The sequence below is a fragment of the Manacus candei genome, unplaced genomic scaffold (assembly GCF_025592945.1).
Source record: "Manacus candei isolate 608988 ecotype Guabito, Panama unplaced genomic scaffold, ASM2559294v1 h1tg000005l, whole genome shotgun sequence".
Classification (NCBI taxonomy): domain Eukaryota; kingdom Metazoa; phylum Chordata; class Aves; order Passeriformes; family Pipridae; genus Manacus; species Manacus candei.
Window position 1 is genome coordinate 23,114,441 of NW_026138053.1, and position 959,878 is coordinate 24,074,318.

The 959,878-nt window shown below is 49.7% G+C and overlaps 23 protein-coding genes and 4 long non-coding RNA genes across 62 annotated transcripts; 12 read left to right on the forward strand and 15 right to left on the reverse strand.

Moving 5' to 3' along the window:
• Positions 1-4,230: 4,230 nt before the first annotated feature.
• On the reverse strand, positions 4,231-19,081 carry LOC127479881 (uncharacterized). 2 transcript variants are annotated; one of them, XR_007907690.1, is made up of 7 exons: positions 18,973-19,081; positions 16,115-16,238; positions 15,685-15,781; positions 14,565-14,789; positions 8,854-14,481; positions 7,543-7,852; positions 4,231-4,784 (listed from the first exon to the last, which is right to left on the reverse strand). It is a non-coding gene; the product is annotated as an uncharacterized LOC127479881 (long non-coding RNA). The 2 variants fall into 2 exon arrangements; XR_007907691.1 differs by having other exon boundaries at positions 7,543-9,000.
• Positions 19,082-81,090: 62,009 nt separating this feature from the next.
• Positions 81,091-112,732, reverse strand: LOC127479956 (uncharacterized). The gene is made up of 3 exons (XR_007907734.1): positions 112,568-112,732; positions 111,150-111,280; positions 81,091-81,144 (listed from the first exon to the last, which is right to left on the reverse strand). It is a non-coding gene; the product is annotated as an uncharacterized LOC127479956 (long non-coding RNA).
• A 62,993-nt stretch (positions 112,733-175,725) lies between these two features.
• NUF2 (NUF2 component of NDC80 kinetochore complex) lies at positions 175,726-190,987 on the reverse strand. 3 transcript variants are annotated; one of them, XM_051806632.1, is made up of 13 exons: positions 190,793-190,987; positions 189,784-189,858; positions 188,320-188,396; positions 187,614-187,675; positions 186,620-186,717; positions 186,115-186,188; positions 184,812-184,908; positions 183,830-183,892; positions 182,836-182,973; positions 181,958-182,098; positions 180,977-181,152; positions 178,847-178,982; positions 175,726-178,196 (listed from the first exon to the last, which is right to left on the reverse strand). In XM_051806632.1, the coding sequence occupies exons 1-13, from the start codon at positions 190,913-190,915 to the stop codon at positions 178,047-178,049; spliced, it is 1,410 nt and encodes a 469-aa protein (XP_051662592.1). In that variant the 5' UTR covers positions 190,916-190,987; the 3' UTR covers positions 175,726-178,046. The 3 variants fall into 3 exon arrangements, with proteins under 3 accessions (XP_051662592.1, XP_051662601.1, XP_051662611.1); XM_051806641.1 differs by having other exon boundaries at positions 189,765-189,858; positions 190,793-190,917; XM_051806651.1 differs by lacking the exon at positions 187,614-187,675 and having other exon boundaries at positions 186,620-186,662; positions 188,374-188,396.
• Positions 190,988-191,076: 89 nt separating this feature from the next.
• On the forward strand, positions 191,077-195,957 carry LRRC52 (leucine rich repeat containing 52). Its single transcript, XM_051806933.1, has 2 exons — positions 191,077-192,872; positions 194,595-195,957. Exons 1-2 carry the CDS (start codon positions 192,236-192,238, stop codon positions 194,852-194,854), a joined length of 897 nt encoding a protein of 298 aa, XP_051662893.1. The 5' UTR covers positions 191,077-192,235; the 3' UTR covers positions 194,855-195,957.
• A 107-nt stretch (positions 195,958-196,064) lies between these two features.
• On the forward strand, positions 196,065-201,794 carry MGST3 (microsomal glutathione S-transferase 3). The gene is made up of 6 exons (XM_051807311.1): positions 196,065-196,170; positions 198,700-198,823; positions 199,722-199,795; positions 200,426-200,483; positions 201,145-201,217; positions 201,575-201,794. Exons 2-6 carry the CDS (start codon positions 198,707-198,709, stop codon positions 201,700-201,702), a joined length of 450 nt encoding a protein of 149 aa, XP_051663271.1. The 5' UTR covers positions 196,065-196,170; positions 198,700-198,706; the 3' UTR covers positions 201,703-201,794.
• A 211-nt stretch (positions 201,795-202,005) lies between these two features.
• On the reverse strand, positions 202,006-209,939 carry ALDH9A1 (aldehyde dehydrogenase 9 family member A1). Its single transcript, XM_051806399.1, has 11 exons — positions 209,711-209,939; positions 208,893-209,038; positions 207,667-207,796; positions 207,239-207,373; positions 206,571-206,767; positions 205,627-205,767; positions 204,729-204,917; positions 204,127-204,214; positions 203,628-203,769; positions 202,992-203,104; positions 202,006-202,887 (listed from the first exon to the last, which is right to left on the reverse strand). Exons 1-11 carry the CDS (start codon positions 209,889-209,891, stop codon positions 202,793-202,795), a joined length of 1,557 nt encoding a protein of 518 aa, XP_051662359.1. The 5' UTR covers positions 209,892-209,939; the 3' UTR covers positions 202,006-202,792.
• A 103-nt stretch (positions 209,940-210,042) lies between these two features.
• On the reverse strand, positions 210,043-228,514 carry TMCO1 (transmembrane and coiled-coil domains 1). 2 transcript variants are annotated; one of them, XM_051807220.1, is made up of 7 exons: positions 228,347-228,502; positions 226,948-227,025; positions 223,623-223,682; positions 220,370-220,416; positions 219,694-219,761; positions 215,990-216,134; positions 210,043-210,375 (listed from the first exon to the last, which is right to left on the reverse strand). In XM_051807220.1, exons 1-7 carry the CDS (start codon positions 228,414-228,416, stop codon positions 210,277-210,279), a joined length of 567 nt encoding a protein of 188 aa, XP_051663180.1. In that variant the 5' UTR covers positions 228,417-228,502; the 3' UTR covers positions 210,043-210,276. The 2 variants fall into 2 exon arrangements, with proteins under 2 accessions (XP_051663180.1, XP_051663191.1); XM_051807231.1 differs by lacking the exon at positions 215,990-216,134 and having other exon boundaries at positions 228,347-228,514.
• A 5,165-nt stretch (positions 228,515-233,679) lies between these two features.
• On the forward strand, positions 233,680-253,533 carry UCK2 (uridine-cytidine kinase 2). Its single transcript, XM_051806926.1, has 7 exons — positions 233,680-233,964; positions 244,048-244,207; positions 245,226-245,322; positions 246,180-246,322; positions 250,593-250,690; positions 252,576-252,624; positions 253,135-253,533. Exons 1-7 carry the CDS (start codon positions 233,710-233,712, stop codon positions 253,272-253,274), a joined length of 942 nt encoding a protein of 313 aa, XP_051662886.1. The 5' UTR covers positions 233,680-233,709; the 3' UTR covers positions 253,275-253,533.
• A 1,600-nt stretch (positions 253,534-255,133) lies between these two features.
• On the reverse strand, positions 255,134-259,499 carry LOC127479893 (uncharacterized). The gene is made up of 3 exons (XR_007907694.1): positions 257,830-259,499; positions 257,249-257,530; positions 255,134-256,344 (listed from the first exon to the last, which is right to left on the reverse strand). It is a non-coding gene; the product is annotated as an uncharacterized LOC127479893 (long non-coding RNA).
• A 241-nt stretch (positions 259,500-259,740) lies between these two features.
• Positions 259,741-285,169, forward strand: KLHL20 (kelch like family member 20). 8 transcript variants are annotated; one of them, XM_051806188.1, is made up of 13 exons: positions 259,741-259,843; positions 261,866-261,926; positions 269,175-269,748; positions 273,937-274,095; positions 275,652-275,746; positions 276,920-277,035; positions 277,871-278,054; positions 279,229-279,372; positions 279,636-279,769; positions 280,354-280,562; positions 281,860-281,966; positions 283,285-283,365; positions 283,450-285,169. In XM_051806188.1, exons 2-13 carry the CDS (start codon positions 261,904-261,906, stop codon positions 283,478-283,480), a joined length of 1,857 nt encoding a protein of 618 aa, XP_051662148.1. In that variant the 5' UTR covers positions 259,741-259,843; positions 261,866-261,903; the 3' UTR covers positions 283,481-285,169. The 8 variants fall into 8 exon arrangements, with proteins under 8 accessions (XP_051662148.1, XP_051662207.1, XP_051662165.1 ...); XM_051806205.1 differs by having other exon boundaries at positions 259,781-259,851; XM_051806196.1 differs by having other exon boundaries at positions 259,783-259,863.
• A 129-nt stretch (positions 285,170-285,298) lies between these two features.
• CENPL (centromere protein L) lies at positions 285,299-290,101 on the reverse strand. The gene is made up of 4 exons (XM_051806869.1): positions 289,835-290,101; positions 289,437-289,688; positions 287,959-288,501; positions 285,299-287,056 (listed from the first exon to the last, which is right to left on the reverse strand). The coding sequence occupies exons 1-4, from the start codon at positions 290,057-290,059 to the stop codon at positions 286,985-286,987; spliced, it is 1,092 nt and encodes a 363-aa protein (XP_051662829.1). The 5' UTR covers positions 290,060-290,101; the 3' UTR covers positions 285,299-286,984.
• A 38-nt stretch (positions 290,102-290,139) lies between these two features.
• Positions 290,140-306,104, forward strand: DARS2 (aspartyl-tRNA synthetase 2, mitochondrial). Of its 2 annotated transcripts, XM_051806169.1 has the most exons (17): positions 290,140-290,281; positions 291,547-291,646; positions 293,168-293,234; positions 293,482-293,583; positions 294,782-294,877; positions 295,608-295,731; positions 296,360-296,406; positions 297,124-297,230; positions 298,042-298,111; positions 298,591-298,770; positions 299,144-299,251; positions 300,424-300,486; positions 300,659-300,811; positions 301,645-301,863; positions 302,820-302,930; positions 303,147-303,222; positions 304,172-306,104. In XM_051806169.1, exons 1-17 carry the CDS (start codon positions 290,212-290,214, stop codon positions 304,357-304,359), a joined length of 1,881 nt encoding a protein of 626 aa, XP_051662129.1. In that variant the 5' UTR covers positions 290,140-290,211; the 3' UTR covers positions 304,360-306,104. The 2 variants fall into 2 exon arrangements, with proteins under 2 accessions (XP_051662129.1, XP_051662138.1); XM_051806178.1 differs by lacking the exons at positions 302,820-302,930; positions 303,147-303,222; positions 304,172-306,104 and having other exon boundaries at positions 300,659-300,837; positions 301,645-301,785.
• Positions 306,105-308,435: 2,331 nt separating this feature from the next.
• Positions 308,436-668,997, reverse strand: CACNA1E (calcium voltage-gated channel subunit alpha1 E). The gene is made up of 51 exons (XM_051805647.1): positions 668,669-668,997; positions 619,092-619,524; positions 602,195-602,461; positions 593,439-593,544; positions 592,869-593,008; positions 582,296-582,399; positions 581,392-581,544; positions 581,092-581,273; positions 566,824-566,927; positions 555,846-555,961; positions 554,839-554,892; positions 554,459-554,587; positions 553,966-554,175; positions 552,583-552,695; positions 552,227-552,339; positions 551,962-552,093; positions 551,558-551,630; positions 551,064-551,181; positions 550,670-550,737; positions 549,375-549,472; positions 546,230-546,286; positions 544,750-545,355; positions 544,379-544,653; positions 543,599-543,758; positions 542,921-543,050; positions 542,308-542,367; positions 541,862-541,968; positions 537,966-537,977; positions 536,505-536,601; positions 535,221-535,381; positions 534,687-534,824; positions 533,933-534,134; positions 533,571-533,735; positions 532,980-533,090; positions 531,947-532,030; positions 531,739-531,864; positions 531,477-531,542; positions 529,439-529,530; positions 529,142-529,307; positions 528,848-528,975; positions 526,273-526,369; positions 520,320-520,425; positions 518,969-519,076; positions 518,329-518,429; positions 517,955-518,061; positions 517,216-517,324; positions 515,695-515,823; positions 514,079-514,259; positions 513,775-513,965; positions 510,649-512,864; positions 308,436-308,445 (listed from the first exon to the last, which is right to left on the reverse strand). The coding sequence occupies exons 2-50, from the start codon at positions 619,496-619,498 to the stop codon at positions 512,325-512,327; spliced, it is 7,299 nt and encodes a 2,432-aa protein (XP_051661607.1). The 5' UTR covers positions 619,499-619,524; positions 668,669-668,997; the 3' UTR covers positions 308,436-308,445; positions 510,649-512,324.
• Positions 320,422-350,098, forward strand: RGS8 (regulator of G protein signaling 8). 8 transcript variants are annotated; one of them, XM_051807160.1, is made up of 7 exons: positions 326,903-326,945; positions 327,200-327,258; positions 328,755-329,292; positions 331,192-331,293; positions 332,218-332,282; positions 341,406-341,572; positions 343,317-350,098. In XM_051807160.1, the coding sequence occupies exons 3-7, from the start codon at positions 329,267-329,269 to the stop codon at positions 343,497-343,499; spliced, it is 543 nt and encodes a 180-aa protein (XP_051663120.1). In that variant the 5' UTR covers positions 326,903-326,945; positions 327,200-327,258; positions 328,755-329,266; the 3' UTR covers positions 343,500-350,098. The 8 variants fall into 8 exon arrangements, with proteins under 8 accessions (XP_051663078.1, XP_051663100.1, XP_051663129.1 ...); XM_051807118.1 differs by lacking the exons at positions 326,903-326,945; positions 328,755-329,292 and adding an exon at positions 320,422-320,523; XM_051807169.1 differs by lacking the exons at positions 326,903-326,945; positions 328,755-329,292 and adding an exon at positions 324,041-324,353.
• On the forward strand, positions 356,620-363,079 carry RGS16 (regulator of G protein signaling 16). Of its 3 annotated transcripts, none has more exons than XM_051807191.1 (5): positions 356,620-356,808; positions 358,028-358,129; positions 358,785-358,846; positions 360,142-360,308; positions 360,641-363,079. In XM_051807191.1, exons 1-5 carry the CDS (start codon positions 356,729-356,731, stop codon positions 360,839-360,841), a joined length of 612 nt encoding a protein of 203 aa, XP_051663151.1. In that variant the 5' UTR covers positions 356,620-356,728; the 3' UTR covers positions 360,842-363,079. The 3 variants fall into 3 exon arrangements, with proteins under 3 accessions (XP_051663151.1, XP_051663160.1, XP_051663168.1); XM_051807200.1 differs by lacking the exon at positions 356,620-356,808 and adding an exon at positions 357,362-357,459; XM_051807208.1 differs by lacking the exons at positions 356,620-356,808; positions 358,028-358,129 and adding an exon at positions 358,289-358,643.
• Positions 367,939-374,880, forward strand: RNASEL (ribonuclease L). Of its 7 annotated transcripts, none has more exons than XM_051806067.1 (8): positions 367,940-368,072; positions 368,635-368,777; positions 369,141-370,608; positions 370,975-371,063; positions 371,452-371,642; positions 371,749-371,866; positions 372,611-372,771; positions 373,559-374,880. In XM_051806067.1, the coding sequence occupies exons 3-8, from the start codon at positions 369,174-369,176 to the stop codon at positions 373,692-373,694; spliced, it is 2,130 nt and encodes a 709-aa protein (XP_051662027.1). In that variant the 5' UTR covers positions 367,940-368,072; positions 368,635-368,777; positions 369,141-369,173; the 3' UTR covers positions 373,695-374,880. The 7 variants fall into 7 exon arrangements, with proteins under 7 accessions (XP_051662079.1, XP_051662027.1, XP_051662060.1 ...); XM_051806100.1 differs by having other exon boundaries at positions 369,144-370,608; XM_051806119.1 differs by having other exon boundaries at positions 367,939-368,072; positions 368,635-370,608; positions 371,752-371,866.
• On the reverse strand, positions 374,945-393,321 carry RGSL1 (regulator of G protein signaling like 1). 2 transcript variants are annotated; one of them, XM_051805827.1, is made up of 20 exons: positions 393,291-393,321; positions 392,407-392,489; positions 392,058-392,132; positions 391,167-391,296; positions 390,197-390,301; positions 389,730-389,891; positions 388,615-389,570; positions 388,007-388,069; positions 386,142-386,373; positions 385,625-385,711; positions 385,135-385,210; positions 384,020-384,257; positions 383,488-383,617; positions 382,379-382,544; positions 381,544-381,682; positions 380,804-380,928; positions 380,263-380,636; positions 377,736-377,831; positions 377,562-377,609; positions 374,945-377,299 (listed from the first exon to the last, which is right to left on the reverse strand). In XM_051805827.1, the coding sequence occupies exons 1-19, from the start codon at positions 393,301-393,303 to the stop codon at positions 377,566-377,568; spliced, it is 3,294 nt and encodes a 1,097-aa protein (XP_051661787.1). In that variant the 5' UTR covers positions 393,304-393,321; the 3' UTR covers positions 374,945-377,299; positions 377,562-377,565. The 2 variants fall into 2 exon arrangements, with proteins under 2 accessions (XP_051661787.1, XP_051661794.1); XM_051805834.1 differs by having other exon boundaries at positions 390,197-390,298; positions 393,291-393,317.
• On the forward strand, positions 391,264-408,973 carry GLUL (glutamate-ammonia ligase). 4 transcript variants are annotated; one of them, XM_051806689.1, is made up of 11 exons: positions 391,264-391,362; positions 393,440-393,558; positions 394,053-394,176; positions 397,663-397,750; positions 398,118-398,336; positions 403,360-403,550; positions 404,756-404,917; positions 405,174-405,320; positions 405,723-405,850; positions 406,025-406,224; positions 407,246-408,973. In XM_051806689.1, the coding sequence occupies exons 5-11, from the start codon at positions 398,203-398,205 to the stop codon at positions 407,562-407,564; spliced, it is 1,281 nt and encodes a 426-aa protein (XP_051662649.1). In that variant the 5' UTR covers positions 391,264-391,362; positions 393,440-393,558; positions 394,053-394,176; positions 397,663-397,750; positions 398,118-398,202; the 3' UTR covers positions 407,565-408,973. The 4 variants fall into 4 exon arrangements, with proteins under 4 accessions (XP_051662649.1, XP_051662659.1, XP_051662667.1 ...); XM_051806699.1 differs by lacking the exons at positions 391,264-391,362; positions 393,440-393,558; positions 394,053-394,176; positions 397,663-397,750 and adding an exon at positions 397,789-397,877; XM_051806707.1 differs by lacking the exons at positions 391,264-391,362; positions 393,440-393,558; positions 394,053-394,176; positions 397,663-397,750; positions 398,118-398,336 and adding an exon at positions 400,670-400,777.
• LOC127479942 (uncharacterized) lies at positions 429,986-431,939 on the forward strand. The gene is made up of 2 exons (XR_007907730.1): positions 429,986-430,223; positions 430,321-431,939. It is a non-coding gene; the product is annotated as an uncharacterized LOC127479942 (long non-coding RNA).
• Positions 473,523-476,643, reverse strand: LOC127479610 (zinc finger protein 675-like). Of its 3 annotated transcripts, XM_051806824.1 has the most exons (4): positions 476,568-476,643; positions 476,329-476,457; positions 476,074-476,179; positions 473,523-475,340 (listed from the first exon to the last, which is right to left on the reverse strand). In XM_051806824.1, exon 4 carries the CDS (start codon positions 475,226-475,228, stop codon positions 474,062-474,064), a length of 1,167 nt encoding a protein of 388 aa, XP_051662784.1. In that variant the 5' UTR covers positions 475,229-475,340; positions 476,074-476,179; positions 476,329-476,457; positions 476,568-476,643; the 3' UTR covers positions 473,523-474,061. The 3 variants fall into 3 exon arrangements, with proteins under 3 accessions (XP_051662784.1, XP_051662793.1, XP_051662774.1); XM_051806833.1 differs by having other exon boundaries at positions 476,074-476,176; positions 476,329-476,621; XM_051806814.1 differs by having other exon boundaries at positions 476,329-476,621.
• A 1,566-nt stretch (positions 668,998-670,563) lies between the features above and the next one.
• On the reverse strand, positions 670,564-672,081 carry IER5 (immediate early response 5). Its single transcript, XM_051807077.1, has one exon. It carries the CDS (start codon positions 671,887-671,889, stop codon positions 671,179-671,181), a length of 711 nt encoding a protein of 236 aa, XP_051663037.1. The 5' UTR covers positions 671,890-672,081; the 3' UTR covers positions 670,564-671,178.
• A 16,805-nt stretch (positions 672,082-688,886) lies between these two features.
• STX6 (syntaxin 6) lies at positions 688,887-701,797 on the forward strand. 2 transcript variants are annotated; one of them, XM_051807055.1, is made up of 8 exons: positions 688,887-688,977; positions 691,562-691,742; positions 692,309-692,392; positions 694,097-694,159; positions 695,977-696,099; positions 697,401-697,507; positions 699,041-699,135; positions 700,639-701,797. In XM_051807055.1, exons 1-8 carry the CDS (start codon positions 688,943-688,945, stop codon positions 700,713-700,715), a joined length of 765 nt encoding a protein of 254 aa, XP_051663015.1. In that variant the 5' UTR covers positions 688,887-688,942; the 3' UTR covers positions 700,716-701,797. The 2 variants fall into 2 exon arrangements, with proteins under 2 accessions (XP_051663015.1, XP_051663006.1); XM_051807046.1 differs by having other exon boundaries at positions 691,562-691,731; positions 692,298-692,392.
• A 1,169-nt stretch (positions 701,798-702,966) lies between these two features.
• KIAA1614 (KIAA1614 ortholog) lies at positions 702,967-711,534 on the reverse strand. 2 transcript variants are annotated; one of them, XM_051805889.1, is made up of 10 exons: positions 711,503-711,534; positions 710,118-710,747; positions 709,506-709,569; positions 708,212-708,361; positions 706,308-707,551; positions 706,098-706,233; positions 705,186-705,390; positions 704,603-704,715; positions 704,264-704,448; positions 702,967-703,952 (listed from the first exon to the last, which is right to left on the reverse strand). In XM_051805889.1, exons 2-10 carry the CDS (start codon positions 710,740-710,742, stop codon positions 703,759-703,761), a joined length of 2,916 nt encoding a protein of 971 aa, XP_051661849.1. In that variant the 5' UTR covers positions 710,743-710,747; positions 711,503-711,534; the 3' UTR covers positions 702,967-703,758. The 2 variants fall into 2 exon arrangements, with proteins under 2 accessions (XP_051661849.1, XP_051661858.1); XM_051805898.1 differs by lacking the exon at positions 711,503-711,534 and adding an exon at positions 710,824-710,843.
• A 7,294-nt stretch (positions 711,535-718,828) lies between these two features.
• On the reverse strand, positions 718,829-824,760 carry XPR1 (xenotropic and polytropic retrovirus receptor 1). The gene is made up of 15 exons (XM_051806132.1): positions 824,564-824,760; positions 816,595-816,646; positions 756,216-756,317; positions 749,950-750,173; positions 746,153-746,302; positions 745,547-745,630; positions 744,976-745,057; positions 741,297-741,484; positions 740,883-741,062; positions 736,575-736,740; positions 734,681-734,872; positions 722,168-722,334; positions 721,773-721,912; positions 720,804-721,025; positions 718,829-719,173 (listed from the first exon to the last, which is right to left on the reverse strand). The coding sequence occupies exons 1-15, from the start codon at positions 824,630-824,632 to the stop codon at positions 719,113-719,115; spliced, it is 2,079 nt and encodes a 692-aa protein (XP_051662092.1). The 5' UTR covers positions 824,633-824,760; the 3' UTR covers positions 718,829-719,112.
• A 13,977-nt stretch (positions 824,761-838,737) lies between these two features.
• On the forward strand, positions 838,738-921,729 carry ACBD6 (acyl-CoA binding domain containing 6). The gene is made up of 8 exons (XM_051807006.1): positions 838,738-838,935; positions 846,108-846,172; positions 846,672-846,768; positions 864,764-864,846; positions 874,407-874,512; positions 880,969-881,058; positions 917,041-917,071; positions 921,122-921,729. The coding sequence occupies exons 1-8, from the start codon at positions 838,753-838,755 to the stop codon at positions 921,274-921,276; spliced, it is 810 nt and encodes a 269-aa protein (XP_051662966.1). The 5' UTR covers positions 838,738-838,752; the 3' UTR covers positions 921,277-921,729.
• Positions 921,730-924,207: 2,478 nt separating this feature from the next.
• LHX4 (LIM homeobox 4) lies at positions 924,208-937,047 on the reverse strand. The gene is made up of 6 exons (XM_051806798.1): positions 936,887-937,047; positions 930,340-930,511; positions 927,109-927,311; positions 926,785-926,939; positions 926,051-926,222; positions 924,208-925,960 (listed from the first exon to the last, which is right to left on the reverse strand). Exons 1-6 carry the CDS (start codon positions 936,960-936,962, stop codon positions 925,563-925,565), a joined length of 1,176 nt encoding a protein of 391 aa, XP_051662758.1. The 5' UTR covers positions 936,963-937,047; the 3' UTR covers positions 924,208-925,562.
• Positions 937,048-942,429: 5,382 nt separating this feature from the next.
• QSOX1 (quiescin sulfhydryl oxidase 1) lies at positions 942,430-953,058 on the reverse strand. The gene is made up of 12 exons (XM_051806012.1): positions 952,753-953,058; positions 950,493-950,593; positions 949,147-949,195; positions 948,856-948,958; positions 947,972-948,062; positions 947,595-947,740; positions 947,002-947,136; positions 946,685-946,814; positions 944,747-944,869; positions 944,513-944,657; positions 944,080-944,259; positions 942,430-943,707 (listed from the first exon to the last, which is right to left on the reverse strand). The coding sequence occupies exons 1-12, from the start codon at positions 953,027-953,029 to the stop codon at positions 942,989-942,991; spliced, it is 2,199 nt and encodes a 732-aa protein (XP_051661972.1). The 5' UTR covers positions 953,030-953,058; the 3' UTR covers positions 942,430-942,988.
• Positions 953,059-959,878: the final 6,820 nt, after the last annotated feature.

A 959,878-nucleotide genomic window follows, 5' to 3' on the forward strand; every position in this document is an offset into this window, starting at 1 on the left:
GATAAGGGCACATGCACATTCCAGCAGCACCTGACTACTATGGGACATGAGGAGCTGGGAGGTGGGCTAAGGGAGCAAGTTCCTAGGCACAGTTCTCCAAAGGGGAAGCCAGAAAGGACAGGTTGCCACTGTCTCTGAACCAGAGCGAAGCCTGCAGAGCAAACACTGTTTGCATCTCACAGTGAGCTCCAAGCCACCTACACTCACATTCCATGTGTGGTCCACTGGCCCCATCAGCTCAGCACTGGCTGCAGAGGGAAAGCCACAGCCCTGAGAAGGGAAAACCATGTTCACTGGGATTGGGGCTTTGGAAGAAGATCCTGTTGAGGCAGAGGTGAAGCTGTTGAATATTGCTCTGGACTGAGCCTTCAGCCTCCCACACTGGCCTATTTACCAGCAGCTTCAACCTTTGCCACCTCTATTTAATGAACCAAAAAGTCAAGATGTCCAAGGGATGGGGACAGAAGACATTTGCCAGAGGGCTGGAAAAAAGATGGGGGTGCTGTGGTCCTGCAGTGGGGAAGACAAAAGGACATATAACACTCAAAAAGCTACCAGCAACTCTAACATGCTGCTTTTCCCCCAGTCTCATGCTGGGGAAGGCCCTCAAACGATGTAAATTAATAAATCTCATTTGAAGAAGTACTGATTTAACTCACAGTAAAGACCTGGCTTTCTAATTTTTACAAGTCCTGAGTGGGACTCCAGATTTCAAGGTCCAGGCTTGAAAGACCTTACTTGGCTCACATTGCCCTGGCCTCAAATAAAAGAGCTGAAACTCCTCCTGTGTTCCAGGCTTTCAGCCCCTTCTCCCAAATAAGTGGTTTTTCCCCAGTTGGATAGTCTAGTTCTGGAGCAATACAAGAATTAGACCAGAGAGAAAGACAGTGGCAGAGCCCAAGGAGGAGTGGGGAAGAGAAAAGTCATCCCAGGTCCCTACTGTCCCCATGGAACAGGCAGTGTTTGGCCTCCAGTAGCCAGATGGGGATGTAGTGGGAGGAGAGAAGCAGGAGCAGTGTGCTGGGAGATGCATGCTGCCATAAGCAGAGGGGAAAGAGAGGAGAGGCAAAAGAAGCCACAGGCAAGAGGAGGTTTTTATAGTCATCAGCCCCCCTCCCAGCTGACATGTCTGACCTGTGACCATCCCAGGGGTGGGCAGCAGATGCAAAAGCAGCAAAGGGCCATATGCTCACCCAGAGATATTCTGTACCTTCTTCTCAGAGCTCTGTCCCAAACATGCAGGGCAGCGTTTGGCACGTCAAACCACCCCTAGGCCAGGCTTCTTACTGCCTCAGCTCTGCCCACATCAGCCAGTAGGTCTGCTGACTCTCAGTTAACCCTATCTCCCAGCCCTGCTCCATCTCCCTTCCCAGCCTGCTCAGTGCTGGGGGCTGGGTATGCAAACCATCCCACCAAGACATGCTCTCTACATCCAACCCTTTCTATTTCCACTTCTTCCTCCCATTCAGCTGAGACAGAGCCAGGCTAAGAGGGGTCAGACTCACCGCCTGAACACCAAGGCTCGGTGTAAACCAACAGAGCAGTTCCCAGGGCTTGGGCTGGAGAGTTTGGAAATACCAGGCATGTCTCCTGACACCTCAGCAGCCTGCCAGTCTTGTGACCTGAAATCAAGGCTGTCAGGGACTGCTCAGAGCTAATAGCAGTGGTTATTTGCATTCGAGCTAAGGGGCTGGCTCAGGAGCTTTAGGCAGTCACTGTTCCAGATAACAAAAAAGGGCAGTCCTTGCACATACACTCTGGACACATCTGGGCAGCCTCTGCTCCTGGGCACTACCATGTGGCTGAAGTCTAAGGCACAAGTCTGGAAGAAGAACAAAGGCAGAGCTTTATGAGAAAGAGCAACATCCATTCTTTCAATAACAGCACCTCCAACTTGCTGGTAAAAGAGAGGCAGGAGCTTCGCCTGGTCTGGAGCACAGGTCAGACCACAGCAGGGTGCTCCCTGCTTTACTCCTTGACCAGACAAATGTCACTTCCCAAAGCATGTTCATCCTTCTCCAAGCCAGTGCTTGGCAGGTGGACTGCATGTGGACTGGAGGCCACAGTGCTGCCATCAGCCCTGGAGAAACAGCCAAGAAGAAAACAGCCCCTGGGAGACTTCACCAGCACAGCCTGCTCTGGAAGAAGACAGCATCTACCAGGTCTTCACTGCAGGTAGGACAGGGACCTTCACTGCACAGAAACCCAAGTGACCACCAGCATCATGAGAATGGCATTGCACTAGATTTACTCTGTGGAGCTGGGGTCAGACTCCAACCCTGGTTTTTACACAGCTTTTTTATCATCTCCCCTCACCACCACTTAACTCCAAACCCAAGCACTGGAATAACCAAATACCATCAATTAAATTGCCTTGGAGGAAACAAAATGTGCATTTTTACAGTCCTAAGCCAGAGCCCTGTTCTCATACATGATCAAAAGGGTTTTTAAGATGCACGAAACACTTGCATCAAAGGCAAATATTATTGCTTCCTGACTTTTTTTCTTTGGAACCCAAAGCAGATGAGAGAGAATTCATAATATGGAATAAAGGGTGCCCCTTAAAACAAGAAATCAATGTATCTAGTCCTCAGCTGATGTAGGACTGGATGGATTCTTCATATGGGTAGAAGAATGGTCCTGGCTTGGTGCTGGAATTGCAGTAGGAAAAAACTGTAGTGGGAGACAAGAATCATTTCATGATGGACTAAAGAAAAAAAAAATTCAAATTTCTGAATCTTCCTATTAGATGAATGATTCTGCAGAAGCATCTCTTCCCACGTGCTCAAACACCCTTCCCCTGGCTAAAGGAGAGTGACGGTGTTTGTTGCATACGCAAATCCCTCACATGCTCTTCCCATCCCGTTTCAGGCAGTGCTTCCCAGGCTGTATCAAGTGCAAACTGGAATCACCTGAAGAGTGTCGCTTTAAAAGCCACGGAAGTGCAGAGAGCAGCACCAGCAGCAGTCAATAGCAATTTCCACCACCGGGTCGATACCATCTGATGGCTGTGTAGCTGTAAAGATTGTTTCACACACATATCAGGAGGTGGGCAGGGGCAGGAAAAGTGGAATTGGTTTTAATGATTGCAGGATTCAAAGTACTCCTGGCTCCCTCTCCCTCTTCTTCTTTCATAAGAAATACACGCACAAAGAGTCAGAAATCAAATTTCCAGCCCTGTCAGTTCCTATCACACCAGCTCCCCAGCTTGGACTCCTTCCCAGTTTGCCAGGGAAGCTTCTTCTAATCCACTGAGGAGAGCATTACCGGGAGACAGAGCTGCAGCCTGTGTCCAAACTTCCCTGCAGTCTCAGGTCATTAGCTCCACCGGTTTGGACACGGAGCTACAGCACAAGTGCAGCGCTCAGGTTCAAACCCAAAGGGTTTCCAGATGAGGGTAATTTGCAATATTTTACCTCCCCAGACAAGATCAGCATCTCATTTTGCTAGATGCTGGGTAGGCAGGGAATAGTAGGCAGCACAAACAACTAAACACAACAAAGAGAGAGGGTACCCGCTTTGCAGAGAAAAATGTGTGAATGGCTCTAGTCTAAAAATAATAGCCCATTGTGTTTCTGCTGCCTCATAAAGTGCTTTTCAGCCACTGACTCCAGGGGCAACACATGAACGATCCTGTCTTGGTCAATGTTAAGAGCATTGCTGTGGGAGGAAGGAGGTTGGTTCTATGGCCTGGGGTTTCCAGGGCTGGCCCCGCGGTCCCAGCTCTGCTTTTTGGCTCCCGTAAACGTGCTCAAATACCAGCCACTGCTTCTGTTTCCCTTGCACTGTCTGTCTGTCTCCTGCCTGAGGCACGAACTCTTTCTTACAGGGTTTCACTAGCTGGAGCTCTGATCTCTGCTAGGAAAATCTCTTAAATGCTTCTGCAGTAAATGAAAGCCAAGACTGCATTTGCTTTTCAGAAAATAATGAACACTGGTTTGAGTCTTTGTTTTCTAATTCGTTATATCACTGACCTCTAAACACAAACTTCTCCCTCACCATCACATAAATAAGCAAGATAATTTTCCAAGGGACTGAGTCACCACCAGTGTTTCCTCTGACCCTTAGTGCCTGGGTAGCAAGGCAGGAGCAGAGTTGGGCATCTTCGAGCATCTCCCTCTGAAAACTGGGGCAAAGCATCCTCACCAGGGTTCATCAGAGTGTGCCAGATGGAACAACCCACTTCCTCTGCTCCTCGAATCATTTCATAAAACACAAGGCACGGCTGTCTTAACATGCCCATCATGGAATATTTTATTGACATCTTAATCTAGGCCTCATATGATAACTGAGAAGCAAACACAATAACCCAGGCATATGCTACTGACTTTCCTTCACCTTGTAGGACGCCACAAGAACCTGTAGATGTGTAACACATGGACACACCCATTCTTCCTTCTTTTTCTCCCAGCCCTTAAGACATCAGCCCCTATTTGCTGCAGCTTTTTATTTTACTTTTAAATAAATACTCAAGCATTTTGGGGCCTGACCACCAGATTGATTCTTTTATGGAAAGGATAACACACATGCACAAAATCCCCAGGGGTTAGAAGAACGCTCCCAAACTCCCAGTCTCCAGAGTCCTTTTAGAAGCAGAAATGACAGGTAACAGTACCCAAATCTTGAAGCCTGGAAATGGTGAGTGAGGCAAAGCTTCACTGCAAGGGCAGGACTTGCAATTAGTAGGACTTGCTGAAGTTCTGAATCAACAGAAAACCACCTGGGGTTCAGTCACCAAAGCTACTACTGGCTCTGAATATCCAGCTTCACAAATAGGTTTTTTCCTGGGAAGAAATATAAAGAGAGGAATGAAGGAAGGGGAAACACATGATTTCAATATTTTTAAACAAGGCATCTTGCTGTTTCATTTTGAAATGCTTCTAATTTATACCAGCAGTGCCAGGAGATATGGGGAGGGTGACAGACACAGGGCAAGATGAAAAAATCTGAAGTCTTGGGATTACTGAAGCACGTTAGCTCAGCTGAGAGAGGTTGACACAACGCAGTGGACCTCTGACCCTTGAAGGAAGCTGGAAAATAAACTCCATCTCCCTCCACGTGCATGACACTGATGGTGAGGCCACTTGTGCCCTTCAGCCTGCCCAGCAAATGCAGAAAAACCTGCAGACGATGAACACTTGAAATTCAGAGATGTCGAGGTCATATGGGCCACCCACATTAACTAAACCTACCCTGGTGCTGGGCAGGGAGAAGATCTGTAGGAATTTCAGGTCAGTGTCTGCCTTGCCTGTAGAACCACACACAGTGGAAGAAGACACCCCCTGAGGCCCACAGTGTCTCCTTGGCAAGTTCTCAGCTTTGCTAATTATTCACCAAGCCAGCACCCACCACCCCTTCTGCTCACAATAAACCAAAACATCACAGAAGTCCTGATGCATTAAAAAAAAAAAATAAACCAGCAAATTATTTTTGTTTCTCTTTTGAGTAATTGTTTTCAGGTTTCTGCAAAATAAAAGAGTGGAAGGTCCCTGTAATGGCTCAAGTCCAGAGGCTGGGACTTTAAATAAAATCCCACGCACTGGGAGATGCTCAAGGCAGTGGCGAGCACAGCTTCTGCTCTGCCTGTGCTCAACCCTGCAAAAGACTGAAAGGGCTCTGTCTGCTCAGCAGTCAAAGAAAATCTTCGTCGTGACTTGATCCCAGATACCCACAGAGTGAAAATAGCTGAGATTGGCATGTTCATTAGGCTTACAGGTAAAAGGCACAGTAAGCAGCAAAACCCAAAATAAATAGTGGGAGTTGACAACACTGAGAGAACCTTGCATGAGAAATAAAAGACAATTTTGAGCAGGGAGGGTAGTTAATCACCAGGCCTGGTTACCAAGGGAAATGGCAAATTCAACATCAGTCAGAGGTTGTGCATGCAGACTGGACATCTTCCAAAAAGCGACACTCTGATTCAGGATCAAGTTTTTGTGTTCAAGAGCATCTCTCAGAAGATAATAACACCCTCACAGCCTCCATGGGTGTTGCTGGCCTGAGCTGCCAGGCAAGTGGGCAGGGGTCATAATGCTGCAGAACTCCCAGCCCAGCCTCTCCCCCCAGCCTGGCTCCCCCAGTTTCAAGGAAGCTGGCTCAGGGGGCCCAGCCAAGAGCTGAAACCCTGCTCTGACTGTGGCCCTTCTCGAAACACCCTGCCTGAGCTGGGCTGAGTCCCAGCCTCTGTCACGCTCAGCTCCAGTGTGGTGCTCCTGGACACCGTGGAAAGCTGTGCTGGAGACCCTGCACCAGAGCACTGGCTGCCCAACACAGCAAGGAAGCAGAATAATCATCTCTTTTTCTTTACTCCTTTTTTGTCACTGCGTCTGCTCCTTCCTTCCTTTAGCTGCCATGCAAAATTCAGCCCAAAATACACGCTCTGGCTTCCATTTACCCCTTCAGGCAGTTTCCTTGATGCCCAAGGTGCTGATTTGAACTGGCCTCTCTCTTAATGCCACCTTACCACCAGCTTGGCTCCCCATCCCTCCTTGGAAGCAAACACAAAAATCCAAGGGCAAGGCAAAGTGGCCTTGGCATCCCTGATGTGCTCCTGCACACCTAGATCTCCCAACCATCACATGGGCAAAAAGCAAAATGGATCAGTCTCTGACTTCCAGTTTTGACAGAAGACATGGAGAGCAAAATGCCAGCTAGTACATCATAGCACTGCAGTCCCTGCACGGAGGTGACTCTCCACATTCCAAAGGGCAGAGCTGTGCTCTCTCCCCTCCTTCTGCACCAATCAATATGGCCAATTTAAACAGGTTTCCAAAGAAAGCAAGTGCCTGCAGCTCATGCTGCTTCCCTGACCCTTGTAAATCCAGTCTCTTGAGTGAATGGCTTGTTTGGAGAGAGCCCTCCGTTTGTTTGTCTGGGCTCTAGTGATAATAGCTCTAATTTATCTCTGAGCTGGGCAGGCATGTCTAATGTGTTTGAGTATTTAGAAGCATTACGGAGGTTTCATTTGGTCAATTGTTTCTTGAAATCCTTTCCCACACACAGAACAGCCATGCAAAGGTAGAACTGCTCCACAGTGGGCAACCACAGGAGCTGCAGCCTGAGCTGCCAGTCTGGGAAGGGCACCCACTCTGGGGCAGCTGGATTCATGGAAGAGAAGGCACAGTGACCCCAAAGCCCTTAGCACCCAATCTCAGAAATTAAAGACCAAGCAGATGACCTTTGAAAGGAACAATGACAAGACAGTCTGGAACGTGGCACCACATCTCCTCCTGCTTAGACCTTCCCGCCCTATTGGTTTTATCCTCCATGTAAGCACACTCCATCTCAGCCCAGACTGGACAGGGTCATCTTGGCATCTGCACTGGAAAATAAGCGCAGTTGGCCAACACATTGTTCCTAATCTTAAATTAACCCTTCCTGCACTCTGAAGTCCATTCCAGCTGTAACCCGACACCTGCTGAAGACCCTTTAAGCTGGGTCCCAGCAGAAGGGAGTTAACCTGAGTCAGTGCTGGGGAACAGAGAGATGTGAGATGAGGTCACAGGTAGAGCATTCGGTCCAGCTACTGGAGTTAAGACTTACAGATCGAGACTCCTCGGCTTAACACGCTCCTGCACATCACCTGCGCCGTGCCAGCAGGCCTGCGCGTGCTCCGGCCCGTGACAAATGCGAGGTCACGTGCTTCGGCTTAAATCACTTTCGTGGAGGTTTCAGCAATTCTCTTCATGCCATTTCAGCTAATTTTAGCTGCGAGCCGAGAGGCCGTTACTGAGGTTCAGCTGACTGGTGGCAATTTATCAGGTCACCCTGTTGGGGTAGAGGGAGCCCGATCCAACTCGGCTCCGCGCTCTCCACTCTCCCTTTCCGGACACAGGAGCGCAGAGAACCAAACCTGTAACCCCGGAGCAATTTAACAAAGCATTAGCATGAGCAATCCCCCATCACTCCCCATGCCTCTCCTTCCCACCAGTCCATGCACCAGGATGCAACCAGTGCCCGGGTGGAGCGTGTTGGGCATCGCGCAGCCAGGAGGAAATGACGCTGCAGCTCCCCGGCTGCGACCGTGGGGCTAATTTATAGAGGCTGAATGTAATTACTTACCCTGGCACATGGCCAGGACACCAAGGTTAACACCCTTGCTCTCCAAAGAGTGCCAGGGGAATGTTACAGGGATGCTGCCAAGTCATTTTATACGCCTTGACTTCAGGTGTTGCAAACAGCAAGATTTAGCAAGGGCCAGTCGGGAGGAGAAGGGTTGTCATGGAATTTTTTTTAAAAGCAACATAGAAGAAGGGGGTTTCTTTCTGCTTGACTGTCTGGGTTCATTAACTTAAGCTTTACTGTGCTGCACCAGGGACCCAAGTACAACAGCCCTGCAAAAAAGCAAGGACTTGCAGATGCCCTCTTTGGTTGCTTTGGAAAGTTTTGAGCCTCTCTTGGCTTTGCTAGAGAAATCTTGCAAGGCCTTGAAATATATCGCTTCATCTCTGTCCCTGAGCTCCCTGTCCCTGCGATGGCCTTGGCAGCGTCTGAGCTGTCAAATCCTGGAGCAGGGGCTGGCAAAGACACCACGTCTGTGCCGTGCTGGCCAGAGCAAGTGCTTGGCTCCACAGACTCCTATGGTTCTGGCAAAAGTTTCCCATGGCTCTAATTTTTATTTTTTTTTACATGGGTTTAAAGCCAACTGAAATAGCCCTTGTTAAAAATAAAAGCCACCAAATTTAGCCTTCCTTCCCTCTTCCCCCACCACCTCCCATTTCCTGGAGTATTTGCAACAGGCAGCTGGTTGGGAGGTTTTTTTCCCCCAGGGATTTTGTCTGTTATTTATAAAGCTTTGATGAAAACATGCAAAAGAAAGAGAAAGAAAAAAAAATAAATCAGCTTCCAGGTGACCTCTTTCCTTCTGCAGCAGCTCTGCTCCCCGCAGCAACGAGGCATCGCGGCAGCCACGGCTTCAGGGACCACATCCAGCATCCTTTGGGGTCAGTGCAATCCTGCCCTCTGCCTTCCCTGAAGGTTATCTCCAACCCCCTCTCTGTCCTTGAGGGATATAGCAACGAGAGATATAATTCCCTTCATTTAAGTTTTACTAGTTTAGCAAAAAAGTTTCACAACCCCCCACCTCTTAACAAGTGCCACGTTACTGGCAAGTGTCCCTGGAACTTACTGGTTTGGAGTACTTATCATAGAAACATAGAATGGTTTGGGCTGGAAGGCACTTTAAAGAACACCTTATTCCAGTCTCTCTTGCCATGGGGAGGGACACCTTCCACCAGACCAATTTGCTCCAAGCCCCATCCAACCCCTTGAACACTTCCAGGGATGGGGCAGCCACAGCTTCTCTGGGCAACCTGTGCCAGGGTCTCACCACCCTCACAGGGAAGAATTTCTTCCTAAAATCTAATCTAACCCTGGCCTCTGTCAGTCTGAAGCCATTCTCCTTTGTCCTATCACTCCATGCCCTTATCCAAAATCCTTCTCCAGCTCTCTTGTAGCCCATTTAGGTACTGGAAGGTACTCTAATGTCTCCCTGAAGCCTTCTCTACTCCAAGATGAACAACCCCAACTCTCTCAGCCTGTGAAAATGTCTCTGGCCATTTTCTCAGACAGAAACTCAGACAGAAAAGGGCAGGGCAGGACACCAGTCCCTTTACCCTCTGCAGGTCACTTTTCCAGGAGGAGGGCAAGGACAAGCACGGCAAGAAGAGCAGCCACAAGGCAGCAACCCCCACTGAAGGGCTGTGACCTCTGCGTGCTCTGCTCAGCCTGATGTGGGCCCGGGGACACTGTCTATCCCAGGAGCATCAAGCCATGCTCCCAACTCCTGTGGCTGCAGTGATGCCTATCCATGTATTTATCTATACGTCCATGTCTGTATGTACTACAGCATGCACACGATGCTTATTGAGATAAATAATATTTTGAGAACAAACATTTCATTTTAAAAGTCGCTGTCTCTGACAACAAGTTAATTGTCTATCATATCATCTCTCAAACCCAAACATTTTGAAAGCTAGGAAATAACTAATTAAGATCATCATAAATCTTGCTCTGTCTCACAAGCCCATTTTCCGAGGAAATAGGAAGAAATACATATTTCATCACAATGCAACATCTGTAACTCTGACCTATAAGATATTAATGACTAGTTCACGTGGCTTCTCTGTCTAAACACTTTCTTGCAAAGGTTGCTATAAGGAGGCACAGGATAATTATTTGGTAACACTGTCCTGGCAATCTGTTTTCCAACAAATCCATAGACAGAGATAGTTCGGAGGGAAAAACAAAAGACCACATTAGGATCTTCTTGTCTAACACAAACCACGTGACTTCCTTGGATCCATTTTGCTTCAAACCAGGACAAATCTTAGAGAGGAACATAATTCACTGCTTCCAGTTAAAGCTTTGCTCCCTCTTCCTCCTTCAGACAACTGCTCCCAATAGGCTCCTTACACCCAGGTCTCTACCCATATCTGAGGCTTTCCTCAAATGCCTGTTTGGCCACAGCTTTGAAGAACAGCTGGCCATTTCTAGAAGACAACTTCAGATTAATCCTGGATAGATAAATCAAGCTCACTAGAGATGATGCACAAAGCTAGGCCAGAACTACAACACTGTTAATGCACTCAGTGTGACTGAAGAGCTTGAGGATTTGAACATGGAGGAAATTTTAATTATTTGGTTTTTTTTTTAGTTAGAGTTTGAAATGCAGGTGGGACAACCATTCAGGCAAGGCTTTGAGCCAGGAACCACGTTTTATAGGAAAAGTGTGTTCACAATTAGCGTCAGGACTACAAAGGGAAAAAGATGACATGGGGGAGAGATCAGCAAAGGAAGACACATCTGGAAACTAAGAAATACAGGAACAAAATGAAATTTGGCAGGACTCAGGTGGAGCTAGACCTCAAAGGGGAGACAGAAACACAGGAAAAAGTGTTTTCCTCATAAAAAGAGAGCAAGAGACAAAGTACAACTGCTCCACACTCATAGTGGAGGTCTCTGTTAGGGTAGTTTGGAGACGGCCCCAAGAATAAATCAATACTCAGTGCCTGGTGAGGGCAACAGCAAGAGCAAAATGAGAGCAAAATGTAGAAATGGCAATGATCCTCACCCATGTGATGGCCCGGGGCCGAGGGAGGCAGGTATTCCTCATAGTCCATCACTTGGAGAGCCAGCATCAAAGTCACCCTCTGTGACTGCAGGGTGGGAAATGTAGCACCTCTGCAAAGCCAGTGGGTCAAGGGTCTGCAAAGCCTCAAGACAGGTTTGAAGCTGGGATCATTTGGGACTTGGAGCTCACTACATGGAAAATGAGCCAAAAGCACAACACTGGCTCCTGCAAATTTGTGTCTCAAAGGGCAAATCCCCAAACCTGCTTCCTGGATAAAACAAAAGGATCAGCTGGGGAAGACTTCAGCAAATGGTGCCCCATGGGACACATCCTGTTGGAGTGCAAGGATGGGGAGCATGGGACGAGGGAGGATGGGGAGCATGGGAAGCAGAGAGGCTTAAGCTGAAAGACTGCAGAAGTGCTCTGCAAGACCATGTGTTTGCTTTGGGCACAAAGAGCTGACTCCAGCCAAACAACTGCCCAAAACCAATCCACTTCCCCATCCATGAGCCAGGGCCATGGCAGGAGCAGAAACTCCTGCCCTCGGGGCAGAGTAGGCTTTGATGCAGTGCAGAGTGGGAATTCAAACATAATGCTACATATAGAGTGGCTCCTCCACTGATGAAGCCCTGATTTTGTGAAGGGCATGTGAATTTAAGCTAAAGGAAAAAAAGGCCCTCTTTGTACTGGAATGAAAATGTCTAGACAGAGCCTTCCTGCTGTAACTGGACCTACATATACTGATCATGATACACCTGATAAAACTTCCCAGGTAGACAAGGACTAAGAAAGACTTTGGCAGAAGTTTCATCAGGAGCCATTTCAAAAGTCTTTAATCTCGAGAATTACTTATGCTATGTAATGAAGTCTGCATTATGGCTGTTCATTACATGAACCCTGAGCACTAGAAAGCAAGAGGATTTTCTCTGGCATTCCAACAGGAATCCACGGCATAGACAAGGCTGGCCCTCAGCGTGAGGTCATATCTCCCTCTAGCTGCTGGTCCCGGGGACTCCACAGCCTTTGACCACCCAACTCCTGCACAAGCTCCCCTGTGACCTGTCCCCCGAGCTGGTGCTCCCAGTGCTGCAGGTTTTGGGGTCACTTCTTGCTGGCTGAAGTGCTCCTCCAAGGAGTGCATAACAGCTCATCTTTTGGAGAGGAGGTACTCCAAAAGGGAGCGAGAGAGGCCAAGAGTAAAAGCATGAGGTTGATGGCTTCTTCAAAATAAGCCAGTGCAGGTTAGTCAACGTGGCGTGAAAAGAGCCCAGGACCCTCTGCAGAGAAGACATCCTACACTGAGATACTCATGGCTTATCACAGAACCACAGAATCATTTGGCTCAGAAGAGATCTTACAGATCATCTTGTTCCAGTCCCCCTGCAGTGGGCAGGGACATCTTCCACTAGACCGAGGGACTCAGAGCCCCATCCACCCTGGCCTTGAACACTTGCAGGGATAGGACACCCACAGCTTCTCTGGGCAGCCTGTGCCAGTGTCTCACCACCCTCACAGTCAAGAATTTTCTCCTAATATCTAACTTAACCCTGCCCTCTGTCAGTTTAAAGTTATTCCCCCTTGTCCTATCACTACAGGCCCTTGTCAAAGTCCCTCTCCAGCTCTCTTGTAGGCCTCTTTCAGGTATTGAAAGCCGGTGGTAGTGACTCCTTCTGGCAGGTGCCAACCAGGAATCCAGATGATCAACAACAACAACAACAACACACCAAAAAAAAAAACTCCAAGAAAAAACTTTCCTTAACTGCAACTTATTTTGTTCAGATACATCTGGACATGTAAGTTTTCTAGAAGCACCAACAGGCTTTGAGGAGCAAGAGACAGAGAGCAGCAGGAAAAAATCAACACTTCAACGACTAGAAAGGGTCCAGCTGAAACACTCTCAACTCATGAAGCTCTAAAATAATGCTCCTCAGGCACAGCAGGAACTTTATCAGCTCTTCACAGTCCAAACACAATTTCCAGCTCCAATCACTTTTCTAAGCCAAACCCACAGGAGAAGTAAAATGGGACTTTTATCAGGCAGCTGAGCACACCCTGAGGCTCCTTATCCTCTAGTCAGGCGAGCTATTGGCACAGGAGCTGGCTGTCATGCTATTTCCAGCACTGGTTGTAGCAGAGAAGTGTTATGGGGCAAACAGCACTTCAAGCCAGGCTAGGGCTGGGGAACACCTCAGACCTCTGCTAAATTCACCTTGCTTCTCCCAGGATCTCAAAGCAAAGCATGTCTGTATAGCAAGGCAATGGCTACAGCTCTGCTCTTCCCCTTAACCAAATCCTGGCTCTCCAGATCCCCTCTGCAACACCTGTAGAGATTCAAAAGAGCCTTCTCACATCACCTGAAGGTCCCTTTACATTGCCCATGGACTACAGAGGGGCTCCAGGCTGGAGCCAACAGTGGAGCATTTCTGTGACAGACCCTGGCAAGACTGGTGTGTTGGAACAGCCACACACACACACACACAGAAACACACAGTGTCCACCTTGCAAAGTTTCCCCTGGATTTTTGTTACCATGTCATCTATTAATTACCTAATTACATCTCCTAATTATGGGATTCCTCCAGTATTTATACTCATTACATAAATGGCGGCAATTACACTAATTAGGTTAATGATACAGGATAACAGTCTACAAATTGCTTTAAAGGGACACTCTCAAGGCACACAGGCCAAGGATGCTCCCTGGCAGGTCAGCTGGTGGGTGGCATGCAGACATGCTCCTTCACCCTGCGGGGATGCTGCTGCGCCTGCTGCTGCCTCCTCAGCTGGCCTCTACCTGAGCACTGGGGCTGCCACTGTGGGGCCTCACTCTGCCTCCACAGAGAGTGGCTGCAAATAGAGCTACCAGGGAGCTAAGGAATCCTAGAATCATAGAGCAGTTTGAGTTGGAAGGGGTCTTAAAGCTCATCTCTTTCCAACCCCACGCCACGGGCAGGGACACCTTCCACTAGCCCAGGTTGCTCTGAACCCTGTCCAACCTGGCCTTGGACACTTCCAGGAATGGGGCAGCCACAGCTTCTCTGGGCAACCTGTGTCAGTGCCTCACCACCCTCACAGTTTAGAATTACTTCCTAATTACCAATGCTCTATTGCTTCCACTGAAAACTGTGGTCCACTGCTTAAGCATTACTTTCCCTAAGCTGGAAAGCTGAAGTAAGGGTTGCAAATATTTCTTCTCTGGTTGTATGGAGACCCGGGAGGAGGAAGGCAGAGCACCCGTGCCCTTCCAGGCTCCCCTGCACCACTTCTGAGTGCACCGCAAGTCCTTGAGCCCTGCTTAGCTGGATGCGACCCAGTTTCTTGCTTATAGGCATTTCCAAAATGGGAGGTTTGAAGAGAGGGAATCCAGCTCCTGTGCTCCAGAGAGAGATCCCCTGGAGCTCCAGTGGCACTCTGCAAAGACAAGCATGTCCTCGGGGTGAAAGGCGAGCCATGGGAGGCTGGAAGGAATCTATTTTGCTGAGCGCCCTACTTACCCAGATTTGCTGGAGCCTGAGCGGCGCATGACAAGGTGCTTGCCCCCATATCTCACCCAAAGGAATCCTAAAGCAGCAGCCAAGCTCCATTACTCTCCGGAGCGGCCTGGAGCACCGGGAGAAAACTTTCTCGCTTGGATTCAAATGCAGGCACTTCTCCGGTGGAACACGGGAGCCTTTTGCAGCACTTTGGAGCGTGATGAATGGCCCTTTGTCCTGCAGCCACTACAGAAAGAGAGCGTAATTACCCAAACTGGAATGCGGCCAGGACGCAATTTTACGCGGAATGAATTCCTCCCCCCCCCCCTTAAAGTGTTTGCAAATCCCCCTTTAAAGATAAAATCCCAGAATAAAATCCAGCGCTTGCTTCAGAATTGGCCCAATTCCATTATAAGTCAAGTGAACAACTCCATTTTGCACCTTTAAGGCCATGGAGCTCTCTATGTTGTGCAAGAGATTTCATTATTGGCAAGGTTGAGGAATGCTGATTTCTGCTACTGAAGTGCTGTCTTAGCCCTAAACTATATCCCTGTGTCAGCTGCCCAAAGACATGTGTAACCAGGTCCATTTTCTGAAAGATATACAGCTGCATGCAGGTTTATAGCCTGTTCCAGCAGGACATGGCTGGCACTTCCAGTGGAGCAGGCTGACCAGTCTCCACTCTAACAGGCGGGGTCTATGGCTCCAGCGGGAGTCTTGCAGGAGCGTATATCGATTGTAAATAACGTCTCAATATCCTATAGTAGGTCATAAATCAAAAAGGGGTTGAAATATCTTTTCTCCAAGGGACTTTTTTTTTTTTAAAGGAGTCTATTTCTTGTTTAGTAGTTTTCTTTGTAGAGTTACTGCGTCGACCTTTTACCCCAAGTGCCAGGTTTGAATTGAGGCTGGTGATCCCTGCTTGACCTTCCCCAGGGATGTGCTGCAGCTCTGCAATGAGTCCAGGCCCCAGGTATCCCATGGGAGAATAGTCACATCTCCCACCTGGGCCAAACCCCTCTCCCAGGTGGTGCCCTTTGCCTTGCTGAGCAAGTCAAACCCCACAGCGGCCACATCTCTCCTGGTCACAGTCGATGGCTTCGGGAAGAGTCTCCCATCAAACAGCATTAGAGACACTTACCATGGAGATGGACATCTTGTAGTGGCTGCAGGACACTGAGATTCTCCCTGCTGGGTATGGACCAACACCATCTTCAAGTTCTGTGCAGCATATTTGACTGATATCAACCCAGAAAAGAAAAACAAGTTTAGAGCAATGAAGACAGCAGCTTTTCCCCTCTACCACATGCCATAAGGGATCCCACTGAAAGCCTAACCATCATCCCAAAACTCTCCTCTCTTTGGGAATAAAACCCAACCCCACATGTGCCTCCAAACCACATGTGCTGGCACAGCAATGCAGCAAAAGGAACAACCTGAGAGTTTTGTCCTGCTGGATGTGCCACTGGCACAGCCCTCGGCCCAGGGCTCGAACCCACGTGTTGTTATCAACACAGGACATGGGACAGATGCAGCTTCCAACCCACTGTGCACAGCCCTGTGTCTCTCACCTCCTCAGTGGCCCTGACTTGCAGAGCCATTTGAAATGGCTCAGGGCAGAGATACCTTTTTTTTGTCACATCTCTGTAGGGCTCTGTCACAGGGGCTACCAGTTCCTCAAATTGCTGCAATATGCTGGAAAAAAAAATAAAGAAAAATCCTTCTTTGGGCAGCTTTTAGGGGTATGGAGCAGAGGGAACTGAATATCTGACAGAAGGACAGAAAAAACCCAAATAGTTTGGTGTCCAGAAAGTCCTCTAAAGTGATTCAAGTGGAGCTTCCCTGTTGCATGACCCTACATGGTACTTGGAGACACCTACAGTCCCTCTCCCAGCATCCCTTGTGTGCCACCAGCATCCTGCAGGAGAGGGGACAGGCCACCCTGATGGCCACAAGCAGCAGGACACAGTCCTACTGCTCCCTCTCCAGCACTGCCTTGGTAGGACCAGGGCAATACTGATTTCTCCAAGTCCAAGAAGTATTTGAGCTTGCCTGGCAATAAAATCAAGCCCAGAGAAAGGTGCAACGGGATCTCCTGGGACTGAAACAAGAGCTACGATCTTTAAAGAAGCCAAGAGGGAATAAAAGGGAAGGAAGGGTGGGAGGGGAAGAGCATTTACCTGCACAAAAGCAAGAACATTGACAATAACCCAGCTCAGCTCCAGTTTGCATGGGAGACTTTGGAGAAGGGGGTGGGAGGTAAGATGGGAAATTACCAGGAGCTTAAGAAAATATATATGTAAAAATTAAAAAAATAAAATAAAACTGTATAAGCATTGACTAATAATTTCCGGGCTCTGCGCAGATGTCATTAATGACCCTTTTTATTCATGCAGGAGTTCCCAAAGAGGAGCATAATGTTCCATTAGTAATAATTGAGAAAGTCTCCTGTCGGGATTATGTCAAAACCTAGAGATGCTGCTGCTGCCAAAACATTTTGGTGACAAACGTGTGAAGCGTTTGACAGAAGGTGCCACAGCAGGTTGAGGCGGCTTCAGGAGGGGAATCCTAGGAGAAAAGAGGTGGGAGACAGCAGCAGGGTGGGAGCTGAGCACCAGCTCACTGGGAACATGACTCAAAGCCCACCTACTGCAACAGCTTTGGGGTCATGATGATGACCATCTCTGAGACCAGCTTTGGGCTCAGAGATGCTGCTGAGGACTGCTCAAAATTTGGGCTGACCCATCTCCTCTCCCCTCCCCGCTCCCCCTGCCCCTCCCCCAGGCTTTTGCAACACATCTGCCATGGCTCAGTGCCACTGGACCCTTTCATCCAGGGATGGCTGTGTCCTCTCCCACTGGGGACAGGCAAGAATGTTGCAACACCCTGAATGTTTCTTGCTGCTTCTCACAGCCCATGGGCCAGCAAGTGGGGACCACTGCAGCCACAGGCACAAAAGGCAAACCCAGCTGTGAGCAGCTAACCCAGTGTTTCCCAGTTGAAGAGGATGGAGAAAATTTTGTGTGACGCAAGCAGATTCCTCCCTTACTTTTCAACCCACAGCAAATCTGAGCAATGCCTTTTGAACTATGAAACACCAGCAAAATTTAGACAAATAGGAAAATAAATTTCATTTACCAAACCTTTCCAATTTATAACTGGCATATCTCTTTTTTCACCCAGCAGATGCAGAGCCCTGCGTGACCACAGCTGGTGTCTGAGCACCAGCATTGCACTTCTTCTGCACAGGCACCACTAGAAAACACAGGGAGAGTGAGAGGTTTTCCAGATTCAGTACTTTTCTGAGAAAGGTTAATTAATGCCTTGCAAGAGCCAAAACAACACATTCCTTCCTCTGTCCTCATCCCCCCTCACCAAGCCCCTCCTGGGACTGGAGCCCTCAGCATTACCTACCCTACATGCTGCTCTTCCAAGCCAGAAACCATCTCCACACAGCTCAGCACCACAACATCCTCAGGCCTGACAGACACAAGTTACAGGGCTTGGGCAGGGGGCCAAGCTCGGGAGAAGAGCATCAGGGAGATATAGGAAGGGGTCCACAGGCATCAGCAGGGACTGGGGATAAGCCAGGCAGATGGGCAACACAGGGAGAGCTGGAAAAGCCATCCTGGCTCCCCATTCCCACACAGGAAAGCTTTAGCCCCCTTGAGCACAGCTCCTCCTGCCATGGGGAAGCACCCATAGCTCAAGCACCATGAGCCACACGTTCCCCCCTTGCTGTACAAAACCAGGCAGATCACATTGCCCAATCTTCCCCCACTGCCAGGGGAGTGGAAAAAGGGAATTAAATGCAAGCACTGTCCTGGCTGCAGCCAGGGAAGCCCAAGCCAGAGCACCTCAAAGTCACCATTATACAGAGCCATGGGCAGAAAAAAAGTTTGTCACCACTGTATTATTTGCCCTTATAGAGCAGAGAGATATTTGGAGCCAAGACATCAGTTCAGGCAGCATGTAAAGCAATGAAATTCAGATTTGGATCCAGAGCTGGAGTCTAGAAGCCATCTCAGTTTGCAGGAGCTGGTTCAGGCGTGTTTCTAGTCCCCAGACCACAGCAGAAGGGCCTCTCCTCCCTGGGGCAGGAGCAGAGCAGCTGGTACTCTTCAGCCCAGTTAACAGCCGAGGTCTGGCCACCACAGCCAAGGGCTGCTCCAGATTTGTTTTCTAGTGGTTTGTTCATTGAGAGGCTGCCAAAGTGTTAGCAAAGAGAAATGCACACTGGCCAGATCCACCCCAGCCCAGCCCTGCCTTGCACCAGAGCAAATCTGCTGCAAGCTGGAGCGAAGGCCCTGCCGAAGGAGAGCGCGTGCTCGGCGCTCCGCTCTAACCACCTCCCCGAAGTACAGGGTACATCCCAAACGGCTCCAATTAGGGCAACCCCCTCAGAGACGAGCCCGTGGGACCCACGTACCCACCACACAGAGTCCTACCCAGAGGTCTGGTGCAGCTGGATGAGCCGTGTCCTCTCCCCCGACACCTGTGGGAACGCTGCAGCTCCCGGCCCCACCGTGGTGGCCGGACGGAGTCGGAGGCAGCAGTGCCACTGAAAAGAGCATGAAGGCTGATTGCTGTAATTGAGCCTACCAGGGGAATTTCGGTCTGTGGGAACGCACAGTACATCCCAGCCTGCAGGAGCGGGGGTGGAGAATACCCGAGCTGTTCCTTTCGAGGACTAATGATGATGGGTTTTTGCTAGGACTCAAGCTGGCATGGATGAGAGCTCCCGCAGAGCGCAGAGTCAGCCAAATTAAGCGCTGGTCGTCCCTTGGAGAAATCCAGTCTAGAAGAGTTAGTCACAGGATGCTGCCAGCCTGGGTGCAGGCTATGCAGAGGAGGAGGCAGCAGGCGAGGAACTGTGTATCCTTGCTGGATTCCTACTCAGGGTTCAGCTCACCCTGGTCTTACAGCCAGGGTTATTTAGGTGGCAAGAGGCCAAGCACAAACGGTAAGGTGATTCAGATGTGGGCAAGATGATGCTCAGGTCTCTCTCCTGTCACTTGGAGCCACAGGGCAGGTCAGTGGAAGGGGGAAAATACATAGCCCTACATATGCACCTTTATGTGTTCTTAGGTAGAGAACCTGCACCACAATAGATGCCCTTTTTACCATTTGGCCCCTTTTTTGGGTTCTGCCAGGCTTATAAATTTACTTCCCTGTGCACATGTATAAACTTACTCCAACATATGGTCAGATATGTGCTAGACATTTCCGAACTATCCTGTAAAGGATTTAAATCCTGACAAAATGTGAAGTGCAGGTCTCATCTCAGAAGTCTGTGGTCTGGAAGGTGAGTATGGCAGCTGCACTGCTTTCCTGCCTAGCCTGGAAAATAATTGCTAAAGGATTTAACATGACTGTAAATAAGTTTGCACTGAACTGATTCTTTGTAGCCAAATCCAGAGAGAAGAAACACAAGGAACACATTGCTGGTACTTGTGGTTAATTGCTGCCTTTTCTTTTGGGTCTACTTGGTTTGAAATATTAAATGCAGAAAAAACCATCTATTTTTCCTCCATAGCCTGTCAGTAGTGGAAGTGAAATATGGGGTTTTTCTCTCTTTTTTTTTTTTTTTATAAACAAGGAATATAAACTGTTTTATAGTAACTAGATAAAATTACACAGTATTTTACTCAGTGGGGAAAAATATGGATCTCTGTGTGGCGGTATTTCTCCTATCTTTCTCACTGGCTGTACGTTAACATGACGACTCCACATAACTCAGCCTTGCAGAGTTGTCAGGGACATCTCTGAGCTCAGACACCCTCAGGTTTGTCCCATCATTGCCTCCAGCGGGGCTGTCCCCAGAGCAGGTGACATGGATTTTTAAAAGAGTTCTGGGGTTCCATGTCCCTCCCTCAACACCCCAAGAACCTGGGGAATAGTCCAGGAGTGATAGTCACAGGCTGAAGCCTGTATTTCACATCCTGCAGTGGCCCACAACCAGCCTTTATCCTGCAGAAGAGCTCTGGTCCAGCCCAAGCTGTCACATCATCACTTGGAGAGGGATAGCAACAATAGATCAGGAAAATACACCAGCTTTTTCCTTCAGAACCAGCAAACCTATGAACAGAAACTTTCTTTTCTCTACAAGATCAAACCTTCTGCCCCCAACACCAACTGTTTTGCTCCAGCACGCCGAGCCTCAGCTCCACACTGCGAAATGCTCTGGCAGACCTCCTGCCCTTGGCAAACTCCAAATCTTCCACAGAAGCAGGGAATTTTTGATTTCACAGTGTTTCTCCCTTTGACCCTGAACTTACTCTAATGACTAGCCAATATTACAGAATCAAAATATCTCCATAGCATTTTATGTGCATTCTCATGGTGACTCTGAAATTTTGGCTTTTCATCACAGTGCTCTGCAGAAGCATTTTCCAGATCTTTACAGAGGGTTAAAATTCACTATTTTCCAAATAGAAAAATCCTGTGCATTCCATATGAGTCTGTTAAATTTTGACTGAACAGTCAACAGCTGGTTTAGGTCAACCAAACTGAACATCTGGAGCCACCACAAATTTTTTCCAGAGCCATTTGCAAACAACGGAGACCCACTAGTGTCCTTACCTTTGGGCTCTGTCCTGCCACCTCCACAGCTTGGTGAGAGCTGTGGTGAAGGCAGAGGTGCCAGTTCCTCTCCATGACTGCGGTGGGAAGGAAGAATGAGCTCACTGTCAGCGCCTTCAGCCCTTCAGCTGTAAATCCTAAGTGCAGAGCAGAAAATCACAGAATGGTTTGGGTTGGAAGGGACCTTAAAGATCATGAAGTTCCAACCCCCCTGCCATGGACAGGGACACAGGGACACAGGGACATGATGTACAAATGGCTTTGGCTTTCCCCACCCATCACTGAACCCCCACCACCTTTAAGAGCAGAAATACAGAAGCACATTCCTAATCAAATAAGCTGGGTTTTCATCACGAGATGCAAATTTTCATTCAGAGATGAGCACATACATCTCTTTGCACAGCCCCTTGCACCCACACTGATACCATCTCTAGTGCTACCAGAGCATCCTACTGCTTCAGATGAAAATGAGAGATTTTTGTGATTATTTTTTAAATCGTATTCTACAGAAGAAAGAAAAAAAAAATACAAGAGAGGATTTAATCTAAAAGTTTCACAGTCTGGAAGTCACGGCTGCTCCTGCAGCGTTAGTGCCCACTGTGCGGGGCTGACCCACGGGATTCTGCCGTAGGACGTGGTGTGGAGCGGGAGCAACGCTGCCTCAGCATCGCCCGTAGAGGGAGCATCCTCGGGGAGCCGGGCAGGGCTGACATCTTTTCATCAAAAGTGTTAAGCTTTACAAAAAAAAAAAAAAAAAAATCCCAGACAATATAAAGTATTGATTTTAAAGTTCGTGTGGTTTTTGTTTTTTGGTTTTTCTTGGTTTTTTTTTTTTTCCCCTTTGTCACTCAAAGCAAAACAGGCGGCTCTGGGTTAAAACATTGAAAATGGATGTTTTGTGAGGGGGAGGGGGAAAAGAAATGGGGAAAGCAATGCTTTGCCCACCACTGCGTGTTTGCGGTTGGTTTTTAGTTGGATTGAATCAAGCAAATGGTCACTTTTCCATTTCATTTTGTTATAACGAAGGGGGGAAGAGCACTAATATTTCAGCGAAAATAAGATTCTGCAGTCTGCCAGGGCTCAAGTGTTAAACAGCTTTTCAGACCTACTGGATACCACTCTTGAGTTTGAAATGTGAAGCCCCACGGCTGTTTTTCTACACATTCTTAGTTTAATTTCCTCGCAAACAGGCTCCCAGCCTCCAGTTACTTCTCCGCGATTCCTGCCCCCCCCCTCCCCCCCCCACACACACAGACCCTTTGGGCGCAGCCACAGGATTCCCGCAGCTCCCGATCTGGTGGAGGAACGTCCTTTTAATTCACTCTGTGGACGGCCCAGTTAGCATCCCAGTAAATGATTACCTCGGGGAACACTCGGGCTCGGGACTCGGCAGCCAGCTGGGAAGGCAGCCGGCACACGCCCCGCGTCCCCGAGCGGCTCTGGAGAGCCGGGAAGATGGAGGGCATTTTTCCCGGCGAGGTGATGACGCTCAGGTGGCCGGGCAGCACAATTAGGCTGGGAGAATTACAGATTATCCCCGGTTTACAGCTCCCTGAGAGAAGAGAGGGGGAGAAGCACAATAAAAACGTGATCAAATCGTTTGCTCCGCTGTTCAAACTTCTGGACAAGGCGAGAGATAAGCACAGCTCCACCCCCCATCTGCATTTGATCTGTAGGGCTTTGAAATTAAATATTCTCACTGCAACCAGCGTAGCTGTGCCCTGGTGAAAATCGCTTCCCCAGGCTCTCCCACAGCGTGGGGTTTGGGGATCCCTCCACTCAGCACTTTAAGAAGCAAAAACCCAAGAAGTTGCTGAGACCCCTCTGGTCTGGGTGCACCACGAGCAAGGGATGGTCTCACATCAGGTCCTTTCCTACCTACAAGGAGAGGCAAGAGGTTTGTTTGCTTGGGCACGGGGACTGGAAAACATCAGGGGACCAGGCAAGGGCTGTGCAGGAGATCGATCTCCCAGCAGGGACACAGCCAAGATACCAACGTGGCCCATTACGAAACTGTTCTTCCACCTCAGTAACCTGTTGCCACCTTCTTCTTCTTCTGATCTCTCTCTCTGTTTGCTCCCTCCAAAATGTCTTTGCAATTCATGGGAATGTGGCACAGGCAAATAAAGCCACACTGAGCCCACACTGCAAGCAGAAACTGTGACCCTGTTGCATTCACTGCCAAACACAGGAGGGGAGGGGGCAGGTAAACTGGCCATTTGCCTGCTGAACCTGAAAAAACTCCTCCATTTGCATGAATAAATTTGGCCCAGGTATCCTTGCTCACCTCACTGTACTTTGGCTTAAGAAGGGCTGGGCAAATTTTCTCTCCCTAATATCAGCAGCCCGAAGTTACACCTCCAAAGGTTTGTCAGCCTCAATATCACAACAGCGATTTTCATGAAGTTATTTTCCAACCTGTTTTCATCTGAGACAGTACCAGCTCACAGACACCATCACCAGCCACTGGTCAGAGACATTTTGGCTTCATGAAACCTGTACAAGCTTCAGAGGATGGCGCAGGATTTATGAAGTGCTGTTTTTTAATAACTTGGCAACTTGGGACAGATCTCCTGGGCTCTCAGTATTTCTCGATGCTGGCTGTCAATGTTTCTGCAATGGGACATTCACTCCTTTTCCCAGGCCTGGATTTATACTACAGTATCTCCATCAATTCTGATGAACCTATGCTTGACAAGGCCACGGTGGGAAAGGGGAGAATTCCATCCCTTAACTATGCACCATATTTGTTTGAGTAACCATCAGAGCCACCCCTGCATAACCTTTTGCAGTCTCAAGATAAGGCACAGCCTGCTGAACACTTCTTAATGTTCTGCAAATTTTTCACCTTTTTTCCCCAGTCCTTCCCCAAGTGGGATACCTGAGCCACCTTCCTTGTCCTGTTTGCTAACTGACCATGTCCATTCTCACTTTCTCCTCTCTTCACAGAGCATCCTCTTTCTCTCTCAGCCAGCCTCCTCCTCTATGCATTTTAATCTATCATCTCCTTCTGCTCACCTAGGTGGGAGCAGCATCTATTCATCTGCACTTGCCAGACCAAACTACCCACTAAGTTTATGTCTAAAGGCCCCAAACAACACTGCTCCAGTCACGCCTTTTTTTGTCCAGACCCCGTGTCCCATTTATTTATTTTTGCATGCTAGTCTTGTTCTTCAACTCAGCTAGGCTCGTGTCATCTGGAAACAACTGCAGCCCCTTTCTACCATCCAGAGTCACTAATGAAAACAGGGAGCATCACCAGATACCAGAGCCACCCTGTGCACACTTGTTCAATGAATCCTTTCAGTGCAAGCCCAGGTTCCAATTTCTGGCCACTTTTTCAGCCTCTAGCATTTAATATAAATGATTCTCCCACACTTACGACACCACCCTGCCAACCACATCTGGCAAACCCAGGATGCTCAGCTTCTACTGTTTGCCTTCTCTCCCAAGACCTGCTACTCAGAATCACAGAATGGTTTGGGTTGGAAGAGACCTTAAAGACCACCTCATTCCAACCCCCCGCCATGGGCAGGGACACCTTCCACTACACCAGGTTGCTCAGAGCTCCATCCAACCTGGCCTTGAGCACTTCCACGTGTGAGGAACCCATGGCAAGGAGACCCTACTGAGCTGACACAATTTCCTTTGAAGCCACCTGTGTTACCTGTTCTCACACCCTTGTTTTCTCCTAAGTTTTCACAAGTTTGACTACAGGTCCCAGTACTTTTCTGGGAGCTGCAGTCAGACTGAACTCTTCATAATTATCCCTTTTCTGCTTTTCTCCCTTTTTAAAATAGGCGTATTTTTCCCTGGTACTTCATTAGGGTCACAGCCAACCTTCTTAGGGGAAAACAAATGTGATGCCGCTTCTTTGGCATCATCTGCCGAGTGCTTTCCTGTCCCCAGGTACCAAACCAACACCTCTGTGGTCCTCCAGCAACTGCTGATGTACTGCTAGAGCAATCTCTCGTTACACTTGATGTCCCCTGCTAATTGCATCTCACCATGTGCCTTGGCTTTACTGATCTTGTCTCTGCATGTGCACACTGCACTTCTGTACTTGATCTTCATGGCCTGACCTACTTTTCATTTCCCCCAGGTTTCTTTCTCAGATCTGAGCTCTTTTCCTATTTCTCCTGCGACACTGTGGTCTGAACTGTGCCCACAAGAAGTTGTGATTGGCTCTCATTAACAGCTTTCCCCCCCCCCAAGATCATCTTCCCTGGGCAAGATCAGACAGTACTGGAGTCCATGAACCTGAACATAGATCCAGCACTCTCTTTCTTCCTTCCTGCCCCTCAGCACCAGTTCAGTCATTTCCCAGCAACTCTAACCTTCCACATCCCTAACCAGCTTCTACTGCAGGAGTAACCATCAGAAACAGGCTCTTCCCTGTTCTCCCACCCTTGATGATGGAGATGATCACCCACACATCCCCAAGACTCTTCTTTCCCTGGGGAGAGATATATCACATTAACCAAATTATTATGCCAACTGCTCACTAAGGCTTCCTTTACATGGTGTGCTGAAGACCCACCAGTGCTTTCCCTTTTAACCACTAGCTGGAGACCTCCAGCAATTCTAATCCCCCTATTTCCTGTACCTCCCTGCAAACACATGCACCCTTGACATGGAAAACATACCTTCTCCCTGACGCCTCTGCCTGCCTGCCTTCCCTGCCCCAGCCACATCCCTTTAGTGCTGCAATTCCAGAACACAACTTCTCCCGCTAATTGAATCCCGTCGCTTTGTTGCAAGCCCAAGCCCCCGGCTCCCCCCACTCCTCTCCCATTCATCTTCCATTCAGCTACTGGGCACAACGGCCTCCTCTGCTCTTTCTTGGCCCTCCTTTGATCTCGCTTTGAATAGAGGAGGTCAAGCTACACGACCACAATTTCTTTCTTCCATCCTCAAAGCCCGTGACTCCGGCGGTGACGGCTGGCACGCCGAGCGCCCGCAGACGGTGCTTCCAGCGGCGGGTCAGGGCTCGTGCACCCCAGCGGGGCTGCCGGGCTGCCTCCACGGGGGAGCATCCATCCCTGGCCATCTCCATCCCTAATAGGGCCCTGACACTCGGTGCTTTCGCTCCGCCTCGGCAGCGCAATTCAAAGCCCATTGAAGGCCAGAGAAAGGCTCCCATTAGCTTCAGCAGGCTTCCAGTCGGGGTCGTGAACCCCAAGGGATGGGATTTTTTACACTGAAGCTGCCAGATCAAGTCAGTAAATTGTCCTTAGCAGTCAGGTGCCTGCCAGGTCCTCCAGTAATGTAGCTCCAGGCTGTATGTCCTGGTGCAGAAAGCAATGGACCTGGGAGTTTTACTCTGCTCTGGCTTTGCTCCACAAAAGAAATCCTTGCTAAGCCCACCAGCAGCCACAAGGGCGATGTCTCAGCCAAAAGGCAGGAAAGAGAGAAAGGAGAATTACCTTGGTTTAAATCCTCTCAGCTGCTCATACCAAAAAGATTTACCTTCCAAGACAGGATCCTGATAACACTCAGAGCTGAATCCCCAGCCTGAAGTGTATGAGGTTTAATTACTGCAGCTTTGTTAAATCAGCTCGGCTAAGCCCCTGTGTAATTGCTTTCTTCTGGGCCCAGCAGTGGTTTATTTGAGGACAGCTAAGGCTGATTTTCAGACAACTTGAAGCTGCTCCTGTGCTGTTTATATGCCCTCCTTTCAATTGGTCTAAAGACTCACCTCCTGAGAAAGCACCTTCAGAGAGTTCAGGCCTCAGCCTTTGCTCTGGTTTGTGCTGGGAGAAAACAAGATGCTCATTTTTTGCTTTAAGTACTTGAAGCTCAATGGCACCCAGTGCTATTGGTGTGCATGCAGTATCACTGGGCTCAGGGAGGATGTGCAATGCACCCCAAAAAAGGGAAATGCCACCTGCCGATGTGGCCAGGGCTCCTGGCTGGGCAAAACCACGCACTGCAGAGCCTACAGGAACCACATCCCAAATCCTGTTGTGCTTCCCACTGCCCTCGCCTGGCTGGAGAGAAACCCAGGCCACAAGGCACTCCAGTGATCCTCCAGTCCATCCCTGCATCCTGCATTTGTGCTGGTTGCTACGGTTACGGGCAAATCGGTGCATTTTGCAGGGTGGGAGGGGGTGGCGGACAGGACCTGGAAGGGGGGGGGAGGCTGCCAGTGGAATGGCCTTTTCGGGAGGGAGGACCATCACCGAGCCTCGGCAGCCCCGCGCTGGCTGCGGGCGCCTTGCGAATTTGCATGGAGCTGACAAGATGACAAGGTGCAAATACGCCAGGCTGCTCGGGAGTAATTTTTACGGCAGCTCTGCCTTGTGCACGTTTTTATTGCAAAGAGGGTAATCGGGCCTCTTCATTATTGAAAACATATTTACTACCCCTCGGCCTCTCTCTCCCATTTTTGCCAGCCCCTTCCTTCCCCCCTTAAGTACCCTGTCCTCCACGAGATATGATCTCATAAATTTACAGTGTACTTGCTGTCTGCAAAGTGGATGTTCAGTTTCATTTTTATTGGACTTTATGATACAGGCGGATTGCATTTTATTTGTTGCACCGCTACCAGAAGGCCTGAAACCGCTGGAAAGTGCTGGCTGCCACAGGGATTTGGCCTGAGAAAGGGCTGTGGGATGGGATTCTGCAGAGCCCAGAGGAGCTACCAGTGTGGGATATGCTGGATGCAAGCAGGAAGGCTGCAGGAGAAGATAAAATCATAGAATCGTAGAATGGTTGGGGTTGGAAGGGACCTTTAAATGTCATCTAGTCCAACCCCCCTGCCATGGGCAGGGTCACCAACTAGATCAAGTAGTATTTCGAAGGAAGGTTGCCTTCCTCCTCTGCTGGAAGAGATGCTGCTCCATCCACCCTGGTCCTTCCAGCTCCTCCCCAGAGGAACTGGAATTGATGCACGAGCATGTCTGTCCCTGGCAGCCAACGTGACTGACAAGGGATGCACAACAGGAGCGTGGCAGCAGCTTCTCATCACTCACCTTTTTTGTGGTTGGTACCCTTCCCAAAAATGCCTTTCCCGAGGCTTGCTCAGGTTAGACAGGCTTATCTAAACCCACCTGTCCAGTGCTGCCCTTAGCATGACACTAATGTACCTTAACAAAATTGCCCGAAACCATAGGGAACAGTAGCGATGTGTGTGACACCAGGGAAGCTGGAATCTATGGAAACCTCTCCTGCAGCCAGTGCAGTGCTCCAGACTTACCTCACTGTGACTGCGAGCCCCTTAGCCCCTGAACTCCAAACCCCTTGGACAGCTTCTACTTGCTGACAGGCACTCAGGCAAACCCCCCCTGCCACAGAGGGAAGGCCCTGCTCCCACAGACATCGGCTCCGGACCAGTCGCTGAGCCAGCCACCGCTGTCACGGCTGCTGTAATCAATTGCTGGTTCATTATTAAAACGCTGTCTCGCTGGTGCACAAGGAATTTGTTAGCACACAGCAAGCCACAGGCCCTCTCGGCATCGGGTTGGGTGGGCTGGCACCGCATCTCACCACAGAGCCACCGCCTTCTCCAGAGAAACGGGGCTTTGCAGCCCTTTCGGCAGCTGCCCAACAGCCTTAGGAGCCCAACACGCTTTGTATCCACCTCAGCACAGTGGAAATAATCAACTTGTGTCATTTCAATCCAAAAAAAAAGGAAAGAATTTTTTTTTTTTTTACTTTTCCAAGGTAACAGGGAGAGGCCAAGCAAAGCGCCGCAAAGCAACATAAATGATTTAGCACCCAACGATTTTGCCAGGGAAACGCTAAAGACGGAGTCTAATCCTTTCATCTAACCCTGGTCCTTCTAAAAGCTTTAAGCTAGGAGTTGACTCAGCATGTCAGTGCCAAAAAGATCCATTGACCTCGAGTTCAGTGCTGAGAAATTGAGAAATGTTCTTTTTAATGTCTATTCAATAAATACAGCATCACCCTCTCCGTGGGCTAAGCAATCCACTTCAAATCCATTACGGCACGTTCTCACAGACTGACAAGTTGTCCTGAGACAATAGTGGCTGCCAGATGAGGTTAACCCTTGCTGAGGGGGTGTAAATCTTTGTAGCCACAAGCCTTTTGCTCTCAGAAGTCCTTGAGAAGAGGGGAGGGGGGTATCTGAATTGATGATGAGAGGCTGCTGCATGAGCTCCTTGCTGGACCAAGGTGATCTGCATCGGTAAAAAAATGTGCCCAGTCAACAGAGCAGCCAGGCTTTGGAACATCTTGATGGGAAGAAGGGGAGTGCAGCTGCCCTTTGTTCCCTGGTGGATTGGTGATGCTCCCAGGCACTCATGCTCCCAGTTCTGGCTGGATTGGCAGCAAAACCAACGCAGCTGAACCATGGTTTTCTTGGGAGGCACCACATTGTGGTGCTACCATCACTTGTGCTGCTCTACCACTGCCACAAGTGACCCCTGGGGCTCACAGTGCCTGGGGAAATTTGGAGCTGGCTTTGAGACCTTAGGCACAGGCAGGTTGAGTGCAAGCTGCATGCTCAGCTTTCCCAGGGACACCTCCTGGGCTCTGTGGCCGTGCTCTGGGCAGCACCAAGCTGACTGGATTAAATAGAAAGCAGCCTCAAGTTGTTCCAGGGGAGATTTTGACTGGATATTAGAAAAGATTTCTTCACTAAAAGGGTAGTCAAGCACTGGAACAGGCTGCCCAGGGAGAGGGTAGAAAGTCCATCAGAGCTCAAAGACCAGGAGAGAGGAGTCCCTGCAGCCAGCTAGACCTTCTTTCTGATGGAAAGTCCTGGACTCTGCAGCTTCCAGCAGTAAGTCGTTAATGAAAATTATCACCTTAGTAATGGTAATAATGCAATAATTCCAAAAGGTAAAGGTACAGGAGCACAGTCAATCTGCAACAAATTGGAGCAGAGGCGGCAGGGGAGCCCTATGTCTTAGGGTTTATATTCAGTTAGAGGTATTTTACGGTGCCCCCTTCATCCTGCCCCTGGTTTCAAGCTGCTGAGCTTTGGTTCAGCAACTCACAACCACGCTGGAGTCTGTGGCAGTTTTGGGGGGACAATGGGGTGCTGCAGCAGCCACCCAGCCTTTGCAGGGTGGAGGAGGTCACAGGAGCAGGTGTTCGAGGCTCTCTGCTGACTCAAGGAAGCTGCCCTTCGCTGTGTTTATCTGGGTCACATTCACAAATTCTCTTTTTGGTTTTGGAGGCTGGGAGTTTCTATTTTTTTCCCTCTGTCCCTGTGTTTGGATGTGACGACTGAAGGCAGCTTTGCTAAAATCTGTGGCATACAGAGGGCTCAGCCGTTGGGTTGTACTGGTAATTGCTGTTTGCCAATTAACTAGATCATGGACATCAGCAAATGTTTATCTTCTATTAGAGTGCAAAACCTTCAATACAGAGTTCCTCGCTCACAGAGTCTTTGAAGATACAGAATTGTCAGAAATCAGCAAAAGGATTTTGTTTGTAGAAATAAAGCTTATGTATAAACTGCACCCAAAGATTAAAGTCTGCAAAGGCACAAAATAACCCCTGGATTTTTCTCCAGTGTCCCTGAATTGAATTAAATTAAAAATCTCATGATTTCTTGCAGAAGAGTAGGCACACTGGAGGCTTTTGCACAGGTGGGGCTGGTAACACTGGGAGCATCGTCCTACTGAGGGACTTTTGGGCAGCTGGATGCTTTGACAATGCCATTAAGAATTTCCATACTGTTAAATTCTGCTCAGCACTCTTCTCCAGCACTACTTTGGAAGTATTTAAGGATATGCCTGAGGAAGCATGCCTACTTTTTCCACAGGCACAGCCTTAAATAATTCCAAAGAGCTGGAGCGAAATCCCTTGTGCAGGAGGGCAGAGCACACAGTGCTTGAATGGTGCCCCAGCAGCATCACTCCTGTCCACATCACCACCAAGACCTGCTCCAGAAATTACGCCCATGTCACATCCTCATTGCTCTGGTCTGGTTGGATGCTCTGGCCCTGACTTTTTTTGGTCCTCCAAGCACTCTATGGGGAGTCCTGCCAAAAAAAAGCATAGTCGCCATGTAGGGAAGATACAGCTACTTCGAGATAGGCATTGAGATTGATCCCAAATCTCTCCAAAAGGTGTCTGAAGGTCTTCAGGGCAAGGACCACAATTGTTAGAGACACTGCTGGCTGAAATACCAACACTGAGCAATGATATTTCAATCCTCTTTCTGTCTCCTGCCACACCAGCCAAATAGGCCATATGGTAGAGATGCTAACACAACAATTTCCCTCCTAATGTTTTAAACTCCCCATGTGCATAACAATACACCATATGTATAACCAACAATGAGAGTCCCCTAGACTTCAAGAGAGCCTGGGCCTTGTCATGCCAGCACAGCCCTGCAGCAACTGGTGCTGTATGTGAGAAGCCACGTGCAAGGGCAGCAACAGCCTGGAGCCAAGTCCCCTGCTTAGAAATTCAGTGCTGGGTATGGACTCCAGTGCTGGGTATGGACTGACCTATAACATCTACATAGTCTGGGAGACTTGCTCTGACCATATTCACAACCTTGCACGGGGATGGAGGGTGTGCTAATTAAGGTCTTACACCTGTAGATGTGTTCAAGCAGCCTCACCAGGGAAGGGGATCTCCAGGAGAGACTCCTTGAAAGGCAGGAAGCCTTCAGCTTACTCCAGGCTGAGGTTCACTGGGAGAGGCAGAATAGAAAAATCAGGTCCTAGACACAGCCAATACATTTGAAGGCGGGTTGCAATGCCAGGCTGTCACCCTGTCACCAATACTCCCTGCTCAGCTCACCAGCACCAGCCACGATTCTGGTGCTCCATGGCCCATTGGGCCACCTTCTGCTAAGGAGAGACAGAATGTCTCTCTTCCACACAGGGACAGGAGACAACACCAAGACAGTGGAAGAGCAGGCGATGGACCATGTCCATGATGATTCTGAGATATAAAAAAGGACTAGGATGGCAGTGCCCAACACCCCCATCTCTGCTACCACCCTGACCCACACACACCATAGTAGCTGCCTGGCCACAGGGCTCCTTTTTTAGGACGCAGACTTTAGGAGTCTCCTCTAAGACATCTGCTGACACCGCTAATTGTGGGCCGGGCTGGCAGTGCTTGGTGCACCGCAAGGATTTCTTGATTGCTTTTTTGGGGAGGGACAGGAGCTTTCCTTTTCCCTTTGTCTCCCTGGTGAAGGATGTGCTCTCGGGCTGAAGTCCTGACAATCCAAGCTGCTGAAATGAATCCTCTTCAGTCTATTTACTTGATATTTACCAAAGTCTGCGATCAACAAGAAAACACATCTCAGCAGCTCACTTGGCAAGAGAACGAATTGAGGCAGCACTGCAGCTGTCATATTTATTTCAGTGGCAAAGCAGGTCAGGAAAATTGATAAAATTAATCATACAAACTAGCAAACACCAGGAGTGAAGGAGAGAGAGAACGCAGGGGAGAGAATGAGAGTAAAGGAGTGTTTGCAGCACCAGGCTGCACCTGCTTTTATTTCTTTTAATGGATTTTTTTTTTTTTTTATGCAATGTCACAGATAAAATTGGTGCAAGGTGCAGTATTTTATAAGTAGGTTTGGGGAGGGGTGTTGAGATTACTACAAGCAGATGCCTATTACACCAGGGCTGAGCCCTAGCCACGGGGTTTGCAAGGAAATAGGAATTCAAGGACAGAAGTGATTTTTCAGACAGTCCCCATAGACCAGGTGGAAAGGTCCTTGAAAACAGTATCTAGAGGTGCTCCGACTGGGCTGGGGTTTGGGCCAGGGCTCCAGGTGGCTCCTCAAGGTGCTGCCAAGGTTGTCCTTGGGCCCTGTCCCTATCACCTCTGCCAGCAGGGTGCAGTTGTGCCCAGGACGTGTGGCAGCTGCAGCAACATTTCCCTAGACACAGTTTCCTTCTCCCCTGAAAGTGAGAAGCTCTGGGGACATCTCTCTAAATGCATCCCCCCTGGTTTCTGGACCTCAGTCTCAGGAAGCACTGATGAGGAGCCCCCATGCTGCTCTCTATGCAATAAGGTCTCTTTGTCTGTGGCCACTGTGCTGGGTTAATGCACCTTTACAGTGAGGATGAACCCTGAGTTTGCTCTCAGAGGAACTTATGGGTTCCTCTGGAGAAAGAAACTTGCAGAAACAAAGACGTTTTGGTTGTGGGCTCCTCTTTGAGTAGGCACCTGCCTCATTTCACAGAAGGGGTAGGCAAGCCAAAGAGAGCCAACTGACTCTGGGAAAACCATCAGAGAAGGAATCAAGAATTGAGGTTCAAGTATAAAGCCACCCCCTGCCCCCATTTTTTTTAAAAAGAAAAAGTTTTTAGACTAAGATTTATATTTAAAAACTTCCCATTTCAGAATGAAAAGTGGAAAAGTACATTTCTAGGAGGTTACCAAATGGCATTTTGTAATTTCTACTCTTTAGTTTTCTGTCATAAAAATAGCATTTACAAAACTCAAATCAAATTCAAAAATAACATTGGTCCCTCTGAAATGTTTTCTTCTCTTCCCTTTTCGTTTCTTTTTTTTCTCCTCCCTATTCTCATTGTCCCTCTTATAGACTAAAGGTTCATTGAAAAATGTCTCTGTTCTAATTTTGAGTCCTTTTTCTCTGGCTTTCCATCCTCCTCTCCCACACCTCTCCAGGCCCTCGCTGCACGTCCCTGTTCCTACCGTGAATTACTGTTCTCATTGCTCCAAGCAGATTAAAAGTGAAGCTAATTAACCAGCAGAACAATTTGCCTAACGACGTGGTAGATTCTCCATCACTTGCAGCCTTCAAGTCAAGCCTGAATGTCTCTCTGACAGAGCTTTAGCAGGACGGGGAAATTTGAAGGCAAAGGTCTCAGACCCACGGGGGGTTGCAGGACACACAGAGTCACCTTAGAGACTTTGGGACACTAAATAGGGTGTCCTACCTGGCCCCTAGGGAGGGTGCATCCATCAGCTCCAATTTGCTCATCTGCTGCCTCACACCTCTGTCCTCACCTGGAATGGGACTGCTGAGGGTGACAGTGGTGATGGTGGCCCTTGCTGAGCCGTGGCTAAGGAGGGATGGTGGAAAAGACCCCAAGGAGGTCACAAACCAGGAAGAGGAAACCATAAACACCGAGGCTGCCGTGGAAACTGTGAGAGGTAACGAACATTTTAGGGCAGAAATCCCTCTATAAGATCTTGCTGACAAGCGCTATTAAATATTCATTCTGTAGACTGCGGAGACATCATTAGACACTTACGTCCAGGCTCTCCATACTCCAGGCACTGGCATTTGTGTTGCATTGCACTGATGAGCTGAGGGGACTCGGGGAGGGGTGGGAACTGGTGCCAGCCCCCATTAGCAGAGCTGGGATCCTTAGGGGCAAGTATGGTTTGCGAGGGAAAACCCATCCTGGAAGCCTCCATGCTGCCCACAGGAGAGAGGCAAGAGTAGGTGGGTTTGGGAGATGCTGATGTTTAATGCATGTTACCTTCCCTGTTAAAGAGCAGCAGCAGAGATTGGAGGGACAGCCATGCCCTGGGAAGTCATAATGACCCCCAGGATCCGCAGTCCCACCACTGACATCCCCTCAGACATCCCCCATGGATGTGAGAGTGCAGGAAGGACCGCCTTGCTTCCAGCCCCTGTGCTACACGCATACCCCGGCACAGGCAGCACTCCCTACCCTGCAAACCCTGAGCAAGCTCTCTCCAGACAGTCAGTCCCACCAGGGACCGAGGAAGGGTCCTACACACACCCCGGGAGATGCCACAGCCCTGCCATCAGCCACCTCAGCAACCTCACCAGACCAATGCCACTGCCACACGTCTCCTTCCCTCCTCAGAGCCACCTCTCCTGCACCGTGGGAAAACCCACGTGCTCGCCCTGTCCGAAGCCAGCTCTGCCCATGGGAGATGGAGCTTGCACACATGCATTTGTGTGTGTGTGTGTGTATATATGTATTTTTGCACACATTTCTGGTGACGGTACCATTTTTTTTTTCTTCAAACAATCCGTCCATAAATGTCACTGAAAATCCCGGTCTCCTTTTATTAAACCTGAAAAATGCGTATAAATGTAAATAACAAATGACTGATACAGGGAGAGGAACCAGAGCGTCTGCTGGCGTCACCCTCCCTCCCTTTCTCCCTCCCTCGCGCTCTTTCCTCCTCGTGTAATTTGCATTAATAAAGAGGCTGTTCCTTGTCGGAATGTGTTTCATCCGGTTTAAAATCCCAGGGCGATCCACCAGGAACAGCTCTGGGAGAATCCGACTGTCAGAGCCGACAAGACAAATGAATCCCGGTGTCAGGAGCGTGTGGTTCAACGATGACAGATTGAGAAGAACTGTCCCCCTCTCGACAGGCGGGCTTCATTTTCAAATTAATAAATCTGAATAAAATATTTTCCCTTTCATTACGAGCCGAGCCCGGATGACAGTTCCCGTGACAGGAGGGAGTCGCAGTGTTGATGAGGAGACTTTGCATGAATTCCACCTGGGCTTCTTCGGCTTTATTTTTACCTGCAATTTCATCCCTGTTTACTTCTCTCCCCATCCCTCCCTCCCCTTGCCCTCTCTCTCACGCTCCCCCTCCCTCACTCCTTCCTCCTCTTCCTTCACCTGCTCTCAGCCTCTTCTCTCCCTTTCCTCCTCTGCTCCTCCCTTCCCTACTGTTCCGTGGTGATTTGGAAGGCGAGCCCTGGACGTCACTCCTACAACACACGCGCCAGCTGTCTCGCACCTCGATCCTGTACACGCATGAGATGCACCAAGGTCTCACGTTCTCGCTGTGTGAGCGCTGCTTTATCTCCACACAAGCACAGGTGCCCCGATCCCACTCGAAACCTACAGCCCACGCACCTAAGGGGAACTTCCCTGGGGTTTTGATTCTATTTACACAGAGATGAGGGTTGGCTGGGGGACCAGCCACCGATGGCTGCCCCAGTGGGGCCGGTCCCAGGGCACAGGCAGCTGGGCCACCAAGGGCTGCGTGTGTCCGTCAGCGTGGTAGCCCCAGCTAAAGCACACAGCTCCTGCCCCATGATGTGGACAGTCCCATCACCCTGCTCCCCTGGAAGATGCTGGCAGACGTGGCTTCATTATGAACATTAAGGGGTTGGAATGGACCCTAAAACTCATCTAGTCCCAACCCCTCCTGCCATGGGCAGGGTCACCTCCCACTAGATCAAGTCACTCAAGGCCTTATCCAACCTGGTTTTGAACACTGCCAGGGTTGGGGCATCCTCCCTGGGCAACCTGCTCCAGTGCCTAACCACCCTCACAGTAAAAAATTTACTCCTAATATCTGAACTAAATATCCCCTCTTCCAATCTGTTCCCATTACTCCTTGTCCTATCACTACAGTTCCTGACAAAGAGTCCCTCTCTGTCTCCCTGCAGGCCCCCTTCAGATACTGTAAGGTTGCTATGAGGTCTTCACACCACCTTTACCTGGCCTGCTGCCTCAGGTACATAAGTCCCCAAATTATCTTTCTCTGAGATAGCATCATGCCAGCCTTGGTTGCACACTCCATTTACACAACAGTGCAACCCAAACTGAGATCAAGCTTTGCCTCAGTGCAGGAACACATCTCCCCCCTAAAATCATCCCAGGGATGTGCAGTCTGCAGCAGCACACTGAGGTGCCTCTGATCTGCCCCTCATTATCAATCCCCCTTTTTATTGTGACTGCCACAATACCCAAACCAGTCCTTGCTCCATAACATGCCTTTGGATGCTGAGGGCAGGTGAAGAGCAAAGTCAGGCTGCAGCCAAGTGCTCCTGACACTCAAGTCTCCATTTCACCTCTAGATCCCACTGTGACCCATAAACATGGTTGGAGAGCCCATTACATCTTTACTGCCACATAACCTCCAAGGTGATGATGTGGCCGCTTCCCAAGGATGCCTGGAGGTTATTTAATGATGCTTCTCATACAACATCAGAACAGCAAGTGCTAGACTAGGATGGGGGCTGGAAAGCCTTTTTACATCCATGAAGTTTGTTCTGGTTTTGGTAAACCTCCCAGCCCTCCCACACAAAAGTTGGTGTTTAGTTCGGATGGTCTTCTGAATCACCCCAAATGAGATGTAGCACCCATGGAAAAATCACTCAAAATTTAGACTGAGCTGGCAGTGACACAGAGAGAGCAGAAATAGGAGAGATTACAGTAGGAAACCGAGTGTTTGAGCTGGCTTGGGAATTGCAGCAACTCCAGGGCGCGTTATGGAGAAAGCTGGCAGAAATGGAGGCGCCGTCTGATTCTTTGCAAGCCCAATATCCCCCTCTGAAGAAATTAGAAACATTCCAGCAGCTATAGCTGTGCCTGACAGTAAATTTGATTAACTTGCCCGTGGAGTTAATGATATAGAGGGCCGTGTGGATTTTGTTGTAAAGAACACAGAAAAGACAGATGAGAAAATGAGAAAACAAGAAAGTAAATTTAAGCAGCTGGAAGCTTTAACAACTGGCATGATAAATCCAATAAAGAACTGCTCGATAAAACCCAACCACTGGAAAACCAAACATGGGTTGGGGAGGGAGTGGCGGTGCTTTGGAGTCACAACCAAATCAGGAGCCTGGTTCACTCATGGTGGGAAAATGCTCCCAGGTCATCATCTACTTTGTCCCAGAGCATATGGCAGGGATGCTCCTGCTGCAGCCATCCTACATCAAGCAAGGCAAAGCCAGGGACCTGCTGCCCATGCTCGCTCCCCATCCCTTTTCCACTCTTGTTCCAGTTTCCTGTGCAGTTCCTCTCAGGACCAGGATGAATCTGCTGAGGCTGACGGGAGCCTGAGGGGATTCACACCTACCAAGCCAAACAACACTAACTCTGGAAGGCAGCACAGCATCACAGACAGGCTTGCCAACCAAAAGCAGGCCAGGTAGTGCCAAAAAGCCTGAAGTAAAACCCAACATTTGGACATCCATATTCTTAAATTCCATCTTCTTTAAAATTTAATTCTGCTGAACCCTGCTGGAAGTCACAGCCAAGAGGAAAACCTCTAAGAAAATGACTGATGAGGACTCACCTCTTCCTATACCAGTAGCAAGAGCTGTGGAGCAGCATCCCATAGCACCCTATTATCTTATACAGAGGCAGACTTGGAGCATCACTATATCAAAGAAGACCCTGCTGATCTTGGCTGTCTGCACACAGAAGCAATTCTGGCATCCCCACAGTGAGCACACTGGTGTTCCTCATCCAGTTAGCTGTGCCACATAATTCCAGAGGTGAGCCACTGCTACCAGACTGGTCCTGCTGCAACACTGTACTCGTGCAGGGGGAAGGCAGAAACCCTCTGGGTGGATCCAAGGACCAGGAAAGCAGGGAATCGGGGACCAGGGTCATCTATTCAGTATCAGGTGCAGCTGGCAGCAGTCCAGTTGCTGTTTGCTCTGGTGCAGCTTCCCCAGGGCTCAGCATTTCGGGGGGGGTGGGTGTTAACTGGGCACAGTCTGACTGCACAGAGCTGGCCTTCAGCCCAAAACAACCAGTTCTGCTGGGACTAGCCCAGCAGCATTTAGGCTAGGTCCATGCAGGACCACCCAAGTATCTCAGCCTGGTACTTCTCAGCATCCATATCCTCCACACCTTCATTTTTCCAGCCATCCATGGACTTGGACAGCAGAGAACCTCCCTGTTCCCTAGCAGGATATTCAAGCTGGCTTGTTGACACAGGTCTGAATTTGGTACTTGGACTTTGCTGACACATGTCTATGTTGCTGCTCCACCTACATCCAGTTTTGACAGGTCACAAGCAATCAGAAAATATTTGCTACAAGCACCAATGGAAAACAACAGTTCCAGATGTTCTCCATGAGTTCTGTAAAGCAAAGAGTAAAGATAGAGATGAAACCCAGCTCCTCAGAGTCTTAGTTTGCTGCTATAGCCCAAATTCCCAAGAATATCCCCTAGGTCTCACTTCAAATTTGGAATTAGACACCCAAAGGGGGAAAGGCATCCTCATGAACTGCAGACCTGCTGTAGCCACAGGCTTTCAGGGCTCTCTCAAGCCACGTTTGGTGACCAAGGAGAGCAAAGCATCCCTTTGGAGCCATCTGCATCTCCTGCCACTTTCCTGTAGCTCAGCTGCCTGCAAGACCAAGTGGCTGGAAATGTGCAGAGTGCTCTGAATTGAGCTGTAAAGAATGAAGGTGAAGTTTTAAGCTGCTAGATTCATGGCTGGGGTTTTTATACACACATAAAATATGAATCTCAGTTGTATACAAAGCTGAGCCCATTGTGCCAAAAGGATCCCAGTCAAGCAGGCCTGTAAAATGAAATCCTCTCGGACTAATTTAAGGAGACCCGAGCAGTATAAATTCTGGCCTGCTCAAATGCAGGAAATAAAAAAAAAAAATCTGACTTGAATACAGGCTTCACCGTCAGTGTGCTTGGCAGCACCAACGTGTGAACAACGGGAACGAAAACACAGAGAGAGAAATTAGCTCTGGGGTTGCAAAAAGCTCTATTCCAACGCCCCATTTATACCAGTCCCGTGGGCCCAAGGAAATCCTCTTTGGCAAAAATTTAATGTAGAGATAAATAAACTTTCCAATAAATTAGGGGTGCTCGTATGTGCTGACTCCTGGTGACTTTCCTGACCTGCACAGTCACTTCCACTGAGCTGTTACGTATGGAGAAAACAATCATAAAGATGTTTCGTGTTAAAGAAAATATTAACTTATCCGCCAATGAGTGAATCTTGACTTGCACACCTTTACCTCTTGGAGGTCCTCTGGTTTTAGTGAAGTAAGTCTCCTTTGACAAGTCACCTCCCTGGAGGCTGAGAAGGACTTTCTTGCCCTGCTCCTGCAGATGAGTGTGGCTGGAGGCAAGGCACAGGGCTGGAGGAGCTCGCTCTGAGCCATGGCCTGGGGAGACCCTAGGTCAGTCAGGTAGGACAAGGAGTGGGTGAAATAAAGTGTCCACGTTCCCTTTTCTTTTCTCAGGCAGGGCACTGGGGCGAGAGGAGCTGAAGTGACTCTGCTCAAGGTCAGAGAAGCAGCCTGAGGTCTGGGAAACACACCCAGATCTCCCTGCAAGGGACAGAGATAACATCATCCTTCCCAGCAAAATAAGGAGACAGATAAAACCCATCTAATTACAGGATTAGAAATGCCTTAGCTGGAAACACTGCCTCTTTTCTGTAGAGAATGTGTGTGGCTGATTTGCAAAGGGCAGGAAGGAAGAGCACCACTCAGACTTGCCTAGGATTATCTTCCAGCTCTCAGGGACCAGAGCACACTTGTTTGGGCATGTGCCACAAGGCAGGGCAGCTCCCTCCCAAGGAAAATAGCCTGGGGACAGCTGGAGTGACGTGGTATGGCTGTGCTGCAATTGCTGATGGCCCCTCAGCTCTCTGGAGTTCACAAGGTCTCCTCACCTCAGCATTGTCACCACCTCCCTGATACAGGAGCCCTTATTTCCCTCCTGTGCTCAGTGCCCACCTCCTTGTGTCAACCCCACCTCTCAGTTCCATGAAGGCCTGAAGCAACTGGGAACACTGGAGAGCCTTTCAGGAGCTGATCAAAGGCACAAGACATCCAGCAAGGCTATACAATAATGGAGGGAATATCCTCCGGCAGCAGGATACGGTAGCAAGTTTTCTGGGGCTTTTTTTCCAAGCTTTCTCCATTAAAAATAAAAGTGAATTAAAAAAAAAAAAGAAACAAACACCAAAAAACCAAAACAAAATACCAAAGCCACGCACTAGCCAGGAAAAACCTCCCTAATGAATGCATCAGCTCCAGCTCCAAAGCTGAAGGCGACTTCCAGCCCGGCCCATCTTTCCTCCTCAGGGTCTTGGAGAAAGATCTCCTCTTGGGCAGCCAAGTAGCAATTGGGTCACAGTGCAGGATTATCTGCTAGTAACAAGCTGCAAATGTGCTCTGGGACCAGTGATTCATTAATGCAGTTCATGGTGACATATGAACCAGAACCCGAGGGAGCCTTTATTTCTGCCCTCTCTATCCATTCAGTTGAAAGACAGGGAAAAAGGTTCCAGCCCCGCACTGATTTCTAACACTGATCAAATTAGCACTACCCTCCAACCAAGGTAACTAATCAAGGACATCGGGGAGAAGGTGTGGTTTGAAGTGCAGCAAAACCCTGGGTCTCTGAGTAATGGTGCAAGACAAATCCTCACTGTTAACAGTGACTAGGAGGAGAGAGGGCTGGAGAGGCAGGGAGGGAGGCTTTGCAAGGAGTCGGTGCCGCAGGGAACCTGTGGTGGACCCTCACGGCCATTCCTCTGTCCTTGCGCAGGTCTCTTCCATCCTCCCCCAAACCCCTCCCCACGAGCCCCAAAGCTGCCAGCAGTCCTTGCATCAGTGAGGTTCACCCCAGGCACTGCCCATTACACACACGAGAGGAGCAGCACCAACATCCAGGGAAAACAAGGCCTATGGACGTAAGTACAGTAGTCACCGATTCAATATTCCTCGAGGAGGCTTTAAATATTTTATTTCCTACTTTCATGCAATTTGATACTTAACCATTATGCTTCATTGACACTTTTATCTTATTTTTTTCCCCTCCACACTGCCCATATCTCCGGATTATCAGAGTGCTGCCTGCACCAGGGTGGGCTCGCAGCTGGTGAGACCCAGTGCCACCTCACCAAAATCTGTGGGGACTGTCAAGCTGGACAGTGGTCCAGAACCATCCCAGAGTTTTGGCACCAGAGGGGCTCCTCCCACCCCAGTGCCTAGATTGTGTGGCCACTGTGCTGTCCCTTCCAACATGGGACCTTCAGAGGCTGAAATCTGCCGGTGTCTTTCCATCCTCTCCTGGTCTGGCAGAGGCTGCTCTCCCGTTACACGGTGTCACCCTGAATTAGGCTGCAGAGGGAGATGGGGAACCCACCCTGTGGACACCATCCTGAGCCTCACAAGTGGCCACAAGCCTGAGGAGGAGGATGGCAGCAGGTCCACAGGGCTGAACCACACTGCTCCTCTACCCCTACTGACCACAGTGGGATGCACACCCTATCAATACAATGGAAAGGTTAATGGGATCATCTCCTTCCAACTCGATCACAGTAAATGTGGGATTTATAGCAACGCTAAAATACTGACCTCTATCTGTTTTATGCTGATCATTAACTAAGATTATCTCACACCAGAGATTTGCTATACCAAAGAGCACTGACATCACTAACTGCTATTAAGTGTATTACACTTAAACTCCATAAAGGGGAGCAAAAAAACCCACATTGTCAGCAGCGTAGGGAAAAGGCACATGACCAGGCACGCTCAGATTATATATTTAAAATAAATAAAAAAAGGAGTTGCCTGCAGCTGTCTATGTGTGCCTGGCATTTTGTGACTGCAACATTGAGAAAAATCCTTGGAAACGTTTTCGGACTCAGAAAACCTCCATGCAGACACCCAGATGAACGCCCTGTAGCTAAGAGACCACCGTGGGGATGGTTCACACTGCATGAGGCCCCCAGAGCCTCATTGCAGTCGGTGCTGTTGTGTGGGGCACGTGGAGCAGGGGGTGAAGGCACCTCATGTCCCCAGATGGCTCAGGCTGTCCCTCCACGGCTCATCACCCACCCTGGCTCTGCTCGCCGCCCTCCTCGGCTCTCCCAGTCGCATGGCTGTTTCTGGGCAGTGGCATATTTGTTGACTTGCTCTTTTGGTGACATCTTCTTTTAATAAGGAAATCTGTCTCTTAGCAGCTCCTTGCCTAAGGCTGTGCTTAGTTAAAGTGTAAAATGTCAAACTTTAGCAAGGATGACAATAACCCTGCTGGGCGAAGGAGAGCCAACCACTATATTATTAGCTACTTGAGGGAGAGGGGAGGAATACTGACCTGCTCCATGGAGGAAAAACACTAAAATCCCCCAGTCTGCCCACCCACCCTCTCCCACATGGAGACCAGCCTCAAATCCTCTTCCACATGCTCTTTCCAGCAGCCTAAGCTCATAACTAAGCTGAACAGCAAACAGCACACCCTCCCTATTTGATCAAATACATGTACATATGCAACTCTAATAGGTCAAAGTGTCCTGGATATGCCCTTTCATCTCCCAAAATTCCCCAAAGGCAGATCAGGATGCAGGTACGAGACTGGGATAACGCACAATGGAGTGAAGCCATTGAAAAGCCTAAGGCAGGGAGCTGAGCAAAGTCCATTCAGTCCCCCAAAAGCCAGTGGCTTGGGCAGAGGAAGGAAAAGCCAATGGGCACCATCACCAGCAATAACCAAGGGCAGCTGCATGGAGAGGGAGGGCTGCCAAGGGCTTGCAGAAGCTTTATCAGGCTTATGGGCCTTTGGGCAACACTTCTGTGCTGCTGAAGGACTCCTCCACACTGCATTTACCTTCAGACACACTCTCTGTAATATGTGTGGGTGCAACCCTTTCCTCTAGAGCACGTGATTGGTACTAATGTAATTTTCTGACTAGTTCTCCCCTGAGCTGCAGCTGAGCAGAGCCCTAAAATTCACATCCCCAAACTTAGGAAGGGAGAAGATTTCTATTGTAAGGATCTGAGACTGGAAAATGTTCACCATTAGACCCTGCTCTTCCTCCAGTGGGCTGTACTGACACAGTAATGACTGGCTTTGAGAAACTTCCCCACTTCTGGATGAAAAACCTGGATCCCAGCTACATAAGAGCACATCTGCTACTGGCTCTGTGGAGGAAGGCAACCTCCAGATACGCAGAGGTATCAGAAAGAAAGAGGTGAAGTTTTCACTACTCCAGCATGTCCCAACTCCTGCACCCTGTCCTGCAAGAACAGTACCTCTTCTGGTGGATGTTCTGCCCATTGGGTGCCACTAAAACCAAGCCAGGTCAGAAACACCACCCTGACCAGCCACAGGATCTTCCTTGTTCCTTCAAGTCTCCAATCCCTGATCCAAAACAGGGTCACTGCTGGGGTGCCCCTCCACCCCTCAAATCCATCAGAAGGTCCCATCAGTGCCAGAGCTGGCAGGGAGCCCCAGCACAGCCCTGTCCTGTCACTTGTATTCATAGAATGGTTTGGAAGGGACCTGGAAGATTATCTAGTTGCAATCCCCTGCCATGGGCAGGGACACCTTCCATTAGACCAGGTTGCTCCAAGCCCCATCCAAGCTTCCCTTGAACACTTCCAGGGATGGGACACTCACAGCCTCTCTGGGCAACCTGTAAACAATTTCTGCCATACATCTAACCTAAATTTCTGCTCTTTACATCTGAATCCGTTACTCCTTGTCCTATCCTGCATTGTATTCTTTTGTGAAACGTTATTTTCAAGAAACAAAAAAATCCCTACAGTGCACCACAGCATCATCACCTCCTCAGGCAAATGTGGCACCACAAACATGGTTGTGTTCCTGGCTTGGGTTGGAGAGTGACCAAGCCAGCGGGATCGTGAGACTCTTATCCAAGGTATTGACACAAATTGAGGTCTCCCTGTTCCAACTTGCAGCAGCTACAGGGTCCTCCATAGCCCATGGTGCAGGCTGGATGAGACAAGGCTTTTCCAGCAAGCCTTGTTCTTTGGAGACATCTCATCAGTCTCCGGGAGAGGAAGCAATCTATTCACTCCTCCTCTCCAACTCAGGACAGAGGCGACCCAGGGGACTGCCTACGTGGTTCTTCAGCAGAGACAGAGCTTGTGACTCACCTCCACTTCCCAAAATTGACCCTCCCAACCCATCTCCCTCTATATTGCATAACAGTCCTAAAGAGTAAAGAAATATATATATATATATGTGTGTGTGTGTGTGCGGTGCACACGCGGGTGTGTTGTGTTTTCCCAGCTAACACATGTCAGGATCTGTTTAAGCCTTGCTTTATGCTCAAATGTCACCCTGCCAGAATTCATTACATCCCATTTATTAATTAATTAAAATATATTTATACAGAACAGGCTTTATGAGACAGAGATAAAAATAACGTTTTGAGAGCTGTCCCCTGGACGGAGCGGGTGCTCTCTGATGGCAGCAGCAAGGACAGTAGCCACAGCCTTCCCTGTCAAGTGCTGACTCGCAGGGAATTGATGATATGGAAATTCAGTAATTAAGGCTGGGGAAAAAAAAAAATAAAATATCGGAGGCAGGCTCCAGAGCTGGTGCTGGCCATGTGGCAGCTCCACAGCCCCATCCTCTCCTTGCTGTTGGGTGGTGGGATTATGGTATCCCCACCTCACACAGAGGACCCTGATGCATGGATCTAAGGGGCAGGTAGAGGGTTGCTCCAGCACCTGTGCCACCAACCTCCCTGATCCATGGCCCTGCAAAGGTGAGGGGATGCACAAGCTTCAGCAGCCCCCTCCTCCCTGCCCTCCAGGTACCCACACTGGAACCTGCAGCTCCACTCTCCCTCCCTGCTGATGGCAGCAGGGTCACAGGGCTGGAGGTGACAGGCTGGTCAGTGACCCAGGGACACCAGTACAGGCACAGCGTGGCAGCGAGGGGCAATGGTTCACTTGACCATGCTTTGTATGGGGGAAAAGTCAGTCTTCCCTAGCTGGGCACAGTCTGACTGGGATTGGCAAATACAAGATTAGCCCTTTGCCCTCCCATCTGCCCAGGAGATGCCACACTGTCCTTGGGATTTAGATCCAATGACGCCAGAATGGACGGGGCTTGGAAAAGAGCACAGAGGAGCACTAGGAAAAGAGAGGAGAGGGAGGAAAAGGGAGTGCAAGACTGGGGAGGTGAGAGCTGGAGGGGACCAATCCGACCAATCCCCCCTTCCCCAGGGCCAGTAAGCCATGGCTGGGTGAGCCTGTCCTCACTGCCACAGCAGCAGCCACTTGGCCGCATGCGCGCGGGCTCCGCTATCCTTTTGACAGAACAACAGTGACATTTCTACTTAAAACTCTCCATGACCTTTCCCTGTGAGCCTCTCGTGCTTCACTTGTTCTGGCATCTCCTGCCTGCCGCCCCCTGAGAGCACCTTGCTCTCCCCCTGAGGAGAAGGGGAGGCCAGGGCTCCATCCACCGAGGCTAGTCCCGGCTTTTTGGGGTCCAGCTTTACCTGTTGATTGCCAGGAGCATAGGCAAGATGAGCTTCCCTCCCCAATGCAATGCTGCATTGTGGTACCTTCCTACCCCCAGCACTGTGACTGTGGTGTGGATGCAGGCACAGGGCCAAGCAGCAGACCACCTCACTGCCCTGCTTCCCTGACTCACCTGACATCACCTGGCCAACAGTCAGCCCACCCCAGCACCCTGGTTTGCTTGCAGAGGGGCAGTGGGTGGCCAAGGCCAGCAGCAGGTCCACCTGCCTCTTCCCAGGCACCAGCACTGTGAGCTAACAATGCCCTGCAGCCCCCCTGGCCAAGGGATCCCTCGACCTGTCAGTGCACATTAACTGATGTGCTCACTGGGGTATTGGCAAATGCAGGATTTCTCCCTTGCTCTCCCACCTGCCCAGGAGATGCCACAATCCCCTTGGGACCCAGACCTGATGATGACAGAATGGACCGTGCTGGGAAAAGAGGGAAGGTGAGGGAGGACACAGCCACACGCAGTTTTGATGGGCATCCCAGGAGAACAACCCTTCAGGAGATTCCCATGCCAGCCCTCTTGGTGGGAAATGTGGGTCCAGGCAAGGAAATGGTTTGGAACTCGGAGGTAAATCAGCTCCTCTGTCATTGTAACAGCTGCAATACAGACCTCCCAAGCCCTCTGTGAACAGGGCCACATTCCTTTCCAGCCTCTCCCTACACAATTACTGCACATCCTCCTCAGAAGGACCAGGTCCTCTCCTCTGGATGTCAGCCAGCACAGCTCTGCTGACCCTGGAGGAACTCTGCCAGCTTAGCCTGGCTGAGGACATAACCATCTATTATTTAGGTAAGGAAATACACCTGCAGGTATAAATGGAAGTAGATCCACCCCACTTTTTATGTAGGCAAATATATCTCAGCAGATACTTACTGGACACTGACCAGAAATAGTAGCAGCAATGAGACTCCTGAGCCTCCAGTTCTCACCTTCCCTTAAAGAAAGAGGGAGGCAGAGGGAGGAAAAGCCATGATGGGACAAGCAACTCTCACCCACAGCAGCAGTGCAGTCTTGTGACTGCCTGGACATCAGCAGGGACTGTGCCTCTGGCCTCAAATGCCACCTCTCTCCCATCCTGTGGGCTCAGGGGTTCTGCCAGGGAATTTTGGCATCCCTGAGCCCAGATTTGCAGAAACCAACCTGTGAGGCTCCTTCCTGTCTCTGATCATGCTCCATTGCCTGATGGAGTATCACAACCCAGGCAAGCACACGCCATCCCCTCCACACAGCCCAACAACCCCAGCTCAACCACAGCCCTTCCTTGGACCCAGCACAGCCTGTCCCATCTCAACCAAAGGGCCCTTTTCCGCCGCACAGGGATGTCTGTGAACCATTCGTCATCCCCGGGGCTGGCAAGGAAACCACACGCACGAGGGAAGAGCTTCCCTGACTCAAACGATTCTCATTTTTTGAAGGGCAAATTTCCTTAGTCTGCCCACTCAGTCTTGACAAGGACAGCAGGAGACCCACCACATGAATACTAATGGCACCAGCAGCAGGGACACGTGGGGATGGGAGTGCCGGGGCTGGGCACTGCTGGCGGAGCAGCAGGAAGACAAGGAGTGAGAGGCATCAGAGATGCTGCAGTGGGGGCGGGTGGGACACCAGGACCCCCAGAGCAACACACGAGGGATGCCCAGACCCAGAGGTCAAGGGATGCAGGCAGACCCCCACCAGCATTAGGTGTGCTGGATCAGATCACCACTGGAGCAGAGGGTGCAAAAGGGTTACACTCTCCCCGACACCATCTTTGGCCTTGACCCCTCCAGCCCCCCCCCAAACCACTGCGATATCCCTTGTGCTGAATTCTTATTCAACTTCAAACTGACAAACTGTTTTTAATCTTTTCCTTCCATCCAGCTTGGAGATTGGGAAGCAAAAATCAATACAGGCTGGCAGGTGATCAAGTTGCTTGACAGTGGCGCTGAGGAGAGAAACAGAGAGAGAGGGAGTGGAGGGGGGGGTGAGGCCAGACATGAGGATGAGGGGACCAAGCACCTGTATTGCAATCCCCAGGTGGGAAGCTCCCACATCCCACTTGTCCCCATCACCAGTGGAGCTGCCTGATAAAATAGCTGGCGTGAGGGTGCTGGGTGCCCACACATGGGGTGGAAGGAGAGGGCACGGCAATCACACCTTGCTCCCAAACCTCCATGATCCCCAGCACTGCGTGCCCAGTGCCTCACTTATCAACAGGGTTTGACCACCCCAGCTGGCTCTTGGCCTGAGTCCTCATCAAGGATCCCCCCAAACTGCATCAGCATCAGCTCAGAGAGCCTCTTGGCACCTTTAAATGAGGAGTTTGAAGTCCTGCTCCAAGATACCTTGGGCATCAGAGAGCAGCACTTATTTCCCAAGACTACCTGGGGGTTGTTGTGTTCCCAACTCAAGGGGGTTCAGGTTGTTCAGGCTGGAAGGGGAGCAATTGGAACAATGAACAAATTTCTCCAAAAATTCAGTCTCTGCTCCTGCCATGTCTCAACCTGGTCCCCCCTCCACCCTCCTCCCTCAGAGCTCAGGGGACACCCCTGAGTCAAGAAGGATGAGGAAGACCAGAGCTCCCAAGGAAGGAGGATGCAGAAGGACCCACCACCCAAAAGAAGAGAGAGACAGCACCCCTAGAAGTACCCAGCAACCCCCCAAGGACATGGGTGGCAGCGCCAGCACAGGGCAAGGATAAAACCCCACGGAGCAACCCAGAAGGAGCAATGGCTCTCCAGCCCCAGGGGATGAGCAGGACCGAGCTGGCCTCTTCTATCCACATACCTCTGCTTCAATTGCCTCCTGGCATTTCCCTAAGCTATCATGGGCTGGCTCCCAGAGCCGCCAGAGCCCCCGAGAGCAGAGTTGACATTTGAAAACGATCAGTTTAGGAACTTCCCCCCGCCGCTTTCCTTCGCGTCCCCCTTCCTATTGTTACTGTTCCTCTGAGCTTTCATCGTCTAACTCGGTAAATCTCCGGGAAATACGGCTGTGTTTCTGTTGTCACTTCTGATCAGAGGGATGCCAGCGGGGTGGGGGAAGTGGGGGGGAAGGGGAGGGGGAAGGGAGAGGGAAAAAAAAAGATTGCCTGGGGCCCCACACAGAGCCGGCATGCAAATGAGTGCCAGCTCCGTAAAAATAGCCCCAGCAGTCACATTTTATTACAACCGAATTATTGGACCTGGGTTACTGGGAACTGGCACTGAGGAAGGCGAGAGAGGGAAGGGAAGAGAGGGAGAAAGGGTCAGGCATCATTTATTCTAAATATTTGAACTTTGAGAGTGCCAAAGGGTATTTTCCCCCTCCAATACATGTGTGTGCCTGAAACTGCCAGGGTGCTGGCTGTGCCACAGCCCCCCTCAGCTCTGCCACACTCTCCCACCCTGCACAGCACCAGCAAAACCTATCCAGGGGCTTTCAGCCCTGTTGGCTTTTCCATCCTCCCCTCCAGACTGGTACCAGTTTGCAGCGGGGACACCCATTGCAGGTGTTGGCACCATCCCTAGAGGTGCCCAGATCATGGGGAAACTGAAGGCACTGTGCAAGACAGAGGGGGCTCAAGGTCATGGCCATATGAGATTGGATGTGACTCCTGTCCTAGGTGATGAGGGGATGGCCAGGGGACACTGCAACCCCCTGGCACAGGGAGGTGCTGGAGCAGGTGCTGCTCCCACCAACACCCCAAGGGGAGCAAGAGTGGGAGCCCACTGTAACTGCCCTCCCTGGGGATCTGGTCACGTCCTGTGAGCCCCCTGCCCCACAAGCACCTGTTCAGTCAGCATTTCCCAAACAGGGACACAGGGACTGGCTTTGACACCATCACAGCCACTCTCCCCAGCACTTGAATGGAGATGCAATGAGTCAGGGCCAGTTTTAACTCAGAGGGAGATTGCACGAGGGCTGAGTGGGGAAAGCAAGACACTGGAGACAAGCTACAGACTTTGGAAAGAGCCCCTGCACCTGCGTGCACATGATTTACAGGTGCTTCCAAACCAGATCAACCCGAAACACTCACCACTGCTTTTCCACGCCTCCCCCTCTTCCCTCCACCCTCCAACCTGCCTAACTGTGGTATTTTTGGTTGCATTTCTTGCAGGAACAGCCCAGCCCTCCCAGAGCCGAGGCCAGGCTGGGAGAGGCGATGCCCTCCTCAGGACAGACAAATCCTTGCAGGGATTTCTGGAGCCGGGCGCTGCTCAGGCTGGCACAGCAAAGCTTGGCAGGGACACAGCGCTCCTTAAACGCGCTGACTCGCAGTGCTCCTGAGAAAACTGGGTCAAGATTGTCTAAAGACAGGAGCTCGATGCTTGCCTCCCTGCTGCAGCAAGCAGCCTCCCAGCAGAGCAGGAGGTGAGCAGGGACAGCAGGACCCTGTCCTCGGAAAAGCCAGACACGGTGGAGCAGTCAGAGAAGGGATGTGATAACCTCCCCTCTGCAGCCAGAGGTGCTCCAAGGATGATGCTTCCGGGAGAGCCACTACCTGTCCAGCAATTCTAACCAACGTGTACACCACTGGAAAAGCAGTCTGAGTCACTGAGCATCACCTGGAGGATTTGCTCTGTTCCTTCCTCCATTCCAGGCACCTTATGGGACCCAGCACAGTCACAGAGAGACTCTCAGAGGTCTAATTTAGATGTGCTCAATTACAAATCCCCGAAAAAGGCATCTCACACAGTCCCTAAATCACCCTCTGCCCCAGGGCTGTGGGGCAATTTGGGCAGCTCTTGCCTTCACAGCTCCCCTGAGCACCCCTTGGAGCTGTGCAAGTGGGAAGAGTGTGGGTCTGACACAGCCTGTCAGCATCCCCCAGCATGGACCACAAGCTGTTCCCTGCATCTCTGCCCTGCCTCTCTCACAGCAGGACCCAGCCTCCTCACCCCACAAGTGCAAGTGTGGGAGGGATACACACCCTCCTGCCCAGCTCTGTACTCCAGCACAACTCATAACCCCTTTGCCATTTATTAATTTTTAAGTTAAAATAAATAAATTTGGAAACTGAGGGGGTGTGCTCAGGGCTCATCCCTGCGCTCCCACCCCATTCCTCTGGGATCATGGCAGTCAGCAGCTGCATGTGACAGCACAGGGCAAGAATATGGGATATAGAGACAGGATCTGCCATCCTGGAAAAGCTTTTGCAGTTTCTTTGTAATTTTTCTTCTTTTCCTCCCCTCCCAGCCCCTTGCCCTCTAATTCTGCAGATGTCCTGAGACATCTTTAGATTTTCACAAGAAATAAATTGCTACCAGCAAATCTCTGTCCAGGATGCCAAAACCTTCATTCCTGAGTCCATGTGTTCGGGGGAAAGCTTGATTTTAGAAAAGTCCCTTTCCTGCAAAGCTCAAAGACCTTCAGAGGGATTAAAGAGAGGAGAACAGAGCTCCACCCTAGGCCTTTCAGTCAGAAAAGCTGGGTTTTGGAGCTAATTTGGGGAAGGCCTACCTGAAATGCCCAGGGCTCATCATCTTGCTGATGCTGCAGGAGCCGGAGAGATGCCAGCCAGCTCCTGTTATCACCTCTGTGGGACTGGCTTGCGATTAAAGGCATCTGAGTTGCAAAGCACGGAGGGAACAACATATGGACAGGAGCAAGGGACTGCTTTCCCAGCCTTGCTTTTTCCAGACTGTAACTGCATTTGCAAGAGGATCCCAGAGCCGCAGTGCAGTTCTTATTCAGTGCTATTAAACTTCATTAACTGATATATTGTTTCATGTCGACTCAACAACTCTTAAACCCTGTTCCGGGGGACTTCCTTGAACATGCTGTAAATCGCCAGTAACTGCCTTCCGTCGGGAGCAAACTGCTCCAGCCCCAGCACGGTCCCACTCCCTCACCCTGGGATGGAGCAGCACTGCTGACAGTGATGCTCCAGCACTCGGGAGCCTGAGAACTCCTGTGTTTATCCTCCTGTAAACCAGGGAAGGCAACTAGAGAATCGAAGACTGCAAAAAATCCACTCTCCTGACTTTGCTCCAAACACAGAGAAAACCTCCCCAGCAAGTTCTAGATCCACAGTAGGAAAAAAACTCAAAACAATTCCTCTCCCAGTGATCAAAGCACTTCTTTGCCACAGAATTGACAGCTCTGCTTCCAGCTGAACGCTTTCAAGCTTTGCATTGTCTTATGTAAACTATAATCCAAAATGATCTCAAATCAAAAAAAAGCCCTCAACATTCAAGCTTTTGGGCCTAAACCCAAACGGGTCATTTTGGCAGCATATAATTCTGATTTTTAGTGTTTCTTCCACCATTCCCCACCCCAAATTAAAATGTTAGTGAGGCTGACCTCCTTTCAGAGAGCTCTTCGACTTTGATGCTGTGGCATACACAGATGGAATGTATTTCTGCATATTCCAAGACACTCTGGGATAGCTTCGCTCATGTAATTATTCAGATAAGCTAACCTGAAAGCGAGAGCATGCACTGCTCGTTTGCCAAATTTGAGTGACTTTGCTTTCAAAGCATTGGTAGGCACTTCCCCTGTGGCAGGTGACAGCTGCCAGGCTGTGGTCCCCAAGCTGTCCCTGGTGGGTGGTGGGAGCCCTGGGGGAGGAAAGGAAGGGGGAACAGCTCATAACCCAGGGCTTGGCTTTACCCCCTTTCAATCTGGGGAGGAACAGCACACACACAGAGGGGTGCTGGGGCTGAGACCTGGCACTGGCGAGAGGGCTGGATGCCTTCATAGAGAAGCTCACACTGAACGTGGCAGTGAGTCAGAGCTGTGTGTTTGACACGGGTGGGTGAGGCAGATGGGAGGATAATCTCTGCCATGGGGTCTCCACCATGATTGCAGACCCAGCCATCGACACAGCCTGAACGGAGCAACCACCCAAGGGCACCTCGTGTCTCTGCTGCAAACCAGAGCACTCATTCCCCTCCCCAGCCTCTAAAACCAAGTGCACTTCAGGAGCAATTTCTAAGCGACTCTGAGGTCACAAGAGGATGGCTTTACTTTTAACAGCGAGGCAGGACTAGAGCAACATCAGGCAGGATAATAGCAGTGCTGGGTGAGTGGCAGGTGGGCCACCGCGCTGTCCATTTACCACTCGCCTCAGCCAAGCACCGGGTGTAATTATCTCAGGCCACCGTATCATCATAAAGCGCCTTTCTGGGAAATTATAACGTGTCGCCTTTAATTACGCTAATTGTTAATAGAGATTCTAATTTTGGGTTCATTTTTCACTGTTAAAAAAAAAAAAAAAATAATAATGGGCGAGGCAGCCCAGGCTTTTCTGCCTTCCCTGGGATTTCTCCCGCCGGTGCTAATTGAAACGTCCCCCCGCACCGCGCCGCTCCGCGCTGACAGTGGTTTTGCCCCTTGTCACAAAATCAATGGTCTTCCCTTGCCCTCCCCGTGCCGGCTTCTCTCCGGCTGCCAGGGCTCCTTTTCCCACTCGCCGGCTCCCTCGGATCATCAGGGTTAAATGATCTTTTCATACCGCCCAGCCGGACTGTCAGGAGGCATTGAGTGACTTTTGAAAATGAACCATGTTAAGTGGACTTGATGGGGGTTACAACCGCCATTATTGCTATCACCACCGTGATAAAATGGAGCCGTAATGACGGGGGAAGGTACTTATCACTGTCTTTTGTAGATCACTTAAGATGGTTTGGGTCTGAAGCTTCTCACCGGAGATAAATGGAACGGTAGGGAAGACAAATGGCACCGGGACGGAGCCTCCTGCCACACGTGGGGTGCGAGACGGGAGCGACCCTGCTGTGGTGGCCACATAAAATGATTAAACCGCCAAAAGACATGTGGCTTTTCCCTCCAGAAACAATCAGAGAAGGTGCCTGAAGCCACCTGGGTGACAAGGTTCTCCCAGGCGACTTCTGGGGAAGGAGAATAAGGATGGGAATGAAATAGGAAATCAGCCTTTCTCCTTGTAGCCTGCCTGTGGGGAGCAGCAGCAATGATATCCAAGAGCTGACCTGGCAAACCAGGTGGTGCTTCCTGGCTCTGTGTTTCCCCAGTCCCTGACCAAGATGTGGTGGGACACCAAGGAGCCCCTTCCCTTCTCTGTCCTGGGTTCCTCCCCACCCACCCTGCCCTGGGCTGGATGAGGAGCAACACTACACCAAGGGTCAGCATCCAGCCCTATGGCACTCTCCATTCTTTCTCCTACCACCATCCCCAAAATGGGGGACTTCAGCCTCATCAAATAAAGCACACAAAGCCCATGCCCACCTGCTCCAGCACATGGCTGGATCTGCAGTGCAGGAGTCCCAAAAAAGACATTTGCACAACACAAAGTGAGATTTGAGCTCACATTAAAGGATTTCTCATGTGACATTGCTTAGAGAGATGCAACAGGATAAGATCCCTTGTGTGTTTATTGCTGCTCGTCCTATTGCACAACAGACAGAGCCAAACCTGAGCTGCTCCTAACCTCTGGGGGTCTCAAAGCCCCAGCAAAAGCAGTACAAAGCAGCCCCTACAGCCCAGCCTGGCTCAGTGCCAACAAAGAGGGCTCAAACCCTGCTCACAACCAGAGAAACACAAATGACACCAAATGCTCTCCCACATCTAAGCAGGGAAGTTTAAAACAGGCAAGGAAAACATACCATGCTTGGAAAACACTAGACAAGCAACATGCCCCAGATCAACAGGAACCTGGGCAGCACTCCCAAAAGACCCACCCCCCTCTCCAACCAAGCAGCACCCCATGACAACCTCTCCAACCCTGTCACACCCCACTCACAGTTTGTGACACACAAGCAGAAGAGTCATCCTCATGGGGCCAATGGCTGTGGTCCCCCACATCTCCATCATCACGCAGAGAAGGGTCCCAGGACACTGAGCACCTTCAGGGCACCACTCAGTGCTACAAGGAAGGGGAGGCAGAAAACAAAAAGGAGCCACTGAGAGCTCTTTATATCACCTTCCTTCCAGCCACACCAGTTGAAATGTATTATATCACTTCATCATCACTTAATTGAGACGCAGGTGGTTCCCTTCTCTACCTGGCTACCTAGCAGCCCAGGCTGCTTTCTCCCTGAGAAGACACCACCAAGTCCAGGCCATCCCCAAAGCACCACGTCTGCTTAAAGTCCTGGCTGGTATTGCAAGGGAAAGAAACATGTTGGGAGAGGCAGGGATGTGGAGCAAGGCAGCAGCTCCTACATGACTGCACAGAGCAGATTCCCCCCACAGGCCACCCTGCTCCCCACTACCATCACTGCTTTGGGAGTGTGGAGGCCTGAAGAGGACCCCCTCTACAAAGGGGCTGAACCCCCAGGAGGAGCCTTCAGGCAGGGAGAAGGGCTGAGGGAGGATAAATAAAAGGAATAATCTGTCTGGGAAAGTTGGGAAGGGGACAGAGCCGGAGAAAAAGACATTTTCTGGGAGCTTCAAGAGTGCCGTCGACTTGAGTCTTGTCACGCCGGACGTGTCAGCTCCGGTTGGGCACGAGGCTGAGACACTGGTCCCGGGGTGCCTGGTTCCTCCAGCCCCCGCCAGCCCCCCTCTCCTTGTCATGGCAGTGGTAGCACTGCCGGCAATATTGACAGCCAGAAGGATTGCTCATTTCCCACAGCCCCACAAGGTAAATTAAAAAAAGGAAAAGTCAAAGCTATCTCTGCCTGGCTCGCACTCGGGGAGTCCCAACTCAATACATCTTGGTTACTCACAAAAGATGCTTATTAATAAGCTAGAAAGGCAAAGTTAGTCCTGCAGGCTGTGGGGTCACTGGTTAAGGGATCGCTTACTTTCCAAAGACTTTGTGGAGTCGGGTGCCTGGATGAAAACAAGGGCTTTGGCTGCTCCTGCAAACTCTTTCCCACATGGGTATTTTGCCTTGCCACATGTAAAGCTGTAGAGATAAACCAGTATTTGCCTCACCCAGCTCCAAGATCCCAATTGCATGAACACCACCACCCAGGCTTGTGCAAATATGGCAAAAATCCCGCTTTAGCTGCAAGCCAGGCACAAGAAAAGCTGAAGTCTGAAACCATGGAAAAGTCTGTGAAATTTTATCCACCACAAAACTCTGTTTCCAGACTGACTTCAAGGCAGCAGAGCCTGCACAAGTCATACTGGTGGCCATGTGCCTATTCTTCAAGCAAGGGCTTCCTGCTGTTTTCTAACCTCAAGGCAAAAGAGAAAACATCCGTCCTTTCACCAGCTCTATTCCCATTCCAGATGAAGAGCTGATCCTCCTCCTTTTTTTTGTTTTTTTTGGGTGTCTCAGTGTCACAAGCACTGCCTTCCACCAGTACTGGTGGGAAGCAGCTCACCCAGGGACAGCCAGATGCCACCTTGCCAGGGCTCTGCAGGAAAAACCTGGCTGAAAACTGGATGTCCATACTGGATTATTCAGTGTGAGGTTTGTGGAGCAGGGTCTTCCCAGAGTACCAGCCCTGGAGAGTTTTGCTCTGAGGCATGGACCAAATATGTGGTTTGGCAAACCAAAAAAGCTTTGAGGACAGAAGAGGGCATTTGCCTTTGAGCATTCAGGTGTCTCATGCTGGATGTCAGATTATCTGGGTGTGATGAGCCTGGAGAAATTTTTTGCTACAAGGATCGTTGCTTGCATTAAAACTCACAACAAAACAGTGTTTCCCAAGTACTGGCATGAGTTCCCCATTCCATAAAACTCCAACTAGGAAACATCCCCAAGCCCCCAGCCCCAGTTGTCCGAACATGGGTTGTTTAGCTGTAGAAATATTCTGCTTTCCCCCTTTTTTTTTTTCACCCTTTGCAAAAACAGAGGAGCGAAAAAGCTCTTAGAAAACCTGAATTTAGAGGTTTGCCTCCCAGTAGGGAACTAGAGGAGGGTAGAAAACAGGGTGAAGGAAACTATAGGGCTGTATAGAAGAAAGGAGGAGCCACCACAGCCACCCCGAGGTGCCTGGAGAGCTGCACAGCTCCTCTGCAGACCAGCCTGGGCAGGTGTCAGCAGGCAGAAGTTGAACCATAAAATTGCAGCCCAATGCACAGACCCTTATGTGCCTCCAAAGACCCCTTTTATGATAGAAATGGTTGTCCCAAAAGGTTTCAACCTCACTTGAGTGAAAGTAGCCCCTGAAGACCTGTAAGAGCTGGTGGGTGTCATTCCATAGGGGCTGGACAACCACATTATGGTCTCACTGGACCCATGATCTTTGTGTGGCACAGAGTATATCCAGCTGCAACAGCATCTCCTCCTCTCTGGGACCACCAGGAGCCACCTTCTGCAAAGATATCCTTCTGCAAGGGACTTGTACAGCTCTGACAGAAACATCCCCCTGGCCCACCACACATGTTCCTCCTGGCATTTTGCTTATTTTCCTTCCACCACCCAAACTCTGCTGCAGAGTAAAACACATCCAAACCACTGAGGCTGTGATTTTCACGACACCCCTGCCTGGCTCATTTCTCTGCTGTCCTCTCAGTTTTGTGAAGGTTAAAGGCATCCTTCCTCAGCAACTGTCAGACTGTTATCTGGGCTGGAACCAGCTACCCGAGCTCCATGAGGAATATTTTATGCAGATTCTTTGCTGCACCTCGGATGGCTCATCAGTAACCAACCTGCTGCTGGTGCAGTGTGGCTTAATTTCTTCTGAGCCCACTTTTGACACCCAGGCTGCTTCTCTCCACCCCAGCCTCACTTTTACAGCTGTAGAACAGTGGGTTTCCACATGCAAGGAATGTAAAGACTTTCCCTTGGGTTGATGCATGGGGGAGAGCAAAGGGTGCTCTGTGCAAGGGGGTTTTTGGGAGGGATAGGAGAGAGCTGGAAAGGAGATAGACGTGTTTTCTCCTCTGGAAAACAGGAAGAACAGGAGACTGCTGTTACTCCACATCTGACTTTTCATCCCAGCACTCTCCTCCCAAAAACCATATCAGGACAGAGAACTCCTTGGCTCCCTCTGTCTTCCCCTTGGGAGCTTCTAGGTAGGCACAGAGAGCCACAGGCAGCACTGGGTAACCAAGCTGGTCTCTGTGCCTCTGTCCCTTGGCAGAGGGGTGCACCAAGAAAACAAGGAGAGTCCTTCTTGCTAGGGCAGCTGGAAGTCTGAGGATTATTTTCATGCCCGGGCCCCTGGCAAGCTGAATGACAGCCTGTTGCCATCCCAGCTGGCTGCATGTTTTTTGGGTGTGAGCTCATCCCCAGCACGGCAGCCTGAATACCAGCCCAGGTGGGTGAGCCCACCAGCATCCCCACAAGCCCACCCCACCTTGCTGAGTACCAGAGCAGAGTGTACCACTTGGGAGGCTTTCCACTAAATGCTGATTATAAATGTCATGATTTCAGAGGGGGAAAGAAAACAGCTGGATTTGTCAGACAGCAGCACTGGCAGCTAAAAAAATACCATCTTTTAATGTGTGAGCTGAGTACAGAGAGTGGCAGAATAAACAGGAGACCCTGTGGTAACATTTTTACAAGTCCCCTGGCTGACTGTTAGAGCCCTTTAACTAGAACATGACTGAGCATCCCCGTTTCGGGATCTCAGCAGCACGCCCAGCTCCTCCGGGGATCACCAGGCTTCAATAACAGACAGATACAGGCAACAAAGCTCATGTCTGGATGGAGAGTTAGGAGGACTTGCTTTTGGACCCATCCCCACCTCTGGTTTTGAACTGCACTGGCATGAGAAGCAGTGCTCCTTTGGCCATGCTTCCTCACAGCCATAAATCCAATTTTATGGCACCCAGTCCAAGGCTGAAAACAATGCAAAGCGCTGAACAGATATAAACTCTTTCTGCTGCTTCACAAGATCTCCAAAGGGGCCAGAAGACTTTCTGCTGATTCAGGTATTGTTTTGTGCTCCCATGGCTGGCGGGGAGCCAGGTGCACACCATATTGTAGGAGCCGGATAATTTGGCAAAAACGCAATCATGTGCTCACCCCTGATTCAGACCCAATTCCTCCCAGGGGGTGACGGGGTAATGTGCAGATCTGGTATTAATTAACAGGAAACCACAGCCCTAGGCTGCGATCTGTCATCCTCTTCTGGATGCAGCTTGTGCCTGCTAACGGCTTCCCCACCCTGGGCTCCCCCCAGCCCGGCCCCTCTCTCCTGACAGGTACCACCCCAGGTCTGGGGAACACCCCGACTGTCCCAGGTCAGACCAAAGACCTGGGTAACCCAGTGCCTTGCCTCCGAGAGCCACTAAATCTGCGCTCCTGCTCCCAGGAACGCCTGCACCTTGCAGCAGTGGCTAAGAGGGATTTGCTCTTCTGGTTGGGAGCAGGTTTGGGAGCAGCAGTGGCTCTAAGCTCTTGCCTAGGTCCCCTCCATGGCACGGCATCTCCAGATGAGCCAAAGCTCACAATACCCTGCTGATGAGGGCAGAGCCCAGGCAGCGCTGAATGCTTTGGAAAAAAAAAAAATCTCCCAGGCTCCAGTAGAAAAGACAGCACTGGTACCCAGCGTGCCAGAGATTAAGCAATTTACTGAGTCAATTGTCTTTTTTCCAAGGACAAACATGTGTGATAGAAGATCTCCAGATCTGCTGGCACGCTGCGAGCTCTGGGCCATCAGCCCTTTCACTGTCTCAATTCATCTGTCAGTAAACCACCATGCCCATTAAGGCTGGAAAAATGGAAAGGGATGAGGGATGTCCGTGGCCCACTCAGCAAGGATTAAATGCCGTGTTGCACAAAAGATGGTTACCCAAGGTTTTCCTGTAGAAATGCTGAAATTCCTGTCCACAACCCACTGTGCCCTCCTAAGTGAAGCAGGAGAGACAATAAGAAGCAGGGATATTATTTAGTACCAGAAAGCCCTTGCAAGAAGTGATATGAGCAGGACAGGACCTCACTGCTTCATGAAATATCTGTGTGGGAAAAACACATGGTGCCAAAACAAAAAGGGAATTCCCTTCAATGCACAGGGAAGACACGAGGTGCCTGCTTTGTGGAGGTCAACCCTTAGTGTTCAGCTTTGTTCCATCGAGAAGTCAAAAAGAAAAGTATTTTCTTTCTAGTTCACCTAGTAGCTTTTCAGGAGTTGATGGAAAGGCTACAGGGGAAAGTGGAAGGGCAAGAGAAGCCTCAGTTTTGCACAGGACATCTCTCTGGGCATCTCCTCCTCCCAGGCTGTCCCCTTAACACATTGCTGCTACTGGGTGATGCCATGGAGAAACCTTGCGGAAATTCAAAAAAGTCTGGGCATTTTAAAGGAGGAAAACATCTAGGGTTGTCATATATAAAGAAATACTTTTGTAAGGACACAAACTATCTTGGGATTACATTGCAGGGCTGGAGCACCTTTGCTATAGAGACAGGCTTGAAGAGTTGGAGTCATTCAGCCTGGAGAAGAGAAGGCTCCAGGGAGACCTTCCAGTACCTAAAGGGGCTACAAGAGAGCTGGAGAGGGACTCTGGACAAGGGCATGGAGTGAGGGGATGAAAGGGAATGGCTTCACAGAGGGTAGGGTTAGAATGGAGATTGGGAAGAAATTCTTTACTGTGAGGGTGATGAGGCACTGACACAGGTTGGCGAGAGAAGCTGTAGCTGCCTCATCCCTGGAGGTGTTCAAGGCCAGGTTGGATGGGGTTTGGAGCAACCAGTCTAGTGCAAGGAGTTGCCCATGGCTGGGGTTTGGAACAAGATGGTCTTTCAGGTCCCTTATGACACAAATCATTCTGTGATTCTAACATTATTCCCTCACAGCAGCCCAGGATAGATTTGGCAAAAGAAGGGACAGAGAGATAAATTATCTAAGAGGGATAAATTATCCAAACTAGGACAGTTTGGTTTTGTTATTCTTTCTGTCTGTTTTTAACAGCTTCCTCCCAGCCATGTTCCTGGGACCTGCTGGAGAGGAGACACAACAGCAGGAATAACTCAGACCTGAGCCTCACCATCAATGCCAGCATTTCCCATGGATGCCTTTGCAGCCCCCTGCCCCATGCCTGCAATAAAAACAAAGTGTAAATTGGAAATCAGATCTCAGTCAGGCCTTGAGAATGGGGTCTCACTTCCTTGGTGGCTCGAAGCAAACACTCACAGGACTTTGTTGCAGCAGGAGAGCAAGGCAAGAGATACTCAGGACAGTGTTGGATTCGTCTGTAACCTAAATCCCAGGCTCTGCCCTTTCCGCTGCCAAGTGCTCAGGAGGAAAAAAAAACAGGAGTGGATTTTTTTTTCTTTTTTTTTTTGGTGAGTGCAAAGCAAAATGGCTAATTTAAAACAATTATGCAACAGCTAATTAAAATCATCTCTGCATCCTAGAAAGGCGACTGGCCAGGTACTCAGCGTGAAGCGTTTGGCTTTACGGAGCAGCATCTTGTTAAAGCCCTTCATCCCGCGGCAGCGGCGGCTGGACCCGTCCCGCATGTGCCTGCGGAGAGTGGCTGATGGCCTTTCCGGCATCAGCCGAGCGAGCCCTCCCTCTCCTCCCGCCCAGCGCAGCACCGCGACGTACCTGAGGCACCGGCTGTGCTTTATGAAGTCTAAAATTTTCAACTGGTTGTGTCTTTCCATGCAAACTCATTAGACACTATTTACACCCGCTGCAGCTGTGCAGAGAGAGGTTTTGAACTCTGGCATTCTACAGTAGGCTTTGTTTCTCATTTACATTTGCATATTAAAGTGTTTGCCTGAAATAGGCTATTGAAATTAATTCAGGATTAATTGGTGTCTTTATCTCATTAGGACAATCTAATTTAAGGATGATGAAATTGTTTAGCCTCCCGTTTGCATAATTAGATTGCTTTGAATTGCTGTCATTATTGTGCTCTTTAGCATCATCTGTAGGCCTCAAACAGACAAGAGTTTCAACCTCATAAAGACCAATCATGTGTTACAGCAGAGAGCTGTTAACCCCTTTTAACCCAAACTCCCTCCAATGTGCTGCCTCACAATGGGGTGGGTGTTCTGCAGCACGGCAGGGACAGAGAGGCCTCCACACCCAGTGTCACAGGGCATCCCCTTCTTCCCTGGACATGCTTGGGGCAGTGAGGTGCAACCCCAGGAGCTGCTGGCAGGAAGCCCTGTTTCACCTGGCCTTCCTGTGGGAAGGGCCGTAGCTCTTCCAGAGGGTGTGAAACCCTTCACAGTCGTCCGAGTCCATGGGTTGCTCCTCCAGAGGGGCTGAGCAGAGCCACAGCACTCACTCTCCCTCATGTCACTGAGAAGGGATGGTGGGAACATGCCCAAGGACTACTTGATCCCATCCCTCCGGCACAGCCTTAGGAAATTCCCTTGGGCTGGTGGCAAAGACAATTGGGGATGGCTGGACTACCCCTTCATTGGAGCTGGGGCTGCAAGTTTCCCTTACAGCCACAGGCACCACACTGTTTTGTCCCCTCCAAGGACTTACCAAGCTCCATTTCCTTCTTCTCCCATTTGGAGGCTGTTGCTGAACCTCCAACTGAGGGACAGCCCCTGAAGATCTCCTGGTCAAATGTAGTTCTTGGGTCTGGTACAAACATGCTCCTTCTGCTTCCAGTAGCTCTTCTCTCCCCTCTGTGCTTACCTGGATGCTAAAAGGAAAGAGCAGACCTGCCTAACCCTATACCATGGGAGCATGACTGTGAGGAAATACCATCAGTGCCCATGTGGGCTGGGGAAGGTGAAGGAAAAGATAAGTAGCTGTAAGGCCAGATCCCCACGCTGGATCATTGTTAAGCCTAGACTCACCCCACCATGCAGGCGATGACCCTGTGCTGTGAATGAGCATACAGAGCCGTGCCAGCCCCATGCAGGGCTCAGGCTTACACCCAGGGCAGCAGGGATCACCACAGTGAAAAAGGAGCCCATGTTGAAAAAGCCACAGGGTGGTTGTACCAGGGGCTGTAATAAAGGTGTGGATCCCCCGATGTTTAGTGCGTGCCCCAAAGTATCACCCAGTGAATGTGCACCACGGGACAGCAGGACAGGGGTTACAAGGGTTGTGTGTTTAATACAGACATCATCCAAAAGCTGCAGCCATCCTGAGCATCCCCACAGCCCACGACCAACACATTCCCTGCAAGGAGCCCTTCACCTGCTTTTCAGTGCCACCTGCCCCAGCCCCAGCTCCCTCCCCACCCAGGGGACTTGGGAACCTCAGTACCATGGGGACACATGGGCTGAAGCCACCTGGAAACAGGTATCACAAGCTAACAGTGGCTTGTGGCAGAGGGTACCAGCCTAGCATCCTGACCTCACTTCCCCACGAGTCTCTCCATTACCAAACAGCCTGTTCAGCCACACAAATGATCCAAAAACATGCATCTCAGAAGTATTTTTACATGATAAAGGATCACATAGCATAGTAACCAGCTTCCTTGCTAGCAAGGAGGACCATGGCCTTGGGCGTTCCCCCCCTGTACCGGCCCAAACTATCATTCCAGATGGCTGCCAGAAGCCAATAGCCACCAAAGTGCCTGAATCCGGCCCTGGAGATGCTCCCCGGGCACTGAGAGCAGGAAGGGCGTCGAGATGGCAGCTCAGTGGTTGCTCCTGGGGATGCTCTCCGTCTGTCCTGGCCCAGCTCAAGGCGAGAGACCTGCTTCTCATTAGCGGGCGGCTGACTCCGGAGGTGGGGGCTGCGCCAGGCAGGCTGCTTCGCCAGTCGCTTCACGTATCCTAACATCTGGTTGTGTCTCATCACAGTGCAAATTTATGACCCTGGAAACAACATGTTGATGATGCACTGGGAAGAGGAGCCGGAGCTGTAATCCCCATGTCCAGAGCGGGGACGCAGGGAATCGCCACATGAGGACTTCAGCGGCGGGGAAGAGGTGAGGAAGGGCAAGCCTGTAATTCCACTTGCAATGAGGGTGACACATGGGGGGAATGGAGCTCCTGATGATGCAGCGCTGCAATATTTTTCACTCTAAATCTCTCTCCTCTGGGGAAAAAAAAAATGCAAATTCAGCAACAGCCAACTTTGCACAACTTCGTCTCGATGAATTGCCAACTTCAAACCAGCCAACAGGCAGGAAACCTTAAAGAAAATAGATGAAAGATTTCGTTTGAATGCTTTGAAAGGGAATGTTTCCATTCGCAGTGACTGGCCAGTTACACTTTCCATTTTATGGTTAAAATTACACAGACATTTAAAATTATTTGAAATGGAAATGACAGATTGCATTTCAGGTCCTCTAAGGGAAGCTTTGTTTGCTGAGGATAAGTAAATGTTTCATTATTTTTTCCAGAGATCAAATATATCAGCTGAACCAGAACAGAGCGGGACTTGAGAAGTCTTGTTTGCAGGTTCACACCAAAGATGTTTTAAGTTTTCAGCTGAGCCCAAACAAGTGCTTTTAGTTATGTTGTTTTGTTGCTGCAGCGTAAAAGAAAAATATCCAGCTCTTGCCATCACAGTTAGTCAACCAAAGAAGAAAAAAACCAACCCTAAGAGTCAGTGCAAGAGAAAAGTCTTAGTGTGGGAGAACTACATAAAGCTTGCCTGAACCTTTCAGATCTGCAAACTGTTTTTCAGACCCTTGGTGCTGTTTATCAGGCCCTTTAATGTATAGAAGAGGACAATCCCTGTATGATGCCACAGACACATATATAAGTGTACATAGCACAGGGCAGAACAGGGAGGAAGAGAAGATATGGTTACTTAAAGTTAGGATGCTGTTCAAGAGAGGTGGGGTGCAGTTTCTTCCCTCGGCTGTCCAACAGCTCCACAGCACAAAGGCCATCTGGGAAGCAATGAGCTGGACAGAACAAACCAAGGGTCACACTGAACCACAGGCAAGGATTCAAACTGGTGCAAAAAAAGGCCACTGCTCCTCAAACAAGATGGACCACAACTGTAGCAAGCCTGGAAAGGAGAGGTGAGGATGCCTGGAGGTCTGGGAAACACAACAAACACGGAGGGGAGACATGATACAAACTCACCTCTGAATATACAGAATATGCAGGATGCTGTCAGGAAACCCAAGCTGGTTAAGGGATGGTGTAAATGTGCTAGTATGGAGTGGCCAGCTTTGAGCTGTAAATCAGGTTGTGACCAGTAGTAAACTGTAGTAAATACAGGTTGCCCAGAGAGGTGGTGGAGGCTCCGTCCCTGGAAACATTCAAGGCCAGGTTGGACGGAGCTCTGAGTATCCTGACCTAGCTGAAGATGTCCCTGCTCATTGCAGGGGGACTGGAATGAGATTGTTAAGGTCACCCCAGCCAAACTATTCTATGATGTGCAACCAGTATCCATGAATGAAAACATGGGTCTGTGAGGAAGAGCCTGGGAGAGGCTCACAATCCATCAATGGTCCGACACAAACCTCCACTGTGGATGAGGACCTCCCCACATCCTGGCTCCAGGCACGCTGCTGGATGAGGAGCACAATGCCATGTATTTGGAGGGACCATGCTGTCCCTTGGCTCAGCCAGAGCCTGTCTCAGGGGGGTTAGCAGAGTCCAGACAGATTTATAGCTCCCATTTCTGTCAAGCCCATGTGCTTCAGCCTGTGTGGTTCAGCTCTTCTTCCCAAGAGGACTCTGTTAGCAGAGTTCAACAACAGATATTTATGTTTGCTTGTAGGATGCTTTTTAGAAAAAAAAAAAAAAAAGGGGGAGAAAGAAAAAAGCCAACCCCCCAGAATTTCAACATTTGAGGCTAAGTCAAACATTTTCGTTAGTCCTGAGTTTTGCAAGAAAAGTGCAAAACAACCAATTTCAAAACAAAAAGTTTCTTCAATTCAGAAAAATCAGGCAGTCCTCTTGAACAATGTCAAAACGAAATCTTAGAACTTCTTTTTAAATCCACACACACATGTACATATTCATACTTACATACACACACGTTCACCAACACATACACGACTGCTCGCTGCTTTTACCCTACAAGAAGGTATCCAGCAAAAAACATCCAAAAGAGGAGAGCTCCCGGGTTCTCCCAGTCCAGGTTGGGGGAAATGTGCTCCCACATTCCACTTGGGTCTCACCAGTGCAAGAGAAGGGTCTGGAAATGGCAGCCCTGACTGTGGCAGAGTGATTTGCACCATCAGCCAGAGCAGAGTGTGACTGAATCCCAGTCTGGAACCCTCAGGCTCTCTCCTGACAGAATATGGAAGGTGCACAGGCAGGAACGGCAGCTCAGAAATGTGTCCAAGGACCACAAACTCACTGCTCTTTTCCCAGCCATGCCAGCACCAGGGCACATGCCCCCAGGAGTGTCCCCAGCCCCTCACAGTGCCCAGAGCTGGGGGTGAACACACTGAGCTGTGGCCTCGGCATTTGGTCAGTGACTCCTGACCCTCAGAGGTTATTGGACTCATAATGTTTCCAAGTGCCAATCAGGCCTCTCCTTTGATCAGTGTTATAATCAGATACAGCACTCCAGCATGGATTATTAAGTTTTAACAGTTGACACATCATTTCTGATACCATAATCTGGCAGCACTTTACAATAAGTGACAGGTCCTCACTAATTCCTTTTGTATTCACTGTAGCAACGTTAATCATGAGTGATGAACTTTGCGTATTCATATGGATGTAATAGGCAGTTCCCAAGGACTGAGACTGTAATTTAGCTTTAACCTAATGGGCACTGATTGTAACAATAAGTAATTATGTCAGCTAAATGCAGTGTTGATGGCAATTGATGACAGCAGCGAAAGCCACGACACCATTTTGGAACTAAGCTTAGAATAGTCATTTGTAAAGCCATAACGGGCCAAGACGAGGAACAATGTGTCCTCTCCTGTGTATCCTATCATCCAGCTACCTTCAGCCTGGCGAGGACAGTCCCAGCTGTGACAAACACTCTGTCACCTCCCTGTTTTACTGCCTGGCAGCTAATTTCAGGGTAGCCAAAAATACAGCCCGCTAGATGGATGGGATCAGCGGCGCTCTGAAGCTCAGGTGAAAGAAGAGAGGCATCTCATCTCAAGCAGGATGTTGGGATCAATCCCCCTGGATCACCTTTAGGTCCTTTGGGCAAGTCACATCAGGTGACACCTGGCCAACACCTGGTAATGTCACCTCTCCACTGAGCAGTGCCTGCTGCTCCCCACAGCTGCAGAGCCTGGCTCTGTCCCCAGCCAGCAAAGTGGGCACAGGCTGCAGAAGACCTGAGACCACTGCTGAGCCCAGAGGCAGCTGAATTCAGCAGATGTACAGTTAGGAAAACACAGGCCTGAGAAATGTGCTCGATAACCTAAACCACAGCATAAGTACATCCATAGAAATAGATGCTCTTCTATTACCCAGAAGGGCTGGTGTGACCTCTTTTTGGGATAGGGAGGAAAATGAGGATGGGATATTTTTAGGCCAGAATCTTTGGATTTGAATTGCTTTCTTTAGAAAGGGATAGCATGGCAAAGTCATAATAATAATTCTGTTAACGACAGTAATAATACTGTAAGTGCTGGTGTCATCTTGAAAGAGTGATTTGTGCTGCCAGTAAGAATCCTGTTTTGCTGTAATCATTAATGCGGTCAGAAAATGCTTGGAAAACACAAACAAAAAGTGGCAATATTGAGATAGAAAGGACATCTTCAAGGAAACAGTTTTGGGGTGCTGCCTCAAGATAATGTCCCTGCTCCTACCAGACTGTGAGGAGGAAGCTGCCTCCCTCAGCAGGACCTTTGGGAAACACCTTTTTAAAAATACACAGTGGAATGCCTCAGGTTCTCTACTCACTTACTATTTTAATTAATTTTCTAAATTCCAAGCAATTTTTTTTTCTAGAGCATGGTTTGGGTTGGAAGGGACGTTAAAGATCACCCAGTTCAAACTACCTGCAGGGACACCTTCCACTATCCCAGGTTGCTTCAAGCCCTGTCCAGCCTGACCTTGAACACTTCCAGGGATGGGGCAGCCACAGCTCCTCTGGGCAACCTGTTCCAGTGCCTCACCACCATCACAGTAAAGAATTTCCTCCTCACATCTAAACTACTCTCTGTGTGTTTAAACCTGTTTCTCTTCCCTGTGTGACCATCCACACACAACACCAGAGCCCAGCTCAGTGCACACATCAGAGAGACTCCTGGGGAAGGTTGAAAGCACAGATGAGATAGTCTTGTGGCTGTGCTTTAAAAGCTTCAAATCTACCTGGCAGAAGGCAGCAGAGCAATGCTGTGCTTGCAGAGGCAGGCACGAGGCAGGGAGCTGAGCCCTGGCAGCCCCAGCCCTGAGGAGAGGCAGCCCAGCAGCACTTCCACTTGCTCAGGGAGTGAGAGCAGAGCCATGAAGGCAGGAGCCAAGTTTTTCCAGCAGAGCAGATGCATCAGCAGGGTTTTGGCAGCCTCCTGGGGACCCTGAGACCTCCAAGGTCTGCACTTTTAAACAGGCCATTTGTTGGATTTTGGTCTCGGAGGTTACCTTGAGGAAGCTGAGAACCACGCTCCAGATGCTGGGAGACCTTGTGGAAGGGAAGGCCCCAGTGGTGGGGAAACCTTTGTGAAAGTCATCATGGCTGAGGAGAAACCACCTAAAACCTCACAAAGATCCTAAACTACTGACATCCATCACTCACCCTGGGACTAACTGAGCACCAGCCCACAGCCCCTGCCATAGAGAATGATATCAGCACTGCAAAAAACACGGGCAAATTATGATGACCAGGTTCAAAGCCAAAAATAGCTGCCAAAGCCCCTGATTTCAAGAGATTGGGTAAAATACCCAAGACAAAGAAGCTGTTATTGCTGAAAATGCAGTCGGGATGTGCAGCTACAGGCAAAAATGCCTCCCAGTAACTGCAGATGTGCTGTCAGGGGGACGCGCTGCTCCTGATGCCACACAACCAGCTGATGTGGAGCAGGCAGCAGCAGCCCTCGTCAGCATCACATGCTGCCTCCCTGGAGGTGGGAAGATGAGAAGGGGGTGCTGCTGATCAGCATGGTGATGATGGAGAAGACAACATTCCCCGCCTCGCCGGCCAGCCCCGACACAAAAAAGGGCTTTCATCGCTACTGTAATCACTACTGAAATACACTGTCACACACAGCCTGTGAGATGGGTGCAGGGAGAGGAGCTGGGGAAAATACACTAAGGGCCCTCAAAAATCACAAAGTTAGAGAAAATCACAGAGGCGAGGCCTACAGGGGCAATGGTGAGGAGAGGTGGACTCAGCAGTGACATGAGGGCTGGCACACTGGGTGGGAATTACAGTGTTCTTGTTGCCATCATCTACCTCAAACACGCACTCTCTGCAGCAACCCCTTTTTTACTGCAGACACACTGGGCAGGGATGCAAGTCCTCACCCCAAAATCAAGCAGGGTTAGACTAGACCCTGGAAGAATCACAGGCTGCTGGCAACAGTCTGGTCATGCTGTTCCCATGGGGATCAAGGGGACCCCTTGGCACATACAGAACATCAGCATTGTGCCCAGCCCTGCTGCTGGGGCACGTCTGGCAGCAGCTTTCACACCCACCTTGGCGAGGTGTCAGCCACACCTGCACCAGGCAGCTTTACAAGTGCATTTTGGCATCTCTAAATGAGACTGGGCGGATAAGGGGGCATGCCAGCCCTCTTAAAGACAATACCTGTAGCCTGATGTTCCTGAAGGCACCCCCAGGGTCATCCCACAGCTCCTGTGGATGGTGCAAGCTAGCAAGGTGCTATCAATTTACTCCCTTACCCCAGCTGAGAACGGGTATCTGCGATTGCAGAGCATCCTCACTGCCAGCAGAAGTCAACACCTGGCAGGTCTGTCTCCACCTGAGAGGTGTCAGCGTCCGAGCTCTTCCTTGGACGGCTGCAAAGTCACTCGCTGCCTCCGCCCCACGGCCTTGACAGGTGATGCCGATGGAGGGGGGACCCAATTACTGCTCGTCACTGCCCCGGCACGGTCCAGGCGTCAGGCCGATGTCAGAGCACACCGAGACACAGCTGACGTGATGCCCGGCGCTGCGGCGGGAGCAGGGGAGCGAGGGGTGATTGGCAGCCTGAGGCAAGCAGCGCCGAAAGCACCAGCCCTCCACAATTAGCGGTGCCGAAGCGTTTCCCCCTCCCCGTGTGAGGAAGGATATGAGACAGTAGCTCCTCGTCCAGGGATGCTGAGCACGGGGCAGGATTCATGCCCCAGCCGTGCTCAGGATGAGGGGCTGCCATGCAGGGAGTGGACAGCTCAGCTGGTCCCAGGGAGATGGACAGTAAATCCCGACTGGCAGCAGCCTCAGAGGCCAGCGCTAATGACACCGGGCTGTCACAAGCTGCACTGTCCCCCCTGCAGCAGATGTGACAGCCCCAAAGTAACCAGGTACCCACCATGTCCCTGCTTCCTCACACAAAAGTGACAAGAGGGACAGGTAATAAAAGTCCAGGCCAAATCCTTGACAGAGATCTGATGGCTTGAGCCGACTCAGGATGTTCATCCCTCCCTGCCAGCTTCATTCCTGATAAATAGCTAGCCCAGCAGGAAGGGTGGCCAGCCAGAGCATACCCCCAAAAGCTAGCAAGACAGCCCAACAGCACCTCCTCCCTTCCTTTCAGCTGGCCCACAGCCTCCCTTCTCCTGTTACACCAAGAGGAGAAACTGAGGCAGGGCTCAGCATCCTCTCCCAGCTGCCTCATCTCTGCAGCCATGCTCTCAGCCAGGCACAAGGAGCTAGTCTGGGAGCACTTACACAGCCCAGTGCACCAGGGGGGCAGGAAAAGCCTGGCTCAGACATGTCCAACAGCATCCTCTGACCACCCACAAGTCTTCCTCCCAGGCGGTTTTCAACCAGCCAAAGCCAAACCTTCCTCCCATCACAAGCCCTCCTTGGTGCTCCTTTGCTGACTGCAACCCCTCATTTATTCTGTAGCCCAAATTATGCTGTAGAAAACAGAACTGTGGTAGTAACACCAAAATAAGAAAGCAGGAATGGCATCCAGTTTTGCCAGTGGCTGGGATGGAGCCACTAGAGCTGCCCTGCCAGCTCAGCAGCTGTGCACAGGGATGGATGAAGGATGGGTGGCAGCCTCCAGGTCAGCAGCAGTGGAGATTCCTTGCTGCTCCCTGTACTGAATCCTGCCCGCCTGTGCCAGCTGTGATGCTGTGCCCCAGCTGCATGCCCTCTGCTCAGGGGGCTCAGTCTCCATGTGTGCCACGAGACCTGGGGAGTGATATTTCACCTGGATTTGGGGGGACCTGGACAGTCACCGACCCACTACTGGTGCTGATCCTCCCCCTTCCCACAGGACAAACCTCCCCTTCCTCTGTTCAAGCACCTGTAAACTCTGCTCAGTTTTCAGCAGCAAACCCTTCTGCACCAAGCATTCACATCTGCTCTCTCATTACTGACCTGAATTCCTCTTTCACATCAAATTGGAGCAGCAGATAAAATTTTAGGCTAGCTCTAGGCTCTCTCATCCCTCTTTTATTCTGTGCCTGCGCCAGCTTAACTTCCTGGGAAAGCTCTGAGGGTATCTCTTCTCCCACGGGTCTGTAGCAAACCATCATTTGGCACCAGGAGGAGAGAGCTGGATTTCCATCATGGTATCACATTGTTTCCAATTCTGTCACAAGCTGAACTTCTGCTCTTCTTCTTTAAACCTCAGGAGATACAGCTTAGAGCCAAGGAGAGACTGCCTACCAAAAAATCAGCTTCTAAAAGGCACATGAAAGGAAACAGAGAGTCAGAAGCATTTGGGGGCTGAGAAAAGTCCCCTTACAGGCAGGAGCTGCACCCCCGGGGGTCACATCCCTGGGGGTCACAGGAGGTGTTAGCTGGTGCTGCTGCCTAAGCCCCCACTGTGCTGGGGATAAATAAGGAACTTTAATCTCCAGGAATTCACACAAAAAGCTGGAACTTAGAGTGAGCTCAAAGGCAAAGCTTGTCAGTCTCACATAAAATCTCCTTCTCCCCACTTTTTCTTCCCTGCAGGACATCTCCCAGCTGACAAACCTCTGGGCCAGTGCAGACCCTGCTGAGATGACACGAGGTTTCCAGCAAGGGGGATGCTCCTCTAGTGCAGGGCAAGCAGCTGAAGCGCCGTCAAGAGAAACAAAGGCGCTGGCAAACTTTGAGAAATGCCTCTCATTATTTACAGAATGACACAAGAAAACTTCAGACTGAAACAAGAAAGGCAATTAGTTTCCTGTACGGAAACAAAGAGACATCTGTGCCAAGTATGCTAACATATACACAAGGGGCAGGTATACAGTACATGAGGAATTTCTTCCAGCTGCAAATCCACCCCCAAATTCTCAAGTCAATCTTGAGTACTACGATGCTCAGCAATCCTCTTAGAAGTGTCCAGATGCTTTAATAACTTAATTCTAATCTTCTCAGACACCATTTTCCATTTAACTGCTGAAGCACCGGAATAAGACAAAGGGGTCAGGACTGAATAAGTCACAGTCGGGAACAGCAGGTCTGTTTTGGAAGCCTGAGAAGCCTAGTCTAGCTAAGCTGGTCCCAAAGTCACCATCTGAGGGTGGTGAGGCACTGAAATAGGTGCCCCAGAGAAGCTGGGGATGCCCCCAACCCTGAGTGTTCAAGGCCAGGCTGGATGGGGCTTTGAACAACCTGGTCTAATGGGAGGCATCCCTGCCCATGGCAGGGGGTTGGAATGAGAAGGTGTTTAATGGCCCTTCCAACCCAAACCATTCTGTGATTCTGAAAGCAGTTCACCTCCATGCTGCACTGAGCAGACCTGATCCAGCCTTGCTGCACATCCCCTCCCACCCCAGATCCCTCCAGCCTCCGCTTCTGACAGGTTCCTCCAGACTTCCCATCTCAGCCAGCTGCCTTTTAGACAACACTTTCTCAAGATTGTTTTAAACAAGCGAGGAAATTTTGGTGACACTTTAATACATAAAGTGCTCCTTATTTTCTCTGTGCCAAAGAGCAGAGCTTTCTAACACGCTTTTCTGAGTTAACATCAGGTGTTAAACAGACGCACACGTTGTTTTAGCAGGAGCCCACATTTTATAATAGGCTTTCTATCTAACAGCTTGATATAGCCTCTTCCATTAAGCATTTATTGCTAATGCATTGTAAAGTGTAACATGCTATATACGCTATTAAAGAATGGAGCTGCCACGTACTCACCCCTTAATAATGAAACACTTATGAACGGGAACCTTAGGTTAAAGAGTTGTGAATTAAGTTTAATCTCAGGGAGATCATCAAGCACTCTGCCAGTACATCGTGCCGTGCTGTCAGAGGGAGGGCTTGGACCCAAGTCCCCTGGGGAAGCGCTCCTTGACTTTGCTTTGGAGAAGACCTTGGTGAAAATGGTCCTCCCCAGGCAAGAGCTTTGGCTAAATGCCACCAGACTGCTGCAGATCTTGTGCTCCTCCTCAGAGGGACTCCCCAAGAGCCACATACCGTGGTTATTGACTCTCTAATAATTCAATATAAATCCTAATCATTAGCAACCTTTTTAGATAAGATACATCCTCAGCTGAGCATTATTGTATTTTTTCCTTACTATTCAATAAAAAACCCATTAACCTTTTTTTTAAAAAATGGTGCAAATCCCCTTCCCTTGGCAAGTAGCTGGGGTTTTTACACAATCTTTTTCTAGATAAGGGCACAAGGAGCAATGACTTGATACTACAGGGTTCAGCCATAAAGGCAAGCAGTGTCAAGACCATTCCCTTGGAAAGAGAAATCATCTCGATCTCTTCCCTCCCACTGGTCTCACCCTCCCAGGGATCTATTTATACACACGCTACTGCACAGCAAGTCCTGCTTTTGTTCCTTTTCCCTGCTTATGAGTTGCTGCAAAAGCAAGCTCCCCAGCTCCAAAGCCATTGCCCTGCAAATCCTACAGCAGGATCTTGGATCAGCGTAAGGCAGGAGTTGGACTTTTGACTGGTGCAAGAGATTCACCTTTTTCATACCCACCTGTCCCCTGGCATCCATGGGTGATGGGATGCCCAACTTCTTTGTGTGTTCTTGAGGATTTATATACTTATTGGGGTGGGACTGACCTTAGGCTGGGCTGGGAGATGGTGTGTTCAGAGAGCTTGTTCTGCAAGGGTCAGTTATCCCCAACCCAGTTTCCACAGTGAAAGGGTGAAGACGGCTTTAGCCTGCAGTGGCACTTCAGTGACACAAGCTCACACCTACTGGGCTTTTGCCCCACATCATGAAATTCAAAACCACTGGCTTTTTCCAGTGTCAGAGCTAAGTGACAAATCTGGGGTGAGTGACATCTCTGGGGTGAGTCAAAAGGCAAGGCATTTTGGATTGTCTGAGCTTTGGTACCCAATTCGAGATGTTTCTGAACAAAAGCACTCTGAGTGCCTGGAACTCCCCCAAAAAAGCTCTCAGGTTCTTGAAGAGGCTTCTATGTGGTAAGGAAGACCAGTCCTGTGCCTGTTTGCTCTTATTGCACATTACTGGTGGTCCTGGTGAGAGTTCAAAATGAAAACACCCACAATGGTACTTACAGAAGCTTCAGCACATGGTGATGGTTGTGTTGGGCTTCTCCCTGCCCAGCCATCCCTTGTGCTCCCAAGATGTGCCACCTTAGTCACTCTTGGGAGGGAAGAGCAACAAGGGGTAGCCATGTGACTTCCATAGAGCCCAACAGCAGTGCAGGCTTCAAAGATAAAACACATACCTCGAGGGGTTGGTGCAGTTTCTAGTTGTGTCCCCTGATGCTGCTGGGACAGCCAAGGGCTCACATGCATAGGGACAGCCACAGTTCATGAGGGATATCCCAGCTGGGGTCTTCCACCTCTCTGGGAGCTGCTCATACCCACACTGACCAAGGCTCTCCTGGGCCCAGCAGCATCAGGATACTCCAGCTACACATACCTGTTCAGCTTCTGAGGTGAAACAGGACACCTAAATTATTACACAAACAGAGCACACTTGGAAGAGGTGGAGAGGTTGAACCCTCCAATTGCATGCAAAATCTCTTCACAGTGAGCAAACATTTAAAAGAAGAGACCTCCTCAGCCGACTGCTCCCTGTCCTGGAAGTCAGATTAAAAAGAAAATACAGAGTCCTGTGTGTTCCCCCTCTTTAGATGATGCATTTTCTAAACTTCTTCCGAGTTTTTTTCAGATGAAGAAGGGGGGAAAAGTTCATCCCAGGCCGACATGCCGGTGTCCTCAACACTCACAGCAGGACCTCAGAGGGGTTCAGTCCTCTTGGCCTGCTGGGCGCTGCATGGGCACGGGGGACCCCATAAAACCTCCCTTGGTGAGTGCACCACGGAGTCGCCTTGTTTCCCCCACGACAATCGCCTTTCTTCCCGGTGCCCGTGGTTCCCTTTGTGTTTACGATAACAGAGGGATGCTTTATTGCATTTCGCCCGCCCGCTGCCATGGCAACCGGCGCTTGCTGCGTGCTGTAAAAATAACCCTCCTCCTTTGATAGATTTCACTTGAGTGAAAATAACCCTTAAAAATAGGTTGAAATTTCCATACTAACTCTTCCAGGAGGTTCCAGGGAGGCGAGGATGAATTGCAGGATGGGCTCATCGGGGACACAAGGTGCCACCCCGGCACCCTCCAGCTTTGGCGCTGAGCTCTCACAGAAGAGCCCGTGAGGATGCTCTTGGGGAGCTGCCACCAATAATAGAATCCTAGAATGGTTTGTGTTGAAAAGGATTTTAAAAATCATCTTGTTCCCTTTGCTACAGGCAGGGACACCTTCCACTAGAGTGAGGGCCCCGTCCAACCTGTTCCTGAACACTCCTAGGGATGGGGTATCCTCAGCTTCTCTGGGCAACCTGTACCTGTGTGACACCCACCTCACAGAGAAGACCTTTTTCCTAGTATCTAATCTAAACCCACTCTCTTTCAGTTGGAAACCATTCCCCCTTGTCATGTCACTAAATGACCTTGTCAAAAATCCCTCTCCATCTTTCTCCTAGGCTCTCTTCAGTAGACGTGGTGGATCTCCGTCGCTTCTTGGCATTTGTTGCAAAGAGCAGAGGTGCTGTCCCCTCAGTGCCTGCTATGGGGCCTGGTTGGGATAAAGTTCAGGTTTATCTTCTCAGCTCCTCTGCACCACGGCCTCAGAAAAAGGCTTTTCCCATCTTGAAGGTGCAGGGACCTTTTGCTGGAAGCTGGTACTCTCCATCAGCACTTCAGTGTTTTATAGCTGGCCATCAGGAAAGCTTCAGCATGGGTTTTGGATGAATAGATCAGAGCACATGAACAGCCAAGCACTGGATCTCTCCCCAAAACAAAGCCCCTCTCATGCCTGGGAGAGCTGAAATGGCCAGCTCTTCAAAGGCCACAGGCCCAGACTCTCAGGGACAGAAACACAGAGATTCATGGGCATGACATGTGCTGAGAGAGGTTCAAGACTCTCTTCTTTGCTTCAGAGCACCTGCACTGGTCCCAGCCAGCAGAAAGTTATCCAGAGCCTTGCTCTGGAGCAACGAGGGCGTTTCTGTCGCACCCACTCTTGACTCATCCTCAGCCAGAAGATCTTTTTTTCTCCTTTGGCTCATTTCTTTCCTTTTTGTTCTCCCAACCACTCAACTCTTCTACCTCCAAATAAAAGCCGATTCACATTTTAGAGGTGGCCCCAGGTTCCTCCCATGAGTTTAGGTGAGTCGAGCCATAAGAAGTGGAGTAATGAGATTATGATTAAAAGCACACCTTGATAGTGGGGCATCCATCAAGCTGTCATAGAAATCGTATCTCGGAGGCTGCTCTCATCAATCTGACCTTTCAATTATTACCCAGAGTTCATGACTCTAAGTGTATATAATTCCTACCTCAAATCTGAGAATACACGCCTTTGTTTTTTTGGCTTCCTTGTGCATGGCTGTGCGAGGTCTCCTTCACTGGCACATCAGTGATGCTTTGCAATTCAAATTGACTTAAAGTAGCTCTTCTCTCGCCCAGAAGTTTGGGAACAAGATCAAAACACTACCAGGGCACCTGAAGGCGGTTGTTTGACATTTTTATCAATGTATTTTTTACTTTTTCTCAGCTGTTTTAAAGCCAGTGACCACTAAGGCTAATTCCAACAATAGTGCTCACAGCCTATGCTCTACTTTGGCTCATGTCTCCACAGAAAGGTGAGGATGCTCAGGCCATGCCACAGCACACCCTCTACAACAGGGAAATCCAACCAGGACAAGGTTACCCAGGCATCTGCACAGATGAGCTTTTCTGTCCAAACATCACTGAAAAAGCTTGGTTTTGTGAGCTGCACCCCAGCCAACATGGTAATTCAGGAGCAGGATGGAGCCTACTTCAGCTTTCCATTGGCATCATTAGGAGGATTCCTCTGCCTATCTCTAGGACCAGAGCACTGCTCACCCCCAACAGCTCCATGTATCCCACCCCTCCATCTGTCCAGTGTGGGGGCTGAGATAAGACACAATTTGCTTGGCACCAGCCTGGTAACTTGCAGGATCCAAGTGAGATTCCACAGGGCACAGCGTTACCAAGCAATGAAATCCTGCCTGAACCTTTTCTACACTAACACATGCAGGACATCAGCCTGTCCACAGGGAATACCCAGCACCTGGGAACGGGGCATCCTCTTGCTCCCTGCTGGCTCCTGCTAGCAGAAGAGCAAGCACTGGCTCTTCCTACACAGCAAGTTAGGAAGTTGTTCCCAGACAGGATAAAACAAATGAAGCCATTGGCTTTATAATTTTTCTCCAAAGGAACTATGTGTTTTTTATAAGAGTGACCTTCTCTGCTATCTAGTGACTTTTCACAAACAAAAAAAACCCCACAACATGCAGGTTGTGGAAGAAAAGAAATGCCTGGTTGGTAAAGAAATTACAGGAAATAAAAATGCCTTGATTTGGGGTGTTTGACAAATCCAGCCCTGAAGACATTTTCTGGTGGTTGTATTATTGGAGGGTCTGTGCAGCTTTCAATCACCAACTTTCTTGTACAAATAAGTACTGAATGGAAGATCTTTTGCAAAAATCTCTGCACTGCTCGAATGACTGAAATTGTGGGAATTTCCATAAGAAGAGCCTTGAAAATAACCCCAGAGACTCAGCGTGACCCTCGATGCTGCAGCAAAGGTGTTCAGGTGAGGTCAGGCAAGGCCAGAAGAGAGTGAGTCAAAGACACTCTCAAAAGCAGAAGCAGCTTTCAGAAGTGACCCTGAGGCCAACACAGCATTAGAACATTTCCCTGCTAACACCTGCTAATCCATGCAGCCCTTTGCAGTGGAGCTGAGAGTGGATCTGCTGCCATGCCACAGGACCAACCTCTCTCCATCGCAGCCTGGCCCAGCTGGCATCACTACAGACTCATTGCTAAAGCCACTGCCATTACTGGCAAACAAGACTCCTTTTCCAGGGAGAAAACACTTGGCAATATTTCAGGCACAACTTCTTTTAAAGGCCTTACAAAAGCCTTACTTACTGAAAGATTAAAGGTAAACAGAAATGTATCCCCAGTGTCCAACTCAGTGGTGGAGACAGCTGCCCTCAGCTTCAAGATAAGAACAAGACAAGACACCCAAGATATTCCATCCAGCTGAGGGACCAAATGCCTCTGCATCATGGTGCTCAAAAAAAGACTCAAGAAACTGAGCCCCACACTCATGGTCCAGCTCCTTGTATCTTGCAAACCTCAGTGCTGCTGGTTCCATCTTGCTCCTGGGAGCCAAATGCAGGTTCCCCTCTGTCCAAGGAAGAGGTCATATAGCCACACACCATCACAGTCATTTCTCTCCTATATGGTAGCCACATAAACAAGCAGTCTGGAGGTTGCTACCTCTGCCTTGCAGCCACAGGTTGCTCCCCCACAGCCTGGCCTCCACACATTTCTCGTGCCAGCAGAATCTGATGACAGCACCAGCTGGAGCTTCTCTGCCACGAAAAGGAGACGAAACCTGCAAAAGTCCCACTTCCATTTTTGAGACCAAGCCTTCACTCTCAGGAATCAAATCTCTGCTGCCTTAGAGGAAACCATTTCATTTACATCTCCATAATACCCCAAAAGGGGTTAATTACAGTTATCACCCTGGCTGCTGTATGAAACAAGCTGATGGGTTTGTGCATTCACCTGAGCAGGCAGCGACCACATCACCTGACACAAGACTTGTCACTGGAGAAAGGTGGCCCCTCTGGCAGCAGCCAGGTGGTGAGGAGAGGCATCAGTTTTGCTGCTACTGAGAGGAAAGTTCTCTCTCCCAGAGGAGCAAGCGGGCCGGCGCGCTCCCATTCCACCTCCGTGCAACCAAAACGATGCATAATGCCTCCCTCAAGGTGGTAACTGCAGCTGAGCTGTGCTGTCAGGAAGGCTCTAATCCTGTGCTAATTTATTTTATCAAATTAAAAAGACGAGCATCCATGGAACACCAGAGACCTCCTGTTCTCAGGGACCCAGCAGAAAGCTGCATGATCCCTTTGTAAAGAGGGTTGGGGGGTTGTTGTTTTGCTTCTCCTTTTGCCAAGAATATAAAATTAATAAAACAGGATTAAGGGAGATATGGTTTTAACCGATTCCTTAATCCCAGAGAACAATTAATGAGAGCAATGCACCACTTGGCTCGACTCTCCCCACATTTGAATAATAAATAGCATCCACCAAAAAAAAAAAAAGTAGGTAAAGGGAGCAAGAGGAAGTTCCTAATACAAAGAGCTTTTGCCATATACATGTGTGCAGTGCATTGGACTGCCTTCTGGTCTTGGATCCAGAAAATACAGAACAGAAGAAAGCAGAGACCAGTTCTGGCCACGCACAGACCTGTTTAAGCCAAGATTTAGGGAAATCTCCGCATATTTAAGAAACAAAGTACCACTAAAAGTCCAGTAAATTGCCCATATTAGGCCCTGCATGCAAGCATCAGCCAAGACTGGCTGACTTGGGTACTGTGATCCCAAAGCAAGGTGCCACTCTCAGTCAGAGCCACTCATTCTTAGTATTCTAATCCGCATAAAATACAGAACTTGAGCTCCTGCAACATTCACCCTCATGTTCCCAAGCACACTGTGTGCCAAAGGCAGGGCTGGGGTCCTCCAACTCAGGTACCTATTTTATGGAGGAACTGTCTTTTGGAAGTGTCTCACAGAGGACTAGGAGCCCTATGAGATTGGATACCTCTTAAGTTCAAATGTATCCCTACTGCCTTGCCTTAGAGATGGAACATGCCTTTCTAGGGCTTACTCCAAGAGTTCCCAAACATCACCATGTCTCACAAGTATCTCCCAGCTCCTTGCCACTGCTCACCTACAGATCAAGCAGAAGTCCCTGCCCAACATGCAGAACAAAGTCTGCCACCTGAGAGAAAAAAGAAACACAGTTTCTCAAAGGATGTTCTCATCCCTGTTTCTTCTTAACTCAAAAGAGTCAAAAGAACCAAGGATGCTCCTCAAGGAATTATTTTTTACCTGATACATACATACCAATTTTGGACCTCTGTCACACTTTCACACGACATCACCTTGACCTAGACAAGACCAAGGCAGCCCATGCTTGGGGGTAGGATTCCCTGGATCCTAGAAGAGCATATCAGCTTTGGAGGCCCACACCAGCTGACCGGGCAGGAGGTCAGAGAAATAAGGAGGAACATCTGAATAAACACAGCCTCATCCCTGCCTGCAGCCCTTGCTGAGGCAGGCCTCTGCTTTGAACTCCTTCCTGATGAAATGATTAATGAATGCCATGCAGACCTCTTCCCTTCCTGCCTCTGCTTTCACCTGCCACACAGAGCAATACCAAACGAGCTGATCATGACAAACACAGCTCTAATTCTTTATTAATATTAATCAGAGGCAACCTTTCCATTGACACCAGAACCCGTGCGTGTGTTGGCAGGGAGGGGATAACACCGCAGCAGTGACATTTCTTGGGTAGGCAATTTTATTTTATTTTTTATTTTTTTTTGTCTCGCACCTTCCCTTCCCCCCCTTTAATATGGCCTAGAGATACCTTGTACAAACAGAGGAAGGAAGAGGCTGATTAAATAGCAGAGTTGGAGCATAATGAAAGAAAAAGCCCACTGCAAACATGTGCTGATTGTTTTAGACGGGAGGTACCGGGAGGTGGATTTCAGGTGATACCGTGGTGGGCCCTCTCATAATCCTGGCTAAAGGCAGCATTATGGCTTTCAAGCTCAGAGTGAATTTCATCCAGTCCCTGCTGGCAGGGAAAGAGGCTTAGGCAGGGTAGCAAACCTCAGTCCCATCTAGGACCAGAGCAGGACTGGGAGAACCACAAAGCCACACAGCTGCCCTTAGCTAAAAGGGGTCCTTTCCTCATGCCACCACACAAAAGGGGAAACAATTCTGAGCAGCAGCATGGACACAGCTATCTCACCTTCAGGTACTCACCAACACACATACTTGCAGCTCAGGTGGGGCCTGGCTTGAGAGATGAAGCAGAAGATGAAGGTCTCCCATGGTCCTCAGGCCACCTGCAAGACATGCACCTTTACACAGCAGCTGGAAGTGGGCTCACAGGAGCACCCACTGCTTGGGATCTGTACTTAGTGAATCATAGAATAGTTTGGGTTGGAAGGGACCTTTAAAGGTCATCCAAGCATAAGCTTTGCAGGGTGAGGAGAGCTGTCTGTGGGAGAAGCCATCCAATCCGTAGGGAATGGAGGCAACCACGTTCCCCTCCTTACCCTGGGGGAGCAGGAGCACTTCTCTACAGCTGGGAGGATGATCACTGAACACAGGCAAGACCCAGGGCAAGTAGGACCTGCAGGCTTCCTTTGCTGCCCAGTTGTTGATTTTCTAGCTTTCCTCGTCCTAATGGCCAAGAGACTGCAGGGAGATTTGTATGAGAGAAGCCCCTGTTTCTCAGCTGAGTGCAACTTCTCTCTCTCTGTCTCTTAAAACAAATAGATTTTCATTGAAATCAACATATCTTTCTGAATTGAATAGGTTTTCATGGGGACAATAAATTTCTTCAAAACAATGCATTTTTATTACAACATATTTTTGTTCAAACCAATACTTTTTGACAACCAGATATTAATGACCAGGCCAAAGCCATAAATTTGCCTCAAACTATGTGTTTACTCATGGAAGGAAATAATTTTTCTCATACAAATACCTTTTTATTTGAATCAATCCTCTTTTTTTTTTTTCCACCCCCAAAAATCAGATATACTTCTGGGAGGGAAGCAGGAAAGCTGTGTACCCAGGAAAGCCCCTTCACTTCAAGAGGGATCAAGTGCTTATGAGGACTCTCTCACTCCCACACTCCCAAGCCCAGAAGCTCCACAGGTCACTTCTAGCTTAAAAATAAACTGTTTTTCCCCTTGCCAACATACCCAAACCATCACCTGGCTTCTGGCAGGTCTTACAGGAACAGAGATTATGTCTTGCTCCCCCTGCTTTGCTGCTTGCTGTTTAAAATTGTGTTTGCAGAACCTAGTTCAGAAATCCTTCCCTGCACTTTTCTCTGCACTGTGGCTTATCCCAGAAATTGCCAAATCCAACATGGGACTAATGTGTCCTGTTGCAGAGCCTTGGGGTCAGTGGTGCTACAGGACCCCTGGTTCTCCCCAGCACCCCTAGCATGGTCTTCCCCAGGGAGCTGGGCAGGGAAGAGCAGGTCTCAGCCTCTCTGCTGGATAAACCACACAGGGAATGCCCTGTCATGCATCCCAGGGGGTCTCAGACTTCACCCCAAATGCAGTTTGCTTGGCCCTGGGAGTGATCCTGGGATGGGGGACAGCACAGGTGGAGGTTGTCCAGAGAAACTGCACACAGTGTAATGCAGAAAATGGGATTGCTAAAGGATGAGGGTGGCTTGAAGCTGAGAAGGAGGGCAGCCAGGGCAGAGGTCCCAGCACAGGTCAGAGATGCTCAGGCAGGGCAGCTCAAGCTGGATGCACCATCTCCATCACCTTTGCGGAAGAACTGAGTTGCTCTTGGTTTGGGGAGTCACTTTCATCTGAGGTAGCTGCTTCAAGCCCCTGAGGATACACACAGAGGGGACACCCACGTGCCTGTTAAGTCCTGCATCTTTCCTTGCAAGCCATCTCTCAAACCTCCCTGGAGCCTACATGATGGACCTGAGCCTCCCAGCACACCGGAGATGCCGGTCCTGCACATCTCCAGCCCTGTCCTTAGGTGGCCTGAGCCCCACAGAGCACAGCCCTCACCCAAAGACATCAAAACAATTTCAACCAGAGAGATGCAGCTACAGCAGCATGGGCTGAGAGGTGCAGGAGGAACAGGGACAAGGGGTTGGCATAAGGGCCGAGTTTGCTGGAATTGCAAAGGTTTTGGCTGCTATTTCTGCTGCTGATTCAAAGCCAAAGCAGAAGTAAACCCCTTATCTCCTCTAGACCCCGTTTCCCCAGCTGAGCATCCATACCAGACACAGCCTCCCACTTCAGCAGCTGCCCACGCTCTCACACACCTGAGCCCTAATCAAGAAAAATAATTTTTTGGTAGCAAATAGCTGCATTCAACTGCTTCAAGCCACATTTCCAAGCTTAGGCCTGAGTCAGAGCCTGGGGATCCCAGGCACTACGAACATCAGGGGCTGACAAGGGTTCATTTCCCGTGGCCCCCGTTGGCCACTCTTTGTTGAGCTTCCCCAGTCCATGTAAACATGCTAATTGCTTGGGCTCAGCACAGGGCTGGATGCCGCGCTGTTTGTTTTCCATTGAATAGGATTAGGGATTCTGACACCAATGATTAATCGCCGTGCTGCAGACGGCTGACGAGCCCAGGGAAGGCGTCCTCTCCGAGCGGAGAGCGCGCACAATCTCTGCCAAGCAGCTGCCACTGACTTCTATCTAACCCTCTGCATCTTGCCCTTTATCTTCCCACTTCTCCAAAAATGTCTTGCATGCACCAAGGCAACCCCAGGCTCCCAGGGAGCAGGGGGAGAGGGGGCCTGGGCATCCCCAGGAGTGGTGAGCTGCCCTCCTCTCAGCCGCCACGATGCCCCATTCTCTGTGCCACTTCTACACGGGTTCATCCCTGCGTCCCACGTTGCCAAGACCCTCCTAACATGCTGCAACACCTCGGCCAGCCCTTGTCAGACTTCATATCAACAGCCAGGGAGATTCACACAATTTTTCCACCTCCCATCACCCAGGTGTCAGGGCACGGTAACATCGCACAACGGCCAGGTCCCTTCACCAAGCTCTGTAAGGCCAGCGAATGCCTCACCACTGTTAGAGCCCATGGACTGATGCCTGTGTGGAGGACCCAAGCCCCCAGGATGGGACAGGCAAGGCAGCCCCATTCACAGTGTGAAACAACAACCCCTCAATGTTCTGTACTCACAGGTACGTAGGGTCACGATGGGGGGACCCACACTGTGCAGGCAGCCAGAGGCTCCCACTTCCCAGATGTAGGAGCTGGATGTGCTATGTTCCTGCAGCACCAAGCTGTCCTGTGCACACCAGCAGCCTGTCTCTACAAACACAAAGAGGGCATCAGTGAGGCCACCCATTCCAAGAGGGATCACGTTCAGGCACCGAGGTCTGAAGGAGCTGTGTTCCACGCTGCAGCTCCCAGTCAGTTCTCTGGGCTGCTGCTACCCTCCCAAATACAACCCTCTGCTCACCACCCCAGCTGCTCCTATTGCTGCAGCCCTTTCTCTCCCACACAGCACCCAGGTAGCCCTTTGCCAGCACTAATGCACCCATCTTTAACACTCTCCCTGCACATGGCGCTGCTAACTTTCCCACAGACAGGGATAGAAGCGCCCTGCAATGGGCACAGGCCACCCAGCACTAGCTGCCAGGCACCTTCAAAGTCCAAAGGATCTCCAGGAACCTGAGCAAAGCACAGAAAAGCAGTGGGAGTGCCAAATGCCTTTGCCACCTCTAGCCTCTGCTCGTGGCTGCAGAAACACTTCTGTGCTCCTGCTTCGCCCAGCAGCAGTCGAAGGGCTGGTACGAAAGGGGTGGGAGCGGAGGAAGACTGGAGAAAGCAGCCTTGCAGGAGGCATAGCATGCCCTCAAAAAGTTGCAACCTTTGAGATTACCTCTTCTCCTGACCTTGCAGAAGGAGCGCTGGAGGCAAATCCACCCATCTCTGCTGGTGCCTTGTGCGACATACTGTCACTCAGACAAGCGACGTTCTTAATGGGTTTGTGGGAAAGGCCTGGCCTGCCTTTCCATCTGTACCTTCTGCCGGCTCCCCTCTCCAGCACTGCCTCCCCATACGACATTCCCTTGAATTATTTAGACTGGTAAATCTTCCTGCATCTCACATCTTTAGTCCATCTGTTAGCCAGGGCTTTGCCTTTATAGGAACTGTCCTTTATGCATGCCGGCATCTGTCAACAGTACACTTGCCTCTTTTATTCATGATCTTCCGTGGGAGATGGTACAAGCTGCAGAAATGCCTCATTTCTGGTATGCATTTCATTTTAATGGAAGATTACATGACTGGGGCCCATTTTATTACTTCTTGCCCTGCACATTCATCCATCACGAGCCCCATTTGCTGAGCCTGCATTGGGACGGCAGCCATCAGCCTGCTCATGTTGGATTCCTCCCGTGCCACTGTCTCCCCCCCTTCGGGATGGGGAGGAAACGCATTGCGTTTGGGGAGGGGAAGGTTAGCAAGGGGGAAGCAATCCGCCGCGGGGCTCAGAGTTAAGCCAGAGCGGTGGCTAAAGCCAAGCTTTTCTGGGAAACAGGCCTGGGAATCCAACCAGTCTCATCCCGGCGCGTGTCCCCTGCACCCCCGCGTTCACCCTCACGCGGTCGCTTTCCAACCCAACCCACCGAAGGGTGTTGGGGTGCAGCTGTCCAGTACACCAGGGGATCTTTGAGAGACTCCACAGCCCCAAATAATCACACACACACACACACACACACACGCTCCTTGGCTCCCTCCCTCCAGCGATCCATGATTCCCTACGCATCCCGCTCCTACCTTGCGCGTGCACACACACACACAAACGCTGCACACACAGCACCAGGAGCGGTATAAATAAAAATCAATGAGAACCAGCAGTGGTAATTAAACTGCCGGTGGTATTTGCAGCCTCTCTCTCTCTCTCTCCTGTAAGGAAGGTTGCATGCAATTAGTAAAAACATTTCGGACTGGGAACAGTGCCAGTTTGCTCTGTCCTTTCTTTCAACTCCCACAGAAACCCGAGGACCCCTGATTATCCTCCGGACTGCAAAAATAAAACCCCAGTAAAAACATTCCACTTCTATGTTGTGGCTCTCTGAATTCAGGGTTTACTGTGACTGGAGGCAGCAAGAGGGGTCAGAAGGGCCAGAGATGGAGGTGGCCTCCTCAGAGACGTGAGGACCTTCCCCAGCCCACAGTCCTCAGGCAGCACGAGACACAGGTGGCCATTTTAACCCAGAAAACAGTATCTGTCCTGAAAAGTCCCAGTCACAAGACATTTTCTCAAGGACAACTGCTTCACCATCTTGTTCGAGTGAGAAGATTGCACAGTTGCTACTAAAGACAGGCTCTGAAAACAGGTTAGGGCAACCCTGGTGTCTTGATTGAGGACTGAATAACATTTCTAGTTTAACTTGCTTAGGAAATTGGTCTAAGATGAAGTAACGTGAGCCAGTCCTCAGCTGAGAATCCAAGTCAGCCCTTGGTGGGCTTCAAAGCATGGAAAACCTGAACAACAATCATCCAAAGCATGGAAAACCTGAACCATAGTCATCAGTGTTGGCTAGGATGCTAATTCTAGCTGGGGAAGAAAAAAGAGCAGCTTTTGGATGACAAGGAGCCCTATGGAAAAGCCAGTATTCTTGTGCAACCTACAATATTAGTACATAGTAAAAAAAATAGGAAAAAAATTGCCATAAATAACGTGCTAACTACCAGAGTGGAAATTCAGGGGGAGAGAGCCCAGACATTCCTGGAGAAGAAATACGTAAGGCAACTGTCTCCAAACCAAATGGGAGCTGGAAGAGGCCGAGCAGTTCCCGCAGACAGGGAATGGGCCCTCGCCAGTAGCCTCTCCTACGCACACGCGCGGTGCTTCGGAGTCGGTGGGGAAACCTGCGAGGGAGAGCTACTCACCCAGCAGCCAGGAGGAAGAAGTACCACGTGTGTCCCATATGGCAAGAAAAACCAGCAAGAGTTTGGGCAAGCAGCTACAGCAGAGACTAAGGGAAGCAGAAAAAAAATGTGCCAATACGTTTCATCAGGTTGCTTAGCTAAGTGGTCACTGTAACTTTAATCTAATATTCAAAATAACCCAAACTCCACCCCTGTTTCACATCCAGTACCCTCCTCTGGTAGAGACTCTCCATATCGTAACTAGTCCACCCTGATGGCATAACTCAGCAATTTCCTTTCAGGAATCAATGAGAACAAATGAAAATTTAATACATTCTCCAGACAACCCAACTCCCTTCTCTCCCCCATGGTAAATAAATAATGTGCTAGTCAAATGATGGATGGAGTGCTCGGAGATCAGTGGCCGAGTGCTATTAGGGGCTGGGGAGGTCGGGGAAGTAGAGATGTGGTCTAGCACAGGATGAGGTGGTGGCTGTGGGTGATTTGAGCACATAAAGAAGCCGGGAGCGAGACAGGAGGCACAGGGAGGTTCATAGTTGGTGCAAGAAGGGGGCACGGAGGAGGCTGGGCTGTCTTGTTACGGCTTGCTGCATGGGGGTTATTTGGTTTCTCCATCACAGACACAAATAGATCCAAAGCCTGGTGCTGTCGATGAGAAAAAAAACAGGCAAAATTCCTTTTGCATTCAACCAGGTTTGAATCAGGAGATTTCGCTGGATGAGGATGTGAGATTTTGGCCTGTTCTAGCAGCAAGCTGATGGAGGAGGCAGAGAATGGTCTGAGGGACCTTCAGCCAGCACAGGAGAGGGACAACCAACTGCAGATGTGCCACAAGTCTGTCGGAGCAAATGGAAAAGGTGTGGAAAAGTGGAGCTGAAGAACTAGGGAAGGAAGACCTGACTGCACCATCAGCTGGACAGGAAAGAGCCAAAGTTCCTCGCTTGCTCCCCAGCCTGGGTGACCTGTATCCTGGGACACATGCTTGTCTAGGAATTATATTTCACCTCCAATGAAATAAGGAGGTTTGCCTTTTTCCTTTTGTCTGTGAGATGTGTCCCTTGGGCTCCCCAGGACACAGCCAGGCGGAGTCAAGGCAGGGCTCTTGGAGATGAGGCTGGAATGTGCTAGCAGGACCTGCTGGAGAAACAACTATCAACCTGAAGCTCACAAAGCATATGGTGGACAGGACAGATGGTGACCACCAGGAGCATTAATCTGGGTCAGATCTCCACATCTTCACCAGGACAGGCAATTGCATCCATTGACTTGTGTTAATCCATACCTTCAAACCCGAGTTTGGGGCTCAGGTCTAGGAGCTTGAGGGAGTACTGCTGGCCCCAATTCTTGCTGCAAGACACCGAACACACACAGCATCTGTGCCTCCCAGAGACTGGGTCCCGGCTGGTACGTGTGGTCCTGATCACATCCTCCTCTCCCGCACCAGGCAGCTCTGGTTTTTGATCCCGTTGAACTTCAGGATGCACAAACAGCAGTGCCTGTTCCGCCGGGTCCCACAGCTGTGCTTATCAGCTGAGCCGACTGTGTACCTCCTTATCTCCGGGGAGAGCCTCTGTGTAAATATTGCTGTAAATTCTTTGGCTTCCCTTCCAAATAGCACTGCTCTTTAATGCCTTCCTTGTAAGACCTGCTTGCCCTACCCCAAGCCATTAGCTGTAACAGGACGTTAATAAGGAGGGGCTTTGGTATCTCTCAGGGATGTTGACCTCTTTCACTAGAAGCAAGGCACCCATTACAGAGCAATGATAAATCACAAGCCTTCCACTCCTTCCCCAGCAGGCACTTCTTTGCATGCATAAACACACACGAGAGGCGCACACGCTCCCTGCATTAACTCTGGCAACACCCAAAAGCTCTGCCAAGCCAACACATGTGGGACCTGGGGCCTCTCCAGTTCATCCCCACCAGGTGTCCCTCACCTCCATGCATCCTTATAGCATAGGGCACCCTCCAGCCTATGGGTCCCAGTGTGGCCTTCATGCCTTTTGTGAGGGTCTTGGCTGCATCCACATGTAGCTCCAAGATCAGTGAGCCAGAGTGTCAACTCTTGAAAACATGATGCTGTCAGAGACACCATGGATGTTGGCACAGGGCCAGGTGGACACCCCATGGACCAGGGAAGGACAAAGATCACCAGTGTGCTTCCTCAGGGTGGGACAGCACCTTCCCATCTCCTCCCCAGCCGGGCTGTCTGCTCCAAGCTCTGTGGGACAGAGCACAGACTCTACTCAAAGCTTTCCTAAGCAGGCAGCATTTCTCCAGACAGCTCCTTTTACACTATAATAAGGAGCTATTGTGTTTAATGTTGAATGCAAGCATTGCCAATTGAGATGAACCATTGGAGAAGACATAGCAGACCCCATAACACAGGTATAAACCCGCACAGGGAGTGGGACACACTAACCTCTGGATGTCAGCAGGGTTGGGCTGCCACCATACCTGTCCCCAAGCTCATAGAATCATAGGATATTCTTGGTTGGAAGAGACCCTCATGGATCAGCGAAGTCCAGCTCCTGACCCTGCACAGAAACACCTCCAGAATCACAAGCTCTGCTCTCTTTGAGCCACCTTCAAACTCACAACTACAGACCAGCAAAGAGACTTACAGATATCAGGCCTCCAGAAATTTTCCTGACATTCTTTAACACATGTTTTTTCCACCGTGACAATCAGTTCTTAAAAACCTTCTTCAGTTCCCCTATTTATTTTTTTCTTTTGACATAAAATCAAAAATACACTTGGAGACCTTGCCAGCTTGAGCCTTCAGATTCAAACTTCAATAGCTGACAACTGTGTTGTTTTCACCATTGCTATTTAAGCAAGGGGGTGGGGGAAGCACCAAAAGCAAGAAATTTGGCTGAATATTGACATGTTCTGAGAAAAATTCTGCTCTGGCAGAGAAGGAAAAGAAACCAGTGTCTGTTTAACAGAGAATTGCATTTGACAGAAAACTACTGACGGGGTCTAACAAGCGGGCTTGGACCTGTTAGAGAAGGAGTGTGGGTTTCCTCACCCATCCCACAGCCCACTTGGAGCGCAGGAGTGTTGCGTCCAGCTGGTCACTGCCTGCATTAACAGCCGGTTTGCTCTCAGCCCTCCGTGGTGGAGCTGGAGAGCCTCTGAGCCACGCACATCCTCGCCCAGGGTCGTGCTCCCGCGCAGCAGTTCGAGCCGGGGAATGGAGCATCTTCCCGGCATGCCCTCCTCCGTGCTCGTAAACAGCCGCCTCCTCTCAGCCGTCTCTGCTCATCCTTTAATTACATCAAGGGAAGATTTCTGCTGAGTCCAGCACAAAGCTGGATGCTTGGCAGCGCAGGGAGAAGTGGGTGCTCCTCCTGGTCCTGGCCCTGCTCGCCCCGTCCTGATGCTCTGCCTCAGTTTCCCTTGTTTGACAACAGTGCTCCTTGCCTTCACACACTGTTACTATCACCTGCTTGGAGTTAATACTAAATACTAACCCACCCTCACAGCTTTTTTTTTTTTTTTTTTACTTAATTTGGACAAACAAATTAAAAACCTCCAAACCACCATCGGCCGATTCAGAGCGACAAGTCTGGTCAGTGAGGATTTTGAAGATTGAAGGGTTGGATCCAAACTGCCGGGGATGGGATGGAGAAATCCCCTTCATTCCTGCCCTGTGTCCAAGCACAGCTGTTTCCTCTGCTGTTGCTCTACGTCGGACTCCGGCTGCTGCATTTAAAACTTCCTCGCTTTTCAGTGCTCACCTCCTTCCTGGCAGCTCAAGGGCTTTCGCTCCCTGGGGCTGTCATTAATCGGTAGTGATCAGAGGTCGGCTATAACCCTTTCACAGCAGCCTCTTGACTTCACTCTCACCCTGGGGGATGCACTCAGGGACAGAGCAAGAAGCATGTTGAAATATGGCTTTTTTTTTTTTTCCCCTCCCTTACTGTAAAGCCCTCGCTGTCATCAGAGCAAGGAGCCGTTCACTTATGACACAAAGCCAGGAAATCAGGGTGCTCTTACTCCAGACTCTGCAGCTGGTTAATGACCTTGGGCAAAGGGCTCCATTTCTCTGCCTTAGTTTTCAGTGATACTTTAAAAAAAAAAAAAAAATGGGTGAAGAGAGGGATTGTATTTCTAATAAGGGTACTGGCTACAAAGATGAGACCTTAAGGGCAAACCCTGGCTGTGACACCAGTAGCAAGCCATGTCACCAGCTCTTGGCAGCAGGGATGGTTTCCAAGCAAGGTCTTTTCCAACCTAAATGATTCTATGATGGGAAGGCACAGGCTGATGATGAGAGCCAGGCTAAATAAGGCTCACCAGCCCTGCACCGAGCACGGTGGTCACTGAACTGCTCCACAAACAGGGTGGGGGGTGACAATGGGAATTCACCGTGGGATCGAGCTCCATCTAACTCACTTTTTAAAGGAGCACACACATGCAGTGTGTGCAGATCATAACAGCCTTTGTGTAGTCCAAGCAGCCCTATGAGGGCAAAGGCAAATCCAGCTGTATGCTGCTGTGAATGAGCAGCCTGGTATGGAGGGATCAGCTGCTGCCCAGAGGCAAGGACCCCCCTGCTCTCAGCCTGCAGCTGCCTCACCATGAAACCTGTTTGCTCCCAGGACATTTCCATTCACTGTCCCACCTGGAGCAATTTTGCAGAGGAACAAAGCAACAAGACCCGGGCTTCAGCTGGGCACTAATGCCATATAAACAACCACAGAGCCATCAGAAGTGCAAATCCACTGTGCTCTTCTACATGATAACACCCTTATAAAGGGATAGCTCGTTTGGCAGGTTATTCCCAGCCAGGATGAGGGGAAATGATAAGGACATCGGCTTTTCTAACCCTCATAGGTAAATTGATGGGGGGTGGATTCCACACGAGCCCATAAAATTAAGACCTACAGATCAATCTTTCCTAACCTATTTTCCTGCAATTGCCTGGCAGGCAAAAATATGCAGAAGTGATGATGAGGTGTATCCAATCTTCTGCTAGAGGGAGACGGGTTTCCATTCAAGGCCAAGACTTTGAGATGTCCATAAAGGCAAGCCTCCAGCCTAGTGTGAAAGAGAGCCTTTAACATCTCGTTACACAGAGTGGTAAATCATCCCACGGTAAGTCATCAATTCTTCTCGCCTGTCTGCTGAACTGGACAAGATGGCTGAGAGGACCTGGAAGGGAGGACCACACTGGGAAGGATGGGAAAAAGAAGCTGGCAGTGAGACATCGTGGCCCCACAAAGCTGGCTGCTGCCAGGTCACAGCATGAGGGTGCTGCAAGAGCATCCTCCATCCAAGAAAGTGGTGACACACAGCTGAAGGATCTGACTGTCATACAACAGATGTGTTGTCACCTATCTACATGTTCAGCTGCCCAGCCAGAACCTTAGTGGATAAAAATTAGAAGGTTTTAGCCCAAACCTATGGAAAACCGGACGTTTGCCAGGAGCTTTGTTCCTCCTGGATGCTTAAAATGGCACTATTGAGAGGGAGGCAACACCATTTCTACTGCATGGCGACTGAAACTGCAGATAAATCTGGGCCCTGGTAACAGAGCTGGGAAATTACGTCCTGAGATACATGGAAGTTTTAAATCCATTTTATCTGGACACCTCTGAGTGCTGCTGCAGGCAGCAGGGGAGCTCACAAACAGGGTTAGTAGTGGGTGGGAATGCCACTTGAGCCAAGCACAAGGGCCTCAAATATGAATTTGTACCAGGGACAAGTTCACATTGGCTTCAAGAAAATATCAGGCATGGTACCTGCCAGAGCCAGGGATCCTCTCCAAGAGATAGGGAAGGCCTCAGCATGCAGTTAAGCAGAAAACTTCTTCTAGAGGTGTTAATGCTGTAAATAAATTAAATCACATGCCACTGACGGCCGGGAAGTTTAGGGAGAGAGGCAGGGATCAAGTGGCATAGGCACGACACGGGGCAGAGCCAGGATGGCTCTGGATCCTGGAAGGCTTGCCTTCTCCATCCATCACCTTCTCTTTTCCCCATTCCTGCAATCACAGCAGGAAAAGGAGGGACTGTGACAGGTAGCAGAAGGGGTGAGGGCCAGACAGAAGGGCCCTGGGAGGGGGATAAGAAAAAGGCCAGAGGGTGCAAAAGTGGACAAGTAGTAAGCAAAGGGTGCTAGGACTTGCTGGGAAAGGGAGGCTGGTTGCAAACCACACCTGGAAAGCCAGATCAGCCCACATTGTCTTACCACTCACAAAACTTTTCCATGAATATGTACTCCCAGTTGCTGAAGTCAGAGGCTATAGGTTGTGGGAAGGATCCACACAGATTTCAAAGGTTTCTTGGCTATAGCTCTGCTCCACAATCCCTACTTTGTTGGTAGGAAGAATTACAAAAGCCAAAGGCTGCTGCATATTCTTTCCTAGCAGTAAGCAAGTATCCATCCATCTGTAAATATCTGGGAGCTCAGAACTAGCTGTACTTCGCCAAAAGAGGACAAAAAATTACATGATTTTATGAAAAACAAGTTCATTTATACTGAGATCCTTCTGGGAATCACTTGAACTGGTTTCCCCAGGAAGCTCTTGCTTGGGTTAACTCCTATTGAGATGAGACCTTCAGTGAGCAAGGGCCACTGGGACCCAAACAAACAGAACTGCAAAAATGCCACTCCCCACCAGCCAAAATTTGGGCTCTTTAATAAACAGTTGCTATTCTGGCCACATCAAGTCCACTTACCTTTCTGGCCTGAAGACATGACTTGAGTAGGTCACCTCATGGAGAACACTTTATGGACTGGCCACCAAATTCCGGAGGATGAGACAGCGCCCGGATCAATTTTGAACTTGGAGGGGGATTTCAACCTCAAAGCCACATGTTTGGGCCACCTCTCCTGCTCACACTAGTACCAGTTGCTTGGTCCTGGAAAGTTAGACCCACTCTGTGTCAGAGCCCAGCTTTCCAGAGCCAGGTTTGAACAGTTCGGTCCCTGGAGCCTCGCCTGAGCTGTCAACGGAGTGAGGGGGAAGGAGAAATGTACTGTCAGGAAATGTAATCTCTGAAAAGTGCAGAAATCCAACTGTGGGAGGATTTACAGGAGTTCAAAACTAAGGGACGCCAGGAAAGACAGCTAAATAAACACATAGATCATGCATCTTGAAAGCTGATGTCAAGATCGTAAAAAATCAACTCGGTTATAGGAGCAGACAGGTGGCGATTGGTGCAACCCCTACGCATCGTGTCCTGGAGCCTTTGGCTGGCCCTGTCCACTGGAAAGAGCACCCAGCAGATGTTTTCCTGATTATAAATGCTGTATAATTTATAATCCACAGCTTTGCACTTAAAACGATCCCGGAGCTGTGGGGAGGCTGAGGGGTAGAGAGGCCAAATCCCTCCCATCCATTAATGCAACCAGTCCCCATCACTTCCCAGTGACACAGAGAACAGATTGTGCCCATGGCATGTTAGAGACTGGGTGCTCCTAGCAACAGGTATGGGGGACCTCAGAGCATTAGTTTCATGCCATGGAGTTACCTGCTTTCAAATCCTGCTCCAGAGGCACGAGGAATATCCACCATGCAATGGCAGCAGAGGTGTGTTGCTCTTAGGAAGAAAAATCCCTCGCGGTGCCAGGCCCTGCTAAGGGCAATCACAAGCTCTTTTCATCCTTTCCTCTCTCTTCAGAAGTTGACTGAGCCTTGCCAAAGTGTCCATGAGAGGTTTGCAAGTGTAATGGCTCATGTCACTCGGAATTCAGAGAGCAGCACCTTGAAATGGAAAATCCAGCACCTCTTCCCCCTTTAGAAAAATCATATATAGGGGCCCATGAGGGAAAACAATGAACTATAAGAGTGTTCTGAAAATCTCTCCTTATCTTGGCACAAAACACTTCTCTGGGCTTTGCTAGCAAAGGAAATTCAGTACCTTGAATGCCTGGTTTCAGAGACAATAAACAGACCTGCTCCTGGCCAGCTGAAATTGCTCCAGCAATCCCAATGGCCTGATGTTCCTTGGCAAATCCTGATGCCTCCCCTTCACCAGTGGCTGATGCCATGTGCCCTGGGCTGGTCACACAGAGTCTTTTCCCCCACTGTCACTTTGCAGAACCACAGGACATGCTCCCTGCTGGGACGTGGAGGAGCACGGCTCGATGGAGGGATGTCCATCCAAGAGCCAGAAGACCTGATGGGGTCTTGCCCAGAGCTGCCTCAGGTGGTTTCAGGCTCGTGTGTGAGCAAGACGGCTGTCTTTGGGCAAAACCAGGTAGCTCTCAAGTTACAAAGTGCTACTGGAGCTGAGCTGATAAACCCACCGTGGGCCAGGACTCCCCAGCTTAACTCCCTGCTAGCCCCACGCTCCCTGCTCACGTGCCCACATGAGGGAAAAAGTGAAGTAGATGCAGACAGCACGTCCTGGCTTGCAACACTGACCTTCCCAAAGGAATTCCCACTGAGGCTGGGAATGATACTGAAAACATGCTGAGGGCAAGGAAAGGGCTGTCTGCTCAGGCGGGGCTCAGCCCGAGCCCCCCAGCCGGGCAGCCCTGCTGCAGGCAGCCCAAGCCAGCAGTCTCTGACCCCCCTCTAGTGGCTATAAAACATAGCCAAGTTCACGAACCCGCTGCCAAAGCCGCCAGGCAGCCAGCCTCCAAGCGCCAGGCAGAGTCTGGGCACTGGGACTCAGCTGGCCCCACGCAAGGCAAAGGCAGGACTCTGGACCAAGAGAGCAAAGTGATGCTCCCAGTGCAAACCCACCCTCCAGCCCTGCCGCGGGGAGGATGCTGAGACATGGGGAGAAGGTGATGCCAGGGCCATTTTCCATCCTACATCCTCCACTTATTAATAAATAAATAAAATAAAAAGTAAAGGCACAGATCCTCCTCCAAGTCCCCGTTGAGTGGTGGGAGGGAGCCACCAGTGACAATCTCCCTGCATGGCTCTGCCCCTGCTCTGGAGAGCAGGACACACTTGGGGGGAGCAAACCTACCTGAGGGCTACCTGCACAGCAAAGCTGGGATGTCCCTGCCATGCCCCGCTCCATCCCAGAGGTACAGCATTCTCCTGGGACAGCTTTTGCCACTGTCAGCTGAGACAAGGCAAAGGAACCAGGCAGCACTTTCCAAGGCCCAGAGGAGACCCCACTCCCTGATCCCTTTCAGATGCGAGCTGGAGATGTAACCCTTCCATGGGGAAGCAGTGGCCCTGGGGCAACACAGCAGAGAGGCAACTGCATCCCCTCAGAGCTTCTTCCTTCACCCACAAGGACAAAGCAGAGGGACCAAGGCCAGCTTCAGAGGGGGCTTTAGATGGCAGCAGGCACAGCCTCACTAGCAGGATTGACAAGAGCATTTCTGCAGAGCTGGGATCCCAAATCCCAAAGGCTTTTCTGCTGCAGCCCGCACACATCCACATAACAACCTCCCAAAGAGGCCCACTGGCTGTGTACCCCTCCAGCATTCCCAAAGTTCACGTTCAGGCAGTACCGTGAACACTGAACCAGACACAAAACGATTCTCATGATAAGTGCTGTAAAACACACTGGTGCTTTTTAGCCTGGCTCCCAAGGAAAGTGGCTTATGCAATTACACCGTAGGCTTGTGTGTTCCAATCGCTTTGGAACCTGTCAGCTAATTTTAACCCAATTTAGCAGAGACACAGAAAACTCAGAGAGTTTTAGTTTCACTAGGTTGTCAGTTAAAGGACAGACATCTTCTTAGTGTCCTCCCTCGAGCAAAGGCTGCAGAGTATGAGCTCAGCCTTGTAGCAGACACTAGAGACTCCTCATAACTTTAACAAACAACCTACTGCAGGGAAAGGGAGCTCCCATCCCTCACCCAACTTCACAACAAACCTGTGGGAAAGCTGCCTCTCCTGCCTCGCCACCTGCCCCACTGCCAACCACTAAAAACCCCATCACATTTCATTTTTGTCTGGGAAGTTTAGTTCTTTTCATCCTAAGTTCCCTGTAAACTAAAACGTTCAGTTTCCTTTGGCTAGTGACTACCATCACACACCATTTAAAGAAAACCTTGAGAATGCTTTTCACCAGAAATTAAGTTGCTGGCATTTTTTCCTCCTTTTTTTTTTTTTTTTTGCTTTTTAATTCCCCACTAGGGAAGGGCAAGAAAATTAACTGAGCACTTTTAGACAAAAGTGGAAAAAAAAAAAACCCTGATGAAATGCAAGACAATCCAGTCCCATTTGGATGGAAGAAATGTTCTACCAGCTACAGACCGTTGGCACCTGCCAAACATCTGACCTTGAAAGATCAGGCCAGGCTTAGTATTCACAGCACAGACAGAGGTTTAATATAAGAGTTTCAGCTATATATAGGAACACATCCATTTTCATTCTTTAAAACAAAACCCAGAAGAAAAGCCTTGGTGGGGCCAGGGTGTTTGGTAGCCAGTGTACCCTGGCAGCAGTGAAAGGTTGACGATGCAGGAGAGCCCAAAGGAGGGAGTCCAGGAAACCGCTCCGGGGTACGTGGTGTGAGACCATGCTTAGTGGTCAGCTCTCAAAGCACTCTGCTTGTGTTTGGCTGGGGCTGTCAAGATGAAATTAATCTTGCCTGGGCAGTCAAAGTTTGGATCTGCCTTCGCTAGCCTCTAATGAAAAATGCATAGTGGCAAGCATTGGAAAATCCCTGACACTCAGCACCAGAGGGTACATTTAAATAATTCTATGAATATAGATCAATAAAACTAATGCACTTATAGCTGCTGTGCGAAGTATTCAAACTAGAATAAAAGTCATCTTGTATTACAAAGCCCTGTATTAATTCCTAGCACCTATTGTTTTACATATTCAATTAATCTTAGTCGGCAGAGAGCAACTCATACATGATATTAAAAGCACAGGGCACGTGAATCTGTATCAGAGAGCCAAGACATCTTCATAATCGAGAGTGAGCTTAGAAGAAGGTATCCCTACAAGAGCCCACTTCCTGCAGGCTGGGGGATAGAACACCATGTGGGCTGAAAACATGAGAGGACAGCTATGGCCATGCTGAGACCTCCAAATCCCTGTGTTTGGTCTCCAGGACAACACATGTCTCCAGGGACTTCTGCAGAGAGAGATCTCAAAGCATCAGGAACAGGAAGAAGCACCTTTCCAACAGAGGTGGGGAAGAAATGACCCCCTAGAGCAGGCACTCCTGGCCACCAGAAGACCCACCCATTTGCCTGTGATTCCCTTCCAGTACCAGCCAGACAAGTGCAGGAGGGACGAGATAATCTGTAGGGTTGGTCTAAGAGTCTTTCCATGTCTTTGTGGGGCTTGTTTGCCAAAATCTCTCTATTGCCAGCACCTCTCACTTAGCTGCAGGGAAAAGCTATTCATTGAACAGATATTTTGGAAAGCTCCTCAGGGAATTTGGAGCAGAAATCTGTTGGACATAATAAAACATCACATTAGAGGACTAGGCCATCAAACCAATCAGTCTGAAAGCTGTTAGCCTGGACTTACCAGCCTCTGCATTTTCAAATTCATCTCCTACCTTGGGCCACTTTGTGTGGACCTGAGAGCCTTTCATACCACGTGACTGTTGGTATTCGAGTGCCCCACACTTCTGTGAAACCAGAACAGCCTCAGAGATCAGCAAATGAATTCAGCAATGCCCTTGGAAAGGTTGGCCAAGTTGACTGAGGGAAGAAGAGGCAAAGAGCTCTCCAGTATCTCCCATGGAGCTACAGAGAGCTGGAGGTCTTGATTCCAGCCGCATTGTAGGTCCCCTCTCAACAGAACTAGTCCAGCAAATCATCTGGTCCCAACTTGCACACCTCTGTGACTTTCCAGAGCATTGTCTCAATGCATTGACCAGCTCTCCAGAGAAGGGTGCAGATGCTGAGCAGTCAGACACATCATTGCTGCTCCCACCACCACACAGTTACCAAAATGGTGTTTGGGTCTCTTTCTCCAGCAAAAGCCATAACCTTTATTGGCACTGTGGCCCCTGTGACATTCATTAAGCTGACAGTGGCCCTCAACACACAGCTTGCTGTGATGTATCTGGTGTAGGAGGGCTGCTCTGCTCAGTCACTGGGCAAGAGAGTGCCCTTTGATGGTGCCACTGCTGGCCCATCCTCACAGCTGCTCACCACTTGCTCAGCACTTTACAGACCAGCCCAGAGTGACAGCACACTGTACATTGGGAGCAAAATCTATTCAGTGCCTGCAGAGAAGACCTGTATCTCAACCTCAAAAGACAAAGGAATGCCTAAAAAAGAAACCCACCAAAAACCCCCACCAAAAGCACAGCATCCAGCCTGATCTAGCAAACAGAGAGCACCATTGATAAAGATCTATGTTAGCCTATTAATAACACAGTGCTAGGCTTGCATCTGGACTCATTTCGCTTGTATATTAATCATGTAGGTTCTATATAATAAGCCCTGTGTGTTGCCACAAGGTAGGACACCCTTATTCCCACATGGCAGGTTTAACGACTTTGCAAGGCTAACAAAGCTTTGCTTTCTGAAAGGAGGCTGTAGTTGGGTCCCTACCAAAGTGAGGTTCTCAGGAGGTAATAAAACACCAAGGAGATGCTATCTAGTGGATTTGGAGCATTTCACTCCCTTGAAAGTCAAGTCGACAGCTGATTTAAAGTTTCCAGCTAGGTCATACAAAAGTCAACAGCGGCTGCATCCAGCCAGGTTCAGAGTTTGAATATTTATGGTGTCAATCTGAAATCCAGATAACCACAAATAATCCAAACCCATTAACTCCCCCCTCATCCAGAGGAGAAGGCTCTCTGGACATTAATGCCCATATTTCTAGGGTTACTACGGGATCATGGGCAGAAGGTTGTTTTTTCTGTTTCTCTCTTTTTTTTTTTCCCCCATTTTTTTTTCCTAGCTGAAGGTTATTACGCATTGATGGCGATGTGTCAGGCAGTTCCCGCCAGATCAGCCTGCCTTCCAGGAAAGCCGGAGCGGGCACCACGTGAGTGGAGCTGTTTGGAAGCACTGAGACTCTAGCATCCAGGTCAAATCCAGTCCACCAGGGAATAGCCTGATAAATTGCCATCATCACTACACTGCAATGCAGGAGTGCAAGGTAATCATCCTGGCTGGCCAGCAGAGCTGCCCTCGGCACAGCCTGGGAGGAGGCACGCACATCCCAGAGGGAACTCCGCCCAGGAAGCACCCTCACCCAGGAGATCAGGCAATCTGGCTCCCTTGTCCTGGAGAAATTGGTCTGACTGGCAGGGCACACTCCCCTCCAGGCCTCCAGGGACACAGATCCCTCTGTCTCAGGGCTGGGCTGCAGCGCAGTGAGGGGGGCAGAGGCTGATTTGAGCAAACAACCACCATTCTGCATCCCATCACAGGTAGAGCAGCTTCCCAAGGGAGGCCTGGAGATGTGGGGCAGCAGAAGGTGCTAAGGAAAAAATTGGAAAAAAAAAAATAAAGAACAGACAAAATGACAAAAATAGAGGTCCTGGATTATCTGAGCCTGAGCAGGGCTGGCACCCCAGCAGAAAGACTTGCTGAACGGAGCTGCAAAGGGAGCAGAGCACTCCTTCCCTACCCACCCACCAGCTGGATCAAGCTGAGACATTACATTACAGTGACATGCTGGCCCTTGGGGGAAGCCATGCCTGAAGCATGGTACGAATCCTTCTGCAGACATCCCACAGAACACAAAATACTCCAGCAGGTTGGAACAAGGGTTTCATGAACAGGAATCTGCTGCAATATCCCAGACAGGAGCCATCCTGGGAGATCTTGGCACACTGCCTCTGGCCTCTCTGCAAAAGCTCCAAAAGAAATCAATCTCAGAGCTTTCAGTGGTGCTTTTGCATCTCCATTGGCAACTTGGATGGCCCATCCACATTGTCAGCTGTTAACCCAATCTTTATGGCTTCTCTGTCCCATAAAGGCCTGGAAGAAAGCCTTTCCTTACAGAGAAAAGAGGTGCTGCTGGTTAGCTGATATGCTCAGGAGACCTTTGTGCAAGCCCAGGAGCTGGGAATAAACACCTGGAGCAACATGCAGGAGCAGCAGCAACCCAGATTTTGACACGGCCGCCACAGGGACAGCCCCACACAGATGTGTTTTGGAACAGATCTGCAACACAACTACTGGTGCTTGCCAGAGCCATGAGCAGCCCAAGGCACTTGCCAAGTCCTGGGACTTGCTGCAAGCAAGGTTGTGGGTATGGCAAGCCAAAGGAATCAGCAGGATGCTGGCAAGGGGGGCAGAGCAACTTGAGATAAAAGCAGAACCAGAGTGAACTGAACGGGTTGTTTTGGCAAATATCTTCCTATCCAGAAATACGCCCCTAAAGACTAGACCGAGTTTTCCTCTGCTGCTGCAGAAGAGTTAGTGCCCCTTGGTGGGTTTTAGGAGGATTAGTACAAGTATTAGAGTTAAAAATAGTTTTGTAACTGTCTTCATGGACACAGAGGAACATGCCTAAATATAACATTAATTTCCATATGTCATCCAAATGGCTGCTTAATAAAACCAGGGACTGAAACAACATGAAGTGCAGTTCTCCCATCGACTCGTGTGGACTACAGTGTGCACCATATTGCACAAACAAAGCAGCCCCTGGTGAAGCCAGCAAAGTTGCTGTGGGCTGGAAACATTTTGCTTTTCCACCTTAATCGAGGTGTCTGGAGTGAGGCTGCTACCCTTTTACTGCCCCAGCTCCTAAGCAGCTTTGGGAACAGTCTTTGCTGATAGGATGTTGATGTCATGAATCGCAACAGCTCTTTAGGGCTGTTTTAGGTACCCAAGGCCGATGATAAACACAAAGGTTCATGCAGGTAAGGTTTTGAAGAGAAAGGCAGGCAGGGACTGTACAGCAAATAAATCTGTGCAGCAGTAAATCATTCTACCTGCTGCATGATTGTGAAATTACGTTGAAAATCGATTCATCTGAACGAGAAAGGAAGTTTGTTCCCTCTGTCGTAATAGCAATTTGCAATGCGGATACACGTCTCTGTTTTGACAAGTTTGAGGGGCAAAGTTAAGCTTGAGCGGGCGGTGGAAGCCATTTGGGGTGATAATCAACTGACAATAATTACAAGGCAAAAGGGGGAATCGGCTGGATACCTTAATTAGGCATTTCCAGACTTTCGAAAAACATTCAGGGATCTTACTAAGTCAGTATGCTATTTGCAGAAAGGGAAATATTATTGTGCCGTTGGAATGCCACCAGAGGAGCACACGGAAATATCGGCGTGTGGAGCGTAAATACGCTTCGTTCCGCTGGGGCTCAGCAAGATTTTAGGAGAAGAATTGCCCCTGTTCTCTCCCCCCCAGCAAGCAGCACCACACGAGAGGCTTCTGGGCTTCACGAGGGTTACCTGCTCAGCGTATCAAGCTGGGGGCAAAGCAGAGCAGTGACAGATCACCTGGACCTCAAGCTTCAGACCCCAGGTAGGGTGTTTTTCCTGGTGCTCGCAGAAGGGTCAGGCAATCCTTCAACAGCCTGGAAAGTTCATACTGGGAAGAAGAGGTTGCCAAAAACACCATTCCAGCCCTATTAAAACAGGTCACCCGCTTATTCCTTTCTATCAAATTAGGGGTAAGAAAGACTCTCCTTAAAAAATAATAAAAAAACTCCCTCCACTTGAACTTGAAAACAACGTTCCATCTTGTAACTCTTCATTTCTACTTAAAGCTAATCCTTCACTTTAAAACAAAATGCTGCTTCTAGAGTGAAACTAAAACGTTTCAACTTGCCAAAAACTTCTCCCCCAAAAGAGACTGTTTCAGGTCAAGCCAAAACATTTTTTGGACCTGCCAGCAAATTTAGCAACACAATTCTTTGTGCTGCTGTAATTAGTATGAATGGGCTTCCTTAGCACCATTGTTTCAGGAGCAGCTGTGCCGCTTTGATGAATATCCATATTTTTGTGTGTCACATGCATTTGCTACGGCCTGTTTATAAAGTTTCAAATCATACAGTCAGGGAGCAGAACAGAAATAATATCAGCAGACTCGGGTGATTAATCACAAACTGCAAACAAAGAGAAAAGACGGGGATCTTGTCGTGGGACATGGGACAAGGACTCGAAGACCCAGCTTCAGTTCTTGGCTTGGCCAAAGACTGAGCTGGGCAAGTGAAAAACTACTCTTTTGCTGGCAGGCAAAAGTATCCAGAGATTAAATAACCTGCCAGCTTGTCTATTTAAATTCTAAGGTTTTTCACCAAGGGACTGTGCTACCTACTCATTTACTGTGAAAGCAGGTAAAAAATTACCATTACCACACACACATACTGTGTATGTAACCAGAGAAAAATGCAGATTGAGTAACATCAAAACACTTCTCAAATCACTCTGGACTCCTTCACTTTGAAGGCCCTTCACACTGAAATGTTTTAATTCTGCAAAATCAAGATGTCTAGCTGCAATATTTCTGAGCCCAGCAGTTCAGTTTTCCTCATCTTGAAATGCCTTTTGCTGAAAATTCAATTCAAATTATATTTCAAAAGAAGCATTTCAGCAACAGCATTTAATACTAAATATCAACAAAAGTATCAATGCTATTCTATTTAAAAAAATCTATTAATTACCCAAAATTAAATTCTGTGTTTCCTTTTTGCTTTCAATTCAATTCTAAATGCTCAAACAGTTGTTTTTCTTCTGAACCTGGACATATTTGTAAGATTCAGACTTGCCAAGAAGCCAAGTTCAACAAGACATGATTTGGCTTTAGCAGAGGGGCTGATGTAGAGAGAACAATACATAATGCAAGTCAAAACCTGAAGCCAGCAGTGCTGGTTTGAGAGGTAGGAAAGAGCCTCAGGATATTGGGGAGAAGAGGGGCTGCAACATTATCCAACACATCTTTGCCCAGAAACCCAGGATCTACAGGTAACTCACGTGAGTCAGGAAATATCAACAAAACTGACCAAGCCAAAATATTTAAGAAAGGCTTAAAAGAAAATAATATCAGACATCTGTTACATTGTTATGCATCTCTTTAGGAGGCAAAAGCACTTAGCAGGATAAACAGAGAGTTACCAGCAGAGTATTTTGCTTTCTAGAAGAACAGAGGCAAACAAAACCTGTGGTCACATGTGCTTGTGTCCATGGAGCAGCCTTCCTTCTGCTGGGGAAAGAGAGACATGCTTGGATTTGAGCATCCAAAGAGAGCTGCCAGCACAGGACTCCCTTCAAAGCATCCCTCAGAAGCACTAAATCTGTTAACAAAACCTTTAAACAAAATACATGGCCCCATTCAGCCAAACACAGCCTTGCAGCAGGATCCATCCTGGCTCCTCACTTGGCTATCAGAAGTCCAGGTCCATCAAGTTGCAGGGAAAAGCAGACTTGGCTTCTCTCACCCAAGACAATAAACCCTGCAGAGACGTGGCCAAGACCAAATCAGTCAGTCCCACCCTAATTCCATGGAAAACACCAGCCATAGCAAGAGGCCCTGCAAACTGAGGGCTGTTTGCCACTGTTGTCAGCTACCCACCATTTCAGTCACCCATCCACACCTGCCTGCCCACAGAGCCTCTGGTCTGCTCCTGAGCAAGCTGTATTCCACCTTACAGCATGCCAGATCTCCCATCCAAGGAAAATCACACCTCACATAATCAGTTTTAATTAAATTTTCAGCAACTATCTCCAGTTAAGCTGATAATTGGTTAATGACCCCCATTAAAATGAGACACAGACAGCACAACTGGTGAACACCCCCGTGCTTCGTGGAAAGGGTTCAACCACCAAACCTTCTCCCAGCACAGGAAGTTGGGATGATGGCAGGGGGTGGCAACTTTAACAGACAAGAGGCCAATAAAAATAAAGGCAGCCACACAAAGCACACAGTGGTGCAGCTATAACATTTCATTTCTAAGCAGGATGTTTTTCTCAGAGGGCCCCATTAATTTATCCAAAGTCCATGGGCCTCACTGTCTCCCATCTGTCTAGCATGGAAAGAATATAGTGCCCTGCCTTAAACACTTGGAGACCTCAAGTCCCCTCTTTGCTCTCTGCTCAACCCACTGGCTAAGTCACTAACCCTCTGCAATATGGACACATTAATACTCAGCACTATGAAGGGAGTTCAAGGCTGATTCATAATTCACCTGGCCCAAAAAGACACTGGGTTTCTTAAGCCTGGGGCCATAACTTTAAAATGTAGATGCTGTCAGGGGAAAAAAAAAAAAATCAGAGCAGTAAAAGGCTGCAAAATTTGCACATAGCAAAATTATTCCCCTTTTGCAAGGTTCATTTGAGAAGTTACCGTAAATAGCTCCTGCAATTCACACACAAAACAACATTTCCAGAACATTAATGAACCATTTTTTAAAGCCCCCCCATTAAAGTTATTCCTGGCAGAAAAGGGGAAAAGATGCAAGCTGTGGAGTCTGTGACTGCATAAGGGAAGAAGCTGTCGGATCCCATCTGTCGATGAGGAGGATAAACGACCGCACACATCTCTCCTCTGCGTTAGCTCACAGCCCGAGCTCGAGGAGAAGGAACCCTCTCGGTCATAGCTTTCAGCAGAGGAGGCAGGGATGGCAGCAAGTGGGTGTTTAATCCACATAGGTCTTCTCCCACAGTCCTTCCACCCACACTCCGGGAGCTAACAGTCTCCGGATTGGCTGCAAAATGAACTGGTGGGAAGGAAAAACTGGTACTCTGCATGACAACAGGGACAGCAGGAAAGTTCTACACCATGGGAAACCACAAGCTGATGAGAGACTCCATCCTGGAGGACCTCAGTGGGCTGCACTGGAGCCAGAGCCTCCTCGTGAGACCCCTCCCATGCCACCACCGAGCACAGCCAGCAGGAGCCATCTGGGTGCTGGGTCCAGAGGAGAGGGTCAGACACCACATCCTCCCAGGCAGAGTCAGCTTACTGGGTGTCCTTCAAGGCTGTCAGAGAAAGAGGCCTGGAGCCACAGGGCAGTGCAGACAAGCAGTGGCTAAGACAACACAGGTCAGGGCTGCAGCGGATGCAAGGCTGGCATTTGATGTACTGGGATTAAGAGCCTGCAAATTGCAGCATTCCTCCAGGGCTGCCTGGCTGGGAAAGAGCAAGGTCAAGACCAGGAGATACCTAGAGGTCAAAGTGCTGCCAAGAAAAATAGTTAAACAAAGCTCCAGTCAATTGTCCAGGCATATAAAAACAGCATTAAACTTGGAGTAAGGAATTTAAAATTCACTTTAGACATCTTCCTTCCTTATTTTGAGCAGGCTTTTCTCAGCACCAATACCATTTTATTTTAGTATCAGCTAAAACCAGCCAAAACTAACCTGAACTCCCGGGGTGATAGGAACTACGTGGTCCACCATTCGGCTTTTTTATTTTCCTTTAGAAGTTTGTTTCATTTTCTGGGTGTGTGGGTTTTTTGGTGGGATTTTTTTCTTACATATAAATGGATAATTGACATATCTGTGAGGAGTTCTGGTGGAGCTTTTTGTGTAACTGGCCAAGAGCCACCCTGCAGCTCTCAGTGCAGTGACTCTATGTTCAAGAAAGAAGTGGCCAAATCCTTTATCTCCACTTCCACATACCTGTAGGCAGCCAGAGGCGAAACCCTGGCAAGAAAAGGAGCCACAATTCACTACTTCTGTTAACACCATCTCAGCCTAATCTAAGGTGCCATCCCGGAAACACAGGGATTGGGTTAGTGACTCCTGTAGTCTCCAGGACCTCCCAACACCCAGGAGACATTTTCTGAAGAGATTTTCCCACAACTACAGCCACAATCCTCTTCCTCATGGGCCAACTGTGTTCATACAAGAGCTGCTGTCATTCCTTGCACTGCTTTATCTACACACAAATAGCAAGACAGATTTTGACAAGACAGCTCCCAGTCAAAATCCTGCTTTGAGAATCAGGCAGTTTCTCTCACAAAACTCTCTTGTATCAAATCTTTGACTTCCCAAATATTCAAGTCAAAGTGTAAGCATACAGGATCACAGGCAGCCAAACTTTTTCCTTCTCCCTGTGGTTTTGTGGCAAGGTGCAGTTTCCAGGTAGGAGAGGGAGAGCATTTGCTCCCTGATCTTCCCAGCCATCCAACAGCAGGTTTCTGAAAATCCTTTTGCACACTACAGACAATATATCTCATGAGGAACACAAACAGAAATATGCTCTGTTTTGAAGGTTACCTTGGAGTTTGGGCTCTACTGGATTTAGAAGGAATTTAGAAGGAATACCCTGTATTGCCTTACCAAATAGACCCATTAATGGCTTCCCAATGGCCAGTCTACAGCCAGTTCAGCCCACTCCCAGTTGAGATGACAGCCCAGAAGATCGTCTGCAACTTTGTGAACTCAGCAATTAGCCCCTGAGCCCAGGGAAGAGTTTGTCAAGATCCCATCACAGGCGAACAATAACACAGAAACACAGCTTTGAGGAGGAGACGATTTATCAAGCTGACCACAGATGTCTGCCTCGTTTTTTCTTTAATAAATCCAGCCCAGCTCTTGGCTGTGCTCAGTATCTTGTCATTGCTCTCATCTCCTTTCAGGAATGCCTCCCACCTGCAGTCTTCAAGGCCCTTTGCAACCTTGGAGCCATTTATTTTCCCCAACATTTCTCCATAGAGAAACACAGCCCTTACTCCCATGGAGAGGAGGGAAACTGAGCCACAGTAAAGCCTAGCCCCAGGTTGGGGAGGGGGACAGGAATACCTGCTCCTTTGGGATGGGCTGATTTGTACTGGCCATTTCTTCATCTGCATGATGAGCATCAGGAGGCTTTCACTCCCTCTCGTGAATAAGCTGTTTAGGAATTACTCAGATGTTCTTTGCCATCAGATTTTAATCACCAGGAGTGCCTTCCTTGTGGGACTTCATGGGGCTGTTCAGGCAGCCAGCCAAGCTTCTGAGAGCCAGGCCTCATCTAAATACATGAGCTGGTTATTCTTAATAACAGCAGGCAGACACCAGCTCAGCTCCAACCTCCTCCCCATCTCCTATCGCCAGCACAGCATTTCTATTGCCATTTCCACATCCCAGTGGAGTGCAATGGTGAGCTCCAGGCTCAAATCCCTTCTCCAGTCCTTGAAGAAACTCCTGAGAAGAACCACACTGGAGACATGTAGGTGGTCTGTGGAGGTCCAAGGGGAAAGCTCTGCTTTTGGGAGCACCAGGGATCAGCACCACAAGGCTGCCGGCAGACGCAGTCGCCTGGGCTAATTTCACGCCCATCCTCTTCGCTCCCTGCGAAATTCCAGGCAGGCCTTCCGCTTTGGCTGACATTCAAAACTGTCACCTCTCCGCAGACATTAACTTGGAGGCCTCTGTCATCCCTCACATTAAAATGCTATCACGGGGAGTCAGCACAGCTCGGCTCAGCCAGCTAAGGGGCTGGCTCCGGCCACGCTGCGGGGACAGGCGATTCACGCTTGACATCCGTGGTCAATTTGACAGTGATGGACATGCTACTTAGGAGTCATTTGCTGATCTCATTTCCCCAGGTGGGAGGTCGTGCCACGGAGCTGCCTTCCCTGGGGAGAAGGAGTGGTGATGCTCTCCAGCTCTCCGGGAGTGGAGACATACACAGATGGGCTTCCCTGTCTGCTCACTAAGCAGGAGACAATCTACAGAGCCTCCCAGGAACTCAAAGTGCAGCCACCCACTCCCCCACATGTGGAGGTAGCTTTGCTCACAGGCAAGGGTCTTGTTCCCTCCAAAAAAGACGTCCATTTCCTGGACCTTTCCCATGTCCTTGACAGAATGCCTGCTCCTGGGTTACCCCTTCCTGGTCAGGACAAGGTAGTTCTCAGTCTTCTCTACATTTTCTGAGCCCACTTGCTCTTTCTGCATGTGCCAAAGACCACAAGAGATGCTTTCAAGCCAAGACACACCTTTGCTCCCAGACAGGGTCTGATCACTACACCCTGACCTTCCTCATAGCAAGGAGAGGCAGAAGTGTGATGTCTATTAAGCTCTAAATCAGTATTTAATGGACATATCATTTTCCTTGTACCAGGTCATGTCTCAGTCTGGAGGTTCCCACCCTGTCACTGCACATCCTTCTGACTAGCCAACGACAGAACAGCCCTGAGAGCCTCAGGGGAGCAATGCTCCAGGAAGGAGAGGGCTTTGTAAGCCTTTCCCTTCCACATGAGCCCTGGGCATCACTGCAGGTGCACCCAGCCCTGGGATGGGTTAGCATGGTGTATGTTGACTTCAGAGCATTAGGTCCTTTAACACCCAAGGCTGTTCATACAGACTGGGTGACAGACTCAGTAGATGTTTAACCCAAGCTCAATCACACTCCCCATTTGACTGAAGGCCCCCAGCACCTGCAGCTACTGATGCCCAAGCACATTACTGCCACAGCTCTGTTCCCAGCGAGGGACAGCGATGGTCTCCCATACCTCTGCATGTGTCCCTACAAACAGAGCCCACCTGCAGCTCAGCGTGTGCCAGCTCTGCTCCAGCTTGGTTATTCTGGTGCATAAATCCCAGTTAAACCAGGCTGGGTTAAACTAAACTAAAACACACAGGGAACTAGGTAAAGGTGAACTGAAAATACAAGTTTCCATAGAGACATGAAGCCACCAGAGCTGTGGTTTCCTGCATCTTTATAGCATGGGAGAGGACAAAACACTTTTTTTTTTTTAAATGTACAGAGCAGTTTACAGTCTAATCACCTAAAAACTCCCTTCCACTTCTTACTTCCACAGCACAGTGTCATTGGTAACACACTCAAATCCCAGGGCTGCAAAAGTTAATTAGGGCAGGGGAACTCAGCCAGCTACCACTGGGAACCACTTCTCAGCCTTTCCCAGTTTTGGGAAGCCTGAGCTGAGCCCCATCCTAAACACCCTGTAAAACAGATGTCTTGTGCAGCATGGCCAGAAGGCCTTCCCCAAAACTAGGTACTTTTGGATCAGACAAACGGAGCAAATTCCAGCATGCTCCAGCCCTTGCAGTGAACATGGTTCCTTTGAGAGCGAGGAACGATCAAGCTTGGAGAGCACCTCTCCCCACAGCTGTGCCTGCCTGGCTCTGGGACAGTGGCACACTATTTCTGTCACTGATGCCACCTGTCTCAGATGAAGGAGGAGACTGAGGAGTTTCATTCCCTCCAGAGACGCCCACAGAGCTGATCAAAGTCCTCAAAGACTTTCTTTCCTGAAGGTGACCAAGCAGCAACATCCTTACACGGAATAGTTTGGTCTCTTCCCTCGCCTCCTGTCAGCAGAGCTCACACAGCTGCTGGTGTGGGTGGAAAGGGACAGACTGACAGACGAGTCACAGACGCTACAGCTTCACAGGCAAAGCCCCAGGCCCTGACATTGCTACTGCTCTCCCTGCTGAGCAGTGCAGGTCTCCAGGGTAGCCTGGCTCTGCTCCATCACCCCCGTCCCCAGCCAAGGCAAGATGAGGACCACACTCGCCTCCCAGTTACTTGTTCGGTCCTTTTATGGGGAAGATGGTTTTATAGCAGGGTCTGGTAGAGTACTCAGCCTTCCCTTCCAGACTCCAGCAGAAAGAACTTGACCTGTGTCCTCAGACCCTCTTAGTCATCGGGCTGAGTCGACTCTCCCCTCCTCCCACCACCCTCCTCTTTTATGGAGTAGCAGCAGCAGCAGAGCATGGGGTGAGAAGTCAAGGGAAGGACAACTTGACTGATGGAGCTCAGGTTGTGGGGTCAGCACAAGGCGTCGTGATCCGGGCTCAGACAGAGCCATTTCCTCTGTGATTTTATCCGCTGTGATTTTTATCTTTCGTCTGTTCACACGTCATGCCACCTGGACATAATACAGAGCAAGTTGAGCACTCAGCTCCAGACTTAACCCCTTCCCTGCTTCCCAGGAAAGCAGGAGGCCCCAGGCATAGCTCAGTTCTGTGCTTGTGGCTTTGCCTGGCAACAAGGGGCTTTTCTTTACGGGCCCGTTTTATTGCCTGGAACATCTGTAACTGGCAGGTTTATCCTTCTCTGCTGACCCCACGGACCACGTTATGATTTACCCACAAATTTCACATTCTCGACAGCATTCATTAGATGAGATTTTCGGTATTTGTTTTAGGAGAGATAGGTTGGTTTCAGTTCCATGTGAGCACAGCCCTGGTAGCTTGCAGCATGGACTCCTCAGGTGATAGTACAGACATAAAAGGCAGGTAGAAACAATTTCCTCTCACTGCACAAAAGGTATTCAGCCTTAGCAGCTGCCAATACAGAGCTGGAATAATGAAGGCCAGTCCTCTGCTCCCATAAGCCCAAACTAACACCATGGGTGGAATTAGGTGGTATTTGACATGAGCACAGGTCTTCAGGCCAAGCTACACCAAGTTATACCAAGAGCAAAGAACATCTTGAAGGTCTACAGGGAAATTGGCAATAATTCCCCTACCAAAGTCTCAGCCATTGAGCATGTCAGATCTCAAACCATTTAAAAGGCAGATGAAAACCATCACTCCCATTCTGTAGGTGAGGACCAGCATAACGAAGCAGAAGAAAGGGATATTAAAGCCAGGACCTATCCCAAATGCCATGTCCCAAGCTGTAGCACATGATACCTCGCTAACCATTTCATCACCAGACATCAGCTCACCTCCTCAGGCTGGGCAGGAGTCCAGGTGTCCTCACACAGCAGCCATTGACCTTCCTTTCAGGTCCCTGGAGCATCAAATCCCATGGTCCAAACAGGATGCAGCTCAGCGGGAGTCGCATGGGAGACTCAGCCTGTAAAGACAAGGTGGAGAAACCTGCAGGAAGCTTGACCAACCCCATAACATACAAACCACCATTTTCCTCCAGACAGGACCCCTCTCCCCAGCCCTCCGCCTTTCCTGGCTCCTCCAAAGAGCAGAGGGCTGGCTCCCACATCCGTCTAATTCCACTGTAATAAATCACCAGCGGATGGTACAAAAGCAGAAACTGTTTTGAGCACAGGGTATTTTAAGGTGCTTGTGTTTTTTGTTGTGGTTTTGGTGTTTTTTTCCAAGTTTTCTTGTTTGTTTCCTTTCTTGATCCTGTTATGATAACAGGAGAGATAGATAAACAACAGCGAGTTTCCGCCTAGAAATTCTAGGGAAAAATACAAAGTGCAGCCAGCCACAAAACCTGCACAGGTACTGAGGTTATTTTTATTTTAATTAGTGGCTTCTTAAAACCAGTGGCCCCATTTTTTGAATTATGCAAAAAAAAAATCTACATAAAACGACACTTTCTCTAATAAAACCCTTTCAGCCTTTATGCATGACCGACAACTAAGCAATCTATGGGTGGGCAAGGTGCAAAATATTTTTAAATGGCCCTTTTACACCAAATCAAAGCATCTTAGAAGGAGCTCTAAAAAGTCACCTTTCTGGTTCTCTTTCAGAAGGACTATGGTAGAGGTCAGGAATTACTTGTTTTTTCAATAAACCGTAGGCATGGTGAGCACATTAATTTCAAAAGGTTAAACAATTCTCATGCAGAAAGTCAAGTCTCTTTTGACATTAAGAGACTCCTTTATTTAGGGCAGTCCCTACATCAAGGGCTGCCAAAAGCTAGGTAGACATAGTGGGAAGGATCTGCCCATAAGTGCCCAGCTCTCATACACTCCCAGAGCATCTGCTCTTGGCCACTGTCAAGAGGAGTTTATGATATCAGAAATGATCCATCCAATCTGGCAGTTCTTATTTTTCTTACAGGCATGGAGAGTCAGGCATACAACGACTTCTTAGAGGAAGGGGCCCACTTGGCTACAGACCACTGTTCACCCAGTGGTGCATCAGCTCCTTGAGACAGGGACCTTCTGTCCCATGTCTCTACTTCACAGAGAACAGAGGGATTCTTGGCCACAAGAGCTCCCACCACCTCCACATATGTCCAGGTGTATGGAACTCAGGTTGTGGGATAAAGGCTGTAGTAGAAGCTTTACCCTGCACCAACTTCACACAAACCCCTATTTGTCACAAAATGAAAACACCTCTTTGTCCCTTGTGCAGGGGACTGAATGCATTAAGAAATTCAAAGATTTCATACCTACTTCAACACTGTCTTCATCCTTCTGCTGTCTTCAGGCAATTCCCTTCAGCACCTCCCATCTCCTTTAACTGTTTGTATCAGTCACCCACTCGCTGGATTTGCCCCTGTAGCACATCCCCAGAGACAGAAAGGCTCCTGCCACTCTGTCCTAGCAAAGACACAGACAACTGATGTCACCTGTAGGTGTTCAAACACCTGCATTCAAGATGTACATGCCCAGACTCGCTTCTCTCCTCACAGAGAAAATAACTCTGGAAAAAAACCAGACCACAGGGACAATTACACCTTCTCACTCTGGACTGGGGACACAGTCACTCCTGTTCCCACCACTTCATCCCAAAATGACCCTTCTGAGTTTCCAAGACATCCACAGAAACCACCTCCAAATCTAGGTCTTTTGTGGGAATAATCACGCCATGCCACCAAGCCAGAGGCAGCAAATGCTGCTGTGCCTGAGTGTGGACAACACCCCTCCAGAGAACAGGCAGTGAAGCCAACCCCAAACCATCAGACCATCGCTCTTCCCAGCGAGCTGCCAAGGGAGCCCTCCAGCCACATAAATTTTGGGGTGCCCTTGCTCTGTGGTCAGCCCCAGTCAAAGACATCTTATCGCCGGCCGTTTCCCCATGCGGCACAAATTCATGTCCCTATCATTAAAGAGACACATGGTTTATTTACTCATTACCATATCCAGCTGTTGGCTTTCCTTCTCCACATATTTCAGGGTAAGTAGTGATTTGACATAAATAATACCCCATTCAGCTATGGCCTGAAAGATATTGTAAATATAAAAAAAAAAAAAAAAAAAAGTCTTGGGCTCCAATAGCTCTTTCCAAGTGCTCAGTCCAAACCCTACTTAGTATGGGAGTGGGGGGAAGTTGGGAAAGAGAAAACTCAACGCCGTTACTTAAATAGCCCCATTAAAAATGAGTACAGAGTGAATTACGGCTTTATTAAACAGATGACATTACATCAGGAATGATGAATCATAATGTTTCTTTTCAGGATTACAGTGGTGTACGACCTCTTCAGCTGCAATCATTTGCCTCCTATTCCAAGCCACCATCAGGTGTGGTGGCCCCCTCCCCATCAAATCAGCACCAATGCTGGGGACCCCTGGGCATCTCATTCTCAGTGGCTGCCACAGAGAAAGAGAGGGAGGGGGACAATCTCACCAGGAAGCCCAAAGGGGATTCTGGTTTTTTTTTTTCCCAGCCCTAGATGGGCAGGGAAAGCCTGGATGCCTTCCCAGGGAAGCACAGGGGGTTTTCCTCCATGTTCCAGGTAGGAGGGAGTTTGGGCTCTCAGACTCACTCTTTTGCCTTGGTTTCTCCTGTGTCAGAGGAGCTGAGCAGGGTGAAGCAACAAGCCAGTTGCCAAGCTCATGGAGGTCACCAATCCCCACATCCATCTGTACCTCTCAGTTCACCTCTCAGCAGGCCCATGGACAGATCCACAAGCAGAGCCTGCACACCCTGGTCTGTCTGTCCCCACACTCCAAACCATCCAACAGCCCAGCCTGGCCATCCTGCCCCTGCAGCATCAGCCAGCTTCCTAGTTTGTGCTGGGGCTGAGGGGCAAAAGCATGGACACACGCAGAGCTCCAAAGCCTCAGGAGAGGAACCTGTGGTGAGAACCAGTTTCCAGGGTTGTGTATCTCGGGGTTTTCAACACTTAATCCCCTTTCATCCCAAGAGCTGCATCAGGGCATATAATTGTGATTTCAAGAGTAACAGAAGCATGGAAGTTACAAACTGTTAGACTACTGGGCTCTCAGATAGAAGACTCCAGGCTGCAGCAAGACATAACCCTCTGGCATGCACTGCTCAGCTGGTTCACCCACCAGAACAGCAGATCCCCACTCCCAAAACACAACACGTCGATCAAGCTGCTCATTGCCTCTGTCCTTTGCACAGCTCTTCATCAACTCCTTCAATACTCGCCTGTTTCTTCCCCCATGGGTTTAAATCCACATCGTCTCCAAGGCAGGTCATGCACATGGATCAGAGCAAAGAGACCCTCTGAGGATGGAGCCTCCTTCCTGTGTTGGTCCTTGCAGGATTGATAGAGAAACCATCAGAAGGATCCAGGATTCCCAGCAGGCAACACCACAGCCCAAAACCACCCTGTGAAATGTTTTCCACACTTTTTTCCTCTTGTCCTCCTCCCAGGGTTTGCCTGCCACCTATAAATAACCGGGAGAGCATGACATCCCAACTCCCAGATAAAGCAGTGCCGTGCCACAGCCCCGCGCAAGCCAACGGCTTCTATTTTTACATCTTTGGTGAGAACCACGTGTCAGCTTTCGACAACATACATTAAAAAAAAAAAAAAGAAAAAAAAAAAAAAAAAAGCCCCAGCACTCAGATCCCCACTCCCCCTCCACCTTCTGCTCAGGCAGACCTCAGACAAGCGCCCGGCAGCCCCATCTGCTCGTCACCTGCTGGCATTTGGGTAGCAAATACGTCAAACGCCCGGCTCGCGTTTTTGCGTGTAGGAGTTTGCTGTCTGAGTGATGAGGCTGTCTGTGCTCCCATTGTGCTTTGCCATCCAGGAGGCTTTTTGGGAGCCTTTACAAAATACTCTGTGCCAGTAGCTCTTATGTAAGTTATCAAGCTCTTTTGCCCCCGTTTTACAGACTGGGAAACGGAGAAAGCAGAGATACCTTTGACCTCCTGCATCCCCAATTCTCTTGCCCTCTGCCCCCCAAAAACTCCCTCCTCTTCCTCTGGCTTGTTCCTCTGATTGATTATCTTTACAGCTGTAGCTGTTTCTGAAATAAAAAAAATAAAAAATAAAAACCCCCAACATCCAGCAATAAAAACTTGCTGAGAGAATTTGAGCTCTGGCTGTGGCCCATGGTGGAAATGTCCAGGTCTCTTAGCAAGCCTGGCCACACTGCAGGTGGCCAGAGCTGGTCTCACCTGCCTTGGCACCAGCAGGACCCTTTCACTCCTCCCTGAACACTCACCCCCACCACAAAATTCCAAGTCCTACAAAATGCAGGGGTACCTCCCTAGAAAAGAGTCTCTAACAACCTAAGGGATTGAGCAATCAAGGTTTCAGCTGTGATTCCTACTCCAGGTGGGCAGCAGCATCTACAGAGACCTCTGATTAAGCATGAAAAAAAAAAAAAAAAGGCAACAACTAGGAAATTGGTAAGTGGACAACTTAAGTTCAGCTTTTACACATCAAAATCAACAATGACAATCATTTCTTTTTCCACTGTAATTGTTGTAACAGCATTGACTCTAATCTTAGAGAGAAAAAAAATACCCACCCCAGATTTCACTCCAGTCTAGAAGTGAGTCAGCTCTCAAACCTCAGTGAGAAAGAAAGGCACTTGCTAGGAAGGATGTGAGAAAATAGAGGGTTAGATTCACCAGTCTCCTCTTGGGTCATGCTAAAATTACTACGATTTAAGTTAATGAATAGATTTCCTTTTGTTCCAGCTCAGCTTCATTCTGCAGCATTACAGCCCTTATCCCAAGCTGGAAGCAAGCGCTATTCAGATAAAACAAAGCCCAGCTTCCCTTTGGCATTACCACCAAGACTTCTTCATAATAATATTTATAAAATAGCTATTAGGATGGGAGGGGATAGTAAAACCACACCAGTAAAAGGCACTCAGGTTATAAAATACCAGGAATTAAATCTGCCCTGCAACACAAATTCCCTTCCCGCCCACGTGCTTGCTTGTTTCAAAGCACCTTTAAAGGCAGAGTTGCATCTTTCTTATTCCTCAGGACCTCGGGCTTGTCCAGGCTGGGGACCAAGCAAAGAAGTCCCCAGAGGCGCTACTGCTGCATCTCCTCTTACCACATTGGGCTCTATTCTCTGTTGAGACCTCTCTGCCAGCGATTGCAGGGGCAGTTTTGGTCAGGGCACATCCATTTCGACCATCTCCACCTCCCTACGGAGCAGGGAGGCTCAACCACACGTTGCTCTGAGCTCCCCAGGCAGCAACAGAGGTCACAGCACAACCACAGGTGACTGGGGCAATGGGACTTGCTCCTTGGCAGGCTTGGTTTGGCACCGCCTGCGCTTCTTCCAGGAAGAAAGAAAATGTTTTTGTACAGCTTCTGGCAAAATGAGCTTTCCAAGGACAACCTTGCGTGCGGCACATCCCAACAGATTGCAGCAGCAAGGGATAGGTCAGCCCATAAAGTAGACTCTAATGTCTTCCCATCCTTGCCCTACATACCCACCAACAAAAGGCAGGCTACCTGGCTGCTCCAGATCACTGGGAAGCATTGACCTCTCAGGAGTTATTAGTAGCCAGGACAAGAAGCTAACAAGGTGGAAACTTCCCCCAAAAGGTTAATTTGCTGGAACCAAGCATCACTGCAACCATCAGGACAGAGAATAAAAAGCACACAGCTCACTGCCAGTCTCTCAGCATCACCACACAGAGATGAGGCTAAAGCACAAGACCAGGAGGTCAGGCTGCAGATCTGCACATCCAGCGAGACAGGACCATGGCAGCACCTCTGCTAGGAATGTTTTCGGAGTGTTTTCCAAGTCTACAGGATCCTGATAACCCCAAACCAAGGAGTGACATCTCACTGCAGCCAGCCTTGTTGCTCATCATATCTGATTTCCAGCCTAAGCTCAGCTCTGGAGTTCACCCAGCAACAATCCATTAAGCCCCAAAGAGTCACACTGGGAACACACAGAGCGGGGCTGCAAAGGCCAGCAAGCCAAGGGGGACCTGGGAGGGAAGGCTACCCACAGGCTGCACTAACGTTTTCCTGGCTTTTTTCAGCATCTTGAAGGTGAGGAGGGAGCGGGAAAGGAGATTTGTGAGAACAGAAAGAACCACTGTATTTATCCAGGCTGACACCTCGCATAACACCAGCCAGAGCATCTCAGCTGTAACCCCTGCGCTCGCCAAGCGTTGACACTAATAGGACAACAGCTGAGCAATTAAAAGGAGGAGAGACAACAAGATATCAAGTCAAAAAGGCTCATGGACAAGAGACAGAAAGCCCTAATTTCTGCTTGTTTGCTTTGGTGAGAGGAATATTGTCAGGCACATACCATGCTCAGGAAAAACTACATTTCTGTGTCACCACCAATTAGTGCCTCTTTCTTAGGAAACTGAATCCTCCTGCCTTTTTGCTGGACCAGGCTTTCATATGGATGCTTGACAAAGGGTGTCAGAACTTGGAGTGCACAGCATCCCTCTGCACAGAGAAGTGGCTGACATAAGCGGCTGGCCCTGTGCTAACTCATTTAAAGACTGTCCACAAACTGTGGGAAACAAGAATTTACAGTGCCTTTGCTAGGGATAGAGGCAGAGGGAAACACAGAGGAGAGCCTCTGAATCAGGAGGCAAACAGCAACTCCCTGAGGTTTTGTTTACACGCTTGCCCAGCAGAGTTAACAACCAGGACAGTGTGGAAGTGGTTGTACTGGTTTTGGGGGCCCAGGTAAAACTACTCCAAAATCCCTGAACATGGGATTATACACCCCTAGCTCCCTGTGTCCTGGGCAGTCTTGGGGCCCTGGCTGGTGAGAGGGCCCTGGGGGGAGCAGGGCTGCAGGTTTGGGCAGGCATCTCTTCTAACACATCATTTAGACAGAGATGCTTCAATGGGGAAAAAGCAAGCAGCAGGAAAGAGCCCACCCCAAACAGGCAGGACTAATGTCCCCAGTGTCGCCCCCAGAGCCTGTGAACCCCTGTCCTAACAAAGCCGTCTGAGGTCTCACAGGAAAATCACAGCAAAAAGCCACTGGCAGGGCTGAGGACAAGGTCAGGAAGGAAAATGAAGGGCAGGGAGGAGGGGCAGCCAGTAGGCGCAGACAGACTGAAAAGCTGGACATCAGACCTGGATTATGGTAGCAGCTGAAAGGAAGAAAACCAGGACTGGAGGCTGCGTTGCCAATCCTTGCTTTCACTAGATTAAAAATGTAAATTCCCCCGTGTACTAGTCTGCCTTGGAGATATCAAGAGTAACAGGCAATTAGGAGTAACAGAGTAGCAATGACGGCAGCAACAGGCGAATGCCTCTGGGAAAGGAGGGGGTTCTGGTGTGAGGCACAAATCTCCCTCACACTTTGAAGGATGCATGGGGAGGGGTGTCTGGTCCAGCTCTCGGTTTACTTCTCCAACAGTTTAATGTTTCCTACCAAGCAGTGGTTGTATCACACTTAATCTGGGTTAATAGAATTGCCGGCACACTCAAGGTAGACAATGCTGGGAAGTGGGAAGCAGCAGGGGTAATGTGACCCGCGGGCCTCAGAAGGCCACGGGCACACGTGGCTCTAGAGCCAGACACGTGTGCCCTGCAGCTGGATCCTCAGGGTGCTAATAAAGGTCCATCATACACCACATGCCCTTCCCCAGCAGGGTGTTAATCTCCCTTTGCTACCCAGACATGCCTTTTCATGTGACTAGCAGGAGCTTAACCCCTCCAAGATCACCCATCGCTGCCAGGGAAACCACACAGCTCCAAAAAAAAGGAAAAAAAAAAAACTACTCAAAAATAAATAAATGGGAAGGGAAAGCAGTTGATGAGCACAGTGGTAGAAATCTCACCCTCTTGGAAAACCGGGCTAGAAAGACAATTTGGCATCCTCTGGTCTCCTGTCAAATGCAGCAGCACCATGAGCAGCACCAGAGCTGAATAACCTGGGAAGTATCTGCCAGTCACCCACGACCTCGAGCTCTGCAAACACAGCCCATGATGGAGTAACACCACAGAAATGGCCCACCTGGACACCCCCACTTCCACCCCAGCCAGGAAACCTAACTAGAGAGGAAACCCAAGATTTAGACAACACCAAGAGAAGGGAAGTACTAGGAAACATCAGAAACCTGGGAAAAAATATGAGGATGAAAAGCCACACCAACACAGAAAATAGGGGTGAAGGGAATCTGAGAAATAAGAGATACAGAAGGGCTGGTGAGAAGGAGACAGAGCTACGTGGAGGCAACTGGGTTATAGGCAATCTTACATCAGTTTATGAAAATATCCCATTAATCTTCATAGCGCAATCTTAATTGCAAAATCTTTCATCAGCCTTGTTATTTGTGCACCTGTCACTGGAGACACTCGGAGTTGTTTTGTCGTCATTTCTCACACTAATTAGAGGGGCTTGGGGTGGTTTGTGGGGGGGGGTGGGGAGGGGGGGTGCTGTTGTTTTTTTAATTGTCCTCGAGCACAGCTCAGCTTTATGGTAACGCTGCCAATTAGGGTCCTGCCCTGTGCAGGGCTTGTAAGCCTTCTAGGCACATTACACAGGACTAGAGGGGTTGTTTTAATTAAATACCCCCAGACTAGTAGGGAAATATTTAGAGCAATTTAACAATCTGCTGCAGAGTTGTTAAGCCTCCAATATATCTGCTTAATGTTCATTTGGGTATTTAATAATCTCCCTACCTTATCTAATCCTGTTTAAATTTAAAGAGATGCATCTAAGCTGGTGAAGTAGCTGGTGCTTATTAACAGCCGCTGGTTATTAAAACATATTTGAAATGTCATCACCAGTGAGCAGTCCCAGTAGCAGGCAGGTGACTTGGAGCCTGAGGATGTATTTCCTTCTTAACTGGAGCTGCCCAGGGACAAGACCCAGTGGTATCATCACAAGCTTTGCTCTCACCACACCGGTGCCTTTAATTTCCAGCCTGCTTCACCTGCCTGTGGAAGGGAGTGTGGTGGCCTTACTGTGTAATTAGTCAAAGCTACAGGTTGCTTATTTTTAAGGCTATTTTCCAAGGCTGCAGCTACTCAGATTGGGGCATTTTTAAAGAACTGGATATTTTGTTTTCTCAAGTGAATGGAAGCTGTGTTTTGTTTTGCTCAGCCAGTTCTGCACAACTCAGTGAGGTCCACAGAAAATCATTTGCCTGAGGATAGCCTACGAGGCCAGAAAGACTTTATTTTGCAAGGTTTTAGTCTAGCTACACTTGCATAATTTGTATGTTTCTAGGCTGGCTGTCCTGATCTTGGTAGTCTCCTTACCTCAGTTTGATGCACTGTCTTTTCCAACATCTCCTTTGTTCTCTCCAAATCAGGCAGCCCCAGCACCACACTTCAGAGTGGTGCCACTCAAAACTATGATCAGGGCAGGTCCCAAAATACTGCTATCACAGACAAGAAGAGGTTGGTATAGAACACACAACTCTCAGCTTGGACAACTTATACAAAAGGAGAGTCAAGCAAACAATTGAAGTTTAAACGTGAAATGCCCTCCAGGCAAAGCAAACAATTTGCAGGACACAAACAATAAGTCACTCTTAAATCCCATGGAACTGAACAGCCCAGACTGTTTCACAAGCACTAACCTGCCCAATTTTAAAGCACCTTCGCTGCTGAAGATGGCAAATAGCAGTTGTCTATGTAAAGAGAGGAAAAAACTCTGCCAGCCAATTTAAAGCAGAAAAGCACATCTGGGAGAAATCTCCCTGCCCAGTTGAATGAGACATGCTGTTCTGAAGAGCTAAGGCCACAATGCCTTGAAGGTTTAATGTCAGCGTCCTCAGATGGGCAAGGTTCCCCATACATCTTGTTCAAGCAAGAGTATCTCAGCTTCTTACCTTAAAGGGCAGATTTTCATCATAAGTCTGGTGCTCTGTTTTTGGCCACCGTGTTTTGAGACAGAAATGGACCATTTGAAGAGAGTGAGCCCAGAGGTGACACATCTGTCACACACACTGCATAGGAGCACAGCCATCCCAGTTGGTCCTCACTGATTAGAGAGCAGCTTTCAAACAGCCTGTTAGAAACATGAAGGAAAAGGTTTTCCCAGCCACATCCACCACAGAACATAAACAACAGGCTAAAAATGGAGGCAAGGAAGAGAAAAAAAGAAAAAGAAAACAAAAACCCCACCACTCTTTCTATGCTTGTTACATTACTCTTGTTGAAAATCCTGGAAGATGTTGAGCAACCTGTATCCCCAGGGGTCTTTAAAAACAGATTAGTCTAGCAATGACATAGGTAGAGTTGATCTTACCTTGAGGCAGGGAGACAGACTCATACAACCTTGGCAAGGTCCTTCCAACGCCTCTTCTGCAGCACAAGCCACACCAAGTCCTACCCCATCCCCCATTTTCCCCACTGCAAGGGACTGGTATGATACCAGTCAGAGGAGCCTGTACACCAGAAACAAGCTAAAACCAGGGATAGAGAGACCACAACCACAGGCCAGCAGAAGCAGCACTCTGGCCTGCAAGGCTTGGTGAAAAAAGATAACCCATCTCATATCCGCAGCAGAACCCCCAAATCCCAGCCCTTCTCCACACTCCCCACTGCAGATTTGGATGACAGATGACCAGAGGGCAGCAAACGGAGCAGATATTTTTATTTGTTTGTTCTTTGTTCCTCATCTCTCAGACACTGGTGTCATCGAGGATTTTTTGTGGAAGAGACACATCAGCACAGTGACGGATCCTGTCTGGTCCCATCAGCACCAAGGCGGTGTGTCCCCAGAGTAACGCGAGAGGACTGCCATTCCTGCAGGGAAGGATGCTCAGTGGGAGGTGTCAGCCTGGGAAACACAACAATTGTTTCTCTCCCATCGGGTTCGGTGGCACTTGGAAACTTTCAGGATGGGGGAGAGGGCTGAGTCTAAACCCAGAGGTGTGCCAAGGACTTGCACCACTGAAGGGCAGGGAGCAGACTTCACACCCAGGCATCAACACAATGCCAGCCACCAGCCCTGTCAAGGGAAAAGGAACAAGTATTCTTCAAGTGGCTGTTTCCTACTGGATGTGCCCTGCAGGATAAGGAAAGGGACTTCCTTAACCTCCACCCACTAGCTGACACTTCCCACTGCACTCCCTCGTCACCTCTGTGTGCAGAGCTGCAGTCACAAATCATGGGCTTATTTAGACTCTTTAAAAAAAAATAATAATGAAAGGATGCAAGTGCTTACAATGCCATTTCCTTAATTCTCAATAAAGGATCCTATTTGCTTCCTCCTCCATAAGTCACCTCTGGTTGAGCAGTGTGGGAGCAGGATGAAGGGATGGCGTGAGTTAACACTCCAGTGCCCTCTAGCAAACACAGCTTTGACTGTAGCAGAAGGAATGCACGTCCCCTTTCACGAGAGCATCAGAGGACTTCGGATTCTTGGTGGCCATGTGGAGAAAAGCCTGGTGGAGTCTGGTTGTGCTGTTCTGCCTGCCAGGCAAACAGGGATCTGAGATGCAGAAAGACTGAGTTATGTGCCAGACACACATACAAGCTGAAGAGCACCAGCTCCTCGGAGACCTGGCCACCAGATCACCCATGCTCAGCACCCTGAAGATCTCAGCTGGGGCTGTAGGTATAATTTTATACAGCAGATGGGGAAAACTGCCACCAAAAAATCATTTTTGCATTTGTCTTATTGGGAGAAGAACTGGGTTTTGGGCTTTTTCTCTGTGCAACAAAGTGGGATGTCCCAATATCAAGTAGACATGTATTACAATTCCACATTTAGTCTCACCTCTGCAGTTTAGGTCTACCCAGGCCTTACCTTAGGCCAGCAGGAGATGCCACAACACAGCCCTTCGCCGGGTGGAAAGCGCTTGGAGGAGCTGCTTGTGAACAGCAGGCTCAGAGGGATGAACCAGCAGAGGCATGCACAGAGCAAGTGATAATTTCTGTTCCGTGCAATTACAGCTGGGAAGGAGTAAACCTCTGGTGCACAAACCTGCCAACAGTTTACTGCCGACAAGGAAACAAAACCGACAGTTGACACTGGAACAGCTACTGATACCCTGTAATCATCTTAAAAATAGACTCTTCACAAACCTGCTTGTTAGTAGTGAGAACATATGCTCTTTTTAAGAGGGTGGGGGGAGGAAAACCTCTCAGCATCTCCAAAGCAACATTTGCATTAGCCAGAGCACATGTTTGGTGAAGCTGAAAGTGTCTTCCCGGAATTTGGTCCAGTGTTGCTGGATGACCAAGGCACAGAGATCATGCATTGCTGCAGCACAAGAACACAGTCCTCTGAGCCCAGGAGCCAGTGCTTGCACTGCTATTGCAGACACCCCGCTTATTCCACCTTACTACACATATCTGCTCTGCAGGCTCCTGGTGCACAGTTTTTATTCATGGTGAGTAGTTCCCAGGGCTCCTTTTAACTACAGCCCACAGGAACCCGGCTGCTTTACCCCTGACCAGAGTGGACAGAGAAACACCATCTCTGAGCCAAGTGCTCTGGAGCCTTGTTCCAGCCTGGAGCACTGTCCATGACACAGAGTGGGATGACAGCACAACCCTGGACTGTGGCATCCTAGGGAAAGTGCCAAGAATAAGGTATTCCCATGAAAGATAGCACAGCTCAGGACTATTCCAAAATCTATCAGAACAGATAGTTCAACCAGGATCTGGTCTGGGTTGCTGTTTTTTTCTTGATTCCAGCTTGCTTTTGCTGAATCTCTTAGAAGACAGAAGGGCATTCATGCAGAGAGGCCTGGTTTTGTTCCTACCATATTCACCACCAAATTCACTCACCCACTAATTTCTGTCCCCTCTGTGCTCAACACATCAGCACTGCAGGAGAGAGAGGGACACACATTCCCTTGTAAGTGGATTTCATTTTGGTATGAGCCATTTAGAGATTATATCCATTTCAATTTGGGCAGGGATCCAAGGTTAACATCCCTGCTCTCGTTAACAGAGCTTTGCTTGCAAAAGCCCATCAGCTCAGTTTTACATCTTATTTGGGAAAGTCAGTGCAATGTTACACTGTGCACCGGGACAAGGGGAGAGGAAAGGCAGATTTTAGTGGGGCTCCCCAAGTGCTGGAGCTGAGAGCAGCTTCCCTAAGATTCCTGGGCACATACCACTGGGATCCTGTCTGCCACTTGAGATCAAAGACATTGCAGACTGTTATTGTACAGCCCTAGGGTCACCTCAAAGATTTTCCAGTGTCTCCATATGGTCAGGAAGGAAGACCTCTGCCAATCAGACACAACACAGCATGAGGGTGGCACCCTCCATCCAGGATCACAGCAGCATTCAAAGCCACCCCTTCCTTTAGAATTCACATTTATGCAAACCATGGTTCCCCAGTTTCTGGAAGTCACATCCACCTCTTGGTGAAGGTCACTCCCCCGAGGTCAGGTTGCTAGCCAAGTTCCCAAGGCCCCTCTGAGCCTTTCAGTAGGTTGGCCAGCCAAGGTAAGCCTGGATACTCTTTCCTGCCTTGCAACCCCCCCCCCCGGTGAAGATCACAGACTGCGCCTACACACAATGATGTGTCAGAGCAGCAGCTGAAAATTCAGCCCTGAGACCATCCCATCACAGAAGGATTTCAACCCCAGCACCTCTGGGACAGCAGTCACAAGAGTCCATCTGCAAATTACAAACTATGGTAAAAGCTGGTCTTGAACAGTTTGGGTTCTCCAGCCACTTTGTGACACCCAAGAAGCAGGAGAAGAAGGAGCATGCTTTGGATAACAAGGAGCAGTCTTGGCTGCCATAATTGCCAGCCTGGAAAGGATCTGGCAGTGCAGCAGCAGCCACCTTGCCATCAGGAGACTGCCTTTCCTGCATAACCCCAGCACCTGAGCGGGAAGACAGCTCCTTCACCCAGGGCAAGGGTACGAGCGGCTTTCACGGCGGCGCTCTCAGATTAGCTCCCAACAGTCAATACTGCCAGCATGAATTATTAATCAGTGTGTCATCCAGCCTCAGAAGCTGATATATCCACACCACACAGGAAAAAAGCTTTTAGCAACACACCCGTGTCAGCAAGCCCAAGGCGAGCTCGCCAGGCACCTCCTCACACCTCCCCGCTGAGCTGCCGGGAGCCGGCGGGAGGGGGCCCGCGGTGGTATCCGTGTGCTCCCGTCTCCAGCACGGAGCTGTGCCGGCCCCAGAACCGGCTGCATGAGCTCAGCACATCCACCTGTCACGCAAGCCACTCGCTTGGAAAATTATTCTGCTGGAGCATCGCTGAGGACACCTTGCCAGTGAAATATCAGACAACATCAGGCGGTGTTTACTTGCTCCAGTGCAGATACTACACGTTTATTATTTACACTTTGCAGCATATTTTTTGGAGTTATGTCAATAAGACTGAGAGTTATCAAGTGATCTGTTTGCAGTCAGTCAAAACCTGCCATGATTCCCACTTTGCCAAAGGAATTTTAGGATGGGGATTTACCATTTCACACGGGCCTAATCCACAGCACAAGAGACTGAGGATCTGGGAGATGTTTGCATTTGCAGGACCTCAGACTAAGTTTGTATTGCTTACCTCCTCTACTTCCTGCATGAGGGTTCTCCAGTAGAAACCAGTCCCAAGGGGAAAGGAAATGTTTTATCCTGAAATGGTGTAACAACGAAGCACAGATCTCCTCTCTCAATCTCGAGCATTTGAAGAGAGGGTTGGGTGGACTTTTATAGACTGTGCCAACTGTTCTAAAAACAATACAGAAGTGGGAAAGAGAATTAGGCCAAGCTGAACACATTGTCCCACTCCTTGGTCATGTTTGGAGACTGATCAATCAAAATTGATGTACTGGATACCAGGTTTGACTGAGAAGATCCCGTTCATTGCCCATTTGTGGTGAACAAAAAGATGCAAAGTATTTCCCAGGTGGCATCTCTTGCACTGCAGGGCTTTGCACTCCTCCTGAGCACAGGAATTCCTTCATGTGATGCTACCAGCTGCATCCTGCTGATCCAGAACCATGCCAACACCATGGCTGCCCCCATCTCTCCCTGAGCTGGAGGTCAGCTCTCCCACACAGCATCCCAGCATGAGGATGCAGCTTATCCAGCCTGGAAGAACTTGGGAAAGACCAGGCCAGCACAGCTGGGGACTCCCCATATATGGGGAACACAGATGGGTCTGGAGAGAGTGTGTCACAGCTGTCCCACCTGTAGATGTCATCTCCTGTCCTAGCCAGCATTTTCTCCCATCTTGTCTACTGGCTTTTGTCAGAGACAAAGAAAACAATGAGCATTCCCAACCCAGCCATGGCATAAGCTCATTATTCCCCTTGCTAAGAGCTGGTTAACAGTAAATCTAGCAAATGTCCTCCCTGAAACCTGAACACATTTTTAATTTTGAACTGCCTTTTGAAATGAAATTTTACATCCAGAGCTAGAGGAAACAACTTCAGAGAAGCCCATTGGACAGCACACACTTGAGCACTTTCACTGGTAACATAGACCAACCACTATTTCCCTCTTCCGAATCTGGATGTGAGGGACAATTGAATGCCAAAAGCTGTGGTTAACCCAAAGAGTTTAAGATAGTTTTCAAGGGTTCAGAGTAATAGCCAGCCTCCAGGAGACAAAGCAGGCACCAAATTCTAGCAGCCACTCTCTAATATAGAAAGATTAGAATCATAGAATACACTGAGTTAGAAGGAACCCATGAGGATCATCAAGTCCAACTCCTGGCCCTGCACAGGACACCCCAACAATCCCACCATGTGCCTGAGAGTGTTGCCCAATCGCTTCTTGAGCTCTGTCAGGCTTGGGGCTGTGACCACTTCCCTGGGGAGCCTGTTCAGTGACCAACCACCCCTGGGTGAAAAACTTTTTCCTAGTATCCAACCTAAATCAAGATCCTCTCCCCATTCTCACATTTTTGATTAGCAAAGTGCCTTTATAGTTCTGGTTGAAAGACAAAAGCATTCAGCCATACATCCATGCAAAGCCACCACGTATTCTAGCAGTCATGCTCTCCTGCAAGTACTGTTTCCACAATGGGAAATGTTCAAGATTTGGTTTCTGAAAAGTCCCCTTTCATCACTTCTTGAGCTGAGCTGGTTCTAGTATTCAACCCAGCTCTGCAGTTCGGCAGCAGAGATCTGAATTCTTGGCCCAGTAATGAGTGCCAAGGCAGTTGTTTTTATCTTATTCAGTCAACAAGAACATGGAAATCAATTTTTCCCAATCTCAGTTATGGCTAGAAATCCATTCCTTTTAGGCCAGCTACAGGATTAATCTATTGAATGGTTTGCAGGCATTTTGCTGACGTACAAACATTTGAAGAATACATTATGCTTCCCTCCTCCTACTATAGCATTAGTGCACTTTTTTTTTTTCCTGTAAACATCTTTGTTCGGGAATCCATAAGACAGGATGTGGAAATGCATGTCTGTCTTGCAAACAAGCATCGTGTCTGCAAAGTTCTGCACTGCACTTAAATCCCTGGTGCTTGGTGACTTCAGAAAAAGAGCAGAGACACCTTGTGATGCACAAGAGCTGCAAACAACACAGAGCACGAGCTGAGGTGCCTCCACGCAGCCAATACTGAGCAAAGCATCAGCGAGGATATATGAAATAAGTGAGATAAATTCCAGCTTGAGTGGAAGCCTCGACCCAAAGACCTGCGAGTCTAACAATTAGTCTCCTCTGCTGGTTTCACACCATCAGGGCGTGCGTGCAAAAAGCCACCTCACAGCTATCACTGCAGCAGTGCAGTACAATTCTGTCACCCATGAAGAGGGAGTAGTTGGTCATGGTTTGTTCTCTTCTCATAGGAAAAGAGGAATTTCATGTCTTTTGGTCCTTATTTTGGGCTCCAGAAAGTTTCTTGCCCCGTTCTCAGCAGGACTGCAAGACACTCTGCAAACTTCCTGGAAGAGTGTGTTACATTCAGTGAAACAGCTGAATTTTAATTTTTCTCCCATTTTACAGGCACAGACATAGAAGCATGTTTTCCCATTTCATCAGCATAAGCAGTCCTTCCTAAAACCACTGCATACTTTCAGCACCAGAACCATTCCAATTACCAGAGATTTTTCCCACCCAAACCTGGGGATACTTCACCCTCAGTTCCAGTATCAGCACTTACTCATAAGAAACAGGATCTAAATTTCCACTTTTCCAATATCACAGCTTTTCCACACCCAGCCTCCAAATGTCAGGATTGTTTGTAAAACTTTCCACAGGTGATGTATTTCAGGCCAAAGGCTAAGATTTGTTTTAAAATGTTCTTCACAAAATTTGATCTGGGCAGCAGTATCGAAATGGTTTTGGAAGAACAGAGAAGGATAAAGCAATTATATCCCACGCAGCAGGACAGCAGAAAGTGAGTGCATCCATCTCACCACAGCTGTCCTTTCTTCCTCCAGCAACCTGAGTCCAACAGACTGTGCAGATCTATTTCCCACCGCTGTGCAGGGCACTACAGGTATATCCAATTCAGAAAATACTCTCTGTGCTATAATGTGTCAGCCTGGCCAGAAGGGACATATCTAGTTATGAAGATGTGGTAGCCCTGCTTGCTTACCTACAAAAAGGCTCAGTGCTCCAGGGTCACAGGGAGATGACAGAGCTGCTCCAGAGCTGTCCCCATGCCTGGACACTCCACCTGACACAGACAGCAGTGGAGACCTCAGTATGCACACAGGAAATCTATCCTTTTCTTTGCCTTAAAATCCTGTGTACTGATGGAACCTAGAAATGGGTGCAGAACAGCACAAATCACTCACTTCTATCAGCAGCTGATCCACGCTCCAAAATATTCAGGCTGTGGACACTGACCTTAATGTCTAAATAGTGCTACATTCACCTGGAGTATCACATTGTCCAATTAGACCTACCCCAAGAGCTCTCAAGGTGCCTATGAAGTACATCTTTGTGTCTGTCTCCATCATGGTGCCCTCCTTCCCCCAGCTGACCTTTCCAAATGATTGCCCCTCTGTTTCTGTACGTTCACCTGCTGGGCTGGGGCTAAGACAACACATTGCACTTGCTTTTCAGCTGGGAGTAAACCTCCAAAAGTGGATTTATCTCACATAGCTCCCAGCACTCGCAGCAATACATTTCCTCATGAGCCCTCTGGAGGGTCTCCAGCTGCCACCTGCAATACCCAGTCAGCAGATGAGTCCCTTCAAGCAGCATGTGCAGGCTGAAATAGGTTGGTTCTGACTGTGCCTTGCAAGCCTTTGTTGCCTGTACCAGGACACACACCAGTCATAGGCATGAAGGCACCTGCACCATTTTGGGAAGCCATTCCCTTGTAGGGAGAGCAACATGCCCATGCTGTGCAGTGCCTGGAGGGGAGCAGGGGATGCTCAAGGACTCCTTCGTGCTACCATATAACATCACTGGAGAGCTTCCATCAGGTTCTCTCATCTTGCCAGGACATCCAAGACAGATCCATAGTAACTGAATAATCAATTAATCCTCCTGTAGAGCTCCATTTACATAATGAAAACGCAGCCTCCCAATATACCACTATTTTTCAGTTGTCTAGACCAATATATCTGTCCTGTAGTTGGAGGGGGGAGACCTAACACAGCTTCTATTACAGGTGGCAGAGTTCCAGATGAAATCACGTGGTGGCAATAAAACTTCTATTGATTTCATGTAAGCATTTAACCCTAGCAGAGCACATATTCCTCCAACAGCCCACAGTGGACTCCAGGTCCAGCAACCCAGACTGAATTACAGTTGCACCTCACATGGAGCCTGGGGAATCTCTTCTCTTTCTCTCTAGCTCCCAGAGAAGCCATAGACAAGCGGAGAGCAGACAGGCTTCACTGCACATCTTGAAATATGGCAAGAAGTTTGGATTTTTCAGTTCAATACCTGCAGCTTATCTCAGACCACAGAGGCAGGTCTCGCCCTACAGACCTCAATGAGAAACAAATCAGCCATAATCCTAGATCCAACTTGTTTAGCACACAAGGGCCTAAGTTGGGGTCTGTCCTCAGAAGTCTTCTCCCAGACTGAAGACTAGGGCCAATAGTGCTGAATAATCCCCCTTCTCCACTCTACACAGCACTGGCTCAAGTCAGTAGCCAGCAGAGACTCCAAAGCCGAGTTAGAGCCCTCACTCTTCCTTCGGCTTTTGCCTCAGTAAATAGGATATGAAGAGCACACAACCAGTGTCTCACAGCAGGGCCCGTTTGCTGGCCCTGTCTCCCAGTCAAATGGGACTGGCTGCAGATGGGCCATCAGCAGAAGAGGCTAAAATTCAGCTGCAGCCCTTGGTCCCACCACAGATTTCTGCAAGTCAACAGGCAAATCATTTTGCACTTATCTCCAAGCCCACAAAGTTAGTGCAAGGATCCCCAATAATCCCAGACATTGGAAAGGGCACCAAATGTCTGGCCAGCACTGCCAACAACACTGCTGGGCCAGTGGAGGTAAAGAGACAAAGTTGTGTCAGACCCTGTCCTGGGCAGGATGGGCTCTGTGTGCAGCATGACAAGCTCTGAAACAGCATGCAGGGCTCCCCTCACCTCAGTAACAGCTCTTTATTCCTGCATTTCCCTTAGGAGCATGGTTTAAGTGAGCATGCTCTGCCCTCCTCTGCTTGCTCCAGGTTGTCTCTTCAGCCTGCTGAAGTCCAGGTAAACTCGTGCATCTGGCCCAGGGGATCACACTGTGCTTCCTGGATGACACAGCCACCTAACACAGCCCTAGTGACTTCTGGCCATTCCTGTGACCAGGGCACACGCACAAATCAGCCACTAACTGTGGCAGCCTAACATTGCAGCTGGGAACAAGGACACTGGTGCCACACCACAGGGCTCCCCACGACCAGCTGACAGGAATGCTGAGCACAACTTGTTCCCATCTGCACAAGCAACTGTTCCTCCTGCCAAGGCAGCTCCCCCAGGGCACTGTCCTGACCCTGCACCACTGTCAGAGGACACAAGGTCTTCAGAGCACACAAAAAGCATCAAGAGTATCTCACACCACAGCATTCCAACAGCCAGGAACTGCCACGCCTGGGGACACGTGGGCTGGTCAGACCCTGTGGGGATGGGACAGCCACCATGCCAAGTGAGTGTCAGGGACACGTCCTTAAAGTCTCCCATCTCTTCCCACTCAACCAAGCACAAGGTCAGGAGATTTTGCTTCCTGTGTAAGCAAGTACCAAGATTTGCCTTGACATTTGCAGGTCACTGGAATCCAAAGGTTTCAGAAGGCGAGACTTCAAAACCCTTCAAACTCAGCTTTTGCCAGCACACCTCAATCTCAAGCTGCCATGCTTCCCCCACTGGCCTTTCCATGCTCCCCACAACATCTATCTGGCTCTCCCGACCTTCCAAACAGAGCCCAGCTTCCACAAAACTGAAGTGAACACATTTCTGCTGTGGTCCAGGTGACCTCTGTTTCTTCTCTAGAACCATCTCAAACGTCCTTTGAGGAGCCCTGACCTGCCTGACATTCACCATACCTCTTGCTCCTCCAAAATGTGAATTCCAATTTTTGCTGTCAAAAGTTCTTCCAACCCCTCTGAGTTCCCAGCGAGGATCAAAGTGCAGAATAAATTAGATTTCCAGGGCAAATTCCTCTATATATCCTCAGCAAAGAGGAGACCACTAGGAGCCATATCACAGCACTGACAGAAGAGCAGGAAATCCCTGCTTCCAGGGCGACTCAAAGCTTCAATCATGAGGAGAGCCCTGGGCTACTGTGATCTTGTTCTCCTCACAGAGGAGCACTCAGGCCCAGAGTTTTCCATTTGCCAGGTGCCTAGAGTTGCCCAAGGATGACAGAGAGCAACTCATTTAGTCTTGGCAGCCCTATATGTCCCAGGCATAAATTTTGGCACAGACTCCAAAGCCTGGAAAGCCAATATCTTCCTAGATAGCAGCGATGCTCCTCAGTACTTCTGTTGAGGCTTTCCCTGCTTTGCTTCTCGTATCCTACATCCTCCCTGGGGACCATGGCAAGCACAAAGGCAGCTCCTTTTCTGCACGTCTCAGAACGGCTGCCTTGCAAAACCACTTTCTCCACAGGTCTGGAGCTCTTGAGAACAGCCTGCATCTGGTATGACGCTGCGTTTGGAGTTGTCCCCGCTCCCAAAGGACAATCTGAGCCAAGCTTATGTTACCAGCACCAGAAGCATGTTCCCCACTTCCTAAACATTGCATCAGAGCACACGGTGTCAGGAGCATTTGGAAATGCACTGAAGCTTCCTCTGCATATGTGTGTCAGAGGACACGCACGCATCCCGTCTGGAAGCTCGAAGGAAGGCCATCTGCCTTTCATCGCCAACTGGTGACGGTCGCAGATTCTCCCTGTCGCTTTGGCTACTGCACGCTGAGCTGTGCCCAGCTCCACAGCGTGCTCCAGAGCCACCTCCTGGCTGAACGGATAACAGTCCCGGAGCAGAGCAAAAAGGGAGAATAAATGAAAAACTCCCTAACGAATCCAAACGCCACCTTCCCGGTCCCAGTCCTTTGATTTGTAGCTGCCATGCCCCTCCATATCAGGTTTCAGCATCACTCCAAACAGAGACACCACCCTGCTCCCGTGCCTGACTACGGCCCCAAAGCCAGTACAGAGCAGGGATTGCATTGTTGGGATTGTACAGTTTTGCCTGCAGCCCTGCCTGCCTTGCCACCCTTGGCTCCAGTGCCAGCATGTCTGGTGTACCTGTGCTCACACCAGCTTCCACCAGGATGCCCCCAGTGACTGACAGGCAGCTGGACACAGATGCTGCCATGTGGAGGCAGGGGAGGTGGCTGGCACCAGGCAGGGTAAAACTCCAAGGCAGAGGCTGAACCCTTGCACTCAGGCAGGGAAAGGCTGTCACTCTCCTTAGCCCTCTTCCTCTCTCTGTCTCCCACTTGCACTTGGCTCATGGGCACCAGAAACCCACCCTACCCCTCCCAGCTTCAAATATTCATCTATTTCAGCTGTTTCTGGATCTGTCTACACCAGGGCTCCTCCTTCTCTTCCGAAGGTCTGTGCCACTCCTTCACCAAGCTCAAGTCACTCTGGGACAGCCAGGAACTGCTCCCTTCCAGACCAAAAGAAAGGACAGGAGACACAGTCACCCCACAAAAAGGTCCTTGGTCTGGCAGCACAGAGCAAGAAACATTTCTCTCAAACCATAACAAGGCCAGGTCCTGCTATTTGAATAGGCTTGTTTTCCAGCAAAGCTGTGCAAGACATCCAGGCAATTGAGGTGCCTCAAGGAGTGCAAGACACACTTCACATGGCCAAAGGTCCTTCCCCAGCCCTGCCAAAGGCAGGTGAAGACATTACCACCAGGATCCTTCTCTCTGATGACAGGTAACACCCTTCACACTTGATGGTACTTCGAACAACAGGTACATTACCCAGCACTGGGAGCACAGGCTGTAGACAGAGGCAAACTAAAGCACAGACTTAAATCTAAGTCGGGGTTGTGCACACAAAAACAACTGATAAAACATCAGATTGAGCCTTATAAGAAGGTTTCGCCACTGTAAACCTATTAACATCAAGTAAAGGAAGGGTTGCAGGAATTTATAGTGATCTCTAGCCTGAGCTATTTCCCTCTCCACCTTCTTTCTTCCTGCCTCTTCCAGCCCAGTACTGAACATTCCCAACGTCAGACCAGACTGAGGCGACAACTACAGACCTCAAGAGGTCTGGTGAGAGGACTCCATGCACAGCTACAACCCCACTGCAGGAAAACCCAAAAGCAGCCAGCAACCCACCCACCACGCACGCTTCAAACAGGTAAAAAAAGCGCCAGACGAGCAGCGTAACCAAGAATGACACTGGAGTCCTTAGGATGTAAAATCTCTTCCCATGTTGCAGCATGTTGACCTGACAACATGCCATCAGAATTTTAAATTATGTATCTGAAAACTCTCCTCCCTGTCAGCGAGCGTTTGAACCTGAAGCGAAGCCGGCAGCAGAGAAGAACAGACAGGAGAGGTAATTACCCGCGGTCTCCTCCAAGAGCTGACAGAAAGCAGGCCCCGTGCTGGAGATCCTGGCCTCATTACGGGCTCTCCTGGAGGCTGCAGCTGCTCCTCTCCGCGGTCAGATGTGAGTCACAGCGTTTGGGAGGAGAGAGGAATGCTCCCACAAGCTCTTTAATGGCTGAGGGGCCCGTCGGCCATGGCACAGCCACAGCCATGGCGGTGTTTTAAGCCCCAGCGCTGTGCTCAAACTTCAGCAACAGAGCAAAAAAACCAGCCAAGACGTTGGCTTTCTCATTCCTGGGGCATTTCTAACCAGAAAGGGTGCCAATGGGTGTTTTAGAGCTAACGGAAGTAACGGAGCAAACTCTCACTCCTTTCTCATTGATGGCAGCAAGACAAAAACTGTAGGATTCCACAGGACCGATTTCTGCAGCAGTGGGACTTCCCAGAAAAAAAAGGCACTTTGCCCCAAGAGATCTACCACTCCACAAAATCCAGGGTCTCCTGGAAGTCACAAACGCTCCTCAGACATTGCTTATGTGAGGCAGAGTCTCCTTGTGGTCCACAGAGCCCCATTCCACGGCTCAGGACAGCCTCCTGCCATGCAGCTGCCAAGGAAAGCAAACTGCAGCAGCATAGAACACAGCAAGGTCTACAGGCTAAGACAACTTGGCTGAGGTCTTCTCCACATGCATCTCTAATAGCCTCTCCTGGAAGTGACCCTCGTTGACCTGTCGATCCCAGGGAACAGGAAAGTAATTCCAGCTCCATTCTCCCAACCTGCTGCTGCCCATCTTCCCAGCCATGCATGCACAAGGAGGTTGGAAAACTCCTCCATGACGGATTGCTGCCCAAGGGGGGCTGAGCCACCGAGCCTGTTTGACAGAGAAACTGCCAGCATGGACCCAAGCAGCAAAAGGTGACCTGTTCCAGCCACCTCAGTCCCTTCCTAGCAAAAGCCTGGCCCAGGGAATTAAATGTCCCGAATAGCAAAGAAGCAGGGAGAGACATGTCAATAGCCCAGTCCTGCATGGGCTTAAGAAATGCTCTGAGCCCATTTCCTCCAGGGGAAGAGACATGAAGCATGTGAAGCCACTTTAACACCAAAACAGAGTTGCAGTGGTGATGGAGAACCTGCGATACCTATTTTCCCCTCAGTGCTACCTGCCCTCCTGGCTGGTGGCCCAGGATGAGCCACAACAGAGGGACCAGCGAGGGACACAGCACACTTCTCTCAGTGAAGTGATGCTGCAAGGCTGCAGCAGGTCCAGCTCTTCCCACAAAGCCAGGAACGAGTATTTTTGCCTCCAAGGGGTCTACTATTAACTAGCAGTTTCCTTTGGGAAAATACAGACCTCATAAAACCAAAACCCGCAGCATCAGTTGTTGTCTCCCCAGCACAGCCAGCACACCTGGGCTGGCAGTGCTGGCACGGCTTGTCCTTGGATCCTGGGAGTGCAGGCAGGGCAAGGTAGAGGAAAGATCACAGAATATGCTGAGTTGGAAGAGACCTACATGGATCACTGAGTCCAACTCTTAGCCCTGCACAGGACCATCCCCAAGACTCACACCATGTGCCTGAGAGCACTGTCCAAGTTGTGCCAGGCTGTTCCCTCCCTGCTCCCAAGGAAGAGGACAAGAGGGGAATGTGTATGCATTCAAAGGGGAATATTGGCACATTACAGAAAGCAAGTTTAATGACACCTAATCATAATGCTACAGAATTTTGGAAGGGACATAAACCCTTGGGCATTAAATGACCTTTGAAAGACAGAGAAGAATGGGAGCTAAGTCACCCCACACAGCTGCCTGCTCTACAAGTTCCTCCATCTTCCACAAAAACACACAGTGCTGGAGCCACCACAAACACCAGACTGAGTCAAATGGATCTTGGTGCAACTCCTGCCATCCCTTCATGCCTAAATAATTAACATGGTAAATCATTTCCTTTCTAACAGTCTTTTTCTCAGTTGAGAGACATTTTCTGCCACCTCCTTCTCTCCTCAACTCTTTACCTCAGCCTTTATTTTTTTTTTTTTTCAATACAAGCCAAATTAGTTTGGCAGCTTGGGGCCAATGGCACAGGTACATACCCCAAGCTGCAGAGTCCCCCTGCACCCTCCAGTCCCCATCACACCCGAGCTGGCACTTTGCGCGTTAACAAATTTCCCACCGGGCTCAAGGGAGCGAGATCAGGCTCCAAATGCCTCCAAGAAAGCCTCGTATTTCTCTCCACTGCATGTCCCATGAGGATCTGTTAACACAAGGCAGCTTCTGTGCCATCCTGGTCGGGGCTGTGCTCGAGGAGTCTTAAAACGGAGCATAAACTCCTGCCACCTCCCCTGGAAGTGCGCGTACTCCTGAAGGGATCGGTGGGAAATTTCACACCGGGTTAGTTTTAATGCTTTAAATATTCTGTGAGGTTTGTGTTCAATTTCTCGTCATAAAGTTTTAATGGGAACTCCTTGAAATTGCCAGCTCTTCTGATGCATCTTCAGTCAGAAACTGTCTGTCTAGGCAAAACTTGGTGAGGTGCATCCTGGTTATATATATATCTGGGGTACCGTCTGCAGTTTTTAGTTTAAAAAAGAAAGCACATCAGATATGCAAGGTTTAGCAACATTTTTAACGATGATGTGTCAACATTTGTCCCACACTTGCAAGCCTGATAGCCTAAATCCTTGGTGGGGGATCATATATATATATTTGATAAAGGTGATTCTGTAGCTGTCTACTGCAAAGGGAGACAGGGAGCTGAGGACACAGAGGCTCAGTTCAGAGCTGCCACAGGCTAAAACCCACTCCCCCATAGATCACTTGGCCCCCTCTCTCTGTCATAAACACCGCTACAAAACTCTTGGAAACACCAGGGAACAAAAAACTTTGTGGAATAAGCTCACTGCTATGCTACATAACAAGATCCCAGAAGTAAATCCATGTCTTCTCCCCTGAGATCTAGGCATTGCCAGCATGAGCAGAGCTGTGGAAGAAGACTGTAAAGAGGCACTGGGCAGCTTTTCTTAACATATCATTGCTGTTCAGGACTGGATCTGGACATAAAATCTAATCCTAGACAGTCAGGGGCTTCAGATAAAAGCAGAAGAGATTAAAGGAATTTTAAAAATTAGGAAAAAAAAAAAAGAGGAAGTGGAAAATGGAGGCAGGAGGAATAACTAGAAACTAATTTTGTTCAGGGAGAAAAGGTAACCTTGGTTTTCCAATTTATCAGCTCACCATAAGTGTCAAAAGTGTGGACATCGTGCAAAAAAAAAAAAAAAGTTACTTATAAGGGAGGATGAATTTTGTAAAATAGAAACTAAAGTTCCTGCTCTGAGATGGGATTTGACTCCTTGCATATTATTCCCTGGATTTGATCTTTCTTCTTGCATGCTAAAGGACAGCACATGTGCTCTACCCACTTGCCCTGCATGGGATACCTCTCCCAGCAGCCCCTGCTCACAGGTAACAGCCACAGCTCTCAACAGATACCACTGAGCTGTAAAGATTAAAGAGCCACAGAATGGCCTGTGTTGGAAGGGACCTCAAGGATAATTTGGTTCCAACCCCCGTGCCATGGGCAGGGACACCTTCCACTAGACCAGGTTGCTCAGAGCCCCATCCAACCCAGCCTTGAACACTGTCAGGGATGGGGCAGCCACAGCTTCTCTGGGCAACAGGTCCTGTGTGGCCCTTCCTTGAGCAGCAGTGACAGACACTCATGAGGACACAGCCTGACCACAGAGTTGCTCCTCACCTTGCCCCACTGGCACAGCACTAGTCTCAGTTAGGGAGAGGATTTTCTACCCCCTGCCTACCCACTGACCCTGCTCAGTGCTGATCCCCCCCAGAATGAAGCAGCCTTCAGCTGTGTGCTGCCTGGGCAGCAGGTCATGCTGCACTTTACCCTGCATGCCTGGACCACCCCCAATCCAGGAATGGGGGCTGCTTTCTCAGAGCAGCACTGTGTTTCTCTCTGCTTCTTCCCCTCTCTTTACCAGCAATACTTTATGCAAATCAAATCTCTCTTTTGCTGGCTCCTGCTGTGCTGCAGAGGGTTGGTGAAGGGGAGGAGAGGGGAAGGGGTGGGAAGGAGGGGGGAAGAGGATGGAGCCTTGTTCGCTATCAGCTGCTCAGAAGAGCAGAGCAGAGACAAGATTGATGATGCTCTCTGGATATAAGATCTCCTCCTTGTGAAAGGCTGCTTATGAGGCCTGATAGACTTGTCATCTCTTAATAAACATCACTGATATGTCGGTGAGGAGAAAGCGGGAGCGAGGGGAGGACACACAGAAAGGCGGCTGACAATTTACTTAGAACGATGCCCTTCTCTTGCCTTGGCCTTCACACGCCATTCGGTGGCCTCTTCCCAGGGGAAACATTCCCAGTCCAGCCTCACCAGTACCTCCCATCTCAGCAGAACCCAGGGACGAGGTGAACCCAGCCTCTGGGCATTTCCACTGAAAAAAACACTTTCCCTATGAGCCTGGGACCACCAGGCCTTAGCATGTACCTTGCCCCAAGCCTCAACAAAGCCAGCAGGATTTTCAAACAACTTACACAGTAGCTGTGAGAGCAGATCCCAGTGGGACAGAGTGCAAGGGAGGCATTTCATCAGCACCTTGCAGAGTCCAAAGCTGTTTCATTGCTCTTGTGCTCCTCCTATAAACTGCTCTCTAAATGTAAGGGGCTCTGCTCTTGCCCTCATGGCTGTAAGTCAGAGGGACTTGCCCATGATCAGGAAACACATCCTTTGCTTTTATTTAACCCCTGTAAAGCAACAACAAAAATTTTAATGCCTGGAGTAGGCACATGTCCTACCCTGTTTCAACAATGACAATCATAGGTAGAAAATGTGATGTTATCCCCAGGAGCTTGTTTGGATACAAAAAATCCACGTAAGACACACAGGTTTTGTGTGGCTACAGCCACATTTTCCTTGCATATCTGGCTCAATTTGTATTTAATCAAATACACGGTTAAAAATCCTCCAGAGCATTAGCAGGTGCTTAGTGGTGCTGTGTAAGTGCAGAGCTAAGGAATAACGTGCTGTAAGCACAGCTAACATAAGTGTTCATAGCTCCCCGTGGGGCTAAGAATGACTGCAAACCAGCTTCTCCACCCCAGGCTTGCATATGCAAAGAGAAGTTCCTACAGAGACCACACTGGAAGCAGTCTGCCTGGAAGGCAGGTCCTCTGCATGTCATCGCTGCTCCCTTACGAGGCTCAGACCTGCCCTCAGCTCCAGGGACCCTTCTCCAGCAGTGCAGGAGGACACGGGGCTCCTCTGCACATTTGTGCCAGCCCAGCACACGAGGATGAGCAGCAATTCCACTCCTGCAGGCAACTCAGTCAGCCAGGTTCCTTCTGCGAATGCTTTTGGACCCCTCCAGGGTTTCTGCTACCCCCCTCACACACTGCCTTGTGCAAAACCTGCCCCAGCACACTGATGCTTCACAACACACCTCATCTCACACTATTTCTCTGTAAAACAACGCTGTGCAGCAATTTTCCCCCGTCTCGCACTGATTCCATTATCGCTTTATTATCATGGAATAATTTGGGTTGGAAGGTACCCGCAAAGGCCACGTAGTCCAACCCCCCTGCAACAAACAGAAACAACATTTGCAATTATGCCAGGTAGCTCAAAGCCCTGTGCAGCCTGATCCTGAACGTTTCTAGGGGTGGGGCATCCACCACCCCTCTGGGCAGCCTGTGCCAGTGTTTTACCACCCTCATTGTAAAAAGCTTCTTCTAAACCAACTTTATGAACAAGTTCTAAGACAAACTCATTGAACTACAAGGACTCCCTCCATCTGCTGCACCAATACTAATATTTTTAGCAAATTAAGTCCTTCCAGGCTTTGGATTAATTTTATTTTTTTTTTCCTCAACTCACTATATTTTCTCCATGGCATTTGTGTTTGCAGGAACACAAAACCAGCTGCGGCTCTTTCCAAAAATTTAATATAGGACTAGACTTCCAAGGGCTAGATTGACCACCAAAACACACTTGTGCTAAATGAGCACAGGAGGGATCACCCCAAATGACTACCTGACAGAGGAAACAAACACTTTTCTCTCTGTTTTGCACATGACCTTTCTACCATAACTCCCAGGGGAGAGATGTCATGCCTCTCTCCTCCCCAAAATTAGTGACCCACAAGGAATAAGTTTCTCAAGGCTGGAACCCACAGCTCAAAGGAGACCTGAACGGCCTCAATTTGATTAATAAGGAAAACAACCTCCACTCCAGAAGGTGAGAGTGCAGCCCTGGCATTTCCTGCCCTCAGCAGCCCATAACGAACCAACGTCCCCAGCATCACCTTCTCACTCAAAAGGGCACTTCAACACTTGAAACCCTCCTCCTCCACCCACAGAAAATCAGTTTGTCTAGTTCCAAGGTCAACACTGAGGCATTAAAGTGGGATCACACTCACTAACTGGCGTGTCCCTGCCTCCCTTCAGCTCCCCAGCTTTCAAGGAACACCAGGTCATGTTCAGCTCGTCTGACTGCAGGTTCCCTTCCTTACAAGATTGTCCTTGGACAGCCAACACACCATACCCACATCTAAGTGCACAGTGTGACTCTCTAGCTCATATTTTAGTAAGAAACAGCTTGTTTTGCAGCTATTCCATGTATACAAACATCTCTTATTCCCCTGGCACCTCAGGCCAGATCCATGAAACAACAGTTCCCCAGCACTCTCAAGCAGATAAAAGTTCAGGTCCCTCATGCAATATTTCCAAATCCTCATTATTTCCTTTTCTTAAATTATTTCAGGGAGTTTTTCCCAGCTTCAGCTGCTGGTGGCAAGTGAACACATGAGAACCACAATAAAGGTGCTAAAGAACAATTATGAGCTTCTAACCTCTGTGGTTGTGAAGTCCTTGAAACCAGCAACAAATGGAAAGTCTCCAGTTGAATTTTCCTTAAATTTCACTCCACCATGTAACACCCAGTGGCCCCTCTTCTCAAATTAGGACTCAGAGCTCAGCTGGATTTTCAGATTCATTCACACATGTTTGTTTCATTGCACTGGGAAAGTGATTTTTAATTCTAAAACCCTGCAAAATCACATGCATTTTGTAGACTTTACTATTTTCTCTCTCTCAAAAAAAAAAAAAAAAAAGATAACACTAAAAATAGAGGATAAGTGGTTTTCACAAACACCAGAGGAAAAAAGCTTTGCTGAGGCTGTAGACAATAAAGAACCAATTAACTACCTCATCCAAGAAACTGAATTGCTGGTCATTAAAAAAAGATAGCACCAATCTAAACTCTGCCTCTGTGATTAGAAACTTAAGGTACAGTATATACATTTTCTCCTCAGCACTTAACCTAATGGTTATAATGAGGATATCTAAGTGACTGAGGATATTAGTTGGTCAGAGGGTCACCACAGAGTCAGAAGGACAAAACACAGCTAGAAAATATGATGGTATTTTCACATCACATTTTACAAGTTGTCTTCCAATACAAATAGAGCCATGGAAGGAAAAAAAAAAACAACCTCGCTACACCATTTAGAAATTTTTCGCATTAATATAATTTAAATAAACAACAAAAATAAGAAAAAACAGGATTCGTGAGCGATGATCAAGTGGGAGGATGAAATCCTGTATTTGGGAAGATGCACTTTCTTTTTGAGAAATCTGAATGTAATTAATCTAGAAAAAGAACCCACAAAGGGGAGGAGAGTTATTCACACTCGGGAACTGTTTGCAATCTTCCAGTGCTATCCCAGCTATGCACCCCCACAGTTTTGTGCCTGGAGCACACAGACATTTCCTTCCAGGAGTATCACTGTGGATTCCAATGGGCTGCTTCAGGGAGTGGGAGGGGGTGCAACTGAAGGATCACGGGGCATGAGAGAGAGAAAGAAAGAAAGAAAGAAGAAAAAAGAATATTTGGGAAAAAAACGAGACTTAAAAGTCTAAGGACAGCTGAAGGGGGGGTGTATTTCTCCAGCACAACCCTACTTGAACAGCAAAACTCTCAGAAATACAGGATTGGAGCCCTTTGAAAACTGCCTACAGCACACAGCACCAAAGATTAAAACCCCAGCAGCTCCCATCCATAACTCACCCTGTTTGGCAGGGAGCATCACACAACTGAAAACGCAGAGACAAACGGAAGGTGTCAGGTTAGTAATTTCCTAGCTCTGCAGTGAGCAGCATGGAAAATATGTGAACCTCTATTTCATCCTCCACATCATATTAATACTCAGAGCTCAAGCAAGAGATAACTCAAGGGGGTTTCCTCCCTGTGAGGGTGGTGAGGCCCTGGCACAGGTTGCCCAGAGAAGCTGTGGCTGCCCCATCCCTGGAAGTGTCCAAGGCCAGGTTGGATGGGGTTTGGAGCAACCTGGGATTAGCAGAAGGTGTCCTGGGCCATGGCAGGGGGTTGGAGCAACATCATATTTAAGATCTCTTCCACCCCAAACGATTCTGTAAGCCTATGAACTGAGCTGTTCTAGCTTTTGAAACATGGGGATAGAAATGAAATGCAAGTAGTATTTTAGGATATATATTAAAATACCAAGTGGAGGGTGGAACTAAGTTAATGAACTTAAAAGAAGACATCTGAGCAAGTAGCCCATTACCCAGATTCCAGCATGCACAAAAATCATAGATCATTTGCTTTCACATAAGTGTCCATTATCTCTGGTTTGTTTGGTTTTCTTTGTTACATAGAAAGACATTATCCCTCCTAATATTCCCTGACAAAGATTTAATGCTGACATTTGTTGTGGTTTAACCCCAGCCAGCAACTGAACCCCATGAGGCTCTCACTCATTCTCCCCTGGTGGGATGGGGGAGAGAGAACTGAAAGGGTAAAAGTGAGAAAACTTGTGGGTTGGGATAAAGACAGTTTAATAACCAAAAAAGCCACACTTGCAAAACAAGGAATTCATTCACCACTCCCCATGGACAGACAGATGTTCAGCCATCCCCAGGAAAGCAGAGCTCCACATCACACAGTTTTTTGGGAAGACAAACACCATGACTCCAAATGGGTCCTCTTTTTCTTTCCCTAACTTTATTCATCATATATATGGTATAGAACATCCCTTGGGTCAGTTGGGACCAGCTGTCCCAGCTGTGTCCCCTCCCAATTCCTTGTGCATCCCTAGACTCCTCACCGGTCGGGCAGTGCAAGGAGCAGCAAAGGCCTTCACTCTGTGCAAGCTCTGCTCAGCAGTAACAAAAACATCCCATTGTCATCAACATTGTTCTCAGCACACATCCAAAACACAGCTACTGTAAAGAAAATTATCCCAGCCAAAACCAACACACCATTTTGTATCCTTTTGCAGATAAGGAGATATCTCCTTCATCCTCTCAGCAAAAATCCCTCCCCCCTCCCCTTGCTGACACAGTGTAATTCTCCAAATCTGCAGTTTTAAGTGAAAGTGAATCTGATTTTGACTCAGACTCCAGATGGGTATAGCTGTAAAGATATTGTCATGTGAAAGATTAGGCGCTAGCTTAGACAAAGAGGTGTTCAGCTGCAAGCTTAATAGCCTCTGAAACAGCAACTGCCACGAAAGAGCTTCCAGGTACCCATATTGCTATCCATAATAGCCACGGTATTGCAACAGATGATGGAAAGGCTGGAAACTCCCCGTGGTATTCAGTGCTCTGCACAGAAAGCTACTGACCCCAGCTACAGCTCTGAACCCTTGCTGGTTGTCTTTGCCCACACACTGCAGTGGTGACAGTCAGCGTGGAGAGGGGTGAGATGCTGTGGAGGGACCACGGTGCAGGTGCTCTGCCAGCTCTTCAGGGCTGGGGACCTGTGGCACAGTTACCTACTGTGCTTTTACCTGGCAAACACAATGGATGGAAACTGCAGGAGCTGGGTTAATCCTGCCTGTCCAGCCCACTGACCACCCACCATTCACCCCGGGCTCTCCTCACAACTCTCTCACCCTTGTACAAGGCTTGACACCTACAGTCCACATAGCCCAAGCAAAATTAGGAGTATAAGTGAAGGAGAGATGTAAAATCAGCAATTGCAGCACCAGGCCTGGAATGAGATTGCCACCTCCTGCCCCCTAGAAATCCTAGAACAGCTCCCAGCCTGGGGGCTGGGAAGAATCACATCCCATCCTAGATCCATTCCCATGAGCACATTGAATTGTTCTCCTGGCCCCTGTAGCTCTGAGTCATCAAACAGGACATTTTTCCACAAACCCTTCTGCATCCCCAGGCATCACCTCATTACCCAGCTTAGTGGAGGCCACTTATATCCAAGTCACTGCCCTGAGATCCTAAAACTCTGCATCCACCTCAGCCAGCAGCAGTTTCATCATCATCTTCAAGAAAAGCAGGGATTACTGTCACTCTGATAAGACTGTCAGTGCCACACAGTAGAGACCAAGACCACATGGCAGACCATGCTATCAAAATAAATACAACTGGAGAAACACCACAGAAAGCTCAAATGCCCTCTGATCATCCCAAAAAGTCAGAGTCCATCTGTGTGAAAGGTATGATTCTTCTGTGCAGAGTTAAGTGGTTTGGGACTTCCAGATAGTCTTGGATTATATTTGTGAAAAAAAAAACAACCCGTGGGACTCAGTATGCCAAGGGGCTGGAATGGATAAGCAGAAACAGTCAGAACACTGCACAAGACATGGTGTTTGTCAGATAGGGGCCATAAGTGCTGAACAAAGCTTGTCAGGGTCCTCCTGTACCCACAACCCCAGCAATTGCTGTGGAAAGCCACAATAAGCCTCCCTTCCAGAAATCCCAACCTACCACCCCAGCACTAATAGTTCTGTGCTAAAAAAAAACTTCCTCCTGTTGAAGAAATAATGCAAAGGGAGAAACTTCTCTGCTACTTGCCATGGCTCCTCCAAGGAGAATGAGCATCCTCAGAGTTGAAATGGGGCCTGTGCATGAAAGGCAAAACTGTGTTCACCTATAAAATGCCAAGAATCCATTCTAAGCACCTCACACAGGTAAGCTGCACCTTATGGAGAGAGCTCAAACCAGGAGATGCCTCAGCACCCCTTCCACTTTGTCCTAGAAAATCCTGTTGTCTGGTGCTCCTCCTGCCTCCACAGTGTTCAAAAAATGCCACTGGGAGCTAAGAGACAGGTTTCCAGGGTGCACGAGGCACTCTGTCCATCACTGGAAAGGCACATTCCTTTGGTGCACAGTGGAGGCACAGATGTGACCTGTGATTCCCACGTCACCATAACTCACCCAGCTTTAACAACATCCCCTTACCCAGCACACGGCCCCATTTGTTTCACATGAAGTGACACTGGCCAGCCCCACAGCAAACAAATGTTCAGAGGGAGAGGGATGTTAAGGGACCTCCTTTCTTCATCTCAGATTAATTAATCTATACTGCTTGTCAAGGAGCCGCTTTGGAGCTGCGAGGAGCAAGTCACACACTACACGTGGCTTTCTGGAGTTCAGCAACATTCCCTGGCACAGCCATGCCAGGTAGAGCTGGGGAAACACTAAATTAACATTGGCATCCATTTGCACTAGGCAAACACCGTGGCTCCAGGAAATAGACAAACAAGAAAAAGGTAATATTTTTAGGAAATGCTACAGTAGAGCCAAAACATGCAGAGCTGGCATCAGGCTTATAATGAAGATTTTTTTTTTTTCCCCTGTTATCCCTCTTGCCTTGTGTCCAAGAAGCCAAAAGGGATCAGGCTAAAGGCACACTATTATTTTTTTTCTTGATAGGGCATGCAAATACAACATTATTAATGACTTACACAGTGCCAACACATACACAAGTGTAGTTGAGTGATTTTTACACAGACAGCAGGAGGAAAGTTTAGCTTCCCCAAGTTCACTCTAGGAAACCAGACCATAGATCTGGTGAAATGTAGGAGAAGCTTTGTGCAACAGTGAAGCATTGCAATAGATGATGAATAGATAATGGGGTTTAAGGGCTCTGAAGAGGTCACCTGCACCATCTCCTTGCCCTAAAACAGGAGCCATAAACCATCTCCATGCTTCCCCATGCGCACACTTTTATATCTGTTGAGCATCCAGCACAAAAGAACCCTTTACTGATGGACACTTTGATGATTTAAGTGTTAAATAACAGATAGGTGCTATTTATGTGGAAATTATTTCTGTTGGGACAGAGACAAGAAAGCAGCATTTTCTCTTGTGCCTCTGCCTGCCTCACCTGCGCTCTCACTGCTCATCCATCTCCCAGGATTGCCTGGAACATTGCACATGTAGGAGCATTTTCAAACAGCTCACATTTTCTTTAGAAAGTCAACCTGTTCAGTAATGGCTCATCCTGCTCCTCCCACCCTCTGCTACACACTCCCTCGGGATGAAGAGGGGAGAAGATTCAGCCTGCACTGGAAAACAGCTTTATGTACATTAAAATATCACCACTTGCAAGTCTGATGCCACTGCAACCTACAAAGCCAGAAATAGCAGCTTTGTCCCAGTGGAATAGAGAAGGACAAATTTCCAGCCTCCCAGAAGGGCTCAAGGAATGCAGGTGCACTTAGTCCTGCAGCAACACAATCTGTAACAGCAAAAATATTACAGGAAGGGTGGGAAAATAGTGTCTCAGGTCATTATATTTTATGTAACGGCCTTGTACATCTGTACAATGAACCTCCTGCTCAAAGATTAAAAGAAAAGCATTTCACAGAGACGAAAGTAATAATCCCAGTTCTATAATTTTCCAAAACACTGAAAGAACTTTATGAAGTATTTGGTGATGTCAAGGACCTCTATGGGGTACACAGGTAGGAAATAAAGAAATCATAGGATGGTTTGGGTTGGAAGGAATATTAAAGATCATCTCATTCTAACACCCCTGCCATGGGCAGGGACACCTTCCACTAGACCAGGTTGCTCAGAGCTTCATCCACCCTTGTCTTGAACACTTCCAGGGATGGGGCATCTACAGCTTCTCTGGGCAAAACCTCCCTGCAACCAGCCATCTTCTCAAAATTACAAATACAGACCCCAAAAAATTTTGCATTACCTCCTTTCCCATGTTAATCAAAAATCAATATTTCCATCTTTCGAACAAAAACATTTTTTCTGTCCACAAAGGTGCAGGATTCCCGGTTCTGCCACAAGCATTCCCTACAACTCAGTCAAACTGCTCCAACCTGGATGTGCAGAGGCTCAGACATTTCCAAAGGTATGCAAAGAACAGGAGCAACCAGGCAATTGCACGTCTTCAAAAACACTCTGGTGCCTTGTAGTATCAGAAGATGAAGGCAGGAGCATAACCCATGGATCCCACAGCCGTGGGAGAGCAAGGACAGGGAGTTGTCACAGACTATCAATAGGACTGTTGGCAGTGGGAACAGGAGTAAGAAAAACAAGGAGAAGACTTGTACCAGCTTTTCCTCCCCACGCTGAAGGAACTGTGTGTTGATTGGGAATAAATATGGCAATGGGTGTAGACCCTCCTGTGTTTACAGAATCACAGCCCAAAAGGTTGGTGTGCAGGAGAGGGAGAGAGCAGAGCTGAAGGCAGCAGGGTGAGCCACAGCACCCAGGGGACAAGCAGCAGTTCACTCTCTTCCCTCGGGGGCCACAATGAGGCAAAAGCCATCGTAATTGTCTGCTCCCAACAAGGAGGGATGATTCAGAAGATCACTGGTAATCTCCAGTTGCTCTGAGACACAAATATTTTGGAGGGAAAAATCAAAGCAAGTCCTCAGTTCACTCACCCCTTTCCCTGCTGCTTTTCAGACTACATGGTCCTCCAGGAAAGCACCTGGGAGACCAGCAGTTGTCTCCAGCCCTGTGACAGGAGAGAGATCAGGACTGCCAAGGACTGTCACCCATCACAGTTCTTTAGGCACCAAGCTCTGGAGATTTTTTTTGAGATTTGCACAGCTACAGGAGCAGCAGCCAGGCCCACAGAGGGATGTGTCATCTGACTGTATCACCTTTTGGGAAGGTTTTAGTGTTACTTGCCCCAGGAAACCTGGAGGGGAGAGAGCTCCCTCAACACCACAGCAGCTGAGCTAAAGCAAGCAGCCAGATTTTTAGGCAGAAAGCAGCCAAAAGAGCCCCAGGAGTTAAAACCAAGAGTTACTAACTCCAGATATCATCTGCCTCTTGGTGCCATCACCGCAGCAAACCATTTTGCATTTTGCTGGCAAGATAAGAGTCTTAGAGAAGCCAAGCAGAAAGAAAAGTATTTCACCCTGTAGGAACCACTCTTGGATGGCTCTCAGTGACCTTCCCAGAGATACACAGTTGTGCACACACAGATCCACACACACCACCACGCTGACACAGCTGGGGCCGCTCTTTTGGCAGCCCCTGGAATCCGAGCGATGGAAAATGCAGCGGATGCAAGAGGAGTGGGCACAGTGGCACTCCTGCAAAACAAGAGCTCAATGCAGTGGTGGCAGCAGCAGCAGCAACCACCGAATTCCCATTTAAATAAAATGCCAAAAGGCAGTCAGCGAAAGTGACATTTATGGTGTTACTACAAATGCATTCAGTGGGAAGCCGAGTAGCAGAAGCAGGTTGGGGGGAAAAAAACAAGCTGTAGTGAAAACTGCCATCTGTATATTGTGCCCCATTTTTAATATTCTGTATTCTCATAAAAAGTGTTGTTTCTGTCACTATTCAATCTCCCAAACTCACATGGAACACTGTTAAAAGTCAGCAGTGTGTGAAATGGTATTTTAAAATAAATGAAACCCGCTCGCAAAGCTGCGGAGGAATATTGCAATGCCAGGGTGCTGACAGACAGGCATTGAAAAGTAACAACCGTTATCATCTTAAAGCAAAGCGGATTAAATAAAAACCCACAGCTAGTGGTGCATTACCAAGTCTGATATTGACACAGCTGCCGTGGTGGTTATTTTTCATTGTCTCATCAAGACAAAGCATCACGGGATATCAATCTTCCCTCTGTCAGGCCATGCCTGCTGTAAAGTTTTTCGTTTACATTTTCATTATATCCCTTTTATCTCAGCTGCCAGCAAAAAAATATATATATGTATTTTTTATATATATATACACACATGCATATACATATATATGTATATGCATATTTGTATGTATGTCTGTATGTATATACTTTTAGGAATGCTGAGACTGGCTGACCTTCAGTGCATGTGCCAAGCCACAGCCTCAACCCATAAGGATCCTTGTTCTCCCAAGACAAAGCCAGTCCCTACTTGGTGGGCTGCAAGGACTGGTTTAGATCCCCTCCAACTGGGGACAGGCTGGTAAAGGTATGATCCCTCGAGTGCTCTCTAGCCAAGAAATCCAACCCACACAGCTGCCAGTGTTTTCTAGGAAGGCCCCTTCCTGTAACCTGATTTCACTGGTTGGACCAGCCACATCTGTTTCGCTATCAAGCTCAGTTTGGTGCATGGAAGAGAGAAGAAAATGAAGCAGAAATCATAATTCTCCATGGAGGGCACTGGCTGTCTCATCAATACTGGTAGCTGTTACGTTTCTCCCTTTTTAGCTCTACAGGCTGATCTCTGCTTCCAATCATTCCACACGTTTCTGTCCACCTTTAACTTTTCCAGCCTGGCAGCACCACCAAAGTGCTGCTCCTCTTTTCAGGAGGCTCACAGGCAAGTGTTGCTAGGGCAGAGAGCCCTTCCCGAGTGTGCTGAAAGCCTCACAGAGCTCACCTGCAAACACAGCACTGTAAATCCAGCCTATCCTTTCACTCCCACTAACAACTCTGCTGTTTCAAGGCAGGAGACAGAACCAGCAGCTGTTTGCAGCTGCCCACAGCATTCCCCAGAGCAACAGGGACTGCAGGAGGAGGAAATGGAACCTTCCCTTATTCTTAAGCGAGCCTCATCTTCCAAACCTATCACAAGTGGCACCTATGGCTGCTCTTCTGTGCTTGCTATTTAATTAAGTGCAGCCTCGGCTCCAACACTTCTTGTTCTTGCGTTTCCTGACAGGCAGCTCAGCACTGCCCGGTACAGCACATCAGCCCTTTAAGAGCTGGAACTCTGGGAAACGTAGTTCCCAGTGGAAAAACAAGGCTAAAGCGGCCACAGAGAGCTGCTGGTGCCCTGAGAATGCTACAATAGAGGCAGAAAAAACAGTGAAGCAAGACCCCTTGGAAAGGGGCCGCAAATGGAAATGTATCTAAGTGACCCACCACAAAAAATTCCCTGCCTCATTCCCGTGATCCCTCTGTGGGCTGACAGTGCAGAGCCAAACCCCCTCTCCTCAGCTCCCAAGCCAAGTAACCACCCAAATCCTCTGCAACGTTGGACACACACGTTTGCACCAGTCCACACGTGCTCTCCTTATAGACCCTGTGCAGAGTAGCAGGAGGAAAAACATTGATCACACCTTTCCTAAGCCAGGAAAGGGCTCTCTTCTGTGGCCCACAGTGTATTTTCCCATCCAAGTGGGGATTACCTCCAGTAAGCTCATCAGCTTCACTGGCACTTACCCTGAGGTCAAGCCTTAGCTGCTGAAAACCACACTGCAGTGTAAAGCAATTCACCCTCCCACCGTGTCTTCCCTGCCTCAGTTTCCCAGCACTGCACATGGTGTCCCTGAGCACTCCATGATCCCTCTTCCTCCTGCATCTCCCAGGTTGTTTGCACCATTCTCCCACTACAAATCCAAATTCCCCTGTCAGAAACATCCATCCCACTGAAGGGTCTCTACAACCCTGGGATGTGTGTCCTTTATCCTGCGGCTAGAAACATTCCCTCTCCATCCCCTAAAATGTTTCCTTCTTCCAAACAACAGTCTCCCAAGGTGTTTTCATTTAAAGAGAGAATCATTAACCCCTGAAAAACGCAAACTTCTGGGAAGCCATGGCAGTTCAGTGATGCTCCAGCCCTCACTGCATCCCTCCAAGGTCACCTGTGTCTGTGTTCACTTCCACTCAGCCCAAACTCAACCCCCAGGTCCTGCCCCACGAGCCTGTGGCCCCAGACCAGCTGCAGTTACACCTTCTCCACAGCCCTCAGCATAGCAAAGGGTTACACCAGCTCCTCCAGCAGTGTTTCCTCTCTCTCCCTCTCTGCAAGCAGCAGCAATTGCCATTCTGCATCCTTAATAGCAGCGTAATCAAAAGTTATGATGCATTTTTCAGTAATCACAAGAAATGATCCCCACTTAGCGTTAAGTAAAGCAAATTTGCCACTGGAAGGATAAAAAAAAAAAAAAAAAGGAAGAAAAAGAAGAAGTCAAAAGCATTTCAATTTTCATTTGAAACGAATGAGTCAGAGTCAATTTGGTAAAGCAGTTAACAGCAGCTGTGCTCCCCTTCCCAGCCCCTTAACAGGTACAATTTGCTTTTAACAAACAACCTCACAGAGGTCTCTGGCACCATGTTAACACAGTGGCATTCAACCCCTCTTGCTGTTGTGTATTTAAATTGGGTAATAGAGTCAGGCAGAGGAGATCCACCATGAATCTTAAGAAGTGTAATTTGACAGCATCTTTAAAAAACAAACAAAAAAAAAGTGGGGGGAGCCTTTATTAAAAAAAAATAATAAATTATTTTAAGAGCAGGTTTTGTTAGGTTATTTCAAAGCAGCATACGAGAAACAACAAGAGTCCTTGAAAGCCCCAGCAGGGTGGCAAGACCCCAAGCTTGGGGCTGTGAGCAAGCAGAGACCATCTGCAAAGATCTCTGCAACACATGGCATTTGACATTTGACAGCCAAAGCACCCTCAGCCTGGGTGCATTTGGGGTACCTCAACCCACACCAAGAGCAAAAGTGGAAGACTGTATGTCAGAAAAGAAGAGGGGAAAAAACAACAACAACAAAGCCAGAACACAACAGCCCCAACACTAAGGTTGCCCCAACCCCTCAGGGGATCCCACACCATCCCATAATCTCAGCAGTTGCTACCTCTCTGCAGAGAGGGCTACCCCTGGGCTGGAAGGAAAAGCAGCATCCCTTTCTTAGCCCTCCTGACCCCAGAGCATCCCTGTCCTTCCCTCACCCCAAAGCCAGGCCCTTGACAATGCCCTCATCTCACTTTTGGTTCAGACAGTCATCTCCTCTCATTCATTTGTTCTTTGAAGAAATCTCATTTCATTACCTTCCAGGCTCCTCAGCTTTGTGGGGAATTACAGGAGGTCAATGAAAAATTCATGTTCTCAGTCAGTAATTGGCATTTTTGTTTCCTTTTTTTAGAGGAAGGAAAGCAAAGAAAAGGATGTGAATGGGGCAGACAGCAGGGCGAGTGGGTATCTTCTGCCGGTTATTAAGATAAAGTCTCTCATATTGCTCCCAGTCAGTGCACTCTGGTGCTTTGCTCCAAGCAAACCCTGTAATCCTGCATATTGAAATCTGAAAGCATTCCTGGTACTTTCATTAGAGGGACAAGTAATGAAAGCAGACTGGACATACACAATTATTACAGTGTAATCCGCTGGAAATGAAGTCAATCCAATCACCGAGCATTCTGCTTTCTTCTCATTTTTTCGACTTCAAGTAAGTGCTTCCCAAATTCCAGCTGAAGTTACTGTTACAATCAATAGCACAAGGGCTCTTAGCATAAGACTCAATTAATATGATGCTTTGCAAGTGCTCCCCTATTGATCTCAGGCTGGTCTGAAACACCAGCCAGCACTGGCACCAACTACAGCACTAGCAAGGAAGACAAATGCAAAACTGGGGGATGCCAGAGAGCTAAAAGGAGCAGCAGAGCTCTTTAAAGATCACCAAGAAAAGGAGAAACCCCAGTCCTGGAAGCACGGGAAGTTCTCCAAAAACTAAAACGAGCCCGGTTGCGATCTGCTCCATCGGATTTGCCACCAACAAACACGAGACCAGGATTTCACCCTCCCATTTCCCGAAAAGAAACTCCCTCCAGCCACCTCCAAGGTCCTGCCCTGCCGAGCCGGGGGGCGGGCTTCTTCCTCCTTCTCTCCCTCCTGCTCGCGGCGAGCCCGCTGTCAGCCAGGAAACAGATTGCTACATCCAGCACGACCAAGGCTTGCCATGATTAGATCTATTAATACAGTGCATCTGATTCACCTCCAAGGCCCCAGCGCTCAGTGACAAATAGGGACGGGCTTCCCCGTTTTGCTGAGCGGTCCCCGCAGGAGTGACCTCCTGCTCGGAGGCCAGGCAGGCAGGACCAGCAAGCCCCAGGGAGGGCAGCATCGCCCGTGTGCTGGTGGGTGCCCTGGGAAGAGCCCCAGCAAGGATAGAAGACTGACAGCGCAGGGAGCTGTCAACCACAGGTGGTGGTCCCAGAGATCGTGTCCCAGCAGGTCTTTCTCAATTTGAGGATGTGAATGAGTCCTTGTTTGCCCTTCCTGCAATCTTTTCCAGGCAGAATTATCTCCAGTCCCACCAAAGAGATCACTCTAATGGCCCAGTCCCTCCTGCCTCATGCCATCAAAGGCCCTTGCAATTCCATGTGTCCCCACTGACTGCCACTTGGGATCCACATTTCCCTGAGGTCAAGGAAGGATCTGTTCCTCTGGACTTGTCACCTCCTCCACAATCACACGTCCTCACCCAACTCCCACATCAAGGACAGCCACTCACTGAGGCACAGCAGGGGCTGTGGGATGGGCAATTCCCTGGGACACAGGCTTCCCTAGAGCTTCTCTGACTTCAATTCTAGGCCCAAATCCTCCTGGTATCACCCGTTCCAGAGGGTGGTAAGGCACTGGAACAGGCTGCCAAAGAAGTTATGGATGCCCCATCCCTGGAAGTAAGTGTTCCAGACCAGGTTGGATGGGAGTTTGAGCAACCTGGTCTAGTGGAAGCTGTACCTGCCCATAGCAGAGAATTAGATGATCATTAAGGTCCCTTTCAACCCAAACCATTCCAGGATTCTGTGGTACCACAGCCTGCTCCCATTTTCTCAGAGCAGGGGGGGAGCATCATCCTGTTTTCTTGACTCAGCATTCTCTTGTACTTCCTAAACACCTCCATCAAGCTGACCTTTCTCCATCACCTCATGCACTGAAAACCAGAAAGATCACAATTTTAGTACCTCAACCAAAGATGCAAAGTTTTTCCACAACAAAGCGAAACCCTACCCACTCTCTACCACAGCCTGCTGCCTGACTTGCAGAAATAAGACAGGCCCCACTGCCTCCAGGGCTGATTTACATGGGATGAAGCTTTCATACCTTAACCTGCTTCCCCTTAACCTTGCCCTGCAGAGCTTGTGTTCTCCCCTGCCATGCCTGTGGCTGGGAGAGAAAAGCCAGACAGGCATCGCTCCAGCAGGCCTGGCATCATCTGCTCATCAGCCTGGGTGACGTCTCCTCGTCAGCAGCTGCAGCCCAGGGTCTGCCACGGTGGGGAGGCACACAGGCAAGTTGAAGGTGGACACTTAGCACATTTATTACCTGCTTATTAGATACCAGGCTCCCATTATGATGAATTGGCTGAGTGATGGCTCCCGCCAGCTCCCAATGCTCAGCAAGGCTTTCTAATTCCATTTTGCAAAAGCTGGGCCAAGGCAAAATCGTTTCCGAGAGGAAGGAATAAGCAGTTGTTTTTATCCTGCCTGCAAAATAATCTGACCCTTTGCAGAGCTTCAGCAGGACCTTTCCTCGATGCTCTGTCTTTTCTCCTGACCACGTGAATGCAAAAGTTAAATTGGATATTAGGAAGAAATTCTTCCCTGTGAGGGTGGTGAGGCCCTGGCACAGGTTGCCTAGAGAAGCTGTGGCTGCCCCATCCCTGGAGGTGTCCAAGGCCAGGTTGGACAGGGCTTGAAACAACCTGGGATAGTGGAATGTGTCCCTGCCCATGGAATTAACTGGTCTTTAAGGTACCTTCCAACCCAAACCATTCCATGATTCTATAAAAGGGGACAGCTGGGAACCAGCAGCTCCAGTGACCACACAAGTTGGGGCATCCCTGGTGCTCCCACAAAGTCCCTGCCAAGGGAAGCACTGCCTTAGAGGGCAAACCCACTGATCACACCTCCCACACACCCCATCATTGCTGCACCACGGCGGTGACAGGGCTCCCTGCCAGCCCTCGCTCAGCACAGAGAGCACACAGCTGGTCGATACCCAGATGGAGAACACCACGGCATTTTGGTCTGAACCACAACTCTGCTGTCTCCTGAAGGTGCCACAGAGCCCACAGCAGCTTCACCCTGTACAAAAGGACTCATGCCAACCTCCACAGTAAAATACCACATCCACGAGCCTCCTGGTGGAAAGACAGGTATCATGAGGTTAAAAAGTCAGTAGAAGGTGCAAAGACTTGTCAGGAAATGGAGACAGGCTTGAAAGACGTTCCAGAAGACTGGAACCCGGGAAGGAGATGTTTTTGCAAAGCAAAATGATAAAGAGATAAGGAAATTCATAATTGTTTCACGAGACCACTGTTCAACTCTTCTAAAGGCAGTAGAGAAAGTCATGGCCAACAGACTGATGGCTTTGGGTGCCTCTCCCACATGCTGTCATTCCTTTTGTGATTATTTCTTCATTGTTCCTCAGTTCTGTAGAAACCTGTTCTGATATCCCTTATCCCTCCCGCAGGCCAGATTAAAAACTACATGCAGGGGCGAAAAGTTCAAAGGATAAGGAAGCTGCATTCCCACCAAGTCACTCCCAGACTTTGGTGCTTTTCACATTCTTGGGCTTTTTCTGCTCATTTTGATCAGTGAAAGCGACCCTTGGATGCCCAGTCCAGCAGAAATGACCATGTTTTCTTTGCTTAAGAGGTGAACAGGCAATGAAGCACCTCCGCTGTTGGCAGGAAAGACATTCCCACACTGTGATTTCACAAGGGGCAGGCAACAACACCACACTGCATTTGTTCTGAACAATACAGAGCAACTCCTTGCTTAAGGGAGACTTTCTGTGAGGGAGTTTGAGAGCCTTGGAGGCTGGAAAGTGTCAGCTGTTGGTGGCCAACCTGCCTGCAAACCAAGTACCCAGATCTACAGAGGAGACAAACAGAATCACAGAATATGCTGAGTGGGAAGGGACTCGCAAGGATCATCTAGTCCAACTCCTGGCCCTGAACAGGACCATCCCCAAGACTCACACCATGTGCCTGAGAGCATTGTCCAAATGCTTCTTAAGCATTTGTGCTGCAAACAATTCCCTGGGGAACCTGTTCATGCACCCCAACCACCCTCTGGGGGAAGAACCTTTTCCTTACATCCAACCTAAACCTCCCCTGACACAGTTTCAGGCCATTCCTTTGGGTCCTGTCACTGGTCATCTCTGGTGATGATGAAGAGATCAATGCCTGCCCCTCCTCTTCCCCTCCTGAGGAAGTTGTAGCCTGGGACGAGGACACTTCTCCTACAAACAGTCCTGCAGTGGCAGAGAGACCAGCTCACGAGTTTTCACCTCCCTCCAGCTTCCCCTGCCAGGGTTCTGTGGGCTTTTGTCCCTTTGCTCCCCGCTGCACCCTTGCAAGGGAACATTCACAGGCAGAGACAGACGGGGCGAGGAACCTCATTCACACAGAGCTGAGCGCAGAGAGGTTGCTGTGAGCGAGCTGATCTCTCTGCTCGGCAGGAGATGAACACCTGCCCCCCTTAGGGATGGGCTCCGTGCTCAGAGTTTCCCTCCCTTTCCATTGCTGGAGGGCCCTCGGCCCCAGCCCGGGGGAGGACCACTCGTCCTACATATCCCCACTGAACTGTTACACATTTCTGCCGTGTTCCTTAGACAGAGGACTCTGCTACCAGCGAGCGGGAGAGAAGCTGCCATCTGGGACCGCATGTGCTTTCCAGACAGATGGCTGACTATTCTAGTCGTGTTTTATTTCTAGCAATGGTTCATACAGCAACAGCGCTAGTGTGAAAATGGGATGTGACAAGATGTGTATTGCTTACACCTTCTGTAAAGTTCAGATAAAACCAAGATGTACAGAATGTAAAAAAAAAAAAAAAAAAATCAATATAATTAGGTAATTAAGAGAAGCAAAACCCCCTGATTTAATGCTGCATTGCGTTCATGTGTATTACAGACTGTGTATATGTGTGCGATATGGAACATACATATGTATGTTTCCACATTTGTGCATGTACACAATGCAAAACCACTGAAAAATAATGAATGTATACATCCAGCCATTGAAACAAACACAGCTACCTGCTCCAGCAGGCGTTTCAGACAGAACTGCTGACAACCACCCACTGTTTCACCCTTTACACTGAAGCTCCACAGGGCAGGAAACACCCTCTGCTGTGCTGGAGCAGGACACAGTGCAAGGTCCTGGTTCTTTACCATGTTCCTTGAACATTTTTTCCTGCATTCTGCATTGCAGAACACCAACACCTAGGAAGGTTATCAGTAAGAGCAGCATCACATGCACAAGTTCTTACTGGTTAAATTAGGATAATTGCCTTGCTGTCTGCAGAGCCAAGGCTTCACCTCTGATCGAGGTAGGGAGGCACATCCACAGAGGGCTTGACACATTCCAGTGTAAAACTGGTGAAACAGCTATAAAACCCATTTCCAAGTTCTTTTGCAGCTCAGGTTTCAATGAAGGCCTGAACTGAACGTGTTAAAAGGCACTGGTCACACATTTGGAGCTAGCTAGAAGCGGGCTTCCCTCCCACATGGAGACCCTTGGCAGCTCAGCTCAAGAATTCACATATCCCAAACAAGCTCAGAAAGAAGGGAAAAGATGGCAAGAAAAGTATCAGAGACACAAGTACCTGTCCTCTGGCTACCCAAAGGAGCCAGTTCAGATGGAATGAGCTTCTGGAAGAGGCTGCTGCTGGCCTCAGGTATGTCCAAGGTTGCTCCTTCAGCCTCAAGAGCAGCGAGGGTCCATCTCGTTTTGCACCACACGATACCCTGGGGCACTACACAGAAGAGCAAGTGGAAAAAAGGTACTAACTGACCTACATCTCAATCTATAAATCCCATCCAGCAAAGTCCTGTGCTCGTGGCCTCACAGCCCAGCTCCTAATGGGCTCAGGAAAAGCAGAGATGTCCTCTGAAATAGCAATGAGGAGCTGTTAAACATTTGTTACAGTGAGTTAATGCAGAGCAGCTAGTGGTAAGAGACCCAAATGCAGGGTAGCAGGCTGAGGTTGTCAGCATACAAAGTCCCTGTCTCTGCAAAGTTATTACCAGACAAGCAGAGAAAAGTACGCAGCTCTCCTAATATTAAAATGCAGGATTGTGGCTCAGTAAGGGGTGAGTGCCAGCTAACACAGGAACCCCGGGCCTTGTGTGCCTGAGTGTGCTATGCAGAGACACAAAATCATACTCAAAGATAAGCCTGGAGATGCAGAACAGGGAAAATTCACCCGAGAAGCAAGAGATGAGCCAGACAGGTCAAACCACATGCTGCAGGCAGGGATCCAAGCCTGGTCAGACAGGCAAGTGAAAAACTGCCACCTCTACACCCCTCGTGACCGACTGACTCAGCAAATGGTTTTTTGCACTTTCAGGCCCCAAAGTAGAGTAGAAAGGACATTGCATAGAAACCAGACCGTATTTGGGGAGTTTTGGCAACTCTGCCTTTTTGTCACTTTGCAGCTCCCCGGGTGTCACTCAAACTGAAAATCTTCGGTCCGGTTCCCGTTAGGTGTAGATGCGTTTTCACACTTCTGCCTAGCCAGGTACTTTCTGTACTGCTGATGGTTAATTACTTGAGGATGAATCACACTGCTCAGCAGGGAGGTGGGGCAGGCAGAGTTCGCTGAGCAAAGTCGTGGAGTGGGGTGGCGGGGAAGAAAACATCTCTGCATCAGGCGGGTGGGCACACGTGTACAGGATTCGCGAGGAATAAATTCAGAGAGGAATCTCAATAAATCTCCCAGCCTGGCCACTGGGGTGGGAGTTTCTTTTCCCCCTCCCCGCAACAGGGAAATTCTGCTCTTTCCATGGGGGGTGGGAAGCGGCGCAGGGCTGCATTGAAATGTAAATTCACTCAAATTATTAAGCACAAGAGAGCAGCTCCTGCCAGCCCTTTGTTCCGCAGTCAGAATGTGTAATCTAGAAGAATAAATATAGTCAGATATCAGCTAAACAAAGAGACCCGGGGCCATGCATATTCAGCGACCCTCTCCCCCAGGACATCCCTTCCCCCTTTATCAGGGAGGCTCTTTCTGCAGTCAACAATTGTAGATCAAAATGCCCTCATTAACCAGGGCTGAGCTGGAAACCTCTTGCTGCTTCACACTGAGGGTGGGTTCCTTTATTTCTCTCCAGGAGCGGAGATCTCCCTACCCCTTTGTTTTCTCCTCAGCCCACTTTCCCTCCCGGGAGGACAGGGCAGGGGTGCCCCTGAAGCCCACCAGTGCTGCACTCCCATCAGCAAGGTGGGGTAGCCACAGGACAAAGTCCTGGGCTCCAGCAGCTGTGGTGGCTCCAAAACTGCCCTGCACTTTGCTGCGATCTCCATCCCTGTTCCAGCAAAGGGAACTCCCCCCACAGAAGGCAGCCAGGCTACAGGTCTACACAAGTGCCCTAAAGAGGGCAGAAGACACCAAATATATCCCCTCTGCCACTTCAGAACATGTTACCAAGACTGAGTGATTACCTGGAGACTCTCAGAGATGCTTAAAAAAAAAGACCACCCAAAGAAATAGTTTCAATTTTTTTTCCCCCCACAAGCTACTCACTCCCCACAGCCCAGAGGGGGCTGAAGCCACCATAGGATCTCCAGGTCCAACAGGCTTTGCAGAGGTGCAGGTTTCACACTGTGCTGTGACTACCTCCACTGTCCTGCCCTGTGGGAGCAGGTGACCACGCTGGCATGAAGCCAAGCTGGGAACTGGGTGGAAGGGACAGGGCCTTCCACAGCCATTCCCTTACCACAACCATTCCAGCAGCAGGGAACAGAATATAAAACAGCCAGCCGAGGATTGCATCTGCCCCAAGCCACAAGGAGAGGTGGCTGGAGGGGAAGAAGGCACCAGGTGAGGAGGAGAGGGTGCTGTCCCCCCACCCACGGCCGGGGTTGTTACCTAAGCACATCTTCTCATCTCCACTGCTGTCAGTCTCACACCTGTCACTACCACTAAGCTTGCTGCAGGATTTAAAAATGAGGTGGAGGAGGAGGGGGGAGAAAAAAAAAATCAATTTGACTGTTTTTGAGTTATATGAATATAATAAACCCTGAGTGTCCTGCTTTTGGATGCAGTTTGCGCTTCCAATAACTCAGCAATATATTCATTAAACAAAGAGAGGTAAAAGCAGCAAGCCATTAAAAATAAAGCACCAGGAGAGGGAAGGCCATGCAGGCTGTAAATATCTTTGACTCTTTTTCAACCTCCATTTTCTTATCCCTGCTCATTCACTAATTGACCTCTGGATCTTGCTTCTCAGAACTGTTTCCATCACTGCACTTTGTCCTTCAACCACAGAGGCGACAAAGGATGTCAGGCACTCTCTAAATGCAGAATAACTCATATTATAGACCTCCAAAGGAGGAGACAGAGTCCATTTCCCTCATCACCGTAGTGCTGTGATGCAACACCCCCTGCACAGGGCTACAAAAACCACAGCAACAAAGAGCAGGTGTTTCAGGTGAAAAAATACATCCAGTTTTAATCTGTTTATGCACTGTGCACAGACCCTCTACGCAAATATAAGAAATTCCTACCTTCTGGTATTTCAGCTTCACTGCTTGAAGTCCACCCATAGCTATAGAGACAGACTCTTCTTTCTCATCCACATGGAGGCATTCTGGCCACAGGGCAGTGCTCCCATTACTGACCCAGGCAGGACTTATTTCCAACTGGCAGCCACCAGATCCTCACATGCTGATCCAGACTGAGGACCAGCACGCATTAGCACTGAGCCATCCAACAAGGAGGATGCCCCACTCCATGGGTGGAGGGTGCACAACCCTACAAACCCTGTAAAGGTTGAGCCTATCACATGTAGACCCTCCAAACCTAACCATGGGATCACCACCTCGCCAGCACGGCTGCCAGGAAGCTGCCTCTGACCCATCATATGAAGTCTGTCTTACCTTGCCCTGCCTGAAGGACCACCCCCAGTACCAGGTGTTTTGACTCCCAAATTAAATACCAACTCCAATCACATGGCACAGCAGTGATTCAGAAAACAGCACCTGGCTGTCTCAGCACCCTCCAAAAGTCTCCCTAACAGCTGGGATAGATCTCCTGCTGGTATGGAGGGAAGTGGTTACTCAGCGGGAGGCTCAACTCCATCTCTGCAGCATCTGGTTCTCCTTTGGAGCTCATAATCCTCTGCGTGATCTTGTTTCTTCACAAGTTTTAGGAGCATCTCAGAGCATCACCCAACATGACAAAAAAAAACCAGCAAGTGAGACTTCCCTAACATTTCCTCTGATTAGCAAAAAGGCTTGCTGAGGGAGGCAGGCTCAGTTTGGTAAGGGCACGGGGGTTTTTTCTGCCCCAAAACCAAAGTGATGAGATTCCTCTATTCCTTGCCTGCAGGCATTCAAAATGCCATGTTTCCTCCTTTCCGTGGGATTTAAAAGAGCAGCCTTCTCATGTTCTTAATCCCTCCCAAAGCTCACAGCATATGGCAGTTTTGAAGAAAATTGGGTTAAGAGCATAAAGGCTATTAGAGGAGTTTTGCTAAATACTGGCTCTGCAAGGGAAGCTGCAAGCAAGGGACAGCCTGAGGATGTCACAGACCTTACTGGGCCTCAGAGAGCAGAAAGCAGGGCCAGGAGCTCAGTATTCCTGACCCTTTGACAAGTTATCTACATCCAGTCCCTGCCAATGGTGAGCAGCAGAACAAAGAGATCAGACAAGCTCATCTCCTTGTTTTCTCTGAGAAAAAGATGTGCTCAGCACAAGGAGGGGGGAAGAGTGCATCCTTCAGGTTCAACAAGGACCAGGTGCTGGGTCCTGCACTTGAGTCACAACAAGACCCTACAGTGCTCCATGCTGGGGGCAGAGTGGCTGGAAAGGACCAGAGGTGCTGGTCAACAGCAGCTGAATATGAGCCCAGGTGTGTCCAGGTGGCCAAGGGCATCCTGGCCTGTATCAGCAATGGTGTAGCCAGCAGGACCAGAGCACTGATTGCCCCCCCCTCTTCCAGGCACTGGTGAGGCCACATCTTGAATCCTTGGGTGAGTTTTGGGCTGCTTATGAACAGAAGGACATTGAGGTGCTGGAACGAGTCCAGAGAAGGGCAATGGAGCTGTGGAAGGGTCTGGAGCACAAGTCTGATGAGGAGTGGCTGGGGGAGAGGGGAAGGCTCAGCCTGGGGAAAAGGAGGCTCAGGGAGGACTTTCTCACTCTCTTACAGCCACCTGACAGGAGGGTGCAGCCAGGTGGGGGTTGCTCTCTTCTCCCAGGTAACAAGCAACAGGACGAGAGGAAACAGCCTCAGGTCACACCAGGGGAGGTTGAGGTTGGATATCAGGAAAAATTTCTTCACCTAAAGGGTGATCAAGTATTGGAACAGGCTGTCCAGGGAAGTGATGGAATCACCATCCCTGAAATTACTAAAAAAACATGTGGACAGGGGAAATGGTTCAGTGGTGACCACGGCAGTGCTGGGTTAACAGCTGGACTTGATCTTAGGGGCCTTTTCCAACCTTAATGATTCTATGATCCCTAGAGGTTCTCATCCCCCACATGGCCCAAGGCTGATGGGGAACTGTTCCTGGAACCTCTCCCCTCAGGCACAGCACAGGACATTAGTTCAGCCCACCCTGAGGAAGGAGAAAAACCTTAAAAGCAGAGATGTCCGAAGTCATCCAGGCATCGAGGAACTGCTCTCAGCCAGCCAACACCCACCTGTGTATCAAGTAAGTGATTAACAAGTGATTAACACTAGGGTTTTTGGGTTAAACACATAGTCTGACTGGCCACCAGTGTGCTAGACAGAAGCCTCCTTGCTGCAGGGAGGGGACTTGCCACAGCCAGCAGCTTTCACTGAGCAAGCCTGTTTTTAACTGTTTTTAACTACAAATCAGTTAATTTAGAGAAAAGTGCCACCTTCTCCCCTTAATAATGAACAGCTTTTCTCTCACTGTGATTTTACAACGGTGCAAGCTCAGCTGAATATAAGTCAGAAGCAAAAGAGAGCAGAATCTGGCCTCAGCTACTTGTATTTTGTCCCCTAAACAAAGGCACATTTGATCAGGAATCTCCTTTTCCATCTGCTCATCACCGGTAGTAGGAGACACTTTCAGAGCAGCCCAGTACTTGGACAGTTTCACACAAGATTTCTTACACTGCATTTTGCAGGAGAGTCTGGAAGTCTATCAAATGCTCCTTTATCCCCAGATATCCCCTGACCCATGCACGGGTACACGAAGTCACCACAGATTTGACACAAAACCATTAGAGAGGAGGAAAAAATAATTCAAGGCCTCTCAGTCTGGCTCATCAGTGAATATTAATTTCTATTGTCATGCAGTTGACTTGTAGATCAACCGGATCATTAACTCAGACCTTTTGTGCAGTAACATTACACGATGCTGCAAGTTGCTCAGACACCACGGTGTTTCCTGCACTCCCACTCTGTGAATGCAGAGTTCTGCTTCCAGGAGAAGGGAGGCACAGCTCGAGTCCACCCAAATATCAGGTGACTGTCCTGGCTATCTACGTGGAATTTGCCAAAATAACCACACCATGCTAACCTTCCTAGGCAAATAGTGCCTTATGCTGGATAGCTTATTCCCAGATGTACTGGAATGGCCAGACTAATGAAAGCCCTGGTTCTCCCAAGATGAAGGTATTCAGTTTAAAGAAGTTTACAGGTCTAGGCAAAAGGCTGAAGTTTTAACTAAGGATTTGTGGCCCTGCAGACTGTAGTTTCAGGGAGTGAACTATATCGATTTACAACATCAAAAGGCTCAGATCTTGTCTCTTTCATATCTATAAATAATAAGTATTGACCATAATAAACCAATTGAGAACACACTGCTGGATCTCAGGCTGCTGTGAATACTGAATTAGTGATGTGAAGCACAGCTTGTTTACTTCCCAGGCTGTTGCTGCCGTGGATGTCCCACCTTGCCAAGCATTCCTGATCATCCTCCTGAAGAAAGGCACAGGCATCCATAGTCTCTGCTGGAAGCTCTCATTTGCTTTTTCTCCAGAGAGAAGCAATGAAGTTAAAAGCCAAGGTGCTTTCAGGCACTAAGGAATGCTGGCATAAGATGTGAATTCACCTGGGCAACTTGCAGCAAGTCGAGACCTATGGGATTTTATGGAGATTCATAAAAGGAGCTGAGCATTTTCATCCAGCTCTCCTTGTCTGGGAATGGACTCAGTGCAGACACACTCACAGCCAGGTCAGGATCAGCTGGGCCCAGTGTTCAGCTCTGTGCCTCCTGCCAGAGCCCTGCCCAGGAGAGGATGATACCCCACTGCAGGAATGCACCTGTGTGTAGCAGCAGTAGTTTAACCTCCAGAACAGCCAAAAGGGGCTCAATTAGCCCATTTAAATAAATAAATAAATAAATAAAAATGGGTTTCCCTGCAGTGCTGCTACTCAGATCAAGTTTTTCTCCTTTCATAGACAGTCACCAGGGCTAAACGAAGGGAATTCTGCTATGGATAAGACTGTGCTGGGAACCAGGAATGAATGAAACAGAGGAGCTGCAGATTAAGGTTATTTGTGGGATGTGTTTGCAGGAATGCAGGACAAGAGTGAACTGCAGAGAAATAGAGCTCAACTATCCTGTCCTGCACTCTCCTTTGGCTGCACCTCTTCAGCCCCTAGTGCTGTGCTTCTGAGAGCACAGTCTTTTTGTAGGGGAAAAGCAGCCTGAGGTATTACAGAGCGGGTTCGGAGACCGGCACAATAGAAAGAAGGTGGCCCTGGAGAGGTGCAGGGGCTCCATTTCCAGTTCAACAGCGACCTCTGCTCTCAGCAGCCCGAAGCGCGGATGTCTCAGCTCATAGCTCAGTTTAGGGACACCTTCAGATAGATCATTTTGGTCTGTTTTACCTATGGGGAATAAGGACACATCTTTCACACGTGGGCAACCACCGTGACCTTCAAATCCCATCAGATGGAGCCCAGGGCTTCACAGCCCCAGCAGTTGTTAAAGCAGCCTAGGATTTACCTTCTCCTACTTGGCTGATATTTAACCAGATGCCAAGAGAGACAAGGACACCTGGTTTCTAAATGGATTGTTTTCAGCATACCCCAAGAGGGAATACAGATATATGTGCACTCACACACAGACACACACACACACAGACACAAGACTTGCATGGAATCTCTTGCACAGAGCTATGTAACCAAGACAAACCAGAAGGAGGGTACAGCTCCTAGACTTACCAATTACCCCTTGAAGGCTGGGGGCAGCACTCAGATACCACATACAGCAAATCAGTTTGAACATTCCAGCCTGCAGAACCATTCCCAGTATACCAAGGCTAAAAGATCTGCCACAGCTCCTGCAAGCAGGGCATCCTTAGCTCTCCCTCCTGTGCTGGTCTCAACTCACAATTCCCATATCACAAGCTGTGGGAAGTCCAGGACTCTTCTGACAATCCACAAAACATCAAGCCAGATCACAACTCTCAGCGCTGCTGGAGTTCCCCACTCTCACAGCAGCTGAGAGGGGAGAATCCCATGGGAAATCCCTCCTAGGCTGTGCCAGGAATCCAGCATTAAGATCCTCTGTCAGGCTGCAGAAATCAGTGATAGTTCTCACTTTGCCAACTCACTCAGTTTTGGGCTAAGCTAGGGCAGAAAAGGGAGAATCCACACCTTGCAAGCTCCAGACATATTTTAAAAGCTCACCAAACTATTAATAATAAGCTAAATATCCTAATGCTATTAGATAAAACAGCTCTGCATGGGAAAGCTCTACGCTGGTCCTCCTTTCTCCAAGCCCACTCATACAATTGTACTGTAAGCCATTGTGATAATTCTTTGAAAAAGCAGCTAAGAAAATAAATCTCAGTTTAAAATACCCTCTCAGCTGTAGATTAAAAAAAAAAAATCAAGCTAAAATAACTATTTTGAGTAAGGCAGAGGATCTGTAAGGCAACTTCAAAATTGCTGCAGCCAAGACTGTCCAAAGCTTGCACAGAAGTTGGCAGAAAACAGTGAAAAAGGTCTCTGCAGTTCCTGAGGATTGTATGTGCTCACCCAAGATATAGTTAGATATATATATATTTTTAAAAAATTTACAAACATCACCTGAACTATAAATAATTGTTTTGTATTGGTGTTTCTAGGAAGTATTTACATAACTTTAACAGATACTTCACAGAAAGTTTGTCTCTTTTTTTTTTTTTTACAACTTCGTGTGGCTTAATTGCTGCTCTGTTGATACTCTCAGTGTGATCTCAGTTGTGTCCACAGGACTGCACCTGCATCAACACCCCACTCACACAGAACTCCAAACAAATATCAAGGCCAGAGTCCAAACAAGGGCAGAGACGTGCAACAGATGAAGCTGTAGTTCACCCAAAAATATCTATGTACAGACTCCTGTGTAAGTCTGTATACATCTCTATCTAAGACCTTACATAAACAAAGCCCTTACAGATGGGTGCATTATTAAAAATGAAGACATTAACCCCTCTCTCCTGTTTTGTCTAAGAGATGGTTTGTCAGGTTTGCCCTCAGAGCTCCAAGGTAAGATGTTCTGCTTCACCAAAACCAAGAGCATCCCGAGGTGGTTGTGCCCTTGTCTCAACAGTCCTCACAATCCCTAATGGGAACAGATAGAGGTGCATTAGCATCCATTCAATTTTCAGCACTTAGACTTCATAACTCTTCCCATTTTGTCACTCTTAATATTTATAAGACACCTAGAAAATGATTGATCTTCCTTCGGACCCCTTGTCATTCACAGTTGCTTATCTCCTCTGTGTAGGGGGCAATCAACAGATTTATAACAGCCCATAAAAGTTGTTACCAAAAGTACAGTTTCTTTGTGTGTGATAATTTCTAATAACTCTCAGGCATGATAGCAATTACTGACAAAAGTCAGCCTCTGTTAATAGAGTTTATCTCAGTTCATCATATATCCTTTGTCAGTGGAAGCATTTTGACAAGCCTGGGGTTAATTAAAACTGAGAAGACAATAAAATACACCTAATCAAACATTACAGGTACAGAAATCAATTAGCAGATTTATGGCACTTTGGAGCCCTCTATAACGTGCAAAATTCAAAGAAACTGTCAGTTCCATCCCCCCCAAGACAGTGTAATTGAATTTCTAATTGAAACTATTTTTCAATAGGTAACACAATCTGCAAAGTTTGATTTGCATTAAAGTGGCATCTGAAGAGGACAGAGAAATCAAAAAAAGAAAGAAATAAAGAAATCCCATGCCGCTTCTGTTATTACCAGCAATAATTATTATTATTATTTGCATATTTAAAATTTTGCTAAAGCCCTTTAGAATCAATGGAGCGGCCAAGTCTTTGCCAAGATAGCTCTAGAGACCAAGATTTCTGCAGGAAGAGTTCATTTGGATCAGAAAGGGGAAGAACAAAATTCAGGGCGGGCACAAATAAGATGGGCGTAAAATCATTTGGGCCTGGTGATCAGCAGAACAAAGTCCAGGTGATTTTTTTGGTGGCCTGTTACCAGTGGCATCCCTAAGGGATGGACACTGGGACCAGGATGATCTCAGCAGGTAGGGAAAACTGAAACAGCAGGGCAAGCTGTGTGCTGGAGGAACCTCATGACATTCAGAGACAAAAACCTTCACTGAGCTGTTTGGCTTTTGTCTTTTACCCAGGCAATGCAGGTGTTGCCAATTTGGGCACAATGGCCACACAAATCATCATAGAAGCAGTTCAGGTGGGAGAGGACCTTTAAGATCATTCAGCTCCAAACTGGTTCTCGACAAGAATAACAAAACAGATTATAAAAGGCCAGAGTGTAAAACCCCTGAGCTTGTTGTTCCACAGTGTTTCTCTCTGAAATGCAATGAGACAGAGCACAGACGTGCACAGCTATACAGTCTAATATATACTGAGCAGTCCTGTATGTAATTATCTATATTTTACACTGCTTCATTTCTTCTGCTGCTCGCAAGATGCAGCTAGGAGCTATCTCTCAGTAATTTACTGGGAAATAGGAAAGACTAGAAATGAAAAGTCAGGAGAAATGAAGACACAAGGTCAACATAAAGCTTTCCAAGTACTTGCATCTCTTTCAGTGCAGTGAACCAGAATAACTTCCAAGTTCAGCATTCATTCCAAGTCCAGAATCGGTTATCAACAAAAGTATATTACTTGAAATATTAACTGTTTGCTTAATTCTTATTAAAATTTTCATTAATTTTTTTAATGTTATACAATGAAACAGACAAAAAAACCCATGAAAATTGGTTTTATTCAAATATTACTCTGATTATAGCAAGTCCAAGCTCCACCTCTCACTGGATCCTGCTTCCTGAGAACCTCAGCAGAAATAAAAGTAGAAGATACTAGATTTCAAAAACAAAATTCTGGGCAAAACATAACAGGAAAGAGAAAAGTATGAAGCAGTAGCAAAGTGGGCCTTTCTAGTGATTTTCTCTCCTATTTTAAGGAAACTGTGGGCAAATGGACAAGGCTGTCACATTCCAACCAGTTTTGCTTTACTACTCTCTGAACAGCACCTCATCTGGAAGAAAAGTACCTGCTGGGAACACATCTACAGTATCTTCATAAGGCATTGAATCTTATCCCAGAGTGGAAAGGCATTCCCAGGCAGCCAGCTCTGTGGGATAAATCAACAAGCAAGGCACAGGGAACAACAGCCACCTGTAGTAGAGATCTTTACAAAAGGAGCGATTCCCCCACGTTACCAAACACAGCTTTTCATCTGGATAGCACTCGCTGTGAAATTAAATCCTGGCACATTTGGGAAATGGTCCATGGAGAGGTGATTAATTCTATTAGAGGATGTGGAGGGAACTCACTCTTATTTCCTTTGTTAAGGAACCAGAGAGTCCAGAATTCAGATTGTAACAGCGTTCCTTCTGGAGTGGCTCCTTGAAACTGTCACTGTCATGGACAGGGTTACTATTATGTGTCTGTGCCTGTAAGAAGTGACCTTAACTTCTGCATTTCCCAACATTTTGGAATTTTGAAGGCTTTCTCCAGCTCTTCCCTCCCACGGTGGCTCCGTGGAGATGTACCTGCAACTGCACATTTCCTGGTACTGCAGCCCTCACCTCCCTGGTTTCAACAGGATAAAAGCAAAGGACTGATCTAGTTTTGTAACTTACACTGACCACCATTTAAAGCGTTCTAGTGGTCCCAGTATACCCTTTTCTAAGATAGTTGATCCAACATGCCATCAACTGGATGAAAGGAGACAATTTCTGTTTTGGTTGTTTTCTGTTTCATTTTTTGTTTCATTTTTTGTTTGTTTGTTTGATTTTACAGTTGTGGTTGTTTGTTTTGTTAGTTGTTGGGTTTGGGTTTTTTTAATTTTATTTTCCTTCTTCATCTTTCACTGCCTTCCACTACAAGCACACCTTTTTGCTTGCTCTGTTCCTTGTATGTTTACACACACATTGCTTGTTCCGAAAGGATTTCTGGCACTGGGAAGTCAAACCTTTCCTTTCGTCATCACTAGAAGCAGCTTTCAGTACCAGCCCCTGAAATTTGCTACCAAAGTAGAACGAAACAGGTAGCAGGGAACAGGAGCTTAACAGGAGTTAAGAGTAAAAGCAGGTGGAGTTGGGGGACCAAGGGGCACATCCAGTGGGTTCAAGGTCTTTTTCTGGCAGGTTGATAGGTGAACATTGAAAATTATGGTTAAGGTTTTCCTGGTACCAGCTTAATTTTCCCCTGCTGTAAGTGAAGTTTAATTTTCTCCCTCTGTAAGACTTGTCATTATTTATCCCACAGATCGTGATTTCCCAGTTCTTTCCCATTTTTGGCTTTTGAAATGCAGCCTGCAAAGCTGGATACATTCTGCCAGCCTTCAGCAAGAAACAGAGAAGTAGTCATATCTCTCCTCCGACCCCACAACTTGCTCATGACACTCCTATTAATGCTTCCAGGAAGAAGATTTCTTTTTAAAGGCACATCCCTGACTCACTTATCTGTGATTCACTATGAACCCAAACCCTTCCCTGTAGTACTGCTTGCCTAGGCAGCTGTTTCTCATTTTTTTAATCAGATGTTTCCTCCCTAAAGGTAGCATTTGTCATGAATTTCATCTTATTGATTTCTAGCCATTCCTACAGCCTAGATAGTATTGAACTCAAAGCCTTCTCTACAGGCTGCTGGTAAATTCACACCCCACAGCATCTTCCTCAGGCATTGTAAGGGATTCTTTCCTGTATGAGCCAAGGTATTCACAGAGGAGAACTGAACCCAGTGCAGAGAGTTTGCAGGTCTAGGGGAAAAAAAAAAACAAAAATAATAATAATAAATTTAAAACAAAAAAAAAATCATTCTTTGACAGTAAGCCAAGGGCAACTGTTCTTTGAGAAAGGTTCTTCCAATAAGTGTGATCCCACTTTCTAAGCAAATTCAGTTTGTGCTGATTTTACAGTGGTGTCCTCGAGGATAACAACAACTGCAAATCAATAGGCATTGCATCAACCACCCTTCACTCACCCACCCAGCAGCCACACAGCCCAGAAGAAAGATTCCCTTTCTCATAGTGCTTCCCTGTCCTGTCCAAATCATCATAGCTTGATCCTTCCTACAGCATTTTAAAAGCCTTCAGAATCCCAATGGCACAGACCTTTCCACACCCAAATCACCGGATTCCAACCCAGAAAAAAAACCTGATTTTGTTTCACAGAATCCTAGAATGGTTTGGGTTGGAAGGGACATTAAAGTTCATCTCGTTCCAACCCCCCTGCCATGGGCAGGGACACCTTCCACTAGACCAGGTTGCTCCAAGCCCTGTCCAACCTGGCCTTGAACACTTCCACGGATGGGGCAGCTTGATCTGTGCCTCTCCACCCTCACAGTGAAGAATTTCTTCCTAACATCCAATCTAAACCTACTTTCTTTCAGTTTAAAGCCATCTGATAGCAGCTCAAGAGTGCCAGCACAGCAAACCCTGACCAGCTGACACATCTCCACTGATACAGGGCAGGACAGCTCAGACAGAGCCAACACGTGCTCTGCAATATGTTCACTGCTGGTTTAAAGCAGCAGATTACACCAATGCCCCATTCAGAGGATGTCAGGCTGTGTTGGCACATGGTCACAATGTGTTGTTACACGGTAATTTTCCCCTCAGCCCAAATATCACTCGCTAACGTTCTGGCCAGCCGCTGCAAGGTAATCCCAGGCAAAAATAAAACCTCAAATTCTTTCCCTATTATGTCTGTGTACAGCATAAATCTGCCTTATTTATTTTTCCCCTTGCATTCAGCTTTTTGCCTGGATGCAAGAAGGCAGAGGTTTAAGAGGAATACATTAAAAATGCTTACTTAACACTAACTGTAAATTCACCTGTCTCCTCAGTGCTGATACATTTTCCTTCAAAAGTTTGCATCCTTTGACGTCTTTGCAGTCCCTCCATGTTCCTGCTGCTGTTTCTCAGCCATAGATAAGAAAACTTCAAAACCTTGCTCTGCAATAATGAGATTCAAAAGAAAAGATTTTTTCCCAATCTTTCTACATAAAAAGGCCTGAATCAGAGCCCAGCAGTGCACAAATATTACTCATGTCATTGACACTAAGAAAAGGGGAGCTGTGAATAAAAAATGTTAAAAATGAACACAAGGAGCATTGTTTGCATATCAGAAAAATTAATCTACATAGAGAAGTGTAAGAGCCTGCAATTCAGAAAGCAAAGAATTAGGACAGCCCAGCTGAGAATAATTTTCTAGCCAGTTAATTTAATTGCATAAATCATTCCTTTGTTAGCAATAAAGAGATATAATTAAAATGAGATTGCTTCTCATTTCTATTCTCTGGAAACTAAAGGAATTGATTTTGGGGAAAGCATTCTTCCAAATACCAGATCGGCAAATTACATTTACCTTTTTAGAAAGGCTAAATTATTTTGCGCTAATATCATGGAGGGTTTAATTAATTATAGATCTGCCATATGATCTTAAAGAAATAATTTACTTAATGCCCACAGAACAGAAGTTTGTAAGTGCGTGTGTCCCTCTGGTAGAAGGTGTGCAGATTTTTACAAACAGGTCACAAGTTGAACAGGTGGCTGTCAGGAGAAATAGGAGGAAATATAATAAATGTTTAAAGATGGGGGATGGTTTGTTAAGAGATATTAAAGCACTGCTTCCTATTTATTGGCACATACCTGGATTACTGTTCTTTGAACACCTGCAAATTGGTTTTTCTTTTAAATATCGTAATGATGGTTGTTTTCTATCCACAAATCTTCAGGGCTCGATAAGCAGTAACAGGTTAATAACAGAACCAGTCAGAGAGAAAAAAAACCCATGAAGCCCACCAATTAAAACAGAATATTGTTTCTGCTGAATACTGCAGGGGTTGGCCACTGACAGGGCCTTTACAAGGCTGTAACACACCCATCTACACACAGAAATCCAGTGTATACCACTCTGTAGGCTCTGCTTTCCCCCCAAAGCCGTCAGGCAGCACAGAACCAGGGAGATCACACAGGTTTGGACTCTCTCTGCTTCACTTAGGGCCACCCAAGCAGTGGGTCTAACAAAAGGGACTGAAAATATCCCACTCTGCACATCTGCCACACACCCCAGCACTGCACCCCCAGTCATAAGACCTGCAGCAGAAACAAAGGCCATAGGACGTGACCAGCACTCCAGCTTCAACCAACAGAAATGCAGAGGGGGTTCCCAGAAATAAGTAGAAGTCTCCCCAAATCTTCATGTGCCCTCAGGTTTTGTACTGTGTTAGCAAGGGGTAAAAGAGCAGCTTCCAAGTTGGTATCCAAGTTTCACTCCTTTGGAGCTCTTCCACCCCAGATACAGTTAAATATACATACATAATTTCACGGAATTGCAGTGAGAGGACAAGGAGTAATGGATTCAAACTGACAGAGGGGAAATTTAGGTTGGATGTATGGAAAAAATTCTTCCCTATGAGGGTGGTGAGGCCCTGGCACAGGTTGCCTAGAGAAACCTGTGGATGCTCCATCCCTGGAAGTGTTCAAGGCCAGGTTGGACAGGGCTCTGAGCAACCTCATCTAGTGGAAGGTGTCCCTGCCCATGGCAGGGGGTGGGAACAAAATGATCTTTAAGGTCCCTTCCAGCCCAAACCATTTCATGATTCTGTGATAAGATACTCAGCACCATTTGAGATACCTGCCTTCCCTTACCACCCTCTCTTTGTAATAATTTACCATGCAGGGGACCTCAGGTACAAAGGGAGGCAATTCTCCCTCTTCCATTATCCCTACAAGAACAAGCCCCTTTTGCCTGCCAGGGCCTACAGCAGAGGCAAGGATGGAGCAAAGGGTGGTGCTGCTAGGGGCAGAAGGCAAAGAATAGAATCCACTCCCTCTCTGTTGTACCAGGAGAATTCTCTTACATCCACTCTCTCTGCTTCTCTCAACAAAGAACATACACTGCTTTCTATGTATTTGAGATCAATAGTAATCTCATGGATTTTTGCCATGCTACCAATTCTCTCAGGTGTCCTTTTTGTCAGGTAGAAGCTGCCACCCTTCCACCTTTCTCCACAAGAAACCTCCCCTGCCATCGAGGATTCTCATTCCCCAAATCTGAGGCTTTTCAGCTGGCAGAATACTGAGTATAAATTTAAAGTCAGGCACAAATTTAAAACAGGCTACTTTGTTGAACTCTCCAAATGGTTGCAGAAAGTTTTCCACAGATCTCAGACAGGCACTAAGCTGCATCATTTCCATGGAGAACACATCCTTATGCAGCAAACCCTGCAGGCTGTGGAACACCTCAGCAATGTACCTGCCCGACAGGTACCACTTCCCAGTACCAGCTTAGCCCATTCTCTCTGGGATCTACAGGGAACTGAAGCTCCCCAGGATCAGCACACGTGGCAAGTCATTCCTACACACAGTTCATCACACACAAGCTGCCTCGTAAGGTTTTCCTTTTGTATGTGCTTTGGAACAGGGGAACAGAACAGGAACAGCTGTGTCCCAGGGACATCATTCCCCAAGGAGACCACTATGGCACAGTGACAGCACACTCATCACTAGAGAGGGTGCTGTGAAGGAGAACAGGTAAGTCGAGAATGGAGAGGGCTCTGCATGCAAGAGTTAAACAGCAGATAGATTAGATCTCATCATTTGAGTTTTCCAGGAAAAGTATTGTGTTGCTATGGAAACCTCAATATAACCTGGGTTTTCCCTCCTTTTGTTTGCTCATTTTCTACAAACACTGGCCTCGCCCAGTCCTCTCCTGTTGGACTTGCAGCTTGCAAAAACAACATTTTTTTCCTCTAATGCCAATTTTTCTTTGCAAGTACATTTTTCAGTGCATTGCCTTTCACAATATCACTGTCCCAACCTCCGAAATCTTTTTTGCAGTAAGTACTGCATGATGTGTTACCCATTAGGAAACTGTGCTCCTTAAACACCTTGCTCTCTTTTCTGCTGGGGGAAAAAGGGACAAAAGCCTCATGGTAATAAAACTGAGGCTTTATTCGATGAAAAAAAACCCCACATCTACAACCTCCCTTCTCCAAGAGTCAACAACATCCACCTCTAGTGACTGTGTTTTGGTACATGTAAGGACCTGTCTCACCCAAGGCATTGCCTGGAGTGTTTACCTCCAAATTTCAACAGCTCCACTCATGTACCTTCAATGTAGCAAGTGAGACCAAACCCAAAAAAACAGCACGGTAGGGCAAAGTCCATCAGGGACAGGCAGCAAAAAGGGTCACATCCTCAGGTGGAAACATGCCAGTAAGTTTTAACTTCTAGTTTACCTGGTCCTGGCCAGTCCTAGAACAGATGAGTGTGGAGCTGCAAAGCTGTGATCCTGAAGCCGCAGATTCAGCAAGTTTCCTTTGGCTTCACGTGGCAGAAATGGAACATGAATCCACAGCCACTCTCCGAGCCAACATCCCCACCAAGTGGCCAGCACATCAGCTCCTCTTCCAGCTCATCCCATACCCCAGCAAGAGGGTCTCAGAGGTGAAAATACAAACCTTGCTCACCTAACCCAGCCCCGCTCTCCTCACCCAAAGCCTAACAGAAATCAGGCTTCAGAGACAGAGCTCTAAAGATCTTTGCAGCCACGCTCTGGAGTAAAGGCAAAACAGAGGAGTGATAAAGAGGATTCCTTCCTTCCCAAGGAAAGCAGCAGCATTGTGGGGAAAAGGTATCACACAGCCTCTTCAAGTTTTGTGCTCACTTGCTGTGCCAAGCCATAACCTAAGCTTCACACACACTTCCCATCTTACTACTACTTTTTCTATTTGCAGAGATACCGATGTTGGTTTAAATTCTTTTAAAAGCTGCTTACAGAATACTGCTCGTAACTCAACATATTCCAAAACAAGTGTGGCCAGTCCAAGCAGTACAAGGCAAACGTGCTGCAATTGATGTCGTATATTATGTATTACACTTGAGCATGTGCAAAAAAAATTAAGCTGCACATTTAAGCAGTAGTATAGACAGAAAAACTAAAAAAAAAAAAAAAAAGAAAAAAAAGAAAAAAAAACAACAAGAAAATTTTGACTAACACTGCCCTCTTGAGGGAAAGAGAGCTGTATTGCCTTAGCAAAGCCATCCTTCCTTCCTTCACTGCTCTTCAGGCCACACTACATTCCCCTCACTGCCATTTGGTTTGTGGTGGATAGAAGTTTTTTGAAAAGCAGCAGTAGACTCACACCTAGGAATCAATTATCTCTAGATAAAATACATTTTGCTTATGTTTTATTTATAAGTACTTTAGGTAAAAATAGACAGGTGGCTGTGAAGGCACAAGAGCCTATTGGAAATACAAAAATCTGTCCCTGGGAATCAAGTTTTCTTTCTTCATGAATTGCAGCCTTTTATTTTACCCAACAGCCAGAGTTGCAAAACTCCTGAGAGCAGGAACCAGAATCCAGCTTTTTCTTTGGGCTGCAAACTCCTGGTCACTGGGATACACAAGCATCATCTCTCCAGCCTAGGAATCTTCATCTGCTGGCTGGAGTAATCCCTTGCAGTATCTACTGGAAGCTTTTGGGAATCTCCCAAGAGCTGCTGCAATATCCAGGCTGTGGAGTGCAGCCTCCAAACAGCATTTATGAGCAAGGAGATATTACTGCAATATTTTTAGAATACCAAGTCTATAGAATACCATTTTGAATCTCTACAGCATCACCAAATAAAAAAAAGTTAAGTCACACCCCAAAATTCTCAGAGAAGTTAAAAGAAGAAATGCTTGGCTTCCAGCATCTTGTCAAGCTGGGATATAGGCTAGACTGACATGAGAAGCAGGGATATCACAAGAAAGCTCAGGGAAAACTTTATGAAGTCATCTGTCTTTAAATGGCATAGTACTGTAAGGCTGGAGATACCTAGAAGTTACCACAGCATCTTGCACAGGCATCAAGTTCATTGGTAAGTACTGCAATGAGAAGCCACACCTTCCCATAGATAGTATCCATGTTACACTAGAATCCATGCTATGGCAAAGGAGTGGAGCATGTGAAGAACAATGTTTTAATACACAGCACAAGAGGAGATATTAATTTAAAACTCACTTCTGAAGTACAATACCCAGAACATGATTATTCCACATGTGGCCTAGAGCATGAAGCCCAAAGAGAATTTTTCTGTGCCTGTTACATACTCAGCATCTTCAGCTCTTGGAAGAAATCAACCACCTTAGCAGTTACTCTTTCCCCAAACTCTGCACAACACAACAGAACTGTTGGGATGAAGAGTATGCTCCCTTAAAAACATAAAGTGCTGCCACACACACACACACCTATCACACAGACTATATTTGACAGAAATGGGAAAACTATAAGAAGCTTTTTACTAGGTTGAAATTTGCAGATTAACACTGACTTCCTCTGAAATGTCTCACACCCAGGAAAAGTGGTGGGGTCCCCATCCCTGGAGGTATTTAAAAGTGGAGTTGTGGCACCTGGGGACACAGTTTAGTGGTGGGGTTGGCAGTGCTGGGTTAATGGTTGGACTCAATCTTTGAGGGCTTTTCCAATCTAAACAATTCTATGCTACAGTGCAAGGAAAAAAACCTCAGAGCAAAACCATAGGAGGGTTTGATGCCTCAGTGAGAGCTTTAGAAGCAAGGATCACCTGCTGTCCCTGACTGACTTGCAAACACCTCTAGTTAATAAGAGATGGAGCAGAATCAAAGCTAGAAAGATGGTTTGAATCCTCCTTCCATCATAAAGAGCTGTGTAGCATACATTCCTAAAAATGTACAAAGCAAAGTATTTCAATTGAAATGTTATGCCCAGTCAGTTAGAGGAGTAGAGAAGGAAGAGACAAGAGAAAAAGGATTAATCCTTTTATCAAATATTGTAAAAAGGAACATTTTTCAAAATAATTAAAACCACTGTGGCACACTGGGTGCCATCACAACTTAAGGTACAAAATATCAATCTAAAATTTTTAAGAGAATTAAGAACCCTAACATAGACATTTTAATAAACACAGATGGGGGTTCAATACCCCACAGAGCAGAAATAAGTTCAAGGATTGAGTGGGACTGTGCTGTTAACTAAAATGATACTCCTGTGTGTTTACAGTTACCAATATTTGTCATGAGAGCAACTTGGCATTTACATGGATGCTACTGCTCTGTCAGGATTTCATCTTAATTGAGTAATGGTAGTGGAATATCACCTGTTACTGACTTATCCTGAACAGCCCATACATTCAGGCCACACCAAGGCACCAGGTCTTCCCAGAGCAAAGCTTACAGAACAGTTTCTACAAAAATCAGGATTCTGTCTAAAGTCTTGAGCAATTTGGGGTTAGCAAGAATTGCAATATTACCACTAAAACCAGGTACTGACTGAAACAATAGAAACTGAGTGTTTTCTTATCCATGCTAGTGAGCTCATGACATCAGGATCTGCCTACAAAGCTAAACGTGTTCTGACATGGTTTTTGAGAAAGCTGGCTTTTGCCTGGAATCATTATCCACCCCATGCAAAGCACAAGCTCTTGAGTTCAGGTACAAGGACAAACATAATGAAAGTGGAACACAAGTGCAGACAGGTTTAGTGACTACTTCCAGGAGACTGAATGCTAAGCAGCCCTTTCTTTAGTTCAGCAATTCTCTCTTTTCTTGAGGCTTCGAAACTCTTCGCTGTCTTAATGAGAGATTCATGACACTTCTCCAGTGCAGCCTTCAAACTTAGGTGTATTTCCTGGAAAGAGAAGATAAAGAAGAAAAAAAAAAATCCATCAGCAAAGTTAAATCCTTATTAAGTGTAAATGTTAAGTGAGTGATGTTGTGGACTCAAGTGATTTCAAAGGTATCTAGTCCCTGGCTTAAGAAGCAGCACTCACAAAACACAGGGGAGTTACACCAGAAAAATAAGAGCAGCCACAAACAAAATCCCATTATTGCAACTCTGTTGGAACTCTAGTGGTTACAACACTAAGATGATCAAGCAAACATCACTAGCCCAGTATTCACACCACTCCTTGCCCCATTCTGTGTTAACCTGCGTCTCCAAGGTCTCTGCCACTGTGACTTCCCAGCATGGACAGTACTTCAGTAATGAAGAGATAGGATGAGATGCTACAGGCAAACTGTGATCCCTCACTCTCAACCCATCAGGATTTCTGCCTCTTTCCAAAGCTGAGTTTGACAGACATCTTAATAAAATTCTAGGAAGAAAGTATTTGTGATATGGCAAGTGGTCCTGTGTTTGAGAGAGGCTGTTGAGAGGATTATTGTACTGCCCATACTACAGTAACTGTTCCTTTATGTACACAGCTCAAGTTAAAAATCAGGTTTGATTTTTTACCAAAAAGAGGATTCCTTTGTGGGGAGGGAGTAAAGAAACCTCACCTTGGTTTTCATTGCTTCTTTCCCAGCATTATCCTTCAGCTCCTCAATTTTGTACCTCGTCTGTTGGATTTCCTTGTGAATGGCCATCACTTTATCAAATACAGCACCTCTCTTCTCCTGGACTTTGTTACAATATCTAAAGGTGAGAGAAAAAAGTTAGTACTGAGCCATTTGACTCCTTCTAGATTGAGCTTAACCCCACCAGGACCAAAGCTTTCATTTTAGGAGCATGAAACTAGTAGCTTCCAGAAACAATGTATAGAATTTACTTGCTTGGAACTTAATCCAATTTTTAAACTAGAACAACTTAGGTACAAGAAGGGAAATTCAAAGTGGAGTTAAAGGAGGATGTTGAAGATCCTCAGTTGCTGCCAATCAAGGCAACTCAAGTGACCTCAGAGGAGCAAACCCAACAGGCAGCTGGACATTGCCTTCCTGTCTTGGAGTGATGCAGGTTAAAAGCAACACAGCTGCACTTGATGTTTCAGCATAACTGGATGTCACACATTTTCCTTAGCCCTGGATCCCACCCCACCAAACTCTAATCCTATACATCTACATCTGTTACCTGCAACTTCCAGTCCATCATTCCACTGTGTCCCAAGGACCAAATAATATTTCCCCAGCATGCAGGTAGATCCAAGTAGCTCCAGCTGAGCTGCCACATCATCAGCAAAGGGTGAGTGTGGGAACAGGGGATCTACTCTGACTTCAAGTGCAAAACCCACCTACCAGTTTGCCCTAAGCATTTGTACAATAAATACAGCTGGAATTGTAGCAACAGCTTTCTGTAAAGAATAGCTGAAATAACTTGTACTTAGCAAGAGCCCACTTACACCTTCCTACCTCAAGGGAACAGTCAGGACACATTCTCTTATTCACCAAAAAAACTCTTATCTTCAAACTAAGGTCACCTCCCTTCCCCTCTTGCTTATCAAAGTATCTAATTTTTTCGCTCAATGGAAATACCTAACACATTAAAACCAGAAATCAGCAGCAACTTTTGACATAAAGAAGCATTAGATTATATTATTTTCGTTCTTTATCGCAGAACCACAGAATCAGTTGGGTTGGAAAAGATTTCTGAGATCATCAAGTCCAACCTCTGACCCAACACCACCGTGACAACTAGACCAGGGCACCAAGTCTTTCCTTAAGTACCTCCAGGGCCACTGACTCCACCACCTCTCTGGGCAGACCATTCCAATTTGTAACCATCCTTTCTGTGAAGAAATTCCTCCTAATGTCCAACCTATTTTCCTTCCAAATAATCTCCTTTAGCTGGTACAACACACTAAATAGGGAGCAAAGGCAGCCTGGGAATATTTCTGCCATTCTACAGACCACACAAACCTTAAGCATGACTAAATCTTCCTTGACTCTCTCAGCTCTGTGAAAGAAGCTCTCTTCTGTCACGGTTAATCTACTCAGCCAATAATTTTTCACATTCCCTTTTCTATCCATGTACAAAAAAAAAAAAAAAAAAGAAAAATTGTTATGTAATAAATTCTCTATAACAGTTCAGCTCTTCTAATCTCAGAGTGAAGCCACGACCTTACAAGGCTGCAGTTTGCTGCTGCAGGAGTGACTGACGTGCCGCAAACACGGCCGTGCAACCTGCCTTTAGCAGACGGGAGGAAGGAAGAGGGGCTGAGAGGCTTTGATCAAATGACACTTTTCCTTTTGTCTCAGAAGCATCATGTCAGGATAATGCTCCTCCAAGATGAGAGCCCCATTTCCCCATGGGTCTCGAACATCTTTGATAATGAGCAAAAGTGGCAAGGGAAATTATGAAAAATTCATGAAAGGCAAATGGGGCTTTGTTGAAGTCTGATAAGTTGGAAAATTATCCCAATGTGACATTCTCTTTAAGAAGATAAAAGAATCAAGAATAAGCATTATAAATTAAATTAGTGCTCCAATAAAAGAATTGCTGTCAAGTCACATTGCAATTATTGATTTGAGACCCCAAGTCCCTGCCTGAAGCATCACTGGTCTTCATACAAAGCTGTCCCACACTGCTCATTTTCTTCTTACTGCTAAGCTGTGTGTTTGTACCAGACATGAACTTTGGCAGCACATAAAGAAGACATAAAGCAGCATCAGGCAGAAACATCAACTCATCCTTACTCAAGCACAGTGCACTTGTGCTGCTCAACATCTTCACGCTTCTTTTGTATCTTTAGCTCGATTGTAGCCAGCGCCTCACGTTTTGCAGTGACCAGTCTCTTTAGGGACATTTCATCTGTCTTCACCCTTTTCAGCTCTATCTGAGCACTGTCACTCTGGTCCTCAATATTTCTGACCTGGAGTACATAAGGACAAAAATAAATTCGATAAGGGAAGAATAATCAAGATAACATTCCCTGTTAGTGTACTAAGATTAGAACTAGGTTGCTGCTTTTTGGAAATATGACTGCTAACTCATTCTCCCAGTGAAATACCAGTTCTTTATCTGATTATAAATACATCCAAATGGACAAGATCCCATTACTTAAAATGACTTTCAGAAGTTACTGTGACTTCTGCTAACTCTTTGCCCAGGGTAATTGGAACACATGCTATACAAATACCCAAGAAGACTGCACAGCATTTTTCAAATGCTCCTAACAATTGCATTCTCCCAAAACCAAGTAGCAAATAGCAAGGTACTGTATTGTGACAAACACTTCATCACAGAATGTCTGCCTTAGTAATATTAGTAAGGGCACTTAAGACATGACTCTTCCTGAAGCAGCAATTTTTTTGCTCTTAGTTTCCACTCTCGAGGCAGAAGAAACTCGATTTCACTCTTCTTCTTCCATCATTTCTTACCAACAACCCCAAGACAGTTCAAACTATTTTAGGTCAGGTTTCTATGGCAACCAAGGCTTTGACTATTCAAAGTGGTCAATAGCTAGTGCATAGTACATTAGCTAGTGCCACACAGCAAAGCAGCAGCAATGTTTTACTGACATTATAGAGAATGACATTTTCAAGTTTTCCAAATTCCTTCTTTACAGGGAAGAGGAGAGATGGAAACTTTCACAGTACAGACATCTACTGATGATCACCTGTCTTGCTTAGACATTAAATTCACCCTAATCAGATGTAATTTTGGATAATACAAACCTCCGACAATACACTGGCCAGTCTCTCTACATTTGCTCCTTGTCTTTCCATCTTCTTTTTGTATAACTGCACCTCCAGTTGGCATGATGGCAGAATCTCAACTAAGTCTCTGTAACTCTCATATTTTTGAGTAATTTCTTCCTTTAAAGAGAAAAGACTATTAATAAACAGCTTTGGAGTTATTTTATATAGAATTAAAGCATATTGACTTTTATACCCATACCCTCATTGTTTACCAGACACTAGAAGTAACATTTAACAGTTATTGAAATGAGATATTAAGTTTACACCTTTGGAACAAAAATACCTACAGAGGTATGAACAATCATGAACCACAAAAATTAAAAGACTGGACATTAAAATAAAATAAAAAAAGCTAGGAAGGGAACACAGTGATTAGCATACTAGTGGAGACAGCCATCAATTCCAGAAACAGTGAATAATAACAGAACCATTACCAAGCACATATTCTAAATCCAAAGGCATTTGGGAGCTATCAAATATTGTCATCTCTTGAGAGCGAACAGCCAGACAGGTACATTACAGATTCAAGAGTTCTACATCTAGCCTCACAAATAAACAATTACTCATTGAGGAAAAAGTAGCACTGACTGCAATCCTGCTTAAAAGAAGAAGCCACCAGCACAAGCAAAAAAAAAAAAAACCAAAAATAGACAAACAAAAAATCAAAAATAAAAAACCAACTCCATTATGAACCTTCAGTTCTCTGAAGTTATGATTTCATTTTGGACTAACAACTGTTCTGTTGATGTTTTACTACATGTCATTCAAGAAGCAGTTCTAGATGATGACAGCTCAGTAAAACATGTGCTTTTTCTAATAGAATACCTCCTTGTGTGGACAGAGGGAGACCTCACCTTGGATTTCTTCAGTTTCTTAACAGTCTCTTTCATCTGTTCTTTGTAATTTTTCAGCTCCTCTGGACTCTCCACAATTTTTGATTTCAGCTGCTCTTGTTCTTCTTTCAAAGTAGCCATAGCCACTTTAAGGTCATTCTGGTTAATAAGACAAACACACTTTCAATATTAGCAATTAGGTGAACAAAGAGGAATTGTATAGCATTGTTTGCCAGGATCTTACAACTAGACAGGTTCTTTGCTCTGTAGTCATTCCTCGTTAAGAGGTTTTAAGAATAAATTCCTCTATACAGCATTAACATTTCAAAGCAGATAACAGTCCGTTTTGCTTCCCTAACTTGCTTACAGGGGTGCAAATACTAAGTCACAAGAACTGCAGTTAACTAGTACTCCACAAGGAGTCTGCCAGCTAATCCTAGAATGGTTTGGGTTAGAAGGGACCTTAAATATCATCTCATTCCAACCCCCTGCCATAGGCAGGGACACCTTCCACAGACCAGGCTGCTCAGAGCCCCATCCAGCCTGGTGTATTACTAGCAACTCTCCCTCAGAATACCTAGGCAGTCACTGGAGGGTTTCAGAGTCAGCTCTATTAGCCTAGTAGAAGAGCAAAAAGTTTCCTGTGCAACCTCTCAAAACCTCCTGTTTTGTCTCCACAAATGAGGTCAGTCCTGCCTCATCAGCCCACATTGTGCACTTAAGGTAAGCCCATGGCATCTCAGAAGTCCAGATTTCTTGCCCTTTATCAGTTTCCTGAACACAGAGAGCTTGACATTGTAGAGATGTGTATTTAAAGTTAACAACAAAACCAGCTTCTGCAGTAAAGCTCCCATGGAAGGGAAAAATTAAGCTGAGTCATTTTCTTTAGAAAATTAATGATCACCACCTGAAAGTTACCTACCTCCAAGAAAAATTTTATCCTAGAAAGAGAGGTGATCTATTAGTTGATCTGAGATGGAAGCTACATCCTGCACCTACACAGAGGTGTACTCACCAGTTTTCGGGTACTCTCAGCAATATCCATCTTCTTTTGTGAAATCACTTCTTGCAGAGCTGTCTAAAAAAGTAACAAGCTTTAAATAAGCATCTCTGCAACTGCTACCTGCTTTACCTTTCTATCAGACCTGTCTACAGGAGAAATCCCATTTATGGGTCCTTTGGAGTGTCATAACCAGCAGGCAAAACTGCAGTCTATAAGACTTCAAAGGCAGGAAAGAAGGATGTTGTTGCAAATGCCACTGGGAGCATGAGGGGTGTAGCCAGCAGTAGGTAGCTAGGAACAGGGATAAGACTGACTACCTCTATTCCTACTGACCCTAGCATTATTATACCCCTACAACCTTCTTTGACAGAGGCCCTGTTCTTCAGGGAAAAAAAAAATCTAATTTAAAGTTCCAAATAATATAGAAGTCAAGCATATGGTTAATAATATTAATAGTAGAGACATGACTTGACATAAAAAACCCTAACCACAGATTATTGCTTTTTTTTTTTTCCCAAAAGAAGTTGAAAAGGTTACACATGAGACCTTAGAGGCAAGTTTCCATTGCTGAAAAGTTACCCCTGCAATTAACCCCACTCTTTTTGCCAGGCATTCCCTTGGGTAACCCTTCTTAGGCCTCATTTCTTGCCATGGCTCACCTCCTGCTCCAATTCCCTAAATTCAGATGAAAAACAAAAGGAAAAATACACATCACAGTTCCAAATAGTAACACAGGTATCTCCCAAGTCATTTCCAAAAGAAAGAGTTGAATATACTTTTGTATTCCCCAAGTCTGACTTCAAGAATGTTTCACATTCCTTAAAGCAAAATGAAGAGGGGCCAGACACAGCACTGTGTTGCAATGACCTTTAAGTCAGAAAAGTCTCCTTTACCCTCTATGTTACAGGTAAGGGGACAAAGTCAACAGAAGTGAGGAACAGCCACAATTCAAAGTCACAGCAGCATTTCAGAGAAATATATAACAAGATGATACCTGTTTCCGGCGATAGTCTTGCCTTAGCAGGTGCTCCAGGTCCCGAATGCTCTCTGTCAGCTGCTTGACCTCTTCTTGATGTTCAGCTGGAACGGTGCTAAGTGAGAAATGAAGATATTGCACAGCTTCAGCATCGTTACGGTCAAGCCAGAGTACAGTAGATACAACAATCACTCTCTCCAGAGAGTTTACAGTCAGTAACTTTAGTAAACAGAGCAAGACGGTCTCAAATTAATACATCTTATTTTCCTTTGCTTGCAAGACTTCGAAGCATAATCTAAAGGGCTATTTTGGCAAGAAGTGGTACAAGCACAAAAGAGGACTAAGTTCAAAGATCATGTTAAGCAAAGCACAAAAGAACAACACTCCTATCAATTTTTGTGGTGATTTTCATTTATGAAATTTGAATAATATTACCTGCCACAGAAACAGCTTGTATCAAGGTAGACCTATACTAGCTAGAAAACCTCCTGTGTAGCACACACCAAAAGCAGCTGTCAGAAAAAACACTTTGTTTTGAAAGCTATCTTGGAAACTAGCCATCTCTTCATCCTATTACCCACAAACAAAAACAAAACTTAATGGTGCAAAGACACAGGCAGCAGGACTAAATGGCTTGAAACAGAGATTGTGGCAAACATGTCAAATAACTAAGGCAGATGACTTTACCCATCTATTAAGTTAAAAATGGGCTTCCTACAGCTATTGAAGAGATAAAGACATCATTACAAACTAACTGTAACAGCAAAAAGTTTCACCCTAGTCCCCAATATACAAATAACAGGATTCTCTCAAAGCAGACATATATTCCCAAACTCATTTTCATTCTCTGCCTGCAGAGAATAAACACCCACAGCTTCCTCAGCTGTGCTCCAGATCCTTCAGCAGCTCCACTGCCCTTCTCTGGACACACTCCAGCCCCTTAATGTCTTTGTTGTGAGGGGCCCAAAACTAAACCCAGGATTTGTGGTGTCACCAGGGCCCAGCACAGGGGAGCAATCACTGCCCTGGTCCTGCTGGCCACACTTTTGCTGACACAAGCCAGGTACCACTGGTCTTCTTGCCCACCTGGGCTCATGTTCATCTGCTGTTGATCAGCACCCTCAGGTCCTTTTCTGTCCAGCAGCTTTCCAGCCCCTCTTCCCCAAGATTGTAGTATTGCACAGAGTTATTATGTCCCAAGAGCAGGACTCCACACTTGGCTGGCCTTGTTGAACCTCACACAACTGGCATTGTCCCACTGATCCAGCCTGAACAGGCAAGTCAAGTAGTGCCTCTCCTGGTGCTCACTCCTCATACTCACTTCAGTTTCTCCAGCTTCATTGCTGCCTCACGATTCGCAGCCTCCAGTTGCTGGTGTTTCTCCAGAGCTGTTTTCTGCAAATTAAATATTCAGATATTTTTTATTTTAGAGGAATATAGCTTCTCTCTGAGCTTCTGTTAGCTTTGCTCATCATTATTTTGCATGAAATGCATCTCTGAACTCCTGAGACATCCAGAAGAGAAGCCACCTACAATTCAAGCTTCAGCCCACTGACCATTGCACCCATCTTTTCTCAAAACAATGCAAAGTGTCAATCCTTCACTTACCAGGCTAAACTATCAAATAATTATTGAAAAAAAAACCCACCCTTTCAGTAATATCCTAAGTAGTAACTGGTACCTTCCTGTGTACTACTTGGCTACATTTAAAATTCCAACATGTTACATAAACATGAAGTTAAACCACAGCCTTTATGCTCCCATTTTTAGGTTAACATTAATCATACTGAAATAGGTATCTGGAGTAACACAGCACCCAGCCTTACATAGTTCAGTTGTAACTCCAAGTAGACCTGACGCCGGAATTCTCTGAAGTTTACAAAGTTAAGGATGCCACTCAAGAAGCGAACAGTCCTCTTTGTTTCTGAAATAGGAATTGCAAGATATCACTGTGCTGGTTTCCACATGCATTGCAATTGCTTATGAAAACTTGGGCAAAATATAATTCAGAGAAGAGGCAGAAATTACAAAACAGAATTCAAATTAGCTCTTCCCCTGCTCACCTTGGAAAGATTTCAGACTACACAAAAACTAGCACCAAGCTAGTTGGAAACTCTTAGCAGTTCTGTCCAATTCAGCAAATGAATAATGGCACCTGGGTAAAAGACTGTTAACACACAGCCTCCCATTAAAACAGAAGGCAGGGAGAAGGAGTGTCAATCTTGAACTACAACTCCGAGGAGATAACCTCTCTGTAACTCTCAGACTAACTGAAGGCAGCAATTTGAACTGCAGGGACTTCTTGGGTTTATTCCAAGCAATGTGAAAGATTATTACAAATATGTTTTATTCAAGACAGATCCAGAAGTGAAAGAGTTCTTCACAACAATCTTTTCCAAGCTGTTTGTGTTGTAGCAGAGTCACCACAGCTGGGTACTTAAAAGGGTGAAGTAAAAATCCAATCACTTCCTACACAGGCATCAGCATAAGAAATCCTACAGGGTTCCAAAGTTGTCAGGGTAATTTTCATTACCATCTATTCTTACACTATTTTAAGTGTGTCACAGTCCACTCTCCAGACCAGCAGTTCAACAGACTCACAGCATTTAAAACTGCCCTCAGTTATTGACCTGGATCAGCCTACAAAAGAACTGCTCAGTAGAACCAACTTGTTAAAGGGCAACAACAAGGGTGAGAAGAGGAGCTGGAACCCAGGTACCATACTAGATGTCCATCTAGTAATGCCAAATAAAAAGCACCTGGATATCAAGCAACACCCACCACCCCAGGAAACCCAAGAATTATAATGCACTTGCTTACTTGGGTTTAAAATATCAGCAATTTGGAAATCATTAATCCGGCACACCGGCAGCAAGCGCTCCCTGCAAGGAAAACGAGAGACACCTCATCTGTGGTGACCATTACTCAGCTTTTGTGTCATAACCATTAGCTACAAAACATGTCTTGTCCTCTCATCCCAGAGCATTTGCACTGCAAGCACAAGTCTCAGGAGAGTAACACAGCAGGACTCCACACACTGATCAGCATTGATAGTTTGCATTCTTACAGCATCTCAGATATTTCAATTGACCAAATACTCGCCTGTAGAACAACTTTTCAGCTTAATTAGGGAACTCCTACACCTAACTACTAGTCAATTCTCCCCTTACAACTGAAATAAAGCTTAAAGTCTGTAACACTCACAAGATTCCAACAGACTTCAGACAGCAAATTCACAGGAACATAAGATCTCTGCTCTAGGTAATGATGACCCTCCAGCCACTCCAAGTATGGATTTGTGCTCCAGCTTGGTGAGGCTGGATTATCTAACCCATTCATCTTTACAAGATGGGAATTTTGCTCTATCAAATATTGCTGCCCCCTGTTCATCTGCAAATTTCACTTTGCTCAAAGCCAGCAAGCAGTGGAATCACCATCAGCACAAAGGCATAAAACCCCAAAGCTTTTAAAAACTTGGACTTTTACAAAAAATAGCAACTGAACAGATGCAGCATCCTTTACTTACATGTGAATATACAAATTGCAGACAGGTAGAAAGCCATCATATATCTGTGGATACATTATGTCAACGTTGACTGGCATCTAAAGAGTAAAGAGAGTCAGTGCATAAGTAGAGAATAATTATAACAAAAGTTACACAGGTTTCCACAGCATAAGATAATTCCAATAGGTTACACTCTCTGAGGATTGTCTTCCCATCCACAGGGAACATATATTAAAGGCTGAAAAGTGTCATCAAGTTTATCACTGTCATTTTTGGCCGAAAAACATACAAGACAACAATAACTAAAGCAGCAACATTACAAACTCTGGAATTCAACCTAAACTCTGCTGTCATTTGTTCATAACTGGTGCAGGACAACAGTCTCTGCCTTACACACCTACCAGCAAGAAGTTTATTCTTTAAACACGCCAAAATTGACACACTCAATTGTTTTATGAGGAAGTCAAAATGAGAAAGTAGTGGTACACTGTCACATTTTTCTTATATTTTAAATCTCACGATACAGTACCCCAGGTAATGTCATGCCCTGTGAAGAACAGTTACCTTGTGCACATAAACTGAAAGGGAAGAGCATATCCAAAAATGCCATGAAACAACACTATTTATTCGCATTTTCAGGCATCAGTTCTTGCCTAACATAGACAGAAGACCAAGTACCTTGTTCACTGAGAGTTATCAGCCTCTCCTTACTTTTCTCACAGTTAATGGAGAATGAAGATGATCAAATATTAAAAGCAATACTTACTTTCCTTCTAGATCAGTCCAACCTCCTCCAGCTGTGGGCAAAGGCAATTGCCCAAGGACACAGTATGTATTTTCAAGGCTGGACATGGTGTCCCTTCTTAAGCTTGTCCAATTCTTCCTGGACTTTACAGACCTTTCTGGCACCCTCAGCATCTCAAATAACAAAATTCACAGCTTAACCACAAAAGGAGAGGGCTCTCCAAAGCCTGTCCTCACAGCCTACAGAGGTAAGTGAGCTCCTCTTCATGCCCACTAGTTCCTACAGTGAAGCAGGGAGTCCACTTTCCATGGAAAAAGAAAAGAAGCAAACCTAGAGGCAGCACAGCCACAAAACCACTATTCCTGCAGGTATCTTGAGCTGAAATTAATATCCAGATGAAGAGCAATGACCAAAGCAACTTCTCAAGGCCTCAGCAACAGCCCACAGATGATGCTCCCAGGTTCATTTACCTCTGGTTAACGAGCCATGCCGATGGCTGTGCTGCAGTACTGCAATCCCACTCCTGTCTAAGAAACTGCCCTGAACACAAACTCAGGTGCCCATGGCACTTCACACACAAGTTTTCTGCAACAGAGGCAGAATTCCTAAGCTCCCATTGCTGCAATTACAACACACAAAACACCAGGCTGCTTGCCATTTGCTAGTGAGAAACTTCAACACTCGTTAAAGGCAATATTCTTTTCCTTTCACATTCCATTACCCTGCCACCACAGCCATACCACGTAGAAGTGCTCCAGGTTGATTGCATACACCTTCTGCAGGATTCTCATGTAAATCAGGTGTAAAACGTCAAGCTGCAGGAAGAAAGGACATGAATCAGTATTCCATATGTTTGATTATTCAGGGCTCCCAGGCTAGGCCACAAAACTAGTTCAGCCTTTACCACAGGGAGGCCGATTTCACTGAGCCACCAAGACAAATAAGTTTCACTTTTCAATATTTTGCAGTTCAAGCAATACTTGTTCATGATTCAGTTTTAAGGGACAGCAGGCAGCTCAGACAAGTACAGCCCTGACTATGTATGCCAGGCCCAGTTTTCATTACATTGTTGCTCATTGAGCAGTTTTCAAATCAAGTGACACCAAAAACCTTAAAAAAAAAAAGTCACAGAAACTATAATCTTGTAGCAAAGAGTGCCCTTCATCACAATACTAAAACAAACGGGAAAGGAAAATACCTATAAGCCAAATAGTTTTTCATTTATAGCTCTAATCCATTATCAATTTTGTTTCTTAAAAACCATCGTCCTGTCATTTCTTAAGCAATTAGGGCCAGACCCCTCCCTCCACAGGCACAAGCACAGGGAGCCACCTTGAGGCATCAATTCCACTTTAAAGCCACTTTTCTTCCGCTGAGGACACTCATTAACAGCAACGTTAATGGTCGGAGCTACACGAGAAGAAAGAGGGTGAAGCAGGGATGGGTTTAGAAGCCGGGGCCGGTTTAAAGCACTTATTTATCACCCAAACTGTTGGAACTATGAGACTTTACCAACCACTGCCGCTATGTTAACCCAGTTCCCACAGAACTAGAAAAGACAGGCCAGGTACTGTGATGACACCACCCCCACTTCCTGGCGAGGCCCGAGAGGCGAGGAGAGCCCCAGGACTCCAAACCAACCCCGGAGCACCCACCCCGCGGTGACACGGGCCGGGGCAGCGCCCTGTGACACACGGGGATGGGGGGGAAGCGGGGACACGCGGAGTCGCCCCGCGCCGCCTCACCCACCTTGGGGGTGCCGAACAGGTCGCTCTTGACCAGGTTTCGGCCCTCGGCGCCCGTCAGGACGTACGTGCGGAGGGAGTTGATGATTTCGTCGGGGCTGTAGCGGGGGAAAGTCATGGTCTCCATGGCGGCGGCGGCGGAGGAGGCACGGCCCGAGCCCCGGACACAACGGCCGCGCCGCCGCCCGCCCGCCGCTTGAATACCCCGCGCGCCACCCCCGCACCGCCCGCCGGCCTATCAGCGGCCGCGCCACCGCTGGAGGGGCGGGGCTTGGGGAGCCCCCGCCCTATCCGTCGCCGCGCCGTCGCGGGGAGGGCGGGGCGTGGTTTGTGGAGGCCCCGCCCCCGCGGCGGCCGTTGGCCGTGAGGGGCGGGGCGGGGCGGGGCGGGGCCAGCGCGGTGCGTTGGGGCGCGGCTGACAGCGGAGGGTTGTGGGGACATCACAGCGGGGTTGGGGCTGGGAGGGACATTGGAGATCATCTCCTTCCAACCCCCCTGACATGGACAGGGACACCGCCCACTAGACCGCGTTGCTCCAAGCCCCGTCCACTCTGGCCTTGGACACTTCCAGGCATGAGGCAGCCACAGTTTCTCTGGGCAACCTGTACCTCACCCCCCTCACAGAGAATAATTTCTTCCTAATATTTAATCTTAACCTCTCCTCTTTTAGTTTAAAACCATTCCCCCTTGTCCTATCACCATCTGCCTGTGTAAAAACTCCCTCTTTTCCATAAGCCCTGGATAAGGCTTAAGTAATAAGTACTGGAGGGCTGCAAAGAGGTCTCCGCAGAACCTTCCCCAGGCTGAACAGCCCCAGCTCTCTCGTCTTGTCCCCTTCCTTTGCCAGAGTTGCTCCAGCTTTCTGGGCATCTTCATGGCCCCTCTGGACCCACTTCAACAGGTCCACATCTTCCTTTTACCAAGGATCCTGGACCTGGACATAGTACTGCAGGTGGGACAAGAACCTCCTGGCTCCTGCAATAAGATGATGCCAACCCAGTGCAGCATTGCACGGGGTTCTTTCCTAATCAGTAACCAGTGAGCACCTACTGCAGTGTGACACCATTTCTGACAACATTTGCACTGTTCACTGCTCTCCCTACATAGTTTCAGTACTTTTATCCCACACACAGCTTCCCACACCTCCACTCAGCTGGAAGCAGGTCAGCAAGGTCACAGCACTGTCCCCGAAACCAGGCAGCTTCTGCAAGCCACTGACATCACGGAGGTGTCACCTGGCAGAGACGCTCCAGCCACTGTTCCACACTTGCCGATGTAAAAACCAGGCTCAGTTTCCAGCTGGGCACTCTGCCAAGGGGTCACATGAGACACGGACACAAAGTGCTTCCCAACAGCCTTGCAGCCGGACACCTCCTCGGCATGGCTGTGAGGGTAGCGCAGCTTTCATAGGGCGGCTCGCAGCCCCCAAAGGGCTGAGCGGCCTGGAATGTCTCAAACCATGTCTCCTTTGGGTAGACCACAGCCCCTGAGCCTCATGTTTCTTTTGGGGATGGGGATAGCATCAGAGAGGATCAACTGTCCAAGCAGGTGTAGCTGTCAGTACCTGGAAGTGAACTGCACCGGGCAGCAGTTCCAGGAGTTCCCTGCAGATATCCCTCTGGACACCAGGCAGCTGATTCTGGCGGCAAACAATGTCTCATACCTGCCGGCAGTGGAATTGAGCTTCCTGGCTGATTTGGTGTACCTGGACTGCAGCAAGAACCTCTTGGGGGATGACCTGGATTTCACTTTCATTGGTGTGGCCAAGCTTGTTTATCTGGACCTCAGCTTCAACAACCTCACCCAGGTCACCTTCAGCACCTTCTCACACCTCCTCAGTCTGGTGGTGCTGAAAATCTCGGACAATCCCAACCTTGTGGCCATCGAGAAGGATGCTTTTGCCAACAACACCTGGCTGAGGCACCTGGATGTGAGCCGGACAGGCTTAACATTCCTGGACACCAGCACCGTCCGGGACCTGCCCAACCTGAGGTTTCTGGGGCTCAGTGACAACCTGTGGCACTGCAACTGTTCCTTTTTGGACTTCATCACCTGGATGACAGAGAGCAACATTCATTTTCCAGGTGAGGGCTGTGTGAGCAGAACCTCTCTCCTCCCTGCTCCCACAGATCTGTGTGGAATGGAGAGGGCCCTCTGTTATCTTGGCCCAAAGTTCAGTTTATGGGGCTGTGCCACTGCATGTCATCTGAGGGCTCCATCTTGTGCTGTTGCACAAACCAGGGGTGCTGGTGTTAGGAAAGAACCAAATTAAAGATATCTCTGTCTTTATTAGATGTAGTAAGCTCCCTATAGGCAGTAAAGTCGGTTTTTTTCCACATACAGATTACAAGCAATTATGGAACACTGTAATAAAGTACAGTTCTTTGCAGTGAGATTAGAGATAACCCACTGAACCCTGCAACAGGAGATTAAAGCTCATTGAAGCCAACTGGGGAGGGTAGGAGCAGGAAAGGCAGTGACAGCAAAGACTGGAAGGTATGAGTATAGATCCCTACCCTGTGCTCTGGAAAACGGGAAATCCAAAGAAACCAAGGAAGCCAATGAGGCTGTTTCACTTCCCTGCTCTGTTGAGCTTTGCTCTGTCCTGGTGAGATGCTGTGGGAGAGTCCACAGGAGGCTGTGTGCCTCCAGGAGGGCTGCTGGAAAGCATGCACAGGATGGACACCCTGTATCACAAACACATGGGCAGGGAAAGGCAGCCCTAAACCGAGGGTTGTTCCAGGAGCTGATGGATCCAGTGCAAAGGGACATGGGGACAGAGCCCTGGAATCTGCTGCAAGAAGATCCCCACCTTGGCCTTCAAAAAGCTACTGATGCTTCACGAACCCCTGTGCACCCATGTTTTAGGCTCAGCTGGATCTGTGCAGCCTGGGGGCTGACACAAAGCTGCCCAAGTTTGGATGGATTTGAGTAAAAGAGAGATAAGAGCTCTCAAGTTTTACCCAGGACCATTAGTGAGATCATTGTGAACAGCAGTGATGTCACTCAGCCATATACAATATAACAACATGGGATATAAGTCTCCCGTGGCTCATTCCCCTCCACTGCTCCCTTTCCCTGAGGCTCTTCCATCCCGTGCACCACGCAGTGCCCAGCCTGTGTCCAGCACAGTGTCTGGGGGGTTCCAAACCTGCAGAGGAAGGAGAGGGCCATGGCTAAGGGCACACCCAGCTTCTATAAGGCACCACACTCACCCTTCACTAGCCTGAGAGGGAACAGCCAGCACCTGTTTTATCACTGCAGGTATTCAATATGACAGGGCATAGTTGTTATTTCAGTGGAACTGAATCATTGATGAGTTGCCTCTGCCTCTCTCACAAAGTAGGCAAGGCTGTACCTAACTGCAAACTATCCTAGTTGTCAAATGAGCAGCAGCCTCATTATTCCAGCATAATTTAGGCTTCTTCACTTCAGAATGTGTTTGAGAATGAGAAAACCAACACACACAAGTGCTCTCACATGAAGATGAAAGTGCTCAATCAGCAGAGATGAGCAGTGCAGGGACAGCAGTTTGCTGCAGTGCCATAGTCCAGCGGGCAATATCTTCCTATGGAGGCAACACCACAGAAATCATTCTGGCAACCCGGGAATTGTGGTTTGGCATGGGTCTAGCATGGGTTTGGCTGTTCAGATTTCACCCAAGCCACTGAGACAGAGGGGTGTGAAGTGTGTATACATTTTTCAGGCATTGAGCAAACTTCTCCACCATTTCTCTAGCAGGACTCCTGTTCACTAAAGCTTTAGACACAGGCTGGAGAGTCTTGCTTCTGCTTCTCCCTCTGCAGATGCTGACAACATCACCTGCTACACCCCAGAAGGCCTGCGAGCCCTGAGGATGCAGGCAGTGGAGGCACAGCTTCACTTCACCTGCCTGACCCAGCTACACAAGACAGACTATGTCTTTCTGTGCCTCATTGGCTTCTGCATATTCCTTGCTGGCACCATTACAGCCTGGCTGGCTGGCATCTGCACTGTTATCTACAAAATCCATGCTTCAAAGGGAGAGGAAGAGGAGGAGGAGGAGGAAGAAGAAACAGCCACTTAGGACCAGCCCTTCTGAACTCTCATTGTGGGAACCAAAGGCAGGCCCTTCCTGCCTGATTTCCAACATGATGTCCCGCTCTAAATGCCTTTTTTTTTTCTTTTTTGGAAGTGAAATAACACTACAAGAGGAGGAAGTCTCTGAGCTCCACTTTCACTTGCTTTGCTACTACCTCCACTTTTCTTCTGCCACTGGGACTCAGGACACGGGCAAAATGTTCATTTTGGAGGGGATAGTGAGAGGTGTGCACAGTGCCAGGCATTTCTACTCCTGCTTTACCTTGAGACCACAGAAAAGTAGGGACATAGGCACTGGCTTGACTGAAATACGGGAAAGGCCCCGGCACTGTGCTGTAGTTAGGGATGTCACCAGTTTCTTCCTGGACAGAAAGACCAGCAGAGCTTACTGGAACCAGCCTAGAAAGCTTACTGGAGTCCCAGGGAATCCAAGAACTTTCTGCTGTGGAAAGGCAAAGAAGTTAAAACCAGGACTTTTAGGGGCCCGGGATCCCAGTGGTTCCTACTTTCTTCCCCATTACACCAGTGACAGCAGAAGAACCCTCTGTCCCTCTGCAGCCAGACCCCCTGTACCTCCTCCACTGAATTATGTGCATTTACAGAACTGGAAAGTCCAGCTCTGGTTTGGTGTCACATAACCCTAAAATAGGATTTATTTTTTTTTTAAGTAAAAAATATTGCTTACACATTCTCCAAGTATTCTTGGAAATGGCTTGTGTGTCCATGTCAAAATGCCAGGATTGCATCTACAGACCAGAATAAAGTGAGATGCAAGCAAGCTCCCTCTTATCACTAGCACTGGGAACTGCCAGGGCAAGTACCTGCTTACACAACCAAGCATGGCATCTCCACTCGTGAAACACTGGCTGCTCCGTCCGGCACTAGCAGCGTCTGGTGAAATGAAAGGGGAAAGCAGGAGATTTCAGCAAGCACCGTACGAATTACCAAACTTAGAGCCATTAAACTGTAGACTCAGAACGAGAGCTGAGATCTGTCTGAGCTATAATGGGTACGGCAAAAAGGGCGAGGAGCGGGCAGGGCAGCGCTGCGGGATAACGATGTCTGCGTGTGCTAGGGACACGCGTAGAGCTGCCGGGGGACACCGGCACGGCAAGTCCCTCTGCAGAGCCACAGGGATCCCTGTCCCGCTCTTCTCTCGCAGTGAGACTGATCGAGCCTGGCCGAGCCCCGGGCCCCGCCTGCGGGCGGTGCTGCGGGCGGCCCGGCCCCGCTCCCGCTGCCGCTACAGCTCCCTCTCCGTTCCCGGCTCAGTCCCCGGCTCCGTCCCGCAGCGCGCCCAGGGTGAGTGCGGGGCCGGGCACCCCGGCAGCGGGGTCGGGGGGACGGGGGGGATGCTCCCAGGGCTCGGTTATGCAGGTTGTCCCGATGGACGGTGGGGAAAATGGAAGAAGCGCCGGGGACATCCTCCCACGCGAGGGAGGTGCCGGGGGAAGGTGGCTGCGGGACGAGCAGGGCGCGGGGGTCTGCCTGCCCCCCTGCACGGGCGGGTTAGGCTGAGCCTGGCCCCGCCTGGCTTGGGAGGGCTCAGCCTTGGAGCGAACGGGGGGACGGGGCGACAAAGGGTTCTCCTGGCTCGAGAGAAAGCCTGGAAAGCCTGAGATTAAAACGGGAAATCCTGTCAGAATCTGCGCGTGGGTCTGCTCGAGGAGCCTTAATGCGCTTTGCTGACTCACAGTAGCTGCAGTGTTATGGTAAACTTGTAAGAACCCTTATTCTGCAGTAAAAGCACCTCTGAGAGCACTGCTGCTCCTGCTCTGTGCCCTGTCGTGCTCCAGAATCCCTTGTTCGTGTGGCTCCAGCCTGAAACATCGCTGCATGGAAAGTAGAAATCGAGTCTTGTGCCCGTGACGGTGCATGTCAGCAAAGCCCTTGCAGCTGGGGACAAAGGTTTCAGAAACACTCCGGGCGCCAGAATCCGGAAACGATCATGGGAGAGGCAGAAGGTCCTGGGTGACTTTGGAGTGCTCTATATGGCTCCAAATCAATAGAGTAAAGGCTTGAGGTACACTTTTGTATGACTCAACTGGCTTAATGCTCTGCTGAGCTCTTTGCTCCCAAGATAAACCCCCAGGTATAATCTAATGCTGGAAGATAAAATGCCTGGTTCTCCAACAACCTTGTAATTTAAAGGGGGAAATGTGACCATCAACTTGCTCTACTAGGTGGGAACATGTTCTATTTTCAGTGTGTCTCTATCAAGCGCTAACCTCAATTACAGGTGCATGCCGCTGACTTTTCTTTATTACTCTAGGCTTTTAATGTTCTTACTGATAATTTTTTACCAAACTTCATGCAGACAAAGCCAGCTGTTGTCTTCACCTTGCTCCATCCAAACGAGAAATAAAGCTCTCTAGTCCCCGAAGATCCCTTGTGAGAGGTGCTGGCATTGCTGCGACAGGAAGGCTGTTTGCACTGGTTCTGTGAGGTGGCCTGTTTTCCCCCCCACTGACAGATTGTGCTGAGGGGAGAGAGCAGGAGACACCAGAACCTCACTATATCATGCAGTCGTGCAGACGCCATCTGGAGACAGGCACCAACTGGTGTTTGGTTTGGAGAGGGAATTATCTTGGTGCTAAAAGGAAGTCTCTTCTGTCTTCTGCTGAGCTGTGTCATGCAGCACCCTCTTGGGTCACCCAGAAAACCTCTGAGGTCTGGAACTGTGCAAGATGGTTGTGGGGAAGGGCCCTTGTGCTCTCTTGTGCTGGGAGGGAGCCAGAGAGCTCCGTGTTGAGCAGGGCAGGCTGATGGCAGGATGGGGAGTGGGAAATACGGAGAACATGCGATGCTGGGCAGCATGGCAGAGGCTGCAAGATGCTCCTCTTGCTCTGGGGCTCTGTCTCAGGCTGCCTGAGGAAGCACAGAACTGTTTAACAAAAGCCACAAAGGCCCTGGTATCTCCTGCCACAGAGGTGCTTGTGCAGATGTTGGTAACTGCCAGCAGCAGTGTGTTGTTGGGGCTGGTCACTGATTTGTGACTGAGAGGGCTCCTGGGAGCTGTGGGGCCGAGCACTGCTCGTCTGGCCAGTGCCTCTTTACCCAAAAGGTTCGGTTGCTATTGCCATTGCAGTTCGGTTTATTAGTATTCACCTTAGTGGTACAAAATAACCATTCATGTAGCCCAGCTCCCTTCGGCTCAGGGGGTTTCCAAGCTAGTTTGTATTTCTCTGTATCATAATGTCCAAATTACCTCTTGTTCCCAGAGCTTGCCCAGTTTGCTGTTGAGTTTATGAGGACTGCCTGCATTCACATTGTGCCTTAGCGAGGAGTTCCACAGGTCTGGTTCCCACTGCATGAGAAAACACCTGTCTTGGTTTGTTTCCAGTGTGTTCCCTGACTTCATTTGGTGGCCCCCAGCTCTGGGGTTGGAAGGTGGTCCCCTAGCTCATGAGCAATCAGTTTTTTCTCCCTCTCTCCAGAGTATCCCTGCAGCATAGCACTGTGTGAGCTGATGGGACACAACCAGCACAGTCAGAGCTGATGGGACACATTGATGGCTGTTGTCCTGCTCAGAGCCACAGGCTGGACTAGTGTCCTCTAGACATCGCCTCCCACTAATGCTTAGGTGATTTTAAGGCTTGCTTGACAAGAACTGTGCAGAAAGCTCTTGCTTTGTGCTGCTTAATGCCCAGCTGGCTCCAAGAGCTGAAAATCCCCCCACTCACCATTTCTCTCTTCCTTCAGCCAGTTCCCGTGCTGGGAGGTCTTGGATCCATGCTCAGCCACTCTTCCACGCACGCATATCCGTGCGCTGTACGCTGCCAATTCTCCAGTCACACCCCAAAATATTAATCTGCTCCCTCTCTCTGACAGCACCAGGATGGCTGTTCTCTCCAAGGAGTATGGGTACGTCATGCTGACCGGGGCTGCCAGCTTCGTCCTGGTCATGCATCTCGCCGTGAAGGTGGGCAAGGCCCGCAAGAAGTACAACGTGGATGTGAGTGCTCAGGATGGGGATGGGGATGGGGAGGTTGGAGCCTGTCTGCTGGGGGTGCTGCAGACAAGGTGACACCTTGCTTCTTTTGGGGTGACTTGCTGACGTTTCCTGCCCCACCACACAGATGCCGAAGGGATGGAGCTGTCATGGCTTTCCAGACAGCACAACAGAGCTCAGGATGTGGGACATCAGGCACTTGGCACCAAGCTGAGACAGCTTGGCAACATCAGTGGGCAAGAAACCACATGGCTGCAAATGTGGCTGATGCAGCATTGGCGGGGGGGGGTAAAGGAGTCAGTGGAACAAAAGTGATGGGAGGGTTTCTCAAACTCAGGGGGAGGACGTGAGTCCTGTCACAGGAAGTGTTTCAAGGTGACTTTCCCTCAGCATCCACTGAGGAACCTCTAAGCCAGGCAGGGCCATGGATTGGGTGGGGTCAGCCAGTCCTATTGTGAGTCAGGGCGATTGCAGGCAGAGCTGCTGTGTCACTTGGCTCAAGCACAAACCCTCAAGCTCCTTTGCTCTTTCACCACGGAAGTGGCAAGCAGGGATGGGCAAAAGGACAGCCCCAGGTGCCTGTTGGGGTGATCCCACTCCTACTACATCAAGTCAGGATTGTAGCAAATGTACCCAGTGCACGTGGTGCACAGAGGGCTGGATTTGAGGCTTGGGGAAGCCTCTGCAGCCAGGCAGCAGCTCCAGCAGTGAGGAAAGGCAGTGACCTTCAACACAGCTTTTGTGGGCCATGGGGCAGGAGACAGGCTCTAACCTGCCACAGCAAGCACCCAGGCAGCCCTGGGGAGAGAGGTGTGCAGGGCACACTCCCTGTGCTGGAGAACAGGCTCCAAGCCCAGACTGTGCCTGCTCATGTTTTGCTGCTGGTTTATTTTTTTGGCAGTATCCAACCATGTACAGCACAGACCCTGAAAACGGGCGTATCTTCAACTGCATCCAGCGTGCACACCAGAACACGTGAGTAACATGTATGAACACAGGCCTAGAGACACACAGGGCTGTGGGCAGGGTCCACAGCTACAGAGGTGCAGCTGCCACGTACTCCAGTTCAGGCTCAGCACTTGAGGACAGCACACAGCCCTGTAATGCTTAGCAGAAAGGCTGTACTGGCTCCTTCCCGTGCCTTAAACTGTGAGATGGGCTGTGAAGTAGCCTCCTCTTCCCCAGTTCCAAGCAACTTGCCTCCATGGGTGGATCTTAAGACACAAGGAATCTTGTTTCCAGAAGAGCCTGCCCGGGTCTCCCTGGGATGAGGCCAAAGTCAACCCTGCTCCTGTGGAGAGGCTGCAACAGCACATCAGAGGGGTGCTGGAGACACAACTCCTGGGTAGTGTTTAGCTGTGGCTTAGGGCACAAAATTGAAAGAGTGGGTGGGTGGCCTTTGGAGACGTGCACAGGCTGGGGAAAGCCCCTAAAAGCCTGTGCATGCTCAGATTCCTTCTTTCCTCAGGCACAGCATTGAGCTCAGAGACTCACAACAGGCCCAAAGAGCCCTTGGGAGGGGATGTTCGCAGCTTCTGCCCTTTGGGAGTTTCCCCTTTGTAAGCAACTTGAGCACAAACACCACCTCCTCACTTTTATTTTCAGGTTGGAAGTTTATCCTGCCTTCCTGTTCTTTTTAGCCACCGGTGGAATCTACCACCCGGTAAGTGACACTGTGGTCAGGTCTGCGTGACAAAACTCTGCTCTTGCTGCCTGACTTGGGCAGGAGGCCCAGTTAGCCCCTTTACTGGCCACAGCACAGCAGTGCCCCCTCTAAAAATGTACTTGTGCAGGGGAATCACAGGTATTTAATAAACTCATTACTGCTGTTGCAGCTACTAGACCCCTTTCCTTCCCCTAAGGGCGCCTTGCTGGACAAAAGGGAAGCATTAACAGCCTCCAGTCCACAAGAGGGAAAGGTCCTTCCATCCCTCCCTGCCTGGTTCTTCCAAGCCCTGCCAAAGGAGGTCAAAAAAGCCTGGACTATTTTTAACTGAAAGATATAGACAACTCAGGAGGAAGCAGTTGTTTGGGAGAGGCCAACACCTTTATCTTTGCCCCCAAAAGACAAACCAGGTCCTTCCTGAATACTCCTTTTTGGAGAGGGAAGGAAGCAGCACAGGGACATCTGGAAAATGAGAGCCAGCTATAGATTAAGAGGCAAGGTGGAAGTTTGCAACACCTCCTGACCTGGGGCAGCAGCTGCCTCCAAGATCCTGGCCCTTGGTCTGGCTCAGGGCAGTAGTGAAATGAGATTTGGCACCTGCTGCCTGCACGACTTTGCTCAAGTCTCCAAATCTTTAATGCTTTTCCTTTCTCTCCAGCGGGCTGCCACAGGGCTTGGCATCGCCTGGATCATTGGGAGAATCCTTTATGCCCATGGCTACTACACGGGAGGTAGGTCTTTACCCTGCAGCACACAGCGGGTGTGTGGAATCTTAAGTCTCCTACAGTGACCTTGAGGCTCTTTGCTCCAGCTTACACCAGGGAGGCAGCATAAAGCTTCCAGTGGGGTGTGGAGGAAAGGGTGCAGGTCCACAGGCTGCTAACACTGCAGCACACTCTTCCTGCTGATGGGAAGAACACTCATCCAACAGGGATAGCTATGCTATGAGGGCAGGTACATGGCCTGGGCTGGTGCTTGCTGTTTTGCCTTGGGATTTATCTTTAGTTCCTGCTCCCCCTTCAGTTTCCAGGATGGGCTAGTCTCTCAGTGATGCGCTGCTGAACTGACAAAACCTGCCTTTTTTCCAGATCCCAAAAACCGAAGGAGAGGGGCCATTGGCTCAGTGGCACTCCTTGGGCTACTGGGCACAGGAGTGTGTTCAGCCTGCCAGCACCTGGGCTGGGTCTGCCAAGGGCAGGGCTGCCCAAAAAGCTAAAGGGAGTTTTGTTCTGTTTTCTTCTAGAACACTTCATTTCCTGTAGATTTTTTTCTTGTCTCATTCAATAAAATGAAATTTTCAATTCTGTATTTTCATTCTAAAGTTTTAGAGTGTTTCCTTTAAGCTCTGCAGAATTCTAAAGTGACTCTGGTTTTGCAGGACTACAGAAATCTGCCTGTCAGGCACAGATGTTCTTTCTAGATTTTATGATTTTAGTGACTGAAAAGCCACCTTGGAACTTGTTTAACCCACACAGCAGCAGTCCCATTTCTGGACCACTCAATTTATGTCACTCTGTGCTAAGATGTTCCAGACTAGTATTTATTTGATTGTTAAAAAAAAGACATAGGCAAACATTTAAAGTTGTTGCTTCATCATGTGTATAAAGAACAGTAAGTTTACAGGGAGAAAGTAAAATAGCTTTCATTATCCTATGCTGGAGCTTGCTACCATTCTTGTGTGGAGGTGATTCTCAGGGACATGCCTGTCCCAGGCAGCATCAGCCAACCCTTCCCACAGTATTTTGTCCCACTTGTAAGTAAGGTACAGATAGAAAAAAACAAAACTTGTGGTTACAAGGGAGCTAGAGGGAATAAACAGTCCTACCCTAAGGCTTTCATGTAGTCAGACAACAGACAGAGCCTATAGCTCCAGGATATCAATTTGTCCAAGAGCTTATATGTGCATAGAGTATTATCAACCTGTTAAGAAGCCAAAACTGAAGTTGACTGAGGGTGGAAGGCAATGAAAACCAAGGCACACAGCACAGGAAGCAGCCTGGGCCAGGTCTTGGTCACTGATAAGCTTCTGATAACATCACATAGCTGCAAGAGCAGCTGTCAAAAGCCATATTGGTGCCTCCTGCCCCAAGGTTCCCATTGTCCACCAGGCAGGACACAGCAAGCCCCCAGACTGAACACTGTGTGTACCTTCCCCCTTGCAGGAGCAGGGTGGCTAAATGCTGCTCCAGCACTGTTCCCCCCAGGCACTGACAATTTTAGAGTACTTCATTGCTGGGTACACGAGCTACATCCCTGGCTGACAGGCAGGAGCTGGCTGATGCTCCCCTGAGCAGGACCCAGAGCCCCTAAAACACCGATTCCACATCACCCATCTCCACACAGACAGTCTTCAGCTGTGAGTAGTACTCGATGGCTGCCCGTCCATTCTCCCTCCCAAATCCTGCAGGGAAGGGCCAGAAGTGAGAACGCAGCTCCAGGCAGTGCCAGGTGCCACTCACAGCCCCTGTAACAGGTATGTACCAGGGAAGGTCGGACAGAGCTCACCTGATGACTTGTATCCTCCAAAAGGCAGCTCCACAGGGCTGGCATTGTAGTTGTTGATGAAGCACATCCCAGCCTTGAGAGCCGCCACTACCCTGTGAGCCTTCTGGATATCCCTTCAGGAAAAGAGCAATTCAGCTGGATCTGCTCCCATTCATCCCCTCCTTTCCCTGACAGATGATATCCCACTAGAGAAAAGGCCTGCTCGTCACGGTGGGGTTTGGAGCCTGACCTGCCCTACTCTGTCTTTCCCTGCTCCAAGGATGTAGCACCTATTCCCAAGGACACTAAAATTTGGGTTGATTTGCGAGGGCAGGACGAGGACACCAGCACTGCAGATTAGGGCAAGTGGCCAAGAGCAGCATAGCAGGCTCCTGGTGCATCCTGGAGATGCAGGAAGGCTGGCAGCACACCAGCACAGGCTGGGAGGAGTCCAAAGGACAGCTAGGCCCACCCAGTACTTCAGGAAAAACTAAGAGATACATCATTTACAGATTTCCCTTTTGGCAATCTGTTGCTCCAGCTTTTCTGGAAGAAGATGCCCATACCAAGGCACTGCAAGAGCAGCATCGAGGTGCTGCAGTATTTCCCTTCTCCTCCCCTCCCTAGAACACTTCCTGCAACACTACCCAGTCATACCTGGTGAAGACACCACCTGCCAGGCCATATTTGGTGGCATTGGCTCTCTCCAAAACCTCCTCCTCTGTGTCAAATGGCAGGATGGACATGACGGGCCCGAAGATCTCTTCCTTCACACATGTCATGTCATCTTTGCAGTTCCCTGGAAGCATGACAGAGGACAGGTGCCTCAGGAGGAAGAGCTACCAGCACAGCCTGTGCATTCAGCAACCCACACACCCTTTGAGACAGTGCTCAGCACTGCACAGCCTCCCTGCAGAGGAGCGAGTCCCATCCTGCGTTTCAAAAGCCACTAACTGCACAATTCCAGTCAGACCCTCTGACAGCAGAAGGATGCAGCTCTTGGGAGCCTCTCTTGGTGTTTAGTACACCCATGCAAGTGCCTGTCCACATTGGGGACACACACAGAGCCAGGTTATGCTGAACACAGCTTTCTCCAGAAGAAACTCAGCCACACCCACACACAAGACCACAGTACCGCGAGCAGGAGGGATCATACCTAACACACAGGGTCGCATGTAGTAGCCATTCTTCAGCTTTGGATCATCTGGCACGTACAGGTCCCCACCACACAGCACTTCAGCCCCCTGAGAAAGAGGTAAGAGGAAGGTAGGCAGGCATACCCAGGAGCACCCTGCCCAGTTGCTGCAGCTCTGCCTGGCCCTTGTCTTATCACAACAGGCCCCGCTAAAAAGTTTGTCCCCATCTTTCTCATGAGCCCTTTTTATGAACTGAAACACTGCAATCTGGTGTCCCCAGAGCCTTCTCTTCTCCAGGCCAAACAACCCCAAATTTCAGCCTTTCCTCACAGGTGAGGTCCTCCAGCCTTCTGATAATTTTTGTGGCCCTCCTCTGGACCTGACCACCCTGACTTCTCAAGTATCATGGAGAGTGGCTTGGCAACTACTTCAGCCAATTCCCTCAGGACTCTAGGATGCATCCTCAGGTCCCCATAGACTTGTGTATCTAGTGGCCCAAAACACCCATCAACAAAAAAACTAGCTTAACTAGGAAAGCACGGGGCTGGAAAGCAGCTGCCAATCAGTTTGTCTAACCAGAGAGAGAGCTTTCAGTGCAGTCAAGGCAGCATCACGACCTCACCTGCTCCTTGGCCTGCTTGATAAAGCCCTGGACACGATTCAGATGGGGCCGGTTGATGAGGGCTCCCATCCGTGTGTCTTCCAGAAGTGGGTCTCCGATTTTGATTTTCTGGGTGCGTTTCACCACCTCCTTTGTGAAGGTATCCAGGATCTTCCTCTCCACAAACACCCGCGTGCCGTTGCAGCACACCTGGGATACAGGACAGGCTGCTCAGAATAGGAAACACAGCACTCCACGGTCCTTCCCTGCTTGGGTCCTGCTACAGAGATGCTCAGAAAAGCCCCTGCACAGCTGCTACAAGAGTTAACTTGTCCCTGGGAACAAGGAACACAGGATTACCCTGCAGCCCTGGGCTGCACTGAGCAGTCCTTGTTGGACATAGTGGTTCTGATGCCACCAGGTGGCAAAAATGCATCAGGTCACCAGCAGAAGAGACCTTGAGCTGACTTCTCAGCTCCCAGAAATGACCTCGTTGAGCAAATTTGCAAAGGATTACACAAAACCTGCAGCACATGTGGATATCCCATATTGAGGAAGGACAGACCCCCATAGTGCAGCAGCTCAGTACACCAGACTGGAACCTTCTGCCCCTCCAGAGGACACCAGCAGCGTTAGACCAGAGCCCAGGACACAGGAGCAGCTGTGCTGAGCTGGGTACTGGGTGTCAGGGAGGCTCCAGGTCTGGGAAGGACAGGGCACTGGCTAAGGCACGCTCTGCTGGTACACCCTGCCCTGGCTTCTGCAAGGGCATCCCTTCTAATCCCTTCTGGGAAGTACATGTCAAGATAGGAGCTCTAGGGCATCCCTCACCAGGAAAACCACGAGCTGGCTCCGCTGCCCAATTGTGAAACCACCCTGCCTCTCTGGCAAGGGCCATTCCTGCAGCACGGATACACACCTCGCCCTGTGTAAGGAAGTTGGCCATGAGGGCTCCATTCACAGCATTCTCCAGGGAACAGTCTGAAAAAATGATAAGGGGGGATTTGCCCCCCAGCTCCAGGGTGACTGGCTTGATCCCTTTAGCTGCCATCTCCATGATCTGAGGAAAACAAGGACAGAAGAAACAAGTGATCCACTGGCCAGGGGGAGGCTGGTGGAGAGAGGCAAGAGAGACCCAAAGGGGGAGGTCATGCAGGGCCCTTCACCAAGAAGAGAAGCAGCATGAAGGGTAAGCTGGGTTTCTAGATGTGCTTAGTTCAGACTCGGGACAGCCTGAGAGAGTCTGGGTTTTGTTCTTTTAAAGATAAAACCAACAGAACCTGGGGAGGCATCTGCAGGAATCCTCATGTTCAGCAAAAGCTGCCAGCAGCTGCAGCTGCACCTGTGTCACTGCAACCCACACGTGCACACACGTAGGGAGCATTCAAAGGACATTTCCCCTCTTTCAAAATCAGAATTTATTTCTAGATGTCCTTCCAGGGGCTTTTAATTTTTGAATAATAAATTGAGGGTGACAAATTCACAGATATTAACCTCTTGCTTGAAAACAGTGGGTTGCATGCAGCTGAACTGAATTATTACTGCCAGAAACACTCAGGCAGTTTCCCAGTGCTGCTGTTTTACATACCCTCCTCCCCACCTCGACATCCACTTAGGCAGCTCAGAGACTTCACTGCAACCACGAGTAAACAAGCGAAGATGACCAAGGGGTTCCTCTGAAAGGATCAAATGCCCAAGACCAGCAGGCTGACTGGATCCCCAGCATGACTCTGTACGTGCCACCTCCTTGCTCAGTCCCAAAAATGCCAACCTGCACCCCTTTTTTACAAGCCTCATTTGGAAAACCTCAAGGAAGTACTGACAACAGGCCCCCTGTGTCCTCAAGTGCAAAGGTGCCTTTACCTTCATGCCAGTTGGCACGCTGCCAGTGAAGGAGATTTTGGCCACATCTGGGTGATGACAGAGGAACTGGCCTGTGGCTGCCCCACCCTGCACCACATTGAAGAGCCCCTTGGGCACCCCGGCCTCTGTGAAGATCTCTGCCAACCTCACCACAGAAACTGGGGTGAAGGGAGAGGGCTTGAAGACCATTGCATTGCCTAAGGGAACCCAGAAAGAGGCAAAATGGAATTAACATCCCAAATGCTTTAGGTAAAAAACAAAACAAATCCCCACCACACACAATGACTTTGTCTCAACAGATGCCATAAGTTTCCCCCAAAAGAGGAGGAAACAGTTTCAGCTAGTGACAACTAGCAAAAGGGTGCACTTCCTGCTGGGAAGGGCTGAGGGAGATGGGACTGCTGGTCCTGCCCTGCAGACATTTCCAGAGACCTTCCTCTTCTGGTACAGAGCCTAGCTATGAGGATTTTTCGTGATGCACTCCCACCCTCTTGACATCTGAGATGTTCCTGCTTTCATTTCCTTTCCCTTCCTGCCAGAGCAACAGCCTGAAGGTTCTGCTAATCCTTCAACACTTCAAGGTAATCCTAGACTTCATCCCCCAAATCACTCTTCCCCACAGGATGAGCTGGTTTGAAGAGATGCTTGTGTGGGCAGGTCCCCATTACCGCAAGCCAAGGCCGGGCCAGCCTTCCAGCAGGCAATCTGGAAAGGGTAATTCCAGGCTCCAATCCCAACACACACCCCGAGTGGCTCTCTCCGAGTGTACCCAAAGCATCCCCCAGGAAGCTGGATGTGTTCACCTGCAAAGAAACAGCCAGAAGGTAGAAAAGAGCAAAGGCCCTTCCTCTCTTACCAGAGCTTTAGGGGTCAGACCCGGATTTGCCTGAGAACAGACACACGGTTTTACCCCAGCAAGCTCACAGAAGGTGTGTGAGTGCCCACAGCAGCAGCAGGCAGAGATCTCTCAAAGATATTCAGAAAATGGAATGGTCCACCTCTTAGAGAAATCAGCAGCAAAGGTGGCCTTGTGCCATCAGAGATATCAGGGAATGTGGGACAGAGAACAAAGAGCAAACTCCAGCAACATCCTCACCAGCCAGAGATCCTGCCAGCCCTGCGTAATACTCCAGGCACTGCCAGGATATGTCGATGTCCACTCTGGCTTCAAAGATGGACTTGCCATTGTTGATGGTTTCCATGGTGGCAATTTCTTCTCTCTGCTCCTGTGAGAGGCATAGGACAGAGACAGCACATTAGGGAAGCCCATAGTAGAACTCCACAAGGAGACAGCTGCTTCCCAAGCACGAGAGTCCCAAACAAGATTCTGACATGGGAAACTTTCATCCCCAAAAGGGTCATTCCCAATTGCTATACATCAATTTCCCAGTGGTGACTGAGCACAGGGGAATGTCAAAGAGAAAGGTGCTGGGGTTCGCTGCTAGTCCAGTCTTGCTTAACATCCCTGTTTATCTAAGACATGAACAAACACGAACTTAGAAGCTGGCTAGCAAACAACGATTAGAGTCCGCAGAACTAAATTGGGAAGAAGAGCAAACAGCAAGACCAGGATGGAACCAGAGGACTTAGTGAAGGACAGGCAAAGCAACACAGCTAGGGACAGACCAGCTCCCAGGCAGAAATATTATCCTGCTGTCTGGCAGGAGCAGGAATTTGGCAGAAAGAAAACAGTTTTCTCATGACATATACACACTGGGGAAAGAAGGTCTGGGTTCTCACAGATCAGTGCCTTGATGAAGATTAACTCTGATGCTCAAGAACCTTATGTCACAAAGAAGTTTGTGATAAAGCTCACTTAAGTGTATCCTCTCCTACGTGTATTATCTGAAAAAAGCCAGTATTCCTATTTTCTCTTACTGCCAAGACACACTCCAGTCATGTGACAACAGCCTCCAACAAGCCAGAAGTTCAACAATGCGAGTTATGCAATTTTAGCTTTGAAATCTTGTGCAGTTAATCTTTGGAGTTGTTTAAAGAAGCACAAGCCCTGCAAGATGTGGACCCGATGGCTTCAGTTTTATATGTCTTCCAACAGAATTAAGCTGAGATGGCACACACTGGCCTTGAATCCAGTGATAAGACCAAAGCTGCACAAACAGGCGCTGAATTCAGTGATAAGAGCAAACCCCTGCCCAAGGCAGCCTCCTGTCTCTTCTGGCCAAAGGTGGGTTTTAACTCCCGAGCTTCTCCTGGAGCTCTGGAAGCCTGCTGGAAGGCCCCCAACAGCCACAATAACCCACAAGGAAGCTCACAGACAGAACCACTCCTCCCCAAAAGATGCAGCTGTCTCCCACGACATACCCGGATAATTCTGGCAGCCTCCAGCATCACCCTGCATCGCTCCATGCCAGACATCTGACTCCATATTTTAAAGGCAGCCTTTGCGCTCTGCACAGCCAGATCAACTTCCTTCTCACCAGAGCAGGGCAGCTTGCACAGCACACGACCTGGGCACGTTTTAAACAGGGGATAAATAAGATGGAAGTCTCAGAAAAGGGGCTCAGAACATGGTTTACCTTGCACCAAAACCCAAATAGTTCAGTCCAGCCACCCATACCAGGGACAGAACTTCCCCCATGATTCCCACTGATTTCTGGGAATTTGCTATAGAAAAAGTGCTGTAATTCAGCTGGTCTGAATTAAAAGAGCTGCCACCCTCCACAGCCACGTTCCAGTTACTAATTAGCTCCAGTTGTTACAAAATTCCTCTTTTTCCCCGTGGAGTTTGTTACACTTCTACCACCATCTTCAGGACTCTGTTACACATTCCTCAGAGTCGTTAGACACTCTCGAAGTGATTCTGCTGAACCCTAGGCACCGATAACTAAAAATAAATAACTTTAGAGATATTTAAATCGTGGAGTTTTGCCAAGATCAAGCCCCACTGGATTTTTTGCCTGACTGACAACGAGAGCTGGCTTCTGCTTTTAAAGACTGACGAGGGGGAAAGGCTGGAGGCAGAAGGGCCACCAAAGCACGGTGGCAGTGGAGCAGCAGGGCGTGCAGGACACCCGCACAGGCGGCACCCAGGCCTCGCAGAGAGATACCGCGGAGGCTCTCCCGTGCACCGACCCCTCGGGCTCAGGGTTACCCCCACCCCAGCGGGCTGCGGGCGGTACCTGTGGCCGGCTCATACACCTCCTCCACCTGGCCGCCGTCGGCGGGCTGGACGCGGGCGCCCGCCCGGTAGTTGAGGGGCTGCTGGATGGTGACGGTGCCGGTGGCGCTGCTCATGGCGAGGCTGGGAGCGAGTGCGCAGAGCCGGGGGAGGAGGGTGAGCAGCCGGGGCTGTGCAAACATCGGTGGGATCCCGAGAGGCGCCGCGGCGAGAGGCACCGCCTCCTCCACCGACGCTTTTCCCCCGCCCCATCCAGGGGCGTGCCCGCCGGGATGGAGCCGAACCCGCGGCCCCGGGCGGCGCTCCATCACCCAATTAAGACACATTCATTAATTAACATGCCCATGCCGTTTATTTCTCAGAAACAAAAGGTCGAGTTATCTTCTCAGAGATGTTTCCTGGTTTGATGAGCGATCAACTGCTGGTGGAACACTCCAAATGGATGATGATTTCAATACTGCATAGCCTGGTTTTGTTTGGACAGGTGATGCCTGGTGCGGAATCCCATCTTGTTACCTCCCAAAGGCAGTCTAGTGCACTGGCCAGGCCTTCCATGAAGGCTGTGCTTTAGGAGAACTTCCCTGCCTGAGGTGGGGGGCCAAGGAAGCCTCCTGCCTGCTTGGTGGCAGCCCGGGAAGGAGCAAGACCGAGCATCTTCTGGATATTCTGCGGAAACAAGAACAAAGAGCAGGATAGTGTCAGACCATGATGAGGGAGACAAAGAGGAAGAAATCCCAACTCTGCTTACAGAGTTACAGAATTGTTAGTTTGGAAGGACCTCTGGAGGTCATCCAGTCCAACCCCCCCCAAAGCCAAGGCAGGGTCACCTGGAGCAGGCGACATAGGGATGCATCCAGATGGGTTTGGAATGTCTCTAGAGAGGGAGACTGGGCAGCCTGCTCCAGTGCTCTGCTGCCCTCAATGTAAAGAAGTTCTTCCTCCACCTGTTGAGGTGAAGTTCCTTGTGCTTTAGTTTACATCCACTGCTCCTCATCCTGTCACTGGGCACCAGTGAACCGAGTCTGGCACCATCCTCTTGGCACCCACCTTTGAGATATTTATGTGAGTTGATGAGATCCCCTCTCAGTCTTCTCTTCACCAGACTAAACAGGCCCATCTCCTGCAGTCTCTCCTCATTAGAGAGATGCTCTGACCCCAGAATCATCTTTGTGGCCTCTGCTGGACCCTCTCCAGTAGCACAAGTAAAACCTCCCCACTAGTTTCAACAGATTCAGGTTTTCACCCACACAGCCTTATCCATCTGGCTACTGTTTGTTGGACCTCTATCCCTGTATGTTCAACCCAGCTTAGCACAGAGCCAGACAATCCTCCCCTACAGCTACATTTAGAGCTGGGCCACTCTTCCCCACCTCAAAAAAAGCCTCTGGTTACCAAATCCACATTTTGGCTGAGGGTTCTTTTCCACCTGCAGCTACACACCCCACAGTCAGCTGGCAGGTGCCTTGCCAGTGTCTTTATGCACGTCTTGGTTTAAAATCAACCTACGATACCTTTGCAATTTAACTGCAGTGCACACTCAGGAGCAGGTTCCCAACAGCTGCTCACAGGCAGCACCACACAGCCCTTGGTCTTCCCAAATTCCAGAAAGCACTGTTGATGGCGGCCCTCAGAGCCAGAGGGTCTGCAAGCTGGCGAGGAAGGCCCTCTCCTAATGCAGCCGGAATTTGGGTCAGCAGCATGGCAACCACAGTGTGTGCCAAGTCCAAGTCAGGAGCTTAGGCACAGAATTAGCATGAATGCTAGTGCTGCAGACAGAACAATGGGGCGGTGGAGACATGCACGATAACAGGACGTATGCAGCAAACCCCAAAACCTGACTATTGAGATGACCTCATCTGCATCCCAGCAGGGTGTTTCAGTGGAAAACAACAAACAGGGAAAGAATTAATTAGCAGAGCCAGGCATAAGCTTTAAAAAAAAAAAAATCACAGCAGAATATTTAAATTTTATGTTTTTCCTGATTTTTGAGAAATTTCTTTTAAATTTCACAACAGTACGACTACAAAGAGCCATCTTTGGGTTTCATGCTTCACTGTAAGGAACTCCAGCTCAAGATGCTGCTCCTGCAGTGCTGGCACAACAGGGACATCTTATGTAAGGGAAAGAAGAAAACTGTGTCTTCCTTATGTCACCAGCTGAGTCCTGGCTATTAAGACAACAAAAGGAGGAAGGAGGATTCTCTTCAAACCTGAGTGTCCTCTGCAAAATAACTGTCAGGATATGTCAGACAGGAAGGAGAATAAACAAAAAAAAAGAAAAAAAAAAAAGAAAAAGAAAAGGCAGATAGTTTTCTAATTCCACAGTAGCTACATTAAAATAAAACAACCAGGAATCATTCCAGGTGGAGACTATGAAAAGGAAGGTTTCAGCCCACACAGAAGCATGACAGTAAAGGAGGGGAACACTTGAAGAGGAACTATGTGAGGTCCAAAAGTCCATAACCCAGCCACTGGCTGATGTTCAGCAACTGAATATATACGAGAGCATTTAACTCCTTTGCGAGGCTGCTCCCCTCGGCACTTCCTTAGTCAAGCAATGGACAGAAAGGAGGAAACGGGAGCAGCCGAGGGACAGATCCAGTAACACCAGAGGGTGCTGCAGAGCCAGCAGCAGGCAGGACCAGTATCGTGTGATCTTCCTATCGGCTCACCCGTGGAGCAGAGAATCCATGGAACCGAAGAAGTGTGCACTGCCTCCGACCTGTTCCTTTCAGCATGGAGGGAGAGGAGAACTGTGGTGCTAAAGTTTACTCCAACTGCTTGAACAGTTCTAAGAGGAAGGGAGATGATAGTCTGTATGTGAATTCCAGACCACAGTCAGTCTCCAGCATTATCCTTCCATGTAGTCCCCTCCATGCTGTGGAAGGCAGATAGCATCATGCACTAGCTCCAAAGCAAGTTTTTCTGGACAGCAATCCTGCAGTCTACAAAGCTGGAAACACCAGGGATGGGGCAAGGTTCAGCAGAAACCTTGTCCTGTCTGCTGTGGGACACCTTACACAAGGAAGTCTGCAGAGTCTACTTCCAACACAAACATGACCATTACCTCCAAGAGCATGGAGGAAGGACTAAAAATCCAAATTCCCCATCCAAGCTTTTCTGATCTTCCCTCAAATGACTGCAGGAAGGACAGGATCTGCTTCTGCTTTTGTCTTCAAACCCAGAAGGGGCCTCAAGGCAGCAAGTGGCTCCCTGCCCTAAAGACCAGGCTCTGTGGGAAAGTGCACTCCTGGCAGGAGGGATAATTGCTGGCTCCCCTTCCCACTGGGAACACGTTTCAGTGACAAGCAGCCTAATCTACAGTTCAGATGCGTGTGAAAAGGAAGTGAAGACCAGCAAACGCCCAAGGAACAGCAGCATATCCCTCTTCCCAAACAGCACAGGTGAAGGCTGGGAGCTCAGAACCAGGAGCGGGGACAGAGGATGTAACCCTGACATTACACCTCCCACCCAGCCCAGCAGACTTTCCCAGCTGAAACCCAACAGCTCAAGGACCCTTGGAAGGCCTCTCCCAGCAACCCTCCTCTCTCCAAACAGGAAGGCAGGAGGAACTAGGAGACAGGATTTACGTGCCAGGGAGAGCTGGGAACAGCGCAAAGGAAGTTACTCACTGTGAGGTGACTATTTTGGGAGATGCTGGCCAGGTCACAGGCAGCAAGCTTCCCAGTCAGTGTTTGAAGAGTTTATCACCCCCACATGCCTGAGGGCCCCATGAAGAGAGTGCCTGATGCTGCTCCTGCCTGTCCCACTAATGTAACCACCGTCCAGTTAAGCCTCCCACCCTCACGTACTCCCCTGCATTTCACATCAGGTCACTGCTTTTTCACACACACAAGAATTCCTCCACCTCTGAGCTCCACAGGAGCATCTCTCTTCCCTGCCATTGATCCCTTCACAGGCAGCTCCAGGGAAGGCTGAAGGATGTATGATCTCCTTAGTTCGTTTGTAACCTGTTCCCTGACTTTTGGTACATCTCCACTCCTCCTCTTGTGTGAGCAGCATCAAGCCAGACACAAACTCCCATATCAGTTCTCCTCCCTTGGGCTAGCAGCTGTTTTGAAGCTAACATGGCAAGATTTCCCCTTCTGAACACAGTGAAATACAAAGGATCACAAAACTTTCACCTCCAAGGTCATTGAAAAACACTTAGTGCAAGTCTTTGGCACCATTTTAAGCCCTTAATTACTTTCATGCCCCCTCCCCTGGCCTCTCACAGCACTTCAAAGTCCTCCTCCCAATGCTGTTATCACCTAGGTTCTTTCAAATAGCAATAAAGCCAGGAGTAGGATGCCAGCAGCAATCACAGCTTTAGTTCCTCCTTTTGAGCAAACTGGAGTGTCCCTGCCCTTCCCTCCAGATACCAAGGAGGAAGAAAGTGCCTGACAGCTGGAGAACTGCAGGAATCCATGTTAATTCATGCTAACCATGATCAGGTAGATAAGGCAGCATTATGCAGACTGCAGTCTAACACTTTGGAGCACAAACACCCTTCTCCAAAGCAATAAACTAACTTCCCTCCTCCACAGGGCCTCCAGCATGACCTCTCAAGCACAGGGGCAATTTTTTTCCCAGAACTTCTCTTGAAAGGCCAAACCACTGCAAAGAGCTCAGCCTTTCTGAGTTCATGCCATCCACCAATTTCACCATATGAAACAGCAGGAAATTCCCAGGACTAGGACTAACCACAGGAATTATATTTTTGGACAAAAATGGGGGATTTTCCAGCAAAGGAGTTCCCCAATCAACCAGATGGGTGCAGAAAAATCTTGCTGGCAGTGCTATTTAGTTTCATGTAACTTGCAACATTGCAAAGAGAGGACTTCCCATGTAACAGGTGAGTAGCACGGAGCAGCACCAGACAAGATTGCTTGAAGGAACAGCATCAGACTACAGCATACCAGGAATTCTGGAAGGGGATCTTAAGAGCTAAAAATGTCTCATTTCTTTCAAAGCAGCAAACACTGCTCCAGTTCCCAAGTCACTGGGAAGTGAAAGTTTGTCTTGCAGCAAACAGTCAGGAATCCCCTGGCCTTTGGTACTCTGAAGCTGCGCCTGCCTGGAGTGAGGGGTGGGCCAGGTGAACTCCAAGTGATCATTTCAACATAAGTTATTCTACAGTTATGTAGAATTTTGCACAGGACCAGACACAGATCCATTTCGACACAAGCATCCAATACAAAAGGCTATGGAGAATTCCATTTATTAGCATGCACTTCGTGACTAAAGGAAGTCTCTGTTATGGAGCTGCTCCATGAAGCTCATCCTAACTTCTGACAGCATCTGGCATAACACATCACTTCCCTATGCTGATGTGCTATAAGTCTTTCTAAGTCCCCTGCCACCCCCCAAGTAAAAGCAGCTAGAATTCAGGAAGAAAATAAAAGAAAAGGCAAACAAAATACAGAAGCACAGGTAATTCGCAGCCAGTTGCACCAGCATTCATCCAGCCCCCAGAGTCTTTTAATCTGGGAAAATCTGGAAAACAAAGTAAACTTCTGGCTGCACTGAGAAGGCCCTCTTGTCCTCATTGGCCATTCTGCCACTTAAGCTGCCAGTGAACCTTCCTGAACAGGCACTTCTCTTATCCTCACTGATATCCTCACCCTCTTCCAAAAGATGGGACTACTGAGCTAATCTGGAGAGCTGTGTGGATCCTACTCTTGGCTTATCATACCAGACCCTCTCTGTCTCTGTCAAGTCCCTGACACCGGGAGAGACTTGACACCCAAGGTAAAGTTCTTAAGACTCTGAAAAAAATCAGGCAGCCAGCAAAAACAAGAAGGACAAACCCAAAAGAGCAGGTTTAACTTTTTCCTCACTTTTTTAGCAACTTCATGGACTGATGAAACCTTTATAGAACTACTAGTCACCAAGGAAATTTCCCCTAAAGCTGCTACTGTTTGTAAAGATGCACACATTACTGTAAAAGTCATAATTACTAAAAAGTAGGATTCAGATTGGCTTCTGATGGAGACAATCTCTTGGTATGGCAATCCACAAAGTTATCATACAAATCAGGAATCCATTTCTGCCAACTCTGTCCTAGAGTCCTGGTGCAAGTCTCTAGTCAAGTCTTCCAGGCCAGTCCAGGATATTGACTGTTTTTATGATCTCAACCTAGAATTGCTTTGAATATGAGGCCTAGGAATGAAGGCAAACAACGGATCAAAGATCATATGTGCAATACTGGACTGCAGCAGTAAATTCCTCTTCATGAATGGAGATGTGCTTTCCCTGCTCCAGGACAGCAATGTGCTCACCTGTCTGATGGACATTGTGCAGAGAATGTAGAGGAAGATGAAGGAGCAGTCGGTGTAATCCTCACCCAGCAGGTTGCGGTGGGAGAGACCTTGGATGTATGAGAGGGGGATAAAGGGAAGCTTTGCCACCACTCGGCCATCAAATCTGGAAAAGAGAGCACTGGATCACAACTGGGGACAGTAAAAGAGCATTTGGATATGGAAAGAACAAGTGAGCATCTTCAACGGGCCCCCAGAGCAGATGAGACCACATGGAAGGCTAAGAAGCCTTGCTGCCTTCTCCAGCCCACCTCTCCATACCCTCCACCAAGGAGACTGAGCACGCCTCTCTCACCAAACCCTCCACACCCAAGCACCCACAGGGTAAGGAGGCTTCCCTCAATAACAGTTTTGGCACAGTCAAGGAAGTTCATAGTGATTTAAGTGATGGACTGGACAAGCTGTTGTTTCATAAAATCTTGGTCGGTATTTTGTAGTTTTCTGGTGCGTTTTATTTAACAGTCAAATTTAGCAGATCAGTTCCCAGTCAGCACTTCAACAGATGATGGATAACTGTCACCCTGCTGTATTGCAGTTACTGCAACAAGACAGACTCTTTGCTTTAAGCAAAAGAGCATTTTTTAAGCAGAGAATAAATCAAAAGACACCTTTTTCTTTCCTGGAGCAACCACACTCCTCAGCACAAGAGGGTCATCAACAGAACACATTTAATACCCCCAGTCTTCTCTGCATTAGCTCTGAAGACAAGGCAGTGCAGAGGCAGGATGATAGTGCATATTCCAAGCGGCATGTCCTGCTCCTGGAATTCCTCCAGGTCCACATTCCAGGGCATCAAGCAGAGTGTGAATTCTGGCCAGTTTGCAAAGATTTCTCCCAAGCCAGACAGTCAACCCAATCTTTTGAAGTGAGTGTGTATGATGCCTCATCAGCATGTGCATATTTGGATGTTATTTTCTCTGCATGTGCTGATTTTCGAACAGGTGTTTCTTGTTTCAAGAGATTCTAAATGAGCCTTCTTTCCTGTGGAGATGCATTCACACAGCTACAGCTCAAACACACGCCAACTTTGTTTACATCTCACAGGCAGTTTGGCAAAGGAGCTCGGAACGGATGTTTATCTCCCTGTAACATCCCCCAGTGGCTTCAAATTCTACGTTATTCCTGCTGTGAGAATGACAAGTACTTCAGCAGTAGCACCCCGAGGTACCTGCTTTTAATTCCAGCAGGTTTTCACAGTTATGAAGAGGTACTGAAATGCTCAACTCCTAGAGTAAGGCAGAGAATTGATTGCATTAAAAAGTTTCTGGCAAGAGAGAATTGAGACACACGGAAGCTAATTTCTCTCCCAGGAAAAATCCCTGGTGGCTTGGAGGCCACCACTGCTACACATCTCGCTGCCTTTTAAGCCACAACAGTCATTCAGCTGCTTGTCTTGAGCACAGCATTCTGCTCTTTGGGTTTAAATCAGCCTTCTTGATGCTTCCTTCCAGCATGGTCCAACCTGCTGCCCCATTACTACTGACACGCTAAGAAGGAGAACAGCTCATCCCAGTAATTCCCATTTTGGCTGAGCTGGCACTTGGCAAACGTGAGGTGCCCAGCCACAGAGTAGCAGCATTTGCATAATACTTGTCCAAAGGGTGGCACAAAATGCTGCTTCCACACAATTCCTTGCTCCTTTTGTCCCCTGAAGCCATGACCTCACTCAAGACCAGGAAAAGCAGCGAATGTGGCTGCAGCCATTGCAAGCCTCAGCCACCCTTTTTTCTCCTTTTCGTACCACACCCACAGTGCCTCCATGGATGAACCAGCAGTAGGGAGAAGAGGAAGTCTAAGAGCCTCCTAAATCCGCAACTAAGCTGCTTTTCCTGCAACAAGCAGCTGCTCTTTATACTGTGTCAAGAGACTGGCAGTACAGGAGAACCAGCTCCACCAAACCACTGTCAGCTTCAGACAGTGCAGGTACCACCCACCAAAGCTGCCATTTGATTCAGGTCCACTGGCTACTTTGTACTGAGACCAGGAGCAAGGATTTAATTATGCAGCCCCAAAGGGCAGGCAGTCAAATCTTTAGATTCTAATTCAATAACCTCAGCTAATAGCAAGAAAGTTATTCTAGCTCTAACAATCAGTGAGGTCTCTGGATACTTCTGCTGTTCATGCTCCCTCTAAAGAAAGAGGCAGTTAAAGGAAAGATATGCCCAAAGGTTCACATAAAGCCTCTGTCTAGTAGCATGATCTCTGTGGGCAGGAATCCTCAAAAGAGGAACAAGGCAAGTAAACTTGGTGGGTTTTAAGTTTGCTGGTTTCTTCTTTTTTTTTAAGGTTAATATCTATGGAAGGAGGAGACACAAAGGATTTAACCCAAATCAGTTCCTTCCTAAAGCTCTTAATAAATTTACAGTTCTGTAATACTAGATGGGCACAGCATACTCAGAACAACTGCCTCTTCCCCCTATAGGAAAGAGGGCAGAGTAGGGTAAAGCCTTTTGTTTTTCCACTTGTTTCAGTGCAGGGGTGGTCTTGATGTTTGTATTGCACCCAAATAAGCACATCAAGCACTTGAAGGCCTCGAGTGCAGCACTATAAATCCCCCTCAGACACCTTGTTGCTGGGGATGTGACTCACCATGCACCTCCAGCCCTGCTCAGGGCTGCAGTGAAATGAGACATCAGTGACTCAAGACTGTACCCAAATTTTAGAGTCCTTTAGTGCCGTGTTGCTCTGCTCAGCTTCCCAGCACCCAGAGAATGCTAGATGCTGAAGTCTGACTAAGCTGAATAAATAAAGAATCCACACAGTGGCACTTCTGTTATTATGTTACCCCAAGTTTGCAATTTATCCACCCACAGATCTCCAGTAAAATAACAATTGACTGTATCCTAGGGACTGCCAGCACAGAGGTCAAAGACTCTGGTGCCCAACGATGTAAATTCCTGTCTGGAGGACAAGCATATTGCCCAGATATCAAGCAACCTCCTACAGGTTATCCTAATCATATCCATGTCATCTTCAGATTTAACAGCCAACAGTTCACATTTTAAGTGAAGCAAGTTTTAAAAGTCGAGCACAAGTCTTTCAGATTTGCATACCTGAAACAAAGCTTTCTATAACCGTGTAAACCAGTTTGGGGGTTTTTATCTTTGGGTTTTTGGTTGGTGTTTTTTTTTTTTTAACTGGATCTATCCCAGGTCACTTTTACAGTAAAGGGAGATTGAAGCCCATGCCTGGACCTGCCAATATCTGGACTCTGATCACCTTAAGTAGGGCAACAACAAACTCTGCAATTACAGCTCATTTCTAAGGACAAGGGAGCTGACCCAGTTTTGCTTGCAAGAGCATTCTGTGGTCACACTATTATAGTCAAGCCAAAGTAGCTGAAGACTGAAGCTGCTTGCCTGACATCTCCCAGACTTGCCCTAATCAGGATGTTCCCACACAGAAAGGATATTAGAGCTGTGTCTAGACTGAATGCAATTTACTGAGCTTGATTGTCTTCAGTATTCAATGTTCCCTCTTGAGCAGAACGTGCATGTGGTGGCTAAACCACCCCATCTTCATATGAAATATTGATCCATTTTATACAGATTAGTTATGGTTCTTGGCTGGACTCTGTCACTGCAACATTTGAGGTGATAAAGGGAAGGTGGAGAATATATTCACCACAAAAATTTAAGAAAAAAATCCAGGAAGTTGATACTTACATGGAGTTGAACATTCCCATCAAGGCAGTAAAGCAGAAGCCAATGGCAAACATGGATTTCATTCGGACCTGCAAGCAGAAAGGTCAGAGATAATCAAAACAACAGGCCTACACTGAAGAATTATGAGCTCACGCCCTCATGAACAGGCTTTGTACAGATCACTGAAATCTACAGGGAAAAATGATGACCCAGAAGGCAGAAGGATTATAAAAGTGATTGAAGAACTCCCAAAGATAAGTTCGGTCAACAGCTGGGTACAAAGGCAGGCACAGTGTAGGTCACTGATGTGAGGAATTGCATCAGGGAGACAAAACCAAAAAGTGCTCTAGAATTTTCCTGTTACCTTCTACAGGCTCTTTTTTTCCTTAAGCCTACACAACCAGTCAGCAGGGGATCATTACAATGACTGAAGTTACAAGAAGTCAGACAAATTCTACTTTGAAAACATCACGGAGACTTATAAAGCTGAAAATGGCTAAGGTTTGGCATGAGAGATGAGGCAGTAACTGCTGGAGAACTCTGTGGCTCACACTAAAATCTGTAGAGAATTATTAGAGAAAAACCAGAAGGACTTTTCAGGAAGAAAAGCAGCTATGTCTGCCAGTTGAACAAAACCTTTCTGCTGGAAAACTGACTGAAATCCCCAGCAGTTGGGAACTGGGTTTAATTTTCATACCATTGACAAGTCCCTGTTGTTATTCTTCAGCTTCTCTTCTTGTCTCTCTGCAAAGACAAAAACAACAGTTATAATCAGTTCTGTCAACCTAGAAACCAGAGTGTTTTCATTTCCAGGAAGACTTAACCTTTTTGGCTGTGCAAACAAATAACACTTCCAAAATCAACTCCAGCTCCCTCTGCCAGACAGTAGAAAGTGAAAAAAACTGTACATAGCCAACCATTTCTCCACCACAGCAACGTGCAGCAAGGCTGGCACAAAGAGAGGAGGTGGCTGGAATCACACATTCAGCACTTCTGAAAGAAATGCACCGAATGTCAGATTTGCTAACTCAACCGACACAGTAGCATGAACACTATAGCCAGAGATCAGAGACAGTGCCCCTATATCACAGTTCCCAAAGAAAGTGGTCTCAGTTTGCCACACACCACTGTAAATACGTTGTGTAAGTAAAGATTTCATTTTGGAGGTGTCAGAAGGGACTTTGAAACAACACAGAGAGCTGGGAGCTGCACCTCAGCAATGCCAACATCCTGCTTGTTTCGGTAACGAATTTTGGACTCTTGTCACACCTAGGAGGTTCTCCAAAGATAGATTTCCTACATGAGATTCAGTAATGTGTGTATTACTGTGCTTTGCAGAAAATACTTTAAAATACTCCTTTGGAAATTTAGTCTGTCCTTAAGTCACCACAAACTTCAAAGATACTCAGAGATCAGAGAGGACATTTTCCATGCCCCTCATTGGAGGACTGCTCTGGCCTCGAGCATTATCCACTACCTGTCACCTTTCTTGTCCCATGTCCCCATCATCCCCTGTGCTCCTCTCAGACTGAGGATCCAGAGGGGCAGCCAGGGCTTGGGAGCAACACCCAGCTGAAGTAAGGATGTGGATGATGAAGAAATATCAAAAGAACAGTGTGAATGAAGAGGGAGTGACGCAGAAGGACTGTCAAGTGTGATTTTCCAGGGATCCCACTGAAGTTTCAGTACAAGAGGCCCATGAAACAGAAGCTCCACAATTCTCTCTCTAAGCACAGAGACTCACAGTGTTACAAAAAGCTACAGCAACACCCCTACCCAATTTCTTAGAATCCTCTTGGCTATTTTCAGTTGCTCCTAACTACAAACCATCCACTCTGGCAGGAACTTTCCAGACACCTGCTTCCTGACCCAGGTGGAGAATTTTGTTCTGGGACATTTCAGCAACCTCAAGCCAGTTCTTCAGGAATCACATTTGGCACAAATACTTGTTTTTTCCCCTCTGCTACATAACTAGCCATCTTTTTAGGTGGGCTAAAGGTTACACAGGGAAAAGAACACAGCTGTGATCCCCCAATACACCTGAACTGTCTCTCACCTATTTCTACAAATTCCAAACAAACAGGCTCTGGGTGTTACTGTTCATCCAGCACTCACGTGGATTCCTGATAATGTCACTGTCTTTCCTTCCAGGGGCACATGGAAACAGAAAGCAGTAGCAAAGTTTAAGCTAACAAATTAATTTCTTAAGATGAAATGACAAAAAGCCACACCACAATGTTGAAGGTGTCCTGTTCCCAGCAGTGTCAAAAGGTGATTTAGACACGATGTGACTGAAATTTTTAAGTGTAAAGTGAACTGAAGTTTCACAAGTAGGAAGCACCAAATTAAGCCTTCTCCTGCAACTTTCACCCTACCTCCTTGTGCACATGCATGATTCACCCCTTATGAAACCAAGAAATATCATCCACACACCTCCTGTCTTACTCTGTGCACAGAACAGATGGCAACTGAGGCAGGTCTGTACCACAGCTGCTACTTATCCAGAAAGCCTCAGTCAATATTTATTTCTCGTTAACTAAAATGGTAGAATTCAGAGGCACTCCAGCACAAGTAAATTTGCTGTTACAACAATGCCACATCTTGCAGAGTGATTTGACATCCAATACAGTTACTGAAATCAGAGATTTCAAAAGCAGTTAACAGCTGTGAGTCATTTTCTGGAAGTCCAGCTTGACATTTAGGGCCTAATTTTTCAGAAACATCAGGAATTCAGCTTTGCCTGAAAACAAATGAGATACTGAAGTTATGCAGCACTTGGAAAAATAAAAAAAATCAGCCTCAGTATCTTAGGTCTGGCCAGCAAGCATCACAGCAAACAAAATCAGTGGTCACTTCCTAAGTTCTGATCTTAGTCCCTTTGTGCTTTGTTTTTCCATCAGCAAAACAAGATTATTTCAGTGTATAAAAAAATTGGTGGAGCATCTGAATTCCTCAGATTCTACTGTTTATTAGTTTAGTCCAAGCACAAGTACAATATTGTCTGCTAGGAACATAGCTTGGATGGTGCCCTGCAAAAAAAAAGCCACTGTCACACTTTTTAATGTTATGTGTAGTTGTTACACAGGGTCACTTTCAAAGTTGCCTTATCCACCAGGCAGTGTTCATCCCACACAGGGATTATTCAAGATGAAGAACTGAAAACACACAAGAGGAAGCGTTTGGCTCCTGTCCCTTCAGGAATCTAAGGACAACAGGTTTTCTACCTAGGAAGAACTGTTTGAAGATGTGTTTATAATTCCCAAGCTTTGTACAGATCAAATGACTAATCCAGCTACCTGGAGTTACAGAGGAATGAGGAAACCAACTCCCAGGAGCTCTCAGAAGTGTTCCTGCCACAATTTCTGTAATAACTTAACTGAGCTTTGCTGCACGTTGCAAGTCCTGCAGATAACAGAACTTCCTAAAAGCTCACGTCCCTTAAGCATCTCTTTACCTTGTTCTTGCTTAGTTCAGTACTTAAAGAGTTACCTTTACTTAGGAAGACTTCAGCTTATTGACAGTGAAAAAGAATGGAAAAATAAATCACTGCCTAAAATTGAGCAAAACTAGTTTATCAAATTTGAGATAAATCTAAGGACAGTTACAGTCAACATAAACACCTTCAGCTCTGAAGTGTTCAAACGAGGGGGAAAAAAAAAAAAGATCCAAAAATTACAATCACAGAGTCCTACAGCTATTGCAAGTTGCCAGTGCATTGCAAAGAGCTTTGACAAGAGAAATTAATAACAATCATGGCTAAAATGGGAGAGAAAGTCAATGAGTTCAGGAAGCAGTGCTGCTCCTCTCAGTGATCTGCCCATGTGACCAAAGCCATCAGAAGGCTGGATGTCTCCTGCCTTGGAAGAGTAAGGCAAAATAAGTAAATATTTTTGAAAGGATCATGACTCAAGTTTCTCAGCTTTCCCTCATTTCTGAGGCACCAGTCTTACCTATCTTCTTTTTCTGCTGTCGGCCTGCTGATTCAGTTATCGTTTCCTTCTTCTTTTCCACTGCCAAATGAAAAGATATTCCATCATTTCTGCACAGGGATACCACCACTTCTTTTCCACACACCAAACAAAACATTTTACTCCTGTAGAGAAGTGGGGCACAAAGCAGCTAGCTATGACTAAGAACATACTCAGAATCAGTAAGTTATCAACTATCAGGGATGATTACACCAATCAATTAAAAACTACAATTAAAAAACTCAAAACCCTGGATAAGATATCAACATATTTAAAGGGTTAATTTAGAACCCTGTCAAGAGCCCATTACATTGTAGACTGAGCAGTCTGGGGACAATTTTGGCTCAAGTGACCCTTGCTGATTTGTCATTAGTACTAGACAGTACTTTTGATTCAGCAAGTGCAATGAAAAGAGCTTTGTGGTCAGCTCTGCTCACAATTATCTGCAGTGGGAAGCAGAATACAGGACAGCCTGTGTTCTCGCACATCCCTTCTCCCCAGGCCGGCATTCTCAGGGGAAACGCTGCCCAAGCAGTCAGCCACAGCCCCTCCATTCTTCAATCAATTAGTACTGAAGTATTTGCAATATTTTAAAGTAGGAGCCTAAGCTCTAAGGTATAAAACCCCAAATCAGACACTCACCAGGCATCTGCAACCCACTACCACTGCAGCAAGCAAGGCTCACGTAGAGCCAGCACAGTGCACTTGTAACATGGTAAATGTGCTGCTCGTCTGCAAATGTTCTGCTGACAGCAAGGTTTCTCCAGGAAGTAAGAGACATTTTTAATTCAAGAACTATAACAAAAGTACTACAAGAAGTGAGGATGATAAAGCATGACCATGATCTAGCAACAGATAGCAGCCCTTTTTTTCCTTTATCTATGTAAACTGCATCTACCATATCTACCTTATCAACAGAGATTTGGCTCATTGTTAGCTCACAGATACCTGAGCACTAGGACTGTCCTCCCATATGAAGGACCAGCTCAGCACAGACCTTCTAGCCCTGATTTCAAAGCACAGAGGAAATAAAGACCAGCCAGACTTCCAAACCACACAAGGATTTGTAGAACTGCCCTACTCAATGCCTGTGAGTCAGTCACAACTGCTCAGAAAAATCACTCTGGCCCAGACAAGTTACCTGAACATCATCTCTTCCATGGCAATGTATTGAGACAACTGCTTTTTCCTAAGAACAACTGCATCTCCGAAAGGCAGGCTGAAACAAGGAGAAAAACAGGGAGCTTGTGCCCTAGGGAATACTGGAGAGAGGTGCCAGATGACTCAACGAACCCATCAGTCACAGAAGGCTCTCTCCATAACTTTCCTTTTGCCAGCTGAGGAAACCTGATCAGTCCCCCCCTACCCTGGTCCACATAACCCCATGGCCCCTGACTCTAAACTCGAGACAGCCTTATGCCAACCCAAAGGAACAGCCCCAATTCTCCTATGGTTCCAGCAGAACAGAGTGTCAAGCAGTCTCCAAAGACACGGGAACATACGTGACAACACAGCAGAAATTCCAGGGATGGCCTCCAGCCTTGCAAATCTACCCCCAGAACACGGACTACAATCTCTGCAGCAGCCTCAGACAACTGTGCCTCCTCCCCAGGAGGACAGGAAGAGATGAAACTAAGGAGTAACAATGTCTCCTTAAGCACATTACTCGGGCCCCTTTGTTTTTGCAAATGCTAAGGATCACTAGGACTCTCATGGGAGAGCTCAAAGATCTCAAATGTGTTTTTTCCTGTTTCAGATGTGTTAGATAACAGCTGAAAGGTGTGGCTCGAGTGGTCCACTTAGCAAGTTGTAAGCCACCAGGTCAGCCAGCTGTCCTCAGAACAGGAGGGGAAGGAAAAAGAAAAGCAAAGCTGAATTTTTAGTGACTCCTTATTTAGCTTTACCTTTTTTTTTTTTTCTTGGGGGTGGGGAAACGAACAAGGAGATCAGAAACTAATTGAGATGCATGAACCTCAGGTCTTTCCCTTCACAGATGATAGCCTAGATACCAGGAGAGCTATAAAAACAAACAGCATTAAACTCTTACAGCAGTCATTAAGCCCCAGAGATTAAGCCCTGCTAACTGCCCTCGGAATTGAACAGCACAAACACACAAGGACATTAAGTTTTCAGCTGGGTTTCAACTACTTCCCTAACTGGCTCTTTTGGGGCTAATTCCATCGTGCACATAGGACAAGTGGGATTAAAGTGAGGCAGGCGGAGATGCAATCCTTGTCTGCTGCTGCCGTGGTGACAAAAGCCCCAATGTAGGAGCTGTGATACAAGTACGACTACACTTGAACTCCTCAGTTTATTTTGCCTCAGGGAAGGCTGGAATGAGCTGGACAGGCAAGAGCAATAAGTGATGATATTGTTCTCTCGTGCATTAGGAGCACTGACACCCCAGTGAAATATTTTTAAGGTAAAACCAGCTCTGTTTTGGCTCCAGTTGTCATGTGCAGTCTCCTACTGCTCTAACCTGTGTAGGGTTCACATAGTTGAGTTTGAAAGGTCAGATGAATTTCTCCTCTACTCCTTGGCTTCCAGTACAGACAGGTCCATTGAAACACTTCATGATCAGCCCCTCTCCTTCACCATTTCTCTTAATATCCAAAGCTCATCTTCTGACTGCTCACCCTCAGCTCCCTTTTCCCCTTCTTCCCTCATCCTTTGCTCAACCGCTCCCAGGTCTCTCTCATGTCCTCCCCATGGAATGAAAATGGAGCTTATTTCCTTAATTAATTCTGTTAGTTTTCAGTTTACATTAGTATAATTTATTTTACATCAGCTGATAGCTCAGACCTTCTATGATGACTTGGTCTTTACTCATCCCCCCCCCCCGTCACTAATTATCACTTCTAATCCTCACACATAATGCTTTCCTCTCATGTTATTCATTACTCAACCCCAGAACTTTCTCACAACAGACCTCAAATTCACCTTTTCACCCCTGAAAGGCAGAAATTGCATCTTCGAACACACTTCAGGCATTTATTTCAGACATTAGCCACTCCTGTTCAGAAAAACAGATGCCAGTACCCATCTCTTACTCCATTAACAGGAGGGGCAATTCAGACAAGGCAACAGGTCTTTGTGCTGAGCTTCCTCCAGCAAAAGACAAGAATTAAGGACAAAGTCCCCTCACTACAGATTTATGTAACTTCTAGAATTTGGCTCCTATGAAATCCAAGCTGCAGAAAGTTCTCACTCCCTGCAGGAATTTCTCAGGGCACAGCTATTACTCAATCTGACACCTGCTAAAGCAGGAGCAGCAGGACACGTTCTCTGATGTCTGTAGGGTACTTACATTTCTTGCTCTGCTTTTCCACTTCAGCCTTTAATCTCTTGTATTTGTCTGTCCGGTAAACCAGCACCCAAGTGATACCTGAAACAAACAGCAAGTAACCAGGTAAGCAAAGGCCTCCTGCAATAACAAGTGATGCAAGTGAGCAAATGCACATGCAAAAATTAAACACTATGTCTACAAAAACATGTCACAGCACAGCCAAGGCAGCACAAAGCACCAGCAAGAGGTATCATCCCTTTCCTTCATATCCCCTTCGCATGTTTCAGGTAAAACAGAACTGTAAAATAAACTATGAAATAAGCTATATATAACACTAAAAAAAACTTGTTTACTTCTTAATTTTATATATGAACTACATATAAAATAAATGTCTTCAGAAATTGACCAGCTTCAGTTCCCTCATGCTCATATTTACCAGCTGTTGCTCACCTTAAAAATCAAGGGTTGATTAAGGCAATAAACATCTTTGTGTTCTGCTTTTTCACACCACCTAATTAAGGCCTGATGAATAATTCCTGCTCCTACCAGGACCTGTCCATTAGCAGCATCACATTTTGAAAAGGTAAATTAAGATATGAGACTAGACTGGAAGAGACTTCAAAAGTTTCTCCAGTCTAAATTTCTCGCACTTAAACATCATAAAAACAAGTTGAGCCACAAGAGGCTTGTGAGCAGCTCAGTATCAGCCCCTACACAAAACTCTTGGCCCCTTTTTTTTTTGTCTTTGTCTTGACAGCAGGGCTGTGCTGCTGAGTCCCTGGAATCACGAGCTGCAGGCAAGGGAACCCTGTAAACACTTCCCAGGTCAACACAGCTCCGTGCTGTGAAAGGCAGAGGATGTGTACACAGTACAACCCCTAATGCCAGGAGGGCTCCCAGAGGGCCAGTGCCATATTCCTCTGGGGACCCTCCGTTGGGATGCACAAAGGTGGTGTCTTGCAGCTCCGGGATGAAGGTTTGGGGGTAGAGAGGATAAAGGGGATTTAGGGATACAGCTCAGTGCCAGGAAAGGGGCCTCTGGCTTGTGACTACCCCAAAAAGGCACCTATCCGACTCATCCTTAAAAAGCTGCACCTATTTCAACCACTTAAAAACAAAAAGTCCTTTCAAGCAGCCTAAGCCACCACCGTCGCACGTTCAGGCGGTTTCTTCACATCCTTCCCACAAGAGCTACGGTGGAAAACCACCGTGTCCTCCTTCATCCTCCCCCCCTCCTGCGAGAGGGAACAACCCAACTCCTCTGCACCACAACCCAGTGCTGTTCGGGGTTTATTCACCGCTGTCCTCCAGGGTGCCCGTGAGGTTCAGGCGGCCCTGAGCCCCAGCGCCTCCAACCGCCCCCCTCCAGCCGCCCCCTCGCGGCGCTCGGGGAGCCGCCCCCGCGGACTCCGCGGCTCACCCTCGGCCAGCAGCGCGGTGCACACGGAGATGAAGACGATGAGGAGAGTGTCAGCGAACATGGTGCTCATGGTGGTGCCCCCGCCCCGGCAGCGCCGCCGCGCACCCGGAAGTGCACCCGACACCCGGAAGCTGCCTCTCCGCGTTGCCTAGCAACCACCGGAAGACACCATCCGCTTTTCCGGATTGGGTGAGGGGCGGGGAAGCTCGGGGTGGCGCTGCCCGATTGGCTGAGGCGGTTGTCAATCACGTCGCGGGCCCCGCCGCCCGCCGGTGAGGGAGCTCCTCTGTGATGGCGGCGGGCGCGGTCTGGGTGTGATTCTGCCTCAGCGCCCCCCGAGCCCCGCACACCGGGGCGTGGTGGTGCCCGCGGTGGGGTGGGGGTCACAGAAACACAGAATCAGTTTGGTTGGAACAGACCTCCGAGATCATCGAGCCCAGCCTGTCACCATCCAACACCACCTTGTCAACTAGACCCGTGTCCAGTCTTTCCTTAAGCCCCTTCCGGGACGGTGATTCCGCCGCCTCCCTGGGCAGCCTGTCCTGACGTCTTATCGCCTTTTCTGTGAAGAAATCCCTCCTAATGTCCAACCTGAACCTCCCCTGGCGCAGTTTGAGAGTATAAAGTCCGGGTGTGTGCAGCCAGCGCCGCCCTCCCTGCGCCTTGGTGGGATGTGGTGCCTGGAGCCGCTCGGAGGGGAAGGTGTACAAGGCGTTTGCTTTTGTTCAGCGTACCCCTCGGAAAGAGTTTGGCTTGGAACAGCCTTCCTGGTTTCTAAAACCCTGCCCTGAGAGAATTTGCCAGTGGCATGAATGGAAGCGTTCACGGCCAGGTTGGATGGGGCTTGGAGCAACCTGGTCTAGTGGAATGTGGCCCTCCCCATGGAACGAGATGATCTTTAATGACTCTTCCAACCCAAACCATTCTGTGATTCTAGGAATATCCTGTTAAGGCAGCCCACCAGGAGGCATTTTTTGTGATCAAATATTTAGGACTATTCTAATCTGCCCTATACCAGGGGCTGTTGCTGTCCCCTGTACAGCCAGCAGTGCAGTACAGCATTTCCTGATTCACAGGGCTGGAAGCAGGGAATTAAATCTCCTATTGCTCTGTGTGTGTAAAATATTCACAGATGGGATGAGGCTAAGAAGAACGTTAATGAGGACAGTGCAATAATGGCAAGGATTTGGCAGAGAGACTTAATTGACTTTTATTGAGGCTCCAGCGGTTACACCTGAAGCAGCAGAACTAGACCAAATCCACGGGTTCTAATGGGGTGAGGAGACCTAGAAAGCAGAAATACAGAAAAGGAAACAGGGCAGGCAGGGAAGGGCAGGTTTGTGCCTGTCCTTACATAACGGAGAAGTTTGCTATCAGTGACAGTGATGCGCTGTGGGATTACACGGGCAGAGCTGAGTGAAAAACAGGGAAGGTAAAAAGCCTATCACCCTTAAATTAAACACTCTGATCAGAAGGAGAGTGAGAAACTGTAGTTCAGAGGAGACAGTGCAAGCAATGAGTGAGAGCATGAGGTTAGACAGCAAACAACCCCTCCAGAGCCTGGTAACATGCCCATGAGGAAATATGAAAGCCACACGTGTGCAGGTGCTTGCCAGTGAGTCAGTCACTGAAAGCTGCAGATAAGCACCCAAGGAAAGTCCCAGTGCTGTCTCTGGGCACGGGGAGCTTTCTGCAACATCAGGGAGAATTGAACATCAGCCACACGAGTCCAATGGGATTCAGAGCCATCAGGGAGACAGGGATGAAATTAAGGACGGATATTTCAGTTTAGGGTGAGCAGTGGGAAGATATTGACAGCTGATGATATAGCAGGACTTGTGATATATAGAAGAAATTCTTTACTGTGAGGATGGTGAGGCACTGGAACATGCTGCCCAAAGAAGCTATGGCTGCCCCATCCCTGGAAGTGTTCAAGGCCAGGATGGGGCTTGGAGCAACCTGTTCTAGTGGAAAGTCTCCCTGCCCATGTCAGGGGCTGGAACAAGATGAGTTTCAAGGTCCCTTCCAACACAGGCCATTTTGTGATTCTCTGTTATTTTGTGCCCTCCTGTGTGCCACCTCATGCACCTCCCTGTGCTGTGTGCCATCCTCCACCCTTTCTCTCTCTCTCTTCAGAGCTTCCTGGCTTTCCTGGCTGTGAGATGTATCAACATCAATCAAAGCAGCATTTTGAAATACTTTCTCTTATACTGCTGTGGGAAATGATTCACAGAATATCAGTTATTGATACTGAATGTGGTGTTTTGGCAGAGCCAGGCCAGGAGGAGACAGTCAGTGGCATGAACCTCTTTCCTCTCTAGTGTCACTGCTTTGAACTGGAGGTAGAGGTGACAAGGTCTCTTTGTAATTTCATCCTGTCATTTTGAATCACACCAGGATCCTTATCAGCAGGGTTTTTTCAGACAACAGATAGCATATTACTCTCAATGGTATTTCCTTTTTAAAACAGCACTATGTGCTTTGATCAACTTGTAAAGGACAGATGAGAGTTGGATGCAGTTAGATTCGATGTAACAGCCTGGGATATGAGAAAACTATTGGCATAATACACAGTTCTGGACACATGAGTTAAGGGCCAGTGCAGTCTATAAACATTCTAGAAACAGCAGAGGTAATATTTATGGAAGTAACCTTGAAACTAGATTAGAGAGGCACATGTCCCAGTAGATTTCATATACTGAAGTCTCCAGACTTAAACCGAACAAAAGATTCAATTGCTTTGCACGGTGTGTTAATGACCAGCAGCTAGGAAAAGTGTGTAAAATTCTCAGTTTTGAGGAAAGGTGCTGTCTGAAACTAACTGGGACTTGGACTAGATTCACTTCCAGCCGTTGCAAGTTCGTCTTGTGTTCTAAATAAGCCTTGGTTATCTTTAGCTCATACCCCTTCAAGGCCCATCAAGGGGTATTTACTTATTCTTCCCCCTGCAGGTGCGTCTGCTCCTGCCACATATCAAGCAATAAGGGGACCTGGAGGTGAAATGCCACAACGGGCATCCTACAGAGACTCTCAGGACAGACAGCACAGCTTGAAACAGCTGCAGCACAGCAGAGGGTTTGGTCTGTCCCCAAGCAGGGCAGCAGCGAGTGTAGGCACGAGGAGGACCAAAGAACCTGAAGGTTTCACTGTACTGATGGGGTTTTGTCGTTCAGATACGGCTGTGTCAGTGCAGGGGTAAGAAGAAGAGCTGTGAATAGCTCCCAGGGCCCAGGGGTGTGCACAGGAGCTGTGCCCATGTTCAGGGCTTGGAAACTGGCAGGGGGCCATGGGAATCCACTGGAATTCATCCCCGCAGGAAGTTCTCATCCACATATAGCACTTCCTCCCCTGGCAGCAGCCACATGCAGTGCCATGCTCCCATGGCACAAGCCACAGTCTGCAGGGCACTGTTGCAGAGGAATTAGGAATGGTGGGCAGAGAGGGGCCACAACATCCTAGGAGCTCCTCTCTCACATCCTGCGTGATGAGGGCTGGGGTGTGGGACCTCTCTGGCAAACATTTCCACAGCTGTTTCACTCTGTTGAAGTAGAAAGTTAAAAACATAAATGAAAGTTCAAATCCTATGTACAGCGCTGCCAGGAACCTTGGAGCATTGCTTGGGCCATCTCCTGCCTTGATGCAGGATCAGCTCCATTAAACATCTTCTACACAGGAGCTTGCCTAGTGCTTTTTTTTTCTAAATCCTCTGTGGATTAGAGTCCTTACTCTCCCTAAACAACATGTTCTAGGACTTAACCATTCTCACACCTAGAAAATGTCCCTGAATGACTATCCTGAATTGCCCTTCTTACAGTGTTGAGCTGGCAACATTTTGTTCTAATCCCCACGGGGAAGATAAAGGTATTCCCTTCCTGTTTGTGGAAGCCTTTTATGTATTTGGAAATGGTTATCGTGTCCCCGCAGCCTTACAGCCCTGCAGGGACCTTCCCCAAACTAAACACGGATGGTTCCTGCAGTCCTGCAAAACCAGGCCCCGGGCTTTTCCTGAGACCCTGCTGCAGTCTCTCCATCAGGCCTCACCTTTCTCAAAACACAGTACCTGCCAACGTTTATATGCCCCAGTGAGACAGTCTGCCTTTTTCACTGCAGCACCAAATCGGCTCTTTGATCCACTGTACTCGGGATCTTTATCTGCAAAAGGCCTGGCTAGCCAGCAGGGTTCCCATCTTGCATTTTCACAGATCATTATCCCTACCTAAGTACAGTACTTTGCACTTGTCTGCATGGAATTGCACCCCACATTTTGCAGAGTCTTTTTCCATTTTGTCGAGAGCATTTTGACTGAATTGTGGCCTCCAGAGCAGTCATGACTCTTCCCAGACGGGTCCATTTGCCAAAGACATAAGCATAATTTTTATTCCTGCTTTTGGGTTGTTATTAAGCACTTCTAAGTGCTCCCAGGACCAGGGCCCAGATGGGGTGGGAAAATCACAGAATCATTAAGTTTGGGAAAGACCTCTAAGATCAAGTCCAACCGTTTACCCAGCACTACTGTGTTTGCCACTAAATAGTGTCCCTAAGTGACATATCTGCACGGTTCTTGAAGGCTTCCAGGGATGGTGATTCCACCATTTCCCTGGGCAATCTGTTCCAATGCCCAGCTACACCTTTGGGTGAAGAAATTTTTCCAAATATCTGAAACCCCGCTGGAATAATTTGAGGCTATTTCCTCTTGTCCTATCACTTGTTACCTGGGGGAAAAGGCCACCTCCCACCTGTCCACAACCTCCTTTCAGGGAGTTGTCAAGAGCAATAAGGTCCCTCTGAGCCTCCTTTTCTCCAGGCTGAGCCCCCCCAGCTGCTCACCAGACTTGTGCTCCAGACCCTTCTCCAGCTCCGCTGCCCTTCTCTGGACTCATTCCAGCACCTCAATGTCTTTCTTGTCGTGAGGGGCCCCAAACTGACCCCAGGATTTGAGGTGCCTCAGCAGCACCCAGAACAGGGAGATGGTCAGTGCCCTGGTCCCGCTGGCCACACCGTTGCTGATATAAACCAGGATGCCCTTGGCCTTTTCGGCCAGCGTGGGGGACACACGATGGAGGTTCGTGGGGGACACGCAATGGAGGTTCGTGGGGGACACGCAATGGAGGTTCGTGGGGGACACACAGTGGACGTTCGTGGGGGACACACAGTGGACGTTCGTGGGGGACACACAGTGGGGGTTCCCAGCACTCGCTGGGATGATGGCGAGCGGTCAGACAGGCAAAGGGAGCCGGTGGGGAGGCCGAGCGGGGTCCGGGGCACGGCGCGGCCGCACCGCCTTTGTCCGCGGGCGGGGAGGGCGCGGCGCGGTGCGGGCCCGTGCGGCCGCAGTGCCGCCCGCCGGCGGGCTGGGCCCGAGCATGTGCAGCTGCGGCAGGCACCTGGCAGGGAGCCGCAGCGCCGGGGATGTGAACCAGGCGGGGAGGAAGGCCCTTGACTCATCAGATAAATCCAGCCCCGCACGGCGAGCGAAGGCGGAGGAGGCGCGGCGGCGCGGCTGCGAGCAGGGGAGGAGGATGGCGGGGGACAGCGAGCAGCGGCTGGAGGAGCAGGGGCAGCCCAGCGGCGGCGAGCCCTTCCTCATCGGGGTCAGCGGCGGCACGGCCAGCGGCAAGGTGCGGGGGCTCGGCGGGGCAGCCCCTGGGGGCCCGGGGGAGCCCCGCGGTGCGGTGCAGCCCCCCCGCGCCGGGCGCGGCGGCCACATGGCAGCGCGGCGGGTCCGAGCGGCCGCCCCGCCACGTGCGCCCGCCGCGCCGGCCGGGCATGCGGGGCCGGCGGCGGGGATGGGGATGCGGGTGTGAATGGAGCCGCGTGGGCTCGCTGGCTGCCCGGGGAAGGGCGAGCCTGCGGAGGGAGCACGGCCGCCGAGGCCTCTCTGCCCGGGCGGCGGCCGGAGCCCCGCGGACACGTGGATGGAGGGTGCGGGGTGGGTACGGGATTTACCCCTTCTTCCCGGCCGGGATCCTGCGCCCCTCCGCCTCGCCGGGGAAGGGGGGCGTCCAGGCGGGGAGGGCGCTGGGGCCATGCGGGGCGAGGGTGGCCCCAGCTCAGCCGGGGGGGGAGATGGCATCCCCCTGCAGAATCCTCCCGTCTGTGGCTGTGGTCGGCGTTTGCCCCCGTTCCCCTTCACCTGCACCGCCCCCGGGGGCTGCCCGCCCCACAGGGACGATGCAATTCTTTAATTTTTTTTTATTTATTTTTTTTTTCCGTAACGGTGTCGGTCTTGCGTGGGGGTGGGTGCCCTTCTCTGCCCAACTTTGGGGGTAGCAGGAGCGGGGATTCTGCAGCAAATGCTGACTCACAGCGGCAGAACGACCTCCTGGCTGCTGTGCCGGGAGGGGCTGGCCCTTGGCAGCGGCAGGTGGGAGCCGAGCGGGGCGAGGGCTGCGGGGCCGGGGCAGCCGCCCCGCCGGGGCAATGCGGGTCTTCCCGGGAGGCTGCTACACCCAAACTGCAGCGCAGGGCAGCCTTAGCATTTTTATTTGAGTTATTTCACGCTGTGGGGTTTACTTTATTTGTTTAACCCGAGCTAGGTCGCTTTCTCTCCTAATATGAAAAGAAAATTACTTTTTTCCCCCCCTTATTTAAGAGCAGTAAAACCAGCTCCACGGCTCATCAGCCTTTCTGTGCAGGGCAGCACGTCCCACCTGCGTTTTTAAGAGGCATTTTGGAGAGCGTGAATAGATTTGGAAGTAGCTATACCTTTGAAATATTGCTTGCTAAGGAAACTGAATGTGGGCCAGCATGGGAGGAGGATGAGCCTTACATCTCTGGTTTGTTTTGTGTTTAGAGGTGGGGACCCCTTTTTTTTCCCTTGAGGGGTGGCATAATCCAACTGCCGTGTTTCAGCCCAGTGTTTTAAGCATGTGCCTCTGAGTACCCTATTGATTCTTGGACTGCTGTTGCTGCTGCAAGGGGGAAAAATCCAGCTGTAACAGGGGAGGGATGGTGAGAGAGGATGCAATCTCCTCCAGTGGGAACCAAAGCTGGATTGTTCCTGCAGCACCGCTCCTGGTGACTCAAACACGCTGGGTTTGTCTGTTCTCTGATGCGTGGGTCTGCCTCTCTGTAGTTGTCCCAATAACATCGTGTCTGGCGCTGCTGAACTGTTATGTCTCTGAACACGGTGTCTCAGGCCCACAAGGTAAAAGCAGTGATTACAGTACAATACGCTACAGTGGTTCTCAACTTCAAAGGGAAAATGCTTAATAGCAGCAGGCTGCCTTAGTAAAAAATAATAGGGAAATGGCTCTTCCTAGCAAGGGAGATGTTACTAACTGGCTTTTCCTGTCTCTCAGCTTTGATTTTCCCCCCTCTCCGGTGATTGCTGCCTGCTAAAAACCTCTGTGCAGTGCTGCCCATTGAAGGGAATCCAGTAGATCATACAAAGTTGGTGGGGAAAGACTGCAAGAAATATGCTGGTGTTAAAAAAAAAAAAAAAAGCTTGCACGTGGAGAAGCAACAGGAGAAAAAGGACCTGGGGCTTGTGCCCACAGGCCCTCAAGTTCACGTGTGGTGCAGATGCAAGGCAGGGCTGCAGAGGGGCTGTCCCCCACCTGCCTGGTGACAGTGCCCTGTGCCAGGTGATGCCAGGTGCCGCAGCACGCTCCTGGAGAGCAGTGGTGGGGCTGATGTGCTTAGGTAAGGGCTTGCCTGCAGCTAAATCCAGCCCAGGGGCCTACTGTGCCGGCTCTGGGTGAAAACAAAGCGCTAGCGGGAAGGTGAAGCAGGCACCTTTCCCTCTGGGAAAGTGACAAATCCATCTGACTCGCCTTGACACCAACTGAGGGTTGTTGTCACAACACGCCCCTTTGGCAGCACACCAGCCCAAAGATAACGGAGGGAATTTGCCTTCCGAGGGCTTCCCACTGCTGCTTTTGAGCCTGAGATGGGCGAAAAAGGCTCCACAGTCCCCCCTACCACTTTCAATGAACCAACCAGTGTCGTCAGACTCTGGAAGGAAGAGATCCTGTTTGTAGCTTGCCACTACTTGTGTCCTGTGGTGCCCTGGGGAAGCTGGTGTTGGAAGCAGCTGGCCTTTCCAGAGAGCTGGGGGGTGTTTGGCTGGTATTCCTTAAAGGCAGATCTGTGAGATCTCAAGCTCAAAGGCTGAGTGCTGTTCCCTAGCGAGCAAAAGAGGCTTGAGCAACTTTGACCACTCAAACAGGATAGGTAGAACCCTGAGTGCTCTCCTGGTTTTGGCTCTGAAAAGAAATCTGGACTGTGTTAGGAGCAAAACTGGGGAGCCACAGAGCACCCTGGGCAGGCTGGGATGCTGCAGCTTCTGCGAGGGCAGTGCCAGCTGCATGGTGGCTGTTTTGAGTCAGCTCAGTGGGACAGGCTCTTCACAAAAGCTTGCTGGGAGGAAGCATTTCTTCCACTGTCCCCCAAAATCCAAGCATTGTGCAGCCCGGGCAGAGCTTGCTGCAGTTTCCTGGGGTAAAGGAGAGGACATGGCATTAAGACCGTCCCCTCCTGTGTCGAAGTTGGAGATGACTGCAACCGCCTCATTTTCTCAGAGGGATTCCTAAGGCTGTTTTAAGAATTTTCTTTAATCCTATGCATTTTCAAGTGCCCTGCTAAAGTTCTAGTTTCCCTCTTATACCCGTGGTCTTTGTGCTGAGCTTCTTCCCTCCCTCCTGCAAGAGATTCCTGACTACCAAGGACTGCAGCATGCAAGGCAGGCAGCCAGGCTGCGGGCTGGAGGAAAGTTCAGGGAACTGACTACTGAGATGAGCTGGGAAGTGTTGGGATACCCCCTAAAGCCCTTCCTATATCCTCACTTCAGTTTAGCTGCTGGGACCTTCCAGCTCTGCCAGCTGTGCTGGAGCAGCTCGCTCCCAGCAGCAGTGGGAGCATCTGGTACTGAGGTGGCTGCAGGGGTGGGAAGAGCTCTTTCAGCTCAGGCTGAAGCATTAATTGTTGTCCCCACGTGAAGCGAGGTGCTGATTGCTGCCTTCCAACAGGAGCTTGTAAGAAAAGACAGATTTGCGAAGGGCTGAATGCTTTTGTTGGCTGTTCATTACTCAAACTAGTGAGGGCTGAATGTAGGTGCCACTGTAGCCCCGTGGTTGCATCATTTGGGTCTTGAGTTAGTACATGAAGTTAACAGTCTGTTTGAACATGCAGCCTCAGAGTTTCCAGGCTGCAGAGCACCAAGACTGCAGCCAGGTGTGTTCTTCACTGTTACTCCACCAGGCACTTTGCTTTAAACACCAGAAAGGCTGGCTGAGTCTGAGCTGCCTGCCTAGAAAAGTGAGCCAGCTGAAGGAGGCTGGTGTTGCCCAGCCCAGGGTGGGACAGCCAGCGTGTTGTTCCCCAGGGAAGCAGTGGTCTGAGTTGCATGAGGCAGTACCATCTCTGCACGGGGCTTCTTTGGTGACAGAGCTCAGTCCCCTTCCCCAGCAAGGGCTGAGGTGCCCCACAGCAGCCCGGGGATCACTGCCATCATGTCACCACCTGGATGGCTGACAGAGAAGCCTGGGGGAAACCTGGGAGTGACCCAGGGGCACCAGCAGGAATTTCAGCAGCCCTGTGCCAGTTCAGCACCATTTCCTGGTGACGTTTGTTCTGTGGCTGGCAGGAACCCTGTATCACAAGGTCTGACTTGTTAAACACTGGTGTCAACGTGTGCTAGAGACTCATCAAACTTTCTAGTAGAACGTTGTTCTGTGCCAGCCCCGATCAGACTGATACACAGGACGTTTTGATGGGTCAGCCCTTTCCTGTTACTGATGGAATATGTGTGAGTTCGTTATGGAGCCTGGTTACCATAGTCCCGTGGGCTCAGCCAGCTCCAGGCTATGGAGTTTGCAGCAGGGGCTCAGGAAAAATATCCTGTGCCTAAAACCGGAGGATTGGGAGGGATTGTGCTAGAGGGCTTGTTTTCCTCCCTGTGTGTAATCTGTGTTTAGAGCCTCTGTGTTTGTGCCCGTTTGTGCTCCAGCCTGGGATTGCTGATCACATGCACAGTGTCCCAGGGTGAGCGAACAGAAACCTGGCTATCCCACTCCTGGACTGGTTGGCCTGTGGCTCACAAAGGGAAAGGCAGGAATGGTGAACCTGCCTGGGAAAGCTCTGGGTGGAGGCCCAGGCTTTTGGTACGAGAATAGCAAGTTTCCAGTCCCAGTGTTGCCGTACGGATGTGCTCCTTTACGACTGGAAAGGATTGCGTGGGTCATGAACTAGGGCAGACATTTGATAGATGCTCTGGGACCCTTCCCAATTTGGTATCTGTTCTGTGTGTCACCCCAGTCCACCAGGCACTTCCTAGTACTCTATAATTACCGTAACCTTCAAGAAGAGACCAAAATCTGTAACTCATGTGCTGCTGGAGGGAAGGGAAGCGCTGCCACGGCTCCTGACTTCAGGGACATGACTGAGTAATAGCCCCCTGTGATGCCTGGAAAGAGAACTGTGCTACAGGGGAGACTGGAGAAATGAAACAAGTAATGACAGTGGTCCCTGATGTTTGATCTTAGGGAAAATCCTGTTAGATCCCAAAACTGGTGGCTGTTTTATCCACAGGCATGTGATGAGGGCACCCCAACCAGGCTGCTGCGGATGCAGAGCCATCAACAGCCCCTGCCAAGCCTGCTCACATCCCGATCCTGAAGGAAGGGCATTATGGCAGTGGTGTCCCTGGAGATAACCTCTGGGCTCCTCTCCCTGGTGAGATGTGACTGCTGCAGTCTGTCCTTGCTCCTGGCTGTAGCATTTGTCTTGGGCCAAGGGCATTGCTCCACTGAGGAGGACTGTCCTCGTGAGCAGCAGCTTGGCTCAGGGCAAGCAGCCTGCAGTGGTGGCAGGAGGCTGGGCCTCTCCTCCTTGTACACTGGAGCCCAGCACACACCTCTTCTGGTAGGTCTTGCTTCTGGCACAGCCCTTCTTCACCTGCTCCTGAGAGGTCTGGCAGCTTCAGCATTCTTTAGGGCTGAAATGACTTGATCTGGGTAAGTCACTTTTGCTGGGTATCTTATCTAGAATCTCTGGGAGGATGGGAGGTCCTTCCTGCAGCTGTAGAGGGAGCTTGGACACCCCTCTGTAGTGCCAGGCTCTCTGGGAATGGACGGTCTGCTGTTAGTGAGTAGGTTTTAGCATGTCCACCTGCACAAAGGTTAGGAGTTCCTGCTAGCCCAGGACAGGCCTTACCCCCCAGAAGCAGAAGTACCTGTATTACCGTGGCTGCTGCACCAAACCTGGAGCAGAAGGCATCAGCTGTGTCCTGCCTGGCACCTTCACGTGATGGTTCATGGTGGTTGACTGTGGCACTGTCCATCAGCTTTCTCCCTAATACCTGTCTGAAGTCATAATTCACTGCCTGATCAGAGCTACCCAAGAGGGATTGTGGGATAATCTGCATAATAATGTTGGGGAATTAGTCAACTCCTGAAGAATATTTGAGCAGCTGGCTGTAGGCCATGAATTAAATAGGTAATTAATATATTCCAAATAAATGTCAGGGGTAGGCCTCTGAACACCAGTCTTGATTTCTTCCCCTGTGCACCACCTCTCTCCTTTTGGGAAAATATGCTGGATTTCTCCCCCAGGTGCCCTCTGCCTCTTCCTTTCCAGCAGAATAAAGCTGTGCTTCTTCTTTGAACACTGGCTATTTGTGTGCTTGGTTCAGAGGAGGAGTCCTGCAAGGGGAGCTGCAGCTGCCTCTGTTCAGGAATAACCTCTCCGAGCTTGCCGCTTGTGCTGTGTGGATACCTCCCTCCCCACCGTCTGTGTGTGGTGTGCGTTGGTTGGCACAGCTTTCCCAGGGAGAAACTCAAGCACAAAGCCTGGGGGAGTGCAGCTCTGGGGGTTGCAGCCAGTTTACTTAAAGCAGGAGCCGAGTTCCCCTCGGTGCAGCGCGTGGGAAGTCGTGACCGATGGCAGCGGCTGGGGCTCGCTCCTTGCCTGTGTGCTTGGAAAGTCCTGCATTGGTTTCATGTGGCTAACATGGGAAAGGTCTGCTTGGCAACCATGGAGGCTGCTGGGTCCTGGCTATATTTAGTTTTAACCAGGTTCTGGAGGAGGGGAAGGCTTTTGCTTGAGAAAGCATCCTGTTGCCGGGAATGCACTGCGGCTGAATCACTGTCAGTGTTCGCCTTGGGTCGTGCTGAGGTGTGCATGGATGGTGTGGATATGGAGAAGGGGCTGTGTGGAAGCCTTGGCATGGCTCTCATCTACTGCAGATGAGATGTGTCATGTAAGGCAGAGCTAGGGGTGGGGCTCAAATCTTAAGAGTTTTTCTCTGTTGGGATTCATTTGTAGCATCATGTCATCTTCCTCAAGTCATCTCCTGCAGTCCTGGGCTTCTCAGAGAAAAAACAATAGTTGTCTTCTCCCCTGGGAGAAACCACAAGGAATCTGCAAAGGAAGGAATCTAAGCCCAGGCCGTCCGTTCAAGTGGGTGCTGAGTGCATGTGCCAGCACCACGTGTCCCCTGGGTTACCCTGCATCCTGGCTGGTTGCATCCTGCCACTGTACTTTGGAGTCATGCTCCAGTCTTGGTCTTTCTGGTCATCTGCCAGCCTCCCCAGAGCCTGGCTGTGGCCATTTCTAATTATTAGTGAATATTTCACAGTCATGTATGTATGCTGTGCTGGTTTGGGAGAAGAGGGTTTAAGCAGGGGACGTGCCAGTCAGTTGGGGGGACACTTCCCAAGGCCAGGAGTTTCTGTTCCTGTTGTGTAGGGGAATTTCCAAGCTCCGTGTTTCTGGTGTTTCTTCCTCCTTCACAGAGGGTGTTTATCAACCAAGGGGAAAAACTGCCTGTCCAGCTGTAGGAGATATTCAACTGGCATCAGGGAATGCCCCTCATGAACCATTGTTTCCATCACAAATGATAGTGAGAAAAGGAAAAACCTTCACTTGGACCTTGCTGAGGTTTGCTGCCCCACTGAGGCAAGATGAACGCAGCCCTGGGGTTGGAGGAACATGCCCTGTCCCCTCATGTCCCTCTGTCTTGCTGAACTTAATGCAGGTTTAATGTGTGAGCAGTGCCGTGGCCCACACCTGCAGGACCAAGGTGACATGTGTGCCTCTTCCCAGACCCCAGAGGTGACATCCTTGCTCACCCAGGCAGTGTGGTATGCTGAACCTGAGCTTGGTCCTAAGAACAGGGTGTCCTCATGGTCATCTTTCTCTACCACTTCTGCCAGCTCTCCAAAGCCCACCATGGAAAAGGGAAGAGTCTGGAGCATCTGCCTGGATGCTTTTGCAAGAGGCACCGTCCACCCCAGAGCCCTGATGGCAAATGCAGCTGGCATATGCTCTGATCCTCATCCTGGAACCCCAAGGGAGGACATGTTCCAGTCTCCAGCTGCCAGGGGATGTTTTCTCCTTGGATTTTTCTCACCATTGGGTGTCTTGAGTTGTGGGGCGTGGAAGAGAAGGGTGATTTTCAGAGCTGGTGGAGATTCTTCTCCCCCTTCCAGGATCAGTAGACGAGAGATTTTTGTGTTCATAAGGCAGAAAAAAGACTGACAGGAACTGTCTGGTGCTCTCAAATGATTTTATTGCCCATCCATGTGCTGAGGTCCAGGGGGGGAGGGTGAGCGCATTTGGTGTGTTACTTTGACTGATCCAAAGTAAAGGAGCCCTGTTCCCTCCACTGGGCTGGGGAAAGCAATTCCTGGTGCAGATCCATGTGGAGCCTGCGGATCTGTAGGCTGGGAAAACCTGTATGGCTGTGCTGAAAGGTGGTTTACTCCTAATGGCAAAGGACCTGGGAAGTTTGGTGTCCTCGGCAGCTGTGGCCAAGGCTGAACCCTGCTGCGCTATGTCTCCTCGCTGCATGGGAAGGCAGCGGTGTCCAGGGGAGAGAGTGGGCAGGGAAAGTGGAGGAGAGGCACTGTGCACGCCCTGGTTTTGTGAAACCTACGGGATACAGCTGGATAAGCACTAGGGCTGACCCCAGCTGCAGAAGGATGTGGGGAGCGAGCAAACAGAGGAAACAGAGATTGGGCTCCGGCTTTGTGCCTGCGTGTGCCAAAGGGCAAGTGACTGGCACTGGCATGCAGGGCTTTGTTCTGGGTGGTAGCCGCCTGCTGCAGGGCAGGGCTGCCAACGTGGCTCAGGAAGCACAGCTAGCCAGCTGTGAGAAGCAGGAGGAGAAGGTGGGATGCTCAGGGAGACCCCATCCCTGACCTGAAACACGGAGTTGTGCCCCAGGCTGCCCGGGCTGTTGTCGGGCAGCCTGAGCCAGTTCACTCAGCAGCAGAGCTGTGTGGAGGCTCTCCAGCCAGGCTGGGGCTGACTCACAGCCCAGCGGTCACAGCCAAGTCAGGTCAGCCTGGCCTGGAGGGGAAGAGACGGTCTCTGGAGGCGGGAATGCCGTCAAATCTTCCAACTTCTCAGGCAAACAGCCTTGCCCTCTGCCTGCTGGGGTGACCTCCTCTGCCAAGCATGCATTCCCCTCCCTGTTCCTTCTCACCAACACCGTCTTCAGCTCTGCAGCCAGGTACGGAGCAGATGGTTGAACCAGCCAGGAGGTGGGAGCATGGAAAAAGCCACTGGCAGGCTGGGCTAGGCAGGTTGGGGCAAGCAAACTGCTCTTTGTAAGGCAGAGGGCTCTGCAGAGTGTTTGTGGTGACTAGGGCCAGGAGTGGCTCAGCAGGGCATCTGCAGCCAACGTGATTCCCATGAGGTGAAGGAGCTCAGTTTGGCACCAGGAGCACCTACTTTGCCCTGAACAGTGGATGCCGTGGGGCAGGAGCAGGCGGGACATGCAGGGCTCCTGCAGGCAGCAGAGCATTTCCCAGCCAGCCTGACCTTGGCTCCTGCTGGCCAGGGCAGTGCTGGCTGCCAGGTGGTGATGCAGTTAACACCACAGCGGCCAAGGACTCCTGTGACTAAGGAGAAGGGACTGAAGCAGGCTGTGGGATTTGTCCCCCAAGCTCTGAGGCCCAGTGTGACCCTGCCTCCTGCAGTGCCAGCAGTCCATGCTGGCCACCCGCACCCAGCCTGCTCCGTGTGGTGTGAGAGGTGCCAGTCCCTGTGCCAGCAGTGCTCTGGGGATCTTGCACCGGCAGCCAGAGCCACGTGGCTCTCCAGCCGCTGACTCCGCAGTGCCCTTAGGCTTGCTGTGCCAAGAGGCACCAGGATATGCTCGGGCTGCTCCTCCCAGCCCTGGCAGCAGAGCTCCCTGATAAAGTCCCAGGGCTCTCTTCCTGGTGCCTTTTCATCCTGGGTTTTGTTTGCTCTCCCTCTGAGGACTCTCTGTCTGTGCCCGTACTGTGGTGGGGTTTCTGGGCTGGATCAGGGCTGGGGGAGCCAAGGCACGGGGCTCCTCCCAGGGAGGAGGCTCAGCCCTGGTGTCCCACAGCTCTGTTCCCTGGGGAGCTGCCTGGCAGGCTGGAGCAGCTGGGGCCCCTGGGCATGTGGCTGAACCCAGGGAGGAGCCAACTGTTCTGTTGCCACTTATACCCAGAACAGGAGCTGTGGGCAGGCCATAGGGGCAGAGAAGAGGGAGGCAGGCAGCAAAGCTCAGTGCTGCTGTCACACTAAGGGGCACCACAGTGATGCCTCTGGAGGACTTTTCCCTCAGTGGCTTTGGGCTGGGCGTTCAAGATGACCACAAACTCTCGGCTGGAGGTCCAGCAAGCAGTGCCCTGTGCATCCAGGAGTGAATGTTACCTAGGTGTTAGCCCTGTGCCACTTAGATACCACCTGCCACTGACTTGCTTCCTTTGCCATTCCTTTCCCAGTCTTCAGTATGTTCCAAGATCGTCCAGCTGCTGGGCCAGAATGAGGTGGACTACCGCCAGAAGCAGGTGGTGATTGTGAGCCAGGACAGCTTCTACCGGGTCCTCACCTCAGAGCAGAAATCCAAAGCACTCAAAGGCCAGTTCAATTTTGACCACCCAGGTGAATGGAGAACAGCACTGGGGCTCTGCTGCGTGGTGTGGGGTGAGGGCTGGAGTGGGACCCCCAGTTCACCAGCAAAGAGCCTGCATGGACACTGGGGCTCTGTCTCTACATGGGGCAGGACTGGGTGGCCTAGTTGGCCACCTGTGTCCCCTGCAGTACAGCTTCTGCATCTTGGGAAAGAAACTGCCTCTGGGGTGGAGTGTCTGCGATGAGAAAGGGCAGGTTGTGAACCCTCAAACTCTTCTTAAGATGCTTCTCTTCCTGCAAAAACATCCCCCAGTTTGAACACCTTTTTCACAGAATCATCAAATAGTTTGGGTTGGAAGAGATATTAAAGGTCATCTTCCACCTCACCTGCCATGGGCAGGGACACCCTTCACTAGACCAGGTTGCAAAGGAACAAATTGGTTTTTGGTGCAGCTGGGTTGGACACAGGGAGATCAGGCCTGGCACAGCCCCCTGCAGCCAGCAGCTCCATGTCCCTCCTTCAAGGAGGGAACCATCTGTGCAGCTGCTCTGCAAACCCCTCCAGTGAGGGGGTTGTGCCCTGGTACTACGACAGAGGCTCTTTGAACCATCTCCAGGCCTGGTGGGGAAATTCCAGAGCCACTGTCCCTTCGTCCCCACGAGCACAATGGCCAGAGGCAGCGAGCACTGAGCAAACAGAGCCTTGTCTGTCCAGTGGCTCCAGGCTGGAACACTGCTCCAGTCTCTCCAAGGGCTGGAGCCCTGGAGGAGATGCCTTCCTGCACCCGGGCTGTCAGTGCTGCTGTACAAGGGCGATATTGATCCCTGTGGGCCACATCCCAGGCTGCTGCAGAGCCATGAAGGCCCATGGCTTCGGGAGAGTTGGGTCTTGCTACGCCCATGGGGAGGTACAGGGCTTTCCTCCCAAGTCTGTACATCTGTCTGTCTCCAGTGCAGGGTGCCAGTGACTCTGGCTGGGCTGAGCTCAGCATCTGGTGGGTGGGAGAGGTTGCAAAGCTGCCTCGGGTAACGTTTCCTCTCTCCTCAGATGCCTTTGACAACGAGCTGATCGTGAAAACACTCAAAGAGATCACAGAAGGGAAGACGGTCCAGATTCCTGTCTATGACTTTGTCTCCCACTCCAGGTCTAACAGCTGCTCCTGCCTTGCCTTGCTGTGCCTCCGCTAACGCCCTGTGGTGCAGCACCCAGCCCAAACCACGTGCCCCTCTCATGCCTGCTCTTAGGCACCTAACCTGCCAGCCAAAAGTTTCCATCCTAACTACTCCAGCCCCTTGGCTAGAGGATCCAGGGCAGATACAGGAACAGTCTGAGGGTCTGGAATAGCCATGCAGTGACATCCAGCAACATACAGGCGTCAGTGGAGGGAGATTAAGACCCTCCCCCTTTTTTTCCCCATCTACACTTCCTCTCCCCATAAACTGTTTGCAGCTTTAACAAGTATTCCAGGCTCAAACAGCTCAGCAGTGCCAGGAAAGGAGGAGGATGACAGTTCTTGCTCCTGCAACACTTCCCTTGCATGTGTTCAGCTTCTTTCTGCATGCCTTTGTTGGTCATGGATGGTGTGACCCTGCTCCGTTTCCCACAAAAGCGCTGTGCTGTCAGGGGAGTGCTGCCTGGTTCCCGAGGGAAGCGGAGCTGGCCGTGCAGGTTCCTGTGGGTCAAGCCCCATGCATAGGCTTTCCTGGGCTTTTTTATGGCTTGGCACATAACACTTGCAAGCAGCAGCTGGCTGAGGTGGGGGGAGAAGGCCTAGTGTGCTTCCCGCTCTGCCATTTATCCTTCCAGGAAGCGTACGTATGCCTTGGATTCCCTTCACGGCGGTGGGGTAGGTCTGCCCTCTCCTTGGTCGACCCCCTGGTGCAGCAGTGATGTCCCAGGGTTGGAGCAGTGCCTAGGAGCACCGCTGTTTTCCCCTCCCCTTCCCCCTCTCTTTGGTTTCCCTCCCCACCAGCATATTTTGACTCTCCTTCCCCCTGCTAGGAAAGAGGAGACGGTGACCGTGTACCCTGCCGACGTGGTGCTCTTCGAAGGCATCCTGGCCTTCTACAGCCAGGAGGTGCGGGACCTCTTCCGCATGAAGCTCTTCGTGGACACGGACGCGGACACCCGGCTGTCCCGCAGAGGTGAGGCCCTAACGTGCCTTGTGCACCGGGGACAGAAATATCCCTTAACTGATCCGGGCAGCTGGTCATGGAGGCAGGTGACAGTGGCCAGAGCTGGCACAAAGCTGTGCTGCTGCTGGTGGAGGGCACGGCGGAGTGTCACGGAGGGCAGCTCGTGGCAGTGGAGAGCACCTTGCTCCGCGTCTCTTGGGACTTCTGCTGCCTTGCCTGGGATTCCTGCTCTGATGCATGCAGCACTGTGACTGCTGAGCGTGCCGTGTCCTCATATGGCCCCACGGCACCAGCTCTGTGCCAGCAGCTGAGTGGCAGCTGCTGCCAGTCAGCAGTTACCAGCACGGAAGGGTGCAGCGGGCAAGGCAAAGCATCTGGACAGTTCAGTCAGAAGGCAGTGCCTGATAGATCCCCTCAGGACCCGGGGTATGAGTCTCCTGGGGGAAGAGAACTGGAAGGGTAAAAGTGAGAAAACTTGTGGATTGAGATAAAGACAGTTTAACAGGTAAAGTGCTCTGAGGATGGTTTTGGGGTGTGAGAGTGTCCGTTGTGGATGGTGCAAATGGAGCGTCTGGTTGTACATCTTGGTCTGTGCAATGCAGCGTGGAGCCTCTTTGGGATTCTTGGCACTGGGGTTATGGTTTGGGGGCAAAGAGCCCTAGAAACCAGAACATCCCTCTCTAGGACTCCCCTTGTCCAGCTGGCTTGGCTGTGGATTGCCAGCTGACATGGGAGGAACTCCAGCTCTGCAGGGTCTGCATGACTTGAGATGCTGTTCATTTTGAAGCAGCCTTTAGGAGCGGTTCACTGATATAGCACCTCCTGGCTGACTGGAAAAGCATCTGAGGACTCCTGGGGTCAGAATTCACTTCTGTCTGAACTGTCCCTTCCCCTACCTGGCTCCAAGAGACTCCACAGGGTGTCTGGGGATGCAGAAGGAGTGGTTTCTTCCAGAGCTCTGTGCTGTGACGAGAGGAGCGTGTCTCAGTGCGTCAGTCTGGGAGTGTTGAGTGCATGGGACTGTTCCACATTGCAATAGAGCTGGTCTTGCTTGCCCTCCTGCTGTCAGGCAGATACACAGCCTCCTCAGCTGCTGGGATGTCATCAGCACTGATTAAAATCTCCTTTTTACGCATCCCTCTTGACCCTGCCCACTGTTCCTGCATGACTCATCCAGGGAGGTGACAGCACAGTCATCGCAGGGAGATGTATTAGCAGGTCACAGATACTCACTTGCAAGATCCCAAAATGTGAGCCTTAATCCCTTTAAACAGAAGCCTGGATCCACACCCAGCTACAGGGCAGCACACTGTCCTGGTGTAACCCCAGCCAGCAGCTCAGCTCCACGCAGCTGCTCACCCAACCTCCCCTGGTGGGATGGGGGAGAGAGTCAGAAGGGTAAAAGTGAGAAAACTTGTGGGTTGGCATAAAGGCAGTTCAGGAGGCAAAGCAAAAGCCACAAGCAAAGCAAGATGAGGAATTTATCACCACTTTCCGTGGGCAGGCAGGTGTTCAGCCGTCCCAGGGAAAGCAGGGCTCCATCACGTGTAACCGTTATGTGGGAGGACAAACGCCAGCACTTTGAATGTCTCCCCTTCCTCCTTCTTCCTTCAGCTTTATGTCATCCTATATGGACGTATGGAACGTCCCTTGGGTCAGTTGTGGTCAGCTGTCCCAGCTGTGTCCCCTCCCCTTGCTGGTGGGGTGGGGTGAGGAGCAGAAAAGGCCTTGGATCTGTGTAAGCACTGCTCAGCAACAACGAAAACATCTCTGTGTTACTAACACTGTTTTTAGCACAAATATGAAACACAGCCCCATACCAGCCACCGTGAAGAGAATTAACTCTATCCCAGCCAAAACCAGCACATTCTTCCATCTCTTATTCCAAACCACTTCCATCATGCTGAGGTCCTACGCTATCCAATACATTCTCTTTACCCACCACCCTTCTTCCCATCTTTTGATGTAACATACAGATATCATTCCCTGTGTTATGGATCATCCCTGTTAATGTGCCCCAAGTGTCCACTGCATTTATTTAGTCCATGGCTTTGGGCTCCATCTGTTATGGTGGTCACTCAGGACAGGAGAGGCGTGTTGTGTGGAGTTAGTGGGCACCAAAGCCAGTTCAGGTCAGGTCACTGCTGTGCTCACGCTGCTTCTGGTAAGGCTTGTACTTCTTCCATTCACCATCAGTTGCTTGCACAGGGGCAGCTCAGCTGATTGAGGTGCTGGTGTCTCCTAGTTAGGGCAACTTTGTGTTCCCCTGGTAGGAATCTGGCTGTTTGTCTGCTGTCAGCAGCTGGTAGGACCACTGCAGCATTAAATCTGTTTACTGTATGTCTCCCTGGCATTTCTGGGAAAGGGTAGCCTGTGTGTGAGGTGCCAAAGGTGTAATCATGTCCCTGGAACGTAGCTGGAGGCAGCTTGTAGTAGAAGTTGGGATCTTGCATTGTGATGTGGCCCTGAGTCATCTTTCTGTCCCAGAAGTCCTAAAGGGTTACATCAATGTGCTTTTCAGCTGGGCAGCAGCAGGAAGTGAGGTTCCTGGAAACCCTGCTGATGGCTCAGTTGATCAATAGTGCTGGGGTTCAGTATGTGCAACTCGCACTGTCCCCATCCCCGCCCCTCTCCCAAGAAAAATGCCGCTAGCAGAGTGCAAGGGGCAAGGTCTGTGAGGTACCTCAAACAGCCTGATCCACGGGGATCAGGGACCTGACTCTGGCTGAGATCCCTCGCTGCCCTGTCCTTGGCCAGTTTCCGTAAAACAAAGGTCCGGTGTCACATGCCTGTTTTGGGCCTGATTTGAGTGATGCCTGCTGGCTTCAAATGGGTGCCGGTCTGTCCTTGGGATATTTGCCTGCCCTGTGAGTGATCCCTCCAGACTGGGTGCATGGTCTAGCCTGGGTTGTTGGGACCTGTTGTTTTGAGGCCAGGTACCAGACAGTGGGTGCTTGACTTCTGTTTGTGTGGGGGGTAATTCCTGCTGTGGTCTGCCCTGGGAACAGGCAGGAGAGCTTTGCCCTGTTAGGACCAGCCCCTGCACCCTGGGGCAGCTCTTGGGCCTCCTGCACGTGCTGTAAGTACACCCTTCCCTGCCCTGGCACAGACAACAAATAGGGTGTGGGACCTGGGAAACAAAAGCCTGTTTTATTTTCCGTACCTCTTTTTCTGTGTTGTTTGAGCAGGGGCTTGCTCCTGTTCTTGGGAGCAGGCAGGGAGCTGGCACACATCGTTTTTCCCCCCCCCATCACTTCCCCTGTGCAGGGCTGTGAAAGGGCATGCTGTGAAGCTGCTGGCCAAGGGCAAAGAGCCGTGGGGACAGTGCCAGACCAGCACTGTCCTGGCCCTGCGAGCACAGGGGCAGCGGCTGCCCAGCAGGTCACGCAGGCTGGCAGTGCCGTGCCTTGGCTCTGCTTGGGACATGAGGGAAGGCTCACTCCCAGCCCAGTGCCAGGCACTAGCATGCTGGGGAAAAGCCAGACAGCCCCTTGGGGAGAGCCAAGAGCTGTCTGCTCGGCCACAGGGCTGTTTTGGCTCTTCCCTGTGGATTGAATTCCTGCTGAACTGGGCCACTTGTCCACACTGAAGTGTCTTCAGAGCAGAGATGGCAGTGGCCCAAATAAATAGCTCATGCAAACAGGGTGTAAGGCCCCAGTGGCAGAACAAGCAGGAGGCCAGCTTGCTCTCCTGCCTTCTGGCTTCCTCCTGAGCTCACCTCCTCCAAGCACACCCTTAGACTGCTTTGCCTTCCTGTCCCACTCGGCCTAGGAGAGCATGAGGAGCCTGGCAGAGCTGGGCAGGGAGTTGAGTTTTGCTCTCCTCACCTCTGTAGACCTGAGTTAAACTGGGCCTTAGTATGTGTATGAGTAACCTCACTGCATTTCTATTCTTTGGACACATCTGCATGGGGATGACTGAGAGAATGCCCTGTCCAGCAAGGCAGAGCCACAGGAGGGAGGTGAGGGCTAAGCCTGGGAATAGTCAGGACCAGGGTGCCACTGGTTACAACTGGAATGTGCTTGCAGAGCTGAGAAGGGCAGGAGGCCAAGAAAAGCCCTTGGTCAGGTCAGCCAGCCCCTGGCTCCCAGGAGAGCTTGGAAGCAGGTTAAAAGCATGTAGCTGGGCTGGGATGTGCTCAGACACATGGGCAACAGCTTCCAGGAACAGAGACCTTGGGCAAAATAGCTGAGTGGCTGGCCAAAGGCTGTACTGAAGGAAAAGAAGGTGGAGAGATTTGTGTCTGAGCTCCTGACTGTGCCTTGTATCTTCCCCACAGTGCTACGAGACATCAGTGAGCGAGGCAGGGACCTTGAGCAGATCTTATCTCAGTACATCACCTTCGTCAAGCCTGCCTTCGAGGAGTTCTGTTTGCCGGTAAGTCAGGGGGGTGACACCCACGGGAGTCTGCCAAAAATACCTCATACCCTGCCCAGCTCCTCAGACAGGGGCATTTTGTGCCCAGAGCTCAGCTCAGCCTTCTGTGCATTGCTCCTTCCCTGCAAGCTCTGGCCAAAATGGGTCTGCCAGTGCTGGCCGGGGCAGGGCAAGATGGGGACTGTTTATACAGCCACTGCCTTCCTGGTGAGATCACCCTTCCCTAGGGGAAGGTGACATGACAAGAGAAACCCCTCCCTGCACAGGGCCTGACAAACCACTGGACATCTCAGCAGGTGCCAGCCTGGGAGGGAAGATCCTTGGCTACCTTTAGCCAGGGAAGGGGAGATCACCGCCCCCAGGCAGTGTCTGCTGTGGCTGCCTACTCTTTTGGGCTGTCCTGCCTGCCCTTTCCACTCTCCAGTGCTGCTGCTTCATGCTTGGGAGAGCAGGGAAACTGCTGCTTCTCTCCACACCATGGGATGTGGCCTTGCAGGTTGCATTTCCTGACTGGTGAGTGGCCAGGGTGGGCCAGGGTTGCAAGGTCTGCCTGGAGAAAGGAAGCTCTTTTGGGAGCTGTTACTGGAGGCAAGACTCCCTAGCAGACAGGCACTGTGCATGTGGGAGACCAGTCCTGCAGAACTTGCAGGGGAAATAGTATGTTTGCAGGATTAGCCATTGTACACCTTTCCTGGCTCTCATGGAGAGGACCCTGTGCTTTGGTTCTCAAGGCTTTTTAGGCAGATGTGGTAGTTATATGAGGAATTTTTGTCCTAGTCTGGAGGAACTGAGCCACCAGAGTCCTGCAACCTGGGAACTGCTGGCTAGCATCACAGGCAGGAATTAAACCTGTGCCTCCAGCCTCAGGAGCATCTCTGTGCCAGCCTAGCCAGCTCTACCCTTTCCCATAAGAGGGGCTGATTTTTTTCTGTGCTACAGGATCTTTTCCTGGCTCCTATGCAGCTCCCTTTTCTCCGTTGTGGCTCTGGGGACCATTTCCAGTGTAATCCCAGAAAGGCTTTTCCCAAAAGGCTCCTCTCCTTGCAATCCCCAGCAAGGTAAAGCAGCAGATGCTGCTTCATCAGTGTCTTCTGATGAAGAGTCTGTAGGAGGATGAAATGTGAAACAGGGAGGGCAGAAAACTGCTTTGTCCCTACCCACAGCTTTGCAGTGGTCTGCTCCCACTTCCAGCCCTGTGCTCAGTGGCAGAGCAATTGCATGCAGATATCAAGCACACTCAGCACCCACTGTTGCTGTTATTCAACTCCTAAACCAGCTCTGGGCCGAGCAGTCCAGCACTGAAATGGTCCAGCATATCCTGGTGATTTTTGATATGTCTGGAAGCACTCAGAGGTGTCAGGTGACACCCATCACCCAGCTGGCTTGGTGGAGTTTGGCTGTCAGCTGTAAAACTGACACAAATGGGGGAGGAAACTGAGACTGGCACCTGCAGGTGAAACTAGGTCAGAACTGGTGTCCTGAATCACACCTTCTTTGCAAGCAATGTGGTAGGGAATTCTCCCCCCATTCTGAACAGATCATGTGGCTGTGCTCAGGCAAGTCTGGATGGATTCAGTGAGAAGGATGTTCCCAAAAGCATCAGATGCTGGAGTCTTGTGATCATGAGGCTTCTTAATTCCAGGTTTTGTTAGGGTGCCTCTTACTGGCATCTCTATGAGCTCAGGAAAATGGAATCAGGGCACAAAGCATAACCCTCAAAACACAGAGCAGAACACCAAAGAGAGCGTCCAAAATGGATTATCAGCAATCGGTGGGTTTGGGTTTGGCAAGGGGAGGGCAAGGACCTGCCCCAGGAAGCAGGGATGATGCCCCAGCCTGGTGTCTCTCCAATTTCCCTGTAACATAGTGCTCTCTCTCCTCCCAGACCAAGAAGTATGCTGACGTGATCATTCCCAGAGGAGCAGATAATGAAGGTAAGTGGGACCCAGACCCCTGGCAGGTGGCTTTGGGCTGTTGCTCTTGCAGTGGAATTAGGTAGGAGGTAGCAGGCCCTGCCACGGAGGTGACCCAGGCCGCTGCCACCCGAGAGAGTGCTGTTACCACACTGTGCTGAGATGAGCCTGTTCCCTTTGCTCCTGCCTGGAGCGTTAGTGACTGGGAGTTTGTGTTTCTCTGCTCAAGCCTAAGAGCCCATCTATATGCAGTACTTCCAAGCTTCCAAGCAAACTCCTGGTTCATCTCACATAAAGGGAAAATGCACTTCTTCAAGGCCTGGGTCAGCCAGGCCTGGAATCAGCCTGACCATACTGGCTTGAGTGCCGGCTTAGCTGGGGCAGAGGGATGAAATCCCAGTGGGGCAACGGGGCAGCTCCTCCCCGCAAGGTTGGGATGGGAGGGGACCAGGAGCAGGAGAGAGACATCAGGGGCACCTGCTGGTTGATTTGCAGCGATCCTAATGCAACCTCTCCCCCTTTTGCTCACAGTGGCCATAAACCTGATAGTGCAGCACATCCAGGACATTCTTAACGGAGGACTCAGCAAACGCCAGAGCAACGGCTACCTGAACGGCTACACTCCTCCGCGCCAGCGGCAGCCCTCAGAGTCCAGCAGCCGGCCTCACTGACCCCGGGCGGAGGCGTGAGGCTGCGGGCCGGGCACCAGGCCCTGCCACTGCCCCTCTGTACATACTGTCCGTTCGATCCCCCCTTATCTATTTAAGAAACCAGACGGAGACGAATGCCTTTAATTTTGTATGTTCGAAATGCCGAATGAGAAGCAGCCGGTTGCTCGGGAGCCCGGACCGCCCACAGCTCCTGGCCTTGCTCAATAACTCCTCCAGCACGGAGCCGGCTATAAATCTCTATAAATATAGAATTGCTCTATTTTTGTGTAAATGCAGAATAACGTAAAATTACTTGCCATAAGGTATTTGCCAGGCTCGGTGTTGCTGGGAGGGGCCGGGAAGAAGGTCCTGGGAGATGTTGGTGTCAGGATCTTCACCTCAAAGGCGGTAAGGAAGGAAGAGCATTCAACAACTGCTTTAGTATCGCAGGTCTCCATCCCAGGGAAGGGCTGGGCTGTGGTGGAGGTTGGCAGCTTGAGTGTGGCATGAGTGTTACAACTGGGCTGGGGTTGCCTCCTCCTGCCATTGCTGTTCAGGTCCGAGCAGCCTGGTGTTGGCTGGCAGGTGCTGGACAATGCCACTGGGAGCTAGGAGAATGATGTGGAAATACCCTGACTGTCTCTGCACCTCCAAGTCTCAGTCCCTCAACAGCATCCCATTCTGTGTCTGAAACCCCTTCCCACCACAGGTGTGAGGCTGCTGTCACACCCTCCAGCAAGGGCCTGGTAGGTGGTGCTGGGAGTGTGGTTACACAGACATGGCATCTCGCATCTTTAGCAGTCTCACTGCCTGGCTTGTGTGGGGACAGCATGTGGATACCTTCAGTCCCTCTGGAGTTTGGGGGCCATGTCTGTGGTGGCACTGCTACTTGAGCCCTGGGCTCAACCCTGAGCCTGGAGGTTTGGCTTGCAGGTCAGAGCTGTGCCTGTCATTCCTCACTTGGAAAAGTTCTGCTCTTGTATGGGGGATTTGGGGTCTGTGACATACAGTTAAGGGGGAACCAGCCTCTTCTAAAAGAAAGGGGCAATAGATGATAAAAGGCAGCTGAGGGGGTAAGCATTGTGTAATAGTCCTGGGCTGCTTGGCATCCCCGTGTGGGATATCCACAGGTCCCAGCAGGGTAGTGTGAAACTGGGTGCCCAGAAGTCCCCTGCTCCCCTTTTCCAGAGCATGCTCTTGCCTGGCCTGTGTCCCTTTCATTGTGTCCTGGTGGACAACACTGTCCCTGCAGTATGTTGTCCCAAGGGCTGCCCAGGCATGCCCTCCCTTGCCCAGGGTGAGAATTAGTCTCCCCTAATCTAGTAGTGCTACAACAGCTGTATCTGGTGGGGTTGTACTGCAGATCTGGGAATGCCTAGGGAGCAAGGTGGGGCAGTTGGGCTGGGGCAGGGGCTTGGTGGGAGCTAGTGAAGGGGATGTAGTGGGACAGTAGCCAGGAAAGATCCTTTGCCCCATGCTGCTGAGACCAATTTCCTCTACTGGAAACAAAATTTCATAGGCATCCATCCCACAAAGCCTGGAGCAGGAACCCTTAGACTTGCTCTCTCTGATAATTTTCAGTCTTTCCAGAGCATGAGTTTTGCTCTATATGGTTAAAAATTTAAGACCTTAGACCATGTGCTGTCACTCTCCAGCCCGATGTGAGCCGAGACAAGCTTTGGTCTTTACAGAGAACAAGAAAGGAAACACCTCCCCCCAGTGACTGCTGCCGGGGCAAACTCATTCCCTCTTGGTCTGTGATGGGGCCACATGGCAGCCCTTTATCCCCCTCCCTGTCTTCCAGCACTCCCCAAGGCATGCCAGTTTTGCCATAAGCAAGGGCTGGCACTGGCTAATTCTACCTATTGCTGTAGGTAAGAGTGACCACAGCCCTGCAGAACTGGTGAGGCTTCTCAGGGCTTAAGCAGCTAAGACAGCTGTCAAGATAAAATACTGGCCTCCTCTCCCCAGTGAATAAAGACAGAATAAATGGATGCTGGTGTTTATTGTCTCCTGTTTGGTACTGCATGTTGCTGACTGTGGTCCCAGTATGCAAGCAGACTTGGCCAACGTTGTCTTAGTTGTGCAAGTCAAAGCCAAACCTGGAGCAAAGCTGCTGGCACAGACTGCTGCTTTGGTGAAGAAGGAGGTGCTGGAGGCAGTGGCTCTGGCTTTTGGCTGGCCAGCCATCTCTCAGCAAGTCCTGGTGCACATGTGCCTGGGGGTTTTGTGGAACCCCTCTGTGCTCTCAGGATAGCAGGGAGGGGGACAAGTTCAGCCCTTCCCAGTAAGTATGTTGAAGAGATGACAGTCAAGTGGATTTCATCAAAAGACCTCACAGGCAGGGTGGCATTAGCACTAGTGGGGTGTCAGGCAAGGGTGAGGCTGCTTTTAGCAAAGGAGTAAATAATTTTGTGGTGAACCACTTGATGTCAGCATGGGTTCACAGAGGGGAAGTCCTGCCTAAACGATGTGATAACTCCCTCAGAAGAAATGACTGGCTTGGTAGATGAGGGAAGAGTAGGGCATGTTGTCTACCCTGACTTGTGTCAGGCTTTTGATATGGTCCCCTGTAACATCCTCATAGTGAAGCTGTTGATGTATGGGCTGGATGAGCCCAGAGATAGATGGAAAATGGGCTGAAAGGCTGGTCCCAACAGCGTGGTGATCAGTGGTGTAGGCAGGGGTCCACAGTAGGTCCAGGCAATTAAACATCTTCACTGAAGATCTGCATGACGGAGAAATCTGTTGACAGAAACTTTTTGATGTTCAACAAAGGGAATTGCAAAGTCCTGCACTTGGGAAAGAACAATCACATGCACCAGTACGTGCTGGGGCCGCCCATCTGGAACACACCTCTTCAGAGAAGGCTGTGAGGGTCCAGGTTAGCCTGCAATGTGCCCTTGCAGCAGAGAGCTAAGGGTATCCTGGGCTTCTTTAGGGAAGTGTTGCTGGCATGTTGAGGGAAGTGATCCTTCCCCTCTGCTTGGGTGAGGCCACACCTGCGCGCTGTGTCCAGTTCTGGGCTCTCCAGTACAGGAGCTACTGGTGAGAGTCCATCGAAGGGCCATGAAGGGATGGAATGTCTCTCCTATGAGGAAAGATTAAGAGATGTGGAATTGTTCAGGCTGGAGGAGGCTGAGGGGGAATCTTATTAATGTATATAAGTAGCAGGAGGGAGGGTGAAAAGACAGGACCAGTGATAGGACATGGATACAAACTGAAAAAGAAGGGGTTCCCTATGAACATCAGGAAACACTTAAGTGCTGTGAGAGTAACTGAGCATTGGCACAGCTTGTCCAGAGGTGGTGTGTAGTCTCTATTCTTGGAGTTATTAAAAGCCACCTGGAGAAGTTCATGGGTAACTGCTCGAGACAACCCCGCCTGAGCATGGGCTTGGACAAACAGCTGCCAGGAGCCTTCTGACCTCAGGCAGTCTGTGAATTTTAAAGATATTTAAATCTCCCCATTTGGCTGGGAGAGGAGCTGGTGCCAGCTTTATCCCTTCTCTGGGGTCCCTGAGCTCAGCTATGAGCCGTGTCCCTGTCCCTCCTCAGGGGGACTTCCAGCACAGCTGCCCCTGCAAGTTCCCCTGTGCAGTTTCCCCTTAGGTGAGAATATGGTGATATGCTGATGCCAAGGTGGAGACAGGATTGCTGTGGGGAAGAACTTGCTGCTGGCCTCTGGCAGTGACCATGGGCAGAAGCAGCACCCCCCTCTCCCCAGCACCCATTCTAAGGATTAAAGAACCCATTGGCCCCTGCCACCTTACAGGGACAAAGGGAGCAACCACCACACACCTTACAGGGACACGGGCACACCTGGGGCACCTTGGTGGGACACAGACAGCGGCCAGGAACCTCTTGGGGATGTAGATGGACACCCTGACAGAACGGGAGCCCCTCTCCTTGGGAATGTGGTACCCGTGGGGCACCTCATGGCCGTGGGTGGCTGTTCTGCCTCAGATCCCGCCCTGCATGGACAGCAGTGCTCACCTGTTCCGCTGCCGTTCCATTGCCAATGGCCAAGCGCTGGCTCTAGCTGGAGCTGGGACCAGGGGATCTGGGGAAGGTCCTGCTCTTCCGAAATCTTTCTGCTACCTTCCTTTGGTAGTACTCGTGCCGGAGCTGTTGCAGGTAAAGGCGATGCACAGACCTGGTGGTCCTGAGCAGCAGCATGGTTTCAGCCCTCATCATCTTGTAAAATTGGGCATGGCTAAAGGTGCGTTTTGCCCGGCGGCCTGTCCTCACGGACTGTGAAGCTGCCTGTTCCCTTCCCTGGAAGTGACAGAGCCAGGGGCACAATGAAGTGCACAGGAGCTTGAGGGGCCAAGAAGGGTCCTGTTGGCCTTGTCTTCCTCTGGGAGCATTTCAGCCTTAACAGGACTGCTCCAGGCAGCACGCTGGGCTGAGGAAACCTCTGGCAGGTTCCATGTCATGCTGGGGGCTTCCAGAGAGTGTCAGACCTGTGGCTTGGTGTGTCCCTGGGGAAGAGGCAGAGGACCCCTCGGGGCCTGCTGAGGCTCTCTTGCCCATGCTGGGTTTTGGTTTTTCATAGCCAAGGCTGTTGTGCTTACCTGCACCTGTCTCTTCCTGTATGAGTGCTCTTGAGTGCTCGCCTGACTCTGGGGTTCCTGCACATTTCTGCAGATGCGAAGTATAATAAAAGCCACACCAATCACCCCCATGATTTGCCAGTTCCTGCAGAGCAGATGGGGCATGTTCCCCTGGGCAAGGTAGACCCAAAGCTGGCCCAGAGGGTAGGGCAGGTCAGAGGCTGCGCTCCCTGTGACAAGGGATGGTTTTTTTGGGCCCTTAGGAATGATGGCTGTCTTGACCCTGACCCTCTTGGCGGCAGTGGGTGACAGAGACAGGCTCCAGAGCACCATGGCCAGGGACAGCACCAGGAGGAGCCTCATTGTGGTCTCATTGAGGAAACCACCTCAACATGCTGTCACCCAGAGCAGAGCTCAGGCAGCAACCACCTGGATTGAGGGGTCGCCCCGCTGGAACGTGTTTGCAGGTATAGCCAGTGTGTTGTCACAGGCTGCTGTGGCACAAGGCTCTGGGATGTCACAAAGGCTCTTTCCACCTGGCCAGCAGGTGATGAAGGCTGAGGTGGAGCTGGAGAGGACCTGGGTAGGCGCTTTTTGAAGCCTGCTGCTCCCACTGCTGTGCCTTGGAGGGGAATATTGAAATCTTCCTCCCCTGGGCACCCCCTGGGACCCCCACCAGGACATGGGCACCCTGCTGGGATGTGAGGCCCTCCTCCTGGAATGTGGCACCAGGAGAGCCCCTCACAGCCATGGATGCCTGCTCTCTCCCACCCCAGTTCTCCCATGGCTCCCAGAGCACACGTTCTGGAAACCTGCAAACAGCAGCCTGGCTCACACCCCTGCCTTCCATGTTGCTCCTTCTGTGGATGCCCTCGGTACCGAAAGGACTTGCAGAGGAACAATAAACTTCATTGATACGAACAGTGCAAGAAGATTCTGAAAGTAGGCTGCTCCCAGCAGGAATTTTGCTGAGTTTTAGAGATGTCTCTGTGCATGGGCATGCTCTGTCTGTCATGTTTGGGGAAACAGAGCATGGCGTTTGGGATGCCAGTGGGCCCTGGCAACACCTTTGGGAGGGTGGCAAAGGGGACCCCCCCCGAGAGTTGCTAAATGCCCGCTGGCTGTTGTGCTGCGTGGACATCCTGCAGAGAATTCACTGCTCTCTGGAAGAAAATACTCCGGCTGGCATTGTTATCCACCTACTTCCAAGCCACTACCCCTCTTCCAGGTGCAATGCTTGCAATCACACCAACTTTGGAGATTCTAAGGACTAAGGAACCCAGTGGGTCATGGGCAGGCACTGGGCACATGTTACAGGGACATGAGGAGCAACCACCACTGGCAAAACAGTTCACGGAATCATAGAATATCCTGAGCTGGAAGGGGCCCACAAGGATCCCTTCAAGGATCCCATCAAAGTCCAACTCCTGTCCCTGCACAGAATCACAGAATGGTTAAGGTTGGAAGGGGCCACAGTAGGTCATCATTTTTCATCGTCAGGGTGGTCAGACATTGGAGTCATCATCCCTGTAGGTGTTTAAGAGGCATCTGTAGCTGGGCAATGTGGCTCAGTGGTTTAGGGGTCACAGTGGGCAGCGCTGGGTTGATGGTTGGGCTCATTAGATCTTAAAGCTCTCTTCCAGCCTTGACGATTCCCTGATCCTATAATTCTACGACACGACCCACGGGGCCCTGCGCACGCAGTGGCCTCTGCCGCTCGCGGGGACACGGGCTCCAGGACACGGTCGCTGGTCACCACGTGGGCCGGCGGGGCAGGGGCTGGCCGGACACACGGCCCCGCGCTCTCGCCCAGCCCCGCTGCGGGGCCGTGCCCGCCCCGGGGGCCGGGCCGTGCGGGCCGTGCGGGCGCTGCTCTCTGCTGCGGCGGGCGGGCGGCTCCGGGGGCGGAAGGGGCGGGCGCGGCCCGGCGCGCACCGGCGGCGGTTGGCGGGGGCCGGGCCGCTTCCTGCGGCTGAGGACGCGCTCGGGCGGCTCTGCGGGACCGCGGATCGGCGGCGGCGACCCCGCGCCCGGCGTGAGTGAGCGAGCGAGTGAGTGAGTGAGCGAGCGGGGCTGTGCGGGGCCGGCCGGGCAGCAGCGGCGGCTCCGCGGGGCTGCCCCCTCCGGGGCGCGGCGGGGCGAGCTCGGCAGCGCTGCCCTGCCCGGGCACCGCCGGGGCCTGCGCCCGCCTCTCCCGGCGCTGGGGCGGCGTGCGCGGCTCCGCGGCTCGGCTGGGCTCGGTCCCGGGGCCGGGGTCCGGTCCCTGCGCGCTGCGGGTCGGCTCCCTGCCCGCCCCTGCCTCCGGCACCGGTGCCCGTCGCGCAGGAGCTGCCACCGAGAGCCGAGGGATGCCCGCGGGAGCCCGAGAGCCCGGGCCAGGCTGTGCTGGGAAAACCGCCCCTCCAGCCTGTTGCTGCCCCGCGGGCAGCGCCAAGGACCTCGGCTTGAATGCTTGAATAGCTTTTTTTTGTTGTCGTTGTTGTTTCTTCCCCCCCCCCCCCCCAAGCCCCCCCTCTCGGGTTTTTAATGTGGGTTTAAGGGGATTAAATCTGATGCAATCGGTTGGCTAAGAATAGCCTGGTCCGCGATCCTTCCCATGTGCAAAGTGCTCGGATCCCTGCGTGCTCGCACACGGGAGGTGCGGAGGTGCCGCTTCCAGCGGTGTTCCCCGCGCTGGGATGCGGGCAGGCTCGGTTTTCCGGGAGCCCCTCCGTCTGGCTGGGCAGCCGGAGCTCGGGTTTAAATTGGTGTGCGGTGCCCTGACCGGGAGGAATTGCCTTTCTTTATTTGCGGGGAAGTACGAACCTGAGTAATTTGCAAGTGTGGCAGGCAGCAAGTCTGAGCTTATCCTTCATTAGCTGGCGAACTGCACGGGTTGTGTGTCTGGGATAAAGTACCTAGGGAATGTTGCATGTAAAATAAGGTGCTTCTTCACGTAGATAAATAAAGCTATAACCGTTTCGTAGTTTAATTTAAATTGTGCCAAAAATATTTCGTTTATTGCTGGATGCAGGGCTCTAATCTGACAATCTCTGTCTTCCAAATATGCTCTTATTCTTCCTAAATTTAAGCTTTTCTCTTTTAGCTGCTACATCTGTTTGTTTTAAGAGTTAATTCATTCCCTTGCTGTCATTGCTTTTCCCACAGTTTGAGTGGTTTCCCATCTCCCACTCCCTTTTTGGATGGGAAGAGGTTTGTGATTATCAGTGTGGAAGGAGAACACCTTTCTGTTCTGTTAATAGATTTTTTCTTGACAAAAATTTAGGCTTATTGCTTTAAATAATAACTGAATTAAATTTATTCCTAAGTGAATAGTCATAGAAAATGAAATTGGGACAAGCGATGCCCTTGTAAAAAGGGTTAATTTACATTAGAATTAGAAGTTAGTGGTTGAATATGAAAGGCCTGTGCAGTTTGCAACTGTTATTGGTCTCAGAAAATGAATATTTGGAGTGGAAGTGTAGCAAGCGTCAGGCAGCGTCATTAATCTTTGCAGATGTAGTACCATTATTAGCATCCCTCTTACCTCTGGGGCACAGTTATCTTCAGTTTCCAGACACAAGTTTTATCTTCTATCAAATTCTGGCTCTGCAGCGTAGCTGGTGAGCAGGGCTGTGCTGTTTATTAGGTGCCAGCCTGCCTTAAATCTCTGCTAAATGTGCGAGGGAGAGATACCTCCTGGCTCTGAGCAAGGAGCGAGGGTGAGCATCCTGCTACTTCAGATATTTTTTTTCCTTTGGTGGAACAGTTTTAAGGATTCAGGGAGGCAGGCAGTTTGCTGACTTTATGATGTGTGTGTTCCATTTGCCTAAGGAATCTTTATGCAGCTGTGGTGAAAATATTTTTGATGCTGTTGATGTTTTCTTCTGCTTTATTCTCTGCAATCCAGGCATCATTAATCTGGGCTGTGAATTTATAGCTGGATAAGAGCTTGAAGGCACACTAGTACGTGGTTGTGGTCAGTTCTGTTGTCTTAGAGGCAGACTGAAAAGGGGGGAAAAGGGTTCTCTTGCTTCAGGAATCACCTTTTTTTTTTTCTCTTTTTCTTTTGCATCAGGTCTTGAAGTGTAGGGTGAAGGTTTCTCTTCACGGTGCATGGACGGAAAGCCAATGCGCAGGTAAGATACAAAAAACAATTGTTCTCTTATCCAGACAGGATAAACAATTTGAGTTGGTTTTGTATGTGCTTAGACTGTAAAATGTTGTTTGGTTTTAGTTTTGTTTTTTTTTTTTTTTTTTTTAAAGCTTGGCTAGGAGAACTAGAATATAAATCATTCCTCCTTAGTCCTTACTTCAACGGATTTAGTTTTCAATATTTACAAGACCAGATGTCTTTAAGGAAGAATATGGAACACAAGTTATAGTAATTCTCTACCCCCCTTTACTTCCCCCATTTACTGTCATATTTAAAATTCAGTGTTTAACTACTTAGGTATTCAAATTGTATAAAATAATCTGCCTGGGAATAAATTTAAACTTGATTTCCAAGGGGCATTATTTTTCCCTTAACTGAGGGAGTTTGATGGGTGAGGTCTTGGGTGAAAAGGAGATTTCCTTTTCTAATTATGGATGCCAGCTGCCTCAGCTCTAATGAGCTGTAGATGCAGCTGAAGTTTAATTCAGGGGAGTTCTTGCTGTGGTTATGTCAGAAACATTATCTATCATATAGAGAAAAAGTTGTCACAGTAATTCAGCACCATGACAGGTTTGCAAACAGGGTTTCCTGCTAGTTCTAGTTGCTTTTCACTATTTGATGGCAATCCCACGACAGAACTTAACAGCAAATATATTTCTGTACATGATGCAGGCTGTGTGGAAGATGAGGTTCTTCTCCTCTAAATGAACTCAACTTATGCATTTTGCTTATTCTGTGCTCTTTGGGATGTCAAAAGAAGGAAAACTTTATAATGAGTAATTCTGTAAACAGTCGTGTAAGAGAGGGCAAGAATTTTAACCATAGACGAATATACAGAGCATTTTTAGCTACAGAAACCATTAGTCTCCATTCTGTGTAAAGAGGAAATAAATAAATAGTCATTTAAGCCCTTGAAGAATGGCATGGTGTTGTTTAATTAAGTGAACTTCTCAAGCACAACAAAAAAGGACTGTGCTGCTGCTGCAATTAAGCTAATGAGTAAACCCTGGGACATGATATGGGCATCGCTGGGGCTATGTATTGTTCAATACTTTTGCCAAGATGAGAGATGTGGTTTAGGCAATGAGGAGCTGTATGTGACTTTTACAGTGAATTCCTTTTTCTCCAGGATAGATTAAATAGCAGATGAGTTCTCATCCCTCTTAGTCTTCTACAATGGAGATTGTTTAAATCTTAACCAACATAAACCCACAGCTTTTTAGGTTCTTACGTTGTGCTCCATTTATCAAAATGTTTTTGCAAAGTGACATAAAACTGGTGACTAGCTTGGCTTGTGTTCTTGTTTTCTTGTACTCTATTTTTCATGTTCCTTGTGGAGAAATTGTGGTTTCTGGATTTATTTTCATGCCCGCTGTTTTCTGCATGTCGCACTGAGGCAGAGATTTAAAGTGCTGAAGTTCGTGTATCTTTTCTTTGGGTTTGTGGTCTCGGACTTGCTGTAGTGGAAGTTCTCTTTGTCACTCAGGCTGGGTGGTTTTAGTGGTGGACAACAGCACAGGGCTGAAGAAGTAGAGGGTTGTTTTTTTATTACTGCTGCAGTCTGGCCTGACAGGCACGTCTGTGTATCGTGCTCTATATTCATTTCTTGAATACGTTTGCATGTTTTAAGGGCCTCTGTGTGGATTGTTAAAATTTCTGTTTGTTCTTTTGCTGCGTGTCTTAGCAGAAAATGATGAAAGGTTTCCAATTGGATTTCGGGCTCAGATCTTCCTATGAAGTCCAGCTAAACAGATGGCAGAGCACTTCCTTTTATGCTTTTTACTCCGGGCTCTGCAGCCTTTTGACATGCCATGGGAGGGTCCTGGGAAGTACTGCAAAGAGAGGGGAGGGAGGCTTGGTCAGTACTGGGTTAGTAAACACAGTGAGATGGTATCAAATGCATTCAGAAGGTGGGAAGTACAGTTTGAACAGACAAGGAATTCCAGCTATTCCTGTCAAGATTATAGTAGAGAAAATGCTTTGATGCTCAAACAGGATGTGTCTTGCATTAGGAATGAAGGGAAAGTTGGGACAGGCTATTCTTGCTCACTGTCAGGGAAGCAGGAGAATGTGGTTTTGCTGAAGGTAAAAGCAAGGCAGTGGGGATCTCTCCAGTGAAGGGCATGGTCCTGCAGCACCCAAACAGGGGCAGAGCAGATCTGATGGTCAGGGTCAGCCAAGAGTCCCATACTCCTCAGGCAAGTCTGTAGGGATGAGGAAGGACAGAGATCAAGCCAGGAGGCCAGTTCAGCAGGTCATTATCAGTGGGGTGCACAGTCAGGTGCAGACATGTCTTTAACATAGGCATGAGGGCTTGAGGAGCCCCCAAGCAAAGTGGGGAGGCTCTCCCAGCTCTTTCTCACCAGCTTTTTCCTGGCAGCCTTTTCCCGGGTTTCAGCAGTGCTATATCAGAGCTGGCTTGAGCACAGACAGCCAGAATCTGCTATAGGAAGGAGGCTTCTGATCCTGATCTTGCACTTGGGGCTCTCGTGTGCACTCAGGAAGTTATCCAGCTGCTTGGACATAGGTCTTGCTCAAAACAAAGTAGAAAAGGCTCAGGAAGGTTTTGGAAGACTCCAGCAGTGATCTCATCTTTCAGAGTATGGGCATCCTCATTAGTGGAACAGTTTTCTGGGCTTGGTCAGTGAATATCAAACTAAACAATGTAAATAGGAACAAGTACACCAGATGTTCTCCTTTTCTGTAAAATAAAATAATATTGCAGGCAGGTTTATCTACTTGTTTGCTTAGCTTTGTTGAGAAAGTATACTGAAATTTTGCTGGTTAGGCAAGAAAATGAATCAGTGGTGTTTTTACTAATAATCAAACTTTTAGCTAACTAATTCCTAGAATGATGATTGCCACAATAAAGCATTTCCATTTACTTAGTTGGTGGTGTTGTGGTGGTGACTTTTGTTGCCAAAGGCTGGGCCAAGTCAAAGGACTTTGTTCTAGAAGTTCTGTAATGAGTATAGGAAATATTTCCTTTGTGTATGTGTTAACTTCAAAGCAAGGCACTGACAGAAATCGCTACTGGTCTGGTTTGTTATTTTTATTTGCTACTAAAATCTCTTGCTACTGAAACCCACTACAGCAATGTATGATTTTTGGATTTCAGTTGATGTTTTTAGCCTGAGACTTGTTCTGTTTCATAGGCCTTAAGTCACCCTGTTGTTTTCTGTTGAACTGTGTTAAAGCCAGCTCGTAGTCTCATGCTAAAACATACATTACCATAAGCAAAAAAAAAAAAACAGATTTGAAAGTGCTCTATGACAGTAGGTGTGTTATTAGGTATTTTTTTGAATTTTGGAAGAAGCTGCTGCAAGGATGGATGTCTCATAGATGCCTGTGCAAACGAATGAAGTTTTGAGAACTGGCATAGCGGAATAAAATGGAGGCAGAGCAGGCTGTTTATTTAGCTGACTTAGTGTTGCAGACTGCCTGTGCTCCCATTTGTACTTCTCAGCAGTGTGCTACAAAAACTGATCCTTTGTCAGCCCTTTCTTAATCCCATTGTATTTGCTGATTTCCCCGGCCCTGCATTTTGATGGAAGCTAATCCCAGAATATCTGCATAGCTGGGTGTGAATCTTTTATCCTTGCATACACATTTCCTCTCCAATCCTGATCCTCAGCCCTCCTTAATCACCTCGAGTATTCAGGAGCAGCTCTGAGCTCTGCATGTGGGGGGAGGCAGCTCCCCTGCCATGTGAGAATCAAGTGCTGCCTTCTGTCTTTCACACCTCTAAGCTACTGACTCATCATTTCATTCTCTATGCATATATATGCATAATGCACACATAATGCAGTGGAATTATTATCCTCGTGGAGGCACATGCCATCAGACATTGTCCTTTCCATTCACACTTCTGTGGCTGTGTATAACAGCAACCCACTGTGCTTAACATCAAACATCTGGGTTGATCCAGCGTGGAAATTCCTAAGTCCATTGATCATTAGCTTCTGCATTACCCAGAGATAAGTTATGGATGAGTCAGGAGTTCTGATTCGATTATTACTCTTTTTTCTGTCCATTCAATTTTCTTTAATCATTAACCAGCAGTTTCTCTCCTGGAGGAAGGAGGCTGGATACAGTGCAGGCTCTTAGATAAATGCTGATGGGAACAATGCAGGAATGGCTCCAGTTCTTATTAACCAGACTCCTTTTCAGTTACTTAGAGTGTTCAGCAGGGCCTCATTTAGGCAGAAAAATCCTGTTCTGTCCTGGCTAGGCAGGACTAGGACTACTTCCCAAATCTGGCCAAGTAATCATGTGGCATAAGATGGTGCATCCCATCTCTCTGCAAGAAGTCTTGGGTGGTGGGATTGGCAGGCTTCTCTGTATTCCTTGTGGCAGCATAGCCTTAATCTCATTTTTCTCTACTTGGATCCTGTGCCAGTCTAAAAAGCTCTTTGAGATCTGCTTTAGGGCTCTTTTTGTTATTGAGGAAAACCTACAGGGTTTAGGTTAGATGGCAGGAAAAGGTTTTTCACTCAGAGGGTGGTTGGGCACTGGAACAGGCTCTACACAGGGCAGTGGTCACTGCCCCAGTGCTGCCAGAGCTCAAGAAGCATTTGGATAACACTCTCAGGCACATGGTGGGATTGTTGTGGTGTCCTATGCAGGGCCAGGAGTTGGACTTTGATGATCCTGATGGGTCCCTTCCAGCTCAGCATATTCTATGATTCTATGAAAGAATGTCCTGTCCTGGATGTGTGCCATGTCCTGTGATCTGTAATTATGTGAAATGGGTTTTTATTTGAAGAATGCCTGTTCTGTGTTTAGATGCTTTGACTGACAGCCTGGTCAAGACAAACTGTCCAAAATTCTAGTAACATGTGTCTTAATAGAGCTCTTATTTTTTTCCTTTTTTTCTCCTGGAGGTTGGTTTGACATAGTTTCAAACCCCTACTGCACAATGAAATCCACTTGGCTTGCTTAGCAAGAGCTAAACTCTACAGGGGAGTGATTGTCACCACCTTTCTCCCTTTCTTGGTAGAGGGATTAAATTATTTACCCTCTGGCCTTGGCTGCTGAGGACTATGAAATTAAGCCAATTAGGTAAATTGATGTTCAGCCAAGATTTTTGTAGAGGTACCATTAAATTTGGTTTGCGTGTGCTGCTGCTAAGGGGTCTTAGCTGCATTGTTTGTGAGGAACTTGGCAGAGCTTTGAAAAGGGTTGTCAAACCCCACAAGGTGAATTTAGGTTGTGAGGGACAAGAGTGGGTGGAGGAGAGTGAGAGCAGTATAACAGCAGAAGGATTTGTCAGAGGTGTCAGGAAAGGAGAACGGTGATGGATGTAAAAAAGATGGAGTAGGGATAAAAAAACCAAGGCATTTAAGGTGCAGAGGCTGAGCAGGAGCAAGCAGCAAAACCCAGAGGGGAGGCCCAGCTGGATCTGTGTAACTAAGATATGAGGGAGAGGTAATGGTCTGAAACATCTGAGTATGATGATCAAGGAGAGGGTGTGGAGGGAATGGGAAAACAGGCTAAGATTCAAGTGAATAATTTGGGCTGCTGCAAAGAGACTGGTTTCCCTGTGGTTAGGGAGTGCATTTGACATAATAATGAGAGGAAAAGATGCAAGTTATTTTTTTTTAATTCTTTCCTTCAAGCCTGCTGCAAAATACATTGAGCAATGGCAAAGCCAAGCTAGATTTCCTTTTAACTCTTAATATGAACAAAGTGAGGCAGTGACAGCTCACATATGCCAGTGCACCAGACAAGCTGGTAGTAGAGACAGCACGTATTGGGTCTTTCAGTAGATCTCCAGCAGCCATAAACCATCAGTATTCTGATATATTGCTCAATATACTTTTATTGCTCTAAGTCATGGTTTTCCTTTGGCATGGGAAGAGGCAACAGTTTCCTGATTTTCTTTTATTTTCCTAGTAGCTGATATTTCACTGGTGCTGGCGCATCTTTTTAAATAATTGTGTGTGCTGTGTGGCAGAAATTCACACATGCTTGGGACATGCAAAACGGCATCTCAGTTATGTGAGCACTGATCTGCTTGTTTAGTCTGATCGCTAAAAGTGGAGTTCAGTTTAATTCTTCTTGTTCAGCACAGTCATGACTTGACAGTGAAGCTCGGGGTGCAGGCAGATGTTTGTGCAAAGTGAGGTCAGAGATGTACCATCTTGGTTCACCCCTGCAGAACTGCAGAAGGGCTCCCGTTTTCTGGAGTTAAGGCATACATGTTGTGAAGCATGATCCGTCAGCATTGTTGTGCTGCTGGGCAGGAGGATACTGCACTTAAGCTGTGGCAGAGCTGACATCTCTTCAGAGATGTGAGCAATAAAGGAAAGGTACCTATAATGCCATAAAGAATGACATCAGTTACCTAGAACATTTTTCCTACTCTGTGCCAGTGACTTAGTTTATATATTCTTAAGTCATTCTTCATCTCTAAAGTTACCATCCTGACTTTATTATCTTCTTTTTTTGGTAGGCTGATAGTTGTGGACACTTGGATTGTTTCAACTACTTGGTCTGATAATCCCGTTTTCCTTCTGTAGTCCTTACTCTGCCATTCTTGAGAAAGATTAACCTTCTTTTGAAACGTGTCAGGGAAGGTGGATTGAGGCAGGAGCCTCCATAGCTCAAAAATAACTGAAAAGGTGACGATTAAATGGGTATTCTGTGAACCCGAAAGATACTCATGGTAGGCTGCAGGCCATCTTAAGTTACTGAAGTCTGTGAGGCAGTTTAGTGTGTTCAGATGTTACAGTGATGAGCGACCCTATTAAAAACGTAGGTAGAAGAACAGAGAAATTTGGTTAAATCATGGAGCTGGAATTCTTTGCAGTGGAAATCCATCTCCAGCTCTGTCAAAAGAAAACTCAAGTGATGGCGGGCAAGTCAGCTGATCTCTGCTTTGAGTCACTCTCTGAAATGGGGATAATGCCTCTCCACCACACAAGGCCACTGCGAGGTTCAGTTCGTAAATATGTGAGTGTAGCTGGATGTTACAGCGGTGTGTCATAGAAAGCGTATAAAAATAGCTATAAACAGAAGCCTGTTGCAAGTTGGCATTTGTTTACTTCCAAGCAGGCTTGGGTTTGAGACGGATTCCTCTTTCATGTGATCACGTGCCTGTTTTCCAGCATGGGCTCGCGGGCACTGCTGGTTTCTGCGCTCGTAACCAGTGCGAGCTGCAGGGCTTTGGTGCTCGGCCGGCGGTGGGCTCGCTGACGATGGTGCTGTATTATTATTTCCTGCGCTGCAGGTGTACCAGCACTCGGCCAGGAGAGACCGGAATGGACGTGACCAGCCGCTGCACACTCGGAGATCCCAACAAGCTGCCCGAGGGGGTGCCGCAGCCCGCTCGCATGCCCTACATCTCCGACAAGCACCCCCGGCAGACGTTGGAAGTCATCAACCTCCTCCGGAAGCACCGGGAGCTGTGCGATGTGGTGCTGGTAGTGGGCGCCAAGAAGATCTACGCCCACAGGGTGATCCTGTCAGCCTGCAGCCCCTACTTCCGAGCCATGTTCACCGGGGAGCTGGCAGAGTCCCGGCAGACGGAGGTCGTGATCAGGGACATCGACGAGAGGGCCATGGAACTGCTGATCGACTTTGCCTACACCTCTCAGATCACTGTAGAAGAGGGGAATGTCCAGACCTTGTTGCCTGCTGCTTGCCTTCTCCAGCTGGCCGAGATCCAGGAGGCCTGCTGCGAGTTCCTTAAGAGACAGTTGGACCCTTCCAATTGCCTGGGCATCCGAGCTTTTGCTGACACTCACTCGTGCCGTGAACTGCTGAGGATTGCTGACAAGTTCACACAGCACAACTTCCAGGAGGTAAGAAGCTGGTGTGCTGCAGTCATGGGGTAAAATGTCTCAGTGTGTTCTGTGAGAGCTTTGAGCAACTCGTTTTGTCCTTCTTTCCAAATCCTGCCTTTGCATCTGCTCTGTGCCCTAACAGCGATGGGTGCCAGATGTTAGGTGGGGAAGAAAGAGGGTAGGACTGTGTTGTACTTATGGTTTGTATATGATCCACGGCATTTCTTCTCTGAGAGTTGTGTGGTGAGTGCTACATGAGAGGCAGGGCCATGGGTGCAGTTGGATTTGGCATTGGATCTGACATGGCAGCACAGTGGTATGACATTCCATTCCTCTTTCAGAGGTGTTCTGGATTCTACGTGATTGGAGGGCAGACAGGTGTTAAAGTAAGGACAACACATCAGTAGAACCAAAAAAATTGATGTTGAGCTCTGGGATTGGAAAAGTGGGTGTATGGGGGAGCACACAGCTGCCTCAGTGGAGACCTCGGCTCCCTTGCTGGAGCAGAACTAGGGTTTGGCATCTATTATTCAGCAGAAGTTGTCTGAAAGTAATTCAGACGTGTAATATTGTAGCTGACCTTTATATACTCAAATCTCATCCTTTGTTAATTCTGCTTTGATGATATTTTGGGGAAAAAAGATACCAGCAGCTGGTTCAGGGAAGGATCAGCATAACAATTAGGATTCTGTGAGCAACAGTCAAGAGATGGATCTTTACTGAACTGTTACACCCAAATACATAAAGGAGCCTAACCCTTAAGTAGTGTCTTTCCTGAGCCCTGGTAGGAAGGGCAGGAATTTGTGTATGTTTTGGAAGCAGCTACTTTGTAGGAGTGTGCTCAGCATGAAGGTGGGGTACTCTGCTAGAGAGATTCATCTCTTACCTCTTCCAGAAACTGCCCTCTGCTATCCCTTGGAACAGGTAACCTGATGTGGAGAAATCTCTTCCCACCAGCTTTGCAGGTAGATCCTTTCCAAAGGGAGTAACTCCAGCGTTGACTCCTGATGCTGATTTAGTTTCCCTAGAGAAGCAGCAGTGTGTAAGTGCTGTGAGTGATTGCAGCTTGCTGTCTTTTTTTTCCTTGGACATGCAGGAAGCCAATTGGCGTTGTATTAATTTCAGTCAGGTTGAACTTAAGAAAAATCTGAGCAGAATCAAACACAAAACATGACTGTTGGACACAGTGAACACAATACTTGTTATCTGACTATGGACACAACATCAGTTTACTCTAAAAGTTGCAATTAAATGCATCTTTTCTGACCAAATAGTTTGAGATGAGTTCATTTTTTGTGGAACTTGATGATTTCACTAAACCCTACATTTTAGATGGCCATTTCCTGTGCTCTGTGCTTGCTCTGCACTTCTATTCTTCTGCATTTTTTTGGGGAACAAGATGGTAACCAGATGGTTGTTTATTTTCAGTGTTTGGTCATTTTAATAGTTAGAATTTGTTATTACATGAGTAGGGCATGCTTACAAGCCTCTAAATAACTTTTTAACAGCTTAACAGTTTTGTTTTAAAATGTTTTAGCATTAATACACACAGCTGGCTTTTAAGAGCTGCTTGCTATGAGCTTCTTTTCTTTTGCAGTCACTTGAAAACAACTTACTGTCTTCCTTATCCCTTCTAAAGCACACAAAGACAAAAGTTTTGGATTGAAGAAAACGCTTTTCCTCATAGATGATGCAAATTATAATTGGCTTAACTGAATCACAGCCTCTGTAAAACAATGGCTTGGAATCGAGCACTATTTCTTTGGCCTGGGCAGGTTTTGGTGTCCCTTTCAGCTCTTCATCCCTAATGACCACTTCTTCTGCTTCCACTGTTTCTCTGCAGAAAATGTTAGTGGTGCTGCTTGTTGGGATTGTGTTCCTTCTGCCAGTGCTTTCCATCGGAACAGTGGATTGGTAATCCCTGATGGAAGCCAAGGATTTGGCTTCTTAACCATCCTCCACTGTGGAGGCTGAGAACTGATAAAAAAAATGTGCCTTCTTCTGCAGAGGCTGTATGGTCCTGGTTCCTCCAAGCTGGCAAATAGAAACAAGAGATGGGAAATTCCTGGATGGCAATGTGAAATACTAAGCACTAGGCATCAGGCCAACCCATGCAGTTACTTTGAATGCAGTTTGAATTGCTTCATGTCCTCTGCTGTGCTAACCTCTGGTTCTATTAATTTTTATGTGTATTGCTGCATTACATCGTTAACTTCTGGGTAAAATGTTTTTCCAATTTTTCCATTCCCCCCAATTTAATTTCTTGCCTAAAACCCCTAGTGAATCTTGTGCATGTAATGTGAAATGGTTCTATTAGCAACTCCTCTGTACAAAACCAGCCTTTGTGGTTTTCTTTTTTTCTTGCTTGGTCTCTTGACATCTGTGTGAAGGAAAGAAATACACTTAAGGATGAACAACTTGTGCTTTTATCAAGAGACAAAAATTGCACTCCATATTGTATAGTCTGACATTTATTCTGTCTGTAAAAACAGTGATGCACATGAATATTGCAGAGGAAATGAAACCCATCCAATTCTTCTTGTTCAGTAAGTCAGTCAAATAGATCATTAATATTAGTCAGGTAATTATGAGTGTCCTTATAATTAAGCCAAAATAAGCCTTAGCATTTTAAATAATGATTTGTTTTACTATGTAAACTAACGAGTTGCATGGTAGTAATAACTTGGTTTAAAGTGCTTCCAGTGCTTTGAGTTTTGTGAGGCCATCGATGCACCTGGGTTTTGTGAGGGTGGAAGAGCCTGGATGACCATCCTTAGCTCATAAACTTCCAGAGCTGATGTTTTCAGAGTCAGAGGCTGCATTACAGACTGTCAGAGTGAAGTTTACACATAAACTTGTCTTTGTAGAAGGGAAAAAGACTCTGGAAAAATGCTGATAAAGATCTTTAATGACCAACCCAGTTCTTAGTCTAAGGCCTAAACAGTGTGTGGGCCAGCCTTCTTACAGCCCTTACTGCCCCTGGAAGCCTGTGGGACCCAAGAACCAAGTCTGGATCTCGTTGTCTGCTGTGTTCTTTTTTAACAGTATTTTCTGTTGTCAGTTACTTGGCAATTCCTGCATGTTTGTTCAGTGCCCTTAAATAACTTCTTTAGGTAATTAAAAGGACTGCACAGCTGACTGCTGTTGAGATGATCGTGTCAAAGAATGTTTTTCTTTAATTTATGCAGCAAATCATGAAATAAGTCACAGAATTCTAATGTGGTAGCAAACGATAAGGACAAGCCACTGAACCTCTCAGAGATTACACGCTACAGACTGGGGATGCTTGTGGGGAAGCCAAACTGGTGGTTATCAGTCAAGCCATTTCTGCAGTTTTTATTTTGATCCTTGCATCTTTCCCATCTACCTGGTGTCTGTGCAGGAGCTGTGGTTGTGTGCGAGCTCTCAAGGCAGCGTTGGTGACTCACGTGTGCTCTGTGCCGTGCTGTGTGAGCAGTCCTCCAGCAGCAGCCAAAGCCTCCTGAGAAACTTGGTTGCTATCTTGGATGCTGAAGGAATTAATGTGTTTGCAGATTGTCAGTGGCTTGAATTTCACAAGAGATCAGTCCTTAGGGGCTCAGGAGGCTCTGATTCCCTCTTTAGTGCATCTCGACTTGTGCATACTCCATGTATATATTTAGAGCAAATCAAAGAGGCAGGATCAAATGAGTTCCTCTCCTGAAGTATTTTCTGGTCTGCCACAAATCAGCATTCAGGCTTTCCATGTTCTCTGCAGTGCCTCTGGTAACTTATTTGAGACTCTTATTTTTGTGTGCTGTTTTGGTTTTCTTGTGAATCAGTTCAGCTTTTGAGTCACATATTTATCACAGTATTATTCTTATATTCACCTTATATATTAGACACTGCAGACAGGGAGACTGGTTTTAAAGAAGGGCTTTGTTTTTCATAAATTTTGAAACTTGATCGGTGTGTTTTGTGGTTTAACCCTTTAGGAGCATCCTATAAAAAAACTTAGTGTAAAATTCCCTGTCACTTGCATCCCATCTGAAAGTGCCCTTGTTGTGTTGGTAGGGACTGACTGCAGTCTGCTCTGTGCAGCAAACCCTTCATATGTTGGTGTTGAAACTCGTGGGTATTTGACATATTACTGGGTTAGTCCGTGAAGTGCTGGAGTGGTGGCTCTGGCTCTGGCCTCTGGTGGCTTTGGCCTCTGTCCTTACTTTCTTACTTCTTTTGCTTTCCCAGGTAATGGAGAGTGAGGAGTTCATGCTGCTTCCTGCCAATCAGCTCATAGACATTATATCCAGCGACGAGTTAAATGTGCGCAGCGAAGAGCAAGTGTTCAATGCCGTGATGGCCTGGGTGAAGTACAGCATTCAGGAGAGAAGACCTCAGCTGCCACAGGTAATCCTGAGCACAGTAACATTCCCGGCTGCTTTATCCGGGGGGAGACTGAGGAGGGGTCACAGGGTGGTGCCACAGCAGTTCTGAGTGCACACAGAACCACTGAACATCTCTCTGACTCCCACCTGTGTTAGGTGGCTTGCACTAGGCTGGAAGCTGCACTGGTTAGAACCTTAAATAGGGAATTTGGTGGATTGCTTCCAGGTAGGACTTGCCAAACTAGCTGACTCCAGCAGTCTGTCCAGACAAACCTGCCTGCACTGTTTTGAGTGTTGTATCAAAAACACAGTGGAGAAGAAAATGCTTGTCTCAGTTTGCGGTGCATCTTTAAGCTCTGCTGCTTGATTTGTGCCTCAGCCCTCATGGAGCTTGTCACAATGGTTTTGTTGGAATGCAGTGCTTCATCTAAGCCAAGGCATTTCACGGAGCAGAACCCATTCTGACAAAGCTGTCAGCCCAAAGCCTCTGAAGTCTCGGGCTGGCTGATCAAAAGAGGTGAGCGTCTGCCTGCCTCAGTGTTTCTGCTTTGGAAGCAGACATTAAACGCAACTTTATTTACTGGAAAGCTTTTGAAAATGGCTTTAAATAAACAAACCAAACTGGAAAAACCTGCTGTTCTCAAGGCAGGTCTTCATGCTTTTATAACTGTCTATACCTGCTTACACCTCCAAATTCTAAACCATTGTGAAAGGAGTGTTATTACTTATTGTTCATTTACTCTGCAATACCACTCAGGTTTGAGAGAGCTAAGTGGTTGATAAAACTACTAACTAGATTAGTGTTCAGGCAGATGTATTGACATTGTGTCATTATTTTAAAGGTTTCCAACTGTGACCTTGTTTTCAGCTGTTAATAGATCCAGTGGATTGTCCCCTTTCAAAGACTGATTTTCTGCTGGGTATCTAAATTGGTATATTGAAAAGGCAAAGGTGCTGTAAGATGAGCTGTGTTTAACTGAAGTACCAGGTTTTGGGTAGGTAAATGCCCATGCATGTGTGCCACAGGAATTATTAACTGTCTGTCAAAATTTGTTAGCCACTATGGAGCAAGTCCAGAGGAGGACACCAAGATGATTAGAAAGATAGAACACCTCTCCTGTCAGGAAAGGTTGAGAGAATTGGAATTGTTCAACCTGGAAAAGAGAAGGCTTTGGGGTGACCTAATTGTGGCCCTCCAGTACCTGAAGTGATCCTACAAGCTGATGGGGCCAGGAGAGACAGGGCAAGGAGGAATGGCTTCAAACTGACAGAAGGCAGGGTTAGATTGGACAGTAGGAAGAAATTCTTACCTGTGAGCATGGTGAGGCACTGGAAGAGGTTGCCCAGAGAAGCTGTGGCTACCCCATCCCTGGAAGTGTTCAAAGCCAGGCTGGATGAAGCTCTGAGCAACCTGGTCTGGTGGAAGGAGTCCCTGCCCACGGCTGGGGAATTGGAACCAGATGATGTTTGGGTTGGAAGGGATTTAAAGCATTCTCTGATTCTGCTGTTTTCCATTTCGCTTCTTGCATCTCTGTGGGTATATGTGGTTCACCACTGACGTTCTGTTTTGTGTTCCAGGTCCTGCAGCATGTCCGCCTGCCACTGCTGAGTCCCAAGTTCCTTGTGGGTACAGTGGGTTCTGATCCGCTAATTAAGAGTGATGAGGAATGCCGGTAAATCTCCTCAATGATTCACAGAATTGCACTGTGTTGTTCTCTGAAACTGTGCTGATTTGTCAGTGCTAAGTGGGTGATGCCTCACAATTTCATCTTTTCAACTGGAAGGAGAAGAGAAGCAAGAAAAAGTGTTTTCTATTTCCATAATAGTCAGTGTGCGCCCTAGAAGTGTTTTTCTTCTTTCTAGTTTTCAGTGAAATAGCAAACTTTGAGTGTGCAGTTTGGCTGTTGGTTTGACCTTTCCGTGTATTGATTTTCATTTTGCCTTTTTTTCCCCGCTCTAGTCACGGCCTTTTATTAAAGCTTAGCTTTTACATGATGATCTCAGTAAGAGTTCAAGTATCTTTTCTATGTAGAATGTCTGCACTTTGATAATTGAATTGGACTCTGGGATTAGAGTCTGCTCTTTCCCACAGTGCTAATGCGGGGAAGTTGTCATTTCCCCCTCTTATGGTACGAGTCTCACCTTTCTGGCTCTGCAGAGTTCTGTGTCATCCATAAAGCACATGATTTATCTTGTACTTGTTGTAAAAACGTTCAGGGGATAGGCTGAACTCTTCCTGAATAAGCATTCATACTGGGGGAGTTCCACCTTTGTAGGGGGAAGGAGGACTTTTTTGTTCTTTTTTTGTTTTATTCAAGGGTTTGGAATATTAGGATTAGTCCAGGTGGCAAGTCATGAATGGATGGACAGTGTGAGCTGGCCAGAGCTGATGGAGAAAATATTCATCAAAGGGTACTATCTCCATCTATTGGTTGTGTGTGTATTATGTATTTGTGTGCTTTCCAACTCCTCTTCTGTCCTGAGGCAAAACAACTGATTGTTAAATTTTAGCTTGAGGCATACTGGATTTTTGTTTTTTGGACAGCAAGCCTGACAAATATCTTGTCATAGTTTTTTATCAGTCTTTTTATAACAAGTGATATCTGCTATTAACTCTGGCCAAATATTGGTGCTGGTTTACTGCTGTCACTGGGTAAATGGCTTGTAAGCAACTGTATTTAGGTGACAGTGTGAGTTTTAACTAGAGCTGTTTATGCACTTGTGTGATCTGTGAATACCTGGAGAGCATGACTAGTGCTGGCTGCTCTTCCCATCAGTTCTGATTCATACCTTCTCCTGAGACTGCGGGTGAGCTTTAGGAATTAATATTTTCCTGTCTGGCACAGGGATCTCGTGGATGAAGCTAAAAATTATCTGCTGTTGCCCCAAGAGCGGCCGCTGATGCAGGGACCAAGAACTAGGCCACGCAAACCCATCCGCTGTGGAGAGGTGCTCTTTGCAGGTGTGTATCTTTGCAGGTGTGTGTGCAGTGCCCAGAGGAGAGCTACAAAGATGGTGAAGGGTCTAGAGGGGCCATGCAGGAGTGGCTGAGGTCACTTGGTTTGTTCAGTGTGGAAAGGAGGCTGAGGACAGAGCTCATCGCATCCTGCAGCTTCGTCTCAGGGGGAATCAGAGGGGCAGGCTGTGATCTCTACTCTCTGGTGACCAGCAATGGAACATGAGGGAATGGCATGAAGCTGTGTCAGAGGAGGTCTAGGTTAGGTTTTAGGAAAAGGTTTTTCACCCAGAGCGTGGTCTGGCACTGGAACAGGCTCCCCAGGGAAGTGGTCACAGCCCCAAGCCTGACAGAGCTCAAGGAGCACTTGAACAACACTCTCAGGCACGTGGTGTGATCTTTGGGGCTGTCCTGTGCAGGGCCAGGAGTTGGACTTTGTTCCTAGTGGGTCCCTTCCAGCTCAGACTGTCCTATCATCCCTGTGTATCATCCCTGCTGGCTTAGGCCAGGAGACTCCAGGCAGGATTTTCTGGTGGTGGTGTTCTCATCGTGCCAGTCTTCACAACATATTTCTGAAATGACCTGTGCATTAATATTTGTAGGTTTGACTTTCTTACTTGTGTGATTTCTTTGGTGCTGCGAACGCCACAGTATTTCCGAACTTAAGTAAATGCTCCTGAAAACCGTGTTCTGCTTTCTAATTATAAACCTCAGAATGACTCAGAGATGGGGCTACTGGCACACGGCTGGCAGAGTCTGAGGGGGTTATTTGTGCCAGGAGCACGTGCAGTGGGTGAGCTCAGGGTGTTTGAGTGGCACTGTCCCCTGTGTTTGGTTGCAGTGGGGGGCTGGTGCAGCGGGGACGCGATTTCCAGCGTGGAGCGCTACGACCCTCAGACCAACGAGTGGAGGATGGTGGCTTCCATGAGCAAAAGGCGCTGTGGCGTCGGAGTCAGCGTTCTGGATGATCTCCTCTATGCTGTGGGAGGCCACGACGGTTCCTCTTATCTTAACAGCGTGGAAAGGTAGGTCTCCACAAGGCCACTGTGCAGAGTGTTAGCTCTGAATGTTTAAACCTGGGTGCAGCCTCTTAGAAATGAGTTCGTTTTGCCGAGTGTGTTCTTGTTCTGCTGAAAACCTGAAGTTTATGTTACGTACTCCTTCAATATTGTGTTGCTTTGCTGCCGAACTAGGACTTCGTGCATAGCAGCTTGTGTCATGTTATGCCCAGCTTAATGGGACAAGCCATAGCTTTTGGAATAGGGCAGGAATCTCTAAGAGGTGGGTCTGGGTATAATTTCTGGGAGGAGTGATGATCTTGGTTAACCTCCTTTGCAATTGCTGGTTTGTTTTTAGCGTTGTTGAGGAAGGTGAGGTTACAGTAACCATTTCTTAGCTGTTGAGGGAAAGATCCTGGAATTTTATTGTGGGGTGGCAACTAGAGAATTGAGGAACCTTGGCACTTAGACAGAAGAAGGAAAATAGGTCAGTTTTAGACCTGTGAAAGACTTAAGTCAAACAAGTTTTACCAAGCTTCCTGTTTCTGGGAGCTTCATATGGCAATTCCCATGCCTAAAAGCCACATGACTCAAATCTTGTACTCAAATCATGACTCAAATCTTCTAGTACTCTAAATCTTGGCTGTGTAACAAATCCAATGAGCTGTGCAAATATCTCCTCCCTCCTTGGGCCTCCCCATCTTCCCACTTATCTCTTGGATATTCCCAGATTCCCAAGTCATGACTCTAGCCTTACATCTCCCACGTCTTGCTATGTACCATGTCTCCTTGTCTCTGGATTCCCAAGTCCATCTGGTTCCTTCATCTTTTATCTGGAAGCGCAGGTCCCAGTGCTGGCTGAGTTCTCCTGTGAGCTGCAGAGAACACAGAGCAGAGTAACTCTGGCTGCTGCTCTTTGCATAGCTGCAAGTTACCACATGCCAGCCAGTCCCTGCTAACCTGCTGTCTCAGGAACCTGAACCTTTGATCCTCAGCTTGAATCATCTCATGCTGCAGTTTGAACATCCCCAGAATAACATGTACTTGGATGCATTATATCACTTCAGGGGTTTTATCCAATTTACAAAGAGCTGTGTTGCAGTTTAAGCTCAAGATAGGCAGGTTTCACAGCCTTAGTAGCTCCTGAGCATGGGAGAGTCTAAAGCAGACCTAGACAGGTAATTTATGCTGTTTTTTCCAGGTATGATCCCAAGACCAATCAGTGGAGCAGTGATGTGGCCCCCACCAGCACCTGCAGGACCAGTGTTGGAGTAGCAGTTCTGGGGGGCTACCTCTATGCTGTGGGTGGCCAGGATGGTGTCTCTTGTCTCAACATTGTGGAAAGGTACTTTTTATTACAAAAATTAAAAGAGGAGGATGTGGGGCACATGGAGAAAGAGGGTCTGTTGAAAGGCACGGTTGATGTAAGACAAGCTGGAGAGGAGGTAGAAAATATACAGGTCTTATAGTGATTTTTGTTTAGAGAGAATCACAGAGCATTCTGAATTGGAAGGGACCCACAGGGATCATCGAGTCCAGGCCAGTGTTGCTGCCCCTTTGTGGAGGTGTCAACACTTCACTAAGCTCCAGTGTATGTTCCTTTGCCAGGTATGATCCCAAAGAAAATAAATGGACTCGAGTGGCTTCCATGAGCACCAGGCGCCTGGGAGTTGCAGTGGCTGTGCTAGGAGGCTTCCTCTATGCTGTGGGAGGCTCTGATGGAACATCTCCTCTCAATACTGGTATGCCTTTTGCTGTCCCTTAGTTCCAGTCAGCACTTATCAAGGTCCTGTTTGTCCTTAGTGTCCCCAGATGGCTGTTGAATATTTTAGTGATCAGTTCGAGGTGCTTTTTCTTTATTAAATAGTATTTTGCCATGCAGTAATTCACTCTCCAGGCTTGTGAGCCCCTATTACCTAGTTGTGTATGTCATATTTTTCTTTCTCAGTGCTGCATTTGGCAGTGTGTCCTGAATGCAGTGCTTCGATTATTTGCATAGCAGTTGCAAGCGCATCTTTTTTCCTGCAGCAGCCCTTTTTTGCTGCAGGAAGGAAGGTGCCAAAGGTAAAACTTCTGCAAGATGGTCATGCAGGTGAGTTTGTAGCATTGCCAGCTCCCTCTTGAGTGAAGGTCTGAGTGCCATTGAGACAGGAGAGAAAAGAACAAATGTTCTGTGGAAGAAAAGAGAGAACACACTGGTTCATCATACCTTTGTTGTGTGGAAATTGTAGTGTCTTTGCAGTGAGACTTTGGATGAGGGTTCAAAAGTGCAGATCCCTACTGCCTGCCAGCCTTGTTGTCCAAAGACGTGTCGTTTCCTCCGCAGTGGAACGCTACAACCCCCAGGAGAACCGCTGGCACACCATCGCGCCCATGGGGACGAGGAGGAAACACCTGGGCTGTGCAGTGTACCAGGACATGATCTATGCTGTGGGAGGCAGGGATGATACAACAGAGCTCAGCAGTGCTGAGAGATACAACCCTCGGACCAACCAGTGGTCTCCTGTTGTGGCCATGACATCCCGCCGGAGCGGAGTGAGTTTGGCTTGGTTTGCTTGTCCATACCACACACAGTCATGTGGTGAGAGCACAGGGGTAGAGTGTCAGCTTGTGGGGTTTTTTTTCCCTCTGAAAATACGCACTTTCCCAGGAAAAAGCTGGGGAATTGGGTAAGCTTGTATTTAGATACAAATTTACCAGCCTTCCAAGTTTTTTCATTGCCATGAGGTGTGTGTGTGGGAACAGGGTTTCCAGGCTTTCACTTACTTTGTTGCCTCTCTTCGCTGAGTCCTATGAATATGGAGAGTGACAGCATGTTCTCATCAACTGCTAATCTCGGTCCTTTCTGCAGACTTGTGAACGAAAGATTAGCACAGCGTTTTAAGTAGTCATCGTGTTTGGGCACATGCAAATGTTATGAATATTTATCACTGGATATTGGATTATATAGTAAAGAATGGATTAGTTCTATCTGTATGTTAGTATTTCAGTGCCTGGTGAGGCAAGTATGAAATAATTTGAGGAACTACTGGTTTTGGAGGCAGAGAACACGTTTTTATTTGTCGTCAAATTACATGGTACGCTGTCCAACACTGTTCGTTTTAGTTACTGATTAGACACTGACTTTTTATCAGCTGCTTCTATATTTGCTTTCTGTAGAAACTGCTTAACAGAGGCATCTGTATCTGCAGCCCTCCTGAGTCTCCTGACTTCCTCAAAGCCAAAACAAGGACCATTTTACATTGTGTTCCTGCTCTTTCTCTGTTATACTACATGTTTGCTGCTGGAAGTGATCATCTGTTTGACATTTCAGTGATTTTGTGCTTCTGCAAAATGGCTAAGCAGAAAGGCTGGGGGCCAAGCTGATTTACAGGTGGTCCAACCCCCAGCCTGGGAGGTTTGGGACCAGGGGCTTACCTGTGTTTCTTCTACTTTAAGTAAGTGTTCCAGGCTGTGGGCTGGAAGTCACAGCAAGTCACACTTGAGGAAGAATTTCAATCCAGAACATAAGTTTTGGATGAAAAAGGTTTAGATTCTCATGTATCTATTATCATTCAAATGGTTCTACTTCTTGTAGCTGTCAATAGGGGGAACCTTCTGCTTTTTTCTTTAAGAGATTGTCTAGTTTGAGATATATATTTAACTTTCCATGTCTCATTTTTTAGGTTATTTTATTTCTGCCACACCCTAAAGAAAAATACCCCAACCCTCTCCTGCAGACTGCCTTTCACCAAACATGGTTATTAAATCCTTCTATTGATGTTTTCATTTTAGCCCTTCTTTTCAGGACATCCCAGCTAAGTAGCTGCTGTCTGTGATGGCTGTCTTGCAGGTTGGGCTCGCCGTGGTGAACGGGCAGCTGATGGCAGTGGGGGGGTTTGATGGCACGACGTACTTGAAGACCATCGAGGTGTTCGATCCAGATGCTAACACGTGGAGGTAACTGTGGGGTTTGGGAAACAAGCCAGTAGTGAAATCCAGCTGGAGCTGCTGCCACCCAGCTGGAGCTGTCCCAGCCAAACTAGAAAGGTGATGCACACCACAGTGAAGAACTCAGGTGTGGTAGAGCCAGCACAACACTCACATTGTGGCTCTTGCCTTGCATGGAAGTGTAAGAAAGAATCACATTTTGAAAAGTATCACGATATTCCCCTGTCTTTGTTTTGGGCTGAATCTCTCCTGCTTCCCAATAAAACTAAGCTTGCCCTTAGCAGAAGGAACTCACAGCCATGATGTAGAATTTGGCCTACTAAGATTTTGCTTTCAGGCTGAGGCTGTGATTTCCAAATCCTTTTGGAGGAGCTCAAACAGAACACTGGGAAGTTCTGATGTTTATCCCCTTAAGTCTGCAAGACAGCAATTGGAAGAATTTCATCTGGTGTATAAGCTGAGAGAAATAATATTAAGTTGCTGATCCAAAATATATACTGAGCAGAAAATAGGAAAAGTAGCCTTTGTAGTTATAACTATACTTGAAAGCAAGTGATTGTGTATTTATTCCCAAGTCTAATTAGTTTCAAACTTATATGGGTGTTCTTGCTGCTGTAGTAATCTGGCAGGAGTGGGGAATACAGAGAAATTAATGTCTTTATTCCTACTAGTAATAGTAGTTTAACCCTTTCCTGCTGAGAAGGGCTGTTGCAAGCAGCACTGGAGGAATGTCTCCTTGTTTGTTGAGCCATGGGAATATGCAGCTGAAGTGATTAGGATGCTGCAGTCTATAGGGATCAGATAGCCATATGAAATGCTGGCACCATTTCAGTAAACAGGTGGTGCTTGGGATGCATTACATCTTGGTTGAATCAGCTGAATTTAAGGTATTAGAATATAAAATTACTAAAATAATTAGAAATAAAAGTAGTTGAATTGTGAGGAGCAAACCTACTCTTGCTCCTGTGTTACCCAAAATGTAGCCCAAGATCAGCTACAGCCTGCAAAGTTGTTTTCTTGTGTATTCAGACAGGGAGAAAGAAGTCATTACTTGAGTAACACAAATCTGGTGTCAAAAGGGGAAGCAGTTTCTGTTTTGAGAGAGAAAGGCCTGAGAAAATACAGCTGTTTACCTTGGAAGTGTGTGAGATGTGCTACCCAGCTTCTTCACAGTCTACTTTAAATTGGTGATGGTCTAAGTGTGCTCACCGGGGCTGGTTGGGTTTTTTTTTTACCATGATAGCTCCAAATGCTCCCAAGGGCTGGTGCCCATGGTGTCTCCATGAGGGATGTGAACGAGTGTGACCCCAAACCCTTGTCCTTGCAGGTTGTACGGCGGGATGAACTACCGGCGGCTGGGAGGAGGCGTAGGAGTTATCAAAATGACACACTGTGAATCCCATATATGGTAAGCATCCAGCGGGAGGGAGTCCCCTTGGTTCTCATTCCTAGAAAAACTGAAGAGACTTGTTGACACTGGACCTCTTTGCAGCTCTAGTATGCACGGTCTAGATCCAATGTAACTCTTTGAGCCGGTGACTCTTTCTATGGAATTACAAAAATGACTTCTGTGAGAGTGTGCCCAACGGGAGACCACGTTGTCAGACTCCAGGGAACCACTGGACAAAAGTAGAAGTGTTGCTTATGTCCGTATTTTTTCTAAATAGTCTACATTTTTTGAATAAACCAAACTGTAACAGTTATTGTAGCGTAAACGATGCTGACGTAGAGACTACATGCTGTACTGGGAGTCTGGCAAGGAGGAGGGTTTCCTGCTTTCCCTCCTGCTGTGTTAGCAGTGGATGTGGCAGCTGCTTGGTGGGCGAAAGAGAAACGTGATACAGAAAACATTGCTTTTGCCTTATTTACAGAGAGCTTCAAAAAAAAGTACTTGACCTGCAAGGTGCCACCTTTTGCACAGAAGCTTTTCTGTGCACAGAGTATATTTATTTTTTCATTTAATTTGTATCATGTATTTTCTTTGAGTCGCTCACAGCGATAGTTCCAGCTTTTTATATACATATATATGTGTGCATATATATATATATGTATTTTATATATATATATGTATATATGTGTGATTTGCGTTTCGACCAGCTGGTGGTTTGGGCAGGGCCACGTCCTGCCAGCTGTTGTGGTTCCAACCCTTGTGGTATGATTTAGGGTCTCATAGAGTACAGGAGAGCTGTGAGGATGGGTGCCCTGAGTATTTTTCAACTCTTGCTGGAGGCAAGAAGTAGAACTGGAACTCTCATCTATTGACTGAATCAGTGAAGTGCCCAAAAATGGGTGAGAGGGGGGAAAGGATTTCAAACGATGCCTTTTTACTGTACAGTGTATGGTACAAAAGTTCAGCTTTTGTCTCTTCACTCCCCTGTATGTGAACCTCGAAATATCTGCTCACTTACAAAAGCCTTTTTCCTCCTGTTGCCTGCTAGATATCAGTTCTTGTCTGAAGCTGAGGTGCAGGTGTATGTTAATTCCGACATTCCCTTCTTGTGCTCTTGCTGGAAGGGCAGACCTGCAGCCAGCTCCTGCCTGCTGAAAAAGGCTTAGACCAGCACCACCTCAGCTGCCCTCTTGTCTGTGTCTTTAGAATTCCAGACCATGATGAGATGGTGCCCTCCCTTTTAGTGATTTTTGTGCACTTTGCCTGTGCGTAGTTAGAGCAGGGAAAGGTATGTGAGGCTCATTAGATTTTGGAGGGGAAGGACTGTTTGCTGGAACTGTGAGTGACTGGAGGCACCCAGGGGTGGGGGTAGAGGAAGGAGGAACTCTAGACTCAACAGTTCTGTTTGTACTGTAATTTCTATTGAGTATGAAAGAATGACCTTTTGCACCTGATCTAACTGTGGACTTTAACTAAATCTGGGTTTAAAAGAGTAGGAGGACTGTAAATTCTTGAGATGGAAAAAGGCAGTGCTGACATTTTAAGTTCTTTAACTTCATAGTTTGATTCATGTAACTCAGACTTTAATGTGCTTGAATATAGTAAAAATTACACTACAGTCATAAATGGGTCATTAAACCTATTTTTAAAAGCCCCTTTCCCCCTAAAGGTCGGTATTCTTGTGTTTACATTGAAGATCATTTGCACCTTTACAAGGAAAACAAGTATTCTGTAAACAAATGTTTACATGTATCATTTATGCTTTTTTCTAGCATGAGTAACTTGTATAAATAGTGCTATCTTAATAAATTTCTTTTATGCTGTTCTTGGTTTGTTCCTTGGGGTGAAAGCAGTGGGGTATGGTTTATGTGGACACAGATGCTGGTGTCTTTTTTCCAAATACCAGTCCAAGTAAAATGGACTTAAACCTCTCCTGTTTAGTGTTACCCTTCAATTAGAAGCACATCAATGCTTTTTTTCTGGAAGGAAGCATCTGTGCTAAATATCTGGCTAAATCTCTTTCTGCTCTTTGAACTGCAATTATCAATGAGGACAAGACAAGGAAGAGGTTAAAAGAGGCTATAGACAATTTAGGGTTTTTAGAGCTTTTTTATGCAAATTCGTTGGAAAGAGCTGAGCATTAGATTTAAAACTAAACCCTGGGTGTAACAGTTCCGTTTTCAAATCAGATACAGGTGCCAGTTATTGTGACACCTTGTACTCCTTTGTCCAGTGCTCTTCTGACTCCAGATAGCAAACTTTGTCTAAGATATTTCATAAGAACGAAACTAAAGCACCAGAAGTGATAGTTTAAGTAGCTGCTAAGCTGTCAAGATCTTCAGATCATGTAGCTGCTTCAACCAGGATAAGAGTTACCACAGGCTGCAGCCTTGACATGCAAAAAATAATCCATCTTCCTTTAGTAAAGAATCTAAAAACAAGTGCATGTTTCTTTGTCTAATTCTGGAAATAGGTTAGGAACTAGGCATGCAGTTATGTCATGTGAGGCAGTTTTACATTGGGAAAAGAAAGGAAACTTGCACCCCTGTTTAGGGAGAAGGTCACAGCACAAATCATCAGCGCCTGGAGATGCTGCACAAGTGTGAAGCAAGAAACTAGACTCGAAATTTTGCTGCTTACAAAATTATTTAATAGGTAACAAGTGGTGGTTTAGTCAGGTAAGCTATAGTTGGAAATAAGCACCATGCAAGGATATATTTAATTAGGCATAGGCGGTCTTTCCTTAAGACCAGTCTATGTGCAAAAGATGGAAAATATTTTATTTCTTTAGTACTATATTACAAAAATCCTAAGACTTAGCAGGTACTGCTTCCTTTCTGCCCCTTTAATCTCTAGCTAGGCACTGTGCACTAGTCCTGTGAACTCTTACCTGCTCTGGAAGAGAGAGATCCAATATAAAATTTTAGCACACAACTCTAACCCTGAGAGCTCTCTGGCCTACAGGATCACATCCAAGATACAAACACCATGCAAAGCCTATCTACAGACCTCACTTTCCTATGTATTAATTCATCTGAGAGGACCAACAGGCTGGACACAAGGCAGCTGTTAGTCTTAGACAACTGGAATGTATATGAATGCTATTACTATGGCCAAGTGGCCTACAAAGGGAGCTAGAAACCTGGATTTTTCTGTCCTGGATTGGAGAGCATTCACCCTTTTCCAGGTGTGCTGAACTTTGCATTTAGACTAGCCCAAGAGTAATCACAGTTTAGCTAAGGCTAAGGTCTGTGTAGCTTAGGCTGTCTAGGTAAGAGAAAACCAACTTGCCCTTTGAAACAACAGAAACACCTGTCAGTAAGTTGCATCAAGAATTTGCAGAGTTTGTCTCCTAAACATAAAATGAACAGAGTGACTCTGATAAAACAAAGGTGCTCAGGAACTATCACAAGTTTGTACTGCAGCCCTTCTTTAGGGAAAAACGTCTGCTCGTCTTCGCTGTGCATGGCATGGAGTTACAGCTTGTTATGGAGCCAAGTGCAGGAGGTACAGTCCAGCTTTGGACAACCAACATGAGGGGAAAGAAGATGCTGCAGGAGTGAGTTTCCTGTTGGTTTCCCAGCATACATTGTTCGACAGGAAGCCTTTGTAGCATGAAGAGTCGCTGAAATGGCTCTCACTGTATCTGAGAGATTGCAAGTTCTGTCAGTAGCATCAGCACTCCAGAGAGATATTGGCTGTGTAGCATCTGCAAGAAAAAAAAAAGGCATGATAAAAAAAACTGCCGTTGCCAGATTTCCACACCCTCAAAGGCTTGGAGCCAAGTGCTCCCTGTGCTGAGTCAGCTGCTCTGTTGCTGTTTGCAAGGTATCCCAGGATCACCCTATTTTCCCTGAATATATATATATATATATGATGTGAACTCTATCCCCATTAGGAAAAGCCATGACTGAATTTACACAACACTCATTCCACAAGAGCACCCTTCTACAGAAAGCCTGAGATATCTTGTGTTTACCTGCCTGCAACATAAAAAGTTGTTTCAGCCACTTTTAAGCTACTACAGTTACAAGCAATGTAACACTAACATTCTAACATTCAGTGGTTTGCAGTTGCCCTACCAAGAGCACATCATAGACAGGCTAAGTTCAAGCAACTGCATTTACACAAACTGTTCTTTAACTCAGAAGAAATTATTGCCAAGGATTTATTCTCAATGGTTTGAAGGATATTATGTGGATATCTATAGGAAGACCAGCATCTTTATGAAAAGGGTTACATGTGAAGGAGTCTTCTGTCTGTGTCTTAATAACTACAATATTAGAAAGCTAGTGAACTTTTTTTAAAGGTTTTGGATTAAATTTGGTATCTTTTTAAGTCCAAAAAAAAGTTCTTTATAGCCAAAGAAACTTTCTTGTTCATACCACAGCTAACACACCTATTTCTGGTCCAAGACTAGTAGCTTCTGCTGCAACACAGTAGTAAAATACTGTCCTGACAGCTGTCCCAACTTCAGAACTGAGTATGACTAGTAAATGCTTAAGAGCTTAGCAACTTCTTGTAGGAAACCATGCAAAAGAAATGTGAAGCCTTCAGGTACAGCTATTTTATTTGGCCAGCATTAGGACAACCTGCTCCTTAAAGCCTCACCTTAACAATCCCATCACAGTGTGCCGAGGCAATCGCTGTAGAAACCTTCACCAGTTTTGTGGCTGACAGGTGGATCTTAAAGTGCCTGTGGAAGTGGGAGTAAAGGCAGTCCATGAAGACATCCACTTCTTCCTGAGTGATCTCCCCCGGAGTTTTTTGGATGGTGTCCCACAGGGCTTTAGCATCCTCTGGGTGGATGGCATATGAGATATCCAGAGGCTGGGGCAGGCGGGGGACAGAGAAGACGAGTTCCACGGCAGAGGTAGCTTTGTCCACTTTGCACCCAGTCCACATGGCCACCATCCAGGTGAGGCTGAAGGGGCTGATGGCCAGACGGCGGAAGATGCAGTCAAAAGTCTTCTGGAACCAGTTTCCAACAACAGACATGTAACTCTCCGCCCCGTTCGCCAGGAACAGAGGTAAACAAGTGAAGTCCTCGGGCATGTTCTCGGAAAGATCATCTCCATACACGCAGCAGAAACAGCCTGACCACAGGATCTTGTCTTCTGAGTTTTTGGGGGAAGCTCGTGACCTTGAAGAAAGCTGGGATGGGGAGAAGAAGCATTTGAATGCTACAGAGCAAGTATGACTTTTTTTTTTTACCCAAAAACAGTTTTACAGTTTCAAGTGTTTGGTAAAAGTTTTTTTCTCAGGATCTCGCATGCAACATCCCTGAAAGTTGAGTGCAGTTATGTTGAAAACAGTGGAAAAAGCATTTTTAACTTCCTCAGGAACAGTGCTGCAATCTGAGTTTATGATGCTTAATTCCAAAGAGGCAATCCATGGTACATCCTACAAGCACTGCCACAATGAACTTGACATTTCAGTAGCACATTTGACTTGGGGCAAAGCATTTCAGAAATATTAATTAGACTTGAGCTGTGGCCAGGAGGGATTATATCAGCTTTATCCAGGACACTAAATAACCCGAGTTCTGGCAGTAAATTGACCACTGAACTAAAACATAAGACAAAGATTGCTCTGTATAGTCTTGCTCTGATCCTGTTGAGGAGTTGAACTTAAAGTTGCAATTAACTGTATGCGTTGCTTAGGAGATCACAGAACCACAGGATCAATTGGGTTGGAAAAGACCTCTGAGATCACTGATTCCAACCTGTGTCTGAACACCACCTTGTCAACTAGACCACGTCCAGTCTCTCCTTAAACACCTCCAAGGACAGTGACTACATCACTGTCCTGGGCAGCCCGTTCCAATGTCTAATCCCCTTTTTGTGTTAAGAAATTCCTCCTAGTGTCCAACCCTGGTGCAGCTTAAGACTGCGACGCTCTGTTCCATTTAAAAAATAGACGGGACTCAGTTTCATTCAATCTCAGTGGATGCTACAGTAGTTACTCCATACAGCTAGGAGTTAAGTTTTCCGGTGGTTTCTTTTTTTTTTAGAGAGGGTTTCACGACGGTAAAAACAACTCGTGGCACGCAAACCTCGATCACCAAAGCCGCCGGGCGGGCTCCTTACCTGCACAAGGACGGCAGGCTGGTCCTGCTCGCTGCCCTGGAGCTCGGGCAGGCTGGACAGAGCCACTTTGATGTCCAGCTCGACGCCCACCTCCACCGCCAGCCCCTTCTGCCTCTCGGCGGCGATGAAGGCGCCCAGCAGCCGCGCGTAGTCCCTGAGGCGGCCGCGGCAGAAGCGGTACAGGGGGGTCACGCTGTACAGCGTCCAGGCTTTGCGCAGGAGGAGCGCTGTTCTCTGCGGATCCCCGCTTTCCTAGGGCAGGAGGAAAAAAAAGGCAATGCCGTTAAAATGCGTTTCGCGAGCGGGGCAGCGCGGCTGAGGGCACAAGGGAGGGGAAGCGGGGGAGACGGGGAGGTGCCGCCGCCGCCGCTTCCCCCGCCTCAGCGGCCCGGCCGTACCTGTGAGAGCGGCGCCGGCAGGATGAGGCGGCCGCTGGGGCTGTTGCCGAGGCGGCCGTAGGCCCGTCCGAAGGGCAGGCCCCGGGAGAGGCGCCCGAGGCTGGGCAGGGTCCGGGCCGCCCCGTCCTCCGCAGACTCCACCGCCATGGCCGCCATGGCCGCCGCCGCCGTTCGAACCCGCCTCCCGTCAGCCCCCGCGCGCGCGGGGCGCGCCCCCGCCGCCATCTTTGGGACGGGCGGGAGGGAGGGAGGAGGCGGCGGCGCCGGGGTGCTTTCCCCTCCCGTGTCCTTATTTAAAGCCTCCCGCGTCCTTATTTAAAGCCTCCCGCAGGCCCGTGGTGGTGCTCCCGTGTTTCTGGCTCAGGTGCAGCCGCGGGATGGCCCTTCCCCGGCTGCTGGCGCGGGCGCTGCACCGGGCGGCCGCTGTCTCTGCCCCCGCGGCACCAGGTGAGGAAGGAGCGCTTGTCTCATCCCGGAGGTTTGGGGTGTCCTTTTCTCCCCTCGGGGAGTTTCAATGTGCTTTTTCTCCCCGGGACACAGGTCAGGGTAGTCCACACACTCGTTTAATATCACACTTGCGATAAGTTATTTTGCCTGTATCGCTTTAGTAAGTGTCTTCTCTAAATCGTGTTTCTGTTTGAGTTTTGGCGTCGTAACGTGAATCGCGATTCCAAGTACATCAAGACCAATTAAGTCTAGTTTTTTTTCTGAGCTTTTACTTTGGTTTTGACCCCCTATCCTCTGCAGCAAGCAGTTTGTAAACAGCAGGGGTGGCTGAATGCCTGAGGTAATAGCTGGCAAACAAACCCTCCTTTACTCTTAATTGTAAAGGCTGCGATGGAGGCAGCAAGATTGGCTCATGTAATTATTTATATAGTCTAGGTAATGGCATCCTTCCGACTTCTTGCGAGCAGGACCTCTTTCGCATTCTGTAAACAGTGTGCTTGGTTTTATGCCTTAAGCCGTGGTTACAGGCACACCGGGGTCTGTGCAAGGCCTTCTGCAATCCTGGTTCAGGCCTTTTCCCAGTAGTTGCAGGCAGGAAACTTCAATTTACACGGGCAGGGTGGGTGTCTGGTTCATGCATGTTTCAGTCTTGGCTTGTCAAGCCCCCTTGGTGCTGTGTCTTCTCTTCATCAGGAGCTGCAGTGGCAGCACAAGGGGCAGGTTTAGATTAGGTAGTAGGAAAAAATTCCTGCCTTTGAGGGTGGTGAGGCCCTGGCACAGGTTGCCCAGAGAAGCTGTGGCTGCCCCATCCCTGGAAGTGTTCAAGGCCAGGCTGGATGGGGCTCTGAGCAACCTGGGCTAGTGGAAGGTGTCCCATTAGACAGGGGATTGGAACTAAATGATCTTTAACATTAACCCAAACTGTTCTGTTATTCTATATTTGAATGTGGAATTGGCAGCATCCCTCAGGACTGATCTGTCTGTGGCTTTTCCTTCTCTCGTGCCTGAACTTTGCAGGGCAACAGTTTGCAGCAAGGCTGTGTTCAGATTTCTGTATGAAAGTTTGACTGAGAAACAGAAATAATCCCATTTAAAATATGTTTGGACTAGCCTCACTTAATATTTATGTCTTGGTATCTTATTGCAGATATATATGCAGTAATTTCTCTGTATAGGTCTGAATTGTTTTGGGAGGGGAAGCTGTCTAACTATTCTGTCTCACTTGTCTCCAAAAGCCATGAGAGGTTTTGTTATTTTTATTCAAGACTTCAACAGTTTTGTCGTTCGGACCAACACGTGTGGAGAGCTGCGTTCAGCTCACGTGGGACAGAAGGTGACCCTGTATGGATGGATTCAGTACCAAAGGTAAATGCAAACCACAGTGAAAATGGAGGTGATTATTTGTCCAGTGTATGCTCTAGGGCTGGATTCACACCCTGCTTTTTATGCTTCAGGTTATCTTTTCATGTCCTACCGTGCTCCCTTTTGAAGTGATTAAACCAGTTGAGAAAAAAGTCAGATCAGTATTTCAATTTGCAGAGTTAGATACAGATATTAATTTATCCTCACTGCAACACTGTAAAGCAGTAAAGAATTATTGTTGTTGTATAGGAGGGAAATGAAGAAATAGCTTATTTATAGCAATTCTTACAGCAGTGAGCAAATAACTTCCCTGTGAGGGTGGGGAGGCCCTGGCACAGGTTGCCCAGAGAAGCCCCATTCCTGGAAGTGTCCAAGGCCAGGCTGGATGGGGCTCTGAGCAACCTGGGATAGTGGGAGATCTCCCTGCCCATGGCAGGGGGTTGGAATGAGATGAACTTTAAGGTCCTTTCCAACCCAAACCATTCCATGATTCTACAGCTTCTTTTATATAGATTCCTTAAATTTCAAGCAAATGATGATGTTTGTCTTTTCAATCCCAGCATCTAATGAAGCATATTTAAAGAATGCAAGATTTTCTTAAAAAGTATTAAGAAGAGGTAGTAAACAGAGTAAACTATTGGAATGTGAATTCCAATAGTTTGCTGTAGGTGGTGTGATATAATCTCTCCTAATGGAGTTGAACATTTTATAAATGTCAGGTGAAAAATGTGGACAGTGCCCCAAAATGTCCTGTTCGTGGCTGTGTGCTTGTGCCATGGAGATAGATCCTGTGGCTTGGATGAAGTTAATTTGTCAGAAGTTGCCTTTTTGCATTTCACAGCCCAGAGAGGCTGGTTTTTGTCCAGCATTGTCCTCCAGTGATGATCTGCATGGATTTTATTTTTTTTTTTATTATTTTAGGAGGTCCCAAGCATCTCATCTTTGAACAATTGTAGATGGGGATCCAGGAAACAGAATTAGGATTATTGTAATGTGATTGTTGTGATCTTGTTTTTAAGGACAGCCAGGGCATTTTCCATTTGACAGTTTTTTGATAAAGTACAATGGCAGCTATCTCTGCTGTAGCTGAAGAGATTTATGATTCTGGGTTTAGCAGTGTGGAACTTTTTATGGGACCTTCTTGCCTTATGATTGGATTTTTTTTTTTTTTTAAAATCCATGTGACCTTTAGCTTTATTGCTCATTTAATTGTGTTTAGCTGAATGATGTTTCCCAGCAGGAAAATGCACGTGTCTGGAATCCCTGCTCAACGTGGATTAATGTTCAAGTTAAAATCCTGCCTCTCCTGGTTATTTGCACATTGGTTTTGGCTGGTCACAATCTGAAACAATTTGTTCAAGTTGGGTTCAGGTGTGGGAAAAGTGTCTGTATGTTGAGCACCTGGAAGTGCTTTGAGATGAGTCACAAGGTTCAGAAAGCAGCCCGTTGCCACGTGCTTTAAAAAGTAGAAACTACTAAATTTGTGAAAAAACTGTTTTCCCTTTTGTGTTTTTCATGGATCAGACAGGGCCTGTTTCTGGTTTTGAGGGATTTCCAGGGACTGACCCAGATCATCATTCCACAGGATGAGGTAAGTGCTACCACAATGTGAGTCTGTGTTTTTGTTTTCCCTTTGATAGCTTGGGTCCAGCAGACACAGGGAGCAGAACCAAGTGCTTGGTCAGACCCAGACTCACAAGGAGGTTTAAGTGCAACAGAAACATTAGTGCTGTTTCCCCTGGCTGGAGAGTGATTTTAGATTCAAATGGGCCGTCAAGAAATGAGGTGTATTTGCCCTGTCCTTTGAATTTCTGTGAGACTTTGACATCTCCTTGCAGGCACATTCCCATGTGAAGAAGCTCCTGTCTAATGCCCCAGTGGAGTCTGTGGTGAGAGTGACTGGAATCGTGTCCCCTCGGCCGCCGGGGCAGGAGAATCCGGTGAGGATGGTGGGGTCTCTCAGGGGTTTTCTTCCTTGTGGAAAAGAACACTGGATGTCTTCTTTTATGGTTGTGTTTGTGTCGTAGCATTGCCATGGGTTCTAGGTGTGTGACAGCCTATCCTCGGATAATGTGAGGTGAAATAGCTGCTATGACTTGTAACTTAGGAGCGCCTCAGAGCACATTGCAGGCACCCACAAATTAAACTGCATCCCAGCTCTTTGCAAGGATGATGGCTGGCTTTTCTAGGCTTTCAAAGTGTGAGTGAGAACTTTCTTAAAAATAAATACTGTCATTGCAAGTTCCACAGTGTGTGATGACCTGTTTCTTACTCAGAGTAGATTTTGCTGTTCTCATTCAACCTCAACAGAGGCTGATTAATTTTTTAATGTTGTGTGTTCCTCAGCTCTCATCGTAATCAGCTGTTGGTTAATCTGTCAGGATTGTGCATATCACCATGGTCTAAAAAGAGAATCTAGATTTATGATCATAACTTTTTGCTCTGACCACTTGTAGATGTCCATGAAGCATGCAGGCTTCAAGCAATGCCTTTATTTCTTTTATTCACGTATCATTTTGTTGGAAGGTTGTATGTACTTTCTCCTGGTAAATAGCAAGAGTTCTGCAGGATCAAATGAACTTTGCTGTGCCTCAGTGCTACGTGAGGGAAGCTGCCTGCTCTCCCTTGGGATCGAAGAAAGAGAAGACTAGTTCTGAGAACTGGTGTTCAGAACTGGAAGTTCTGAGAAGTTCCTCACAATTTGCCTTTTTTGGCTTGTATTAAGGGCTGCTGCTATTGTACACTGAAACACACATTGTGGGGTTCTTCTGAGGTTAACGGTACTGACTGGTTGTATTTTGTTCAAATGTGTGTGCCCTAGAAAGGGCTGAGCCTGACTTCCCTCTGCTCAGCATGTCCTTTGAGGAGAAGGCACAGGAAAAGTAATTGTGTTTCTTGGAGAGACCACTATGCTCCTGGGAAAGAACCTGCTATCTTTGGTGAGGTGACTTGTGTTTTTCTGAGCAGAAGGGAAACCTAGGAGAAATCTGTCCTTGAGAGAAGCTCTCTGAGTTATATACACTGTGTTAGAAGGCAGGGAAGATAATCACATGGTTTCTTTTTTCCCTTCGACCATCTGTGAAATACCTTTGTCCAATTGTTTTGAGGTTTAATTTTTTTCTTGCCTTTTTGCTTCAGAAAATGCCAACAGGGGATATTGAAGTGAAAGCAGAGACTGCAGAGATCCTGAACTTCTGCAAGAAGCTGCCTTTTGAAATCAAGGATTTTATCAAGGTGTCTGTTCTTTTGTTCTTTTCTTTTTTTTTTCCCCAAAGTGGTGGCTTTTCAATAAATTGGGAATTTACCTGTGTTGATGGCAAAACATCTGAGAGCTTAGTCTGGTTCTCCCAACTTCACTTTGGGGAAATGATGATATTTAGAATAGAGATGCTCCTTTTTTCCTATGAGGATGTATTTCCAAAAGCAAAGCAGAAAGCAAGGCTTGAGTGATTCCAGATTTCAAAATGTCAGTGTCAGAACTGATAGTAAAGGGAAGAGTGAAAGAATGGGGCTATGCTGGCTTTTTCTTTGAGTTTGAAACAAAAGAGGCAGCTCTTATCATGGCAAATGTCTGGTTTTTTTTGAATTATGGAATCAAAAAATGGTTTGAGTTGGAAGGGACCTTAATAAAGATCGTCTCATTCCGACCACCTGCCATGGGCAGGGACACCTTCCACTAGTCCAGGTTGCTCAGAGCCCCATCCAGCCTGGCCTTGAACACTTCCAGGGATGGGGCAGCCACAACTTCTCTGGGCAGTTTGGGTTTTTTTTTTTTACAGTGATTGTCGTGCATGAAAACACTCTGTGGTGGATGCTTGTGTAGGTTACAGGCAGTGGTTGGTTTGTGGCAATTGAGGAGCATTCCTTTTTAGCTTCTCCCTTTTTTCCTGTGTCTTTGGGAGCAGCTGCATGGGACATGCAGTTTGAGTCTTGTCTCTGAATCCCAGTTCTCTCTCCTCCCCAGAAGTCGGAGGCCTTACGGATGCAGTATCGCTACCTGGACTTGCGCAGCCTCCAGCTGCAGCACAACCTGCGGCTGAGGTCACGGGTGGTGATGAGGATGAGGGAGTATCTGTGCAACCTCCATGGTGAGACATCTACTTGAATAACAGTGTGCAGCAAAGAACATTTTAACTCTCCTTTCTGCTGTTTCCTGCTGCTGGGAGAAATCCCAGCCAGCTACTCCAAACCGGTCCCACTTAGTAAGGACATGTCTGCTTGTGCTGGGGTCTTTAGAGGGTTGTTGCCAGGCCTGAAGAACAATGTTGAAATCTCTTGGCATGCTGCAAGCCAGTTGTTTCAAATTAGCTGATTCCAGTGAGAAATGGTCCTTTGCAAGTAGTTTCCCTCTTTTGGTCACCCAGTTGAGGCATGTCAGAGGGATGGATCTGTTTTAGGGCTTTTGCTTATTTTAAACACAGACACCTTTTTGGAAAAGCAATGCCTATTTCAGAACAGATAGAGAATGAACAATTTTTCAGCCTGTTTGGAGTCCTCTGTCATCAACAGTTCTGGCAGGACATCAGGGTAGCTCAGAGCCTTTAAATCTGTCATTACAGGAATTATTCTTAGAAGCAGCAGCCTGTAGATTTTGGAGAGGCTCCGTGGTGTGCTAGATGACCCATTTGGCTGACCGACCCTACTCTAGCTTACTCTGTCATATTAGTTCTTCCTGCTCTCAGCATATTCCATGTTTGAAGCATGTGTTTGTTCCAGGGTTCGTGGATGTAGAAACTCCAACGCTCTTTAAAAGAACCCCTGGGGTATGTATGTGATGCTTTTTGGCCTCCTGCAGCTGCACAGGCAGTTCATGGTGGAATTTTTGTCAGTTGCCACTCAGCCTTCATTGCTGTTCCCTCACTAAGTAACAGCTCTTTTAACTTCTGATATGATCCGTGGATCCTTTTAAAAGTAAAGGGATAGAAAGGGGAGAGGTGAAAACTTGTGTCTTAGTTTTGAACCTTCAGATGAGTAAAGCTTCTGTCTTGTAGAGCGTGTGTTGGATGCAAGTCTGTCCTGGGATTATAAAACCAAAAAACTTCCTTAAAGCACTGTCTTCCCAGCATTTATCTCTTAACCAGTAGGTTATTGCAGTTGTCATACTCAAGTAAATTTAATTTCTGAATTTATGTTCCTTTCTTTCACTTCAAAAATAGTCACAGAGAAGAGAGCTGTAGCTGAGGAATTGTTGATGCAGCGAATGTGGAGTTCCTGCATTTAAACCCCTATCTTGGGTGGGGTATTATCCGTGTATTATGCATTAGTCTCTCAGACCAGGAGGTGGAGAATTCTCCTTTGGGATACTTTGGACCAAGTTGGTTAACAGATTTTAAGTGTAATTTACAAACAGCCACTTCCTCACAGGTGGGATTTCATAATGGGGAAGTAGGTCCTTTCCCCTTGCACTTCCAGTCTGTGCTCTGTCAAGAATTGGGGCCACTTACTTGTTGAACTCTGTCAATTTTCTTTCTGATGCTTAGGGAGCCAAAGAATTCCTTGTGCCCTCAAGGGAAGCAGGCAAGTTCTATTCCCTGCCACAGAGTCCTCAGCAGTTCAAGCAGCTCCTCATGGTTGGAGGCCTGGACAGGTGAGAGTTTCTTGGAGTCCTGTTCTGTGCATGTCCTGTCCAGGGTTGACTTGCTTTGATCTGTGAAGTTTTAGGTACTTCCCCCAAAAAACTTACTGCCAAGGGTTTTGTGTTTTGAAGAGGAGTCCTTAAGTACTTGACACTTTCCAGCTAGGCCAGGCTTTTTGCCCTTCCAGTCAGAGGAAATGTATCCTGTTGGAAGGCTGAAATCTTCACTGCTGCTTTAATAGCAAACCTGATCTGAAGCACAGCCTGCCTCAAGGGTGGAAAATGCAGTGTGTGAAAAAAGCCTCTCCAAGAGTAACCTACAGAACTAATTGAGGCAAGACTGGGCTGCTGAGCATAACTGAGACAGGGAAAGCATGTTCTCAGGGTGCTCGAGTACCAAGTTTTTAACTGGGCTTTCTTCTTCAAATAAAATTGAAGGAGAGGGAGGCAGTTCTTCACACAGTGAACTGCAGGCCAGGTCTTGTCTGTGAATTTTGCATGGCTGTTAGTAGAGAGGGAGGTGAAAAAGAGTTGAGTATAGTGCTGTTGGGGACCAGCTTGCCTGGCAGCCTCCACATGCCTCTGGAAGATATGGTTGGAGATGGGTACAGTTGCTGATGCAGTTGCTGCCACTCAAAATGTCATGCTTTTCAAGGGATGAGAACAAAGATCGTGTGCTGCAAAGGGAACAGAACACTCTCTCTGTTTTTTTTTTTTTTTTTCCTCATTCTCTCTTTTATGATCAATTCTATAGCCACAATATTGATTGTGGCTGTAATTTGGGGTACTTTAAATTGTTATCTAAGTAATAGTGCTGTTGCAGGTACTTCCAGGTTGCTCGCTGCTACCGAGATGAGGGTTCACGGCCTGACAGGCAGCCTGAATTCACACAGGTAACCAGCTCATGCTGCTGCCTCAGCCCAAATGGCTTTTTTAGCTGTTTCCCCCTCTGAAGGCTTGGTTTGTGCTAGTCTGGTGCTGCTTTTGGAGGGGGTACAGAGTTGTTTGGTGCATGTTTCACAGACACAGCCCTTTGTGCTTGATGATGCAATCTCTTTCTGTCCTGCTGGGTCAGGCATCCCATTCCTCAGCCTTGAGATCCCAGGCAGAGTTAACCTGGTTCATTCAAGGCTGCTTCTTATGTCTTTTTTGTCATTAGCTCATTGGGCTCTCTGAGGAGGTGGTTTCCTGAGTCATCAGGCTGTAGGGAGATCATAATCACATCCCCAGCCTAATGCAATTGTGCTGTGATGTCATGTCATGTATTGCTTCTTGTTTTGCCACCTTTGTGCTCAGGAAATTCTACAAGTTGCAGTGTGAAAGCAAAACCTGTAGCTAATGTTGAATTCCCCCTCTTGTTCCCTGTTTTAAGATAGATATAGAGATGTCATTTGTAGATCAAGCTGGGATCCAGAGACTGATAGAGGGCCTCCTGCAATATTCCTGGCCTGAGGAAAGAGGCTCCATTACAACTCCTTTCCCTTCCATGACATATGAGGAGGCACTGGCTGAGTATGGGACTGATAAACCAGACACTCGCTTTGGTATGAAGGTGAGGGTTTGCCCACTGGAAACCTGCAGCTTTTCCTTTTTGTTAGCCTTTTAATAATCTTTACATCATGTATACATGATTGGCTGGAGTTCTGAGTGCTGTAATTTACCCAAGGGGTCTGTCCCATCAGACCCCTTTGTACAGGTAACCATCTCTTGGAGAGGAGTGAGTTTGATTAGTTGGCTGTAGAAAACATATGTTTGAATAAAATTTTATTTTCAAGATAATGTGTTGTCAGGAAGCAATGCATCTTGAGTGTTTTAGGAGCAAAAGCTCCTAAAAGGGAATAGTGTGGAAGGTGTTAAGACACAGGTACAAGACTTTTGCTTCATGTTCCTACTACTAAGGCTTTTTCCCATCTGTCCTTTCTCAGATAGTGGATATCAGTGATGTTTTACGACTATCAGACATTCAGTTTGTGCAGAATGCACTCAGTTACCCACGTGGCACCATCAGAGCCATTTGTATCCCTCAGGGAATGGTAAGTGATGCTTTGACGTTCCTGCTTGTGGTTTATGTGAAATAAATAGAATGCCAATCTGAATTTCTTTGTTAGTATGGAAATGTTCCTTGCTGTTTCTGGTGTCCTTCAGGGAACTTGAGATTGTTTGTAATCAATGTCAGGTTGCACTGAGTGGTGTTAGAATGGAGATGATCAGGTGATGGGAAAACTGTATTATCCTTAGGAAGGGGAAGAAGAGAATGGAGCGAGCTGCAAGATCCTTTGAAGACAGGGAATCCTCTTGGGGTTTCACCTTGCTTTTTGTCAGCCTTTTGATGTGCATCTCAGTAATAAATTGTGCCTTGTGGCAAGAGATTGAAACAGGGCTGGGTATGACACAGCTCAGGGCTAGGCAGAGAAAGGTCAGGGGGTTAGAAGTCCTTCTCATGTTTCCTTTAGCTGCATTTGTGGGCACAATTCGTGTCTTATTTTGAGGATGTCACGGACCAAATCCAAGGCTGACAATAGATGTAGAAGATTGTTTGACACAGCCAGATATTTTGGCAGGGAAGCAGATTTAATTCTGGCTGTGGGCATCTTTGTAGCTTGAACAGTATGGAAAAAATAAATCCACTAAATAATGAGTTTTATTTTGGGAATAGGACTTCCTGGTTTCTCTTGGGACTCCATTTTAACACAAAGTGCAAGTTAGTGGCTTCCCACCAGAGGGCACTGAGGTGTGCGTTTGAGCAACACAAAAGTGGAATCTTGAGCCTTTCTGAACACTAGAGTAGATGAAAAAAATTAAGATCTGGATTCAGGTCCTCATTTACCGTGTTTCGTTGCATGTGAGAGTCAGCCCAGTTGGTTTCTCTCTGTTCCTCCAAATTGAGCTCTGCCTTCCCCATCAGCAGTGTGGTGGAGTAACCTGCTTTCTGCAGGCTGGAGGCACTTAGTTGGTGTGATCTGACCCTGCTGACCAGGTACATTTATCTGTACACCTAGAGGGATCTCTTCCTGAAAGGAGCCCTTGGAGAAGATGCCCAGCTACAGCCCAGTGCCGTGGGCCCTGTCCTGTTCCACAGCCCTCATAAGAACTTGTGCTAGAAGCAAAAGCATTTGAGAAGTTTGGAAACATAGTAATTTGAATCCTAATCAAGCTTTCCATGGATTTAGCTGATCTTTACTGTCCTCTCTTGTTCTTTCTCCAGAGGTATCTTAAAAATAAAGACTTGGAGTCGTTAAAGGAGTCTGCAAAATCCCAGTTTAACCAGGTGAGACAGAAATGCTGCTGAGTTATTGGAATGGGTGAATGACAAAGTGTGTTTAAGGGCAGAGGAAGGTAGAAGAGCAGTTTTTAATAGCTGAGAGTCAGTGCCTGACCATGTGATGCTTCAGGGCAAGAGAGGGCAGCACTGCACTGAACATACTCTTATCGTTCTTCAGGAAATCATGGAAATTATCCGCAGGCCTGATGGGAGCTTGAAGTCCCTGCTTACCAAGTTTCTTGGTGAGAAGCAGCAGCTGGAGCTTATCCAAGCACTGAACATGCAGGTGGATGATGTGGTGCTGCTGGCAGCTGGTGAACACAAGCAAGTGGTAGGAGGCATTTCTTGGCTGGCTGTGTGAGTTGAGTGTTGCTGCTGCTGATGTTATCTGACCTTAGTCTGATTCTTCTTATTATTTAAATAGGTCATCGTCTAATTTTCTGTTTCTCTGGAGCAGAAGCTATAGCAACAGCAAATAAGGCATGAAATGTACCTATTATTTTTATTGCCCCCAGTCAGATTCTGGGAGAGCATTGTAACTGAAATGAAGGCTGAAATATAAAAAAAAAAAAACCACCCTGCAACAAATCAGTGCCTCCTTTTCCTTCACCTTAACTTAATTTTTAAAACATCAAGCAGATTGGAAAACAAGGTCAACTAGGTAATTTTGTCTCCCATAAGTGGGTGACTTATTAGCAGCACTGATGGGAAATTCTCTCCCTACCCTTCTTGCCAGCAGATTTTGCCTTCCAGACATTGTTTTATTACAAGGTATTGTGCTCTACTTGATAGCCAGAATTTTGTTGTACCCTCTGTCTCTGTGCCTTCATTTCTCTGTCTGCAAAGTATAGAACTTCCATGTGCTCCTCCAGTTAATCCACATGTGTGGAACTTGAGGTTAGTCTAAAAAAGTTCTGCAAAGAGGGAAGAGTTGGAAGAAAATGGACTTTCAGGCTCCTTACTTGTTTCTTGTCAAACCCTGGAGCTGCTGCCGCCTCAGCAGGAAGGGGATATATTTCAGGATATAAGGCAGAAGTGTTTAAGGCAACAATGCATTACAGTTGATGCTGCCTTTATGAAACATTCTCTTTGCCTGGTTGGTGTTTGAGTGACTTCCCTGATGGTGAAGTTGCCCTGTCTCATGCTCTCCCTTCTCTGTTGCAGTGCTCTGCCTTAGGAAGCCTGCGGTTGTTGAGTGCCAGCCTCCTTGAGGCAGCTGGGCTGGCACTCCGTGATCCTACGGCTTTTCACTTCCTGTGGGTGGTGGATTTCCCCCTTTTCCTCCCAAAGGCCGAGAATCCCACTGAACTGGAATCTGCTCATCACCCCTTCACTGCCCCACATCCTTCAGATGCCAGCCTCCTCCATTCTGATCCCACAAAGGTAACTAACTTCATGCCTGCCGTGCTGGCTCTTTTACAGCAACTCAAGTGGAAAACTAGGCAAGTGGCAGCTGGTTTTAGTATAAAAAGAGATGTTGTTTCATGGAATTGACTGCACAAGGAAGACATAGATCTGTTGGAATGAGTCCAGAGGAGGCCATTAGGATGATCAAAGGGTTGGAGCACCTCTGCTATGAGGACAGGTTGAAGGAGCTAGGGTTGTTCTGCATGGAGAAGAGAAAGCTCCAGGGAGACATTAAAGCCCCTTCCAGTGCCTAAATGAGCTACAAGAGAGCTGGAGATGGATGTTTTGTAAGGGCAAGCAGAGATAGGACAAGGGGAAATGGCTTTAAGCTGAAAGAGGGTAGATTTAAATTGGATATTAGGAAGAAATTCTTCCCTGTGAGGTCGGTGAGACCTTGGCACAGGTTGCCCAAAGAAGCTATAGCTGCCCCATCCCTGGGGCATCCCTGGAAGTGTTCAAGGCCAGGTTGGATGGGGCTTGGAGCAACCTGGTCTGGTGGAATGTATCCTCTGCCTGTGGCAGGTGGTTGGAACAAGTCCCTTCCAACCCAAGCCATTCTGTGATCCTGTACGTGTCTGTTTGGAAGAGATGGCTCTCCATTACTCTGAGTGGCAGTATCCATGTGTGCCCCTGACAAAAGGAGCTTATAGGAAACAGTTGTCTAAGGTGAGAAGTCTTTATATTCTGACCCATCCGATTTGCTTCAGGTTTTGATCAATCCCTACAAAAGGATTTGGGCTGTTTCCACGTCTGTCAGAGGCAATCCACACCTCCAGCAGGACTAGAACCTGAACTGCAGCATAACCCCAAGAGACCAGCATTGTAGTGTTTCATGGCTTCATTCCCAGAGTGTTTGCCATTGTTGTGCAGGTTGTTGTTGGATGCAGCTGTGCCCCAGCCTCGCTGAGGTGCCTGTTCATTCCTCTCTGCAGGTCCGTAGCCAGCACTACGACCTCGTGCTGAATGGCAATGAGGTTGGAGGTGGCTCCATCAGAATTCACAGTGCAGAACAACAACGTTTTGTGCTGGAGAAAGTGCTGAAGGTAACACCTACAGATGTCTCTAATGTTCTCTTGGAGATTTAAAGGACTAATTAGTTTAAATGTTAATTTAGTATTCTGAAAGAAACACTCATGTGCTTCTCAGATAAAGAAACATAACTCCTAGCCCTGAGCAATGGATGATTTAATTATATCTTCATCTTGTGTTGCTGATAGGAAGAGCATTGCTTGTCCAGTGACACTTGGGTAATTTTGCAGGAGGATTCCGAGGTGCTTTCCCACCTGCTTGAGGCTTTGGAATTAGGAGCTCCCCCTCATGGAGGAATTGCTTTAGGTAAGTAGCTCTCCAGATGCAAGTGTGTTGTGCCCTTTTTTTAGCATACTAGACCCCAGGAACAAGCTTGTTAGGAAAAGCCTTGTCTCCTCCTGATGGAGGTGGCTGTTCAGGTGTTGATTTTGGCACATCTGCCTGGTAACACTGGGCTTACACGGTGCTTCCTTCTCTGCAGCAGCTTTGGGGAAGGAAACAGAGGTCTAGTCACCAAGATTAGGTCATCTTTGTTCTTATTCCTGTGCAACCAGAGCGGGATCCCTGTACTTCATACCTGGAGGCCTGGGACAACGGGGTACTTTGTGTTTCACAGCCTTGCCCTCTGCTTCAGTCTCACTTCCCTTCTCCCTTACCTGTTTTGCTCACTAATTCAGATAATGTCAGGATCTTTTTTCTTAGAACGCTGCAAGTTTGAGGTTTAATAAAAGAGGGAAAAACCCCCAACCAACCAACAACACCCTCCCCACACATGCCAAAACAAACGAAAATGCCTACAAAAAACAGAGGTGACATTTTAACCTGTGGTCTCTCAGTGTGACTTCCCTCCATCCAGACACCCAGAGGCTCTTGTTCTTTTTGAATTCCTCCCAGTTACTGTAATCCTTCCGAACTGGTTGACCAAGAGCTCTGAGTGGTCAGGCAGAGCCCTGACAGTGTCCTGCCGCTTAGCTGCCCCAATTTTGTTATGCTGTGTTTGCAAAGACAGTGTCTCTGTCGTTGCAGAACTTTGTGTAATATTGAAAGGCTTTATTTTGGTCGGCATTTCTGCTCTCGAGGCAAGTCTGTTTCTCTGCTACCGCTTGAGAGTAATTTTTTTTCCCCCTTATTTGCTTCACTCTTTTTCTTCAAGCTCAGTAATATTACCTACTCAATCTTTCTGATTTTTCTGACTCAGAGGAAGTAATATAGAGCCATAACTCAAGTGGTTCACTAATTTGTCATCTTCTTCTAGGACTTGACAGGCTGATCTCTCTCATCGTTGACGCTCCAAGTATCCGAGATGTCATTGCATTTCCAAAATCCTTCAGGGGACGAGACCTGATGGCCAATGCTCCAGACTATGTCACTCCAGAAGAACTAGAGCCCTATCACATCCAGGTTTCCTGGCCTCTTGAAGAAAAAGAGGCAAAGAAAAACTAACTTAAAGCCAGTGATGTAAGCTGCTCTGTGTAACCAGAGGTGGTTACAGCCTCTAAATGGATTCAGTTCAGAAAATGTCACCCTGCTGTTGTGGCAGGGTGGGGGACAGTCCAACCCCACTGTACTGTGGCAGTTTCAGGATTGAATGGGAAGTAGATATGAGGACTCCCTGATAGGAATTCAGCTTTGGGCGGTAATTGGAAGGAGAAGTAGAAAAGCAAAAGAAAAGAATATAATTTTAGAATAGGACATTGAGACTGTTTGGTTTAGGGTGTCATTAGAGGGAAGATGGATTCTGATTTTTTCCCAATCTCCACTTTTAACATGTCCCTTGTCAAGTATTTCTCCTCCCATCTGGAGGAGATAGCTCCCCTGGCAGGACAGTTTGTGTTCCTGATAATCATTAAATCATGTCAGCTGAGCACTGTGACAATAAAGCTGTGCTGGGCCAAGAGCTCTGGACACTGCACAGAAAAACTTCAGTGCAATCAGCAACTTGTCTCATATTGGAGGGTACAAGATCATGCAGAACTTTGCCATGGGGAGTTCATGTTCAACTGTGTTCTCCCTTCAAAGGAGAGGGAGAAAAGCATCAATAATGTTTGCAACAGTTGTCCTCGTAATACTTGTCAAAGAGGTGATGGTCTGTCTTTGGGGCCTGTGGTCCCTGTGCTTTCCAGCACAGTAATTCAGAGTTTGTATGTTTATAAATAAAGTTTACCTGGCAATGTGGTTTTGGCTGAGCATACCTTTGGGCTTTCTGTACAAGAGCAAGCTGCTTTTCCTGGGGACCCCTGATCCCTCCAGGAGATGACAAGAAATCTGTGGCAGCACAGCAGGGTTGCCAGTCTTCTGTGAGTTCTGCCTGGTGCTGCAAACCCCCTGCTACAGTGGTGAGTGATGCAGCAGCACATTCCTCCCAAGTAAGTGTTCATCTCTGTCCCACACCAGAGCATCCACAGTGCAGGAGTGAACAGCATCCTACCTGGCCAGGCCACTCAGCTTTGCTCTGCAGTGTGTGTACAGCAAGCAGAGGCACTCCAGTGGGTGTTCTCCACTTTGTGTTTAGGCTGGAGAAAGCAGAAAACTGGCAGGAGGAAAGGAGGGAGTTCAGGAAGCTGAGGAAAAGAGAAGGAAGAGATGACTTGATTAAGATCAGAAGATCGTGCGAAGGAAGAAAAGCAAAAGCTACTGTGTCCCAGCTGGGAAGGACAGGGGGAGACACAGGCCAGAGGAAGTGCATGAGGACAGAAGGAAGACTACAATTCTTGGCTGAGCTGATACAGAGCTCCAGCCTTCTGCTGGAGAACCTTTCCTGTAGATTCTATCAATTCTTGGTCTGCTCCAAGGGTTATCTGCTAATTGTGGGATAACATGGCATGGTGATGCATACTGTTGTTTTTTAAATACTGGACTGTCCTGTTGATAAGAATCAATAAGGGAGGTGGCTCTTCTTAAGATTGGGGTTTTTTTGAGTGTCACCCATAGAGAAGTGACAGTAGAGCTGACTTGCTGCTGCTGCTTTCCAGGTTATAAAATTAAGGAGTTATGCGTGTAAAAGAAAACTTAAATCCTCTCTTATCTCATGGTATGATTGTTATTTTCGGTCTCAAAGAATGGTTAAATGTTATTTAAAGCAATCCTGGATTTGTGTTCACGTTCATTCTAACCAAATGCTGAATTCCTTCATTTTTGCCTTGTATCAGGTGTTCATTCTTATCTTGAAGTTAATTCACCTTTAATTTACCTCTTTTTTTTTTTCCTTTCCCTGAGGAGAAGCTGTCAGTAATGGAGTGAGGATCAGTTTTCAGAGAGAAACGGATTTCTAAGCAGATGCATGTTAAGCTGTGATCCTTGTGGGTCCCTTCCAACTCAGGACATTCTATGATTCTAAAAACAATTTGTTTTTTGTTATTGCTTTTGGAAGAGGAGAGTCACCCTATGACAGTTATACCAGACATTTTCATTCCCTCGTTAGTGGTGATATGGAATAAAACCACTACAGGCTCTGTGTTATATTCAGACTGCTGGTTTAGAAGATGCTGAATTTTGTTATTTAGTTTCTTTACTGGTAGTGTGATTAAGATTTGCATGGAATTTGCATGGGATCATCTGTGTTGCCACAGCAGGGATATCAGAAGCTTGTTTGAGGTAATAGAATATAGGAGATAAGTTACTCTGAAAAGTTCTTTGCTCCCCCCCAACTATTATTTATAGTAACTGTGAACATAATGTGCTGACATTTGCTTTTTAATTGTGAAATGAGGGGCACTGTGTCGCTTGGTCAGTACCTGTTTGCAAAGGCAAATGCTGTTTACCTCTGACAAGTCCCAAATTAGGATTATCAAGCGTTCAAAGGGAAAGTGATGCTCTAAGAGGCTTAGGCAGAAATGTAACACTGCCTGGAACATTCTTTTTGTGAGCACTCGTTAGAACATGTGAGGGAGCTGTCTCCGAGCCCTCCACGTCCCTCTTGTGCAAGCTGCTTTGTGTGGTGCTTGTTTACCCACTGCTATATTAAGGACTCACTGCAGTTATAAGTGTGTGACACAGCTACAGGGGGGAAAAAAATCCAACAAAACATGTTGTTGGAGCTGCTGCCATCCTGCTTCAATTAGGTCAGTGGAAAAGATGCGTCCCAAATCCGTGCAAGCCATTTGTGCTTGGACTTGTGAATGAAGGTGGCTTACAAGACAAGTGTGTGAGTTTGCCAGTGTTGTGTGAATGTTGCCACAAAGAGGATATTAATTTTGTTGTTGTTGTTTTATAGGGCATTGTGAAAGGTTTTGCTCGGGCTTGTGGCAGCCTGATTTACAGAAAATCACTGAAACCACAGTCTGGTTGGCACACTTGGCTGCATATCTTGGTAGAAGCAAGAATAGACAGGCATTACAAAGAAATCCATGGAATTCAGGGGTGGTCATATTGCAGACCAGTATGTTCGTGCTTGCTGGAGAAAAGCTGCTGGCCTGTGATCCTGAAAATAGATGTTAAAACCAGCACAGTGTTATCAGAAACACCTTTTAAAAATAATCCACGAGGTGCAAGATTTCACAGGCCCTCTGTTGCTTCTACTCCTCATTATTTTTCCTGTGTCAGACAGACCTGTGAAGAAATGCTGCTATGTCAGCTGTGATAGAAGATGCCAAGTTCTGGACTCCTATTAAGAGTTAATCTTTTCATGAAGGGTGTGGTGTGTAAGAAGAAGCTGGTGGGTCTGTATCGCTGCGTGGTTTGACATGATTGGGTATTGGTGGCTTTGTTGGGAATGGAATCATCAGGGTACTCCCTGAGGATTTGTGTTGGATCTGTGCTAAAACAGATCAGCTTCTGCTTTTTGAATATTCCCTGGCATGGTCTTCTCCACTCCAGAGAACTTCACGACTGCGTGGATGGGATGTGAACATCAGAGGGGGTGATAGGATTGTACAAGGAATGCACTTGCAGGAGCCAGGGTTGGATAAAAGGCCTCTGTACTCCTTTGATCCCACCAGCTTGCTGATTTTCTTCTGCTGGATCTGAACAAAACACTGGTAAAATGGAGACAGTTTATTCCCCACCTGTAGAAGAACTGACTGGTTATGTTTCAATAGATTTGACTGAACAACCCTCTACCCTTTATTTATGCTACCCTTCTGTAACAGCAGAGATAAGTTTCTGGTGTGTTTCAGTGTATTTTTCCCCCTCCAGAACAGGAATGTAACGTGCTGGTGGGATTCTCAGCAGCCAAAGTGTTAGTTGTTTTATTTTGTTTTTCTTGAAAGTTTCCAAGCCTATCCAGAATATTCCAGGTTAGACCAAGCTGGGGAGAGATTGCAGCCTTTGATTTCAGCCATCCCGGGTGGTTTGGGTGAATTTGGCTGCAAGAGTTTTGTACAGACTGCTTTAAAGACAGGAAGTGTTTTCAGAACTCAAGCTGGAGTTTAATCCTGTATTATGCTGGTATCTCTCTGTAGAGTTAGCTAAATTACAATATAACTTACTAAATTACAATATAACACAGCAGCTTTGTGTAATCCTGGGCTGCAGATACACAGAGGTTCAGGGTGCTCATTAATTCCTACTTCTGCTGAAAACACACCACTGCTATATGAAAATATTATCATTTGTATTAAGTCAGCTCAAAATAGTCAAAGAATGGTTTCAGCTGTTTGCAGCTGGATTTTATACCCACTGTTTTATCCCATGGGGAAAAGGTGAGAACTGCTCTGTACTGTTACTCCCCTGTAGTTTGATTCTGACAGAAGGACACTGGTGTATATTGTTCTTCTCTCCTGGAGAGCATAGTGACCTTAGTTCAGACCTGATGTAAAGGACACAGTGTGGTGGAAACCAGAGGACATTACTTGGGTGTACAAAGCTATTCCTGGACCCAGTGCTTCTGGGTGTGAGCAGGAGGTGGTGCCTTGCACATTCCCAGCCCCAGGAAAGTCATGACTGCTGCTCTGGATTTCACCAGCATCTCTCCCAGTGGGAGGGATGGAGCAGGTACGGTGTCGGGTGGTGCTGCACCGATGCCCAGCGTCTGATGGATGAAGGCAGCCCCAGAAAATGAGTCTATAACGGGAAGAGCAGAAGGATAAAGAGAACTTATGCTCTCAAATGTGAGGATTTCTATATTTTTCCCCCGTTAATTTTTACCTCTGGTTGCTTGCATGGTGGTTTGTTTGGTTGCTGTTGTAACCAGTGGCCTGGTGAGGGTGGTTCCTGTGCTCTTCAGCCCATGTAACAGCAGCAGGAAAGGCACAGGCACCAACAGCCCCCTAAACGGTACCAGATGGCAATCCCCCATGTCAGCTTCACATGACTTCACCTCTAAACGTTTGGGCTCTGATTTTAGGCTTGTGTTCTAATTTGTTGTGGTTTTTTTTCCAAAGCATTGTTTTATGTAATTAAAAAATGATGATTACATGCAGTCACCAGCTGTGCCAGCCACAATTTACAGCAAGCAGAGCTCCGTGACAGATACATTCAAATGGATTGGTCACATTTGCCTCTAGTAACCCATCAGGTGCCAGCTTGCTTGTTGTGTTTTGATAGTCTTTGTGTTAACTGTAGAGCAGAAAAGTGTTGTGGATGGTTCTCCCATTATTTTGGTCGCATTTTAGATATATTTGTATTTCCTAGAATCCTAGAATCCTAAAATGGTTTGGATTGGGAGGGACCTTAAAAATCATCTAGTTCCAACACCTTCCACTATCCCAGGTTGCTCCAAGCCCTATCCAGCCTGGCCTTGAACACTTCCAGGGATGGGGCAGCCACAGCTTCTCTGGGCAACCTATGTCAGGGCCTCATCACCCTCACAGGGAAGATTTTCTTCCTAATATCTAATCTAAACCTACTCTCTTTCAATTTAAACCCATTCCTCGTTGTCTTGTCACTACATGGCCTTGCAAAAAGCATCTTGCCATCTTTCTTGTAGGCTCCCTTCTACATTTTTATAGCCATGACTTCTGTTAAATTATGTGTTATTCTAAAAACTAGTTCCTCTCGCTTAATTTAAAACCTCTCATCTGATCATTCCACAAGGCACCTTCCTATGTAGCTTATAGAAGGAATGATATTCAAATTGCTTCTGAGTTTTCCATTCCGCTTATCACTTCATGCATTAATATCCTCTGTTTCTCAATCTCCTCTGTTTTAGGCAGTACAGTTTTAGCTGATTTCACCTGCCTTTCTGGGGAAATCCCTTCATACCTCCTGTGCTATTGGCAGTGACTTTCCATACACCCATTGACAGCTGGATGGCCGAAGGAGGATGCTGCTCTTGGCTGTTTTGTTTGGTTTTTTTTACCCAATGTGTGTTGCTGTTTCTATTTATCAACCTTCAGTTTCAGTGACTAGGTACTTTTTTAGTACAAAAACTATTATTAACCATGTACTTATAAATATATATATTTAGTATTAACAGCTCAGAAAGATCACAAAGTCCCTGAAAAAGCAAGCAGCAAGCTTTGGCAACACTTTCTACTTGCCCAAGTAGCAGGCTGTATATCAAAGTGAACGATATAAAAACATTTCTGAGAACAGTTGGTACAAGTGATATGTTTGGTGGCAGTTTCCTCTGGAACAACAATCACCGTGTACTACTGGATTTTTTTATATTATCCTCTATTTGGAGAGTGATAGATTTAAAACACTCTCAGTCCTGAGAATTTGACTTGTTTACTGAGCAATCTGAAGAGAATTGCAGTTGAAGGCTTCAGCTCTTTGATTGTGTCCTTTGAAATGCAGGCTCCTTGTTTGTCATCTATTCAATTTTTCTTGTCATTAGATTTTTATTTGTATATAAAGGAAAAAGATGTCCAGTACGGTTCTGTAAAAGAAAAGCCTTAAGTATATTTTTCTTGCAGCATGAACAGAACTAATTTGACAGCAATTACAGGGCCAGGGCTTTGAGGAGAAGGACTGGGCAACTCCCGTCCTTTCACACAGCATCACTTCACTTGAAGTGGCAAAACAACAATGTTCAGAGAAAAGAGCTGCGAGATTTCTCTGGGGTGATACAGCCCCCAGTAACTGTAGGATTGCTGCTTTTTTGCAGCTCTGTACAAACCCACCAGAGAACCGGGAGGAGATGTGGGTGGATGACAGGCTGACTAGCTCAAGGTCACGCAGGGTATTGAGGGAGCATCCCAGGATTAGCCTGGAGAAGAGACCTAATTCCGGCCTTCCAGTACCTGAAGGGAACCTACAAGGAAGATGGAGAGAGACTATTTAAAGGGCCTGCAGTGACAGGACAAGGGAGAAGGGCTTCAAACTGACAGAGTAGGCTTAGATTAGATATTAGGAAGAAATTCTTACCCATCAGGGTGAGGAGGCCCTGGCACAGGCTGCCCAGAGAAGCTGTGGCTGCCCCATCCCTGGAAGTATTCAAGGCCAGGCTGGATGGGGCTCTGAGCAACCTGGTCTAGTGGGAGGTATCCCTGTCCATGGCATGGGGTTGGAACGAGATGTTTTTTAAGATCCCTCCCAATCCAAACTGTTTTGTGATTCTGTGGTTACACCTCACGTAGGAAGCTCACTCATCTCTAACCTCCCATGCTTCTATGCAAGGAAAACATGCTGGTATTTAAATAAAAAGTACCATGTTGCATTCATAGTAAAAAATTAAAAAAGCAATTATGGAAAGCAAGAGCTTGATTTGGACGTTTAAGATGTCTTGTAAAAATCCCAAGAATGCTTTAAATAGAATTTAAACTGAAAGCATATGAAGCCATGAATTCTCATTTCCTATTTTCACTGTTAATATTCTATAACTAAAGCCAGATCCGGCAAAAAAAGGATTCTTTTAATGGGAGGAGCATAATTTTAGCACAGCTGCCACAGAAGCACACAGGGCCATGCTCTGCCCACAGTTGCCTCTGGAGATGGCTTGCTGTGTTTAATGCATTCGCAGGAGCCATGCGAAGAAAATATCTGGCGTGCCGTTACTAATTTCATTTGTGGAAGATGAGATAAATATTAATGAGTATAAACATGTATTAAATGTAGACTCACCAGCTAAGTATCTGTGCTGACTGAATTAATACACAGAGAAGTACTTTGTAGTCAGGATGATGTTCAGCTGGAATGATGCTTTCTGAAGGGCAATTTCTGTGAGTTTATCATTTTATTAATGCTACCTGAAAAACCTTCTGTTAAGGCTGGGAACCTGCAGACCTTTTTCTTCACATCAAGGTCATTTCCATCCCTTTTTTTCTGCTCCTCACTGCTTCGTTGGCAGCACTGATCAAAGCATTTGGGGGATGGCTGGTGAGGGGCCCTTCATTATTTCAACTAGGACCAGACTTTTGGATCCAGCACACTGCACGACCTCCTAAACAGCTGCTGCAGCTCCAATGGGGAATAGGAGTAAGTGATGGAGGTTTGGAGGATATAGGAATTAGCTGACAGAAATAAAATAAGGTGCAGTTAATTCATGCTGCCTCCCCATGGCTCCTGCTTAAAAAGGTTTAAAAATACTGGGAAGTGTCAAAATAATCAGAATCTATTATGCAACAGTATGAAATACCGAAGCTGTTCTTTAAATATCGAGTGACACAGACAGAAGATTTTTGTGTGTTTTCCTAGGGGTTAATGTTCCCTTTGAAATCATAAAGTAGGTTGCTGCTTTGTTCCTTAGCCTTTCGCAGTAGTGGGAACTAAAAGCTGGAGGTGCACATTGTGTGTTGATATATAAATTCTGTGATACTATGCATCTTATTATGGAGAACAGACATCATATACTTATAGAAAATTGTAGGGAATATACTTATAGAAAATTGTAGGCATTTCAACAAATTCGTAAGCAGAAAATGTCATTTAACGTGGAAGTTGATTTACAGTTTATTAAGTATACCTGGAAGATAAGGAAAATTGAGGATGAAAAGTCTCACCAAAGTCTGCTGAAGGCTGTGTCCATCATGAAAGCAGATTAACTATGAGGGTGCCCAGGAGGGTGAGTTGCTTAATTCACCTTGCTCTCAGCAGTCAGGACTTGAACATGATGCTCAGAACAGTGGGATGTTTCTAATTGAGCTGAGTACCTCTGTGACCTCTTTGGCAGCTCTGGCATTTCTCTTGACTTTGCTTTTGAACTGCTGTAGGTTTGTTTTGGGGTTTTTTTTCTCCCTCCCTGGAGCTAGGATTGCTCATGCTGATCTCTGTGACTGTGGATGACTCCAATTCCCTTAGTCCCTGTGGTCCCTGTTGCAGGGGCTTCTGGAGGCGATGCCTCCCGGCACCACCTGTGCTTATCCACATCTTTTTTCAGGGCACTCTGAGACTACACAAATGGTTACCACTTACCAGTTGCCATTTGTAACATTTCGTGCATTGTTTGATAGATGGAGTGTTGGACTGTTGGGAATAAGTTTTTGGTGGTAGCAACCTAAAGTGCCACTTCTAAATGAATAACAACGCTTTTCCCGTTGTAACCGTGGGCTCAGTTTATTCTCCAAACCTGCAGGAAAAATGCATTTTGCTTCATCATAATCCCTCAAGGTAAGGAACACTTGTTCTGGCTGTGACAACCCTTCCTTTCAGTAGTCCTGGTAGCACAACAAATGAGGTCAGCACTTTCCTTGGTCCTCCTCGCATAGGTAATGCACGCGTGGGATAATCGTGGGAACAGAAAGACCTATCAAAAAAATGTCAAGAAGGCCAAAATGTTTATTTTTCATAGTTGTCACTGTTAGGAAGTTCAAGAGAAAGAAGTGCTGACTAGCACTGCTGGTGATAATGACAAATAGTGAGGTCTCTGCTTAGAATAGAGGGGAAAAAATTACATTCAAGAGGGCTCTTGGGAAATCAGGCATTCTCAAGCTGCCTGGGTGTCAGGAATTTTAATAGAGTTAGCTGTGAAGTGATTTCAGAATAATTAGTGGCGATTTTTGACAAATTTGGGTGGATAGGTGGGGAACCAGACTGCTGTAAAAGTCATTCAGTACTTATCTCTAGAAGGAAGAAAGAGGACCTGGGTGATTACGGATCAGTTCAATTTTCATTTGCAGGAGGAAAAAAATCTGAAACAAAAACACAGGTTTGGAAGATGTTGGACAGGTAAAGCATGTGGCTATTTGGAGGAGAGTCATCTCAAACCAAAATAATATCATCCTATGACAAGATTAAAAGGTCTTATTGCTAGAGGAGAGGCAGTACATGACAAATGCCAAGTCTTTTTGGCAGTCATACTATGTCAGACTCAAGATGAAGCTGGGTCCAGAATGGTTGGATGATCATAGAACCATGGTTTGGATTGGAAAGGACCTTAAAAATCATCTCATTCCAAACCCCTCCCATGGGCAGGGACACCTCCCACTAGACCAGGTTGCTTCAAGCCCCATCCAGCCTGGCCTTGGACACTTCCAGGGATGGGGCAGCCACAGCTTCTCTGGGCAACCTGTGCCGGGGCCTCACCACCCTCACAGGGAAGAATTTCTTACTAATATCTAATCTAAATCTACCCTCCTTCAGCTTAAGGCCCTTCTCTCTTGTCCTGTCACTAGATGCCCTTGTGAAAAGTCCCTCTCTGGCCTTTTGTAAAACCCCCTTTAGGTACTGGAAAGCTGCTACAAGTTAAATTAAGTATGTATTTTTAGATGCTTGTCCCAGGAACATTCAATCTGGGATAGTGACTAGAAAATGTAACTCCCTATATTTATTATCAAACTAGTACAGGTTTGGAGAATCTGTAGGCTAGTGGGAGAAGGATAAGCCTGGGTTTCAAGCCTTGGTAAACTTAGAAATGGTCACAGAAAACCCAGGAATTTGCCATGCCATCAGATTAGTGCGAGGTGCTGTATTTAGGAGAAGCCAGCTCTGTAGCCAGCAGCAGACACCGGCTGTTCTGACAGCAGAAGCTGCTGGTGTTTATACTGGGTCACACACTAAACATGAGTCAACAAACTTGTCCTGTTGTGCAAAGGCAAATACCATGCCGGGGTGTAAACTGTCATGCAGGCAGCAAAACACACATTGCTGTCTCTTCCTCCTGCTCAGAGTGGTGTGCTCTCACTCAGAATACCAAATTTTGGGGTTTGCAGCCGTGCTCCTGAGGAGACCCTGTGTGCTGCCACAACCCCCAGTCCGTGCTCCTGGTCCGGCCAAGAGCAGCGTTGTTTGCTTGGTGCTTCGTGACTTGGGTGTTGAGTGATCCCATTTGATGCAGAAAAGCTGCTTCCTCCTGTCTGTGAGCAGGGAAGGCAGAGACTGATGTGAGAGAGCTGATGGGGTGAATAAATCGGGTTCTCTTCTTTCTGCCCTAAAGCTCAATTCCTGGCCCGTGCTGAGCTGACCTGTTATGCCTGTGTGTTGTGACTGTTTTAAATGTGACCACTCCATCTTATTTAGCAGGTGTCGGTGTTTTGCAAGAGGGAGAGATACTGATATTCAGGTAGTTGTGAAAGTCCATCTTTTTTTTCCCCCCTCAATCTCATTGCATATTTCTCTCAGTTTTAACCTCACAGTCCCTGAGGATGATCACGTTCCCAATACAAGATTTTTTAAGAGCAGAGAGGGTCTTTACATTAGTACCTTTGCATATTGTGGGTATTGCCTGAAGTCCACAGGACTCCTAGGACTTGCATCCATGCTGCCTTTGTAGTCAGTCTGAGCTCAGAATCATCTGGAGCAGCTTCACTTGTCCCTGCAGCTGTGGGGACTCAGGAACATCTCATCTGCCTACTGTCAGGAAAACAGTGTCTGTGCAAAGGCAGGTGATGGAAAATCCTGAAATATAACCCTCTCTCTGTACGTCACCTTGTTTGGAGGTCTCGAGTCATGCATAAGGGGTCCTTATGTAAGCAGGATATGCACAATTTGGCTAATAAATACAGTTTTATGGCATTAACACACAGTACAAGCTGCATGGCCTGGCATTAGAATGCTTCTGCCTTCCTTTCCCTAAGACTTCCAGAGTCTTTGCTGGCCTTGTAGGCATTGCCAGGAGCAGAAGGGTTGGTCTCTGATGCTCCCTGCAGCAGATTCTTAATGGTGCTCAGTTGCTGTCTTCTGCCTCTGTGGGCATTTCCTATAGAATTTTCAGACCTTCCCAACTCATGGCTATTTATAAGGGACTTTCTGCTGGCTCACAGTGTGGCTCTAGGTTTTGCTGGGCTACACTGATAGAAATCTGAAAGATGAATTAATCTGCAGGTGCTTAGTCAGAGCTGGCATGTGGCTTTCCAGGCATAGGAGCCAATTCTCAGGGTCAAAGTGGCTGGACTGTGTTTGGCCAAGTGTCTGGACTGTGGCCAGTGTCATGAGAGCATCTAATTGCAGCAGCCTGGGCAGTGGAGTGGGATGACTTGGTTCTCAGGCCTGTTGTTCTTTGCCAAATGGTGCTCAGGTCAATCCATCTTTCACAGAAGGTAAAGACACACACGTCTCTTCTCCAAGCGCACTGCTCTTTAAGCAGGAGGCTCAGCAGTGTTCCCAGATGTTAGTTCAGCAATGCAAGGGCTAAGCAAACAGCAACAGATGGGATGCCCCCTGTTGTTGTGCTCCACAAAGCCAGAATGTGACTCCAGAACACGTTTTGTGGAGTTGCTGCTCACAGCGGGTTGGTTTGAGTGATCCGTGAGCTACAGCTGGAGGAAATGAGAGAGCAGCAGGACTTGTTATATCCTTCTCAGTTCTGATTAGGAAGGAGCACTGGAAGATGATGGCTCACCTCTGAGCTCTGTGTGTTGCTGCTGCAGCAAGGGTAAATGCAGAATCAATAACAGGTTTTATAAATCTTTTTTTTTTTTTTCCCCAGAAACACTTTGCCAAGAGTGTTGCTCCCATGGGCATTTACTTTAGGAGAGAGACAGGTTATCTGAGGAGTCCTTTCCCAAGAGACTGCTCTGTTATGTGATGTTTTAGCAAGAAAGACCTTCTCCAGAGACTATGCTTTCCCTCAGGAAATTAATCTGTTTTGCAGAGCTTTTCCTTGCATGTTTCAAAAGACTAATTTCTGTCCCCTTTTATTTGAAAACAACACCTAATATCAGTTGTAGCCTTTGGTCTGTTGGTCCCTGTTGATGTGGTGGCTTCTCTCACCTCCTAGGCTGGACTTCAGACACACAGAAGTTCCAGTACAGCTGTCTGCAGTCAGTGCCTTTGCTCAGTGCTGCCTCTGACTTGCACTCTGCTACAGGTACTCAAATCCCCAGGTCACCATCCTTTCTGGAAGTCTCATCCCTTGCTGGTTTCAGATGAGTGTCCAGGAATATGGCCCCAGGATCAGGGACTAGTGGAGCCAGAGGCCACAGAATCATCCACAGTTCAGTCCTTTTTTTCTCTTGGTTTCCCTATAGGAATCAGTTTGCCTTTGCTGCCATTTGCAAGCCCAGTTTAGCCCATAAAAGGCTTCCCCAGCATCCCAGGGTCACAAATTCCAAGCCAGAAAAGTAGCAGTATCATGCTGTTTCCCACCAGTGCCAGCACTGCCACATGATGATTTCTGGAGCTGAAAGACCTCTTAAGTGTGGAATGTCTGAAAAACCCTGGAGTGACGAGCTCTGGGGTTTCCATTTCCAAGGCTGGGGATTGCTGGATTCATGACCTGGTTTAAGTAGGGCAGAGAATGTGTGTGTGAATGGAAGGGGAAAGAAATGTCATGGGCCAGCGGGAAGCTGTCTGTCCCTGCAGGGACTGGGGTTCCCAGGGTGGATCCAAGCCATCAGGCTTCACAGCCAGGATGAGCTGCTAATTTGGGCCATGGCACTGCCCCAGCTGCCTGCTTGGAGAGATGCTTGGGTTTTGTTTGTGCACAAGGGAGTCGTGTCTCGCGGGTGCCCCATCCACCACGGGGGACGTCTCTGTGAGCAGAGGGCCAGCACTAATGCTGTCCTGTGTGGCTGTGGATGAATTCACCCTTTATTCTGTGCTCTCCATCCCTGCCGAGCCCGGAGCCCTGCCCTGCTCGCAGGCAGGCAGAGATGCTGCCGTTTGCAGTGCTCGTTCAGCCGGGCTTCCACACCCTGGTGCCTCTAATCCCGGACAAAACCCAGGCTGCGGAGCAGCAAACACAACAAGACCTCTATTCTTAGCCTGGAAGGCCTCAAAGCTGGTTCTTTGGGGTGTGGGGCGGTGAATATGCAGTTGCTGGAGCTCTTGACAAAGCCGTTAGCTCGGAGCACACACTCTTCTCCCATTGGATCCGTAGCCTTTGCTGCAGCTTTTCACAGTTACATAAATATGGCCTATTTTCCCCTCACAAATTAACATCTTGCTCGCTAAGTTTAGGCTTTTGCATGTGTACAAAACAAACCTGATTTTTCACACGCAGCTGGAAATCCTGGATCACCCAGAGAGAAGCTGTCCCTGCCCTTACAAAGCCTTCACAGCAGTGACGGGCAGTGGCACTGGCAGCGTCCCCTTGTGAGTCCTGGACACAACGCTGCAAATCACCTGAGGTGCCTTGTCCTTTTTTTCCCCTCCCTCTGGGAACGTCAGACCCCAGCCTCATGACTGCCAGGATGCTGGAGGGTCTGCCTTCCTGGAGACTGGAAGTTTGGCTTCCTGCTTTGGGGCATGGAGCAGATGGCTCCTCGCTCCCCGGAAGACTCTGATATGGGTATTATTTTCCCAAAGACAGTTCATGCCCACCTCCCCCAGACATACTGGGAGATGGCACTGCAGTGTATCTGCATTAAAAAAAAGCCCTATGGGGAATGGATGTCACTTGGAAATCTCCCAGCCCTGGGGTGTAAGAAAGCTGACGTGCATCCACAGGGACTCTGGGCAGCTTTATTAGTGATGTAAGTAATGCCCATGCAGAGACCTGGGAGAGAGATGCCTGCACCCCCCCTTTGCAGTGATATTGCTCCCTTCTTCAGCATCCTAAAGGGATCCAGCTCCACAGTACCACTGGGCTCTCTCTGTGGCGGGAAAACAATCAGGATCTTGACATACCATCAAACCTCAGCTTCCTGCTCCTCTTGTGGTGGGAATAAGGATGGGATACCTGGTTATAGGTCCTGAAGTGATCATCCCTTGGTCCCTGTGTGGGCTGCTGCAGGCAGAGAAGCCATCCACAACTATGGATCCACGGTGAGACCTTTTCTGTTGCAGGGCTGATGGAATGCTGGGACTTGAAATACGTTCTGACAGCTCTTGGCAAAGTGACCCGTGAGGGGGAAGATTTCCTGGAGCTGGGTGCCAGTGTCCTGAGGCCAGTGGAGTAGGCAGGCAGGCAGAGTGCTGGATTTTGGCTCAGTAGGACTGCTCCTGTCCTGCTCTACTGTAAAAACGTGTGTGTGATCTCAGGTGAGTCTTAAAGGTGCGTTATTGAACACGGCCACTTAGAGATAGAGGTGGGCCTGGCACTCTCAGCTTAACTGCTTTGGAGGGTATTGACTTGGAAACTGTGATTGTAATTCTGTGCATCAGCCATTGATTTCTATTAACAGCAGCCCTGTGGCTAGAGATCCATGTGTCTGCAAACACCAGTGGGAAACCTTAGAGTGGGAAGCTGCCATAAAAGGGTGACTGGGAGTTTTGGGGTTTTCTGACTTGGCTTCCATTTTAATCCTTCTGACCAAACCGAGCCCCTCAGGTGAGACCCAGCCCCTCTGAGTGGTAAAGCACTGGAACAGAGGAGGGGAAGAGGTGTGAGAGCTTTCAAAAAGCTGAAAAAGGCATTAGGCACAAAGCTCTTGCTTCCTTCCAGAGGGGTACACACTTCTAAGCATGTGATGCTTTAGAACAGCCCATTGTAAAAACCTGTGGAGTGAGGAATTGGTGTCCCTTTGGGGAGGATTACAGCTGGATGTCTGAATCCCTGTGTTTTGGGTCTGTCATTGCAGCAGATCAGCAGTGTCAGGGACTGCTGGCAGCTCTGCATGCAGCTTCCTCACAGCATCCAAAGGGGAGGTGTCATGGCTGGAGTGTCTTTCCACCCCCTCCAACACCCCTGCCAGGCCTTTAGATCTTTATTGGCACAACCCAGATGATGGGAATGAGAGGGGGAGGCTGAGCTTTGTGCTGGTGCTTTGGGTATGTGCAACCCACTTTCTGTCTGTCTCGATGCAATGCCATCTTTAAAAGCCTTGGGTCAGGCCAGCCCTACACCATCCCTGAGAGGACTGGGCTTGGGAATTTGTTTTATGTTCAAAGGAAGAAAGGAGTCATCCATGAAAATCTGAACTCTCTGTCACTGTGATCCCTTCCTGCCCCCTAGCACAGCTCTTCCCCTTCCAGGTATAAGCAAACAAAGACATCGAAGTCCCCTGTGCCCAGGCGGTAGTTTTCCTTGCTCCGATGGTCCATGAGGTCCTAATCTCTTCCCTGTCCCTTTCCCCCACCGTGCCCCCGGTCAGCAGCGGATGCTGGCGAGTTCTCCATGGGCAGCAGCCAGCCTGCGGCAATAATGAGAGCAAGTCAGGCAGTGCCATCCTATACAAGCCTCTGTCTGCTCTGTGTGTGTGCATCTGCGAGAGCGCGCTCCCGCTCTCCCTTCTCCCCCTTCCCTCTCTTTCGTAACCCCCCTCCTTCCACCAGCTCTTGTTCTTTTCACGAGATGCAGGGCTGGGGAGCCAGGAAAAGTGGCACAGTGCTGCTGCTCTTGCGGAGATAACTGTGGCCAGGCTGGGTCCCTCGCCCTCCCCGATGCACCGGGAGTCTGCAGACACTGTTCCTCAGGGCCCCAACCAGCCATGTCCATCAAGCACCAAAAGCCACGTAGCTGCAAGACAGGTAAGAGCTAGGAGGGCCTTGGTGGGTCATGAAAGGCCCTGTGGTCCTTCACTTGGCCACGAGCCCCTGGGGGAGGGATTTTTCCTTGCTCCTGCCCCAGTTTCCTGCGGGAAAGAATGACTCCGCAGGCAGAGCGGGAGGGGAAGGGTGCTGCTGGGATGTCACCCCTATTAATGGCACGGCAGCGCTTCTCCCTGTGCATTAATCTTCCTGTGGTGTCTTATGAATGGTCAAAGGGACACAGACACTGCTTGTAATTAGCAGGCAGGGAAAGAGCAGCATGTTTCTTACACTCAGCCCAGCCCAGCCTTGGCTGGGCTGATGGAGGAGCGGGACTGGTTCTGGGGTGATCTCCGTTGCAAAGGGATTAGCGCTGGGCCTTTGATGCTGGGAGAAAACATCAGCCTGTGCTGGTGCCTGCACCTCTGAGATCTTCACCATCTTTGCATTTTTTCCCCCCTGCTTTGCTATTGTTGCGGTTTTAAAATGGTGGATTGTGTTTCTTTTGAATATTTGGCTATCTGTGACATTGTGACTAACACCCGGGCTGAATGCTGGGGCTGAGCTGGTTAAAAATAAGACTAATTGGAGCGAAAAGAGACCGTGTTGGAGGCAAGAGAGCTGCATCGAGCTGAGACTGTAATGAAAACTTGCAGATGGCAGAGGCATGTGCACTCTTTGGGGGAAGAGCAGGGAGCTAAACCTGGGGGGGGCTCATTTTCCTACTGCCCCATCCGCAGGGCTGCTGTAACTCATGGAGACCCCTGCAGCGGTGAGGGTCATCTCTTTGCTCTTTGATGGGTGGGGGAAGTGAGCCGGTTGTTTGGCACAGCTAACAAATACAAGGGACCCGTTGTGTTGGCATCTTCTCCCTGTGGCTGATTATGTCTGCACCCCATCCCAGCGGAATGCCGTTGCATTCCTCCATCTGGGGAGCGTACAGGTTGCATAATGAATGGGCTGAGCATTCTCTTTGCTGTTGTGCTGCCCTTCTCTTGTCCCTGAAGCCCCGGGCTCCTCCAAAGCAGCACTGGGACAAGCCTGGCCTCTTGCCCTGCTGTCCTTCCATGCGGCTCTGGGGATGTTGCCCGGGCCTTAGGGCTTGACTGGTGCAGGCGTTGGCAGAGCTCAGTGAGCATCTCTATCCAGCCCGGCAGGACACAGGCACTGATTGCAGCCAGTTTCCTGAGGAGGGATCAGTGCTGGATGCAGCAGACATTTTTATGAAAGAACCACCGTCTGCTGCAGAAAGAGGACGAGCCCATCTCACTCACCTCATTTATATTTTAGTTAAGGCTAGAGCAACAGCCTCCAGAGATGAAAGAGAAATCCCAGCTCACCCTTGTGGCTAACTCTGTTTGTATTTCATCCTACAAATACCCATTCGGCTTCTTGTGTGTTTCAAGTGAAGCACGTGCTCAGGTGTTTTGCTGTGGTGGGACTGACCTGCCAGTCCCACATTGTGTATCCATGCAGGGTTAACAGCCCTGGTAAATCCTTGCTGTGGGACCTGGATGCCCTGTAAGCCCAAGTCTTTGAAATAACAGCGATAAGAGCAGAGCAGCACAGACCTTGTCCATCATAAATGGATTTGGGACCGCAACCCTGAGGTCTTGGGGCTGATTTTTAGCAGTGGGTAAACAGCTAGTTTGCAGTATTCAGCTCACAAAATGCAGGTTGCTAGCAAGCACCTCGGATGATCTCTTAGCAGAAAATTAACCTCATCTCTCAGCAAGCCTCACTCCCTGGCCTGTGCCGAGCACCAGATCTCAATCAAAACCTCGGAGGCACAGAGAATCTGTGGCAGGGGATCGCTGTGGAACTCTGCCTGTTGGGGTGGATCTGTCTCGGCTTCCCAGCCACACACACTGCCTGCGTTACAGCCGCTGCCATATTGACAGCAGCAGCGACGCTGGGAGCTGGGAGGGCTCCAAGGCTGCACAGAGCAGCTCTGTGTCAACTCCAATCCTTTCTGCCTCCCTGCTCCACACTAACAGCATCCTCTCCAACGCGCACACAGAGGCACGACGCGCTTCTTTGCGTGGAGCTGCTCCTGGGCATGGCAGCGTGGTTCCTCAGAGAACAATTACGAAATTGTAACAAAGTGCTTTAAAGGGGAAATTCTTCCCTTTGATTCCTGTCTGCCCCTCTCAGCCTGGAGCCTCCCACTCTGCTTTGCTGTTGGTTTTTTGTGTCCTACCTGCCTGGAGGAACTGGGGAAGGAGCGTGGAGCACAGGCAGGGGCCAGGAGCCATCTCGCAGCGGAAGCATCTGTTCTGCCACGGCAATTGTGATGCCCGAGAGCCACAAACATGTCCAGGAGACACTCTTATCATTGACACAGGAGAGAATTTAAATAGCTGCCATGCTCTCGAGCTAAGCCAGAGACAGAACTGTAGATCACACTTTATGTAACTCATTTTTATTTTTAAACGTATTCTTTCATTTTCAAGGGGAGTTTGACTCGGTGGGTGTCTCCTATCTCCTTGTTAGCACATGTGAGGTGGCTTCTTTGATCAACCTACCATCCAGTGTATCAGCTGCTTGATTTCCTCACCTGTACCTGAAACTCAAGCTCCCCTTATTTCACCTTTCAGGATTTCCTCCTGCCTGGGCTGGTGTGGAGAATGATTTGAGGTTTAAGGGGAATGGATAAATTAACCCCTTGAAAGCACTCTGAGCTGCATCTCTGGATATTTCGTAGTGCTACTGGAGATCTTTTTTAAAAGGGGGATCTGTTCTGATGGCTCTTCACAAGTGAGAGAAATGTGTGGTTTGTTTTGCAGTTTAGCAAGTGATCTGTGTAAGTCCTAATTCCTTCCTTCCAAGGAAGTCACCTTGTGCTGAACTAAGGTGTTTTCCCTGGCCACTCAGACAAGCCATCAGGCAGCCTTGGCACAGTGAGCAGAGTTGGTTGTCAGTTACTGACGATTTCTTTCCAGCTTTAAGTGCAAACAGGGGTGGAGAACAGAAAGCTCTGCAGGTAAATTAATTACTGATTTGAATTCCCTTGGGGTTGGGCCCAATACAGGTACCAGTCTGGATTCTGGATAAATTCTGAATGAACATGGAGGAGATCAAATGACACTTCATGTCACAAGAGAGTTGCTCAGAGTGTCACTCCAGGTCAAGGGTGGTTGTTCCTTCCAGTCCTCCAGCAAAAGACCAAAGCTCCCTTGGAATACAACAGAAGGGGGCTGTGGCTGCAGGTTTGTCATTGAGCTAAAGCTAAAGACAGGCTTTGCAGGTTTGCAGCATGCAGCCCACCTGAATTCCCAAAGCCAGGACTACTGTAGGAGGCAGCTGGCCTTGTGTAACTGGCAATTTGCAGTCACAGAGCCTACATGGAATTACAGAATGGTTTGGATTGGAAGGGACTTTAAAGCTCATCTTGTTCCAAGACCTTGCCATGGGCAGGGACACCTTCCATTACACCAGGTTGCTGAGCATCTTCTGGAGAGATCTCAGAGGCAACAGGATAGTTTGCTTGGCACTGTAGAAAATCCTCTTGGACTAGCAGGTTGTGAAAGCACACCCCTCGAACAAGCTCCTTGCAGCACTGCACCAGAAAGGAGAGACGCTGCCATGGACCCAACAAAAGCTGCAAAGTAAGAGCAAACACAACCCAAAGAAGCTCAAAGCCCTTGTGGCAGGGATCACTGGAAATATGACAAGGCTACGAAGTCAAAAATGAGAATTGGAAGCGACAGCGGCAGGCTCAGAGTGATGTCTCGTTAAACAAAAAATAATGGCATTCCAGAGCAGCAGCAGACCCCCGAGGACACAGAACAAGAGTGAGAAGATAGGGAGAAGTCTGCTTAAATGTCAAGGTGAAGGGGTTTATTTGAGGCAAACCCACAGCCAAGTAAATGAGCCAGTCAGTGCAAACATCTTCTGATCTTCCAGCTCAGAGAAGAGTTGCCAGCTCCAGGAGGAGCATCCCTGTACCTGGAGAGGCAAAAGCCACATGACCACCAGCCAAAGCTGCCTTCCTGGTCCTGCTGGATGTGTCAGGCCAGCCGTGCTGGAAGGCAGAGATGTCTTCAGGCCACATAATCATATCTCTCATTTGGGTGGCAGAAAAGGGCATCAGTTGAAGCTGGTGGAGCTGTTTGGTCTGGAAGAAGTTTTTGGGTAAAAATCATTTGAGTGATGATCAATGGTGAAAACACATGGAATAGGTGGGGAGGCACTGAAAACAATAGGGATGGTGAAAAGAACCCTGGGGAGGGAGAAGATTAATGTCCAGGGAACACAGTGGCAAATTCCTTCCTTCCCCCCCAGGGACAGCCAACATTCCCAGTGCTGCACGTGTTCACTGCTTGTGTGTTTGCTGTCAGCAGGTCAGGAGGAAATTGCTTTGGAGTAATTTTTGGTGAGATTTAAATTTTGGATGGGATTCAAGCCTAATATCAAAATGAGTTTTTTTTATTAAAAGCATTTAAATAGAAGCTACAGAGTAGTCAGAAGCAGGAGGGCTATTTTAGAAGGAATTTGCTATAAACCTACTGCTCAGAAGCTTTCTAAAATATTACACTATAAAAACCCCATAATTCTCTTTATCTGCAATTTAATTACATTTCCCATAGTGCCTGTGTCAGAACAGTTCACTTATTCTTGTTCTCTATTAACTCACACCTGCCCCAGGAGATTTTTAGAAGAAAAAAATGATGATATTCAGAGTCATTTATGTTGCTCAGGATCTCACTGAGGTCACAAAAAGGTTCTAATGATGTACTAGAAAAATAGGAATTTGGGGGACTCATACTGGTGATGGCTGTGAGATTGCAATATATAAAACTGGTGTAAAAGCAGGGGGAGGAATGGGAGCACTTTTGTGATCCACTGACCTATCCCATCCAGAATTAGTGGATCAAAGTTTTTGATCTGTTTGGGACTGCAGCAAAGTATCAAAGTATCTGAGTAATGGACCAGAATTATTCAGAGCTTTGTTGATTGACCATTTTGCTGACCTCTTCCACCCCACAATATCTGTGGTGTAAATGAGCTCTGAGGGATGTCCTGGAAGTATTATGAAAACATTGTCACTTGTGACACCCTGCGGTGCCCAGAGACAACCTGGGAGCGTGGAAATAACATATTAAAACAAAAAGGACACGTTAGAAGTTAAACCCTTGGTGATGTTGTGTTAAATTTGGCTTGGGTTTGGGGCAAGGGCTGCAGCTGACTGTTATTTAACTTGAGCAAACCAGCCTGTGGGAGCAGAGGCATAAGATGAACCTCAACCTTTGACTGTGGTTTAGAGGAGATTTTGCCAGCCACAGCATTTCTTCAGTGCTTGTCTTCTGATAACTGGAGACATGATTAACCCCAGTCAGGAACTGGGATTTGAGATGGCAGGTTGAGAACAAGGCAAATATTTCCTTGCCACATTGAGCTGTCAAGGAGAGCATCCAAGATGATGGAGACCTGAGACCATTGCTACAGTGCTGCTGATCCCTGTGTTTTTGTAGGAGGTTTTGCAGGACTCTGTCTCTCCCCAGGGATGGTGCCTGGTGATAATGTGCTATCTCAAGCCATGCTTCCTGCTTGTAGCACCAGGATGCCAAGGTCAGCAGTGTTTTAGCAGAGAGGAAGGTGACTACAAATTTACAGCAAAAAGGCCTATTTAACTGCAGAAGTCTTTTTTTTAAAAATTATTTTTATTTTTTTAGTCAGTCAACTCTATCAGGATCAAAAAAGCAATGGATATCCCATGGCTTGAGCTCTCAGTGAGCCAGTGACTCCCCTCAGTGCCTGGGCAGCCTGTGTGACACCCAGACCTTGTCACTGATGGTGGGGTTGAGCCCAGAGTTGGGGGGCTGTGCTGCAGCCCCCTCCCTGTCCGTGCCCTGGGTTAGGTTGTTGTTGGAGTCACTGGGGTGCACTGGACATCCCACACACATCCCCTGGAGGATGGAGGCAGGTGCAGGAGAAAAAAAAGGCATTGGAGCCTATAGGGTGGGGTGGAGGGCACTGAGGGAGGTTGCAGGGAACAAGCAGGACTGCACAGACCAGGTGAGACAAGGGGTCTGTCACATCACTGGCTTGCTAAGTGGATTTTTCTATCTGTCATCCCATGCCCGGCAATAAGGTCCTCCTTTGCCTTGTGCCAAAATCTTATTTGGCCCTGCTGACACCCGGGCTCCTTAATTAAACTCTCCCACCCCTTCTGTCTGTGGCAACTCCTGGCGATCTGCGACCTGAGGGAGCGGCAACCTCCCCAAAACCTCTGAGGAGCCGATTAAAACGATGCAGGCGGGCGCTTTATTCCGACATACCGAGGGTGACAACAGCGAGCGCTCTCGCAGGCATCCCCCCCTCCCCGCCCCCAGATGCTCCCCGCCAGCCTCTGGCATCCTCCGCCCGTGCGCGGCGGGCCCCCATCCCCGCGGGGGGACAGGCTGGGGCTCTGCTGCCAGGTGGGCGAGGCGGGGATGCGGCGGAGCGGGAGGATGCGGGGGGCTCCTCGGCAGAGCGCTGCGAGCCGGCTGCGCAGCCGGGCTGGGGCTGCCGGGGGGTTCGGCTGGATGGGAGAGCGGCTCTGAGCGGCGCGGCTGCTGCTGCTGCTGCTGCTGCTGCCCGGGGAGAGGTGGGGAGGGGAGGGGTGTCGAGGTGTGACTCTCGCCCCGGGCAGGGGGCTGTCTCTGAAGAAGACGCTCTGCTCTCTCCCCAGAGCCTCTCTGACCACGCTGTCGGCACAGACCCACCGGCAGGGAGGACAGGTCAAAGGCAGTGAGTATCTTTATCTCTGTGTCCGTCTGTCCGCAATGCCTCTGTGCTCGTTTTTTCCCTGGATTTCTCTGCATGTGAACGGATGGATGGTCTTAATCTCCTGAAGCCCCTGAGATTTCACGGTTTGGGTTTGTTGTTTTTATTTTTTTAACCTTTGTGCTGCTATTTTTTTTTTTTCTATTGGGATGGCTTTATCTTTGCTCAGGTGATCTGACAACCTGAATGTCCTAATCACACCCCTCCCTTTCTGTCTCCCAAGGAGAAACCCCCAAAACACATCCATGATGAGACTGGCAATTCTCCTTGACCGGGGTCCTTTCATAGGAGGGGGAGGTAGGATGAATGATGGAGTGGGAGGTAAAAACCCTCACCAGGACCCCTATTGCAGTGCCAGACACCACAGATTATATTTTAAAGTAATACCTCACCGGCTTTATTTGCAATCAGAGGAAATATCCGTGGGTATGTCAGCTGAGCAGTGGGATTGCCTTCATGGGAAATGTAGGTCTCAGCATCCCTGAAGTCAGACAGACTTTGGGATTGCGGGGAAGTTGGGTGCTGCTCAGCAGTGCAGGTGGTTGCTGTGGGGGCTGGCAAGTGGGTGGGAGTGGGGGTGAGCAGAAGGCTGTTTCATAACAGTACCCCAAAAATCGGGCTGCTGAAGGAGGCTGCAAGGGAGAGGGCACCCGGCTCTGCTTCCAGCTGTCGATTTGGAGCAGCAGTGGGAAAAAGGAGCAAGGGTTGCTGGACTCTAGGAAACTGTGTGCTGTGGCCCCACATGCGGGTGAGGCTGTTAATGAGGAAATTTAAAGGGGCTTAAGGAATTACAAGGATTGATTTCAGTTAAAGCGCATCCGAAGCAGCCGGTCAGGGTAGGGATTAAGGGAATGCACTCAGTGGCATGTAGCACAATCCCAGTTCCATTAATTTAGTGGGGAAGAGGCTTTGTGCGTTTTTAATGTAATCAGGTTTTAAGAGGGATGTTGTGTTGGGCAGCCCAAGCTCCGGGATCTCCCCAGGCCCCAGCAGAGCAGGGTCCTGACTCCTTGCACACCCTCCCTGCTCTCATCAGTTCCTCTGTCTCCTCCTCAGTTGTTCCCAGTGGGCAAGAGGGCGTGACATGGAGGTTACCTGGAGCTTGGCCCTGTCCTGACAAGTCAGAAACCTTTACCCTGTGCTCACTGTGCAGTCCTGCTCTCTGTCCCTTTCGTGTCCTGGCTGGTGGATCTCACCTTCACTCTCTGTGAGATTTGTTCAACCAGTTGCCTGTGTACCAAGGCTTATGGAAACCCCGCCATCCCCAGTCTCCCTCTCTCCCTTCCTCCTTCCCTCCCCTTTGCAGCCTGTGCATCTCCTTGGTGGCTCCCCACAGGCTCCCACCACCCCAAAGAGGAGTCGCTTGCCCTGAGTCATTTTTGTGTGAGTGCTTGAGCCTGTGATGGTGAAAGGACCAGCACCTGCAGATGCGTGAAGTCCTCCTGTTATTTTATTTGCAGTGCCAGCTTTTCCATGATGCCTGGCCAGTAACACCAGCCATGACCTGGAGGGACAGGGACAAGAGGTAGTTTGGCCTTCTTAGCGAGGTCAGCCCGGAGCTCTGCCTGTTGAGGAGAGACCTTCAAAGGTGTTGAATGATGAGTGCAATAATGCCAACTCCTGCTGCTCCGTGGTGAGCTGTGACGCCAAACTCAAACCTCTTTAGACCTGAAGCTGGACTTAACCCAAGGTCCTGGTCTTAGAAGGAAATGCTGTCTCTCCTCTGTGATCATCCCTCAACTCTGAACATCTTCCACTGAAAAACTGACCTTCCGCGCTAGGAGGCAAGGATCAAATGGGTTGAGAACAACTGGCCCTCCTTGTTTTTGGCAAAGAGGATCCTTTGATATATTTTTAAGTGCCAGGACATGAGACAGTAAATCCCTCCTTCCTGCACTCCTGCCTCCTGCAAACAGCCCCGACTGCGGTCCAAGCCAGCCAGTTAAAGGGTTAACCATAACTGGATGCCTGAATGGCTGCCTTACTGATCCCACGGAGGTAACTGGAAAGACACAATGCACCCCTCACCCCTGCCCATCCTGTCGCTCTCTATCTTGTCCAGCAAGCCCTTCAGCTTCTTGCAGCGTCTCCTCTTCCCTCCTGCCCTTCCCTTGCCTCTCCATCTCCTGCGGACCCAGTTTCTTTCCCTCTCTTTCTCCTGTGTCCTGTCTTGGAAGTCCTCACCAAGAGAAGGGTGTTCCATGAGAGACAGACAAACTCCTTGCCCGTGGCGCAGCGTCTCTGCCCCCCATACACTCTGATTCCCTGCTGCAGTCCCTTGATCTCAGGCATCAGAGGGAATTCTGAGCAGCACTGCGGTAATGTGTGTCACACCTCTTGCTGGGAAATTCGTGAGCTTGCTAGAGCAAACCGAGCAGGGAAGAGAAAGGTTGGGGGTAGGAGGCATCAGGAAAGGTACCAGGAGGATCTCATAGGAGACTCGGTGTCTGTTTGAGCACAGCAGGTCCAGCATGCTCAGCTGGGAATGTGACACTCTCTGTGCTGATATCTGGGGTTTATGGAGTGCAGCATCCCGGGCCCATGGCCGTGGGTCCATAGTTGGAGGCTGTGCAACAATTCCTGCAAGTGAAGATCTCCTGGTTTTTGTGCCTGTTAAATGCTGCGAGCTGCCTGTGCTGCACCAGGGAGACACTCGGTGCATTTAATTAACATTTAATTTGCTTTAAGATTACATTAAAATGTGCAATAATAGAAGCTCTCCGAAGGGCGGGAGTAGAAGGGGGAAACAGGCGCGCTACAGATTGGCTCAGGCACTGGTGCTGAAGTGTTCTGCAAGAATTACATATGGAAGGGAAAAAATCCTGTGCTCCTGCAGCCACAGAAAGTATTCGGCATCTGTTTGGCAGCTGGGCTTGGAGAAGGGCTTCCTCCAGCTCGAAAGTAGGTCCAGCAGCTGAGAAGTGGAGACTGAGTCACTAAGTCTTCCTCCCATGGTCCAGAGGAGAGAATGGCCTGATTTGATTTCCAGGGAATCTGGTAGAAGAGATGCCCTTGGGCTGGAGAGAGAAATCAGAGGCTCTGCCCTCCTAGAGCCCACGTAAACCCACTACCAGTCCCTATATGTTTTGGAGAGGAGATGGTGCCAGTCCCGTAGGATGCATGTGCGTGTTCCGTTTGCCTCTCCCTTCGTGTTCCTGCCCATCCCGGGGTTATGTAATGAAGGATGCTGCGGCTGCTGTCCCGGGAAGGGGCTGGCAAGGACGTGAGGGGCTGGCGGAGGATCGAAGGCTCTGGGGCTGGTTTGAAATTCAGAGGAAAAAAAGCAATAAAGCCATTTTCTGCCTCGGTAAGCGTGTCAGGAAAGAGGCAGTTTTATCCTGCTTATGTAACCCTGAGCCTAAAGAAGCTGCTTGGGATCGATCCTGGCCAGGGACTCATGGCTCTGCAGCACAGGCTCACCTTGCAGGTGCCTTACTCCCATTCTTCTTCCTCCAGCCCCCTCCTGTCCTCCAGCCCTGGTATTTGTGCTGTTTCTGGTGCTTCTGGAACAGGGTGACTGATTTCTTGTATTGCTGCCCATTGCTCTCCTCCCACACCTGACCAGAGCAGAACTTTCCAAGAAACCATCCCAAAGTGCAGCCTTTAAAAGCCTTTTTGCCAGTCAGAGCAGCTGAATGACTGGTGTGGGTGAGCCTTCAGCTGCTCTGGTGCTGCGTCCATCCTTGGCATCTGCCTGACATCTTACTGGAGATGTCTCAGGGTCACTCCCACAGATGAGGGAGTCAAGGACACAGGTCTGATGAGGCACAGTGTCACTGAGGTTTTTCTGGGTTTGTTTTGGTTTTTTTTTTTGTTTGCCACTCTGGCTAGACGTGTAATCATCATCTTCTTTGGTTTTCCCCTGCTAACACCCCTGCTCCCCCACATCGACCACAGGAACAGAGGGATGAGGACTCGCCTGGGCTGCCTGTCTCACAAATCAGACTCATATAATGATTTCACAGCTATTCTTCCGGACAAGCCCAACCGGGCTTTGAAGTGAGTATAGCTGCAGCATCCCACCCCAACCCCACTTCTGTCCTTCCCCTCCCTGCCCACCACCCCCTCCAGTATCGTCTTCCTTTTGTTGTGCTTTGTATAAGCTGTGACCGGTTCTTTTAGCCACGGGGGAAGGAGGACACCAAAACAGCACCGATACAGCAGGAACTGCCTCAGCAAATACCTGGATCATTGACACGAGTTCTCCCGTGAGACAGGGCATGTGCAGAGTCCCCACTGCTGTATGTGGGACAGTTTGCACCTACTTGAGGATGTAATTTACACCTCTGTCATCACAAATTGAAGCCTGAGTAGTTGGCTTGGTATAAGAGGTGACCGGCAATTTCAGCTCGCAGTCACCTTCATCTGAGCCTTGCTATGAAGCACTGCCAAAATTTGGGTGATAGTTTGTACAGATGCTTCCAACCACCCAGAGTCCTGATTTGAGATGACTGGGGTGGGACTCATCTAATCACAAGTCACTGCTTATACCTGAGCTAAGGTCTAATCTTCCCCTGAAAGGCAAGCGAGAGAAATAAACATTTCTGCAGCAGTGGGTTTCATTTCACTTGACTTTTGGAGTTTACAATGTAAATGTCTGCACCTGAGCTTGTTCCCTGGGCCTCTGCTTAGAGTCAATAAGGGAAAATTGGTCCCTTTTTGAGTGTGATTCTTCTGGCTTATTTTACCTGCCTATCTTGGGCTGTGAGATGAACTGAGCTGAGTCTCTGCAAGTCCCTTAGTATCTCCTCACTGATTCTAAAGAAAACCCAGGGTCATTGGCTCACCTGGAGACCTGTACATTGTAGACCTCCAAAGACAGGTGAGAAGAATTCCAGCCTTCCTTGGTGTCCTCACCAAACAGCTCCAGAGGGGATCAGCAGCTGTGGGTTATTTGCAACTTGCCTCTTCCTTTTTTTACAGAAGGCTCTCAACAGAAGAAGCAACAAGATGGGCAGACTCTTTTGATGTCCTTTTGTCCCATAAATGTGAGTAGAGATCAAATTCTACACTTTTTTTTCCCCTCTTGTACCCTTAATACCTGTTGTAGTTAGGGCAAAGTATGTGTTGCCTAGCAGGGGAAGGGTGCCTTGGACACCTGCTCACTACCCAGTGGTCACCATCCTTTCTAGGCAGGACTTGCCCTCTGCTTAAAAGGTTTTTGTGTGTTTCCTTCCTGGCTTTGCTACTTCCTGGAAACTCACAACAGCTAAAGTCATCAGCCTGTGCCTTCTCCAGCCCCTGGGGGTGTACTGGAGGCAGGACCCCGAGGCTGCAACCCTGCAGCACGTGCTTCTGGGTCCAGCCTTTCCACCCAGGCACACAGCAGGTTCTCAGCTCACTAAATCCCCCCGAGATCCACGACTCCAGTTTGTTCCCCTCTCCCTGCATCTGCTCTCTGAGCTGCCGTGCAGCCACACTGTGTGGAGGTGCAGCCTTTGCTGGGAGCACCACAACACAACACCCTGCCTGCTTCAGTAACCTTGAACAACTCGCTCTGCCGCGGAGAAATCATCCGTGGTCGCCCTGAGCAGAATCTAATTTACAGTTATCAATGCAGACCTGAAAATTTCCCATCCAGAAAACTCATGCCAACCTATCATCAGCCCACCTCGCTCTGTTCAACAGATCAATTGTATCAGTTCTGTTCAGCAAATATGATTCTGCTTTGCCAGCGTTTTCATGCTGGGAAATTATAAACAAGAAAGAGAAGTTCACAGTATGGGCTCATTCATGTGTTTCTATTGGAGAATAAAACCCAAGTGAGACAAGGTTGGGGAAAAGTCAACGTGGGCGGTGAACTGTTTCATTGCAATAAGGAGCTGTCTGGCTTGCTTAGAGATTCAGGTTTTTCTGCACTTACATTTTAAAATATAAGTGTAGAATTATATTATTAAGTAATGTGTAATTTTGCTGGATTTCTACTGCGTTGACAACAGTTTTGGCAGGGAATTAAGTGACAACTTTGAACAGGCTGGCTGACCAAGGCAGAAAGAACAGTATATAATTTTAGCAGCAGTATCTAGTTGAGATCATTGCTCTTGCAGCCAATAGGAAAAAAAAATATGGTATAGCTGGGTATGGCTAAGAGGGAACCTTTCTTTTGTGGAAATTCAGAACAAGAAGGGGGAAAATGCACCAAAGAGACTATGGGATGCCTGGGGGATGAAGAGGAGGAGGAGAGGATAGGCACATCACTGTTACCATCCTGAACTTGAGTCCCTGCTCCTCCCTCACTGATGTAAAACTTGAAATTCTCCTTATTAGATACAGACTGCAGCAAAAATGCTTTGGTTACAAAACCCAGCAAATTTACCCGTCTATGCCCTGACATTATACAGATTGTTCCCTCTTTGGGTGACTACTGCAGATGCTGAATCAAACCTTAGTTCAATTATTTTGTCCAACAGCTTCCCCGAGAGTGTCTGGTTTTATTAATAAATTAGGCTTATAGAGTGATAAATGAATTATCAGGATTTTTCCTGTCTCTAGAACGGAAAGTAATTCTGATAACTCTCTGGCACTAATGAAAAATATTCAGTTCCTAATAGCAACAGAAGGTGATCTTTAAAATTTAAATTAATCTTTTTTTATCTGCAGTCACGGTGACATTGCCTGGTGATTGGTGACAAAGAAATTTGTTGTTTAATAAACTACTTTCTAAAGGAATATGTTATAACTGCTCTGCACCTGAAGCTTCTGGAATTGCCAGCCTGGCAACCAAGGGTTATAATGATACAAATACAAAAAGCTCTGTTGCAACAGAAATGTTGTTTTAGTTACAGTGGTTTAAAGCAGAGAAGAACATATATTCAAAAAATTAATTATATTGTATGAGTTGCATTTTTGCTGTTAGAGATGTGCTGATATTAGACAGGTAAGGGAGCCTTATGCCTTGTCTGCCAAAATTTGGGAGTAAAAAAAGCAGTGCCTGGCCTGCTGGCATTTGTCTGTAGTGAAGCTGCCAGATAATATTCTGCTTTCAGTGCCAAGAAAAGGACAGAACTGTCTCCTAATTTCCCTGTGACTGCTCAGGTGAACAATATTAGCCAGGGAAAATTCATGCTTGGGGGCATGGGCTGAGCACCAGCTGGGCTCAGGGAGAATTCCCCCTGAGGCTCACAGCATCTGCAGGTAGATCACTTCTGCCTGACACATCTGTCGTAAACTCTGTCTTCACTAGATGGACAGTTCATTTATTTTGGAAAGGAGATTGTGATGCTGATTTCAGGGGGTTGTGTGATGTTTTCTGCTGCAGTTACGGAGGTTTCGGGTCCCTTCCAGCCCTCCTGTTCTTTGGGGAAAATAAACCCTGGACTGCTCAAGCAGGACTCAGGAGCTGGATGTAGCAGCTGAAAACGGGGCAGACGTTGTGGGCAATATTGCAAGGGGTTGGACAGGTGGAAAAATTGCTCCAAGGAGCAAGAAAGTGGTTCAGAGCTCCCTAATAGACTCTCCAAAATGCCAAGGTGAGCAGGCTGCCCTCGTATTCAGAGCAGGCACCACTTCTTCCCCTTCTTGCTTTCATGAGTCTCCAAAAGGTTTCTAAATGGAAGTGACCTGAATAGGTTTCATGCATTATACAGACTCTACAGAGAGTGTCATTATGCCAGGCTGGGTGGGGATTTGAGCAACCTGGTCTAGTGGAAGATGTCCCTGCCCACAGCAGGGGAGCTGGAATTAGATGATCTTTAAGGTCCCTTCCAACCCAAACCATTCTGTGATTTTATGCTCACTTTTGCCAAATATCTCTTGAAGTGTGATGGCCCCGTGGAGCTCCCTGTTTCTCTCTCCCCACATTGTTTTAATGGATGTTCTGTGTAGATAATGTTTGATCCTGACCTGCCGCTGTCTTGCGGCACCTTGGCTTGAAAACCCCTGGGATTTGAAGCAGTTGCTTTTCTGCAGAGATTCCCAGGCTGGGTAATGCCCCTCTGCATAGAGTGGTCTGATTTGGATTAATTCCCCAGTCATTTAAAGGGTAATTCGTGTTGACATTTGCAAGAGATTGCGAGTAGGAAAGGCAGGAGGGCTCTCCCTGTTGCACCCCCACCTTCCTTTTGCACTGGCACTGGGATCCAGCGTCCCTCATCCCTCCTGGAGTAAGCAGTGCTGAGCAGGGGGATGCAGCACAGCTCCGTTTCACTGACAGCCCCAGATGGATAGGTCAGTGCAATGATATCCTAATTGCTTCTGCTAATGGGTAAAGCAAATCAACTTGAAACCCTGGGGTCAGCCAGACAATCCCTTTTTTACATCAGGAGCCTTGTCTGAGCTCACTGCCAGACGCAAGCACAGCACAGCATTGTTCCCTGGGGTCAGGGCTTCTGAGCAAGCAACAGGAGAGAGGAGTCTGATCCTACTCTTCTCAGGGAATTGAGAAAGTAAGAGACAGATTGTATGCAGCGTGTTTCCTTGGGTGCCCAGGGAGCAAAAGCAGCGGCTTTAAGCTTTAAAATGCTAGATTTTGGCATCTTTCCCTGTTTTGTGCCAGAGCAATGGCTCCCAGGGAAGAGGAGCTCAGCGGGGTCCCCAGAGTGTGTGTGCATGCGTGTGAGTAACTGAGGAGTAATCCCCCCTCTGTACCCGTGCCCAGGAGGTACAGCCTGGTCAGCCAGATGACGATTTCTTTTGACAGGCTGCTGGAGGGAAACACAAGCAATAGCATGTCTCATTCTGCATCCCTCGCGGGGCTGGACACATGGCCTGTCCTTTGTCCAGAATCCAGCAGGACAGTCTGTCCTCAACCCTTATTCACTTTTCAGTGAAGCGTCTGACACCGAGAACCTTTGCATTGAATTTCCACTTTCATCTCAGGGGTGAATTCTCCAACCCCCTCCAGATTTTTTTGTGATCTCCATGCTCTTCTGCCCAAACTTTATTGTTGTTCTCCTCCTTCTGTTGTCTACACATTCCTCCTCTTCCTACACAGCACAGGAATATCCCAGCCTACTCTAGTTCTTTCTAAGCCAGAACAGCATTAGAATTAGCGTTGTGCTGGTGACAGGCAGCTAAGATTAAACAAAGCACTGCTCAGCAGCAGCGAGAGCACGTACGTGTGCGACCTTGTCTCTCCAGCCCTGGACCCAACATGCTCCATGGAGCTAATCCGTTCACCCAGCAGCCACAGGGACTCTACCTTTACTCCCTACACGAAGTCTGCTGATGGAGTGAAACGTGGGCATTAAATTAATGATTGTTGATTGCTTTCTTGCTCTGACAGTGGCAGGTGCGTGGTTATTAAGCCTCCCTGCCTGAGTGATTTAGGCCACTAATCTCGGCCCTTCCTCACGCTGCTGAGGCTTGCCTTAGTTAAGACCTGCCTTGTGTTTCCTGCTGGCCACTTCAGTCCTTTCCTCCACAGCCCTTCTTGCTGGAAAGGATTCATTCCCTGTGTCCTGAAGAGCAATGTCTGAACGGGATTTTAGGAGCTCCTGAGTCCCTGTCCTCACATGGCCATCCAGCTGCCTGGCACTGCCCATTTATAAAACACAAATTCCTGTCACTGTCTGATTCACAGGTGACCTGCAAGGTCTTGGGATGGGGTAATGTGTGAGCACTTGCACAATCCTTCCTGACAATCCTCTTGCATGTTCCTCAGTCTGTTTAAATGGAGAGCAGGGCATTTTGAAGCTTGTATTTATTTACACTGCAAAAGTGAAAACTCAAATGCTTTTGGCTTCTCTCTCAGACTCTTGAGACTCAGTAAAGAGCTCCATTTCTTCACCTTCAACTTACCTGATCCATCAGTACTGATTTCCTCCTTTGGCTTCAAGCAAATCTCTTGAATCAAATTCCTGAATAATTACCCAGTAGTTGTCTAGAAGGGCTGTGCATCTCTACCCAGTACATCCTGTCCTCTTGAATGGCCATGCCTTTAGGCAATGTGTTAGGGATATCTTGTGCTGCTGCATCTGAAGACTTCTCATACTGCTTTTAATTTCTGTGCTCTCTGTATAAAGCATCCCTTTGGAATCACACTCCAGGTTATTTCAGGAGCTCTCCTGCTCATACCACACTCCAATCCAGTCCTGGTAGCCCTAGCAAAAAGCTGGTCCAGTTGCACAGGATGAGCTTTGAAACGCTGATCATTCATGAGTGACCCTTCCTGGAGAGCTTTCACTGTGCAGGAGGAGATTAAAGTAAACATCCAGGCCAAATTCCAGCTCAGGTGGTAGCAGTCCCCACACCTAATTGTCCTCCTGCCCTTTCAGTCAGATTTGTCATTATTCCATGATATACTTGTGGGCAGTGATTTACCAACCAGTCCTCTGGGCTCCCATCTCCAAACCTGGCTGTCAGGCACAGCTGTAAGTGCTGGCAGGCAGTCAAGGACTAAAGATGAAAGCCAAGGCATCCTGGAGTCAAGGATGACCTCTACAGCATCCAGAGCCTCCTCTGCAAGGTCCTCACAGGTTCAGCCTCATCACTTCCAGCTCCTCGAAAGCTGTGAGGAGTGCATGACAGGAATATATGAAAAAGCAGGGAACAGCCAGACACTATTATTTATCCATTCTCTGTCTAAACTTACTTCAAGATAAAAAGGAGTTGATTGACATGAGAGCAGGAGGCAGAGCACATGGAAACCTCCTGGTCCCAGGGGACACTTGCTGCGGCTGCTCTCCGGGGCAGGGCTGAAGCAAACGCCTTTCTCTCCTTGTCAATCATGATATTCCTTTCCTTCAGCAGAAATTATATTTTCCAGCTCTTACATTTTTCAGATACTTTTCAGATATTACATTTTTCTGATATTATATTTGTCAGAGATGATATTTTGCAGAGCTGATACTTCCACACAACGCTCCTATTCCTGAAAATTATTCTCTGTCAGTGGTGGGACGCTGGAGCTGTTGCACAGGAAAGAAGGGGGGAAAAAATAAAGCCAGGGGAGCAAGATCTCTGCAGGGACACACAGCAGAGACTGTCTAGTCACAGAAGTGTGCTTGGGTGCTGGAATATTTAATGTCAAGCATCCTAGGAGCTGAGGATATATAAAATGACACAGATCTTGAGGAACTGCAACTTTCTCCCTTTTTTATTTTCTTCATTCTGAAACCTGTCAGTTTATCATCCTCAGTTTATTATTTATCTGCCATTATATCCTCTCCTTTCCCTCCTGCAAAGACTCCCTGTTCTACCCTCCAGTCCTCCCCTTGCTCCTACACAGGACCTGTGAACTGTATAGGCATTAAGGGGGACACAGGTTTTGGAAAGTGTTTCCGTGTCCCAGATTTCAGGAAGGGGAGCAGCCTTAAAACATCCCTCTCCTTCATCATATTTATCTCCCCACGGAGATGCTCAAAGCAGCCATGGGCAGCATGGTCCTGACAGGTGCCTTGTTCCTGGAGATGCCTTTGGCACTCTGCTCTACTTCTCAGGGCTGATGTCATCTTGTTGTCGCCCCAGGCTTGGACCCACAATTTGCACTGTTATTTGCTCTGCAGTGCCTGTAGACAAGAGCTCTGGTTTTGTTCACTGTAGCAGCGTAGAGCCTTGATCTTCTCCTAACAGTCCTTTAATTAAGAAGTGTCAGGATGAGTTGGAATAATACAGCTATATCTGGGGCTGACAGAAGGAAGAAGCACAGCTGAGATGTATCCATTTTTGTTGCTGATCCCAGACTGATGATGGAGCAGTTACTGCACAGAGCCTGTTATTGAAGGAGCTTTGAGAAACCCAGAACAGAGGGGTTTAGCCTCTAATTTGGTCTTGGCTGGCAGACAGGACCAAAGGCGTTTCTACCTTTCCCTTTGAGAACTTAGGCAGTCTCTGCTGACTGACATGCAGCCAGAAATAGGATTGTCTGTTGCTGCCCAATAGCCAGGGCCATTTCTTAGGGCTTGAGGCTTCAGCAGGAGCTGAAAAATATCTCCATGTCCTAAATGATTACCAGAAACACAAGAAACAGGAATAAGATTAGGACACGGAGGGAGAAACAGGGTAGTGTCACATTGTTAAAGATCTATAACATGTATATATATAGAGCATATGAACAGCATATTTATTATATATAGCATATAGATAACATATTATATTTAGCATAACATATTATATAGAGCATATACAGCATATAGAAGGAACTATCTGAATAGCCTGTTGAAAGATTTTAGGATTACCCAGAGGGATCTGGACAAGCTTGAGAAATGGGCCCGTGGAAATCTCATGAGGTTTAGTAAGACCAAGTGCAACATGCTGCACCTGGGTCAGGGCAACTCCTACTGTCAATACAGGCTGGGAATGAACAGACCAAGAGCAGCCCTGCCGAGAAGAAAGATGGAGAGGGACTTTTTACAAGGGCATGGAGTGACAGAACAAGAGGGAATGGCTTCAAACTGACAGAGAGTAGGTTTAGATTAGATATTAGTAAGAAATTCTTCCCCATGAGAGTGGTGAGGGACTGGCACAGGTTGGCCAGAGAAGCTGTGGCTGCCCCATCCCTGGAAGTGTTCAAGGCCAGGTTGGAAGCCCTGGTCTAGTGGAAGGTGTCTCTGTCCATGGCAGGGGAGTTGGAACAAGATGATCTTTAAGGTCCCTTCCAACCCAAACCATTCTGTGATTCTGTCATTCTTAGATTTGTTTTGTGTGTAGCAAGAGTGTGAGAAAACAATTCCCACAAGTTATAGGCTCAGTGTCTGCTTTTTTTGTAGCCATTTATAGATCTGTGGTAAATTCTTTGGCTTACTACTAAATGTTTGTACTATCTGTAGTCAGGTGCACAGTTCTTGGCTGGCACTATTAATATAAAGAACATTTCACTCTCCTTGGCAGGGGGAGTTGGAACTAGATGATATTTAAGGTCCTTTCCAACCCAAAGCCTTGTAGGATTCTGTGATTGCTGTTTCTCCTCACCTACCCGGTACAGGCAAGAAAACAAGGACAAAGCTGTAAGGGAGTTTGTGATGGGTCCTGTGAGATGGCCAGCCCCTGTCCCTGGTGGGCCTGGGCTTGCTGTGGGTGTGTAAAAATGATCCATACCAAGCATTGCAGCTTCCATGTCCTTGCCATGGGAGAAAGGAGGGAAGGCAGCACTGCCAAGATCTCCCACAGCAGAAAAGGAGCAGGTGGAGCCCTCAACCCACAGCATTGCAGGAGTTCAGGTCCTACAAACCCCCATCAGTCTTTGTCAGATCCTGTACAACGCTGCTCCTCTCATCCTTTAGAGGAGTATGACCTTGCCAAGTGCCTTCCTGATTCCAGCAATATTTTTAGGTACTTGCTGGGAAGTAGCCAATGCTGACTCAAGAGCTTTCCAGTCATGAACTACAAAAACTCAGACCCTATAGAAAAAGACAGGGAAGAGTTAGCAACATGTTACTGGAAAAATAATTGGGAGATAAATTTATCCAAGGGAGAAAGGGTATGTATGAAACCTCCAGCTACTTCCACTCTGCTGGTGCCGTTCAGGGAAAGGAAATAAAAAACAATGGCTGTGTCCATAAATAGGCCCAGGCAGGGGTTTAAGAGGACACAGATTGCCTAATAAATCTCTCCATATTTCTAATCTGCCCCGGCTGACTCAGATTACATTACTGAAATGCCACAATTGCTAAGCATTAGCAAGTGATAAGAACACTTTTACCACCGACCAGACAAGTTGTAATTATGCCACGTCCTTTTCCTCTCCCGTTTATTGTAGCTCTAACAGACTCTCCAAGATCCTTCCTCTGTTTAAATAAGAACCAAAAATGGCACAAGGCAATAAAGCAAAGTGACAGAAAACATAGGAGACAAGTCCACAGCTGCCGTGTTTTATTAAAGGTTTTTCTTAATGACAGGATGTTACAAAGTGTTCCATTAAGATGCACAAGATGCAAAGAGATGGTACCTTTCAAGCTTGATGATTCCAGGAGGAACTTTTCAAAGGTTCAGTGTCCCAGTCTTGAGGAAAACAGTTTTTCAGAGCTACATCAAATGATGTTTGGCTTCGTGGCAGCTCAAAAGAGTTCACCTGATGCAGCAGTGTAAGTTATGGACATCCTGGGATCTCAGACCTTGGGAGAAAAATCAAATCGTCTTTGGTAGGAAGGGTTGGATGGAAGGGTGTCTGTTAAAGAGGCAGCTTCCTGCCTTCTTTCCCCTCCCATTGTAACTCCCCACTGTCTCTCTTGCAGACGGACTGGCCGCTTTCCGTGCTTTCCTGAAGACCGAGTTCAGCGAGGAAAACCTGGAGTTCTGGCTTGCCTGCGAGGACTTCAAGAAGACCCGCTCGGCAGCCAAGCTGGCCGCCAAGGCCCAGCGGATCTTCGAGGAGTTCATCGACGTGCAGGCTCCCCGAGAGGTGAGGGGGTATCCCAGCACCCTGGGCTGGCACGGCATCCCTGCGCCGAGGGGAGCAGGTCCATCTCCCCCACAGGGGACCTGGGGGGTACCAGGGAGCCCTCCCTCCTTCCTTCCCCTCCCAGAGGTGATGGTGATGAGTGGATAAGGAGGGTGGCACTGCCATCCTGGCTGCTACAGCTGCCTCTGCTCATGGTGACTCATCCCCAGTGAGGGCAACCACTTTGATGATACTAAATTAGTCACAGCCAGAGAGTTCACCGGCAGCCTCAGCCTACATTTCCTAACCTCTTCCAGCTTCCTAGAAGCATTTTCACCTTGCTCCTCTCATTTACTATCAATCCTCGAGCAGGCTATTGGGCTCATTCCTCACAGGACACCTTGCATAGAATAATCCCAGGAATGACTAACGTGTTGACTCTCCAGGGAGAAGTGTTTATCTGCTGACTAACTCCCAGCTCAATTAGGCCTCCTGAAAGACGCGAACAATAACTCCGAGCCGAACAAAAAGTGCAGTCACAACGCAGAGCCTGGAATTGTTAAGTCCTCTTTCAAGTGCTGACAGGCAGATGCAGCTGTCAGATCCTGTGTCGTGATGCTGGGTTGTGTTACTGTACTCACAACACAACCACGAGGGCCTCACTGCACTTACTGCCTCTGCTCCACTGCACGGGTGCTTGGCACGATCCAGGTGCCCAAGAGGGGAGCCCCCTAAAAGGGCTCGTTTTACTCTATTTTTGGGCTAGGAAGGCTATTGCAAGGCCACTGAGGAGCACCCAGATTTACACCAAAGTGTGTGGGTGTCTCAGGGAACACTTCAATGCCCACTGCTCTCCGTTAGCGTCTTCTTGCTGTTATTCATGAAGCTGGGTGAGATTTTAAGGACTGGAGGGCTGAATCTTGATTACAAATGTAGAGTACAGGTAGGATGGGGGCTCTCCTATAATTTGGTCCAGCTGTGAAATTTCCTTAACACTGTTATAATTTTGGCAAGCTTGAATGACCCTTAAGCAATGCAGAGAGTTAATCTGTGCTGCTGTCATGCACAATAATGCAGACAGCTTTACTTTCCAGGCTCCTTTAAGTTTGGACACTGGGTTAGTAACAACAAATACCAACTTTTCAGCCATTTTTTTTCCAAACAGTAACCCTAACAAATGCTGATTGCTTCGCTAGGGAAAGAAAACAGGAAAACTCCCTTAGCTGGCTTTGCAAACAAAAGGCAGTCATAACATTGGGGTGGTTTATTTTTTCAAGCCCCTGCTCCAGATATTGTAACACTAAGCTGTTATGGGAAAAATCAAACAATTTATTTTAGATCAACAGAGTTTGAAAGCATTTAATAAGAATGTACTAATAGTTTAACCCCAGTTAAAAGTTCATTCAGCTGTATATCGGGCATGTTGTGAAGAATAAAGGGAATAGAGAAACCATGGTTGGCAGGAGAGAGGTTAGGCTGAATCAGCACTTTCGGATGACGTGCTGCATAAGAGTCTGAATAAAAGTAATTTGATTTCAGAAGTGCTCAGATCACTATAAATCCAGTTCAACTTTTCCAGGCTTGGGGCAGGATTCATACTACTGGATCACTAAACTCTGGAGAGTTGTGGGGGCTGTTTACGCCCGGGTGAGGGTGGGACCTTGGTTCTGCTGCTGTTTTACAGCCACGGCTGAGAGGGAATGTGCCATTTGAAGGAGGCAAACTGGTCACTCAGTACCAAACTCTCTTCTGCTACTTTTCCCAGGTGAACATAGACTTCCAGACACGGGAGCTGACAAGAAGAAATGTGCAGGAGCCCTCCCTCTCCTGCTTTGACCAAGCTCAGGGGAAGGTGCACAGCCTGATGGAGAAAGACTCGTATCCCAGGTTCCTGAGATCCAAAATTTACACAGACCTGCTGTCTCAAACCCAGAGGAGGCTCAGCTAGAGCAGCTGTGGGGCCCTCAGAAACCATGTGCTTCCCACAACAGCCAAAACCCATGTCTAAATGTGAAAATTTCTTGGTGTTAAAAGCAGTGGGAATGAGAAAAGAGGGAGAAGGGGAAGAGGAGGCTTCCAGATCATGATCCAGGCACGGTATTAAGACTCTTTGACTTTCTGTGCTTTTTTTTTTTTTTTGGTTAGCAGTAGCACCTTGCAGTTGTTGCCTCCCTCTAGCACAAACCCACAATTCTCTCTAGTCACGGGGTCATCTGTTGGGAAGGCAGGTTTCCTTTAAAATTACTGCATTGGTTTGTGTGTAAATAACACCATGGCACCTTTCCACCCTTCCAGACATCTCCCTGGCTCTCACCTCTCCCCTGTGCTTGGAAGGGCCCTAAAGGCAGTTCTGACTCTTGTGAAGCCATGTCCAGCCCAAAGCAGTGTCTCCTGCACTGGCTGCTGGGGTCTGGACCCAGAGACCAAGGGGAGGGAGAGAGAAGGAGAAGGCACATGATTCATGCTGCTTCTCAGCGCAGAAACCATCAGCAAACTCAGCTCACCTTTCGATTTTGGTTGCACACCTTATGACACCAGCTGCTACCCTCTCACAGCCCCTTACCTTTCAGGGAGGAGACCAAGAGTTGTTTGCCATAGGACTGCCCAGGAGCTGAGATTTTCTCATGAGGAAGGTAATCCCAAAAGCTCTCGCTGGATGTGGTCGGACAAGTCTTCTAGTGCGACTGATTGTTTTTCATTAATATTATTTGTTTGTGCTGTAGCTCAGCCTCAGGACCCCAGTCGTCGTTCAGGCTTCGTTGTGTTGGGCACTGTACCAAAACCTAACACGAAGAGGCTCCTGGCTGCCACAGACATTAACAGGCTTGGTGGCTTCTCAGGAATGATCTGTCGGCTGTTGGGAGAGAGCCAAGAGAAAGAATGTCCCCCCTGCCCCTTGCTGAGATGTAAGAGAAGCACAAGACCTATCTGCCACGGTAGATGGTATTTTTCATGTAGTACCTGACCAGCGCATGGCAACATGAAAAATCACAATTATGTTTTTATTATTCACTGATTATTGACTGTTGTTACCTACCGATTGTCCACTGTGGGTTCAATGCCATCTACTAAAGGCACAGACCCTGCTGCAGGGTGTTTGTTTCAAACAGGATAGAGGGAAGCATGGAGTGAGCAGGACGGGTGTCCGGGGTGTGCAGTGGGGTGTGAGGTGTCCTTTGGCCCTATTCCCACAGCCTGGATAGCCGCTGCAGGAGAAGACTCTGTGCAGATGTCAGTGGTGTAGCACCTCCTCTGTGCTGTGCAATAATTCCTACCATCTGATGGCCCCATTTCCACGGCATTGCCGTTCCAGCTTGTTGGATTCTTGCAATATTTTCTAGTGGAGAAGCAGACAGCCTGTCTGTGGATTTGAGCCTACAGACCAGAGGTCTGTTTTCTTAATTTTATGAAGGCCTGGAAAGTGACCCCACGGATCTTTTCCTTCTCTCCACCATCGACAGACCAGAGGCTTTAAACCTCTGCTCTGTATGAGGGTGGTGGGTAGATTGGTCACATCAGAAAGCTGCTGATAAAGATTTAGTGTTGTGTGGTGTAAACTAGGTAGAGTGAATTCTAAAGCTAAGCATGATGTGTTTGGAATGAGATACAAAAAGCCTACTTAGATATTAAAAATTACCGTCCGTGAACTAGGTAGGAAACAGTTTTTGAGGCTTTCTGTAAGGATGCTGTGCAGGACATTAGAACAAATAGCTTTAGGAGCAAGATAGAGGTGGTAAGCATGTTTGGTTTATTTGGAGGTGTGTGGTCTCTTAAGACACTAAGGTCCAAATACGGTACAACTGCAAATTTTATGTTCAGTAGGGAAATGTGCTTTTCAGTACCTGTTTAGTCAGGAACAGAATTCTCCAGGTCTTTGGTAGGCAAATATCATCTCCAGTTAACTTTCCCTGAGGACTAGCCAGAAGGAGCAGCATGCCCTGGCGTCCTGGCCGGTGTTCTAAACTGTCCTCTGCCCCTGCAAGGACACCTGAGGAGCAGGGGCTGGAGTGTGGTGAGAGATGTGGCATTCTGCAGCCACACTCAGGCTCAGTGGCACAGCTTTTGGAATTGTTGAGGTACGTGATGTCCCTAATGTTGTGTGTCCAGAGAGACAATGCTCAAGGTCTGGATGTTGCTTTGCAAATTTGACTGTAGTGGCTTCAGGCAAAAGTCTGTGCTACTTGTTTGAAAGTGGGAGCAATGAGAGATGTCTGAAAAATGCCCAGGATTTGCCATGATTCATCATGTTGTGCAGTAGTTCCAACAGCCCAAAGCTTTATGGCAAACAAGATACTTGGCAAAGAAGGTGCAGTGGCACAGGTGTCTGGGGAAACCTGTGCAACGCTGTGGAAGGAATCAAAAATGGAAGGAAAGGATATACAGCTGTGCATCCAGTGGCTGTCCCTGGTGGTATCTGGGCCATGGGAAGCGGAGCAGAGTTACATCACCTATACAACCCCCTCCTGACCCAGGGGGTAAGGACAAACCCCCCAGTGTTGTGGTGAAACACTCTCAGGGCTTGACATGCAAGGGAGGATTCAAAGCTTCCCTCACCGACAGTGAGGAGAGACTGGAAGAACTGCCCTTTCCAAGAGACACTGTCTAATACACCTGTGTAACACAGGGTGGACTGGGATCTCTCAGGGGCACAGGCTGCTTTGGCTGAAATAGTTCCCCTTGAGATGGCCTGTGGCCCCAGTTGTACCCAGTGTCACTGCAACTGGTGATCCCACTGCTGCCAAACGGCAGCTCAGCTTCCTGACACTGTGGCATCAAACAAGTCCTGCAAGGGGTGAAGAGTGGCCACCTTGTCTGGCCCTGCCTTCCTCACTTTCAGCCTTCTCTCGCCTGCACATGCAAAAAGCATCCCAGTGCTGCCCAGGATGCGAGAGCCAGCAGCAGGAGGCTTATGCAGTCACAGCTTTTAAAGAGAAGACAGAAGGCCACGTTAACTGCCTTGTGGTACTTCTCCACCAGCCCCTGACAGACCTCCTGAGTGGGCTTGGATGGTGCTGACCTCCAGTGCCAGTTGATGCACCCTGGACAAGGCTCTGCAGCAAAGCCCCCCACGGTGGGGAGGGTCACAGATACAGCCAGGAAAGGAGGACACAGAAGAAACAAGATGTTTGTGCCAAGGAATGGGAGTGAGGACAATCCCCAGGCTTCCCTGATGGCTACAAGGGCTGGTCCTGTTGAGAGTGTGACTCCAGGAGGTAATATCTCTCCACAAGCTCCTCCAGTGCTGGTGCTGTTGTCCTTTCAGTTTATGTCAGAACTCATGAAGAAACTCCAGAGTAGCCAACATCCTGTAAATCCAAGCTCCCCACTCTCCTCCATCAGCCTGGAAAATTGCTCTGAGTGGGCGTATCCAGAGATGCCATTGCTGCAGTGGTGACAGGAGCTGTAATCACACTGGCTGGTGTAGGAGAAGTGTTTTGCCCATTAAAGTTGTGCCAGATAACATCCTCCACGGGAAACATCATCCCAGAGCCCAGAGTGGAGCAGAAGTATTGTCTGAGGCATACGAGTCTATCACAGTTATTTTCGTTGCTGCTCTTACAGTTCGCCTCTCTTGAAGGAAAGCAGACTAGTTATTTAAAGCAAAACTATATTTTTCTTAAACAAAAAAATGGCACCAGCTGCTTCTTTTATGCCAGATGTCAGTCTGAAGTGAATTAAAATAGACAGCCTGTGGCTCTTCCCCTTAAACCAGGGGCTGATCAAGGAAATAATGACTGAACCAAAGCTTCAGAAAGCACTGAGTGATGACTAATGCCTATCAAGGACAAATATCCTATCTTTGATTCATCTCTTCCTCATGTGAAAGGGATATTCATAACTTAGAAACCCCATTTCTCTTCTCCATAAGCCCACACCTTCAAAATTTTCCTCATGTTCCAAGTAATGTCAGATTGTGCCATCATAAGAAGACAAGGGAAAAAAATTGGTTCCCTCAGCTCTTTTTATTCTGTTTACTGGTACATATCCAGTCAGCTCCCAAGTCCCTTGATAGCAAAAGGGAAAAAGAGCTTACAAATCTCCTTTCTCTTTTCTATAAGCTTCAGGTGGTGTTAACTCCAGGATGGAGATGCAGAATCCCAATCTGCTTTAAGATCCTCCTGCTTTGGCCCATCGGCCAGGCTTGGGATGATTTCCATCACTTTTAGTGGACTCATTAATGTACAGAGGGGTCCCTGTCCTCACGCTGGGGGGAGTGTGAAGGGCAAAGTCTCGCTGGTCTAAGCAGGGGAGGAAAATCTGTGTGTGTGTCTGCGGGTGTGGGTGGGTGAGAGTGCATGTGACTTCATGTGTACCTTATTTAGTGTCCTCTACTACAGAAGCTTTTCTGAGACATAGATGTGCATGTTAAAATAGGAGAATTAGGCACAAGTGACATAAAATGAGATTTTTTAGCCAGTGTTGTGTTTGCCTTGTGTGTGAGTTTGACTAGTAGTAAGAGATGTAAAACTCTGCTAGGCTTCCAGTTACCCATAAGAGCACATGTATCAAACTGAACTGAATGTTCACTGATAGACACAAAAACAAAATGTTTACAGCATTCAGAGCAATAGCAAAGCATACCTCACGCCAGTCCTGGAGTGCCTCTCACCCATCAGTGCAAGCTCTCCCCTTCCTTGGGGCCTCTTGCTTCTCCCTTCAAAGCCCTCTCTCCTTCTCTGTCCTATCCTGGGGGTCTTTCCTCCTCCTTATGCTTTCCTCCCTGAAGTTCTCCAAGCACCTTTCCCTCCACCAGCACTGTTTGTCCCCGTATATCTGAGCCTGGGTCTCCCATAACTCCTCCCATGCCCTCCTGTTTCCCTACACTCCATCCCCATCTATCCCTTATCTCTTCTTTACCTTTTCCTTCCCCAGAGACTCGTCTCTGGCCATGCCACCTCCCTCCTACACACCTCCCACTGTCGCTGTAAAGCTCCTAGTAGCTGCTCCTTGCCCATTATATAAGAACAAAACGTTTCACATAATTTCTGCATTATCTTTCATTCCTGGAGCTGCTGCAGTTGTCTCCTTCCTTGGTGCTGTGTTCCCTCCAGCATCGTAGCATTATATCCCAGAACTGCAATTAAAGTCCATTTTGCTGCTAGAACAGAACGCTTTTCTCTGCTGTGCTCTCCCTGGGCTTTGCAGAGGCTCATCTTGTCCCCACCAGTTTGTCTTCCTTCTTCTTCCATCCACGCTCCACGTGCTGTGCTTGTGGTAGGGGCTGGCTGGTGGAGAGGGCAGCCGTGCTGTGCAGAGGCAGTGGCTGCATAAGCAGGGTCACAGTTGGGCTTCCCCTTGGCTTTCTGGTACATAAAAGTGGTGTCAATAAAGGTGTTTGTATTGTACTTGCTTGGTAAAGTCAGTTGTTCTGCTCTGTGCCTCCTCTTGGTTTTACAGGAGGGATGTATCTCTAATTTGAGACTATTCCCTAAACTCAACAGGAGTTCAGGGAACTGAGGGCATTGGAGAGAGGAAGCAGAAGGGAATGAGTTTGTTATCAAAAAACTCAAACATTTCTGGCACAGAATTGCAGAAGAAAAGGCAGTGCCTGCTTCTGGAGGGACCTGGTGTACCAGGGAGCTACAGGGACCAGTTGTGGTGTGAACTGTTTGTCTCAAGTAGCCCCTCAACTCCCAGTTTGCATCATGTGCTGCGTGCCCCAGGCTGGATCTAAAACATGACAGATGAGGAGCTGCTCAGCTTTGCATTTACAACGTAGATAACAGCGTTATCCTAAGAGAAATGTCTTCATGTTGCTCTATCAGTGCCTGCAGCCACCAGCTAAAAAGCAAGGAGGGGAAGGAGGCACCTTCTGTTGTGTTTACTCATGCAGATCTCTGCGGGATTACTGGCAATGAAGGGAGCAGGGTACAAGTACATCCTGGGGTGGATCCCCCTTCCTTAAAAGCCATGACTGAAGATCTTCCCTTATAACCTCTCCCCCTTCTCCTCTACAAGCAATCCAAATCGGACACACAGAGTTCAGATTTGTCTTTAAGCTCTCTGGCACCTCCACCTTCTGTGGGATGGCAGTGTCCCACTGGCAAGAAGGGGCCTTGAGGACCCCGCTCCAAACCCAAGCGTCAAATAAGACTGTTTTAGGTAACAAAGATGTCTTGTTCCTGTGGAAACACACTTATGGGTGGCTCAGAAGAGATTGAGGATAGCAGTACTGTATGGGGTGAACTCAGAAGTGAGCCACCAGGTAGAAAGACCAGCTCAAAAGAGCTTCCCTGTGCCACATTTTTATTTTAATGAGATCCTGATGCTGCAGCTGCCTCTGCAGTGTCTGGGTGCTGCTGGTGTGGGTAGATAACAGCAGGAGCCATTTGGGCAGGCCATGCAGGCTGTTCAGTCTGATCCCTTCCCACTCAGGGAAAGGCATGGGCTCGGGTTCTGTCTGACCTTCCCTCTGCATTAGCTGCTTGTTTGCTAGGCTCACCTTCCCTGTGAGGCTGGAGAAGCTCCTCGTGTCACCACATTGTGAAGTGTTACTCACCTGTACTGTATAGAGACCGTGAGGACATAATAAACAGCCTGAGACTATTTGTTCTCTGCCTGAGTGTCTGAAAACATGTGAGTCAAGCACGTTTTCCTGTCTGCAAAGTGGGAACTGAGAGCCTGGGGATGGAGAGGTGTCTCCTAGCAGAATTGCTGAGGAGAAAAAGAATGGGACAAGCTGGTGCCTCCTCAGATCCTGGTTTCACTGGTGGAGACATTCTGGATGGGGCAGCAAAGAGGGAATATGACTAAGCAGTCAGTCTGCTCTGTTGAAGCGATTAAGAACCAGGCTCCCTGGAGGTACAGTTTGGGGACATGAGTCAGAAATGTGTCAGTAGGACCTGGGAGACCACAGGGAAGGAAAATCTGAAGAGCCTTCCAGCAGTGCATTGCTGTCCTTTTCTGGGTACACCTCACTGCAGCCTCTGATGGATTGTCCACCCCAAACCCCAAATTCAATCTGCAGGACCTTCCAGAAGGAGATGGGCCCTTTCCCAGCTGGGAACATGGCAGAGGAACATAGGGCTGCAAAGGCAGCTGCTTGGGAGAGCCCTGACCACCTCCAATACACATCCTGCCTTCAGGCAGGGAGAAGAGGTGATGGCTCCAGAGCAAATGCTCTCTATTAACCCACAAACAAGCAGACAGAAGTGGCAGAGTTGGGGCATCAGCTGCTCTGTGGTGGCATGGCTCCCACCTGCCCCTCTGTCAGCCTTTCCATCACACTCCCTCTTTACCAGACATAAAAACAAATGCCAAGTCTGCTCCCTGCACCAGGACCAGCGGTGGGGGATGCACAAGGAAGGTCTCCCAAAAAAGGGATCAATGTGGATGGATCAAGCATGACCAGGTCACAAAGAACAAACAACAAATGAAGGGCTTTCTCTAGTCCATGAAAAGCAGCCCTGGACTCCAGCAGGCAGCTCATACCCAGACCTCAGCTTGAGTCATCCTTACAGGATAAGCTGAGGAGAGACAAGACAGGCTGCGAGGTACTGGCCAGTCATGGGCCAGTTTAGGGTGTCTGGAGGAGCCTGGGCTTGCTGGAGGAGGGTCAGGCAGCAGCTGAGGGCAATCCCAGGTAATAAAGGGGGAAGGAGAGGCATTAGTAGGGGTAGAGCAGATTGGGGGAGGTTGAGTGTTAGCAGAAAATTCCATGGTGAGAGATCTGCTGCAGAAACCCTCTTGGGGCTTCAGTGGGGAATGGCTGAGGCCAAGCAGAGTGTCTCCTGAGCAGGTCTGGCTAGCAAGCAAAAGCAGAGACTGTCTCCTGAGCAGGTCTGGCCAGCAAGCAAAAGCAGAGACCTGGACCCCATCCAGCCCTGGGCACACAGAGGGCACTCCTTGCCTGGTGCACAACCCACCCTGCCTGCAAAAGGTGAGTGTTTGCTCCATGGTCTGCACGGGGTTTCATTTAAAAACAAAAATTAAGCAAGCTTGGTTTTCTCTGAAAATGGGTGCAGTGGAATTTATCGGTCCCTCTGGCTTCTTTCTATCCCCCTTTCTTTTTCCCTAAATCCCTTCTTTTATTGTTTTTCCTTTTCATCTGCTGCTTCTTCCCTCTAAAACTGTCTCTGAGCCAAACCAATTTGAATGCATGCAAGGAAGGATCTGCTATTAGAGCTGCTCTGTCTCTCCTCTTAGTTAGGATATATTTAGCCATCATATTTAGCTTTCTTTTTCCTGGCAGTTCAGTGGCTTTAAAAAGCAGGTGCCAGGAACGGAAAGAGAAGATTAAGAGTACCTGCTGTCAGCTACCTCTCCCTGTGCAGCTGTGCAAAGTGAGCACGTGAGCAGAGTGGATAACAGCTGCCCCTCGAAAACACTCATTTGTAATTCTAATTTTTTTTAAAATTTATTTTTTTTTTTTAATTTCAATAATCTCTTCCCGCACTGCCACAAATTTCCAGAGCAGCTATTTCCTCTCATGTGCCGCATGTGAAAGCAAGGTGTGCGTCCGCTGGGAATCAATCAAGCACCCCGTGGGTTTAGGGTGAGGGATGCCAAGGGACCAGTGCTCCTGCCTGCGTGGGCAGCTGCCTGTCCTGTGATGGGGAAGGCATGGATGGGGCCAGGCTCACCTGCAACCACGTGGATGTAATGTCCCACAGCAGCCCCTGCAATCTGTCTCCTTGGGGGGACCCCTTGAAAACACCCTGCTGCTGTCTCAGCCTTGGCAGCTTCCCCAGTCCTTCCTGGCACCATCATGGAATTGTTTAGGTTGGAAAAGACCTCTAGGATCATCGAGTCTAACCATTAACCCAGCACTGCCAAGCCCACCACTAAAGCATGTGCCCATCACCAGGTTCTGAGTGATGCTGTGCTCCTGATTGCACAGCAGCAACTTTCATGACAGGCAACCCCCTGCCAGCACCTCATTCCCCGTCTCCTTTACCTACATCTCTCCTTAAATGCATCCACAGCTTAACAACAGCTTGCAGGTGGAAAAATGGGCTGTGCAACACGAGCAGCCTCCCATTTCTCTTTGCGTTCAGCATCTCCCCCATTTCGTGCAGGCTCTGCAGGCTTCTGGCAGGCTCTGCTGAAGGGATGCAGGGAGTGTGTAGTGCTGTGTCCAGGTTCTACCATTCCTGGTTGTCATCTCTCTGGATACCCACTGGTTTAGGAGAAATGGGGTCTCAGGCTCCTTGGTGAGCCTGCTTGGCTCACACCTTCTGTGATATAGCGAGACCTCAGCAGCATGGCTTACCCTGGCTCTTCCTCTCCTCCTCCCTACCTTCTCTTCCCATCCATTGCTGTATCTTCCCCTTCTTATTCCACTCAAACAATATAAAAATACCTTGTACTATAAACTCTCATTGGAACTTGACTGTGCATTGGGGCACATGTGCAAGGGCACCCTCCACCCTGTCACCAGTCCCTCCTTGTTTCCCTATTACTCACCTCAATTGTGTAGTTTTGGGGCTGAAACCTTTATTTTCCTATTTTTTGAGTCTGCTGGTGCTTTGCAAATACTAACCCAGAAATACCAGCAGCAGTACCTGGTGCTCAGAGGTTGTGTGTTTTGCTTCTGAGGGTGAAGCCAGTCCCCCCAGAGCACCCTGCCTGGTTTTCCAGGACCTCTCTAGTGGAAATAAACTCTGAGGGGGCTGGTCCCCATGGATGAGAGGCAGGCTTCATGCCAGCAAGGCTGTGGCACGGTTATGGGAAGGGAGCCTGGCCCCAGGCGTTGCGACACAGATGAGTTTTTTTGTGTTCCTAAACAAGGACTGATAATACAGGCAACTGAGCCAGAGCTGCGGGAGGCTGCTAAGCTAAATGAGACAGGAAGGACGTAATTAAATTAGATACAGAGCGGCATAAAGACATCTGAGCACACATACATCGCTGGGCTGAGAGCCTATTGCATAATCCTGCTGAAGAGCCCTGCAATATAAACCTTCTCACCTAATGCATCCCACGCTGGTGAGCTGCCTGTCCTGGAATAGCATCTCCCACCTCATTGAAGGGGAGAGGCAAAAAAGCTGCCCTGAGGGAGCAGAGGTGCCAGCCAGGTGCTGGCTTGTGCAGGGGGTTGTGGCAGAGCAGGTGGAGGGTCTGTCCCAGGCTTGGTGGGGAGGACGTTGCTGGAACAGCCCAATCCCTCTCCTGTCCCTGGGCTCAGACCTGCATACGTGATTCTGGCACTACCATGTCCCAGAGCCATGCCCTGCTTCAAACACCCCAGTGTGGGACCTCCATTGTGAGCATGGCACTTCCTATGGCTTTGTGCATCTTCTGGCTGAGCCACTGTGGTGCCCGAAAAGACACAGCCTTTGACTGACTTTTTCCCTCCCACTGAGGTTTTACAGAGCTTTCTGTCCCACACAGGAACTTGCAAGGACCAAGCTCCCACCACAGGTGGTTCCTCACCTCTGCCCTGACGTCAGCTTTGCCTCACCTGAGCCAAGAGCTTCAAAAGCTGCTACAAGGGACAAGGTAAAACCACACACACACTTGTTCAACACACGTCATGGGAAAAAGCAGTGGAGACTCATGGACTGAAGCAAAGCAGAGTTTTGGCAGGCTGTAATCTCAAGGCAGAGATGTGCAGTTTTTCCTCTCCAGCTCACATCCCTCATGCTCCTTTCCCATTGCTGTTGCTGCCATCCTGGGTGTGTCTTTGCCATACAGTTACTTTTTTCTGGCTGCTTCAAGCAACACATGGCTCCCAGCACAGTGGCTTTGCTGGGCACCATGGAGTTGCTGCCAGAAATCATCTGTCCTGTGTGCCTGTAACACATGTGTAGCCTCCTGGAGGTTTTCTTCTGGCATAACCTGCTCTGAGGATGCCTCAAACACCGGGGAGAGTTACCGGAACATCTTATGGCTTTGCAGATCGGCAGCTGGGACAATGGGCTGCAGTTTTAAAGGGGAAAAGGAGAGAGATGAAGTCCTGTTTAACACCAGGTATGCCCCAAAATGACGAGGTAGAACAACACCAGGGCACTGCTGAGCACTGCATCTGTGTGGAAAACCAGGGAGGAGACAGAGATGCAGGTGATGAAGGAGAAGGGACATTGCCACCCCAAACCCACAGCTAATGGTCACCTGCTGCAGATGGGAGGTGAGTGCCAACATGCTTTAGCAGGGGGTTGGACTGGATGATCTCCAGAGGTCCCTTCCAACTCGAGACTTATGTGATTCTGCGAAATACCTGGGTGTGACCCCCTCCTGTGGCTACCAGGAGCCCATGCCCACGTGAGCATGGCACTGCCACTGCGACACCAGTGCTCCCAGCATGGTGGTGAACTGGGCTGGAGCACTAGGCTGAGGTGGCCAAGCACTTCCAAGACCTGTGGTAGGTCAAGTGATGTCCACTCTGTGGGCATGCACAGACCTTCTTGGTGTCTACAGAGGCAAAGGCAATCTTACAGCCCTCTCACCTCTCCTCTTCCCCTTCTTTCTTTAAATCCACAGCAAGGATCACAACTCTAACCATGCTTTTAAGGCACAGAGAAGGCGTGAATAAGAGCTTTGTGTAGCTCCATTTATCTGCAGCTGAATATCTGATAACCAAGAAGGCTTAAACTTGATTATTTGAGGGGAAAAAAAACCAACAGAGCTATCGGGAAAGAGGCTGCTCTTGCTTCAAAGCCAAGACAGGAGCTAAAAATGTGTGTTCAGTCATTAGTCCTGATGCATGTTCCATGCCTCGTTTTGGGTAAAATAATTCTGTGGTTTTTTGCTAAGTACTGGGAGAAAGACAAGACTCCCCTATACAGCTCAGGGGAGCTGAGGTGCCCAGTGCTCCTTTTAAAGTTTTCCATGCTGATATCCTCATACCCTGGCTCCCTGAAGGCAGCTTGAGAGAAGCCTTTCTTTCCAGCACAGGGCCAAGATGGTTTTGTGCTGCCACTCTCCTGGCACAGCTCATCTCCCATGGGAAAGATGCTCTGGCAACTTGCTCTGTGTGATGAATGCAGGCAGCAAGGGTAGGAGACAACCTGAGCTCTGGAAAAATGTCTGTGCTGGCTGTGGAGCTTGGAACAGCAGGGACCAAGTGGGGAGGAGGAGAGAGGAGGAGTGGAAGTGGCAGCTCTTGCCCTTGCCCTGGGACAGCTGTGAGCTGGGGGGATTAAAGTCGCTCCCTGCACTGTGGTGAGAGCTCCCTTCCAGGAGCCACTGAGTGGGGGGATTTCAGGTCTCTGGAATCCTATGTGAGCCTGACTTTGGCATGGGGGACCTGCTGGCTGTTGTGGACCTCTGTTTGTGGCACCAGACCTTGGAGTTTGCTGGTGTGCAGTGTGTGACACTGGTTTAACCCTTTCTCTTCATCTCTCTCTTTTGCTGGTTCAGTCCTTCCCCTCCAGCTTCCAACCCCTCCCCTGCTTTGTCTCCTTTCCATCTTCAGGTCTCTTCAGGATCCACCTTTCTCACATGCTTTCCCCAGCTTTGCTCAGACTTTCTTTGATGTGCATCCCCTCCTCTTCCCTTCTCCCATCATACACCCAGTAGAGAATTCGTGATGAAGAAATGCAACCTCAGCCAACTTGTGGGGACAGGCATCAATCCTTATGTATTCCAGCTGTGGACTGGCCGTGTAATTTGGGAGGAATTGGAAACAGTACACCCTTCTGCTCTCTGTGGATTGCATTGCCTCGGGAAATGCAAATCCTCCTACCCCTGGGATGCTGCAAATCGGCCTGACTCTGCTGAGGACTGGCATCCCCTGCTTAAACCACTTGGGAAAAGCCTGCTGCTGCGATGGAAGTGCTGGGAGGATTGGAAGCCCTCGGGCAGCAGGAGGGAGCTGACGACTTGCTGTGCACTACAGCGTCTGTCCTGTCCCTCTCGCTCTCCCCACCCGCGTTCCCACCCGCCGCTGGTTACTCAGCAAGCTCCACACGTCGGTGGAAACGAGCCTGTTTTTTCCTGTTATCGAGGAAGCAGCTATGACTGTGATGCTCAAGGACAAGCCTGGGCCTCCCACACCCCCCTCCCCTAACAGCACACACTAACTTACCTAAGCTGTTATCTTCACGGGCGCTGCCAGAGCAGCTTTTGGTTGGCTGGAGGCTGGAGCGATGCAGGGTCCCCCTCCCAGCTCTCCCGCCTCCCACCCGATATAAAGCACAGCTCCTCGCCGCTTTTCCAGCCGACAGCACACGACCGCGGGCGCAGGTGGTGCTGCAGCCACCTGTTGCACACCCCTGCCATCGCCGCAAGGACCGGATGAGTTGCTGGATGCCTGGGTGCCCAGCTCTCAGCATGTGCCGGGGGTTAGCCTCGCTCCCCATCACTTGCCTGGAAAGGTAAGGAGCTTCGCCACGCCGCAGTTCTGGGATGCAGAGGGTTAGCTGGAAAAGGTGCACCTGGACCGGCCTCTGCTGCTGCGGCTGTGTTGTTTCGGTAGAAACTGGGGTGCAGACTGCAAGCAAACACGCAGCGAAGTGATTTTTGGCTGCACCCGTTCTGCTCCCCAGGAGGGGAACGCAGAGGTGAAACACGCGGAGGGAGAGGAGGCTGGACAGGGCTGCCCAGTGTCCGGGTGTACAAACACACCAGGGTTTCTCCGGCTCCATCTCTGCAGAAGTTGCTTCAAGTTGACAGCAGCAGGAGTATTTTTGTCAACACGGTTGAACTGTTAAGTGACATGTTGCTCCTCCTGCCAAACACGGGTACGGAGCCCCGCGCTGCCGGCTTGACATTTAAACACTTATTTTTGTATGGGCGCCTGGGGACGCCGGAACGAGCTGCAGCACACAAATAGCAGCGGGGCCGCACGGTGCCTCGGGGGGACCCTGGGGAGAGGAGCCGATTCTCCCTCCGTGTTGCCGCAGCGATTTCTCGGTAGGGAGGTGCCTCCATTCCCTCGCCCCAGAGCGGTGACAGGCAGTAGCATCCCAGCCTCTGGCGCAGGAGCATCGTGCTGCCGCCGGGCTCGCTGGCTCTGAAGGCATGGGGTAGGTGGATGGTGCCACTGGGGAGCACGGCCCCCTCCATGGCGTGGTGCCAGGCTCCTGGTGGCTCAGGGGCACCCCAAAAAGAAAGCCAGGCAGCAGAAACCTGACAGCAGGGACAGGCTCCCGCTCCGCCGGGCAGAAAGCAATCGCTGTGTTTTTCCAGTGGTTTGGGAGAAGTGTAGTCCTGCCGGGAGAGCGGGATGGCAAAAGGAGCCAGGTTGGCTGCGGGGGCTGCGGGGGCTCCAGCTGAGCACTCAGCAGCTGCTCTGCTACCTGCCCCAAAGGAAAAAGCTCGTCGTGCTTTGTATTTCATGCGACTCTACCTGGGAAGCAAGCGGGAGAAAACAGTCCCGCAGGCTTAATGCGCTGCTGAACGTGGTTGCCAGGGAGCAGACAAAGCAACTGGGGGAGCATTTATTTCATACATCGGAAAGCAAAGAGGAGGCTGAAGCTGGGGAGCGAGGGCTGCCCCCACCGAGCCCGTGGGGTGCAGCCCCTGCGAGGTGAGGGGGTGGCAGCAGCAGTCCGACAGTTCAGCAAGCCCACCTCTCCCCTTCCTCCCTTCCAGAGCCAAGGATCTGAAGACCCGCTTAGGGATCCTGCTCCATAAACCAGAGCTGGGACACGGGATCGGGACCTCCAGCAAGCTGCAGCTGGGCTCCAGGCGGAGGTAAGCTAAGCAGTGCCATGTCCCAGGTTCAGCCCGGGACAGGTCCCCATGGACCAGGCTGTCCCGAGGGATAATCCTGCCCATCTGCGCAGCAGAGAGCACAGAGTGCAGCTCCCCCTCCCCATAGTCCCACCCAGGCAGGCCGGGAAGGCGGATCACTTCCCAGCTCCACCGGTTATAAAATCAGACGGGGGAACTGATGCTCTGGCATTAGGCACAGAGAGCAGGGCCTTAGCAATAGGCAAGAAACCCAGGGGGCTCCCACAGTTCTTGGTGTCTCAGACCAGTGCCTGGGATCCCTGGGGAATGCAGGCAGCATTAAAAACAAAATACTAAATATTGTTGCTGAGGGCTGGGTCTCTGCTTGCAGAGGAGGCTCTGCTGGGTTTGTACCAGCAGAAAAAGGCTCTTCTGAGCATTCTTTAGAGAACCTCCTGGCCAGCACTATGGAGCTGAGGTCTGGTGAGCCTTCAGGGACAGTAAAAGAGAGAGAGAAAGGAAAGAGAGCCCACAGGTAATGGACATTGGCCTCTCGTTTTCGTTTCCTGCCGAGTGCTGCTGCCTCCCTTCTTGCACTGTCTCCCATTGATGGAGCCACAGAACTGAAGTGCTTCACAGCAGGACAGCAAGCCTTACATCCTTTTGTCTTTTTCAGAGACTCCTCACGAGAGGTACTGGAATGGAGGGAGTCCTTCGACCAGCTCCTGAAGAGCAAAAGTGAGTAGCATTTTGATTTCTTCTCTTGGTGAGAGCAGGTCGCACAAAATACAGCTCCCAGTGAGCTGTATGCCTGAAGTGAGCATCCAAGGAAATCTCATCTCCTCCTCAAATGAGATGCTTTAGGATTTAGAAAGAGGTCCCTTTCCTGCCCAGACAGAGCTGATGCACGGGGTTCATTGCCTGACTTGGGAAGCTGTACCCTTTTCTACTGGCTGGGTGCTTCTGGGGGGACGAGTGCTGTCTCACAATGCCTTGCTGCTGCCTCGGGACAGGAGCATCGTCATGGGCATCCCATGTGGAGCAGTCTGTCAGGGAATGTCATGGCATTCCCGGACCATCCCTTTCTCCACACTCGGGAGAAGGCAGAGTGTCTGCTCGCAGCGTCCTCCTTTGCACAGCGATGCAGCCACCTCCCCACAGGCTTGCTCAGAAAACTGCATTGCTGCCCTCTGTCTGTCTGTCCTGTGCCTCCGGGGATGGCTCTTCCACGGGGAGAAGGAATTTGGCTGTTTTACTGAGTTACCATAGCCATTTCCCCCTGCAATACTGTGTGTATGTGATGCACAGGTCTCCTGTGAGGTTCTGTCTCCCTCTCCTCCATGCAGACAGCACCTCCAGACCCAGAGAGGGGACCTCTTTTTGAGATCCCCATGTAATCCCTCCCTCACGGCAGGCACACAGTGGCAGAAGTGCCAAATTTTAATACAAAAGTAGTTGTCTACTTTAAAAGCTATTCCCCAGCACGACAAAGTCCTTCCACAGCAATAGTTCGGGGCTAGGCATATTTTTTTTTTCCCAGCCTTCATCACGTGCTGTGATGGCTAACGAGCATCTCCGGCTTTGTAACTTAATCCATCCTCCCAGCACGGCTCTGAAATCCTTGCTGCAATTACTCTCCCATCCTCAGCATCTTGTCCTCCCCAGATCTCAGCTGAGAAATAAAAATAAAGGCTTGGTTCCTGCAGACGCACCGATGCGTCAGTGGATTTCTCCTTAGGTAGAATTAGCTCTTTTCCGAAGCTGTAAAGAAAATACTCTGAAGCCTCATTAAAGAAAGGTTAGATAAATACAACCAGAGGATTACTTGTCTGTGGGAAAGGATTTTATTGGAGTCTAGAGGCCAATTAGCAGTGTCTCAGAGGGTGGAATTTGCCCGGAGGGAAAGGAAATCTGCAGATGTCATGGTCTGAGCTCCCAGGGCGACGCTCGAAGGGCAGCGCTGTGTCTGGTGGTGGTCCTCCTTTTCCTCCCTGCCTTCTGCCCCATTAACTGCTCTTCTCCCCCCTCCCCAGGTGGGGTGAATGCTTTCCACACCTTCCTGAAGACAGAGTTCAGTGAGGAGAACCTCGACTTCTGGCTGGCATGTGAGGACTTCAAAAAGACCCGGTCAAAAACCAAGCTGGCCTCCAAAGCCAACAGGATCTTCGAGGAGTTTGTCCAAAGTGAGGCACCCAGGGAGGTGAGAGCATTTTCTGCCTCTGTCCTGTGGAAACAAATAGGGGGAGAGGAAAGGAATAAAATATCCTGGTGGGTTTTAATAAAGTGCTGTCATATCAGTGGGAAGATGAGTGCTTGTTCATGAAAGCTTTCATCTCTAACATCGTGTGGTCTGTCACCATTGAACCATTAATATTGGAACAGACCTCTAAGGTCATGGAGTGCAACCAGGAAGAGATAGAAAGGCTTGCAAGAATCTTCACCCTCGGCTAAAAATGCGGAAAACCGGGTTTTCCCCCCCACAGGAGGGGATTTAATGCCGAGCTAATGTTTAGGGATGCTGCTTCCTTGCAGGTGAATATCGACCACGAAACCAGGGAGATCACCCGCAAGAACCTCTCCGGTGCCACCTCCGCTTGCTTCAACGAAGCCCAGGCCAAGACCCGCACTTTGATGGAGAAGGACTCCTACCCCCGGTTCCTGAAATCCGCCTCCTACCAGGACATGACCAAGCAGGCCGCCAGCCGCGGCACCAGCAAGAGGTCGCATACCTGACCCGAGCCCGAAGCCACCACGGGGGGACGAGCCGGGGGACCAGGCGGAGGCTGGGACATGGTTAGCAGGGTCTGAGGTCTGCACGGCAGGGTTTCAGCTGAAGTCCTGGGATTTCAGCAGGATCCCCAGGACCTCGAGTGCTTCCCGCTGCCCACTGAGCCGCTGGGAAGAGCAGCCCTCCCTCCCTGGAGGAACGGAGCAGGTGGGAAGCTGGTACCTCCCCTTGCAGCTCAACCGGAGACCTGCACCTCTGCAGAGACTGAAAGAAATCAGATTCGAGTTGCAAGTCCTGGAAGAAGATCGGATTCCCCTAAACATCCATAACCGGAGAGCTCCCACCTGCTCTCAGGACCCTGCCCCTGAGCTGCAGCATCAGCCACTGGCTGGGAGGCCAGCACAGGAGCCTGCCATTCCCTCATGCAGAGCTTTTCCTATGAGGGAATGGCCAGAATGAAAGCCCAAAGACTACGTGGCATTTGCAGCTGGAGGGATCCTGCATCTGCCTTCTCCTGATCCTGAGATCCTTCTGCTGTTTCCTATGCATGCTCTGCATCAAAGCTTTACACCTCCTTCCAGTGCAGTGCATCCCGAGCAGTGACCTTTTTATCCCTCGCTTGAGCTCAACGACCTTTAGATTGCAGAGAATCTTAGGTCACATGCGTAACTTTTAATTACTATTATTGGTATTTATTTTATCATTATTGTTATTGTTATATATATATATATATATATTTATTAGGAGAGCACTGCTGAAAGCATACACGCAGCCCTTGCTCCGAGGAGCTTGTGAAAATTAAATTATTTTAGCTATTGTAGCACTTAGCATGTGTCCCACCTCTTCTGTATAATAATTTAACGTGACCAGACAGATCTGTAATGCGACCATGGAGCAAGGTATGCCCATAGCAGCAGGGAGAGCTGCTAGAGGGGTCTCAGGAGGCAGGTTTTCCATCAGCTCAGAGGACCACGGATGGCAGAACAAAGATGCTTTGCAGTGCATGTTTTTCCTTTCTCCCTTTAAAGATGTGGATGGCAGCTTGCCCTAGAGAGAGAATAGCGATGTGGGAAAGGCACTGTGGTGAGTGATCCCATGGAAAACGTAATTTTCACACATGGGAGAGAAAACCTGGGCTTTGTGCTGGTTTATAATTGGGCTTGGTATTCCCTGGGCTGGTGAAACCAGTCTGCAGCCATAGCACTTTACCAGAAACCCGTGGTGTGAGCAAGACAGCAACATGTGCCATGAATTCAGTGTCTCGGAGGGGCGTCAGGATATATCATCAGCTCAGACCTGGGGGGGACCTCTTCTGAAAGTCCCTCTCAGCAGGAATTTCTGGGTCCTGCAGCCGCCTGGAAAGGTGTGGATCCCATCTGGCAGCAATGGTGCCAGAAGCTGTGCTGGTGGGTGATGGGGATTCCGCCAGTGTCCTGTGCTGGCTGATGGGGAACACACCACCAGCACAGTTTCCTGCTGAGAGAGCCTGGGGCCACTTCATGTGGCTCCATTTATCCCTAAAACCCAAACCCAGATGTCCTCACCCACTGGTACTCACCCCTTGCCAAGGGAAGTGTCTTTTGCCCCCCTTGTCCCAGCACCAGCTTGAGCACAGGATCACTCTGGCTTTTAGCAGCTGTTTGAGCAGAACAAGGGACTGAGGACCAGTTTGGGGATGTTATTCTATGAGTCCTCTTCCACTGTCCCCATCCTGGTCCTACCTCTGAGCCTCAGTAGGTCCCAACTCCATTTACAGGGAGATATTAGCTGCTTTCTTATTTATTATTTATTCTTACAACTGGAAACACCTTTGCTGTGTTACTGAAGTGAACAATGCACAATGGTCTGTTTTCATTACTGACGTGATGTTGTCATTACAAAACAAAATGTAAAGAGGAAAATACTGTGAGAGCGTGGGCTGGGGCTTTTTTGCTTGTGGGCTTTCAATTAAATTTTACATTTTAATTTTGGGTGCTTTGCAAAGCCCACAAATCTGCTTGTGTTGGGTGACTTAAGGGGCATTTCCAGTCACTTTAAAAGTGGCAATGTCAGGAGCAGAAAAGGAAGGGGGAAGATTTGTGAAGTGTAAAGCTTTTTGGTGTTTGGCTTATTGAAGAAAACCGAACAGTTCACAGCAAGAACGAAAGCAGGAGTTAAGTTTTGAATACAGATATTGCAGGGAGGGGAGCATCCAAGTGTAGCTCGAAGATGTTAATGCTCTAAATAAAAACCCAACCAAAGCATGGTTTTTAAGCTGCCTTCTTTCTATTTATTGTGTGTTTTGGAAGCCAAAATTAACTGGCCTGCGTCAGCAGAGGAGAGCGTGTGGGGACTGCTGAGGAGGAGCTGGAATCACTGGAGCATGTATGTTCCAAGGTGTTACTGTGAACACAAGCCATCCTCTGCCATTAAAATGCCTTTTACAAGCACCTGCAGCTATAACAAAACTTTATGTCCCTTCTAATACAGCCATGCAGGGTGCAAGGATCACCACTGATTGAAAAATACATCGATGTTGCTCCATCCCTATTCCCTACCTTTCCAGAGGAAGGCTGGTTGAACTTCCCCTCTGTCTTTTATTCCCTTTTTAATTAAGCATGGCCTTGTCTTACAAGCCAAGTGATTTGGAATCACAGCGGTCTGCATGTATACCTAACCTTTGTGCATGTCAGAGGGAAGAAATGAGCTGAAAGGTGTCCAGGAAGTGCTTAAATTATTTGTCACAAAAGAGTTAGAGCAGTAAAACAGTCTAGAAGCAGCTAGAAACAAAAAAATTGTGTTGCTGATTTGTTTTTTTTAACTGCAGCTTCTAAATGAAAAATATGAATACTTTGTCTTGCAGACTTGAAGCTAATTTAACACTGATTAAAAAATATTTAAGTAAGCCAACAACAAAAAAAAAGGTAAGAAAAATATAGAATTACAATCTATTTGAGCTTTCTTTAGAAGAAAATTTATGTCCGTTCTTGACGCATCATGCATGGCCCAAGCTGAGCCTCAGCCTTCGTGTTAGCACTCAGACCCCACTGCTGATTCTGGAGAATCCCATTTGCAGCACAGTTTCGTCTTTACAAGCCTGAGATGCTTCCCAGAGAGACAATTCCATCACTAAAAGCAAGCCTGGATCCAGCGCATCTTCCGCAATTGTTTGCCATGTCCAGTGGCAGTATGACAAAACCTTAAAGCCTTGGGGGGATAAAAGACTCCAACCCACAAAACCACTTTGAGAAAGAGGAGCCAAAGCTTCCCATGACTGCCTTCGGGCACGGCCAGCAGCGATCGCTTCCAATAAACCACGGCCAAAGTTTCCCAGGGAGGAGGCTGCGAATTTGGAAGCAGCAGAGAAGATCTGAGCTCCGGGGAGCAAATGTGGGGGCTGGTGCTGGCCCCCCCGCCCCCCCCCGGGGTGTGAACACATACTTGCTCCAGGGCCAGGTTTCCATGAGCCAGGACGGGGGGGTGGGGGTGTGTGGATTTATTTGGTGGAAAAAACCACCCGTTTCCCTCTGCCCTGGGACCCAGCGTGTTCCCAGCAGCTGCTCAGTGGGGTGGCATCGTCACTCAGGGGGTCCCCGCTGTGGTGGGACCAAGCAGCTTCAGGGTGGCCTTAGGACATGGGCACAGGTGCACAACTGGCCCCACAAAGACACGTGTTTAGGCAGGTGGATGTGCACATACAAGCGTACGGATGCTGAGCCTTCATCTTCCATGGATACACGCGTGACAACATACACAACATACACATGCAAATCCGTGTTTGCACGCGTGTACATCCATGATTTATTTATTATTTTTTTTTTTAAAGAAAGACTGCAAAGAAACGCAATGTTATTTAAAGATGTATTTGAAGGAAGCTCGGCAGCAAAAGGGATGCACTGAGCCATTTCAAACACGGCAAATGCCCTGCCCCGAGTTCCGCAGTGCTCTGACAGCCCCCGGGTGGGCTGACAGGGAGGGAGCAGCTGTATGGCACTGATTCCCACTCGCCAGCTTCCACTTCAAGGCCTTTGCCTGAACAAAGTGCCAGAAATCACAGCTGATGTGTTTCCATACGGCTCACTCTCCCTCGCAGGCAGCTAAATGCCAAGGTTGCCAATCCGCTCCAGCTGCGCACAAGGATTCTTATCCCCGGGGTACCTCGGGATCTGAGAAAAAAATTAAAGCTAATTTTCAAGCTTTCTGATGCTGCTGGGGCAGCCAGGGTAGTGTGGGGTCTGCAGCCATCCTGCCTCCCCGGGGTTGGGCTGCCTGTGCTGGAGGACAGCTCGGATATGGAGCAGCTGCAACCTGGGCTTGGCCCGGGGGGAAGATGGGGATGAGAAACAGCTGGGAGGAACAGTGCTGGGGAACCACCTCCACTGCTTTTAAGTTCAGGTGCCCAGTCTAGCTCCTCCTTTTTGGACCTACCATGGGTGATCTGGGATGTTTCCAACGGACCTGCTCTGCTCTCCTTGCCCAGGGGCTGGGATGCGCTGCCCTGCTTGGTGAGGTCCCTGCCTCCCTCGCTGTTGCCCTCACCTCTCCTTCCCTGCTGCATATGCTGGGTTTTTTCCACTTTTTGTAGTGATGAGGATTGAGCAGCAGTCCAAAAAACTAGCAAATGCAGTTAAAAATTGTAAAAATACTCCATGGTAAAATGTGTAGATGTGGCACTGAGGCACTTGGTTCGGTGTTGGACCTGGTAGTGCTGGGTAACAGTTACCTTGATGATCTTGGAGGTCTTTTCAAACCTAAATGGTTCTATGAAACGTGGTTGATGCTCCTACATGGATAGCATCACCTGCTAGTGTTTAAACTGCATCCTTCTGTGGACTATTTTCCAGAGCTGTGTTCCAGCACAGAGAGTCACATCAGTGTGGCCAAGCATATAAACTCTGGGATATTCCCTTTTGGAAATATAATAAGAAAGCACAGGAAGGGAACATGAAGAAAAAACCTCATCTTACTATTCCTAGCTCCTTTAAAAATTATTTTGCCTTTGGCAGGCAGTTTTTGTTGCCCCATTTTGCTTCATTTTCATTTGTGGCTGGTAGCCAGGACACGGATTCTCGGAGATGTTATCTCGGGGAAGGATTGCAAAAATGGCTGCATGTCCATCAGGATGGAAGAGAAGGAAGATTTGCTTAACTGTGCCCTTGATTTCCCTGCTGACTGTGTCTCTGCAGCTCCTCTCCTGAGGCCCTGTGTTCATGGGGGCAAATAATGACTCTGCAGATCTGCAAATACAGCAGGAACTACATAGCCCAAGGCTATAGGAATAGTTGTGGAGAGGAGCTCTCTGACTCCTGTGCTTTAGAAAACCTTTGAGAGCCTTATATTCGCCACAAACTGCCTGTCACAGGGACTGAGTTTAAGCTTATGACTATGGAAAGCAATTTGGATGAGGGATGAGAGATAAGGAAAGTGTTACCAGCAAATCCTTCTCTGCTGAGGTACAAGCACAGGATACTTCTGCCAAAGATCTGCTGGTTGCAAACACCTTGTTCTCACTATTCTAGGGTTTGGGTTCCCACCATCCTAGAGTTTTTCATCTTCCCACCATAAGATAATGAAAGACTTTAATTAAATCAGCAAACTGAAGAAGGCTTTTGTACTTGGGTGGGTGGTGTGATATTGTTATGTACTGTAATGTTGAATTCTTTTGGATCTGAGCCTGGGATGTGCCCCTGCTCTGCTTGTTTGCCAGCCTGCAAATGGGTAGTTCGAGCAGCTCGAGCTCCAGCTCTGGTTAAACTGGGAGTGACTCCTTCTGTGAATTAAAATGAGATCTTGACAGCCTCGAGAGTGATTTGAAATTGCTCCCTGAGTTTTCAGTGTCTTTGTCTCTGTGGGGCTGTGTCAAGGTCTCCTGTGGCAACACAGACTGTGTGAAATTCCATCCAGAGACCGTGGGATGTTCCTAGACCTTATGGATGCACTGCACGCTGTGGGAAGCAGGATGCCCAATATGACAGTAAGGTAGAAAGATGTGACTCTGCATAGGCAGAGTTTTGTGAAAGCTGGTGTGCAGGCATGAGCCAGCAGTGCAGGCATCCATAAAGGATTGGGATATGCATGTAAGACATGCAGGACTGTATCCATGCAGCCTTTCCAGGTGGGTTTTCTGCATTTTTGCCCTGCATTTGTATCTGGCCCTGTCTCTGTGTACATCTGCAGACTCCCAGTTTGTGCACGTACCAAGGCAGCATGGAAAGCCAGGCATGATTTTATTGACACAATTTCAGCCCTGCTTCGTGTCTGAACAGAATCTTGCAGCTGGCACAGTTCAGTGAGGGTGGCTGGGGAGGTTGTGTGGGCCCTGCTGAGCTCACCTTGTGTCATGGGGCAGTGGGGGAAACTGAGTGGGACGTCACAGCCTGGCTTCCTTCATGTATTTCCTTCACATGTTTTGCAGGTAGATGGGAAGGGCTGGGAGACCAAGCTCCTCGGGCAGCACTGTTTACACGGAGCTGGCTCCAAGGAGGAGGGTGCCTGGGTGGTGGGAGCTGCCTCTCAGTGCCGTGAAGAAACCGCGGACCTGGAGCTCAGCGGCTCCCCGGGTGTAATTTAGCAGCATGGCTGGTTTCCTCGTGTGGATGGATTCACCAAAAGGTTAGGAAAAGCTTCAAATAATAACCCAAACCACCCCAAACCCCAGCACTGACGCACTGAACGTCTCCGTGCCTTCAGCTCCCGAGCCACTGCTGAGCAGATGTTTGCAAACCGGGTCTGTGTGTGTGGGCAGAGCACTTTGCTCACAACCTCCCTGCTACGTGCTGAAAAAAAAAACGTCGCCAAACACCCTCCCCGAAACCCCAACATCCTTCCGCGAGTGGATTAAATGCTCCCGGGGCTTCTCCTTCCTGGGATGGGACAGCGGGTACAGTTCCCGGGAAACAAACGCCACCTGGGGACACTTGGTGGGAAGCAGCAGTGAAGAGCAGCTGCTGAGAAAAGCCGCTCTGCGGCTTTAAAGGCATTTTAAGCAGCGTCCGGGTTTTCTGGATGGGCAGAGGGACCCCTTCTTCGCCTTGCCTGGCGGGTGACAGCAGGCAGGGCTGTGTGACAGCAGGCAGGGCTGTGTGACAGCAGGCAGGGCTGTGTGACAGCAGGCGGGCAGGGCTGTGTGACGCTGCACATCAGCGATACGCAAACGCGAACGGCTCGTGGTCAAAAGTTCAGTTGGGGCGGGATAGAAATGTCTGAACACTTTCTGGAGCACGGGGCTTGCGACTCTGCGGCTCGGAGGAGGAAAAGGTAGGTGCTCAGCCCCTGCCTTCCCGACAGGGGCGAGGAACTTGAGCCCCACCGTGCCCAGGGAATGCTCTGCTGCTTTTCTAGCCAGGGAAGTAACGCTTTATTTTTTTTTTTTTTCTGTGTAGCAAAGGGCATAGAAATTATTACAAGGAAATGAAATGCATCTAAATGAAATAGCGTGTTCATTTCCTGCTGGGCGGGGAGATAAACCACTCAGAAAATGATCTTTGGCTTTCCTGAGAGTAAATTCATGTGGGTTGACGCTTTACTTTTATACCTTAAGACTTCCCTCTCCCTTTTCCGATTTGCTTAGGTAATTTATTTCCAGTCCAGCTTGTCAGACGAAGATTCCTGAAAGGGCTGGTCACTTGAACCAGCCTTTGCAGGCAGCAAAATAGGTATTGGAGTCTGAGCTTTTCTAGATACTAGATCGATACAGACAGATCAGGCCCTACCCTCTTGATGTCGTTAAAAAGCTTAGGAAAAGCTTTCTGTCAGGTAGGGTCTCCTAATTGCCTGTGGAAGCAGGAGGGATTAAGGTTGGTTTTCCATCTCATTCCAGGTATTGGATCAGGGACATTCAGGACTATGTGTGGCTGCCATACAAGACTGAAGGGGAAAGTCCATCTCTCCCTGCCCGTTGTGTTCTCCACCTGAAACTATTGGTGGGGGATGGCTTATTAGCTAACCTGTAACGAGTCTGAGGTAATATTTATAGCAAGAACAGCCTGGGTTCTCCCCTGTGCCCTCACCCTGATGCCCCAGGGGACACCTGCCTGGGCTGTGAGAGCTGCTGAGGCCAGGCAAGCAAACACAATGAGTCCTTCCTTAAGTGCTGTGCTTCTTGCTGGGCCTTGGCTCTCCTGGCTGGCACTGGCATTGTTGTCCTTAATTGCCCTCACACAGACCTGCAGGACATCAAGTGTAAATGGTGAGGTTTTGCAGGCTAATAAAGCAGGATTTTCTGTTTATTAAGTGAAAAAGCCGTTAACGACCGTGTTTCATCAGCCAAACCCAGGCATCCCTCACAATGAAGGCACTGAGCATTGCATCTCTCCTATCCTACAGCAGGATTCCTTGTATGGAGCCCTTCTGACCATCATGGAACCCGCAGCTCACAAACAACAGGGGGTCTCTACCCCTTCTAGTGCGAAGACAGCAGAAGACCTTGCCTTTGAGCTAAATGCTGCTGTGAAGAACAGAAAGAGAGAACTTGTGCTGGAGCTGCTGGAGAAAGGGGCAGATGTGAACTCCAAAGTAGGGGGTGGCTGGACACCCCTGCAGACCGCTGTGCAAACTGGTGAGGTGGACCTGGTCCGACTTCTGCTGGAAAAGGGTGCTTGCCTGCATGCCAGGAAGGACAATGGTGGCACTGCATTTACTGAGGCAGGGATCATGGGAGACGTGGAAATACTGAAGCTCCTCCTGGACTGTGGGGCAGACATTAATGACCCTGACAGCAACGGCTTCACAGCTTTCATGGAGGCTGCGTGGTATGGGAAGGAGGAAGCCTTGAAATTCCTGTACAGCAAAGGAGCCGAAGTGAATTTGAGGAGGGTAACTAGTGAGGAGAAAGCCAAATTGCATGAAGGAGGTAAAACAGCACTGATGGATGCTTGTAGGAAGGGCCACTTCTCGGCCGTAAAAATCCTTGTTCAAGAGATGGGGGCTGATGTGAACATTCGTGACAACAGAGATAGGAATGCCTTGATCCATGCTCTAAAGAAGGATTCAAAAAAAAAACCTGAGTCGGTTCTTGCCATAGTTCGCTTCCTGCTGGACCATGGTGTTGATGTGAAGAGCAAAGATGAATGGGGGAAAAGTGCCCTTATCCTAGCCGTTGAAATGGAGAGCCCAGAGCTGGTGAAAACCTTATTGGAGAAGGATGAAATGGATATTGATGATGCAGATGAGGAGGGCAACACAGCGCTGATGGTGGCTGTAGAGAAAAATGATCACAATACAGCGAAGGTGTTGTGTGAAAAAGGAGCAAGGACTGATGTTGGGAACCTTATCGCAGTTGCTAACAGGAATCGTTCTCGTAGCATGGAAAATCTTCTTCGTGTGCACAATGCCACGTTTGTTCCAGAAACCCCCAGAGACTGGGAGCCAAACAGCAGACGCTGGAGGGACCAGCTGAAAAAGCTTGATCAAATCTATCGCCCTATGATTGGCAAACTGAAGACATTTCATTACATCGAGCAGAGGATTTGGGAAGGCATCTACCTCGGGCTCCACGGAGGGACAGAGGTAGCAGTAAAAGTAACCCTCAGCAAAGAGGGTGATGAAGAGAAAAAGTTCTTTGAAAAATGTTGTCACTGTGAACGTCTACTGAAGCTCTTCCAGTCTGAGAAGGAAAAAGGCTGCATGTACCTGTGCTTCCCACTCTGGGAGAAAACCCTCCAAGAACATCTGCAGGACCCAGAAGACCAAAAGGATTACAAAGCTGCTCTGAAGATGATCTTCCAGGCACTGAGAGAGCTGCACTCCCTTGGATTTGCTCACCAGGATCTGCAGCCCAGGAACTTTGTAATAGGTTATCTTTTGCTTTTTTTGTGTTTTTGTTTTGCTTTCCCGTTGCCTGCAGTTAAGAGAATATGTTTCATAGCTATTTGTAAACATATAGATGGCTTTCTGCCAAATGGGGTGTCTGTGGCATTAGATTTCTTCTTTGAATAACTATGTTCACAGACAGCCACTGAGGAGTGAAAAGAACAACCTTACGTGTCTCATTAGCTTTGCCCTCCTCTCCAGGGCTGTGAAGACTGATCAGCCCATGACATATCAGCCCAAAATCTCTTCAGAAAGCTGTTTCCTAAAGGAAGGGCCATCCAGAAGTCAGTGGTGGACTGTATCCAGTTTTTCCGCCATTATTTGTTAACAATTTCTCTTATTTCCTCAGATTTAGGTGGCAAAATTTACTTGTCAGACTTTGATAATAAAAGAAAGTTGATTGAAGGCCAAGAAGAACTTGTAAACTCAGATTTAGAGGTAAGTTCTCTGTGAATTAACCTATGGTTTAAAATTTCAGGTTCTCTCTGGTATTTTCTGTTGCTGTGAGTCCTAGGGAAAGCCCTTCTGCATCCTCAACTAGAAAACACCTTGATTTGTGGGAAAGCCCATGTAATAATAGATGCTGCATAAGAATGATAGTGGTTAGGATGCAAGACCGTGCCTGATCCTGGGATATCCACAGATCCCTTGAGAGGAAGGTTACCGTGCCTGTCTCCTCTGTCCTTGGGCACACAGCTTCCAAGTTTGTGTTGGTGTGTATTTACATACTTCTGGACACCTACAGGGTTTAGGAATACGAGTCCCCTCCCATTTGGTGGGAAGTTCCATGCACCTGGCAGGTGAGCAGTGATGTGTCTCTTTGCAGGCCCTCAGCAGGCTCATGCTGTACATTTTAACAGGGGGTAGGAAACCCCTTCAGCAAGTCAGAATCGAGGATTTGGACACTAAATCCCCAGATTACATGGAGGCTCTGGACCTTATAAGCAGCCTGTCCTCTCATGATGAACGAGGCTTGGAAGGTTTGAGCAAACATCCCTATTTCTGGAGCAAAGAGATGTAAGTCCTGGCAGTGTACAAAGGGGAAGCTTTTGGTACAGGAACTGACTGTAGTGCTGGGAAAAGGCATGTCCTACTATAGCTAAGGAAGCTTCTCATTCCACAGCAGGTTCAACTTCCTGAAGAGTATATGGAATCAAATCAAAGATATCGACAACCGAAAAACTATTTTTCAAGACTGTAATGTTACTGAAACTTTTCCTTATCCAGAGTGGACCAAGGAGGTAATCCTCTTCTCTTTGGGCTGATGTGAGGTTTGAGCTATAGGCATTCAGGCAGAAGCTTCTCCCGAGTGTTCCATAGGCTGTGTTTGAAAATGTAACTGTGAAAAGTAGCCCCACACAAATACAGACAACTGGGAGAAACAATTAAATCTAAGGCACTTGGTCGAAAGACATCGATGCTTAAGTGGGCTCTGTTGACTGGAGTGGTCATTATAGATTAGCTGGTTAACCTTCAAAGGTTTGGTTTCTTTTTTGGTGATCACTTAAGACAAGGACCTCTGTTCCTCGTTGCCAGCAAATTTCTGGCAAAAGCGTTTTGCTGATTGTCTCAAAAGCAGCCAGACCAGGCCTGCTTCTTCAGGTAACGTTGTGCTGCATCATTTGGGATCTGACAGTCTCAGTTCAGTACAGCAGCCCACGTGGTCCTCAGTGGCACAGTTAGATCAAGACTCTTGCGTCCCCCCTGCCCTCCAGGCAAGCAGGAAAATCTCCTGTGCCATGTTGACAGTACTAATACAAATGCCACACCTTGGCAAAGCGGGAGAGGAAACCCTTAGCAGAATCAGGGGGGCTGTATGGCGCATTCCCTGCAGAGTGGACTCTTCTGCTTGTGTTGGGAAATAGGCTTTTAAGGGTCAGGAGATTTTTCCCATGCAAGATGACATCCCTGCGGAAAGGCAGTGGTGGTAGATGTGCTGCTGTGGTGTGTGAAAGGCAGAGAATAATCTATGTCCTTTCTTTCAGATTGACAAAGATATTCTAGATGTAATGAAAAATCCCAGGAATCCAAAATCATTCAAACCTAGAAAACATGGCAATTGTGCCACCAAATCCTTCCACTACAGCAATGATGTCACTGACCTACTGAGGCTCATCAGAAACCTGGATGAACACAAAGATAAAGGGTATATATTCTCATCCTTGCCCCTGCCACAGCTGCATAGAATCATAGAATATCCTGAGTTGGAAGGGATCTAAGAGGATCATAGAGCCAAACTCCTGACCCTGTACAGAACACCCCAACATTCCCACCATGTGCCTGACAGCATTGTCCAAACACTTATTGAGCTCTGTCAGGTTTGTTGCTGTGACCACTGCCCTGAGGAGCCTGTTCCAGTGCCCAGCTGCCCTCTGGGTAAAGAACCTTCTCCTAATATCCAACCTCAATCTCCCCTGACACAGGACCATGCTGTTCCCTCAGGTCCTGTCACTGGTCACAGCGAGCAGAGATCAGTACCTGCCTCTCCGCTTCCCTTCGTGAGGAAGCTGCAGACCCTGATGAGGTTTCCCCTCAAGTCTCCTCTTTTCCAGGCTGAACAAACCCCGTGACCTCAACCACTCCTCAACCCTCTCTAGTCATGGGCACTCACATGTGAGGTTAGAGGGGTGTTAGCTCCTAGTGATGGTTTCACTGAGGATCGTGGCCACCAGTGCCCTTCAGTGAAGATGCAGGTGGGATTAGGTAGATGGAAGTGCTGGAGGAATAGCAAAAAAAAAAATAAATAAAAAGAGGCTGAGGAGTTTAGGTAAGGTATAGAACAGTCACAGCTCTGGGGTTTCTAGGAAACCTTCCTGTGTTATCAGAAAGCTTCTGGAATGGCATTTTCCCTGCAAGGGAGGAAGCAGGGCATCCTGGACTATTGACTCCTTGGACAAGCTTTAAGAATCCTTATTGTTTTTGTTCTCTTTCAGGATCAGTGACAAAATAGGAGACTATGCTGAGTATTTCCTGGAGGCTTTTCCAGCACTTACCATTTATGTCTACAACAGTTTACGCCAGAATCCCACATACAGTCACCTTGCAGACATCCAGGACCCTTCTCTGTAGGATGTCATTGTCTCCTGTCCCATGTCTGATCCCATCATTGCTGCCTCCATTTATTCCTTATTTATTGATCTGCAAAAGAGTTGAAGAAGTGTGTAAGGAGATGGGAGAGAGCACATGCAGGGACAGAGTATGGAACTTAAACTAAGAAATGAAAGATGCTTCAGAAGTGTTTGGTGTAACAACCACGACCTTCGGAGTGGAACCAAACTGAGTGCGAGCCCAGGTTCCCCTTGATGACCTACCTCTGTCCCTCTGGGTTTATCTGCCTCTGAGATGTGGAGATCCAGGCCCTGACCCTTATGGAGAGCGGGGAGATGTGGGACAGCCCCTGGGGTACCTGGTACATCTGGGAGGCAGGAGGACAGCATTGTCAGACAACATGGGACCCTCTGATAAAGAAAAAGGAATTTGAGCTCCTTGCAAGAGCCAATCTTCCCTACAACTTGCACTGAGGAACTCATCTACCCCTAGAAAGACATGGATTCTCTCTTTTCAGTCTTTTGGAAACACAGCAGCCAGAAAAATGGTATGTCTGGCTGCAGGGTTGCCCTTGGCCATTAATCCCTCTGATCTGGTAGAGGCACTCTCTGTCCAGCCTGCTGGGACCTGAAGGACTTCCATTTGGGGAATGCAGGAGATGAACACAATCCCATAAAACTCTGCTACTGTGCATAGTCCTGACCCACCCAAAAGTGATCATTCACATCAAAGGGGCTACAGGGACCTCTTCCTCCTAGAAAGGACAAGCTCTGCCATGGCAGGGCTGTGGACAAGCACTCCCTGTCTCTGAAACAGTTGGTGTGTCACTGTCCTCCTGCCAGACTCAGCTCCCTTGCACAGAACTGGTGTCCATGCAGCCAGCCTAGAGCTCTGACATTGGCAGCTGGGTGGCACAAACCCCTCTCTGAGATTCCCACAGCATGTCATGTGTGCCTGGTTGCCCAAGGGCTTGCTTGTTTCTCTCCTAATGCTCCAACTTGCACGATGATTATATGTTGCTTATGGAAATATTTTTCAGCTGTTGAAAAGATTTTTGTTGTGGCTTTGTTTTTTCTGTTTGTTTCTTTGTTTGTTTGTTTGTTTCCAAACTGAGATTGTTATTCTTTCAATTAGCCTATGGGGAAACACTTGAAATAAACTTGCCTGGAAAACTGACTCTACACTCATTTAGGAATGAGGTTCTCCCATCCCCCGCTGCATAGAAAGAGATACTCTGCAGCATTAAGAAACTCTCACCTGCATCAGGGGTCCTGGCTCAGAGCAAAGGTCCTTCTGATGGTCCTGAGAACCTTTTAAATATGTAATGGAAGCCTGACTATGCAACTGTCAATGAGGTGCTAGTAGAGAAAACGCATCCGAGAGAATGCTGACTTCTTTTGTGTCAATATTTTTATTTTTTCCTTTCCTCTCTGCCCTTTTTTTCATTGTGTCTCTCACGCCCAGAAGGCAGGAGGACACCCAGAGATGTGTGCCCAGGTCCCAGCAGTGTGGGGAGCAGGGGTGCTGTGGGGAGCATGGTGGCCTTGTGCCACAGCAACATTTCTGCTCTTGCACAAGGAGAGGTGAGGCCACGGGCTGGATTCCTTCAGTCTCTTGTAAAATGCCACATTTCCAGCTTTCTTTGACCTTTGCATCTTCTTCCATCATTCTGCTGTTTCACCAAAGGGCTGTGACTCGGCAGCCTTAAAAGGCATGCCTGAGTAAGAGCAATGATTGAATCCGAGGAGGCTGGGACTTATCTCTCCGGGGCAATCTGGCTGCTGGGAAGAATTTCCAGAGAAGGCTCGTGTCCTGCTTTCCAAGAAGCCAGAGGTACCAACAAGCTGGTGTCAGAGAAAAAAGTGTGATCCACGAACAGCATCTGCAAAGTAGATTGCTCAGAAAGGCCATGGGAGGAGGAGGGGATACAGGAGACTGGGAACAGGGCTGGGGAAAACACCAGGCTGCCTCTCCCAGGAGGATGGGCAAGTGCCTGGTGAAAGCAGGTCAGGCAGGATGGAAAACCTGTGGCAAGGGCAGCTGGACAGTATCACAGCTGGGTGGTGTGGCAGTGTCTGATGGCACAGCCTGGGAGTGGAGGTGTCCTGGGGAGTTGGGGGCAGAGCCAGCTGCCAAAACCGTGGGTTGTGCCAATGGCTCCCAGCATCAGTGCCCATCTGGGAAGTGCTGCCTGCCTTCACCTCGTACAGGCAGGCTTGCAGGCCATGGATGGTGCCCAAGGACATTCTGGTTTGGCCCCACACGCTTCATTCCCCTGTTGTCATGCCTGTACATTGTGTATTTGCTGTGCCTCTGCCTTCTTCCTCTGCTCCTGCTGGGTGACCCTCGGGACAGTGGGCTCAGCCCCATGTGATGGGATCAGGTGCTCCCCATCCCGGCACTTGTGTGCTGAGGACATGTTTGTGTGCACAGGGATGCTCCCAGGTCACTGTGGCCCATCTGCTGCGCTGAAAAACAAAACCACAAACAGTCCACAGAAGCAGTGGAGTGAAGAGTGCTCTTAGCTGCAGTTTTGCTGTGTTGAGCTTCAGGCACATCTGTGAAGCCTTTGAGGGACCGGGCTCAGCTGGGCTCAGGAGTGTTAGTGCAAAGCTCACGAAAATGGAGGAAGCTGTTGGGGCTGAAAGCTTCTGGGGCAAAGTCAACTTATAGCACAAGGGCAATTTTTGATAAGCTGGTCACATTTCATGTTGTAGGAGTGGCATCAGCTTCCCGAGCCCCTCATTTAAATAAATGTTCCTGTACTTTGTATTTGTTTGGGTATTTTTGATCCTCCAGAAGTGTTGATAATCATAATGGACAAATATGAAACATGTTGTCATCTGCCTTAAATGCACCTGTGTTATTCCCAGGATGCAGTCTTCTAGGATCAGAGGGATTAAAAAGTGGTTAAAACCAGCTCAAAATTACAAAGCTGAGAGCTTGCCTCTGACAGAGTCAAACTGATGAAGGTTGTGGTCTTTACTTCATGAGGTCCAAAGAACATTTGGGATGTCTGCAGCTTCCTGCTGACTTGGCAAAGCCACTCTGACTCAGTTTCACCTGGGGAATATGAAGGCCTTTGATATGATTTGGTTAACATTTGGTAAATATAATGGTTTAAAAAAAAAAAATTAAAAAAAAAAAAGCATGCTGAAGCCCCAGTCAGGCATGAGCTGATTTTGATTGGAAAATCAGAAAGGCTCTGGCAAGACAGGCACCATCTCATCACCCAGGGACAGCTAGGTAGTGAACCAGGTGGGCTCTCTCAGCCTTGCCAGCACAGGAAGTATTTAATGTGTTTGGAAAGTGGGGAGAGGTGAGGAGCTGAGATACATTTTACAGATACATGTGAGGAAGGAGATTTGTGTGGATGAGGGTGTCTCCCTGGCTAGAAGCACATGTTGTGGCATATCCCTGTCACGGTTGCAGAGGTGCAGGTTGCTGTGCTATGTTACCAGGTAAGCTGAAGTTGCTTTATTTTTAGGTCTTCCTGCTGATAAAGTACAAACTATTCAGTGTGGCCAGGCTGCTCAGCTTCCTTGGATCACACTCCTGTACCACTCCCTGTGGGTGGTGTTTTGGGAGGGCTGTTGTTCTAGAGAGGTCTGTCCTTTCCTTGGTGCCTGCAGGGAAGGGAGAGAGGTTGCATCAGTGGCAGCTGCTGCTGGAGGCAGGGTGAGGGTGATCAGGGATAAGCTCAGGGCTGTGTGCTCCTGGGGGGGGAGTTTAGGGCGTGGAGAGGTGCAGTGGCTGAGAGTTTTCTGTGAATATTACTGGAGATGGTGGGGCTGACCAGCATCCTGCACGAACCTTTGGGTTTTAAGAGGAGTTGCAGCTTGTGCTGCTGTGGTTTGGGGGAGGTAGAACACCTCTGTGACCACCTACCCGCTCACTTGCTGAGGGAGGGCCTCTTCTCAAGATTTTTATCTGCATCTGAGAAAAACAACACGCACAAACTTCCCATCATGGACTAATGCATGGGGCCCTAAATCCCAGCTCCCATCCCAGCAGCCAGAGCTCCCCTCAGGAGCAGGAGCACTCCTTTCAGCACTGGCTCACCTTCTTGCTCCTCCAAAGGCTCAGTTTTCTTCTGGGGCTCTGGCATCATGATCTGGAGGCCTTCTGTGAGCGAGAAGACAAGGACAGGGCTTTTCCCTGGTGGGGGATAAGAGATGGAGTGGTTACTGTGCAGCAAGTGCTCCGATGGCAAAGGAGGGAGGACAGCAGTGTTGTCCCCCTCGAATCACATGGGCATCGTCTGAAGGGCAAGGAAGGGTGGTTGAGTGAGGACCTGAGTTACCCAAAACTGCAAAACAGTTTAGGGGCTGCAGGGTAGGGGTGTTATGTCCCACCTTGGATCTGTGGCAAGGCTGGGGGGGGTCCTGTGTGGCAGATGTGGGAGGAAATGGAATATGGAGACATGGGGGGAGATGTGCTCCCGGCTTTGTGCCTGCCTGGGCAGCACCTCCGTGCTGATGGCTGTGAACGGGTCAGGCAGCGTGTCCAGTCCCACAGGACCGTCCCTCCGCCGAGCACAAGGCACAGACAGTGCCACAGTGACGCCTGGTGATGGGAGATGGGTCCCTGCCTGCCACCTCCCAGCCCTGCACACACCGAGTCTGCGCAACCCTCACAGTGAGGGAAAAGCAAGGCGTGGGCGAGAGCAGGTTTTCTCTGGAATTACAGGTATTTCCCCCAGCATTTTTGGTGCTTTTTTAAAGGCAACAAAGTAATTTTTTTTTTTTCCCCAGCTGAAAAGGAAGATTTTTATCTAAAGGTCAGGAAAGGAAGACCCTTAGATAAAGGTCATTGGTGAGAGCGTGATAAGGCACAGAAAAGTTACTCAAGCACAAGGTGGCCTGGACATCAGCACAGGCAGAAACAGCAGCTATTTTGGGTCACATATCTATTCCCAAGACACACTACTCAAGCTGAGGAATTTTTTTTTCTGCCTGGCTTCTGTTATTCATCCCTGCAAGATGCTACAGGGAGCTGTGGCTTGGGGACAGTTGTCCCAGGAACAGTCCCTGCAAGATTAATGTCCCTGTGAAAGAGATCACAATGTTTTCTATTTGTCCAGAGCAACCCAAAACACTCACTCTCTGTGGCTCGGGGTAGTTAAACATGGGCTGTGCCCGCTTGGGCAGCAGTGGGACACTCCTAACCCTTTCAACAGCTCGTACTGGTTTAATCAAACAATAATTTGGGTTGGAATGGACCTTTAAAGGCCATCTAATCCAACCCCCTGCCAAAAGCAGGGATACCTTCCACTAGATCAGGTTGCTCAAAGTCCCATCCAACCTGACCCTGAATGTTTCCAGCAACAAGGGCAGCCACAGCTTCTCTGGCCAACCTGTGCCAGTGTTTTACCACCCTCTAGTGTAAAAAACTACTTCCTTACATCTAATCTAAATTAACCCACTTTTAGTTTAAGTGTCTCTCTCTCCCCTCCAGTTCCCTGAAGCCCCTGGGAAATGTGTGTCCTTGTCCTGGATAACACAGCAAGCAGCTTCTGTATAACCCAAGGCTTCTGGCTTGTCTCTAGCTTGTAAAAAAACCCCTTGGTTAGGTTTTTTTCTGTTTTTCTTTTTTTTTTTTTGGTGGCAGTAGGCTTTTGCATTAAGAGAACCATGTCTGAGGAGGTCCTTGAAGTGCAATGAGGCTCTGTAGCATGGTGGAAACCCAAGATGGATGTTATCCATGGGAATACCCATGGTGTGAGGTGGTTTCAGCTAATAGACACTGGCCTGGCAGTCCTGGAGCACAGGGGTCTGTCACCCCAGCCTGGCTGTGGAGCAGTAGCTCAAGCACCTGCCTGTAGCTATCAAAATCCTCCAACTCTGCTGCTTTTTAACCAGAGCTTGACAGTGATAAATGACAGGGAGCAGAACACCAACTTGCTGACGCCCACTCAACCATCAAAGCAAGATTAGTATGTGCCTATTTTGGTTTCCCCTTTAATCAAAAATCAATTAGACAATTTCCAAATGAATATTCAGCCAAGGAGCGGGTTGTCAGGCAGACTGACAGCGCTCAGCACCACTTTCTTTGTGTTTTTCACTTTAGAGTTATTCAGTGTATTGAAACTAAACAAGTGGATGAGAAAGGAAAAAACATCTTTCTCTTTCCCTGGAGATGTCACCTCAAATCCTGATTAAACTTATTCTCCATTCCAGATATTCAAAGCACCCTCCATGGAATGCAACTGAGCCCAGTGTTTGGCTGCATGGTGGTTCTCCTTTTCCTGCTCCCATCTGACTTGCAACCCAAAAGATTAGTTGTTTTATTTCTGTTTTTGGGTGTTTGCCTGAGTATTTTTAACTTGGTTATTGAAGTAAATAGGAATTATGCAACAGCTCTTTTCTTGTGAAGTCTCTGCACTCACTTCCCTATTCACCAAAGAAATTTCTAAAATTCCACTGGGCAATTCTGACTGATTCTGACAGGATAAAAATATTCCATTCTATTTTCCAGCAAGCCTGCACCACATACATCCTCCAAGCTGTGTGAAGGAAGGGGTCTAGCTCTGTTAAGAGGAACTCCATGGGACCCCAGGTGTGGGTGTCTGTGCATTGGAAGAACAAACCTGGAGCAAAACCTGGAGCAATGGGAATGGGCCTTGGCCGACGGGGAGTGCGGATCTTGGATAATTTGGAGGAGGTTTTTGTAGGAAGCGAAGAGACCGGCACCTTGTCCTTCTTAGGGACTGGCACTCTGTCCTTCTCAGAGGCTGGCACCATGTCCTTCTTAGAGACTGGCACCATGTCCTTCTTAGAGACCAGTCCCCTGTCCTTCTTAGAGACTGGTCCCCTGTCCTTCTTAGAGACTGGTCCCCTGTCCTCCTTAGAGATTGGTCCCCTGTCCTTCTTAGAGACTGGCATCATGTCCTTCTTGGAGGTCTGAAAGCTCCTGTCCTCCTTATAGACCCGAAAGCTCCTCATCACTTTCCAGATGCAGAACCTGTGTGGGAAATACCGGAGACAGCAAACCTCCAAGCAGACATCTGAGCTCCTGGGGAGTGTCTCATCAGCATTTTTTGAGCATGTCAGAGTGACAGGTGGCTGGAGGAAAAAGGCTGGAATCCACAGAGCCTCCTCCACCTTGGGAGAGAGGGAACAGGTAGGTACCTTTTCCAGAAGTACAGCAGGATGGGGACAATGGTGGCCTTGGCCTTGTGGTAGATGGCACGGGTCAGTGGCCCCTTGGAAGATAAACGCCAGATCAATTCTCTCTCTTTTTCAGAGATGTTCACCTGGGCACAGAAGAGACAAAAGCAGTTTGCAGCATGCCTGATGGGCCCTGGAGGCAGGTCTCTCTCCCTGACCCCACCTTGCATTTCAGCAGCCTCTAAGAACAGAGATCCCAGTTACAGTGCCCCAGCCACACGGGCAGGATCCCGCCTGGATTTCTGTGGAAAGCATTGTGCTGTGCTGTCCAAGAGGGACATAGGCAGAGCTGTGGCTACTGCAAGGGGAGAGGACGGATGCAATGGGGAGGGCATGATGGTGATGACCTCTGGAGAGTGAAGGGACTGGGGGGTGGTGTGCAGCACTCATCCTGGTGCTTCAGCTCTGGCATTTCTCCAGCAGGTAAGGGATCCCTCCATTTCCCTGTCTACGTTCTTGTTCTCAATCTGTCTGGGTCAAGTGCTAGTGTGGGTCTGGTACTGGATCACTTCCCACCCCTTGCAGCCCATGTGGAAGTCCCAAGCTCCAGAGCATGCCCTGAAGCCTCACAGCATGCCTAGCTGGAGCAGATCCAGACCTCTGCCTGGTTCCTCTTTCCCCACAACCCTTCCCAGCTGCCATGCCATGGTCTTGAGCAATGAGCAGCCTTCAGCCTTCCTGGGCAGGTCCCAGGCTCTCACCCGCAGCTTCGGGGGCATATCAGAGTCTAGGAAGAGCTTGTTGATGACAGCAACTTTCTTTTTAAGAAAAGCAATTTTCCTTTCTGACACTATGTTGCAGGCTGCCAGAGCTTCCACTGCATCAGCCAGCCGAGAAAACCTGCAAAGGCATGTGGGGTCCTGCTCTGAGACAAATGCTGTTAACTGCTGGGCTAGACAGTCATGCTCTTGCTTAATTTAGTGTTTGCTAGGCCAGAAAAAGCAATCCACAAGGTGTGGAACAGAGAAACAGGAGGTATGAAAAGCTACTTCCCTCTTCTACCACCCTCAACATCACAGCATTCACCTGGGGGAGGTGATGTTTCCTTTTTTTGGGAAAAGAGGAAGTTGAAAGCCTGTGGGGGTGTGTTGGCTGCAGGGCTAGGGTATGTTGGCCATGGATTGCTTCTACAGGTTTGTCGGGGGACGGGACAAAGTCAAGGGAGAAATGCCACCACAACTGGCACATCAAGAAAGGTGCAGGCAAAATGTTAGATTGCTTGGGACTATCAAACCTCAAATACTTCTAGGATACCCAAACAGGAACCCTGAGCCAGGGGATGATTTCAGGTTGAAGCAGGGGCTTTGGAGGTCTCCATCAGAGATGGGTACTACCTGTAAGATGGGTCTGGACCAGAGCCAAGGGAGACTGATGCCAAGGCCAGGTTGGATGGGGCTCTGAGCAACCTCATCTAGTGGAAGGTGTCCCTGCCCATGGCAGGGGGGTTGGAACGAGATGATCTTCAAGGTCCCTTCCAACCCAAACATTCTACGATTCTGTGGTGGTACCTGACCACCTGGTGGAAAGGGAACTTACTTGTCCATCTCCAGGTAAAAGTGGAGGTCGTCCACGAGGAAGTTGACGACAATGACCTCTTTGTCAAATATGCAGCGTTTCACCAGCACCACGTTTTCCAGGCGGGCTTTGCCCTTGCGGGAGGTACTCGCGGGCCTCTTGCTCTGCTTCGAGCTCACAGGCAAGTCTGAGAGAGGAGAAGAGCTGTTGTGTCCTGCTTCTGGGTGTGAGGAAAGTGGCCACCTGGTGCTGAGCTACACCCTGCTCCTTCACCTCGCCTGTGCTTCCTTTGCCTTTGTGCAGTTAATTTGCTGAGGGTCTTTCTACCTACGTGGACTACAGCTTTTCTTCAGCCAGGCTTTCCAGGGAATCCAGACCATCCGGTGTGCAGCCTTCCCTCTAGCTTGATAACCATCTACCCTCCTCTTTGCACCCACAGAATGTTTATGTGCATTGTTTCCCCCAGGAACGGCCACGGTACATTATATCTAAAGCCTGCTGGTCTGTGTAGCTGTTACCCTGGTTCTGACAGAGGCCACAAGCAGATAACAAGGGAGAAGGAAAGGTAAAAATCTGTGTTACTTCCCCCAAGGACAAAATTCTCTTGATCTAGATGGGGTTTCAGTGTGTTGAGCAATTTCTGTGGTTTTCTTTTCTAACTGCTTTTCCAGCCTCTTCTCAAACCTGCATGTAAACCTTCAAGATCTATCTCCTTTGGCAAAACACTGTAGGTCAGTTCCCTGTTGCCCAGAAAACAATTTCTTCCTGTCTCACCTTAGCTCCATTTAGTGTTTCCTGTTTTTTTGTGGAAGGGATGCAAACCTGCATATACAATATTGTTGGAGACAGATGCAACAGCATAATGGGGCGCCTACATCAGAAAGCCAGATATTGCATCAAAGTGTGTGTGTGTGCACCTTTTCTGTGCAAAACTCTGCACATCTAAGTGTTCACAGCAACATCTGGCATCCTGAGATACCCGATTTTATGGCTCTTTATATAACTCCAGCAGAGGAAACTGAGTCATGGGGGTGGGGGATAAGCCACAGGTTTCCTCCAATTACATCTCTACCTAAATTCGGGACTGTCTTGGGGAGGGAGGAGAAGGGGTGGCAGGAGTCTAGACATACTTTCCCTCTGGTTTCTTCGTTCCCAACAGAGAAAGTTCTCAAACTCCGCACGGCGTTCGTCATTTCCCATCTCCCTCTGGAACTTGCAGAAGCTCCTGACGAGTTCACGAATGGCATCCCAGGCCCACTGCTGTGGAGACACAGCACAGCTGGCATGAGCCAGGGAGCTGCAGCATTAAGGTTGCTCCTGGACAGAGCCCTCCTGTTTGGACCTGAGCTGGAGCAGCAGAGCCCAGCCTTGGCAGTGGGATTTGTGATCCATCTATCTTTGCCTTCCAGCATTTCTCGGTTTCACTGGTGGCCACAGGTGATAGTGTGAATTGCTTGGCCACTCCTAACCAAATTTGGTGAAGTCTGCATGGAGCAGGACTCCAGAGCCTGTAGGAGGGAGTCTTCACCTGTCACCTTTTTGCAACTCTCCAAGTTTGACCCCCTCACCCCTTTTATGTGACACCACTTGGCCCACAGCATCTCCTCTCTTTCTTGCCTGGAAAATGTCCCCAGCTGACCAGCAGACAGGGTCCTTCCTTACCATCCTCTCTTCCTCAAGGTTCTCTTCCTCGAGGTTTTCTGCCTCAAGGCTCTCTGTGTCGAGGTTCTCTGCCTCGAGGTTCTCTCCTTTGAGTTTCCGTGTTTTGATGTCCCGTGCCTCAGGCCGGACAGCGGTGGTTCTCTGCACACGACGCCTGGACTTCGGCTTTTTGGTCAAGGCGAGCAGCTCCTGCAGCTGCTCCTCCTCCTGCTGCTGGTCCTGCTGCTGCTGCTTAACCCTGCCAGATGGGAGAGCAGAGAGAGAGAACATCAAGGGCAGCCGGACGTATAAGGAAGGCACTGTTTTGGTGGATTGGTGGCTAAGGCAGGGAGCAGCCGATAGGGATAGCCCTGGGGTTGGGATCCCAGTGGATTTCTGTTCCTAGAGGAGGTTGGACAATGGTGCAGGGTGCTAGATCCCCTCCCCTCCCCTGGGCTCTGTTCTTGCATGTAGCAGCCTTGAGAGTGTCTGTCCTGCTTATCTGCAGTGTTTCCTCCTCCAGTCCAGCACCCTGCAAGCCGAGAGGTGATTTGGTAGTTGTGCTGGGTTGAGAGTCTGGATGGAATTTCGATGTACTAGCTGATAGTTCATAGGGAAATGCATTTTTAGCAGTTGCTGTCTGGCCCCTTGGAGTGGGATGGATTTGGAAAGGGTGCATTTGCAGAACCACTGGGCTTGAGGAACCAGCTCGACTCAGGCGCTCACCACCGTTTTTCCATTTGCTTTAAATCCCAGAGTGGAGATGTGAGGGCTCATGGCTGGAGTATTCCCAGGAGGTGACACGAGTACAGAGATATACATGTGGCTACAGGGTGATTTTAAGTGATTTTTCTAGGAATCTGAGCGTTGCCCAGGTGGCATTTCAGGGATTAATGGAGGATGAAGTGCATGAGACATACACAAGATCTGAGGAGTAAATCTGAACTAGGGGGGTGTTAATATTTCTCCTTTCCCTGGTAACTCTGCAGTTCAGACCCACAGGGCACCCATCTGAGCGGGCTGAATGACAAAACAGGGAGCAATGGCACTACTGGAAAACACTGGGGAAAATATGCTTCCTGAAAAAGTGGAAGTAGCAAAAAACTAGCAAAGCCCTGTGCTGCAAAGTGCCTGACCTGTGTCTTTTAGCTCGCTTCTTTACTGCAGCAGTGGGGAGCTTCATCGCTCCAACACTCCCCTCGGGTCCAGCAGCTGTGGGGACAGAACAGGGATGGCCTCTTCCTCAGGTGACAGCCAGAGCCTGCTCCCAGCTGTCCTCAGGGTGAAGGACCTGGAGCTCCCATGCTGGTGCCTGAGTGGTGAGTCTGGCTCGGGAGACACTGGATACTGTGGAGACTCTTCACCTCTCATGGTTTGACCTCCTTGGCATCTGCTTCAGAGAAGTCTCCCCACTCCCACCCTCTCTGCCTGGATTAATGCCCCAAAACACACGACTGTCAAGGGTCGATAGGCCTCTCTCTCCTTCTGGAGATGTTCTACCAGGTGATGGGATGCAAGCAGGGAAGACTCCCGCTTGTCCAGTCCCCTCACAGCATTTTGGAGCACCTGCCAGGATGTGATGGTTGGGAGCCCACCCTGCTTTTTGTCTGCTCGGACTGGACTCACCAAGTAATGCACTTAGGAGATGCACAAGCTCATCATCCTTGCTTGGGCTATCCACAGCCAGCTCCTCTGACATCATCTTCTGGAAGTCTGCATCAGAGAGAGAAGAGGGGACAGATCCCAAGTCAATTACTTTTGTCAAGACAAGCTGAGGTATGACACCAGTACCACCAGCAAGGCCAGCCCCAGCATCCTCAGGAGACGGTCAGGATGTGGAAGTGGGGTGGCAGTAGCTATTGCTGGGTTTGGATTTCAGTCACTTTGCTGCAGCCTCCGTTTGATCTGGTGACCCAGCACAGGGGATGTCGCATTTGGTGCCTCTGGTACTGGTAGGAGGGAATTTGGCCCATAGGTTGCTGCCAAAGCTTGGATTACAGCTGAAGGCTCCCAGATACCCTGTCCCAACCCACTCCACGATATCCATGGCCTGTCTAGGGGCATTGGTCACTGCAGGTGCATAAAATATGCTTTACCAGACTGAGCCAAAACGAGCCAACAGAAATTCAGAGCCTCTTCTTACCTGGGCTGCACAGGAGAAGTTCCATCTCTGCCTGGGTGGAGCCCCCTTTCCGGAGGTCCCGAGAAGCAAGTAATTGCCAGTACTCGGAGGAGACACCTTCCAAGTTCCTTGTGCCATGCAAGGACTGGCACAGCTTCAAGGTCTGGTTTATCCTCTGGGACAGGAGGAAACATTCACTCCTGTCAGCAGTGTGGCCTTGCATCTCGGGCACTGGGACATCACCACCTGGAGACTATGGCGAGAAGAGGGCAGGGTGATTGCACAGAGCATGTTCCACATCTCCCACGCTGTGCCCACGTGGTTTACTGTGCCTTAGAGTACAGAGCTACCCGATTTGGATCTCTGCTTCAGCTTTAAACAGTCTAGAAGAAACCTACGTGAGCACAGAGCTCAGCATAGACCTTAAACTACCTAAGCAGCTGCTTAAATTTGGCTCACATCTGCCTGCAGCTGGGAGGTACTGGGGGCAGGCAGCAGGTCCCCCAGGGAGTCCAGACAAGGGCTTGCAAGTCCAAGTCCACACAGGAGGGCTGAAAACAGCCCTGAAGGTGTCCCCCAGCAGGTTGGTAACCTCCTGTGCCATTTTGTTGGCTGCTGTCCCTGAGGCTGGCTCTGGCTGGTGCCCTGGGAGTACCTCCCTCACTCCCCTGAAGACCCTCCTGCAGGTTTTGTCTTTCCCCACAGGCAAACAGTTTGCACGACTCGCCAAGCAGCCAGGCTCAGAGTAGCTGGTTTCTGGCTGAGATACACACTGCTGAGAGCAACCACCAAAAATAACCCTGCTAAGCCCCCAGCAGTTCCCCTGCCACCAGTGCAGCGAGACCCAGGAGGAGTTTGGCTCAGGGGATGGTGCCTGTGGAGAGTGGGGCCTCCACGCCTGCTGATGTGCTAATTGCACTCCCAGACCAGGTCTGTCCTCCGAGGGGTAATTTCCTTGACAAGAGATGCTTAAAATCCTGGGCAGCTAATTAACTTCCAACCAAGAGTACTTAATGCCTTTTCCAAAATGCTCAGCTCTCACTGACTGAAACTCTGTGAGCCAGGTCTTTGAGGACACCAGCCCTGAGAGCCTCTCCTTAACACTTCCAGAATCAGCTGCCGATTAGAGAGTTCATTTTGGGGAAAACAGTTGGTTTGAAAAACACCATCTGCAGTGACAAAACTGCCTGCACAGCTCATGCAGGCACCCAAGCAGATTCTTGGGGGGTTCTGTCTGCAAGGTTTCTGGGTGTAAGGTTAGCATTTGGGGTAGGTATTAGAGGGGTTTCCTCTGCTAGGAGGAATAATAGTCTGGGAAGAGTGCTTGTGTGACTCTGATTTCCTAAATCACCCCTTTACACAGTGGGGAAAAAAAATGTGGAAAACTTGAGGGTTGTTGAATGATAGGCTAAAAGTCTGCATGCCCTCTTTCTTCCCCCCTGTGCTGGCCCAGGCCCGTGTGTCTGCACATGAGTTACATTAACAGCAGTAACTGCTGTGGGCAAGGGAAAAAGGAGGGGGAATTAATTCCCAGAAGTGTTGGTTTCACCCCTGCCTACCCTGAAAGACTGTGATTATGTTTCTCCCTGCTTTTAGGCTGGGTCACAGCCTGTCTCAGGGGAGCTCATGCAGGGTGTGCCTGCAGTGCTGCTGACTTACGGGATGCTGTGGTGGAAGAGCTGGGGATCACTGCTCCAGGCAGCTGGAGCAGAGCAGGATCTGCTGCATCATCCCAAGGTGGTGTTGGCTGAGGTCATTGTGGGATGCTGGACCACAGCAGTTAATGCTGGGCTCCTCCTTCTTCTCTCTCTCTCCCACCTTTTCCATCCCCACTGGTGCCTGCACACCCCACAAGGATGACTGTGTGCCCTGTGCATCCCCCTTACCATAAACTGGAGGAACGTCCTATCATCAGCAGCCAGAAATTCCTCATAGAAGTAGCAGAGCACCTAAGGAGGAGCCAAGGTGGGTTATCCTCAGTCACTGTTCCAGCAGCAATCACCAGCCCCCAGCCCCACGGTACCCTAAGGTCACAGTGGTGGTGCCGTGGGTGGATTACACCTTCCTGTAAGGTCTGCCAGGAACTGTACACCCAGGCTGGTCCACTGGGCTGCTCAGGGGCTGCCCAGAAGGGCTTGGGTTCTAAATATGTTTTACCTGTGTTGTGCTGGAATCAGTGACTCAGAACTGAAAGGATGGCCACTGCCCTGTCATTCCCTGGCCCTTGGAATGTGCATCTAACAGCCAGGGTCACCAGAGATATTCAGTGACTGCTTACCTCTGCTCTGCTGCCCAACAAACCAGTGAGGATGCTCCTCTCCACTGGCCTGGTGCATCTTGGTCACTGGTTCCAGTGCAAGATGACTTGTGACTGTAAGTTTTTCCCTTCCTAATCTCTTTTCCTCTTAATTTTTTGAATACCTCTTCTCACTGCAGGGGTGACAATGCCAGCTGTACCCCCCCCAGCCTGACCACTGCCAGCACCCCTTTGTACCTTGCAAATCTCCTTCTGGGCTCTGAATATCCAGGGGGAGAATTCTCCAAATATCAGGTGGTTCCACAAACCCGTGAGAGTCCTGGTCTCCAAGGGAAGCTTCTCAATGTTGTCCTCCTCCAGGTAGGACTTGCATATCTTATCCCCGGTCAAATGACGGAGGAAGAAGTTGTTTTCTCTGCTGGAGTCCAGCACCACGGGCAGAAATTCCTCCAGGTCGTGCCACAGGTCCAGGAGATGAGTCTCCATGGGTCGGTCCTGGTGCTTCAAGAAGTCTCTGAAGGGTTGTCCTGCACAGGTGTCAGCACTAAGGGCCCAGGGAAGGAAACTCAAGGTCTTGGCCGATCCTTTCAGGGAGGGCAGCTGGACAAGAGGTGCAGAGGAAGGCAGGTTAGAGAGGATTTTTTCCTCGCAGAGGTCTTCCAGATGACTGACCTGCTCTGCACTAGGTTTTCTGGGAGGAGTTACTCCCCCTTTGCCATTAAGGGCAGCATTTGCAGGATGCTCTGACTGAGGAATTGATCCCAAAGCATCCTTATCCAGATGCGGTTCCCTTGTGCCCCTAGCTGACCCTGTCTGCCTTTCTGGTTTCACCCGAAAACGGGGCATCTTCATTTCTTGGGTGCCTCTTCTCTCCTTGACCAGAGCCCAGATCTTTGTTTTGGCCTTCTGGCCGCAGTAGGGCCCTGACGAGCGCTGGCTCCTTTTGATATGCATCGTGAGGGGGGTCTCCAAAAAGCCTGAGGGCTCCTGCCAGTCAGCCTGTAATAAACGCTCCTGATATTCCTGCAGCAAAGGCTGGCATGATTCCTCTTCTTCTATTCCCATCTTGCAGTGGCTGAAGAATTTAGGGAGCCAGTAACTCTGAATCGTGAAGAGGACCTGTTCCTGCATCTTTCTTAGGATGTCTCTTCTATTGCTGATGGACTGGATGTGCTTGGCTTTAGGCAGTGATCCTGAAACAGATGTGGGGAATTACAATGGGGAGATGGCTCCATGTAGACTGTTCCCCAGCCAAATAAAGCGGGTGATGGTATCTCATCTCCCTGGGAGCATCCAGGAAAAACCACCTCCCTGGAAAGGCACTGCTCATCCCCAGCTCCGATGTTTCTTACCAGCGATGGTCGTGCAGAGGGTGATGACACTGGAACCTTCACGCAGGTGAGAGGCTTTCAGCCTGTGGATCAAGGACAGGTAGAGGTCCCTCTGACTCGTATCTGACTCATCCAGACCCAGGAGCCTTTCGGTGGTGAGCCAGAAGTCGGTCAATTCTTCCCCTGTGGATCAGCCAAGGGTTGGGAGTTGGAGGGGGTCCCTGAAAGCCCCAAGAATGGATGGAGCAGTTTATAATTTTTAAAAAAAGAGAAGAGAAGAACTCCTGGATGAACTGAGGGAACAGGGTAGACAGGAGCCAGGGTTATGCATCTTCCTCCCAGCTCTGCTGCTGGCTCACCTTCCAAAGCTCTCACAGTGTCTTCTGTCCCACTGCCGCTTATCCATGCCCCCAGCTCTCTGCCAGTGTCCCAGTGGGCAGGTGACCCACGGCTGGCTGAGAAGGGGCTGTGGAGCATCCCATGCCTACCTGCTGTTCCTTGGACAAAGGCTCGGAAGTGCCGCATGCCCTGGCTCCCGCTGATGCACTTCTCCAGCAGCCACTGGTCAGCGCTTTGCCAGTTCAGGAGTTCTGCTGTTGGAGAGATTGCAGAGCATGGCATCAAGGGCTGCATGCAGGAGCGATCCCAAGAAAGTCCCTCAGCTCCCAATGGCACCCCCATTGGAACCCTCCTGTAGGAGGAGCCAGAAGAACAGCAAATCACCCTGAACTGGGAGTTTCAAATAGGCTGTGGGATGCACATGTGGTGTGTGCCAGGACAACCTCCTCCTGTCCAGGACAGTCTGTCCAGCTATGGTGCCTCCTCCCCTTGCAAACATCCATCTTTTTTTGCTTGAGTTTTGTGCTTGCCCTTAACTTCCTCCAGCTTTGAATTTCAACCTGACCGGAGCAACAGCAGTGATATATTCAAGAAAAGCCTTATTAAATTGCTTATTTTTTTGAAAAGAGAATCTGCATTCCTGCTGCCATAGCTTTCTTTCCAGTGGTAAAAGACTTGGCTGGACTGAGATGGCTCATTTTAGGGGTACAGTGAGCACAATTCAGACTTCGTGCTGCTAAGAGAGACCACGGCCTGTTGTCCCAGAGCACCCTGCACAGCAGCAAACCTGACACTTCAGCACCTAAGGTTCCCACGCCCCGGGATGCCCTCCATCCCAGCTCCACCCATGGACTCCATGGTAAACACTTGCTAAGCAGCTACTTCAGCTCAACTCCACAGCGAGCCTGTATTAACCCGGGTGGCAGAGTAAAGCCCTGCGCATCCCATGGAAACCCCAGGATCTGCTGCATCCCTAAAAATGGGGCGTGCAACGCCTTTTTAACCCGGAGCAGAGGCACGACCCACTGGGCAGGCACCAGGCAGTGACAGCCCTGGAGGGAGGAAGCCCAGCGGCGGCGAAGAAGCCGATCCGATTTCCTCCGTGCCGCGATGACTCACCTGCTTCCCCCGACCGAATGAAACCCAGGAGCTTCTGGCAGAGGACGAGGTGGAGGCACAGGCTGGATTTGCAGAAGTGAGGCAGCCGGTGCTTTTCCAACCAAGCCAGTAAAGCCGTGGGGCTGGGATCCTGCGTTGCAAACCCGGGGAGAGGATTAGCTGTGAGCAAGGAGCCGTCTCCTGCCTGGGGATTAGGGTGAGTAACGGGTCCCTGCTACAGGGGGAGGAGGTGGGGAAGGCACCCTGTTGCTATACGGCGATGAAAGCCATCCTGATGCTGAAGGAGAAGGGGGATACTCGAGTTACAGCCCCTGCTTGTGTCCCCACGAGCTTTGCCTACAGACCTGGGAGCCCCGGTGCTGCGGGGCTGCCTCCGAGGCTGCCTCTCCTCGCAGCCCGCCTGCCTCCCCAGAGCCCAGGCAGGGAGGCATGGCCGCTTCCCGGCAGCTGTGGGAGCAGCAGGTTCCCTTTTGCTTGCGGGATCTGAGCGCTGCCAGCGGCGCTCGTGGTTGTGGGGAAGGGGGACGCCCGTGGGGAGGGCTAAGTCAGCTTGGTGATCAACTGGGTTTTTCACTCCTGTTGAATTCAGGAGGACAAGGGGCTTATATTTATGTCCTCCTTCTTTGCCACCCCATATGCTCTCCTTAACTCCCGCTTTTGCTGTTACCCAGAGCTGGATAGACCCCAGAAGCTGCAGCAGGACTTTAAATGGCTTGTGCTCCTCCCAGGGCTTAAAAGCAAAATGACGCCCGGGTTTGAAATAATCCCCCAGCTGCACGAACAGGAGAGACAGAGAGGGGCCCTGGCAATGAGAAAACGGGTCCTTCCCTCCCCTGCCCTGTGCCCTTTCTCCCTCCTCCTCACCCTCCTCACAAAGGGGCATGTTCTCACCAGGTGGCTCGACAGCCCTGGCCAGAGGTCCCACTGGCCCGTGCCACTGATGTAAATGGGTGTCTGGCCAAAAACCTGTGTCAAAACGAAAGTAGAGAGCTGAAAGAGATGGAGAGTGCCAGGGGAGACCAGAGCCCAGCTGTTCAAGTTAGTTCCCACTACAGAGAAGGGCATCCAATTCCCTGTTAGACCTCTGTCTCCCAAGTTGAGATCCTCAGTTTTCCCTCGTTTTCCAGCCTGAGTGTGGCACATTCCCAATTCTCCCGGGGTCTCTTAACACCACAGAGTCTGAGTTCACCTGAAGAGAGCTCAGAAAGGTCCCGGGCTTTATGGTGCAGAGTGGACTTACGGGAAGATTCAGAAACGTGTTGAAAAAGTCAACAAAAACATCATCTCTCAGCAGAAGCCCCATGTCCGTGGAGGCTATGGCCGCTAGAGGGGGAGAAGAGAAAGTTATCTGGGCTTTGTGTTGCCACACAAGGTGAGCCAAAGGAGGAGTTTTGAGAGGGACGGCTTTAGGGGTATGTGGTACAACTCGAACTGTGCACACGCGGGAGGATTTGGACAGTCCATGAAATCTGGGTCCCGGTGCACCCACGTGCCCTGGGATGTGTGGCACAGGCTGTTTGGAAAGCACGAGGTTCAGCAGCATGCAGGAGCTGGGAAGTTTGAATGCCAACTTCCTAAATAGCAAAGGTACACGGTCCATAGAGGCTGGGCACAAATGTGCTGGCATCCGTAGGGCAGGAGGAGGGACATGCTGTGACTGGAGGGGACAAGCTGTGCTCCTCTGCCTTATCCACGTATAACCCTGCTATCATGGAGAGGAACTGTGTGCTGTGCTCTGGTGCTGCCACTGCCTTGGTGCCCTCTGAGTCCTCTTGCTCTGGTTCTTGGAACAAATTCCGCCAAATTAGCAGGCACCACCAGACTGGGGATGGGTTGTGGCTCTGGACAGGGTGTCAGTCACTGCAGCCCCCCCTCCATCCACCCAAGACATCAAAGCAAGTGTCAGTTAGTGCCAAACACCTCGCACTATCCTGTGAAATTTTATTCGTGTCTGAAAGATCTGGATGCAAGGGGGTGGGCTGGCACAAAATGTCCACTTTTGTGAAGGCACAGCTGTGTTACAGGGAGGGCTCTTATTTCAGAAGCCCAATACTGCTTTTTCCCCCCACTGTCCCCTCTGGGGAGTGTTTAGAGGGCTGAAGCCTCCAGCAAAGGGTAACTCACCAGCAGTCATCATCCTGCTGTGTTCCGGGGGTGTGTTCCAAACTGCCGTGCTGATTGTGACACCCTTGTCCTGGCACCTTCTTAGTGGAGCTGCAGGGCTCTTGGGAACCCCAGGGCTTTCACCATCTCCCTCTTGGTTGTACTCCAAGGCCTGCTTAGCCTGGTGAGGAAAAGACTGAGTGAGGATCTTATCACTGCCTGTACGTGCCTGAAGGAAGGATGTCAAGAGGATGGAGCCAGGCTCTTCTCAGTGGTGCTGAGCAGTAGGGTGAGTAAAAATTGGAACAGAGGAAGTCCCACATGAATGTTAGGAAAACCTTCTTTACTGCAATGGTGACTGAGCACTGGGATGGGTTGTCCAGAGAGGTAAGGGAGTCTCCCTCAATATCTCCCTCAATATCTGGAGATATTCAAGAACCATCTGGACTCAATCCTGAGTACTGTGCTCTAGAGGATCCTGTTTAAACAGAGAGGTTGGACAAGAAGACCTCTGGTCTGTGATTTCTGTGTTTATCCGTTCTGTGATTCTTTGAAATGTCACTTTTTTAATGGCTAGCCCTGAAAACACACCTGGGCAGTCCTGAAATGAAACCCTTTCCCTCTCTCTGCTTGGGCAAACTTCTTGCCTTCAAACCAGGTCCTTGTCAGCACCTTGGTGCTGTGTGTGGTTGCTGTCAGCATATCTGCTTAGGTCGTGATGAAATTTCATAGGAGACTCCACTATGCCTGCCCTGGACAGACCAAGTTGTCTTGCTTCATCAGGTCTGGGACTGAGGCCTAACCTTGGAGACCCTCCAGCGGGAAGAAGGGAAAGAAAGGAAGAAGGAACTCCTCTTAGAGCAGCAGTGACCAGTTTCCCTTCCAGGAGGAGGAATCTGCTCCCCAGGTGTGTATTTGATCTTGCTGTCTGTAATGCCATGGTGTCAGGCCTGGCAGGGCTGCCACTGCCCTCCAGGTTTTGGGCATTGTCGTGCCTGGGGTCTCTGATGTGCCCTGTAGCAGAAGTCTACTGGTCTGTGGCTCTGCACTGTCAGTGGGAGTGGGAAGGGTTCTGTTCCTGTGGAGTGTGTGGAGCAGAGTTTTTGTGGCCTCTCCTGCACTATGGGATAGACTCTGCCAACATTACAACCCTAGAACGTCCTGAGCTTTCTTGCTCTGGCCACTGACAAAACACAGTTGGGTTATGTTGAGCATCATGTCCCATTCTGTCGCTGTGGCTGCAGCCCCTGTTACTGTCACCTCCATGCACGTAAGAGTGTGCAGCATCCCTGGAATCGCCTCTGTGCAGAGGAGGGTACCTGCGGTGGGCACAGGCAGCGCTGGGGCAGGACAGTGTCCCACAGTGTCCCCAGGAGCGGGGCCACCTCACGAGGTGGCGCTGTCAAATCAGGAATGTGGAGCTGTTCCCAGCAGCAACAGGGCTCTGCATCTCAGCATCGGGCTTGTGACTCCACGGTGGCAGTTAGTACAGGGACAACTCCAAATTAATTGTGGGGCTGGTGCTGGGCACCCCAGGGGGACAGTCCTGGGCCCCTGGCACCGGCACACTCTGTCACCCCAAGCAGGGGAGCTCGTTTCTTTGTGCATGGCTGGGCTGCCCTGTGTGAGGATGACAACTGGTGCTGTAACAAGCCAGGAGTGACACAACAGAGATTTGTGAAAGCGTGTCAGAGATCACACCTGAACTGCCCATGCACACACATGTGCCCTGGGAGGGTCACATCCTGTCATGCTGCATTAGTTCACAGAATCCTAGAATGATTTGGGTTGGAAGGGACTGTAAAGATCATCTCATTTCACCCACCCAGCCTGGCCTTGAACACTTCCAGGGATGGGGCAGCCACAGCTTCTCTGGGCAAACTGTTCCAGTGCCTCACAACCCTCAGAGTGAAGAATTTCCTCCTCAGATCTAATCTAACCCTGCGGTGTTTGAAGCCATTCCCCCTTGTCCTGTCACTCCACGGTTGAAACTGTTGGGTTGAACAGCAGTGGGTGGTTGTGCTCGTCCCTGTGGTGCTCCTGGGATGCACGTCATCCTGGTGACAATGAGGAGATGTTGCCCTTTGGGTGATGCTTTCTTTTTGGGGTGTGTGGACTTGTGCTCTGCTGCAGGATGGCTTGGCAGTGCCTGTTCTGTGCCAGCTGTGGGGATGGCTCTGGGATGGGGCCAAGCACAGCCCCTGGGGATGCACACTCACTTTCCTTTGGTCACAGCCTGGGCACATTGGCCGGTCACTATGCCAAAAACCAAATTGATACGGGGAGGGAGCAGCCATGGGCCACAAAACATCTGCTTGTCCTAGTGGTGCCAGGCAGAGCTACGGGAAGGAGTAGCTCTGATCATGAATTCAAAATTATTCGTGCTGTTAAGCCTGAGAGATAAGAGGAGGGGTTAGGGAGGAGCTGGAGTGGTGGCTGCCTCACACATGAAAAACTCGTAAGTCCTCAGGGAAAGGTTGAAACAATTAAAAAATATATTTTTTCCACTTGGCAACTGACCAGTTGTCCAGTGAGATCCTCAGAGGCTGGTGTAGCTCCTTGGGTGCTCATCTGGCTCTGGACTGACCTCAGTGGGACTGTGATGGCTTCTGCCAGGAAAGGACCAAGGATTGTGAGCAAAAACAGGCCAACATGGTTACTGTGGGAGGGTGCAAGGCCATTTCCATGGGATTACTCCCCAAGAGGTGACTCCAAGAGGTCTGGCAGGATGGAGCTCTGTTCAGCCTGGCTGCAGCTTCCTGGGATTTGCTCAGTGTGTGCACGGGCACACCTGTCCTGTTCATCTCCTCACAAAAGGAGCTCACATGAGCTGTGTGGCTATTTAGAAAAAAAACAAAAAAGGGTAAAAAGAGGCTTCAAAAAAAAATAGGTGGACACATGAGCACAGCCCAGATTTAGAAGGGGGCTTGGAGAGGAGCGCAGAGTGGTCGGACTCCATACAAAGATAAGGGCAGGGTTGCAACACCAAGGACGTCAGGAGCTCTGCCCAAACCCGAATTATCCACGTCCTCTGCCCTGGTGTGGTAAGCAGCCCACCCTTGGCAGACCTAAGGCCGCCAGTGGCAGAGGCTCACGTTCCTGGGGCAGCAGAGGGGATGGGGCTGGGTTTTTTATCCTTGCCCAACATCAGCTGTCACAGCTTCCTGTGGTGGCAAAGTCCAAGGCTGCCCGACCGGGGGGTCAGCATCACCACCCGCAGTCATTGGCCACTCACAGCCTCCCCCAGCAGCCCAGCCTGTCCCTTTTGGTGCCACAGGGAGGGTGGGGGCTGTTTCCCTGCCAGCTGTGGTCAGCACCCAACCCTGAACACCTTGGCATTAGGTGATGGCCTAGAGCCCTGGTAATCTGGGAAACTCCAGCCTGAGTGCACAAACCTGCTCTTCCTCTAGCATAAGCACTATATCCCCAGAGTGAAGATTTTGGAGGGAGGTTTGGGATTTTTTTTGCCCCTGTACAGCCCCATCCTGTTCTCGTATAAATAGTTTAGGACACCTCAAAGATTGTCACCAATGGGTGTGACCCTTTAAGGCCCATAGCACCTTAAAACTGGAGTTGCCCAAGGTCTCAGGTCTGCCAACTCAGCTTTAAATATTAACTGCTTTCTTGAACATACTGTGATTATTTTTTTATTTACGTGATTTTCATTCTTGGTCTCCTGGGTGCATAAAACCTGTTTGCTCAGCAAGGACATCATTGGTATTTCCTTACATTAATTACAAGTGGTTTTGAGCCTGTTGCCGTTTGTCTGTGGTTTCCTTGCTTGGGATTGAACATAAAGGCTGGACTCTGTCCCTTACACCTGGCAGCCCCTGCAGCAAGCTCTGCCTTCACTTGCCTCTTCTCCAGCTGAAGCAAAATCACTGGTGTAACCTTATACAAGCATCTGGGGCTGCTGACTTCACCAGCCTGGGTTAAGCATGTGTGGTGGCAGGACAGGGACCTAATTCAGCCACGAGAGAGGGATACGGACAACGGCGCTTTGCTGTTACCTTTTATAATTTACAATGTCAGGCCTGGATTCACCATTTAATCCACTTAGGTAGCGCCCTGAGGATTTCTGTACTCTCACTTATGGAGCTGCAAGGTGTATTAGGCTGAAATTAATCTGCCAGCCACAGCTAACGCAGCCCCGACCTAGCTGGGAGTGCATTTAACAGTGTGAACAGTGCTAATGAAAAAAAGAAAAAAGGAAAAAAAACCCCAAAACAACAAAAACAACTCTGCCTATGCACACTGTGACCAATTTCCAACTGTGGGGAAAGGCATGTGCTGAGCGCTCCCTGGGATATTCTCCACCCTTGTACAGAACGAACCGAGCCAAGCAATTTCTAGGTCTCAAATCCCGCCTGCCCCTGACGTTCTCATCTTCCAGCTTCTCCTGGTCGCTGTTGAGGGTGAGCACGTGCTCGCAGAAGACGCTCAGCCCCTGCACAAGGTCTGAGGAGCAGAGCCGGTGGCAGGTAGGTGCTGCCTGCCGGGATTGCTGCCGGATTGTCCCGGAGCGGGCGGCAGCAGTGCCCCCCTCCTTGGGGAAGGGGGGTGCTGGGGAATGAAGCAATGCCCTGGATTCCTGTGAGGCGTGGCAAGGTGGGCAGTGGGCACGGGGACTGGCACCCAGGTGGCTGAGAAGGGGGTGCGGAGGGAGGTGTGAGCATCTGGGGGGGTTTAAGCAAGGCTTTCCCAGGTGCTCTGTCCCCAGGAACCTACGAGCGTCACGGGCACATGGTGCAGGCGAGCTGCATGGGGGAGGGAGCTTTTTTTTTTTGCCTTGGCATGTGCCTCCGCACGTTTTATTAATCTGCTTTCCCAAACTGCCCTTCTGTGCAGCCCAGGTGATCTCCTCTGCCGCTGAAATCCCTCTGGTCACCAGCCCGTGGCTACCCTTGACCCTGGCAGCATCTTCAAAGGGAGCATGGGCCTGCTGCGGGGTGTGCAATGTTTGCTCACGCACAGGGCCAGCAGCTACAGCCCCCCTGCCTTGGGGGGTTTCGTCAGCCTCCTGCAGCGCTCCGGGGGAGACCGGTCGGCCACTGCTGCTTGCACAAGGTCAGTCCCCCCAGTGCACTCATTCCCCCCTGGTGAGCTCCCTGTCCTCAGTCAGTGACTGCTGGGCCACTCTGAGCTGGGCAACTTCTGAATTAGGCGCTGGCTCAGGTGTCAGGTTTGTTTTTCCAGCCCTCGTGTTGCTAGTCGTGGGTAAAAGGGGCTGCATCTCCAACTCCCCCAGCTGTGAGCTCCTCCAGAGCCCAGGGCCCAGTGATGGTGGTGGGCACATTGTCGTGGGTCGAACCAGAGGCAGCTGTGCCCAGTGGTGGGCAGAGATGGAGGTGATGCAGCATCAGGCCACCCAGCCAACGTCTGGTCTCACTTGGATGCATTTCAGTTCTTTATGCAAGGCCTCACAGCCCAAAACACCTCCCTGGAGGGGTCTGGAAGTGGTGTAGCTGAATTTGAGAATGTCTCAGCAGTTGGCATGGGGAGAGGAGTGATACTGAAGATGTCTCTGCTCATTGCAGGGGGATGGACTAGATTACCTTTAGGTCCCCTCCAATCCAAACTATTCTGCTCATCCCTCACAGCTGTGCCATTGTGGGAAGCTGGGGCATTTTGGGTGCATCAGGCCTCCTGCTGGGATCCAACCATCACAACAAAATGGGCTGTCACAGCACAATTCCTGTCCCTGTGTGACATCTCTGTTTAAAGAGAAAAAAAAAGGCATTCCTTTCTATTTGAGAATTTTTTTTTTTAGTGCTGGTGAAAGACAAATGGGTACCTGGGCTTAGGAGTCTGGGTCTACAACCTGTTGGGCTTGAGATCCCAGGATCTGTGGGGAGGGGCCACCCATGGAGATGGCCCCAAGCTGCTGGGAAAGAGTCCCAGCACTCCAGGAACAAAGCCATCAGCCACCTGCCCCAGGGCCAGAGCCACAGGGATGTTTCATGTCCTACCTTTTTAACCCTTGAATTATCACCCCCCCCTCTGTTTTTCCTTCCTATGGTGTGACATTTCTGCATTTTAAGGCATTCCCAAATTTATGAGGCTGCACTTTCAGGAGGTCCCTGCAACCAGGCCTGTTTGCTAAGAGCAATTTGTTCGGGGCAGCTGGGGAGGACATGAGGATAGGGATAGAGTGGGACACGTGGACAAGGGATGGATCACAGCAGCCCCACCAATGCACAGTGGAGAGGGAAGACATGATCCTTTACTGCTTGGTTGCTGGCTGGAGTTGGAAAAGAGCAGGCATGTCTTATGCTACCTGGGAGGAACTCATCCTGGTCCCCAAACCTATCCCACAGAGCGCAGGGTCCTGGTCCTGAGGGTTTGCACAGCTGCCTTGGAGGCAGGAGGCTGCAAAGTCCAGCCTGCCTGGCCCTCCCAGCAGCTCACCAACCGCTTTCCAACCTTGGCACTTCTCTCAGGATATAAACCACGCCGGTGGGAAGTGCTGGGGCAGGAGAATAAAGGTGTTCCCGTGAATTAATAGGAGGAAGAAAGAAAAACATGTGCCAGTTGGGACTCGCCCCTGGAGCAGGACATTGTCTCTGGCTATGCCTGTGGAGCGGGGCCCTTTGAAGGCGGATTTAAATCCACTCGTGGGACGGGTCACCTGTTGGCATCGTGCCTTCCCCAGCTCCCCGAGGAGGTTTTTGTCAGCGGCAATGAGGGTCACTGGAGCACGCAGCTGGGCGAAGGCACAGCCTGAGCCGGCTTCCCCCAAAAAAACACACAGGCTGGAAGGGGAGGAGGGGAAGGAAGGCTGGCGGTAAACAAGCTGGGTGAGCCCTGCGAGGCGGCCCGGGAACGCTCCCCCCTTCCCTCCCCCGCCCCGTCGGCTTCCCGGGAGAGGGCGCTGAGCCCGCGGCTGCCGCTTCTCCGCTGGCTCGTAAACATGTTGTGCAGGGCGAGCGCAGGGGCTTGGGCATGAGCCAGCCACCCAAAGCCCGCCGGGGCCGGGGGCTGCGTCCTCCCACCCCAGCCACCACACCCTTGCCCACCCTGGGGGTCTCTCCCGGGCCGAGGTTTGCTGCTCGGCATGGATTTATTGGATGGAGAGGAGATGTTTACTTTGCAGGCTGCCTTTGCTCCCCGCTTCCCTTCGGGGTTGTTTGGAGCTGCCCAGCCCCGAGGTTTGGGCGGCAGGGGGTGACCCCACTCTGAAGGAGCTTCCACCTGTAGACACTCGGGCTTGTTTGCAGCCAGCTCTGGCGGACAAAGTTACAGGGAAATTAGCAGGTAGCAAACGTATTTCCAAGAATTTGGAAGCTATCAGAGCTCTCAGTGTCCCGATTAAAGAAACACTCTGCAAACCTAGGGAAGAGGGCTGGACGCTGCTTTACGTTTCCCGTGGCTTGACAGCTCCCCATTATGGGAGCTATTTTGGGCCTCGGCAGCAGCTCCTATCTACTTCCTTTTGCTTCAGCTGAGCTGTTACATTTGGGTGACCACAGCTGAACTTGGGCAGAACGTCAGATCCTGAGCTCATTTCGGTGGGTAGAACACTGCGTTTGTTTATGTATTAAAAAAATTTCTCTATGCACAGGGTGCAGGAACTGAGGTGCTGAGAGGAGGCAGTTTCTGGGGTGCTGAGGGGAGGCAGTGGCTGTTGCAATGGTTGGTGGCTCTGTCTTGCCCAAGCAATTCCAGGAGGAGAAAAGCACCTTATTTTCACCTCTGTTCTGGACAGCCTCGGGGGATTACCACACACTGGTGGCTGCTGCGAGGTGGTGGTGAGGAATGAGCCGGGTTGTCCCCGGAGGGCAGGGTGGGGATCTGGCTCTCGAGATGGGCAATAAATCAAGGCTCCATTTTAGCCAGCACTTCTACCTCCTCCCCTCTGAGGATCCGGCTCTCCCTGGCCATTTTCCCTCTGGATTGTGGATGTACTGTGCCTGTGTCTGCGGCAGGGTGGCTGTTGATGGTCAGGAGGCTCCAGCTTCTCGAGGAATAGCAATTTGGTGCCATGTCCCCGAGGCTGGCATGGGGCAGCCCAGGAGCCTGTCGCCCCGGGGCAGGCGTGTGGGTGGCGTGTGCTCGGCCTGGGACCTGCGTGTGCGCGCAGTGGGTGCACACGGGTGGCAGCTCCGTCTGCTCGTGCTGGCGTTGCTCTCCTGCCCCTTGGATCCGGGCAGGGAGGTGCAGAGGGCTGGACAGGAGATGGGACAACAAGCGAGCTGTCGGGGTGGAAAAATACTGGGCAGTGCCTGCAGTTTGCTGGGTGCTAAGTGGGTGCTCCTGTGGTGGGCCTGGGGGACTTCTCCTCCCTCGAGTGACAGCGACCGGTCCTTGTGCTTTGGAGTGAGGGTCTGCAAATCCAGGTGCTGGAATCTGTTACCTGCTCCAGGAGGAAAAGCGGGGCATTGAGGCTGTTTTCCCTCTCCCAGACGTGGTCACCGAGCCAGAGCCTGTGCCCAGGGCTCGGTGGGGCTCCGGTCCCTCCTTCTCTCCCCCCGTTTACCCAGGGCGGCCGGTTTCCATCCCGGCGAGTTATGCCAAGGCAGCCGCTAATGTAAACCCTGCGGAAACCCTGGCTCCGCTCCCGCCTGCCCAGGGACCAGGGGTTGTTTTTCTGGACGGCTAAAAGGACTTAAACCACCCCCACGCCCCCCCTCCCCCTGCGTTCTGCCCCCTCTTCCCTCTGCTTTGCGCACCCACCCACCGCCTCCACGGGGTGCGGGGCGACGCGGGGGTGCTCCCCCCTCTTCCCCGGGGGAGGCCGGGCCGCGGTGCCGCCGGAGGAGGAGGAGGAGGAGGATGGAGGCGGGGTGGTGTCCCGGTCCCCCCTCCTGTGTCCCCCCCGTCCCGCCCTGCTGCCCAATCCGTGCGGCGGGGCCGGCGCTGCTCCGCCATAAAGGGGCGGCGGGCGCGGCCCCGGGAGCCGAGCGTGGGAGCCCCGCGCCCGCCCGCACCGCCGCCGAGCCCAGGTACCGGCCCGGGGGAGGGAGGGAGCGAGGGAGCGAGGGAGGGGGTCCCGCCGGCCGCCACCCGCCGCAGCCCCCCGGGGACACGGGGGCAGGGGGGGCAGCCCCGGGGCTCCCCAGCGGCCAGACGTTCCAAGGGATAATGCCTCCTTTGGGGGAAGGGGGGGGGTGGGTGAGGTGGTGGGAGGAGGAAGTGGCAGCTCGAGTTTTCTGTTGAAAACATTCGCTTTGCAGTTTTTTGGTTTGGTGGTTTTTTTTTTTCCTTTCCCCGTCCACGAGGCTCTTCAGCTGATCGCTGAAGAAACGTGGGGACATCCCTCCGTGCCAGGAGACGCGCGCGTGGGTGATGCTTCTGGCAGGGGAATGGGGCGGTGGGAGCTCCCGCGGGGAGCGGGTCGGCTGGGGAGGGCTCAGTCCGAGCCCCCCTTCAGGGGAACAGGATGTTGGAGCGACTTCCCAAGTCACTCCACATTTCCAAAGTCACTCAGCATTTCCAAGCTCCTGAAAACACGCGTGGAGCCCGACTGCTGTGGGTCTGACACGAGTGGGCTGGCTGGCAGGCTCCAGGATGTGCCGAGCTGTGGGGATGCTGCAGCTCCCACCAACTGAGACCAGAGCCCCTCAGGCCTCCCCATCACTGCCTGGGGTGCTCAGGGCTTGCTTGTACTGCCTGTTGCTTTTTCTCCTGCCCTGGGACCAGGTTTGGATAACCTCAGCTAGGCTGAGAAGGTAGCTGGGGTGTCCCGGCCCTCCTCGATGAAGCAGGTTTAGTAAGAAAGCCTCAGCTAAGCTTTCCTTGTGTTAGCATTGCTCAGGAGCAGTGATGAGTGTGGAGGTGAAAAGTTCACTCAGGGCTGAGGAGCACTTTGGAAGTCTGTTGCACAGTGGATGAGACCTAGTTTATTGGCAGGAGCTTGGGTATTAATGGGACTCTTTGAAGGGATCGCTGCTCCTGGAGCAGGGCTTTCCTGGCTGCCGGCATCTGCCTGAGCTGCTGTGTGTTCTCCCTGAGGAATGACATGCAACCGCTGGCGATGGCAGCCAGCCCTGTGGCCGAGCTGTCTCGTGCTCCTCCCCGGCTGAGGGGGGTGAAAAATGTGGGAGCGCAGGAAGGGCTCACAGTTAGGGTCGGTTTTGATTCCTCCCTGCAGGAACCCCCTCGTCAGGACTGCAGCCATGGCCACCTCGGCGAGCTCCCACCTGAGCAAAGCCATCAAGCACATGTACATGAAGCTGCCGCAGGGGGAGAAGGTCCAAGCCATGTACATCTGGATCGACGGGACAGGGGAGCACCTCCGCTGCAAAACCCGCACGCTGGACCACGAGCCCAAGAGCCTCGAAGGTGAGAGGGCAGGTGCAGGACCCGCAGCCCCTCGCCAGGTGGAGAAAGGGTGCCATTTCTCTCTTTCTGTGGCAGAAGGATAGTTTTTAGGGAAGGCATTCCTCCTCACCCCCTTCTGGTTACCTCTTTGCCCAGATACCCCAGGGGAACGTTCCCAGCTCTCCAGATGCGGAGTTTCAGTTAGATGCCTGGGGGCTGGGAGCCTGTCCTTGGTGCTGTGGATGGGGCTTTTGGCAAGGGCTGGGGGCTGTTGGCAGGGGCTTGGTGGCCCATTGACTCCCGAGTACTCGTTTTGGCCGGAAGTAGTTTGGCAGAAGAAAGTGGAGGGGAAAGAATGGAGCTATCCGGTGTAATTAAGAGCTTGTGTCCCTCAGAACAAACAGTCCCAGCTTACACAATAATAGCATTAGGATTTTCCCCAGGTTGCCATGGTGCTGGCTGGAGACAGTTATGAAATGAAAATACTGTGTGTGACTGAGCAGAATTATCTTTTTTCTTTTTCTATTTTTTTTTTCCCCTCTCCTTTACCCTTTTCCCTGTAAGGGAGTGGTTGGCACAACTCCTTTGAAATCATTGTGTTTCCCATCCTCCTGCTTTTCCCCTGGGACATGGAGGAGATAATATTGCCCGGGTGGAGTTCACTGCTTCTCCCGCTGTGCTTTGACCTGGAGGGCAGTGAACAGCCCAGAGGGGTGGGCGAGGGGCCACGCTGGCCATACTCCCCCCATGAGATTCCACCCATATGTGATTTGTTTTCCCACCTTCTTCAGGCCATGTAACATGGATAAGGGTATTCCATGGCTCCCCTCATTCCCATAGCTTGAAGATGTCTCATGCTCTACCATCCCCCAGCTTGCCCAGCTGAGGAGACTGGGTGCTCTGCTCATCCCTTTGGTTGTTGTGACATGGGAAATGTCCTCAGTGCTGCTCAGTTCACTCGGTCTTGGCCAGCAGCCCAGCAACTTGTTATTTCCCAGGGTGGCTGAGGAGTTGTACTCTTCTGTTTTTGCTTATTTTGTTGTTTGTTTTTTTTTTTTTTTGCTTCCTCCATTTGGAACAGAATCAGCTGAGCTGGGATTAAACCCATTGTAGGCCTGTTCTCTATAAGCATCTTCACCTCTGTCTTACTGGAAGGCGGCAGGGAGCTCATCTTCTGGTGTCCAGGGACCCTGGGTCAGTGTGGCTTGTTCCTCTCTCCACTCCAGATCTGCCTGAGTGGAATTTCGATGGCTCCAGCACCTACCAGTCTGAAGGCTCCAACAGCGACATGTACCTGCGACCTGCTGCCATGTTTCGGGACCCGTTTCGCAAGGATCCCAATAAACTAGTTCTCTGTGAGGTCTTCAAATACAACCGCCAGTGTGCAGGTGAATGGACGTTCTCCCTTCTCCTGGTGGAGGTGGTATTTCTGGGGAGGGGAAAGGAAGACCTGTCCAAATGCTGTCCGTGCCCTTATCATCACCCATGACACAAAAATAATCTGTGCCCTGACGGTAAAGGGCAAACAAAGTGCTGGTAGTGGGATTCTTCACTACTTCTGCTGGGACTCAAACTGTAAATGAAGTGGGAATGGGGAATGGAGGTGGAGGTGCTACTAAGCCTTGTGTCGCTTTTCCGTTCTAGACTCAAATCTCCGACACACCTGCAGGAAGATTATGGACATGGTGTCCAACCAGCACCCCTGGTTCGGCATGGAGCAGGAGTACACTCTCCTTGGGACAGACGGACATCCATTTGGTTGGCCTTCCAACGGCTTCCCTGGGCCCCAAGGTAACCTTTCGGGAGTCTGCGCTGGACCAGATCAGGAGCGTTTGAGCTGTAATCCCTGTGACACAGCTTCAGCTGAAGGATTGGAGGTGTTTCTAGAACCAGTGGTGGACAATAGCAAGTGGCATGTTGGCAAAAACTAACCATGAGGTTAAGATCACTACAGAAAGGCTGAGGTGGGGATTGGCCACATCCAAATTTGCTGCTTGGTTTGTTAGCCTGCAGGGGACTTAAACCTGTGGGGGACTTGCTCTCCGTCAGCGTTCTACTCTGCTAGTTCTTCCATGAAAAACAGATTTTGGGGCTTTTCCACACACCCCAAGCCTTTGGAGAGTTCTTTGCTCGGTTTTCACTGAGTTTAAGCGATTTCCTTGTGGAAGCTGATGTTCACCCGTGCTGTTGCAGGTCCGTACTACTGCGGTGTAGGGGCAGACAAAGCCTATGGCAGAGACATTGTGGAGGCCCACTACCGAGCGTGCCTTTATGCTGGCGTGAAAATTGGAGGAACCAACGCAGAAGTGATGCCAGCCCAGGTAAATCGTTTCAGATGCCTCACGGAACGAGATAGTAGTACGGAAAAATCCCAGGCAGTGGGAAACTGTGGCTGCCTGCACTGAGTTGTGTAGTTGTGTCACAGATCAGGGAGTGGGAGGTGCCTCATGGTGAGGTAGTCGCACCACTGAGCCTGTGACTCCTCCTCCTTGCAGTGGGAGTTCCAGGTGGGACCATGCGAAGGGATTGAGATGGGGGATCACCTCTGGATCGCACGCTTCATCCTGCACCGGGTGTGTGAAGACTTCGGTGTCATCGTGTCCTTCGATCCCAAACCCATCCCCGGGAACTGGAACGGTGCTGGCTGTCACACCAACTTCAGCACCAAGAGCATGAGGGAAGAAGGAGGTCTCAAGTAAGTGTTCTGAGATGGGCCAGCGGCATCTGTGTACTGGGCAGCAAGATTTTGCAAAACTTTTGCTGACACAGGAGATGTTGCTCCGGTGTTGGATGTTAATGCTTAAGCTTTTCTTCCAGATGATTTTTTTTTTTTTTTTTTTGCTTGGTTGGTTTTTGTGTTTTGGGTTGTTTTTTTAATACATATTTTTTATAACACCACACTCTCATCTTGATGCTGGGTGGGCAGTTCAGCCAGCAGTACAGCTCCGTCGGTGCTGACAAGCACAAGTGGCCAGGATGCAACTGTTCCTAAAAGCCTGTCTGGCTCTTCATCTGCCAATGCTGGAAACAAAGAAACTCGGCCTTTTTTTAATTATTACCTTTTAATAACTTATTTTTTTTATAACTGTAAGAGAAAGACCATTTGCTTCTGTCTAGGCAAGGCTGTAGAAACAGATGCCATGTTTTCTTAAAGATGAAGATCTTGGAAATGCAAACCCTGAGTTCTTGTATGGGATTGGTGTGCTGAGTGCAGTCAGAGGCCCTATGGCACTGGGTTGCAGTGGAGCTCTGTGGAGGGATTCCTCCTGGCAGCCCTGTTTTCTTGCCTTAATTTCGGTGATGCCCAGAGATAATGAGCCAACTCATGCCTCTGTGAGCTTCACAAATAGAAACTTCAGTACTGAGAAATCCCCCCTATGAGAGCAGGTTCCCCAGTGGCAGCGTGTCTGGGAGGTTTGGCTGTGAGTTGAACTGGTGGTGGCTCACAGACAGCACTCCCAAGGGATCCTGTGGGATTTGGCCACGAGGATCCTTTTCCAAGAGGCAGCCTGGGTCGGCAGTAGGAGTGGAGAGAAGCCCTGTGTTGGGATGATCAGCAAAGGGGGTTGTGGGGCATAAAGCATCATCATGAAGTGACTTGGGGACAGCAGTGAATCTCGTGTCGCTTCGACACAACAGCCCGGAGTGGCTCAGCTCGTCCTGTCCCTCAGACACTCACTGCACATTCCCCTCTCCCTCCCTCCCTCCCTCCACAGGCACATCGAAGAGGCCATCGAGAAGCTGAGCAAGCGCCACCAGTACCACATCCGTGCCTATGACCCCAAGGGGGGGCTGGACAATGCCAGGCGCCTGACGGGTTTCCACGAGACATCCAACATCAACGAGTTCTCCGCTGGCGTGGCCAACCGCGGCGCCAGCATCCGCATCCCCAGGAAAGTGGGCCACGACAAGATGGGCTACTTCGAGGACCGCCGGCCCTCGGCCAACTGCGATCCCTACGCTGTGACAGAGGCCCTCATCCGCACGTGTCTCCTCAACGAAACCGGGGACGAGCCTTTTGAGTACAAGAACTAAGCAGACTGCGCCCACAGACACCGCCTTCCCCCCCCGCTCTTTCTGCACCCCTAAACTTCCCTTCTAGATGTAATCCCAAGGGTACAAGATAACATGTTCTGTGTTTCAGTAACTCTTGTTGTCTTGAGGTGGGGGAGGAGGGCAAATTTAGTTTTATCGATGTCTGTTTGTCGTTGACTCCTCAGAAGGCGAGAGGAGGAGGAGAGGATGTTAGAGAACTTTTAACCACTGTTTTATTTTTTTGTCTAATTCATGTGTACATCTGATGGGATCCAGTGGCTTCCAGGGACAGACTGCACACGCAGAAAGCCAGTAGGAAGAGTGGAGAGCTTAAAACTACAGCTGACTTCACCGAGAGTCAGATGTGGGGTGTCAGCCCCGCTGCTGGCTCTCTGCAGACTAATGGTTCTCTAAGGTCGGTGCCCTTCTGCAGAGAAGGGAAGATGGGAGCTGTGATGGAGCCCCATGTGCTCCTGCCTGTATGGGGAGATGATGAGGAGGTCATCATCCTCTGGCCACTTAGAGGTTTCTGGGAATCTTCTGGCATTGAGCTCAGCGTAGGAGCGTTGAGGAGAACTCCTGGTTCTGTCACTGGAAGTCAACTGATCTCTGGCTCATAACACAGAGTGAAGTAGTACTTTTCTATTTAAATATAAAAACAGCAAAAAAAAATTATATATGAAAGTGTTTTTTTCTTAAAAGAGATGACGTTCCAATGCCTCATCCAGCTGGAGCAGGCGGAGCTCTTGCCGGATGCTGTCGGAGAGCCTCCAGGTGGGACTGAGGGTGAGCTTGGAGGGCTTGGTGGAGGAGACTTGGATGAGATTTGTTCCAGTGTGGAGTGGAGCTTGCAGGAGGCGGCTCCCGGAGCCAGTTGCCTGCAGAAGCATCACTGTAACTCGAATGGCCACAATGCACTAACGAGTGTGTGGCTCAACAGGAGGAAGGTGTCCTGAACTAGGAGTTGACCGGTCAACTTCCCCGCCTTCCGGACAGAGCCGTGGGTGTGTTACCTTTCCAGCAGGGCTAGCATGTCACTAAAGCAGGGCTTTTGATAAAGGAAAAAAAAAAAAAAAAAAAAAGAAGTTTTAGATATTTTTTTTTTTTTCATAATGTTCTTAGTTTCTCAAACTGACTGGTTTTACAGAGACCGTTGATGCCACTGTTGTGTCCTGGCTCTCGGGTTGCCTGCCATCCAGCCGTGATGGGGGCTGGGAGAAAGGAGAGGCCACTTGTCCCTCCCAGTCAGCCCTGGCACCCCCAGCTCATTCTGGGGGGGTTTAAACGTTCCGGGATTTTACACTTGGGTATATTAGATGGTGCCAGTTATATTCCGTTGCATTTGGACTTCTTCCGGATAGTTCTGTTTTTTTAATAATAAAAAAAGAAAAAAAAGAACAAAACCTTAACTCCGACTTCTGCAGCTTCTTTTTCTGTGTGTGTTGCCTTTGCCATTTGAAGGGAGTTTGACTCTCATAGTGTATGGATGGGGCTTTTCATTGTTGGGGTGTTTTTTGGGGAGACATCTGTGCTCTCAAGAAAATGGGGGTTTGTCAGTGGTGATTGGTTCTCCAGCGAGTGATGGTCCAGATGTGACTTGGGCAGGGTTCCTTTGGGAAGGGAAAAGACCTGGGTTTCTGAGTGTCCATGGAGAGAGTTATGGGGTCACTACAGGTGTTTGTGCATCTCCCCAGCCTCCTCCCATACAAGTTCTACAGGATATAGAAATCCTACAGAAAATAAAGTTCCAGCAAACTTCATTTTTAAAAGGGGCTTTGTGGAAGAAGACCCTTTCCCACTCTCCCTATTGAGAAAATGCTGTTCATCCACCTTTGGCATAAAACCAGTCATTTAGAAAAGTAACCAAGGTATTAGAAATGTGTCACTTTGCTTCTGTGGTCTTTTATTTAGCTTGTGATGCTATTCCCCAGCTCCCTGGGAGGTACTTCCCCACAAGGGTGGATGCTTTAACCATTCCCATCTTTAAATGTGGATTAACCACACTAGAGCATCCTGCTGGGCTGATGAGGCCATTCCTGCTATTGTGTTTTTGTGGACCAACTGTTCTTTTGCATGGGGAGCATTCAAGGCAGCACCTTCCTCACCACAGTCCCAAAATGACCCTATCCCTGTGCCTGTGTGGGGTGGAGTGTGACCAGAACAGAAGCAAAGTGAACACCATGTCCTTTCCTCCCATCATGACATAGCCACGAGGATTTTGGATCTGGGGTGCTGCAGCCAAAAGAAACCCATGGGATAAATCATGAGCACAGAAGTGTTGAGGTTTTGTGCTGATTTGGGCAAAGGGGCCAGGCAGCTACTGTTCTTCCTACCTTCCAAGAAAATGTTACAGAGGAAAAGCTGAATTAAGGAAAATTTTGTAAAGGCATTTGTGCAGAAGGAGGGACAAGACATGGTAATGCCTTTTTTTTTTTCTTTTTTTTTTTTTTTTGTAATTCCTATACTTCCAAACACTGTGAATCCTTGAGGCTGGATCCCTGTCCCTCCAGAGACCCTGGGGAATGAAAAAATTGGGAAAAGGGGGCATGGCTCAGTTTTGGCCATTAAGCATCACCAAGGCAGTTGCTGTTGGGCAGCCAGGTTTTGTCATGGAATCGTGGAAAGGTTGGGAGAGACCTTAAAGATCATCTCATTCCAACCCCCCTGCTATGGGCAGGGACACCTTCCACTACACCAGGTTGCTTGGGTTAAAGTCCTTGGGATAACCAGCACCTCTCTGTGCCTCACGGAGCCCCATAGATGCAGAGCACCATTTGTGTGTCCCTGCAGAAGATGCCATCTCCAGGCTGTCCATCAGGGTGATAAGGGGAGCAGGCATCAGTCCTTTGCTTCTCCAGCTGCCCTGAACGTAAATTTAGGTCAGGAGCTTGATGCTTAATGGTTCCTCTTGTTCTCAGCTGAGAAAGCATTTATCCACTCACTGCACAATTACCCGACTGAAAATAAGGTCGAAACAGCATTGTGCTGCAAAGTGGCTTTTCAGATGATTATTAAAAAAATACATGAAAAAACCCATTATAATGAATTAGAAGGCAAAAAAAATCCCCCATTCCCTCTAGACATTGTTTTCTGACTTTTTGCCCATAGCCTTCTTTCTGAATCTGCTTTGTGGTTACCTAAACACCATTTCCCAACTCTACAGGGTAGGGAGGCCTCCTCTTAAGGCCATGGGGCTCTTACAAATTGAGGCTGAAACCCTCAGAAGCTGAATTTACAGCTTATGTATTCATAGAAAACATTTTGACTTTTGATCTTAGCCTCTCAGGAGGAAGTGAATCCCTTTTCTCTGTACTCACACATCCTTAAAATGTGAATAATGATATAGTAAGGATCAGTCCCAAAGGGTTTGCTGGGCACATTGAAGCATCAGGAACTGCTCCAAATGAAGCAGACAAAAATAGCACCAGCTTTTTGAAGTGCCTGTTGGTTGTGCTCCCTTTTAATCAAACACCAGCCTGGGAGACAAGGCTGCTCCAAAACGATTAATATATCTGCTCATATGCCAGGCTTTTCCCCATAACTGAGTTTTAAGGCAACCAAAATGAGATTAGCCACAGCTCCCTTCAAATACACCCTGGAGCAAACAAGCTAATCAAGATCACACTTGAAGCATCTTTTAGTGCTGGGCTGTGCCAGCCCAGTTACTGCAAGGACACCAGGGGGTTTCTCTTCCTGCAAAGTCTGGTGCATGAGGTGTGGCTGCTTGGATTTCCCCTACCCCTTCACACTTACAGAGTGCCCTGATGCTGCTCCAGTATCCACATACCACTTCTTATTTTGTGTGGTTTTTTTAGTGCTATTTGATCTTCCTAGATTACCCTTTTACAGTAGATCAGCCTTCATATGCTTACACAGCCTCTGGCTGAACACACCTCTCCCTGAACACGGCTTTTGGAGGAGAAATCAGCCAGCCTGAGGTGGGTAAGGATTTGCTGAGCTGTTTTTTGGATGCCCTTACCTGGGGCGGAAGGGGAAGAAGAGAGGCACTTCTTGTTGCTAGGTGAAATTGCTTTTATTTCTCCAAGTCTGTGTTTCTGCAGTGTTGATATTGGCCCGTGTGACTGTCCTGCACCTCCTTCTGCCTGTGGAGGATGGGAAGGGATGGTCCCAGGAAGGGAGCCAGGCACAAACTGCTGAGAGGATGATTTGCAGAACTGCAAGAGCCTCTGTTTGGGCCAGAAGCTCATGTTATCAGGGCAGCCCCGCTTTGCTCTCTTGAAATGCCTCCTGGAGGTCCAGCAGCTGCAAGTCCCGGCCGAGATCTGTGCTCGCTGTTCATCAGCCAATAAAAGCCCTAGGAAAAGTGGCTGAAGGTCCTTTTCCCCCTCTGAAGGAGGCCAGGGCATGCTCTGGAAGGGTGCTGGAGCCCAGCTCACTGGGAACAGGTCGAGTGTGACCACTTGGTAGTTTCTTATGTGACCCAGATGAGAAAGGTGGTGGAGCTGGAAGGGGAACCCTGCCATCACAGGCATCAGTAATTCAGCTTCAACTGAGCCAGGATTTCATCCTACTTGTTCAGTTACTGATTAAACTGAGGACAGCTGCTTAGGAAACAAGTGGGAGCTCTTGAAAGGAAAGATCTCCTTAGGTCTGCCTGGCTTTCCCAGCCAGCTGGATGCAGGGTTGGACCTGGGCTGGCTCGCGAGTGGGTCCTCCACCCACAAGTGGTTCCTCAGGCTCTTCATCTGGGACTGACAACCTATTTGCAATGCCTGGTTTCACCATGCTGTCTCCTGTGGCTTTTAAATTGAACTCTGACTCTTTGCTTGCTGATAAAGGGGCCAGCCCGTCTGTAGGATCTGCTTCCCCTGAGGCCAGGTAAATTATGTGAGATATCAGCCATTGAGCAGTGACTCATCTGGATACCTAAAGCTGACACTTGTGAATTGCCTGGTTCATGAATGGTGACCTTAGTTAGCTCCTTGTGACTCTGCTCTGAGCCAATGCTGGGTGTTTGGGGACTGTCCCCCTCTCTTGTGCAATGGTTTGGGGACTGTCCCCCTCTCTTGTGCAATGACTTCTGATGGGAACATGCAGAGAAGGGCTCTGGGTAGGCCCAACACTGCTGCTCTCTGCACTAAGCATCTCCAGTGGGAGATTATGTGGATCTGAGCATCTCCCAGCTACCTCTGGAGGTGTCTGGCCTGTGTTTGGAAGGAATGAGATTTGGGGCTGGGTGCTTCTTGTGGCTTAGCCCCCCCAAACCTGCAGTGGCCTTGCACGCAGAGCACGCATGGGTTGATCTCAATGGGAACCTGCTTGGCTGGGGAGGAACCTGGGGTCAGAGGGGAAAACTGGGGGAAAAATCCCTATTCTCTGACTCCAGAATGAACACTAGGGCTGCAGTTCTTCACAGTCTTGTGGGAGGACTGGGCCCTTTGCCTCTCCTGAGCCCTCTCCCTCACTGCTCCCTTCCTCCCTTCCCTGGTGAGATGGTGCAAGGTTGGGGGAGCGGTGCAGGGGGCAGCTAGGCTTTACCTCAGCCAAAAAATGTCTTTCCTTTCCTTTATTTCCTCTCCATCCTGGCCTGCCCACAGGCTGGCACGGCCGGGCTATTCTGCTTTCATAAGCTGCATTATGTAAGCCGCGTCTTGAGGGAGGATGCGGTGCCAACTTGGACTCCGCAGCGGGAAGGAGCCACATTCCTCAGCACTGGGTTTAATCCCTGCCTCCAGCCACAGTTGGTTTGCTAAGAGGAATCTGAGGGCTGTGCCGAGGTTTCTAATCCCTTGCTCCAGGTGGAGCCAGCTTGTTTCTGTGGGAGCCCTGCTCTCCTTTGTCAACAGGTTGTGCCCATGACTCCTCTCAGCAAACCCTTTCCTTGGCTGTGAGGAGTGTTGGCCCAGGCATGCACACCACACCTTGGACCTTCCTCTCCTCCCCTTGTTTGTTGCACTCTCCATGCTCCATGGCTTAGTTTGCACTTTCTCAGAAAGGCTGGTGAGGAAGTGGAAACTTCTTCAACTCTAGCCCCAGAAAACAATGGCAAAGGTGGTTTGCCAAGCTGGCATGGAAACCATAGGCCACAGAGCCTGGGTAAGACCACACTGATGCCAACATCTCCTCCACCTGTCCCACCACTGACTGCCCTCCCAGGGTGTCCCATCTGTAGGATGCGATTGTTGTCCCACCAAGGATCTGGGAAAGCCCTGGAGATCCTGCACCCAGGGGTCCTGTGGCACCAGCCTGGCTGGGTGGAGGGTGCAGGACAGCAATGGGTGCTTGGCAGGATGTTTGTTGGCTCCCCAGCAGCCTGATCCCATCCCCTGAGCTCAGGATTGATGATCTTCAGGACCCCATTTGGCTGGGCATGGGCCATGCGGGGTCAGAAGGGAAAGTCCTCATCCTCCACACGGGTTTTAGATGAAGCTGACAGCAGCAGTGCCTTGTTTTCATTTCCTGTGGGTGGACAAGGCACTAGACTCCACAGTTTTTGCTGGCAGCTTCCCCCAGTGCCAAACATGTTGTTATTTGAGAATTATTAATCAGATTCAGGGTTAGGCTGTTATGCCTAATCACAGAGCTGGGTGGCTCAGGCCCATCCATATGGCTCGTGAAGGTGCTGAGCAGCTGGATGGATTGCCCAGCTGCTTCTGTCCCGAGCCAGGCCTTGGCCAAAATGCCAAAAATACTGGGCAAGCAAGGGAATAGGAGCCTCCTCCCCTGCTGAGCTGAACCTGTAGGACTCTGGAAATCATGATGGCCATTTGGTAAAATGCTGGGACCAACATTAGCTTCAATCACAAAACCCAATCTATCTGATGCCTCTCTGTGTTTAGGGGGCCCCTGAGCAAGTCCTCAAGTCAGAGGTGAGAATAGCTGTGGCCAGGGCTATGTTGTCCAACTGCCATGCCCATTTAGGAAGCTACCTGGGAACAGCTGGGCTTAGAGATGGGCTTAGTCTGTCTCTGAAACTTGGAGGCCAGGCCTTCAGCTGGCTGAACCACCGAAAACTATGCGCTTGCTCTGAAACACAAGATATTTTCAGCCTATTTTCCACCCAGACATATAACACATGCTGGGTGATTAACTGGCTCTCTTTTTTCCACCTCTCCTTGTGGCTGGCTCTCCTGGCAAGTTCTCCATCCGCTTTTCTAAATGCTTTCACTGTAAAATGGATGCCTTCCCTCCTGGCAAACAACCATGCCAGTGATCAGCGGGTGATGTTGCCACTGTGGGCTGTGGACCTGTGAGGAAGCATTTCATTAAGAGAAGAGATTGCTCTGGAGTGAAAGCTTTTTATCTGTCATCTCTCTAGGATGAAGAAAACTGCTCATGAAGGCTGGCTGGGGAAGGAGGTGGTCTCTAGAGTCTTGGCAGGGCTGTCCCCTGCAATATTTTGGGGCTGTGCACAGAGCTAGGGCTGTGCCCCGTGTACCAGGAGACAGGGACGCTCCATGGATGGTGGGACCAAATCCTAAAGATCTGTGGTGTGCTAGCAGTCTGTGCCAGGGAAACATCCTGGTCAGAGCGAAGTGTTTCCTCTGGGGCATTTGGTCTCTGTTTTCATGGGGAGGGAGAAGAGTTGGTAACCAAAGTGTGAGTTGCAGAGCTCATGTGTGGCAAACCCTACTCACACCTCTCTGTGCATGGTAGGGTATGGCTTAAAAATATCCAGGACTCCAGAGAAGGTGTCTGCCTGGCTTATACAGGCAACAGAGAGTAGCGGGGGTTAAATACAGCCTGAATGGTGCTACTGCAACACCTCTTTGTTTACAGGGGGTCAGGCTTTGGCATGGCAGGAGCAGAAGAGCTCTGAGTCAGCTGTGAGCCAGAGAGGTGGCTGCAGAGCACCCAGGAATGAATTGGCCATTCAATTTGAGCCTGCAAACGGGTAGGCATGGTTCCTCTTGAAACAAAAGCCAGCCCTTCTGCATGTTGTGTCTTGCTGTTGAGCTTGGGCTGGAGAAGGTCATGGAGCCCATAAAATGGGAGCTTCTGCTGGAATATCTGGTCTTGGCAAACCAGAAATCTCCATGCAAAGGTTGGGGTGGGGAGATGGTGGTGATGCCACATGGGTTCTGCAGGTCAGCGGGACATCTTGGGTGGGAGCTAGTGACAGCTTTGCCCAAAGAGCTCTCTGACAACCAGCAGCTCCCTCTGCTCGTCTCCCCCTCCCATCGAGCCAGTGGAAACTGCTCCCATGAAATCTAAAAAGCAAGCACTGCAATACTTGTCTTTTTGTTGTGAATAATGTCAGGCCTTTTTTCTGCGAGCGCTATTGAAGCAGCAGCTGTATTTCACCCAGCTGGCAGAGCTCGGGGAGGAGATCAAGTGTTCTCAGCAAAGCTGGGCCAGATCTATGGCTGGGGGAAATTGGTGTAATTCTGGTTGATCTCATTACTGAGCTGCTTTACACCAGCTCTGTACTGGGCTCCCAGACTGAGGCCTTGGGTGGTTTTGGGTGGAGGAGAAGCGCTCTTTGGAGAGGTGAAATAGTCATGTGCTCCTACTGGTGTCTGTGGGACCAGGAGGGTGAGGAGCTTGGCTGCTGCTGGACAGGATTTTGGCTGTGTGGAGAGGTCTCCGAGCACTTGCTGTTGCATAGTCCTCTTTTGAAGCATGAAGAAAAAAAAAAAAAGGATCCTTTCCTGTGTCTGGGGCACCTGGAGCTGTGTGTGTGTGTTGCCACACTCTGCCTGTGCATGCTGCAAGAGCAGAGCACCAGCCCTGCCAAGACATCCAGCACTTCTGGGAAGCATCCACAGCAGTGTGTGCTTGTCCCGCTGTGCCTCCCTCTGCCAGGTACCACGGGGCAGGCGCCAGCCCTTCCTCTGGGCTCGGGAACAGCTTGTTTGGAACACGGTGGCACGGAAAGTAAAGAAGGCAGGGGCAGATGTGCCTGTGGGCACTGCTGGCCCACCTCCCTGGCACTGCAGGGAGTTGTTCCTCTGGCACTGCTGCCTGCAGGCACCTGTCCCCGTGCTGCTGGAACCCCGGGATGAGCAGGACCCCCATGCACCAGAGTGCCCCATGTTCTCAGCCAGACCCCTGTTCTTTGAACAGAAGGGCTTGGGCAGCAAAGCTGCATCAATTAAAACAGTGTCTCCTCTGGATCCTCAGCTCAACCCTCCTGTCTGTCTGCTCTGTTTTCCCACTAATGGGTAGCTCAGCATGAGAGTGGGATGAGAAGGGTGTGGGGGACTGGAGAAGTCTGGGGGGAGCTTGAGGGAAAAGTTTGTTTGTTTTGATTTTTTCTTTGGGCCATTTGTTATATTCTGGTCATGAGGAAACATGTGATTTCTCTCCATAAGAAAACCCTGATTTTTTTTTTTTTGATTTTTTTTTTTACTTATTTTGTTGGGTTTTGTGGTTTCCATGTCCCTCCCCCACAACCTCCCCACCCCGAAATCTGGTTCTTAGACCTGAGGGGACCTTTGCCATCAGAGATTTCCCCCTGCTTTGCACCTCCCTCCACCCCTCACTGAATAAACAAATGCCTCTGTCCTGGCTGTGCTGTTCCCAGTACCTGTGCTATCTGGTTCCAGCTTGCCAAATCTGCAGGGATTGAGGTGGCTCCTCTGGAGCAACATGGATGTGCCCTCAACATGTGGATGTGCTCAGCACAAGTGGAAACAGCAAGTGGAAACAGCAGTGACAGGAGCAGTGGGGGTGAGAGGAAGGCACAGAATAAATCATGCCCATGGGTGGCTTTTGCTGCCTGACTTGGTTTCTTTCTCCCAGGACCTGCCCAGGGTTTATTGTCTTTCAGGTTTCTGCACCATCTCTAGGTTGGGTGGGTATGCTGGGCTCGTGGCTCACTTGCATGGGTCTGCTTATCCAGTGCTGTTGACATCTGCTGATCTCAGACTGCTTTCCAACCATGAAACCCTATGTGGCAAGAGAGAACTGAAGGAGGGGAAGATACCTCATAAATTTTTACTCCACCCTCCATCCTTCCCAACTTTTTCCCCCTTGCAGAGGTTGGGAGGAATATAATTTTGCTTGCCCTAGGGGTAAATGAGGTGCCATTTAATTGTCTATCACCATGTTGGAGTGGGGGCTAAAGGATGTTGTGTTTGGCTGTGGACACATGGCACTTGAGGCAGTATGGTGCTTCCTGCATTGCAGCCAAGCCCATGTGGAGGCTGCAGCTCTGATTGGAGTGGGATTTGGGCAAGGTGCATTCCTCCTTGCTGCCTGGATATGGGATGCTTACACAGGCTGCAGATCCCTGCAGGAGTGGCTGGGCACAGGGAATTTCCCAGAAGAGGAGGAGGAGGACCAGGAACCACTGAGTAACAAGGTCAGGCAAAGAGTGAGCTCACTTCTGCAGTCTGTCCTCAGCAGGAGGAATGAAATTATTAACCTGGGGGGAAGGTTGGGGAAGCACAACACGTGGGAGAAATCTCTTGCCCACCATTGGGGTTGTTTTTTGGCATTTTTTTTTGAGTCTGGTGCTGTTTTGCAGGTGGTGAGGCAGAACACTGCTCTGCAAAGCAGCTCTGTATTTAGAAGCAAAAGTGAGGCATGGGATGCACGTTTTTAGCATCCCAAATACATTGTGATCAAAGGCAGTTAGCAAGGAAGATGATGGTTATTGCTACTTCCCAGAGTGCCAGAGCGGTCTGGGATCTGAACAGCCACATGGTGTATGACCCTAGTGGGTCCTGGCTTGGCTCCTACTGCTCTCCTGGGACAGGGATAGGGATGGCCAGGAACTAGGCTGCCCTGGAAAAGGTGTCACAGCAGGGCTGGAGTGGGAGAGGCCTGAGCTTCCATCCTAGCCCAGCTCACGGTGCCCAAACCACCCAACGGTGCTGAGAGCAGCCAAGCAAGACTCAGGCAGCAAAGTCCTCCATGGATGGGCTCTCCTTTCCTTTTCAATGTTCCCAGATGAAGTTTTGTGAGTTTTATGGAGTTTTTATGAGCTGCAGATGTTTAGTATCCAAGGGCAATTTTTTTTTCCCAGGTGGGCTTTTTCTAAAGCAGGGAATCGAGAGCCTGAGAGAAGTAAATGATAATATTCTAAAAGTGGACATATTTTGCTGTCCCTAAATGTAGCTGTTGTGCCAAATGGAGATTTATTTCTCAATGAGATCATCTGCAGGAACATGGATTATAATAGGGTTGTTGTGGCTGCTGGGCTGGTTTTGGGTGCTGGGCAAGGCAGTGTTTGTTAGGAGAGGTAATATTTTTGTTAGACACACCGGATCGCTGGGAGAAAAACAGGTGACCTGCTGGCACATGGGAAAGAAACCAAGAAATGTGTAAGCAGAGACATGGCCAGCTTCAAACTAAGTATGTGAGCTAGCTCTGCTCCTGGTGTGCCTGTGGTTTGGAGACTTCTTGCCCCATCTCAGACCTAAGATGGATTTGTGCCAGCCTCTCTTTGGGGTTTTCCCAGCTGTCTGGCTGAAATATAATCCCTTTCCCTACAGACTTTAAGGACTTGACACTTGTAGTTTATCCATCTTAACTTTCCTATGTAAACAAGGCTGAAAGAGAGATGTGTAAAGTGTTTTTCACACCTCCCCACCCCATGGTGTTGGGAAGGGGAGTACCGGGTGGGAGGTGAGCCTGGCTCTAGGGGAGACAGGCAGAGATGGAGACAGCACTCTGCTCCAAGAAGGATTAATTGGAACACCTGATCAAGCAGATAGCAGCCAAATCCCGCCTGGATCGCTCCTGGCTCCCTTGCTCTGCTCCTGGCTTGGTGTCTTCCTTAGGGAAAGGTGGGGGTGATGAACCCGAGCTGGCTGTGTGATGCAGCATCTGGGAAACGCTGCTGGAGGCTTTCTGTGGAAAAATGACTCCGCCTCGTAGGTGTCACAGCAGGGCTGGGGTGAAACAGGGAGCAGGCAGGAGGAACAAAGACACCTTTGTCACAGTTTGCCAGCCCTGCAGAGCTGCCTGGCCCCATGCCATTAAGGTGCCTGGCTCGCTACCGAGGTCCGGGGGAGGCTGGCTGAGCAGCCAAGAGCTTCCCAGAGCCAAACTTGGTGGTAGTTGCTCTCTCACCTGGAAAAGCAGCCTCTCTCCTGGCAGCAGCATAATGGGGCTTGGAGGGGATAACCCTCGAAACTGCTGGCAGGGCTGGCACCTTCCCTCCCAGCCCACCCCGATGAGGTGGAGATGCTCATGGCAGGATGGGTGACCCTTTGAGGTACCCCTGGGGTGATGCTGGGTGGGCAGGGGGGTGCAGGCATGGCCGTGTAGCACGGAGTGAGTGGGCACAGGCAGGATTCCTCCGGGAACAGGGCGAGCATCGCTGCGTGGGCCCGTGGTGGGTGGGCACAGTGCCAGCTCGGTGCTGCCTCTAATCACCCAGCACTGTGACCTTGGCCAGAAATGCCCTTGGTCCAACCTTGTGCCAAACCAACCTCCGGTGTGCAGAGCCACCCCCTTGCTGGGATGAAAGAAAAGCTTGAGGATCCAAGGTGTGGGCGTTGGGACCGTATCCCTTGCTCTGGAAGGGGAGGAGTTGGGTCCCTCCAGGTCTATGAGGCACCCTTAAAAATCCCAAATTCTACCCAGGGGATGGAAAAATCCCATCCCTTGGGATCCCCCAGCAGCTTGTTAAACCAGCATGAAACCGACTTAAAACCCATCCCCTTTTTGAGGGCAGGAGAGGATGCATCCCTCCTTAAGCCCGTGTTTTTCCTCTGGTTCATTGCCACAGGGCAGGTGGGAAAGAAGATCTGCTGGTGCATTCCTCCTTCCCTGTGATATCATTCCAGTCGCACATCGCTGCTCCAGGTTTGGAAAACCCCTGGGACCGCGAGAGTTAATTCTTCATCCCAGCTGCTTTCCTCCTAGAGCTCAGCAGGAAGAGGGATTGTGCTAGGCAAGGGGCACCACTGCGTAGGGGGGAGGAGGGGAGGAAGAAAAAAAAAAAGCTTCATGTTTAGACCTTTTACCTAATTTCCAAAGTTTCAGACCTGAGGGCCATAGCAACAAGAGCTGCCGGCGGGTGTGATTGGAGGCTGCGGGCTGTGCCGGGCTGCCCTCCCAGCTTCCCAAGCAGCATCCCCACCGATGGGACACAGTCAGCACCGAGTCCGGTGTTGGCTTTCTGCCTCCCCTTCCCCAGGGGAGGAGCTCAAGGCATGTGGGCGGGTGTTTGTGGATTTGTTCCCCCCCCCCCCAGCTGAATGTCTTTTGTCATTTTAAATATGTTTTCCCCGATCTCTATGTGTTGTTTACAAAATTCTTGGCTCTTGTGAAATCAGATGGCACCCGGGAAGGTTCTCATGAAGACCTGCCCAGAAATCCATGGGGTGGTACAAACCCAGCGAGGTGTTGTGTATATTTGTATAACCACACAGAAGTGAGAGGGGATGGCACTTTGCAGCTACAGAACAGAATTTGGCCCAGAGGAGCTTGAGTCAAAAAACACTTCCCTTTTACCAAGATCAAATAAGCCTTTGCAAAAATATCAGGGCTTCCTAAAAACCAAAAGCAAATATGTAATTCTGGGCAATAAAACTGCAAACTGTTCTTTTTATGCCTATAGCTTACTAATTCTTCTTTTGGCTTTATTAGTGTGGTTCAACCATCATCTCCAAGCGTAGTCCATCCTGGAGAAACATAAAATCATAGAGTATCCTGAGTTGGAAGGGACCCAGAAGGATCACTGAGTCCAAATCCTGGCCCTGTACAGGACAGCCCCAAGAACCCCACCATGTGCCTGAGTGCGTTGTCCAGATGCTTCTTGACCTCTGGCAGGCTTGATGCTGTCTCTACAGGGAAAAAAAAACCCCAATGGGGCTTGGATGTGCTTCCCATGAGTTTTCTGAGCATCAAACTCTTCTTTTTGTGGCACCATCCCCTATTATCCCTCAGTAGCACTGCAGAGCTGATGCAGCCGTGGGCTCGGTTTCTGCAGGTCGCTGAGACCAAATCAGCTCAACTCTTCCAGAGCTTCTCCTCGGGCAGAATCACATCTTAATCTGCAGATGTGAGCTCTTCTGGCAGCACTGAACCTGTCATGGCAGAGAGTGATCAGGAAAAGGAAGGAATAAAAGTGGTTGAAAAGAAAAGCACTTGCTAAGGAAAAGATGGGGATTGTAGGAGCAACTGAGTTGATGTAAATCAACCTGACCTGTATTCCCCAGATCTTCGGGATCACTCAAAGCTTCAGCAGAGCAGGTAAGCTTGATTATGTCTGTGTTTTGGTTCTGTTGTGCAGCAGGGAGCATCTTCCCTCCGTCCTTCTTCCTTGATGAGCCACAAGTTTAGCAAAACATATGCTTAAGCCACTCACTGAATCCACTTAATTCTCCTTATGCTGGCACCGGGTTGTCTTTGTCATGGGGAAAAGCTTTTCAGCGTGGAGCTGGCTGTGTTTCTGCTCTTCCCAGCTTGCACATGGCTGTGTGTGTTTACAGTTCCTTTCCTATAGAGAAGCACATATTTCCATGTGTGTTATATATTTATCTTCCAATCAGAATCAGTATTTAGGAAAAAAGAAGGACGACATGCTCCAGTCAAAGCTACCTTTGTGTTTTCTGGAGGCTTGCTGTGCTCAAAGCTTTCTGTGCATCCCTGTAACATTTGAACCCTACCAAGAACAGTGAAACATGGTTCATCCCCAGGGAGTTCTGTGCAGAGAGGATCATCTTCCCCGGGATTTTAATAAGCCATGAAATTGGGTACTCAGCTGCGTATTAAAAAATCGCAATTTTTAGTCCATTCATCTTAAAGGTCTATTGTGATATTTCTATCCTTTGGTGCCCTTTGAATGTCAGGTTGTCTCTTCAGCCATGTCCTACTCCAGTGCTTGTCAGCCAGTGATTCCCCACCACCCCCTCTCCCTTCCACTTTATATATAGGGTACTTCTCTCACAATATGGGATTTGTGCAGAAAAGCTTTGGAAGCTTGGAGCTTCTTTTCCCAGGGGTACAAGCCCAGCAGAAGCATTTCCCTTGCAGACATAGAGCAGACAACAGCTGGATTGCTTACTTGCATTCAACTTTCAGTTCTTAAGGAATCATTGGAATATGAATAGGATCCTTATCAAACTAGGTTCATCCAAAGGACAAGGCCGTATTAATTGTTTGCAGAACTCCAGCAAATAAACAGCATTCCTCCTGGTTCCTTATTTGCCTACTTTAACTCCAATGGCCAACTCAAGCAGAGGTGGGGGGTGGTGGTGGTGACAGCCTTTGGCAAGTGCCTGGCTTCCCAGGTGGTATGATCAAGCACTGTGGAAACAACTTCTGCTGGAGCCTTTAAATTATGGATTTGGGAGGGAAAAAAACATGCCTGTGGCATCTGGGGGTCGAAGTGTAGAGAGGAGAGCTGCTGTGAGCAAGGCTTTTTTCCTTGAGCAAGCCATTTGCTGTGCTCTGCAGTAAGGTGGGGGGAGTGGATTGGAATAGCAGTGATGAAATAGAGGTGGGGGGCTTGGCTCCCTTCCTGGGTAAGGACTGGCATCCTAAAGCTCAAGGGCTGGAGTACAAGAGGGTAGAAGCTGTAAGGGCTTTCTGTGCCCCAGGAAAAAAGCAAGTGACACAGGGCACTGCCAGAGCTCTCAACACCTGACCTCTCCATCCCTTCTGGAAAGTTCTCTATGGTCGAGCTTGTCGTCTGCCCGACGAGGAGAGAAAAATTTTGCAAGCATCTCCCTTTCTCTTGATGCAGTCTGGATGGCCAAAACAGTGTGTTATTCTGCCCAGACTGCCTTGCCCAGCCACGGCTGCTCTCTGGAGCATGTCTGGATGGTTTCTTTGCCAGGGATCTGCCCTCTGAAGCACATCATTGCTGGGGCTGGAGGCTCGGAGGCTGAGCTTGCAGGGAAGGACAGGCAAGTTAATGTTGATGCTGGCCAGGCTGCTGGCTCAGCAGAAGAGCTCATGTCTGCAAAACTTCAATCTGGGGCTAAATTTAAACACCAAAATGTAGCATTTAGAAGCCCAGAGAATAGCCCAGCCCTGGTCTCCGATGGCTTCCTCCAGCCAGCCCTCCCTTTGGCAAGGAAGAAGCTTTTGTTTCCCTTGGACTCCAGGCCAGCTTGGAATAATAACCTCAGCAAAACCCTCCCTGCCCCAGTACAATGAAGCAGCGCTCTCAATTCCCAGATGTGCAGGAGGGAAGTGTCCAGCATGTCCCCTCCTGATGCTTCCCTTCCAGATGTGGAGTGGCAGGGAGCTGGAGACAGCCCGTTGCCAGCCAGGAAGTGGGCTGAAGAGAGGATAGTGGAGTTTTCCCTTGGAAACCCTCTGGATCTCACTGCTGTGACTAAGGGAAGTGGTTTGGGATGCCCTGCCAGCTATTCAGCTGGTTTGCAACAGCTTGAGTGTGCTCCATGCTGCAGGGAGGAAGTGCCCCTCCAGCAAAGGTGAGGATGCCTTCCCTCCCAGATGTGTCTGCATCCTTGGGGAGCCCTCAGTCCGCATCTTTTCATCCTCAAACAGCTCTTGATCCTCATCATTTCCTCCTGAGCCACACCAGTGGGGCTGGACTCTGTTAAAATTCCTGTGGGCAACTTGATGGGATAGAGACCCGTCACCGAGAGACCCATCCCTCTGCTCAGTCCTCACATCCCAAGGGCAGGGCTCAACAGGGCACGAAGCCTTGTGCCAAGGTCATGGCTCTCAAGTGAGCTGGTGTCCCTGTGAGATGAATTTGGAGACTGGAATCCCCCTGGAATGAGGTGAGGGTGTTTCAGGTTTAACTGGCCCACGAAAAGTGACTTTTAGGGGAAATGCCCTGGGCAGAGGGATTTGGGCAGCACAGGAAGGGGCTGTCCATGGGCACAGCTGCCTCTCGTGGTGCCAGTGGGTGACACAAGCCAGGGCACTGCATTGCATGACCCAGGTTGGCCGTACCTTCCCGGTGGAAAATTCCTGCCCGTGGGCCACATCCTCCTGCCTTTATTTTTAAGCAGTTTGCTAAGGACACAGGGAGATAATAGGTGCTGACAGGGGCCTGGCTGCTAACTGGGCTTTTGCCAGGGCTTCCATGATATTTGTAATCAGAGGAAGGTGGGAGGGGGTTGGCGGAGGACGAGGACAACAGCACACAGATGTGATGGGAGAGACAGAGCTTGCTGGGGATCTCTGAGGAGGTCACAGGGAGGGATGCTGATGCTGAAAGTCAGCGTCGAGATTACTCATATCTGTGGCATCAGCGTGTGTTCCCTCCCAAGTCGTCGCTGTGCTGGGAAGGCTGGAGACAGGGTGTTCCCGTCTGTGGGATGGGGATCCAGACCCCGAGTAGTGTCAGAGCTGATCCATCACCATGTGGAAACTATGCTGAGTAGTGGGAGCAGTCATCTTAAATTTGGGGGTGCTCATGGCATTTTCCTGCAGTCCTGCAGAGGCTCTCTGCTCCTCCTTGTCACATCTTTCCTTTCTCTTTCTCCTTTTCCCTTATTTTTATGCAGCCACATGTGTTCCCAGAGCTCACCCAATGGGGTGGATGCTGACCTGACCCTTGGCAAATCCAACCCTTTATTTAAAAAGCTTTTTTTCTTTGCCTAAATTGAATTTTCCACTCCATAGCAAAGGTACTTTGCTTGGATCTTTGTTTACAAGGGAAAAATGCATACCAGAAAAAAACCCAGGAGGTTTAGGTTAACTTTCAGCTTGAAGCTGTTTTGCTTGCCATGAAGGAATAGTGCAGGTGTCTCAAGTCAAATGCTTCAGGGGTCTTTGCAAGATTAAATCTTTTAGTTTGTCTTTCTGAATGTGTAAAAATATCCAAGGGAAACCTTTGCCCCGGTGGCAACTCAGTACAGTTTCCAGTCTATCTCGAGAGGAAATCTTGAATACAAATAGAAAGATGTGGACACACAAGACCCTCTGAAAGATGTAAACAATCTGTCTTTAAGAAGGGACATATTTAAAATGAATCAGAAAGCAAGGATATCAGGAGCCCTATGGAGATGTTGGACATCATACTGAAAGTCATGAGGGTAGTTCAGGTGGGGCACCAGGTAAAGACCAGATGTGGGTGATGCTGTTCCCAAAAGGGAGAGAGAATAAATGATTTATAGCACGTTGTAAACCAAGGCTGTGCTCTGCCTGGCTGTGGAGTGGCTTATTGCTGGATGCCAGTTATGGAGTCCCCATCCAGAACATCTGCAAACAGATTGCCCAGCAGTGATGTATCCACCCAGTTCCAGCCCTTCTGCCCAGTGTCCCATCCCACTGCAGTGGCACGCCAGCGAGAAGGTCCCCAGCAAAGTGTTGTCTCCAAGGGGAAGGTGGTAGTCCAGGGACTATCTTTCCAAGTCAGCTGGCCCAGATATGAAAGAAAAGCAGTGGTGGCACCTACCAACCCAGCAACTGCCACCCCTGGCAGGGGAGAAGTTGGTAGGGCTGCAGAAACAGCCTGAACTCCAGAAATGGATGCCTTCAGGTGCCGTGCAGGGAAGATTTTCAGGCTGAGCTTCTGGGTAGCAGAGTTAAGTGCCAGAGGTGTGCAGTGTGTGTCCATGCATGGCCTGGGGGAGGCAGAAAAATCTTCCTGCTCTGTGCCTGTCTGCCTGATGTAGGGAAGGTGTTGCAGCATGCTCAAACCTCAGTGCCATGAGGCTGGAGACTGCTGTCCTAATGCCTGGGTTTGCAAGGGATGCTCAAACTCACACCCTGTTTCCCTGCACAGGTAAAGGGCTCATAATACCACGTAGAGAGTCTGGACTCCCAGACTGTATTCACCTCAGAGTAGCTGGCTGGGGCTCTGGTGTCACCTGAGCAGCCTGATGGCACGGGATCAGAGGAAAACCAGGATTTAACCATCCCACTGGAGGTTCAGAGACCTTCAGCATCTCTGGCAGGGCCACCACCTCTGCTTGAAATTACAGATGGAAAAAGTTAAACAGGGAGGGGAAGGAGAATTTAAAAAAAAAAAGGAAGGGATCAGCCCTGTGCCGGAGACAGGAGGAGGAGGAGGGATGGGAGGGGGTGGCTGGGCCCTGCCAGCCGCTTGGGCAATATCGTCGGGGATCACGTGCGGAGATCTGCTTTCGGCATAGCCCGCGTGCTTGTGCGGGACGGGGAGGGGGTGTGAAAGCAGCTCCCACTTCCAGGAATCCTCCCGGCACAGGATACGCGGCGGGGAGCTGGTAAACATGATACAACCGCTGGCTTGTAACTCAATCGGCTCCCTGCATTAGCTGCTCCCCAGCCGGGGACCTCGCCAGCCCGGTGGCTTCTCGGGGTGGCAAGTGCACGGGACAGCGTGTCCCAGGGCATGCGGCATCACCAGCGGGGGGGCAGGAGTGATGGGAACAGTGGGGGAACTTGCACTTTAGAGTCTGAAGACAGGGAATCTTCTTCAGCCCAGGGTGAGAGGATATTCCTCGGGTGCAGCCCGGGTCCAGCTGCTGCTTGCAAACCCTCTCAAAGTCAGAAATAGCCGTTTGGCTGAGGAACAACCCTCTCCCCCACGCTCCCCTTCCCCACCTCTCCGTCCCAGCAGCGGCAGGAGCTGTGGATAACATCCCGCACCCATTGAGAGATAACACCCCCTCCCCTGCTCTGGCTGCCAGCACGCCTCGAGCAGCTCCTAATCTGCCTACTCGCAGAAATACATCTCGCTTGGGCTTTTTGCCCCCCCCTCCCCTGCTTCTCAGGAGAACTTGTTTATCGCTGGATGCAGGGAAACCGTGACCTCTGCTGCCTGCCGTCCCCTTTGGCTCCCTGTCCCCGGGAGCGGCAGGGGGCCGGCTGGGGACATGCGAGGGGATGCCCGAAGGCAGGGCAGGGCGCCTGGATATCCGGATACGACGGGAGAGGGGTGGGAAGGGGGTTTTGCAATAACAGCACGTCATATTAATTAGACCAGTGTTGGTCTTTGGATGGTTTCTGTTAACGACATCCATGTGGTAAACTGAGTATGGATGATCCCAAGCGGGAGAGCTGGGGAGACCTGGGGAGGTAGGAATGGGGCTGAAATGAGTTAATATGGACCATGAAGTCATGCAGGTGAAGGTGGGAAAGAAAAGCTCCTGCTGGTGCTTTGGGGCTTGTCTGGAGTGGCAGAGGAGGGAATGGCTGGGGACAAGGACACCATGAGGGTGGGATGCTCTTGGTGGGTGGGGACATGCTCCCCATGGCACAGGGGACTGCTGTGCCCCCTGCACCCAGCCTGACCTGCCTGCAGGAGGCAGCTTTGGATGAGAGGGGCAACAGGGTGGTCAGAGGGATGGGAGAACCCAGGGGAGATAGGACAAGCTTGGCTGGTCTGACTTAGCAAAGCAGGGAGCATGAGGGACACACAGAACCTTCCTGCTCCTACCCCCTTGCCCAGGTCTCCAGCAAATTGGTCCTAATCAATTCTTTATCTGTTCTTCAGCCGAGACCAGGGAAGAACAGGATCTGGTTCTTTTTTTTTTCAGCCCTCAGCTTAATTTCTTTCAGCCAGGGAGGCAGGGCCTGGCCGAGCAGCCCTCTGTGGGAAACAGGGTGGGTTTTGTACCACCCACTGGTTTATTTGTATTTTTAGAGCGCGCCACAGGCACTGGGTCACTGAAGTGAGTGAAATTCCACCCTGGAGCCTGAAGCAACTCCTCATCCCCATCCCTCTCCTTGGGGATGGACTGGAGTCAACAGCTGAGCTGGGGCTCAAGTGTCCTGGTCACTGCAGTGCCCAGCTGAGGCGAGGGGCAGCTGGGTGGGTGGGTGCCAGGGCTCTGAGTGGCAGAGCTGGGGACAAGCAAGGCAGTGGGTAGAGGACTGCCCTCCTGCTGTTATCACGCCTAGAAAAGCCCTATGGGAGTGAGGGTCTGGCTGTGCCGAGCTGGAGACCCCGTTCTGGGGTGGCAGAGGATGCCCAAAGGCTCTCAGTGCAAGTGATCACAGTGGGGGATTTGTTTGGTGGGATGATGGGCACCCTGCACCGAGGGAGCTGGGAGTGGTTGGGATGCTGGGATGAGACTGGACAAACTAGAGAGTGGCAGGGAGCTCCAATATGTCTAGGAGAAGGTCATCAGTACTGTGCTTGCTCAGTGATGAGTTGGCAACATGGTGAGTCAAAAGCTGAGGAGAGGGGAAATACCCAGCAAAGGGGAACGTGTGGGGGTTAATATGGCACAGCACATCTCCTTGAGAACACAGCTCAGGTCTCTTCATCATCTACGGCAGCGAGTGATGCAAGGGAAGCATCTTGCCAGGGCTTGGGCTCAACAGGGAGTGAGTCAATCGGGTGGGAATCTCATCTCTTGAATCACTGCTGACGGCACTGGCAGCTCCCCCCACCAGCTTTCCCTTGTGAGGGATGATGGAGTCACAGTCCTCTTGGGGGAGCTTCGGGGGAAAACCATCACTTTTATAATTTAAATCTGAAATGAAGAGGGAAACTGTCCCCTGGGATGGTGATCCAACCAGAAAGTGTAACAAGAGGTGCTCCCAGGAAGAGCAGCAGGTATCAGATCCCAGATTTAAGGCAAGCAATTCACCTGGCAATGAGGACAAGCAAGGTGAGCTGAGAGCTGAGAGTTGTTGTTTGAGAGCTGCACCTCACAAGGTGTGAAATATCTTCATCAGCCTTTCCTGATGATCTTTCAGGAGATGATTTTCCTTGCTTGAGCTACCCAATATACTTGGCATCACCTGGTTCAGGTGGCCCAAGCACCCAGCGATGATCACACATGCAGGGAGCCTGTTGCTTTCATCCAGAGATACACACACTGATGGGATTTAGCAGGACCAACACTCAGACCATGGCTTGAACCTCAAAAGTTGTGACAGAATCCCTGCAGGAGGGAGCTGAAGAAGAGGATGCAAAGCACTGTTGTTGTTGCTGGAAACAGACAGGCTTGGGAACTGGGATCTCTTTTCTGAGGCATCCTTTCCTGATATGGTGCACAGGATGATGTGATGGGGAGAGGATGGCCCCATGGGCATGCTGAATCCTTTCTGCCTGTCCATGCTGAGAGCAAGGGCTCCCCTGTGCCCACACCTCTCCTCCAACACACAAGAGTTTTGGGGTGATTCTTCCCCTCTAGTACACAACCCAGAGCCTGCACTTCCTGGTGTCTACTGCCAGTCCATGGCTCTGCTCCAAGGGCATCCCCTGTGGTGGTTTTTTTTCCCCAGGCCTTTTTCTCAGAGATCCACCCCTTTTTTTTCCAAAACAGGCTGTTTCCCCTAATAGCAAGTGCCCAGCAGCCAGCAGCTGACAGCTCAGTTGCTTTGCCTTATGCACAAAACTTTCCACTTGTGCTTTTCATCTTCCCGGTGGAGGAAGCGCCTGCTCTCCCGGGCCTCTTGCCTGCAAAAGCGTGCGGGAAACGTCTGCCCTCCTGTGTTCAAAGTCCCCTCCAAAGAGAAGCCAGGGGTGCACTGACCTCATGGAGTAAATGTTTTCCATGACATCTCCTTCGGACATCTCCTCTCGGGCTCTGTACCTATAGCTGAGCCGGCTACAGGTTTGCAGCCAGCTCTGCTGGTGCAGGGCTAAATTCTGCCCTCTCCTTGTTTCCTTACATGTCCCCATACAGTGTCACCACCTGAAGGCTTCAGTGACCTCCCTGGACCCCCCCTCCAGGGACTGTGCTGGCCAACGAGGCATCCCACGGACCAGTGCTGCTCCCTGGAGACAGCGGATCCTTGCTGTGATGGTTTCTCCAACACTTCCCCTCTCCTGCTCACAGCTCTAACAGGCCTGTGGTCATGAACTGCTGCCAAGCCAGCTGGAAACTGGAGCCAGCAGCCTCGGAGCAGGCGCGAAGCATCCGTGGGCCTGAGGTGGGATGCAGGGAGGTTGTTCTGAAGTTGGGAACAACTTGTCACCAGGCAAAGAGGAGAGACACTTATTGACTCCGTATCCTTGCTGCTCACCCAGCTGAATGAGAAGAGGAGCCTGATCCAGCAGGTGTTTTCCACATCCAGCCTCTCACTGTTTGTGCTGTACAGAGTTCTCCCTCCTGACAGTGTTCTTCTCAAGGAGACAGTCACATCTGGCACTGATCCCCAGAGGGTCTTGGCAGCTGGATTTGCAGCACAGGTGCTGCAGAGCCCAGGGCTCCTCGTGGTCAAGGTCTGTTTTACTTGCAACCGTGAAAAATCGGTGTCTTTCCCCCACCACTGGCTTGGTAAGACAAGATGCTGTGGTCATTCTCCTGCTGGGGCTTTTCAAACCACGTGCTAAGTCCCAGCTCCAGTGCAGTCTCCTGAGGGGGACTGGGGCATTTCATGGATTGGATTCCTTAGGACTAGATCCCTCTCACCGCCCCTCTTGTGGAACAGAGAGAGAAAACACAGTATGCTGTCAGAAATAATGCCAAGCATATGGCACACAGCAGGAGGTGTCAAAAGATGCTCCCTTCAACCTCACAGGCAGCCATGTGCCTTCTGCATTAGCCATGTAGAGAAAATTACTCAAGCAATTTGATGTGGGCATTTCACAGCCCTTTATTTCTGGGGGCAGGTTTCACCTACAGCAAAGGTACCTCTGCAAGTGAAGCAAGGAGAACAGCTATGCCTGTTCTCTGGCAGCTCCTCCCCATTTGGTATAAGAGATACCAGTTTTTCCCAGTTCTGCATGGGAGAAGTGCCATTCTTACCTACAGGGTTGTTAGTGCTAGAGTTAAAATGAATATTAAATATCTATTAACTTGGGTGGTTGGTTTTTTTTTGTCTTTTTAGCAATATTTTTTTGTTTTAAACAGCTCTCTTTTTGGCAGACAGGGAAGTGTCCTACACTTTCTCCACAGCTTGCCTGGTGGTAGCTTCACAGGAATGCTGAGGGATGCATTGGAGTGCTTGGCTGGACTAGGGCTGGACCAGCCTGTGATTCCATACATTATTCTGCACCTGCTGCAGAGCAAGTCATGGATCTCTTCCCTTCATCCCGAGCTCCTGAAGAAATGTGTGTGTCCAGTGAGGTTCCCAGCACTCCCCTGTAGCTGTGAGCCACAGAAGCATTGAATGCACAGGGTGCATTTACAGGTGAGCTGTAAAAGAGGGTGAGCTCTGAAGATGCACGTGTCAATGGCACATTTCTGCACCTGTTTTTGTCTGCTCCTTGGAGAAGACATGTATCTTGCCTCTTCAACAAGTGCTGTGCTCCTCTGTGCAAAACCCAGGGTGGATATCTGTTCCTGGGAGGATGCAAAGGCACATCCCACCTGAAGGTGACAGCTCAGTGTTGGGGAAATGATTCTCTGCTGGAAGTGCCTGCCTGTTGGACACGGCAGAATTTTGGAGGGGGTGGGTGTTGCATCATGTACTGGAGGTTGACTTCTAGCTGGATGTATAAATCTTGGCCTTCCCAAGGCCTGGGTCTTCCCTGGGACTGCTGCTCTGTCTCCTTGCATTTCTGGGGAGAGGAAACTGCGGCTCACCTCTCCACAAGCACAAATTAGTTGGGTTTTGTTGCTTTGTGGGTTAGGGTTGTTTTTTTTTTTTACTTTTTTGGGGTTTTGCATGTTCAGTTTGAACAATAAAACATCTGTTCCTGAGGCCAGCAGCTGGACCAAAATGAAATGACGTTAGCATCAATTATCCTCCGGGATGGGGAGGCTGGCGGGAGAATGGTGCAGATTTCCTTAACGCTGAATAGCAGATGAGAACAACAGCTTGGCTCAGTGGCTCGTGTTCCCATGTTCCCAGAGAGCCTCCAAACAACCCACCTGCTCAAGCCCTCACATTGGTGCCACTGCTCTGGGTACCACAATCCGCTGTGGGGTGAGCTGGGGAGATGCTTTTGCAACAATTGGGGAATAAACCCCGTTTTTAGTGGAAGGGCTTATGGATACCGAGGTGGCAAAGATTTTTCTGAACGCACCAAGCATCAAAGTGATTTTTTTTTCTGTGTGCACCCTCCTCCTGCGGGGCCAGCACGAAGAGGCCCCAGTGGGGACATCTCCTATGGTGGGTGCAGGCACCCAGCCTGGAGCAGAGCTGGGGTTCACAGAGGGATGGGATGATGCAGAATCACGTTCCCTGCGCACAGAAAGGGGCTATTAACAGGGAGAAAGGGGGGAGCGATGGAGCACAATGGCTGTGATTTGTTGGCAGTCGCCGACCTACAGTCCCTGGCAGCACCTCAAAGCAGCTGTGAAGTGCCAGTCGGTGGCGATGCTTCAGCGCGTGATGTGGGGCGCCTGACCCTGGCATAAGGCTGGGACACAGGCTGGGACACGGGCTGGGACATGGGCTGCCCGCTGGGGAGGGCACTGACCCGGCTTCTCCTCCCTGGATGAATCCCAAGCGTGTTTGTGACAGGCCGAGTGCTCCAGACACACGGTGGCTTGGGTACCATCCTGTCCCATCCAGAACACACTCACTAAAGGCAGGTTATTTCCCTGCATCCCAGTAGCACAGAGAAAACCGTGACTGTGGGAAAACTGAAGAAAATTATCAGGCAGAAGCGTTTTTATGAGTGAACTGCTTTGTACCTGCGCAGCCAGATGCCTGAATAACTTAATGCAGGCTTCAGGAAATAATTTCAGCTGCTGCAATTTTAAATCCTCTAAAATAGCTTTCCTGTTCCCTGGAGAGCTGTGAATTTTTTAGGCCTGACAGCTTCCAGCACCCCGCAGGTGAGGTACAGCTGCTCAGTGGGGCAGGGCCTGGGGAAAGTGGGGCTTATGGGGCTCATGTGATGCTCGTCATAATTTTTTGGAAGGAAAATGAACGTTTGGGGTGAGCAGCAGGAGAGAAAGAGCTCATTTGGGAATAACAGCTTGCTCCAAAAATCCAAAAGAATCAAGCACCCATTTTGTTTGGCTTCTTTCTTGAATGTCATGGGTACCACCATAGGGCAGCGTGTCAGTGATGGACTGTGTGTCGGTGTCCTGGCTCTATCCTGGTACATCAGCACTCCTGGGTACACTCCAGCACTGCTGATCATGTGGGAGCATCACCCACATATCATAGAATGGTTTGGGTTGAAAAGGACCTTAGAGATCATCTCATTCCCATCCCCTGCCCTGGGGAAGGGACACCTTCCACTAGACCAGGTTGCTCCAAGCCCTGTCCAACCTGGCCTTGGACACTTCCAGGGATCCAGGGGCAGCCACAGCTTCTCTGGGCAACCTGTGCCAGGGCCTCCCCAGCCTCACAGGGAAGAATTTCTTCCTAATATCTAATCTAAGCCTGCCCTCTGTCAGGTTGAAGCCATCACCCCTTGTCCACACGACCCAGCAAAGGCACTGCTGATATAAACCTCGTGCTTTCTTGCCTGAGCCATTTTACTCTAATCCCTTATTGCCTTTGGCCTCTAGCCTTGGTTGTATCAACACTGGGCCAGAACTATCCCAGGTGTCATGTCTGATGTGCATCACCTCTCTGCTTCCAGACTGAGCTCTGCAGGCACTCATGCCCTGGCCTCTCCTACCAGAAATGGAGTCCAGCTGGGAAAATCCCCAAAACTTCACTCAGAAGAGACTTGGCAGAATTAGAAGCAAAAGTAAAGGAAGCTTTGGTTTATAAAAAAAAAATGAAAAATAGATCACTTTGTCCCAAAGCAACTGAACTCAGCCCAGTATGTCTATTTTTCATTACTTTTTGTACTGTACTCCAGCCTGTTTTCCCAAGCTTTACAAAAGCAAGTGGATTCTCATTCTGTTTTCCTGTCCCATCCTTCAGTAACATGCTGAACTAGCTGGTAGGTCTGGCAAAGGCATTAATTCCTCCCAACATTCAGGTCTTTCTGGCTGTACGAAAATAGGTGCCAGGGCTGGAGGTTGGGTTGATCTCTAGCAGTGAGGAAAAGGCTTGTTGGGTCCTTGGTTTCCCAGAAATTCCCATCTGGCAGCAATTAATCAGCTGAGCATTGGGCAGCCAGGGAGGTGCACATGGCAGCATGGATGGGAAAGGGATGAGGATGGTTAAATCCACTGGCAATTGATTTAACAAGAAAAGCTTTCTTCTCCCCCCAGGGCTGGATTAGGGAAGAGTTTGTCAACCAGACACAAAACCTGGTAATCCCTTTGCATTGGGGTGAGGTGGGCTATGCTGAGAGCATGTGGGATGGGGCTGCCTTGACTCCAGGCACCTCTTTCCCCCTCAGCCTGGCAGCAGAAACAGTTTGGGAAGATCCTCTAGTGCATCAGGATCCAGATGTATGGAGCCAAAATAAAGGCCAAGGTCCCTGCACCTTGCCTAATCCACCTGAGGTCTCTCCCTTTCTTCTTTTCCTCCAGTTTGCAGTGGCCTGCTTTTCCCAGCCTTCTTGGTAATCCTAAGGAATAGGAGGCAGATGCCTAAATGTCTCCAGCTGTCTCCTACAGCTGGATTTTAATCCCTCCCTGTAGCACTGCTCTGGCTCCCTGTAAGCCATCACACCTCTGCAAGGACCGAGCCTCCCATGCATCACCCTTCCCTACCCAGGGCAAAATGTGCCCTCAGGAGGATGAGGTGATTGGAAACAGGGGTTTGTGACACCAGGCAAGCTGGGACACACATCAGCTGCCTACAGATCATCACCTGGAGAAAGCTTTGGAGGGCTGAATGGGAGAGAAAACATTGAACAAGGCTCAGGAGGATTACAATCTGTGTGCAGTGCAGTTGAATGCCAAGGAAAAAGGAGGTGGGATAGGGGAAGAAGGGAGGAAAGCAAGGCAGGGGCAGCATTCTGTGCACCACACAACATCTGACACATGGGTGGGATGCCCTGTGTGGGCAGTGACCAGGCAAGGGATGCACGGCTCTGCCTTGTCCCAGAGGTTCTGTGGGATGGCTCTGGAGCTCTTCCTGCTGCCAGGGTAGGGCATAGCCTCAGTCCAGGGCTAAAACTGTCGTAATCACATCTGCATCCCACCTCGGTGGGGGTTTGAGCTCTGCTGGGCTCTCATTCAGCCCTGCTCACCCAGAGGCTGCTTCCACCCCCAACCTAGGGCCAGAATCACTGCCTGGGGCAGCTCGGGATGAAGGAATGGGGGGGCTCTTTGCTTCTGGGGCAGGGAGCTTTCCTCCCCCCAGACCCTCCACTCCTTCATTTCAACACACTCACCCACCTCTGGCTTGTTTGCACAGCTCAAAATGTTCCGAGCATTATCAGTGTTTGCACTTTTGCCACTGTTTGTGCTGGTTGCATTTTAAAGGCAATAAAGTCAACCTTTGTTTGCGTAGAAGGAAGCTGTATTTTTTCTCCTCAATGCGCCAGAGCTCGCCCTAAAAGATGACACCAACCACTCCTGTAAGCCCTGGGCCTGCTTGTACTCCCGAGGATGATGTTCCTGGGGGAAAAGGGCCTCGATGTGTGCAAACACACCGGGCTCACACTGTGCATCAGCCCATGGCTCTGCCGGCCGAGTTTGAGCCTCGTGGGGTGGAGGGCAGCCAAAGTCAACATTTCCCCCCTTTCACCTTTCGATGAAGCTGGTGCCAAGGTATCCTGGATCACAGAGACCCAGCAGGCCCTTTTCCAAGTGAACTGGCATAAAGCCACTTCACCCCCACCGAGTCCTGGGGCTTGTGGGAGCAGCACAGGAGCCGGGTGCTGCTGATGACGTGGGGTCCCACCGGTGCAGGGAGGTGACCTCTTGTATGCCCAGCCACCCACAGCTGTCCCCACACGCTGACACCACCTCCCATGTGCTGTCTGCGACAGGCTGTCCCCATCCAGAGGTTAAACATTAACAGGCTGGGGCCAGCACAAGGCCAGGGTAGTCTCTGGAGTGGCTTGGGGAAGGGTGTTATTTCTAGAGAAAGCAATGCTAATAAAGTGCCCTCCACTGTGCTGTCCAGTGACCCTCTCTCCCATCTGGCTGCTCCTCCATCACTGCTCACAGAAAGCCTTCCTCCATCATCCTCCTCTGTTCCCTGTCTGCTTTCTCCACCTCCTGGAGTCTGAGCTGCCCAGCACATCACTCCATGGGCAGGATATCACACACCCTGCCTGAGGCTGACCTGGCTGGAGATGCTGCTGGGGTGCCTGCTCACCCTCTCAGGGCGATGCCAACTCCACCACTGCCCCACTGAGCCCTTGGCACTGCTCCAGCACCCTCGTGATGGGGCAGAGCCCATGGCAAACCCTGTTCTCCACACCTTGGTGGCCAGAGGGTGACCACAGCTGCGTGTTTTTCCTGAAAGGGCAACAATGCTCCTTGCAACCTATCCCTCGATCAATGCAAGGCATTTTCCCCGCCCCCGGGGCACATATCACCTCTTGAAAGAGCACCCACGAGGGTTCAGCACCAGGAACACGCTGTAAACAAGGTGCCTGTCAGCCCCTGACTCTGCAGGGACACCTGGGGCTGCCAGAGGCCAGGAAAGGCACAAACCTCACAGCTGTAAGTGGGGTTTAAACTGGCAAAAAAAAAAAGGTATGTGGAAAATGAAAAGGCAAAGGCAAAGCTGTCTCTGGGCTGGAAATAATGGCTCGCCATAACCCAAAATGTGGGTTCTGGGCTGTGTGGCAGCTAACCCTGCCCTCTCCTGGACACCACCTCGCTGACAGTCAGCCCCCTTTGGAAAATATCTTGGATTTTTAAATGCTCCCCCTGATAAAACAGCCTTAGCTGTTTGAGGGGTGCAGCTCACACGAGTCTGCTGGGCCAGGGAAGGATGGTGGCATGGAATCATAGAATCATGGAATAGTTTGGTCTAGAAGGGACCTTAAAGACCATCCAGTTCCAACCAGGGAAAGGCCATCATTTGGTGCATCCTGATGCCTCCTTGGCAAGTAATCACCAATGGCTCCCTGCATTTCCCATTTTATTCGTGGGGACCATTTTCCAGACCAGGAGTGAGTGGCTGCATGTGTCTCCATCTCGAAAAAGGGAGACAGTGCAAAGCAGAGTGAGGCTGTGGCAAAGCCTGGCTGCCTGCAAACCCAGTGCTGTGGCCTCTCAGTCATGCTGAGGGGGGTGTCTGGCAAGCTTGCCATGGGGAGGAGGCACCTACTGCAGCTGGAATCCACAGGTCTGGAAAGCATCCCGGGACGTGCCTGGTGCCGCCTGCTCCCACCCAGTGTGGGCTGAGCCGTGCAGGTGGGCACAGGGCACATGCTGGGGACCTCATCCTCACCCAGCACAGCCTTGGCTGCGGCTCCTATTCTCCTATTTCCATTCTGCCCCTCTGGAGAATGGAAAATTCTGGAGAATGGAGAATTTCCATCTCTCCCCCATCTCCTGCAACTGCAAACAGCTCTCCCCCGCTCACAGTCCAGCCTGGCATTCCTTGGAGTCATCCAGGCCCAGCGGTGCTTTTTCCTAAGAAACTGTGATGCCAGCATGTAGCAGGCACTGCAGTGTGGTGAGAACAACTCATGGGTCTAATCCTGCCTTAACCCAAACCCAGGGACTGTGGCATGAGGTGAGCTTGGGCAGGAGACACAATCCAATCCCTGTATTGCATCCCAAACCCTGCAGAGCACAGGGTAACATGAACATACCCACAGTGCTAACTGCTGCCTGTAATCCCAGGATTATGTTTTACTGCTTGTTATATCCTGGTACACTCCCAGCTCCATTCCCTACCCCAGGCCAAACCAGAGCACAGCAGGCTTTGGGATCCTCCTAATTAAATGCTATTATTATTGTTTTTACATCGCATTTTTTAATGCAATTTAAAACCAGCCTCCAAACACACCCAGCATGTCCCTGGGGATTAGAGCAGAGAGCCTGAAAAACTGCCACTGGGATTACTCTGAATACCCCAACACCTTCGCTTGGGATGGGTATAAAGAAAGGGCCCATTTTGTGGTGTATTTGGAGCTGCTGGAGTCTGTCCTGCAGTCCCTGCTCATCCCAGACAGAGCTGCTGTCTGCAGCATCCATCAAAACACAGGCACCTCTTTGGGAATAGCCCTATTTCATCCCTGGGTCTGGAGCTGCTTATGAAATTATCAGGGCCAGACGAATGGTAATTGTTGTTCCTGCAGATACACTGCACTCCAGGCACCTTGCAGGAGACAAATCTCTGACCCAATAATTGCATTTCTTCGCCTTCCTCCCTCCTTGGCTTCAAATACATGGGCTTAAAATGGTTCCAGATCTCTGAAGAGCTGCTGTTGAGAGATGAGAGGAAAGGAGAGGCAGAGGGCAGCAGAAGGCTCTCCCAGTCCATGGGACCCATAAACCCAGGTGCCTATAAGATACTGCAAGGAACCCCATCCGCTCATGCTCTCCCCTCCTTTCCACTTCCAAGTCAGACCAGAAACAAAAGGGTCTGCTGAGGTCAGGGAGGTGGGACTGGAGAAAACCTCTCACCAGCTCTTACTGCTCTTCTGCAAACCTTTTCTGCCCATAGCTTTCTTTCTCTATTTGACCTTACCAGGTCTGATTTTAGTGGATATTTCTGCCTTTTGCGTGGCCCAGTACTCAGAATAATTTGGGAGGATGCTTGGTCCATACAGACATCTCCATGGATGATATAAATGCAGGGTTAAGAGGTATATAAGAGAGAAGTGGGGGGATTTGCTTTATACTCCCACTGTGGTCTGTGGGGCACCAGGAGTAGGAATTTAGGATCTGCTTAATACAGGATTCCAGGTTTCTAAAAGGCTTTTCAGGTTGTCTTGTGCACAGCCTCACCTTTTGAGCTCAGCTCCTCAAATGATGAATGTTTTAGAAAACACTTCTCTAAAAGGAAAAAAAAATAAATCCGTATGTTGATATCTCCTACACGGCAGCCGATGGACATGGGCACCAGTTTTCAGCTCAGAAAGTCCATCAGGGTGGGTCTCTGCTCCCTCTTCCTCCACGTGACGAAAATTATTGAGATTCTTCTCCTCTAGCAGCCAGCCAGCGATCCTGTGCTGCATGGGCCGAGGAGCAGATGCAGGCCTGGCAGGCAGTCAGAAAAACACCAAGTGAGCAAGTTTTTCTGCTGCCTCTCACATCTACACCATTCCTCAGTGCTTGAGAGTGCGTGGTGTAATCAGCCTCCATTTGTTTGCACGGATTCAGTTCCAGAAGAGATGGGAACAGAAGCTACAGTAAAGTCTGCTCCTGCTGCTGGGGAGAAAATAGGGATGGGAAAGGTGCAGTTATTACCATCTCCTTTAGCCTTCCTTGTTAAGCACTTCATAACTGAGGTACCCCAAATAAAGCCTTGCAGGTGCCAAATGGCAAAGGTGCCTCTCAATAGACTCGTTACTGTGAAAACCACAGACGTTTGCTATGATCTCAGTATCCATGAGCTCAGCCTGCTCCTCTGGCTGATTTACTTCCCCAGCTAAAATATATCACCCTTCCTGACTTCCCATCAGCTGAAGAAGGGAAAGCAAGCTGCATGTGCCTTTATATAGAGCACTACACCCCAAACATCCTGGGAACATTGGTGAGGCTGTTGGACACCAACCTCATTCCCCCAAAACGCAGACTGAGTTATGAAGGATCACAAAGTAAAAGATTTCTTTCTTGGAATGGAAAAAAAAACCCCAAACAACACTTGCACTAGTGATGAGGAAATGCTTGAAGAAAAATGTATTTTTTTATTTTTGGATGATTTATGCAGTTCCCTTGGTAACTGCGGTGATGGAGAGTGTTGGTGTGGCCCAGGCACCCAGGGCACAGTGCAAATATTGCAGGACAGAACATGGAGGGTCCCTCCACTCTTACCTTTGCACATGGCTGATTCATGCCCTGCTCTCTCTACCCGGGTACCACTGTGCTGGTGAGGACTGACTCTTTGGGATAACTCTTCCATCACCTCCTCATCAGGCCAAGGACAGCACAGGGGGTTTGCTCATCCTCTCTCTTCAGCCATGCAACCTGCCCCGCACAGCCGCCCTGCTCGGACAGGCTCGGCACGCCAAAAGCGAGTTGTTGGCAAACAAACACAGACAATTTCCTCATCTCCAAGTGATTTATCTGCAGAAGGAAAAGCTAAGCTCAGCCTTGACGTCCTGCTTTTTATTCTACTCGGTTTCCCAGCCAGGCGAGCCGGGGCCCATGGAGTTCAGTGAGTGTGGCCGAGGTCAGACCACAAATCAGGGCTCCGTCAGCCCCGGCGCGCAGGAGCCTCCTGGCCAGGGGCCCCTGCAACTGATTTATCTGCTGCCTGCTGTTTCCTTATTTTTAGTGCATGTGCTGGAGTTCCTTATTACTCACAAAGAGCTTATTTGGAACTCCCTGTCCCCGGGGATGGTCCCTGCCATGCACTGTGCAGGATGCCCAGGGTCTCCAAGCAGTGGGAGGTGCCTTTGTGTATCCCACTGCCATCTGTAAGCAGTCAGACACTGAAGAAAGAGCTGAGTTTTCCCTTGCTGGGATTGTGGTTTTGGGGCAGCATGGTGGGTGCTGAGTTAGCGGGGGCTCTGTGAGTCTCCCCACGTGTCCTGGGGCTGCAGTGAGAAGGGACAAGCTCCCCATGCCTGTGTGACCAGGGTCTTTACCTCAGCCATGGCACAGCCTGAGCCTTCAGGTGATTCGTTTCACCCACCCTTGCTTCCAGGCAACAGATTCATGTCTGGGACAGGGACTGCTCAGCACTGATACAGCTCTGGCCAGGCACTAACACCTAAAAGCAGCATCGCAGCTCATAACACTGTGATGATCCAAGCACAGCTCCAGCACAGCCTCTGCATGGGAACACAGCTAATTTTAGCTCATCGGAAAGTGCAGTGTGGTTGCACAGCCAAAATCAGATGCAGCTAAATAGATCCTGGTGGAGGGGACTCATTTGCTTAATACTCTTCAATATTCATCATCCTTAAGTCCAGCTTAAGTCCAGGAGCTTTGCTGTGTGTGCCCTCAGGGGCATCCTTTGGACTCAAAGAAGATGGACACAAGAAGATGGTGTCCTGACAAGCAAGGACTGTGCAAAGTGGAAGTCAACATTTAGCTGGGTGTTGATCCCTGCCTGCTGCTCACTGTGTTTGAATCACTATCTTGGGGGGATTATTCTCCAGGCCCACACAAACACCCTGAATATGGATCAGGAAGAGCAGAGGGGTTGCCTCACTCCCTCCATGGGCAGAAAGGCTGGCATCCAGTGTCTGGGACACAGGCTGTGGGATGGACTTTGGTCAGCTTCTGGAAGGTGTTTACTGCTGCCATAATAACAGCAGCTCAGCAGCTGGCACCTTCCCACAGAGCCAGCACCCCTGTGTGCCAGGCTGGAGGGGGGACAGGGACCCCATTGGGCAGAGCCTGCAGTGGGGAAGGTGGAGAGGCAGCCACAGGGAAGGCGGAGAGGCAGCCCTGAAGACAACCCAGATATTACAAGCAGATTTAAGGATATCTTTTCCCAGGACACTGACGGCCGTGTGAACTGCCCCCTCTTCAGGCAGAAGGGTTTAAGGTCGTGTCCCTGGGCCTGTTCCCCCAAATCAGAAGATTTCAGTACACAGCACTGCTATCAAATACGAGTTGAGGTGCAGGGAGGTGGGGTTTTCTATTTGCAGTGCCAAATGCTGCCCTGCAGCCAAAAGGCACCACGACCCCCTGGAAGTGCTGGCACCAATGGGTGATGTCCATCAAGGATTTCTAGGTCCAGGGGACCTACGAGGTCCAGGGCTGCAGCCCTTGAAGTTGTAACTTGATTCTGCAGCCCTATTAATATGACCAGGGCACCCTATAAATACGGGCAGTGCAAAACAGTAACAGTAACTGTAGTAGCAGTCATCAAATCCATTTAAATATAAGGACTATAATTCAGCAGATTAGCTGAGCATGGATGGGGAATCACAGGGATCACAGGAGGAGATGTGGCCATGGAACAGTCCGGTTCCTAGAGAGGTTCATGACGAATTTGCTGTGCCACCTTTGGGTATGGACTCAGCTCCCATGTTGGGGCGCAGAGGTTGCTCCATACCTATTGGGGGCATGGTCTGTGTCTGGTGGTCATTGGAGCCTGATCTCTCTCTGCAGCCACTGTGCCCTGTCACGTCACCAGTCAGACTTGTTAACTGCCTGGGAGCTGCACAAAATGCTCAGCTGGTGCCTCCCTGACATGATCCACCCCTCCCTTGGGTTCTATGCTGGGAAGCTGTTTCTTCCCTTTATATAGACTGCCCAAGCAGGGATTCCTACACCAGTGATCAGATGACACCAGGAGGGGGACAAAGGGGTTGCATCCTTCTTTTCCTGTAAGGATTGCAGGTTTGTAGCCACAGAGGAACCTCCAGCAGAGGCTCCTTTCCGTGCAGAATTTCTCCTTTGTCACTTTTCTCCCTCTAAATATTCCTACTTGACCCTTTCTGTTGGATTAGTTGGTGTTAAGGCTTCAAGAGCCTATGAGGAAACATCACTTTTCATCTGAGAAGGAATGACAGGCCCTAAGACCTCACAGCCCAGTAACACTGACACGGAGTGAACAGGTTTAGGATGTAGGAGATGCCTTTTCTGCCCATGGCTCCCTCCTCCTTTTATAATTCAGCTTCTCCCTTATGGCCCACCCTCAGCAGTGTCACCAGACAGGAGCAGGCAATGGCCACCCTTTGGTGGGCCTGAGGGTGGAGATCAGCAAAGAAGAGATGGGTTCTCATGCATGGATTGTGTGCGGATCAAGGGCCATCCGTTTGGAGCTGATGTCAGTGAGGAATCATGAGGATAAGTGTCACCTGCTTCTCCAGCAGCTGGAGACTGACCTGGACGTTGTCAGTGGGGTTCAGTCTCCCCCAGGCATTGCCCACGGGCAAGAGGTCTGGGCACAACTGGGAATGAATGGGGACCAGGGAGACTCAGGGGCTTTGCCAGACCTATCTGCGTGGGTTACTGCAAGCTTCCTGGGAAGAGGACCACAGTGGGTAGAGCTGTAGGGCATGGACATTTCTCATTTGCAGCAAAACCCCCACATTTTCCCTTTTTTACTGCTGTAGGAAACTTCATTTGGAAGAAAATATTAGAGCACGTTGCCCGGATGGCTCTGCAGGACATGGAAAACAAGGAGGAGGGATGGGAGCAGCAGGGAAGAGAGGGCAGAGCAGAGGAAAACCTCACCCCAAGCAGAACAGTGCAAGGGCTGGGGGGAAACTTGCTGTATGCCATTTGCCAGAGTAATGTCTGCAGTCCTGGAAACAAGGGCTGGATCCTGGAAATACTGCTGGAAGAGAAGATGTACCATAAATTTTGACTGTAAGGCAACCCTGAAGAGGCAATAAATACGTATGCACACACATCCCCTTGCCAACCTTCACACTTCTTCCCTTTTGACACCCAGACATGGTATCTGACCTCTGGGATCAATCCTCTATCACCACAGGCCCCATCTGAGTCCTGTCCAACGTGTCATTCCCGAAGTTCACCCTCCTGTTAATCTTATTTCCCTTTTTGATCCTCCTACTCCGCCCAGGCTGGTTCCTGTCCGAGTGTCCAGGACAAAAGGTGGCAATCAGGAGGGCATGGGAATCCTGAGGCGAATGGCAGTGATTTACAGCTCAGACTGCAGTGGCTCTGAGTTCAGGAGGGTGGCTGGAATGGGCAAAGAAATGGGCAGCATGAGATACCAGCCTACCACTAAATAATTTCCTTCTGACTAGGCATGTCCTGTACTCTGTAAATCCTTCTTCCAAAGGATTTAATAAATCCCCTGCTTTTCCCATCCCCCCCAAACCAGACAGTCCTGTGTATAAGATGGGTCCATCTCTCCATGTCCTCTGCAGCCCACAGCAAATGGATGAGAGCTCGTCCCACCGTCATCTCGGTGGGTCCATTGTGCCATTAGCCAAGGAGGAGCTGAGACCTGTTCTGGGAAGGTCACTGCAGCAAATCAAGGGGATGGAGATGGGGAGAGCCACTTCTCTGGCTGCTGAGTTGCTTTGCAAGTGAACTGGGAGGCAGATGAGAAGCCAAAGCGATAAAGGCACAGTGGATACCACACACACCTTCGATCCCGTCTTGCTTCCAGTTCCTGGAGGCAAATGGTCTGGTTGACACTGATGGGATCACTCTCTGCTGATCAACTTCTCCTGAACCTCCTTAGCCCATAAATAAGAGCCAGCATCACAGCACAGCCAGCAGCTCCCAAGATGAAGGGGCAGAGCTGACATCCTTATTCCAACGGGGTTTTTGCCTGCTTTGGAAGGGAAGAGGTGTGAGTGGTTCTGTTGCCCATGTGCACTGAACGGGGAGGTTGAGCAATGCCACAGGATGCTGGTGGCCTCAGTGATGCCCCTTAAAATCCTGAGCAAAATGGATGCCCTTCAAGGCACTAGCAGCAGCAGGCAGGGTTTAACACAGGCAGTGCTGCTTCTGCTGCCCTCTCCTTGCTGCTGCCTTGCCTTGAACGGATTTCAAAGCTTTTGTCACCCCCCAAAAAAAAGAGTGACAAAGACTCAGCCCTGGAAGAGGGACTACAGCTAAAAGAGCAGATGCTGTTTAGCTCCTCTGTGCTGGGGGATGGCTGGGAAGAGGAGGCCAAGGAAATGAGGGTGTATTTCATGTTGTCTTTGCTATTTGGTGCGATGCCAGAGTACTCGGCAGTGGAGGAGGAGGGGAAGAGTGTCTTTGCTCCAAAGAAAACTTAGTCCTTCTTCGAGGGAAGTCTCCTCTGAGATTTGAAAAGTGAAAGGAAGGTCACCCTTGATGCTCTAGACCAGTCACTGCCCTGCAGTAGGTACAGCTGGGATCACTGGCAGTGGGGGGGAATTACCATAGCCCCAGGGCCATGCCACAGCTAACACTCTTCTAAACATGTTTTTCCTCATATAACCCTGATTGGGGTGTCCCTCTCTTGCCCACTCCCTGCCTGCCCTTTCTCATTCTCTTGGCATAAAAGGCTGAGCTGCAGCTAAGGTAGCCTCTGCCCTGGCTGCCTCATGAATATGAGGCTGTCCCGTACAAGGAGGACCCTCATCCTACTGCAAAACCCATCCATATACCTGACCAGAACCCAAGTCAGAAAGGAAATGAGCCCCCCCTCTCTCTTTTCTTTGAACTAGAGCAGAACCAGCCCATTTCCTACCCCTGCAGCTCTTGCAACACCCAATATGAAATCCAGCTCTTGAGCTGTTAGTTTGGCTGATTTTTTTCTACAGCAAGCCATACATGTCTGTATCCTACACTGTGGTATCATAGAGGATATCCTATATAATGTGCCTGCACCCCACTTCTCACTCCAGCCTGAGTGAGCAGGTGCCTGGGAGGACCAGTTTTTCCAGCGAATGCCATAACCTGCCTGGGGGCAGGCAGCACCTGCCCTCTCCCTGGCTCTGCACCCGTGGGTGAACAGAGCAGTGTGTTCGCTGAATGAACCTCTGTCCTGCCTATGACTGAGTCTACCTTAAGACTGTGCCTGTCCTTCACCTGTCTGAAACCAGCCCTCCTCCCAGCTCCACTCTCCAACCTGTCCTCACTGGCAGGGCCCTGGCTGCTCTTCTGCCACCATGTGGGCATCGTGTCCAAGGGTGTCATTCAGAAGGGCTGTGTAAAGCCTGGGGCTATGAATCTTCCAGGACTCCTCATCTGGCTGTGTGCTGGAGGTGTGCAGAGCCAGGAAGCGATGGTGCTGCTGGTTATCCGTGCAAGATTTGTGGGTTTGGGGCAGATACTCTCTGTCCTGGTACAACTCAGTGGAGTCAATGAGAGGAGGAGATGTGGTGAAACAGATGTGGGCAGAGGGACACAGGACAAAGACACCCTGAAGGCTTTTAAAGAAATGACACCTATTTATGGACAGCCCTCAACGGCGCTGCCTGTCCCATCCCTGCAGAGGGGAGATCCCATGGGGTTGAGCTAGTCCAGCTCGCCTGGCACTGTCTTTGCCCCTGGGAGCTGTAATTCCTGGTGTTTCCCACAGGCAGCTGCAGCACAGTCCCTGCCCAGCTCCAGCAGCTGTTGCAGGAGAGCTGCCATGGGACGTCCCGAGCTGCTCCATGCCCCTGGGCCCCGGCTTTCCTCACCCTGCGCAAACAGTTTGTGCAAGAAGCCCCGGGCTGAGCCTCTCCCTGGGGTGGAGCACCACCAGCACACACAGGAACATGGTGCCCTTGCCAGCTCTCCCAACCACCCCCCGACGACTGGCACAACTCGTACAGCATTCCCGGGACATCTGCAGCCCCGCACAAGCTCTGTCCCTGTGGTTTACCCAACACTCTGCCTGCAGGATACAGCCTGTCCCCTCTCCTACAGGCACAGGCTTACAGCAGGCAGATGTTTTCTCCTCAGCCATTTAGGACCCCGAAAGCCAGGCAGATGTTTGTCCATCCTCCCTTCACAACACCCAAAATAACCAGGAGAGTGTGGCACACCTCTGGAGGTGGCTGAAAAATGTTGGGATGTCATGACAGCCCCTTCTGGATGGTAGGATTGCTGGCAGTAGTTTCCCTGTAAGACATAAGGTGTGTAGTGACCTGGTCTTCTGCTTTCCACCCTTTGCAGTAGGGTCACTACCTTCAAAATCCTCAACTTACTGAGATTCCATGTGGTTGCTTCAAGCCACAATGCAACGTCCCGGGCTGAGGCTTCAGCAGGATGCAAATCAGCAGAGCACAGAACCATAGAATCATTTAAGTAGGAAAAGACCTCTAAGATCACGGAGTCCAACCATTAACCCAGCACTGCCAAGCCCACCATTAAACCATGTCTCATAGTGCCACATCTACATATCTTTTAAATAAACCCAGGTATGATAAGTCCTCCACTTCCCTGGGCAGCCTGTCCACTGGCATCACTGCCAAGGACACTGCAGAGCTCCTACAGCTCCACAGAAGAGCAGCCATGAGCTGGCCTCCACCTCTCATCGAGCTCTTCTGCACCTCAGCACAACTCTGCATCCAAGCAGACAACATGGGACATGTTATCCTGCCTGTCCCACTGGTCCTGGGACCAACCACCCATTCCTTATGTAAGGCACTGGACATCCCTGACACTTCTGTGCTCTAAGTGTGTCTTACACCTTGGCAAGCCCATCCTGAGGTGCTGCCCCAGGAACATGCTAGGAAAGACCAAAATCTGATTTATTATTTTGCACCCAGTCACCCTAAGCTCTTGCTCTGTGGCCCCTGAGCCTCAGGGACCTGCAAAAGCCCTGATGGAGGGAGGAGGCACAGGGACCAGCAGCTCCCCTGCAAAGCATCCCCTAAAATCCATCATGTTCAGTGTTTTCATCCCTGCACATACCCCAGCCCCTGCCTGGGGAGTTTCGGAGGGCAGCAGGCAACCACTACCAACCATTCCCAGTGCTTCAGGACCAGAATCACACCAGCTTGGCCTCTGCTCTGCAAACACAGCAGCTGCTGCAAGAACCGGTAGAGAGGAGGAAAAACACCAAAGCAAAGAGGAGGGGGAAAACCAAACCCCTCGGAGCAGGCAGGAAAGGCTGAAGAGATCTGCTTGGACCCAGGGAGGACGAAGCCCTGCTTTTCCTGCGCTAGCCCCCCCTCCTTTCTCCTTCGTCCCACCTCTGAAAAACCGCTGATCTGCCCGTGATAAGGAACAAGGCTCCCCCTTGAGCAGCGATGAGATCTCATCTCATGTTTTTGAGGGTGTTCTGCGCTACTGGGAAAGGACGGGAGCTGCCTCCAAGCTCCAACCCACGCCTCCCCTCCGGCCCCGCGTTAAAAAACAAGCGGCTCCGGAGGAAGAAGGGGAGAAGGCAAAACATGCCGTTCCCGCAGCCCCAGCAGCTCCTGCCCCTCGCATCTCCGCGGCGGAGGCCCTTGGCTTGCTGGCAGCGCTGGGATTGGCCGGGGGTGGGTGGGAAAGGGAGCCCAGTTTGGTGTTACCGGGCAGACTTGGAGATTTTGGGGGGGATGAAGGGAGGGGGACACAGGCACACGCGCCTGCGTCGGGAGGGGAGCGCGCACAGGGCTTGTTTTGTGATGCTGGATTCCAGTTCGCCTCCGCCGGCGCGCTGGGACACGGCGTCAGCTGCTTTCTGTCTCATGCTGCTCTTTGGGCGACAGCGATAGGGGAGAGCAGGGATGGTGTGTGGGGGGGTCTCTCTGGCGCTGGGTTGGTGCTGGGCTACGCGGTGCCCGCCTGAATGTCCCCATTGTGCTGCCAGGGAGGGAGCAGGAAGCGCTGGCATCGCCCCTCTGCGCGCCTTGGCACCTCCCCGGCGCCCTGCCAGGACGGGGGACCCCGGGAAAGGGCCAGTGGCTGTGCCCCCAGGGGGGTATTTGTGGGGGGAGGGAGAGGAAATAGGAGGGGGAAAAGAAGTTTTAAAATAAAAATATATTAAAAAAAAAAAAAAAAACAAAAAAAAAAAAAAACAAAAAAAACAAAAAAAAAAACAAAAAAAAAAAAACCAAAAAAAACCCCAAAACAAAACACAGAAACAACCAGGGTCTGGAAGTAGAAAATGTCCCCATGCAGAAAGAGGATTGAAAGGAAAGGGAAAAATGTGGCCAACCCCTTTGTCTGCTGCACTTGAGCAGTAAAAGTGGCATTTTTCTAGGGGGACAGTAAAAAAAAAAACAAACACTTGCCACTGCCCCCAAATGCTAATTTCATCCCAGGTGGCTGGCCCAGCGCAGGGCTAAACTAATCCCAGCAGAATGTTTCACCCAGCCTTGAAGCCCAGTCCCCTGTGCTTTACTGCTGGGGATGTCTTCATTTCTCAGCCCCATCTACCCAAACTGCCCCATCTCCCTCCCTGCCTGCAGGATGGGTGCTGAGCAGAAGCACCCTGGGCATCTACACCCATCCCAGCCACGTGCAGGTGTAGCTTGGGTTCTTTTTTTCCCTTTTTCCTTAAAACGTGTGAAAGTAAATTGATTTATTCAGGCTAGTGTCCAAGAGAAAAAGTAAACCCCTGTGCCAGATGCCCACTCCATCCTTCTCCGTGAGGGTCTGAGGTGCTTCTGGAAAAAGTCTGAAGGAAAGGTTTAGGAGTCATTGCTCAGTGCATGGAACCAAGAGGGGCAAGTGGGAAAGAAGCAAAAGCCCCCTCCAAATTACCTTAACAATCTTAGAAAATAAACAGGAATTTTGGAGTAACATTTTGAAGAGCATCTACGTGCCCTGGTGCCTTGTCAAGGGGTAACACGGGTTGGTAGGACTCTTGTGGTGGACTTCAAGTGACAAGCTGTGGGGCTAACACCTGCTCAGTTTTTTATAATTATTAATTTTTCTTGCTCATTAGTGTGCAAATCAGAAAGTTCATCACCCTGTCCTGAACAGAGGGAATATCAATAGGCCCACAGGGCTGGCTACCATGAAAGCAAGCAGGACTTGGTCCACACAAACAACCAGGAAACCCATCCTGGTTCCAGTTTCTTGGTGCTTTTCATGTGATGTTTGCATTACTGAATGCACTTTGACATGAGGAGGATCACTCCCTCTGTCACTAGAGTAGCACCTGTGGTTACAACATTGGCAGGGAACACAATGCACCAAACAATGTGCCCGTTTGTCCAGAGCCCAGCACATCACCAGCAAGCACATGGAGGGCAAGTTCCACCCAGGGGACACCGACCAAACCCCGCCACATCCCAGCAAGTGGGTATCTCACCCTCCAAAGACTTTGCTTATCCATGCCACCATCATGAATATACTGCAGGTCTGCCTTGGCCACCCAGCACCTTCCTGGTCACCATCTGAGAGAAGATGGGGTAGGAGGCAGCAGCTTGGAGGTCAGTCTGGAAGATGCAGCCCTGGGCACCTCTGAAAGCCAAGCAAAGCCCCACATAAAAGGGTTTGGAGAGCCACACTCATTAGAGAAGGGAGTGAGGTGTTTTTCACTTGTAGATGTGAGCTTCCATTCATGGTTCCTCATTAGGACTCAAAAAACCTGTGGACCTATCCCAACTTTTGGTTGGCAGTATCTGCACTCCTATCAGCTTGGAATTGTCCATTGGGCAGGTCACTCAAGGGAAAAAAAAACCATAAAGCCCACGCAATTATAAACCAAGTCCTTCCTTGTGTTCAGTCTCAGCTCAGTGGGTGCTCTCCTAGGCTGACCCAAGTCACTGACCTGGCCCTTCCGCCCTCTTCCCATTCACTCCACAGTCTGGCCAAAGCCAATACCAAGGGATTTTAATTAAAACTTCTTTCCAACCACAACGGTGGGCATTTTGTCTGTTAATTGCAGAACACACAGCCTCTCAGCAAACTGAGTGACTGTCCAGTTGGCCAGTGCACCCTTTCCAAGAGTCGGGAACATTAGTATGGAGCACAAGAAAGGTCTTTCATAGTAAGGACACGTACAAAACAAGAGGTGAATGATGATGATCATCATCATTAGGAGACAAAAATGAGAAGAACATCTTCTTCTGCTGGGTAAGGGTGGAAACTGGGCTGAGAGCCCACCTCTGCCATGTTGAAAAAAACAAAATGGAAGAAGAACACATCCCAATCCCACAACAAATTCACCTGTGGTGCAACTAGGACAGTTGATTTGCTTTGTACTCACTCCACTCAACATTTTCTGGGGAAGGAGGATCAGATTTCTCTCTGCTGTTCTAGTGGAGATCCTGGAGGCTCTTGCCCTGAGGGTTTTAAGGTCAATGGAGAGGCCTCATCATCTGAGTCCTCTAAGGGTGCATCTACTTTTGCATGACAGTATTCAGGCAGTGGCTCACAGGCACTGTGAGATCAATAGACAGACAGAAGCCCTTCTCTGGTACCTCCATAAAATGCAAAGTCCTATCTTATCACACGTTTTTGCTTCTCAAGCTCAAAGACATTGTGTTTTACACTGCTGAGCTTCATATCTTCCTTTTGCTCTTGGTCATCCAATTCTCTTTTTATAACACGTGTAACTTACTTACTGTATCAGCTTACTGTTGATGCCCCCTCAGCTCTGCCTCGTTCACACATCTCAGCGTTTCTCTTCTACTTTTTTTGGGTCATTCACAGAAGCATAAAACAAGACAGGCCCTGAGGCTGACATCTGTAGCTTCAGGGGAAACCTTCCCTTCAGCCTGACAGTTCCCCTTGCAACAGCAGCCATGGCCACCTGACAAGCAGCCAGTCCAGACCCACCTTCATCCCATCCTCCAAACACATACAGATCATTTCATTCTTCAAAATCCATTGGAGATCTTGCAGCCTTCCCTGAAGGAGAATAGTTTGGCTCCTTTGTTGCAGTCCAACCTTCCACAGCAAGGACAGGCATCCTCTGCAGAAGACAGGCTCTGGTGGGGATGTCAGAGATGTCTAGGCCAGGCTGGATGGGGCACTGAGCAACCTCGTCTAGTGGGAGGTGTCCCTGCTCATGGCAGGGGGATTGGACCCAAACCATTCTCTGATTCTAGGAGAGGAAATCTTCTAGCTGTGGAATTTCTCTCTGAAAACAACCCAAGGCACACACACAGTAGGCTTGGGCTGTTTGTTGCTGCAGCACCCAGCTCCTACAGCACGGAGAAATCCCATAAGACCCTTGCCAGGAAAGAGCATAACACAACTCCCTATAACAGCCCACCTGGGCTGGACACCACCCAGCTGCCAAAACCACCTCCCTCGGGCCATCCAGTCATTAGGCTGATTATAATTACCTGCCAAGCTAATTGAACCCTTTTCCTAGGGAGAAGGAACTCAGAGATGCTGAGTGCATCTGGGAAGCTACTGGCAAATAGAGGGATATTTTTATAAGCTGTACTCAGTGCCTTAAATCAAGAGAGCAGAGCAAAAAGCTGCGGTGTATATCTAAAACATGCTGCTCTTGCTCCTCATGAGCACAATTCACTTGGCAGACAGGAAAACCACAGCTTTGCCTTTGAGCTCTGCAAAGGCTGTAGCTTCAAGGGGGACATGATTTCAAGGGTGTCACATTGGTTTGCTTGCTCAGAGTTTAAGCCTGGCTTTGCCTATAAGGGAGAAGCACAGAAAAATGATATGTTCTTTAGCAACAGCACAAAAAAAATTTCACCTTGAAGATAGAAAGGCCCCTGCTCTCCATTCTTAGGCATGGCATATGCTTCAGGAAGCCATAATTTGGTCTTTCTACCCTAAAATCATTGCCAGCTTTCCCCTGGAAAACAATCCCAGTGTATTTGTAATTGAAAGATGTTGGCTGGAGAATGAAAACAAGCTGGTAATGAAAGTTTTCACTTTCAAATGCTACAGCTTTGCTATTTGGAAACTTTCTCCATTTCATGTTCTCCTTTCCAGCCAATTCACATTTTTGTTTCAATCTTTACAGGCCCAGCCAGGCACTTGTGTGTGGAGCTGTTGTTAGTGTGTCATGGATAGCAACACATACCTAAGGGAAGGAGTCAACATTTGCTGGAAACGGGCCTGGCTGAACTCCCTTTCCCCCTCCCTCATCCAAATGGCCCCCAGCTTTGGAAAAGTTTGCCTCCAACTCTGAACTCGCTTGGCCTCAACTGCTATAAATAGTCGGAACAAAACCTCCCGGGCCAAATGCCCCAAGTGTTTAGAAAGCTTTGATCCTGTGCTGCTTTTGAGAGCTTGAGCCTTTTCAGCTCGTGCAGCTGGAGCCCATATTGCTGCTCAGAGCAGGGGCAGGGAGAGCTGGACCCCAGGCTGGGAAGGGGTGTGTGTCAAGCCCTGTGTACACCCCATGTGCAGACCCTCCTGACTCTCCCATGGTAACTCAGCATCAGTGCAAGAGCAGAGGACAGGGTGTAAGGATTGGAGCCATGATACTGGCCTCGAGTCCAAGAATCTTCCATTACCTTCCAAGAAGGCTGCAGAAGGACTCTGGACAAGGGCATGGAGTGACAGGACATAGGGGAATGGCTTTTAACTGACAGAGAACAGAGTTAGATTAGACATTAGGAAGAAAATCTTCCCTGTGAGGGTGGTGAGGCGCTGGCACAGGTTGCTCAGAGAAGCTGTTGCTGCTCCATTCCTGGAAGTTTTCAGAGCCAGGTTGGACAGGGCTTGGAGTAATGTGGTCTAGTGGAAGGTGTCCCTGCCTATGGCAGGGATTGAACTAAGTCACCTTTAAGGTCCCTTCCAACCCAAACTATTCTATGATTCTATAAATCCCTTTGAGGAGAGCCATCCCTTGGCTGGTGCTGGTAAGCAAACCCTCCTCCTCCTCCTCACTCCTGCCACCGTGTGTGCTTTCTGTCTCTGTTGTACTGCGGGTTGAGGGCGCTTTGCCTCTCCATCCCTCCCTCTGGCTGTGCCTGGTCCTTGTGCCTTGGCACTGCTCGCCTTGGCCAGAGACAGAAGTGGAAAGGCACAAACATCGGGGGGAAAAAACCAAAAACCAAAACAAAACAGAAAAAGGGCTGCTCTTGCAGTATTTCCAACCCATCAAGCCCGGAGTGGGAATCCTGTGAGAAAGACAGCTCTCACAAAACCCCAGGCCAAGAGGTTTGGATAAGCGGTCCCAGGGTTTGCATCCTCCCTGCCACCAAGATCGCAAGGGTTTTGAAAGAACACAGCTTGGGCACTTGCAGGGGTGGTCAGCAGCTATCAACCAGCTGCCAGAGCAGGTACCAGACACTGCTCCTCAGGACAGCACCTGCCTTTCCTACCTCTGCGTTTCCAAGGGGTTAACATGTATGTGACTCAGAGTCCCCAGATCCCAGGCAGGAAAACAGCCTTCTGCCCAGATGGCTTTTCCCCTGCCACAGCTCTTCCTTTTGGGAGCAGAAGTTGGCAGTGCCATTGCACACAGCAGCACAAGGAGCGTGGCAGGGTTGGGGTGGGGCAGCTCAGGATAACTCACCAGCCTGGAATAGAGGGGACCTCACTGCCCACCGTGGCTGGCAGAACACACAACCAGGACAGAGGTGCAGCACCAAACCATCCTCCCTTGGTGTTCCTTTAGCAGCAGTAGTGTTTTGCTACATCCTTGCACTTGGCCAATGCTTTTCCCCAAACAAGCGATTCGTTACAGGACACTTTGTTCCAAAGCAAATCCCACTCAAAAGTCTCAAAGTGTTCCGAACCCCAGCAGCAAGCGTTTGCCCCTCTGCCTTCTCACCTTACCCTGCAACAGGCTGGTGGTGGTGAAATCGTGGTTCTGTGGAAATTTAGGGGAGCTGGCATGAGTTCAGGCTGGTGTGTCTCTGAGGAGCCAGCTTAGCTAATACTGCGTTGGGAAAGGGCTGAGGTCAGCCCCATCGCCCTCAATCACTGTCAGGGTTCTAGTATGGGGGCAAGACAGCCTGGGAATTATTCCTTAAGAGAAGCGATAAATAAAGCAGCCCAGTTTTGGAACCCTCAGATAGAGTCCATTGCAGAGGAACAGAGTTTGACCCCCTCCTTGTCCCGCTGCATCCCATGGTGGGTCAGACAGGGCTTGATCCTGCTGCCTGGGAGTGCGCCTTGTGGGGCAGCTGGGCAGGTGACACCCAGCCCAAACAGTGGCCACACAGTGTCTAGCCTGGTGTCACTTCTGGAGAGCCCACCCCGGGCTCTCCAAGGTCATGGGACTTGCTGCCTGAGTCCTGTCAGGGAGCTTTGCCTCCTTTTTCCTGCTCACCGATGCCAGGGGGCAACCCTCACCCAGCCACAAAAACGGCTGCAGCACCCAGAAACCCCCCTGGGTGGGCTCCCTTAATCTCCTGCATTCCAGGCCATGTCACCCTGGAAGGGGTGGCTGCTCCCCAGGCAGCAGACGGGGGGACAGGCTGTCCCCCGGGGGCTTTGGCAGCACACTGCCTCCGAGGCGAGGGCTGGCTCGGGGCTTTGTTTTATGTCCTGTTTATCCTGCCGAGAGAAACAGAGGAGTTCAGTGTGCAGGAATCTCGCGTCCTTGCCCCGCTCCCCCGCCGCATGAAAGCTGCTGAGCAAACAGGAGAAAATCAAAGGCGATTGCGCCCCGCTGGGTTTCCGCACCGCCCGCCCCGCTGCCAGCTCTTACATAAGCCCTCGGCTCGGCCCGGTGCTGCGCTCGGGGCTTTTTTTTTTCTTGTAAACCAAGCAGCTGCCCCAGCACAGCCCCTCCGGGACCCTGAAGTTCTGCCACCCCCTCTGCCAGTCGGTGAACAGCTCTCTCCTGCCTCCTTGCCAGCCTGCTGGCTTGTTGGTTTTTTTTTTATCCTTGTCAAATAAGATGTAAGACCTGGGCAGCCCCTCGATACGCAGCCGTGCTACATTCAGCAGGTTGTTGGCATGGCAGGACATGGGCGGTGGGTGACAGCCAAGCCAGGATGTCCCCACAGTCCCCAGACTCAACAGAACACCACGAGCTGCCACCATTGAACGTCTTCAAACTGAAAAAGAGTAGGTTTAGATTAGATATACAGAAAAAATTCTTCCCTTTGAGGGTGGGGAGGCCCTGGCACAGGCTGCCCAGAGAAGCTGTGGCTGTCCCTTCTCTGGAATTGTCCAAGGCCAGCTTGGATGGGGCTTGGAGCAACTTGGTCTAGTGGAAGGTATCCCTGCCTATGGCAAGGAAACTAGATGGGCTTTCATGTCCCTTCCAACCCAAACCATTCTGGGATTCCATAATTGATCTCATCACACCCCCTTCAAGACTGAGCACTGGGTCATATCACCTTCTCCTGCTGGGGAAAGGAGATGCTTTGGCCCAAATATCAGCTTCATAACATGAAACCTCACCTCCCTCTGCTTTGCTCCCAGAGCATCACAGGTTTGTCACCACTGGCACAGGTGTGTATCCTCTCCACCAAGCACAGCCTGAAGCACCAGGACAAACTGTCCCTGCTTTCTTGTCTTGATCCTGTCATCTTTGGCTGTCGAGCAGTCCCCAGGCATTAAGGGTGTCCCCAGACATGTGCCCTGCATGGCTTATGAGGATTCATTTCCCCAGCTCTCCTGGGCATGCTCTCAAGGCTCATTCCCCCCAAACCATTCCCCCAGCCCCGTGGGGCACCCCAGGAGCAGCTCCTCAGACCATCCTGGACCTGCCATCCATCACTCTCCAGCAACATGCTATCATCCTCTACCATGCAAAAGTGTTCTTACTTCCTACATCTTTTAACTGTTTAATATTTTCTAATTAAAAGCAATTTTAAAAAGTCCAAAAAAAATAATTTCCTGAGTTTCACCACCATTTAAACCTAACAGCACAGCAGTCCTGTTTACCTGCATGCTCCCCGAGCCCCCAGTAGGGAACTCCTCACTTTCCTGCATGCACAACAGCAGAGGAATTAAATCAAATTAACTCACACTTGGAGCTGTGGCAGGATTGGGCAAATCCTGGCTTGGCTATCTCACTTTAGACTACATCTTGCAAACAGAAGGGCTGGAAACAATTTTGCTTTAATTGCTTTTTAAAATGCAGCCAGCAGATGGTTTGGTAACCTGAATTCATGACTCTTTCCACAGCTCCAGGCTGCTGGCTGGGAAACCAAACCCAAGAACAAGCCAGGTAGTGAGGGATCCATCCTGCCTGTTTTACTGAAGTGCTGGTCATGATGCCCAAGACAGGGCTGTCTGGGCTGGCCAAGAGGGACAATTTGCAAGTGCACCACAGCCTGTGGCATCAGGGCCATCATACTCAGAAGCACCCTGATAAGCCTGGAGAGCCCATGAGTATATAACATGGTCCACAGTTTCCCAGGAGAGCATGGTATGGGCTCTCTGTGGCACAGGGGACAGGCCCTGGCCACATGTCCTTTGACCCCGGGGGCTCTTCCCATGAACTTGTGCCCAAGAGCATCCTAACTGCTCCTGAAAGGTTCATAAATCAGGCAGGCAGAGTCCTTTTCTTTTTGGCTCTTGCTCTGACCCACTGTGTGACTTCCCACTAGTACCTTCACCTCTCCGTGGCAGTCACAGGATTTCTGACCATGATGTCTCCATGCCCATCAAACTGGGAACAGGGACTGCCAGGGCTACACACCAGTTGCAGACCTGTGCACTACAGCAGGGTTTGAACACACCCAGGCTGACCCTCCTGACCCGAGTGGTTTATCCTTCACGGGTTAGTCCCCACCTCTCCAGGAACACCCAGGTGTTCCACATCCCACAGTACCCAGCCACAGGGCTCTGCCCCAAAAACAGTCAGAGAGGAACTAAGTCCATCCCGAGAACCTTGCAAACGTCTCATGAAACCGGCTTGTTTTTCTCTTACCAAGTAATTTGAAATTCTTGGAAGGCAATCAGGAAAGTACAAAGTATTCCAGCTCAGGACAGCCTGGGACTCATTCCTTAGAGGCACAATGGTTGTTTACTCAATCACTCATACATTAATATCTACAAATTCATGAGTTCAATTGTAAACAAGAAGTACTGGCTTTACAGTGGTGTCTCTTTAACAATAGTGGTTCCAGCTTGAATGCTGATTTTGTTGTTATGGTTCTTCTAATCTGGCTATCAGAGGGTCGAGATCTTGCAAAATTGTGGGAAATATTTCAAGCCCATTTATTTCTGGTTTTGAAATGCATCCCTCTGAAACCCAAGGCCAAAGAAAAACTATTTCAAATCAACATCGAAGAGCACAGGCAGGGAGAAGAGCTGTTTGTGCCAGCACTGTCCTCTGGCTCAAGAATAAATGAGGGAAAATGTCGGCCATGGATATGTTTGTGCTGGAAATCTGTAGAAGACTGAGAGGGAAGGTTCCCAAGACAGTCTCCTGAGGGGACCAACAAAACAAAAAATATCCCAAACCAACCATTTTCCAAGACAAAGAACAATTGGCTTCTGGAAGCACTTGTACTAGTGGGTTGCCTATGATGAGCAGGTCTCATCTGCACTCATCAGCTCAAGGACTGTAAGCCCAAAAGTCCAGGACTCTTCACAACACTCCATCTGTGGAAAGTCTCTGAGACTTCATCCCAAGAGAAACCTGGCAAGACCAGCTCCCTCTCCCAGAAGGATCTGTGGGGGACGAGTATCCTCAGTCAGTTTGCAGACACCGTCAAGTTGCGGGGGAGTGTTGATCTGCAGGGGTGTAGGAAGGCTCTGCAGATGGATCAGGATAGACTGGATCAATGGGTAAAGGCTGCTGGTATGAGGTTCAACAAGGCCAAGTGCTGGATCCTGCACTTGGGTCCCAATAACCCCCAGCAGCGCTACAGGCTTGGGGCAGAGTGGCTGGAAAGCTGCCTGGTGAGACCAGGACCAGGGGGTGCTGGTTGGCAGTGGCTGAACAAGATCCAGCACGTGCTTAAGTGGCCAAGAAGGCCAATGGAATCTGACCTGTATCAGCAATAGTGTGGCCAGCAGGACCAGGGCAGTGACTATCCCCCTGTTCGGGGCCCTACTGAGGCACCTCAAATCCTGTGTCCAGTTCTGGGCACCTCACTACAAGAAGGACATTGAGGTGCTGGAGTGTGTCCAGAGAGGGGCAACTGAGCTGGGAAAGGGTCTGGAGGACAAGTCCTATGAGGAACAGCTGAGGGAGCTGGGGGGACTCATCTTGGAGAAAAGGAGGCTCAGGAGGGACCTTCTCACTCTCTACAACTCCCTGAAAGGAGGTTGTAGCCAAGTGGGGGATTAGTCTCTTCTAAGTAATAAGGAGTAGGACAAGAAGAAATAGCCTCAAGCTGCACCAAGGGAAGTTTAGGGTGAATATTGGGAAAAATTTCTTCATCAAAAGAGTTGTCAGGGATTAAAACAGGCTGCCCAGGGAAGTGGTGGCGTCACCATCCCCGGAGGTATTTAAAAGACGTGTAGATGTGGCACTGGGCACATGGTTTAGTGGTGGCCTTGGCAGTGCTGGGTTAACGGTTGGACCTGACAATCTTAAAGGTCTTTTCCATCTGAAATGATTCTGTGATTCCATCTGCAGGATCAACATGGTCCAGAGTTCACTGGAGCTTACCTTTCCTTCCCTGTTTACTGACTGGCACTGCCACAGGCCCTTCATAGGTCAGGTCTGTGCAGCCTCAAGCTCCCCAGCTGGTCCTTCCTACAGACATCTCTCCCTTTTGGGTCTGATGCTTTGCCACAGGGAGCGAGCTGATACCCTGGCTGTGGGCTCCAGGAGGTTCACCAGGACATTCGTGGCTAGGCTGGCATCACTTCCCAGCTCCTGTACAGTCCTACATACACACGCTGCTGTTTCAGGCATTATCATGCCAGGGAACATGGTTTTAGCTCAGCTTTCTCACCTCTTCTGAGCAACAGTGAGTTGTTTAGGTAGCCTGAGCAGGATGAAATCCACCCTCCTGCTTGCAGAGTCAGAGCAGATCAGTCAGCTTCATCCCAGTGCTTTTTCACACTTAGGCAGAGCTCAGACACCTCCACATGAGCCCTTGCTCTAAGTGGGTGAGGAGAGACAAGTCAGAGAGCACTTTCCTGGATGATTAGGGCTTGTGTGAATCCCCAGTGGTTTGTTCTGGGGACAGAGCCTCAGGAGCAGCAGACTGCAGGCTAATCTCAAGAAAACCACTCAAGAGGAGGAGGGAGGTTTCCTGAACAGGAGGTTCATGTATTTTTATCTTTGCTGCTGTCAAAGGGCAATAGCTGAGATTGCAGTGTCTTGGAAAGCCTCCATGAAAGCTATCTCCCGAGGACATCAACAAATCTGGAAAACCACCTTCACTCTCTTGATAAAGGTTTCAGCCAACAACTGCACTCCAAGGCACGTTTCCAGGCAGCAGTCACTTATACTGGCTAGAAATGCATCAGCCTATGTTTCAGCGAAACCTTTGGCTTGCTCAGCCCACAGGTACGTCCTGGAGGTGCACAAGCCTGCTCTCCTGTTGGAGTTCACACTGCTCCAGCTGTGACTTCTGCCTTGCAGGAACCAGCCAGACAGGTGGAGGTTAGAGGGTGGTCACCCAAGTGCTGACAACTCACTATCCAAGGGCAAGAGCTCTCAAAGAAGCCCTGATTTAAACCAGCGAAGAAATCCAAGAGGAAACACTCCAGTATTCAATCACTTTCCCTTCTTGCCCCATCAAAGACAGCAGGACATGCTGACATCCAGGAAAACCCATGAGCCTTTGATCTTTACTGCTGCCTCTGCAGCCAGAGAGACCCGCACTGAGGAGAAGTCACTACTGCATAAAACCTGCTGTGCTACAGCAATGCAAGAGGTAGCATCTGGCTCCCTGCTCACTCCACTAAGCAGCTACTTCCACAGGCATCACGGGAACATCCACTCTGGGACATTTATCTCTATGTTTGCACACAAACACTCTCCTTGGAGGAGCCCAAAACCTGTCCAAACAGCCCACCTCACCAAGGAGGAAACCATCTGCACCAAACCAGCTCAGACCATGCTGATGCCACTCAGGCTGGTAAATATCTGTTAAATATCCACCTCAGGCTATGGGGGGAAAGGCTCCTTCTGATCCTGCATGGGCTGGGGGTACTATCCTGCAGACTGGGCAGGGTGGGAGCTCCTCCCTGACCACCTGCAGTGACCACAGTGGAGCACAAAGACAAATTGCTTTTATGGCTTTGCCTGCCCAGATCCCCAGCTCTCGCCCATCCTGCCTGTCAGCCAGTCCACCCCAGAAGGCAGCTCCCTGTTTGTCTTGGATGACCTCCTGCCAGACCAGAGCTTCCCACAGCACAGCTCTTCTGTGCTGCCCGGGAGTGGATTTCCTGCTGTTTGATCTAAATTTTCCCATCGTTTCACCAAGTGCCTCCTGATTTCCTTCATCAGAACCAATCTTTCCATCAGGGAGGTGGCCCTGCAGCCCGGGGCTCTTTGGCAGGGAGCTGGGGGAGAGGTTTGGTGGTCAGCAAGTAAACACTGCTGGTTCATGGCTGGAGCTGGAACGGTGGAAAGGACCTTCCCTCCTTTCCCAGGTGGATCAAGCATGAACATGCAGTGCCCTCTGCTGATCTGGCCACTGAGGGAGATGCTGGAAGGAGCAGCATACAGGGCTCAGCAGCTTTGCAAACCTCTGAAGGGGCAGCCAAGCCTCCAGCCTCCCTGCAGGCAAGAGAGGGACAGCACATTCCTCTCTGCTGATGATCTGCCATTTATCACAGCTCTTGGAGCAGGTGTTTGAGAAGGTGAGCTGGTAGGAGAGGCCCAGGTGGGTTCCATCAGCTAACTCTGCACCTGAAGGCTATAACTACACCTAAAGAAGCCAGGACATCTAGGGCAGGTTGCCCAGAGAAGCTGTGGATGTCCCATCCCTGAAGGTGTTCCAGGCCAGATTGGATGGGGCTTGGAGCAACCTGGTCTAGTAGGTTGGGGTCAGGGGTTGAAACTAAATGACCTTTAAGGTCCCTTCCAACCCAAACCAGTCTAGGATTCTATGATCTTCCCTGCTCTCTGCAGTGCCACTCACTATGCTGAGCAATGCTGTCCTCCCCCAAGCAATGGGGAGGGGGGACAGCCTGGCAAGATGGGCACAGCATTAAGGGACAAGGAGCCAGTATGGGAGACAAAATAGTGTTCCCTTTCCCCTTGACCTGAGGCTCCCTCTCCCAAAAGAAATGGGCTGCTTCATCTTGAAAAAGTGGAGGGAAGCAGACACGTGGGGTGGACAGGCTGGTGATCCAAACTGTCCCAGGGAGTGGAAAACTCTTTCCAGGAATTGTACAAATCAGGTGTGAAATGGAGACATCACCCACACCAGGACCTCAGTGAATTACTGCTCTCGCTACAGAAGCCTTCATGGGAACACAAAGACAGAAATTATTTAAACAAAGGCCCAGAAATGTCCCTGGCAATGTTCCTGTTTGCAGGACTGGAGGCAAGGCTAGTTGTAGCTGCAAGTCCAGTATCAGTGGATTTAGCATCTACAAGGAGTGTTAGGTCTGCAAGTGCCTCTGCCCAACTCTTCTGAGCCAGGCAGGAGAACTGCAGAGTGAAGGCAGCTCCAAACTTGGGAAGAAAGAACATCCAAGCTGGTTTGGCTGGAGTTGGCAGAGCCCCTGGATCCCCACCATTGCATCAAAGCAAACCTGCAGTTGCTCCTGAAGCTGCATCCAGCCATGGGCTGGCAGGACACCCACACCCCAAAGCAGCTCACACTGGAAGGAACCACTTTGTTTTTCTTTTCCTCCCTCCTGTTAAAACCCTCCCCAGTTCATTTGAGAGTGAAAAACTTTGAGTGAGGTTTAAAGGCCTCAATAGAGGCAGCAAAGTCCATTCCCGGTTAATAAGATTCTCTTTAGGAGATAAGGCTAATTTGCATCTAGGGAGTGATAGGGGTTTATAACTGCTGGCAGCAACCTGAGCCGCAGCAGGTTTACGTGGCACAAGCAATCTCCAGCCTAATAGTCATCTCCTGGACTGAAATCAGCTCTTTCCCCTGACTGCAAAGACTGCACATTCCTTATCTCCACTGCTAGGGAAGGTCCCTGCTAAGATGCAGTGCATTCAAGTTTTGATGGCATTCCCCTCGCCATTAATTTTTCCAGGACTTCTAGGTGATCAGGACACAAAGCACAAAGTGAAAAAGGATCTGGCTCAGTTTGTACTGGATTCCAAGGCAGGGTTTCCTTCCTCCTTGTTTCTAGCCATGGCTCTTCAAGCACTGCCAGTCCCCCCCTTCTCTGGGTACCCACATCCCCTCTCTGCTGTCAGTCTCCACTTGTTACAAACCACACTTGACATCCTCTGGGACAGAGGGGACCTCTGCACCTTCATACTGTGCCTCTGTCTCCTTGGAGCTCCTCCAGCTGAGACAAGTGACTCAGCTTAGAGCTGATGCGTGAAGTCAAGTCTCTCCTGGAAACCAAAGCATAATTCCAGAGGGGAGGAGCACATGAAACCACACACAGCACCAACACAGACGCCAGACTGCAAACCTCAGTGGCTCTCTGGGGACCTCTTGTCCAGTCTGACTTCTTTCTCATGAGCACTGTTTACGATGTTTCATGGATGTATCAGCCCAGGACGCTCCTCCTTCCCCCAAAACACAGCTGCCCTGCAGCAGAGCCCGTCTGCTGTCTAACTGATGACAACAATCAGAAATTATATGCTTTAGGTAAAGGCAAAAAGAATACAGGGCCACACAAATTCTTCTGAGGAAGAAATTAAGCTCAGGCCACACAGACCTGATGCCTTCTGGCACAGAGCCTAAATTTTCCTAAGGAGCATCCCAAGCCCAGCACCTTCCAATGTACTCACATCCTTTAGCACAGAGCCAGGGATACAGCTGAGAGTTGGTGAGAAGGGCACCACGAGGACACCGTGTGGTGTCCATGACCCACGTACTCTTTTGCTAAACCCACCTCTAGCCCACGTGTGCTGAGAATGCACAGCCAGTGTCTCTCTAACTGCACCTCATGGGGAGATACCTGGCTGGGATGACAGGCTCCCCTCTGCACACTGTACCTTTGTGTTATCTCACATCCACTCTAAAGTGCTGACAGAAGAAATGCTGAATCAGGAGTGCTCAGATGGAAGAAATGAATTTGTTTTTTAGCACCAGTATGGCCCTATGCTGATTTGAGGCGTTGCTGCTTGGGGAGCAGAGGATGTGAGATTCAGTGCCTGGCACCCTGAGGAACAGCTTGTTTCCAAACCACAATGAAATGTCCTGGATTTGGGAAATGGGTAGGCCAAGGGGATCCACAGTACCCTTTTTGAAAACTCAGAATTATTTCTTAGTACCTTCTGGCCTCTTGTTCACAGGCCTGTGACGAGGTGCCTTGGCTGCTGACGGTACTTGCAGTGGCAGCACTCAGAGCTCCCACCTGCACCCAGGGCCAAGGCCAGCCCTGCTTTCTGTACCACTGGTGCAGTCACCAGTAAGTTGTTACCTTGGAGAAGTCAACAAAACCCACAGCCACTCTTCAGGAGCGTGCCCCAAGCAGGCAAACAGCTCCTGTTTCCCTGAGCTCAGCAGCCCTGCCTGATAAAAGATGGGATGGAGCTGCTCGGAGAAAAGGAGAAGAGAACCTTTCCAGTGCTGGCTCTGCTCCCATCGGATAGAGAGTGCATGGCACAAAGTCCTGGAAGTATGGCTCTGGGGCGGCCCCAGGACACCACCAAGCCAGGCAACCACAGGGAACAGCCCAGCTCTCCATCCCACTGGGGCGCTGTGGGGCACAGGAGCAGTCCTTGAACTTGGGGAAGAGCCGTGGCCATCCAGGCCTCCTCCACCTGGAAAATGCCCACTGGCACCACAGAGAGTTGGGGAGAGGAGGCACAACACCCTGCCAAAGCCCATGTCCCAGCCTTTCCAAGGCTCAGCTGTGGGAGCAGCTTCACCCCCCCTGCTGAAAAACAACAGCTGACCAAATCCATGCTGTCCCCAGTACCCATTCATAGGTGCTGCTCCCTGCCTCAGTTTCCCCAGCTGTCAAAATCATCCTATTCCAAGGCCTGGCAAGAGCTACTTTACATCTGAAGCTACTCCAGCTGTGACCAGGATGGTGTGGGCAGCCCCAGAGCAGCCTCTGGCAGGCAGAACGGAGGGCAGCAGGCAGAAAGGGGTGCCCCTGCCTGCCCCCTCGCTCACCTCTCCTGTCTGGGTGCTCCGTGGGGAGCAGGGAGCTGCACAAACCCGGGGCCAAGGAGCATCTCCACCAGACACCCAATGCGTCCTGAAATCCTCTGGCTTGTCTAAAGGAGCTGGACCCACTGCCACGAGGGGGTCTCGTGTGTCCCCTGTCCCCAGGCTGTCGGCACAGCAAACATCCACCTACATCCCCGCGGTTCTGGCAGGGCGACATTGCCATCTGCTGCCTGCTGCTCGGCAGGACACGCCAGCCTGCCTCTGCCACCACGCATGGCCCTCCTCCAGCCATCCCTGGGGGGATGGACGACTGTCCCTGCGGGGACCCTCCAGCACCGAGTGCCACAGGCGCTGGGGCAGCAACCACGCCGCCGCCTCCACACTGAGCTCACAGCTCCAGCCCAGCAGCAAGGAGCACAAGGCAGCTGTGCTTCATCCCACCACACACCTCTAGGTCTATCCTGCTCCAGGGTGAGTGGTTGGTGTGCTCATTTGTGGCTAATGAACATGCAGCCACCCAGCAGCACAGGGATGGCAGAGCAGAGTCCCAAACCAGGGTCATGTTCCCTGCTTTCATAGCCATAGAACTGTGGTTCTATGATTATGGAACATAGTTTGGGTTGAAAGGGATATTTTAAACGTCATCTAGTCCAATGCCCCTGCAAAAAGCAGGGACCTCTTCAACTAGATCAGGTTGCTCAGAGCCCTGTGCAACCTGACCTTGAACATTCCCAGAGATGGGGCAGCCACCACCTTCCTGGGCAACCTGTGCCAGTGTTTCCCCCCCTCATGGGCACCAGTTTTAGCTGTTCTGAGCTGCTGTGTGACAAGCCCTGGCACTGAGTGCTGCCCTCAGCCCTGCTGGTGACTCACCCACCAAATGGGAACACACACTTCCAGCTCTTGTGCTTCGGGTTCTTCATCTGGAAACATAAAGATGGTATTTTTTAACTCACAGCCACACCAAGAGATGTTCACTTATTTTAAACTTGAAAGTACTTACATACTGTTTCTAAAGCTTAAGATAGGAGATGCCATCAAAGGGAGGAGAAAAGTAGTAATTATCTGTAGTTCAAAAGTTTAGCCTTCAGAGAAGGAATTGGGTTTCCAGCTATACTAGTCAAATGCTTTTAAGCTGATCTTTTCCAAGAGGCTGTGTGGTTTATAATTGAGATTACCCACCTGAGACAGGTTTCCACATCAGGCCTGGATTTATAGCACAGACCACCTGGACAAACACTGATGGCTGGACAGGTCACTTGGCCGCACACCTTGGTGCTGGTGTGCATGTGGCCACGATGGACAGGCTGAATGAGTGAAATCAGGCCTGCCTGAGAGAAAAATCACCTTTTCCTCCCCCCATCAGGGCTGGCACTGAGATTTGCTGTGCTGTTCCTAAATATTGAAGTATTATTTCCTACACTTTCCACCCATGTGGCCTCAGACTTGCAGCCTGCCCAGTCACTCCCCCAGATCCCAGTCTCCCCAGTTGCTGGGAATGTGCCACAATTCCATTGTAGCCGTGGCACAGACCCCCAGGAGCTGGTCTCAGGCATCCCCTAAAAGCAGGACATCCATGCCAGCAGTGCTCAGGAAAGCTGTCCCAGCTGCCTTGTCCTGACAGCCCATGGGGCTGGGGCTCTCCCAAGACAGCCCCAGGGAAACCCTGAGCCTGTAATTTGGGCTTCTACCTGCCTTTGTACCTTTGACAGCTCCTGCAATGAGCCTGGGAGCAACTTAGACAGGGTATTATTTGGATTTCCTCCCACTGTTACTTCTCTGTGGGCAGGCAACATGGTGTTTACCCCATAACCTAATTCTGGTTACCAGGGAAAATACCAGGCAGATTTCAGAGCAGTCCAGGGACCACAAGGAAAAAAGGAAGGACTTTACAAAGAAAAATAATTTTAAAAAGCACTTATCTGCACGCTATAGATTTTGTGACATCTTTTTCTTCTTAAATCATTTTCTCACCCAGGTCTTATGACTTTGTGCTTTCTTATTATATACAGCACCTCTCAAGGCTTTTCCTTGGCTGCGTGTTCAGCCCAGAGCTCCACTGCAGGGAGAACCAGCCCAGGAAAACATGTTACTCACAGACCCAAGCAGGGAGGACAGTTTATTTTACCCTGTTTCAAAAGACTGAAGGGGAGAACAATATTAATAAAAATTACCTTTTTTTCTTCTGCAACATTTCTTTTTTGTTCGTGAAGGAGGTGGGCATGGGGAGGGACCTCCCCCCCATGGCCCCCAATACCCCCAAAACATGCAGCACAGCTGGAGAGGGATCAGCAATGCCAGGGTCACCAAAGGGACCACACTAATCCAGCACTACCTGTGGGAACCCGTGCTGGAGAAAAGGCTCCAGCCCTCCTCCCTGCTCTCTTTATAGCTTGTCAAGGACCTCAGCTGGTCCCCATGATGATGCTCCTCTCACCATAACAAGATGTACCTGTGTCTGACTCCTGCAGGTCTCTTCCCATGGCTTTCTCTTGCCCTCTGGTTTTTAAAGCGTGCCCGTTTTATACTCAGTGACAGGCTTCAAGTCATACAATCATAGAGCCATAGAATTGTTAAGGTTGTAAAAGCCCTTTAAAATCATCCAGTCCAACCATTAACCCAGCACCCACCACTAAACCATGTCCCCAAGGGCCACAGCTACACATATTTTAAATCCCTCCAGGGTGATTCTGTCACTTCCCTGAGCAGCCTGTTCCAGTGCTTGACAACCCTTGGGGTGAAGAAATTTTTCCTAAAATCCAATTCAAACGTCCCCTGCCCTATTATTTCCCCACCCCAAGCTAAACCCCTCCACTTTGTAGAGATGCTGCCAAGACCCAGCGAACACTTTTTGCTGGTGTGCTGGGGTTGGCTCCAGTGCAACAGGAGGTTACATGGGAATAAAACCATTTGGAGGAGGATTTCAGGCTACTGTGAACGGGGATCCTTCATTTACATCACATCCAGGCAATAAATAATGGTTTCAGCCCCTTGGAGAGCAACAGTGCCCCCACTGAAGCAGCGGCTCACGGGCGCTCACGGACGCCGTCACTCAGCAGTGACCTCCTGGCCCAGTTGGCTCCAACTTCAGAGAGAAATGGATTTGCACGTCTCTGGTTTCCTGTGGCGTCACAACATTGATTCCTTTATTGGATCTAGAGCCGTTTCCAAGGCATGTGCTCTCATCTACTGCATGCAAGTTATCCAAGAGAGGAAAACCAGAGGAAATGAGCACCTGGGGAGGAGGCAGTGGGATGGCGACAGCTTTGTCAGGCATTCACCTGGTCACTGGTACTGTGCTCTGGGCCATTTTAAGATGCTCCAAGTGCAACCCAGGGGTAATTACCCCTTCCCACATGCTCTCCCAGCTCCTGGCATTAGGATCATACTCCCATCTTTTCAGGTGTAAAGTCCTGGTCAGCAATGCTGAAGGCTGCTCTGTAGTGGTTTTTCCGAATTATTACCTGTTGCCAGGGGTTTGGGGGATTTAATTTCTGCTAATCCCAAATAAAACAACTGTAGGGCGAGAGTCCTCAGTGCTGAGATTGCCCATGAAGTGAGTCAGCTCAAAATAAGGGGAAAGGTTCGATCCTGATGCCGGAGAGGAGACGGAAATCCCCCCTGTGAGGAAAGGAAAGCTAAGCAGCATGTGCGAGACAGGCAGTAAGGGAAGCAGGGAGGGAATATCCCTGCAGGAAAGCTCACACAGTGGAGAGAGACAGAAACACACGTGCTGGACTAGTGAGGAGGGAGAAACTGCTTTCACAGTGGCCAAGGACTGACCAGACAGTGACAAACACATCTTGAATGGGAATAAAAACAAGGATTTATCACAAGGTACCGGAGATGAAAGTCACAGCATGAAGTCCTGTGAGGAAAGTGGAGGAAAAGCACTTGAGAGCTCTGCTGGTGCTGGGGCTCTCTCCAGCAGAAGTGGAAATAGTATCTAAAAGCCAGGAGCAGGCAAAGGCCTCCTGGTAGGTGTGGTGGGAGGCACAACTCGAGCAGACAGCTGGTGCTCTCCATCACCAGCAGGGAGGAGGGTGGGAAAGGGCTCAGGCAGGCAGAGCAGCCCTCCTGTACTTCCCAGGCTGCTCTCTTTGATGCAGGCACCGAAGTTGGGATGAGGAAAGAGGTCCCAGCTTCAAAGGCTCTGCAGCTGCTCTGCTGGACACAAAAAGGTGACCCGGACACCCACACACTTGCACAGGATGCTCTGCTCTCCTACACAGGAGCCTGGGGGCTGCTCCTGCCAGGCTGGCTACCCACCCGTGCTCACCCATCAGGGTGAGGGGGGATACTAGTAAATCCAGAGAGGAATTGAGCATCCAAAGAGGAATTTGCTGCACCTCTTGTCGGGGAGAGGAATGGGGCTTCTCCACTTCTCCGCTGGGGTTTGCAATCAGATTTGCCTTCCTGAGAAGCAACTACTCAGATGCCCTCCTTCTCCAGCATAGGGAGCAGGCACACACTGCTCTTCAGACTCCTCACACATCCTGAGTTCCCCGGGCAATGTTACACATTCGCACAGGAGCGGGGCAGAGCCTGCTGACCTGCCTGCAAAACTGCAAAGAGCACCGGTGAAAATAAAACTGTCGCAGGCCAAACCTCCCGCCCTCAGCACTGCATGTCCCACAGACAGCAAACCCTCTGGGTGCTGGCTGCACCTGGCTCGAGGTCAGGATCTGATTTGAATTCTCTTTAAGTGGTAGAAATGTGCCTGCACCGCTGTGTCTGTGCCCAGGGGCAGGAAGCAGCCTGGCCTGCCCACATGCTCTGCCAACAGCTCGCAGGGCATCTGCTCTGCTGAGCCAGCCTCGTGGGATGCCAGGCAGCTTTCCCACCTTTACCATCACAGCTCCAAGGTGTTGTTCTTAGATTCTCACCCTCTTGCTATTTTTATTTCTCTAGAAATGCTCTGTGTGGCCAGGTGACCTTTATTAAGATCGTATTTTTTTATACTGCATGACTCTGCATCTCTGCTGGGCCCTCCAGGAATGGAAGCAGCAGCTCCTGCTTGCCTGGCATTGGAACATTTGAGCTCCTCAGCCATCAAGAGAAACAGCCACTGGATCTGAAACCTGGCAGAGCCCCAGGACCTCTGTAATTGGTAGTTCTGTATTTTAAAGAGCAGGAAAATAGTTAACAGAGTGCAGAAAATAAAAATCCATGCTTTCAAATAAGCACTGTAGCCATTAGAGGGATCAAGAGCATCATATCTAGGCATAAATCAATGTGACCAAAGACAAAACCAGCTACATTAAGAAACAGCTGCCCAGTTGCTCTGTTCCTCATGCCTGTCATCCCCTCCTGCTCTAAAATCCAGGTTCCCTACAGCAATGGCCCTGGGAGTGGAGGTGCTTTAGAGGCATCCCTGCCTGATGCAGGTGAGGAGCATGGTAAGCCTGAAGCACCCCAAATGCACACAAACAAAAGCCCAAACACTCCTGTGCTGCCAGTGAGACAAGCACTGCAAAACACACAACCTTTTCACACAGAGCATGCTGGATACAGTAATTATAGGCAAAATAATTGCACCCCTTGCTTTCCCCTCGGTAGAGCCCCTTTCCAAAGCAGAAGTGCAGAATATTTCTACAGCAATAACCTGCTTTCTGAGCCCAAGAACAGTTGGTAAAAATGGCTTCTCTCAGGTATCTGATAGCTGAGGCAATTAAAAGAGAATTAAACTGACATTTCTAACTTGCAGTGCAAGAGGGATGTGCAGTGGTGAAATAATTAAGAGCTACTGCTGGGAACATACTGTTTTCACCTGTCTGCTGCGAAGAACAAAAGGTCAAGAAGCATTTTTGGCTTTTTATTTTTGTCTTCCTTTTTCGGTAATTAGTGTCTAGTTACTGCTGCATCCCCAAATGCCAGAGCCCAAGGGTTTTCCAAATGACGAGGGAGGTATTCAGTGGTCGGTACCTGGTTTATCCAGCCTCACTTGGTGACAAGCCACGTTTTGCAAGTCAGATTTCCCTGCTCAAGTGACGCATGTGAAGGGCTCAGAGCTTCATTTTCTGGTTTATGAAATTGGCTTGAAAGGTCTTTCCAGCACCTCCACAGTGGATCTGCAGTCCCATCCCGTGCTGTCCTCCTGTCCAGCATCATTTGCTTCCCCACCAGTCACACTGGTGCAGCAGCTGCATCTGAGCCTATGGGGAAGGGAAGGTGATTCTCTGGATAGCAACCCACCTTGGAGCATCCTTGTGCAGACAGGGCTCGACACTGCAGGGACTCCCAGCTGTTTTTCACAACTCCATGAACACAGAAAGATTCACCCCCCACACACCTGAGTGTCCCATGGGAGCAGAGGTGGGTCTGAAAGATGAGGGGACATAGCAGATGTACCTCTTCAGTGCAGCAAGGGCCCCAGTGTGTGTGAGAAAACACTTTCCACCTTTCCCATTAGCTAAAAGAAAAAAGTGATATTTATTTACTGAATGCCAATCTAATCAGGATCCAAGTCTCAGCATGTTTTTCACATGAAATTCATGCCTGTAGACACAACCCCAAGTCATCCTTGCCCTCACCATCATCTCCACCAGCCATGCTTGGCTTATGCTTCAGCCCATCACCTCAGGGTACCCCTGCCTCTGGCCCTTCCTTCCACCTCTCCTGCTCTGCCAACCCAACTCCAGGTTCATTTGCAGGAGACAGCTACAGTTTGGGAATGTTTCTGATGTTTTCCCAAGTCAGAGTATCCCAGGATTTTAGTTTCTCTCATGCAGAGTGAACCTGAGCACACCCTGGGCTTGTGTTTACCACTTACCTTCCAGAAGGGAGAACAGGGCTCTGTGTGGTTTTAGGACAAGCACCCCTTCCCTCTCAAGGTGAGCAGGTGAGGGATGAAACCCAGAGTAGTGTGCTTCTCCAGAGTTGGTATCATTCTGCCTCAGCCTGTCCCATCTCCTCCCCTGTCCAATCTCCTGCATGCAAGCTCTTCCAGGAAGGATTTGGGGACCAATCTGGAAGAATAATGAAGGTACATGCCTGGCTGACTCCATCCTTTCCTCTGCCAGGGGTGGCAGTCACGTTTTATAGGTCACTGTATCTTGCAAAGGAGTTAATGGAAGTTTCTTTGAAGAAGTTCAACACACTTGTCCCAGAGGCCATCACATTTTAATTACTCCTTTCACACATCCAAGCACTTTATATGCGAGTCAACCTTCCAGGCAAGTGTCTTTTTAATAACCTTTTAGTTAAGCCTAGTGGTTTTCATTTCACCATCCATTTCCTCTTCCCATATAACAGACCTTCATTCAAAATACTTTCACCATTATCCTATAGGTACAAATTCCACCAACTGCTAACATCGAAAAGCAGAATAACTGGATTTTCTCAATTACTGCAACTGCCTAAGCAGAACAGTCACACAACATAAAGATGTGCATAGTGGTGCAGTTTAATTGGATATTAAAACCCCCTGCAGCAAGAGCATTGCATACCCAAGGGAGAAGCAGGATGCTGAACAGGGGAGGCTGTAGATGACAACTTCAAAATGGGTTTAGAAGATGAGCGTGGAAACTTATTGCATGAAAGCTTCTAGAACAGCTTTGTCACCTCGCTATCTGCCCTCTCTCTCTCCAGGTCACTTGAAAAGGTGTTGAATATCACAGTCCCCACAGAACAGCACTGTTGACCTCTCTCTGCAGATCACTTACCCACAGTCAGCCAAGATTCTTGTCATGCAAAGATCTCTCCTCTTAGAGAGGCTAAGCAGCCCTCAGATAAGACTGAGCTGTTGCTAAGGGGCCCCAGCAAAAGCCCTTTGGAAACCTAAAATGGTACTGGAACTTCCTGCCTGGAGGGGAGTTTGGAGAAGTCTCAGTCCCACTGCAGTGAATGCACATGGTACACAGGGTCCAGCCATCCCAGCATTACAAAAGTACACAGACAACAGAACACATCCTCAGAAGCAGGATGCAGATCAGTTCCCCCATCTGGAGGTTTCTTTGAGGAATTAAATAAAAATGAGCCATCAGTGATGCCAGGAGAATTAGTCTCCAATTCATAATCGAGTTAAAGTTTTGCTGCAGACAGTGGTTCAGCTTGACCTGAGCCAAGGGCCTCACATCAAGCACGGCAGGACCCACAGCTGTGTGACACTTGCTCAGCTCTTGCACAGGTGGAAGGAGCAGAACAGCCATCATTATTTTTTACTCCGTGGAATAAGCAAACTAGTGGTACAACTAGTATTTTATATTAAATAGCCTGGTAGTAAATGCAAAGGTACATTACCCTGAAGCTTTACCTTCACTCTGCTGCACAACTTCCTACTGAAAAGGCAGAAAGCACTGGAAAGGAATTAGTGAAATTATGGCAGCTGGCAGGCGAAAAGGAAGCTGATATGGAAAGGAAATTCAGGCTGCAAATTAAGGACAAACTGGATGCTTCTACCACAGTGGTTAACAGCAGATAAAAAAAAGTCATTATAAAGTTTCAAAGTTAAAACCCCACTGCCATAACTGAGGCAATACCAACCTCTTTGGAAGTTACAGCCTTGGAGTATTTGGCAGCACCTGAATCTGCCAGGCTAGTTTGTAAGGAAACTTTTATTCACTAACCATCTAAATCAAAGTGAAGAGTCAAGCAGACACTTCAGGAGCACTCAGACACATCACAGAACACAAAACACGGTTTTGTTATGGGAAGCTTCCTTATGTGTGAAAACATTTAAATTAAGGAGATTCCCATGCGATGAGTAGCAAAGGTGGCTTAAATTTGGTCTTTTGCTCTTTGAATTTTGTGTTCTCAAATGCTTCTTAGCACAATACTCAGCTGGATAGAGTGCATGGTTCCATTAGAGACATAAATGCATTCCAATCCTTCATGCCAAGAGCATGCATCATCATAGCCAAAATAAAGCTTTTCCCATTATTAACAGACATTCAACTCATCACATAAAAGTGCATAAAGTATCGGTACTCCCTTACATAATACCACTTGTGAAATACAGCTGGTAACTGTTGCATTTATTAAAGAAGTGGTTTGTAGGTTTTTTTTTTTTGTTTTGTTTTGTTTTGTTTTTTAAATAACCAACATGATATTCCCCCTTCAAATAGAAAAAATGTAGTGGAAAGAAAAACTCAGCAAAATACAAGGACAGAAGGGATAGAGGGACAATTCTGGACTGTTTTTGACTTAGCAAAGACCTGCAACAACAGATCTCCAAACCCAGTGCCAGAGAGCCATCACATTCAAGGGGCCAGGGCCAATTTATCCAGTGACTGAGGCTGTGGAGAGAAGTCTCACAGCCTGTGCATCCTTGCACAAAGCTCAAGCTGATGCATGGTCAGTCCAGCAAATTGAGGCAGCACGAGCACATGTGAGTGATTTCAGTCTCCCCACGTGCAGTAATTTCATTACTCAGTGGCAATTAGGTAATTTGTTCATACAAAGCAGTTCAAAGCCAGTCAGTGCAACCTCTACCAGTACAAGTTCCAGAGGTCCCTGTGATGCAGCGTTCCCCGCCGGGGCAGCGGGTGTGGACGGGGTAGAGCGCTCGCAGTGCGTGCCTTCTCCAGCCCAACAGAGCAGACCTCGCTCAGGTGAGAAGCAACCGAGGAGACCGCGACCACAAATGAGCCAGGAACTAAGGTTTGTCCAGTTTGTGTGTGCGCTCGTGCCTCCGCAGGGTCCCCGACTCGGTGAAGGAATGCCCGCAGTAACCGCAGGAGTAGGGCTTCTCTCCCGTGTGGATGCGGTGGTGGCGCTGGAGCGACGCCAGCCGGGTGAACGTCCCCCCGCACTCCTCGCAGTAGAAGGGGCGCGCCCCAGAGTGAGTCTGCTGGTGCCTCTTCAGCCTGAGCAGCTGGACAAACGCCATGCCGCACTCCTGGCACTTGTAGGGCTTGTCCTCCCGGTGGATCACCTTGTGTTTGGAGAGCAGGTTGGGCTTGTCGAAGCCTTTGCCGCACGTCGGGCAGGTGTAAGGCTTATAGTCGTCTTCCTCGGGCTTCTGGTTTTCCGCGCGAGGCCGATCGCTGTACTCAACAGCGTGCTGGTGACGGTGCACTACGGACCAGGGGTTCCTGGCCATGCCGTTTCCCAGGATCACCATGGAGCGCTCGATCTTGTGCACGTTGCGCAGGTGCCTCCAGACGTCGGCCGTGCGGATGAAGCCCTTGTCACACTCCGGGCATTTGTGGGGCCTGTCGCTGGAGTGGATGAGCTTGTGCATCCGCAGGTTTGCCGCGCGGAAGAACTCTTTGGCGCAGGTGGGACAGCGGTAGGAGTTTTCCACGAGGTGAGTTCGCCTGTGCTCCTGCAGCTCGCTCGTACCCTGGAAAGAGGAACCACACTTCTTGCACCGATACGGCAAAGCCTCCTCGGAGACAGGCTCCAGGTCCTCTGCAAACATGCCACCAAGAATGGTATTTTCGTTACCATCGTGGAGTCTTCCCCGTGGTTTCCTGGAGCAGTCAGAGGAACTGTGCTCTAAATCTTTTTCTTCACACTGCAGGTCAAAGTTGGTATCGGAAGGGACAAACACCCCAGCTGGACTCTCACCTTCTTTCTGGTAGTAAGTCTCACAGGTTTCTTTATCTTCACACTGCAGCTCTGCAGGAAGCTCCTGCTTACCTGAAGGTCCAGCAGAGTTGCAAAGAGGACTGAACATCTGTGAGTAATTCATGTCTACCTCCTTCTGGACGCTAAGTGTGTGGCCTTCCTGCTTAGTTGTCTTTCTGGAATAATTTGAATGCTTCTCACCTGTGTCACAAATGTCATTCCCAGGGCCCCAGTCCACACTCACATTCATCTTCTGAGGCAAACACTGTGTTCATCTGCAGCTCATCAATGATGTGCACATCCAGAGCTTTGGGCCACTCATGGTAAGGGCATCTCATTTTCAGCTCTCTTTAAAGTCCTCCCTAGACAATAAAACACCTGTTTCATCAGTGATTCTTCTGATACTAATGTAAGATAAATATATAACACTAAAGGCAATTTTCTTATTATAAGAATGGGACAGACTACAGACAGTAGAAGAAACAGAATAATCTACTATTAGATATGTAGAAAACATACATTCAGCATATGAAACACAGACTATATTTAATGAAGTTAAATCCTCTATCATCATCCAGCCTTAACTATAAACATAAATTGATAATTTCCACTTTAAATTCATGTAAAGATGAAAAATCATAAAATCCCAGAATGGTTTTGGTTGGAAAGGACCTTAAAGCTCATCTTATTCCAGCCCCCTGCCATGGGAAGGGACACCTTCCACTAGACCTGGTTGCTCAGAGCCCTGTCCAACCTGGCCCTGAACACTTCCAGGCAGCCACAGCTTCTCTGGGCAGCCTGTGCCAGGGCCTCACCACCTGCAGCATAGGGAAGAATTTCTTTCTAAGATCTAATCTAAATCTCTCCTCTTTTAGTTTGAAAACATTCCCCCTTGCCCTGTCACTATCTGCCCGTGTAAAAAGTTGCTCTCCCTCTTTTCCATAAACTCCCTTCAAAGTGCTGGAAGGTCGGGTAAGACATCTCCGAATACAACCATATATAGGTAAGAACACACATATATAAAACCATACACATTTCAGTATTTGCACGCATATATAAACATAAAACTTGCCTATTTACTTTCAGTAGGCTTACCAAGGGCAGTTACCAGGGCAGTAGAGCGATGTGCATCCAGAGAAAGGTCTTATTCACATCTCAGAAAGGCCGGCTTCATCAGCCACACAAGCCGTGCTTTCTTCTGCTGTGATACAGAAAACAATCCGGATTAGTCCTCGTTAGTCACTGCCTGGAACAGCGTGGCTCGACTCACCCCCAAATTCGGACATTTCCTTTAATTTAATCAGGAGCTGGGTAACAGGAGTATTCCTCACCTCCAGCCCTCTAACTGACCTGCTGCTGCCTTTGGGGAAGGAAAACTTTCCAAGGGATGCTGGCGCTGCGTGGCTTAAGAGAACTCCATAACCACGGCCGTGCGGTCCCTGCGGCGCGGGGAGGGGGATGTTCAAACCGCGACGTAGGCTGAAAAATAACAATAAATGTACGTATAAAAACAAAGGGATTTATTGTTTCCCGGCAGCACGAACTCCCAACTTTTGCCCGCTCCGACGCCCCGTTCCCCCCCGCCCTACCTGGGGGGCTCCCGGTCCCCGCGCATCCCCCGCGCATCCCCCGCGCCGGCGGTCCCGGCGCAGCGGCGGCTCGGCCGTGCCCGCAGCGGCCGCGGCTGCAGCGGCGGGGCGGGACCGGGCGGACAGCGCGGCCCCTCCCCGGCGACAACGACAGCGACAGCCCTCGCTCCCGGCTCAGCTCCGCCGCCCCGTTCAAATCCTGCGACCGCGATTCCTTCCCGGCCGCCCCGGCGGAGCGGTTCTGGGAATGGTTCCTTGAAGATCATCTCCTTCCAAACCTCTGCTATGGGCAGGGACATCTTCCGCTAGATCGAGCTCCAACCTGGCCTTGAACACCTCCAGGGATGGGGCAGCCACAGCTTCTCTGGGTAACCTGTGCCAGGGCCTGGCCACCCCCACAGTAAAGAATTGTTTGCTAATATCTAATCTAAACCTATTCTCTTTCAGTCTGAAGCCATTTCCTTTTGTCCTGTTGTTAACATGCTCTCGTAAATAGTCTTGTTCTATCTTTCCCATAAGTTCTCTTCAGGTACTGGAAGGCTGCAGTTAGGTCATGCCAAAACCTTATATTTTCCAGGTTGATGAATCCCAGTTCTCTCAGCCTTTCCTCACAGCAGAGGTGCTCCGTCCCTGTGATGAACTCCAGGAATATATAAGGACATGCACCAATATCCACAGCCAAGCATGTTTGTGTGGGGCACAGATGATGAATGGCCAATTTTTAAAAATCCAAACTGTGGTTTATTACAACTACCAAGGATTTCTTATTGCACTGAAGGTTTAGCAGGACTGGAAGGCAGTGAGTAATCTTCCTCCATGTCCAGCTGTCCAACCTTTGTGAGGCTTCTCTGGAATCACCTGAGTGTTCCTCACCTGTGTGACAACTGTCAGCACCAGAAACTAAGCCTGCCTCCTCTTTGTGGTATCATACAGTGCTTATTTGTTTGTAAATGTGGAGACAAGCAGTACAAATTCCCATGCCCTCTCATGTCTGGCTTCTTTCATGTCAGCTTCCTTGGAAAAGAAACAAGAATTTCATTATCTGCCAGGCAAAGTTAGTATTTAATCTGTCAGTTTAATTGAAAATACTTCAGTAGTGATAAATAATGCAGAACACTCCAAATGATGTCTCATGGGTTAGATCAAAGAACCAGGGCAGTGCCAGTCAGTGCATCGTGTCTCCTGTTGTTGATCTGAGATGAGACAGAAAAGGGCTTCTGTGGCAAGGTAATAAAACCAGCACGTACACACCCCAACACTCAGGCTGACAAAAGTGTCAACACACTCATCAGATTCATGAGCACAGTCCCAAACCTCGCCTCTGACTTTCGGTAACAAAGAACAGGCCTCTCTGCTAATGTTTCCCCATTAACCTAAAATGACAAACAGAATTCAGAGATCTTATTATACTGGTCCTCAGACAAACATACTCAGCTCTATCCAGTTCCACATATTTTAATTTTTCCTCCTGGTATTAGGGTATTTAAATGTACTCTGCCTTCCCTTTCATATGTTGCCTCTGCAAGCACATGTTTTTGTTAAATTCCACGTTCTAAGACTTTCCCATCAGTCTAGATGAGTTATTCCAGCACACACACACACAAAAATCAGCTGTAATCCTCAAGGAGAAGGCAGAAAAATAAGAGAATCACCCATTTTATCACAATATATGATTCCTACTAAAATTGCATTATTGGTGCTTTGTGCCTGTCCTAGATTTATATTCCCAGTGCACATATATGGATGCCAAATCCTTTTTATTTATGCCACCTCACTGTCATGTGTTTTGAAGAGTCTGTCAGGACAGACGAGGATCTGTAATCAATTTGTCAGCTAGATCTACTTTGGAGTAATTTCTTAAATTTTTTTCCCCATTAAATTCACTAAAACATGCAAACTTGCTTGCTGTCACAATGGGAGTGTAATATATTTTATGCAGGGTTTAACATCCCAACCCATCAAATTTGAATTTTTTATTGGCCATAGAGTTTTCTGACATCTGGCTACTTTGTTTTAGGACTGTCATAAGCACTTTAAAACACCTGAGAGCTTCAGACTCTTTTACATAGAACAACCAAAAAAAAAAACACTAAGTAGGAGCTGAATTCAGAGAGACTTAAGTGATATTTGGCTGAAGGCTGAGATTTTAACTCCCCAGGGGAAAGCTGGGTTCCCTTTAGCCCACTGAACTCTGGTGACAGACTTGCAATAGCTGTTAGAGACTCTGAATTTCGAAAGAATACCAGCACAGAACCCTAGGAGTGTCGTTAAAAGAAAGTTCAGGATCTCCAATGTTGCGCTCTCTAAAATCACCTGGAGCAAGGAATCGTTTTGCTATCCTAGCCAGCTCCACCCTGGTTATCCTAACATGCTTCTTCCTGTGGTGCTTGCCAGGATCTTCTACATCTCTGGGTCTCAGTCAGTGGGCATCTCAGGAGTGAGGCTTTTGGAAGAAAGATTGAGAAAACAAGTTCTAACTACAGTTACAAAACTTAGAGTCAAGCTCTAAAGACCATGGAACAACTAACAGGAAAAAAAACTACGCAAGGACTGTAAAAAGCAGGCCGGTCATGCTTTAGTTTCCCAAACTTGCATTTTCCTGGCACATATTGATGCAGACTCTCAGCAAATTTCTATGCAAAAAAAAAAAATCACTGTCTGATTCTGTCAGCTCAACTCTGACAGCTCAGTTCAAGGGCTGGAGATACAAGACTCTAAAGGAGCCTGCAGGGCAGTAACTCCTGGTGCGGGGCAGAAGGTGATTGTGCAAGAATGGCCACACTCTGTTTTGAAAATGCACAGGTGAGCTTGTTAAAGAATTAAAGGGGAAATCTTCACCTGCTGAGCAGTTCTCTGTACTGTTTTTTGTTGCAACTCCTGGATTTCTAGGTGGGCTCAGAAAAGCATTTGATAATCCGTTTGATAATCTATTCAGCACGGAGGATTTTTTAACGCAGCACCCGATTAAGCGTAAATAGTAAGTTTTTAGCGGTGCCCCAGGAAAATACAAACTCTCGGCGAGTTCTTTTTCTTCTTCGTTTTCACAACCGGGGAGGCGGGACCAGATGACCCACCGTGGTCCCTTCCAACGTGAACCATTCTGCGATTAAAAAGGAAGCAAAACGAGCAGCTCTGACTGCACTGGGACCACCCCAAACCATCCCAACCTGTCCCACCTTCGCCCTTCGCTCCTCCCAGAGCCGTCTCGCAGTATTGGCGTCACCAAGGGCTGGGATCAGCCCCTGTCACACCCTCCCTGTGACAGACACAGCCAGGGATCAGCCCCTGTCACACCCCCTGTGACTGCCATAGCCAGGGATCAGCCCCTGTCACACCCTCCCTTTGACAGACACAGCCAGGGATCAGCCCCTGTCACACCCCCTGTGACTGCCATAGCCAGAGATCAGCCCCTCTCACACCCTCCCTTTGACAGACACAGCCAGGGATCAGCCCCTGTCACACCCCCTGTGACAGACACAGCCAGGGATCAGCCCCTGTCACACCCCCTTGACCGGTCCCTCACACCCCCGTGACTGACACAGCCTCTTTTCACACTCTCACGGGACTGCCGTTCCCGGAGACCATCCCCGGTGCATCCCCGGCATCACTGACACAGCTGGGGGCTGGCCCCTGTCACCCCACCATTGTGACTGACACAGTCTGGGACCTCCCTTGTCACATCTCCAGTGTGACTGACACCACCAGGGACCTCCCCTCTCACACCTCCAATGTGACTGACACCACCAGGGACCTTCCCTGTCACACCTCCAGTGTGACTGACACCACCAGGGACCTTCCCTGTCACACCTCCAGTGTGACTGACACAGATGGGGACCGCCCCTGCCACACCCCCAGTGTGACTGACACCAGCAGGGACCGCCTCTGTCACACCCCCAGCGCGAGTAACCCTGCCCACATCACACCCCTAAAGTGACTGACACGGGCAGGGACCGTCCCATCACCCCCCACAGTGTGACTGACACCGTCAGAGATCGTGACTGACACAGGCAGCGACCACCCCATCACCCCCCCAGTGTGACTGACACCAGCAGGGACTGCCCCTGTCACACCCTCAGTGTGACTGACACCAGCAGGGACTGCCCCTGTCACACCCCCAGTGTGACTGACACCAGCAGGGATCGCCCCTGTCACACGCCCAGCCTGGCTGACACTGGCAGGGACCAGCCTTGTCACTCTCCCAGCGTGACTGAGACTCGGAGGCAGCGCTGCTGTCACACACACCTGCATGACTGTCACAGGCAGAGACCAACCCCTGCTCCAACCCCCAGCATGACTGACGTGCTGAGACCACCCCTGTGTCCCCTGGCTCATCGCGCTCCCATGAGGCTGACACAGCCACTGTAGCCATGGAACACATCTTGTCAGAGCATAAAAACCTGCAAAATTAATAAAAGTGCCCCATCTCTGCTATGTGTTCAAGCCCACCTGCTCAATCCCTCTCCAAAACACACCTGGAAGGTGTATTTTGGGATGGAAAGGGTGCTTGTCTGCTGGAGGTCTTTAAATTAAACACTTAAATGTCCGCAGACTCCTTAGATGCTGGGTGAAAATCATTGACATCCAGCTGTAGCGGGGTTAGGGATGCTGAGGCATGGGGTGACACAGCTCCCTCTCCTGCACCTCATCCCAATTCCATGCTGATAACTTACATCCCAGCTTCTCATGTTTTTTGGTTCTTTTTTTTATCCCCCCTCTCATAGTTTCAACAAGCTCCTAATTGAAAGTAACGGCATCTGGGGAGACTGAACACCCTCCTGGGTCATCAGTTCCACCAGTTTATCAGCACAGCCTTCGTCCCGGTTAACGTGACGAAATATCCCAGCTGTGTGAAAACACACAGTTTTGACACGGCTCAGGACGCCTGGATACAGCGTGGGGATCCAACAGCAGAGGCCACGTCCCCACGCCACGGTGTGCCACGCTTGTGGCACTCTGTGATTTCTTCTCCAGCCAGCTGAGCTGCCCCCAGAGAGCGGAGAAAGGACTGCACGGGAGAGCGTGAGTGCGCTGTGGATGTGAGCAATCCCCTAAATATACAGGAGATAGGGGAGAAGCCTTTGGATCCAGGACTCTTTGCTAAATCGAGTCGGGGGAATGATGCCTGTGCTATGCAGATGAGCTGTCATATTGTCTCCCACACAAGACCGTCTCCAAAGGAACCTACACCTACTGCAATTATCCTGCAGCATATGGACATTTATAGGTCAACCTGGAAAAAAAAAAAAGTGAGAGTAATGGTTGTCCAAAAAAAGCAGGAACCCAGATGATTTTCCAGTGTTATTTTGGAAAATGTGGACGTGGAGCAGGATAAATTATACATACCTGAGAGCCATTAGAAAATGTCAGATTGCCTCTAAAACGTATTAGAAGGGGAAAAAAAGCCTCCGGCTTTCTTGTGAAAGAGGAGCATGCAGTATTTAAATAAGATTCCCTAATAAAAATCAGCACTGGAATGAATTTACCAGTTTATTCCAACCCTCCCTTGTGGTGGGGACAGTCTGGGGTTGTGTCCTGACAGCCAGAAACATCATCAGGCTGAAACTCCTGCTGACAGAAGAGCTGCATTTTCACTGTGGGAGCAACCATGATGGATAATCCAGGAGCTCCTCCCGTAATGATTTCAGAGCAGACCCAGAATATTTGTTACCCTTCTCTAAATTGAGCTGGAAAAAAATAATAACTTCTGGTGCCAACTCTATGAAAACAACACATGTGTCTTGACAGCAGAGCACTGGATGATTTAAAAATGAAGACCAACCAACAAATGCAATATTCTGGGTGTTGGGGGAGGAAGAGGACTGGCAAATCCTGAAGTCTGTTTGCATTTCCAAACTCTCAGCGTTCACCTCCAGCACGTACCTGTCACATCCCCCACTTTTATGCACCATCCTCAGTATATTTTTCCAAAGATTCAGCCTCTGAAAAGAACCAAACCCTCTGTTGACTGATGCTTCTGCTGGAGAGATGAGATTTCTATAATTAGCATCAGAGGGAATTTGGGGAGGGATTTGTTTATTTTGGTTTGGGTTTGTTTTGGGTTTTTTTGGTAAATTTGGATGTTGCACATTTTAAAACAAAAACATTTGCCTTAAAACATCAGCACATCATTTCATAATTGCACAGTGGAGATGAGGAGCACGTCAGTAGTTGAAAAAACATTAAATTTGCAGGAAGTGACTGAAGTGTTTGCACAGAAGGGGGCAAATAAGACAGGCAGCCTGCTTGCATTTGGCTGTGGGAAACTAGTACAGCAGAGACTTATCCTCTATAAGGGAAGTAAGGAAAGGGGGGGAAATGGTTGCAGAACTGTGCTGGGAACCACATTCACAAAATTCACATCATTCAAGGGGTAGAAACCCTCTTCCCTGAATATTTTATGAGCAGCCCAATATTTTGCAATGACCAAGGTGCTGGTCTTTGCACATTTGGCTTCTTTTTGGTTTACTTCACCATAATCTTCAAGAAGGGTCAAGGCATAAAAATCATAGAATCATAGAACGGTTTGGGTTGGAAGAGACCTTAAAAACCATCTAGACCAACCCCTCTGCAGGGACACCTTCCACTAGACCAGGTTGTTCAAAACCTCACCCAGCCTGGCCTTGAGTGCTTCCAGGAATGGGGCTTTCCAGGCTGAACTGCTCCAGCAAAATCCTTTTGCACTGCCCACAGCTACATTACTGCACAAGAAGGACACCCAAATTATATTAAAGATACAAATAGCTCAGCAAAGCCCCTCTAACCTGTCAGGCACAAAAGGTCTGGTTTGATTTGCATTTCGCAGCCTTCCTGACCTGAACTGTAACAAGCACAGGATCATCTTCTCACACCAGGGAGAGATCACAAAACACTTACCTGAAATAGAGGCATCTATTCTCCATCTGGTAGGAAAACAAGCTTAACATTTAAATCTGTCTGCAAGGTGGGAGCAAATGAAGTCCTGAATGTCTGCATGAAGGAACAAGAGCATAATAAAACTGAACAGGTAATTGCTGATACATTATCTGGAGACAAAGGCTAACGCCAGGAGACCAAGCTTAAAAATTACTGATAGCCAAAGCACAGCTCCAGTGCAGAGTGTGGTAACAGGCAGTCTCATCCTAGACACCTCTGTATCTGCTTTTTTTTGAAACTCTGCACTTATTCAGATTAAAAAACCCCACTTGCATGAATCCAGCTAATGTTATTCATGTCATTTTGCACACAGATAATCTACAAGTGCCTCTGTGACCACATGGAAAGTAAACCTTATTTTGTATAAAACAATTGACTTGCCCAGTAAAATATAGGTTTTCCTACTTTTTTTTTCCCAGAGAACTGAAACTCGAGCTAATGAATCAGAAAATGCGAAACGATCTGAAAACACCTGGAAAAAGGAGATTAAAATAGTTATCCGTGTTCAGCTGACGAATCTATTGGTTGTCTGTCCCAGATTTAATTAGAGAAAACCCCAAAGATTGACTAGCTCAGCACAAAATTCCTGACCCGAGCCAATTTCATATTTGACAGGATAAAATACCGCTACTCAGAAAAGCTAGAAGAACAACACCTACGATGTGTGCATGCTGATGAGCTTTCAGAGGGGAAATGGCTCTACAAACCCAGCCCTGTGTTGAGGAAACATATTTGAGAGATTCAACAAGTGCAAGGAGCAATCAGTGCCTTTGGGCACCCAGGATTGCCTCGGGGTGTGATTCTGGCTGCTCTATCCTTTTGGGTGGCTTTTAAACTGAAGGATCAGGGGCAGCACAGAGCAGCCAACACAATCAAAGCCACTGTCGCAGGTAATAACTCCAAGATTCCCAAACCACTTATAAGTACGTGATACTCATATAAAAATTAATGACCCATTGACTGCAAACAGCAAAGTACAAGGCAAAACACATTTGTTGATATATCTATTTGCCATTTGCTGCCTGTCCTCATGCTGAAAGTGTTTCTGGTTATGGTTACTGTTAATTGCTTTTTATCTAACAGTGGAGCTAAGAGGCTTCAGCTGAGATGAGGTTTCGCAGTGTTAGGCAATTACACAAACATCCAGATGCACAAAAATTCCCTGGTTTGTAATCTGGATGAGGCAGAACACAGTGACTTATCTCGGGCCTAAAGAGGTTTCTGATCTGGAAAGAAAACAAGTTCTGACTGACCAAGGAAGCATCTGGGAAGGTGAAAAAAATGACTCACCGCCTCCTTGAGCTTCACCTGTTACAGCTCACAGATTAAAAATTCAGCCACGGCTGCTTGAATTTTAACTCATCAACAGGAACACACAGAAGCATCGTGTTTTCAAACACTCCACGTCTTCTGAAGACATTCCTCCTAAGGAGGGCTTCCTTGTGCGGTGTCATTATCTCCGACAGATCTGCTTTGGAAATTTCCTCTCGGGGCTCCTCCAAGTTGACAAGTGAATTCTCTGCATCAGAAATATTTGTTCAGAGGCTGCCAGGCTCATCAGTCACTTCCCGGCGAAGGAGGCGGTCCAGGGGGGATTCTGCTCTTCCCCCTCCCATTGCCCCTGCAAAAATGACATTATTGAGGAGACAATGAGTACAGCCACATGCCTGTGCCACTTGCCTCTCTGGGACACTGCTCTATTTCTCTGTGACAGGGCTAGAAACAATCCTGCTGCCTCGTCCTGACTCTCACAGCCAAATCACAACATGCCAAAAGCAAGAGAGTAACCTGGGCTGGCCCGAGCAGGACCTCCAGCCTTTTGGGCACCCTCCTGCTCTGGAGGGCTGAAACATCCCTGCTGGCTGTCATCCACCAACACAGAGCTAATTATCTGGGACCCATCCAGGCAGAGAGGGAACACAAACATCCCAGCATGGGATTGTTTAACATGCACCTTTGGACTGATGGCAATTCTTCATGGAGCGTACGAGTGATTTATGGCGTCTCCGTGTAGCATTGTGGGTGGATGAGGAAGGGATGGCTGGATCTCAGGCAGCATCTAGACTGGTGGGTTACCAAAGGCCTCAGATGGCTCTTGACTTACCTAATGAAGAGTTCCTTCCTACAGCTTGACTGCCCATTCATCATTCATCATTAACAAAGCACTTCGGTGTCTTATCTCGGAACAGGGAGATTTCTTGTGTACACATAAATCAACCTCTCTCTAGCTAGGAAGCTCAGTTTTCACCTAGCCATCCTTTTCTGAAAGTGAAGTCTGTACCACAAGAAGGAAAAATACCCTCCCCTTTTCACTCTCAAACACGGTACACGACCATCCTTTCCCTTTCAAATACTATTCGCTTATTTTCACCCCTTGCTCACTGATTATGAAAATGATTTTGCCTAGACAGAGACAAGCCAAGTACAGTGCAGCTCCTTCTTCTTGACTCTTTTTTTCATCTTCCATGTTTTTGTCACCAGTGAAGGTTTGATTTGACCTTTTTGAAAGATTTGTCCTGATTGTTCCACTTATAAGTTGCTGCTGCTCTCCTACACATCGGAAACCAGATGAGCCCAGTGGTGAACATGTCAGGTTTTGAAAGGTGTCACAGGAGAAAAAGTGTTATTAGTTCATCCTGCTAACAAAGGTGCCACGATGGATTTTCAGCCTCACTGTTACTGCTGTATCTACGGTTTCTGAAGCCAAAAGATGAAGAGTCATTAATTAACAAAAGAAGCTGGGAGATAATCTCGTGATTAAGTTATTGGAGTGGGACCTGGGTTGATTTCTCGGTCCTGGGCTGGTTGCTATGTGATATTATTCAAAGCACTGCATGGAGACGGGTGTGGAAGGCTGGCAGTGCCAGCTCCCCATAGGCTGCCGGCACTGTGGGCAGGGGCTGCTGAACAGCACATTCCTCATTATTGCCAGCTGGAGTCACTTCTGCTGGGAGACAATTGGAAATAACTCCCCAACTCTAAATGCACTTCACGTTCTGCAACTGCCCTTTGCTCAATCTTGCTGTTTTTCCAGAATTTCCTGTGATTGACTAAATCACTCCTTTTAATGCTTTTTTTTTTTAAACTCCCTTTCTTCTGTTTCCTAGTGAATGTCTTTACCTTCTGTCTGTTGCAAATGTGAACAGTTTTAATTAGGTGCTGTTGAAATGTCTTTTGCAGTTTGGCATCCTGTTTGGTTTCATTCCTCTCGTTCTCTTTGCAGTTCTGTTCCTTCCCACGTTGCTTATGTTTTCTTGTTTGTGGAAGCTTTTCTTTATATGTATAATTTAATCATGCTGAACTTCAATTTCATCTCTAATAAGTATAAATAGGGAAAAGGGCATCTGAAGCCCATCTCTCCAGATGATCCTTAAATAGTTGTCTTTTCCTCTGGAGTGCCCCTCAAATGTTAGAGGTTTCCAGCTGAACTCAAGGACAAAGCACTCAGCTCAACGGATTTGTTGTGTTTTCAAAGCATATCCTTAAATGACATCATTTTTTTTTTTACAGTTTTAGGCATCAGACTGAGACTACACCTTCAGCTGAGGTCCAGAACAGCAGAGACCTGCTCAAGAAATCCAACAAAGAACAAAACCCCAGGGTGGGTACCATTAATCCAGTTTCTCATCCCTTCTTTTTCCTGCTCCAGGGTTGAACTACTGGATTTTGCTTTTGCTCAAGTTATCCTTTTTGCGTCAGCAGCAAATCTACATGGTCTTCTTTCCCTGTGGATCTGCTATTGGTGTCTCATTACTCCATCCTCAGTGCTCTAATCTGTGGGCACTGGATATCACAAAGTCATTTTTTCTGTATTAACCAGATCACTGTTGATCGAGTTACATCCAGCTTATTTGGGGAAGTCAGTAATTTCAATTAAGCTGCATTATGTATTTACTTCTAGTTATATAAGAGAAGACAGACTTTCCCTTTTATTTTTCCTGATCTCCAACAGCAGTATCACAAAAATAATGAAAAATAGGGCTGAAATGAATGACAGAGGTCTAAAAACTCTCTCTTGTTGTTAGGGAACACAAGGGCATGGTCATCTACACCTAAATCCACTCCAAAGACAGAATTTTGACAGGCTCCACACACACAACCTTTTCAGATGCAGCCTCTGCAATCTCTCCCACGATCTGCTCTAGCATTTACCTTGTACCTATCATGACCATGTTTTCTTTCCCTCCTCTGTAATGCTCAAACTGCATCTGCTTTGCTATTGTTTAAGACTAATGATTCTCCCACCCAGGAGCAGGATTTTTACAAACGTGCAGCCTGTTGTCAGATCTCCCTGAGAAGCTCTGGATGTCCCATCCCTGGAGTGTCCAAGGCCAGGCTGGATAGGACATTGAGCAACCTGGTTTAGTGTTAGGTGCCCCCGCCCATGGCAGAGGGGTTGGAACTACACGATCTTTAAGATCCCTTCTAACCCAAACCATTCTGTGTTTCTACAATTGCCTCTTTCCACTGCTGACCTGGGCCTGTCCCTGTAGAGAAGTGGCGCTCTCTGAGCAGCTGAAGTCAACCCCACCAAAAGAAGGTGTTTGAGAGGCAAGGATTAGCAAGATGAAATTTATGAGAAGCGGATAAATTAATAGGGACACCTCCTTACCATTCATTTTGCTGAGATTTGACATAAGCCAGTGAGCCATCGCCCGCTATCACGTTATCGGGGACAACTGCCTTGCTGCAGGGAAATCATTTAGCCAGGCGTGGAAGAAGAGAGGATTAGGCAGGAGAAGACTTGGTGTGTGATGAATGGGATTTACAGGCAAACCTGCACCCTGCACAGTTGCTGCCTCCATCCACGGGAAGGGGACACATACAGAGCTGAGCTCATCTCCGCAGCACCTTGTCCTGCTGTTGATTCTCGTAGAAAGGTGAAGGACGCTGCCAGTCTCCTCTTTGGGCTTTGGGGTTTCAACAAAACCTTTTGAAGGTGCTCTGGGGTGGGATATGTGGCTTTATCCTGACCTTGGGAAGTGCAGAGGCTTGTCCCTTCTTGCAGACCTTCTCTGTGGGAGCACACCAGCAGGGCTGTCCACAGCTAACTTGGTGCAGCGATTCTATCTCTGCATGGAATTAAACCAGGACTCTCTCTCTCTGGAATTGAACCAGGAATTCTGGTTAAATGCTTTTCAGCACATATAAAGATAATATTTTTTTACTCTTGTGTCATGAAATAAGGACATAGAAACAAATCAGTATCTTGTAGCGTTTTCCACAGTGAATAGCACTTAATTCACTCAGTGCTCCTAGTTCAATCCCAAGGGGATATCAGTTGAATTTGATTCCCTTCTGCTCTTAACCACTTGCTGGAAAAGCTACAGCCCTGCACTGCAAGCCCAGAGGTCTCTTCTGGGCCCACAGCAAAAACCCCAAACTATTAACAAGTGATCTTTCAGCTGCAGCAGATTAAATCGGTACCCTAAAAATCAATTCCTTCAGCCACATTTTTCAGGCTTTCCTGAGACACTTTGAAGGATTCAGAGCCCTGATCTAAATTGTGACTTTAGTCCTTTTTTCCAGAAACTGTACATATCCTTTTTAATTCCAGCTCCATCCAGAGACAAGAAGGGCCAAAACACCAGCAAAGGCTCTGGGGTTGAGATGGCTCAGCCAGGAGAGAAAGACTTTCCAAGAAACCTTTCTTAGCACAGTTTCCTGCTCAGATTTGAACCCCAGCATTGAAGTGACCTCCAAAATTATCCAGCATGCTGTTTACCTAGTGGAGGCTCTGACACACTGTAGGTTTGCTTATGCTTAATTTAAGTAGGAGAAGCCCTGTGTTGCTTGGCTCTGACAAGCACCATGACATTTTCTTTCTACAAGGGGAAACCTCAAAGATGCTCATGACTGATAAGGTCTGACTGTTTCCACGGTTCACATTCACAAAAGAAATAGGTTAAAATATCTACACAGCTACTTGAGAAGAAAAAAAAAAAAAAAAAAAAAAGCCTTTTTACCCTGTAGAGTGGAAACCCTGGCTTCAAAATTAAGGCAGCTAAAATCACTAGTTGCTTTTCAAAATGCTGGCCAAACAGCTGCTGTTTGACGTTTGTGTGTGCAAAGTTACTGTACAAAAAAAGCAAAGAGGAGAGACGTGTTTGGAAGCACAGTGGTAGCTGCATGCAGAAGAAAACACATGGCTCCTTCCAGCCTGGATTGTGCCATTCAGTGCTTGCCTGGATCGTGGAGCTGAAGGCATTGCATCCAACATGCTCGTTGGCTATCAAAAAAACCCGCTCAGGGTAAAGCAGGTCATTGGTGTTAATGCTGCCAGTGGGATCACCCTGGTTGCACTGCTGGGCTGCACCAGCTTTGGGTCACCCCACGTGCCTCCCATCAGCGCAGGAAAGCTCCAGAGAGGGTGCTGCATAACATGGAGGCTTTTTTTTTTGGTCCTGGGTCAAAGCCAGGACTCCTCTAAGCCCTTACAGTGGGTCTGTTCAGCGTCACCACATCTGCAGGACCGAGCTCACTCGTGATGGCAGAGATGCTCCATCTGGGAGGGCTGTAAGGAAATCAGCAGCCAGAGCAGAGAAGAGAAGGATGCCAACAGCGTTAGTGTAATGTCCAGGGAATCCTTATAGATGGAGATGACATGGTTAGATGAGTTCAGAGTGGGACTGCAGATTGAGTGCGTGGCTCTGAGCTAATGAAAGCACAGCCTATGTGTCAAGAGGACCACATTGCAGCATCAGCAATCAGCTCATTTCTGCTGGTCAAGGTAATGGGAATGGTGGGGCAGCAGTGCCAGAGCAAGAGACACTCTGAGGAATGGTGACAGATGATTTCAGGAGGCCCTTGAAAATAATGCTAAGGTACTAGAAGCAGGAGAAAGGTGTGGATTAAGCTACAAAATCTGACCTGGTGGATCAAATCCCTTCTTCATCATAGTAGAAAGTCCCACAGTCACCAAGATGTTCAGCTACAATGCAACAAGATTGAAAGGTGCTTAATTAGAATGAAAGATGGGGGAAAAAAATAAATGAATGGACAGCAAAGCTCAGCAAGCACAGCCTCTAAAACTACACATGGGATAGAAAACAGGTGCTGCTGAACTGGCAGTGGGAGAAAAGCAGAAAGGAATGTGTGACAGACATCCCAGCCATTCCATCAGTACCTGGAGTCAGGCTTCTCCTGCTACTTGCTCCTGAGACGTGAGGTGTATTCTCTGGGAACAGGAAGCTCGTCCTGGCTATGGCAGCAGGGTGAGGATGTCCAGCTCTCCCTCCCATTCCTTCAAAGTTATCCCTGACTGCCAGCTAGAAACCAGACACCACAAACTCCTCAGCTTATTCACCTTCATCAATATTTTAATAGATACTGGGTTTTACTGTAAGAGACATCACTTCTTGTTAATTTGAGCACTGGAATGGCACTGGCAGGCAGAATACCTTGGCTCCAAACAAACCCTGAGGGGGAAAGGGAAATATATTCCTAAGAACAACAATTGGAAAGAATCTAATTCAATAATATATTTTGTTTGGTATCATTCTGGCACCAGCAGTCATCTTCCTGTTATTTTTAGGTTCTGATGACGCTAACAGGTTTTGTTGGTTTTTTTCTTTCTTTATGGGGTTTTATTTTTGCTGTTATGCAAAAAAAATCCCAAGGAGAAAATTTCCATAGTTTAATCACACTGAATAAAATTGCAATTATTTCTGGAATTTACGACTTTGTGCCTCTAGATCTTCAGCAAAATTTATGCAGAGTTTTCTGGAGTCTAGAGAGGAGGATAAGGACTTTTGGCTGGCTTTTGGGGAAGGAGAGAGGGATGGGACGAGGACAGAAAACAAACACATATTTACCTAGTGAGAGACTAACAGGGTTTTAGATGAAGCATGTTACACAACCCAAGAGGCAGAATTTGTGTTTAGGAATATAAAACAAACATCAAAATCATCTTGTTTCATGTGTCAGCCTCTTTCTTTGTGTTTTTCTTTCCAAGGGATTAGTCACGGAAATATTTATTTGGGATATTAGCTATACAAACCAGGCACCAAATATTATGAATTTCTGGCCCGGTATTGTTTGTGCTTTCCACTAAAGTCGTGAAATTCTTGATCTGTAAAAGAAGTCTGTTTTGAAGAGCTTTTCCCCATGATTGCCTCTGCTTTGTGCATCACGAAGACTTATTTTTTTTGTACACCAACTGCCTCGATAGCGGGGTGGGGATTGCAAATCCAGACTAAGTCAGGAGAGCCCCCAGGAGAGTGAGGGCGAGAGCAAGAGTCACAGCATCAGCTGTGTGGCCCTGAACCCAGGGTACCAGGACAGGGAAGAGGTGTACCTGCTGAACCCCAAACCCCTTACCTTTATCCTGAATTCAGGAGCTGTCACAGGCAGACACAGTCAGTTGATCCTGGCGGGGCCGTGCGGTTCCTGAACTGTGTTACCTGATGCTCACTGAGGTGCAAAGGGATGCTCACCAAGCACACCTGCAGCTCAGGGGCACAGTCCAGCTGAGATCCCTCCATCCTATTTCCAGTTGTTGCAGACTTTGTATTCTTCAGAGAAAAAACCCTCTTCTCATGTTTCGTTGGAGCAAGCAGGGAGGGGTTTCACTGAACATCCCCGTCTCTTCCCAGGACTGCTTGGCCAAATGAAAAGCAAGAGGGAAGCAAAGATCATCCTCCTGGGAGATGCGTGGCCCATGGTGACAAAATCCTGACCTAAAAGAGATATTGTTGTTCCAGGGCTGGCCAAAATGGGAGTTAACCAAACCCTTACAAATTTGTACTTAGGGACAGCAGGACCCATATCCCTTCACCGCATTTACTGACAGGCTTGAGGCATTTTCTGTTCTTGCTTGAGCACTTGGGATAAAGAAACATTGGTTATAAAACCTCTTGGCTATGAGGAATAAGATGCAAACTATAAATCCCTGTTTTCAGTATTTTTTTTTCAGCTTAGATGTCACTTCTGGGCTCTGAGTTATACAAGGTCCCATATTTTTCAATGTTTAATAACTGATGAATTCTTTCTGGTTTTGGGTTTCAGGGTTTTTTAAATTATTATTTTATTCTTACAATTACAAAAGGTATTTGCAAAACATTTGTTTTTTTCCCAGATATCTTCTGGTTGCTTTCAAGCTGAATTTTGGCAGTCGGCACACATTTCTTATTCAACAACAGACACAAATTCTGCACTTTAAAACTTATGGTGGGTACAGGCCCAAGAGATTTTTTTTGTCCTTTTCTTTCAAATCTGCATTAAAATCATGTATGATTTTTGTTTTCTTTTCTTTTTAAAGCAAAAGCTACAGCAGAAAACCTGAACGTGTGTATTCTCAACAGCCCATCAGCCACATACTGCCCAGGCAGCTCTTGTAGAAAGGGTTTTATCAAAAATAAAATCATGGAAGCTGATGAATTTTACAGTGGGATGTTTTAATATTGGGGAATCGGATTGCCCTGGATGCAGAACAGAAGTGAGGACGTGTGGTTTTCTGTATCTCTTCAGCACTGGTCCCAAGCCAGCCCACACCATCCCTGCCTGGTGCTTTTCCTGTTGGGGTTTGATGATGGTGAAGGATTTGGAAGAGGGACATTCATTAGCGTTGCTGGAGGGGAACCCCTTGGCTGATCCTGCTCCCTCCAGCCTTTTGCATCCATCACCTATTTCCCTGGAGAAAGGTACATCAGAGAGGAGGGAGATGCACACATCTAATTTTAACTTTGAAGTGGGGGAAATGGTGGCGGGTTTTTTTCCTGGAGCTCCTTCTTATTCTCCCCCCTCCCTCCTAATCCCAAATATCTTTGCAGACTTTTCAAAACCTGGTTGGTTTGAATATGCACAGGCTTCTTAAGTGTTTGCTTGGGCCAGTGCCTTTGGGTAGTTTTTTGAAAAACATGAGAAATTAACATTTGAAAAGGTATTCCCACACACTCTGAGCAGGAAATGTGGCTTCCTTCTCCACCCACTGTATCACTAAGCAGCTTGGAGATAAATAATGGAGACTTTCATGGCCATTGTGGTTAAAAACCATCACCCGAGCTGGGATAATCTCTCAAGCCTGTCTTTGCTGAGCAGGGAAATTAAACAGGGAGCTGCACCTAGATATCTCTGTGCTGTCTCAGCCATTGCAGGCAGTCGCCCACAGAACTCTGCTTAAAAGAGGATGAAATGGGAGATCACGGAATCATGGAATGGTTTGGGTGGGAAGGCACCTTGGAGATCATTTAGTTCCCACCCTCCTGCCCTGGGCAGGGACACCTTCCACTAGATCTGGTTGCTCCAAGCCCCATCCAATCTGGCCTTGGACACTTCCAGGGATGGGGCAGCCACAGCTTCTCGGGGCAGCCTGTGCCAGGACCTCACCACCTTCACAGTAATGATTTTTTTCCCTAATATCTAATCTAAATCTTCTGTCTTTCAATTTGAACCCATTCCCCCTTGTCCTGTCACTACATGCTCTTCTAAGTAGTCTTGCCCCATCTTTCCTGTAAGTTCCCTTCAAGTACTGGAAGGCTGCAACTGGTCACCCCGAAGCCTCTTCTTTTCCAGGTTGAACAATCCCAGTTCTCTCAGCCTTAATGGAGTAAGATGGAATAAGACAAGAAAGCCATGTTCAGAAACACTCACCTTTAAACCAGTGCTGGCCCTGCCAGGTCTCTGCTGCTGGACACCACAACAGCCACTGGGCACTCGGTGAGGCTGGAGAAGATGCTCTGGTTCCTTTTTGCCTGTCCCTGGGTTCAGACACACAACCAAGTTATTGGCAGCTTAAAGCAGCTCCTGGCATCTGTATGGGCAGGTTGAACCTGGTGTGGGCAGAGCAGCTTGTTTAAATCACAGTGCCTTAGGGTATCATCATATGAAGATGTCAGGCTTGGGTCTAGGACCCAAGTTAGTATCTGTCCCCAGACTCTGTGTCTGGGGCTGACAGACCACCTTGCTTTGGGGTAGCACAGGGAAGGGAACAAAGGCCCTTGCAGGAGGGACATATCTTGAGATGCAAAGCTTGGGAAAGGGTCATGAGAAAGTGTTATTGATCAAAAGCCAGGAAATATTTTAGGTGGCCTACTGCACCGAACGTGGAGGCAAAATTTAGATGGTTAGAGCACAATATCTGGAAGGCAAAGCTCTCCTGAAGGGCACACTTCAATGCAGTTGTAACCAGGAAACTGTGAGCAGCACCTTCACACACAAAAAAAGAGAGGGAAAAAAAAAAAGAAGGAAAAAACCAGACCCAATTTGCCATCCAGGCCTCAGTGTTTTCTCGCCCATTTTTGCATGTGCACCAATCTGCCAAGCCAGATGTACAAATGAGCTGTGTGGGCAAACAGGCACTCGTATGAGCAAACATTGCCTTGACGTGTGTGCTCTCGTGGGCACAGAATCAGGCACTGCACAGGGGAGGGAGCAGAAGTGGGGCTGGGGGAGGGCTGACCCCTATCCTTGGGCATAAAACCAATTTCTCTGCTCCCTGACACCAGCAGGCCATGACAACCAAGGTCAACAAGGCTCAGCACTGCTGCAGGACCTCCTTCCAACCAGTTTCCCCGGCAGGTTGAACCATCCCACCTTGCTGACACGGCTCCCACGCCGACCGTGAAAGCCGTGCTCGTCTGAATCACATCCAAGGTGATGTGATCAGCTTGGATGTGAAATGAATCACAGCAAGGTGCTTACCTCATCTCACAGATGAATTCCTGTCTTCCCCAGGCTAAGAGAGGACACCCAAAGGAAGCAGGAAAGTGCTGTACCACCCTAATATGACTCGCAACACTATTTATCTTCTACTATCTATGAATAACCTTGTCTAAGCCATTGAAATGAGAAGTAATGCATTTGCCACACAAGCTATTCAGGAGTGCTACAACAGATGAGTAGGTAATTAACCAGCATCCCAATCCTGATAATCACATATTTTAATTCCAGCAGAACAACAAAGACTCTGTAACAATGACTCCTTTTGGAAGGAATCACAATTAACATTATAGACCGAAACTCTGGTTTTAAAGCAAATAAAATCTTCGCAGAAAAGGGAGTGTTTTCCACGCTCAGTGCCCTCGGAGCACCCAGAGCTGATGATCCCCAAATGTCAGACCTGACAGCTGAGCAGCCCTTGGGCTGTGCCTCTTGGTAGAGTGGGGCAGGGAACAGGTGAGATGGAGTTCACCTGGAGCAAGTGTCAACTGCAGGGTGGCTGCATGGCTGGTTTGGGCTGAACACAAAGAATGACTTACAGAAAACCAGGGGTGGGAGAGGGACCTCTTAAAGCACATGCTTCCATCCTTCCATCCTCCAGGGGCCCGTGGCTCCTTAATGGTGGGCTTGGCAGTGCTGAGTCGATGGTTGGACTCAGTTCCAACATAACAGGTAGCAGGATCAGCTTTCAATGAGGAGAGGACACCAGCTCCTGCTCAGGGTGGAAGACCTTCATTCCAGACCCAAAGAGCGAGTTGCCACCATGGATTCATCTTTGTGTCGAAGGCCAGTTACATCTGCCTCAGGGCCCAGCTCACTCCCACTGGGTGGAAAACAGAAATAGCTTAGAATGTCCAAAAAAAAACCCACCCCAGGATCTGAGCATTAGTCTACTGCAATGCCTTGGATTTAGTAGCCCCCGCAGCCAGCGCAGCCCCTGTAAAGGCCCAGGGTGGCTGAATATCAAGGGCGACTCTCAGCAGAAGGAGCTGACAAACGCAGCTCCCTCCTGCAGCTCTGAGCACGCTTTGGTGCACTGCTCCGTCTGATGCAGAGGATGCCAATCTGGCACTAAATTCCTCCTTTAAAATATTCCTCTCTCAGCTCTTAAAACGTCCCCCTCCCTACCCAAAATAAACAAACAAGTTAGAAAGCTCACGAGCCTGGGAACCGGCTGCGGGCAGGAAGCTCTGCGAGATGACGGAGCTCCGGCGTCCCACGAAGGCGGGGGTTTGTGCATCCTTCTGTCTCCTGGTGGTTTCCGGCCCCTCTGCGTCACACCCCACAGCTTCTACTCCCCCCACACCACAGCAAACACGGAGGCAGCTCACATGGACCCCGGAGCAATGTCACAGTGGGTGCTGTCAGGACACCGGGAGAGGACTGGTGCTGGGTGACCTTCAGGAGACCCAGGGTGCTGTAGGGCTGTTGGTTCACTGGGGAGGTGTGAAATCTGCGTTATTAACTCGGCACAAGAGTGATGTACCCCCATTCAACACCACAGTGCTCCCCTCCATCCAACTGGGACAGGAATAATGGAATGGTTTGGGTTGGAAGGGACCTTAAAGACCATTTAGTTCCAAGCCGACTGGAAGAAGGGCCGTGTAAGTCAGGCATCAAGTCCTAATCAAAATCAAGGGAGTCAAGAAGATCTAAGCAGCTAAGGCTGCTCCCATTTGTGCCAAGGGCTGAGGCAGCTGAATCATCTCTTCCTACCTAAACCTCATCTGCCCTTTGTAGGCTTCTGCCCCCCCTCCTTCCTCGACAGCAACAAAGCAAAGTGAAAAACAGAGGCTTTATAACAAACAGTACCTGTTTCCATAGAGATTTGCTTAGGAAATTACATGAGACAAAGATGGAAGTTAGCAAGGAAAACGCAAGGGCTTGTCCTTGTGCATCAAAGAAATGTCTCACCCGCCTGCAGCACTCAGCAGCCTCCACTCTCCTGGATGGGGATAAGTGTGTGGCAAGACCCCCAGCCCACTCACAGGACACAGGAGCTGCTGTCCTCTGCCACAGCAGATCTTCTGGCAGGTCCTGGCATCCCTATGAGGATATTCCAAGCCAACCCCCTCCAGAGCTCAGTGCTGAATGAGAGGAGCCTGGCTGTAAAATGGCAAGGGGAAGAAGGGCAGAAACAACATCTTCTTAAGGGAGAGGATGAAAGTATGAGGCAGAAAATTGAGAGGGGGCAGGTAGCACAGGGCCTGTCCCTCTGGGAGACTCAATATCTCACCCCACCACTGCAGCACTGCCTTGCAGCACAGCAGCTGCTGGGAGAAACATTCCTGCAACCTTCTCAGTGCTGAGCGATGCTCGGCCTGTGATTCCTTAGCCTCATTTGCTTTTCCATGTGGGACAGGCCAGTGTGACCCAGCACTGGTAGCTGCCTCTGCCCAGATCTCCCTTTGTAGGGAGAGATGAGAGTCTTGCCCATCTCTTCTCACATGCTCGACTCAAGTCAGGCCAAAATCACCCCGAGTACGCTACTGACATCAACACCCCAGGAGCTGCTGCTTCTGTTTAACAAGGGACACAACAGAAGTTTATTCAACCCCACCAAATCCAGGATTTTCTTGTTCTCCTGGCAAAGCGTGATGCCTCGGGAGGAGATAAAAGCATGGATGAAATTAGATTCTCTCCTGTTCGCCTTTAATCAGCTATCTGAGAAAACGGGCTCTGTAGGAAGTTGTTGCAAACACTTAATTATTTCCTTAGCTTTCCAGAGAAAGGAAAGAGTTTCAAGACAGGCAGGGCAGGGAAAAAAAGAAAGAAGTGGGAAGAAGATGGAGCATCCACAGCTTCTCTGGACAACCTGTGACAGTGTCTCACCGCCCTCACAGGAAAGAATTTCTTCAGATTATCTAATCTAACCCTGCCCTCTATCAATGTGAAGCCATTTCCCCTTGTCCTGTCACTCCATGCCCTTGTTAAAGTTCCCTGTCCAGCTCTTTTGGAGCCCCTTGAGGCACTGGAAGGCAGTCTAAGGTCTTCCCAGAGCCTTCTCTTCTTCAGGCTGAACAACCCCAACTATTTGAGCCTGTCTTCATAGGAGAGGTGCTCCCACCCTCTGAGCATCTTTGTGGCACTCCAAAGATGGATTTTACTGCCACACTTGGTTGCATGGAGTCTCTCACACATGTACTGGGCTAATCCATGAACGAAGGTGGAGCTGCCTCCTAACAGTCCATCCCCGGAGAGAAGTGGCCATTTTTACAGAACAGGGATATATGACTGGCAAAGAAATGTCTCAGCTAAAGAAATCCATGGATTCACAAGAAGAAAACAACAGCAGTCTGGTGAGGGACACTGGCTTTGCCGCACAGGGAGAGGCACCGTTTGGGGGCAAACGAACCTTCTCCTCGAAGAGCAGCAATGACTCAGCTCCACCAGCCGGGAAAAACCACCAGACAGAGCCGGGCACTTTCTCAGCACGGGAAAACCCTGCTGGGGAGGGGGCAGGAGGCGGCTGCCGCTCGTATCCAGCCTCTGCGAGGCACATGGGGAAGAGAAGCCAAGCATCCTGCTGCGCCTCCCATCCGGTGGGTCAGCCTTCGGTGTCGCAGCACCAACCCTCTCCTGGCCACCCTGGAGCCCTTGATGTCACTTTGATGCCACTGCTCCCGACAGACGGAGCGGTAGTCAGGGTAAGCCCAAGTGCTACTGCTGCCCTCTGACAAGTGTGTTCACAGGCACAGACTACCCACGGAAAGGGAGGACAGTGGCATGGCAGCTTTTCCCAACAGGGCTGGGAAATCGAAATGCGAGCAAGATTATTTGGTACCATCTTAACTGAGCACATGGAGGAATCATCTGGCTTTTACATTCCTGCAGAACATGAGATGCTCTCCGCTGGTAGGGCCTTCCAGCTGCCTCTGCATAGCCTCTGCTTAAAAAGGAAAAAAAATTCATCCACCCTTGGCTCCGTTTGCAGGATCAGTGCCCAAGCAGGCACACAGCAACAGATACCTGCAGAGTGACAGAGCATTGCTGCAGAACGGCGAGGACAAGCCACGCTGCACATCCCCGCAGGCTTACGATGCCCACACAGGACAGTGGTGGCATCACAGGGAGCAGAGCAGAAACTCAGGCCACTTGGTCCTCCAGACAGCAGCTGGTATTCCCAGGGGATGAGAGCCAGGATCCTGGTTCATCTATCCATGACAGTCCTAGCACTCAGCAGACACATGAGGACAGCTGGGAGTGCAGCAGAGCGAAGGGAAGAAGGAGCAGCTTTCATTTAAGAAACACAGACATTGTGTTTGCTTGAATGGTTCAGCTGAAGTGTCCAAAGCCCAGTAGGACCCACAGCTGGATGAGCAGGCTGTCAGCAAGCTCTGTGACTCAGTCTGGAGAGCTCCTCTTCCTGACTCAGCGATGAAAGATCCATCAGGGTTCCCATGGGAGACGCACTTATGAGACACTCGTGTTTGTGACTGCTGCTGGAGACCTGCAAAAATGCCAGAATCCCTTTGTACAGGGGATCCTTGTGCCCTGCTGCTCCATGAAGCCCCTGCTGAGTGAGCTCCTACAGCCACTGGAGCCTTGTGGAGCATCCTGAGTCACCTTTTTCAGCCTCAGAGCCATTACCATGGAGCCTCTTCTGCTGACAAACTTCTGCGTGACTTTCTGACTGGGCATCCTGAGACTGTGACACCCCAGATCTCACCAAGTCACAGAGCACAGGCTGATCACTGGGTGCACTCAGATTATCTGCGGGAAGATTTTTAGATTCCGTCAAAATCTCTGCGGCCCTGCTGCGCCCCAAGAAGCATCGCCCCAGCCAACACGAGGCACCGGCAGCCAAGCAGGCATGCAAGCAGCCAGTCTGCAGGGAGCCAGCCCTGTGCCAGGCGAGCTCAATCTGTGGTGGGCAGGCAAGGCAGGCAACCACTGCCTGCATGGCGAGCGAGCTGCCTGCAAGCATCTGCTCTCACCAAAGACACGCTGCTCTCTGCACCGCTGAGACCTCGTGCCATCGGGCAACTCGTGCCCAGAGCCAGAGCTGGGATGCTCAGGACTCGATAACCACTCCTAGTAAAGTCTCCTTCTTCCATCAGTGAAGCTATTTGTGCCACCATAAAGCAGGATTTGCTTCTTCCACCCCGAGCTGACACATTTCAGGGAGCAAAGGCTGTCTCCTCCTGTGCGCCCAGATGGCATCGTCCCCAGGAGCCCCATCCCCACTGAGAGGCAGGCTGTTACTGCAGCACACAGCACCAGCGAGCCCAGGGCTTCTTGACAGCCTCAGAGTAGCACTGAGAGAGTTTTTGGTGCAAGAGTGACAGCACCTTGCAGATATCTCACATTCCGTCCCTGGAAATGTTCAAGGCCAGGTTGGATAGAGCTTGGAGCAACCTGGTCTAATGGAAGGTGTGCCTGCCCATGGCGGGGGGTTGGAACGAGACGATCTTTAAGGTCTGTTTCAACCTAAACCGTTCTGTGATCTGTCACCATGACCACATGAGCATCACAGCTCTATGAATGAGAGTGAAGGAGCAGCTGTTAGGCTGCAGCTCCCTCCTTTTAGTTACTCTAGGAGCAGTTCATCCTCACATTCCTGGGGACTCTGTTTCTTAGGATGTGTCTGCATGGCTCACCACCAGCCCTGCTGCTCTCTCCCCTCCCATTTGATTTTGCCCTCCCTTCCTTCTTACACCCATCACCCGTGTTGTTGCACAGTGACATTTAATCCTGTGTTGCAGCCCATTCAACCAGGCACCGAAGAAGTCAAGCCAAGCTGAGGTTTGGATTTATAGACCAAAACCCACTAAAAAAATCCCTCCAGCTGGTCCACTCCCCCATTCCCAATCCACTTCTTGCAACTATCACTGCTGAGATAACACCAGGAGAGCTATTGAGTCTGACAGCTGCCCAGACTGCCCCAGTATAACAGCGACATAGAAACTCATGGCCATTTAGTGCATCCACTGCTGAGTACACCACAGGACCCAGGGTTCTGCCAGAGCCCTGGAAATGCAAATTAAAACATGGCTGTTCAAGGGAGAATTTGCTATTCCCATGTCCTAAAGAGAGATAAATTTCACGGAGCCACATTCCACATCTGTCCCCACATGCCACAGCATCAGGCACAAAGCACAGGAGTAGACATGAGATAAAATTCCAGCTGCATCTTGAAATAAATCTGACTGCAGTTTTACTACTCACCTCTCAGCTGTCCCCTTGGTCCTGCTGTCGCCTCTCCCACTTCTCCGACTGCCAGGAGGGGTGATGGACACTGCCAGGGTGTGACCCTGTTCAGAGCAAATCCTTTCTCTGGGGGAGCAGGAGAAAATGGTGAGGACCAGGGGAAGCTGAGAGGGAGGAGGATGCCAAGGAGGGTCCCCCTGGCAAAAAGCAGCTCTCCCTCCTCTCCACAGCACATCTTGTCAGTGACCCGTGGCACTGACACCGGGGTGGGGAGGTTGGTGGCTTGGCCACCAGCATTACTACATGACCTCTTGGCTTTACGACATCAGGACAAGGTTCCATGACATAGGACCAGGCAACATCAGGCCTGTGCAGTCCAGGCACCTCATGGGAACATCACTGCCATCCTCTGTGCCTGTCTTCATGAGGATGCCAACAGCCCGTGGCTTGGCTTCCTCTCCAGCAGGACCCAGCCTGCAGGTGCCGGGTCTCGCTCCTGCATTTCTGTGCACATGGGAGCCCTGGCTTTGCTCTGGGCTTCTGGAGGTTCTTATGATCTACAGAGAAACGGGAATTTATGGATAAACACAAACACTAAATAAGCTCCCTCTGCCAAAGCTCCTGCTTTATATTCAAGCTCTCATGACAGGCGTTTGTCAGGAACAGAGGATACAGCGTTCTCCGTCTGCAGCATGTCTCCGTATGGCAGCGCTAGCAAAATCAACTTGTTCTACTCAGGGCTGTGAAATTCAGCCTGGGAGGTCTGTCTAGTCCTCCTGACCTCCAATTTCCCAGCTAAAATAAGTTTTTGTTGCTGGGAGAAGAGCCAGACTCCCTCCCAGCACTGCTGGAGCCTCTCTCCTGCCCCAGCCTGTGGGACAGCATCCTCCCAGCTCCCTTGTGCCTGCAGTGGTGCACAGGAGTGACAGAGCCACCCCCCTTCACTGTGAGCCAAGGGAAGGGGCAGAATAGGGAAAAAAAGCCTGATTTCTTGGCCTGATTCAGTCAGGAGATGATTGTCAAACACTACTTACCCACTTCCTTCCCAGACTGAAACCTGACCTGTTCTCATGGCTTGTAATAACATCTCCGAGTTAATTCACTGGAGTCATTTGTGTGCCAAAATAAGGCTTAACCTCTTCCCCTTGGCACAGAGGCTGGTCTGAGGGGCAGGTGAGAGCCCTGGGGGCAATGGGGGCAGCAGCTCAGCCCCACCAAGCACAGCCCTGACTGAAAGCCTCCTGATCCCCAACCCAGCAGAGCAAAAAAGGGTTGCTGCAGGGAGAAACTGTAAGAAACATGATTAAAGCACTTAGCAAACACCACCTCCTGCCAAGACCAGAGGAGCAATGCCCAACCCAGTAGGAACTGTTATTCTCAGCCCTGTGATCTCATGCCTCAGTTTCCCCACCTGTAAGCAGGACTGGACTCAGGGACAGTGGAAGCCTGTGCTGGCCTAAGGACAGCAGTAACCAGCTACAACTCCCCCAGGAGAAGGGCAGGGAGATCCCCTCAGCCTCCTCACTGCTATTTCAGAGGTGGCTTATAGGCCACACCTGGGCACTGCAGTAAGCCCACCCTGCTCAGGTGGGGATGGGCATCTGAGCTTGGAGCTGGCACCAAGTCCTCAGCTGAGCATCTCACAGGAATCCCAGGGAAATGCTTCATGCCAGCAGCTCTACCTCCAAAGGATCAGGGTCTGGGAACAGCTAACCCCAGCAGGGGCTGCAGATTTTATCCACAAAATCTCCTTCCACAGTTTCCTGCAGCACATTTGCTTTGGCTGAACGTTTCTAAGGTGTCCCTTCAGCACGGGGGGTGGGGGGAGACAGAGGTTCTGAGGGCAGCAGCAGTTTTACAGCCAGAGGTGACAAGGCAAAAGGCCTTTTCCCTGAGAGCTGCTGGGCTCTCCAGCACCCAGGGAGGCTTTCCTGACGGGATGCTCCCGGGCACAGTGCGGAGGAAGGCCGGCCTTGCTCAGAAACATCCCACCGGGTGTGTTTAAACACCCACCAGCCTCTCACAGACAGCGGGAAGGAGCCGACTGTGTAAAACATCAAATCGCTGTCGTTAGCACAGGCTGAAAAACCCGCTCGAGGAGCTAATGCAGGGGGAAAAAGGAGCTAAGACAAGGAGAGAGTGGTGGCACATGTGACTGATAATCCCATCTGCCCGTTTCTCTCTCAGTCATAGGTCTTCATCCCTGCTGGCGCCGCTGAGATGTTGCAGGCGCGGAAGAGCAGGGTGGGAATATTTCCCTCTTCCCAAATCAACACCGGGCAAAGCAGGGATTTGCCAACATTCGTCACAAAAATGCCCCCAAGAAGCAAAGAGGAGCGGGTGGGCTTTTTCTGCTTGACTTGCACCCTTCCTTGCTCTCCTTCCCTGCTGCCTGACCCACTGGAACATCTTCCATCCCTAAGTGATCACTGAGACCTGGGGATGAGGATGTTTGTCCTTGCAGAGGGGTGATCCATCCTCCATGGGACATGCATGGCTGGAGACACCAGGCATGTGGGGACCACAGCAAAGCCCCTGTTCCCAGAGCTGGTGTGGATAGCCCAGGCTGTGGGTGGCAGACTGGCTGTGACCCAAGGCTGTGTCCTTGAGAGGATGCAAGGATTCATGGCTTGTCCCGTTGCCTCCCCCCATCACACCCTCTCTGCTCTCACTTCTGCTGCAGAAAGCAGCTGTAGCTATTCCTGCTGGGAGGTGTAAGACGAGGCTTTGCCAAGGGGCAGGGGAGGCTTTGCTAATTCACAGCTCCTTCGCACAGCTCACGCTGGTTTCCTAATGTGCTCCTGGCTGTTAAGGAGGTGAGACTTGCTGATACAGCACAATATCACATGCTGGAGGAAGAAGGGCTCAAGCTGGGACAGGTCCTTAAAAAATTATGGCTGTGTAAATGGGGTCCACCTTTTGATCAGTGAGAAGAACCTAAAAAAAAAAAGCTTGATTGCACTTTTTTCCCCCCTAAACTAGTAATGAAATAAAGATATTTGCAGGCCCCTGTCAACACTTCAGAGACCAATGGAGTGGGTAGCTGGGAGTTGTTGCTCTGGCTGATGGTCCTGTACACTCCATCCCTTGCCCAGAGGACCCAGAGATGTGACACTGTTGTCCGAAGCCCAGATACCATAGGATTAACCTTTGATGGGAAATATAACCTTGGATTTATTTTCTTCTCTGTTCTTCCCCTTTTGGAAAGCGGAAAAAAAACCCCTCACATCATTCACGATGGCCATGATGTAGATCTGTGAAAATCAATCTGAAAATCACATCATCTATGGCAGATTGCTCCATAAATTGACTGACTGAGTCCCAGGGGAGCACGTGTGGGAGGGAGAGAGAGTCTGGCTTAGGCCTGGCTTTACAAAAGAGCTATCCATTCTTAAACCTTATCCACAATCCCCTCTCCCTTGCACCCCAAGCATCACCACCACCTCTGCTGAAGTCTGCTGGAACAGCCTGCAAGGTGTGTTGCACCCACGCCAGGGTCTCTACAGCAGCTCCCTCGTGCATTGAAACGCTGCAGAGACACCCAGCTCAGCCCTGCCATGGCTTTGGGCTGAGCACATCAGGTGATTTTGGGTGATCTTGGCTGCAAATTGCCACTGCTGGGTTTCTACCCACTCGCCCAGCTGCCCCAGCACCCGACTGCCCGCTGCCAGGGACACCTGGAGAGCCCTGTTTTGGGGAGAGGGTGATATCAGCTGGGGAAGGAGAGCAATTAACACTTTTGGCATTCATTTAGAAGCCAGAATTGTGTTGATCTGTTGTGGTTTTTTTTTTTTAATTATCCACACAGAAATAGCAAAAGCAAATGAACAGTGGGCTCTTTCCTGCTCAGTGGCATTTAACCAGGAAATGGGATTGTGGGTACCGAGACAAGACAAGACCATGGGAAAGGCAGAGGTGAGACCAGCCCTGCCCATCCTCTTCCTCCCTGCTGCCTGTTAAAGCTGAAGGTGACACTAAACAGCTCCCAAGAACCTTGTGGGAGACATCATGTACCAGCTGGCTCCCCTGTGCACTTGTAGGGACCAGTTTCCAGGGAAGTCCATGGTATTTCACCTGCTCGACAGACTCCTTGCTCGTGGAGTCTGGCAAATACAGCCAGTGTAGATGTGCAGCACTACATCACTGAGCAGGGCAGATCATTGTCAAGAGACATAAATAAATGAAAAGAAATAAAAATAGAGGTGCCGAGCCAGGCCAGGATGTTCCAGCCCTTCAGGGAGGACAACCCTTGCGAGCACATCCCACTAACTTTGAAAGCCACGCTGGTTCTGGAAAGGAGTGGAGGTTGTATGTGCTTGTTTGTCAGGGTGATGCTCACCTGTGGGGTGATGCTCACCCATGGAGGGATGCTGACCTATGGGGGAATGCTCACCCATGGGGGGGATGCTCACTCGGGGAACTGCCGGTGCTGCCAGCCTGTGAGCCAGCAGCTCCACGTGGCTCCCAGCATGAGTAAGCACCAGCCCCACTTCAGAGCCCACACACATCCTTGGCACTGGGAAAACGTGCTTGTAAGTGCCACTGGAGGAACGAAAGGGAAGGAGGGGGATGAGAGCCACCCCAGCATTTCCCCTCTGAGCCATCAGCTGTGCCCCCTATCAGGAACAAATCCCTGCCCGCTCATCCTTGAACATATGGATTTTAAACACCTCACTGGGACTGAAAAAAGGAAGACAAAAGGTTTCATTCTTTCAAGACCCTGTCCCCTCCTGTTGTCCTTTCCACCCCCACAGGACTTGAGTTTGACTCCAGCATCTTCACATCCAAGTTTCCCTTGTTTTGTCAGAGGAGTGAGCATGGCCATCACCAGGCATTTGACTGAGGGTGTGTTTGAGTCCCAAGGACCAGAGCCTGACTTCTCTTGCAAACTCCCAGAGGTGGACAATTGCTGACATCCTGCCCAGAAAGCCTTTAGGGAAGAGCCAGTGCCCACAGAGCTACAGATGCACCCACTGCCACGGGCCTCCATTTGGCATTGCAGGAGGAAAGCAGGGCAGAGACAGAGAGAAAAAAAATCTAATAAGATGAGGCTTCTTCCTGGGAAGGGTCTTTTCCCAGGAAAAAGAGCCAGGTTATGGGGGGATGATCTGCAGCAGTCCCAGAAAAAGGACTATTCACATCCTCCAGGTACCTGGATGCAAGACAAGCCATACACAACATTCTCTGCAATGCTGGTACCGAGGGGAGGGACTGCTTCCACATCCTGGGAGCCCATGAGCTGCCTGGGCAGCTCTGCCTGGGACCTGGGGCTGGAAGGGTCCTGGAGCACCCAGGGTGAGGTGAGGGGAGCACACACAGGCCAGGCTTTTGGGCTTCTAGTGAACCTGTCCCCCACAGCTCTGCAAGCGCCGGCGAGGAGGAGCAGCCCCAGCACTTCTGGCAGCCACACACCAGCAGCATCTGTTTCTGGGGTACTTTTGTTCCCAATTTATCCCCTGTCTCCTGGAGCTATTATAAGCAGGTACAATCTGCATTGCCATTGTTATTCAGATGATGTACAGATAATTTTAACCTTTCTGTTCCATTTGTCAAGGGGCTTTTTTTAGCCTCTGCGCCTGCCAGGCAGAGTGCTGGCTCTCCGGCAGCGGAGGCTCCCCATTTTGCAGCATCAGTTTCCCTTGCTAGGGTGAAGCTCTGTCTCTCTGCACTGCTCATGGGCATCTTCATAGCCCCAGATATTTTGAGGGTTTGGGGGAAATGTGGTAGAGGTGGTTAAGCACTCAGCTAGCTACATCCATCACTCTTCCTGGTACCAACCTCCCAAGCAGGGCTCCATGGGATGTCCATCAGAGACACCTGCATACTCCATCCTGCTTTCAAAGCCTTTGGAGCAGCTCATACTGAAGACAATCACTTCAAAGAATGTCAATGCAGGACTCATGGCTCGCACAGGAGGAGGTCCTCTCCTCAAACTGCTTCCAGCACCAGTGCAAAGCCCTCATCACCACCCCACAGAGCCTTTCCTACAGTCAGGAGTGCAGAACATTTTCTTGGCTATAAAGTGGGAACTTACTTCCCAGCCTGAAAAAATGCTGGGCTGTCACTGCATCCATCGCCTCAGGAAGTGCTCTCAAAGCTGGGCCATCTCCTGGAACTGCACGCTTCCCACTGAAAACATGCTTTTCATCACTTCATGAGCCAAAGAACTGAAAACTAAGCCTGTCAGCATTTGGGTTTCTGGTGACCCAATAGACAGAATAGAAAAAAGGGAAAGATGCACAAAGCAAAGAGCAAGACAAAGCCAATTCTTACAGGTCATGACATTTGGGCTTAGTCCAAGTTGGCACCCCACAGAGAGAGACTGCAGCACATGGGAAACACACAGGATAAAGCTCATCTCAAAGTGGTCCAGACAAACAAGGCGACTGCTTTCAGCCTTCCCTGAGCTCTGTTTGGCACCCTCCTGTCACTGGGAAGAAAAGGAGTCCTGTTGAAAAGCCATAAACCATCCCTGTCACCTTCGCTCAGCCTGGAGGCTGCCACAGGCTGCTGCCTCACCTCTGACTGCCTGAGAACTTTCTGTGCTTTAAACAGCTCTGCAAAAAAGAAATATAAAACATGATTTCAGCATCTTTGCTTGACAACTCACCCATGAGCTTTGGACCAGGCAACAGCATCAGCATCCACTTGACGTCTCCTGGGCGCAGGCGTGGAGAGTTTGAATTCCCCAAGCTGTTTGAATTCCCCAAAGCAGCGGATCCCAGCAGGGTTTCCAAGCCCTCAGTTTCCAGGCTGATGGTCCCTTGCATTTCTTCAGCAATAAAATATCATCATGATGCTCTTGGCTTCCCCTGGAGGTTTGCTGTGGTGCCGGTGTTCACAGCTCCTCAAGCTCCTGGTCTTGGACCCCCAAGATGCCCAGTGCCCCCCAGCTGGCATGTCTGGAAGCAGCCAGACACAAGCCACAGCTCCCCCAGGATACCAACCCTTCTCAAACATCCTCCCTGCTTCTCTTCTTCACAGCTCCCCACCCTCCTTGGGGACACAGGGATGCCCATGCTGGGTAACACCCCATCCCATGTTGATGGGACTGCCAGCACAGGCTGTGTGCCACCCCTTCCCTGCCTTGGGGACCTTTTGCAGAGGTTCATCATCTCACCCAGAGTCCCCATGACCCCACCAGCATGGGGGGGGGGTGCCAATGAGACAGGGGCTGCAGTGGTTCTTTACAACAAGGTTTTATTTTTCTTTCCTTTTGACAAAAAACATTGAAGTTGTACATTGTTTTCAATTGGTTCAGTTCCCTGTTTGGGTCCGAACGAGCATGTTATGTTACAACATCCCACCCCCGAGCCTGGGAGTGAAGGCAGAGCATCTCCCACCCACCCTCCCACAGCCCCAGGAGCCACCAGCCCCACACCTGGGGGGCTCTGCTATCTGAGGCCTCGTGGCAGAACAGGAGGATGGTGCTGGGACAACCAGCCTGGAAGGGACAGCAGGGCCCTGTGCTCATCTCCCCACAAACCCACCACAATCTCCACCCAGGAGCTTTGCAGGGCTTTGAGTCCAGTCCCAGCACCAAACTGGGAACCAGTTGCATGCTACTGGTGAACTCCTGCCTGGGCAGGGGCATGTCCTGTGCAGGGAGAGGTTGAAATACATCCCCCACTTCTCATCCTCCCTCCCATGGTCAAGCATGGCCAGCAGCCACAGAAGGCGAGGGCATTGGCAGGTCCTTGGTGTCCAGGAGGAGAAGGGAATGTCCAGAAAGCCACAGACAAGAGATTGTACCACAGCAAAGCGAGTCCAGAGCCTTGGAAAGCAAGGCACAGGCTGCAATGGCACCTTGGGGCCGGTTTTCCTTCCCCCTCAGCACAGTCCTTTCCATGGTTCTCCTGGGGGTTGTTTTTGGTTTCAGAGACATGTTTTGGAGGTGCCACCTTGTCCTCGTGGGTCCCTGCCTGTCCTCCCACCATGGGAGCAGGACTGTGGCTGGTTCAGGAGACACAGAAGCAGGGCATTTTTGGGGCCCTTTCAGGGTAAAAAGGGGCTCTGTTTTGTTTCACACAGTTTTTGTACGCTAGTTAAACGCGGGGCTGACATGCCAAGAAGTTCAGGTTTGGACACTGCAGCCCAGTGCCACCAGGGGTTGTGCCCCAGCCTGTACCACCACTGTAGAGCATCACCACACACTGCTCACCGGCCCCACTCCGGGGCTGAGGAAAGAAAAACGCTCAAAGCCTGAAATCCGTATGAAACGTGCCCCCGCTTTGAGAGCATCACTCCCTTCCTCCCACCCGCCAGGCACAGACACAAAAAGCCGCCTCCTCCCCTCCCCGCGGGCTGTTACTCAGAGCCCGGTGCATTGTCAGACACCTTTCTGCATTTAGAAGGAGACGATACCACCACCTATATTTAGAGCAGGTACGGCATCGCCTCCCCCGGCCCTCGGCACCACCACGGCCCCGGTCCCGGATCCCACGCAATCCCACACTGCCCGTCAGACCCGGCTCCCCCAAATGCCGGCACAGGGAGCAATGCTCCCATTGCTTCAGGCTGAAGCCACGAACTGCTCAGGGATGGCTGGAAGGGGACAGGTGATGCCTACGCCCCCAGCCAGCACCAGGGACCTTCCCCACAGCTGAATGGGGCATGGTTTGTCCCCAAATGCCAAGATGGGGGAATGCAGGATCTGAGCCAGAGGAATGGAAAGGGCTTCCTGGGGAATTTTTTGATCCTTTGGCAGGTGGTAGTGTCCGTTTGGGAAGCACAGGGTGAGCAGGGACAGCAGAGGTGCCACCCACTAGCAGGGACCAACGGAGGCAGGAGCAGCTTTGGGCCCCATAAGCAAACCTTCAGTGCACAGAGGGCAGTTTGACCACTAGAAGGAAGGATTTTGGTCCATGCCCAAGCCCTGGAGTAGGCAGCCTTTGGAAGTGGTGGGACTTGCTTCTCACAAAGCAGAGCTCCATCAGAGGAGCTCACAAAGCAATCAGGGCAGGGACTGATCTGCACATGCAGGAGGGGGGCACTTTGTGCCCATAGCATCTTTCAGTCAGGAGAAGACATGAGTTATCCAGGACCAAAGCAAACCTTGGCCAGAGCCACTGCTCTACGGAAGAACAGCCCCAAGGACTCACACCACAACAACCTGCAGCACAGTACAGCCATGGGCAGGAGGAAGGGCAGGACCAGGGCTGCACTGCCTCCCCCTGCCCATCTCCACAAACACGGTCACGCCTGATCCAAACGCACTGACCAGCCCCTGGCCCACAGAGCAAGCCCTTCCTGAGGCTCCAAAGGCACAGCACCCTCTGGATCCCCAGGACCATGCTCAGGCTGACAAGAGACACAACTCATAGCAGAAACACGCCACTGATCACCAGGGCGAGCCACACACATCACCACGAGGCCACCAGCACCTCCTGGCAGGCACAGCATCGCACCCACAGCCGAGGGTGTGCATGGATCCTCAAGAGCTGACAGCACGTAATTATCAGCTAAGTTAATGACCAACACTGGAAGGTGGCCAAGGTGGCCCTGTTCCGCATTTTCAGTGTTTGCAGGAGGGGTGAGCCACCCTGCTCACCCCCTAGGCCATGCTCCTCTCTCAAAGTTCCACCAGCTCTCAGACACCCACCTGCTCCGGCACTGGGGCCATGGGGTTTGCAAACCCAGCCCCCTCATGTGGCAGCCCCTCTCTCCAAAGGAGGTGCTAGGCCCCAGGAATGGGCAGGAGCCATGGCTGCAGGGGAAACTGAGGCAGGGGTGGTGCCAAAGTCGGGAGGAGGACAGATCTTAAGGTACCATCATGCATGCACACCATCTTCACTCCCCTGCAGACATGGATATCTTCTTTCCCTGGGAAAACACAGCAAAGAGGCCTCTGAGAGGTTTGCTGTCACCATCTTGGCAGCGCTGGTGCCAAGCGAGCTGTACCCCCAGGAACAACCCCATCCTCATCCCTTGGGCATCCCACTCCTGCAGGCACTGCCGGCAGCTGAGCTGCCCAAGGACCCTTTGCCACAGCCATCTCTAATGGAGAAAATGCAATTCCCACCACTGGAAGTGCCAGGAGCAGGGTGACATTCCCAATGCTCTGCTACAGAGATGGGTGCACAGCAGCCCCCTGGGGAGGCTTGGTCCTATCCCCACCAAAGGGGGTGCAGGCAGCAAAAGCCCCAAGGGGCTCCCCAGCATTGTCAGGTGACTTAAACAAATCCATGTATGTGTATATCTTTATATATACAGCATATAAATATATATACACACACACCCACCCGTATATACACACACAGGCACACCTAGAGTTCTCCGTATATAAATAAATATATGTCAGTGGGAGACAGTATACATTCGGCAGCACTGAGCCCCCCTGCCCCAGTACAAACCAGTTGGCTTCAGTTTTGCCCCCACTGGCAGACAGAGTTGCTCTGGTCTGTCTGGTGCACTCTTATCCCCTGCACCTCGCCATCACATCTTGCCCCTTTTCCCGGCAGGCTGAGACCCCCAGGGAGGGTAATTCAAAGCCACAGCAGCACAAGCCCAAGCAACAGAGCAAAGGGGGCCCCTGGTACCCCCTTGCTGGGGCTCTCTGGCCTTGGGGAGCAGAAAACCATCAGGATGAGCCTTCCCGGAGGTCCCACTCGGGGCAGGGAGCTGGGCTGCGGCTGGGGGAGCTCCCCCTTGCCCCCCAGCGCGCACACCCGGCCGGGTCACTCCACCGCCCATTAAATGCTTCTCTGTGCAGAAAAAAAAGTGATAGTAATAAATGAAACTCGACAGATTTTAATTTTTTTTTTTTGCACAAAGACTTTTTTTTCTTTTTTCTCCTTTTTTTTTTTTTTTTTTTTTATCCCCCCCCTCCGTTCCGGTCGGTTTTTGATTTTCTCCTTTGTTTTTTGTTTTTTTTTTTTCCCCCCTGCATTTGGTTTCGGTTTAAGTTTCATTCCCAGGCGTGGCAAAGAGCATGCATTGGAGAGGGGGGGGTGGGGGTGGCGAGGGCGGCGGGGCTGGTTGGGGGGGCAAGAGGGGAAGGGTTGGGGCAGCCGAGATGGGGTGCGGGGGGCGCAGCTTCTAGCACTTGTCGTCTTCCTCGGTGTCGCTGAGCACGTCGATGCTGGCCCCGCACATCACGCCCTGCCCTGCCCCTCGCCTCCGCCGCCGGTAGTGCCCGTTGGGCATCTGCCAGCTGTGCCGCAGCGGCGGCGCCGAGCCGATGGTGTTGGAGCGGCCGAGGCTGGTGGCGACGGCCGCCTCGAAGGTGAGCGTCTCCTCCTCACCGCAGTCTGAGGCGTGCGAGTCGTCGTGCAGGGCCAGGTAGGGCTCCGAGATGTAGCGCTGCGGGGTGGACTGCCGGCTCTGCTTCCCCGCCGGGGAGCTGGAAGACTCGGTCAGGCCGGCCGTGTTGGGATCCAGGGTGGAGGAGAGGAGCGGGGAGCCCCCCTCGCTCTCCTCGGCGGGCGGCGAGGCGTCCCCGGCGTGCCGGAGCATGGAGGCGTAGGACAGGAGGGGACGCGGCTTGGGGGGCACCGGCGGGAGCTGGCGGCGGCCTCGCCGGGGGGTGCTGGTGTCCGAGATGGAGGGGATGGAGCTTTCGCTCAGGGAGCCCATTCCCTGCAACGCACCGAGACGCGCCGGGGAATACAGAGGATACAGAGGCAACAGGTAGCACCGTGCACACATTTCACACACACACACACACACCCCCTCCGAGCCTGGGCTTCCCGTATAATCCTCCCTCTCGGATGGGGGCCCCCGCTGTGCCTTTGCCTGCCCCATCCCTGCCTCGGGATCTGCTCCAGGGATGAGGATGACGCCTGCTGAGGGCAAACCTCATCGGGGGTCTGCAGCTTCCTCACAAGGGGCAGGCACCAATCTCTGACCAGAGACAGGACCCGAGGGAACAGCTTTAGGGTGTGTCAGGGGAGATTTAGGTTGGGTATTAGGAAATGGTTCTTCCCCAAGAAGGTGGCTGGACACTGGAATAGGCTCCCCAAGGAAGTGCTCACAGCACCAAGCCTGACAGAGCTCAAGAAGCATTTGGACAATGCTCTCAGCACATGGTGGGACTCCATGGCCAGGAGTTGGACTCAATGATCCTTGTGGGTCCCTTCCAACTCAGGATATTCTATGATTCTATGCTCTTGGTGGTCAAAAGCAAAAAGCACCCACAGACCCACTGCAGGAAGAGCTGACGGCTTGCCAGCTGCTGCATCTCCCTGGGCTTCAAGCTGACTCAAGCACTGGCAGCTCCAGGTTTGTGTAGCTGGGACACCTTGACCTTGGCAGGGAGCGGATGCCATAGCAGTGAGAGGACCAGTGTGAGATCCACCCCTCTTCCCAAATGCTCTGCAGGGTTCCCGAGCAGCCCCAACCTGCTCAGCTCACAGGGGACACGGAGATGCCACCACAAGGAGGACAGACAGTGCAGAGCTCCCACAGTGAGGGGCTTGTCTTCCCAGTTTTGGCTAGGAGCTTTTTTTTATGCTTCCCTTTGTGCTTAGGGATGGGTTTTGTCACTCACCTGCCTGCTGGGCGTCTGTGACCTGCCCTCGCTGGGTGACCGGGACTCGCGCCGCCGCTCTGGCGACTCGTCCTGTGCCTGGGGACTCCTCTCCTCGGAGTTGCAGCGGGAGATGTCGGGGGACAGCAAGTGCTTGCGCTCTTTGGATCGGCCCCGCTCCCTGCCCGAGCGGTGCCCCTCGGACCGGTGGCCTGCGGGACATCCACGTCAGTCCACACCATCCCCTTTGCAGGAGCAGGGAACGCTCACGCTGGAGGTTTCTTTGGGGATCTGGTGTGGAATGGGGCCACCTGCCCTTGCTCACCCGAGTCAGCGTTGAGGCGCCGGGCGGACAGCTGGAGCGAGGAGTGGTAGCTGCGCCGGCGGGACTTGTAGGTGTTCTCGCTGCTGCGCTCCATGGAGAACTCATCCAGCCAGGAGCTGTTGGGGCGCTTGTCCCGGATGGTGGAAAACGATCGCCGCATCGAGCTGGTGTCTGTCACCACCTGCAAGCAACCCCGGCCAGCCGGGGAGGGGATTAGCACCAGGCAGGGCTGGGGACCATGGCGGCCAGGAATTACCAGCTCACCCCCATCACTGGAATCACCAGCCCTGCAGGATGGGGAGATTTAGGGTGGGGAGCAGCCAGCCTGAGCATGGCCCCTCCAAATGATCTCTGCACAAATCAGGGGGGGCAGGAAAGTGGGGTTCAGCCTTGGTGCTCGTGGGCTCCCCTTCCCCAGCCGGCTGGACCCGTTCTGCACAAGCCAAGCCGGCTGCCCCAATTCAAGCCAAGGTGCTGAGTGCTGGGGGGGGAAGGTGGTCAGCAGCATCTCCCCCAGGCATGGTGACGTGGAGGGTACCAGACCATTTTCCCCAAGGCTGTCTCAGCATCCCTCCCCGCCTGGAAAAACAGGGTCAAATGGAGCAAACATTGAAGAAATCATTGACAGAGAGGAGATTGTCCAGTGCCACCAATTTTCCAGACCTCTCCCTACTCTTCCTTTATTCCCACATCCTCATCCCTTTTCCCCTGCACTCATTCCCTCTCTCCCCACTGATGCTGTTGTTTTATCTTCCCTTTCCTTTTCTTTCTCTATCCTCTCCTCCTAGCTCGTGTTCTCACCATCATGGAGGAAACATCACCCCCTTCCATATTTCCTTTGCTTTATTCTAGCAGGTCTTTGCCTCTGCAGCCTCAGGCCATTCTTTATCTCATCTCCTTTCCTCTCACCTTTTTTGCTCCCATCCCCTCCTTCTAATCATCTCCTCTGCTGCTGAATGGTCAAGAAAGCCCATGAGGCTTCCTCGTCACACCACCCCAAAGTGCCAAAATGTGTCACACTGCCACCAACGCCAGGACCCGGTGCCTGCACCAGCACCTCTGGGAGAAAGCAGACCCAGAGATTTCACAGCAACACCAAACCCCATAAAAGCATCATTTTCTTGGTGGAGGCTGAGCACAAGACATAACAACAGAGAAACCGGGCAGACAAATGAGGAGGTGAGATGTGGCCTGAGTTCCTCTGGACAGACCATGAAGAACATGTGTTGGGACAATGGGAAAGGACGGAAAATGCATTTCATCACCTGTGAGATCATCTGACAGCTGGGCTGGGAATCCTTAAACCTCAGCCAGTGCCCGGAACCGGAGGAAAGGAGAGGTGTCCCACTGTGAGGAGACCCTCCCAGCATGGTCCTGCTCCACCACGGACCTCCCCCATGAGCCAGGAGATCGATTCCCCAGGCTGCTCTCTGCTGCCAGTGTCCCCCATGTAGGGGAACAGCAGCTCTCCTACTTGTGCAGCACCCCAGAGAAGGGGAGATGCTCCAGTATCGAGGTGTGGGGAAGCCACGGGGCTCAGCACAGAGAGAAGCCCCAGTGTTACCTGGCAGGCTTTGAATGGACCCAGCACCCCTGGGGGCTTTGTTTGGTTTTACCTGAGGATCCACAGTGAGACGAGGCATGGAGGAGGCCCTCCCAGAGACAGCGTGGTCCTGAGTGTCCACGGGAAGGTAGCTGCCACGGTTAGAGGGCTGCACTCTTTGAAACTCCCTAACCTCTGGCTCCTGGAAACAAACACACAGCCAAGCTCTTGGGATGGGGTTGGAGCAGGGCAGTGCGCTGCTTCTGCCCTGCTGGCAGGGGACAACCCTGCTTGCTCAACCAGGGGCAGAATTTAAGTGGGCCAAAAATGGGTGGTGAGACACCAGCACAGGTTGTCCAGAAAGGTGTGGATGCCCCATCCCTGGAAACACTCAAAGGCAGGTTGGACACGGCTCTGAGCAACCTGAGCAAGTTGAACTTGCAGGGGGGTTGGAACTAGGTGAGCTTTAAAAGTCTCTTCCAACCTGAACTATCCTATGATTCTATGAAAAACAGAGTCTAAGACTTTATAATTCATCATCAAAAGATAATCTCCAGTTCACAATCCATTGCAGGTGAACCTTGATGTGGTGCTTCAGGCTTGCCTGATGGCCAGCTCAATTTGTACCTCTTTCAGTGACAGTGGTAACCCTGCCTGGATCTGGTGATGCCTTGACTTCCCACACTTGAACTCCTTCTTTTGCCACGAGGGGACAAATTTATGGGATTTTCTCTCTGACCATGCTTTAAAGGCTTCCTGGACACATCCTCATCAAAAGAACACATGCTGCCTACAGCACACTGCTTTATTCCCAGCTGAGAGGAGCCTTTGTACAGGATAAGGAGACGGGCAGGCAGTTAACTCTGGAGAGATCTGCTAGTAGGTGACTTAATGAGGAGGGGGAGAGTCTCATCTGCCACTTTCCCATGTGGTGGGGGTGGCTGGGGCAGGGGTACACAGCTCACACAGAGTGCTACAGACCCCAGGGACACGGACTAGGCTGGAGATGCACAGTGGTACAACACTGCATCCGACAGCGTCGGGTGGTGCACGAGGGCACACACAGACATGGAGAGATATATATAAATATGTATATATATACACACACAGACAGACAGGCCGGCATGTGTGTGGGGCCGGAGGGGTGTGCTCCCCTTGGAAACAGTCTGACAGCTTGGTTTGGGACTGGGGACACCAGCACTGACAACAAAATGAACATGAACCCGAAAACATCAGATACCATCACTCAGCATGGGGTAACCCACTGAAATGACCGCTCAGTGGAAAAAAGAGCAGCCTGTGAAGAGAAGGACATTTTACTGCAGGACATCGGACTATGGTCACAGCTCTCACCCCAAAAGCACTTGTTGCTGCCTGACCCCACTGGCCAGGGCTGGTCCAGGGATGGCTGTGTCCCCAGTGCCAGAGGCGAGGGGCAGAGCACACCTGGGGACATTCATCCCGTGCTTTGGATCTGTGTATGACCCAGCAGCTGCCTTCCCTGTGCCGTTCCCACTCCCCACACCTCCCCGTGCCCACCAGCATCCGCGCCGGGACTGCAGGTGAGCGCCCGTCAGGCAGTGGGTGACTTTACCAGAGACTCGTGCTCCTGGAACTGCTCTTGGGCTGGATCCATGCAGGCCAGCTGGAAGATCTCCTGTGGTGAGAGCGGGCTCAGCGAGGGGAACCCACTTCGGCTGCTCCTGCAAAGACAGCCCAGCTTCAGGGAGGCCCCAAGCCAGGTGCTGCCATCAGTGGGCATCACCCCTCCAGTGGCTCAGAGCTGGGGAGCCCCCATGCTTGCCACCCAGGCTGTCAAGACCCCCAGGACAAACATCACGTTCTGTGGAGGGCTGGAGTGGTGCCAAGGCAGGAGAGGACACCAGTGCCTCGGGTCCCCCAGCAGCAGTGTGGACATACCAAGTTCAGTGCCAGCAATTCCCATCATCTCATTCCCACCAGCCTGGGCGCTGGGATGCCCCACTGACCCTGCACCATCCAGGGACTCACTGCTCAACTGCTCCCAGGGTTCAGGTCCATCCCAGACCCTCCTAGGTAGAAGTGCTGGCACTTGGTGCTGGGATGGTCCTGCAGCAAGAACGTCCATGCAGACCCTCGGCCATCCCTCTTTGCCACCTCTGCTGCTGTTGGTGATGCTGAGGCACACTGTCTACCTGGAATCCTGCAAAAGCTTTGTGCCCAGGACTGGGTTTTCCCTGCTCCCAGCAGCAATTTAACCCTCTGTGCATCCCAGTGCCAGTTCCAAGAACAAAACAAGCGCTGCAGGAACAGAAAAGAGCCAGGACTACCTCTCTTCTCAGGGCAGTACTCACAGGCCTGAGAGGGTGTCCTGCTGGAGGTACGGCAGAGCCTTTGCGTTGGAGATGATTTCCTGCGGCAAGGAGGACGGCTCCATGCGCTGGAACATGGGGGCATTTTTCTGTATTGAAGAGAGGAAGAGACTGAGCCTGTGGGAAAGGTAAATGGACATCCAGCACTTCACCAGCCAAGCTCCCACCACTTGGGAAGGGGACATCATGCTGTGAGGGACCGAGGATACCAAGGCACATACACGTGCCCTGTAGTCGCCAAACCCCAACCTGTACCACCATCTTCATCCCCCAGCTGCATCCCACGCAGATTGGTTGGGAGGTGGTGGGAAGCAGCAAGAGGGATCTGCCCACCTCATGCCCTCACCGAGCCTCACCTGCTCCTCCAGCTGCTGCCGCTGCTTCTTCGCTTTGCTCTGCTTGTAGTAATCCATGATCATCATGGCTGCATATATTTTCCCAACAGTCAGGTCAGAGGCTGAGAGCATAACAGGGAACAAAGTGGGAATGCTTGTGTTGTAACAGAAACAGCAGGTTTGAAGGCATCAGCGTGGACCTCAGGAAGAGCCCCGCTGTGGGATACCCTGGTGACCCTCAGACTCTGCTCGCTGCTCCAAAAGAGAGAGCGCTGAACACCCAGACACTCCTCATAGAGATAAAATGAATGCAGATGGCTTGAAATCATCACCCTAAACCACCAAGGCACACACCCTCATCACGTCATCAGATGTAACAGCACAAGTGATGCGCATCCTCCCTCCCTGATATGCTCCAGAGATGATTTACAGGACATTCTGGGTTTGGCAGGAGTAGATCCCTGCAAACTGGGTGATTTTTCAAGAGAGCTCCCAAGCAGCCAAGCAGATCAAGGCAGAAGCCAGCCTGTAGCAACAAACCCTTTCCCTACTTCTCCCCTAGCTGGGGATGGGTCTGAACAGTCCCCACCTCCCTTTGGGAAGAAGTTGCTGTGAGGATGATGGGAATTTGAAAGCAGTGACAGCCCCCCCAGAGACTCACTTTTTGGCATGGGTACCAACAGGTCAAGCATCTTCTGGGACAGGTGAGGCCAAATGGTCAGGATCTCCTTTTGAAGCTCAGAGTCCAACTGCTGCCAATCTGCACCACCTAGAACAACGGGGGGGGGGGGGGAAATGGCCCACACACATCAAGACGTGGCACCAGGGTCCAACTAATCCCCCCTCTCCCAGCCTGAAGGGAGGCTCACAAGCAGCAACCAGCTCTCTGGGCTGGGAAGGCCATCTTGCATCAGCAAGCCTGGTCTCCTGCTCTCACAGGGAAACTTTCCTACCATCCCTTCCATATGTGCCTCCATCTCCCCATCCCCTGCCCTCCCACTCAAAGCTGCCACCTTCAAGCTTGCCTTGGGTCCGTCTCTGCAGCTCCAATCCTACTCCTGCCCACACACACCTGCTGCTGCCCCACTTTCCTGGTGAGTGGATCATGTGCTGGTGAAAGAGCAGCTCCACTTGGTAAATCTTTAAATGCTTAGTGAGGCTGTGCATGGAGAGCAGAGCTCTCTGGCCAGTGGTGAAGGGGGTTGCTGAGCTTAGGAAGACCCAGGCTCATCAGGAGCTGTCGACACGGATCAACCAGAGATACTCAAGCCCAGGGCAACTCGAGTGAGCTGCAGGAGACCAAGGTTCAAACCTCTGCTTTATCTCGAGGGGCTTGAACCCATCATTTCAACATTCAAGGAGTTGTCTGAGGACTGGGCTTTGGCTGATATCTTGCCCTGGGTTGGGTTTTCTTCCAATAGCTGAGCTGTTCCCAGGAGATGTGTTATTGAAAATGCCATGTTTCTGCAGGAAGTTTTTGATCTGATGAATCACAGCCTTTCCAGTAACAACAACAAAGAAGGTTTTCCTGCTCTGAACGTTTTATCTTCCCTGAGAGAGAGATTTCTTTCCCCACAGCCTTCGGAAGCCAAGGACATTTCCCCCCGCCTTGGTTTTGTTTTGCACATGGGGAGGAAGGGGAATTCTCTATCTCCTCCATTACACAGTGGACATCAAGCTGGTTTTACCCTCTAGAAACAGCTTCAAGCGAAAAATTGGCCACCTCTTCCCTAAAGAAATACATTTTTTTTAGAGATAGTGGCAAAAATTTGCCCGTTCAAGGTAATTGCTGCCATCCACATGCCAGGTCACCCAGAGAAGCTGTGGATGCCCCATCCCTGGAAGCGCTCAAGGCCAGGTTGGATGAGGCTTGGAGCAACTGGCCTAGTGGAAGGTATCAGGGGTCGGAACAAGAGGATCTTTAAGGATCCTTCCAACACAAACCACTGTGACAGGACGACAGTCACGCTGCAGCCCCTCCTGGCTCTGTCCCCTCTCTCTGCCAACGTTACCTTTGGCAATTTTGATGTCCAAGGCCGTGCGTATCAGCGCCATCAAGGTGGAGGTGAAATGGACCGTCATGTCCTCGGCCACGGGCATGTTCATCAGCACCAGTCTCTGCGCAAGAGAGAGAAGAAAACAGCGGACGGAAAACAATATCGAAAAACACATCGACCAGGCTGGAGGAAAAGAAATTAAACATTAAACAAAAGGGAAAGAAAAAAATAAAAATTAAAAAAATAAAAAATAAAAAGCAACAAAGAGTGTCAAAACAGCACAGCCAAAAAAGAAGGGCAAGGATCACCCCCCCCAACCCACCCACCCACCCACCCCCGGCTCCTTCCACCCCAGGACACCGGCTCACTGCCTTCCAGGGCTCCTCCTGCACCCCAGGAACGGCCCCTGAGCCCCCCTCCCCACGGCACCGGGGCTGCCACAGCACCTCCCGGCACTTTTGGGAAGACACACCTGATCCATCAGGGATGCAGGCATGTGGGATGTGCGGGAAGGGGAGAGGGGGCTCAGGTTTCCGTTCCCAGGTGGTTTGGCTTTCCAGCTCTCAACCCTTCCCACCTGGGGCAGGGGAGAGGAGGGTCCCTAACCTTCAGGGACTTCAGATTGGCTGGATTCCTCTAGCATGCTACATCCTGGCGCTCCCTTTTTGCGTCTTTCAGAGATGAAGTTTGCCAGCACATGCAGGGGGTCCAAATTATCCAGGGGTGGGGAAGGGAAGGGAAGGGAGGGTAGAAAAAGTGCAGAAGGAAAGAGAAAAGGGCAACCAAGGCAGGTTAGACACGCCATGCTCCTTCCCCACCCTGGGCAGGCGGGGTGCAAACCGAAGTGACCAGATCCACTTTCCCGAGAGTATATTTTGCTTTGTGAATACCTTGGGTCATCCCTTCCCTGCCCATTTCTTTTCTTTTTCGCATGGATTCTCATGTCCTTTCCCTGTCTTCAAGCCTCCCTTTTTCTCCTGGAAAAGTGTGATGGTGGATGTATGCTTGTGTGAACAAACAAATGAGAGCTGGAGAGGGTGGAAGCGTGTTTGGAGTTGTGCAGGAATCCCCTTGCGCTAGCCCTGAACACTGCTGAAAGGGCTGTGGGCAGCAGCCCATGGCCAATAAAAGCTTCCATTTGCTCCACACCTGGACAACAAATCACTCCAAAGCTCTTGGTCTTGTCCTGGCAGATAATGCCCTCAGCAAAGCCATGCAGCTCCCACCCCACGTCCTTCAGGGCTTCCTGTGCTCCCGCTCCATGCCTGCACAGCTGGGAACACGCTGTGCCGGTGCCAGGAGCTGATTGAGAGCCACCACCCCAGGGGGGAAAACTCAGAGGCACCTTTGGAAGGCACCTGGCTTTGCCTTGCACAAGCCATCCTTGGGATAGCCCGTGCCAGTGCACCTGGCTCCTCACACACAGCAGAGCTGCTTCTATGGGGTTTGTCCTTGCTGCCCACCTGCCTCCCATCTCCATGGGCTTTCTGTGCTGGCTGGGATGAGGGTGGTTCCAAACCCCGGGGATGAGCTCAGTTCAGCGAGCTCCTAAGGACATCTCGCTCTCCTAACTGTACTACAGGGCTGCTCCTCACCTCACCCCCTGCAACCCTCCCACTTCCACACTACTGCTCATCCTGCCCCTCCTCTTCCACTGGGGTCTTCCATCCCCGGGGCTCTGAGTGACCACGGCAGTGCCACGTGCGTGGGCAGTGGAGAGCAGCCAACGTGGCCAGGGCTCTTCTGAGCACACCAGGCTCCCCAGGGGCAAGCTAAACACATGTTGGACTCCCCAGCACCTCCCCGGCTCCCCCAGTCCCACCTCCCGCAGGTCCCTTGAGCCCCAGCTCCTGCTCAGCTCTGACCCCCGTAGAAGGAAGGGTTGATCTACCTTATAGGCCACTTTGGAAGGACATCTCTTGCCGAGGCCTAGCGGTGGTGACATAAGAGTCAGCATTTCATACATCTCAGTGTAATGGATTCGGCCACTGCTCATGGAGGGGGAAGGGGAGGGAGGGAGATGCAGAGAGAGAGGAGGCATTCCCAGAGAGCAGAAAAACGTACAAACGAAAAATAGTACAGGAAAACAGGAGAGAAAAAAAAAACAAACGGACAAACAGGAAAAGAACAGGAAACCCGTTAATCAAGGCAAATCATACATGAGAGACTGTCCTGATGTGGATTTATAGCACTGCTCACACAGACCCAGGAATGCTGGCAGAAAGCAACTCACCCCTCTCCTCTCTGCTGCTGGCCTCAAGTACCTGTCTCGCTACCATGCTGGGGCTCCTCCTCTGGTCTCAAACCCTTTCCTAAAGCCCTCCAGCAGCCCCCACCTCGTCCCACAGGTTCCAGGGCTGTGTGCGAGTGGTATAAATCAGATACACGGCACTCGAGCCATGGGTTATTTGAGGTCTCGGTGGTTTGCACCGCAGTGCTCTGTGGCCTCCGTAGCGTCTTCCCTCCCGGGGGGGGGGCCTGGGTATTGCTCTGCGTGGCCACCTAACCCATAGCCGGAAGGCTGTGTATCCCCAGCTCGTGGGGTCTATGCAATTGGGAGGCAGCATCTTGCATAGAAGGCAGTGGGCCAGGGTCACTTGTCAAAGGAAGATGCCCAGTTGCTTCCGTCTGGCTCTGCGGATGGACCACTTTCCCACCATGCACCAGTGCAAAAGGCATGCTGAAGTCGGCTGAAAAAACAAAACCGGGAGGAAAAGTTGTACATGCCATGCTCCCGCCCTGGCTCTCTCCCACATGCGGCTGCAAGTTCCACCAGGTTGGAGTTTAAAGAGTCTCAGCAGAGGCAGCTGTTTGGGCCTTCCAACATCGGGGTTCGTTTGGGTTTCCCAAGGGAGGCGGGTATGGCAGGCCCCCACCTCGCGCTCCTCTGCTCCATGAGGACCTGCCTAGGACTGCTGCAGTGAGGAATGCTACTAACAACAGGCCACCTGGTGATGCCTTGAGCCCTCTGCCAGGCTGAGATATTTGGGCTGTCTCCCTCTGCACATCCACATTTCCCAGGGATCCTGGGCTCGGCCACCTCTTCTTCCCCTTGTGCCAGGCTTCTGTCCTGCACTGCAAGGTTCAGGATGCTTAATGGGCAGGGGCAACCTCACAGTGACAAAGGCATGAACCCTTCCAGGTGGGCTGGGAGGATGCTGCTGGAGAGGAGCCCACCTCAGCCGGGGTGGCCTGGGGGAAAAATTAAGCACCTCCACAGGATCTTTGCTTCTTCCCTAGAACGTGCTCAGAGCAGTGTGGAAGAGGGAGAAGATCTCTTCTCGGGGAGTACCTGTGGTCTGGAAGCAGACTCCTGGCCAAAGAGGCCCCACCAAGATAAGTTCTGACAGTTCAAATGTGAAGCAGAGATGGTGATGTCCCTCAACAGGAGCTGTTTTGGGGTACAGGCATAGAACAGGCTGGGCCATCCCCTTTGAGACCTAACATACCTAAGTGGGTGGGAAAGAGGATTGATAACAACACTGCAGAACATTAAGTGGGATGATCAAGAGGAAATATCCAGATCCAGGAGTCTGTAAGCAGCGCCTTGGCAGAGCTGGATATGCACTGACTCAAGGTGTCTGAAGATGAGATGACTTGGAAATTTTCGTGCATTAATTTAGTGCTAAAAGGAAGCAAGACAGTGATCTTCCACCCACCCTTCCTGGTAGGGGGGATTTTAGGGTACCCAGCACATGACAGGCACTGTCTTTCATACTGAGGTTCTCTGCACAATGAAGGAGGAATAGATTCCTGTGACAGGAGTTTTGCATCAGTGACCAAGAAGGACTGCACGAGAACTGCACTTTGCTGCTCCTCACAGCAGACACTTTAAAGCTTTCTGAGCAGCACAGCTGTGCCCAGAAACTACTTCCCCACGGAGTGAAGCACTGGCAGGCACATGGAATGACATCCATCTGAACAGGAAGGCTCCAAACAGCTGATCCAAGCACAGGAACATCCTTGATGTGAGAGCTGACCCATCTATCCATGTCTGGACGGAGATGTGACCCATGGATACAGCACAAGGTGGCCTGTAAAACCAGCAGGGACTAATGGCTTAGTCCTGGTCCTCAGAGAACCCTGTGAGTGATAGAGGAGGAAATCCGGGGGACTTCTCTCCTCCTGTGGTTAGGAAATAAGTACTGTGCCATAGCAGGCTGTTAGGAAAAGCAAGGGATGTGAGAGTAGATTCAGGAATAGGTGAGGTCCACAGGGACATCATCTGTGGAGCATTCTCCCAGCAGGCAGGGCAGGCTCACTGAACTGAAAGGAGTGCAAGTTGGGTTGGCATTTTGGGATCTGACAAGATGCAACAACCACGTGGGTTTTCTTTCATCAGTTGCCTTTTGGGAATTGTTCCAGGGCAGTCAGAATCCCTGGAAAGCTCTTGTGTCCTTGAAATACTTCAAGCACAGTGAGGAGGAGACCAAGGTAACACAAGGAAGAGATGAGGATGGTCTCCCTCACATGACAACAGAAGCTGTTCTCAGTACCCTTGGCTTCCACCTCACCTTGAGTTTATCCACCTGCACTGTTCTGCCCATCCACAGTTAGCAGAAATCCCAGATTGCTCCAGAGCTCCCTCTTCCTAGGAAGCATTACAGGTACCCCTTTAAGCACCAGGTGATCCAGCTCAGGAGAGTAGTGTCTGCCAGTGGAGCCCTGTTGATAACAAGAAAGACTAACAACTCCTCCCAAAGGTGTCTTCTGTCTGCAGGGACCTGGGCAAGTGTCCTCAGCAAAGGTGCCATCCTTTGCCAGGGATGCAACAGACAAGAGTGGAAAGACTTCAAGGAGCTCTTCCTGGAGCAGATGAGCCATCTGAGATTCTTGCAAGAAATTTCCTGTCCCTAAATACCTCTTTCTAACGACTGAGCATCCAGGCCTTGCCTTGCTTGCTCTGCTTTGCCTCTTTGGTGGTGCATCATCCCCACATCCAGATGTTGAGGGTGACAGACCTGTTCCAAGGATGCTGAGTGAAAGAAGCTTTTCTGATGTTTCGAGAAGGATGTGGCAACTACACTATGCTGCACCAAGGAATCCTCTTCTTCTGCAGAGCCAAGATCAAAGGCCAGAGGCATCTGAGCTTCCCTCACACATCTCAGATGCTATGAGGGATGCAGAAGGAAGAGCAAGTTCTATGATTCATTCTTTCATGCCATGGCATAGGTCATGGCACTTCAGGGAAAGTGGCAGGTACAGGATTTTGCTCAGCTGCCATCCCAAAGTAAAATTAAAAAAAAAAGGTGCAAATCAGTGAGACACATGGAGACCAAAACACTGCTGTGGACTCATGGCCAGCAGCTGGGAGCTTGGCTCCAGATAAGGGAGAGGAGCTGTTGAGCTCCAGAGATGTGCCCTGGTGTCACCACCTCCCAGGCAGATCCAGCAACCCGTGGGCAAGACTAGCAAAAGCCCTGCTCCCCAGACACATGGTTGGTTGTCCTCCAAAGTGCTACACTTGAGAAAGGGTCTGTTGGGTCCAGCACAGCATCCCCCAGGGAGAGGGGTCACCCTGGCCTCCCCATCCTCCCCCCAGCCCTCACTCCCCAAAACAACAGCGAAGTCCCCAACATCCTCCCCAGGAGCAAACCACATCTAAGCCCCGCAAAAAACCTCCCTGTCCCATGTAAGGTGCTTTGAGAAGCCGAGCAGGGATGGTGGCATTTGGCCTGGCACCCTTCCTTCGGGGCTCTCTGCGCCGGTGGAACTGGGGTGGGGGGCCGGCTGGGGGACGCAAATTGTCAAAACCCACCCCAGGAGGCTCTGAGCCCCCCTCGGCCCCGCTCATGCCTCCCCTCGAGGGGAACAGCTGCTGGCTCTGGGAGGCAGTGGACCTCTTTAAACTCGAAGGAAAGCAACGTCAGGGTTCCCTGGGGAGGCGCGGTGGCGGTGGAGCGGGGGGGAAGGAGGGGTGGATGGTGCGTCCCGTGGCCAGGTTGTGGCGGAGGACTGGGAGGCAAACCTTGCACGCCACCCTGTAGGGGCAGTTCTCTCCTAGGCCCAGAGGAGGCGAGATCACCCGTACTAATTTGTACATATCCTTATACGAGATCCTGCCGCTGCAAAGGAAGCACAGGTGGGTTAATAGGACACTGAGAGGGAGGAGGGGAGGATGGAGAGCTTAACCGGGGGATGCTGGGGCCATCAGTGGGGCAAGACCCCCAGGAGCACACGGCTCTTCTCCTTCTGGCTCTGTCAGACCCAGAGAGGGGAAAGCTGTGAGCATCAGCTACTGTCTTCTCTACCATGAGAGTCAGCTCATATCTCCTCACACTGTCCCATCTTCACCCTGGAGAAGGACAGTTCTGGTAGTGAACACCACTCCATCACCCTTCCTCATCGTGCCCCTGACCCCTATGCTTGGTGGGAGAGGGCTGGGATTTTAGACAGGATGAGCCTGCAGCTTGGCTGGGTCCTCGCCACCACAAGCCCTTCCGATGGAGTTGTGTCCCATCACATCAGCAGAGACCCTGCCCTCACACAGCCAACTCTCTGGGCCTCACAAGGTCCCAGGGAAGTTGGCAGCTGAGCCACTTGACTCCAATATCTGGGGAACCTGAGATGGGGAGAGATAATGTGACCAGCTGGTGGCTGTGGCACTAGCACCTGGGTCTCTCACGGTCCAGTACTGTGCTCCGACCACCAGACCATGCTCTGCCAAGGGTACACATTATTAGAAGCAAACCTTCCCCTGCACACCCCCCTTCTTGCCCACAGAAGCACATCTCCCCAGACCCGGTGCAGTTGTCGCAGGACACGGCCTGTATCCTCCCTGCACCGCTGAAATATTGAAGCAGCTGTGGCAGAGAGCTGGCAGGAGAGGGTGCAGGGGCCGTTGGATGCTGAGCCTCCCACTCTACTCCAGACCAGAGCCCTTTGGGAAGCAGGACCCTGTGGGGTGGAAGTGCTGAGGTGCAGCGTGCTGCAGCCTCCCGGGCATCCTTGGACAAGCTTGGAGGGAAACCACGCGAGGAGGCAAAGAACAGCATTACCACCCTACCCAGCGCCTTCGCCTCTGGGTTTCTCCTTGCTCGTCTCCCATCCCCTCCCCATTGCATGGAGAACCCAACCAGAACCCAACCATCTGGACAAAATTCATCCCTGAGCCCCCCTGGAGTTGGGTGTTCCCCCCATGAGACCTTCGTGGGATGGTCCCGGTGTCAGGAAGCAGAAGTGCTGCCCCACTCAGGCACTGGGACCCGTTTGGATGTACTCACCCGTTCCTCACCCAGCACTGGAGGCCAGGGCTGCCCCGGCAGGCCCTGCACCACCAGCTCCTGTGCATGTCCCCTAACCACTGGCTACATACTATGACAAAAGAGCACAGCTTGCTCAGAAATCAGAGGGGCACATGGCTCAGACAGAACAGCCCAGACATGCTTTTACTGTGACTCTCCTGGAGAATGAGGCCACAAATATGGGGGGCAGAAGTGAATGAAGTGCCTGGTGTGAAGAAACCCTTCCCAAGAGTCATGGTGAGACGCCCCACCCTGAGCAGCTGGGTGTTTCACTGCTCTCACCTGCTCTCCTTTCTCTAGGTGCAGCTGATATTAGGCATAAAAAAATATCTTGGCTGTGGCTGGTCTTTTGAGGGGGCAGGACATTAACAGCGGAGGCAAAGAGTCTCCAAAGGGAGCACGTGTGTTTGCCAAGGGCTCTCCAGCTAAGATCACCCACGCTCTGCAGCAGCAGTGGTAGGTCATGGCTACAAAGAGACTGTCCCTGGGCTCAGGAGGGAAGGAAGGGGCCACATAAAGCACCCTTGTGGTGTTGGGGCTCAGTGAAGGGCAAACATGCTCCCAGAGCTGCCAAGGGCTCCCCATTGCACTAGGGATGCTTGAGACCACCCTAGGAGGAGGAGGAGTGGACAGCAAGCCCCCTGTAGCAGCAGCAGCAAGAGCAGAGCCAAAGTCTGGCCACCCACGGTATGTACAGCCACTGTGAGCCCATCCTGTTGCTGGGAATAGGCTGCTGCCTGCAAACAGGAGCCCTGCTCACCGGGGTCCTCATCAGCAAGGGCAGAAATGCAGGAAACAAAGTCCTCCCATCCCTAGAGGGGTGGGCTGGCCAGCATGGGAACACAGTTCCCCAAACAAGGTCCTCCCCAGGTGGCTTGGCAGGAGCTCAGCAGACCCCCAGCATCTCTCCATGGCTGGGAACAATCCCTGCTTGGCCCTGCTCTGATGTGGAGCTGTGGGTGCTGGGGACCAAGGGATGGAGCCAATCTCAGGGCAGAGGCACCCAGATGGTGCACAGGGAAAGGGAAGGAGGCTGAGAGGGATCTGCCCACTTGGGTAGGGAGGAGAGGAAGAGCAGGAACCTCCAGCTCTCAGGATAAACACCATGGCAAACCATGAACATCACCCAAGATGCCTGTGGCACCAGCCATTGTAGGAACCACCTTCTGCCCTTGGGTGACAGCAGACCACCCCTGACCATCCCAGGCATCACTGATAGTTCCAGTAGTAGAACACAGAGACTCTCATTTAAAACCAGCTCTGAGAGGTTGCTCAGGAGAGAAGGAGCTGGCTACATACCACGCTGCTCTGTCATACTCTGCCCAGATCCGGACAAACTCATCTAGATGGTGAGGTCCCAGGATGGAGGAATCCCTTGTCAGGTACTCAAAATTGTCCATGATGACTGCCACGAACAGGTTGAGCATCTAAATGGAAGGGAAAAAAGCAGAGAGAAAGGAAAGTGGGGGGAGAGGGAGCAAAGAAGGGAAGGGAGAGAGAAGGAAGAGTGATTGTGGGAAGATGATGGAGATGACCCTGTGGCTGGGGTGCTGATGAGGGGGATCCCCAGGGCTTTTGGGGGAAGATACTAACCAGGAAGGAGCAGAAGAAGATGAAGGAGACGAAGTAAACGTAGGCCAGGTCGGTTCCACAGCGCTCATTCTCGCTCTGCCCAGATGTTGCCGTCGTATCTGGCTCGCAGCCTTTGCCCTCCAGGCAGGACAGCATGATCTCCTGCCATGCCTCTCCTGTGGCACTCCTGTGCCCAACACAGCCATTCTCAGCAGCTCATGGTGGCACCGGATGGAGTCGGGGCAGGATGCCCCTGGGAGAAATCTCACAACCCCCTGCCCAAATTAAACACCTCTGGCGTGTTCCATGGCTGCTTACCTGAAGAGGAGCATGAGGGAGCCCAGGAAGCTGCGGAAGTTGTTGTGTCGGTTGATGTGGCTTTCCTCATCTAGTTTGATATTGCCAAAAACCTACAGGAGGGAGAAAAATAGCTCAGCTCTTCAGGCAAGAACTCTTCTGCCAGGGAAGCAGCTTCACATTCACATTCCCATGCCTGAAAACATTCAGGGCCAAGATGGACAGGGCTCTAACCTAGCTGAAGATGTCATTGCCATGGGATTGGACAAGATGACCTTTACAGTCCCTTCCAACCCAAACCATCTAAGACTCTGATTCCACAAAAAGCACCCCAGCAAACACAGGCTGGTGCACAGCCAGCGCACCAAGGAGCTGGAGCCAAGCAGCCACTGGGGAAGGACTCTCCTCTCCTTGGCAGGGATTTACAGTGGGTGGCAAAGGCTGCGAGAGGCTGAGCTACCATGGAAACAGGAGCACAGAGGACCTGGGATCAACCGAGTCCAACCGCTCCACATCCACCCCTCTGCTGCACTACAAGTGGCCCCTGAGCACGGCCCAGCACCCGGCACTTCTGAGCGCACCGGAGGGGCAGGGACAAAGTCCCACCGCTGCGGGCAGGGGCTGGGTCGTGGTCCTGGGAACTCCCAGGAGCTTTTCCCTCAGTGGACAAATGGTCTGTGACGCTGGAGTCAGGCACAGCAGTGCAAACAAGGCAGGGAAGGGCTCAGGGAGGGTGGGACAGACAGACTGCTAAGCCGCCACGGACAGCCAGATACTTGGCACTACCATTCCCAGGGCCAAGAGAGGCAACAAAGCCACAAACATGGACAGTACTGTAATAATGACCCACAGCCAAGGCCATGGAAAGACATAACGAACATTCATAAAGTGCCTCAAACAGGAAAAATGTGCTGTTATTACTGTTAAATATTTATTCCCCTTTCCCTGAACCTAAAAATACACTAGCTGCAGAGTATTTTTTCCCTGTACAGGTTTTTTGGAATGTGTAATTGTAGAATATTTTCTGCCTCCAGCTATTTTGCTCAAATAACGCCCACAGACTTTACTGCTTGGGGATTTGTTCACAATGGTGTTAAGAAAAAAAAATAAAATAAATCAAATACTACCACATGGCGGGGGGGGGGGGGGGAGCTGAGTCAGATGGCGGCTGTTTAGCACGGAGAACACCTGGAGCTGGTGCCGAGATGTGTAGGGCAGAGCAGCAAAAACCAGCCACGGGACTCTCGGGGCGGGAGAGAGGGGGTGGAAGATCCTAAACACCAGCGCTGCCAAAAATCTGCCTGTCCTGGCAGCGCATGTCAGGCATTAGGTACTGCAGCAGCTCATCAGGCAGCTCCACAACCCAAGTGTTCGTCGTCAAAGGTGCTTTGTCAGATCCTCAGCGTGGGATTTAGTCACCGCAGAAGTGAGGCGGCCCCGCGGCACGTGCAGAGCTGAGCACTTTAGCTCACGTGCTTCTTATTTACCAGTTGGAGCCTGGAAAGCTGATGTCTCCTCATGTTCTGCAGCCCTCCCACCGGTCGGTGGGTCATCACAGGGCTCTAAGCAGGACTGCCCAAGCAGTGGCACAGCTACAACATAAAGCCTTTGCAGAGGGATGAAGTGGACAACTGGGCTGCAGGGATCGCTGCTGTGATCCAGCCGTTCAGATGGGAAAGACAGAAGGCTGCTCACCTGGTCCCTCAGGCACAAAATCAGTCCCTGGGGGCTGTCTAGTCAGAGATTTAGTAGTTGCTAAACAAAAAGGTGGGGATTTGCCAGCAGCCACTACACAGGATGCCTAACTGAGTCTGCAAGGCCACATGTTTAAAGGTCCAAGTTGGGAAGGCAGCTGCAGAGCAAGACTGAACAAGCCCATGGCAGTTTCCCCAGGGCACGTGGCTCTGCAGCTCCCAAACAAGCTGTTCCACCCTCAGGACCTTCTCAGACACCGTGACCAAGTGAGGCAATGACAGGCAGGCACAAGGCTTGCTCCTGTGTGTACTGCTGAGGACATGCCGGTGCAGGCTGTCCATGCCAGAGGGATGTCTGTGCTCACCTGCATCCCAATGATGGCATAGATGAAGAAAAGCATGGCGATCAGGAGGCAGACATAGGGGAGCGCCTGCAAGAGAAGCAGATGAGTCATCCCATCATTTATCACAGGTCCAGCTCCAGAGGAGTACACAAAGCACAGTGGGCAGGTAAGCTGTGCCCATCCATCTCTCCTACGAGCCAACAAGACCTTGGGAACAGCCTGCACTTGGGAGCAGCACCACATCACTGTGGCCTGGGTGGAGATCACGGCACGTGAGCCTTACCTTGAAGGACTGCACAAATGTCCAGAGGAGGATGCGGATGGTGTAACCCTGGCGGAGCAGCTTGATCAGCCGAGCAGCCCGGAAAAGCTTCAGGAAGCTCATGTTGAAACTGCTGGTGTTCACCAGCTGGGAGGAGATGAGAGAGTCAGAGGGAGGTGGGAACCCCCAGGGCCATGCTACACCCTGCTGATCCCAGCCCCTGCCTCACCTTGGTGTCCGTCAGGATGATCTCCGTAATGCTGCCGATGACGGTGATGAAATCAAAGATGTTCCAGGTGTCCCGGAAATAATTCTGCAAAAGGAAGGAAAGAGGGAACGTGGATTTGAGCTCAGGGATGGCAGGTCTGAAAGGCACTGGGCCACAGGCCAAAGCTGCTCATGGACAACCATGGAGACCTTGCAGCCCATTTGTATGCAGCCAGGGTCCGGAATACCGTCCTTTGTCTGAGACAGTGGCAGACCTGAGCATGTCTGCAGCAAGCAGCTTCTCCTGGGAGATGATTCATACATCCAACAGGCCACCCTAGCAAATGGGAGCAGGAAAAGTAGCCACAGACAGTCTAGGTCAGGCTGTAACAGCTCATCATGCCAGCTCTCGCAGCCAGGAGGCTGCTTTGCCCTCCTCTTCATGGGCACCTGGACCCACCTCAGCCCTGCTATTTGTGCAGCAGCTGGTGCAAGACCAAACGTGGTTGGTGAGACTGGGAGCAAGGAGGGTGGCTAGGAACCCTGCTGCTAGTGGACCTTATCTCCCATAAGCAGGAAAGCATAGGTGGAGGCAAGGCAGTCCATGGTTTCAAATCTTAAGTGAGCAGCTGGGGACTCGAGGACGGTGAATCAGGCAGGAAAGTTTCACTGATTCTCAGATCTGATCCAAATGATACAGCCCAAGGGCAGCAGTGCATCTCCTGACCCTCTGGGGACAAGGGACCACAGCCACCAGCACATGCAGCAGCAGCTGGCCTAAACAGAGCCATGGTACAGCACATACATGGTCCAGGCACCAGAGTACAGCAGAAACAAGGCAAGAAGTAAAGCAGCAGTGTGGCTTCACCCAGCAGCATCCATCAGTGGGAAGCGTAAGGAGAACCAAAGGAGCAAATCCACCCCAAAAGCAGCTCTCAGGCCAAGATCCAAAATAAGCAGCAAGAACTCCACATTATTAACACCTTCCCCCTGTGATCTGTGTGCTGCCAAAGTCCAAATTAACACCCTTGTAAAGAACAGGAGCAGCCACTTACCAGGAAGCCAAAAGCGATGATCTTGAGGACGCACTCCAAGGAAAACACCATGGTAAAGGCGATGTTCAGGTACTTCAGGGCCAGCTCATAGGTGTATGGAGCAGAGTAGTACTGATGGAAACAGAGAGACATTGCTAGCCAGGAGGGGGCCTGCCAGCCCTGAATAGGCTGATAGACCTGATGTGGTCATGTTTATTGCTCTGGCTGCATCAAGACTTGCTTTCTTTCTCCACCCAGGACAAATCTGTAGTGGTCCATGTTCCTTGCCCTGGGGGTCTCAAGAACATCTCCTCCTTACTTCTCTACCCCTCTCCCAGGAAAGCTGCCACTCCTTCTAAACAGGAGGCAGACAGTAAATTCAGATCTGTCTCCACTAGTTAAGAGGTCCAGATACTTTGGGTCATCTCACTTAGAAAAGATGTCACCTCCAGTTTGGGGCATGTGGTGTTTCAAGTGCCTTTGCCAAGGGAACACATGCTCAGACTCTGCCTCAAAGCATCTCCACCACCAAAACACACTCCAGTCTCACCCTGATTGATCCTCCTTCTCCCCACTGCTCCAACCAGGACGGGCTCACTCTGACTGGCTCACCTTCATCATCAGCACCACGGTGTTCAGCGCTATCATGGCCATGATGGTGTACTCGAAGGACGGGGACACCACGAAGTGCCAGACGCGGTACTGGAAGGTGTGTCGGTTCTGGGGCATGTACCGCGTCAGGGGCTTGGCACTGATGGCAAAGTCAATGCAGGCCCTCTGGAACAAAACAATGTGCATCACAACCTGGCTGATGGAGACACGGGGGACAGTGGCTACCACATTTCTTTCCTTCACGATCTGAGAAGGCACGTGGCCTGCGGGTTTCCTACACCTTTTCAATACCCGGGGAGCTCCAAGTTCCCAAACTGCAAAAAACCCATGGAAGCATCTTCTTCCCCCCTTCCAGACTGTACCTCGTTCTTCTCCAGACTGCACTCCTCCATCATTTTGTCTCCTTGCTCTTGGAACGTAATGATGATGAGAGCCACGAAAATGTTGACGAAGAAGAAAGGGAAGACCACAAAATAGACGACATAAAAAATGGACATCTCCATGCGGTTGCTGCGGCTGGGCCCGCGGTCCTCCTCCGTCACGTCCACCGAATGCTGCAGCACCCTGTGGGCAGACAGGTGAAGAAAAGCAACCAGAGGTAGGTCCTTCAGGGCTGCCACCACGTGGCACTTCCAGTGGGACTCGCTCTGTACAGCCAGCTCTGTCTGTCCCCCTTTGTGCAATGACAAGGTAAAGCTCTGTCCTAATCTGCTTTCAAGACCTTTCTAAGTAGCTACAGCTTGTTTTACGGTGTTTTGACTGTGCCTCTGATGGAAAATGGATTTTCCTGCGGTCTACACACAGAGAATAATACTGCCCAAGCTCACATGACCATGTACAGAGGTCCATTCCTATGGTCATCTCTAATATTGACCTAAAATGTATCTCAGGGCCATAGAGAAGAAAGGATTATCTGTTATTCACTCCTTAAGGAAGAAGCTAACTCCAGCCACGGCCCCAGCCTCATAGGAGAGCTAAAAGCCCTTTTGTCTTGATATAATTTCTCATTGTTCCTCTCCTCCTTCCCGCCCAGCAGTTCCTCTCTCAGTCCCACCCAGGATCCAATGGGGATGTGATCACCCCCATTCAAGGGGACAGACAGAGAAGAATACTCACTGGGGCCAACCCTCGCCGGTGGAGACTGTGAACAGGGTGAGCAAAGCCCAGATGATATTGTCATAGTGAAACTCATGGCGTTTCCATTCCCGGCATTTCACCTCCATCTTGTTCTTCTCATGGTCCACGTAGTTCCCTCTGCAAGGTTGGGAGAGAGCAATGACCTTGTGTTTTACACTGCCAGACTAAAGGATGGCGGGTGTAAACCCTGAGGGAAGCGTGTGTGTGCAGTGAGGGGCACCTCTCCTCCTGCAGGGATGGAGGGAGAAATGGGGAGAAGCTGGATAACAACCGTGAGGAAGCGGAGAAGGGGAAGGCAAAACAGAAGAGAGAAGGAGGAAAGAGCAGGAGCAAAATAAGGGTCTCTGCATCCCACGGAAGGATATACAGTGCTGACACAGCAGTGGGGCAGGGCTCATGTCATGCCATCCAAACCAAGAGATACAGACAAGAGCGAGTCATGACCAAGGACTTAACTGGGAACCACAGCAGACATTACCCAGAGGTGTCAAGCAGCATCAACAGGGAACCTACATGCAGTCCTTCTGTGTGTCCTTAGAGCTGTCAGTGCAGTAGAAAAACTTCCCCTTGAAGAGCTGGACAGCAATAACAGCAAAGATGAACATGAAGAGCTTGTAGACAATGAGGATGTTGAAGACGTTCTTGAGGGATGTCACGACGCAGTCAAAGACGGCCTGCAGGAGAGGGCAGAGCTCACCTTGGGGAACCCACAGTCCTGGCAAAGGGCAGGACCAAAACCAAGCTGTCATGTGGAAAGGCATTTCCCACTCCTGGTGGGGAAAGGAGGAAAAAAGCTGGGCCTTCTCCCAGGCAAAAAGCTATTTTACAAAGGAGGTTAACACCAGAGTACCCACAGCACACATGTACACCCCATGCAGCCCCCAGAGCAGTACCAGGGATGGATGTTTGTATCCTCAGTGTTCTCTGCAACCAAGGTAGCAGACCAGACAGGGGACCATCCTAATGATGCAATTAGCAGCACTCAGGACTAATCAGTAAACACTTTGTTGTTTTGCATCACCCCAAATAACAAGGCAGAGCAAATACCTCTGCCTGCAGCAGCAGCACTTCCCTTAGTGCTCTCAGCCCTAGTTCTCATAGCACTTCATGTGAAAAACATCCATATCCCTGTTACATACATCCATATGCCTGTTACAGGCATTTCCAGAAATGAATTGACATGGGCTGAATCTATCCAGTGATCAGGGAGAAAAGCTGGGGTCAACCCCCATGTTATTGTGTTTCATTCATCAGACAAATAACCACATGTAATTAAAAAACAGGGCTGCCTCGGTCTCTTTCTCCTTTCTGTCTCTATACCCCCATCAACTAAGGTAAGGAAATCCATAATCCTGCCTGTGCCACAGGAATAATCCCACTACTGAGATGGGAAATATCCCTCCAGTGCAACACCATGGCAGCACAGCACACAAAACCCCAAGCCCTTTGCAAGCTGCTCCGGAGAGAAAGACCATAAACTCTGGAAAGAGATTTGAGCTCTCCAAAACCAGGACAATCTACTTTTCAGGACAGCATCTGGGTTTTGCTGCCTTGCACCCACTCAAGCCCCATTGACACCTTGCAGAGGTCCGGGCTTGCTTTCAATAACTCATTGCATCTCCAGATATGAAGCAGCCTGAAGGGTGCTGTGGTTGAAAACAGGGCTCCTAAAGCACCCCCAAAGCTTTGAAAACAACTTGTTCGCCACCCACGAGCAAATTGATGTGCATGGTCCCTGACCCACCATTCCATGCGGGAGAAGAAGACAGGTGTAAGGCAGGAGATGGGAGTTGTTACCTTCAGCTTGGGCAGTCGCTTGATGGTTTTCAGAGGCCTCAGGACCCGCAGCACACGGAGAGACTTGATGGTCTTGATATCCCGGCCCTTGTTGGTCCTACCACGTCGGAGGGAGGCACACACACCCAAAAATGGAACGGAGAGACAATAACCTTGTAGACCTGGATGCTCTGGGGGTTTAAACTGCTGACAACACCCCCCCCCCAGCACGTGTGAAGGTGGGAACAGGAGGGGCACAAACGTGCGACTGCTGAGTGCTCAGCCCACCTAAACACATCTCCTCCAACACCCGCACTGACAGCTGGCAGAGATGAAAAATGAAACAGTGCTCTCCTCCTCGGGATTAGCACCTTTCCCCTTCTCCAGGGAGCAGTGACCTTAACAAACCCCTCTGTGTGGGAAGCCGGGGCTGGGGCAGACAATGCCAGACTTGCAGGGTAAAGACAGTACAAGGAGCTTCCCTACTACAGGCATGTGCCTTTTGCAGGTGGGGCTTGCACAAGACCCCCACCATTGCAAATTGTCTTCTACCGTTACTACTAGTTGCAAGAAATTAATAATAAAATGAGGGAGATGTACTCAATGGGATCTACATTGCCAGAGAAACTGTGGATGCCCCATCCCTGGAGGTATTCTAGGCAAGGCTGAGTAACCTGGTCTAGTAGAAGGTGTTCCTGCCCAAGGCAGCAGGGTTGGACCCTTGGAAGGGTCTCTAAGGTCTCCACAGATTGGGGCTGCACTTGCCTCCACCCAAAGTCAGCTGAGGCAGAGCTTACTGGTAGAATTACTGAGGAAAGCGCACTCATGACCCTCATTTCTTGAATAGGATGATTATTCCCAACCACAATACCAGGGTTTTTTTCTTATGTTTTCACTGCCCACAGACTAGATCTCAGGATGGAGCAGAGATCCTGGTGAAGGTGGCACAGCTTGGATCCACCAGGCACCCTCGAAAAACATCAAGGAAATGACTTGCAACAACAGATGCTCCCAATTACACGGCTCCTCTGCTAGGGTTAATGCAACAGGGAGCACAATAATGGGCTTAATCGTTAAGAGATGTAAACAAAACCACTAATTAATAGCCCTCCCTGGGAGCACAGCCCCACACATGCATGGGAAGCAACTGTACAAACAGCCCTGGGACTCACTTTACACCTCCTGGTTCCTGTTTTGCTCATTATCAGGGGCCTGGGCATCTGACTCAGGGCTGGGGCGAGGATTTGGGGGCAGTGCTCAGCTGGTGCAAGCTGCCACCAAGGACAGCTCAACTGCAGTGATTAACATCTACTAAGGAGGGATCTCTTCAGACCTCAGGGGTGCCTGCACAGCAGTGTACTGCAGTCTCTGCAAATGCAGCTAAGGGTCAGCACTGGCACTGGACAGACCAACATCCATCTGCACCCGTCCCCCTGTGCTCCCCAGATCACCATCCCACAATATCCCAACCACCATAGTTACCCCAAAGCATTCCTGTCGGCGATCCAGCCCAGCAGCCATCAAACAGCACCAGCAGAGAGAGGGAAAAAGAGAGAAAAGAGAAAGAAGGTAAGAAAAGCATCAGGGAAGCTGCACAGTGACGACTGCAGCCTCTCAGGTACGGGGACCCTCTGGCAGCTGTCCATCACTCCATGCTTAGGCTGAAAGGCACGATGAGTAGACCACACTGTGTCCTTCAGGATGGGGCATATTTCCAGGGAGAGACTCATCCAGCAAGCCAGGAGATCCTGCCCTCCCTGCTGGAGGTGTTGGGTTGGGGGCACATAGCAAAAGCTCTGCTGCAAGAGAAACCTGCAGAGAACAGGACAGTGGGCAACAGTAGGTGGGTTCATGGTCCTCCTTAGCCAAGAGTTGAGGGGGGACCTCAAGAGTCAGCCCCAACCAGCCAAAGGTAAGTGCTTCCAAGGGAACCTACCTTCGAAGCCACAATAGTTCCTATCCAAATTCTGCCAAATCACCTCCATCGAGAAATCCACTGATTAAGAGCCTGAACTGCAGTACAGAATCTCCTGCAACCCAGCAAGACACTCACTTGGACAAGCCAAGGTGGGCTACAGGGTCCTTAGTTGTAATCAAACCTCTGTCCCTGTTTGAGCTGAGTCCCTGCCACGTGCACACAGAGCACTCAGCGCCGCAGGCAAAGCCTACAGGTAAAACATTTCTTAGAACACATAAAAGTAACCCCAGATCCTGGCTGCATGTTAGTCCAACAGGTGGGAAGGTCTGTTGAAAAGGGGATAGTTTAACTTTGCAGCACTTCTCTAGTGGGACCTCTGTCCTGACCAGCCTCACACCAGGTTATTTTGCAGTATGTAGGCGTCCCTCTTTCTTCCAGACACTGATGTCAACTGGCAGAAGGAGATGCTGCTCTGCAAGGAAAGAGGCACCTCTGCTGGGCACCTGCCCTTGCTCACCAGGTAAGATGAGGGCTACACACTGACCACTCAACCTCCCCACCACCTCTGGGCAGCTGTGCAGAGCCACGAGCAAGTACCACTCCACTGCACAGTGCCTCCTCAGAGGGTGCCACAGGAGGCATAAGTGAGCAGGGTCTTTAGTTATGGTTCTGGTTATTCCAGCTAACTGAATTTGAACTCTTTGGAGATTTACAGCTTTTTATTCAGGCTGTGTATGGATTGATGTATTAGCTTTCCATGTGGAGAGCTATGGATGAGCCGAGACGGCCTCTTGCTCAGGATGCACAGGCTCTGAGGGAGGAATGGACAAGCCATGATGGCTCAGGAAGAGATGGCTTTATGGGTGGGCTCTTGCTTACTGGTGATTTGGATGGGGCACCAACAGTCAGCAGGGGCTGGAACCACCGGACCAGCTCAAAGACCTCCTGGTGTGCCCACAGTCACACAGGACCCCTGTGGGAAAACCAAACCACAGAGGGGAGGCAAAATGGGGCAGAAAATCTCCACGGCACGTCCCAGCACTTCTACTGGGAAGTGCTGGACTCAGTCACCAGCTGCTCTCATCCAGGTAATCACTGCAGCCACTCCATGGCCATCACTGCCGACCCAGCACCATGGAGGAGAGGAGAGGGAGTACAAGAAGGAGGACAATCACCCCACCCCGGACCCACATCAGAGAGCTCATGGAGGGACAAAAAAAGGAGATGGATTCAAACATCACCACCAGAGTTTTCCTGTCAAGACCAGGAGGGAGGGTGTCAGGCTGGGACACGTAGACCTGGGGAACATCCTGCAGCTCCCGGGGGTGTAGCAGTGATGGGCTGCCAAGAGGAGAGGCAGGTGTTCTTATAAATGCTTTATAATGTATAAACCCATCGGAAATCGCCGTGGATCCTTTGTTCCCCTCACTCCCAAAGCCATGAGATCATCTCCTCCAGCGGGAGCCACGAGGCGGGGAGATGGACAATCCTGCAGGTTTACATTATAAAGAGCCCCTGTCCACAACACAAGCAACTCAGTATCTACCCAGCTACGGCTACAAGAGTGAGCAGGCAACATCAATGCTTGTTGCAAACGGGTGTGGAGATGCCAGGGCCTTCTCCATGGGAAGGGGTTCTGTGCCACAGCCCATGGCAGTGATCACCCTCGAGAATTCAGCTGCCCCATGCCCAGAGGGAATGTCCTTCCCTCCGGAGCATGGGTGGAGGCAGGCAGGTGACAAGCAGGGCTGGAAGGAACACAGCAGCTTCCCCACATGCTCAGTGCTGGACCCTGCTAGCTCCCAGGGCAATCCCAGGAGTTTTGCCACCTTTGTGGGGCGGGGGAAAGGGGACAGCAAACACAGATTACCGTACTGTTAGCACTGGTGAGGACACTCATCCACCCAGGAGCAGGCTGAGCCATCAACTTATGCTCCTTCAGCCATCAAAAGTCTTGATGGAAGGAAAAGGCTCCCTTGTCCTCCATTAAAGATCTTCAAACTATTCAGTGCATCTTCAGGCAGGTGATGCCCTTGAGCCCTGCCAGACATGCTCTGAGGGGCTGCCCTGGCAGAGGAGGGATCAGCCAGATCCCAAAGATGCCTGATCCACCCTTGTGGTGGCCCAGGTGGCCTCCCAGGGGCTCAGAGCATTGTCCCCAGCCAGCAAACTTGCCCCATGCCCCTTACCCATGCCAGGGTCTGCAGTCATCCCCCTGCCCTGCCCAGGGGCTGGTTCATCCCCACGCTGTGGGAGCTGAATTCTCCCATGCTCTTCCCGAGGAGAGAGCAGGGGCTGAAAGCACCGGGCAAGGAATGGCGTGAGGAGGGTGAGGAAGGCAAAAGCAACGAGCCAGGGAGGGTGCAAGTGGGCGAGAACCAGGAGAAGGAGCTGCCGCCCAGTCTGGGGTGAGATGGGAGGGATGGATTACGGGCTGTAATCCATCGAGCGACCTCGGGGCTCCGACACAGCCGCCCCGAGAGCCTCGCACGGTACCTGAGCTGTGGACAAGGACAAGGCTCCAGTCTGCGTGGCTGCCAGGCCCTCCCCTCTCACCAGCACTAACGCCACCGCCGCCAGTGTCAGAGGCACAAAGAGAGAACAACAGCGTGACAAAGGAGCCCGAGCCTCTCCTCTCTTCTCCTCTCCCTCCTCAGGCACCAGCAGGGCACCACAGCAGCCCTGGGGCCTGCGAGCATCACCTTGGCACCACACATCCTTCCCTGTGCTCATGCTGCATCACCTGCCCCAACCAGCATGAAACTCATCCATGGGTGCTCCTCCCCTCCAGGGCACAGGCACCACAGACATTCCAGTACCTGCAGGTGCCACAAGCTCCGTTCCAGAGCCCAACCACAGGGTGATGCTCAGCAAGGACACACTGCAGGCCAAGCACACAGCACCCTGCCCCCGTGGTGGTGCTGCAAAGGCTGCTGGCACAAACCCCACCAGCCACATCCCCATCCCTGCAGGGCTCCAGAGCAACACTCCCCCTCAGAGCAGAGGAAAAGTCATCAGCCAGGAGGAACCATTTCCAGCACAAACGTGTTCAGAGGGCAGCTCCACCCTGCTGGTTACTGCTTCTGCTGTCTCTGTGCACCCCAAGATGCATAGCAGGTGTATAGCTCCAGCTCTGCCACCTTTATGTTTTCTCCCCTCTCTAACAGCCCCTTCTGCTCTGTTTCAAATCCACTTTCACCATCAACCTCTTCCTAGCACCGCCAGCTCGCCTTGCCTTGCTCCCTGCCTGCTTGCTCACCACCATTTGACAAACAAGGAGAAATAACATCTCTGGAGCAGCCCCACACCACTGCCAGGAGCCATCCCAGCAGCAGAGCAGAAGGGTGCAGAGAAATAAAAAAAACAAAGTCAGGGTCTAGTAGCCATAAGACACAGCCGCATTCTTTTCCCACCACAGCCAAGGGAAGGCAGGGAGCTGACAAGGATGGTGGCCACTTACGCCAAGGCAAAAGCCACCAGTGCTCCCACCACAACGATGAAATCCAGGATGTTCCAGAGGTCTCGGAAGTAGGAGCCGTCCTGCAGGATCAAGCCTTGATCAATCATCTGGAGGGGAGAAACAGAGAGAAAAACAGGCAAGGGATGAGCAGCTCAGACATCAACTGGAAGCAGCCACTGGCAGGACAAGCTGGGGGACAGGGACACTGCTGGGGAGTAGCAGACTCATCCCTGTGTCCTGGGTAGAGGTCAAGGAGCATCATATTTGTGTGGAAGCCTGGAGGCTGATAAAACTGGTGCTGAGCACTCTGGACTCCCACTGCTGAGAACCAAACTTTAGGGTCTCTGCCACCCAGATTTAGGACCAGAACTGAAAAACTGAGCTATTTCCCATCCCCTGCAAGGATGCTGCCAGTCTAAGCGCCCACAGCCTGCAAGGGCTCTTACCTTGATAACCATCTCAAAGGTGAAGACGCCAGTGAAGACATAGTCAAAATACCTCAGGACCTGCAGAGAGAGGTCACGGGTGCTCTGCAGCCGCTGCCAAGCAAACAGGTCCACTTGTACCCACCCAGAACCCACTACCACCCCACACCGGGGCTCGCCTGACTCAGGTGCAGACAGAGGGTTGGTTTCCTTGCCCCAAACCCAGCCTGTTCCCTAAGAGTTCAGTACAGTCATAAACCCAGCCTGTGTAGGCAGGAGGGAATAATTTCCTGTGCGTGGTGCAAGTGGCTTGGGACTCATGCTGTGAGCTGGAACTGTGTGTCTCCACGCCAGTGCCTGTGAACACCAGCATCTAAAGTAGTTTAAGCTACTTTACTGCTGACAAGGTGCCCTGGTCTGCAGCCTGGGCTCTAAACCCCTCGTGTGGGAAGCTAGGGGTTTACAAAGGAAGGTGATAAGGAAGAAGCCAGACTCCATGGCACAGTGCAGGTGCTGCCACCAGCTGCCCTGACTCCCTGTCCCACACGTGCCCCACCACAGAAGCTAAAATTCTACAGGACCTCTGCCTGCACTGCCCTGCGGGACCCGGGGAGCGGGAGAGGGTTGCAATCACTTTGTTGCGGTCGGAGTTGGTGAGGACGGGATCCTCGGCCGCCAGGGCGATGCTGCTGGCGGCGATCACCAGGAGGATGCACATCTCGAAGTAGCGCAGGTTCACGATGTAGTGGCAGGCCCTCCGCACCCTGTGGGGACACAGCCCGACGCCCCGACCTGTGAGCCCCCGGCAGGCCCCAGCCACGGCCCACGCGCAAAACCCACTCCACGTCACCGCCTTCCAGGGCGGAAAGATGGGCAGCAAAGTCTGAGGAGCAAGAGAAGGGAGCCCAGGGGGAATTTGGGCTTGCTGACCCCTTCGCTTGGCTGTCCCATCCAACCAGACACCCCACAACCAGGCGGGGAAAGTCTCTGAGAAATTGGGGTGCTTATTCTTCCAGGCTGTTGGAGCTGGAGAAGAGCTACAGGGGAGTATAAAACTGCAGATAAATACAACAAGTAGTGAATAAAAATCCCAACTAGCCATCAGCAGTTGGGAGAGAGAGCCAAGAGTGTGGTTGGCACAGAGGGAGAGCATTGTGGGGCCTGGGGAACACCACAGCTGGTAATCAAGACTGTTTGGGAGATATTCAGACTCTCTCCCACGGGGATTTCCTGTTTTTGGTGATGTCAAGGGGTCTTTCCCCTTGCAGCCCTCCCCAGCCCTGGGGCTCCTGTGATCCAAAAAATGTCTCACGGGTTGGTGGTGCTGAAGATGAACATGGAGCTGTGCGGCACCATCGCTTTGCCCGTCTCGCTTTTTTCCTTCTTCCGCTTCTTCTTCTCCATTTCCTCCTCATCCTCTTTGGTCTCGGCCTCCTTTAAGGGGCTGGCTTCACCATCTGTCTTGTTGCTAACTGCAGGAAAGCGAGAGCCTTTGCCTGGCCTTGTACCCAGACAGCACCCTGGGGTGTCCCTGCCACATGCAAACGCCCTGACTCCCACTTTAAATCCCTGTGCTGTTATGGGGAGAGGGCCCCCCCCTCTCAGATGGAAATAAAAAGAGACGAGCTGCTGGGATGAAGCAGATGAAATGGGGTTTAACAAGGCCAGTTTTCACCATGCTGTTTAATTAATAACACCGTTTAAAGCAGTTCACCTTGACAGCGAGAATGCTGTTAAGGTGTTTGAGAGGCAGCAAGCTGGTGGAGGCTGTGCACGTGTCAGGAAAAACAGGGAATGCAAGTGTTTTGCCCAGGAGGAGAGGAAGGGGGAATGAGGAATCAGATGAAGGGGTGGATGGGAAGAAGGTAAGGAAGGGACATGGTCCCCAGGGGATGGTGGCACATCAGCATTACATTTGGGGCTCCCCTGCGAAACTGGGGTGCTGGAGGGAGGTGCTGCGAGGAGCAGCAAAGAAATCCCCCCCTCCAGTTTATGGATGTGGACAGGAAAAGCCATGCAAGCGGCTTTCCATCCCCACAGGGTCCCCCCGAGGGCTGGGACAGGGGCTCAGGAAAGAGAGATGGGTCCTCACTCTGTACCACAGCGGAGTCGTGGACATCGATCATGATGGTGGTGCTCTCCGTGGCCTTCTCGGTGTTGGGGGTGATGGAGGAGAGGTCGGGCTCGCTCCGGCTGACGGTGCGACTGCCCTGCAGCAGTGCCTGCTCGCTGGTGTCCGGGCTGCTGCAGTCCTGCTCCGTCAGGTTGCCTGTCTTACCCCCGTGGGGCTCGGGGGCTGCATGTGGGGGGCTCCCCTTCTTGGCAGTCCCAATCAGATCGGCATCGCCGGCAGGGACCCCGTTTGTCCTGCAGGAGGGATGTGAGAGAAAACAAGGCGTGAGAGGATAGGGAGAGAGCATGAGGAGCTGTGGGAATGGCAAGATGCCCTCCCCAGTTACCAACCTGACGGACTCTCCGCTCGCCTCTGGCTCCCCCTGAATCAGTGCCTCGGCTGCGGCCACGTCCCCACGCCGGTCCCCATCCTGTGCCCCCTCCATGGTGCTGGCCTCCTCCAGACCCATCTCCTGGCTGGCCGAGCGGCTCCCCAAGATGCCAGCTTGCTCCTTCCCCTCCATCCGGGCTCTGCGGTGCCGGCTACGCCGCTGGCTCTGCCTCATCCTGGCCCTATCCTCGACGCTGCCGCCTGCCCCGTCCTGCTCGCCCGGCTCACAGTTCCCATGGCATGATTTCTGCTGCCACATATCCTTGTCCCGCTTGGCCCGGGGCGATGGGCTCCTCCTGTCCTCACCACCGCCGGGGTTGGCTCCCGGGACAGGCTGCTCCGGTCCCTCAGCCAGCGGCCGCTCGCCCTTGCCCTGCTCCTCGGCGCATTTCTCCAGGGTGACGCCATCCCCTGGTTTCTTCCTGCGGAAGATGCTGGCGTGGGGGTTGATGAGGGGCGGCTCGTCCTTGTTGATGCCCTCCTGGCTGGACATCTGCATGTGCCGGCGCAGCTGGCTGGTGCGCTGCTCCCACACCGACATGTGGTGCCGCCGCCGCCGCTCCCGCCTGCGACGGGGCACAGCAAGCGGTCAGCATCCTGGCTGACCCCACCTCCCACCAGGTGAAGCACCCGCCCCGGATTTACTCTGGGAATCCCAGGGAGAGGGAAATGCCACCACCAGGGTTACAGGCTGTGCTAAAAGTTCGTCAGCATCCCTCTGGTGCTGGCAGGGGCTGGAAACAGGGCTAAGACTGTACTTCTGGCCCCTTCAGAAGGCATCGGGCTGATGGATGACCAGCCCCAGTAGCCTCACTGCTGCCTTGAAGCTTTCTTGTCCAGCTTCTAGGAGCAGACAGCACCCTGGCTTGCCCTACCCCAGACAGGCAGGGACCACCTTCCTCTTGTGTGATTGCCTGGAGCCACCTTAAATATGGTGGAACCCTTTTTTGCCTCTCGCTAGTATATCCCAGTAGGAAATCTGCCCCGAGGCTTGGGGAGCAGCAATTTTGACTGTCTGTAGGGGAAGGAGCTGTACTGGGCTTCTCTGTGTGGAGGACTAGGCTATGCCACGAAAACCTTAGCAGCGTCGTAAGTTCGCCGGCAAACGCCCTGGAGCAGACAGACGTGCCCTTCCCGACACACCTAAGGCACAGGGAAACACCCACGAGCACATACACCGCTCACACACCGCGCACGGCACATCCACGGGCGGCGACACGCACGTACGGCACAGCACCACACACGGGGGGTCCGGCACACACCCGGCCACACGCACGCACGGACGGGGTGCACGGGAGCACACGGATACAGGCACACACGCGGCCACCCCCTCCCCGCCCTGCCGAGGAGGCCGGAGGGGAGCGGGGTGTGCCCCGGCCCCACGGACGCACAGACAGCACAGGAGCCACAGACGGACACGCGCCCCCGCGGCCCACATACAGGTGGCTGCTGCGTGGCTCCCACATCGACATGTGGTGTCTCCTCCGCCTGTCTCTTCTGGGGAGGAAAAACAAACGGGTTCAATCCCCCTCTTCGCCCCTCCTTCCACTGCTGTGGGCAGCGCAGAGAGGCGTCCCCCCACCCCGGGCAGCCGGCATCTCTTTGCCGAGCGGCTGCTGGGCAGTGAGTCCCTCCCTGCATGTGCACAGTGAAGTCCCACTTGCACAACAGCAGTGGGCTGCCCACAATCCCACTGACACGCTGTGATCCATTCCGTGGGGGCCATGGAGCCCTCCCCACACCACGCAAGGGGAGAGCAGTCCTTCAGAAGCCCCCATGCGTCCTTGGATACTTAACAGCTGCTTCAAACTGCTCCAAATTCACTTTTCCCAAGAAAAACGTGGCAATTGGAAAGAGGAAGGATTGCATCAGGCCAGCCCCAAGCTGCTCAGAGCTGTCACCATGCTGCCCTAGGACTACAGAGGGGAACATGAAGCTCCCCAGCAAATGCAAGGCACAAGCCCAGGGTGAGATGCCACAGAGCTCCTGTCACTTGAGCAGCCCCCACACAGAGAAGATTAACAGGGCTGGCAGTGTCCTTCACCCCCCACCAGTAGTTGGGGAGATTCCAGGCTTTAACCTTCATATCAACACAGAAAAGATTCAGATAAGCACAGCTCCAAGCAAACTGCCCCAAGCAGATGCAATCATAGAATCACAGAATCCCTAAAGTCGGAATGGATCTACAAGGATCGCTGAGTCCAGCCCTTGACACTGCACAAGACAACACCACGTGCCTGAAATCATTGTCCAAATGCTTATTGAGCTCTGGGAGGCTCAAGACCACCCCATAAGAGTTTGAAGACGCTCCCCGTTGTCCTACCACTTGTCAAAAAAACACCTTGTCAAAAGTCCCTCTCCAGCTCTCTTACAGCCCCTTTAGGTACTGGAAGGTGCTTTAAGGTCTCCCTGGAGCTTCCTCTTCTCCAGGCTGAACAACCTTAACTCTCTCAGCCTGTCCCCACAGGGGAGGCGCTCTGGTGACGCTGGTCCTTACAGCACGTGAACAGCCCAGTGCCACGCTCGAGGCAGGGATCGAGTTGCAGGCACCCGCCACCGTCCCCACAGCAAGTGCCCGAGCCTCCGAAGGCATCCACGCACCACGCTGGGCACCAGCACATGACAGCGCCCGCACGCGTCCATCTGGCCACCCACTCGCCAAACGGGCCCGCGCCATCTGCACGCACGAACACAACACCCCGACCGGCACCGCGGCCGCCCGCGCCAGCTCCTGTGGGAGCACTCATCCCGTGGGAGTGCTCGTCCCCGCGCGCCGCCGGACCCCTCTGCAGGCAGGAATGCTGCACCGACCTCCCCGCGCTGGGTACCCACCGAGGAGTGAAGCCATCCGTGCCTGTGCACACACTCGAAGGCAGAGGCCAGCTCTGCTCTGGCTTGTCCCTTGCTGTGCCGTCCCCACTGTCCCTCCCTGGCTGCTGGCATCAAGTGCAGCACCACCAAAAGCACATCGGAGCCGATGTTCGCAACACGCCCCACCACGGCATCACACTACCTGCCCCAAACCCTATCCATCCTCATGAGTGGGAGGAGCTGGAAAAAAAGACCTGTGAATGTCAATACCTCTCATTTCAATGCCATGAGAACAATAAAGGAAAGGTTAGAGACTGTTTTCCCAACCAGCTCTACTTCACAATGACCAGAAAGCTTTATCAGGGATGTGCAGTGTGGGCAATTCTTTTACTGCCCTAATATATTCCATCTCCCCCTCTTCCTCTCTTCTATCTGTCCATTCTTTATTCTTTCCTGCAGCCTAAATCCCTCTATTTCCTCGCTTTATCCAACACATTCCCATTGGTAGCCAGAAACAGTCAGGACATACAGATTCCACCATCTTTCCCATTATCCCCCCAGGTACTTGGCCAGACACAGATTTATTATGAACATCCCATCACCCCCAAAACAAGGTGAAATCTGTGGCTGCTGGGAGGGCAGGCAGGGCTCACAAGTACCCCTGGTTCCTGCTCCCCCTAAAACCATGAGTGGGGAGACCATCAGATCCCACCACTGCCAAACCAGGGAGGGGGCTGTTGCCAACGCTGCCTCCGACCCCCCCAGATCAGCACTGAAAACAGCAGTTTCTCTCAGCAAATCTGCAAGAGATTCTGCCGTGTACGAGCTTGGCTGGGTTTCAAAGCATAACGAAACCTTAAAATTCCCTGGGAAGGGATTCTATAAAAAAAAAAAAAAAAAAAGGGGAGAAAAAAAATAATCCCTTCAGCTGTACCGAAATGTACTGTTTTGGGAAACAAATCAAAACGCCTCGTTCCAATGTTGACTTTGAAAGTTTTATGTGATTTAGACCATATGACACTGCAAAATAAAGAGAAAAAAGGCATCTAGAAAGGAAAAAACAGAATTTTCTCCTGCTGAAACACAGAGACAAGGCTCCTTAACACCATGCTGCAGGTTTACGTAGTTTGAGGCTTTTTCTCCTTGCTCAAATCAAATTTCTGTACAATCAAATGTTGTTTCACAAACCTGCTCCATCTCTCCTAACTGCATTCACTCCCAAGGAAGGAGCCTGGGGGAGATTTGTGACACTGCTGCTCCCTTCTCCCCCAGCCCTGGCTGCTCTCTTGCAGCTCTGCCACAAAGAAATGCTCCCCAAGAACAAATATCACCTCTCCTCAAGAATAGTTTGAGATACCTTCCTCCTCCCCAGCCTCCTTGCCCACCCTTAGCATCAGCCCCGAGTGTTTGAGCTCATATTTGGGGCAGAAAACCCTTTTTAGCATATTTCTGCCATGCCCAAGCACTGGGTCTGCTGCTTGGGGTAGGGTCTGGCAACTTAAGGTCCTCCAGGGTGACCTGGTCCCTGTGCTGCCACCTCTCCAAAGGCACTGCTGCTCATGGGGAGCACAGTCCTAGATCTCAATCCATCCATCCATCCATCCTCAGAAAGACACCCAGAGAGGGTCACCCCATGCAGGGACCTCTTTTTTTTGTGGAAGCCCCCACAACCAGCCATACCAGGCTCTGCTGCAGCTCTGTGCCCTTCTCAGAAGCCTGGCTGGGCTCAGGGGCTCACTGGGGTAGCAGTGGTGGTGGGGAGGGGGTCACTCACTCGATAGCTGGCATGTTTGGGGCAGACATGGGGCTGACTTCTTTGGCTTTCTGAAGGGCGTGCTTCTGGTTAAAGGCCTCCTCTTCCTCCTGCTCATCCTGCAGAGAAAAGAGGGGCATTGCTTAGTGGGATGATGGGATTTCAAGGGAAGGTGCAGCCATGCGAAGGATCTGCAGGGCTACCCTACATGCCAAAGCATGAGGGACAAAGGGGGGGGCCTGTATTTCCAGAAACAGCCTTTATTTTCGTTGTGCTGTAGGGATGAAACTTCCCCACTACACCAAATCTTACTGAAGGCGTGAGCTCTACTTAAATAAGTGAACCCAGCCCACTCCAGGCAAGAGCTAGAACAGCCCCAGACAGCGTAGACAAGCTCAGCCCTCCCTTCTTCACAGCCACAGGGGCTACACAGGCATCCCCCTAACAGAGTGGGAGGTAAGGCATCCATGAATGACCCCGGCAGAGACCGGATTGATTTAATGAGTATGGTTGTGTCTCCGGAGCAAAAAATGTCATTAGGAGTCATTAGCGAGCATTCAGCCTTTTCAGAAACTCGGCACTCTCCTAATTGATGCTGCTGGCACTCCGTGGGGCTCTCCCATCCCTCTCACCCCAGAGGCAGCCAGCAGCCCCTGGAAGTGCCATCTGCACCCACTGTGGGAGGACAGGGACCCCCCCAAGCACCCCTCAGGCAAACCAGCACCATGCTCCATTTCGGGTCAGATTTACACCAGCGCAGAAGCCTCGCAGCGAGCCCCAAGGACATCAATAACAGGCACAGGCTCCACAAAAATCTGGTCCCCACGGGATCACTGGTCTGCTCCGAAGAGCGGCAATGACCATTGCAGCTCTCTCCTATTCACAGTTATCCAGATGGTGCTCCAACAATTTAGCATTCCCCAAATATTTCCCAGCATGGTCTTAAAAACAGGTAAGCCCAATAACCTTCTTAAGCACCAGTCTAAATTGCATCCTAAATCACATTCACCGCCCTGCGGGCAGATGGGGATTAAATACTGACACCACTGGAAAGTGCTTCCCACTCCACATCTCCAGAGTGCTCCAGAAAATAACAGTCCCCACACCAGATCCCATCTGACAGACGAGGGTTATCTCAATCTGACTGGAAGCAAGCAGAACTGGGGAGCTTAAATGGAGAAACAGTTAAAGCCACACTTGAAGTGTGGGTGTTCCTGAAGAGATCAGCAGGTTTAAGCACTTTCCTAAATCAAAGTCTAAATGCCTTTGCCCCCACTCCCTTCACAGAAGAAGGAAAAGGAGCAGCAGGAAGGTACCTTGGTGAGCTCCTGGGCGTTGGCCAGGTTGTCCACGGCAATGGCCAAGAAGACGTTCAGCAGAGTATCTGTGAGCAGCTAAGGATGCACAAGCCGTGTGTTAAGGACATGCCTGTCTGCAGCTACCAAGGGAGGGTGGCCCTGATGGCTCCTCGTCAGCGCAGCGAGGAGCAGCCAAAGGCATAAACTCCTCATTCATCCCATTTAAACAGCCCTCAGTGCACCTCCAGACAGCTGCTCCTCTGCACTTGGGCTACCCAGCACCGCCAGGTTTGTGGTGGGTCTTTCCCAGCTGGGAGAGAAGGAAGGAGCAGTGGGTGGGGAGGGGAATGCCCCCAGAGAGGGTGATAAGGTGGGGTTGTCACCACTCAAAGCACAGCAGCCATGTGGATACAGTTTCCAAACAAGGTGAGGACGATGAAGTAGATGGAGGACCACATCCCTGAGCGAACGCCTCCCTGGGAGCGGATGCCATTGTACATCACCTCGTTCCAGTCCTCACCAGTCAGGATCTGCAGGAAAGCAACACAACACCTGCACCTTCTTGTCACCTGGATCTCTCCCACCAATACACAGGAGCCAAGTACAGAGACCCTGTGCAGTGGATAACCCAGCTCCTGAGCATCAGCACCTGAGGGAGATCACACTGGACACTGCTGAGGATTCACATCTCCTCAGAAGAGTTTTGAAACTCTTCATCTTCTGTAACAGAGGTGGAAGAGTTTCCATCTCTTGCCATCCACTTTGTTACACAGGAGAGGGAGGAAGCAAGTTATATCCTAAGAGCTGATAGAGGGGAGCCTGTTTGGTTTAAAGAGCCCCTTCCGGCCATGGGGGAAGTGAGTCCCAAGTCCCTTCAGTTGTGTTCCCTTGCAGTCCAGCTCCTACCTGAAACACTGTCATGATGGCCGCAGGGAAAGTGTCAAAGTTGGCTGATGGAGTCCCATCCATGAAGTTAAACCTGGAAAGCAGAACCAGAACAAAACGGGATGAAATACCAAGGTCAACAAACCCCTGACTGCTATGCTATCAGCTCTCTTGTGCTTAGGAGGGCCTTTCCCCAGTCCAAAAAAGGTCTCCTGAATATTTGGTGCGAGAAACCAAAAAGTCTCCTGGCTAGAAGGACCCCCCACAGCCCAAAGGCACCCCCCGAGCAGGGACTTTTTTGTGTGAGAAGTACCACTGTTAGGAGCAGACTGAGTGGGAGGGCTTACAGTCTTCCTGGGCACCTAAAGAGGGTGTCATCACTTAACATCAAGAAATTCCTATTCCTCAGACTTGAAACAACCTACCTGCCTCCAAACAGCTGCATTCCCAGCAGGGCAAAGACCACAATGAAGAGGAAGAGGAGGAAGAGAAGACTGATAATAGACTTCATGGAGCTCATGAGGGAGACCACCAAATTTCTCAGGGATGCCCAGTACCTAGAAAAGAGAGACACTGCTGGAGCACTCGCAGTGATGCTGACCTCACCAGCAGGAGAGCAGGAGTGACTGGATCTGGGCTGCAGACCCAGTCTGAGATGGAGACTGACAGGCTCTGATGGTTGGTACGCACTTGGTTATTTTAAATATCCGCAGGAGACGAAGGGCTCGCAGGACACTGATCCCAAAAGAGGTTCCTGGTCTGAATATAGCCCAAACCACTTCAAAGATGCTTCCCACCGTGACCTGAGAAACAGACACAGCCACAAGTCAAAGACAGGCTCAGGACAGGCTGTTGCAGGAAAACATAATGTGCCTAAAGATGAGGCATCCACCACCCTGCCCAAGACCTGGTGTCTCAGGATGGCACAGGGAGGCTGCCCCAGCAGAAAGGGCTCCCCTGCCCACTGTGAGGGCCATCCCATTCTCCTCCTTGGTGCCTTATGTTGCATCTCCCCCCACACCCACAGCATCTCCAGGCCTGCTTACCCCACAGTCAAAGCAGTTGAAGGAAGAATGGAAATAAAGGCGTGGCCCCATCCCGTACATCTTTAAGGACATCTCCAGCAGGAAGAGCCCAAGAAACAGGAACTCTGCATAGTCTAAAAGAGAAAACCCAAACATGCATGCACCCACCTGTCACCATACAGCACACCACAGAAATGGGACAAGTCAAGGACCACACTGTATCCCCAGGCTCTCTGAGTCTGAGATGAGGGAAGTTTGTCTGTGAGGAGCTAAATTGTATGTAACAAAGCATCAACCCCATGGCTTAATTCTTCAGGGTAGATACACCTGTGTCCCAGGGGTTTGGGAGGACCAGGGATGGCCAGCACAGAGCAGAGCAGCTCTTCAGCATGATCTGACAGTGGTTGAGGTGTATGCAAAGGCATCAACCACATGACACTATAGGGGAATATTAGCAACCTGGATTTAAATCATTGCACGGCTGGAACTTGGCCAGAGAAACCAAGCCGAACAGCCAAGAGCCAGTGAAAAGCTTCTCCAGCTATTTCCTGAACGTTTAGCAGGCAAGAACCTGGCTCTTCCCCTTGTCCAGAAGATGCTTCTCACCAGGACCAGCTGCCGTACCACACCATGGCGTGCTGGGATCCCGGCAGGCCCGCGCACACCATTGCAGATTTGGGTAGACGCAGTGGTTGACAGGGACATTTTCAAGGTAAGAATAACAAGCAGCACTAGTGCAGCAGCAGCAGCAGCTCAGGAGTAACACATGACTGCCGTGGGGCTGACCACACTGCTCTGCACTTTGTCCACGCTAGGATAGGCATAGGCATAGTGCCTTTGAGACCTGACCTTGTACCATGGCCCACGGGCTGAGGGATGCTCCTGTAACTGGAAGCTTGGAATGCCCATGCCGTGCTCTGCACCAAAATTTTGACTCCATGACCAGTCTCGTCCCTGCAAACTCACACCTTTCAGCAATTGCTTGTGGGCATTCAAAGACGTGTCTCCAGTAAGATTTCCATCACCACTGGTCACAATTTTAGGATAAATCCTACCAAGACCCACAGTCTATTTCTGTCTGTTGACAAACGCATCGGACCTGAAGGACACGAGGCCGGTACAACCCCTCCACATTTGGTCACAGGGCTGAGGCAGCCCTTAGTGGCCACAGGGCCAAGGGCAAAGCTAAATTCCGTGGCTGTACACGCTCCTTTGTTATCAACAGTGAATGTAATTCAGGTTATTCCCCACCCAGCTCCATACCAGCATGGTTCTGGTGGGGTTCATCCCCACATGCCCTGAGGCAAGGAAGCAAGGATGTGCTGCAACCTCCAGCTACCAGAGACAAGAAGGTTTTGCCCACCCAGGCAAGCTCTCACACCTACACAAAGCCCAGGGACTCACAGAGGAAGTGGGTGAGCCAGGCTGGCTGGTTGTGATGGACGATGGCCACACAGGCAGTGTTGAGAGCCACCAGGCTCAGGACGATCCAGTAGAAGACCTGGGATTTCACCATGTGGCGAACGGAGATGCGCAGGAGTCGCTCCTTGTGTCGTAAATAGGAGGCACTGTCCATTCTGGCACCTTTGAGGCCAGACTGACTCAAGGGGTTACCTAAAGGAAAAGAGGGGGGGACAAGGAGTTGGGTGCTTCACTCAAGGTGAGAGAAGGACTTGGATGCTCCAGCCTTCCCTGCAACATGAGACAGGACAGGCGGCTCACGGACATTGCTCTTAAGGGACACAATTTATCCCAATGGTTATTAAGTGGCACAGGCGACAGCAGCCGAACTAGCAGAGAGGGCTGATCTGTGACAGCCTCCACGTGATGGGTGTGACTCTGGTAACTCAATAAGCTGGCAGAGGTTTCGGGGAAGCAAGCTGCGAACTGCACTGACCCAAGGTTGGATGAAGAGGTCTTCTCTGTGCCAGCCTCCGCTCGCCCACGGAGGAGATATCGACACAGTGCTCGTCACTCGAGCTCATGGCATCTGTCCGGTTCCTTTTGATGGTGGCTCGCCTGAGCACTGGGAAGGGAAGAGGAATGGGTGTTGGACAGTGGCAAAATTCTGCCAGCAGCCAGCTCATTAACCAGGACCAGGTGACCAGTGCTTAGGTCTGGCAAGAGGGGTTAAGCTCAGGGTTTAAGCTGTCAATCCACCTCCCCACACCCCCCCTCATAGGCTGCAGATTCCACTGAGGCACCCCCAGACCTCCTGTCTCAACTAGGCAGGCAGAAAGAAAAGCAGGCAGATTTTAAGGGCGTTGCTTGTCTTACCGTCTAAGGCTGAGGTCCCAGAATTTTTGTTCTCTTCAGCCAGCATGACTTCCTCTATGCAAAACACACAGTTCAGCATCAGGAGATGAGACACCATCAGACATCACTGCCTTGTGCCTAATCACCTTTCCCAGCCCAGAGGCTGGCTCTAGGTTGCAAACTCTTATCAAGTATTGGTTAGGAGGGTAGCAAGTGGCAGCTACCACACACTGGGTCAGAAAGAAAAATTACTTGTAATCGTCCCTTCTCCCTCCACTGTCATTAACCTCACCATGAAGCTGAACATTGTAGTCAAGTCAGGGGCTCTACAATCCAAACCAGAGCCAAAACTAAGGCCTGAGGCTCAGGGCTCATTTTGAGATACCCATATTTTACAAGTCTGAATGCTAGATGAAAGTGTAAATCTTCCCTTCACAGAGCTCAACGCACTGACCTGATTCCTATGAGGAGCAAGCAAGGACATGGGCTGTGGCAACACCCACAGGCTGTCACACTTGGCTGGGTGTCAGCAGGAAGCCTGGAACCTCCACCACCCCAAGCCCTTGCTCGGGTCCTCGAGCCCCAAGGCAGGAACCAGTAAGTGCATCCCCTCCAGACAGCTCCAGGAGGAAATTTAACTGGAAAACCAGTCTCACCACTCACTGCTCTACATTCCCACTGCCCACCACTGCAGGGGACTCCAGCAAACGTCAAGAGAAAGGAAACCACTGCAGAGCAAAGCTGACAGCCGTGTTGTTCACAGCCTCCCCTGGAGATGTAGCAAGCCTCGTGTTCAGAACCTGACAGTTTCATGCCACAGAACAAGAAGTTTCATCAGCGGTTGGTGATGTCCTTGTTTGCAGCCTGGCCGGGCCGTCACACCGAGCTCACCCAACGTCACCACGGGAGCACCTGAGCCACTTCAGGGTTGCACTGGATGTCGCTCAGGGATTCCCTTCCAGCCCTGCCACCCCACATGACCGGCAGTCTGTAGTGCCCTCAGAGCCCCCCGGCCCACCAGCCTTTACCCGCTTTGTCTATCCATGCCCGGTATCCGTTGAGCTCCCGCTCGATCTGCTGCTGGCGCCGCAGCTTCATGAAGGCTCGGCGGTTCTCCACTCGCTCGCGCTCTTTGGCAAACTCCCTGGGGAAGGGCAGAAGGGAGTGGTGAGAGCAGGTCCGAGGGGCAGCAGGATGTGCAGGGGGCTGGAGAACCACGGGGATGGCAGGGACCAAGGGTTTGCCAAGGTGATTGCTGGGGAGATGCACAGCCATCCCTGGCCAAAGCACGGCCAGGGGATGGGTGAATGATCAGGGAGGAGAAAAGGAGGCGTGGATGGACATGAGCAAACCCCCTGCTTGACTGCTGAGTCCTGCATGCCCCAGCTGGGAGCTGCCACCATTCAGGGAGGATGTTCCCAGTGCCACCCAACTCCAGAACAGGCTCAGCTTCTGCGTGTCCCTTCAGGGAATAAAAACCAGGCAGTGCAAAGAGACAGTGAGGGGATGGAGCAGGGCAGGTCATGTCCCCTGCCTTTACCTCCTCCTCTGAATTCCTTTTCTTTCCAGTTTCTCATTGGATTATTTTCCCAGGACTTGAGACATCCCTGTTGTCCTCCTCTGGATTTCAGTGTCTCACAAGAACTGTCCAGGTGTGATGACCAGCCCAGAAGAGGACAACAGCTTGGGGCATCTCTGCAGTGGGCAGGAGGTAAGGCAGCACCACAGGGGCTCTGTGCAGACTGGGGCATATCAAACACTGAACAACACTGGCCAGAACTAATGCTGTGGCTGCTGCAGCCTCAAAAATACGTGGTGCACAGAGGCAGTAGCAACCATGTGCTCACATGCACCCCTAAGCACACAGATAAACACACTCCTCAGTACACAAGACAGGATTTCACCTATAGCCCAGCCCAAAGCTGTGTGATAAGACACCCCCATTTGCAAAGTACATTGAACGCAAACAGAAAAATGGAAATACTTGGCAGGGAACACAGGAGTGGCAATGCAGACAATCTCCACCCACACCAGGGGCTGTATGTAAGATGACATGGCCAGACCTGCTTCTAGGAGGTCCCACAGCCCATGTTTGCACACACCATATACCTGGGGTACCCTGACCCGAAAGTTACACCTCCACTGATGATCACATTTGCACACAGGGAGCATCCCTAATACCAGACATCCCCCCAGCACACCCTTCCTTCCTTGCCACATCATCAGGGGAGTCACAATCTGCTGGCTGCAGCTCCCTGTTCCAGCCCCAAGTCCCAGCATCCACAGAACTCCAGCCCATGCCCTCCTTCCCCCTCCTGGTCCCAGGGTGCCCTGAGGGAAGCATGATTACAAAGAACAAATGGCACTGTTCTCTCTGGAAGATGAACATCTCTCTCCCCAGAGACTAGCAGCAATCTCAAGCCTCGAAAAATAAAATATGTTCGAAAGAATTGAAAGGATTGGTCTGTCTGCTGCAGTGAGAGTTCAAGTGCATTACCCCAGCTGAGCTATTACACCCCTGACGCCGTGTGGGCTCTCACATGTGTGTGTGTGTGTGCATGTGTTTGTGTGGAAAGCCCTGAATGTTCCCTGCAATCCCTTGTTTAAGGTCCCCAGACAATTCAAGCGTTTTTAATTCCACCCCAGGAAGGTGAAGTTTCCTGCCGCTCTGGCATTAAGCACCAAATGGCTCTCCCCCTCCAGCACTGGCTTTCAGACTGAAATGAAACTTTCTTCCCAGGGCAGGGAAGGGGAAGAGAACAAAAGGCAAGGAAGAGAAAAGCAGCCTAAGTGAAGGCAAGGAGGGTGGGAGGAGATGGGGGAGAAGGAAGGAGCTCCCACAGCCAACAGTGAAATTCACTTTCAGTTTTGGGTATGCCATGCCAAAAACCCTCCTTGCCCTATCTGGAGGAAAGGCAGGAGCATTTGGCTGTGCTATCATTCCTCACTAGCCTTTGTTTGCAAATTTGGGATGTCAAAAAATGAGAAGATGCCATTTGCAGTCTGAGTTAGTGGGGAAGTTCCTGTCTTCCTCTGATTTGGTCCTCTGGTCCTCCCAAGGCCTGAACCTCTGCCCCACAGGCCATAACCCCATGTCAGCCAGCACCTTGGCAGCACTTTTCCCAGTCAGACCCTGTCCATACAGAATCCTAGAATGATTTGGATTGGAAGAGATCTTAAAGACCATCTCATTCCTTGCCATAGGCAGGGAGACCTTCCACCAGACCAGGATGCTTCAAGCCTCCTCCAGCCAGGCCTTGAACACTTCCAGGGGTGGGGCAGCCACAGCTTCTCTGAGCAACCTGTGCCAGGGCCTCACCACCCTTACAGGGAAAAATTTCTTCCTAATATCTGACCTAACCCTGCCCTCTATCAGTTTGAAGTCATTCCCTCATGTCCTGTCACTCCAGGCCCTAGTCAAAAATCCCTTCTCCAAATCCCTTGTGGCCCTTTAGGCACTGGAAGGGGCTCTAAGATCTCCCCCAGAGCCTTTTCCACTCCAGGCTGAACAACCCCAGTTCTCTCAGCTTGCCTGCAACTGGGAGCACTTGGTAAGCTTCCCCTGCTTTACACCAGCTGGGAATCAGGCCACTCTGCCACCTCCTGCTTTGCCATCCCTGTCTTCCAGCTCCTCCTCTGCTGAGGCTGGTGCACGGCGAGAGAAGCCACCCAGCTGAGCCTCAAGTCACCTTTTGCTGAAGAAGGGAACGGGAGCACCTTTTCCAGAGCCCACCTCATCAAGCATTTTCCCCCTACCCAACCATTTGCCCACAGAGCACTACTTTGCAGGGAGCTGGTGCCACACGCCTTCAGGGACAAGGTCCGTGCCGCTGCGGCAGCGTCTCGGAGGGAGTCGCTGCCCACACACTTGATCCCTAATGGATCTTAATTGCTTTTGTCCATTAGAAGCAGGAAGAGGTGGCAGAAAGGGGAGGGGGAGAAAAAAAAAAAAAAGTTAATCTCAACTTAATGAATTATTACATTTCAGAGAGACACGTTACCGAGCAGGGCAGCAGCGGGGGCTGGTGACATCTGAGAGTGGGTAGGCGATGCTGACAGATCAAGGATTGCTCAGAGCCAATTTGCAGCAGCGGGTAGAGATAATACTGTGTGTGAGTGAGAACAGGGCCAGCAATGGTGACTGACAGCCGCTTGGGAAGGCTCCAAGTCACAGGCAGGGCAGCATCCCATCACCAAGAGAGCAGGTTCCTGCCTGCCATTGAAGGGCTCTGCTCCCGGTGCGTTTGCGTTACATTGCCAGGGATGGCCCAGTTTTGGCTCGCAAAGAACCCAGGGCTTGCTGCCCCACGGGGTCCCTGCAAGGGGGTTCAAGGGAGTCCAGCAGATTGCACAGTCTCCACCAGCAACACCTCTGCTTGTCCGCCTGGGTCTCCAGGCCCTAAATCCTGATGGCTCCAGCATGAAAACATCCACCCATGATGGCTGAGCTCCACACGTGCCAATCCTGTGTCATTGCAGCCCTTCTCTGCCCACTCTCATGAAGCTGAAGGTGCTCACAGAGCTTTAGAGGTCAGAGTGCTGAGGGTCATGGTGGGATCTGGGGAGCAGTGTGTGCCATCTGTCCTCCTGCACACAAGGGCACCATCCATCCACACACCATGCCCAGCCTGCCGGGGCGATCAGAGCACAGATGGTTTGCTCCTCCTCTGCCTGCAAATTCTCCTCTACAGCCTTGGTGTTCCCCTCATGCAGCCTGGGAGCATCTCTGCCCCTGGTAGGAGACCTTAGGGGACACCACCACGCTCAGCCACCTTCATCTCCACGTCCCCACATCATCCCCCACACCAGGGCAGTGATGGTTTTACTGCAATGTTGTGTTCTGCTCTAACTGGAGAGCTCAGGTCAGGTTTTAATGGGAGAACCACGCATGTGGAAGTATCTAGCTTGAAAATGGCTCCCCTTTTTTGAAAACAAACAAACAAACAAACAAACAAACAATAAAAACAAACACTAAAACACAAGAAAACAGAAAAACTCCCAACCAACCAACCACAAAAAAACCAACAACCAAAAACCAGTTAAGAAAAAAGAATTTCACAGATACTGCAATCCACTTTTCTACTTTTTGGACCATCTTTGAGTCCAGAGCAGGTATACAGTGCTGGTCACCTCAATATTGTGGGCTCCATGCTTTGAAACAACAAGCCAACTATCTTCAAACCCATCGATTCACCACCCTTTGCAACCATTAAAGTTTCTTCCAGCAAACCAGTTACCAAACAGGTCTTAAAACCACATAAGGCAGCAGAAAGGATGGGATGGGAAGCAAAAAAATACTGGATTACACACTGAGGTGAGACAGCAGTACTATGCTGCTATGAAAAAAAAAAAAACAAATATAATGGCATGCATACCAAGGAAGACCATCTGTAAGACATCAGGTAATACTGCTGCTCTCCTCAGGTCTCAGCTCATGGCTCCACTTCAGGTTTGAGCACCACAGTCTGAGGGAAAACTGCCTTCGAGACTCCAGGAGGGTGTCAGAGAAGGTTATGGGACAGAACTGACAACAGACGGTGTGGGAAACACAGCTGAGACAGTTGCAAACCAGGGGGATCAGATGGTATTTACCCAAGAGGTGTAAAGGAACTGAAGTAAGAGTGTTGAACTGACTGTGCAGTCTGTAACCTGGAGCTTCAACTCAAACAGACGGTGACAAGCAGCACAGCAAAACTGGCACTGCAGATCAGGATTACTGCACTGAACCGACAGCAAGGGCAGGAGCAGGGTGCCCAAAAGGTACAAAAACCTCTGCAAAGGGAAGATGTGCTTCGTGGACCTGCTTTGTAGGAGGAAATAAGTTTTTTGGCTACGGAAAATTGCTTGATTTAAGTTCACTTGAACTGCCAGAAGTCGGAGAAGATTCAAGGCCAGGTTGGATGGGGCTCTGAGCAACCTGGTCCAGTGAAAGGTGTCTCTGTCCATGGCAGGGGGGTTGGAATGAGAAGATCTTTAAGGTCCCTTCCAACCCAGGCCGTTCTGTTATTCTCTGAATCAACAAGGATAACTGTAAGGTCTTGCACACAGGACAACATAATCCAGGAGGGCAGCACAGTCTAGGATCTACCCAGCTGGGAAGGAGCTCTGTGGAAAGGAGCCCGTGGGTCCCAGTGACAAGCTCAGTGCAAACAAAGAGTGTGCTGCTGCAGCAAAGGAAGCCATCAGGATGCTGGGCTGCATCAGTGAGGGCATCACCAGCAGATAAGAGGGCCACCAGCATTCTGGTTGTAGACTCCCAATTTCAACATTTTTCCAAGGGTAACAATGCTGAGGTTTATATTGCTGTCCCCATTGCCCAGAGAACTCTGTGTGCAATGATGCAGCAAATGCAGCAACAGGACAGTCAGCTCATGCTGCAAGGAAGCTGCAGAAGGGTGGTGGAGGGTCTGGAAGCCCCACCAGCCAGAAGCAGAGTTGGAAGCTCTAGATTGCATTTCACTCTTATCAGGCAGGGCTGGCATGAGCAGCACAGCTTCACTGCTTCAAGAGCCCCGGGCTTTGTTCGCAATCACTCCCACTGGCTCATGCAGTGCTGGAAAAACGTCACTCCTCCCCTTCCCTCCTATGCTCCAGTTTTTATCCTCTTTAAGCAGAGAACAGTTTTACAGTCACCCTTTGCAAGCAACAGTGATCTGCAGATGAAAGGTGCATGGCCAGTACAGCAGGTGAGTTACAGCACGGGGGAAAAAAAATAACCAGTTTCCAACATTTCACCATGTTAACTTCCCAGGAGCTTCCAAGCACTCTAATTGAAGCCTTCAACACACAGATACAACGAATTCAGAACCAGCCATCAAGTGTGAAACCTGCAATACAACCACTAGATGTGCCAGTCCACTGCTGCAAACCAAATAGCAGCCTATGATGCACAAAGGACAGATAATTCTATGGTTGTCCTTTGGGGTGTCCTGTCAGCTTCACCCAACAGCAGTGCCCAGCACCACCTTACAAGGGTGGAGCTGATCCTGGAGGAACTGGGCATCTCCAAAGCCACCCACCAAGTCAAAGAGCTGCAGCCATGGCCATTCTATTGCTGTCATCAACCAGGATCACAGAAATTACAATAATCTGGAACAAACTACTCCAAAAGCAATCTATAAGCACAAATATCTGCCTAGTGCTTTATCAAGAGGACCAAAAAGCTGAGCTTTTCACCCGCAGTCTGCAGAACACAGGCAATCCACAGAGCAGGTTTGCAAGGAGGCACGAACAAGAGCAATTTTGAAGCAATTGAGACACGCTGGCAAATAATTTGCCAGGAGAAATCAAAGGGGAAAGTCACCGAGTCATCTTTTTGTTGTGGATTTTTTTTTTTTTAAATCTCGTCCAGCTGGCTGTAAGAGGAGTCATTATTCCCCTGTAACACTGGAGGATATGGCACACCAGACACGCACATCCCTTGTCAGGCAGCTTGTTTGCATAGGGCTTGGAGGCCCTCTGCAGCAAGATGGTACAGCAGAGCATGGCAAAGAGGCTCTCATTGAATATGGATGCCCACCTGCCTGCTGAATTGAGATGAAGGTCTCAGAGGCTCCTTTGCTTCACTCATGTTCAAATACCACGTCGATGACAAAGAGCCTCCCCAGAACAAAGTGACGAGCGTGGAGGGGGATGTGGGGAGACACGTTGCCACAACGCAGGAAGGCAAAGAAATTTGTTTGTTGACACCTTGTTCTCAACCTCCAAGGTACTAATCATCTTCCCAGTGTTTTTCACTTCAAACCATCTGATCCTGCTCAAATGCATGGGGGCCCAGATTTTTGTGGAGAGTCAGCGAAAAGAAGTCCATCTCCATCGAAAATGTACACTTGTTCCCTCAACACCTTTATTATTAATTGCTATAAAACTTAATTTTATTCATCGTTCGTTATGCCTCCAAATTGGATGGGAAAAAAATTCAAATTAAGCAAAGTGAAAAGATTTCAGAGATGGTACAGAAGGCTCCTGAAGGAACTGAAGAAAACTCTCCGGAGACTGGGAATGTAGTGCTAACCCAACCTGAAAGAAAGATCTTAAGACAAAGAAATCTTGCCAAATTGATCCTTTAATTATAACATTAGTCGTTTCTTTCAAAGGCTTAGTGCAAGAGCTGGGGGTGGGGGGCAGAAAAGACTTAAAGGGAGAAAAGACTTAACATCACCAGGATGAGTGGAAGCAATTAGGAGGATTTAAATTACTCTCTTGTTTAGTACAAGGCAGATGGATTTCATTTTTATTGCCATTGTGCTCGACTTCTTCCTCTGTGATCAGCTTCCAAAGGTCTTCTCCTTGGCTGGCCTGAGGATCCAGCCTTCCCAGGTCAGGCAGCATCCACTGTGCACCCACTCAGCTGTTGTTGAAGACCACAAATACCAGCGATTACAGCAACTTTGTTACCCTGGAAAGGGGCTGGAAGTACGAGACTGGATAGAGGAATGGAGCCTACCAGCCCTCAACAGGAGGATGATGCTGCAATGAATGGAGGAGGGTGACTGCATACCAGATCTGCAGAAGCTGGGGAAAGGGAGGTGGAAAAGAGTGAGAATGTAGCCTGTCTGGTATTGGGAACTCTGCATGAGTTCTCAGTGCTATTCCTCCAAGCATGACTTTTTTTAATCTTCGCTCTTTCGCCCTCTTGCTCCCAGGGACAAACTAGACATAAACCATCTTCTTGCCAGGAGTGGCAGAGCAGGCAGGGGGTCCACAGTGGCTGGGAGAGGACCAGTGGTGAGCCGTGGTCACTTCTGGGGTGGCATTACTGCTGCTGGAAGCAAGGATAGGAGACAGCACAGCTCTTATCATGGCTCTGCTGCTCTGGAGACACAGTCTGAACACACATATCCAAATTGTTTTACACGAGAAACAGCTGAGGAGAAAAAAAACCAAACCAAAACTCAGCAATTTCACTAAAAAAAGGAGAGGAAATCTTTGCAAATCTCCAGCACGGGGCATGTGCAACTTCTCGGGCCACAAGACAGCATCAAGCAATACTTGATATGAGTCTCAGCATCTTCCCAAGCTCCCAAATCCACCAGCTGCCACATGGCAGAAAACAGGGCATTTCAATGGATGCTCCATCCTCGCTCGCTCCCACTGACTCTCTTCTGCCAGGATTATTTCAGTAGCTTGTGTAGCTTTAAAAGCTGAGCAGTCACATCTCCTTGGGCTCCGTACCTGCTCTCAAAGAGGAACAGGGCCAAGTTGTTTTTTTTTCTTCTTTCCTGCTTTCAGTTAGAATTAATTGATCTGTAATTGCACCCATAGAGGGGGAAAGTTAATAGACACAGTAATAAATGCCAAAGCCACAGAAGAACTTGCTCTCCAAGCCCCTGCCTGGAGCAGCTCCATCTCCTCTTAATAGCGTCGCACGCAATTCCAGTGCCTGTGTGCCTGTTAGTATTTAGGGAGAGAAATCGAGGAGCCTTGGTATGATGATTTCTTTTCCTCTCCCACATACTTTGTGCTTAAGGAGCAGATGGATCCAGGCTGTTTACATCACGGAGGTCATGCCTCAGCTTAACAGTTGGGGAACTGACTGTTGGGAGGGATGCTCATCGCAACCAGAAGATTGCTAAATCTGGGCTCCAGCAAGCTTCTGCTGGTGGCAAATTAAACATACAAATGTCCTCCTGCAGCCTCTTTGCATTCGGGACCTACCCCGGGTGTTTGACTGTTGCCCCAAAGAAAACCCCTGCCAAGATGAGGTGAGGGCAGAGGCAGCTCTGCAGCAGCTCCTGAGTGCCAACTTGGAGGAGAAGTCTGGAAGTCCCGAGCAGACCTTGTTATTCACTGAAGCAGATGGAGCAGTTTGCAAGCAACACGGGTCCAGACCTCTGGAAGCAGGTTACCAGGGCTCAGCGCTCACCAGTGTGCCCCATGTTAACTGAGTGACCATGATTTCAGCCAGCTGGGAACAGTCTGTCTCCCTCCAAAGCAGTGACGTAATGCCAGGGAAGGAATTCCTTTGAGTGGAGGTGTAGCTTACTCCCAAAGTGACCATCTCCTCTCAGCTCAGCCCAGCCGCAGGGCACACCGGCGTATCCAGACCCTGCCTGTTCATCCAGCTCAGAGCTGAGCAATGGAAAGGTCACCCTTCCCCTCCTGCAGCAGAGCCAAGTGCTCTCTTCCAGCACAAGAGGATTGCGGTAAGTGTTAAAAACAATAAAAACTAAGCAAACAGAGCAAGGAACAAAGCTCTTCTTGCTGTGCTCAAGAACATTCATTGTTTGCCTGCAGAAGTACCTTCTCCTGCCAGCAGCAGCTTCGGATGCTTCACCCCCACTGAGGTACTGCATCCACGGAGCTGCAGAGGATGTGGCCGTGTCACACACGGTGGCCTTGCCATCGAGTGGCAGAGCCCAGCTCGCCACCTCCGCTCACCTCGCTCAGCCCTCCGGGAAGCTGAGCAGTCCTGCTTTTCCCTAGATATCTGGCACGCCACGAGAGCATCTCCATTGCCAATTAGGCCACCCACCCACTTGCATCCTTCCCCAATACAAACCCTATTAGCAATAAACAAACAGTCGAAATGCCAGCCAGTGCCTGGGAAGAGCCCTAGACAACTGCATCCAATTCAGCGGGTATGGAAACAGCTGCCTTGTGCAGGCCCGGGGCAGGAAAGCACCAAGATGGACCAGGGCATGGTCAGGCATCCCATGAGCCCCCCTCTGGTCCTCTGGCCAGTGTCTGGCTTGCAGGCCAGAGCAGTGCTGCCTTGCTGTGTCCCCAAGCTGCTCACCAGAACCAAAAGCTCCCAAGTCCACACAACACACTACACTGACACAATTCAACATTCTAACAAGGGGGTTTCCCAGCTACCTAGCCCTGAGCTTCCTAACTTTCCTTCTTTAGGCTTTTGCAGGAAAGCTCCTGCTTGACACTTACACCCAGCTGGACTTTGCTCAAATGCCCAAGCTGGATGTGACATAAGAAATACAAAAGCCACCCAACACTGCTTGGATATCTTAATCCCCCATAAGAATTCCCTCCCTGTAAGGCAATGTGAAGCCTTTCCTGTAGCCTGTCCCCAAAGCCCCTGGACTCAGACCCCAGAATGAGATTTAGGGAAATTCAACCCACCAACAGACTCTGAAGAAGCCCAAACTGTTGCTCCAGAAATTCCTGAAACCACCACCATCACACCTGAACTCACAAGACAGGGACAGAAATGACCAGGGCCATTTTCTACCTTGATCCCTTCATCTAAGGGCTTTCCACCTGGCCAAAACAGTGTTACAAAAGCTTTTGCTTTTTGGCATGGTGAGAAATTAGCTAAAAAGTTACCTGCTTCAGTAAGGGCAGAGGAGCCCACGTCCCCTTCCCATTGCAGGAGAGGACATGCTCTCCCCATGCACCAACCCCTGCCAGCGGTTGAGGATGTTGCTGATGCAACTACAGTTCATTGTCATGGAGACAAGACTTTTTCTCTCTAAACCCAGTTTAATGGCTTGGATTAAAACCGCCTTTCCCCTGGGAAGTGCAGAACAGGAACAGCTGCATTGTCCCTACGTCTCTGGTTTGTCCACATGCACCCCAGGCACTCCTACTCTCACCAGTGTGCATCCCCCACCAGCGCTGGGCACATCTCCCTGGGCACAGCCTGCACAGCAGGGAGGTGCCCTGCATCACCCCCCAGGACCCACCCCAACCCATGCCCACCATATTCCATCAGCCAGCAAAGCCACACCCCACTACAAACCTATCCTGGACTCAAATGCATTTCCATAAGACCTCCCCCATGTCTCTCCCCTTTGGCAGGTCCCAAGCAGCCAGATCCCCACTGACCATCGATTACAGGTGACCACGAGCTCTTCAGCCATGCAAAACAGCAAGAAAGCATCACCAAGGCTGCCCCCTTTCCAGCCCCCAGGGAGAGAGAGCCAAGCATAGTCAGGGAACAATCCCTTGCTGGGGTCCTGGGGGACACAGCAGTACCAGGGGTCATCCTGGGGGCTCTGAAACATGCAATGGGCACAGCCCAGAGGGGAAGGACCACGTCTCGCTTACCCTGACAGCACTCCCAGGACAAGGTTGAGGACAAAGAAGGATCCAATGATGATGAGGGGGATGAAGTACAGCCAGTTCCAGGTGGCTCCTAAGGCATCATTGGTCTGGAGGGGAAAGAAAAAACGTGTGATGTTACCTTCAATAGCAGCAACACGTGGTGGCGATTCTCCTTCCAGGCTGACCACACTGGGCTCCTCAGGATAACGTGGCCATGCCTGTCAAGACTTGGTGGGCAGTCTGCAGAGGAACTCCCCACCAGCAGAGTCCTGATGCCCCTTGGCATCCTGCCCCAGCCATACTCCCTCCAGTCTCCAGCCCCCATAGGCCAGGACCGCTTTCCTCCACCTCATTTGCCCACCCCTGCAAGGACACGGGCTGTTAAGGCAATGGTATAGTCAGAAGTGCAGGGTCCTGCAGCCCAAAATCAGGGTGTTGAGGGCAAGAGGGCCACCCTGAGCACGTTTTCCCCAGCAGCTTGACCCAGTGCTCCCCTGCACATCCCACCAAGATGGGGTGAAGCAGCCCCAGAGCAGCAGTGCCTGCTGAGCACAGATTTATAAGGTACCGTAAGACCAGAGAAGCTGGTGTCTAAAGAAGGGGCAGCCAATGTTTGTCCTTTAATGCACAGTTGGATACCTTCAAATGGGCATTTTGCTGCTGGCATCATTACTAATTCTTCGCAGACACCCTCCCACCCTGGGTACCTTACCCCATATCCGAGGAGCTGAGATCAGAGGGGAGCTCTAACCATAGGGTACAGCCCGACGGCTATAACAGCTCCTGACGAGCCCTGCTCAATACCTCCAGACATTAATTCACCGAGGGTTTTAATAAAGCAGTGCCCCTCTGTCCCTGTTTCCCAGGCCCCATTTGTCCTCCGGTGTCAGGCACGGTGCACATGACGCCGGGCTGGAGGGTGATGCGGCAGAACGTGACTGTCTGGGGGAGGTGGTATCAATCTTGTTGCAATGAAAGACTCTTTCTCTTTTCTCTCTCTTCCCCCCTCCTCTCCCTGTGCTAATTAAGCCCTCATCTTCATCTGAGTCATTGGCACCACGTCTCCCGGTCAGCCAGTGCAGGAGCTCAGGCGAGGCTCTGCAAGAGAAGTGTGTCTCCAAGGGGGAAAGAAAGCCACCGCGCTGGAGTCTTCCTCCAGTGACTGAGGCACCAGTGGGAACTTCAGCTGGGTGTCCCCAGCACCCTGACACTGATTCCAATGAAGGACTGGTAACACCAGTATGCCCCAATGCACTGGGACGAGGATGCTGTAGGCAGAGACCTCAGTGACAAGGCCGGAGAAAGCATCTGGAAGGACTCGCCGCCCTCCTCCTTTGGCACCGGGGAAACCACACACATCTTCCCAAGATCTTGCACTTTCAGGAGCCCCAGTCCACCTCCAGCCCCTTTCTTCAGAGCAATGGGAGAAGCGAGTGCAGGGATGAAGGAATGAAGCACAGGAATTCCGTGCATTCAGTGTTCATCACCACCCTCCAGAGACACTCAGGCCACTCTGCTCTGCTCTAACAGCACCACTGGCCATGGCACTAGTCTTCAAGGCACCATGTAGCCCTCAGCTCAAGCTTGGCTGGGCTTCAGCTCCCTGCCGAGACGCCTCTGTGTACCTGCCACCCATGCTAGGATTGCTCGCATTTGAAACAGGCTCCCACCTAAAAATCACAGGTTTTCCCAGAGGTCCTTGTTATGGAGAATGGAAAACAGATGAGCTCCTTTCCTATAGGAGAATGAGACAAGGAAAAGCTGAGGCAGGGGCTTGGCAGGATCCCCACAGGACAGGCTGTCTGCAATCCTGACCTCTATGTTCATTTGGGCACCCAGATCCCACGGAGGTGGAGGCAAAGGGGATTAGAGAGATTTTTTTAAGGAGGTTTGGGAGGTTACATGTCCAGCACCACTAGCAGCCAGCAGCTCCAGGAAGGACACTTCTGAGGCAAAGGAGGGGATAGTCATGGACCCACACACTCAAGGACACACCACTGGTCACAGCGAGCTCAGGGAGGGTCCCAGCCACCCAGGCTGATGCCAGCAGCCCCAGGAACAGCACTGCCCCCAGCAGCCTCCTGGCTGGTGCCAGCTTTGCTGGGATCCTCCACCCCAAAATAAAATTTCCCAGGGGACATCCCAACGCTCCCTACAAACCCAGGAGCTGGTGATGCCCAGTCAGGATGCAATGGCTCCAGACTGTCACCTGGTACATGCTCAACCACTCTGACTGCCAAAAACTAAGTATCCCCACTGGAAGGCTCCTCAGGCGGATGCTCCAATGGTTGCTGTAATTCTCAGCCTAAATTTATTTGTGGTCATTTTATATACCACTCTATTCTTTTGCCAGCATTGGCCTTGGGCTGAAATAGCTCTTTTCCTTCCCATTTCCCATCCTGATCTATTTATAGACAGCAATCATGGCCATCTCCAGCCTCTGCTTTGCTAGCCAAAGCAAGGTTCTTCCAGTTCTCTCTTGCATGACTGGCTCTCCTGCCTTATTTACCAAGTAGCCCCTTCCCTCCTCCTGTCCAGGCTCAGTCCATCTTCCCTGGACACAGGAGATCTGAGTGAGTGATTCGATGGGTCCCACTCCATCCCTTCATGATGCTACAGAGATTTTGCCATCCCACCTTCAATCCTCTCTCCTCCTCCACGGCACTGCTGCCCTGTGGTCACCTCACGGTCACCCTGATGTCACCCACACTCATCCTCTCCTCCTCCACACTGCTGCTTCCCCATCAGCAAGACCTAAGCTCCAAGGAGATATCTTTGCTGCTCCTCAACAAGCACATGGCTTTCCATTTCTCACTGCATCCCACATCTCTTCCTCCAGCCCTGAAATGCCTCCAGCCCAGAGTAGCAGTCTCCATCCCTCCACCTCCAGGAAGCCAGTCGATGCTGGAAGCAGGAAAGCCCATGACTCATCCCCAAGGACTCCACTGGTTGCTGACATCCTCTATATCCCCTCAACACCACTCAGGATCATCCCAGTACTACTTTGCTTTCCTGCTCCTCGTCCCCTTCCCCTCTTCTCTGCTTCATTAACACTCTCCCATAGCAAAAGCTTTACTACAAAGAGCAGCTCTACAACGTTTCCAGGCCTCTGATGCCAGGTTAGCCTGGAGTGACCTACCTTTGGCAAACCCATGATTCATTTTCCTCTCCTGCCTTCCAAATCTGTTCCGAAATGGCATGCGATCGAGGTCAGGCTTACAGTCCTATTCCTGCCTGCCTTACTTTTCTTCCCCTCCTCCCCCCACTTTTAAATATAGGCATCGCATTCGCTATTCTCCAGTCAGATGGTGCCTCCCCCAACTCGATGGAGTTGTTAAAAATACTTGTTACCAGACCTGCCATTTCATGTGCCAGCTCCCTCCAAGCATGGGGGGGAGGCCATCCCGAGGGCCTGGCTGATGGGTGCCATGGTCTCAGTGTTTGGTTTCCACGTTGGCCGCGCTCACGGACGTGTCCTCGTTCCCGATATCCAGCCTTTTGTTGCTTTGTGTTGACCAGAAGTTGGGGTGAAATATCCATCCATGCCCAAATGTCCCCAGACATCATTTCACTGTGCCTTGCTTCCATCTGCAGAAGTGGGGAACCGCTCACTGCTCCTTTGAGCATCCTCCATGAGGTCTGTGTCAACATGACCTTTGGTGGCTCTCACAGCATTTCCCAACTAATTTTAGCACCAAGAAGTAGTTGTCTTAACTGAGCAGCCCCTTTTCCCATTCTTTTGGGGCATCATTTGCTCTTAATATCCCTCTGTAGGCAGTGGTTCATCACCTTGGTCCACTGTGCCTTCCCACATTGTTTTTCCCCCTTTGCTGAAGGTACCAGGAGGTTGTCATGTGCAGAATTCAGGATAGACACACGGAGTTTAATCCCCAAATTACACCAATGCTGTAACTCCTTTAATGAAGAAACTCCTGGTTCCTGCCCCAGCTCTCAGTGCAGCAGGCCAAGTCCCAACACTCATTCAAGCTCTTGGGGAAATGTAGGAGCTGCCTGATCTTTGCTGCTTCTTCCCTTCCCTTTAAGACAACCACCTTCTCATTATGCACCCCATCAGCCTAAACCAGCACCTCTCAAACTCTCCCGTGGCCACCAGACCAAAAAACATTTCCTGCTGCCTCCAGGCACACCTCAGACACCAACACAACCAGCATGAGCTTGTCACAGCTTCTTCCCCAAGGGACCACACACCCAAGGGTGTTTCCCATATCAAGGCTTTGGTGGAGACTCCCAGCCTGAGCTAAACCACCACACTCACATCTTGGCACAACCAATTCTGCTGCCAGCAAAACCCTCTGAGCCTATAAATGACACTACCAGGGTGTAGGAGCAGGATCCTCACGAGGGAACAGAGCCAGCACAGTGGACCCCAACCCAGAGCAGGAACCCCCACCAACCTCTGCTTCTCAACCCCCCAAGCACCAGTTTATTCTTTAGGCAGCTCTTGTGTTGTTGTGGGTTTTTTGGTGGTTTTTTTTTGTTTTTTTTCCAAAGGGCAGGAAAAGGCCCAGGGAGCTGCAAAAGCAGGTCTCACTCAGGGGGCCAGAAATCTAAAGAAATCTAAATATATACTCAAGTCGAATGCAAAGCACAAGCGCGCAGCCCACACGTACCCTCCCTCGGGCTGCGGCGCATGGGAAACTTTAGGATTTCTTTGCTACAGGGGAAGGGGAGGGGAGAAAAAAAAAACCTCAATAAACCCCTCAGTCTCTCCTAGCCAAAAATAAACAGAGAGCGTGTACTGTCTGTGCAGGGTGCCTCAGTGGTCACTCATTGCTCACCAGCGCAGGGAGGGGAACTGGGGACTGAGGGTCCGGGCACCCAGCTCATCTGGGGAGCAGCAGGACACAGGGAGCCACTGGGTTTCATTCACACAGAGATTATAGAATCCTAGAACATTCTGGGTTGGAAGGAACATTAAAGATCACTTCGTTCCAAGCCCTCTGCCATGGGCAGGGACACCTTCCACTATCCCAGAGTGCCCAGAGCCCCATCCAACCTGGCCTTGAGCACTTCCAGGGACGGGGCAGCCACAGCTTCTCTGGGCAACCTGTGCCAGGGCCTCACCACCCTCACAGGGAAGAATTTCTTCTTGATATATAATGTAAATCTAATCTCTTTCAGTTTAAAGTCATTCCCCTTTGCCCTATCAAGATCCATCCTCATTGATTCTCCAGTGTCTCGTAACAGGGAAGGGCTCCCACTTGAGGCTTTCCTTAAGGGGCAGGGGAGTCTTCTGCCTTTACCCAGCAGATGTGTCCTGGAGACCTCCACATCCAGCGTGACCAACACCAGCAGCACACCCTGATACAATGCCCTGTACACAGTCAGGTCCCCTCTCAAAATCCATCTGCATGAGGAAAAAGCTTCTGTGTTTCTGTTCGAATCTGGACTGAAACGGCACATAATTAGACTGGGGTAATGCACATTCATTACTGTATGGACTGGTTGTGGTGTGCTCGGAGGATATGGCACCTACAGGGAGGTTGGAGGGAAGCTATGGGATCTCCAGCAGCATAGGTGGCAGCACCCTGTTCTTGTGGCTGTTCTCTGCCAGCAATTTCCTGCCCCACAGAGAGCTCCCATAGGGAACCACAGTTCTGCCTGCATTGCCAGGCAGGGATAGGGTAACCAAACTGTCCCAACCACCGTGGCTGGGCAGGATGGGTCTGTCAGTCCACACTGGCTGCAATCCTAGTGAGGGGGTTTGATGGGGAAAGCCAGGATCTCAAGGGGCTTTTTGCCTTGGGCACTGTGCCTGCTTTCACCAGCCTTTCTCAGGTGCTTGCAGAGGAAGACAGCGGGTGCAAAACCAACACAGCTTCCATGGTTTGTACTCCAAACCCTTGGCTCAGCAACTCCTGATGGTCTTTGTCTGGTGGTGACACCCAGCACGCCCCTGCCATAGCTGATGGCATCCCCTCAGCATCACCTCTGTAGCCCCCAACATGCTCCTCCCTGCAAATGACAGCTGCATCCAGCTGAGAAAGACACACAGGTCAGCAGCCACAGCCTCAAAATCTCCATAACCCAGCAAAAAGGGGAGAAAAATAACTAAAAAAATACCTTATAGCAGATTCCTTGGCCTAACCAGTTCCCTCCAGACCTTGACACCCACTGCTGCTCTCCCCAGTACAGTAACAGATCTCTTTCTTCCCTTTAATAGTGGTAATTTAATCTCCTGCATGTAGGGCCATGCTTCACTCCCCCGCCAGCCCTGCCTGGGATCCATCAGCGACCCCGGCACTGGACAAGATCTGAATGGAAATGCTTTGCTTTTCCAAATCAGGTTAATGAGGAAATTGGTACATTTCCTCTGCAAGGCCAGGACTGACCCGTGGCAGGACACATCCTGCGCTTGTAACAGCCCCGGGATGCTCTTGGATGCCCAGGGCAAGCAAGAGTCCTGGCAGAAGGGGACACAAAGATCATCACAGCCCATGTCACGTGGGCATGCTTTTGTTTGTGCATGTGCAGGGAAGGGGTGGGGAAACAGGAAAAAAAAAAATCACAACATATTTCATTTTTCCCTTTTCTAAATGGAATGCAAAAAATGCATTGCTCAAAGCATTACTGAAAATCAAGCGTTCAAAATATTTGAGATAGGCAAGAAGACCAGTTTTGGTTCTGTTCTTGCCAGCCCACCAAGAAATTGCACCCAGATGCCCCAGCATTGATCTCCAAGCCTTGTCTCCATGTGTGCTTCCTCCTCTGCCTCTCTCCACAGTCATCCCTCACCGTGATCCCTCACCTACCCCCACTTTTGCTCCCAAATCCCCCCCTTCCGCTTGTCCAGACCCCTCCGGCACCTTCCCCAGCACCCTCCCAAGTGCCCCACAGGCAGGATGAATTTTTCCTGATGGAGCATTTGCAAAGCTTCACAGCCTTCATTAGACCCCTCTCTTAGCTAAGGCAGTGCCAGTGTTTCCAGTGCAGATCCACATGCCAGTGCCACTGCCCCTTCAGCTGGACTCAGACCCTGGATGCTGCAGCAGGGCACAGCTTCCATGGGATCAGCTTTGGGGCTGTTTTCCCATGGGGCTTGGTTATTTCCAGCCTGAATCCCTGCTTTATTTTGGGCACATTTTAAGCCCAGAAAAGCAGCTCAGGTCTCATTATATGCTGTCCCAAAATATGATTTTCATGGTTGTATGACATTCTTAGATGCAGGAACATCCCCAACTCCAGCTGCAAGGCTTTGGGGCAACAGACCCATGCACAACCTCACTCATGGACCCCCATAACCCAGTCCTGATGCACAGCAGCACATTGACCAAGAACCACGAAAACAGCTTTCCAACACCTCACCAACACAATTTCCAGCACCAAACCTGCTAATGGACTTACAAGTCCTGGGCTTAAAAAAGACGAGCAATGGGGGACCAGACAGCACTGAAACCCCTTCCACCTCCTATCCCTGAGCTTGGAGCTGCTGGGGAGTGCCAGAGCATCCATGCTGGAGCACTGGTGCTTCCACCAGCCCCTCAGCTCTTCCAGTGCTGCCGGGAGTGAGACTTTCCCGCGCGGGCAGGGAGCAAGGGTGTGGGCAGGGAGCTTTTGATAGAACATGCCTGAAAGCTGGGATCCAGCAGACACAGTTTGTTTCTTGCTGTGTCATTTCAGCACATACACACACAGAGAGGGAAAAAGGGGATTAAAAAAAAAAAAAAAAAAAAGGCAGGAACATTTGGCAAGCTGGCGAGGGTCTGGCTTTGCTGAGTGGGGAGAAAGAGTCGTTTTTCCCAAAGGGGGGAGAGGGGGAACAGGCTGGCTGCTGCACATGTGCCTGGCAGGGACGGGCTCCAGCACGGGCACCAACTGGAGCCATTTGGGGAGAAACAGCTCACTTTGTTAAGTTAGGAAGCGTTTGAACCTTCGAGGTGGAATTTGACATCTCCTCTCTCAACTCCTCTTTAATTTCACCATATTTAAAACACTCAGCGTTTAACATTTTGGAGGAAGGAGGAGGAAGGGGCTCTGTCCTGCGGTGCCACGAGTGTGGGGGACTTTTTGGCAGCCCCTGCTCCCCCCAGCACAGAGCCCATCCCGCTGTTCCCGCACGGCCGGGAGCCGCCAGGAATAGCTGCAGAGGCATTACGGGCTGTGCTCGCTGCCGAGCTGCTCAGAGCTCTGGGTGCTGATTAAATTTTCATACCTCCCCGACAGGATATTTTGTGTGCGCTGTGTTTTAATTTAAAACACATAAGAAGGGACTCCTGTTCCCTTTCCAACCGTTCCGGCTTGAGAGCCTGGCGTCCTCCCAGGGCACAGAGGGCTAAAAAGCCAAGTGGTTTCCCTCTTTTGCCATCCCTCCCACCTCCCCCGCTCTCCAGCCTCTCTTCCTCCTCCTCCTCCTTTCCCCAGAGATCATCTCTAGCCAGCACTGCTCCTTGCTGGGAGAACTGTTATCCATCACACTCCCAGAATCCACGGTACCCAAAGAGGCAGCAGGGCAGGCTCAGCCCCCAGCTCTGGGATCACTGCCCTACTGAGCTCCTCCCATGCTCTGCCCATCACCACGGTGTGAGGACAGGAGCTGTTTTGGGGATCTTTGCATCACAAGCCCTTGCTGCAGAAACCCTGCAACCCTTGGCACATGGCTGGTGCTGCTGTAGCTCCTGCCCTGGGACCAGGTATCCCAGGAAACAGATATCAATGTCCAGAGGAACTGCAGCAGCTCCTGGAAACGCTGGGGCTCAGGTTTCCCAGCTCGTGTCAGGTGTGAGCAAACTCCAAAAAGAGGAAAATCCTCTCTGGCGAGGTCACTGATTTTGCTGCCTCCTTGCTGCTCCATGGAAAGGCAGGCAATGTCCTCACTCCGAAAGGCAAAAGGAGGAACCTACCCAGATCTGCATGATTCTCAGTTCCCACTCACACTGTTCACACAAAGGTGCTTCAGGGAGAGCAACTGAGTGCTGAGCAACCCAAGGGACAACTGTGACACCCTAGGAATTTGTGCCAACATGCAAATTTTGTACACACACACATGGAAAAATAACTGTTTTGCAACAGATTCCTCCTCTGGCCTCCTCCAGGGTCGACAAGGGCAAAGTCAAGCCCCGCTCCCCTTTCTGATCCATGCGCTCCAGCATGGCCAGTGAGATAACACACCTCTCTTTCCCAGCACCCCAAATCAGGGCTGCCTGAACAGTCTCTGTTTCAAAAAGGATGGATGTGTCACCACATTTGAAAACCAGGCTCCAGCAGATCTCAGAAGATCTTCAGTACTTAAAGGGGGCTTGTAAGGAAAATGAGGACAAATATTTTAGGAGGGCGTGTTGTGATAGGACAAGGGGTAGCAGTTTTAAATAGAAGGAGAGTCAATTTAAATTAGATATAAGGAAAGATTTTTATACAGTGAGAGTGATGAGGCCCTGGCACAGGTTGCCCAGAGAAGCTGTGGCTGCCCCTGGATCCCTGGAAGTGTCCAAGGCCAGGTTGGATGGGGCTCTGAGCAGCCTGGTCTAGTGGATGGTGTCCCTGCCCATGGTAGGGGGTGGGAACCAGATGATCTTTAAAAGGACCCTTCCAACCCAAACCTCTCTGTGATTCTGTGATCTCAGGTTTGGTCCTTCACAAACAAAACCAGCCTCGTGCCCACCAGCACGAAACCTCAACTTCTGCACGCAGCGAGATTCATCAAAACCCTTCTGCACCCCGCTTACAGAGGAGATGCCAAGCACTGGGATGTCCTCCCCTCACACCCTCCTGGCCCTCCAGCACCTCCAGCATGCTGTGAGCACATGGTGGTTGAGTCACGCTTGCTGCAAACCCCCGTCCTTGCAGCAGCTCCCGTTTCACAGCCGCTCTTGCAGCGTCTCAGCTGCCGTCTCTGCACACACGGCTCACACTTCACACCTAACCAGCGCCCCTGCAGCCGCCTGGCTCTCTGCAGCAGCTGTTCAGCTCTGCATGGGGATAGGAGACCTACAGCTCTGCCCACCACCACTGCATTTTGGTAGGTGTTTTGGAAGCTGCCAAGGACTTGGTGTTCTTTCCCCCAGAAAACACTCTCCTCCTGCTGCAAAAGCTCCTGACACTCAGCCCTGGCATCTCCTAAGGCTCCCTGTACAGTTTTGCCCTCGTGCTTCCCTGTGGTCCCAATCCCTGGTGCCACAAGGGGAGGAGGAGTGCAAGCTGACAGCCAGATCCACGCAGGAAAACGTGCAACAGAAATCATAGAATTACAGAACTGTTTAGTTTGCAGAGGTCCTTTAAGATCATTCAGTCCAGCCATTAACCCAGCATGCTGTGTTCACCATTAAACCACGTCCTCAAATCCCTTTCAAATCCCTTCAGAGATGGTGACTACACCACTTCCCTGGGCAGCCTGCTCCAATGCTTGACAACATTTTTGGAGAAGGAATTTTTCCTGATACACAATCTAGACCTCCCCCTGGTGCAACTTGAAACCATTTCTTCTCATCCTGTCACCTGTTACCCAGCAGAAGAGCTGTACCCCCAGTTGGCTATGCCCCCCTATCAGGGAGTTGTAGAGAGTGAGAAGGTCCCCCTGAGCCTCCTTTTCTCCAGACTGAGCTGCCCCTGCAAAGTCCCATCAGCTGCTCCTTATCTGACTTGTGCTCCAGACCTGCTCTAGGAGGGGCAGGCAGCCCTAGGTTCCCTGGCTGCATGGCTCCATGTTGGCATTGCTCCCACAGCTACAAACACCAGCTTTCTCCTCACACTTGTGCTGCCAGTTGTCCAAACACTAAATCCCAGCCAGGGGCTGTGGTGCCCAGAACTGGTGTGACTGGAGAGCACAGAGCAGTGCTCTGGGCAAAGGAGCACACGAGCCTGGCAGGGCTGTCCCCTCTCCCTGCAGAGCCCACCTGCCCACAGCCCCAGCACATCCTTGCCACAAGTGTTTTTCTTCCCATCTCAGTTCCTGGCAGCGTGGGGGGGAAAGGAAAGTGGCAGATCCCATCAAGCCAGGCTCCTCCTCGCTACCTGCAAGCACAGCAGCTGAGCAATTCCAAACGGGAAGGCAAATAAACAATTGCAGTGAATAAGCACAGCCTCCCGAGACAGCGTTCTGGAGGAAATATTGATTTCAAACTCCTGTCCAGTTTGCTTTCTGGGACCTTGGGAGCTGGGCTGGGCATCCAAAGCCACCAGCATCACCGTGTGCCTGTGATGTGTCAGGCCAGTCCCATGGCACACAGTGGCAGCCCCTCACCAGCCCCACCACCCCCACAGAATCACCATTTAATGACAAAACTGCAACCCAGCCCCTGCCCCATGCCTGCACAGCTGCAGAGGCAGAGAATTAGGACAGTGAGCCTCTTTGCCAGCACTGTATTTCCCTCTGGTCCCTACAGAAATCAGGTTTGGTCTCAAGCCAGCCCAGGGAAGGGGCATATGCTCCAGCATAAGAAGAAAAGCAAAATATTCCTTAGCCCGTTTCAGACCACAGAGGCAGCTACAAAGCCAAAACTCCCCTCTAAAAGAAATCAGTGTCCACCAGGCTCCTGGGGACAGGAGCTGGGAAAGCTATAACACCCCCTCAATCTGAGGCTTTTTCTTCTATTTTTAACCCATACTGTGATTTCTACCTTCATAGAGGCAAGGCTGATGAAAAGAAGGCAAAAAGCAAACACATAGATGAAACAACACACGTGGAAAGTACCATGGGGCTGATTAGCTTTTCGTGATGCTGCCTACAAATTCCGGGAGCTACGCTCCCAGAGCCGGTAAAATTGTGGAAAAATGGATCTTAAAATCATGATACAGTTACACAGGGGAATATTATAGTAAGCAATTTCTTTGAGAGGTTGCTAAAGTGGTTTTCCTGCCATCTCCCTCTCCCCTGCAGTGTTAATCTGCAAGGACACAGCCTCCCATTGCTTTACCCCAGTGGGAAAGCAGAGTCCCCCGCCGAGCCCCCCAGACCTGGGGCATGTGCTGGGCAAGGTCCATGCTGGTTAGCAGCAGGAGCCTGCTCTGGTTCGCTCCAAGTGATGAAGTTGTTGGCAGAGTACTCCTGTGTTTCCCAGCCCTCTTCCTGCATCCCCCCAGGGATCACATCTCCCCACGGGCCTCTCTCATTTTTTATTAAAAAAAAAAAAAAAAAAAGGTAGAAATCCATTTTTCTTTCTCCAAGCAGCAAAAGGACAGAGCACCCATAACCTCTGCACTCTGAGAGACAGCCTGTGTCCCCGGGGAGGGCAGGAGGTACTGCCCAGTAGTGCCAGGAACATCATCCCTTGCCACCCCCCCAAAGTGAATCAGCAGCATTTTACCATACCAAGGCCCAAATCCTCATTCAATTATAAACCAAGGAAGGTCCCTAATCCTTTCCATTATAGGTCAGTAATAGCAGAGGAGCGGGAAAGGGAGGCACCTTATTTATGGTCCCAGCCATCAGCAACACAGTGACAGAGCACGTTTGCCTGGCATTGCAACTGGTGCCAGGAAGGTTACTTGGATACCAGGGCTGTGGCTGCCCCAGGGGCTCTAGAGAGACCCCAGTTTATCAGCTGTGCTGGTAAACAGGGGGATTCTGCAGGGTAGGTCCTGTGGAGCATAGTTTTCAGTGCTCCCAGCAGCATCTCCCATCCTTACCCTCCAGTAAGACCCAGCTGATGAATCAGTAAATCTCAGACACTGAACTGATCAGTGCCAGCCTTCCCAGCAAGGACATCCCAAGCAACAGGAGACCAGACTTACTCAAACAAACCCTTGAAGTGGATCAGACCACAAATTGCCTGTCTGTGTAGTTCACCATCTCCTCACACACCACCACTGGGGCTCTTGCACAGGGAGCGCTGCTGCTAATTGCTGCAGGCACCAAAGGATGAGAAGGAGGGAGCCCTGATGAGAGCAGTTGTGCAGAGAGACAGTCATTAACACAAGAACAAGGTGCAGGGAAGGTTGCTGGCACCAGCCACAGGCAGGCACAGGCTGTGTATGGCAGAGGGAGCAGGCAGCAGCTGCCCAGGGCACTGGAAAATCACCTTCCCTGCTCCACTCCATTATGCCTGGGCAATAGGTGCTGTAGTTAAGTCTCTAATCCCATTGACACACCAGAAGCAGACAAGAAATCGACTTTTTTCGGTCTGAACACTCAGGTGGTTCAATCTTGTTTAATTCCCCCACTGAAGCAGCAGGATTCTGACACTGCCATCTCCTTTAGGAAGAAGAAAACCAAATCCTCATGGTAAGGTCAAGCCTTTTCCATGAACTCTCTCTTTCCTACTCCAGTCTAGGTTTCACAATCCATCTGTCCACAGGCACCATCCTGCACCCCCAGAAGTACCCTGGGATGGACTGAGTGGGAGGAAGGGACCCAACACCGGCAGCCTGGTACCTTGGCCTACCTTGGGGTTAAAAAGCAGCCTTTCCATCAATGACAGAGGCACCACTGAGCCACGTTTCCCCATCACATGCCATCCAATTTGCCTCCCGCAGAGCAATGCCACTCTACAAAACTCCGGGCGTTATGGGAACCAGGGTATAAAAACATTCCCGGTGCAATGACGCCAAAATTGATGCTGAAATTAGGCTGGGAACAGAACAGGCACGGTTGCTTCAAGCCCACAAACTCAAACATACTTATATGGCCAGTCGCCCACAACGATGTTGCACTTTGTGATTGCCTGCAGCTTTTTTTTCTGCTTCCAGCTTTGCCCTCAAGTCACTCTCTGGGCACCCCAAGAGTTTGGCCATCAGTAACTTCAAGCAGCTGCAAACCACAGTAACCCAGCCCAGACATTCCCTGCTCCATCAGCACAAATATCAAAGACCCCAGCTCCCTGTTGGACACTGAAATGTCCTGGACCCCCCAGGGCAGGGGGTCCAAGCCTAGCTCCAGGGCTTTCCCAGGCCACCATGGGGATGCAGGCACATCTGCTGCCTGGTGTACAGGGAGAGCACATATGCAGTGCCCAGAAAACATGTCCCCTCTCATGGAGCTGCCCTGGGGAGCACAGGAGGAGTAAGAGGAAAGGAAGGATGCCTCCCCAGGGACAGCCCTCAAGCAGGAGGATTGTTGCAGCCCAAGCTCACATTGCTCTCTGCGATGGGCAGCACTACCCAGAGTTGGGGATCAATCCCTTAGAGCTCCCTTTGTCTGGAGGAATGTAACACATGCCTCTATCCACCATCTCCTGCCCAAATGGGAAGGACCAACTCCATTCCCATCACAAAGGAAACTCAGGATCTTACAAGTTTCCAGCACACAGAAGTGCTGCCTCCAGCTCCCCCACCCCCATGCCCAGCTGCCCAAAGAGACCCCAGAGCAACTCCACTCACATTGTACAGGACTGTGGTCCACCCTTCCATGGTGATGCACTGGAAGACGGTCAACACAGCAAAGAGGATGTTGTCGAACTGCGTGATCCCGTCGTTGGGACCGATCCACTCCCGGCACTCGTAGCCTGGGGGGCAACCCTGCACCCCACATGGATGGGGAGGGTCCAGCTCCTCTAGTTCACCTGAGAGCACACAGCGGGGAGGCAAAGGAGGCAGAGGTAAGGGAGAGGCAGGAGACAGCTCTTCCCAGCTTTTTACCACCCAAAGGATGCAAAGTGGGTGCAGAGCCCTTCTCCTCACCTGAATTGTTTGTGTAGCAGGCTCGGTGCAGCTTCCCACTGTAGAACTCCAGGCCAATGATGGCAAACATGAGGATAGCAAAAAAGAGCAGCAAGCCAATCTGGAGAAGAGGCACCATGGCCTTCATGATGGATTTCAAGACAATCTGCAAGCCTGGGAGAGGAAAGAAAGGCACAGCTCAAAACAGTGATGCAAACCCACTACCTGAAGCATGTCTGTGTCATATTTGGCAAGAGGAGGACAGTGAGCAGAGAGGAAGGACAGTCATCCTCAGAGAGATGCAAGAAGCTAGCAGAGCCTGAAGGATCCCTTTAGGCAGGAGGACTATGGACAAAAGCACCATCCCAAGGGAAGGAGGGCCAGGCCACAGAGGAAGGCTCCAGGAGGGGTTGTTTTTGGAGCTGGTCCCCACTCTAGTGTCCTAGCTGTCCTTGTCCCACCTGAACTTGGTGGGGCATGACTAGTGCAGCTCCATCCCCCTCACTGCCCACAAGGCACAGATCCAGCACACTGTCCTGCTGGTGCCCAGGGCAGGAGGGATGGGAAGACTGGAGCGAACAGTAGCCTTGTTTCTTTATTTATCCCCATGTCAACAGATGAAATCTTGCAACAAAAAAAAAGTAATCTCCCCTGAATAAACCCCAGTCCTGAAAGGATCCACCCACTGCCTTCTGGCCAGGGAAGCAGAGCTGCCAGCAGGCTCCACCAAGCCCAGCCCTGTGCCAGTACAGGGAGGGCTGGGCAGGGGGCAATGCCACCTGGGGACACCAAATGCTGCCACCCTAGAGTTCCCACTACGTCAGGAGGTTTGTCCCCTCTTCCTTGATTTCACCCCTCTCCCTCTGAAGGACATCAGGGACAGATGCAGACACCCTGAGAGGAGGACCAGGAGCATCCAACTTACTGGGAATGCCCGAGACGAGCTTCAGAGGCCTGAGCACGCGCACGGCCCGCAGTGTCCGCAGGTCCACGTGGGTGTTGAAGTGTGTCCCAGCAGTGGCGAGGATGCTGGGGGCAGACAGGGAGAGAGCAGAGTTATCCCAGGCAACGCCCCTCGGCCACCTCAGTGCCAAAAGCCACGTTCTCGTGCCAGGCTGGGGGAAGACACAGGGAAGACCGTGCCCCTGGGCAGGTACAGAGACTCAACAACCCCCCCAAAGGCCCATACGTCAGTCAGCCCCATTTGATGCTGGCGCCAAAGCTCATGGGCCACTGTGATCACCCAAAGTGACCCAGGGGCCCCCTCAGCCCCAGCAGTCCCCCACTGATGCCCCCCACATGCCAGGATGGCTGGGGACAGCCCCACATCACCCGTGCTGTACAACTGCACTCAGGGATCTCAACACCGCCGACATCGTGCTCGTCCTGGCTGCGAGGGGTTAACCTCCCTTCCAGGCAGGTGGCACGTGGAGCAGAGATGGGGCCCTAGAAATGTGGGTCACTCCCCTGATGGTCACCCATGTTCCCCTGGCAGCCCCTCCAGCTGTTAGCTGCTCTGGCTTTTTCCACACATGGAGCTTCCTTGGAGTCCCACCTCTGGGATTGCCGAGAAGGAGCCGAGAACCTCACATACATTCAAAAATCTATAGTAATGAAAGTTTGATGACCTTGGAAGACAACTGGCAAGCACAGGAAGAACTCCAGAGATTTTCTTTTAAAACAAAGATTTTTTTTCAAGCCCGTCTCCAGAAAACAAATTGGGGCAGGAGGGGGGTGGTACATACTGAGTCTGGCAGTGGAAACACTCAGGGCTCCTGTACCTGCTCTTGGAACCAGAAGGCTGTGCCTTAGGGGTACTAGCAGAACCCTCTCCCATCCAGGCTTGGTCTCCAGGTGCTGGGTGAGGAGGAGGAGGAGGGAAGATGCAGTAGAGCAGCAGGAGATGGGAGAGGAGGGGATGGGGAGGAGAACGGGACAGAGGGAGGCAGCAACCTCAGGGTTGTTTGCAGCAATCCAAAAACCCAGGGAAATTGGGTCATTGTTCCACTAATTCATCTAATTACAGGCCAGAGCAGCTCTCTGGCGCGCTGAGCAATTAGCACTCTTTCTCTCCCCCTCTCCCCGAGGTACGGCAGGTACCAACCTGTCCCTCCAGAAAGGCGGCTGGGTTTCCTAGGATACCCTGGCAGCAGAAACGCTCTCACATCTGCAAACCAGGTTGTTTCAGCTGCTTTTCCCAGTCTCATCTTCCTCCCTGCCCCAGCACAAGGGGTCAGCTGCAAAGCCTGGCCTCAGCAGCAGCTGGGATGCATCACCCACAACTCCCTGTGTATCACACTGCTTATCCCATACATATACAGCGATCTTTTACCCTTCATGACACTTTCTCTTTCCCCGGAGCCCTTTCAACACAGTCTCCCTGCCCCAGCCCATGACCAGCCCCTCCCTACCCACAGGGCTCACGGGAGAGCAGAAAAGGGACTTAATTAAGTCAGAAGCACCCAGGGGGCTGGGGAGAGCTGCGCTGTTAAATTGGTTGTAAGATCAAAATCAATAAGTATGATAAAGCATGGCCACTCAGCAGCATGAGGGAAAGAGAAGAGCACTGGTACTTTTATCCCTTTCACACAACCTGCCAGTGAGAGCAGGGTAACTCAGCACTCCTCAAAATGCCAGCGTAGAGGACACACCGTGCCAACGTCATGCTGGAGACCTCGAGACCCTTCTTCAGCTTTTGCTCCCCACGTCCCAACACCTGGTGTGCCACCAAACCTCCCAAAGGGGCATGTGCAGCCCCTGCTCTGACTCCAGCCAGCACTGAGCATCTCCAGGAGGCCAGGGATGCCCCTGGGCTGGACACAGGCTCCAGCCTTTCTCCTGAGGGCTTGCCAATGCAAGCCCAGCTGGAAGGCTCCTGGCAGCAGAGCAGGGTGGGGATCGACAGCTCTCTCCTCTCACCACAGATCAGCACGAGCCGTGGTCCTACCCGGCTGGATGGAGCCATGGAGGTGGAGCCATCACCTCTCCCAGCCCCACCAGCACACACCCCCTCCTCAGGGCCAGAGCAGCACCTGGGAGCGCCCCTGGCTGCAAAGTCCTCCGCTAACCCAGATTTGTTTGAAGGGCTCCGGAGCCCGTCGCGCTCCAGGCAAAGTTCAGGCGATTCCAGGGCACTACTTCCCAGCGCTCTAAATTAGCTGCTAAGAATGGGACTCCTCTGTGGCAAGGTGACATGCTCCTTGTCCTCGCTGGGGGACAAGGGACATCACGAGCTGTTTCGGAAGGAGGCTTGGACAGATCACCAGAGCAAGGCGGTTGCACTCAGACCTCTCTCCTGACTGATGACAAAAGCAGGACCCAGCACAACGAAATAGGTGCCTGCACATCCTTCTGCAGGCACAGCCACGGCTCACAATGACAGCGGATGGCACTGGGAGCACACACTGCTGGACCTGCTCCCAGCAAACCCCGCCATCCCAGAGCCTCCCAGCAGGGTCTGAGCAGCCCTGGCACCACCTTTTGACCTATTAAAGAAGCTGGAAAAAGCTAATCAAGCTTCCAGGCACACAAGCCTGGCTGCTGACTGCTTTTCCCAAGCCCTTCCACGGCTCTAAATAACAGACACAACCTCTCCCCAATAACCAGGCTTTGCTGGTACACACAGACACCACCATCACATTACTGCTAATAATAAATACAACATTCAGAACACACCTTGCTGCTTCGGACTTCAGCATTGCACCACCTGTCAATTATTATTAACCCTTATTATTAACCCTCTAATAACACCTACTGCTAATTTTTTTTTTTTAACTATATCACCCAATTAAGGTTTGTTATAGCTCCCGAGGATGCACAGCCCAGAGATGGGATTGGGCTGTGACAGACCTTTATGCTGATACAGGGTGGCAGCTCCGGTATCTGTAGAACAATTTAAACCCTTTTCGATCACTTACAATATCCACGTCTGATGTGCTAATAATTATTCTTTATTTTTAGGCAAGGACCCAAACTAAAATTACATCTCACCATCCAAGTTATTTGAAAAAAGCTGCCAGATTTAGGCTAAAAAAATCCCAATGATCTCATACTTTTCATCATATGTACCGGAGGAAAAAAAGAAGGGGAGAAAAAAAAAAGTGAAGGCGTTTTTATAGGTCACCCAGGCAAAGGGGTTAGTTTTACTTCTTCGGAGAAAAGGGGGAAGAGAGACTTCAGGTGGAGAAAAGAGCAGAGAGGAGCTTTTGGAAGGATGCAAATGAGAGAAGAGGCAGGATGGGAAATATATGCTAATCCCCCCAAAGTATAATTGAATAGCGAGCAATCATCGGCAGACAAAAACACGCTTTCAGGGGAGGGAAAAAAAAAATAATAATCCGATGCTCTGTGTTTGCAAGCAGGATGATTATTTTATTTTATTTATTTTCGAGGCTCCCGCTGGGGCTGACACACCTGCAGGCTTTGGGGCCGGCTGCCGGCACAGCCACGCTCAGCCCTCGGCGCCGCTCCAGCTCCCAGCAGCTGAGCAGAACACACGCCCTCGCCTCCAGCAGAAGACCTGCACCTATGGATTTCTTCACCCAGGGGTGCAAGAAAAGGTAAAAAGAAAGAATACTCGTGTTTTAAACGACTCCCTGGCCTTCAGGACCGCGCAGAATAAACTACGAGTGAAGCTCGACGACCCTGCCTACACAAAGTCATCACTGAACTCAGGTACTGTCCCACAGTACAGCACCCATTGTGCCTCCTCTGCCTGTGCCAGGGGATGTTCACTGCTGGGCTCCCATCCCCACCAGCCCAGCCCAGCCCAGCCCACCAGCAGCCCTCAGGTATAGCACACACAGCTCAGGGCATGCTGAAAAGGGCTTCACACCAGGGACCCCAAGCAAAGGCTGAACACTCAAATGATCATATTTGCCCTCGATTCATCCCCCCACCCCAAACTGAGTATCCCTCAACCATCTCCCTCAGGGACCACTGCTGAGGCACACACAGACAAGCTGACCCAGCAAAGGGTGTGCGGGGTAGAGAGGGAGATTGGTTGAGGCAGACTAATCTCAGCCCAAAATCTGGGGCAGGGAGGGTGCTAGCTGGCTGGCTGACGTGCAAATTAATATTTATAATTAAGTGGAAAGGCCCCTGAAGGCTTGCACTGCCACCTGACTCTACAGGGGAGACTACTTCATAATTAATACACTGGTCAAACAGCTCACAGAAAGTAAGTTACCTGATGAATTTACCCCATTCTTGCCCTGTTCTGAGGGTGAATCAATCCCTCCCCTCTCTGCAGACAGCACCATACATAGCAGGATGTTCTCAACACTCTTGGGTCCAAACCTGGCTCAAGGCAAGGCCAGTGGGATCAGGTCACCCACCCTGAGGATGCTCCAGCAGAGTGCAGTGACTCTGCTTTGGGGATACCAAGGGATGGGGATACCAAGAGACAGGGACACCAAGTCCAAGTCCTGCCCTCAGCACAGTTCAGAGCAACGTCAAAGCCTCCATCACCTCAGCCTGCTCTTTCTGGGTTTCGGGGCCATGACACAAGTGGATTGCCCTGGTGCAAAGCTGCTGCTCCCACCCTTCCCAGCAGCTTTGAGGGCCCTGGACACCAGCAACTCCCTGCAAGGTGTGACGAGGCTGAATGACAAAATCTGCCTTCACCAGCCTTTGATGTGGGGGATGAAATAACTCCTCAAGGCCACCTCTCCCTGGAACAGCCCTCAGGATTCGGTGCATGAGGGAGTATCCTGCTCTGGACCCTGAGAGCTGCCTCCCTCCTGCCTCTGGTCCCTGCATTGCTTCTTGGCGGATATATGATTTGGCAGGGAGAGATGATGCTGGTAAAACTGCATTTGCACACACAGGACCTGGTGGAAACTTAAAGTCATTGACAGGAGGCAGGAAAGCCCGTCCTGCAAGAGAAATATAGTACAGACAAGCTTGTACCACAACAGGACCGGTCTGAACTCATGCCAAGGGAGAGGCCCAAGATCCCAGGGACATGCAGGGGTGCAGGAACATGCACCTGGGTGATCTCACCTCTCCACATGAGGATGTAGGGGAAATAACCCACTGCCCTTTCCCTCAAGACAAGCTTCTACCCTCCAACTCGACTCCCAGAGCGAGGTCCATGGCAGCACAAAGAAACAGGGACTTTGCCCAAGGCTTTATCCCCACGGGAAGAACAGGAGCTTCACCTCAGACCAGGATGTCCGGGTGCAGAAGGGGATCACACGGGGCGGAGGGGTGCCTCTGAGGGGAGGCAATGCCCCCGGGGACGAGCAGCCACGTGGGAGGGACTGACTCACTCTGCGGCTGCAGGAAACCAACCGCCGGGGAAGAGGAGCCGGGAAGGATGGAGCAAAGCACGTGAGCGGCACACGGGACGGATCCTGCACTGGGGGAAGGCAGGATGCCTGTCTCCCCCAAAGCCAGAGACATAGTTATGACTGCCCAGGGGTCCCCCCACCAACCATCTCCAGCAGTATGAAGGCTTTTCCCTCATCACCCACCCTCTCCCCCTCAGCGAGCTGGGGAAACGTTGCAGCCCCTTGTAGAGGTGCCGGTGTCGGGCACGTCCCACCGCCGTGGCATATGGCACATGAAACATTCACAAAGCTGGGAAATCAATTATTCATCCCAATGAAAGACAAAACACCTTACTAATTGTCCTGGAAGGAAAGAGCTGGGGAAGGGGTGGGAGATGGGGCAGGCATCATTCATGACAGGAAACAAAGTGAAGAGAAGAAAAGAAGTCCTTTCTGGTGGGATCAAAGCATTGCTCAGCTTTTGGACCCCGGGGTTGTCTCTTTACTACAGGACAACACTCCTTGCAATGGTTGAGGCTCCAGCGGGATAACCACATTGGGATGCTGCCCTTGTACTCTGATTTAGTGCTTCTTCTCCAAGCCTCATATCCACTCCCCCAAGCTTCCTTGCCTAGAATTGCACTATATTCCCTTGGTTAGGAAAACACAGGTGTGGGTGCTGGGGGAAGAGCCTGTTCCTAGCCCAGGTGTGACAAGTTTGTGCTCTCACACATGCTTGGTATGCAAGGCACACTCTGGGGGCCAGCACCCCAAACCATGAGGGGATGCAGCATATGAATATTCCCAGACAGATCTGCTGCCAGCCCCTGTTCCCCCTCCAATTCTGGAACTCGATTATCAAGAAGACCACCTGAACACACAGAATTTGCACAAGGTGTACTAAATACCAGGAGGCAAAGCATCCCTGCCTCTGCCATGGAGGAGGATCAGGAGGAAGTGTGAAAAGGAACTTTCCAGGACAGTCATCCCAAAATCCAGTCAGCACCACAAGGAGCAAAAATGCCCTCCTCATCCCTGGGCTCACATTGCAGCCCTGCAGCGTGGCAGGAAGCAACCTCCTCGGAAAGAAACGCTCTGCCCTGCTTCACACCAGCCACATCAGGAAATCAGGGCACAGGTATGTGCAGGATTTCCCTGGGAGGTCAGAGGGAGGGGCCTGGCTCACGGCTGCCACTTGGCTTTGCAGGGAGAGGACATTGGTCTTCGGTACAGGACTTGGGAGAGCCAAGCTTTCCTCCTCCAGCACAGGCTGGTGCCCATCCGGTTGGCTCCAGGCTTGCTAAGGGCATGGCAAGCACCGCCAGCAATCTTTCAGTCCTGCCTTTCCTTGGCCACGCTCCACCCCACAAAATCCTTTAATGGAAACCACCGTGCCCAAGGGCTTCACAAAAGGCACCCAGGTGCAGCAGCTGTTATTAAACCCTCTGAAAAACCCTGACACCAGCTCTTCCTTTTAGTGACCCCAGTGTATTTATTCTGGTTTTACAGCAGCTGCTTCCCCGGCTCCCGAGCAGCACAACTTCACAAGGGCCCTTTGATTCCCATTTTGCTTTTTTTCCCCATTGTTAGCAGTGTTCCCCCACTCCTTCACCACTCACATGTTATTGTATTACTGCTATAAAAAAAGCCAATGGTGTGATGATGCTCAGGCACTGGAGTGTGTGAAGCACACACCCACCTGGATATTTGCAGAGGGAGTTTAACCCTTCTTATTCCACGAGCACCTTCAAATACAGTGTAGCACAAAGCAGGCAACTGCAGGGTCCTTGTTCTCTCTTCCTAATGGCACCCAGGGAGCAGGGAGCTAATGCTCCAGTTCCTGATGGCTGAAGCTCCTTCAACCTCACCCTCTCAGGACCACCAATTAAGAGGTCACCAACCTCCCACTGCCCTTTCTGACCCATTTTCTCCTTTTTTGGTCCTGGTCACACTGCATTAAGCAGGTCACAAGTCCAGCTTCAGCAGCTGGCCAGCTCTGGTCCATGCACAAAGGTGAGCATCCCCAGTCCCCAGGGGAAACACAGATGTTCCCCACCCTGGCTCTGCCTCAGAACGAGTAAAGGTATTTTATGCACGCTTTCAGATAAAATTATTTTTAGCTGGGGGAGAACAGGCTGTTTTTTCAGGCAGCAATGAAGATTTGGAAACCACAGGTTATAAACAGAGCAGGTTTACAAATGTGACTATTAGTTCCCCGGTGGAAGCTTTAGCATCAGGGAGCTTTAGGTGGGCGTTGATTTCCACTGAGATGAAAAAAACTGGATTTATTGACACAAGAAGCAAACACAGGTTGAACCCTAGTCAGTGCCATCCATTCCTGCAGAGGGTCCCAAGAGGCTGCTCGCAGGAGAAGCCCCTCATTAGGCTAATTTACACCAGGGAGAGCACGCAGAAAATCCCACTTCTCATGGAAATCCTAATGCGGTGTCTGGGACCATGATGCCACCTACGTTAAGGACCTCTCCCATTAGATATATGGCAAAAAATAAGTCCAAAAAGGAAGAGTAATATCCTGCATCACACTTGGAGGGACAAGGGCCAGAGAGCATGATGCTGGGTCCCTCTGGTATGGATCCTGGAGTGGTTTCTGCTCACACAGATATCCTCTCTGGTCCATCAGCCTCCCGAATGGGTCAGCACATCCCGAGGCAAGCGGGCAACCCTACACCTCTGATGCTCACAACATCCCCTCCACCACACCACTGCCTCTTGGTAAGCGACAAGAACATCCCCAAGAAGTACTTCCCACAAATCTCTGTCCAGGCACTCGCATATTCATCAAGCGGAAAGTTTTAGTCCGCAGAGACGATCCCGAACCCGCCGGTCGCCCGCACACGTCCCCCGTGCAGGCTTCACCACCCGCCTTACGCAACCGACACAGAACGAACCGCCAAGTGCAAATCTTCTCCCACAAGCTGTTTGCAAGTCATTTGCCAGCCAAGGATTATTTGCTGCAGAAATTTGCCAATAATTCAGCAGATCAAACAGGCAAGAGTTCCTTGCAAGGGAGGCGCAACCATGGCACCAAGGAACAGCAGCTCTGTCGGCACCACGCAGCAAAAGCAAGAGCTGAACAGCACAGAGGAGCCCAGTGACCTGGTCCAGCTGATCCCAGTGACCCCATCCTCCCCTAAACCAGTCCAGGATGAAAATCTGTGTGTTGCCTCCTCCACCCATCACAGCACAGATTTTGCCCTGAAAGGTCAGTGAGGCCACGCCAGCAGGCACCAGCACTGATGGAATGAAGCCAGCAGATAACCAGGGGTTTCTTGGGAAGGGTTTCCACTCCGCTGGAGGAAACATCAGGACGCAAGGCAGGTGATGGTGGTGAAGCAGATGCTGGAGGGCTCTGCCCCAAAACCAGCAGTGCCAGGAGGACCCAGGTACCTCCTGTCAGGGCGGCTGACACGGAGCTCACAGCCCTTCATGGACAATTGATTCCCTGGCACGGGGCCCGGCCCGGCGCGGCACTGAAAGGAGCTGGCGAGGCTTTTGCGAGTAATTGCCGAGCGCTGACTCAGCACCGGCTCGGTTACAGTCAGCTCACCCCGAGCCGCGGGGAGGGCGGGGACGGGTCCACAGCAAACTCCCCCCTCCCAGCCCAGTGCTTCCCCTTGGCCCACGCCCCGAAGGATGCCCGGGCCGGGAGACGGCCAAAGGGCATTTCCCATCCACCCGCCCGCCTCCTGCGCGCTCAGCCCTGCACCGCAGCTGCATGGTGAGAGCCCCTCTTGTTGCTACCAGGGGCGACACGTGTCCCGTGCTGTCCCCAGAGGCGTGACCAGCGATTTGAGCAACTTTTCCCAGCCCAGGAGCCACAGAGTCCTTCCCAGGAGTCACTCGGCAGGGGCAGGAGAGCAGCAGCTTCCTGTGCGACTGCACCACCCGCAGGTAGCCGGTTTGCTGCCCCCACCAGAGGCATCACCCCACCACCAGCACACCCTGCCTTCTCAGGCAGACATGGTCCCACACCCCAGCGAGGCCATCCAGGTCCCGACTGGACAAAGGGAGTCAAAATGTCCCAGACCACGTTCTCCTCAAGCCTCCTCTCAAGCACAGTCTCAACCTGCACCTCTCCACCATGGACAAGCAGCACCCATCACCACACCCCTGGCAGCACCAGGCTCAGCATCCCAATTTCCTCCTCTGAACATCCAAAGGGGAGTCACATCCCACGTGGTGCCACCACCTTGCAAGCCAAGAGACAGGACTGTGCAGCAAACAGCTCTGTAGAGATTCCAGGCATCTCACCTGGCTCCCGTGCCTCAGTTTCCCCCACAACCCTGCCACTGGCTCTGCACCCAACAAAGCCCGCGAAGTGCTCAGAGACCCACACAAACCATCTGTTTGTACACATCAAACCAGCTCCTCTGAACGTGACGTTTCCATCAGCACGCAAAAAGAAATAGGCACAACCCCAGCACTGCTTCCCTGGAGCCCCTCGGTAGCTGCAGGCACCCACCTGCCCTGCACACAGCAAGGGGAGTCACCTCGGGAGGCTTCTGCTCGAACCATTGCCACTGTCAGCTAGCACAAGCCCAAATGCCCCTGCTCATTCCTGTCACCAGCACAGCCCATCACACTGCAAGCAGGACTCAAATCTGGGCCATGTCCCTGGCAGGTGACACCATCAGTGACACACGAGCAGCACCCGTGAAGCTCTGTGTGCTGCCACCCCCAGCATCACTGCTGCATGCTGGCATGCTGAGCAGGCATCACCTGGGAACGTGACCCCACCCAGACCTCATTCCCAAGCCCCCAGCACCAGGCCAACCCTAGAAAGTGCTTCAAAAGGAAAAAGGACAAGAGATTTTCCTCCTCCCCACACAGTGTCTGAACAAAATCTCTCCCAGAACACATCCAGTTGCTTATCAGGCCATTCTCCTCATCTTCACCTCACCCTGTGCCCAGATGAGTCACAGACATCAGGACACCAATTGAGGAAAGCGAGACATGGTGCCCTCAGAGCCAGCCATCCTAGCCTGATGGGGACCCTTGTCCCACCCTTAGCTGCCCACACAGCAAATCCAACACAGGAGCCTCCAGCACAAGGAACCGTCCTCCCCTTCCTCCCAGTTGGGATGAAGAACCACCACAAACAACAGCACACCAGGGCCTTGCCCCACATCCTGCAGCTCATGTCCCCACCAGGACGAGCCCCCATGCCCGGCTGCCCAACCAACCCCCCAGCCCCAACCCACTCACCCGCTGAGGACCACGATGAAGTCCATGACGTTCCAGCCGTTGCGCAGGTACGAGCCCTTGTGGAAAACGAACCCCAGAGCCACGATCTTAATCCCAGCCTCAAAGCAGAATATCCCAATGAAGTAAGGCTCCGTCTTCTCCTGCCGGAGGGAAGTCAGTGATGCAGTGAGAGGGGGGGACTGAGCAAACACAGCACCAGGTGTTTCACATTGGCCCAACTCATGTCCCATCCCACTTTTCCCAGCCCCACCCTCTCCTCTGGGAGCTTTTCCAGCCCTTCCTCAGCCACATCAACCTTGGGGAAAAAAAGATGGTGGCTATAAGCCACCCACGGTTGCCCAGTCCTTCCCCACCCCGTTTTTGAAGGGCTTAAGCCTTCCTGAACCCTCTCCATAGAGGAGGAATATGTTGCAGCAGCCCCAGAAAGGCCAGAGGATCTGGTCTCAGAGGAAACCTCCTGCCCTCCCACCCTGAAACCAAAAGCCTGGCAGGATTGAATATCTCCCCTTAGCTGATGCCTCTGCTCACCCACCAGCCTACCCAATGCAGGGATGGACACAGGGTACTTACTAATCTCCGTGACATGGGTGTCTTGTCATCCTCAGGGAGGTGCTGCTCGAGGGCCAGCACGATGCAGTTGGCAATGATGGTCGCCAGGATCATGTACTCAAAGGGAGTGGAGGGGAGTTAAGGAGCAGAGAAGAGGTGGATGACATTCCCAACCCGCCAGCCCTCCCTGCATTTCACCTGCTCATTAGACACCACCACCACTCTCCCCAGCAGAACATGCACACACACACAGCCTGGCTTTCACCTCCTCCTGCTGCTCCCAGGCAGGTGGTTGAAGCCCACCTTGGTGTTGTTTGGAAATGGGAGGGGTGACAAGAGAACTGAGAGCCCCCAAGACCTTCCTCGCCTCATCACCTCCCTCCTGAGCTCATGTGTCATTAACCAACAGCCTTTGCTGGGCTGGGAACTCCCCTGGGAGAGAGATGGTGCTTGTGGTGGTAGCCCAGAAGATGGGCACAAGTCTGAAGGGGGACAGCCAGGCTCTGATCAGGTTGAGCTTTGTCTGGAAGAGGGTTTCCATGGTCCCTGGCAGTGTTAGGGAGGCTCTCCCTGGTATGATACATTGCTGGCCAGGGCTGCTTTCCTTCTCTTTTCATCACAAAGCAACGGGAGATGGGGGTCAGGGCTTGGAGAGGGAAGGTGTCACAGGCTATCAGCAGCCCTGGTCCTAAAGCATCCCCATGAGAGGGACCACCTGCACTGCCTGGGTAGGATGAGGCAACCCTTGCAGGTCCTGGGAATCTGACCTGGATCCATCCTCCCTGTGCTGGCAAGGTGGACATGCCCTTGCCAAGCACCCTTGGGCAGCAGGATGAGCCCAGGGGGCACTGGGAGCTGCAGAGCACGTGGCTGAGCTTTCACAGCTCAAGACATTGATGGCTGCTGAGGCTGAGCTTTGGTTCAGGCAAGGTGGAAACTCCCTGTGGAAACATCCCAGCTCAGCCACAGCTCAGCAAGACTCCAAGGGGTAGCAGCACCTTGTCAACAGGGCCTGGTTGGACACTTAAAAGCTTCCTAAATCCTACAGACATGTCTAGGTCTTACACACCCTTCTCCAGGAGCAACCCTGAGCCTGGACAAGAGGCAGCAGGTGCTGGCTTCTGAGGACCTGAGTGGGAGGGGAAGGAAAGGGCACGATGACACCCAGGAAAGCACCCCAAACTCAGCTCCCTCCTGCCTTTTGATTCATGGGATCAAGGCAGGGACAGGGAGTTCCCTCCTCCTGCCTGGCCCAGTGCCGAGCCCTGAAAACAAAGCACTTCCAAGTGACAGGACGGCCATATCTTTCCAACTTCCCATCCATCTTTCCCACATCTTCGCAATAAAAGCCCTGTTGTCCTCAATAACAAAACGTGGAGCGATTCATCAGCAGGCAGCACACCCCTGCTCCACTCCCTCCATGCCAAAAACCCACAGCTCAATTACTGTCACCACTGGCATCAGCAGCCACCCCGGGAGGGGACTGCCACCTTCCTAGAGCTCGTCTCTGTGGAAAGAGGATGTGATCCCACCAGGGATGGATTTGCCTGTAAAGAAATCATCCACACTCCCACCATCCCAAGCCAGCACAGAGAACAGCCCCCTGGCTGAGCCTTTCCCCACCACACCAGGCTTCTCCAGACCCAATACCTTCAGGTTCACAGCTCTCAGACCAGGAGGTCCCCAATGCCCATGACATCAACCCCGGGAAAAGGGGTGATTTTGTCCTTTGCAACATTGCCTTTTGGCCACTAACTACAGTGTAATGCTTTAAACCAGTGGCCCTGAGCCCATGGACAAGAGAAGATACCCCAGTGCTGGCCACAAGCACGGAAAACAGGGAACCATGAAGTGACCCTGGCAGGAGTGATGCTGCAGCAGCTAGCAAGGTGGGAGCAGGGATGGGCATCAGCAGGTCCCCAGAGAGCTGACCAGGAGGCACAGCCAAGGAGAGCCTGCAGGAGCTGGGAGGTATTTAGCCCAGCAGGAAGAAGAGCCAGGAAAGATCCAGCCAAGGCATTTAAAAGGCCACTCAGTGAAATTAATGGTCGCTAAGTTAGAGGCAAACCCAAAGAGAGATGCTGCAGAGCTCACTGCTGCCGGCTCGCACCACGCTGCCAGCCAGGCACGAAGCCTGAGCGGCTCCCTGTGCCTGGGGAGCGGGAGGCCAAACCCCAAAAGTTTTCCTCTGAGGATTAACACAAGTGGGGATTTCACAGCATGGCTCCTGCGAAAGCCACGTCCCCTCCCTGCCTCCCACCCCGGCCGCACGCTCCAGCCGACGGGCAGACCGCGGCGCTTGGCCCCGAGCCACCAGCCTGTTTGGGATCTTTTTGTATCATTTTCCTGAAAGTCTGCGAGCAATTAGCACCGGCTTAAAAGGAAAACAGCACGTTAGTGGGGCGGCGCAGCCAGCTCCCCAGGCACCAGGCACATTTGCCTAGATGAGAAGTGTGGGAACTGCTCGGCGAGTCCGTCTGTCCGCCCCGGCACGGCTAAACCCACCAAGCATCCTGCACTCCTCCCCACCACAGCCACTGCTCCCATGGGGGAAACACCCAGGTGGGAAAAACCCAACTTCTCCAAAAGCAGCAGTGCCTGGGGGGCTCAGGACCACCTCTAGTGGCTCAGCTCGCCCCTATGTTTCCTTGAGGGCCCCAACACCTGGTTCAAGCGCACAGAGACAGTGCACACCTACCCCAGCACAGAATCACACCCCTGCTCCACCCTCCAGCAAGTGCATGGCATGTGGGTGAGGAGATATCACAGAATCAAGGAATGTTTGGGATTGGAAGAATCTTAAAGACCATCTCATTCCAATCCCCCTGCTGTGGGCAGGGACACCTCTCACTAGACCACATTGCTCAGAGCCCCATCCAACCTGGTCGAGTCTGAAAGGGCAATTGCTTCCCTAAGCACTGACCTAAGCATGAGGTCACTGCCAAAAGTGACTCTCCAAACCCCCATGGCCCACTTTTCCAAGGAGATGAGCCTGGGTTATCACATCCAGAGCTGTGTGAGAGCTGCAAGACATCAACCCCGTGAAAATAAGCTCCCATAGCTCCAGCTGTGCCAGGTTTTGAGAGGCCAAGGGTAAGAAAAACCTCCCAAGGGACAGCAGGAACATCTGGCTGAACCAAGGGATATTTTATCCCCACACTTCATGTCTGTCAAACAAGCATCCTCCCAGCTCAGGGCTGGAGCCCACCAGACAATGCTCTGTCACTGCTTTGTTTTCTCTCACATTAGATGTCTAATTACACAACCTTCCAGCCATCCAAAATGCAGAGTAGCCCTAGCCTCCCTCCAAGCCTGGTAACGAAAGCCCATCTCTCTCCAGCCTTCTCCTACTCCTCCTTCGTCTGGTTTCTCCTGGAAGATCATTAGGGAGCCGATAAAAATAGGTTTTCTTATTGATTTATCTCCTTTACCCAATGCTCTCTCCCCTGAACCGTTGACTTGTTTCCTTAGCAACTCGGCCGATCCCTGTGCACGCCCCACCTGCAGCTCCATGCTTCCCATCCAGAGCCTTTGAGGTGGGAACAGTGACCCCAGGCCATACAGGCATCTCCCCGAGCCATGACCCAGACCACCTGGAGCAGGCACTAACCCCAAGCCTGGAGTTGGACCACCCTGGTGGGTCTGTAAGGGAGATGTTCAGCCACCAGCAGATCCTTTCTTCCAGCTGCAACCTTCCTCTTCACCTTCCTCCCCAGACAGAAGCCCAAACAGGCCTGCCCAGGACATCTGTATTGCTAAGGCAGGGAGTGTTCCCAGCTCCCATCCCCAAAGATAGATTTATGGAGCTGATGGTACATTGATGCAATCTCCACAAGAGGCTGGGTATGAGACAAATCCCTCCCCGGATGCGGGCAAGGGATGGGAGCTATGGAGAGCTCCACTCCATCCCTCCATTTCTCAGTGCCTTCTCCCACTCCTGGGCAGGCAAGTGTGGAAGCAGCAGAAGATCCAGAGGAGTGAGGTCACGGGGGCCTTGGGGAATCCTACTTCCAAGTGCCAGCAAGAAGAGCAGGAGCAATTTAACCCCTTAATCTGCATCATCCAGCTCAGTTCCAACACCTCGTAGAAACTCATGTCTCCATTTCCCCACCTCTCCCCAGGCTTTCCCAAGGACCTGCTGCTCTGAGGGGCTTTCCCTGCTTCCCAGATGTCAGTGAGAACGAGCTTCAGTTTCTACACACATGAACTTCATCTTCCTGGTCCCAACCCCAGCACTGCTGCCCGTCCCACACAGACATGGTGAGACAGGAAGAAAAACCCATCTCTTCAACACCCCCCTCCCTAGGACCCCAAAGCCCCTCCTCTCAGCTCCATACCCCAGCAGGAAAGAGAGCACCTCCTCTCCAAGGCTGTTTTCACAGAATCACAGAACGGTTTGGATTGGAAGGGACATTAAAGATCATCCCATTCAAATCCCCTGTCGTGGGCAGGGACATCTACCAGACCAGGTTGCTCAGAGCCCCATCCAACCGGGTCTTGAACACTTCCAGGGATGGGGAGTCCACAACCTCTCTGGGAAAGAGAGGTTTTTTGTTTCCAGGAAAAAACAGAAGTGCCAAGTAGAGTAAAGCCTCTGAGTAGTCCTAATTCAACTCTGGGATTCCCCAGCCCCACAACACTTCCCTGGCTTGTCCCTGAGGACAAAAGGGATCTTCCCCCACCTACAAGACTATCCAGTGCCCTCAAGCAGCCATAGAGCTGTGAACCCTCATGGCTGTCCCTATCCCTGCATCCCACCACCCATAACTCCCAGCCCACCTGTGCTGTGCTCGGGGTTGACAGAAACCAGACCCCAAATCCTCCCACTACCCTTTAAACACGAGCTAGCTCCTATGTGCCTGTTACACCCAGGGTCAGGAGAGCGAGCATAGGCTTGAGGTTGTGCTTGTGTCCCTGCACAGCTGGCAGGGAGCACCCAGCCTGCCTAAATCCCACTGCACAGACATGCTCACTCTCTGCAGTCACAGACATTGCTGCTTATGACTCCAAAATGTGCTGGTTTGGTTTCCATCAGGGGTTAAACAGAAGGCAGTGACAGCCAGGAGTCCAACGGGGCAGAGCTGCCCACACTGCTACTGCTCCTGTAAGGATTCAGGATGTGGGATGCGGGGTCTGCCTGACACGTGCAAACAGCTCCATGGAGAAGCGTCTCCTTCTCCCCCACCTCACCCTGGAAATCAAATCTCTCTCCTCTCCTCCTCCTTTTCTTTTTTTTTTTTTTTTTTTAAACAAAAAAGAACCGCATCATGTGATTTTCCTGCCTTAACATCAGTTTTTTAACTTTGGTTGCCACAGCAACAGGATGCAACTTGGCGTCACCATGACAACAGCTGCCTCTGTTTAAATTCACCATCTGACAGGCAGCCTCGCTCTCCCCGGCTGTCAAAAAGATGGACCTGCCATTACACCTACTCGCCCCTCCCAAAAAAAAAAAAAAAATCTAAAATCTGATGAATGAAGGGCACAGAAAACAGCCTGGGAGAGGAAAAAAAAAATAAATAAATAAAAAATACGTTCTTGGGGAGCGCAAGGAGTGGAGCTGCCCAAGGATGGCACGACATGGCGCAGCTCTTCCCTAGGGAAAGCAAGACCTGCCGGAATCTTGGCTGGGGAAAAGCAAAGGTACAGAAGATGCTTGGCCAGGTGACACTGCCAGGGTCCCTGAGGGGCACTGCCCACACAGTGTCAGGTCTAAGCAAGACTCATCACGAGCAAAACAATTCAGGCACACACGGACGTGCTTCCCACGGAACAAAATCCCCATGACTGTTGGATTGGGAATGCACCCTGGGGCCCTGCAGGCACTCGGGCTGCTCTTGGCCAGCCCAACACCAGATTTGGTCCTCCAAGGGGCTGAGATAGGAGAAACCTCTCACCACAGGGAACTAGATCCTGATGGACATCCCTCTTCCCTGCCAAACTCGGGGACAGGTGGAGTGGCCAGAAAGATGCTGTCCTTGGGGACGCAGCCAGAGCCACACAATGTCATCTGGCCTTTCTGAGGCGGGAGAGGGATCTTATCCAGGTCAAATGTGATTAGGTAGATGAGGAACGGAGCAGATATGGATGAGCTGCAGCCCATCTCATGTGCTAACTGAATTGCAGCTTTCCAGGCAGCCAAACAAATGAAATCAGGGCGAAAGGCCTGGCCATCAGCAGGAGGAGAGCAGGCAGGACGAGGCTGTGTTTCTCAGGGAGAAGAGGAGGAGATGTTCCTACAGCCAAAACAGCAGCTGCCTCACATTCTGGGCAGGACGGGCTAAAAGAGCAGCTCCAGTGGAGGTAACGCACTGGGCTTCCAAGCAAAGACCTGCCTCCCCATAGAGCTGCATCCCAATCCCAGTTGCTCCTGTTTCTCCTCCTTCCCCTCCATGCATCATCCCTATTTACACTGGGAAGCCAAACTGCAGAGGCTGCTGGTTATAATTACACAGTTACCCAGCAGATATCCAGGCCTGAATCACCAGATATTTTTAGCCCTATTACCTAGTCAACTGGAGCTGGATGAAGAAGAGCCTTCACTCCTCCCTGCGCTCCACTCCAGCCCCCTTGGCTGTCCTCGGTGCTGTGCCCACTCCAACCCATGGCACAGGGACTGGCCCATCACCCTCCCAAAGCCTGCAGCTCTCATTGACCATGGCCAAGATCCAATGCTCACCTCCCCAGAATGCCCTCATCCAGGAGCAATGCCATGGGCTGCAGGCCAGGCAGCTGAGGTTTTCCTGGCCCTACCAAAAAGCATCGACTGCCTGTGCCAGGCTACAGCTACAAAGACAGGAACAACTTGCCAGGCCAAGCTAACCAAAACTCATCACTAAGAGGCCTTGCCCATTCCCAAGCCCTCAAAACTCCAGTGGTGCAGAGGAACTCCAGGGTGGATGAGTTTCTAGGAAAGAGATGGCAGCCAGGAGGAGGACAGGCAGGAACGCTCAGCTCTCGCACCTGGAGCATGCCCATTCCCAGCACTCACATGGGAATATGTCACTTACTTCTGGAAAAAAAAAATATAAAATGAGCCCATCTCCCTCATGCATTGCAAATTCCAGGAGAGAATAATGCCGGGGAGTTTTTATCGCGTGGTCGTGGAGCTCCAGTCTCTAGGAGACAGCGGCTGCCTGGAGATGAGACATCACGCCGGCACGGGACCCCAGCCCACGCCGGGAGTGCCAGGCCAGCAGCAGCACCCCAGCTCCTTCTCGCCTTAAAGGAGAGCCGAAGGGGCGAGGGCCCTCCCACACCCCGCTGAAAAAGCACATGAATAATTTGGCACATTCTGGAAAAGCAGGCAGCCAGCCGGGCCGCTGCCCTGCAGGGCTCTGCGCTGAGCCGCCGCGTCCCCGTCCTCGCCACCGCACCAACGCTCCTGCAGCCACCCACCCGGTGGGCGCTGCCAGGAGGGGCAGATTTAGGGGTGCCACAGGGAATTCAGGGCCCCTCTAAGCTGGCCCTGCACGCCCAGGTCACGCCCTCAAGCCTGGACACATTGCAGTTCCCCAACCAGGACGAGTTCCTGCTTTGCAGAGGTTTGACCTGACATGTTGGAGCTGCAAAGGGACATTTCCCAAGCGACGCTCAGCAGGGTGGGTGACCTGTCCTGCATCCCTGTGCCTTACCAGAGGCCTTTCCCCAAGGTACCTGTTGCACCAAACCAAAGCACTGCTGCCTGGCACCAGGGAAAGCCCTCCCATGCCCGCTGGAGGAGCCGGTAACTCAACCAACAAGTTGCGGGGAGAGAAAGCGGGAGAGGCGAGAGCTGCATGGAATGACTGCTGCAGAACATGGCACAGGGAGGGTCCTACAGCCAAAGCTTGGCCACACTGAAGTTTTCAGGCTCAGGTCCTCCAAGGGGACAAAGCCCAGGAGGGGTCTCAGGGGGCAGCAGGGCACTGAGCCCAGGCTGATGAGGGGATGAGTGCTGCGGTGCTGGGCACCGGCCAAGGCACCCGGGGGCACCCACAGGGAGGGTGGGAGGAGAGAGAAGTGCGTGGGGATGTATGAAAGGATGGAGGAGCCGGGGAAGCAGGGGGGACATCTGCACCCACCACCCAGCCCTACGAGGGGGGGGATCCCTGGGATAAAATCACAGATCCCCGTGCCAGCTTCTCCAAAAGGGCCACGGGGCACAGACAGAGGTTTTCAGCATCCTTCCCTCTGCCGCAGGGAGGGGGCAGCCAGTTCCCAGAGCTGCCGTGGGGGGCCGGGGGCTGCAGGGCGAGGATGGCTGTGCCCCTGCCAGGAGTGATCTGCAGCAAAGAGAGCACACACAGGAGCGACAGGGCCGCCACCCAGCAGCAACTGGAGATTCATGGGCTCCCAGGGAGCTGTCCCCAACGGGATGGGTGGCTCCACGTGGGGTGGAGTGACAAAACTCCAGCAAGGCATCAAGGCACACAGGAAAGGCCACGACACCACCACCACCACCCCCTCCCCAGGCACACGCACAGAGCATCCCAAAGCACGCAGGGTTAAACCGGGATCAGAGCACCCCTGCTCACCAGCATGGGGGGCTAACAAATCCAAGCCTGAGGAGGGGCTGGGGGGCTCCCTGCAGGGAGAAAGAGCTCAGCTCCCGTCAGGTACAGAGCAGAGGACAGGAGGGGAAGCAGCAACAGGGCGAGGAGAGCATCCCCGGGGGACGGGGCACCCCTCTCCGCACGCCTTACCTGCTGGTTAGTGCCACACACACGTGTCCTGGGCGGCCACCGAGGCAAATCCAGGGAGCAAGGGGGGGCTCGCAGGGGGAGCAGAAAGGATATGGCCAGTCAATGAGCTTCTTGGCATATTTCCTGACTATGTTCTCTTCCCCAAAGAGGAAGAGCGATCTGTTGACGGTGAAGCAGTTCTGCCGGACGGGGATGGGGTTGTACAGAGCCATAGTCCGGGCTCTCTGCGCTTTGGTTTGCTTGAAGGCTCCCGGGCTCCCTCCTGCAGGGGCAGGAGCTCCTTGCCGGCTCCGGTTCTGGTCGGAGCCCCCATCTCCAGAGCCCAGCCTGCCAGCCACTGCCTCCCCAAAGCGAGCCATCCTGGAAGAAAACACACAGGTGAGCCAAAGCAGCAGCACCGAGGCGGCGGGGGGGTGGGAGAGAAGAGGGAGGGGGTTGCGGGGCGCAGTCCCAAACACAGCCCCCTCCTCCTCTCCGGGTGATGCTCAGCTCCGTCTCTCCTCCATCCCTCCAGGAGAGCAGGGACTCGCGTGGAGGAGAAGCGGCAAGGCACGGCACCGGCTCAGTGCCTCCGGCACGGCATGAGGGGCACCCCGCTGCTTCCAGCCCCCCCCAGAACGGCCACTCGGGCAGCAAGGAGGGCAGCGAGCCCTCCTTCCTGCTCGCCAGAGGCCGCAGCGGCTCAGTCCCTAAGCACCTTTCACCACGAAGCAATGGGTTAAACCCAGCCACATCCTTCCCACCGCTCTGCCTGCAAGCCCAAACCAGCCCCTTTTAACCCCCCCCCGCCCCCCCCCCCCCCCCCCCCGCTTCAAAGCAAGCAGAGATCAGGCAGGGAAAGGGCTGAGATCCAAGTCCTTCTATCCACCCGATCGCAAAGGAAGACAATTCGGTACAGCACCCAGCGCAGCAGCCGAGGCCGGGGGAACAGGTTGCAGCGTGGTCCGGCTCAGTTGGAGCCAAGTGTCCAACTCCTTCCTCCCGACTCCATCTTCAGCATCCTGTGGGAGCCCGACCACCCATCTGCTGGCTCCCCGGGGCAGCGGGCAGGGATGGAGGGCAGAGCCCCCAGGCAGGCACCAGGGATGCTCAGCCCTTCGCTGCCAGGGCAGGAGCGCGTAAGGCGGCGTCGGCTTCCCGCAGGAGCCGGGCTACGAAATTAAAGGCTGCCGCGCCTCTGCAGCTCGGGGACAGCTCGCTTTAATGAAGTCAGTGGCAACACAGGCGCACACAAGCGCACACACACGCACAACACGCCCGGCTCGCTCCCTCGCTCCATCCAGTGCGTTCTTTTGGCAAGCACGGGAGCTGCCGCAAAGGAAAATCAGAGTCGAGGGGTGGGTCTGAAGGGAACAAAGGCAATGGGGGAGCCCTCACCCTGCCAGAAGCACCCCTCCCGCCCCGGCTGCAGTGGGCTTTCCAGCACACGGGTGCTCCTAGGTGAGTGGCTAAACTGGGGGGCAAGGGAGGCTCCCCTGCCTGCAGCCTCCCCACCGCATCTCAGCCCGCACCGAGAATCTCTCCAGCCACATGCACTGTCGTCGTCCCCCCCCCACCCCGATCCCTGGGACACTTCGAGGCTCCCGGCTCCCCGCCGGAGCCGCCCCGTCGCCAGCGGGTGCCCGGGGAGAGCCCTCCTGCTCACTCGCATACAGATCAGCCTTCTTTACATCCCTCCCCCCCACCTCGGTATTTTCTGTTTGACACATGATGTTGGCCAGAAGCAGCAGCAGCTCATCGGAGAGGTGTAAACAGCCCGGGCTGGATCTGTCCCTGCAGCAGCTGCCACGGGGAGGGGGGGGCTCTGACCCTGCTCCCCACCCAGCCAACCCATTATGGGCAGAGGACTGGGGACGCTGCTGGTGCTGCACCTCTGCATGTGCCAAGGTCACCCAGGGGTGCCCAGGGTCCCCTGGGCTGGGCTGTGCCCTGGTGCAGGGAGTACCTTGCCCACTCACCTTTGGGGAACCCCCCTGCCCTCCTGGCACCCACAGGGTACACCCAGAGATCCACCCACAGATCCACAGGGACATCCCCAAGTCCTCTGTACCCACCAGGCAGGGCACAGCCTCGCTGCTCAGCACACCCTGGGAGCTGTTCACACACAGGATCCCCCACCCCTCCCACTGAACCCCGAGGTCAAAGAGCTCCCCAGGGCCTTCCACACTTGCTGCCTGCCTTTGCCTCAAGCAGAGCACCCAGAGCTCCAACTGGTGTCACAAGACACCCTGTGTCCCCACAATGCTCTTCCCCTGTCCACAACACCACCACCAAAGTGCTCTGCAAACACAGTGGCTGCTGCCCTATCCCTCACACCTGCTGTGGGGCAGCCAGGAACACCTGAGGCATTTAAATTTAAAAAAAAAAAAAAAAATCAAGCCCTTAATAACATAAATTGTTAACTCATTTGGGCAAGGGCTTCTCCCTTGGTGCAGCCTGGCAGCACTTCACCAGGCACTTCTCCACCCTGCAGGCACTACTGTGACCAAAGGGCCACAGGGTGTGCTTTTTGTCCCAGGCTCTCATGGGTGCATTGCCAGGAGGCCTTGGGCTGACTGGGTGAGGAAGAGGAAGGATCAGGTCCTCCTCAGCAAGATAACAGAGGAATGTTTGCAAAACAGACTGTGGGATCATTGCCCCAGACAGGCACCAAGACCCCACCAGCTCACCACAATGCCTATCTGCTGCATCCCTATTGACTCTGTGCCTCCAATTAGCCTTATAACCAAAATGGGTGTCATTTTGGGGGGTTTCAGCAAGTCCCCAGCTACATCACCACTACGCTGCAGCACAGAGTAGAGCAGGGGTGGGCAGATTCCTCCCAAAACACTTCCCAGGCCACTAGCCAGCCACAGTGACCCTGGGCTTCCCTTCCACTAACAGCAGGCAGTGAGGTGGCCACACCAGTTACCAGCTAATTACAGTCCCTTCGGTTCAGTCAAGATACTGCCCTAAACAAATCAATTATAATTTGTGGCTCATCCCCTTTTCCTCCTCCTCCCCACCACCAACGCAGCATCAGGAGCGATGCCACTCTTCCCACCTTTCAACGCTGTAAGTCACTGTTAATTAAACCTGAGCCTGAGCCGATAGCCAGGAGCAGATCCTCAGCCTTGCAGAGCTCCTGCTTTGGCTCCTCCCGGCCCCCCAAGGCTTCTCCAACCCTCTAAACCTGCAACTGCAAGACCCCACCCAGCCTAAATGCTCAGGCTGTGTGGTACCCAGAGGCTGAGGAGAATGGACCCAGCACTGCCTCTGCATCCCCTGCCTGGCTCAGAGCAAGGGGCTGAGGGGGAGGAAGGCAGCCTTCCTCCTCCTGGCCCCTCAAAGCAGGAATACACAGCTTACCTGGACACTTCTGCTGGGGCAGTGGGCTATTCCCTCAACCTGGGGTTCACCCTTACCTCTGCATTTGCTGCTGCAGAGCAGAGCAGAGCACAGGATGGCCCTGATGGGAGCCTCTCTCCTGCTCAGACAGTGCTAAAGGATGGGATATTTATGAGAAAGCAGCTCCTTAAGAGAAGATTGAAAGCCAAAAGGAAAAAAAAAAAAGTCTCCAGCTATGCCAAGAGATGCAAGCTCGGTTTCCCAGGATGTTTATTGCTGTTCTCATCTTGACCCTCACCCAGCACACTGGGATCCGATCCGTGAGTCAGGAAGAAGGGTGGCTGATGCCCGCATGATTCAACACGGCACAGGGATCCAGAGCCAGATATAGGGGGCTGTTTGGGTTTTTGTGAATGAAGGAAATCCAAGAAGAGAGGGGAACAGGCGGTGCCAGGACAGGAAGGCGCTTGAGATGCGCTTGGTTTTGCCGAGACAGGCTAACACTCCTCCGGTCTGGAGCACAAGGCTGATGAGGGGGCTGGGGGTGTTCAGGTTGGAGAAAAGGAGGCTCAGGAGGGACCTTCCTGCTCTCTACATCTACCTGAAAGGAGGCTGTAGCCAGGTGGGGGTTGGTCTCTTCTCTCAAGCAACAAGCGGGCAGGACCAGAAGAAACGGCTTCAAGTTGCACCAAGGCAGGTTCAGATGGGATATTGGAGAAAAAATATCTTCACCAAAAGGGTTGTCAAGCCCTTGAACAAGCTGCCCAGGGAAGTGGTGGAGTCACCATCCATGGAGGGATTTGTAAGACATATAGATATGGCACCTGGGGACATGGCTGAGTGGTGGGCTCATCAGTGCTGGGTTAACAGTTGGACATAATGAGCTTAGAGGTTTTTTTCCAACCTAAATGATTCCATGGTTCTATGATTCTCACGTTGATATCGCCATCCAAGCCTTCTCCTTGCTTTTCCCCCACCACTCCCAGCCATGCCACCACCCCTGCAGGGCAGGGCATCACCAGAGACACGGGGCTGCCCCTTCCCGGGTGAGCCCGAGACCCCCCCATCAACCCCCCCGCCCGTGGCGGGGCCGCTGCCGCCGCTCCGGCATTGCCATCTAGTGGCAGCTGTCCCCTCCCTGCATCCCCCAGCCTCAGACAGCAGCCAGGGCTCCGTCTGGGCTCCCCCCGCATGACCCCCTTCCCGAAGGATGCTCAGAAGCCTAAGCAAATCCCCCACGCAGTTACCGCACAGCCCCCTGGAGCAGCCTCTGGCTCAGCCCAGGCACTCCGAAGTCTCCCACTTGTGCATTCCTGGGTACAGGCACCCAAAAAACTGGGAAATAACATTATCCTCTGCCAAGCCCCGGGTTGCTCAGAAAGCCAAAAGCTACTCCTCTGCTCGGGGAAAGCATCAGGCAAGTCCCTGAAGATATTCAGAGTTGGAGGTGTTCAGCCTGGGGAAGAGAAGGCTCCAGTGAGACCTTAGAGCCCCTTCCAGTGCCTAAAGGGGCTCCAAGACAGCTGGAGGGGGACTATGGACAAGGGCCTGGAGTGACAGGAAAAGGGGAAATGGCTTCAAAATGACAGAGGGCAAAGTTAGATTAGATATTAGGAAGAAATTCTTCCCTATGAGGGTGGTGAGGCCCTGGCACAGGTTGCCCAGAGAAGCTGTGGCTGCCCCATCCCTGGAAGTATCCAAGGCCAGGTTGGATGGAGCTTGGAGCAGCCTGGGCTAGTGGAAGGTGTCCCTGCCCATGGCAAGAGTCTGGAGCTAAATCATCTTTAAGGTGCCTTCAACACCAAACCATTCTGTGATTCTAATGCAGCCCAGGCAGGGTCTAGAAAGGGGGGAGAAGCTCCTCTAACATGACTGATATTCCCAGGAGCTGTGATGGACTGCACTCATCTTAGAAAGTGACTTTTGGCAACCTTATCTGAATTTATTTTTGAAATATGGCTATGCTGAGGAAAAAAAAAAAAAAAGGATCAAATGAGAATCATCTACAGTGGTGCTCTGGCCAAATTTCAAATTGGGACCGAGTAGCTGTGACTCAGAAGCACGTTTATAACCATGCAGGAATGCAAGGATTTTTCCAGGAACAGATTAATTACCTGCTGGATTAGGAAGACGATGTTCTCCCCATTTGCAAAGGGTAAGTTCTGCTGAGCTAAGCACAAAATTCCCAGGCTGGTGCAGCTCACCCAGGGATGTGGGGGGAGAAGGTCCAAGCAGCTCCAGGATGGCATCTCCAGAGGAGGGCACCACACCAGCGTCTGCCTGATGTTCATTTGTGCAGATGTTGGCAGCTGTGGCACAGGCCAGGACAGCCCTGTTGGCATCTCTCCTGCCAACAAAGCCCCAGGCTGAGCACAGCAGAGGCTCTGGGCCACCCCAGAGCAAGGCAACCCTCACCCAAACCGGGGGGTTCCCTCTCTGCCATCTGCTCTCTCTTTTCCCCAACAACCTCACCCGACTCACAGCACTGCCCATCCCACCAGGACATGCCTTCCCCAGCACTCAGAGAGATGAGCAACATCACCTTCACAACCCCCCAGGACACGTTCCCAACACCAACCCACAGGGCTGACTTTGCAGGGTCAGCACTTCTGTTTATTCACAGAGGAATCAGACAGCTGGAAGAACTAGTGACAGCCAGCAAATCTCACACCAAGCTAGAGACTCTGCCTCCAGATTTAAGTGACTGCCACTACTCCACCAACCCCTCCTGGTCACTGGGCTGCAGCAGCCACACCAAGTGTCACACAGCAGCAGCAGCAGGAGGAAAACTTCAATCTGCTTGAAGCTGAAAGTGTAATTGGTTGCCATAAAACACCCCCCTGTTCACAAGACACTGCTGGTTTTAATTACCAAGGCCCATGAGTCCAACATCCAGCCTTGGCATCTTTAAAATCAATAGGAAAACAATCTTGTAAAAGCTCTCTTTGCTGGGATGGGGCAATAACCTTCTGGAAACTAAGATTTTGGTCGTCATACAGCCCCAGCGACCAGCTCTTGCAAGTGGTGGTGGTGCAGAAGGAGCAGCTCTCACCCAGCCCTCCTCCTGCAGACCCTTCCCAAGACCCCAGCGCAGCACACCTTGCATTCCCACCCCAGGGATCCCTTTTCCTAACCCCTCTGCAAGTGATTGCTTAAGAGAATCCAGTCTGGAACATCTTTGGCCCCATTTTTTAAGGTGCCACATAAACACGAATGTAGCTCCCACCAGGTCCCACTCAAGGTTCCCAAATCCACAATGTCCAACCACACCCCAGCAGGGCCCACCAGCCTCCAGCTTCTCTAGGGGTAAGATGTCAGGACTGATGGCATGCATCAGCCATGGCATTTTAGGGAGCTCCAGGCAGAGCCTGGAAGAAACTCTGAGAGCCTCCACCCTTTTTCCTCCTCCCCTACATGCAGATGCTTCCCAGTGGCTGATCTGTTGTGACATTCTTTTGTGCAAGCAAAGGGGAGACACGTTAAAGGTGTCTCTGCAAGTCAGATGGGATGTCAGAACAGGGATCAGGAGCTGTGTATAATCTGCTTTTTTTCCTTCCCCAAGTGTTCTTCAGCACGAGGCAGGCATGGCAAGATGCCAGCACCACAGCCTAGCACCAGGTCCTGCTCAGATTGCCCAAGACCCACAGTGCCCTGGGATCACATACACTCCAAGCTAAACTCCTCACATACCTCCTGAAGCCAGAAAAGTGCCCAAACATACCACAGAGCCTTCAAGTCGGCTGTGCCCCCACACTGCATTGCTGTGGGACTGGAATTGCTCATATATCAGCACTACTGATAAAGCAGAAGGATATTGCACCTTGGATCAAAGGGGGATTCAGCAACCAAATCATGGAATCATAGAACAGTTTGGGTGGGAAGGGACCTTTAATGTCATCTAGTCCAAACCCCTGCCAAGTACAGGGACATCTTCAATCTGATCAGGTTGCTCAGAGCCTTGTTCAACCTGCTCTTGAAATTATGTCAGTCTGGAAGAGCTGAGAGAGGCTTAAAGGACAGCCAAGAAACCTGGGCATTTATGGGGACACTCCAGGGATGTGCATCCAGCACCACAAAACTGTTTTTGGTGCTTGGTCTCACTCTGCCACTGTGAAGCTCAGTGCCTGCACTCGTCCACCTCCCACAGGCTGCTCAGGGCTTTGTACTCCCCAAAAACACCAAACCCCACACCAACAGCCCCATTTGTGGGTGCACATGCCACCTGAATAAGCACAAGGCTGTCTGCTGACACCTCAAGCAGAGGCAGGTGAGACCCCATAACCCCCAAACCACCACAGATGAGGGACAGCATTACTTGGCCCCAGTGCTGGTTGCAATGATGCCACACAGCAGGGAAGGATCTTGTCACTGCCTGTTCTCCCATTTCTTACCTAAACACCCCACTCAAGTGTTCCTGGTGACACAGCTCTCCTTGGTCTAACTCTCTGCCTTAGGCCAGGAGGTTTTATGGCTCAACTGAAGAGCCCTGAAATAATCACCCATTACTAAATTGCCTGGAGTGCCCTGCTGCTTTATTTAGCCTTGAGAGTTGGGCTTTAATTAGCACTTCCAGTTGCATCCTGTCTGCTCTGGGCAGGCATGCAGCAATCCCACCTCTCAGAACAGTTATCCGCCTTATCCTGCTCTTCCATCAGATTAAAGTAAATTTCCTGCCCTGCTACCAGCTCCCAAATCCCTCTACACAACCTCTCCCCTCAGCCAAAAGCTGTGGAGCATCCCAGCCTCATACTAACCAAGCTGGCAGGAGGTGAGATCACACTTCTCCATCCTCCTCCATCTCACATGGGTCCAGCTTTGGGCAATGCATTTCTAGAGGGGCCCCCGTGAGAGGATCCAATGGGGGAAATAATATGAATATTTGAAATTTACCCTGCCCAAAAGACCAAGACTGGGCAGAATGGATAAAGGGAGACCACAGAAAGGAGGAAGGGAAAGAGCCCAGCCCCAGAAGGATATTCTCCTTCTTGCCACCCAAGACCTGCAAGAGCCAAACACCAAGCTGCCAAACTTGGTGTGTGGGAACAAGATCAGAAAAAACATCCCCAGGGCCATCCATAAACAGCCAGCAAAAGAAAACTTATTTCTAGCCTGTCAAAAGGTTGGAGAGGGATTCTGAAATGTATTTTTTCAAGTGCTACACTACCCAAAGCAGAATAAATCCCTCTTTCTCCCTCAGCATCCTTGTGACCCCTCTGGCGCAGCAGCGTTAGCTCCTGTCAAAGCCAGCAGGAGATTCTCTTCTCCCTTAGATCTCCTCTTCGCCCCCACAAGAGGCAGGTCCATGCCTGAGGACCATCCCATGCTTTCTCTGATCCTCTGCCTGCCCTGCAAGGCTCAAGTCAGACAAACACAGCAAAACACACGGTACCAGCAAGTGGGATGACAGAGGAGCCCCCTTTCTGCTTTTGGGCTGTAAATACCCCTGGAAACAAAAAGAAAGCCAGACCAGAAACCCATCAACTCCATCCCCAACCTAATGAAGCCAAACTCACAGTCTCAGCTTTCTTCAAAGCAACCTGCTGGCAATCAGGGTGGTTTTGACAAAATTACATTGTCAGGACAAGCGCCAGGAGAAGATGGAGCTGTTGAAAAATTTTTTCCACCAAGTCTGAACTGGCAGTGAGCAGCTCATGCTCAAGACAGCCAGAGAAGCCCCATCCCTGGAGCGCAGCCAGGAAGGAGATGCTGCTCCCATCTTCCAAACCTGTGAAAGAGAAAAGGCCAAAGAGCAAAACCTCTCTCTCCGAAAGCTACTCAGTGCTGGGAGGTGCAAAGAAACTGTCCCCCTTGCTGCGTCGGCAGGGACTCATCGGCTCAGCAGCCTCTGCGAAGGCAAACACCCTCACCCAGCCCCAGCAGAACATGGCTTCCGTGGTTCCTCAATGGGAAAAAGTCCATTGAAGAATTTTTAGGCCTATTTCCACTCGAGTGAATGCACGGACAAGAGTTACGGCACATCAGATACCGGTTTACTTTTCGGGAGCTGCAGCGGGAGAAGAGTGACCCCTGTGAAGTTTTTCTGACGACAAATAAAGGACTTGTGGTTTGTATCAGAGCCCGTGGAGACATCACGTGTTATGTTACAGCATCATCCACCACGGTGCCACGCTGCAAGCTTGCAGGAAAGCTACGTCCCACCAAACAACCCTCAGGCAGCTGGTTAGAATCAGCCATGAAAGATGAGACAACACCAGCTCTTTCAGGTGCGTTTTGGGAAGGACAATGCCACGCTGACCTCCTTCCCCACAGCTGGGGATAAGCACCAGTCCATTTTCCCCAGTTAAAAAGCAAGATCCTTGCTGAGGTGTGTAGCACCAGCCCAAAAGCAGCCAAACAACAGAAATGTGACATGTTTTTGATGACCCACACACACATAATCCTGTGCTGAAGGATCAGAGTGGCCTTTCCCATGGAGCATGAAAAAGGTAAGTGGAGACAAGAAGAGCATCTCTCCTCTGTTTTTCTAAGAAAGGTCTCAGTGTTTCACAAGCCACTTTGGGAAATCAAGAGTCACATTTTGAAAGCTGCGTTAGTACAATTTCGGGGACCTTCCCAGCCTTTTACAGAATCCTAGAATGGTTTGTGTTGGAAGGATCCTTAAAGATCATCTCATCCCAACCCCCTGCCACAGGCAGGGCCACCTGTCACTATCCCAGGTTGCTCCCAGCCCGGCCTTGAACACTTCCAGGGATGGGACATCCACAGCTTCTCTGGGGAACCTGTGCCAGGGCCTCCTCACCCTCTCAGTCAAGAAAATGCCATTTGGGGCACGTGTAATTAGACATGCACTGTGTTTTAAAATGCAAAATGTTGAGTTACCTTAAAAATAAACAATTGTCTGATTGGACTAGATATCTCCTGAAGTCCCTGAATTCACTTATTACCTCACCATCTCTGAAATACATATAGTATGGGGGGGGCAGGGTGTACTACACCTTAGAAACAGAGTAATAAATAACATCAGCTGTACACAGTGGAGAGGATGGAAAACACCTCTCCCACAAACATCTCCCAGCCAGCAGACAGCCCCCCTCATCAGGATCACATAGGGTTGCCTGGGAGAGGGGAAGAGGCTGAATTATTCCATGGGAGGGAAAGGATGAGGGTGCAAACGAGCACTGAATATCAGAAGTTTCACTGCTTGCACACTGCAGTGAACCATGCTCACAGATGCTCTAACCAGAGGCTGCTGAAGCAGAGGGCTGTGCTGCCATCCAGAGGGATTTCAGCAGCCTGGAGAAACAGGCAGGGGAGATGCCTGGAGTTCAGCTTCATGGCAAACACCAAGCCCTGTATCTGCAGGAGAACAACCTGGCTGGGGAGGAGCTTGGCAGGGAAAGCCTCGAGAGACCTCATGGACACTGAGCTGACCCCGAGCCAGCCACGTGCTCTTCCAAAAAGGGGCCAACAGCCTCCTGGGTTGTGTTAGGCAAAGCCAGTGGGTTCAGGAGGTGACCCATCCCCTTTGTGCAGCCCTGGTGAGGTACATCCAGAGTGCTGTGCCTCCAGGACAGGAGACACAGACTTACTGGAGCAAATCCAGCAAAGGTGACTAAGGGAGAGAAGCTGGGAGAGCTGGGACTGCTCAACCTGGCTGGAAGAGGCTCAAAACAGATCTGATCAATGCATAAATTACCTGACATTGCAAGAAGAAGGCAGAGCCAGGCTCCTCCCTGTGGCACCCAGTGACTGGACAAGAGGCAATGGGCACAAACAGCAATAAACCAAACTCTGCTTATACATAGGAATAAACTTTTTCAGTGTGAGGGGTCAGTTTGGGTCAAGCTGCCCAGAGAGGTTTGGAGTCTCAATCCTTGGAGATACTCAAAACCCATCTGGACACAATCCTGGGCAGTCTGCCCTAGGTGGCCCTGCCTCCCAGAAATCCAGCATTTCTGAGCCATGGCCAGGCCAAGGGGGAAGCTCCCTCCGAAGGCTTGTTCCTGAGAAACACAACCAGCCACGGTATGGTGCACAGCTTCAACGTTGCCCCAAGATGTGCTAATAAAGCTTCCCAACACCTGCAGCTGAGATTCCAGCGAGGGAAGTAGGAACTGCCAGGACGTGGCAGCAAAACACGAGGCAGCAGCTCCTGAGCAGAGGCATCTGCTGGGAGCCACCTTGTCTTCCACATTCAGCAGCCAGCTCCTAAGGAGCCCAGCTCCCTGGAAGAGTGGGCTCTGCTGTGCAGGAAGGCTGGGGCTGTCCCTGAAGTGCCCACCTCCCTGGCAGCCCTTGGGAGGCTTTGCAGTCACCTGAATTCATTCAGAGAGGGAATTCCTCCAGGGTGTGCCAGAAACCCAGACTTTGAGGCAGTTCAGTGAAAGATGCTGCTATTTCCGTGCTGTTGCCAGGATATTCAGTGGAACTCAGGTTCATCCCAGGTCAGAAAAGGAACTCCTCCCCAGGGATCCAAACCTTGGTCTGCACTAAAGGGAAGCAGGGAGAGCACAGGGAAGTCCAGGTCAGATACTTCTGGGAGAGATGCTTCCCTGCTGCTCAAGGCCAAGTTACCATGACAAAAGCCCTATTTCAGTGTCCCCATTCCCAGGTTTAGCATATCCACAGTCCTTTTTACCACCTGTATTACTCCTTGTGCAGGGTAAAACATAAGCAGAGAGAATCACCTTAACCAAGGCACTCATTAGGCTTTCAGAGAGGTTAATTGCTTTGCCCCGGGTTGCAGAGGACTTGCATAGGAATCATGGGTACATCTACATGAAGGATGCTCCCAGTTACATAACCCCAGGATCACCTGCCACCAACATCTCAGGGTTTTCACCTGCAGACCCCCCGCAGCTCCTGAGCTGCCCCAACATTTCTGCCCAGCCCTCCCAGGCTCCTGGACACATGGCAGCAGAAGTCTGAACAGGAGCCCATGGTGGAGAAGGACATGGCCAAGCTGCCTCTGACAGTTACTGACACTGCAAAAGTGCTGGAGGAAGAAAGTCATGTACCCACCCCCCAGGGCAGGGTCGGGAGGGAGACCTGAGGAGGGGTGACAGGCACTGGACACTGGTGTCAGAGCTGAGACCTGGATGGGATGCTGGGACACCCTCTCCCTTCCCCGGCAGCACACAAGGGGAGCAAGGGCTGCTGTTCCACAGATCCTCTCAACGCTGATGCTGCAGCCAAGGGCCAGTACCCTCTACCAGCTCCTTGCCCCCAGAACAGCACAGAGCAGCCCCCACAGAGCCCACTCGGGTGGGAGCAGGGCTGCTGCCCACAGCACAGCAGCTACACCCACTACATCAAACACCTCTTCCAAAACCACGCCACAAAGCTACCTCGCATCAGTGGCAGCAAACCAGAGCCACCTAGGGCTTGTCCCTTCCCTGCAGAGCCAAGGAGAGACAGGGTAGTGAGAGCTGAAACAGCTGCCAAAACAGCCCCAGCGCCCAGGGGCATTTCCCAGACAAGAGGCAGTGCCACCCCATGCACACTCCTGCCCTCTCCCCACCACTGCAGCCAATTAAACCCAGATGGTGCTGGGGAATATGCTGGGAAGCATCGATTGAGCTGCCAGCCCAACACACACCAAGGAGGCCCTTTGTCTCATTCAGCACGAGTAAAAAAAAACAAAAAAAATAAGGATTTAAAAAAAAAAAAAAAAAAGCCAGCTTCATTTGTAATCTGGGATGCAGAGCGTGCACATAACCAGACAGAGGCTGCCAAGTCATAAAAAGCCACTGAGATCTGTTAGCAACACCCTGTGCGTTTTCAGCTTGTTCTGTTCTCTCCCTGCTTCCCATAAAACGGCACAAAGGCAGAGCTGCAGTAACAACACGCTCCAGCCCAAAAGGCTCCCCACGGTCTGCACTGCAGGTACGGATCCGAGGGAGCAGCAGGAAGCCCTCTCATCCTGCAGCTCCGTGAACCAGATCGTACCCGGCAAGGGAGACCTCACAGACTCGTGGCATCAGAGGCATTAACTCAAAACAGGAGATCACTTCTAATTACCTTTTTCTTTAGGATCACTGTCCTATGCTGTGGGCAGAGTGCATCTCTTCCCTGGGACGCTGAAACCTGCCACCCATCACTCAGGTACTCCAGTGCTGAATTACAGCATCCCACTTCACACTGTACCACCATCCTGGTGATTTCCCTCCAGTCTCCTCTGCTCCCGTGCTCCCTGCCTGGCATCCAGGAATCAGGCTTTTCCACGCATCTTTGTTGCGGGTATCATTCCAAAACGAGAGCACAGCTTGCATTCCCCAAATATCATAAGCTAAGCTTAACAAATTCCCATGCACACTTGGCTTGTGGCTGTGCAAAAGCAGGTTTCGGTCCTGTCCGCTTCCAATTCAGCTTGAAGGTTCTCTGGGATGTTCCCTGTGTGGCTCTGCCTGTCCTTAGCATCAGCTAAGGAAGCAGCTGCTCAGCCCAGAGAAGCCACAGGAGGTTCCCCGTTTGCTTGTTTTGACGAGGAGCTTCTCTTTTGAGCTGTCTCTAAGCCAAACATTACCCAAATGATGCTGCCAGACATACAGAGCAAAGACAGCAGCGATTCAGCCACGACCACTCCATGCAGCAGCACACCCAGCCTTGGAGCATGGCAGACCTCTTCCCATACTTCCATCCCAGCACCTAAACCGAGGGATGGAGGGTGAGGCGTCAGGCTGGGACTCTGGAAAACAGGGTTTAGCGTTTGCCTTAGGCTTAAATCCCTCAGTCAAGAACCAGGTGAGCTGGTACATGCACCTTTCACCATAAAGTTAAAGCCTCCCACAGAGCCACTGCTCCACAGGCACTTAGACAGTGTTTGCTGTTCTCTGCTTCAGCTTACTCATAAAAAAAAAAATAAAAAAATAAAAAAAAAAGAGAATTTTATCCTTCCTATTCTTATTCCACTTATGGGGTTGTTTCGCTGGGAAAAGGCAGCAGAAGTGGAGTCTTGGTAAGGGTTGGACCTGCCAATGCTAGTAGAAAAAAACCTCTGCTTCTCTTCCCTCACTGCAACCCAGATCAAGAGCAGCTGAACACCAACATCTGGCTGCACACCAGGAATGCCACATCTGCAAAGACAGAGAGCTAATCCAGGGGAGCAGAGGTCTCGTGCAGCAGCAGAGAGGCACATGTTGCACTCTCTCCCTGTGCCCACCACACCACAGAGCACCCAACCAGAGCTGGCAAACAGGAGTACAAGGAGACCTCCTGCAAATATCCAGCCATTTTCCACATTCTTCATGTTCTATTTAATGTCCACTGCCAGTGGGGAAAACACCCCCCCTCCCATTGCTCAGCAGAGCCAGACCGCCCAGGCGAGAGCCCCCAGGGTGATTCAAGGCATGTGAGATGAGCCCTTCTGAAAATTAAATCACAAGAAAATTGCATTATTACTAATAAAATTACGCACAAGGAAATTAATTTGCCTTTTCTCCCCCCCATGCTATCCATCTTTTCCCAGAGAGCATCCATGGTGCTAGGGTTACCGGCTCTGCACACCAGTCTGGGCTTTGGCAAAGCTTTTGGGGAAAAGCCTCACTGGTTTATCCTAGAAAGACTGGTTTGGGTTGGAAGGGACCATAAAGACCATCTCATTCCAATCCCTGCCACGGGTTGGGACACCTTCCGTCAGACCAGGTTGCTCAGAGCCCCGTCCAACCTAGTTTTGGACACTTCCAGGGATGGGGCAGCCACAGCTTCTCTGAGCAACTTGTGCCAGGGCCTCACCACCCTCACAGGGAAGAATTTTTCCTAATCTTAAACCCGTTCACTTTCAGTTTAAAGCCATTCTCCCTTGTTCTGTCACTGCATGCCCTTAATCAAAAGTCCCTCTCCTGGCGTTTATGAGTCTGATGTTAAAGCAGGAGCCTCTGGCATGCAGTTTTTGCAGGCTGAGGGGGTATCAGGGCACCTAAGTCTGGGAAAGGAACAGATCAAGCTCCCTGGTGCTCAGCAACTTCCCAAGGAGGGACCTGGCAGAGACAGGCAGTGGGGCTCTCAGGTCCTCAGTGGCACATGAGGTCTGCAAAGCCCAAGAGCTGCCATCAGTGCCAGAGCCCAGCGTCCACCCCACACCAGAGGCTTCCCACAAAGCCACCGTGAAATGGGATGAGATGACAAACCCAAGCATCCAGGAGCTGGGAAATGCAAAGTTTGGACCCTACCAGCCTGGGGAAACACCCTATTAACCACATCGGGATGGCAACAGCCGGCACGGCCGCCCGTGTATTCCCAATGTGTTAAAGACAGAAACACTGGGCTTTGTGTTTGAGTTACTGCTGGATGGAGCAACTGAGGGCGGCCAAAGGGGCACATCCCACGCAGTGCGAGCGGGAAGGGCTCCGGCTTCATCTCCCTGCCACCAAAGAGAGCTGTAGGATCCAGGCAGTTAATTAGCGAGCAGCCGTTCTAGGGACTCACTCCGCCAGCCGACAATTAACGAGGCCATCCCTCTGCTTCCTGCCCGGCCATGATTTATTCATCTGGCATCCCCGGTGGGATGCAAAAGATAACAAGGCACCGAGTGCTTGCCGAGCCCATATGTCAATTTATTTTCCCAGTGCGGGACTGCCTGAGTCAGCGGCCAGGAGGTTCCCTGGGCACACAGGGATGAGCAAGGAGCTGAAAGGGCCAGGGAGAGCCTGCCTCAACACTGGGCTGCTCTCCAAAAAGAGCAGGAGCAGCCTCAGTGTTATCACAAGCTGTTTTATCATGGAAGCCACCCCAAAGAAACCTTACCAGCTTCATGCTGACCTGGATCTCGCCAAAGCAACGTGCCACATCTAATTAATACAGGGGCTCCCGGCTCCTTCGGGTGTTTTATTAAACATTATTCCCCAGATGAAGTGCCTAAGGCAGGGAGCTGCTCTGGACCAGTGACACTGGAGCAGGATGTGCTGCAACAGCTTCTCCCAAGCAATTCTGCTGAGCAGACACAGGGAGGGGGAGCTTGTAATTTAAATGCAGGACTGAAGCACATGGCTGCAGCCTTGGTCACAAAGTGAGTGCCAGGTGGGAGAGACTAATCCAGGACTTGGAACCGGGGTTTTCTCACAGCACCAAGGCAAACTATGGGAATAACTTAATTAAAGGAAAACAGTAAGTAAAACCAGTGGGTTCTAGCTCTGCCAAGCACTTCTGTTTTGTCAAGTTTGTTAATCTCTCCAACTTGCTCTGACTCAGACTTGAACACTTTTTGGAGCTAAATACAAAGCATAGAATCATTTGGGTTGGAAAAGAAATCTAAGATTATCAAGGCAACCATTAACCCAGCAATGCCAAGTCCCACTAAACCATGTCCCCAAGTGACGCATCTGTACAATGCCCTCGCAGCAGGGCTCGAGACACAGCAAAAGCAGGAAGCAATGACCCCAAACGCATCCAAAGCTCACTCTGCATCCAAGGAAAACTATCTTGAGAACTTCCAAGTTTCCTCTACGTCCCTCGAACCACCTCACAACTTAGGGGCCCTCCACCCAAAGTGCACCGTTTCCATGGAATGCCACCCTCCAGCTTGGAGTCGAGCAGCCCAGCTCAGGAGGAACAGGAGATGGAGCACAGTGGGTGGCAGCTGCACCACAGGGATGATGCCACCCACATGACACCCCCCAGGCTCTCCCACCAGCCCCAAAGAGGACAGGGAACGCTCCCGCTCCCCCCGGCTGCCCACCTGGGCTGGGGGCTCTCCGGTACTTACTCCCACTCCTTCCTCCGCGCCTGTGGCGTGCTCTGCATCTTGTGTGCCTCGTGTGCCTTGATAATGTCCCTCTGCTCGATCAGCCCGCCCCGCCGGCGCTTGATGACGTCCGGGCTCACGGGCACGTACTGGCCCAGCCCCAGGTCGAAGGCGCTGCCGGTGTCCGCGTCGGCATCCCGGGAGCGGGGCTCGTAGAGGGCGTCAAAGCTGGCAGCCCTCGAGACCAGGGCCTCGGCCAGGCCCTCGGGCTCCAGCAGGTTGCAGGACTGGGTGGTTTGCATCAAGCCGAGCCGGTGCTTTCGCCACGTCTCCTCCTCGGGCAGGGCCAGGACGTAGCGGGGGGAGGCTCCGTCCAGCTCAGCCCCCCTGCCCGGCGCGCCCATGGAGCACGTGCCAAATCCCAGCATCTTGGGTGTTGTTGCGGCTCATCACTCTGGAGGGGAACACGACAGAGAGGACAGGCTCAGGGGTTCGCTCTGTTTGCACCACAATTCCCTCCCTTCCCCCCGTGTCAACCAAAAGTCCCAGTTCTCCAAGGTTTGTTGGGTTAGACCGTCTCCAACCAGGCACAGCACACACACATCACTGGGCCCCCAAGGTTAGGGCAAGGGGTACCACTGCCTGCCTTGGTGCTCTTCTCCTCATCTCTCCCAAACTGGGCACCCCTGCACCTCTTGAACCTTGCAGCTCTCTGACCCTGCAGCCAGCTCTCCCTGGAGCAGCAGAGCTTCCCCTAGATGAATCACAGCAAAATTACAGGGGAGGAGCCTTGGGACACCCAGGTCAGATCACCCCTGCACTCCTTCCATTTCGTTGGGTTTTCTCTATGGGGCATGCCTGGCATGCCTGGCTGGATCATCCATATCCCACTCCAGCCCCACATCCATGGGATGACAGACAGGCAGAGACAGGCAGCACTTCATGAAGTTGGATGTGGAAATATCACTGTGACTTTGAGTCAGGAGCTACACATGGGAGCAAAAGGCACAGGAACACTGTCAGGAACACCTTGCCATGTAATTCTCCTTTGCTAAGCAAAGTAGATGATGCCCTATAGACAGGAGATGCTTGTGTCTGAGAATCTACCCAAAGCCTTGTCATGGTGAAACACCGTATTCGCACTTTGGAATTGCTCCAGGAAGGTCTTTGCTCCATCAGACCCTGAGATTCCTCTCCCATGTGTTTGCCTGTGATGGAGGTGAAAGAAGGGACAAGGGAGCTGGGGCTGTTGTCCCCTTCTTAACTACATCCCTGATACAGGAGAAAATAACCCAGCAAAGAAAAGGAGGATTTAAATCCCCCAATAATGCAGCAAACCGAGCACAGCATCACTTTAACCCCTCCTCCAGAACGAACAGGGAGGTGAAAACAGAGGTTGGGATAAAGGCTGGGAAACAGCACACCAGGAGAAAAAATAATAGAGAAAAAAAAAACAGTAACTGAGGGGACAACATAGAGCATGGCCCTTCATCCTCATCAAAATAAGCCTGACATCTCCCTGCTGCAGGGGAAGGAATGGACAGCCTAAGGGAGCACCCTATCTCCTTCAGGTCTGTGGTGATGCACTGTAAATAGAACGTATCTAAAATCACCCCCAAATTTAAACCTGCCCAGCCCAAGGGATACTCAGCCCTTGGCAAGCTCTCCAGAAAGGAAAAGGCAACTGCCAGCAAGAGCCTCAGCAAATTAATTAGCACATTGATAAGATGAGTTGGCTGCTCCCACTGAAAGCTATAAACAGATCCTTCACTCCACTACTTTGCTTACCCATGCGACTTTTTTTAGGAGCATTAATTACTTTTTCAAGTCAGTTCTGGACACCTTTATAAGATCTCATTTTCCCCAACTTCTGCTTTTCCTTTTCATCTCGCTGTGCTCGTTTTCAACCCTCCCTTGCTAAAGTTTAACTCCTTGTTTTACTCCAGGTTTCCTTGAGGCTTTTTTTCTTTTGTATTTCTGTTTTGGGTGGGTTTATTTGTTTATTTTTTTTTCTGTAGCTGGTGAGATTTTTGTTTTGGTTTTTTGTTTGGTTAGCGTTGTTTTGGTTTTACTTTTCTTTTTTTTTTTAAAGAACTGTTGTTCTGAGGCCCTGTTCCTTTCCTAAACATTTCCTTGGCAAGGACAGGAGGCGTTCAGGCACACCAAGCATGAACACTCCAGGTTTTCAGCCACACTGTGGCTGCAGCAGAGCCCTGAGGACAATTAGCCAAGAGCAAATGAGGACACAACCCAAGGGCAGGTCCAGCATCCACACAGAGAGTGGTTCTCCTGATGCCTACCAATGCACCTCCCACCAGGTTGGCTGCTCCAGGGACACTGGTGACTCCCAGGCTTGGAGACAAGCAGGGAAGCTCAAGCAGAGACCTCAAACGAAACACCGAGAAAGTTTGAGGAAATAAATAGAAATAATTAGCTTTGCCTCCGCCTCAGCAAACAGGGCTCACGCTGCCAGCGGAACAAGCCACGTTCCCTCTGGAGAAGTGACAAGGAGAGAAGGGAGGATGCCAGAACATTTTGTGAAGGGAAGCTGACGAGGCTTACGTGCTAACAAGGGTGCTCGTGGGGTACCGAGCACCGACACAGGGGTATCTGCCCGTCCTCTGGCCTCGGGTCCCCTCCTGACACAGAAAACAAACACACTTTACTTCCACACTAAATCTGAATTGGTGGGGAATAAAACACCACGTTTGCTCATCACGTAATTTGGCTTCTGCGCTGTTTAAATGCCAGCCCTGCCTCTGTCAGCGGGAAACAACTCGGTATGTGCAGGAAATGGACCGTGGACAGAGCTGGGACCACGGAGGCAGCCAGCAGCCCAACTTCCGTGCTGGGTTTGCTTAATAACATACAGCTTGAGTGCATATCATAGAACGGCCTGGGTTGCAAAAGACCTTGAAGATCATCTCGTTCCAAACCCTCCGCCATGGATTCCTTTTACTAGACCAGGTTGTTCAGAGCTCCATCTAACCCGGTCGTGAACACTTCCAGGGGTGAGGCAGCCACAATTTCTCTGGACAATGTATGCCAGTGGCTCACCACCCTCACAGGGAAGAATTCTTTCCCAATATCTAATCTAAATATACTCCCTTTTCAGTTTGAAGCCATTCCCCCCTTTGTCCTGTCATTCCATGCCTCTATAAATAGACTGTATCCATCTTTCTAATAGGCTCCCTTCAGGTATTGGTGCCTCTGAGCCCTTCCAGCTGCAAATCAGTCTTTTCCTGGGAATAAACCCAGGCTGCCACACAGCTCCCTGGTAACAGCTGGACAGAATATGGCTTCACAGCTCCATTAATGACAGTTACTAGTTAAAAAAGCAAAGGAACATAGCATATCTACCTGTATGACCCCCCCTATAGTCCCACATGTGGTTTCCCACAGGTGACCCCAGCTCATACTTGCTGTCCATATCCCTGGTTGCACGACTGGGATGCAGTAAGAGCATAGGACAGACCTGCACAGGACTCCAAGCAGCCTCTGCCACCCCAGCCTCCACAGGACAGGGGGACATTACTGCCCAGCAATGGTACATTTGATGTACCACTGATACAGGAGAGCTAAGGAACCGCTGTGCTGTGACACATCACAGGCTTTCAACACCTGAAAATGAAGTCTCTGCAGGCTCTTATCTCCCAAACTTCAGTCTCAAAGTAATAAAAGTCAGGAAATTTACTCTTTGCTCCTGCTGCGGAGAAATCATCCAGATAAAACCATGGCCACGGGGCCAAACTGAATTAGAGAGGGGATATTCACCTGCAAACACATGGGCACTTGTGCTTTCACCTGCACGGTTGCTGGGAGCAGAATGACACTCCCAGCTCAGCCCAGGGCATATCTGAGGACACAAACCACCCAGCTGTGTTGACACAGCTGGAACTCAGCCCATCTAATGGGGATCTCATTAGAGAGACTGCATCCAGCATCCCTCCAGCCCCTCCTGCACGGGATTGCCATGGCCAAACAGGGACAGAACAGTGAGCAGCTCTGGCCCCTTACTCTGTACATCAGTGTGGGCTGAAACGGGACACAAGCACCCAAAGGCAGCATCCCACCCCACAAATCACTGAGAAGAGCCTTTTCAAGCACCAGAGCACATGTGATGGAAGAAAAAACAAACAGATCCTCTCTGCAGCATCCTCAAGAGATGCTACACACTGCCAAGAGACCCAGCCCTGTTATCCCAACCCCAGCCGTGTGCCACAGCCAAGGAATGCAGCCCCAGCAGGCAGGAGGCCCTGGAATCTCACAACATACTTCATTTTTTTCCTCTAGCAGCTGATTAACTAATAAAGAGCTGCTGTGAGAAGTGGGTTCCCAGCAGCACCACTGACCTACAAAGAGGAAATTCCTTTTAGGGGTTTTCTCTGCCTGTGTTTGTGTTACAATGGCAGCAATCATGTCTTTAGCCAAGTAACTGTGTATTACCATAATAAGTACACTCAGCACTTAAGGCACTGGGTGAGCTCTTTGCTTCCTTTATCTGAATAAACTTCACCAAAACCACTGGAGTTAAAGCAGAAAGGCTTAATGCTGTGCTGGTCCAGGGGGGGCTGATCTTCCCCAGGCAGCACAAGGGTCCAGCACCACAATGCTGAGCTCCAGCACTGCCATGAGCCCCGGGCCAGCAGGGAGGCAGGGATCCCTCCCTGGAGAGGGAGTAATGGACAAGCCCTGGCTACTGTATATTCAACAGGCAACAAAGCTGCTGGAGTCCTCCAACCATGGTCCAGCACCCCAGCAGGCTTCCCTGGGGATTTGGGGGATGATTTTGACAGCAGCACCAGAGCAAGACGCTGTTAAATATATATATAGAATTTATAGGATATTGTGTATATATATATAAAATATAAACCTACATGAGAGCATCTAGGATGCTGCTCCCAAGCATCTTCGGGACACCCCAAGCCAGGCAGGGGTTTTCTGCTTCACCAGCCCACAGGACATGTCTCCTTCCCAAACTTGGCTGTTCTCCCTGGGAACTCACATGCTTAGATATCCTGGCCTAGGTTCCATCCTTCCGGGGGCACAGGGATGCTCCAAATCCATCCCCTGCCGCCCCTTCCCTCCGACTCACTAACCTGCTTCTCCCAGGCCACGGGGGCCACTTGATTTTCAAGATGATCAAATGCCATCTGCCTCTCTGTGCTCAGCCACGCTTGCCCTGAGCTGCTAATTATTAGTCCTTGCTCAAGGGGAGGAGGAGAGCTCACGCAGAGTGGATCAGGAGAGCACTAAAGCTCGGAGTGCTCAGAAGAATTTCAGTGTGGGGCCCTTCCAAACAGAGACAGATGGGCTGCGAGAGCGGCTGATTCATCCTCGTGGCCTTTTCCTCTCCTGCCACGTGCACTTCCCCTCACAGTGGCATGGATGCCGTGGTGGGTGAGCCCTGCTTGGGTCAGCTCCGGACTCCCCCCCAGGTCCTGCAGCTTTTCTGGCCGGGTCTGTGCAGGGCACTGGCTGCAGGAGCCAGCTGGAGAGGGTGTTTTTTTTCAGTTGAGTCATTTGATACCGGGGGAAAAATTTGTTGGATCAAACCCTCCTCTCACAGCCCCCGCCACTGGCAGGTTTGCAGCAGCTCTGCTGGGAAGGATGGATCCCAGCATCCTTGGTACCCATGAGAGCCAGGGCTGCATCCTGTGCTTGGGAGCTTTGTATGACAGCAGGAACAGAGAGACACTTAAGCAAGGTGAGGAAGAAAGCAAGAAAGGAGACATTTACAGGCAAAGGCTCCTTGCACAGACTTAGTCCTACATTCAGCAGAAGGGGGAGGTGAGAGGATCAGGTCAAATGTCCTAATACAGGAGAGCCAGGGAAGGCAGCACCTCATGCACCAGCATGTTCAGGGCAGAGGGACATGCTGAAATCAGAGACAGACCACTTGGCTCATTTCTTAAGAAACATTCATCACCCGTTCATATCTAAAACTCACTATTTTTTAGGCCCTCACAGCTCCAAAACAACACAACAAAGACCCCTGGAACACCTACAAAGATCAGATAGAGGAAAGAGCACAGCTTAGAATACCCAGGGGCTGCTTCAGGCTGGGAGATGCTCTGGCACCAGACGTCAGATAACCTTTTGTCTGGGAAACAGCTTTTGTTCTGCCATGCCAGGGTTTTTACAGCTGGAGTGACACTCCAGCAGCAGAGCCCACTCCTCAGGGCTCGGCACTGCTTCCTGGGAAAAGCTGCACTGAGTCCAGATGGAGCCAGGTTGCTGCTCAGGCCCCATCCCAACAAGGAGGCATCTCTGAGTCCAGCGAGACCTCAGTGAGTGTAAGGGCTCACCTGTGCCAGCAGTGGGGTAGCACAGCCCTAATACAAGAGCCCTCCTTCAGAGCACCACTCCCAGGGGGATCAGCTTTAGGAATATCAAAACATGAAATTATCTCATCTCTCCTCTAAGATCAACTGTTAAACAACCCCATTATTATTTATATAAATAAGTGTACATCAAATAAATCAGCCCTCCATCTCCATCACGGAGAGCTGGGAGAGACAGAGACTACCAGGCAGTGAGCCCCAGCCCTGGGGACACTTTCAGTGCATGGGCAGGCACGGCACTGCTGGGGTGGCACTGGGAGACAGGGCTCTATCTGGCCTGACACAGGGGTAGCACAAGGCATGGACAGCAGGGTGTCACAGTGATTGGGAACACCCATCCTGACAAACAACCCGGTGCCCAAATTTCTTCCAGCAGCACCTTTGAGACAGTCTCATCTCATCACCTCTTCCTGCATCCCTTGCTGCAGGGCAGGCAGGTGTCTCTGCAGCTGAAGGCAGAGACATCACACATCCATCACATCTACAACCTGCCACCCCCCAATTCCAGCCCCACACTAGTAACCCAGATCCCCGGGAAGGCAGAGGAAATGCAGACAGACAGACCTGAGGGGGTGTGTTCCATCAGCCGTGGGCAGGGATAGGGGACGTGGGACAATGCCTGGCACGGCTCAGTGTCCCCCTTCAAGCTCTTCCATCCAGCAGGACCAAGGGGAGAGGTATTGCTCCAGTGGGAACCGCTCTGCAAACAGCACGGACCAAGCTTGGCAACAGAAATAACCCAGGATGGAAAAGCAAGCGTGATTTGTGCAACAGCAGCATCCAGAACCCAGCAGTGCTTTAAGCTGTACGTAGCCAGGGAGCGCGTCCTTAGGAGTTCGCTTTCCAAAGAAGGGCAGAGCCAGGACTTCTTAAGACAATTTCCAGGCCACCCTCCAGGAATTAACTCTGCTCCTGCACAAGAGCACAGGCTGTCACCCCTATGGAGCTACGCTGCCCTTCTCCCTCCACTCCCACAACAAGGAGGTTCTCCTTGGAAAAGCCCAACGACCCTTCTGACTGCTTGTCATTCCCCAAAATGCAGAGCAGGCAGCCAGAGACAACGTAAAGCACACCTATGGAGACTGCCCCCAGCTCGTGGTCCTTAAAACTGTCCCCTCACCCACCCACGGGCAGGGGGAGAGTGACATCTCCATGTCCCAGCCCACCATTCCCTAAATATTTGGCGATCCAAGAGCCAGTGCACACGGGTAGTCATGGACAGAGCCCCACCACCCCGAGGAAAGCCTGAATTTACACTTCATTTAGCACACAGCAGCAGCAGTGCTGGCTCTGCACGTCACATCTCAGCTGCTCCCGCACCCAAGGAATGGGAAGATGGGAAGCAGTGCTGCCAAGCCTGGTAACTCAGCCTGAGCTGGCACATTTCAAGTGGCCCCAAGTGACATCAGGGTTCAGCATCAGTCCCCATCTGCCTCAGTCCAAAAGCAGCTGAAGAATTGCCAAGGTATAGAGAGGAACAGGAGTTGCCAGCACGAGCCAGGATGTGTTAGAAGTTGCTGTGCAACAGAGAAAGAAAATGCTTTCAAAAATAAATAGAGCAGATTCTGGGATGCACTGCTGGCAGAAGGCAGCCAGCCCTGGCTCCTTGCTCCAGAGCACCTGAAATACAGCAGCAGCAGAAGAAAGGGCTGAGAACAGGGCATTGCTGCTGATGTAGGACATCAGAAACCCAGGTCAGCTTGAAAACAGAGATGTAAAGAGGATTTGATGTAGATAGAGAAGGAAAAACATGGAGCCACGCATGAAGCACTCAGGTCTTCTGGGCACTGCTCTGGGAAAAGTTTGTACCCCCATATCAAGGCAGGCTGAACATATGTGGCCCCAAGATCATAGAATCATGGAATGGGTTGGTTGGAAAGCACTTGAAAGTTGATTTGGTTCCAATACCACTTGCCATGGTCAGGGACACCTTCCACCAGACCAGATTGCTCAGAGCCCCATCCAGCCTGGCCTTGAACACTTCCAGGGATGGGGCAGCCACAGCTTCTCTGGGCAACCTGTTCCAGTGTCTCACCACCTCAGTTTCTTCCCACCAGCTAATCTAACCTGCCCTCTGTCAGTTTGAAGCCATCTCCCCTTGTCTTGTCAACTCCAGGCCCTTGTTGAAAGCCCCTCTCCAGCCCTCTTGCAGCCCCTTCAGGCACTGGAAAAGGCTCTAAGGTCTCCCCAGAGCCTTCCCCTTTCCAGGCTGAACCCCAGCTCTCTCAGACAGTTTTCATAGGAGAGGTGGCCATGAGACCCAGGAGCTGCTCAGTCTGGGCTCCAAGAGGGTTGTCCTGGGTCTGAGCAGCACTCCATGCATCACCAGCACACGTCCTAGTTTGGCTTCATGCTCCAACTTTCAGCTTCTCCAAAAACACCTGTGTTAGCCAGGAGCTGCCTGCTGGGATGTGGCAGGAAGGTCTCACCCACACAGCTTGGACTACAGCAATGCAGGAGGATGGCATCCTGTGGCCACAAAATTAATGTTTAACCTGGCAAAGCCAGGGAGAACAAGTTCTCATTTCCAGCAGTGCCTTCACTGAGGTGACTCACAAACCACATCGTGTGTCATTGCTTAATAGACCCGCAAAGGTAATTTTACCATTATGCAAACATCAGATTCCTGGCACAAGGAGTCACAGCACCCCTGAGAGGGTAAAACAAAGGGATGCTGTAAAGGTGAGAGACAGCAGGCTTTATTCTTCTTTGATTTCTGTTCCCATTATGTAGAAAGACTCAGCAAAAAGGTCTTCTTGTTTGTGCAAAAATGAAGACAATCTCTTGCGCAAATTGCACGGTGAAGAAGGGAAGGGGATAGAGAATAAGTCTACCCTGCTATGCTGGGGGAAGAAATTCTTCCCTGTGAGGGTTGTGAGGCCCTGGCACAGGTTGCCCAGAGAGGCTGTGGATGTCCCATCCCTGGAAATGTTCAAGGCTAGGCTGGATGGAGCTCAGAGCAACCTGGTCTAGTGGAAGGTGACCCTGCCCATAGCAGGGGGAGTGGAACAAGATGACCTTTGAGGTCCCTTCCAACCCAAACCATTCCAGTATTATACGAAGATCATGCTATCCCAGCAGCTACAGCCACAAGGACAGGGCAGAGCCCCAAATCCTTCAAAATCCTAAACAGACCAAAACCTTCCTGATTCCACCTTAAAGGAGGAAAAACAGTTTTTCCTTTTGCTCCTTCATGCAGGTCTTCCATAACCAGTCCCTGTTCACCCTACACGCTGCAGAGAACTGACTGGATTTGCTTTATCTTATCCTTTTACCTTATCCTGGCTTGAGCAGGTTTGGGACAAATGGATAACAAAAAGGAATTTCTTGCCTGTTAACATAACAGATGCACTAATCAGGCCCTGAGGACCTTTCAGCAAGCAACCAGCTTCCCTGCTGATTAGGAAAGCATGTCCCAGGACACTCAGCTGCTCAGGGGCAAAAGCCTGGACCAGCCACTCTCCTTCCTCCCATTCCACACCTGTCCCTGTCATCCTCAGCCACTCCAAGCTGCCACACACCCCCCCAGAGCTCATCCTCCAAGGCCAGTTTCTCCCTGGGGAGACAGGAGCAAAACAAATAAATGTTACTGTAGAGCTAAAAAGAACATTTCAGCAATCCTGCTTTTTTCCACCAGGACTAATAACCTGGCTCAGCAAGCACCGAGTCCTCACCTCCCACCCAACGCACACACTCCCAGGAAGTCTCAGAGGCCTCTCTCCTGCCCAGGGGAGATCACCAAGACCCTCAGGAGAGCTTGCCTGCTTTCTTCTGGCTCCCAAAGACAGCTATACTAGTGGACTAAGGACTGGTGGGCTAAGCCAGCCTAGGCATGAACACAATCACTTCGCTAAGATGCCAAGAGATGGGTTTGAGCTTCTGGAAACCATCCAGGCAAGAGGACAGGCACAAAGCATGGCATCTTCAGGCATTGCTCTTTTGGATAACACCCAGTTGGACCCCAGCCACTGTGAGTGGCCTCCTCTCCCTCCAGCAACACAGGAATGCCCGTAATTCCCAGTGCCAATTCCCGCTCCAAACCACAGCCACAGTGGTGCTGATCGCCCACTGTCTGCCTTGCTTCCTTACAGCCAGTAATTCCAGCACCTCCCTTTGGACCAAAGCCACTGCCTTGTCGTTGGGCTCCCTCTCCTCCTCAAAATGTTTCTTCTTACCAGGAGAGCTCATCCAGCTCCGCTTTCCCTTCTTTTATCCGTTAGCTACAATTGCTGGCATCAAGCCCCGATTGCCTTCCCTCCTTCTCCTCTTTATTTGTGGCACTATTTCATCTCTGCTGTTTCATCCCTCTGAAGCACGTTTCACGGAATAATTTACACCAAAGCAACCTTCCTGCCAGATAGCTGCTTTGTGGGACACTTAAGCATGGTGAAAATGAGCTCAAATTAAGGATAAGACTAATTCACAGAGAAGAGGAGGGCAGGCACAGCCAGGAATAACAGCCAAGCCCCAATCTCCAAGCTCTGTGCTGCTGATAGCTGGAGCCTGGGAAGATCCAGGAGGAAAAGAGCAACATACATCCCACAAAATATAAATAATGGTGTGAGAAATAAGAAGCACACCAGTCCAGCCCAGCATCCTCCACAGTCCTGGCTGAGCAGTCAGTCCAGGCATGGAGCTAGAAGGAGCTTTGTTCCAACCCAAGCCGACTGCTCCACTCATCAGCCCCATCTCCCTACTGAAATGAAGGCTCAATTAGTTCATGACAATTTACTCATGAAATTGACCCTTTTACAGCAGCACGTGCTCTTGGACTTCACCACATTTCCGAACACCAGCGCTCACACGGCGACGACACGCAAACGGCCACTCATCAGTGGCACCTCCATCCATCCCTCTCCGTCTCCAGGAAGGCAGACAAGGCTCCTCCACAGGCAACACACAGCTCTTTTTACACTGGGGAACTGCCATCTGTAATTTTTAGACACCTCGAGGATGGCTGAGGACCGGCAGCGCGAGACTGACAGCGTATGTCACTCAGCCTGCAGACACCTGGGGGGTTCTCCTCCAGCGTGGCACAGCCATCCAGCACTGCCAGGTTATCCAGCACAGCCCCCTCACTCGCCACCAGCCCTGTGCCTGCTCACACTGGACACCAGCAGAGCCCATTTGCTTCCAGACCTTTGGCAACTCATAAATGGGCAGTGCTATTTCTGGCAGCACTACTCCCCCTCTCTCTCCTCTTGCCCACTCGCTCCTTCCTAAATAGTTTAACGCCACTGATTTTCCCCTGCCAGCCATCCACCGTCTGCCAGCAGGCTTTGGAGCACCAGCAAGATGTTTGAGCAAGCTGGAGAGAACCAAGGAATCATTCCTCACAGTCCCCAGCCCCCCACCTGCATACCTACAAGTGGCAGCAACCAAAATTCATCCCTCTCAGGAGGGTACCACACTGACACATCCACCCTTTCCCACGCTGGCAGGCACTGATACATGATTCCCATCCGGCATTTCAGGTTTAAACCAGGTCATTTTCTTGCTTTAAACCTTGTTTGTGTGTTAGCTGCCAACTGAACCATTTGTGAGGGCTCCAGTCTTCCTCCAGTGCTTCTTGGTCTGTCTAGGACACCTTAAAACTCCACCATGGTAGCACAGAATCACCATTTGGGAATACAGCATTCATGTCTGCTTGGATTTTACACTCTTCTTCCTGTCTGAAATGGACTGGACAACCCCTACTAACAGGGCCAGCAATTTGTCACAGTCCCAAGCTGAAAACAGAAGGTGCTCAAAGCCTGCAAGCACCCAGATGGGATCCTCCATCTCAGAGGGCACCCAGCACAGGGTCCACAGGAGCCAGCACTGCAGCCAGGACCAGGGCTCTCCAGGAAAACTGAGGCTTCCCCTAAAACAGTGGCTGCCAGGGCCAAGCCTCCTCCAGCTCCAAGAGCTGCTCCCAGGCTCTGCCCCAGAGCTCCACAACACTGTCACCTGGCCTTGAACACTTCTAGGAGTGAAGCAGCCATGGGTCCAGGAAAATAGGTGAAGGCAACTGGTCTGTCCTGGTCCTTTCTCTTGCCTAAAGTCTCAGAGTGAAACAACTCTAGGATCCTGACAGGGAGAAAGCAGGCTTTGTGTCCAGCACTTTGCTGTTCCCTCCTCCCCTGCCCCTTCCCATTCTTGGACACAATCCCTTAATGAGGAAGCACCAGGTGGACACTAAGACATAAGCCTGCCCCATCTCCTCCAAAAACACCCTTGAGCCAGAGCACTGGGCACCCTTAGGCTAAGACTAGCCCTACACATGAACCATGCCCTTTGCCAGCCAAATATAGACCAGAGCAGACCCCTCACATATGACCCACCTCCCAGATGCATCCTGCACCACCTTGGGATGTCTCTCCATCCATCCCCAGCCTTGCACACACAGACTGTGTCTTGGTTCGTTTCCACCATGCTCTGGTTTATTTTGCACAGAAAACCTGGCCCCAGAAATTCAGCAGCAAAGCTTGTTAACACCAGCAAGTGCCCAAAGAAGGTGTCAAGCTGCCTGCAAAGAGCTTCCCAAGCTGTCAGCATCCCTGTGGTGTCGGGAGGCAAGGCTGGGATTCTAGGCACAAGACTCAACACAGCCCTCAGCATCCAAGTTACACCTCTCAGAGGCAAGAACAGTCCACAGCGTTTTTAGGCTCTTTCCAGCCACTTTGAATCTCCAAAATGTTGAATCACCCATAGCTTGGAATGGATCCAAGAGCAAACCCAGGTATTCACCTCACTTCCAAGACCAAGGGGGGTTCCACACTGCCCAGTGAACAGCCAGGAGCCGAGCCAACATCCCTGGGTCAAGCTCCCTCCCCCTACACTCTTCCCCATTCTGTCTGAAAATCCAAGTCAGCAACAGAGATGAGGACCAGAGCACGACTATGGTGCACTGCTTGGTCCAGATGTGGCCCAGCAATGCATCCTCTAAAAAGAGGTTTGGGTGCTTCCCACACCCTACAGGAGCTGTACCACGAGGCCAATGCAGAGTGTTTCCAAAAATCCCAGCCTGCCGCGGGAGCCCCGCGCACGTACAGCCTGCTTGAAACGGCTAACGGATCGCATTTATTCCAAGCCTGCTACTTCCATATGCCAGGGGGAAAAAATAATAAAAAAAAAAGAAAAAAAAAAAAAAGAAAAGCCCAAAACCAAAGCAGCGATGATAAATTTCTAAAGCTACTGTAGCAAGGGAGGAAAAAAAAAAAAAAAAACAAACCACAAAACCCATAGTAGAAGTAGCCTCGTGGCATCTCCCAGAAACTCTCCTGTGCTGCGAATGCCAAATTATTAAGTGAAAAGGAAGGAGGGGGGGGGAAAAAAAAAGCCCACACTTCCATAACAGATTGGTATTGTGTACAAAAGGACAACAATAACCACGGTCTCTCTCACTGCTGCCATCGTATTCAACATCCACTGCAGCAGCTTGTTGTTTGAGAAGTAAAACCTGCGCCTTCATCCCCAGGTCTGAAGGAAGACACGGAAACACAGGCTGCCTTGGGAGAGTGGGAAGAGTCCAGACACCAGGCTGTGATCTAAAAGCACTTAACCAGGAGTGGCAGGAGGGACAAGAGTTCACCCTAAACCCAACAGAACTGTCCCAATTTCACCCTTGTTGCTTGGCTTTCCCCGGGGCGATGCCCAGGGATGCTCAGAGCTCAGACAGCTCCTGTGCAAAGCATCACAGAGGTGTCTGGCAGTGAACAAGGGGCTCAGCCCCCCAGCCAAACCCGCACAGAGCTCCTCAGCAATCCCAGGGCCAGTCCCGACCCAGCCATAAGCTTTCCATCCAGGAAAGCCTCAGGCATTGAGCCCCTCACCCCCACTGGTCCTCACAGCAGCTGCACAGTGCCAGCACGCTCACAGGGTGCAGGAGGGTAAGCTGAGGGTGCTCATCTTGGGCTGCACCACCCACAGCTATGGCAGCTCCTTCCGTGGCTCACCTGACCACCGTGGTGTCCTGGGACGCTGCACCAGCTGTCACACCAGAACCAATTAGTCCCCTCTGGATCCAAAGCGATCCTTGTTAAAAACAGGCTCCACACCTCTGACTCTCCCAGCTCACACGGGCATCATCACCTTGGCCCCATCGTGCCTAATGCCAGTGGCACGTGACAAACACCTTATCTCACACTGGGGAGGGAGAAAACCCCCAGCAGCCCAGGAAGGAAGAAGTGGGCAGGAGACCTGCAGCATTTTGGCTGGAGCAAGCTCTCCTTCCTCTTCCTTGTAGGATTTCTCCATGCATTTTGCCAGTGTGCACCATCCCAGGCTGGGAGAGGGGTATGGTGGTGCTGCCCACCACCTTGCTCCTTCCTATCTGCAGCATCCAAATAAGTCCAGCCCCAGCACAGGGATGCTCTGGATGAAGCTCAGCCCTCTCCACATCCTGCCACAGAGCTAAGAACATGGAGCCATCCCAATCCGCTGCAGTGTGCTCAAGGGATCCTGCAAATCTAATGATATTTTGGTTATTTATGAAACCCTGGGGGTCTGGAGGCAGGAAACCAGGGAAAATTCAGCTCACTCCAGAGGAAGGACTGGCCCAGCCCAACGCACCATGCTGTGGAGATGCAATCCTGGCTCAGAACTAAACGAGCAGCAGTGCCTGACAATTCCCAAAGCGCCCCCAGCCACTGAGGCTTCAGGGAAAACACACATCAAGCAAGTTGCTGATTTATTGAAGAGCCCAGAAAACAAGCATGATGTGGAAAACCATCAAGCTTGGAGAAAAGATGAGAAGTACAATTGCTTGGCATTAAGAAGATGAAATAAAGGAAACAGCACCTTCAACCCCACCAAGCATCACTGAGAGGTCTCAGTGTTCCCCATGCAAAACAGGACTAGACCAGAAGTCCCTCCCAGCCCTCCCTCCCTGGCAACAGAGTTTCAGAAAACAGACCGACCTGAAAAAGTTAGGACAAAAAGCACCAGTGTTGTTTAGCACGTTTTTTAGATCACAAGCTAAAAGCATTACATGTTTCTATACCCCAACGTGATGTTTATATCTCCTTGGCCGGAGGAAACAGCAGGATACAGCAGCCCAGAGCCTGCAGCATTCAACCCTTGAATCCACAAACCTACAGACCCCTCCAAAAAAAGGGGGAGAAAAGGGATTAAAACCCAAACAAAGACATCTAAGGCAACCGGCACACAAGGAGACCTTTTCAAGTCACTCATACCCTCCAGCCCTTTGGAAACACATTAAACACTCTGGGACAGCTTTTATATATTGTGCTGGGAACCACGAAGGGCTGGAGGGAGGTGATTTCTCTTCTCCTCACAGCGATGCACAGCAATAGCCACCGGCAGCCCGGGGGATTTCCCAGCGGCAGCTCAGGACATGCAGGAAGGCACCGGCATCACACGGGCAGCACCTGAGCCTTTGGACCACATCCACTCGGTCCAGTCTCAGCTAGAGGGGCCCCACATCAAGGCAGGGGATGGGAAGGTCCTTCCCACCCCATCGTGCCACTGTGAGTAAGACCATCACAGCAAAGCAACATCCCCCAGGCTGGAAGCATTTCCCAATGCAATTCCGTGAAACAACAATAATACTGATGTGCTACAAGGGCGAGAGATGGGGTGATCAATTCCCGGTGTGGGGTACTCGTATTTTCTAATGGCAAGAATCCAATATCACCTGGAAGGAAGATCTGTCAAGCCTCAGTACTTACTCTGTAGCTCCAGGAGCCACATTCCACTTATTTTCCAAGTCTAGTCTCCTCTAATGTATTAAAAAAAAGCCCACCTGAATTATTAAGGGAACTGATGAATAACAGAGTGAGATGAAAACACTGTAAGTTGCTCTCTTCATTCTATCCAACTTGATTTTTTAAAGCATTTAAATTCTCACTTCGACTCTGCTCCTGCTGCTGGGCACTCAAACCACAGTGCAAGCCTTTATTAATAAAATACATATTTGATCCATCAGAGCAGCTTCAGCTTTTCTTCTCATTGCCTCAGCCCAGCTCTCTTCCACGGGCACTGCAGGTAGGACACTCCCCTGAGGATGACAAGGCTGGACTATCACACATACATGTACACTCTCCCCCTTTTCCAAACACGGAGAAACATGCAGCAGCATCCCAGAGCCCCCTCCCATGTCCACGTTCCCCCGTGGCAGGAGGAGCACAGCACTGCTGAGAACTGACCCTGCTCCTTGCTTCGGTGCAGGAGTGACAGTGGGAATTGCCCCCCATCCTCAGCACCCTGCATGCCATTCCCTGAGGCGTGAAGCACCCCAGTAGCACCCACACCCCTAGCAGCAGGCAACACCTTTCAGATGCCAAGGTGAAAGCATCACACTCTCCTCCATCACCTGCGCTCCTGGGAGAAGCTGCTTTGGAGATTCACAGCACGGGATCTCCCCATCTCATCACCCAACGCCTCTTCTGAAAACCCGGGCCAAGAAATCCGCTTGTTTTCGAGCACCAGTGGGATGGGTGCCTGAGCCTGCTCTCCAGGAGCAGCTCCACAGCCCCGGCAGCAGTTCCTGTTCCTGCCAGGGAAAGCATCCCATGCCTGTGGCTCACTTCCCAGGGTGAGCTGCACGGCACGGATGATGGGAGCAGGAGAAGAGCAAGACTGCATGCAAGAGCTTTACAAATTAAAAACAAAGAGCCTATGTCAGCCTTTGGGGAAGAGGCTGACATAATTAAAACATTAATTCAGCTTTTGCTCCAAGCAAGCTCTAGTCACCCAAAAATCCCAACAATGGATAGCACCGGGTCTGAGCCCAGCTCTGAGCCACAGCCCCATCCCCAGGCACACAAAAGCCCTCTCCACCACCCCATCAACCCCTCTCCGGGGCAGAAGCTGTAAAACCACCTTCCTCCAGAGGGAATCACAGGGAAAACAAGCTCCAGCTCTCAAGGAGCAAAGAGAAAATTAAATACCTGGAATAACAAGTAGGAAATAGGTGACAGCTCCGGGGCTAATAAACCCTCCAAGCAACACTAACAGCTTTCTGCATGAGCAAAACAGATAAAGTGACTAAAACAAAGTCACGACAGTCACAGGCAAGTCGAGTGAGACATGAAAACAACTGAGTAAGTTTTGGCAGCTGGTTGGAAACAGGCACTGGAACAGAAAGCAGGCAGAGCATCCCTGCTGCCCAGCTCCACAGCCAGCTGTAAAACTTGGCCATGCAGTGCTGGGAGAAGAACAACGTCACTCCAAAGGTCTGACACAAGAACCTGGACCATAACTCAGTGAGAGAATGATAAAATCCTGCACCAGAGTAAGAAATTCTCTCTCTGAGACCTTTAATAACACACACAAGGGCTCACAGCCCAGAGTGTGGGGACGTGGCTGGGTACAGGGCAGGAGAAACCTGCTGAGCAAAGAGTGTAAGCTCCAGGAGTTGCTGGGGGAAAAAACTGCAAAGAAGGGGGGGGAGAGGAAAAAATTCAGTTTATCTGGTGGAAAATGTCTACTCCAACACAGCAGACACGCTTCATTTCAATTCTGCTTTTTATATCACATCCACCAGAGGAAAAACAGCACCAGATTTAAAAGATGGCTTTCAAACCTAAAGCCTCCAAACCTTCAACTTCCTGTTCCAACATGCAACATCATATTTGGCCACTTTTAAAGATTCTACTCTCTCCTCACCCCTCTGACTGGTTCTCATGAATTTGCCTGGTGCAAACCAGCTTCAATCTATAAAGGCATTTTGACTTCAACCAAACTGCTGCCTCTGAGGCTGGTGACACTTCTGTGCATGGTTACCAGACCACACCCTGGTCCATCATGCAGGATGCCCTTGGACTCCCTGGATCACCACACTGCACCATGAGGAGCTGTTTTCCTCCTCTCCTTGCTCAGCATCAGCCCAACACACAAGAAGGCATTTCTGGGCAACCCTCATCCCCTGGGACACTGGGCAAGTGTTCCAAGACCCAGCAGCACTTTTGATGCCCCAGGAGCTACAGAGGGGATGGTCCTGGGACAGTTTCAGGGGTGACAACTCTGGGAAAAGTCAGGCTGGAAGGGGAAGCAGCCTCTCCCAGAGCTCAGCACCCAGGGAAAGGGAGCAGGAGAGGGTTTACAAGAGAACAGGCAGTAGGTTGGGGTTAAGTTATAGGATACAAGATCAGTGGGGTCAGAAGCAGGTTGGAAGGGGATAAAGGAGCTGCAGAGACAAGTATGAAGGTAAATGTGGATGAAGCAATGCTCTCCTGCCAAGACCAGCTTCCCACAGCCACTGGGCTCCATCAGCACAGGATCACTGCACCCATCCAGCCCCAGGGCAGCTGGGAAGGGAGCAAGGCTGACATCCAACCCATTCCTCCTGACTGTCCATCCCAACACTTGACCCTAGAGATAGTCCAGCTGCTCCAGGGCAAGGAAAAGGGTTGGAAAGGCAGGCAGGGCTGCACCACAGTCAGCCCTGGCAGAGAGACCGGGGACCTGGAGCATCCTCCAGGGAAGCATCAGGCACTAAAGATGGAGTAGGGAAGCAGGAATATCACTGAACACAGAGCAAGGAGGACCAGGAAAAAGGCACATAAAGGATCCATAAATCCCCACGTAGATGTGGAAGAGCCACGTGAGCGCTGTCTCACCAGAAGACAATGGTGAAAGCAGCAGCCACCATACACCAGCAGAGAGCAAGAGATCACCCCAGTCCCCTTTTCCTCCTCCTCCTCCCAGGAATCTGCCACCCTGGCAAAACCTGCCCAGCTTTTGCATTCCTGCAAACCTCAGCTCTAAAAATAACGCTTGGTGCAAGCGACACATTTCGAGCGGAGCCGGCAAGTGGCAGCCCACAGAACCAGACTCACTTCGCATTGGGGATGTGTTTTGTAAACAGGGCTTTTTTAAGGTTGCTTAGTAAGGCGTGATCAAACATCCAAAGCCACCATCTGATGGGGCAGAACTGAAGGGGGTACCCAACGAGAGGGAAAAATTCCCACTGAGGAGGAGGACAGGTGGGGAAAACTCAAGGGCTGGACCCCGTTTCCCAACACGTCCCACTCACACTTTTAAGATTTTTAAGACGGAGTTTCTCACCCTGTAGCTTCTTGTAGGAGGGGTCCCAGCTCCAGCCATAACCACAGCACCAATACTCCCCTCACCAGCTGCTTCCAAAGAGAAAAATCCCCAATTTATAGGGAAAGCAGAGGTGCAGTGATGGCCAGAGAGACCACCCCGCTACTGAAGGGCTGCACACCACCTCCTGACCCCCCAGGTAAGCAGGGTGTGATCCTTCCCTGGCTGCTGCAGCCACTCCCCCGAGGGGCCAGGATGAGTGGCAGAGCAGGAGAAAGAGTCACCCAACCTGTTGCTCAGTTAATCACAGTAATTAGCCACCATCTTGAGCGACTCCCATTAGTTACAGCCTGATTTTCTCAGGCGCAGTCAGCGCACGAGGTTTCAATCAAAACTCATCACACAGCCAACTTGAAAGTACCACCCTGCCACACCACAGGGCTCATCCAGGACACAAGAACATATACAAGAGGTGCTCCTTTCCTTGAAGGACCCGGTTTAGTTAATTTTAAACCAGGTATGATTTCCCAGCCCTACTTGGGAAGCCTCAGCAAGCACACAGTGGCTTTGGAGAACAGATGCTGGAGGGCAGGAGAGGTTTGCATTTTTCCCATCCAATGCCAGGACTGGATCCATGCCCCGAGTGCAGACAAGATGGAATTTCTCTCTGGAGCAGTGACCACATGCTCCCATTATCCCACCTTCCCCCCCAGACCCACATCCCACAGCAAGCAGCTTCCTGCACCCTGCCCAGGTTTTTGGGAGCAGGATCCCTGCCTGCACCCTCTCAGGGCTCTTTGCTAATAGTGCCAGGTTGCACAGAGCCCTCCACCCTCCAGCACTGACCTCTAAAAATCACACATGATGCCTCAGAGCACCAAACAGGCTGCCCAGCACAGACCAATTTGCTAAAAACACTCACACTGGTCCCAGTTGGAGGGCACAAAGCAGATGTTACCCCAGGGTAACAAGGGGTTAAAGCCCACCTTCTGCCTGCAGCTTGGAAAAAAAAAAAAACAAGGCAAGAGGAATGTAAATGCTTTGCTGAACCAGAAGGCTTCACAAAAATATTAGCCACAGCTTAATGGGTGCTCTCTGGGGATGTGCTCGCAGGGGTAAGGCTCAGCACCACCCAAGCCTGCCTACACCCCTGCGCTTTGAGGCACCTTTCCAGCTGGTTTGTGCTTATTTATAGGCAGCAGTCCTCAGAGAATAATGAGAGGAGATAAAGCTCAACCCCTTCCCCTTGACAACTTTGAGCTTTCTGCTGCCTTTTCTTCAGAAATCAGGCTCTGCCATCTCCAGCATCTTGCCAGTGCTGGGAGACAGGCTGTACACCAGGAGCTCGGTGTATTTTTAACAGGATCCCCCATTGCCTGCTTGCTAAACGAAAGGAAATAGAATGTTTTGTCACTAAAGAAATAGAACAATAAACCCTGAGCCAGGCCGGGGAGCACAGATGCTTGTGGAGGGCACGCTGGGCAGCAGGGCTCGGTGCCTCTGCAGGGAATGGGTGTTTCAGTACCCGAACTGCTTTGTTTAAACAACAGCCTGGAAAACCCAATATTTGATTTAAATCCACAAGAGGCGGCCTCTGAGGCAGGGAGCATGTATCCCAGCGTGAAAAACACTAAAGATAATGCCTCTCTGCTGAAGAGGAGAAAAACAACCCTTCTGAGTCAATAACTAACACAGCTGGACATGGTTGGAGGGTCCCCTTGGCCTCGGAATGGGATTCAAGGGGAGAACCCCACCCAGCAAAGCTGGGGGGGACCCAGCCCCTCTTTTCAGATGCCACGTCCCATCATCACAGGGGAATTGGGAAATAATCGATGCCAGGGAACCTCTGACCTCACCTGCTGCTCAGAGCAAAGGTGGGATGATGCCAGAGATATTGGAAAAGGTAGAAAGCCCAAAATCTTCACTCCCCAAACGCCCTGGCTCCCACCTGCCCTGCTCATTTATCAGCCTGACAGAGCTCAGCAGCCTCTCCCCAGGCACGAGGGCTCACGCCTGTGACTAATGGTGTGTTTTGACATCCCTGAAATACTCCAGCACTTCATTTCAGCCGCGGGGAGCAGGAAGGAAGGAGGGGACATGCTGGTGGGGAGCCGGCACTGGGAGGGAAGGGCAGGAAGAGCTTTTGCAAGAGCAACAGGCAGGGATAAAGCAAAGCAGCATGGAAAAGACGCGGGAGATAGCCAAGGGGCGGGCTGGGATCTGGAAGGCACCTGGGAAGCCTATCTGATCCTCCCTGCTCCTTGCCTGTGACTTCTCTGGAGCTGCAAGGCACTGGATTTATTTATCGCCTCTCCTCCTAAACACGCTGCTTGAGTGGGGACACGGGGGTGCACCACTAAACCCCAGCAAGCCTGTACCTGGTGGTGAGGGATGCAGGATCACCTGGACCCCATCCTCCTCCTTTGGACTCTCTCCAGCAGAGCCAGGAAGGTGACAAACAGAGATCCCTGGGGAGGGCAATTAACGAGCATCTTCCCCGTGTTAGAAACAGTCACCTCGGCCCCCGGGGAGCCAGCAGAGACACAGCCCCAGTGTCTGGCAGGAGAGCAAAGAGCATCCCAGCCACCAGCCGAGCTGCTGGCCAGGACCATCTGCCAACCAGCAGCACCGGGGAGAGGAGCAGCCGAAGCCATGGGGGGGAAACTGGCTCTTTTCCTGACAGCTCTTGCTCGTCACCAGATGCTCACACTGGGGCTCAGACAGTCCTGCTGCACCCCAGCAGGCTGGGGAGAAGGAAGAGAGCAGGCTGGACAGGGCTCCACATCAGCACACGTAGTCCCCAGAGAGAGAGAAGTGGAGAGTGGAACAGCCTTGGGAAAATTTGCCCAAACTGTGCCCTGCTCTGAGGAAAGTGGCTCAGAACACCACCAGACTCACCCAAATCTAGCGAGCAGAGCCCCCTTAACACCAAGGCAGAAGAGCCATCCCCCAGACTGTTTCACCCTGGTGTTCACCCACCCATTCCAGCCATGAGCATCCTCAGTGGCACCCATGGGTCAACCCAAGCACAGGATGCAGGAAGTGAGCAGAAACTCCAGCTGCCAACACCAGAGTGCCACTCACAGAAGTTTCCTTGGGTCACTGTGAGCAAGGAGCCCAGCTGGCAGCAGTAGTGAAGTTGGGGGACAGTTTGGGGGGACTGTTTTCTCTTTTCAGCTGTCACTAAAGTCATCAGTGTGGCTGTGTGTGAGTGATTCACACCAGTGTATGAAAAGTCTGTGAGTCACACACTGGATGCAGTGGGTGGGTGCATTGACTCAGCCACGCCGGGGATGGGGCACAGGGGGCTGCAGCCTCACACGGCCACAGGGACAGCCCTGTTCACACGGGGTCAAAGGCACCACTGCCAGGAGGTGCCACACACACGCTCAGACCCCCTCCAGAGCCCTCAGCACCATGGGTGAACCCAAGGGAGACTGTGCCTCAGCATCAGCCTGTCACCTGTCCAAAATAGCTGCCAAGGTGCAGTGGGGACAGGCCACGCTCTCCCTCATCCTTTCACTGGGAAAAGGTTTACACTGCCCTGTGTGACAGCAGAGGAGGAGGAAACCTCTGGGCATTCAGGGGACACAAATGCATCCCAAGCTACAGAGAACAAACTTTCCAGGTATTCCAGGAATACCAAGGAGTGAGGAAACTCAGCCAGGCAGCAGCAAAGACCAGAGGGGAGCTCAGTCCTAGGGGACAGCCTGATGCCACCACCACCCCCCAGTCCTACAGTTCCTATATCTAGTCCCCACATACAGGAGAGCTCAGCCCAGCAGCACAGAGACCTGCAGCGCTGCATGAACACTGTGGGGAGAGGGAGCTGAAGGCAACCCCTCCAAAACACACTCCCATTTGGATGGCACTTGGTCTCCAGGTACTCAATGGGTGGCAGCCATGCCCCAGCCTTGCCAAGGCTGCCAGCAGCAGCAGCCAAGGCTGCAAACGTGTGGCTCATCTCGCCGACAGCGCCTTCCGTAACGCTGTGCCTCGTCTGCCAAACAACCCCAGCCATGGATCTGGACCAGCTGAGAGTGTCACCACATCCCACGGCATCCTGAGTCCAGAAGCCCCCATCTGCAGCACAGACCAAGCCCAGGGAGCGGCATGAGATCACCCACATGGGGGGGGATGGTCCATGGAGGAGAGCAGGGTGGTCCAGGGTACAAGTGACACTTTCTCTGGGATCACTGAGGAAGAGTTATCCCTGGCCATGCTCCAGCTGTGCAAAGAGGCAGCAGGAGCCACGAGCACCAAAACACACATGCTCTGCAATGCAAGAGCAGCCAGGAGAGCTGGAGGAACCAGACAAACAAACGCTGATTTAGGGGACCACTCATTCATCACAGCCACAAATAGCACCCAGGCAGGGACCAAACTCAGGAGCAGCACCCAGACCCATGGAATGTGGGGACTGGGTACAGGGAGATGACACGAAACAAAGCACTGGGTGCCCAGGGCAGGAAGGGGAAAGGAGAAAAGACATCCTGCACATTTGGGAAGCCTGGGGCTGGCAGAGGAGGAGGACCGGCACTGAAGGAGACCACTGTTGTCCTGCATCCCAGCGAGGGCTCCCCAGAGCACCCAAGGCAGGGAAAGACAGGGGGCTGACACCCCAATCCGGCTTCATCCACCCACCCACGGGAGTACGAGGCTGGGCAGCCCCTCGGAACGGGCCCACACACACAAGCTCCTTCCCGAGGGTGGCGGGACCCCCGGGATCCCCAGCCCCCCTAACCACCTTAAACACAGAGCTCCCTTCGCACAAACTTTATGAGAGCCGATCCCCGCGTCCCAGAAGCCTGGGGAATGAGAAAAACCAGGAGCCGGGCTTCAAACTTGGGGTGCCGTCCCAAAGCGCTGCTGGAGCCCCCCGGGTCCCCTCCCCAAGAACAACCCACCTCTGGCCGCTGGTTGCCGCCGGCTCCTTCCCCCGCGCTCCATCCCCGGAGCCCCGCGCATCCCGGCGAGCAGGAGAGACAGAAGGGAGGGGAGGAGGTGTCCACCGGGAATCGCTCAGAGAGAGGAGGAGGAGGAGGATGGAGACAGCCCCAACTGCTGTCTCCCGGCCGTCCCCAACAGGTAGCAGCGAGCGGGGGGGGGGACACACACGATGTCCCCACGGACTTTGGGAGAGCCAGCGGGAGCTGCTGCCCAGGGCCACCATCCCGCTGGGCATCGCTTACCTGGGGAGAGAGGCATGGATCCGGCCGGGGGTTATTCCAGAGACATGATTTGTAATGGAAAAGGGAGGAAAAGAGCCGCGGGGAGGGAGGGAAAAAAAAAGGAGGGAGGGGAAGGGAAGGGGGGAGGGAGAGGCGAGAGGAGCAGGGAAGGAGGGAAAGGGGGAGGGGGGATAAAACGAAATTAAAAAAAAAAAAAAAAGAAAAAAGAAAAAAGGGGAGAAAATAGAGACAGCTAAAATCTGTCTCCTGCCCACACAGTGGAAAAGAAATTTCTGACAATCGGAGGAAGGGAACTCGCACATAAACCAGAGGAGGCAGACGGGGGATAACAAAGGAGGGAACGAGCCCAGACAAAACACAGCGGCAACTGTTCGGGCACACACCCCCTTGCACACACACCCCGGGTTAAGGACGGGGCACGCAGCCTCCTCTCTGCCCACACAGGTCACCCTGGGACCAGCCACCTGCCCAGCAGCAGCAGCCAGAAACCTGCACCCCGACTGGCTTGATCCCACAACTGGGGCTGGGACTACTGGCAAAGGACCCCCCACACTGCCCCACCAGCCCGCGTTGGTGCTCCCCAACCCCTGTTTCGCAGCCCGGGTCCCCTTTCTGCACACACCAGGGTATGGCACCCTTAACAACCAGCCAAAACAACGGCAGCTGTGGGGACCAGGAACATGGATGCACATGCCACTCTCCAGACCAGCCAGCAGTTGATCCCATGGCATCTGAGAGCTGCCAGTAGGCAGGGGTTGCATTCCAGGCCTCCTCCTAAATCACTTTTTCAGCCCAGTTTGCAGAGGTGCATCCCCACTGCTTCTCTGCTTGGGCTCTATTTTGCTTTTCCCAGGCAGCATCCGCAGAAAACTGGACCTGAAGGCACAAGGTGGAGAAGCTAGAGCTGATTCAGGCTCTCTGCACTTCAGTCACACTGTCACAGTGATGCTGCTGGTCCAAGGCAGCACACAGTTCTTCTTATACTGCCCCTTAGCACGGGCAGAGAGGAGAAACCCTGGCATGGCACAGCTCAGCATGAGCCCAGCTGGTTTGCACAGAAGCCCCTGAAGACTTAGCACTGCTGGCTTCTCCAGGAGACCACCCAGTGCAGCCTCAGCCAGGGGGTCGTTTGGCTAGGCAGGATGTCCCCACACTCCAACGCCCCTCAAGCTTCTTCCTTCTACCAACTGCAAAGCATCCCAGTAAACCTGTGCTGCTTGGCAGCATCCAGCACTTCTGAAGCTCCCAGGGCTGGACACAAAGGCTGTCCCAGAGCTGCCCCTTACCCTTACACTGAGCCCAGGCGTGTGCTGCTGGGTGATACACAACCCCTGCCAGGGCACACACCTCACCTGCATGGGCAGGCAGTGCCACAGGTGCACATCACCCAGAGCCAGGACACCAGGTTACATTCCTTTTGCTTTGCCAGGACACTGCAGTGCCTCGCTGGCATCCCTGGGGCTGGGAAAGCAGCAGAGCTACACACCCAGCCACCCCCTCACAGGGATGCCCGCTTGGTGACATGTAGCCTGGGTGCTGTCTCTTTAAAACCTTCATCCCTAAATCTGAATGAAGCTAAGGGAAGAAAATCCTAGAGATGAGTGTTTCATTTAGAAGTCTCCTCCAGTGCTCCCATTCATTCATGCTCCTGCCCCAGCACGCTCCTGCCAGCACCTCAGGGAGGAGGTACAAAGGAAAACCCACAAACATCCATCCTCTCCGGGATGGATAGAAATCCCTCTGCCAGGACACTGCACAGCAAAATCCAGCCCAAGCAAGGCCACCCTGGAATGTACAGAAGGGTACAAATGCTGCCAGAGGGTCCACTCATGTCAGCAACCCCATTCCTCACTGTTTGTCCCATGTTCCTACAAGCTGGCACTGCTCCCCGTGAGGGGGCATCCCTCCAGCTCCCCAGAGAAGGGGCTTTCACACCATCTCACACACAGTCCTCCAAATCCGTCCCTCCGTGGCCTCCCTGCAACTGGGACATGCGAGGGTGGGAGCCAGCCTGAACACTCCAAGACCCCTTTCTCAGTGACAAGCCCAGGGTCTGCATTTAAATAAACATATGTGCCGTTACTCGGGGACCAGTGATGCCTCGGATTCAGATGTCTCCATGGTTACCTGCTCACGGTGGGAGCCGGGGGTAATCAAACTCTAGGGGTTCACCACTCACGGTCCATCTCCCTCTACCCATCCCCACAGCTCCACACAGCCCTTCTGCCTTCCCAGCGAGGCTGCTCCCAGCTCCCCGCTAGTGCAGCAGGAGGGGGAGGAGCAGAGAGGTTCTCCCCCAGAACACGCTACAAGGATAATTTTGTTGGCTCCATGGATGGTTAGACACAAATGCAGATCAGCTTCCTCATCCCGAAAGAAAAGACAATCCCGATCGGCGCAGAGACGAAGCTGAGCATCTCCTCCCACCACCCAGAGCTAGACAGGAATGAAATATGGAGAGACAGGACCAGGAGCAGCACTGGCATCCCAGCGCTGAGCTGCTGTCATCTCAGGGGAGTGAAGAGCAGCAGCACTGCCCACCTGCCCACAGTATTCCCAGTGGGCTTGCAGGAGCTTCCCTCGCCCCTGCAAGTGTCCAAAGGAAAGGTGAGTGCCTGGGATGCAGGTTATCAGCCCGAGGTGCTGGCTGGAGAGGGAGCCAAAAAAAGCACTGCAAAGCCCAGCTAGACAGAAACAAGCATCTTTTACACCCATGAGCGTTCAACCTCGCGCAACCCCGAACTTTGTGGAAGCGCCTGCAGACACCTGAGCTTCTTGTCCAAACCCAGCACCACTTGGACTTGATCCATGTTCTCTGCTGGCAGGCTAACCTCTTATTCCCATACAGCAGCACTGCGTAGAGTAACCTCAAGGACCTCCCGCTTTTTAATCCTGCTTTCCTTTCACGCAGCACAAAATCCTAGCTAGCTTCCCTCCTCCTCCTTCCCACACGTACAGCCACAAACACTTCAGGCATGGGCTAACAGAAGGCAGTTCAGAGGGCAGTAAAAAGAGGAATCAAAGGGCAGCAAAACAATCTATTCAGAAAAAGAGGCCAAAATAACTTGATTTATCTAGTCTGGAAATCAGAAGGCAGAAGAGACTTGACAGCAGTCCTCAATTATGGAAAAGGTTGCTGCAAAGGGTGTGGGAATAAATTGTACTGCATCCCCACAGGGAACAGGACAAGGAGTAGTGGGCTGTAAATTGTAGATGACACTATAAACAACACCTCACTAGCAAAAACTATTTAAGCTCTGGGATAGACAGCTGGGAAGCTACTGGGATTTGAGAGCAGGTGAGACAGTGATGAGGTGGTCTGGATGAAGCACCTGCCTTTTTGAGACTGGGAAAGGGACCCCCTTGCAAGGTATGCTTCTGCCCTGGGATTTTAGCACTTAGTGGCTGGTTCAAGCTAAATATGCACTGATTTCTGCCAAGCACGAGTGGACCAACAGCTTTTTTGGGGGGTGATGGAGACCACACCATTCCCAGCCCTGCACTGTACCCCCCCCCAGGTTATTCTGCCTTCACCTTCTGCAGTGCCCATGGCATTACAGGTACAACAGCATCTCAATCTGCTCTCCCTGGCACAGGCTCAGGGCTGTTCTGGGACAAGAGAGCACCCAGCTTTGTCCCATGTCTGTCTGTCCTGTGCTTAGGACCCACAGCACATCAGGTACCACCGTGCAGGTACCACCTCCCATTCCAGGGGAGCTGCAGCAGCAGGGCATCACCCACCCTCCCCTTCCCAGGAGGAATTAATGGTGGGGTACAACTCCTTACTCCCCCCTGGGTCATCAGTATCTGTAAAGCTGATCAGTCTGGATCAGAAAGTTCAGATCCTTGTTTTGTTAGTCTCCTACCTCTTGAGTTCCACACTCATCTCTTTGATCTGTGTCTTTTTCTACCAAATAAGCACGTGGGTATTTTAAATGGGGCTAAAGAGACACAAGATGAAGCCCAGGCCAGATGGAAGCATCTTGAAAAACAAAGAAGCCCCATGTTTTCAGCAAAGCTGGAAGTGCCCACACTTGAGCTGCCAAGTTGTCTGCTGGTCCCATTGAGTGGGAAGAGCTGGAGAGACCCTCCAGGAAAACCATGGACCTCCATGGGGGAAAAGTGCTGGTCTCCTAGAGAGAGGAGGTTGCAGTTGCCATAGGGAAGAGCAATTGGGTAAAGGTTGCCACGTGATTTTCCACGCCTGGTAAATTCTCAGAAACCTGTGAAACTGCTGTGGGGTAAAAACAGCACCTTCCAGGAAATGCCACATGGTCCCATCAATGTTTGCTCCTGAGGACCTGCTTGTGCCAAACTACCTGCTCCTGTTTAACAACAAGAGAGCCCATGGAACTTGACGCATCTTTAATATTTACTCTCTTGCAATAATATGAACACTGCAACAAGCGCAGAGGAGAGAAACAAAAGTACTAAATCTCAGGATGTTTATGTAAAGTGAGACTAAACTTTCCCAAAGCAGGAACTCTTCCAAAACCAGACAATCCTCCTTGGAAAAAACAGAAACTTCTAAGGCTGTATTACAAAAGGAAAATAGTGGAGTCCAGTGGGAGACAACAAAAGCATGGAACTTTCTCTTTTGGGACCACACTTCTGGCCAGCTGAATCACAAGGAAGCTGCACTTTGAATGAGAATGATCAAGAAACACCAAATTTGTGTTAAAAAAAAAAATTAAAATCTGCATCACCCATCAGCTACTGTAGACTGCAAGGAAAAAAAAAAATCAGCAAATTTCCCTCCAAATGCTCAGGCCAATATTTGTCAATTGGGTTATGACCAGACAGGCAGCAGTTCCAGCCTGAGCACAGAGGAGATGCCCTTGCCCTGCCTGTTGCTCCACCTCAGACCCGTAGTTTATATTCCAGTTATAAGACAAGTGCTGCTCTTGACTTCCAAGCTCCCATCTTTTAGCTGAAGCACGTATTTTCCTGGCATTTGTTCTGCTTCACTACCCAGGGTATAACTATGCCTCTCGTGTTTAAAGTGTCTCTGCCATCTGAAAAGCACACAGGGACCTGTACCCTTCCTTTGCTCGTCTGTGACTGCAGGTGTCTGGGTTTCAGCACAGAAACATTTCTACCCACTTCCTCACCCTCCCCTCCATGCCTGACTCAAATCTGAGCCATTTCTCAGGGTCTGTCTCACAGCCCAGTCAACATGGAGGGAACCAGTGCCAAAAACCCATTTCTTTCTGATCTGATTGTTTGTTTTCCTGCCTTTCCAGTTTGGGATTTTTGACAGGGAGCCATGTGAAACCAACTGCTCATTGTTTACTGGGAAGCCTGCGGCTGCGTTTTAGTCATTTCAATCGCAAAGAGACCCGAGGAGATGATGGAAAGTCAATTAGCTCCCTGCAATAACTCATGCTGGCAAAGCTCTTTGGTGTCCACACATGGGGAAAAGCCAACCCAAACAAGTGCACTGGGTGCTGGACCAGGTCAAGGATGCTTTTGCTGTGCTGCCCACTTACTTCCTCACCTGTTCCCACAGCACTGCACCAGCCAAGGTACCTTCCCCAAATCCACCCCTGCTCCATATCCAAAGGTGCAGCTGATCAGGAGGGTTTGGAGGGAGGCAGAACAGTGCCAGAGTCCCTGGGAGGGCAGCCCAGCAGCACTGCTCCCAACTCCATCATCTGGATGGCATCTTCCCATCTCCCCCAAAAAGCATGCCATGCTCCTCATCCTTGGGCAGGATGGCCAAATCCTCATCCTAAAATGCTTGTAGCAAGCCAAGAGACAGATCAAGTCACATCCCTGTGACAGTTCAAATATACCAGGTCCCTGGCCACGTGGTACTTTTCCCAACAAACCTTTAATCATGCTTTTTGAATCTGCTCCAAGCCAACTTCTCAGCATCCCCCTGGTTGCAGACCAGAACAGGGCGTGTTATCCCAAGAGAATAAGTACAAGAAGTAGCTTTAAAATGTCTGTATTTTTATTAATATGTACATGCTGGCTGCTCCTCCCCAACCCCAGGGCTCATCCAGGTGGGTTTCAGGCAGGGCTTGGTGGATTTTCCAAAGCAGCCACTACTCCTCTCCAGCCACTGCTTCCCACCCTGAGTACTGCATGGGGAAGGTGTCCAGGTTACCAAGCACACAGCAGCAGCATTTTGGTCTCCTGTCTTCTTTGTTACATGCTGCTACTCCATCAGCTGCAGCTTTGTTGTTTTTCACGTTATTAAAGTATTATTGAATTATTAAAAACAGTAGCAATGAGCACAGCTTAGGGCTAAGTCTGAAATGCTTCCAGAAAAAAAACATCTTGTAATGTTTCTCCACTTACTGAAATGGACCAGAAAACTTTTTACCCACTTCAAGTTCTCCTAATATAATTCCTATTCAAGTCAAGCATAACTCCTAAACCATTGCTTTTATATGTTATCTTTGTGATGTTATGAGCAACACCAAGTTATTTCATTATGGCTCATTTTCTGGGGCTCCCAACATGGACTTGTTTGAGCAAGATGATCCCTTCCAACCCAAACCATCTTATGATTTTCCACGACCACCTGTTTTTTGAAGCGAGTTACAGCTTCCTTCAGTCCATCAGAATCCTCACTGTCCTCAAAATCTGCATGGTGTCAACCACCACTAGAAGAAAACCTTAGCCAGTCCTGCTGAAGTTCTTGACTCAACATTGTTCATTCCCGCCTTCATAAAACATTTACCTTCAGCAGAAGAAGCAGGGGTGAGGGTCAGTATCTTCAGCTGTAGTAAGCAGCGAGTTTACCATCATCTGTTATGAACAGAATCTGGTTTCACCTCAAAAAAAAGTCAACACTTAACAGTTCTGCCTTCTCTGATCTAAGTTTGTAGGGTTGCAGAGGATGGACAGTGCCTTTTGGGGCCCATGGTAAGATCTGGGCAACCTGCAGCATTCACTGTCCTATCTGCCTTCACCTTCCCAAATCTTTCCAGCCCTGGCTTGGGCAGAAGCAGCAGTCGGGCAGAGTCAGATCCTCACCCCAAATTCCAGAACAGGAAACCACACAAAGCTCAAAAGCCACATGATACCCCTGTGCCAAACACATCCACCCCCACACCTGAAGCTCAGCAGCCCCAGGAATTTTCACAGGCTGTGCCACTCATTTGGGATGTCCTGGGGCTTGGCAACTCGAGCCTAATTTCACCTGCTTTGATCAAGAGGAGCTTAGCACAGAGTATCACAGAATCATATATGTAGAAAAGACCCACAAGATCATCAAGTCCAAAGAAATCCATCCTTTCTACCCACTTCAATATCCAGAAACAAACTGGGTTTTATTTCTCAAGCCTTTAACCAAGGGATTTACCAGGACACACTGGCTCACAGGTCAATGGGATCGGACCCATGGATTTGAAGCCAAATGGCTGCAAAATGACCTTAACACTGCAGTGGGGGTGACTACACAGCCACCACGCCAGGTCCTTAGGGAACCCCCACGCTGCCAGCCTGCCCCAGCTTTATATGAAAGCACCAAAAAGAGAAAGACCCTCTGAGCAAAGTTGAGAGCAGGTGATAGGTCTCCCCAGGGAGCCCCAGTGATGTTTCCATGGGGGATAATCCTGCCCAGGGAACACAGAGGCACGCACCACACCAGGCAGCCGGCATCCCCAGGGCTGCTCAGGCTTTGAGGCACAGTTCCAACACATGATAAACAACAATATTAGTGAAAATAATGTCTAAACAGATCCAAACAGGATCCTCTTGCCAGCAGGCAGGGAGAGCTTCTCACTGCAGGAGGCACCCGGAGATGTATACAAGGGAAACAGCTTCTAATGCTCAACAGCTTTTTTTGGCATCTCTCTCCTCCTGGTGCAGCTCATCTCAATCCCAGTCCCTGAGCAGTCTCTCCTCTACACAAAACAGACCCTTCCCCTCCCCATTGTACTCCTGCTGGGACAGTCAGGACTTGTGTGGATGCACATTCACATACTGCCTGTATAGAGAGGTACCTTGCAAAGTCTCCACTCTATGGAATGCTACATCCCAGCCCTGGAAGTGTTCCAGGCCAGGTTGGATGGAGCTTTGAGCAACCTGGTCTAGTGGAAGGTGTCCCTGCCCAGGGCAAGGAGTTGGAACCAGGTAGTCTTTAAGGTCCCTTCCAACCCAAACTGTTCTATGATTCCCACCCCTGCCTAGAGGGAAATTCCTATTTTAGCCTCAAGGACTCCAGCTTTAGGCAAACCAGACACAGGCCCCATAAAGAGAAATCCTACATGCCTCTCCTGTGCTTGGCACACAGCACTGCCTGGGGACAGGGTGCTGGAGTAGGGGTGAGTTTGGTCACCCAGCAGACAGGAGCATGGATGGGAGTGATGCCTGAGGATCCACAGCACCAAAGAGGGAGCATTCCCAGGGCTGCCTGCAGGGCCACAGCCATGTTCCCAGTGCTTCCATCTGATCCCCAGGCTGCTCACCTTAAACCAGCACATATCCTAAGCCACAGCTATCATATCCTGCTCTTATCCCTGTGCTTGCTGGAGCTATTTACAAGGGGTGTTAAAGCATTACAGGAGCAGCTGTCAGCAGCTGTATTTTATGAGAGCTGGGATCTCCAAGCCAGCTCTCATCAGCTTTAATACAGCTCTCCCAGTGTGTCTGTCAGTAGAAATGAGGTTTCAAGGGGTCTTTGAGGAACTTCGGATCCAGACAATTCAGCTAAATCCAGGGAAAGCTGGTAACCACTGAGGGAAAACTTCAGCCTGCGGCTGTAATGGCACATAGGAAAGCACCACAGCTTTCCTCAGCTAGTGTGCAAGCCCAGGTTCCAAGGATCCCAGTGGCCAGCAGGATGTTGGGATGTATTATCAGGGCAGCCCAGGGCCAGTTGGGACTTCCTCTAGGACAAACCCAGAGTGACAGAAGTCCAGATTTAAAGCTGAGTGTGCCAAGGGAGAACCTGTGGTCCCAAAACTACATGAAAAATGAAGATTATAAGAAGTCTGGGGAAATAAAGAAACGATGGATGCCAACATGTACCAGCTTTGAGCACAGCCTGTTACCCAGCTGATGGAGAGCAGAAGCTACTGCACTATTTTTAAAATCTGGAAATTCAGGTTTGGAATGAGCAATGGGATAAGGGGAAAAGAAATTGCTCTCAAGAGCTGAGCTCAGTCTCTGCTCTCAGCTCCCTTTCTTCTGCAGCCTCCTGGGCCACAGGCCCTGTTGGGTTCACCCTGACCCACCTCACCTGGGCAGGACTTCAGAAAGCTTCTCCATATGTCCCTTGGGTCTCACCTTAGGGCTGCCTGCACTGCCTCGTATGGAAATGATACTCCAGAAGAAGAGCTGATGCTTTGCTCTGAGAAAGGCAGGGAGAAGCTTCAGCTTTTCATCCCAGGATTTCAGAAGATTCAGCTCCACTTATTTTGCTCTACTTTGGGCAGTTTGAGATGAAGGCAGTGAAGAGCTGAGGGAACAGTTGCTGGGAAACTGTTCAGGGACCCTGGCTGGAGGAGTACCTGCAGGCACAGGGCTGGCAGTACCCAAGCAGCACAGGCTGGCACAAGCCACAGGCTCATGGATTCAGATACATCATCCACTTAATCCCAGCCCAGATAGTTGCAAATCAGATCCTTATTTAGGATGCTGATGCTAATCAGAAAAGCACATCTGCTATGCGAGCAGGACTGGATGTCACAGCCTGCTGGAACCCATTAAAGGTTTTGTGGAGGTGGTTTCCTCTCAAATCAGTCCAGTACTGAGGTGCATTTGCTTCCCCTTGGGCTGCAGGAGCCTGGACCAGCTCCTCCTCTCTGTCTTTTCTCTAGAGTGGATGCAGAGCTCAGCAGTGGGCACTAGATTCCTATCCTTTGGGATAGGGAGGGCTCACTGCCCCCCAGTAACATCAGTTTTTGTCATTCTACAGACTGGAGACAATACTGTTACCCTGTAAATGCTCACATTTCTCCTACCTGCCCCTGGGAACACGTTAGAGCCTGTAATGAGTTTTGCTCTTCTGACAGTGTCTGCACTGCAACCCTTGGGAATTTTACTGGCTAATCCCAGTCTTGCACAGAGACATACAGCAGCCCAGGCTAAGCACAAAAGGGGGGATCTAGGAAGCAGTTACAAGCTCCTTGAAAATACCCTTTTCTACACTTACACTGTCTTGCTGGGTGCACTGTACTATATAATGCTCTCAGGCACACAGTGGGATTTCTTGGGGTTGTCCTGTGCAGGGCCTGAAGTTGAACACTGTGATCCTTGTGGGTCCCTTCCAACTCAGGATATTCTGTGATCCTATAAAATGGATGTTTTGCACAAGATTGATCTCTTCCATTTCATTATGTGCACACACATCCCTGCTACAAAACTGCCCACTGAGCAGAGCTGCCTCTTGTGAGGACATCCCCAGGGCTTCAGCCCAACTTGGGGGGGTTTTCTGGCCCCCCACCAAAGCCCAGCACAACCCACCTCCAGCCTGTTGCCACCGCAGCACATCACCTGCTGCCTGCAGGAGAAAAATGCCTTTCATTTCTGGCCAGCTCTGCTCAGTGGCAAACTAGTTCAGCACAGACAGCAGATGGTTAAACGAATGTTTGCCCCACAAGGCACTGCCTTAATGGGCTTTATCGAGCTCTGTCCCTTTCCCCCAGTGCCCAATATGGGGATTATGAAGAGCACATCCCTCATTCCTCTTGCTCTGAATCCTCCTGTTACACAGCTGGGGTGCAGCTGCCCTCCTGCTGCCAACCCCCGGGGGGACCTTGGCTACAACTGCTACAGCTCCACAATACAAATCTTGGATTTTTAGGGCAACAGATGACCCAGGTGTTTGTCACGGGCCCAACAGATGTGATGGAAAAAGCCAAGGATGGCCTCATATGTAGCAGAAACATCCGGGGATGGAGAGCAATTTATAGCAACGCAGTTTATATCATGTCCCCCCAGGGAATCACCTCCCCTCTTTGCTGCCCATTTCTTGACAGAAATAAGGAGGAGAGCTCAGTGCAGCCCCTGCTCAGCCAGCAGAGCTATTCCCCCACCCTATGATCCGGTCTCCCTGCAGATGAAGGATGCTCATCCTTCTCCTCACTGCACCTCCCACTCCAAGCTAAGCAGCAGCAGCACATGTGGGACACTGATCTCAGCTGGGGCTTCCAAATGCTGCCATGGAGCACTAATAAAATGGGATAATAGGAACTGCAGGGTGAATTAAACATATGAATCACTTCCTCTCCTGGCTTTTCCTGCTCCTGTTGTTTCTCTTATCCCATCGGATAAAGCCCACTGAGAACAACCATTTCCTTCCCTCCCCCCCCCCCACAATGACCACCAAGGGGGGTACTTTTTCTCTCTTCATTTTCAGCTGACACCCACAGAGCTGTGCTGATGCTCCCAAGACTTCCTCCCATCACACAGCAAAGCAGCCCCCTTGGGTGGCTTTAGCAGGAGCCAGAGCCCCTCTACCTCCCACGAAGCAGCTCCAGCCCCCACCCAAACCTCACCTGCCTCTCCTGCTACAGCCTTGGGCTCTCTCCATCTCCTACACACATCTCCATGCTCTACGTGCAGCTTTCAGCTCCGTGTCCCTGCAGGGTGGGTGCACAGACATCCCAAGACCTGTCAGCACATTACAGCTCTCCCTGGAGGAGGCTGGGCACAGCTGCCATGAGCCCCCAAGGGCACCAGAAAGCCCACTGCTTTGGGAAAAAGATTTTTCAAGCCCAAAAGGGCCGTTTACCCCCTCCCCCTGCCGGGCCCACCCCCAGCCTGGCACCAGGGTATAGCCAGCACAGCAAAGGACAGCTTCAGAACCCCGACGTGGCTCGTTTGCAGAGAACACTGTGGCTCTGCTGCCATCTCCCCCACCCTGGGAGCAATCCTGCCAGTAGAGGCTGTTGCCAGACCAGCCTGTAATTAAGACCAGCAGAGAAGATTAGCTCAGCCAGCCCTGGGGGGCTTCATCCCCCACACACCGACGGCACATGGCAACATCATGCTCCCGTCCCCAGCTCCCTTCCATTTACCTCGGCTGCAATATCGACTGCTCAAGCACTAATTACTCCCTGCAAGGAGATGCTGCCAGAGAAACGAGCCAAGCGGGACACCTCAGAACAGCAGAACACCCGGCAGGCACAGACAGTGACAGGTCACCTTGCTCCAGCTGAAAGGCAGATGGGTGCAGCCATCACCACCCAAAGTCCCATTAAAAGCCTCTGCCCACAGACTGGGGATGTAGCACAGCAGGAGAAGGTTTCCACGCCAGCTTTCCCTCCCACTTTGGGACTCCTGGGCTGTCGCTCCTCACCCTCCCAACAAGAGAAAAGGTGCAGAGTAAGGCAGAGCTTGCAAAAGCCCTAAGCCAGGCTCTGGTGGGACCATGAAGCACCAAGGGTGCAAAGCCCTTTTGTGTCATCAGGGACCAAGACCACTCCAAGTGTGCAGGAGTCCACAAGAGACAGACCCTTCCTCACCTCAATATCAGATACTGCCTTAGGTACCACCCCCAGGGACATATTTGTTACCTACCTGGGGGGCATGTTCAGTGCAAACCTAGGAGGCACTAAGGGTTTGTGATGGCAATGAAGCTGCAAAGTCCCCGTCACAGCATCACTCAGGCAGAGAACAGGGACAAGCCACCAGGTAAGCCTTCCTCACACTGATGGTGCTGCCAGAAGAGATCCAGCTCTGGGCTGTGCCTGCTCAGGCCAAGCATTTCAGGTCACTTCAATGCATCTGGGAGTGCAGGGTTTCAGCTCTGGGAGCGCTCCAAAACACAACTGTGAAATTTCCAAACTGAATAATCACCTTTTATTTGCCATCTGAGACAGCTGAGTGTTGAAGCACTGCAATTTTCTGATGGGGAAAACTGTTTTGTCAGCTGAAGGAAGACTAAATTGGTGCAGTCTGAATTTTCATCCACCTCCCCTAAACATGTGCTTCTCCCCAGCTCCTCCTGTGCCCACCATGAGGCAGTCTGCAAGCTTCTCCAGCACCTCAGGTGCTAAGCACAATAATTTCTGCCCTGATCCATAAACAGCTATGTCAAAAATATTCCCAAATTCTCAGTTACAAAGGGGGTTCACGCACAGCACCAGAAGATCATGTCATAGCAGGCATCACCTGCATCTTCAAGAAAGGTCCAAGTAACAACAGAACAGTTTCATTACAGCGACAAGAACAGATTTAATCACAAGGGGAGGATTTTACAAGTCCCTAGGAGAACCCACAAGACACACACCAATGCTTCTGCATTGGGAGTGCCTCCCCAAGCTGCAGGTGGCTTACAGGAAGAATTCCAAGAATCCCAGCTCCATGGGAGACAGGGAGGAGCAGACCAGGACATCAGGCCAATGGCTGACTGCAGAGCTCCCAGCCATGGTGAGAATGAAAAGAGCAGCAACAGGGTGAGAGGTAGGAGCTCTGTTGTCTCCATTGCAACAAACATCAACAAAACCAGCCCTGAATTAATACCCAAGGACAATGAAATTAGAACGGTAGACAGATCTTCTCTTTTATGTTTTTTGTTTTAGGTACAGATGCAATTAACCTGCGGGATTCATCACCACGCAGCTAATTGAGAGCAAGGACTCGAGGGAGCTGCAAACAGAACAAGCTACACAGCAAAGAGCATCCATACTGTCTGGGAGTGGGATAAAACGTCCCTGAGGGTGGTTTTCATGGGGGTGTCTTGAGAGAGCTGCTGCCCAGGGACTCAGGCATCCCTGCCAAGGGCTTGGGCTGGGTGCTGTAATGTCAGAACGGAGGGAAACCGGGAAGACGTTACTTATGGTTGGGGTCCTCCCAGCCAGGGAAGGTTATGCTGACGTTTGGGACCAGGAAAGACCAAGCCTTTCCTTCACACCTGTTCTCATTTTGAGTCCATTTCCACCACTCTGCAGTGTCAGCAGACCTTATCATACCCTGCAAGCAGGAGCCTGCATCCCAAAACAGCCAGTTTCTCTCAGGGGAGCAGCTGCACTCCGGGCACTGGGTTTCCAGTCCAACACCAATGTTCCCAGTGCATGCACATGCAATTAGCTGCTGGAGACCCTGCCCAGCCCAGGGGTGCTCCCCAGAGGGCTGGTGGACTGGAAGGCCACCCTGGCAAATCCTTGTGTGGGCTCTCCAAATATCAATGTATCAAGAAAAGCAACATTAGGAAAAAAAGTAACTAAAATTGCCCTATGGAGCAATCTGGTTTCTGCTCCAGCAGGGAGGTGGGTTGTACAGGTCCCCTTCCCTCAGACCTGCCTTTGGGGGTCAGTGGATCCATTCAGCCCTCTCCTTTCTTCGCCCAGGGATCATCAGGCACACCCCAAAGCTGCCACCCCTCAGCATTCCTGAGGAGCTCCACGAGCTCAGTGTTCTCAGCCCTACGTGGGCCATTGCCTCCCAACTCTCAGAGCCTGCAAGCATGATGGCAGAGCACAAAGACAAGCTCATTTTTATTTAATACACCCCCCACAGTCTTCTCTTTCCAGACTTTTTCACCACCTGAGCTCAGAATTAGCTGGATTTTTTTAAGTATCCACAGCACCCCGCAGCAAGGATCACCACTGCTCCCCACAGCTCCATGTATATGGCCCCTGCTCCTTCCAGCTGAAGCCCCTTAGATCTCACATCAGAATCCAAAATCAATTCCCACCCCCCTCTCTGGGTCACTGGTATTATATAGCAAAGCAGCCTCAGTAACCCCCCCAGACCTCCCTCTCCTCAGAAAGTACTCAGCATGTAAGATAATGAGAGGAGGAATCTCCAGCAGCACAGTCCAGGGGGAGAAGAGACACGTCCCCAACCTCCTCCACCTGCCAAAAAGAGTTAGGATGGACTATACAGCCCTGCTGATCCCTCTCCAAGAGGATTTTCCAAGAGCAATTTCCAGGCAGCTCAGCAGCTAATAATGCTGATTACCATCTCCCAGCTGCCTGGCGGGCTAAATGTCCCAGGCCATTCCTCAAGGTGCCAAGTTCCTTGGAACAGAGCTCTCCCTAGGGATCTGCAGAGCAGAGAGAAGCCAGCAGTGACAGTGGCTGGAAGAGGCTGTTTTACAGCTTGAGCAAAGCAAGGAGAAAAATCATTCCTCTCAACCACCTCATTCTACACCCAGGAGATTTTTATTTTTATGACTTTGGAGATGGCAGAGTGTAATTTATTGATCAAAGGTGTTGCTGAAAAATTAAAGTGAACACTGCATCTGGATGCTCAACAGAGGTACAGCTCTCCAGGGTGGGAAAATGCCAGGGTCTGGAAGGGGAGAGGTGCAGGGAGACCTCAGGTCTGAGAGCAGCACAATGCCAGGAGATAGCTTTGGGGACATTTCTAGAAAGGAAAAAAAACAGGTGGGACATCCCATATGGCTGTGGGGTGCTCAGGCACAGCAGGAGCAGAGAGGACACCATTACAGGTCATGAACATCTATCCTAACCTAAACTTTGCAGTGGTCCATCACAAACACCTGGCTGCAGACCACTTCTGTTTAGAAAGGGTCAAGGAAAAGATGACAAAAAGACAGCAAACCCATGCTCTGGTGTCAGCAGAGCAAAACCTTTACTCTAAGCTCATCCTTCCCTGAGCTCAGCCCCCAGCCTGACAGAAAGGGCCAACAACACCCACCAACAACACTGAGAACTGACAACTCGCTGCATAAACCCTACATGATGCAACTCCACCATAAGGACCCCTCCAAGGGGAAACAGTTCCCCAGATCACACCATGCCCCAGACCCTCCACGCTGCATGGCCAGGAGCAGCTCAGAGGTGAGTTTGGGGCAGGTGATGTTGAGCAGAAGTCAAGGATTTCTTCACCCCAAGTGACCATGCATGTGATGAGGCTCAGCACAGCAAGGAAAGCCTCCAGGAAGTGTCGAGTTCAGCTGTTGTGAGATAATGATGAGAGAAAAAACAAAAAAAAAAAAAAGCCTGTGCAATGGACCAAAAACCCTTTAGGAGGGACTGGGGCCAGCAAGCACCCCTGGGTCACCGCCAGCGCTGCCTGCCCAGAGATGCCCAGCTCTCCAGCCTCCTCTGGAGCAGCTCGCTGTGGGCAGGAGCCCCATCTGCCGGCTTGGCCGCAGAGGATGCACTTTCTAGCTCTGCAGGGTGAGAGGACATCACCAAGGCAAACGGCAGCCAGGGGCCATCGCTGCTGCGGGACTCCCCTAGCTCTGAGCAAAATGCCTGCAGTGGGTACAGGGGGAAACAAAGGCACATCCAGCCCTGCTCCCCCTCCACGTCACACCAGAAACCAGCCTCACCTGGCCACCAAAGTCTTGCCCAACAACCCACCTGCAAACACTACCTGCTCTCAATCAGTCACAGCAAGGCTGCAGATTGCTTTCCTCCTCACACACTCCAGAGCACAGAAACACATCAATTCTTCTCCCAGATACACAAGTAATATTGTACTCGTAGCCTCCAACAGGGTGTCAGTCAGCCCCCAGAGCCCAAGGAACAAGCCCCTGCTGACACCAGCAGAGAAGGTGGGCTGGGAAAGCCAAGAGGCTGATATCAGGAGCATAAACTCTAAATATTTACACAGTCTGCCATCAGCCCTCAGGCAAGGAGGTGGCAACTCTACAATTTAAACGCAGCCAGAATAACAATTTTTGTGCAGCTAAAAGTACAAGGCAAATTACCTAAACATACCCAACATGGGAAAATAAACTTGGTCAGGACAAAGGGAACTGAGTGCTTAAGCAGTGAACAGAAAAGGCTTGGCTCCTGAGGGTTCAGTGGAGTTTAGTGGTCATGAGATATTGGTGCCCCCAAAACACAAGGGCACCCCTCACCCACTGCCATAACAGGGCCAGGATCAGGATGGGAGAGTACCCAGTTCTGTCAGCAGCACCAAATGGGTCCCCTGGTGGAAAATACCCCCTTCCCTGGGTGCTGCAGGAGAGCAAGGAGGGCAGATGTGAGGGACCAGAGGCTCTGAGTGATAGGACATTGCTCACACCTGCTGGGGGCAACCCAGCTGCCAACTGCTAACTTTGATGCTCCCGGGTGAGCCAAGATACACTGCAGTAAATAACGTGTCACCTTGGACAGTGATGGCTCAAGGGACAGGACAGGGACCCTTCCAGGGCATGCAGAGTAACACAAAGCCACCCATCATCCCATCCATGGAGGAACCTTGCGCTCCCAGAAGGAATTGCATTGACTTCTGTAGGAAGGCAGGGAAGTTGCAGCAAAGCAGGGACTCATCCTGTTGTCTTCCCCTCTGCCAGCCAGCATGTCTGCCCCAGCAAGGCTGGGGTTTGCTGGTGTTTATGCAGTACCTTGGCTTGGCCTCTTTTATGTCAGGCCACCCCGTGACAGGCTGACACCATCCACTGTTGGCCCCAGGGAATTATCCATGCCAAGTCTGCAGTGATGTGCACAGGGTCTGGAGCAGGTCCAGGCAGCACCAGCCCTGGAGCAGGCACCTGCTGTCCCACCCCAGCATCACAGATCCCAGTGACAGATGCTACAGCCTGGGGGTGTGTTGTGGTGTCCTTACAAGTGGTGGCCCATAAGGAAAGCCAAAGTTGCAACCATTCCTTCTCATTTCGTTTTGAGGGATCCAGGTGCCAAGCATCTCCTAACAGAGCCAGGAGAGCAGGTTCAGCAGCTCGCTGGGAAAACCTGGGAATCCCCACGGGATAAAACACAGCCACACAGCACTGACGAGCATATAGGGACTTCAGGGGTGCGATGGTACGTTTGGGTCTGTCCCACATCCTCTCAGGATGGGGCCATGGGACCCCAGGGGATCATGTCCCAAGGAGCAGACTGTGTCTCCCTGGGAAGCAGCAGCATATTGCAGCAGCCAGAATTTCCCTGGCAAGCTACTGCCGACTTCCACAAGAGGGCTTTGCTGTACAAGGAAACAAAACGAGCTTACATTTACAACCCGCTTCCAGTTAGGTCCTGACTTTTCCCCACATCTCACCCAGGGCTTAGCAGGCACCAGCGGGACACAGTCACCAAGGATTACACCCAAAGGTGACATTCATATGCTATAGTGACAGCATTGAAAAGTCACCTGTTGTGTTACTGAAGCCTCTCTTTCCCGGATGAGCTGTATCCTGGGGCGGCCACAGCTGAGCCCAGCTTTCCCAAGGGACTCTGGCACTAAAACTGGCCCCAACACACAGACACAGCCTTCAGCACCCACTTGCACAACAAGCTGGCCACTGCGTTTTGGAAGGCTCCAGGCTGTCACCCACAATTCCTCCCACCAGAGCCGAGTGCTTTGAAGCACATCTGATGATGGATGGGCAGTGCCCTTGTTCCCACGCACACGTCCCTGGAGATAAGTGCCTGCTGGGCTGCCACCGTGGGAACTGCAGGGCAGAGGAGGAGCAGGAGGGAGGTGAGAGAAAGATGAGTCTTCTGCCCCTGGCGTGGCCAGAGGAACTCACCTTGATTTCCACGCGCACTCATGCTGGTCTTTAGCAGGAGGCGTGAATCACGGTGCAGGTACGTGTAGGGACAAGTCGCAGGCCACTGGCTCCAGGAAATGACAGCAGCACATTGCACCTGGCCTGGCCAGCCCTGAGCGTGTCCTTACAGACACAAACCCTTTATCTGAACAGATGCATCGATGCATCGTTTTGGGGAGCGCCGCCTTAGCTGAAGACCTCCCAGATCGCTGAACGTCAAAACAGTGGGGTTTGGGGGGGGGGGCCAGCCCCTTAATCCCATGGGGGTTGAGTCCCGTGAGGGCAAAGCCTGGATCATCCCTCGCCAGGCGATCTCCGGGCTGCCCTGGGGGCCAGAGCCACACACCACCTCTCAAGGTCACTTCCAGCCTCCTACACTCCTGATGTAACGAGAAGCGACGCGTGGCCGGGCGGGCCGGGAGCCGAGGGGGGACATGGAGGATGCTTGTGCCAACCGGCTGCTTCCCCCCAGGGCTGTGCTCCGAAAAGAGCACGGAGTGAGCCACGGCTGAGCACACAGCCACACTCCCCACTGCCTCCTGGCACTTGAGAGCTTCCCCACCCAGGGAAGACACAGCCAGCTCTGCACGGCTGTGCCAGCGGGACTTCTGCAGCTCCAGAGGCTGCCACAGGCACAAAACTGGGAGTGCCAGGCCTCCACTGTGAGCAGAGTGGGAAGGAGCAGGCTGTGACTGGGAGTGTGAGGCAGTGCAGTGACCTGGGATGGCACTGACCTTGCCACCACAGCAGGCTTGGGATCAGAGCCCCGCTCCACGCTCAGCTCACTGGGCAGCACACGCTGCCTTACAGCCATTCTCCCTTCCCGGGACGGCTGTGGGGACATGAGAGGTGGCTCCTTCCTCCTGCCACTTGTCACCCTGTTTATTTTTAATCCAGCCCTCCCTCCTGCCTGGATACGACCCCCTTGAGGAGTGTCTGCTGGTGCTCTCCCAGCGCCAGCCAGCCCCGTGCCACCGCTCTGAGCCCAGAGTGGCTGGTCCCTCCCCACCTGGCCACTGACCAGGGACATCACGTCACACTCTCCTGAGCTGAAGGCAAACGCTCACTCCTTTGCTGTTTCCAGGAAGGGAATTTCAGTGCAGGGAGCACTGCCAGGGCCAAAGGGAGAAGGTCATGCGGGAGGCATGCGTCACCCCAGCCACCTCTTTGCAGATTGGCCTGGCACAAAATTCACCCATTCCCCCTGGAAAACCTCAACAAGGATAAGGGTGGGAGAAATGCACCCTGCAGTGGGCTCACCAGGGCTGTCCTTTAGAGACAGCCACACTCTGAGAAGGGATGGGAGAACAATGCCATGAATATCCAATAGGGCTCCCTCCGGCCAGTGTTTACATCCCTCTGACTTTAATTCCATTAATAGAAAAGCCACAGGGCAGGGCCCAGCGCAGAAGGAAGTGGCACAGGCTGTCTGGCAGTGGGTGCTGTCACCAGACCTTGCCGAGAGCCAGAGCTGGGAAGGGCAGTGTGGCCCCAACAGCCACTCACAGGGTAAATCCCAGCTTGAAAACACCAGCGAGTGTTTTGCAACTCTCTCTGGCCAGCCATGCCTCACCACAGAGGAGGGAATCACAGAATCATAGAACAGTTTGGGTCTGAAGGGACCTTGACCCCCCTGCCATGGGCAGGGACACCTTCCACTAGACCAGGTTGCTCCAAGTCCCATCTGATGTGGCCTTGAACACTTCCAGGGATGGTGCAGCCACAGCCTCTCTAGGCAACCTTCTCCAAAGAACAGGAAGGAAAGTCCAGGTTCCCTCCCCTGTCTGTCCTTCCGTCCCCCCTTGCCTTCCCACGGGAGTTGTGCCTTCCTCCGGATGTGACTCCTCCCAGCCTCTCTGACATGTCAGGGACTCAAGGGGTCAAATATTCCCACTGGAGCACATGAGGCTGCAAAGGGGCAGTGGACAGCTCTACCCTCCCCTGCACTCTTGCCCTGGGGTTTGTCAATGTGCTCAGCCCTGGGTTTGGGGCAATATTGGGGTCCGGGGGTTTTGCTCTCACCCCCGAGAGGAGAGGGTATCCCATTGCCCCTTGTATGTTTCCCATCACCACAGGACTGCGAGTGCTTGTTGATGTTGCACTCTGACTCCTGTAAAACACTGCCCTGGGCCAATTCTGGGTGAAAAACCACATGAATTCCTCCTGCCTTGAAAAACAGCAGCCCCATTGCCATGGAGACATAACACTGCTCTGCTCTGCTCCCATAGCCCCCCTCACCCGGTCGAGGAAAGGCAGGGATGCCTGGTAGCCCCAGCACTGCACCTCAGGGTAAACCTGCCTCCTGCCCTGGCTCCTGGCTTGGCACTTCCATCGCCACACACTCCCACCACCGGATGGAGGGAGCTGGGATGGAGCACCACGTGCGCTGGCAAAGCCCACCTGCCTGGCCGGCAAAGCCCACCTGCCTGCACTGCTCCGTGCCCAGGTCTGCAAGAGTAAATATGAGGAACTGAGTGGGACACGGCTGGAACAGCCACTTCCTCCCCTTTTTTCCTAGTGATGCTCCAGCCACACTCCAGCTGGGACCCCAGCTCCACAAGGGGGAACCGCTGCTGCTGTGCCACACTGCCAGCATCCTCCTGTTTGTTCCAGAAAGGGAGCAGGGCACCATGTCATGCCAGACCCCCCAGCCCAGGGCTGAAGGGAGCAGGCATCCACATGACTCCCATAGACCAAGCCTGGGGCAGTACTGGGGCTCTCCCCTCTGCATCCCACTCTAGACAGGGCTCCCACTCTGCGTCCCACATGCTCCCTGCTTCCTGCCCTCGTTCCCCTTTCCTACCTCTCCCAGCCCACCCTCCAGATTTCCGAGCCGGCCGTGTCCTTCCTGCCCTTTGCAGGGCAGGGCTGGCGTGTCCCATCCGCCCAGCCGGCCCGTCTGCTTCTGCATTTCCCTCCCTGTTCTCCATTCCCCGCGCCTCCCTCCGGCTTCCCCCCCGCTCCGCCTGACCCAGGACCGGAGGACTCCACTGGCAGGGTGAAGCCTCGGGCTTGCCAAAGCAAACAGCGCAGGAGGAGGAGGATGAGGGCGGCTGAGGCCGGAGCAGGCAAAGGGCAGAGTCCACCAGCAAACCCTGCGGCTGCTCCGGGGTGGGGAGGTTCCTTCCCCTCGCTTTCTAAACGCTCTGGGTTGGCTCTGTGCACCCTGGAGCTCGGCAGGCAGCGGGTGCCGGAGGCAATGTGTTGCCTGAGCAGAGCCCGGGGATGCTGAGTGGCACCTTGGGCAGCTGAGCGCCCTTTGTGCCGTCCCTCGATGGGTCTGGGGTGGGGGCTGAGTTTCACGGGGTGCTGGAAGCTTAAAGGCAAAGCAGCCCCAGGGCTGGAGTCTCCTGCAAGCAATTTATAGTGAGGTCTTTTCCTCCCGCTCTGCTCGCTGCCAGGAAAAGCAGCAGGAAAATATTTCCCTGGGAATTGTTTTTGTTCCTTCCTCTGTGTCTGTACGCATGAAGCTCTCCTCCGCCTTGGACATGCCTCAACCTGTCCCGAGGCTCAGATTAATCCCCTGCACCACCAGGGACGACAGCTGAGGTCAGACACTGTCAGCAGAGGCGAAGAGGAGGAGGAGGAGGAGGAGGAGACCTTCCCCCTAGGAAACCACATACGTTCCCAGCCAAAGCAGCGAGCAGGAACAACAGGCAGCCCTGCCTGTTTCTCCCGAGCAGGAGGTCACCCTGCAACACAGCAGCACATTGGAGCATCCCACAGGAGAAGGAGAGGTCACTGCTGGCAGTGCCAGAGCAGCACAGCAGAGCCTAAAGCCTGGCCTAAGTGTAAGGCTGGTCTGAGCTGGGGTAGCTGCAGGCAAATGCATCTGCAGCCAGGCAGGTCACAGCACGTCAGTGCCTTTTTGGGCATGCAGGTGCCCAAAAACAGGTCAGTGGCAACCAGTACCTCCATTTCTCCACAGGTCTGGGAAAGGTCTGGATGGCATCCTTAGGAAAGAGAAAATGGATGAGCTGTCTCCTTCGGCTGCACCAGAGGACCGAGTGCTGCAGGCTGGGCTGGGCCAGAACAGCCAGTCCAGCTGCCTTCAGGCAGGTCTCAGCACCCCACTGCCCATAGGAAGGTGGGGAAATTGGGATGGAGGGAGAGGGCATCCACCACAAAGCCAGTCCTTTGGTGTGCAAAGCACTCAACACTACCTCAGAGCAACTGGGAGCTCAGGAGAGCTCAGTTCCAGTAAATGATGCTCCTCAGCCCCTGCCCAGGCAGTTTACCTCCCTTTCCTCTTGCTTTTCCCTTTGCCTCGCCTGAGTGCTTGGGAAATACAGGATGACTATTTGCCTGCAGCTCTAAGCCCTTCCCTCCCCCTCTCCCCAGGCTCCATCACCAATAAATCACCCCGCTGAGAGAGAGGGCCAGAGGAAACCAGAGGCACAAAACCTCAAACAGAGCCCTTTTTTCCCCCCTGCTCTCCCAAGCAGCTCTGCATTTCATTAGGCAGCCAGGCCAGCCCTCGCCCAGCTGGGGAGAAGGAGGGGAGGGGAGGGGGGCCCCGCAGGGTTTGCATGTCGGGAGCAGAAATCACAACCAGAAGACCAGGAGAAGGGAGTTGTTTGTGTTTGTCGCCGCATCCCAGCGCCTGCCTGGCCCCTGACCCTGCCTCCGGGAAAAGTGCTGGCCTGGAATAGCTCTCCCCCATTGAGGTCCCTCCGTGCCAAGGCAGCTCTGGGCACCTTCCAGCCAGCTTCTCCACACTCCAGTCACCCTCTCACGGTGCTGACTCCACTCTCTGCCCCACTCCAGCCTCACAAAGGCTTAGATACTCTTTGGAAGAAGCCCTGGGATTTTCTGCAAGCCTTAGCCCTGCCAGGAAACTTCACCGCCTTCCCTCGCTCCCTGGGCTGGAGCACCCTGCCCAGGAAAACACAGAGCCTCTTCCTGCCCAGGGAGAGCAGCAAGGACAAGCCCCTGCTCTGCTGCAAGAAGCCCCCAGCCCTCTGGGGACTGGGGTCCCTCCACCCACCCTAAATATATATTGGCAGTGTGTCACCAGCGAGTACAGTACATTGGAGACAGATGCGAGTCCCACGGCGGCACGAAGGTTTGGGGGATCCAGGCATGCCTCTCCTCAGCCTTTGGAGCTATCATTTCAGCACACAGTACTGTGCCACAGTACTCCTGCACCCCTCCTTGCCCAAAAAAACCCCCTGTCCTGCGGATTAGCCTTTGGCAAAGCATCCCTCCGGGGCTCCCCTGGCAGGGAAAAGTTCCAGCAGGCACACAGCCCCCAGGGATGCTCCAGTACCCCCGGGCTGCCCATGGCTCCCCAGGCAGGGAGAGGCCCCAGCAGGCACACAGCCCTGCTGCTGGCCTGCCTCCCACCTCCTTCCCAGCAGCCTGCCGGATTCCTGAGCACTGACACAGGATGCTGCAGCAATGAGTGTGCACGGCCTTCCTCCCCTTCCCCTGCCCCAGGAGAGGAGGGATGGGCGGGTGATGCCGGGTTGCATCAGGCCAGGAGAGAGCAAGAGCAGAGGGAGTGAAACACGGAGCCTCCTGCGAGCCCCTCGCTGCTGTCACCTCCCAGCCCCGCGGGCTTCCCCCAGGCTCTGCTGGCACCTGGCCCGGGCCAGACACCTTTACAGGTCGGGATGATTCACACCCTTAGCACTTCCTTATTGGCGAGAGCAGGTTTTAAATCATTCCCTCTCCCCAGAAGATATCCCGGTGAGAGCCACAGCTCACCCGCCCAGAGCTGCAACCAGGGATCACTCCTGGATGATTACAGCAGGAGAAAAGTGAAAGCCTGCTGTTTGCCCTCCTTCCCAAGCATCACCCTGGCAGCACAGCTGCCACGGTCCCGTCTCTCTCTGCCCCTCCCACGGCTTCTATCCCACCCTCCGGCTGTGCTAAGGGATTTTCCCAGCACCTCTGCTCTCCCACGGGATCTGACCTGAACTGGGGGAAGGGCAGCAGCCCGGGAGAGCGCTTCCAACAGCTCGTTGCTATTCTGGGAAGGTGAGGATCCTGCCATCTTCCCATTAAGTCATATCCTCCTCGACCCCGTGAGGCAGTTTCCATAGGAGTCACTCTCTCTTCCAAGTGATGGAAGTTTTTATTTTTATCTGGCTTATTTACGCACTTCTCTTCCCTCCTTCAGCACTGGCCTGGGCAGTGAGTTTGGGTCATTAGCCTCCCCTGGAGCTCATTCCCCAGTCCTTGCTCAGCTGTCCCATCTGTCACCCTCACCTCTGCAGCAATCTAAAGGCAGCACCGTGAGCAGAAGGAACAGTCTAGGGATTGAGGCAGCATGATGGAACAGATGAAATAAGGAGAACAGACCCCATTTAGGTGCAAGTGATTATGGGAATTTAAAAAAAAAAAAGACACTGGGTGAGGAAAAAGAACAAAACAGAGCAGAATAATTGATTTCAGAAGTAACACAGCGCTGTTATTATGGGTCTTTTTTGATTTGAGGCTCATTTGCTGCAGACCCCTCTGTAACGAGCCAATGGCAGCATCCTGTGTCCATTATTTTTTTCCAGCCCCCTCGGCCACAGCAGCCTGAAGCTCCCCAGGGACACACACGTCCCAGGGAGCAAACCCCACACGTCATAAAAACACAGCCACAGGAGCAAGCGAGGCGTGTGTCGGCACAGCAGATGGAGCTGGGCCGGGTCTTTCGGGGACACGGCTCTGTGACCATCAGCCGGGGAGTGAGAACTCACTCACCTCAGGTAGCTCCACAGGAGGTCACACCAGCCTGAGGGAAATGCGTGGGCATCTCTGGGCAGTCTCTGCCCTGCTTTCAGAGGCCAGCAGCAATTAAGCTGTTGCACAACTCTTCTCTGGAAGATCGAATAGATAGGAGCGCTGCTGGTGTTCTGTGCCAGAGGGAGGCTGGGTCTTGTCTGCGCAGGGACACCACGGACACACGAACCAACAGGACCAGATGATCTTCCAGGGGTTGGATGCCCAGAAAACCTTTAGAAATGCCAAGATCAGGAGTCTCCCCATCCCATTTCAGGACTTGGGAGCTGGGCAAAACCATCCACTTCCATGGAGGTGCTGTTGGTGGACAAGGAGCAGGACTGAAACCTGCTCCCCCTGGCCTTGGAGGGAAACTCTGCTGGTACAGGACCAGGAAGTTCTTTCCATCCTCCAGCCCAGCTTCTGACCCTCAGAGCACAGTGTTTCATGAGGGAGCAGGAGAGCTTGGGGTATAATTCTCTGTAGCCACGCTCCTTCTCCTCATGCTCTCCTTTTACTGGAGAGATCCTGAGGTGACCTCCTTTCCCTTGGTGGGGGTCTTAGACTGTGAAGTTCTCCTAGAGAGTACCTGCACAAGTGAAGCAGGGACAGTCCCTTCCCATCACCTCCCAAAGGTCACCGAGTGAAAACAAATGTCTCATCACACACCATTTCCTTGTGTTGTCTACCAAACTAAAATTGTGTCACCATTAAGTGCAATTATCAAGAAAATTAAGATAGTACGACTTTTGCTTTTACCTAAGAATTGAGCTACTAAATTGTACACAAAGTAATAGAGGTCTCTCTCAAAGCCACCCCACACCAGGCAGCTTCTCCACTATCACAGATTCTCCCCCCATTACCCAAGCACCAAGCCCAATGTCTCCAGTTTTCACAGAAACAAGGTCTAAAACCCCCACCCTACAAGCCCAGTGCTGCCATTTGGGACAGCACTGCTCCCCACATGCCTATTCCAGCATAGGGAAAGCTGGGACCAGAGACCTTCATGCTGGTCATCCCTCATTTCCCACCCAAGGCAGGCTCCCAAGGTTCAGTCAAATGTCCCAGGCTGCATTTCACAGCACACAAACATCTTTGACTTGCTAGAGATGCAATCCTCAGTTGAAAAGTTCATTAATTAGGAGCAGAGAAGCCTCTAGTGAATCTCTCAGCAAGAAGCAGGGAAAAAAAAAAAATCCCCCACAATTCAGTCTAATTACAACGCCTTGGGGCGCTCCAGTCACTGTGAAGCCGAGGCCAAACTCTTCTCCCCACCCCTAAGAGCAGGAACTTTAACCCAGTTATAGTTTTACTGATAATAAAAGAGAAAAAAAAAACCTCCTGGTATTTATCATTTGAACTATTCTGCAAGTAACAGCAAGGAGGAGGCACTGAAAAATGTTTCTGGCAGAGCAGTAGCTGTGTCCAACCGGGACAAATCCACTCACACAACCCCAATCCAGACCTTTGAGCAGGCAACACTGGAGGCCAGTCCTCAGCCCAGCAGTGCCACAGGCCTGGTCAGACTGTGCCCAGCTGCTCCTCGGGGATTTAGCAACCGCTTTCCACCCACAGACAGTGACTTCACACATTAGGTACTTTCAGAGCAAGACCTCAAATGCCACGGCAGCTCCAGCCCCGGGAAGAGACTGTAGCTGGAAGTAGTGGGAGCACCTCGAAGACCCTGGGAAGGACTCCAGGCGCCCTGACAGAAGTTCCCTTTCTTTCCCAGCTCCCAGAGGATCTGGACTCCAACCCACCCCAAGCCTCTGGCGAGGCAGGGTGGATCCAGCCACAGACATGCAAAACCACACCCCGGCTGCTGCCTGCCCTCCTCCCCACCCCCCGAGCCAGCGGGACACAAACAGGAACTAGGCTTATACAGTTGAAAATATTTAATACGTGTTGTACACGTAGAATTACATTTTATACAAAACATGATACATCACTGAAGGAGAACACTGTACAAAAATCCCTACGGGAGCCCCAAGCCTTTATACAACAAAGACCGGGAGTTACCAAGCCTAACAAACAGGCTCAAGGACTTTCCGTCAGAGCGTCTGTAAACTTCGTTTCTCTCAATAAAACACTTTTAAAAAGCACCATGTAATAGTTCTGACCTAAAACCTTTCCAAAATAGAGACTTTTATTTAATAAACTTAACACTTTCCAAGCTTAAAATACCACCCGGCGGGGGCGCCCCCGGGGTCGGCGGCAGCCAAGGAGCCTCCCCCGGGCGCCGCGGAGGGCGGCGGCCCGGCCGGGAAGGGGAATTCCGGGAGGGCAGGGCCGGGGGCGCTCCCAGGGCGGGTGCCGGCAACCAGGACCCGGCGGGGAACAGGGAAGTGCTGCCGCCGCTGCCCCGCGGTCTTTCCCGTGCGGCGAGGCAGGGCGCCGGAGCCCCCCGGCGCTGGGTGGGTGGGTGGGTGGGTGGGTGTCACCTCCGGGCCCCCCGTCCCGCGGCGGAGGGCCAAGTCTCTGCGGCCGGAACATCAGAAGGCCACGATGGCCGTGCTCCAGGGGTTGAGGGTCCGCAGCACCGGCTCATCGCAGCAGATCTGTCCCGTCTCGGCCGCCGCCTCGGCGGGCGCCGTGCCCGCCGCCGCCTCGCCGCCGTCCAGGGGCGGCCGCCGTCGGCCCTTGGGCTCCTTGCTGAGCAGTCCCGAGAAGCTGGAGCCGAAGATGCTGATGAGGCTGGCCACGTTGCTCGTCTCCATATCCTCCTGCTCGCCCGGCGGCGAGGGCGGCGGCGGCGGTGGCGGCTCCTCTTCCTCGCGGCGGGGCTTCTTCACCGGGGATCCAGCCTGGCCGCGCTCGCCGGCGCTCCGCTTGCGGGGGCAGTGCGGCGGCGGGGGGGCCCCGGCGCAGCCCCCGCGGTTCTCCTCGCCGCAGCAACAGCGCCGCGGCCGGGGGCCCTGGCAGTCCCTGCCCGCCTCGTCTTGCGGGGGTGGCGGCGGCGGCTCGGCCGCCCAGGCAGCGGTGCGGGGCGCCGGCTCCTCCTCGGGGGGCCCCGCGGCGGCGGCGGCGGGGGGCGGCTCGGGCGGGCAGCCCGGCTCGCTCAGGTAGACCTGCCGGGCGCTGCGCAGCACCAGCGACACCAGGAGGTTCTTGTGCAGCTTGAGGCCGCCGCGCTGGCCCCGCGCGCTGTAGATCTTGCCCAGCGAGATGCTGACGATGCGGTGCGCCTCCAGCTTGAACTCCATGGGGGAAACCGGGCGGGCGATGGGGGGGGTGGTTTCCGCGCCGGGCCGAGGTGGTCGGGGGTCGATCCGCAGCACAACCGAGCTCCGCTCGCCGCCCCTTCGCGCCGCAGACTGAGCGAGCCCACGCGCCCGCGCGCCTTTTATACCGCCCCCGCCTCGGCCAATCAGGGCGCGCCGCCGGCCGCTCCAACCGCCGGCTGGCCCCCGCGCGCGCGCGCCGGCCAATGGCAGCGCGGGGCAGCGCGTTCGAAAGCTCGCCCCGCGGAGAGGGCGCTTAAAGCGGCAACGCCGGCGGGCGGTGGGGCCCGCGCCCGCGGCGGCACCCCCAGCCTTCGCTGAACCCCGCACGGGCTCGGCCAGAGCGACCGGCGGCCGTGGGGGTTTCGGCCGCAGCGACTGAAACGCTCCTGCGAAAAAAAAAAAAAAGAAAAAATAAAAACAACCCAAGAGCAACCCCTGTTTTGTCGGGTTAGAGAGGTTTCCCGCAATTTAAGCCCGTCTCTGACATCTTGTCGTGTTAGAGAATGAACTGGTGTTGGTGTTGGCTGGAGGGGAAAATGTGTCTTTTAGTATTTCAAGGAAAATCTGCCCTGACATGGAGCAGAAAGCCATCCCTGCCCAGCTGCCAGGCGGAATTCTGCTCCAGGGGTCTGGCAGCGAAGCTTGCAGAAAGCCCAGGGTAGAAGAGGTTGATTCACAAAGTGGCTACAGGGGAGGATTGGGGAGGATAACAGGCCATCATCATCTCCAGGGGTGATGGGGATCGTGACAGACTGGAGCACTTTATTTGGGAACTGAAACCTCACTTGGTTGTAGCTGTGAGGGCTGGTGGCAGGACCAGCCTGGTGGCTGGGGAACACAGGGAACAACACAGTTACCCCCAGACACAGCTCCAGGCACCAGAGAATCCTCTAAAAAAGCCTGGAGGGTATTTCAGGGCTTGGAGTGGGGACCCTCCTTCATCCAACAGGAGTAGCCACCACTTGCAAGAAGAGAAGTGAAAGGGCCCAAAATTAAGGAAGTTCAATGTGCTGCCCCTGAGAATCAGTTTCCGTTCCCAGTGACACATGACAACTCACTTTGATCCCTTTTTTCCCAGGGGATTAAACCATAGACTCCCCCAAAGGAAAGCCACAGCCTGTCATGGTGCTTTACCAGCAGGATCTGCCACCATGTCCTGGTTTGCTGGAAGGACAAGAGGGTGGCTGTCACAGTGGTAACAAAAAACAGGTGAAGATTCAGGCACACCAAAACAGAGTTGACATAACAAGAGCCTTCTCCCCAGAAAAAAATCCCACACTCAGACCAAATGCATGTTTTCCTCCTGCTCAAGCATAGCTTGAGGAAAACCTCAAATGACACTCTCTGGGTGTTGGACACAACAGCAGGTCAACCTGGGGTTTGACATCTCAAAATGCCCACCTCCTCCACCAAGCCTGCCACGCTGTCTGAAACGACTAGACCAGAGCATGCCCAACCACACAGCCAAAACACTGTCCAAAACAGCTGGTCCCAGCTTTCCCCCTGCCCACACCAGGGCGAGCCTCTCCCGACCGCAGGGAGCAGGGCTGTCCCCTCCACACCCGGCGTGGGAGGCCGGAGGGATGCGAGTCCCAGTGGTGGGAACCAAGGGATCCCAGACCCGCCAAACCTGCTCCCCGCACCTCGGAGGGCCGGCAACACCCTGGCCTAAGCCCTCGGGTCAGTCTAACCAGCCAGGGCAGGTCTGGGCTCAGATGTTTGGGACTGCAGTCACGGCTCCTGGCCCGCAGCCGGCACGTCTGCTTGCCACCCGTGTCCCCTCAGTGACACAATGTTCTGCTGTGCTGCTGGAAAGAGGCTTGCACATCAGCAGGTGTGTTGCCCTGGGACTGCTGTTTGCAGGATCTGGGCACCTGCATCCTCAAGCAGAGGTGATCTGGGTCAGAAGGATAAAGTCAGGTTTGATCCGTCTCAGCCACATATATCCCAGCTCAGATGCTGGATGAAGAGCAGCAGTGCAAAGTCATCACACCGGCTGGAAAAAGCCGCGTGCAGGTGGAGGAGACGTAGCGTGGGAGCTCTGCTGGGTGAAGGTGCCTGGATCCGAGTGGATTGACCTGTTCTGCTGCTCACCACCTCACCCCGATGGCATGAGGCACCATTTCTCTCCAGTCACTGCACTTTGGCTACCTACTCTGCCTAGGAACAGGCGGGCTGGCATCCTCTCCCTGCCCTGGCCCAGGATTAGCAGGATGGGGATGGGTACTGAGCGGTCCCTCATTCCCCTCAGTGCTCATACAGAGAGCCAGCAGGGAGGAGCAGAGGTGCAGGATGTCAGACAAGCAGTGCTTGTACCCAGTACCACCAGTTTCACCCACCAGCACCGTGCCTGTCTGTCAGGCACAACCCCCAGCACTTTATTCCCAGGGCACAAAAGCCTTGACATCTGCCCTGCCCCTGCCTGCTCTTCCTGCCCTTTGCAAAGAGGTGGAGTGGTGATTTTCTTTCCCTGGAGGAGAACCAAGGAAGGGAAAGGGGGGAGAGGACAAGCAGCAGCACAGGCAGAGGCAGCCCCGGCAGTGAGCAGGCAGCCGGTTGAAGCCTGGCAGTATTTTGGTGGCAGCCCTGCCGCTCCCTCCCAGGCTGATGTCATGCTTTAGTAAGTTTGAGGCAGTCACATGGCTGCTTCTGAGGTCAGTGCCTGGGGTGGCTTTGTCTGCCTGCCTGCTCTGAGCTCCTGCCTGCCCTGGGCTCATGCCTGCCCTGGGCTCCTGCCTGCACCCGGAGCGGCCTCGCTGGCAGGTGATCCCACTGGGGTTGCCCTCCAAACAGGGCACCTCTGTGATACCCACGGCTTGGCATCCTCGTGATTCCCACAGCTGGGCACGGCGTGGGAGCCGTTGCCTCGGTGGGACCAGCATCCCGGGCGGTTGGATGCACCTCGTGTCCATCCATCTGCCCGCAGGAGGGGCACTGCCCCCCATCCTGCCGGGTCAGGGGGGGATACGGGAGAAGGAGGCGGAGGGAAGGGTGTGACGGGCGCTCTAATCTCCTCATGTGATCCAAGCGGGCTGGAAAGGGGTTTGACGAACAATTAACAATCCTCCGGCTCAGCTGCTGTTTCCCGAAATAGCTCTGGCAGGAGGAGGAGGAGGGCGGACGGGCTGGCTGGCTGGCAGACAAAGGTGGCCTCTCCGCCAGCAAGCTGCGGCCGGCAGAGCCTGCAGAGGAGGCAGCCCCGGAGGCCGAGCAGCAGGGAGCCCACGGCCCCACCTGGAAAGGAAAACAAAGCGAGATAAAAGCAGCTCGAGGGAGGAAGCAGCTTGTGGTACAAATAATAATTGCAGAGGGCTGCGCGCACACCACCGGGTGTTTTTGGAGGCGTTTAAAGTCGCCTTCGACGGCGAGCAGAGGAGGTCGGCGCCGGGAAGCTCGCTGGGGGTTCGTGCGGTTGCATCTCGGCCGGGAGCAGCGTGGGATGCCGGGGCTGCATCCACAGCCGGCTGCCTGCATCCCCAGCTCTGGCGGCACCGTGGTTCTCCCGTCCCCCTCCCTCTCCATCCCCATCCCACGCGGCGGCAGCGTGGCTGGAGACCGTCCTGGCACGGCCATCTGGTGCACAGCACGGCCACCCCGACCTGCAGCCGTGGGATGCGGATGTGGTTAGCGAGATCCTGTTCCGACAGCGGCGCCTGTCCCCCTCCCCACACACCCCCCGCCAGCCCCTCCCTGTCACCAAATGTGTGGCCCAGGCCCCAGGAGGGAAGCCATATGCAGTAAAGAGGTGGAAAACCCTCCTGGTAGAATGGACAGTGAAATTAAGGTCTCCTCAAAGCACAGGTTGAACTCATCCATCACTTCCCTTGGCTGTCTCAGCACCACTGCAGTGCATCGGCCCCTCTCTCTTCAATTCGGACCAGGATTTGTGCGTTAGACCCTTTCTGGGAAGAGGTTGGGAACAAATCAACCAGATATCCCTCACTAAAAATAGGGTTGGGGCTACAGCCTTTGCACCAGCAGCTGCCTGCAGCAAAAACAGAGCTTCAGGACAGCCAAAGCCCCAGGGAGATCCAGGCACATCCCCAGCGATCGCTGACGTAAACGAAACAGGACAGGGAGGAACATTTCCAAATGGGAATCCATCCACAGCTTGAGTTCATTTCTGGATGGGAATAAACATCTGAATTGTGAGGGACCCATGCAGCGCTCAGGAGGTGGAGGAGGAGGGTTGTTGTGGTTGGGTTTTTTTCCAGAAATATCGATGATTCTCATGGATGCGGTCTGGACCTGCCGCAATCGGATATCGGTAACTAATCCCCCAGGGCTCCCGACTGCTCTGGTTTATCCGTGCTTGGAGATAAGGTCAGAAGAGCTGGGAAACATCCCAAAACACAGCCAAGAGTACCGACCACTATCGCTGTTGAATGAAAACCAAACACAAGCAAAACAAACACAAACAAATCGATACAGACCTAAACCCAAAGGAGAGGAAGCAGCTCTGTCACCTACCCCGAAACCACTGTGAGGTGTGAGCCTGCAGCACAGCCATGTACTAGAAAGCAAAGGGTTTTTCCGGAGTTAAAAACTCCTTCCCATCGACAGAGATTATAGTGTTGATACCCCAGGCAGGCAGGACTCTCTCCTATGCGTCTTTGGTTTTTTTCCCAGTGACCTGGGATTCCCCCTTTTCCCCCTACATTAATGATTTAAAATTTCCCTTGCCTCGCTCTGAGACACAGGCTTGGGATTTCCCTCCCGTCCTCTGGAGACTTGTGACCCGGAGCCCTTGCCCAGCAGATATCCTGCTACTCCTCATGCAACCTCTCCAAACACAAAGGGGGAAAAAAACCCCCACTCCCAGCTATCAGCTTCTTCAGGCAGCCGTTTCCCTTGGAAAAATATGGCCCCATATCTTTCAGTGGCTTATGGAACTGGTTTGGGTTTCCTGGGGAAAAAAATGCATTTATTTGTCCGGGGTTTCCTATCAGACAACCCTTCTATTGTAGTCCACCTTCCTGTATGTTTTTTTCCTTCTCTGATACGCCTGCAATGGGTCCTGTCCCGTTTCCAAAGGCTGCCTTGTGTCCAGGGGGAAAAGAAGCAGGACAGCTCTGGGATGCAGCCCAGCAGACGATCCTCTGGCTTCCCAGCCCAGCCAGTGTTTTTCACTGGAGTGATTTGCTCCCGAGCAAACCCTGTGCTGGAGAAGGCGGCAGCCTCGGCGGCTGGGGTTAAACATCCCCAATTAATCACGAGAACTCCGCGCAGAGCCAGCTGCAGTCACAGTTCAGCAATACACAGGGTACATCCTCTGCCCAGAGGAGTCTCAGCCTAATTATTTTTTTTTTTCTCTCTCCCTGTATCTCAATGTCACCTTCCTTGTAGCCATCGGGCAAATGACAACCACAGCCCTCTGCACGCCCCAGAGTGCAGATGTGTCCTCTGTGCGACTGCTTCCCGCTTGGGCCTGATGGGGAGGCTGCACAATGATGCTCTGGAGCCACGGAGCTGTTTGTTATCCTAGGAGAGGCTGCCCGCTCCACTTCCCACTTCCTTCAAGGACCCCCAGGGGGATCAGGGTCTTTGGGACTTGCCAGAAAATCACACCACAGAATAGCAGCCACCACCGAGAGCAGCAAGGGCAGAGCAGATCCTCTCCAAGGGCAGAGCAGATCCTCTCTGTCGAATCCCTCCTCCCACCATCAAGGAGAACTGCAAAATAAAACATCTGTGTCTGCCAGCAGGCATTGACTGCCTCTGTTCCTGCTGATCTGTGCCTCTTCCCTCTTGTAAGGACCTTCCTCCAGCTGCCTCATCCTTCACCTGGTTTGTGGGGAGCCTGGAATCCTGGAGAGGTCATCCATGGACACAGGGATTACAAGAAAGATTATAGGGAAAGGCTGCTGGAGAAAAGTTCCTTCCAATTTCACTCACCCGTATAAGTAACAAGCACTCCAGCAGTCCAGCACCTCACTAGTCCTGCAATTTAACAACCCTTTTTTGGATCCAGGTACGGTCTCAGCATCCCTGGCATCCCATGTGTCCTAGTTAGGACAGCTGAGATCAGTTCATCATGGTGGGTGTAACCCAAAACTGTATTCTATAGCCTTCCATGTCATTTCCCAGAAACTAGACTATTGTTGTCAATAGACTATTCGCACCCTCTGCCCATAGAGCATGGTGGGTGTAACCCAAAACTGTATTCTATAGCATTCCATGTCATTTCCCAGAAACTAGACTATTGTTGTCAATAGACTATTCGCACCCTCTACCCATAGAGCCTGACTCCTCAGGCTATAAACTAGGTGTTAAGAGGCCTGTGAGATAGAAGGATGTTTCTGTCCTCACACCCTTTGTGAACTCCCCGCCCTGAGGGGAGTACCAAGCATTCCTGCCTGAACTGGAGGATATATAATCTTGGAGTTTTGGAACATTTTTTCAACCCACTCGTGGGATCCAGAGGACGGCTGCATCTCATCGCTCTCAACCAGACTTAGACCACCACTGGACTGCGATCACCAGTTCTGGCCAGACTGCAGCAGCTCTCCCACCAGCAGGTTCTTCCCCTCTCCCTTTACTTTGGACTCAAACAGGGCCCAAGGAACACCACTTTGTTCAGGCCCCAGGGTACTGGGTTATACATTTGGGTTTTTGTGGGTTGAGACCAATTGTTTGTTTGTATTATTGTACTTACTGTATTATTTTAATAAATTGTTATTCTGACTTATAATCTCTCCTTTGAGTTGGGTTCATTCCCCCTGCTGGTTAACTTTTAAACCAGCACATTTTGGCGCCCAACGTGGGGCAGAGAGAGAGAAGTCAGAATCACAATTTCATTTGAAGCATTTGTCTATTTGAATATAGAAACTCCCTGATCACCATGTTGTTTGATGCACTCACATGGATGTTGTATTTGAGCCTGTTCATATTTCCACAGATGGCGTATTATTTGCCTGTTTTGATGCTCTCTTTAAGACCAGGGAGAGGGATCCAAATTGTTTTATTAATATATTATGTTTATGTCATTCTAACATCAGAAGCAATGAGTTTCATTGTAAATGTGTATTCAGTCCTGTTTGCCTGTCCTGGTTTGGGTTGCTACCTCTGGGGCCTCATTAAAAATCGTACCCAGCTTTTTGGGGGAACAGGGGTGGATGGTTTCCAGCCTCCCACCTCCTTCTTCCCCTTCAGACCTGCTAAAACAGTTTTTGAAAATATTGAGTTCCCTTTTGATGTTAAGGACAGCATAATGTTATTGTTAGTGTTGCTCTGTCTGCTCTGTACTGTGTACACCATGTTTAGGGTCAGAAAAGTGCCTTTTAGGGAGGTTGGTTGGACACCTGCCCTGGGAGCAGATAATGCTGAATGGCACGGGAAGTGGGAGGCCATCAGCCAGTATTTGGAAAAGTTTTCTCCTCCAATGACCTGGAAATTCACCCCTGAACAACTGCAGGATCCTGTTAGCATGATAAGACTGGTGAAGGAAAAATGCTCTGGCAGCTCCAGAGATGGCCAGCTCACAGCAACCTGCTGGGCCCTGGCCACTGCCTACCGGGCACTGCTTGACATGATACAGCACTGTCAGGGCGAGGAGAGAAGGACCAAATCCGCAGACACCACGTCCACCCAAACCACAGCTGAGTCAGAGGGAGAAAGAAATGAACCAACCAGCACCGTGTCCACACAAACCATCGAGGAGCCAGAAGAACAAGCAAAACCAATAGCAGTCGCCCCTGTCCAGAAAAGGAAATCAAAGACTAAATCAGTTCGCATAGCAAATGATGACGAAGAGGCGGGACCTTCACATCCACCGGAGGAGACAGAGCCAGAAATAATCACTCGGTCCCTATCCCTGGGTGAGCTACGTGAGCTCCGGAGAGAGTTCACACGACAGGCGAACGAGTCCATTCTGACCTGGCTGCTCCGAATCTGGGATGCCGCAGCTAACGATACGATCCTAGATGGGAGTGAAGCCAGACAGCTGGGATCCCTGTCTCGAGATGTAGTCATTGATCAGGGGATTGGAAGGAGGCAGGAAACTCTCAGCCTCTGGCGGCGACTGTTGTCCAGTGTGAGGGAGAGATACCTTTGCAAGGAGGACCTCCACGTACAGCAAGGACAGTGGAACACGATGGAACAAGGTATCCGGTGCTTAAGGGAGTTAGCTGTACTGGAGATAATCTTTTCAGAGGATGAAAGATTCCCTAAGAGTCCAGATGGCGTACAGTGCACCTCCCAAATGTGGTTAAAGTTTGCACGACTCGGGCCAGAAATGTATTCCCGCTACTTAGCAACGCTGCAATGGAGGGAGGGAGAGGACAAGGTGGGAGCATTGGTTAGCAAACTCAGGATTTATGAAGACACTGTCACCGCCCCATTACGAGCCCACGTCTCATCTGTGGAAACCAAACTGGCTGAACACGTCCGAAACCTGGAAGAGAAAATTGAAGAGGGACACCAGAAGCTAAGAGAAGAGATTAAGGAAGGGATTTTCCATATCTCGCCAGGACGAACAAGAGTCTCTGCTATCAGGAGCCAGCGTCCCCCAGCTAAGGAGAGAAGGTACACTCCACGTAGCGATCTATGGTTTTACCTCCGTGAGCATGGAGAAGATATGAGGAAGTGGGATGGGAAACCCACCTCTTCCTTAGCAGCCCGGGTACGTGAACTGAAAAGAGGAACAAATACCATAAAGAACTCTTCAAGGGTAAACGTTGCTCCAGTCTCTCGTGGGCAAGACTCCAGACGGTACAGGAATGATGATACGTCTGATCCTCTTGAAGGGACCTCCAGGTCATACCCACAAGAAGAGCACAATGAGTACCATGACCAGGACTAGGGGTGCCCTGCCTCTAGCCAGGTAGAGGAGAGGGACAATCGAGTCTATTGGACTGTGTGGATTCGGTGGCCTGGCACATCAGAGCCACAAAGATATAAGGCTTTAGTGGACACTGGCGCACAATGTACATTAATGCCATCAAGATACGTAGGGGCAGAATCCATCTCCATTTCTGGGGTGACAGGGGGATCCCAACAGCTGACTGTACTGGAAGCTGAAGTGAGCCTGACTGGGAAGGAATGGCACAGACACCCCATCGTGACTGGTCCAGAGGCCCCGTGTATCCTTGGCATAGATTACCTGAGGAGTGGGTATTTCAAAGACCCAAAAGGACTTCGTTGGGCTTTTGGCATAGCTGCTGTGGAGACGGAGGAAATTAGACAGTTGAACACCTTGCCTGGTCTCTCAGAGGACCCCTCTGCTGTGGGACTGCTGAAGGTTGAAGAACAATTGGTACCGATAGCCACAGCAACAGTGCACCGTCGGCAATACCGCACCGACCGAGACTCTGTGACCCCTATACATAAGATGATCCGCGAACTGGAGACCCAGGGGGTGGTCAGCAAGACTCGCTCACCCTTTAATAGCCCTATATGGCCAGTGCGTAAGTCCAGCGGAGAGTGGAGGCTGACGGTGGATTACCGTGGACTCAATGAAGTCACACCACCCCTGAGTGCTGCTGTGCCGGACATGCTGGAGCTCCAGTATGAGCTGGAGTCCAAGGAAGCCAAGTGGTATGCCACCATTGACATAGCCAATGCCTTTTTCTCCATTCCTTTGGCAGCGGAGTGCAGACCACAATTTGCTTTCACTTGGAGAGGTGTGCAGTACACCTGGAATCGACTGCCTCAGGGGTGGAAACACAGTCCCAGCATTTGCCATGGACTGATCCAGACTGCACTGGAAAAGGGTGAGGCTCCAGAGCACCTACAGTACATTGATGACATCATTGTATGGGGGAACACAGCGGGCGAAGTCTTCGAGAAAGGAGAGAAGATAATCCAGATTCTCCTAAGAGCCGGTTTTGCCATTAAACGGAGTAAGGTCAAGGGACCTGCTCAGGAAATTCAGTTCCTAGGAGTGAAGTGGCAAGATGGACGCCGCCTAATTCCAATGGAGGTGATTAACAAAATAGCAGCCATGTCCCCACCAACCAGCAAGAAGGAAACACAGGCTTTCCTAGGCGCTGTGGGCTTTTGGAGGATGCATATCCCCGAGTATAGTCAGATTGTAAGCCCTCTCTACCTTGTGACACGGAAGAAAAATGATTTCCAGTGGGGCCCCGAACAACAACAAGCCTTTGAACAAATTAAACAGGAGATTGCCCATGCGGTAGCCCTTGGGCCAGTAAGGACAGGACAGGACGTGAAGAACGTGCTCTACACCGCAGCCGGGGAGAATGGCCCTTCTTGGAGCCTCTGGCAGAAAGTGCCTGGGGAGACCCGAGGACGACCGCTGGGATTCTGGAGTCGGGGATACAAAGGATCTGAAGCCAGCTATACACCAACTGAGAAAGAGATCCTGGCTGCCTATGAAGGAGTTCGAGCTGCCTCAGAAGTAATCGGCACCGAAGCGCAGCTCCTCCTGGCACCCCGACTACCAGTGCTGGGCTGGATGTTCAAGGGAAGAGTTCCTTCCACACATCATGCCACCGATGCCACGTGGAGTAAGTGGATCGCTCTGATCACGCAGCGAACCCGGATAGGGAATCCTAATCGCCCTGGGATTCTGGAAATTATCACCAATTGGCCCGAAGGTGAGAGTTTCGGACTATCCTCTGAAGAAGAGGAGGAGAAGGTGACACGGGCTGAGGAGGCCCCACCATATGACAAGCTACCAGCAGATGAAAGGCGATATGTGCTCTTCACGGATGGCTCCTGCCGCATTGTAGGGACAAACCGAAAATGGAAGGCAGCTGTATGGAGTCCCACACGGCGAGTTGCAGAAGCGACCGAAGGACAAGGTGGGTCAAGTCAGTTTGCAGAGCTTAAAGCCGTTCAGTTGGCTTTGGATATAGCTGAACGAGAGAAGTGGCCAAGACTCTATCTCTACACTGACTCATGGATGGTGGCCAATGCTCTGTGGGGATGGCTGGAGCGATGGAAAAAGGCCAACTGGCAGCGCCAAGGGAAACCCATCTGGGCGGCGGAGATGTGGCGGGACATCGCTGGCCGGGTAGAGAAGCTGAGTGTGAAGGTCCGTCACGTAGACGCTCATGTAGGCAAGAAACGGGCTAATGAGGAGCATCATAACAACGAGCAGGCGGACCGAGCTGCCAGGATTAAAGTCTCTCAGGTAGATCTGGATTGGCAGCACAAAGGAGAATTATTTCTGGCTCGATGGGCCCATGACGCCTCCGGTCACCAGGGGAGAGATGCAACATACAGATGGGCTCGTGACCGAGGGGTGGACTTAACCAAGGACATTGTCTCACAGGTCATCCATGACTGTGAGACATGTGCTGCCATCAAGCAGGCCAAGCGGGTGAAGCCTCTATGGTATGGTGGACGGTGGTCAAAGTACAGGTATGGGGAAGCCTGGCAAGTTGACTACATCACACTCCCCAAAACCCGCCAAGGCAAGCACTACGTACTGACCATGGTAGAAGGAAGCACTGGATGGTTGGAGACATACCCCGTGCCTCATGCCACTGCCCGGAATACCATCCTGGGCCTTGAAAAACAAGTCCTGTGGCGACACGGCACCCCGGAGAGAATTGAGTCTGATAATGGGACCCATTTCAAGAATGGCCTTGTAGACACCTGGGCCAAAGAGCACGGCATTGAGTGGGTGTATCATATCCCCTACCATGCACCAGCTGCTGGAAAAGTTGAGCGGTGCAACGGACTGCTGAAAACCACTCTGAAGGCACTGTGTGGGGAGACTCTCAAACACTGGGAGCTGCATTTAGCAAAGGCCACCTGGTTGGTCAACACCCGAGGTTCCATCAATCGAGCTGGCCCTGCCCAATCAGAACTTTTGCATACTGTAGATGGAGATAAAGTCCCCGTGGTACATATGAGAGGAATGTTAGGGAAGACTGTTTGGATTAGTCCCACCTCAAGCAAAGGCAAACCCATCCGAGGGATTGTTTTTGCTCAGGGACCTGGTTCCACGTGGTGGGTAATGCAAAAAGATGGGGAGACACGTTGTGTACCACAAGGGGACCTAATTTTGAGTGAGAATGGTCTGTAATGTTTCATTGTATATATATAGATAGATAGATAGATAGATAGATGTATATAGTTTTAAAGGGATATAGTTTTTAAAGAGGGTTAATTTGGGCATGACATGGATGGCATAGAATAAGGGGTGGATAATGTCCTAGTTAGGACAGCTGAGATCAGTTCATCATGGTGGGTGTAACCCAAAACTGTATTCTATAGCCTTCCATGTCATTTCCCAGAAACTAGACTATTGTTGTCAATAGACTATTCGCACCCTCTGCCCATAGAGCATGGTGGGTGTAACCCAAAACTGTATTCTATAGCATTCCATGTCATTTCCCAGAAACTAGACTATTGTTGTCAATAGACTATTCGCACCCTCTACCCATAGAGCCTGACTCCTCAGGCTATAAACTAGGTGTTAAGAGGCCTGTGAGATAGAAGGATGTTTCTGTCCTCACACCCTTTGTGAACTCCCCGCCCTGAGGGGAGTACCAAGCATTCCTGCCTGAACTGGAGGATATATAATCTTGGAGTTTTGGAACATTTTTTCAACCCACTCGTGGGATCCAGAGGACGGCTGCATCTCATCGCTCTCAACCAGACTTAGACCACCACTGGACTGCGATCACCAGTTCTGGCCAGACTGCAGCAGCTCTCCCACCAGCAGGTTCTTCCCCTCTCCCTTTACTTTGGACTCAAACAGGGCCCAAGGAACACCACTTTGTTCAGGCCCCAGGGTACTGGGTTATACATTTGGGTTTTTGTGGGTTGAGACCAATTGTTTGTTTGTATTATTGTACTTACTGTATTATTTTAATAAATTGTTATTCTGACTTATAATCTCTCCTTTGAGTTGGGTTCATTCCCCCTGCTGGTTAACTTTTAAACCAGCACACCATGGCAGGCAGGCATTCACCCTGCAGAAAGCAATGCCACCTTTCCCCAATTTCATTTCCCGTTTTCACCTTCATTAAATAACCGATTGCTCATGCACTGCAAAGAGGAAAATTAATTTTCTCCCAAACAACCCTTATTCTGAACAGTCTCCCTGCATCCTAACGTGAATCATCACGTTGCATTTACTCATTTATGCCGTGTTTGATGGCATTTTTACTGCTTTTGTCCAGATGCCCTGTCAGTCTGTGCTGCACACAGGCCTGGCACTGTTAGGAACCCAGCTGAGAGTATGGCTGTGTCATGGAACCAGCTCTGCTAGACAGCGAGAGCCCATGAGAGACAGCCACAGCCCCCAGGAGAAGCTTTGGTCAGGCTTCTCTCCTTCCTAGATAACTGCAAGGCTAAGGAGACCTGCTCTGTCAGCTCCACCTGGAGCATCCAGCATCCAAGCCCTCTTGGCAAGGAGCAGTCACCTCTCATCATCTTGTTTCTTCTTTTAACACCTTGGAGCTGCCCCCGTAGGTCACCGTGTCACAGGCTGAGCCTGGTGTCATCTGTTCCCTTTGTGCCTCTCAGTGAAACCTCCAAGGATTTGTGAAAAATTAGGTTCAGGACAAACACAGAGAGGTCACGAGTGGGTAGGATTTGATGAAAACCCTCAGGATTTGATGTAAACCCTCGCTGTCCACCACACCCCTGAATATTTAGCTACAGACCAGTGTTTTGTATCATTATCACTGCCTTAATCCTCTTAAAATCACCACTGAAAATTTTCAGTTTTCACTGAAAATGCAAACAAGGAGGAAAAACACCAAAGCGTCTGAAACTCTTTATCACTTCTTCTTTTAGCTGTAAAACTTCTTCAGAGGGGAGGGGGGAAGTCCCCTCTACTTTCATAAATCCAAATTCAAACCAGTGCAGCTTTTCCCCAAGAGGAAAAGCCACCAAACACATATTCTTTGCACCAGGCTGGTATGGGATCACACACACACCTCCCTGTGCATGCACACACACGCCACAAAGATTTTCCTGATAAAAGTTCCAGGGAGCCCAGCTCTTTCCTGCAGACAGCTGGGATTTTGATGAGTTGGCACTTTTTGGTGCAGAAGTGTTTCATCAGATCTTTCCTGACCAGTTCTGCAGCTGTGTGCCATGCACCCAGCGCTCCTCTCCCAGGAGGAATAGGTCAGCTGAGCATTCTGAAAAGCTCCTGAAACTCTCCTCGCTGCTTCCAAGCCCAAAATCAGAGCTTCCCACAAGGAACATGCCCTCCTTCTAAAAAATACATAGCTGCACAGTTGGAGTGGCTTTCAGGTGAAAATCTAAATAATTTACTACATCACATAAATTAATTTCCAGCATCATAGACCAGGTTGTTTTTTTTTATTCCTGGAGAGTTTGCAACTTCCCTAAATTTCAGTAAATAAACCACCTTACCTTCAGCCCTCAACAGCTCTGTGAAGCTTTACACTTTTTCACAAATGGACTCGATGATCTTAGAGGTCTTTTCCAACCTAAATGATTCTGTAAAAAAAGAAATTGTTTTCAATTAAGTGAATAAAGTACTCACATAATTTATTAAAGGATTTCCGAAATTCTTAGCTACTAACTCTAAGAGGCTACGGGAGCTTTTCCCTTTTTCATTTCCAATGCAATGAATGTTTCAGGTGATGCACATGCAGAAGTCATGGGAGGATCATGAGGCTTTGGGGAGTGGAAGGCCTTTGGGGGACAGGGACAGACAAACTGGCCCAGTGACTCCTTGGCACTCTGTTTGTTCCTGGAGGGAACCTCCCATGCTCAGCACACGTTTGGCAGGGACATCCCAAAACCTGCCAGCGTGGGAAAACCATCCAAGATGAGGCAAGGAAGGGCCAGCAAACACCAGCCCTAAAGCTGCCACCTATTGCACCACACCTGGCGTGGGGCTGGCCGGAGCAGGAGGAGTATTTCTCACCCCCTAAAACTGCAGAAACCGGTTCAACATGTGCCACAGCCTTCCCACCCCACACTGGTGAGGAAAACTGCTGGGATTGCAAAAGCCAGGTATCCAGTTCCCATGCTGAGGAGGCACCTCTGCCAGTGGGGTTTGTGCCCATTCCCTCAGTGAACTGGCACTGCCTTTGCTCAGCATGCTGGACCGCTGCCATGTTTGGGAAGCGCAGGCAGGGGTGTGCACTTCGGTCAGAATGCGGGGCAATCCTCCTGGCCAAGCCTCTGCAAAATCAATCGTTGTGCCAGACTGTCCCATGGGAGTGAGGCAGGGACATCCCTTTGCAGAGGGATCTCTGCTGTGTGGATGGGGATGGGCACATCCCCCAGCACTGCAGGCTCCATTCCCCTCCTGCCCAGGGCTACCCGTGCTCGCAGCTGTCAGAGCCCAGAGATTTAGGAGAGGTGGGAATGAGGGAAGGAGGGATCCTCACCCTGGGATGGACAAAAGCCAAGTGGTACAGGGCTGTTCTAACCCCGAACAAGGCAGGAGGAAGGAAGCAGTGCCTGTGCCTTCCCAGGGAAGGAAGGGCAGCAGGAGCCGAGCAGACTGCCTGTAGCTCCCTCCTTTTTCCTCCCACACTGGCTGGGAACACGGGCTGGATGAGCTGCTCCTCCTGGGAACGGGGACCCCAGCCCAGGGCAGGATGGGACCCCACAGTGCCAAGACTCCGGCACGTAGGGTGAGAGGGATGTGGGGCCTCAGAATGCTGCAGGGAGAGCTGTTGGAGCTTCCCTGTGGCTGGAAGTTTCCCCTCCTTCTTGGCAAGTGCATATTACTCATTTTATCAACTAGGATAGCAAATAAGCAAGGAGTGAGAAAGGTGCCTCCAATGCAGGGTGCAGAATAGAAATGAGCAATAGGTGGAGGAAACCCTTTCAGCAGGAGATCCCTGTGCCTGTGCAGAGCAGGCAAATGGTTGGGAACCCTTCTTTTTCTGGATTATCTCCACGCTTGGGCACAGGTTTTTGTGACGTGACCGATGAACCTGGGTGAAGAGGCTGGCTGGCTGGCTTGTATGAGGTTTGTAAGACTGCAAATCCTGTGAGGGAGAAAAAAGTTACTGTCCTGGCTTTGGCATAAAGCACAAAATGTCCTCCACACAAAATAGTCTGGCACGGACAATACAGCTGCTAACTCCAGGTGTGTGAGGAGATGGTGGTTGAACTCCTTACCTCACTTCCTCTCTTCACTAAGAAGGCTGCTTTTTGTTCTTTTTTTTTTTTTTTATTAACATTATAAATCCACATAACACAAGGAATAGGACATACACCACCTTCTGCACTGTCTTGCTGGTGGCACAGTGATGCTGGTGATTCAGTCTGGGCACTGTTGTGGGAAGGCACTAGGTAGGAATATGGAACCACCTCTGTCATGATAGGGCTGCTGAGACTCGGGCATCGAGGGAAGTGATCCCACCCCTCTACTCAGCCCTGGCAAGGCCACATTTGGAGTACCGTGAGCAGTTCTGGACTCCACAGTGTAAGAGACATGGAGCTCCTGGAGCAGGTCCAGTGGAGAGCTACTGAGTTGGTCAAGGGTCTGGAGAATCTCGCTTAGGAGGAAAGGCTGAGGGAGCTGGGCCTGTTCAGCCTGGAGAAGAGGTGATCGAGAGAGGACCTCATCAATGACTGTATCTGAAGGGAGGGGTCAGAGGATGGATCGGGCTCTGCTCAGTGGTGCTGATTCATAGGGCAAGAGGCCACGGGCAGACACTGATCCACAAGAAATTCCACCTCAACACGAGGAAGAACTTACTGTGCACTGGAACAGAGACTAGGGAGGGCGTGGAGTCTCCCTCACCGAAGATATGCCAGAACCGCCTGGACACAATCCCGTGCCATGTGCTCTCGGATGACCCTGCTTGAGCAGGGAGGTGGGACCAGATGACCCGGAGTGGTCCCTTCCCGCCTGACCGATTGTGTATGTGATTATGCGGCTGTGAGGGACCGCGGGACGAACTGCGGGAGCTTCCCTGGGAGAGCCGAGGCCGCTCCACGACCCCGCCGGGGCCGACCCCCGCGCGCCATGGCGGCGTGACGTCACCAGACCACGCCCTTACAGGCGGTGCTGCGGGGGGCGTGTCCTGGTGGAGGCGTGACGGGGGGCGGGGCCTGACGGGGGCGGGGCCTGTGGGCGGCCGTGGCGTGAGGCGGCGGCGGCGGCAGCGCCATGTCGATGGAGGACCCCTTCTTCGTGGTGAAGGGGTGAGTGCCGCCCGCGGGGGGCTCCGGGGCACGGCCGGAGCGAAGGGGAAGGGGCCGCGGGCGCTCCCGGGCGCGGAGCGGGCAGGCGCGGCCACCCCGCAGCGCGGGAGGTCCGCGGAGAGGGGAGCGATCGGCGGGCAGGGGTCTCTGTGTGTGGGGGGAAAATGGCGGCCGGGCCCCCCCGCGCTGCCGAGGGGCTGAGTGCGGGCACCGCGGGGCTCCGGCGGGGGCGGCCGGGCACGGGAGGCGCCGGGGGCAGGCGGGCAGGGGTCGGGCCGCGGCTGGGCCTCCCCGCGCTCCGCGGGGACACCCCGGCCCTGGCTGCAGGTGCGGCCCCGCGGGCAGCGGGCCCCGCGGGCTGGCGGCTCGGGGCTGGGAGCGCCGGGGGGCCGCGGTGTCCCTGGGGGAAGGGGGAGAGGAGCGGGGACCAGGCTGTGGGACGGACAATGGCCGTGAGAGGAAGCGAGCGGAGAGGAGACGGAACACAGGCAAACACAAAGGTGGTCAAGGGAAAATTATTCTTAATAGGGTAAAAGTAGCTCCGTTGGAGCTGCTGGAGGGAGTCCAGCAGAGGCCACAAAGATGATTTGGGGTCTGGGGCATCCCTCTAATGAGGAGAGACTGCAGGAGCTGGGCCTGTTTAGTCTGGAGAGGAGAAGACTGAGAGGGGATCTCATCAATTCACATAAATATCTCAAAGGTGGGTGCCAGGAGGCTGGTGCCAGACTCTGTTCAGTGGTGCCCAGCAGCAGGATGAGGAGCAATGGCCATGAACTCAAACACAGTAAGTTCCACCTCAATATAAGGAAGAACTTCTTTACATTGAGGGTGGCAGAGCCCTGGAATAGGCTGCCCAGGGGAGTCGTGGAGTCTCCTTCTCTGGAGACATTGCAAACCCACTTGGACACATCCTGTGTCACCTGCTTCAGGTGACCCTGCCTTGGCAGGGAGGTTGGACTGGATGATCTCCAGAGGTCCCAACTCCAGCTGTTCTGTGATTCTGGGAAAGCACTGCACTTTCACAGCCCCGGGGCCACCTCCAGCTTTGGCTGGGGGATGGTCTTCTGCTCCATGTCAATGTAACAGCACCGAGGAGCAGCAGAGAGGCTCATAGGGGGGTGATGGGGGAAGCCACGGGAGTGCAGGAGGTGTGGGAGGGGATGCTGGTGCAGCCAGGGAAAGTGAGGCCCTCTACCAGGTTGAAACGGTGCTAAGGGGAAAAAATAGGAGTTGCCATGGGTGGGGAGCAAATGTCCTGTCAGACTTTCCAGAGAGATTCCTGCGGCATTTGGGGAAGGGCAGGGAGGGGAGAGGGGATGTGCTGCCGCTCCCAGAGTTAATTATTACCTGGCAGGTCTGAGGGGCTGGTGGTTGTGGAGCCAACCAGAGTTGCATTTAGCTTGCTTTCCTGGTGTCTGTAACTCTTCCCATCGGAGGACATCCAGCTCTGCTTTACATTCCTGCTTCTGGGTACTTCCACAAGTGTGTTCAGATGAAAAAAAAAAAAACCCAACACCACAAAACCAAAAGCACTGCTGGCAAGTAGAGTAGGGAATGAAGTTTTCCAGATCCTCAGTGTGGGTTGCTGACTTTAGGGCACTAGATGTGGCAGACTCGGAGCTGTGGGCGTGCGGGAAGAGGAGGGGCGCGCACTGAGAGCTGCAGCTCACATAGCAGTTTGAGGACTTCAGGCCCTGGTGTAACAGTGAGAGCTGCAGTCCTGGCACCCCTGCAGGGTGTGGGCTCATCTCATCTGTCCTGAGCTTCTCCTGGTGTTAGCCTGCTTTCTTTCACTGGGGTGAAACACCTGCAGCTGACATGGATGCTGTGTGCAAGCTCATGGTGGCCACCTTTCGCACCAGCGCAGTCTGGTCTCGACTTCATCCCAACTCCCTGTGAACCTGGGGGAGCAGTTCACAGCTCAGGATCCCAGAGTTTGTAAATACAGATAACCACACTGAGGGCCCACCACCCAAATTTACAAACCTGCTTGCCCCAGAGCAGTGCTGTCAGCAAAGTCTTCCCCTGCTGTGAATGCACTCGTCTCCAAAAGAGCTTAGAGCAGCAGAAAAAACTTGTGTTCCCTAAGCCAGCATAGTAGGGCTGTGTATTTTTTTAAATGCTGAATTAAAATAAACAGTGCTGCACTCAACAGTCTGCCTGGCTGTGTTGTGGGGACAGTTCCTGTAACTCTGTGTACCCTTGGGGTATCTTACATGGGTAGTCAAGAGCCTTCAGAGGAAAACTGTTGAGAGGAATGCAAAACATGGATTGCCAAAGAGCTGCCTCTTTCAGACCCTCTGCCCTGGCTTGCCCGTGTGACACTTCCCCTGAAGAAATAGGTCCCTTCATTAATAGCTGTAAGTTGTTGCTGCTCAGCACCTTGTGCTGCAGCAAGAGACAGGATTGTCCAGGAGGTAGGGCAAATCCTTATTTTACAAACCAAACTAGTTGTTTGAAGGAAAGATGTTTGGCAGGAAGCCGTAGCTTCCCTGCTCAGCTGGACACGGGGCTGTCCCAGTGTCACTGCTGCGGGGCAGCTGATGATAATTCCTTGGCTTCTCTTCACTCCCCCCGGCTGCAGGGAGGTGCAGAAAGCCGTGAACACTGCCCAGGGGCTCTTCCAGAGGTGGACAGAGCTCTTGCAGGATCCCTCCATCGCCACAAGAGAAGAGATCGACTGGACCACAAATGAGCTCAGGAACAACCTGCGGAGCATCGAGTGGGACCTGGAAGACCTGGATGAAACCATTAATATCCTTTCTGTGGTCCTTTGGAGGTAGGGGCTTGTGGTTCCCAAGTTGTACTGAATCCCCAAGTACCAGTGCTTGCCATTTTTTGCAGAAATCAAGACTGTTTGAGATTGAATTTGACATTTACATTAGCCCTTCTCAAACTGCAGACGAAAAATTAAGGCAAGGATTTTCCCCTTGCTGTTTTGTTTCCCTTTTTACAAGGTATATTCTAAGATACTTTGTTCTAGAAAGCCTATTGTGTTGTATGAATCTGGATTTCTGCGGAGTCAGTCATACCCTAGGCTGGCTTCCAGAAATACTCCTTTTCCCTTGTGTTCATCTGAGCTCTCCTGAAAGCGCTGCACAGCATCACAGAACCAAAAAAAAAACACGGAAAGGAGGAACCTACCGCTGGTGCACGGTACATTCCTGCCATGCCTGTTCTTCCGTCCAGTGTTCTGTACTTCGCTAATCAAATTTTGGGAGCGGGCACAGAACAATGGCCACTTGGCACGCCTGGGGGTTGTGTGTGTCCGTGTGTGCACCCAACACCACTTCCGGAGGGCTCCTTGACTCGCTGCCCACGCATTGTCGAGGCAAACCCGCGGAAATTCAACCTCGATGCGACGGAGTTGGGCATCAGGAAAGCCTTCATCACCAGCACGCGGCAAGTGGTCAGGGTAAGGAGTGTGGGCTTGGGGTCAGAGCCTGGGGAAGGTAGAGGGGTTAAAAAAAGGCAAGCTTGGGAGCAGAGAATAAACCTGCTACCTCCTCAGTGCCAGACTTCCTCCTCTTCCCCGTGCGCTCCCGCCTGGGGCTGCCCAGGTGGGTTTGGGAGTGCGGGTGTCTCATGGCGTTCCCTCCTTTTCTGCTGCTGTCCCTGGAAGTCTTCACACCTCTCTTACAACACTGAGCCTGGGAATGTGTAGTAACTGGGGGGGAAGAGTAAAGACCCCCCTGTGATGCAGGGGAGGCTGGAGCCTCCCTTCAGAGTTTAGGGAAATCACAACTGCCCTGACCACTTGTAGCACTAGTTTTCAAAAATAGGGAGACCACTTTAAACACTGGCAGATGGTTAAAGCCTGGCGTTATTGACGTGGTGACTTCAACTTCCTACCCCTGAAAAATAGTCCAAGCAACCACTAGATTTATTTTTAACTCAAGGAGGATTTTTTTTTAGTTTAAGATCACACTTCAGGAGCAAAAAGGGGATTTTAACAACTTGGTAGCAATAAAAAGAGAAGAAATGTCTTCCCCAAAGCCTCACTGCCTGGTAACAAGCTGCTAGTTAGGAAGTTTTCTCTCTATTAATAGCTGCACTGAGTTTCTGCTGCCCCTCATGACTCTGATGTTCCTGCTCCACAGAATGCACTGCTGTGGCTGGCAGCAGGCTTGTAACCCCACCTGCAGTCCTGCGGTCTGGGTGCAGTTCCTACGGCTTACCTGGGAACTGATCCCGAAACCTCGCTGGCCCCAGGCACCAGGCATGTGCTCACTGCCTTGCCCCTGCTGTGGTCCACTCCCAAACAGGCAGGATCAGGCAAGTCTGCTCTCTGGTCCTCTTTACTTGGCTGAAAACTGCTGGCTAATGGCTTTTGGAGCGATGTCTCCTGCTGGTAAATGAAACTGGTTAGTGGCAATGTGCAGCTGACTTCCAGTTTTCGGGGAGGAATTCGTGATGTGCAGCAGAACATGCATTGTTAGCCAATGAGAGGTAACCAATGGGATCTGGTGCTCTTGAGTGATGAGTTGCACATCTCTGAACAGTAAAACACACCTGAATGCTCTGATGACATCAGAACTGTGCTGGTGGATCAGCCTCTACCAGATCGTGTTGACTACTTGCTAATCTATAAAAAAACTAGACTGTGTTATGTTGAGATGGGGAGCCTTCTGTGGTTAGTGACCTTCTGCAGGAACTCCACAGCAAAAATTAATTGGTAAGGAGAAAACCTAGGCACAGACAGAGAGGTTGGCCACACGACAGGAAACCTACCTCATCCTATAAAATATAAAACCTGGGAACAAAGCACAGGGGTTTACAGGCTTCCAAGGCCTTAACAAACATTACTCTTCCTTACACTCTATCAATGGGAATATTAGTTTATTGTACAAATCAAAGTGTTTCTGGTTGTAGTAGAGCAAAATGAGCAGTAAATAAGGAATGTTATAAAAATATCCCATTGCCATTGGTTTTAGCATTAGTGGAACAATATGAACTGCAATGAAACTTTCTACGATATCTTTCCAGACTCTTCAAAACTGTACATTCTCAAAGAAAACCTCCCTTCCCTTGCTGGGTATAGACAGCCCTGTAACACCCTGGAACTGCCTGTCACCTCAAATCCAGTGCTCACATGCTGCTTCTTTTGTTGAACAAACAGGATATGAAGGATCAGATGTCGAACTCCTCCATGCAAGCGCTGGCTGAAAGAAAAAACAGGCAGGTGAGAGCCAGAAACAGGCAATATATATCTGTTACAATGTGTATCCTGTCTGTAGTTGATTCTCTTACAAACCTTTGTTCTGGGAAGGGGTTTGCACGTGGGGGCCGAGCTGTGTGGTTGAGCCCTGTCTGCTTGGCTGACCTGGGAGAGCTGGTTCTCACAGGCACGTTGCTGCCACCCTTTTCCAAGCCTGTCTCTCAAAGCAGTAAGTCAGCACTCGCCATCTGTCTGTGTCTTCAGATCTAGTTGTGTACAACTGTCACCGTTGCATCATCCCTTGGAAAGGGAAATCTCCCTCCTCCTCCTCGGGGGGAACTGCCTCAGAATCCATGTCAGTGAATGTAATCCTGCTCTCTGCTGGATTTAGGAGCCAAGATGGTGCAATATCCTTTTGCACAGCTGCCTCCCATAATAGCCATGTGAGAAGATGGAAGAAGCTCAAGGAATCTTGAGTTGTCTGCGCTTGTAATCTAAGGCACAGAACTAGATGCAGCTTGTGCTCCTTCCTGGCTGACAGGGAGGCTGTAAGGAGATCCCAGAGCTGACTTCCAGAGCCATCTCAGTAAAGCTGGTGTGCACAGTTCACTTGTCTGTTCTGCATCAGCCTTACCACCTGTGGCAAAAACAACAAACTGCAACAAGCCACTGAGAAGCAGAGAGCTGGTTCCTGAGCTTGTCACAGGGCTAATTGATGTGCTTGGCAAACACTTGAGGCAGCAAAGTCCCTGACACCCTTGCTCAAACAAGCCTGTAGCTTTCCCTGGGATTTGTTGCTTCCTTTTGCACAAGGTTCCTGCTGGCTGTGGGAGACCATATGGCCCAACTCACATGGCGACATCTGGTCAGGAAAACTGACTTCCCCTTGCTGCCTTCCTCTCCCTTCCCAGCCCCTCGCCTTCCCTCCAGCCCAGAAGGCTCATGCTGGGCTGCAGAGGCTGCTGGACTCCATGTCTGAGAACATAGAGACCATCTAGTTTTCAACCTGACAGAGCAACCTGGTTGTTGTCTTGCTTTTCTTCACAAATACTCAGTCATCCCCTCCTGCCCACGAGCAGGGGCTGCAGGATGGTCTTGTTACAAGTCAGCCTTGCCTCCACACTGGTGGGCACAGCTCCCTACCTCATCCCTACTGCTGCAGGGTGCAGCTCCTCACCTGCAGGTCACGTGCATTGTCCAGCATCTGTTGCTTGTGTTACTCCACTTCCAGGGACCAGACATACTCAGCTGGCTCTGCACAAGCTTTCCTGTGTCCAGGTCGTAGGGCAGGGTGCAAGTGTAACCTGGTAATCTGGCAGCTGAAGCGCCTGCTGGAGGGCAGCCTGGATCATAGAACATAAGCATACAGCACTGCTTTGGTTATATTGCACTATCTTACTGTCAGCTCAACTGGTTAAGTACTTTATCCAGACCCTCTTAAGCCCCTGTCATTAGCAGCACAGCGCTCAGTTCGAGCTGTACATCTGTTAACACAATATATCCAGATACTTCCCAGCTCACATGTCCCAGCACACAGTGCTGTGCCTTTTGAGCAGGCCTTTGCTAGACCTTTGTGCTGCGAAGACCTCCTGCTGCTGGAGAGGCATATCTGCAATACGAGGCTGCAGAGACTTACCAGGCTGGCATTTTGGCATTGTATTGGTTTAGTCCATGGCAGCAGTTTGGCTGAGTAGCAGCAGGAGGAAAGGGATGCTCTATGTGTGTGTGTGTGTGTGTGTGTGTGTACAGGAGTGTTGCCTTGTCTGCCTTCCCACTACACCCTGCAGATGGGCTGTGAGCAGACACAAGGGTGTTGCTAAGGGCTCTCTGCATCTGTTTAGGCACTCCTGGGAGACAGTGGGAGTCAGAGTTGGAGCTCTGGACCTGACAAATACAGCCGTCTGGACCGGGAGCTGCAATTAGCAAATTCACACTTCATCGAGGAGCAGCAAGCACAACAACAGGTAAGGCAGCTGGCACCATGTGGAATAAATAGCTTTGCTGCCAAATGGGTGCCGGGGGATGAGGTACAGGCAGTGAGAGCCAAAAAAAATCCAGTCCTTGGCTGGTCTGGATCCAGGAGCCTGACAGTCGTCTTCTTTGCTTGTGGCATGTATCTTTGCCTGTATTTCCTGTACAGCACAGCTTCGGATGCATCTTGGCACTGAGCTTTTTAACCTTTGAGGCATGAAGCTTCTGCTCTGTTTAGAAGGCAATCAGCATGATCTGGAATATGTAGCGTGCTGAGCTGTAATAGTACAAGGACTGCTGAAATCCTTGGGAGAGTAGAAATGTTGCAAACAGAAAAGAACCCGTTTCTCTTATGCAACTTCCCCTGGTTAAAAAGTGTTTGCTGTTGTTGTTGTGCATCTCCCTCGGAACAGGCTGGGAGCAGGAGCACGCGCCTGCTTCCTTTTCCTGCCTTTGTCACTGTGAGATTAGTGAGAAAGCCTGAGCTTTGGGAGAACCCCTGGCGAGGCACTTCCCAGCTGACACTTCCCAGCTGACAGGGGAGTTTGCCTGGAGAAGTGCCCGGGCCGGGCACAGACCATGTGCAGCAGCCCAGCCAACTACAGGCCTTTACTCAGGCAGCTTCTCAGAGGTGGCAAACTGCTAAATCTCCTGACCTGTGACGCCTCCCCAGCTTCCAGAAGTGTTTTACCTACTGACTCTAGGAAGATAAATAGATTGAGAAATAGGTAACTAGGGTAAATCTAATCCTTTGCATGACTCTGTCCTGAAAATGACTTAAAACATCAGCAGACTTATTCCTTTGGCACATGGAGCCAGGCTGGCTATTTTTAGCTGTAGAAGCTGCAACAGCCTCTTACTTGCATTAACCCCTTGTTAGCTGCAGCATGTTCCAGGTTGCATTTCCCAGGCACAGCATCAGCATGGCTCCCAGATGTCCTCTGCTGTACTTGCTTACCTTGCCGAGGTTTTGATGACCAGTTCCTGTGACTTCCCACAGTCGTTTTAGCTGTGGGTGCGTTGTGGCTGAGCTGAGGCTGGATTTGCAGGGATGTCTGGAGGCTGCAGCCTGCTGTGCCATGGGGATGCCATGCCACAGAGGCTTTCCTATGGCTGTCACCTCTCCAGCATTTCTTAGGAACACGGTCCTCATTCCTGGTGGCTTAAGTCTGAGCCCAGGCCTCACAGCTGATGTTGGCTGAGCAGCAAGTGCCTGTCCACTGGATCAGCTGGTTCCAGCCCAGCTGCAGGAGGCAGACCTGTAACTGCCCGTTTCCCTTCTCTCTGGCCCCAGTTGATTGTGGAGCAGCAAGATGAGCAGTTGGAGCTGGTCTCTGGCAGCATCGGGGTGCTGAAGAACATGTCCCAGCGCATTGGCGGGGAGCTGGAGGAGCAAGCAGTGTAAGTGTGGGATGTGGCAACAAAAACCCAGTATGGGGTTGGCTGCAACACAGCTGGAGGTCCTCAAACACCTCTCTCTGCCCCTGTTAGGGCCTTGAATTTACTGGTCCCTCAGGCAGGCTTTGGAAAGCATTATGTACTGTAATCTGCAAGGATCCAACTGCAGCCTCCTTCATTTGAAAGCCTGCACCTAGGGCAGGCTTAGCTGCCAGCTTACCTTTCCTCCTCTTTTCTTTGCACATGCTCCCCCTCAGGCAGCCAGCAGACAAATAAGAGAAGGAGGTGCCATGTAAGAGGGGATACTGAGCACTTCCCCACTCCACAGGGTTTTGTGCTGATAACTGCTGGAGCTGGGAGCTCTCGGCTCTGCCTCGCTGCCCTGAAACACACAACACAGAGGTGCTCTTCATCATTAAAGCTAAAAATAGCCCTCACCCACGCAAAGGGTTAAAGGGCAGCTCACAAAGTCATTTGCATCCACCCATTTACATATAAATTAGATTTCTCTCCCAGTTCTTGTCCTTTGCAAACAAGTTCCCAGTTGTGCAGCCTAACAGCAGTGCTTCCAGAGGGGCCTGAAGGGTTCATACCTAAAAACCCTCCTTGTTTGGCTGGTAGGAGTCTGGAGGGCCGTGTCACTTGTGACGTGGTGTCTTTGATGGAGAGGGGGGGACTTTAAACCCACCCCCTGTGTGAAGTCCTGCAGTGTGAGAGTCCTCTGCTCTCACAGAAGAGGTCAGTGTGGTATGCCTGTTTTCAGATAATCACACAAGCCATCGGTGCTTGCTAGACTAGCACACAACTACCACAGTGAGGTTTTTACAACTCTTCCTTTCTCCCCACTGAATGAAGGTTTAACAAGTGCCCTAAAACTCCAGATGAAGGAAGCTGTCCTTTTAAACGCATTAAGCTTTAAAGTCCCACTGGCTGGAGACAATTGGATTTGTACCTTGATTCTGGATGTGCAGTGGCATTGATAAAGCATGGATTCAGGAAGGCTTTGAGATTCATTGCAGTTGCTGGGTGGAAGAAGTAGAGCGGTAACTTCCACGCAGAGCTTAAAAAGCACCTTCAAAGCAATTGCAGATCTCATTCCCGCTTGATACACGACTGAAACAAGATTTTAGCTTCCACTGCAAGCCTTGAACAAGAAAAGAGATTTAAAGTCCAAGCTGGCACCTAGATCTAACTAGTCCCTGCTAATCACAGATTATAAATGAGACTTTCCTCTTGTAAGGAGGAAAGCCCCCCCCCCTCACCTTGCAGATGCGTGAGAGCTCAGCCCCAAACACACAGCAGGGATCAGTCTGACAGGAGTCCCAAATTACTTCCTGCTTCCCACCAAAGCGGAGCTGCTGCTTCAGCAGGTTTTTTTTCCCCTTGGGTGCTTCCAGGAGATTGAGGCACGCTCATTTTCTCTGCCAAAGTGTGATACTCTGATCCCATCAATGTTTTGATCAGTGTATGTGAGCGCACTGCTAAATCCCAAAGGGTTGTGCCACCTGCTGACCAGTGTCCTGCTTTTGTCCCCAGGATGCTGGATGACTTCTCCCACGAGTTAGACAGCACTCAGTCGCGGCTTGATAACGTCATGAAGAAGCTCGCCAAAGTGTCTCACATGACGAGTGGTAGGTCCTGGGAAGTGGAATCCAGTCCTGGAAAGGCAGGGATAAGCCCTCAGATCTTCAGGCTGGGACACTGTGTGCTCCCACCCACCCAGCAGAGGGGAGGGAGCAGCTCTCAGTGCTTGAACAAGGGGGAAGACTTCCAAGCCCGGCAGCTGCCTTTGTTTTATTTACAGATGCCTTTCTATTTATGCCGCTACTGCTGGGAAAATCCCCCTCTGGCTGGTAGGAGGGGAAGCTCTGCAGCCTCCTGCTCTGCTGCAGTTTCCCGTGCTGCCAGTGGAACAAAAGCTGTCAAGGTGCCATTAACCCTGGTCACTGTGTGGCTTCCCCCACACCGGAATGCCTGCGGCAAGCCCCTTCCCGAATCCCACCTGCCCTCGGGCTGCTGGCGCCTGCAGGCCTGTCGTTGATCAGATCATCTGGTGGAGGAAAGGGCTGAATTCTGTGCTGAACCCAGAGAAAAGTCCTTATAAGGCTGTGCCTGAAGCCGGTGGGCTGGCGGAGCGCCATGGGCAGAGCAAACAGGAAGCCCGGCGTGCCTGCCGGGAAGTCCCCCGCCGCCAGCTCGCCTCTCCCAGCGCTGGCAGAGTGCCTGGCGTCACCTCCTCCAGTACCCCTCTCCTGTGGGTGCTCAGGTACCTTGTGGAGGCAGCAGCCAACCAGGATGAAAAGCATTCCTGCTGTGCAGGATTAGGCTGTCCAGGGGATTTATGAGGTGGTGGGAATACAGCCCTAGAGAGACCACTTGGAGTGCTGACAGTGCACTTTGGGTCACCAGTAGCCCAGCAGCAGCACAACCGCTGGCAAACCTTGTGTATCTGCCCTTTCCTCTGGGAAAACCCATGAATCATTGCAGAGTGTTTCCGAGTGTTGTGAAAAGAGCATTTCTGCTGGCATCTCATACCAGGGCCGACCAGGAGGGCTCTTCCCAGGGTAGCTGCTGAGCCCAGGAGTTGGGGGGTGCCAGCACCCTGTTCCCACTGCTGCACCATTGTCTCACAGGGGCAGACAGCAGCTCTCAGAGGCAATGCAGTATTGAGCCAGGGAAGTGTAAAGATGTCCAGGGAAACCTTATTCCTGGCCCTCTCCTAAGGGGAGCTGCCACAGGCTCTTCCTGGCAGAGCTCTTCGGGGCAGCTTTCACCAGATCCCTTCTTGTTCCTCTAGCAAACAGATTACTCCATGAATGAACAGCGAACATGGCAGCTCTCTGCTTGTTCTTTCCAATTGATTTTGAACCAGCTTATCAAATCTGTTTGAACTTAGTTCTGAGAAACCTCAGAATTCCCACAGCTGTTCCCGAAACCCGATGTATCCTGGAGGAGAAAGGCTGTGGCGTTGTATCTTGCAGTAAGGCATGCTCCCACAGGAACTGCTGTTTTGGCTTGTTATGGCTTTAAGCTTCTTATGGCTTTGAGCTCCTAGCAGTACAACAAAGGAAAGTGCTCCCCCAATTTTCCTTCCCCACTACAGCAGGAAGACTGATGCTTCCTTTTCCTTCCAGATCGACGGCAGTGGTGTGCAATTATCGTACTCTTCATCATCTTGCTGGTGGTGCTCATCCTGTTCCTTGTCCTGTGATGGACTGAACTTCCTTGGACGCCCCCTCCCCGCCCCCTCGCCCCGGCAGCACGGGGAAATGAAACTCTCACTGTTTCCGTCCGCCCACAGAGATCCTCGGCAAGAAAACCCGCACCCAGCTCTCACCATCCTCCTCCGAGGACTGCGGCTCGGCTTTGCCGGCGTCTCACTTGGCTCCGGGGAGAGGGGCTGGAGGACTGGAGCTGCCTCCTCCCCTGGTGCACTGTGATCTGGACCTGAGCTCCAGGTCTGGACCCGGGGAGCTGGAGGAGGATTCAAGCCGCGCGTTTCCACCCGGTGCAGGTAGGAGCTGGTCGCGGCGGTCCCGAGCTGCCTGCGGTGGAATGCGGACACAGAGCAGCGAGCCCTGGGGAGGACGGGACAGGGAGGAGGAATTAATGAATTCACTGAGCATTACAAACCGCGCCGCCGCCGCCAGCCACGAGCATTACCAGGCAGCGGGAGGCCCGGACACACTCCCCCTGCCCCACGCCGCCTCCCCCCTGCCGCGGGCCGGCTCTGTGCCGCCGACTCACCGCTCAGAGAGCACGCTGAGTCCGCAGCAGAGCCTTCCCACCCTCCACACCTGGGCAGAAGGCAGAGCCGGAGGGTCTCGTGTCCTGCCATCGGCCACCCGGTCACCGTTAGACACCCCAGAGCTTTAAACTTGGGTTGCTGCACGCCGAGCACTGGCAATCAGCGGTGAGCTGGAGAGGGAGTGTCTTAAAGCTTTTAAAATTGCCTCCCTCATTATGCAGCCTATGAAGCTCGTTGACTGATGCTTTCCTTGCCCTTGTATAACTGAGTCACTGCTTCTGTTTAACAGCTGCTTCCCTTTGGCAAGTGATTTGTCAGGTCTAAAATAACTTATTTTTTTTAAGGAAAAAAAACTCTGAAGATTTTTTTGATGACCGAGCCACGTTCTCTCTGCGGGTGCACGACATGCATGACCAGAGAAACAGCGCTCAATGATGTATTTTAAGTGCATATGAACTTGTAAATATGATGTTTTAATTTTTCCCACCCATTATTTTTTGGACACCTCTATTTTAAGCAACCAAAAGGCTGGAGATTCAAAGCTATATCATGTTCCCGTATTCCTTCCCAGTCCTTTTGTTACCTCCAAGTTGTTTGTCACTTGAGTTGTCTCAGCAGTGTCAGGTAGCCGAGTTGTCTCCCTCATACAGGGAATGCGGAGTAGCCAGGTGGGCAATACCAAAATGTGGCGAAGAAAGCTCACCTGGGCAAGTGTCACTGGGGAGGAACAGGCAGGCACAGGGGTCATGCTGCAAGCACTGATTATGGGATGTGGGGTGACCCTTCAGGAAAGCAAAAATGGTTTCTTACTCCAGTCTGCTCCCATATTTAAGCTGCAAACATGAAAAGACTCAGGACAGGCTGGCTTATGGCTCCCAGATGGGCTGGGGGAGGAAGTTAATTGGCACTGACACAAAGACTTCTGCTGAAATTGCAAATCGCCCCCCAAAATCGTCCTCCCAGCCTTGGAAGCTCGCCACCGGATGGCTTTACCTCCAGGACTGAACACTCCTCCCCACCGGGTTTGTGGCTCCCTCCAAGGTCTGTGTGCCCCCTGTCCCCGCCGCTGGATGCACAGCTGGTGGCACCGTGCCTTCCGCAGCCGGGTGCCGGATGGGGCCCAGCCGAGCTGCCCTGCGCCCACCCGGCTGCTCTCGCCGTTAACGCACACGTGGTGCCCTCGGTGCCCACCCGCACTCCTCATTTCACAGTGGCTCCTTATCCTTGCAGAGCATCCCGTTTCCTTTGGTTACGCCGCAAGGAATAGGCGGTGTCTGCTTTCCAGGGCTGGCTATTGCAGTGTCTGCACCGCTCTCCTCGGGCTTATACCTCTCCAAGAGCAGGTTCCCGGGAGCGTGAGTCTGGCCATGGAGCTGGGCTCGCTGCCGGACGGTGTTTGCACACCTCCGATCCCTGCATTGTTGTCAGTGTGGTTGTGCATCCTCTGGGAATGACTCCTGTGCAGGACTGCTCCTTCAGTAGTCCAGGGGGTGGCCCAGCTTCTGGAATCACTGCACACCACCCAACTGTCTCTGGTCCCTTTTCCTGTGTATATTTGCTTTTCTGTCGCTGGTGGTGCCCCTCCCGTTAACACTAAATAAAGGTGCAGCAAGTGCAGATCTCCAGTCCTCACCTGACTCTTGTTCCAGGACAAGCAGAGGGTCCTGTGGCACTAGGGGGTGGGGAAAACTCTCACCAGCATCTGCTGGGCATCACCCTCCCGGCTTTTGAGGCACTGCAGGTTTTGGGGTCCCCTCTGCACTGCGGGCAGCTGTGCTCAGATGTTGGGGATGCTGCAGGCAGATGTGCCCAGATGTGGGACACCACCATGCAGAGGGCAGCCATTGCTGCCATGCCACCTCTGTCTGCTGGAGAGACACATTTTGGCACGAGTTTCCCCTTCCATGGCTGGAAAAAAGAACTCAAACTCTCCAAGACTGAGGTCCTCCCCACCCCCAGCAGCGCCATGGGAAAACAGACACCCACCCCCAGCCCATGCCAGCAAGCAGAACCCCAGCCCCTCCATGCCAGCCACAAGCCAAGGGCAGTATTTCATTATTCCAGAGATATATTTTTGGGTTTCAGTTTGAAATAATTTAAAAGAACCCCACCAGCCTGCTGGGTGCAGGTTGGCAGCACTGGCAAGGAGCCCCCTGTCTCCTGGGCTCACAGAGATGGGGCATCCCCACACTGGTCACCTCAGTGCCCAGCAGGACAGACCTGGCTGGCTCTGTCAGGGCTGGGCTGTTCCCTGTCCCCACACTTGGGGCAGCTTCTGGAGACACTGGACACTGTCTGGGGGGATCCTTGATCCCGGTCTGTCTCCAAGGGGGGCTGGAAAAGCCGCCTGCCCCCACCGCAGTGGTGAGCCAAGTACTGCACCGGAGCAGGGCGGGTCCTGGTGCCACGGGGCAGCTTGGTCCACGCTGTGCCATCCTGCAGCATCCTGGGACATCGTTGGGATTTCATTCTCCTCACACTGAGCTTTGCAGGAGCCGTGCCAGGGCTACCGTGGTGGCGGGCGGTGCCGGAGCACGCGGAGGGACAGGGTGTCCGCCTGGAGCAGCAGCTCACGGATGCGGGGCAGCCCCAGCCCCGACACGGCCGCGCCGTTGACCTGCAGGATCTCGTCCCCCACGCCCAGGAGCCCCGCGTACAGCTTGGCCGTGCCGGCGTCTGCCATCTCCTGCACGTACACGCCTGTGGAGAGGGACGGGGTGGGTGAGACCCCCCACAGCCTGGGTGCCCAGGGGCTGCACAGCAACTGACTCGTGATAAACGGCCTTTGGGACAGGCTGCGTGTCCCAAGCCATGGACTGATGGACACGGGATTGCGCGTGGCTGAAGCCACACGTGGCAGCATCCCCCCATCCACTGCCACCCCTCTGGGGCTCAGCGGGGGTGAAGCAGCCCCCTCCGCCCATCCCCAGGCTTGCTCCTGGGGAGGGATGAGAGCCACCATGGAGGGACCGTGTGTGCAGTGCCAAAGCTTTGGGATGATCCCTCTGTACCTGTGTCGGGCCGGCCGCCCCCAGAGGTGACGGAGAACCCAAAGGCGCCGTTGGGGGGTCGCTGCAGCTCCAGCTGGCTGGTGCCATCAGGGAACACCTCCACCACGCGTCCCACCGCGCGCAGCCGGCCGGGTGCCCCGATGTCCTCCACGCTCAGCGAGCGCCGCGGCCCCGAGCCCCCCTTCCTGTGGGGAGAGGGGAGATGGGGTGAGTGGGGACACGGGAAGCTTCTGGGGACCAGAGGATGGGGCCCCCAGCTGCACTGAGCCACCACATGGGGCTCAGCACCCAGGAACAGCCTTCCTGGGCACAGTGGGGATGTGCTGGGCCCCATCCTACCTGTCGGCTGTGGTCTGGGGCAGGAGGTAGGCGCTGGCACGGGGTGCTTTGCCCAGGAGGGGATGCAGGCTCTGGATAGAGGAGGCTTTTTGGGGCTGGCAGAAGGGTGACACCTGGGGAAAAGCACCTGGCTGAGATGAGGACAGTCACGCTCACTGTGCAGCACTGCAGCGCTTCACCCACCGACGTGCTGAAGGAGCAGGGGTCATTTGGGCATCCCACCCCCTTGGAGCACTCCCCAACCCACTGCTGAGGAGGGAGGAGCCAGTGTCCCCAGCCTGGGCCAGGATACCCGCCTAAGGAGCAGCATTTCCCAGGGAGGCACCTCCCTGGCTGGGACACATGACCCACAACCGCAAAACAAATTACTCCCGACTCCCCACCCCAAAACACTCCCCCGCAGTTCCTCCTTCCCCATTCCACTCACCCGTTGGCTCCCAGCTTTTCAAACCCAGCAGGTTTGGGGTGGCACATGCCCCCACACCCCACCAGGACCACCATGCCCAGGAATGCTCCACCCCAGCCTAGCAGGATGCCCACCTCCCCACAGACACACCCTGCGTGGGGTGATGTCCAAGCTCACCAGCTGCAGGGACTGCAGGGAGGGCGACTTCTTCATGCCAGGGCCCCCCGAGGGGGAGCTGCCGGGGGCCGGGAGCTGCTCCATGCTGTAGCAGCGGAAGCGGCCCAGGCGCTCCTTGGTGCTCTGGCTCAGGCTGCACAGGAGCTTCTTCAGCCCCGACGCTGAAGCGCTGCTGCCCTTGTGGCTCGCTGGCCGCCCCGGCTCCCTGGGTGGAGAGGGATGATGGTCACCCACTGTGCGTCTGTCTGGGGGGCAACAGGACTGGCAGCTGCCTCAGGGCTGGGGGCACATCCTGCACCAGCCTCTGCAGCCTTGAGAGCCAAAACTGAGGTGCACGGTGAGATCAGGGTGCAGCCGCCTCCCCATAGCAGTGACCCAGCATGCACAAGTTTGTCACCATCCGAAGCAATCCCTCCCTGTTTTCCCCATAATTTCAGGGGTTTAACATCTCTCAGACCTCCCCTGCTCTCTGGCCCAAGGGGTCACATCCTGCCAAGGGGCTCAAAGGACCCAGCATCGCCTCCAAACCCTCCTGCCAGGCTGAGACACACAGTGCCGGGCACAGGGCAGCGGGATCACTCTTGGGGAGCCCCAAGGCAGCTGATCTTCCCCAAAGGGGAGAACGTGACACTGAACAAAACACCTCCATCACATTTGCTGTAACACCCTTGGCAGAACCAGCTGTGGAGCAAAAACGCAGCTCCCCCAAACCCACACTAACACACTCCCAAACTCACACCCATACATGGGCACACTGTCACCCTCATATTGTGGTTTCTGGGAGGTTTTGGGGACTGAAGGGTCGAGTCCCACTGGGAAGCCTCAGGGGGCTCAGCATAGTGGCATCCTGCAACGCCCAGGAGGGGTGCTTGGGGCTGCACGGTGCAGAACGCCACGGCCCCTCACACTCACCCATGTGCTGCACTCCCAGCCGGGTGCTGCTGCTGCTGCTGCTGCGCTCCAGGTGTCCCAGCACCTTCCCCGGGGGGACGAGCAGCCTCCTGGGGCACGGGTGTGGCAGGGCCGGCGGTGGGGTGTGACACTGCCCCTGTAACCACAGCGAGACAGTCACGTGCCAGCTTTGTTGGGGACCCCCCATCACCCCCTGCACGGGTCTCTTACCTCTGCCCGCCCCCGGGGCATCCTGCCCGTGGGTGTTGTTGCAGTTGTTGGTGGACAAGGCACGGAGGGGGCTCCCCGGGAGCCATCTGGGGCTGCAGGGACTTCTCCGCCCCTCTGTGCCCCCAGGCTGGGGGGAGGCAGCGCTGCCAGCATTCGGCTCTGGGCCTTGGGATCCTTGGCTCGATGCACGGCGGCTGCCACTGGAGAAGAGGGCTTTCCTGCAAGGCACCTGGGAGCAGGCCTTCTTGATGGGGGGGGGAGCAGGGAGGTGGGTGCCTGGAATGGGGGTGCTGGTCCTCAGCTGAGAGGAAGGGTCCAGGGGCTCACTGGGCTGCTGTGGGGGATGAGTGGTGCTCCCCACCCCCTTGCTGCCCCCCAGATACCGATGTGGTTCCCCATCCTCCCGGCTGCTGGCTCTCCTCGGCGGCAGGGGGCAAACAGCCCCTGTTTGGTTTTTGGCACCACCTGAGGTCCCCCCGTCCTCTGCGTGGGAGCCACCACTGGCCACACAGGTCCCCTTCCTGGCCCTCATCTCCGGCGGTAGGGTGGCACGGGGGGCTCTGTGCCCGCGAGTCCGGGGGTCCCGGTGCCCCCGCAGGTGGGGGCTGCGGGGTCCTGCCTCCTCACTGTCCGTCCGGCAGCCGTCGGAGGTGTCGGTGCTCTCCAGGGCCGAGTCCACCTCATCAATGTAGGTGACGTCCCCGATGTACGTCTCCTTGATCTTCTCGGTGTGGATGCGCTGCCGGGAGGGGAGGATCCACAGTGGGGACCCTCCGGGGCCCAGGGGCCTGATTTTGGGCTCTGTCTGGGCAGCGCTCGGCCCCCTGCTATCCCCCGGGATGCTTCTTTGTGCCGCAGGGCTGCTTTGGGCCGCATCGGCGGCAGCTTGTGCGTCCGTGCCCCGGCCGGCGGCAGCACCGAGGAAGGAGCCGCAGGCGCTGCACTTGCCCCCGGCCACGAGGTCGCCGCTCCGGGCTCTGGGCTGGCCAGCCCCGTCCCCCGGCTGCCTGCTGCCGGCTGGCTCCGGCGAGGAGAGCGCCGAGCCCAGTGCCCGCCGGTGCCGCAGCTGCAGCCGCTCCAGGTACCGCACCTCGGCGTCGCGGGCCGACTCGTCCTCGAAGCGGACGCGGGATGGGGACGGTCCCCGCGGCCGCCGCGGCCGCCCGCAGCTCGACTCCCCGCTGGACGAGTCGCTCAGGCTCCCGCCGTCCCGGGGGGCCACGCTCGGCCTCCCGCTGGGCTCCCTGCCGTAGGGACAGACAGACGGACAAGGGAAAGCTGCAAGGGCTGCCCGGCTCCCTTGGGAAAGCAGAGCGGGAGGGGGAAAACCCAGCGCAGACGATGGGGCAAGGAGGAAAGTTCACCCGATGCTCCCTGGCTGTGTACAGCCCTGCTCCCGCTCCACCCTAAAGCTGGAATCTGGAGAGGCTGCGGCACTATCCCGCTGCCACAGCCCAGCCTCCATCACCCTTCCCCTGCCCCGAGGTGTGTGGTTAATCATTCCGGGAACACCACATTGCACATGACCCAGCACACACGGTGAGATGCCGCTTTGGTTCAGCCTCCAGCAGCGAGTCTGCCCCGGGAAAACACGTCCCATCAGCTGTGAGACGCCATCCTCCTGCCATTAATGCCTCCGGGTGACCATAAAACACCATTTAACTAAACACCCCCCAAATACTGTGCTACGAAGAGGGGATGGATGCAGGGGATGCTCCTGCATCCAGGGTAAGAGGCTGCACCGAGCACCCAGTGGGTCAGACCCCGGCTCCACACGCGTGCCTGCACATATGTGCACACTCCACACAGGCAACTGCATCTCTGTGTGCGTCCCAAACCCAGCTGCAGCCCTGAGAACACCGTGCAGGAGGCAGGGGAGGGGCAGGCAGGGTGGTGGCACTGACCTGGGGTGCGGGAGGGCGGTGGGGAGGAGGAGGATGTCGTGGCTGGCACGCAGGGGGTTCGTCCGAGCCTTCATGCGGGCGCGCTGCAGCAGCTGCTTGGCCTGCTCGTGCCGCGGGCTCAGCTCGAGCTCCTGCCCAGGGACAAAGGCCCTGCGGCCCCGCAGCGGGGAGGGGGATTAGGAAAAAATAACAGGGATTAGACGTGGTTTAACAGTGACGACGAGGCTGCTCTGCCCAGGGAAAACGGGGCTCGGCCGCCATTCGTGGGCGGGCTGGCAGCCGCGCCGGGGGACGCCCTGGCGGGTGCCCTTTTCCCCCCCCAGTGACAAGTGATGCCTTGGGGGGAGGCTCAGCACCCACAGCTCGGGCATGGGCAGCACTTTATGCCATGGGCATCCCAGAGATGGACAGGGAAACTGAGGCAGACGCTGCTTCCCATCCCCACCACTGTAAATCCCACAGCGATGGGGAGGCAGGTAAGTTTGGGATGACCCCCTGACCCAGCTGCCTTCCCTTCCTTGCAGGGGATCTTCCCCTGCACTCTCAGTGCTGCCAGCTGCAGGGTGGGGGACCTATCAGCTTTCCCTGCTCCAGCACTGCCTTCCCGGTTGGCCATGGCCCTAATCCTCCTGATTAAAATAATCAGCTCAGGCAGTTGCTTTGGGAAGCCTGGCCTTAACCTCTTCAGGGCAGGAGGGTGGGCGCATGCTGGCCTGTCTGTGCAGCACCATGGGGGGTCCAGGCTGTCCCCAGGGTTTGGCTGCCCCTACTCACAGGAGGTGCAGCATCCCTGGCTCTGCCTTGCACCCCCCATCACTGATCCAGCCACCCGAGAGGAATAGAACCACCATCCTGGGGGCCTCTCCCCACTCACTCTATTCCCCCGTGCAGCCCCCAGCCCCTCACGCTGCTGCCCAGCTCACCTGCCCATCCCACCTCCTTATTTTTAGTCCATACCTCAAAGGTTTATCATTAGTCCAACAAGATTACACATGCCTGTCTGCCTCAATCTTCTTAAGCACCTGGAGCAAATTTCTGTCCCATCATCTTCCCCAGCTCCCTTCCCGCCCAGGGGTCCTGACTGGGGTCCCCCGTGCTCAGACACCTCATGGATACCCAGCTCCTGCCCCAGCTTGCACCGAAGCATCGCTGGAGCCCGGCCACGCTCCTCCACCAGCTGCCACGCTGGGGGGCTGCCCCACAGCCTTTCCCCAGAGCTGCTTCATGGGATGTATTTAAAACACAAGTGGGAAAGAGGGAAACCTCCATCTCTGCCATACTGGGACTGACCTACCTGCAGCCCTCAGCGTCCTGCAGTGAGACCCCCGAGTCCCAGTCGCCGTCACTCGCCGGCATCTCTGAAATGCAAGACAGAGAAAGGCATCAGCCTGGCTGGATGGTGGCCCTCACCCTGGCCCCCCTTGACAGCACCCCTCGCTTACCCCATCTCAACACCCTCTGCAGGGCTCTCCCAGATGCTTGGCTCTGGGAGACCCCAGAAGAGCAGGATATGGGGTAACAGCACGTGGCATTGGGTGGGACTGTTGGGGGGGACCATGGGGTCGTTGGGGCAGATGCTGTCAAAGGAGAAATTAATTCCCTTTTCTGGTGGCAGCTTCCAAAGGGACAGTAATGCCCACAGAGGGCTCCAAAAGGTGGGTTTCTTGCTCTTAGCAGTGAAATTCTTCACCAGAAAGGGACTGGCAGCACCCAGAACATCTTATTGGTATCTCCTACATCCCAAGAAAGGGGATGGGGCAGCCCCAGGGTGTGAAGGAACAAAGAGTTGCACCCACACCATGGGAGGCTGGAGGATGCCAATGAGGACCCCACTTTGCCCCAAAGCCTTTCCCTCCCACACCCCCCAGCTCTCCTGAAACAGCTGCCACCTTCCCAAAATACACACCAGGAGCAGCAAGGCCCAGCACCTCCTGCAGCAGCCGCCGGTTCCTCTCCACCCGCTCGGACAACGAGAGCCTCTCCCAGCCCTCCGCTGCAGGGGGGGACACAGAGGGACCCCCCCGGTCCCACGGCGGGGTTCGTGCCTCTTCATCCCGGGAGTGTCTCTCATGGAGGGAGGCAGAGCGCCGAGACCTGCTGCCCTTGTCCTGCAGGAGCTCGGTGCCTCCCAGCACATCCGCCCTCTGTGCCGGCACCCGCCAGAGCCCCGGGGTGCCAGGGCGGGGTGCCGGGGCTGGGGGGCTGCCATCCACGGGCTCCCCACCATCCAGCAGCCCATCCGTCAGGTAGGTTCGGAGCTGAGCCCGTGGCTCCAGCGCTGCCACATCCACCCCCGGCTTCCCCCGCCGGGGCCGGGCTTTCTTGGGCGAGGAGCGCTCGGGGGTGGCTGCGGGGGTCCCCGGCCGGCCTCCCCCCCGCTTCTCCTTCAGTGCCTTCACCTTGCTTTCCAGGACGGTGTGGGAGCCATGGGCGGCCTCGGGGCGCTCCAGCGGGGTCCGGCTGCCGCTCTGGCTGTGCTGCCTGGGGGGCCGCAGCACATGCCGTGCCTCAGCGGGAGAGCTCCCCTCCATGAGTCCTGCAGAGAGAAAAGACAAGGGAGGGTGGGTGGGTGACTCCCACACCGCCCTTGCCCTCCAGAGCACCCCACCCACCTGTGCCTCCACAAAGGGCATCACCTGCCTGCCCCAGGCTCTGTAGAGATGGGGATACCTGTGCTGGGGGGAAATGGCACCAGAGTGTGCTCAGGAAGGAGGGGGATAGGGAGGTGGCACAGCACGAGGCCACTCAGCCACCCACCCAGAACACTGACACCGTGCCGGCATCGCTGGGGAGCGGGGGAGCAGCGGGGCAGCAATGGGGAGCGGCGGTTCCCCGAAGCAGGTGGCCAAAGGCTGAGCTGCAGTACGGGTGCCCGCCCACGCTGCTTCAGGCGCCCTGGGGCACCCAGCAAGATGCCCCGGAGGGAACCGGTACTTTCTGAGACAAGCAGGGGCCCCAAAACTCCCCAGAACAGAAATCCCTCCCGGCTACAACTCGCCGAAGGTGCCGCCCGACAGACGCCACCCTCTGCTCCGCCCCGGCCCCCGAGGTCACACGTGGCACTGGTCCTGCGCCCGCCTCGTGGTCCCGGTGGCACCCAGGTGCCAGTGCCCTCCTGCGCCCCGCTGGGAGCATCCTGTCCTCACTGGAACCCCTGGAGGAGCCTCCCCCGCGGCCAGGACTAAAGGAGCATCCCCATGACACCCCCCGGTCCCCATCGCCCCCCGGCTCCCCGCAGCCCTGCGCTGAGCGGGACGGGGTCGCGGGCGGGAGGCGAGGGCTGTTCCTTACCCCCGGAGCAGCATCGGGAGTGGGCTGGGAAGAGGGAGAAGAAAGCGGAAGAAGGGAAGGAAGCAGGGGAGGGAAAAAAAAAAAATTAAAAAAAAAAAACCAAGGACAAACCAGCAAATCCCGGCCCCTCCAGCCGAGCCCGAGCTCAGCCGCTTGGCTGGGCTGTGGGGCCGTGGCTGGCCCTGCCTCCCGCCCCGGCCGCCTCCTCCTCCTCCTCCTCCTCCTCTGCGGGACATGGGGGGAGAGGAGCCGGGGCACTCGGCCAAACCCGGCCCGTCCCCGCTCCGGCGGCCGGGTGGCCCCGAAGGGCGATGCCACCGCGGCCACGCGACACGTCAGGGACAGAAGGGGCGACCCAACACCCCGCGTTGCCACCGAGGGGACCCCACAGGAGAGGAATCCAACACCCCGGGACGGAGGGATCCCAGCTGCCTTGGCCCGCTCTCAGGAATGTCTTTTGTCTGGGCTGCGGGCTGGGGAGGCGGCGGGAGCAAACCCAGCCCACCTCCCCGGGCACTGGGTGCCAAGGGGTCTGTCTGTCCCGCCCGGGTGGCTGGGGCTTCCAGAGGCTCCAAAAAGAGGGGGAGGGTGGTCCCGCGGGGTGGGAGTGTTTTCTTCAACAACCCTCTCCAACAGCAAAGCCTGCCGGCTGCCGGCACCCTCCTGTGAGCATCACACGTTTGCAGCTGTGCTAAACATTCCTGCTTTCCTGGAGGCCAAATCCTGCCTGGCCCCAGGGCGAGGCAGGGCCAGCCGAGCCTCTCCAGGCGGGAGCATGGTGGGAGCCGAGCTCGGTGCATCCACGTATCATCACCCCTAGATCCAGCATGTGACACACACCCGCTCCCCACGCCCCAAACCCCCCCATGCCCCCTCCGAGACCCCGCCAGTCGGGACGAGGGTGCCGGGTGGGCAGTGCTTACCTGGAGGTGCCAGACCTGCCGTCCCTGGGGGGCAGGAGGGGCGCTGTGGGGGCCATGGGCATCCCAGCCCCGCTCCGGCTGCTGCTTTAAAAGCTGTGGCTTCTGATATTCGTGATTGGTTTCATAATCCCGATCAAAAGGAAATCACCAGGATTATGAAATTGTTTTAATCCTCCTGGCTCTGGCCGCGCCGGCCCCTGCCAGCACGAGCAGCAAGAAATCACTCTTATCTTCTTAAAACGTCCCCAGCCACCCCTGTGGCCCTGTAGCCCTCCATCGTGGCCAAACGTGAGAGCAAGGGCTTCCTTTCCCTGTGGGGGTGACAGCCAGGATGACTCCTTGCTCCACGGGGGACAGACCAAGCATCTTCCCTCAGCTGCTCCCAGGCAGGAGGGGCCGTCTGACAGTTTTGTGTGGAGAGCCCAAGGCACAGAGACCGTCCTCACCCTGCACCCCAGTGCTGGGGTCCAACCTCCCCTGTGATGCCAGGACCCATCCTTACCTCCACGCCATTCCAGAAAGGGATCTCGGCTCTTCTGCCCGGGCTGAGGAGGTGAAACACGTCTGGGAGTTGTCCCCATCCAGCTGGGGACAAACCAACCTCCTGCTGAGGTGCCAAAGCAAGAGCAGGCGAACTCCTGCCACCAGCCAGGCTCTTGCCACCAGCCAGGCAGTGCCAGGAGGGAGCTGCAGCCGGGATTAAATCTCTGGGAAGTGGCCGGCGAGAGCAGCAACAGGCTTAGAGTGATTTCAAGGCACTGGGCTCTCTTCTGGAGGAAGATTGATTGCAAGAGACGATGAAGAGATTTAAGGAGCAAAATGAAGAGCAGAGACCCCAGACAACCCAGGGCTGAGCTGCTCAGCCTCTGGTCACCCACTGTGCTGGCAGGAAAACATCTTGGGTTGGAAGACAAGCTGGAGAGAGACAAGCAAAGGCTTCCAGAAGGACCAGGAGCCTTTGTCTGGCGCAGCAAAGTCTGGGCAGGAGGTTTTCTCCAGCATCAGCCCCTGGCACGTTGCAATTGAGCCCTGGGCACCTTCCTGTGAGCCCCTCCTGCCCACCTCCAACCCCTCCTCAGACATCTCTCTCCTCCAAGCACCTCCACCTCCTCCCAGGACATGGATGTTCCCCACTTCCCACCACCAGTAACATCCCACAGCTCCCAAAGGTACAAGAGCAGCGTTGCCACGGAGCAGTGGGAGCCAACGCTCCATGGGTGGATGCAGCACAGGGGTGGGAAGACACACACACAGACCAGGGACAAAAGAGCCATCAGATCATTGGAAAACAAAGAGCTTGTAATAATGAAAAAAGGACAGATTTCGTAACCAATCACTTTTTCCTTTGAAAAAACACAATCACAGTAACTTTGCTTTATACAACCACCTAGAAACTATGAAACAGTATCACATTGTGCAGTATTTTTTTTTTTTAAACCTACTTATCAAGAAGGGAATTCCACACTTCAAAAATTATATCCATTTGGGGGAGGAAGGAGGAGACAGCTAATAGCGCAGTCACAGATACATCATGAGTCCAAGCAAGCGGCAATTCTTTGTCCTCACCTTTTCCACTGAGCCAAAAAAGAAGAGTGGAGAAGGGGATAGCAAAAGAGAAAGGAGGAGGGAAGAAAGAAAGCACCCACAGAGGACTAATCACACTCCATAATTACTTTTGACATCTACAGGGCTTCATAGAAAGATCATTTAGACCAACACAGCGGGGAGGGGGACGGGAAGGCGGCAGTGGGACCCAGGGGGAACTGTGGCATTCCACCCTGGGCCCCTTCCAAACGCCGATCCTTCGCCAGGAGGACCTACGGGATGGAGAGGTCATCACAAGTTCTACCAGGATGCCGAATTTCTCCTCTGGAGTGAAGAGTTTGCAATTTGGTTTCTAGAGCTTGAGGGAGCGTCAGGCAGGGCCGGTGCCTCTTGCCCACCGTGGCACAGCTGTGCCAGGGCCACAGCGGGCTCCGACTCCCACCAGGAACAGGACTGGGGCATCAGCATCTGGGTACACTCCATGTTGCTGTCCCTTTCCTCCCCTTTCCCTGCAGCCTGGATGCTGCAGCAGGGACCAAAGAACCTCAGGGATGCTGACACACCCGTTTAACCCTGTGGTGGCAGGTGACAGCTCACCCCAAGGCACGGAATTTGGGATGGTGTCATGTAAAGGAGGCAAGGGTTGATGAGGTGACAGCCACTGAGCCCAGCCGTGACTGCTGCAGAGGTACCGTAGGGATTTTCCACTCTTCCCCCAGGAGCCCCAGCCCCTCTTTTCCAAGGAGACAAAACAATCCGATCGCCTTCTGGAATAAAAATATAAATTAAAAAAAAATGCTTAAGGCAGAAGATCATCTTCCCCCTGCGAGTGCAAAGCAGAAGGGTGGAGGAGAGGAGGGAGGGCATGGAGCCAGGAGGTGGTGTGTGAGCAAAGTGGCTTTTGTGTTCCCAACTGGAGCCAAGCCGTGTCCCAGTCCCAGGACACATCCCAGCATGATGGCCCAACGCTGGAGACACAACCCCCAAAGCCTGGAGCACACACCACGTCCCAGCGAGCGGTGCACAGCAGCATCCCTGCAGGACAAGGCCAAATCCACTCGGTGGTGCAAAACACAGGCCAATTTCAAAGGCTTCACACCATCTCCTTTGTCAATGGAAGGTAAAATACCCAGGGATTGTTACCTCCTGAACCAGGAACGTGCTTTCCCTCCCTGTCTGCCACACTGCAGCAGTGGCTGAGTGCTGGCATGGAGGCAGAACAAGCAGCACAAGAAGTTTTTAGGGAAGTGGGAGCAGCAGCATCCAACTCTGCTGAGATTTCCACAAGAGATCTCCCCCAGTCCAAGATGTTCATGATAAAGGCTGCAGCCCTTCATCCCCTTTCATTGGCATTGGACAAACAGCAAAGACAATAACAGAATGATGAGGGCTTGGAAAGGCATCAGATGAGCACCAGCTGACTTTGGGAACACACCTGGATGTGAGAGGTAGGAGCTTATCAGGTACACAGAGGCTGCAGCCGTGAGCACTGCAAATGCATTTCTTTTAAAATGTGGTGGGAGAGCATCAGTTCCTGCTGATGGAACAGCTCCTGCTCCTGCTTGCCGAGTCTGCAGATCCCAAACCTGCCCCACTGTCCCCTCAGGAGCGCACCCATGGTGCATGGCATCACCCTGTCCGAGCCCAGAGACACCATCCCAAAGCCACGCAGGGAACCCCAGCCAGCAAATAAACTGGATACTGCAACACCTAACCCCCTGCAATTCAAAAATCCCTGGAGGAGCAGCAGGATGGAAAGTGACAGGGAATCAGCATGGAGACGCAAGTTCAAAGGGCATCTCCTCCCCTCAGACTGGACCATCCTAAAGGTTTCACCAGACCAAAGCAGCTCCACACCACCACAACCTCTGAAAGCCACTGAATTGTGAGGTGAAGCAGAACCCAACACAAAAAAGCCACAGCACAGACCTGCCTCAGCTTCCACTTCCCATCCAGCTGTATCCCAACAACTAAAGTGCTGGATAAAACTCCCCCAGATCCTTTTAACTCTGCTCTCCATCCTTCTGGACTGCCACCCTGCTGCTCTCCCTCCAAGCACCCATTAGCAAAGCCTGGCTTAGGAAATGAAGCCACCCTGGGAATGGCCCCTTCTCCCCTCATTCCTGCTGCTCTCCCAAGGAGCAACGGGGCTATTTTCTCTCACCATCTGCTTTGCTTCATTAGGTCTCCCTTTATTGGCCAGATGTTCTCGTAGACTCGGAGCCATCCCGGCTTTAGTGCTCGCTCTCAGGAGGAATCTGCACGCCTGACTTCTCGGAAATCTCTGGGAGGGAGGGAACAGGCAGACAGAGGGCTGGGAGCTAGGAGCCTTTAAAAGCCACACTTCTGGGAATTCAGGCTGCTTTCCCCCCCGAGACAGCATCTTCACTGCCAAAAGGGATGATGTTTTATTTTAGGAGATAATGTTTTCTAGCTGCAGCACACCACCTCCCTTTTTTCTTTTTCCTTACTTCTCATGCCAGCAAAGACAGAGAAAAAGGGAAGGGAAAGAGCAGAGCAGATGGACAGGCTGAATTCTTGTTCCCTGTAAAGATCTGGGTAAACTACAGGGTAAGAATTTAATCACTTGCACCCTGACCCTGCCCACCAGGTTGGGAAGCGGAGGGTCGGACGGAGCAGCAGCAGGACAGACAGATGGACACAGGCCACCCTGCCATGCCCTGCTCTCCCCAGCCCAGCTGAGGAAGGCAGAGTGCTCCCAGGGGACTGGCATCACTTCCAAATCACAGAACCATGAAATGGTTTGGGTTGGAAGGGCCTTTAAAGACCGTATAAGCTCCAACCCCCTGCCTTGGCCAGGGACACCTTCCACTAGACCAAATTGCTCACAGTGTCTCTCTGTATTTTTAACTCCCCTCTGAAAGGACAAGTTACTAGTAAAGCTCCATTTCTTTGTACAAAAACCCACTCGCTTAAGTAACACCAGTGGTGTTACTTGATTTTAATTAATCCAAACAATTTTGGATTGCCCCCCTCCTGGTGCAGCTGCCCTCCTCCCCCACCGCTGGAAACACCTACGTGAGGTTTGGACACAGCACCAACCGCTGCAACGTAAATTAGGAACCCCCAATAATTTAAGGGGCTTTATATCTCAGACTCCACTTCAATACAAACAGGAATGCTCTGTTTCAGTACAATCAACAGACCTAAGGGAGTTAGTTAAATACAGGAAAACAGGCTCCTGGGCGCTGAGAGCAGGGGGGACAGCACGACCCCTGCTCGTCCAGCTGTCCTCCTACCAGAGCAGCCTGACACAGTGGGAGATGAGAGCACCACAACTGAGTTTTAATCTATTTCCAATTAAATGGAGAGAACCAAGTTTCCTTCTTCAGTTCCTCTGGGCAAGAGGCACAGCAGGCAAACGGAGGAAACGCAACGTACCGGCCGTGGGAGAAGCCACACTAACAGCTAATTAAAAAAAACCAACCACCAAACAGCAACTGAACAGAGATTCCTGCAATTCCATCACCCAGACCAGAGGCAGGTCACCAGACAGGCATCAACACTCCATCCTACTCCAGGAGTTTCACTCCTCCCTTGCAGACCCACAGAGATCATGGTATGCCAGGGGAAGGACAGCAGGACTCTGCGGGCCTCCGTGTTTCCCATTCCACAGAAGGAGAGACCAATGAGACCATCAAATTCCCATCACTCTTGCAACATAATTTGCTCAGCAATACAACTGTCCTTCACCCAAGTCTGCTCAACAGTATCCCCCTTTCCAGCTGGAATAACAAGATGAGGCAAGGAGCAGGAGCAACAGCCGAGCCACAGGGCAGCTCACTGGGATAGCAAACAGCAGCTTTTTGCCAAACCAGAAGCCACAGGAAGAGCCTTTTTCAATCTCACCTTCCCCATCAGGTGGGCAACACCACAGTCCTTTCCATGCTCCCTGAAACACTCCACCACTCCAAAATCCCAGCCTGCTGAACCTCCTCCCCCCTGTCCCACACCTCCTCACCTTGTCCCCTTTGCTGTGCTGAGCTGTTGCAGAACACCCAAAAAGCTCTCTCTGCTCAGACTAGGATGCCCTCATGCCATCTAAGGATCACCAAGGCTTTGAAAAGTGCTTTTTGATCTGGAGGATGAAGTTTTGAAGCCTTTTTTTTGCCCAGCGTTTTGTGCTGTTGGTGGGAACCGACTCTCCTTTCCTTAGGACCACCTTAAGACCATCTGCACTACTGTCACACAGCTGCATGGAAAAGCTGGCCTTGAACTGGCACAAGAGACATGCCCAGATGCAGTAGCAGCAACTAAAAAAAAAAAAAAAATATCAGAAGGAGAAACTTTGGTTTAAAATAAAACTGAAAAGAAAGAAAGAGAGAGAAGGTACACACAGGTGCAAGTTGTCTCACGAGAGGGGTATTTGGAGGGCATCACCCCACGACCCTGGAGATGGAGATCTACATTCCCCACTTTGTTTTACCGTTACAACCTTCATTGCACAGGACTCAAAGTCACTCTCATACGGTTGTTAAGTTTCATAAATAATGCGAAAACTATACGCAACAGATACATCGTATTTCCAAAAAAATTATAAGAAAAGTTACATCAAATTAAAAAGTAGCTTCATGAATGAAGATACTGCTCTAAGTGCACTTTCCCTGCAAGTGCAGCCAGTGCCTCAGCGCTGGATATGAAGGAAAAAAATAATAATAAAAAAAAAAAACCACCAACAAAAAAATCAGATTTAAAAACTTAAGTCCGGTTTCAACCAGTCAAAACCGGGCCAAGCAGAAACCAAGTGTGCTCTCGGCACTGTCCCATGAGGGAGTCCCTATGATGCTTCGTTATCCAGATAAGGTTTGTATGTCCTTGTTGAGACTGTAAACAATCCTTCTTTCCTGAACTGTCCTCTTTATTGGCAAAACAAAGTAAAATATTTTATTTTTTTTTTTGTTTGTTTGTTTAAAATAGAACATTAAAATTAACCCAGAAGAAAAGAAATGAAACACAGTGAGCTTGTTGGAGTCCATAGGATCTGGTCTGGAAGAGCTCGGAAAACGTGTTCAGTGTTTTCTCCTGTTTTCAGCCGGAACTGTACCAGAGATTCGGGTTACTTGGGGAAGAGGGGAACAGAACGAGAAAACAAAGGATGTGGAATAAGAGAACGTGGCCATCTCATGTGTTGACTTCGTTTGCTAGGTCCTCTATCAATACCTTCGTGTCAGAAGCCTTGGACCTGGAAAAAAACAAATGGAAAACTCTCACTGGGGAGAAGAAATCCCCCGTTACGACACACAGACAGTAAACTTGCAGTGCACTTGGGGGAAAAATGGGAAAAAAAAAGTCTTTCTTACGCAGAGAGGGAATAAACAAGCTACTGGAACTGTTTCACACCCTCCCACTCCCACTGGGAATAGCAGAGCCTTATAAAGACACCCCAGCTGTCCCTCAGCATTCTCCTCCTGTGGCACTGCCCACGCCTCACCACGCCGGCCACCCTGTGCCCATGGCCAGTGTCACCTGCCAGGCTGTGACATCCAATGGCCAGGGACACCGTGGCACTGCTGGGTGTGGAACATCCATCCAGCCCTCCCAACAAAACTCCACCAAACCCCTGCAGCAGAGATCCTGCTTGATCTGCCACTGGGCTGCACAAAGGAGCAGCAAGTTCTTTTGGGATATGTCACTCACATCTCCATTTGCTGTGTGTCAGAGGGGTAAACGGGAATGGTTGTAGGGAATCTGACCAGGCTTTGGCCCACATCCCTTCTGCATAAAGCTTTTCAATCTCTAGCAGGCTGTTGGTGTTGGTCCCATCTGTGTACTTTAAGCCAACACGGATATGAGCCAAGCACAGCCCGAGGGTTGTGGCTCAGGCCAGAGCACACCCTTCTCCTGACAGCCACAGCCTCCTCCTCCCACCCCTCCCATGCAGAGCTGCAGGGATTGCACAACACTCCTGACCCGCTGTGCTTCAGCATTCCCAGGAGTCCCAGCTTGTTCCCTGGCCAAAGGGCAGGGCTCTGCAGCTGTGCAGCTGGGGCAGGAGGGACACCAGGACTCTGGAGCACCCTCTGATGCTCAGAGCACAGACACTGCAGGGAAGACAGGCAGCCAACACGTTCAGGGGCTGGGGTGGGGGAAGCATTTGGGGCGTAGGAATGATGGGTGGGAAGAAAAAAATGTAGAGGTTTAGGTTTGAGAGAGGAAGGAGCCTGAAATCTCACATGTGAATGTTAACTGAAGGATAACTGGAATCTTATAGGATTGCAGAATGGTTTGGGTGGAAACAGACCTTCAAGATCATCTCCCTCCAACCCCCCTGCCACGGGCAGAGATGTCACTCACTAGATCCGGTTGCTCAGGCTCCATCCAACCTGGCCTTGGACACTTCCAGGGATGGGGCAGCCACAGCTTCTCTGGGCAACCTGTGGCAGGACCTCACCACCCTCACAGGGAAGAATTTCTTCTTAATATCCAATCTAAATCTGCTCTCAGTCTATTTAAAACCATTGCCTCTTATCCTGTCACTATCTGCCTGTATAAAAATTCCCTCTCCCTCCTTTTTTATAAGCCCCTAAAACGGTCAGCCAAGAAGAAGAGAGAACCTCTCTTTGCATTTGTAATCTCTGGCAACTCCTACAGGCTATTTTTGCCGGAGGGGAATCTTGGAAAAAGGGAACTCCTTTTCCAGTGCTTTACCAGAACCCCAAGATACGTAAAGGATGGATCAATTCCCTGTTTACTCACTGGACCTGTTTTGTTTTGGCTGAGATCTTTGCCCGATTCCCAGTCCATAAGTGGCCCCCAGGCATTCAGAGCAATGCCAGGAGGTGATTTTGCTGCACTAGAGAGGCAGGACGTACTGTGAAGCCAGACGAGGCCTGCGCAAGGACACGCTCAGGCTGCGCTTCCACTGCTTGTTCTTGCGGCGGTTCCGAACTCCGTCCTCCTGGTCCATCATCTGATCCAAGAGCGTCAGGTCGTCGGCGTTGAGCGGCGCCACGGAGATGTCCCTCACGGCACGGAACTCACCACAGTTGTTCAGGTGCTCGTTTTCCAGGCGGAAGAAGTTCCACACAAACCGCCTGGATGGAGAAGAAGAGGAAACTGTCGAGCGAGTTCCACTTTTACAGGCATTTCCTGTGTTTGGCAAAAGCACCTGGATACCACTGACTCTTCTCATGGATCAAAGTGCCTCTGGGAATAGGCTGGGAGCAGGGAGAAACAACCAGTGACTAACAGCAGCACCTGCAAGACATCTTCCCATCATTCATTGTCCTAACGATGACAGCCCTAATCTGGACAGCATGGAAAGCCAAAGACAACCTCCAGCATCTACCTGAGTGAGGGCCAGCTTCAAGTTCTTCTCAGGAAGATGTGGGGTTGGGTTTCCACCTGGAGTACAAGTGTGTAAAGAGCCCTGGGAACCCTGCAGGATCCAAATCAATGACACAGAACCCAAATTAGCATTTGGAAAAGCAGCAGAGATCCAGAAAATTGGAAACTTGGGAATCGAGTCAAATTCCAACTGGAAATTTCAACTGGAAATTTTGAGGAGAAATTTGGTAAAAACTAACCCCTCAAGATCATGTCAAGGTTCAGAACAAACTGCAAGCACAGCGTGAAGGACACAGCCCCACGCTGTGGCAGAGCCCTCTACACCCTTCTTCACTCAGCACCCTGCGTGGATTAAATATTCCTGTCAGACCCAGTTTTCCATTTCAAGGACTGCGTAGTCCACGCCAAAGGATCAAGGCACTTTTTCCCCTCACGCTCATGTTACACAGTAAAAATGCAAAGGAGAAAGGAAGAGTTGAGTCCAGCAGCCTTACCGGAACACCTCGAGTGGGGCAAATACAGTAGAAATGATGTCCCCAGCGTAGGGAAAGATTTGCATGGAAGTGAGGGAGATCTGGATGGTCCACGCAAAACGCAGGATGACATCTTCTACAATGGCACAATAGTAGTATGCCTGAGGAAAAGACAGGAACAGGACAGCTCATCAGACACGCTCTGCACAGAAGAGACCTCTCTGGGAAGCTACGGAATTTGCTGCTCGACCTTTAGCAAAGCGAACAGAAATGACCCGTTTGAAACAAATCAACTCTACTGCTGGAAAATCCCAGCCTGCAGCATGCAGTGGCCAACTGCAACATTCTCTAAACTCATCAAGTTTGGCTAAAATATTAAAAGCCTTTCCTAGTGTCAGAGCAGGCTGCATACGCACTTTCTGTGGGTAGACAATCCCTTCTCGGAGAAAGGTGTTTTCACCAGCATTTTTGTCAAAGAGACCCCAGTCCATCTTCAGGTCCCAAATGAGCGTATAGCACGAGCTGATGAAACAGAAGATAATCCACAGGTAGAAGAACACTTGGGTGTCACTGTGGTTTTTAGCTGGAAAAGAGAAGAACAACACACTCCTGTAGAACTGAAAGCAGATTGCTTCTTAAACCAGCTACTAACTGAGCAGTGGAAATCACACCCCTTTTATCCAAGCTCCAGGAAAACCCAACTAGCTAATCTGAACCAAACTAAAAGCCTTACCAGGACCTGCTTTATATTGTTATTTAAATTCCACTTTCATCTCGTTCAACATTTTGCACTTGGGATTGAAATTTACAGTAATATTTGGAACAGGTTCCCCAGGGCAGTGGTCACGGCCCCGAGGTTCCCAGAGCTCAGGGAGTGTCTGGACAACGCTCTCAGGCACATGGGGGGATTTTTGGGGTGTCCTGTGCAGGGCCAGGAGTTGGACACGATGATCCCTGTGGGTCTCTTCCACCTCATGATATTCCATGATTTTGGACTTGTGGCAGAGCTGCCATTCTGGCTCTGAACAGCAGGTGGAAGCTGAGGGCCACATTTTGCAAAGGACACGGGCTTGTACAAGGGATACAGCAATGAGGCAACGCTCAGTCAGGAGGGTCTGGTAAAAAAATATTTGAGTTTGTATAAACATAAACAACTGTGAATTAGTGCATTAAATGGCTAGAACAGCATGGGCAGTACAGGAATTACCATTAGCCTTTTCGGAGGTTGTGGTGGCAAGGGAAAATAAGCAAGGAGGCAGAAACACATTAACAAGTATGTATAAATCCTGAGGCGGCTCTGACTTTTAAATACCCATAATAGGGCTCCTCTTTGGAAACAAGGGGACCGTGAGCCCACCATCTGCTCATCTCGGATATGTTTTTCCAACCAAGTTGTTTCCCATTCCCCCCTTAAAAGGTTACACTGCTCTCAATTCAGCTGCATTTCCCTACATCAGTTGGCTGGGGGAAAACAAAACAGATCTGATAATTCTGTTTGCTTTTGAAAAGATGGTTCATAAAATTCATACAAATAAAACACATTATGATGCTTTGGAAGGCTGAGGCACTTTGCATCTCACTGCTAGCAGGAATCTCCTCCTTTGGCAATTGCCCATTCACTGATTCCCTCTAACAAAGCAAATAACACTTACAGCACATAAAAGGCATAATGTTTTCAGTCCAAACCCGATGCCACACCAAGTGACAGCATTGTTTTCCATACATGTGTCTTTAAAACAACAGAATCCCCAACGCTGATCACCGAGGGAGCAACAGGGCAATTTGCCCTCCCCTTCCCTTTGTGTTTCTAACAATTACAATCCAAATGTAACGCAGCAATCCGATAAAATTAATGGAGGTGAAAATGAGAGGCATCGTGTGAGAGCACGTTCCTCCCATTACGCCTTTCAGGCTTCCTGGACATGATGTGCAGGATATAGGTCAAACACACACACTCCTTCTCCACTCAAAACACACCCCCTAAAGCAAACCTATTAACGGCGCTTATGCAGCAAAGCCTGTTCTGCACCGAAGCTTCTCATCGGCGGAGGGAAAGGACATGGGATCGCCGCAGGTCTCAGGTTTGACCAGCTACCCTGCTTCTGGGCAAGGCTGGGAGCCTTTGGGCAGTGCCCCACATCCTCGCCTGTGCCCAGGGACTGGTCCAGCGCCGCATCCCTCCCGCTGCAGAGCCATGACGTCACCGGGAGCAGCGCACAAGTCCTGCGGAACACGGGCTCGGATGCCCAGGTACGTTAACGCTGCTGCCTGGAAACCATCTCCCCCGGCTATTTTTAAAGTGCAGCTGCCCACAGGAGGGGACACAGGTGAGGTTTTTGGAGCTTAGCAATGAGGGCTCTGCTGCGAGGTTTCGTTCTCCCCCATCAGCTCCTCCAAAGCCTCCTCTACATTATTTCAGGAAGAAAAGGCAGATGCTGACATTCGGTGACTCAGAGACACTAAGGCTGTTCTTTCCAGCATTATTTTTAGCTCATTAGATCTCCATGTTTAGTTCCCACTACCAGATCCTAAAGGATAATTCAGAGGCAGCTGATGGGTTGTATGTGCTTTCTTAACACCTAAAATTCCCCAAACCATCCTGAGAGGCTGTAATGCTTCCTATTATCTGAGTCTTGAAGGTTAGTTACATGATGCTGTTTTGTATTTGGTTTGTTTTTTTTTTTCCTTAATTCAAATGAACTGAGTCTTACTCCACACCCATGGAGCAGCCATGGAGAAGGCAGTGCAGCCAGTCCCATCCATCACCACGCCTTCAGCCACATCCCTGGCACGAGCCATGCCCTGCAGGTGCAGGGAGAAGAGCAGGGAAGTGGCACTGCTGGGTGCTCCTTTGGAGTTCTGCAGTCTGGCCCCTGACTATCATCTCAAACTACCTAAGGGGCTAACAAAACTGTATCCTAAGTTGGCAATTACATAGGAAGAGGGGATTTCAAAGGATCTTGCTGCTTAAACCTAAATCATGGAATGGGTCAGGTTGGAAGGGACCACACTGGGTCACCTGGTCCAAACTCCCTCCTCAGGCAGGTTCGTCCCAGGGCACGTGGGACAGGTTCTTGCATGCAATTACAGGAAGGTGAACTGGGAAGAAAAAGGCCCAATTGAGAAATTTTATGGCATTAACCTCGCCAATCTCAAAAGGACGTGCATGCTTTCAGTTAGGTTACTCCGGTCTCAGCTCCCTCTCCCTGCTTCTATCTCTGCACCAGCCTTTTCAGGGGCACCTGCTGTCACGCTGCTGGCCCCTTGCTCCTGCTTGCTCTCTCACCAACCCACTCTGCAATGCATTCAGCTCCTGAAAAAAATTCATTAAAACCCCAAATCACTCCCTGTTAAAATGCTCTAATCAGAACCAGCCTATTGTCTTCAGCCCTGGCCTCCAAGTCCCTTACTTTAATCACTTATTCTTTTCCTCCTGCCTGCAGTTCTGTTTGATACCTTCCTTCCTTCTGTCCTCATTGGTATTCAGCTGGTGTACAGAAATATGTTACTGCTCCAGGCAAGCAATTATAGCTCGGTCTCTGCTGGCTGGTCCTAGCAGCCCTCTTCACTGCTGCTCAGGGGAGAGAAAATCAAGGCATTCATATTCTGCCCAGAGGCTCCATCAACTCCTGGCCTGCCAGTTTTCCAGAAGCAATACAGAGCTCTGCATATGTATGATGATGTCAGGGTCTGTTTAAGCAGGAACTGTTTCATCCTGTGTTTTTTCTTTGTTTAATGATGTGCTAGAAAACACCAAAAACCACGAGAGAGGGAAACTCTCAGGATGAGAGAAGCGCTCTGGACACCTGGCAGATCTCTACCTTTCCAAGAAGGAAAAAAGAGCAAGTTTTCAACCTCCTATGGACTGCAGCAACCTTTTGGCAGCACCACTGCCAGTCCACCCAAGAGGGGCACAAAGGACCTTCCTACTTGATGCTCCAAAGGGCATCACCATGGAGCAACTTCCTGAGCTACAGTTATTCAAAGCAGCACGTGCAGGACAAAACACCACCAGCACAAAACCTCAGTGCACGAAGCTGCAGGTGCAGCTCTAACCCTGAGGATGGGCTGATCTCAGTGTTCACACTACCATGCTTGCAACTGGTGTTCAGTTATGTCAGAGGCTGTTTGAGTCCACAGTGCCCTGCTGTCTCCACTTGCCACAAAGCCAAAGGGAAGCAGAGAACCACGGGAGCTGTTTGCAGCCTTCACCACAAAATTTCCATTAGCATCCTCAGTTTACCCTATAAAAGGCTATTCCAGCAGACACTCTGCACAAATACACCTGCAAATTGCTCCAGAAGGTCAACTAGATAAATAATGGATGGCTTCCACCTTTGAACTGAAGCTGTGAATGGCCACAGTCCCAGAAAACAGCCAAAGGCACTTGCAGCAGCAGAATTTACTGCCTGCAAAAACTGCTGATAGACAATATCTTGGATCCCCAAACCAGCTCCAGGGGCCACAGTATCTGACTGGCATTCTGAGGTAATACTGCTCTGTAGGAGTTATGGCCCCTTCGAAACACAGGCAAGAGAAAAGGTTGCTTTCCATCAAAGGGAGACTGCAAATGTTATCCCGAACGCTCTTAATATTGACTTTACTTCCAAAGAATACTGTCTGTTTACCCTGCTGAATTATTCCTGAGAATGTAAACACTATATAGTATTCAACACAGCAAAAATCAATGCCATGTATTATTGAAGGGCTGGATAAGAGCACAATGGCCCTCGATAAGCATTCCTGGTGTGTCAGCCGTCGCGGCTGGCTGTGGTCTGTGCTGATGGGGAAGGCTGTGATAAAAGCTGTAGGAAGCAGGAGGTTATCAGGGAACACAGCCAGGTAAGCCCTGATACATATCAGCCAACACCGACCCAGCCACGGCAGCTCTGCCAGCTAAAAACCTCTTGGTCCAGGCAAGCCAAACTCAGCCTCAACTGCAGATTTAAGCAGAAGCAAAGCACAAACAGATACATTTACAGTGTGCGAGGCAAGACACCGGAGCACCGAGCAGGCCTGGGGACGATGTGTGCCCATTAACTCCATCCCAGCACACCACAGGAGCGAGGTGACAGCCCGAAGTGACTTATCTACATAAGACCTGCCATCAGAGTGACACCCCAAAGCATTTGTCTAACACCTCACTGCTCCCAGCGCAGCATTACAGCTCCCTCAGTAATTAGATGTCTTAATGAGGGGTGAGCAGCAGCGCTGCCTTCCTGCCCAGCCAGCGTGTCCCACCGTTTAACACTGATCAATGGCAGAGCCAGGACATGACAGTGGACTTATTAATGCAGTAAAAAGGCAAATTATCCACGGGAGCACGTGGAGGACTTGCCACCTTGTGCTGACGGGCTTTGCCAAGTCCTATTTCGCAGGAAGAACCTCCTGTTGGATCGTGCAAACCTCTGCGATTGCCTCCAGGCACAATTTAAAGCAAAGCAGCAAAACACAGCACAGTGAAGAACTGTCAGGAGGCAACATCTCATTTCTTCTTGATTTGTAGAGCAGGGAAATCCCCAAATCGTGTTTGGACAAAAATCCTCTGCAGGTTTGCACTGGGTTTGTAGGACAATAAAACCGTGTCTAATTTCAAGGCATGGCAGCAAACTCATGGCTCTTACCTCACAGACAAGTGTGACTTAATTGCAAACAGGAGGAAGCATTATCAGTCATGGCTGAGATTTGAGCTGATTCTTCTCCTGGAGGCTTGTCTAGCATTTGAGAGGTGTTTGTAGGGGATGTTTAATCACTATCTTGAGAAGGATGTGGTTTCCAATATAAGCATTTGCCAGCAGTCTCACTAATAAGATGTTTGGATTCACAACCAGAAATAAATAGCTTCGTAATCAGGACCTTCAGTGGACAATTTAGGGATTGGGACACAATGTCATCTGCTACCTCTATAGTGCTTTGAGGTCCAACAGCAGATTCTTTCAAAATATAATAGCAACCGAAAAACCACTAAAACAAAATAAATTGTCGAAGGATTGCATAGCCTGCATTTCTGCAACACCACAGAACTCCAAATCCTGTCCAGATCTGACAGGAAGATCATTTGTAATGCAGTCAGTTGCTTTTCTTAAAATGTTCCATTAAAAAAAAAGGTCAGGCTTCCCCTCTTAAGTGCCTGTGAAATGAAGTATCAGTAGGTCACTCTTTTTACTTACACCTCATTCATTAGCGTTCCCATTTCCCCAGCCACCTTTAACACCAAAGTGTAATAAGTGATACAATGATATGCTTAGTGCACTTTCCAAATCCCAGCTCTTAAAGCCCAACTCCTCTCAGCTGCAATCCTAAGAAGCAAACCCACAGATTACACAGCCATGGGGTGCCCAGGTCGCCTCTCCCCCATGGAGTGTCCCCAGTGTCCTGCTTGACATTTGCAGACCTACAAAGCACAGCAAGATTTCCCAGCGGGATTTTATGCCTCATTTGTGCAGGGTGTGGTGGCAGTTCCTGAAATCACTCTAAACCCCCCTTCCCAGGCTGCCCATGGAGCAGAGGTTGCTGCCTCCTCTCTCCTTCCCTGCACACTTACCGCAGGCTCACCGGCACCTCCGCCCCGGCCAGGGTGGTCCTGCCGCATACTTCCCGGGGTGCTCCTCACTCTTCCCAGCTCCAACCCAAAGCAACATCACTGGGATAGGTGTTTAGGCAACCAGAGGAGCTAACAAGCTGGCCCGGAGAAACCAGGGTGCCACAGAGCCCCATGTCAAATCCGGGAGGAGGTCAGAGGCCGGGCTGGAAATGTTTGCCCACGGCAATGCCTCCCAGTTCCTCACTAATGACACCGCTGCTGCTCTGATGGGAAGGATCAGAAAGACTGGCTAATGAACACAACTCATTACCGAAGGCCTCCTGGGCACAGGATGACAGGGTTTCAGACAAAAATTCATCCTAGCTCACAGCAATGTGACAGACGTTGCATGTTTTGGCTCCAAATAATCATCCTGACGGAGTTGCCAGTGTGCTGTGCTAAGGGAAGCCGTGCGAAAGCGGGGAGCATTAAGAAAGAAGCCAGTTAATCCCATTACAAAGTTTGTTTTACTTGAAGAGGTCAATCCAAGCACTCTGTACGGCTCTCATGACACCTAAATCAAACTCTGACAGTTCTTTCAGCACTGAGAAGGAGGGGGAGAGATGGGAGGTCTTGTACTGACGCAGAACTGAGGGAACAGGATCTCACAAATTCTACTTGCTTCATTCCTTTGTGATTTTTTTTAGAATTTTTGTACTTCTTCAAAAAGGAAATTCTGCTTGTCCACTTATTTTGCCTTGCCCCACTCCCTAGAAATAAAATTATCTCAGTTGAGGCACTATACACTGTTGCACCAATGTCTCATTCCTATAAAAGCAATTTTAGTCCTAGTTCTCACATTACCTCGTTCCCTCCTGCTGTAACCATGTAGGATCACAGTGAATTATTGTCCCACCTACCAGCAAACTCACTCCACGGGGTTGCAACCTGCAGGTTCTAACAGGGTATTGACAAGGGCTGAGTGACACAACCACCACCCAGAGCTCCAGCAGCAGAGCCGAGGTGCAGCCAGGTACCTCCTGCAGCTCCCAGCGCCACAGCTGGATGTCACCCCAGCCTCTCCCTGTTCCTGCTGTGCACCACCATCCTTCCCCTGAAGTCACAGCCTTCCCCAGGGCTCTGCATGGGGACAGACCGTGGGAGAACCAGCGATGCATCCCAGCGTGACATCGGCTATGCCAGCCGGTGTCACCGCTGGTAACGGCTGAAGCCACCGTGGTTAATGAGGACTGGGAGCAGTTACCAGAACTAGGCATCTTCCACTGCATTTTCCAAAAAAGCAGCACATTTCCCATTCTTCCTCTGGTCAGACCTGGTCGAACCTCTCTGTTAGTAAGGGACGGTCCAACACCTTCCTGCAAAAGCCCATTAATCACAGGGTGGCTCTTGCCTTGACACTTTGTGTCTCTATTCCTTGGCAAGGCAAGGAATTCCACCATTTTCTCTTAGGCTGGCTTTAAAAAACACAAACTAGACATCACTCCAGAGAAGCCTGTTTCTGAAGTGATGGTGAGAGCACAGACAGAAGCACTACTCTTCAGAGACAGCCCTATTTAGTTAATTTCGGTATTTTTAATTACTGCCAATTTCCTGGGCTGTTTAATGAGAAAGTGCGTGGCAGTTCCATTATCTTAGACCGACCTAAGGCTCTCCAGGGCACCCCCAAGCCAATGACAGCTAGTGTTCAGCAGGCTCATTTGGAGTGCCTGGAAAAGGTGTGGGAGCAGGATGGAAGAAGAGACACTTACTCAAGTTTCCAGGCCACACAGATTAACTCTGGAATAATTTGGAGGTTAATAAATAGCAGGATACTGCTCAGATCACAAGGATTTCATCGAATAAGCTGTGTAAATCAAACTGACAAAGTCCATAAACCATTCTACCTTCCAGCTGGAGGATAAAATCCCACATAGCCAATTTTAACCCAATACCACAGTAAAGAACAAATGGTCAGGTTGAACCAGCAAATCCCACAAAACAAGAAAATGATAGAAGAGAGCAAAGCACTAAAGGAGTTCAGTTCTTCAAGTACAGAAGTCAAATCTATATTCTATGTGAGCCAGGTATTTCCAATGACATCACGGGAGCAAAAGCCATCAAGGTAAGAGAAAACTGACAGCAGAAAAACCATGATGTGTCTAATTTTACAAAGAATAAAGCTGGAGCATAAAAACATGCCTGAAGCTTAAGAAATGACCAGCACTCCTAGAAGTAGTACAACACAACTCCAGCTGCACTGTTTCTCAGAAGAGCTGCCACCTAAACAAAACAATCCTGTCTTATACAGCCTGAGCCAGGTCCAAGTGAGCAGTGAAAACAAGGCTTGTTATTCCAGGTGTGTCAGTGTGCCTTATTTAATGCAAGTACACTTTATACAAGAGGGATCCCTATTGATTTCCATCTCTGGGGCCCTCAAGATATAAGAAGGACATGGACCTGTTGGAGCAAGTCCAGATGAGGCCACTAAGATGCTGTAAGGGCTGGAGCACCTCTGCTATGGAGACAGGCTGAGAGAATAGGGATTGTTCAGCCTGGAGAGGAGAAGGCTCCAGGGAGACCTCAGAGTCCCTTCCAGTGCCTAAATAGGCTCCAAGAGAGCTGGAGAGGGACTATGGACAAGGCCTGGAGTGATAAGAAAAGGGTGAATGGTTTCCCACTGACAGAGGGCAGGGTTAGGTGGGATATTGGGAAGAAATTCTTCACTGTGAGGGTGGGGAGGCCCTGGTACAGGTTGCCCAGAGAAGCTGTGGCTGCCCCATCCCTGGAAGTGTTCAAGGCCAGGTTGGATGGGGCTCTGAACAACGTGATCTAGTGGAAGGGTCCCTGCCCATGGCAGGAGGTTGGAACAAGATGATCTTTAAGGTCCCCTCCAACCCATAACACTCTATGACTCTATGAATGCTGCGATAAGCTGGACTCCAGTGGGAGTTGCTTTACTGGTGTATTTGTCATGGAAACCACATCTGCTTTTGGCAGAGTGAAAACACTGCAAAAAGTAGTTGTGCATCAAAACAACACTGCATTCGAGGTAAATATTCTGCTGCAGGCTTGGGCTTCATCATTTGTTTCCCCAGCACCACGTAGGTTTCTGTAGACATTAAGTAAGGCAATATAATACCCTGTTGGCTGGCTCTGGGGAAAGATACTCAGCACTGCCAGGGAACTTAATGCCAGCACTGAACTCCTTAGTGCAAAGAAAGGGTGGGAAAGAGGTGGGGACAGACAGAGGCTTCTGGAGTGGCCAGGGACTGGGTCCCCCAGTTGCCAGGTAGCTTAGAGTTACAGCTATGCCTCATTTGCCTGAGCAAACATACCCCGCAGGACTATATTTACAGAGCACGGCCTTTGCTTCCCATTCCTTTGGGCGGTATAAAAATACTGAGAATTCTTCCTTTGGGAGCTCAGCAACAGTTGTCCTTGTGTTGTTGCTGTCGTCCCTGAAACGTGGTTGTGTTTGCGAGCCGTGACAAAATCAGCACTTGTCTACGCAACCACCGCCTGCTCCAGGCTTGTGTTCTGGGGTAGCTACTTCCACTTCGCTAATCCCAGTGATATCTGAATATCAAAATGATAGCTTGGAGTTACCCCTGTAAAACTAGCCTAGTCCCAGGACAACAGGATTGCAATTTTTGAGAGGGAAAACCTAACGGAATTTGCTTTGGTATCTTAGCGGTCTGACATCCCGGCTGCAATTAGAAGAGAAAATTGCATCCTGCATCTAAATCCAAGGGAAGAAAAGTAAAGAAAGGGCTTCTCTGAGGGAAGAAAGAATTGGAATTATGCACTGCCTGAGCAACATGAATTATTAAACAGGGATATTCTGGGGAAACAGATACTTGTCAAGAGCCCACAGTACATGGTGTTACTGGGGGGGGGGATCCTTCTCCACAGGAGGTTTGGAGAAGGGAGTACCACGTGTGATTAGAAGCTGCATAAACATCACTTAAACATAATAAAGTGGCATTTGTACATTTCTTTAGCTCAAGTTGTTTTCCAGCAGCAAGCACAGGAAAACACAGCACAAGTATGCTGTCAGTGCACTCTGTATGAATTAGGTGGCTTTCCATGTCAACAAACCCTCCCAGCCACACAGTCCATCTTCTCCACCGCTGGCAGGCACAAGCTACAGACCAGCTACAAATTATCCAGTGTTCAAATGAAGGGGGGAAGACGAGACTTCTCAGAGGGCTGTGAGGTCCCCAGGCCTCCCAAGTGGAGAACAGGCACTGGTGTACATTACCTGACCTCCCAAGGAAAGGCCACTGATTACCCTCTTGTCCTGGCAGCCAAAAGCTGTCATGCCAGAGGTATAAGTCATACGCTTGCAAGCACAGGCATGGAAGACTGTTTCAAAATAAAACTCTTGATACCACAGCAATGAACAGGTTCATTACATACTGCTCTTTAGAGCAGGTCTAAGGAGCAAGAATCTTTACCAATTTGTCACACTTGTTTTGGGCAGTGCTTTCTTAACAGCACATAGCTCCCTCCAGCAGATGTTTTGTAGGTAAGAGATGGGTGTTTGCTATCTTTGGGCAGACACAGAGAAGGTGTGAGCAAGCAGTAAATCTATTTTCAACAGTAGCATCATAACAACTTGATGACAGACCATCTGATTCCAAGTTCAAGAAGAACTGGGAATCTATGTAAAGCACATAGATAAAATTGGATTCTTAACAGGTACAGCATATTAGAAAGTGCATTTATGGCAGGATGGGAAGGGGCCTACAGGGCTGAGAGGACGTGGCGAGGTCTTTAGGCAGCCCTCTGAAAGCCCAGGCACAGTGGCATTTATAAATCAGTGCTAACATGCAATTTCCAAAGGCCACAAAGCTTCCAAATTTTTTTTTGTATGATACCAGCAACTACATGCTATTGACTCCCACTAACAAACTGGACAGACAAAGGCTGGGAGTCATGGACATCTCACAGCAATTGGAACAAGTCCCGTGCCTGGCTCGTAAACACCTCATTACAGCCCACTCCCTGCCAGGCTGGGAGAGGGGACACCAGTTGTGTATGGCAGCAACCAGAACAGCAGCACTGACGCAGATGCAAACCTCGAGGGCAGTAGAAAGAGGTAAAACTCTTCAACAGGATATTTTGACAGATGCTGGTTTTCCTCTTGGTTCCAAACCTACCCCAACGTTCCCACTGAAGGCTCTGCCAGAGTGTGCCCCCGGGGAGGAGAAGCATTAGTCAGCCTCCCCAAAGCTGCACTGTATATAAAAGATACAAGCAGTGACTACACAGCCAGGCAATCTGTACGTGTCTCATCCCAGGGTTTGGCAGTGGTGACTAACTGGACTGCAGGGCTGCAGAATGTCAGTGAGCAAACAAGTTAAAGCAGGAATAAGCTCCAGGGACGTGGCAGCGGTGAGGGGATGCACAGAAGATGCTCCCACACCAGATACAGAGCACCCAACTCCCAGCCTTCAGCCAGCCTGAGCCACTGCACTCCTCTGCCATTAAAATGCAAGGCCTGACAAACATCATCAGTGTGACTTCAGGCCCGGCTATGTCAAAACAGACACTTGGCCACGGGAAGGTTTCTCATAACCCTGCCACCCCTCCAAAAAACCAGCATGTTAACTAGAATTATGCCTTGAACACTTCTGCCTGCCTCACCACAATAATATTCCAGGGGAGGTAATTGCTCACGACTGTGTGTGGTTGCTAATTTCTGGAGATACAGAAGGCATATAATCTCAAGTGAAAGAATACAGCTTTTAGGACTTCAGAACAATGAAAGGCAGGGCGACTGCCTGAAGTGCAGAAACTAAAAGCTTTTTCCTTCAGAACAAGAAGAGAGTCGAGTAATTGTCGTTTCCAGGGAGATGAGGAACTTCAGGGATCAGAGCTCAATCTGCAGTTAAATGGATTGGAAACAACTCCTTACCAGCTGCAGAAAAAACATGGACAGAGTCACACAGGAAAATCCAGGGAGAGCATTTTCCTGGCACTGTGCACATGCCTCCACATTTAGGAATGGATGGATCGATTATTCAGATGATCCAGGTTGTTCATGAATACTAAGGGAGAAGTATTTCCTGTGTTATCCCTTTCCTCATACCTCTCCCTCCCATTCACCTCCCTTCACAGCAAAACCTGACAGGTATTTCAGTTTTCCCCTTTACGGAGAGAGAAACCTGAAAATTCTCTCCCACGCTCCATAAGCGCAATTCTAAGCAGACCAGGGATGTGAAAAACACCTAAAATAAGATCTTAAAACACTCTTTACAAGCAAGGTAGGTCTCTGCCTCTCCACAGAGATGTTTCACAGGTGCGAAAACACACACACAAAAAACCTGCCAGATTCTGAGCTTCTCTCAGGTAAAAAAGCAAATCCCATGAGTTGTGAAGGATTTTCAAACATCCCTGATACCTTTGTGAGTGCTGTAGAGGGCTGCAAATGTCACCACGAAGAAGGTGGTGGAATATTTTCCAGCGTTAACCAGATGAAAGGCCCGTTTGTTATCACGGTAACGGCGCAGGCACTGGATGAATCGCAACCAAGCAGGGATGCACTGGACGACTGCTCTCACTCCGTAGGAGTAGCTGTTACAAATCTGATTATCTGCAAGAAAAGAAAAAGAGTTAAAACTCTTAAAACTAAAAGTTTAAGAGCTACTGTTTTCTTCCTTTCTGCAATATCCCTTGATGTGACAGCAATTCCCCATCAACGCTTTGTACTCAGGCACACGCACACCCCAAACAGCAAGAAGCCCATCCCCAGAAAGTATCCCAGAGCTCTATATTCTATCTCTGAGGTATTCAGGTGACACAACATCAATAACACATCCAGACAGATCATCACCTAACTCTCTCACTGCTGCTAATTATAACTAACATGCAAGAATTTTAGGAATAATCTATTTTTAAATGTGTTTCATGCTGTTGGCAGTACTGTGAATAATCAAATTAAGGATGGAATTACAAAAGGCCTTCGACACTGGATTTTTGTGCATAAATGGGAGAGCACTTAGAAACTCTGCAGGACAGCTCTAAAAGGCTACTTTGCCCAAGATGTCCTTGACCCATTTTCCTTGTACACTGTAATAGGAAAAAACAAATTTCAGTATGGGATTGAGTTTGGGGTTTTTTTTCTTTGATTTTTAAAAAGCAAACCCAGGCCTTGCCTCAAAAACAAGGATGGGAAGCAACTACACACCATGTCATTTTGTCATCCCCGTGATGTTTGAAAGCCTTTTTTTGGTTGAGGAGGTGACCAGGAAACTCCCAGCTCTGCCTGGAACCCCCCAAGGAGTCCATATTCTTCTGCTGTCTCAATCAGCACATAAACCAAACACCCCCCCAACTAGCAATCATTTGTTTCTTATTCACACAAACAGAGACAAGTTATTAGTTGATATTTATCTCAAAGCACTGCGCCATCACTCCACTGCTTGGATTGGAAGAGGACAAACTGCTAGGCACTCAGTTGCTTCATGTATTTCATTTTTATTTTTAATAAGTAAATATTTAGCTACTTGCAACGCTGTCTTATAGGGAAGGGAAAGATGAGACAGATTGGAAGAACAAAGTGAACACTGATGCTTATTGAAGCACACAGCAAATTTTCAGCAAGTGTCAAAACCATCAGACAACACAATTTGCCAGCAGTCACTGCTGAAAATGGAAAGACAACAGCCCAATCCCCAAGAAGACAGGTACTGTTTTGCCGCTGGGAAAACCAAAGTCAAAATTCATATTCCAGCTCTGTGGCCCTTCTGGCTAGAAAGAAGGGAAGGCAGAGCATGGACAACACTGACATCACAACATCAACTCAAATTGGATAAGGGGTGGCACTAAAGAGATTTTTTCCATCCTCTCTTGCTTCAGGGAAGTGCGGTGGAGCCTGTAAGGCTACAGCACAGAAAACTGTGGTAAACAGGCTCAGGCAACTTGTTTTCACACTGAGCAATAGGAACAGGCTAAAGGTAAACACATGCTCAAACTACAATGAAATAAAACAACAATGCCAGGAAAATGATTTCTCTTCCCAATCAGTAGTGCTGTGTCTAAATTCTCTGATGAATATACACGTCGGGCCAAATGACTGGATTAGGAAATGAACACTCATGTGAAATTCCATTTCTCCGGATGGAAGTAAGAAAGGGGAGAATGTCTCTAATGCTGTGTTTACAAGAAACGCCTATTAATTTAATTTCCTATATCATTTGTAGCCCTCTTCAAAACAGATAATTATGAAGCTGCCTTGCTCAGTGTTTTTCAGGTCATTTTGACCGTGTTCACGTGGGCCATCAGCATTACTCTACCTGTATTTGCCAGAAGTCCAGCATTGTTCTCCCACTGAACCTCAAAGCTGTAGAAGCAGATCATGTATTCCAAGTCCATGAGAATCACAACCAGGCTGTTGAGCTGATCAGCCAGCCAGAAATCTGCGAAGCCTACCTTGTGGAAGGGAGCGGTGAACACTCGAAACTGTCAGGAGAAGAAAAAAAAAAGCAGGAATAATTCATGGCTGTGTCAAAGGCATCTAAATGCAGTGGCAGGACATCACAGCACTGAACAAATATGGAAATAACAGAAATGCTTGAAGATTTATTGCTGACCTTTTGCTTCAGCTGACAAAAAAGGATAACTACCTCCTCACTTTTAGCACAAGGAACATTCCTGCTTTCGTCCTCCTGAATGCAGATATTCTGTGTCCCTCACCCTTTTGTTTTTTACTGGCAGAACAGCCCAGTCTCCTCCAACCAAGCCCTTTCCCAGAAACTCCCAGTCTCCATGTAAGAGCTCTATACAGCTCCATTTCTCCCGTCACTCCTCATTTTGACCAGCTCTTTCTTTCAGGCACTTACACCGTGTCTATTGACATCTTCCACACTTACCTTCTCCCTCACACTTAATGTCAGTTGGATTTAGACCCTCAGCATGGCCACTAGTCTGATCATGCCTCGGTTTAGTAAACTCACCAGTTGCTCTTTCGTGTTAGAAGCTGGAATAGTGAGGATTGTTACTGGATCTTCCAATGCCTCCAGCAGGGAAAGAGTTAAAGAAAGGGTAGAGGAAAACCTATTAACTGGCAGTTGGACTCCCCCTCAATACCAGGCCACTTTCCCTCTAAGCTTTAACAGCAGTTTTGCTCCTTCCAAACCAGACAGTTTTCATGCTCCATTACCTTTGATTACAACTCTCCCTACCCGGTTAGTTATAGTTACTAATGGCCAATTTCTCACAGAGACGGCACCAGCACCATCCGGTCATTCCGAGATTTATGAGCCTTTAAATTAATGAAAGCACAGGCTAACACTGATCTTTTATGTTGCTCGCCTTATTAATCTAAAGGGTGCACAGCTCTAGAAACCCAGGAAAGGACTGACACGTTCCCATCAGCCTGTAATGCAAATTTAAGGCTCTGCTCCTAAATTTCAAAGCCATATGGGGCACTAAGAGGTAGTGGCATAAAGCAGATATGGATCTTGACCCAGAAAGCACAGTGCTCGTGTTGGACAGCACCTATTCCCAAGGCTCAAACAGGGCCAGCCATCAGGGAGCACTGTCTTCAGAGGGGCCCAGCTGCAGAACAGCTTCTGCAGAGGTCAGAGACCTCACCAGCCTTCCTTTGCAAAAGGCCCTCCCTCCCTTTTCCCATCACTCCCTGATACTCTCTTTATCTGCTTCATCATAGACCTTTTTTTACCCATGAATAAAGACAAGCTAAAAAAAAAGGAAATGTGAAAACAGCTTTACAGACAGATCTCCTGGGGGGAAAAAAAAAAAAAAAGGAGAAGAAATAATAAAATCCTTACTGCTATTTAATTTAGGGAGAGGCACTTCAGCACTGCCAGAAAACAGCGTAAAACTTTTAAGAGAGTAGAAGCCTTCCACCTAAAGGTTATGGCAGAGTAGGAGTCAACAGATATGTCCACGACATATCTGGCACTGGCATCTTGGGTTAACTATCCTTCTGAGCTGTCATTTGAACCCTCCTAATGCCATGTACCAGGCACTGTGGCTTCTGGCTGCTGTCCAGGCACAGTTGGAGCTGCAGCCTGACTTCCAGAGGGTGCTGGCACTGCAGGTACCACAGGCACCTCCACACTTCCCAGCTCAGAAACCTCTGCAACATCCTCCAGAGAAGAATCATGTTATAAAATACTGGAACAGAGCTGAACCTTGGTTTCAACAATCAACTGCAATTCTATATCAACAGTTCCACAAAACCTGAGCACAGACTTCCCGGTGCTGATCACTGCACTTTTAATCAGTGCTGAGATGGCAGATATTTGAGCTGGAGCTGAACACTTCCTAGATTTTCACCTCTCTCAGAGGGGCTCCCTGCACTTGTGTCACCATTCAGCTCCCTGCAGAGAGCGTGGGCATGTGGACACTGGGCCATTCCCTGTGCTCGGATCCGATTCCTCCTGGAGAGCTGCTCTCCTCAGCCCACACAGCTGCACTCATGGGCTTCTCACCCAGCAGCAAACAGACAAGGAGTGCTCACCTAAGCCTGCAGAGCCTGGGATGGGAGTTAGACTCACTATGGGCTAAGTAACTTTTTTCATTCAGAGGAGGATCAATTCCAACGTAACCATCCCTCAGGGATTAACACGAGCTCCCACCTGGGAGCAACAGCAGCCTCCTAGATCCACCAGGAAATGCTACAAGACACTTAAGTATGTCCCTGACTCAGTTCTAGAAAAATTGAAGGTGTCAGTAATGCTCTGCCACACCTGATATATCAGACTTCATTTTGGCTGGAAATGAAACATACGAAGTATGTGAAAGAAAATGCTCACTAAATGAAAATTTGCGTGAGCAGCATAGTTCTAACACTTGCACTATTTAAACCTCCTTTCACCCAGAGAGCTGCTGGCAACTGGGTGGAGAAATAAAATACACTCAGCAGCCAAGTACATACAATAAGAGCTGCTCTTTATGTGCTTTGTCTGGCCTCTTTTTTCCCCCCTTCCTCCTTCCACATAACACACAGAAGTACTGTGTCATTTCCCACCATTAAGGTGATCTTGCATTTTGATGAAGTTTTTTTCCCCCCAGGAGACCTTAGGATGAATTGGCCTCTGCAGGCTCAAAGGTACTCAATGAACCTTACAGGTTCCCTTCCAACTCGAGATATTCTATGATTCTGAGAGAATCTATTTACAGATATATCTGTATCAATCTGAGACGCCAGTTACAATGATATGAACTGACAGAACAAGGGAGAATGGCTTCAAACAGAAACAGAGTAGGTTTTAGAGTAGCTATTAGGAAGAAATTCTTCCCTGTGAGGGTGGGGAGGCCCTGGCACAGGTTGCCCAGAAGGGTTGTGGATGCCCCATCCCTGCAGCTGCTTAACACCAGGTTGGACAGGGCTTAGAGCAACCTGGTCTAGTGGAAGGTGTCCCTGCCCATGGCAGGGGGGTTGAAACAAGATGATCTTTAAGGTCCCTTCCAACCCAGGCCACTGTATGATTCTACATCTCTATCACAGACTGGGACAGAGCAGGTGCTGCAAACAGCCTACACAGCTCTGTGAACACTGAGAATCTCACCCTGGTAAGGTATTAAGGTAAATTAGCACAGATATTACTCATGTGGTTAAAGCACTTCCAGCGCTTCCCCTCACACCAGGGGACAGCAGTCAGACTAATGAGGCTTGGGACTACAGGTACATCCGTGAGGGATGACTGAATGCTGGAAGGCAAAAAAGGAAAAGCTAAAACAGTAGTAAGCCAGCAAATCAAATAAGAGAGGTTAATTCACTGCGTGTGTACCTGCACGCACAGCCTCAAAGCACAATTCTACATTTCATCTTTGCCGTGTTCCAGATGAAGTTAATTGTTTTAACTGGCATTAAAACAATTCTATGAAGAACACCAGCCAGCCAAACCCTCTTCCGCCCAAAGCTCTCAGAGCAGCTCCAGCAAGAATAAGCTATCGGGGGAACCAACTTGATTAAAATCAATTCAAAAGGACGTACAGGGTGGGGATGAACATCTGAAACTGCCATCTGGGAAGAAACTGATGAGTCATCCAACAAGTTTGAAAACTGTTCTTTCAGAGCTCTCACTTGTAACTGGAACACTGAAGCAGCACATGTATTTACACTCAATTTACCAGACTTATCTTACCTGGAAAATAAGACCGGGGTCTAAAATAAAGATTTGCTGAAAAAACCCCCACCCATGAACATAATTTTACAAGCAGTAGCCTTGAGGTTCCCTCTCCATCAGTGAACCCTCTCTGCCAGTTGGGGCTGAGGAGCACCCATGCAGCCTTGCCTTAGAGCACTGGAGCCCTAATCAAACTGTTTCACTGCATTAGGGAACAAACAAGAATGTCTCTAAATGTGCAGAAGTCTGTATACAGTTCTCTATAGGAAGATTAACACATGGAGACTGGTACAGAAAGCAGAAGATGCTTCTGTAAATCCATCCTCAAAAACTATTTGCAGTCAATACCTGACCAGGTCTGCTCTATAAAAACACAGTGGTATAAGCATCCCAGCATCCCTCTTCACTGAAGGTTAGTGACACTTGTATATACTTCACAGCTACTGCTCAGCCACAGCAATTCTTTAAATAAATATTTTTTTAAAAAAAGGTTTAGAGACTTACCAAAAGTTTGAGCAGCCAAAATCGGGACTTGTAATATAAGGTTTTGGTAGGGTTGATGAGAAAAAGCAACATGAAGCCGTACAAGATGAGTGGATTCACCTGCATAGGGATGTAGGTGAATTTACCATATATACATGCCAGCAGGCTCAGGCACCACAAAACGCCCAGGAAACCAGCAATCTACAGGGGAAAAAAAAAAACAAACACACAGATACTTTATGAAAATACAGTTCTGAAACCCACAATGAAGTCTCATTATAAGAAAAGGGAGAGCAGTGCTCAATCCTGTAATCTAATCAGACTTCAGCAACTTCCTCTTCTAATTGTATTAGAGCTCCTTGCCAGGAAACAGCGCAGGGTTTATCCTCCTGATATGCTGCACAGCTCAGCCACTCCTACGATCCCTCTGTTTACCTCAAAGAGATGTTGATGGGACAAGTTGCTGCGGGGATTGAGTTCGAAGATGAGGACATGATTGACTCCAGCCTGTCTCCAGCCATACGTGTTGATACCCAGGAGAAAGAGGAATTCTATCAGGAGAAAGCCACCTCGATAGATTCTCACCAGTGGCCACACATTTGGTCCATCTATAAAAGCCACACCTGGCAAAGACAAAAAAAAGGATGGACCTTAGGGGATAGCTGAAGTCACGTCACATTGTGCTCCATGGCTTTGTACTGGTTCTCAGATGAGAGAAAACAGGGCACACTTGTACAAAACTGCATATTCCAGCAAGTGGAGGACTTTTTGCCCAGCCTGTCAGAGAATTTAGGAGTATCCTGGGGAAAGTTCCCTCTCCAGCTGGTGTAATCGAGTCATTAGCAGCATCCCTGCCTCACACTACAGCCATAAGCGACAGCACCAGCATAAATCTGACTTTATGCACTTAAATATTCTGGTTTAATAGAGATGAAATCCCAACAGACAGATACACAAAACACTTCAGCTCCCCACAAAACCAAGAAGCACCATTTACAGCATTTAAAACAATGCTAATCTGCACCTAATCACCGAACTCAATACAACTGCAATGCAATACATATTCATAGCCAGCCATACAACACCCAGCCGCACCCAAACAGCAATCCCAGCCTCAGGCAGCACTGCTGGAAAGCCTGTTGCTTCCTTTGTTCAGTCTTCAGGGGTTTGGAAGCGAATTTGCTTCGTTTCAAACAACAAACTGCCTTATACAGCAGCAACTTTCTCCAGCACAAGCCTCTTTGCAAAGTATTGTCCCCAAGTTGCCTGACACAGGTTTTATGAGAAAAGCACAACTAAAATGCAATTATTTGAATCCTCAGTCTTTGTTTCAGTGGGAGTTTCTCAGCCACATGTTTTTTTAAGAGGGCCAAAAAGAAGAACATGCACTTTTACAGAATTGAGGCTGAGAATTGTTTCCCACAAACCTGCCTGTCTAAATTATAACCCTGAGTTCTACAAACTGTTTTTCAGAGACAGCATATCCAGAAGGAATTTCACATGTTCAGCATTGAGACTTTATACTACATAAATTATGGAGAAAAAATTGTGAAAGGAACAAAGGCTCAAGAACTGTTGCTTTAAATTTGAAACTTATAGAGACTATTGGATTCAGACAAAACAGAATCAAATTTTGGACAGAAAGGACATGCCCCCAAAGAAATTGAAAGAAGTGAGTCTTAAATGCGGAATTGTAAAAGCAGCTTTCCAAATCTGAATCTGGAAACCAAGGGAGATCACAGAATCATGGAATGGGTAAGGTTGGAAAGGATCAGAGTGGGCCATCTGGTCAAAACTCCGAAGAGGACAGAGGTGCTCGAAAAATCCTGACTAAGAAGTGACCAGACAGAACAGGATAGACATGCTGTGTGCTATTCCAGACAGAACACCCAGACAAAGGTTTATCCTGAGCTGAACAGGGGTATGACACTACAGCATATGACTTCCATAGCTAATGCCCACTAATCTTATTTCTGGCCTCCCAGGGTGGTAGAGGACCATAACTGCAGTGTGGAACAGCAGCTGGAGCTGGAGAAAAAGCAGACACTAAGGAGTACAAGCTGCTGAAGTTTATAGAGTAGTTCTGTATATTCTCTCCTGTGATACTAAAACATTGTCTAGTTCAGTTTCCAGAGAGTAAAGGCTCGATTTGATTCCCTTTTCACTTTTCCAAACTGAACCCTTTTCTTCCCAACAGCTGAGCAGTTTGGTTGGAGACCCTCAAGGACCCCACTTGCAGGGAAGTGCCCAAAGGTGTCCAAGGTCTCCAACTGTGGTGATCCAGCCCAGGGCTCTGCACTGTAGCCCCAAGGCAAAGAGATTGTCCATTCCTATACTCTTTCCACTTAAATGCAACACAAGTGAAGTCACCTCCTACAGTTGGCAGGGATGTGACACTCAACCAGCTCATCCCTTCAGCCAGCACAGGCTCTGCACAAGGTGCTCAGAGAGGAAAATATCCCTGGTGACAAGTTCAACAGCACCACAGCCTAATTCTCTAACAAGAGCAGGGCACTGCTGCAGCAAGGACTTGAGAGTTTGCATGAAACCTTACAGGTTTCTGTTTAATAAAACAAATGCTCATTTCCGTGAACCTCAATTACACACTAGTTTGGCAGCTAGGAGAGCCCATACAGAAACAGCGAGGCCTCAAAATTTGTGCTCTTTAGGGTGACTCCCTCCTGGGATCCACCTGCAGCATTTGCAGCCTTTAACAGACCCCAAGTTATGAATTCATCACTGTAAAATACTGCAGCTTGAGTTTTCAAACCAGGCAATTCAGCAGTGGGTCACTAATAGAAGCCATGTTCTGATGCTGTTTCACAGAATCTACACATAGAACACTAAAATCCTATCTTAGCTGATCAAATCATAAAAATAATTTGGCAAAAGTGGCTGAGAGGTTAACAAAGTGTTAGCCAATTAAAAGCAAACACTTTGCAGTCAGAATCCAGGTTTTGCCCAGTATCTGTAGTAACGCAGAGCTATCAGATCATGCCTGCTGATACAACACACCTATTATCCACACTAGGTTAGTAACACCTGCTTTACAGATATAATCATTTTTATGAATTCCTTCTCACAACTGTGGCACCTTTTCATTCTTAACACCGAGAGAGAAAGCAAACACAACTGGCTTCAATCATATTTGCATCTCACACAGAGATCAAGCATTTAAGTAACAGAAATGATGAATAAAGAACAGCTTCTACACATTAAACAGCCCCTTCTTGTAGATGGGTCAACTTTCTGCCTCTACCATTGGAAGACCAAATGGGAAGCACTGCAAACAGCTCCTCAAACAGAGGCATTTTATCCCAAGAGATGGCTGGATCCAATTACAGAAACATCCGATTAAAAATTCTTTTAAGTCAAAAACACAGACATGGGCTTTCCCTAATGCAAGAGCTCGTAAGTTGATTTGTTAAGCCTTTTCCTTTGTACTGCTTAAGCAAGTTACAACACTACAGAAATCACACACACAATTAGCAAAGCCGCTTGTGATTAAGCACTGTGTCTGGATCTACAGTACTAACGTGGCTCCTACTCTAATCAGAGGCCAAGCTCAGAAGGCACAGAGCAGAATAAAGCCAAGACCTGAGATACGCAACAATTTATTGTAGCTTTTAAACAATCTTGCCAGCATCTGCCAACAAGAAAAATTCAATTAATTCCATTAACAGGCACGAGGCATTGAAATCCTAGGAATTTCCAGATGAAAACGTCCCGAGTGCCATGTGCTCACATGGCTCTGTGTGTGGTCTTGTTCTCTGCAGGGAGTCAGTGCCATGCAAAATTAAAGTTCTACAAGCACCTGTCTCAAGGTGGGTGAGGGCTGTGTGTTCACGGCAGGGAACAGAAATCTGTCTTCACACACAGATGTTGCACCCTCAGAATATCCCTCAAAGAATAAGGAGAACACACACAACGTGTTCAAAATCCACACAAATAACGTGAGATAAGCCACGACCCACTACTGAGCAGAACTAATGAATTCACACCAGTGTGATCCAGCTCTGATTTAACCCAGAACATCCTAAACTGCCCAGTTCAGGTCCAGGCCCTCACTGAGTGATGAGAATACATCCAAACCAAGGTATGGCAGGATACCCACCTGAAAGTATGACGGTGACGTTCAGTGCAATGAACAACCCACAGAACAATCCAACCCTGAATGTAGTCCAGGCTGGTACAGGCTGTGAACAAAGCAGTGGTAGAATTAACACGGGGTAAGCAGGTTATCAGCAAACTCAGATTAGTTTGCAGAGTAAATTTAAAATCAGAAATACAATGTCCTGATCCCTGATTGCCCTGTTGCTCTTGAAGTGAGGTTTTTTAAACTGAAAACACCATATAATATTCTTGTGTGTAGAAACAGAGCTTGGGCATCTCAGTGCCCTTTGAAAAATATTCCAGACCACACAAACACTAAGCATATGTTATTATTAGCACAAATTTCCTTTCACTATTTCTCATCCCTTCATTACCTTGTCTGCATGCATTAGGAATAGTAACCTATTTCCAAACCTTCCGGAGCTAAAGCAGATTACGTGACCGTGCTGCCCTCACTGGGTGCATGAGCACACTCACATCAATTACTTTCACTACTTTGGTGAGATGTTGAATCTAATTTGGCACCTTGACAAGTTGGAGAAGCAGCTCTGCTCCACAGCCCGATCTCTCACCTGAGCTGCTCCTAAGGGTGGAACACGCAAACGTTTCATTGCCTTCTGTCTGTCTCCATCTTCCAACTCATTGGTCACCACTTCCTAAGGAGATAAAGACACACACCACTGAAGTTCATTTGAATGATGAGCACGTGGTAATGCACTAAAACAAAAAATAATGGTTGGTTTCCATGTTGCATGTGAGCCCTGGCCCTGTACTCCTTTAATACAGGGTACCAAAGACATGAAAAGCTCACTCTGCTGCACCAAGCTTCTACACAACAGAAGCTAACACTGCACTAACTTTTTCAAGGGAAGAGTTACCAACTGAAGAGAAAATACCCAAATTTATGTAAGGAGTGCCTGAAATCTGTGGCACTTCAAAATCAATTACCAGTTATCTTGGTGGTGAATACAAGCTATACTGAGGGCAAAACATTATAGAAATTATAGAATCATGGAATGGTTTGGGTTGGAAAGGACCTTAGAGATCATCCAGTTCTTCCACTAGACCTGGTTGCTCAGAGCCCCGTCCAACCTTGAACACTTCCAGAAACCAGCAGTGAACAAAACCCCGTGGTTTTCCAGTTAGCAGAGGAGCAGTGCCCTGAGCAGCAGCTTTACCTCTGTTTCAGAGATGAGCTGGTTGATCTTCTTGCAGGTGTAGAAAGGTGCCACCTCCACCTCGGCCACTCTCCACTCTGCCCCCCGGGCCGTCTCCAGGTTCTTGTCATGTTTCTTCAGGATCTTGCGGAAGCCGGTGAAGTTCAGGTTCTGCAGGCGAGGGAAAAGACACCCTGCTTTTAACCCCAGTCAGCTCCTGACAAAGCTAAGTGGTTCTCTCTCCAGTGCTAGCAAATAAAGGAATAGTTAATATGGAGAATCAAAACGATTGCATCCATTGTCAGCAAGTGTCTGAGTTATTACTTTGTTATAAGTAATACATATTCCTTGCAAGTAAAATAAAACACAGGGGACTCGAGGGCATAAAAAGAGGCAACTTATTTCCACGAGGCTCCCTGAACCCTTTTATTCCCTGCAAAGCCAAATCACTGCCACTTTCCTGCTTTACGCAGGACGCAACAACATTCCTGATGACACATTGAAGACAAATAACCTTCAAGGGGTTTTCCCTTCTGAAAAGGCTGAGCTACTGACTCCTAGTTTCTTTAAACTTTACACTGGTTTCCAATCAAGTCCTCTAGATTATGGAAGGGACATCTTTGTACAAAAAAATGTCAATGCTGCATGTTAAATCCAGACAAGTGCATCCCCAAAGCAGCATCCTTTTTCATGGATCATGTTGCACTATGACTAAAAAAACTAGTTTAGGCTTGCAGATGTGGGAGATGTAACTCTCCAGTCTGCAGAGATAAGCACGCAAGGCTTAGAAAAGTAATTAACTGTTGATTTACAAGTTATACACAAGCCCTGACCCCACACTTTTCTAACCCACAGTACCCAAGACAGGCAAAGCTCATCACACTGCAGGCAGCTGCTGCCACATGATGTATTTGCAATCCTGCATTTCATTATGCAGGAAACTCCATTCAGAGACCCAACATTTCGTTCCAGCAACAGCAGAAATGCAGAGGGATCATGGCAAGATTCACTTCCAAAAAAAGTTTAGAGTAGCTTGGGAAGAAAAATGGAGAAAACAACAAAATCCAATGCCCTGGGGAGAGGCACCAACTGCTCACCGAAATTATTTTCAATCTAATTATGCTTAGGGTGATTTAATGCCAGACCCCTCCCTTCTAGGTGGGGAAATGAGGCTGGGGAAACAGGCTCAGGAAGCCAAAGCATTAACGATCTGCCTTTATTGCAGACAAGAGACTTTAATTACTTTCTATTGGAAAAGCCAGCATTCCATCCCAGAGAGAGCAGAAATTTCAAATGAAAAACTACAACAAAATGATGATTTTGGTCAGAGATTTTTCTGTGGCCTGAACTAACATCCCTTCATCTACCATGGGTGCAAACCCAGACTTAACTCTGGGGTGCCTTGGCTGGTCAGGATATGGTTACACCAGACACCCTAAAACCTCTCTGGCAGAATTTCATGCTCTGGCTGCAAAAATTCTGCAACCCCAAAGTGCATGTTAAAAGCACTGTTGGCCACAGTGGTACTTCAGACGGGGAACATGCAGTGATGGAACTATGAAACAGAACAAACATCATTTATACAGTCAAATGTTTTGCTATTCTTGCTATTTGTATTGCTTTTATTTGGCAAGGGACTTCCCCCAAGTCTGACCTCCATTTCATTTGGGTAACAATCAAATCTGTTTAAGTGAATCAACCAATGGTATGTTTTGTGCAAAAAAAAAAAACACCCAAAACCCACAAAACAAATACTACAATTTAGGCAATAATATAATGCAAGATCAAGTAGAATCAATCAGTGGACTCAAAACTCCTTTCTTATATACAAGTGTATCAGGAAATGCACAAAGGCAGTTTAATAAGACTGGCTCAGCCTCTATTATTTGCCTGACAAATGCACTATATTATATACAGAATATGTAACTAAATATTATATGCCTAATTTCTCCATTTGTTTCTCCTAAACCACAGTATTTCGAATAAATAGATTTATTTATCCATGTACACACATCTAGAATGTTATAATACTGTCAACAATAAATTAATTTTATCAGAAGTTTAATCACTGATAAGTTAAATATGCAAGAGCTGCCCTGGAGACTAGTTATAGTTTCACCTGACGTTTGGTTTGTGTAGCTCAGGAATGAATGCACAAAACTTGTGCTCTTGTTCAGTCCTGACAGACAGAGGAATTTGCTTCAGGTGCATCTTCCTTCCTTGGTAACCCAACTCAAGGCATCAGCATTTCATCAAAGCCATAGTTTGACATTTATAATGCTGCTGTTGACTTCACTTTACCTCCTACACGAAGATCTCAGCTACATCATCTTCCCACCAGGTTGTTGTTTTTTCTTCTTTCCAAAACTGTAAGATCTGGAATATTTCTAGTTCTTATATTCTAAGCTCAAGAGTGATTAAGAGTGGTATTCTGGGACTTGGTTTTATGTCTGTTTTAGTACTTGTATTCCTTGTCCTTAACTTCAAGACCAATTTGAAGGAATTTTTCTCATTCTCTCTTTGAAGCAGATGCAAACTGTGAAAGCTATCAAATCCACATGGGGCTTAAATATTTAGTATACCTACAGTAGATCTGGACTTACAATAGCAAAAAACCAAAAATATAAGTGTGCAAGATGCCTTTCTTCACTGATGAATAGTAGGAAAATATTTCTCAAAGGAATGACCTATGTCATCCCTTATTTAAACTCTTCATCACACCTCAGAAGCAATCTTTGTAATCAAAAGTACAAGCTGTCTTCTTTTTAAAAAGAAAATAAATGTAAGTGAAAAAAATCACTGTAGGTGATAGTGCTTCAGTCCATCTGTGGAAAACTACAGATACTCCACCTGGCACAGGATTTTGAACTAGGAACTATCACTAATAGTTAAAGAGCTTTATTAAGAAACCCATCAATAGTTTACAGACACATGCTCAAGGACATAACATCACCTTAGGAGAGGTACAAACACTCGGAATTTTGGAAGAATAAGTTTTGTCCATACTGCAGAGTGGTATTCAATTAATTCTTACTGTTTAATGAAATTCTTTAGTACAATGCTGGTAAAGATCTAAATACAGATATAGTGAATTTAAGTTCCAGCATTCTTATTTAACAAGCCTCAAAGAAAACACTTAAAAGCATTTCAGAGTATTTAATTCCAGAAGAGCTAGCCCAGAAGAAAAGATATTAACAGTTTCAGATTTTTATTTCAAGATTTTTGGAACTAGATCAGTGTCTGCAATATTTACCATGCCAGAAATCCAAGTAAAACTAAAGATTTGCTTATTTTTTTCATACCTCAAGGCAAATGAGCCTGTATCCTGCAGGAATCAAAATATTTTTTTTTTAAATGGATGTTTTAACAAGAAATTCTGATACAGCAAGGTCACAGCCACTACCATGGTAACACCAAGAGGAAACAGTGCATGAGGATTTCAGGTTTCATTACAAATATTAGATAAAAGAACTTCTTCCCCAACCTGCCTGCTCCAGCCTTGCACAGAACAACGCACTAGAGAAGTAGGTCCCAGTGTGACCTCGTGCTCTGGCCACGAGTGCTGGGGTCAGACAGCCCAGAAAAGGAAGAAAGAAGGTCCTTCTGCAGGTCAGCTTAGCACTTCTAGCTCAATAAAAAGCAACCTGACTTGGGCTGCTAGGTATCTGCCTTTGCTTTGAAAGTGTTCAGGGGCCAACCAAAAAAAGGAAGGAAGAAATGAAAAAAAACTGGCCTGTACGAGACAACTCGAGGACTCACAAAGCACAGGGACGTTTGACAGACAGGGCTTTTGTAAAACCACCTCTTTTGGCAGGTACCTGATAGTTCTGCAGGAGGATGAGGCTGAGGTAGAGCTCGCTGAAGGCCAATTTCAGGTCTCTGATGTTCCTGTGCTGGACACGCTCCTCGTGGGACAGGTGGAAGACGGGCTTTCTGCGCCGCTGCAGCGTGGAAGCCCCGCTGGCTTCTTTCTGGGCATCCAAAGTGGATTGCAGCTCAGTCCGGAGAGTGGTGAACCTGCGCTGAGCCTCGGCAAGCTTTTCTGTTGGCAAGGGGAGGGAAAAGTCAGCTGGGAGGGTCACAACTTGCCTACCAAGCCCTAAAAAGGACTGTACCTATTCTCCAAATGACGTGCCTGTGCATGGCCTTCCCCCATCACACATTAAGTCTGAGAGCTCTGCATATTTCTCTTCGCATGGAATAGAATCATGGAATTGCTTGGGTTGGAAGGGACCCTAAAGATTATCCAGTTCCAATCCCCCGCTATAGGCAGGGACACCTTCCACTAGACCAGGCTGCTCTAAGCCCTGTCCAACCTGGCCTTGAACACTTCCAGGGATGGGGCAGCCACAGCTTCTCTGGGCAACCTGTGCCAGGGCCTCCTCACCCTCATAGGGAAGAATTTCTCCCTAATATCCCATCTAACCCTGTCCTCTGTCAGGGGAAAGTCATTCCCCCTTTTCCTGTCACTCCATGCCCCTTTCAAAGTCTCTCTCCAGCTCTCTTGGAGCCCCTTTAGGCACTGGAAGGGACTCTGAGGTCTCCCTGGAGCCTTCTCCAGGCTGAACACCCCCAACTCTCTCAGCAGAGGTTCTCCAATCCTCAGAGCATCTCTGTGGCCTCCTCTGGACCTGCTCTAGTGGGTCCATGTCCTTCTTGTGCTGAGAGCCCCAGACCCAGATGCTGCAGTCCAGGTGTGGTTTCACAAGGGCAGCGGAGGAAGCTTCTTCTCATTAAACCAATGTAAAACATACATGTTCTCAAAAGAAAAGCCCTTAATTAAATACGGTCAAAACCAAGGGTCTGTCCCTTCAGCACAGACTAAAGCAGCACTAGACATGAATTCAGCTCTCTCAACTTCCATCACAGCTTTGATTTCTAGAGGTTGCTCAGTCCAGGACCACGTAAATACCTGTTATGGGTGGAAGAAGCCCAAGCTGTACCTGGGAGCTGCAAACTAGTGCAGGGACACTGGGACAGGCATTCCCAAACTGGCAGAGCCGTGGCTGGAGGCAGCCAGGAGATAAGGTCTCATCCAAATACCAAAGCAGTGACCAAACGTCTACTCTGAGAGCAAAGGAAAGCTGCTCGTCTTTCCCAAATAAATCAAGTGCACAAGAAGCATCAGAAAAAAAAACCCCACTAGACAATATTATGGAACTTGACAGTAAGCAAAGCACTTTTAATATCCGTGCACCCACTACTGACTATGTGTTTACCATCTTTTTATGTGACAGTAAGGAAATCAAAGAAGAAAAACTCCACACTTCAAATGTGACACTGAATTTTGTTGCTCAGAGAGCAACCCAACCCCTGTGCCAAGCTCCCGGTGACAGACAAACACAGCTCTGCTTTGATCAGGAGTTACAACACTAGTAGCTGCTGTACATGATCTGCTGTAATAATTCATCCCTCTTTTCCTCACTTTAGAAGCACTGCCTCGTTATTTACTGGTTAAGGAGACAGTCAGTCTGCATTTAAATATCATTTTGATGTGTTTTCAGGACAAGTCTGTCTCTGATCCTCACACCTCAAGTACAAAAGAGGTGTTCCTTTAAATATGCTGCTTTATGTACCTTCAGAAAATAATATTTTTGGCTGAATAACAATCTTTTAAAGCTAAAAACAGCATAACTAGCACCGCTATCGTTCTCTTTGTTCTGTACAACTGGTTCCTTCCAGGGTTTTTTTCCCCTGCTACGGCTTCAGTCACAGCTTTGGCATCTGTGTTGATAAGCACTGTCACAGGCCACGGGTGTTGGTGGTGGCCAGGAAGATCCTGAGCAGGTTCACGGTGTTGGAGCTGGAGCCACCCCCACCCAGCAGGACACACACCACAAACCAAGGAGCCACGAGGTCCCTCTGCCTCCCAGAGCTCTGCTGGACAGTCTCCTGGCTGTCAATTTAATTCTCTTCATTAGTATCTTAAATAACAACTTAATGATAATTCTCTATTGCTCCCCCCTCAGATGTAAGATTTACTCTTCCTTTTCCTTTCTCTTATTCAATTCTGGTTAATTTTAAGGGTAAAATTACTCTGTAAATAATTTTACAGTGCTCTGCACTCCAGAAGAATGCCCTTCCAAACAGAAAATGGGGATCCATGTAGAAAACTTGAGTACAGAAGAGCCTGAAACTCTCTACAACTTTCTTGCTTATATTAAAGCAAGAAGATTCAAAATGCAAGAAAGGACAACTCCTCTCTGACAACTTCCACAGCTGCAAGGACTCCACTGAACAGAGGAAATGGAGCCCACAGTGAGAACTGTCTGCCCACAGCCCAGAACTACCTAATATTCAACACACAGAAGATCAGACTGCAAAAACAATAATCTCTCCCCACTTTGGGAAGTCTCTTGGGAAGAAGTAACAGATATCTGTTCATATCAGAAGCCTTCATTATAAATAAAACTCACAAGTTCACTCTCTATGTTCAAAATGTCTATTAAACCATCTGTGATACACAGATTTCTTTTGGATCAAATTAGTAAATATGGAGGAGTTTAAATTTTCATCTTACAACTGAAAGCACTGTGCCGTTGTCCTTATGTCCAGAAAAATCATGAAATCCATCAGCCTAATAACACAATATTTAAAGAACAGGCAATGTTTTGAAATAGTTATAAAACTGCTGCTGCAATTTTCCTATCTGTTTGCAAAGTAACATCCCTAAGAAAGCATTATCTACAAATACCAACATTCTTCTTAATTAAGCACTGTTGAGTAGAGTCACTGCTGTCTGTTATATGGCTCCCTTCATCCATAGGGGAGGACCACAATTCTCTGAGGATGAGGCTTTAAAAGCAACTGTCCCAGTTCCATAATGACCTGCCACTCCTGAGAAACAGCCATCCTGTCACCACCTTCTCCCTCTTGCACTGACTCCAGTTATCCAGTCCACAAATCATTTTGTCTTATGAAGGTATGATTTTTATTACGAAGATTCAGTGCAAAACAAGACAAAATGTGTGCTGCTTAAAACCTCCAAGGGAATTGCCTTGAGAAACAGCAAAGCAAAACAAATTAATTTCCCAGGCTGCAACATACTCTGAAATAATCGAAAAGACATTCACCACCGTCACTAATTTATCACTGTCCACTACTATCTATCATTAATTTAGCACTCCAAAAAGTAAATGTAAAGGAAATGTCACTCAAGAGAGTTAGAAAAAAGCTTAGAAACTGGTACCGCTCTTGTTGTGTTGCAGCATTTTGCACGACCTGATTCCCACCAAGCCCTCAGCTCAAGAGTAATTTCATGGCAAAGACCATGGAGAAATTCAAAACCAATAGAGGCAGCAAGAAAGAAGCAGCTTTACCCAAAAAATATTCCTAGATCCTCACTAAAAGAGTCTTTGGAGTTATTGAGTTATCACCTCAGCTATGCAATTCCAAGTTGGTTTTTGACTCCATTTTCCAAGTTTAAACAAAAGTTCACACGTAAGTGTGATGGGCAAAAACTATTACACCAAGGAACCAGTAAAACCTCCCCCTCCAGTTCCAGTTTAGATGGTCATGGTTGTGACCAAAACCTGTTTCACCAGACAGGAGGTGATCAAACAGCCTGTACATCCTCACAGGTTCCCAGCTCGGGGCATTTTAGGCAGGCACTTTTAGGACTCCTTCCCTTCCCTACTTGTGCATATTATGTTCAATATTTTGCTTACCAAGTTAAAGCCATGGTTTCCTACAAATAGTAAAACCATTCCTAAACTGACCACAAAAATTTTACTGGCTACTGTTTAGCCAGATCCTGAGGATGCTAATTTAAAATATAGCAAACCTGCCATCTAGAAAATCCCAAACCCAAACCAAAATTGGCCACAAATAAAACTTCAGCACTTGAACAGGCATTCCTCTGCTGGAACTATCTGAAAATTGTACTGCCAGCCTTTTTTCTTTCAGCTAAGGACAGCTCTTCTTGAGCATAGTTCAAATAATAACAAATTGTTTATCAAATCTGAATTAGTTAATGGCAGTTTTCCTTTCTACTGAGCTGGGATGATGGTCTGGGGAATTGAGGTGATGTTTGATGGGAGCTGACAAGCTGAGCACACAGGGAATGGCAAAGGAATTTTGCAGCTGGCATTCCAGCCCCAAGTGCTCCATGGAGGAGCTGGAGTTCAAGAGCACCCCATTCCAAGAAGATGAGATCGTTCATGCTGTGGCAATCCCAGGTGATGCTCACTAGGGATCCCTCAGCACAGGGAATGATGACGAGGAAATGAAGCAGAAATCAACAAAAATTTTGGCTTTCTTGAAAATGAACAATATTTACAGTTGTAAAGACAGGCATATAATAAGCCATATAATAAGCCTATAATAAATAGGATGTACCAGGTCATAATCCAAGCCAACACATGCCTGGAGCTACAATAGGGTCCAACATGACGTTTCTGACGTGATCAGGGAGAAGAACCACTGATGGAACATTTCTTGCTGTAGCTTAACGTTAATAACCCTAATAACGGGTTTCCATTCTATGAAAGTCACGTCACTCTTCTGCAAATAAAAGACTTACTTTAACCTTATCACAAGAGATTTTCAAATTACATGTATTCTCTCCTAGAACTTTTTGAAATGACAGCTAGTTGGAGGGAAAAAAACCCTACCCTATATTATTAATGTCATTTTAAACAACGCTGGAATGGGTGTGTACATGTGGGTGCACGTGTGCCAGCAGGTCCTCATTAGGGAAAATTATAATCTGTATTGTGCATCTAAATTGACAGAACTTCCTCCACGGAGTCTATCTAGCAGTACACAGGATCTGATATGACTCAAAAAGGAAGACAAGTTTCTGAGCATAAAAACCTCAGACCTGGGATAGAAACAGTGGCTCTCCCGGGGAAACAAAGCACTGCTCTGAGTTAGGTATGTGTGAACTGCATGCAGAAAAATGCCTATAAAGTGTAAAACCCAGCTGCCCTAATAAAACATATCGATTCTACCTACAAACTGCCTCTTGTCCTGACACTCACTCTGTTCCAGGGAGCCAGGAGAGCAGGCACAGCTATCCCCAAAGAGATTCACTTCCCTAGATGGAAGCTGAACAGAGGCAAGCTCAGCCACTGCATCCATCATGCTCTCAGCTATTCTCATGTCCACAGCTCAGAGTCTGCTGGCAATAAAATAACCAGCACTAAAGTCATCACCCCGTGGTTATGAAAATATTTTGCACAATTCAACTTTGTTATCAGATTAAAATCAGAACTAGAAAAGGCTGCCATATTGTGCTGCAAATCCTGTTTACAGCACCAAGTTAATAAATCAACATGTTAAGAGAAAGTATAGAAGCCAACGCACCGTTGTATCCATATTTAAATGCTTTTCTAGTTGAAAACCCATTTTAAACCTCACCAAAAAAGGCTGAAAACCAGCTGAAGTGCAATGGTGGGTGGAAGTGGAGCATATGAAGCCTCTTCTAGCAATATTACAGGGTGAATTTCCAACTATCCCCTTCTAAAGTTTTATTTTCAAAACACAGGGTGAGAAAGCAAACTTTCTCAGGGAAAACAACAAACAACAGCACTTGATATATGACACCTACTCTTACCATCACAGCATTGTTAGTCAAACAGGATTTTATACACAGCCAATGACAAATTGCCACTAGCTGATGTACTGCAGAAAGCTGCAAGAGTTTAGGCAAAGGTTAAGTGTTTAAAAACTTCTTGGACGCTTCAAGATGGTCAAGCTGCCATACACAGGCAATCCCACGAGAGCAATTCCTGCAGAAGCTCAGGAAACACCAGCTGGGGAGCTCAGTACACCTAAAACATGCACAGGAGACTGTCAACACGGATAAACTGAGAGACTGTGCCCTATAAGTAACATACCACTTTAAGAGCAGGATGCTATTGCAAAGCAATGAAGTCACCTGCCCTTCATTCTCCCTCCATCCAAATACCATATTTTAGCTGCAGATATGTGATTAAACCAGAGAGTTTCCCATATAAACCAGCCCTCTAATTACCCGATGGTTAACCTGCATCACCACTGTGATTATTCTGAAAGCTTGGGAGCTTCAGACTCTTTTTCTGCTGTTGGATTTTCCACAAATACACACAAATAAGCACCTTACCTGAATAGAAAATGTTGATTTTGGCAAGTTCTTTCTCACAGGTTTGGAAGAATTTCTCTTCAAACGTGGCAAAACACCTTTTCACCGTGTCCTCATCTGTATCTGTAAAACAGAATAGAAAAACAAAGAAGTTGTAACAGAAGAACACAGGAGCAACTTTAGAAGTGGCTGATGTGGAAATAGTTCTTCAGAGTAAATCCACCATCTTTGTCATACAGAGAAAGAAGAACAAGCAAGTCCAAGGGGCTCGGGGGAACACATATTTGGCTGTAAAAGGAATTGCACCAAGACAGAGAGGGAAATACTCATATAAGCAGTAACAGCACCTCAACCAAAGTTCCCATCATCTTTTTTGGATCCTTCAAGTGCTAGTGCAGATCTCAGAAGCTCCATTTGCACTTCCTAACCCAGCTTGTGTTTGAAGACCAAAGCTGGCCATACTTTGGCAAACAACCATATTTAGAAGGAAAGGACCAAGTTTTTAACTGAAGGCTTCATCTGACCTTTCAGGAGGACTCACTGGCTTCAGCCACCATTCCCACCTTCTCACCACTGTAATCCTTCAAATACAAACCCAGCAACATAGGAAACTAAAATCCAGAAAACTGTGTGGAAGCTTCCCTCCTGGAAAATAAAACTTTCTCTCATAAGCAAAGTTGAAAGGAAGAGGTCTACATTATGGTGAACATGATCAGATCCACAACTGTTCTCCACCCCATTGCTCTGGGATGGTTTTAATTCTTTTGGAAGAACCACATGCAATTCCATAATTAAAGTCAAAACTTGAAATTAAAGCACCAATTCGGTCAATTAGTTGTTGCAAAAAAATACAGCGCAGAGTCTCAAAGACAGAATGCATTTTCTGATAATTAAGAAATTAGTTTAATGAGTAAAAAAATTAAAGAAGACACACTGTAATTACCAATTTCAGTACTGTCAAAAACCAAATGTTCCTAATGCTGAAGTGAAGCAGACTCTTTGTACCCCCCAGAGTTACATTCCCTGAATCTTCAGACTGAAAATATAATACAAACAAGAAAATTAAATTTTTATTATGGTTTTGGTAGTGTTGAGAAACAGATCACAGAACCACAGAATCAGGTTGGAAAGGACCTCTAAGAGCATCAAGTCCAACCATTAACCCAGCACTGCCGTGTTTACCACTAAACCATGTCCCCAGGTGACACATTCACACATTTTTTGAACATTTCCAGGGATGGTGATTCCACCACTTCCCTGGGATGAAAAGATTCAAACAGATGTTGAAATACATGTCATTAAATTGAGAAGACAAGTGACTACAGAAAAGCTTCACTCGCTAGGAGATACACATACTGGACTGTCATAGCCAAGAAATCTTTTTCATTTAGCCTTCATTTTTAGGTAAAACCAACCCAAAAGTAGCATTAATCAAGAGAATACTTAAATAGAATTTACAGTTTTCTGGGGTTTATGTCTCTACCCCTGATATTGAGCACCACGAACCTACATCCACTTCAGTAACGCTTTTAAGGGGTGGTGTAGAAAGAGCAAAGAACAGAACACAAAAGTGCAGTGCAGGGGCAACCCTGTCTTCTTTTGGAGTTAGATGATGCTTTTAAAGAGTAAACAGAGAGAAAATAACCAGTTCTGCAGAGATGCCTGGTGTTTACAACTCCACCACCCAAGGGCTTGTAGAAAAGAATTCTCAAGGGCTCCAAAGGCTGTTCCAAGCTCCAAGTTTTGGCTCCCAGGGTTCCTTTATTATCCGATCATTATAGTTGCAGATCTGTGGCTACTCCCAAGGATGAGGGCTCCCTCCCTTGTGCAAACAAACCCTGGAATGACAGGGCTTGGGCTCCTCTGGGCTGAGGAAAAGCCGCAGCAGCCCCAAGGTGTCATTACAGCCCTGCTTGAGGTCCTTGGCTCTGCAGAAACAAAGATGCACATACCCCAGGCAATCCCACTCCACATAGTGCCTCCACATGGATCCCTCCTTGAGGGCAGCCTAAAACACCAGAAGGACAGAAAATAACTCTGCTTCAGGGCTGGGAACTTGAAGGGCAGAGTCACAGCAGTTGTGACATCCTGCCCTGGGGCCCTCCCAGTAAGGCCAATCTGAACTTGCCTTCAAGAGCTCTAAATCCTTGACCCAACAGCAGACAAAGCACAAACAGGAGGGTGAAGCAACAGAAATTACTGTGCAATACTTAAAATGCAGAGATTTTTATTCACTAGCTGCCTGAAACTTTAAAAATGACAGTAATCATTATCAAACCACAGCTGACTCTTAAGGATGGACCTGAGAGGCAAAGTCTTCAGCCCAAAGAGTTTACACACGCCAAGAAGAAAAGCTTATGGAGAGGTGCTTTCTGACATGGGGGAACCATTCTTTCCTGCCTTTAAAAAGAAGTCACACAGCATTAAAAGCACACAGGCTCACTGCTTTCCTGTTTTGGAAACACCAAACCTCTTTTGCCATCGCTTGTTTCAGTATATCCAAAAAATAAGAGTAAGACCAAGCAAGTTTTTAAACTTCAGTCACTGAAGCTATCAAAGAATAATAAAAAAAAAAACACTTCATCAGGAGTGGAATATACTGTTTGTCCAGAAAGTCAAGCATGAATATTTCTACGCAACCAAAATATCACCTCCTAAGATAGCAAAAAGCTCAGTAAAGCAACAGTGTTAAACTAACATAATCAATGCCAAATAAATCAATAAGTATCTTGTTTTGTACATTACTGGTCACTTCAGGAAATGGTAAATAAGTGTGTTGAACAGTTTGACTACCATCTGAAGTTTAGAAGAGGAAAATGGGCTTTAAAACATAAACCAACTGCTACTGGAAGCCCTTCCAAAAACCTTGAGATTAGGAATTCAGGTCTCTGTTTCAACCTCAAAACATTGCTGACTCAGAGGAAAGAAAGTTCTAGATCAACTATTCAAAATCCTTCTCCGAATGTCAAAACACTGACTTAGAAAAGATATTTTGCAGAGCAGGATGGATGTCAGCCTTACCAAAAAAAAAATCAAAAAAAAAAAAATAATCAGGATTCTCTGTGAAGAAAAGGTTTTCCTTTGGTGCCATTTCCACTGCAGTCCAGTCATTTAGCTGCAATAATAGACCAGTGCTGCCAAGGCTACTGCCTTTATTTATTTATTTTCCCCCCAAGGCTGGGACAGGACAACGTGTTTTGCCATGAGAAAATCACGGCGCCAGAAACCCGGCCTTGGATTCGGAAGCTCCATGACAACAGGGCCTGTTTTTAAAAGGCATCCAGCTATTGCTGCCAAGAAGGTCCAGCAGTAACCTCCCTTTTGTTCTGTTTCTATAGCCCTAATACTCCATTTACCCTCAGCTCCCTGAAGCTGCCACGGACAAGGCTGCCAAGCAGAGAGTCTGATCAATATTGCAGCTTCCCGACCTCATCTTCCTATGGATTGCCTGTGCTGAATAAAAAAAACACAGGAAGCCTGAAAGGCTCTTGCTTTTACTTGCAAAGCCCAAACCAGCAGCAACCTGGATGAACTCCCCCTACCCCATGTTTTCTGGTTTGCAGAGAGCTGAGATGTTGGCACACCTAAAATAGAACCTGAAGTTGAAAAATTAACATCCAAAGTACATTCCTGCACTGTCCCAAGCACTCATTTCTCAGTGCTTCTCTCAACTGGTGATTTAATTTCTCATTTTCTGCAGCTGTAGTATATAAACAAATGATCAGCATCCCACAGCAGCTCTGCTTACTCACTCCCTTGCAAGAACACACACAATAAAAGTTTTCTTTGTTAGAACAGTGCCCTCTAAAAGTAATCATTTAAAAAAAAATCCTTTTGTCTTTATCATGCTGAATTTTAAAGGGCATCTGATTTAAAAAGATTAATTAGCTTTGTTATAAGATCAGCACAGGTGTAGTTCTCTGAATCACCTTCTGTTTGCCACAAAACAGTGGCAATAACATCTGAGTAATGTTATTGCAACACTTTAGTTAGAGAGGAGGCAATTTCATTTATGAGGAGGGCTCTGCCATCTAGTCAATAAAATAAAAATCAAAATCAAACTTGACATTGGCATCAAACACATCAAATCAAACTGAACAGGTGATTGCAAATTTAACATCAGCATCATTTTGAATACATTAAAATTTTTAAGATTTCCACACTCTGTACCCAGAGCTCAAGTAGGTTTAAAACAACAGGACTGTGCTCTGAACAATTAACAAGATTTAAAGGGCAGTTTTCTTGTTCCCAGGTCAATAAAGACAGTAACTGCTTGTACTTCTAGGCCCAGTGGCACAAGGTCGGGGGGGGGGAAGAAAAAAGAGAAGAAAAAGAAAAAGAAGCCACTTCTATTACCACTCAAGAATCTTTAAAAGTGGGTCACTGTAATGAAAACATGTATCTGCCTCCAAAATCCCATCAGCTTTGTCTGTCTACTCAACCATCACAATTTTCTAATACCCTTGACAGTTCTGCAGCACCAAGACTGTAGTTTCCCAACCTTTTACACAGTGAGATTTTACAGCTAAAAAATCAAACTCTGTAGTTCATAGATGCAAGGGTGAAGATTACCTTTACACTCCTAATGCGTCACCCTCGTGTTTATTGGGGTATTTTTCCAGAAGAAAGGTTCTTCCACAAGGCAACTCCCTTCCTCATGACAGAAAGCCACACTTGGGTCAGCTGAAAATTGGATCAGTTGCTGAAACTTCCAAGAAATTAATTACTCACTGTGCATTTTCACATCCAATCTTGTGGCAAATTAAAGTTTCCTCGTACAGAATTTTATGTGCTTTACGTACAGATACAGAAATTTCTTCCTAGGATATATTCTTGCTATAGGAAGAGAAAAGAAGCCAACTCTGCTTGCAAGTAATGAATATTTGCATTCATGCTATTACATCTTGACATCTGAGCTACAAATTGTACATGTAATGGTGGTATCTCTCTCAGAATTTATTCCATCAGATGAAAGTGGACCTTGGCTCAAAATACTATAAAATCAACAGAAAAGAAGCTCCATGCATTGGTTAACCTTAAAAAAAATGTTAAGAAAATTCATAGCAGGCTATACCTGCTTTTCTGAACCCCCACAGATGAGCTGGTCAGGTCTCTACTTAATGAATGCTTTAGCCCAAATTAGATTTGGTTATTAAATTATTCCCCTAAATCTGGCAATAAAAAATGACCACTCAGGTAGCAAATAAGGTTGGTACTGCCTGGACACACAGGGCTTATATGTGGGCAGGGGGAGGAGGCAAGAACTGCTGCATGACACCAGCACAAGTTCTCTCAGGTTTTGGTTCACCATTTTGCTATTTTTACCAATTAACCCAGAATGTATTTCAAAATACCTTTAGAAATTGTGATTTCTCAGGTCAGTAAAAATTCTGCTTCCCCATTTTTTAGATTGTATCGCTGAAATCTTACCAGGAAACCAGCCAGATTCTTGTAGATGGTTTATTTAGCTGGAAAGAAAAAGCAACCTCCCCAACATGCCTACAAACCAGACATCCAACCAAGCGTCTACTATAAATTATTTACATTTGTGACTCCATAAACACAGATTCTAAAGCAACCACAGCACCCTGGTACGAACTTCAGGTGCAGAAAAACCAGGCAATGTAGTAGCCAGAGGTGAGGAGACAGCTGTTGTCCAGCTGGCTGCTATGAGCTTTGTAGCTCCTGATGTCAGGTTTTGTGGTCTACAGGGCAGCTACACAGCTGTTCTACAGGTTCACTTCTTTAAATCAGCATCCAGCACTCATAAGAAGTCCTTCTGCAAGTAAGGAAGGTGGCACTAGTCTTTGTCAGCTATATGTGACCACGATACTTAAATACCTTTACAGTGCTTCACTTCTGTACCATTAGGAGAATCAATACTCCCAGCAGAATTACAAGACCTGCGTGGTAACTCAGGTTTGAAGGACAGCTAGGCAGAAACTTGTGACAGAAAAATAAATAAATTAAAGAGAAGCAGCACAAGTGCCTAATAATATTTCAAAACCTACCACAAAAATATTGGTAATACAGGGTAACAGAGCTGGAGCCAGGTCCTGACAGCCAGAAGATGTCATACAGGGACAGCAGTCTCAGTACTTGCTTTCCCTGGTTAACAACAAGCTTCAAAGTCTTCTGTTTTCAAGAAGGGAAGTAAAGAATCAATATGTGTTTTTTGCAAATACTTCCAAATAGGTTTGACCAGAAATACTGTCACACACTTCAGGGTGAAGGAAAGACAATCATCAGGAACTAAGAGTCCAGATGACAATTTTCAGTGACCATTACCAGACTCCAAGACAAAGAATGGAGAGCACCAGGGTTAAGTTACTCAGTTGGTGCATACCAGAACCTGTCCAGGCCGTGAATGCTCAGTTTAGACAAGTAGCCAATGATGAAAACAGAGATCCCACAGCTTTGTGGAATCACCAGGATCACACAGGACATTCCCTGCTTACACAATGCACCTGCATGTTCCTCAAGCTGCTGTCTCCAGTTCTGGATTTCATTAAAACAAGACAAGACAGCAGCAATTATGGTTGCACAAAAAAACCATATCAGAGTTGACACACTGGGGGTTAAGCAAAGCAGAGATACTCCAGCCTCTCACAGACATGGAATCTGAACTGGCCCGTGCACCTCTGGCAGATGCTACAGGAGACAAGTTCAGCACTGCCATCCATTCCCTCTACCAAGAGAGATCTTCATCAGCCTTTAAGCTGATTGTTATTCCTCCTCTTCAATGGTGGGGCCACCAAACTAAAAACTCAGCAGTATCTGTTCATGTTTTTGAGATTCACTGAATGGACCTCAAGTAAATTAGCACAGCTTTGTTTTATACAGCTACAGAACAATCTGAAAAACCTTCCTTCTGCTAAATCACGTGGATGGAAATAAGGACACTTCCCTAAGTTGCCCAATTTGGTCCTTAAACCAAGAAGACAAATAGAAAACAAATCCCAGAGCAACATGGAAAACCAAGACCAGAATTGTTGATAGAAAATTAGGGGCTCAGAGTTCAAATTGAAGTTTTTCCTTATATTCACCTTCCCCACCTTTCTCTTCAGCCTGGCAAAACTCAATGAATTCAGCAAACCCTCTGCTGATTATCGGGACAAGTGCTAGAGTTAGACTTTTTAGCTAAATGACATTTAAACAAATAAATACGTGAGTTCCAGAAAAAGGAAGGGAAGATCACCCCAGTTGTCCAGATCTGTGCCAGCCCCCAAAGCAGTGATGGAACACTGGGGACTTCCACAGGGAGAAGATCTTAGAACCCTGTGGGAGACCATGAGGACTGGAAACACAGCAGCAAGGGGCAATCAAAGGAAACTCAAATACTCCAGTGCTGAATATAGCAGAGATCCCTCACCCTAAAACCCACAAGTGCTGTTTCCCTGCCCCATGTCCTGAATGAAGGTCATACTTCGTGGCATGGAAAGAGAAATAAGAGGAAACTTTCTAATCTTTTTAAATGTGCATTCGTATTTATCAGGAAAGATGTAAGTTTGATTTGTGAATATTTTAATCAAGCAAAAAAGGTTTCTGTCAGAAGATGAAGCTTCGTAATAAAGTGACTGTTTACGCTTCTTTTATTGAGCCTCCAGTTTTAGTAGTTTTATTTCCAGAATTTTACTGAGCAATAACAATTACCTTCTCATTAAAACTGCACAAAACCCGGCAGAATATCTGATATAAAAAAAAAAACAAGACAGGAATTAAAATAAAACTGAGATTACAGCCAGTTAAAGGAACGTTGATAAAGCACACTTTTAAGTCTCGTATCATTAGATAAAGTTTTTCCTTCCTAAGAAAATTGCATGGAGATGGAGTGATGGGGAATTTCAGCAGCAGTTTTGGCTGTCCTTTATATCCTCTCTCAGACACACACATGATGTCCTTTCCTTGCTCTGGTACTGCTGTTCATCCGAGCCCAGTGAACCAGTTCAGGAAGTTAATCCGGCATTTAGAGAACGACTGAGCATTAGTACTAAAAAGCTTTAAAAACCTAATTGATCAATAAACTAGTTTCCTGTGTTTTAGTCCCCTGAAAGAGCTCCTGGCACACAAGGAGGAGGCAGCGAGAGGGAGATTCCCCCTCTGGCAGCAGTCACCTGTTAGACTGATTTAGCTGGAATATCAAATCACCCGCTTGGACTCGCGTCCATCCTGCGCTGAGAGATGACTAAAGGCATTACCCCACAGCTCAGCTGACAGGGAGACACTGGTGAAGCCAACACAGCTCACTGGAGTTGGAATCACATGCCTGTACCCTTGATATGAACACACTAAATGTCTCAATTATTTGTTAAACAGATTGAACATGTTTGAGCTTTGGTCTTTTTCTCAGCAGCCCCTCACCTCCTGCCAACGCTCCAGCAGCTCGTGTGCCTCCAGTCTTCCCTCCTCAAACTCTCTCATCGGAAAAGCCATGCCTGTCTTGGATGCAAACTGCCTGTTCAATAAAGCCACCATACAACAACTATTTCCGTCAGGAAACTCCTCTGCTTTCTCCTTGTTGTCGTCTGTCACTGTACATCATCATGGAACAGTTTGGGTTGGAAGGGGACCTTAAAGACCATCTCATTCCAACCTCTCTGCCACAGGCAGGGACACCTTCCACTAGACATGGAGGTGGAAACCTCAGACCCAGAGCCACCTCAGGGCTTACAAGAACATTTTGGTCAGTTCCTGGCAACTGTTCTCTGCAAAGGCACCACAGAAATTGCCATTTCTCATTTAGCCATCACATCAGTCCCTCTAAAAAAGCATCTTGCTTTGGTAGTTACCAGTATTGTAAAAAGCACTTTACTGCCTACTATGGTTTTCCAAAATAAGGGATAAGCTCAAGGGAAAGCTTTGCAGTCCAGGATGGTCATTTATTTCCATCGCCACAGGCAAACCTGTGAGAATCTCAAGATGGAGCAAGTGCCTCTTCTGAAGTTGCCAGCAGTGATACTGAAAACCTTTAGGGAAGTGGTGTGATTAAGGGTATTTTAACTTTTTAAAAACACAAGTAGCACAGTGTGCTTCCCGATCTTAACGCTCTCGGGACAGGATGAGATGTACAAAGAAAAAGGCTGCTCCTGCACAGCACATCGGTGTCCCCAGAGAGACCCTGCTCAGCTCTGCTTGTCTGGGGGGAGGCAGAGAAGGGAATTACAGCTAATTCAAAACATTTTGCATAATTCGAGCTGATAAGAGACCTATACCCATCACTCCAGGAAACTATTTGCATCCTTATAACAATTACAGCACATACAAAATTCAGAAGTTAAGCAAACAAATGAAAACACAAATACTGGTGGTAAAAAACCCCAGGTGAATAAACGGGCCATCATCATTAAAAAAAACAACAACAATGGTATTTTAAAGCTTTTTTCAGACACAGGAGAGAATATTCATTGGGGATACCGGGGGTGGGGAAGGAGGAAATGACAAAAGGAAGATTAACAGAACTGTGTCTTGGGAAAGACTCCAATTAATATTAAGAGCAACTAGAAAGACAAAACAAATGATGCAGAACCAACAACAGGTTCCCCATATGGAGTACAGCGAATGCAGGGTACAAAAACAAACCTACTTCAAACGTGCTATCAATGGCTTAATTTCCCCCCAGGGAGCCACCACTACTCAAATTCATTTTTCCCTTTTTATTTTACTAGCTAATAAGAGCAAACAGCAAGAAAATAATAAGCAAGCAATTATCAGATGAAGAAAAATATGGTTTTCAGGTATCTCAGAGAAATGAACAAGGCTCGGGAGTGGCTCTGCGTAAGATTTTACCAGGGCATCCTTACAGTCAGACCACAGTCAGGAGCAGAACAGATTGTTAATTCTCATAAATGTTTATAGCAGCACCTTCCTAAATGTTTGGCACAATTTAAAACAAGATTTTTCTTTTTAAATGATACAAGTCTAGCTAAAACACCAGCAAATGAACATTAAGGTAGCTGCTTCTCCACTCAAGGCAGTAATTCTTCTGCTTTAATTCTTACATTATTACAGCAACAGATGTTGTAGGATCCTCACCACAACATTACAAAGCCTAGCCAAGGTTATATTCCTCCTTGCTCACACAGTGCACAGCCACCCAGCTGAGCCCTACCCTGCTATATTAATTAAAAAACATGGATTGAAGCCTGCCCGGAGACACTGTGGTAAATTGCAGATAACCAGAACTACTCCAGTGCAGGTCCCCACAAGTTTGGAGCTGTTTTCTTCTAAATACACTTTCAGGGAGCATCCCTTGCCCTCCCTTCCTTTCAATCCTACGCTTAAAGGGCTTGTTTAAAACCAATTTAAGTAAAAGCAGCATTCCTCAGACACAGCTTTGCTACCAAACGTCCTTCCTTCAAGGGGAGAGAAGATGGTCTTTCAAAGGGCTTGATTTGAAAGTCTATGCCCTCTTCAACTCCTCAACAGAGCTGCTGTGTTCCAGGGGTAATTTTAGTTTAAGATTAAAATGCAGCAGAGACCAGGACTGCACTTGTTTGCTTGTCTGTCTTCCAAGCTAATCGCTTTCATTTCTCACAGCACAAGCTCCTAGCCAGAAACCACACGGGTATCTCCTCTTGGAGCATCCCTGCCAGACTGGAACGGGAATGAATCCTTCTGAAAAGGATTTTTACACCCCAAATAGGAAGAAAGATTGAGAGGCATGTGATTTCCCCTTCCCCCCCTCCCCATTTCCCTCAGGCTCAATGCACAGCACTGCTGGCACTCGGTAAATAAAAAGGCAAAAGGAACCATTCAGTAATTTCTATTGCTTCCCGAACAAAACCTTGTGGGAAGGGAATACACAAACTGCAGAAGTAACTGGCAACAGAAAGGTTTTGCATTCAAACACAAACTCGAAGTATGCTGAGGGTAAAAAACTCAATGGCCCCATTTCCTAAGTCACCTCTTTATTTACATTTCAAAGAACATGTTACAGAGCCACCACATTTAATTCTATTTTACCCCTTTTTGCGATAGTGGCAAAAAGCCTGAATTTAAGTCCCAGTTGCAGAATCAGCTGTGCAAATGGACAGAACAATAGTATTTTCAATAAACTTGAAAAAAAGGTCTACAGATATCTCCCAAAGGAACCTGTGTGCTGTACACAGCAACTTTGCCAAGCAGCAGTTAACAAGATACTGCCCGCTTTGAAGCTATGGTTTGACTTGAAACCTTCTTCTTCGCAAAACCTGTTAAATTAAAGGCTGATCCTTATTTAAAGTACAGGTGATTCAACCGGAATGGAGAGAAAACACTCCAAACAGCAGCAGCAAGCAGGGAGGAGCTCGGAGCTTTGTCCGCCAAGCGTTTGAAAGCTTTTGCTCTGCTCCAGGAAACCCGGACTCAACAATGCACGAACTCCCCATGAGAGCAAGCCCCAAAATGGTTATACTGCTCCCCTAACCACGCTCTTAGCTCTGTGGTTGTGTCCTCACAGAAGAATTCTACTGCAACAGATGACCGCAGCATCCAGAAGCACTGCTCATGTAGCCGGCGTGCTGCTAATCAACAGCCGGAGCAGATGGAATGCAAATCTCCCAGCGAGGGGGGACCGGGAGGCTGTCACCATCCTGCTCCGAGAAAGTAAATGAGCTATTATCAATTAGGAGCTAAATTCAGACAGGATTTTGGTGAAAGGCAACACTTCAAGGTGTTTTCGGGGGAAATCCATCTGCACTGTCTAAAAGAAATCCGCCGTGAACCGCGAGGTTATTCTGTGCTGTTTCATTCGTGCATCGGCACAAGCGGTTGTTGTCCTTATTTTATGTCCTTTAATTTTTAATTTAAGTTTTAGATAAATTAAACCACTAGCTAGAAGTAGGGTGAGGTTGGCCTTAAAGGCAACATTGTTTTGGTTTTTTTTTCTCACCAGAAGTTTTTTATTTTTGGCAAATATTTCAGAGGCTGGAATCAGCTCCTCTTCAACAGCAGAAGACAGGACAGGGGAAAAAGCATCACCTAAAAGTCAGAAAGAAATGAAGTTTCGTTTCAGCCATACTGGTCTGTACCAGCAAGCCTCAAAGAACCAACCTCAACAGATTTAGGGGTTAAGCATAAAGGGTTTGGGGGTTGGTCCTTCAGCATATTCAACACAAGAAGCACTGAAGCTGCCCCAGTTCATTCACCCAATTGATTCACCAACTGTTCTGAAAGATGAATAAATATGTAAGTGGCTACTTTGCTCTAATTAGTGACATTCAGTGAATCTAACCAGAGAGCCCAAACCTCCAGCCCTTGCATTTAGCTCCCCACGTCTCTCCCTTGGGAACTGAATAGCAATCAGGTATGTAATGCAGGGATGGTTGCTTTTTTTTTCTTCACATTTAGAGTGGAAAATAAGGGGGGTAGGGCACAGAGTCAGGATGGATAAAATAATTAAATCCTGAAACCCAGGCAAAAGGTCTAAACATACTTAAAGAACTGTTTTGAAGGAGGAAAATTAGAGAAGAGGGAGTAGGAATAAAGGAAAAATAAAACTGAGTGCAATTGCAGAAAACATGAAGCAGATGATGCATTTCCTATGTGATAGCTTAAACAAGTCCCAAGGCACACCTCCTCAGTCCATCAAACACCACATTTACATAAAATCATTAATTCATTACAGTAGTGAAAGAAAAGAGGGATGGGTTAGGAGGGACAGGATGGAGTGAATGAAGTGGAAATTTAAGCCAGAGGCATAAGAAAAAGGTCCATATCTGTGCACATTGAGCTTCCTGAGGGAGAGAGAGACACAACTAACCTCAAAGCAATTTCTCAAACTGAAAAAACTTCATGTTTGCCAACACTAAACCACTCTGGCTTTGAATATACAGACAAATGTACACAGGATAGTAATATCACTTGTGTGCCTGCCCTCTGTGGCGATAAAGAAGGAAGCTGCTGATGCTGCACTTGGTCCTGCCACCAACAAGAGTTATTTGCTTCTGGTTTGGTCTCCATCACCCTCAATTAGAAACACAGCCTCTATTCCTGCTAAATGTGTCCAAGGTCTCAGCCACCTCTTTTAGCTCACTGGAGTCAACTCAGCTTTTCATGAAGCTTCTTGCCCTTCTCTGAAATAATGGTACCTTTTAACCAATCCAAAAGACAAAAGCCCTCCCCCCTCTTGCAAACTCACATTGAACATATGAATTAATTTTCAGGTTTCTTGGCTGTTTTATCACTCAATTCACACACACAGAGCCCGAAACTGCAGTTCTGTAGCTATCAATCTGCCTCCAGAGACAGTGTTAGCACGGCAATCCCCCCACACAACACAAGTGGTCTTACAGACGGCGGCACTATTTTTAAAGCAGAACATGGATGTATTTTCCTCTCCTTTGCCAAACAAGTATATGAAATGTGCCACATGGCAGGTAGCATGCAGATGACAAAACAGTCAGAATTCAGCAGAAATACAAGATGGGGCTGCCAGAAGGATTCCAACAACTCTTTGTAAAAAAAAAACAAACCATACTGATAGGTGCTCCACCAAAAGCTTTGTGCATCTTTGCTCTCCACAGGTGAGAACTTCCTCTATTGTTGTCATCCCAAATTAAGCTGGATAAAGGATAACTGCGTTTAAGACCAAAGGAGTGTCCTGGGTCTTGGATGTAAATTTACCCAAGTATCTGCTGATGGGTCTGTCTTAACCTCTGAGATGCAGAAAGAAGTGACCACCAATTTTGGGACTATTACAAGAAGAACTGCTGACACAATGGAAATAGCCAAGCCAGCATGTTTTCTGTAAATGACAAACTCAGCACACACAGATCGTTTTGAGGAAAGAGTTTCCAGCTTTGGAGAAGAATCTCTGGCTTTGGAGCTTGCCACTTCCAGGCTGTCACATACACATAACACTGGACAGAGCAGAAGCGAGCCTGAAAAAAACTCTTTGGGAAGAAATTAAAGTCTTCAAACAGACAAGGGGTCTAAAAAATGTTTGAAATTTGTAGCCAGGATCAAGCTGAGCATTTGCTGGCATCACCCTGACATCTCATAGGTCCATTTGGTGTTAATACACTCAACAGCCATAAAGCAAAGACACTGATGAGACCTGCAGGCTTCGTATGGCACAAGAGAACACATCAACACGAGATATCAAACAGCACACAATGAAATGTAGATTAATGGGAACTGTAATCATTTCTTGGGGAAAAAAAAATAGCTTTCCCTTTTTTAGGGATGTCACACCCATCCCAGAATCCGAGTCCTCTGTCGGCAGCGCTGGAGCAGCCGCGGTGCACCAGCCACGGATCACACGGTTCAACTGACACTATCACTTACACGGGATTGTTTGCAGGGACAGGAGAACACCCACAAGGCACAAAACACAACCACACACGGGCAGCCTCTACACAAAAAGTCACTGAACATTAAATCAATCTTGCTTTTTAAGAATGAGCTTGAAAAGACCAAGCCGAGTGGCTGCTGCTGAACTAATGGATATCATTCGCTTTTGTGTTTATTGCAGAAGAGCAAATTTAGGAAATTTATAGCAAGTGACATTTTATGCAGAAGTATTTTTGCAGCTAGCTGTAAAGAATTTTATCATTTAGGGTTTGCTTCTGCTATTTGAAATTAAAGATTCACTAACACATTCACCTAGCATGCCTTATTAGCATGTTGTTTAACACTACTTAAGAAATGACCTGTGAAGTGTTCTTTGCATACCCACAAACTATGTATCTCTCCTCATTAGCAGCTTCATTAGCACTGAAAGATGAAAAATAACCTCTTTCCCTGCAAATGCAGTATAAATACACACCACCTCTACAACTAGCAGCAAAGATTCAACAGCAACAGCCCATGTTTAAAATATTCATAACAAAGTTTCAAGTAGGCAAATCTGACAAGAACTAAATTATGTTCCATAGAGGTGATGGTTATTCAGACAAGTTATACACATCTAGGAATGCTGCCAGTACTTAAAAAAAAGGTTTGCAACATTGTGCAAAAGCGATTTTATAATTTTAAATAATTGCTTTTTATTTTGAGCTGTAAAATGTTTGCCAAAAGCAAGTGTTTTTATGAGCCATAGCCTACTGCCCCAGATTCCTCTCTGAAAATTGTAATTATTTTATTATAGTAAAATAGTTACATCATTTTCAGAGCCTGAAATGGTAACACTGTCAAAAGGCATATGCTGATAGATATTCCAGTGCCATTAGTTATGAAACCCGACTTTCTTTAACAAGTCTTTTAACAAAGTCTCAATGAACCAACTTCTGCATCGCTGCAGTGTTCATTAATGAGATGGGGTGAGCTGCTTCTAAAGCTGCTGAAACACAGAACAGCACTGAGCAGCTGTGGTGAGAGCATTTGCTCAGTTTTCTTTTGCTGCTGCCCACAAACCTCCGGGTAACCACGGAGCTCACACAATTCCCATCCCCTGTTTCACCAGAGGTCAGGAAAACAGCCAGTGGAGCGAAGGCAAGCACTGAAACGATGGAGGAACTGGAAAACTGAAGCCACCCCAGGCTTTACCTGACAGACAGCTGCCAGATGCCAGCAGCAGATGGATTCAGATGCACTTGGATCTCTCTACTAGTTGGGAACCCCTCACTGCTGCTATCCATGGACACAAAATCTATGTGAGAAGTAAACAGCAGAAAAGTCATAAATGAGAACCAAGAAACATGTTATACATCAGACTAAGCACTACAGTCTTATGATTCTGTGCTCTAGTCTGAGAGAAACACCAAATCAGAGACACACAAACACATCCCCAAATATTTATCGTTACACACTACTGTGCAGAGGGATGAGGCAAACCTCTCCACTTCTGCATTAAGCTTGGGATGGAGGAAAAGACCTTTCCCAAGCAGTGGGAAGGGGAAATCATGGAGGTGGATCTTCTATTTACATGAGTTTAAAGTGATTTTCACAGAGAAATTAGCTTCTAAATAACCAGAAACAGTCTCACTTTCCAACAGCCAGAAAAAAGGTTCTTGCAAACTCCTCTGCTTTTTTTTTTTTTTTTTTTGCATATGCAGCATCATTAGTGGATTCTCCATCTGCACTCACAATTGCTCTTAACATTTGCACAGCCCAAGACAAAGATGTTCTGGGCGAGCCACAGCCTCTTCTGACAACTGTCACAGATGAAACGCCAAATCAGTCTGGTGACATCTTTGACCCATGACAACACTGCAGCTTCTTGGAAGGAAATTCCTGGAAGAAATCGATACAGTGCTATAAAACCCTGTCAGTTTTGCTATTGCTCAACAGAAGGACTGCATCAGCAAGACAAAGGCGACAGAAAATGCAGTCCCAGGATATGGGGTAGTATGGAAAAGGCTGGGCTGCTATGGCTCCGGGAGCAGTGATGGCTTTAGGAATACAACCCCAGTGGCACCAGCAGGAAACATGTACTGTAAGGGGAGACTGCAAGGCAAGTACTGCTCCCATATCTCCTGAATTCCCACAGCTGGGAAACTGGAAAAGCCTTAGTTTGGAAAAGAAAATGCTGTAATAAATAAAACCATGTCAAGAGTCACCCTCCTCTCTTATCTCCTCTCGCTGCCCAGCTCTCGCACATCCTGCCACTGGTGATGGATAATTCCCTTTGAAACTCAGGACACACAAACAGGCGTCGTAAATGGAGAAGACTTTCTAACAAAGAACACTCTCCCATCCGTGTGGGATGGGGATATTTTACTATCATTTCCATCAAAACAATACACTCACTACAGCATGTCCCCGTGGGCTGTACTCCACTCACGCGAAGGTGCTCGGCGTGCACGGCGAACACGTGAGGAGCAGCACGCAGCCCCAGAGCCCTGATAGAGCCCTTTCCCCTCTTTTCCCTTCCAGTGTTAATCCACATTGGCACATCCTGACTTCTGTCAGTTTGGGAAGGCTGCTCATAGTTTTTATGAGACATTGTTAGGAGGGCTGCAGGCATCCTCCCCACGCTACCAGCAGTCCTCTAATGCTCGCTATTGTCTCTGCTCCCACTTGTTTAAAATTCCTAGGGGATACTGACATATCTCAATAGGGCTTTAATAATAGCCTAATAATTGCTCCAGACAATAACTTACATTGTATTGAGAGCTCGCCTGTTGGGGGGTGGGTAGAAGGGTTGCCTTGGTAACAATGAAAAAAATCATATGGCAAATAGAGACATGAAAGGACACAAGCTGATCCATTTGCTCCCTGCTCAGAAATCCGTGGGAAACAGTGACATTGGCACGAAAGTAAGGCTATTCTGGTCAGAATGTGTAAATAGCACTAAAACCCAACTTATCTGGAGGTTTAATTAAGGCTTAGGTACAGAAGACATTATGAATTATGCAGTAAGGGCCAGAGGTAGCAGATACTACAATTTCAGTGTGCTATCAAAGCCGATTCTCAGTCTCAGGAAGATGCAATTTTGTCATCTAAACACCTTAATTTAAAGTGCTGGAGACAAGGTAATGAGGTCAGTAAACTCAAATGCTCCAAGCTTGTGTTTTCTCTCTGCTCTGCTTTGATCAGCTTTCTCTGGCAGCTTTCTTTGAAAGACATCAATATTGTAGTACATAGCAACTCAGAGTCAGTTTTTAAAACATGGCAAGGATTGCTGCTGTATTGCTGAAAATAAACATCTACAGACTACACATTCCTGCATTTGTCCTACAGAGCAGGAAAAAACACCTCCTGCAAGTGCGAGTCACCTCGTTCATCCCTCCCTTCCATCCTCCAAGCCTGCAGAAACAGTGGCTGCTCACCAGGAAAGAGCATTCAAAGAGGCCTATGGTTATTAGTGACATAATGGTTCACAGGTTCATGTTCTACATCGGGAAGTGACAGCAGCAGACAGAGCAGATTGGCAGCCAGGAGCTCACTCCGACCAAGAGGAGTCACATTAATGGATGTATTAAGACCAACCCATCCAGCAAATGGCAGAGGCAGAGCCACAGCAAAGCCGCCATGGGAAAGGCTCCCCTACCACTTTCTCATTAGTTATCTCAAATTAAATTAATTTTCCAAAGCATAAGAACAACGATAACTAATAAAATTCCGGTCCCATGATGCCATTTTAGGCCCATCTGTTTCTGAGAAACCAGCGATGTCTGGACATGCTTATACGTACCATCGACATCTAAGGGGGGGAAGCTGAGAACTCACGCAGCTCTTAATCATGGAATCATAAAACCATTCAGGATGGAAAAGACCTCCAAGATCGAGTCCAATTGTTAACTCAGCACTGCCAAGCCCACCACTAAAGTGCCACATCCAATGTCTTTTAAACCCCTCCGGAGTTGGTGACTCCACCACTTCCCTGGGCAGCCTGTTCCAGTGTTCAACAACAGTTTACGTGAGGAGTTTTTTCCTAATATCCAATATAAACCTCCCCTGGCACAAGTTGAGGCTGTTCCCTCTTGTCCTGTCGCTTGTTCCCTGGGAGCAGAGCCCAACCCTCACCTGGCTACAATCTCCTCTCAGGGAGTTGCAGAAAGCAAAAAGGTCCCCCCCCCGAGCCTCCTTTGCTCCGGGCTGAGCCCCCCCAGCTCCCCCTCATCAGACTTGTGCTCCAGACCCTTCCCCAGCTCCACTGCCCTTCTCTGGACTCACTCCAGCACCACAATGTCCTTCTTGTCACAAGGGACCCAATCTGATGATCACACACAAGATCGTGGGTGAGAATCAGGGCTGACAAAGGAAAACCAGGGACATAGTGATGATGCTTGTGCACCATTAGGCAAAGATGATCCATCCCTGTGGATGAAGAGGCTCTGAACACTGAATAAGGGGGGATGGAGAGCAGGCAGGAACAGGGAGTGTCCCCGTGTGCCAGAGGGAGGAGGGAGCTATTGATGGCAGCTCACCCCTGCGGAAAGGCCAAATCAGCCCCACGCTAACGAGGCAGCTCAGGCGGGGACACAATAGGCAAGAAACCTCGCTGGTAGGAGGGAGGCAGAAGGCTCTCAGAAAGGCAAAGGACAAAGAGCTCCTCTTCAAAGGAAAAGGGCACAAGCTGATAAGATGGATTCCTTCCAGCACGATGCTTTCTCCCCAGCAGCCAAGTAAAGGGGCTGGGCTTTCTTGGTATTGCCTTTGGAAACAGGATCAGAATACAGATATTTAAAAGCCTGTTCTGGCACAGGCCCAGTTTCCTTGCCAGCAAGATTTTCAACCTTTAACACCGAGCAAAATCCTACTAATTGCAGAATTGTTCTTTCTTCAAAGAGTCATTCCTGCAAAGCTTTACAAAAGCAGATGAGGCCTGTACTACTTGCTTTTTTCTGTAAAACACTTAATGGCAGAAATTTAAACCTTCAGGGAGGAGAAAAGAAGCAACATTCTGTACTAACTCCAGAGACCTCATTTCATTTCGAATTTCACATTTCAAGCTGCCTGCAACAAGCTGAAAGAGAAGCTGTTAGCTTCCATCATGAGCTGGAAATATAGCACCTACAGAGGAGAAAAGGAAAATGGGGGATTGGAGAAGGGCTGGAAAGATGAAAATCCTCTGTGACATTCTAATAATGTTTTGCTGTGTATCACAAGATACCAGACCACCTCAAAAATGGAAGTGACAGCCTCCTCTGCCATCAGGAGCATTTATCCAATGCATTCTCAAACCTGGGAAGAAAGCAGATCGATCATACTGCAGTTCAGTTCAGTTACCCAAACTGACTAACCAAATCTACAGATATGACTCAAAAGCCTAGTTTATCTACAGCAACTATGTGCAGATTTTTTTCCGGCTAGAATACATAGAGAAAACCCCTACAACAGTCTAGTTATCCATGTTCCAAGGTAAGTACTTAAGCCAGTCATCTCTATCTTTGACACCTGTACTCTTAAATTACAGGTGCAAGAGTGAGGGTCCCAGGGAAAACAGGCATTTCTTCAGTTAAACAGGTTTTATTTCAAAATAAGCCAAATAATCTCTTAATACCATTCAATATCCTTTTGGCATCCAAATCAAGAAGACTTATGAGGAGTAAAAGACCACTTGGAATAAATCCCTAAAGACAGACAGATACACACACAGACTTAAAAAAAAAAAACCAACAAACCAATGTTTTAACTAAAAACTCTGAGAATGGTTTAGACCAATTCTCAAAGGAAGAGAAAAGATGAGAGATATCAGGGCTATGAGACAGCATCATGGATACTGAGCATAGACTAACATCACAGTGAGAAGAAAAAAGGTTAAAAACAAAGCAACACAACCTTTTAATAGGTTCAAGGCTAAGCTGACATTACTAAGCACATTAAACAATAAAAACCCAAAACATTAGACTATAGGGATATAAGGGTAGGATTAGCCAATTATGATACTTTTGCAAGAAGAACAAAGCATGCTTCGAGACAGTCTGAAGCAAAACCAGGACCCCCTAGGAAGCAACAGCACTTTCTTGAATATTAAGCAATGGAGGAAAATGGACACAGGGACAGAAAAGCTTGTTTAAGAAACAATGTATGCTAGAGCATGGCAGTGCTGTAAATGGAAAAATGATGAAGAACTGGCATCCAGTTGATTCAGTTATGAAATTTAATGTGATTTGCCTTGAGGGGTTGTTTTTGTTTTCTTAAAACAGTATTATTTAAGGTCAGGTGCTCAAAGAAATTAAGATCCATCTTAAAAAAACTAAAAAAGAACCTGAAAAAAAGATCACAATGCTCTGAGCTCTTAAACATACCATGAGCAAATGCTGGAATTCCCACACCTAGTTGCAAATAAACCTGTGTTATGAAAACTTGAGGCAAATATAATTAACAACAGAATTGGCAAGGAGCTCTAGGCAGGCAGATCTCTGAACTGGTTAGCTCTGAGAACACAATCATTACAAAGAAACTAGTAAAACTACCTTTTTGACCTTCCTGCCTCTACACCCCATGACTTTGCCCCAGTCCTTCCCCCTCTCAGTCCAGCATCCACTCGTTATTTCAGCCCAAATATCTGCAGGGCTGAGCTTTCAATGAGAGAAAGCAAGCAAATACTACCCTTCTGTTCCTCCTTCCCCTTCTCCCCTGCTCCTGCAGAGAAAAATCCAGGACCAGAACTACTGCATTTTTTTAAAAAAGATTTTAAGCCAGATCCAGTCCACTTGCCCCCAACACAGTAGTGGGAACAGCCAGACTTGGGTAGAGAGGGAAAAGCTTTCCTGAAGGCAGTGTTGCTGTTGCTTTGTACTGTGAAACTGTGGCCCCATCTTCCAGTGCTTACAGTGAAGATGGGCTCTCTGAGTGCAAATGGATCAGACCAGACAAGGCATCTTTAAATACTTGGGTTTTCTTAAGCTCACGTGAACAGGGACCCACACGCTGGCAATGGGAGTCACCTGAGGTGCTGTCAAGTTCCCTAACAAATAAATATTACTGCTGCAGTTTGTGAACAACATGTTGATGTTTTCAAAGCTAAATTGCCTTTGCTTGACTTCAAATTGCTTCATCCAAATACGGGAATACCACAGGGGAAGGAAAAATTGGTTCATTTAGGATCAAAACTTGTAGCTCAGAAATCTAAGCTGAAGTTTTTAAGGCATAATCACTCTAATGACTGAGAATGTTTATCTACACTGTAAAGAAAAAAGCCAGTGTTAGCCAGAGCTGAGGGCAGAGCACTTGACCACACTCCTGCTGAATTCCCACTGCCTACAAATCTCCAGGACAGAAAAGCTTTGCCATGCCACTGAAATAACACAGGTGGTGTTGGGATTAGTGTGCGTGGAACTGGACAGGCTTAACCAGCCTACTTGCAAGGCTGTGCAGAGAGCCACAATCTAATTGCTTTAAAATATATGGGGGATTTATTTCTGTGAATTAAAAGTAATTATCTAGAGGAATGATCATGAAACACATTATTCTCCTTAAGCCTACATTTATAGTAGTCTTAAAACAGTACCGGTGGCAGTCCTGGCTAAGTTCATCTCTCAAAACCCAAAATTACAGCCCTGCCTCTGTCCTGGGCTGCAGCACAGCTGAGAGGGAATCCCTGGATGCACATGAACCCACTGCTGCAGAGAACAGCTCCGATCCAGCTCAGCACATGGTGCACATCTCCACCCGAAACCTCCTTTTCCAAGTTATTTTTCTGTTACAAAATGAGGTTGATTAGGACTAATCTGTCTTATTAATTGAAATTCTGGCTCAAGTCCCACCAAGAGGAACGAGGAGCACATCTCTCTCTCTCTCTCTTTAGCCTGGGGCTACTCAATGGGGTATGGGGTGTCTCCCAAAAAATCCCTCAATTTCCATCCAGAATTGAGAACAGCAGGTCAATCCACATTTCAGAAGTAGGTAAAGCCACTTCCCTGGCAGGATTACAAAGCTATGCTTGGAAGGTGGGTGTCAGCACTGTTTCAGCAGTATGAGTGGCACAGGCTTATTGCTCACTGCCGACTCATCAGGGGCCACTCCACTATAGTTGAGGGCAACAAAGATTTTTTTTTCCAAGCTACAAAGTCATTGGTGGAAGCCAGCAAAGACAGGAAATCCAGTCCCTGATCTCTCTCATTTTGTCAAAAAGCAAGTTTGAGTAGCAACACGTTTGATGAAAAACCTATAAATCAATTCCACGCTTATTGGTCCCAAACCTGATCAGTCTTCCACAAGTTGCTTGACATTTGCCAAACCCAAAATAATCCTTATGTTGGGCATTTCAATGCATTTGTTACTCCCTCGTGATGATTCTCTGCTGGTGCAGACACCAACAAGGCACTGAGAGCTGGAGGCTTTGGGGGCAGAACAAAGTGCACACAAATCGTGCAGTGCCTGCGACGTCACAACCAAAGAGCAGACTGACAATTAAATCTGTACCACAAGACAGGCAATTTCATCTCCTGGCCACCTCGTGACCTCCATCTGCACCCTACCTACCACAGAGAAAATGCTTCACATTTCTACTAGGAAAACCAAGGTGTTTCTGGAATCAATTTTTACATCTTGAACCCATGAGGTCTTTCATTTAAGGGGAAAAAATTGCATCCCATTTTGAAGGTGAGGCAGAAGAACAGAAGTTGAGGGCCTCACTCATGGTGAGGAAGACACGTCCAGGGATCACTGAATGAGAAAAAAAATCCATGACCAGACAAGTATTAATGCAAAAATTATGTTGGAGTCTTGCAAATCTCTAAAGCAAGAACTATTTATCCCTTGCGGTTAACAAGGGACAACAAGGCTACGAAAACTGAATATAAACCCCCAACATTTTAATGTGTGAGAGGAGCAGCAGTAAAGGTCTGGACTGCAAGCAGAGGAAACCCTGCCAAGAATTCATGTGCCATATGAAGGCTGTAGCATCAAGACCCCTAAAAACCACAAAGGAAGATGGGAAGGAGAAGGCTCAGCCAAAGCAGTACATTTTAAAGCTGTCATCTTATTATCACAATGTCACGAGTTGGAACAATATATGTGTTTGAGGCATACTGGAAACTATGGGTTTAATTAAATATACTTATGGAGGATGCTTCTGAGGTTTCCAGAGTACTTTTTATAATCCTAATGCTGTTGGCAGCACAAGAAGTGATATTCCCATCAGAGACTGCACCCCATACACAAACACCAAACTCGGTGTTTGTGTTTGAACAGTAGGAGGACCCAGGTTAGGAGTCAAAATAGAAGAAAGAATTAGAACTCGTCTGGACTGAAGCAAGGAGGAAGTGTAAAAGAGAAAAAGAACCCCTACTTAGAAGGAGCAAGGTAAGGGCTAGGTCCTCCTGGGAATGTAAAGGTCACCACCACCATTGGTTTGGCCTTTAACACGCTGATTCAAACCTGCAGCAGTTTTAATAAGCATTGGTGCTCTTTTAATCATAGAATCATGTAAAGGTTTGCATTGGTATGGACTTTAAAGCTCATCTTGTTTTACCCCCTACCATGGGCAGGGACACCTTCCACCAGACCAGGTTGCTCCAAGCCCCATCCAACACAGCCTTGAACACTACCAGGGATGAGGCAGCCACAGCTTCTCTGGGCAACCTGGGACAGGGCCTCCCCACCCTCACAGGGAAGAATTTCTCTCTAATGTCTAATCTAACCTGTTCTCTGTCAGTGGGAAGCCATTCCATTCCCCCTTGTTCTGACACTCCGTGTCCCTGTTCAAACTCCCTTTCCAGCTCTCTCGGAGCCCCTTAAGGCACTGGAAGGGACTCTGAAGTCTCCCCAGAGCCTTCTCTTCTCCAGGCTGAACAACCCCTATTCTCTCAGCCTGTCACCATAGCAGAGGTGCTCTATCCCTCTGAGCAGCTTTGTGGCCTCCTCTGGACTCGCTCCAGCAGGTCCACATCCTTCTGATGTTGGGGGCCCCACACCTGGAGGCAGCACTGCAGGTGGGGTCTCACCAGAGCAGAGGGGGAGAATCAGCTCCTTGACCTGCTGGTCACACTCCTTTTGATGCAGCCCAGGACACAGCTGGCTACTTTCCAAATCAAGGCTGGCATGCAAGAATTCCCAACAGTGAGAAGGAGGGAGCAGGAGGGCATGTGTGTGCATGCACAGAGTCCTGTCCTCCAGAATCCAGCATCACTCTGGAATGAATCACAGGGCAACACGAGCAGGGGATTTTCCTGGCCAACCTGTCAGCTGCACCACGTTCAGTACCTGCAGACTTGAAGAGAAGAATACAAGACTGGAGGGTGCCTTGAAAATTTAAGTTACGCAAGCCACCTACCTAAGCCATCGCCTAAGCGATCAAAGTTCACCAGTTAAAATGTCTGCTCTCACTTCAAAAAGATGCAACCCAAAAGAAGAGCATCACATGACTAAGTACAGAGGTTGTTCCAGAACTAGTTCTACACTGAGATCGAGCAGAAACACCTTACTTCACATTTTGTTACAAAATATGTAAAGTAAAACAGAGTCTAATTATCAAGGTAGAAAGGATTAAAACCTGGGTGTCCACAAACTCACAGAACAAACACATTTAATAGTTCAGCAAACTAACTAACAGAGCACCAAAACGGTACAGGTATGAACTAGGAATATGCCAAGCTAGTTTGGTATTTTTCTAAAACAAACAAAAATAATCTAAGAAGGGTATTGGTGCAAGATGTTCCCACATCCTTAAATATGCAGTATGTGGGGACTTCTACCAATCCCAGAAATAGGTAAGAGCTTTAATAATTAATACTCTTCAAGGAAAAATTCAGATTAGCCTAAAAGATGTGCTTACTTGTGATACTCAGGAGAGGAAACTCTTTGAATACATAACAACATTACTGTTTAGGCGCTGTACAATTGCATCCTAAAGACTAAAATGCTAAAGCTTTGATTTCTTCAATCCTATTTTCCAGGGCAAACATCCAGTTCCCAGGGTGAGCTGTGTTTATTTGAATTAGAACTGCCACATGGAGTCAATACTACTAAACCACCACATCAGTTGAGATTCTCAATTGGCAAGCCACAGCTTTCTGTTGAGTTTCCACTTCTTCAGAACCAAGGTCAATGCTGAACTTTGGCAAAGAAAGAGGAAATCAGTCAGAAAAGGACACTGAATGCTTCTTCTGTAGGAAAAAGACAAATATTTTCCAAAAAGAGGGTAAGCTGTGTGCTGTAGCTGTGTTAAGTAAGACATACATAACAGCCACGGCTTTAAGTTTTCCACCACCTCTTAACCAAATATTTACATGGTTTTCTTTTTTATTGAACTTGTTTCAAGGTAAGGAAGTTTGTGTATATATATATATATATATCTACATATGTAAAACCAAGAAACAGCTCTAACAACCTGATTCCTTTAAAAGCCTGTAGCAGCTTAGAGTTTGGTTTATTTCCGAGTACACAAAGTCTTTACTCGGGCCATTCATCTTTCAGATGAATTAAATGTCACTTGCCATGCATCTTTTGTGTAAGTGCATACCATTCAGAGGGGAAAACACAAGCATGACTTCAACAGCTGTTGGAAATATCACCAGTTTGATGCTGAGTTAGAAATTTAAAGCTAAACAAACGTCTTGAGGTGTACTATGTTACCTAAATAAGAGTTCTCAGTAGACTGTTAAAGGTAAGAAGAGCAAATGCATGAAAAGCACAAATCATTGGCAGTAGGGAAGAGCTATCTAATAGCAAGGAAAAAAAATATATACATTAACATTTCAAAATCTCCCCTGGGCTTAGCTAATTGCTATGATCAATTCTGGTTTGTTCACAAAAGCTTGGACAGCTAGCCAGAGGGGGGCAAGGAGGGAACTAAGAACAGGAGATGCAACTTTAATGAGCTTTTAAACAGTAGGACAACATCCCAATGGACATGCAGGTGCAGTGCAGCCCTGGGAATCATCTCACCAGGCACAGCTTCCCACCTGACAACAGCTGCGAAGGGCCGGGCAGGAGATGTGAGCACGCATTAATCTCTCTGTGCCAGCACTGCTGAATTAGAACTGCCTCATTCATATCACTCAGCATCAAGAAAGATGCTCCCTGAAGCCAGCCCTGCTGCCCTGATTGCAGTCAGCTCCTGAACAAGGGGCTGATTAGACCAGCCAGAAGCACCCAGGCTCACAGCATTAAAACAGAGTCATCACGGCTGTTCTGGACAAACTTGAATATTTAAAGCCAGGCATCCCTTCTCACCTACATCATGCCCAGCACATTAAGAGAGAGCTTTTGTATCATCAGATGCACATAATGAGAACAGACAAAGAGTATCAGTAGCTGTTGTATGTTCAGCATCTCACAAGATGACACATGGAACGACTGGCTTGTGAGATCTGCTTTGGGGATGGAAAGGAGCTGGAGAGCCTGTTGGGATAACAGTGCTATGCCAGGTGATGGACAATGTTTCACTTACCAGATGCTGTATAGTAATATAATAATTCCCCTTTCTCCAGAAGGAAAGAACTTCGATAGCACTTAGTAAACAACTCCTAAAATACTGGGATTTATTTGAGGGAACGGGTACATTTTAATTCCAGACAGTATTTACACAGATCAGAAAACAACATCCCACATGGTCATATTCTTTCCAGCACAGATAACACAGAGATACAATCCTCTTAAGAAATAGCTGTTGAAAAGCACAGGGAGGGAGGGGTTCATGGCTTTACAAGTGTCCTTGTTGTTTTCTTCACACACAGTCTGGGTCAACCCAAAAACAAGAGAGCAAGGTGCTACTGTTCACTGCCACTTCTCACTGCTGATCAGCATGCTTGTCCCAGGATCACATTTCCCACATTTCCAGCCCAGCCCAGCCCCAGTCATTTGCACCTGCTAGTTCTCAACTGGATTTTGAAGTACATCTTCAGAGGTGAAACAGAAATGGATTGTTAACAACACAGGAGCATCCTGTTTTCCTCTGTTAGTTGCCAGTACAAAGATCACTTGGTAAAATAAAGTTTTATCAAAATGATTTCATCTAGAAGAAGGCAAAAAAGCCCAACCCAACAGGTTGGGCAATCACAATGACTGCCAAATTTCATGTGTCCATAAGCAGGAAAACTTGCCATGTCAAGTGACCTTTATCAAAGAGATTCTACAGTATGTAACATACCTTTTTAAAGATGTGATTTCTTGCTTCTGATTGCAGAAGGCAATTAAACGCAGACCACAAACCATCCCAAAGTAAACCTCACTGTGTCTGCAGTCAGATCCTATACCTCTATGGTACTTGGCTGCTTTGCCAAAAGACAGAGTAAAATTAATGCACCATTCACAGACAGAGAGACTGGCATCTGCCCCACCATACCCCTCTTTAATTTAAAGCAAGCAGAGGGGATGTAACAGTCCCACCCTTTTCATTAATAACTTCCAGTAGCTCCAGAGATATGCCTACACATCTTTTTTTTTTGTTTTGAACAAACAGATGCAGTTAAACCCCTCTTTGAGATGTGAAAGGAAGACTGTATATAAATTAAAATGTGCAAAAAGGGATATCTTTAGAGGTTTGCCTTGCCAAGACACAAGCCAATTTTACAGCTCCCATATGCTCTCATACAGTGACAGGAGCTCTAATAAGGTAACCAAAACATTGGACTAAATGCTCAAGGAGTGCTACAAGTCATTTTATAATAATTAATGTACATTGCTTGCAACTATTATGCTTTTACTTGAGAAAGCCAGAAAAATGCTGGCTTCAGAGAGAAATTCAAAGGATAACCAAATCCTGCTCTTAAAATCCTAGAATGGCTTGTGTTGGAAGGGACCTTAAAGACCATCCAGTTCCAAATCCCTGCCATAGGCAGGGACACCTTCCACTATCCCAGGTTGCTCCAAGCCCCATCCAACCTGGCCTCAGACACTTCCAGGGATGGGGCAGCCACAGCTTCTGTGGACAACCTCTTCCACTGCAACAAGGCAATTCTATTCAACAATGTGTCTAAATGAGAAATCCAGAGTGGATATGTTTGAAGGCCTAAGAAAAGAAGAACTTCACTGAAGCCCTTCTGCTCACAGCAGTTCTGCCCATCTTGCCAGCTGTGGTACAGGAACTGCCACACCAACTTGGGCAAAAAGGTGTGTTAGCCCAGCAGCTCATCCCCAGCACCTTCCAAAAGTGGTTATGCAGGGATGAATGCAATGACAAGGCAACTGTGTAAGTGAAGCTTCCTCTAAATAACCTTTCCAGAAGCAGTTATTTGTGGTCGGGGGTTTTCAGACTTTGTGTTTGGAGTTTAAATATATTTGTCTCCTGTGGAATTTGTGGAATCCCTTTTTGATCCCACAGTCTCCTCCTACCATCCTCTACACCTATAACTTAGTTACTCCTCTTTTTGCTTTGCATCTGGCATCTGCTCTTCCATTTAATGTCCCCTAGTTCTCCTTTTGGAAACCTTTCATGTTTTTAATCACACAGACCTCTATCAGATCTTTTATTCAAGGCTGAATAGTGCTAATGAACACAATCACACCGAAGCCATTCTGCACCTCCATGCATTCTTACAGTCCTACTTTGCACCTTTTCCAGCTTTCTACAAGCCTTTTGAAGCAGGATACACAGGTGGGGAAGAAGAACACCACCACCAGAACTACACACAACTGGTCTGATAAAAAAATTATCATCTTTCCCTAGCAGCCTTGCTTCCACATTTTCACTTTTCCAACCCCTCAACCAGTTGTGTCTCCCTCAGGTACAAATTAAAGAATTGTGTATCAAGGCCAGCTCCTACTCAGAGCTCAGGTGCATTTACACCCTTCACTACAACCCTACATGCAACACGATGCCCAAGAAGAAACACACAGATATTCAACACAAAATGCTGTCAGCCAAAAAAAAATATAAGATCAGCTGTAGATAAAACCAGGAGGGACTTATTTGATACCCATATTCCTCATGTTGTGAGTTTCTAGGGGTCTCATTCAATCATTTGAGTGTGTTGTCCTTGATAAAACATCAGCCAAAACTGTGAAAATAATATGCAAGAAAGTTGATGTAGTTTCTTGATCTTAATTTCCACAGTTGGGTAGCTATTATAGCAACATTTTGTTCCTTCACGGGGATGCGAGAGACGACTTGCATAAAATTCAGCTCAGTAAGATTAATAATCACAGCGATAAATCAACATAAAGCAGGCAGGCAGAATGCTGAACCCACTCTGAATCCCCATGTTCAGCCAATCAAAAGAAAACGAAACACACGGATTTTGTTAATTATTCACAGACTCCCTATACACACACCTTGAACATTCAGCATGTCAATACAAAGCACTTGGGCATTACGAAGCTGTAGCATCCTCCCAAGTCTACCATTACACTTCCAAATGGAGTTCTTGTCTTTCCTGAAACAGTTTAGTCTGGCATATAAAAAGAACACCACTCAGAAGTACTGAAGAAAACAGGTATTCAGATAACCGGCGCAGCACAACATTATATGACTCCAAACACGCATCTCCGTGTCTCAAGTGCAGTAAACCTGGATCTTTCCATAAAATGCTATTGGTGAAGTAAGACAGCAAGGAGAATTCAAGGACATGGCAGACAGAGGCAGGCTCAGGGGTGGGAGGCAGTGCAGAACTCTGCAGTCGGCTCGCTATATAGAAAGTATAGAATATATATATGTTTCTTACCATGATGATCTCAGAGATGAAATATGCAGCATCAAGTGCTGCACTTCATGCATGGTTAGTGTAAACAAAGCATATTCCTTTTCAGGTGTTTACTAGCTATACAATCAGGTAACTCTCCTGGTCCCTAAAAAGCTTTTCAGTTTCCTAAAACCTGCTCCTCTGTTACTGCTGTTCCAATTCCTTAGTTTCCAGGGAGATGAGAGCAGATCTATAACAAAAGACACATCAAAAAGAAAAATAAACTTCAATTTCAGCCCACACAAACGTCATCCTTACAATCTACCTGTGCCTGGAATTCAGTTGCCATTAGAAGATTTCCTACCTCCTCTTCCTTAAGGATTGATAGCAAGAGGAGTGCAGAGAATGCTTTCACATTTTGCTTGCAAAAGCAAAAGCAAAGGGAGAAAGCCAAGACACTCACTCGATTCTTTGCTGAGAATCAGGAAATCCAAACATTTAGCACACTTCTTAATGGGAAGGGGATTTCTGCTCCAATGTCAACTCCCACAAGACTGCTGTCCTAACAGATTGCTTTCCTGCAAGCATTCAGGTGGAAAGACAACCTCTCTGAAAGGCATTTGTGGCTGCAAAGGACAGGAATACTCACACCTCTGTCTAACTCCCTTCACAAAATTATCTCCAGTATCCTGAGCAGTCCTTGGCATTTTTATTAGAATCACAGAACCACAGAACCCTAGAATGGTTTGAGTTAGAAGGGACCTTAAAGGTCATCCAGTTCACACCCCCTGCCATGGGCAGGGACAACTTCCACCAGACCAGGTTGCTCCAAGCCCTGTCCAACTTGGCCTTGGACAGTTCCAGGGATGGGGCAGCCACAGCTTCTCTGGGCAACCTGGGACAGGGCCTCACCACCCTCAGAGTGAATAATTTCTCCCTAAAATCTAATCTAACCCTGCTCTCTGTCAGTGGGAAGCCATTCCCCCTTGTCCTATCACTCCATGCCCTTGTCAAAAATCCCGCTCCATCTCTTTTGAAGCCCCTTTAGGCACTGGAAGGGGTTCTAAAGTCTCACTGGAGCCTTCTCTTCTCCAGGCTGAACACCCCCAGGTCTCAGACTGTCCCCTTAGCAGAGGGGCTCCAGCACTTACATGCTCTTTCCCACTAACATAGAGTTCACATCCCAGTCTGTAACACAATAGGAGTTATTTCCCTTATTTCCCTCTCTTGGGTTATTAACTGCCAAATTTTACAACATCTGAAGTCAGAGTATAAATCTCTTCACTTTACAGCATTAATTGTTTCCAGTTGCTGGAGCAGTTATATAGTCACCTTCTTCTACAACCAGTAATAAAATAAAATGAAGCTTTGTGGCCCTGAGGAGTCATCAAATGCTATCTGGCTTCCTACCACCTTGCTGAAAGAAAAATTCAGGGAAAGGCTTTCAGAGTTCATATATTCAAAACTGAAAAACACTAAAATTATGAAGTGACAGAGGAAAAAAAAAAAAACCACATTATTAGGTCCATTTTAGTTCTTTCAAACACCTCCTACTCCAGCTGTTCTGCAACTTTCAGCCAGTTCCCAGCGAGCACACCCACAAAGCACTGAAGAATGCAAGTTTAAGGCTTTTAAATTCCCATGGCAGGTGTCATGCATTTGCAGTGTTACTTAAAGAGAGTTTACTGACAAATCCAAGTTTTCGTGTTATTTGGGTTTATCCTCAGCTACACTTCTGCCCTCTGACAGCACCACAGGGTTCATACACCAAGTACATACATCACATTAGTACATATATACACACACACTTTCTTCCAAAGAATGCAACGAGTTAAATCTTCAAACATATTTAAACCCACTGCTAAGGTCACCCCTGCTATGTCTTCACCAACAAAGCCTGCATTTTCTAGGAACACAGCCAAACACAAGTATATATTCTTGCATTGCTTTCCAACAGTTCTTTGAAAGGCATTTTCCTGTTCCTGAAGCTGGATTCCACAAGGTCTCTTCCATTCTGACTTTTTTTTTTTTGCCAATATTTGGAAAACACGATCACACTAAAATAACAAATTAATAGTGATGGGCAGACTAGTTTCTTAAAGCATTTCTTTTGTTTCTTTTCCCAGTGAAACTTACTTCATTGGGAATTCCCCATTCCCAGCTTCTCCAGCTATTTTGGAGCCAACCCAAAAGACTGGGATCCAGAAATAAGCTTTGTTTGTGTATGAGTTGGGGCATCATAAAGGTATCGATTTCACATCTGCTTTTACAGGAGGTTTTGGTGACAGCTGCATCAACAGAGATGGGACATCCTGGCCATGGACACAGTTTTAATTCCATAGAACACATTTTTTTTGAGAACTTCACTTTTCCAGCTCAAAAGGAGAGCTGATGTAACAGTTTTAACTAATCATTCCTTGTGTCAAGTTCAGGGTGTTTGAAAAGAAGCAGCTCCAAAGATGATTATCAGTAGGATTTTCAGGAAGTCCCCAAAACAGACTATTTTGAGGCTTGAACAGCACCACAAACACATGCCATGTTTCCCAGAGCATTCCCCACTCCACAAAACCTGTCCAAGTAGAATGAAGATTCATTTGTCCAGCAGCTGCAGCCAACATGTAGGATGCTTCCCACAAACACTGAACTCACCACTCGTTTTATTGCCCACGTGCTCTGATGATACACAGCAGATCTGATGCATCCTGAACAGGCAGAGCCTGAAGTTCTGGACACAAGTGTGGATACAAATTTCTAGCTTCAATTACATCAGCCAGAGCAGAGGCAGGAGGAACTAGAAAGGTGCTCTTATCTAAATTAAAGAATAAGCCTTAAAGCAAGTGGGAAAACTCCACACACTTTTTCTCAGGACAAAACAGACATTAGATCCCATCTCCAACATCACTCCATCTTGGGTTTCTGGGGACATATTTGAATGATGGAAGTCCACCATAATACTCCCAAAGGTAGTTTCAGAGGGAAAAAAAGACTAGAAAATTCTTCCATGTCCTGTGGAAGCCCTCAGGAGCTTGGTACCATGAGCTGGATCTGAGCCCCTTCACCTTACAATTTACTGAAAAATATTTACAAGGAATGCCTGGTGAAGGTCTGCTTCCAAAGGTCACAGTCTAACATTGTTTCTGGATATCCCCTTCCCTTTCTTCCCCAATTTTGAGGTCTACAGACAGTAAAAAGTCTGTTTATGTCAAGATTAGTATCTCAGCCTTGAAAAAATCACTTCAAGATCCTCAGAATCATGTCTTCACTGCCTGCCCATGAGCCCTGGACATTAGGCAAAGGGAACTGTGCCTGATCTTAAGCTGAAGCAATAAACACAAAGTTTTGAAACACTGCACACTCTAAAGGGTCTCCCTGCCCCCATGTCCTCCCAGTCCTCACACCACCACACGGTTTCATGTAACCCACAGACACCGAGATAACATAAATAACAGCAGCATGTTGTAGTTGTTGGCCACAGTAAATTCCACTGTGAGTAAGGCTCAGTGACTCAAGGCTGAACAGCACTTGATTCAATAGTCATGGGAAAATAGTTTAAAACAAGAAGTGAGGCATCACTTTTCCATCCATACCCCTCATCTGTTCAAAGGACAGCTGAAGGATAGCAAAAGCTGCTGCCAGGGCCTTATTATAACCAAATCCCTTGGACATTCTTTTGGTCTGCCTCTCCATCTCTCCAGTCTTACAGATTTAATAAACTCAAACTTAAGGAGTTCCTTTTAGCAGCTATATTCTCCTGTTGATAAATCAAAGATCTAAAAGCTTTAGGGAAATCTTTTTCCACAGACATACAGAGTCAGAATGTGCTTCAAGGACACAGCTATTCCTAGCTTACCATGGAGGGGAAAAAAAAAAAAATTAAAAAAATTGCTGCCTCCCCAAGGAGCTGTACCCATGACCACTGCAGGGATGTGCAAAAGAACCAACAAAGCTCCCACTAGAGCCACAACCCACCTTCACTCCAATAGCTAATCAGAGAATCACAGAATGGTTTGGGTTGAAGGGACATTAGTTCCAACACCCCTGCATGGGTAGGGACACCTTCCACCAGACCAGGTTTCTCCAAGCTCCATCCAACCTGGCTCTGAACACTTCCAAGGATGGGGCAGCCACAGCTTCTCTGGGCAACCTGTGCCAGGGCCTCACCACCCTCACAGGGAAGAATTCCTTCCTATTATCTAATACCTAAATATTATCCATTTTCAAAGCTTTCTGCCTTACTCTTCTTCTAGCACAGTACTGAAGGCTGGTATTCCCGAATCCCTAGATCACAAACGAGCTGGAACAATAAGACACACCATTACCAGGACATCTCAAATATAAATTTCCAACTGCGTTATAAACACAAGCACTGTTAAGTTCTGATCCATTTCTGTGCTGAATGCTGTAATTTACCTTCATTTTGGTTATGGAGGTGAGCCAGGCAGCCACAACAGCATTACAAAATTATCAACCAGCCAAAGCCAGTCGCAGTAATAGCTGTGTCAAAGCTGAGGGCTGTAAGATGAACAGCCTGCCTGAAGCTTTTCACATTTAGTGGATCATAAGAGGCATGTTTATACCTGCTACATGCTCCTATTTTGCAGGTGGAACTCATGAATATTATCCCTCCAGTTACTACATGAAAGAGTAACTCAGGGTCATGGTATTCTGGAGAGGCAGTGCCTACCTGGCCGGCTGTGTTAGAACTTCTGGAGATGACCTGGCGCACTGACCCCAGGCACAAAGATCATAAAAACCACCCCAAAACAACGATGCAAATGGCATTCATTACTGAATCAGCCATTAAAAGTACAAGTAGAGCAACAAAATTATTGTAGCTGTGAGCAAAGAAACCTTAAGGAACAGAAATTAGGACAGCAACCCCTGTCTTTTACAAGGGCGATCAAACCCATGACAGTGTCTCTGCAACACTGCTGACTTCATGGCTAAGGACTCCCTAGAGAAATTCCTGTCTCGTGAACACAAAGGGTTCAAGACACAAAGAAGATAAAGACAGAGAAGGAAAACTACAAGAACAGCACTGTTTGGTTAAAGTATATAGAGCTGGGTTCAAAGTGATCATGGTTCATAACCAAATCTCACTGACAGCTTTCACACTTGCTGGAAGCAAGTTTTTGCGGATGGAAACCATGTTTGTGCTGCCAATTCTCAAGGCAACATCTTGGTTCCTGGTTCCAGCACTAACACATGTGCAGACTCCATTCAGCTTCACAGCTAATATGGAGCAGAACGACTTCCATCCATGGAAGAACACGAAGCTCATCAGAGCGAGCTTCACAGCACATGAAGCACAGCAGTATTTTATGTCTGACAAAATTTACTATAATTAAATAGTAGTCAAATATAGAGGACTTTTACTCTGTTCTATCAATTAAGAGAAGCTAAATTACTAGGTGGGAGGCTTAGGTGGACAAACTGGGCAGTTACAGTTTTGAAGCTGGCGCCAGAGACAAGACGACAACATTACAGGGCCAGAGATGTTCAGAAGTTAAAGACCACATCAGTCAGGAGAGACAGCTTTGCAATAAATACATGATGTCTACTCTCTATTCTCTCACTCAGCCTGGACTTTTACCAGCTGCTTCTCAGAAAGATGCACACAGATTTTCTGAAGTAGCTCAGCTCACACATCACTGCAACTTAAAGGAAAGTTACCTTCTTTTCCATTTCTATTTCACAATTACTTGAGAAAATCCCCTAAATTAGTATTATAAGGAGAATATAAAGAAAAGATAGTTAAATAATGACCAACAAGGTTGGAATATTACATTTATTATCATATTCATGATAACCCAGTCCCAGTCTTAAGAAAAAAAGAGAAGTGCATGTGTATCTTGACCTGGGTCTAGAAGGTCACCAACATCTAAGGAGTAACAATTATACCATAAAGAGTTTTGCAGCCCAGTCAGACATCCTCAGGCAGTAAGAAGAAAAACTTCTCTAAGCCAGGAGAGGCTGCTCCACATCAGCAACTTTCTGACAGCATCTGGATTTAGAAGTGCTGTGTCAGAAACCTCAGCAAAACTGGGGGGGAATAAAAAAAACTTTAAATTGTCTTAATATGCTGCATGTCATTGTTCATTTTACACTGTGCTGTACTATACACAAAGCCACAATTTAATAAAAAAATCCTGACTTTTCATCAAGGACGGCCATAATAGTGACCCTCAATTTTTGTTGTTTAGTGAGTGTTGCACTCCCTGGACTTTCAACACAACAGTCAGGGCCATTACCTTGAAAATTAATGTCTAAATAAGTGGGAATGTGTCCTCACCATCATCTGAGGCAGATTCACAACTAGTCTCAGATACAGGTCTGGATTAAGGGGTTACTGCATAAAGGACACACATCAGAATTAACAGCCAGTGCTTGAAAAGGGGAAAATGTCTACAAAATGTTTGACTAATCTGCTTAAGCAAAGTCTCCAGAAGTTTTTTGTTCTTTACTTTTCTCCTAAGTGAATTGTTCTTAAATCCTAACTGCTAGTACTATTTTATGCCTACATGTGGTGTTTAAAGAAAGCCACAACCTTGTACCCAAATCCTATTTCATCCTCCATGTCATACCAGTTCCCTGGAGAATGTGCTACTGCCTCAGATTCCTCTGTTTAGTGTTTTTAAAGGCACGAGTGGCCAGAATAAGTGAGGTCAGGCTCCAGTGACCCATCAGGGAAGTACAAGAAAGCAGGAGACAAATCTGGGTGATGCTCACTCATCTGTGTCAGCTCTTTAAAGAAAGAATTTCCCTTGTAAAACACAGGTACTTTTATTCTGTGAGAGCATTTGTAAGTTGGAACAAGAAAAAAAAATAAATCAAGAATAAAGAAAACCCTGAAGAGGAAATAAATGGGGAGGACAGAAAACTTCCAATGACAACTAACAGGCCTCCCACAAAATGTCTTGATCCTCTAGTTCAGAGACCTCTTCTTAACTATTAGAGGAAAATCAACTTTGCAGAGTAGTGCAAGCTCTACTTCATGAAGTTTAAAGCCGTTTAAAATGTTATCTGTGTTAGACCTGAAAAAGAAACACTTGCAGGAACAGGTTACAGAATCATCTGTTATGTAAAAAAATAAAATAGGATCTTTCTGAAAAAATCCTCATTGTGCAGATCCCTCCAAACGAGGTATCATTTTGGCAAAGCCAAGCCTGAGTGATTGTCAAAAGCACATAACACACCTTGTATCACCAGTGATATCTCCTTAGGGAAATGTGGGCATCTGTAGGTGGTGAAGACATACCAATGCTTAGTGCTTCACGTCTCAAATTCAACAACCCATTTCTTTGCTAATCAAGTTGCTTCAGCTATCTGTGCTGTTAGAAATCAATCAGTGCAGCAATTAGTAAGTCAGGTGCACCATAACATGCAGGCAGGCACATCTGAAGATAAGGCTGTATGTGGATACTGAATGATCAGCTGTCCAAGGGTCTAAATGGGTTTTATCCCCAGGATACTGAGACAGCAACAGCTGAAGCACAAACACATCACACAATTTGGTATCATCAGCCAAAGCAGTTTGTAGTTTATGCTAATAAAACATCCAGGGTGACTGGAGTTCAGGAGAGGCAGCACAAGCCACCACATCCAAAGGCACAGGCGAGTAGAAATAATCATTCATGACAAGCCAGCATAGCTGGAAGCCAAGAGGCAGGTAGGTTTCCCTGATGGATTAAGGCTATCAGATAGCAGGGGCAGTGGTCAAGCCAGTACACTAAAATAAGATACCAAGGCTCCAAAACAGCTTTCAGCTCTTTACCCCTTTGCACCTGAGAAATGTGAAGTGCTGAACCTCCAGCAAAAGAATCCAAAGCTTTTTTTCGAAGTCTGAACCAAGGAGTGACAAGAGTCTGGAGGAATTCTTGACTATTCTTTTTCAGGTACATGAGATCTAACTGCTATCAAAGAATCTCGAAAATGGGAAAAGAGAAAAGACTTGGGGTAGATTTTCAGACCACAGCACAGGTTTTCCCCTCTTCCTTTGACTCCAGTTGACATCAGTATTTCCTACCTGGAGCAGCAATTAACTCTCCAAGCAGGACAGCTGCAGCAAAGACACTTTTTGCACTTTTAACAGTATTTGGCACAACTGTTTCTTGGATTTCTAGAAGTTACTGAAGAAGCTACTTTTCTGATCACCAAAGAAGATACCTCAAGCATCAGAACTGTTCAGACACTGTAGGCTAGAAAAGACAAATTTTCAAATAATCCTTTTTGACAGAAAGGGAAATACATTTCAAGCCATCTTGTGTTATCCATCCAATCCAAGGGATCAACCAAGCAGAGAGGTTTTCATTTAAAAAGAGTTACAAGATTTTAGTATCCTGTGCAATACTGGATGTATGCTAAAAACCCATCACTACAAATGCTGTAACAAAGAGGATATGTTCTCATTATTTCAGCAGCTACCCAGTCTCAAATGAGCACGGTGATTAATTGGAGATAATGTCAGAAGCTTTCCTTAGAAAGATAGATAGAATCAACTGATTGCTCACATACATGGACCTGAAACTAATCACCAGCTATAAAAAATGCAATAAATATTGGTTCAATTCCTTCTGTTTTTCAGTGAAAAGCAACTTGTTTTTCTCTTACCATTCTAATTTAAGCTATTCCAGTTTCTGATGTCTCAAAAAAGCCCATCAAACAATACATGTTAAAGTTAGAAAAAGCATCCCATTTAATTATGATGTTGGGGCAGTATGAGCTTCAAAACAGAAAGAGGAGTGACCTCAGGAGATGTTCATCTAAAATAAGATGAAAGTTGTCGTAAGAATACATTCCAACCTCTAAAGACGTCTAATTTCTATGTAGGAATCAAATTTAGATTTAAAGTTCCTTGTGTTTAAATGACACTAAATAATCAGTCCCAAATTCTTGGGCTATGAAAAGCCTGTGGATCTGCCTGCACCAGAGCTATGCCCAAATATTCCTCTTTGAGCAAGTTTTTTGTTATTTTGAACTCATCTTTCAGTGAGACATGACCCAATTGCTCGCAGAAAATTAACTGTTTTACTGTTTTATCACAGAGAATTCTCACATGGTCCAAACTTTCAAAAAGTTACTGAGATTTCTATGCTCTGTTCTAATACAACTCAGGTTTTTGAAGTATGAACAAAGTCCCTTCAGTTGCAATTCTGCAAAGTGGAGAAAAATCCCACATTTTTCTGGGCTGGGAAAGAGTCTGTGCATTCCTCAAATAACACTTCCATAGAAGCCAGATAATTTTTTTAACTTCACACAAAACCTTTCAGGCTGCCATCTACTCCACTTTTTCTCCTTCCTCCCAAGCTACATGACAAGCAAGGAGTTCAAGTTGTTTGCAAACGTACAACAGAAGCTTAGCACCAGCCAAGTCTTTTGGAGGGCTTTTGCCAAAAACTGCCCACAAAACTAATGGAAACCTCAATCATTTTATGTGGGTCTGAAAATACCTCATGTTAAAAGACCTGACATCCTCTTCTTGGTGGTAACATGAGCTCCAAAGAACTCACTTTGGCTGCAAGAGTGGTCCTAACACAAAAAAACTCTTCATTCGCTGCCCCACACTCACCAATATGAAGCAGGTGGAACCCTGGAGAGGTCACCTTGCTTTCCCCACCAGATCCAATTCATACTCAGCTTGCCTAAAAGCCAAGGGAAACCAGTGATTTGAGGAAAGGGAACCCTGGGATTAGCCATATTTGCAGTATTAAATATATATCATGAATATGTAGTACCCTCCTACAACTGAGTAACATGTTCTGGGGTGCCCCAGCAGGAATTTATTCCCCTAAGGGCATTCTTTGCTGTGGGCACACATGCTGGGAATTGAGAAATACCAGCACAGGGTGAAACTGGGTCTGAATAAGCCAAGTCACAGTTGCAGAGGCCAAAGAACTGAACTGTTAGACCTGCTTATAACCTACATCACCATCCCAAGAACCTGCTCCTCCAACTAGATTCAGGAATGCCAGCACCTGTGACAGTACAAAAACCAATTTCCACAATTCAGTCTGTTAAAATGAATGTAGTTTTAAGCAGTTTCATAGTGAGAACAAAGATTAATGTAAGAAGTGCAAAAGTAACTAATAATTGAGAAAACACTGCTTCCAACCCTCAAACCTCTCCCCCTTCCACACTCCAAAATACTAGGTTTGCAAGTGAATCCTCAAGCCTGGATTGCAGAGATAAGAAACTTGGGCAAATGGATGAACATCACAAAATTAACTTGTTTGAAGATGGTAAAGCAAAAAAACCACAGGATTGAGGGAAGCAGTTTTTTTTCTTTGAATGCTACTATCTGAAAGCTGCCAAAACAGATAACACATGGCTTGCATTGGACAAATGATATTCAACATCCCTTGAAGTTGGAGCTGTATAAAGAAGTTTAAAAAGTTTCCTGAAAGTTACAGAGACCAAAAGCACCCAAGGAACATCAGAGAGTCTCAAACAGAGTATTGTATCGCAGTGTTAAGTTTCCTGCCATGGCAAGAGCTCACCTCTGTCCTCAGGGGTGTCCAGCAACATGTCCCAAACACTGACAGTACTGACAGCACCAGCAGGACTTTTCAAGGAGAGACTTATCGAGCCCTGAAGGAACTCAGAGCTTTGCCACTACTCTAACAAGAATTCACCACTACTGCACACCCTAAGTAGCATCTGTTATAAAACATAAGATCTTCCATTAGTAAAGGATTTTCAAAAAATAATCTACAAATCATATGCTTTTGTCTAAATCAGACATGTTGTAACTGTGAGGTTTTGGATTTGGTGGTTTTGTTTTGGTTTTTTTTGGTTTTTGTTTGGTTGGTTTTGTTTGTTTGGGTTTGGTTGGTTGGTTTGTTGATTTTTTTACCTGAATCCTGAGTTCACACGGATTTCTTACAAGAGGAGGTCAACACCTTTCTCTCCACTGACTGAAATGAAAACATACCGAGACTGTGAGTAAATGTAGCCATAAGTCTTTCTCTCCTGATTAGTTTCTACAATCAACTGAACAGCATCAGGAATCCCCTGCAGATTTAAATAAGAAACATCAATTTACAAGGTGTAAACAATCAGTTTTGGTACAACTGGGAACACGAAGATAATCACATACTTCTCTAAACTGAGTTGCATGGGATCTTATCTGTCATTCTGGACATAAGCATTGCCTTCCATTGATGTTTTAGTCATTGCAGCCATCTTAACCTTCCATATTATTCTTCATGAAGTTCAGGCACTGCCTATCTTTTTAGACACATTATATTTTTACTTCAAGTAGGTATTCACATTACTTCTGTAGAACAGTGGGGGGAAAGAGGTTCTGCAAAATTTCTTTGTAGCTCTCACCATTTTGGCTAGGTTTTTAAATACTGCCTAAAATTAGCAAGTCCAGCCAGGCACTTATTTCCATTGTACTGGAGTCACTCAAATCACAGTCACATGAAACCCGTGGTTCATCTGAAACCTTGACTGTGCTCAATTTTCCCTCATCTTCATTTTGGAAACCCAGTGAACTGTATGATAAACAGTTTAAATACACAAATTTTAAATGAGTTCTCTTATGGATCAACCTGACATGGGGCCAAGGTTATACATCATGATGATGATCCACCAATATTCTTCCTGTCCATATAATTTCTTCCTCCCTATGATTTAATAACTTTAATAGCATTAATGACATACTCTAGTTAAGTCAGTCAACAACAGAAGAGCAATAGAGCCAGGATTATTATGTGTCTTATCAATAATTAAATATTTTCATTTGTGAGGGAGCCACCCTTACCCCACTGTCATCCATGTGCATCTGCCTCAGCACTGAGCTGCTCACAGAGCAAGAGTTTAACAATTAGCACAGGGTCACAGCATGGTAATGGATTTTACTGAGTTCTACATATATTGGTCTTCGGAAAGATTAATGGCTGAAAACTGCATTAATTCATCATCTTAACAATCCTGATTGTTTCTCTAAAGGGGAAATGCAAGAAAGCCAGTCCTTGCCTACAGCTGGAGAATGTATGCTGTCTTCCACATACCTCTCTGTATTGTTCATGTATCCCTGGTTACTGAATGGTCACAACACATGGCTCGCTCCAGAATCCCGCAGACTTCAGCAGCGGCGTTTTTCCTGGGAACACTCTGCCTCTGTGAGAAATGTCACTGGGGACTTCCCTATTCCAGGGTGGCAAGAGGAAAAAAAGCAGCAGAAATATAACCCAGTAGAGGTGGCGGTGCAGTGTTCAGTTCTCAGATCTGATTTGCTTGTAAAGCTCATACCAATTCCAATGGGACCAGTTCTGTTTCTCCCTGAAGAGCATTCAAGACTCCAAATGATCACTTCCAGACACAGTAACAGAAAGTTACTGTTGGGTTCAATTTTAGGTTTATTTTCAGTTTACAGCTGTATCAACAAGATAACTTCTCCCTCCTCACTCAGAACCGAAAGGAAGCCTCCCAAAAAGCACTTCCAAAAGACATGCTTGATACTACAACTAATTTATAACAGACACTAAAACTCCATTTGGGCAAATCCAAACAAACTCTGTGGTGCAATGTGCTTTTCTTTCAGCACTCTGTGACAAAGCACAGGTGAAGCCACTTACCACCCAAGCCTAACAGAAGTTTACTCCACTGCTCTGTGGAAATCCATCAGATACAACTTCTCCCAAGAAGCTGGTTTCTCTGCTCCTGACTTTATAGCTTTCATTAGACTAAAAGCTTCTCTTCTACTGGGAAGAAATCCAGATTCTTTTATTCTTCCTTTCTGCTAAAGACATTTCACCCCTTCTGAATGGAATCTGATGTTAAAATGGGAAGAGACTCAGGCTGACTGCTCTTTAAAATACACTTTAACAAATTACCGCCTCCTTTTATTATTGCTTCAACTTACCTACATTAATAAAATTAACTCAGCTCACCTTTCCAACATTAAATGTTGCAAAAGGCCTACACAGCAGCCTTATCTACTGGTCCACCTCAGAGAAGCCACCTGCAACAGAGATGTCAGAAGCTGCCTGCAGTTTGAATTTCAAATGCCACCCATATCTGCTTACATCAATCACAGGAAAATATAGATCTGTTTGCTTCACAGGGAAAAAATTTTTGCCTTTATAGCTGTAAAAGATGTTTCTTAAAAACTGCCTGTATTGATTTTAACAAAAGAACACCAACAAACCGAATCCTACATTAACCCTTGGGAGAAACTCCTGTGCCAAGTATTTTAGCCCTTCAGATATCTATCTGCCAAATAAAAAGACCCACGTACACTGCCTGTGCATCATCATCTGACCTATCACTGCATTTTATTCCTTTTTTTGTTGTTGTTGTTTTCTAATATTTTTAACAGTCACACCATCTGCCCAAAAGCATTTAAGGAGAAGCCTTCATTTCTCTTCTCAGTCATCTCTTCTCCCAGGGAACAAGTGACAGGGTGGGAGAAAATGGCCTCAAGTTGTTCCAGGGGAAGTTTAGATTAGTTATTAGGAAAAATCTCTTCATGGAAAGGGTAGTCAGGCATTGGAACAGGCTGCCCAGGGAAGTGGTGGAATCACCATCACTGGAAATGTTCAAAGAAACATGTGGATGTTGCACTTGGGGACACTGTTTAGTGGTGACCACAGCAGTGCTGGGTTCACAGTTGGACTCTATGACCTTAGAAGTCTTTTCCTACCTTAATGATTCTGTAATTTAGGCCAGGTATTGTGTATTTGTCGTTATACCTACTTGCCCTGGAGCACACAGGAATGCCTTGGAAATCACATAATTAGAACAGTTAATGAATCATTTTAACATTGCAAGTCCTTAAGGGTCCTGGAAACTACCAGGTTTCATGAACTTCCAACTAGGTATGAGGAAGTAATGGAAAAAAAAAAAAAGTCTAGATGATTAAAGTTTCTTCCACAGGATAAATTTACTCATTATAAGAAATCACACTTCCAAGATATTCAAATGAAGTGCCAGCATCACCAGGGAACGCTCCAACACACTTACATACACAAACCACAAGAACAGAGAGAAGCCAGAAAGATTTTTTTTTAAATCCTCAAGCTTCTACTCAGATAAAGTTCTTAATGCCACGTTGATGATTAAAGCTAAATACAGAGTTCAAATCAAATGAACATCACCTCTCCCCCAACAGGAAATGCTTTGCTTGAAAGATGTAAAGTGGAACCTTAAACAGATTAAATATAAAAAATTAAAATGCTAATACACAGTGAAATGTCTGAAACTCCATCAGACCCATGGCAGGGAAGGAGATACAAAACTTAGAGGTCTCACACCACTGGCAGCAGGCAATACAGAGCATAAAGCAACAGAGGACAAAACTCCCTCCTGATATACCTAATCACCAGACTATCAGATCCTCGCTCTCTGCCAGCACCAACTGCTAGGGAAAATTAAAATGAAGTCCATGATAAGTAAATTTTGATGCCAGAACCAGCCACAGCAGTGGATCGTGAGATGAGGTGCAATCTGGCGGTTATTGAGAGATCCTCTTCACAGCTGGAACAGGAATTCTATTCTAATGACCAGCTCACAAAACAAAATTAGTCCAATTGCTACATTGAAAGGATAATTTCAAGGGAAAAAACACAAAGGGGAAAGCTTGGGAGAGTGCAGCTCAAGCTAAACATAAAATACTGGTGGTTTAACTGAACGAGTGCCACAGAAGATGATTGTGAAGCAAAAAAAAAAAATTAAAGAAGAGAACAAGTTCCAAGTTGCTCAGAACCCACCAGCAAGTCTCTTTGTGCTTCCCAATCATGACAAAAATCACAATCCATTTTCTACAGCCTTGGTCTACACCGTTCATGGTTTCCAAGAGAATATACGTGTACCCTTTCAGCAGCTACTGCTCACAGGCAATGGGCTGAGGTTGGTGACTGTCTAAGGAGGCAAAGGCCAAAGCCTGCCTTGGTCAATACTACAGTCATGTCCAGACTTTCAACACTTCCATAAAATTCCACAAAATTCCACAAAAAAAGACACAAGAGCAGCCCTTCCACCAAACTGGCTGATTTACCCTCTGTGGCAAGGCAGGACAGACCTTGTTCCCAGACCTGAGAGGGCTTTTTTAGGAGATAAGAAAGTCAAGATACCTTTAAGTTAGTCTGTTTTAACAATATCAAGGAAACAATGTCATATATCAACAATACAGTGGAGAACAGTAAAGGCTCTGAGTTTACTCTTGTTATCTTACTTTCCTCTGTAAGAAAGTGAGTCACAGTTCCAACAACCTTACAAGATTTAATGAGCGCAAGGAGTGGAACAGCTCAGGAACATCAGTCTTGGTTTACCCCTTTCCAAGCACCATGCCTTCTGCAGGAATTCATTCCTTGCCCAGAAAGCAAACCACAGTTTTCTGCTTCTTCCTCTTCCTCCTCCACTCCATGGCAGTTGCACATAATCCAAGTTCAAATGCTTGCACTGAAGTTTTACAGAATAGACAAATCTCTTCAGTTACCAGACACTAAATTAGCTCCCCGAAAAAATATAAAAGAAATACTGTAATCTATAAAAGTAAGACAGCCAGACTCAAAATCAGCTTGTCAAAGAATCAGATACCAAATCCTATTCCAGATATAAACCTCCTCTCCATGCAGGAAGGAGAAAGCTGTAATAAAAATAAAACTACAAGAAAAAGCTATTACACAAAATCTGTCTTTAAAAATGATCCGATATCACAACTGCTACTTGTACTTTGTGAATGTAACCAATTTGACAGGAGCAGTAACTGGAAACAGATTGTAGTAGACACGTTGACGTATTTCTACTCTTGATTTAACAGGGAAGCCTGACTTTTTACTGGTTTTCTAACTTGAAATAAAACAACAATGAAAGAGGAGAGACAAGAACCTCACTGTGCACAAAAAGGAGGCCACAGCTAATAGCAACTGTTTTAGTTCTTCCACTGGCTCTTCCTGGACAAGGACAGCAGCATTTCCACAGACTGAATTCCAAAACCACTAGATGAAAGTTTGTGCTATTTGCTTATTTATTTTATTATTTAACAGGCCACTGAAACTTTAAGACTTGCATGAACTTCAATTCAACCTGGCAAAATTAGGTTTTTCAAAATAATTTTAAATGCTTAAGTGCAGAACATGTGAAAAAAACCCCAGTTGTTCTAAATGCTATCTCTTTTTATATTAAGAAGATTATACTGGCTGATATCAAGTACTTAATATGCATAGATATATACTTTGGATGAATAAAAAGCAGTATTAAAGAGAAAGCTAAAAGACTGCCTTTGAAATAGAGCTACCTAAATAAGTGCCATGTAGGTGAGAGTATCTGGTGAATTAAAAAGGCACAAATACATGGGGAGAGAAGACACAACCTGACTGCTTACCTAGAGCACAAAAGGCAACTGGAATACCTAAACACGTTGCTAGTTTCCTATATATATATATATATATATATCTCCATCCACTTCTGGGATAAATATGTTGCTTAATAAGACAGACATCACAGTCTTCATGCAGGTTTTACATTCAGACTGTTCATACATGTGTGCAAACCAAAATACCTCTTTTCTTGATAAGAAAAGTGTTCTGAAAACCCACATCCACAGAGGATGTTCTGTATTTCTCACAGCTTGGTGAAGACAAACTTTGCCCTGCCCTGTGTGCAGTACAGCTTTCCATCAGAAGTAACCCAGTTCCTCGGGCTTTGAAACACAAGAGTAAATATTCCAAGAGAAGGAACAACACCTCTGCTGAAAAAAACCAAACCAAAGAAAAAAAAAAAAAACTAACACAAAACAAAATAACAAATTCTTCCCATTATCCTGTTGACAACAAAGCCTGTCAGTTCAGGTAGGCCTGCTTCAGAGCTGCCATTTATCCCCTCCTCACCAGTTTAATTCCACAGCAGCAGTATAATCCTCCTGCTTTGATCAGCTGCAAAACTGCTTGTTTTAAACAGACGGATGCACGGAGCCGTCACAGCCTCAGTCAGTCACATCCCTGCAGCCTCCCCAGCCTGGAAGTGAGCACCAAGCAGCACTTCCTTAATTACAGATCAAGAATATTTGTAAATAAATAGATGTACAGCACGCTTATTAAATAGGCCACTTTTTATTAGGATCTGAGCAGATAATTTTTCTCCCACGCACTGAAGGAAAGCCCAGAAGATGAATTTAAGGTCTCTCCTGCCTCTTCTCAGAAACAGCCACAGGCTTTGCAACCCAACTGGGAACCAGCACCGAAGAGAACACAATGAACTGGCTCTCGGGTGGCACACTCCCTGCTTTGTTTAGATTTCAAATAGACACACTTGAGCCTTTGTTTTCAGTTCAAATAACCTCTTGTCACCCTCCAACACGGGAAACTGAATATCTAGATAAATCAACTTTCAGATGGAGATCACAGCAACGTTATGCAAAACAGAAAGAATTAGTGCTGCATAATCCAAGTGCAAAGGAGCTGCACTGCTTCCGACACAGCAGAGCTGGGGTCTAACTAAGAAAACAGAAGCAGGAACAAGTATTAAAAAATACCATCAATGTAAGGTTAAATACAGAACAATGACCCAAACCAAATCTTGTATCCAGCACTTTAAATAGAGAAGTTGTCCACTCTGACCACACACAACACTCAAGCAACTAAGCATTGCACATGAGGCACTTCCTTGTTTCTGTTAATTGCTGTAAACAAACTTAAAACTGAAAACCAGAGAATGAGACAACACCAGTTCTCAAGCAGTACAAGCTGCATTGCCTTAGCCTAGCCAAAGGGCTGGAAAAAGTAAACACAAGAATGGGAAGAGAACACACAGAGGCAGTTTTCTCCCATGCATGAGAGCTAAATATTTTCATCTGAAAAAAACAATTAATTAAAATAATACCACCTCTTTACGTTACAGTTACAAGCTACTCCTCTACTCCTAGAAGATAAAAACCCGCACCAAAACCTGATAGTATTCTGAGAGGTCTGGGCTTTACTTCCCCTATTTAAAAACCTCACAACAGCAGAGCCACGTGAGGACTGCAGGGTCTGATGGATATTTGCAAGAGAACTTAAGGAAGTTGTGGTATTTAACACTATGTTTAAACTTCTTCCCCTCTCTCTCTCCTTTTGTTTTAAATTTAGATTATTTTAAGTGTATATCCTGTAGCTGGTATAAAGGGATGATACAGCAACATTACAGCACCAGAAACTGAACACTTCCATTCTCCAGACTACACTTTGCCAAAAACTATTTTCAAACTCCGACATGATCTTGCTGAAGTAACTGCAAAATATTTAGAGAAAAGAGTGCAAATACAAAAAGTTTCATGTAAATCCCCTCTTCTTGCAATCTACAGAATAAATCCCCCTGCAATATTTTAATTTTGCACTTCCAGCACAATTCAGTATAGGAGTTAATAAAAATCAAGCCCTTTGGGTACTAGAAAGTTAAGGCAAACTGGAAGCCAGAATTTGGAAGGTTTTTGCATTGTTACTCTGTATTTAAAGAAAAAAAATTCAAAAGTCCACAGTATCAACCATAGTCTTGAAGTTCTTGTGCCACTTCCCCTTGCTACAGCAGAGAATCACGCAATTATCTGCTACTGCACATGGTGTTTGTCCAGCAAAGGTAACAGAAAAATTGAGAGTTTGGCTAAGAGCCATAACAGCAACACTCCAAAGGATCAGTATAGGTGGAAGTTATGCTGGGGAAATTCATAAATCAGGAAAAGAATAACAACACAAGCCTTTGTTATCCACTCTGAAAGAGTAAAACGGCGCACACAAGTGAAAATCTCAAACAGACGTTGAACTAATTATGTACAGAAGAGCAAACAATGCTGTAATTTCTCTTCCTTACTTGATAGATAAACTTCCAAACTTCTCAGAAAATAATTATCACACATGAGACCAGCCACCATGAGCCACATGCTACTGTTGAATGCTAACAAGAGAGGAAAAATACCAAAACGAAATGAGAATGGCAGCCAAGGTCATAAGAAGGTGATGGAGCAGAAACATCTCTTCCCAAACTCACCCCACTGTGACCCATATACCTCAATAACCACAAAATCATTCCCAAAACTGATGGAGACAGCAAAACCCTCTGGCATACCCTGCTGAGCACGTAAAAAGGATTCAGTAAAATTGCCTCACAACACTGCAAAGTTGCAGCAATTACGGTCTGTGGCCTTTAGATTCAAAATATCCAGTTAACACATTTATGTAGGTTAGGTAAAGAGACCAAAGCCTTTAAGCACACACCCTATGAAGGATTCGTGTTACTACTGACATACCAAACTAAAGGATTTGGCATCCAAGCCTGAATATATCAGCAAGAGTGGGGGGAACCTTCTCAGCTGGCCAGAGTTCCTGCATCAGCAATCCCTGACTGACAGCTGGGCTGTACCAGCCTCCCTCTCCATGTCCCCGGGGAAATGAATTCCCTGCCTGATGACTAATTCATTACTCGGATTTGTGCTTAGGCAAGTCCAAGCCCAGATCAGGCACCTTCCAGGGCTGGATTCCTCCTCGCCGGAAAGCACATCTGCTCCATCTAGAACACTGCATTAGCATCCAGCCACATCAACCCCACTCCATCCACTGGGAACAAAAGCCAGAATTGAATCTGTAGGAGCTGCATGAAAGCAGAAGAAACCGAAAGGGAAATTGGTACAGACCAATTCTAGCTGAGCTGCATTTGGATCTCTAAAACAGGAGGGGAAGATTTGAAAGCTCTTTTGTAAGTACTTTTGGAGCCTTTAGCTCAAAGTCCTATTAAGCACTGACAGTAGCAAACTAATCTTCCTGCCTAAGAAGACATGGGTGCAGCTAACACCAGAGCCAAAGGTACCAGGAGGGGGGAGAACAGTGTCCACATGTACAAGGAAACGTGAGCCAGGCGCCAGGAGCAGCCTGGCAAGCTCTGCTCTGGGCACCGGGGCCAAGCCCTGACCAGCTCTAGCAGGTTGGCTGCACACAGATGAACCCTCCAGCTCTCCCTTCACTGTCCTTCCTGGTCCTTCCCTTTCCGAGGCCTCACCACAGACACGACATCTGCTGAAGAGAACAGCAGTAAAGCCGTGGCAGGCTCCCCGTTGCTGACATATTGCTGAAGCTCACACCCGATACACGGGGTATTCCTGCAGGATCTGAAGTGCTGACCAGAACCAGCAGTCACCTTACAGCAGGATCAACACAGCAGATAGGGCTGATCAGGTGTGGTGAGCCTTACAAGCTCAGCATCCTGTCTCTACCCTCTCTGCCTTCAACTGCTCCAAATTTCATTCACAGTGCACATTTTACTGACTTATCCTCTGAAACCTGAAGTTTCAGTAAACAAATCTTATTGATGTCCTATTAATTAATCCCACACTATAAATGAATGCTGTTTATCAACAGCATCACCCACAGCACCCCAAACCCACAAATGCAGCCACTATATACACAATCATCACCTGTGAGCATTGATTTAATCCAGTTTCATCAGACAAGCAAAAGGTATTCTGATTTTTTTCCCTTTCCTTCATCCTCTCTGGGAAGTTTTCGTGTCTCTACTAGGAAGCTTTCTTGTCTCTACTGCAATCTCTTGAAGGCTTCACAAGCTCATGAAACTTCCAAGAGATGTGTTCATCAGGGTCCAAGCAGAATCAAGCCTTGACCCAGACTTCTAGTGGAGAAGTGTGTTCTCCTGGGGCTGGGCAGGGGAGATATTGAACTCTTGCCTTGGACTGCTGCAGAGCTCAAGGACCATTTGACATATACAAAAAACTGTGAACTACATGGAATGCTATATCAGGCTTTCAGATTATTTATCTCTGCTTTCTAACTGCTACCTCTCATTAGGGAAGACAAAATCACAGGAAAACAGTGAAGTACAAGCCAAATTCCATTCAGCTATTTATAGATTTCACCTTATAGGTCCATCAGCCAATTCTGGTCATTATTACCTCATTTTTCTGCCTTGCCTGTGACTCACTCCTACAGCTGTGCCCATAAGGGACTTGCCTTTAAAAAGCATACCTGGGCTCACTGTTAGCAACAACATGGTCTGTGCTGCTGGTGCTCTGACATATAGACCAGGCAGAAATTAAGAACCAAAAACATACAGAAATTAATAACAAACTCATATAAATGATCAGCTACAATAGGAGAGGATGAAAATAAAAATGGGGGTTTAGACCAACAATGCCCATTTTCCCCCTATAACTGACCCATTACAGGGCTGACAACCAGACAGGCTGGCACTGAAGTCTCTGTCTCAGCAGAGCTGCGTGGGGATGGGATCCTAGCAAGGCAATTTCAGAATATCAGCCTTGGCCACATGTCAGAACAAGTCTGCAACTGTGGGACAAGATAGATCCTGAGTTAACCAGGATCTGGCTCACCCCAGCCGATCTCCTCAGCCTCTCTGCACTTTGCCCCACAAAGACATTAGGAGCATTTATAAAAGCATGCAAAGCAATTACAGTAAAAATAAAACCAGGGTTATAAACACAGTCTGGATGCCAAATTTGCCTCTTTTTTCTGTTTAGAGCTCATATTCCAGCATGCAAGAAATTCTCACCCCCCCTAAAATGTGTGCCCGGGGCTATACAGCACATGCAAAATAAATTGCATTTATATTGGTATGTTATGGCATGCAATTCCCCTCTTCCCAATCACTGCATTGCCTCTCTTGTTAAGTCAAATAGCCTGTCAGCTTCTCATCAAGAAGAAGAAATTGGTTTTCCATCTCCTAGGAGATAAACAAGGCTTTCCCCTTGCAGAGGGAAAGTTGAGCTGCTGAGTACACAATGCAAGAAGAGTCAGCGCCCACAAACCAGCTTTGCACCATCCCAGTGGTGTCTGGGCCCACTGTAATGCCAGTCACCATCTTGGACAGAGCAGAAACTACTTTAAAAAGTACATTTGTGTATTTTCATGCAGTTTTCTTTGTTATTTTTAGCTGGACATACACAACTCTGACTCACAGTGCTACTGCCCTACAGCTAAGGAGCTTTAGGTACTGCTGTCATACCACTTATTAGTAAAATATCCTTTATACCTCTCCATGGTTTTCCCCTTCTCAGTTCACAGAGGAACTGAACCATAGGATCAGACTTTTACATTTAGGCTGTAGTAATTCAGGGTAAAAAGGTTCCCACATTGTACCAAAGCAGCATAAAACAATCTAAAGTACATTAACTACATGGTCACATAATAAATGAAATAATATATATTTTTTAAATTCATTTAAGTGTGGCTTTGTAAATCTAAGACACTGTAATTTTGCAGTTTTACACTGTAACTAAAATCAAATGTTATGCATCTACAAAAAACACAATTACATTTTAAAATTAAGTCATTAGCTGCTTTTACTTAAAGGGGGTCAAGCTGCAAGGCTACAGATACACTGTAAAAAAAAAAAAAACACAACACCGGTGAGACAGACAACTAGCTTTCATTTTTACTTCAGGAATCAGGAAAAAGACACATTTCACCACATTGTTGTTAATTGTAAAATTACTTCAAAAGAGGGACCTTCTCGTGTTGAGAGACCATTACTGCAATAGGCACTGCACGGTGAGGCCCTGCAGCACATTAAGAGAACACAGCTTGAAGGACCACTCTAGGAGGAAGGACAGCCTTTGCTCCTCCACCACCACGTCACACAGAGATGCCACCACTCCTTGGGCATTGGCAGCTTGGCCGTTTTCCTCAGGCAACTTACGATGTAGAAGAACAAGATTCCCTTCCAGAGACACTCTGCTCATTCCCTTGCCCACGGCATGCATTTTTAAAGAGAGAAACCCATCAAACTTAATTCATATTGCATTATTCACCAAGTAGCTCCAGTCTCATCCAAAAATCTTAATTGTCTAATAATTCACATCCCCTATATCAAACACAGCACCAGAGGAATGACTATAAAGCCAGAGGCTGCCTCTGACACACACACACTAAATCTTGCTGTTAAGATGTCTAGTGCAGGGGTTTTTTTGAAACAAAGCAATAAATACTGGCCTCTTGTATATACATGTGCAGTGCTCTTCATGTCTACAGCCACTGTGCTGTTTGATGTCTCACTGCTGTCTCAGGAGTGCTTTGATGAAGGCACAGCTGGCTGTCAATCTTCCAGCTTTGCCAACCTTCTCCTTTCCAATCCTTAAGTTTTGACCACTAACATGAGACCTGGCACACTCCAGTTAAATTACAAGCACTGTTAATTCCTCTAACCACCAAAAAGGCAACAGACTGGCATTTTAATGTATGGGAAAGCAAAGGCAGGAAGGAAAAGAGAAAACAGAAAGGCACAGCTGAGCATTTCTGATGTCGCTGTTACCCTACAGAAGCCATTAAAGAATCATCTGCAGCCCTTCCACAGTAGATTTTCAGACTTGCCAAAAACCTGCCTCTAGGTGCAAACCTTTCATATGTGCCAGCCTTGACTACCAGGTCCAGCTTCCACTGTTACCTCCTGAGCTACACCCAGCTCTTGGATCATCCGGGGTTTAACAGCTCTTAGTACTCAATACCAAAGAATGCTTAAGTGAAGAAAAAAAGGACAACACTACAAAGCAACAGTGGAGGGCCTGGAGGGGAAGCCATATGAGGAGTGGCTGAGGTCACTTGGTTTATTCAGCCTGGAGAAGAGGTGACTCATCACAGTCCACAACTTCCTCACAAGGGGAAATCAGAGGGGCAGGCACTGATCTCTACTCTCTGACGACCAGCAACAGAACCCAAGGGAATGGCCTGAAGCTGTGTCAGGGGAGGGTTGGGTTGGATATTAGGAAAAGGTTCTTCACCCAGAGGGTGGTTGGGCACTGGAACAGGCTCCTCAGGGCAGTGTTCACAGCACCAAATCTGGCAGAGTTCAAGAAGCATTTGGGCAACGCCCTCAGGCACATGGTGGGATTCTCGGGGCTGTTCTGTGCAGGGCCAGGAATTGGACTTTGATGATCCTTGTGGATCCCTTCCAACTCAGGAGATTCTGATCCCATTAACTGCCCACTCCTAAGCCTTGAGTCTGTACTCTCTGGTACCCTTAGGACTTGAGTTCTTCACACAATATGAATGCCTTAAAGCAATTTGAGCTGCTGAGGAAGTTACCCAGAACACTCCAGCAAACAGAGGAAAAGGCAAAAGTCTTGCTCAGCAGCAACTGGGGCTTCCCAGCATGTGCACACAGATGAAGTGGTGGGTGTATCAGCCACGAGCCAGCCACAGGGCAAATGGAAAGGGTGAGGAAGTGCAGCATTCCCACCAACTGCAATCACAAGCTTCCTTCAGAAAGAAACAGTGATCTACCCAATCAACCTGCTAAACCACCTACCCCCACAACCTTCTTGGTTACCCTGCATGGCCCCACACCGCCCCCAGAGCCCCAGGAAAGCTTCCATTGGCTCCAGGGGTATTCTCCCACAGACCTTCTGGAGCAAGTGGTTTTTAAGAACTGAAAGGGTTCACAGCCACAAAAAATAAACCAAAAATAAATGAAAGTGCAGCCCACATGAACCAGCACCCACAGGCAAGCCAGGACCCTGAGCACACTAGTTTCTGAATGTACTCTTAGGCTACAACCTGAGAACCTGTAGTCTATGGGACAGTAATAACATCAAAAATTGTATTGGCCAGTTGTCTCCACAATCAACAAGTTACTTCCAATCAGTACTCATCACTCTAGCTCTCCATGCAGGGCCTGTTGCGTTAGAACAAGGGATAATGGATTTAAACTGATAGAGAGGAGGTTTAGATTAGATATTAGGAAAAAATTCTTTACTGTGAGGGTGGTGAGGCCCTGGAACAGGTTGCACAGAGAAGCTGTGGCTGCCCCATCCCTGGAAATGTCCAAGGCCAGGTTGGACAGGGCTTGGAGCAACCTAGTCTGGTGGAAGGTGTCCCTGCCCAGGGCAGAGGGGTTGCACTAGACGACCTTTAAAGGCCCCTTCCAACCCAAACCATGCTGTGATTCTATTCTGTGACTCCAGCTCTGTACCTAATCTGACCTTCATTCCACATCCACGTTACACTAATTAGTGGTTAAGCAGAATTCAGTCACTTAGTGCTCAGTGCCTTCGAGGAAGGTCCTGTACCAACAGCGTAGCTGGGTCTGCACTACCCTGAGGGCACAGAAAGTGGTCTGGGGTGGTACAAAGCACACCCCAGTCAGTCTCTGGGCTGACTTGCTGAGAGCACTGAACTGCTTTTGACAGCAAAATGACTTTTACATGAACACACGGCACACCACATTTTCATACAGGCATCTGTGCTCCAAATATTTTAGTGAACATCCAGCTGTTCCCTAACACTACTCTGCACCCTACTCCAACCATATGCACTGTTTACCTTGCAAATTGTATTGCCCCAGGGGAAGAGAAACCAGACATCATCTCCTTCTCTAAATGCTGGTACTCAGCCAAGTTCTCCTCCTGTCCACTGTACTCTCTGGAAGCTAACGTTTTCCACAAGCCCAATAACCTATTTTTCTACAGATAATTCAATACCTGGCATCAGGTCTCTGACTGAGAAGAGGATTGTCATGGGATTATATATATATTTTTTTTTTGAGTTTACATACTAGTTACAGAGGCCTCTGGACTGAATTACAGCCTGCAGAGCATCTGGGGTGTAGGACACCAATCCACATGCCCTTTATGGGTGTGCAACAACATTGTGAAATAAAGACAAAGGATTAATCTGCTTGTGGCTGCTCCTGATGTGCAGCAGTTCTGCTGAAGGCTCCTTTAAGCCTTAAGCATTCCCATGTAAACAAAACCTCAACCCCCTACACAGTAAGATTGTGCAATTGGAAATAAATGTTTATTTTGAAATAAAAAGAAGACGTGCATATACACAAACAAACCATAAGCCTTTGATCAACCCCACAAAGTATGTCTGTGTATAACAAAAACTGTCAGGCTTATAATTTCCTCTGGGACAAAAAAAAAAAGTGATTTCCCACACCCTGCTTATTCACCAAGATTATTTATCATCCTAAAGAATCCTATTTTATTTATTCAGTAACACAAATAAATCCGAACTAGAGATTTGTAGCTGCCAGTTAACATGGCAAGTGCATTACAAATGAAAGCAGAAACTAGGGTGGAATCACACAAGACACGCTGCCAGTGCTGGCACTCTCTGGATGTCCCAAACTTGCACCTCTTGCTTTTCTAATCCATCACAAGTAAATAGGTGACCACACAGATTGCACGTACCAGCAGAGGATCTCTGTTACCACTAAAGCTTTTCCCTCACCAATCAAATATTATTTTAACATCACCTCTTACATTTGGGTTTGAATTCTACCCTAAAGCACCTGTATTCCCCACCCCTACAACTGTTACACCATTCCATCCCCCACACAATCAGTGTGATCCTCATTTAAAAGGTGCCACTGGAATTCAGGATTGGGGTTAAGTGGAATAAGTAATCTCTATAATAAGAGGATACAACAGAATGCTCTTGTACCACCTGATATTACAACAACAACGTTTGTTTACGCAACTATTAACGGGAGGTTAAATTTCAATATCTGAAAGGCAAATATTCTATGAAATAATATTTAGAGTGGACCCTGTCCATTCAAGCAGATAATCAGAATGAATAATTTAGAGCTGCACTTTCATCTCTGCTGCAGCTGAGAAGGGCTGCATCGTAAGGAGCTTGGGGAGATGCCGACACATCTGCTCACCAAGTGGAATAATCGGGAGGACTCTGAGCAAGAGTGGTCCAGTAACCTCTTTTACTTAGGTGACAAGTGGGACAGGAAGCAGTGGGAGGACAAGGAATGCAAAAAAAACCCAACAACAACAACAAAAAAATCAACATGCTCCCAGTGAGGTCAGTATTTCACGCTTTTGCAATACTGCATATTTTGCCTCGGAGGAAAACAGCTACACTGGGTTTTTGCCTCTACATTGTCACAGATTCCTCCTAAAGGTATCTCAGGGTCAAGGAAAGGGTGCATGCAGGCCCTTTCTGCCGTGCCATGAGGACTCAGGAGGCGTGAATAACATGGTGGAAGCAGCACCAAATCATCCTGATTGATCCCCCTAACAGTAAACAGCGCATAACAAACAGCTAACCAAGCAAACACGCTTCAAAGAACTCTCCAGAAATCCAAGCAAGTACAGCTGGGAATCCAGCTGCATTTGATGCTTTTTGCAGTGATGTGTACAGGATTGAATTAACAGACTAAACACTAATTCGGTACAGATGTTGCGCAGGTGTGCGGGTTTCATCGGGGGAATGCCTTGTAAAAAGATGATGAGCATCTGGAGGAGTAACACTGGCATATAAATACTGTCATTACAAAGTAGACAGATGGGGGGAAAAAATGTATCTTCGAACAGAGTAAAGAAATCTATGGGTATGGGTAGGAACTGCCCATAAAGGCACGCTACATCTGGAATAACTCTCGTGAAACACGGGGGGGCCACAGCACCTTGCAAGAGTGTCAGGGGGCAGCTATAAACAACCTCCTCCTATCATACAGCCTTGGTAGGTTTTGCTTATCCACATCTGCAAGGCTTTTGTTAACATTACAGTCTGTTTATTAGCTGAATGTAGGGAAAAGCAGATGGACATAGGTATGATTCAATGTAGCACAATGAGAAGGGTCACCATATAAGTGCATAATAAATTGCACAATTTAGAGCCAAGATTCCTCTTCCCAGCAGCACTTTGCCCACTAAGCTAGCAAAAGGACCATCCCTTGTAGAGCTTAAGAGCCATTCTAAAGTCAGGTTTGTTTCCCCAACCACAAGCAGGAGATTCCTAAATACAAACTAAATGAAAGCTATTCATGACGGATGGTTCACCTATTACCTGCCTTGCCTACTGCTTACAGCATACCTTGGTTGGGTAGCACTTCTTTTGTTGTTGTTTTAAAGAGTTTCCAAAATAGTTTCAGCATACTTCTAAGCCATACAAAGCATTTATGCAGGTACACAAATTTTACTGGCTGACATAGTAAGTAGCCTGCAGCAGAAATCTAAGAAATTCATCCACAAATCCCAGGTTACACATCCATCTGAGCAGAATAAGAACCAGGAATAGCCTCAGCTTTGCTATACAAAACTCCCTCTTCTTCACAGCCCATTATATTAAGATTAGCTTTACAATTCATGCAAGGTAAATCAAAGCCAACTATGCAGGTCCACGGCGTGCCTGTGATCAACTAGATCAATCAGAAAATGGACTTTAGTTAGACCAGTCTAAAATGAGATTACATTAGGCTCACACTGGGTAGCTGGGTTTCAGTAGCACAGCCCTCTGCTTTCTGTGCTAAGCTCAAAATAACACAGAAGTATCCATTGCAAAATCCATATTAAACTGATAACATGCAGGCCAACAGCCAGCCCCTGACAATAGCTGCTACACTCCCTCCCAAAGTTCAAGGAACTTGCTCCATCTCCTCTGACAGGGACTTAAGCTGTGCTTTGGGCACAGTCTGTGCACAGTCACACACTAAACCTGGCCTAAAGCTTCTATGAACAAAAGCAGATGTGCTTAAAGGAGAAGGGTGTAAGCAACAGGGATGGAGAAATGGTCTTGATCCATTTCCAACACAAAAGGTGAAGGAATTAGTATAACAGCTCTCCACTTAAGGGCAGGTCAGGCAGACAGAGTTAAATATGAGTGGTTCAAAGAAGTTTGGATTACTTTGTTCTCTACAGTACAGAGGAAAAGACCCAATTCCCCCCAAAATGAACAGAACACTGTTCTACTGATGAAAACTGTCTTAAGTCATTGCTTTCCTTTTTTTAAGGTTTTTAAAGCATCAAAAGAGGAAGAAGCACAAGTTAAAATTCTTACAGCACTTAAAAGAGCATAAATATAATATTCTACCATCTTACTGTTCACATTCTCTTGCTTTGCCAAATATGTTTACACCCAAACATAATAGCACATTAGAGAACATCACTATATCACAAGCACTGAAAATAATAAAATCAAAATGCTGAATTATAACTCTTTATCAATTCGGACCTACCTTGAAATCCTAGGTATACCCAAGCAAAACCCAGTAAATCACATTCCAACATTTGACTACAAAACTTTATTAGCACAGACACCATTTGCTCACATTGTCAATAATAAACCAACGGACAGAAGAGAGGAGAAAAAAGTCTTGTAACTGCTCCAATCTTCCACACAAATAATGCTGGATTTTCAATAAAATTAGGAAGTTGTCTTTAAAAGTTAATATAGTCAGTTTGGTCTACACAAAACACTTTAGTGTTCCTCTTAGATCAAAAACTGGTTTTACGTTGTTGGAAAGATTTGTGGGTGATTTTTAGGCAATTCTGCCCCTCAAAAGAATAAAGTGAGATTTTCCTCTATTGCCAGCGTACTGCTGGCGAGTTTTCCTAAGATAACACATGTATTTTGGATTCTAGGACCATAACCTTTAAAAAAGTAGTTCTAGGACCTGCACTTTAGAGAAAAGTGTGAGTGATTTAACAAAATTATCAGGGTGAGTTGAGTGAGCAACTAAGTGTCAGGTTAAAACTAAACATTATACCTGTCTTAGCATTGCTTCTATGAAGTTTTCAGCTTGGATTGCACCTCTGAAGAGTACAAAGACAGACTGTTCCATCCCACACACACCCTCTTAGTCTATTAACTATTGCAGTTTTTGTTTTAAAATTCTAATCAAAGAGCAGGTAGAGTTTAATTTAAAAAAAATATTCCATGTTATTTTAACTGTCACACCTCATTTCCCAGTTCTAATCAACACAAGGAAAGTAGTTAACAAGCAAACTGAAGAGTGACCAGCATTACTGATGTTAGACAACTGACTATATCACGAGCAGCAGTTGTTCTTCTGCTCTATAAATATGCAATAAGCCCAGAGCCACATTTAGAGATTAGTGAAATTACCACTGCACTGCACTCAAAGTGAAAATAATAAAGGTTATAAAACAGTTGGAAATCCACAGGAAGGGCAAGAAACTAAGGAGGGAAGCAAGAGAGGTAAAAAACTCTTCAGTGTTTGAAAGACAACAAAAGGAAGAAAGATAGAGAAAGTAAAGGGCTCCAATTTTGCACAGATCATCCCTTAATTCAACACAGTATTCAAAATGCAATGAGCTTAAAACCGGTCACTGTACTCAAATAATCTAGATAAGTCAGTGGCAATAAAGACATGCAAACAAGAAGATATACTCATGTCCACATACGAGAGGCAGCACAGCGTTCAGGGAGGATGCACAATGAAAGGAGGAGACCCTTCCAGCTCAAATCACCAGTAACAAACCAGGAACCAGTGTGTCTCTAGCACTCTCCCAGAGTGGCTGGCTGTCACAGGAAAACAAAGGTCTATTCTCAAGCCATGGAGAACGTACTTCCACCACTGAATGCCCTTATAAGCAAGAGGAATCAAGCTGTTGAAGTCTCAAACTATACAAAGACATTTATTGTCCCAATGACAGAGGACAAAGAGTTCTAACAATCAAAAATAGCATGCAGGCTGTGAAAGGCCAGGCATTTGCCCATCAGTATATGAAGTTTACCAATTTAGGAGGACTGAGGACAGAAAAGTAGCAGGGCTACGTGTCCAGCGCCCAATGCCAAGAAAAACACAACTCTGGGTTACAATTTGCTTACCTTCTATAGAAGGGGCCTGGTCCACAGCTGCATATAGCATCTCTTTCAAAGCCTGCAAGGGAGAGGGAGAGAACAAGGAATACAGTTAGTATTAAAAAGGAAAGAAAAATTACATTGTTTTGATAAGACTGTTTGAAAAAAACACCCACAATTAAAGCCCTTTTATCATCCAGACTGGCACAGAAAGCTTTGGTACGTGATGTCAACCCTCTCACACGTATTTCTGTTCACAAAAGAAACAGGTTCATGTTTACTGACTCCTTTGTCTAAAGCCTGTTATCTTACTAATCTATAAAATTTATTCCAACTGTACCTTTCAACGACTTCCTTTGGAAAAATGTTTCCCAGTTGGTAGGATGTTAAAGGCTTTACGTTAAAAAAAAACCAAAGAAATAACAACAAAACCTGAAGTGTTGCGTGACACAAAGGAGTTTGTCAAGGCAAATGGAGGAAAAGCAGCCTCAGGGACTTCTTACCACTGTTATATAGGAGCAGAGAAACACACATACATTCTAAAAGCTGAAGACAACATGACGAAGGAGATTAGGGAACCAAGGGTGACGGCCTTCTCTCGAGGTGGGATCTGAAGGACAATGTTAACACCAGCCAGAATTATTAACCAGGTCCTGGAGACACCACGAGCTGCCTCCCAGGGACCACAGAAGAACCACTCAGCCACACTCAGACTGATGGTGCAAGAGATGAGCAGTGCAGCAGCAGGTCCAGGAGACAAAGGGGTCCTACAGCTATACACAGAGCATCCCTGGCAGTAACTCCTTCTGTTACCAGAGCCAGGAGAGAGGAAGGAACCACATCAGAAACCTCAACACTTGCAGCTCCTTTTCAGAATTCCTCTTTTCAGACAGCTGTTAAGGTGCTGGTATGATTCCAGACATAGACTAAAGATTTGCTCACTCACATCAAATAAATTGAATTCAGATCAATGGGTGAAGGAATGAAGCAATACCAAGAGAGGGTCACAACAATGATCAGAGGGATGGAGTACCTCTGCTCTGGAGACAGGCTGGGAGGGCTGAGGGTGTTCAGTCTGGAGAAGAGAAGGCTCCAGGGAGATCTTAGACCTCCTTCCAGTGCCTAAGGGGGCTTGAAAAGAGCTGGAGAGGGACTTTGGACAAGGGTATGGAGCGATAGGATAAATGGGGGAATGGATTCAAACTGACAGAGGGCAGATATTAGGAAAAAATTCTTTACTGTGAGGGTGGTGAGGCCCTGGCACAGGTTGCCCAGAGAAGCTGTGGCTGCCCCATCCCTGGAGGTGTTCAAGGTCAGTTCAGACAGGGCTTGGAGCAACCTGGTCTGGTGGAAGGTGTCCCTGCCCATGGCAGGGGGTTGGAATGAGATGGTCTTTAAGGTCTAGGACCCTATGAATAACTTGAGCCATAATTTTGGAACTAGAAGCCACCAGAAAGGACCCATTCCTATTGAAAAGTGATTTGTTTACACGCACCTCATACCTTGATGCACACAGTGCATTTGAGTACTCTCCACCATTGTAAAAACTAGATCTTATTCCCTCACTTCTGAGCCCACAGAAATCTAACACACAAAATTCACTCAGGTCATCTTAGTTCCTGTGCCTTCTGCCTGGTTCCCAACATATCCCATACTTCTGTAATCCTGCACCTCCTCATTTACCATCTTGCATGTCATAGTCCCCCAGGTCACAACCTCCCAGCCCAAATGACAAATACTCCAATACCCTCAAGGCAGAAACCACAAGCTCAGCAGCTGGAAACCGAGCACTGTTGTAACACGGTGGTTACAATCCTGTTAAGCAAATACAAGGTCTAAAGGACATGTCTGTTTATCACAAGAAACCCAAGGTGGCTGGTTACACCGGCAGTTCTGGCATCTCTCAAAGGTCTGGCTCCTGAGTCCACAGAGGTCTCAACAAAGGTCACTTGCATAATTGTTTTCCCAACCCAGCCGCTGCTGAATGATCCTCATTCCAGTGGCACAGCTCTCCTCTACCCTCTGTGCTTTCCTAAAATTCCTCAGGAACACTAGCTGCTTCAGCTCCTTTCCCCCATGACTCACTGGTCAGCAGCACATGATCTGCCTTCTGCACATCAAGTGGTCAAAAAATCTTCCTCCTTTTCCACCCCACTCGTCATCCTCACCCACCTGTAACTTTTTCCATTAACTACAACCACATGGGCATAGGATAAACAAACCAGGAGAGACAGCAAATTGAAAGTCACTGTAGTAACAACTCCACCTCTTAACCCACCCAGAGGAAAACTCAATGTAATTCCTATCTCTGGTTATTCCTATCTCTGGTTTTATCAGTCATTTTTAAAAAAAAATAAATTAAAAAGGACAACACTGATGGTCCTGCACTAAGCAATCTTGAAAGCTGAAGGTGTCAGTCGTCCCACAGACCTCTCCCCATGCAGACTGACATATTACAGTCTGGCAGCTGCAGAGCAGCAGATTTTGTTACTGCTTTCCTGACCTATATAAGTGAACCAATAACCTGAAAGTGAAAAGCTCAGTGCTCCCTCACACCTAAAGTATTTAGTCCTCTAGATTACAGAATTTTAGAACTGATTGTTTACAAAAGTTATCCATCACTGTCAGCTTCAAACACTTAGGAATTACTCTTTCTGCCCTCAAACTAAACAAAACAGGTTATTATTTCCGTGCTTTAAATTGTGCCAGTGATACACGTTGCACCTGCAGTGAACTTGTGTAAATAGATATGAGAGAACAAAATACAAAAAAAAAAAAGGCAGAAAGAAAACACTTAAAAATGCAACTATCAAACCTTAACAGTGAACAAATTCAAGGATAAAAACCTTAAAACACTCAAAAAACCTGCCGTTTTAAAGGAGTCTTTCAAAACTCTTCTAAGCTCATCCACTAACAGCCCGAAGGACAAATAGTGAAATAGCACAACAGATTTGTGTCAGGAGGTGGCAAGCCTGGGTGTGAACTGCCTATCATGAAGCTGGGTTTGACAGCAGAATTGGCCACTTCCCAAAAACTGAAAGCCTGTTTCTGGAAGAGAGACTCTGAAGGCAAGCAAGCAACCTCAGCTATCAGCTTCCTTTTCCCCACCTACTTCCTGCTGCAGGTTGTGTCTCAGAGACGTGTCTAAAGCTCAGCAACCTGTTTCTCTTCTCCAACAGCAAAAGGACTTAAAAACCTGGGGTCTCCCTAAAAGGGAAGGGAGGTCACCTGCTTACACCTTTACCCATCTATCCAATGAACTTTGCACCTGTAATAACTGTTCTGATTCTCCTCCTTCCCCATTTGCTGTGATTTCAAAGGTGGTATGCACTTTTTCTATAAAAATATCACCAGACTTCTGCAGATAAACAAATTCAGGCCAGATTAACTGCAACAAAACAGCCATCTGGCAACTGTACAACTCCAGTGAGTTCCATCAGCTGGACATGCAGACATACACTTACGTTTAGAAGTCTGAACGGACAGAGCAAGGTTCTCCTTCTAAAAGCACTCCAAGGATGGACAAAAGAGCAAAGGAGATCAGCAGGGTTTGTGGATAAACAGAGGACTAGCAACCCAATACATTCGCTGCATCAAAAAAATGAACATTAAATGCAGCAAAGCACATTTGCAGCAAAAAAGCATCAGCTGAAATTCATCACCTGAATCTGCTCAGTACTGACTACAGGGAAATGAGAATCCTGTTGTCCGACACAAAAAGATGGGATTTTGTTTGTTTTCATGTTTTTTCTTTACACCAAAGGAACTGAAGGGTAAATGAGTAGTCCAAAACTTTAGGTTTCACGGCAAGAAGAGCACTGAAGCAGTGCATGCCACAGCGATAACTTAACTCACTAGGAAAAGGCTACTCGCTTCACAGGAGAAAAAACTCTGCCAGATCCCCCAAAACAAGGTGAGAAGACCTTTTCCCTGCTGCTGCCAGGGTGAGGGCACATCCAGGGGTCACTGCCCTGTTGCCCAGTGAGAATCTGCCTGCTCCACACTGCCAGGTGCCCCAGCTCATGTGCAAAACCACTGCCCCCCTCTGTTGCGCTCTCTGCCCAGAGAAAGCAGCAGGTACAGAAACACAAAACATTGCTTTTAACAATTAGAAAGTTTTTGGATGCCAGCCATTGAAATCAAGACCAAAGTTGTTTGAAACTTTCGCATTTCAACAAGTTAAGCATTTGTCAATATGTGTTTTTAAACTCAACTGCCTCCAGGGTTATGACACTCAGTATTCCAACAGGAAAAATTCCCCTTTACATTGTGTATTATGTTACTGACACTGGTCCTCACATAAAGCCCTCCTCATCATTTGCACTGACTTAGGCTTTCAGAACCATCAGCTATGCATAGATTTTTCACAGTAAATGTGACACATCCAATCTGCATGTTTTCATGCATTTTTAGAATGGAAATTTGAATGCAAAGTCAAATCAAGTCAATCAAGGTTTGGGTAAATCTCTGTGCTAACATTGACTCAGTCATGGTAAATGTCTTTGGGAAATGCTGAATGAAACAGAACAGCATTCATTGTCATTTTTCTTCTTTTCTGTAAGCCAAGTGCTCTCTCTCAAAAAGCAGATGTACAGTAATGGTCACTAGATAAGAATCTAAGCCACACCTAGCAAAATGTATCTTCTTTTCACCTGTTTAATGAAAATTAATGGATTTTTCTCTCTCTAAAGCTCTTCCCCTGACCAAGTACCTGCCCTAAGCCTGGGCAACTTCCATACTTCCTACAGGCACACCTACAATACTTAAACAGATTTTTGGAGGGGAAGATCATGTTAATGGTAAGAACTCTGAGGACTGTCAACTCTGAAAGACATCTGAAAGTGAAGCTACATCTTTAGGTATTGAAAGCACAAGTCTCATTCTTCTTCCTGACACTATCAGCCACAGATCACACCCCTCTCCTGGTCTGACTGGCAAAGCTCCCTGCAGGCACGCTCACTGTGCATCCCATCAGAGGATCTCACATGTTACCTGGGTCCTGCCATGCTCTGGGGCTCTCTGACTGCACAAGTCACCTGCTCTCCAATGGAAATAACTACAAATACCACAGTAGAAAAAACAAGATGAGGTCATGTAAGCTTTATGATACAGAATGACACGAAGAAAGCAGTTTCTAGATCACCTTTCAGTCCTTTCAAAGAGGAATGGCTTCAAACTGAAAGGAGATTTAGATTAGATATTAGGAAAAAATTCTTTACTGTGAGGGTGGGGAGGCCCTGGCACAGATTGCCCAGAGGAGCTGTGGCTGCCCCATCTCTGGAAGTGTTCAAGGCCAGGTTTGATGGGGCTTGGAGCAACCTGGTCTAGTGGAAGGTGTGCCTGCCCTTGGCAGGGGGGTTGGAATGAGATGATTTTTAGGGTCCCCTCCAACCCAAACCACTCTATGACTCTATGAATGCTGTGATAAGCTGGACTCAAGTGGGAGTTGCTTTACTGGTTCATTTGTCATGCAAAGCACATCTGATTCTGGCAAAGTGAAAACACTGCAAAAAGTAGTTGTGTGTCAAAACAACACTGCACTCGGGGTAAATATTCTGCTGCAGGCTTGGGCTTCATCATTTGTTTCCCCAGCACCACGTAGGTTTCTGTAGACATTAAGTAAGGCAACAGAATAATATAAGGCATATAATTCTATGATTCTCTGACACGGGAAGTCCCTGGAAACAGGAACAATCTTTTCAGAGTTAAAAGCCTACCCAAGAGAATCTCTCACTCTGAAACAGTGATTACTGTTTTAATTAAGGAGGAAAATATATAAATCGTCAGATGAAGGAACGTTATAATGCTACTAAATAGACAAATAATTTATTACTGTGTTACTGTGATGCATTCTGTAAGCAATATTGCACACATGGAACACAAGCAGAGTTTAACCTCACGTTTGCTCATCAACAACTTGGAATTTGTCTGGACAAAGGAGGGCTGGATGCTTTTTTGCCTCAGGTATAATCAGCAAGTAAACTGAGGTAGCACTGGGCTTTTACACACTGCACCCACACGACCACCAGTCACTGAATAATAAATAATTCCATCACTGTAATATGCATGAGCAGAAGGCTGACTCACATCCAGCCAGCTCCAACAAGGCAAACAAAGAGTTTGAAAGTTATTACTAAAAAGGAGGGTGAGGTTTTTGTTTTCGTTCACTCTACATTAAGTTGTCTGCCCAAGGAGGAGATTACTTAAGATTAGAAAGAGTAACAACTTGAAGGAAGTTTTTACTGAAATCTACATTTTAAACTGGGATGAGGGAAGGGAGAATGACATAATAATACTGCCCTAGTTAAAACAGCTGAAAATTAACCTCCTATAATGAAAAGAGTGGCTCCTGAGCAGTAGAGCTGTTCACACATTAATCAAGGTGTCGTAGTTCACTGGGTCTCCTTACCCTCTCTCCACATCTGTCTGCTCAGCGTGCAGCCAGATCTTCTGCCTTTCTATTTCCCCCTTGCCTTCCCCTCCAAACCTTCTCCTAGTAAGATATCCAAGTTTTCTGTTTCCAGGAACAGAAGACAACTCTCACAGGGATAACCCATCGGAGACACAACGCAGAGCTAAGCTGGTTCTTCATTTTATCAAGACAATGGCTTTCCTCCTCGTCAAAGACTGATGCATTATTTGGCCATCTAGTTCTCCACAGAATTCAAGGAGATCAGAATATTGCTGTAAAGTCAATTTCAACTGCAGTTGTTATTTAAACATCCGTTCCTCTGCAGTCAGGTAAACGAAAACAAAGGAAGAGAGAAAAGGGCAAATATAAACTTTTCAAGCCCAACATTATAACAAAGCAAGCTAAGAGAAATCTGGCTTTCCTCGCAAACACAGACAGATTAAAAGGGATGGTATAAACAAATTGCTATTACAGTCCTAGGGAGAAAATGCAGGCCTTCAAACGATAACAAATGTTGTGTGGTTTTAACTGAGTCAATCAGTCAAGAAGTTTTGCTGATCACGGCTGTCCTATAATCAGCTTTCCGTTGTCTAGATTTAATTATTACTCCTGAAAGAGACCGGCATCACTGGCACCTGCCACTTCTACTGCTAACACTGAAATAGGAAATGGTTTTACTACAAATAACCACCTCCAGCTTCGTCTAGTTAAACCCAAGCCAAGCACCGGTGTGATAAATCTGAAACGAAGCAATCAGCGTGACCTTTAGCAGTCTGGTGTGATAAAGCCTGAAACGCTGTATTCTGGAGATAATTCACGATTAATGCAGCAGAACTCAGTGTAAACAGTGCCCATAAACGCCTCGATTCGAGTGTGAAACAGCAAGATGCAAAGCCTTATTAAAAAATGATAACACAGGACTTGATGGGGCTTTGGTGCCTCGCCTTGGGTGGCTCAGGGGAGCTGACGGGCGTTGGTGCCCTGTTTTGGGTGGCTCAGGGGAGCCGACGGGGGTACCTGTGGCCCCCGGCAGGGCTGGGAGAGCGCTGGGATCTGCCCATCCCGGCGGGATCGCCCTTGGGAGGCCGGGAGCCTCTCAAAGTCACCGCTCCTGCGCCGCCGGGGCCGAGAACCGCGGGTGGTGCTGAAGCACCGCCGGGGCTGCTGCGGGGGGTGCGCGGGGCCGGGCACCGCACCACGCGTGTGCTCCGACCTCTGTCCCCCGCCGAAAGGTTACCGCCGGCGACTAATTAATTAATTAATTAATTAATTAACCGGACACCCGAGGGCTGCCGAGAGCAGAAGCCGCCGCGACGGACACGCGCGCTGCCTTTTTCCCCGTCCCTGCGGGGGCAGGACCGCCCCGCACCGCCGCGGCACGGGGGGCACCGGGGAGACGCGGGGGGCACCGGGGAGACACGGGGGGCACCGGGGAGACACGAGAGACCAGCGGCTGTCCCTGCACAGCCCCCCAGGACAGGGCACCCCCGGCCGGGGTAGGAGCGCCCCGCACCGCCGCGGCACCGGGGAGCCCCGCGGAGAGCCGCGGAGTCCCCGCACACGTCCCCGGGAGCGGAGCCGTACCTCATACTGGATGTACTGCTTCCGCCACTCGGGGGTGATGTGCGCCGCGAGGTGCTCGGCGAACTTCATCCTGCCGCCGCCGGCGGGCCGGGGCCGCGCTCGCTCCGCGCCCGCAGAGCCGCCTCGGCGGCGCCTGGCTGCGAACGGGCGTCGGTAGTGGGGGGCGGGGGGGGTCCGCCGCCACCGCACATGGGCCCCCGCCCGCCCGCCCCGCCACTCCTCGGCCCGCCTCGGGCCTCCTCAGCGCCGCCCCGCCGCCGCTGCCGCCGCCGCCTCCGCCGCCGCCATGTTCGCCACCGCCTCCCGCCGTCACCGCCCGCAGCCAACCGGCACCGGCACCGCGCGGCCGCCGCGCGCCGCCCGCCCACCGCCGCGGGGCGGGGCCTCCGCGCCAGGACGCGCCCCTTTAGCCGTCGGCCACGCCCCTCGGGCACGCCCCCTCCCGCCGGCTCCGCGCGGCACCGCGGCCACCACCGCCCCCGGGGGCGGGGCCTCCGCGCTGGTCACGCCCCTTCAGCCGTCGGCCACGCCCCTCCATGGAGGGGGCGGTTCCCTCGCGCGCCGCCCGCGGGCGCCCCCAAGTGGTTGTCGCGCTCCGGGCGGTTTTTTGGGGGGTTTTCGGGGCGCGGAGGTGTCACCCCAGACCCTCGGGATCGCGGGGATCAGCCCGCCGTGGCCGTGGCGGCGCTGGGGCAGCGACAGGGAGAGGACCGGGCTCTTTGGAGAGGGATGGGATGGGACGGGACGGGATAGGAAGAGAACGGGATGGGGATGGGGACGGGGACGGGAATGGGGACGGGGACGGGGACGGGAATGGGGACGGGGACGGGGACGGGGACGGGAATGGGGATGGGATAGGATGGAAAGGGGATGGCAATGGGATGGGAATGGGATGGAAATGGGATGGAAATGGGATAGGATGGGAAGGGGATGGGAAAGGAAATGGGAGGGGACAGGGATGGGAGGAGATGGAGATGGGATAGGATGGGGAAGGGAATTGGATTTGATGAGACAGGGATGTGATGGGATGGGAGTAAGATGGGATGAGAATGGAATGGGATGAGGACGAGAATTGTATGGTAAAAGGATGGAGATGGGAAGGGGATGGGATGAGAGGGGAATGGGAATGGGGATGGAGATGTAGATGGGATGGAGATACAGATGAGATGGAGATGAGGTGAAATGGGAATGGCTGGGAAAGGGAGAACTGTGGCAGGGAGAGTGGTGTGCATGGGGGAAAAGAAGTGAGGGGATGGGGTGGGACTAGCCAGGGGAAAGACAGAGAGCAGGGATAGAGATGGGGAAAGAGTAGGAGAAAATGCAAGAAAGATGAGTAAGAATTGAGGGAAGTTGGGAAGACAGGCCACAAAAGGCTGGGAGAAAAGGGAAAGAAAGAGAAGACAGTGCAAAGAAAAAGGAGAAAGGGAAAAGAAAGGGGAAAAATAAAAGGAAAGCTCTCTGAATGTTGCATGATCTCCACAGCCCTTCTAGTGCACAGTGGGGGTGGGTGAGAGGGAGCAGGGAACCCAGGGCAGCTCTTGGAGCAAACCCACCCACATGGGGCCACAGCTGCCCTGGAATACAGACACCCCTGGGGGCTGGTGGGTTCAGTACCTGCTGTGTTATGCAGTGAGACCAAACTGGAGTAATTCACAGTGAGACGGCTGCTCAATTATCCCCAGGATTCTCAGCAGCCCTAATCCTGCCCCTCCCCAATTCCTAGATTTTGTAAATTTGTTGCATTTGGGATTGATTTTGGCTTCCTTCGAGCCTCCCAACTTCAGGGGGCAGTTTTTAGCTTTTTCCCATCCTCACAGGGCCAATCCCATCCCGGCTGTGGGCCCTGGGCACCACGACATCCCTCCCTGCCACCACAGCAGCTGCCGGAGCATCGCTCCCACTGACACCCACAGAGCTCGTTTGCTGAGATTTATGGGGGTCCTGTCACAGGCCCGGGACCTGTGATTTGCGAGGGCTGAGATTCCCCCGGCAGCGACAGCGACAGCGGCGCTCGCTGATACCATCTCTTAATTACGTTCGCAGCAAACCCTTTAACGAGCAGAGCATTAGTGCCCTTCATCCCGAAACGCCACACTCAGCAGCCTGCCCGGCGCTGAGCTCGGCCACGAGCCGGCCAGGATGTCACAGCTTGACTTACATTTCGCAGGTCACCAGCTTTTGAACGCATCACCTTGGCAGGCGTGTGCCCGATAACATCGCCCGGGGGCTGAGCCTGCCCCCGCCGCCGTCCGAGGCACCGGCTCCGACGGGAGCCGGGAATTCGCGGACCCGACCCTTTGAAAGCTGTGGGGCTTCCAGAGATAACGTGCAGCGTGGGGGAGAGAAAGGGATTACGAAAGAAACATTCTCTTTATTGTTTGCTGGATGCCTTGCCTGAGATATGTCCCGAGACGTGTAACAAGCGAATATCTTCTGATACGACAGCTTCCGAATTCCGTGATGGAAAATAACCGTCCCCCCTTCCCTTTATTTATCTTATACTAATAAACGTTATTTATTGATATTTAAAAAAATGACAGACAATAGCAGGGGAGGCAGATCAGAGGCTGGGCTCCTTCTTACTCACCATTGCCCTGTAGCAACAGCTCCATTTAAATATCTGATTGGCAAATCCCTGCCTCCCGTTATCAGACACCCTTAGGGACCACGCTTAGCATCATAGTATTTCACTGCTCTGCTGGGACTCTGGGCTTTCCGACTCCTTCAAAGGTTTCAAAACTCTCAGCTCTGCACTTCCAGGCTTGGGGGAGGAAGGCAGGAAGGGAGAGAGGGCAGGAGAAGCCTTAAATGAAAGAGAAAAGGCCGCCGCTGCCTGACTCTGCTGCCTTCTGCCCATGGTGGGGTGGAGGGCAGGCAGGGAGGATGCAGGCAATGCCAAGGAGGGATGGTGATTCCAACTGCCCCTGGTCTTGGGTCTGGATCACAGTCCCAGTGCCTCAGGTCTGGACGCTGGTTCTCCGTGCCTCGAGTCTGGATCTCAGTCCCCAAACCTCAGGTCTGGATCCCACTCCCCATACCTCATTTGCACCAGGCTTCCACGTTTTCCTCGTCTCTGTCTTTTCCAGGAAAGAGTTTGCATTGTGATTTCCCCCGTGCTGTTGTGGTTAGGAAAAGAATCATAGAAGCAACGTTATTTGCATTTTTAAAGCAAGCAAGGAGAAGCCGGAGTGGGCTTTCCGCCAGTGCAGTCTGGCACTTGCTTTGTTGGGAGCGTATAGAATAATTTATAAATAGCATGGTGGGTTTTTTTAAAATGTATAATTATACTTTTAAACCTCCTGCATCGCTGGGGAAAAAGAAGTCTTCAAAAACAGCTTTAGAAAAAGAGCCTCGCGGAGGAAAAATTTCTTTGCTGGCATTCATAAAATCACAAAGAGGAGGGTTTTCCATAGCAGGAGACAATGCAGGATACCCATGGACAACCATTCCCACACCTCTCCTCCCACCTCCTCCTCAGGCAGCTGGATTGTAAGAAGCCTGGATATTTAGGGGCATCACAGGAGGAGATGCTTTAGCAGCATGACCCTCCCTGGCCCCATGAGCAGAGCAGGATATGCTGAGCCTGGACCATGGGGTGGGTCAATATAAGGGGGATCAGGGAAGATAAATTCATCTCCTCTCCATTGAAACCAGAGGAAATTATGCCCAAACCCAGGGGCTTGGGAGTAGCAGTGCACCCCAACCTCAGTGCAGAGGCAGCAGGGGCATTGTGTGAGGCAACAGTGGCTTTCTGGGTCCTTCACTGCCCTGCCCTGCCCATGAAGTGATTCCTGCTCCAGAGGGAAGACCAGGGGCTTCACTACCACCGCTTGGAAAGAAAGGTATAGAATAAATACAGAAGCAAAAGCAGGTCGGGGCGAGCTTGATGTGGAATGAAGAGGGAATTTAGCAAATCACACCAAGAGATGCTGTCCCAACTTCCAGGATCAATAGAGCATCAACCCTGGGCTTCAGACACTCTCGGCATCCTCTGGCCAGCCCCAAACCCTCCCATTATGGGCTCCATCGATAGTGGTCTTGAGAAATGCGGTCAATATATCAGATTTCACAGAGACAGCGGTGAAAAATGCACAAATCCTCCAGCAGCCTGGGATGGAGCTATTGATTTCTCACACATTTTCCCTCCCCACTGGTACTGGTGGAAGATAAGGGTGTGATGATGAGAATCAGGAGCAGGGGGGGGTCCCGGACCCCAGGGCAGAGGCAGTGCAAAAGGTCAGACCAGCAGCGGCACAGCCCAATCCCCTGGGAGCTATTAGGGTGTTCATGCAGCCAGGAGAGCTGCCTGCAGCAGGTTTTTTTAAGCCAGGAGGAGCAGTGGTTTCCAGGACAGAGTAATGCACTGATCTGAATGGGTTCGATTCCAGTGGCAGGGATGTTTGTATCAATCCATCCCTCTTCCAAACTGTCCCAACAGCCATCCCCTCTTACCCTTTTCAAAGCAGGGTAAGAGGATGATTTTGTCCCACTTCAGGATGAGACCTGCCAGGAGGGGCTGCCTTGGTTGCAGCAGGGTCACTTTACCCACTGAATTTGATCTGTTGGGACCTGAGCCCATCACAGAGGTGGATTTAGGACTCAAGGTTCCCAACAGCCATCCACAGGGATGGGGCATCCCTGGCCACAGCTGACAGCTCGTGGGAATGTGGGTCTGTGGGGGATAACCATGTCTTAACCCAATCTTACACATCTCCCCTGCATTCCCCAGGGCAGGATTTTCCCCATTCGTTGCTCCTCCAGTGTCCACGTGCCTGATGTTAAAAATCCCACCATCAGGCAACAACGCAGTCATGACTGAAAGCCCATGTGTAGAGAGGTTTGATTGCTACTGAAACACTTAGGGATGCAGAAACTCGGAGCAGAAAGCACTTCCCCTTTGCCGGGAGCCTGCTCCGTGGTGGGAGCAGGGCTGCCCCCGTGCAGGGGTGACCTTTCCCGGGATGACTCACGACCGACGTATGCACGGCCACGAGCAGGCAGCAGCTCCTCACGGCTCACACGTGTCCCCTCTGATTGCTTGAGATCTCAGCGTTGTCCTGCCTGGAAACCCAGCCAAGGAGTACAAAATAACCCATCTGCCCAGATGGTTCAAGGCAAGACAAGGTCCCTGCCAAATGGCTTCAGGGGTGCAGCGTCCCCCAGGACCACGGCGGGATGAGCCTCAGGGAGTTGTGCCAGTGGTGGCTGGGCCGGGGACTCGCTGTGCTGCCTTGAACGGGGAGCAGATGGGGGGTTTCACGCCCTTCGCTGGCATGTAAGTGATTGCTCCTGGATGGTTTCCAACCCATATATATGTGTCTGGTTTAATTTATGCACGCTCGCTTTGTGCGAGGAGACAGCAGCTGACCAGCGGTTAAGAAAACTGAACACCCTGAAAAGGTCTAAAATTAGAGAAGAAAAAAGAGCTGCTTCTTCTGAACCTTGGGGCTGCCTGGGCTGCTTCCATGAGAGCCAGGGAGGTGCCTCCAACCTCCCTGATCCAATCCCAGGGCTGCCCTCCTGCTCTGTCCCCCTCGAAGCTGAAGGGAGTCTGTCCCCAAAGCACCTCACCACCCATAGCATTGTCCCACCGTGCCCTGGGGCAGGATGGACCATTATCCCTTCAGGATGTTTTCCTGGGGACAGGGGCTGGTAAAGTGCCAGGTGGCCTTGGGACCGTTCCTGTCCTGTTTACCCCAACCTCACTTGCCTTGTTAAACACACCACCCTGGCTGCTGGCCCCTTCACAGGGGGATACACCACACGAGCGGGGCCAAGGAAGGGGTTCATCACCCATCAAACAGCTGGAAGGGAGGTGACCTGGGACAAGAAACAGCGTCCATGGAGCTGCTGCTGCCAGTTCACACAGCCAATGCCACCGTCACAGCGGAGCCACAGCAGGTTGTGTCAGAAACACTGGATATCAGCACGTCTTGGTGCATCCCTGCTGCAGGCACCCAGCTGCCACAAGCACAACAAAGGCTGGGGGAACCCCCTTTTCTGTGCCATCCCCACGGTGCAGATGCACCATGGCTGGGGCTGTGCCTTGGTGCTGGTGTAAAGATACTTTATGTCTGGCAAATGGTCCTGCTGGGAAGAGCAGCCCATCCCCACGTGTGACACCACAGGTAACCACACACTGGAGGACACGTCACTGCATTTCTCTTCACTAAACGTCTGCCCCTTACCCAGCGTGTCTGTAATAGCAACAAAAAGCTGAGGCGTGTGGTAACAGCTATGGCAGAGGCCTCTAAAGCTGGCTGGACTTCCTGCGAGTTTTTGGAAATCCTGACATAGCTTTGTGGGGTTTTTAACAACCTCTGAACCTTATCAAAGTGCACAAGAGGCCACAGGGCTTCCTATTTGCAAAGGACACATTAGGAGGTTGTAATCACTTGAGGGTAGATCTCTTCTCCCAGGTGACAAGTGACAGGACTGGAGGAAATGGCCTCAATTTGCACCAGAGGAGGTTTAGATTGGATATTAAGAAAAACTGCTTCACAGAAAGGGTGGTTAAGCACTGGAACAGGCTGCCCAGGGCAGTGGTAGAATCAAGGTCCCTAAAAGAGTTCAAAAAATTTGGGCATGTGCTGCTTAGGGATATGGTTTAGTGGGGTTAGTGTCTGGACTCAATAATCTTAGAGGACCTTTCCAACTTTGATTGATTTTGTGGCAGTCTCTCCTGCCAAACCGGGCTTGACGCTGCCTGGCTTGAGCCCTCCATCATGAGCATCCTTAGGGTGGTCAAGCCCTGCTGATGTCCCCAGAAGGTTGCAGGGGACAGACCTTGTACACAGTGAGTCTGTTTGGTCATCTCCTCTGACAGCATTAGTTTAGGCTGTTCCTCCACTGAGAGTCTTGTTTGGCCTGGAGAAGGAATCAGGACTGAGTTTGAACCACTCATGCTTCTGATCTCTGACAGCAGCCAGGGACCAGAAACAGCCTGGCTTTGTCCTCACTGTAGAAATTAGTCCTAGTGCTGCAAACCTCACATATGTGGAACCCCTACAGTATTTCTTAGTGTCACCGAGCAATACCAGCAGATTTGGCAAGGGTCACCCTCACAGCCTGAGAACTCCATCCCTGCAGGTCCTCTCTGGCTCCAGACATCATTGTGATTTTATATGGCTGGCAGGAATTACTCTGAAACCCTTCTCTTGCTAACAGGGACCACTGAATGGGCAGGGGCTCTGATACCAGGGCAATGTGGAGGGGTGTCCCCTTCCTCTGAACCACCCCAGCCTGACCCCTCAGGACACACTGACCTGCAGCCTGAGCCCTGCCCGCTCTATTTCATAGCCAAAACAAGCCATAAATCTCCCTCCACAGAGCTGGAAGGTGCAATTGCTTTTCTGTGGTGCAGGTTTTTCCTTGTAGCATCACGTGAGGGAAATCTGTAAGTAAAAGCCAGGCTGGAGCCATTTATAACGGCAGCGAAGTGATTGTTACTGCTGACAGCTGCAATTACAGGCACTCCCTTCCATCGCTCCCCGCCGGGGGAGAGCGGAGCCGGCACCCGAAGCAGCTTTTCCAGAGCTGCATCCCTGCTCCCGTGGACCTTGTCACCCACAGGCAGTGCTCAGGGAGAGTTTCAGGGAAGAATGTATGACCAGGAGTAACCCCCAGTAGGGAGGGTTTGGGTAGGGATGCAGGATGGTCCCTAGTAAGGAGAGCTCACCAGCTGGCGTTCATCTCCGTGGGCAGGACAGGGATTTAACCAGAGGCTGCAGGGCCAGACAGCAGGTCCAGCTACTCACCAGGGAGAAACATTGCTGATGGCCCCAGATAACCCCAAGGCGAGGTGCAGGTGAGGGCAGCTTCCCAGTAGGATCATTGCCAGACACTTCTTTCCAACACTCTAATCTAGATCTCCTGCCTGTGAGATGCTTGGTGTGAGCAAGGCAGGTCAGCACTGGAATTCCACCAGTCGCAGCAGCCAGGGAGCTGCCCGGGTATTTGGGAGCAGGGTACCAGAGGCATGCAGAGAACCTTGCCTAGGGGAAATGAAAAGGAATATGAGGGACATCTGTGGTCTTGCAGTGACAGGGCAGTGACAAACAGAGCCATTACTGGATGTGAGATGAAGGGGAGCTGACAAGAGGCAGAGGAGCGTGGAGGTGGCAGCCCTGCACCAGCCCGACCTCAGCTGTGCTTTCTTGTTTAATGCCTCAGCCCTGTCTTCTGTACACAGCTTCAGGGGAACTGAATCATCCAAAAACTGAGCTAAATTTCATAATTTTCTTAGGTGAGAAAAGCCACCCATAAGAAGTGACTTTTGCTGTTTTCAATGAATAACACCATGGGGTTTGTTTCAAAACTAAGGGCTCTGCTGTGGTTGTTGCATGGTGACTACACCACCTCCATGGGCAGCCTGTTCCAGGGCTTGAAAACCCTTTCCATGAAGAAATTTTTCCACTATAGCTAATCTAAAATTCTCCTGGCGCAAGCTGAGACCATTTCCTCTCATCCTGTCACTTATTACCTGGGAGGAGAGACTGACACCCATCTCACTACAACCTCCTTTTAGGGAGTAGTAGAGAGCAATAAGGTCTCCCCTGAGCCTCCTTTTCTCCAGGCTAAACAGCCAGACTTTCCTGCTGAAAAAAAGAGATGTGGAAAGTGGATGGATGGAGCAGGAGGCTGAGTAAAACGAAAAAAAATGAAACTTTTTGTGTTTGTTACTCACCAAGCAAAACACCCTAAGTTAACCAAACTGACATTTCTCCTTTACGTTTTAATTTAGAAAACAGAATACATGCAGCACTTGACTACCCCCAGACCAAAAAGACTTAGTGCTGGTATCTCTCTTTCCATGGAAAGATCCACTATTTACATAGCTCTGGTTACAACCTTTGAACCTCTGGTCAGTCTCTGTGTTGCAACCACACTGTTGCTGATGTCAGCCCAGCAAGGCTTCGGGCACGCTTGGGGAGCAGCACTCAGCACCTGCCAGAGGAGTTTTTTCCATCAGTATTTAAGAGGTTTAATGATATGCTGGGAGAGGGGAGATTTATGCACTTCTGAGGGGGGGTTGTGCATTTCTTTCCCATCGCGGATGCTGATTTGTATTCAGCACAGCACGGGAATTTATGGAAGGAGGGAATCGATGTTTTATTGATATCTAAAAAAACCTATATGATGGATGTGCTAATTACACATTTTTCTCCCAGACTCCCTTTATTATACACAAACAAATGGCCCTGCTGCTATAACAAATGCAGGTATAATGTGTAGCGGAGCCAAGCTCTGTGGAGGTGATGCGTGCGAGGGAGATCATGCTGGTGCCAGGGCAGAGACCTCAGTCCTTTGTTTAGCTTCTTCCCTGGCCAGTATTGAATTTTGGTTTCCTGTTGCCTGTGACTCCATTTCCATTTCATGGAAATCACGTCCCTTGTCAGGGACAGGGGGGGCACAGCTCTCACAGCCATGCCGTGGGCTCCTGGCTGCTATGGTAGTTATTGATTCCCAAAAATACGGAGCAGGATGTGCATGTGCTGTGCCTTGCTAAGAGGGGACACATAGGGTGAAAAACAAGCAGGGGTTTTTTTATCTCTCTGCTAAAGCAGTGACTGTGCAGAGGAGAGGGACAGCAGTCAGTGGTCATCTCCCCTTCTCCCCTTCTCTCTCTCCCACTGCTAAGGTGCTGTGACACATGTAGCAATACATGTAAAAAATCCATATTCCAGATGGTAATCACAGCTCAAGGCAGGCAAACACTGCCCTGTCCATGCCTGACGAGCCTGGTGGGAGGCACGATGAGAAGGAGGGTTCTCCCTCTGGGACGTGGGTACAAGGGGCAAATCTCCCAAGAAGTGATGAGTGAGACGAAGAAAAGGAGAGCAGCAGGAAGAGGACATATGCAATGAGTAGCCTGGAGGAGCTCAGGAGGCAGAAGGGGATATTTATTAACCAGAGGAGCAGCTCTGCCCGCAGCAGAGGTGACATGTGCTGGGTCGAGGTGTGGCTGTGCTGTGCCACAGAGAGGGAGTGTACCTGGGGCTCCCCCTGCTCCCTGTGCCCCTCACCCTCAGGAGTCACACACATCCCCAGCTTGGTCCTCCTCCTCCTAAGACAGGTGTCTCCCACAGTAAAACACATGGCTACAAAAGAACCAGCTCCTAATTGCCTCTCTCTCCTTTTGTTGTAGAAAAAAAAAAAGGTAATGACAGCTTAGCTTACAGAGATCCCTTCAGATGTTGCTTTCAGGCTGGCCAAGGTTTGATGTGCACAGTGGCCTCTGCTCTCTGCACAGGGACAATGACAGGTCTCCAGGCTGACCAGCAGGATGGATATGATAATTATGCAGGGATATTTTTTCCCTGCTTGGCACTGCTGGTCACAGCCTGTTATTGTGTCTCTGCAATCCCAGCGTGGGACCCAGAGCTGACTTGCACACGAAGCCCATGCAAGGGCCCTGCATTATTTTCTTTAATGCTTGGTGCCTGTAATGCTTCTAGTTTTGTGTGCTCTGCAGCCCAGGGCTGCGATAATGAGCTGAATTTGGCCCAGTTCATACTGGGATAACTGGGGCTCTCCCAGTTTGCAGGGTGTGGCTGGTGCACGCAGAAAAAGGGTATCGGCACTGGTGTCCCCCAAACCCCCATCCTGATCTCTCCCAGGCTGCTGGGGACCAGCAACTACATAAACATCATCTCACAGAGCAGGTGCAGTGTGCCTGAGCCCAGCATCTCCATCCTCAGTGTTTCCATGCCAGGCTCCTGAAACCCCCGCGGGCGCCTTGCATCAAACCTGCTCCCACGCCTGCCAAAGCGAGGGGGTGGGAGGAAGGATCAGGCCCTCAGTGCTGTCGCTCTTTTTTTAAAAAAAAAAAAAAAGGCAAGGAAAAAGTGAGAGAGAGCTGGTAGGAGCTGCAAGTGCTCTAGAGAAGAGATCCAGCAAGGCAGCGAGGCCTCTCTCACCATGGAGACGCGCCGGAGAGCGTGCGGAGGCTGTGCGCTCCAGTTCATTCGCTGCGAGGACTTTTCCCAAGCTATTCAAAGGGGATTTCACCCTGCCAGCCTGCCTAGCTGCCTGCTGAATGCCAGAGGGCTCTGACCTGGCAGTGCTTCCCCAGGGCGAGCAGGGCTGGTCGGGGTGGCACAGCCAGATGGATGGAGCCCAAACTGCTTGTGGTGGGGAGCGACGGGAGGAGGAGTTCACTCTAAATATTGCTGTCTGTTTATGAGGCTGGGTGCTAATCAGTGATTGATAGATAGATAGATAGATAGAGGTATATTTTTTATTTGCAAGTGGCACAGCCAAGTTGTTTTACCCCCTCCCCAGTTCAAACCTGGGCTTCATTCCACCCCTGCGCAGGCAAGGAGGCTATGGAGGGCACAGACCCACTCACAGGATACTCTTTGTCCCCTCAGCAGGCAGCCACGGGCAGAGCAAGTACTTGCAGGCACATTCCTGGCTCCAGCCCAGCCAAACTGATCTCCACTCTGATGCTGAGCAGATACTGGGACCCCACTGTCCCACTCAAGCTGGGATATAGGGGTTCCCCTCCGGCTCTGTGCAGGGCTGCAGTGTTGCTATACTCCCATGGTTGGATCCTAACTCCCTACTTGTATGCATAGCCCAGGGACAGGGCCAGTGCCTTGGCTTGGTGGCCCAGTGGGAGAGTGGTGGTGGCCCTGCATGCCCAGTGCTCCAGTGATCACAGAAATACAGAATATTCTGATTTGGAAGGGACTCACAAGGATCATCGAGTCCAACTCCTGGCCCTGCACAGGATAGCCCCAGGGATCACACTGTGTGCCTGAGAGTTTTGTTCAAATATTTCTTGAGCTCTGTCAGGCTTGAGGCCATGATCACTTCCCTGGGGAGCCTGCTCCAGTGCCCAACCACCTTCTGGGTGAAGAACATTTCCCTAATATCCAACCTAAATGTCCCCAACACATCTTCATGCTGTTCCCTTGAGTCCTATCACTGTGATGCTCCAGCTTGCTGCTCTGGCTGTGTTGTGGCTCTTTTCACCCTAAGTAAAACCTCCAGCACTCAGTGAGGCTGTGAAGAGAGTTAAGAGGATTCCTGTACCTGATGGAAGGTCTCTTTTAGCACAGCTCCTCCATTTCCCCCTGCAAGCCCCAGGATGGAAAGATGGGTGTGTGCATTGCTTACAGGCTGCCTGAGTGGAAAAGATTCTTCTCCCAAAGGGTGGTTGGGCACTGGAACAGGCTCCCCAGGGCGGTGGTCACAGCCCCAAGCCTGACAGAGCTCAAGCAGCGCTTGGACAGCCCTCTCAGGCACATGGTGTGATTCTTGGGGCTGTCCTGTGAGGGTCCAAGAGTTGGACTCGATGATCCTTGTGGGTCCCTTCCAGCTCAGGACATTGTATGACGATTGCATGAGTGAGTCTGTAGTGTCTCAAGCAAGGCTGGGACACACGGCCTGGAAGGACCACGGCATGTGCGGGATTCCACCTCCATCCTCATCCACCACCCAGTGTTTCGGGGTGACGCAGGAACCACAGCTCGGCACGAGCAGGTCGGGGGTCTGCAGGGTGGCCGACGGCTCCCTGGGGGACTCCTGTTTGCTGCAGCCAGTGGAGGAGGGAGGGAGGGAGATGGACTTGACAGCTGTGCCCGGGAGGGGCGAACTTTCCGCCCGGAGTAAATTCCGGGATAAATATAAACGGCATTTGGGCTGGCGATTGGCCGGGACACCCGGGCAGGGCAGGGTCACCCCCAGGCAGGGCAGGGTCACCCCCGCGAACCCGGCATCGTGCCCCGGGAGGATCCCGGCTGTCCCCCGACACCGTGTCCCGGGAGGATCCCGGCTGTCCCCCGGCATCCACCGCCCCGCTCCCGCCGGGACCATCCCGGAGCGGCCCGCGAGTGCCCTCCAGCGGCCCCGGGAGGAGGAGGAGGAGGAGGGAGAGAAGGAGGAAGAGAAAGAGGGGGAGAAAGAGAAATGCTCTGCTCTGGTGAGACCCCACCTGAAATGCTGCGCCCAGCTCTGGTGTCCCCAAGATAAAAAGGACATGGAACTGCTGGAGAGAGTCCAGAGAAGGGCCATGAAGTCGATAAGGAGACTGGAGCACCTTCCCTATGGAGACAGGCTGGGAGAGCTGGGGACGTTCAGCCTGAGGAAGAGAAGGTTGCGTGGAAACCTCACAGCACCTTCCAGTGTCTGAAGCGGCTACAGGGAAGCTGGAGAAGGAATCTTCGTCAGGAACTGTAGCGATGGGACAAGGGGGAATGGGTGCGAATGGAAAGAGGGGAAATTTAATTTAGATATTAGAAAGTTGTTTACTGTGAAGGTAGTGAGACACTGGCACAGGTTGCCCAGGGAGGCTGTGGATGCCCCAACCCCGGCAGTGTTCAGAGCCAGGTTGGATAAAGCCTTGAGCAACCCGGTGTGGTGGGAGGTGTCCCTGCCCATGGAAGGGGGTTTGGGGACTAGATGAGCTTTAAGGTCCACTCCAACCCCTTAACATTCTGTGATTTTAGGATTTGGCTTGTACCAGCCGTGGTGTGGCCAGCAAGACCAGGGCAGTGACTGTCCCCCTCTGGTGGGGACTGCTGGGGTCGGTTTTGGGCTCCTCAATTCGAGAAGGACACGGAGATGCTGGAGTGGATCCAGAGAAGGGAACGGAGCTGGAGAAGGTCTGGAGCACAAGTCCGATGAGGAGTGGCTGAGGGAGCTGGGGAGGCTCAGCCTGGAGAAAAGGAGGTTCAGGGGCGACCTTCTCGCTCCCTGGAACTCCCTGACAGGAGGTTGTAGTGAGCTGAGTATCAGCCTGTTCTCCCAGGTAACAAGCCACAGGATGAGAGGAAACGGCCTCAAGTTACGCCAGGGGAGGTTTAGATTGGATATTAGGAAATTATTATTTTTTTTAAGGAAAGAGTTGTCAGCCATTGGAACAGGCTGCCCAGGGCAGCGGTGGAGTCAGCATCCCTGCAAGCGTTCAAAAAACGCCCGGGGACAAGGTTTAGTGGTGAACACGGTTGCGCCGCTGGCGGAACGGTTGGACTCGATGTTCTTAGAGATCTCTTCCAGCCCCAGCGGTCCCGCGATCCTGTGATTGATGACATATCGCCACTCGCCGCCGACACGCCGTCCCGCTCCCGCCCGCGGAACTTTGGGTGCGCGGGCGCGTGTTTCCCGCGGTCGGCGCGGCGGCGCGTACCGAGGCGGGCTGGGGGGGCTATTTAGCGGGCGGACCGGCGCGGGCGCGGGCCGCCATGGCGTCGCCCCCGCTGTCGGCGGCGGGCGGGAGCGGCGCCGAGCACAGCTCGGGCTCCGAGGCACCGCCGCCGGGCCGCGACCTCCCCGCGCTCTTCGAGCAGGCGGCAGAGCGGCTCCCCTCGCTGCTGCCCGCCGCCAGCAAGGAGCAGCTGCTCTACCTGTACGCCCGCTACAAGCAGGTGAGGCGGGACCGGCCCGCCCGCGGCATGAGCGGGGCTGCCGGGCTGCGGCGGGGGGCGAGGGCGGTGCGGGGCCCGCGGGGCTGGGCGTGGGGCTTTCTCGGGGCCACGGGGCTGCCGCCCGAAAGGCGGCGGGGTCAAGGGGAAAGTTGTGTCCCGCGTCTCTCCCCCCCGGTGCCGCCGGCTGCACGTGCGGTGGGAGGGGGATGGAGTCCGGCGGGACACAGCCCCGCGGGGTCTGCGGGGAGAGTGGTTGGGAAGTGTCCCAGCGGGAAAGGACCTGCGGGTGCTGGTCGTGCCCCGGTGGGCCAGAAGGCCAAGGGCATCCCGGCCTATGTCAGCGATGGTGTGGCCACCAGGGCAGGGGCTGCCTCCCTGTGCTGGGCACTGGTGAGGCTGCACCTCGAATCCTGGCATCACTTTTGGGCTCCTCGATTCAGGAGGGACATTGAGGTGCTGCAGCAAGTCCAGAGAAGGGAACGGACCTGGGGAAGTGCATGTCCTGTGAGGAGCAACCGAGGGAGTTGGGGGAGCTCAGCCTGGAGAAGAGGAGGCTTGGGGGGTACCTTATTCTCTACAACTCCCGGAGAGGAGATTGGAGCCAGGTGGGGTTGGGCTCTTCATCCAGGTAACAAGTTACAGGACAAGAGAAAACAGCCTTTAGCTGTGCCGGGGGAGGTTCAGGTTGGGCATCAGGGAGAATTTCATCACTGAAAGGGTGGTCAGGCATTGGAATGGGCTGCCTAGAGAGGTGGTGTAGTCCCCATCCCTAGAGGTGTTTAAGGAAAGACTGGACGTGGCATTCAGTGCCATGGTCTAGTTCCCAAGGTGGTGATAAGTCAAAGGTTGGATTCAAGGATCTCAGAGGTCTTTTCCAACCTAAATGGTTCTTTAAGTCCATCACCCTGGCTCTTGTTCCTGGGCTCTCACCCTCGTGCAGTATGGATGGCCCTAATGCTGCATCCTTTGGACTGCCTTTAAGTGGTGCCAGGGGACATTCAGGTTGGATGTTAGGAAAAATTTCTGCATTGGAAGAGCAGTCAAGCACTGGAACGGGCTGCCCAGGGAAGCAGTGGAGTCACCATCCCTGGAAGTGTTCAAAAAATGAGTAAACATTGCACTTCACCATACCATTTAGTGGGAATGGTGGTGTTTGGTCAAAGGCTTGACTTGATCTTGGAGGTCTTTTCCAACCTTTATGACATTGGTTTGCCTTTGGCCTTTGGCAGACTCCACGGTGGGTTGAAGTCGGGTGTTGGTGTGGAGGGTTTGGCCTTTGTCCTTGGTAGGGACATGTCACAGGTGGATTGATGGCCTGTCAGTGTGTCCCTGAGGCTTTGGGGAGGAACTTGACTGGTAAATCCCACTGCCTCGCCTGTGTTTTCCCAGCTGCCTGTGTCTGCTGGGAGATGAGGTGCTGGGATGGGATGGAGAAGTAGTGCAGAGTGCCCACCTCCCCATCAGAGACAGTGGGGACCTGCACTGGTGACCCAGGGTGGGCACTGCAGCTTTGGGGCTCTGCTGTGGCCACACAAAGAATGTGCTTGGGAAGATCTGTCAGTGAAGGGCTTCAGAGAGGACTGGGAAAGTGAACTGGTTGGTTCTGGTTGTAACCTTGAACAGGACTCCTTTACACGTTCAGTCCCTGTGAACTGAGGGAGCTGTAGGAGGCATCCTGTGGGAATACACACAATGTGACTCCTTCCTGCTCCCGCAAGAGGTGTTACATAAAACAAACAAACAAACAAAGCACCGATTGCAAAGCGCTGTAATAATCACTGAACTTGGAGAAACAGAAAAACTGTATGCATTGTCACACCTGGAAGATTAAAAAGTACAAGTATAGGCTGGATGGGGATTGGAGCAACCTGGGCTAGTGGAAGGTGTCCCTGCCCGTGGCAGGGGGTTGGAACTGGATGATCTTTAAGGTGGCTTCCAACCCAAACCATCCTATGATTCTGTGGCTCCAGTGTGTGGCAAGAGGTGCTGCTGCCTGGACCTGAGAACTGAATCCCACTCGTTTGGATTAATAGCCAAAGTTGAGAATGCACATCTTCCCCATATGTTCCTCCCATACGGATTACCTGTGTCCTACTACTGCCATGTGTAAGTGCTTTCATTTTTTAGGGCAATATTTAATTATCCTCTAAGCTGGCGGCTCCCAGGCTGTGGGTTGTGGACTAGTAATTATATTAAAAGCAGGCTGGTCATGTGAGGTTTTGTTTTCAGATTGTGCCAGTGCTTAAACAGGTCTCCAGGCTTCTCTTTCCCTTGTAAGAAAAGGAGGGTAGAGAAAAAATACTAGGAGAACTTTTAAGAATAATAAGACCAGGATGAGATGAAAAGAGTGTTTTTTTCTCTTCTGTAATTTTTTTGTCTCTATTTTCAGGAGGTTTGTTGTAAATAACCTCTTCTTTTTTGCTCTGTTGCAAATGCTTTGTGACTGTCCTGGGTGGAAATGGGATTGCTTGTGCTTGTCCACAGACTCCAGAGGGTTTCCTGGTGTTAGACCAGTAAGGTTTTCAGTGTTAAGAATTACTTAAATCAGAAGATATTTCACAGTAGTTTTGATACTAGTCAGAAGAAAGCTGATAATTAACTCTGTGTCAGCAGAGATATCCAGTTGCCTTCCACTGAGGGGAACAGGGCACTTCTGTGTCCATCTCCTCTGTCCCTGGCCAGGCAGGATGCAACAGCAAGTGCCTTTGGCTGCTTGGTTTCAGGCTGTGCTTGGCTCCTGGATTTCCATGCCTTTGGCTTCCCGGTCCAGAAAGGTGCCATGCCTGTTAGAGCGCTGGGAGCGTGGTGCTGGCACTGGGAGAAGTTTGCTAGCACAGCTACTGTAGGATTAAGCCCTGCTAACTTTGAGTTTTGCAGCATTTTGTGCTTTAAATCAAAACGAGGGCGCTTAATGCAAGTTTTCTGTATTTAATTACAGCAGCCATATCAGGATGCATAATGAGCTGCTGATATATTGCCCCTGTGGACGGTGGGATTGCTGGCACACAAAAGGTGCTGACTCAGATCTGTCCACTGCCCTTGATTTGGCATCCTTGTCTTTCCTCAGTTTAGTGTTTTGTGACACTAAAGGCTTTGATTTAAGATACAGCACCGTCATAAAAGAGGTGACAGTAACAGCTGAGCTCTCTGTTAAAATACTGTATATTATTTATTTCAAACTGTTTGGGTATATAGGCATTTTCCTGCAATTTTATTACCTTTTATTGGAGGCCATTTCAGGGTTTTATTACTTTTCTCTCTGATTTTGTTTATGTGTCAGAGACTTGAAAATAAGGGGATTGCTTAGTTGTCATCTCCAGTGAGGTTTTTAGAAGATGTTGCTGAGTTTACGACTCCAGAACAGGAGGAAGAACAGATTAGTCTGTAGGGCTCTGAACTGGGACTGATTTTCCTTTTCTTCCTGCACTTTCTGTGTGGCTTTGGGCAAATCACTTGTCTGTGCCATGAGTCTGTAGTAGTGAAGTGAAGGGAGGACTTTACTGTGGTGTTGAGGATGTAAAAACCTGAGATTCAGAGGGTGCAGTAATGGAGACCAGTGTAGTGGTTGTGATTTGGAGAGGGAAAGGAATCCAGAACTTGCTGGAAGTGATCAAAGTGAGAAAACTGCCCTGCCAGGAGGAGGATGTACCAGTGCCTACATAAAAGCTGAGAGGTGCTGGCAAGCTGCAAAGATGGTGCCACTGGCAAAATGAGGCTTATGCTGACTCCCAAGTGTAGGCTCAAGAATATAATCCCATTTTTGCATGGCTTCCTTCAAATATTGTGGAACATGATGCCCCAAAGCTGCCCTGAACATGGGAATTTCTGCCAGCAGCTCCCTCTTGCACAGAACCGTGTGATGGCACTGACTCAGTTGTCACTCTCTGTCTCTCTGGGACATGCAGCCCCTTGGTCATCAGAACCCCTTGCCTTCTGTGGTTGGTGTTTGCTTGTCCTTCCTTACACCCCATTTTCAGTCAGGGCTTTCCTGTGGGTTGGGCAGAGCTTTGGGCAGGAATGGGCAGGAATTGCTGTCTTGCCAAAGAAATTCAGCGTATTTGGCTTGTGTACAGCTAGACCTTAGTGCTGCTGTCCACGGAGGTTCTGTTCCTGTTACTGCTCCGTAGGGAGGCTGCAGATATGATTCACCTTACTAGATTTACAACCAGGTAAGAATATTTGGCTGGGATTCCCTGCTGTATGAATATATTAGTTGAAAAATTAGCAAAGAGCCTTTTTACCACCACCAGGGAGGGGGAACCAGTCGTGGAGTAATGAGAATCTCAAGGTTTCTGGTAGTCTGGACCAGCAGCTGGAGTTGTATGGGGATGGTATACAGCACTAACACATCCCTGAGCATCTCTCTCACTCTGATTGTTGTGACCTTCAGCTCTCAGGTGAAGGCCTCATCCAAGGTTTCCAAATTTCCATTTTGGCCACAAATGGAGGTGACTGCAGACACTGCCCATTTGGGGCTACCTGGGTCATCTCTGTACAACTCATGAGAATAATGCCTGCAGAAAGAATACTAGGGAAGTTTTAAATGCATTTTGGCTGTCATGTTCTTTTAATGCAGCTGATGAACTGTAAATGAGGAGAGCTGAGCATCAAGTGACCAGTCAGCATCCCAGAGACCTTCAGTAATTATTTTGTGGGCACAGAATGAGAAACTCTCAAAATACTAATATGGGCTCTTGTCTTTCTGCTGGTTATGGAGAAAAACAGCTTTTGAGGGCCTCCAGGGAAGCAGCAGGAGGACAGAGTCCTCACAAAATTTTTCCAGTTTGTCATCATTGGCCTGTTTAGCTAAAAGTCCCCTTCCTCAGCTGTCAGTCTCAGGTCCCCTGATATGTTAAATTCCTGGTTGGTTTCTCACGCGTTGTGGAGTCTTGCGGCAAAAAGAGGAGAGCCAAAATCTTTATTTTATTCTTTCCAACAAAACCACTCCAAGCCTTTTTAATACATCTTAAAATAGCAAACAGGGCAAAAGTGCACTTTTTTTCCCCCCTCTTCTTGATGGATGAAATTTAACTACTGTTCCTTGATTTGTATTACTATTGATGTTACTAACAGTCTTCCCCGATGCTGGAACAGCCTTTGAATGCCAAATCTCAGGAGAGGAAACTGCTGTCATGTTTTGATGATGGCAGTGGAAAATTAATATTAAAACAGATTTATTTTTTTTTATCCATCTTGGCCAATTTTTGCAGGTTGCCTGTTGAACTAAAGAATTGCCAAGCAGGCGTTTTCCATACAGATAATGAATTTGCATTTTATTCCCCTGTTTGTTTTGCTCTTTTAAAACAAGTGGTCCAATCCACCTCTGAGCACAGAAGAAAACGTTTAGACTACATGAATTGTGACTGATTTATAGGAGTTAACTGTTGCTAGCCTGTTCTGCTGTTTCTCCATGAAATGCGATATGTTGTTTTAAGGGCCAGCTAAAATGTTCTAATTTGGATGAATTGCTCACTGGGAGACAGTCAGATGTACAGAAAATTAATTTCAGTTACAGTCACTCATATCCTGTAACACTTTAAATGAAAACATAGTGTAACTAATAAATATCTCTCGGCACGGGCATGCTCTCTTTAAAGCCTGATTAATGATTCCATCCTTAGCATAAAATCCCCACCCTGTTAAGGCGAAGAATTGTTAGTTGATTTAAGCACTTCACCTGCCTGAACACTTGAGCATATTTCATAAAACATTTGCTGAATGCAGTTTGGTTTTGCTTGGCTAACAAAATGTCCATCCAGCAGCCTTTGCCCACCTCTGGGATGTACCTGTGTTCCCTCCCTGGGGTCCCCAGCTATGCTGGGCTTTCTTGGCACGGGGCTGTGCTCTGTCTTACAAGGGACTTGGGTGTGATAACTGTTGCATTTGGAGCCATAGTTGAGCTCTGCCTTCTAGTCTTTCATCCATTATCCATGTGGGATATACAGCACTTTCATTAAAAAATTTTACAAAAAAACCCAACCAACAACAACAAAAAACCCCCCCAAACAAACAAACAAAAAAACCAGCAAAGGAACCAAGAACCAACCCATGTTTTGTGCAAATTCATTCCCTATCACAACAATATTTTAATTTCAGGGAGATTCATTTGCCTGTGACAACTGTGTGCAAGGGCATTTATTTTCTGTGAGGAAATGGCACTGATAACAGGGAGATTTGGTGAGTCCTGCCCCATGTTCCCTGGCTTTTCCAAGCAGGGACAGAGACACATTCACTTACACGTTTTCCTGAACTGACCTCAAGGAAATATCTCTGTTACCTGAATCTCAGCTTGCTAATTGCTCTGTTCTTGAGGCAGTTGTCAGGGCAGGAACCTGGTTGTGCTTTGGACCCCTGGGCAGGTGTATCCTCTGTCAGACCCCTGTGGTCCCCTTTGTGGGGAGCTTACAGAGGACATGGGGCTGCTGGACTTCCCTGCAGCCACTCTATGGAAAACTTCTGAGTCCCACTGGTCCCACTTTACACTGGCCATAACATTTTTTTCCATATATCTATCCACCAGTTCTGGCTCGTTCCCTTGCTTCCTTGTGTTTCTTATTTCCCCACACACATTTTAATTTCTGCCTTGTTTCTGACAGACTGGTTCATCTCTGGCACTCAGGCCTTGACTTGTCTCTCACACAGTGCTTCCATGCATCCAGGTGCCTCGGAGCAAATTCAGAAGCTGCCTGGCATTCCTTTACTCTGAGTTTGTCCCCTTGCCTTCCAGAGGACTTTGAAAATAATTAAGCAGAGTCTGTTTACTGGAGCTTTGTGCAGAAGCAGGTGAATTTCAGCCTTAATGAATAATCATCTCTGTAGAAACCCTAATCAACAGAATTTTTCTTGATACTGGTGGGGGATGAGGCATTTGGCAGGGTAATAAACATAACATTAGTGAGAAATCACTCGCTGGTTATCCCTGTTGGGTAATGCATGCAAAATAAATGAGCTGCATAACAGAATTGCTTCCCTTCCATCACACAAGGGAAACACAGGGATGCAGGGGTGCTAACATAGGGGTAAGATGGGGTTGAGTTGTGTCACTTGTTTCCTCCCCAAAACCTTTCTTCTGGCCTAATAACAAAATTATCCTGAAACCATGAGAACCCAGAATTTTCCTCGAGCAAGTCCCCATTGCTTTGTTCTAACAGAAGAAAATTTCTTTTCTTTAGGTGAAACTTGGAACCTGTAACACCCCCAAGCCCAGCTTCTTTGATTTTGAGGGAAAGCAGAAATGGTAAGAGGAAATCCTTGTAATTCCTAGCAATTTCTGGCTCTACTTTTTGTTTGTCAGCTATCTGTTGAGGGATTATGGACCTACAGGATGTCAACTCAGAGAGCCTGCCACTGAACTGGATTTAAAATCCTTTGTTTAACAGGGAAATGTTTGCTGCTGTGCCTGATGCAGATGTGAAATACAAGCCTCCTCTGTTTTACCTTGTTCATCCAGAACTAGCCTGCACACAACAAAAATGTTGTGAAAATAGCTACGGCCTTGTGAACACAAAGTGTTCAGGATCCCCTGAAAGATCCTTTCATAGCCAAGTGCTGCAGTGACAGTGGCCATTCATGGCTTCAGAGAAAAGTTGACCATTCCAAACTGAAGGAAAGACAACTTTGCATCCCCTGAGAAGGGGATTTAGAGAAGATTTAGATGAATCCGATCACTGATGGCACTGTGGAAACGCGCTGTGCTGTCTCTGAGGGACTCACTGATGTTTTTCTGTCTCTCCTAGGGAGGCCTGGAAAGCCCTGGGAGATACCAGCCCTCACCAAGCTATGCAGGAGTACGTTGCTGCAGTGAAGAAACTCGACCCCAGTTGGAATCCACAGGTAGGAAACATGAAAACACCATTCGGAAAACAAACCGGCATTTGTCTTTGTAAAGCTGGCAATGGTTCAGCTTCACACGGATTTTTAATTGCTGCATGGCAAACTTCATTTTGAGCAGATTAAAGTCTAAAATCATTTAAAAAACTCTCCTTTTGTTATGACTGGAACATGAAAAACCATCTCTTTCATTCATAATGATCTTCGTTGCAGCGAGCGCATGCACAGGGTTGGTTTGGCTGTAGTGATCTAATTTATTTTGCTCTTATTGGTTCATGCTGTATTTAGCATGTAAAGATACTTTTTATCCTTTTTTTTCATCTTTCTCTTTTCAACTACTAGTTAAATGTTGATCAATAGAAAGCAATCTCCATGAAAGTGACATGAACTGAATGATCAATTCTAAAAATGTTTCCTTTTTGTTTCGATGCAGCAAATTACCAAATCTGATTATGATTAGGTACTCCAACATAACAAGTCGTGTGTCTGTGTTATAGGGAGACTGTGCTGTCATTTTAATTAATCTCTCTTTCATCTGCCAGGTTTATTACTTGATTAAATCCTTAAGGATATCTCCTGTTTATAGACTGACTTTTATACAATTTTTAAAGAGGATTGCTCTTTAGAAAAAGTATTGCCTTTGGAAATAGAGATATTTCACTAATAGCAAAATGCTGAAGGCATGGTAATTTCTTTTCATGGTAGGAAATTGATTCTTTTTTTGGTCCTGTGCTTTGGAAGCAAAATCTTGTGTGAGCACAAGCCTATGAATCAAGAATTTGATTCTCATTTGTCTTCTGATGCTGTTCTGGAGACTTAAGAGTAATTGTTTTTCCTTCACTAGTTCATGTTTCGTGCCATTGATACTGTTTTTGCAGGAAAGAAATGTTGTCATTTCGAAGAAACCCTTTTAAATGCCCTTGGGGAAAATAGTTTTATAAACTGTACAGTTAGCAAAAGCTTGCTGCTTGCTGTGTAAATTCTTGTCTGATCTAAAATTCTCATACAGAACTGAAATAAAATTTGTAAAAATCTGTGTATAATTCTGAACGAAGCAAGTGCCAAATGAAACATACAAATATTAATTAAAAAAAATAGTTAAAAAACCAAACCAAAACAAAACAAAAAAACAACAAACAAAACACTCAGTGCTTTCCTGAACAGATTTCTCAGCACAGTGACAGGCTTAGCTTTGGTTATTCCCCTCACTTTCTTGCCTCAGAGAAATACTTATTGTCACAGGTGTGAGCCTCAGGTTACAACTCTGCCAGCTAGAAAAGTGGAATGTTAGTTTTGTACAAAACAAATATTTTAAAGAAGCCATGCAGCAAACAAAGCATGGTTAGCAGCACTGCTCCTCCCTTATTCCCCCGAGGTGAGGAGGTCACCTTAGCAGAAAATGTAACTTAAAAGTTAGCATTAAAGTACCAGTGGCATTGCTTTCTTTACAAGAAGTCACCTGTCCTTCCTACTACAACTTCCTTTTAATTCCACTTTTACAGGACCAAAATGCTGTCAGGAGTCCTCTCACTCTGATGTGTCTCATGCTGCTCTACTCTTGTTTTCTTTCCTTCCCCCCACTAAATTCACGTTCTGGAGCCACGAGAGGGAGCTCTGTTCTTGAAAATGATGGAGGTGCATGTGTCAGGGGATGGAGATAAAATAGCTATTTTAGTCTTCAAATTTCAAATTGGATTTATAGAAAAGATCTGTGGGTACATTACAAGGTGCTTCATCACTGTCATTGTGTCCCCTTTATGTGCTCCTCTGCGGGGTGCCTTTGGATTTTTCTTACATTCAGTCGATCATGAATGAAATACTCCCAGTATTTGGTTAAAGGCAGCATAAAGTGCCTGGTACAAATTTGAAAAGTTCACCTTTCAGATCGTTATGAATCACAAATAGTAATTACAGTACAAAGGTGTCGAATTTCTGATTGTGGAGCTTCATGAATTTTGCTGTTGTAAAGCTTTCTCAATATTACCTACTTATTTTCTCTTCAACAGTTCATCTCATCCATTAAAGTTGTTCTTTTGTGTTATCTCAAATCCTCCTCAGGCTCCTGTTTCATATATTTCCAACAGGGCTTTAATATCTTGATCCTTTAGTACCAAATATGCAAAATTTTAAACTTAGAAGCAGCTTATATTTTTCATAAGTTCATTTTTTCCCCAGCACATTTGCTGCTGTTCTGGAGCTTTCAGACTGTTGGTATTTTTGTTAATAAATAGAATGGAACTAAGTGCAGTATTTCTCACGCAGTCCAAATGGATCCACTTCTTCATTCCTTTTTCTTGATTCTCCATTGATTCATTCTTTCATATTGATCTTGCAGTTTCTATATTAATACATTTTCTGCAGCAGGCTGTAACTGCTATAATTTATTATCTTTGTTTTGGATGGTGAAAAAAAACAAAGTAAAAGGATTCTGATGCAGTTGGAGTGCCCTGAATTTGAGTTTAGAAGCAATGAAAACACCAGTAGCAGCCAAAATCTGATCTGCTGCTTCTACTGCTGCATGGAGTCTGGAGTTAACTGCACTTTATTCGAAGACAACTGAATGTGTAGAGGCAACAGCACAGCAGTTCTCCACTCTTTGAAGCTGGTATTTCATTTTTGACAGTGGAGGCACATCTGTTGGCTCATGTCCATTTCTATTTCCAGTGTGTTTTAGTTCCTTCTTCACCCTGCAGGTTGTCTGATAGTCCTGCCAAGTCTCTTCTTTCAGAGCTTAGTCTAAAACCTGGAAGGAAATGATCATACTGCATTTATTTTCAGCAATTTTATTTGCTGGGAAATCTTTAAAGTAGCAGATAACTGAAAGGATATTGAGGTGAGATCCATTGTCTTTACATCCCTGAAGCCACAGGAATCTCCTTGCTGTGTTTGTCTTGATCCCAGAAGCATAGAACCAATAATCTCATTTGGCTTTTTGGGATGCTTAGGCCCTCCTGTGTTGGCATAGTCTTACTGTGTGTTGTTTTGTTCCTTTTCCCAGGAACAGCTGTTAGCAGGAGGCCAGGAACATTCTTTTCCATGCAGTCTCCATTCTCCTCTTGATGCAGTCTTCCTTCGTCATCTTCTACCTTTTAGCACATCTTTTGTTTCTTGTTCTTGCTTGTGAGTCATTCCTTTCAGTCTGAAGTTCCAGGCAGTGGAAAGGTAATTGCTTGGACCAGCTCAACTCTATTTGCATATTTCAGAGACATCACCTGTCCTTCAAGTCTATTCACTCTTCCTCTAGAGCAGAGAATAATTTATGAAGCCATTCTTTTGCATTCTCTAGCCTTAAACAGAAACGTTTCATGTCAACACCTCCCACTGGTTTGGGTCCTTTGGAAAGGAATATGTGTCCTAGCAGATTCTGGTATGTTCACCTGTCATCTTCCTGCTTTACTGGCAGCAAGTGACACGTTGCTTTTGGTGGCTTTTGCTGGTGTGTTTGGGTTAGGTGATGACACTCACCTGCCCTCCCTGCCAGGCACTGCGTGCCCATCCCTCTGACCCACCACAGTGGTGCTGTCCTGCAGCCGTAGCAATGGGCTCAGGGGTTTTGGGAATATCACCTTCACAAGCTCATGTCTTCCATCTTCATGCAGTAACTGTGTTTTCGTGTACATCACTGTATAATCGGATACTTCAGTACTAGTGGCTGTATTTCCATTCCCTGACACGCTCCAAAATTCTAATCTCTGTCGTGTATTTCATATCACAAATCCCCACTGGCTAAAATCCAGATTTTTTTAAACCTCAGGCAGCCATGGGAGAAGCAGAAGCAGGCCAGCACCTCTTCTCAGCAGCACTGAACACATCCCTTCCACCGAAATCCCATCTCCAGGGCTGGGGCGGGGGTGTGACACGACACTGCAGTGGGGTGGTCGGGAGCTGTTATTGATCCGTTCCTGTTACGTGGCACAGCTCGAACAATAAAAATAAATAATAAAAAAAGCATCCAGATTTGCTCATCTGTTTTAGCCTTCCATTTGCTGATTGCAGTTTTGGCATCACTCGATTCTAAATATTTCCTTTTCCTCTTTCTTATACTGCGCATTGACCAGTTCCAATCTCAACAGCTTGTCACTACCAACTTCAGTGGCATCCTGTCCCAAACACTTAGAGGCCTCCTCCTATTTGCTTTGACTGCTGAAACTCACAGGAGGACTTAATGATTTTCTATTTATATATTAAAATTCTAAAAAGTGGCACTTTAACTTGTTTGACTTGACTTCCCCAATAATGCACTTAGCAAGATTTCTGCTGCATAATGAGGAAAGTTGGATATTAGGAATCTGAAGAGCAGAGACTTGTCTCGAAGGCCAAGTTGGAAGAGAGCTTGAGCTCATAGAAAACAGACATTCACCAAACATCTTTTTAAGCTCTTAAAGGTATGAAATTCCATTGCTGATGTTTGCAGGGGAGAAAGCTGCCTGTAGTTCTTTTTCAAGTACTGTTCCATGCCTTGTTTGAGTAGAGGATTTGTTTCTCTGTACTCTGGGCCAGGTAGTGAATGGGAGTAAAATCCCCCCGTTGCTGTGTTGGTGTGGGAGCACCGAGTTGTGCCAGGAGAGGACCCTTGGGGAATAGACAATATCATGAAAAAGAAAACAAACTTCAGAGTGAATAAAATAGCAAATGCACTATTGCTGCAGGCTTGGAGCAGTCCAGTAAGCTGGAAAACCTGTGGGAATAAACAAATGGATTTGTCCAGTGGGTGTTTTTGCAGGAAGTACTGCAGGGGGCAATATTTGATAAGATGGTTGGCCAGGTACCCCGTGCCCAGGGCTGGGCTCTGTCCCCCCTTTCTCCTGGTGAAATAACCTTTCTCTGTTACGTTTTAAATGCAACAAGCAAGTTGAAACTAAAATGCGGAAAAGAGAATTTGCAATCTGAGGATACAGTGAAAAGCAGAATAAACAATTCCCAGATTTGCAGCACAGCTGAGCTTATATGTGTGCTTTTGTTGGGTTGCACCAGGTGTTACTGAGATATTTTAACAATTGATTTAAATTAATGAACCTCTTGTATTTAAGTAGGATCTCTAAGTCAGTTTAGAATTTCTGTCATGTAGGATCTCCAAGGGAACTTAAAAATTTCTGTACTGACTCAAATACAAACTGCATTTCCAATGACATTAAAACAAGCATTTGGAAATCCAGTCCTCATTTTTCTTAAATTTGGGCTCATTGCTCAGGTCTGTCCTCTTCATATCTGGAACAAGAATCTTTGATCTTTTGCAGCTTACAGGTTTTATGTGTCTGGTCAACTTCTCTAGGAATTAGATTAGTGGCTGGTAAATCACACTGTAGTTTCAGCCTGGGTTTCTTGGTTAGTGCTGCAGGCCGATGGAGTTTCTTCTGGAAATTAAGAAAGGCGTTAGAAAAGCTATTGTCTGTAAACAAAATGAGTGCACCCATCGTGTTTTCCTGTTTTGTCTGTCAGTCAAACAGATGTCTCCCGTGATAATCTGTCCCAGCAGCCACCGTTTGCTGTTGGGGAAGAGCAGCAGAGCGGTGTGGGCAGGATTACAAGGGGGATGGGAAGAACAGGAAGGGAAAAGACCTGTTTGGGTCTCTCCCTGCTGTCACCAGCAGCAGTGTGCTCACATACCTGCTTCATTTGGGTAAATATCTCAATTTATGGCTTGCTGGGCTGCGAGGTCAAAAACTTGGAAAAACAGCGACTTTATTTCTTTTGTAGTATAAAAGCAATTTAATTGCATCGTGTAAAGTGGGCACTAATCAAATTATGGCTGTGCTCTTTAAAGCTTGCTGTCCTGTGCTGTGCTAATGCAGCACCCTGGGAAGAGGAGCAGTGCTGGCAAGGTCTTTGCTTTCTGGGTTTGTACAGGGAGCTCCTTGTGTGGCATTTCACCCTGAGGGAATTTCCTGTTTGACTTTGTTGTGTTTTTTTTTAACCCAAATGTTAATAAACGAAATGTAGAATAGAAACAGCACTGTTTACTATACATATTTTGACAGCTCTTATTTCAGCGAGTGGCCACATTGGAAGATACAAATCACTGAGATAATTCATAAACTCTAATCAGGCTCTTTCCCTCTTGAGAAAAAAACCCCAAACCCAAACCAACCAAATCATCAAGACTGGGGTTTTTTGGTGTTTGTTTTTTGTTGTTGTTGTTTGGTTGGTTTTTTGGTTTTTTTTAATACTTCTAACAGAAAATGAAGCACTAGAAATTGAGTAAAACCAGAAAACTGATCCACCCCAGGCTTCTGGCTTTGGGGCATGTAAGACTTACATGTCCTCTGGGTTTAGGGTTTTTTTGTGAACCGCACTGGGATGTGTAATAGTTTTGAGGGTTTTTATGTCCTGAGAAGGGTTAGATCTCAACACACAGAGGGATTCTTCTGCCCTGCTGCCTTTTGCCAGCTGTATGAGGGACAACCTCTAGCATGCAGCTGGTTAGTGGAGGATGCAGCCTTCCTGTGGGAGGGAGTAATTTACTGTGCATGGCTAAGAAAACCTTGTGGTTTCACCTCCCTCCTACCTGTGAGACTACAGGTGGAGTGACCTACCTTATTTTATCCAAGATGGAAAATATTCAGTTTATTAACTGCATAAATTAGTTCTTGAGTGCTTTACTTTTCAAGCATGCCTTCAGAATCAATTCTTTTATTAACAAGGGGATGTTTTCTTGTTTCTGTTGCATAAGAAGCTAAAATATCAAATCTGAACAGGTATCAATTAAATTTCCCCGTTCTTCTGCAATAAAAGTGGGTAGTGTTGCATCCTTTGCTTCTCTGTACCTTCTCATGAGAAAAGTGTGCTGATGCTCTAAGTCTTTGATGTAGGTCCTACTCATAAACAAAGCTGTCCATAGGTGATTTACTGCCTTTCTGTCCCTGTCTTTGCTCGTGTAACTCCAGCAAGTAACATGTTCTAGCAAGTAAACTCACTTGCCAGGCACTGGGGTGTTGTGCTGGTGGAGCCATCAACCACAGTGGGCTGGGATTTTGCCTATGGACAAGCTGGATAAATCACAGGGCTTTTTCTCTCCTGCAGTTGCATTTTACTGTAGAGCACAGAACAAAATGCCAGAAGCAGGGTGAGATTTTCAGTCGTTTGGAGTCGTGGCTCTGGAAAGCTGTGCAGAAGTGAAGAAGTTAAAATGAACAAGCGTCTCGTAGTAGAAATATAAACAGCTGGAATATGTGCCAGCCTCCCATCCCCTGGGAGCCTGTTGGATTGTTCTCTTTGATTTTACATCCCCGCAGAAATTTATGGTCTCGGCTCCTTTTATTTATGACACTGCGATCCTCGATCAGGCGATTGATTGAAATGCAGGAGTGCCAAGCTGCAAGCCTGTATTTTAGGGAGGATTAGAAAGCAAACCAGCAATGCAGTCATGTATTGCAAGCTGCACTGGAATCCTCTACAGAGGTTGCCCATGTGTCTGTGTCCCTAAACTTCTTCGAAGTAAAGAATTATCATGACAAGGGTTCGTACCTCATTTCTTACCCTCCTTTTAAGGTGCCTGTTCTGGCTGAAAACATACTGCGTGTTAAATGTACTCTTACTAGCCCTGCAAAGGCTAACTTCTGCCTGTAGAGATGTTAGCTCCTATTTTTCCAGCTCAGATCCAGCAGTGCTGATGCACCATGTTGTGAGCGTGCTGTTGGAAGCATAATGCGTTCTCTTGCAGCTGCTTGAATGTAACAGTAGTTGTTTCTGGGAATTGCAAGCAAGAATTTGGGGGGCTCACCATTTTTTGGCTACCAGTGTAGTGATTTTGGCTAAATATTTAAGCAAGGATGAAATATTTTTCCTTTTGAATATGTCAGTGAATTAATTTTCAACATCTTGCGCTAATTAAAAAAATATATATTGTACTATTTGGAATGCATTCAGAAAAAAAAAAAAAGAATAATTAGAGGCATAGCTCTGCCTTGCTGAGTGTGCTGCTGCAGCACAGTGATGTGTGGCATCCCAGCATCACGATTCCTGGCTTACAGGGGGATGAAGACACTGCATGAAAGCCAGATACACCAGGGGCAACTGAAAGAAGATCAAATAAATTTAAATGGATATATCAAACTATTGGCATTCAATGATGACAAGATGTAACAGAATGAGGCAAAGTACTGTGTGACTTTCTGTGCAGTAGGGATTTAGCTGCTTTTTTCTTTTCCCCTTAGTCACGCACCAGAAGTGACAGGTTGTGCTGTGTGGCTGCAGTGCACAGGTAGCAGTCCCACAGCACTGGTTACTCTGTGATCCCACGGCTCTGGGATTGGAAGCACAAGACTCAGATGAGCTCTGGGACCTTAAAACTTACCTTGAGCGAGTGCTTTCCTAGCTCAGAGAGCATCTGAATATCAGGGAAGGTGTAAGTTGCTGTTGATCCTGTGCTGAAGGTTATTGCTTTTGTGGCTGAGTTGACAGAATATGGTTAGAGATGCTGATAGTTCCAGGGAGAGTCCAAGATCTTGGCTTAAACTGAGAAGGCAAGGTTGGGTTTGTGTCAGACCACAAGCTGAGATGACTGAGATGCAACCAGAGGTGCCCTCTGTCATTTCTGCCTTGGGGTGACAATTTCTGGCAAGGCAAGGAAGGGGTTCAAATGCCATGTGCATTCTTTTGTTGCAGATTTTATCAGCAATGCTGCTGCTTCTCAGCAACAAAAATGCGGATAAGGAAAGTATTGAAAAGCTTGTTTTTGTGAATCAGCTGTGTGAGGCTGGAAGCAGGAAAGAGCAGTGTTGTGACAGGAGAAGTGATTCTGCCAGCAATGGAAACTTTCCTGTGTAGGTTCATTTCTGTACTGAAACTCCTCTGGCTAAAACAAATTGGTAAAATGAGGCTTTTGGTAGCGCTGGGCAGCGTGACAAAACTGGGGTCTGGGAAAACTGCAGGATGGGCTGGCAGAGGAGAGGTGTTGAACCGAGCAGGATGCTGCCATGGGCTGTAGGGACAGGGCAGGTGAGCAGGCAGCGAGGGGCAGTTCAGGAGCTTGGGGCAGAGAGCAGAGCAGGCTGAACCTCAGCCTGATGTAACAGGAGGAAAAATAAATAACTACTTGCAAGGGAAGGTGGGGAGGACCAGGAGGGTAAGAGATGCTTTCTCTGCTCAGTCTTAGCTGGGGTTGCAACTAGGTGACCTTTAAGGTCCCTTCCAACCCAACCCATTCTATGATGATTCCTGCTGGCCAAGCAGCAGACAGCCTCCCTGACATCCGTGACCCCAGTATTGTCCTAGAGTGCCCAGAAACATGGAAAAGCCTGATTCAAAGCACCCAAGTCCTGTTGCTTGGGGTAGCCCAGTGAGGTGGTGAGTGAGGTTGGGCAGAGCAGACACAACCTCCTCTGCTTGTGGCATGTGATGGGCTTTCAGGAGGGGGGCTTGGACTTGCTCTGCAGCTTGCTTGGGAAACTGTGATATCCTCTCCTCAAACTCCTGTTTTAGCCAGCAACCCACCAGGCTGGGTTAGCAGCTTGACTGCCTTAAATGGGGAAAGGTGCAACTTCTAATAAAATAATCTAATTTTTCAAAGTCGTTGAAGCTGTTGCAGAACTCTCAACTTGATGTGTCAGAGGTTGTTAAAAAAATTCAGAAACTTGGGAAGAAATTGTAGGTTTATCTTACTGTGGAGTATGTAATGCTTTGATTTTTAGGTATGGAGCTGTAGACATTTTCTTGATGATATTCAGGCACAGGAGGGGTCTGTGTACCCTGCTGCTTCACATAGTGATGTAAAGGCTGGTTTAAAAGAGAGAATGTGTTAAATAAAAATAGCACATGCTTTTGGTAAGGAGGGAATAACTACAATTGTTTTGTGTGTAAGATAAGCTGTAGCATAATTAAGCTGTTTCTTTAGTGAAAATCCAGCTTTTTGTGTTGGAAAAAGGGTAAGTGGTTATGTTTAGCTTGCTCTTCACAGGAAGTATCAAGAAGGTATTGAATGTAATTACTGGAGATCAAGATTTTGTTTGGATGTTAACTAACACATGGGTTAATGTCTTGTAAATGTTATTTGTCTCTTGGAGTGGAAAAGGAGTTATCCCTTAAAAGAGCAGGATTGTTAGATTCTTGGGCACTCTTGTACCAAATTAGTCCTATTAGAAGGGAAGGTGGCACTCCTTAAGTGCCTCTGGAGCATCCTGTAAGTATTTTGAGCTGAACTAACCAACACAAAGGCCTGTAAAGGCTCAGGCACAGCACTAAAGTTGCCTCCAGATCCTGCTGCATCCTTCTGGCTGAGTCTGCCAAGGGTTACACCGGCACTTCAGAAACCTTCTGTTCCTACTGGGGTGCTCAGATCCTTCCCTTGCCTGAGTCTGTGGGGATGGGGAGCAGCAAAGATCTCTTCATTTTTCCATTTCTCTGCCTGCAGAGCTCATAAATCCATCCTCTGCCTTCACAGCCAGATCTGTTGGAGGAAACAAATGTCCATGGTGCTGGTCAAGTTGCCAGTGGGGACATTGGCCACTGCGGTGCTCTCTGGCCCAGTGTCACTCCAGAAAGTAAAGGATGAATATGTCAACAGGCAGGCTGGGAGTCCTTTATTTATCAAAAGTAGTTAGAGTTGCCTTCAGCTTTCAAGCTTCAGAGCACCTGTTTCATCCCAAGCTGTGTAGTCCTTCAGTATTTCCAGTTTGGCTCAGAGTATGTTTGTGTAAATGTCTGTGTAAATCTATATAAATATCTGTATTAGATTGACAAAAAAAGCAGCAATTACAGTCCAGGCTGTGTTAGTGTCTATAGCTTGGTCCCCTCAGCTTGGGCATTTGTGGATTTTCATAGGGGTGATGATACAGAAACCAAAAGCTGTGGGAAGCCACTGCATGGGGTTTTTTGACTGAGCATATTATTTCCTTCTGTGCATATGCTAAAATGTATATAGTGAGTGATGAAATCACAGCTGCTAGCAAGCATAAAATTTGTGCAGAATTATGTTAAGCATTTTACATTTCTTTCCCTTCCCCTGACTGTCTTTACTACTAATTTCCAACTATGATTATGGCGCAGTTATTAATTAAGTCGTTATAGTTAAATGAGTAATCTGCAAGGCTTTGCTTTTAGATCACAGCTCTGTTTAACTATGACATTAATTATAGTATGTTTGTTTTTATTTTTTTGAATAATCTGGAAAATATTTTCCCTGTCTTGGATTGTGTTTTTTAAGAGGAAATTCTATGATGATACTTAGAAGAACCAGAAAACTTTTTTTTTTTTTTTAAGGTAGCCGTGAATGGAATATTAACTAAACTCCTCCTGCAATATTTAAAACCAAAAAAAAAACCCAACCCCACGTTACTCTGCGGAGTGTTCTGCCTTTATTTTTTTTTTTTTTTTATAGGGCAGTTTGCTCAGATGGTTCAGATCCTCAGTGGTCTCTTGAAAAGGCTCCAGGTGCTGAGTCATGTGCACGCTCCGGCCGAGCTGCTGCTGGGAGCCAAGGAGGATTGTTGAGAGAGGAATATTAAAATAGTCTGTTTATGACAGCCATTAATACGGCTGGTGCGGAGGGGATGGCAGCTGCTCGTGAAAGGTGGCTTTGCAGCAGCAGCGCAAGAGGGAGGCTCAGCCAGGGGGGATTCGTGTCTTATTTGGGTGTCACTGGCTCCCACGGAGCGGTGAGAAATGCTGAGCTCATATTTGAGTCAGGAAGGAAGGATTTTATGAATTTAAACAACGTAAAACACAGCCTAATTTTACAAATGGTTAAAAATAGTAGCGTCACCACCGAAGGGTTAAGATTTACCTTCCCTCTCGCTGCAGGTAGTGTGAAGTTCAGCTGAGCTGTAAAGACAGAAGGATATAGGTGGAAAATACCTTTGGAAGAGAACATTGTTTGTCCTCATTTCACGCCTCATTAGCCGCGCTGCTGGAGGACCCTCCCGCATTGTTATGGGGTCAGGAGCCTCCTGCGGTGCTGGGGGAGAAGGGACATCTCCTCCCTGTCCAAGGGCTCTCTTTTTCGGACCACCTGCATTTGGGGTGGAGAGCACCCTCCTCCCCTTGGCTCTCCTGGCACTGGCCTTAACTAGTAAAGGAAAAGACGGCAGCAATTATGGCACACACAATTAACGAGCTTCTAATCTCCAGCCTTGTGTGTAATTGCTGCTGTCAAATACAATTAGTGTCTGCCCAAGTTCCATTCCCAGAGGGACGGGCCAGGCTGTGGCACAGAGGGAGAGGAGGGGGGCAAGTGTCTGAAACTTTAGGAGAGTTTATATTTTCTTGTTGCCTCCCTAATAATCCTCACTCCTCAAATAGAGAAATGTTAATCCAGAGCACTAAGGGGACATGGTGACCAGTGGAGCAGGCCTTAAGGTTTGCTCTTGGGTTAGCTCTGAAGTATCTTCTCAAAAATTTCTCACCTGAGACTATAGGAGCTTAATTACAATTCAACCAGCACTTGTCAGGGATTTACTGGTACCTTCCTGTGAGCCTGATGGGGTTCCAGGACATCACCTGTCCTGTTGTAACAACACACTGGAGTTGCTACACCTCCCAGGTGTAGTTTGGGGAGCTGGGACATGGGCCAGGGTTTCTCCTACCCGTGCCAAGCAGATCCCTGTGAGCACTCAGCACTTGCAGCTCCTCCAGGCTCGATGGCTCAGGACCCTTGGTTGCACCCCAAAGCCCTGCAGCACCTTGTGAGGCCAAGACAGATTTTGGTGGCTTCTTTGGTGGCTGCTGGAGGCTGCCACGTTCCTGTCAAGGAGGCTGTTTCACTGCTCTGCTGCTGTGTGTGCACCTTGCTGCAGCCTGGGATGGAGTAAGGAAATGTGTCCCTGTCCCCAGTGTGGGGTGTTGCTCTGGGCAATGCAGGAAAGCCAGGGAACATGCCAGGCTGACACCTGTGCTGGAGGACCGGGTGAGCTGGAGGGAGGTGAATTATGCAGAACAAATGCAGATTGGAATCTGCACTATGTGTTTGCTGCTGCGGAAACGCTTGGGAAGTTTCGACTGTAGTCATTTTGCTGGGAGTATTTCTTGTCCCCGTCCCAGGGAGCCGGATACAGCTGCTGCTCTGACTCAAGCTGCATCAGGCTCAGAGGAAGAGAAAAATAATACAATAAGTAGCACAAACTTCTCCCGTGCAGTGTGGTGGCTCAGCTGTGAGATCCTGATACACAGCTCTCGTTTAAGTTGCCTCCCTTTTCTGTTTCCAAGGTGCACAATGATGAAAAACCCGAGTCTTGACCGTTTTAAGGCACTAACCAGGATAACTTTGAAGATAAGCAGTCGGATGAGATTAACCTTTTTTGCTGATGGCATTCTCTTTTTTCTTAATTATGTATTTATGAGAAGTTATTTAAAGGTTTTGGGTATGGAGAAAAGCCAGAGTGAGATGTGAGGGAACTAGGAGGATGATAGATGTGCTATGCAACACAGCCACGTGCCTTGCCAAACAGCTATTGCTGTGTGTGCTGGGTGTCTAGGTGTGCAGAACCAGCCAGGCAGAGTTCCCATTTTGCTCTGGATAAAACTGGGATTCTGTTTTTTTAAAAGCCATACTGAAACCTGTGCTATTCCTGCTGTTTTGTAGTATCTCTGCAGGATTTCTCTCTGCCTTTCCTTCTATGAGATTCAAGAGTCCCTTGCCCTACATATAAATATCTGTGTACCATTTGGTCCCAGCTAATCACTGATGGTAACTTTATTTGCATCTCTATGGTAAGTTCTAGCTATTGAGTTTGAAGTGGGTCACTGGAAGCACCCGTGAATGTACTATCTTGTTAAATCTGTTGTAGCCTGGTTTGTGTAGATGGGAACAAAGCTTGGGCTTGGAGATGAAAAATAAAACAACCCTGTCCTGTCTTCAGGGATGTAGCAAAAGACTGACCCACTAAGCCAACCCCCATCAGGAAACTACTGCTCCTTCTGTTAGATGATAATTTTCATCCCACTCCCCAAAAATGCAAAAGGAAAAATGGGTCGTGTTGTGATCATGGGCAAGTTTTAAGACCAAAATAGAAGGTGAACTCAAAACCCTACAAAGAAAGTGTTTTTGTCTAATTGCTTTGCATTTCCATAATGCTTACTAGGATAAAACAGTCTTCTCTTTCTCCTTTATTTTTCAATCATGATTAGGCTTTAATGTTGTTAAAGCTTATAAGTGAGTTTGAGGCACTGTCTTGTTGAAGAGAAGATGGAGCTGAAATTTTCAGTGAGGCATTGGACAGGGTTTTTAATGTGTCTGTCATTATATGTTAACCTCTGAACTGGGACACGACGTCTGTTTTATGGCTGACAACAATTTAAAAGTATACATCTTGACATGGTGGATAAAGGAAGAAGGGGGGAGTGGAGAAGAAAAAAAGAATTAATGATGTTAGCAAATATTAGTCCCTGTATTTCCATTTTGCTCCGAAAGTGGTTGTCAGGCTTTGAGGCTGCCTGGAGCAGCATTGCCAGTGACAGGCAGCCGGGATGTGATTGTCCCTTGAATCGAGCCGGGCTTTTATTGACACACACAGTGCTCCGAGGCAGGGACGGGGACGCTCTGCTGTCTGTTCCGGGATGAGTGCGGCTTTTCTCCTGGCATTCCTGGTGACATTTGAGAAGGATAGTTCTGGAGTTCCCTGCGCTGGTCCGTGAGCACACAGGGAGTCGGGGGGGGGAGTTGAAAGTGTCTCTGAATGAGTACAGATGCTGCATCCAGAGACACGGATCTGCCCGTGATTTATGCTGGCTCTGCTCAGCCAGACCCGCCCACCAAAGTTAACTGTCAGGAGTAACAGTGACTTTGACATCAGCCTCAATTGTACACGAGCCACAAAGAATCAGCGGGCAAGAATTGGGGGAAGACGTGAGAAATTCCATGTACCATTCCATAGACCTGTTTAAGGCATCTCTTACACTTCTTTATCATCTCTTCCTGAATCTTTTATGTGCCCCTGCCTGTGCTTTGGCACGCAAGTGCAATCCTCCAAGGTTTCTTCACGTACTGTCACAAATTCCTCTTTATTCCCACAATTTTTAACTGGCAGTTTAAGAGCAACCCCCTCACACTCATGGAGCCCATAACAATTTTACCTTTGCTGCAACATCTCTCTTGCATGGTCTAACTGTGGATAATACTGTCTTCTCTGTCAGATTCAGCTTGGAAATTATGGGAGCCTGGGATCATGTTATTCCTTAACTATCATTAGTTACGTGTGTATCTGCAGTGCTTCTGGACAGCACTGCCAGCAGTGAAAGAAATGGAGCTGGCTTAATTGAGAGCCACATACTTAATTATTAGTGCCTTTTTAATGGAGGAGAGAGGAAATTTGCAGTGTCAGTTTTTAATTTCATTGTGGTATGCGGGGTAATGTGACTTTAAACTCACCAGTCATTGTCTGTGTATAGGTAGCATTGAGTTTATCCTCCCAGCCCTGAAAGCCTTTTTTTTTTTTGCTGTAGAAATGTCGAGAGATTTAAGAAGGAATAGGGCATCTCTGCATTACTGTTCCCTTCAGCCAGGGTGGGCAACAATTAAAAACAGGGGTTGCTGTCAGTACAGTGGCTGTGACGTGGTTTGGAAGGAGCAACTGCTGCTGTCCCACCTTTTGAGTCACTGAGTTTAGTTCATTGTGCTTGGGTGTTGCTGGGTACCACAGATTTTGGAATGAGCTCTTGGATAGGCAGGTTGTCAAGGGCAGCTGGAAAGAAACAGGTTTTTATCCCCGTGGCAGCACAATTAACATTTTTGGGAAGAAGTGTTCCTTGTAGCCTGGGCAGATTCCCCTTGGGAAGTGCAGTGGGGATGAGTGGTGGAGCCATGATGGTTCATTCATGGCTTTGCAGAGTAGGGGCACACATTAAATCCTGGGAGAAGAGATGAATCTTTTCCTGGATGTCCTTCATGAACTTGTTCTAGATATCAAGGACCATGATGGAATAAGCTTGGTTCAACATTCATAAATTGCATATTGAGTTACCTGTTTCTATGTGAAAGAGATGAGAGAAAAGCTACTTGGACAAAGTAACTTATATATGGATTAAAAACCAGAGAAGTTTTTGCCTGAGCATTTTTGGTAAAGTCTTTATCGCTGAGTTTCCCGATGACCTTATGTGTACTCAATCAGCGTGATTAATCTTTGGCAGAAATGCATTCGTTGTGCAAAGAAGGTGAACTTAATCCCAGAAACCTTTTTTTTTTTTCCCTAACAATTTCTCTAGAAAGATGAAATGTATTTTTTCAAATGTTTTTTTCTGACTTGGGGAAAAAAAACACAACCAACAACTGGAGTAGGAAGAGGTAAAAGAATATAGATTAAAAATTTTTTGCAATTTCTGGTGCTGGTTGAATGCCCAGCATCCCTCAGAATCAAACAGGGTAGTTGTGAGCATAGCATTACTGTATAGGAATAACTCTTGCATGCACTTGCAGATGATCTGAAATTAATTTTCTTTATAAGTGGTGTGGAAATAATTGATGGACAGTAAGGTTCTCTGCTAAATAATTTTTTAAGAGGGGCACTGCACTGTAAGGACTCTGAAGCCCTTTCTCTTCAGGAACTTCATGTCACCTTCTACTCTAAATTAGAAAAAGCCTAAATGCAATAGAATGGTTTTCATAGCCAATTTCCTTTCCGTTTTTTCTTATAAACAAGTATGTCTGTGATATCTGCAACCCCAAAGCAGTAAACAGATTTAAAACAAAAGCAACCTAGGGAGCAGGAAGAAAGATATATAAGTGTGGGAGTTTTTGAAAAAAAAACCACAACCCACTATATTTCTAGATAGAATTCTGATGAGGCAATAACATTTTTTGGTGTAATCAAGTTGATTAGAGGGATGGAGCACCTCTCCTGTAAAGAGAGAATTGGGATTGTTCAGCCTGGACAAGAGAAGGCTTCGGGGTGACCAAATTGCAGCCTTCCAATACCTAAAGGGAGCCTACAAGAGAGATGGAGAGAGACTATTTAAAAGAGCATGGAGTGACAGGACGAGGAGGAATGGCTTAAACTGACATGTTTAGATTACATATTAGATATTAGGAAGAAATTCTTTAATGTGAGGGTGGGGAGGCCCTGACAGGTTGCCCAGAGAAGCTGTGGCTACCCCATCCCTGGAAGTGTTCAAGGCCAGGTTGGATGGGGCTCTGAGCAACCTGGTCTAGTGGAAGGTGTCCCTGCCCGTGGCAGGGGGTTGGAACATGGTCAGCTTTAAGGTCCTTTGCAACCCAAACCATTCCAGGATTCTGTGATTCTCTGATTCGATGTATTGCAGCTACAGAGAGGCTGCTAGAGGCTGCAGCTTTGCTCCTGATTTTATTCACCACAGCTGTGACAGTCTCTCGCCACAGAATGCCACAGAACTGTCCACTGACAACAGCAAGTTGCAATTAATGGGCTGGTTTTATAAGGAATTACTGCTGCAAATTGCAAACCAGTTTGGACTGCTTACCTGAAAACCAAATTACTAAATGTTGTGGAAGAATTGGGTCAGGCTTTCAGGCAGCAGGCACTGAAAGTCTGGCATCAGTGTAAAGTCAGGCAATTGAAGAGCCCAAGCTGCAGGATGGTTTTTTGAAAAGGTAGGCCTGGGGCTCCGTATCGATCAATCATTATTCTAATTGTTCCTTTCTATTACGGTGGGAATCATTCAGAATCCTAGAGTTCCTGGGAGTAAATCATTTGGAAATGCTGCCCATTATAAAATTTAATTTTAAATCTATATTAAATAGATTTATAAAGGCAAGCTTTGCAATCTAGTAACAGAACATTATGCTGCCTCACAGAGGCTCGGCTTTGGGGTCCTAAGGGGCCGGGAATGCTGCGGAGGAAACGCTGTGGCTTGTGGTGAGTGGGATGGTGAGGCTGCCAAGCCTCTGGGCCACCTTCACAGGAGCATCGATCCCATTTGCTGAGAGATCCATCCAGATGTTCCAGAGGGAGTGGAGTCATGGGGCACTGTCCACTGTGCAATGGGGCTTCCAGAGGGCTGATCCCATCTCTGGGGCAGGGAAAAGGGTGGGAAGTGACAGAAAGGTGGGAATGGGGTGGGAGCCAGAATGCTGGACCAATCTTTCTTTTTCTTTCAGACAACAGAGAAGAGGGCAAAGGAAAGCAAAACTGTATTTGGAGGACCAGTCGTCAGCTCGTTATATCAAGAAGAAACAATCAGGTGATTATCTATGCTGGAATTCAGTTGAAAACAGTATTTTTCTAATGTCATTTTGCTAAGCTTTTTTTTTTTTTTAATATTGCACAAGTGTGGTGGCAACTACAACAGGATAATAAATGACAGGAAAGAACTTTTCAGGTCCATAATCATTTAAATCAATATCTGCCTGTATCATTGCCAGGTAGTAACCTTTCCCTAGCACAAGATGTGGGGGAAGGGCAAGGCTTCCCATTTTTCAGTTATATGGCTAGAAAAAGGTAATATTGGATATTTTTAATAGAAAGCTATTCAGACACTACCTTTTTCAAATAGTTATTTCTTTACCAATACATTCATTAGGGATTGTTCAGTGAAGGTTTTAGTGTTGGACAATGTTTGCCTTCAGGGAGAGTTTGTACCTTATATCAAATTAATTTTTTTTTTCTGGCCTCTGCAGCTAGCAAAGCAGAAATGCATTTACTGAACTAGAGTGGCTGCTATTTAAAACTGTCAAGGTGCAAGTAGCAAGTGACATAACCTACTGAATAAGGACAGCTGGATGTTTTTGGTTTGGTTTGGTTTTTTACTGTTCCAGTCAGAGAAGAATGAATTTTTGAGCAGTGTTTGCTGTCATGTTGCAGTCACCCATTTATGTGTATGTGACCCCATTTTTTACTGAATGTCTTGCATCATTTCAGTCCCAGGAAATTAAAAGTTAAACCCTGATTTCTCTATACATAGCCTCCCAAGCTTGATGAGAACTTTCCCAAAGGGTTAAAACTCAACACAGCATTTCTTTGATTTGTTGTCACAAACTAGTCTTGAGCAGGTGGTTCCAAACCCTTTGCAAGGAACTCAGGTAGGAATTGATACAGCTGTTGTAAGCAAAGAGGGTGGCATTTTTGTGCTTGGCAGTAACACAGGTGTTTCCCTCGGGATTGCAGTCCACTTTATAGTGAAGTGGAGCAGTTGGCCAGGAATAGCCTCCTTCCCTCGCATGGGGAGCCAGCACGTCTTTAACTTGCCCCTGGACCTTGACCAGAGGTGGTCAGATGTGACCTTGGTTTGACACAGTGTTTGAGGAATGGCACTTCTGGCAGGCACAAGCTCCTTTTTCTTCCCTGCTCTGTCAGTGCAGGTCTCAGCCACCTCCTTGATCTCACAGTTTGACCTTGTAGTTTAAATCCTGTTCCGGCTCTACTTCTGGGAGTGGAACATATCCCTACAGTGCTGTCAGTCTTGGCTATCCCAAGTACTACCTGTGTCCTTTCTTGAGTATGAAATGCAGCACTCTGGTTGGCTTGACCAGCCTAAATCTTGCTAAATGTTTGGTTTTATTTCCATGAGAACATGGCTTGTGCAGGACTTGAAGATAAATACAGTTCCAAATACTCTTTTTTTTCCAGACATGCCATGAGGAATATATGTGCTGTGTTTTTAGCAAAGCACAGCTGTGGTCCATACGAATGAGGCTGGAGGCAGATGTTGTCACTGACACAATGAAGTGTCCTGACTCTGCTGGCAGAGTGGAGACTCGTGGTCCATTAGCACAGCTTGGCTTGCAGGCATCCGTGTCTTCCTTGCAAGATAGGAATGAGCAAGTGTCACCACCATCTCACCCACACAGAGCTGTACAGCTTCAAATTTCTCAGTACTTCTGTCTACTGTTCATTCCCTTGCTGGAACAGGAAGTAAACATGTGGAAGTATAGGCACATCCCTGAAGTGATAATTATAAGAAAAGCATAGCCCTAAACAAAATTGCCTTGATACCAAACCTGCAAGCAGATGAACCAAAGAAGAATGGCTCTAGACATTCAGCTTGGTGGCCAAATTTGTCTAGAGCATGAATTAGTTTGGTAGTTGTAGCACTCACCTGAGAAAGGTGACTTTTGTGAGCCCGTGAGTGGTTACTTACAAGAACATAAGGTTAGCATTCAAAAATACTTCATAAAACAGAATGTAGTCTTAAAAAACAAGGCATTTTCTGTAGAGGAAAAACATGCAAATGTTTAAAGAGAAATAAAACTGAATAGCTTGAGCCAGCATAAACTTTAACACTTTGATTATTACAGGTAAGTCCCGTGCTGTAAGTTCAGTGTGTACATTTGTGCTGCCTCAAAACCTGAGAAAAGAGACTTTGATGTAGATTGTTTATTGACTGGGTTTTCTATGGTGGGTTGACTGAAGTTTTGCAACGAGCTTGCAAAAACTGGGATATAAATCAAACCACTTTAGTCTCTGTTTCCCAGGGCTGTTGATAGGATAAATATTTTCTTGTTACAGGATCATATTGAGGAAGATCAGAATAAACAAAAAAAACCCCTTTTTTGTGTACTAAAAAGTAAAACTTGAGTCCTCATCAGCCCTGAGCTCTGACAGACTGCTGAAAGCAATTTCTCAGCAGTCATTACTCTGCCAAACACAGCCTACCATATGCCCTTTAGGATTCTGCTGATGCAAAGGCAGGAAAAGGCTGCTAATTTATCTGGAGCATCGTCACAACCTCACCTTGCACCAGGAGATAGACAAGGATGCAAGTGCAGAGTTTTGCAGGTTCACCTAAGCAGGATCACTTGTTTTATTCTTGCCAGGAGCTTTTGAACAGTTCATCAAAAAGTTAACATCCTCCAAGCTGCTACTGCGTAATAAATAGGAAGAGGCTTTTGTTTAAATAGAACAAACCACCAGTATGCCATCAGCAGTAGTTACCAACAAAGCAACAGTGCCATTGCTTTCAAACTGTGTGTCTAAAATTATGCATAAATAGTGCTTACCTTCCTCTTGTGGGATGAAATGCTTGGATTTTAGGATGCAGAGCTATAAACGCTGGACAAAGTGGAGTTACCATACCCTGCCCGAAAGTGGATCAACAGTAGGAGGAACTCAGTGCCAGGCCTGATTTTTGCCTTATCACTAATTATCTCAAATGTTTCTAATTGAGAACAAAATAGAAGAATGGTCAGTCTGGCTCACAGAAGTACATTGCACTGATTCCAAATAAATTCGAGAGCATCCATAGAAACAGGTTACACCGATCTAATTAAATCAATTTAGAAAGAGATTCGGTTAAATCAGTGCAATTTGTGTGTTCATAGATCAATCCTCAAATCAGGAGAAGGTCTCTTGAGCTAATGAGGCGTAGCAGTTATTTACTTTGGGGTGCTGGGCACTGGTCATCAATTAGGAGTCATTAATAAACCCTGGCAATAAAGAGCTCGAGTACCCCCAGTGAGTAATGGGGAGCAGTTGCAGGATGTATTAGCATAGTGCTCTGCCTCTGGGCTTCTCTGCAAATCACTTATCTCCCCTTGGGCATTACACAAAAATCCTGTGTGCTGGTGACTGATGATGGGACTTGGAGGTTCCCCCTGGAAGGAAAGATTTAGAAATTATCTGTGATTTCAGTCTGCGTATAGTGGTGGTTTTTTTCTTTCTTCTTTTTTTTTTTTCACTGCTACATAAAGCTTTATGTCTCTTTTCTGGTGCTATTACCAGAACAAAGCCATTGTAGTGGAGCTCTTTCATGATCAAATCGCTATAATTAGAGTTTCACAAATGTGGGAAATGAGCAGGGAGCTGAGGTTGACTGATGTGTTACCAGTATAAATCTCATCCAAGACAAACTGAAAGAGATGCCAAAAATACCGTAGCCTTGGAAATTCAGCTTTGAAGTTATTTTTCAGTATTTTTTTTTAAAGCCAGGGGAAGGAGAAGCAGTTTATAGGTGTTTTCAGCAAACGAAAACATTGACTTGGCAGGTGAAGAATGAGAAATAATTTTGCCAAATGTCCGTGTCTCTTTGCACTGCCACTGGAGGAGCCCTCCTGCACTCTGCCATGAGCTGCTTCCATGCAGTCTTGGCATGCTGGCGTGGGAGTGACATCTACCAGTCGGCAGAGAGGCCTTTTCTGGTAGAAACTTCCACCCTTCCCCCTAACGCTTGGGAGCAACCCCAGTCACGAGTGGGGCTCCGTTTAGGATGGGGACGCGGGGCGGGCACCCCTCGGGTTTGGGACCTGCCTGATGCCGTGTAATCTATCAGAATTGTATTAATCCCACTAACGCAGCCGCCATCTGGCCCCGCTGCCGGGCCGGCTCGCACGAGCCCCGGTGATGGATGGCCCTGGGAATTGATTAGTTGTTGTGCGAGACAAATGAACTGTTTTGGCAGAAAATACCAGAGGTCGCTGCATGTGGTCAGGCACAAAGGCTGCTGAATTTTAAAGAGCTGCTTCCAGCATCCATTGCAAGGATGGTGCTTCGGAGCACTTTTGAGACGAGCCCAGTGCTCCGGAGCACGGTTGGGGTTTTGTTGTCTCCCTCCGGGCTCGCTTTCGGGAACGCCGAAACTGGAGATAAGCGCCAAGCTGCAGGGATGTGGGAGCCAGCAGCATCCCTGCTGTATTGGGAATTATGGGCTCATGGTGGTATTTGTGTGGGTGGCTGTGCCACAGATGTCTGTCGCTTGGGTAAATGCAGGGCTGTGCAATCCCTGTGGAAGAGCTTTCCCAGTTGTGCAGAGCCCAGGCAGCCTGGCGTGCTCAGCCGTGGTGCCTCACACAAAACACCTGCGGGTACAGGCAGCTGGGGTTTGGGTTTTTTTCAGGTCAGTGTTATTTAGAAATGGATGCTCTCCTGGTGATGTTCAGCAGGCAAATCTCTTGGCTTCAAGATGATTGCCAAGTTTATTGCTCCCTCCCTTTTTGTTGTCCCCGGAGCAGTGACCCTTGGGGCTTTTGCTTTGTTGTGCAAAGGGGACCTGGGCTCAGGCCTGCCTCCTCTCTGGGAGAGCTCATCCTTCAGTGGAGGCTCCTATTTGGGGTTTTCACGACCACCTCCTCTCCGGTGCTGCCGCTGCTGTGCCGAAGTGTGCGTGGCGGGTGGGGAATTGGATGACACATGTCTCGCTATGTCCCGGCGGCTCTCGGAGGACGGCACACAAGTGCGCCGGCAAGTGGGCAACCCTTCCCTCGGGACGGCCTGCCGGCTCAAAATAAACTTGAGTTATGGATTTATTCAGCTTGTAAAACCTCAGCTGGCATAAATAATTGAGAAAGCAAAGGTTTGTCTGTGGTGCGTACCTCAGGGACCCGCTCCTGCCTTCCTCCCTCCCACCACCCTTTCTTATGAAAATGATCCCAGTTGCACTGATAGATAATAACAACACCAAGCAATTAAAAGCTATGGGTGGCTGGAGAGAGGAGAAAAGGTTCAGTTAATGAGCTTTTCCTCTTCCTGTGCCCAGGAGAGCCTCCGAAGTGACGAGGCGATTAAAGCGAAGAGATAATTATAGATTATGTGAAAATGGGTCCCTTGGGGGCCGAGGGCCTTGACATAAACAGCGAGTGTTGCGAGTGTCTCTGGGCTCCCCGCACGCGTCCTGCCCCGCTCCGCCGCGCTCCCGCTCGCTCGGCAGTGCCGTGCCAACCAGACGGGCAAAACCACCTGTTAGCGGCACCTGGGGCCGCTCCGTGGCGAGTCCACTGGGACACGGCTTGGACCAGCCCCGGGAAAAGGGCTGAGGACGCCCCAGGTAGAACCTGATCTCAGCCCTCTGCCCTGAGCTTTGCGCTGGAGGTAACCTGCAAGGGGGGAGGAAGGGCACGGGGCAAACCTGGAGGATGTTCTCTGCGCGAGGGTAAAATGTCTGAATGTCAGAGTCTCTTCCGTGCCCTTTTCAGTGGCAGCCTTGGTGGCAAGGAGATTTATAACACTCCAGGTAAGAAGGAGATGAAGCCTGATCAGCCAGCACCAGATCTTTTCCATGAGCTGTTTAAAAACTGTTGGCTCAATACGTGTGTTTTGGACAGCTTGTGGAGAAGGGCTTGCGAAGCCTTCCAAGCTTGGGGAAGGATGGGCTTGGTGTTAAGTTCTTCCACATCCTTTTATTCAAGGATGGAAAAAGCTGCCCATGTGTTACTTGCAGGCAACAGGTACGCTTCAACTCATTGTTAAATGAGAATTAGCATCTTTTACTGGGGATGGGGGAGAGCAGGAGAAAACAGCTTTGGAGGCTGAACATGTGTCAGCAAGGGAGAAGAGGAAACCCTCTGGCCAACCTCAGGAAATAGATGTAAACACAGTCACTGCCTTTACTGACTGTCAAGTGGTCACTGACTTGAAGGCTCCTTTCTGGCTCAACAGTCTGACGTGGAAAGAAAATTGCATCCAAGTCTTCCTTTTAGCTACAGGTTTTAAATAACTGTGCACATCTCCGTTAAGTTGAGTTTCGTGGTCTTTCCCATCCATTCAGATATACTGAATACTCTGTTTTTTACATGAATTGAGATTTTTCTGAAAATACTGATGGAAATGCTATGGGTTGTTTCCCTCATAACATTATCTGAGCAATGTTTTTGCACTGTCACTTACTTCTGTATTTCTGATGTGCTTCTGTCTGGTTTTATACTGTTTTAACCAGTTTCTGGGCCTTCCTGTCACCTCTTACCAGTTTTATGAGGAGTGCAAATTCCTACTGGGAACAGGTCTGATAAAAACATTACATCCTTTTTGTTTTCTTGTAGCTACTTCAGTGGAGGGATTATTAAGTACGAACGCATACACACATGTGAAATAAAGGGAAACAAAAAACTGAGTTGCCAAGTTTTCAAACTCTGTTTCTTATTTGTCCTGTATGGTTTTAAATGCAAAGTCAGCAAATAACAGTAACTTGTCTTTATTCCATTCACACCATTCAAGGGGAATGTTTTTGCTAGTATTGATCCCTCCAAATATCTGGTTTTAACACCTCTGAACCCTTTTCTCAGTGTCCCCTCCTGGTTTTGGCATGTGTCTAGATCGGATAGTTTTAAATGTCTGGAGTGTAGCTTCATGTGACTGTTTTATTTGTAGGTAAAATGTCTTGGTTGTGACTGTGTGGACTTCCCTCAAATGTATTCAGGAAAGGGCTTGTTTCTCTTTGTTAATATTTATAGAAAAGTTGGATATGATATATCTTTAATTTTTTGAAAGAGGGCATCAGGAACAGGGGAGTGGTTTAAAGCTTGAGAAATAAATGTGGAGTAGAAGGACGAAATTTCCCGAAATCTTATCTTCAGGTGGGGAAATTGGTATTCTGGATTAATTCCATTGTGGAGACTTCTGAAAGAAAAGTGGTTTTTTGGAAGGGGGTTATATAGAGCATTTGCAGTGTTGGTTATTCCAGAAAGCTAAATCATATCCAAATAGCTGTGTCAGGTCATTTTCCCCTTGCAGATAATAATATCCTTGGAAAAAGACTGTAAAAGTCCTGTCTGGAGGCTGTGGTGGAAAGATGGGCTGGGTTTGGTACATCAGGGTCGCAGTGCCCTCTCTGCTGGCACAGGCCCTGCACACACTCCCCCTGGAGCACAGTCAGGTGCTTTATTGCTGCCAGGTACTTGCTGGTGCCTCTGGTGCTGCCGTGTGAGGTCTGTCAGGGCTCTGCAGCTTGTGGGATGGAGGGTACAGCCCGAGCTCATGGTTGTGACATGGAAAATCACCCAGGAATAACTGAGAACAGTTGTGGACTTCTCTAGCAAGGAGACACTGGGGTTTGCTTTGGTGTTATGGAAAAAAGAGTGATCTGCTATAAACGAGAGGTGTGTGGCTGTGCAGTGGGGAGCCAAGTTACTGTACAGTGTTGTCTGAAAAGCAGCTTCTCATAAAAGGCTGCTGTCAGCAGCCAAGGGTGTGCTGGAGAGGTTGGACTAACAAGGTAGGACTGAAGGGACTTCCCAGCATATCAAATCAGCCCTTGTTAGTAGGGGCAGGCATGTCTCATGACCTCCATCATGAGTCTGTCAAGCTCCATCTCCAGCAGTACAAGCTTTTGCCTTTTCTAATCCCACCATGAGGTTCTTTTTTCCCTGGAATTCAAGGTAATTGCATCTAAAGCATGCAGTGACCTGTTTCCCAGGAGCTTGTGTGTAGTGAGTGGGCAAGACCTCTACCAACAAATGAGTTCATGACAGACTGGTTAAGAAACTGGGAGACTTCTGTAGTGTCCCTATGCCTGAACACAGAGTGTGAGGTGCAGCTCACTTGTCTGCAAGGAAAAATGGGGGTGATGTGCTGGAGAACAGTGCTACTAAGAGAGCAAGGTGAGAGGGAGGTCAGAGGAAGTGACTTCTTTGGAGAAAGCAGTGATCTGCTGCTGGAGATGAGTGTCAGCACTTTTTCCCACCCTTTTCTGGCACCGAGGAAGGAAGGTCTGAGGAATTAGAGTGTAACTCAGTAGGCTAGATGCATAGCAATCAAAGACAAAGTCAAAGCCATGTCATGGAGCTCTGCCTGCCCTGATGGGAGCAGGGGACATGGTCTTGGTGGCGTTGGTTTTTTCTTTTTTGGGGGGATTGCAGGTGAAAGAGCAACCCTTTTGTTTGTAATCCATTGCTCAGAAATGCAAACATTATTTAGATTTTTACTTTCCCTTCTCCTGACATTATTCAGCCTGTGAGGTTCAAGAGCAGTGCAGATGAATAGGAGGAGTGTTACCTTTTAGTACCAGTGCATCAGTTCTCAAACTGCACTGTTGGATTTCTCCTGCCCAAAAGGCCCACAGCAGAATGACCTCCTTACTGGGTCTGACCAGCTCCAGCAACCTCCCATTTTTACAAGTAGCTGAGACTGTCAGGCTGAGTTCTGCGGAACATCCAGATGGTCTTAAGTTAAGGTGATTGAAAACTGGGGATGTCATGTGAGGCAGCGACTCTGTGTTTAACTCTCGTGAAGCTGCCAAGTCCCTTAGCAACGCTGATGGGTTCATTTGAACCACAGTTTTCATCTGGAAACTAGAAAGAGAGGGGAGTGTGTGGGCTCTTGGCTTATTTTGGTAAAACCAGTGACTTCTTTTCTTTATTCCCTGTTAGCAACACAGTGGGATCAGTGTATTTAAACCTAAAGGTATTATTCTTTTAAGAATCTGGGAAAGATCGTAACTTCATTGGAGGTTCTGTTTGTTTGACTGGTGAGGAGGGAAGTTTTAGTGTGTCTGAAGTCAGGGTATTGCTTTTATCTCTAGAAGAAGCTATAGGTGTGACTCAGGCTCTCGTGACAGCACAATTGGATCTTCCTGCCTGCAAGCACTCCTAAGTGAGCACCTGCTGGTGTTATGTCCAGGATCCAATGTGTAATCAGCCAGATTGCTTTGCATGTGTCCTGCTTGTTCTGCTGTTTTGTCCAGGCCGCTGTCCGAGATGGATGGGCATCAGACAGGGCTTTTGTGGGACCCAGAGTGGCTCTTACAGGAAGAGCAGCTTTAGCCCTTTCTCTTCTGTGGGATTGCAGTGATTTGTACCAGAACTCAAACGTGGATTTTTTCTGGCTAACTTCATACGTTTCTTGTGCCATTTCACAGGAGTAAGCTGACTTTTGTCCGGACATAATACTGCTAAAAACCTTTGTTTTTCTAGGAAGCGGGATCTTCTGTCTCCTAACTTGGGAGAAAAAAAAACCCACATTATTCTGCATGTGCAGTACTAGGTGCCTGTTTCAGTCTGGTGACAGCATTGAAATGTCATTGAAATGAGCATATGATGTGTATGTGGCCTTTGTGTTGTGCAGTAACACGGTGCTTCTTTGCTTTTGTTTCCTGAATAGGGAAGAGGACAAGAACATTTTTGATTACTGCAGAGAAAACAACATTGACTATGTAACCAAAGCCATTCAATCAAAAAAAGTGGATGTGAACGTCACAGATGAGGAGGTATGGAGAAAAAGGAACCATTAATCTTTTAACTGTGTTGTGTATTAATTCAGTGCTACTTCTTTTTAAAATTCCCTAGTTGGGTTTGTTATAACAAGGTACTGTAACAGTTGGACAAACACTTGGTCATTGAGACAGGGATAATCTATTGGAAAACAGCTTTCCACTGGATTTCTAGTAGTGTGTGGATGTAGTAACTGTAATGCTTTAGCATATCAGAAGCTTAATTTCTATGTTATTTTCAGCAGCCACTTGCAGAATAAGATCTCCTGAATAGTTCCCTTTCCCCACTTTGTATACTAAATATGGTCAAACAGAGTTAGGAAGTGAGGGAAATGGGGTTTTTTTTGGCTGATGACCTGTGTTCAGGCTTGAAGTAGGATTTCTGTCATGCCACCAGCTTTTCATCATTCCCAGGTGGAGAGCAAATGAGTGACACTGGCTTTCCAGCTTCACAAAAATAATGACATCATCAGGTCTTTCTCTCCTCACCAAACTCAAAACACCATTTCTCCACAGGGAGATAAGACAGATGTTGCCAGAAACTCCCAAGAAAAAGCTGTGTTTAAAACTGTGGATTGGCTTGATCTTTTTCTTGGTAAGAGCAACTGTCCCGGTGTGGACAGTTTCGTGTTAATCCTTCAGGAACTGTGGCTGTACCAGGTTTGTCACCTTGGTTTCTGTGCTTGCACACTGCCACCTATCCCTGCTCCTGGTCCAGCCTGTGCACAGCTCCTTTTACCCACTACCTTCCAGCACATTGTGTTGTGGTGAACAGATGAAGTGCTTAGACATTCATAGACTGAGACGCCACAAATTCAGTTGGGTTCTCCTATAGCTCTAAGCAGATTTCTGCCCTCTGAGCCATGACAGCCCCGGCTGGGGCTCTGAATGCTGATGGCAGGGCCTTTTATTATTAATCAGGAATTCATGTGAATTAATTTTCAGAGGAGAGGAGGGAGGGTGTTCATGATCAGGGTTGGAATTTCACATCATAAATTCAATGAACTGAAACTGTCGTGTGCCACACAGTCACTGCTACAGTACCGGTCCTGAGCTCCATCCCTCCTCCTGCTGATCACAGGCCACAGAAGGGAATGTCCAGGGCAGTCCCACAGAATACAGCTGCAGTGCTTGCATTAAAAAAGAGCTCATTTTTAGGATCACACACCTGCAATAAGTGTATAATAATGTCATGTTAACATTGCTTTGTTCCCACTGGCAAGGTGCTCTTTTGTAGTGAGCAACATTCAGAAAATGGTACCTTCCTTGCTGTTCAAGCAACAAGTGGGCTTGTTTTCAGCCAAAGAAAGTTTGATTTAAAAAAAAAAAATATTTTGTGAAAGATAGCTGAAATATCTAAACTACGTAAATGTTTTAAGCCAGATCTGAAAACCGCCAGGTGACACATCCTTCTTGGGAATTATCCATGAGTCCTGATGTAAGAGAAGTCCTATTTCTAATGGATAATCCTGTTGCTAATGGATATTAGCATGTGACTATTGCAGAGTAGGGAATTGCTTCAGCAAAGGCAGGAGCCAAAAGCACCTGCCTGCTGGTGAAGGGCTCGTGGGACTTGACAGTTGTGCAGAATTCCCCCATACACAAAATTCTCACGGCTTCAACAATTTTGGTTTACCCCAGCAAATGTGCAAATAGGGAAGTGACAACCTTTTTTTTGGCAAGTGCTGGCTTCTTTAGGCTAACCCTAACTGGTCCAAGAAACCAAAAAATAGCATACCAGAAACAAAAATCTGAAAGAAACACTTATTTCCTGATATGTTAAGGAGCTGAAACCATTACCAGTGTTGTTTGGTATCCAAACATGTTCTTCCCAATCTGGAGGGTAGCTTATTTTCCAATATCATGCAGGTTGATTGAAGTTTTAGAACCCCTTTTAGACTAGAGATATCCCAGACCAAGCCTTTCGTAGAGTGAAGTGTGTGCAAGCATAATCTTGTCATTTTTATTAACTATTTTAGTGTTACTGTGTAAATACATCCTGCTGTATCTAAAAGCTGCCTCACCTGGCCTCTGAACATAACTCACAGTGTCAATCCTTTGATTTAAATACCTATAAATTTAAAATGGCACAGGGATACATACAAAGAGATAACTTGTAATGAAACAAAATCTACTGAAGCACCAAATAGGCTCGTGCTAAGCTGCAAAGACACACAGCTCAGCCTTGCCTTGAACAATAAAGACCTGGCTGAGGTTGTAGGGTGTTTAGATTTTATTTTTATGTGATATGTTAATACTGCATCTACTAGTACCCCCCCTCATTTTGTGCAAACCTGAAATAAGTCAGCAAAAGGAGAAAAGAAATCAAGAATTAAAATGTAAAGTGGGGATGAGCCAACTGACTCGAAGCAAAAGGATTTCAGAAATGGGTTTAGAGAGATGCACTTGGAAACTTCCAAAGCATCAGTGGTCTTCTCCCCACAAGACATAAAGCTCTTGATGTACAGCGTTCAGGCCAGCATACCTGCTAACAGTTTGGATATAATAGACTTCAATTTGGAATTAAACAAATAATCTAATGACAGTAATCATTTACGAGCTTCCATTTACTGTGTCTAAATTGCCCAGAGTTCAACAGAATAGCTTGCATTCACTTATAAGTAGCACAGACTAAAGCAACCTGTTTCCCTTGCACATGTCAGCAGGACTAATGGCATAAGAAATGTCCTGTGGCTGTGAAGTCGCCCCAGGCACATCCTGGGAGTGTGGCTCACTTGCTGCCTTTTTGAGAACAGTGTTTTTTCAACTTCTAACAAACCAGGAGCTGCTCAAAGGCAGAGATGAATTGCTCGTGTAATTTGTGCCAAGGACTGTGGAGGTTGTAGCTAGATAATTTTTTTTTAATTGTTGGATAAATCCCAGTAAACAAACATGTTACCTGTGTGCAGTGTTTTAAGTCCTTGCCAAAACTTTAATGAGAGGCATCTGACAAGTTGCTCACTTAGTCCCCAGTCCCCGTGCTTTTGAGACAGCAAGTGCCAAATTGGTGCCAGCCTGCCAAGGAAAGGACAGGGGAAAAAATGAATTTGAAGAAGAATCACATGCTTCTGGATTTACAGGCTTGCTCCCATTAGAAAAACTTTACCAGACATTTGAGAGCTCTGAAAGGGATTCACTTCCAAATCAAGTTTACCTGTATAATTGCAACAACAGCCCTTCCATTCGCTGTTTCTGCTGTCACAGAGGGATGCAGTCATTCTATCTAGATAGATGTCTATCTCTTCTTAATTACTGCTAATAAAACACTTGCCACAAGTTAGAGTGGCTCACTGCTATACAGCCATTACCTCTGCAAACATCGTGCCTAGAAGTATAGCTTAATATTGTAGCACATCCATTCGGTTTGGCTTTGTTCTCCCCTTTCTGTGCTCCGGCTAATTGATGTGAAAATCATTCCCATCCATTTGTCTGCCGAGGCTCGGTATATCGGAGACAAATCCCTGTCCTGTGCTTTGTTTGTGAACACCCTGTGACTTGGAGCTGAGCAGAATTGATGTGCTGTTGGCTTGAGAAGCTGCTGCAGAAGCTGGCCAAGCTGGCAGCGGTTAGCCAGGCAAAGCACAGAAGATTTAACAGGCAGGGTTAGTGCAGTGGGGCTATTTTTATGCTTTTTTTTTTTATTAAATACTTCAAAGGCTGGGGAAAATGCATCCTCTCAAGTAACTTCTGCAACAACTGTCGTGTTTGAATTGCAAGGAGGGAGTACCTTGGTGTTTGATTGCATCTAGTCAGGACCTCACTGCTGCAGTTCTTCCCTACGTGAAATTATTCATGTTGCTCTGAATCTCTCACTGCTTAATGAAACAGCCATGTGGGAATTGTTTTGGGAAAGCTCAATCTGTGGCTCTTAAGATTTCTGCCATGTTATTTAAACACACAAGCACATGTTATGTGCTGATCCAAAGCAGCAGCTGTGTGGACTAAAGAATTTTGCAGCATTCAGAGGTGATATCCGTGCTACACAAAAGGCTGGACTGTAAATTCAGTTTCTTATCCCTAAGGCTTATTTTAAGGAAGACATGAGAAACAAATAGACTTTGTAGCTGTATAGCTGCCTAAGTATATTAGCTAGAACTGTTGATTGTTGTTAATTTGCCTGATGCTATGCAAACAGTAGTGAATATTATCTAGTTTTCATAGAATCATTAAGGTTGAAGAAGACCTCTAAGATCTTGGAGTCCAACTGTTTTAAATACAAATGCTTTTTGTTACGCAGTAAGTAGGTTGAGATTCTTCTGCAGGTGTCTTTACTCCCACATCTCATGGTGTGCTCTTGCACAGGAGGTCTCCAAAGTCCCTTACACCCTGTGTCGAGGGCATGGCTGCGAGGATGCAGACATTTCTTGGGTGGAACATGTCAGCTATTTAATAGTGCACAATTACAATGCAGAGCCATTTAAGGCACTAATTAGAAAATACTGTATCCATTTAGAATTGCAGAGAAAATATATAGGTAAGCAGAGTGTAATTACCCAAAGTGGAGTTGGCCCAAGGCTTGAAATCCATACTCCTGCAAATAGCACAAGGAGATTTGTAATGACTGTAGATGATCAGGCTTCAGGTTTTTGTCTTGTTCAAAAGGCAGCATGTGCAGCAGAACCAGCCTTCCAGTGTCATGGGCAAGACCAGCTGCACAGTACTGTGGCACCCCTGAGGTGTCAGAATTAACTGTTGGTTTCCCTTTATTGGTCTCAGCCAAGTTCAGCACCAATAAAATGAGATTCTGCTTGTCCAGAGACAAAAGCAAACCAACTTGTTATAGCCACTAATCTGTAACGTTAATTTGATTAAAAATATAGAAATGCCTTTATTATATCATGTAATTGCACAGTAATTACACTTGTGTAATTATGGTGTTATTCCTCTACACATATATAAAGAAACTGAAATCATCTGTTGAAGTATTTATTGCTATTATACATATTGCACATAGTGCTTCTTTCTTTCGACATAAACATCTGTGGCACGAAAAAAGTTGGTATTTGTCCAACTGAAATCCTAAGTCTTAAGTAATTACCAGTCCAGAGGTGAGTTAAGGATGCTAAACATGAATTAAGGATCTTTCCATGTTTACCAATTGTTTTAAATTGTACTCTTTCCCCCTTGTAGACTTCAATAGTGGCATTGAGTGCAAGAACATTAATCATTAAATGGCCCATGGATGTCATCAGTGCTTCCATAGAAAGTCACTGTCAGAAAATTCATTGTAATTCAAGGTTAATTAGTGTAACATTAAAATTATGTGTTACAAAAATTAATTACTTACTGGGTCAAAACGTGTGCATTTCCTGACTCAAAATCATGTTCTACCTCTGCTGCCCTGCCCAAGAACATCCAGCAGAAGCAGCGTGAGCTTTGATCACAGGTGTCTTCTGCCCCTCCTGCTTTCTGGCACCGTGGTTAGGAAATTTGGCTCACAGTCCCCATTAGCAGATAAATGAGTTGCTCACCTTGTTCCTCACTGCTCTGTCAGGAGATTTATAACCAGGCATAGGCTAATTTAACTGATTTCATCTGTGAGGGTCTGTGACTGTTTTCTGTGGCCTACTGGAAAACACAGGTCAGTCTGATGGTGTCACAACTTGTGGGGTGTGATTCCTGGTTATCTGCAGGGTGATTTCCAAGTTCTCCCCTGGAAAACAGGAGAGCCTAATAGGAACAGTAAGTATAATTTACCACGTGTGTGTAGTAAACAAAGAAGAAAATCTATCTCAGACTACTTTGATCTCCATTTCTCAGGGATCCTGAGCTTCTTCCCATATCTTTATCAGGCAGGGTGATCTGTACTTCCATTGTGTCCCTTTCCATGGTGGCAGACAACTGCAGAAAGCAGATGGGAAGAAAACTGCAAAAGTCTGGGAGAGGGCAGAGGCATGGGTGCAGCAGCCCATGTTGCAGAGCTGAGAGGGGACAATTGTGGGTGATGCCTGCCCAGCTGCCCAGTTTTAATCTTCTCTTGCAGCAGAGACAGGACCTGTGGGTTAAGTGCTTTGGACCTGCCAGAGGAATGAGCTTTTGGGAACTTGGCATCCAGGTGACTTAGGCAGCACTGAAAATCCTATCCTTATTGTGTAAGTCGTTGTTCCCAGAAAAGTCAGAGGTGCCAAAATCCCAAATCTATACAGGAAAAAAAATCATGTCATGGCTCCTGTGTTTCATGCTTTCCTACTTTTCCCCTCTAAGTTTTTTGCTGGCTTGTGGGCTTAGTGCTAAATTAATGAAAAATTGAACTGTGTGTCACTTTTCACTTTTCTAGCATTATTTTTAAGTTCAAATCACAAGGAATAATAAGCTGCATACTAATATTATTTTTTTACTTTTTCCTTTAACTCTGTGTTAATTTGGTTATCGGTGCTCAATACTTATTAGCAAGACTGATTCTCCGTGGGGTTTTTTGCCTGGCTTTGTTAATTTTTCTCCTGGATGTTGCAGGGCCGGGCTCTGCTCCACTGGGCGTGTGACAGAGGACACAAGGAGCTGGTTTCAGCACTGTTACAGCACTCTGCTGATGTCAACATCCAGGTAAGAAAGGAATACAAAGTTGAATTTGATCGATGTGTTACAGAGCCTCCTGACCAAATGTTTCGCATGAAGCTGAATTCTTCAATACTCCATAGCAAGTTTTCTCAGGGTACTTATCACAGAAAAGCTGCTCAGCTCTGGTGAGACCCCATGTGCAGTGCTGCCTCCAGCTCTGGGTCCAGTTGGAGCCAGCCCAGGGGAGGCCACCAAGATGATCACAGGGATGGAGCACCTCTGCTATGAGGAAAGGCTGAGAGAGTTGGGATTGCTCAGCCTGGAGTGACCTAACTGGGACCTCCCAGTACCTGAAGGGATCCTGCAAGAAAGGGACTATTTACAAGAACCTGGAGTGACAGGACAAAGGGGAATGACTTCACACTGACAGAGAGTAGGGTTAGATTAGATATCAGAAAAAAATTCCTCTCTGTGAGGGTGGTGAGGCCCTGGCACAGGTTGCCCAGAGAAGCTGTGGCTGCCCCATCCCTAGAAGTGTTCAAGGCCAGGTTGGACAGGGCTTGGAGCAACCTGGTCTAGTGTAAGGTGTTCCTGCTCATGGCAGGGGTGTTGGAACAAGATGATCTTTAATGTCCTTTCCAACCCAAACTATTCTATGATTCTGTTTTAAGAACATCCAAAAAGGTAGCCTGGGAAAAATACAGAATTTTTAGCCACCACAGTTTGCCCCCATACATCTGAGCTTAGCTAGCAGCAGTTTTAGGGTACCTTAATAGCCCAGGTTTTGTCCTACACTGGTTCAGCAACTGCTTTGCAAGTGGTTCCTTCCAGCCAGCCAGCTTGGGTCTGTCTGTACCCATGAGTCAGTGCTCCCAGTTTTGTCAGCTTGGTGCAATTAAGGGCTGACTTGTGTAGATTTGGTTGTGTTGGGAAATAATTGTCTAATGTATTTCTGTGAAATTATGATTGACTGCTCTTCACCTGCGTGGCTCTTATTGGCTCTGCTCTCCTGCCCACAAATAGCCATGTTGGTACTTAGACACACGTGAAATTGTTGTAAAAAAAGGTCTGTTTTGCCCTTTCCTGGGCAGAATTGGTGCTGGGATGGTATGAGGAAGGACAGCTCTGTGGCAGCTGGTGACAAACATATGTTCATGCTTAGATCTCCGGGGTTTTGGTTTTAATGGATTTTACAGGAGTTTTTTCCTTACATAGAAGAGGGGCAGTGAAGCCAGTACGAAGGGGGGCTTTGCATGCCCTGTCCATCACCCTTCAGTCAGATCTCGTGAGTGATGTGTTGGATACATACAGGAACAGCTTTGCACTGAAACTGCAGAGAAGTTGGATCAGCCTGTTCCCTCACCCTGGCATCCTGGAGATGGTTTTGGGCTCTGTCTGAAACATCTCTTCTCTTTGACACCTGTCTCATTCCTTTGGAGGTAAAGTCTGACTCTTTGAAGAAAAGACAGAAGGGAGAATCATCATAATTTTTTTCCCCGAGCATTCATTTTTCTCTTAAATTCTTCTCTTTTTTCTTTTTGATGCATTGCACATGTTCTAACCAGATTATTTTTGGCCAGTAACAAAAGGTTAATAATAGCCATAAAAAGAAAATCAATCTTTGATATTTTTTTCCCCCATCGAGGTAATAAAGGAGAATTTTTTATAAAGGTCTCTGTTTGCAAGTGGGTGTGTTCCCAGAGAAAGCAGACACGTTTTTATTCTCAGCCATATATAAATTGCAATAACATTTCAAGACTTTGTGACTTAATGTTTATTTCTTTTTTTTTTTATTATTTTTATTTTAACCTTTACCCTGTCAGAATTCACATCCAGAGCAAGAGCAGGAGGAATTTTAAGATCAACCAGAAGAAAAAGGGAGAGGGAGAAACTCTGGCTTCTTAACAGGCCATAAACACTGCAGTACCTGCTATTACACATTACCAAATCAGTTAATGTATAGGCTGTAAAGAACAGTGGGTTAAGTGTGAGGGAATCTCTGGTGACTCGAATCTATTATTTCAGAGCAATGCACTCTCAGCAGAGGTTCCCTTCACACCTCTGTCCCAGGAAAGTCCACAATTCCCATCCACCCCTCCTGGTCTTTGGGTGTTCTCCTGTCTTCTTCAGTTTTGCAGCAGCACCTATGTGCAGGCAACATAAGAGATCAAGAATAAATTAGGGCTTAGGAGGGTTATGAGCAGGTATTGAAGGAGAGAAATGTTATAGACCAATTTTTTTTTTAATTGCCTGTGTTTTAGTATGCTTCTAAAAAGTTAGTCAAACAGCGTGACAGATTTATGCTCTCTTCCATTACCTTTTTAATAAATGTTCTTCCATCTTGGCTCTCTTGGAGTGTGCTAAAGGATTTAGCTGCCCTAAGCAAACAATGACAGTAGTGCTCTGATAGGTGACCTGGAGCGAGTCAGACCAGTTCACTGTGCCTGTAGATTTGCCTTAATACCTTTTTGCTGCCTTATTTTAGTTACCTTTGTGTTATCTATTGTCAAAGTACTGCAGTCTCTGGATCAAGAGGGGTCTGCAAGTGTCAACTTATTACTCTTTACTGATAAACAGACAGGTTGGGAGCAGGAGGAGAGGTCTCCTCATTCCTGCTCATTCCTGTAGTGTGCTCAAAACCACTTTAATTCTGGAAGTAACCCCACGGCCCAAGACTGCAGTGGTCCAGCCCCTGTGCTTTTTGTTTTTCAGCAGTGCTGCTGCAGTTTCCAAAGGGTGGTTCACTAATGTCACTGAAAAGCTGCAGCCATTGAATTCTCTGGTTGTTCATAATTAGCTCTAATAGCACGTTTGAAAAGAGGTGGTAAAGCGATTGCCATGGGCGAGGGGATACAGAAAGGCAACAGGCTGCTCTGCTTTGTTGAAAAGGGGCATTTGTGTAATTGAATTACCTAAATCTTCAGAGCCAGAGGCCGTGTCAAAGTGGGTGGTGGGATGGTATTTTGGAGCCGAGTCTGAGAACAACCTTCTTCCACTGGAAATGTTTGCCTTAAATGGAATATGTTCATAACGTAACAGTTATGAAGGAGCTCAGCAACGTGATTATAATTTTCATTTCTAGCTTTAAAACACATGAAGACACAAGTTTTCCTTGCAGAGGATGAGCAAAATTGGAACATCTTTTTCCCCTAAAGAGAGAGTTTTTCCTTGCAGTGTTTTCTCTGGCCTTGGGAAGGAGATTTTCTGGGATCAAGGGAGGCACTGAATGCGAACTGTGCAGAGCTGCACCCCAGCAGCTGTGCCATGATATCCTCAGCATTCCCTGTGCCTGGAGCAGCAAGCTGGCCTGGTCAGTCTTTATTTTATAGCATCATGGAATGGTTTGGGTTGCAAGAGACCTTAAAGGTCATCTGTTTGTCCTCAGTTTTCTCTGGTGCTGCAGTGCCAGTGCAGAGGAGACAGCAGAAGTCTCCTGGGTGTGAGGTGCTGCTCAACCAGCTTCAGAGAAGCTCCTTTAGTGTGTTTGGGGGGATGTTTAGGCACAGTGTGCTGCTTCACTGCTCTTAGGTGGAAGGGTCCTCTTGGGACAGGGTCTGGACACCTCTTCCTGCAACAGCAAGGCAGGTAAGGGGGCTCAAAAAGGAGAGTTCTGTGCCCTGGTGCCAAGGTCCCACGTGATTGCTCATCCTACTCAGGGTATAGGGGGGGTGTGTGTGTATATATATATATGTATATATCTACTGCAGGTATACAAATTGCTAATACAGGTCTAAGGAAGATGAAGAACATCACGATACAATAATTGTCCAATGAGAGAGAGAAGGACAAATAGCATCTCCCACTTGTAATGTCAAAACAGTAGACCACAGACTCTCCTCCTGGACTTGCTGTGGCTGCACTTTGTTCTATTTGTGGGCACTCCTTACTCCAAAACAGTAATCCATGTGTTCAAGGCGTGCCTTTGAGAATGCACAGGAACCTCTCCTGGAGTGGTTGCCACAGCTGAGCTTACTCTGATAAAGCTTTTCAAGCCTATCTGGCCATGCAAGCAAGTCTTAAATACTGTTCATTGTCAGTGGAACTGTACCACTTGACACACAGGATAATTAAGGACTGTGTACATATCTGTGTGCTAGAGCAGCTGAGTCAAAATTGTATCTAAATATTTTATGATTTTTAAACTGCATCATTGTGCAGTTATCAATGTTATGGTAATAATTTTCTATGCTTTCAGGTTTTTTCTGAAAGGAAGAAAAAGGCTATAACTGATGCTGAGTTTTTATTTGCTGACTTTTCACTTTCCTCATAAAGGTGCAAAGCACTGCACTGAGGCTTTAAACCTCTTGCCAGCAAGTTCCCAGTGGTCATCCATGGACCCTCAGAGGTTTGAGAGGGAAACTTGAGACCAAAGCTGAAAATCATCAGGTTAGGAAATCTCTTGCTAGTGTATGTGGATTTTATTTTTATTCGTACATATACAGCAGTAATTTTGGTGAAAAGCATCTAGTGTCTGTGCTGTCTGCAGAGAGCATTGGTGGATTTTTGGTGACAGTGTTGGATTTTTGTCTTGTACCAATTCGTGCAAAACTACCCAGTCATATTTATTCACTGAAGGGATGCTTGTCAACATGATATTTTGAGTTAGATGGATTTTTTTTTCCTTCTTGTTGTTGTTATTTTCTAAAAGACAAAAAAAGCAGGAGGAGCGTGGTTGTCTCCCCAGGTTGTCTTTTTTTCCCATTTCCCTGCCACACACGTCTAGGAAGACAGCAGCTTCCCTCCTCTGTTTGCAGTTAAGACACTGTTGAGTCAGAGGGCTCCTGGAGACAGGAACATGTAGCAGCCATCCCTTGTAATACCTTCACTCACGTCCTCGTTGGGGATAAAAAAAAAAGAAAAAACCTTTTCAAATGAAGACAATACAAACATAATAAGTGGCAGGGAAGGTTCATCTCCCTCATGACTCAATCCCTCTCAAACAACATTATTATTGACTGGCCTATTGGTTGCCAAAAAGGAAAATCAATTGTACCAGAAGTAGTTGCTGGGCCACAGATCACGGTACTAACCCGGCGGAGACAGGTTGATTTTTATCAAGTATCCAAAGACTAATTTCCACCATTAGCTAGAAATGAAGTAGAAATTATGGATATGTCGAAGATTGCTAAGATTGGTGTTCTGTTGGTTTTGTTTTATTTGTATGTTTTTACTGTTTTCCTGCCTGACTCTTAAAGGGATTGCATCTGAATAGGATGAAAAAGAGCAAGGAATAGTCAGGCTTGCCTGCCTGTTTTTTGTTGCTTTCAGCCTTGTTCATTTGGATTTCACAATAAAAATACAAACTGCTTCAGTCTTTGCACTGGGAGTTGGGTTTTGGAGGCGTTGCATAGACATTTAAAAATTATGCTGCTCTCAGTAAATGTGTGTCCCTTCCCTGCCTCCTGCACTGAATATGCATCATGCCCTCATGCTTCTGTGTCTGTAGGGAGATGAGGAATTTGATGTGGGCATCTCCACTGTTCTGACCGAGGACCAAAGGCCACAAGCTGTATCTACACATCTTTGCCCCTCCCCAGTGATGTGGGGGTTTGTCCATGCAGCCCACCACCCTTGCTGTGAGCTGCTGGGTGCAAACACCTTGTGGGTAGGATGCCAGCTGCCAAAGGTCTCTGCTGTTAGGACCATTCTCTGAGTCTCAACCTGGCTGAGATTAAATAGGAAAATGTCTGAGCCTTTTGCCCTTGCATTTAGTGTCACTAGTATCAGTTTCCCCCTAAATATACTAAAAGCTTGACTCAGAAAGCCAGGAGAGACCCAGTCCTGTGTCTGATATTGCTGCAGAGGGTTTGGCTCTCAGCAAGCAAAGGATGTTGCAGGTGCTGCTGAACTGACCGCTGTGTGGTAGGGAGGTACTGTGGCAAATGGATGAAAACACTGAACAAAGGTGAAAAGCAAAGCAATAAGAGCAGATTTATTAACCACAGTAGTGTCCTTCTTCCCTTAACCATCCCTTGCCCTGATCCCTGTCTCCATGTTTCCGTGTCAGCTTTGTTAAGCAGATCTCCAAAGACTCTGCAGGCTGTACCCCTTCAGTCTTGACACTGCTGCCAATGGGTGTGAAAGCCATTAGCCAAAAGAAAGGAGAGATCTGCTTAGTGACAGAGGGTAGCATTCTACATTAAAGCATTGACATGGTGCCAGTCACACAGTTATTACAAGTGGCACAGCTCCATGTCTCTCCTGCGGGTCTCTCTGTGGAATGTAGATTGGCAGCAGGTTGAATGTTAAATGGTCACCACTCAGCAGATGCTGATTTTACCTACTGGGAGAAAAGTCCCTTTCAGCAGAAACATTTGGAAAATATTTTCAGCTCTAAATATATACCGGGAAAGGCAGAGATTTATCCCTGGTTTGCTCCTCAGCTTCTGAAGACACCTTAAGCCTCGTCAACACAAACTGCAGGTTGTACAGATGTTCCCTTCAGCTTGTGCAGGCTGGGCTTTTTTCCATTGTTTCTTCCAATCTTCCAGCTTGATGTGTCCAGTCTTTGTTTCTTCTGCTCCCTGTAGACATATGAATCACTGCTTCATGGCTGGTGCAGCAGTGCAGTTGGCACCCTTGCTCAGGCAGCACACGTTCAGTGTTGCCTGCAAAGCAGGCTTACCAGCCAGGAATGCTGCTGCAGGCTCCTGTGCTGTGCAAAACCAGGGTTGGAAAAGTGAAATCCAAGAGCTGGTCCTGAAAAACTTAGCAGTGGTCTTTGCTGCTCTACCCTCAAAATCCAAAGCTGCTTTCAGGGTAATGAAAATGCAGGTTTTAAAGCTGAGACTGAGGACAGCAGCATGTTTTAGTGGCTTACTGTGGGACTGTGTGGTTTGTGGGCATCACCTTGTACCGAGGGCTGTGCTGTGCAGAGGAAGGCACGTCCCATGGCCAGTGCTGGTGCAGGAATGCAGTCTGGCAGAAGGCACATAGTTTTAGCTCAGAGAGCATGAACCACCCTCTGCATCAGGGAGCCTTGTGCCCGATTCCATTCCTGAGCAGCTCTTCTGTGGTACAATCTCTGCTAATGCTCACAGTAGACAGAAGCCAGCAGCAGCAGTGAGCTTTGGGGTCAGTGCAGGTGGCACCATGGTGCTCTTGTGTGTTCTGGCTTCAGAGGAGAAACTCCCTGTTGTCTTCATATGTCCTTGCAGAGGCAGGAAAGAGCCTTACCTTGAATGCCTCCCTGCGAGGGCAGGGGATGATCCCAATGCCCCTTTGGTCTCGGGGTCATCTTTGAAATAAGCACGTGTTAAAACACCTGTAATTCCTAAAGTCGTTGTTGGAAATGCTTTAATCCCTCATTAAGGTGTTTGGTTAACTGCGCAAACAGGATACCATTGGCAGCCAAGCTGGTTCTTCAGGTGAGCACATCACCATAGGAATGGTCTCTAATCACCCTAGGAATGGTCTCTAATCACCCTAGGAATGGTCTCTAATCACCCTAGGAATGGTCTCTAACCTTGCTTCATTTCCTATGGCCTTGATGTCACCTCTCCCTGCCAGAGGAACCACCTCTGCCAGTCAGCTCCTTTTCACTCGGGAGAGATGGTTCCTAGAACATCATCTTTTTAGTTCAGCCCCTTGGAAAAGCTTTCCCTGTTTTGAAGAGGTTTAAATTCTGCTGCTCGCCTTCTCCCTGAGGACGTTTCAATTTGAGAAAGCTTGGCTTTCCTTTCCAAATGGAATTTTGTATTCATCTGTTGTCAGCAATTGTCTCTTCGAGTTTCCTCTAAAAAAACTAAACAAACCCCCATACACAACAAAAACCTACAGAAACCCAGTTCCAGTTGCATCACTGGGGCATCTGGAATTTGCAGTCTTTGGTGCAAAGTACTTTTTTTTAGTTTTCCTAAGATTTTTCTGATGATTTAGATGTTGGGGCAGTAACTCTTTATGCTTACTTTTGTTAGATTTTGAGTAAGATTTTTAATGATTATAGCTGTCTCTTGGTTTCATGGATTGTAAGTGACAGAATGGCATTGAAAATGGAAAGCTGATTTAGGATGCTTCTGTCTCTCAGCTTGTACATGTTAATTCAGCATCCATGAAAACAGTGTCAGTACACAAGACTTCCTAGCTTGGCATCGTGTCTCCAGTGGAAGAGTGAATGCTTAGGAGACAGAGTAAGGTAAGGATACAGTGATAATTTCATATATTTTCCCAGAGTCTGTGGCTTGGAGGCTTCCTGAACCATTATCTTTGCGCTCCTGGATTTTTCTTTATAAATTTCTCTCATCCTTCTTTGGATTCCCAACCTTTTATGCCAGTGGGAGTTGTGTAGTTTAACTGTGCATTTGCTTTGCACTTGCCACAATCTTTCCACATGAGAGCCCATCGTTCTTGTGTAATGAGAAATAGTAATTGTTCCCCCAGTTACCTTTTCTGTCCTGCTTTTGACTTTATGGGTCTCCTTCATTCCCCTTGATCACTTCTTTTTCAGACTGAGGAGTTTCATTTATTTAATCCTACCCCATTTGGAAGCTGCTCTGTAACTTTGCTCCTTGTCAATTCTTTGAGTCATTCCTAGTTCTTTCTTATTTCCATTCAGATGAAGGGAGCAGCACTTCTCCCAGTGCCCAAGCTGTAAGTGCAATATGAGCTTTAATGAAGCAATATAATGATGTTTTCTTATTTCCTCTTCTTTTTCCCCCCCCAAATGTCTCCTTGTTGTTTTGCCTTTTATTAACTACCACTGAGCTGGTGTTAAAGAGCTGTCTGTAGTAACTCATGATCTGTTTCCACAGAGGGAATAGCTAGTTCAGAGCCCATCGCTCTGGATTTAGACTGAAGATTGTTTTTTCACGTGTGCATTACTTGCTGTTTATCAGCACTGAATTTCACCTGCAGATTTTTCACCCTGTCACCCTGAGATCCTTTTGCAGCATCTTACAGCCAGGTTCTGGTTTAACACACTTGGATGCTTCACACTCAGCCTGCTTCCCCCGTTCACTTGTGTGGTTGAACAACCCAAGCCCTTGCAACAGGTCCCTCAAAGGCTCCAGTGATCACCAATAATTGTGCAAGCTGGTGGTTTATTCCTGTTCAATCTCTACTTTTGTGATCAGTTCTCAAGAAGTGCAAAGACCTTCCCTCTTGCTCTATGACAGCATAATTTAGTAGCCTTTGGTGAGATGGAGCGTCCAAAGGCTTTTGGAGATCCATGTGGACAGGCATCCCCATAGCAGAAGTCTTGGTGGTGCTTGCCTGCATCTGGAAGCAAAGGCTGGTACCATCCTCCCTCTGCCTGTCACAGAAAAACTACTCAGTTGCTTCCTTTTGCAACAAAACAAGTAAATTCTATCCTTGAGTAACCTTCTAGTTTATCCAACAGACCAATAAACTGTCCCAACTTAGAGTTCTAAGTTGAAATGGGTCTTCCACCCTCTTTTGACAAGGCTCAACTTTGCTGGAATAAAAATTTCTTACAAAACAGAGGCCTGAACTTACACAAAGGTGCGTTGAAGTTGTCTGTGGTGTTTGTTCTCGGGTTAGGAGTTGGCTATCTGCAAGCTGGGTACCACTGTTGGAGGCACTGGTAAACTTGCATCATCCAAATCCGTTTCTGCTGTTCCAACCAATTAAACATTAAAATGAGCATGACAAATAAGTGTTCCTTTATGGGTCAGTAGCTCTGTAGTATGGCTGTGACATGGCTGGCCGAGACAATCCATTTCATCCAGGCCTGGGCAACCCGACATCTTTGGGTATGTAATTGCTTTTGTAGGGAAAGAGAAGCAATAAGGATAATGTAGCCATCAGGCCCTGACTCACTAGTTCAGAAACTTCCCCTTGCCAATCAAATTCCTTTGGTATTCAACCCGTCTTAGGCTCGTTCCAAAGGCATTATTGTGATGTCAGAAAATGTCCTGATGGATATATGCATTTTCTCCAGTGTTAGATGTTACCTTCTGGAAGACACTTGGTTTTGTCCACCAGCCAATAAACTATCTGTCCAGAGAACCCTCAGTGCACTCTTTATGGCAACAGACAGGCTTGTCTTGTCCCTCTCCCTCCCTCCCCCCTCCCCTACTAAATATATTTTTTTTTCTCAGCACTATTAGATTATTAAATGCTTAATGACTATTGCATTCCTGCTAACTATACTTTTGATGAGCTGCAGTAATAAAACTTTGTAACAGCAAAGCGTGTGTCTGGTTCCTTTATAGGAAGGGCACATTTGGGGAGCTGAAGTAATGGGGGATAAAACTCAATTAATGAATAGAAATAAAAAGAAGTAAATGAGGTAATCAAACTCAGAGAAATTAGTATTGGCAGGCCCTGAATGATGCTCTTGGATGAACAATCTTTCAAAATCCTTCCTTGTATGCTGCTGCTGTCTCTTTATTTATTATTAAAATAACATGATCCATGAGGCGCTCGGGGTGACTCCCAGCCTAGCTAATTCTAATTAATCCAGTCAGGGAGAGCAGCAGGGTAAGTGGAGCAGTCTATCGGATTGAAATTCATAACTTAATTGAGGTCAAAGTCCCGGGTTGGGAGAACAAAAGTCTTTTGCTGGGACCAGGCAGATCAATAGCAATAAATATCTGGCTTGGATGCAAGTAGCTTATAGTGACGGATTATCTGACACTGGCCAGAGGTCTTGGTCTTGTTCAGGGCAAAGTCCTATGGCATCTACAGTGTAGGGTGACTTTTGCCAGTGTTCCCTCCAAAACCCTGAAGAACCCTTAAAGAGTTCATAGGAGCCACAGGAGAGGGATGCCCATAAAGAAGTCCATGTGAGTCATGCTGAAATTTGGATTTGGTTTCTCAAGGTGTGGGTGTCTCATCACTAGCACAAGGGCAAGTGTCACATTAGTGCTGATGGAGGCTGGAAGAAGTTGCTCAGGCTTACAGGAACTTGGAGCTAAATCACATCTTGTCCAGAGAAAGACCTTTAGGACCGGGGGAAGCTGAGCAGTGGATTGATGGGCTTTATGCCAAGTCTGTATTTATAGTGTGTTTACATAAGAGGAGAGAGGAAGGTTGGAAGAGGGAAGTGTAAATAATCATTAAGGTAGGTCTGTAGTGTGAGAGAAACTAGCAGAGGCAGATGCAGTGTTGCCTGTTCTTCAGAAAAGCAGCCACTGGCTCTGCTCTGACCTCCAAAATGTTGTGTTCAAAGGGATTTGCATGTGCTAATGATGGCTGGTTTCCCAAGCACTGAATGGCTTTGGGTGTTGACTGCAACACTGATCCTTTAACTCCTAAGCCAGGGAAGAAGCGTGAGGTCCTGGCCTGGGATCTGTGGCCTTGCACTGTGCACACAACCTTTGCTGAGAGTGGGCACTGAAATACTCATCAGTACCAGCAACTGAAGAAGCTTCTCTGAACTTTTAAATAAGCAAGTACTTCAGCTAGAGTTCAGTATTAAAATGCAATCTTCACCCAGCCTGTTATTAATGCAATGTTTATGCAGATTTGACTGTTCTGCTCATATCCTCTTTGCAGAGGACAAATACTGCTGTGGTCAGCATTCGATACATCCCTGATGGATGTTGTTCTGCCAATGCACTTCAACACAGCTTGGAAGAGAGATGGAAACCGCAGCTTGGACACAGCCAGTGACTTAGTTTGACATACCTGCTCCTCCCATTAACAGTGCATAAGTCTAAAGCATCTGTTCGTGTCCAGCTTGCCAAAATTGCTCAAAAGATCTCTTCAGCTCCACGATTCACATTAGAGGTGTAGGGCAAACGCCTTGGCTGGTCAGGTGTCAGGTTTTAACATCTAGGTTTCTGTTGCATTGTTGGTGCGCTCCTGCTTCATTCCTGCCCAGCCCAGACAAGAGCAAAACAGTTCCTGAGGCTGTTAAACAGCACAAACAAAACTGCCTAGGCAGCTGTCATCAGGGGAAGAGCGGGGCTGAGTGATTTATTTTGTTATATGTAAAAACTAGCAGAAAAATCCAAGTGCTGAACAATTCACCACTTAACACTGAGATGTCTGTGAGCAACACATGTCCTGAATGTACAGAACTTTGAGATGGGTATTTTCCTTTAGCTTGAATTACGGCTCTGCTAATGTTTAGGAGAAAAATAAATTAAAATAAGAATGTTACCATTTTTTTTCTCTTCATAGAGCCACACCTGTGATGCAGACCTGCTGTTTGAAGTTTTCAGTACCAGCAACTGGTACCTTTAAAGTGCTTTGGCTAAACTTTGGACTCCCCCCACCTGGGAGTGGTAGTGTAGCCATAAAATTAAGTGGTAGCTTAGTTTTATTTATTAGTGAGAGAATTTGCTTTTTTTTTTTTTTCAGCTGAGAGGAATAACAGAATCTGTCCATTCAAAGCTGGGTTACCACAGTTATATATGTTATTAAAAAACATAGCAGTAGAAGCCCAGATCTGTAGAGTCCCTGTGGATTCAGTGAGGAAATTCTCCTTATAGCTCTTTTCAGAATCGAGTTCAGGTTTCTAATTGTCCAGTTTTGCTACAGAATCCCGGCGTGACCTTGAACAAGTCACTTGATTTCTTTCTGCCGTGGTTTCCCATTTGGGAAATGGTGGGGCAAATAATCGTTTTTTATCTCATGGATATAACAAGATTATAAAAATATGGTACTTTTAAGAACCTCAGAAAACTGATGAAATGAAATTAAACAGATCTTGCAGTCCAGATAAAATGAGATGAAACAAGCATGAAACTATTAGTGAAAGAAATGTTTCTTTATCTTCCACAAATAAAAATGCAAAGTGATTAAGTGGGTCTTTTCTAGCTATTAGCAATAGCAGCTCTAGCCAGCTGACTTCTGCCACCCTTGTAAATTAATTTGCAGGGTACAGTCCTGAATTTAGTATGCTCACAATAAATACCCCTAAAAATGTTGTCACCGTCTCTGATGCACGATATTACTGCCACCATAGTACTGCAATTACTTGCCCTGCAGATAAAAAGTGGCTGCTCTAAAGGAGATGCTCTAACATGACGGTTTGCAAATTTCTTTTAATTGATTTTTTTCCCCCCCCTGTGATATTTCCTTACTTTACTGTACATCCAGCAGTATTTTTGTGAGGCGAGGAAAGGAATGGGAATAGCATTAAAGGTTATTCTTATCCAGGACTGGTCTGGAGGTCTTGACATGTGCTTGGCCTCAGCCAGTGGCCATGTTACATCTGTGCAGAACATTTCAATTTACTTTTTCTCTTTTTGTTGGTTTTTTTTTTTTTTAATTCAGTTTTAATCACGTTCAGACTGCACAGATGAAATCTGAATCAGAAGCCAGGTCTGCCAAAGCTGCCTGGTCCCTCCTCTGTGATGCCCTATTCCTGCTGCTATTGTCAGGATATTTTCAAGCAGTGCTCACAGATTACATGTTAATTTGGCTTCTGAAGTGGTATGAAATTGAGCATTACACTTTGAATTCCAGTGGTCAAACTCTGAAGAGATTTGTGAAGTTACGGCTCAGCAATTGCAAATGATCAATTTTTCACAGCTTAATGACCAACTGCTTGTTTTTGGAATGCTGGGAAGTGATCACATACCCCCTTACCTCCAGTGCTAATTGCAGAGTAAAAGAGGTTAATTTAAACCATGAAGGCGGTTTCGATCTGGATGTTTCACAGCAGCAGGAAAACTCAGAGCTGTGGTGACTTTAAATCATTCATTTCACTTCTCAGGTGGAAAAGTTAAGTGTGGACATGGTCAATTTGTACTCTTCAGCTGATACAAAACAACTTGCTAAGCCCAGTCACTTGGGATAAACCACATGTAAAGATCATAAATATGTACTGAGTCAAAGATGGAAGATTATATAAATTAGTCATTTATACCTGGTTTAAATCATTGGGTTTGTTGGGGTTTTTTGCCTGTCAGCTCAAGGGTTCCTCTTGTGCCTGTGTAAATTGTAAGTCCAGGCATCAAGCAAGAACAAAGACCACCCCTGTCCCAAAGAGATCATCTTGGCATCAGATGCAGTACAACAGGTAGTGCAAATGGAAAAGCTGAGTGAATGGAAGTAAGAGAATAGAACAGAGATCAGCAGAAAAATGGTATTCTTGGCTCCTGGCTTCCCCAGGTGATGCCAGACAGTGGTGACACGGAGGGTCATGGCAGAAGGAGTCTTACTGAGGATTTAAAGGATGATAAGGTGTCATTACTGAGGACTTCTGACGAAGGATAAACACGTGAATTCCCCACTCAAGTCAATGGGACTTTTATTGGCATTTATCTTAGGGCTGAGTGTGTCCCTTGCTGTGATCAGTTAAAAACAACTCTACAAGTGCTGCATTTTATCAAGTCCATTGGGAGAAAAAAGTCAGTTATGGGGAAGAGATTGGAGACTTTTCATAGAGAAAAAAAGAAAATTGCTTCATTTGCATAGGAATGCAGACAGTTGTACCCCATGCAGAAAATGTTTCCTTCAGGGATAGGGTGGTTTAAAAACACAGTCATCCAGCTGCAGAATTGGTTCTGATTCAAGCAGTCACTGGCACAGCATTTTTGGATAGATGATGCTTTCAAACCTTGTGCCCAGCTACTGAAAACACCTGGTACGCTGCTGGTCTCCAGGATGTCATCTTCCACTTAAACATTGGAGTTTGCTCTTGGTCAGCTGTGTGTCCTGGGAATCTGAAGATGCAGCAAGCCACAGATGGTCCGAGAGATCAGAAATATAAGATTATGTTGGGGGTGTCTGGTGTGCTTTTAGCAACACTCCTCATTTCCCAAATACAAGCAGATTAGTGGTTCTCCTTTATCATGCTGGCTTTCAGTGTGTTAGGCAGGAAAGGTTGCTGCAGCTCTGGAGAAGGAAGAAGGCAGGAAAAAAAGGAGGGTTTTGCCATCTTTTGTAGGCTAAATAAATTCTCTTGAAGATGTGAGTTCTAGTTATTGTTGCTGCCACCAACTTTACATCCTACTCTAAGCCTAGGAAGTTATATTTAAGATGCAATGTCTTGGCCAGGTGTGGGTTTTCCAGCTGTCTTCCAATCCAGCAAGGTCCTTTTTGCTTCTTCCCTTTTTAAAATACTCATCCAGTTTTCCCCCTCCATTTCTCTCATGTGTCCTTCACAGCTACTGGGCAGCTACAGGTCTACAAAATGTTGGGTGTCCTCTCTTTGAGGAAAAAGAAAGAAATGCAGTAAATTTCTGATCTTTAGCACTGAGGGTTCTGTTCTGCTGCAAAAAAAAAAAATCCTGAGCAGTGCTTTAGCATGAGATTCAGAAGGTTTCAAAGAGACATCAGTTAAACCTGCCTGCTCAGTGAGAGCCAACAAGTGGATCTTTCAGATGTCTGAGTGTTCCCTGGGGGTTCACATTATTAATATCTGCCTTATGACAAGGTGGCTGTGCTGATGCCAGGCTTTTTTTCCCAGCCGGCATGATTAATTTTTCCCTTCCTTTCTTAATATCTCCGAGCCAGATGCTTCTAAATGTCCTCACAGGGGTGTATTGCTGTTCTTTAGCTGCTCCTCCTTCCCCCCACCACCCCTTTCCAACTAATTCGTATAATGGCCCTGGAGATGGCGTTTTGTAGCGTCACAAAAAGCAAAACTTTGAAAGCCTCCTGAGGTGACGGACTTGACACGTGCAGATCTGGCCTCCCGACGTTCCTGGTGGGTTTGAAAGCTTCCTGCCAGGTAGCCTGTCAATAACTGTTCCCCAGTTCAGAGTGGTGCTTATTTGCTTAGCACTTTACAAATTGTATCCATGCAGAACTGCTGAAATGCAAGTATTCCTGGTGGGCAGAATGACAGCGGGGTGTTGCACTGACGGGTCTGGAGAAAGGAAGTTTTGGCTGAGGAAAAGGAGGAGCACTCGTGTTATTTATGGAAAGTGCTGTGCATCTTCAAGCACTGATTTATTTTAAAGGCTTCGAAACATCGTGATACTGAAAAGGTCTTTGTTCTGCAAACAGAAATTAATTCTCCTTGTTCCACAGTGCAGCTGCACGGGTTTGAGTGGCACCAGCTCGGGGAGAGAAGAGCTTAGCAAGCTCTACAGCAAACAGCTTGTTCCTCAGATGTTCCTACAGCCAAATCTATCCATTGGTTTCCTCCAGATAACAGATTTGTGGGTTTTCTGTACTTATCCATGGCTGTTCTCAGCCATTAGTGCACTCACCTGCATCTAGGGGATTTTTCCTGGAGGAAGCAAAACCCAGAAGGAGAATAGTTATGGTAAATAAATTAGGATCTAGTTGCTTATTTTTGTATGTGTTAATATTGTCTGTGTGAGGTAAATCACTGGAATTAATGATGAAAGTCTTAATTTAAGAAGCCTGGAAAATAGTGTTTCTTAATTTCTTACAGGGCAGGCTAAAATCTCCTCAGATCTTTGAAGTTCTGCTATATTTTTTTGCAATTTAACAGTGAGAAAAGGTGTGATATAAAGCAATGGATTTGCCAGTGCAAACAGAGCTGAAATTACGGGAATCAAGTCTTTACTTTCAGTCTCTTTTTTTTTGTGGCAAGGTGATACTAAGAATATCCTTGGAGTAAGGATGCTCTTAAGAGTATCCTAAGAAAAAAGCAGGAGGACTCATACAGCTTTCCTTTCCATAACAGACAGCTGGCCATTTAGCCATGTATCAAGCAGCCTCAGACAGCCCTTTGGCCCACAGCAGCGTGGGAATTAAGTTAAAATTAACCTGAGTTTGGAAAACAACTAGCACCACTTTATTTGTCCATTTAATTGAATTATATGACGCTGTGTAAGTATGCTGACCCACAGACGTAAATTGCTCCACCCTTCCCATTTCCCTCCTTAATTCTTTCATGCTAATGGAGCTGATGGGGATGTTGACTGCACAGATAGAGAGAGAGAGAGAGGGAAGGAGGCTGGAAATAAAAGGGACTGTTCCAGCCTCATGCAAACCTTCCCCTTCGGTGAAATGCTCTGAGTGTCACAGCTGCAGTAACTGTGCTGTGATCTTTGTTGCCATTAAGCTGATTATATCCACTGAAGGATTCATCCAACTAATCCCACGATGCTGCAACCGGTTGCTTTATATTTAAACACTATTTTTATTTTCTTTCTAAGAAGTAAAAGTCAGTTCGCTGGGCTCTCAAAATGGATCAGGCTGTTACAGGGACCCACTTTTTGGTGTTTGGTTAATGCAGGAAAATAGGACATATTAATGGGCTCTGTGCATTAATGGATGTGCTCAGTTTGGGCACACATTAGGACTCAGAAGAGTCTGGTGTAATTTTGGGTGGGTGTACTGGGAAGGTGCTGTGTATCACTGTACCTTTGGCACTGCATCATTTTGTGGTTTGCCTGGGTGGCCAGACCATACAAGCAGCAGCTCTACATCTAAGAGTGACTCTAATGAGGGAGATTCTGACAGGTTGGATTGATTTAATTGATTTAATAATCAATTTAAATCTAGTTCTTGGTTATTTTTCTAAGGAAAGGTTGATTATCATTAGTTAGTAGTCATTAAAATATGTTCATTTGCAGCTAAATATAGCCTTTATAGTAAATTTAGTTCTTCGTTTGCTAATCAGATACACAATGTCTGTCCGTGTTTGCTTAATTATGTAGCTTAACCCAGTCTATTCACATTCTTAATTTTTACATTTGAATCAAGGTGGAAAACAACAAATGAAACATTTTTTCTCTGATAGACTATTAGTTTTGTTTTGTCTTGTGCCCAGGGACATATGAATGGAATTAGAATTTAAAAAATTTCTGCAAGGAAATTTTCAAATGCTTCTTAAATATAAATTAAAATCACATCATACATATGATGGGTTTGGTTCTGAAGAGAAAAACTAAATAGAATTTTCTTTGTATTTATGAATAACATACTACTTAAAGGAGATGATGGCACGTTCAAGTAGTCAACTTTCCTCCTCAAGTTTTGTTAACAAAATCAAGGATTTTAGGAGTAAAATGAAGGAGCAACTGGAGAAAGACAATGGCCTGACATAGGCTTTAATTCTGTCATTAAGTATTCAGTGTTTGATAAAGTTTGATCCTCTTTTTTCATGCTGTCTGTTGTCTGCCTTGAGACTTTGGGCTGGACTTTGGCTGCCTAAGCAGCACACTTCCCATGTTCCAGGCCAACTGAGAGTGGAAAGAACATGCCGTGCATTCAGCAACATAAATTATAGAGAAGTGTGCCTAAAGCCTTACCATGACTTTCCTGCAGGGTTCTGCAGGATTCTCCTAATTTCTTGTCTTCTAAAAGCTACTCCTTCAGATTTAGTGGGTATTTATCACTCAGACACTTTACCTTTTTACAGTTCTCCCATGCTACAGGCACAGCTGTTATATACAAAAGCATATGATTATTCTTTCCATTTTCTCAGGATTTTAAAGCTAGTAGATCTGTTGTCTCATACTTAATTTTTATCCATTAGTAGTCCAAAGCTGGTCTAATAGCTCAAAAGAACAGTTATAGAGTGACTTACCTGCTCAGTAGGTTTGATTTGATTTAGAAAGTAGGTATCAGGTGTGTGCTGCTTGAAGACATATTGTTTCTCACTGAACTGTAGGTATTTTATGGAATTGTGTTCTGTTGGGCTATCACTTGGGGTGCCCTAACTTTGGATATATTAGGGAAGTACTTTTTATTTTAGCAGGGAAAAAAAGGCATTGAATTTCACCCTTCCCAGGCCATGACTCTAACCTGCATTCTTTGGTTTCATAGGAGCTTCCAAAAAAGAATTGCTTCACAATTCCAAGTACAACTTCCTGTATAAACTTCAGGGTCCCATTAGAACTTGTGGAACAAATGATAGTAATTCCTTTTAGATTTTTGTATTCAACACATAATTGTCTCATTGACCAAGACTTGTAAAGCTGCCTGAGAGTGGTCTTTAACAAAAATGGAAGAAATCTGAGGATAACCAGATTTCTGGTTATCCAGAAGGCAGGTGCCAGCCCAGTCATGGTGGGTCTCCATAGCAGCTGGGAGAGTTTCAGTTCTCAGCTTATGGTTTTCAACTTAAGTGTTTCCTTTCCATATTACTGAATGAAGGCAAGAATCTCACTAAATGTAGGCTTAGGTGAAGACAGATCTTACAAGAGGGAAGAAAAATTGTGGGAAAGGACAGCATGTCCTGATAGTCACAGCATAGCACTGGGAGCTCAGCATCCTGAAACTAATCCTGGCCGTGGGCTGTGCTCCTCATTTGACCTTGAGCAAGTCCGACAGTGGGTTTTTTTGTGTGTCTCAGTTTCTGTAACTAACATGGGAATACTGTGTGCATATATCCCTGGGTCTTGCCTAGATTAATAAATCAATATTTGTAAAGTAAGGCTTGATAAATGCTAACTGTGTTAACACGTGTACTTCAGCCTTGCACAGAACTTTGGGAATGTGCCTGCATTTCTGCTCTGTGAGTGGATAAGGTATGTGGGGGCTCTGGGCTGGGGTGGTCAGCAGTGAGAGAGACAGGTTTGGGTCATTTTCTTCCTCCCAAGGGACTGCCTGTAGCACATATCTGCAAGAAGGTCTTGAATACAACTTTTCCACTTAACATGCTCCCCCATCACCCACAGTCAGCAATGAGATTAAATTCTGTGCGACTGCAGAGGACGTTGCATGATTAAAATCCTCTTTTAGAAATTAATATGTACCATCGCTCCGCAGTACTGTGCCTCCTCCCGGAGAAGGGTATTGTCTCCTGAGCACTCAAGGTGTGAAAAGCCACCCAGGGAAGCTGTCTATCTTTGAATTTTATGCTGTTGCACAGTTGCTGTGATGGCAGCTACGACTGCATAAAAATCACAGGGACTTCTCCCTTCACAGGGTCACGGGATGCGGGGTGAGTTTTACAGAACAGTTAATGGAATACGAAAAGGAGTGTGGGAACTACAAGTCCTGGTTACAGGACTTCAGGTTCTGTTACAGGACTTCAAGGTTTGTCTTAGAAAAGGTTTCATGAGGGAGAAGGATGGTCAAAGTCAATATTCACCCCTTCTCCTTAGGAAACATCTCTCATAACAGGGTGTTCTGGAGAAGAAAAGCAAACAAAACTTTGTCCTCAGATATTGCCCAGCTCTTCCTTACCTTGCTGCCTGTATCAGCCCAGAGAAATACAGTAATCAGTGCATTTGTAGATGCAAATTGAGCCTTCATTAGGCGTCAGACATTGATGCAGCCCACAGAAGGGCCTAAGCTTAGCAAATTAGGTGTGCAGGGCTGCTGCATTTGGTACAAACTGAAGCTCTTACGCCATCATTTCCATTCTGCTTTAGATGCTGGCATGACCAGGAGGTGCAGTAAGGTGATTTATCCTGGATGGAATGATGGCTTTCTGGAGGAGCTCTTCAGGAAGCAGCATAGTTGAATATCCATGTTTAGCATGGCTAGGAGGCTTCCTTTTGCTTTGAGGGGGGGCTGCAGCATAAGTGGCTGACTTTGCTGAGAGATCTCCCTTTCCACTCACATCCTTGGTGGCTGCAGCACAAAACAGCCAATATTAGCCCATCCCACAGGTGTTCCCTGTTAAATAGACACCTAAATGTGATTCCTGTCAATTTAAAGCAGGCATATGCTCTGGATCCCTGCTTCAGGCCTCATTGGTAACTGCAAGTATATTTGCTGATGTCTATCATCCACCAAATGACAAAGTGCTGATGTTGCCAGCTCACCCCATGGGGCTGGTGTTCCCTGAGTTCTCCTACACCTGCAGGGACACCCCAGTGGACAGGGGTTTGCCCTACCAGGCTCTGTATCTCCTTCATTAAAGCTTTCCTATCCCAGCCCTTGCCAGCTGGGATAGAAAGGGAAGAATAGCAACTGTGCCTTTTTTATAGCAATTCGTATTTTGTTTTAGATCTGGCTTGGTGGAGACTGGAGGATGTTCTCAGGTTTGTTCAGGGCTCCTTCAGCTGCAAGAGATTGTTTTAGGTCACTGTTAATAGATGGAAATCAGTGTGGAGGATGTTGATCTATTCCCATTTATTGTTCTTTTATGGTACATAAAGAAAACTTTGAGACTATTTGTTTATTTAAAAAGGAAGGGGGAGAATTCATCTTGTTTAAAGACAGAAGTTGTTTTTATCTGTGAGTTTTTTCTAGCATATATTTAGGAGTTCATAAAAATATGTATTTGAGATGGAAGAAATCTCATTTAGTGGGATGATCTTTCATTTGAGAGTGTGTAAAACTGGCTTTACTTGCAGTTGCTTTTTGCCTGGCATTTGAGTTTAAAATGCTGTTGTTAGAGCACTCTTCCACATTGCCTTCAGACAGCACTTCCACTCCTGCTGCCAAGGCTTTCAAAGAAGATTTCCTGTGAAATTAGGTTTTACCAGGTTAGACTCTTCCTAACTTTAAAAAAAAAAAGAGGTAGGAGAAGTCTTTAAAAAACATAAAGGTTGCAAATGTTTTTCTTCCCTCCATCAATAATAGTGAGCTTTTTGAATATTGATCTTTTTCTGGACTGTTTTCCCTACCAGCCTCCCATTGTGTTTGATTCCTCTTCCTCTGAAGTACTTACTCCCTGTTTGTATCTGATAGGATCTTGGGAATCAGATGCAATTTGGGCATTGTACGTGGTGGCTCTAAGGCACCTGTGTGTTTTTAGACTGTTCTTTTTTGTGTACAGACAGTGAAGTTGTTCTCAGGAGGTGCACCTGGTGCACAGGAGCTGCTTTCATCCCATCATTCGGTCCCTCTTGCCTTAACTCCTGCTCTCCTGACCTGCCTGAGCCTGGCTCACACGCACAGCCCAGCTCCAGCTGGAATTCCCTTCCTGTAGTTGGAGGCACAGGGAAAAGTGCCTCAGCTGGAAGGCACATGACATGTTCCCCCTTTTACAGGTAGGGAAACTGAGGCACAGGGTTTGTCCATTCTCTTTGGCAGGGCTCCTTCTCCCCACACTGTGCTTTCCCTGGCTCCCTAGGGAAGAGGGCCCAAGCTAAGACTCTGAACACCGATACTTTTGCCACAGGGACTGGATTATGTGGGAGGCTGGATTTGTGTTTGCTGCTTCATGTTCTGAGTGTGCATTTCTGCTAAAGCCTTTCCCTGGCTGCTGGCTGGCTCCTGGCTTCCAAGAGCTCAGCCCCATTTTTCCTTCAGAAAACAGAGGATCCAGGGGAATTTATAAGAGCACTAACTCAAAGCAGACACGTGGTTTCCAAAATTGAATCTGGCTTTCCGCGGCTTTTAGCAGAAGGGTTGATTTGGGTCAAAATTAATGCAAACACTTGTGTAGACCATTTAACGTTTAGTTTATGGACCTGTTAAGGCAGCAGGATAATCCCTTTAGATTACCCATGTAATTCCTAGTGAATATTTATTTTAAAGTGACTTCAGTGCCCTTAGTCATTAGCGAAGGTTAGTAATGCCTCTCACAGCTGCCAGGCTCGGTGCAACAGCCTGGTTTGTCAATGGGAGGGTTTCTCCTTTTGTTCCCTTTTTGTTTTTTTTTTTGGTTTGTTTGTTTTTTAACATCTCTCCAACTCTTGCCGGGCTTAATCCCACGAGCTCACCTCAAATCACAGGGAACCACCCGAGCTGCCTTTGCCAGTGCTGACTTCCACTTGGGCGAGGCTAAGGAGGATGCCTAATCCTTAGGGGGCTTTTCTCCTGCTGTCTGCTGAGGGTGTTGGGTACACAGCCTGCGTGGGCTGTGGGGGGAGGATGGAATATTCTGCGGGTTCAAGGACGCGCTCCCGCTTTAATGTGCGCAGACATGCTCCCGCTCGCTCTCTGATTGGCAAGGTTAACTCGGAGAGGCTGCAGCTTTTTAAACTGATTTGATTAGACCCACTACTTTATCCCATTCCCTCCCCCACCACTTGGCCCACCACCTCCTGATCCTTTTAACACAGCCCTTGGTCCAATAACCAGCCAGTCTGATTTATTTTTTTTTCTTTCACCCCCTTTTTCCAATTTTCGTGCTGAATTTTGACATTTTGTAAAATAGATTGTGCAGCCCTACAGGGAACATCAGGAGGCAGTATCTTAGTCTCAGGGCTGGGTTTTATTGTGAGTGGTTGAGAGGCTGGGATGTGCCTCCTCTTCCTCACTCTCCTCGGCTCTGCACCTTTCCCAGCTCTCAGTGCACATGTGGCGGTTTTAGGTTTTAGTTCGGTTAGCGGTGTTATTCCTAGAACATGACATGTTATGTTCTTGTGTGGGAATGTACCTAGGTCTGTTGATGACAAGTTTTGGGTTGTATGGGAGATAGTATGGAATATTTGGATGGATTTGCAATAATATTATGTCAGATTCTCCTACATGCATGTTATGTCTAATGTGGTGGAGAATGCTATGCAAATTCAGGAACATAAGGTTTAAGGCTTGGACACTCCTTGCCCTCCAATTAATTCCTCTTTTCTCTGCAAAACCAGGGCTGGGGAGAATTACATGCTCAGCCCAAATTAACATGGCACCCCAGGTCCTCTTCTGCTATGGTATGACGTGTTCACTGTCTTCAAAAATAAACATGGACAGTGTGGATAGAAAACTCCCATATCCTGTAGGAGCAAAATAATGGTGTATTTCAGTAGCAAGCATTACTAGTTGGGATTACTTTGGGAGATCAGATCACCCATAGCTTCCAGGCTGGCTGACAAGTGGGATGGGCTCTGAGGGGCCATGAGAAGCTGTTTTGGCACTAATGCCCTCAGCCCTTGGGACAGCAAGGGTGGAGTGGGCACCAGCCCAGCCTTCCAAGGGTCTGTGGCCCTGTTGCCATCTTTAGCTGTTGTGCTTTAGCACGTTGTGTGCTGCCAGTTTGCAATCCTGGGCTCTGCCTCTGGGACGCAGCTTATGTTTGTCATATTAAATATCTCAGGGAAATTTGGAGCCTTGTGCACATAGGCACCTCTTGCCAAGTCTCCCTAGTCCTTCTATAAATAAGCAAATAAATCACAGGTTCTCCCAAACCCAGAGAGCTCCAGTTTGCAGAATAAAGCCACTGGAGAGTGACCAGCACTGCTGAATTTTTGGGAGTCCCAGACTGGTCCAGGGGAGGCTGCATCTCATCTCATTATCACTTACTTATTTGTTCACCAGACCTGATCTAAAATGGTGTGGGCTAGTTGGGCAGCTCGGTGCTGGCAGGGTCAAAATCCAGCGACCAGGACCGACCCTGTGGAATCACCCTGGTGAAAGAGCACAGAATATAGACAATCCCCTACACACAATGTATTAAACCTTGACATGCTGCATTACTTAAGAGGTCTCGGGGAAAATTAAAACCCTTTTGACTGGGTTTTGCAATGCAGGGAAAATTTTAGTGACGTTTAAAAGGTTTCTCTTGTGTTCCTCTAATGGGATAAATAAAAAAAGGCTTGTTTTAGGCCAGCAAATGGGGGGACAATCCAATTTCCCTGATTCCATCAAGACACTCTTAAAGCATTAGCTTGTGCAGTTTTAAAAAAACCCACAACAGACTGACCCCTCTGCCTGATGGCTTTGAAAAGTGTCCTGATGTGGAGGTATTTATCCTGCACCACATGCTTCATCGAGGCACTCCAGCAGCACTCTGAAATATACTCCTTTGTTATTAAACTATTTAGGAGGACAGCATGCACAGGAGGAAACTCAAACACCAGTTTATTATGTACTGCAGCCATCCACACTGGGGCTGTGCTCAGAGACTAATGTGTGATGACATGCTCTTTGAATTCAGTGCTTGGAAGGGGAAAAGGATGTCATTAACATTTCTGATCAGAGACTGAAACCTAAGCGTGCCCTTAACTTTCTGTTCTTAAGCGTAGTTTTGCCTCAATATAAATAAAGATTCCCCTGTGGAATATTATACTTGCAGTTTGTTTCCATCAGTCAGAAAGATTAATGTATCAACACTTACTCCGGAGGGGGCTCTGGGGATTGATAATGGGAGATACGAAGCCTTTCACCTCGAGGTCACTGGTTCAGCTCTGCCCCATGTCGGCCGCCACCACCAGTACCTGCCATCTGCTCCTCCCTGGTGTGGAATGGGCTGGGCCCAGTTCTGGGCCCAGCTGGTCCCAGGAGGCTCCCTGGGCTGCTTTAGTAGGAAATGGGATGGACCTGCTCAACTCAGCCCCAGATGTGACGGCAGCCCCAGCCCTGGGCTCAGACCACGCACCACCAGGGAACTTGACCTTCTGCCATGCTTGTACTACCCATGAATGGTGAACCTGTTATCCCTGCCCTGTGCAGAATAACTCATTCAAAGAGTAGGACATCCCTGAACATAAATCTGTCTGTTATAAAGTTGGCTGTGGTTTTCCCTGGTTGCCTCCAGCTCCTGCTGAATTTCATTAGGAACACCTCTATTATACAGCACAAGGAGGGAGCAAGTGCTGCCTCTAGACTTTGAAAGAGCCCTTTAAAGTGAAGATCAATTTTGCATCTCACTAAATAAGTAATGACAGACCAAACTGCAAGTACTTAGTTCAGCTGTATTTTAATAGCACTGTGGCTCCATCGAGAAATTCCAGTTACTGATGTAGTTTGATGTCCTGAGGCAGTTTTCTCCAGACATTTTTCCTTTTTTTTCTTCAGTATTGGCACTTCATTAATAGCTGTTTGGAAACCTGACTGTCTGTGAATAAGCAGCACCAATAAACCTTTTCCCTCACTATTTATTTTTCCTTTCTTCCATCAGGAAACAGCCCCAATGATCATAGACTGAGTTTTCAGAGTCTGACGTGTAGTTGTACATGGTGGTGGATGAGCACATGAAAGAGCAGCTTCATGCCTTATAAAATAACAAATGGTAAATCAGCTACTAATACAATTCACAGAGGCTGCTAAAAGGCTGCTGAATGTCACAAAAACAGCAACCCTTTGAGGTGATGAGACGGGAGCTTCTTAAGTCAGCACGTGCAGTCAGCTTCTCCCTGGCAGTGGTCCACTTCGGGGCAGGATCCAGGCTCTGCTGCCTTCCCCCTCTGGCAGACAGCTGTGAGTGTGCAAACGTCCTCTCTAATTCCAGATTAGCCAGAAAGAGGAGTCCTCATCCTTAAGAAACAGTGCCTGGGAAGGAAAGGCTGTCTAGAGGCTGCAGGGCACAGCGCTATCCTGAGGTGCTTTGAGTTGTCTGAACGAGGTTCCTGGCACTGGGTTTGTTTGAAGGAGAATTAAAAAAAAAAGTGCCTTTCAAGCTGAGGGCTGTGGCCACTGGAAGTCAGCTCCCCTGCTAGCCCAGGCTTCCCCAAGCTTGGCTTAATAAAATCCAGATCTCATTTCATGAGTTCAGAGGATGGTTCAGACCATCCCAACATGGAAAGTGCTGCTTTTGCACAGCAAGCCAAGGAAGGTTTATGGGACCAAAACAAGAGTCTCTGGAGTCTTTATCCTCACTGACTTAAAGGAGAAAAGGCTCCCTAGGCCATTAGCAACACCTCTGCTCCTCCTGCAGCACATTGTGGCTCCGCTTTTATTGCAACTGTGCCTGTCACCATCACGATACCACAACATCCCTGACAGTGCTCCAGCGCTGCCATGGGATTCTTGGGCATTTCAGCTGACCCTGCTTTTGCCCAAATCAGGGGAATCAAACTCCTGGGTTCAGACAGGCACTGCTTTAGCCCACACAGGGGTGGTTTCCCTGCTTTCTTTTGGATTTCTAACTCTCTAATGGTCACTCAGTTGTTGGCTTTAAATGACAGTTCATACAAAGAGGATGCCCTGAAATGCAGAGTGGCAGCACTGAGGCCATTGAGGATGACAATTAAAAGTGCAACATCTCCTTGGCCACCCAGGGCTGTGGGTTCAAGCCTGCAGAGGAAAAGAGGTTACCTCCAAAGCCCTGAATCCCTTTAAATAAATATCAACCAGCATTTGCCTGCCGTCAGCAAGGACTGAGGTGAACCGAGCAGTGGCTGCAGCGCTTTCGGCTCCCGCTGTCTCCCGTCCAGCCTGCTAAATTTAGCAGCCTAATCAAGCTTCCTTCTCTCTCTTTAATCGTGTGGAGCAAGTGGCATGTTGACTTGCTGGTTGGCACTGGATCCCATCCTGCTCTCAGCGTTCCAGCCCTCGGCAGTGCGCGGGGCAGCCATATGTGGGGGAGCAGCGCGACTGATGGGCCACCGAGGCTTCCTCCTAATCTCTCTGCTCCCACCCACACGTGCTGTCCTGATATCCGACAGCCGGTCCCACGCGGGCACGGGGCCAGCAGTGACTTTACAGGCTTTGTGGCAGAGATTATTTAAAGGAGATTAACCCTTCTAAACCCCTTAGATTTTAATTATTTCTGTATGTATTTATAAAACCTGCAGTCTGCTAGTTCCAGGGCACAACTGCCCCAGTCCCCATCCTTAACCTGGATTCGTGAGTATACAGCGCAGCCATGTTACGGGGCAGGGGCTGGGCTGGACAGGGCTCACTGGACTTTATTTATTTATTGCCATTCTGGAACAATTCACATCTGGGATGAAAATGAAACATTGTGGTTTCAAATTGTAAAAACAGCTAATAATTTGGATGACTTTAAAATGCTAACGGGGCATTAATTGAATTGTTTGAGTCAATGCAATGTCTTTCACTAATTATTTTGGTTAGGGTAGCTCTGTGAACATGAAGGACTATGTACGTCTCTGAAGACAGAGCTCTCTGTGGGGCTGATACACTGGAAGCCAGGAGAGGGAAGACCTGTTTCTTTCATTCAGTCTCCTAGCAAGTTTTTTATATGTATAATGATGCTGTGAAATCACTAAGTCTGGAAAACTGTCATGGCTAGCTGGTACTGGAGGGGAGAAAGAAGGGAGGGAAAAAAGGGTGTGCACCTCCGTCCTCTCATGCTTTCTCTCCTATTAGTCCTGTTAGTCAGTGCTGGGCTAATTAGGTTGTTGGAGTAAAGGAGTGACAGAGGTAATGTTTCCACTCTGCATGCAAACTGTAAAATCTAAATACAAGTGGAAATATCTTATTTCTGTTTCACAGCACAACCTGGCTTATCTCAGGTGATGCACACCTTACGATCTTTAAAAGTATAGGGAATCATAGACTCCTAGGAGGAGATTGGAAGGGACCTTAAAGATATCTCATTCTAACCCCCTGCCACAGGCATGGACACCTCCCACTAGATCAGGTTGCTCCGAGCCCTGTCCAACCTGGTCTTGAACTCTTTGAGGATGGGGCAGCCACAGCTTCTCTTGGCAACCTGTGTCAGTGCCTCACAGTAATACCCTCACGTACCTGCCTGTTCTGTAAATGCAAGCATAAAAGGTGGCTGTTAGAAGAAACAAACCCCACAGCATTATGGATGTCAGTGATCTGAGAAAAAAAGAGGTCATTTTGAATGCATTTCTTAAAATCGGATGAATTTTATTTATTCTTGTCTCCCAAGCAAGGAAATAAATGCAGACAGTGCCAAGGAGTCCATAAATAATTTTTTTTCTTGGAGAATCTCTTTAATATGCACACTGTCCTGCTTCTGTAGTAGTGAACATTTGACCAGTAGCAATTAATTTCTTATCACAGTCTTTCTATGAGGTAAGAAAACATTAGTGTCTCCATTAGGAGGTGGAGAACAGGAGCTCTCCCAGAGCAAATGATGTGCCCAGCTTCATTCCTCTGCCCCAGGGCTTGCCAAGAGCTGCTGGAGGGAGGGGGCATTGCAGGGTATTGCAGGGATGCCTCTCCTGCAACCTGGCTGGGTGCTCCTCTCCAGGCAGATCCATCCTCCTGATCAAATGATAAACTCTGAAAACGTTCAATATCTGTATATTTCAGGACAAATGTCACTAAGCTAATGAATTTTCAGCAGCTTACTGTGAAGCATACAGTATTTCCTTTAATGGCAGATGGGAAAAGGGAGAACAAAAAATAATAAAAGTCCCTGGTATAAATCTTTTCTGTGTAGAAAGGATGAAAAGAGGGTTTCTTACTGAACCGACCTTATGGAAAATAGCATGTGATCCCATAGCATGTAGATTATTAGGCAAAGTGTCCCAGAGGTTAATATATCTTTTCTCATTAAAATGGGTAGGATCTCCAGCTGAAAGTGCTGGACCCGTGTGTCCAGCCCTGGGGAGGGGGAGTGGGAAAGCAAAGGGTTAAATTTCGGGGCTGTAGAAGCAGATTGTGTTTTCCTTCTATGATGTGGGCTGACAAGACATCAGTATTCTATTCATCTGTTGGGAATTAGGCTGTTAATCCAATCAATGACTCTTGAGCTAGCTGCAGCCTGCCTCCCCACTGGGGAACAATCGGATCAGACGGGAGATTGTTTAAGAGCACAGAGCGGTCCCGGTGTCAGGTGGAATTTCCAAGCGTTCCCTAGTGAATTGGGGATGGGAAAGCTGTCTCAGCCCATTTATCCTGCCCCTTAAATAACCAGGTATCTGCCTCAGCCACGCTAAAGTGATAAAGCAATACAGGAGCGACTAACTTTTACGGGAGGAGGGGGAAGGGAAGCGCCCTGATAGGAGAGATTTTGGGATCTTGCCCTTTGGAATACCATCCTGTTCACAGCCTGGGATCACGTTTGTGTGGTTTGTGGGAGTCTGGCTCAGCCACGGCGCCGTGACACTTGTTACAGCTTTAGGCATTGACTTTTCCAAACACATTTTTGATCCCCGCAGCTTCCTGGCAGCTTTTCTATTGCACCAACACGCTTGTTTGATGACCAGCAAGATGCCTGGTGCTGGAAGTAACAGGCAGCAGCAAATATTCTTTGGATAACCTATAAATATGTCCAAATACACAGCTGTGCACGGAGTGCCGGCTGCAAAACAGGATGAAAATACTCAACAGCAAAACAGCCCCGAGAGTTTCGATGCTGCTGCGTGAGCCGCTGTGCAGGTTCAGAAATCGGTTTGTTCTGCAATTAAAGACAGCCATGTCTGCATTGGGATATTGAGAGCCTGTGTCTGTGCCAGCAGCACTACATGCTGATCATAGTAGATGTGATAAATCCCACTGAAATTGCACTTGGAAATTTAGGTGCGGCACCAGTTAGAAACTAGGGCGATGAGGGATTAGCGTAACCCTGGCACACTGAACTCCTCAGGCTGGGGGCGTTTGGGTGCATTAGCAGATGCAGACTCCGGGAGGGAGCCAGTGGTGCTTCCTGGGCATCCTGTTCTCTCTGAGCTTTCTTAGAGCTGCTTTTAACTCCAAATTAGTGCTCCTAAATGAACCACGAGTATGAGCTCTGGCAGCAAATACGAATAGGGAGGTCCCCAGACAGAAAGATCCCCAGCTCATAGGCTTGGCTTTAAAGGGCTTCAACATCCCTCTTCCCTTGATCATAATTTTGAATCAAACAAAAGCTAATGCAATTTTCCTTGCCTTTCAGTAGCAGATTGTGATGTAAGGGTTCATGCCATTAGAAATGTAATAATTGCTTCTCTATGCAGATCTAATTTATCTGTGAGGCACTTAGAAGATAGGCCAAATGATAGCCTGGCAGTAGACTCTGGAGAATGGCCCAAGAGGTGATGATAAAAATCTGTCTAGCACCTTCCATCCTCAGGGATATCTGCCCAGCACAGTGCAGGAAAAGGTCTGAATGGTAGGAAGGGGGCAGAGGAGAGAGCTGAGAGCTCTTGGGGAGGGACAGCTCAGTAAGAGAGGGGTCCCTGCCAAACCTACCCACTTGCAGGGGGAGGTGGAAGTTAACTGAGGAACCAAACTTTGAAGATACCCAAGCCCTGCACTTGCCAGCCTGGGCTGTTTGCAATCTCCAAATAACAGCTGTTCATGACCAGTGCATGGATTTTGGTTTTTCTTCTGCCAGAAGTATTCTATGTCCCATCCTTGGGGAGTGCCTGAGCTGCCTTCAAGCTGGGACCAAGGGTGCACCTGGTGATGTCTCACAACAGCCTATGCCAGCATTAACAGCCATAACCTTACAAGCACTTCACAAACACCAGCCAACTAATTATCCCCATATGGACCACCTACTTAAAACACCTGGTGAAGGTGAGCAGTCACAAATATATTTTGCTTTAGCAAAACCAAAAGTAGGGAGAAAACATAAAGATCTGCTTTATTTTTCTGGGGTCAGAGCTATTTGGGATCCTAGACTTTGGCACAAAGCTGTTGGATGGTCTTGTTTCTCAAATTGCACTGATGCTGGCATTGCTTTAAGGCTAAGGAGGCAACTAAAAGCAAAAGTCTATGTGTATGTGGGTACACACTGGCCTAAGATAGGGATTTTTAAAGGAACAGGATCACATGTCAAACTAAACCATCGCTTTTCCATGCCAGCATTTGCCACTCCTCTATCTGCTTCACTTGGGCAAGCATTCATTTGACATGTATTAATGTACATGTACAAACCCAGTCTGCTGCATTCAAAAGCAATGTGAAAATGAATATAAAGGCTGGGTTAAGGCCACCTGCTGAATTGTTTGATGGAGTTCAGACTGGTTATTTTAACCCCCATTGCCTGGTTTTACATATTTGTGGGTATTAACATGTAAATTCTGGTGTGCTTTTAGCTGTAGCCTCACCCTCAGTCTTGTTGGAGATAAAATTTCTGAGAGAGAATAAGAAGATGATGAGGTTAAAGTAAATTGTTGGGAAGTTGAAGTCTAAAGTGGAAATAAATGAGAAATAAAACCCTTTTTAAAAGTGGAGGGAAGTATTTTCTTGCTATTTTTCATCTCCCTGGCTTGAGTGAGTGTGTGTCGTGAGGCTGCAGAGATTTATATTACAGCTCCTAAGCACCAGTGCTTGTTCAGAGGCTGTATTATTCTGGCCCTTTTTATTCACTCACCTTCTAAAGATGTAGTGTAAATATTTATCTTCCCTCTGGCCCATCCGTGCTGCCCAGGACCCAGCGCTGTTAAACACTCTTATCACCACATCGTTCTTATCTCCTGCGATCCCTGCCAACATTCGGTGCCTGTCAATGGGAACGAGTGTGCACCTTGAAAGTTGCCACAAATGAACAGAAAAAGAAGGTGGCATGGGGGGAAAAATACCTTAAAATGAAAAGCACAAGTGCTATCCCTCAAAGGGAAAGGACAGTGTAGATGTTTTCTGCTGTGCTTTTCACGGTGCGCTCACAGTGTCGGTGCTTGGGGATGTGATTGGAGGCACTGAGATGAAGCCTCTGTGGAGCAGCACTGGAGTCCCCTACAGACTCTCGTGCTGGTGTGGAGGCTGCCAGTCCCAGCATTTTCACCTTCATCACTGGTCAGGCTGGACCAAAGCTCACCCAGGTAACCATCATGGACTTGTTCTTCCTCTTTCTCTACTAAGTGCTAAGTAAAAGAGGTGAGATACAAGAAGAGGTGGTGTCTCCCTTAGGGCTACCCTCCCTCTCACAGAGATTTCTGCACACAGCTTGTAATGAGGCAGGTCTGGACAATCAGTGTTTATAGCACACTGTTTAAAACTGTCCTGTGAAGCCACAGCCAAACACTGGCCAGTCAAGGTCTACTTGCAACGGCAAGAAACAGCAGCTATGTTTTATAGAGCGTACAGCATCTCAGAAGGGCTCAGCTGAGCCGTTTCCGTGTCTCTGCCCTTCAGTCCAGAACTTGTGTTAGGTTAAGCAGGGAACAGAAATTCCCAAGGAATGAACATGGGACGGCAACACCGATATAATCCTATCACTTATGAGACAAAATTGACGTGCAGTAGCCATAGTACCACTTAACGGATAAGACAGTTGGTCCATCTGCGCTCGGTCCATCTTCTCTCATTTCTCTTGCTTAAATTTCTCAGGAGCAGCACAAAATCCTGTTATCCAATAAGTTATCCACTGGTAGTTGGATTTTCATTGAGTGACATCTGTCGCAGACCATTGCATGTAGGAGGTACTGCTGATTTTGTAGCATCTTTTGTTTGGATGGGTTTGGTAGACCTGGACGTTCGGGGTTTGGTTTTGAAGTATTTGGAAGTGCTCTCATCTCCCTCAAAGCTGTGCAGCTTGGCTGTCATCCTGCCATGGCCAGATGTGCCAGGAAGCTGTAAAAGGCATCCAGGATGGCACCCGATATTAGGAGGCAAGAGGAAAGCTTGGAATCAGATCCGTTGTTGGTCAGTAACATTCATGGGTGGGACTGAGCACTCTTACACTCCAGTGTGTAATGGTCTTTCTTTCCTTTCTGATTGTTTTCTGTCTACCTGTGTGGGTTTCTACCATTTCCAGGAGCTCCTCCTTTCTGTAGTTGGAGCATTGCTAAAAGGGCTCTGGGACAGGCACCTACCAGGGCCTTGCAAGCCTTTACAGAATGTGTATTACTGGTTTGAGCCTGGCTTTTCCCACCTTTTGTGTTGAAGTTCCCTGAATTAGAGCAGGTTTCCTCCTTTTTAACCTGTCACAGTGACACATCCCAGCTCACACGTGGTGATGAAAGGGCATTTCTCAGAGGCACCTGGCATAGAGCAAAGCTTGGCATTGTATGTTGGCCCCAGAGCTGCCCATCTCTTCTTCTGCACTCCCCAGCATCAGCTCCCCTACTCAACACCTTCTCTTTGGTCCATCTGCTGAAACTATCCATCTGATCACAGTCAGCATCTCTGTTCCTTGATCACTGTCAGCATCTCTGCATTCCTCCCGGCTGTGGAGGATGCACTCCAGGTGCCCTGCTCCTGACTGGTGCCAGCTGGGTGAGGCTGCACCGGGTTGTCCCTGTCCACTCAGTGGGATCACTCATCCCAACAGAGGCACATCCTGGGAGAAGAACACACTGCACCTCCCTAGGATACTCTAGAAACCACTGCTTTCTGTCACATGTTGGGAAATATCCCTTACATCAAGGCCATCTTAATTCATCTTCCGCGCACTGCGTTTCATTGCAAAACAAACATTTCCAGCTTCTCGTGGGCAATATTCATCTCACATAATTCCCACAATGGGAGCTGTAATCCTCACTTTCACAGCCAATCTTTGATTAGTCTCCAGGTGTGACCGTTTTGCTCTGGAGGCTCAGCGTTGCCGTACCTGGAACAGCCGGGCACGTCGGGCTGCGATTAGCCACGGTGCTCCAAAAAGCCAAATCAAAGAGGGATTGAGATCAGCAGCTTCCCGAGGGCATTTCAAGGCCTTTAGTGAGTGACCACGCTAAAGCTTTTTCCATTTACCTGGATTAAAATTTGTCGCAGAGGAAATACAAGCAAATAGCACAGCATCTGAGGAGTGTAACAAATAGCATTTGGCCAGCCGGAACGCTCAAAGGGGGGGGGGAAATCCACGGCGTAAATAAAGTGCAAACCATGTTTGCATAACATTGGATTAATAGTTCTTTTTAAAAAACCACACTGGGATTAAAGACACGCATCTCCTATGCCAGGACTCGCGCTCCCTCCTTAGCCCAACAGATGCCAGGAAGTACATCTAAGAGAAATAAAAAGCCTCGTTAGATTCAGCCGGCTGCTGAAGCAGCAGTGCTTTCCACAGGCCTTTGGAAGAGGAACAAATGGCTGTAGTATTCCTGGAGCAGTCCTGTGTGTTTTATAGGGAGTTCTGCAGCAAAGTGTTCCTGTGGAAAGGGATTTCTGCTGCACAGCTCCAGTCCCATTCACCTGTGGGTTTTGTCAGCTGCAGTTTCAAACGCAGTGATGCAGAGGGGAGCTGGCTTCCCATCCCCCAGCCCACATATTTGACATGCTGCCTTTCCAATAACTCATCTGGAGCACTGCTGCCTCTTCTTCCCCAGCCCTGCTCCGTATTTTGCTGAAGTCAGTACCGGCCCTGTCACTCCCCTGAGCAGGCATGTGCTTAAGGAGCGCTCGGGGGCTCTGGCTCAGATCAGTTACCTTATTAATGTGGAGTAATCAATGGATGCCGTCCCTGATTCCTTCAGTTCTTTGGCTTGCAGTATCTCTAGTGACAGCCATTTGCATTATGTCCCCACAGTTTGGGCAGAAAGAGGCTCCTGAAATGAGGAGTCTTCAAACACTGGTGTGAGTTCACTGACGTGAATGGGACACAGTGGCACATTCCTTTGCTTGGAAAAGACATGAAATGGATATTGAGGCAGCAAATGCCTGTTACATCTGGCTTTCCTCTTTTGTCTCTGTTGCTGTGGTTGTTGTGTTGGTGCAATGTCCCAGAGCAAAAGGTGGCACCTCCCACCCTGAAACACAGATGATTCCTAGTTTTTCAGCTCAGCAGGGTTAATGTCAAACAGAATAGCAGGTGGGAAACCAGAAGTCTCCAGCTATGGGTGAGATTTCTACCTGTTTTATTGTTCTCCTTTTCCCTTTCGCCTGCTCCAGAATGCACAACAGACACCAGAATTTGCACCTTAATCCCAAAGATGATGGTAATTAAAAACTTAAGTCTCCATAGACAGATGCAAATAAATTAAGGAGGCAAAGAACTGAATTAGAGGCTAATCCTGATGGGCTAGTGAAAGCAAAGTGGCCAGTAATTCTTTCCTTCTGTTATTTCACCTGTTCTGGTGGCAGGACGAGGCTGTGGCAGTGTGAGGTGCCTGGGTGTGCACTGCTGGATGTGCCACGTGCTCTCTCCAGCAGAGCCTAGGGAGGGACACAGGAGCCTGGGAAGGGGACAGACTTCCCAAAGCACTGCAGCTGGTGCAATGGTGTATGTGTTAAGCTGGAAGAGGGGGCTGTGTGCCAACACCTACAAATCACGTGGTTTGCTTTGCCCTTTTGCTGCAGGTGTTTCACAGGCATGAGTTCGGCAGCCTGCTCATCCCTGAGCACTGTGCCCTTCCCTCACCCAACAGATCTTACCTGGGCTTTGGGTAGACCTAAACTCTGAAGAGCAGGAACCTAAGATTTATTCAGTTGGAGAAAAACTGGATTTTTTTTCCTTCTGTGTGATCATTTGTGCTGAAGAGTACAGCACAGTGTCCCGGTGCTTTACCCTTCTCTCAAGTAGGCCAAGGCTGGGCTTGCACTGAAACATCTTGCACTAAAGCATCAGGATTAGTGAGAGGCCATAGGACTGAAATCCTTTATTTTTATGGGATGGAAGTGATAACACTATGAACTGAATTATACTCAAGTCATGACGTGATCCACGCACTCTTACGGGTGGATAGATATTGATTATCTGTCAATATGAAGTGATGGGTGGATGATGATTCAAATCCCGACTGTCAGGTAGCTGAATGTCCTGGCCTTTTTATCTAGTCAATTAAAACATTGCTGTGATTCAGCTTATTTATTTAAAACTGTGATTTACTTGTGTCCCCACAACATTGCCTATACCTCTAAAATCAAGTCTCTCTCTTTTTTCAGGATGGAGAAGGCCAGACTGCACTCCATTATGGTAAGCTGCCTCTCAGCTTCATTGTCCTCTCTAACAGGATGGATTTGCAGCTGGAGTAAATGCTCAATGCACAGAAAGCAAATTTCAGGAGAAAAATGAGCAGGGAAGCTGGATTTGATTACCTCTGCCGTCAAATCCAGCATGGCAGGAGTAGGAGCCGTGGGAGAAGCAGCAAGGAAGACTGCTGTCTTCCCTTCCTTCTCCTCTGCAAATGTCACCTTAAAGCCTTCCTTTGCCCCCAGTTAATGATGCAGAGTTTTCCTGTACACCTATGTGTCTCTAAGATGTGGTTGTGCCACCTCCAGGCCCAGGAGTGGCTCTGATTAGGGAATGCCAAATCCCTGGGCCTTCAGGGAGGGTCTGTATCAGTTTTAACAGGTTACACAGGTGAGGGGAAGGGGATGACCAAGGTGGCCTCCACCTCTATGTGTCCTGATGACAAACCTGTTTGATTGCAGCGGAGAGAGCAGCAGCTTCTCTACTACAAAAATCAGCAGGGGGAAGTCACAGTTTGCGTCCCTCCTGCAGTTACAGGCTAATTAGATACATGATTTTATAGGAGTCTTTAATTGAAAGATTGTCCTATCTCCAAATGAGAAGAGACTGAAGTGATGCATGCGGTGCTGATGTGTGGGGGAATATGAAAAAAGTATCGATTTAATCTGGATCATAATTTTTTCCCAAAATTAAGACATAGCCAGTTATTATTTTGTACTCTCTCTTGATGCCTGTCACTGTAATTAAGAGCATACTTGTCATTCTGAAGTGTTTGTGTCTTTCTCTCTCTCCCTGATCTCTCCACAAGGACATTAACAGGATGGCAAAATTGCTTTGCAGAGCATCAGTCCAAAGCACAGCATTTGGATCTGGAGCTAAACTCCCAGATTTCAGGGCCCCTGAACTGAGACTGTAATTACAGTAATGTGTGATTTCTCCCCATGTCATCTTTCCTGTAGGATACTCTATTTTTCAAATTCCTATCATTATGACTGGAGTAGTGAATCTTTTGCTTAGCACAGCATTGTCCACAGATTGACAGCACTTAAAATGCCACACTGCCTCCTTCTCTGCCTAATCCATTCCAAGTTTTGGGCCTTCTCTCTCCTGGGAAGATGCTTTCCCTGCTCCCAACTCCAGGACTGACATTTGCCTATGGAGGGGTGCACAGTACATTACTGTAGGTCATGCACAAGCATAGCACATATATAACTTATCCATGAGAATCTGATTCAAGCAAGGCCAGTATGTGAAAAAAAAAGAGTGGATGCATCACCTGAGTGTAAATTCTGTGGAGGTGGATCACTCTGGCTGGTGACTGAGGCAGCCTGTTTAACAATCAAACAAACATAACTGATTTAATGAACGTTATTTCAGAAACAGTTTCTCTGATCCACCCTGACAGCTCAGATATTTCAATAGTGACAGTTTACCATGGTTCTCTTCCCAAATGCTTTAAGTGTTAAAATTTTTTCTTCCCCCTTCCCACCTCTCTTCCCTGTATATGGTCTTAGAGAAGCCTTTTTGGCACACAGGTCCAGTGTGTCCATGGGTGCCCAGCTGTTCCTGGTGACCATCACTGCACCCAGGCTGTCCTCATTTCCTTACTTACTGACCTGATCATAAATCCCCCCGATCTTGGAAACAGCTTGTTAAATGAGGGACTGGTTTGAATTCAAGTGCCTGTTGGCCTGAATGGAACTCACTGAAAACCCCCCAATACCATTTTGGTCAGCACTTCACAACCAAGCTGTTAATGGCAGAGGAGAGGCGTGAGAGCTCCTATGAAAACTGTCTCTGAGCTGAGCAGTGCCTTCCCAAGGCCTTCCCTTTCGTTGGAGGCTGTTCAGGGAAGGGTTAAATCCCATCAGCAAGGCCAGCGAGGCAGGCACTGCTTTTAGGGTGTCTGCATCCCTTTTTATGAGGCGGCGTGGCCTGACAGCTGTCCTTGTGGTGACAGCTCTCCTGATTACAGCCGGTGTCAAACTGCATCCTGCTGCGGGTTATAAATCCTGCCTCCTTCCGATGGGCGCCGACCCCGGGTTTAATCGGAGGTTAAGTGGAGGCCATCCGGCAGCGCGGTCCGGAGGCACCGGATCACCGGTGGGACCCACTGCCGGGCCCGCTCTGCCCCGGGCTGGAGCCAGGCTGGTCACTCTGACCACGGTCTCCCTGCTGAAGGGCCCCGTTAGCCTTCGGCTCCTCTCCATCCATCCATCCGCTCACCCACCGGGAATACTGGAATCACTGCTGCTGCCTCTCCCAGAGGAAATCAAGGCTTCTCCGAGCCGTGGTGGCCACGTGGCCGCGGAGTGGGCAGGCTCTGTATCCTCATGGGCGCTCCGGCTTCCCTGCAAAGCACCATCTGTTCGGCTCTGCCTGTGCCGTGGCAGGGCAGTGGGAGGGGATGCTGGAGGGAAAATAAATAATAAAAAAAAAAAAAAAAAAGAAGAATTCATCATCTGAACCCTGAGGATTAATGGAGTCGGGAGGCGAACTGCGCTGAATGGAAATTCATCTTCACCCGTGCCAGTGTCAGGGCTGCCGCTCCGGCCCCTGACAAATCGAGGGTCCCAGGGTGCCATAAATCCAGCAGCTGTGCTCATCCCCTGGGATGTCCCCAGCCCGCTCAAGGACATGAGCCGTGCCCGACGGTGGCACCAGATGAGAAAGTTGCATTTCCCTGTGTGGGCACCCAGCTCCCCATCCCCAGAACCTGCCACCACAGCTTCCTTGGCATCTCTGGAAGTCTGCTTTCTGCAAAGGGATGTGCCCTCTGGCTCTTCAGCTCAACCTCACCCACACCCCCCACCTGCTTCCTCACTAACCCTTTCCCCCTTTTTTCCTCCATTTTATCTTCAGTATGAGCTCCAGTTGCACATTGACTTTATTTTAATGAGACATTGCTGGATCAGTAGAGAATCGCAGAGTAATGCAAAAGACTCTCTAATTACTAAAAGAGTCAGTCAGTTGCATTATAAAAGCACCCAAAATACAATTAAAACCAATTGCTACCAGTGCAAGAGGAAAGGTACCACCTTCACAGCCTCATAAGGCAGTTTTGGCTTCTCTAGGATCTGCTTTGCATGGGCTTAAGGGAAAATCCAGGGTCTGGAACTTCTGCTGATATCAGCCAAGTCCATCTCTTAAGTGTTAAGAGTTTTCCTGATTTTCCTGGTTCTTTTATTTTTTTTTTAGCATCCTTAGGTAGGATTGTTACATCCTGGGGACAGAAAAGAGCTCAGGTCAAACTTGATTCTATCTTGGCTGAGAAAATCAGGGATTTAAAAACAGTTCCTAGTGGAGGTGTGAGTGTCTTGGAGCTGGTGCTCAGGGAAGGGATGGCCAGCAGCTAAAAACCATCCGAAGTTCCTGCAAGGACAAATGATGGATGAAAGCCAGGACTGAGGCAGTACTGATGATGTCCTGCTGGAATGTGCTGCCTGTGGAGCCCTGGGAGATTCGTGAGGCAGGTGAGGGGCGGGGACTTACAGGGATGTTATGCATAAATAGATACATTAGATATAGGTATAGATACAGATAAATGCATTATAAATTGTTGGTACAAAAGCAGGCAGGGGATGCTTTCCCAGGTGGCACTTTGGGGCTCTCTGCAGTGCTGCACCAGCACTCCGGGGCCCTTCCCAGGGTCAGTCTCCATTCCTGGATGCGAAGGAGCCCTAGCCAACTGTACCCAGGCTCCCTCTGTGTCCCAGGTGATGCCGTGCAAACCCCTGGGCTCCCGGCAGCTCCGTGTCTGGGCTGTGGGCTCTGGGGTGCTGGTTGCACCAGTAACACCTCCCCTGGACTTCTGGCTTTGCTCTCACTCTGTCTTTTCTCCTTCCTTTGCACTATTAAATCCAAAGTAAGACATTGTGTACTGAACACTGCCCCGAAAAATGATCTGCTGCGCCGGGCCAGGTGCTGAGATGGCGTTTCCTGCCTCCGGCACACGCATGGGAAGTCGCCAGCTACAGCCACCGCTCCAGCAACGCCCATCGCCGCCTCCTCGGGGCAGGATCCCCAGACTAACCCTTCCCTCTCTCCCTCCAGCTGCCACCTGCGAGTTTTTGGACATCGTGGAGCTGTTGCTGCAGTCGGGAGCAGACCCCGGGCTGCGGGACCAGGAGGGCTGCCTGCCGGAGGAGGTGACAGACTCCAAAGCCATCACTTCGGCTCTGCAGCAGCACGTCACCGGCGAGCCCTGACCCTGCGGGGGGACAGAGATGCTCTGCAATAACGCCCCTTCCCCCTCCCCACTGCCCTCCCCAGTCGCCTCGGGTGTTCAAGGGGACCTTTTAGAGCACAGGGTCTGGCTGGGCTCTCCAGCACGAGGGTCAAGCACATACCCTGGGCAGGATGGGATCAGAGTTCTGCATGCTCTGACATTTATCAGTATTTGAGGGGGGAGGGAGTGGGGAGAGGGCCTGGAGAAGGCCCCAGGAATTATTTTAATGTATCAAACACGAAGTACTGCATTGGCTGTCTCACTGGAGCAGCCTGGGCTGACTGGTCGGCTCCACCGTGGGGAGGGCAGGGCTGCTGGGCCAGGTGAGGGATGCTCATCTCTCCCTTTCAGGTTGAACTTTTGTTTAATCTTTTTTTTTTTTCCCCTGGGTCCAAACAAAATATTATAAATAAAAGCACAGTGTCGAGATGCAGTGTTTGGTTTTTTGGTTGTTTTTTTTTTTTTTCAGGGAGTGACTTGATTCCTTGGGAGCAATAAGGATGGGAGGTAGCTCAGTGCTGCCACAGCTCTGCTCAAGCTCTTGTCCTGTGAAGAGAGGCCTGCAAGGGTCATACAAGTGTCTGTCTGTCCCTCTGTTTCTCACATAACGTGTTGCTAACCAACCCTTCCAAGCTGACAGGACTTTTACCACATCACACAACCACTTTGTTGAATAAAATGGCTTTAAACCCTCACCTCCATAATCAGCTCCAGGTGCTCCTGCCATGGGCCAGTCCCTGGAGTGGCTCATTCAGAGCTGAGGTTTGGTAAGAGCTGGGCACAGAGATAAACCTGCACCCACCTTGTCACTCCTGTGGGCCTCTCAGGTACTTCATGGTCTTCTCAGCTGGCCAAATAATCCAGAAAGTGGGAAAAATTTGCCTCATGGCAATGCCCAAGTGCTGGAGTGAGGTGGGAATGGTTATGGGGCTTCCTGCTTCCTCATCAGGGTCCTGACTGGGCTGTGCTGGTGAGTCACAGGAGCTGCCAGGGCTGGGTTTGTGCTTTGGGATAGGTGGGAGGGAGGCTGCTGCCTTGGGTGAGTGTGTGGCAAGAGGAGACCGTGCCTTCCCTGTGGGACATTGCTGTGAGCTTGCTTTTCCCCAGACAAGATTTACAGCCTTGGGGGGAGCATAGGAAATCTCCGTTGCTGTGACAGGAAGCCACTTGCCATCAAGTCCTTTCTGCAGCACATCCAGCCTCAGGAAAACAAATGGGAATGTTCCCTTTGCTGAGGACCGGCTGGGCAGGAGGCACGTGAGGGTTTTGGCCCCTCACGGTGTCTGTGGCTCCTGCCAGCGCTGACAAAGTCACTGCACTGGCTCCAGCACCGCCACTGCACCACACACGGCACGGGCCAGGCCCCATGGTGGGGAAAATGGCTTGGAGAGTTATTTTCCATTAATATTAAGCCAGGGCTTACAATGGCTTCTGCTCCCCTTCCCCTTGCCCAGGGCACCCCCAGGCTGGCAGTGCCCAGGTAGCAAAGACCCAACCGCAGTACTGGGGTCACACTGGCTCTGTGATGGTGGTGGCATCAAGGCTGGGGACAAGCCAGGCCACTGCTGTGCAGTGCCATAATGCACAGCCACTGCCTGGCTTGATGGACACGCTGGGTAGTAAAAAAACTCTTGTTAAAGCCGGGATGGAAAGCAGCAGCCACGGTGCTGGTGCTTTCAGAGAGCACATTTGGGGCCCGAGCGCTCAGCCCTGGAGATGTTTATAGCACTTTAGGTCTGTTTGTGAGGTTGGAGCCTTTCCAAAAAAAAAAAAAAAAAAAAGAAAGCAGGGGGGGGGGGAGGAGAGAAAGACATATATTATTGTTTATAATCTGCTTTATTCAGCCAAACCTTTCCCCAGCAGCCTTGCGGATTGCTGTTTAAATCCCTTGGTGCCTTTAACTACCGATACAGAAAGTGGTTAATGTGCATTCGCCCTAAGCTTGGCATCTACTCCAGGAAATCACTTTAATTGAGAAGCATTAAATGTTAAAATGATTAAAATATAGAAAGCCAACACACCGGTGCCCCCACGGAGGGGCTTGGACCCCCCCATCCTGCCTGGCACGGCTCTTCCATCTCACCTGTGCTGGGCGAGCGCTGCGGTGGCACAGCCGGGCACCAACTCCCACCTCTGAGGGGTGGCAGGAAAGCTGTGGCACCTCGGGGTGCCGTGTGGCACTGATGGAGATGCCCACCCCCAAACCCACCCACCCCTATAAAAAGCCAGGGCACCATGACCAATGTCACCTGTTCCATACAGGAATGCCAGCTTCCTGACCCCAAACAGCCAGGGGTGCCAGAGCAGGCAGTGCTGATGGTGACCACGGCCCTCCCACTGAGGAAGAAAATCCCAAAGACAGCAGCTGCTAAAGAGCATCCCGAGTTTATTTGCCATCGCTTTCCCTCGCGGCGGAGGGGGTGACTGTACACATCTCATGCCAATGTACCGGAGGCAGGGAACAAAAGCAACGCCCTGGGCCCGAATTCAGGAGCACTGGGCAGGATCGATTCTCCCCAAGACATGGCAATAAATAAGGTTTTATTCTTTTAAAATTTTTTTTATTATTATTTTTTGTTGGGTTTTTGTTTTTGTTGGTTTTTTTTTTTCCTTTTTTTTTTCCCCCCAGGAAACAAGACTCTCACTGGAACTGTACAAAATTTACACAGCGAAGGGAGGAGGAGACATTTGGCCTTGTCGAAGGGGGATGGAGAGCAGCGGGCACGGCTCTCCCCTGTCCCCCTCCCCACCAGTGCCAGCAAGGCCGGGGGCTTGGCACAAAGCAGCATCCAAGGATGGGGAGGGGGGAGGCACGTGGATGCAGCTGGGGCAGCTCCTGCAGCACCAATGCACCCAGCTGGAGGGGCAAGGAGGGACAGGGACAGACCAGTGATGTGCTTTCTTGTGTGGCTTTTTTTTTTTTTTCATTTTTATTCTTTTTTCCCCTCTGCTTTCAGAGCTCCCAATGCCCCTGGCAGCAGCCAGCTGAGGGGATCCACCCCCAGCCCTCCCTGATGGATGGCAGTCTGGGGTCATCAGCATCACCCCAGAGCCAGAGGGGATGGCAGGGACCCGGAGGCTGGGGCACCCCTGTGGGGTTGGGACAGAGCTGGGCACCCCAAGCAGAGAGTGTGGAGCTGGATTTTATCCATGGAGCTGAATGTCTGAGGGTAGGGGATGCGGACTGTGCTGGGGGAGACAGGCACATGGGTTTTGAGCAAGGGGCTGGTGCTGGGTGGGCCTGGCCAGGAGCAGACCCCATGGGGCTTGCAGGATGTGCCAAAGCCACCTGAATCCTCCCTGGATGCCTGCACCCACCCTTGGTGCCATCAGCCCCACGGCACCAAAGGACATCGGTGGCCTATACCAGGGACAATCTCACACCCCAATCCCCTCCACTCCCCACCATGCAGCTGCTTCTGCAGCTGACAAAATACTCTTTTTCCCCCTTTGGGGGGAATTTTTTGCAATACCCTCAGAGCAAACATTGCCCACCTCTCCCACCCACCCTTCAAGCAGTTGCTTTCCAGGTGCCAGCCCCAAGCATCCCTGCTGGCTCCACCACAGCCCAGCTTGGCCAGTGGGCACCCCGAGCCAGAGGCATTGTTTTTTTAATTCCTCCTCATCGCGTGACCATGGTGAAACCGCAGTGATGCTCCGTAAACACTCCTGTGTGCCCAGGGATAAATCATGGCCCCGCGGTCACCACGCCAGGAGCAGGCAGGATCTTCCCCGGCAGCATCGCTCCGGGCAGCGGGACAGTGGCCCCGCTCCGACACGTCCCCGGCAAAATAAACCCTTCTACAATATAGATTTCTCTTTCTGCTGAGGCTCCGGGCAGCGCCGAGTTGCATTTCAACTCCGTATCGAAAAAATAACTCTTGAAAATAGCAGCGGTGCTCGGCTGGGGGGTGCGGGAACTGCGGGGCTGGCGCGGGTGCCGGGACGGACTCTGCCATCCCTGATTGTCCTTCTTTCCCTCCCGCTGTCCCGCACCACGGCCGTGCCCCAGCCCTGCGCCGGGTCCTCGCCGTGCATCCCGTGCGCCGACACCTCTCTTGTGCTTACACCCGAAGGCATCCGTGCCCCCCGCCCCGAGCACAGACGCCCCCACCCACCGCCAGTGCTGCCCGCCCCTCCCTGCAGCCCTCCGGGGCCAATTCCCATGGGAAATCCTGGAAAGGTCAACCGCCGGCGGGTGCCCTCAGTGCTGCGCTTGCGGGCTGGGGGGAGAGCGAGGGGGCCGGGGCGGGGGGCGAGCAGCGCTTAGAAAGGGGGGTGATCCATGTCGTCCAGCCAGGAGGCCGGGCTGGTGGGAAAGTCTGGGTACCCGACACTGCTGCCCGTGGAGATGTCGGAGGTGGGGCCCCCCCCGGCCATGGCCCGCAGCGTCTGACTCACCCCCTGCGCCCCGTGGGCCACCAGCCCCAGGCTGCCGTCCATGGCGTAGTCCAGCCCGTTCAGCAAGGGCGGGTGGGACGGCAGGGAGGAGATGGAGGACGGCGACTGGGGGAGGCCGTAGGGACTCCCGTCCCGCAAGTCCTGGTACGACTGTCCCGTCCCCTCCATGGAGAAGCCGCCGTTCAGCAACTGTCCGCCCGCCACGTCCCCCACGGTGCCGTAAACCCTGTTGTTGTGGCCCAGCTCGGAGAGGATCTGGTCTTCTGCCGGGGAGAGGAGGGACAGCAGAGGCGGGGGGTCAGCGCAGGGGGCGGCCCCGCGGCCCCCCGGCCCCTCGCGGGCGCCCCGCTCACCGCGGAAGCTGAGCTCGCTGTCGCTGACACCGCAGTCCTCGGCCGAGCTCTCCTTCTCCAGCTTCCCACCCCCGCGGCTCCGCTTCACGCTCTTGTAGAACTGCCCCCAGCGGTGCCGCCCCGCGTCCTTCTTCAGCCGCTTCTCCTTGGCCCGGCGGTTCTGGAACCACACCTGGGGCGGGAAATGGGGACATCGATGGCACCGCGGCACCCTGGCACTCCTGCGTGCCAGCGCTCCTGCATCCAACGCCCACGGAACTGCTACATCCCTGCATCCCTGCACCTCTGCTACCCAACACACTCCAACCCCACATGCTAGCACCACTGCAATCCAGCACTCCTGCACCTCAGCATGCCAACACCCCGGCACACCAGCATCCCAGCACCCCTGCAACCCAGTATGCCAGCTGGGGAGGGGGGGGCCACATGGATGCAGCACCAGTGAGCCCAGCTTGGAGGGCAAGGAGGGACAACAAGGAGGGACACACTCATACAACCCAGCACCCCTAAACCCCTGCAACCCTGCATGCCAGCACCCCTGCACCCCATCTCCCACACCCCCATGCAATCCAGGACCCAAACATCCCTGCAGCCCACCTCCCGAGCAGCCATGCCACCCCACTACCTCTGCCCCTCCTGCATCCCCTGAAATGCAGCACCCAGACAGCCCAGAGGGACCTCAGTGTCACCCTTCTCTGGGGGCAGGGTGGAGAGGGGCACCCCCACGGCCTCACCTGCACCACCCTCATGTCAAGCCCCGTCTCGGAGGAGAGCTGCTCCCGCACGTGCCGGGCGGGCTTGGGGGAGTTTTTGTAGGCGTTCTTCAGCGTTTCCAGCTGCTTGGCTGTGATGGTGGTCCGGGGCCGCTTCGCCCCCGCCTCGGAGTCATCTGCAAGTGAAGCAGGCGGTACCATCCCCGAACTGCCAGCCCACGGCATTGGGAATATCTCCCCGGATCCAGCCGTCCCAGAGCCTGCAGGGACACCTTCCCACAGCGGCACGAGCCATGGCCGGCCCTCGGTGTGCTGTGCCCCCCGCAGCCCCCGAGGGGTGCCTACCGTTCTGCTTGGCAGTCTCGTAGTCCTCCTTGCAGACCAGCCGCCCGTCCTCCATCAGGTAGAACTCATCCCCCGTGGCCAGCTGCCGGCTGCAGATGATGCAGGCGAAGCAGTGGAGGTGGTACACGAAGTCCTGGGCCTTGCGGACCACCTGGGTGGGGGGGATGCCCTGCTGGCACGCCGTGCATTTGGTCCCGAAACGCCTGCAGGGAGAAGCGGGTGACCCTGAGCCCCCCGGCGAGGTGGGCTTTGCTGGGCAGAGATGGGACCGGGACCAGCAGACAGGGCAGAGTTTAAACCAGCAATCAACCTTATTATGCATGACACTTCACACGGCGGGGGGTTTATCTTCCTCAGAGTGAGAGACCGGCCTAATGGAGCTGAGGAAGGTTTGATTTTAATGGTTCTTTTAACTAATGCTTATAGGCTGCCTGATTTTCCCCTGCAAGGACAGTACATATTTCATCGACATTAATACCAAATAAATTAATTACGCCGCCCCGCTGGCAAGATGAATCCCAGATTAATGCAGAATGATGGGGCTCTTACACCATAACGAGGGCCTGGCAGGGGCATTGGGTGGGCTGCTGTGGGGCAGGTGTTGGAATGAGCAAAGCCACCAGCTCGGCTGCAAGGAATGTGCAAGGAGTGTGAAACAGCATGAAAGGGGTGTGCAGGAATGGGACAAGGAGTGTGGAAGGCACATGCAGTGGGTGTGGGAGGAGTGTGCTAGGAATGAGGAAAAAGCATGCAAGGAACACGTGGAATGGTGCAGGAAGTGTGGAAGGAGCGTCCAAGAAGTGAATTCCCTGAGTTAACAGCATGAGGGTGACACACGTCATGAGGTGGTGGCAGCACAGGAGAAAGTCAAAAGTAAGTGGACATTCCGCTGGTGTTTTCAGCAACAGATGCTGTGGGATTGAGATGGGGCAGATGTCCACCTCCCATTGGCACCACAAGGGCTCTGCAGGGTCTCCCCTGCTCCCTGCAGCGCCCCTAAACCCCCCATCAGCAGGAGCCCAGGACCCCATGGAGTCACTCTGGCATTGCAGGAGCAGCCCAGGTGAGAAAGCTATTGGAATAATCTGTCCTCTACGCCTTAAACAGCTCAATCTGCTTTGAAGGAGGAAGCCCAGGAACACCCAAGCCTTTTGGCCCCAAGGCTGCAGGGGCAGGCAGGGGCAGGCAGTGGCATTCAGGGGAGCCCGGGGGGTGCAGCCATCCCACGCACCTCTCACTGTCCCCTGAGGGCTGAACATCCCCTGATGGTGCAAAACCACCCTCAAGCCCCATGGCTACCCATGCTCTCATGCCCTGTGGAATGCCAGGACACAGTCACCAAGGCTGGGGCCTTGAGACAGTCCCAAAGTCACGCAGGTGTCACCCAGGGACGGGTGGCAGGCACCGGGCATGAGTGGTGCCAGCACTGTTCCAGGGTGTTGGAAGTAGAAGGTGAGGAGGAAAACCCTGTTTTGCCTCATTTTCTGGATTTGTATCCTAAAGGGAGAGTGCCTGGACATCTGCTGGGGAGACCTCAGCTGGGAGGGAAGGAGGGCAGGAAGGAGGGAGGGAGATATGGGAGAGGGATGGATAGGAGATGGACAGAGAGAGGGAGGGATGAAAGGAGGGTTGGAATGGAGGATAAAGGGATGGCAGGACGGAGGGAGGGATGGACAGAGGATAAATGGAAGGATGAAGGGAGGATTGGAATGGAGGATAAAGGGATGGACGAAGGGATGGAGGGAGTAATGAAGGGATGGTGCAAATGGAGGGAAGGAGGGAGGCCGGCATGTACATAGGGAGGGGTAGGACAGACAGACGATGCTTTTCTGCTCCAAAGGTTGAGCTGGTGCCCGCTCTGCAGCCTCCATCCTCCCTCTGCCCATCCATCCCCTCTCACAGAACGCTACAAAAGCCATTTTAACACCTCCTCCAGCATCCCGGGGGGGGGGGTTCACACCACCTGGAAATGGCCTGTCCCAGCACAGAGACACCCATGGCTGGGGACCAAGAGCTACGATTCAGGGGAGGGAAAACAAAGATAAAAATCAAAAATCAATCTGATCTTTTCCGAAGCAGCTCCCGCATTTCCAACTGCCTCTGAAGTTAAGCCGAAATCCTCACGTCCTCCACAGGTTCCCTTCCCCGGAATCAATGAGCGGTGAAGGAAAGGTGAGGCAAGTGCCCGGGCGAGCGCCGAGCTGCTATTGATTGGCACCAAATAATCCAGGCAGGACCTCATCTGAGAAAGTCACTGATCTTTCAACTCCAATTAACATTGATTACCCGCACCTTTTGGGCGACTATTTAAATGACTTGGAGATTAATAGGCTGGAAAATATCAGAAGTGAAGTGTTATTACCCAGGCTGGAGCGGCTGCTTTGACCGTCGCTGGGAAGGAGAAATTCAAGCTGCATCTTTGGTCCTGATGGATGAGGAGGAGATGTGGGGGATGTGGGAGGCCTGAGTGCACGGGGATGGGCAGGCAGGTAAAGTGCTGTCTGGGGAGGAATTGTAATGGCCATCGGTTGGTTTAGCTGGCTGGTGGTGAGGGGTGACAGGTGACCCTCTGCCATCCCTTGGGAAAAACTCCCAAATGTCACCGGCAGCCAGGGACCAGAGCATCTCCACTGAGAAGTCCATTTTTAATGGAGAACAGGTTGTCCTGTCTCATGGGAGCAGGGAAACGCCAAGGCTGGGGCACTGCACAGCTCAGAGGCAGCTGCCAACGCAATCAAATGAGGTTTTCACACTAATGGGAGCAAAAAAAAAAAAGGATAAAAGAAAAAAAAAAGGAACAAAAGAAGAGGTAAAAGGTGAAGGGAAAGAAACAGCATCAGCAAATCGCGGCGAGGCGAGTGAAGGACTTGAAAGGAACAGGCAGCGTTATCGCTGCCTTGTGCGGGTTTCTCCTGCCCTCTAGCTCCGAGCGGAGCCGGGGCCGCTGCCGAACCGCCGCAGGTTGTCACCCCGAGGGGCTGAACACCCGCACAGGGGAGGCACAGGAGCATCAGGGAGATTTGGGGCTTTCAGATGGCTAAATCCCAACAGCCAGCATCCAGCTTGCGGCAGCTGTAAAGCACCAACATTCCCTTCACGTTCACAACAAAAACAACAACGAAAGGCGTAGGAAGATTTTGGCGAAATTATGCTTAAAAATAGGTTGTGTGTTTGCTTCTCAGGAGGGGAGACGCCGCTTTCGGGGGGGCTGTGCCCCCGAGGGGTACTCACTTGAAGAAATCCTCCTTGCAGTAGACGCTGCCGGCCCGGGAGAAGCAGCGGTCGGCCAGCTGCATCTGGCAGTCGGCACACTTGAGGCAGGAGCTGTGCCAGTGCCGGTCCAGGACCTTGAGGATGAACTTGTCCAGGATGTGCTGGTTGCAGCCGGCGCACTGGGGGATCTCTGGGCAGGGGGGGAGAGGGATGGAGAGAAGAGCAGCGTCAGCCCCCGCAGCCCCGTCGGCCCCGCGGGGCCCCCACCCGGCTGGCAAAGCCCCGCCTGGGCACATGCCAGGGCTTTGTGGGGTGAGGAGATGTCCCAGCACAGCTGCCTTTGCCGGCCTTTGCCAAAACCCTCTGGGACAGCAAAGCCCACGGTCCCACCGGCTCCTCTGGACACAGACACACACACGTGATGCTTTTCCTTTCTGCACCCCGTTTTCCAGACCGTGTCCTTCTCCCTGACACCTGTTTCCCTGCCTGCCTCTCGCTCCCTCTGGAAAGGCATCTCACAAACCCCAAAGAGGAACGCAGCCTGTTGGTCCCCACGGGCCAGGGGTTCAGCTGTGGGGTCCCAGATGTGACCCGGGGGTGCAGGACACCTCCACCTCACCGCCAAAGGCTTTGTCAACACGGACAAAAGTCTCTTCCCCTCCGCTCCCCCTGCATCCCGAGGACCACGAGCCACCCGTGCTGGCCATGCCGGCCCCTCCTGCAGGTGCCCCTCTCCCCGCAGTGCCAGGGCACCACATGCCTTTGCATCCTTCATGGTCCAGCATCCCTTTGGACTCCGGTTTTCCTGTGATGGGGACAGCCTGCTTTCTCCCATCCAGCCAGGGTGTTACGGACTCCTGTCGCTGGAAACGGCTGGAAAACGTGGGATGAAGCAAGGCCAAGCTGGAGCAGAGCTATCCGGGGGTATCAGGTCCAGTTCCATCCAGCCCTCCCCACATCCAGCCTCTCACACTGTGGGAGTGTGAGAAGGAAGGCTTGCAGAAGGAAGGCTTTTCTTATGGCAAGAGGTATCCCTGGCCATCCAGATTCCTACACAACGTTCGCCTGTAGATACACAGCTTCCATAGATCTGGAGAGCTGGATATTTCTCTCTCTCTCTGCCCGTAGCTTGGAATGAATGGGAGGTACAGCAAGAGTCTGCAGGAGCAGATTTCACGGTAAAAGCCAGGCACATAAAGCTGACCCACACACATGAAAGCAGATGGATTTTGGGGGAAAATCCACCACCATGCCCAGAGCTGGAGAGTAAGAGCAGGAGAGATGGTTTGTACAAGGGCTGCTCCCTCCCCAGCCTGAAGCTGCTGGCAGAAAATTCCGATGGGGAAAAGGGGGTGTTTTTTGGGAATTACGTTGCTCCAAATGCTGAGGAGGCTTAGGAGGGGCTGGGTTGTCCCCAGCCGGAGTGGCACAGCCAGGCTGCAAAGGACAAGGGATGGGAATGGCTGAAGAACGTGTCCCTGTGCTACCCAAGGCATGGGGGAGGCGATGGAGAGGGAGAGGGGTCTACCTCTCTGGCCTGGGTGCTACCGGGAGGGAAAAAGGGGAAAAAGGGAGAATAAAAAAGAAAAAAGGGAAAAGATTAAAAAAGGAGAAAATATTTTTTAAAAAGGGAAAAGGTTTTTAAAAAGGAAAAAATGTGAAAAAGGAAAAAAGATTAAAAAAGGAACGAGATTAAAAAAAAAAAGAAGAGTATAAAAAGGAAATAGGTTTAAAAAAGAAAAATATTTCAAAAGGAAAAGGATTGAAAAAGGAAAAATATTTAAAAAGGAAAAATATTTTAAAAAGGAGAAAGATAAAAGGGAAGATATTTAAAAAGGGGAAAAATTTGCAAAAAGGAAGAAGATAAAAAAAGGAAAGGGAAGGAAAGAGAAAGAAAGGAAACGGGAAAAAAGAAAACAATAAAGGAGAAACGAAAAAGCGTGAGAGAAGAGAGAAAATTAATTAAATGGGACAAGGGAGAAAAAGGAAAAGGGAGAAACGGAAGAAAAGGGGAAGGGGAAAAGGAAAGAAAGAGGGAAAAAGGAAAAAAAAGAGGAAGGAAATAAAGAAGGGGGGAAATAGGAAAGAAGGTGGGAAGAGGAAGGAAGGGGGAAAGGAGAAAAAGAACACAGAAAATAATCATGTTGTTACAGCCTCAAGTAACATTATTTCAAAATCCTTTGGGGTACTGACACGTACCTCACGTGAAGGCAGCTTATTTCATCCCCCAAGTTAGACAGTTACAATCCCAGCGCCCTTCAGACCGTAGTTATTGCTGGCATTTCAGCCCCTGTCTCATTAACAACAGCAGAATAAATTCAAAAAGCAAAATTTCTACAGCTTGCATAGGTCCCTGTTTTCCTTCTCGCCTTGAGAACACCTGGATGCCTCACTCCCCTCTCTCCACCCCCGCGGCTGCAGGTGGGCACCAACCACATTTTTCCACACTGGATTTGTTAAACCCGTTCGAGAGAGATGCAAAAGCCGCTGGCACCGGCGATGGCACCAGCTCAGCATCAGCCCGAGGAAATCCTTCTCGGTTATTTCACAAACGCCAGTGCACCTTTAGGAAACGTTTTATATATAAATGACTGTTTATATAACACGTGCCTGTATTTATACGCACACATCCTGCATGTATATATACACACACTCACAACTAACAAGCAGCTTTCTCCTCCCTAAGAGCAGCAGCACAGCTCCATTTCAACAGGCAAACAACTGCAGCCGATAACGCAACATCTCCCTTCGAATTTCCAGAGAAAACTACTTTTTTTTTTTTTTCTCCAAGAAGCGACCGATTTTCCTTCCAATCTCGCTGCACAAGTACAGCACCAACCCCATGCACTGTGTGTGCAATGATGCCTGTGTGTGTGTGCACACAGAAGTGCAGAGCTCGCACCCAGTTGGCTGCTTCCCCCTGTGCATAATAATAACAATGATAATCATAATAATAATAGTAATAATAATAATAATAATAATAATAATAATAATAATGGGGGAGCTGCCAGGGGAACCAGGAGATGTCCCAATCAGCCCACTGGTTTGCAGGGAGAAAATATCTCAAATTCAAGCCCCGCGACCTGCTTTGTGCTTTGCAAGGGACGCGGCTGCCTCCCTGCCTCGCATTTATTGCGCTCGTTTCCACTAAATTATTTGGTAGAATAGGAATAAAGTTAATGGATATAATTGACACAAGAGGAATAACGCCCTCCCTTGCTGTCTTTGCCCACCAGCAAACCCGGGCTGGCTCCGTGCGCAGGGTGGTTTGATCGATGCTCGGGGAGTGGGGGGGGGACACAGCCGCGGGGTCCCCTCCTCTCCACGCCGGGACCACCCCAGGGGTGCAGCAGCCTCAATACAAACCGCTCCCCGGGGCATGGGGGGTAAGTTTGGGAGTCACGCCCCTCCCCGGGGTGATGTGCCTCCCTGCCTCCCGCCGGCGGCTGCCCGGCCGGGGATTTGGCCGTATCCCATTAAAACCCGTGGGCAGATCCGCAATCCCCCGCCTCCCCACGCAGCCTCCCACGCACGGGGACCCGAGCGATGGCCTGGCAGGGGCCCCACGCCCCCGCCGCCACCGTGATTTATTAGCGGCGGGTCCAACCTCCAGCCCTGCTTCTCCCCGACGGGAAAAAAAAATTAAAGAAATAACGATGGAAACGAAACAAACGCGCCGGTGGCCTCAGTAATCCCTCAGACCGCAAAACCCCCTCTGAAACCGAGCGGGGGGGATGTGGGGGCAGCGGCGGGGGGGGGGCGCTCCCCGGCGCACCCCCAGCCCGGCCCTGCCGGGCACCGCGGTGCCGAACCGGCCCCTGTTTTTGGGTTGCGTTTTGCTCTTTTAAGGGGAAGGGATGGTCACCCGCGGATGCTGCAGAAAGGGTTCCCGGGAATGCGGGTGGAAAACCGGAGCACAAAGGCGGCCCCATTTACACCCTCCCCCCGCGGTACCGGAGCCTGCACCGAACCCAAAGAAAGCAACACATTGGGGATTCCTTAAAAAGTCTTTCTGCGGGGAGGAAAACATCATTCCTTCGCATGCAAAAACCCTCCAATTCATTTCTCTGCTGCGGGCAAACGACTTTCCCAGCGGCGATTAATCACTCCCCTCCCTCCAGCCCCTTGGCCAGAGCCTGCCGGCACCCGGGCACCGTTCCCACAGGCTTTGGCACAAGTTTTGACTTCGGTGAGATTTGCAAAACAATATTCATAAATAATATTTGGAATTTTATTTTTAACAACCCCGTCTGCAAGGCTGAGCTAGGTCTGTCGGGGGCGGGGGAGGAGGGGCTCAGCTCCCCAAAATCCTGCAGAAGAGGGTGATGTAAAGAGGATGCTGTAGGACACAGTCTCTTGCTAAATAAGGTGGTTAAACTGAGAGGAAAATCTGCGATTTAATAGCGATTAGAAATTAAAATGTCACGGATTTTCCTCGCACATACGATGAAATACCGAGGGGCTGCTGGGGGCTGGGAGGAGACCCCGGCTCCCCCTTGGGAAGGGGTCCCCTGTCCAGGTGCAATTCCCTTTGGCCCAGAGGGGACTGTGTACTGTGTAACTGGGGCAGGATCAGGCCCCAAAGCTGTCACGACATGAAAGCAGGTGGCTGGGAGCTGGCAGCGGCCGCGGGGATCGGGCTGGGGCAGCGGGAGAACCACAGAATGATGGAAACTTTTATAGCTGCCCACCCTCCTCTATTTTACTTCTGCGGCTGTTTTTCCCACTTAAATAAACAATGATAATAGTAATAATAGCAATATAAAAATATTAGCAATAGTAATAGTAGTAGTAGTATAATAATAATAATATCTCGTTGGATTCTTTCCTGCTAATTGCTGACATCCATCAGTCGGTACAGGAACGACAATGTCACGGGCAGGGGAGTTTGGTGGACCCCAGAAGGGCCAAACCAGGAGCCGTGCTGGGGCGATGCTGCTCCAGAGTGATTTAGGCACCTCATTTCTCCCTAAATCAGGGGGGCCCCGAGGCCGTAGAAGTGACCTTGCCGCTGGGAACCGGTCGGGATGCGGCCGTGGGACAGACCCTGGCTGTTCCAGTCCCTGTCCCTGCACCGGCGCCGGCTCTATGCTCCTGACCGGGATTTTTCTTCCTCTCTGCTGCTTTCTTCCTCTCTGAATTACGGCTAAACGGGCCCACCTGCCCCCCTCCCGGAGCCCAACAACGGGACCGAAACGGGGGATAACGGGGACAGGCCTCCCCCAGCAGGATGGAGACCGGCCGCCAGCAGCCTCAGGCAGGGGTACCGGCCTCGCTCCCCACCAAACACCCACGAAAAACGAATTACAGCAGCCCGGGGAGGGTGGGGGCCGGCGCAGGGCTCGGAACGGCGAGGGAGGCTCCGGGGGGCAATGGCGAGAGGTGGGGGGGGAACCCGGCCCGGAGCGGGCAGGCGACAGGGTGCGCACCCCCCCGTTACCCAGTGTGTCCCCCGACATGCGGCCGGACCCCCGCCGGGCTCTCCTGGGGCTCAGGCCCGTTTCTCCCCACGCCGCTTCCCGAGCTCTCCCCCCTCGCCTGGGCTCCCTCCCCTAAACTTTTCCGGTGCCGCTCTGGGGGGGCCGAACCTCGCCCGATACCACCGGTGGGGTCCCCCCGTTCCGGGCCCGTAGGGACGGCCTGGGTCTCGGAAACCGTTTGGAAACGAGGAGAAAATAAAATAAAATGTAATAATAATAATAATAATAATAATAATAATAATAATAATAATAATAATAATAATACCCGCGGAGGCCACGTCTGCTCGCCTGCGCACCGGCCACGGCCGCCCCCCGCCATCCATAGGGGGTATCCATAGGGATGCGTGTGCCCATAGGCTCCCCCCGCGTGGGGCTCGGCGCTACAGGGAAGGGGGGGGCGACGGTCTCTATGGCTCACAGCCGGCTGCCGGTGTATCCTGCTCGGGTCCATCCACCTGTGGGGTCCATCTGCCCGTGTGCGCGCACACACACACGTGTATCCTATTTGCACCCCCACGAACGCGCTACCTGTAGCTGCTTTTTGGACAGACACGGCGGCACCGCTCCGCGTTGCCCGGCCGGGCTCGCCATCCCAGCATAACCCGCACGCACACCCGCGGGTCCCTTCCCACCGCCGCCGTTCGCTGCCTTGTCGCGATAAACGATATAAGCGGGGTGTCGTGGGCTGCGGGCCGGGGGTGCGCGGGGCCGGGAGGGGATCGGGGCCACGCACACACATAGACAGACACACACACAGACAGACACACACACACAGACACACACACACGCACTTGTACACGCACAGCCGGAGCCGCGGCCGCACCGTCCTCCCCATCGGGGCCGGGCCCGCATTCCCCCGGGGCACGGCTCTCCCTCCCGCGCGCTCCAAATTTTTACGTCCATTAACGGTGCTACACACACTGGGAAAAACAACCGGGAAGGGCAGAGCCGGGAGCGGCCGGGAGCGGAGGCACCTGCACACCCGCAGGGCGCTGCCCCGCCGGCCCCTGCCCGCCCGGCCCCGCCGGCCTGGGGCCGCCCTTGCGGCACGGAGCGAAGGAGAGAGAAGAGAAAATGGTCCTTACGTTGCACCGGCACACCGAGGATCTCGGGAAGCCCCTTGACAGCCCCTTCGGCAGCGAGCGCGGAGCTTTGCATCATTTTATTGGCCCGGGGGGCGGCGGAGGGGAGCGAAGAGGGGCGGGAGAGCGGCGGGCCGGGCCGGCGGAGCCCGGCGGCGGGAGGTGGCGTGTCCCGGTGCCGTGTCCCGGTGTCCCGGTGCCGGTGCCGCCTCCCATTCATTCCCCTGCGGGGAGCGCGCGTGACGTCACCGCCCGCAGGGGGGAGGGGGCGGGCCGGGCCGCCCGCGGCCAATCAGCGCCCGCTCCGCGCCGGAGGGGGCGGGGCCTAGTGACGAGGAGGCGGGGCTTGCGCACGGGGGCGGGGCCTGCGGGGAAGGGGCGGGGTCTCGAGGTGCCCCGGGGCCGGGCCGGCCTCCAGCGGCTGTCGCGACACAGCGCTGTCGCGACATGGTCCTGTCCGGTGCCAGGGAGCTCTGTCCGGCCGAGCCTCTGCTGGGAGAGTGAAGAGCCAAAGGCCGCGATCTCTGCTGTCCGGGCTCAAGGACCTTCTCGCACTCCATGGAAGGTGTTGACAAGTCCCCACGTTGGGCATACAGCTCCAGCCCTGTCCCTCCTGCTGCTGGGAATGGGGGCGTAGTCAGGGGGGCACCTTTCCTTGCTCCAGCAGACACTGGCACATCGCCATCCCGTTGCTACCACGCCAACACCAGTTACTGCCCGGTGACTGGTACCTCCTAATACCAGTTATTGTCCAGTGGCTGGTAACTCCCATGGCAAGCTCTGCTTCCACAGGGCGCTGTAACACTCACCCGGAGCCCTTCCCAATCGTGGCTCCCTCAGGGACACACTTGGGCATGGAGAGAGCCAGCCCAAGTCCACAGAATGCCCAGTCTGACAGCCCAGCTGGCACAAGGGTGGTGATGCCAAAGCCACGGGGCAAAGGGATCGGCGTGGCTATGGCTCCCAGGAGGACCCTCACGGGACTTTGCCCAAGGAAAAGCCTGTGCCACCAGAGGGACAGCAGTGAGGCGGTACCTGGTGGCAAAGGGCTGAGCAAGGAAGTTCAGTGAAACGCAGATGAAGTTAAGCCAGAGTGGGTGCCTCGGGCATCACCTTTCCTGGTGCTCATTGTGTCACCGGCTCGGGGACAACGGTGCCAAACAGCCCCGATGTGCTGGGACACCCTGCTCTGCCTGGCCGAGGGGTGCTTAGAGCACTGGGCAGGGTGGAAACCCCGAGGTGACACACGTGGCAGTGCTGGGAGGGGTGTGGGAGGATGCTCACCCAGCCGCCCGCAGCACGCGTGCCCTTTCCATGCCTTCATTTCCACTTTGAAATGCGAATTAGGAAAAGGCTTTTCCCACCTGAAAAAAACCCTGAACCACCCCGTCAGGAAATGTGCGTGTGGGACAAGCCAGCGGCTCGGGAATAATTGGTTAAAAATAAAAGTAATAGAACCTAAAAAATGTATTAAGCCTGAGGGTTCCTTAAGAAAAAAAAATAAGTTTTTCTATGAGCTGCTGAGTTTTGACCCCCAAATCTTCATTTTTACAAGCAATACCCTGTCGGGCTCATCTCACGCCTCTGGGCAGAGACTGGTGCACACTCATTGCAGGAGATGGCTCACCCTGCACTCCACAGAGCCCCAAAATCGACTTCCCACGGCGCTGGAGATGAACCTCATCCTCTCCCATCCGATTCCCTCCCCTTCTCCCCTAAATCAAGCTCCGGCTCTTAAGTGTATTAAGCACAACCAGCCCCCGCCGCCCCCGGCCACCTGCGCTCCGCAGCCCCTCGGGACAGGGGTCACCGTCCCCCCCAGTCCCCAGCCAGCCGGAGCGTGGCTCCCAGCAGGCAGAAAGGCGGGTCCCTAGGGCAGATTTACGGGAGAAGTTTAGCCGGATGTGCGGACAGACGGACAGACGGACATTGCCCCATCGCCTCCCTGTCCCGCTGCTTTGCATTTCCAACCTATTTCCCTAATTATTCCACCGCTGCTGGGAGTCATCTCAGTCCCCCAGCTCTCCGGCACGCTCTGATTTATCTCTCAGCCGGGATAAGAGCTCCCCCCACCCCCTTCTCCTCGGGGAATTCAATTTTCATTCATTTTTCCTGCTTTGCCAGATTGATCCAGCCCCCTCTGCCCCGCTCGGGATCACTCATGGCAGCGATGAGTGGGCACAGGGAGTCGCACAGCGCCGAGCCCTCACCTGGGGGGAGCATCGTGCTGCAGGGGGGGCTCCCACCACTAAAAAAAATAACCCACCAGCATCTTCCCCCCTGCTTGCTCACGGCTCACCACATCTTCCCGGCAGAGCCTTCATCCCTTCCTCTCCTTGTAGCACTGCTTTGTTCCCCTCCGTCCTTCCTGCTGTCCATCTGTTCTTCATGTTGGTGGGGGGTTTTTTTGGTCTCTTTGGGTGTTTTCTAGGTCACTTCTGGGCTTTTTGGGTCTCTTTCCCCAGCATAGTTATCTCAGCACATGAGGAGGAGGGGACTGTGGAGATGGGCACGAGCTTCTTGACCAGCAAACCCCCTCGGTGCCACCCAAAATGCTGCTGGGTCCTCCCTGGTGCTGCCCAAGGAGGGAGGTTACAGGTGATGGGTGTGAAAGGCCCCCCTTTCAGGCTTTCTCCTCCTCCCAGAGCTAAAACAGAGCCGAGGGGCGGTGTAGAATAGTTGAATGTCATAATTTTCATCAGGTTGCATTTGTGAGGCAGTCTGGGGGGGTCTGGCCCCGCTCAGTTGCCCCACTTCCACCTTGGCATTGCCCAAACCCCTCTGGCCCTGCAGCTGGATGAAGACACGAGCAGTGTGAGGCAATGATGCAAAACCCACAGAGGAGCAGGGACGGTGCTCCTGCACCTTCCCTACCGGGCTTAATCATTAATAAAATGCGGGTAAACCCCAGAGCTGTGCCGAGACACAGACCCAGCCTCCCCTTTTGCGCCCCAGCACTGGGCACGTTGGAACTGGGGCTGGTTTGGGCAGCGTGTCACCGAGGGGGACATCGGTGCATTGTTCCCTGATGCAACAGGGGAGTTTCACGGCAGAATTCGGGGTGGGGGGTGTAAGGAAAACCCACTCCTGACCCAGTCTGGGCGGTGCAAGCACAGCTGTGTCCCTCGTCAGCAAACTCCGAGTAGGTTTGGAGGTACTGGGGAGCTGAGCCAACAGCCAGGCTTTGTGCCACCCGTGCAGTGAGTTTGTCAGGTCTCAGCCCAGCCCCCCTAGAGTCCCCTTATGTGACAAAACCAGCTCTCCCAGCCCAAGAGGGGAGACATCCTTACAGCAACAAAGCTGCCACAGACACCCTTAGGCATGGGGCCACCTCCCCTCTGAGCAGCCCCGGCCGCAGCACCATAAGCCCCCACCACTCCCCACTTCTGATTTATCCCAGTAATTACCCCCTCCCACATACATCTCTATTGCCAGGGGTGGCCTGGAGCGAGGACAGGCATATTGAGACCCGGGTACTCACCAGCAGCCGGAGAAAGCCTCTCCCCTCGCAGGCACGGGGCGTCACTAATTGTAATTGAAAATTAATTGGCGCTCAGCGAACCCCCGGTGATTTTACGGCCGGAGCGCGGGTGGAGAAGGGATGCCGGCGGAGAAAGGCTCTTGCCTGCGCCGAAGAGGGAAAGGGAAGAGGGGCAAGGCTGGAGGGAGCGAGCGCCGAAGGGGTGGGAGGGTGGCTGGGTGTGTGTGGGGGGCGGCCACCGGCCTCGTGGAAAATTAAATTGCACTTGAGGGTAAATTGTATTAGGGAACAGCGGCCGCCTCACGCCAGCCTGAGGCCATTTGAGTAATTAGCCCCAGGGACCCCCCGGCTCGAGGCAGTGCCGGGAAGGGGTAACTCCGTCGGGGAGGGCACCTCGCGGGGCTTGGTGTGGGGATCCCCCAGGACAGCCTGTCCCACCTGTGAGTGTGGCCACGGCACAGTTTGATGCTCCCCCTGTGCCAGGCCTGTCCCCAAGTCACCACCCTGAGGGGGGGACACAGTGTGGGGGCCACCGAGCTCTGCCGCAGCCTCCTGCCTGCACTGGCCCCTTTGTGCCCTGAATTGGGGCTCCCCAGCTGTTGGAGGGGGACACTCCGGTGCCACAGCCCGGGGAGCCGGGGCCGGGAGGATTGGGACTGCACCAAACAGGATTACGGAAAGTCTATTTACTAGACTCTCTTTTTCCTGCGTGCACGGGGCTTTACGCCGCGGGCCTGTCGGGGGTGCTAATCTGGGCATCCCGCTAACCCCCTTCCGGCAGCGCCCACCTCCCCAGCCCTAATCCCCCACACTCTCCTGCCGCAGCCCCCCGTGCACCCACCTACAGCGCCCCCCTGCCCACCCCTGGCACTCCCACGGAGATATTTTGGGGCTGAGGTAACCGCGGGCAGCCCCACGCCGCAATCCCTCCGTCCCCCACAGGGGAGCAGCTGGCGGGGAGGGGGTGCAAGGGAGGTTATTGATGTTGGGGGTGAACCCCTCAGGGAAATCAAGGAGAAGGAGGCAGCAGCGATGAGACCTTCCCCATCCATCACCCGGTGGTGGGCAGGGCTGGAGGGACACAGCCCCCCCTCCACGCTGGGATGAGGCCCCTGAGTACCCGGCAAAGGGACATGGCCAAGGCCAAGTGGGCCAGCAGTGGCGGGACCGGGGTGCCAGCACCACAGCCCCCGGAGGTGTGACCACGCACAGGCATTAAAGAAGGAAAGAGCGAACAAGGGAATTCATTTCAAGGGCAGGGAGGAAGGAAAGGATGGAGGGGGCAGAGCTCCCGTGCCTGGGCAGGAGCGGAGCCAGCCGCTCCCCTCCCCTTCCTGCCAGCCCTCGCCTCCCACCTGGGCAAAGTGAAGATATCAAGAAAAAGGCTCCAAATCGGATTGACACCCCCCCTCCCCCTTAATAAAGTTTATTATCGGCCGGGCTCTAATCCTTTTAAATCCCCCACGCGGGGGGATGGGCCAGGATTAGGGGAGGGCAGCGTAATCCCAATGAATTTGTTACAGGGGGATTTAGGCAGCGCCGGGAGAGCAGATGGCCCCAGCCCTGGCTCTGGAAAACAACCATTTTCCTTAATGATTCCTAACAAGGATAAAAGGGCAGAGAGAATCGGGGACAGGCACAGGGGGCCCACGCCCACAGAGATCCTGCTCCCCAGGGATACCGTGTGTCTCCCTGCTCTGGACCACGGACATGGCCAGCACTGAACTGCAGCTCCACAGCTTGTGCCAACTTTTTTCCAGCAGCTTCCTGGTCCCCACAGATTCTCTTCCCCTCACTCTGTCTGAGGAGAAATCATGAGCCACACCAGGGACAGGGGCATGCCAGCTGTATGAGGGGGGAGGAGGAGAGGGGGAACAGCTACAGGTGCATCTCAAAGCAAAAAAGCAGGAGAAAATGTACAATCGTAATTAAAAATATTTAAAGGATTTTTAAATCAAGTGCTCCTCTCAGGGTGATGGGGAGGCTGGAGAGGGGACAGCAGGAAGGGAAGATGGCACCCCACTGTGCCCACACGGCAGGGACCAGGCAACACAGCCGACAGGCGTCGGCAAAAATAATTTATTCCACTAAGACAAGCAGAGAACGAGCAACAGCGCAGGGAGGCGGCGAGGAAAGGTGTGGGGATCTGGGCCCTGTCTCAGAAGGGGACACAAAATGCAGCTGAACCCATGACTGCCGCCCCCACTCATCAGCCCCCACTTTTGGGGGGTTAAACCCCCATCCTCTTGGCCCCACTAGTGGTTACACCCCGAAGGGCTGCTCCTCAGCACAGGACTGGGCTTCCCAGTTTGAAACCAGCCCAGTGTCTGGGAGCTTCCAAGGGCAGCTGGGTGCCAAAACACAAACCACTGTTGGCGTCCCAGCTCCTGCATGCCCAAAAACATGGCACTATGACCTGAGAGGGGGATGCTCCAACACCTTCCCCCCAAAAACAGCCCTACACCCTCCGCCCCCTACCACGGGTGAGGTGACTGCCGTGACTGGGGCAGCTCCCAAGGGGGATGCGCCAAACCCCTTCCCGCTGGGGGACAAAACGCTGGCCCAGCGGCGCTCTGACTCAGCCCACCCTCCCTCCGGACAGCCCCCAGCCCCCCAAACCCCTCTCAGGCCATGGGGAAGCCAGGGCGGCCTTTCCGGGCGCGGGTGCGGAGGCGGAAGAAGGTGTACATGGCCAGGAGGCACATGGAGGAGAGGAAGTAGAGGGCGATGCAGAGGCTGATGTCCAGGCGGGAGAAGCCCAATCCAAGCACCCGCAGCCAGGGGCTCCTCCGCAGGCCCTCCCCGCCATCCCCCTCCTCCTCCCGGAGCACGATGCTGGGTGCCCGCCGGCGCTCCCTGCCCTCGTCCTGGGGCAGGGCGATGGTGTCCCGCTTGCTGATCCTGCGGCGCCGGCCGGACGCGGCCCGCAGGGCCTGGGTCTTGAAGTGCTGGTCGCTGAAGGAGTCCAGGTCCACGATGTCGTCGCCCATCTTGGGGATCAGCCGCACGATGCTGGGGCGCCGCGGCTCCGCCAGGGCCGGCCGCCCCGCAACCCTCGCCTCGCCCTCCGTCTCCTTGTCCTCCTCTGCCTCTTCTCTCCCCCTCTCCACTCGCGGGCCCTCGGTGCCCAGCCTGGCGCCGGCCCCCTCCCTGGCCCCGGGGACGGGGTCGGGCTCGGCATAGTCCATGTAGATGTTGGCCGGGGAGAAGTGTGCCTTGAGGAAGGTGACCACGGCCGGCTCCTCCCAGGCATGTACCCCCCGCTCCTCCTTGTGGCACTGGGGACACATGTCCGGCGGAGGCCACTGCAGCTTGGGGAACTTGGGGTCCTCTGTGTCACCTCCTGCAGGGACCAGGGCCAGTGAGGGGGTTAGAGGGGACAGGTGACACCCTCCCCCTGTACCAGTATAAACATGCTGGAGAGTCCGGCAGCTGGGGAAGGGGACATTTGGAGGAGCCATCCTGGGAGGAGGGGTCCTCCAAGGGCATGTGGCAGCTTTGGGGAGCTCCCTGCAGGGAGCATGTAAGACCCAACTGCATCTCCAGGGTGGTCTGAAGCTGGGTGACCAGCTGCTGTCCCCTGTGATGGGGGACAATGGGATACTCCCACCACTGCCCCCTGCAGATCCATCCAGGGGCAGGGATGTTCCTCCCCCTCACCTCCCCTTTTCCATGGGGAAGCCGCTCCGACTCCCCTCCTGGCAGCCCCCCTTACCCGCCAGGCGAGCGTTGACCTCGTTGTGGTGGGACCAGAGCCAGAGCACGGCCTCCTCCCGGCTCGACACGCGCTCCATGGACTTGGCCGCCATGGCCTCGAAGTGCTCGGCGCACTCCTGGCAGCCGAAGAAGTGCCGGACGTAGCAGCGCATGGTGCTCAGCACCTCCAGGGGCAGCTCTGGGGGGAGGCAGAGGACGGAGGGGGGGGAAAAGGGAGGGTGAGCCCAAACCCCACAGTGCCACCAACTGCAGTCCCACAGTTGAGGTGGTAACCCCACACTGTGACTCTGTGTCTTTTGTGCCCCCTGCAAACCTGCCTCCGGATGAGATGAAGAAAGGGGGAAACAAGCCTGCACTCAGCCCCCCTGCCCATGCCACAACCCACCCAGACACACCCTGTCTGAGCCCAGTTCCCCCAGGGATGCCAATACCTTTGTCAGGGCCGTTCTTGGCAGCCTGGACGGTCAGCAGGTGGAATATGGTCCAGAGCCCACAGGGGTAGCCACGGAAGTGGCGTTCGCTGCCCTGGCAGCCCACCCAGGTCACGTTGGTGGGGAGCACGGCGGGGCTGGAGGCCTGGTGGACAGACAGACAGGTATTGCCAGCTGGGGGACAAGGGGCAGGGGTAATGAGAGCAGGAGCCAGGGTCCCCATGGGCATCTTACATCTTTGTTATTCTTCATGGCCTCCTTCAAAACATCGCGGGGCAGCTCGGGCTCCGTCCAGTTCCTCAGCCAGCCATCCAGGGTCTGCAGGTAGGTCTGCACGCAGGGGCGCCCGGGGAAGTACTGCAGAGAGGGGAGAGGGCTGAGGAAACACAGACTCCATGCTGGGAGCAGCAGGGCAGCCTGCAGGCACCGCTGGCTCACCAGGACAGGCACTGGGCAGCACCAGCATCCTCTGTGCAGGAGGGCAGCAGCGTCCTGGCAAGGTTTTGGTGCCTGTGTCCAAGGGGCTGGGGGCTGTGCCTTGTCCCCCCCATGGCTGGCAAGTCCCCTGTGTGCGTGTTCAGGCTCCAAACCTCAGCCCCAACTGAGGGAGGCAAAAAGCCACTCTGACCATAAGTCTGGCAAAGCCGATTAGCAGCTGCACTTTAAAACCACTCCAGGGAGAGGGGCCAGCCCGTGCCACTGATGGATGGACAGGCAGACGGACTGAGGATGAGACCAGGAGCACACAGGAAAAGTGATGGGGAAGTGAAAGAAAGGAGCGTTTTGCTGAATCTGGCCTGTGGGGAATCACAGTGGAAGACCCAAATTCACAGACTTCATCCGTGACCTGATAGTTCTGCTGCAAAATGCACTGTCACCCCGGCTCGTGGGACAGGAGGAGGCTTTACCATGCAATTCCCTGCTTTCCAGGCTTCTTTCCACTTTAGGATTTTCACCTCTCTCCTTGCCTTTAAATATCTCTTGGGATCGCAACAGTTAAGGCTTGGACCTGCTGGCTGAGCTCCCCCAGGCTGAGCCTGGGCTGGCAGCAATCCTGGGGATGCTGCTCCGTCCTGTGGAGGACTGCAGGAACGGCAGCACTGGCTCAGCATCCTCGGGGAAGCACCAGCACCCACCACTACAGCTCACGGAGGGGAAAGTTTGCAGGAAGGATTAATAGTGGATCAAATAAAACCACTGCTGCTCCCCACCACCTCAGTCAGGGAGCTGGTGTGATGGAGGTTTGTTTCCCTAACTCTGTGGTTCTCATTAAAGGGAGAAAGAGCAAGGGTGATGGCTGGGGGCAAGCAGAGGAGGAGCCACATGAAGTTCTGAGCTGAGGACTTAAGGCTTGTTGCACCAGTGGCTCATGTTTGTAGCTCTTTCCTGGGGAAGAGCAGACAGGGGTGGGAACAGGGGGTGTCTTGCACAAGTGCAAGGTCCAAACTGAGCATGAGACCCTGTGTGACAAAGGAAGGAGCAAAGAAAGTGGGCATGGCCGGGTGAAGGTCTGCCAAGGAGCCCAGGCTGTGACAGGGATGGGGATGGGGACAGGGCTCCTGCAGACCTAGTGGCAAAACCTCAGCCAAATGCAGCATTCATTCACAGTAAGAAATTAAACTGCCCTGCCTGTGCTGGCTCAAAGCTCCCACTCACTTCAGCTTCACCAAGCCCAACAAAGAAGAATAAAGGAGACCTTAAACTAGGCTCTTCCAGAGCCTGACTCAGAGCAGGAGTCCCTTTCCTGGACTGTTATCAAAGGAGCCTGCAGAGATCAGCTCCTGGAGCTGAGCATGGAGATCAGAGAGACAAACCCCTCTGACCATCTCTGACAATCCAGCAGGCAACAGCCTCTCTTCTGAAAAGACTTGCTGCCTCGACACCTCCTGCGAGTGCCAATCGTGCTCTGCCCACCAAAGCAGACACCCCACATCTTGTCCGAAACACTCCAGCACCCTCTCTTGGCTCTTGTTGGGACTCTGGGCTGAAACTGGACATCCACAGGGGTGGGGACTGCCCGACAGCAGCCGTGGGATACGCTGAGCACCAGGACACAGGGCTCACACCCAAGGCCGCCACGCTTCGCCGCCAGCGAGCACCGGGACGTGGTGGCCCGTCCCCTGCGCCTGCATTTCACAAACAGCTCCTCTCCCAACACCGAAAGCTCCTCACCTTCACCAGCGCGGCCACGTAGCACTTGAAGGCGGCCAGCTGTGCTCCCGACAGCGCCGAGGCTCGCGCGGCCTCCACCCGCAGCGAGTAGTGCAGCGCGGACTCCAGGTCGGCCATGTACAGCTTGGAGCTGGGGAGGGCAGCGCAACATCAGGGCCCATCAGTCCCTTAACCTGCACCCCCAGACACCCAGATGCAACTCGGGGTTCTCCCAGGGGAAGGCACGGTCCCAGCCCTTTGCCCACCCGTGGCCAAGGCACCTCCTCCTCCTCCTCCCCCCAGCCCCAGGTTGCCCGGGATGGTGCCGGAGGTCTGACCGGTCTGCGCGGATCAGCGGGGCCCCGTCGGTCTCGTTGGAGGGGCTGCTGGTTGTGTTCAGCTTGTAGGAGCCGCGGGTGATGCCCGAGAGCGTGCGCAGGTAGTAGGTGTAGAAGGAACGTGCCTCGATGTGCCTGCAAGGAAGGAGAGGCTGTGAGCACGTCCCTCTTCCCTCCCAAAAAGCCCCTGACCCCAAGGAGGAAGCAAAGGAGACGAAGGCGTAGCCAGACAGGCAATCAGATCTGGGGAGTGCACGAGGGGTGGTCTGTACTCTCCACTTGCCCTGGCAGTGGGTATCCTGACACACAACCTGCAGCAGAGTTGAGCCCCAGGCAGGCATGCCACGCCACCTCCAGGCAGATGTGGTGTGGGGATGGCTCAGTCACAAGCCATTTTCCCTTCTGCTAGCTCCGGGCAGGGCTGGCAGTTCCGTTCAGTGCCCACCAGCCTCTGCCAGCCTCCCCAACCCAGCCACTGTCTCCTTCCTTCCTAATGAACTTTCCAACAATTACAAAGGAGCACAGAGAGATGGAGCACAAGCATGGCACCCCACCAGCACCCCCAGACCCACCCCGCCGTGTCCCACACTCACACAGGCAGGCGGGAGAACGAGCCGTTGCGGAAGAGCAGGTATCCAGAGGGGAAGGTGGTGACCCCGAACTTCTCCACGAGCTCCTCCTCGCTGCTCAGCACCCTCCTCACTGCCACATTCTCATACTGCAGCATGTCCAGGGCCACCTGCAAGCCCCAGGGTCAGATGGGGGGGGGGTAGAGGGACCTCCAGCCCCACCAGGGATGCAGCAGGGCTGTTTAATGCCCTGTGTAACAACTTTGCACCTGCTAAGCCACCTGCAAGCTGAGCAGGGAGCCTGCCTGGAGAGAGCTTCCCTGCCAAAGGCACCCAGGAGTTATCAGGCACCAGGGACACGTGCTCCAAGAGACATGGGGGAAAAAGGCAGCTGTACCCACCTCTCTGCCCACGAAGGAGTTACTCTTCTCAAAGATCAGCGCCAAGTACTGGTCCTTGTTCCTCTGGAAGAAAGTGCGAACCTCCTCCGCGCTGCAAGAGAGAGGAGGGCGGCAGCAGGTGCCTCGGCATCAGCAGGATGCTCTGCCCTCCCACTCAGAAGGAGCAGGACTGAGATCTGGCAGGGAATGCTGGTGCAGGTTCAGCCCCACCGAGCCAGCAGCTCTTCCCTGCTCAAGTTTCCAGCCCAATTTTCTGCTCCGGTACACAGGCTTTGAGAAAACCCACTGGGGTCAGCCAAGGAGGTGAAAAACAAAGCACAGGCAGGGCAGGGCAGGAGGGAGCTGCACACTCATCCAGGGGATAAAATAGCAATGAACCTGAACCAGGGTTAGTGTTTCTTTTTGGCTAGGACACAGAGGCACCAGAGACCTGAAGCAAAAGCCCAGCTCAACCATTGCTTTGGGAAATCCAAATGCTCCCTCCCAGGACAGTGGAGCAACTGCCTTGTCTGGCAAGGACAACTCAGATCTCAAAAACATTGTACAGAATCAAGGAAACCCTTTTTTGGAACAGTAAAAACTCCTAATGGCAGAAGCCTCACTTAGCATGGCACGGCACTGCCATGTCCCCAGGAACTGGGGGCCCAGGAATTGCTTGCTCTAATTAAGGTTGATAAGCAGGTTTGTTAGGAGATGCAACAACATGGCCCATCTCATCTGGGCCACGTAAATGGCTCTGCCCTGGCCAGGTTATCTGTGTCTCCCTGGGACACGGGTGATGCAGTGGCTGCTCCATGCTTGGTTTTGGTTCAGGATTTCCCAAGAAACCTGCTCCCCATGGGACAGAGACCACCAGAGCCACCCCCACATCCCAGTGCCCCTACCTGGCCGGCTCCAGCGGAGGACAGGCGGGTGGCCAGGAGTCCTGGCTCTGCTCAAGGTTGGTGATGATGGCATGGCGCAGGTCCTCGACCGTGGCACTGGGATCTGCAGGGGGACAGGATGCCAAGGGGTCAGTCCTGGGGAAGCCAGTCCCATGGGCTGAGGCCAAGGGGAGCTTCTTGGAGCTGACTCCCACCGGACTCCCCAGTATCCCAATGCATGGGGTGTGGGGGCAGCAGGGACATTCACACCCAGGGTATGACATTCAAACCCCTGTGGCTCTGAATACTCACTGGTAATCCTTATCCCATCCTCTGCCTTCTTGCTAAAAGCTCTGAAGAACTGAAAGGGAAAAAAAACCACAGGGGAAACTGGAGTGAGTGTTTGGAGTGGGACGGGGGGCAGTACAGCCCAGCAGGCTGAGGCTGCCCATAGACCAGCTCTGCCTCAGTTTCTCCACAACACTGCAGCACACCAACTGTCACCAGCCACCACAGAGGGAGCTCCCCAACTGTGTTCCCATCTTTTGGGGCATCCTCAGAGGGGAGGGCTGCAGGGGAGGCTGGGAGCCTGTCCAGCCAAGGGCTGAGCACTGGCAGGCAGTAGAGCAGGTATCTCCAGGGGTCCCACGGAGGCAGCTGGAACCTTCCCAGTCCTGGAAACCACTGTCTCTCTGCTCCAGAGCTCTGACAAAGCAGGAAACAGGGGGTTTTCCCCCCTCCTGGCCTCCCACAGTGGCTCCAGTGCCCACTGTACAGCCACAGCAGTGACAGCAGGTTGCATCAGCCAGGTGTTTGCTTTGCAGGCTGGGCTGGGAGCAGGGACTGTTTGCAAAAGGTGCTTGGCAGGGACAGGGGACGTGAAGCAAGTGACTTCTTGCTGTGGACACATCAGCACAGCTCCCTGCCCTGGGAGATGCTTCTGTCAGTGTCCCAGGGCAGTGGGTGCTCAGTGAGACCCCAGGACAGGGCTGGGACCAAGCCAGCCTGCCTGGAAAAGCCCCAAATCTGACCCCATCTTGAGCTGACCTGTAAGCTGAGACTGATGGCGTGTCTGATAAAACCCTTATCCCTACCCAGTTCCATCTCAAGGCAATCCTGGTTTTAACTGCCAGGTTTAGCACCTGCTTGTGTTGGAGCAAGGCTCTGTTTGCAGCGGGAAGTGCTGCAAACCAGTGTATTGACACAGCTAAAGGGCTGGGCACAGGCCCAGGAGGAGGGATGGCATCCTGCCAGCCACCGCAGGAGGCTCCCAGGAGACACCACCTCCTGCAGCATCCCTGCACCCTCCTACAAAACCTGCCCCTGCAACCTCTCTCTGCCCTCCAACAGCCTTTCCCAGGCATTTTCAACTCAGGATTCAGACTCTCTCCTCCTAGGAGAGATCCGGCCTCTACATTTCATCACGAAGCAGTATTTTGGTTTTCCCCCACCCTGTTGCTCCATCACCCAGCAGTTGTGCTGGCTGCAGCCCGGCCACAGCTATGTTTTGGGGAAGGGCAAAACAGCTCCAGCCTGCACAAGCCCAAAGGGAGTATTTTGGTCCAATAGCCCTGTCAATCTCATTGAGCAAGAGCAGGACAGGCCAAACGGCAGAGCACAGTGAAACCCAGGAAGTGCCCGGCACACACAGCCCTCACCTTCATCGTGGGGAAGCCGGTTATCCCAAAATCGGAGCACACTTGCTGGTTGTCCTCGTCGGCACAGTCGATGGCTGCCAGGATCACCGCAGGCCTCCACTCTGAGGGGACAGAGGATGAGGTCAGCTCAGCTCAGCCCCTCTGTGGCCCCAAAAATTGCCCTGCTCCTGGCAACTGCTGTGGAGACAGCAGTGATCTCCCACTGTGACACAGTGGCACAGATCCTCCTGTCCCAAAAATCGCTGCTCGCCCTTCGCAGGATACCGACTAATGCTTTCCAAGCCCAAACACCCAGAGCCATGGTCCATGCTGGTGTTTGGTGCCCTACTTTTCGGGCAGCAGGAAGAGGGAAAGCTGTGTGAGGCGGGACCTGGCTTTGCACGCCCTGCCCTCGCCAGTGCGGGAGCTCAGGCAGCTCTGCCCGACGGTGCCTGCCCAGCTGGTTCTGCCTGTCCAGCCTCTGCCCCAGCTCCTGGGAAGAGGCCACCGGGAGAAGGGGAGGGATGGCTAACCACGGCTCAGGGAGAGCAAGGAACACGGGCTCCACCTCATCTCACCCCAGACCAAGGTCGATAACTGAGAGGGACCAACCCAAAACCAGCAGCCAAGACAAGGCACTGCAGCAGAGACCCCCTGGTTTCCAAGCATCCCCCCTTTGTGACTGTCCACCACCTCCCCGGTGAGGACCAGCAGGTTCCTGGGGTAAAACAGATGGAGAAATGGGGGCATGGCTGGCTCTAAAAACTAGAAGGAAAATGGAGAATAAAGCTCTGAAATGGCTTCTTTTTAGTGTAAGGGACACAAGCTGGAGAACACCCAGGCTCTCCTTAAAGCGGGACAGGGAGGGACACAGTGCCAGCACATGGATGAAGCCCGTGCTGCCCCAGGCTGGAGCATGTTGGAGGTGGAGACCTGCTGGGATCGTCCTGTGTCTCAGGTGACAGGGCAGGTGAGGCGCTTCCCACTGCCCTGGCACCCGTGGCACAGGAGGACTGGTGACAAGCCCTGCTGCACAGAGCCAGACACGCTCCTGGAATCATCTGCACGTGGTGCCCGCGGGTCACCCTGGCATCCTCCCTGCCCAGCCCACTCCTACGAAAATCAACCCGTGGGAACGGGCAGCGAGGATGCTGAGCAGCACGGGGGCGGCTTCCCCGCCCTGCCTCCACGGGTACACGGTCCGCGGTCCAGCCTCCGGAGCGGGGAGCCCTGGGGTAACCCTGTTCTGGAGAGGGGCCAGGAGAGCCGGCGTTCTCCCCGCAGGGCCCGGGCACGCACCCCATTCCTCACATCCTGCCCCGTTGGGGAGCGCTGACGGCATCCCCGGGGAGGGACGGCATCCCCTCGGAGGGACGGGATGCCCGCCCGGCCGGCGCCCTGACTCACCCGGCAGCGACCGCGCTGTATCAATTACGGCAATAACAGGGAGCAGCCGCGCGCGCCCCGGGATGCCGCGGGAGGCAGGATGAGCCCCGCCGGGATGAGAGCACGGCAGCGGCGTGCGCGGGTCGCCAGGCGGGGCTGGGCACCAGCCAGGCCAGGCATCAAGGTCAAAGCCGGGAACAAACCAGCTGGGATCAGCGCCCTGCCGTCCATATCCATGTGGGCACCGGGAGGAGCGGGGCTGAGGGAGGGTCTGGGGGGCAGCAGGACCCCCCCTATGCCTGGGGCGGGCTCAGTCTGGGCTTCTCCCAGCTGAAGGGTCTCCAGGGATGCTGCTAAGCCAGGCCTGGATATCATGGGGAGGCCCTGGGCACCGTGGGGGGGGCTGGGCCTTCCCACCAGGCTGCCGCTCCGGGGGGGCTGAGCCGCAGGGGGGGTTTGGGGAGCTGATGGAGGGTAGGGCAGAGGGGATGGAGGGGTGCTGATGGGGAGAGCGCAGAGGGGATGAGGGGATGCTGATGAGGACGAGGACGCAGGGCCAGAGATGCAGAGAGGATTTAAGAGTGTGGGTGGAGAGGAGGAGGATGATAGGACAAGGCCGCAGGAGGGATTTAGGGGCGCTGATGGGGCTCCAGGGGCACAGGGAGGATTTGGGGGTGCTGACAGGCGAACAGACAGCGATACGGGGGGAATTTAAGGACGCAGGGGCAGAGGCACGGGCGATTAAATGGGGTAGTGATAGAAGAGATCAGAGACGGGGATAAGGGGCGGGGGGCACAAGGGCACGGGCACAGGGAGGGTTGGGGGGCGCTGATGGGGGGCCAGGCGGGCATGAGGCGAAGGGGGGGGCGGCGGCACAGCGGGGCCGGGGACTCACCGCGGATGTCGTGGGCCAGGGCCCGCCATGTGGGCGCGAAGTGGACGCAGTGGCCGCACCAGGAGGCGAAGAACTCGACGGCCCAGGCGCTGGAGGAACCCAGCAGCCGCCCCTCCGCCTCCGGCCCCAGCAGCTCCAGCGGGTCCGAGGGCGAGTAGAGGCGGCCGGGCCGCGCCGCGGGCAGCCGGAGCAGCAGCAGCAGCAGGAACGGCAGGAGCAGCGGCGGGAGAGCCGCCGGCCCCCCGCGACCCCCGGCCCGCGCCCGCCGCCGCCACATCGCCCGCCAAGGCCGCCCGGAGCCGCCCGGAGCCGCCTTTAGCGCCCGGAGCCGCCCTTGGCACCGCCCCTGAGGCGGGGCCGGGGCGGGGACACGGCGGGGGACACGGCGGGGAACCCTCTCGGCACCCCCACGGCGGGTAGATGAGACAAGGACCCCCTCAGCCCCCCCCAGCAACTCTCCAACCTCCCCTCAACGCCCCCACATTGTGTGTGTGTGGGGGCAATACCCCGCACAGCTCCCCCACATCATGGGGAAGCCCCAAATACCGCCCCAGCTCCCCCCTGGTGCGCTCACATCACAGGGGAGCCCTCAATAACCACCCTCCAGCTTCCCCCCGGTGCCCCTACATCGGGGGGGGGGAGCCCGCAATGCCCCCCTTGATGCAGTTACCCTCCCTTAGGGGGCAGATGGCATAATATGATAAAATTCTGATAAAGCGAGGAATGCCCAGGGAGGTGGTGGAGTCAGTGCCTGGAGGTGTTTAAGGAAAGAGTGGACATAGACTGGACTAGTTGATATGGGTGTGTCTGGTCACAGGTTGGACTCGATGATCTTGGAGGTCTTTTCCAACCTAATTCATTCCGTAATGGCAACGGCAGCTGATTCAGCCCCCAAAACCGCAGTGCCACCATTACAGGCAGTGTCTGACATCAGCCAGTGTCACTGGGGCACCACCCAACAGGCACCCTAAGACCCCCCTGCCCCAACTCTGCCAGGGATGCCTGGCAAGGATACCCAGTCACACCCCCAAAATCCAGCTCCTACGTCCAGAATAAGCAGCCTTCCAACCCCAGTAGCCCCTTTAAGGGAATGGGTTCAAACTCAGAGTAGGTTTAGGTTAGGAAAAGCAGAATCTTCCCTGTGAGGGTTGTGAGGCCCTGGCACAGGTTGCCCAGAACAGCTGTGGCTGCCCCATTCCTGGAAACGTTCAAGGTCAGGTTGGCCAGGGCTGGAAACAACCTGGTCTAGTGGAAGGTGTCCCTGCCCATAGCAGGGAGGGTTGGAACGAGATGTTCTTTAAGGTCCCTTCCAGCCCAAACCCTTCTAGGACTCCATGATTCCATCCTCCCCAGGGCCGTGCCTTCCCTCACGCACACACCCACGTCACCGGCTCCCAGGCGGAAGGTGCCCGTTGCTCAGAGCCCCGGGGCAGAGCTGGGCACCAGAGAGGTGGACACAGCCCCAAAATCCAGCCCTCCACTCCCTCCCCAGCCCCTGAGGCCAAGGGAACCCCCAGCACTGGGGGTGCCCATGGCTGCTGAGGGCTGGTTGCTGGCTCTGTCCCCAGGAAGGCCATTATCCATGCTGAGCCCCACCTAGGTATTTTAGGCGGACTTGCCATGCTAGAAAAACAAGCCTGCCAGAGCCAAGCCTTGCCAGGGCAGCAGAGGGCAGGGGCTCCACACGGGGCACAGCTCTGGGGAGTGACAGGGCCCCCTGAGACAGCCTGGCTTGGAGGGACAGAGCCTGGTGGACACAACCGGTGGGATTGCTCCCACCCATGTTCTGTGGGTCCAGGCTGATGGGAATGGGGCAGAAGATGGTCTGCTCCAGCCCTGCCAGCTGTAATTAAATGCTTAAAGGATTATCACACCTCACCATCCAACCAGGATGGAGAGACACGCAGCACTGTGCAGGGCTGCTGTGAAAGGTGGTCCCTCACTACTGACAGAGACCTTGCCAGGACTTGTCTTCATCCAGCTGGTGATTAAAAGACAAAAATCCCCTGTTTATGGATGTCATCACCGTTATCTTACCCTGGGTCAGAGCCTTTATATTCAGGGCTCATCAACTTGATTAGGTTATCCAGAGGAAGGAGAGGTGCTCAGCACCAGTGTAATTGCCAGCATCCTCCCCATCCAGCTCAGTCCTTCCTCCGAGGCAGCCCAAATTCCTTGAATCCTTTTTTAGATGCAAAAGCAGCATGAACCCTTAAGGTGCAGGGGCAAGAGCCCACACCCCAGGGCTCCAGCTCCTTTTGGGGTGAGCCACACCATTGCTCATCCGCTGAAGCCCTGGGGTGGGGATGCTCCTGCTTCCTGCTGCCCCAGGAACAGCGGGGACTGCCGACCCTACTGCCCAGCTGGCACGTCCCATCCCCAAGGCTCCCCAGCCAATAGTCTCCTTCAGCAGCGGGGCGTGGAGTTTTCCAGGCACAGACTTGCCCCAAAAGCCTTTTTTTTCCTTTTAATGCTGCTGCAAAGCAAGAAAGGAGGCTTTTCTTCCACCTCAAACTGGGAAGAGACAGATTTTCATTGCAGAACACCCTGAGACAGGGCATGGAAAGTCAAAGATGAAGCAGAGATTTTGAAACAACCCTTTTTAAGATGGATTTGAGAGTAACTAAGATGAATTAAAAGCAATCAAGGAGCAGTAGAAGTCTGGAGAGGTTTTAGAAACACCCTCCTGTCGCCGTCTGCCTTTTTGTCCTCTCTGGCTGCCAGTGGAGCCTGCAGGCAGCAAAACCACGGGACGGGTGCTGGGTGACCCTGGATGCCTGGCTGCTGAGCCCCAGCCAGCCCTGAAGCCCAACTTTAGGCTTCCATGGCACATTTAGGAAGCTGATTGGTTTTCACAACCAACTCTTCAGCGCCCAGCTCGGCATCCTTAACTTTGGGAAGAGTTGTACTTCACTCCTACATAGCAAGGCCATGGGCTAAGGATGACCACAGAGGTTCCCATGCTGCACAAGTCTCTGTGCAGCAGCTGAGCAGTGGCTTTAGTTCATTAAGCTCATCAACTCTAAAATCTCCTTTCCCAGACTAACACCCAGCAGGAATCTCCTTGAAGTCAACGAGGCGTGGGCAACATCAACAGGCTGAGAGCCTCAAAGGCCGCCACGATCTCACCAAAATCATTTTAGCCCTGCAGAACTTGTTTTGTGCACCCAAAATGGATTGTTTTCACAGACACAAAGCTACCCAGGTTGCCTCTGTGCTGAGTTACAGAGGAGAAGAGGAAAAAGTAGCTGGGTTTTATGTATTCAGCCCTTGAAGTGATGGAAAGGACTATCTTTCAAAGAACGGAGAGAGGCTTTTATCATCCACTTTTGAAAGCATGAATCTGCCTGCAAAACACCAAAGGCTCAAAATGGCCAGGTGAGCCAACCCAGGACCTTCTTGCTTCTTTTTGGTTGAGAAGGTTCGGGGCCAGGGAGATCCTGAAATGGACTTTCTTCCTTGAAAATTAAAGAACACGTTCCTACCTAATTGTGTGATTCCAGGAACTGACTCCAAGGAAAACACGCAACCAATGCAAGACTCATGATAGAATCATGGCAACTCCGTCACCCAGCACTGGCATTTTGGAGGCTGTTCAGAGAAGTTTGCATCCAACTGCCCCATAAGCACCTTGGAAATACCAGTTGCAGAGGAGGCTTAACAGTTTTCCTCTCCAGCTTCACAAGACGGGAGTGATGAACTCAGTGGAGCCTTCCTTGATCTGCAGCACAGCACTGCTTAAAGTGTGGTCCTTCTGTAAACAAAAGAAAAAGCCTCATTTCCCCGATCAATGTCTCCAAACAGCCTCAGAGGGGGAGTGAAAATTGTGCCACCTGCCATCTCCCTGACATTCCAATCCAGGTGGCACTTCTCCACCAGTGGCACGAGTCACACCTCTGCTGAGACATGGCTTCAGACGAGACCTTTGGAAGAGTCTGTGCCATGAACCTGCCAGCTTTGCCAAGACAGGGAATAACACATGGAGTGGATGTAAACTCCGATGGCTTCCCACCCCCTGCATTGGCTCTGCCAGGCTGACACCTATGAAGATCAGGAAAGCCTCTTGTAGCCCCCAGTGGCAGCTGGGAATTGCTGACTCTGCGAGACAGGCTTGGCCAGAAATAGTTGATTTCTACCTTTCAAGCCCAACCAGCCTGTAATAACGAGAGGCGCAAAAGCAAATCTGGGGTGCATTCTCAGGATGTGATGAATGTGTTCACGTAGTTTGTGTCTGCAGAGAGACTACAGTAGTACCAACCTCCCTGCTATTCACCCTCTGCTGATTCATCCCTGCTCCAAAGGACAGCAGCAACACTGCCCTTGCTCTTCTCAGAGGAACCTGGCAGGATCAGGAGGAACTGGCACTGTCATTGGTATGTCTGGGAAGGGAACATTTTACCTGCAAACTTGAGATCTACCAACAGTCATAAAGGATCACCATGACCCAGGCTGCACAGAGCAGATGTTTTCCACCCCAGCTCATCTTCCCAGTTTCCAGGAGCAGATTGGAGGAGGCCACACCGCCCAGATTTGCCACATCATTATTTGGCAGGTGGTTTAATTGCAGCGCATGAAACTGAGAATACCACAGGGATGACAATGGAGCACTCCTCTCTTGCTGTGACAGTAGTCCTGCAACGTAAGCAAGGTCTCACCTACCAAGGACTGCTGTGCCCAATCACAGGTTCACTGAGCAGCACTAACTTCATCACCTCTCTGGAGCAACGCAGCTGGACGTGGACACTGGATCAGGCTCCTTGCTGAGCTCCTCGAGGCAAGCAACGTGAAGGGTGGGGTCCCCTGCAGCCTCCTTTATTTTGCTGCAATAAAAGAAAATAAAATCTCTGGGACACCCCCAGAGCTGGTGTTAATTCACCTCCAGCAAATTCTCAGGCAAAATCCTAGTTCAAGTCAGCCTAGATTTGACTGGGTGGTGAGAGACAGGCCAGCCTGCAAGAGGAAGCCACCAGGAAACAACAATGGGGAGGGAACACAGCCCAAGGGATATGGAAGGTCTCGTACAGGTAGAGCAAAGGACTGGAACACTGGGGCCAAGAGAAACATTCAGAGCAGGAACCAACCAGACCTGCTCCAGGCCATCCTCACACAGCACACTTGAAAAGCAAACAAAGGTATCTATGTTCCAAGTGCACCCCCACCATGCCCCTGGTCCTGCCCAATTCTCACCCTCCAAACCAGAGTTGTTCTTTTCTCCTCCTATTCCCTAAATTTTTGCAGCACCTTATTCAGGAACAAGCAGGAAGGTGCAGGGCTGGGGCTACGGGTTTTGTTTGCTCTAGTTTCCAGGTCTCACAGGGTGCCTTTCCCTCCCCCACAGGACCCGCATCCCAGAGAGCGCCCTGTGCTTTCAAACTCCATTACATCTCATCTGCATTCCTGCCAGGCAATGGCCCATGCTCCGGGCTGGGTGCCAGCGGCTGGGCAGCCCCCCTCCTCTCCTTCCTGCACTCTGAAATCTCCTGGCGTTCAGCAGCTCCCCACCAGCTCCTTTTCTTCCGAGGGCTGTGTTAATGAGAGCCGGGACATTGCAGAAACCCTTGTGCCAGGCAGGGCACGGCGGCGTCTGGAGCAGAGTCAACATTTCAAGTGCTCCAGCGCTCTGCCAGGCATTTCAGGACGTGGGATGGCTGCAGCTGGCACCACGCCCCCTGGGAGCGGGTGGTACCCAGGAAGGGAGGCACCAAAACAGTCCCACTCAATCCAGCGTGCCATGGGGAAGGCGGCTGCCTGCTATTGCCCAACCCCGGAGCTGCACCAGGTCCACAGGTGAAACGGCTGTCACAGGCAACCGCGCTCCGAGGATGCCGGGAAGAGTTGCACAAACACCACGGTAGAAAGTCAGCGCCGAAGTGAAGCAACGTAGACTTGCAAATGAGGAAATGAGAGCCTTCATCACGCTGATTACTGGGCATGCTGGGCAAGGGCAGCAGCGAGGCAGCAGTTTGCTGTGTCACCCGCCGGAGCGCCCTGGCAGCGCTCCCACCACTCGAGCCCATTTTAAAAGAAGCCAGTTCTTCAGCCAGGAAAGCGCAGATCAATTTTTTTTTTCAATGTGACAAAGCCACTTCCAGGGATGGATGCTGACGGCTGCAAGTAGATCACTGCCCAAAAACGCAGGATTCATGGAGCAAAATCGCTGCGGGGCGAGGAAAGCCGCGACACGGATGCTCTCCTGCTGCTCGCTAATGAGCGCACAGGGGCCGCAGCACCACTTTGTCTCGGCCCTTTGGACATGAACGACCCACCGCTGAGTTGGCTGGTTCAACCCCCTGAGCTCACAGGGCTGAGACGTGCTTCTGTCTGCACAAGGGCTGTGGATGGTGTTCCCGGCACGCTCCACTGAGGACCAGTCCTACTGCACGCTGGCACTGCGGGACTGCAGCAAAGCTGCTTCAATGAATGCAGCGAGTCCTCCTCCTCCAGGATGAGGTACCTCTTTAAGGAAAAGCAAATAACAAATAACTGCTCAGCACTGAGCAACGCCTTGGCAATGGTTTAGTTTACACAGGCCCCCCCCTATAACGCACACACCCCTCCCAGTCAGAGGAGGGTGATGAGGAGCAGACTGTCACACAGCATGCTCCAAGCTGGAAAGACCAACGCTGGGTTTTGTACAGACCTGCAGTAAGCTTTTCTGCTGGGCTTTAGGCACCACAACACAGCAGAGGTCCCGGATCAGCAGTGGCCACAGGCACTGAGGAGGCTCGATAAACACCTGGGCTTACACACCTCATGCTGCCACTCCATCACCATGTGCCCACACGCCTGTGGTTTGGCACTGCAAGTGCTCAGCCGTCCTCTTACAGGGCTCCAGGACCTCTCACGTGCTGAAGTGGCTTGGGTTTGTTTTGTGCTGTAAAGAAAACAGCAAAGATTTAGGAAAGTCCCACCAATACATAAAGTTTCCATGAAGCAACGCTTGTCCCATCAGCGAAGAAGTGACTGGTGCTTGGTAACAGCAGCTCTGTGGAGCTGTAACAATCTAGGAGCCTAATTAAGGGATCCCAAACAAGACTCTCTGCAGAATTTAATTCCCAGATTGTTGGTTGGCAGTAAAAATAGCTTCCCCCAAAAAATGTTTTAAAACCCAATTTAAACAAACTTG

Excerpts from the sequence above, each read along its gene's own strand:
- NUF2 (XM_051806632.1), bottom strand. The coding sequence starts at position 190,915 with ATGGAGACCATGACTTTCCCCCGCTACAGCCCCGACGAAATCATCAAC. Across the intron at positions 189,859-190,792 it reads ACCTGTTCGGCACCCCCAAG|CTTGACGTTTTACACCTGAT; the intron begins GTGGGTGAGGCG and ends TTCTTCCTGCAG. Across the intron at positions 178,197-178,846 it reads AAGAAGCAATGAAAACCAAG|GAAATACACCTAAGTTTGAA; the intron begins GTGAGGTTTCTT and ends TTCTCTTTCCAG.
- LRRC52 (XM_051806933.1), top strand. The coding sequence starts at position 192,236 with ATGTCTCAAACCATGTCTCCTTTGGGTAGACCACAGCCCCTGAGCCTC. Across the intron at positions 192,873-194,594 it reads GAGCAACATTCATTTTCCAG|ATGCTGACAACATCACCTGC; the intron begins GTGAGGGCTGTG and ends CTCCCTCTGCAG.
- MGST3 (XM_051807311.1), top strand. The coding sequence starts at position 198,707 with ATGGCTGTTCTCTCCAAGGAGTATGGGTACGTCATGCTGACCGGGGCT. Across the intron at positions 199,796-200,425 it reads CAGCGTGCACACCAGAACAC|GTTGGAAGTTTATCCTGCCT; the intron begins GTGAGTAACATG and ends TTTTATTTTCAG. Across the intron at positions 201,218-201,574 it reads CCATGGCTACTACACGGGAG|ATCCCAAAAACCGAAGGAGA; the intron begins GTAGGTCTTTAC and ends CCTTTTTTCCAG.
- ALDH9A1 (XM_051806399.1), bottom strand. The coding sequence starts at position 209,891 with ATGTTTGCACAGCCCCGGCTGCTCACCCTCCTCCCCCGGCTCTGCGCA. Across the intron at positions 207,374-207,666 it reads GCTGGCAGGATCTCTGGCTG|GTGAACACATCCAGCTTCCT; the intron begins GTGAGGATGTTG and ends GTTTCTTTGCAG. Across the intron at positions 202,888-202,991 it reads TGGAGGATACAAGTCATCAG|GATTTGGGAGGGAGAATGGA; the intron begins GTGAGCTCTGTC and ends CCTTCCCTGCAG.
- TMCO1 (XM_051807220.1), bottom strand. The coding sequence starts at position 228,416 with ATGAGCACCATGTTCGCTGACACTCTCCTCATCGTCTTCATCTCCGTG. Across the intron at positions 223,683-226,947 it reads GGAAAAGCAGAGCAAGAAAT|TGGAAAAGAAGAAGGAAACG; the intron begins GTAAGTACCCTA and ends TTCATTTGGCAG. Across the intron at positions 220,417-223,622 it reads ACAGCAGAAAAAGAAGATAG|AGAGACAAGAAGAGAAGCTG; the intron begins GTAAGACTGGTG and ends TTGTCTTTGCAG.
- UCK2 (XM_051806926.1), top strand. The coding sequence starts at position 233,710 with ATGTGCAGCTGCGGCAGGCACCTGGCAGGGAGCCGCAGCGCCGGGGAT. Across the intron at positions 250,691-252,575 it reads TCGAGGAGTTCTGTTTGCCG|ACCAAGAAGTATGCTGACGT; the intron begins GTAAGTCAGGGG and ends CTCTCCTCCCAG. Across the intron at positions 252,625-253,134 it reads CAGAGGAGCAGATAATGAAG|TGGCCATAAACCTGATAGTG; the intron begins GTAAGTGGGACC and ends TTTTGCTCACAG.
- KLHL20 (XM_051806184.1), top strand. The coding sequence starts at position 269,143 with ATGGTGCTGTATTATTATTTCCTGCGCTGCAGGTGTACCAGCACTCGG. Across the intron at positions 274,096-275,651 it reads GAAGACCTCAGCTGCCACAG|GTCCTGCAGCATGTCCGCCT; the intron begins GTAATCCTGAGC and ends TTTGTGTTCCAG. Across the intron at positions 283,366-283,449 it reads CACTGTGAATCCCATATATG|CTCTAGTATGCACGGTCTAG; the intron begins GTAAGCATCCAG and ends ACCTCTTTGCAG.
- CENPL (XM_051806869.1), bottom strand. The coding sequence starts at position 290,059 with ATGGCGGCGGGGGCGCGCCCCGCGCGCGCGGGGGCTGACGGGAGGCGG. Across the intron at positions 288,502-289,436 it reads AGCCTGCCGTCCTTGTGCAG|CTTTCTTCAAGGTCACGAGC; the intron begins GTAAGGAGCCCG and ends TCCCCATCCCAG. Across the intron at positions 287,057-287,958 it reads ACTGTGATGGGATTGTTAAG|ATGCTACACAGCCAATATCT; the intron begins GTGAGGCTTTAA and ends TTTTTCTTGCAG.
- DARS2 (XM_051806169.1), top strand. The coding sequence starts at position 290,212 with ATGGCCCTTCCCCGGCTGCTGGCGCGGGCGCTGCACCGGGCGGCCGCT. Across the intron at positions 296,407-297,123 it reads TCTTTAAAAGAACCCCTGGG|GGAGCCAAAGAATTCCTTGT; the intron begins GTATGTATGTGA and ends TCTGATGCTTAG. Across the intron at positions 297,231-298,041 it reads ATGGTTGGAGGCCTGGACAG|GTACTTCCAGGTTGCTCGCT; the intron begins GTGAGAGTTTCT and ends GTGCTGTTGCAG.
- RGS8 (XM_051807118.1), top strand. The coding sequence starts at position 320,437 with ATGCACCGGGAGTCTGCAGACACTGTTCCTCAGGGCCCCAACCAGCCA. Across the intron at positions 327,259-331,191 it reads GGGAGGACAGGTCAAAGGCA|GAACAGAGGGATGAGGACTC; the intron begins GTGAGTATCTTT and ends CATCGACCACAG. Across the intron at positions 331,294-332,217 it reads AAGCCCAACCGGGCTTTGAA|AAGGCTCTCAACAGAAGAAG; the intron begins GTGAGTATAGCT and ends CTTTTTTTACAG.
- RGS16 (XM_051807191.1), top strand. The coding sequence starts at position 356,729 with ATGAGTTGCTGGATGCCTGGGTGCCCAGCTCTCAGCATGTGCCGGGGG. Across the intron at positions 356,809-358,027 it reads CCCATCACTTGCCTGGAAAG|AGCCAAGGATCTGAAGACCC; the intron begins GTAAGGAGCTTC and ends CCTCCCTTCCAG. Across the intron at positions 358,847-360,141 it reads CCAGCTCCTGAAGAGCAAAA|GTGGGGTGAATGCTTTCCAC; the intron begins GTGAGTAGCATT and ends CCCCCTCCCCAG.
- RNASEL (XM_051806056.1), top strand. The coding sequence starts at position 369,174 with ATGGAACCCGCAGCTCACAAACAACAGGGGGTCTCTACCCCTTCTAGT. Across the intron at positions 371,064-371,451 it reads TTGTAAACTCAGATTTAGAG|GCCCTCAGCAGGCTCATGCT; the intron begins GTAAGTTCTCTG and ends GTCTCTTTGCAG. Across the intron at positions 371,867-372,610 it reads ATCCAGAGTGGACCAAGGAG|ATTGACAAAGATATTCTAGA; the intron begins GTAATCCTCTTC and ends CCTTTCTTTCAG.
- RGSL1 (XM_051805827.1), bottom strand. Across the intron at positions 382,545-383,487 it reads ACGAAGAAACCAGAGGGAAA|ACTTGCCTGTGAGCTCGAAG; the intron begins GTATGTCTAGAC and ends CTCCTCTCTCAG. Across the intron at positions 381,683-382,378 it reads TTTTACCTGGAGATGGACAA|GTTTTCTCGGCTGGCTGATG; the intron begins GTAAGTTCCCTT and ends ATGCCTTTGCAG.
- GLUL (XM_051806689.1), top strand. The coding sequence starts at position 398,203 with ATGGGCCTGCTGCGGGGTGTGCAATGTTTGCTCACGCACAGGGCCAGC. Across the intron at positions 398,337-403,359 it reads GCCACTGCTGCTTGCACAAG|GAACCCCCTCGTCAGGACTG; the intron begins GTCAGTCCCCCC and ends TCCTCCCTGCAG. Across the intron at positions 405,321-405,722 it reads CGGCTTCCCTGGGCCCCAAG|GTCCGTACTACTGCGGTGTA; the intron begins GTAACCTTTCGG and ends GTGCTGTTGCAG.
- LOC127479610 (XM_051806824.1), bottom strand. The coding sequence starts at position 475,228 with ATGAATGTGAGTGTGGACTGGGGCCCTGGGAATGACATTTGTGACACA.
- CACNA1E (XM_051805647.1), bottom strand. The coding sequence starts at position 619,498 with ATGCTGGGATTTGGCACGTGCTCCATGGGCGCGCCGGGCAGGGGGGCT. Across the intron at positions 551,182-551,557 it reads CCATCATGACAGTGTTTCAG|ATCCTGACTGGTGAGGACTG; the intron begins GTAGGAGCTGGA and ends GCTTTCCTGCAG. Across the intron at positions 544,654-544,749 it reads GCGAGCGGAGAGTCCGTCAG|GACAAACGGGGTCCCTGCCG; the intron begins GTTGGTAACTGG and ends TCCCTCCTGCAG.
- IER5 (XM_051807077.1), bottom strand. The coding sequence starts at position 671,889 with ATGGAGTTCAAGCTGGAGGCGCACCGCATCGTCAGCATCTCGCTGGGC.
- STX6 (XM_051807055.1), top strand. The coding sequence starts at position 688,943 with ATGTCGATGGAGGACCCCTTCTTCGTGGTGAAGGG. Across the intron at positions 691,743-692,308 it reads AAACCATTAATATCCTTTCT|GCAAACCCGCGGAAATTCAA; the intron begins GTGGTCCTTTGG and ends CGCATTGTCGAG. Across the intron at positions 699,136-700,638 it reads AGTGTCTCACATGACGAGTG|ATCGACGGCAGTGGTGTGCA; the intron begins GTAGGTCCTGGG and ends TTTTCCTTCCAG.
- KIAA1614 (XM_051805889.1), bottom strand. The coding sequence starts at position 710,742 with ATGGAGGGGAGCTCTCCCGCTGAGGCACGGCATGTGCTGCGGCCCCCC. Across the intron at positions 706,234-706,307 it reads TGCCCCGGGGGCGGGCAGAG|GGGCAGTGTCACACCCCACC; the intron begins GTAAGAGACCCG and ends CTGTGGTTACAG. Across the intron at positions 705,391-706,097 it reads GCTGGGAGTGCAGCACATGG|GGAGCCGGGGCGGCCAGCGA; the intron begins GTGAGTGTGAGG and ends CTCTCCACCCAG.
- XPR1 (XM_051806132.1), bottom strand. The coding sequence starts at position 824,632 with ATGAAGTTCGCCGAGCACCTCGCGGCGCACATCACCCCCGAGTGGCGG. Across the intron at positions 736,741-740,882 it reads TTTGGCTGCTCAAACTTTTG|TTTCGAGTGTTCACCGCTCC; the intron begins GTAAGTCTCTAA and ends TTCTCCTGACAG. Across the intron at positions 722,335-734,680 it reads CCTCTACAGCACTCACAAAG|CTAAAAACCACAGTGACACC; the intron begins GTATCAGGGATG and ends TCTCTTTTCCAG.
- ACBD6 (XM_051807006.1), top strand. The coding sequence starts at position 838,753 with ATGGCGTCGCCCCCGCTGTCGGCGGCGGGCGGGAGCGGCGCCGAGCAC. Across the intron at positions 846,173-846,671 it reads TTTGAGGGAAAGCAGAAATG|GGAGGCCTGGAAAGCCCTGG; the intron begins GTAAGAGGAAAT and ends TGTCTCTCCTAG. Across the intron at positions 846,769-864,763 it reads ACCCCAGTTGGAATCCACAG|ACAACAGAGAAGAGGGCAAA; the intron begins GTAGGAAACATG and ends TTTTTCTTTCAG.
- LHX4 (XM_051806798.1), bottom strand. The coding sequence starts at position 936,962 with ATGATGCAAAGCTCCGCGCTCGCTGCCGAAGGGGCTGTCAAGGGGCTT. Across the intron at positions 926,940-927,108 it reads CGAGACTGCCAAGCAGAACG|ATGACTCCGAGGCGGGGGCG; the intron begins GTAGGCACCCCT and ends CTTCACTTGCAG. Across the intron at positions 926,223-926,784 it reads TTGACATGAGGGTGGTGCAG|GTGTGGTTCCAGAACCGCCG; the intron begins GTGAGGCCGTGG and ends TTCCCGCCCCAG.
- QSOX1 (XM_051806012.1), bottom strand. The coding sequence starts at position 953,029 with ATGTGGCGGCGGCGGGCGCGGGCCGGGGGTCGCGGGGGGCCGGCGGCT. Across the intron at positions 949,196-950,492 it reads CCGGCTTCCCCACGATGAAG|TTCTTCAGAGCTTTTAGCAA; the intron begins GTGAGGGCTGTG and ends TTTCCCTTTCAG. Across the intron at positions 946,815-947,001 it reads CCGCTGATCCGCGCAGACCG|CTCCAAGCTGTACATGGCCG; the intron begins GTCAGACCTCCG and ends TGCCCTCCCCAG.